Source organism: Pleurodeles waltl, chromosome 5 (genome assembly GCF_031143425.1).
Source record: "Pleurodeles waltl isolate 20211129_DDA chromosome 5, aPleWal1.hap1.20221129, whole genome shotgun sequence".
Classification (NCBI taxonomy): Eukaryota; Metazoa; Chordata; class Amphibia; order Caudata; family Salamandridae; genus Pleurodeles; species Pleurodeles waltl.
Window position 1 is genome coordinate 1,709,372,583 of NC_090444.1, and position 1,153,433 is coordinate 1,710,526,015.

General features: G+C 45.5%; 1 protein-coding gene across 5 annotated transcripts; it reads left to right on the plus strand.

The window, feature by feature from the left end:
* Positions 1-17,603: 17,603 nt before the first annotated feature.
* On the plus strand, positions 17,604-930,599 carry LOC138296693 (adhesion G protein-coupled receptor F5-like). 5 transcript variants are annotated; one of them, XM_069236060.1, is made up of 28 exons: positions 17,604-17,853; positions 51,175-51,350; positions 68,107-68,284; positions 80,951-81,076; positions 104,457-104,508; positions 172,042-172,092; positions 217,391-218,602; positions 225,505-225,657; positions 256,745-257,329; positions 326,409-327,617; positions 331,396-331,548; positions 403,607-404,071; positions 446,962-447,065; positions 462,016-462,077; positions 467,216-467,358; positions 524,359-524,559; positions 581,187-581,393; positions 622,129-622,284; positions 627,547-627,744; positions 659,235-659,444; positions 662,281-662,424; positions 693,244-693,416; positions 719,652-719,822; positions 815,069-816,478; positions 867,215-867,256; positions 867,373-867,432; positions 896,523-896,610; positions 926,406-930,599. In XM_069236060.1, exons 4-28 carry the CDS (start codon positions 80,972-80,974, stop codon positions 926,480-926,482), a joined length of 7,431 nt encoding a protein of 2,476 aa, XP_069092161.1. In that variant the 5' UTR covers positions 17,604-17,853; positions 51,175-51,350; positions 68,107-68,284; positions 80,951-80,971; the 3' UTR covers positions 926,483-930,599. The 5 variants fall into 5 exon arrangements, with proteins under 5 accessions (XP_069092161.1, XP_069092165.1, XP_069092164.1 ...); XM_069236064.1 differs by lacking the exon at positions 217,391-218,602; XM_069236063.1 differs by lacking the exon at positions 68,107-68,284.
* Positions 930,600-1,153,433: the final 222,834 nt, after the last annotated feature.

Genomic DNA, 1,153,433 nt, shown 5'->3' on the forward strand with positions numbered 1-1,153,433 from the left:
CAGTGAGGGTTAGAAAAATAGCCAACCCCAAGACCCTGAAAAGTGAGTGCAAAGTGCACTAAAGTTCCCCAAAGAGCACAGAGGTCGTGATAGGGGAATTCTGCAGGAAAGACCAACACCAACAATGCAACAACGATGGATTTCCAGACGAGAGGACCTGTGGAACAAGGGGACCAAGTCCAAAAGTCACAAGCAAGTCGGAGATGGGCAGATGCCCAGGAAATGCCAGCTGTGGGTGCAAAGAAACTGCTACTGGACAGTAGAAGCTGAGGTTTCTGCAGGAACGACAAGGGCTAGAGACTTCCCCTTTGGAGGACGGATCCCTCTCGCCACGGAGAGTCGTGCAGAAGTGTTTTCCCGCCGAAAGACCGCCAACAAGCCTTGCTAGCTGCAAATCGTGCGGTTAGGGTTTTTGGATGATGCTGTGGCCCAGGAGGGACCAGGATGTCACCAATTGCGTCTGAGGACAGAGGGGGCGTCGAGCAAGACAAGGAGCCCTCTCAGCAGCAGGCAGCACCCGCAAAAGTGCCAGAAACAGGCACTACGAAGATGCGTGAAACGGTGCTCACCCGAAGTCGCACAAAGGAGTCCCACGTCGCCAGAGGACAACTTAGGAGTGCCGTGGACCCAGGCTGGACTGTGCACAAAGGATTTCCGCCGGAAGTGCACGGAGGCCGGAGTAGCTGCAAAAGTCGAGTTCCCAGCAATGCAGTCTGGCGTGGGGAGGCAAGGACTTACCTCCACCAAACTTGGACTGAAGAGTCACTGGACTGTGGGAGTCACTTGGACAGAGTTGCTGGATTCAAGGGACCTCGCTCGTCGTGCTGAGAGGAGACCCAAGGTACCGATGATGCAGTTCTTTGGTGCCTGCGGTTGCAGGGGGACGATTCCGTCGACCCACGGGAGATTTCTTTGGAGCTTCTAGTGCAGAGAGGAGGCAGACTACCCCCACAGCATGCACCACCAGGAAAGCAGTCGAGAAGGCGGCTGGATCAGCGTTACAGAGTTGCAGTAGTCGTCTTTGCTACTTTGTTGCAGTTTTGCAGGCTTCCAGCGCGGTCAGCAGTCGATTCCTTGGCAGAAGGTGAAGAGAGAGATGCAGAGGAACTCGGATGAGCTCTTGCATTCGTTATCTAAAGAATCCCCAAAGACAGAGACCCTAAATAGCCAGAAAAGAGGGTTTGGCTACTTAGGAGAGAAGATAGGCTAGCAACACCTGAAGGAGCCTATCAGAAGGAGTCTCTGACGTCACCTGCTGGCCCTGGCCACTCAGAGCAGTCCAGTGTGCCAGCAGCACCTCTGTTTCCAAGATGGCAGAGGTCTGGAGCACACTGGAGGAGCTCTGGGCACCTCCCAGGCGAGGTACAGGTCAGGGGAGTGGTCACTCCCCTTTCCTTTGTCCAGTTTCGCGCCAGAGCAGGGCTAAGGGGTCCCTGAACCGGTGTAGACTGGCTTATGCAGAAATGGGCACCATGTGTGCCCATGACAGCATTTCCAGAGGCTGGGGGAGGCTACTCCTCCCCTGCCTTCACACCATTTTCCAAAGGGAGAGGGTGTAACACCCTCTCTCAGAGGAAGTCCTTTGTTCTGCCATCCTGGGCCAGGCCTGGCTGGACCCCAGGAGGGCAGAAGCCTGTCTGAGGGGTTGGCAGCAGCAGCAGCTGCAGTGAAACCCCGGGAAAGGCAGTTTGGTAGTACCAGGGTCTGTGCTACAGACCACTGGGATCATGGGATTGTGCCAACTATGCCAGGATGGCATAGAGGGGGCAATTCCATGATCATAGACATGTTACATGGCCATATTCGGAGTTACCATTGTGAAGCTACATATAGGTAGTGACCTATATGTAGTGCAAGCGTGTAATGGTGTCCCGCACTCACAAAGTCCGGGGAATTGGCCCTGAACAATGTGGGGGCACCTTGGCTAGTGCCAGGGTGCCCTCACACTAAGTAACTTTGCACCTAACCTTTACCAGGTAAAGGTTAGACATATAGGTGACTTATAAGTTACTTAAGTGCAGTGTAAAATGGCTGTGAAATAACGTGGACGTTATTTCACTCAGGCTGCAGTGGCAGGCCTGTGTAAGAATTGTCAGAGCTCCCTATGGGTGGCAAAAGAAATGCTGCAGCCCATAGGGATCTCCTGGAACCCCAATACCCTGGGTACCTCAGTACCATATACTAGGGAATTATAAGGGTGTTCCAGTAAGCCAATGTAAATTGGTAAAATTGGTCACTAGCCTGTTAGTGACAATTTGAAAGAAATGAGAGAGCATAACCACTGAGGTTCTGATTAGCAGAGCCTCAGTGAGACAGTTAGTCATAACACAGGTAACACATTCAGGCACACTTATGAGCACTGGGGCCCTGACTAGCAGGGTCCCAGTGACACATACAACTAAAACAACATATATACAGTGAAAAATGGGGGTAACATGCCAGGCAAGATGGTACTTTCCTACAGTTAGGGTTAGTTCCCCATGGTGGCAGCAGCAGTTTCAGGAATTCTAATGTTAGGGAACCTACATGTGATTCAAGAAACCTGCATAAAGTTGTCCCTCCTTACAAGGATGGAGATTACATATAAAAGTGGTTTGCTGCACTTGAGAGAGCCTGTAAAGTTCAGAGGGTCCCTCAAGTTCAGTGGTCTGCTATCCTGTGGCTATCTTTCACTGGCAAGGGGAGCGACAGACTCCTTATTGTCAGGGAGGATGATGCAGATATCTACCATATACTCAAAAGTGCACACTTCGAATGTCTGGGCTTAACCGCTGAACAATACGGGATAAAGTTTAGAGAGACCAGAAAGGAGTCATCACAGGATTGGACAGATTTTTTAGACTGTTCAGTGAAGGCCCTAGAAGGTAGTTAAATGGCAGTAAGGTGACTGACTATGAACTCATATATAACCTGATTCTGAAGGAGCATATATTGAATAATTGTGTGTCTGATTTGTTGTATCAGTATCTTGTGCACTCAGATCTGACCTCTGCCCAAGAATTGGGAAAGAAGGCAGAAAAATGGGTCAGAACAAGGGTGAGCAGAAAAGCTCATACAGTGGGTGACAAAGACAGCAAGAAGAAGGATGGTAAGTCTCATGACAAGGGTGGGGACAAAGATAAAAAATCTTCTGAGTCTTCATCAGGCCCACAAAAATCCTCTGGGGCTGGTGGGTCCAAATCCTCTTCTCACAATCAGAAAAAGCCAAGGTGTTATCTCTGTAAATCCAAAGGTCATTGGGCAAGTGATCCCAATTGTCCAAAAAGAAACACCAAACCTCCCACCACCACAACCCCCACTGCTTCCACTAGTGCCCCTAGTAATGGGAGTGGTGGTGGAAAGAGCTCTACTAATAGCCAGTTCAAGGGTGTAGCTGGGCTCACCATTGGTAATGTAGTGGGGGTTGGTCTAGTTCAGGAGACTACTGATGCTGTTTTAGTCTCTGAAGGTGGAATTGACCTTGCCACCTTAGTTACTTGCCCCCTTAATATGGGTAAGTACTAGCAACTACCCATAATAACTGGTGTTCATGTTAAGGCCTACAGGAACACAGGTGCCAATGTCACTATGGTGATGAAAAAACTAGTTGCCCTGAGAAACACCAACTTGGTCATCAGTACCAATTGACAGATGCCCATAACAATACTGTTAGCCTCCCCATGGCTGTTGTGAATCTCACTGGGGGGGGAGGGTTACTGGTCCAAAGAAAGTTTTGTTAGCCACAGACTTACCTGTAGAAAGTCTATTAGAAAGTATTTGGAGACTTCAGCTTGGGCTGAGGTGGAGGCCCATGCAGCAATGCTGGGCATACCAGGGCATATCTTTGATCTTTCTAGGGCTCAGGCCAAGAAGCAAAGATGACAGGGAAACTTGGATTCTGGAACGATTGGACCAAGTGCTCCCAAAAACTAGGGGCAGAAAGGGCAAACCCTTGTCCACTATCCCTCCCTCTCCAGATGATTCCCCTTTTGACTTGGAGGAGTCTTCTCCCTGTGCAGAATCTACACCAGAGGAACCTGAAGCTGACACAACTGAGCTTTTGGGTGCCGGGGGGCCTGCCAGGGAGGAACTGAGGCCCATATTTATAATTTTTGATGCAAACCTTGTAGGAAAGTACCATCTTGCCTGGCATGTTACCCCCATTTTTCACTGTATATATGTTGTTTTAGTTGTATGTGTCACTGGGACCCTGCCAGCTAGGGCCCCAGTGCTCATAAGTGTGCCCTGAATCCTGTGTTATGACTAACTGTCTCACTGAGGCTCTGCTATCCAGAACCTCAGTGGTTATGCTCTCTCATTTCTTTCCAAATTGTCACTAACAGGCTAGTGACCAATTTCACCAATTCACATTGGCATACTGGAACACCCTTATAATTCCCTAGTATATGGTACTAAGGTACCCAGGGTATTGGGGTATCAGGAGATCCCTATGGGCTGCAGCATTTCTTTTGCCACCCATAGGGAGCTCTGACAATTCTTACACAGGCCTGCCACTGCAGCCTGAGTGAAATAATACACACATTATTTCACAGCCATTTTCACTGCACTAAAGTAACTTATAAGTCACCTATATGTCTAACCTTTACCTGGTAAAGGTTAGGTGCAAAGTTACTTAGTGTGTGGGCACCCTGGCACTAGCCAAGGTGCCCCCACATGGTTCAGGGCAAATTCCACGGACTTTGTGAGTGCGGGGACACCATTACACGCGTGCACTACACATAGGTCACTACCTATGTGTAGCTTCATAATGGTAACTCCGAATATGGCCATGTAACATGTCTAAGATCATGGAATTGCCCCCTCTATGCCATCCTGGCATTGTTGGCACAATCCCATGATCCCACGGGTCTCTAGCACAGACCCGGGTACTGCCAAACTGCCTTTTCAGGGGTTTCAATGCAGCTGCTGCCAACCTCTCAGACAGGTTTCTGCCCTCCTGGGGTCCAGCCAGGCTTGGCCCAGGAAGGCAGAACAAAGGACTTCCTCAAAGAGAGGGTGTTACACCCTCTCCCTTTGGAAAAAGGTGTTAAGGCAGGGGAGGAGTAGCCTCCCCCAGCCTCTGGAAATGCTTTCATGGGCACAGATGGTGCCCATTTCTGCATAAGCCAGTCTACACCGGTTCAGGGACCCCTCAGCCCTGCTCTGGCGCGAAACTGGACAAAGGAAAGGGGAGTGACCACTCCCCTGACCTGCACCTCCCCTGGGAGGTGCCCAGAGCTCCTCCAGTGTGCTCCAGACATCTGCCATCTTGGAAACAGAGGTGCTGCTGGCACACTGGACTGCTCTGAGTGGCCAGGGCCAGCAGGTGACATCAGAGACTCCTTCTGATAGGCTCCTTCAGGTGTTGCTAGCCTATCCTCTCTCCTAAGTAGCCAAACCCTCTTTTCTGGCTATTTAGGGTCTCTGCTTTGGGGAATTCCTTTGATAATGAATGCAAGAGCTCATCAGAGTTCCTCTGCATCTCTCTCTTCACCTTCTGCCAAGGAATCGACTGCTGACCGCGCTGGAAGCCTGCAAAACTGCAACTAAGTAGCGAAGACAACTACTGCAACTCTGTAACGCTGATCCTGCCGCCTTCTCGACTGTTTTCCTGGTGGTGCATGCTGTGGGGGTAGTCTGCCTCCTCTCTGCACTAGAAGCTCCGAAGAAATCTCCCGTGGGTCGACGGAATCTTCCCCCTGCAACCGCAGGCACCAAAGAACTGCATTACCGGTACCCTGGGTCTCCTCTCAGCACGACGAGCGAGGTCCCTTGAATCCAGCAACTCTGTCCAAGTGACTCCCACAGTCAAGTGACTCTTCAGTCCAAGTTTGGTGGAGGTAAGTCCTTGCCTCCCCACGCCAGACTGCATTGCTGAGAACTGCGTCTTTTGCAGCTACTCCGGCCTCTGTGCACTTCCGGCGGAAATCCTTTGTGCACAGCCAAGCCTGGGTCGACAGCACTCTAACCTGCATTGCACGACCGCCTGAGTTGTCCTCCGGCGGCGTGGGACTCTCTTGTGCAACTTCAGGTGAGCACCGTTTCACTCCTCTTTGTAGTGCCTGTTCTGGCACTTCTCCGGGTGCTACCTGCTTCTGAGAGGGCTCCTTGTCTTGCTGGACGCCCCCTCTGTCCCCTGACGTAATTGGCGACATTCTGGTCCCTCCTGGGCCACAGCAGCATCCAAAAATCCTTACTGCACAATTTGCAGCTAGCAAGACTTGTTTGCGGTCTTTTGGCGGGAAAACACTTCTGCACGACTCTCCGTAGCGAGAGGGATCCGTCCTCCAAAGGGGAAGTCTCTAGCCCTTGTCGTTCCTGCAGAAACCTCAGCTTCTACTGTCCAGTAGCAGTTTCTTTGCACCCACAGCTGGCATTTCCTGGGCATCTGCCCACCTCCGACTTGCTTGTGACTTTTGGACTTGGTCCCCTTGTTCCACAGGTACCCTCGACTGGAAATCCATCGTTGTTGCATTGTTGGTTTGTGTCTTTCCTGCAGAATTCCCCTATCACGACTTCTATGTCCTTTGGGGAACCTTAGTGCACTTTGCACTCACTTTTCAGGGTCTTGGGGTGGGCTATTTTTCTAACCCTTACTATTTTCTAATAGTCCCAGCGACCCTCTACAAGGTCACATAGGTTTGGGGTCCATTTGTGGTTCACATTCCACTTTTGGAGTATATGGTTTGTGTTGCCCCTATCCCTATGTGTCCCCATTGCATCCTATTGTAACTATACATTGTTTGCACTGTTTTCTAATACTATTACTGCATATTTTGGTATTGTGTACATATATCTTGTGTATATTTGCTATCCTCATACTGAGGGTACTCACTGAGATACTTTTGGCATATTGTCATAAAAATAAAGTACCTTTATTTTTAGTATATCTGTGTATTGTGTTTTCTTATGATATTGTGCATATGAAACTAGTGGTACTGTAGGAGCTTCACTCGTCTCCTAGTTCAGCCTAAGCTGCTCTGCTAAGCTACCATTATCTATCAGCCTATGCTGCTAGACACCCTATACACTAATAAGGGATAACTGGGCCTGGTGCAAGGTGCAAGTTCCCCTAGGTACTCACTACAAGCCAGTCCAGCCTCCTACACTAACCCCTGTCTTTCCTTTTCCACAGCCAGGGACTCCCTGTCTAAGGCCAACTGCTGCTGCTGTAGTCGCAATCTGGCCTCTTCTAACCTCAGCTTTCTGAGTTCCCTATCTAGGGACTGGTCCTCAGGGTTAGAAGTGTGGGATGCTTCTGAAACAGAAGTAACATTGGAATTTGCAGAGGCTGATCTTTCCCTAACTTGAGCCACCCTAGTGACCTGGCCTCTAGGTGTGAAGGGGGCCCTACTAGTGTGTGATTCCTTCCCACTCCCAGTTACACCAGGGGGCTTGTTGACAGAAAGATCAGTGGAAGGACCCTTCCCAGGATTATCAGTGTGCTCCTCTGAGCCTGACTGGTTGGAATCTTCCTCAACTTCCGCATCTGGCTGATCCTGACCAGTGCTAAGTCCCTGGTCATCCTTCAGGCGAAGATTTAAAAGGAATTCCTTGTTGGGGTTCTTCCCAATCCCTAAACTCCTTTCAATGCAGAGACCCCTCAAACTTTTAAAGTTAAGATTCTCATATGTTGTTTTCACAACTCTAGGGGTAGCTTCTACAGAAGGCATGTTGAAAGAAAAAGAGTTTAGGAAAGTGAGTAAAAAGTTAGTAGACTATCAGACCTAACTTTTTAGAGAAAAGAAGAAACTTTTCAGAAAGTTTGTAAAACATTTGAAAAGTTTTAATATCTTTTTAGAAAGTTAGAATTGAATTCCAGGGACAATCATGTATAGCTCTAAGTATTGGAGCAAGCTTTTCTTGTGAAAATAACTAGTAACAAAGTGGTAAAGCAATTGCAAGTACTTATCCCACCGCTGCCACCAATGTGGGAGGCTGGCCTGGTTTGTAATGGGTTTCTTGGGTACTTACACCTTATACCAGCTCCAGTTATCCCTTATTAGTGAAATGTAGTAGTGTTCTAGCAGCTTAGGCTGATAGAGGTAGCTATAGCAGAGCAGCTTAGGCTGAACTAGGAGACATGCAAAGCTCCTGCAATACCACTTATAGTTACACAGTACTTATACACAAGTAAATACTATACTCAGTGTTACCAAAAATAAAGGTAGTTTATTTGGGTGACACAAGGCCAAAAATATCTTAGAGCAATACTCCTTCTGGAGGTTAGCATTATACACATTATGTACACTAGACACCAAAATAAGGTAAGTAATTAGACATAGCATAGTGCAAACAATACGAAATGCTATAGAATGCAATGGGAAAAACCAGGTCTAGGGGCAACACCAACCATATACTAAGAAAGTGGAATGCGAATCACAAATTCCCCCCTAGACAAGTGTAGTGTGTAGAGAATCACTGGGAGAGTAGGAAAACCACAAAGGTGAGTAAAAGACCCCACCCCAGAGCCCAGGAAAGTAGGAGTAAAGTACTGCAAGTTTCCTTAGGACACACTACAAGTCGTGATTAGAGTTATTGCAAGAACCAAGCAAGACTGCAAACAACAACTGGTGGATTCCTGGACCTGAAGCTGAACCTGGACCTGAAGGCCTGCAAAGAGAGGAGACCAAGTCCAGAAGTAGGAAGACGTTCCAGGAAAGACAGGAGCCCCTGCCAACCTAGAAGAGGGTGCAAAAGAAGAGTCCCCGGTTAGACAAAGACTGTAGAAATGCACCAAAGGAAGATGGCTTCGGGTTCCTGCATGATGCAATGGATGTCCTATAAAGAGAGGTTTGGTGCAGGTGAGTTTGGGCGCTGGATTCATCAAACAAGCCTTGGTTCAAGGAAATTTGCGTTTTGCATCAAAGTGGCACTGCCTGGAACTCAGGTGGGGCCTGGGGGCCTCAACTCAGACTGAGGAGGCAGAGGGGGACCCAAACACTGGAAGGAACTCAAAGATGACCAGGCAGCACCCACGGAGGTCCCAGGACACAGGGACAAAGAAGGTGCAAATTGCGATTGATGCAGCACTACAAAGGAAGGTCCCACACCGCCGGAGGACAACTCAGCGAGTTGAGCGTCGCAGGATAGAGTGCTGGGGACCTGGGTCAGGCTGTGCATGAAGGATTCTTACAAATAGTGCACAGAGGCTTCAGGAGGTGAAGATGACGTGGTGCACAGGGGGCCTGGGGGCCTCAACTCAGACTGAGGAGGCAGAGGGGGACCCAAACACTGGAAGGAACTCAAAGATGACCAGGCAGCACCCACGGAGGTCCCAGGACACAGGGACAAAGAAGGTGCAAATTGCGATTGATGCAGCACTACAAAGGAAGGTCCCACACCGCCGGAGGACAACTCAGCGAGTTGAGCGTTGCAGGATAGAGTGCTGGGGACCTGGGTCAGGCTGTGCATGAAGGATTCTTACAAATAGTGCACAGAGGCTTCAGGAGGTGAAGATGACGTGGTGCACAGGGGTACTGTTGCAATCAGGGAAGGCAAGTTCTTACCTCTTTCAAATTTGGACAGCAGGACCTTAGGACAGTCTGTGTCAAAGGAGCTCACCACCTGTGTTCCAAGGAGCATGCTCGTCGGCAGAAGAGGAGTCCAAGAGATCCAGTTGTTGAGTTAGAAGGTGCCTGCAAGAGTAGGGAAGTGACTCTGTCACTCCACTGGAGAATTCTTTGGTCCTTCTGGTGCAGGGTGAAGACAGGGAGTCCATGCACACTGCGGAAAAAGTTGCAGTTGCTGGCTGGAGCTGAGGTTGCAGAGGAAAAGTAGCCCTTCTGGATACTTTGTTGCAGTTACAGCGGTTCCTGGAGCAGTCCGCGGTCGATCTGAGGTCAGAGAATGAAGTAGTAGTTGCAGAGGATTCCTGGTGGAAACTTGCAAGTAGAATCTGAATAGAAACCCACAGGAGATACCTAAATAGCCCTGAGAGGGGGATTGGCTACCTTATCAGGTATGGACCTATCAGGAGGGGTCTCTGACGTCACCCTCGGGCACTGGCTACTCAGAGGCCTCCAGAGTGTCCCCACACCTTGGAAAACAAGATGACTGAGGTCTGGGACACACTGGAGGAGTTCTGTGCACCACCACTTGGGTGGTGATGGACAGGGGAGTGGTCACTCCCCTTTCGTTTGTCCAGTTTTGTGCCAGGGCAGGGACTGGGGGTCCCTGAACCGGTCCAGACTGGCTTATGCAAGGGGGGCACGATCTGTGCCCTTCAAAGCATTTCCAGAGGCTGGAGGAGGCTACCCCTCCCCAGCCTGTTACACCTATTTCCAAAGGGAGAGGGTGTAACACCCTCCGCCCAAAGGAAATGCTTTGTTCTGCCTTCCATGGACTGAGCTGCTCAGACCGCAGGAGGGCAGAAACCTGCCTGTGAGGTGGCAGCAGCTGTAGCTGCAGTGCAAGCCTCAGAGAGCTGGTTTGGCAGAACTGGGGGTCCATGGTGGAGCCCCCAGGAAGCATTGAATTGGCTCTCCAATCCCACATTTGGAATGGGGGGACAATTCCATTATCTTAGACACCTTATATGGCCATATTTGGGGTTACCATTATGAAGCTACATATAGGTATTGACCTATATGTAGTGCACGCATGTAATGGCGCCCCGAACTCACAAATTCTGGGGAATCGGCCCTGGACTGTGTGGGGGCACCTTTGCTAGTGCAAGGGTGCCCTCACACTTATTAACTTTGCACCTAGCCTTTAGTAAATGAAGGTTAGACATATAGGTGACTTATAAGTTACTTATGGGCAGTGAAAATGGCTGTGAAATAATGTGTGCACTCCTTCACGCAGGCAGCCTAGGGGTACCCACCACAAACCAGGCCAGCCTCCTACAATCTGACATTGGACTGGCCAATGGTCCTTTGTATATGGTTGCCTCATTTGTTGTGGGTGCTGTTTCAGTGGTTGGACCAAATGTATTTGTCCTAGCTTTCTTTACTTCTGACTTATGTTGCTGTTGGTTTATCAGTGGATTGTTTTTGGTGTGTGGTATGTGTGTATGGTGTGTGTTGTGCGTGTGGGTGTGTCACTCTCCCCTCCCTCCCTTGTGTGCTAGGCGGCTGTACTCACCATCGCCGTCGGTGTTGCTGCTCCTGGACTGCCATCGCATGGTACAGCATCGGCAGGGCTTCCAGTTCGGGTTCCATGGCGGCCGCGGACTCCTCTGTGTCCCTGGAGGTGACTGTCTCCTTTTATATAATTTGTTTCCGCCAGGCTTTTTTCGTGGCGGTGGTCCTGCCCCAAAAATCCTGGCGGTCTGCTCTATCATAATATGGTGGGCAGGGAATGATGTTCCGCCAGCCTGAAGATGGCAACCGCTGTGGTCCGTGACCTGGCTGTATAACGGAGGGATCACCGCTGTGGTCATAATTTGGTGGTCTTTATCACCAGCCTGGCGACGGTACTACAGCTATCGCACCGCCATTGCCGGCGTGGCGGTCAGCTGACCGCCAATGTCATAATGAGGGCCATAGTGTTATTCACCCTTCGTGTTTTAGTGAAAGAGTTTGTTAGAAACGGTCAATTTCTCACCAGTGTTTTCTTTTACTCTTTTCCTCAGAGGCCTCTGGCAGTCTCACACCCCGACAATGCTCCTACTAAAGAAGGAAAAGAAAAAAGCAAGACTATGGACACATTCAACCTTGTCAAGAGAACTACAACCCTTTCCTAACAATAAAGGAGCAAATATTGGAAGGATAAGCTAATTTCTAATTGTTTTGACTATCATTTGGTCAATAAAGGGGACATGGTTTCCCAACCAACTAAGCCTCCAAAGACCTATTTCTGACCCTTTGTCCCACATACCTATTCTATTGTTTTAGAAAGAATTAGGGTGTTGTGCAGTGGACAGTCCCTCCACTATGGACATCCATTATGATTATTAGGTTGAGTATCCATCAACGAGATCTGTGTGTAACATTCAGGTCCCAGGCTTTCCTACTAGGAAGGAAAACTCACCTCCAGTCTTTCTGAGGTGGATATAGAACACACACAAGTAAGATCATAATTTATCTATTAAATGAAATGGTTTGTATTGCTTTGTACATATTGTTTTTCAATGGACTTAAACCACATCTGAGGTGCTTTAATCTACTGTCTGATATACACATTCATAATGGCTTCCATCCACATTCTGATTCATTTAGAGAACTTTTTCTACAATCTATGGGTAGTGGTGATGAACCACTATAGTGCTGTCATTCTTATGTGCAAAAACCTTTAATGATGAATGGTACTGGAAGACAAAGAGACAGCTGGGCTTTGGTTGTGTGAACATCTTTACACTTGCTTGTGCAGTTAGTCTAGTCTACATTGTCCATTAGTGAGGCCTGTTCTAACATGTGTGGCTATTGGCTCTTATCAGAACCCAATGCACTTTGATAAGATTCTGAGTTGGGTTTCTGTCATGTTCTAGGCAGCTCACCGTAGCATTGTAATGTCTTTTCGGTTGGGGAATAAGGGAAGGTTGTGTAGATCACTGGCCTTGGTTGGAAATAAGTCCAGGTGAAAATTCCTTTACTCAGTGTAAGCTCACATAATTTCAAGCATTTCACGTTATGGTTGTTACAGGTAAAGCCTGTGAACAAGCCATTATGCCACATTGTGTAAATTAGATTTTGTTCTGATAAGAATTGTATTGCTGGAGCATAGGAACAAAGCAAACTAACCAAATATGTGAAGCTGCTGTTTGCATCATGCATGACTTTCAGATATTATTGAATAGTGAAAGGAATACTTGCATCCATAGACATGAGGTGCTAGACCAGCATTTCATATTTCTGAAAGAGTTTTCAGAACCGGTGATGAATGGACGTATTCATGCATCACGGCCATGCATCATGCATTTATTCATGCATGTGGGTTTGAGGCCCGGCTGCTGCTTTGTTCTGTACCTTCTGCAATTGCACAAACTGGTCTCTGTGAGGAGCCTTTAAAGATGCTATTGCAGTAGTCTGGTTGTCAGAATATCAATGCCTTAATAATGCTAATACAATACTTATATCTGATTGGAGGTTTGTGCTAAGTGAAGTTAGCCCTTCACCATTGCTGATGTGGGGAATGGGCATATCACTATCAAAAAGACTACCAATGTCTTCTATGCACTTATTCAAATTTCAGAGGGAGCTGAGCCAGGTAGGTAGTGTATTGGCATCCACTGTGCTTCCAGCCAAGACAACCATGTCCTGAGTCGTATAACTGCAGGTAGCTCTGCAACTTTCAAAAGAAAAAGAAGATGTGCTGTTGACATTCAATTGGTTCTTCATCCTCCACTGCGGCCACAAGCGTATTTGAGTGTCACTCATTGTAACATTGCAAAATTCTAATGCTGGTCTAATAACTTTAGCAAAGGCTGTGTTAAAATGTTGAAGATTTCGATGAAGACTATTGTGGTGAGCTGGTTTCAGCCTAGGAGAGGGATCTTAATCCATTCAAGGGTGGCAGTAGAGAACCCCTTGCCTTAATGCAGTAGTAGTAACAGTAGCTGGTCATCAATTGTTTCATATATGTTGTAGTAACATACTACGCCTCGTTATCAATCAACTCCTTAGATTGGTCGATGGCCTTTTCTTCCAGCTCCTTATGTTTTTACAAGAGTTGCATTGATGAGGGTCCCTATATCGTTGAAACTTTTGTGGCTGAATAACTCAAGAAAAACCTGGACCTTATTGTAAAGGTGTGCACTTGCGCAGGACACAGCTGTGTGCTTGTTGTTATTCAATGCTCTGCCAAAGCATGTACATGTCAATCCGATTTGCTCCAGGTTTAAGGATTCACTGCGACTGCTCAGCTTGAAAACAGAGCGAAGCAACCACACTGAAGTACTGGGTTTTTCAGAACCCAGTGGTGCCAGGGAACACACCCTAAGGCTTCGAGTCCTTCCTGTTTCAGACTACAGAAACACAGAGTCTTCTTGGTGAAGTCAAAGATCTTGTTTATTGGCTGCAGCCAGTAACAGGTGTCCTAGAAGTACAACACGGTGTATATTCTCAGGAGACTGCTCCTCTTGCAAAGCTAACCTTCTCTTTTATACAAAATATTATGCTTTGGGCAAACATTCCTTATTTTACAGTTGACCATTCACATATTTTCACTACAAAGAAATAACAAGTTATGATGACAAGCCCATATTTCAGTTTGTCCAGCCCTCAATCAATTACCCGGCAAGGCTCAGTACTTTCATCAGATATCAACGGACCCCCAATATAAACAGGCACCTCCTCCTTGTAAAGCAAGTCATAAAGAAAGAAACAGGGACAGGTGCGTGTAAGATTAGGCATGGTTTGTGTGTGATGAAAGGTTTTATGATGTGTTGTGCCTTGATACTAATCTCATTCGGCCACTGGGAAAGAAACTGGCCAAACAGGTTTGGCTTCAGGCAGTGGAGTCAGCTTGCCCAGGTCACAGAGGAGTCAGCAAAGATGTACATGTCCTTCAGACTCGTTTTCAGCATTAGACATTGGCCTATGTGAGGGCAATCACAAAATGGCTGTCGTTTAAATGGAACACGAGGGTTCAGGACGGAAACTCTGATATTCGGGTGATTTCGTTACCCGAATATGAATACAATGCTTGTGCATACTATTCTAATCATTCTCGGTCTGCTGATACCAAAATCGTTGTGATACGACGATGTTTATAACACGAGTCCAGAATTTTCAGTACCACAACTCCTCTCTGATTCTGAGCGTTGCTGTCTGCAGCTCATGCACAGAGAGAAATCTCAAGTTTAATGCATGGGCTTCAGACGGTACAGTTTCAATTATCTCAATATATTTTGTCTATGGAAATGTTCAAAGATCAAATTTTGAAAAAAAGGAGTTTATATTTATTTTGATGGGTTGCTGTGGATGCGGTACACAAATTATTATGCTGTGAATAAACTTCTATAGCACAGCTTTACTGTTCGTAAAAAGTAATATACATATGTGTGTCCGTGTATATATATATATATATATATATATATATATATATATATTTTTTTTTTTTATTGTTTAAATTACAAAACTAAAATGCAGATATTAGGGTGATGATAGGATTTTATTAAGCGGATTGTGGATGATTGACACAGCCTCAAGGAAATATTTATAGCTTTACAACAGTTTTAACGAGCAGGACCAACAAGCTAATGGAATCGGGATTCCAAGACTCAGAACCATTTCTATTTTGAAGCTCACACTGGTGTTATTGAAGCTAATACAAATACCTGTTTTTAGGTTGAGCAGTGGAGACCTCTTGTATATACTTTAGTATATACTTCTATAATTTTTTGTGGGGTCTCTGCTTTTTCACTGGTTTGTTTCAGTGTCCTTAAAAAATCCTTGCTTGCTAGTGGTCAATCCTTGCTCTTTGTCCCACCTTTTCCACAGTTGTACACTCCCCTGGAGCATGTCCCTAGTACTTGTACCCTTCCACTTGTGCCTATGTAGCATGTGCTTAGGGATTACTTTTTTCTTAGGCTAATAGTATTTGACCAGAGCACTGGATGTTTCAGTGGCTCCAGTCCCTTTCTGTTAACAGGGCTCTAGTCTATTTGTTATTTTCATCTGCAGTCATGTGTGACTTTGTTTATTCAATTTCTTACTCTCCCTCACGCTTTTTTAAAACCTAGATATTGCATTATAAAGCGGTCCCTGAGTAGATGAATTATTTACTTTTGAATGCGATGTTGATTTTTTCATTGCTTTTTAAACATTGATGTTTTTGTGTGTTTCAGTAACTTGCTTTTTGGGTAAGTATTAACATTTATCGACTTTGCAGTATGTAGGCTGCGTGGTGATTTAACTTTATTTATTTATTGCACAACTGGTTACAAAGCTAAGCAAAACAACACATGCCATAAAATAAAGTTCATTTTTAATCACACAACAAAGCACATAAATTATTTAATGTTGAATTCAACGTGGAAGTTTATAAAGCAAATGCTTTCTTTTGAAATAATCTCTTTATTATGTAGCGCACTGACATATGTTTTCTTCTTAACAACTTGAGAGCTTGGGAAGTAGCGTCTTGTGCTAGTGTGAAGCTTAGCATTCGTGCATTCGTCCGTATCACTCACTGCCTTTCTGAAATAAACATTCACAAATGCTGGTTCTAGAAAAAATACTAATCTTTACTGCTGGCTGTTTGAATTCTCTCTTTCTTTGTGAATAGTTGTCTGCTACTTTAACACATTGACAGACTATTTAACTGTTTCACACCAGTCCATATGTAGATGCAGGACTGCTTTAGCGCTGGTTTTGCCTTGTGCAACAGTGTTTTTTGGTGCCCGCCACCCCATGACTAACTCCTTATAATTCCTAACTACCACTGGGCAAATGAGCCCCTCATTTTTCTTTAGCCCCAATTTTGCATACATTTATTTGTTTTAAAGCACTTGTAAAATATGGCTTTATTAATCAACTCAGTTATTTCCATAAAATATTTTCTGTGCTTTGCAACAGGCATGTTAACTCTCTACGCTACAGTATGGTGAGTTATAGCTGCTTTGTACAAAACTCCCATCTTTTTCCTTGGCAGGAACATTAATCACAAGAGGTATCTTGATATTTTAATTGTTTCCTGAAGGCTGAGCGCAAACGGAGCTTTTCAACACGTGCTTTAAAATCGCACGTTTTGTAAGTTATTGATAAACACAGCGCCTCCATGAGGTTAGCGCCCCCAAATCGAGGCTCACCACCCGGTGCGGCCGCACCACTTGCACCGCTATAAAGCCAGCTGTGCGTAGATGGATTATTCACTTTTAAATGCGATATTGATGCGATGTTGAATTTTTTTGTTGCTTTTTAAACAGATATATATAGTAAAAGAGACCCCAAAATAGAAATATAAAACAATAAAAAAAAATATCAGCAACATTTTCAATTTCAACTGGACCATAAAGGAAGAAGGTAAATAGAAATGCTTTAGTTATATACAGGGCCACTAGATTGTTATGGCAAAAAGGACCTCAGTGTGAGGCAGAGTTGACCAATTTATATGTAAAAAAAAGTCCACCTAGGCATTTACAACACCAATAGCTCTAACTGAAAAAATGCGAGATCCATTGCATTGCAAACGCTTGTTTAACTAGCTTTAGATTAGAGAAGGGTCGCAGATCGTAAAAGGGAGCATAGTCACAATATGAGACACAATAGCAATGTGGTTTAAGGTAGTTTCTGGACATATCTGTACAGTTCGAAATCGGTCATTCACGCGTTCCGTGTCTGTTGTAACATTGGCGGAAAAGCAATTGCTTTGCTATATATAGTGAGAGCTGTAGCTCAGCCTTACATTCTTCAAGGGCAAGTGACTTCGGTGATAGTTACTCTGTTAATAACGGCGCTTAGAAACTGCAAAAATGCAGTATGAAGCGCAAAATAAAGGCAACTTATTAAGTATGTGGTAAGCTTTGCCGTTGCACAACCCATGTATTAACCCTTCAATGTCGAGCCACTTACTCAGCTGGAGAAGTTTTTGTTTCGTGGACGTGAGATTAACACAAAATGACAGGTAAAAACGTCACGAGTACAGAACAAGTTATTCAATTTGTCTGAGCAGGGAACACGTATGACCAGAGCATTCCTTCGCAAGTGAGCACGTGGTGAAAGGTCCCTGAGCAGTTCAACAGTTTCAGGAAGTTGCGCTGCGAAATATATAAGTGCCCCAAGGTACACTTTGTGGAGGTGATGCTGAGACGGAGCGCACACAGCCCGGTAGATGCTGCTCTCGCCGTGCAGACTTCGGGCTGTTCTGTGCCCGGGCGGCGAGTTCTAGTCCTGCTTGACAACCGACAATAGACTTTCCGTCGCGTAACCAGAGCGAGAGTACTGGAACATTCCAAGTCGAGAGTTAAGGCTAGTCATTCGGGACAGCCAGCGGGTAAACATCACGTCACCTTGGACTACCGTGCCTTAAGCTATTTTTACTCAATGTATTACATACATAGTTAAGCATAAAACTAGGGCTTTGAAGCGGTCTGTCTAATGTAATGGGGGGTTGTTTAATCACCAGCTAAATATCTTAGATTCCCTTAGGCATGCATCAGTATTTCGGTTGTTCTCTGAGTTTTCTGTTGGTGCTTTTAGATCTGGAGCACAACAACTGACACACACCTAAAACCAACCAGGACATTTAGCGTTGTCAGTGTGTTTTTTTAGCTGTTTAAGATAAATGAGTAAAACAGTAATTTTGGTGTAAATAATATTGAAAGTGTTTTAACCCTGAAGTTGTAAGATTGTGAATTGAACATTACTGAGACCCGTGGAAGGGGTAGTGATCTTCATTGTGTCTCAATCATTCCAGTTATATTCAATCTAATTTAGACGTAATCACTTTGTTCCACATCTCCATCTAACACACCGTTCCTTTCCTCTCCAGCACCCTCTTTTTCACTTTCTCATACATGCCAACATTTTAGAGGAGGAAAGTGGGAGATTTAAAAAATAATAATAATAATAATCGGGCGAATGTATTTTCCCCATTGACCTCTATTTAAGCAGGGGCAATTTTAGGTGGAAGGCATCAAAAGCTAAACCATCTGAGGCTTCAAAAATTGGGAATCTCCCGCCTGAACCGGTCTATTGGCATGTATGCTTTCTCCTACATGTACTTCCTTGCATCTCCTTCACTTCACCAATAGGGTGACCACCATTATGTAATTATTGGGGACCGTCCGCAATGTATCTATAATGTCGATTGCCTGTGATCATTGATTTAACAAACAGAATTTGTCTGTAATTTTAGCCCTTAGCCAAAGATTGAAAGTTAATTCCGACAATTCATATTCTCCAGCGAGTGGAAGGGAGGGAGTATCTTGTGCTGTGATCCTGAGGGAGGGGCATCTTCCCGAAATAACTGTAAATGTGCACAACTGGTAAATCTGCAAATGTAAAGGCTGTTTTGGAGCTGATATAGGCATTAATTGCTGAAGTCACTTGAAGATTCTTGATATCGAAGATATTTTCTCTTTGAGAGGTACTGTAAGAGTGTTCTAACCTGAGCTGTGGAGTGCATGCTTTTAATGGACAGTTATAAAAAATGTTTGCACTAGTTATAATCTGCATATTACTGAAATCTATACTTTAGAAGCACTTTTATCTTTAACCTAAATTTATATGGGCTGTTTGTGGCAGCGTATATTATACTGTGTGTCATGCACATTTAAAATAATATCCCACAAATGTATACTGCTTTCAGGGACCTAGTAGCACAAAAAATACTCAAGTCACTTTTTCCTGCCGCACCAACAGTATTGAATACTATGGGCCTCTGATTGCACACATAGACATCTGTAGTGATTGCACTATCCAAAAGAGATTTCATAACATAATATAGTGCATTTCATGTTGATTAGTTTAACTTCCATTTATTTTTCATTTAAGGTGTGCCTTATTTTATATGTAGTTACTTGATGGCGAGCGATCAACAGAGTGGTTATAGAACATTTTGTTCTTTTTAGCCTTGCTTTTGACTCTGCCTCCATGCCCACTGACCCTGCCCCCACTGCAGAGTCCATACGTCTTTTAATGCACTTCAACCGCTGCATTGAAAAGCTATGTAGGGTCTGAAAAAGCCAGTGATATTAGCAAATGGTGTCCTGCCTTCCGTTACCTTCATTTTGTACTTCTTTTTTAAGATATTGTGGCAGATTAGCCTGTGATCTATATTTATTTAACACACTGTACTATTCATCCTACATAATTGTTTGAAACAAATATCTTATGGTTTTAAAGGCCATTGAAGAAAAGGAGATAACCTAGTCAGTGGCCTAAGTGCACTATATGTGACCAGAAAGCCTGGGTTTAAATCCTTAATTTCTTGCATGACAAAATTGTGGGATCTAAGTGAAATCAATTTACTTCATGTCTTTAAATTATTTTAAATTGACATTTGAGATTTAATTCAGTTTAGAATTGACTGTGCACAAAAGGCTCACTTGTATGTTTTATTAGCCGGTAATGTTCCACCATCCATAACAATAGTTTTGGACATGATATAAGGGACGCCAGATAATTGTTTCACTTTGTTCTCTCGTGATGTTCTCAAGTTGGAGCGTTAATGAATGTTTTAAAGTTCATGTTTAAATCTTTGGACCTAATTTAGGTCTTGGCAAAGGGAAATACTCCGTTACAAACATGATGGATATCCTGTCCACCGTATTATGATCCCATTATATCCTATGAGGACACTAGTACGGCGGATGGCATATCCATCACGTTTGTGACAGAGTATTCCCTCTGCCAAGACCTAAATCAGGCCCTTTACGTCATATACATGTCAAGCAATTTTGTGATCTAATTTACTAAATTGAAACACAATCATATGCTTTTTTTAAAAATATGTTCTTGTTGTATGCCAAAAGAGATAATAGAGGATAGTAGCCAGGTATGTATCACTAGATTCCACTGTACATTTACAGAACAGTGCTGGGCTATATACAATTATTAAGAGTTAGCACACAATTGTGAAATGTTTCTGTGTAACAAACTGACCCATAATAAACTGTCCCTCCCCAATGTTCCCACCCTGTTGCCACTGCCTTAGCTATAAGCCAAGGGAAACAGAGCAATAAAACCTGTGGTGCTTAGAAAAAGAGTTCTAGTGCAGAAATCATCACAGTGTGTCAGAGATAGGCACCCTTTGGACCACTGACTTGTGTTTTTGCCTAAATCGTCAAGAACAACTAGTAGATGGAAAATGAGAGTGTATGTGTTAGGGGTGGTTTACGGGGTGAGAGTATCATCCTTGGTGCAGTCTTTAAAGCCCTCCACCAAAATATCCCACGTCTGTGCAATAAAATATTTTCTTAGATCTTCTTATTCCTCTCTGTCTAAAGTGTGCTCTCAGATTGAAACCAAGAGCTTGAGACCTCAGTCCAGGTCACGATAGTCAATGAAGTGAATGTGTCCACTGCAGTGTGATATTGCATTTTGCTAGAAGCAGAGTCAAGTTGAGGAACCTGCTGGAGGATGACTGAAACTTAGGGGCTGCATTGAGCCACTTTGTAACTCTTTGAGCTACATTATGCCTGCACCAGGCATACTGTATGCAAAGGAGGCGTTCCCCTGTGAGGGGGGGCGAAAAAATGGCACAAAGAAAACTAAGAGATTTCTTGGCGTAATTTTTTTCTGCACTTTTAATGCCTGCTCAGAGAAGGCGTTAAAAGGAGGAACACCAATGTTTACAATGGGCCCCTATGTACTGTTCAGGGTGAGCGCTAACATTTTGGTGCTAAACCAGAACAGTACATCAATAGGGTAAAAATGTTGACGCTATTGCCCCCTACCCTGTGCCATGGTGTGCTGTATCTTAGATACAATGCATACACAGTGGTGGTTAGGGGGCGTTAAAGGGCGCAAGGAAAGTGGCACTGCCCTGGGTGCAGCACCACTTTCCTCAAATCTGCCCCTTAGTATTCCTGTACGTCCCTAGTATATGGTACTGTGTGTACCCAGGACATGTAGGTTAAATGTTACTAGTGGATTGCAGCACTTGTGCCACCACTCAAGTGACAAGTGAAAGCATGGCTCTAAGCCTCCTACTGCAACCTAGTAGTGAAGTTTTAAACCTTCAAATTCGACTTGACAAAATAACCATTTTTGATAGGCCTAAACCTTCTTTTTAATACTTATACATGAGCGCTAATGCAGGCCTTAAGTTCCCCGAGGGTAGGTCTCATGGTATTTGAAAAGCAGGACATGGGTAATTAAGCTTTACATCTTCTGTCAGTGAAAAATCTCCAAAGTTGTTTTTCACTGTGGCAAGGATGGCACTAAGTTAGAAAGGCACTGAGTTACACTGTAACACCATATCATGTATAACTCAATTTTGGTGGCAGCACCATGACTCAAGGACTCTAATAGGAATTTAAAATCTGATTTGATGATAAAGTCAGATTTTAAATTACTCTTTTTAAAAATGCCACATTCAGAAAGTTGGCATATCCTTACATAAAGACTTCTGTAGCCCTTTCAAACTTAATTCCTAACTGTTACCCAGCAGCCTGCTCTCCCTCTACAAAGAGGTGTGAATAACTCCCAAGAAAGGGAATAAAAGAGCCTTAACGTCCTCCGACAGGATGGCCTGGGGTTTATATCCATTTCACTGACTGAGTTAGTTCCCTTCACGTCCACTCACTGTGTTTCTGGTGCTGACTTTTCCCTTAACTTTGTTTCCTTTAATATGATTGCTTCATATTAATGAAAATGTTTTTACTTTATAGCTTTTATCCATTACGAACAGCACTGGTTGCTTGAAATGCATTGGAGGTCTGTGTAATTGATTGATTTTTTATTTTATATTTTGCAAATCCTCTATTAAAGTTTGTTTTTGAGAAGATTACTCTACATCTGTATTATCGGTTTGAACACATTACTTTGGACGTGGAAAAAAACATTCATTAACACTTCTTAGAAAACATAAATTAACTTTTGCACATGTCATAAGAGTTAAGTTTTGGCTTTGGAAAAGAAACTCAGGCCCCAGAGGTTTTTTTTAAATTCCCCTCACATCTCTCTCAAATTAAGCCTGATTGCAATGTGCTAAAGCTACCAATAGTTGAGCCCAGGTTTAAATTTGTGAAACCTAACAGGACCAATTAAGGAATAATGCCATTATTACTTGTGTAAGGCTACCACACACCTCAACCAATGCTCCACTTTCTCACAATTGTAAAATAGAATCAGTGACGCAGAAAGGAGTGTCACATATGTGTGCCTATGTTCATGCATGCATGTGTGACTAATCTCATGACTAGAGTTGTTGTCTGCTTTGCTAAACTACATCATTTACAATGACAAAACTGGAGAGCAGTACAAGAGTTGAAATTTAGAGTGGACCGCATTCTTATAGAAAACTGCATATTTTCATATGTGTAGATTTATACTGCTAGGAATTCACAAATATTTCTAGTTATATACTTGGACATCTACAGCAGTCCTAGGTTTATAGGTGTACTCCTGAAATACATTTATAATTCCATTTTTGCATGACCAATGATACACATATAGTTGATTGTGCAAACAATTTGGCAGATTGCAACAAATGCACTTGCAAATGTTTTTTCTCTATGTGGGAAGTACTTTATCCGATAGCAAAATTGCATCCCTTACACCCACACCTGTTTTGTGGGTATACAGATCCTCTTTTCACTTTGCTCTGTGCAATGTACTTTTCTGATCTTTTTTAGGCTGGGAAGGAGTATGTGTATTCCTACAAATGTACACTTTGTGGAAATTCACTAACTCACATGACCGTGATGTGCCTTTTCCTCAGTGCTTGTGAGTAGGTTTACTTACAAACAAATCTATATGTAAGTTCTTTTATAAGTACACATCCCACTTTTTGAATTGGTTTGTACTTGTTAAAGCATAATTGCACGTGTAAGCCACACATTGACACTCAAGTACCTTTTTGTAAAAGCCTATCATGTTATTCATTGTGAAAAGTTTAGATATTCTTCCATTTTTAATTAGGCTTTAAAGAACTGTATACAGTTCTCCAATCGACAATGGAGCTGTGTTAAAAACAATCAATTAGGCCTCATCCGTGTGCTGAACTCATCAGAACGCTCATCAATATCACTCCTGGTGTTACTAGGTAGGTTTGTAGTTTCCAAGGAGGAGACCCTTCTTTTGTCAATTTCCTGAACAAATGGTAGTTACTGAGGTTGGTTAACTGCCAACATTATATTTTGCACTTAGTTTCAGATTTGCTTTTCATCTTGTTAAACATTGATTTACACAGACTGAATATCTTGTTAGGAAAAGTTATTGTCAAAGTAGTAATTGTGTTCTACATTTTAGTAATAGAACTTTATTAAAAAAAATAGCCAGTTGTGAAATTATATTTATGTGGATATCCCTATTATTCTCAAAAATATTTCACCAATATTTTTGGGGGAGAAAAAAGTATCAGTTTGTCTTGGTACCTTTTCAATGGTGTGAATTGTATCCCAATAAACATTTCTACCATAGCTTTTTTTGATAAATGCTGTGAGTGAGTCTCACTATTTAATTTCACACACTGTAAGCTCTATCATAATCAATTGGGAGTGCTAACAGCCAGTGTCTACATTGTAAAATAAGGTTACCTGCTGTACAGCTATGGTAAGAGGCTCTGCAATGGTAGCATGTGAACACATCCATATTAGCATGTGCATAGGTGTACAAGCTGAGCTTGTGAGATTGCTGTCTAAGTTGGCCTAGTATTCCTGCACAGGTCACCTGTCCCAGAATGGACACATAGGGGATTGATGATTACCTGAGTAGGGCTGACAATATGAGTGGATATTATTAGTGTATGTACATCTGTAGTGATTACAGAAACGTCTGTGTGCTTCCCTGTATTGCACACTTTGGGCAAAATCTACATCTGACTACGATATAGCCATAGTTAGGCCTGGAAACACAGATGACTGAACAATGTTATTAAAAATCACAATCCTTAATACAGATTTGACAATAATAGCCACATATCTGCAGTCCTTAGAGCACCTTAAGATATATAAGATTTCTCAGACTCGATTTCTTGTTAGATTCCAGGTGTTTGTTTCTAATACTGGGCCAGTTGGAGGATCAAAGGTGTTCACATAAAATATGGCCATTTGTGTAGGAAAGTACCATATTTCTTGGCATATTACCCCCATTTATACCTGTATGTCAGTATGTTTTTGCCTGTCTCACTGAGATCCTGCTGGTCAGGACCTGTAGGAGGCTGGCCTGGCTTATAGTGGGTAACTGAAGGTACTTACACCTTGTGCCAGGTCCAGTTATCCCTTATTATTAGTAGATTAGTAGTGTTCTAGCAGCTTAGGCTGAACTAGGAGACATGCAAAGCTCCTACTATACCACTTATACCATAAAGCACTATATCATAAGAATCACAATACTCAGAGTTACTAAAAATAAAGGTGCTTTATTTTAGTGACAATGTGCCAAAAATATCTCAGCGAATATACTCCCTTAGGCGGTAAGCAAAATACACAAAATATACAAACAAACCAAAATAAGGTAAGTAAACAGTTAGAAAAGTAGTGCAAACACTGTAGAATATAATAGGATGCAATTGTCCTAGGGGCAACACAAACCATATACTAAGAAAGTGGAATGCGAATCACTTAGGGACCCCAGGCCTAGTGTAGTGTGTAGAGGGTCGCTGGGAGTGTAAGAAAACACTAAGGGTGTCCAAGATACCCCATCCCAAGACCCTGAAGAGTAGGAGTAAAGTGACCCTACTTCCCCCGAAACACACAAAAGTCATGATAAGAGATTCTGTAAAGACCAAAACTGACTGCAAAGCACTGAAGATGGATTCCTGGACCCGAGGACCTGCAAAGGAAGGGGAGCAAGACCAAGAGTCACAAAAGTGTCCAGGAGCCCACTAAACCCGGATGAAGCTGCAAAATGGCTGCCTCCGTGTGAAAGAAGCTGAAGATTCTGCAACAACGGAAGATGCCAGGAACTTCTCCTTTACACAGAAGATGTCCCACGGCATGCTGGAGGATGCATAGATGTTTCCATGCAGAAAGACAACAAACAAACCTTGCTAGCTGCAAAGCTCACGGTTGAAGAAAATGGGTGCTGTCTGGGCTCAGGAAGGATCAGGAGGTTTCCCCTTGGAGGAGGAGACAGAAGGGGCGCTCAGTAATACAGAGAGCCTGCGCAGTAGCCCCCGCAGAAGTACTTGAACATGGGTTTATGAAAACTGAGCACAGCAGTCACCTCAACACTACAAAAGAGGGTCCCACGAAGCCGGTGGTCAACTCAACGCAGGACAGAGTGCTGGGGACCCAGGCTGTGCTGTGCATGAAGGATTCCTTGCAAAAGTGTACAGAAGCCCTGCAGTTCACGCAGTACACAGGATTACTGTCTGGCGTGGGGAGGTAAGGATTTACCTCCACCAAATTTGGACAGATGGACCACTGGACTATCGGGGACATTTGGATCCAGCTCCTGTGTTCCAGGGACCACGCTCGTCACAATGAGAGGGGAGCCAGAGGACCGGTGAAGCAGAAGTTTGGTGCCTGCGTTAGCAGGGGGAAGATTCTGTCGACCCACAGGAGATTTCTTCTTGGCTTCCAGTGCAGGGGGAAGGCAGACAGCCCCCGGAGCATGCACCACCAGGAAACAGTTGAGAAAGTCGGCAGGATTAGGCGCTACAATGTCGCTGGTAGTCTTCTTGCTACTTTGTTGCAGTTTTGCAGGCGTCCTGGAGCAGTCAGCGGTCGATCCTTGGCAGAAGTTGAAAAGGGAGATGCAGAGGAACTCTGATGAGCTCTTGCATTCTTTATCTGAAGAGAAACCCACAGGAGAGACCCTAAATAGCTCTCAGAGGAGGATTGGCCACCTAGTCAGGTAAGCACCTATCAGGAGGGGTCTCTGACGTCACCTGCTGGCACTGGCCACTCAGAGGCCTCCATTGTGCCCTCACACCTCTGCATTCAAGATGGCAGGGGTCTGGGGCACACTGGAGGAGCTCTGGGCACAACCCCTGGGATGGAGATCGACAGTTTCACACCAGAGCAGGGGCTGGGGTATCCCTGAACCACTGTAGACCGGTTTATGCAAGGAGGGCACCATCTGTGCCCTTCAAAGCATTTCCAGAGGCTGGGGGAAGCTACTCCTCCTCAGCCCTTAACACTTATTTCCAAAGGGAGAGGGTGTAACACCTTCTCTCAGAGGAAATCCTTTGTTCTGCCTTCCTGGGTCTGGGCAGCTCCAGACCCCAGGAGGGCAGAAGCCTGTCTGTGGGTTGGCAGCAGCAGTAGCTGCAGTGAATACCCCAAAGAGTTGGTTTGGCAGTATCCGGGGTCCACGCTGGAGCCCCGGGGATGCATGAGATTGGCGCCCCAATACCAGATTTGGCATGGAGGGACAATTCCATGATCTTAGACATGTTACATGGCCATATTCTGAGTTACCATTGTGAAGCTACACATAGGTATTGACCTATATGTAGTGCACGCATATAATGGTGTCCCCGCACTCATAAAGTCCAGGGAAATCGCCCTGAACTATGTGGGGGCACTTTGGCTAGTCCCAGGGTGCCCTTACACTTAGTAACTTTGCATCTAACCTTCACTAAGTGAGGGTTAGACATATAGGTGACTTATAAGTTACTTAAGTGCAGTGTAAAATGGCTGTGGAAAAACATGTACGTTATTTCACTCAGGCTGCAGTGGCAGTCCTGTGTAAGAATTGTCTGAGCTCCCAATGGGTGGCAAAAGAAATGCTGCAGCCCACAGGGATCTCCTGAAACCCCTGTACCGTGGGCACCTAGGTATCATATACTAGGGAATTATAAGAGTGTTCCAGTGTGCCAATCTGAATTGTTAAAATTAGCCACTAGCCTGCAGTGACAATTTTAAAAGAAGAGAAAGCATAAACACTGAGGTTCTGGTTAGCAGGGCCTCAGTGATACAGTTAGGCACCACACAGGGAACACATACAGACATAACTTATGAGCACTGGGGTCCTGGCTAGCAGGATCCCAGTGACACAGGCAAAAACAAACATACATATAAGTAAAAAATGGGGGTAACATGCCAGGGAAGATGGTACTTTCCTACATCTAGTAGCTATCTTCCAGTTTTGGGATGTATTCTTATGGGTTTGAATCCCAGCATAAGCATTTGACTGAACATGCTGTGATCCTGTGCAAACCACTTAATTGCTATATGCCTACAATTGAAAATATGTGAAAGCATTCCTATTATACATATGTGAAAAGCAATTTAGACATGCAAATCTGCACTTCACTTGTATGATCTTGTGTTGGTATGCAACAACTGCATTAGTATACTGTCCTGTATTGCTTCCTACTAAGGTCATGCTGTATAGATACCCAGGCCTACATTTCAGAGTATTAATAGGACATGCTACTTTCATGGAAGCATTCACGCTAGAATGATAACTCTAATCATTAAATCACCTGGTACTGATATCTTTCGATGATCTGCTTTCTTAGTGAGTGTCAAATAGACACCATGGCTCTCATTACAACCGTGGCAGTTAATGCTGCCTACCGCCGTGCTGATCGCCGCCAACATATCGTGACCGCGGCGGTATTCCACCACGGGTATTATGACCCACACTGAGAATTCCGCCACAATACAGACACCCACACAGGCCTGCCAGCCCAAAGGTCAGTGATAAACTGGCGATAGCAAAAGCCACACCGTTATGCCAACAGGAATACGCCCACAGTATCACGATCCACGAATCACCGCAGCGGTCTTTCAAATGCGGTAAACTATTGGCGATACACACCGCTACACTCATAATACACACACATTTACAAAACACCACCAGATTGGACAATTCAAACTACACACACCTGACACACATACACACACCACACCCACACACTCACACCACTATAAAACACACAACCACATTACCCACAACCCTTTACGAGAAAAAAAGATTGCCTACACAGAGAGACACAAGTCAGAAGCACCCACTCAATCAGAGGCACAGAACACCATCGCCCCTCCACCATCCACACACATCACAGCATACACCCCAATACATCATCCCACACATCACTCCATACATCCTCAAGCATATCACTCGCACCACATCCATGGCACCCCAAAGACACCCCAGGTTTTCAGAGGAGGAGCTAAGGGTCATGGTGGAGGAAATCATCCTGGTAGAGCCACAGCTATTCGAATCACAGGTGCAGCAGACGTATATTGCAAGGAAGATGGAGCTATAGGGGAGAATCCTGGACAGGGTCAACGCCGTCGGCAGCACCCAAGAACCAGGGATGACATCAGGAAGAGGTGGAACGATTTACGGGGGAAGGTGCGTTCCTTGGTTGCAAGACACCAGGTAGCCATACAGAGGACTGGAGGTGGACCCCCACCTCCTCACCCACAACTAACCACATGGGAAGAGCAAGTCTTGGCAATCATGCATCCTGAGTGCTTTGCAGGAGTAGCAGGAGGATTGGACTCTGGTGAGTCAAATCTTTACTACTTTATCCCCCCCCCACACTACCTGTATGCCATCACAAACTCCTACCCCTACCCTCACCCCATCACTCCACCACCTCGCATATACCCCACTATCACAACCCACCCATCCCAATACCAAGCCCTGCATGCAACACCAAAGCATGGACCTCCAACACAGACCTGCATGGACACCCATCACCACAGCATGCCCAGTAGAGAGACTCACCCAGCCCACAAAATTACCACTCACACAAGGCCAAGCTGACAGGGAAATCACAATCATACAGGGAAACACACCCATGCACAAGATGGCACACACAGATACATTAACACTGCATTTGCATCCCCACAGGACCCATACTCAATGTCACCGGAGAGGAGGTGCCAGCTACATCCAGTCCCACCTCAGAAGAGGCCCACAGTGACAACAGCAGCTCTGCACGCCTGGATCAGGGTGACCAACCTGGCCCATCAGGGACCTCTGGACAGTCGGTTCCCCTGCCACAGTCCCAACCCACCACAGAACCTGCTCTCTCAGGAAACTCCAGCACAGCACCCACCCAGCGGGCCCATGCCACTGTCCCCAGGACACATCAATAAGCAGTGTGTCCACCACTACAGGGACCCCCGGCAACCCCACAAACACAGGACGATCAGGGACCTGGGGTCAGTGGCAGTGGGCACACATTTCAGGTGACAGAGGCACAGGACAACAGGGAAGCAGGGAGGACTGCTGTGCGACAGGGGGAGGACAGGCCCAGAGAACCCACTCTCCACGAGGCACTCTCCAACATCTTGGGAGCATACCAAAGTTGCAGGAGACCCAGCGGCTGCAGGAGGGACAGTACGTGGGGATTATGGATGACCTACCAAAAGTCTACACAATCCTGGTCACCATTGCAGGGATGCTGGCTGACATGGGCAAGACCATGAGGGAGGCAGTGGCACAACAACGGGCGCCTGACACCAGCCAAACCGAGGAACAGCCTTTTACCTCTGCCGGTGCTAGCGGACAGGAGGCCCCGCCACAGGACCAACAGGCCACCAGCACCCCAACCCCTGCAGAAGGAGAATCACCCCGCAAACGGTCCCTGCGATCCAGGCAGAAGCCAGAGAACATTACCAAGACCCCGGCCAGGAAATAAGACTCTCCTGATTGCCACCCTTGTGTCCTACACTGTCACCCTGTCCACCTTAAACTGCAATTACTCCCCTTGCATTGCCCCATTGGACAATGCACCTGTGATACCAAGAGACTAGACTCTACCATGGGCCTTCCTCCACAATCAGCCCAGCCAATTGCACATCCCCCTCTACTTATGAGCACCTAAATAAACACCCTTGGAACACCCTTGGAACAAATACCAATCTAGAGTCTGTCAAATGATTCACAAATAAAGTGGTAAATGGCTGTGAAATAACGTGGACATTATTTCACTCAGGCTGCACTGGCAGGCCTGTGTAAGAATTGTCAGAGCTCCCTATGGGTGGCAAAAGAAATGCTGCAGCCCATAGGGATCTCCTGGAACCCTAATACCCTGGGTACCTCAGTACCATATACTAGGGAATTATATGGGTGTACCAGTGTGCCAATCAGAATTGGTAAAAATGGTCACTAGCATGCAGTGACAATTTTAAAGGCAGAGAGAGCATTAGCACTGAGGTTCTGATTAGCAGAGCCTCAGTGACACAGTTAGGCACTACATAGGGAACACACATTCAGGCCACAAACTGCTGCCAACCCACAGACAGGCTTCTGCCCTCCTGGGGTCTAGGCAGCCCAGTCCCAGGAAGGCAGAACACCTTTGGAAACAGATGTTAAGGCATGAGAGGAGTAGCCTCTCCTGGCCTCTGGGAATGCTTTGAAGGGCACAGATGGTGCCTTCCTTGCATAATCCAGTCTACACTGGTTCAGGGATCCCCCAGGCCCTGCTCTGGTGCGAAACTGAACAAAGGAAAGGGGAGTGACCACTCCCCTGTCCATGACCACCCCAGGGGTGGTGCCCAGAGCTCCTCCAGTGTGTCCCAGACCTCTGCCATCTTGAATGCAGAGGTGTGAGGGCACAATGGAGGCCTCTGAGTGGCGAGTGCCAGCAGGTGACATCAGAGACCCCTCCTGATAGGTGCTTACCTGACTAGGTGGTCACTCCTCCTCTAAGGTCTATTTGGGGTCTCTCCTGTGGGCTTCTGTTCAGATAATGCATGCAAGAGCTCACCAGAGTTCCTCTGCATCTCCCTCTTTGACTTCTGCCAAGGATCGACCGCTGACTGCTCCAGGACGCTTGCAAAACCGCAACAAAGTAGCAAGAAGACTACCAGCAACATTGTAGCGCCTAATCCTGCCACTTTCTTGACTGTTTATTGCTGGTGCATGCTCTGGGGGCTGTCTGCCTTCAGCCTGCACTGTAAACCAAGAAGAAATCTCCTGTGGGTCGACGGAATCTCCCCCTGCTAACGCAGGCACCAAACATCTGCTTCACCAGTCCTCTGGGTCCCCTCTCATCTTGACGAGTGTGGCCCCTGGAACACAGGAGCTGGATCCAAGTGACCCTCACAGTTCAGTGGTCCATCTGTCCAAATTTGGTGGAGGTTAGTCCTTGACTCCCAAACGCCAGACAGTAATCCTGTGTACTGGATGAACTGCAGCTTCTAGGGCTTCTGTGCACTTTTGCAATGAATCCTTTGTGCACAGCATAGTCCAGGTCCCCAACACTCCATCCTGCATTGCTCAACTCGCTGGTGGGACCCTCCTTCGTAGTGTTGAGACGACTGCCGTGCTCAGTTCTCTTGATCCCATGTTCATGTGCTTCTGTGGGTGCTGCCTGCTTCTGCATGGGCTCTCTGTTGCTGACGGCCCCCTCTGTCTCCTCTTCCAAGGGGCGACCTACTGGTCCTTCCTGGGCCCGGGCAGCACCCATTTTCTTCAACCACAACCTTTGCAGCTAGCAAGGCTTGTTTGCGGTCTTTCTGCGTGGAAACAACTCTGCATCCTCCAGCACGCCGTGAGACAACTTCTGTGCAAAGGAGAAGTTCCTGGCATCCTCCGTTGTTGCAGAATCCTCAGCTTCTTCCACCCGGAGGCAGCCATTTTGCACCTTCTTCCGGGGTTTAGTAGGATCCTGCCCCCCCTGGACACTTTTGTGACTCTTGGACTTGTTCCCCTTCCTTTTCAGGTCCTGAGGTCCAGGAATCCATCTTCAGTGCTTTGCAGTCTGTTGTGGTCTTTTCAGAATCTCCTATCATGACTTTAGTGTGTTTCTGGGGAAGTAGCGTAACATTACTCCAACTTTTCAGGGTCTTGTAATGGGGTATCTTGGACACCCTTGGTGTTTTCTTACACTCCCATCGACCCTTTACACACTACACTAGGCATGGGGTCCCTAAGTGGTTTGCATTCCACTTTAATAGTATATGGTTTGTTTTGCCCCTAGGCCTATTGTATCCTATTGTATTCTACAGTGTTTGCACTACTTTTCTAACTGTTCTACTTACTTGATTTTGGTTTGTGTGTATATTGTGTGTATTTTACTTACCTCCTAAGGGAGTATATCCTCTGAGATATTTTTGGCACATTATCACTAAAATAAAGTACCTTTATTTTTAGTAACTCTGAGTATTGTGATTCTTATGATATAGTGCTATATGATATAAGTGGTATAGTAGGAGCTTTGCATGTCTCCTAGTTCAGCCTAAGCTGCTCTGCTATAGCTACCTCTATCAGCCTAAGCTGCTAGAACACTACTAATCTACTAATAAGGGATAACTGGACCTGGCACAAGGTGTAAGTACCATCAGGTACCCACTATAAGCCAGGCCAGCCTCCTACAAGCACCTCAGCCCCGCCACCAGCACCGGGGGGAGCACCGGCGCAAACACCGCCAACTGCACTGCTGCTGGAACCACTGCTGTCAGCAGCAACATCCCCAGTGGGCAGCCCTCCTAGGCTGCAGGAGAAGGGCTGGAGCCTCCCTCCACCACTGGCAGCACCGGCACCTGCGCCACGGCCAGCACCGTCAGCAGCCCCGCCGCAAGCTCCGCCCCAAGCGCTGCCAACTGCACTGCTGACAGTAGGACCACTACCAGCAGCAGCAGCCCCAATGGTCGGCTGTCCGAGGCTGCAGGAGACTGGCTGGAGCCTGCCACCACCACTGGCAGCACCCGCACCAGCACTGGCACTACCACCAGTTTGCAGCCTTAGGCGCCTCAGGACGTAGTCTAGCCCTGCCTCCATGGACTATCATGCAACCTGGTCTCTGCAAATCTCGTGCCTCAGACACCCAGGTGAGGGAATGTGAACTGCCACACCCCAAGTGCTGTATCACTGGGCACAAGGCCCCCTCCAAAACCAGTGGAGATATGCATCAATCACCCTTTCCTTGGCAGGATGAAGCACACTGGGCACAAAGCCCCCTCCAGAACCAGTGGAGATATGCATCCACTCACCCTCTCCTTGGCAGGATGAAGCACACTGGGCACAAACCCCCGTAGAACCAGTGGAGATATGCATCCACTCACCCTTTCCTTGGCAGGATGAAGCACACTGGGCATAAAGCCCCCTCCAGAACCTGTGGAAATATGCAACCACTCACCCTTTCCTTGGCAGTATGGAGCATACTGGGCACAAAGCCCCCTCCAGAAATATGCATCCACTCACCCTTTCCTTGGCAGGATGAAGCAGACTGGGCACAAAGCCCCCTCCAGAACCAGTGGAGAAGTCATCCACTAGAGAGACTGTAGCTTTGCACTCCCCAGGACCTAGCAGTTGGCAAACCACCCACTTGAGAGAATGTGGCTTTGCACTCCCCAGGACCAAGCAGTGAGCAAACCATCCACTCGAGAGACTGTGGCTTTGCACTCCCCAGGACCAAGCAGTGGGCAGACTACCCACTTGAGAGACTGTGGCTTTGCACTCCCCAGGACCAAGCAGTGGGCAAACCACCCACTTGAGAGACTGTGGCTTTGCACTCCCCAGGACCAAGCAGTGTGCAGACCACCCACTTGAGAGACTGTGGCTTTGCACTTCCCAGGACCAAGCAGTGGGCAGACCACCCACTTGAGAGACTGTGGCTTTGCACACCCCAGGACATCACTGTGGGCATGGAGCCCCCTCCAGGAGCAGTGGCGTAGTGCCATCTTCCGGCTGAGTTGTCCCCCCTCCCCATCTCCCTGAGGTGCCTGTGGGTTTACGACCTGATGCTCCTGCAGTATTCTCTCCGTATTGAGGCAGGAGTCAAGTGTGGGCTTGGCCCATGATTTTTGGCCCAGTGGCCCACGGACATTTGGAAAGGACAATGTACGGCCTTATGTAAATATTGTAAATTTTGTAAATACTGTTTTTATATTTGTTACGTATATCTGCCTATTTCTAATATATCACTGACTGGACTTTATGTCTTTTGTCCTTTCATTCTTCCAGGGGGTTATGGGGTGTTAATGTAATGTTGCTGCATGTGTTTGTGTGTGTGGTGTTGTGGGTGAGGGTGGGGGTGTTGTGTGTTGCGTGTGTGTGTCACTCTCTTTTTCCTCTCCCTCTCCCCTGTGTACTAGGTGCAGCACTCACTGTGGTCGTCGCTGCTGCCTTTGGTATTCCTAGTTGACGAGGAGGTAGACCGGCATGGGCAGGACCTGTAACTCGGGCTCCATGGAGTCCTGGTTCTTTGTTGCATGTCGAGAGGTGAGTGGTTTCCCTTCCAAACACTGTTTCCGCTGTGCTTTTGATGGTGCTGGTACCGCCCCGGAAAAGCTGGCGGATTGGCGGGTTGTGATGGGGTGGGCGGTATATTGTCTTCCACCTGTCTGTTGGCGGTTACTGCTGTGGTGTTTGTTGCTACCGCCGTGGCAGTCGGATTATTAAAGTGGCTGTCTGTGTTGGCGGTTTCCGCCTTGGTCGTGATCCCATTTTATTTACCGCCGCCTGTTGGCTGTATTACTGCCGCTTTTACACCAACCACTAGGGTTGTAATGAGGGCCAATGTGACATTAAACCTTGAAGAAGTAATCATCAGTTCCTTCTCAGGGGTATATTGTTATGCTAAAGTGCTGGTAGTAACTCATCAATTGCATATTTTAACAAAAATACAGTGTGGTAAATTACAATAACATATCAATAACAATGTGTAATTACATGCAGCGCTTAATGCCCATACTTTTTCCCTTTTCTAAGGACTACAAGTGACAAGTTGTTAGACCTGACATCCTTGGTGCGGCTTTCCCCCAAACCTTTTGCCTTCACTCTTTTTTCTGAATTTGTTTTTGTTGGCAGTAGGACTCTGTGCACGTTACCACTGCTAACTAATAGTAAGATGCTTGCTCTTTCTTCCTAAAACATAGTAAAATTGGCCTATGTCTTATGGGAATTAGGGTCGGTAGAAAAGAATCACTCTGCTTGCGGAGTTGGTGGAATTCAGGAACTCTGTGCTGTGTGTGTAATGCAGACTTCCTAATGAATTCGGCCATCTGGCGCATAGCGGAATTTTGTCCCATTGGTGCACACACAACTTCTTTTGGCATGCACTGGTGACCACCACAATACCTTTTGGATGGTTGCGAGTGTGCACGTGTGCCAGATTTGCCAGTTGCTAGCGCGTTTCTGGCTCCGACTGTGCCTAATTCTTATGCCTAATTCATGCTGACAGCTAAAACGAGCAACTGCGAGTGACAGCAAGGGCATGTCAAGCATTTTCTCTACTCTAGAAGCTGCTATCTCTACTCAAAAAGATGTTCTTGAGTGGATATTCTACTCCAACAGACAGTTCAAGTTGTTTTTTAGGGCAGGAATCCTCATTTTTATTTTCCTTTTTTTCTCAACAGGAAGAAAATGCCCCAGAGACTCCAACTTCCTGTTCCTATCCAGCAGGCTCCTCCCAGGGCTTTGCCCATCTCCTGGTCACTTTTCACTTGGATTTCAAGGTGGAAGGGCCACTCTCTTGGTCTGCTGCATATATACCATTGGATTTAAGGACTTTGCTTTTTTGAAATCACAAGTAAGTTCAAAAACTATTGTGTAAGGGAGTTGTTTGATAGGGCATGCACCAATAATTCTTTGTACTTCTATTTGATTTTTAAATTTGATTGCGGTGGGTGGTCTGGAGTTTCAGTAGGGGCCTAGTTATTTGTTTGCATTTCATTTTTCATCTTTTGTAAAGGAAAAATGTTGCACAGTTGAGTACATTTTCTCCATGGTTGTTACACTTGCAATATTAATTTGTTTTACTATGTGGCTTAGTCTGCCAACGGACCATCCATCCAGTAGGTCCAGTACTAGTCATCAGTGCATGAAAGAACTGTTTCTGTAGTTTTATTGCTTTAATTTAAAAACATCATTTAGGGCAGGGATGGCACCGGTTGAAATAAAAAATGTGGGCTATTTTTTTAATTACATGTTTTGTTTCTGCAAAATTGTATAGGTGGGGGAATCTTAGATACAAAGGGAGTGTTGTTGTAAAATTGTTCTAGTTCAGTTTTTCTTCATTTTTGGCAGTGCTGAATTAATGTATTGTTTTCTTCAGTGTTGCCATGCCTCCTTTGTCTGGCCAGTATGTGTGTGTGTTTGTTTGCCATAAGCCACCATTTGTATGTTTTCTCCATGCCATGTGGCAAGGGGCCATTTTATTTAGTCAGTGTCCATAGGCTTGAATGTGTTCTTTGCTTTCCATGCCTCCCTACTTGTTGGTTGACCATGTGGCTGGTAGCCATTTTGTGTAGCTACCCAGTGTGCTTTTGACATAGCCCTGTATGTGTTCTTTGTTGTGGCCATGCCACATTGGTTACTGTTATTTGTTGAAAATGTGACTGGTGGTCATTTTTTGTTGCCAACCAGTGTGCTTTTGCCATAGGTCTGCAAGTCTCCTTTGTTTTGACCATGCCTTCTTGCTTGCTGTTTGTTGACCATGTGGCTTGGGCCATTTTGGGCAGCCAGTCAGTGTGCTTTTTCCATAGGCCTGCATGTGTTCTTGGCTCTCCATGTCTCCTTGCTTGCTGTTGTTTGAGCATGTGCCCATTTTGTGTAGCCAGCCAATGTGCTTTACCATGGGCTTACATGTGTTCTTCGTTTTCCATTCCTCTTTCCTTGCTGTTATTATTGGGTGACCATCTGGTTAGGAGCCATTTTGTTCAGCCACCCTTTATTTTCAAAGCCATTTTCTAGAGAGATTTATAGGAAGCGGTATAGCTTTTTGTTTTTGTTAGTTATTTTAACTTTTCCCTTATATAACTTCAATAATATGCTTGAGGATCATTGTAGTAAACATAAATTATGATTATGATGTAGAATTTGATATTATATGCATTTTTTTGCATTTTTCGCCTGCACTTCCTTGCCTCCCAATAGTTTTTTCTCATAATCCAATAGTACACCAGCAATTAGTTTTTGTATTTATTAATTTTATTTTTTTGATTTTTTTAAAAGTTTTTTTATTGTGTAATTTTATTTGTTATTATATTTTTTCTATTTTATTTTTAATATTTATTTTGCATTTCGCCTCCATCTATCCACCTCCTGACGGCACTAGGTGCACTGTCCCACAACACCATTCATTTTTAAGCATTATTTCATTTTCCCCTGGACCTCCGCCTGCTATAGTAGGTGCACACACTTGCATCATTCATTTTTTAAGGAGTGTTCCATTTTCGTGTGCTCCTCCTTGATAGCCACAGGCGTCTCCCTTAGAATAGATGCACACAAAGCAAGAGTTACATCTGTGTCTTATTATCCTGATTGGAAATTAAAGTTTATGTTATGGTGTGGTTTGACTTTGAAATGGTTGGCTATATTGTTGTTAATTCTTTAGAATAATAACTTAAGTAACCAACCACACTAAATTATATTGTCTTTGTCAGTACTAATTCAAACTGTAACAGTGCCACATTTCACTAAATGCTATTCTTGCTTGTTTGATTTTAGGTGCACAAAAGACATCACACATGGTACTGCCAGACAGAAGGCCTCTACAAAGTGATGTGACCACACAATATATGACGCAAGTCCTCCAATCTCTTCTACTTGTGCATCTCAGTGGCACTGACAACTGACAGATTCAAGATGGCCCTAAAAAAAGGTACTGTCAAGAATGTGGCCATAAGAAGCAGCTTTACACCTCTGATGTTACTACCACAACCTTTTTCCCGAACGTTGCGCTTGCCACACTGGCCCTAGGGGACCAAGGTGATAGCAGCACTCCTGCATCAACAGTGCCAACCTAGCCTGAGCCCAAACCCATGTCTGTCAGCGAGGGATCCACTGCAATCATGGTGACACCAACAAGCAGTGAATTTGAATTGGATGTGTCTTTTTTGCAAAGTAGTACCTAATCATTGCAGGAAACTGAGCAAACACATCCAGCAATAGTAGATCGTCCTGGAGAAGGAGCAGAAAAGGAGGTTGAGCTTCCTGCTGAACAAGAACCTCCTCTTTTAGAACCATTGGGTCCAAGATCTCCAGCAAGCATAAGTAAAGATACTTCACTAGCTTCTCCAAGCCCCCCTTCTGATGATCTGAATATGGATTGGACCCCAACAGAGTCCGAAACATGCCAGAAGAAACAAGGTAAATGATAAGTTCCTGAAAGCCTTAGAATTATGGAAGAGGAAAAGGAGGATTACGGGCCAGTCATTGTCATGAACGCTGGCCCAGAGGAGACCGATAATACCATTCCTATTTAACCTGCTCTGAGGGATGTGGTACTGGTACCACCATCAGCTCCCATATCTGTAAGGCCCAGACTGAGACCTGCATCAACCCCTACCTCAGTAGAGGTATGCACTGCAGAGAAATAACCAACGACACACCCACTTACCTCCAGTTTTTCTTCAGGCAATGGCGCTGGCACACTAAGAAAGTTCTCCTCCCCAGATTAGGACTTTTTTATGAATAGCAAGGACAACATTGCCATATTCTCCATTTTCCAAATGAGTGATCGTTGAGGTAAGCCTGGTTCACACTGTGGTACTGGAGGCAAAACAACCATATGAAAAAACATCACGCAATCTGGTGGGAGCAGCACCTTAAAAACATTTACTGCAGATGGTGGCGAAGGTGAGGAGAACAGAGAATCAACTCTGATCATGGTAGGAGGTGAAAGTGTTAAGGAAGAAGAGGGTGACGTCTTTACGCAAAGCAGCCCTGTCCCCAGCAGTGCACCACTATCACCTGCCTCAGCAACCAAGAGTCAGATAGAGACACCACATTATACAGTGACAGCCCCAAGATGCTTTTCGGAAGGCCCCAGAAAAGAAAAATATCCACACTATTATTATGTGCATGTTTAGGAAGAAGGGTTCCTATGACCGCAGCCACCCGACAGCATGTATGTCCAATGGGAAGCTGGCTAAAATGTTAGCACTGGACCTCCTCCCTTTTTGTTTTGTGGAAGGAGTAGGATTTTTAGAATTTGTGGTGGCCATCTGCCCGAAATGGAAGATTCCCAGTCAGACTTGCCAGAGTTCCATCACTCCATCACGATGTGCTGCAATTAGTTGGACAAGCTTTGCAACAGAGTGATGTTCACACTTTCCACCTGATGACAGACATGTGGACCAGTTGTCAAGCAACTGAATACATGTGTATCACTTCACACTAGGGCCCTGATTTATACTTTTTGACGCAAACCTGCGTTAGTGCAGGTTTGCTTCAAAAAGTTTACTGCCGGCTAGCGCCATTCCTGGACACCAGCCTGGTGTCATATTTAAGGAATGACGCTAGCTGATAAGGCCCGGTTAGCGTCAAAATAAATTGCGCTAACCGGGTAGGGGAGGCGTAGTGGAAACAGGAGGTTGTGCGTCGAAGAATGGCGCTAGTCAGGTTAGAGTCAGTAAAAATGACGCTAACCTGACTAGCATCATTTTTTGACGCACAACCCACATGGACATGACTCTTGTCTTAGTAAAGACAGGAGCCATGCCCCCCTGCCCAGTGGCCATGCCCAAAGGACTTATGTCCCCTGGGCATGGCCATTGGGCACAGTGCCATGTTAGGCCCCTCTATGGCACTTGTAAAAAATTTTTTTTTTTAACTTAGCTGGACTTACCTTGCATGGGTCCCCCCATCCTTAGGTGTCCTCCAAGTGTGGGTTGGGTTTGCTTGGGGTCTCCATGAGGGCAGGGAAGGGCACCTATGGACTGCTCCGACCATGGAAATGAGCCCACAGGTCCCCTAACGCCTGCCCTGACCCAGGCATTAAATAATGGCACTAAACAGGCTTAGCACCATTATTTAAGGCCCTCCTCCTCCCGTGCATGAATTTTGCAGGGGAGGATAAATAAGGCACTATGGCCTTAAGGTAAATTTTCGCCCGAGAACGCCTACCTTGCATCTCATTCATGCAAGGTAGGTTTTCACGGTAAAAAAATTACGTTAGCTCCAATATTTTGACACTAGGCGGGTCGAGCTTCAAAATATAAATATGGGGTTAAGTTTGCGCCGGATTTCTGTAAAACAAAATGACGCAAATCCGGCATAAACAGAGTATAAATATGCCCCTTGATCTCTTTTGTGGGTGTTAGGCAACATCTAGCTACCGGCTTCCGAGCTGAAGAAACTTTCAAGGGTGTTCCGTGGCATTCAATAGTAGACATATTCACAATGGAGAAATTCCATGCAGCTGCAAACATCTTGGAAAACTTTTACAGGAAGGTGTTTCAATGGTTGCAACCCCGAGGACTTAGACTTTAATTTGTTGCCAATGGCAGTAATATAGTTAAGGTCATGGCTGATGGTGGCTATTTCAGGGTCCTGTGTTTGGTACACTGCTTCAACCTGGTTGTGCAGGACTTTCTCAGAAAAGAAGACATAGTCAGCAACATACCGACCATCTGCAGAAGAATCTGCACTCATTTCAGCCATTCTTTTAAAGTCCAGAATCAGTTGAGGAGTTGAGGATCATTCAGTGTGCTAACAGAGTACCAGTTAAAACCCTCTTATAGGAGGTCCCCACACATTAGAACTCAACCTATTACAAGTTGCAACATCTGTTTGAGTAGTACAGGCAGATAAATGGTTGTCATTCAAAGAGAAGGGATGCAATTGGGAAAAGCATAACCACGGATACGCACCAATGGGGCCTAGTCAAATGCCTGACACAGCTGCTACTTCCTTTTGAGGTTTTCACATGGGAAGTCGCCAAGAAGGACAGTCTGATGGGCCAAGCTATTCCATTGTAGCATATGCTACAGGACCAGTTAAAAAAAGGTGTCTGTAAGGGTTGTGGGTTTGAACAAAAACACAAAAGCGAATGCCTTGGTTGAGAGCTTAATCCTTTGCTTTGCTGTTAATACAAAGCTGCAAAGAGACATCGTGTTGTCCAAAATGTACATCTGTGCCACACTACTTGGTCCACAGAATAAAACAATTCTAGCCATGTTCATTCTTTTTTCCGAAGGGGATGTTTCAAAATACCTGTGGATTGTTGAGCAAGCAAGAGAACTGGAAGAATGCCATTAAATTAGAGTCCCACTCTTGGGCAGATGTTCTGGGGTGCCACCTTCAACTTTGAGAGAGTGCAGTCCTGTCTCACAGCAGCCAAAACAAGCAATAAAAACACCGGCAACAACCACAACAAGAAGAACAGAAGAACTTGCCCCAACCTCTCCATCAACTTTGTATCAAATGGGAGCGTGTTAAGTCCAGTGCAGAGGCGAAGACAAAAGAGGCCAAGCAAGTAACAGCACCAGTGACCATTCAGAGGATGTTCCAGGAGTATCTGGATGACCCAAAAGTGATCTATGCGGCTCAAAACTGATTGGTGTGTTGGTATGGGAAGATGTGTCAATGGCCAGAGCTCAGCAGGCCAGCAATGAAGTATCTGGCATTTCCAGTAAGCAGTATGGCTGCAGAGCGTGCATTCAGTACCTCTGGAGCAGTTGTCACAGTAAGGAGGACTAGTCTCTTGCCTCAAAATGTGGAAATATTGAACACAATCAAAATGAAGCAACACTTCATACCACTCAATTACAATGTTCTTGAAATACCACAGGAGTAGGAAGAGGATGAGAACAATTGGTCAGACTCAAGTGTCTAAGATGACCAACCTCGGCGAACCACCTGAGTTTGAGGACAAATTCTACTTCCATGACTGAGTAGGCCACCATAGAGCTTTTTAGTTATGTATTGTCAAATTTCTTTGCCAAAAAAGGATATAGCTAGGGGAAAATTATATTTATGTCTGACTTATGCAGTCACACCATTTTTAGGCACATATATGGTTGGATTGGAGTTGGACCAGTGTGCAGTGAAGAAGCCTCCCCATTCCCTTCACAACATTGAAGACATTGCCTGCCTCCCTCCCATGACAACCCTTTTTTTTAATCACCTAGCAGGGCTGTCCCAAAAGATCATTTGATTTACAAAACTGCCAAATTCCAACATATTGCTTGCATCAAAGAGGAGATACAATTGTGTGCCTACCACCACACGTAGATTGAAAGAGGTAATCATTGTACCAATGAGTGATGAGAAATCATTGAGTGACTGTGAGTGATGATTGATGATTTATGTGGTGGCAAACAGTGAGAGAGGGTGTTCAACTAATTGGTAAACTTGATTTTGATGATTTGCAATGCTTGGGGCCTGATGGATAATCATTTTTCCTGAGGGCCTGATTTAGAAATTGGCATACCGGTTACTCTGTCACAATGGTGACAGATATCCCATCTGCTGAAATCTAGATTCAATGATGTCCTATGGGTTTTAGATCTCGGTGGACGAGAAATGCATCACCATTTTGGTGGAGTAACCCACCCACCATTATCTAAATCGGGCCTTAAATGTGATTTGCCCTTTCATACTTAGCAAAATTTACCTGCAGAATGCATTCCTTTTTCTGGTTCTCCAGACACCATACAAGTCACTTTAGCTAATGCACACAAATCTAAACAAAATACTCCACTTCTGTTTCTCTACTTGTTCTTCAAGAGCATCTATACAACAGGTCCATCTCTCTTGGGTCAGGATGGAGTTAGACTGATTTGTTAATATTACTCAAAATCAGGAGGAGAATGGAAGAACTCAGGGCAGGGCTACCTCAACAGCTAGAGGAAGGAAGCTATCAACTTCAAAGGGAAACCATGACGATGATGACTCTAAGGCTTACTCAGCTCTGTGGACTGGAGAGAGATGTGTTCATTTGGGAAATACTGCTGAGTGTGTGTGCTGTACTGCTGGCTCAAATGTGAAACTCCTCTTATGTTTTTGCTCTGCATATGAGTCTTCTTGGTACACCTCTCATGAAGCTTACCTTCTGTCCTTATGCTTGACTCTACAATATTGTTTCTGTTTTACAATTTGCAGGACTTCTTCTCTTGTGCACCAAAGGCAAAAGTTCAGTACTCCTGCTTACCTTACAGGACCGGTTCAGCCAGGCACCCAAGAGTGACGGATATTCTGCAAAGAATGCAGATGTACTTCCCATTTTGGCAATACAGTATACATTTTCTTTTAACAATCATAATTTTTGGAACTGGGTGGGTTTACCTCACACCTCCATAATTTGTATTTTTCAAACCTAGATGACAGAAAATGTAGATATCTAATATTAACTTGGGTGTCTGGGGCTGAAAGACTGTTTGCATTGCATTTAATGGAACTGTCATAATTATCCCTTCATTTCCTTCCACAACAGATTGATGATGATAGGCTGCACCTTGCCCTGATTAATTGTGTTGTTATGTTACACCTTTTCCCTAATCCCCTTTCACATCCATCCATCAAACCTCTCACCCTCTTCTCCTGGGTTGTGTGACTTATTGAAGTGTGACTTAATTTACACCATAAATGGATTACACAGTTGGTGGGGCTGATGTGGTAAAATGTGACACCTACTCAATGCAGGATCTTCTTTTACCTGACCAATAGTCCATACCTGCCCCACTTACCCACCCATGCATAAAAGGGATTCATATTTTAGACGTAGAAAAACATAATTCATCAACATCATCATTTAGGCCTTGTGTTGCACTTAACCTTGTCCACTCCAGACTTTGAGTACACTTTTCCTGACACAAGGATTTTATAACTTTCATTTTAATTATATTCCATGCTCCCAATATCTAAGAAGAATTTATTATTGCTAGTTTCTGTTATAAAATCTGGTATTGCTTGTTGTGTCATGGTGGTAGTAGTCTGGTCTCACTCTTTCCAAAGCTATGATTTAAATATATAACCCACTACCTCTGTGTTTGTCATTCAATTTAGTTGCCTTGGATCTATAATCTTTTTGATTGATCCTACAGTTAGAGCTCACCTATGTGTGACTGCAACCTCTCTTGTGATGCCTTCACTGTTAGCACACTACCACCACCATTAAGAAGGCACCTTGTGAAACCCTGCAGATCACCCCAACCAATGTCCAAAAAAAGTTCAAAGAGTCCAACAAAACTACCAAAATCCCGGTCCCTTCCCAATTCCCACTCTCCCCACCCACAACAATGGTCCCTCCCACCCAAAAAAAATGTAAAAGGGGCTCAGAAGTAGGTGTTTTAAGTAAGGGTCCTCAATTCTCTCTCCTGGGCCTCGATGCCAGCTGCTCGTGATGCTGCTGATGATGTTGCCTGGAGGATGGAGGTGCAGGTGACTGGTTGGTAAGATCGTTGGCCCTCCTCTTCCTCCAGCCATTGGTACTCTTCCCGGTTAGCCACCAACCACTGGCACCGCAGCTGGGCTGCTATTTCCTGCCACGTCAGTGGTGGTGATGGACTAGCAGGAGTATCTATATCAAGAAAGAAAAAAACATTAAAAAGTCAAATTGTAAACAATGCTCTGTATAAACACTTGATTAAAATGATATACGGACACAATATCAGTGCATTGCTGGTCTCATAGGGCCATTGGAATTAGATGTGATTCGGACAATCACAGGGTCATTTTACCCCCACATGCCTCACATAAAAGCGCTGACTGGCTGAAAGGAATTGAGGCAGAATAACACCAATTTTAAAAAGAGTGATTTTGTTTCTTGTAAGGTATTTCCTAAAAAAGCAAACAGACACTTTGAAAAAATACAAATTAATTAACTATCATTAATTAGTAAGTGTAGGAAGATGGCTCTGTATATACTATTTCAAAGTAAGAAATAGTGTGCACAGAGTCCAAGGGTTCCCCTTAGAGGTAAGATAGTGGCAAAAAGAGATACTTCTAATGCTCTATTTTGTGTTAGTGTGGTCAAGCAGTAGGCTTATCAGAGGGTAGTGTTAAGTATTTGTTGTACACACACAGGCAATAAATGAGGAACACACACTCAAAGACTTACTCCAGGCCAATAGGTTTTTATATAGAAAAATATATTTTCTTAGTTTATTTTAAGAACCACAGGTTCAAGATTTACAAGTAATACTTCAAATGAAAGGTATTTCACTCAGGTATTCTAGGAACTTTGAATAATCACAATAGCATGTACAGTTTTGACAAAAATGGCAATAAGCTATTTTAAAAGTGGACAGTTAAAAAATCAACAGTTCCTGGGGGAGGTAAGTAAATGTTAAGTTCACAGGTAAGTAAAACACTTACAGGGTTCAAAGTTGGGTCTAAGGTAGCCCACCGTTGGGGGTTCAAGGCAACCCCAAAGTTACCACACCAGCAGCTCAGGGCCGGTCAGGTGCAGAGGTCAAAGAGGTGCCCAAAACACATAGGCTGCAATGGAAACAGGGGTGCCCCGGTTCCAGTCTGCCAGCAAGTAAGTACCCGTGTCCTCAGAGGGCAGAGCAGGGGGGTTTTGTAGGGCACCGGGGGGACACAAGCAGGCACATAAAGTACACCCTCAGCAGCACAGGGGCAGCCGGGTGCAGAGTGCCTTCAGGCGTCAGGTTTTGTGTGGAAAGCAACAGGGGTCTCTTCAATAATGCAGGCTGGCACAGGGGGGGCTTCTCGGGGTAGCCACCACCTGGGCTAGGCAGAGGGTCATCTGGGGTCACTCCTGTACTTGAGTACGGTTCCTTCAGGTCCTGGGGGCTGCGGGTGCAATGTTGGTTCCAGGCATCGGGTCCCTTGTTACAGGCAGTCGCGGTCAGGGGGAGCCTCTGGATTTCCTCTGTAGGCGTCGCTGTGGGGGGTCGGGGGGGGTCACCTCTGGCTGCTCACGGGCTCGCAGTCGTCGGGGAGCCCACCCTGAGGTGTTTGTTTTCCGCAGGTCGAGCCGGGGACGTCAGGTGCAAAGTGGAAAGAAACGCGGGGTCTTTAAAGTTGCTTCTTTGTTGCAGAAAGTTGCAGTTTGTTGAATAGGGCTGCTGTTCTCTGGAGTTTCTTGGTTCTTTAGATGCAGGGCAGTCCTCTGAGGCTTCAGCGGTCGCTGGTCCCTATTGGATGTTTCGCTGTTGCAGTTTTCGTCGAAGTAGGGAGACAGGCCGGTGGGGCTGGGGCCAAATCAGTTGTCGTCTCCGTCTTCATGGCAGGGCTTCAGATCAGCAGTCCTTCTTCTTTTTAGGTTGCAGGAATCTATCTTCCTCGGTTCAGGGGGCCCCTAAATACTGAATTTAGGGGGGTGTTTAGGTCTGGGAGGGCAGTAGCCAATGGCTACTGTCCTTGAGGGTAGCTACACCCTCTTTGTGCTCCTCCCTGTGGGGAGGGGGGCACATCCATAATCCTATTGGGGGAATCCTCCTTCTACAAGATGGAGGATTTCTAAAAGTAAGAGTCACCTCAGCTCAGGACACCTTAGGGACTGTCCTGACTGGTGGGTGACTCCTCCTAGTCTTTCTAATTATCTCCTCCAGCCTTGGCGGCAAAAGTGGGGGTAGTGGCCGGAGGAGTGGGCATCTCTACTACCTGGGATGCCCTGTGGCACTGTAACAAAGGGGGTGAGCTTTTGAGGCTCACCCCCAGGTGTTACAGTTCCTGCAGGGGGAGGTGAAAAGCACCTCCACCCAGTACAGGCTTTGTTCCTGGACACAGAGTGACAAAGGCACTCTGCCCATGTGGCCAGCAACATGTCTGGTGTGTGGCAGGCTGGCAAAAACTAGTCAGCCCACACTGGAAGTCGGGTATGTTTTCAGGGGGCATCTCTAAGATGCCCTCTGGGTGTATTTTACAATAAAGTGCGCACTGGCATCAGTGTGCATTTATTGTGCTGAGAAGTTTGATACCAAACTTCCCAGTTTTCAGTGTAGCCATTTTGCTGTGGAGTTCGTGTTTGACAGACTCCCAGACCATATACTCTTATGGCAACCCTGCACTTACAATGTCTTAAGGTTTTGCTTAGACACTGTAGGGGCATAGTGCTCATGCACATATGCCCTCACCTGTGGTATAGTGCACCCTGCCTTAGGGCTGTAATGCCTGCTAGAGGGGTGACTTACCTATGCCACTATGCCACAGGCAGTGTGAGGTAGGCATGGCACTCTGAGGGGAGTGCCATGTCGACTTAGTCATTTTCTCCCCACCAGCACACACAAGCTGGGAAGCATTGTGTATGTGCTGAGTGGAGGGTCCCTAGGGTGGCATAAGAAATGCTGCAGCCCTTAGAGACCTTCCCCGGCATCAGGGCCCTTGGTACCAGGGGTACCAGTTACAAGGGACTTACCTGAGTGCCAGGGTTGTGCCAGTTGTGGAGACAAAGGTACAGTTTAGGGAAAGAACACTGGTACTGGGGCCTGGTTAGCAGGGTCCCAGCACACTTTCAAATCATAACTTAGCATCAGCAAAGGCAAAAAGTCAGGGGGTAACCATGCCAAGGAGGCATTTCCTTACAGTAAGGCATCATCAACTATGGAGTACAAGTACTGTTGTTGTGCTCAATTAATGGAAGCATGCTAGCTAGTGCTTCGGGTACTACTTTGCTACTCTCTGCAGTCTGTACCTGCAAAGGTCAATTATTCTACTTTATTTCTCTGGCCCTGTTCTTCCTAAATGCCTTTCAATTGTACCCTGACTCCAAAGAGGCAGATGAATAATAATACTATGTCACACATTTTATGTATAACATGTGTATATCCTATCTGCTGTAAGTAGATGCCTGGAAAACAATGAAGTGCAGTACAAGAAAAGGAATGGGGTATGTACATTTTATTGGACATGTTTGTCACAAAGTATCCCATTCACAAAACACAACATCAGCCACTTAATCCCACTTTACTTCCTGGGTTCGCCCTCCAGCACAAATTATATCTAACAAACACATTCACTTGGCAGTAAGGAAAGGAAACGTAACTTACTGTGCTGCAAGGTAAGTTAGAGGAATTAGGCCGGGTAGGTAGAGGTTTTGCTTTAGAATAGTGGGGTGTCACTGATCATCATTATGTGACTAAACTTTGGCTTAGTCAGTCACTGTAGTTGATGAATGTCAAAACTGAAAAATTTGAACAGGAGCAAATCCATTATGGAAGCAATTAAATATATGAACCACTTAGCCAGAAAAAGGTGTCACATGCCAAAAATGGATTTTTCAATGTTTTTGATAGGCTGGGAGAAAATGTAGGAAATAATAAAGGACTGAGGTATAAGGAGGTGACTGAGTAGGCACTGGTATTGAAGGGAAACACAACTTGTTTTCATTTGGTTAGCAATGCATTAAAAACTTTGTAAATGCTGCATTAACTGAATCATACACACATTGCACAGCCAACACTGCAGTGCCAAAGTAAACCATGCTGAATTTAGGTTATGGGTCGTGAAATGCCATGGGCAGGGAGGTGATGAATGATGATGGGTGAGATCTGCCCTGCTTAACAACGGTGAGTATACTAGTAATTGTCAAGAAGCAAGCAGTGTCACTTACCACCTCCCATCCCTGATGGCGTTGAAACTCCACCTCTGGTTTCCTGCAGCTTTCACAGTAGAGTGCCTAAATGTATTCTCTTAGTCTTAGCCTGCCTAATAACTAAGCAGAAGAAAGGAACAGACTAGTACAGGCAGGAGTAAGTCAGATACAGAAACATATAAAACAAGGATAACGCAATGATAACAAGAATTAACAAACATTTGAAAGAACAAAGAGGAGTTGAAAAAAAGTCACAGTATAAAAAAACAAATAAATAATATTAACAGGAGGAATTACTGGGGCCAGCAGAGCTGTCAGCTGTGGCACTGTTGGTGGCAGTGGAACTTCCACCCACAGCAGCACTGGTGGTGGCAACCCTGGCTTCAACATGACCCTCCTCCAATGCCCACTTCTTGCCATTGGGTGCTAATGTTAGAAATAAAGAAGGCATCATTTTTTTGACAGGCAAAGGTAAATGCAGTGACATATTGTACTTCTCTAAATTTGATTGCCTAAATTAATTGTATCAAGTTGAGCTATTCCTAATTTCTTAAACCTAAGTCCTATTCTAAATTTTCCAAACTACATTTCAAAGTACTAATGCATTGCAGCAAATGATCTTTGACTCTCACCCACCTTTGATGGGCCAACTCAGTTTCTCTTTTCAATGCACAGATACATACTACACATTACTGGCATGGGACTGTATGGGCTACATAAAGAAAGACAGAGAGAACACCAACTCACTGATATTACTACTACCTCTGTCTTAGTGGCAGAATAGAGAAGTCTGCATGACTTCTTAAATAATAAGCCCAGGCGAGACCTGACAAGTACAATTAGGTAACGCCGAGTGCCTGGCTCGCTCAAATTGGATCACATAATATTCCTAATATTATCTAAGCTTAAATTACCTCATGCTATTTGAAAAAAAATATTAGCATTATAAAACACCACAAATAAATAATTATTCATCAAGCGCTGCAGCCTTTATCTAGCAGGATCAGCCGGTCCAGCTACCAGTCAAGGATGTCAGCCCAGTGGTGCGGCAACTGCTGTTGGGTGCACTTCACTCAAATCCTCCTTCGCATGCACCATCGTACACTCCATCACAAGAGATGACACTGCCATATGCCATACCCACTCCTGGTCCTGTTGCCTGCTGCCAACATGGAGCCTAGGTGGCGCTGCAAATAATAAATTAGTGTGGCCTCCTCAGCCTCTGAAAAAATGGCACAGGCCTGCACCCCTTGCCGATGGCACAGACTGCAGGGTTTGCAGTACCATCCGCACTGGCACACCGTCGCCCAGTCTCACCCTGCTCCTCCATGGTGTTGGGTGGGGAAAAAAAGAAATAGGAAAAAGGAAGTAATTAATAGAAGAAAGGAGGAAATAAGGAAGTGAAGAGAAAACCAAAAAAAGTAAAAAAAAGTGACAGAAAGTTAAAAAAAAAAAAAAATGTAAAATACACAAACACAAAGACAAACACAATGAAGTTTGGTGTTCTTTCATTTAAAAGCTTCTGGATAAATGAGATTTAGGGGTTATTTGTTGAAGGTAGTGTAATTTATTGCTTTCTCTTCACCTATTGTCCTCCCTTATTCTACATGCTCACAAGGCTGCAATTATCTCTATTTCCCAATTATTAAACCAGAAGGGATAATGTTAGGTGGGAAATTAACTCATTTATGCAATTTTAACTGTGGACTGGCATCCTATTTTGACTTTTCTCTCTTGGCCTTTGATTCAGCTAGATATGTATTTTAACATTAAACCACAAGCTATAGAAGCTTTTCATCATTTTACTTTCAATTACGAACTTGATTTCAGCATGTCTGGGTAGAAACATTTTTGAGTTTGGCCTTGATTGTGAGTGTAGGCAATGACATTTTGCTAGCCGTTACTATTTACACATAATTTCGATTCATTTTTAGGAATTAATATGCTTTGACTGAAGAAATAATACAAGGGAATATATGAGGTTGAGAAGTTGCAGGAGGTGTAATGGGAAAGGTCAACCTTCTGCACAAACAAAAATAGCGATGGAATGGTATTTAAAGCCCTGTTCGACCTATATTGCTAACGGAACATAAAAATGTTCATGACAGGAAGAAAAAATATTTTTAAATATTATGCATAGATTGTAGAACTGTTTAGTAATATGTATGATAGGATATTGACATGTAGGGGAAATAAATTTGAACTAAAATATTTCATTGTGGAGTGATCACAGGAGTTTATCTATACCTAGGTCTTGGTCATAATCTGGATTGCTACTGCAGCATTATGGAAGCGGCATTAGGGTTCAGTCCTTTCTTTTCCTTTTTTAATGTCTTTAGATGGTGCTTTATTATGATTTTAGCAGTAACCAACAATACATAGGGGAAGATACATGTGCACATGTTTTTAAAAGTGCAATGATAACATTTGACACTGTTTTCTATTAGCATGATGAGCTCAAAGCTTTAGATGTCATGTTTGTGTGGCTCTACTATGTATTTGAATCATATCTTTTGATGTAGTAAACGAGAATTATGTATACTTTATGTATGTTTGTTTTAGAGCCCCGAGGAAGTTCACAGGTGGTGAACGAAACGCATCAGCTGTTGTCTGTTATATTGAAGAAAATAAAAGATCCCATTGGAGCTAAACATTTGTTTGATTACTTCCTGTATGAACTTTGTTGGTGCCCCTCCAACTGCAATTCACAAACACAAGGACACACTAATAAAATAAAGGTAAAAGAGGGGTGGATGATTGGGATGGGGAGGATTGAAAAGATTCATGGTGAATTGAAAAGAGGCCCAGCACCATGCACAGAACATAGAAAAGCAGGTTAAAGAAAATGGATGTGTGCTTGTGACTGTATGATGCCATTCACTGTCATTTTACAGTGTGGAATGCACTACTGGCACTAGTTGCGAGAATGGGCGGCTGAGCACAATTCTGCCCACTTGCTGAGTCAGTCAGAATGTCGCACAGTTTTTGTTCAATTTCCGTGGAATTTCACATAGCAAAACTCTGCGAGTTCCACCCAGTCCTAATTGGAACATTTATTTTAGTTATAAGTCCCTACTGTATGGTACAACATTTACCCAGGGTCTGTAAATTCAATTTTACTGGTGAATGTTACTAGTGACCTGCAGCACTCACTCATTGTTCCACCCACTAAAGTAAACATGCCTCAGGTCTGTCATTGCAGCCTGTAGAGCAGTTATAACTGCCAATTCGACCTGGTAAATAAACCTTATGCTACGTCTAAACCTTCCTGGTTAATACATAGGTCACCAGAAGGTAGTACCTAAACAGCCTTTAGAGCAGGACGCATTATCTTTAAAAAGTAGGAGATATGTTTTTAAGTTGTACATGACCTGGTAGCGAGAAACTCTTAAACTCATTTTTCACTACAGTAAGGCATAGCTCCTACTGGATAACATTAGGTTACCTTATTATAATTATTAAGTGCTAACGATTGACTGGGAACAGCTAGGAATGTCAAATTTGGACTCAAATGTATTATAATTGGTTTGTAATCCTCTTTAATGGTAAAGTCGGATTTTAAATCACAATTAGGAAAATGTCACTTTTAGAAAGTTGCCATTTTCTTGTCCAAACCATTTATTGCCTGCTGCCATCTTTCTCGGTCACATGACTGTTAACGCTTAGCTGCTGTTCTTTGTGTATATTTCTCTCAGACAGTTAGCAAAGGAGAACTAGGTGGTGGCCGGATGGGCCATCCTGTCAGCATAGCTGAGGGAAGTGGTAATCCATGCCCCCATTTAAACATCAAAGACTTGCCCCCAGCACACACATGAAGGAACTTGACACCAGCTTTTTCTCACCCCGGACTTATTGAAGGAGGCTTGGCAAGGGAATGGTGGACCTTTCCAGAACCAGATGTGGGGTGACATAGAAAATTCCCACATTTCAAAGTTTGCCACCCTCAGAACAGATCTTCAGTACAATTCTCGATCTGTGGAAGACTTCAGAAGAGCTGCTTTGTACCCAGAGAACAGTCCTACTTCTTGAGGCCTTCCTTGTTCTCCAGAGTGCTACCTTGCTGCTTAAGGCCTGTCTTGGTCCTCAGAGGAACGCCCTGCTGCTGAAATCCAAGACTCCCAGAGTGACTACAAGGGCTAGTTGGCTGGCCTCCTGTGTGAGCTACAGGGGCATAACAACTTCTAAAATGTTGACTAAGTCAGAAGGAAAAAATCTTCACCGTGCTCGATGGAGAGAGACTATCTATCAGCAATAATGATGAACTCCTCAGCCTGAATATCTGGCTTTTCCTGCTCAGAGCTTTTCTCCACCATCATCAGCAGCTTCACCTAGACTTCGTCCAGCACTCCTCACAGCAACGACTCCTCCTTGGCCACAGCCTGCTATCTTGCCCCATTGAACTTTACCTTCTTCTGGACTTTTCTTTCTGAATTTTTTTATGTCTGAAGGTAAGCCAAGAACTGGCGCTTTCCACCACGCGTATCTGGAACATGCTCCACCAGCCATAATGTTTGACTTCATCTCAGTTTAGTGCGACCAATTACCCGTGGTTGACCTTTTGATCTTTAGGCTCTAGATTTCACTAAAACCTTTAAAAAGTCATATCTTTGGATTAAATTTGTTTTTATGTAATTTTATTTATTAAAATGTAACTTATTTTTCTAGAATGGTTTGGATTTTTATTGTGCTGTGATTTCACTTTATTACTGTTTGTGTGCTACATAAATACTTTACACATTGCCTCCAAGGTAAGCCTGACTGCTTTGTGCCAAGCTACCAGAGAGTTAAGCACAGGGTAACTTACTAATTTTGAGCCTGTAAACTCATCTGCAGTGTCCCTCAATGTTTATCGCTCAGCCCCACTCTCTTCAATGCCTACCAGATCCCCCTGACCAATGTCATTCATGCACAAAACAGCACCATCCTCTTCTACATAGACAACAGGCAACACATACTCTCCTTCTGGGAAAAGATCGCATGAAACTAGTTCATACCTGCATGACCACAGTTGCTAACTTAATGAAGGCAAAGAAAGTTTCAAGCGCAACACGGACAAGTGAATTTGGACCCATTCTCCCACTCAGAACCCATGCCAGGAACCTCGGAATAGTCATCAACAGCAAATTGGACATGACTGCACATGTTAACGCCATCACTGCAACCTGCTTCCACACCCTAAAGATGTTGAGGAAGATCTTCAGATGGCTCCCAAGCAACACAAATAAAAACTAACATGCCCTAGTCACCAGAACGTTGGACTCTGGGAGCATCCTCTAGGCGAGGATCACAGAGCGAATCACTAGAAGCCTTCAAACCATGCAGAACTGTGCAGCCGGGGGCAGAGTCTTGCTGTCAAAAGTGAAAGCAACTTGATTTTGGAGTTCCTCTGTGCAGGGAGGCCCCAGGGAATGCAGCACCCACATCAGGTGACCCCAAACCACCACAGTACTAGTGGGGATCCCTGACATCATGAGGAAGCCCATGGGGCGGCAGTGAATCTGGCTTGTGGGCTTCAATGCCTGGGCCCGAAGAAAGAGTGCTGCAGTCTAGGAACAGTGGGTTCACCACTTCATTGAGACTACTGCAGGGGCAGCAGCCAAAGAAGTGATGGAGTGGGCTGGCCTGCTGTTTGCCACGCACTACTACACCAGCTTTCCCCGCAGCTAGTTTAGGAGACCGATGAGGCACACACAATCTCTGTAAACCCACCTGCCTCATACGGCATGGCATGAGAGATGGGAGACAACCCCTTAGAGGTGACCCTTTTGGCCCTAGAGGCACATGGCCTGCCTGGGACTGTGGGCCCAGAGGAGAGGATATGCCACACACATTACCTCCCGCAACTGACCCAGAGGAACCGGGCTTACAAGCGGCTCACTGCACCCTCATTGCCCCAGATTGGCACAGCAGCTGGGGGGGCGGCTCAGATGGGCATGACTGTGAAGGACAGCTGGCTGCGCGTCCTATCCTGATCAAAGGGTTGTGCTGCCGCCATAGTGCACTGCATGCAGTGCTGACCTAAGCCATCCCACATGCTTGGGTGTGCGGGTTGTGAGGCAGTGAGTGCCGGGCTGGTAAGGTCCCAGAGAGACTGCCCAGGTTAGTGGACCCTGCTGCCCCTTCATCATCAGCCCGACTCAGTCCTCTTCAGGAGCATTGAATCCTGCCCTTAACCTTTTGGAACTGTTGCATTGCCAAACTGTGTCATACGTCCCAGCCAGAGACCGGTTCCCTGCGGGTGCTGGGCATACTTACGACAAGGGACACATTGCTGAGTGACCGGTGAGGGCAAAAACACCCCAGGCACATTGGAGTTATTCGCTGGGGTGGAGGGCCAGGGAATGACCAGCAATAGGATTGTTTTCTTTTTTTCTCTACCCCCGGGACATTTGGACCATGAGACAGTACGAGGAGCTCCACCGTTGCTGTGCTTTGGTGCCCCCACTTTGTCTTATCATGTCAGTGCTGCCCCAGGACTAATCATCCCGTTCTGCTTTGACTGGCCCTCTCCCTTGAAGTTGTCATTCAGTCTTCCCCCAATCACCTGTGGCTCCCAGCCCAGACCTCACAGCTGTTCTGGGGCTGTTGACCCGCAGCTGCCCGGCGTGGATGTCCACTTTGTCCATGATGGCATCAGGGAAACCAACAAGACAGCTGCTCTCCACAGAGGGGTTCTCCGAGTCCAAGTCTTCGGGCCCCCAGGAGATCACAGTAGACCTGATCCTGAAAGAGATACTGGTGGTGCATTGGTTGGAGGCTATGGATGCAAAGATGACTTTCCTCACAACAGAGACTAAATCAATCCACTCTGAGCTTGCTGGCTTATATCACAAGGTGGAGAGTCTGAACCTTCACCTCTCTTCTCAGGAATTAAGAGTCAAGCTCATTCCATACAGGTACCTGGAGCTCTATGTCCCATGCGATAAGATTGTTGACCTAGAAGACCGAAGCAGCAGGGGCAATGCCCGCTTCTTTGGTGTCCCTTAGAAGGCGCTGATGTGAGGGGTTTTCTCTGCGATTTCGTGCCCACCCTTCTGTGAGACACTTTCTCAACCCCATTGGGGATGAAGAGGGCTCAGAGAATGTGGCCACAGAGGCCCATTGCAGTGGTGGGCGTTAGGACCATAATTGCATGCTTCTTTCAGCAGGAGCAGACCCAGCAGATTCTCATGGGGGCATGGGTCATATGACTTCAAGGGCCACAAGATCCAAACCAAGGTTGATTTATCCAAGGAGACAAACAACAAGGTTAGGACTTTTCTACAAATAACAGTATTATTTATAATATTAACAGTGCTATTTTAAACATGGTAGTGTGACACTTTTCTTTGTATTCAAACTACTTTTTGTAGCAAAAACATGTTTTGCATATAAAGCATCTTTGCTGACCTGCCTACAATTTCAGATCTCCACTTTATATGCTTAACATTGTTCAGTGGTCATGAATGTGTTGCTAGGTTACCATTAAAATATTTTTACAGACCTAATACTGTAACCGCACTAGTTTCCCTGGAACAACCTGAGGGACCCTGGAACAACCTTTTGCCTCAATCTTCGACAGTAACTTCAAATACTAGGGCCCTCATTATGACCATGGCGGTAAATACTGAATACCGCCACGCTGACTGCCACCAGCATACCTCCGTGGAGGTGGACATCCGTCCTCCAGATTATGACACATACATACAAAGCCAACAGAAAACAGCCACAACCACAAATCCGCCAGACCTACTGTACGTGATAAACTGTTGGTACAACCACCCATACCATTACGCCACCAATACAACGCCCTCCAAATAATGACCCAAGAATCACCACAGCGGACATTTAACAACAGTAAACCATTGGCGGTGAACACTGCCACAGTGGATATGGCCACCCAAATACAAAACAAGACAACATTGGCCAGAACAAAAAACCCACACCTAACACAAATACGCACACACCCACCGACAGCACTATGAAAACACACCCACATCACCCACAATCCTTTGCTAACAAGAGAAGATGGCTACACTTTGTGACGCTAATCCAAAAGAGAACTGAACACATATATCACAACTACCACTTCATCTGACACGCACCATACACCACACACCCCACCACATCACACATCACCCTCTGCACAACGCACACACACCACACAACACCTATGTCCCCACAAAGGAACCCCCGTTTCACCGAAGAGGAGTTGCGGGTCATGGTTGAGGTAACAGTCAGGATAGAGCCACAGCTGTTTGGAGCACAGGTACAGCAGATATCCATTGCAAGGAAGATGGAGCTATGGCGGAGTATCGGGGATAGGGTGAACACCGTGGGACTACATCCACGCACAAGGGACGACATAAGGAAGAGTTGGAACGACCTACGGGGGAAGGTGCGTTCCATTGCAGCAAGGCACATGTTCGCCATCAGGAGGACTGGCGATGGAGCCCCTACCCCCTCGCAACCAGGTGACAGCATAAGAGGAGCAAGTCTTGGCAATCCTGCATCCTGAAGGACTCACTTTGAGTAGCTGGAGGAATGGACACTGGTGAGTCAACATTTACTACCTACCACCACCCCATACGTGCATGCCACTATGACCCCTCACCTTGACACCCATCACCCCACTCCATCCCACACAGTGCACTACCACTATTACCAAAATGAAATCTCAAGCCCTGCATGCCATACCCACTGCATGCACATCCCATCTAGCCCTGCATGTACACCCACCACCAATGCATACACAGAATGGAGAACCAACAATCCCACAATCCATCACCATACACAAACAAAGGTGGCAGGAAAACAGCAATAATATAGGGGAAGCTGGTGATGCAGAATATGTCACAGATATGTAGCATAATACACCACTTACATCCCCACAGGTGCCCCAGCCAATTTCAGCAGCAAGGAGGTGCCACAGCTACCCAGTCTCCCACCAGAAGATGCCCCCAGCGATGACAGCAACACTGGAACTCTGGATAAACCCCCTGGCCCATCAGGGACCACTAGTCATTTGGCTACCCCAGCCCATACCCAGTCCACTACAGAGCCTCCCCCCTCAGAATCCAACACCACAGCAGCCACCCAATGTCCCCAGAGCTCTGTCCCCAGGACACATCAATCCATAGTGGGATCACCTGTACAGGGACCCCAGTCCACACCTCATAGGCAAGACAATGTGGGTCCTGGGGTCAGTGGGAGTCGGCACACCATTCAAGGGACACACGCACAGGGGGCCAGGGATGGTCAGAGGATAGCTGTGCACCAGGGGGAGGACAGGCCCAGGGAACCGACTGCTCAGTAGGCACTCACTAATGTGCTGGGGGCTTGCCAACAATCCCAGGACAAGATGGGTCAGATGATAAACATCATGCAGGAGAACCAGCGGCTGCAGGGGGAACACCACCATGGTCCCATTTGTAGGGGTGTTGGGTGACCTGGCCAACATCATGAGGGACTACACAGCACACCATTGGGCCCCTTCCACTAGTCAGTGTACTGACCAACCCTCCACATCTGCTGAAACTAGTGGATAGGAGGCCTGCCACAGGACCCACAGACCACCAGCACCCCTCCCCCTGCAGAAGGTGAACCACCCCGCAAATGGTCCCTGTGACCCAGACAGACACCAGAGACAGTTGCCAAGACCACCACCAGGAAATGAGCCCCTCCTGAATGTCCCCCTTGTGTTCCACTTTGTCACCTTGTCCACTTTGAACTTCCATTGCTCACCTTCCTATGGCCCCTTGGACACTGGACCTGTGCTACAAACAGACTGCCCCACTACACTGGACTATTCCAAACCATCCCCCAACTCTATTGCACTTTCCATTGTATACACATTTTCAATAAACACTCTTGGACACACCTTGAGTAATAGTGCTTTATCTGAAGGTAATGTACAATGTACTGAACTGTAATGAACTGCATGATCCTGTGTAAATGTCCAGCAATATGTTGATCCATCCTACAAATGTGTCTCAGCAGTCTGTACACATGACAGCATTACACTGTTGTAACCACAGCAACATCTGCAATAGAGGAAAGGCATAGGTGACAGTCAGGCGGGATGCAAAGGCAGTGACTGGCGTTATGCCACACAGCACAACACTGAAATGGAGAAATATTTAGTTATTCAGTCTTACCTGAGTGTCATTGGATGTACTGCTGGATCATATATGTCCTGTTGTCCACATCCACCTCCTCTTCTTCCTCCTTACTGTCCTCAGTGTCCACTGATGCCAAAGCTGCATTGTCATCCCCCTCCTCCTGCAGATAGGGCACATGGCATCTGAGGGCCAAGTTGTGCAACATGCAGCACACAACAACAGTCCTGCAGACCTTCTCAGGGGAGTAGCATAGGGATCCACCTGTCAGATGGAGGCACCTGAACCTGGCCTTCAGGAGACCGAAGGTGATTTCAACAATCCTTCTGGTATGCCCATGAGCATCATTGTACATATTCCCAGCCCCTGTTCTCGGATTCCGGGACAAGTTTGGGTAGCTGGAATCACCTGTAAGAAGTGAGGGACACACATTAGCCCTGCACAATGGCACGGAGTATGACTCCTAGAAGCATTCACTGCCTTACATTGGGTGGGGACTCAAGCTCACCTATAAGCCACACTCTGTGCCTCTTTAGTTGTGCGGTCAGGTATGGGACACTGCTATTCCTCAGGACAAAGGCATCATGCACCAACCCAGGATACTTGGCAGTGACGTGGGAGATGTACTGGTAAGCAAGGCACACCATCTGGACATTTAGTGAGTGGAAACTCTTCCTATTCCAGTACACTTGTTCATTGGCCCTGGGGGGGACTAAGGCAATATGGGTCCCATCAATGGCCCCAATAACATGTGGTATATGTCCCATTGCATAGAATCCAGCCTTCACAGTGGGTACATCATCTATCTGGGGGAATGCGATGTAGCTGCACATGTGTTTGAGAGAGGCAAACATAACCATTGCTAGCACAATAGAGAACATTGGCTGTGACATTCCTGCAGCCAAGCCAAGCCCACTGTCACCTGGAAAGAGCCAGTTGCCAGGAAATGAAGCACTGAGAGTACCTGCACAAGAGGGGCTATTACTGTTGTGCAATGGATAGCAGGTAGCAGATCAGGCTCCAATTGTGCATGCAGCTCTGTGTTTGTGGCCCTGTCCAGACGATAGGTGAATATGATGTGCCTGTCTTCCAGTGTAACCAAGTCCACAAGGGGTCTGTACACGGGTGCTTGCCTCCTCCTCCTATTCCTCTGCAGTGGTTGGTACCTAAGGGACCCAAAAGTAAGAAGGGAGTGACAACAGGAACCATGAACACACTACAGCAGTGTACACAGAGCATGCTTGTATGTTGGACACTGGAATTGTCTAGATGTGTACATTCGATTACAATGACGCACTTATTAATCTGTTCTTGTGTACTAGCCTTAGAAAATGGCTACCGCCTGTCCTGTATGCAGGGACAGGTGGAAGTGACCTCACTCCGCCGGCATTCTTGTCATGGCCAGAGGCGGTCTGCATCACCGTGCAATTCCTCATTGGCTAACATGGCCCTCTTTGCAGTATGGGAACCAATGATGATCAACGTCAGTGGAGATGGTGTTCGCCGCCGTGGATGTGACTGCCATTTTCTTTCTACCACTTCCCTTGATTCCTGACTTCTCCATTGTGTGTGCTGTTGTGACCTGTGTCTAGAACCTGCCACGGCTTGTGCAACAGGGGATAGGGCCCCAGCCTTCACATCGGAAGAGTTGGAAAGACTTGTGGATGGGGTCCTATCCATTATAAGCAATTGTTTGGGCCTCCAGACCAACACGTGAGTGCACCATGGGTACGTTGCATGCAACATGGCTGCATGGAGATGTGTGTGTGTGTGCCGGCAATGTGTCATTTGGGGGGGTATGGCTGGTGGCAGTGTTAATGCAGAGGTACGGGCCATGTGTGTGCCTGATGAGGGGCAAATGCAGTTTGTAGGCCATATGTGTGACAGGCTGGATGGTCTGATTCATGGTGTCCCACTGTTTGTGTTTCCTCTTCAGGTCATCGCCCATCAGAAGAAGGGGTAGTGGCGTGCCATCGCCAAGGATATGCGGACCCTGGGGGTCTATAGCAGGCGGAGCACCCACTGCAGGAAATGGTGGGAAGACCTAAGACGCTGGGCCCGGAAGACTGCGTAGGCCCAGGTGGGGACGGCCTCCCAACAAGGGACAGGTGCCCATCGGAACCTGACCCCCCCGATGGCCCACATACTGCCTGGGCCTATCCAGAGCTGGATGGGCGCTTGAGGGCATCACAGCAGCCACAAGGAAGTGAGTACAGTGTGTTTGACAACCATCTCTGTTGCCTGGCATGGGATTTGGGTGCAGGGTACTAGTCAGTGGATGCCCCAATCTGCCAGTTTAGACATTGCTGCGTGGTCCAGCTTAGGTTAATTGGGTGAAATGCATGTTTTTGATAACCAGGTAGCTGGCTTTCCATGGCAGACAGGGCTTAGTTGGTCCCAGTTGGTGTGCAGATGGCAGTGTTTGGTGTGGTACTTAGCCAATGGTATGCCAGTGTGGTCCATACTGCCCATTCTCAGTCTCAATGTGTGACCCTGTGCTCCCTCCCCCCCCATCCTTTTGTCATCCTGTCTATGTGTGCATTAGCATCATCTGGCGAAGGAGCAGGGGCACTGGCAAGTGAGGGAGCTGCAGCCCACGAGGCAGAGTCCACCGACACCGAAGGGACCAATGGGAGGGCTAGGACAGTACCACAGCAGGGACAAGAGCTCATACCACTGACTCTGATTCTTTATCCGATTGGAGCTCCCTGGTGGTGGCGGACCCCTCTGGGACCACCCCAGCAACAGGTTCTACTGCCACCCCTGTACCAGCACCGCCCTCCCAGTAGCCCCCCACCGAGTTGCCCGTGTCTACTTACCCAGGAGGGTGGGCATCTCCTTCACCCCAGGCACCTCAGACCCTGCCCCAGTCAGCCCTGCTGCACTCAGTGAGGAGGCTATTGACCTCCTGAGATCCATCTCTGTAGGGCAGTTAACCATAGTGAATGCCATCCAGGGCCCTACAGAGATCGTTTCAGGCTCTGACCTCTTCACTGACAGAAGCCAGTGTTCCTGTTTCTTCCATCCCCCCTCCAACTACCACTTCCCAGTCCCAGTCTCCTCACCCCAAACCCATCCCACGGACACATTCAGACAAGCATTCACACACACCATCATCCACTGCCTCTCCGTCCTTCTCCTCCCTCACAGTCACATCCGCACTCACACCTGCATGCATTGCATCAACAGTCCCTGAAACTGCCACCTGCACAGCCCTGCCCACAGTCACCACAACAGCAGACCTGCAGACATGTACCCCACACACCACATGTGCAGTCACCACCACCACCATCACCTCCTCATGCAGCACACCCACCTCTCTTGCAGACACCACCACAACATCCATCCACATGTCCTGTTTGACCTCCCCCACCCTGTCTACCCCCCTCAAAGACACAAAAAAACTTTCACTCAGACCCCCAACAGCCATCCACCTCACACGCACACTGTCCAGGCACCTGCACCCAAGTCCAGCACTCCTCCTCCTACAACCACTCCCTCTACCTCCACTCCCATCCCTCCTCCCACATCCCACCCCATTGGCCCTAAGAAGCTTTTCCTTGCCCGCCTTGAACTCTTACTTTCCCCTCCCCCTCCCCCCTTGTCCTGCCCATAAGATGAAGGTCCCACCACCCCAGCCCAGTACCTCAAGCACCCAGTCTGAAACTGTTCCACCCCCTACTTCTCCAGATGCCACTAAGGGCCACATGAGTGCGATGCCAGCCCTTCGGCTGAAGGACACTCCTCCACCCCCAAAACAGAGGGCTAAAGTGCTGCCCCCTCCCAAACAAACAACCAAAACCATGGAGCCACCTCCAAAACCAAAGGCCGAGGAGACCCCTCCTAAAACAAAGGCCAAGGGGCCCCTCCCAAAACAAAGGCCAAGGAGAACCCTCCCAAGACAAAGTCCAAGGAGACCCCTCCCAAGACTAAGGCCAAGAAGGCCCCTATCAAAACTAAGAGCAAGGAGCCTCCTCCCAAAACTAAGCCCAAAGGAGCCCCCTCAAGAACCAGAGGGCAAGGAGCCCCCTCCATCACCAGAGGGCAAGAATCCCCCTCCAGAATCAGTGGGCAAGGAGCCCCCTCCAGAACCAGTGGGCAAGGTGACCCCTCCAGAACCAATAGGCAAGGATCCCCCTCCAGAACCAGTGGCCAAGGAGCCCCCTCCCAAAGAGAGGGCCACACCCCACCACCCCCTGAGGTGCCTTCCCATTCCAAACATGATGCCCCTGAAGAGTGGAGTCCCAATGTTGTAGGGCTTGGCCTTTGCCCTGTTGGCATTCGAGACTTTGATCTACAGTATGCATCTATGGTGCAATTAAGGAGTTTACTTTCTGCATACACTTTACCTGTACGTATTATCTGTGAATGCCCAGCCTCTTGCTTGTGCACATACCTGTGAATACATGATCAATGGCGCTTCTACCTATGCTCTGAGTTTGCTGCTGGGTGTCTAGTAGAGGTCAGATGAAACTTCCTGTGAATGTAACCAGGCCTGCAATTAGGATTGGATGGAGCACGCTAACCCATCACTCCTTTTGAGGTTGAGGACCTGTGCAATCTCCCCGCTGTTCGACACAGCTGCTGGATAGGTGACGGTAGAAGTGCGCATGTTGGGCTGGCCGTTAAAAGACAGCCGGCCAATCCGACAAGCGCACTCTGCACTTTGCATGCCATCCTTGGGGTGCTGTGCGGCTGTCAGTCAGAAATCGGCACCGGATTTCGTCATTTTTGGGGTGCCCACCAGAGCCTGGGCCCGCTCCACTGCTCTGCAATCAATCATAGATTCAAACCGCCACCACCCTCACACTCACCAGTGGCATGCGCAACATAATAAAATGGTAATGAGACCATTTTATTGTTTACATTGGTTTACTGCTGCATTTGCAGTTGGTGGGGCGACGCTTCTCCACCCTAAAGGAGCAACCGCAGCTGCCAATAGGGAAACGCCATAATGGGCAAGGGTGTGCCATTACAACAAAAACACTTTGGCGGTCATTCTGACCGCGGCGGTCGGCGGTCGCAGCCCGCCAAGCGGTTCCCGCCGAAAGACCGCTCCGCGGTCAAAAGACCGCGGCGGCCATTCCGGCCTTCCCGCTGGCCCGGCGGGCGACCGCCAGCCGGCCCAGCGGGACAGCCCCTTCAACAATGAAGCCGGCTCGGAATGGAGCCGGCGGAGTTGAAGGGGTGCGACGGGTGCAGTGGCACCCGTCGCGATTTTCACTGTCTGCACAGCAGACAGTGAAAATCTTTGTGGGGCCCCAGGGGCCCCATGGCAGCCGTTCCCGCCATCCTGGTTCCAGCGGTGGACACTGCCAGAAACAGGCTGGCGGGAAGGCGCTCGGAATCCTCATGGGGGTGCTGCAAGCAGCGCCGCGATGGCGGATTCCCTGGGCCAGCGGGAAACCGGCGGGAAACCGCCGGCTCCCCTTTTCTGACCGCGGCTTTACCGCCCAGGAAGCACCGCCAGCCTGTTGGCGGTGCTTCTGCTGCCCTCCGCCATGGCCTTTATGTGGAACTGGGGATCAAGTCTCGGGGTCAGGGCAACATCCTGTGATTCTGGGCAAATAATGTAACCCTCCTGTGCCTACAAAATGAACGCGCCCATGTGTAATGTAACTGGTGCTCATGTAAAGGGTTCCAGTTCATGCTATATATATATATAAAAAAACAACTTCTAAACAGAAGTGGACACAGTTTTCTTGATGTCTCCTAAAAGTAGATGGGGCCCAGTGTTTGTGGCAAAAGTTGCAGCATTTCTTTGATGAAACTAAACTTTATTCACAGCTCAGCTTCCGGTAGTATATTGTAGTGAATTGGAATGTACTTATTTAGTGAATACTCTTGTAGGCACTGTGAGAAACCCGTCCTGCATTAGCCTCAACTCCAGAGCTCTCAATCGTGGCCCTTTATAAACAACCACAGATGAGACTGTTCAAAATATGCACTGTACAGATATAGGGGGTCATTCTGACCCCCGCGGGCGGCGGAAGCCGCCCGCCTGGCAGGAACTGCCAGAAGACCGTACCGCGGTCAAAAGACCGCGGCGGTCATTCTGACTTTCCCGCTGGGCTGGTGGCCGACCGCCAAAAGGCTGCCGGCCCGCCCAGCGGGAAAGCCCCAGCAACGAGGATGCCGGCTCCGAATGGAGCCGGCGGAGTTGCTGGTGTGCGACGGGTGCAGTTGCACCCGTCACGATTTTCAGTGTCTGCCAAGCAGACACTGAAAATCTTAATGGGGCCCTGTTAGGGGGCCCCAGCAGTGCCCATGCCTGTGGCATGGGCACTGCAGGGGCCCCCAGGGGCCCCACGACACCCGTTCCCGCCATCCTGTTTCTGGCGGTGAAAACCGCCAGAAATAGGATGGTGGGAAGGGGGTCGGAATCCCCATGGCAGCGCTGCTTGCAGCGCCGCCGTGGATGATTCCCTGGGGCAGCGGGAAGCCGGCGGGAAACCGCCAGCTTCCCTTTTCTGACCGCGGCTTTACCGCCGTGGTCAGAATGCCCCCGGAAGCACCGCCAGCCTGTTGGCGGTGCTTCCGCAGTCGTTGGCCCTGGCGGTCCATGACCGCCAGGGTCAGAATGACCCCCATAATAATTTACATGAAAAAAACACAGAAACACAATATCCTGGAAATAGCTGACACTTAAGGAATGCAAGATTAAATAAAACAAATGAAATATAAACAAGAGTAAACTTACGGACAGGGGTTTACAATAACTGTTTGGAAATGTTCAGTATTTTTGCCAGTAAAGTTAAGTACATTAATATAGTGCCTGTTATATTACTTCCAGGTCTGAAGCATGGATGGATTTAGCTCACTTTGCTCAGGCACCCACTGCTCAGCTCATCTGGGACCAGCAGGTCACAAGCTGGACCATGACATGACCAACTCACGCTTTCATTTTTTTAAGGCCAAGGCACTGAGTACCATTAAACTATACAAGGCCAACCCCTGTGTACAGGGCTTCAAAACTAGAGCTGTGGTACTGGGTTATGTAAAAAAAAATATATATAGTTTTTACAAAGTGCCTCTTTCAGTATGTATTCTTTTCTCCTTTGCTTTAATCTTCCCAGACGCTCACTCGTTTGCTGTGCTTTTCTTCATGAATTGCTCAATCTTAAAGCGTTCTCTAGCCTAGTACCTCATGTGTATGTTTTAATTTATGTGTCAAAACAACCTATCTCCCTGCACTTGCCTCTAAGACTGCTTCTTTTCTAAACACAGCCTCATGCTCTGACTCTTTACTACAGCACCGGGGTCACATAATGTATCCCATGGTTTCACCTTGATTATCAAATTTAGCATACACTACATACCTGAATGGTGACCAAGATCCCTTCCTTCTTCTGATTGAGATACCTCCACAGATCTGCAAGATCAGATGTGTTCATCATGCTATGGACTCTAATCTAGTTTGTTTCATTCGTCCCTTGTCTACTGGTTTCGAATTACCCAGGTTACTTTTCAAAATGCAGTTAAAGTCGCCAACATTAATAGTAGGCTCTACATAAGCAAGAAATCTCAAATGCTAGATTAGAAAATACATTTGGACTATCTTAGTTAAGAGCCTATCATGGTAGAAGATTATATTTCAGGTGTCTTTGAGTGATTGAAATGTGTGTGAGCTCCCACCTTATTTCTCGATCTGTTCTAGAAGATCGAAACGGATAATTCTGGTTAAAAATAAAATCTTAGATTTTAGCAAGCGCCCAACATTGAGTTAAAAGAATCTTAGCTCATTTAATCTTACTTTGCAGTCCATTCCAACTGTTGGTTTGAACCACTAAAATTATCTTAAGATTTTCTTAGACTCAAAGGTCCCCATCGTATTCGCCCCTCATTTTCCCTGATTCACATCTTCCTTACCTTCTTCTCTCTTACCCACGGGTCCCAGTCAGTTGGCCACCCGAACCCTCTCTCTCCCTCAGTGTGTGTCTTGTTGGATGTAAAACAGAAATTTGGCAATTTAGGGAAAGAAAGATGCTGTAGCAATCTGTTGGGGATGTTTCAAGGATTAATTAACAAAAAAATGTAAAATAGTGTCAGTGTTCAGCAATGATCTGAAATAGTTTTGCATGATGGATGTTCAGAAAAGATCTGAAATGGACCTTGCAACATAGTAATCAGAGATGCTCCAGAGGTTACGATTACAGGGCTCAAAAGACCTTGAAAGTCTGATATCAAAGATCTAATTTTTCAGTGCCAGGTAGCTGTTTTCCAATTCAAGATGCAGAAACAGCATATATCCTTCCTGACTAGTAATCAAACTTACTGCCATTGCTGCAACCAGAATGTTTTTCTAAGATTGAAGTCCTGAAAAAAAAAAATAGTGCATGCTTCTGCACTAGGTTTTGGTGAGTCTGATGGACGTCTGTGCGCTCTGGAAATCATTTAGTACTTGACTGCCAGAAATGTCCAAATTTAGTTGATAATACAATGCACCTGGAATGACCACTCTTTGGCAGTTGTAATGTAATCATATTTACCTGCCTCACTGAAGCTATTTTATCACTCAATGAAAAGTGAACCCCAGATATCTAGTCCTAAGCTTTCACTGGAGAACTGATTGCTGAAAGTTTTGTTAGTTCTATTGGTTCACCTAAATGAAACAGAGACTAAGGCCCAGATTTAAGAGGGCCTAGCGCCATCCTAACCACACATTAGCGTCATTTTTTTACACTAATGTGGTGGTAGATGGCCAAAAACGGCGCACCATGTTTACAAAGTGGCACATTGCTTGCATTGAGCCACTTTGTAACCCCTTGCACCACATTATGCCTGTGCCTGGCATATTAGGGTGACTGAAAAAATGCCGTAAAGAAATCTAAGTGATTTCTTTGCATCATTTGTTTTGGTGCTTTTAACACATGCTCAGAGCAGGCATTAAAAGAAGGCTCCCATTGGTTATAATGGGCCTCTGGGTGCTTTGCAGGGTTAGCGTCAACATTTTTTACGCTAATCCTGAAAAGCATCGAATTTGCGTTAAAAATTCAGACACTAGTTCCCTAACTACCGTCATGGTGCGTTGCATTTGAAATATGGTGCCACATTGTGGCGTTAGGGGGCGCTAAGGAATGCAAGAAAAGTGGCGCTTCACTAGGTGCAGCGCCACTTTTCATAAATCTCCCCCTAAAAGTCACAAAATGCAGATACATTTTTATAGGAAAGCCAGATGGATTCCCCAAAAAATGGCCTTATGCACCAGCAAGTTTAATGCCTCTCAGGGGTAGGAATCTCTGAATTCTAAGAATTTACAAAGGTTACCCAAGGATTCTCTTGGAAGTCTGCGACATGCACGGTGTTCTTGGAAATCTTTTTGTGACTTCCTACTTGTGTCCATGAAAGTAGCTCTTAGCATGACATGTAGTAATTTAGTTTTCTTTTTTTTCCACAGGGTAAATCATTTTCCTTGTGGAGAAACACCTTTACCTTCACCATCACCAATTTGGGGATACTTCCCATTCTCACTCAGCAACTGAATTTTGAATGTCATTTACTTCTGCCCTTGACAGGAGTAATCTTAAAATGTTTCCAGCATAGCAACAGGTCAGAAAGATTTTCGCTATTCACAGGTGAGCAGGAAGCAAAGCATATCAACACAAAATCTAAATTATTTAATGAAAAACACTTTGGGCCCTATTTAGATTTTGGCATATGCATTACTCCCTCACAATGGTGACGGATAACACATCCGCCAACATGCTATATGTTATAAAAATGTTATATTTTGGCACACGGGCTATCCGTCACAGTTGTGAGGGAATAACCCGTCTGATGAAATCTAAATCAGGCCTTTTGTCCTAAACGTATTTAAGGTGAAACTTCTGCACTCACAATACAAACTAACATGTCTAAAATATTCATATAAAAACAACATATAAACTCGCAAAAACATTAATTTGAAGGGATAATGTAATGTCAGTAGTAATGACGTTGTTTCGTGTGAAATGTCATCGACGTTGCCATTTGACATCATTTTTAAACTCAAGAGCCATGTATGGGAAGGTAATGGATGCACAGCTAACCATAGCAGGGGAGTACCATGAGCTAATAGGTTATGGATTATAACCATAGCATCACTTTCACCAAAGTTTTTTCTTTGAATTGTTGTGATTTTTAATAACAAATTACTTAACAATGAGAGTAAAAATAGACAAATAAATAAGATACATCTATCAGTGTATAATTACTGTCCAATTTGAAAGTATGGGGTCCTTCCCTGCTATTGCATTTCGGTAAAGCTCTTTGAATAGCGGTTTCTTAATGGACTGATCTTTGATAACAAATCAGTCAATACCTACATGGTCATCCTGGTTCAAGCCTTGGCAGCCGATTTTGAATGCTGGAATTTTCTCAGATTGTGGTGGCCACAACTATGTTTGGAATGAGCATTTTATGCTTATTTCATGCTATATTTTTTATTAATGCTGTACTGGTATATAATTATTTTAAATAATTTGGTGAATCATACCAATACACAAAGCCAGCTGTGTTCTTTTCGAGACACTTTACTTGGTGATGCACAAATGATAAATATCCACTGAAACCCAATTTCCATACATTATTATTTGTGTGTAATTTAGTTTTAACTGTGTGTGTGTGCAAATGTAGTGGCTATTGCATTGACAAATGTGTTGTCTGTAAATGATAGTGTGCTACTACTTGATGGTTTAGTTACCATAAAAAATTGCCTGCCTCACGTCCTTTAAGGCTAGGTCCGTTGCAAAAGATTGTTGTTCTAAAAATTGGGATGTGGTTTTAGAAAGTTTGGGAACCACTGGAGTAGATCCTTCAATACCAGGGACAACTTGCCCTGTGCAATATGTAGCCTCATGATCTAGCTGACTATAGATTCATCATCACTCCCTTGACACTCATTAGCAAGATAATTGAGAAATCAGTCTCTATCCATCTGCACAACAAAATGAATGAGAATCAATACGTAAGGTCTATATTTCGATGCTGCACAGAGGCTGCAGTCATCCAGATTGCAGACAACTACCTCATTATAATCCTCAAAGATGGTTCCTGGTGGCTGATCCTGCTTGACTTTGTCATGTCTTTCAATGGCATTCACTAAACGGCCCAGGCACACACACATCTTGCATTAAATTCATCTAAATGATTAATTCCATAGCTAGGTAACTATCATCAACTCACCTAGGTGGACACTTTAAGATCACTGAAAATATTAGTTATCTGCAGAATAGTCCATCGAGCCATGCTTTCTACTGTCTTTATACTCTATATGGTACCCTATATAATCCTCAGTAGTACTGAAAGATTCAGTTCATGCCATACAGTTATGCAAAAAAGAATGCCAGGTTCTTATCTGACATTAAACTCAACCACAAACAAACTCCATCTCCTAACATACAGCAACAGAAAAACTTCCAAGACCTACAATTCAGCATGAAACTTGGCAGAGCGACATCTTGCCCCTTCACTTATACAAACAAGCTTGGATTTACACTGGTCTGACATACATTACCAAAATAGGACAGGACAGCAACATGAAATCTCCCCTTGTTGAGGAAAGTGGAGGCGTTAATTCCCCAAATCTGAATTCAACATCACATTCAACACCTTTATCCTAATCCACCAAAAAGTGGGTAATAACATGCTCACTTTAAGCCCAGCTCTACCTCCATGAAGGCCACATTGAAGCCTGTTTCACAAGCTTTCACCTATATAATAAATGGGTTCAAGAAATGCTACCCCTACCACCCCAACCCTTATGATCTTGCCCTGAAAAACCACATTGATTCACTTAATGTTGTACACAATACCATACAACCAAAACAGACTCCAAATACCACATCCTCCACTTTCTGGCTGTCTTCTCAACATCACCAACCATCCATTGCTAGCCATCCATACAACTGGACCAGACCAGCCACTTCACCATCCCGATCTCCGTGCTCAGAATCCTATCAACAAACCGAGGTCAGCCCAAAAGAGAAGACCAAACCTTCATATCATTCAAAGACTTCTCCATTGACAACCTAATGCTTAATCACATCTCTCACTCTATCAACTCCACTTATGATGCTGACACCCATCTAAACAACTTCAGTACTTTTTTGAAAACTATGTGAACATCCAACCCCAACTTAAACATGCAAGTGCAAGTTAAAGCCTTTAACAACCTGGTACTCCAAAGCCCTTGCTGACCACAGACAACCCAAATGGAGACAGAAAAAAAAGGGGAAAAAAAACAGCACTCCTGATCACTTCACGATACTTATTTTCTGTGCAACATGGAGAGCGCTCTTCTCTTCATCCAAAGCAAAGTCCTATATCAATACCATCAGTGAAGCCACCAACAGGCAAACACTTTGCAAGACAATCAAGGACTGCAACAACCTCCTTCCAAACCACCTATTCCTCACTCCATAGAAAGTGCATAGAAAGTGCAATTTAATCAACATGTTCTTCAGTGACAAAATACAGACGATCTGACAGCACATCTGCGACACCAAGCCTCCTTCATCTTACACCCACCCCTTCCCGTAGAATTCCACAATGGCCATCCGTCAAAGCCCTTTGTCTTGCACATTTTGCAGACACATGCAACTTCCTTAAGCCACGTCATATAAAGGTGATATCTTACGTCTTCATCAAAGCTCTTTCTGGGTATGCTGACTTACCTCTACTCACCATTGTTAATGTCTCCTTCCCTCAAAGCATCTTCACAGTAGCTCTCAAGAAAGCCTTGCACGCCTCAGGTTTTCCAACAGTAGGCTCTGATGATGAACTTGACATCATGAAAAAGCGGTCAATGTTCAACTCCAGGGTCAGATTAATGCAAACCATCTCCTGCACAATTAGCAGTCCAGTTTCAGATCACACTGCAGAACAGACACCACTATGTTACACATTGCAGACAATGCCATTGACCACAGATAAAGATTACCACTGCTTCTTCATATTGCTTGACTTTTCAGCTACCTTTGACACAGTGAATCGTTCTAGTCTCATATGCACACTGAAGTCTCAAATATATTTCACTGGCATCTTTCTTCACAAGTTCTCCTACCTTTCCAACCAACATCAGTTTGTTTTGTGTGAAGTCCCTCAGAGTTCCATACTGTCTCCTGTTATCTTTACATGGAGCCACTTGGTGCTCTACTCATGATAAGATAATCAAAATTCACCAATATGCTGATGGTACACAACTCTACTTGAAATTATCCCCTCCCTCAGACATGTAGTGCGGCAGACACTACCTGCACATTATCGAGACCTGGATGTCCAGTGCCTACCTGAAGCTCAACCCACCCAAGACAGAATTGTTGTTATTTGCCAAGAACACCAAACAGTTCAATCCTGGCTCAATGACATGATCCTTGAACACTTTGAACCCCCAACTTTCACTGAATGTCAGTCACTTAGATTCAAACTTGGATAAAAACTGGACACTAACTGTTAGACTTGACATCCTTGCTGTGGTTTCCCTTAACATTTTGCCTTCTGACCTTCTGTTTGTGACTGCTTGCAAACTTTGTTTTTGCTAATTTTAGACTTTGAGTAATTTACCACTGCTAACCAGTGGTAATGTGCATGTGGTCTATATCTAAAATGTGGTAACATTTACCTATCCACAAATGGCATATTTGGTTTGCTTTTAAGTCCCTAGTAAAGTGTATTACATATGACTAGGGCCTAGAAATCAAATGCTAATAGTGGGCCTGCAGCACTGACAGTGCCACTCACTTTGGTAGCCCTTAAACCATGTCTCAGGCCGATCACCGCAGAGCCTGTGTGTGCAGATTTAAACTGACATGTCAACCAGGCAAATTAATCTACCTGTTGGGCCCAAACATTCTTCCTTATCACGCGTAGGTCGCCCCCAAGGTAGGGTAGACCTGGATAACCCATGAGCAGGATGCAGTGTATTTAAAAGGTGGGGCATGTAATTTACATTTTTAAATGTTCTGGTAGTGAAATGCCTTTATGTTCATTTTTCGGTACAGCAAGGCCTACCTCTTCTATATTATAATATTGGGACTGATTTATTACATTTTATACGTACGGTTTCCAGTTGGGAAAATATAGGAAAACTAAATTTAGTGTCTCTGGAATCACAATTTAAAAATGCAATTTATGTTGAAGTTGGTTTTTAAATTATAGTTCCGAAAATGTCATTTTTATAAAGTTGGCATTTTCTTACTTAAAAGATTTGGTGCTTTGCTTCCTCTCTCTGGAATACACATCTAGGGAGACAACTGGTTTCCTGCATTCCTTCTAGACAGCCACACAAAAAGGAAGGAGAGGTTTGACTGTCTAGCCATCTGCATGTTGTTGGGGCTTCCTGATCAGGAGGGGAGGGAGGAGCTGACACTCTGCACCTAAAAGGCTGGGTCCTCTCTCCACACAAAAGTTTACATAGCCTCCTGGAGTGAGTCTGGAGCCAGGGCAGGAAACGCAGGGTCTTGTGCAGTTCAAAGCATCTCTTTGAAGACTCGCTACTTCATAGGCGGTATAAGTACCAGGACTCTGACCCCACCATCTCAGAACACTGCTTCACCTAAGGACATTCTGCCAGGAAGAAGCTGCTGTGCTGTAGGAGGGCCTGGGATTTTGCTAACTGCTTTGCTGTGTTGGCTTGCTGTCTGCTGATTGCTGAGCTGTAGGAGGCACTGCCACTTTTCTATCTGCTCTGCTGTGTTGGCTGCTTCTGGCCTGGGAGTGAGAAAGGCTGGACCTGCTCTCTACATTCTTGAACCTAAGTTTCTCCAAGAGCTTGTTAGCCTGCCTGCTGTTGCTGAAGTCTCAGGGGTATCAAAGACTTCACCTTTCACCTTAAACCCAGCACCTGGACTTTACTTGCTGTAAGTCTTGCTCTGCCAGGTGTTGCCATTCCAGTCCAGGGCCCTAGATGTGGCCATCAACATTGTTGTGCCGATCAGAACCAACACATTACCTGCGGCAAGACCAGGATCAATGCTTTATCGCTGTTGTGAGGTCTGGAGTTGGTGTATCACTCTTGGCACCTGCGGCAGCACCTCCAGAATCATTACGTTAGGATCCAATGCGTCGCCACCACAGCGTGGAGTAGATCACTGCATCACCTCCAGTGTGGATTAACCTAGCACATCACCTGTGGAACTGGCTCACCCTGGACTTGACTCTTCGTCCTTGGCACAATGCATTGCCACTACTGCATGGAAAAATCAACACATTCCTCTGACTGCAGGAGTGACATCAACATATCTACCGACGCATCAACCCCGCATTTCGGTTTTTGCAACCAGGAGCAAGGTACTTTGTTCCCCGAGCTTGCGTGCCTCCTGTGCCAGGCCTGTGCACCTTCACAGTCTGCTTGAACTGTTGACTTTGCCCAGGACCAGTGTGACCTCATTTAACCCCAAAAGTGCTATTGGCTTCAAAGTGCTATTTTGACACTTAACGCCTGATTTGGGTTTTGGAGAGGGAATACTCCATCAGAAATGACACAGATATCCCGTCCGCCATATTGTGATCCCCATAGGATTTAATGGGATTGTAATACGGGGGATGGAATATCTGTCAGGTTTGTGATGGAGTATTTCCCTCCACCAAGACCTAAATCAGACCAGTCTTTAAAAATCATATCTTGATTTCCACTTATTGTATTTTTGTTGTTTTGGTCTTGTTGTTTCAGAATATAATAATTTATTTTTCTAAACTGAGGGGGGAGTCTTTTTGTTGTGGTTTCACTGTGTTACTGTTTGATGTGTTTCACAAATACTTTGCACGTTGCAATTTAAGTTAAGCCTGTCTGCTCTGTGCCAAGTTACCACCGGGTAAGCACAGGTTAATGGTTGCTGTGTACTCCAATTACCCTGACTAGGATTGTGGTTCCTGCCTGCACAGGATGCATACTCTGACAACCAGAAACCCAATTCCTAACACTAACGTTACACTCAGGCAATACATTGCCAAAGAAACTAGGATGGCCTTGTACCAGTTCTCTCTTCTAAAGAAAGTGGAAGACTACAGAACTCCTGTTTTAGCCTTCGTACTCTTGTATCTGAATTGATGCCAAGCCCTGCTCCCTGCCTCCAAACCCCTCACCAGTCTCCCTTTAGGGTATCCTACACACAGTGGCACATCTTATTTAGGGTCTGAAGAAATATTATCCCACCACTCCCATCGTGATGAAACTCTGTTGGCTCCCTTGCAGGCCCACACCATCTTATAAACCAGCTGCATCCTTTACAAAGCCATTTAACCAGCTCCTCCACCTTTCTTGAAGTCAAGCTCACCATCTCTGGATACAGAGGATACACGGATAGGAATTAACCATTGCATAGCTAATGTAAGCTGGTAAAGAAGCAAGAACCACTCCATTCTTTTTGAGAAGTGAATAAACACTACTATTTGTATTGGCCAGAACCTTGAGATTTAAAGGGATTTGTGGAAAGACAGTGATACATCACTAGCCACAGAAACAAATGGACATATCCACCACGGAATACCTGGTAGGAATAAAGGCAGCAGCACATCGGCTAGTCCACAAAGTGGTCAGTCATCAGGAACCCAAACATTCTGCAATGGACAGAGACAGGCCAAGACAAAATTCCAGGGTGATTGAAAACATGCTTGAAAACATTCTGCTTAGGCAGTGCATCCATGTATAACTAACACTTTGAATGAGCACACCTGACATAGTCAGATATTGAAGTTCAGCAAAGGACCAATTCTAAAATGCCTGAGATTCAACTGTTACAATTTGTATGTATCTATGTATATGGTATTTCTGTAGTACAAACCTATCCAAAAGGCATCAGAGCGTCAAAGACAAGCATAAAGACAATAAGGGACAGGAGAGATGGCTGGGTTGTGGCCAGTTATTGCATTGTGATGTTGTGTTCTTAAAATAGGTGAGTCTTCAACTCTTTAATAAAATGTAACAGTGTTGGGGACCTCCTGATGGATAAGAGGATGTTGTTCCAGATGTTGGATTCATAGATGGAAAAAGCCTGCTACCTTGTTTTTTTCTTTTTTACACTTCTTAGTTTGTAGTTTGATGGTGTCTGATGGTGTGGAGGAAACAACACAACCGAAATGACAAAAAATTAATGAGTACATGTTGAGATATGTATTTTAAAACAAATAAGTGTAAAAATAGTGCTTAGAAAAAAAGGGCAGAAAGAGGTTACTTGAGGTTGTGCTGGCCCGGGAAAAGTCAACATTTCAAGCCGACCGCAATGGAGCATGGGCCGTGTACAGGAGCTATTCAGGCCTGGGGAACAGAGTACCTTGATCCTGGTCGCAAACACGAGTGGATGCGCAACATCACTCCCACAGATGAGGGATGCGTTGATTTTTCACACGTGTTGATGGCAATGCGTTAGTTTCTGAAGACAAGCGTCAAAGCTGTTATGCGTTGATTCTGAAGTCAATGTGCTGGGTTTCTCCACGCTGTCGAAAGGATGCATCGATCGGCCTTCCGCGATGGCAGCTATGTGGTGGTTCCAGTGCTGTGTCAATGTTGATATGCCAGGTGGCACTTCCAGCAGGCAGGGGATGCCTCAGTCTATGCGGCAATTCCTGAGATATTGCTGGGTCCCCAAAGTGTGATGCACCACTTCTACTCCCGCAACAGGGTCGGTGTGTCGGGTGCAGCTTTCAGCAGGTGAAGATGCGTCAATTTCACTGGTGCGAGTAACTGGGTCCACTTCCAGTGAAACAGGCACAGGAGCAGGTGGAGAAACTTTGATCTCCTGGAGTCTCAACAACAGGAGGAAAGCCAACAAGGCCTTGGAGATCACCCTTGCAGATCACTTTGGGTTGCAAGACAGAGTACAGCTCTACGTGTGTGTGCAGTTCTAAACTGTGATTTCGATCTGGCAACAAAACCTTTTCTCAGACTCAAACCTTCATTTTTAATACATATAGGTCTCCCTTAAAGTAGGCCCCGTACAGTTCCTAACTTACAGTGAAGTCGGATTTTAAGTTACAGTTCGGAAAGTGCCACTTTTAGAAAGAAGGCGTTTTCTTGCCTTGGCCATTTGGTGCCTACAGCCTGTCACATGACTGGGTGTGGGTGACAGTTGGGATTTGTGTATTCTTCCTAAACAGCCATACACAATGGAGAACTTAGGTGTGACTGGATGTGCCATCACTGGCAGGATGGGGGACTGGGTCCGCCTTACTTACACTTGAGTCGGGTGTGTCCTGTCACCCCAGAAAGTGCTGCATACTCCCTGCAGTTAGTCTGGAGCCAGTGCCAGGAAGGCAGAGCACCAGTGCACTTCAAAGGCCCGCCTCTAGAAGCTTCTCCCCCCTTCAGTGACAGTTGGAAATATATACTGGACCTCATACACCACCGCTTCAGTACTCTTCTGGACCTGTGTATACTCTGCCAGGAAGAAGTACTACTCTGCTGCTTCAACGACTGCCACTATGCTGGACTACTGCTCTGAAGGAACTGCTGACCTGGTGTGCTGGCCTGCTGCTCTCTTACCTGAGTGAGAAGGACTTGTCATGCATCTTGTGAACCCAGAGTGACTCCAAGGGCTAGTAGTCTGCCCTCCTGATCTGGACTCTTAGGGACATAATTGGCTTCAAACAACTTTGCATCTGCACCTGGACTCTGTCATCATTAAGCCTACCCTGCCAAATGGTGCCACACCAGTCCTTGACCCTTGCTAGTGGGTGTTAAGCCCTTTGCCAGCCTCTGTGGTATCAGCGGAGTTGACGCATTTCCGCTGCTTTATGGATCACACCCATTGCAAAGACCCGTATCACCTCCACAGCCCGCAAGGTTGATAGCAGCCTTCCCAATGATGGCAGACTCTGCATTGCGGCCCCTCAGAACCTGATGCATCGCCCTGACTGGCACGGCATCCTCAATGCTGGATTTTACATCACAAGCCCTGTGGGCGAAATCCCCAATGTTGATGCAGGCTCTTGCATCGCAGCCTTGCAGCGTCTCAAAAATGAAGCGTTGCTTCACCTGCTAACCAGTGCTTAGGTGCGCACAGTCCTAAGCCCAGAAAAAGAAAGTCAGCCAAAACAGGAGGACTGAAGGCAAAAAGGGGAAAACCATGCCAAGAATGCAAGGTCTAACACATGTCTCCCCCCACTGAAAGTGGGGAGAGCTACCCAATCTCTCAGGAGTTCTCTTCACTGAAGCAGAAGAACCTGGAGAGGCCCTTAACATTGGCGTGGTCTGTTCCAGGAAGGTGTACCACCGTAAAGTCCATTCCCTGTAGGGAGCTGGGCTACCTCAGCAGTTTGAGATTCTCACCCCTCATCTTCATTAGCCATCTGAGGGATCTGTGGACTGTCTGAATCCAGAAGTGAGCACCAAACCAGTGTGGGTTCAGCTTCTTCAGTGCCCAGACCACTGCAAAGTCTTCCCTTTCTATTGTACTCCTTCTCTGTTCCTGGGGAAGTAACCCCCCTACTGAGGAAGGTCACAGGCCATCCAGGCCCTCTTAATTTGTCTGTGAGCACACAACCCTTATGCCATTCTCTGAGGTGTTCATCTGGAAAATAAATTCCTTGGAGACGTCCAGGGCCTTGAGCATGGGTGCTGTGCAAATGGCCTCCTTTAGGGTGTCAAAGTGTTTTGAGACACCTCTGTCCAAAAACCCTGACGTGACTGCATGTTGAAAGTCGGATGTTAAATATGCAATGCAAAAAGGATCTTTTGATTGATTTCTCACAAGACTCCTTTGAGGATACAGGTTACCTTTGCACATGGAGTTTGTTCAGCAAAGGGGCTCCACTCATATGTTTCATATTTTTACAGCCCAAGATGAAAGCAACACATACACACGGCCTTGCTTAGTTTTTGACTGATATAAAACCCCAACAAAGTATGGTAGATATCCAGGCTGCCATGCTAATATTGCATTAATAACAATGGTACTGTAAGTAAAGCATATGAGACATCTATTACTTTTGGTAGTTAGGCCCAAAGTAACGAAACATGCATCTTTTTGAAAAATACACATGTTGGTTTTGCCAAAGCTTAGTTATCTGAAGGATAGAAGAAAAATGGGTAGCATATGTCTGGGAAGTCCTCTTCAAGTTCTTTGAGGCTTTTTCAACAAAGTAGTGTCCCTTTAAGTACCACATTTTGGCTTGATGTGTGAGCATACTGCAGCAGGTGGATATTGAACCACTAATGGGCTCTTTCGGTCATGTAGGGTGTCATCTGAACACAAATGATGGTAACTATGAAGTGGAATAGAAGACCAATAAACTTCAGTGCACGGTGCATGGCTTTTCCATCCTGGGAGAGAGTTCAGAGACAGGTTTGGTGGGGGAGGAGGGGCTAGTGCCACTCTCTTCGGGTTGGCACTGCCAGGCATATTTGAACTTCTGTTACTCATGAATAAGATAGGTTGGCCAGAGGTAGACTGCACTTGAGCAGCAAGATCAGACTGACCAACTGAAGATGGGATTGAGTATAGATTTTTTTGTTCTTTTTGTTGCCATGCATTTGGAACCCCTGGCACCCTCTGTGTTTCAGTTTTTATTGCTCCCCTTTCATTTCCAACAATTATTGTTCAATTACTGCAATATGATACAGATGCACATTGACTATGTTGTGCAAGCATCCAGGAACACATTGAGCATATTTTTAGGTCTACCCAAAGGAAAGGTCCAAGTTGTTAATCAGCCTTGTGTAATCCAAAAAATGCTTAAATAAAAAGTGCATGCCTACATATGTATAGCGAGGCTTTGGATCAGCTATCTTCATCCATTGGTCTGTTCAGCTGTCACTGACGTTTTGCTCCTGCACCTCACAGTATACAACATGGGTCAATGGGTTAGCCCGTTTCAGGCACTGAATCTTGCTCTGTGAGTGATGGTGCTATTCTTGGTCATGTCCACATCCACCCAAAAAGAAGCTCACACCAGTGCCAAGGCTAGTGGGCCAATACCTTTTTTTGCCAGTGCTCTTTTGTTTCTATTCTTTCTTTTTTTATTTTTTTGTCATCCTCGTGTATCTTTAAGTTACAGTATTTCAAAGTAAAACATACATTTATATGCACCAACAAGGTTAGGTTAAGAGCTAATGTAGAGCAGAAGCTTCCAACACAGGGTTTCCTGGAGCATTTATTATCAAATTGGGTTCCAGCAAGGCTGTCTGATTCAGAACAACCAAGTCTTCAGTTATCTATAGAAAAAGGTTAACGAGGGGCAGAACCTTAAAGGTTCCTGAAGGGTGTTCCAGAGCCTGGGGTTGAGATATGCAAAGGAGCTCCCTCCCATGCAAGCCTTTTTGATTCTGGGAACAAGGCTGGGTGGATACAGAGCAAGCAAACTGGTTGAAGGCTTTATCAAATTCATTACATGGTGGGGGCAGTCTCTGACCTTGCTTTGAAGACATTGCACAGGGCCTTAAATTGTATGCGTTTCTTCACTTTGTGCTAGTGGAGCTCATGAAGGAGGGGAGTAGCCGATTCCTGATTTGGCAATTTATAGATCTACCTGGCAAAAGACTTATGCAACACCTGTAGATGTCTCAAGAAGGCTGTATCCACCCCATATGCAAGATGATCCCAAAATTCAGTCTGGACAGGATAAGTGCCTGGATAACAGTTCTTTGGGTAGAAAGCTGCTGTATCCAGATAAACGTCTTTAGCCATTTTAGGGTCGAAAAGCAGACAGGAGATACCTTTGCAACCTGAGACTTTATGAACAGCTTAGAGTCCACTAAGAAGCCAAGGTTTTTTACTTTAGGAGCTGGGTCTCCAAAAGGAAGGATTATTACCAAGCACAGCATCTCCGTCTTGATACTGTTAAGCTTCATCAAGTTGTTATTCATCCATGAGGCAACTTGAGACAGGGAGAAGTGCAAACACGCGGCATTGTGGTCCTGAGCGGATGAGAAAGGGAGGACGATTTGAGTGTCATCTGCATATGAAAATAGAGTGAAACCACAGCATTCTACCAGGTCGGCATTAAGGCGTACATAGAAGTTATGAAGAAGCAGAATTAGGACCAGAGGTCAAAGAGTGACATATTTTCCTGTGATATACACCAAAACCTAAAAGGGTTTCTATGCCTGTTATAAGTACATTTACCTACTAATTAGCCTATTAAAATAATGTGCTATGATAACAATTTTTTAAAATTAAGTTTTAAGGATGATGTTTCTTTCAGGTTTAGTTTGTTACCTTATGTTCGTTCAGTTAATGCGTTTCATTATTCATGCACAGACGTTTGTTGATGTTGTTTTGGACATAGTGTACATGTTGTGTAACAATTTGCTTTTTCCTTTCATGCAGTAATTTAAAAGGAGAAGAAAAATGAAATCATGTTGGATAGTCATGCTCTGTCCTTTATGTATTTTCTTCAATGTGCCTTCTGCAAATGCACAAGAATGGAGTGTAAATACACAGTCTTCTGCAGACGTAAGTCCATATGAAATATGTTTTTATGTTCTTAGTGCATTCATATTTTTTCAACTGATCTTGATTACAACCATGTCAACACACAGTCAGATAATCTATGAATCCCTTTGTTTAAGTGGCTTTATATAGCACAAACCTAGCTGGATGGCAGAGGAGCATTGGATAGAGTCAGAGGCAGTGGTACAGTCAACAAGTCACTGGAGTCATAGCTGAGTTCTATGAGTGGAAGCAAATGGTTACTAATTCTACACTGTCACTGATTTCATTCCTAAATGCTGAATTCCACCACATTTAATAAACAAGTCTGTAGTAGTTGGAAAGCATTATAACCATAGTTGGGGCTCGCTGAATGTCCTGACATTATTACTTTCTCATGCTCACAGTGCCTATGATAAGCATGCTTTGATTTGCGGTGCTAGACATTTGGCTGCCTTTTATGATGCCACATATTTGGTGAGATAAAATGCTGTCTGACCTATGCCAGGTTTTGTGAAGAATGCAGAGGGTCTTCAGTTCAAAACATTTTGGTTTGACAGTAGATAAGGTACCATGAGTGAGGATGAGGTATAGTCCTTGCATATCAGACTCTGGTTGAGTGGTCATGTATGATTTTGTACTTGTGACTTGAAATTTGTTCTTGCTGGTAGGCCTTTATCGAAGTCCACTATTAGAATGAGGATGATACATTGCAGCTGATGCAAAAAAGTAAGATTCTGTGGTGGATGCAAAGTTTGTAGAAAACATTGTTAATGAAGCTATTTACTTGTGGTACAACAGAAAGGTCTACATCAAGTTTTTTCTCATATGGTTGAAAGTATTTTGGGAGAGAGTTGGAACTACTGTATAGGTGAAGTAAACATAAGGTGCAGCCCATTCCAGTTGAAAGCCACACTTTTGGTACTGAAACAAAACTAGTTGTGATTCATCCCATTCTAGACCAGCTCTGCTTAGTTTCCAATTTGCCACGTATATCCAGGCTCCTTAGGTACTGCAGTGTGTACCTGGGTATCATTGTTTTTATATGATAATGCAGGTTATACTTGTTGAGAAGAATGTGACAGTGCCATTCTTTATTGGGAAACAAAAGAGATTTAAGTGGAAATAGTTTGTTTGTTTGAGATTTGTTGGATTGGAAATCACTGGACTCTACTCCCAAGTAGGGTACTTATACAGCAGGAGATACCTAAGGTTACTGGCAACTGGCTTGGTAGTTCCAACTTAGATTTCACATTCACAAGCACATGTGCGTAAGAGACCCGGTCTCATAACCAGATTTCATGTTGATAGTTGATAAACCGTAGAATCTATGGCATTGCACAGCTATTCACCTCTGATACTCAAAAGGCATCTGCATTGCACCCTATTAATCCTAACATTTAAACTGGGAATGTTCTTGTCTCTAAATGGGTGTTCCCCTCATTTTCCTATAGGAGACACCACTTGCAGGGATGTAAGCTTCGATCTGGATCTTTCAAATGTGAATGGTGATGTACATGGTACTTTAGATAGATTGTGAGTCTGCAATGGCCATCCCATTGTACGAAATTTAGTAGCACACAAATTAGTTAAGGCTCTTAACTTCAGTACACTTACCCTTCTATAGGTTGAGCCCATAGTACATTACATAGAAAAGACATGAAACACAGTCTGCCAACATTTATGAAAGAGTAAACAGATCATGAAGAATCATTTTGGTAGAGTATTGAACAGACCTAGGTGAAATTTGAGTGCAAACTCTCCAACCTGTCAGCTGTAGAAGAAATTGGAATAGCCTGCTGTTTGGACTTTTTTGCTTATGCAGGGTCATCCCCAATCCTTTTGCCTCCTGTCTCCTATTTGTTCTGACCTGTTGCTGTTGGCTTTTAAACTCTGAGCACTTTACCTCTGCTAACCAGTGCTAAAGTGCATATGCTCTCTGTGTAAATGTGTATGTAATTGGTTTATCCATGATTGGCATATTTGGTTTACTAGTAAGTCCCTAGTAAAGTGCACTAGAGGTGACAGGGCCTGTAAATCAAATGCTACTAGTGGGCCTGTAGCACTGGTTGTGCCACCCACATAAGTGGCTCTGTAACCATGTCTCAGACCTGCCACTGCAGAGTCTGTGTGCGCAGTTTTAACTGTAAATTCGACTTGGCAAGTGTACCCACTTGCTAGGCCCAAACCTTCCCTTTTCTTACATGTAAGGCACCCCTAAGGTAGGCCCTAGGTAGCCCCAAGGGCAGGGTGCAGTGTATGGTTAAGGTAGGACATATAGCAATGTGTTTTATATGTCCTGACAGTTAAATATTGCTAAATTCGTTTTTCACTGTTGCAAGGCCTGTCCCTCTCATAGGCTAACATGGGGGCTACCTTTAAATCTGATTAAATTATAGATTCCCTTTGGGAGTGGATGGACATGTGGAGTTTGGGGTCTCTGAGCTCACAATTTAAAAATACATCTTTTAGTAAAGTTGATTTTAAGATTGTGTGTTTGAAAATGCCACTTTTAGAAAGTGAGCATTTTCTTGCTTATACAATTTCTGTGACTCTGCCTGTTTGTGGATTCCCTGTCTGTGTCAGTTTGACAGTTGGGCTGGTTGCACCTCACACTAGACAGTGACACAAAAGGAGCTGGGGTGTAGTCTGCATTTCCTGATGCACCATCTGTGCTAGAAGGGAGGGGAGGAGTGGTCACTTATACCTGAAAGGTCTGTGCCTGTCCTCACACATTGCAGTCTCCGACCCCCTGGTGAGTGTCTGGGGCCTGGCCTGGGCAAGGCAGGATTTCACATTCAAAGGAGACTTTACTTTGAAGTAGGCCTACTTCAAAGGGGAAATTGGGTATAAGAAGGGCACCCAAAACCACAGAGTTTAGAACACTTCTGGAGACAAGAGGAACCTCTGCCTGGAGAAGGGATGAAGAGCTGAGGAGAAGTGCTCCCCTGCCTGTGACTGTGCTTTGTGTGAGCTATCCCGCAGTTGCTGCTTCTGCCAGAGTATGAGGGCAAAGACTGGACTTTGTGTGCCTTCCATCTTGTGAAGAAATCTCCAAGGGCTGGATTTAGAGCTTGCCTCTTGTTGTTTGAAGTCTCAGGGACAGCAAAGACTTCTCTCTGCCAGCACCTGGAGTCTCTGGAGAGACTCCTGCTCTGAAAAGTGGTGCCCTATCCAGTTCCTGGGCCCTTAAAAGAAAAGCTGGTGGAAATCCAAGGAAATTGACTTTGAACGACTTCGGACCGATGCCGCTGCTGAATTCGGTGATGCTGCCTGCACCCGACTCCGTGATCTTCGCTGGAACGCGATAACCTTCGCAGGCCCGAAGCCCCTGCAGCCCCGCTGAAGTCCGCGACTCAGTGGAAGTCGCCGCACCACATCGTGACTGACGCCGCTCAAAATGCGTGGATTCAACGTTTCACACAGACGCCACGATCCCCATCTTCACGCATCAGCTTGTTTTCACTCTTCATCAAAGGTACTGTACTTGGAGGTCTACGCGACTCCGTGTCCAGCGCTGCTGGTGTTGGCTTGTTGGGAGCAACTCCTTCACAACGCCGTGTTAACACCTCATCGAAGCATTTTGTGTTTCTAAGCGCTATTTTTGAGTTTAATCTTTAAAAATTCATAACTTGACTTGTGTATGTCGGATTCTTGTCATTCTGGTCTTGTTTTGTTTAGATAAATATTCCCTAGTTTTCTAAACTGATGTGTAATTTTGTAGTGTTTTCATTAAGTTACTGTGTGTGTTGGTACAAATACTTTACACCTAGCACTCTGAAGTTAAGCCTACTACTCTGCCAAGCTACCAAGGGGGTAAGCAGGGGTTAGCTGAGGGTGATTCTCTTTTACCCTGACTAGAGTGAGGGTCTTTGTTTGAACAGAGGGTAACCTGACTGTCAACCAAAGACCCCATTTCTAACACCTGCTAACAGAGAAGAATGTTTGGTAAATAACATATACATTTAAATATGTATGTTAAAGAGCTGTGGCTCAAGGTGAAAATTCAATAAAGTGTTCCCCGGCTGTTTTGTGACATCCTTGCATTTACATCTTGTGCACATCCTGATTAAGTGCTGAGAACACGTTTTAAGCAATTCTGGGCTACTTCCTTTCACAGAGGTGTGTGTGGCATGGCAGCTGACGCAAGAGTTTCAAGCATTCAAGTTCTGATTGTAGTCAGAACCCTTTCTTTGTGCTGATCATTACCTTGCCAGACCACCAGAGATGTGGGAGGTGCGAGTTGAGCAGGAGGTCAGTAAGCCCTGGAAGGTATACCTTCACTCTGTGTTCGGGCTGAGATACCAAAGTTTTCTGAGGGCTACAAAACATTGCTAAAGCGAGTTATAGATATGCAATTATAAAAACTTCTATTCTACACTCCCTCCCTCATGTGATATTTATTTGTGTAATCTTAAGGCACCAGAGCATTCTCAAATCACTACCAACTCTATATTTATATCATAATATTACACAAACATAATCAGACTCCCTGTCGGTATTCAACAAGAAGATTTTCTCCAAAGTATCGTCTGACCATAATATTGTGGTAACAATAATGTGAGTACAAAAGCAAGTGTGAGAAAAGGCCTCTTTTTAACATGGTTAGCCCCCACTTTTTTCCTGATGTATGATGTATGATGTAGCCTAGAAATTGTAGTGCCCAGGGCCACTGCTAACTAGGTTCCCTGGGCCAGAGCTCTTTCCCTAAAACTGTTGTGATGCATTGGAACAATTGGGTATACTTTTAGCTACCACTACAAGTCCATATTAAGAGGTACTTAGGTACCCAGGGCAATGGGTACTATGGGTCAGTCCCTGCGGGCAGCTGTACTGATTGCGCCACCCTCTAGAGCCATGCATTCAGATGCCCCTAGCACTGCCATTGCAGGCTGGGTGTACTGGTGCAAACCTAAAACACAAACTTGACACGGCACACTGCCTGTGTGCCCTGTCCACCATACACTGCATATACTATGGGTCAGATACCCTTCTGGCAGGTCTTACAGCCCTAAGGCACGGTTCTCCATATTATATGAGAGGGCATAGCTGCATGAGCAATATGCCCCCACTGTGTCCTTGCCAAACCTGGGACATAGTGAGTGAATAGAGCAGCCATTTTAATACATATGATGGACACTGGTCAACACGAGTTCCGCAGTTACATGATGAGAACTCCGAACCCTGGGTTGTTTGGTATTAAACAACTCAGAATGATAAATCCAAACTGGTATTTGATTTATCCCTACATGTACCCAGGGCTCACCTTAGAGGTGCCCCCTGCAAAAGCTAACTACCCTGGCATTGTTGCTGGCTGGTTCTATCCAGCCTGCCACCTCCAGACACCTATCTACAAACCTTGGGGGATAGGTCTGGCTCTCTGGTTTGTAGAACAATGCCCTTCCTGGGTGGCGGTGCGAACACCCCCTCCCTCAGGAATGTGCAGTGCCATGGCGGTGAGCTTCAAAGAGCTTACTGCCTTTGAAAGTTGACCCTCAGGCCTGCCCCTAGCAGCAGATGGTCAACCCCTTGCAAACCCCCACTTTTGGTGGGAGCAAAGGCAGGAAACTACACAAAGGTTAGAAGGAGTAGCCCCACCTGGCATACACCACCCCTAAGGTGCTGTCTGCGAGGTGGACACTCCATTTCATTTTCCTCCATCTTGTATGGAAGGAAAATAGCCAATCGGGGATAGGGAAGTGACCCTGTAGTGGGTATAGCCCCCCAAAGGTAGGTGTCCCATTAAACACTAACAGGTTCCCCCTAAAACACCCACTAAATTCAGTATTTAGTGGGCATCCTTAGACCAGATAATCTGATTTGAAGGACAAAAAGAAGACCAGCACCTAGAAGATCCAAGGCATGAGAACTGTGGGCCTGCTACACAAAGAAAAGGTGCCAAACACTGCCTGCTGCACCCAGGACCGGACAATCGCCACTGCGGAGCTGCTGGGCAACTGGACTGACCTCAAGAACCCCAGAGGACCTCCAGCGTTTGCCAATAACCCAACCACTCCCTCCAGAGTGGGGGTAACACTCTGCAACAAAGGAGAAACCAGCAACCCAGTAAGGGTCACTTCACTGACCAGCTGCTAACTCCTGAACCAAAAGTTGGAGGTGGACCTGATGAAACATCGACAACCACAATGACAAACCCTGCAAGGGTGCCAAGTTTAGTGGCACTGCACCCTCCAGTGGTCAAACCGTACCAATACCATGAGTATTGGGCAATTGACATCAGACACCTGGAATATCAGCCCGCCTGATGCTGAAAAAGGACCAGGAGGAAGCCCCAGTCGAGGCACTTCAGGAACACCCTGGACCTCCCACCAGAGTGCCCCCGTTGTCCTGCAAATGACCCTTGAACCGACTTCCCTCCAGCTCCAAAGGGCATCTTTGCGCACAGCTCCGAGCTCACCGATTTGCTTTGCACCCGGCCGCCCTGTGCCCTGCAACAAAGAACCTGCTGTGGGGTAAGGGTCCCTTACCTCTTGCAACCTCAACACTCCAAGGGGACCCCCAGGAACCACCTCTAAACTTATCTGCACAGCACAGACCTTTTCCAAGTGGTCCCCCATGGTGGCCCTGCACCAGCTCCAGAAATGTTCCACTGCTGATCCTGCCGGAACTGGGAGCTGGCCGAACTTCTCCAGCTGGCATAGTGTGCCCACTGACGACCTCGACCAACCTGCACAAGAAGAACTTAGTAAAGCAACTGTGTGATTTTATATGTATTTTTAAATGTGACTTTCCATTGATTCCTATGGTGTGTAATTAACATACAAAAAGATTATTTTTATTAAACTTCAAAAATCCATACCTCAAAAAGTACTAAACCAATTTTGATAATCTTGGTCTTAAAAATTACAAGATTGATACTGTGAGTACAACAAATGCTTTGCACTTCTCCAAGATTAGCCTAACTGCTCGACCAAGGTACCTTAAAAATTAGAGCATTAGGTGATCTAATTTTTACCCCTGGAAACCAACATGTGGTTGCCTGGACCCCCTGCACAGTGTGCCTAGCTTTGCACACTACATAAAGGGCCAGCCTCCTACAACAAGTGAAGGTAAGTACTTTGTGTTTTTAGTGCATTGCAGTAATATCAAAGTTTAAAATATTGTTTACTATCTTTTTTTAAATATTGTAGCAGATTGTATTATGTTTTTATTTCTATACTTTATTGTGGCATTTATTTTGTATTATTTTTAATAAAATTATTGTACTGTTTAATGCATTTTATTTTTGGTATTTGTGGTTTATTGGAGTTTTGGTTGGGCGGTATTTTCTGACTGATACTATGTAATTATTCTATTGATTTTTTTTTTTTTTTTTATTGTTAATATGCAAAGTGGCATTAGCAGTAACTCAGCTACTACGATCCCTTGCTGACTCGCTAGCCTATGGTCCCTCTCTCTGTTCACCACCCAGGCAAATCTTAATCCTTTGATTGTGATACCCGCTACTATTGTAGCACCTTATCTAACATCAGTTGGAATGACCTGCACCGCTCCTGCCCCTGGTTCAACTCCCTGACAGATCTCCAGTGCAGTGGCCACTGATGTAAGGGCTGGGGCGACTCATCACACTAACAGGCCGAGAGGAAGAGGGGCCTTACCAGGGAGACAAATTCCGAGCTCAAGGCTAAGCCGCAACATGTTCCCAATCCATCCCGACTCAGTCTCCCAACGAACTTCTGTCCCTATGTGGCTATACTGATGGACGTGCCACACTTAACCTCTATGAGAGAAAAATCAACTTATGAGCTTAAAAACAGGCTTTGCCACTGACTATCTCGCAACACAGATTTCGACATCAGTGAATCTATGGACATTCTGTTTGTGAGGAGGGGGGTGGGTTGGTCCATCAGTCAAGTAATAGGACAGAGACTGTATTGTGGTCAACTGTAAATAACCTAGTCTTGCCCATTGTTTAATCTTTAGCGGGGCTAGGAGACAATGAAAGTGTGCTGGCTGTGGCATTAGCATTGTTCCACACGGGTTCGCTGTCCACATCCCTAATAAGTTTAAATCACACCCAGACATACCTTGTATAGATTGATGCCTGGGGGAATTTTGGTCATGTGGAGAGGGAGATTGAGTGAACGCAATTTCCCAGTATATTGATCATGACACCGTGAGCACGCCTGTAAGTCCAAATCATCCACTTAATCTACTGACTCACCCACACATAAGCGACTCCACCCCTACCCTTCATCTGAACCAACATGCTGATAAACCCACCACTTAGATTCTTGAACATCTATCTACATGCCGTCTCCTCTCTGTTTTTGGGTATTATGCCTCCCCTCCTGTTGCTGTCCTGGAATATTGCAGGTCTACAAGGGAAAGTTACTGATCCAGACTGGTGTCATTTTATTAATCAATATGGTATAACTAATAATAATAATAATAATGAAGAAACTACAGAGAGCAAAAACACCAATATCTTAGGCCTGGAGGGCTGATTATAAGGGGCTGGAATGGCAGTAAGATTGATTTGTACAATGTCTACAGTCACTCAGTTCAACGTAACAATGAGTCTTCTACATTACAATTGCCAAGCTTCTTTCTGCCAGACCAGATAGCACTCCACTTGTAATTGCAGGTGGCTTTAATACTACTTGTGAGCCTCTAGATTGCCTTGAGTCAGCAAATACTTTTGAAGACAAGGCCAGAGGTATACTCTTACTGAAAAGTTAATTCTTAACCTATACTTTTCACATGCAAGATACTATAATCAGAATCAACTATGTATTCTTAAACCTTGATATTTGCCACATGGCTATTGACTTTGAAATCCTAAACAGATCGGTTAGTAATCATAATGCACTTAGGCTACAAAATGGTTGGAAATCTGTTAGGAAACTCCACTGTGCCAGGAGTCAGGTCACAGACCCTTGTATCATTAGGTAACAACAGAAAGACTATTAAATGGGCTAGACTTTGGGCCTCATTAGGAGTTTTGTGGACAGATTTCACTGTCCGCCGAACGTCCGATGGAGAGGTTGCCACGACACTGGCTACCTCCCCTTCTGACCCAGTAAAAGTTTCCCAATAGGCTGGTGGGCGGAAACCTAGGTTTCCACCCACCAGCCTAGCTGGAAACAGGCTACAGCAGTATCTGAGGCTCGTAATCGAGCCAGCGACAATACTGTAGCCAACAGGGGGCTCCAGCACCCTAGCAATGCTCACTATCTGAAAAGCCAGTGAAAACTGTGATGGTGCTGGGCAGGGGGGCCCTGGCTGCCCATGCCAATTGCATGGGTAGCGCAGGGGCCATTTGTGGGCCCCCTGCACCTGTTCACCACCAGCCTTTTCATGGATCCAAGATCCTGGTGAAGCTGTCGGTTCCCTGGCAGTCAGACTGCCAGGGTTGTCATGTGGCGGTCCAGACCACCATTGCTAGTGTGGCACTTGTAAGACCGCCACACATGTAATGAGGCCCTTTGTCTTGATACCAAAACCCTAACTGAAATCTATGGCACATTTAGTACTATTTTTGAACCATCATTGGAGCATCTGCTTGATATCTTTGTTGTTAGGCCATCATGAGGATTTTTTTAGCATCAGCTTCTACCTGGTTCATTAAGGAATGCCACCATGTAAAAGGAAAATGATATTAAGCGGTTAAAATGGGTTCCTGCAAGACAATCTCTGTTGCCTGTGCACACTATATATACGTATTATTGCATTCCCAAAACTTAATTGGATAGACAGCAACTGGTTAGCATTAGTTGATAATGCAGAAGAAAATGACTCTCAGACATTTTTGTATATTTTCTCCCATGGCAATACTAGTGCTATTAGCCCTCTAGAACTCCCAATCCAATGCAATGGGTAGATCACTTTCCTTATATTTATGCCCAAACCAATGCAGGGGCCACTGATTACAAGACTAATGCTGCCATGAGCCACTGCTGTCAGTGGCTCTATTTACTTCACCATCTCAGAAACTTTTAGTGCTATCCAGGCTATAAAATGTGGGAAAGCTACAGGTCCCTATAAAGTCCCTGTTGATCTGTTTTGCTTTGAGCCTACTGTATGGGGATCATATGTTAATGTTCTGTCTAGTGGGATACTTGCAGGAGGGAAGATTCCCAAGTACTGATGTGCTGCTGAGATCATACCAGTATACAAAAGGGCATCAGGAGTGCTCCTGGCAATTATTGTTTCATCAGCCTTATCAGTAACCTTTAGGAAATCTTCTTTCACCAGGTTCTGGCTAGACCTCTAGGATTGATTGATGAGGCTTTTTTTCTGTCCCCTTTATAGGCAGGTTTTCGTGCCAAGGTGAGCATGACAGATCACATTTTTGTCGCATTGACTGTATCATTTCAAAATACCTTAGGCTCTGCAAGGGTCATCTTTACATGGCCTTTGTGGATCTCAGAGCAGTCTTTGATCTTGTGCCTAGAAAGAACCTGTGGTCCACATTAGCATCAATGGGGCTAGATCACGTACTCAAAGACAATCTGGTAAGATTACACAACAACACCATTGACTAAGTCAGATGGTGATTGGTGGTAAACTGACCGCCTGCATCTCTGTGGAGCACAGGCTGCGCCAAGGGTGTGTACTTGTGGCAACACTGCTCTTGTACATAAATGATGAGGTGAAGAATTTATGCAGCTGCGTTCAGACTCCCCAAAAGTAGGAGGTGCTCCATTCCTTTGCTGATGTTTTGCAAACAACACCCTCCTACTCTCACAACCCTCATCTGGGCTACAAAATCAGTTGAACAAATTCATGGAATACTGTGACCATTGCGGGTTTAATGTGAATACCCCAAAAAACTAAGATAATGGCATTCAATCCCCATGGGTAAAGCTAATGGGGTGTAGTACTAGGGGAATAAAGGCGCTCAAGATACAAGTTGGCCACAGTATGGTAGCTATGGGGTGCCTGCACAAGGGAAACACCCATCCCTTCAAGGTTTAAACTAAACCTAATAATTTATACAAGCAATGTGAGGCCCCCCTTCCCCAATATTAGCCATTGAACAAATCAAATGTGTTATAGCTCCAGTGAGTACTGTTAGAAAAGACACATCCTCCAAATTTTAACACCAATTTTTGCAATGTCCAATCAAATCCAGACGTTTATTGAATCAAATCTTCAAATTCTACAGCAACCATTCCATGGAAATACACTCCGAGCCAACACGTGTTTCGTCATGGGAAATTCTTAACTCCCAAGCGACTTCTTCAGGGCTGAAAATCGTAAGCAGATGATTTAAGTTAAAAACCAAAATGCTCAAACTCCACAGATAGATAAAGTGTAAAAGTCACAATTGAACCAAATTGGAGTTAGAATTTAACCCCCAGATAAAGTGAGAGGAAAGAGATTCCTGTCTATTTACAAACGATAATTCCCTTCATCAAACACAAGTTGAAAAGAATATATATACACATAATTATATAATAGTGTAACCCAATTCCAATGCACAAGTTACCAATCTACACCATTAAAAGTGCTCCCAGTCATCAAATAAAAAACCACATTACACATGCACTCCCAAAGTCATGTGACACTAAAACATGACCCTAAAACACACACCCTTTGTGTCCCATCGTAGAAGCCCTACATAAGTTACCTAAGCCAGATATAAAGTGAATTAGTAAAATACGCCTCATAATTAGCCTTTGCCAAGTTACACAAAGCCCCTAGTCGTACCTTGTAACTTCAGAATCCAATAAAACGGTAAACCATCTCCGTTTGTAACTAATGTCACTAGTGTGCCTGTTCTATATATATTATCCAAGCCTAGTCAAAAAGAAAAACGCCAATTAAATATATATTCGTTAGTATCAAACACGTTAGAAATACTATATTAACCCCTAACTTCAAACATAAAGCACAAAAGAATATGTACCTCACCTCAAATTCATGGCCCAACTGTGTATACGATAATTAACGAGAAATTACTCCCGTTCGTGCACTAAAATAAAAACAGAAAACAACCTTCAATATAACAGACTATAAATTTGTCCAGTTCCTCATTTAGAATTCTAATGCAACAAAAGCAGCACACTCGGGAGAGACCGTTCCCCCAAATCACTTACCCGACCAAGTTTCTCAAGTCAAAAAGCGGCATTCGTCTATTTGGAACGCTTGGCTGCAAGTACGCTGCCTCGCGATCCCGAACCCGGAAGTTATATAGACTTCCGGAGCGCCAAGTGAACTACAAGTCAAAACATATAAAACGGACATACGTCCGTGATGTCGAAATGGGACCACAGGTTCCCCATACGTCCATTCAACTCCAGTCTTCTTTTTGTATATATATATATAACATGAAAAACACTATCAATAAGAAAAGAAAAGAAGCCACCTCTTTCCATATACACTCTCCTACAATCGACACATCCGTCCAAATTAATAATCAAACTTCTAACTCGTCCATATTCAACATATCGTGTTGAGATAATCATGATATATGAATTTTCCACCATAAATTGCTCAAATCAGGAAGCCACCTTAAAGAGTCAATTAACAGAGATTGAATAAAATGGAAATTGCTTATTCCAATCCAGTATAATTATAGAACCTTCACACCCCCAAATATTGAATGACTGTATCAATATCTTCAGTTTGAGAATTTGATTAATAACTCCAATCGTTGTGCAGATTTAAAATCCATATGCAATGTAATTATAACAAATATATTGACATCATATCCATATGGTTTGAAACAAATTTGACAAGATAAAATATAATGTACCCTCATACACATGTTATGTCAATCACCCAAAAAGGAACTCCAATTCTCTATCTGAGTTGAGGCCTGATTCTACAGATCTCAGTCCCATTATCCATAATGCCTCTTTCCCACGTAAGGATAGTTCTCTATCACCACCTCTCGGATCCCGAGGAACATGTTCCAATCCAAAAAATTCGAAGCTTTTATGAGCTGATTGTGAGTTGCAAGCTGTGATGTGAGCTAATATTGGATATCTTGCATCATCATTTTTAAGCATCCAAATATGTTCTCCAATTCTAACTTTAAGTGGGCGTATTGTACTCCCCACATATATTCGAAAACACTTACATCTTATTATGTATATAACATAAGTAGTGTTACAATTGATCATTGAGCAAATTCTAAAGATTCTCCCACCTATAGAAAATTCCTTAATATTATGGCATGCCCAACGACATACTCTACAATGGCCACATTTGAAAAAAAACATTGTTTGTGTAGATAACCAAGTTTTGCTGGGAGGTAATGTAGTAAAACTAGGACTCAAAATATTCCTCAAGGTCCTGCCTTTTCGATATGATGTAGGTACTTTTTTTGGTACTATATTTTTTATTGACTCATCCTGCAATAAAATGTTCCAATGCTTAGTCATAAATCTTCTCAGAATCAGAGAGGCATCATTAAAATCCGTTATAAGTCGAACTTTATCAGATTTGTCCACCGTAGCCTTACGATCTTTGGTTCTCAGTGTATCACTCCTGTCCAATCGTTTCGCCCTAAATTGTGCCCGCTTAACCACCTTATTCGAGTATGCTCGTGCTTTAAACCTTCCACCCATATCATCCACATGATTTAGAAAATCATCCTCTAGACTGCAATTGCGTCGAGCCCTCAACAGTTCACCAAAAGGAATTGAAGCTATTTGATGTCTGGGGTGTGCACTCTCAGCATGAAGAATAGCATTACAAGCAGTAGCTTTGCGGAAAAGTCTACTTTGGATTTTATCCTCTGCAATAAAAACCTCTACATCTAGAAATTCAATGCTCACCGAACTATATTGATATGTAAACTTCACATTCATGGTATTTGGATTTAAGAAGGTACAGAATTCCACCAACTTCTGTTCCCCCCGGTCCAAATAAAAAAACAATCGTCTATAAATCGACCCCAAAACAGTATATGGGTTTGCCATTGAGTAGATTCTGGGCCCCAAACCCACTTGTGTTCAAACCAACCCATGAAAAGATTTGCATAGGAAGGAGAGAATTTGGAGCCCATTCCAACTCCCCGCTTTTGCCTAAACCAGTCTTGATTGAACAAAAAGAAGTTGTTAGTGTGAATCAAATCAATCATTTCAATTACCATTCCAGTATGTTTCCACAGACTTGCTGATCTTTTATTTAGAAAAAAACGAATGGCTTCCAGTCCTAACTCATGTTCAATACAGGTATATAAGGATACTACGTCCAATGTAACTAATAACATACTCTTCTCCCACTCCACATCATTTAAAATACTAAGAATATGTGTGGTGTCCTTGATAAAGGACGGGAGATTCTGAACCATAGGTTGTAAAAAGCAATCCACAAATTCAGAAAGTTTCTCAGTAGGGCCTAGTATACCAGAATCAATTGGTCTTCCCGGTGGAAAAGGCAGACCCTTGTGCACCTTAGGTAGTGTGTACAGACCTGGATATCTAGGATGATCGACCTTCAAGTAGAGATATTCGTCTTTACTAAGTAATCCTTGTTGTTGCCAAGTAGATAACCTTTTGTTGATCATATATACCAGGTTTGGAATGGGATTCCCAATAATATTCTCATAGCAAGTCCTATCATTTAGTTGTGACAACATTTCATTGTCATAGTCTACCTTATTCATGAGGACAACATTCCCACCTTTGTCCGCCTGTCTAATCACAATGTCTTTATCTTGTTTGAGTAATTCCAATGCAACCAATTCCTCTGGACTTACATTTTTAGAGAATTGTCTATATTTATTCTTAGCCAGATACTTATCATAATCCTGACACACCAGGTCAAAAAACCTATCCAATGTATTCATTCCCATAGATCTTGGAGTCCAACATGATTTCCTTTTTAAACCACTAGAAATACTTTTACTAGATACCACATCCAAATCCTGTAGTACTCTTGAAAGAATATCTGCATCCTCGTCTCGTTCTGCTAGAGACAATATAAGTGCTGTGTCTTGCACTTCCTCAATAGACAAAGTACTTAACAAAGGTACAACCGCATCCGACATAGAGCTCTCTGTCGGATTCAATTGAAAATACTTTTTTAGTTTGAGTTTACGAACAAACCTAAACAGATCAATCTTAGATCTGCAGGGATCCCCAAATATTTTAGGACAAAAATTAAGACCTTTAGCTAGAAGTCTCTTGACCCCTGATGTCAGTTCAATTTTGGAAAAATGAATCACATTTATGTCTGATAAACCATGCAAACCTATACTTTTTTGTCCCGAGATCTCGTTTTGACCCCCTCCTGATCTTTTGCCTTGGCCCCCTGCTCCTCTGTTACCCCTCCTGTTTTTTTTTGTATAGGATGTTCCTCTGTTTTGAGCATACTTGCCTCGTTTCATCCTCATTAGCTCCTGTAAAAAAGCACTTCCGCCCGAAACGTCACACACTTGGGCAGAAGTACTTGCACCACCCTCCACTTCACTATCACTTGTAATCGAAGTACTGATAGATGTTGAATCTGAAACATTAGACATACTGGACCTCCTAGGAGCCAGATTAGTATGCATCAAGTGATCATATTTACTGGAAAAAACTCTACCCGTTAAGTAATCTTTCTCATCACATTTTAACTTACGCGCTTTTCTCTGCGTGATTTCCTCCTGAAATTTAAGTAATACTTCCTCCAAGATTTTATAATTTTTATCAGTGGCTTCTTTTAGATTTAAATCTGCAATTTCTTTTTCCAAAACCCCAATCTCAATTTGTAACTGAGTCACTTTCCTCTCAGCATTTATGATTAGAATATCCATAAGTTTCATCGAGCTAGCAGTTAGTTCATTATCCCACATCGCTAACAAATCTGAGTCCAAATCATCGTAAGTAGGAAAGATCTGAGATCTCAAACCACGGGGGATGCGATTTAATTTCTTGTACTGTTTTAATGTTGCCCCATCCCACCACTTAGATAATTTGCTCTTTCTCATTCTCTCTAGTCTAATGAATTGGCTCCTTAGGCCTTCATTCTGTAAGTGTGAATTATTACGTAATGTATTCTGAAAAGTACCCCCCTTGGCTAAGCTATCGAATAGTTCCTCAGCTAGTTTAGTTCTATCCATGGTTTAAAATATATCAAGGCCTGCGTCCAAGCTGCCCCCCTTAATGTCTAATTGAATAAAGCTAATGGGGTGTAGTACTAGGGGAATAAAGGCGCTCAAGATACAAGTTAGCCACAGTATGGTAGCTATGCAGTGCCTGCACAAGGGAAAACACCCATCCCTTCAAGGTTTAAACTAAACCCAATAATTTATACAAGCAATGTGAGGCCCCCCTTACCCAATCTTAACCATTGAACAAATCAAATGTGTTATAGCTCCAGTGAGTACTGTTAGAAAAGACACATCCTCCAAATTTTAACTCCAATGTTTGCAATGTCCAATCAAATCCAGACGTTTATTGAATCAAATCTTCAAATTCTACAGCAACCATTCCATGGAAATACACTCCGAGCCAACACGTGTTTCGTCATGGGAAATTCTTAACACCCAAGCGACTTCTTCAGGGCTGGAAATCGTAAGCAGATGATTTAAGTTAAAAACCAAAATGCTCAAACTCCACAGATAGATAAAGTGTAAAAGTCACAATTGAACCAAATTGGAGTTAGAATTTAACCCCCAGATCAAGTGAGAGGAAAGAGATTCCTGTCTATTTACAAACGATAATTCCCTTCATCAAACACAAGTTGAAAAGAATATATATACACATAATTATATAATAGTGTAACCCAATTCCAAAGCACAAGTTACCAATCTACACCATTAAAAGTGCTCCCAGTCATCAAATAAAAAACCACATTACACATGCACTCCCAAAGTCATGTGACACTAAAACATGACCCTAAAACACACACCCTTTGTGTCCCATCGTAGAAGCCCTACATAAGTTACCTAAGCCAGGTATAAAGTGAATTAGTAAAATACGCCTCATAATTAGCCTTTGCCAAGTTGCACAAAGCCCCTAGTCGTACCTTGTAACTTCAGAATCCAATAAAACGGTAAACCATCTCCGTTTGTAACTAATGTCACTAGTGTGCCTGTTCTATATATATTATCCAAGCCTAGTCAAAAAGAAAAACGCCAATTAAATATATATTCGTTAGTATTAAACACATTAGAAATACTATATTAACCCCTAACTTCAAACATAAAGCACAAAAGGATATGTACCTCACCTCAAATTCATGGCCCCATTGTGTATACGATAATTAACGAGAAATTACTCCAGTTCGTGCACTAAAATAAAAACAGAAAACAACCTTCAATATAACAGACTATAAATTTGTCCAGTTCCTCATTTAGAATTCTAATGCAACAAAAGCAGCACACTCGGGAGAGACCGTTCCCCCAAATCACTTACCCGACGAAGTTTCTCAAGTCAAAAAGCGGCGTTCGTCTATTTGGAACGCTTGGCTGCGAGTACGCTGCCTCGCGATCCCGAACCCGGAAGTTAAATAGACTTCCGGAGCGCCAAGCGAACTACAAGTCAAAACATAGAAAACGGACATACGTCCGTGATGTCGAAATGGGACCACAGGTTCCCCATACGTCCATTCAACTCCAGTCTTCTTATTGTATATATATATATAACATGAAAAACACTATCAATAAGAAAAGAAAAGAAGCGACCTCTTTCCATATACACTCTCCTACAATCGACACATCGGTCCAAATTAATAATCAAACTTCTAACTCGTCCATATTCAACATATCGTGTTGAGATAATCATGATATATGAATTTTCCACCATAAATTGCTCAAATCAGGAAGCCACCTTAAAGAGTCAATTAACAGAGATTGAATAAAATGGAAATTGTTTATTCCAATCCAGTATAATTATAGAACCTTCACACCCCCAAATATTGAATGACTGTATCAATATCTTCAGTTTGAGAATTTTGATTGATAACTCCAATCGTTGTGCAGATTTACAATCCATATACAATGTAATTAAAACAAATATATTGACATCATATCCATATGGTTTGAAACAAATTTGACAAGATAACATATAATGTAGCCTCATACACATGTTATGTCAATCACCCAAAAGAACTCCAATTCTCTATCTGAGTTGAGGCCTGATTCTACGGATCTCAGTCTCATTATCCATAATGCCTCTTTCCTACGTAGGGATAGTTCTCTATTACCACCTCTCGGATCCCGAGGAACATGTTCCAATCCAAAAAATTCAAAGCTTTTATGAGCTGATTGTGAGTTGCAAGCTGTGATGTGAGCTACTATTGGATATCTTGCATCATCATTTTTAAGCATCCAAATATGTTCTCCAATTCTAACTTTAAGTGGGCGTATTGTACTCCCCACATATATTCGAGTCCACTTACATCTTATTATGTATATAACATAAGTAGTGTTACAATTGATCATTGAGCAAATTCTAAAGATTCTCCCACCCATTGAAAATTCCTTAATATTATGGCATGCCCAACGACATACTCCACAATGGCCACATTTGAAAAAAAAACATTGTTTGTGTAGATAACCAAGCTTTGCTGGGAGGTAATGTAGTAAAACTAGGACTCAAAATATTCCTCAAGGTCCTGCCTTTTCGATATGATGTAGGTACTTTTTTTGGTACTATATTTTTTATTGACTCATCCTGCAATAAAATGTTCCAATGCTTAGTCATAAATCTTCTCAGAATCAGAGAGGCATCATTAAAATCCGTTATAAGTCGAACTTTATCAGATTTGTCCACCATAGCCTTACGATCTTTCGTTCTCAGGGTATCACTCCTGTCCAATCGTTTTGCCCTAAATTGTGCCCTCTTAACCGCCTTATTCGAGTATCCGCGTGCTTTAAACCTTCCACCCATATCATCCACATGATTTAGAAAATCATCCTCTAGACTGCAATTGCGTCGTGCCCTCACCAGTTCACCAAAAGGAATTGAAGCTATTTGATGTCTGGGGTGTGCACTCTCAGCATGAAGAATAGCATTACAAGCTGTAGCTTTGCGGAAAAGTCTACTTTGGATTTTATCCTCTGCAATAAAAACCTCTACATCTAGAAATTCAATGCTCACCGAACTATATTTATATGTAAACTTCACATTCATGGTATTTGAATTTAAGAAGGTACAGAATTCCACCAACTTCTGTTCCCCCCCGGTCCAAATCAAAAAACAATTGTCTATAAATGGACCCCAAAACAGTATATGGGTTTGCCATTGAGTAGATTCTGGGCCCCAAACCCACTTGTGTTCACACCAACCCATGAAAAGATTCGCATAGGAAGGAGAGAATTTGGAGCCCATTGCAACTCCCCGCTTTTGCCTAAACCAGTCTTGATTAAACAAAAAGAAGTTGTTAGTGAGAATCAAATCAATCATTTCAATTACCATTCCAGTATGTTCCCACAGACTTGCTGATCTTTTATTTAGAAAAAAACGAATGGCTTCCAGTCCTAACTCATGTTCAATACAGGTATATAAGGATACTACGTCCAATGTAACTAATAACATACTCTTCTCCCACTCCACATCATTTAAAATACTGAGAATATGTGTGGTGTCCTTGATAAAGGACGGGAGATTCTGAACCATAGGTTGTAAAAAGCAATCCACAAATTCAGAAAGTTTCTCAGTAGGGCCTAGTATACCAGAAACCAATGGTCTTCCCGGTGGAAAAGTTAAGGATGGGAGTTAAGAATTTCCCATGACGAAACACGTGTTGGCTCGGAGTGTATTTCCATGGAATGGTTGCTGTAGAATTTGAAGATTTGATTCAATAAACGTCTGGATTTGATTGGACATTGCAACAATTGGTGTTAAAATTTGGAGGATGTGTCTTTTCTAACAGTACTCACTGGAGCTATAACACATTTGATTTGTTCAATGGTTAATATTGGGGAAGGGGGGCCTCACATTTCTTGTTTCAATCCCCATGGAACCTACAGAGGTGGGTTCTCAATGAAGGGATTCACTCTGCAGGTGGTTGAAAAATGTGATTACTTGGGATTAGAATTGATAAACCTAATAGATGGAATTCCCAGTTAGAACAAAAGTGAACTAATACTGTTACATACTGCATCTGCAGTTGTCAAGAGGTTCAAGGTGACCACCCCCAAATCTGTCTCCCCAGCTTTTGAAGTCTACAGTGCTAAAGCCAAGGCTGCTGCACTGTACGAGGCAGAAATTTGGGTTTGCACATTCCCAAGGGATATCATCAAAGAAAAACAGTTTCTTGAGAGCACCGGCCTAAACAGGGTCAGCGACCTGTCCATGTTGAAACCCCTTTTATAATGGGCCAGACCATGGTCTACTCCAGAACTTTCCCATTATAGGCTAGCAGCAAAGGAAGCAGTGAAATTTAGCAAGTCCAACTTCCCACCATGGTTCCAACATGTTAAACGCTACCTTTATGATTTAAGTCTGAGTGAGTACTGGAATAATACTTTGCTGATTACCCCCAGCACTAAGGCTATTTTAAAATATGCTTATTGGAATAAAATTATCATTGACCAACAAGATAAGACCAAATCTTGGGGGTTATGGTTGCTGATTTTTTATCTTTCAAGTCCACACCTGCCAAGGAACTTTACATGGACATGATTCAACCTCCCCTGGCTCACAAGTTGTTTATTAAATTCAGGCTGGGATCACTATTAGAAAACACATTTATAAATAAAGAAAAGCCCAGTGTACTGACTCACCAGCGTGTGTATTTTTTAATTGTAGGATTGAGGATATTGAACCTGTCCTATTTTTCTGTCCTGCGTATGACAGGCCTAGTCAAAATCTGGCGGATCTGGCTTAAACCACTCTGCATCTCTATGGACAGACAACACAGAGAGACCTGTCATATTTCACCGTCTGACACCAGCCAGCTGTTAGTATTCGGCAGTAGCCAATACTTATATGTGTTGTGGCTACTCAGGTAGAGTGTGGGAGTATTGTTCTGAAAACATATTTAATTCTAGTACCAATTTTTTTTTCCTTTCTCCTTGCCCCTTGCTTTTAATTGACTGTGTAAATATGTGGGTGCATTATGTATTGTATTTTCCAGCTTGGACGTGTCTGTATTAATCAGCCCACTTTATGCTATTTATTTTTGTCTTAACTGCTTTTAGTATTTTTATTAATTTGATTGTTTTATAAGAATGTTTTAAACTTTGATTGTTTTATGTATTGATTTGTGTGATGATTGCTAAAATTATTTGACTTGTTTTATGGGCTAGTACCTGAAATAAACAGTTTTGATGATGATGATAAATTGGTAATTATTCACATATTCATTTTTGTTGCTTTTTGTGTTTTTTGGGGTTTTGGGTGGGTAGTTTATTTGAAAGAAATATTAAATAATATTATATTTCAAAACTGGTCATTTTTAAATTGTTTTTAGTGGTGTAAGAATTTGTTAGACTATTATATCAATTTTCTTATATTTCTTTTCAAATTGTGTGATTGTGAGAATTTGAGAATCGTGGGCATTTTTAAACAATGGTTTATTCATGTAAAATGAATGTGTGTGTGTATATATATATATGTTGTAATGAAATTCTAATGCTTTAATTTGAAATATAGGATTTGTTCTAATTAGGTTTTTTCCCAAAATATCTTAATGAGTATTTTTATTTTTGGGTGCATTTTTCGGCTATATATTGTTTAAAATAGGCTTCATAATGCAATTTAAATTAATAACATAATTATTAAACAAACATTTATTTTTACTTTTTCAATTAATATTTCTAATCAGTAAATTATATTTACCAATTTTTTTAATGGGAATTTAGAAAAGTAAAAATACCCAAAGCCCGCCCAACCCTAAAAAACATGTATGCACTGTTCATTGGAACTGGATTTTAAAATAATTCTCCAACCTCCAAACATGATCGAAATGAGTGATTTCATTAAATGTCTGTGTTATCTTTACCTTCACAGGAATGACAGTAAAAACTGCTGCAGCCCTGTGCTATAAAGAGTTTGAAATATAAGTAGTAAAATGCTCATTTTGACTGTGTTACAGAACATATTGTTTCTCTGTTTTTTGATTGGCGAGTATATGATTTCAACACTGGCTTGATCATTCTGATATTGTTCACTGTTTTCTTAGCTTGTGAATGTTAAGATGACACCTTTCAGTAAATATTTGAAACTAAAAGGATATGTGTAATATCTTTAAATTTTGTTTTTTAATAGTCTGTTTATCTACTGTATGCCTGGAGAAACATGCAGAATAAAAGTACACTCTTCATCTACAATTACAAAAACTCCACCTTTGGCAGCCAGGACAAAGTCAGGATTCATTTTATTTCAAAAACACATTTTGTTGTGTTTCTAAATGGTTACAGTTTAAACTAAGGTGTGTGAGTTTGCTACCTACACTAGTACTTTAACAACTTTGCGTATCTCATAGATGGATTGTCCCATTCCAGAAATAGGGAACAGAATGGCAAAGGATCAAGCAGTCTTGCAAATGTGTCTGGACAGTCTCATGCGCAAAGCTGGAGGCCGTGCATCATAGTGTCTGTTTTCAGACACAATATAAACAGGATAACAGGCACAGATAATCCTGTGGGTCAGTTCCTGCAGACATAACACGTTCCAGGTGGACACATTGTACCGCCGCAGGTGATCAGTTCTCTGGAAGGAAGTTCAATACAGGGGAAGGCAGAATCACTTATTTCTGACTCAGTTATGACTATGGGGGTCATTCTGACCCTGGCTGTCCATGACCAGGCTGGCGGTGCTTCCTGGGCGATTCTGACCGTGGCGGTAAAGTCGCAGTCAGAAAAGGGGAGCCGGCGGTTTCCCGCCGGTTTCCCGCTGGCCCTGGGAATCCGCCATGGCGGCGCTGCTTGCACCTCCATGGGGATTCCGACCGCCTTCCCGCCAGGATGGTGGGAACGGGTGCCGTGGGGCCCCTGGGGGCCCCTGCACTGCCCATGCCACTGGCATGGGCAGTGCAGGGGCCCCCTAACAGGGCCCCACAAAGATTTTCACTGTCTGCTGTGCAGACAGTGAAAATCGCGACGGGTGCCACTGCACCCGTCGCACCCCTGCAACTCCGCCGGCTCCATTCCGAGCCGGCTTCATTGTTGAAGGGGCTTTCCCGCTGGGCCGGCCGGCGGTCTTCTGGCGGTCGCCCGCCGGCCCAGCGGGAAAGCCGGAATGGGCGCTGCGGTCTTTTGACCGCGGAGCAGTCTTTCGGCGGGAACCGCTTGGCGGGCGGCGACCGCCGCGGTCAGAATGACCGCCTATGTCCCTTAAAATTACTGCAGTTTCTGATTTCTCTTGACAGACCATAAGCAGCATCAGCAATTTAGACAGCACAGGACTAAACGATTAGTGCTAGGTAGCCCTTTTGTGTTTTGGAATTCTATAATTTGATGATATTAATGTGATAATACATACAGAAAACCAGAAGTTTCAGCTACTCCAAATGAACAAAAAACTAACTAGGCCCATTCATTCTATTTTAGATACACTCCGAAGTGATTCAAAGTTTCTCCAAAAGTAGATGGAAACGTGAAGGTGGGTAAGAACAAGTTAATTTTGAGTTATTTGTCAAATTAAGAAACCTTCATTTAAACATGTATCGAAAAGATTTCTTGCATTTTCCTCCACTAGATCGAATTTACCTGATGCTCAGTTTGTTAATAAAAAATGAAATAAATGCAGTTTCTTCAAGTTTTTCTTAGCAACCCGAAGCTAGTGCTGCCGAATGCCAGGGCTTTTGAATGCGAGGGCTTCCGAGTCTTGATTGCTCTTCATACCTCTTCCCTTCACCACCCTACACATCCGGTCTCTTTATCTAATTCTTTCAGTTTCCTTTCCTACCTCAGCTTCTTCCCTTGTATCTTATTTTGACTTTGTTTTCCTTTTCCTGCCATTCCTTCTCTTGCTGTGGGTTAAAGTCAAGTATTAAAAATGCATAAGTCACTGTCTCCAGAACCACCGGCACAAATCAAGCACTGACAATAGTAAAAGTTGTCATATCACTGTATTTCTCAAAAACAGCAAGTAACGAATATTAGAGTTGTATTTTACATACCTGTGCATTCTGCTGCTTTTAACGTAGAAATTAGCCGTTTGCTCTCCTGGACAGTGTGGCCTATATTATTAGTCTTGCATTCTGTGTCTTCTGGAATGCGAGTCTGAAGTATGGGTGTTTTGTAATCACCCACATACCTGGCATCTTATCAACTTTGGGGGGGTTACTTCCTAGCATTTTAGGGAAAATGAATTTCCATGAAAGTCTACCACACTTCCCATGGAAGTCTTCCAGAGGGATAACACACAGATATGAGGATGCATCAGTGACCTTCCGATGAGTTGACTTCTCTACCACAGTTTTGTGGGAGTAGCTGTAGCATTGCCATAGATGCTATAATTGAGAAAGACATGTCTCCATTAGCTTGCGATGCATCATTGCGACAAGTCAACTTCAGATGATCCAAAGTTATTTTTCAGATCCTCCATTATTACTTTTCTCTTGTTCAGCCCTTTAGTCATTGTTTGCTTCAATTGAAATAACTAGACTGATACACCTCATAACACTCATTGAAAAAAGGAAGTCCATAACTGGATGCACAGCATGGAGTAAGAGGGAAATCCTAGTAAAACTGCAGATTATATGTTTTCTTATGTAAGGAGAAACATGTGAGTTTCCAGGTTAGAAAAATCCACGTTTCCTACATTAATATTGTCTAATGTACCCCTGGATGCATGTGACGCCCACTCTTAATTTCTATTTCGGCAGGTTTCATGCGCCTACGTTGTTTGGTTGTTCGATTGATGATTTGTTTAGTCTTTTAGGATTTTTACATTTAATTTCAATATTAAGTAGTGTTAATGCTGTTCCCAAAAGGTTACGTCCTACAAGTAAGAAATTAGGACAAACAGACTAATTCTGACTGTGTGTGAATTGACTTTAATGTTACACCTATCTGGGTGCAGGAGCCCCTACAAGATTTTTAAAAATATGAAACTTCTGGCAGGATTTTCTAGCATGAGAGGGCAAGGCAGCATAAAAGTGCATATGTAGGTTAACCTGAGGTTTGCGTGGAATATACGTGTTCCATGTTAATCTTGCATTTTGGGAGTTGTCACAGCCTACTACATTTCAGAACAAAAGGGGTAATTCAAAGAAAACCAAGCATACATGATTAGGACCAAAGTTTGAAGAAAACCTCAATTCATGATTGGTGCAAGCATGGTTTGACAGAATTGGAAATGTATTTTGACACACTTTCATTTAGTTGTAACTGGCCCACTAGTGACTGCCAAGAAATTATACTCACTGCTAGGGCCCTAGTGCGGACAGTGTAACACTGCCCTGGAAACTAAGGTTTTGAGGACTTTTCTGAAAATGTGGCTGCTCCGAATTTTCCAACAGTAGCAAACAATTGCTGTGTGCTTGTAGGCACAATGCAGGGCCCCTTGTACTATTTTTGATATCTTTTGGAGAAGATACAATTGATTAACCTATAACTATCCCACCATTTTGTAATTTAGGTCTACATTTAGTCATGCTAAAATGTAGTTAGCAATATGTTACTAAAATGTTACTAAATGTAACTTTTGAAACCAGCAAGCTCCAAGGAACAACTCCTGAGGCGGCATTGGTGCAAATTGTCAACTAATTTAAGTTTAATTAAAAGTGTTTGCAGGCTTACTGTATGTTATAAACATGTTAAGACTTTCTTGACTATCTGCAGTTCTGGCAAAATATGAGGAAATTTATTACAAAACCAAAGTAAAAGAGCAGTGACTGTAGCAATCGTAACCCCTTGCGACGTTCTGAAACTCCCACCTAAACAAACATCCTGGAGTAGTTCTCCGTGAGACTAGTTCACCCACATCACCATACTGACTTTGTGTCCAACTTAAATGTCACTTAGTCAAAGGATAGTTCTAATCCCACATAAGCTTGCTCCTTACATATATGAACTATATCTAGGGAAAGAGCCGTAAATATTCAGTGACAGCTTAACAACAGCATGGAGAGTCTGACACTAAATTAGTTCTAAGTGAAGGCCCTGGATGCATTAAATAAACCAGATGCAGGGCGCTTTCATGAGATCAGCAGGTGAGTGTAAAAATCACTCATAAGAGTGTCTTTCATATCAATATTGGTAATTCAGCTCTAGCACATTCCACTCATCCATTTAGTGGTTTAATCGTAGAACAGTCAGACACAAGTACCGAATTAATACCTACAGGTAATTCGTTTATTACAAATAATACAACTGATGCTGTGAGTGGCAATTATTTTTCAAAATTGGTATGTCATCAAAGGGCATCTAGGGTTCATTTTAAGGAAATGTACATTTTACTTTGTAATTGGTAATGATAGATAACATCTTACTTTGGTGGTTGATAGCCCTCCCTCCATGTAATGTAAGCAATAGCAAAGGCAAAACAGTGGGGAGCCATCTTTGCATGTTTGTATACGTTCAAGATGACTGCCATGTTGTATCTAAATGCGTTGTGGCAGGCATAATGGAACAATATAACAATACTTTGTATTGTTATTGGTATAACATTCCAAAGCAGCTGTCATGTTGCAGAAATATGTAATATGGATGACATCTTAGAAGTATTCTAAATAATGTTCTAAAATTCTACATGCACTGGCAAAGCCAACAGTGGCAGTGAGCACTGGCAAAGACTGATTGCCTTTGCCAGTATTTGTATCCAAAGAAATATGAGAAGCACTTTAAAGGAAAGGAATTAATATTCGTTTTAGAGATTTCATAAACTCTGTGATGTAAATAAAATATATTGCTCCTATTTAAATCTATCTGAGTTTAAAATGTATCCACAACGTAAGATGCAAATGTACTTGAAAGTAGAATAGTGCAATCAGAATAATATATGGAGGTTTTCTCTATAATGACCATCGTTTGACTTAACATGACACCCTGCATCATAGATATCCCTAAACGTCATGAAACCCATCTCAATTTCAATGTTCCATTTCCAGAAATCCTCCTCAAATTGCCTTTGCCATTAGAATCAGCTGATTCTTCTTTACCAGGCAAAATCTGAGCCACTGCACCAGTCTTAACATACAATATTCTATCTACCATTTCTAGCACATGCTTTTTGAATTACATATTTCCACTAACCAGGAGAATAGATTTTCCTTATTCCTTTTTCCCATCATGTCAGTCCTCTTGATGATGGTGATTAATATTATTATTATTATTAGGGAGATACTTTTGTACAGTATTTCCCAGGTTATAGTTAATTTTTGATATTTATACTTGCCGATGGTGGATAAGGTGCTTAAAAGTCTGCACTGACTTTTGAAATGTAGCCCTGGTCTTTTCTCCTCCCACCCTAAATGGGCAACATATTTTGAAAACATCTGATCAATTATGGAAAATCAATGTTAAGCCTTTTTTTTAAAGATTCTGTTATTCCACAGTATTACTTTGTCTAGAGATACTGTACAGGCCACGCATTGATTGGTATCCGCCTTGATTGGTCCTAATTAATTTCATTAACAAGATCATGTTTACTTTTAATGAAATTAAAACCTGTTTTAGTCTATGAACGTCTTGAAAAATTAACAGGATAGCTGCTCTGAAGGAGGGGGTGGACACAATCTGGGATTTGGTGGATCACAACCACTGAGAAGGCATTGGTGAAAACAGTTTTAACACAGAAAGCGTGAGATCTAATATGATTGATTAGGAAAATCACTTACATTATTTCAGTCCCTAAACATCATCTTCCACACTGAGAACAATTGCAGTGGGGTTTGCCTATTGATGACAAAAAATAAGTAAGTGTTCCATCCCGGGCACACCTGCACATGACTGGAATTTTCACTTTCCAAATATCGTCAGATTATCTTGCTCTGAAAATGGCCGATATGAATGAAAGGAGGGTGACTACAGATGTCTGGGTACGCAAGACAGAGGGGCAAAGTGAATTGGTCAGTAAAGCAGTGATAAACTGTTGATGAGACGTATGAGCAGGGGTGGCTCCTCCGCAGTGGCAGAGGAGCATCACCCCACTGGCTAAGAGCCAGCAGAACAAACATAAAACAATATTTGAATATCGTTTAATTTTTCTGCTGCTGGCTCAGCCAGCAGGTGCTGAGAGGGGCAGGGCTGGGCCATGGGAGGTGGGATGGGAAGATGAGAGAATGCACTAAGGCCCTCATTTACACTTTTTGGGGCAAAACGGCCCTAACGCAGTTTTGCACCAAAACGTTTAGCACCGGCTTGCACCATTTCTGTGCACCAGCCGGGCACCATATTTATGGAATGGTGCAAACGGGTCAAAGGGTAGGCTAGTGTAAAAAAAAATGACTTTAGTTGGGTGGGGCTGGCGTTATGGAAGAAGGGTGTTTTGCACCAAAATATGACGTTAGGCAGGTTAGAGTAAAAAAAAATGACCTGCCTAGAGTCATTTTCTGATGCAAAACCATCCATACCATCCATATCACATGAGACAGGAGTCATTTCCACCACCCCAATGGCCAGCACAGGGAACCTGGGTCCCATGGGCATGGCCATTGCACCCTGTGCCATGTATGGGGGCCCATTTCAGGGCCCGCTTTGGCACTTAAAAAAATCAAATAAAATACTTACCTGCACTTACCTGTACTTACTGGGATGGGGTCCCCATCCTTTGCTGTCCCTCTGGTGTGGGTGGGGGTGTCCCTGAAGCCTGGGGAGGGCACCTGTGGTCTTATTATTTTGTGCTACATGGTGGAAATAGGCCCTCAAGTCCCCTAATGCCTGCCCTGACCCAGGCGTTAAAAAATGGGACAAAGCAAGCTTTGCACCATTTTTGACCCCTCCTTCCTCCTGTGCACCATTTTTGCACCGGAGTATAAATATGGCGTTAAGGCCATAGAGTAATATTTTTGCACAGGAGCACCTACCTTGCATCTCATTAAGGCAAGGTAGGGTTTCACATCCAAAAAATGATGTTAACTCCATAAATTTGGTGCTAGACTGGTCTAGTGCCAAAGTATAAATATGGAGTTATTTTTGCACCAAATTAGTAGTAAAAAACAATTATGCTAATTCAGTACAAACAGAGTATAAATATGCCCCTAAGTGCGCATGTGTGTTTGGATGGCCTAAGACGGTTGTCCAAACACACATGCGCACTTAGGTTTCTGCAGCCCGGCTGTGTACACAGCCGGACTACAGAAACTGCACAGGCCCGAGGGTTGTGTCTGAGCGGCAGTCACTGCCACCCAGACCAATCCTCATGCTGCTTACATGCTATGTTTAGCATTAAAGCAGCACCATGATTGCTTGGGAGCCTCTTCTGGTGTCCCATCGAATGTTGGGACACCAGAACAGAAAAGGATGAGAAGTGAGGTGGCAGGAGAGGACTGCAGCGGCAGCGACAAACTGTACGTCTTTTTTTAAATTTAATTTATTCCACCCATCATTCCCCCTCTGCCCCTCGCCTTGATATCTGCAGCAGCCGCCACTGGGTGTGAGTGTCTGCAAGTGATTAGTCTTAACGAGTGGATGAGAAAAAGAAGTGACATGAGTGGTTTGGAGGTGCTGGTAACTGAGAGAGATTGTTGTGAGTCCCTGTGACTGAGAGATGTGTCCCTGAATGAGTGACATCATATTAAGGGTGAGTTGAAAGCAGCAATAAAGGTAATTTTTAAAAACAGTAGTAGTGAGTGAATTTGGGCATTGGGGGTATTTTTAGAGAGTTAGAGTCTTTAGAGTGGCTGCGGTTGACTGTATTACTATTGAATGTTTGGAGTTGAAGTAACAGTCGTGTAACACAGTCTACTGATAGCTGACTGAACTACTATGGTAAATCATCAGACAGTCGGGGATCTCTCACCATAAATATGCTGATGACACCCCGCAGGTCACCTTCTCTGAAGACATCAGTCAGCTACTATGATGACTGACAATTTTCAAACCTGGATGACAGCTCTCTATCTTAAATTCAATCCAAATAAAACTGAGATTCTCCTTATTTCTTCCCAATTTGACCACTCCCATGTTAAGACTGGATTGACTTTTATCAGCTTCTTCAGTTGCACTCCATCCATTGCTGTTATAATCAAACATCTTCCCTCTACAGAAATACTCATGCCCTTCCCTGTAGGACAAACCACCAACTTAGAGTGATTCATGGAATTAAACCATTCCTGTCTGGGCTTGATCGCAAATACATTACTCAAGCAGTGGTTCTTTCCAGGCTTGATTATGGCAACAACATGCTTATTAGAATTCTGAAAACTCACATTGCTCGCCTTGCCCCAGAAAGCTTCACTGCATGCAGCAGCTTGCTTGATTCATGGGATTGGACGTTCCAAATTAATTTCTGCATTGTTTGCTTCTTAGGCTGGCATCTGGTTAATAGTAGGAAAATTGAGAACATTTCTTCCATGATGCATAAACTTCTTCACTTTGATCATTCACATTATTTGGCTCTGAAACTGCAACTCTCTGGGGGCAGCTGCTTGTTCTGCAACTCTGAGCTCACCTTTATGGAAATTCATTCCTTTCACAATAAACATGCTTGGAATCAGTTGTTCTCTACATGTTCCCCTAGAATTCAGAATACTATCCCACCTTCTATACGTACTTAATCACATTTTTTATCTTTCAAAAGAGAACTTTAGACTTTCCCCTGGATCAGTACTTCCACACTGCACCCTAAATTCCTAACATCTCTAGAGATCACTGTCTTGTTAGTCCTGTGGAGGCTGTAACTGAGACAGCAGGCCTGCTATGACCTCATCCACCATTACAGACTTGTTTGCATCCTTATTTGTCCTCTTTGTTCATTACCTATGTATTATTATGTATATATAAGTTTACTTGCTTTCTTACTCATTTATATGGTGCTTCCACTGTACATAGACATTTAGGGCCATATTCATACTTTTTGACGCAAAACTGCGGCGATGCAGTTTTGCGTCAAAACTTTTACCGCCAGCCAATGCCATATATTTGCACCGCTCAGGCGTCAAATTTATACTTTGACTCACGGAGGCGCAAACCACAGGTGTGGGTCATTTTTTTTTACTCAAGCCAATGCGTTACGTCGTAAAGAAAAACGGCGTTAACACTGCGAAAATGACTGTGAGCCAGTTTTTGACATCGCAAACAGGATAAGCTCCTTTTTTTGACGCAATTGCATCAAAAAGCAGCGCAAACACTGCAAAATGTGCTAAGGAGAGCCAAAATGGTTTCCAGATGCTTGGACAGACCCCAGGAAGATGACAACAGACCAGGAACCAGCCAGGAGAACCCACACAAAACCCAGGAGAGGGAGAAGAAGAAAAGAAAGTGTTGCTTCAGTGCAGAGGAGCAGGAAATTCTGGTGAAAGAGATGACAGAACACCAGCACCAACTTTATGTCACCTCAAAGTTGCCAATTAGTAGGAGAGAGGCAATATGGCAACAAATTGTTGACAAGATAAACAGTGTGGCAGAAGTACGGAGAACAGTTATCGAGTGCAAGAAACAATGGCATGACTGCAAGCGCAGGACCAAGAAAAAGATGGCCAGGAACAGGAAGGCAGCACTGCAGACTGGAGGTGGGAGTCCAGCACAGCAGGAGGCCCTGGACCACATGGAGGAGATGGTGGCAGCCGTCATCGCTGAGGAGATCGTCACAGGGATTCAAGGACAGGACCACGCAGACTACCAGGAGACAACACAGATGCAGGGTATGTCGCATGGGGAATTAAAATGCACAAATGTTAACTGCAAGCAGGGGGGGACATACCTACTACACAATGCATGTAAGTAATGATATTCAGTGAGTGGCATGGGTAAAGGGGGCACCGCACGGGGGCATGGGCTGTTCAGAGGAAACCTGGGACACAGTACTACACTACACCAACAACCTTTGCATGGGGGTATGCTGTCATGCCAAGGATGTTGGAAAGGTAAAGCCAGTCCAGGAGGGTAGGGTACAACGTAAAACTGGCCTGCTGTCAAATGACAGCTGGTATTCTCCCTACATGAACTAGGGCTCAATTAACAGTCTCAGGCCATATCTGCAAGTGGAATTTAACATTGACAACAGTTGCCACTACCACCTCTGCTGTGTGTGCAGGTCAAGTAGTTAATGGCACTAACGTCCCCATGGATCAAACATACCCAAATTAGAGGGTTCAGGATGACAATGTTATCAATCCCCTGTAATCAATATAAATGTTCTAATCCTGTCAAATGTTAATGTCCATAGTTGCTACAAACATCAGCCATTGTCATAAACATTATGAGGTACACAGTACTAATGTCATACCTATGCTGCATATGTCAGGGTCCACACTGTGCTTGGGTCACAATAGCTCTAATGACACCATGCAACATGCCAAATGTCATATTGCTCAGACAACAGCATTGAGGGGGAGGACATATGTCACCGGCTAGTGAAATTCACCCTCACAGTCAGAAGAGGAAATGGAACACTGCTAGGACCATCAGTGCAATCAAATGTAGCACACATTCCCCAACATCAACATTACACACTACCAATGCTGACATCTGTAGTGTGCCATGCCAATGCTATACATAGTATATGCTAGGTCTCAGCAAAATATAGCTGGATGTGAAATATCAGAGACTGACTCAGTTCCAGATTATTAACTGTGGTGCAAGTGCCATCAGAACAACCACATCCAGGGCAAGGCCTCACCATGAGAATGGAAGTAGACGGAGGGTTGAGTAGAACAAGAAGGTGGCACTATACAATTTGGCCAGAACCAGCACCTAGAGGATGTGATGCTGACAAGTCCCCAAACTGACCACACTACATGTGACATGCAGGTGGGGCTTAGGCCTGGGAGAATGCTAATATTATAGACAAGAACAATGAACAGGAACCTATATCACAATGTGGAACAAATAGGAAGGCAGGCATGTCACATTACAAATCCAACAAGACAGACACACTAATTGTACAATATCTCATTGCAGAGGACGAATGCTGTCCTGGGGATATGCCTGTCCTGGACTTCCCTGATGACATAGATGACGAGCTGACAAACATCAGCCAGCAGACCCACTAAGATGTCCTTGGAACCCTCCAGACACCACCTTCTGTCGTAAGGAGGAGCACAGATACAGCAGCCATCACAGAGGACCCACCCACCACCCCAATTGTACAACCTGCCAGCTCCACCCCAGCTGAGGACTCTGACGACACTGGCACCAGCCTTGAGAGAACTGTAGTTGGAGTACAGCGGGAGCTGGCCAGGTAGGTGCAGGTGGGGATGGAAACTATGGCAGCCAGCCTAGAGGAGGTGCGTTCGTGCATGATGTCAACTGCAGAACAGGCAGCAGCCATGCAAAGGCGAACATCTATCCTGCAAGAACTAAAAAAAAGTGTGAAGGAAATCAGCACAGCTGTAAGAGAGTTGACACAACACCTCAAACAACACACTTTTCGAAGCGCACAAATGCAATATTGACCCCCTCAGGGCCGACCTGGCTGCCTACCACAGTGATGTGGCTGCTATTCTTAAGAACCAGCAGCTCCTCCTTGCAGCTGTACTGCCCTTAACAACCCCACAGTTGGCAGCTACCGGGATGTCTGACTCCACGTCTTCAAACATTGAGGTGTGTGTTGCCCCTTCACAACCACCACTACCAAGGGCAGAGGAAACAACACACCCATCAGAAGATGAAGACGTGGAACAGATCACCTTCACCCGTAATAGTACCCGGTAGCACTAGTCCCTGCCATATGGCCACTTATAACCAAGGTCCTGTGCTTTGTAACATGCCAGTCTTGCAACAGCTGCTCTCAAGCACTGTTCTTTAGCCCACTGTTTATCTTGTCACTCTGCCCTGTGATTGTCTCTCACTAACTCATTGCAAATCATGTCCCTCTGCACTGTCCGACACTTCACCCCAGCATGTCTAATGACATGTCCTTTTGCACTTGTGTAGGATCACACTGGAAGGTGTCACACTAATGGAATCACAATTATGAACAATGTCAATATAGCACTAAAGCACTTTATAGTAAATTTCACTTACACAAACATTTTGTCTCTGTGTAATGTGACACATCAACCGTGAGGGAGATCAGTGATGTTTGCCTCATGTCAATGATTAGAGAATGTCAATACAACTGCCCTGAAAGAATGTGGGCTGGTAACTATGCACTGTGGTCTGGATTGTACCATCATCTGCCCTTCCCGAGGGTTAATTCTGAGGTAAATAGAAACTATATAGTATAATGATGTGTTGGACAGAATAAGTCTTCCACAAGGGATGTCTAAGCCAAAAATGATTGTCTTTAAATTGTTCTTCAATACAATCTTTACGTATTTGACATTTGACCCAAATCTTTCCTCACACACAACATACAGCAGGAATGGATGTGTATGAGTGTACATACAAATAAGTAACCTGGATGAACAATGTAACGAATGATAGGTGTGAGTTATGTATACCATACTACGTGAGACCATACCACCACTCACCCTATAAGGCTTCACTTGAACAGCAGGCTGCAGGCAGACGTAACACAGTGTCCTTAATACCAAATTTGGTCCCAAAGTATGTGAGATTTAAAACATACATCAAAAATTAACAACACATTGGGATCCATAGTAACCTTTAGTTGTGGCTGCAATGGATGGCAGAATCTTAGCACAGTAGCTCTAGTGTAGCTGCCAATGTAACAGCTCAATTGGGAATTGGTTGCAGGATGGGACACAAATGCAAATACTAAAGGGACACTGTTCAGCCATGGCAAGGCCCTGAACCCCAAACATTTGACACATACTGTAAAGGAGTACCATAAATATTTATTTAACAGTAAAAAAGGAAGATAAAACCTGGGGAAACACCTTAACTAACCTAACCAATCCTAACTACACATTACCCACAACAGGCCCTAACTTACCTAAGCTAAACTTACCTATCAAATTTAACTAAACACTCTAAACATCAACCCCCCACCCCCTTTGTAAGACGGGATACATAGAGGACAACATATACTAACCTAAACACATACTATCTTATACTAAACAAATATATATTTTTTTGTATTTTTGTAGCATTTTTTTTCAACACCAAACACCCAACACCAACATCATCATACACACATAATAAAAAAAACATTTTAAATTATCATACCCCCAACCCACTACTACTAACTAAACTAACAGCCTATTCTAACCTAACACTAAGCCCCCTAAACCCACTAATTAAAAGAACCAGGAAAGAGGAGGGAGGGGAGGGATTCAAGGCAGAGGGTATAATTTTCACAAGTTCGCCCTCCGCAGGGTCTTCTTGATGGCACGCACCCTCTTACTAATTTGTGACACCTCCTGCTACAGCCTGTTCATTCTCCTCAACATATGTTGCATGTCACGTTGCATCCTTTAGAAATCTGCAGGGTCAATGACTGCAGCAGGGGTTGTCTGTGTGCCAGTTGTAGATGTTTTTCCGATTGTCGATGCCATGCTTGTAGGGGGAGGTGCAGGTGGTGCTGTAATAGGTCCGGGAGCAGTGGAAATCGATGGGCCTGCAGTGGGGCCTGATATGCTTGGTGCCACCTGGGTGGTAGTGGTGGTGCTGGTGGTGGTGGCTGTTGTGGACACCGAAGGGCTCCCTTGGGCAAATGCCCTCCACACGGCTGGTGCTGAAACTCCCGAATCTGGATGGCATTCATATTGGCTGCTGTTAAAAAAGATAAAGCCAAACATTAGGTACTTCATTGTGTGATATAGATACTGAAGAAAATCAGACAATACATCTATTGTAGCTGAAACAGGCCATATCACTCTACAGATCACAGATTGTCCCTGAGGAAGTACATGCCAACGCAGCCTACACATGTCCTATCTAACAGCACAGCAATGCTCTAAAAGATGTGTAACAACTTAAATGACCTATGCATCATTGTTCAGCCATTTGTCACAGAAAAAATGTTGCAAGTCCTCCACATGTTACAGGCCAACTAGTGACTATCTTCTGGATGACAATCAAGGGCCAGAAGATCTATGATTTGTAAATGGAATTGCCAGGATGGAATGCAGTTGCTAATCATGAGTGGGTATCCTAGTTTTGGACAAGTGATTTACAGATTTACATGTCTGTGTACTAAACTTGGATCATCACACCTCGGTACACATTTCATAACCCTAAGCCTGTGCCTCAGGGGGGATGGAGAAGCAACAAATACTTTCAAACATCTAGGACACCCAGGAAGCTTTGGACAGCTGTACATGGGTTTGGGAAGTCCACCACAGGTAGGGAGGATGTCCAACTAGGATACACCCAAACCTTGGCCAATCCCATCCACAGTTATGTTTGTAAATGCTGACTATTGTCAACATCATTTCATACCACTAATACCTGTCTTACAACAAGGAGATAGATACAAGCACACATCTGGCCAATAGCTGCATGCGCACCTATGACATTGTACACAAGTGTCACATACACGTAGCACAACATGTGGAGCTACATGCTGATAGGAAGTCAAACATACAGTCGAACATGCTCATTAGTGAACAGGGAGGCTCAAGTCTGTGGGTAAGACTTTGGTATCCCTTTTATGTGAGATTCAGGGTCTGACTTGCTGACTTAATCATAAATATGGCCCTCTGCTAAATTGTCTTTATAAAACATTTAACAGCAAATGTCACCCTATTCACGTGGCCATGCCTACAGGGCTGCACTACAATCCCAAAATTTGACTATACGCTAATGATTGTCCAAATCAAAGATGGAAAAAAAAGTGATACTCCACTCAAGTAACATATCTGATCATTTACCAGCACATCATACCTTGCTATGTGTCCAACACACAGGAGTCAATCACGCAACAGCTGCAAACACAACACAGAACTGAAATATCAACACTTACTGTATGTGTCTGGGTCCGCAAATTGAGCCACCTCTCCGATTGTGTAGGGGGCAGGTCCACCTGTAAAGCATGGAAAGGAGAAATGTGTTCAATGTCTGTGCACTGTACAAAACTTCCAAATACAATTACTGTGTGTAACATTAAATCTGAAAGTCCAGCCTCTCAGGTACTGCAACAGACATACCACCGCAAACATGTACAGACCCGGTCACTCCAGTGAGTGATACACACACATGCAGTGGCCCTAACTATCATGTGGTGACAGACATGCTCCATCAATTGTTTGCAGGCTCATTTATGGAGTGCACTCCTCTCATCATTGGTAGTAATGAGAGACATGCAAAGCCACTTTCCTGGAGCACTGCAAAACCAGTCACTCAGGTATTGTGGCTTGTGCATCAAGGGACAATCATTTACTCTGTGACACACCTGTGGGTCGATTTAAAGTCATGATTTTTCATGCTTTCTATGGTCACTTACATGTAGGGCCTGTGTTGTGTCTAGGTTACATATGCTACATTAACAGTGTACCCTGAGCCACATATACCCCCTAAGACACCATAATGGCAGGGATCCTGTGCATTAATTGGTGACAGTTTGAGGCTAACCATGGACTGACCAGTTTTAATATTTGGATACAACAAGGAGATATATGTTGACAGTGTATATTGTAGTCATCCATGACAGACTGCATGGGCACAGGTGTAGCCATTGCACCTGAAATGTGTCACTCATTGCCCTGTGTACCCATTATGGGTTTGGGAAATCACAGTGAGCCACATTCATCATCTTACATTTGCCAAGTTGGTTGATTAGTGGCTATACAGCAAACAGACACTGTCATATTATTAACACATGGTTTAGCAAATGTACCACTGTGTCAATCATGATGATGTAGGTTTCAATGTGCATGTACCTTCAGAATGGCAGTAGTCACAGGAATGCTGGTCTTCTGATCTTAGCATACACTCATGTCTGTGATAGCCTCCATACTGGGAAGTTAGTTATTAAACATATGCTGCACTAGATCAGCAGGGTTGTGCCAAACTAAACTAGCAAAGTATTAGGGAACTTTATATGTACGATGGAATTGGTCTGGGGTCCCTTGCACAACATCATGCACGTAATACATTGTGATCATGCGTTTCCCAACCTCAGGTATCCCATGATGATCCCATAACTTATGAGAAGTTCATGGCTATAGAGTAACACAGATGGCAAATGCATTAGCTCTGTTCCAGCTATTGTGCCCAAGACCAATGTAAAACACACAGGTACAATGAACAGAGGGCCATGGATATTTGTTACCCCTCAATTTGTATCATTTGCTTCATTTTATGTGTCACAGCTATGGAAATTAGCACCAAACATTTAGGGGGTCATTCTGACCCTGGCGGTCATTGACCACCAGGGTCAACGACCACGAGAGCACCGCCAACAGGCTGGCGTGCTCTCAAGGGCATTCTGACCGCGGCGGTTTGGCCGCGGTCAGAAAGGGAAAACCGGTGGTCTCCCGCCGGTTTTCCACTGCCCTCAGGAATCCTCCATGGCGGCGCAGCTTGCTGCGCCGCCATGGGGATTCCGACACCCCATACCGCCATCCTGTTCCTGGCGGTTCGCCCGCCAGGAACAGGATGGCGGTATGGGGTGACGTGGGGCCCCTGGGGGCCCCTGCAGTGCCAATGCCAATGGCATGGGCACTGCAGGGGCCCCCGTAAGAGGGCCCCACAAAGAATTTCAGTGTCTGCTTAGCAGACACTGAAATTCGCGACGGGTGCAACTGCACCCGTCGCACCTTCCCACTCCGCCGGCTCCATTCGGAGCCGGCTTCCTCGTGGGAAGGGGTTTCCCGCTGGGCTGGCGGGCGGCTTTCTGGCGGTCGCCCGCCAGCCCAGCGGGAAAGCCAGAATGGCCTCCGCGGTCGGCCATATGGCGGTTCCCGCCAGGCGGGTGGCGACCGCCGTCCGCCGGCCTCAGAATGAGGCCCTTAGTGTGCATTACTTTTGGCATCCATCCCTAATTTAATTGCGGCACAACCAAGTCAAACTATCAGCCTAAGATGTTACCTGAGGTTAGAAATAACTTGTGACGTATGTGTCAGAATCCAGTTCAGACATGTATCAGAAATAATTGGGGGACACATTAATTCTTGAAAATATCTGGATTAAACACCTGTCTTTCCTGGTACACTCACAGACCATGCCTAAAACATATGTTAGAGCCAAATTTTCATCATCTATTGACGTGAAGGCAGCACAAATTCACAGGCTCCAGTTCCGTTCTGTAACTCAGTGCAGCTGTTGCGTCAACAAATGATGGTTATGTGTAGCAATTATTGTATAACTCACGGCCACTGTATGTTTAATTTGCATTCCACATGTCCAAAAACATTGCGTGCAGCATAAGAACAAATCTGCTACTGTCACTACAGAGCATTTAAATGTGCACATTAATCTGAATTGTACTCACCAACAGGGCCCCAATCACAATCCCCAGGTGGTCCAGCAGGTCTTGCTCCATGGCAACAAGGTCAGCTCAACAGTGCTTTAGCTGGTGGTCATTGCGCTTGTGTTGTATATGCATTGCAGATGGTACAGGACCTTTGACCACAGGAGCCTCCTTGCCTCTGTGTGATACCCCTGTATCACCTGGCCACCTTCTTCTATTATCAATGGGAAGAAGTGGCACACCAGCCAAATGAATCCCCCCAGCTCCTTCTCTCCCATTCTACTGAGACGTGGCCTACCCAACATGCTTGAAATAATAACGGAATTAAGGGGTACAGAGGATAATGAAGGGAAAGGAGGAGAGGGAAATGAAAAGTAAATAACACTAAAACAGCCCAACTATCCCCAAACTAACACTATCCACAACACACTCCCAACAGTACAAAGACAAAATTAGACACCAGAAATGACAAAAATATACTTACAAAGAATACCACAGACACTAAAAAACACCAAAAGACAATGTAAAGAGCACACAGGAGACAAATTCATAATATTCACAGAGAGACGAAACACAGCCACACAGTCAAGAAAAATCACAGACTGCAAAGTGAAAGTGAAAGTACACCCACTGTACCAATTCTGTAAACAGGATATCCTATTAAATCACTTCCTGCCTCAAATGCGGTGTGTTTTCATTATGATGCATCAAAATATTATAACGCTTACAGTCAGTGCGTCATTTTTTTTTACGCCCATGCTTAGAAATTACCCTGCATCCATACTTTCAAATATTTTTCATAGTTAACCAATTTCATGGGGTACAGTGTGGGAATTACCGCTCAGGGCCAGTGGATGTATCATGGCAGTGAGCGTCATTTTTCTACTCATATGCAGTGTTTTTTGACGCATGTGCGTCTTTTTGGCACGTATGTATCAACATTTATTTCTTTTACTGGGTTTGGATCATTTCTCACATTTTTATAGTACATGACAGCTGTAACTATACAGAGATAGGCTGCTTGCACCTACATTGTGCATTCCAGTGTATGGGCACATGTGGCAGATCACACCACTGCGGACCATGATCCTCTAGTTGTTGTACCGGATTTGCACTCTTCACTGACGCAATGGATCCCCAAACTTTTGGAATAGAAATTGGTATTACCCAGTTTGAGCAGGTTGTGCGTCAATAGAGGACAGCAAGGCTACATAACTCAATACAGTAACTCATTGCCTCTGTGTCAATGTGTGTGAATTGGCTCTTACAATTTTAGTTGTGCCACTGTGTGAACATCACAAGACGTGTTTTCAGAAATGTGCTTGTATGCATGTGTTGTCAATGTGGACAACCATCAGATGCTATTCAGTGTGGAAATGAGTAAGGAAATGTGTTTGTCAAACACGTAGCAACAAATGCTGTGTGAACTTCCCAGATTTTTGGGACATAAGCATCTCCCATGACAATCCATGCACAGGATAGATAGAGGACGGTTGATCATGGCAATGTTCCAAGACTAAGGGGGTCATTTCGACCCCGGCGGTCATGGACCGCCGGGGCCGGGGATGCGGGAGCACCGCCAACAGGCTGGCGGTGCCCCGCAGGGCATTCTGACCGCGGCGGTTTGGCCGCGGTCAGACCAGGAAAACCAGCGGTCTCCCGCCGGTTTTCCGCTGCCCTGGGAATCCCCCATGGTGGCGCAGCTTGCTGCGCCGCCATGGGGGATTCCGACCCCCTCACCGCCATCCTGTTCCTGGCGGTTCCGACCGCCAGGAACAGGATGGCAGTGAGGGGTGTCGCATGGGCACTGCAGGGGCCCCCGTAAGAGGGCCCCACTTTGAATTCCAGTGTCTGCTCAGCAGACACTGGAATTCGCGACGGGTGCAACTGCACCCGTTGTACCTTACCACTCCGCCGGCTCCATTCGGAGCCAGCTTCCTCGTGGGAAGGGGTTTCCCGCTGGGCTGGCGGGCGGCCTTCTGGCGGTCGCCCGCCAGGCCAGCGGGAAAGCCAGTATGGCCTCCGCGGTCTTTCGACCGCGGAGCGGCCATATGGAGGTTCCCTCCAGGCGGGCGGCTCCCGCCGCCCGCCGGGGTCTGAATGACCCCCTAAGCCATCACATGTCCTGGAATATTGGATACCACTTCCTGGTCACGTGTTTCAATACTACCCATGAGTCAGGCATTTGTAAATGCTATGTGGGGACAGTGTTTGTGACACCGAGTCCCAAAACCAATCCACAAATGTTATGTCACTCACGAGTTTGAGTAAAATAAATGACCTATCTTTCTCCTGTGGCAGTGGAGGACCAGCAGACCAAGCTGCACGTGTTCACATATTTCCAGTGGTTAATTGCACATAGGTGTCCAGTTCAAGTGTGTGGGCCCATGTGTAGCCTGTGTCATTATTAGGGTCCATGTTGTCACAGTTACGTGCATGTCTAGTCATGAGTCTGTGGAGCCATTCCCTGCATTAACAAAGTATCTTTCACAGCTGAATTTAACTAAAGCCGAAGAGGAATTGAGAACACACAAGGGTATGGTCCAGCTATGGCACTGCAGACGTTTTATGAGACAGACAACAGGGCAACCTTGGTGTGCTCACAAAGTTAATGGAGCACAAATTTTAAACCGGCAGGTTTCCTCACAACATTTGTACACAAGGTGGCCTCTAAAATTCCCACTGCAGCCGGGAACATCAGTGCCTCTGTGCTGATTAATCTCACTGCTAGTCACCACGCAAGCCCCATCAATATGTTGGGGCGGATGTGAATCAGTGTGTGGACGGTCAGGATACCAACATGTTTGGACATTTCATGCACATTATCTAACGTTGTTTGTTGTGCTGGAGGCACCATACCCAATCCATGCATACAGCCATGGTACACTGTCCCTATTTGTCACTGATGCATACATGAAACCCAGAAAAGGGATGGGCCGTGATTAGGCTATTTGAAGACATGTCCCACCCTATGATACGATAAGTAAACTGATTACGGTATACAATGTATTTGAGTATTCATTGTAGACCTACCTGACACAATACCCCAGGAGGATAGTGAGGGCATGGAAAGCAACTACGAGACAAAAGTAGCCACATGGAACATTTATGGTAACAGAAAGACAGGAACCAATCAGGCTAACAGGATGGAGGCTCGGTCAGGAACTAACATGAGCAAGGCAAATACACAGTGAGCAGACTGAGACTGGTCAAAGCTGGAACAACACTGTGGACAATGAAAACTGTATTTGTCCAGTGTGCTGCAACGTTACACAATAACCCAAGGCCTCTGTTACACACATGATTTATACGGCAATGCATAACAGGGATATACATATAAGGGCAGCTTCTATGCCGTTCCAGCCAACAGCAAGGGCAGTGCAGGTTCAAATGGCTGGTCTGCATGGAAGTACTCACAGGTGTGTGCAGCTTCAGTCTCTCACAAGTCCTGTAGGTGAGAATCAAGTTCAAAGGGCCAACAGTGCCTTTGACATGGGAAGCAATGGACAGGTTATTACAGGTCCTACAGACTACCAGGCAGTGCATTATCTGACCAGAAGTCCATGCAGACAGATGAACTATGGCTATGACATGCCATACTAAAGAGGGAAGCACACTGGAGTCAGAAAGAGAGCCTGGGTGTGTGTAGATGAAGGATTATCTGGGTACAAATAGTCCATTTCCAGGGCCCCCTAGAGAAGGGTGGGGAGAGACTGAAAACATGGCAGTGGCATGACTTATGACCTGGGATGGCATGTGCAGGGCATGTCTTGTGAGCAATGCTAGTCATACCTGGAGCACTCGTGCTATCCATTTGCAGATTACCTGGACTTCTTGGCACACATACTCCTTGCAGAGATGGCTGATGTCACACTTACTGCTGTCAAGGGTCTGGTCATACATACCTGTTACCAATGTAATAGCACATCCTATGACTGATGGTGTCTTAGTTGTGTGCCATATGCTGCAATGAACCATGTTGCCAACATGTATGTGTGCCATAGCTCTGGTCCTCTCAAATTGCCCTTCAAATGTGAAAGGGACAGGATATATGTCATTTACAGTGTGTGTGAAGTTGGGTGTACATTCATACCCATCAAATGTGATGTGGCTTTTTCAGTATCCTAATCTGTATATCTGCAATGCTCCATGAGGCTACACTCTGATTATCTTAGTGATAATGTGATGCAAAAATGATTACCCAGACCACGATATAGTGGTTAGAATAGGTGTTTAATGACATATGGTAAGACAGTGGTGATGGTGACTATAGTTAAAATAAGTTTTGGACAATGTGTCATCTCCGACGCAATCCTACTGCAGTGTTTGGATGGTCCTCCTCATGTTGATGGACAGCATCCTCCTCTTCAGGCATTTGTGGGTCTGGCTCATGGAGGGGAATGTTCCTCCTTACACAAATGTTGTGCAGGATGGCACAGGTCAAAATGATCTTGCAGACCATTTCAGGGGAGTATAGGAGGCTGCCTCCGGTGATGTCGAGGCACCTGAATCTTGACTTCAGGATGCCAATGGTCCTCTTGACTATGGTGCGTGTCCTCCGATGTGCTTCATTATAGGCACGCTCTGATGCTGTGCTTGGGTTTGCAAATGGGGTCATGATCCATGGCTGGATCCCATACCCCGATCAGCTGAAAGAGAAAATGAGTGAGAAAATGTTGATGTTGCTTGCACCATGATCCTCACTTTGCATGGCAGTTGTTCTCTTGTGTTGTCTGTGATTCATCTGTGTTTGTGTTATTGTGTGGAATCCTAGGCTTCTAAGATGTACCATCGGCATTGGGTTGTTTCATTATCTGAACTGGTGTTTGGCTGATTGACCGGATGTCAGCTGTATTTTTGTAGAGTTGAGGTACACTGTGTACTGACTTACATTATGTCATGTGAAACAGGTGTCCATGTGTCTTAACTGGGGGTGACATGATACTTCAATACACAGAATCAATTCCACAGTGGTGGTAACACAGTTGCATCTATATGGCCTGGACATCCCATCCAATTTGGCATATGCAATAGAATTTGTTCAACATCAGTGAGGCACTTTGATTTGGCTAGGTGACAATGTACAACACATCTCCATAAGCTGTCTGCACTGAATTGTTGACAATTGACAATGCACAAATATCCCATGTGTGACAGGTTCTCTGCAGACCTATTTCTCTGCCCTTGCCGAGTTGACTCATGTTTAACGTGTACCTATACTACTGAACCTGGTCCAGTTCAGCTGGCTAACTTGGTTGTGAGGTTGACTTTTTGAGTGTCAGAATGTCCATATGCCTGTACATCTGTTGTGTATATGTGTAATTGTCTCTAACCGTATGTGTAGCAGTGTGCACTTTCAATATTGTCACATCAATATGTGTTCTTATCACAGTCCACTTGCTTATTGGTAGTGGGCAATGTCAGAGCAGGAGTGATGTGCGATATTGGTACTGCCTCAAAGATTCCATGTCACCTTCATTAGAGTCATCATCATCATGCTATGCGTCTCATGGTGTTTGACCTGCAGCAAAACACATTGCACACCCCTTACACAGTACTTATTGCTTGGAAGGGTGTTTGATTGAGTGTTATTGATGTGATATTGAAAGATTATTCTTCCAAGTTGTACTGGCAGTTAAGGCCATGTCATTGTCACTGTGTGGTTTTAAATTTGTCCCTGGTGGCTCTGGAGTGGCATCTTTTGTTATTTGCATCTGTCATTTTCCATAGGTGTGTATCCCATTGGGTCAGGAATTTAAACATGCCTAGTAGTGTCTCAACCTCAGTGTCTTCCTGGCCGTGTGTCAATGTAGTGGTGTATGTGTTGTGTGTCCTACAGGATTGCTGTGCTGTGTGTATATAAGTAGGTTTCTGTACTTACCAACAAGTGGGCCATTTCCATATTGTCAATGCTGGAAGTAATGATTGATGGAGCTGTGGCGGAAGATGAATGAATCATGCACACTCCCAGGATACTTTGCCACGATGTTGGTGATCAATCCCCAGTGATCGACAATGGCCTGCACATTGATGGAGTGTGTGTGCTTCCAGTTGCGGTATAGATGTTCAATTGCAGCAGGTGGCACAATACGTACATGTGTGCAGTCAATGCCACCAAGCACGTGTGGGAAGCCGTTGATTTGGTAGAAGCCCTGTTTGGTCTCCTGCTGCTACTGCTGTGTGTTGGGAAAGCTGATGTGGCAGGGTGTGAGGGAGATGATGGCATCATATACCTTGGGTAGGAAGGCAGAGAATGAGGGCTGTGAGATCCCAGCAACCAGGGCACCAGTGGTTTGAAACGAGCCACTTGCCAACATGTGGAGGACAGCAAGCAGCTTGGTCTCTGGTGGAATGGTGTGGGGTGTTTGCAAGCTGGGTGGCTCAATGTGGCTCAGCAGCTGCTGAATGGCTTGCCAGTTGAGTCTGTACCTCTGGATGACGGAGTCCCAGAAGGGTTGTCCTGGTGCAGAATATCCTCTCCTTCCTTCTGCGTTGCCTTTGGGTGCTTGGTGGTGTTGTGGAAGCTGCTGGTGTTGGTCCTGTGCTCTTCGTGCATGCTGGATGAAAAGCACCTCCATGTCTTCCTTTTGGAGCTCTGCTGTTGCTTCTGTGAGTTTTCCTTAAGAGGTGGTGTGTTTGCCCCACTTTAACACCTTCCCTGACCCAGGCGTTATTTTTTTACGCAAATCGGGCTGTGTGCCATTTTCCACCTCCGCCTTCCGGCTGTGCAGGATTTTTGCGCGGTTGCATAAATATGGCGCACAGGTGTTTAAGTCATTTTTTGGACGGGAACGCCTACCTTGCATGTCATTAACGCAAGGCGTTTTCCCGCATCCAGAAAATGACGCACACAGTGGAATTTTGGCATTTGCGGGGTCGGGCGTCATTGTATTAATATGGGGCAAGGCTTGCGCCAAATGTGCGACAAAATGTTTGACGCATATTCGGCACAGACAGAGTATAAATATGCCCCTTATTTATTTTAATTGTTACATGCTATTGTTTCCCAATTTGCCACATGAAACACTGTGATGCTCTTGGACCTTGCACGCTCTGTACAAAAATGCTAAATAAGTAATTAATAAATATCAGTGAGGTACACAAGTGACAAAGGATAGTAGCAACCGTTGATTCCACCATCTCTAAAATCAGTCCCAAACAGAGCCTAATTGAGATTGGGTGAATTGGGTTTAGTAGCAAGAAAGATGTCAGACCTCCCATGGCTGATACTCGACACAATACAAAGTGCATTTTATGGAAGCTGGCTGTAGGAACAAAGAACCAAGCTGTTTACTTTGAAGGGCCTTTTGCAGTAGAGACATGTCCGGCTCTTGTTGTTTTTTTTTTTTTGATTGGTAAACCCAAGCTTAATTTGAGCCAGTGGTTTCCGGTGGTGGGCACCAGCACCTATTTTTGAGGGCCGGCACTTCATTTTCTGCCTCAAGCAAAAGACACATATGAGAATGACAGAGAAAGAGATATTTGAAAAAGTGTCACAAATGGAGAAAGCAGAAAGCTGCAAGAGTGAGCTTAAGAGGCAGGGAATGGCTGTATATGGCTTACAGAAGCCCGAGATGGCTTCAGAACTGCGCTGTTTCAGTAGTCCCAGTTCGCACATTGAAATGCAGCCGCTGCGTTTTCAGATGAGAGTTTTGGGCATGGGCACGTTTTCATTTACAAATTAGGGTTATGGGTAAACACAAAGAGCTGAAATAGGAAATGCGGCCACAGAGAACACAAGGGTCACAGTCCATCTTCTGTGCTAAACCCTGCGTGCCTGGTGATGCTGGCATAGAAAGCATTATGCGGTTGAGAACAAGTGTTCATCTTCAGCATCACTTTCAATGCTGCTGAAAAGTGGATTCCAGAGCCTTTGAAGAAGCAACTAGTTTAGTGAAATCTCTTGCCTGGCTCCATGCTCCACTTAATGTTTTGCTGCATTTGCCATTTTTAGAGCCCAAATATAACAGTATTGACATTTGGATAGTTCATGCTGACATGGGCCTGAAAGGCGTATACAGGCAGATATAGCATAACAGGACACTGCATGCAGGGGAACACGGATCAATTCAATGAAGACACCCATGCAGAGAGAGCATCATCCATGTAAAAAATGTGCATAGACCAACAGACCTGTAGGCACCCATGTACATATATAACATACAGAGACTCACATACACCCAGTTACAAATATAGTCACAGACAACTGACAGCTCAAAAGGCACACATATGTAGCATGTGGTGAGAATGGATGGGATTGGAAGGGCTATGCACAGGTGAGCCGGATGTATGGATTTGAGTTCAAAAGCAGAGAGGAACACGGAGAAATGGGTGGATGGATTAATGTGCATCCTTGCAGGCAGGTTGCTTCCTCCTCACCACTGCTCCGGTAAGTGCTGCCATTGATTTGGGCTTGTTTGGGCTTGTCTAGGCTTGTTTGGGCTTGTTTGGGCTTCTTGGCTTCTCCTCTCCTGGAAGGCCGCGCCACTGCTTCCCCACGGCCCGCTCCCCTCCATCCTCCTCAGAGCCCTTCCCGCTCCCGACTCCTGCTGCCCCCGCCCCCACAATCCCATTGGAGGTTTCCCTCTCTCTTCCAAGCTGCCACTCCCTACCACCTCCCCTCTTATGCCGGCCGCAGCACGGATGCGCCGCTAGCGCACCAAAAGCGTGCCAAAGGCAAGCCCGTCTGCACCAGTCCGCGCCAAGACCGTGCCCAGCGGCAGAACCCTAGGCCAATACGCCTCCCGTGCCACCAAACACCTTTACACTGCCAACAAACTCCACGCCCTAAATCCAGGACGCTCCTCCATCTGCTTCTAGTCCACACCGACGCGCACCAAAGGACCCTTCTCCTGCAAAGCCTGCAATTTCACCTGCAACCTAACCTGCTCTGTCCACAAACATGCAATTGAACTCTGTGACCTCCTGACCACATACTCGCCCGGCGTCGCATTCCTCACCGAAACCTGGGTGAATTCGGCCTCTGAACCAGACGTAGCCATAGCCATACCAGAAAACTACAAGAATCAACAGACCAGGAGGAGGAATCGCCATAGTCCACAAAAACACCAACTCCCACGACACCATCAACTCCGCCGAGCACCTCCACTCCAAAATCCACATCAATGCCAACAACACACTCAGAGGAACACTGGTTTACAGACCTGCGACGACATCGCCGATGCCATCAGTTCCCAAGCCCTCGCCTCAACAGACTACATCCTCCTAGGTGACCTAAACTTCCACCTAGAAAATAACAACAATATCAACACCACCAACCTAATCGACAACCTCGACAACTTTGGCCTCAAGCAACTCATCACTTCACCCACCCACTCCGCAGGCCACACACTCGACCCCATCTTCTCAGCCATCAACCACGTCTCTTTCAGCCACACCACCGAACTCAGCTGGACAGACCACCGCTGCATCTACTTTTCCAACCAGAAACCAGTCACTCACCACCACCGCACACAACCCCCCGACGCAACGGGAGCAAAATTTCAACGGATCAACTGATCTCCACTCTCGCCCGGGCCCCACCCCCTGGGATCCTGGACCCCAACACAGCCACCACCAACCTGCATCGCTGGATAGAAGATTGCGCCAACACCCTCACACCGGTCAAAAAACAAACAAACACATCCCACAAAATCAAGGCCAGTTGGTTCACCCCAGAACTACAGGAATCCAAACGGCTATGTAGTAGAATGGAAAAAACCTGGCACCTTGACCCTACCAACTCCAACCACATCGCTTTCAAGGATGCCCTATGCAAACATCACCAACTGATCCGCACCACCAAAAGGACCCAATCAAAAAACGCATCAACGCCAACGCTCACAACAGTAAAGAGCTCTTCGGCATCATCAATGACCTCTCTACCCCCAGGACCTGCTCCAACGAACCCCCGCCATCACAGGAGTTCTGCAACTCACTGGCAACCCACTTCCGTCGAAAGATAGAAGAAATCCACAATAGCTTCAAACCCCAGACCCACCAGCTGACTACAAACACCCAAGAATACAACGCTCCAAGCAACACCCACCTTCTCCACACCTGGACCCCCGTCAACATAGAGGACACCGCCACCACCATGGCCTCCATCCTCTCCGGATCACCATCGGACCCCTGGCCACACCATATCTTCAATAAGGCAAATATCATCATCGCCCCCCACCTCTGCAAAACCATCAATAGCTCCTTCGAGTCAGCCACCTTCCCAGAAAGATGGAAGCACGCAGAAATAAATGCCCTGCTGAAGAAACCAAAGGCAGACCCAGACGACCCCAAGAACTACCGGCCGATCTTCCTCCTCCCCTTCCCAGCCAAGGTCATCGAACAAATCGTAAACAGCCAACTATCCCGGTTCCTGGAAGACAGCAAGGTACTCAACACCTCGCAATCCAGATTCCGCAGAAACCACAGCACCGAGACTGCAATCATTTCTGCCACAGACGACATTAGGACCATGCTCGACGAAGGAGAAACAGCAGCACTCATCCTCCTGGACCTCTCCACAGCTTTCGACACAGTATGTCATCACATTCTCCGCACACGCCTCAACAACGCTGGAATCTGCAACAAGGCACTCGACTGGATCTCGTCATTTCTTTCAGGCAGAACCCAGAGAGTCCACCTCCCACCGTTCCTGTCAGAAGCCTCCAGAATCATCTGTGGCGTTCCCCAAGGATCTACGCTCAGCCCCACGCTCTTCAACGTTTACATGGCCCCCCTCGCCAACATTGCAGAAACCCACCACATCAACATAGTTTCCTACGCAGACGACACTCAGCTCATCCTCTCCCTCCCGAAAGACCCTACAACTGCAAAGAACAACCTCCACAACGGACTTCACGCCATCGGCAGCTGGATGGAATCAAGCCACCTCAAGTTAAACACAGACAAGACAGAAATCCTCATCTTTGGCACCAACCCCTCAACTTGGAATGACTCCTGGTGGCCACCTCCCTAGGAACCGCGCCCTCACCCCCCACACACACACGCAACCTAGGCTTCATCTTGGACTCCACACTCAGCATAACTCAGCAGGTCAATGCCATCTCCTCTTCCTGCAACAACACTCTCCGCATGCTCCGCAAAATTTTCAAGTGGACTCCCGTGAAACCAGGAAAACTGTCACCCACGCCCTGGTCAGCAGCCGATTGGATGGGGGAAACACCCTATATGCAGGAATAACAACCAAACTCCTAACAAAGCTGCAAAGAATCCAGAACGCATCTGCCCGCCTCATTCTGGACATCCCACGCCGCAACTACATTTCTCCCCACCTCACAGACCTTCACTGGTTACCAGTATTAAAGAGGATCATCTTCAAACTCCTCATCCACGCACACAAGGCCCTGCACGACACAGGCCCAGCCTACCTCAACAACAGATTCACCTTCCACACCCCCACCCGCAATCTTCGCTCCGCCAGCCTCGCCCTCACTGTGAAATAGTAACAACTGCACTTGAGAGCAACCATCCCCGTAACAAAAAAAACACAGACCTCAACGCTTTCACTTAGACCAGCTGTGAAAAGGCTTCAAAATACAACAAATTCCTGACCCAATCACTAAGCCTATCAAGAAAGGCAATGCTTTAAAACACACACGCACACAAATTAAATAGTCTAAACCCAACTCGACAAGGAGGAGATTATTGAGTTCACTATTTATTTGAGTTCAGGCGTGGCGCTGTTTTTAGTAATGACATGCCTTAACAAGCATTTGCAATGCAATGGGTCTTGAGTCTGCTCGAGTTAGAGCTACTAGCATTGTAAATTCCTAACTGGAGTTTTCTTGCCACTTAAATTGAAAATGAAAATTAATAGAGTTGACATAAATAAGCAGATTCAAAGTGCAATAGTCGCTATGAGCATGAGCATGAAGGAGAGATACAAAAAGAAAAAGAAGTTTGCTTGCAATCAAACATATCGGCAAAAGTGCAATTATCCATGTAACAGAGGCAGTCTGCAAGACGGTAACAAAACCGCCCAAGGAAGAACAAACGTAAAGCTATCAATGATGATAAAGGGGTTTTGAAAAGCAAGCCCAGGAACAGGTGATGGGTGTGTTTAGAAGCCCACAATACTTACAACAGGTAAAAGTGATTGCGCTCTTAACCTAAAAAAAGGGTTTTCTTTGTCCAAACATCCTGCAGTCCGACATCTGGATGATAGAAGTTCAGGATTCCTTATCCTTTGTGGAGGTGAAGGAAGGTATTGACTCTGACCTTCATGCTTCATTAATATAATTACCCTGGAGGGGAAAACGAGCAATTCTCATTGGGATCAGAGAACGACCTTCAAGAACACCCTGAACAGTAGGGAAAAAACAAGGGTCCCTTGAGAGCTATTTTCTGTACCAGCTACGCCCAGATGAATTGAGGTGGATGTGGAGCTGGAACGGGAGACAGTGCATCCATGGATGGCCTTAGATACGGAAAAAAATCCTGCTGGAATCCTTAAAACGAGGATAAAGAAAGATTGACGGAATGTTGTCTAAATTAACAGCTGTAGATTTGAGGCTGAAACATCAGTGTATCTGAGAGAGGAGAAAATAGGGAGACTAGAAAAGGTGGGATACCTGTTTGACTGACAGGAGTATCTCTTTCCTGTCACTTGGTAATCCTGCAAGATTTCAAGCTGGCTACAAAAAAACAGAAGGCTATTCTCTACAAGAACATGGACTGTTATTCTTCCAAGATGAATGTGAAGCAACAGCTGGATGACTGAGAAGAATGTAGGATTGTGGGAAGTACTTACTGATATTTGGGCAGGGACCAGCGACACTCCATTGGTGCTAAGAGTGATCTGTGTGTGTAGACTGAAGATGCTGTGGAGTGTCACATCAGACCTGATCACTGTGTCTCTCCTGTTTAACTATCATACTCTGCCAGCATACTCCCAGTTAAAGTTCAAAATTGATTTAATTAATTTTTAGGGTCCCTGATGGATTCTACACTCTTAGGATCTGGGAAGGGGAGTACATGATTGCATCTTTACTACAGATACAAAGGTCCCAATTACAAGCGTGGTGAACTGGAATTCCCATGTGGACTTCTGCTCTGCTTGATCACAAAGAGGTAGGTGAAAGAAGACCAAACCCAATTTGGGAAATTCCAACCTGTAAAATTGCTTTAGTGAAAGGGCTACATTGCAGCCTGGCCTGTTTTCCACACAATGCCCACCCCTCAACCGTATCAAGAGGGGAGGATGTTATGTTCCTCTCTACCAGGGAAAAGTCTGTTTGTCCCTCTGCCATCCCCTGACAGCCCCCTCTCTTTAACCCCAGCACATTTCACCACCTGCTAAGAGCAGGAAAACACCATGGAACGGTGAATACCTTGCAAAAATCCACCTGATGAAACCTGGTCTGTACAGTTATTCAGCATTCCATGTAGATTAAGGGCCTGATTACAACTTTGGAGGAGGTGTTAATCCGTCCTAAAAGTGACAGTAAAGTGACGGATATACCACCAGCCGTATTACGAGTCCATTATATCCTATGGAACTCGTAATACGGCTGGTGGTATATCCGTCACTTTACCGTCACTTTTAGGACGGATTAACACCTCCTCCAAAGTTGTAATCAGGCCCTAAGTCTTTACAGCAGGAATTCTAAGACAACATTCTTGTTGGTAGGAATAATTCTGGCTGTCTGGAACGTACTCATGGAATTCCAAATTACTTGGACCTTATAAATCAAAGTCTACACACATGGAGCTTCATTGGTGTTTCTTTTTGACTGAGGTGTTATTGTATTTAAATAAGAAACAGTGGAATTGCTGGCAAGTAAAAACAAATATTTATAGAGTCAATACAAAATATTTAACCTTCTCTACAATAAAACAAGCATTTTCAATACAATGGGTCTCGCTTGTGCTCGACTTAGAGCTATTAGCGTTGTAATCTCCTAACCGGACTTTTCTTGACACGTAAATTGAAAATGAAGAGTAGTACAGTTCTACATAAGCAAACCGAGTTAAAGCACCACGGCATTAGTGTGAAGGAGCACACAAAAGGAAACAGAAGTTCACTTGTAGTCAAACGTATCAGCAAAAGAGCAATTATCCATATAACAGGCAAAAGTGCAATTATCCATGTATCAGGGTTGATGTCACGCAAAGCGCTCAACTACTGCCCAGCGAGATTGCGCGGCATAGGAAATAAAAATAAAAAGTAGTCCAGAAACCATACGGAAAACACAGAGCCTCGTATGTTTTCAGTAGTTGGCTGGTGCACTCGAGGAGGGCTAAACACCGGAAAAAGGCATTATGTATGCATGCCTTTTACAAATAAATCAAGAGATTTTTAAAAGGCAAGCCCCACAAACCAATGAAAGTGATGGGTGTGACATGGGCGGGGTTAAAAGCCCACAGAGAGATTACAACAGGCTAGGCTGCTTGCGTGCTCAACCCTAAAAAGGACGCAATAATGTAGTAATATTATTACATAATGTGCTGCATTATGCTGCATAATTTGCATTTTCTAGCCACATAATTTACTCAAGCCTGCCATATAATTTGGACCTCTCCTGCTGCTTAATTCCAGTGGCCCTGCTAATGGGATTCGAATGGAAAGAGGTCTTCATCAGAAGTGCCATCCAAAAATAATAATGGTTACCCCTAAAAACAAGACACGCGCACTGATTATTAGCTTTAAAAAAAAAATATTGAACACATTTGAACATTAGCTTGGGTAATACAGTATTAGTTATCAGCTTCAGGGTGCTCTTGATATAAAAATGAAAAACTTCAAAAACAACAAAGCTCAGGCATTTTTAACTCCCTTTTTTCTACCCCCCCCCCCTGAACAAATCTGCAGGTCACAACAAAGTGCTCCCCCCCAACAAGAGAAGTTGAGCCCACCCTGTCCCTGGGTGAGGGCTCGATGCATTCCACATAGAAATATTTCTAAAAAATACAGGAGTGTTGTCCTCCTGATAGCGAGACATCTTTCTTGTGATATGTGCGTTCTACAATAGAAATAAAAACAGACTGACAGCTAGTGTAGTTCTCTTTCAAAGCTGATGATATTTGTATCTATGCTGGCACTGTATTTTCGCACAGTGCTGTATAGTTATTATATGAAAGCTTGAATTAGTGTGAATTAGTAATTCTACATTTATTTTTGACATTTATAACAACTTCCAATGAAATTACTTCCTGTGATCTCACTAATTATGCTAATTAGCAACTTCCTGCTGAACACCTCAACTGTAATGAATACAACATACGCTTCACCCAACACATCAATAAGAGACAAATAGAGTTCCTTGATCTCACCCTATATCATGAAGGGAATAACATCATGTCCAAACTCTACAGAAAACCCACGGAATGCAATTCAGTCCTGCATGCACACAGTGCAAATCCGTCTACTCAAATTGGTGCTATCCCATTGGGAGAATTGACCAGAGTGCGACAGAACTGCAGCAGTGACCATGTATTCATGCAAGAACTGGCAGTAGTTAAGCAACACTTTCTACCAAGAGGGTACTCAGGGAAGGCTCTATCCAAAGCCAAAACCAGAATTCTGAACACCTGAGGAGAATCCCTTTTGACCCAAGGGGACTGGTAAACCATCCAAAGATAGAAACACAAACATGAAAACTACATTTAATGAACAGAGCTATGCAATACATCGCATCTTGAAACGTCACTGCCACTTACTGCTGCTTGATAAGACACTACATAAGTTTGTCAACGACAGACCTCAGATTACATACAGCCCTGGAAAAACACTAAGAAACAAGCTATGTCCCAGCTTCATTGGATGAAACACACAAGACCAATCCATTAACTGGCTACCCCCCTAACCCTGAGGTGGTACTACATCCTTGCAGTGCCTGTGAGGAGGGTCACCCGAAACTACTTTGCATGTATGTAATGTTACTAATGTGACCTTTACAGCCCTCTTGGCTCCCCCCTGTATCTCTGTTATAAGCATAAATTGCCCCACAACAGGCAAGGCACTGTCTCGTTGCACAGACCACTGTTTATTTTCTTGACTCCACGCATTTTTTGGAGATACTTGTGTTATATTTGATACTGTGTGCCTTTGTGATGACATACTGTGGAGCGTAACATATGTATCTTTGTGTTCCTGATGATTGATTATACATTGTTAAATTATAATACTACCTCACAGGTCTAGTGAGGGGGGTTTCTTGACACTGCCATACATGTATACAGTGTAACCATTGTTATCTTTACAACCCTCTTGATTCCCCCTCATATCTTTGCTCTGAGCTCACAATGCCATACCTCAGGCAGGCTACTGGACTTGTTGCGGAGACTACTGTTTATTATCTTTAACAGCATGCTCGTATACACTGTTCACTAGCTCCTCTATTTAAGCTCACATTGATATGCATCGGGCAGGGGCACTGCGTTTTGTTTCTGAACAGTGAGTTCGTTCACACTGTCCGTTAGCTCCCTTCCGCATTTCATTTACAGCCTCAGATGAGTCTTTCAGCTATCTTTCCACAATGGTTTCATCCAGTCCTACAAGTTATATGTGTTTCTGGCCATATCTTTTCGGTCCACTTGCTTCTGTTTCCTTTCTTTACGACGTGATCTATTGTTATTATAAATTTTTATGTCTGGTTGATTCTCTAAGTTATGCAGCATTTCGTTTGGCTCCTCCTACTTTGACGTAAGGGGTGCTTTACCACCTGTCCCCTACTTGGGGTGGACACATGCTCAACCAACAGATCATACACTGTTGATCTCTGTGTTATCATCCTCAACACCTGCATAGAAGCTGTGGTAATCATATCTCTGTAAATCTTGCAGCTTTGAAAAAGTCACCTGTTGTGATGAAAAACGTGTTGGCTGTGATTGTGGAACGCTGCTCATCCTATTACTATGATGTCCATGTGTACAAAGAAAAGGAACCTACTACAACTAACTCATCTGGATGGCGTATTACTTATGAACCTTTTTGAGTGTTGCAGTATCTTTGTAATACACAAAAGGAAACAGACGTTTGCTCACAAGCAAACGCATCAGCAGTTATGCAATTATCCATGGAACAGGGTCGATGTCATGCAGAGCACTCGACTACTGCCCAGTGAGATCGCACTGCCTACGAAATAAAGAGAAAAAGTAGTCCACAAACCTTACAGAAAACATGGAGCCTTGCATTTTATCAGCACTTGGCCGGGGTGCTTGAGGCGGGCTGAACAACGGAAAAGGCATGACGTATTCATGCCTTCCACTATTTGAATCAAGTGAATTTTAAAAGGCAAGCCTGATGGGCGTGATTACAAGCCCATAGAGGGATTGTAATAGGGAAAGAACGCTTTGCACGCTTGACCCTAAAAACACCTGCTGCAGAGATCCTTGTACATCCAGATTTCAGGCAGCAATAAGAATGTTAAGATAACTCTTGTGATTTATGTCCCTGCTAGAGAGAGATGCCATAAACTAGAGCAGAGGGTTAATATGCCTGCTGCAAAGAACGGGTAGTGTGAAGATCACATACTTGTATTTTATGTGTTTAGCTGAGTGGATTACTGCTATTATCCCAGAAGCTTTTTTGTTGCTGTAGCACATACGATACAATATATATATATATATATATATATATATATATATATATATATATATATAAATAACAGTGACTGTTAGGAACTGTCATCAAAGAGCTGCTTGAAAACTGCACTAAAAAGGTTGGGACGTTATGTGTTTTTTTCCCCCAGTCTTTGATTCTCTATTCCTAATGTTGCTAAGAAGAGTTTGTTTGAGTAGATATACATTCTGGTTGGTAAAGCCAGCCCTTACCAGAGCTTTAAAACAAATGAAATGTATGTGTGAGAGGGGCTATGGTGAGATAAGGAGCACTTTGGCCCTTTATAGTGAGGGAAACTGAGGAGGAGGTCACGGGGCGTGGTGCCAAAACTGATTGTCTCACAGGGCTCCATCATTTCTAAAGCCGGCCCTGATAGCAGTGCTACCCAATATATCACCGTGACCTGCTTAGACATAACCCATTACCCAGTCTGTGTTGCCTTTTTTAAGAAAAGACATAAAAAGGGTAAGGACAAAAACACAATGGACACCTAACTATTATGTGATAATCTCAAAGTGTGTGACAAGATGCTTCCCTTCAGTGGAAATGAAGCGATTGTCAGCTCTTGCCTGGTCGTCAGGAACTCAGACTATCTGGGCAGAAAATGGTTCTTTGTATGTTATTATCATAATTCATAACATGGGAAGCAAAGACAAGAAAGCCCAACCAAACACATATGCACCCAAAACTAGAAATCAAAATATGCAAAAGAAAAACATAAGAAAGACTATTGCTCTAATAATGGCACATTTGAGCATTTTATAAGGGGTCAGTGATTCCCCAATGCACTTGGGTCTCTCATGCTTTTTTGGTTCATACTCAAATTATGAATACATGGTCCCTGGCATATTTTAAAGAGGCCTGGGCAGAGTGCGTGGCCGCGCTACCCGGAACTCTGCGAAGTGGTTAAAAAACTCTGACGCTACGCTGAGCTTCATGTGTGGGTGGAGTTCTCTGTAGTGCCTGTTCGCATTGCGTTTGATGGCAAATGCAACAAGAAGTACGTACTTACATTGAAAATCATGCACAAACAGCACCACTCGGTTTGCAAGGGCGTGGCCATTTTGTTTTTCATCCTTATTTATCTTTGTAACCCTCCAGCCTCCACATTAATCTAACCCTCTTTTTTTGGTTATTTCTTTGCCATCTCTTTTTCTGAATCTGTTTTTTAACGTTTTTAAAATGTTTTTGTTTGTTTTCGTGACTTTTTGTATTTTTGTTTCTTTTCCCTTATTTTCTTCCTTTCTTCCTTCCACTCTTCTTTTCTTCTCTTCTTCCCCCCCCCGCACCATGGCAGAGCAGAGATGCAGCAGCCTTGTGGCAGCGGCACCTTCATGACTGCAGCCTTGGCCCATCTTTTGCTAGGAGGCGGTGGCAGCACTAGTTCTTTTTGTGGAGCACCACCTCCCCTCTATGCTGAAGCAGACGGCAGGCCTGGGAGTGGTTACATCCTTCAGGAGTATCAACTACTTTGAGGGACGGTGTGCGGGTTGTTTCATTGCCACACTGGGGGTCAGTGCACCCATCAGCAGTTGATGCACTTTTGGGCAGACATACTCGAATGGGAACAGGACCTGCTGGGCATTGAGGTTTTGGGGCTTGGTGAGTAATAGTTACTTATTGTTGTGAGTGTTGTTCTAAAATGCTATTTATTTCCCTAATTGCAGTGCTGACTTTCAGAGGTAAGTTAAGGTTACATTAATTTAATATGTGATGCAGTTTGAGGTTTCAAGGTGAGTCAGCAGTGGCACTTTCTAATTGTACTCATGTGGGTGCACATTTGGGCTGATTATTTAAGAAGTCATGTAGACAGAGACTCCTCCTGTCACCAGTCATTAAGAAAAATAGGATAGTGATAGTAGTAATCAGTGAGTTAGCATTCCCTTCTCTGAGCCTTTCTTTATGTAGTTTTTGCTTCCGATGAATGTGTAGTATGATATTATCGTAGTATTATGTATCCATCCATCCATCTGTTGTAGATACAGCACATTCCTGCCTGACACAGGGCAGCGCAATAAGACTTGAGGTGCTACCCTGTGTCAAAAGTTTGTAAATATGACCAGTATTTTAGGACATTTTGGAGTAGGGCTTAGGTGTACGAATCAGGAAGGTAAAAGTAATAGGTAAACTCGAGTTGAGTCCATAATACTGAGCGACCTGATTTAGAAAAGTACAATGCTACTGTGTTTGCCTTTGGGGAGATTTAGTGTAACACTAATCTTTTTTTATCTTCATTTATTTCTCACCTCAGCACCCAAGGGGAAGAAGAGGACAATATCGTTGGTGGCTCCAGGAGGAGACAAGGGTGATAGTGCCACCACTAGTGCAGATGCTGGTGGATCTGCTGGCCCCAGTAAGTCTTCATATTATATTATTATTATTTCCCTAAATTTATTTTTCACCCCTCCTCAGTTAAAAAAAAAAATATTTTAGTTTTACTGTGCCTGTCTACCTTTTTTGTACTTATTTTTGTTCTATGTAAGCTCTGTTAGATTCTTGTTAACCCCTGCATTTATCTATTTTACACGTTTCTTCTGTACCTGACTTCCTCCTGTCCAAACTAGCTTTCTTCTACTTTGTTACTAAGCTTAGCTTTTCCTTCTCCCCTTATATATCTTACCTCTTTATTGTGCTTCAGTAACCTAGCTCTGCCCCTCATTACGAAATATTTGCGGTCTACCTTGCTCTTCTAACAACTGACAAAATTCCTAAAGTGAATGATAGAAGAAGATAGAACTATACCGATCAATTGTGGTTTTATTTATTTTGTTGGAACTAAATTGTGTAAAATTTATTCCAGCCGCTCCAACTAACAGTGCCATGACCAGTGGAACCACCTGTGCATCGGACACGGCAGTGGTCAGTGGGGCAGAACCAGTGGCAGTAGGGAAGAGCGCTGGTAAGTCATATTGCTCTTGCTGATTAACAATTACTAATATACTCACTGATGAACGAAAAGATGAATGTATAATTGCTTGCATAAAGAAATAAGGGAGATGTGGAGAGGAATGTGTCTGCTGTTCACCTGATTCGCTCGTCTTGCATGGTTATCAAAGCTTTGGTTCGAAATGGGGGTATTTTAATTTTCTGTCTTCTCCTTTAACTCACTGTAGTTGAAGCAAGGCAGATATGTGTACTCCTACTCATCATCATACCTCCCTTCCCATTAATCATCAATGCAACTATGATGTAACTGCAGCATGGCAGTGTACAATAGTGTTTTCTGTGTGTTGTGTGCATCTGCTTTCGTTAATGCAGCATTTACAAAGTTGTCAATGTATTGCAAACTTAAATGTTTTGTTTCCACGCAGTGCCCACTCTGTCACCTCCTAGTACTTCAGTCCTTTATTCTTTACAAAGTTCTGTCCCAGCCTCCCCACCAAAAATTGTAAACATCATTTTTGCATGTACCACACTTATGTATAATTTAATATTTCATGGCTTCCATAATGGATTCATGCAGTCCAAATTTTACCCTTTTGACATCCGTCAACTACAGTGAGGCAAGTGTAGGTAATGGCTATGTGACTCTTCGTAATCAACCACATCAAATTTCAGTGGCCCTATGGGGACATCAATTCACTGCTACTGTGCCACTCTACGGTTTATAATTTGTCATTTTTCTTTTTCTTTCATGCTATAGCTACTCTTGGTGGACATCATCCATTTCGCCAGGAGATTGCAGTCCGGTTGCGGCAGCAGAAGCTGGAGGGGATCCAGAATGATTATCGGCAGCTGGAGGCCCTTCAGGAGAAGGAGGAGGAGGAAGCTGAGCCTGCAGTGGCCGCCGCCACCAGCCCTAGCTCCTCCAACCAGCCACTAGCGCCTCCAGCCTCCCAGCAACACCACCATTGCATCCACCAGCTGGCATCAGCCCGTCTGAGTTCCACCACTGCTGCCCCACCTCACGCTCAGACTGCATTTTCAAGTAGCGCATCCTCCAACACCTTAAATACCTGGATCGCCAGACAGCACACATGGAGGCAAGCCTTGAAGATCTTCAGACCTGTGTCCAGAACACCCTGTTCTGACTCTTTTTTTAATTTTTTGTTTTGGTGGGGGAGATACACCAGTTGTGGGTGGAGAGATTGGTGAGGAAGTTGGGAAAGAGTTTTTAACATTTCATATTGGAATCTATGTTGGACTTTTTGATGACAGTGCTATTTCTTTGTTTGAGGAGAGGGATGGGCCTGTTGTGGGAGAAAAGGTGGGTTTTCGTATTTGTTTAAACTAAAGATGACAATTTGTTTACTCCATTTATGCCTTAAATGTTTATTTTGGTGTTTAAGTTTGCACTGCTGTCTTTTAGTGTAGCCTATTTTCTAAATCTGCTAAAAAATGTGTATTGCATCTACTTATACCCTTTCTCTAATGCCTACTGCAAGTATATTGACCACTAGAGAATGATTCCCATTGCCTATTTTACCTACAAAAACCTAGATACACAAAGTCAAGTAAGAAAACATCTTCTTTAGTAGGGGTTAATTAACCTCAATCCATAGTTCAACTCTTACAGAATAGATGAAGCAAGGGGGTCTTCTTACTTTTGGGATTTTCCAGGCTAGCACGCTAACAGAGAAGACAGAACTTCACAGAACTTTTCTTTTCCCTATGCGAACTCCAACTACAGCATTAATCTAAGGGTTATCCATCACTGTCACCTCGATTGAAAGAAAACAGGGCGAGTGGGTCATCATCATATTATCATAACTTTAGGAAGACTGAGACCAGACTACCACAATGACAGTATATGACACATAGCAAAGGAGACCTGATATGATAATAAAATCTATCAATATCAATGTCTTCTAAGCAGTGATGGGGAGCTATAGTATAAAACTAAACAAAATGAAATCACGGAGTCAGGAGAAGTGGGCTCAGACTCGAGTATTTGGACCAGGTTATGCATTCACGGAACACACGCACAAGGCATGAATAAAGACGTTGATGAGGCCTGTATGGAATATTGCTCAGGTAATAGAAAGTAGAAGGTCATGCAGTGAGTACGTGTTGCTTTCACCACATCTGCCCCAGCAAGTGTGTGATTCATTTATGGTATAACATTTAGTCACACCTCACTAAATCACACAGCCTGGGGGAAGACAGTTAGGGGCTCAATGAATGGATCAGAAAGGGAATTTGGGGAAAGGTGTGACAAAGACAAATACTACACAAAAGAAGGCACAACAGTATTCATTGGGGTGCTGAGCAGCACACCATCATCAATCTGTTGTGGAAGGAAACAAAGGGATAAGTAGGTATGATATAGTTCAGTAAAATAATTGGAAACAGTCCTTCTGCTCCAGAGAGACCCCAGATAGTATATCCTTTGTGTTATGTCTTCTAGTTTGAAATATGGAAGATTGGATGCAACCCTCTCAGTTCTAAAAATTATGAGTGTTAAAAGGAAAATTATACTGTATTGCTAAATTAGGTGATGCATGTCTGTTAGACCTGGCAGCTCTTGGGATGTTTTCCCTGTACGTTTCGCTTCTGACCTCCTGTTTTTAGACCCTGTTCTGTAATTAGTTTTTGCTGGTTTTGAAACTCTGGGTGCTTTGCCACTGCTAACCAGCGCTTAAGTGCAAGTGCTCTTTGTATAAATTGCATTGGTGATTGGTTATCCCTGATTGGCATATCTTACTTACTAGTAAGTTCCTAGTAAGGTTCACTAGAGGTGCCCAGGGCCTGTAAATCAAATGCTACCAGTGGGCCTGTAGCACTGATTGGTCCACCCACATGAGTAGCCCTGCAAACAAGTCTCAGACCTGCCACTGCAGTGTCTGTGTGTGCAGTTTTGCACTGCCAATTTGACCTGGCAAGTGTACCCACTTGCAAGGACCAAACCTTCCCTTTTACTATATGTAAGTCACCCCTAAGGAAGGCCCTAGGTAGCCCAATGGGAAGGGTCCAGTGTATTTCAGAGGTAGGACATGTACTGATGTGTTCTACATGTCCTGATAGTTAAATATGACCAAATTCGGTTTTTACTATGGCAAGGCTTATCTCTGCCAAAGGTTTACACAGGGATTGCCTTTAAAAATCTTTTAAGTTCAGTTTCCCATTGGGAGCAGATATAGATCGGAGTTAGGAGTCTCTGAACTCACAATTTAAAAATACACCTTTTGGTAAAGTTGTTTTTTAGAATGTCGGTTTGAAAATTCAACTTTTAGAAAGTGGGCATTTTCTTGCTTAATCATTCTGTGCCTCTGCCTGCTTGTGGAATCTACGTCTGGGTCAGACCGACAGTTGGGCTGTTTGCGAATTCCACCTAGACAGTGACACAAAGGGACCTGAGATGTGTCCTGCATATTGTGATGAGTCTCCTGGGTTAGAGTGGGGAGGGCGGAGCTGACACCTGACCTGAAAGGGCTGTGCCTGTCCTCACACAATGCAGTCTCCAACCCCCATGTGTGTGTGTGGGCCAGGCAGGATCTTCTAAACAACAGAGACTTTCCTTTGAAGTTTGCCTACATTAAAGGCAGGAATGAGCATAAGTAGTAGACCCAAAATTTCAGACTTTTAGATTACTTCTTGATCACAAGGGACCTCTGCCAAGGAGCAGAGCTTGATGCTTAAGGAGGACCTGCCACTCTTCCTGTTGCTTTGCTGTGCTAACTTGCTGCTCCTGCTTCTGCCTTAAGAGGGAAGAGACTGGACTTTGCTTTCTGAAATCCTGCTTGTGAAGTGTTGGAAATGGCCTTTCTGCAGGGTCACCCCCAAACCTTTTTTTGGGAGGAATTTCAAATGGCGCTGAGGGCCTGGGCAGAAGCCCATTCAGAGGAGGATGCTGAGGAGGAGGGTCCGGAGGATGGGCCTTCAGAGGATTTTTTGCCATTACTGGGGAATGTTGCCACTGTGATTGTGCCCCCTGCCTAACCAAGGAGCAGTGTCTCTGATCGTGGCCTCACCGCTAAACAAGGTTTTCTAGTTGGTGGGGTTGGCAGATGTGAGACAAGACTGCCCTCTCTGGAAATTGAAGGTTGCACTGCAGAACTGCATAGTGAGATTCTAGGTTCCAGTCGTTCTTTTTCCAGCTCTCCTGATTTCTCAACAATCCACCTCTTGTTTTGCGAATCATCCCCTGCAGAAAAAAGAATTGATAACGGAAATATTTTTTGTTTAGCCTGGATCAAGTAGACTGGCACAGATGTTGAGATGATGTCATTTTGCAGCCTTGCATTACAAATCAAGCAATAGCTTATGCTATTAACCAAGGCATGCACTTCTGGGTTTTCATTTGCACCCCGGAATGCGAACCTTTCAGACACCTTCTTTAGCTTCTCCTGTAACTGATGCAATAACGGGATAGCTTTGCCCATTGTACTGTCCTCCTTACTAACTTCCCATGTGAAAACCTCAAAAGGGAACAGCATCTGTGAGTCATTGACTAGGCCCCATTTGTCTGCATCTATGGTCATAGCTTTCCCTATTGCATCAGCCCCTCTTTGAATGACATAGTCTTTGCAACATTGCAACATATAATAGGAATGTTTTGGCACCTCCTGCATCAGGGTTTTAACTGGTACTCTGTTATCACACTGAATAATCTGCAACTGTTTCTGGGCTTTAAAAGAATGGCTGAAATGCTGAAATGAGTACAGATGCATCTGCAGGTGGTCAGTATGTTGTTGCCTATTTCTTATTTTTTAAGAAAGTCTTGCACAAACAGATTGATGCAGTCCACCAAACACAGGACTCTGAAATAGCCACCGTCTGCCACGGCCTTGACTATGGTACTGCCATTGTCTATTCATTTGTCAAATCAAACTCAAAGACTTCTGGGAGGCAGCCATTCTGTTTCCAGCTGTGTTGGGGTTCTCCATGCCGAACATGTCTACTGTTGCATGCAACCAAATGCTCTTAAACTCTTAAAAAATTCTTGAGGGCCAAGACCTGTAGATAGCTTTTGCTTTACCCCCAGAAAAGAGATCCCATGTGCAGTGATGCACATGAATTCAGGTGCCTGACATCTGGTCAACATGTCTGTTGTAAGGTGAATAGTGTGGACAACACTTTGCTGCAAAGCTTGTCCAACCAATTGCAGCTCATCATGATGAAGTGCTGGAACAGCAACTCTGGCAAAATAGGTTTTGCCTGGAATCTTCCATTTCGGGCAGAGAGCTGCCACAAGCTCTAGGAATCCCACGCCTTCCACAAAATAAGAAGGGAGGAGTTCCAGCGCTAATATTTGTGCCATCTTCCCATTGAATAAATGTGCCATTGGGCAGTTGCGGTTGTGAGGCCCCTCCTGCCTAAACATGCACATAATTGTAGCCTGGATTTTCTTCTTTTGTGGGGCCACTGACACAGGCGACTTTTGAGATGTGGGTGGTAGGAGACTCAATGCGCGTCGTGGTGGTGCAGTCACCGAATGCTGTTGTGTCTCCATCTGACTATGAGTCTTCCTGTTCATTTGTGAGGTCGCTTAGGTGGGTTATTCTGGTGCACTGCTGGGGATAGCGTTGCTTTGCATGATGATGTCACCCTGTTCTTCCTCACCTTCCACTGTGAATTGACCAGTTGTAGCTGATGTGTCCTGGCTCTCCTCACCTTCACCACTGCAGCCACATTGAGCTGTTTTTTTAAAGTGCTCCTTCCACAGGATTGCATGATGTTTTTTGATATGGGTCATCAGGCTTCCAGTCCCATAACATGAACCAGGCTTACCTCGATTAACACATTTGCGTGGCAAATGTAGCATATGCAATGTTCTCCTCTTGTTTGCTAATCGTAAAAAAGTCTCAAACTGGGGAGGAGCACTTTCTTATTGAGCCACTGCCAATGCCTGAAGAAGAACTGGATGTAGTTGGTCGTGGATGTGTCAATAGCTTCTCTGCAGTGCATACTTCTAACAATGTACGGGTTGGTACAGGTCTCTGCTGGGGCCTTACAAATATGGGAGCTTATGGCACTGTCTGTGCCACATCCTTCAGAGCAGGTTGGATAGTAATGTCGGACTCCTCTGTGCCAGCTTTCACAATTACTGGCTCATGATCATCCTCCTCATCATCATCCGCTTCCATGAACTTTCTGGGCATCTCCCAGACTCTGCCAGGGTCTACTCCATCTCCGTATCATCATCATCAGAAATGGTGCTTGGAGAAGATGGTGGAGTAGTACCCTTCTTTTTGTTGCTGGAGATCTGGGAGCCATTGATTGTAAAAGAAGAGGTTCTTGCTCAGCAGGAAGCTTGACCACCTGTTCTGCTCAAACTTTGGGAAAATCTGGTTGCAGCAGCCCATCCCATCTGCTCTGTTTCCTTAAACGATTTGGTACTACTTTGAGAAAGGGACAAATCAATTCAACATCACTGCTCGTCAGCGTTGCCACGATTGCAGTGGCTGCCTCACTGACAGACATGGTCTTGGGCTTGGGTTAGGGTGGTGCTGTTGATGCAGGAGTGCTGCTCCCAGGTTCCTCCTCCCAGGAGGCTGGTGTGGCAGGCACATGTCTCCCGAAAAGGTTGCGGTTGACACGCCACTGGCGGAAAGCTGCTTCTTCTCACTCGCACTTTCTTGGGAGCAACTTTCTTTGGAGCCATCTTAAGCTCTACGTTGGCAGTGGCACTAAAATGCACAAGTGAAAGAGTTTGGTGCCTGTGGACCAAAGTAACTGTAAGTATTTCTCTTTGGCAATACTGCAGATGATGTGGGGTCTCTACCTAGCAATAAAAACATGTAGTTATTGAAATGTGGTATTGTTGCAGATGGAAAATAGTACAGAGAAATGCAATCTTAGTGTAGTTAGTTACTTATTTAATAGACCTGTTTAATCAAACATTGTAAAGGCAAACCACACCATAATCTAAATAAAATTTCAAATCAGACAGCATGACAGGCAGATCTATCTATTTGCTTTATCTCCATCTGTTTTAAAGGAGTCACCTGTGGTAGTCAGAGAGAGGTGCATGGGCAAATGGAATAATCCTTTAGATAACCTATGGCAGCAAGGTGGCCCGGGGGAAATGGAATAATCATTAGCAAAATGAATTATGCTGTTGGTTTGTCTCATGTGCTCAGCAACCAGGGTGTCCTGGAGGAAATGGAGTTACACCTAAGAAACTGAATCTGTAGTGCAGCTGTGCATCTTTCGTGGATGGATGGAGGAATGGAAAGGATCAGATGGATGAGGATGGAAGGAGCAAGGCAAAATGCAGAATTAAATACAATTAAAATTAAAATTAATTGTTTTAAAAATATTTCAAAAAATAAAATATAAAAATTAAAAGAAAGTAGAAATTAATAAAATACAAAATTAAATTAAAATAAAAAAGTAGAATTATTAAAAAAACTAAAATATAAAAAATCTAATCAAAAAGAGAATAATAAAATAAAATAGAAAATGGCAGAAAAATTAAATTACAAATAATGTAAAAATTTAAATAGAATTGAAAAACAAACTTTAAAAAAACAGATGATCAATAATTACCATTTTTCTTTATATAAGTCACAAAATGGCTGCCAGCCAGCCAACTGGTCAAACAACAAGAACAAGAAGCCAGGAGGCATGGCAAACAAATAACACATGCAAGCCTGTGGCAAAGGGAAGGACGCTGGCTGCATGCACAAAATAGCTGCCAGCTACATGATCAAACATGTACAACAAGGAGCAAGGAGGAGGCACGGAGAACAAAGAATACATGCAAGCCTAGAGCAAGAAACACTGACTGAATGGACAAAATGGCTGCACACCAGTCACATGGTCAAACAACAACAACAAGGAGCAAGGAAGCATGGCAAACAAAGAACACATGCAAGCCTATGGCAAGGGATACTGGCTGGATGGACTAAATGGCTGCCAGCCAGCCACATGGTCAATCAACAAGGAGCAAGGAGGCATGGCAAACAATTAACACTTGCAAGCCTATGGCAAAGGGAGGGACACTGGCTGCATGCACTAAATAGCTGCCAGCCACATGGTTCCAACAACAAGGAGCAAGGAGGCATGGCAAACAAAGAACACTTGCAAGCCTATGGCAAAGGGAGGGACACTGGCTGCATGCACTAAATGGCTGCCAGCCACTTGATCAAACAACGACAACAAGGAGCAAGGAGGCGGCATAGAGAACAAAGAATACATGCAAGCCTATGGCAAGTGACACTGGCTGGATGGTCAAAATGGGAGCCACATGGTCAAACAGCTACAACAAGGAACAAGGAGGCATAGCAAACAAAGAGCACACTGAAGCATGTAGCAAAAGGGCACTGGCTGCATGCATAAAATGGCTGCCAGCCACATAGTCAAACAACATCATCTTAGGCCATCAAATATTATTACCCAACATTATATACATTTTTTGCAAAAAAATGAAATGCAAACAATAGCCAACATTTTAAATTTAATCCAATGCCATTCCTGCCCAAAATGATGTTTTAAAAACATATACCACTGAAACATTTCATTCATGCTCTGATAACTACTAGTGCTGGGCCGAAAATTAATTAAATGCAAAATAAATAATATTTAGGCCCATACTTAAACTCCAGCCCACCCAACACTATAACATTTTAAAATCAAATATCAAATTGAAGAACAAATACATACTGGTGCATGCCCAAGCAAACAAACACAACACAATTGTACAATTATGTTTGAACTTACTTGTGTGATTCAACAAAAACAAAGTCTTTATCCAAAGTCATATCCAGGAGACAAAGAGAGCGATCCTTCCACCTTGAAATCTAAGTGAAAAGTGACCAGGAGAGGGACAAAGCATTGGGAGGAGCCTGATGGACAGGAACAGGAAGTTAGAGTCTCTGACACACTTCCTTCATGTTTGAAAAAAAAAGGCTTCTCAATCTGAAAAACAAATTGCAGGGTCCATTGGATAGGAAAATCTAGTCAAAATCTCTTTTTGACTAGATTTAGTGGCTCTGTAGTAGAAAATCTAGTTAAGAAGTAAGTTTGTGCTTGCAAGCATCCGTGTTTTGGCTGCCTGTGCGGCTGGAGCAATTTAAGGGAACGTGAAGTCTCATGCGCACTTGCAATTAGCCCGGAACTATTATTGTGCTCATGAGAAAGTACCAAACCCCAATCTTGTGAGCACGAACAAACTCTGCTTTGCACCTGAGTGTGGAATTTGAGAAGTATGAGCTACTCTGGGTAGCATGAAGTGCCCGAATTCCGCAAACTCTGCAGGTGGAGTGGAGTTCTACACCCAGGCCTAATTTTACAGGAAAGGTGGCTGTGCCACTTGGTTGCTTGTCCCTTCTACAGGGATTTCTTTGCCAATGTGTCTCAGATCCATTGCTGACCTAGCTGGTGCGATAGACATGGGCGTTAGGGTTAAAGCCTTACCTTGCCTAGCCACACATGACCTACAGGACTATCGTGAAAGGTCATCAATTATTTCACTTATAACATCACTCAGCCTCAATTTTGTTTCTCTTTCTCACTCGCTATTTTTTATTTGCTACATTGTTTAGTTTTAAATTGGGGTTGACAGCCTCTGGCAGAGTATGACCACCAGGGCTACATTAGGGCAATTGAAAAGGCTCCATGACGCAAACATAAAACGGGACACAAAGGCAGAAACATGTAAGTAAGCACATGTATTCAAGTGCACAGACATGTACAGGCTAGGGATTCTCCTGGCTGCTACAAAAGTACATTAGGCTAAGAGTATGAAATATTTATTTTGAAAACAAATTTAGTTAGAAACCTCTCACTAAAAAAAACATTTGAGCCCTGATTAAAATTTGGTTGCTGATTCAGTTTTCGCCACAAACTGCTATTGGTGCCTAAACTGGGATTACAAATCAGGCAAAAATTGTTACAGACATGTTTGTTTGTTCTTCAGTTTTTGCTAGATAAAGCCTGGTGAAAATCAAGAAGGTAAATAATTTAAAAAACCTTTTTGCACCATGTGTTACTGGGGCAGCATGCTGATCTGGAATGTTGTCAACCATGACTGTATCTGTAACTCTGAATTGGGTGCAGATTGTTAAACCACTAATTATACCACGAACTATAGTCTCCCGGCATTCGGTGCACGTTGTTAGAGCACTAATTATACCACAAACTATAGTCTCCCTGCATTCGGTAATTAGTAAGTTTGGGCCAATTTGCAATTTGTTCATGCTGGCAGAAAATGTAAGCAAGAAATTTGAGAAACAGAGTATTTCCAGAGAACTGTGAACAAAGCAAGGAAAAGGGCAATAATTAAGACCAGATTGTATACTATAGACGTAAGACAAACCTAGCCAGAATCGCATAATTTCCTTAACAACTTCCTCCACATTATCCAGTAGATTAAAGTAGTCCGTCACAAAACACTGCTATATTTCTGCCACCATTTACCAGAAATTACAGCGCCCCATTTTTGCTTTCATAAGAGGTTCAAGCATCCATGATTTCTTAGTATGACTCTGCTTCAAAAGACCGGGGCTAAAAAAACAGCAAACATTATGTAAACTTCCAAAACCCATGGACATCACCCTTGCGGTAATTGCAGTTTATGCTCCCAGACTAAGCATTCATAAATCTGGGAAATCATGGGTACTGCATTCCTTTCCGATCTGCATCAGTAGTTTAATTTACATGTTACTTTGTCCATGCCAACTTAAGTATATATGAATGACTAAGATGGTCACACACGTCCGAGAACTACATCATACAACAAAATAAGTAAAGTTTTACAAACAGAAAAATAGCTGATTGCAGTCTTAACAACTTGAGCCGCAGACTGTTCAAGGAACATAAATGGATTCACATCCTGACAATAGAGGCATGGGGTCTGAATGATAAGATAGAGCGATGCTCCATAAAACAGTAAGGAAAAAACAACCAGAAGTTGCACGGGATTACTGAATATTAAAATGATTTCAGCATGGGAATGCTGTACAAACACACACCATGAATGTAGCTGATCGTAGATGGAAAATAATATAACATAACCTTAAGCTCCAGAATAGACACAGTGGGGGTCATTACAACCCTTACGGTACAAGACCGCCAGGGCTGTAATGACGGAAGCACCGCCAACAGGCTGGCGGTGCTTCCCAGGTCATTACGACCACAGCGGAAGCGCCGCAGTCGCACCGCCGGGGCCGGCGGTTTCCCGCCACAATGGCCCCGGTGGTAGTAATTGCCCAGGGCAGCGCTGTTAGCGACGCTGCCCAGGGGATTATGAGTCCCCCTACCGCCAGCCTTTTCATGGCGGTTTGAACCGCCAGGAAAAAGCTGGCGGTACGGGGAGTCTCGGGGCCAGTGGGGGCACCTGCACTGCCCATGCCACTGGCCAGTGTGTCCAAACAATAGGATAGAGTGGCCCTCTCTGATACAATAAGTAAAAATCATGTGAGTCCTAGGTCGATCGAAGACTTAGGCAATTTTAAAACCGTGAAATTTGCATTGAGACACAGCAAGAATATTGGTGGTCAAAGATGGTTACAAAAAAATAAAATGGCCAAGAATGGGCCAACCCCCTTGCAATGGTGTATATCCAAAATATTGGCTAACAGTCAAAGTCAACTATAGTCTTCATAAATGAACAAAAGATGACTTTAAAAAATGCAGTCACCAATCTATACTGTAGTAGTAGAAAAGAGAATTATGAGTTGTTTCAACTTACTTAAGTGACAGTTTTGTCGTGACACAGTGTGTCCAAACAATGGGATAGAGTGGCCCTCTCTGATACAATAAGTAAAAATCATGTGAGTCCTAGGCCGATCAAAGACTTAGGCAATTTTAAAACAGTGAAAATTGCATTAAGGCACAGCAAGAATATTGGTGGTCAAAGGCGGTTACAAAAAAATAAAGGGCCATATTTATACTTTTTGACGCAAAACTGCGCCAATGCAGTTTTGCGCCAAAAAAATTTGCGCCGTCTAACGCCATTTTGAAGCACCGTGCGGGCGTCAAATTTATACTTTGACGTACGGCGGCGCAACCAACAGGTGGGAGTCATTATTTCGTGACGCACACAGCGTCGGTCTGTCGTAAAGGAAACCAACGTAAAGGCGACGCACATCACTGTGGGTCGATTTACGACAGCGCAATTCGTAAAGCGCTGGTTTTTTTCACGCTATTGCGTTACATTTTTGCGCGAAAACTGCCCTGTCAGCAGAGGAGACCCAAAATGGATCCCAGATGCCACAACAGACCCCAGGAGGATGAGAGCAGACCAGGAACCAGCCAGGAGGATCCATACAGGAACCAGGACATTTAAAAAAAAAAAAGAAAGTGTCGCTTCAGTGAAGAGGAGCAGGAAATCCTGGTGAAAGAGGTGACGGAACACCAGCACCAACCTTACATCTCCTCTAAATTGCCACTCAGTAGGAGAGAGGCCATATGGAAACAAATAGGGGACAAGATCAACAGTGTGGCTGAAGAACGCCGCACAGTCACTGAGTGTAAGAAACGCTGGCATGACTGCAAACGTAGGACAAAAGAGAAAATGGCCAGGAACAGGAAGGCAGCAATGCAGACTGGAGGGGGGAGTCCAGCACAACAGGAGGCCCTGGACCACATGGAGGAGATGGTCGCAGCCGTCATCCCGGAGGAGATCGTCACAGGGATTCAAGGACTGGACAGCGCAGACTACCACGACACAACGCACATGCAGGGTAAGTCGCATGGGGAATTCAAATGCAAAATGGGGACTGTAAGCAGGGGGGGGATACCTACTACACAATGCATGTAAGTCAGCTCATATATGAAGTGGCATGGGTAAAGGGGCACGGCAGGGGGGCATGCCCAGCACAGACCGAAGCTGGGGCACGACAAAATACAGCAACAACAACAGTCCCATGGGGACATCCTGTAATGACAACAATAGAGCCAAGGGAAAGCAGCGACAGGTGGGAAGGCCACTAACACAAATCCACATCCAGGCACTTGTATTGCAAAATCTATCCTACATCAACTAGGTCCCTATCAGTAATGCAGTAGCCAAAACAACAACTGCAATGTAACTGCCACAACAGTTGACAATAACACCTCTCATCTCTGTGCAGCTATAGTACCAAATGGCAGGAACCTCCCCATGGAACATACATACCTAAATTAGGGGGTGAGGATGACATCCGCAACTATTCATAGAAATAAGACAAAGGCACCAGTACACTCAAATGCCGAATGTCCATACCTGACACAAACATAAGCCTAAGTAAACAGCAATAGGAGCCACACAGCACTAACAACACACACAGGCTGCATACGTCACGGTCCCTCACGTGCCTGGCTAACAAGGCTACATCACTAATGTCATACTGCTCAGACAACAACATTGAGGAGGGGACACAGGCAACTGGTCACTGAAACACACCTGCAAAGTCTGACAAACAAATAGGACATTCATACGATAAACAGGCCAATCCAGTAAGACACACATGACCCAACATCATCTTCAAACATCAACAATGTTTACATCCATACCACATCCTAACATTGACATGCATAGGTAATGCCACGTAACATGTACAGTTCATGCAATGTGAATAAAAAGTGTATGGGGCAGGGCCTGAGAGGCAAGTGTGCTGGCAGGGCAGTCACAACACCCACAGTCAGTCAAAGTGTATTGTGGCAAGTGTAACGTATACTTTGCGCATTAGCCTCAGGCTGGAGGCCTTTGTGCATCTTACCCTGAATGTACTTATACTCATTTGCTCACATCTAAGAGCCTCAGAGCACTTTGCACTAAATGATTCTCATTGCCCTTCCTATCAGTTAATTTAGCAAATAGCCAGTCCTAAGGTGTTGTCAATTAGTCAAATCACACTGTTTTGCCTACTTCTGCACTGGGGTTTGCCTGAGCATATTCACTCTGTGCCCCAGTCAAGGATACAGTCTGGTATGTTGCTGATAGATGTGGTAGGGGTTAAGGTTTGGCATTCCTGCGTAGGGAAACTTTGTCATCACGATGACATATGACTTATAAAATCACTTCCTTGTCCCAAGATATGCAAGAGGGAGTTTCCAAACAGAGAAACACAACTAGATGCTGCCTGCCTTGCTGCTGATGCACAACCAGATCACAGCCCATTCCTCTGATATGAGGGATGATGTCTCCCCTGTGATTCAGACAGGCAAGCTCCAAACTTAACATGCTGTGCTATACATAGAACAAGCAGAGGGAGAGTAGAAACTGTTAGGCACCATGATAGCTGTGTACTAATGTATTACTCTCCTGCGGACTATTTCAATTCTAACAGTGTGTATTGTTTGGGTTATTGTGGCTCACACCTAAATTTCTACAACTCAGTTGTACAATGAAACCTCATATTAAACAAATACTGTCTATGTCATTTGTGTATGGTAACATACTGGAAAAGACATAATTGTGTAGGATCTGAGTGACCACGACTTGCCTGAGAAGTTCCAAAGATGTCATGCGCTCGGATGTCTAAACATTCCTTTGATGTGGGAGACCAGAGGCACTGCTAGTTAGTCTGAGCAAAATGAAATATCAGGGTGACAGAGTTATTTACAAGTGGGTCAGACTTAGTCCCCCACACCATTAGCTATCCTGCTGCCTAGAAAGCCAGTAATCACATGTAGGATAATGAGAGCCCACCCAACAAAATGTCCCTCCATAACAATAGTTAAACACCGAGGGAGGAGTAGGACAAAAACACGCATATTCCTAAATAATTATAAAGCAACACCTAGAGGCGATCTGGCAGACATGTCTGATAGCTCCATATCATACATGTGACACACAGGTGGGCCATAGGCCTACAACAATGCCCTATGACGGACAGCAGATACCAAGACAAACACAGAGCACAAAGTTAAGGCATCCCAAGGCTTGTATTTTAGTGCAAAATTGTCACAACACAGACACACTAATTGTACCCTGTTTCATTGCAGAGGAACACGGATCTCCTACCGCTATGCCTGTCCATGAGTTCCCTGATGACATGGATGACGAGCCCATAAACCTCCCACAAGAGACCATTCAAATGGTCCTTGAAAGCCTCCAAACCCCACCTTCAGTCACAAGGAGGAGCACCGAAGAAGAAGCCACCACAGGAGAACCACCCGCCACCCAAATTGTAAGACCTGCCAGCTCCAACACAGCTGAGGACTCTGACGACACTGGCACCAGCTTTGAAAGAACTGTCGTTGGGGTCCAGCGGGAGCTGGCCAAGGAGGTGCGGGTGGGGATGCAAACTATGGCAGCCAGCCTTGAGGGGGTGCGTTCGTGCATGTTGTCAACTGCTGATCAGGCTGCTGCAATGCAAGCCCGAACATCGCTCTTGGAGGAACTTTTAAAAACACAGAAGGAAATCTGCACAGCTGTCATCCAGTTGACACAACAACTCCAACTGCAAGCCAGTCAACGTGTGCACGAATGCAACATAGAACCCCTCAGGGCCGACCTGGCTGCCTACCATCGTGATGTGGCTGCCATTCTGAAAAACCAGCAGGCCCTCCTTGCTGCAGTACTGCCCTTCATAACTCGACGGGGAGCAGCCCCGGGATGTCTGCCTCCATGTCTTCTAACACTGAGGTGGGTGTTGCCCCTTCACAACCAACAACAACAAGGACACACCAGGCAACACACACATCAGAAGAAGAAGACATGGAACAGATAACATTCACACGCAAGAGTACCCGGAAGCCCTAGTCCCTGCACCATGGCCTACTCTGACCAACATCCTACGTTTTGACAAATGCCAGTCTCACTCCAACTACACTCAATGACTGTTTGGCAATCCACTGTATGACTTGTCCCCATTGCCAGTGAATGTCTCTCTCCTACTATTTGGCAATTCCTGTCCCTCTGCACTGTCTGTGACATCACCCCAGCATGTCAGGAGCATCATCCACACCCCGTAGGATCACCATGTAAGAATGCACCAGAACGGACTCAGCTAACATTGTGAATGGACATTTTGCACTACAGCACCTATAAATAAATATCACTTGCACACCTATTGTGTCTCTGTGTTATTTCACACTTCAACTGTGCAGTACATAACTCCAAAGTGGCTGTGTGGCAACCATGTCGATTCTCTATACTACTGTCCTGATTTCATGTATACTGAAACATCTGTGCAGTGGCCAGGAATGCATCATAGCCTTACTATACTGAGGAAAATAACTGATGAAGGGACTAAGCATACACAATCATGCTGTGTTGGACAGAATGATGCACCATCTATAGCTATTCTAGACAACTAATGGTGGCTGAGAAATGTAGGCACCATGCAATACTTAAATAAGAAATAATGCTGTAAAATGTAAGGAATCATTAACAAATTACACTGCATCAATCACCCTTACGGAGTATACTTCCATGAAGGAAAGTCATGCTGAATCAGTACACACATGATGTAGGTCAGCAATGACAGCAACAAGACAAGAGTGTGAACAACTCCTCATCTACAAAGATCTCCCTGAACTTCACACTGCTGTCCGACCTATCTATTTACCCACAATAACAAGTCTGGAAGCACTCTTTGTGAAGTAGGATACATGCCAACCCAAAACCTTGATGATCAATGCACACTACCAATGGTGGGTCTCCCACATGGTGGATACTTACCAAGTTAGCACACGGGTAGCTGGCAAGTTAAACCTCAATATCCAGGGGATAGCGAGCATAGGACACAAATGTCATACTAAAACATTCTGCTACACTGATGTCAAGGCCATGATAATGTAGCACCTAACGCATCATGTAAAGGGTTAACAACATTTTTATTTCAATGAAGTAATAAAAGAGGCAACTAAGGGAAAGGTAAACCTACACTAATCTAACCTGACTACTACTAACCCACAACTGTCCCTAACTAACCTAAGCTAAACTTACTCTACACAGGTAACGAAACGATCTAAACATCAACCCCCCACCCACCATTATGAGACAAGACACATGCAGGACAACACTTACTAACCTACACACATACTATACTATCCTAAACAAACATATATTTTTTTGGTAATATTTTTTTAATAATTTTTTTAGTTTTTTTTTTTTAAACAGGAATCCCAACATTGCCCCCCACCCACCCACCCACACAAAAATATAAGATAGAAAGAATAAGGACCCCCCACCCTCTTCCCTAACACTAACTAAGCTAATTACCTATACTTATCCTATAACTAACCCCCAAAACCCAACTAACAGTATAAAATAGGAAAGAGGTGAGAGGGGAGGGGTAAAAGTTCAGGAGGGCAAAAGTACTACAGATTTGCCCTCCGTAGTGTGCGCCTGATGGAGCGGACCTTCTTTTTCACATAACTCATGTCCTCCCTCAGGTTGTCCACCTTTTTAACCAACTTGTCCAATTTTCAGGACAATGCCGGGAAGGCAGCTGGGTCGACAGGAGGGTCTGTGCTGGTTTGCGTGCCGGCGGAGGTGGATGTTGTGGCAGGAGTTGTGTGGCCACGGGACAGTCCTGCTACCACCACACGGCTGGGTCCAGGTCTGGAGGAAGATGCTTGGTGCGTTGCTGGGTCCACTTGGGCAGACCTGGTGGATGTGGTGTCAGTGGTTGTTGGTGGCACTGTAGGGGGAGCCTGTGGTGTGGCCCACCACGCCCCGCAGGCCCGATCTGAATGGTACTTGCGGGCCATCCTCCGATACCCACACTGCACCTGCAGGATGTGCCTGTATCTCATCGCACGGCGCTCAAAATGGTTGCGATCTGCGGCACTCAGGTTTGCAGCTGTGAAGAGAAAAGGCAAATATTTAGCTTTGGATTTGCATTGGGTGGAATACCACAATGGGTCATTTGTCCATTACTAGATATGTATTGGTTGCAGCAATTGTCACAACATAGTTCACGGAAAGGCTCAGAGGAAGTACATGTGAAACATGCATACATAAGGGCATATCACACCTAGCATATCCATGTCTCTACATGATGGATGACATCACCCTAAACTACTCATCCAAATCATACCTAACGCATTTGACATCATGGCTGCACCTCTTCTGCATACTGACTTCACTACATATGTCATTCTATGTGATAACAATCACACTCCTCACTCAATGGCATTTGGAATTAGTTGTGTGAAAAGATTGAACCCATGGGCCAGAATCAAATGTCAACACTAGGGGCCAGATGTAGGAATTTGGAAAATGCAACTAGCAATTTGCAATGCAGAACGGTGTCTCTGACACCGTCTGCGAGTCGCTATGGGGTCGCTAAGACCCACCTCATGAACATCAATGATGTGGCTTCCAAGTTGCGCCACCTTAGCGACTATGGGCACTCACGGGGATGGAGGCCTGCTGGGAACAGCAGACCTCCATGGACGTGACTGCTTTTAAATAAAGCAGGTTATTTATCCCCAAGTGTAGGCCGTTTACCTGAAAGGAAAATGAGCTGCAATTAGTAAAAAATCACAACAACTTCAATCTTGGAATATTTTACGGTAATTAGTGGTCCCTTAGACCACTGGCTGTTTTGTACAGGATTATTTCGGTCCACTCACAAAGGGGAAGGGTTACAATGGGGACCCCTTCCAGTTAGCAAGTGGGTTACCATCCACTTAAAGTGGATGATAACTGCGACTCACTTTGAAACCACGTACTCGGTTGCAAATGGGATTGACTACCACTGTGAGTTGCAAGTAGGTCTGGAAAACCCCTTTATATTTTGCATTTTGAAAAGCATTTAGCTAATATGTTCTTGACCACCAAATACATTTCGGAATAGGAACAGACGTTTGCAACTCACAAACAGAAATTTATGCCATTTGCAACGTGTAGACAGTTTGCTACATCTGGCCCTAGGTACTAACTCAAGTCACAAAAGGTGTCAAGTACGTGTAACATACTGGTTGCTACAGTCCTAGGTACCCTGTTTCACAGTAACATCCCAGTCTTTGAGGGTGGTGTGGGAAGAACAACTAACAATCCCATGTTCAATGCACACCCAGGAGTGTATAGAAAGTTCAACAAGTATGTGCCTTCACACACAACACCTATGAAGGGCTAGCAACACGTTGTAGTCAGCCAAACATTGTCACATCCCAGGTCCACACATGTCAAAATGATATGACTTAGGCCAACATGACATACTATCAGTGAGGCATGTTTTACAACACACACAGAGGAGGTAGAACACCCATTCTCATGATTCGACAGAACACCTAGGCCATTGCACTCAAGTCACACACACTTCTAGTTCACCTTGTGGAAGTACATGCCCCCGGAAGATCCGACCTACAGTGTACACAGTCCATCCTCAACTAGGAAGAAGCACTTGTCATCAGAGCCATGTGCCTAAGCTATCTGGGAGACTGTCAGTCTGATATGCAGACTCAGTTCATGGCAAGTCGCTGACCAAGTCTAACATTGACCATTGTATTCCAAATGAGTCATCCCATTCCCCATTGCCGCACAACTGGAATGACCTACAGCCCCTCAATCTGAGAGATGGCTAGGTATTGCTTTACAGAAACATAAGTCCTATTTGATATCACACTAAAACAACAATGCCAATGAACGGCGAGCGCATCAAATCATGAATTCTCTTGAACACACAGTAATCCATCATGCTTCATTACCAAACAATGAAAATAGCACTCAGGCGACACTCACTGTAGGTATGGGGTCGTCAAAATGTGCCACCTCTCCCACGGTGTACGGGGCTGGTCCACCTGTAAAGCATGAAAGGAAGAATATACTCAGACTGGGTGAACTGACAAATAATTTCTGTTACAATGACACTGTGTGAATATGACATGGTAATGATAGACTTTCCCACATGCTCATACTGCATGGATGACTTTGTATTCAACATTATCATTGGATGAGTCTCCTGCTACAGTGACACACCCTACTACACACATGCAGTGGCCAGGACAGTCATGTGTCGTCCAAGTTAACCCTCCATTAGTATGCCCCAACAATAATTTTATCCATATATCTCAGCATGTGCATCCCAGGGAGACATTCCAAAACTGGTTCCATGAGGACTGCATGACCACTCACAATCAAACAGGCTAGGTGGACATGTTCAACACACAGCAACCACACACACATGTGACTTATGTGTGGACAACATAACTAACTTCATGTGACGTGAAGGCAAAACACATGTATAGCATCATCATGTGTTTCTAATTTTCTGTCTAGCTATGGCGTCTGCATATGTAGGTATGTGGTTTCTACATGACTTACTCACTGGCCATTATGACCACTAGAGTACAAATAAAGCCGTTCACGTGTTGCTTGTCTGACACAAATGCAACACTACATTACATACAGCTACAGGCATCTAGTATGTGTTGCAAAAATGAGCCATCGGACTGGTAGCATTGGTCTTCATGCACATTCTGCAACAAATACACATTAGGGCACATATGGATACCTTTGTAGCACATCATTTGCATCATTTTGTGACGCAGAGAGGGGGCTAATTAGCAAAATACAGATAGATGTTGCAATTTGCTGCTGTTATTGCGTGAAAATGTGTTACAAAAATGGGGATATATGTGTATAAACATGGGCCTAGGTTTCCCTAGCATTACACACAGTCAGCTACTTATTTAGCAGATTGGCTAACAATCATCACATGTTCCCACACAGATTTCTATTATTCCCATGTAATTGATTTGTACTCACCAACATGGCCACCAATCCTGAGTCCCAGGTGGTCCAGCAGGTCCTGTTCCCTGGTGATCAGATCTGCCCAGCGGTGCTTCAATTGATGGACATTTCGCATGCTCCCGTAGACCCGGACCAGGTGATGGCGCCCCTTCTCCCACCGGATTTTCCTAGCCTCCGTGTGATACCCCTGTATCACACAGCCCCCAGCCTCCAGCATCAGTGGGAGGAAATGGTTAACTAGCCATATAAACCCCCCCAATTCATCTTCACCCATCCTGGACAGGCGAGGCCTACCTGACATATTGACAGCTAGAAAAATGGACAAATGAAATAAGAAAGTAAAAGTGGGAAATGGGGAAAGGTAGAGGTGTGAAAGAAAATGAAAAAGGAGAAAAATAGCCCAACTAACCCCCCAAACTATGCTACCCACAACAGACTCCCACAGACAATACAAACAATCACAGGAATAGACAAAACAAGACTAAACAGACTGAGACAATGTTATACAACAAGAATAGATTGACAAAAAGACAAAATACAAGGGACACAGGACACTAAAGCAGTAAAACACAGGACAACACCTTTCACACAACCACACAGTCTAGAAAAATCTGAGACTGCAAAGTGAAAGTGAAAGTTAACTCCCAGTACAGATTTTGTAAACAGGATATCCTATTACATCACTTTCTGCATAAAATGGCCGCCGTTTTTATTTTCCCGTTATGCGTCATATTTTCACGCATACACAATTGTGCGTCATTTTTTTTGACGCATTACATTGCACATGATGCCGAGTCAAAAAATATGATATGAATATTAATAATTTTTAATGTACATGAGATGACCAACATATTGTCCATGTTGCGTCAATTTTACCACGCATACATCATGGGCGTCATTTTTTTCCACGTACAGTAGTGCACATGATGCTGAGTCAAAAAATATGATATGAATATTAATAATTTTTAATGTACATGAGATGACCAACATATTGTCCATGTTGCGTCAATTTTACCACGCATACATCATGGGCGTCATTTTTTTCCACGTACAGTAGTGCACATGATGCTGAGTCAAAAAATATGATATGAATATTAATAATTTTTAATGTACATGAGATGACCAACATATTGTCCATGTTGCGTCAATTTTACCATGCATACATCATGGGCGTAATTTTTTTCCACGTACAGTAGTGCACATGATGCTGAGTCAAAAAAATGTATGATGTAAATTCTACTTTGATGGCTAAATATGTGACACTTTTGGATACATTTATATTTGACTCTGCACTCTGTGCACTCATGTACGTGAACAAATTATGACGCCCATGCGGTATGCCTAGAATTTGGAGCAAATTTTTCCTTATGTCTTCATGTTTTTAACTTTGGAAAGGTGATTTGTCATGGTCAAACGGTGCTATGTGATACACATTTGTGTTTGGATATGACACATGTCCGTTGTTGTATGTATAGAAGGAATTCACACTGTAATGTTTTGGATACGTTAACTAATGTATTGACCATATTTGTCAACATATTTGGGGTAATTGCTGATGGCTATTTTGAAATGATGGATGGGATACCATGATGTATTCCTTCTCCAAAATGTGTCCACAATTATGATGGTGACGCTTTTATCTGTAGTCCTAACAGGGAGTGCAATAGTCACTTACAGTTTTTATGGGGCTAACCATGTCCCATTATGATTTAGTGTTTCAGATTTGTGTTGGACTTTTGACATGTAGCCCACACATGTGCCTTATGCATGTGTTTAGTTCACAAGTACAAGATTCTTGTATGTTTTGGGGGCGGTAGAGGTGGACTTACGCCCCCAGCACCCTAGGATTTGACCATCCAGAATAGCTACTGTATCCATGGAGTATATTTATTATATCATGGCAAACCTGCAGCAGCAGGCTAATGTAAGGCCATATAGTATGAATGACTGTTGACCATTCATTCATCTCATTAGCCCATTTGACGTTTGCAGTAATGATGAATTGGAGCAAACTTGCATACCATTTTCCAATGACTATGTTTGCAAGACTCTCAGCGTTCCCGATGTGATAATGAGAATAATTTTGTTGTCTGTGTCCCTTTCTGCATAAACTGGTTTAGTGGCATGTTACATTCTTCCTGCTAGGTTCAAACTGGGACACAACTGTGATGGTCTACTTTCAAATATTAGGTTGATTGTATGACATATGTGTACATGTGTGTTGGAATGTGGATCCACTATCACCTGTCTGGGTGTATGTTGTCACTGTGACTTCAAGGTCTCCTCCTGAGTTAGTGGCAGCTGATGTTGTTCCAATTGTGTATTGCTCATATCACACACTTGAGAGAAGCCATTGATGACATGGTCACGTACACATGGATGGTCCCACCCTGTCTCTGAACACGTGTGATGTGACTTTCAAATGATCTTAAATTTTGGGCTGGATGAGAGACTGTTTCAGGTGTTTGGATCCGGCATGTGTAATTGCCACATTTGTACTCCTGTTGGGCTCTGTGTATGGTAATGTATCATGTCACATCCTACCCTCTGTGCATACAGTTGTGATGTTTATTTTTGGTGTGATGACTGTTATAGCATTCTTGCTCAATGAGACGACATTCTTCTTCAGCGATTTCAAAATAAAGGAGGTCAGAAATGCATAGGCCAAAGCATGATGTGGTGTTGGTTATCAGTGTTTATTTACAAGTGTGGAATACAAGTTATTATAATATATTAAGAAAAAAAATTATTGACAAGCTGTTGGCGCCTACGCACTCCTGCTGCCGTGTTAGGTTGTTCCCCCTCCTGTTGCAGGCCAGCATCCTCCTCTTCGTCATCCTCAGGCATGTCTGGGTCTGGTTCAAGGAGGGGAATGTTCCTTTTTACACAAATATTGTGTAATATGGCACAAGTGAGTATGATCTTACAGACCATCTCTGGGGAATAGAGTAGGCTACCGCCAGTTATGTCAAGGCAGCGGCACCTTGACTTTAGGATCCCAAAGGTCCGCTCCACAATGCTGCGTGTCCTCTTGTGGGCGTCATTGTATGCCCGCTCAGCAGCAGTATTTGGGTTCCCATATGGTGTCATTATCCAAGGCTGGATGCCATACCCCTGATCAGCTGAAAGAGAAACACAGAATGGTATCAATTAGATGTAGGAGGCACTGTTGTACGTATCTTTGATGGCAGTAGTTGTGTTGTGTTGTCTGTGACTATTTTGTGTACTAATGTGACAACCTATGGTTGTTGGTGAAAACTTTTGCATTGATTTTTTTTCCATGGCTGAGCAAGTGTTTGTTGGCTAACTGTTTGTCAGCAGGATGTATTGGTTTCTCCAGTACAGTGTGCCCTCCCTTGCATTGTGACTTGTGATACAGGTGTCCGTGTGTCCTCACTGGGGGTGTGATGATAGTTCCATGTAGAGTTGAAACATGAAAGTGTATTAGAAACGTTCATATGAACATACCCAGGCCATCCCATACCTTTAAACTTATGCATTGTATTAGTGTACAGGTTATTGTGAGACTTCCAATTTGCAAGGTGACATTTAGGCAACCACACTCATTAATGTCTTCACACTAAGCTGTAGAGTAAATTCCAACGTGTGAGAGGTTCAATGGTGACTTGTGAAACATGGCTAGTGATGTGAGTACCTCAGTGTGTTCCTGGCTAGGTGTTGCTATTGTGGTGTATGTGTTGTTTATCCTAGAGGGTTTCTGAGCAGTGTGTATATGAGTTAGATTTTTGTCCTTACCAACAAGTAGTCCATTGCCATACCGTCCATCCTGGAAGTGTTGGTTGATGGTGCAGTGACGGAAGATGAATCCGTCATGTACACTCCCAGGATATTTAGCCACAATGTTGCTGATCAGTCCTTGGTGATCGACTATGGCCTGCACGTTGATTGAATGTGTGTGCTTCCTGTTGCGGTAGAGGTGTTCACTCGCAGCAGGTGGCACAAGGCGTACGTGTGTGCAGTCGATTGCACCAAGGACGTGCAGGAAGCCACTGATGGCGTAGAACCCCTGTTTAGTTTCCTGCTGCATCTGCAGTGTGTTAGGGAAGCAGATGTGGCGGGGTGTCAGGCGAATGATGGCATCCAGTACTTTAGGCAGGAATGCGGAGAAAGATGGTTGTGATATTCCACCAACCAGGGCACCAGTTGTCTGAAACGAGCCACTTGCCAGCATGTGAAGTACGGCAAGCAGCTTTGTTTCTGTTGGGATAGTGCGGGAAGTCACTAAAGTGGGGGCCAACTGCTGTTCAATATTTGTCAGCAGCTGCTGAATGGCCTGCCAGTTCAACCGGTACCTCTGGATGATGTCTCGTTCCCTGAGGCCATGCAGGGTTGTTCTTGGGCGGAATATCCTCTCCTGCCTTCTGCGCTGTCTTTGGGGTCCCTGCTGTTGTTGTTGTAGCTGCTGTTGTTGCTGCAGGGCTCTGCGTCTACGTGCACGCTGAAGAAAAAGCACCTCCATGTCTCCCTGTTGCTGCTCTGCTGCTCTGCTGCTCTGCTGCTCTGTTGTTTGTTCTGTGTGTTCTGATTAAGTACAGGTGTGTTTGCCCCATTTTAACGCCTGCCCTGACCCAGGCATAAAAATTTCACGATATTCGTGCTTTGCGCCATTTTTTTGCGCCGCCTGCCGCGCGGGAGTCATTTTTGCCCGGAAGCATAAATACGACGCACCTCTGTGTGCGTCGGTTTTTGGACTGTAACGCCTACCCTGCATGTCATTAACGCAGGGCGGGGTGCCGCTTCCAGAAACTGACGCACATAGCGCCATTTTCCTGTGTGCGCCGGATCGGGCGTCAGGGTTTAAATATGGGGCAACGTTTGCGCTGAATGTGCGTCAAACTTTTTGACGCACATTCGGCGCAAACGGAGTATAAATATGCCCCAAAATGGCCAAGAACGGGTCAACCCCCTTGCAATGGTGTATATCCAAAATATTTGCTAACAGTCAAAGTCAACTATAGTCTTCATAAATGAACAAAAGATTACTTTAAAAAATGCAGTCACCAATCTATAGTAGTAGAAAAGAGAATTATGAGTTGTTTCAGCTTACTTAAGTGACAGTTTTGTTGTGACTATTGTTTAACTAACATTAGTATACATTCAAGGTAGCAGGACTAAATAAGTTGCAGAGCCTATACTTAGTATTTTTTTTATTGAACCGAAGAGGTTCAATAAAATATATACAATATGTATAACATATTTGCCAAAAAAGGAATACATGTAATCAAAATGGCACCTAAAATCACACCTCATGGTCTACGAGTCGCACACAATATGCACATATAGTGAAACACTGAAATCACATGGTGATGAGGGTCCACGCTCTGTATGAGGCATGGGGACACAATAATGTAGAGACAAATGCTTGATGTGTTGGAGTTACGCATGGCATCTAAATTATATGATGTTCTCCCCTGTCTATCAAAGTGGAGCCTATAAGGACAATAGTTGTGAATATCTGGAGCATACCACAAAGCAGGAAACAAGGGGATTATTCTTGTTGAGTGTTTCATACCGTCTGATGTTCCAGCAATGAAGCCGTCTTCCAACTCTCGTAGTGTGGGCCATATCTTGTAGTGACGGTGGATACAATTAACAGCATAATAATCAGATGGTTCCATGACACTAATAAGAAAGGGCACTATTAAGCATTGAACTTCACCATAAACAAGGATACAGCAAAAAGTTTTATGGGCATCTCCCAACTCTATACAGGTATTGCACAATTCACTATTAAAAAAGGCAGTATCCCCCAATATACTGATGATATATAAAGACCAATGAAGAGATTATTAATTACCATTAGTTTCATTATTTCCAACAACTGGGTAGTTCTCAATTTTATTAATCATTGGGACACCTAACATTTTAGCCTAATTCTGGTGACCATTAAATCACAAACAAAATTAGGTTCAACAAATGTCCAATTAGGAGAACAGTTTTACTTATTCCCACTTTAGGTATACCATATTATACAACATAGATGTTTGTCTCCATCCTCTTGTTGTCTGTGGTTAGACTACCCATATTCAGGTGAGCACCAATGTGAATAGTTGAATAGTGTTTACCTCAACACATTTGCAGTGCCTTTTTAACAAATGTGTTATGGTGAGATTTGCATGACAGTATGAAAACATACAAAGCGTTGCATTATCAGCCCTAAATATGTGAAAAGAAGAGGCCTATTATGATGTATATTGTTTCTTTTATTTGCCTCTACAAGTCGGATTCCATAAAGTAGGATTGTGCTGAGACATAGGTTACTTCTTTGTTGTTACTATAGAAAATATTTGTAAGAAATTGAGGTTATTGGTTGAGGAGAATAAAAGCCCCACTGCGCCAACAACCAAAATCCTTGTAAGGGTAAACTACAAAAGTTACTAAATTAGCCTGCGCTTAACCTTCTGGAACCTTGGTGCAAAATCAGTCAGGCTTAATTGAGAGGCAACGTGTAAAGGATTCATGCAGCACAGAAACAGGAATAAAGTGAAAACACAACACAAGACAAACCGCAAACCAATTTAGAAAAACAGTACATTTTAATAAATACTATTATTCCAGAATGACAAAACTATAATCGGTAGAACTGGAGATACTCAATTTTAAGGTTTTAGGTGAAAGTAGCACCAAAAAGCAGAAAGCGTCAACTTTGGGTATCTGGTCACGCAGGACCATGACAAATTCACAAGTTCAGGCCAACCTCGATGGAGTGTGGGCCAGGTAAAGGATTGAGTTTGGCCCACTAGAAGTTGAAGCTTTATGCCCTTGGCATTAAGATGCAAGGCCCTTTGTCAGGTTGCATTGTGCTCCATGAGTTCCAATGAAGCCGTTGATCAGGAGCTAGGAGGTGCATGTTATATGGTCCTGTATTGGGTTGCGTTGCACTGTTTCTGCCACTTTCCTACAGGTTTCTTTGCTGGTTAATGCATGTGTATATGTAGCTTCTGTATGTAATGGATGTATGGATCATGTATGATAAATGTGCCTGTGGCCACACTGAAATTCATTATGTTTTTCTACAGTCCAGTGTTATCTAAGATGGAAAGTGGATAGAGCCCCAGATAGTAATGTGAACTTAAGTTTTCTCTAGGACATTCCAGAAGTCCTATGAAGTGGGTCAAACTTATTTGTGTGGAGCAGGAGATCCAGATTGTGCCTATGAAGCTTAGGGAGTTTTTTCCACCCTCTCATGCCACATTATTCACTGGAAGTGCTAGTCTCTATGTGTTATCACATAGTTAAGTGGACAGCTCATGCCTCTTTCGTATCCTAGCTTTGAGTCTTCCCTAACAGGTGGCTCCCAACTCAAACTCATGTTTCTGCTGATACCTAAAGACAAAGAATATGGTTAGACCAGTCTCTGATGAACAAAAAAGCCAGGAACTGGCTTCAGCTGTTCTCAGAGCTGACTATCACAAAACACAAATGTGGTCTACAACTTTAGTATAAAGATAGAACAAAAACATCAAGCCTGGTTGCCCGTATGTTACTCTACCAGAATCCCGGTCCCATTCCAGTGGTAACCAGAAAACCAAGTGGCGGACAATAAAGGTGGGGTTTGCAGCAAACCTACCAGAAGGGGCTGTCTGGACCCTGCCTTGAAGGAGGAAGCTGAATGGCTGCTTAGGAGGGGAATGGGTGGTGCCTTTGCATGTGGAAGACATGGCCAAGAGACAAAGGAATACAAAGGGCAAAGACAAGATAAACTGAAGCGCTCTTCTATGACACAGGAGGGGACATGTGTTGCTCTACTTGAGGGTGTGGCCTGGAAGCACTGAAGTATCACTGCAGCATGAGCAGAAACCAGATCACCTGTGTCTGCAGAGTATCAGAAAACACAATTCAATGACTTTTCTACACAAGTGACCAGGTGCCTAGAAAGACCAAGGTGATAGAGAATCCTTACCACATCCCATGATTTGCATTGAGAAACCAGTATAACAGAAAAGGAACTGTACCAAGAAGCAAGACCTCCTCCATTCATGAAGGAGACCTCAACCAACACTGCTTACTCACTCTGGCAACCCAGGATGGCCTTCTGACCTTTTTGGGTGAGACGTTTGTGCTCAGGCCAGAAGAAAAACCCATGAATCAAGATCCACTGGACCACATTCATTGCAACCCATTTGAAAACTCCTTCCACCTGTTACTTGTCATGCCAATGCATATCTGAATCAGTGTGCACAAGTGTACTTTTCGTGGACCACATCCATGTTGGCTGGAACGGTGCAGAGGCATCTCAATTCTCACTCTGTGGGGTGTGCTGAGTGCACCATGAATTCCTGCAGGTACAGCCTGCCACTCAGAACTTGCACTGAACGTAACTTACAAAACATGGAACATACCAGCAAAGGGTTGCACTCAGATTAGGCAGTGAATATTTGCATTGGTGAAGTACAACTCTTTCTTCTTCATAAAATAAATAACTTGAAGGAAATTGATTTACTAATACATTTTGGATGATTTGTTGAGTTTCTCCCCCCACTCCCCCTCCCTGAATGATCCTTGGGCTGCTTGACTTCACTATCCTGAGGTACTCCATTTTGAGTTCAATAATAAGGTTCAGTTCCAGGACATCTGTGGTAAAAGGTAGTGATTGTTAAGCCTTGAGCCCAGTAACCACTGATTGCCTTCGGACTCCTGAAAAAGAATTCTACAAATTGGTAGTTGCTTAATTTCATTTTTGTTGAATGGTATTTACTCATATCGTCTCAAATCCCCAGCTTGTGTATAAGTTAATGGTCATACTCTTGTAGTCTCAACTCCCACCTCTCGATGCGAGGGAGCATTTTGACCTTTGGGTTTACGAAAATAGTGAGCAACCTCTGGTGGTCTGTGATGATGGTAAATCATTTTTCCATAGAGGAATAAATGAAAATGTTTGCAGGCCCACACCACAGCCACACTCTCTCTCTCGGGCTGCGAGTAGGTAAGTCCTTTTTCAGATAGTCTTCAACTGGCATAAGCTACAATCTGTCTCTGAGCATCCAGATGGCCATAGTGTTGAACAAGCATTGCCCAAGCTCCACTAGGCTCACATCCACTGTGACTTTGGTTCGTAATTTAGGGTTAAAATAAATTACGAACCGAAGTTCAGTTTCAGTTGCATTCTCAATTGCATGCTTTGTGTCTTTGAAACTTTGCATTCAGGAGACCACTGGTACAGGACATTTTTCTTTGTCAATTCTGTCAAAGGGGCCCTCACGGTAGCAAAGTTACAAATGTATCTTGAGCAATAAATGGCCCTGCTTAAATCAATGACAGATTTTGCACCTTGTCGGGATCAGGAGTCATTCCCCCATCAGATAATCTGTGCCCAAAGAACTTAAGTTTGGTTTTGTTTAACTCACACTTTGTTGCATTTAGAATGAGACCTGCATCAGCAAGTAACTGGCACACTTGCGTAAGGGTCTTGTGTTCTTTCTGCATTTTCACAAAAACCAGTATGCCAGCATGAGTGACAGGTTGGATTACTCAGCTCATAACATCCTGAAATATCTCTGCAGCCAAAGACACTCCACAACTTAGGGGCAAATTTACAAGCCCCTAGCGCCACCCTAGCATCATTTTTGTTTTACAGTAAGGTGGCTTTAAGGGGGCCTTTTTCCTGTGCCGTATTTACAAAGTGGCACAATGCTTCTGCCTCACTGAGACAGTGTTTCTGATTCAGTGTGCTTTCAAGTATACCTTTTAACAAAGGTTTCAATTAAGATGGTAGTCAAAGGGGCTCTAAAAATGCCCTGAAAATTAATATGTGATATTGTTTAAAATGCCCTTCAAATGTTTCTTTAAACGATATTCAGTCTTATTGAGTAGTACTGACCATTGTTTTGTGAAATGCCCCAGTGGTCACACAAATGTCCTATGGGAAAGGTATGAAGTCCAATTGTAAAGTTGCATGTCAACCTATTCCCGTTAGAGCCCACTCAATTGAGGATTCCTGTCTACACCTTGAATAGGGTATATCAAATTTGTTTTACATCTCTATGTATGTATGTATATGTATTCCTATTTCAAAAAGCCAGTAAAAAGGCAGAGGAGTGATGAACATGGTCAACAATGAGCATAAAGTCAACTAGTAATAGGAGAGGAAGCAGGATGGACAGTTAATGCATTGTGATGTAGTGTTCTTTTGAGACATCTGTCATCAACTCTTTCCTAAAGTGGAGAAGCATTTGTATGATCCTGACGAATATTAGGTTGTTGTTCTAGATCCTGGGTACATGGATATAAAATGCCTCTTTCCTTGTTTTTTTTTTTTTTTTTACAATGCTTGGTCTACAGTTTGGTGGGTTCCTCACTGTGGGTATGCTAAGAACCACTAAAGATGGTGACCTTATCTGCAAGATAAGCTGAATTCTTGTTGTGATGACTTTGTAAATGATGCAACTGGTTTTGAAGATGGCGTGGCTTGGCATGGGGAGCCAAGGAAGTTTTATCAGGATGGAGTTGATGTGATCATATTTCTTCAGGCCCTGCATGGTGCATGCTGAGGTGTGTATGATGCCCTTGTACCTTCAACATGTTTCACGCCAATGCATACACCTTGTTGAATGTTTTAAAATTCTGTATTCCTATACCTACAATGCAAATTAATAAAAAGTCTGAATAACATTTAATTGAGAAGTAAATTTTTCCTTTTGTTTTGCAGCAAACATAATAACCACTGGAACAGAGAGTTCCAGTACAGCGTCCTCAAAGGGTAAGCTAATACAACCATAACTTCCATAATGTGTGGCTTCCAAGAAAGGAATCGCTTGCTAGCCTTTCCTATCTGGTGACTCTGACCTGTAAAGATTGATTTCCCCAGGAATTAACTCCAACTTTATTGTGAAAGAGAAAACAGTTAGATGGACATAAAATAAATAGTCCAATTGTCAACGAGATTAGCACATTTTGTCTTTTTCGAAAAGCTCCTATAAAATCTGGTTATCATTCTTGATTTGACCCCAAAATGTCAGCCGAAAGCAATCACTCACATAGCGTGAAATTCTTATTTTATTTAGCCAATAGATGCCTCTTCTCCATTTGCTTGTGTGTGACTGCTGCAGCACCATTTTATTTGTTAATACACTGTAGTCCCTCCAGAGCCAACTTGGTAAAGGGCAGCAGCACAAACGCATTCTGCTTATTACTCTAAGTCATATTTATTCTATAGCTACATAGTGTCCTTATTTCGGTTTGACCAAATTCCTAAAAATCTCATTGCTTGAATATTCATGTGTGCTTAATTTCACACAGCTTACTGCTGCCCTATTTCATTTTGTATGTTAAAGGCTCATTCTCTATGGATACCAACCTTTGGGAATGGCTGTTTGTTTTTCTTTTCTGCCTAGTGCGCATGCTTAGTGTCCTTACTTGAAGGCGGGGCATACATATCTACGTGACTCCACTACACTGCCTTGCTGAAGCATTGTACACTTAGGTAAATGCTTTAACCAAGATCAACAATCTTTTCACCCATCTAGAATACAAAATAGTTAGGATTAACACAAAACTACAAACATATCTTAATTTACAGTAGGACCAATGTGGCCATACAAGGAAAACCAAGCCCAATTTAAAGGTTCAAGGGTGTTTATTACAAACTAATGCACAGGTTATTGTAAACAATTCTAAAAATAAAACTATGAAGGTGCAAGATCACCATAGGGTTTCTGAATCTTAGGATAAAAGAAAGCTTAATCAACATTAAACATACTAAAAAAATTGTTGCAAGCTACACAAAATGGAAAAAAAGGACTTGATGAAACCAGCTCTTCCCAACATGGAAACAGATTAAATGCATCAAAGTTCAAAACACATTGGGGAAATCCATATAGGAAATTTCACTACCTGATATGCACTGGGCAATCAAATTGGGGGACAAAAAGTAATATGCACAAATAGGACAAAAATAATTTGGAAGAATGACATCAGGGCCCACTGAAGACTAATTAAGGCTGGTAAAAAAAGAAAGCGTCAGCATTTAGAAGCTCTGTCAAGAGACTTCTCACAGGGTCAGAAGAATCCTAAGTCTAATGTTTTAGCATTTGAGGATGGTTGGGAAATACAGAAATCTCTCACTAGGGATTCCATAAGAAAGAGTCCATGCAGCACGTCACCAGCTAAAATGACAAAGGCAAAGAATTCAGCAAAGTCTTTGGTCGGAGGGCATAAGGAAAAATGGTAAAGTGCTTGGGATATCGGCAATTGAACAAACCAAGCACAGTCTAGAAGGGAATGGCTTCTATCAAAGTCAGGAAAAAATAGCTGAAAGTTCCTCGAGGAATGGTAAGTTACAAGCCACAAAATGTTCTGATTTGTTGAAAAGTTCTCAATTTTGGATCGAACGATTCCATTATCCAATCAAGGGGCTATCACACATTGATCATCTGCAACATTAGCAAAAGTTCACTACACCAACAAGAGAAAGGGGTCCATCTTCTTCTCCTGTATGAATTTGTATTACAATTGTCCATAGTTCCTCCATGTTCTCACTGCATGGACAACTTCCCAAGCTCACAGGGCATAGAACAAGAGGACATTTGCCGCCACATTAGTGTCATTTGTTTAATGCTAATGTGGTCCAATGAAGCCAAAATTTCAGTGCCAGATTTAAAAAGTGGCGCAATGCATGCATTGCTCCACTTTGTAACCCCTTGCACCACATTACGGCTAGACCAGGCATAATGTCCGCAAGGGGGGCGTTCGCCTGTTAGGGGTAGGGTGAAAGAATGGTGCAAAGAAATCTAAAAGATTTCCTTGCGCCATTGTTGGTGGAATTTTGAACGACTGCTCAGAGCAGGCGTTAAAATGGGGCACCCCATTGGTTACAATGGGCTGCTATGTACCGTTCAGGGTTAGTGCCAAAATGTTGGTGCTAATCCTGAACAGTACATGAATAGTGTCAAAACCTTTGACGGTATTGCCCCTACCCTGTGCCATGGTGCGCTGTATTTTAAATACAGTGCACACATGGTAGCTGTAGGGAGGGCGCTAAGGGGTGCAAGAAAAGTGGCACTACACTGGGTGCAGTGCCACTTTTCTTAAATCTGCCCCTTGATTTCCTAACAAATATTCAGTGATATTGGAAACTTTTGAAACATAAACTAACACTTCATGTGAATGAAACCTCAGAGAGATGCCATGTTAGCAAGTGGAGCCTTGCAGACTGCACCCTCCTTCGTGAGAAGGATGTCTAACGTAAGCCTGTTTTGAAAAATCATTGATCTAATAGCAACCATTTCTGTGTCGACTAACAAGAAAGAACCTGCAGTATTTGTGGACAATTTATCTGCAACTTTCTTATCTTCAGATTTTTCAGGATTACTCCAACAGATGGAATCAATGCACCACAAATATCTCCTACTACCTCTGAAGCACTGGCAACTCTCTTGACTCGGGCATTAGACTTCTTATCCCATACAGGATCATCAAAGTGATCCATGTGATACACCTTTGGATACACTACTCCTAGATAGCATGTACCATACCATCCTTTCAGCTCTGTGAAAACATGAATTATGCCTGTTTTCCAAAAATGAATGGACTCCTGATGTAGCGGGTCTTGTCCTGCTAACATAAAAGTCCAAACACTTTTAAACCAAAACACATCTACATTCATTAGTCCCTACAAACACTGTCAGTCTTCAACTTGGGTCTGTGTATACACAATTTCCCTACATGTTGCCAATCTCTACCCAGAGCTGCTTGTTTCCCTGTGGCTAAGTAAGCAATTTCTTCTTTTCCCCAACTTCGAACTATCACTCCTGTTTCTGCCTTTGTTTTCATCCCTTTTCTTCTATCTTCCACTTTTTCTATAAACTCCTTTTCTCCTAGAAAAAGAATACAGGTCAGATTGTTTCTGTGGGCACAGACTGTACCAAATGTCAGAGTAGGTATAAAAAATCATGCTACTGTGTCAATGTTTTTAGCTTTTGCAAGGCTGCACCAAATGCTTTATGATGGGGACAACTGAAAAGACATAATCATACTTTGGAATAATAATACTGGAAACACATATAGCAGTTTTTAATCTGCATTATTCCTACGTACTTATACAAAAGTTTATAGTACACATATGTTGACAGGTCTTTTCTGTACCCATCTGCATATAACACCTCGTCTAAAAATTATTTTTTGAATACAACAGGTACTGTATGATCTGGGGTACTTGGGGATCTAATGTTTCCAGAATTAAAATGTGTGGGTAAATTTTGTCCAAACAATAACAACATCATCATTGAAGCTGCAACAACTAATATTCCTACACTACTACTCCTTGAGTTCTCTAATTTCAGATCAAAAATGTTTGTGAGCAAAGCAAATAGTGACGAAAAAGTTGCCAATATTAATTGCAAATAAATTCATCTTGATCGTCAAGAAAGTTCATCTAGTTTTGTACAAAGAGTTCAAAAGTTATTGTCAGTACAAGTTGCAGTTCAAATTAATTCATATCTACTTCAAGAATGCAATATCACAGTCTGCCAATGGGCAAAGAAATTTCACAATTAAGCTCCAGCACGAGAAAGTACTCAAAAATGTTCATCTGTATTTGGATTGTTGAATCAAAGGGCTATAAATCCTTCTCTCTTTTATTAGTTGCAAGGTATGTCCATTCAGGTGCTGTGTACCTTTAGCTCAGTATTCTTCTTCTCTTTGATCTTCGAGCTACTGGTCTTTCAGCATCATTGTCACCTTGACAAGACTCTTCAGTTTCTTCTGGAACAGTTGTGGGTATCTGCACGTCTGGCCCAGTTTGCTTACTCGGCCATTTACCCCCAGGCACAACACGACTGGCTACAACCGTGGGTCCTTCGTCAGCACCTGAGCTTTGCACTGTCAACCGTTTCCATCTCAGCCCTTCTGTACCAACTGCTGCTGTTGTTTACTCACTCAGATCCCCCTGGCTGTTTTCTCATCCCTAACAGCATGACTAACTTGTTCTTTATGATTCACTGTAGTCACTGTAGTCAATCCTTCAGAGACAGGTGCTGTATCATCAAAGGGACCTGGCACTTTCTGAGTGTGTGCAGCATGCACCCGATTTAGAAGACCAGATCACGTCACAGCTGTTGTGGTCACCAGAATCACCTGGTGAGGTCCTTTCTAATGTGGCTCTAAGCAGTACTTTCTCACAAGTTTTCTACCATGAACCAGTCACCAGTACACCGGTCATGGCACAGCTCCTACTGCGGCTGGACTGTTGCTTCTCCAACCTGATGAGAAACAGAATGAACCATGTCAGCCAGTTCTTTGCAATAATCTAGTAACACTTAATCTGGAATGTTCACTAGTGCATTTGCTGAGACAGCTGGTAATCGCATGGCATGTCCAATTATTATCTCATGGGGTGATAAGCCAGTCTTTCAAGCTAGAGTACAGTGCAAACTCATCAAAAGAAGAGGCAATGCATTAGGCCATTTCAGAGTGATAGACGCACCAACTTTCACCAATCTGGATTTCAAAGTTATGTTATTCTGCTCCATCAGTCCGGAAGCCTCAGGCCTGGAACTGCACTGTAGTCTTTGCTGAACTTGTAGTGCTGCACTCAGTAATCTCAACACCTCATTGTTGAAGTGGTTCCCTTGATTTAACTCTAGAGAAGTCAGGCATCTGAAATGTGGTATCAAGTCCATAAGCAACAGTTTTGCTACTGTGAGACTGTCATTTCTCATGGTTGGGGTAAACTTCAACCTACCGGGAGAATATGCACACATTGACCAAGATATATCTCAGTATATTGCATAAAGGCAATTTGATAAAATCAAGCTACATTCAGTTGAAGGGTCCTCCTGATCTCCCGATGTGACTCAATGTAACTGCTGTGCGTTTCCCTACATTAATCTTCTGACAACTGTCACACCTGTGAGAAAGGGCTTCAGCCATTAATCTGAATCTGGGATTAAACCAGTTCTGACAGAACAATTGCACCAGTATCTCATGTCCCACATGTGTAGGACTATGGTAATCCCTAGTCATAGGTGGCAACAAGTTATTAGGCATCACAACCCTTCCATCACTTGAAACCCAACCATCATCAGCATCTCTTTTCACACAACCTGCTCCAATCCAACCCAGCTGTTCTTCTTCTGGCACTTCTTCCTGCAATGTTTTAATCTCTTTCCAGGTACCTATAGCAGTTAACAAAAGATTGTGTTCCGTTTTATCCTTTCAGTCACTGGAATATTCTCAGTTGAAGGCAGTACAGTAAGGCTGAGTATCTTGTGATTTAATCAGCTTAATTATTGCCTAGTGCAATAAAATCATCTGCTTTTCAATGATCTGAACTTCACAGCTGCAATCTGGGTAGGCATTTTAATACATTTAACAAGTTGTGAACCTTCCCTTCATTTCGGATGGATATGCCAGAAGAGGTCATGAATCCTCTCTGGGACCATGACTGTCCAAAATCATGGACAACACCAAAACCATACTGTCTATCGATGAAAATTGTCACTTTCAGCTAATTGGAAACACAGCATGCTCTAGTAAGAGCCACTATTTCGGTTACTTGGGCAGAAAAGACTCATTTAAGCCAGGAAGCTTTAGTCACACCTGAGACTGTACAAACAGTATAACCAGTTTTCAGGGTTCCTTCATGGTCTCTCAAACAGGAGCCATCAACGAACATCAGTTCATCGTTTTCACTTAAGGGGGTGCCATGAATATCCGTTATTGGTTTGGTGCATAGTTCGGAGACATCTAGGCAGTCATGTTCAACCTCATCCACAACATTTGTATATCAACAGTCACTACCGTTAAGTTTGCAGGATTTAAATGTGTACACCTTTTTAGGGAAATGTGTAGCAAGGCTAAAAGGGTTGCTCTTAATGTGTTAGTCGTGTGTTTGTAAGGTGCTGCTTTTTTTGGGGGGGTTAACATAATCTCAACAGAGTGGGGGGAAAAAACCATCAGAGGATGACCCATAACAATGATTTCACACTGTTCAATGCTGACACCTGTGGCTTTGGCTGACTTGAGACAGTCGGGCAAAGCTAGAGCCACAGGTTCAAGCGTAGCAGAAAAATAAGCTATTGCCCTGTTGGCACTTCCATAAGGCTCAGTCAAAACCTAGAGAGTGCACCTCTCCCTTTCACAGCAAAACAAAGTAAAACATTTCTTGTAATCAGGCATTCCAACAGCCGAGGCATGAGTTTTTTCCTCTGCTCTGTGGAAGCATACAAACAGTTGTCATCCAATAGTACTGGATCAGACACATTTATGTGTCTCACCCTTGGTAAAGGCTTGGTCAAAAAGGACAAGTTTTAAACCACTGACAACAGTAGCCAACCATTCCCAGGAACATCCTGACTTCTTTTTGAGTTGTTGGGGGATTTATTTTCAGAATTGCTGTTATTCTCTCTTGGGACACTTTCCTCTCACCTTTCTCAGTTTGGTGTCCTGGGTGCAAGACTTCTCTCTTACAGTACTGTAATTTTGTTAGGGGTACTTTATGACCATTTACATCTAAGTGGTTTAACAGGGTAATAGTACTTCCATGCTTCCTGAGTATTAGATACCACTAACAGGTCATTCATATAATGAATCAGGACTGAGTGAAAAGGCATTTCTAGGGACTCCAGATTCTTCTTTAGAATCTGATGAAAAATTAAAGGACTCTTCGTATACCCTTGTGGGACTCAGTACCATGTCAAAACACAGTGGGATCGAAAAGAATGACTGACAAAGGTCAGTCACAGTGAACCACTCTGCTTCACATGGAATCTGAAATAATATTACTGGTGGATTCTATACCTCAGGACCTCAAGGAACCACTATCTCATTCATTTTTCTTAAGGTCCTGGACAATGCAATACTTTCCACTCGGCTTATGCAGTCCTAGATTGGGAGAGTTACATGGACTTCCCATTATCTCTTTTAGAATCCTGTGCTCAATCAGGGACTCTATCATCAGGGTGATCCCGGCAATTACATCAGGTGTCATGTTATATGAAGGTATTCTAGGTTACAACAAAATTTAGCTTCAACAACTTTAATAACTCGAATCTCTTTTCCTGAAAACTCCCAGATTTCAGGGTACACAGAGTCTTTTAAATCTTCAGGTAAATAATTACAATTTAACAAAGGGTGCAATGTGTCACTTGTGGTCTGATTGACAATTTTTAATGCCACATCCTCATCATTGGGGTGTGAATCTCAATACTACTTGACGTACAACTGATGGAAAAGTTTAACTTGCATAGCAAGTCACATTCAAATAGACTCATAGGGCTCAAATCACACACCACAAATTGTTGTTCATCTTAAAGGGACCTATTGTTATAGGGCCTGATTCAGTTACTCAGTTTATCAGTTGCTGATTTGTGAGGGAGGGCTGGGTCCCCAGAGCAGAATGTCTTCTCCGTGATTCCAGGTTCAACAACCACCAGCGCTCAGGTAAGACACCATCACTAACCTTACCTATAGAGGTCGACTGAACCTTTGGACTTGGCGAAGAGTGTAGTAGTCAGAATAATTCAATCACAAATCAATTACATTTTACCGTAAACAATACTAAACACCATAATCAAATAAACACTAAATCAAACCCGAAACTGATTAAAATGTCAGAAGCTTTAATACAGTCCCAAAATCAATGTCACATGTATGGTGGGCAAAACTAAAATATATATACATACATGAAAACTATAGGCTGACCGAAACGTCTGAAAAAATGTAGCCTACTAAACATCAATACTGTTAAACTCTCCCAAAGAATATTGTAGATTAGCAACACTATGATATACACATTATTATTAGAATGCAAAGCAGATGATGGTGACATCAGAACATTATCAAAATACAGTTTAACATTCGGTTTCAGATTTCAGGTGTCAGAGCTGGGCCATTCCTATCACTAACATAAACTTGGACTTGCATGTGTGGGAAAGGCGTTAATACATGCGAACAAAAGCAAAAAATAAAAGAAAGACAAAAATAATTTGGAAAAGCATCTAACTAGGATAACTCACTATAAAAATATGATGGTGTAAGTACGTAAGTGAAAGGAAACAAGAAATCACATTTAGTTATACCTCTCCTCCTAGGACAGCAGACAGCGATGATTCATCAGACAGGACGGTCACATTCTTCCGGCCTCAGTTGACAGCAGCATGAGGACAGTGCAGAACACGGGCTGCACATAGGAAAGATCAGCAGGTCATAATTAGTTGGCCTTATTAGTACTGAACCACATAACAGTATAGGGCAGTTAAGACTAAGATGAGGAAAACTCATCAGGGAACTTAGAGAATAAGAGTGTGACAGTAGATTTAATACAGAAGTGGACAGCTTTGAGGCAGGAAGGAATCTGAGAGAAGACTGTCTCCAACAGCACTAACTAAAGAACTAACTCCAGATTTAAAGTTCCCCACTGTAGGAAAGTACCCTCTTTTTGGCATGTTACCCCCAATTTCTGCCTGATGTCAGTCTGTTTGACTGTGTCACTGGGATCCTGCTAACCAGGACCCCAGTGCTTATGCTCTCTCCCCTCAGAATTTTGTCAATGCATACTGGTAGCCCAATATTTCATCCCAAATTGGCATACTGGTCACCCCTTATAAGTCCCTAGTATATGGCACTAGGTACCCAGAGCTTTGGTGTTCCAGGGGATCCCTATGGGCTGCAGCACTTTTTCTTTGCCACCCAGAGGGAGCCCATACCAAGGCTTCTACAGGACTGCCATTATAGCCGGTGTGAAATGGAGCATGCACCCTTTCACTGCCATTTACACTGCACCAGGTCGCTTATAAGTCACCCTTCTACCAGGCCTTCCAACCATGAAGACTGGGTGCAGAGTACCTGAGTGTGAGGGCACCCCTGCACAAGCAGAGGTGCCCCCACGTCATCCAGGACCATTTTCCCAGACTTTGTGAGTGCGGGGACGCCATCTTGCACATGCACTGTACATAGGTACATCTTCCCCCCCAGTAAACCACCTATGTACAACTTCATAATAGTAACTCCAAATATGGCCATGTTTGGCATCAAAAATGTTGGAATCATGCCCCAAGGCTTTTGCAAGCATTGGTTGTATGATTCCATGTACTCTTGGGACTCCTTAGAGGACCCCCAGTACTGCTATACCAGCCTTTCTGATGTTTTCCAGGCACCCCCAGCTGCTGCCACCTCACAGACAGGTTTATGCCCTCCTGTTGCTCAAGCAGCTCAAGCCCAGGAAGGCAGAACAAAGCATTTCCTTTGGGAGAGGGGTGTTGCACCTTCTCCATTTGAAAATAGGTGTTACAGGCATGGGAGGGGTAGCCTTCCAGAGCCTATGGAAATGGTTTGAAGGGCACAGATGGTGCCCTCCTTGCATAATCCAGTCTACACTGACTCAGGGACCCCCAGTCCCTGCTCTGCCGTGAAAGTCCACAAAGGAAAGGGGAGTGACCATTCCCCTGTCCATCACCACCCCAGGGGTGGTGCCCAGAGCTCCTCCAGAGTGTCCCTGGATATTGCCATCTTGGATTCCAAGGTGGTGGGCACTCTGGGAGCATCTGATTGGCCAGTGCCTGCAGGTGATGTCAGAGACCCCTCCTGATAGATCCACACCTGCTTAGGTGACCAATCCCCCTCTGAGGGCTATTTAGGGTCTCTCCTGTGGGTGTTTCCTCAGATTCAGATTGCAAGACTCTAGCAGGACTCCTCTGCATCCTTTGGTTCACCTTTTACCATCGGATCAACTGCAGAACTGCTCCAGATACTCTACAAATGCAACAAAGTATCCAAGAAGGCTACTGCAACTCTGTAACTTCAGCTCCTGTCAGCAACTGCAACAGTTTCCAGGTTGTGCACAATCTGAGGACTGCCTGTCTTCATCCTGCATCAGAAGAGTTGAAGGAATCTCCCGTGGAGTGATGGAGTCACTTCCCTGCTTCAGCAGGCACCTCTCTGAAGCGACAACCAGTACTCTGGGTCCCCTCTCCCGACGATGAGCGTGGATCCTGGAACAGAGGTGGTGGACTAAAGTGACCCTGACTATCAAAAGGTCCAGCTGTCCAAATTTGGTGGATGTAAGAGCTTGCCTCTCTGTGCCAGACAGTACCCCTGTGCACTGAGTATTTTGCCGCTCCTAGAGCTTCTGTGCACTTTTCCAAGAAATCCTATGTGTACAGCGCAGCCCAGGTCTCCAGCACTCTATCCAGCAACGCTGAGCTCCGTGAGTTGTTTCTCAGCGGCATGGGATCACTTTGTGTAGTGCTGTTACAACTGCCATTTGCAACTCCTTTGTCCCCGTGCTGTGGGACTCCTGTGCACACTGCCTGGTCTTCTGAGGGCTCTCTGCGTTGCTGAGAGCCCCCTCTGTCTCCTTCTCCTGGGTAGAGTCGACCTGGTCCTACCTGGGCCCAGACAGCACCATGTGTTTGCAAAACACACATTTTGCATTTAGCAAGTTTGTTGGCGGAGTCCTGCGAGGCAAACCAGACTGCATTCATCCTTCCGGTGTGGGACATCTTCTGCACCAACCAGGAACCTGCATCTATCTTCTTTGGTGCAATACTGACTGTGTCTTCTCATCTGTGGTTCTCCTTTTGCACCTTCATCCTGGTTAGCAGGGGCTCCTGTTCTCCTGGGACTCTTCAGTGCTTCTTGGACTTGGTCCCCTTCTTCCACAGGTATTCAGGTCCGGGAATCCATCATTGGTGTCCTGAAGTCTCTTCTGGTTCTTGCACTGTCTTCTACCACAACTTCAAGTGTGTTTTAGGAAACTTGCTGTACTTTACTCCTGCTTTCCTGGGCTCCGGGGTGGGGTATTTTACTTACCTTTGGTGTTTTCTTACAATCCCAGCGCCCCTCTACACACTACACTTGCCTAGGTGGGGAACCGACATTCACATTCCACTATTTTAGTATATGGCTTGGGTTTCCCCTAGGCCCATTGCAACCTATTGTGATTTTCACTGTTTGCTATTTTTTTGACTGTTTACTTACCTGATTTTGGTTACTAGTGTATATTTTGTGTATAATACTTACCTCCTAAGGGAGTATAGCCTCTAAGATATTTTTTGGCCTTGTGTCACTAAAATAAAGTACCTTTATTTTTGGTAACACTGAGTATTGTCTTTTTGGTGTGTGAGTACTGTGTGACTACAGTGGTAGTGCAAGAGCTTTGCATGTCTCCTAGTTCAGCCTTGGCGGCTCTGCCTACAGCTACCTCTAGACAGCCTTAGGTACCCACACAAACTAGGCCAGCCTCCTACTATTGTTCTGCAATGCTTCTGTTTGTTGATGACCTGCAACTGACTGACTAGGGTACTGCAACAATTATTAGGTGTCTGTCCCAAGCACAAAATATGGTGAGGATCACTGCGGAAACCCTGCATCTGCAGTAAATCCTGACTTGTCAAAGATGCTGGATCTGAAATGCAGGTTTGGGCCAAAGCTCTCTGTAGTGCATTTATTCACCTGACTTCTAAATCACCTGGGCTTACCGATCCCTGTACACTGTTTGATGTCGCTGGTGTATTCAGCACATTTAATGCATGTGGAGTATTCACATTCATATCTGGAGCATACAGAGGAATAACTGGACTTATTGTCATGGGGACTGTTAAGGCATCTGGGGACATGTAATTCATTGGATTTGGTGGAACTTTCACTCCTAGTGTCCATCCTGTCAAACCTGTAGTTATGCCTTGTCCGTGTTGACTCAGGGCAAAATTCTTCACAGACTGATGAAAGTTTGGTGCTGGCTAATTCATGTGAAGACTCTGCACTGTCTGATTTCCGGGAAAGCTCTGAACTGGTATTTACATTAAAAGCCTGTCCCACAGCACTCACATTTGAAACTGGCACTCTCTGAGTTGAGGTCTGTTGAATTGGTGCAGAAGGAACATCAATGGTCACATTTCTCTGTGTCTCACTTGACATTCATATTTGCTCAGAAATATTTGGAGGCAGATGATTTAGCAGTAACTGATTTATAAAATAATCATCCAAATCACTTTCACAAGCCTCAGCCTTCTTTTTAGTATCTAATTTATGTTACATATTTTTGTCTTTTGCTTAGTCTTTGGTCTGGTGCTTCCTCCTTCTTCAATACTAATGACCGGATAGAGCTTAGTTCCCTTAATGCTATCTGCTCTCAAAAGCTTTTTGCTGACTATCCCGACTGACTAGCTTCTGCATCTGTTCACACAAGACTACAAACACATCTTAATTTACAGTATTGACCAATGTGGCCACATAAGAAAAACCAAGTCCAAATTAAATGTCCAAGGGTGTCCCTATTTCAATTAGCCTAAATTATTCAGTAACTCGAAAATTCATGTGTGCTTTGGTTTTGCACGGTTTACTTTTGCCGTATTTCTTTTTTATGTTAAAGGCTCATTTTTCATGAGTACCAACATTTGGGAATGGCTGTTCATTTTTCCTTTCTGCCTAGTGCACATGTTCAGTGTCTTTACATTAGGAGGGAGCATGCACATCTACTTGATGCCACTACACTGCCTTGTTGGAGCATTTTACACATAGGTAAATACTTTAAATGTGGTTGACAACCTTTTCACCCATCTAGAGAAAAGTAATAGTTAGGATTCACACAAGACTACACACACATCTTAATTTACAGTAGGACCAATGTGGAAAACCATGTTTGATTTAAAAGTTCAAAGGTGTTTATTACAAACATATTCACAGGATAATGTAAACAATTCTCAAAAACAAACTGTAAAGGTACAAGACCACCATAGGGTGTCCTGATCTTTAAAAAAAAGATGAATCAACATTAAACATACTAAACACTTGATGCAAGCAACACCACAAATAGCAACAATAGGACTTGGTGATCACTGAATACACATAAGCTAGCTCACTCCAACACGGAAATAGATTAAATGCATCAGAGTTCAATACACATTAAGTAAATCCCTATAGGAAATGTCGCTAGCTGACGTATTAGGCAATCAAATTAGGGGACAAAATGTAAAAAGTGAAAATAGGACAAAAATAATTTAGAAGCACGACATCTGGGTCAACTGAAGACTAACTAAGGTTGGTAAAAAGAAAGTAAAAATAGAAAGTGTCAGCATTTAGAAGTTCTGTCAAGAGTCATCGTGCAGGTTCAGAAAAATCCTAAAACTAATCTGTTCAGCATTTGGTTTGATAAAACAGAAAGACATTAAAATCTGTACCTAGGGAGTCCATAAGAAGTAGCCCATGCAACAAGTCACCAGCAATAGTGACAAAGGCAAAGAATTCAGCAAAGTCTTTGCTCAGAGGGCATAAGGAAAAATGTCAAAATCCTTGGGATTGGGGCAATTGCAGGAACCAATCAAAGTCCAGGAAGGATTGCCTCTCAGCAAAATCAGGTAAACACTGAGGAAAGTTCCTTTGGGAAAGGTAAATTAAAAGCCACAAAATATTCTGATTCATTGAAAAGTTCTCAATTTTAGATCCAACGATTCCATTATCTGAATGAAGTGACATCACACATTGTTCATCTGCAACATTCACAACATTTCACATCACCGTCATGGTAAAGAGGTTCATCTTCTTCTCCTGTATGATGTTTGTAACAAATGTATTACAATAGTCCATAGTTCCTCCACGTTTTCACTCCAAGGGCAACTTCCCAAGCTCACAGGGCATAGAACAAAAGGATATTTGACTTCCAAACAAATATTCGGTGAACAGGGCCGTTTCAAGGACATGTGAGGCACTGTGCAAAAGAGAAGATGTGAGGCCCCTCTATTTTGCCTCATCCATGTAAGTTAAGAGTCCTTCGAGGACTTCAGCAATGATTATGCCACCACGAGTATGACACAACAAAGCATGACTCCCAGTCTGCCATTGCCTGCTGGCAGAGCAGTTTTTAAACTGCTAACTCAGTCTTGCCATTTTAACCAATAGCTACGCTCTAACCGTCCTTTTTAATATTTATAAGTCACCTCTAAGGCAGGCCTACTGAGTCCTAAAGGCTGGGTACATTACGTTAGAAAGAAGGATGTGTTTGGTCAACTGAAGTGACTTCATAAAAAACATCACCACAGGACTTTTGATCTTCTTTTTCATTGGTCAAGAGACCTACGGCCAGATTTAAAGAAAAGTGGCGCAGCGCAATGCTGCGCCAAAATTGGCAGCGCAGCGCTGCGTCACTTTAGAAATGCAGGGATGCGCCATATTTAAGTGAATACGGCACACCCCTGCGTTTCCCCCTGCGCTGGCGCTAAATTTAGCTGCCAGCGCCAACGCTGGCATCCTTGCACCATTGTGCAAGGATGTCTGTGTTGAGGGGTGTGATTGTTTATGTGCGGGAAGGTGTCCCTTTCTGCACATAAACAATCATTAATGGCGCTTTGACACTTCTGTGTGTGCTGCACAATGCAGCACACACAGAAGTGCCAAAGCGTCATTTTCAAATGATTGTTTATGTGTGGGAAGGGACACCTTCCCACATATAAACAATAATTTCTGGCATTTTGTTTTTTCTATGCGTTGCGCAGCGCCACAGAAGCGTCACTGTGGCGCTAGGGGCCTATAAATACAGCCCTTAGTGCTAATATCAGTAGCATGGATTAAAAGCTAAATATCCAAATGAAATACGTCCACCTATTTTAAAACTACATTAAGTGGATTACATTAGTCACATTGGACGGGAAGGCTAGGCAGGACTCACAAAGATGACTATTCTTGCTCCTAGTTAACTGATTCTTACCAGATTAGTGCATACTAAAAATTTGGGAGCATTGCAGAAATTAAAATGAATGGTATAAAGAAATTATGCAACAGGGCTCTACAGAATAGTAAAAACGTATGCAACAGGGTATAGCAAGATGAAGTTGAGTTCAGATACATATACCTTTTTCATTTGTGTTTGAGAAGTTCATAAATCACAGACCAGAACAAAAAACAATGCAGCAGAGTTCTTTAGAAACACATCTTTCATTTTTAGGATATAGAATGAATTCTCTCTCTTCAAAGGGGATTGAAACCAGGTGAGAAAATTTACATTTCTTATGAAACGCAGGTAAAAGGAAACATTGCAATATGACAATGAGGAGATAAGTAAATTGATAAGTGCATAAAAATACAATTCCAGGGAAAAGAAATAGGGGAACTGCAAAGTTTTGGAATATTCTCGCTGAGTGGCATCCTGGTAGTGATTTATTAGGCAACGTTTAGTATCTGGGTGTTAAAAGTGAATGAATGTTACAGACGTATGGGGTTTTCACACCAATATTTTTCATATGGTGTCAGAACTGAAGTGGTAGTGACAAAATGGCAGGAATGAAAATCCCTCAATTACCCCAAAAAGACAGCCCTATTGTATATATTTCTAACTTTATGTGGTCGTCCAACTTGGAAAAAATGGGATAGGTTAGGAATATGAAAAAGTAAATTAAATTGCCACCTTCGTCTCATGCCTTGTACTCTTCTGGAAGTTATTGGTAGAATCTGCCCTGTTTCTCCTACACCCTAATACAAACACACAAGTAACAGGTTATCAGGAGGTTTATTTATAATGAACAGGGAAATAATACAAGGCAACACAATGAATGTTATGCATACTGGCTCTGCCAATGATTAGGTGACGATCCCCTGAGCCAATAAGGATATTCCCAAAACACTGGAGATTAGAAGGAGAGTTAATTTTTGGGAATACACACAAAGGCCCATATTTATACTTTTTTAGCGCCGCATTTGTGCCGCTTTTTGACGCAAAAACGGCACAAACTAACAAAATACAATTGTGTTTTTTAAGTTTGCGCCGATTGTGCGTCAAAAAACTACGTAAATGCAGGGCTAAAAAATTATAAATATGGGCCAAAGTGTTTTCACAAGGTTCTCAGGTCAGAGAAGAGCAGTGCCAAGATTGACAAAAATAGAGAACTACAAATCGGGGCCATGATTCTCTCCTAGCCAAAAAATGGAAGCAGGGTAAGTTTCACTTCCTCACATTGTGTCTTTTTTACCATGAAATGTCATTCACTACTAATAGAGAAGGTGGAAATATAGGGAAGGAAATTCTTGAAGGTCATGAGGATGTTTTCTCATGTTAGCTAGAACAAGCAAGGGTCCCTGGGATCCACATAAAATATTGGACTTGTAGAGATGAGGCCTGCAAGGTAAACGAGACAGACCAATTTGCTTTTGTGCACTTAGGGCAGAAACCTACCAGGCGCTTTGTCATTCACCCTTCCAGGCGCTTTGTCATTCACCCTTCCATGTGCAGGGTGCCGGTGTGGCTGGGGTCTGAGTCACAGTCTGAAAATGACCCATCCGACTGGTCATTGTCTGCTTTTGATAGCCTTCTGCAGCTTGAGAGGGGCTTGTGGTGTGAAAGACTGCTGAACATTTTGGCTTCTTTCAACACAGTTTTAATAGGTGGAATTTGGATGTTTGAAGTTTAAGTTGGTTCTATTGAGATTGCTAGCCTTGATTTCTATTCGGCTTCCTTACTCCTTCATCAGGTGTATTTTTTGAGCACTAGGCTGTATCCCTGCCTCTAAATAAATAGATTAATTAAATAAAATGGTGCATGGCTACTGTTTTTATCACCAATTCCCATTCTAGCGCTTTTGGCATCTTCTTACTCGTTCAATCAATCACTCAATCACTGCATTTGTAAAGCGTGCAACATACCCGCAAGGGTCTCAAGGCACTGGGGAGGGGGGGGTGCTACTGGTCGAAGAGCCAGGTCTTGTGGAGTCTTCTGAAGGCCAGCAGGTCCTGGGTCTGTCGTAGGATGGTGGGGAGAGTGTTCCAGGTCTTGGCGGCGAGGTAGGAGAAGGATCTGCCGCCTGCTGTGGTTTTTCGGATGCGGGGGACTGTGGCGAGGGCGAGGTTGGCTGAGCGGAGGCTTCGGATGGGGGTGTGGAAGCTGAGTTGGTTGTTGAGGTAGGTGGGTCGGTGTTGTGCAGTGCTTTGTGTGCGTGGATCAGGAGCTTGAAGGTGATCTTTTTGTTTAAGGGGAGCCAGTGCAGGCCTCTCAGGTGGAGTGTGATGTGGCTGCGGCGGGGGACATCGAGGATGAGTCGGGCCGAGGCGTTCTGGATGCGTTGGAGTCATCTCAGGAGCCTGTTTGTAATTCCTGAGTAGAGGGTGTTAAAATCCTTTGGTGCCTGGCACATGTTGCCATATGGGTTACTGGGCCTTCTGTGATTACCACCCTTTTTGGTGTACAGACACACAGTATTCTGCTATTGGTATGGCTAATCAGTGTATTCCTTATTAAATTACAGTTTGTGAGTCTACCTCTCACATATCCCCACCCATCACACCCCATGGTGCCACGTCCCATAACATGATAAGCTGTACCTCATTGGTCATCACACATGACATAAAAACACATCACACATAAGCTCAAAACAAGCAGCACCCTTCCAATCTACATGTTGTAGTTTGCTATCCATGTTGGTAAGTGCTTTAGAAACTCACATATGGGTAGTAAGTGCTATAGAAATGGTACAATAACATACAATATTTAAATTGGCCACATCAAAGTAAGACACTCTGAAAAAGTTAAAATCCCATAAAAATGAATTAGAAGTGCTTCCAAATTGCTGCTGTTGTTCACACAGTATTAAATATTAACCAAAACGGCAGTTTGGTGGGGTAAAATGACTTTTGTTCTGATCACCGAGCAACCTCAAACAGGCTAGCTGACAGAAGGGCAGCACGGAAGTCCAGACCTCTCTTCTTTCATGAAGAATTTCATTAGTGTACCTATTTAATCACACACTTAACAGACTGCCCAGCCTATGATTAACATATCCTAAAACTGGGTAACAGTAACATCTGCTTTTCACAACACTGCAAATCAGATTTATCAGGGACAAACCGTTGAAAATGGCTGCTATCTTGCTGGTGTACCAAAACCAATGTCTGAAGATGGGGATTAAGGAATTAGGTAGTGAGCATGATTGCAACCCTATGGCTACACCTTTACATGTGCAGCCAATAGTAACCCCATGCATAATATCCATCTTCCTTCTGAAGTCTCTGTCAAGTGGGTTTGTGCTCACTACGTGCAATTGCAACATGCAACTGTTGGGGCATTTACCTGTTATGATGTAAAACGAGGTTGGCATCCTTTGAGCCCTTGCTGGAGTGGAGAAATACCAAATTAGGCATCCATACATCCACAACAAAGTTAATCAGTGCAACCAATTCGGTAAACACTGAAAAACTCAAGCCGGTAATAAAGTTAAAGGGTTTTATTTCAGGTTAACACACAGATTAATGTAGATGAGTCTCAGAAACATACTGTAAAGATACAGAATAGCAAAACGTCGGACAAATGGTAGTCTGAACATCATAAGACAAACAAGTAACTCTGTAACTGTAGCAGTTTTACTGAAGAACAACAGCAATATCTGATGTTCTGAAACCAAACACTGGTGCAAACTATTACACATTAGTGGAATTCAAAATACATCTATCTCGCTTTCTATGGCAGTGGACATTCGAAACAGCACAAAGAAAATGTTCACTTGCCTTAAAGACATAACGAAAAAAGATAAAGAGCAAACACAGAATAAAAAGGATTTTAAAAACTATCTAAGGCAAAAAGTAGTTGACTAGGTAAAAAGGGAGAGTGTCAGCACATCAGAAGCTCAGTCGCTCTTCCTTATAAAACGTATCCTGCCTGGATGTTGTCAACCTCTGCACTGGAGTTGCTGTACTTTGCATCTCCCCTTTCATTAACCCACTCATTCCTGCAATCAATAAAACACACACAATCACACATACTGTAACCAAACCAATGCACACATTCTTACATTTGTTGCGTTTGCCATGTGCTGAGCTCATGGCTTCTATAGAATCAGTGGAGAAAAGAAAAAGGAAGGGAAAAAATGTGAAACAAAAATGAGCAAAATCAAAAGAAAGCAGCTTTTGTACTATTTACAGCAGTTCTTGCCCTTCAAAAAGAAGAAAACATATTCTTCAAGTTAGCTAACAGTTCTCAAAAATATTTCAAATATTCGTTTTCAACAGAACAGAGTCTGATTATCAGTTATGATCACTTCCAGAGTGTAATATCTTTATTGATCAATTGTCAAAGTTATTTTAAAACTCGGTTCAAATGCGATTTCAAGTTCCAGAATTTTTGTCATGGTCAAAGTATAAGGCTATAAACTCGTTCTCCCATTCATTTATGACAAGATAGATCTATTCAGGTGAAAAGTATCTGCCGCTTGGCATTCTTTTTCTTTTCGTTCTCCTTACAGCACCATCTTCATCTTCACTTTGATTTGACTCTTAAACTTCTTCTGTTATAGCTGGGAATTTATCTGCAGCCAGTTCATGTGCAGCTAAAGGCCATTTATCTCCTTTCACAGTTCTCCTTTCGGGTGCAACTGCATTCACAATGTTTGCTGTGCTAGCAGGAGTCAGTTGACTTTGACTTTGCTCTCCTGCACCTTTGTCTGCATTCAAACTGCTTGCACCTTCACCACTTTGCATGTTTTCTGCTCCAGCCACTGGTTACGTCCCACAGCTTGATCAAGTTGAACCCCTTCTTCATCAGCATTCGCTCTTGCAGGAGCAGCCTCTGTGTTTTCAATAGGACATGGAACTTGTACGGCTTGCATGGATCCAGTTCGGAAGACAAGTTCACTTCACCGATGTTGTTGTCACCAAGATAACTTGAAATGGTCCTTTCCACCTTGGCTCTAGGCAAGTCTTCCTGACATGTTTCTTAACTAAAATCCAATCACCAGCTTTCAAGCTGTAACACTGTTCTTGAGACGTTTGAACTGTTGCTGCTTCAGCCTGATGAGACAAAGAGTGAATCACATCATCAAAACCTTTGCAATAATCCAGCATTAAGTCATTTGTTATGTTCACAAGTGCATTTGCAGGTACTGCTGGTAACCTCATTGCACCCCCCATAAGAATCTGGTGAGGTGACAGTCCTGTCTTCCTATCAGGGGTTATACGCACGCTCACCAGGACAAGTGGCAATGCATCAGGCCAATTCAAAGCCTCGATCCAGTGGGAGAACAGGCACACAACAACAAATACATACTTGAATCCATTGCTTGAAGGTATCTCAATAAAATCAAGTTGCAGTCTGTTAAATGGAACTCCCAATCTGCCTATCTGACTCAAATTAACCACTGTGCATTTCCCTACATTCATTTGTTGCCATGTAACACATTTGTGACAGACTGCTTCTGCAATCAATCCAAATCTGGGGTTGTACCATGTCTGTTTGAAAGTGCAAATCATTGCATCTCTGCCGAGATGAACCTGACCATGACAATACCTTTCCATCAAGTACAACAAACAATCTGGCAACACAACTTTCCTCCCTTTGAACTCAACCTGCTTTTATCCAACCTCTGTGTTCTACCTCTGTTGCCTCATCCTGTAATCTCTTAATTTCATCCCAGGTATCCACCACTGACATCAAGAAACTTTGATTTGTCTTACCGGTGTCACTTCCATCACCCCACTCTTCCTTGAAGGTGATGAAATGGAGTGCACAATATCTGGCAGTTTGGTGAGCATAGGCATTACCCAAAGATACATAATCATTCAACTTTTGGAGGACTGTGCACTTCACAGCTGCCATCTTCTCAGGTAGCTGCAAAGCACTTAACAAATTATGAATTCTTTCCCATTTTGAATGGGTGATCCTGATGAGGTCATAAAACCTTGCTGGTACCATAACGACCCGAAGTCATGTACAACACCAAATCCGTATTGACTATCTGTAAATATTGTTACTTTGAGCTGCTCTGATACACAGCATGCTCTTGTAAGAGCAACCAATTATGCTACTTTGTCAAAAAAGACTCCTTGAAGCCATGAGGCTTCAACCACTCCTGAGAGGGTACAAACTGTATAAACAGCTCTCTGAGTACCTTCACAGTTGTTTAAAAGGGAGACATCGACAAATACAACTTGGTCATTCTCCTCTAAGGAGTATCCTGATTATCAGGTCAGGTTTGGTGCACAGTTCAGTGACATCAAGGCAGTCATGTTCCATTTCATTAACATTATTTGAATCATTAACATTGACAGGCAATAATGTAGCTGGGTTCAGTACAACACCCCTCTTGACCACACCATTAGTGGATCCAGGAATCAATAACTCATAACGGTGTATTGCTCTACTTTAAACTAAGAGGAAACTATGCCAAATAATGCAGCACTATTAGTCTGAGTAATGGATTTATTAAGACACTTCCCAGATATCAAATAAAAGCACACGGAAATATGAACATCGTCATTTAACTTGAATGCAGTGAAACACGTGTATATGCCAAACCACTCACAGCAGTTAAATAATGATAAGCAGAACAAGTGCAATAATAACAGTGAATACAGGCAGTGAAAACGTATATATATTCAGGCAAAATAATTAAAATTTAAAATGCATCACCATGGGACAGATCTTTTTTTCCAACATGGGACTTTTTCCTTGAACGGTGCGTGCACTTTCAGACGAGCTCCTTCCTCAGTGCCAAGTTTCCCCACCTTATATACCTTAAATTAATTCAAGAGGAAGATTCTGGTGACCCCCCTCCCTTCGGTTATGAAATTCAAGCGCTGGCTGTACTCGGTCTGCGTCGAAAACACGCAAAGGAACTGGCCCTGTCCCAATGCGCATTCTAAAGACAGCTGTACTTTTCCTTGATGAAAACATTCCAAGGCTGAGACTCTTTTATCATGTCTACCTTCCACACCCCCCATGTTATGTTCCTGCACGGTCTGACCCTGTTCTGGTAAGAAGAGTGAAAACACATTCTGTGCGGAAAACAAGCTGAATGTGGAAAAACCATGTGCCATCACCGTGACACCACTTGAAACTAAGCACAAAATGAAGTCAGTGGTCAAGATGGACTCGGTGATCTACTACACATAGCATTACACACTCCATCCTTTGACCAATGACTCTCATAGCATACTTGTGTAAAAGTAACCTTTTTTGGTCTAAACATAGTAATTAGGTGAGTTATGCATTTTATACTGCAACGTAGCATTATTATCATAAAAATTACTACAAGTATTAAACCTAAAATAGACCTAAGTTGACCTAAATCAGGAAGTCACCTAAATAACCAATCCCAGCACCCTTTGTATACATCTTGCTTGACTCCCTTTACCAATTCATGCAAGGCTTCAATGTGAGTTTAGGTGGATTTAGATTGATCATACAGGTTAAAGCAGCACATACCGTCAAATTCTGAGCAGCCGTGATCATGCTTCAAAAGCAAGGAGTCAATAGCTGGCCTGTTTTGCAATGCAGCTGTTCTAGTGCCTCGTATATCTAATAATAAATCTGCTAAAGCAATAGATGTATTATTAATGTTCTTGACAATCAAACATTCTAATTTGTTAATAACTCGAGTATTATAAACAGCTAATTTGGAAAATCCTACCATAGAAAGACTTAAGATTACTTATTCTGACTTAGATAATAACTGAATTTCAGAGTCACAGTCTTTGCTTAATTGAACTGCTTTCCTTGTGGAAACATCATAAGTCCTAACCGTGTAAAAGCACACAGTCCTCAGGTTATATTGGCAGGAATGTACATATAGGTGGTATTTTCACAAGAAAACAACCACCCCACTGGTAATTTGACATGCTTGGTGTGACTAGTGGCAGTCACTATGGCCCTCATCATGACATTGGCAGTAAATGCTGCTTACTGTCATGGTGACGGCCGCCAACATGCCGCCACGGTGGCGAATATCCGTTCTCCATATTATGACACACACACACACCAATCCGACAGAATACTGCCACATACACAAATCCGCCAGCCCAAAGGTCAGTGTTAAAGTGGCAGTACCAACACCCATACCGTTACGCCAACAAAACAACGCCCACTACATCATGACCCACGAATCACCACAGCAGACATTCAATGACGGTAAACCATTGGCAGTACACTCCTGCGCGCTCAGGATGGCCATCCAAATACAAAACAATACAATATTGGCCAATACCAAAAACACACACCTGACACTCATTCACACACCACTATAAAGCACTATAAAACACACACCCACATTAACCAAAACCCTTTACGAATACAAATTATTGCCACCAGACTGACACCAAGACCACTGCGACACCTAGACACACACACCACATACACCCATACATCCCTCACGCACCCCACTTCACACACCCAACCACAGTACCCAACACCCACACACTTACACACACCACACAACACCCATGTCCCCACTAAGGCACCCCCGCTTCACAGTTGATGGTCATGGTGGAGGAAATAGTCAGGGTAGAGCCACAGCTGTTTGGAGCACAGGTACAGCAAATATCCTGTGTGTCAGGGAGACCAGATCCTCGGGGCTTGCCATGTTCCCAACATGTCCACCTCTTGGCAGCTCCAACCTCCACTACTAGATAGCACAGAGTTATAGAATGGCCAAGTGGGGGCATGGGTATTGGGTTGGGAACTTCGGGGAAGGAGACCTGTGGAAGCAAGAGTTAAACAATACAATTGCAAGATTAATCACAACGACTTTCAATAAGTTCTGTTTCAAATAACACTTATACTGACAACATGACTGGCCTTAAGCTTCACTATAAGTAGGCCTCAAGAATCTAAGTACCTGGAAATCAAGAAAGGCGATGCAGGGTTTTTGTATGAACATTCCAGAATTAACATATCATATTATGAACAATGAACGCTCTCCAATAGTTTTTAGAATATTCACTGCATTGCCACAAAAATCAAAGAGTACCTGCTTTTTTCTCTGCATGAATGAACTGTGCTAGAATCATGAAAAAGACTGTTACGTCACACTCTGATTAAGAATTCCAAGACCCAAATGTTCAGGAAAATATTATGCACCTAAAATCAAACATCAAGATTTCAATTTCTAGAAATGTTTGCGCACTCTGCCGATCTGTTTTTCAAAATTGAAATGCCTGGAATGAATAGCACACACTGTTGCCGATTCGATCATCATGAACCAAAATGCCAGGAAATGATCGCGCAACCTGCCAATCTGAATATCAATAATTAAATGCCAGGATTGAATCGCGCACACTGTTGCCGATTCGAACTTCACAATATAAATGCCATAAAGTGATCGCGTGCACTACCGATCTGAATACCAAGAATTAAATGCCAGGAATGAATTGCGCACACTGTTTGCGATTCGAACTTCACAATGCAAATGCCATGAAATGATTGCGTGCACTGCCGATCTGAATGGCAAGAAATAAATGCCATGAATGAATCGCGCACACTGGTGCCGATTCGAACTTCACAATGAAAATGCCAGGAAATGATCGTGCACACTGCCGATCTGAATATCTAGAATTAAATGCCAGGATTGAATTGCGCACACTGTTGCCGATTTGAACTTCATGAGATAAATGTCATGAAGTGATCGCGCGCACTGCCAATCTGAATGCCAAGAATTAAATGCCAGGAATGAATCGCACACTTTTGCTGATTCGAACTTCACAATGCAAATCTCTTGAAATGATTGCGTGCACTGCCGATCTGAATGCCAAGAGTCAAATGCCAGGAAAACAATCGCACATGCGATTACAAGTTTAGGCCCAAAACTCGAGTGTCACTGGAAATGGAGTCGGGGCCTAACCCGACCTCTGCCTTACTGCTCTGCTTGAAGATCACCAAATAAACGAGGGCAGGCCTGGAAATGGCTGGATAGGCCTCCGGGACAGGAGCTCAGGAAAATGCTGCTGCTCTGCACCGGGACCTCTGAATAGTGAGCATGTGGGACTGGGCTGGCTCCCTTATATAGAGCCAAGCCCCGCCCACGAGCCACAACCCATCATGCTGCAAGAAAGGCTTCTAGAAAGTCTTAGAATAAAGGACCGCACCCTGTAATCCTGCAAACAAGCCTTGCAAATGAACAATGAATTACAAACAGCATTAATGACTTTTCAAGGTAAAATCTCTGCAATGAAAAAGCTTAACATACTGCATAGAAATACAATGCATGAAATATGCGCCTGCAGAAGGAATGGGTTTTTGCATTTACGTCGCTCGTAGAGCACTCACTGTCCTGATGTTGACACATTGCCAGGAAGATGGAACTATAGTGGAGAATCGTGGATAGGGTGAACGCCGTGGGACAGCATCCAAGAACAAGGGACGACATCAGGAAGAGGTGGAACGACCTAGGGGGGAAGGTACGTTCCATAGCAGCAAGGCACCAGATCGCCATACAGAGGACTGTTGGTGGACCCCCACCTCCTCCCCTACAGCTCACAGCATGGGAGGAGCAGGTTTTGGCTATACTGGATCCTGAGAGACTCACTGGAGTTGCCAGAGGACTGGACACTGGTGAGTCAACATTTATTACTTATCAACCCTCATACCTGCATGCCATCTCACAACCTCACCCTCAATCCCATCACTCCACTCCATCCCACACACTGCACCACCACATATGACTAACCCCAATGCCCAGCCGTGCATGCTACACCAGTGCATGGACAGCCTTCCCAGACCTGCATGGACACCCATCACTAAAGCATGCGAAGCATGGGGGAACTAACAATCATACAAAACATCAACATACACAAATCAAGGTGGCAGGGAAACAGCAACGATAGAGGGGTTGATAGGGATGTACAATATGTCAAAGGCATGAAGCATGATACATCACTTACATCCCCGCAGGCACCCCAGCCAATCTCAGCAGAGAGGAGGTGCCACTACAAACCATTCCCCCAACAGAAGATGCCTCCAGTGATGACAGTAACTCTGGACTTCAGGATTTGGATCAACAACCTGGCCCATCAGGGACCACTGGACAGTTGGTCACCCCAGCCCACTCACAGTCAACCACAGAGCCTCCCCCATCAGTATCCAACACCACAGCACCCACCCAGCATCCCCACACATCTGTTCCCAGGACACTTCAATCAGCAGTGTGCCCACCTATACAGGGAACCTAGGCCACACCTCACACCCAAGACAATCAGGGACCAGGGGTCAGTGGCAGTGGGCACACCGTTCAGGGGACACATGCACAGGGCAACAGGGACACTGGGAGGACCGCAGTGCGCCATGGGAGGACAGGCCCAGGTAACCGACTCTCCAGGAGGCACTCACCAAGATCCTGGGGGCTTACCAACAATGCCAGGACACGATGGGCCAGTTCCTTGACAACATGCAGGAGAACAAGCGGCTGCAGGAGGAGCACCATCAGGAGATCAGGGAGGACTTGCAGGCTCTCAACACCATCATGATCTCCATAGCAGGGGTGCTGGCAGACATGACCAGCATCATGAGGGAATCCACAGCACACCAGCGGGCCCCTACCACTAGCCAGTCTATTGACCAGCCCACTACCTCCGCTGCTGCTAGTGGGCAGGAGGCCCCGCCACAGGACCCACAGTCCACCAGCACCCCTCCCCCTACAGAAGGTGAACCACCCCGCAAACATTCCCTGCAACCCAGACAGAAGCCAGAGACATTTGCCAAGACAACCACCAGGAAATGAGACTCTCCTCATTGTTCCCCTTGTGTCCCACCCTGTCATCTTGTCCAGTTTGAACTGCATTTGCTCCCCTTCCTTTGGTCCTTTGGATACTGCACCTGTGCTACAAACAGACTGGAACAATACCCTGGACTTTCCTCTACCATCACCCCATTCCATTGCACTTTACCCTCAATTATATAGCACCACAATAAACACCCTTAAAGACAACTTGTCTGATAGTATTTTATGTGTTGAAAATGTGCATTTAGGGGAATAGTCACATCTGGTGCAAATGATATGGACACTGTGGTAACATACAATTAATGACCTGTAACTGTCTGCAGTAATCACATCAGGACATTGTTGTCACATGACCAAAATCTGTAAAATGACAAGCCATATGTTACATTAAGTTGAGATGCAAAGGAGGCGAATGCCATCATGCCACAGTCACACAGATGAAATCAATATTCAGAGAAATGATCAGTTCCACTGTCTCACCTGTGTGTCATTGGAAGTATTGACTTATAACTGATGTTCTGTTGTTCACATCCTCATCCTCTGCCTCCTCATCCTCACTGTCCTCAGGGTTCACTGTTGCCACAGGGGCATCTCCAATTCACCTCCTCCTGCAGAAAAGGCACGTCATCTGAGGGTCAGGTTGTGTAACATGCAGCATGCCACTACTATCTGGCGGACCTTCCCGGGTGAGTAGCACAGGGATCCACCTGTAAGATGGAGGCACCTGAAACTGGCCTTCAGGAGGCCGAAGGTCCTTTTAATTATTCTTCTGCTTCGCCCATGTGCCTCATTATAACGGTTCTCAGCCCTTTCCTGGCATTCCACACAGGGGTCAGGAGACACAACAGGTTTGGGTAGCCAGAGTCACCTGCAAATAGCGAGGAACAAACTTTAACCTTACACAGTCCTATGTAGATAACACCTGAAGGCATATACTGACATACAGAGGCTGGGGACTCTGGCTCACCTACTAGCCACACCCTGTGCCTCTGTAGTTGGGCCATCACATTTGGGATGCTGCTATTCCTCAGAACCAAGGCGTCATGCACTGACCCAGGATACTTGGCAGTGAGGTGGGAGATGTACTGGTCCACCAGGCACACCATTTGCACATTCATTGAGTGGAAGCTCTTCCGATTCCTGAACACCTGTTCATTCTGGCGGGGGATTAACGCAATATGTGCACAGTCAATCGCCCCAATAATATTGGGTATATGCCCCATTGCATAGAATCCTGCCTTAACAGTGCCCAAATCTTACACCTGGGGGAAAACAATGTAGCTGCACATGTGCTTCACCAGGGCAGACAAAACCCTTGCCAGCACAATTGAGAACAGTGGCTGTGATATTCCTGCTGCCAAGCCCACAGTCACAGTCAGAAATGGAGCACTGATAGCACTTGCACAAGAGGGGGGATCCCAGTGGGATGACGGATGGATGATATCAGGTCAGGTTCCAATTAGGGCACACAGCTCTGTGGTTGTGGCCCTGTTCAGTCTATAGGTGAGTATTATGTGCCTGTCCTCCAGGGGAGCCAAGTCCTCAAGGGGTCTGTACACAGGGGTTTGTCTTCTCCTCCTATTCATCCACAGCGGTAGGTATCTAAGGAAGACAAGAGTGAGTAGGCTGTCACAATTTGAACAATGGAACCACCACCTCAGTGTACAATGTGATGGGACAGTTGGAATGGTAATGTATGTGCTATATTTCACAAGTAGATAGTAAGGGAAAAGTTGTTTGTATTATTGCTACTATACTATAGAACTACTGGACATCAGAGAAAATTTCTGGATGTACTGTTTAAAATCTCTGCATCCAGATGGACTGAACATCACTGACAATACCACTTGATTTCTGCATATCTGAAGAGTTCTCAGGACTGCATTGATTCCACATTCCAATTGGAATCTTCACTCATGATGCTTTTTGAAAATCCACCAGTGTCAGCTGTGCAGCCACTGAGCAAACCATCTTGTACTACCTGAGGAAGGCGAAAGCTGAAACGTTGTAGTAGAAATATATTTTTGTTCTTTAATGAGATCATCTGTTTGAGTCACTTCTTTCTTGGATATTACATTTTCTTGTGGCTCTTTGTATCCTTTGAGATCCAGATTTTTGCCCTGGCTGGCTGTTGTTTTCTTGTGATCCTGCATCTTCCAGTATATATATATATATATATATATATACATGTATCTATCTATCTATCTATCTATATATATATATATATATATATATATATATATATATATATATATATATATGCGCCCAGCCAAGTTAGGTAATTAAGAATTAAAATACATCACCATGGGGATCGAATCCAGCATCATCCCTGTCAACATCAAGCTGTGGAACCCTGGACAGCTGAGACGGGAGACATACACCCTAATGTGATTTGGTTTTTGAGCAGTGCGTCAACCCTCAAAAGTGAGTTCCTTCTTCCTCAGCACTAAGCCTCCTCACCTTATGTACCTTAAACAAACCCAAGAGGAAGGTTCTGGTAACCTTCCCCCTTCCTTCGAGTAAGTTGTGAAATTCAAGCACTGGCTGTATTTGATCTGTGTTGAAAAGACACAAAAGAACTGGCCAGGCCCAAATGCGCATTCCTGAGATAGAGCCATACCTTTCTCTGCTGTAAACATTCTCATCATGGTACACTCCTGTCATCTCCGCATCCCCCACGATATGTTCCCTGCTCTGGTGAGAAGAGCGAAAACATGTTCAGTGTAGAAAACAAGATGTGCTTGGAAAAATACCTGCACCACCGATGTGACGGCATTTGAAGCTAAGCTAAGCACAAAATGGAGTCAGTGGTCATGATGGAGTTGGTAGTTGAATACAGATAGCATTACAATCGGTCACTCCCCCAAGACCTGAATACCTTTGAGTGCCAACCCAGATAAAGGAGCAATCAATCCAAAATGCTCCGGGGGAATTTGTATTCCAATACCTGTTTTAATAAGAGCCATGTCTCTTAGTTTCAATCTGTACATGTTCAAAGCATGCATAGCAAGACCTACAGATTCTAGTGTGGCTCAATAGGGAACTAAGGTCCTGTTTTTGTCTCCCAATACACAATAGTATTTGTTGCAATATGGGGTGGTATCTGTAATGCTGGGTTTAACAGTTGCATCAATGGTATTTCTGCATTTGTGAAGGGTCTATTAGTAAGTATCAACAAGGCCTCATTCAAATGATCTCTCCAATGTCTCAGGGTACCGTCTGCTAGTTTTCATAATTGCACTTTTAATAAGCTGTTCCTACTCTGAATCAATCCTGCAGCTTGTGAGTAATATGGAATATGATAAACCGACTCAATATTGTATTGTGAGCAATAATCCTGTCCCAATTTACCTTTAAAATGTGACCTTTTGTCACTCCGGACTTGCAGGGGGACTCTGTAATACAACATTAACAAGTGCAGCTTTTTGATTAAGTATCCACCACCGTGCAGGCGTATTGACACCCGCAGCTATTCGGTAGTGACCAAATGTAATCGATTTGCCATATCTGCCTTGACAACTTCCCTCTCCCCAAATGACCTATGACAGTTTGCGGGATATATCTCTGTTGTGTGTGTTGATAAATGGGATACTGCATTATGACAGTTTTAATTATATACAGTGGAATGTGCATCCCTCTAATCTCTGCCCACCTGTTAGTGAACTTCTCTCGTAGGTGCCCACATTTTTGGGGCGCCCATTTAGCCATCCCAATCAAGTCAGAATCTTGCGTTGCCACTTCTGCCTCTGAGATTTTGTCTTTGTCATCTGCAAATAAATTGAATGATCGTTCTAGTAAATCGGTGAGACAGTGGGCATCTTCATGATATACTGTGACAGTACTTTGCACTAGCATTTCCCAAATTTCCTCCCACAATTCTTTTCCCCACACCTCCTTGGGATGTAGTTGTCAGTAATGTGCATGCCATGTTGGAAGCCAGGTGGCTAACCCATTGGCGGTAGACCAAGAATCCGTATAAAAATGACATGTCCCAGGAAGTTCCTGTTTCGGCGCCTGATATACAGCGTATAATTCTGCATATTGACTACTCTTCCCTTCTCATGTAGTGGAAAGCAGCTTCTTGGCTAATGGGTTGTACGACACTGCCCTCCAATGTCTCTTGGCCCCCACATACTTGGCTGAACCATCGGTGAAACATACATGCTTCCTATCCTCTCATCATCCTGCACAGAGCCCTGTGCCACCTATTCATGCAGGGCCGCTGTTCCTGGTGGTCCCACTCGGGCCCAGTCCTGTATGTACCATTTCCACTTAATGATACTTGCTTCCTGTGCATGTCCTATCCAGTGAGTTTTAGGTGAACTTATCACCCACTGCATTTTTGGATCTCGGGTCTCAGAACCATATCATGCCTTATGGCCATTTGCTCAGTATCCGCTGGAGCCCAGTAGCAGGCTAGTAACTGTTTCTCAAAGGAAGTATATTGCTCTCCAGCATCTAGTAGCTTTTTGTCTTGTCTATGACAACACCGCCCTTTGTTCCTGATTCCACTGAATTCCTAGGAGCTTCACATTTTGAGAGGGTCCTTGTGTCTTATCTGAATTGCTCCGCAACCCTGTCCAACTGAGTGTGCACCTGTTCTTGTGTTTCTCCCTGAATCATCACTTCATCGATATAATGAGACAACTGCACCCCGGGAATGACAGGTACTTCATCCAAGTGTCCTGCCATGAGCCGGTGACAGATGGCGGGGCTGTGTTTATACCCCATAGGCAAAGATAACATCTTAAATTGTCTTCCGTCTCATGAGAAACTAAATTGGTCCTGACTCTCAGGGCCCATGTTATGGAGAAGGAAGCATTAACAATATCAATGGTTGCATAACAGGTCCCTTTATGTTTTTGTACCTTTTCAACCAAACTGATGGTGTCGGGGGCTGCAGCAGTCAAAGGGGGTGTATATTTATTCAATTCTCAATAATCGATGGTCATTCTATAGCGCCCATCCGATTTGCGTGCAGGCCACAGAGGACTGTTCCACTCAGTGGTGACTGGGGCCACCACACCTGCCTCTATAAAATCCTGTTTAGTCTTACTTATCTCCTTGTGCCCCCCCAGGAGATGTTTCAAATGAACCACCTTGGTGGCTGGGGGCACCTTCACTGGGAGTATCTTCATATGACCCACCCTCACTGCTGCAGCTGAAATGTATTGCTTTGACCCAAGCTGATGATAACCATCATCCAAGTGTGAAGTCATCCCTTTCAGAATGTCAATTCCCAGTATAAACTCTAGGAGGGGCACAATCTAAACAGTGTTTTCTCTTTTTGGTGTTCTCCCTATTTTCATTTGAACATTAGTCAGCACTGCGGGGTTTGCTTTCCACCCAAGCCTGTGTTGGTCTAGTCCCGACCTGTAAACTTTGTTGGATTTTCATATATTAAAGAAGCCTCTGGTGTCTACCAAAGCCCAAAACTTATTAACATTTTTCTTTTTCCAGTGAATTTCTAAATCAACATGCGTCGATTATCTTTGCGAGCCCATCCCAGTACTGGAGTTTGGCCTATTTTCTAATCTGATTTAACCTGTCGACTTTTGCCCAAGTCAAGTCCGGATATAGGCTCTCATATCTGCAAGTCAACCAGTCAGTATTCAAATCTTCCTCCTCCTTCCTCCTCAGAGAAACTTTTTTTGTCCCTTTCTTAATTTATTCTGATATGACAGCATGGTCAAATTATTCTTGGCTTCAACTAGCTGCCTCTCCAATTGCTGATTTTCTTGTTCTAACTGAACACATTTCTGATGTATGTTTCTATATGCAGATAACAGGATTCAGCCCTGTCTGCCTAAGAGAGATAATTCCAGCCCCTTATCTATGGGCACTTTTTGCAAACAATTGAATAACTGAGTTGGTTCAGCATCTACAACACATGCGCCCCAATTCTCACTTAACCCAGCACCACATACCAATTCATTTGCAAGAGCATTATAGGGTGCTTTTCCCACCCTGGTATGTCATTTGGCACCTGGGAAACTGCCTTAGATTTTGTGCCAAACATTTTCACTTTTTAATCTTTTAGTTCGAAAATCCTGCAGAATGATGCTAAGTTGTGTTACTCTACTTTAAACTAAGAGGAAATGATGCCAAAGAATGCAGCACTCTTAGTCTGAGTAATGGATTTTTTAAGGCACTTCCCAGCTATCAAATAAAAGCACAAATAAAAGCACATGAATATATGAACATAAGCATTTAACGTAAATGCAGTGAAACACATGTATACACCAAAAAACTCACAGCAGTTAAACAATGATAGGCAGATAATGTGCAATACAACAAAAGTGAATCGATGCAGTGAAAACATATATATAGTCAAGAGAAATAATTAAGAATTAAAATTCATCACCCAGAGGGTTGAATCTTTCATCCTTGCCAGTATCAAGCTGAAGAACCCTAAAGGCTGAGGCAGGAGGTCTTTCCAACGTGGAATTTCTTTCCCTGAACAGTGTGTTCCTTTCCAGGCGAGCTCCTTCCTCAGGGCCAAGTTTCCCCACTATATATATACCTTAAATGAACTCAAGACGAAGTTCTAGTAATTTCCCCCTCCTTCGGTTATGAAATTGAAGCACTGGCTGTACACGGTCTGCGTTGAAAACATGCAAGTGAAAGGGCCCTGCCCCTATGCGCATTCCAGAGACAGAGCTGTACTTTTCCTTTATGAAAACATTCCCAGGCTGAGATTCTCTCATCATGCCTACATTCCACATCCCCCATGTTATTTTCCTGCACGGTGTGACCCTGTTCTGGTGAGAAAAGCGAAAACACGGCCTGTGTGGAAAACAAGCTCAATGTGGAAAAGTCCTGCACCACCCCTGTGACAGTACCTGGAGCTAAGCACAAAATGGAGTCAGTGCAGGGTAAGACGGGCAGATAACATTACAAATGGGTAAGACCCAATATTGGGTCTTTGTCCTCGCCAGGAGAACTGAGCGTGGGACATAAGCGGTTAAACGATTTCCCATCACAATACATTTGCATTGACTTATGCTTACACCAGCGGCCGCTACTGCCTTTAAACAACCAGGCAAAACAGCAGTGACGGGATCTAATGTGGTGGAAAAATATACCACAGGTCTGTTCGTTCCTTCATGTAACTGTGTCAAAATAGAAAGAGCACAACCATCTCATTCAAGACAAAACAATGAAAAGCCTTTCATGTAATCAGGCATTCCTAAAGCTGGAGCTCTGCACAAACTTTCTCTCAACTCGGTGAAAGCTTTCATGCATTCTTTATCGAAGGGGAACTAGGTCTGTAACTTCTTTGTGTGTCAACTTCTGCAACCTTTTAGAAATTACTGGAAAATTTGGGATCCATTGGCAACAGTAGCTCACCAGTCCCAAAAACATTCCGACATCACTCTGCGTTACTGGGGGATTCATTTGCATAATTGCTGCAACTCTTTCTCAGAACACTTTCTTTGCACCTTTATCAATTTGGTAACCCAAATACTTTACTTTTCTCTGACACTACTGTAATTTAGTTGTGGAAACCTTGTGTCAGTTTGCACCTAAATAATTCAATAACGCTATGGTATCTTGTCTGCAAGCCTCACTTGTATTGGATGCAACCATAAAGTAATCTATGTCCTGCACCAAAGCGGACTGAAATAGCATGTTCAAAGACTCTAAATTCTTTTTCAGGATCTGGTTAAAAATGGACAATGATTCCCCTGTGGAGTGACTTTCCTCATGTAAAGGCCTTGAGAAAAATGCCTGTGACAAATCGATAACTGAAAACCATTCTGTTTCACATGGAAGGTGGAACAAAATCACTGTCAGATTTGGCACTACAGGACAAATGGATACCACAATTTCATTCACCGTTCTCAAATCCTGTACTATGCAATACTTCCCAGTTTTTTCAGAACTCCCTGCTCACCAAAATCTGCAATTACTGGGGAAAACCTTTTATTACTTCTGGGGTCATGTTATTCTGTGGTGTTCTGGGGAAAACTGCATTTAGCTTTATAGACACCTCAAATAAGTCCAATATCTTTTCCAGAGAGATCCCAAACTCTCAGCGTTACTGTGTCTTGTAATTCATCAGGAAGGTCTTTAACCGTCACAGCAGGAAACAGTGTAACGAGAGGATACATCTCATCAGTTTGGCTGGAAGTCTCATCATCGCTATTGGTCTGAATTGCTATCCCTTCATTTTTTCAAGTGATGGAACCTTTTAATTTACATCGTAAGTCTCTTCCTAACAGATTCACAGGACTTCAATCGCCAACTATGAAATGGTGCAAATCTTCAAAGGTTCCTATTTTGACTGGAATGGGCTCTGTAATGGGGTTTACCAAATGCTGGTTTGCTACTCCCACAACCTGAACTGTCCCTCTGGAAAGGGGCACATTAGGGACTTCTTCAGATCTGACCAATGACATTGGCATTCACATATGGAGCATGCTGATCTACCTCCAGTGAAGCAGCCAACACACATTCTTCCTCTTCTGAACTTTCACTCATACATTCTTCACTCACTTAATCTCCACTGAAATCAATCAGTGGGTATTGTGTGATTAACTGATTTACATTTGCTCTTTGGTTCACGTTCTGCTGCGGAACCATTACCTGTTGCCCTGCCATCGGAGCTTGTGGAAGATACATTTGCTGTGGGGCTTGAATTTGCTGTTGGGGAAATTGTACTTGTTGCTGGGGAACTTGCATTTGGACTGCTCCAGTAGGAACATTCATATTTTGATTTTGGGGCCTTTGAACTTTTGAAATTGACTGTTGTCAACCATCTGTGCAAAACCACCACCTTGCACCAAATTATTTACATTACTATAGGGTGACTCCCATTTCCAATGTCTGACATTGCTGCACATATGACAAGGAAGCACTTTCCTCATGTTTTGAACATCAGCCACATTAACATTTGGATCTACTCGAATTCTACGACCTCTACCTCTAAACTGAGGCACCATATTGCCCTGCTGTTGTGCTCCCTGCATTCCTCCTATGTTCAACACTACTTGCGATCCCTGCATGGTAGAACTATTAAATAGGAAGGTTCAGCGAGTGGGCAGATTGTGATTACAGGTCACATTACATACAAACACATCACAATGCATACTTACCAACCAGTCAGGCCCTCTCAGTGTGTAGATGTGCCATCATGTGTGGGACATTGCTGTTCCAAATAATGTAGGAGTCATGCACGGATCCAGGAAACTTGGCTGTCACTTGGGAGATGTACTGATCTGCCAGACAAACCACCTGCACGTTGATAGAGTGGTAGTTCTTCCTGTTCCTATACATCTGTTCATTGACAGTGGGAGGGACCAGGGATACATGGGTGCCATCAATGGCCTCTACCACATGGGGAATCTGTTTCATCTAATAAAAGTCCTCCTTCACATAAGCCATATCCGTTCTTTGGGGAAACCTGATGTAGTTGTTGCGGTATTTCAAGAAAGCACACAGTACACCAGACTGAACATGAACTGAGACATCCCTGTTGTTTGGGCAACAGTATTCTGGAAGTACCCTGTGGCCAGGAAGTGTAGCACTGACAATACTTGAACAAAGGGAGGTATGCAATAGGGATTGCGATTGCCTGGCATCAGATATGGCTCCAACTATCTACATAGATCCATGATTGTCTGGCGATTCAGACATTAGGTCTGGATGAGATGCCTGTCCTCCATGTTTGCCAGGTCTACCAGCGGGCGGTACACTGGTGGTTGTCTCATTTCCCTCATGGCAGGATATCTATGTTGAGAGGAGAGAATGTAAAATAAGTCATGCAGTAGGCACACGTCAGCAGCACATGGTATAGTAGCAGACAGCTAACATGTGAAAGGGATCCATAGCAGTGCTGAAATAAACATTACAAACCACAGAAATGCACATCATATATCGTCATTGCAGTACATTGGCTGAAATGTAAGTCAGATAGGACATATGACATATACGTATAAGAAAATGCGTGGGAGACTGTTCAGTCCTGTACTGATCACACATATGTAATTAAATCAACCTATAGGTATCCAATGCCTATGTACCTCAGAGTAGCTACACCGAACCATCCACATATACACAGGCTCAACACGTCATATTCTCATGATTGGCCCATTATGTAGCACAACCATGAAGTCACAACATTGGGTAACACAGATATCAGGACGATTAGGTGTCAAACGCACTTATTTAAGCACATTCATTGAGTACATGTGCCCAAAATGGCAGGCGTCTGACCTACTGTTCTGGACAGTTGGAAGTGACCTAAGTCTGCCGGCGAAGTCATCGTGGTGGTAGACGGTCACAACCACCGTGCAACTTGTCATAGGTTAACATTGCTGCCTATAGGGGACTGGGACCAATGGCGAGGACCACCGGCAGTGACGGTCCTGTACATGGCGGCCTGACTGCCATTTTCTGCAGTCTTGCTCACTTGACTCCTGACTCTGTTGCGAGCAAGACCTCCACTACATGAGCTGCTGTGTACTACCTCTGAAGCCACCATGCCACGTCCTGAAGGTGATAGGGCCCCTGCCTTCACACAGGAAGAGCTGGAGAAGCTGGTGGAGGAGGTCCTAGCCCTGTATGGACAGCTATATTGGGCACTTGAGTCCAATGCTCCAGCCATGTGTGATTAGTGTTGTGTGTGACGATGAATGGGCCATGTGAACTGTAGTTGCAGTAGATGCATGCATGTGAAATACCGTACAGGCATGTGTGCTGAGAGGATGGGTATGTGTGCTCAGTTGCTGTTACAGTTGTGTAGTGTCATCTCCTGTTGGTATGGGGCCTGTGTACATGACTTTTTCCTTTTTTCTGTGTCATCCATGCAGGTAAACGCCCATCAGAAGAAGGGGATCTGGCGTGCAATCACCAAGCAAGTGCAGACCATGGGGGTCCACAGCAGGCAGAGCACCCATTGTTGGAAGCAGTGGGAGGACCTAAGACACTGGGCCTGGAAGACTGCAGATGCCCAGCTGGGGATGTCCTCCCAGTGAGGGAGGGGTGCACGTTGGACCCTGACCCCCTTAATGGTCCGCATTTTAGTGGAAATCAATTGGTACCACCTTGCCAGTGTATGAGATGTGGATCTGGCATCATGTTTAGATATGTGTAAGTTTTGGACTCCTGTATCAAGACATGATTCTGATTCTGACTGCAAGTGGAGACGCTCAAATGTCAATGTCACATGTGTTGCCCCATCCTGAGATTCCTATTGATGTGAGCTGATGTTTCACCATAACTATTGACTCAAACCTGGTCCATCCATCTGCATATGAGCGTTAGTGGCACTAAGGTGTCTGACCACTCCCATCTGTGCTGATCACCTGTTGTATCAACTAGGTGACTCACAAACATAATTAGTACAGGCACAGGTATGGACTTTATGTGAGGCTGCATCTCATTTACACCACAGATATGGCCTGTGTAAGTCATACCTGTGTTTGTTGTTGTACCCCCATTGTCCAGTCATCTCCATTCTAGTGGGTATGTGAAGGTTGCAACAAAAGGACAAACTACTTTGGGTGTCTGATTTGTGTATTTAAACTCATCATGCTTTTCCATGTGATTGAAATGTGGGCATTTTATCTAAGTCACAGTGGGTTGGTTCTAGACGACCTAAGTACATAGGCAGAGCTAGCCTTTTACAATATGCTATGTCAATGCTATGTGTGTCAATGCCCTACCAATTCCTTACCAACCTTGGTAATATGCTGCCTACATCATGTCACAATGGTTACTTGGGTGCACAACATATAAAGTGAGACACTCTTTGTTACCCTTGGCCTAGCTGATGTGTCCAGTCTGGTGAGGATTAGGTATTGCATCACTTATGTGATCATGAAGTAATGGTTTTGTTGTACCACTATTTCTGAAGCAGGTATTTGTTGTAACAGGAAATGTTGTATCTGCACTGGCAGTCATGTAGGTTCATGTGTACATGTAATTTCCGTGTGCAATTTGTGTAGTCTGGAGTTGGGTACAGATAATCAAATATCAGGTATGGTGTAAGTGATGTTGGTTTTCTCATGTTGTCAAGTCCTGGAACAGTATCTGCAACTCAGGTGGAATGGTAGGTGGCCTATGATGTCAATTGTGGCTGCCTGAAGTGTACTTGTTGTGACACTGCAATCAGTGATTGCCAATGGATGTATCATGTGTGCTTTGTAAGCGATTGTAGCTGCACATGCATTTATTCAGTGATGTGGTGTATCTGTGTTTTGTGTCTGCAGATATTCCTCTTTGAATGTGTGAATGTCATGCCATTCCTGTACTACACGTCAGTTGTCACTTGTATGTGATTCCCACTTATTCTGTCTTCATTGGTTCAGATATTCATGTTGCCGTATATGCATAGGGGATCAGCCAGCCATGAGATATGTATGACAGGTGCTATGTGGTCTGTGAATCGGATAGTCTACACTAGCAAGGGACATTACTAATTGAGATGGACTGGTTAGGTGTTGTTTCAGGACATGCATGATGTTTTGTGACCACTCATCTGCTCTTCCAATAGGTGATAGGAGTATGGAGAGATATGATCTGGAATATGCTTGATATACCTACTTCTGCAAGGGTATGAGTAGCATGCTGACATGGCTTTACAGGTGTTCAATTGAATTACTCCAGTCATGCTAACTTACTTGGAATCTTATGTGGGTATGAGGGATGGCATAAAGGGGTGGATAGTTGTAACATGTTGTTACATGATGTAGGATATATTTAATGCCAGCAAAGATAGCTTAGCCTGGAGATGTTTACGTACAGTTGTGCATGTTTACATGTGTGTATGTAAGGAATATGATAACCCTTTCTCTCCCTCTCTGTCTCTCCCCCCCTCTCTCTCTATTTGTGTGCATCAGCATCTGTAGGCAAAAGAGATGGGGCACAGGCGAGTGGGGATGCTGCTGGCCACAGGACTTGGAGTGCTGCTACAGCCAGGGACCCAGTGGCCCGGAGGGCGAGGGAAGTGCACAGCGGAGAATGGATCTTCTGCATCATCATCTTCGGAATCTTCCTCCAGTGCACACTCCCTGGTGGTAGCAGACCCATCTGGGACTACCCCAGCACCATCTTTGTCTGCCACCCACATTACTACCACCACCCTCCCTGAAGCTCCCCACCCAGTTGTCTGCAGCCACTCACTTAGGAGGGTGGGCATCTCCTTCTCTGCAGGCACCTCTTCCCCTGCCCCATTCAGCCCTGCTGCCCTAAGTGATGAGGCTATTGACCTCCTGAGGTCCATCTCTGTGGGTCAGTTGACAATTGTGAATACCATCCAGGGACTTGCAACTCAAGTTCAACAGGGCGATGCATTCCTGGGTAGCATTCACAGTGCACTGGGTGGTCTACAGAGATCCTTTAAGGCTCCAGCCTCTGCACTGATGGCAGCCAGTCACCCTTTGTCTTCCGTCCCCCCTCCACCTTCCTCTTCCCCATCCCACACCCCTCTTCCCCATCCCAGTCAGAGCACACAGACAGACAAGCAAGCATCGACCTCAACAGCCACAGGTTCTGCAGACAAACAAAAGCACCACAAGACCCACCACCGGCATGCACGCAAACAACACCCACCTGCAGACACACCAACACCCACTACCTGCACAGACTCCCCCACCACCCCTACCTTCACAGACACTACACCGGACACACCTGCAGACACCACACTGACATTCACTGATACAGCCCTGACTCCTATCCTATCCACATTCTGCACAATAGCAGACCCACCACAGGCAACACATCTGCAGACACCACAACCACAGACACACCCATATGCAGCACATCTACCATACCTGCATTCACCACCCCAACTGACAGTCATCCATCCAGCATGGCAACTCCCACTCTCCTCCTCCCAAACACATAAATGCCCACACTCACTCACCCACCCAACAGACACCCAGCACACACAAGCATTCCTTGCACAAACATGCACCCAAAACATCCACCAAGGCACCTCCTACAAGCACTCCCTCTCCCTACACTCCCAAACCCTTTTGCCATGACTGTACCCGTGAGTTGAAGAGGTTTTTCCTCTCGGAGTTGAACATTTTCCCTAATCCTCTCCCACCCTGTGTGACCACCAAGGAGCAGTTTCCCTCCCTAAGTCCAGCCCTACCAACTCCAAGTCCTCCCCTGCCCCTGCTACTACCCATGCCCCTCCCCTGCCAAGAAGTCGACCCCTCCAAAGTGTTCTCAGCCCTCACCTAAGCCACATCCAAAGCCCCCCTCCCAAGCCCAAAGACCCCCTCCCAAGCCCAAGCCCAGAGACCCCCCTCCCAAACCTAAGCCCAACCCCCCGCTTTATCCTTCCCCAATCCCTGAGGTGCCTGCCTGCCCCCTTTATGCCCCTACCTGTGTAGGTAATTTAGCAGTCAGGAGTCATGTTGGGGAAGTCAGACATTCCATCTGTGCATGTTGCACTTTAGTCTTTGGACTGGCCTAAGGGTTTTTTATTTATTGTTCATAGTTTTTTATTTTTCTGTTTATTTATTTATTTATTCCCATACATCTGGGCCAAAAAGTTGTTGGTTCCATCGTTACATATTTGTTCTGCCTTTCATTCATCATGGCTGTTATGGCCTTGCCTGCTTTCTTTTGTGTGTGAGTGTGTTTTGTGTGTGTGGTGATTGTGCTACCTATTGTGTCTGGGTTGCTTGTGTTGGTGTGTGCTTTGCATTTGTGCTGCAGTGATGGTTGGGTATGGTGTGTTGGACATGTATGTTGTTCGGACATTCATTTATTTTGATATTTATGTATTGATACTGTTGGCATTTGTTTGTGGTGTGCCTTTGTGTAGTTGTACTGTGTGCATGAGTGTGTGTGGTGATTGGAATGTCAGAACCGATGTGTGTTGTGTTTGCGTGGTGTGACGTATGCCTAGTTGTGTGATTATGTGTATTGGCACAATGGTGTTGTTACGTTGTGTTATTTGTATGTATTGTCAGGTGGGGGTGTGTGTTGCGGAGTGTTGACGGTGCATATGAGGTGTTGCAGTTGTTGTGTAGTAGTGTACTTTGCTGGTGTTGTGTGTTGTTGTGTTTGACAGTGCCTGTACTGTGTGCTGCGGTTCGGTGTGTGTTTTGGTAGTGTGTGTTGTCCGTAGTGTGTGTAGTGAGTCTGTGCATGTGTGTATGTGGCTGTGTGTGAATGTGCATGTGAGTGTAGGAGTACATGTATGTGTCACTCGCGCCACCCGTACAGGATGTTTATGGTGTGTGCGTTGCGACCTTGGCATTATTCTACAGTGACAGGTAAGTGTGTACTAATGGTTGCTACCGTTGTCGTCGCTGGTTCTGGACTAGTTGGGTGAGCAGGAGCAGCGGGAAGATGTGTAGTTTAGATTCCATGGTGGCTCCTGACGGGTATGGCTTCCTGTAGGTCAGTGTCTCCATTTATACTGTTTTTTTCCGCCAGGGTTTCTGTGTTGGTGCGACTGCAGCGGAAACCTTGCCGGTGTGCAACTTTGTAACCTGTCTGGCGGAAACATGCTCTCCGCCAGCCTGAAGGTGCTTCCCGCCCTCCGTGGTGGATTGATCCACTGACGGTGCAAGCAGTGAATAGCCTGTATTCTGTAGTAAAGACTGCCATGGTCATAATTTTGTGGTCTTCTCCGCCAGCCTGTAGGCGGTACGACTGCTGCCGCCAACATGGCAGTCATGGAACCACCAGACTCGTAATGACCTCCTCAGTGTTGTGGATGCCATTCGCTGGGCATGTGATCTGGCATACTGAGGGCAGTTGTTTTAACCTTTTAAGACTGGTGTGTGGGCGTGAAACCAAGCCGCCTTTCTCCTCAGCCAGCCCAATGGATTTTAGCTATGAAAAATAAGCATGGTGTGTGAACAGCAGCAGATGGGCCAGGATAACGAATATAAACATTGCTGCTAAGTTTCAGGCAGGATAGCTTAATAAATATAAGACATGGATAACATAGGAAATATAGATAATACAAACCTACTGATTCTGGTAGATTTCTCCTACTATATGGCCTATATTTTGAAAATGTGAAGTTTATTGTTTGTTAGTAAAAGGTGTGAGACGTGTATTTCATTCATTTTACATCTTTAAAAGCAGGCCTTGCAGCCTGCTGCAGACAACATGCATTTTTGGCATATCTTTCTAGGTACAAATGGATTACATATTCCCTTCAAGTTTATGGCCGCCTAATTGAACTGTGCAATTTTAGAAAACATTTACACAGAAATGAAATTGTTTTTTTACCAATATATCTGATATTGCAACTTTACACCTGATGTGTCGTTTTTATATCAGTGCACATGTAGCTCAGGTCTAGAAAACAAGCCTCAAATACTCCAGAGATGAAATATCAGATGTCGTCCCCAGCAAATAAATTATGATTATGAAGGAAAATTATTAAATTCATCACAGGGTTTTAATAGGAATGATAAGGTTGGAGAGAGATCAGGCTTTAGTCTGCAATCTTACGGTGAGGTGCATCATTCATTGTACTTCCACTAATTTCAAAGTAGTTGAGGGTCATTTCCAGATATTAAGTTCTTGTGAAATCTGGGATGCTGCCCTTCATCTATACGAGATCTGTCTATTGATATAGTTTCTTTGCCACATTAGTTTGTAGAAGTAAGGTCAAACATGCACGTTTTTTTTTCAGATGTGACAGATGCCCTTGGGTGGTTGCAGTGAACGCTGCAATAACAGTGAAAAACACTTTAGGGCCAAATGCATATGTACTAATGTTTGGAAAAGTAATTACAGGCCTGAATTACAGTTTGGCAGATAGGTTACTCCTTCTCAAACATTACTAATATCCTGTCCACCTTATAACAAGTGCATTGTATCCCATTCTGTTTTTAAAAAGGCAGACGGAATGTCAGTAACATTTCTGATGTTGTACCCATCCACCAACTTTAAATAAGGCCCTAGTGCTCTACAGTAGTGAGACATTGTAACATGACTTGCTGGGAATTCTGGCACCGACAGACTCAAAGTTTTCCAAAGGTAGTTGAACTCATATTTGTATCACAAGCGTAGGGAACGATTCTTGCATCTGCTTTCCATCAGTCGCTGTCACCTGCCTTAGAAATTCCGAAGTAGTTGAACCCCACACCAACACACGGAAAATGTTTGTGATGCATGTCCATACGTTTCACTAGAAGTGGTAGGGTTGTGTAGATGATGATTTATGACTCCAAATGATCTTCCTTCTTACTACTGTTTCTTTCATCACTAAAATGGGAAAGAAGTAAAGGACAATGATTTAGGGACCTGTCAGGCCAAAAGATCTCCCCAAGGTCACAAGCGACTAATTCCCCTGTGACTACTGCTTCCTTCAAGCACATGTTACTGTTGGTTATTTTTAAGCCGCCACGGCACAGCTCCCAAGGCAAGCTAGATCCCAGCCATCAGCTCCAAGTTCAGATTTGGGAATGATATCTATTTTTAAGAACCGTTGTGTGGGAGTGATGAGACACATCACCATGTTTTAGTGCTAGGAAAGGAGATGTGCTGCTAAAGGTTATGCATCTGGGCGTGGGTGCTACACACATTATGCAAATTGATATATGGGCCATTGTTCAAATATCACATTTTTGGGCCAGGGTTATTTGGTTGCTCTTTGCGCACATTGAGAAGTATAACTTGTACTTATATCATCCCACATCTGCATATCACATTCTTCTTTCTGTGGTATAAATAGTGCTTGAACCTTGTTTTACCACTAAAACAAATGGGTATATTTAATAAGATTTTGAGCAATGCTTCCATCATAAAAGTGACATAAAATGGTGCACAATGTTTTTTTTCCAATTTACTTTCCAGAGCATAATTTATTATTTTGTGTTGGAAATTAGCCTGAAAGTAGCACAAACCAGTGCATAGCAGTGCTTTGCATTATTTAGGGCCAAATGAGTGTTACATCTGTGGCACATGAACGTTCCCATGCAGCCATCCATGCTTATTGACGCAAAACCCAATCTACTAAAAACAAAGTAGGCATGATTTTGCAGCCAACAGCTCCAAGGTCAGATTTGGGAATGATGTCCATTTTTAAGAACTGTTGAGTGGGATTGTTGCGGCACCTTTTTTGAATGTCTTTTTTTAAATAGGCACAATGAAAAATACATTTGTTTCTACTTTCATTTCCCACTTTGCATGTGTGTTGTACTGTAGAACACAGATACAAAGTAGGAAAAAAATGTAAGTTAGTCTAAGCATAGTATTTAATACTGGAAGGGTACCCTACCATTACAAAACCTATGCAGGACTCAGGCAGATACCTTGCACTATGCTCCAGCATCGGGGAAAGAGCAGGATAGTACAATATCTCTGTAAATATGGAACTGTCCTGCTCTCCCCCTTTCACGCAATGCAGCATTTTGGTTGCTGTGCAGTGTTGCCTGAGGATTTAATAAATCTACCCCGTAGTTTTTGATAGTGCCTAAGTAGGGCCACAGGACAACAGGAACACAAGAAAAGTGAGAAGACTAACTGTGCATAAATATCATTATCTGCTTACATTTATGTTTTTGTTATTTTTATGCACCTTTTTTGTCAAGAAACAAACATTTCATAATGATACGTCTCACTTTAAAAATTGTTCTTTTTTGTTTTCTTGCATTTTTTCTGAATTTATAGGAAGACATTTTATTGTAGCCTTCACCGAGAATTATTATGGAACTCCAGTCACCCTTGCACTAGAGCTGAGCAGTTATGATGAGCCATGCATGGTGCAGGTCACAGTCCCCTCTCCACCCTTCAATGAGACTGTGTACTTGGCGAAGAACAGCACAACAGAGGTGATCCTATCTACAGAGTACATGCTCACTGCAGGTGAAAAATCAAGGAAGCTAGTGATGGTGAATTCAGATGCGGAGATTTCAGTCATTGCATTTAACAACGCTACCTATACTGCTGATGCTTTCACCTGCCTCTCCAACCAAGACTTGGGCACAGAGTACTTCATTTTCACACCTGGAAACGGAAGTGGGCTAGGAAACCATTTTGCTGTTGCTAATGGCCAAGATGTTAAGACTGAGGTCAATATTACAGTGTCTGGCTCCTTACTCGTTGATGGAATCAGATATCAAGACAAACAGATGGTCACCATTACCCTGGCTCCACAAGAGGTCATTCTCCTCAGTGACAGTAATGACCTGAGTGGCACCAGAGTTGTTTCTTCAACACCTGTGGCTGTTTTCAGTGGTAATAAATGTTATTGGTCACCGGGTAGTGCCTGTGACTTTGTAGTAGAACAGCTATTTCCTGTGAAAAGTTGGGGGCAACAATTTGCTGTACTCCCGCTGATGACTAAAAATAAGCAAGACAGTATTATTATCATCGCTGCAAGACCAAACACCACAGTTGATCTTCGTACTGAAGAAACCACACTACAGTACCTCCTTCAACCTGGTTCTCAGGTCAGAGTGGACTTACAAAATGGGATGCTTGTGAATGCAACTGGGCCAATCATGGTTGGATATCTCTTCCTGGGGGGTGACAGTCCATTAGGATTCATAGTCGATCCTTTCATAACAACCGTTCCACCCAGCAACTTCTCCAGGAGCTACTACAAGTTTGTTACCCAAGACTTTTATTACAACTACCTATTTATTGTGTCTCGCTCATCCTCTTCTTCATCGGATTTTCTGCTCGACCACAGGCCACTGAGTGATTATGTCCTGACTGTGAAGCACATGGAGGGCTTCACTGGTTGGGAAGTGAAATTAGAAAAAATTAGTGGGCAACATGAAATTTCTCATCAATCAGAAACATTTGGAATTTATGTATATGGAGTTGAAAATTGGATATCTTATGGATATTCACTTGGCCAAGCAGACTCGTTTTCAGGTATTGAACTATTCTATTTTAAAATTGTCATTTGTTTTTATTTCTGATGAAGTTTGATCTGTGAAAATAGTGTGTTTGCATGCACTTATGTATGTGCATTAGTAAAGCACAGATCTATCTAGAAAGCAAAAGAGTGCTGAACTTAGGTCAGAGGCCACAATATGATTCAGTATCTTTAACAAGAAGCAGAATGCAGCAGATAGTGATGCCATCATTTCAGGATGCAGAGTTCTTTGACGAGATAAGACTTGAGGATCTTTATGTAGGCGATTTGGGGCTATTTTGATGTCGACAGACAAGTTATTCCAGATCTTGAGAGCACAGAAGGGGAAGGCCAATTATTTGGTTTTATCCTGTTACAGTACTTTGATTCTAAGTGATGATGTCTTGTCTTCTGCCTTTTATAGTGACGTGATGATTTTTCAGCCAGGTAAACAGGAGTACCATTTCTGGTGTCTTGCTATGTGATCGCCTGGTCTTGATCTTATGATATTTTATTTCAATGGTGTTTATACAGCACCCTAATCACTCATAAGGGGGTCTTGGAGCTCTTCAGCAGATGTAGAGGCCAGTCCTAGAGTATTACTCAAAAAGCCAGGTCTTCAGCTTCTTGTGAAAGTCAAGAAGAGGGGATGAGGCTCTGACGTCTTCTGGGAGGTAGTTCCAGGCTTTAGGAGCCAGGTATGGGAAGGCATGCTACCCTGTTCTGCTTTTATATATGCGTGGCGTGTGTGCTAGTGTGTGTGTGTGCTAGTGAGAGCCCAGCAGCGTGGATTTGTCTAGGTGATTGGTATGATTGGTGAAACTTATAATAGCTACTGAGATAGGCAGGGCCTGGGTTCTGGAGTTCGTTGTAGGTGTGGATCTCCACTTGTGTATCAGGAGCCAGTGGAGTTCCCCAGACTAGTCTAACTGCTGCATTTTGTGCAGTATAAAGTCGTCATGTGAGCTGGTTGGTTATCCCTGTGCATAGGGTGTTCCCATAGTCTAGTGTGCTAATGATGAGGGTTTTGGTGATCGTTTTCCTGGTTTTCATGAGTTTGAGGGCATTGGGGGGCTGGGATCCAATGTAGTTCCTTCAGGATTATGGTGCTATGGTTAATCTTCTCCAGGCCTTTAATTATATAAACTGTGTTATGGATTGTCAAATACTTCTGGATCAGATCTTGGACTGAAAATCAGAGTCAGGGAGGAAATGGTTCAATTCATCAGCAGGGAAAGGTGCTATCATGTTGTCTTAGTTTTCTTTGCAAGTAGAGGGTAAAGGTAAGGTTGAATCCAAGCAATTTTACATTGGATGTTAGCTGGTGGATGAAGCTTTGCAGTTTGATTTCAGACAACCAGGGATGAATTTGTGGTTCTTTGTTCCTGTTGATAACAAGGCGGAATTCTTTGTTGATCAGGCTAAGTTTTAGGTAGGAAAGCAACTTCCTGTTCAGAGAGACTGAGGTACGTTTTGAGTTACCAAATGTCACAATCAGTTGAGTTTTTCCAAATAGAGCTTTATGTTGTTAATGTATTTATGGATCTTGACGCAGTGACCAGCGAGTAGTGCTAAGGGGTTGATTGTAGAGGTTGAATAGTAGGGGCAAGATGGAATCCTATAGGATATTGGGAGGATCTGGGACCCTGAATTTCCCATCTGCATGCATTGTTAGTGGTTGGTGAGGTAGGAGTTTCACCAATGTAGAACTGTTTCTATGTGTGTTTCCAGTGCGTGGATCAGTGCTCAGTTGAGTGAATCAAAGACAGTGGAGAGGTCAAGTAGAATCTGGAAGAAAGTGTTATTTGTTTTGGAGTACTTTGTTGGCTATGTGAAAATTGCCAATCCCTGTGCTGCAGTGTGGGCTGAAGCTTAGTTTGACATTTTAGAAGAGGTTGTTCTTGCTGATCTAGCTTTTGAGCAGGTTGGAGATTATTTCTTTGGTGTTCACTTGTCTTTTCAGGGTGAGGGTTTATATGCTGAGCAGTATGTTGATGCCTGTTGTTGGTTGGCAGGTGACTAATGAGTCTGAGTTTTTCTTGATGTGATTCAGTGGGGAGTTTTTGAAGCACTAATAGGTATGTTTTCTCATTCAGACTACCCTTGTGGGTTTGCTGTACTTTGAGACAGGGAGTAGAGTATGGTGAGATAAATAGCCAGTCTGGAGGTAGAGTGGCCTTTCATTGCAGTGATGGATAGGCCATTAAGATGAGGTGACTGATGTTGTCTTTGGAGTGGGTAAGTATTGTGATGTGTTGCTAGATGTTCAGGATATTAAGAGGACATATGAGAAGTCGTTCCATTGTCTCAGTACTTGAATCTCCCGGGAAGTTGAAGTCTCAGAGGATCCTATGATTTTTATTTTGAAGCGAAACAGAGGCAATGAGGTCTGAGCTTTCCTCTGTGAAGGCCTTGTGTCTCTGCACGTAGTGTTGTCTGGGTTGTGGTGAATAGGAAATGGCAGGTGTGGAGCTCAAACCAAACTCCTGTCTTTTTCGTGTGGTCTGCACATTGGACATTTTAGCTTGTGGAACAGGAATACCGAAGATGTGTGTGAATGTGGATGTGACCCATGTTTCTATGATGACTAAGTTCATCCAGATTATGTTGTGCAATATTGCCTGCAATGTCAGGTGCATGGAGGCCTGCAGAGTGTACCTTCATGGGCATGAGTCAAAAGTGGCATGAGTGTGTTTGTGAGAGGGATGTTTATGAGGTTCTTAATGTTTGCATGGTGTGGTTTTGTGTTGGTAGGGGAGAGGGGGGTGTTGCGTGTAATGCACATAGTGAATATTGTTTACCTCAGGTATAGGGGCACTGGCTATCGGAACTTCCTGCTCTATTAGGCCTGAACTGGAGATGCCATTTCTTTTGTACCGTTAGGCAAAGCCACTTATATGAAAAACATTTTGTGACTGAAGTTTTCAGAGGCAGATGAGGTGGAAAAATCAGAGCCGACTCTGATTGTTTGAGGAGGCCACCATAAGGACCCAAACCCTGCCTCTGGGCCTACTGAAACAATGCTTGTTTATGGTTACAAGGGAGACCGACCTTTGGTGGATGGTGAGCCAGGGAAAAAAATAGATTGCACTCTGATTGGATGCATAGGCCACTGACAGATCACATGAACGCCACTAGGCCACCTGTGGCATTCCTATTGTGTGGTGATGCAGGGGGCAAATCTTTGGTGAAGAGGCACACAAAATTTCAGGACAGTGTCAATTTGGCTGGGGTGGCCACGGGGTGCGGAGGTTGGAAAGGGAGTGTTGATACATGACCTCACCATTGGTCATGCTGGGGAAGTGCTTGTGTGCAGTGTGGTGTGATTCCACCCATTCTTGTTTAGTGAAGTGTAGAAAAAATCATAGTGATCTACGATTGTTCAGATAGGCTTCTGTGGGACAATATGACCTGCCGCAAGCCTGCTGGGGCACTGCTTGTGTACAATGAGATGGGAGGCTAATCCGTAGTGATCAATGAGGCAGGTGAAAATCTGAACAGGCTAGATCTGATGATACTGCTGTGGAGTCCTTGTACCTTCACATTCATTTAAAAACAAGCATGGACAAAGCCAATAGGTCTGATGTTGGCCACCATCCTTCATGGCTTTGTCAGTGCTTACTATGTCTTGTCATGGTTTTTGTAAAACTTCACTGTAAGGGATGCTACCACGCCCTTGTCAATCTAAAAAAAGAATTTCAAATGCAAAAATTACTTTAGGGCCTCAGAAAAAACACATTCTGCCATAGTAGTCCATGACACTTAAGGGAAGATGTGTTGCTCGTAAAAGGGCTGAATATTGTCATTTACAATGGAGTCAGCCAATGGCTGAAGTGGGCTGACCCACTGTCGCCATTATGTATGCTGTACTAGGAGGAAGAAAACTGTGAATCACACAATAACAGACCAATAGATGAAGAAGGCGGGGGAAAGCTCTTATAAGCAAGTATATTTTAAAATGAAGTTGGCATGGTTAACACCAGATCTAAAAATGGGGAAGTAAAATATTTCTCTAAATGTGTTTTGCTCCAGAATCATTTATAAGTGATCCGTCTAGCCATAATAACATCTAAACCAGAGGTCTTCAAACTGTGGGTCGCGACCCCCAGGGGGGCCATGGAGTCATCGGAAGAGGGGCACGCATCCTCAGCCACTCCTGCCTCAAATCCAAAACGTCATTGTTTTGGAAAACGACAGCCGTCCTGGAATGGTTCATTTAGATAGCTTAGAAAGCTTCAGCTGAATTGTCATTCATTGAGTCTCCTGTTAAGTGAATCTGAGGGAGGGGCAGACATCTAAAGAAGAGTTCTTGCCAGGAAGCCTGCTTGCCTGAAAGAAATGAAAATATACTCTACCAGTTAATCTGCAAATTAAAACTGTAATCTGCAAATGTAAAGGATGCTTGGGAGCAGGTACTGATAGAATCAGTGGAAGCTTTGTAATGACAAAGATGTATTCTTTTTGAGTGGTAGCAAAAATAATTAACAACTGAACTGTGAAGTGTGTGCTTTTAATTGTAATTGTATTTACATAGTGTTTACTACCCCTAAAGAGGTGTTGAAGGGACAGTTATGTAAATAAACTGTATTACTTTTGGTATTTTGCACATTTTGTAGTAGTCTATTTTATACTGTATGTATGGGACTTACATATTCACAGTGCTTTCTGTCCTCTCCGGTTACACACAGACCTCTGCAGTGCATTAACTAATAGAGGTTTCATAATGCACTAAGTGCATTTCCCACTAAGTAATAACTTTCTTTTATTTATTTTTCATTTAAGGTGGTAAACTTTCAGAATATTTTGGAGCTTATTTATGAGAGGCTTAAGTCACGGAAGTATCACTTTTTTTGACGCTCCAGCAGCACAAGCCTATCAATCATACCTATGAAGGGATGCAAAGCCACTCTAAATGGCTTTGCATGGCCTCATAGATATGGAGTAAGGCACAGCAGCGCAAGCCGGTGTGTTGCCTTACTCTGCACCACGGAGGCGTCCCATCGGCGTTGCAGTGGCTGTTCCCATGCAACACCCATGGATTTTGAAGGGCCCCAGATTTTCATAATCATGTAAACTGGAGCAGTGTCAAAACCTTACACCTCCCCAGAGCAGACGTAATGAGGAGAAAGGTTTTCATTTCTCCTCGTCTTTTCCTCTTTCCATGTGTGTTGCATTCTGCAGCACACATAAAAAAGAGGAAAATACCTCTCAGGATTGTTTTTGTGCAGGAAAGTGCCCCTTCCTGCACAAAAATAATCCTCCCTACATTGGCACTAGGCAGCCATTTGTGAGCCAGCGCAAGGGGAAAGGACAGGAATGTACTGTATTTCATGAATACTGTCCATTCCTGCCTTTTAATATTGGCGTAGGGCAGCGTAGCAAGAAGACTTTCGGCACTGCCCTACACCAATTCCTCATAAATGAGGACCTTTGTTTTTAGCCACACCTTTGACCACTCCACTACACACGCTGACCTTTTGTTTCCTATACACTGTTTAATATTATTTCTTCACCATAAAAATGATTTGTCAGGGGCATTGGGGACATTTCTTATTGTCGATTCTCGAAGTTTTTTTCAGGAGGGGGCCTTACGCCTAAAAACGTTTGGAAAGGGGGTCCTGGCATCAAAAACTTTGAAAACCTCTGATCTAGACTATCTCGGTATCAAGGATGCTTCTGCAACAAATTATATAAAATCGTCACTCTGCCCCTGATGCCTGCAGCTATGATGGTAAACCAGTCTTATTTTCAGTTGAGATTATTTAGGGAGAGGCAGATATGTGCCCCGTTGACTGGATGCTTTCCAATGTTTGTACATAAGAATTGTTTGGTGCACTACTCTAGAGTAGGTTAAGGCCTGTCCATCTGTTTAGTTGTCAGAAAGAAGTTCTTTTACATGTTTTTTTGGTATTATGTTAACTAGTTTGAGGAATGTTCTTATAGCTCCGTTCATTTGGCGTCTGGAACTTGCTGTTGAGACACCCAGTACCTTGTCTTTTTAACCCTTTATGAACTATACAGTTTGTTCTAACATATTTATTTTCAGGCACTGGCCTAGTGGTGTTAGAGACTTTTGGAGAACCCACCTTCTCAAGATTGTGTTGTTGCACTGCAACAACACAATCTTTGTGTTGCAGCGCCTTGAGACCCTCACAGGTGAGTAGTGTGCTTTACAAATTCATGATTGATTCCTTCCACATATGTTTACAACACAGTGACCAGTTGATTAGGAGTGTGAACTCACATATTACCATAGCAAGCAAGGGGTTTGGGGTTTCATCCCCTTGTGACAAACCTTTGGAGTTGAAGATTTGCATTTTGAGAATCTTGCTATTCAGTTTTAAGAACAGTTTTATGTTGGTTTTTATGTGGAATTGTACCTGTTATGCCAGTTTTACGCTTAATATTAAGCATAGAATGTTTTATAACTGTGTCAATGGAATATGTATACATTTCATATAATTTAAGTATCAATTTGTATAGTATTTGTATGGTTTTAGGACACATTTCTGTACTAATTAAACACTCAGTGAGTGTTTGCTTCTTACACCTATGTTTCCACGACTCCTCAAAACTCAGCACTGCTCAAAAATGTGCTCTGTTGTTGGATTTACCCCGTTACTGAGGCCTCCCTGTGGGTGTAAATGTGTGTGCATTATACTTTTGGAGCTCACGTTATGTGTATTTACGCTTGCATATTTTTTTTCCAAGCCCTAAATCGAATTTAAGTGAGCAAAGACCTTTTGTGACGGGGTGCCTGGAGAGTAGGTTGGTGTGAATGAGAGGTTGATCTCGGCCGTTGCTGACCTTAAGAAGGTTACGAGATGTACCGAACACTTAATGGCCACAGAAAGACTGGGCTCCATCGTACTTGACATAACACATCCCTTGATGTCAATGTGTGTTCTTTCATTAACAGCTGTGCCGCAAGATTATGTTGTGGATATCGAGATAAGCTTTCCCAATGCATCATTCCTGGAGCCTCTCAAAATGTTCCTGAAAGAGCTAAACTATATCAATGCATTCTTAAACTCTAATGTGATTACTATAACCAGCATCACGGTCACTACAGGTAAGTGTCTATGAATTATACAAATATGGGCTGTGACTTTTTTAATCAGCCTAGTATAGTGCACAAAGTGTGTAACACGGACTGCGCACAGCAAGTCGCCATATTGTAATGAAAATTAAATGCATGTGAACATTTTAAAAATGTGTTGTTTTAAGCACCTTATTGTGTCTTCCCTTTTGTATGGTATTTGTTTATGTTTGTAGGATAATAAAATGCACTTTGAGTCACGGACTAACACGTTTCCATGAAATAAATAATAATTGACATTATTTGTTTAACTGCTTTTATGAAAAACTGTGAAATATGTCAATAGACATGAAACATTGACGAAAAAGCCTGTGAAAGGTAATGCAATAAATTAAGATATTTCCTTATGTGTTCGTGTTAATATATAAGGAAAAACGTATTTCTTCACTGTATCTCACTTTACATTTACATTAATTGTTGGTCATCTCTATCTCAAATGATCAGTGATTTTTAAACAGTTTCCTGGACTCGTGTAAAGTAGGAATTTGCGCCTAACATGGGTTGAGGAGAGAGGTAGCTTTTATGATTTCAATTGAGTTTGCAGTGTCCTGCTCTACTGAGAATAGTTATATGTCAGTGTAGCCAAAATATTGACTCCCATGTTGTTAGAAATGGGGTCTTTGGTTGGCACTCAGGTTACCCCCTGTCCAAGCAAGAACCCTCACTCTAGTCAGGGTAAAGGAGAATCATCCTCAGTTAACCCCCGCTCACCCCCTTGGTAGCTTGGCACAAGCAGGCAGGCTTAACTTCGTGGTCTAGGTGTAAAGTATTTGTACCAACACACACAGAAACTTAATGAAAGCACTACAAAATGACACAACACAGGTTTAGAAAATAGAAAATATTTACTAAAACAAAACAAGACCAAAACGACAAACAAATCCAGCATACACAAGTCAAGATATTAATTTTAAAAGCAAAAGAGTCTTAAATCCTTTTGTAAACAGATAAAACACTGTTAGCGTTGAAAAGTACCTGGGTAGCGTCAAAATGACATGCACGGGCTAGTGTGCGTCAAAAAAGGTAAGCGGTGTGTCGATTTCTCACCTACAAGCGAGACCGTGCGTTGTTTCTCCTTCTCCGGTCGGGTCGGTGTACGTCGTTTTCCCTCTCTGAAGGAGAGCGAAGCGTCGATCCGGGCAGGCGTTGTATAATTTTTCCGTGCCCGGCCAGGTTTGCGTTGAAAATCCTGCTGCACGGTGTTAGCAAAACCGCGCTGTGTGGGTTGCGATGTTACCAGCCTCCGTTAGCGATGCAGCACATCATTTCTTCAGCCGCATGCGTCGATCTTCCAGCCGCGCTGCAGGCGGTGCGTCGATTTCGGCCACGGAGTCGGCGGCGTGTCGTTTCTTCAGCTGCGTCTCGGAGGTTGCGTCGGAAATTTCCCTGCACAGCGGTCTGTACGTGGATTTTCAATCTTGGTCTGCCAGCTTCACCTGTCAAGGCCCCAGGAACTGGATAGGGCATCTCTTGGCAGGTCAGGAGTCTCAGCAGAGAGTCCAGGTGCTGGCAGGGGAAGTCTTTGATGACCCTGAGACTTCAACAACAGGAGGCAAGCTCAGGACAAGCTCTTGGAGATTTCTTCACAAGCAGGAATGCACAACAAAGTCCAGTCTTTGTCCCGTTTCACCAGGCAGAAGCAGCAACTGCAGGAGAGCGCCACAAAGCATAGTCACAGGCAGGGCAGCACTTCTCCTTAGCTTTTCAGCTCCTCTCAAGGCAGAGGTTCCTCTTGATTTCCAGAAGTGATCTAAAGTCTGTGGTTTTGGGTGCTCTTCTTATACCCATTTTGGCCTTTGAAGTAGCCTTACTTCAAAGGGAAAGTCTCTCTTGTTTGTGAAATCATGCCTTGCCCAGGGCAGGCCCCACACACACCAGGGGGTTGGAGACTGCTTTGTGTAAGGGCAGGCACAGCCCTCTCAGGTGTAAGTGACCACTCCCCCACCCCTCCTAGCACAGATGGCTTGTCAGGATATGCAGGCTACACCCCAGCTCCCTTTGTGTCACTGACTAGAGAGAGGTGCAAACAGCCCAACTGTCAAACTGACCCAGACAGGCAATCCACAAACAGGAAGAGTCACAGAATAGTTTAAGCACGAAAATGCCCACTTTCTAAAAGTGGTATTTTCAAACACACAATCTCAAAACCAACTTTACTAGTAGATGTATTTTTTATTTGTGAGTCCAGAGACCCCAAACTCTACATGTCTATCTGCTCCCAAAGGGAATTTACTCTTTAATCATATTTAAAGACAACCCCCATGTTAACATATGAGAGGGATAGGCCTTGCAACAGTGAAAAACACATTTGGCAGTATTTCACTGTCAGTACACATAAAACACATTACTATATGTCCTGCCTTAAACATATACTGCACCCTGCCCATGGGCTACCTGGGGCCTACCTTAGGGGTGTATTATATGTAAGAAAATGGAAGGTTTAGGCCTGGCAAGTGGGTACACTTGCCAAGTCGAATTGGCAGTTTAAAACTGCACACACAGACACTGCAGTGGCAGGTCTGAGCCATATTTACAGGGCTACTAATGTGGGTGGCACAACCAATGCTGCAGGCCCACTAGTAGCATTTGATTTACAGACCTCGGGCACCTCTAGTGCACTGTACTAGGGACTTACCAGTAAATCAAATATGCCAATCATGGAAATCCAATTACACATACGTTTTACATAGGAACACTTGCACTGTAGCACTGGATAGCAGTGGTAAAGTGCCCAGAGTAACAAAAACAGAAAAAACAGAGTCCAGCACACATCAAGAACCTGGTGAACAGAGGCAAAAAGTTAAGGGAGACCACGCCAAGGATGAAAAGTCTAACACATGTCATGAAGTATACATAGGTTAGTATAGACTTCCATTCTTAAGTCTTGCAAGTCGAAATTATTGCGGCGGTATTTCTGCAAGAAGATATTAAATCTACTAGTATCTACTGCATTACCTCGAGAGCATGGTGCATGATAAGGCATCTGCTTCTACTTAGGTCTCCCAATGGCTTGTTCCAGATGCTGAACACTGTAGGGGAGAGTATTGAGCCCTGCAGACTCTTTACTGACATGTCGTGATTCTCAGTTCTTGCCTTTCCCCATTTTCATTTAGACTTTTTGGAAGGAGGAGAGCCATTTCACGATTTTCCTATTTATAGGACAGGGTGTTCCCATGGGGTGAGAAATGTCTTGTACCCACTCTGAGGCAGAGAGATCAGGGAGGACATGTAGACAGCCTTCACCTTTGCCAAGAATGCACAGTGCACCTTTTAATATTCTAATGGTGGTGGTTTCTGTCTTTGAACCTGGTCAAAAACTGACTGCAATTGCTTTAACAACCTGTAGCTCACTTGTGTTAGGTACGTGGCAATGCAATTTTCTATTGTCTTCCACGTAAATGTATGGTCGGTGATTAGTTGAAAAATGTTAGTTATTCTAATCATCTGATTGGGGATGGCTGAAGCTTTGTTCAATGCAAACTATGACCAGGGCAGGCACAATGGAGTGGCAGAGGTGTAATATAGTCCTGTACTTTGCAGAGCATTCCATTGGCAAAGCCAATAGTCTCAGCCATCAAACATTAGTTTTATCAATTCATTTTTATACTTTTCTTAATTGGAATTGTTGCCTTAATATTGAGCTTTAAGTAAAGAGGATGTGCTTGCAGACAAAGAGGTGCATCTCCACAAAACACTGATACTTCCACTTAAATAAACAAAATAACTCTCTCTTTAGTGGATATTCTGTTATATTTCTCAACAGCAAGTAACAGCCACAAAGAATTGAGGGAAAATGATGGTGGAGTATGTAGATAATTTGGTTGCCTTGAATATTGTAAAGTAAGTGAAAGTTGAACCATTGGCTCTCCTCTCAGAGGAGAAGAGTTGAGAGTATATGATCCCCTTTGCTCTGACAGCTCGAACAGAAGTGATTGAAATCATGTGAGGATGTGGTTTGTTGGTTAAGGAGGTGTAGCCCTACTCAAGCAACAGCCACAGACCTTGTCAGAGTGAACCAAAACAAATCACTAAATTAACCTGTTCTCTACCTTGTGGTACATTGGCACAAAAGCAGTCAGGCTTAACTTAAAAGCACCTTGTAATGTATGAAGTGAAAACACAACTTTAGAAAAACCCAATGCCAAATGAAAAAAAAATACATTTTAATGAATTATTTGACACCAAAAAGACAAAAATGTAATTGGTAGAAGTGCAGATATGCCATTTTAAAGCGTCAGGTAAAAACAGTGCTTTAAAGCACAAAGTGCCATCTCTGGTTATTTGGTCATGCTGGACCAAGACATAACCAAAAGTTCAGGCCAACCACAATGGTGCACTGGGTGGATACAGGGCCAAGGTTAGGTCCACTGAGAATTGTACCTTATGTCCTTGATATGGGCTGCTGTGCCACAGCGTTTCTGAGGAGCAATGCAGGATCCCGTGCCAAGTTGGTTCTGATGAGGTGCTGCAAAGGCTGCAATAGAAGGTACACGTCAGGTTGTGTCATGCTGAATCGGTCCAATGACGAAATGTGAGGGCTGCATTGTGTTGCGTCATGTTGTGTTTTTTTGGAGACCACAGCTGAGCTGACAGAGCACCTTTATCTCCACTTTTAATGATCCAGGACTAGGGAAGCACCAACTGGGGGGACAAGGACTAACAGCAGGCAGAGTCCAGGTGCAAGGTTCAAGGGTGTTCGAGTTCAGAACAGGAGGCCAGCCAACTAGCCCTTGGAGTCCCTTTTCTGGTCCTATGGTCAAGGTGCAGGTCCAGTCCTTCTTCCTTAGGTAGGAGGACAGCAGAGCAGCCCTTCTTCTGAGTCTTCCACAGGTCCAGCAGTGATTTGAAAAGTGGGTCAGAGGGTCCCATTTTCATACTTGGTGCCTCCTTTGATGTTGGAGAAACGTCTGGAGGCTTATCCTCACAGAAGTGTCTGAAATTTCTTGCCTCGTTGCCTTGCCCTAGTCTGTTTGGAGACATAAAAGACCAGTATGACGTTTTTTGGGTGAGAGATGAATCCCATTCTTTAGAAGGGCTTGTGGGACTGTGCACAGTTCGCCCCCCCCTCCTGACTGAGACTGCTCATCAAGGCACACCTAGCACCCCCCATTGTATAGTTGTCTGGGAGGAATACAGAAAGGCCAACTGCTAACTATACCCAGTGATATGACCCAGGAAGAGCATGAAGGCTCCAGATGGTTAGGGCAAGAACATTTAAACTTTGTGAATGTGGCAGTTCCAGAATTGTGACTTAAAGTCCAACTTTACTATTAAAGAGGAATTAAATCCCTATTCCTCAGACACCAAGCATGACATTTCCACCTGCTCCCAATCAAAGGTTAGCATTTATTAAATTTAATAAGGTAAAGCACCTGCTCCCAATCAAAGGTCAGCACTCATTAAATGTGATAAGGTAACACAATACAGTGGCAATCAATTTGTAAATTTTTCCATACCAGGTCCAATTTCCAAATGAAAGTGTTGTTATAGAGTACAAAAAATTTGTGGGAGCAGGGGCTCCCCTGTCTGGCGCTTTGTTGCATTTGGATTTTGCCTGCTTACCCCTGCCCAGATACAGTCTAGTAGTAGGACTCTGAAACACTGCTGTAACTGCCTTTAGATAACCTGGCTCAATTCCATAACAACCCCTAGCTAATCTCAATAAATCCCAGGAAACCCTATCAAATGCCTTTTTTTGCATCCAGCAGTATCAAGGCCATAGGGCTCCCAAAAACCACTGGTGCATCAAAGAGTGTTATGACCCAGCAGGTGTGGTCTATAGATCCCCTCCCCTGGGATAAACCTGTGCTGCCAGGGAGAGACTAATTTTCCAATCACTTGCCTTTGATGTGAGGCTAATATTTTAGAATACATTTTTGTGTCGCTATTAATTAAAGTCATAGGCCTAAATGTCCCTGGATTTTGTCGGGGTTTATCTTTTTTTTGGAAACACAATAATGTTTGCTAAGGACCATGAGTATTGGGCTGGATGACCCTTTTAATTCTGATAGAATACGACAGCAAATCCGAATTTAAGTACAAGAAAAAACCTTTAAGAAAATTGAGTGAATTCGTATCCATGCCTGCTGCTTTTCCTGACGGCAAATCCCTAATAGCAAATTGTAATTCCTCCATTGAAAAGAAGGATTCAAGCCGATCACGGTCCTCCGGTCTAAGTTTCCTGAAGGGAACTAAATCAAAGTAATGCCCTATATCCTATTCTGAACTATCCTTATCTTTTTCTTCTTTATGCAAATTCTCATAAAATCACTGAAATACCTCACAGATTCCGTCAGCATCTGCAACCAGGCTACCACGGGAATCCCAAATCTCCCTTATTTCAGACTGAGGACTTATTTACAAGCCCCTTGCGCAAGCAGTCCCCCTACACTGTGCCACACTTACAAACTGGCACAATAGGACCATTGCACCAGTTTGCAAAGCCCTGTGCCACTTATACCTGCACCAGGTATAATGTATGCAAGGTGGGCTTTCACGTGTTAATAGCCACGCAGAATTAGTGCAGTGAAATTTACCACATTTCACTGTTCTATTCTGTGCCTTTTACACCAAACATTTTTTAATGCTTGCTCAGAGCAGGCGTTAAAGTGATGCTGGGCTTTGTAACTTGGAACCCTCCTTGCATTGCTGGAGTAGCGTCAGCTTACCGACATTGCTCCAGCACTGCGCCACTTTTGCGCCAACAGATGCACCAGAATTTCTGGCACATCTGTGGAATTGTACCCCATATAGCGCTGTATCATAAATACAGTGCTACCATGGAGTAGTTAAGGGGTCTGGGGCTGGTGCAAGAAAACTGGTGCATCGATGCTGATGTGCCAGTTTCTAGTAAATGAGGCCCTGAGTGTCTTTTTGCCTAGCTTGGACCACCAGCTGAAGGCCAATCTGTACACTATATTTTTAACTCTCCCTTTTCCCTTTTTCATAACATATATTTTGCAGCAGCTTTCCTACTTAAAATGTCAATAATCACTCCCTTAGCCAGAACTATCTTAGTTAGCACCCCATCAACATCCACCCCTTAAGAGGCCATCGCGAATAGCTGAGACTCATTTTCCTCAAGGGCGCAGTAAAGCTCAGTGATCCGCAGCCTTTTGTTCTTTTGATGGGTAATCCAAAGCTAAGATTTTCCCCATGAATACCGGCCTTAAAGGCATTCCACAATGTCCCCACTAAGGCACACCCTAGATTATTTTCCAAGAGTTCTGGAATCTACTGATTCATATGATGTACATAGTTATCATTTACAGAAAGTGCCCAATCAAAAGTCCAGTTTCGAACCATAGACCGCAGGCCCATCCCAGCTAGCTTTAATACCAACAGATTATGGTCAGACATGCTCCTGGGAACTTTTTCAATCTTGGCCCCATGTAAAAGTACATTTGAAACAAACATGTAGTCCAGGCTGCCATGAGTCCTGTGTGGTGCAGAGTAATAAGTATACCACGTGTCTGGCATTTTAAGCCTATTTCAAGCATCAGTCAACCCATGGTTATTCCCTAGGTGGATCAAGGACCTTTTGCCTTACAACCTGTATAGAAGAATGCCCCTTTCTCTAACCACCCCCAGTTCCTTTGAAATTAAAATCCCTGCAAAGTACAATCAGAGTAGGCCATAGGGCCAGTTTATTATTTAACCAATAAAACAATGTTGGGTCGTCAACCACTGACCCATAAACCACTGCTAAGGTGAAAAGGCTGTTCCCATGCTGACACTAGGTAATCGCACATCTCTCAAATCTATCTAATTTTGTGCGTGTGAAACAATGCAAATTTCCCCTTCCCAGAATAGCAATCCCTCGAGTCCTTACCCCATGTGTTGTACTCCTAACTAGTTTAAAGCCCATAGTTTTCAACAGATATTTCGTTGATTCTTCAATATGCATCCCTTGTATGCATAGAATGTTTGCCTACAATACTTTCAGGTCATGAGCCACTATTCTCCTCTTACCATTATTGTTCAAACCACAACTATTAACTGATGCAATTCCTATCTAACTCATGCTCATTATTCCACAATCAACACTGCAGTACTAAGCTCCTAAATTTTGCTTGGAGACCTGTTCCTCCGCAATAGTCAATCATGGTCCTTGAGATCTCAACACTTCTCCTCATATGCTGCCTCCAAAACCCCTGCCCAACCCAAAGACCCCCACCCCCAGGTGCCAGTCCCCACAACCTCACTCCCTATCCACCACCACATCCCAAGGCAGGTATGCCTCCCAAGGCCTGAATGATGACTATCGAACCACTCATCTAGTGTCCACCCCAACTCCATAAAAAACAGCAAAAGGGAAATAAACCCTTATCAGAATCAAGGTACCCCTTTACACTAACACCAGTTACCTAGAGAAAAAAGCAAAGCAAAACATGTCTAACCTCCTTTCTACCACTCCGTACCCTATGAAGGGGCACCCAGCGTCCCCCCCAAAATACCCATTGTACCAGCCCACTTCATCCAGTATCAAAGCAGACAGATAAAACCCGATAAGCACAACCCCCATCCTTTTCCTGCCCCCCAAGGCCATCTTGTTGCCATTGAATTCATATATCTCTGACAAATGATCAACACCCTAGGAGTCTTTCCCAACCCCAGGGGAGATATTGTTTAAGTGCTCTAACGCCTTTATCTCTGCGGTAAAAGTCTGCACTTTGTCATCATAAATTATTTTCAAATGAGCCGAGTTTAGCAGATAAGCTTCACCCCGTAGATCCTGAGGAGGTTTGATATGCTGCCTAAGCCACCATCTTCTCTCCACTGTGGCATAACAGAAGTCGGGCGGTTGAAAAAGGAGTGACCCTCACAGTTCTGCTTGGTACCTGGGTGGGCTTTTTCAAAAATAGCCTGTCACAGCAAAAAACCTCCAAAGTAAATTAAAACGGCTCTGGGCCTGTCCACCTCTCCCGCCCGTGATTTTCTTGGCATCAGGGAGTAACGATGAACACACACTGAACTTCCAGGTCCCAATTTCAAGTAGTACGTTCTGGAAAAGCTTCACCATGAAAGCCTGGATATCACTGCCTTCTATCCCCTCTGCTAAGCCCACAACTTTTAAATTGTTTCTGCTCTGCCTGTTTTCAAAGTCCTCCATCTTCCACATCAGATTAACCATCTGTGCTTGTTGCATTTCAGCTTGCCCCCGTTGCACCCGCAGATACTGTTCCAGCATTGCAGTGCGCTCTTCCACAGAGGAAATCCTATCTCAGTTCAGGTCTTATTCACTTTCCTAATAGCCCCTTGAAGTTTCTTAGTGTCCGTGCGTGCTCTGTAGCTTTCCACACAATTCTACTCCTGCAGCTGTTTTATTGAATTGTAAATAAGGCACAATGAAGGCTCTACTCTGGCAGCCGGGGGGCTGGTATTCATTTTCCCTGAGGGGGTAGGTTTTTTCACACCTGGGATCTACCAAGTAGACTTGTCTGGTCGCTGAGTAATCCCATTTCAAAGCTTGTGCAACTGGGGATCTTTCCTGCCCCTTGATGCTCTGTTTGAAGCTTTCCCTCCTCAGTTTACCCCCCCTCCTCAATGTTTTCCCTGCTTAACAGTACTGCTTACATCATCAATTGTTTCACTTGAGATAGCTTCGGAGGCCTCGACACCCCTCAAGATACCAATATTTGATGTTTACCTAACACACTAGAGCTTGAATTGGGGGAATTTTACCCATTAGTAAGCATAAAAGAAAATGTGTTTCCATGCTCGGGAGGGTCCCCATGTTGCTTAACTTTCTCATCTGCCCCTGGGTAGTGGGGCTCAGGTCACTCAGTGTGGAATAAATGCAGCAGGAGCTTGAGGGGGCCCTTTGAGAATCGTGCATAGTTAGCTGGAGGCAATCAGCAAAAGCCAGAGATGATTTATCAGGTGAGTGCTTCATCACCCATTCCTCCCCAATTTCCCTCTCTATTTCCTTCACAATATGCCTCTGTTGGGTTGGCATCGCCAATTTTTGTTTTTGTATAGCTGGATTTAAAGAAACTCTGGCCGCCTTCAGACCCCCACATTGACCTGTTTAATCAAAGGAGATTAAGGTGGTCATTACAACCCTGGTGGACGGTGTTAAAGCTGCGGTAATACCGCAAACAGGCCGGCGGACAAAAAAAGGGAAGTATGACCGTGGCGGAAACCGCCAACATAGACAGCCACTTTAACACTCCGACCGCCACGGCGGTACAGACAGGCAGAGCATCGGTCACCGCCAACAGACAGACGGAAGACAAAGTACCGCCCACAGTATCACAACCCGCCAATCCGCCACCTTTTCCGGGGTGGATTCACAGTGGATAAAAATACGACGGAAACAGCTCTTGCAATGGGAAAACGCTCACCTCAACACACTCCACGAGGAAGGAGGCCACCATGGAGCCCGAACTACAAATACTCCCTGCGCTTGTCTTGCTGCTCCTCTACGATCACCAGCAACGTAGGCGCAGGAGACAACGGTGAGTACTGCACCTATGACATAGGGGAGGCAAAAGTCAGGGGGACATACACGCAACACCCCCACCCCGACCCTCACCCACTACAACACACACACCAATGCATTTCCGAACATCACAGTAACAACCCCAAACCCCTCCGGAAGAATGCTAAGACAAAAGGAAATGAGTTCAAACATTGTAATGTATCAAAAAGTCAGTAAGCACATATATACATCAATATATACACATTCCAAATATATACATCACGATTAGTAGTACAGGTATGCACATTTCAATGTCCTTGGACAACTGGGCCAAAAATGCATGGGCGAGGCCCACACTAGATACCTGTCCACAAACAGAGAGAACACTGCAGGGGCATCAGATAGAAATACAACAGGCACCTCAGGGGGAAGGGAATGGGGGGGCACCTCAACCGGATGACAGCACCACGCCAGATCCACGACGGGGCTCCATGCCCATTGATGTATCCTGGGGAGTGCAAAGCCACAGTCTCTCAAGTCTCTACAGTGGGTGGCTTGCCCACTGTACCATCCTGGGGAGTGCAAAGCCACAGTCTCTCAAGTCTCTACAGTGGGTGGGTTGCCCACTGTACCATCCTGGGGAGTGCAAAGCCACAGTCTCTCAAGTCTCTACAGTGGGTGGGTTGCCCACTGTACTATCCTGGGGAGTGCAAAGCCACAGTCTCTAAAGTTTCTACAGTGGGTGGCTTGCCCACTGTACCATCCTGGGGAGTGCAAAGCCACAGTCTCTCAAGTCGCTACAGTGGGTGGCTTGCCCACTGTACCATCCTGGGGAGTGCAAAGCCACAGTCTCTCAAGTGGATGCAGGTCTCCACTGGTTCTGGAGGGGGACTGATGCCCAGAGTGCTTCATCCTGTGAAGAACAGACAGAGTGGATGCAGGTCTCCACTGGTTCTGGAGGGGGACTGGTGCCCAGAGTGCTTCATCCTGTGAAGGATAGACAGAGTGGATGCAGGTCTCCACTGGTTCTGGAGGGGGACTGGTGCCCAGAGTGCTTCATCCTGTGAAGGACAGACAGAGTGGATGCAGGTCTCCACTGGTTCTGGAGGGGGCTGGTGCCCAGAGTGCTTCATCCTGTGAAGGACAGACAGAGTGGATGCAGGTCTCCACTGGTTCTAGAGGGGGACTGGTTGCCAGAGTGCTTCATCCTGTGAAGGACAGACAGAGTGCATCATGCTCCCCGTGGCGGTCCCAGTTCCGTCACTGTCCCAGCTGCACATGGGCTGACGATGCTTGATTTGGCAGTGCTTTGCCCTGTTCAGCGGTCTTCACCATGGCGGTCTTTGCCCTGTTCAGCAGTGCTTTGCCCTGTTCAGCGGTCTTCACCATGGCGGTCTTTGCCCTGTTCAGCGGTGCTTGCCTTTGCTGTCTCTGACCTGTTCAGGGGTGCTTTGCCCTGTTCAGCGGTGTGTGGCATTACGGTCCCTCAGTGCCCAGCGGGGCTGTGGCTGCCGGGGCCCTCCAGGTCACTGACGCTGGCAGTGGTCTCCTGACCAGTAACAATACTGCTGCCCTCCAGGGCACTGACTCTGGCGGTGGTCTCCTGACCTGTGACGATACTGCTGCCCTCCAGGGCACTGACTCTGGCGGTGGTCTCCTGACCAGTGACGATACTGCTGCCCTCCAGGGCACTGACTCTGGCGGTGGTCCCAGGACCAGTGACGACAGTGCTGGCGGTGGCGTCCCGGCCGGAGGGGAGGATGGCGGCCTTCTCCGCCGTGCTGCTCTTCCCAGACTTTGGAGACTTCTTCTGCCCCTTCACCACCTTGGGAGGAGTCACAGCTTACTCAGCACTCCCCCCGGGACCCTTGTGAGCTGTTTTGCCGGCAGGAGTCTTCACCCTCTCCTGTCGGACACTTTCCAACTTAAGGTGCTTTACAGGGGGTGGACTGGCAGTACTTTGGCTCCGTGTCACACTGGCTGCCCTGGTGGCCGGTGCACTCCACACACCTTTAACACGCACCACTGGTACCGGACTTTTTTTGGCTGAGGTGCTACTACGGGACCTATGAATTGGAGGGGTGGGCGTGGTGGGAAGGAGCTCAACGTTTCTGAGGAAGAGTTTCTGACGAACACTGGGACGGTAGCGGGAGGGGGTCTGGGAGTGGAGGAAGAGGAGGTGGTTGTAGGAGGTGTAACTATAGGTGATTTGGGTGCAGGTGCAGGTACTGGAGGCTGTCGTGAGGTGGATGGATGTTGGGTGTGTGGGTGTCCGCATTTGTGTACTTTGGGAGGGGGCGTCACAGACACACTGGGAGTGGGCACGGGAAGTGTAAATGGTAGTGGGGGTGGTGAGTGCAGGTGAGCGGGGTGTGGTGCTGGGTGTTGTGGTGCGAGTCCTAGTGCCTGTAGATGTAGTGCATGCAGGTGAGAGTGTAGACGAGACTGGGAGGGAGGAGGGAGATGATGAGGAGGGGGACACAGTGGAGGCAGTGGATGTTGCTGTGTCTGTATGTGGGTGATGCTTGTGTGAGTGCCTGTGAGTTGTGTGGTGCTTATGTTTGCCTGAGCTACTTTTGTGTTTTGAGGTGTGTGCATGCTTGTCTGATGGTGTGCTTGGGTTAGGCTGGGGTACAGGGGACTGGGTCTGGGTGGAGGAAGTTGGAGAAGGGAGGCTAGACACAGGGACAATGGCTGCCATCAGTGCTGAGGCCAAAGCTTGCAGGGTTCGATGAAGGGCAGCCTGACCAGAATGAATGCCCTCCAGGAATGCATTACAGTGTTGCAACTCCCTTTCTACACCCTGGATGGCATTCACAATGGTAGACTGCCCAACAGTGAGTGACCTGAGGAGGTCAATGGCCTCCTCAATGAGGACAGCAGGGGTGACCGGGGCAGGGGCTGATGTGCCTGGGGCGAAGGTGATGCCCACCCTCCTGGGTGAGCGGGCACGGAGCGAAGGCTGAGGGGCTGCTTGGAGGGCGGTGCTGGTAGGGGGGGTGGCGGCTGTACCTGTAGAAGTGGGGGGCACAGATGGTGCCGCCACCACAAGGGAGCTCCCATCGGCGGACGAGTCTGTGTCGCTGTTTGGTGATCGGGTGACCGACGTGAAACTCCCCTCGCCCTCCGTCCCACTGGTGTATTCAGAGGCTGTGGTGTGGCCCTCCACGGCCATGTGGGATGCAGCTCCCTCGTGCTCCGGTGCCACTGTACCTCCGCCTGATGATGCTGATGCACAAAAGAACAGTGAGAGCACAAAAAGGGTGGGGGGACGACAGCAGAAAGACAGGTTGAGTGCATGGCTTACTGCTACCGTTGGCGGACAATTCAGACACAGCAGCCCCCTGCACTACGCCGTGCTCTTGGCGTCTACAGATGCAATTCCTGGGAACTGGCCTACATGGCTATGGTGGACATCTGCACACATAGATGACACAGGGGTATGTATTCCTGTACTTGGCACTCTACAGAGGTGGGGTGGAGTGCCACATGGCCTGCATTCCGGAGGGGCCTAGCCTACGTAACTCGCCCTGGCCTAGGTAAACCCACAGCCCTCCTCCCCCACCCAGACCCCTCCACTGCACGCAAAGTCTGCTGAATGATGTTGTACTCACCCCCTTGTGTCTGCTGTGATGCCCTCAAGCGCCCATCCAACTCAGGGTAAGCCACCGCCAGGATCCAGAACATCAGGGGGGTCAATGTGCGACGGGCACCCTTCCCACGTTGGGAGGCCATCCCAAGCTGAGCCTCCGCCGTCTTCTTGCTCCAGCGGCGAATGTCCTCCCATCTTTTCCGGCAGTGGGTGCCCCGTCTCTGGTGGACACCCAGTGTCCGGACGTCCTTGGCGATGGCATGCCAAATGTCCTTCTTCTGGTGGGGGCTCACCTACATGACATGTACAGGGGAAGAAGAGAAATCATTACCAACTGCACCGTCGAAGTGAGTGGCCCCCATCCCTACCCTTGCCATGTGGCACATGCATTCACACTACTTCATGGTCGCTGAGCTCTGCCCCCTTCCTTCTCACAACCAGCCCTCTCCACACAGGCATAGCCCATACAACGTGCTCCCTGTGTACTTACCTGTTAGTCTGGAGGACCGTAGAGTAGCGTGTACTGGGGGAGGACCCCGTCGACTAGCTTCTCCAACTCCTGAGCAGTGAAGGCAGGGGCCCTTTCCCCAGATGCAGCAGCCATTGTCTCTTCCAGACCGAGGTCACAGCAGCACTTGCAGTGTAGGTCCTCTCCTGTCGAAGATCAGGTATCGAGGGATTGAAGAGATAGAAAATGGCGGTCACGTCCGCGGCGGTGACGTCCACGGCGGTGCGTATCATCCCCGCCGGCGCACTTCATCATTGGCTCCTGGGACCCATAGGGTCCAATGTTAACCAATGCAGCATTGCGCTGCGGTCTACGACCGCCTACCGCGACGGTGTACAACGCCAGCGCAGTTACCTCACATCCCATTGTCCAACTTTAGAGGTCAGACAGCCCCCATTTCAAGGGCCCACATGGCTTCATTTACTACTGCGTCACACATACCTAGGCCTACACTCAACACACATACAGGAAGAGTTTTGTATTTGGTGTCGTGTTCTGTGTAGCTGGGAATATGTTGACTCTGTGGTCGCTGTTGTCCTTCTTAGGCACCATCAGCTGGGACATTTGAGGAGATGGCGGAATCCTCCGGTGTACCGACCGCTGGTGGACCTGTTAGCAATGGAGGAGCGACATTTGATCATCACCTACAGGTTTGACCGTGCCACAATCCAGGAACTGTGTACCCAGTTGGAGCCAGACCTGATCTCACCAATCCGCCATACCACAGGAATCCCCCCTGAAGTGCAGGTGCTATCAGTGCTCCATTTCCTTGCAAGTGGGTCATTTCAGACAACAGTGGCCATGGCATCAGGGATGTCCCAGCCTATGTTTTCCAATGTGTTGTCCAGAGTGTTGTCTGCCCTGCTGAAACACGTAAGGAGCTACATCGTTTTCCGTCAGGTGGAGGATTTGGCTACAGTGAAAGGTGACTTCTATGCCCTGGGACATATCCCCAACATCATAGGTGCTATTGATGGCACCCATGTAGCTCTGGTCCCCCCACACAGGAGTGAACAGGTGTACAGGAACCGGAAGAGTTATCATTCCATGAATGTACAGATGGTATGTTTGGCAGACCAGTACATCTCCCATGTAAATGCTATGTTCCCTGGCTCAGTGCATGATGCCTACATCCTGCGGAATAGCAGCATCCCGTATGTGATGGGTCAACTCCAGAGGCACCGTGTGTGGCTATTAGGGGACTCTGGTTACCCCAACCTGTCCTGGCTATTGACCCCAGTGAGGAATCCAGGGCAGAGGAACGCTACAATGAGGCCCATGGGCGGACTAGGAGGGTGATCGAACTCACCTTCGGCCTCCTGAAGGCCAGGTTCAGGTGCCTCCATATGACAGGTGGTTCCCTATTCTACTCACCAAGGAAGGTGTTCCAGATCATCATCGCCTGCTCGATGCTTCACAATCTTGCTTTGCGATGCCAGGTGCCTTTTCTGCAGGAGGATGGTCCAGATGAAGGAGTTGTGGCAGCTGTGGAGCCTGTGGAGCCTGTGGACAGTGATGAGGAGGAAGCTGAGGAAGAAGACATAGACAACAGGGAGTCAGTCATACAGCAATATTTCCAGTGACAGACAGGTGAGAACAATTGTTTTACTATTACATTCACTTTCACACTTCTACCTCTATCCTGTCTGTCAATTAGTAGCAGTATTTGGTAACTGAGTTGTACATTTCCCTTACGGTTTCACAGGTGTGGATACCAAAGTGTGTCATCTGCTTGCATCCTTCATGGACTTGTGATGTGTGACATAGGTATGTTGGCATTACATTTGAAAATGCATTTTGTCACTGTCATTGCTAATATACATTTCACAAAATCACAGACTGACTCCAGATTGTTCAAGGGTGTTTATTGAAGTGCTAATTATTGGAGGGGGTGACAAAATGGTGATGGGTGATGGTGGAGGAATGTCCATGGCAGAGTCCAGTCTTTAAGTCTCACAGGTGCACTGCCCATATGGGCATAGGAAGTGGAGCTGGGACTGTACAATTCTGGACAGGGTAACAAAGTGAGACAGTGGGAGGACAATCAGGGTGGTCTAATTTCCTGGCGGGGATCTTGCCATCTTGCTCTGTCCTGTTCCTGGATCTCAGGGACCGCTTGCGCGGTGGTTGTCTGTCTGCAGGGGGTGGGGTGCTGGTGTGGTGGTCCTGTGGCGGGGCATCCTGTCCACTAGCGCCGGCAGCGGTGGTGGGCAGTTCATCGTCCATGCTAGTGTCAGGGCACCCGTGGAGTGCCACGGTGTCCCTCATGGTCTTTTGTATGCCCTTCAGCACCCCTAAGATGGTGCCCAGGGCAGAGCTGATGGTTCTGAGCTCCTCCCTGAACCCCAAATACTGTTCATCCTGCAGGCGCTGGGTCTCCTGAAACTTGGCCAGGACCGTCGCCATTGTCTCCTGGGAGTGGTGGTATGCTCCCATGATGGAGGTTAGGGCCTCGTGGAGAGTGGGTTCCCTTGGCCTGTCCGCCCCCTGTCGCACAGCAGCCCTACCAGTTCCCCTGTGTTCCTGTGCCTCCGTCCCCTGGGCCATGTGCCCACTACCACTGCCCCCAGGTCCCTGTTGTTGTTGGGGTGGTGGGTTACCCTGGGTTCCCTGTAGTGGTGGACACACTGCTGATTGACGTGTCCTGGGTACGGAGGTATGGGCCCGCTGGGTGGGTGCTGTGCTGGTGTTACCAGAGGGTGGAAGGTCAGTGTTGGGCTGTGCCTGTGCAGGGGGAAACAACTGTCCTGAGGCCCACGATGGTCCGGGCTGGTCATCCGGATCCAGTTGGCCAGAGCTGCTGTCGTCACTGTGGGCCTCTTCTGTGGGTGGAGTGGAGATGTCTGGACCCTCCTGTGTGGTGACGTTACGTAGTGGTCCTGCAGGGGTATAAGAGCATGATTATTGCATGTGTGTGTATCATGGTGTGCAATGGGTGGGTGTGCGTGTACCCCAGTACAAGCATTCCTGTGTGGGGGCTTGTATGATGATGGTTGGGGGGTTTTATGGGTATGTGCAGTGAGCATGCTTTAGTGCTGGGTGTCCATGCTTAGTTGTGCCATGCTGGGCTTGGTGTTGGGATGTGTGGTTTGTGTTATTAGTACATTAGTGAGGAGTTGTAGTGATAGGGGAGGGGGTGGGGGTGTGTGATAGCATGCAGGTAGGGTGGGGAATATGATAGTTAAGATTTCACTTACCAGTGTCCATTCCTCCACCGACTCCTCCGAGGCCCTCAGTATGCATGAAGGTCAAGACCTGCTCCTCCCATGTCGTTAGTTGTGGGGGAGGAGGTGGGGGTCTGCCGCCAGTCCGCTGAATTGCGATGTTGTGCCTGGAGACCACTGAACGCACCTTCCCCCGTAGGTCGTTCCACCTTTTCCGGATGTCCTCCCGATTTCTTGGATGCTGTCCCACAGCGTTGACCCTGTCGACGATTCTTCGCCATAGCTCCATCTTCCTGGCTATGGAGGTGTGCTACACCTGTGCTCCAAATAGCTGTGGCTCTACACGTAGGATTTCTTCCACCAAGACCCTGAGCTCCTCCTCGGAAAACCTTGGATGTCTTTGGCGTGACATGGGGTGGTGTAGGTGATGTTCGGGGTGGTGTATGTGTTGATGAGTGTGGTGATGTGTGGTGGTGTGTGGTGTTTTGAGTGTGGATGTTGTATGGGTGATGGTGTTGTGTGCCTCTGTGTGGTGGGGTTGTCTATTGCTGTAGTCTCTCTCTGGCCTTCTTTCAGAATTTTTGGTCATAGGGGTTTGTGGGTGATGTGGGTTTGTGTTTTATATTGTGTTGGGTGTGTGGGAGTGGTGTTTGTATGTGTGTCAGGTGTGTGTATTTTGAATTGTCCAATGTGGCGGTGTTTTGGAGATGTGTGTGTATTTTGAGTGCGGCGGTGTGTATCGCCAATGGAATACCGCGGTTGAAAGACCGCCGCGTGGATTAGTGGGTCGTAATAGCATGGGCGTGTTTCTGTTGGCGTGACGGTGGAGGATTTGTTTTCGCCAGTTTATCACTGACCTTTGGTGTGGCGGACTTGTGTGGGTGTCTGTATTTCGGCGGATTCTGAGATGTGGGTCATAATAGCTGTGGCGGTATTCCGCGGCGGTGCATTGGCGGTCTTCTGCACGCCGGTAAGCGCCTTTTACCGCCAATGTTGTAATGACCCCCTAAGCAGCCTCCTGGCTCCTTAGCCCCTCCATTGCTCCTCCTGAACCATGCAATGGCCCAATTTCAACTTCATGAGACTGGGGGGGCCGGGTAATCCAACATGAATGGTGGTAGATGCAGGGAAGGCTAATTCACCCTCACCAACCCCCCGCTGCTAACAGACACTCGCTTTTTATCCTTGCCCCCCTGAGCTTTCTCTGTCCTCAGCCCGCTCCCTGTTGAGGTCTCTGAAGTTGAAACAAAGTATACAGTAATAGTTTGTTGAGGGGCAGCATGCTTTTTCTCATTCTTGGTGCTTCTCTCCTTAGTTGAATGACTTGCTGTTCCCCAGTCCTGGGGGGTGATCGCCTCCATCATTTACAGCATTGTGAACACCAAACACGGCCCTTTTAGCTCGAAAGATACTGCTACTGCATTACACTTTCAGGCGCATCTGCCCTGAGGTAGGCGGACGCTATGTTCTTTAAACTGAAGCCATGACCCCTTGGGTGATATACTCTGTCCTCAGAAACACCACAGCCAAACACTGACAGCACTGGCCACCTGTGACACAGTCTGCAGTCAAAAAGCAGCAACTGTGAGCACCATCTGGCTCCACCTCTGAGGCTGCTTACATCAATCGATACGCACTCCGTGGGGTAATGTATCTGCAGTGTAAATAGAACTGCATCACCATTCCAGTATTTAGTTGTTCTTTGTAATTCCCGTTTCCTGTCAGCCACCATCAAACATGAAATGAAATACAAAAATGTGTACATTCTGGCTAAAATATGAATTAATGTTACATGTGAGCATGCTGTCTGAAATATGAACTAGTGTTTGTACATGCATACAGTATTGGACATGCATTAAATAGTGCCTGTAATATGAATTCATGATAAATTAGGCTTACTGTTTGACAAATTAATTTTTATAGATGGCCAGTGTCTGAAATATGAATTAATGTTTATATCGAAACATGCCATGGTATTACCACTTTCTAAAAAGCCCATCCTTGACCCCACCATCTGATCTTATTTTAGGCCAATTTCTGCTGCCCATATTCTCCAAAATATTGGAGAAACATGTGAACTTGCAGCTTGCCACCTTTGCTGAAGATTACAACTTTCTCCATCCTTTAGGCTTTAGGGCAGGGCACAGTACTGAATCCTCCTTCCTGAACAATTGAGACAGCTCCTGGATGAGGGAAGTACAGCTGCACTCATTCTATTAGATCTTGGTGCAATTTTCTACATTGCATCCCTCTCCATCCTCCTGGAAAGACTAACAGCACTGATGTTACAGGGTACATCTCAGACCTGAATTACGTCATTCCTGGACGGCTGTTCATTTCAGGTCTTCTCAGCCAAGGACAGATCAGAATGATGTGCCCTCACCACTGAAGTTTCCCAGGGCTCATCCCGAAGCTCGATGCTCTTCAACATATATGTACGCCCTTTAGTTGACATGGTGGAAACCTGAGGACGAACTGTTCTCATATGAAGATGACATGCAAATTATCTTCTCACTGTCATCTGCCCAAGGACACAGTAATGCAGCTTTAAACTTGTGCTTGAGCAGAATCTCTTCCTTGATGGGGAACAACACATTCAACTGGGGCCTTTGGCATTGGCCAGATCCTCTCAGAACACTCCCAAACTGTCATCAAAGCCAAGGAACCTCAGCTTCTGGTAGGATGAGAGACTATCATTGAAACCTCAGGTAGCCAAGGTGACCTCCACGTATTTTGTGGTGAGGAGTTGGGTCAAAAAGATCATTAGCGTAATACCATTCCCAGCTCAGAAAACAGTGGTTCAAGACTTGATTCTCTCAAGGTTTGACAATGGGAGCATCTTATATTTGGGAGCATAAAAGGCAACCTTTCGGCACCTACAGATTGTCCAGAATGCTGTGCCGTGGCTACTCCATCACCTACCAAAGTGTGTTTTACTGTCATACGTCCTCTACAAGCTTCTCTGGTCGACTGTGGATAACTGAGCACAGTTCAAAGGCCTGTGCTATTTGCACAAGGCCAGATCCAGGACAGGCCCACAATATATTCAAGAATTGGTGGTGCCCTACCAGCCTGTGGGTGTGCTTCGCCCAGGCAACCAGTTCCTCTGTAAAGTGCCTTTGCTTACCTAGGCCCAAAGTTATAGAATGACCTCCTAAATGTTCTACAAAGTTGTACCTCCCTCATTGTGTTCCACAAAAACCTGAAGTCCTGGTTGTTTTAGCCTGGGGACCGACCTACCCTACCTGTTTTGTGCCGGGAAAACCTGTGGGGTAGCTGTGCACTTTATAATATTGAATAATAATGTGCAGATACTACTGGCATATGACTTGGTGTTTATATCTTCACTTGATGTCTACAATTCTGTAATATTTGCAAATATTGCATGTAAAATGATTTCAGGTGTACACATTACCATACTGTTAGACTTGGCATCCTTGGCATGGTCTCCCCTAACTTTTTGCCTCTGGTTCCCAGGTTGTTGATGTGTGCTGGACTCTGTTTTTGCTGTTTTTGTTACTCTGGGCACTTTACCACTGCTATCCAGTGCTACAGTGCAAGTGCTCCTATGTAAAATGCATGTGTAATTGGATTTCCATGATTGGTATATTTGATTTACTGGTAAGTCCCTAGTACAGTGCACTAGAGGTGCCCAGAGCCTGTAAATCAAATGCTACTAGTGGGCCTGCACCACTGGTTGTGCCACCCACATTAGTAGCCCTGTAAACATGGCTTAGACCTGCCACTGTAGTGTCTGTGTGTGCAGTTTTAAACTGTCAATTCGACTTGGCAAGTGTACCCACTTGCCAGGCCTAAACATTCCCTTTTCTTACATGTAAGACACCCCTAAGGTAGGCCCTAGGTAGCCCCATGGGCAGGGTACAGTGTATGTTTAAGGTAGGATATATTCTAATATGTTTTACATGTCCTGACAGTGAAATACTGCCACATTCGTTTTTCACTGTTGCAAGGCCTATCTCTCTCATAGGTTAACATGGGGACTGCCTTTAAATATGACTGAAGTGTAAATTCCCTTTGGGAGCAGATAGACATGTGGAGTTTGGGGTCTCTGATCTCACAATTTAAAAATACATCTTTTAGTAAAGTTGGTTTTGAGATTGTATGTTTGAAAGTGCCACTTTTAGAAAGTATGCATTTTCTTGCTTAAACCATTCTGTGACTCTGCCTGTTTGTGGATTCCCTATCTGGGTTAGTTTGACAACTGGGCTGTTTGCACCTCTCTCTAGACAGTGACACAAAGGGAGCTGGGGAGTAGCCTCCATATCCTGATGAACCATCTGTGCTAGGAGGGAGGGGAGGAGTACTCACTTACACCTGAAAGGGCTGTGCCTGCCCTCACACAATGTAGTCTCCAACCCCCTGGTGTGTGTCTGGGGCCTGGCCTGGGCAAGGCAGGATCTCACAAACAAGAGAGACTTTCCTTTGAAGTAGGCCTACTTCAAAGGCAGAAATGGGTATAAGAAGAGCCCCCAAGTCCCTGAAAATTAGATCACTTCAGGAAATCAAGAGGAACCTCTGCCTGGAGAAGAGCTGAAGAGCTGAGAAGTGCTGCCCTGCCTGTGACTGTGCTTTGTGGAGCTATCCTGCAGTTGCTGCTTCTGCCTGTGCAAGGGGACAAAGACTGGACTTTGTTATGCATTCCTGCTTGTATAGAAATCTCCAAGGGCTGGTCCTGAGCTTGCCTCCTGTTGTTGAAGTCTCAGGGCCATCAAAGACTTCCCCTGCCAGCACCTGGACTCTCTGCTGAGAATCCTGCCCTGCCAAGTGGTGCCCTTTCCAATTCCTGGGTCCTTGAATGGTGAAACTGGCAGACCAAGACTGAAAATCCACGCACAGACCGCCATGCGGGGAACATTTCGACGCACCTTCCGAGACGCAGCTGAGAAATGACGCGCCGCCGGCTTCGCGGCTGAAATCTACGCTTCACCTGCATCGCAGCTAGAAGATCAATGCACACGGCTGGAGAAACGACGCACAACACCTGCTGATGGAGGCTGATAACATCGCCACCCAGATAGCACGTTTTTTCTGATTTTCAGCGCAAACCTTGCAGGGTGCGGGAAAACAGCGCAAACCCTGCCCGGACCCGAGGTGCCTGCCCGGATCAACGCATCGCTCTCCTGCAGAGAGGAAAAACAACGCACCCCGACCGAACTGGAGGAGGAACGACGCACGGTCTCGCTTGCGAGTGAGAAATCGATTCATCGCTGGCCTTTTCCGACACACACTCGCCCGTGTACTGTTATTTTGACGCAACCCAGATACTTTTTCACACTAACAGCATTAGCACTGTTTTCTAAGAATTTAAGACTCTTTTTGCTTTTTAATTCATAACTTGACTTGTATATGGTGGATTTTTGACACTGTGGTCTTGTTTTGTTTAGATAAATATTACCTATTTTTCTAAACCTGTGTTGTGTCATTTTCCAGTGTTTATATTGAGTTACTGTGTGTGTTGATACAAATACTTCACACCTAGACTCTGAAGTTAAGCCTGCCTGCTTATGCCAAGCTACCATGGGAGTGAGCGGGGGTTAACTGAGGGTGATTCTCCTTTACCCTGACTACTCATGTTAATGCATTCATGTGTTTCTGTTTCTGTGTAAAATATAATTTATGTTGATATGTACGCATTGTGTGAAATATTAATGTATTCTCATGTGTTTGCAAACTACCTGAATTAGGATCTAATGCTTACTGTACGTGCTGCCCAAAATACACTCTGAATTATGCCTTTATGTTGATATGCCTGAAATATCGATTCAGCTTCTAAAGCCCTGAAATACTACAGTGACTATTTTGGAGGCATTCTATGTCAGTAGATAAAGCTGTCCTTTTCTGTTTGTTAAGGAAAAAGTGGCAACAAGAGGACTGTTGGGTTGTTACAAACTGTCCCTATACCACCACATCCTTGGCATGCTCAATCATTTGATTTTGGGGTTGATTTGGTCAACAATTGTGGCTTCACCTGCATCATGGTGGTGTTGATCATATATCCAAATTGCACACTTTATTCACAAACAAAGTTGTCCCACTGCTTCAGTCCTAGCCCAGTTTATGATCATGTGGTACAATTAGCTAGTCTACCTTTAGTGATTATATCCAGCTGGAGCTCAGCTCATGTCCTATTCTTATGATTGGATACTGGTGGTACAGGAAGAAATCCATTCTATACAGATGTAGGAAAGTAGCCTCTTTCTAGCTTGGTTACCTCCACATTTGGCCTGTTTGTCAGTGTGTTTGACTGTGTCTAATGACATCCTGCTAACCAGGACCCCAGTAACTCTCTCTCCCTTAAAATTGTTGGTTACAATTAACACAGTATTTCACTCACAATTGGCATACTGGTGCCCCCTTATAAGTCCCTAGGATATGGTACCTAGGTAGCCAGGGCATTGGCGTTCCAGGGGATCCCTATGGACTGTAGCATATATTTTACCACCCATAGGGAGTCCATGCAAAGTCTTCTGCAGGACTGCCATTGCAGCCTGCGTGAAAAGGAGCAAGCACCCTTTCACTGCCATTTTCACTGCACCAGGTCACTTATAAGTCACCCCTATAGCAGGCCCTCCAGCCCGGAGGGCAGGGTGCAAAGTACCTGTGTGTGAGAGCACCCCACTAATTCCAGGCTCATTTTCCCGGACATCGTGAGTGCGGGGATGCCATTTTACGTGTATACTGGACATAGGTCACTACCTATGTCCACCTACGTAATGGTAACTCCGAACATAGGCATGTTTGGTATCAAACATATTGTAATCATACTGCAATGCTTTTGCAAGCATGGTTGTATGACTCCATGCACTATGGGGGCTCCTTAGAGGACCCCCAGAATTGCCATTTCAGCCTTCTGAGGTTTTCCAGGCAGCCCCAGCTCTGGCGCGAAACTGGACAAAGGAAAGGGGAGTAACCACTCCCCTGTCCATCACCACCCCAGGGGTGGTGCACAGAGCTACTCCAAAGGGTCCCTGGGTTTTGCCATCTTGGATTCAAGGTTGGCAGGGAACTTAGGGAGCATCTAAGTGTCCAGTGCCAGCAGGTGACGTCAGAGCCCTCCCCTGATAGGTGCTTGCCTGCTTAGGTGACCAATCCCCCTTTCAGGGCTATTTAGGGTCTCTCCTTTGGGTGGTTCCTCAAATTCAGATTGCAAGACTCCAGCAGGAATCCTCTGTATCACCCACTTCGCCTTCTCACTGAAGAAACTGCATCTGGACCCTCCAGGAACTCTGCCAGCTGCAACAAAGAAGCAAGACAACTTCTGCAACATTGTATCTCCGGCTCCTGCCAGCAACTGCAACAGTTTCCCAGTCGTGCATCCTCTGAGGACAGCCCACCTTCAGCCTGCACCAGAAGAGTGAAGGAATCTCCCTTGGGGTGAAGGATTCACTCCACTGCTTCTGCAGGCACCAAGTGCGATGAAGACTGACTGCATGTACCCCCTCTCCCGCTGAGCTGCATGGATCCTGCATCACGGGTGGTAGACTGAAGTGGTCCAGACGGTCTCCTCTTCCAGCTGCCCCACTTTGGTGGAGGTAAGACCTTGCCTCCCCACGTAAGACAATACCCCCGTGCACCACGTCTTTTGCAGCTGCCAAGACTTGTTGGCATCTGTCCTCCAAATCTTTCATGCGTCTTGTAGCTCTGGCCCCCAGCACTCTATCCTGTGATGCACAGCTTCTTGAATGGTTTTCCAGCGGCTTGGGAGCCTTTGTCGTAGTGCTCCATGGGCCTGTTCTGCAACTTTCTTGTCCCCGTGCTGTGGGACTCCTGGGTGCGCCGCCTGGTCTTCTGTGGGCTCTCAGTGTGCTGAGGGCCCCCTCTGACTCCCTCTCCTGGGTAGAGTCCACGTGGTCCTTCCTGGTCCCCAGCAGCGCCCCTTTCTGCTAACAGGCGAGCTTTGCTTGTACCAAGGCTTGTTAGCGGACACCGACAACGCAAATCTGACTGCAATCCTCCATCCGGCGTGGGACATCACTTGCACCCTCCAGGAACCCGACTTCGTCTTCTTGGATGCAGTACTGATTCTTCTTCTTCACCAGTGGTTCACCTTTTGCACCTTCATCTGGGTTAGCAGGGGCTCCTGTTCTTTCTGGACTGTTCTGTGCTTCTTGGACTTGGCCTCCTTCTTCCACAGGTCTTCTTGTCCAGGAATACACTGTTGGTGTCTTGCAGTCTCTTCTGGGTGTTACATTATTCTTCTTTAATTCTCTGTGTGTTATGGGAAACTTACTGTGATTTACTCCTGTTTTTCTGGGCAGCGGGTTGGGCTATGGTACCTATCTTTGATTGTTTCTAGTACTCCCAGATCCCCTCTAAACGCTACACTTCCCTGGGTGGGGGACCGACTTTCGCATTCCACTTTCTTAGTATATGGTTTGTGCTCCCCCTCGGCCAATTTCTAACTATTGTGATTTTCACTAATTGCACTGTTTTCTAACTGTTTATATCGAGCGTAGCGTTCGACATGTTGTATACTTTTTAAGTATACCTATACTGTGGGTTCCAGCAATTTCATGTGTTGGTTCTACTGTCATTCAAAAATCCTTGCTTGCTAGTGGTCAGTTCTGCCTCTTTGTCCTGCCTTATTCTCTTTGGGAGCACCACAAAGTACTGTATAATTACGCTATATTCTGTTTTTCTCCTCTGAAGGGGACTTTTTTTTTTCAGTATTGGCCTTTTTGTCTTAAACTGTGGGTGTATAATCAGCCCCTCCTCCCCACCAGCTCCGTCTGCAAACAAAATCAACAGCAGTGGGGGGCTTTTCCAGGGACAGCTCGCTTTTGCTCTTTCACTTTTTTAAACATGATTCTGTTTGTTGTGCCTAGTTTATAAAGGTCACTTTAAAACAAGAGTCCTGTGTTTTTTCTTTAATCTGAAATCTCTTGAGATGAGGACTCAAGGGCTCGTGGTTTACAGAGCAACGCTGTAAACGGGGCCATAAATCTCACTCTTATCTCCTCACATTTGCTGTGCATTCAAAGGAAGGTCTGTTTCTTGTTCTAAAATGTTCCCCAAATAAGTAGTGAGAGCATACTTCAGTGCCTATGTGAAGTAAATTACCAGAAAGTTAACAAGAGAGTCCCTTGTCGTGGCATTCCTCGTGCCCGAAAGCAAAGAAATGCGTGTAAACAGATGGGCCGAGCTGACTCACTGCGTCCAGGCCAGGTGTGTGCATCCTAGAAGTAGGAAAACGGCAAACAGTCGTAAATAACCCCATTCTGGCACGCACCCATCACCGTGCAGTTGGACAATGAAAACTTTCTCAGTGAAAGCTGAAGGGGCAAAGGAGGCTTCTCTCGCTCACTTTCATTGTGTTTAATTTGGCAGCAACCCACAAGCAGTTTTTTTTTCTTCACCTGCCCACTAAGTAAAGTGGAAAATGCGCCATTGGCAAATAAATACATGGAACCCCAATAGGAAAAACACCCATTTCATGTTCTCTTTCCATGTTCCTCAATGGGCTTTCATGGCCCTGTGTTTTAAAGTTAGTGTTCTTTAAAAGGCTAGACCTTTTTTAATAGGACAAATATTTTGCAAACCGCTGCACAATGGATACACATAAGAAAGGGGGGAGTAATCTCCCACAAAGAAGTGCCCTGAGATTTTTGGGGGGAAATGCTTGTAGTAACTGTGACATAATGGTCAACTCACCCGACACTCACGGTTGTCTACAGGCAGTGCTTCAAGTGAACCTGGCCCTACCAGGTCTTGGAACAGCAGTAATTAAAAACTGACTTTGAAATAGATTCCTATTAGGCCCTATATTTATTTCCTTAAGGTTATGGGCAAAAACAGTAATCCATGTCAGCAATGGAGTCCCTGTTTACCTGTAATATATTTTAGTTAATTTTGCATTCCCCAAATATTGTTTGCTTTATCCAGATGCTGGGTTTCTGTTTTTAATGCAACATATAACTCTTGTATAGTGCTTGCTGTGAACTAAGCCGCTTGGGTGCACTGAAGTTGTTGGTGAGTGTTCTGGATGGAACACAATTGAATGCACTGAGGCTGAAGGAAGTGCGAGTTTATCATGGTACCTGTCAACAAATTGGTTGTAGAGGTGGTGGGGAGACTACATACACATCCAATCCTTGGCCTTTCTGCAGGGTGCACAGAGTGACTGTAAGTTATGTGCAAATTGTAATTGTGGCAAAGTGTTTGGAGGGGATCCATAGCTTTCAAAATATGGACAGCTTCACAGTAAAAGAAACAGCAGTGCTCTTTAGTACCATTTAATTAACAGCCCCATATTATGGAAACATTTTAAATTCGAATCATTCACAATGAAATTGTTGCTCATTTATTTGATACTGCTAACAAGCACTGGAAAAAACAACACGCCTGGGTTATATTAAGCACATGTCAGCTGTTGTGCTATATGCCTCGATACAAGTACGAAAAATTCACAGCAAGGGATCCAAAATACTGTTCATGGGGTAGGATGTGTAAAGCACATAATATCATTACATGTTTTAAGCCATGCATTTAGTTACATAGGCCAGACGATTCCCATTTACGCTTGCTTGCCATGCCCCATTTAAAGACCTCTTACCTTTTTCATCCTACTTAAAGCGGAAGTCAGATACATTGCACTGCTGACAACCTGCATTCTACATAAAACAAAATGTGAATGTATATACCAAATCAGGTCAAGGCATTATATAATGGTTATATCCCTGCCCCTTTTACCACCTTAAAGCGAATGAATGGGAAAGCATCAGCATTGTTTTGCCTTTGCAAATGTTAATAGCCTTCTTTCCTTGGGGTGGAGGGGTATGGGGGAAGGGCAAAATAATAATATAAATAAATATAATAAATAGTGGCAACATTTTCATTTTTTACCTCAGACAGAGGAAGAAGGTAAATGGAAGAGCTTTAGTTATATGTAGGGCCACTTGAATTATGTGGCAGAGAGGACCAACTTATGCGGCATGGTTCACCAATTTATGTGGCAAGAAAAGTCTAGGTATAAATTTACAATGCTAATAGCTCTAACTCAAGCAAATGCGAGACATATTGCATTGCAAATGCTTGTTTTATGCCTATTTCTGCATACTAGTGTATATAATTTGTGTATTACTTACCCCCTAAGGGAGTATAGTCTCTATGGTATTTTTGGTGTTTGTGTCACCAAAATAAAGTACCTTTATTTTTTTAACACTGAGTGATTTATTTTATGTGTGTAAGTACTTTGTGACTACAGTGGTACTGCATGAGCTTTGCATGCCCCCTAGATAAGCCTTGGCTGCTCATCCACAGCTACCTCTAGAGAGCCTGGCTTCTAATCACTGCCTACACTATACTAATAAGGGATAACTGGACCTGGTATAAGGTGTAAGTACCATAGCGACCCAGCACACACCAGACCAGCTTCCTACATTGGTGGTGCGGTGGTGGATTAGTACTTGCAATTGCCTTATCACTCTGTCACCTGGTGCTTTCCACAGGAAAGACCACTCAATACCTAGAGATATACATTATACCTACTACAGGAATCTAGGGGGTCATTCTGACCCTGGCGGTCTAGGACTGCCAGGGTTGCGGATGACGGAAGCACCGCCAACAGGCTGGCGGTGCTTCAAAGCCCATTCTGACCGCGGCGGTAAAGCTGCGGTCAGAAAACCGGGGCCGGCGGTTTCCCGCTGTTTTTGCCCCGGCTGGGCGAATCCGCCAGGGCAGTGCTGCAAGCAGCGCTGCCATGGGGATTCTGACCCCCTTACCGCCAGCCTGTTTCTGGCAGTTGTCACTGCCAGGATGAGGCTGGCGGTAACGGGTCCCCGGCCACCTTTTCACTGTCTGCCTAGCAGACAGTGAAAAGCACGATGGGTGCAACTGCACCCGTCACACGCCCGCAACACCGCCGGCTCCATTCGGAGCCGGCTTCTGTGTTGCAGGCCTCCTTCCCGCTGGGCCGGCGGGCGCTAACATGGTTAGCGCCCGGCGGCCCAGCGGGAAGGTTGGAATGCCGGCAGCGGTCTTTTGGCCGTGTGGTGGCCGATTGGCGGTTCCCGCCTGGCGGGCGGCTACCGCCGCCCACCAAGATTGGAATGACCACCCTAGTCTCTAAACTTATTTTCTGAGAGACTAGAGGTTAGGTAGGTTAGTTACACCCCACACCACCCTAACACACACACCATGTCTGCAGCTGGACCTAGCTCTGAGATCATGGACTATTCCTATGAGGGCATGAACTTCAAGGAATTGAAGGGGCTATGTTCAGAGAGGAAGCTAGACATGGGGAAGAATCCTAATAAGAGTTTTCTTCTGAGCCTCCTTCTTCAGGATGACCAGGAACATGCTGGTAGCCAGGAGGAGGAGGAGGGAGACTCTAACCCCCTTGAGATAGAGGATAATCTTCCAGGTCCAGGGGAGGGTTCTTCAAAGGATCTTGTTCCTATCAGACCAACTAGTGTAGCTTGTAGAGGGAGGGGAAGTCACTCATGTAGGGCTCTCTTTACACCCAGAGGACAGGTAGCTAAGGTCACCAAGACTGGGGAAAGATCCACCTATGCCCATTCTCATGTCACCTCAGTGTCTGATGGGTCACACTGTACAACTCCAGGGGATGAGTCTATAGATAGAGAGCTCAGAAAGCTGAGTCTGGAGGAGGTCAGGGTGAGGCTGCACCAGTAACAGCTAGCCCTAGATAGGGAGGCCTTGGCAGTGGAGAGGGAGAGGCAGGGTTTGGGGGTTAGCACCCCACGGTGGCAGCAGCAGCCGTTTCAGTGATTATAGAGTCATGGAGGACTCCATGGATTCCAGAAACTTGCACACATTTGTTCCCTCATACAACTTGGGTGATGACATCTACAAGTGGTTTGCTGCACTTGAGAGGGACTGGAAAGTTTAGAGGGCCCCTCAAAGGCAGTGGGCTGCTATTCTCTGGTTGTCCTTCTCTGACAAGGGGAGGGTTAGACTTCTCACTGTCAGAGAAGAAGATGCAGACAATTACAATATTTTAAAATCAGCACTCTTAGAAGGTTTTGGTCTCACCACTGAATAAAATATGATCAAGTTCAGAGAGACCAGAAAAGAGGCCTCACAGGATTGGGTTCACTTTGTGGACTGCTCTTTTAAAGCGTTAGAAGGATGGTTACATGGCAGCAAAGTGTCGGACTATAAGGGCTATATAATCTGTTACTGAGAGATGGCAGCAAAGTGTCATACCATGAGGGCTTGTATAATTTGTTGCTGAGAGAGCATATTTTGAATAATTGAATGTCCCATTTTAGTGCAATGTACGACATACTAGAAATATAGTTGAGCAGCCGACTCTAGTAACTTGGAATATCTAAAACATAGCAGATGTCCTTGGTATATCTTGCATAATTCCTTTTTTTGCTTTTTCACAGAGTGCTCTCTAAATGTGACTACTGATCGCTGTTCATGTGAAGCTGGATACTACTGGCCCTCAGACACTTGTGTCGCAAGGCCCAACTGTTCCAGCACACCAAATGGCTGTGACTGCATCAACTCGTATCCTCCTGAGGGTGCATATTGTCAACCAGTGCCTGCTACAACTCCTATAACAACAATGAAAAATGCTACTCCAGGTACAACAGTGGCGAATACAACACCAATGACAACAGTGGCAATTCCAATAATAATGGTGACCACTACGACCCCAATAACAACAGTGAGCACTAGACCAGCAACAAACGTAACAACTACAAAACCAACAACAGTGACCACTACAACACCAGTAACAGTGACCAGAACAACACCAGCAACAACCATACCAACTACAAAACCAACAACAGTAGTGTTCATGACAACACCAGTAACAACAGTGACTACTACAACACCAGCAACAGTGACCGCTACAACACCATTAACCATATCAACAACAATAACCTCCACAGCACCAGTAACAGTGACTACTATAACACCAGTAACAAGTATATCAACTGTGAAACCGACAACAACAGTGCCAAAAGGTATGTAATTGTTAGAATTTTTTTTATAAATTATACTTCCGTGGTTTAACAAAGAACTGAAAACATTCTTTTTCTAAGAAATATAATTGCATTGTAGTCTTTTTCTTTTATTGGGGTAATGCAAAGCTAATGAAACTCACAAGTTTTTGTCATCACCGAATTGTTTTGTTTGCTAACTTAAGAAGCAAGCATGTCTTATGGTCCACAATCTTCCTGCTGCATTCAGTTTTGCTCGACGTTAGGTAATGCACACCTTTCATCCTGAACCTACCTTCATGGTGCAAGCAAGTTCAAATTCGAAGGTCAGGTGACATGGAAAACCGTTAGATGGGTATGTCTAAAATATCCTCTAAATGACAAACCCTAAGGCAGCTGCTGGTTACTATTAAGTGCCTGTTATGGACCTGAAAAAGATGGCTGCTTGAGGGTATTGTTCAAAATGTAGGTGTTAAACATATTATACATATTTTTTAGGGTTCTCATACTATTATTGTAGGGTTATTATTTTGCTATCATGTACTTGTTAATCAATAGGAGGAATATTTAAATCACAAACACACTCTCCAAATGTTCACTGCTAAAATCATGCCCCATTCGGTGTATTATTGGGCAAGCATTGAACATCTGTCTCATTCGTCTGATGACCATTATCAGTCACAGCCTCAATCTGAGAAAAACTTGTTTTCCTGCTATTTCTGACCAGTGGTTTGAAACATTCATCCCTGCTGCACTGCAGTTCTGTTTCCAATTATTACAGCACGGTCTATAGCCCCTCTATTGATTATAAGACCTTACAGTGCTCTTTTGAACTTGTGCCTTTAGTTTGTCCGTCACTGCCAAGTTATTGTTTGCCATTCATCTCATGTATTACCCACAAGGCAAATGTGATATTCTTAGATGCATTTTTTTAATTGCCTCACTGTCTTCAGCCTGTTCATGTAAATTTATATTCATGAACACATTTATTATATAAGACATATGTTCAATCAGATGTATATGAATGATTCAAAATGAACAACTAAACCTTTATTTAGATTTTTGCAAGAGGAGGCATTAGCCTTTCCCCATGATGGCAGTGCCTCCTAAACAGTTTAGGCATATGGTGGGGGTGGAGCCGTCTCCATTCAGATTAGTTTGGCTCCACCCCTTCTAGTCGAGAACCTTGCCTCTGATGTTCATGTGTAGATTTTGTCAATAGAAAAGCCCCAAGGCCAAAGGTGTGGAATGCCTCTTTTGAGTCTGAAGCCTTTCTCAATACGAATAACGTTTGTTAAATGGCCCTTGGATCACCCCAACACAGCAGAAGTATTGAAAAATGTGGTTTAACGAACCAGCCTAACCACCATACTGAGTCACCAATCAGCTCATGTGCTCTTTTAATCTTGGAGCACCCTCAATCAATATCATCTGAGGGGCAGTGAGAATTACAAGGTGCTGTGCCTCAGTCTCTGGGCTTATTTGGTGGACTGCAGGTGGCGATCGCAGCAGTAGGGCAAGCCAGCCAGTCTTTAACAGTGGTCTTCCAGGATGTTCCTAGGCAATATGAAATTGACAGCACTCAGATCCACATTCCGGAAGTACTAACAGCAGCAGTGTTCATGCAGGTGCAGGAAGGCAGCACCAATTTATTTGTCTAAGTTCAGGATTTTAGGAGACGCCGCATTCTAAGAAAGCATCAGTGCATTACCCAGATTCAATGGATCAAGATGATCATCCAGCTACTCATTTAAATAATTCATAAATTTCTGTGCCACTCATGTGGAAACAGCCAGCTCTGAAATTTAGAAAAGTTGTGGCACCTTTGCTAAATAGGACAGTCTCATTTTGATCAAGATGTTTCACTCATTTATGGAGAACAAACAAGAAAAACATAGGCCCTCATTGCCGCGGTTGCCAGGAGACCACCAGTGCTGGGGATCTTCCACCCACCATATTATGAGTACTGCAGGATTTCAGCCACATTTTGGGTGGAAATCCTGCAGTAGTCGTGCTGGTGGTCGGAGGCGCATGGGCGGTTCCACCACTGACCCCGCCCCACACTGCCAAAAGGACTCCAGTAGCCGTACTACGAGCAGTAATATAGCCTGGTGGTTTCCTGATGGCGGGACGCTGCCGGCAGTGGATGCGCCCATTCCCTGCCAGACGACCTCCTCACTGGGCAAGGTAAGTTGTGCATCTGACAGGGGAGAAGGGTGGGAGGGTAGGGGGTGTGTGTGAGTGGGTGTTGTCTGTGTGTGTGCAAGTAAGTGTGTATGCGTGTGTGTATGAATGTTTGTATGCGTGTGTGTATGCATGTGTGCATGGGTGCACCCCCAGCCTTTCCTATCTTAATCGAGGCCCCAAATTAGGCTTGGGGCCTCGCTTCTGTAGTGGCGTGGCGCGCCCCCATGGACTCCTGCATTTCCCCCCTACTTACCTTCTGTTTTGCTCACTTTCTTTTGCTGTCACCCTTGTTTTCTCTCCATTTTTATGTTTTCCTTTACCCATGAGTCCCCTCTCTTTCCCAGAATGCCTTGGTTCCCTATTCACAATGGTGCTTTGTCTATTGCCTTCTGTGTATTGTTCCCTATCCAATATGGTGTCCTTTTACTTCCTGCCGGTCGCTTCCTGTTCTGTGGGTATTTAAGGGCTGTGATTCCTTTTCTTCTTGCGCTGCAACACTTCCTTTTGGATGGTGATCTTCGCTCCTTCTCGTTGCATCAGATACTGACTTGTTCCAGTTTTTTACTGTTCATTTTGCCTTGTGTTTTGAAATTATTGATCCTTTGCTCTTATTTCAGGAGGTCCTTTTTTGAGGTTTTTCCCCCTTTTTAAGGTTTTTTTTCTCTCAGGCACTCCTTCTGAAGGACACGGACTGCCCTTGGCGTTCCCATCGCCTGCAGAACCGTGGCTGCCAGAAAGAGTCGCCCCTATCTGGGTCAAGGCAGAACCTGCAATAACAAAAACCTCGCCACACGCCCAGCAGACTCCAGGCACAAACAACGAGTAAGTCGTGACAGCCCGTCGGTCAGTGTTTTCCAAGTACCATCTACATTCTCTTGTTCACCATGTAGCCTTGTGTACTGTCATTCACCCGAAAATCTCACATTGTCCCTGTTCCTCTTTTCTCCTTTCAGATAATCTTAATGACCAGTATTCATGACCTTCTGCTCTAGTTGTTTATTTGCTTTGTGGCATCCTTTCCTTAACCTTCTTAGCAACACAGTGCCATTTTATCTCATTCCTTTCTTTAACAGGGTGTTAGTTTCTGCTTAACTCAGAGATTTAAACATTTGCCTGCTTCTCAAGAGGAGTGGCAGTTACATTAAGCAACCATTAGCCAACAATGATGTAGAAGTGTTGTTTTCCTAAATTTGTATTTTTGTGCAATAATGATTAATATTTTTTAATGGATTTAATTTGAAAAATGAGCAAATGTTGTTATAGTTGAAACAAATTTAATATGAGATATAGAAGTGTGTTAATTAGTATGATTTAGTTATGCCACCTTCATGTGAAAACAACATATTAGATCAAATGGATGCGGTTTCTGTTATTCACTTTTGTATTCCTCCCTTCCCATCCTGTTTGCCTGCACAGTTTCCCTCCTCATAAGCTCTGCAGAGCAAAGGTAGCTGAGGTAATGGTCTTGTCCACTGTTATGAATACAAAGCTTTGAATGAACGTAAGTGTTCCTAACTTATTTCAACTTCAAGGCCCTTCTGCTGTAGTTTTGCTTTATAGATGAGTCTTATTCCCGTCGACCCAGCTACAGAAATGTTTAATGTTTTGTTCAAACATCACTAAAAGGAAGTTGAAAGGAAGATACTGGATGTTTTCTTAAAATGGGATAGAGCTTATATGTTAAGGTAATGATGCTCATATTCTGGATTTGCCAAAAACGTGTTACATGCGATCAGACGATGATAATTTAGCTGCTTTACTGATTTATTATGCAAGAATTATATTTAAGAACCCATTGATTTTGGGGGTGAGCCAGATTATTAGAGATTGGTTTAGCTTTCCTTGATGCAACAAGGAATGCTGTCCAAATTGTTACTGATGTTACTCCTCATTTGGGATTTAGAATGGGTTTCTGATTTGACTACTTTGCATAACTCTACAGTTGAGCTTTTATGGCATTTATTCTGTTTTGCTTGTTTTTGACACTTTCGTAATAAGACCCATCACTGATCTAGAACTCAATTGTTGAGTAGTCCCAATTACTTGTTTTTGCAACTCTGCTTTATTGATGTTGGGGACGGTGCCTTTTGTGCAATTTCTTACATGGGAGAACCATTTGAGGTAATATGATTGGTTTTCTGAAATGTGGGCTGTCCTGAATATTGGGATACAGTTTCTGCTACAGAAATTGATATCAGAGGATGGTTGCATGACAAAGAGCACCTCTTCTTTCTAAGGGGCCCCCATAGAGTTTTCTCAGTTACTAATGCCCACTCTGAGAGAATAGTGGATTGTCTGGAACTCCCCAGTGGTTCCGGCACCAGAGTTCCCCAGGACATCTGTCTTGCAATGCGTTCCTGAATGATTTTGGAGTGTAAGTATGAACAGAGATAACTGATTTATGGATGATGTGGGTATTTCTGAGGCTTCTTGAAGTATGAGTCAGAAAAATAGATTTTTATGCATTATCTGAGAATTTTGAATATGGAATGCTGATTGTGGGTTCAATTGGTGGATTGATCACGGTGTGATTGATGTACTATTCATAATAGTGAATTTATTTAGTATTTTACAGGTTGGTTTGGTTGCCAGAAACATAGAAATCCAAGATGTTAAGTTATTTAGGTTACATGTCTGCATAAGGTAGTGTTTAGTGTGTGGCACCACATGCACACCAACAGTACTTTCTAAATTAACAAGGTTTCTTTTCAGGAATTCTGTGTCTAATCTAGGTTGATTTACTTTGCTCCTTAGTACACAGGACTCAGTTCATTGGCCAGGGTGGATTGCTGCTTCAAGGGGGTTTACCTAGTGTGAATTGAGATTTTAAAATGATACAGTGAAAGGGTACTGTTGCTGTTTTACTGTTTTATTGTCTTAACTTACTGAATTTCTTCTTCTTTAGGCTAAGGTTATAAAGGTTTGTTAATATTATGTTTATCTAGTGGGGTCTTGCAATTATTTTCCTTATTCACTGAGAAGTCATGCTGAGATGGGTTAGTCAGCCAGTAGGCCACAGTGGAATTGGTGATACGTCACCACAGAGCTCTGCTGCCATTGGTTAGTTGCTTACAGAGCTGTGCAATGATTGGCTATCGATTGATAGAGCCACGCTGGGATTGCTTGTTTGTTTGTTGCGATTTTGAGATTGTTTTAAGTAAGAATAATAGTGAATGTACTGAATAAAACTAAGATGCTGAAAGAATGTCTCTATACAAATGATAGTGGACATTCGGTTCTACACTTGTACCTTGATTTCTGAGTGGCATAAATATACTTCTTTTGAGAAGGACTTAGAGTTTTCTTTACGTGATACTTTTAACATTAAAACACTGGATTTCCTTAGACAAACAATGATTGGTATGAAACTGATGCCCAGACCCACACAGTTTGAGACACTAAATAAATGGGACTGAATTGCTACACGGAAGGAGAGAAAGAAAATGTCAAAGCAAGTGAAAGTTTCATTTGGGTGGAGGACAGAATGTAAGTGAGCCTATTCTGCTATAATTAAGGAAACAAATGATCAAAACAAGGCAAATGAAGGAGTTAAGCAGGACAGTGATTCTGATCAGAAGGATTATTTTCTTAATGATCTCTTGAATTGTAGACCTCCTCCAAATACAGTTGTAAAAACTGGGTTAAATGGTTTTGGATATATTTGGGAGCAGGAGGAGATTGCACCTCAACACAAGCTCCTACAGATGTGGAATTGAGTGCATCAACTGAGACTGCAATGACAGCATTTCCTAATACTAATAACGACACCTAAACTGTTATTTAGGTTCAAGTTGATCCACCTGTTAGAACAGTTGTGGTCAAAGACCCTTCTGGAACTATTAACGCTGTCATTTGAAAATCAAATTTGGTGATATGTTACAGGGACACATTGATTTAAACAGGCTGTAGACATGTAATCTTGATGAATTGAGATATTTGAGTAAAGAAACAGCCAGATGTGCAAATGAAGCACAAGAAATTAGAGGGGTTAGTTGATGAATGTGAGGTGGACATCAGTAGACTGAAAAAAGTGAGATAAAATTATGAAATGGATTTGAATTTCTGTTGTGGGAAGTGCATGAAGAAAATCTTGTGCATCTGCTATGGAGAAAGGCTGATCTGTCCTTTTTCATAGAACTGCATAGGCTGACAAATATGTATCAGAAATTGTAGTTCCTAGTGATTTGTGGTCAGAGTGTAATGTGATGGCCGCATGTTGAAGAATGAGCTAGGATTACTCCTACCAATGCTCCTTCTGAGGAACTAGCTAATGAATACAGACATGTAATTGAGCATTTGAAGAAAAGAAAGTCTGAGAAGGAATTGAGTGAAAATGTTGAGAACTTCATAGGAACCAAAAGAGTCAGTGCATACTTATCACAAGAGGCTCATGCAGATATTCAAGAAATGTAGTGGAGTTAATAATCCCAAATAGAAATAGTATCAGTTGTTTAGTTTCTGCATTTTGGCATTTGTTTGAGGCCAGAGCTTAGTAATTCTATACCACAGATATTCAAGAAACATTTTGAAGTTGATGATCCCAAGAAAGATGGTGTAGGCTGTTTAATTTCTGCTTTTTGTTTTGGGTTTGAGGCAAGAGTTTAGTAGTTCTATACAGCTGAGAAAAGAACATAGATAAGATCCTGGAGCTAGGGCAATACAGTTGAGATTAGTTTGATGCAAAGCAGAAAAAGATCAAAGAGAAGGTGATTATTGCTCAGGCAAAGCAATTTGAGAGAGGCTTGCGGAATCAAATGGGTTCAACTATGAATTATGCTCAGACTGCATTGAATGGAATTAGTCAAATGTAAGTAGGTAATCAAGTAATGCAGTAATGCAAATGCAAGGTGGTGGAAGAGGAATGATGAATAATGATGGGTTGAATATGAATGTTGAAAAAATGAAATGAAGCACTATTTGTCCCTTCTGTAGGAAATCATGCACTGGTCCCCAAACAAATGTCACCAAAATCCAAATAGAATTCTGTGTGAAGTTGCTCCCCAGGTACAGGAACACATGATGATCCTGGATATGCCAAATTATGAGCAGGGTTTTCAGAATCAGAAATCATTTAAAATGCTGATGCCTTAAGCACCAATGGTGCAGCACAGTATCAAAAATCAAATGCCATACAGTGCATGCTATCAAGAAAATCCATTAATTCTAACTGATGATTTGGAAGGGAGCAATTCACAATGATGGTGCTTCAGGGGGAGGAGGATTTCTTACTGAAAGGTAGACCAAGTTTTCTTTGTATGTTCATGCTGAAGTCAATGGTGTTGCAGTTTCATTTTTAATCAGTATGGGGACTACCTATTCTACAGTTCATTCTCTCAGGTAGGGAAGTTCAAGGTATTGGGATTATTAGTAAACAAATTGTTAATCAGGTTACAGGGAATGACCTAGTTGAAGGTGGTCAGATGGAAAAAAAATACCAGTTTATTTTGTGTAATTCATGTCCTGTGAATCTGTTGGGATGAGACTTTCTCTGCAAACTGAATGGTGTGATTTACTGCACACTGGATGGTGTTGCAATGAAACCACAAGATGTGGATTCAGTGTTAAAAATAAAGTAAATACATAATAAAATAAAGAGACAGGAGTTCAGTTGTTTCGGGCTTTAACAAAAGACGACCTAGATTTGGATTTAAGAGAAATGTCAACAATGAGGTATAGGATCTTTCTAGAAAATAAACTGAATTGATTAAAAGTGCCATACCAGTTAAAATAAAGGTGAGACCAGATGTAATTTTCCCTTGACCTAAATAGTATAGGTTTTTAATAGAGATAGAAGACGAAATGAAGCCAGTGATTGAAAAAAATGATTGAGCAGGGAATCCACCAGGAGGTATGCCCAAGATTTACGCAAATGTGATAGTATTATCAACCCATGTTGTCCTGTGGTAACGAATCTAGCAATAATTATGTTCCGAATTCCTACAGTTGCAGAATGCTATACAGTCATTAACTTATGCCAAGCATTCTTTTCTATTGCAGGTCATAAAGAGAACCCATTTATCTGATAGAGACTTATCGCTGCATTTGCCTTACCTTTAGAATTTCTAGGCATCAGCACAGAACCCGGAACTCTTGCTGAGCAATACCCTTCTGTGCGCCATTGGGTGGTATCGTCCGTATCCGCATAGCAACGTCGGCATTGTTGGAGCCGCCCGTGATATCACGGTCACCTATAAAGGCATCACTCAGGCATGCATACGGCAATTCTTTTCCTTCTGCGCTGGTATTTTTACCTTTTTGTCAAGATTTTTTGTGCCAATAGGAGGATGACCTCAACAATGACCGAATTCAAGCCATGTGGCACCTGCCTTTGTGCCATGTTGGTGACGGATCCACACTAGGTATGTCTCGAGCGTGAGCACGATTCAAATTTGTGCTCAGACTGCCAGGCCATGGCTCCAAAAGCTTTAAGGGAGTGGTCGATGAAGCTCATGGCAGCCCGGCAGCCATAATTGGCCGACGCAACTCCTCAAAAGTCATGGTCAAGGTCATGGTCCCGGTCGGGGAGAGGGTCCATGAGCCTGAAGTCTTCTTCATCCCACTGGAGGTCCTCCGGGCACTCGATGAAGAGGCACAAGAAGAAGAAGTCGTCCAGGTGGACTTCGACTTCGCCTTGCTCGTTGACCAATGAGGCGACTCAGGAACGTCGACGTTCCAGGCACAGTACCATGGAACCGATGCCAAGGCCGACTCTGTGCCTTTCTCCCTTTCTGGAAGCCAGAGCGACCCTCGCTCAATGTAAAGAGTTTTATGAGGCTATGTGCCTTGGTTTGAGTGGGCCGGCCCCACCAGAGTGCCCTAGGGTCCCCCTGGGGTTGGCAGAGGCCACATCAGGTTCCATGCTGACGGCTTCAGCCTCCGCTCCGATGGGGCTTTGTGGATCCGATTTTGGAACGGCACCGGCCTTGCACAGTCGCGCTTCTCCGGCGCTGCTCCTGACGTCGATGCTCCTGGCACCACTGACTCCCACCTATGGCGCAAGCCCTATTCTAGTCACTGACGATCCGGAGACAGAACGGTGATATCGGTGCCAACAGCACCCACAGGTGCCAGATTCATATCTGAGCTTTTTCTTGAGCAGCCAGGCACTGGTAAAGAATGGGAAGGGTCTTTGAACCCTATAGAGACCCCCATGGAACCAATGGACTGGTATAAGAAACTAGAAGAGGCCAGTGGACTGGACACCTCTCCAGATACTGGCATGCTCTCTCCTCCTACGGTGGCTCCAGAGGAGGGTACATTGTATGCAATGGTGGTGCGTAGGGCAGCAGAGGTCATGGACCTAGATCTGCCTAAGGTGCTGGTTAGGACTAACCACCTGACAGAGGTTCTTCCACGAGGGGCTTCCATATCGGAACCGATGTTGACCTTTAATGAAGACCTCACGATGTCCTGCTGGGGATGTGGTCCAAACCCAGCACATGTGCTCCTGTAAGCAGGACAATTCGTTGCTCCCATCGCCAAGCTCCAGGTGACCCTAATTTCCTCACTCAGTGCCCTACCCCGGAGAGTTTTTTGTCCGAGCATCTGCATCCCATGACACCTTTCCTTCTGCATCTCTGATGAGGGAATTCAAGAGGCTGGATGTTTTATTGCAACAGCCTTGCATTGAGGTCGGTAAACACCTCATGCCTATTGGACCGATTTTCCCACACTTTGTGGGATTTAGTAGTGCAGGTGCTGCCTCAGGTCCTGGCGGACAGGCAGGCCATTCTTTCACAAGCGAAGCTGGGCAAAGTTTACCATAAGGTGTGGTTTGGACATGAGTGACTCACGGGTAGAGCAATTTTGTCAATGGTGTCCTTTCTACGCCACACCTGGTTTTGTACATCTGGCTTTCCGGGGGATGTCCATGCAAACCTCATAGACATGCCCTTCGATGGGTCTCGCCTATTTGGCGAAAAGGCAGACTCGGCGCTGGAGTGCTTTAAGGACTCGTGGGCTACGGCCAAGTCCTTGGGCGTCTCGGCAACCCCTCACCAACAGTCTGTCTATCACCCCTTTCAAGGCTTTGGAAGGCCATCCATCACATCCACAGACCAGCCACTGTCCTCCGCCAGGGCAACATCTTGAGCAGGGACGCGGTTGTGGTGCCTTCAGACCTAGAGGATCTGGCCAGTAGACGTCCACCACCCATCCCCCCACCTCTTGACCATGTACGTCCAGTTGAAGGGACAATTCAATTTAATCTCCCTCACTGGCGGTCCATAACATCGGACAAATGGGCCTTGCAGATCATACAGAAGGGCTATTCTCTCCCCTTGCAGTCTCCCCCCCATGCCTCCCTCAAAAGAACAGTTGATGAAGCATCACTTGGTTTTGTTCCGTGAGGAAACTGGGGCTCTCTTGGCCAAGGGAGCCATAGAAGAGGTCCCCATAACAAAAGTAGGCAGTGGTTGATATTCCTGATACCCAAAAAGAACAAGGGCCTTCATACTATTCTCAATTTGCAGGACGTCAATCTTTTACTCAAATAGAAAAAATTCAAATTGCTCACTCTGGCTTAGGGCTTGTCTGCCCTAGACCAAGGAGACTGGATGGCAGCTTTGGACTTGCAGGATACCATATTTCCATATCCCCATCCTGCCTGCCCACTGGCGCAACTTGCGATTCAAGGTGCTACCTTTCAGCCTTACCATTGCCCATATGGTGTTCACCAAGGTGATGGCGGTGATCACAACTCATCCGCCCAGGCTAGGGGTTTCAGTCTTCCCCTACCTCAACGATTGGCTGTTGAAGGTTCCTTCTCCCAGGCCGTCGTCACCCAGCTTCAGACTACAGCAAACCTCCTGTATTCTCTGGGGTTCACTATAAACATGCAGAAGTTGCACCTGACTCCCGCTCAAACGCTTCCTTCCATCAGAGCTGTTCTGGACAAAGTTCAGTTTTGGGCATATCCTCCAGAGCAGCGAGACCAGATTATTGAGGTTATGCTCCCAATGTTTCGACCTCTATCCTGGATTTCAGTGAGACAGACTCTGAGGCTGCGGGCCTCATGGTTTCCTTCATCCTATTATTAAAACATGCCAGATGGCATATGAGGGCTCTGCAGTGGGACCTGAAGTTCCAGTGGGCACAGCATCAGGGAAATCTCACTAACATGGTTCAGACCTTGGAGGGAACTGCAAAAGATCTGCAGTGGTGGTTAGTGAAACGCGATTGGGTCAGAGGCCGACTCCTCACCCTTCCCCAACCAAAGGTTACAGTAGTGACAGATGCATCACTTGTGGGATGGGGCTTCCATTTGGGAGAGGTGGAGATCAGAGGCCTCTGGTCTCTGGCGGAATCCGTACTCCATATCTACTTACTGGAGTTCTGGGCAATCCGACTTCCATTGAAGGCATTTCTTCCTCTTGTCAAAGGGAAGATAGTGCAGGTGTTCATGGACAACACCGCTGCGATGTGGTACTGCAACAAGCAGGGCAATGTGAACCCTTTGTCAAGAGGCCTTGCATTTTTAGACATGGACTGGTACAGCCGGACATAACCCTGGTGGTTCAACACATGGCAGGTTCCCTGAACGTCAGGGTGGACAAACTCAGCTATCGATGCCTAGTGGATCACGAGTTGCGTCTCCATCCAGAGGTGGCACAAGGACTCTTTCAGCAGTAGGGAGAGCCTTGGTTAGATCTGTTGGCCTCCGCAGAGAACTTGCGATGTCAGCAGAATTGCACATTGCAGTTTCCAAGTTCCAAGGCGCCACTCACTCTGTGACACTTTTTGTCACAAGTGGAGCTCAGGCCTCCTGTATGCCTTTCAGCCCATACCACTTTTGCCAAGAGTGTTCAAGAAGATCAGGGACGACCGGGCCTAAATAATCCTGGTGGCTCCGTACTGGGCACGGAGAGTCTGGTATCCTGAGCTTCTGAAAAGGAGCATCGATCCTCCGATCAGGCTGCCCCTCTGGGAAGATCTTCTATTACAGCAGCAGGGGAAGGTTCTCTACCCAAACCTGTCAACTCAGCACCTTCATGTATTTAGATTGAGCCGTGGCAGTTGACAGCCTTCGACGTTCCTCCCGAAGTCTGTAAAGTTATTCTGGCAGCCAAGTGTCCCTCAACCAAGACAGTATACGCATGTCATTGGAAACGCTTTGTAAATTATTGTATATAGAAATCTATTGATCCTCTTTCTGCTTCTCCCTCTGACATTCTTCTCTTTATCTTTACCTTTGCCCAGCAGGGCTCTGCATCGGGTACTCTCAAGGGGTATCTTTTTGCCTTATTGGTTTTTCTGCAGCTGCCTGATCAGCCTTCATTATTCAAATCTCCTATTGTAAATAGATCCTTTAAAGGGCTTGTACAGATGTATCCTCCTATGCCCTTTGTCATGCCTGAGTGGGGCTTAAATCTTGTTCTCATCTATCTTATGTGCGCTCCCTTTGAGCCTTTCCACAATTGTCCCCTCTGGCTACTCACCATCAAGACAGGCTTCTTAGTGGCAATAACATTTGCCAGGAGGGTGAGTGAGATGCAGGCTCTCTAGTCAAAACCTCTGTATCTCACCATGTTTTCGGACAAGGTAGTGCTTTGCACTCGTGCCTCTTTCCTACCTAAGGTGGTGACCCCATTTCACCTGGGTCAGAACTTTACCCTGCCCATCTTCATTGCTCCACTGAATCCCTCTAAGGAAGAAAAGCGACTCAAACGACTGGACCCAAAAAGAGCGTTTTAGTTCTACCTTGACCACACAAAAGAGTTCTGGGTGCATCATCAACTCTTTGTGGGGTGCGTGAGAGCGAAGAAAGGTCGGGCAATGCAGATGTGAACCATTTCATGTTGGTCAGTCTCTGCATAAAATTCTGCTATGCTCTGGCTAAAAAACAGCCTACTAAGGGCTTGAGGGCTCATTCCACTAGAGGCAAAGCTGCTACCACCGTGTTAGGAAGAGGTGTACCAGTCCTGGACATCTGTCAGGCTGCAACATGGGAATCTCTGCACATGTTTTCCAAACACTACTGCCTGGACAGTCAGGTCTGCAGAGGTGGGCACTTGCCCATTCAGTCCTGCAGGAAGTTTTATTTGGAGGACAATTTGTCTGCAGTCCACCGCCAGGAGGTTATGGCTTGGGTATCTTTTCTAAAGGGAAGGAATTTGCAGCTAGAAGTCTGTATCAGATGAACAAGTTACCTACCTTTGGTAACGCATTATCTGGTAGAGACTCTATCAAGCTGCAGATTCCTTACACCCACCCATGCTCACTGCTTTCAAGACTCATTTCCTAGGGTTGAGGATTGTTCCTTTCAGGGCCCTGGTTTTTTCGCACATATAAAACTGTTGTTTTTTTCCTTGGCTCTTTGCTTCCGACGTGGAAGTTTATGGAAAAGTACTGACGTACGCACACCTTGGTGGTGCCTTTATAGGGAACCAAGACATCAGAGAAGGCTCCAACAATGCCATGCAGATCCGAACTATGCCACCCACTGTGCGTGCAAGAATATTGCTCAGCAAAAGTTTTGGATCAAAAGCTGACGCCTGGAAATTCTAAAGGTAAGGAATATGCAGCTAGATAGAGTCTCTACCAGATAATGTGTTACCGAAGGTAAGTACTTGTTTCTCTTTGCATTTCTATTTTAAAATAAAGTTCTTGTGTGTTGTAGGATCCTACAATGGTATACAGAAAGAACTTCAATCTTTAGTCTAATCCTGAAGAAAGATCTAGGAAATTTGAGGTTGCCCTGTAACTCAGTGTTAATGCAGAATATAGATGATTTGTTAGTCACATATAAAAAGAAATTGGATTGTAAACTATACTATATTCCTGTTCAGTTGTAGCTGACAGTGGACATAAGGTCCCCCCAACAAAATGCAGCATTGAAGAAAGAAAGTAATCTATTTTTGACATCATATTGAAAACAATGTGAAGAAAGTCTTGCAAAAAACGTGAAAATAAGCCCACCAGCCACCCAGAAGTAGGTTCATATGTTTCTTGGAATTGTTGGGTACTGTCGACAGTGGATTCAAACCTATTCCTTGATTGCAAAATCTTTATTAAGGCTAAACTAGAGAGACGTACAGGATTGAGTACCATTTAACAAAGAACATTTTGAAACATTCAGATAATTCCAGACTACAATTTAACTTTTTTTTCCCTATTATGTCATAAAAAAGGTAGCTGCGGACTGTCAATTCTTGAACAGCAGCATGGTAAACTGATGTGACCAGTTGCAAACCTTTTTATTTTATTTTTATTTTTATTGGGTATTAGCCAAACCGAAACATAAAACAACAAATAAGGCAGCCACATGCCACCACATCATCATCAATGATGGGATCACACAAGCAGAGCTGTTTACCATACTGGGAGTTGGGTGGCCACCCCTGTCCATGGATAGTCATCCAGAGAGCATTTAAAATAATGAGCTTAGATGTTCAATAAAATCACATATTGGTATCCATTTTGGGAGGCACGGGTCACATCAACAGTTAGAAATGAAGATCACAGTGTTCTCAGTTGTGACATTTACCCCTGTTCAATGTACAATATACACCATTCATGACCAGTAATAATTCCCTCCTCAGGGTGGTCTCATCACTTTTGGCCTCTAACTTTCTAATAAATATGTGTCAGAGTCACCAGATCCTCGGGGTCTGTGCACGTTCCCAACACTTCCACCACAAGACAGCTCCAATATTCTGATTAGAATTATCACAGAGTCTAAGAGAGTCCAAGTGGGGAAAAGGGAATTAGGAAGAGAACAGCTGGGAAGGAGACCTGTAGGAAGCAAAAAGGTTAAAACACACAATATCAAGATTATATCATATGAATCAGTACTAGATTATAACCCTAAGCATTATTGTTCTGAAATAATAGACAACCTATGAATGGACTTAAACAATTAGGCTTCAAGATTACTGGATACCTGAGAGGAAATCAAGGAATGGTTAAATGCAATATTCAGATTCAAACATTATCTTTTGCATGAGGATCGAGGAAAGAAAAACAGTATTATATACACACTACATCACATCTAGAATTCTAGCATTTTGTTCTCTCACAACTGTAGGAAACATGAATTGTGCAAATTGTATCCTTTCACAAAAGGTTGTAAACACCATAGAATGATTGTGCACCATGAATAACAAGAGTTAGACTCTAGAAATAAATCACGCGTCTTGCTGGCTAGAAAACCACCTCGTAAATGCCATGAAGAGGTAGCACATTATGAACACTGTGGTATTAAATACAAGAAAAGAATCGTGCTTCCTGCCGATTCAAATGTCACCATGAAAATGCCAGAAAAAGTTAGCGCACAATGAATAACATGAATTACACACGAGAATAAAATCGCGTGTCTTGCCAATTTGAACACCACCATGTAAATGCCAGAAAATGGTAGCGCACAATAAACAACATGAGTTACATACAAGAAATTAATCACGCGTCTCGCCGATTTGAACTCCACCATGTAAATGCCAGGAAATGATAGCACACCATGAAAATCAAAGGTTAAATCACGAAAAAGAATCGCGCATCTTGCCGATTCGAAAGTCACCATATGTATGCCTGGAAATGGTAACGCACAATGAATATCAAGGGTTAAAGCACGAGAAAAGAATCGCGCGTCATGACGATTCTAATGTCACCATATAAATGCCTGGAAATGGTAACGCACAATGAATATCAAGAGTTAAATCATGAGGAAAGAATAGCGTGTCTTGCCATTTCGAAAGTCACCATATGTATGCCTGGAAATGGTAACGCACAATGAACAACATGAAATAAACACGAGTAAGGAATTGCGCGTCTAGCCGATTTGAATGTCAGCGTGTAAATACCCTTGACCTTTTTCCCTCACCTCCCCCATCCCGCCAGTCTCCTAGGGCCGGACTCTCGAGGTCCCAACCTAGCACCTCAACCACAGCATCTCTGGGACCAGTGGTGCCTGTAGTCACCGGAATCTGGAGTGCACCGGGCAGCAGGGTAGCCAGTGTGGCACGGAGCCATAGCACGGACAGTCCCCCACCTGTCAAGCATCAAAAGTTGGCCAGTGCCCGGCAGGAGAGGGGGAAGACTCCAGCCACCAAAGCTGCTCCCAGGAGTACAGGTAGGAATGTGGAGTCAGCTGCAACACCTTCCAAGGTGGGGAAGGGGCACAAGAAACTCAGCAAGTCTGGGAAGAGCAGCACAGCGGGGAAGACACCCATCATCCCCGCTGCCCAAGAGGCCACTGCCATCATCCCCGCTGCCCAGGAGGCCACGGCCATCATTTCTGCTGCCCAGGAGGCCACCGCCACAGCCCCACTGCCCAGGAGGCCACCGCCATCAGCCCCGCTGGGCCAGAAAGGACAGCCAGCACCAGCCCCACTGGGCCAGAAAGGACCGCCAGCACCAGTACCGTTGGGCCAGACAGGACTGCCAGCACCAGCCCCGCTGGGCCAGAAACGACCGCCAGCAGGTGAGTCACTGCCAAGGACCCCTCCGCAACACGCACCACTGAACAGGACACCGCCACCACAAGCACCGCTAAACAGGACACCTCCAGCACAAGCACCACTGAACAGGACACCGCCGCCACAAGCACCGATACCAAGGACACTGCCGCCACAAGCACCGCTGAACAGGACACTGCCGCCACAAGCACCGCTGCCAAGGACACCGCTGCCACAAGCACCGCTGGCACATGAGCGCCAAGGGCACTGACGCTACTGAGTCCGTCACAAGCAGGATGAAGCACTCTGGGCACAAAGCTCCCTCCAGAACCAGTGGAGAAAGGCATCCACTACCTCAGTCCTTGGCAGGATGAAGCACTCTGGGCACAAAGCCCCCTCCAGAACCAGTGGTGAAAGACATCCACTACCTCAGTCCTTGGCAGGATGAAGCACTCTGGGCACAAAGCCCCCTCCAGAACCAGTGGAGAATCACATCCACTCCTTCAGTCCTTGGCAGGATGAAGCACTCTGGGCACAAAGCCCCCTCCAGAAACAGTGGAGAATCACATCCACTACCTCAGTCCTTGGCAGGATGAAGCACTCTGGGCACAAAGCCCCCTCCATAACCAGTGGAGAAAGGCATCCACTACCTCAGTCCTTGGCAGGATGAAGCACTCTGGGCACAAAGCCCCTTGAGAACCAGTGGAGTATCACATCCACTACCTCAGTCCTTGGCAGGATGAAGCACTCTGGGCACAACGCCCCCTCCAGAACCAGCAGAGAAAGACATCCACTACCTCTGTCCTTGGCAGGATGAAGCACTCTGGGCACAAAGCCCCCTCCAGAACAAGTGGAGAATCACATCCACTACCTCAGTCCTTGGCAGGATGAAGCACTCTGGGCACAAAGCCCCCTCCAGAACCAGAGGAGAAAGGCATCCACTACCTCAGTCCTTGGCAGGATGAAACACTCTGGGCACAAAGCCCACTCCAGAACCAGTGGAGAAAGGCATCCACTACCTCAGTCCTTGGCAGGATGAAGCACTCTGGGCACAAAGCCCCCTCCAGAACCAGTGGAGTATCACATCCACTACCTCAGTTCTTGGCAGGATGAAGCTTTCTGGGCACAAAGCCCCCTCCAGAACCAGTGGAGAAAGACATCCACTACCTCTGTCCTTGGCAGGATGAAGCACTCTGGGCACAAAGCCCCATCCAGTACCGGTGGAGAAAGGCATCCACTACCTCAGTCCTTGGCAGGATGAAGCACTCTGGGCACAAAGCCCCCTCCAGAACCAGTGGAGAATCACATCCACTACCTCAGTCCTTGGCAGGATGAAGCACTCTGGGCACAAAGCCCCCTCCAGAACCAGTGAAGAAAGACATCCACTACCTCTGTCCTTGGCAGGATGAAGCACTCTGGGCACAAAGCCCCCTCCAGAATCAGTGGAGAATCACATCCACTACCTCAGTCCTTGGCAGGATGAAGCACTCTGGGCACAAAGCCCCCTCCCGAACCAGTGGAGAAAGACATCCACTACCTCAGTCCTTGGCAGGATGAAGCACTCTGGGCACAAACCCCCCTCCAGAACCAGTGGAGAATGGCATCCACTACCTCAGTCCTTGGCAGGATGAAGCACTCTGGGCACAAATCGCCCTCCAGAGCCAGTGGAGTATCACATCCACTACCTCAGTCCTTGGCAGGATGAAGCACTCTGGGCACAAAGCTCCCTTCAGAACAAGTGGAGTAACACATCCATTACCTCAGTCCTTGGCAGCAAAAAGCACTCTGGGCACAAAGCCCCCTCCAGAACCAGTGGAGAAAGACATCCACTACCTCTGTCCCTTGCAGGATGAAGCACTCTCGGCACAAAGCCCCCTCCGGAACCAGTGGAGAATCACATCCACTACCTCAGTACGTGGCAGGATGAACGACTCTGGGCACAAAGCCCACTCCAGAACCAGTGGAGAAAGACATCCACTACCTCAGTCCTTGGTAGGATGAAGCACTCTGGGTATAAAGCCCCCTCCAGGACCAGTGGAGAATCACATCCACTACCTCAGTCCATGGCAGGATTAAGCACTCTGGGCACAAAGCCCCATCCAGAACCAGTGGAGAGCCACATCCACTACATCAGTCCTTGGCAGGATGAAGCACTCTGGGCACAAAGCCCCCTCCAGAACCAATGGAGAAAGATATCCACTACCTCAGTCCTTGGCAGGATGAAGCACTCTGGGCAAAAAGTCCCCTCCAGAACAAGTGGAGAAAGGCATCCACTACCTCAGTCCTTGGCAGGCATGAAGCACTCTGGGCACAAAGCCCCCTCCAGAACCAGTGGAGTATCACATCCACTACCTCAATCCTTGGCAGGATGAAGCACTCTGGGCACAAAGCCCCCTCCAGAACCAGTGGAGAAAGACATCCACTACCTTTGTTCTTGGCAGGATGAAGCACTCTGGGCACAAAGCCCCCTTCTGAACCAGTGGAGAAAGGCATCCACTACCTCAGTCCTTGGCAGGATGAAGCACTCTGGGCACAAAGCCCCCTCCAGAACCAGTGGAGTATCACATCCGCTACCTCAGTCCTTGGCAGGATAAAGCACTCTGGGCACAAAGCCCCCTCCAGAACCAGTGGAGAAAGACATCCACCATCTCTGTCCTTGGCAGGATGAAGCACTCTGGGCACAAAACCCCCTCCAGAACCAGTGGAGAATCACATCCACTACCTAAGTCTTTGGCAGGATAAAGCACTCTGGGCACAAAGCCCCCTCCAGAACCAGTGGAGAAAGACATCCACTACCTCAGTCCTTGGCAGGATGAAGCACTCTGGGCACAAAGCCCCCTCCAGAACCAGTGGAGAAAGACGTCCACTACCTCAGTCCTTGGCAGGATGAAGCACTCTGGGCACAAATCCCCCTCCAGACCAGTGGAGTATCACATCCACTGCCTCAGTCCTTGGCAGGATGAAGCACTCTGGACACAAAGCCCCCTCCAGAACCAGTGGAGTATCACATCCACTACCTCAGTCCTTGGCAGGATGAAGCACTCTGGGCACAAAGCCGCTTCCAGAACCAGTGGAGAAAGACATACACTACCTCTGTCTTCTGCAGGATGAAGCACTCTGCGCACAAAGCCCCCTCCAGAACCAGTGGAGAATCACATCCACTACCTCAGTCCTTGGCAGGATGAACGACTCTGGGCACAAAGCCCCCTCCAGAACCAGTGGAGAAAGACATCCACTGCCTCAGTCCTTGGCAAGGTGAAGAACTCTGGGCACAAAGCCCCCTCCAGAACCAGTGGAGAAAGACATCCACTCCCTCAGTACTTGGCAGGATGAAGCACTCTGGGCACAAAGCCCCCTCCAGAACCAGTGGAGAAAGACATCCACTACCTCAGTCCTTGGCAGGATGAAGCACTCTGGACACAAAGCCCCCTCCAGAACTAGTGGAGTATCACATCCACTACCTCAGTCCTTGGCAGAATGAAGCACTTTGGGCACAAAGCCCCCTCCAGAACCAGTGGAGAAAGACATCCACTACCTCTGTCCTTGGCAGGATGAAGCACTCTGGGCACAAAGCCCCCTCCAGAACCAGTGGAGAATCACATCCACTACCTCAGTGCTTGGCAGGATGAAGCACTCTGGGCACAAAGCCCCCTCCATAACCAGTGGAGAAAGGCATCCACTACCTCAGTCCTTGGCAGGATGAAGCACTCTGGGCACAAAGCCCCTTGAGAACCAGTGGAGTATCACATCCACTACCTCAGTCCTTGGCAGGACGAAGCACTCTGGGCACAAAGCCCCCTCCAGAACCAGTGGAGAAAGACATCCACTACCTCTGTCCTTGGCACGATGAAGCACTCTGGGCACAAAGCCACCTCCAGGACAAGTGGAGAATCACATCCACTACCTCAGTCCTTGGCAGGATGAAGCACTCTGGGCACAATGCCCCCTCCAGAACCAGAGGAGAAAGGCATCCACTACCTCAGTCCTTGGCAGGATGAAGCACTCTGGGCACAAAGCCCACTCCAGAACCAGTGGAGAAAGGCATCCACTACCTCAGTCCTTGGCAGGATGAAGCACTCTGGGCACAAAGCCCCCTCCAGAACCAGTGGAGTATCACATCCACTACCTCAGTTCTTGGCAGGATGAAGCACTCTGGGCACAAAGCCCCATCCAGAACCAGTGGAGAATCACATCCACGACCTCAGTCCTTGGCAGGATGAAGCACTCTGGGCACAAAGCTCCCTCCAGAACCACTGAAGAAAGACATCCACTACCTCTGTCCTTGGCAGGATGAAGCACTCTGGGCACAAAGCCCCATCCAGAATCAGTGGAGAATCACATCCACTACCTCAGTCCTTGGCAGTATTAAGCACTCTGGGCACAAAGCCCCCTCCAGAACCAGTGGCGAGTCACATCCACTACCTCAGTCCTTGGCAGGATGAAGCACTCTGGGCAGAAAGCCCCCTCCAGAACCAGTGGAGAAAGATATCCACTACCTCAGTCCTTGGCAGGATGAAGCACTCTGGGCACAAAGCCCCCTCCAGAACCAGTGGAGTATCACATCCACTACCTCAGTCCTTAGCAGGATGAAGCACTCTGGGCAGAAAGCCCCCTCCAGAACCAGTGGAGAAAGGCATCCACTACCTCAGTCCTTGGCAGGCATGAAGCACTCTGGGCACAAAGCCCCCTCCAGAACCAGTGGAGTATCACATCCACTACCTCAATCCTTGGCAGGATGAAGCACTCTGGGCACAAAGCCCCCTCCAGAACCAGTGGAGAAAGACATCCACTACTTTTGTCCTTGGCAGGATGAAGCATTCTGGGCACAAAGCCCCCTTCGGAACCAGTGGAGAAAGGCATCCACTACCTCAGTCCTTGGCAGGATGAAGCACTCTGGGCACAAAGCCCCCTCCAGAACCAGTGGAGTATCTCATCAGCTACCTCAGTCCTTGGCAGGATAAAGCACTCTGGGCACAAAGCCCCCTCCAGAACCAGTGGAGAAAGACATCCACCATCTCTGTCCTTGGCAGGATGAAGCACTCTGGGCACAAAGCCCCCTCCAGAACCAGTGGAGAATCACATCCACTACCTCAGTCCTTGGCAGGATGAAGCACTCTGGGCACAAAGCCCCCTCCAGAACCAGTGGAGAAAAACATCCACTACCTCAGTCCTTGGCAGGATGAAGCACTCTAGGCACAAAGCCCCCTCCAGAACCAGTGGAGAAAGGCGTCCACTACCTCAATCCTTGGCAGGATGAAGCACTCTGGGCACAAAGCCCCCTCCAGAACTAGTGGAGTATCACATCCACTACCTCAGTCCTTGGCAGGATGAAGCACTCTGGGCACAAAGCCCCCTCCAGAACCAGTGGAGAAAGACATCCACTACCTCTGTCCTTGGCAGGATGAAGCACTCTGGGCACAAAGCCCCCTCCAGAACCAGTGGAGAATCACATCCACTACCTCAGTGCTTGGCAGGATGAAGCACTCTGGGCACAAAGCCCCCTCCATAACCAGTGGAGAAAGGCATCCACTACCTCAGTCCTTGGCAGGATGAATCACTCTGGGCACAAAGCCCCTTGAGAACCAGTGGAGTATCACATCCACTACCTCAGTCCTTGGCAGGACGAAGCACTCTGGGCACAAAGCCCCCTCCAGAACCAGTGGAGAAAGACATCCACTACCTCTGTCCTTGGCAGGATGAAGCACTCTGGGCACAAAGCCACCTCCAGGACAAGTGGAGAATCACATCCACTACCTCAGTCCTTGGCAGGATGAAGCACTCTGGGCACAATGCCCCCTCCAGAACCAGAGGAGAAAGGCATCCACTACTTCAGTCCTTGGCAGGATGAAGCACTCTGGGCACAAAGCCCACTCCAGAACCAGTGGAGAAAGGCATCCACTACCTCAGTCCTTGGCAGGATGAAGCACTCTGGGCACAAAGCCCCCTCCAGAACCAGTGGAGTATCACATCCACTACCTCAGTTCTTGGCAGGATGAAGCACTCTGGGCACAAAGCCCCATCCAGTACCAGTGGAGAAAGGCATCCACTACCTCAGTCCTTGGCAGGATGAAGCACTCTGGGCACAAAGCCCCCTCCAGAACCAGTGGAGAATCACATCCACGACCTCAGTCCTTGGCAGGATGAAGCACTCTGGGCACAAAGCTCCCTCCAGAACCACTGAAGAAAGACATCCACTACCTCTGTCCTTGGCAGGATGAAGCACTCTGGGCACAAAGCCCCATCCAGAATCAGTGGAGAATCACATCCACTACCTCAGTCCTTGGCAGGATTAAGCACTCTGGGCACAAAGCCCCCTCCAGAACCAGTGGCGAGTCACATCCACTACCTCAGTCCTTGGCAGGATGAAGCACTCTGGGCACAAAGCCCCCTCCAGAACCAGTGGAGAAAGATATCCACTACCTCAGTCCTTGGCAGGATGAAGCACTCTGGGCACAAAGCCCCCTCCAGAACCAGTGGAGAAAGGCATCCACTCCCTCAGTCCTTGGCAGGCATGAAGCACTCTGGGCACAAAGCCCCCTCCAGAACCAGTGGAGTATCACATCCACTACCTCAATCCTTGGCAGGATGAAGCACTCTGGGCACAAAGCCCCCTCCAGAACCAGTGGAGAAAGACATCCACTACTTTTGTCCTTGGCAGGATGAAGCATTCTGGGCACAAAGCCCCCTTCGGAACCAGTGGAGAAAGGCATCCACTACCTCAGTCCTTGGCAGGATGAAGCACTCTGGGCACAAAGCCCCCTCCAGAACCAGTGGAGTATCTCATCCGCTACCTCAGTCCTTGGCAGGATAAAGCACTCTGGGCACAAAGCCCCCTCCAGAACCAGTGGAGAAAGACATCCACCATCTCTGTCCTTGGCAGGATGAAGCACTCTGGGCACAAAGCCCCCTCCAGAACCAGTGGAGAATCACATCCACTACCTCAGTCCTTGGCAGGATGAAGCACTCTGGGCACAAAGCCCCCTCCAGAACCAGTGGAGAAAAACATCCACTACCTCAGTCCTTGGCAGGATGAAGCACTCTAGGCACAAAGCCCCCTCCAGAACCAGTGGAGAAAGGCGTCCACTACCTCAGTCCTTGGCAGGATGAAGCACTCTGGGCACAAATCCCCCTCCAGAACCAGTGGAGTATCACATCCACTGCCTCAGTCCTTGGCAAGATAAAGCACTCTGGGCACAAAGCCCCCTCCAGAACCAGTGGAGTATCACATCCACTACCTCAGTCCTTGGCAGGATGAAGCACTCTGGGCACAAAGCCCCTTCCAGAACCAGTGGAGAAAGACATACACTACCTCTGTTCTTGGCAGGATGAAGCACTCTGGGCACAAAGCCCCCTCCAGAACTAGTGGAGAATCACATCCACTACATCAGTCCTTGGCAGGATGAACGACTCTGGGCACAAAGCCCCCTCCAGAACCAGTGGAGAAAGTCATCCACTGCCTCAGTCCTTGACAGGATGAAGCACTCTGGGCTCAAAGCCCCCTCGAGAATCAGTGGAGAAAGACATCCACTCCCTCAGTCCTTGGCAGGATGAAGCACTCTGGGCACAAAGCCCCCTCCAGAACCAGTGGAGAAAGACATCCACTACCTCAGTCCTTGGCAGGATGAAGCACTCTGGGCACAAATCCCCCTCCAGAGCCAGTGGAGTATCACATCCACTACCTCAGTCCTTGGCAGGATGAAGCACTCTGGGCACAATGCTCCCTTCAGAACCAGTGGAGTATCACATCCACTACCTCAGTCCTTGGCAGGATGAAGCACTCTGGGCACAAAGCCCCCTCAAGAACCAGTGGAGAAAGACATCCACTACCTCAGTCCTTGGCAGGATGAAGCACTCTGGGCACAAAGCCCCCTCCAGAACCAGTGGAGAATCACATCCACTACCTCAGTCCTTGGCAGGATGAACGACTATGGGCACCAAGCCCCCTCCAGAACCAGTGGAGAAAGATATCCACTACCTCAGTCCTTGGCAGGATGAAGCACTCTGGGCACAAAGCCCCCTCCAGAACCAGTGGAGAAAGGCATCCACTACCTCAGTCCTTGGCAGGCTTGAAGCACTCTGGGCACAAAGCCCCCTCCAGAACCAGTGGAGTATCACATCCACTACCTCAGTCCTTGGCAGGATGAAGCACTCTGGGCACAAAGCCCCCTCCAGAACCAGTGGAGAAAGACATCCACTACCTCTGTCCTTGGCAGGATGAAGCACTCTGGGCACAAAGCCCCCTTCGGAACCAGTGGAGAAAGGCATCCACTACCTCAGTCCTTGGCAGGATGAAGCACTCTGGGCACAAAGCCCCTCCAGAACCAGTGGAGTATCACATCCGCTACCTCAGTCCTTGGCAGGATGAAGCACTCTGGGCACGAAGCCCCCTCCAGAACCAGTGGAGAAATACATCCACTATCTCTGTCCTTGGCAGCATGAAGCACTCTGGGCACAAAGCCCCCACCAAAACCAGTGGAGAACCACATCCACTACCTCATTCCTTGGCAGGATGAAGCACTCTGAGCACAAACCCCCTCCAAAACCAGTGGAGAAAGACATCCACTACCTCAGTCCTTGGCAGGATGAAGCACTCTGGGCACAAAGCCCCCTCCAGAACCAGTGGAGAAAGGCATCCACTACCTCAGTCCTTGGCAGGATGAAGCACTCTGGGCACAAATCCCCCTCCAGAACCAGTGGAGTATCACATCCACTACCTCAGTCCTTGGCAGGATGAAGCACTCTGGGCACAAAGCCCCCCCCAGAACCAGGGGAGTATCACATCCACTACCTCAGTCCTTGGCAGGATGAAGCACTCTGGGCACAAAGCCCCTTCCAGAACCAGTGGAGAAAGACCTCCACTACCTCTGCCTTGGCAGGATGAAGCACTCTGGGCACAAAGCCCCCTCCAGAACCAGTGGAGAATCCCATCCACTACCTCAGTCCTTGGCAGGATGAACGACTCTGGGCACAAAGCCCTCTCCAGAACCGGTGGAGAAAGACATCCTCTGCCTCAGTCCTTGGCAGGATGAAGCACTCTGGGCACAAAGCCCCCTCCAGAACCAGTAGAGAAAGACATCCACTACCTCAGTCCTTGGCAGGATGAAGCACTCTGGGCACAAAGCCCCCTCCAGAACCAGTGGAGAAAGGCATTCACGACCTCAGTCCTTGGCAGGCATGAAGCACTCTGGGCACAAAGCCCCCTCCAGAACCAGAAGAGTATCACATCCACTCCCTCAGTCCTTGGTAGGATGAAGCACTCTGGGCACAAAGCCCCCTCCAGAACCAGTGGAGAAAGACATCCACTACCTCTGTCCTTGGCAAGATGAAGCACTCTGGGCACAAAGCCCCCTCCAGAACCAGTTGAGAAAGGCATCCACTACCTCAGTCCTTGGCAGGATGAAGCACTCTGGGCACAAAGCCCCCTCCTGAACCAGTGGAGAAAGACATCCACTACCTCAGTCCTTGGCAGGATGAAGCACTCTGGACACAAAGCCCCCTCCAGAACCAGTGGAGAAAGGCATCCACTACCTCAGTCCTTGGCAGGATGAAGCACTCTGGGCACAAAGCCCCCTCCAGAACCAATGGAGTATCACATCCGCTACCTCAGTCCTTGGCAGGATGAAGCACTCTGGGCACAAAGCCCCCTCCAGAACCAGTGGAGAAAGACATCCACTACCTCTGTGCTTGGCAGGATGAAGCACTCTGTGCACAAAGCCCCCTCCAGGACCAGTGGAGAATCACATCCACTACCTTAGTCTTTGGCAGGATGAAGCACTCTGGGCACAAGGCCCCCTCCAGAACCAGTGGAGAAAGTCATCCACTACCTCAGTCCTTGGCAGGATGAAGCACTCTGGGCACAAAGCCCCCTCCAGAACCAGTGGAGAAAGGCATCCACTACCTCAGTCCTTGGCAGGATGAAGCACTCTGGGCACAACGCCCCTTCCAGAACCAGTGGAGAAAGACATCCACTACCTCTGTCCTTGGCAGGATGAAGCACTCTGGGCACAAAGCCCCCTCCAGAACCATTGGAGAATCACATCCACTACCTCAGTCCTTGGCAGGATGAACGACTCTGGGCACAAAGCCCCCTCCAGAACCAGTGGAGAAAGACATCCACTACCTCAGTCCTTGGGAGGATGAAGCACTCTGGCCACAAAGCCCCCTCCAGAACCAGTGGAGTATCACATCCACTTCCTCAGTCCTTGGCAGGATTAAGCACTCTGGGCACAAAGCCCCCTCCAGAAACAGTGGAGAAAGACATCCACTACCTCAGTCCTTGGCAGGATGAAGCACTCTGGGCACAAAGCCCCCTCCAGAACCAGTGGAGTATCACATCCACTACCTCAGTCCTTGACAGGATGACGCACTCTGTGCACAAAGCCCCCTCCAGGACCAGTGGAGTATCATATCCACTACCTCAGTCCTTGACAGGATAAAGCACACTGGGCACAAAACCCCCTCCAGAACCAGTGGAGACTGTTATCCACTTGTGAAACTGTGGTTTTGCACTCCCCAGGATTGAACAGTGGGCAACCCACCCACTGTAGAGACTTGAGAGACTGTGGCTTTGCACTCCCCAGGATTGAACATTGGGTAAACCACCCACTGTAGAGACTTGAGAGACTGTGGCTTTGCACTCCCCAGGAATGAACAGTGGGCATGTGGCCCCCTCGTGGATTTGGCGTCATGCACTTAACCGGCTGAGATGCCCGCCCTTTCCCTTCCCCCTGAGGTGCCTGTTTTATTGCTATCTAATGCCCCTGCAGTGTTCTCTCCATCATGTTCGGGTATTGAGTGTGGGCCTCGCCCAAGCTGTGTGGGCCCAGTGTTCCACAGACTTGAATGGAGCACTACCTGGACTACTATTCTTGGTGTATATATTTGTTAATAGTGCATATAAATTTTTGCGTACTGGATTTTAATATATTACAATGGTTACACTCATTTCCTTTTGTCTTTGGATTCTTCCGGGGGTGTGGTGGGTGTTACTGTAATGTATCATGATGTATTAGTGTGTGTGTTGTAGTGGGTGAGGGTGGGGGTGGGGGTGTTGCGTGTGTGTATCCCTGTTTTTTCCCTCCCATTTCCCCTGTGTCGTAGGTGCAGTACTCACCGTGGTCTTCGCCACCGGCGTTCGTGCTCCTGGTAGAGAAGCAAGAAGATAAGGGCTGGCAGGATCTGGAGCTCGGGTTCCATGTCGTCCTGATTCCTCGTGGGGTGTGTAGAGGTGAGCGTTTTCCCTTTGAAGTCCTGTTTCCGCCGTGTTTTTGTTCGCGGTGAATCCACCCTGGAAAAGGTGGCGGATTGGTAGGTTGTGATACTGTGGGCGGTACATTGTCCTCCGCCTGTCTGTTGGCGGTGACCGCCATGCTGTTTGTTTGTACCGCCGTGGCGTTCGGAGTGTTAAAGTGGCTGTCTTTGTTGGCGGTTTCCACCATGGTCGTGATTCAGTTTTTTTTCCGCGGGCCTGTTGGCAGTCTTACAGCCGCTTTAACACTGACCGCCAGGGTTGTAATGACCACCTAAGTCCTGATTCCCTTGGCGTAAGTCTAATAATTCATGATCTGCTGACAGTGTTACAGTTCTACGATCAAAAACTTGCTCAAACTCTCGAACAGAATTTCTCCAGTTGTACAACAGAGGACTATCTTTATGCACAAGAGGAATAGCCCAGGTAGCTGAGTCTCCAGACAGATATGATAACAAGAAAGCTACTTTGGACTGGGCTCGGGGAAAGTATGTGTTCTGCAGGTGAAGTGTAATTCCACTTGAACAAGGAAAGATTGCGCTTTCAAGGGGTCACCTGAAAAACGTTCTGGGGGAGCTAAAGGAATGGCTGAAGGAATATTTAAGGAAATGTTTGTCGGATTGCCTCCAGAAGTCTGAGAAGAAGGACCTGGCCAAGACACACCTGGGGGATTTTGTTCCTTCTTTTCTAACTTATCCTGTAACTGACTCACTCTCTCAGCTAGGCTGGTTAACAAATCTTTTGATGATACCACCTCTGCTTGGAGCTGAGTGATAGACTTGACTAGCTCGTCCAGAGTGGTCATGTTGAGAACATACACAAACCAGGAGGATAATAGTTTGTGGGCTCACTATTTTGTCAGAGTCACCAGATCCTCGGGGTCTGTGCACGTTCCCAACACTTCCACCACAAGACAGCTCCAATACTCTGATTAGAGTTATCACAGAGTCTAAGAGAGTCCAAGTAGGGAAAAGGGGATTAGGAAGGGAACAGCTGGGAAGGAGACCTGTAGGAAGCAAAAAGGTTAAAACACACAATATCAAGATTATGGGGGTCATTACAACTCTGGCGGACGGTGTTAAAGCTGCGGTAATACCGCAAACAGGCCGGCGGGCAAAAAAAGGGAATTATGACCATGGCAGAAACTGCCAACGTAGACAGCCACTTTAACACTCCGCACGCCGGTACAGACAAGAAGCGCGGCGGTCACCGCCAACAGACAGGCGGGAGACAATGTACCGCCCACAGTATCACAACCTGCCAATCCGCCACCTTTTCCGGGGTGGATTCACAGTGGATAAAAACACGGCGGAAACAGCTTTTGCAATGGGAAAACGCTCACCTAAACACACTCCACGAGGAAGGAGGCCACCATAGAGCCCGAACTACAAATACTCCCTGCGCTTGTCTTCCTGCTCCTCTACGATCACCAGCAACGTAGGCGCCGAAGACAACGGTGAGTACTGCACCTACGACATAGGGGAGGGGAGAGGCAAAAGTCAGGGGGACACACATGCAACACCCCCAACCCGACACTCACCCACTACAACACACACACCAATGTATTTCCAAACAGCACAGTAACAACCCACAACCCCCCCGGAAGAATGCAAAGACAAAAGGAAATCAGTCCAAACATTGTAATATATCAAAATACAATAACCAAATATACACAGATATATATAAACAATCGAAAATCATACATCACGAGTAGTACTGCAGGTATGCACATATCAATGTCCTTGGACCACTGGGCCCAAAATGCATGGGCGAGGCCCACACTAGATACCTGTCCACAAACGGAGAGAACAATGCAGGGGCATCAGATAGAAATACAACAGGCACCTCAGGGGGAAGGGAAGGGGGGGCACCTCAACCGGATTACAGCAACACGCCAGATCCACGACGGGGCTCCATGCCCATTGATGTATCCTGGGGAGTGCAAAGCCACAGTCTCTCAAGTCTCTACAGTGGGTGGCTTGCCCACTGTACCATCCTGGGGAGTTTTAAAGCACAGTCTCTCAAGTCTCTACAGTGGGTGGGTTGACCACTGTACCATCCTGGGGAGTGCAAAGCCACAGTCTCTCAATTCTATACAGTGGGTGGTTTGCCCACTGTTCCATCCTGGGGAGTGCAAAGCCACAGTCTCTCAAGTGGATGCAGGTCACCACTGGTTCTGGAGGGGGACTGGTGCCCAGAGTGCTTCATCCTGTGAAGGACAGACAGAGTGGATGCAGGTCTCCACTGGTTCTAGAGGGGGACTGGTGCCCAGAGTGCATCACGCTCCCCGTGACGGTCCCAGTTCCGTCGCTGTCCCAGCTGCACATGGGCTAACGATGCTTGATTTGGCGGTCTTTGCCCTGTTCAGCGGTCTTCACCATGGCGGTGCTTTGCCCTGTTCAGCGGTCTTCACCATGGCGGTGCTTTGCCCTGTTCAGCGGTCTTCACCATGGCGGTCTTTGCCCTGTTCAGCGGTGCTTGCCTTTGCTATCTCTGACCTGTTCAGCGGTGCTTTGCCATGGCGGTCTATGGCCTGTTCAGCAGTGCTTCACCATGGCGATCTTGGCCCTGTTCAGCGGTGCTTGCTTCTGCTGTCTCTGACCTGTTCAGCGATGCTTTGCCCTGTTCAGCGGTCTTCAACATGGCGGTCTTTGCCCTGTTCAGCGGTGCTTGCCTCTGCTGTCTCTGACCTGTTCAGCGGTGCTTTGCCCTGTTCAGCGGTCTTCACCATGGCGGTCTTTGCCCTGTTCAGCGGTGCTTGCCTCTGCTGTCTCTGACCTGTTCAGCGGTGCTTTGCCCTGTTCAGCGGTCTTCACCATGGCAGTCTTTGCCCTGTTCAGCGGTGCTTGCCTCTGCTGTCACTGACCTGTTCAGTTGTGCTTTGCCCTGTTCAGCGGTCTTCACCAAGGCGGTCTTTGCCCTGTTCAGCGGTGCTTGCCTTTGCTGTCTCTGACCTGTGCAGCGGTGTGTGGCATTACGGTCCCTCAGTGCCTAGCGGGGCTGTGGCTGCCAGGGCCCTCCAGGTCACTGACGCTGGCGATGGTCTCCTGACCAGTGACGATACTGCTGCCCTCCAGGGCACTGACTCTGGCGGTGGTCTCTGGACCAGTGACGACAGTGCTGGCGGTGGGGTCCCTGGCCGGCGGGGAGGATGGCGGCCTTCTCCGCCGTGCTGACTCGGCACTCCCCCCGGGACCCTTGTGAGCTGTTTTGCCAGCAGGAGTCTTCACCCTCTCCCGTCGGCCACTTTCCAACTTAAGGTGCTTTACAGGGGGTGGACTGGCAGTGCTTTGGCTCCGTGTCACACTGGCTGCCCTGGTGGCCGGTGCACTCCACACACCTTTAACACGCACCACTGGTACCGGACTTTTTTTGGCTGAGCTGCTACTACGGGACCTATGAATTGGAGGGGTGGGGGTGGTGGTAAAGAGGTCAACGTTGCTGAGGAAGAGTTTCTGACTAACACTGGGATGGGTAGCTGGAGGGGGTCTGGGAGTGGAGGAAGAGGAGGTGGTCATAGGAGGTGTAACTTTAGGTGATTTGGGTGCAGGTGCAGGTACTGGAGGCTGTCGTAAGGTGGATGGATGTTGGGTGTGTGGGTGCCGCATTTGTGTACTTTGGGAGGGGGCGTCACAGACACACTGGGAGTGGACACAGGGGACGTGTAAATGGTAGTGGGGGTGGTGAGTGCAAGTGAGCGGGGTGTGGTGCTGGGTGTTCTGGTGCGAGTCCTAGTGCCTGTAGATGTAGTGCATGCAGGTGAGAGTGTAGACGACACTGGGAGGGAGGTGGGAGAAGACGAGGAGGGGGACACAGTGGAGGCAGTGGATGTTGCTGTGTCTGTATGTGGGTGATGCTTGTGTGAGTGCCTGTGGGTTGTGTGGTGCTTATGTTTGCCTGAGCTACCTTTGTGTGTTGAGGTGTGTGCAGCTTGTCTGATGGTGTGCTTGGGATAGGCTGGGGTACAGGGGACTGGGTCTGGGTGGAGGAAGTTGGAGGGGGGAGGCTAGACACAGGGACAATGGCTGTCATCAGTGCTGAGGCCAGAGATTGCAGGGTTCGATGAAGGGTAGCCTGACCAGAATAAATGCCCTCCAGGAAGGCATTACCGTGTTGCAACTCCCTTTCTACACCCTGGATGGCATTCACAATGGTAGACTGCCCAACAGTGAGTGACCTGAGGAGGTCAATGGCCTCCGGGGTGACTGGGGCAGGGGCTGAGGTGCCTGGGGCGAAGGTGATGCCCACCCTCCTGGGTGAGCGGGCACGGAGCGTAGGCTGAGGGGCTGCTGGGAGGGCAGTGCTGGTAGGGGGGGTGGCGGCTGTACCTGTAGAAGTGGGGGGCACAGATGGTGTCGCCACCACAAGGGAGCCCCCATCGGCGGACGAGTCCGTGTCGCTGTTTGGTGATCCGGTGACCGACGTGAAGCTCCATTCGCCCTCCGTCCCACTGGTGTATTCAAAGGCTGTGGTGTGGCCCTCCATGGCCATGTGGGATGCAGCTCCCTCCTGCTCCGGTGCCAGTGTACCTCCGCCTGATGATGCTGATGCACAAAAGAACAGGGAGAGCACAAAAAGGGGGGGAACGACAGAAGAAAAGCAGGTTGAGTGCATGGCTTACCACTACCGTTGGCGGACAATACAGACACAGTAGCCCCCTGCACTACGCCGTGCTCTTGGCCTCTGCAGATGCAATTCCTGGGATCTGGCCTACATGGCTATGGTGGACATCTGCACACATAGATGACACAGGGGCATGTATACCTGTACTTGGCACTCTACAGAGGTGGGGTGGAGTGCCACATGGCCTGCATTACGGAGGGGCCTTGCCTACGGAACTCGCCCTGGCCTAGGGAAATCCACAGCCCTCCTCCCCCACCCAGACCCCTCCACTGCTCGCAAAGTCATCTGAATGATGTTGTACTCACCCCCTTGTGTCTGCTGTGATGCCCTCAAGTGCCCATCCAACTCAGGGTAGGCCACCGCCAGGATCCTGAACATCATGGGGGTCATGGTGCGATGGGCACCCCTCCCACGTTGGGAGGCCATCCCCAGCTGAGCCTCCGCCGTCTTCTTGCTCCAGCTGCAAATGTCCTCCCACCTTTTACGGCAGTGGGTGCCCCGTCTATGGTGGATCCCCAGGGTCCGGACGTCGTTGGCGATGGCACACCAAATGTCCTTCTTCTGGAGGGCGCTGACCTACATGACATGTACAGGGGAAGAAGAGAAGTCATTACCAACTGCACCGTCGATGTGAGTGGCCCCCATCCCTACCCTTGCCATGTGGCACATGCATTCACAGTCCTTCATGGTCGCTGAGCTCTGCCCCCTTCCTACTGACATCCAGCCCTCTCCACCCAGCATAGCCCATACAACGTGCTCCCTGTGTACTTACCTGTTGGTCTGGAGGACCGTAGAGTAGCGTGTACTGGGGGAGGACCCCGTCGACTAGCTTCTTCAGCTCCTGAACAGTGAAGGCAGGGGCCCTTTCCCCAGACGCAGCAGCCATTGTCTCTTCCAGACCGAGGTCATAGCAGCACTTGCAGTGTAGGTCCTCTCCTGTCGAAGATCAGGTATCGAGTGATTGAACAGATAGAAAAGGGCAGTCACATCCGCGGCGGTGACGTCCACGGCGGTGCGTATCATCACCGCCGGCGCACTTCATCATTGGCTCCTGGGACCCATAGGGTCCAATGTTAACCAATGCAGCATTGCGCCGCGGTCTATGACCCCCTACCGCGATGGTGTACAACGCCAGCGCAGATACCTCACATCCCATTGTCCCACTTTAGAGGTCAGGCAGCCGCCATTTCAGGTGCCCACATGGCTTCATTTACTACTGCGTCACACATACCTAGGCCTACACTCAACACACATACAGGAAGAGTTTTGTATTTGGTGTTGTGTTCTGTGTAGCTGTGGGTACATACCTGGGAATTTGTTGACTCTGTGGTCGCAGTTGTCCTTCTTAGGCACCGTCAGCTGGGACATTTGAGGAGATGGCGGATGTCCCAGCCTATGTTTTCCAACGTGTTGTTCAGAGTCTTGTCTGCCCTGCTGAAACACGCAAGGAGCTACTTCGTTTTCCCTCAGGTGGAGGATTTGGCTACTGTTAAAGGTGACTTCTATGCCCTGGGACATATCCCCAGCATCATAGGTGCTATTGATGGCACCCATGTAGCTCTGGTCCCCCCCCCACAGGAGTGAACAGGTGTACAGGAACCGGAAGAGTTATCATTCCATGAATGTACAGATGGTATGTTTGGCTGACCAGTACATCTTGCAGGTAAATGCTATGTTCCCTGGCTCAGTGGATGATGCCTACATCCTGCGGAATAGCAACATCCCGTATGTGATGGGTCAACTCCAGAGGCACCGTGTGTGGCTATTAGGGGACTCTGGTTACCCCAACCTGTCCTGTGTGGCTATTAGGGGACTCTGGTTACCCCAACCCGTCCTGGCTATTGACCCCAGTGAGGAATCCCAGGAACAGGGCAGAGGAACGCTACAATGAGGCCCATGGGAGGCCTAGGAGGGTGATTGAACGCACCTTCGGCCTCCTGAAGGCCAGGTTCAGGTGCCTCCATATGACAGGTGGTTCCCTATTCTACTCACCAAGGAAGGTGTGCCAGATCATCATCGCCTGCTTGATGCTACACAATCTTGCTTTGCGACGCCAGGTGCCTTTTCTGCAGGAGGATGGTCCAGATGACGGTGTTGTGGCAGCTGTGGAGCCTGTGGACAGTGATGAGGAGGAAGCTGAGGAAGAAGACATAGACAACAGGGAGTCAGTCATACAGAAATATTTCCAGTGACACACAGGTGAGAACAATTTTTTTACTATTACATTCACATTCACACTTCTACCTCTATCCTGTCTGTCAATTAGTAGCAGTATTTGTTAACTGAGTTGTACATTTCCATTATGGTTTCAGAGGTGTGGTTACCAACGTGCGTCATCCGCTTGCATCCTTCATGGACTTGTGATGTGTGACATAGGTATCTTGGCATTACATTAGAAAACGCATTTTGTCACTGTCATTGCTAATACACATTTTCAAGATCACAGACTGACTCTAGATTGTTTTCTGGTTCAAGGGTGTTTATTGAAGTGCTAATTATTGGAGGGGGTGGCAAAATGGTGATGGGTGATGGTGGAGGAATGTCCATGGCAGATTCCAGTCTATTAGTCTCACAGGTGCACTGCCCATATGGGCATAGGAAGTGGAGCTGGGGCAGTTCCAATCTGGACAGGGTAACAAAGTGAGACAGTGGGAGGACAATCAGGGTGGTCTCATTTCCTGGCGGGGGTCTTGCCATCTTGCTCTGTCCTGTTCCTGGATCTCAGGGACCGCTTGCGGGGTGGTTCTCCGTCTGCAGGGGGTGGGGTGCTGGTGTGGTGGTCCTGTGGCGGGGCGTCCTGTCCACTAGCGCCGGCAGAGGTGGTGGGCAGTTCATCGTCCATGCTAGTGTCAGGGGCCCTTTGGAGTGCCACGGTGTCCCTCATGGTCTTTTGTATGTCCTTCAGCACCCCTATGATGGTGCCCAGGGCGGAGCTGATGGTTCTGAGCTCCTCCCTGAACCCCAAATACTGTTCGTCCTGCAGGCGCTGGGTCTCCTGAAACTTGGCCAGGACCGTAGCCATCGTCTCCTGGGAGTGGTGGTATGCTCCCATGATGGAGGAGAGGGCCTCGTGGAGGGTGGGTTCCCTTGGCCTGTCCGCCCCCGTCACATAGCAGCCCTCCCAGTTCCCCTGTGTTCCTGTGCCTCCGTCCCCTGGACCGTGTGCGCACTACCACTTCCCCCAGGTCCTTGTTGTTGTTGGGGTGGAGGGTTACCCTGGGTTCCCTGTAGTGGTGGACACACCGCTGATTGACGTGTCCTGGGGACGGAGGTATGGGCCCGCTGGGTGGGTGCTGTGCTGGTGTTACCAGAGGGTGGAAGGTCAGTGTTGGGCTGTGCCTGTGCAAGGGTAACCGACTGTCCCGAGGCCCACGATGGTCCGGGCTGGTCATCTTGATCCAGTTGGCCAGAGCTGCTGTCGTCACTGTGGGCCTCTTCTGTGGGTGGAGTGGAGATGTCTGGACCCTCCTGTCTGGTGACGTTATGTAGTGGTCCTGCAGGGGTATAAGAGCATGATTATTGCATGTGTGTGTGTCATGGTGTGCAATGGGTGGGTGTGCGTGTACCCCAGTGCAAGCATTCCTGTGTGGGGGCTTGTATGATGATGGTTGGGGGATTTTTATGGGTATGTGCAGTGAGCATGCTTTAGTGCTGGGCATCCATGCTTAGTTGTATCATGCAGGGCTTGGTGTTGGGATGTGTGGTTTGTGTTATTACTACATTAGTGAGGAGTTGGAGTGATAGGGGAGGGGGGTGAGGGTGGGGTGTGTTATAGCATGCAGGTAGGGTGGGGGATATGATAGTTAAGATTTGACTTACCAGTGTCCATTTCTCCACCGACTCCTCCGAGGCCCTCTGGATGCATGATGGTCAAGACCTGCTCCTCCCATGTTGTTAGTTGTGGGGGAGGAGGTGGGGGTCCGCCGCCAGTCCGCTGAATCGCGATGTTGTGCCTGGAGACCACTGAACGCACCTTCCCCCGTAGGTCATTCCACCTCTTACGGATGTCCTCCCAATTTCTTGGATGCTGTCCCACAGCGTTGACCCTGTCGACGATTCTTTGCCATAGCTCCATCTTCCTGGCTAAGGAGGTGTGCTGCACCTGTGCTCCAAATAGCTGTGGCTCTACCCGTAGGATTTCCTCCACCATGACCCTGAGCTCCTCCTCGGAAAACCTGGGGTGTCTTTGGCGTGAAATGGGGTGGTGTAGGTGATGTATGGGGTGGTGTATGTGTTGATGAGTGTGGTGATGTGTGGTGGTGTGGGATGTTTTGAGCGTGGATGTTGTATGGGTGATGGTGTTGTGTGCCTCTGTGTGGTGGGGTTGTCTATTGCTATAGTCTCTCTCTGGCCTTCGTCTCTATTTTTTGGTCGTAGGGGTTTGTGGGTGTGTGTTTTATATTGTGTTGGGTGTGTGGGAGTGGTGTTTGTATGTGTATCAGGTGTGTGTATTTTGAATTGTCCAATGTGGCAGTGTTTTGGAGATGTGTGTGTATTTTGAGCGCGGCAGTGTGTACCGCCAGTGGTATACCGCGGTTGATAGACCGCCGCGTGGATTCGAGGGTCGTAATAGCATGGGCATGTTTCTGTTGGCGTGACGGTGGAGGTTTTGTTTTCGCCAGTTTATCACTGACCTTTGGTGTGGTGGACTTGTGTGGGTGTCCGAATTTCGGCGGATTCCGAGATGTGGGTCATAAGAGCTGTGGCGGAATTCCGCGGCCGCGGCGGTGTATTGGCAGTCTTCTGCACGGCGGTAAGCGCCTTTTACCGCCAATGTTGTAATGACCCCCTATATCATATGAATCAGTACTAAATTATAACCCTAAGCATTATTGTTCTGAAATAATAGACAACCTATGAATGGACTTAAACAACTAGGCTTCAAGATTATTGGATACCTGAAAGGAAATCAAGGAATGGTTAAATCCAATATTCAGATTCAAACATTATCTTTTGCATGAGGATCAAGGAAAGAAAAACATTATTATATACACACCACATCACATCTAGAATTCTAGCATTTTGTTCTCTCAAAACTGTAGGAAACATGAATTGTGTACATTGTATACTTTCACAAAAGGTTGTAAACACCATAGAATGATTGTGCACCATGAATAACAAAAGTTAGACTCGAGAAATAAATCACGCATCTTGCTGGCTAGAAAACCACCTCATAAATGCCATGAAGAAGTAGCACATTATGAACACCGTGGTATTAAACACAAGAAAAGAATTGCGCTTCCTGCCGATTCAAATGTCACCATGAAAATGCTAGAAAACGTTAGCGCACAATGAATAACATGAATTACACACGAGAATGAAATTGCGCGTCTTGCCGATTTGAATGCCACCATGTAAATGCCAGAAAATGGTAGCGCACAATGAACAGCATGAGCTACACACGAGAAATGAATCACGCGTTTCACCAATTCGAATGCCACCATGTAAATGCCAGGAAATGGTAGCGCACAACGAACAACATGAGTTACATACGAGAAATGAATTTCGCGTCTCGCCGATTTGAACGCCACCATGTAAATGCCAGGAAATGATAGCGCACCATGAATATCAAGGGTTAAATCACGAGGAAAGAATCGCGCTTCTTGCCGATTCGAATGTCAGCATATGTATGACTGGAAATGGTAACGCACAATGAATATCGAGAGTTATATCACGAGGAAAGAATTGCGCGTCTTGCCGATTCGAAAGTCACCATATGTATGCCTGGAAATGGTAACACACAATTAATATCAAGAGTTAATTCATGAGGAAAGAATTGCACGTCTTGCCGATTCGAAAGTCACCATATGTATGCCCGGAAACGGTAACGCACAATGAATATCAAGAGTTAAATCATGAGGAAAGAATTGCGCATCTTCCCAATTCGAAAGTCACCATATGTATGCCTGGAAATGGTAACGCACAATGAATAACATGAATTAAACACGAGTAAGGAATCGCTCGTCTAGCCGATTCGAATGTCATCGTGTAAATGCCCAGTAAACATCAAGCACACTTTCACACGCACAAGAGTCAAAAGATTTTATCATGATAATTAGGCCCAAGAACTCGAACTCCTTCGAGAACGGAATCGGGGGCCCAGCCTGACCTCCGTCTTACCGCCCTGATCAAGAATCACCAAGCGCAGTGAAAGGGCGAGGTCTGGAAGATCCAAGTAGGCCTCCGGAACAGGAGCTCAGGAAGTTGCTGCTGCTCTGCACCGGGACCTCTGAATAGTGAGCACGTGGAGCTGGGCTGGCTCCCTTTTATAGATTCTTAGCCCAGCCCACCAACCGCACCTAGGCACGCTGCAGGGAAGCTTCTAGAAGGGCCTGGAAGGGGACCACACCCTGACACTGCCTGAAAGCCTGCAGCAGTACATTACATGTGAACAGTATTTATATGCATGATGAACATAAGTCTTCAGGATTAAACTCTGTAATGCAAAAGGTTAAACAACATTATTTCAACACAATGCATAAATTATGTTAGCTTGAAATCGTTCGTTTTTTGCGTTCTGGTCGTCCGTAGAGCACGCACGGCCCTGATTGACAATATGTCCCAGATCATGCCTATTGTACCCTTTCCACTCAAGAACCGGGCCTTAATGATGGTGTCCAGCTCCACTTTAGCCCACTTTAACAGCTCCCGTAGCCAGTACTTCATAGTGGGTACCACACTGGCCTTACAGGACATTGCTGTCTGCCTCTTGCAAAGTACCAAGCCCAAGTCAATGAACTTGGAGATATATCTGTCCCCTTTTGGTTTTAGACCTCATACCCAGGAGACAGTATTTGCAGGTGAGTGGTACTGTGCAGTCAACTAGATTTGATGAGACATCTCCCCCTCCACATTTGTCGAAGCACCTAGCAGTCCCATACTATAAGGTTAAAGCTGGGGTCCTGATAGGGACATCTAGGACATTCCAATGGGGCCCCCGTGAACAGGTTGTGAATGCTGTGGTGTCAGGTCTTCTGTAGAAAGTTACATTTTGTATAACAAAATATTGGATTTCCAGAGATTTCTTTCACATGCAATTTAGGGTTGGCCCATTGTTTGTCAGTCAGTATAGTGCTGAGGTTGAGCGACCACCTCTCTCTAGCCGGCATTTGGGAATGGCTGTAGTGTTTTTTTCCTTTCTGCCTAGTATACATGTTCATTGTCCTTACTTGAGGATGGAGCATGCACTTCTACTTGATGCCACTGCACCACCTTGCTGAAGCATTTTACATTTAGGTAAATGCATTTAACGAGGTCGACAATCTTTTTACTCATCTGGAGGTAAGAATTAGTTGGGATTCACACAAGGCTACAAACGCATCTCAATTTACAATAGGACCAATGTGGCCACACAAGGAAAACCATGTCCGATTTAAAAGTCCAAGGGTGTTTTTTACAACCTAATGCACATGGTATTGTAAACAATTCTCAAAAACAAACTATTCAAGTACAGGGTCACCAGAGGGTGTCCAGAATATTAGGAAAAAACAAAGCAACATTAAACACACTAAACACTCAATACAAACAGCACAAAATAGTAATAGTAGGAACTAGTGATAACTGAATCACCGTAAACTAGCTTTCCCCAAAATGGAAAGAGATAAAATGCATCAGAGTTCAATGCACATTAGGGATCTCTCTATACAAAATGTCACTAGCTGATATGTTCTGGGCAATCAAATTAGGGGATAAAAAGTAAAAAGCAAAAATAGGACACAAATAATTTGGAAGAATAGCAAATGGGCCAGCTGAAGATTAATTGAGGCTTGTCAAATGTAAGTAAAATTAGAAAGTGTCAGCGTTTAGAAGCTCTGCGAAGAGTCTTCTCACAGGGTGAGAAAAATCCTAAATCGAACGTTTTCAGTATTTGAGGATGGTTGGGAGAAACAGGAAGACATCAACTTTTCTACCTTGGGTGTCCATAAGAAAGATTCCATGCAACAAGTAAAGTTCACATCACTGCTAAGGGAAAGGGGTCCATCTTCTGTACGAATTTGTAACAAATGTGTTACAATTGCCCATTGTTGCACCATGTTCTCACTCCAACTTCCAGAGCTCACAGGGCACAAAACAACATGATATTAGATTTTCAAACAAATATTTGGTGAGAATTGAATAAACTAACACGTCGTGTAAACGAAACCTAAAAGGAATCTCATGTTCGCAAGTGAAAGGGCATCGTCTTATGGATTCTGCAATGTCAGAGGCCTAGCAAACCACCATGGCTAAACTAAGCAATAGAGTTAAATGGCACATTTTATTAAACTGAATTAAATCATTTGATATCAAACTCATGAACGTGTCATTAGGAAATCTTAAGCAGGATTTATGTCACAATGCATTTAATACTAAAGTAACTTGTAAATCATGACGGTAAAAATAATGTAGATTTTCATTGGCCAGCCAAATACACAGGTGACACTCAAGGGTTAAACACTCATTTTCATTATTGTTTTAATACACACTGGTAATTAACATGATAAGGAAATAGAAAATATTAAAACAAATATCAAAACGTATATTTTCATTGCTATTCCACCCGGCTCTAATACTTTAACCTACAATGAATACACATCAATACAGCTTTTCATTGCACCACTTTACATTTAATCTGTTAGATGTTAGTACACTCAAATAAATATATAGTCATATTTAAAGTTATATTATGACAAAAAGACAGCAGCCATATCTCTGCTGCATCAGCCTGCAGGGAGTTTCTCCATGCTAAAAATAGAGCTCTCACAACTGAGCTACCAGTAAGATTCCCAATGGTTAATTTGTGCCAGTGTTTGCCGGGACATGGCACCAGCACTTATCCCTAAACACCAACATTCATTTAAGACAGCCTACCATATGGCGGTGGTGTGTGACTATGTTTTAGCATTACCCATCACTAAAGTATTGAACGGTTATCAAAAAAAATAATAATAATATGGTCCAGGCCATGCTTTCAGCCTGAATAATTCAAAACACCACACTTGTATTGGGTGATGCTCAGTATTTGACTGTGATGACAGGGACAGGGGGAAGTGCCAACCACAGTGTCCTCCTGAGGAATACTTCATGCCTGGCACATATATTTCTAAAAATGACGCACTGATGATGCCCATACATAGGAAATGCAGCATAGCTACCATGGTGATGTCTATTCTTGACAAATGCAGCACAGCTACCACTGTGATGCCCATTCTTGAAGAATGCAGCAGAACTGCCACAATGATATCCATTCCTGAGAAATGCAGCAGAGATACCATGGTGATTCCTAATCTAGGTAAATGCAGCAGAGCTACCATGGTCATGCCCATTCTTAAGCAACGCAGCAGACCTACCATGGTGATATCCATTCTTGAGAAATGCAGCAGAGCTACCATGATAATGCCCATACTTGAGAAATGCAGCAGCGCTACCATGGTGATGCCCATACCTAAAAATGCAGCTGAGGTACCATGATAATGCCATTCTTGAGAAATGTAGCAGAGCTACCATGATGATGCCCACACTTGAGAAATGGGGATGCACATTTGTGATAAATGTAAAGAAGAGCTACCATGATAACGCCCATACTTGAGAAATGCAGCAGCGCTACCATGGTGATGCCCATACTTGAGAAATGCAAAGAGCTATCATGGTGATACAGATACTTAAAAATGCAACAGAGCTACCATCGAGATGCCCATTCTAGAGAAATGCAGCATAGCTACCCTGATGATGCCCATAAATAAGAAATGCAACAGAGCTACCATGGTGATGCTCATTCTTGAGAAAGGCAGCAGAGCTAGCATGGTGATGCCCATTCTCGAGAAATGCAAAGAGCTACCACGGTGATGCCCATTCTTGAGAAATGCAACAGAGCTACCATTGTGATGCCCATTCTTGAGAAATGAAATGAGCTACTGTAGGAGGCTGGCCTGGTTTTTAGTGGCTACCTCAGGTACTTATACCTTATACGAGGTCAAGTTATCCCTTATTATCAAAATGTAGAAGCCAGGCTCTCTAGGAGTAGTGTGGATGAAAGCAAAGGCCTAACTAGGAGACATGCAAAGCTCGTGCATTACCACTGTAGTCACACAGTACTCACACACATGAAAGAAAATACTCAGTGTTACAAAAATAAAGGTACTTTATTTTGGTGACACAAATGCCAAAAATACGGGTAAATAAGGTAAGTAATATACACAAAATATACACTAGTATGCAGAAATAGCAATAAAAACTGTTAGAAAACAGTGCAATTAGTGAAAATCACAATAGTTTGAAATGGGACTAGGGGGAACACAAACCATATACTAAGAAAGTTGAATGCAAAAGTCGGTTTCCCACCCAGGCAAGTGTAGTGTGTAGAGAGGTGCTGGGAGTATTAGAAAACACCAAAGATAAGTGATAGAACCCACCCCAGAGCCCAGGAAAGGAGGAGTAAATCACAGTAACGTTCCTAGAACACACAAGAACATGAGAAGGAAGATTGTGCCAGAACCAGAAGAGACTGCAAGACACCAATGATGGATTCCTGGGCCTGAAGACCTGTGGAAGAAGAGGACTAAGTCCAAGAAGCACAGAAGAGTCCAGGGAGAACAGGAGCCCTTGCTAACCCGGATGAAGGTGCAAAAGAAGAACCACTGGTGAAGAACAACAGTCAGTACTGCACCCAAAAAGATAGATGCGGGTTCCTGGTTGGTGCAGAAGATGTCCCACGCCGGATGGATGATTTCAGCCTGGTTTGCGTTGCTGGATTTTGCCAACAAGCCTTGGCACATGCAAAGCTTGCGGTTAGCGGAAAATGGCACTGCCCTGGACCAGGAGGGACCTGGTGGACTCTACCCAGGAGAAGGAGTCGAGGGGGCTCTCAGCAACTCAGAGAGCCCTCAGAAGACCAGATAGCATACAGAGGAGTCCCACAGCATGGGAACAAAGAAGGTGCAAAAGGAGGCCCACGCAGCACTACAACAAAGGATCCCATGCCACCAGAGAACCACACAGGAAACTGCATCGCAGGAAGGAGTGCTGGGGGCTGAAGCTGCACAACAACTGCAAAACATGTGGTGCACGGGGGTACTGTCTTGCGTGGGGAGGCCAGCTCTTACCTCCACCAAAGTTGGAAAGTTGAACTTCAGTCCACCACCCGTGATGCAAGATCCACACAGCTCATCAGGAGAGGGGTCCCACATGACCGGTCTTCGATGTAGAGAGGTGCCTGCTGAAGCAGGGAAGTGATTCCTTCACTCCAAGGGAGATTCCTTCGAACTTCTTGTGCAGGCTGAAGACAGCCTGTCCTCTGAGGATGCACAGCCGGGAAACAGTTGCAGTTGCTGGCAGGAGCTGAAGATACAATGTTGCAGAAGTCTTCTTTGCTTCTTTGTTGCATTTGTAGAGACCCTGGAGGGTCCAGATGCAGTTTCTTTGGTAAGAAGGTGAAGTAAAGGATGCAGAGGAGTCCTGCTGGAGTCTTGCAATCTGAATCTGAAAAACCACCCAAGAGAGAGACCCCAAATAGCCCTGAAAGAGGCATTGGTCAGCCACACAGGTAAGCACCTATCAGGGGAGGGCTCTGACGTCACCTGCTGGCACTGGCCACTCCCAGAGTTCCCTGCCAACTCGGTCTCTGATTCAGTATAGACTGGATTATGCAAGGAGGGCTCCATCTCTGCCCTTCAAAGCATTTCCAGAGGCTATGGGAGGCTACCCCTCCCATGCCTGTAACACCTATTTCCAAAGAGAAAGGATATAACACCCCTCTCCCAAAAGGAAATCCTTTGTTCTGCCTTCCTGGGCTTGAGCTGCTCAAGCAACAGGAGGGCAGAAACCTGTCTGAGAGGTGTCAGCAGCTGGGGCTGCCTGGAAAGCCTCGGAAGGCTGTAATGGCAGTACTGGGGGTCCCCTGAGGAGCCCTTGGAGTCCATGGAATCATACAACCAATGCTTGAAAAAGCATTGGGGTATGATTCTAACATGTTTGATACCAAACATGGCCATATTCAGAGCTATCATTGTGAAGCTGGACATAGGTGGTGACCTATGTCCAGTGCACTCGTAAAATGGCGTCCTCGCACTCACAAAGTCCAGGAAAAAGGTCTTGGAGGTCGTGGAGCCACCTCTGCTAGTGCAGGGGTGCCCTCATACACATGGACTCTGCACCCATCCTTCAGGGCTGGAAGGCCTGCAATAAGGGTGACTTATGAGTGAGCTGGTGCAGTGTAAATCGCAGTGAAAGGGTGCATGCACCTTTTCACACAGGCTGCAATGGCAGTCCTGTAGAAGCCTTTCCATGGGCTCCCTATGGGTGGCAAAAGAAATGCTGCAACCCATAGGGCTCCCCTGGAACTCCAATGCCCTGGGCACCTAGGTACCATATACTAGAGACTTATAAGGGGCACCAGTATGCCAATTTTGGGTGAAATACTGGGTTACCAGTATGTAGTGACAACATTTAGAGGAGAGAGAGCATAATCACTGGGGTCCTGGTTAGCAGGATCCCAGTGAACACAGTCAAACACACTGATATCAGGCAGAAAATGGGGGCAATTTGCCAACAAGAGGGTACTTTCCTACCGCTACCATGGTGATGCCCAGTCTGGAGAAATGCAAAGAGCTATCATGGTGTTTTGCCCGTACTTGCTGAATCCTGTCAAGGTGAAATACAATTGAATGGGTAATTGTGAAGGTCATTGTGTTATCCTAGCACCCAAAGTCATGACTTTGACAGGTAGGAGTAATATGTTTTTGAGATACTCATGATTCAGAGAAGGTTTTTATGACTTCCTTTTCGGAGCGGGTGGGCAGCGGGTTGTTTCTGGGTGAGGTGGCAAACTGCTAAGAATTAGGCATTTCTAAACCCATTGTTGAGAATATAAAAAGTGTAGCTATTCAGCTGTGCTTGAGGCATCCAAAGAATGCACTAATGTTCGGCTGCAGAAGAGAAGAGGACCTGACTATGAGAGTATCAGGCGGACTGAAATAAAACAGGGTCTTAAGTGTGGATGGTCCAATGATGCATACATAAAGATGTCAAGAGAGAAGGCTTCACAACTGTGATGCATCCAAGTGGGAGAATAAGATGGTCAAGCGTGTTTTGTATCAAGTGTAGTCTCTGAAGAAGGTATTGTGGAAGATTCACATATAAAGAATAACTGTAGTTCTGCGAAGATAAGATAATTGTCTGATTTGTTAGCTTTGTAAAAAATAGAACTTTGGAAAGATAAAAGCAAGTGGATGTCAATTTCAGGACTGTATCTCTTGACAGGATGAGTTCAAATAAAAAGTAACACCCAAGCTGTGAGCTGAATTGAACGATTAAGAAGGTGGGCCCAGATCTTTTGGCCAGCAGTCATCAGTCAGGATCTGAGAAAGTTCCCAAAAGAATAACTTCCATCATCTTGCCAATGAGTGTTATGGAGTTGTCATTCATTCTCCTGGAGATGGATATCAGAAAGTCTTTAAAGAGACACACTGCACTCATGAAGATGAATATCCATCAGTATTTTTTTTAAAAAGGGTCAGATTTCAAAAAGGCTTGCACCCCTTAGCACTCCCTTCTGCCACCATGTGTGCTCTATATTGAAAATACGGCACACCATGGCACAGGGTAGGGGGCAAAAGCATCAAAATTGTTGATGCTATTGATATACTGTGCAGGGTTAGTGCCAACATTTTAGCGCTAACCCTGTACAGTACATAGGGGCCCATTGTAACCAATGGTGTGCCCCCTTTTAATGCCTGCTATTAGTACCCAAAAAAGTGTTGCAGTGGAATCTTTTATATTCCACTGCACCATTTTTGCGTCACACCTAATGGGGGAATACCCCCCTTGAATACATTATGCCTGGTGCAGAAATAATGTGGCTCTAGGGTTTACAAAGTGGCACAATGCATGCTTGCGCCACTTTGTAAATATGGCACAGTGAATTTGGCCTTGTTGGGCCACATGAGAGTAGGAAAAAAAAGGTGCTAATGTGGTGCAAGGAGGCACTAGGCCCTCTTAAGTCTGGGCCTAAGAGACCAATGGAGCTCCTGGAAGACGTTCCCGGAGGAAGGACTGGGACAGTGAATTAAAGGCCACATATAGGTCCTGTAGGATGATGTCCCGTTCTGAGATGGGGCAAAGACCTTCCATGTAGAGAGAAGGCCAGTGTCTGTGTCATGAAATGGTTTAAAGCCTGCCTGAGCAATATCCAGGATCTAAGGGCCATATTTTACCTTGTATAGAAAATGCAGGAGGGAGAGACAGGATGAAAACTCAAAGGGAATACAGAGTCAGGTGAGCTGCGAGTGTGTTTTTGAGATAGAGGTATTGCCAACGTCTTATCTGTAGTGTCAGGCCTTTGCTTTCTAGAGGAGATTGACTGCAGAGGCCAGAGATGATGATGCCCTTAATGGTCTTAATTATCCTAATGGGGCACAAATCAGAAAGATAACTTCAGTTAACAACCATAAGTTTAGCCTGGATGGCAGATTTGGAAGCTACACTCAAAAGCATAAGAATATGGTGGGGATGAGGAAAAGCAGGACTGAGACTAAATAGTAACGCATCAGGAGAAGCACTAGTCAAAAAAAAAATGGCACCGGGGCAGTTAGTGGATTGATTGTTATTACTTTCAGAAAGGTTTTAATTTTAATTTGAAAGCAACTCATTAGATTTAAATCTAGGCCTGCGGCCAGATTGGAGAGGTTGCCCATAATTTTGAATACATCTTTTACTTCATTATGTACTAGACATGGCTCCAGCCTAGCAAATAAGATTGCATATTTGATGATTAAATTTAGGTAATGTTGATTACAGGTAATAACATACAGGTTAATGAAAGTTGGCTGTCATGATTTTGAGGCTGTCTATGACCGACAGTCCATCAAATCTATGATAACATGTTAATGGGTCTTTCGCGGCTAGCTAAACGAGAAGATCAGCTCACTTTTGAAGATGAGGAAGTTGCTGACAGTAGTGGTGGGGCACTATTTCTTAACCAATGCCTGGCCAGCACACCGCCAGAGCACCCACTGTGTACTCATACTGCTTGGTCATGCTTGCATCATTCCTAAGTAGCTGTTGTGCGGTTCAGTGAGCAGAGACAATTGTCAATGAAGCCAGACATGAGTACTGAAAACCAAAGAAGGAAGAAAACCGATCAGTATGCTCTAGTTGCTGAGCAGCCTAGAAGGAAATTATATCAAAATAAACTAAAATCAACCACTAAATATAACTCAAGATAAAACACCAACACACTAATGTGTTTGCAGTTAAAACAGTAAGTCCAATGAAGAAAGAGAAGGATGGTTTGGACCCCAAAAATTACCACAGAAGGTAATAAAACACAGGCCTCAGAATCTTAAAACCACCATGAGCATTAGATGATTTTAGGCACTTGAGTGCAATGACTTGTCTAATGCAGAGAACATTTTAATCTGTAATATGACACTGCATTAATGTGGAAAACTTCACCATATGTTTCCCATTTTTTTAATGTTCATCTCAGTTGAAATCTTCATTTACTCTACATTTTATACCTATGCGTAATATTTTAGAAGTATATTTTTATCTTCTTTAAGTGCATCCATACCAGCTTTATTGAAACTTTCCGTTTTCACATTATACACTCTTATTGGGTAGTAAGGGACACTCAGTCCGAACACGTTCCTTTCAGAGGTCATGGCCATAGGCCGCACATTACTGATTGCTTAGTTCACTAGGTCACTATTCCCAATGAAGCAACATGGAATAAATTTGGAAAAAAGCAAGTAGGCAGGTTTAACTCATATGAAAAACTTAAAAAATGCGTGTGTGTGTGTGTGAACATATGTGACTGAGTGTGACTGTTTGTATTGGTAAGGGTGGTGTGTATGAGGAAAGAGCAGGTTCAAAGTGGCATAACCATGATGTGAGTGATAACTGAGTTCCCACAAAGCCAACACTGTGTGGATTATAAATTAAACGGGTTATGTTGGTAGGTTTAAATAAACAACAAGAATTTACAGTTAGGAAATAAAAACAATCATAAAAATTAGAAGCCACTTAATTTAAAAACAAAAGTAAGAAGGTAAATCACTCATAAATGACGAAAATCAAGTATTGGGATTACTGCTAAAACAAAAACTGTACCATGGGAAAGCCATGGTAAATAAATGCTATCATTTGGGATGAGATAGTCCAGAACCTATGCACCATTCTGAGAAGAGGCATGATGTAGTGATGATGGAGTTTAATTTGTTAAGTGTTTGCATTTGTCCAGGTAAAGAGGTTTATCTTGAATCTTCACTGAGGCTATGTGAGGACTCAGCTGTAGGCAGCTTCTTTGAGATAGGCTTCTATTAATATTCGACTAATCGCCTCCCTGAATGGCAATGTAAGTGAACCCTGATCTGGAAGCCACACCACCAGGACTTCAGCAGGGAGAAAACAGGTTAATGAAGAAGTGAGTAGTGGCCCAATTCACAGAAGTAGGGTGAATTATTACGGAAATAGGTATACTTCAGTCACTGTAGTTAAGGCAGCCTTAACAGAGTATTCTTGTGCAGTTGCAGTCTTACCCCATGCTCCAGATCACACTCAGTACCAGAAGACCCTCTTCGGGGTCTGGAGCATAGGAGGCAGCTGGAAAGAGGTGATCACCACATGAAATGAATATCAGACATGACACCAAACCTAGAGACAGAAAACATGAAGAGGAAGGAAAAACAACATTGGTGGGGGAATGCTAATAATGAACAAACTGTACAGAGAAAGCAAGTTGCAAGGCATTAACTAATTCCTGTTGCCGCTATTTAATGTCACCTATTTAATGTCACCTGGAAGCACTCTCCTTAACCTGTGGCCTGGAAGAGCAACCCTGATGGTTCTTAATCTCAGGTTGTTCTGCTAGTCTCTCCTTTTCAGCCCAAACTGACTAAGGCCCCTTCAGCCTTCTCCTGACTTCTCTCTCTTCTGACTGTGTCACCTCTATAACAGTACCTGTTTGAGAACAACTCCACCTTTCTTAGTCCTCATTTTGAATCTCTTGACTTTGTGATGCAAAGAATGGAAGCTGTAGTCTAAAAGGATTGCACAAGGCCAGCAAAGTATTTTTCTTGGTCCTACAATAGCCTTATATTTTGTTGTTGAAGGCTCAGAGCAATGTGATATGTATCTTTTTCTTAGTGTCCTGAAACCTTGTCCCAATTCGGCATAGATTGCATGTTTTAAGTTCCAACTTTTAGAAAAAAATCTGTAACTTGTTTCCTGAGTGTCCAAATGTCCCTAATATGCATGGAATAGCAGGTAGTCTGCTGTAGCACCCTTATGGCATGTGGGCTCCTCTGGCAGAATATGAACTGTTCTGTCCATGGAGTTCAACAAATGCCTAGATTCCTTAGAATTCTGAACAGCATTTTAATTCCAGAGATTCGAGATAGAGTTTGAGATATTTTATATTTTCCCTGTAAAGGCCTCTGGCAGGTAAATAAGCATTCTTAAATTAGGAATCAAGCAAGTAATTTCTTCTTTGGCTACAGATATTTCTCTCCTGACATTGAGTCAAGCATAGACATTTGAAGGGTAAAACCAGTCTTTGATGATTACCATCCCTATATTTTAAACTTTTCAACAAAATGGTCCAGTTCCTGTTCAAGGATATGTTTTCTGGATCATTTTCTCCACACAATAGAAGCCTGGCTGCAGCTTGGTTCCCTTCCACTGGGCTTCCTCTCTTTCCCTAAATTACCCCCGGAGCAGGTCCAATTACCCCTACCAAAGAGCAAAGAAAATCACCTTTGAGGGCCAATCTTTGTTTCCTTCCGTGCTACATTTGAATGCATTGTTCTAGGGTGGGTTTTTGCAGTGGCATCTCAAAAGAAACTCAGTGTTGTGAATGCCATTCACTGGGCATGTGATCTGGCATACTGAAGGTAGTTGCCCTAAACTTTGAGTGTGAAAAGCAGCAGATGGGCCAGATACAATGAATATGAACATTGCTGCTAAGTTTCAGGCAGGATAGCTTAATAGATTTAAAACATGGACAGCATAGGAAATCTAGGTAATATAAACCTACTGATTCCGGTGGTTTTCTCATACTAGATGGCCTATACTATTTTTGAGGGGAGAAGAGACAAGATTGAGGGCGCAAGTTTGTGAGCGGCTACAGGGAGTCTTGTCTCCACCGAACCCGATGGCATGAGCAGCTTTTTTTCTTTTCCCCCTTACCCTGGAATGAGTGGGACCGGAGTGGCAGTGCTGATCCGCGTGGTGGTGCTGTGGTGCCTGACCTGTAGCTGCAGTGGACCACGGGGCCGGGCTGGTGTGCCGGCGTCCTGATGCAACGGCAGTGGGGGGAGCCCGCAGAGGAGAGACCAGTCTTGTGGGTGTGGTTGCCTGGGAAGTAGGCATTGGCAGCCATGCCCGCTCAGTATGGGTCCAAAAAAAACCCGCAGCACTCGGGGGAAACCTGGTGCCGGTGCAATTGAACAGAGGCAGCCCCTTTCATTGGGGGCTGCTTCCAATGATGGTTGGAGGCTGCCTTCTAAATCCCAAGGGTCTCATTTCAGGAAAAGACATGACCAGCTGGAGGATTCCAACTCAGAGAGTGGATGGGGTGGGATTTACAGACCGGTGATGGACCAGTGATCCTGGATATCTTTAAAGCCCCACAACAATTAAAACGGCCCAAACTGGGAAGGGGGCAACTGGCTCTATCACTTCAGCACAGCGGGAATGGCCGCAGGAGCGGTTGGAAACAGATGACATTCACTCTACAGCGACGCAGGTGGAGTTCGATGCTAACCCCTCCAAGGTTAGTGACAATATAACTATGGTAATAGAAGACTCTGCAATGGCTGGCATAAGTGACGTAGCTTTCAAATCTAACTTGAGGTAGCTCTTGTACAGCAGCACATTGAAGAAGGCCCAAGACATATGCGGGCAGTCATGAAGCCGTTATTGACACCAAACCTGGACAGGGTGAGGTTGAGGAGAACTTTTTTTATCTATCAGATCAAACCCAGGAGGGGAAGACTATAGTTCATCAATAGAACTAGATTCTAGCAGTAGCTCCACCGCCTCTAAATTGGGGTCAACTAAGACAGCACCCAAAAAAGGATTTAAAAAACCTGAATTTGGGAAAAGATAAAAAGAACATAACTATAAAGAAAAAGAAAAAGGCCGCAAGGGGGATAAGGGCAATGTCATGGGATTACTCTGCGACCCAGCAACTCCACAATAATGTAGATGTCCCTTCTAATGGTCTCCCCCGCCCCCCTCCCGCTCCCCACAGTCCTCCCACACCCTAACCCTTCCCCTCCCGACCCTGCCTGACTTACACACACCTACATGCACTTACATGCACACTCATACACACATGCATACCCACATTCACCCAGGCATGCTTGCATTTATACACAAACACACAGCAACACTCACTACCATACATTCTAGCACACATGCAATCACATTACACAACATTTACGTACACCCACACCCATTCATGCACACAAGCATAACACACGCCTCACACCCGCATGCACTCATACAAACACAGTCACACACATCCCCATACACACACACAACACCCCGCACCCCTCCTCCCCTGTCGGAGCACCTGACTTACCTGTTTGCAGGGGGTCCTCCAGCAGGAGACGGGACACGGCCAGGCCATATCATGGCTCATGGTAGGGTCGGCAGCGTTCTACTGGCCAGATTTCTTGGAAATCAGTCGAGGCTCTGCCCCTAGTGGGGTGGTTTGGGACGCCTTAAAGGCAGGAATCCAAGGGAAGACCCTAAGCTATAGTTTAAGTAAGGAAAAGCTGCGCTCAAAGTTTATAAGCACTGCCCAGGCCGAGCTGGTAACATTGGAGACTAAGATAGCGGAGGTGACCAAAAACAACCTACCAATGCAAGACATTTTAAATCAAATTGCAGCAGTAAGGGCCAGAATCTTTCAGTTTTATTTAGAGTGAGACAAAGCCAAGACACAGACACATTGACAGGAATGCTATGAATTTAGCGAAAAGATTGGCAGGCTTTTGGCCTTTAAAACTAGACAAAAGGTGTTGTATGGCCTTATTAGTGCAGTCAAAGATAAAGATGGACAGACAGTGAAGGGAAATTTGGCGGTTCTAAGGGTGTTTAGAGAATATTATCACACACTATACCAACCGGAAGCTCAGAATGCCCATATGTTAGAACGTAAGCTTAATCTATACCTGGACGAAATCCCTTTGGGGCGGTTGCATGAGGATGATAGGTATCAGCTTGCGGCGCCAATAACATCGGATGAGATAGTAGCACCTTTGAATTCTTTGGCCAGTGAAAAGGCGGCAGGTCCAGACATGATTCCCTTGGAATTTTTTAGGGTGTTTTATCAGGAACTGTGCAATGATCTTCTTATATTATTTAAAGCGGTCCAAGATAGAGCACTTTCTCCGGTATCGTGGCTGGCAGCAAATATCATAATTTCTTTGAAAAAAGAAAAAGACCAGCTATTACCGAACTCTTACTGCCCTATTTCTCTAATTAATGGGGATGCTAAACTCTATGCTAAGGTTCTCGCCATTAGGCTGTCCCTAGTGATTAATAAACTGGTTTCTCCCTGGCAGCATGGCTGTATTCCGGGTAGAGGTACCACTGAGCGCGTGAGGCGGGTCATAGCAATGTTAGACTCAGCCCAGGTTGTTAGGGCACCTATGTCACTGATTTTATTAGACACAGAGAATGCTTTGGACCGTGTAAACTGGGTTTATTTATGGGCGATTCTTCTTAAATACAATATTGATCCTGGCTTCATTAGGGCCATTCAGAGGCTGTATCAGAACCCCATTGCAAGGGTACAAATGTCGGGGGTAGGATCCATAGCCATTTCTCTTACAAGGGGCACAAGACAGGGGTGCCCTTTCTCACCGCTGCTCTTTGCACTTTATATTGATCCTCTTATAAGAAAGCTGCTAGACAATAAGCTAATTGCTCCAATGGAAATGATTGAGGGGAATGTTAAAACATTAGCACATGCAGATGATATTGATACAGTATCACCACACCGAATGACATCGTTAATAGTAATAGAGAGGGAAACGTCCAAATGTGGTGAGGTATCGGGTTATCTTTTAAATAGGGCTAAATGCCAAATAATGGTCAATGAATGGGTAACTTTAGAGGATGTGCTGTAAGCAGCACAAGTGACTTGTCTGGGGGTTAGGTTAACAACTAATTTGGATAATATTGTTGATAATAACCTTGCTCCGATGCTAGCCCAGACTAAAATGGAATTACAAGGTATGAATAATATGTACCTTTCAATAGTAGGACGATGTAATGTTACCAAAATGCTCTTCCTACCTCAGGACCTATACCTTTTCAGGATTATTCCACTGGAATTCGGTAAGATCTGGTTTAGCCATATGGAAGCATTAGCAAGCAGCTTTATATGGTCCTTTTCTAGAGCACGACGAGCTTTTAATTATTTAACTCTCCCAAGGGCACGAGGGGGATGGGCAGTTGCCAACTTTCTCCTGTATTACTGGGCTGCAGTGAGAATTGTGGAGCAAATTTACTTAAAAAAGTAACATTTAAAACAATACTGTTTGCATTTAAAGTATGGTCGCACATCAAGCGTAGAATGGGAATTGATCAGCTCTGTTATTACACTCCTGTTTGGAACACCCCTATCCTTCCTAGGATATTTGGGGATAAATGGTGTGACAAATGGGTACAGGGCGGTGTCTGAAAATTAGGCGACTTTTATAATGGCAGGCAAATTAAGTCCTTTAGTGAGATAAAGGAGGATTTTGCTCTTGAGAGTAAAGACTTTTTTAAGTTCTTGCAATTCAGAAACTTTTTGTTGTTCTCATCTAGGGAAGGATTATTGGGGGAGAAGATGGCTATTATGGAGGTGCTTGAGAATACATCGGATTGCGGCAAACAAAAACTTTACCTGCTTTTATTAAGCCTCATCCAAGATGATTTGGATACAGAGAGATGGGGGCGAGGGATAGGGGCCTCGGAAAAATCTTTTTCAGTTTTTTGGGAAATGGCTCAGCGTATAAACACTATAAAACGTATTCAACTTATGTAGTACTCCGTTAGGATTTCTAAATGGGGAAAGTCTAATGGGATCTGCTGCCCTTTGTGCAAAAGCACAAGAGCTGATTTAGTCCATATGTTTTTTAGTTGTGATAGGCTCCAAACGCTTCTTTCCGACATCGCAGAGTTTTTGGTGATGACAGTACAACAGGTAGATGGTCCAACACCACAAATTGTAATACTTGGGATTGACGAAGAGGTGTGTTCAGGTCAATGTCAATGTTTTGTGTTTTTGGCCATGGCTGTTACACCGTGCTGCATGGCTTCAGATTTGCTAAAACCTGATCCGCCAATGTTTAACCAGTGGCTGGCTCGTATACTATCTATGTATTATTTGGAGATGGGCTTGTATTCATTAAAATGCCATGTATGGAGGAACAGGGGTATGAAACAGTAGGCCAGCTGACTCAATGGTTAAGTAGAACATAGATGGCCAGCATTGAATGATTGTTTATTCTGAATATGATAATTTCCTTAATTGTTGATGGTAGTATAATACTTAATGATATGGAAAGTGATGTGTAGCCTTTGTTCGCCCTTTGCTCTTCCTGTTGTTGTACCTTACTGCGCACCCTCTTTTTGAAATAAAATTAAAATACTTTTAAAAAAAAGAAAATGTGAAGATCATGGCTTGTTAGTAAAAGGAGTGAGCCATGTATTTCATTCATTTTACATTTTTAAAAGCAGGCCTTGCAGCCTGTTGCAGACAACATGCGTTTTTGGCATATTATCTTTCTAGTTACAAATGGATTACATATTCCCTTCAAGCGTATGGTCCCCTAATTGAACTCTGCAATTTTAGAAAACATTTACAGAGAAATTAAGTTGCTTTTTTACCAATGTATCTGATATGTTAACTTTACAGCTGATGTGTCTTTTTTTAATATCAGAGCACATGTAGCTCAGGTCTAGTAAACAAGTCTCAAATCCTCCAGAAATGAAATACCAAGGCCCATATTTATACTTTTTTTAGCGCCGCATTTGTGTAATTTTTTTACGCAAAAGCGGTACAAACTTTCAAAATACAATTGTATTTTGTAAGTTTGCGCCATTTGTGCGTCAAAAAGTGGCACAAATGTGGCGGTACAAAAGTATAAATATGGGCGCAAATGTCTCCAGCAAATAAATTATGATTATGAAGGAAAATGGTGGATTTCATCATAGGGATTCATAGGGGTGATAGAATTGGAGAAGGATCGAGCTTCAATCTGCTATCTTACAGTAAGGTGCATCATTCATTGTGCTTCCACTAATTTCAAAGTAGTTGAGGGTGATTTCCAGATGTAAAATTCTTGTGAAATCTGGGATGGTGCCCTTAATCTATGTGAGATCTTTCTACTGATATAATTTCTTTGCCACATTAGTGGGTATAAGTGAGGTCAAACATGCACATTTTTGATTTATCAGATGTGACAGATGCCCTTGAGTGGTTGCAGTGAAAGCTGCAATAACAGTGAAGAACACTTTAGGGCCAAATGCATATGAGTTAGTGTTTGGAAAAGTAATTACAGACCTGAATTAGAGTTTGGGAGATAGGTTACTCCTTCTCAAACATGACTGACATCCTGTTCCACTTATTACAAGTGCATTGTATCCTATTGCATTTGTAAAAAGGCAGAGGGAATGTCGGTAACATTTCTGACGGTGCACCCATCCACCAACTTTAAATAAGGCCCTAGTGCTCCACAGTGGTGAGAAATTCAAAGGTAGTTGAATTTGTATGTCTATCACAAGCCTAGGGAACAATTCATGCATCTGGTTTCCATCAGTAGCTGTCACCTCTCCTTAGAAACTCAGAAGTAGTTGCAACTCACACCAACGCATGGAAAAATGTTTGTGATGCAGGTCCATACGTTTCGCTAGGAATGGTAGGATTGTGTAGATGATGATTTTAGGAAAGTACCATCTTGCCTGGCATGTTACCCCCATTTTTACTTGTGTGTCAGTTTGTTTTGCCTATCTCACTGGGATCCTGCTAGCCAGGACCCCAGTGCTCATAGTTGTGGCCTGAATGTGAGTTCCCTGTGTAGTGCCTAACTGTGTCACTAAGGCTCTGCTAACCAGAACCTCAGTGCTTATGCTCTCACTGCCTTTAAAATTGTCACTGCAGGCCAGTGACCATTTTCACCAATTCTAATTGGCACACTGGAACATCCTTATAATTCCCTAGTATATGGTTCCCAGGTACCCAGGGTATTGGGGTTCCAGGAGATCCCTATGGGCTGCAGCAATTCTTTTGCCACCCTTAGGGAGATCAGACAGTTTTTACACAGGACTGCCTCTGCAGCCTGAGTGAAATAACGTCCACGTTATTTCACAGCCATTTTACACTGCACTTAAGTAACTTATAAGTCACCTATATGTCTAACCCTCACTTGGGGAAGGTTAGGTGCAAAGTTACTAAGTGTGAGGGCACCCTGGCAGTAGCCAAGGTGCCCCCACATAGTTCAGGGCAATTTCCCCGGACTTTGTGAGTGCTGGGACACCATTGTACGCGTGCACTACATATAGGTCAATACCTACATGTAGCTTCACAATGGTAACTCCAGTTATGGCCATGTAACATGTCTAAGATCATGGAATTGTCCCCCCATGCCAAATGTGGTATTGGGGTGCCAATCCCATGCATCCCCGGGGCTCCAGGGACCTAGGGTACTGCCAAACCAGCTCTCTGGGATTTTAACTGCAGCTATTGCTGCTGCCAACCCACAGACCGGCTTCTGCTCTCCTGGGGTCTGGGCCGCCCAATCCCAGGAAGGCACAAGAAAGAATTTCCTCTGAGAGAGGGTGTCACACCCTCTCCCTTTGGTAATAGGTGTGAAGGGCTGGGGAGGAGTAGCCTCCCCCAGCCTCTGGAAATGCTTTTAAGGGCACAGATGGTGCCCTCCTTGCATAAGCCAGTCTGCACCGGTTCAGGTATCCCCCAGCCCCTGCTCTGGCACGAAACTAGACAAAGGAAAGGGGAGTGACCACTCCCCTGTCCATCACCACCCCAGGGGTAGTGCCCAGAGCTCCTCCAGTGTGTCCCAGACCTCTGCCAGCTTGAATGCAGAGGTGTGAGGGCACGATGGAGGCCTCTGACTGGCCAGTGCCAGCAGGTGACGTCAGAGACCCCTCCTGATAGGTGCTTACCGCTCTAGGTGGCCAATCCTCCTCTGATGGCTATTTAGGGTCTCTCCTGTGGGCTTCTCTTCAGATAGCGAATGCAAGAGCTCACCAGAGTTCCTCTGCATCTCCCTCTTTGACTTCTGACAAGCGACATTGTAGCTCCTTATCCTGCCAGCTTTCTCGACTGTTTCCTGGTGGTGCATGCTCTGGGGGCAGTCTGCCTTCACCCTGCACTGGAAGCCAAGAAGAAATCTCCCGTGGGTTGATGGAGTCTTCCCCCTGCTACCGCAGACACCAAACTTCTGCTTCACCGGTCCTCTGGGTCCCATCTCATCGTGATGAGCGTGGTCCCTGGAACACAGGAGCTGGATCCAAGTCACCCCGACAGTCCAGTGGTCCTTTTGTCCAAATTTGATGGAGGTAAGCCCTTGCCTCCCCACGCCAGACAGTAATCCTGTGTACTGCGTGAACTGCAGCTGCTAGGGCTTCTGTGCACTCTTGCAAGGATTCTTTCATGCACCACACAGCCCAGGTCCCCAGCACCCCGTCCTGCATTGCTCAATTCGCTGAGTTGATCTCCAGCTTTGTGGGACCCTCCTTTGTAGTGTTGAGACGACTGCCATGCTCAGTTTTCTTGAACCTGTGTTCAAGTACTTCTGTGGGTGCTACCTGCTTCTGCATGGGCTCTCTGTCTTGATGAGTGTCTTCTCTGTCTCCTCATCCAAGTGGCGACCTCCTAGTCCTTCCTGGGGCCGGGCAGTACCCTTTTACTTCCACCACAACCTTTGCAGCTAGCAAGGCTTGTTTGTGGTATTTCTGCTTGAAAATAAGACTGCATCCTCCAGCACGCCGTAGGACATCATCTGTGCAAAGGAGAAGTTCCTGGCACCTTCTGTTGTTGCAGAATCTTCAGCTTCTTCCACCAGGAGGCAGCCATTTTGCACCTTCATTCGGGGATTAGTGGGCTCCTGCCCCCCCCGGACACTTTTGGGACTCTTGGACTTGGTGCCCTTCCTTTATAGGTCCTCAGGTCCAGGAATCCGTCTTCAGTGCTTTGCAGTCAGTTGTGGTCTTTGCAGAATCCCATGTCACGACTTTAGTGTGTTTCTGGGGAAGTAGGGTAACTTTACTCCTACTTTTCAGGGTCTTGAGTTGGGGTATCTTGGACACCCTTGGTGTTTTCTTATACTCCCAGCGACCCTCTACACACTACACTAGGCCAGAGGTCCCTAAGTGGTTCGCATTCCACTTTCTTAGTATATGGTTTGTGTTGCCCCTAGGCCTATTGCATCCTATTGTATTCTACAGTGTTTGAACTACTTTTCTAACTGTTTACTTACCTGATTTTGGTTTGTGTGTATATTTTTTGTATTTTGGTTTGTGTGTATATTTTGTGTATTTTACTTACCTCCTAAGCGAGTATATCCTCTATGATATTTTTGGCACATTGTCAGTAAAATAAAGTACCTTTATTTTTAGTAACTCTGAGTATTGTGATTCTTATGATATACTGCTATATGATATAAGTGGTATGGTAGGAGCTTTGCATGTCTCCTAGTTCAGCCTAAGCTGCTCTGCTATAGCTACCTCTATCGGCCTAAGCTGCTAGAACACTACTAATCTACTAATAAGGGATAACTGGACCTGGCACAAGGTGTAAGTACCATCAGGTACCCACTATAAGCCTGCCAGCCTCCTACAATGATTTATGACTCCAAATGATCTTCCTTCTTACTACTGGTTCTATCATCACTAAAGTGGGGAACAAGTATAGCACAATTATTTAGGGAGCTGTGAGGCCCAAAGATTTCCCCAAGGTCACAAGCGTCTAATTCCCCTGTGATTACTGCGTTCTTCAGGTACATGTTACTGTTAGTTATTTTCAAGCTGGCAGGACACAGCTTACAAGGCAAGTTAGATCCCCGCCATCAGCTCCAAGTTCAGATTTGGGAATGATGTCTATTTTTAAGAACCGTTGTGTGGGAGTGATGATACACATCCCCATGCTTTAGTGCTACGAAAGGATATGTCTTGCTAAAAGTAATGAATATGTTGTGCTTGGGTGCTACAAACATTATGCAAATTGATAAATGGGCCATTTTTCATATATCACATTTTTGGGCAAGGGTTATTATTTGGTTGTTCTGTGCGCACATTGAGCAGTATAACTTGTATTTAAATCATCCCACATCTGGATATCACATTCTTCGTTCTGTGGCATAAATAGTGCTTGAACCTTCTATTACCACTGACACTAATGGGTATATTTACTAAGATTTTGCAAAGTGCTTCTATTATAAAAGTGACGTAAAATGGTGCACAATGTTTTTTTTCCAATTTACTTTTCAGCGCAAAACTTATTTTGCATTGAAAATTAGCCTGAAAGTAACACAAAGCAGTGGCTTAGGGTCAAAGGAGTGTTACATCCATGGTACATGGCCGTTCCCATGCATCCACCCTTGTTTATTGACGCAAAACCCAATCTACTAAACAAAAAGTAGACACGATTTTGCAGCCATTAGCTCCAAGGTCAGATTTGGGAATGATGTCTATTTTTAGGAACCACTAAGTGGGATTGTTGAGAAGACTTTTTTGAAGACCTTTTATTAAATGGGCACTATCAATGAAAAATGTTTCTGTTTCTCCTTTCATTTCCCACTTTGTGTGGGTGCTGCACTGTAGAACACAAATACAAAGTAGGAAACGTTTTTAAGTTAGTCTAAGCATAGTATTTAATACTGGAAGGGTACCCTTTCAGTACAAAACGTATGCTAGACTCAGGCAGACACCTTGCACTATGATGAAAAAGTGTGTGTTTCAGTGTTAGGGAGAGAGCAGGATCGTACCATATCTTTACAAATATGGCACTGTCCTGCTCTCCCCCTTTCACGCAATGCAGCATTTTTGGTTGTTGCACTGTGTTGTCTGAGGCTTTAATAAATATACCCCATAGTCTTCAATAGTGCCAAATTAGGGCCACAGGATCACAGGTACACAGGAAAAGTGAGAAGACTAAGGGCCATATTTATACTTTTTGACACACAACTGCGCCGCCGCGGTTTTGCGGCAAAAACTTTAATGCCATGTCTTTGCGCCGCTTGTGCGTCATATTTATACTTTGACGCTCGGTGGCGCAAACCATTAGTCTGAGTCATTTTTTTTACTCAAACCAATGCACCACGTCGTAAGAAAAAACAACGTTAACGCAGCGAAAATGACTTTAATCCGGTTTACAACATCGCAAACCGGATACTCGCCTTTTTTTGCCGCAATTGCATCAAAAAGCGACACAAACACAGCAAAATGTGCAAAGGAGAGCCAAAATGGATCACAAAAGCTATGAGAGACCCCAGGAAGATGACAACCGACCAGGAACCAGCCAGGAGGACCCACACAAAACCAAGGAGAGGGAGAAGAAGAGAAGGAAGTGTCGGTTCAGTGCAGAGGAGCAGGAAATACTGGTGAAAGAGGTGACGGAACACCAGCATCAACTTTTTGTCACCTCTAAATTGCCAATTGGGAGGATAGAGGCAATTTGGCAACAAATTGTCGACAAGATAAACAGTGTGGCAGAAGTACAGAGAACAGTCATTGAGTGCAAGAAACGCTGGCATGACTGCAAGCGCAGGACCAAGGAAAAGATGACAAGGAACAGGAAGGCAGCACTGCAGACTGGAGGTGGGAGTCCAGCACCGCAGGAGGCCCTGGACCACATGGAGGAGATGGTGGCAGTCATCACAGGGATTCAAGGACAGGACAGCGCAGACTACCATGAGACAACACAGATGCAGGTTCAGTGGCATGGGGAACTAAAATGCCTAATTGTGAACTGCAAGCAGGGGGGGACATACCTACTACACAATGCATGTAAGTCATGATAATCAGGGAGTGGAAAGGTGCAAAGGGGCACCGCACGGGGGCATGGGCTGTGCAGCGCAAACCTGGGGCACATCACAACACTACACCAACAACCTTTGCATTGGGGTATGCTACCATGCCAAGGATGTTGGAAAAGCAAAGCCAGGCCAGGATAGTAGGGTCAACGTAAAACTGGCATGCTGTCACGCAACAGCTGGTATTCTTGCTACATGAACTAAGGCTCAATTAACAGTCTCAGGCCATATCCGCAAGTGGAATTTAACATTGACAACAGTTGCCACTACCATCTCTGCTGTGTGTGCAGGTCAAGTAGCTAATGGCAGTTACGTGCCCATGGATCAAACACACCCAAATTAGAGGGTTCAGGATGATGGCGTTATCAATCCCCTGTAATCAATAAACATGTGCTAATCCTGTCAAAAGCTAATGTCCATAGTCCCTACAAACATCAGCCATTGTCATAAACATTATGAGGTACACAGCAGTAATGTCATATATGCTGTACGTCAGGGTCTACCCTGTGCCTGGGTCACAATAGCTGCAATGCCACCATGCAACATCCCAACTTTCATACTGTCAACAGCATTGAGGGGGAGGACTTATGTTTCCGGCTAGTGAAACACACCCGCACAGTGAGAAGAGGAAATGGAACAATGCTAGGACAATCAGTGCAATTCAACGTAGCACACACTCCCCAACATCAACGTTACACACTACCAATGCTGACACCTGTATTGTACCAATGCAATGCTATACATAGTATATGCTAGGTCTCAGCAACATATAGCTGGATGTGAAATATCAGAGACTGGGTCAGTTCCAGATTGTTAAGTGTGGTGCAAGTGCCATCAGAACACCCACAGCCAGTGCAAGGCCACAACATGATAATGGAAGTAGACAGAGGGTTGAGTAGGACAAGAAAGTGGCAACATACAATTTGGGCAGGACCTACACCTAGAGGATGTGACGCAGACAATTCCCCAAACTACCCACACTACATGTGACATGCAGGTGCGGCATAGGCCTGGAAGACTGCTAATCTTAATGACAGGAACAATGAATAGGAACTAAGATCACAATGTGCAACTAATAGGAAGGCAGGCACGTCACATTACAAATACCACAACATAGACACACTAATTGTACATTATCTCATTGCAGAGGACGATGGCTCTCCTGGGGATATGCCGGTCCTGGACTTCCCTGATGACATGGATGACGAGCTGACAAACATCAGCCAGCAGACCCTCCAAGATGTCCTTGGAACCCTCCAGACCCCACCTTCAGTCGCAAGGAGGAGCACAGAGGTAGCAGCCATCACAGAGGACCCACCATCCACCCCAATAGTATGACCCGCCAGCTCCAACCCAGCTGAGGACTCTGACGACACTGGCACCAGCTTTGAGAGGACTGTAGTTGGAGCACAGCGGGAGCTGGCTAATGAGGTGCGGGTGGGAATGCAAAATATGGCAGCCAGCCTAGAGGAGGTACATTCGTGCATGATGTCATCTGCAGAACAGGCAGCAGCCATGCAAGGGCGAACATCTATCTTGCAAGAACTTCAAACAAGTGTGAAGGAAATCAGCACAGCAGTAAGGGAGTTGACACAACAACTCGCACACCAAACCTTTCAACGTGTGCGCAAATGCAATATTGACCCCCTCAGGGCCGACCTGGCTGCCTACCACAGTGATGTAGCTACTATACTTAAGAACCAGCAGCTCCTCCTTGCTGTGGTACTTCCCTTAATAGTCCCACAGTTGGCAGCTACTGGGATTTCTGACTCCACGTCTTCAAACACTGAAGTGTGTGTTGCCTCTTGAAACCCACCACCAACAAGGGCAGAAGAGACAACACAGACATCAGAAGATGAAGACGTGGAACAGATCACCTTCACCCGTAAGAGTACCCGGTAGCACAAGTCCATGCCAAATGGCCACTTGTAATCAAGGTCCTGTGTTCCGTAACATGCCAGTCTTGCAACAGCTGCTCACAAGCACTGTTCTACAGCCCACTGTTTACCTTGACACTATGCTCTGTGATTGTCTCTCACTACCTCATTGGCAATTCATGTTTCTCTGCACTGTATGACACTTCACCCCAGCATATCCAATGACATGTCCTTTTGCACTTGTGTAGTATCACAATAGAAGGCGCCACACTAATGAACTCACAATCCTGGACTATGTAAATATTGCACTACAGCACTTTAAAATAAATAGCACTTACACAACCACTTTGTCTCTGTGTAATGTGACACATCAACCGTGAGAGAGATTAGTGATGTTTGCCTCATGTCAATGCCCATAGAATGTCAATACAACTGCATTGAAAGATTGTGGGCTGATAACTACGCACTTCGGTCTGGATTGTGCCATCATCTGCCCTTCCTGAGGGTTAATTCTGAAGTAAATAGACAAATTACAGTATAATGCTGTGTTAGACAGAATAAATCTGCTTCAAGGGATGTCTAAGCAGAAAATGTATGTCTTCAAAATTTTCTTCAATTGTTGGTGGGCCTCTGTGTGAACGTCACAAGATGTGCTTTCATTAATGTGCTTGTATGCATGTGTTGTAAATGTAGATAACCCTTAGATTCTATTCAGTGTGGAAATGAGTCAGGATATGTGTTTGTCATTCACAGAGCGTCTAATGCTGTGTGAACTTCCCTGAATTTTGGGACAAAACATCTCCCATGACAAACTATGCACAGGATAGATAGATAATGACAATGTTACATGAGTAAGCCATCACATGTACTGGAATGTTGGATACCACGTCCTGGTCACTTGTCTGTATACTACCCATGAGTCAGGCATTTGAAAGTGCTATGTAGGTACAGTGCTTGTTACACAGTCCCAAAACCAATCCAAAAATGTAATGTCACTCCACAGTTTGAGTCATATAAATGACCTATGTATCTCTTGTGCAGTGGAGGACCAGCAGACCAAGCTGCATGTGTTCACATATTTCCAGTGGTTAAATGCACAAAGGTGTCCAGTTCAAGTGTGTGGCCATGTGTACCCTGTGTCATTATTGGCCTCCATGTTGTCAGAGTTACATGCAGGTCTAGTCATGAGTCTGTGGAGCCATTCCCTGCATTAACAGAGTATCCTTCAAAGCAGAATTGACCGAAAGAGCCAAAGAGAAATTGACAGCACACATGGGGATAATCCAGCTATGGCACTGAAGAACTTTAATAAGGCTGACAGGGCAACCTTGGTGTGCTTAAAAACTTTATTGATCAGTAATAGGAAACAGGCAGGTTTCATCACAACATTTGTACACAGAGTGGCCTCTGAAATTCCCACTGCAACAGGGAACATCAGTGCCTCTGTGTTGATTAATCTCACAGCTAGTCACCACGCAAGCACCATTGGGTTGCAGCCAATGTGAATCTGTGTGTGGACCGTCAGGGCACAAACATGTTTTGTTCTTTCATGCACATTAGCAAACAATGTTTGCTGAGCTGGAGGCATCATACCCAATGGATGGATACAGCCATGGTACACTGTCACTGTTTGTCACTCATGCATACATGAAACCCAGACAAGGGATAGGGCCGGGATTAGGCCATTTGAATACATGTCCCAGAACAGAATACGATAAGTAAACTGATAAAACTATACTATACATTTGAGGATTCATCGTAGACCTACCAGACACAATACCCCAGGAGGAAAGTGAGGGCATGGAAAGCACCTATGAGACAAATGAAGCCACAGGGAACCTCTATGGTAACACAAAGACAGGAACCAATCAGGCTAACAGGATGCATGCTCTGTCAGGAACCAACATGAACAAGGCAAATGCACAGTGAGCTGACTCTGACTGGGAAAAGCTGTAACAACACTGTGAAAACTAAAATCTGTATTTGTGCTGTGGGCTGCAACATTACACAATAACTCAAGGCCTGTGTTAGACAAGTGATTTATACGGCAATGCACAACAAGGATATACATAAAATGGCAGCTTCTAAGCCATTCCAGGCAGCAGCAATGGCAGGGCAGGTTCAAATGGCTGGTCTGCATGGAAGTGCTCACATGTGTGTGCAGCTTCAGTCTCTCACAAGTCCTATAGGTGAGAATCAAGTTCAAAGGGCCAACAGTACCTTTCACATAGGAAGCAATGGACAGGTGATTACAGGTCCTGCAGACTACCAGGCAGTGCATAATCGGACCTGAAGTCCATGCAGACAGATGAACCCGGACTATGGCATGCCATACTAAAGAGGGAAGCACACTGGAGTCAGAATGTGAGTCTGGGTGTGTGTAGATGAAGGATTATCAGGGTACAAATAGTCTATTTACAGGGCCCCCTAGAGAAAGGTGGGGAGAGACTATAAACATGCCTGTGGCAGGACTTGTAACCTGGGTTGGCATGCGCAGGGCATGTCTTGTGAGCAATGCTTGTCATACCTGGGGCACTCGTGCTATCCATTTTCAGCTTAGATGGACTTCTTGTCACACAAGCTCCTTGCAGAGATAGCTGATGTCACACTTACTGCTGTCAAGGGTCTGGTCATACATTTCTGTTACCAATGCAATAGCACATAGCACAAGTTTTTTAACTTATGATTGATGTTGTCTTAGTTGTGTGCCATATGCTGCAATGAACCATGTTGACAACATGGATGTGTGCCATAGCTGTGCTACTCTGATATTGCCCTTCAAATGTGAAATGGAAAGGATATAGGTCATTTCCAATGTGTGTGAAGTTGGGTGTACATTCATACCCATCAAATGTGATGTGGCATTTTCAGTATCCTAATCTGTATGTCTGCAATGCTCCATGAGGCTAAACTCTGATTATGATTCCTAGGGATGCATAAATAATTACCCAGACCATGATTTAGTGATGATGTGAGGTGTTTAATGACATATGGTAAGACAGTGGTGATGGTGAGTAGAGTTAAAAGAAAATGTGTACAATGTGTTGTCTCCTACGCAATCCTGCTGCAGTGTTTGGATGGCCCCCCTTATGTTGCTGGACAACACCCTCCTCTTCCTCCTCTTCAGGCATTTGTGGGTCTTGTTCATAGAGGGGAATGTTCCTCCTTACACATATGTTGTGCAGGGTGGCACAGGTCAAAATAATCTTGCAGACCATTTCAGGTGAATATAAGAGGCTGCCTCCGGTTATGTCGAGGCACCTGAATCGTGACTTCAGGATGCCAAAAGTCCGCTCTTCTATGGTGCGTGCCCTCCGATGTGCCTCATTATAGGCATGCTCTGATGCTGTGCTTGGGTTGGCTAATGGGGTCATGATTCCAGGGCTGGATCCCATACTCCTGATCACCTGAAAGAGAAAATAAGTGGAAAATATTTTTATGTAGCTTGCACCATGATTATCACTTTGCATTGCAGTTGTTATCTTGTGTTGTCTGTGACTCATATGTGTTTGTGTTATTGTGTGGAATCCTAGGCTTCTAGGATGTACTATCAGCATTGGGTTGTTTAATTATCTAAACTGGTGTTTGGCTGATTGACTGGATATCAGCGGTATTTTTGTACACTTGCAGTACATTGTGTACTCCCATGCATTTTGTCATGTGAAAGAAGTGTCCATGTGTCTTCACTGGGGGTGACATGATACTTCCACACACAGAATTGATTCCACTGTGGTGGTAACACAGTTGCACTATATGGCCTGAACATCCCATACAATTCAACATATGTAATAGCATGTGAAAAACAACAGTGAGGCCCTTTGATTTGGCTAGGTCACAATGTACAACACATCTCCATAAGTTGGCAGTACTGAAGTGTTGACAATTGACAATGCACAAATATCCCATGTTTGACAAGTGCTAGACAAACCTATTTTTGTTCCCTCGCCGAGTTGGCTCCTGTTTAAACGTGTACCTACACTACTGAACCTGGACTAGGTAAGCTGGCTAACTTGGTTGTAGGGGTGAAGGTTTTAGCGTAAGAAGGTCCACGTGCCTGTACATCTGTTATGTATATGTGTAATTGTGTCAATCCGTATGTGTAGCAGTGTGCATTTTGCATTATTGTCACATCACTATGTGTGCTTAGCACAGCCCACTTGCTTATTGGTAGCGTGCAATGTCACCCCAGGAGTGATGTGAGATGTTGGTACTGCCTCAATGCTTTCATGTCACATTCATTAGAGTCATCATCCTCATGCTATGTGTCTCATGTTGTTTGACCTGCAGTTAAACACTTTACAGACCCCTTACACAGTACGTATTGGTTGGAAGGGTGTGTGATTGAGTGTTATGGATGTGATATTGTAAGATTTATCTTCCAAGTTGTACTGTCAGTTAAGGCCATGTCATTGTCACTGTGTGATTTTAAATTGGTCCCTTGTGGCTCTGGTGGGACATCTGTTGTTATTTGCATCTGTCATTTGTCCATAGGTGTGTATCCCATTGGGTCAGGATATCAAACATGACTACCACTGTCAGAACCTCAGTGTCTTCCTGGCCACGTGTCAATGTAGGGGTGTATGTGTTGTGTGTCCTACAGGGTTGCTGTGCATTGTCTATATATCTAGGTTTATCTACTTACCAACAAGTAGGCCATTGCCATATCGTCCATCCTGGAAGTGTTGATTGATGGTGCAGTGGCGGAAGATGAATGAATCATGTACACTCCCAGGATACTTTTCCACGATGTTGGTGATCAATCCCCGGTGATCAGCTGTGTGTTGGGGAAGCTGATGTGGTGGGGTGTGAGGGAGATGATGGTATCCAGTACCTTGGGTAGGAAGGCAGAGAATGAGGGCTGTGAGATCCCAGCAACCAGGGCACCAGTGGTTTGAAAAGAGCAACTTGCCAACATGTGGAGGACAGCTAGCAGCTTGGTCTCTGATGGGATGGTGTGGGGTGTCTGCAAGCTGGGTGCCAACTGTGGTTCAGTGAGGCGCAGCAGCTGCTGTACGGCCTGCCAGTTTAGTCTGTACATCTGGATGATGTCATGTTCTTTGAGACCATGAAGGGTTGTCCTGGTCCGGGATATCCTCTCCTGCCTTCGGCGTTGCCTTTGGGGTCACTGTTGGTGTGGTGGAAGCTGCTGCTGTTGGTCCTGTGCTCTGCGTCTTCGTGCATGCTTGATGAATAGCACCTCCATGTCTTCCTTTTTTAGCTCTGATGTTGCTTCTGTGTGTTGTCCTTAAGTGCTGGTGTGTTTGCCCCATTTTAATGCCTGCCCTGACCCAGAAGTAAATTTTTTACGCAAATCTGTCTGTGTGCCATTTTCCGACTCCGCCTCCCAGCCGTGCGGCGTTTTTGCGTGGTTGGATAAATATGGCGCACAGGTGTTTGAGTCATTTTTTGGACGGGAATGCCTATCTTGCATGTCATTAACGCAAGGCGGTTTCACGCATCCAGAAAATGACTCACATGGCGGAAATTTGACGTTTGCGGGGTCGGGCGTCAAAGTATAAATATGGTGTTAGGTTTGCGCCGAATTTGCATCAAAACTTTTGACACAAATTCGGTGCAAACATAGTATAAACATGCCCCTAACCGTGCCAAAAATCATTATCTACTTACATTTGTGTTTTTGCTATTATTACGCACCTTTTTGTCAAGAAGCAAACATTTCATAATGATACGTCTCACATTAAAAAAAAATCTTTTTTTTGTTTTCGTGCATTCTTTCTGAATTTATAGGAAGAAGTTTTATTGTAGCCTTCACCGAGAATTATGGAACTCCAGTCACCCTTGCACTAGAGCTGAGCAGTTATGATGAGCCATGCATGGTGCAGGTCACAGTCCCCTCTCCACCCTTCAATGAGACTGTGTACTTGGCGAAAAACAGCACAACAGAGGTGGTCCTATCTACAGAGTACATGCTCACTGCAGGTGAAAAATCAAGGAAGCTAGTGATGGTGAATTCAGATGTGGAGATTTCAGTCATTGCATTTAACAATGCTGCCTACACTGCTGATGCTTTCACCTGCCTCTCCAAACAAGACTTGGGCACAGAGTACTTCATTCTCACACCTGGAAATGGAAGTGGGCAAGGAAACCATTTTGCTGTTGCTAATGGGCAAGATGTTGAGACTGAGGTCAATATTACAGTGTCTGGCTCCTTACTCGTTGATGGAATCAGATATCAAGACAAACAGATGGTCACCATTACCCTGGCTCCACAAGAGGTCATTCTCCTCAGTGACAGTAATGACCTGAGTGGCACCAGAGTTGTTTCTTCAACACCTGTGGCTGTTTTCAGTGGTAATAAATGTTATGCGTCACCGGTTAGCGCTTGTGACTATGTAATCGAACAGCTATTTCCTGTGAAAAGTTGGGGGCAACAATTTGCTGTACTCCCGCTGATGACTAAAAATAAGCAAGACAGTATTATTATCATCGCTGCAAGACCAAACACCACAGTTGATCTTCGTACTGAAGAAACCACACTACAGTACCTCCTTCAACCTGGTTCTCAGGTCAGAGTGGACTTACAAAATGGGATGCTTGTGAATGCAACTGGGCCAATCATGGTTGGATATCTCTTCCAGGGGGGCGACAGTCCATTAGGATTCACAGTTGATCCTTTCATAACAACCGTTCCACCCAACAACTTCTCCAGGAGCTACTACAAGTTTGTTACCCAAGACTTTTATTACAACTACCTATTTATTGTGTCTCGCTCATCTTCCTCTTCATCGGATTTTCTGCTCGACCACAGGCCACTGAGTGATTATGTCCTGAATGTGAAGCACATGGAAGGCTTCACTGGTTGGGAAGTGAAATTAGAAAAAATGAGTGGGCAACATGAAATTTCTCATCAATCAGAAACATTTGGAATTTATGTATATGGAGTTGAAAATTTGATATCTTATGGATATTCTCTTGGCCAAGCAGACTCGTTTTCAGGTATTGAACTATTTTATTTTAAAATTATCATTTGTTTTTATTTCTGATTAAGTTTGATCTGTGAAAATATTGTGTTGTATGCACTTATGTATGTGCATTTGCAAAGCACAAAGCTAGCAAAGATAGCTAGAAAGCAAAAGAGTGCTGAACTTAGGTCAGAGCCCACAATATGATTCAGTATCTTTAACAAGAAGCAGAATGTAGCAGGAGGTGATGCCATCATTTCAGGATATAGGGTTCTTTGAAGAGAGAAGAATTGAGGTTCTTTAAATAGGAAAGTTGGGGCTATTTTAAATTTGACAGAGAAGTTATTCCAGATCCTGAGAGCATTGAAGGTGAAGGCCTGTTATTTGGTTTTATCATTTTACAGTATTCTGAGCCTAAGTGATGATGTCTTGTCTTCTGCCTTTCATCCTGATGATTTTTCACCCAGGTAAACAGGAGTGCCATTTCTGTTGTCTTGCAATATAATGTTATTATATTTCAATGATATTTTTGCAGCATGCTAATCATCCATAAGGGGATCCTGGAGCTCCTTAGCAGGTGTGTGAGGCCAGTCCCAGAGGACTACTCAAAAGCCAGGTTTTCAACTTCTTGTGAAAGTCAAGAAGAGGGGATGAGGCTCTGATGCCTTCTGGGAGGTAGTTCCAGGCTTTATGAGCCAGGTATGGGAAGGCATGCTACCTTGCTCTGCTTTTGTGTATGCATGGGGTGTGTGCTAATGAGAGACCAGCAGAGCGGAGTTGTCTAGATGATTGGTGTAAATTGTTTGAGTGCTTTGTAGGTGTGGGTCTCCCCTTGTGTATCAGGAGCCAGTGGAATTTCCTGAGGTGTGGTGTAGGCTCAACGTGGGAAGTTGAGGACTAGTCTAACTACTGCATTTTGGGCAGCCTGCAGTCTTCATGTGAACTGGTTTGTTATCCCTGTGCACAGGGTGTTCCCATAGTCTAGTGTGCTAGTGATGAGGGCTTGTGTGATCGTTTTCCTAATGTTAATGAGTTTGAGGGCTTTTGGGACTGGGATCCAATGTAGTTCCTTCAGCATTATGGTGCTGTGGTTGAACTTCTCCAGGCCTTTAATTAGACGAACTGTGGTATGGATTGTCAAGTTCTTCTGGATCAGATCTCAGACTGAAGACAGGGAGGAAATGTTTCAATTCATCAGGAGGGAAAGGTGATATCACGTTGTCTTAGTATTCTTTGCAAGTAGAGGGTAAAGTTAAGGTTGAATCCAAGCAATTTTGCATTGGATGGTAGGTGGTGGATCAAGCTTTGCAGGTTGATTTCAGCCAGTGATGAATTTGTGATTGTTTGCTCCTGTTGATAAGAAGGAGGAACTCTTTGTTGGTCAGGTTGAGTTCTAGGTAGGGAAACAGCTTCCTGTTCGGTGAGACTGGAGTACATTTTGAGTCCCCAAAATTCACAATCAGTTAAGCTTTTCCATATAGAGTTTTGTGTCATTAGTGTATTTATGGATCTAAATGCACTGACCAGTGAGTACGATTCTAAGGGGATGGTTGTAGAGGTTAAATAATAGGGGCAAGATGGAATCCTGGAGGATATTGGGAGGATCTGGGATCCTGAGGTTTCCATCTGCATGAATTGTTAGTGGCTAGTGAGGTAGGAGTTTTATCAGTGCAGAACTGTTTCTGTGTTTACAGTGCGTGGATCAGTGCTCAGCTGAGTGAATGAAAGACAGTGGAGAGGTCAAGAAGAACCTAGAGAAAAGGGTTATTTTTTTAGTACTTTGTTGGCTATGTGAAAATTGCTAATACCTGTTCTGCAGTGTGGATTGAAGCTTAGTTGGAAGTTTTAGAAGAGGTTGTTCTTGCTTATCTAGTTTTTGAGTAGATGAGAGACAATTGTTTTGGTGTTCACTTTTCTTTTCAGGGTGGTGGTTTATATGAAGAGAAGTATGTTGATATCTGTTGTTGGTTGGCAGGCAACAATGAGTCTGAATTTTTCTTGACGTGATTCAGTGGGGAGTTTTTTCACATTTAGGCTACCCTTGTAAGTTTGCTTTAGTTTGAAACAAGGAGTAGAGAATAGTGAGATAAACAGCCAGTCTGGAGTTGGCGTAGCCTTTCACTGCAGTGGTGGAGAGGCCATTAATATGAGGCGGCAGATGTTGTCTTTGGAGTGGGTAAGTATTGTGAAGTGTTGCTAGATGTTCGGGATATTAAAAGGAATTTTTAAAAGGTGTTCCATTGTCTCAGTACTTGCATCTTGCGTGGAGTTAAAGTCTCAGTGGAACCTATGATTTTTATTTTGAAGAGAAGCAGAGGCAATGAGGTCTGAGATTTGCTCTGTGAAGTCGTTGTGTCTCTACACATAATGTTCTCTGTTGAGAATGGGGAATTGCAGGTGAAGAGCTCAAACCAACATCCTGTCTTGTTTGTGTGGTCTGCACATCAGACATTTTAGCTTGTGGAACAGGAACGCCTAAGATGTGTGTGAATGTGGATGTGATCCATTTTTCTTTGATGACGAGTTCATCCAGATTATATTGTGCAATATTGCCTGCAATGTCAGGTGCATGGAGGACTGTAGAGTGTACGTTCATGGGCATGAGTCAAAAGGCTCGTTCTGTAGGTGCTGTGAGTGTGTTTGTGAGAGTGATATTTATGAGGTTCTTAGTGTTTGCATGTCCTGTGCACATATTGAAAATTGTTTCCCTCTGGTACAGGGGTTTTGGCTCTCAGAACTTCCTGCTCTATTAGGCCCAAGCTGGAGATGCCATTTCTTTTGTACCATTAGACCATTAGACTAAGCCACTAATATGAAAAACATTTTGTGACTGAGGACTTAAGAGGCAAATGAGGTGGGACAATCAGGGCCGACTCTAATTGTTTGAGGAGGCCACCATGAGGACCCAAGCCCTGCCTCTGGGCCTGCTGAAACAATGCTTGTTTATGGTTACAAGGGAGGCTGACCATCTGTTGGATGATGAGCCAGGGCAAAAAATGAGATTGCACTCTTACATATTTGTTTAGTTTCAGGCACTTGCACTTTGTGGTGGAGTTAGAGACCTTTGGAGATGCCACCTTCTCAACATTGTGTTGTTGCAATGCAATTCCTTCAATATATGTTTACAACACAATCACCAGGAGTATGATCTCGCATATTACCATAGCAGGCAAAGGGTTTGGTGTTGGGTCCCTTGTGACAATCCCTTGGGGTAGAAGATTTGCACCTTCAGAATCTTGTTATTGCATTTTAGAAAGGCTTTTATGTTGTTTTGATATGGAATCGTACTTTGCAGGCCTGTTTGATCCTTGATATTTTATATTAAGTATAGACTGATTTATAACTGTATCACAGGAATATGTGTACATTTTATAACATTTAAGTATCAATTTGTATGGTTTTAGGACACGTTCTGAACTAAACACTCAGTGAGTGTTTTCTTCTTTCACCTGCTTCCACTACTACTCAAAACTCAGAACTGCTCAACATGTGCTCTGTTGTTGGATTTACCATGTTACTAAGGTCTCCCTGTGGGTGTAAATGTGTGTGCATTATACTTTTGGGCTCAGGTGCAGTGTATTTACGCTTGCAGATTTTTTTCCAAGCCCTAAATCGAATTTAAATGAGCAAAGACCTTTGTGACAGGGGTGCCTGGGAAGTACCTTTGTGTAAATGAGAGGTTGATCTCGGCGTTGTTGACTGTCAGAAAGTTAGGAGCTGTACCGAACTCCTAGTGTCCACAGAAAGACTGAGCTTCATCGTCCTTGACATAACACATCTCTTGATGGCAATGTGTGCTCTTTCATTAACAGCTGTGCTGCAAGATTATGTTGTGGATATCGAGATAAGCTTTCCCAACGCATCATTCCTGGAGCCTCTCAAAATGTTCCTGAAAGAGCTAAACTATATCAATGCATTCTTAAACTCAAATGCGATTACTATAACCAGCATCACGGTCACTACAGGTAAGTGTCTATGAATTATACAAATATGGGTTGTGACTTTTTTAATCAGACTGCTAAATTTCACAAAGTGTGGAACACAAACTACACATAGCAGTCCACCATATTGTAACGTAAATTAAATACATGTGGACATTTTAAAAATGTGTTCTGGAGTTTGTAAACATGTTAATCGTGTATTCCATTTGCATGGTATATTTTTATGTTCCTAGGATAGTAAAATGCACTTTGACTCGCAGAGTATCAAAAAGGACATAATTTTTTAATTATTTGTTTGCTGCTTTTGTGAAAAGCTGTGAAATGTGTCAGTAGGCATGACACATTGACGAAAAAGTCTGTGAACGTAATGCAATAAATTAAGATATTTCCTCATAAATTGTGGTCGTGTTAATCTATAGGGAAAAACGTAGGTCTTCACTGTATGCCACCTTACATTTACATTAGTTGTTGGCCATCTCTTTCTCAAATGAATAGTAATTTTTTAAAACAGTTTCCTGGGGTCATAAGGACACTCATGAGTAAAATCGGAATTTGCGCCCAACAGGGGCTGAGGAGAGAGGTAGCTTTTATGATTTCAATTGAGTTTGTATTGTCCTTCTCTATTGAGATTAGTTATATGTCAGTGTATTGTTGACTTTCATATCGCCCTACAGCAATATTGTAGCCAAAATATCGGCTCCCATTTCATGAAGTATACATAGGTTAGTATAGACTTCCATTCTTAAATGGATCTACGAATCTTGAATGTCTAAGTATATTGTCAAGGAAGCTAAGTTTAATAGATCTATGCTGACCTGTATATAAAGTGATTGACGATATTTTGCAAGTCGATATTATTGAGGCAGCATTTGTGCAAGACGGTATTAAATTCACTAAAATCTAGTACATCACCTTCAGAGCCTGGTGCATGATAAGGCTTCTGCTTCTCATTAGGTCTCCCAAGGGCTCATTCCAGATGCAGAACACTGTAGGGGAGAGCATTGAGCCCAGCAGACTCTTTACCGACATCTGTGGTGATTTTCTGTTCTTGCCTTTCCCCATTTTCATTTAGTGTTTTTGGAAGGAGGAGAGCCATTTCACGATTTTCCCATCAATATAATAGGGTGTTCCAATGTCTTGTACATTGTACTGGATATGTAGACAGGCTTCACATTTGCCAAGAATGCACAGGTGCATCTTTTAATACTCTAATGGTGGTGGTTTCTTTCTTCGAACCTGGTCACAAACTGACTGCAATTGCTTTAACAAGCTTTAGCTCACTTGTGTTAAGCACGTGGCGATGCAGTTCACTATTTTCTTCCACATGAATATATGGTCGGTAATTAGTTGAAAAATGTTAGTTATTGTAATCATCTGAATGGGGATGGTTGAAGCTTTGTTCGATGCATACTATGACCAGGGCAGTCACAATGGAGTGGCAGAGGTGTTATATAGTTCTGTACTTTGCAGAGCACTGCGCCACTGCCGCCACTAAATGCATCTATGTAATAAACATGCATTGGCAAAGCCAATAGTCTCCGTCATGGAACATCAGTTTTATCAATTCAATTTTCTAGTTTTGTTAATTGAAATTGTTGCATTAATATTGAGCTTTATGTAAAGAAGATGTGCTTGCAGACAAAGAGGTGAATCTCCACTAAACACTGATACTGCCACTTAAATAAACAAAATAAGTGCCTCTTTGTTGGATATTCTGTTATATGTTTCTACAGCAAGTAACAGCCGCAAACAATTGAGATAAAAATATGGTGGAGTATGTAGGTAATTTGGTGGCCTTCAATATTGAAAAGTAATAAAAAGTTGAACCATTGGCTTTCCACTCAGAGGGGAAGAGCTGAGAGTGTAGGATCCCCTTTGCTCTGACAGCTAGAACAGAAGTGATTGAAATCATGTGAGAATTTGGGTTCTTGGTTAAGTAGGTGTAACCCTACTTAAGCAACAGCCACAAATCGTGTTAGAGTGAACCACAACAAATCACTAAATTAACCTGTTCTCAACTTCTGGTATATTGGCACAAAAGCAGTCAGGCTTAACTTAAAGCACCTTGTAATGTATGAAGTGAAAACACAACACTAGAAAAATCAGGCGCCATTTTAGAAAAATCGAGGACATTTTAATGAATTATTTGACACCAACAAGACAAAAATGTAACTGGTAGAACTGGAGATATGCATTTTTAAAGAGTCAGGTAAAACAGTGCTTTAAAACACAATGTGCCATCTCTGGTCATCTGGTCATACCAGACCAAGACATAATCACAAGTTCAGGCCAACTACAATGGTGCACAGGCTGGATAGAGGGACAAGCTTAGGCCCACTTAGAATTGTACCTTATGTCCTTGATACGGGGTGTTGTGCAACAGTGGTTCTGAGGAGCAATGCCGGATCCTGCACTGAGTTGAGTCACGCTCTGCTGGTTCCGATGAGGTGCTACAAAGGCTGAGATGGAAGGTATGCGTCAAGTTGTGTCATGCTGCGTCAGTTCCAATGAGGAACTGCGAGGGCTGTATTGTGTTGCGTTATGCTGTGTCTGGGTTTTTTTTGGAGACCACAGCTGGGCTGACAGAGCACCTTTATCCCCACGTTCAAGGATCCAGGTCTAGTGGGGCACCGACTGGGAGGATTAGGACTCACAGCAGGCAGTCCAGGTACAAGGTTCAATAGTGTTGGAGCTAAGAACAGGAGGCCTTCCAACCAGCTCTTGAAGACCCTTTTCTGGTCCCAGGTTCAAGGTGCAGGTCCAGTCCTTCATTCTTAGGTAGGAGGACTGCAGAGCAGCCCTTCGTCTGAGTCTTCAACAGGTCCAGCAGTGATTTGAAGAGTGGGTCAGAGTGTCCCATTTTCATAGTTGGTTCTTCCTTTGAAGTTGGAGAAACGTCTGGCGGCTTATCCTCACAGAAGTGTCTGGAATGTCTTGCCTCGTTGCCCTGGCCCGAGCCTCTCTGGAGACACAAAAGACTAGTGTGAAGTTTTTGGGTGAGAGATGAATCCCAGTCTTTTGAAGTGCTTTTTGGGCTGTGCACAGCTCTGCTTTCCTCTCCGGACTGAGACGCCTCATCAAGGGACACCTAGCCCCCTATTGTGTGTCTGTCATTGAGGAATATGCAAAGGCCAACTGCTAACTATACTCAGTCATGTGACCCAGGAAGAGCATGCAGGCACCAGATGGTTAGGACAAGAAAATGTAAAGTTTATAACGTGGCAGTTTCAGAATTGTGACTTAAAATCCGACTATACTATTAAAGAGGATTTTAAATCACCATTCCGCAGACACCAAGCATGAGCTTTCTACTTGCTCCCAATCAAAGGTTAGCATTTATTAAATGTAATAAGGTAAACCACCTGCTCCCAATCAAAGGTTAGCACATATTAAATGTAATAAGGTAAACCACCTGCTCCCAATCAAAGGTTAGCACATATTAAATGTGAAAAGGTAACCCAATGTAATGAATACACAATTTGTAAGTTTTTCCATACCACGACATGTAAAACTTAAAAGTACATGTGAAAATGTTTAATTACAATGCATCCTGCCCTACGGGTGTCTGGGGCCTACTTTATGGGTGATGTATATGTATTACAAAGGGAGTTTTATACTTTGCAAAGGGGTTATTTTGCTATATAGAACTGGCAGTTTAAAACTGTATACAGGGTGCAATGAAAGACCTGGGATAGGTTTTAAGAGTCTATGTGGCACAGTAAGTTGTGCAGAGCTACTATTAGCATTTAATTTACCAGCCATGGGTATATGGTATACCACTTTACTAGGAGCTAAAGTAAATGAAATATGGCAACAATGAGTAAGCCAATTTTACCATGTTTTTGTTTGCACAAGCTCATTAGCACTGGTTAACAGTGGTAAAGTGCACAGAGTCCTAAGGCCAACAAAAACTAATTCAGAAAAACAGGTAGGGAGATGGCAAACTGTTTGAGGGTGACCCTGCAGAGAGGGCCAAGTCTAACAGATCGTTTAAGTTGAACAGTGCCTTTGGTACAATTATTTCAGATTGTTTGGGGAATTTACTGAGGCACAGCTTCAGCTGGGGCATCTGCTGTGCTGGCATTTGTAAGTGCTTCCGCTAAGGTTTAATTTTTAAGTAGTGAGCATTTTTGCTCAACAGCCCTATATCATTGTACTGCAACCCCAGCAGACAATGTAGGATAGACCGACTGCCTCTACTGACCCCCTTACAAACTAGTCTTCTACTCCTCAGTTTACGTGGACTCAGGATAAGTCCTAGTCCTGCACACCCACTCTGCCAGTGACAGTCACACATTGTGCATATGACACTTGAAAACTGAGGAAAGTGTGCAGAAGAGGCCCCTTTATCAAACTTGTTTGTGTTTCCTTTTTTTATGTTTTTATTGGCTGGGTGGTAACCACTCAGAACTGCCCAGGCGTGACTAAGTTTCGTGAGTAAGGCTCTATCTGAATGAATTGACCGAAGACAAATTTGTTTTTTGATACTCACTTTGAAGTTAAAATGACTGAGGTCACTCATCCAAAGACCACGTATGTCCAACAATTGCTTAGATTCTTCAAAAAACTGATGATGCCCTTTGCGGGCGCTGCTGCTGTTAATTTCTGACCATTGAAGAGCCTCTAGAATGCCTGCCTGGTCCCTTTGAAGCTTATTGCACAGGTTAAGATAGGCACTGGCACCGACAGCCCGTTGGTCAAGTAAACCACGTTCGAGCCTAATCTGTGCAGCAGATTAATACCCCTGTAGGCCCTTTAGTTGCTTATAGATTTTTATGACAAGTTTGTTTAGCAAGCTTATGTCTACATGTTATAATGTGTTGTGCCTTTATGAATAGAACCTTTGAGTGTTGTTATGGGAACAGGGACATTCTACCTCAGACGGTTGTAAGGAGCTTTGCTGAGGTAGAGGTCACATCTATTTCCAGAGCTTAATAATCCATCTAGCTACTAATATCAGCGTCAGTACGTCCGTCACAACATTACACCTAGTAGGATTTCCGTGCCATAGGCGGGAATGATCTTAGCACTCATGACTTTTAACGGTGGCAGGAGGCTTGGAGCCATTGGTAGCTTTGGTGATTTTAACAGTGTCACCAGAAGGGTCAAGTCTTTTTCTTCAGTCTCTTTCCTTTGCTTCACAAAAGAGCATCCGGCATCAAGATAAACCCTTAGGTATTTATAACATTTATCCGCTGACATTTTACTACCATTATAGTGCCAGCCACCACCTGTGTGTTATAATATGGTATGTGCCAACTCTAATTATTCCAGAAAAGAACAATACACAGCCACCAGCGTGTTCTGCCATTTTTCAGATTGTCTTTCAAAATCATCTGGAGTGAGGGCATTTAAATCACTATACAGTTGGCTGATGGAGCAGGGTTCACTCCTAACCAGGCGGTCAAGCAGCACTATTTTCTGAAAACCCCCTTACTGATAAGTAAATCCTGAATTTGTAACTACTTAAAGAAATCTTTCCGGAATATTTCAAATCTATCCTGCAGCTCTTCAAATGAAAGTATCCCATCCTGCGCAAAAATGTCCCGAGCCTCATAATTCCACAGAAATACCAGGCCATTACTGGGGAGCTGTGGAAAATATCTGGGAGACGCGAGTTTCTTTGCATGTGATGAAAATGCCCCAACCTCAGTTTTTTTACAAAGTGAAACCCAGATCCTTTGTGTTCCATATACAGTCTTGAATCAGCATTCTCAAAGTAGCGGGGTTTGACTTGTCGCAAAAAAACGTCCTCTAGCTTCTTTCCCCAGCAAGGTCTCATATATGGATGGAATTCCACCCACCCCGCTGCCCACCCCCAATCCTTAAACAGTGGCTGCCCGATAATAAAGTTTTAAATCTGGTACTGCCTAACCACCTCTATCCCTGGGTAAAGTTAAATATTTGAATGCCCTTCCGGTTTTGGAGTATGCCCAAATAAGCCGTGTGATCATGTTATTCATGACCTTAAACAAGCAGTTTTTAACTTCGAGGGGGATAGCCCTGAAGAAATGCAATATTTTTGGCAAGATCATCTTGATAATCATACTACAACCCACTATAGAGAGATGAAAATGATTCAGTCTATGCAGATCTTTGCTTGTCTTCCCAATAACGGAAACTAAGTTGAATTTGACCCAGCTGACCCAACTTCGACATCATAGTAACTCCCAAATACACAGCACTCTCCACAACCCTATCATTGTTAAGCCTACATAGCGATTTATAACTATGTGAGTTTTGCTTCCATTAAGCAGGTAGGCTGAAAAACACCCAAAAGCATGTGCAGTAAGCTCTATATGCCCCAAGGCCCCCACGGGGCAGGGGGTCACTAGTGCCACGTCATCTGCTTACGCGAGCACTTTAGTGTCCCATTCCCGGAACTGCATAGGAAAAATCGAGGGATTTACCTCCAATTTCCAAATAAAAGTGTTATTATAGAGTGCAAATAATAAAGGGGAGCAGCCTGGTGTCTTGTTGACTTTCGATTTCGCCTGTCTGCCCCCCCACCTCAGATACAGTGTACCAGTAGGACTCTAAAACAGTGCCCTTATTGCCTTGATATAACCTGGCTCAATTAAAAAACAACCCCTAGCTAATCACAAAAAAATCCAGGAAACCCAATCAAATGCCTTTTCTGCAACCAGCAGTATCAAGTCCATAGGGCTCCCAGAAAACGCTGATGCATCAAAGAGTGTTATGACCCAGCGGGTGTGGTCTGTAGATCCTCTCTCCTGGATAAACCTCTGATGCCAGGGGGAGACTAATTTGCTGATCACTTGCCTTAGATGTGAGGCTAAGATTTTAGAATACATTTTTGTGTTGCTATTAATGAAAGTTATAGGCCTCAATGTCCCTGGGTCTTGTAGGGGGGGGTTTACCTTTTTTTGGAAGCAGAATATTGTTTGCTAAGGACCATGAGTCTGGGGCTGGATGGCCCTTTAAATATGATAGAATATAGACAGCAAATCCAAACTTAAGCACCAGAAAAAACTTGATAAAACTCTAGCAAAATCTTATCAATGGCTACTGCTTTTCCTAATGGCAAATCCCTAATAGCAGATTGTAATCCCTCCACCGAAAAGGAAGATTCAAGCTGATCACTGTCCTCTGGGCTAATTTTCCCAAAGGGGACTAAATCAACATAATGCCGTATATCCTCTTTTGAACTACCTGCTTTTTTTTTCTTTATATAGACTCTCATAAAATCCCAGAATTATCTCAGATTCCTTAAGCATCTGTAAAGGGGCTACCACGGAAATCCCAAATCTCCCTTATTTCAGACTGAGGGGCTTATTTACAAGCCCCTTGGGCTGCCATAGCATCACTTTTTTGAGGCATACACTGTGCCACACTTACAAACTGGCGTAATAGGCCATTGTGCCAGTTTGCAAAGCCCTGAGCCACTTATACCTGTGCCAGGTATAATGTATGCAGGGTGGGCGTTCCCATGTCAAAAGCCATGCAGAATTGGTGCAGTGAAATTTACCACATTTCACTGCGCTATTCTGCACCTTCACAGCATCACTTTTTACATGCCTGCTCAGAGCAGGCGTTAGAGTGATAGTGGGGATTGTAACTTGGGACCCTCATTGCATTGCTGGAGTAGCGTAAGATTACCAACATTGCAACTTTTGCGCCAACAGATGCACCAGAATTTCTGGTACATCTGTGGAATCGTATGCCATGGAGTGCTGCATCATTAATACAGTGCTACCATGGCGTCTTTAATGGGTCTGGGGCTGGCGCAAGAAAACTAGTGCATCAATGCTGATGTCTTTTTGCCTAGCTTTGACCACCAGCTGATGGCCAACCCGTTCACTATATTTGTAACTCTCCTTTTTCCATAACATATATTTTGCAGCAGCTTTCCTACTCAAAATGTCAGTAATCACTGCTGTAACCTTGCACCCCATCAACATCCACCCCTGAAGAGGCCACTGCGATTAGCTGAGACTCAGTTTCCTCAAGGGTCCTGTAAAGCTCAGTGAGCCGCAGCCTATCATTCTTTTGATGGGTTAATCCAAAACCAAGAGCTTCCCCACAAATACCGGCCTGAAAGGCATCCCACACCGTCCCCACTGAGGCAATCCCTAGATTATTCTCCAAGAATTTTGGAATCCAATGAGTCACATGATGTATATAATTTTCATAAAAAAGAAGTGCCTGATCAAAAGTTCAGTTTCAAACCATAGACCGCAGGCCCATCGCAGCTACCTTTAATGCCAACAGATTATGGTCGGACATGACCCTGGGAAATTTTTCAGTCTTGGCCCCATGTAAAAGAGTATGTGAAACAAACATGGAGTCCAGGCTGGCATGAGTTCAGTGTGGTGCAGAGTAATAAGTATACCCTTGGTCTGGCATTTTAAGCTTATTTCAAGCATTAGTCAACCCATGGTTATACCCTAGGTGGATCAAGGACTCTAAATCCTTTGGCTTCCAACCTGTATAGAAGCATATTACTTTTTCTAACCAACCTCCATTTCCATTACATTATTTAAACAAATAAACAATGTTGGGTCATTAACTACTGACCCATAAAATGCTGCTAAGTTGAAAAGGCTGTTCCCATGCTGACACTCGGTAATCACCCATCTCCCAAATCTATCTGATTTCGTGCGCGTAAAACAATGCAAATTGCCCCCTGCCAGAATCGCAATCCCTCAAGTCCTTGACCCATGTGTTATATTCTCAACTAGTTTAAGGCCCATAGTTTCCAACTGATGTTTCGTAGATTCTTCAATATGTGTCTCTTGTAAGCATAGAATGTTTGCCTGCAATACTTTCAGGTCATGAGCCACTCTACTCCTCTTACCATTATTGTTCAAACCACAAACACTAACTGATGCAATTCCTATCTTACTCATACTCATTATTCCACAATCGACATTGCAGTACAAAGCTCTTAAATTTTGCTCGGACACCTGTTCCTCTACAATAATCACTCATGGCCTTTGAGATCTCAACACTTCTCCTCATGTGCTGCCCCCATCCTGTCCATCCACCCCGGCCCAACCCAAAGATTCCCATCCCCTGATGCCACTCCAATCAACCTCACACTTACCTACCACCACCACAAGGCAGTCAGGCGTCCCAAGGTCTGAATGATGACTATCGAACCACCCATCTCATGCTCCCCCCAGGTCCATTATAAACAACCAAAGGGAAATATGCTGTTATCAGAATCAAGGTACTCCTTTACACCAACACCAGTTGCCTAGAAAAAAAAGCTAAGCAAAACCTGTCCATCATCCTTTCTTCCACTCCGTACCCTCTCATGGGGAACCCAGTCTCCCCCCCCCAAAATAACCCATTGTACCAACACCTTTTATACAGTATCAAAGCAGACAGATACAACCCAATAAGCACAACCCCAATCCTTTTCCTGCCCCCAAGACCAGGTTGTGGCCTATGCAATCATATATATCTGACAAATGACCAACACCCTAGGATGTTTTTCCAACCCCTGGGGAGATATCATTGAAGTGCTCTGACGCCTTTATCTCTGAGGTAAAAGTCTGCACTTTGCCGTCAAAAAAGATCTTCAAATGAGCTGGGTTTTACAGATAAGCTTCCCCTCCTAGATCCTGAGCAGGCTTGAAAGGATGCATAAGCCGCTATCGTCCCTCCACTGTGGAATAACAGAAGTCAGGCGGGTGAAAAAGGAGTGACCCTCACAGTTCCGCTTAGTGCCTTGGCAGGCTCTTTCGAAAATGGCCTGTCGCAGCAAAAAGCTTCCAAAGTAAAGTAAAACATCTCTGGGCCTGTCCACCTCTCCCGCCCATGTTTTTCTTGGCATCAGGGAGAAACGATCAACACGCTGCACTTCCAGGTCCCAATTCCAAGTAGTAAGTTCTGGTAAAGCGTTTCTCAAAAGATTTACCATGAAGGCCTGGATCTCACTGCCTTCTATCCTCTTTGTGGAGCCCAACAATCTTAAGTTGTTCCTGTGCTGCACAGATGGTCAATCTTCCATCTTCCTCATCAGATTGACCATCTGTGCTTGTTGCATTTCAGCTTGCCCCCCGCAGCACCCCCACACCCTGTTCCAACATTGCAGTGCACTGTTCCACAGAGAAAATCCTTCTCCTATTTGAGCACAGGTAGTATTTACTTTCCTAATAACCCCTTGACGTTTCTTAGTTTCAGACCGTGCTCTGTAGCTTTCCACACGATCCTGCAGCTGTTTTATAGAATTGCAAATAAGGTACTATGAGGGCTCTACTCTGGCAGTGGGGGGCTGGTATTCATTTTCCCAGAGCATGTAGGGTTTTACATGCCTGGGGATCTACCACGTCTTGTCTAGTCGCTGAGTAATCTCATTTCAAAGCTTGTGCAACCGGGAATCTTTCCTGCCCTTGATGCTCTGTTTGAAGATCCCCTCCTCAGTTTTCCCCCCTCCTCAGTTTTTTCCCTGCTTAACAGTCCTGCATACATCATCAATTGTTTCCCTTGATCTCGCTTCCGAGACCTCCGACATCCCCTTAAGATACCAATATTTTATGTTTACCCAGCTCACTAGAGCTTGAATTGGGGGAATCTCGCCCATCAGTAAGCAAAAAAAGTACCCCCCTGCTTGGGAGAGTCCCCATGTTGCTTAACTGTCTCAACTGCTGCCAGGAAATGGAGCTCCACTTACTCAATGTGGGAATAGATACAGCAGGAGCTTGAGGGGCCCTTTGAGAATCGTGCATAGTTAGCTGGAGGCGATCAACAAAAGCCAAAGTTGATTTATCATGTGAGTGCTTCATCGCCCATTCCTCTGCAATTTCTCTCTTAACTTCCTTCACAATATGCCTCTGTTGGGTTGGCATTGCCAATTTCTTTTTTGTGTAGCTGGATTAACAGAAACTCTGGCCACCGTAAGACTCCCACTTTGACCTGTTTAATCAAAGGAGTTTAGGCCTCCTGGCTTATTAGCCCCTCCATTGCTCCTACTGAACCATGCAGCGGCCCCTTTTCAACTTTAAAAGCGTGGGTGGGCCAGGGTAACTCAACCTGAACAGTGGTAGATGTGGGAATGGCTGATTCACACTCACCAGCACCCCTGCTGCTTTCAGACACTTGTCTTTCATCCTTGTGCCCCAGAACTTTTGGGTCTCTCTGCCCACTCTCTGCTGGGATCCCTGAAGTTGAAGTTGAAACAAAGTAAACAGTAAGAGTTTGTTGAGGGGACGGCCCACTCATTCTTGGTGCTTCTCTCCTTGGTAGAAAGCCTTCCTGTTCCCCAGTCCCGGGGTATAACCGCCTCCATCATCAAGAGCATTGTGAACACCCAACTTGGCCCTTTTAGCTACCAAGCTACCGACACCACATTCCACTTTGGGGCGCATCTGCCACAAGGGCCACTGCACCTCTATTTTTTCATGCTGAAGCTGCGACCCCTTGGGCGATATACTCTGTCCTCAGAAAATCCACAGCCAAACACTGACAACACCGGCCACCTGTGACACTGTCTGCAGTCCAAAAGCAGCAGCTGTGAGCAACACCTGGGACTCTGCCTCTGAGGCTACTTGCGTCTGTTGACGCACACTCTGTGGGGTAATGGATCTGAAGCGTAAATAGAAACGCATCACTATCCTAGTATTTGTGTGTTCTTCGTAATTACCCTTTCCTGTCAGCCACCATCATACATGAAATGAAATACAAAAATGTGTATATTCTGGCTAAAATATGAATTATTGTTACGTGTATGCATGCTGTCTGAAATATGAACTAGTCGTTATACATGCAGACAGTATTGGACATGCGTTAAATAGTGCCTGTAATACGAATTCATGATAATTTAGGCTTACTGTTTGACAAACTAATTTGTATAAGTGGCCAGTGTCTGAAATATGAATTCATGTTTATATATGGAAAAATCCCATGGTCTTACTGCTTTTAAAAAAGCCCATCCTTGGCCCCACCAACTGAACTAATTTTAGGTCATTTTCAATGCTGCCCATATTCTCCAAAATATTGGAGAAACACATGAACTTGCAGCTTGCCAAATTTATTGAAGATTGAAACTTTCTCCACCTTTTGCAGTTGGGCTTTAGGGCAGGGTGCAGTACTGAATCTGGCCTCCTAGAAGTCACTGAAATCTGAGACAGCTCCTGGATGAGGGTAGTACAGCTGCGCTGATTGTATTAGATCTCAGCGCAGTTTTTGACACTGTATCCTTCTCCATCCTCCTGGAAAGACTAAAAGCACTGGTGCTACAGGGTAGATCTCTGACCTGGATGACATCATTCCTGGATGCCCATTCATTTCAGGTATTCTCATTGAGTGTCAGATCAGAATGTGCCCTTACCACTGGTGTTTCGCAGGGCTCGTCCCGAAACTCGATGCTCTTCAACATATATGTACGCCCTTTAGCTGACGTGGTGGAAACCTGAGGACAAACTGTTATCATATGCAGATGACATGCAAATTGTCTTCTAGCTGTCATGTGCCCAAGTACTCAGTAATGCAGCTTTAAACCTGTGCTTGAGCAGAATTTATTTCTTGATGGGGAACAACACATTCAAGCTGAATGGCGAAAAGACCTCGGTCATGGTTCTTGGTGAAAACCTCCTGTTATGGGGCCTTTGGCCTATGCCACAACCTCTGAGAACCCTCCCAAAACTGTCATCTAAGGTAAGGACTCTCAACTTCTGGTTGGGTGAGAGACTATCAATGAAATATAAGGTAGCCAAGGTGGCCTTCACATGTTTTACAGTGAGGAGTTGAGTCAAAACGATCATTAGCGTAATACTATTGCCAGCTCAGAAAACAGTGGTTCAAGACTTGATTCTCTCAAGATTTGACAATGGGAGCATGTTTTATCTGAGAGCAGACAAGCCATCCTTTTGGCACCTACAGATTTTCCAGAATGCTCCAGCCAGGCAACTCCATCACCTACCGAAGTGTGTTTCAGTGTCATTCCTCCTCTACAAGCTTCTCTGGTTGACTGTAGATAAGTGAGCACAGTTCAAAGGCCCGTCTATATGCACAAGGTCAGATCCAGGACAGGCCCACAATACATTCAAGATCTGGTGATGCCCTACCAGCCTGTGGGCGCACATCGCCCAGGTAACCAGTTTCTTTGTAAAGTGCCTAGAAACCCTTGGGTGCTATGAGAGGCCGTTCCTTTGCTTGCCCAGGCCTGGAGTTATGGAATGACCTCCAAAAAGCTCTACAAAATTGTACCTCCTTCATTGTGTTCCACAAAAACCTGAAGACCTGGTTGTTTTAGCCTGAGGACCAGCCTATCCTACCTGTGTCAGTGCAGGGAAACCCTGTGGGGTAGCTGTGCACTTTATTAGATTGAATAATAATAATGTGCAGATACTATCTGAATATGACTTGGTGTTTATATCTTCCCATGATGTCTAAAATTATGTAATATTTGAAGATATTGTATGAAAAGCTATTTCAGGTGTACACATGACCATAATGTGTGAAATATGAATTCATGTTAATGTATTCATGTGTTTCTGTTTCTGAGTAAAATACAATTTATATTGATGTGCACATTGTGTGAAATATTAATGTATGCTCATGTGTGAACAAACTATCGATCAATTGAGGATCTAATGCTTACTGCACGAGCTGTCTGAAATACACTCTGAATTATGTATTTATGTTGATATGCCTGAAATATCTGATTCAACTTCTTAAGTTCTGAAATACTACAGTGACTATTTTGGAGGCCATCTATGTCAGTAGATGTAAAGCTGTTCTTTTCTGTTTGTTATGTCTGCCACATCCTTGGCATGCTCAATCACTTAATTTTGGGGTTGATCTGCTCAACAATCGTGGCTTCAGCTGCTTCTTAATGGTGGTGTATATATATCCAAATTGTGCACTTGATTCACAAAAAGTCTTTCCACTGCTTCAATCCTAGCCCAGTTAATGCTCATGTGGTACAATTAGCTAGTTTACCTTTAGTGGTTATATCCAACAGTAGCTCAGCTCACATCCTATTTCTGGAAAGCTCTTTGTGACTTTTTTAGAAGAGGATGCTTGTGATGCTTGCTTGTCCTTCGCTTACTTCCTATAGACAGATGGAACAATGGAGGCAAACAATCAAATAATAGAACAAGGTTCACATTTATAGGAGTGTAGGAAAGTACCCTCTTTCTTGGCATGGTTTCCCCTTTTTCTGCCTGATGTCAGTGTGTTTGACTGTGGTCACTGGGATCCTGCTAACCAAGGCTCCAGTGATTATGCTTTCTCTCCCCAAATTCTTTATTTCAGCCACAATTGGCATACTGGTGCCCCCATATAAGTCCCTCATATATGGTACCTATGTAACCAGGGCATTGGGGTTCGAGGGGATCCCTATGGGCTGCAGCATCTGCCACCCATAGCGAGCCTATGCAAAGTGTTCTGCGGGCCTGCCATTGAAGTCTGCGTCAACCGGGTGCATGCACCTGTTTTCACGATAGGTCACTGCATCAGGTCACTATAAGTCACCCCTATGGTAGGCCCTCTCAGCCCAGAGGGCAGGGTGCATGTACCTGTGTGTGAGGGCACCCCTGCACTAGCAGAGGTGCCCCCACAAGCTACAGGTCCACTTTACTGGTCTTTGTGAGTGCGGGAACGCCATTTTACTTGTGTACTTGACATAGGTCACTACCTAAGTCCAGCTACAAAATGGCAACTCCAAACCTCAGTATGTTTGGTATCAAACATGTTGGAATCATACCCCAATACTTTTGCAAATATTGGTTGTATGATTCCATGCACTCTGGGGGATCCTTGAAGGACCCCCTGCATTGCTTCCACAGCCTTCTGAGGTTTTCCAGGCAGCCCCAGCTGCTGCTACCTCACAGACAGGTGTCTGCCCTCCTGTTGCTTGAGCAGCTCAAGCCCAGGAAGGCAGAACAAAGGATTTCTTTTGAGAAAGGTGTGTTACACACTCTCCCTTTGGAAATAGGTGTTACATGGCAAGGGACCGGTAGCCTCCCCAAGCCACTGGCATGCTTTGAAGGGCCCTCCATGCATAAACCAGTCTACACCAGTTCAGGGACCTCCAGTCTGGCTCGTGCTCTGGCACGATACTGGACAATGGGAAGGGGAGTGACCAATCCCCTGTCCATCACCACCTCAGGAGTGGTGCCCAGAAATCCTCAGAGGGTCCCTGGGTTCTGCCATCTTGAATCCGAGGTTGGCAGGGAACTCTGGGAGCATTTAAGTGGCCAGGCCAGGCAGGTGGCGTCAGATCCCCCTCCTTATAGGTGGTCACCCAGCTTGGTGACCAATCCCCCTTTCAGGGCTATTTAGGGTCTCTTTTTTGGTGGTTCCTCAGATTCGGCTTGCAAGATTCAAGCAGGATTCCTCCGCATCCCTTACTTCAACTTCTGACCAAAGAAACTGCATCTGTACTCTCCAGAACCTGAGAATCTACAACAAAGACGAAGACTTCACCTGCAACATTGTTTCTCCAGCTCATTCCAGCTTCTGCAACCCTTCCTCGGTCGTGCATCCTCTGAGGCCAGCCCGTCTTCAGTCTGTACCAGAAAGAAGAAGGAATCTCCCTTGGAGTGAAGGAGTCACTCCCCTGCATCTGCAGGCGTGGATCCCCTCTCCTGCTGAGCTGCGTGGATCCTGCAACACGGGTGGTGGTCAGAGTTCAGACAGTCCTCTGTACCAGCTGCCCAACTTGGGTGGAGGTAAACCATTGTCTTCCCATGCAGGGCAGTACCTCCTTTGCAGCTGCCAAGGCTTGATGTCTTCATTCTTCTTGTAGCTCCAGCCCCCAGCACTCCTTCCTGCGACGCACAGCTCCCTGAGTGACTCTCCTGCGGCGTGAGATACTTTTTCGTAGTGATGCGTGGGCTCCATTTGCACCTTCTTTCTCCCCGTCCTATGGGACTCCTGTGTGTGCTGCCTGCACTTCTGTGGGCTCTCAGCGATGCTGAGGGTCCCCTCTGACTCTCCCCTGGGTTGATTCCTCCTGGGCCTTGCTGGTCCTTGACAGCACCACTTTCTGCCAACCGCAAGTTTTGCCTGTGCCAAGGCTTGTTGGTGGAATCAAGACACACAAGCCCGACTGCAATATTCCTTTTGGTGTGGGACATCACCTGCATCCTCCAGGAAGTTGACTGCAACTCCAGGGCTGCAGTGCTGACTTTCATTCTGCACCGTCGACCAACTCCTGCAATCCTCAGCTTGGTGGTTAGGGGCCCCTGCCCCCACTGGACTCTGCTGTGTCTTCTGGATTTGGACCCCTTTTTCCACAGGTGTTCCTCTCCTTGAACCCACCATTGGGTTCTTGCAATCATCTCTGGGTTTTGCAATCCTCTTCTTTTCTTCTAAGTGGGTGTTCTGGGGAAATCCTAGTAATGTACGCCTGCTTTCCTTGTTGATGGGGGGATGTTGTGGTACATACCCTTGTGCTTTCTTTGTACCTCCGTGGCCCTCTACACACTCCAGTTACCTGGGTGGGGACGAAGTACTTGCATTCCATTTCTTTAGTATATGGTTTGTGCTCCCCCAGGTCAATAATTCTCTATCATGTTTTTCACTATTTGCCCTGTTTTCTAACTATTCTTATGCCTATTTCTGACAACTAGTGTATATAACTTGTGTTGTGTTACCATAATAAAGTACCTTTATTTTTGTAACACTGAGTGTATTCTTTCATGCGTGTAAGTGCTGTGTGACTACAGTGGTATTGCATGAGCTTTGCGTGTTTCCTAGGTAGCCTTGGCTGCTCATCCACAGCTACCCCTAGAGAGCCTGGCTTCTAGATACTTCCCACATTTCACTAATAGGGGATACCTGGACCTGGTATAACGTGTAAGTGCCTTAGGTACCCACCACACACGAGGCAAGCTTCCTACAAGGAGCAGGTGCAACAATGGAATTAGGTCTCTTTTGTGTCCACCAGATTTGCTTCTGACAATGCACTGCACACATGAACAGAGTGTTCCTTTTTTTTTTAGCATGCCAGATATCCATCCTCATACTGATCCTTATAATTGGATACTGGTGGTGCAGGACGACATTCATTAAATATAGGATAACAACAAAGACCTATACAGTAATCTTCAAAGTTGAAAAGAAAACTGCAAAAAGTTTGCGGATAAACTTGTCAACTAAACAAGTTCATATTAACTGTCATCGCCTCTGTGTGAATTGATATGGGGGTCTCCAAACCATCTCCAAAGTGATTAATCCTGATGCAATTTCCTTCTACTTGGAAAACATATCCGGTCTTCCACTTGCAGTTGAAATGCTATGCATGGCACCCCAAGGTACCGCTATTGCAGTCACCTACAACAGTGGATTGTGAGGATAAACATAATCCCAGATGCTAAGCATCAAGGAGGTAATTTATTGGATGTTATTCACTGGCTGGGATATAGTCCAGAAGACTGCTAAGGGGTGGCCACTTCTGAGGTCCATGCTAAAAAAGAAAACTTGTGAACTGTTTTCTTCATGCCCATTCTGAAAAACCTGGCACTCTTGATTTACAGAGAAAGTGTTATACAGTCAAGATTAAGCAGCCATACACCCTGATTTACCAGGGGCAGCAGCACGCCTTGGTAATAATAGCTGTTCTGTTGTCTGGACATCTGCTTCAGGAGGCAACAGCCTGGACTCCATGGGGATGCAGGGACATATCAATTTGCTATACACAAATACACAGTAGATAGTGTCACCACTTTTTTCTTTATAGGCCATTTTGTACCTGTCAGCGCAACGCAATAGATCATCGGCAGAGGAAAACAAACGAACAGTGTATGAACAGTATGGCAATGGCCATTTTGGATTTAGGGAGGCACAATGCTCGGGGAACATTTTGACAGATCTTGCTGTAAAAAGAGCTGACAAGCAGAAGGCAAATGCTTAGAATCTTACTTGCTCCAGTTGCTGGACATCCCATGCTTTGAAACACTGTGATTATGATATCTAGTTTCCTACCTCCTTCTAAAACCATTTGCTGGCCTCCTGCCTCTCATTGCCTTACTTTGATTGCTGCAAACTGCTTTACCTTTTTTTCTGACCTAACTTGGCCTAATCTGTTTCCTTGTCCCTTCTGGTTCTTCTATGCTGCTTGGATTATCTACTGACAGATTTCTGTCTGTTTCTTTCCTTCAAACTCTGCTTGGATTATCTTGGGACAGCCCCCATTTTAAATTTTGATTTGTCTACTGGTCCTCTCTATTGTTGATGTGATACAGTGTTTTCTTCTCTTTATCTTTCCTCGTTATAGCCCTTGTTCTATTCTGACCTCTCCAATTTCTGAATTTACTTCTGTGTGAGTGGCACTTCTTACTTTGTCATTTATTTGAGTGCCCTTGAGATCCATATCTTATTCTTCTACTGCCTTGAGGGTTTTCGTTTGTTCCTTTTCTGATATGTGACCGTCTGTCGGTAGTATAAGAATTGTATAACTAAATGATGTCTGTTGTATTGCAGAAGTAATGTTTTGAATGTTAAGGTTCCCTTAGCAACAAGAATAGAATGGGAATGTTGTGAAGGGAATGTTGGTACAGTTCAGTTGCTGTTTGGACTTGCCAGGGTTGGATGAGTGTAACTGGATTCCTTACTGTTGATGAATTAAAGCAAGAGAAAAGAAGAGGAAGCAGTGTCATCTTTTCAGTGGCGACGAGGGTGTCAAGCCAACCCTGGCAATATTCGGGTACCATCATTTCTTCCAAGAACTCAGGAATTCATTACTATAAGCGTTAGGAACCCAAAGCGTAGAGCGGACTTGCTTGCATTATTCCGGCACAATGATCGGCAAGCATTGCGTTAACAGAAGGTAATTTTGTTTTTGAGAAAATTCAGCGCTTGCCTCCGTTGCTGTTCAGTCATTGCGCGCTGGTTTATTTTTAATTTCATTGAGCGCACAAGCTTTTGCACGAGCGAGCAAGGGGACAGCGTGCCGTGGTGACGTGTGTCGCGCGTCATGATGCCGTTGTGAGTATCTAAGCAACACGTTGTGAAGCGTGATTGACGTTCTGAACAAAGAACGACGTAGAGCGGTTTAAGGAAACTGTCATGGATCGCCTGTAGAAACTAGGCGAAGTGTGCTTGCGGATAGAGAACAATGTGGAACTGCTCAAGACAGACGACATGGAGCGGTTTAAGGAAAGCGTCACGGATCGCCTGTAGAAACTAGGCGAAGTGTGTTTGCTGATACATAAACGATGTGGAACTGCTCAAAACAGACACTTGTGTGAACGCTGGTTTCCACTCAGTGGTGTTTTTTTCTCTTCTTCCTTTCTCATTTACTATCGCACGTTTTGTTTTTGGGTGCAAGTTTTGGCCGATCAATAAGATTTTAAAAGTCCTATGTGGTGAAGTTTTTTTTTTGTTTTCTTCCTCGTTTTTCTGCATGAGTCATGAACAAGTCTGTGGGAACTGTGATTAGATGATTTAGCAAGAACATCGGCGCATGACTTCGGTGACTACTTTTTATATTTTAAATTGTTGTTTTCATTGTATAAGACTTATACAAGTTGTTTTGTGTGGCAGGGTATTTGGTGAATTGTTTGGGTACAACATGCAATCAATAGTACCTCCACCAACGTTTTTGGCGATGCCTGTGGAACCAAGCATGACATGGGAGGATTGGCGTGATGCTTTTGAGACGTACTTGAAAGCATTAGGTGGAGCTATTTTTACAGCAAAAAGGAAGCTAGCTCTTTTGAAACATAATTTGGGGGTGGAGGGAAGGAAGGTATTGAAAACTTTACCCCAAGTGAGTAGTATAGGAGATGGGGAAGGTGTTTCAGATGAAGAAAACAAGGGTGATGATGTATATAGCAGGGCAATGGGGGCGTTGGAATCTCATTATTATAGAAAAACTAGTATTGTAGTAGAACGTCACAGATTCTTTTTGAGAGTACAAGCTCCCAATGAGTCAATTGATCAATTTGTGTGTGCTTTGCGCACTTTGGCGAACACTTGCAAATTTAGGGAATTGCATGAAGAAATTATCAGAGATCAGCTGATAAATCGGACTAGAAATCTGAAAATTCAAGAAAAACTGTTGAGTTTAAAAGATCCCTCGTTAGACTGAACAGTTACAGTTGCAAAACGTTTTGAGGATACTTCCCGTTACGTTCAAGAGTTAGGAAAGAAGGATGTTGGGGACATGTCTGTACAGGTGATTGACAAAGATAAATTTAGCAAGGAATATGTGAAGGGAAAGCTGTCAAAGAGGTGTTATAGGTGTGGGAGTACAAAACATTAGCGTCTTCTATGAACTGTCCTGCTGTGGAAGCCAAATGTTTTAAGTGTGATAAGAAGGGTAATTTTTCTAAAGACTGTAACCAAAAAGGAACACTGAGGAAAAAGGAAAGTGTGAATTTGGTTCACCAAGAAGTCAAGAGAGAGGAACAGATTCAATCTAGTGATGAAGGCGAGGATAATCAAATAGAAGTTTTTATGCTGAACGGTGTTGCGATGGATGTATCCGAAGAAAGAATCTTTGCATTAGAGGATGCCCAGTATAGACCCCAAAAATGCGTTGTGCAGATAAATGGTGTGTTAGTTAATATGTGGGCGGATTCGTGTTCCCCAGACACGTTGATCGATAAAGAGACGTGGCGTAACTTAGGCCAAAGTGTTTTGTCTAAAGCTAAAATCAAACTGGTGGGTTATGGTGGGAACAGAATACCTATTTTGGGGGTGTTTTCAAGGAATGTTGGCGTTTAAACACAAGAAAATTACTTGTTAGGTGTATGTAGTAGAGAGTGGCCGGTGTTTGTTGGGGTCTATTGAACAGAGAGAATTGAGAGTGTTGTGGGACCCTAATGCGGAGGAACAAGTCTTGTCTCAACTTTTGACAGTGTCAAATGGTCAGGGTACAGCGAAATGGAAAGTGGAGTTTCCTAATTTGTTTGGAGAGGGACTAGGTTGTTTGAAGATTTAAAGAAATTTCAACACAAAATTATTCTGAAAGATGGTGCGACACTAAAGGTACATAAAGTGAGAAATACACCAGTAGTCTTAAAAGCTGCATTAAAAGCAGAATTGGAGAAATTGTTGAAGTTGGAAGTGATAGAGGAAATTGAATCATCGGAGTGGTTAAGTCCAGTAGTATTCGCTCGGAAATCTAGTGGCAGGATCAGGATGTGTGTAGATTTGAGAGATCTGAACGGCAATATCTGGATTGACAGACATCCCATACCAAACATTAATGAGTTATTAGCCGGAATTCAAGGGGGTAAAGTGTTTTCAACTTTGGATTTATCGAGCACTTACCACCAAATAATGTTGCACCCAGAGTCAAAACATCTCACGTCCTTCATTACACCCGAGAGAGCATTTAGATTCAGACACATGCCATTTGGTCTTGCATCTGCCTCAGCAATGTTTCAGAGGGTCATGCAGAGTTTATTAGGGGAAGTTGAGAACGTGAGGTTTTTCCAAGAAGATGTGTTGGTGTGGGCGGAGAGTATGGATGAACATAATATTGTGATGAGGAAAGTGTGTGGAATCTTGGAGGAGGCCGGATTCATGGTAGAGTAGAGTAAATGCAAATTTGGATGTCCCACTGTAGAATATCTGGGGCATACTATTTCTGGGAATGGGATTAAACGAAAAATAAAGTTATTGGAAGTGATTGAGACGGCACCTAGTCTGGTGAATAAAGATCAGTTAAGATCGTTCTTGGGATTGGCGGAGTATTAGACCAAATTTGTAAAAAATGTTGCTGATGTAGCGCAACCATTACGTGGGTTAATGAAGAAGAGTCAAAAGTATGTCTGGACGGAGGAGTGTCAACGAGCATTTGAGGAACTTAAGAGGAACGTTATTAATGCTGTTGAATTGAAACCTTTTGTGGCCCAGAGGCACAGTATTGTATCAACAGATGAAAGTATGCATGGATTGGGGGCCGTTTTAATGCAGGTGTATAAAGGAAAAGAACATGTCGTAGCATTCACGTCAAGAACACTGAGGGGTGCTGAAGTGACGTATTCTGCAATAGAAAAGGAAGCACTTGCATGTTGGTGGGGAGTCCAATATTTCAGAAATTATGTATGGGGAAGGAGGTTTGAATTGCGAACTGATCATAACCACTCATTGATTTTTCACTACCAGGGGGGGCCAGTCGAGCATCGTCTAGGATTGCAAAGTGGTTGTACTGATTGCAAGAATATACGTTCTCTGTGAGGTATGTTCCAGGAGCGAAGAATGTGAACGCAGACTGTTTATCTAGACTACCTTTGGAGGGAACTGGTGAGGAAGATGACGAGGATTGGTTGGTGGCAGATATTCGAGATACAAAAATTAAGGCTTTATCAGAGGATGTGTGGACAACAGCTGTCGCAGAAGATGTAGAGATGCAGGTGTTGAAGGAAAATTTGGATAAGCTCTGGCACAAGTTAGGTAGTTGTGTTGATAATTTGGTGAATTAAAGATTCTGTGGTCAGAATTGTCTGAGCAAGATGGTGTTGTGAGTAGAGGGGACAAGCTGATTGTACCGTGTAGTTTGAGGGAGCAGTTGTTGGAAGTCCTACATGAAGGTCATGGAGGCATGTCAGGGATGAAAAGGAGGGCTAGAGAAGATTTCTGGTGGCCGGGTATGGATAGAGACATGGAACGGTTTGTGAGAAATTGTGTGTGTTGTGCCTGTAGCGATAAGACACATAAGTGTGAAAAGGTTCTGGTTATTCCAGTACCCTTCCCAAGCGAACTGTGGCAGAAAGTAGGAATGGATGTGTGCGGTCCATTTGAATTTGGTAGCAGTGGGAAGCATTATGTGATTGTAATGATGGACTACCATTCTAAGTGGTCGGAGGTGAGTGTGGTAAAGGATGTTAAATCACAGGCTGTCATAGAGTTTTGTGAGGAGATATGGAGAAGGGAGGGGTATCCTGAAGTCCTAGTCACGGATAATGGTCCTCAGTTCACATCGAAGGAATTTAGGGCCAGATGTAGCAAGGCATTAGCGCCTCGCAAACGGCGGAAAACGCCGTTTGCGAGGCGCTAATGCCCTCACGCGATGCAGAAACACATATTGCGAGTCGGTACCGACTCGCAAAATGTGTTTCAGACTCGCAAATAGGAAGGGGTGTTCCCTTCCTATTTGGGAGTTGCATCGGGATGTAGAGTTGATTTGTGACCGCGAAAGCGGTCGCAAATCAACTCGCAGTTACCATCCACTTGAAGTGGATGGTAACTCATTCGCAAACGGGAAGGGGTCCACATGGGACCCCATCCCCTTTGTGAATGCTCACAATAATTATTTTTCAGAGCAGCCAGTGGTCCTATGGACCACTGCCTACTCTGAAAAAAAACAAAACTAAAAGGTTTCGGTATTTTTTCTCATTGCAGCTCGTTTTCCTTTAAGGAAAACGGGCTGCAAAAAGAAAAGAAAAAACTGCTTTATTGAAAAGCAGTCACGGACATGGTGGTCTGCTGTCTCCAGCAGGCCACCATCCCCGTGAGTGCCTAGACTCGTTATGGGGTCGCAAACTGCGACCCACCTCATAAATATTTATGAGGTGGGTCTTTGCGACCCCATAGAGAGTCGCAGAAGGTGTCTGAGACACCTTTCTGCATCGCGAATTGCGAGTTGCAATTTGCGAGTCGCTCTGACTCGCAAATTGCAAGTCGCAATTTGCCACGTACCTGCATCTGGCCCTTAGTAGCTATTTGGAATATGTGGCATTAAGTTCATTAGATCAGCAGTAGCTCATCCCAGAGAGAATGGTCTTGTGGAAAGGATTAACAGGGTGTTGAATGAAAATATACAGTTGTCACTTCAAAGCGGCTTGGATTGGAGGAAGGAAATTAAAAATTTGCTGTGGAGTTACCATACTATTCTGCATTCTCTTACAATGGAAACCCTGTCCATGTTGCTGAAAGGCAGGAAACCATGTACTATTGCAGTGCTAGGATGGATGGGGAGAGCTGGTAAGGGTGTGATTGATAAAGAGGGTTGTTTGGTCGGGTGAAAAAGGTGCAAGAGAGATATGATGGAAGACTAATGAGTGGGCGAAGGAAGGCCGGTTTGTGGAAGGAGACTGGGTGGGAACCAGAATATGGGAAGGTAACAGAAAAGGTTTATCAAAATGGTCAGTCCCAAAACAGGTGATTGGTGTGAGAAGATATAGTGTAGTTTTGGACGATGGTAAGAGGTGGAGTACAGAGAGTGTGGTCAAATGTAATAAAGGTGAGATGCAGAGGCGCAATGATAGCTGTATGAGAAGCGTAGTGAAGGAGGCAGAGGATCTACGAATAAGTAAGAGATTGAGTAGGAAACCAAGTTATTTGAAAGAGTATTATACAGACTGATTTCATTTTCACAGTTACTAAGGCCCTCATTCTGACCCTGGCGGTCGGTGATAAAGCGGCGGCCAACCCGCCAACAGGCCGGCGGTCCAAAATATGCAATTCTGACCCTGGCGGGAACCGCCAACACAGCCCGCCGCATTAACACTCCGCCCGCCACGGCGGAACAAACAAACAGCGCGGCGGTCCCCGCCAACAGCCAGGCGGCAGACAATGTACCGCCCACCCTATCACGACCCACCAATCCGCCACCTTTTCCGGGGCGGGAGCACCGCCGATAAAAACACGGCGGAAACAGACTACGAACGGGAAAACGCTCACCTCCACATACTCCACGCGAGATTCCGGCAGTATGGAACCCGAGTTGCAGGTCATCCCCACACTCCTATACCTGCTCCTGTACCAGGAGCACGCCCGGCGGCGCGGAAGACATCGGTGAGTACTGCACCTACGACACAGGGGAGGGAAAAGATTACCGGCACACACCCACCCACCCACACCCACTACAACACACACATCAATGCATTCCTACAGATCACTGTCACAACCCACAAACCCCCCCTTTCCGAAATAATGCAAAGACCAAAAGAAGAGATCTCAAACGGGCAGATATATTGAAAAATGGACAGCAGTAATCCAAATAAATAAATAAACTATGTACAAAATATATACAGCTACTAAATGTAGTCCAACCACTGTCCGTGGACCACAGGGGTCCTGAGCAAAGGGGCAAGGCCCAGTCCCACGACAAGAACTCCACGGAGAGAACACTGCAGGGGCATCAGAAAGAAAAAAGGACAGGCACCTCAGGGGGAAGGGAAGGGGGGGCACCTCAGCCACTTGAGTACACGACGCCAGATCCACGAGGGGACTCCATGACCACTGGCCCATCCTGGGGAGAGCAAAGCCACAGTCCAAACAGTCCATACAGTGGGTGGCCTGCCCACTGGGCCATCCTGGGGAGAGCAAAGCCACAGTCCAAACGGTCCATACAGTGGGTGGCCTGCCCACTGGGCCATCCTGGGGAGAGCAAAGCCACAGTCCAAACGGTCCATACAGTGGGTGGCCTGCCCACTGGGCCATCCTGGGGAGAGCAAAGCCACAGTCCAAACAGTCCATAACAGACTCCACTGCCACTGGAGGAGGCATGTTGGCCAGAGGACATCCTGCAGCCCTGCCCGAGACAGATCCTGCCCTGCCACGTCTGCCAAAGGGCCAGCGGTTCCTGCCTGGAAGGGCCCAGTTCAGCGGTTCTTGCCTTGAAGGGCCCAGTTCAGCGGTTCTTGAGACGGCGGTCCCCAGCGGAGCGGTGCTGGAGACGGCGGGGCCCAGTTCAGCGGTTCTTGCCTTGAAGGGCCCAGTTCAGTGGTTCTTGCCTTGAAGGGCCCAGTTCAGCGGTTCTTGAGACGGCGGTCCCCAGCGGAGCGGTGCTGGAGACGGCGGGGCCCAGTTCAGCGGTTCTTGCCTTGAAGGGCCCAGTTCAGAGGTTCTTGAGACGGCGGTCCCCAGCGGAGCGGTGCTGGAGACGGCGGGGCCCAGTTCAGCGGTTCTTGCCTTGAAGGGCCCAGTTCAGCGGTTCTTGAGACGGCGGTCCCCAGCGGAGCGGTGCTGGAGACGGCGGGACCCAGTTCAGCGGTTCTTGCCTTGAAGGGCCCAGTTCAGCGGTTCTTGCCTTGAAGGGCCCAGTTCAGCGGTTCTTGAGACGGCGGTCCCCAGCGGAGCGGTGCTGGAGACGGCGGGGCCCAGTTCAGCGGTTCTTGCCTTGAAGGGCCCAGTTCAGCGGTTCTTGCCTTGAAGGGCCCAGTTCAGCGGTTCTTGCCTTGAAGGGCCCAGTTCAGCGGTTCTTGAGACGGCGGTCCCCAGCGGAGCGGTGCTGGAGACGGCGGCCATTCTATGGCCAACTGCTCATTGCCTGGTGGTGCCCTCCTGGGCAGCGGGGATGGTGCTCCTTCAATGCCCACCTGGGCTGTGGGTGGTGGGGCCCTCCTGGCCAGCTGGGCTGGGTCCTCCCTGGGCAGCGGCTATGGGGGTGGTGGGCTCTCCCGGGGCAGCTGTGCCGGTTCCTCCCGGGGCAGCGGCTATGGGGGTTGCGGGCTCCTCCTGGGCAGCTGTGACGGGTCCTCCATGGGCAGCAGGCCTGCTGCCTGACTTCTCCGCCTTGCTGCCCTTGCCCTCCTTAGTCGGGAGTCTGTGGCCCTTTCCTCCCTTTGGAGCTGTGGCTGTTGACGGTGGCTGGCTAGTGTCCTGGGGGGATATCGAATCCGGGCTCCGGCGGCGGCCCTTCCGCCTTCTGCTCCTCTTCCCAGGGGGTGGGCTGGCTGTCCCCTTGCTGCTGGGCGAAGATCCAGACCTGCGGGCTGGTGGGCTCCAATACCCCTGCACCCTTGTCAAGGGGGCTGCAGGGCTGGTGGTGGCTCTTTTTACCCCGACGAGAAGGAGGGGGGGGGCTCAGGGTCAGGAAAGAAGGTAGCAGTAGAGAGATAGATTTTCTTGGGACAATGGAGAGTGGTAGGTACAGTGGGTATGGGAGTGGAGGGAGAGGATGTGGTTGTAGGCGAGACAAGTTTGCTGTCTTTGGGTGCAGGTGCAGGAGCGGGAGGCTGTCGTGAGGTGGATGGCTGTTGGGTAGGTGGGTGGCTGCGTTTGTGTGGTGTGGAAGAGGGGGTGACAGACACAGTGGGAGAGGACACAGGGGACGTGTAAATGGCAGTGGGGGTGGTGACTGCACGTGTGCGGACTGTAGTGGAGGGTATGCTGGTGATGGAAACACTGGCTGATGGTGAGGTGAATGAAGGTGTGAGTGTAGACGTCACAGGGAGCGAGGAGGGAGACGAGGAGGTGGGGGTCACAGAGGTGGTAGTGACTGTTGGCATGTCTGCATCGGAATGTTGCTTGTGTGAATGTCTGCGTGATCTGTGGTGCTTATGTTTGGATGAGCTGCTCTTGGGTGTTGAGGTGTGTGCAGGCTGGTCTGATGGTGTGGGTGGGACAGGCAGAGGAACAGGAGACTGGGAGGAGGGAGTTAGTAGAGGGAGGCAGGAGACAGGGACAATGGCTGCCGTCAGTGCTGAGGCCAGAGCCTGGAACGATCGCTGATGGGCAGCCTGACCCGAATGAATGCCCTCCAGGTACGCATTGCTGCGATGAACCTCCCTCTCCACCCCCTGGATGGCATTCAAAAGGGTAGTCTGCCCAACAATGAGCGTTCGGAGGAGGTCAATGACCTCCTCACTGAGGGCAGCGGGGGTAACAGGGGCAGGGCCTGAGGTGCCTGGGGCGAAGGAGATGCCCGGCTTCCTGGCAGAGCGGGCACGGGGCGAACGCTGAGGGGCTGCTGGGAGGGCGGAGATGGTGCGCTGGGTGGCGGCTGTACCTGTAATGGCGGGGGGCACGGATGGTGCCACCCCCGCAAGGGAGCTCCCTTCCGAGGACGTGTCCGTGTCGCTGCAGGGTCCAGTCGTCCCCGTTGTGGAGCTCCCCTCGCCCTCCGTCTCACTGGTCCAGTCAGACTCTGTGGCATGGCTCTCCTGGGCCATGTGAGATGCAGCTCCCTCCTGCCCCGATGCCACTTCTCCTCCGCCTGATGATGCTGATGCACACAAGCACAGAAAGACAAACAAAAAGGGGGGGGAGAGAGAAATAAAGAGATTTTGAGTACATGGATCACCGGTACAGTTAGCGGACATGACAGACACAGATGCCCCCTGCACTAAGTTGCGCACTTGGGGTCCGCTACGCATTCCGTGGAACATGCCCTACACGCCTAGAGTTGACAACTGCACCCATGGATGACACGGCCCAGGGATGGCTGTACTGACACACTACTGAGGGTGGTGGCTGGGGACACAGGGGCTTACGGGGGTGCCCAGCCTACAAATATCGCCCTGGCCTAGGGGGACCCACAGCCCTCCTCCCCCACCCAGACACCTCCACTGCGCGACAACAGAGTAGATAATGCTTGTACTCACCCCCTTGTGTCTGCTGTGCTGCCCTCACGCGCCCATCCAAATCAGGGTAGGCCACCGCCAGGATCCGGAACATCAGGGGGGTCAGTTGACGGCAGGCATCCCGCCTACGTTGGGAGGCCATCCCCAGCAGAGACTCGGCGGTCTTCTTGGTCCCGCGGCGGATGTCCTCCCACCTCTTGCGGCAGTGGGTGCCCCGTCGATGGTGGACCCCCAGGGTCCGGACTTCCTTGGCGATGGCACGCCAAATCCCGATCTTCTCATGGGCGCGGACCTATGTGACACGTACAGGGAGGGAGAAATACCACGTTCAAGTTTGTCTGCATTTTCGTTGCCAGTGGCCCAACGCCCCCCATCCCCGCCAGGCCCCCCGCCAGGCCCCCCGCCAGGCCCAACATGCCCCCCATCCCCGCCAGGCCCCCCGCCAGCCCCAACATTCCCCCCATCCCCGCCAGGCCCCCCGCCAGGCCCAACATGCCCCCCATCCCCGCCAGGCCCCCCGCCAGGCCCAACATGCCCCCCATCCCCGCCAGGCCCCCCGCCAGGCCCCCAAGCCAGCCAGTGGCCCCAAATCCATATTGAATTAAACTCACTTGTTGGTCTGGAGGACCGTAGAGTAGCGCATACTGGGGGAGGACCCCATCCACAAGTTTCTCCAACTCCTCTCCAGTGAAGGCAGGGTCCCTTTCCCCAGTCGCAGCAGCCATTGTCCCTTCCAGACCGAGGTCACAGCAACACTTGCAGTATAGGTCCTCTCCTGTGAAAGTTCAAGTCGCAAGTGGATAAGTAGATAGGAAATGGCGGTCACGTCCACGGCGGTGCGTACCGCGGCGGTGCGTACCGCCACCGCCGGCGCCCTCCGCCATTGGCTCCTGAAACCCATAGGCTTCAATGTTAACCAATGCGGCTTTGCGCCGCGGTCTTCGACCGCCGCGGTGTGCCACGCCAGCGCATTGACCTCACATCCCATTGTCACACTTCACAGGTCAGGCAGCCGCCATTTCGAGGGTCCACATGGCTCAATTTCAACTGCGTCACACAGGCCTAGGCCTTGCATAGCCAGTCAGACACGCCATTCACTGCATAGAGAATCGTTTACTGTGCAAGCTGTGAGTACGTACCTGTGGGTTGCTTGACTCTGTGCTCCATTTTGTCCTTCCTAGGCACCGTCCGCTGGGTTTGGCGAGGAGACGGATGAATCCTCGCGTGTACCGACCGCTGGTGGACCTGTCGACAATGGAAGAACGCCACATTATCCTGACCTACCGGCTTGACCGTGCCACTATACATGAACTGTGTGCCCAGCTGGAGCCCGACCTGATGTCCCCCATCCGCCAACCCACAGGGATTCCCCCTCTGGTGCAGGTCCTGTCAGTACTCCATTTCTTGGCAAGTGGGTCATTTCAGACAACAGTGGGAATTGCTTCTGGGATGTCTCAGCCCATGTTTTCGAAGGTGTTATCCAGAGTGTTGTCTGCCCTGATGAAATACGTGAGGAGCTACATCATTTTCCCTGAGGTGGGCGAATTGGCTACAGTGAAGGGTGATTTCTACGCCCTTGGACATATTCCCAACGTCATTGGTGCCATTGATGGGACCCATGTGGCTTTGGTTCCCCCAAGAGACAGGGAGCAGGTGTACAGGAACAGAAAAAGTTACCATTCCATGAACATCCAGGTGGTGTGTTTGGCTGACCAGTACATCTCGCATGTAAATGCCAAATTCCCAGGGTCAGTGCATGACGCCTACATCCTGAGGAATAGCAGCATCCCTTACGTGATGGAACAGCTAGAGAGACACCGTGTATGGCTATTGGGGGACTCTGGGTACCCCAACCTGTCGTGGCTACTGACCCCAGTAAGGAATCCCCGGACCAGGGCAGAGGAACGGTACAATGAGGCCCATGGGCGTACTAGGAGGGTGATCGAACGCACTTTTGGCCTCCTAAAGGCCAAGTTTCGGTGCCTGCATATGACAGGTGGATCCCTAATGTACTCACCTAAGAAGGTGTGTCACATCATCGTGGCCTGCTGCATGCTTCACAACCTGGCTTTGCGCCGCCAGGTGCCTTTCCTGCAGGAGGATGGTCGAGACAGTGGTGTTGTGGCAGCTGTGGAACCTGTGGAGAGTGACGAGGAGGAAGACGACGGGGCTGAAACAGACAACAGGGACAGAATCATTGAACAGTACTTCCAATAGGACACAGGTAACAATTCAAACATAATTTAGTAAATGTGAACTACTCTCCTGCATCTCTGCTGCCTGTCTATTTGCCCCAGTGTATGATGACTGAGTTGTGGCTTTTCCCTCCCTATTTCAGATCTGGGGTCCCCACTACGAGTCCTGTGCTTCGTTTCCCCATGGACTACAGCTTTGTGGCAGCTGTTTGTTGACTTCACTACGTACAAGGACATATTTGCACTGTCATGTCAATTACAATATTTTGAAATCACAGCCAGACTCCAGATAGTTTTGTGCAAAATAGGTGTTTATTTCAGTGCTCAAAATGGGATGGGTGGTTTCAAGTGGGTGGGGGCTATGGTGAAGGAATGTCCATGGCAGAGTCCAGAGTAACAGTCACACAGGTGCATTGTCCAGAGGCCTGTGGAGAGATGGAGCATGGGCAGTTCAAGGATGGACAGGGTGACAATGTGGGACAGTGGGATGACATCAGGTGGTATCCTTTGCTGGCGGGGGTCTTGACATCCTACTCTGTCTTCTTGCGAGATCTCAGGGCCCTCTTGCGGGGTGGTTCTTCTCCTGCAGGAGGTGGGGGTCTGGTGGGCTGCTGTTGTGCGGGGGCCTCCTGTCCACTAGCGCCGGCGGAGGTGGTTGGCTGTTCTTGGTCCAGGCTAGTGGCAGGGGCCCTTTGTTGTTGTTGAGTGTCCGTCCTGGTGTTGATGAGGTCCTGCAGCAGCCCTACCATGGTAACCAGGGTGGAGGTGAGGGCTCTGATGTCCTCCCTGTACCCCCGATAGTGTTCCTGCTGCAGTACCTGGATCTCCTGGAACCGGGCCAGTACCGTCGCCATCGTCTCCTGGGAGCGGTTGTATGCTCCCATGATGGTGGTGAGGGCCTCGTGGAGAGTGGGTTCCCTGGGCCCGTCCCCCCCCTGTCGCACAGCTGCCCTCCGAGTTGCCCTGTTTCCCTGGGCCTCTGCCCCCTGGCCGGTGTGCCCACTACCACTGCCCCCAGGTCCCTGTTGTTGTTGGGGTGGTGGGTTATCCTGGGTGCCCTGTAGTGGTAGACACACCGCAGATTGACGCGCCCTGGAGACAGAGGCATGGGCCCGCTGGGTGGGAGCTGTGCTGGTGTTCCCAGAGGGGTTTGGGTCTGTAGTGGCCTGTGCCTGTGTGAGGGGAACCGACTGTCCAGAGGTCCCCGATGGTCCGGGCTGGTCATCAGTGTCCAGGTCGACAGAGCTGCTGTCATCGCTGACGGCCTCTTGGGTGGGGGGTGTGGAGAATTCTGGGCCCTCCGTGGCGGTGTGTTGACGGTCGGGTCGTGCAGGGGTATAGAGGTATGGTTATAGTTTCAATGTGTGGCATATGGGTGTATCTGTGGGTTCCCGTGTCCCCAAGTGCTGGCATTCGTGTGTGGGGGCTTTGGTGAGGGTGGCTTGTGGGGGGGATGTGTATATGCATTGGGCATGCTTTGGTGATGGGTGTCCATGCTTAGTGGACGCATGCATGCCTAGGTTTTGGGATGTGTGGGTTGTGATGGTGAGACATTGGCAGGGAATAGGTGTGCTGGGGGTGGGGGTGAGGATGGTGGTGGGGGTGAGGATGGTGGTGGGGGTGAGGGTGGGGGTGAGGATGGGGGTGGGGGTGAGGGTGGGGTTCGAGGATGGGGGTGAGGGTTGGGGTATGATTTGGCATGCAGGTGGGGGGGAAGCAGTAGTGAAGCTTCAACTTACCAGTATCCATTCCTCCGCCGACTCCTGCGAGGCCGTCAGGATGCAGGATGTTCAAGACTTCCTCCTCCCATGTTGTAAATTGTGGGGGTTGAGGTGGGGGTCCTCCGCCAGTCTTCTGCACGGCGATGTTGTGCCTGGATACCATGGAACGCACCTTCCCCCGTAGGTCGTTCCATCGCTTCCTGATGTCTTCCCGATTTCTGGGGTGCTGTCCCACAGCGTTGACCCTGTCGACAATCCTCTGCCATAGCTCCGTCCTCCGGGCAATGCTGGTGTATTGGACCTGTGTGCCGAAGAGCTGGGGCTCTACCCGAACGATTTCCTCCACCATGACCCTGAGTTCTTCGTCTGAGAAGCGGGGGTGTCTTTGGGGTGCCATGGAGTGGTGTGTATGATGTGTGGGGTGGAGTATGTGTAGTTAAGTGTGTTGAGTGTGATGGTGTGTGTTGTTTTGTGTGTGGATATTGTGTGGGTGATGGTGTAGTGTGCCTCTGTGTGATGGTATTCTGTGATCGCTGATGTGTCTCTCAGTGCTTCTTTCTGAATTTTTGGTCGTAGGGGTTTGTGGGTGATGTGGGTGTGTGTTTTATATTGTATTGTGTGTGTGGGAGTGGTGTGTGTATGTGTATCAGGTGTGTGGAATTCAAATCGGCCAATGTGGCTGAGTTTTGTTCGTTTGTGTGTATTCTGACCGCGGCGGTGTGTACCGCCAATGGAAAACCGCGTTTGAAAGACCGCCGCGTGGATTCGTGGGTCGTAATGGCATGGGCGTATTTCTGTTGGCGTGACGGTGGAGGTTTGGTCACCTCCACTTTTCCGCCGACCGCTGGTCTGGCGGTCTGTTGTGGCTGTCGGATTTTCGGAGGTTTGGCTGCTGCGGGTCAGAATGACCGTGGCGGGTTACCGCGACCGCAGCGGAATTATGGAGGATTTCTGACCGGCGGTAGGCGCCTTTTACCGCCGAGGTCAGAATGACCACCTAAGTGTTATGTATTGTGGGTAGTTAGATGCTATTTAAGTTTTTTTTTGTTAATGTATTTCATTAATGCATATTTGACTAAATTTATGTATTATTACGAGGGAAATTTTTTTGTATTGTTGAGGTAATGTTTTGAATGTTAAAGTTCCCTTAGCAACAAGAATAGAATGGGAACGTTGTGAAGAGAATGTTGGTATAGTTCAGTTGCTGTTTGGACTTGCCAGGTTTGGATGCATGTATCTGGATTCCTTATTGCTGATAAATTAAAGCAAGAGAAAAGAGGAAGCAGTGTCATCTTTTCAATGTCCTCATCTATGTCCTTTCACAGTCATCTTGTGTTCATCCTCTCAACACTGTTATCAACCTCCAATGCAAGCCATCAGAATGGACCACTCAAGGACCCCATTCCTTGTGGACCTTAACCTTAGGTTCTCCTATCTACCATTGTGTATCACACTTATGGTATGGTGGTTGTGGAGCAAAGGGCAGTTGGTCTGATGATATCTGTTTTTCGGCCAGATACACACTGGATTTGTAACAAGAAATCACTATAGAAACAGACAAATTGCAAGCCAGCTCAAGGTTGAGCCAAGTCCTGCCATACATGCTGGTGGTGCAGGTAGAACAGGTCACTCCATCAAGCTGCGCTTGGCACACAAATGAAGAACTATAACAGAAGGGAGAATGGCATGGCTTAGCAAAGGTAGCCACCTTAGCTGAAGAGATGGATTTGATGCCAAGGGCTAATGTTTGGCATTTCCCAGTAGCTTTTCTGCCATGTGATTTTCCAGGTAGCAGGACATAGTGAAGGGGCAGCATCCATGCACTACATTTTGTGCCTCTTAATGCAGCAATATATACATCTTGAGTCAACAGGAAAAGGAGGATGCAGAGTATCATTGAGTGACAGAATGCCCTGGGTGGTGGTGAAAGCGGTTTGTTTGTTGTATGTATGGTTTTGTAGAGTGGAATGCATTAGGTGGATAGCTGCATTAGGATAATTGGGATTAAAAGTAATTTTTCAGGGATAAACTGTTGATAGACAACAAGCACCATGACTCATATGCTGGTAATACTGTACTTAGGGTGCCGGCAATTTTTCATAATAAAGAAATGAAAGAGCGATGTATTAAAAATACAAACTATGGACATCAGAGTCACCACAGTTTCATTTAGTGTTAACCGAGCAGATGGGAAGCACGGCCAGAGGAAAAGAAGGAAAGGGAGAATGGTACAAGAAAAGAAAAGGAAAAGGCATATCCTCCCCACTCCCTCTTCGCGCCCAGAATCTCATAACCCTCCCAAACTCATCATGACAGGATCATGTGTTTCGCTTACGTGCACTGACATATACATGCACATTCATGTCTACTTCCAAACCTCAGTGCACCTTTTTGAGGTTTTTCTCAACACAAAATCACCTTCCTGATCCTTTATCAATTACATCATATGGACGAAGATTATTTTCACCTGTCTATTTTTATAAACCCTCAAATCGCTATTTAATAGCATTATGGTTTGATATGAACCGTAAGCTCTTTCTGTCTTTTTTTTTGGTTTCAGAATGTCGCGAGGAAGGATTTCATCATGCATTGTGAAACTGATCTTGATGCCAGGAAAGAATGAAATGTCTTTGTTCATAATGGAATGTATGGCTAAACTCTTTGTAGAGTTCAGAAAGCCATCTGGTCCTAGTGCCTTATCATAAGGATATCCTGTATAGCTACACACCTTGTCTTCTTAAAATGGTTCATCTAGTTTGGCTGTATGGCAGAACAACTCTTGCCATTGCCATGCAAGCCTTTACAATGTGGTCATTACAACCCATATGCCTTTACCATGCATGCCATTATCACAAAAGTCTTCCCCATGCATTTGCCTTTAAAATGCATTCCTTTACAACAAAAATGTATGTATTTCACAGGTAAATATAAAGTCTTTGAATATATATATATATATATATATATATGTATATATATATTCACTGAATAAAACAAAGGTTGCAGGGACATTATAGTTAGGCTCTGTAATTACTCGTGCAAAACCACGGAAATTCAGAAATTATAGTTAGAGTTCTCTCTAGTAACTAAAACTTGCGCCCTAAGGTAACTATAACTCGCATCCTCATCATGCACAGTTGTCTTTTAAATAATTTTATTGCTAATTTTGCAGTGAGAATATGAAAGATGGCATAGAATATGTCATCAATGATATAACATGCAGAGTAATTAGCTGTGCTCTCGAAGGCGCGAGTTCTAGTTACCATAGGGCGCAAGTGATTGTGTGAGTGGGAGAATTGATTGAAAGAGAGGCAAAGAGAGTGAAAAAAGTGAGAAGGAGAGATCATTTTACAGTCTTTGATGTGTGATATACTTAGAAAGAGTTGTTTCCAATTTAAAATCAAAAATGTAATTTACAATAATTTTTTTTATTAACAAAAACAAAATTGAACTGAGTCTGGCTGGACTCAAATCCCGAACCTCAGAGTGAAGGTCTGCAATGTTCACACTGAGCTACAGTGTTTGTGCTTTTTTAAATGTTGTTTTTAGCCATTTATAGGCTATCAGGGACTGCGAGTCCCTCCTCATTTTTTTATTTTATTTGAAAACAATGTAACTCAAATGCCCTTTACTGGCTATCTGGGACCGCATGGGAGCCCTTAAGTGCTCCTCCGCGGTCCCTTCTTATTTTTATTTTTTTCTATAAATGTTAATAAAATGCTCTCTTTACGGGCTAACTGACACTGCCGGGGAAGCCTTAAGCTGCTTTGACAGAGGACAAACACAAATGCGATTCAACTCATGCGAGTCTTAATCACGGTCAGCAAGTCCTTTTTCCAGTACATTATATGTACTGGATATCAACCCTGCCAACAATGAAGCATTCTGGGACATGTAGTGAATATTATGATCATGAATTACAATAAGAAACTTGAAGGATGGCATGATGAACAATTATTGAATGATGATGAATATGAGCTCTTAAAGGCGACAAACCCACTAATACCAACAATATATTTTTTACCAAAAATCCACAAAACCTTCATCAATCCACCAGGAAGACCGATAGTATCAGGTTTTTGACCAATTTTTTAAAAGATGGCACAATATATTGACTATTTATTAGCACCTATGGTCAAAACACTCCCTTCATACATTCAGGATAATGGTGACTTCTTGCGTAGAATACTAGATATAGAATGGCACCTAAATGATTAATAACGATCAATGTGGTTTCACTGTATACATCCATCAAGCACGATGTTGGCTTACAGGCAGTGGATTATGTTCTGAAACAGAGAAACAATAAACTAATGAAACGTCCTGCCATGCTCCTGGAGACGATTGAAATGTGAAATTTGTTCATGTAATAGTATTTTTCTTTTCAATCGTAAACTATTCCGACACATTTGTGGGACAGCAATGGGAATTTCCTTCTTCCCCAGCTATGCAAATCTTATAATGCTCTGGTGGTAGAGGGATGTTGTCTGGCATGAAAAATATGAACAACATCTGGCTAAAGTGATTGTATGTTTAAGATATATTGATGATAACTTCTTGATCTGTAATGGAACAGAACAATAGTTTAGACAGTATTTTCAATAACTTAACAATAACCAATATGGCCTGGAATTCACTTACAAAGTGAGTCATGAAAAAATTGACTTTCTAGACATCAGGGTATATGTTCAAGAGAACAAATTAGAAACAACTTTGTGTACGAATTCCACAGCTACTAATAGCATATTACATGGTACAAGTTTCCATCCTAAAGCACTCATCAACAGTATTCCATTTGGTGAGTTTGTTCAAATAAACCGCAACTGTTCAAAAGAGGAAGATATGGAAGTTAATTTTAAAGAAGTAAAAAGGAGGTTCTATCACAGACGATATTCTCTATTCCGTATTGAACAGAGTTTAGCAAAAGTATGTAAGAAGATTCGGACACAAATTCTGATGAACACAGAATCGAAGGCAAAGAAAATAGAGAAAGAAAAGAATGGCATAAGGATGATAACCACCTACAGCAAAGAAAGTGCTGAAGTCAAAAAAGATTTCCATAACCACTGGAAGATTTTGCTTAGTGATAAAGACATTGTGAAACTGGTTTGGAAACATCCATGCTTTACCTACTGAAAAACGAAATCCCTCAAAGATGTATTGGTGCATAGCCACTTTGTAGACCGAGGATCAAACAATTGGCTCAGTGACTACAAGAAGGGATTTGTAAAATGCACTACATGCAAGGCATGCACCATAGGTACAACAAAAAAGACTGTTTTGGATTTCAATGGTGCACAAGTTCCAATAGATTAAAAAATCTTATGTAACACCACATTTGTGATCTATGTCATGGAATGCCTGTGTGGTTTAAAATATTTGGGCAGCACTACATGCCCCCTGAGAAAAAGCATATTGGAGCATATACCATATACGTGCTATACAGCACAAAGATATGAGCTATGCGATGGCCAAACATTATGCTACCTCTCATATAGAGGATTGGAAGACAATGTGTGATTTTGGCATAGCACAAGTACAGAAAAATGACAGGGGTGGTGATAAAACGCTGCAACTACACACAATTGAGAGTAGTTACATAATTAAACTGCTCACCAATGTACCCTTTGGTCTTAACGCAGATGAAGAACTGCATGTACATTTGTAAGAACATATGACTCATCTGCTGAAACTAAGGTCCAGATAATCCCCAAGTGATTATCTAGAAATTATTTAAACATTGATGTTGGTTTGACTTCTTTATACTTCGGACAGATAGTAACATGCATGTCTTAATGATTATGTTGTGCATAAATATGAGGTTGCCTATGCATCATTGAAATAAGTACGGGTCCTACTATGACAAGCACAATGCACTGGACTAGAAAAAACTATGGGTCAATCATACACAAAAATAGTATACTCTAGTATGTATGGCATCAGAAAAATTATGTTAGGCTTGGGATATCTACATATTTTTGTAGTGGTATCTAGTCCATAAATAACATATGATTGGCCCTAAAAAGTGCTTCATTGTTGGCAGGGTGGGTATCCAGTATAAATAATGTAATGGAAAAAGGACTTGCTAACCATAATCAGGACTAGCAGGGGTTGAAAGGCGTTAGTGTTTGTACTCGAATAAAAAAATGTTTGGATAATGAAGGTTGGAGTGCAGCTGTGACGCTTTGTCTATTTTGAACATAACATTAAAAAAATATTTGGGAGATCAGTCTTTCCCTTCTTCCTGCACCGATAGTTGAGTGCACCACGAAAAACAACGTGAAGATCGCTTTGTATTCAAATATATATAAATTTTGCTAGAAAAGCAGACATTTGAGGTGAGCAACTTTAGACTGTTGAAGGGGTTGGAGGGTGCTCTGTTCTGGAGCTGCTTTCCACATAAACCTTTGAGCCAAAGGTGGTATTGTACGGCAATGCTCTATACTGGAGTCCAACTAAACTTTGGATCTATCCAGCTTGTATCTTCTCTTTTGCATAATTTGTGTCACTCTAAGCCTGAAAGGGTACTATATATATATATATATATATATACATATATATGTATATATATATATATATATATATATAGATAGATAGATAGATAGATATACCTACTGACAGTCACTAGTTATAGTTAGGATCTAGTTTCCATAGGATTTTTTTTATTTTGCCAATTACTTTGGTGCTGTTTGACAAATCTTCACGAAATGTTCAAAACTAATACGACAGTTGGGTCAACTCCTGACTTAAAAACTTCGGGGTGATTCATCAAGCGGGGATCTAGAAAAAGGAGGGGCGGCCAAAACGCATTTGTGCTTTTTGTGATTCAGTGTAAATCTGTTCAGTTGTTTTAGAGATATTAAAGGCAAACACATTTAGATATCTAGGGATGCAGGAGATCTTCAGATCCCAAGCATCTCATGTTGAGATCTGATTGGTTGTCAACACTTCAACAAGGAAGTGATGGCAGCCATTTTCAGCCATGTCACAAATACAAAATGCCCCAAAAATTAATAGGGCCAAGTTAGGAATGTCCTGAGCCCCTAGCCTTGGTCTCGGGGTCCCCATAGGACCCTGTCAGGGCTAAAAATATATTTTTTTACATTTGTGAAAAACTCCCAAAATATGGTCTCCTGCATTTTTAGTTAATTTTCCCCCTGGGTAGGACAGGTACCGGAGGCATGGGCAAATATAAAATCAAGGGAGGGGGGCTCACAGGGCCCCTCTCCTAGGGTTTTTGGACCACAACCTCCCTGGTGCTATAATAAAAAAATAAGCGGGTGCCTCCGCCCCCCCTCCTCCGGCGACCACCACTTACAAGGGCATTATTACATATTGTTGGCGGGAGCATCCCAGAAGACTGGCACCTTCCCAGTGCAGAAAACATACTTAAAGAGGGGTACCACCACCTCCTGGGGCCATAGAAATTTGAAAAACAATTGAGGGAGCCATATACGGCCCCAAGAACCACCTTCTTCACGGGCCAGCCAATGCCCCTCTCCTCGAGCCATACATGCCCTGGGGACTGCCAGACCAAGGGCCAGCTGCTGTTTCCTCTCAAGGTGCTCACCTTTGGGATGCAACTGTTTGCTTTTGCTCCCACCCAGGACAACATGGCCAGCTCCCGGGTATGGGGTCCCTGGGGCCTGGGGGGTCCATGCAGCCCCCTAACTATCTCAAATTTGCTTTTCTAAGGGGGGTGGATGTCCCTGGGGCTCAGGGGTCCATGCAGCTGCTCTGTACATTTATTTAATTTACCCCGAGGGAGGTGGAGGGCCCTGGGCTCCAGTGGATCCATGGGCCCCCCTTATATTTATTAAATGTAGCCCCAGGGAGGTGGTGGTCAGTGTGGCCCCCCTTAACAATTCATTTTTATTAGCTAGCCCTGGGGAGGTGGTGGTCCCCAGGACTCAGGGGTGCTGTCGCAGCACTCCAGATATATATATTTAATGTTTTCCCCTTTAAATTCCAAACCCTGCAGCATGCATTGCCCTTGGGCGCGTGTGATGTGGAGTTGGTTGCTTATGGGGGGTAGGCTGCAGGGCCTGGCTACGGGTCAGCCTCTGCGGCCAACCCAAACCGCGCACAGCCTTAAGCCATGGGCATAGCGTGGTTTGGAGCTTTAAGGGGGGTATCTTTATTTATATATACACTTAAAAAAACAAAGGTTATAGTACTTCATGGTTAGGTTCTGAATTTACTCACACAAAACCAGAGATATTCAGCAGTTATAGTTAGTTATTTAAAGTAACTATAATTCGCGGCCTAAGGTAACTATAACTCACATCTACACCATCCACTGCTAATTACCCCAGATATTACAGCACTCATGACAACTTTTATAACGTCAATAAAAAAATATTAGTGAAACATTAGCAGTCAGATTATTGAAGGCAAAGCTGTGCATGTCAGGAACGTGGGTTATATTTACTTGATATATCTGTAACTATAACTGCTTCATTTCTCTAGTTTTGTGCAAGTAAATTCAAAACCTAACTATAATGTCTCTGTAACCTTTGTTTTTTCAGGGAATATATATATATATATATATAGATATATATAGATAGATATATATTATACACTTACCCGCAAAATACTTGCATTTTAGGTGTAAAGGCAATACGTGGTAACAACTGTGTTATATATGCTGTTTCCCATCTAGTTTATTTAGCATATCAAGTGAAATTTTGGAAATGGGCACATCCTACAAATATTCACTTGATCATGTTTGGTCACAGGAATCTGCCTTGATAAAGGTCTGTGTTAATGTCTACATATTTTGCTAGAATTTGAGTTTAATTTTGAATTTAAGAGAGTTTATAAAACACATTGTACCAGAAGGTTTCAAAGCGTGAATAAACCAAAGAGCACCCATCAGAAAGACAAAAAGACCTATTCATTGCTGCAAGAGAAAAGCCAGGTTTTCAAATTCTTATGAAAGGCTACATGAGAGGTAAGACTCGCAATATGGGTGGGCAGGGAGTTCCATAGCCAAGAAGCAGTTACAGCAAAGAGAATGTCCCCCCACCTCACTTTCCAAAATTCTGAACATTTATCTTCTTAAGAGAGGCAGATCTCAACTGTCTCTTGGGAAGACACCATTTAAAAGCCTTTCTCAAATACAATGGCCCTTGACAGTGAAGAGCATTGTGACCCAAGCAAATTTCTTTGAACCTCATATACTTTGCAACCGACAGCCAGTGCAAAGAACGGATGTCTTCTCCGATTGACAGATAGTTAGGGATGCCCAAAATTAGACAGGCAGCTCCATTCAGAATCATCTGGAGCTGTTTAAGTTCCCTTTGTTAATATTGAGATATGGACCATTACAGTAGTAAATACGCAAAGTGATAAGCACAATGACTACAGTGGCCCTGAGCTCTACAGGGATGAAAGGAAACACCTTTCTTAGGCTCTCAAAGATGAAGCAGCAGGAACTAGCAGTCCTCTTTGCCTGCGTATAAAACGATAGGGAATTATCAGAACCACCCCTTTTGCTTCTGTAACCAGGAAAGTGAGGGGGCTGCAAATCTCAGCCCACTACGCATAAGACCATAAATAATTTTGCTTACAAAAGACCAGGATCTCAGTCTTGCTGGTATTCAATTTGAGCCAGTTCACTTTCATCCACTGATTGATGTCTATCATACACTGTTTAAACTTCTCCCTGGTACATCTTAGACTTTTGTTTGGACTATGCCCTTCTTATCTCTAATTGCTTGTATATTTTTCCTGATTCTTGTCACCCGTATCTTGTATCCCAAGAACCTATTTGCCTTACCCACTTGTTCATAATAGTCTTACTGTGTTGTTAACAGTTTATGAGTAGTGTCTTTGGTCAACAGAGCCTCTAATTCCCACAGGATTTCCTCAACTCCCTATATTTCAATCTTGATCAATTAGATTTGTGTTCCCTTTCTAGTCAAGAGTTCAAGTGTACTCTTTCCTCTTTCTCAAACTTTCAAAACCTTTATTAGCCTCCCAAATTGTTTCCCAGGCAAATGTCAAAGTGGATGGAATCTGAGGGGCAAGGCGGAATGCTACTTCATTACTTTCCCAGCTGGGTGGAGAATGTGTTTGTCCCGGGATTAGGTCTAACATCACAGTCACTGGGGCATAGTCTGACAAAATCTGTGTAACCACAGTAAAGGATAAAACTGTATTAATTATTGATGCTGAAATTAGAAAACATTTGCTGGAGTGAGATTTGAGGTCCTTCAAATAGAAAGCATGGTCATGTCCCCCTGGATGTTTCATTCTCCATCCTTACCTCTCACCCTTTAGGCCATTATCAATGCAATCTCTTCTTGATTAAATTGCTACTGGGTTTAATCTCGTACAATTTATTGGATGAGCTATGCTTAACAAGTTGGAAGTACAAAAAGAATGTACCATTTCTGACCATATCTAGTTTCATACAATCGACACGTCAATCCTATATTTTGCTCCTAGCTACATCCAAAAATAAATATAGTACTAATAATCATTAATCTCCCCTGTGCACAGAAGAGCTTGTCAGACTCTTAAATGATTCAAAACTGAAAGTTTTTCTGATATAGGATCACACAGGTATATTATTCTTTGTAACTCTAGACTTCTGCATCTACCTCACTTTCATTGCCCTCGTCTTTTTTTATTTCTCTGCCTTAGTTTCTTCTTAGCTTTCCTGGATGTTTGTTGTCATCATTTCTGGCAACTGGGTCTTAGTTCTCTAGTTGCATTTTCCTGCTCTGGTGCAAGGTTTAGTATCTTTATAGTTTATTCCCACATAGCAATTCGGATTAGTTTATTTAAGTAATTGCTGAAATGGAGACCTTCATCATTAAGGAATTTGTTTTGCCTTCAAACAGCCTGTAGCTGATTTAAGTGCAGTTCTTTTAGAAAGGCTCATTGCTGAGAAATCCTGGGAAAAGGGTGCAGGAAAGTACCCTCTTTCTTGGCATTTTACCCCCAAATTTTGCCTGATTGTTTTTTGACTGTGCCACGGGATCCTGCTAGTCAGGACCTCAGTGCTAATGGTTTGTGGCCTGCTTGTCAGTGTGTTTCACTATTTTCTAAATTGTCACTGGAGTACTGCTAATAAGAACTCCAGTGCTCATGCTCTCTCTGTTTCTAAATTTATCACTACATACTGGTAACTCAGAATTTCACTCTAAATTGGCACACTGGACCCCCTTATACCCAGGGCATTTGGGTTCCAGGGGATCCATATGGGCTGCAGCATTTCTTTTGCCACCCACAGAGAGCCTATATAAAGACTTCTTCTGGACTGACATAGCAGCCTGTGTGAAATAATGCATGCACTATTTCACAGCCATTTTCACTGCACCATGTCACTTATTATTCACCTATATGTCAGGTCTTCCAACCCTGAAGGATGGATGCCAAGTACCTGTGAGTGAGGGCACCCCTGCACTGCCAGTGGTGCCCCCACATCATCCAGGCTAATTTCCCCAGACTTTGTGAGTGCGGGGACGCCATTATAAGTGTGCACTATACATGTACAGCTTCCAATGGTAATCCTGATTATGGCCATGTAAGGTGTCAAACAACTGGGAATTGTGCCCCAATAATGATTCCACTATTAGTTGCACAATCCCATGCACTCTGGAGGCTCCACAGTGGACCCCCCAGTACTGTCATAACAGCCTTCTGAGCTTTGCACTGCAGCCCCAGCTGCTGCCACCTCACAGACAGGCTTCAATGCATTTCCTTTAGGACAGGGGTGTCACCCCCTCTCCCTTTGGAAAATAGGTGTTACAGGCATGGGAGGGGTATCCTCCCAGAGCCTCTGGGAGTGCTTCGAAGGGCACAGATGGTACCCTCCTTGTATAATACAGTCTACACCGGTTCAGGGACCCTCAGTCCCTTCTCTGGCGCGAAACTGGAGAAAGGAAAGGGGAGTGACCACTCCCCTGTCCATCACCACCACAGGGATGGTGCCCACAGCTCCTCCAAAGTGTCCCTGGGTTTTTCCATCTTGGATTCCAAGGTGGTGGGGCACTCTGGGAGCATCTAAGTGGCCAGTGCCAGCAGGTGACGTCAGAGACCCCTCCTGATAGGTCCTTACCTGGTTAGGTTACCAATCCCCCTCTTAGGACTATTTAGAGTCTCTCCTCTGGGGTTCCTCAGATTCGGATTGCAAGAATCCACTAGGACTCCTCTGCATCCTTTACTTCACCTTCTACCATCAGATCACCAGCAGACTGCTCCAGGAACCCTACACTTGCAACAAAGAAGCAAAGACGACTTCTGCAACACTGTAACTTCAGATCTTGCCAGCAACTGCAACAGTTTCCAGGTCGTGCATCCACTGAGGGCTGCCTGTCTTCAGCCTGCACCAGAAGAACTGAAGGAATCTCCTATGGAGTGATGGGGCACTTCCCTGCTTCAGCAGTTTGAGAAAGTAGCCTCTTTCTAAGCATGGTTACCCCACTTTTGGGCTGTTTGTGAGTGTGTGTCAGTGCCTAATGTGTGTGTTGTCAGTAGTGCTTGATTGTGTCACTGAGGGTGTGCTAACCAGAACCTCAGAGTTTATGCTCTCTCTGTTTTTAAATTTGTCACTGTAGGCTAGTGACTTCATATACTAATTTCAGTTGGCATACTGGACCCCCATTATAAGTCCCTAGTGTATGGCACCTAGGTACCCAGGGCATTGGGGTTCCAGGAGATCCATATGGGCTGCAGCATTTCTTTTGTCACCCTTAAGGAGCTCGGACAAACCCTTATACAGGACTGCCATTGCAGCCTGGGTTAAATAGTGCACACACTATTTCACAGCCATTTTCACTGCACTTAAGTAAGTTATAAGTCACCTATATGTCGAACCTTCACTTGCTGAAGATTATGTTCAAAGTTATTAAGTGTGAGGGCACCCTTGCACTAGCAAAGGTGCCCCCACATAGTTCAGGGCCATTTCCTGGGACTTTGCGAGTGCAGGGATGCCATTACACGTGTGCACTACATATAAGTCAATACATATATGTAGCTTCACAATGGTAACTCCGAATATGACCATGTAACATGTCTAAGATCATGGGATTGTCCCCCCATTCCAAATCTGGTATTGGGGAGCCAGTTCCAAGCATCCTGGGGGCTCCACCATGGACCCCCGGTGCTGCCAAACCACCTCTCTGAGGCTTGCTCTGCAGCTACAGCTGCTGCCACCTCACAGACAGAGTTCTATCTCCTTGCATAAGCCAGTCTACACCGGTTCAGGTACCCCTTGGCCCCTGCTCTGGCGCAAAACTGGACAAAGGAAAGGGGAGTGGACTCTCCCCTGTCCATCACCACCCCAGGTGGGGTGCCCATAGCTCCTCCAGTGTGTCCCAGACTTCAGCCATCTTGCTTTGCAAAGTGTGGGGGCACTCTGGAGGCCTCTGAGTGGCCAGTGTCATCAGGTGTCATCAGAGACCCCTCCTGATAGGTCCTTACCTGATAAGTTAGCCAATCTACCTCTCAGGGCTACTTAGGGTCTCTCCTGTGGGTTCTCTTTAGATTCTGCTTGCAAGTTTCCAGCAGGAATCCTCTGCAACTACTACTTCATCCTCTGACCTCGGATCAACCGCAACCTGCTCCATTAACCTCTGTAACAGCAACAAAGTATCCACAAGGGATACTTTTCTTCTGCAACTTCAGCTCCAGCCGGCAACTGCAACAGTTTCCATGGTGTGCACGCTCTGAGGACTCCCTGTCTTCACCCTGCACAAGTAGGACCTAAGAAATCTCATGTGGGGTGATGAAGTCACTCCCCTGCCCCAAGCAGGCAACAACTGGTGCCCTTGGACTCCTCTCACGGCGACGAGCATGCTCCTAGAAACACAGAGGGTGGACCCCATCGACACAGACTGTCCTGAGGTCCTGCTGTCCCGATTTGGAGGAGGTAAGACCTTGTCTTCCCTGATACCGACAGTACCCCTGTGCACTGCATCTTCTTCACCTCCTGAGGCCTCTGTGCACTATTTGCAAAATGTCTTTGTGCACAGCCTGGCCCAGGTTCCCAGCACTCTATCCTGCAACGCTCAACTCGCTGCGTTGACCTCTGGCGGCGTGGGACCCTTCTCTGCAGTGCTGCACCAACTGTGTTTTGCACCTCCTATGTCCCCCTGTCCTGGGACTCCCGTGGGTGCTGTCTGATGTCCTGAGGTCTCTCTAAAGTGCTGAGAGCCCCCTCTTCCTCCTCACACAGAGTTGAGGCCCCCAGGTCCCTCCTGGGTCCAGTCAGTGCCATTTTGACACAAAATGCACATTTGTGGTAACAAAGGCTTGTTGGTGACTTTCAACACAAAATCATGTCTGCATCCATCTTCACATCGTAGGACATCTTCTACATCATGCAGGAACCCGCTGGCATCTTCCTAGGGTGCATTTCTTCAGTCTTCGTCCAACTGTGGACTCTTCTTTTGCACCCTTTTCTGGGTTGGCAGGGGCTCCTGCCCTTCCTGGAACTTTTTTTGACTTCTGGATTTTATCCCCTTCTTTTGCAGGTCTTCAGGTCCAGGAATCCTAGTAAAATCGGGGGTAATATGCCAAAGAAGATGGTACTTTCCTACAATGTGCAGGCCAGCTATTTTGGTGGGGCTCTCTCTCAAGAATAGGGCATCATCCTAGGTGGCCTGATAACTTCTTCACCCCCTTTTTTCACACTGCTTGCTGCCAACTCTGGCACCCCTGTTTTTCTACTGATCTGTGTGTGGATGGGCAGTCTGCCTGAACCTGCTCCTGACGTTGACAGGTGCATGACTTGGTGACAGATGAGCAGGCACTTTTCTATTCTCCCCTCATGGGTTTCTGACCTCTGACTTGGACGCACCTTTTAATGCGCTGCAACCATTTTGGACTTGCCATTGCATGCTGGCGTCTCACTTAGTCTTGGTTTTTGGGGCTCAAAATTGCTTCTTAAAGGGTCAGAACATGAGCCCTGTGATCTAAATTACCGAAGTTCTCAGGTGATCTCCTTAATTCTCCCACTGGCTTTGAAAATCTGTAAATTGGCAGGGGAGGCTGGTCCGCTGACAGGAGCTCCATCAGAACATGTCTACATGGGTTCTCCCCATGAGCACGGCTTGCTCACCCTTGTCTTAAGGGAACTCCAAATTAATAATTCCCTTCCAAATTCTGTGTTATTTTGCTCCTCAAAGTCATTGAGCAAAACACAAGCTTCAAAAATGTAAACATGCTGAGGATTCTATATGCAGGTAGCGTGAAACGCACACTTATGGTGTGCTTTGGATGGCTGACCCTGTGAGCATCAGGATTATATTAGTATGCTTAGAAAAAAAATCGCATGGGTCAGAAATGGAAGAAAACTAGGAAACCTTTTAAATTTTTCAAGCAAAAAGTTATTTTTGCATACTGTTAGTTTGCTTCCCTACTGATTCTTTGAATTAATCTCAGTACACCTTCGATGGTGATCTCGTAGAAGATGTGGAAAATGGCCACCAGCTGTCTCAGTGAGACTGGCATCCAGCAAGATTGCACCCTGCTGCGTTCTGTTTTCATATTATTATTGAAAGACTGTTTGTGGAGTTCATATTTACAATTTTATAACTCTTTTTATTCTGTTTTTAAACCATGAACAAACCCATACACAGATTAGAGACATTTTAAATATATTATTTGACATCATGCAGCAAACCAGTATGATGCAGCATTTATCATATCTTGGTGCTGCATGTGTATTTTCACCAACTTGGGTTCCAGATGATTTTTAGACAACTGCCTGATTTACATATTGTTTCTTCTTGCGTAGCGTCATCTATACCTCATGTCCATTCCTCGAGAATAGTGACTCTTTTTATTATCCAGTGAGGTACAATGTTTCTCTTGGCCAACAAGAAACCATTCACCAGAATGCACAGGTGTGCCTGGACTTCTTGTATCCTTTCATTGTGCCCACTAGTGCCAATTAGGGGTCTTAAGTCATTGTGTGGCCCACTCTTTCCATATTCGATGTATTTGTTTCCAGTATCATGTGGCGACTCCCTGATCATTTGTAAGGATGTGCCACAATCATCCTCAAACTGTCGGCAGTTAGGGTTAGGGGTTTTCCCATGTGCCACAGCCTAAAAGGTAAAAATAAGTTCTGTGGAAGTATATATTTAAATTGGATTAGTTAAAATGGCAAGGGAAATGAAGGCCATCTTTGCTTCTACCCATATGTCATCTTCTAATTCCCCAAGGTCATGTTCCTATTCCCATAGTAAAGTGTTAAGAGGGTAGAGGAGAGTGGGGCATGGGCATGTTAATCACCAGAGATCTATATATTCTTGCTATACACTTTTTTCAACATGGTCTATATCTAGCTTGGTTTCCAAAAGGATAAAGCCTAAACGTGCCTTCAGTTTGTCATGATAAGGTTCCAGTATGTGAGGCAGCTGCAAATATCAAAAGAATTATGTTTTGTGCAGAGAAAATTCTTCAGACAATATTTCAAATGTTTTTATGTGATTTAAGACCCAAGGTTGTGATGACAAACCCAAGGTCGGAATCCCGTTAATTTGGCTACTTGGGACAAACATGTGTCCTGCTGCAGGAATGTTTTTGTGAGTATTTTCTGCCATTCAATGGGTTTTTACACTTCATGACACTTCATATCAGAGGAACCTTGGTGGTAGGTGATAGTGGAAGAGGAATGGTGTTTCCATGTATGATTGAGTTCAGACCATGCATTGCCAGAAGGTCTTGCTCCAATCATAACACTGGATCTTGTCTATAGCAAAAGAGCCACTCGTTGATTGGGGCAAACTAGGAGGCCAGGTAATTTACACCAAATTATGTAACCCCAAATCACTGCCATAAGGAGCTTGTATATAATTGGGGAAGGACACCCTCCAACTCATAGGAACTTATCACATAATGCAATTCCGTAAAAAGTTGGAGTGAGATTGAGTGTGAATAATTTTGAAGGATATATAAGAATTGTGGTAGGGGCTTTTAAAAAGTGCTCCCTTACCCATTATGGAAATTGGCAGGGTTGACCATCCCTTCAACTCCTGTATCATACTCTTTATGAAAGGAGTGGTATTCAGGTCCCAACATTTGTGTGGGTCCAATTATATTAGTATAGTCAAATATTGAAGTGATCCATCGAGATGTGCATATGGGTACCAGCCACACCCTCAGGTATGTGAACTCTCACAGAAGTATAAATAGATTTCCACCAGTTCACTCTCGATGCATCACTTTATATCTGCAGGATATAGGTTAGTCTGGAAATAGATACATGTGGTTGGTGAACATTTATGAGCATATCAGCAAATGGGTTCAACCCATTTACTACCCCGGGATGTTTTGCATTTGACTACCTGTTTTTTTAACTTTTACCGTGAGTCAGTCTTACTACCTGAGTTTCCCTCGCAGTAAATTTATAGTAATTGGAATCAGAGTGCTAACTGCTAGTGTGTGCCTTTTAAGATAAATTCACTGCTACACTGCTAGTGTAAGAGGTTCCAGCTTGTCACAGGTGAACATGAGGTGACTCACATGTGTGAGTGTTCATGTGAGACTATCATCATGTTAACTCAGTAATCACACAGAAGTGGCTTTTTGCAGAAGGGGCTCTTCAGGGATTCGTACTGGCCTGTGGTAGGCCTTATTATAATGTAAGTGAGCATTCATAGTGTAGGTCTGTAGTGCTTACAAAAGGTCTGTGAGGATAACACTGTGTTATATATTATAGGGAAAATCTGCATTAAAGTACAATTTTGTTCTACTTAGGCCTACAGGGTCCAGCAGTGTACCAAAGTGGAATTAAACGTGTGCCCAAGTATACAATTACAGTCTCCAACAGCCTATCTTCACTCTATTTACTCCCTGGATCAGCTCAGAATCTGATTTCAGGCCTTTCCCCTCCTCTTGGGCCAATTTAATTACTCCGCTCCCCAGCTGAAGCATCAAAGGCCTCCCCACCCACTAGACTAAATAACAGTGCTTGACCCTGTTCATGGGAAATAAAGGGGCAATGAGGAACTCTACATCTTCTAATTAGCTTGTCACAGTGCACCCCAGCTGGGACAGACCAGGCCCACTAGAACAAAGGAAGAGGAGGGCCAGACATCTGGAGCCAATACAGGAGGGGTTTGCTTGTGAAGTTTGGGTGGTAGGTGATCAGGCAGCTGTGTCATTTTGGAGCAGAGGTGAGGCCCTCAGGAGAGCTCTTTCCACAGACATCTTGAAGTCGCCATATTGGGTTGTCCTGTGCAGCAGTGCCAGGACAAGGATAACGTGATGATTTGACACCCTAGGATTGGCAAAGGATACTTGGCTTCCAGAACTTTCCTCCCACACTTACAAAAAACATGAAGAAGAGAGTGACAGTTGAAAAAATACTGGAGCAATGATGATGAAAGAATACCCAGCTTGAAGAAGAAGCCACCTGTTGACCTGCAGGGATGGACTTTGGGACTTTGACTGTAGCTGACCCCTAGGGCTAGGTGGGTTTCTCTAGAGCCAGTGGCTCTGGCCCCCTTATGCACCCTGGAATGTAATGGACATTCTGAGGGATGGTGTGTAATTCTAGACATTCTGTGGCTTGGTCCTTGACTCTGCAGACACACAGGTGTCATTCAAGAAGCCAAGATGCTTGGGGACATGGGGAGTGGAGCAGGGTGGATGTTTTGCTGGCTAGCTGCGGACGTGCTGGGAAAGATGCCCCCACAAGCAGGCAAACAAAAGAAGGAGCCATGCAGAAGGCAGGTCTGCTGCAGAGAGCCAGAAAACCAGCTGCACAATTTTAGAAACCAACTGGCCTGGCGAAATTGGTTAAGGCTGGACACCATGAGCAAAATGAGCCCAAGATCCGGAAAATTTACCTAATGGGACCACAGAAATGGACCTCAGATGATTGGCCCTCTGGAAGAAAAAGGGAGACAAAAAACTAAGTGCCTGATTTAGATCCTGGTGGAGGTTAATACTATGTCACAAACGTGATGCTATCCCTCCGCCGTATTACGATCCAATTAGATCCATTTATTTAGTGGAATATTAAATCTGCGGGGATCTAATTGAGGCCCTAAAATGCATAGCGGTTTTCAGCAATTTCCTAAGTATCCCTTTAGGGAAGTGGTGCTCAAACATATTAATGCTGTGCCCCCCGGGTAAAAAAAAAATCATCACCCCTCCTCAATTTTTCAAAATTATTCTGTTAAATTGGCAGTGGTTAAATATGTCTTAACATGATGCTTTTCTTGGCCACAGCCTGGCACCCCCCCACCCGCTGGTATCACGTAAGGACCCTGCTGGGGGGCCAGTCTTCCATTTTGAACACCTCTGTTTTAGGGTGACCCAGAGTCCTGGATCAGCACATCTTGATTCCTCAATTCTTATGGTGGAGCATGTGTGGGGTTGCATCCCCCAGGAGTGAAGAAATCCCTGCTGGTTTGTTGCGGGATGGGGATGGCATATCAACATTTCTCCTGCTACAGATATGTGCCAAAGGGAAATACTGCAGGCTGCTGTGCAGCTCCAGGGGAAGGGTACTGAGCAGGTGTTGAAATGGGTTCCTCCTGCAGCCCCCAACAACCTGTGCGGCCAATGAGTGTCCAAGGTGGGGCCAGGACTCCCAGAAGGAACAAAAACACTGTGCACATGTCTGCCCATAAAGTATTCAAAGATCGAGCTGAGGAACACCTCATAATGCCCCTGAGGGATACAAATGTGCACAATGGTGTCTGAAATGGGCTCAAAATGAGCAGGGGATTCATCATTGTTCTCCCATTGTGTTGAAGGGGCAACAGCCTCCACAGGTGTGCTTTTAAAATATTCAAATTATCTCTCTCAGAGGATTGGATCCATGATCCCAGGAAGGGTTGATCTACATTTGGAGCACTCCTTGAGCTGGAGGGTTTGTACTGGAGAGCGTAGATGCCATGTGGCAGGATTAGAGAATCAGTCTAATAACAAAAGAAAAGAAAGACTCTGAGACACGGTTTGAATTGAAAAGCTTTAGTTAAAATGATGATGACAATGGAGTGTTTCCCATCATAATGAATACTTTTGAAAATTGGCACTGTCCATAGTGATTTTAATAGCGTTGCAATATTACATTATAAGATTTTTGTAAGTTTTCTGATGTGGCGATACCCAGACAAAGCTGGTATGCCTACTAGTTTTTTATTTTTTGACACACCCTTATAATGTGATGAGGCATCTCATATAGGTGGGGGAATTTTCTTTATAGGGATCCGGACCCACTAGTGGTGTAATGTGATGTGAGGGTTTCACTAAATGTATTTCCATCTAACTGAATGCATATATGTGTAACTTAAAGCAAAATATTTAGTAGTGTGGGTGCAATGAAAGTACCTTTTCATTTTAAAAGGAAACACACTGACTGGACAGTGAGCTACTGAGTGTTGTTGTTGTGTACCAGAGAGCCGGAAATACTAGCCCACACTACTTCACCTCAGGAGGCCTTGGACTGCTCTGCTTCGCTGCCCTGAGACAGTCAAGTGTAATAATGGGGTACTTGGGCCCCAGTTGCAAACATAATTACAGACTTCTTACTTGTGAATAATTCACATCCTTCGCAACAAATAACCAGATTTCCCACAAGCATCATATCGGGACATCTTGTGCTCACAGCCATTGTTCCATTGGAATCCTTTCACTTGTTCATCTCACCGGATCCAGTCTGCAAGAGGTTCTGATACCAACACAAAAAGGAGGGGTGACAATGGACATCATTAATGGGTACCTATCTCCACCAGGACAGGGTAATGTTCCATTGATGCTGACTCTGGCCTATGGAACTGAACAAAGAACTAACACACATATAAGGAGGGATAGGCAACAAGTCATTTTTTCCAAGAACTTAGGCCATAAGTGGACCACTGCCTACTCTGAAAAAACCAAAACTAAATGGTTTCGGTACTTTTTCTTTTTGCAGCTCGTTTTCCTTTAGGCAAAACGGGCTGGAAAACAAAAACAAAAAAAACTGCTTTATTTAAAAGCAGTCACAGACATGGTGGTCTGCTGTCTCCAGCAGGCCACCATCCCTGTGAGTGCCTAGACTCGCTATGGGGTCGCAAACTGCGACCCACCTCATTAATATTCATGAGGTGGGTCTTTGCGACCCCATAGCGAGTCGCAGAAGGTGTCTGAGACACCTTTCTGCATCTCGGATTGCGAGTTGCAATTTGCGAGTCGCTATGACTCGCAAATTGCAAGTCTCAATTTCTTACTTACCTACATCTGGCCCTAAATTTACCAATTCACATTGGCATACTGGTAAACCCATATAATTCCCTAGTATATGTTACTGAGATACCCAGGGTATTGGGGTTCCAGGAGATCCCTATGGGCTGCAGCATTTATTTTGCCACCCATAGGGAGCTCTGACAATTCTTACACAGGCCTGCCAGTGCAGCCTGAGTGAAATAACGTCCACGTTATTTCACAGCCATTTACCACTGCACTTAAGTAACTTATAAGTCACTTATATGTCTAACCTTCACCTGGTGAATGTTGGGTGCAAAGTTACTTAGTGTGTGGGCACCCTGGCACTAGCCAAGGTGCCCCCACATCGTTCAGGGCAAATTTCCCAGGCTTTGTAAGTGCGGGGACACCATTACACAAGTGCACTGTACATAGCTCACTACCTATGTACAGTGTCACAATGGTAACTCCGAACATGGCCATGTAACATGTCTAAGATCATGGAATTGTCACCCCAATGCCATTCTGGCATTGGGGTGACAATTCCATGATCCCCCGGGTCTCTAGCATAGTACCCGGGTACTGCCAAACTGCCTTTCCGGGGTCTCCACTGCAGCTGCTGCTGCTGCCAACCCCTCAGACAGGTTTCTGCCCTCCTGGGGTCCAGGCAGCCGTGGCCCAGGAAGGCAGAACAAAGGATTTCCTCTGAGAGAGGGTGTAACACCCTCTCCCTTTGGAAATAGGTGTGAAGGCTGGGGAGGAGTAGCCTCCCCCTGCCTCTGGAAATGCTTTGATGGGGACAGATTGTGCCCATCTCTGCATAAGCCAGTCTACACCGGTTTAGGGATCCCGTAGCCCTGCTCTGGCATGAAAATGGACAAAGGAAAGGGGAGTGACCAATCCCCTGACCTGCACCTCCCTGGGGATGTGCCCAGAGCTCCTCCAGTGTGTCCCAGACCTCTGCCATTTTGGAAACAGAGGTGTCTGTGGCACACTGGACTGCTCTGAGTGGCACCCAAAAATCTCTACCGCAACCCTTGCAGCTAGCAAGGCTTGTTTGAGGTATTTATGCGGGGGAACACCTCTGCAAGCTTCATCCCGACGGGGGACATCCATCCTCCAAAGGAGAAGTTCCTAGTCCTCTTCTTTCTTGCAGAACTCCAAGCTTCTTCCAACAGGTGGCTGCTTCCTTGCACCCTCAGCTGGCATTTCCTGGGCTCCTGCCCACTCTCGACACTGTCGCGACTATTGGACTTGGTCCCCTTGTCTTACAGGTACTCAGGTCCGGAAATCCACTGTTGTTGCATTGCTAGTGTTTGTTCTTCCTGCAGAATCCCCCTATCACGACTTCTGTGCTCTCTGGGGGTAAAAGGTGCACTTTACACCTACTTTTCAGGGTCTTGGGGTGGGCTATTTTTCTAACCCTCACTGTTTTCTTACAGTCCCAGCAACCCTCTACAAGCTCACCTAGGTTTGGGGTCCATTCGTGGTTCGCATTCCACTTTTGGAGTATATGGTTTGTGTTGCTCCTATACCTATGTGCTCCAATTGCAATCTACTGTAATTTTACACTGTTTGCATTACATTTCTTGCTATTACTTACCTAAATTTGGTTTGTGTACATATATCTTGTGTATATAACTTATCCTCATGCTGAGGGTACTCACTGAGATACTTTTGGCATATTGTCATAAAAATAAAGTACCTTTATTTTTAGTAACTCTGTGTATTGTGTTTTCTTATGATATTGTGCATATGACTCCAGTGGTATAGTAGGAGCTTTACATGTCTCCTAGTTCAGCCTAAGCTGCTTTGCCATAGCTACCTTATATCAGTCTAAGCTGCTAGAAACACCTCTTCTACACTAATAAGGGATAACTGGACCTGGCACAAGGTGTAAGTACCTCTGGTACCTACTACAAGCCAGGCCAGCCTCCTACATATGTAGCGTGGGGATAAGTACTTGTAACTACTTACCACTGTGTCATTGTGTACTTTTCATAAGAGAATAATATAGAAAACAAGTTCAGTGTATGTACACCTAACCAAACAGTTTTGCTTTTCTCCTCTTAAACTTTTTACAAAGTTCTGAAAAGTTTACTAAAACTTCTAAAAGTTTCTAAAAAGTTACAAAAAGTTTTTTTCTTCCTTCTCGCTATTTCTAAACCTTTTACTATCATGTCTGTAGAAGACTCTACTATTAAAATGGTCAATACTACTTATGACAATTTAAATTACAAGAGCCTAAGGAGTCTCTGCTTAGATAGAGGTTTAGTGATAGGAAAGAACCCTACAAAAGAGTTTCTATTTAACATGCTTATTGTGAATGATGAGTCCCAAGCAGGCACTTCCAATGAGAGGTTAATAGAAGGTTCCCATTCTGACTCAGGGGATCTCCTTGAGGGAGGTGGGAGGGTTCTGAACCAGATCTGCCCCCTAGCAGCACACCCAGTAATGTTGGTAGTAATGGAGGTTCCCATCAGAGTAGGGGAGTCTATTCCTGGAGGCCAAGTTGCAAGGGTTCAGTCAGTTAGGGACAGATCCCCCTCTGTTGTCTCCAATTTATCTTCTGTGTCCAAGCATTACCAACCCACCCACCCTGAAGACAATGTGTTTGAAAGGGAACTCAAAAATTTGAGGGTTGAAGAGACCAGACTGAAGCTTAAACAGCAACAGCTGGCCTTAGATAAGGAATCCATAGACCTGGAGAAGGAGATACAGAGATTGGGGTTAGGACCCCATGGTGGCAGCAGCAGTATTCCTGATAGTAATCCTGTTAGAGAGCATGATTCCAGGAATCTGCACAAGATAGTCCCCCCTTACAAGGAGGGGGATGACATCAACAAGTGGTTTGCTGCACTTGAGAGGGCCTGTATGGTACAGGGGGTCCCTCAAAGGCAGTGGGCTGCTATATTGTGGCTATCTTTCAATGGAAAGGGTAGGGATAGGCTCCTTACTGTTAGAGAACGTGATGCTAACAATTTTGCGGTTTTGAAGGATGCACTCTAGGATGGATTTGGCTTAACCACTGAACAATACAGGGTTAAGTTCAGAGACACCAGAAAAGAGTCCTCACAAGACTGGATAGACGTTGTTGACTGTTCAGTGAAGGCCTTGGAGGGGTGGTTACATGGCAGTAGAGTTTCTGACTATGAAAGCCTGTATAATCTTATTCTGAGAGAGCATATTCTGAATAACTGTGTGTCTGACTTGTTACACCAATATCTAGTGGACTCAGATCTGACATCTCCCCAAGAATTGGGAAAGATCGCAGACAAATGGGTCAGAACAAGAGTGAACAGAAAAGTTCATACAGGGGGTGACAAGGATGGCAAGAAGAAGGATGGTAAGTCTTCTGACAAGGGTGGGGACAAAAGTAAAACTGAGTCTTCATCAGGCCCACAAAAATCCTCTGGTGGGGGTGGTGGGTCCAAATCGTCTTCCAATAATCAACCTAAAAAGCCTTGGTGTTATTTGTGTAAAGTCAAATGCCATTGGACAACTGATGCCAGTTGTCCAAAGAAAAGCACCAAACCTCCCACTACCACCACCCCTACTGCAAATTCTAGTGCCCCTAGTAATAGCAGTGGTGGTGGGAGCAAGCCTACTAATAGCCAATCCAAGGGAGTAGCTAGGCTCACTTTTGGTAATTTAGTTGGGGTTGGGTTTGTTAAGGAGACCACAGAGCCTGTGTTGGTCTCTGAAGGTGCCATTGATTTGGCCACCTTGGTTGCTTGTCCCCTTAATATGGATAAGTACTAGCAACTTCCCCTAATAAATGGTGTTGAGGTTCAGGCCTACAGGGACACAGGTGCCAGTGTTACCATGGTGATAGAGGAACTGGTGCACCCTGAACAACACCTACTTTGTCAGCAGTACCAAGTGACAGACGCTCATAACAACACTCTTAGCCACCCCATGGCTGTTGTGAATCTAAACTGGGGGGGGGGGTTACTGGTCCAAAGAAAGTTGTGGATGCTTCAGATTTACCTGTAGACTGTCTACTAGGAAATGATTTAGAGACATCAGCTTGGGCAGAAGTGGAGTTGGAGGCTCATGCAGCAATGCTGGGCATTCCTGGGCATATTTTTGCTTTGACAAGGGCTCAGGCCAAAAAGCAAAAAGGACAGGGTAACTTGGATCCTGGAACAATGAACCAAGTGCTCCCTAAAGCTAGGGGTAGCAAGGGTAAATCCCTACCCACTATCCCTCCCTCTACAGATGATTCTCCTTCTGAGGAAGAAGAATTTCCTCCCTGTGCAGAACCTTCACCAGATGTGCTGGCAGCAGACACTGCTGAGCTTTTGGGTGAAGGGGGGCCTGCCAGGGAAGAGCTGAGTGCGCCACAGCAAACCTGTCCCACATTAGAGGGTCTCAGACAGCAAGCTGTCAAGCAGCATAATGGGGATGTCAGTGACTCACATAGAGTTTACTGGGAGGACAACCTCTTGTACACCGAGGCAAGGGAACCAAAACCTGGAGCAGCCAGGAGATTGGTCATTCCCCTGCAGTACAGAGAGTTCCTCCTAACTCTTGCACATGACATTCCTTTGGCTGGTCATTTGGGCCAGATCAAAACATGTGAAAGGCTTGTCCCCCTGTTTCACTGGCCTAGCCATAGCCACCGGTCTAAGCTGCTATAGAAACACCTCTTCTACACTAATAAGGGATAACTGGACCTGGCACAAGGTGTAATTACCTCTGGTACCCACTACAAGCCAGGCCAGCCTCCTACAGTTTGGTCTTGCAAGCTCCATTTGCAGATGCTGTAGGCAGTGGCAAGTGTCCCTGCCTGACATGAAGCTGTTTTGGTCATTAGGTACCAATGTGTAAATCACTCTTGCCAATCTGTTGGCTATCGCTTTCACCATGTTTGTGGCTATGGTATTAATCAGTGAGATTGGATGATTGGAGGAGCAGTCTGCAGGTGTTTTGTCTGGTTTCAGTGTCACAGTTGCACCAGGGGAGTTGTGAACCCACTGCTTTACTACTTACAATGGGGTAAGTTTCTTTATGGGTCTCTTCATCTGCAACTTGGCAGATTCATGCTCATAACACCTAAAGAAAGACAGATCAGTTGATAGAAAAGGGATAGAAAGATGGACGAGTAGATGGCTGTATAAAACGATGAATGGATCAGTGGATGAAAGGATGGCTGGATGGGTGGGTGAAAGAAAGGATAGCTCAGTGAGTGAAAGGATAGGTAGGTGAAAGGATGGATGGATAAGTAGATGAAAGGATGGATAAGTGGGTGAAAGGATTGGTGGGTAAAAGGATGAATGGGTGGGTTAAATAATGGCTGGATAAAAAGATGGGTGGGTAGGTTCAAGGATGGATAGATGAGTGGTTAGAAGGATGGGTGGGTGAAAGGGTGGATAGGTGAAAGGATTAATGGATGAGTGGGTGAAAAGATGGGTTGATGAAGGGGTGACAGGGTGGAGGGGGAAGCTGGTGAGAGGATGGATAGATGGATAAATTCAAGAATGACAGTAAATGAAAATATCTGAGAGTATGGATGAATGTATGGGTGGATGAAAGGATGGCGGAGTGAAAGGCTTCCTTCCTGTTTAAGCAACAGGTGTAGGAAATTGCCCTTTCTGTATGGTCACACCCCATACTTTATATCTCCAATGCTGATGGTTTTGCCGTCACCATGAGTGGCAAGGTCACAGCACTACTTTTAATATATGCCAGTAACCCCTAAGGTAGGCCTCCTGAGTCTAAGAGGCAGGGTGCATGATATGAAATGTGTGGACATATAAGTTCAAGCTTGTATGTCCCTATAGTAGCCTCTTTCCATTAAGGGCTACTATCAATAAACAGAGGGCCATAGGATAACATGGGCTGGCACCTAGGCATCCCTGGGTTGTCATCTCTATTATGGTCCCACTGAAACGTGTCATGTTTGGTATCCAACAACTTGTCTCCCTATGTTGTTTTTAATGTAAGATGCATCCAGGTGGTACCTTAGAGGTTGCCTATCTGATTGCCCCAGCCTTTCCTGTGCACTGGCTGACAGGCTACAGCTGTTGCCGGCAAGACGGGAATCTGACCGCCTGCCAGGAGGTGTGAACACTCCCAGGAGTCAGAGACAAAGGCCTGCCTGGGCGGGAGGTTTCACCTCCCTCCCTGACAGGATGGATAGTGAAGTGGCATATTCGAGCAGTGAGCTTAAAAGTCTACACTGTTTCTGATATGTATGTGGCCTGCCTCCCAGAGGAGGAAATGCCATCCTTCTGCCCCAGGCACTTTAGGAATTTGGGCAGAGGATAAAATTAAGTAGTGAGGAGTCACATACTCCCAAAAGGATATCAACACCCCAAGTGTGGGCTATGTAGTCTGTACAGCCGAAGGAGGTTTCTGCCATTTTTAAAAGTGACAGACTAGAAACGTCTGGGTAGAAAAGGTGGCATATACCCCTCAGGGGTGTATTTGCCGCAGGGTTCACTAGCCCATTGGTTTTGAACACCCACACCCCTAGCACCCCAAGATCCAGAGTTTATGGGGCTTGACTGGCACCAAAACTTCAGATCTGCTTGATGTGTAACAAATAAGAGACCCACGTCTGTGACTTCAGGATTTACACAAAGCAAAGGTGCAAAAGACTGCACCTCAGGCAACCAGCTTGCAACTTCATAATTGTGATTTGTCCTGGCCTTGAGGCTGGTTCCAAAGTAAAAATTATTCTCTCTTCAAGCCAAAGCCAACTCCTGAACTCAAACTAGAGGTACTACTCCTCTGCAGCAGTAGGCAAGAACCACACTCCTGGAACCAAAGAATCACTGGCCTCTGGGCGAGGGATCGCCCGGAAGTAAATTGCCTGGTGCATTGTGGGAATCATACCCCTGACCCCAGCAAGTTTCAGGTGACCACTGTTTTCCCCCAGACTTTAGGGCGTGGAAGTGACCAAAAGCTGAACTTGCTGCTACCAAGGCTTGTTGGTGGCCTGTCGGGCTATCACTGACTTTAATTGATGCTGTGGCTTGAGTAAACCCTGCAGCACCTTTAACCTGTTGCTTCATGGCCCCATTGTAGAGAGTTTGCCTCCCTTTTTTCACCAGCACCGTCTCAGTGGCAAAACCAGCACCCATGGTTCCCTATTTCAGCACCAAGGACAGCCAGTGCTATTCTGCACCCAGGCCCTATGAGCCAGGTAAAACTGTTGGGGCCTGGCCCTGGGACCACCCTCCCTGAATTCGACCTGCTGGTGTATTTTCCCATTGACCCCAACGTTATTGTTTTGCTAGAGTGAAATGCAGTGATTTATTTTTGCTTTAAAAATCCATAACCCCGGTTAGACATAGAGGCGGTCATTCTGACCCTGGCGGTCATGGACCGCCAGGGCCGGGGACCGCGGGAGCACCGCCAACAGGCTGGCGGTGCTCCCAAGGGCATTCTGACCGCGGCAGTATGGCCGCGGTCAGAAACGGAAAACCGGCGGTCTCCCGCCGGTTTTCCGCTGCCCTGAGGAATCCTCCATGGCGGCGCAGCTTGCTGCGCCGCCATGGGGATTCCGACCCCCTCACCGCCATCCTGTTCCTGGCAGTTTTGACCGCCAGGAACAGGATGGCGGTGAGGGGTGTCGTGGGGCCCCTGGGGGCCCCTGCAGTGCCCATGCCAATCGCATGGGCACTGCAGGGGCCCCCGTAAGAGGGCCCCTAAAAGATTTTCAGCCCAGCGGGAAACACAGAATAACCGCGGCGGTCTTCTGACCGCGCAGCAGTATTCTGGCGGCTCCCGCCGGCACCGCGGTTACCGCGGCCGGCGGGAGTCAGAATGACCCCCAGAATGTCTTTGTTTTGGTGTCTAAAATTATATAAAATCTGCTTTACTTTTTGGTGCTGGGTTTCTTTCGAGTCTTGTCAATTACTGATCGTCCATGTTGGTATTCTGAAATGCTTAACACGTGTTCCTCTAATAAAGCCTAACTGCTGTGTGCCACACTACTAGGACTGAGCTAGGGATTTATTAGTGTGAATCCAAAGGACCTGTTTGGGGGTAATGTGAGAATTATACATAGTGACGCTTAACCAGTCTCACTGCATAATACTCCACTTTCCAACAACAGGGGTCCAACAAGCTTCAACAAGCCTTTTGCTGGAAGTACCAACTGACCTGTGGCAACTGGATCCTCCTGTTGGCCTCTGTCTGGCATTGTCAAAGGGCTTAATTTAGATCTTGGCAGTGTTACCATCAATGTGAGTCGGCAGTGGACCCGGGAAGACCATCAAGTTGACAGTGTTCCACCCTCCGTATATAGATGTTACAGCTCTGCAGAAAGTGTACTGGCAGGGAATTGTAAATATGGGGTTAAGTTAGCACCACTTTAGTGTAAAAAAAATGATGCTAAGATGGCACAAACGTTTCATAAATGTGGGCAGTTTGCCATTCTCCAAGAGCCAGGCACCTAAGTAGTTGTATTTTAAAATTGATGTGATTTTAAGATTGCTGAGCCTATAGCTGGGTATTGATTTGTACTTGTAGTTCCCAAAGACCACTACCTTCGTCTCCACTGCATTTACCTCCAGCTTGTTATCTAAGCCATAGTTATTTAATTCATTCAGTGTGCGAAGCATGCCATTTTTGTAGTGGTCAAGTATGATAAGATCACATCCTGGGAGTGTTTCATAACATATTGCATAACGGTGCATCATTATGTTACTAAAACAATCTGTGTGTATCTTTCCGATAGCTCGCTATGTCTAACAAAAGGAACTCATAGTTCCTTTCCTTCCCTCTGGACTCCTGTCTGAACTAATTCCCCATTCTCCCAACTCTTACCCTACATATACTTCGACCTAAAAGTATCTGTTGCCCACCATCACCATCTCTAAACATCTGTGATAAAGTGCAACTAAAATGACTGTTCAAAGTTTTCTTTAACCCCCTTAGAGGTGCATCAATGTATGTCAAGGTTTCTTGCTCACTGGTTTCTCCAAATATCATGCAATCATGTTTCAGGTGTCTATTTTGGTGTGTGGGCGGGCAGGTGAGACTAGATATCTTTAAGTCTTTGGCATCGAGCTCATCCCTTTGGCAGCCTCAAATCACCACCAGCAGAGTTGCCAGTCTTGGCCGAAGTAGACAGTTCATTTCCTGAATGGTGTCTTCTTCCATAAGTGTCTTGCTTCTTTTTTCTATATTTCTGCTCAAATCAAGAGTCTCCATCAAATTCCTCCCAACTACCCTCTGGTTCTGACATTGTTCTGGGTGATCGAAGAAGTGTCTTTTATTTTGGAAAATTACTTTCAGCTTAGCAAGATACAACATGAATTTTATATCCATTCTTCTAACCTACCTGTTTATAGGATTTTCATTGCCTCTGAACATGCTGAGTATAGTCTTGAAACACCAGTATTTTCCTTGATTCATATTTCACCTCTCCTTTGTCCCGCACTCTATGAAAGATCATGTTCCAGACCCTGTAGTTAAGAAATTGGGCTATTAGGGGTCTAGGTAGCTCTCCAGGTTGCAGCCTCTGAGGCAACAAGCAGTGTGCTCTTTCAAAAGGTGTCATGAGGAAAACTTGTCGTTAAGCATAAATTCTTTTTAGCAGGGCCTTCCAATTCCTAAGGGAAGCCCTTGAATTGCAAAATGTTGCATTGCGGAGCAGCCCTTTGTGTCCTCTGCTCTCACTGCATTGTCTCTACCTTCACTGTCATGTCAGCCATGTTTTCCGCTCAGCAAGATCCCTAGTAAACTTAGATACTTTCCCCTGTTTGTGGATTGGTTTGTTTTTAGCTATGAGCGGGATGGTCGGGTGGTAGAGGCAAAGTTGAAGAGGGAATAACTGTCCCTATTGTTTAGCCGTGGAGTGAGTGTGCTATTGTTAATAACAGTAATTCTGAGTCGTAAAGGGGCTGAATGTTAATATTTGTTTTTCAACAACGTTTTATTTGCATTTTGCTGTTTGTACCATTACATAATCCTAGTGTAACACATTTTGTAGTAGGTATACGTCAAAGTGAAGTGAGGAACAGTGACAATTGATGCAGTGTTCTTGTAGAACTTTCCACTGCTCCTCTAATCAGTTAGCCACGATGCTGCAAATATGTTTCTGGAAATCACAAGTGTAGAAAAGTACAATCTTGCCTGACATGTTACCCACATTTTTACTTATGTGTCAGTTTGTTTTTGCCTGTCTCAAAGGGATCCTGCTAGCCAGGACCCCAGTGCTCATAGTTGTGGCCTGAATGTGTGTTACCGGTTTTAGTGCCTAACTGTGTCACTGAGGCTCTGCTAACCAGAACCTCAGTGCTTATGCTCTCTCTGCCTTTAAAATTGTCAATGCAGGCTAGTGACCATTTTCACCAATTCTAATTGGCACACTGGAACACCCTTATAATTCCCTAGTATATGGCACCTAGGTACCCAGGGTATTGGGTTTCCAGGAGATCCTTATAAGATGCAGCATTTCTTTTGCCACCCAAAGGGAGCTCATACAATTCTTACACAGGACTGCCAATGCAGTCTGAGTGAAATAACGTCCACGTTATTTAACAGACATTTTGCACTGCACCTAAGTAATTTATAAGTCACCTATATGTCTAACCCTCACTTATTGAAGGTTAGGTGCAACATTACTAAGTGTGAAGGCACCTTGGCACTAGCCAAGGTGCCCCCACATAGTTAAGGGCAATTTCTCCAGACTTTGTGAGTGCAGAGACAAGCGTGACCTACATATAGGTCAGTACCTATATGTAGCTTCACAATGGTAACTCTGAATATGGCATGTAACATGTTTAAGATCATGGAATTGGCCCCCAATGCCAAATCTGGCATTGGGTGCAAATCCCATGCATACTCGCGGCTTCAGCATGGACCCTGGGTACTGCCAAACCAGCTCTCTGGGGTTTTCACTGCAGCTACCCCTGCTGCCAACCCAGAGGCAGACTTCTGCCCTCCTGGGGACTGGGCAGCCCAGTCCCAGGAAGGCAGAAAAAAGAATTTCCTCTGAGAGAGGGTGTTACACCCTCTCCCTTTGGAAATAGGTGTGAAGGGCTGGGAGGAGTAGCCTCCCCCAGCCTCTGGAAATGCTTTGAAGGGCACAGATGGTACCCTACTTGCATAAGCCAGTCTACAGCGGCACAGGGATCCCCCAGCCCCTGCTCTGGTGTGAAACTGGACAAAGGAAAGGGGAGTGACCACTCCTCTGTCCATCACCACCCCAGGGGTGGTGCCCAGAGCTCCTCCAGTGTGTCCCAGACCTCTGCCATCTTGAATGCAGAGGTGTGAGGGCACAGTGGAGGCCTCTGAGTGGCCAGTGCCAGCAGGTGACGTCAGAGACCCCTCCTGATAGGTGCTTACCTCTCTAGGTGGCCAATCCTCCTCTGAGGGCTATTTATGGTGTCTCCTGTGGGCTTCTCTTCAGATAATGAATGCAAGAGCTCACCAGAGTTCCTCTGCATCTCCCTCTTCGACTTCTGCGAGGATCAACTGCAGACTGCTCCAGGATGCCTGCAAAACTGCAACAAAGTAGCAAGAAGACTACCAGTGACATTGTAGCGCCTAATCCTGCTGGCTTTCTCGACTGTTTCCTGGTGGTGCATGCTCTGGGGGCAGTCTGCCTTCACCCTGCACTGGAAGCCAAGAAGAAATCCCCTGTGGGTTGACTGAGTCTTCCCCCTGCTACCTCAGGCACCAAACTTCTGCTTCACTGGTCACCTCTCATCATGACGAACATGGTCCCTGGAACACAGGAGCGGGATCCAAGTGGCCCCGACAATCCAGTGGTCTTTCTGTCCAAATTTGGGGGAGGTAAGTCCTTGCCTCCCCATGCCAGACAGTAATCCTGTGTACTGCGCGAACTGCAGCTGCCAGGGCTTCTGTGCACTCTTGCAAGGATTCCTTTGTGCACAGCACAGCTTAGGTCCCCAGCACTCTGTCCTGCATTGCTCAACTCGCTGAGTTGATCTCTGGTTTCGTGGGACCCTCCTTTGTAGTGTTGAGACAACCGCTGTGCTCAGTTTTCTTGAACCTGTGTTCAAGTACTTCTGAGGGTGCTGCCTGCTTCTGCGTGGGCTCTCTATGTTGCTGAGCGCCCTCTCTGTCTCCTCGTCCAAGTGGCGACCTCCTGGTTCTTCCTGGGCCCGGGCAACACCCGTTTTTCTTTAACCATGACCTTTGCAGCTAGCAAGGCTTGTTTGCGGTCCTTCTGCGTGAAATCAACTTCGCATCCTCCAGCACACCGCGGGACATCTTCTGTGCGAAGGAGAAGTTCCTGGCATCTTCCGTTGTTCCAGAATCTTCAGCTTCTTCCACCCAGAGGCAGCCATTTTGCACCTTCATCTGGGGCTTCGTGGGCTCCTGGCCCCCCTGGACACTTTTGTGACTCTTGGACTTGGTCCCCTTCCCTTACAGGTCCTCAGGTCCGTGAATACATCTTCAGTGCTTTGCAGTCAGTTGTGGTCTTTACAGAATCTCCTATCACAACTTAAGTGTGTTTCTGGGGAAGTACGGTAACTTTACTCCTACTTTTCAGGGTCTTGGGGTGGGGTATCTTGAACACCCATAGTGTTTTCTTACACTCCCAGCGACCCTCTACACACTGCACTAGGCCAGGGATCCCTAAGTGGTTTGCATTCCACTTTCTTAGTATATGGTTTGTGTTGCCCCAAGGCCTATTGCATCCTATTGTATTCTACAGTGTTTGCACTACTTTTCTAACTGTTTACTTACCTGATTTTGATTTGTGTGTATATTTTGTGTATTTTACTTACCTCCTAAGAGATTATGGGGGTCATTCCGACCCTGGCGGTCCATGACCGCCAGGGCCGGGGACCGCGGAAGCACCGCCAACAGGCTGGCGGTGCTTCCTGGGCCATTCTGACCGCGGCGGTAAAGCCGCGGTCAGAAAAGGGCAACCGGCGGTTTCCCGCCGGTTTACCCCTGGCCCAGGGAATCCGCCATGGCGGCGCTGCTTGCAGCGCCGCCATGGGGATTCCGACCCCCTTCCCGCCATCCTGTTCCTGGCGGTAATTACCGCCAGGAACAGGATGGCGGGAACAGGTGTCGTGGGGCCCCTGCACTGCCCATGCCACTGGCATGGGCAGTGCAGGGGCCCCCTGACAGGGCCCCATAAAGATTTTCAGTGTCTGCAAAGCAGACACTGAAAATCGCGACGGGTGCCACTGCACCCGTCGCACCCCTTCAACTCCGCCGGCTCCATTTGGAGCCGGCTTCATTGTTGAAGGGGCTTTAACGCTGGGCCGGCGGGCGGCCTTCTGGCAGAGCGCAGAGCGCAGAGCGCAGAGCGGTCATTCGGCGGTAACCGCATGGCGGGCGGCGACCGCCGCCCGCCGCGGTTGGAATGACCGCCTATATCCTCTGTGATCTTTTTGGCACATTGTCATTAAATAAACTAACTTTATTTTTAGTAACTCTGAGTATTGTGATTCTTATGATATAGTGCTATATGATATAAGTGGTATAGTAGGAGCTTTGCATGTCTCCCAGCCTAAGCTGCTCTGCTATAGCTACCTCTATCAGCCTAAGCTGCTAGAACACTACTAATCTACTAATAAGGGATAACTGGACCTGGCACAAGGTGTAAGTACCACCAGGTACCCAATATAAGCCAGTCCAGCCTCCTACAACAAGTGACCAGAAACAATATTCAGTGCCATACAGCCCTGCACGTCTCCAGTAGTGAATTTGTAGCTTTCTTCCCAATTTACCTCAGCATGTCATCATGGGGTAATGAACTTCTAACAAAAATTACATTTTAACTTCCTAAACCACAGAATTAGTATTCCAGCTACCTTTCCATGAGTAAGACTTGAAAGTCTGAAGCCTTTAGACTCTTATGCCTGACCGTCTTCCCAGGACATGTTTATGAGTGTACTCAAGTTGATCAAACTCACAATGCAGGTGGTGGAACATGCAACAATATACATAAATGAGGTAGTTAAAACTATCCACACTGAATTGTCTGGTTTCAAGAAGGAAGTGGACCACAGAGTAATAGATCTACAGGCAAGAGACTACTATTAACCCCAAATTTGGAATTGAGTTGTGGGTTCTCCAACAGAAATTGTTTTCTACGGAAGTCTGTGTCTGCAGAGAGAATATCTGCATCTTTGTTGTGCTTTTAAAAAAGGAGGGAGATAATATGGAAGACACCTGGGAGAGTGGCTCCTGAATCTCCTCAGCATCACAATCGAGCAACTATTGAAGTTCCTAAGGGAGTACAGAACCCGGGTCAGGAACTTGACTACTCAAAACCTATTTTGCATACCTATTACATCATAACAATATAAGGTAGATCCTCCAAGCAGCCAAGCGACATGGACATACCAAAATCGTGGCCGCAAGATGTCCAGCTCCGTGTATTTCTCACAAGAGACTAAAAAGCCGGATTTCATTTTGTTTTTGAAAGTACAAGAACTAACAACCACCACACCATAGAAGTGTGGCATCATTTTACAGTTTTCACTACCCCCTTACTGCCAGGTTTTGCCAGTGTAAAAGGCATTGAAAACTGACCATTTGAAACCTACTCTCTATCACTGACACACTAAAAGCCTGTACATCTATAAATCAGGCAGGCAGACCTTTAATGTTTCCAAGAGGGTAAGACAGTTGAAAGAACAATTGATAAGACATATTCTGACGTCGCCAAGTGGTGGGTCCTGAACTTAGGAGTCTGTGGCATAGTATGTTTAAGATGGTTACTGCCCCCAGATTCAACTATATTTTTGGAATGTTTTCCGTCCCCTTCTCCAAACCTACTTTGCAGCATATTGTCAAGCTGATTAAGGATTCTATTTGTGGATCCTACAGAGCTTGCTTAAGAATTTCAAAACTACACACTGCACCGTCGTAAAAACATTTGGTGAACTTCAGTTAGAATGTCATCTTGATGCAAAGCAACACTAGCGATATATGCAGTTACAAGACTGTCTCTGCTCGGAGCTCCCCCTATTACTGGCCTTGTACTTCCAAACCTGCAACAGTTTCAAGGGTTATACAATATTCTAATTGAGGAATTCCACTCCAGGTACCTGAGAAAAAAACTAAAAGAATTGTGATAGACAACTCTTGACAAGGAATACTCGGAATAAGAATGGAACATGCTACTGGTGACTCATGATCGAGGTCTGCCTAAATCAATACAAAGATTTAGCTACTTTAAGCTGCTGTGTGACTGCCACTGGACTCCTCAAGGACTGCAATTTGCTAAAGTCTCCCAAAAGGCGGACTGTTAGAGATGTGGTGAAACAGGAGGGGATATGTTGCACCTACTGTGGTCGTGTGGATCATTGCACATGTTCTGGCAAAAAGTGCCCAGCACTGTAAATGCTTCAAATGATGCCCCATTAGCCTTTTCCCCTGCACTGGTTTTGTTACAGGACAACCTGGACCTTTTGGAACTCTCCAACCATAAGATAAGATGGCTAAATAAAGCATGGCAGTAGCAAAAAGTATGCACGTTACAGCAATGGAAGCAATGTCAACCACCTACTCTCAATGACCAGATGTGTGACATGGGAACAGCAGTGGGACAAGAAAGAATAATAGGTTGACTGTCACATATCTATGATTCCATATAGAGTCATGGTTTTATCATAATGTTTGGGTGTAAAGTGCGTTATGTTAATACCATTCTTTGTTATTCCACGGACGGCAAGTCATACTGGGATTGGTGTTGATCAATGGGAAGCCAATACATAGCTTCTAAAATTGTGTTCTCCTGTACCCTTCATATTCACTACTATACTTATGTTGGATACTGATAATAAGAGAGATATGTTTTCTTATACTCGTCTTTGGAAAAATGTTTGAGTGTTATTCGTATGTGTCCTGCTCTGCAGTATGTAGCTTTTCAGTTTGAATTTCACATTGAGAAGTATGCTTGTAATAATGTGTTTAAAACTCAATAAAGAAATAATGATTAGTTAAACTATAAGAAATTTGAAAACGCTATCCCGTAAATGTTAAGACTGAGAAAGAAAGGAACCGTGGCAGTGAACTCCCAAGAGTATTTTGTTTTGGTGTCCCATGAACAACTAGCAGTACTTTTTAGAAGGATTGTCCAACTCATGCACTGCCAGATGTACAGATATTTTGTGTGTTCCACTTGCAGTTTCCACTAAAGCTGAAGGGAGAAAGGGAGAAAGGGAGAAGACCTGGCGCCAGGATCCTACCAAACCCCACCTCATCGCACTCAAGAAGTCCATCCGCAAGCATCACCAGCTGATTCGCACCACCAAAAGGACCCACTTCAAAAACCGCATAGACAAAAATGCTTACAACAGTAAAGAACTCTTCGGCATCGTCAAAGAGCTCAGAAACCCCAGGACCTTCTCCAATGAACCCCCACCCTCGCAGCAGTTCTGCAACGCCCTTGCCACCCATTTCCACTGCAAGATAGAAGAAATCCAAAACAGCTTCAACCCCAAGACCCAACGACCGAGCACAGACCCCCACGAACCCAACGCCCAGAGCAACACCAACCTCCTTCACACCTGGACCCTCGTCAACAAAGAAGACATCACCAACACCATGGCCTCCATCCACTCCGGATCCCCATCGGACCCCTGCCCTCACCACATCTTCAATAAAGCAAGCAACATCATCGCACCCCACCTCTGCAACACCATCAAAAGCTCTTTTGAGTCAGCCACCTTCCCAGAAATCTGGAAACACACGGAAGTCAACGCCCTACTGAAGAAGCCCAAGGCAGACCCAGATGACCCGAAGAACTACCGACCGATCTCCCTCCTCCCCTTCCCAGCCAACGTCATTGAAAAAGTCGTCAACGCCCAACTTTCCCGTTTCTTGGAAGACAGCAAGGCGATCGACACCTCCCAATCCGGATTCCGAAAACATCACAGCACCGAGACCGCACTCATCGCTGCCACGGATGACATCAGGACCATGCTTGACGAAGGCGAAACCGCAGCACTCATGCTCCTGGACCTCTCCGCAGCCTTCAACACAGTATGCCATCACACCCTCTGTACAGTACTCCACAACGCCAGAATCCGTGACAAGGCACTCAACTGGATCTTGTCCTTCCTCTCCTGCAGAACCCAGAGAATCCGCGTTCCACCGTTCCTGTCAGAGGCCTCCAAGATCATCTGTGGCGTCCCCCACGGATCATCCCTCAGCCCAAATGCCCAACGTTTACATGGCCCCTCTCGCCAACATCGCATGGTCCCACCACATCAACATAGTGTCCTACGCAGAAGACACCCAGCTGATCCTCTCCCTCACGAAAGACCCTACCACTGCAAAAAACAACCTCCACAACGGACTCCACGCCATCTCCAGCTGGGTGGAATCGAGTCGCCTCAAGCTAAACACCGACAAAACTGAGATCCTCATCTTCGGCTCCGACCCCTCAGCATTTAATGACTCTTGGTGGCCCAGCTCCCTAGGTACCGCCCCCTGGCCCACCACCCACACATGCAACCTGGGCTTCATCTTGGACTCCACTCTCAGCATGACTCAGCAGGTCAACGCAATCACCTCCTCCTGCTACAACACTCTCCGCATGCTCCGCAAAATCTTCAAGTGAATTCCCGTCGAGACCAGGAAATCTGTCACCAACGCCCTGGTCAGCAGCAGATTGGACTACGGCAACGCTTTATACGCAGGGACAACGGCCAAGCTGCAAACAAAACTGCAAAGAATACAGAACGCATCCGCCTCATCCTTGATGTCCCACGCCACAACCACATCTCCCCCCACCTCAGAGACCTGCACTGGCTACCTGTTTCGAAGAGGATCGCCTTCAAGCTCCTGACCCACGCACACAAAGCTCTCCACAACACAGGTCCAGTTTACCTCAACGACAGACTCACCTTCCACGCCCCCACCCGCCATCTCCGCTCCGCCAGCCTCGCCACCGTCTCCCGCATCCGCAGCACCACTGCCGGAGGAAGATCCTTTTCTCACCTCGCCGCCAAGAGCTGGAACTCCCTACCGCTCCACCTACGCCAGTCCCAGGACCTCCTGACATTCAGGAAACGCCTCAAGACGTGGCTCTTCGACCAGTAGCGTCCCCCTCCCCAGCGCCTTGAGACCCTAACGGGTGAGTAGTGCACTTTAGTAGTGTTCTGATTGATTGATTGATGGAACACACAACAGTAGGTTATTAAAGTCACCCCCCTTGTTACAGGCCCTCCTTGTTATATGCCTTTGCATGTGGCTCAGGTCGATAAACTGGGCTCAAAGCCGTTAAAAGCCCATATGCTACAAGCAGAGGGTTTAAATGAATGGGGCAGGCCTTGTCCTCCTTTATTTCAATGTTTCTCGTTCTCTTCACTTCATTTAGAACGTTCTGACCTTTTTTGTGTGGCATGTTCCGTAAATCCCTCTGCCTCGCGGTATACAGGTTCCAAAGGGTTGTCTGCTTAGTTAAAGACGGTAGAATTTGAGCAGAGGGCCTTTAATCTCTGGCATTGCGTTAAACAGCGGACTGTAAGACTGTAGAAAGACATGACCGAGGATTTTCCACTCTACCGGACGTAGGTCACACCAAATAATGTTCTCTTTGCTGCTTCAGGAGTACCAAGCTTCTCCCAGTTGTACCCTCTGATGAGAGCAAATCGGTTTCACGTGAAAAAGTGTCCTCGAATCATAAATAAAACAAAGAGTAAAAACAATGCACATAATGACAAGCTTGTTGACACAGATTCCATTTGAGAGAGGAATAGATCAAATATTGAGTGTATCTTCAGATAATAGAATCTCACATTTTAATGCAATGTTCGACATACTAGAAACATAGTTGAGCAGCTGACCCTAGTAATTTGGAATATCAAAAACATAGCAGATATCCTTGGCATAACTTGCATAACCCTTTTTTTTTTTTTTTTTTTTTTTACAGCGTGCTCCCTAAATGCGACTACTGTTCACTGTTCATGCGAAGATGGCTACTACTGGCCCTCGGACACTTGTGTCGCAAGGCCCAACTGTTCCAGCTCACCAAATGGCTGTGACTGCATCGACTCATATCCTCCAGAGGGTGCGTATTGTCAACCAGTGCCTGCTACAACTCCAATAACAACAATGAAAAATACTACGCCAGTTACAACAGTGGCCAATACAACACCAATAACAACAGTAACCAGAACACCACCAGAAGCAACCGTAACAACTACAAAACCAACAACAGTGACCACTACAACACCAGTAACAACAGTGACCACTACAACACCAGTAACAACAGTCACCTCCGCAACACCATTTACCATACCAACTATGAAGCCGACAACAACCTCCAGAACACCGGTAACAGTGACACTAGTAACAAGTATAACAACTGCGAAACCGACAACAACAGTGCCAAAAGGTATGTAAAGAAATTGTTAGAATTTGTTATAAATTGTACTATCTAGGTTGAACAAATAACCGAAAACACTCTTTTTTCAAAAAATATAATTTGCTATGAAGTCTTTTTCTGTTATTTGGGTGTTGCAAAGCTTATGAAACTCACACGTTTTTGCCGCCATCCTCTTGTAGTTTTTTCCAATTTATGAAGTAAGCATGTCTTAAGGTCCGCAGCCTTCCTGCTGCATTCTGTTGTGCTCGACGTTAGGTAATGCACACCCGTTATCTTGGGCCTTCCTTCATGGTGCAGGCAAGTTCAAATGTGGAGTTCAGCTGACATGGAAAACCTTCATATGGTTATGCCTAAAATATCCCCTAAGGGAGAAATCCTGAAGCAGCTGCTGGTTACTCTTAAGTGCCAAGCTATTGTTGAAAATGTAGGAGTGTTAAATATATTATACATGTATTTCAGGATTCTTACACTATTATTGTAGGGTGCTTTTCTTGCTACCATGTATTTGTTAAACAATAGGAGGACTATTTAAATCACACACACACACACACACACACTCTCCAAACGTTCACTGCAAAAATCTTGCCCCATCCCGTGTATTATTGGGCTAGCACTGTACATCTGTCTCATTCATCTGATGACTATTGTCTGGACTGTTCCCATGAGGAACAGGGTCAAGACTGATTTGCATATGGCTGGGTCCAAACTGGGGTGGCATGGTGAGCAAAAGAACGATGGATTAAACCCAGATCTATGACTGGGGGTGAGTGTTTGACAATGTTCAGCATTCCGTCCATCACTTGTTGTTTTTGCTTTGTCGCCCTAAGTGGGAAGGGTATGCCCAGACGTGGGTTCCGTGCTTCCCATGCCACTGGATTCAAGCTAGCCTGGCTGATGAGGGGTGAGACCGCGAAACAGGTCCCAGGATGCTTGTTTCCGGTCCAGTGAGGACCTGGCTTGGCAGTTCGGTCTGGACTGTTCCCATGAGGAACAGGGTCAAGACTGATTTGCATATGGCTGGGTCCAAACTGGGGTGGCATGGTGAGCAAAAGAACGATGGATTAAACCCAGATCTATGACTGGGGATGAGTGTTTGACAATGTTCGGCATTCCGTCCATCACTTGTTGTTTATGCTATTGTCAGCCAGAGCCTCAATCTGAAAGAAACTTGTTTTCCTGCTATTTCTGACCTGGTGCCTTTAGTTTGTCCGTCACTGCCAAGTTATTGCTTGCCATTCATCTCATGTATTACCCACAACACAAATGTAATGTTCTTTGATGCATTTTCCTAATTCCATCAATGTCTTCAGCCTGTTCATGTACATTTACATTTATGAAATCACTTATTATGTAAGATATATATTCATGCCTATGAGTGATTCAAAATGAATAACACAACCAATTATTTAGATTTTTGCAAGAGGAGGTATTAGCCTTTTCCCATGATGGCAATGACTCCTAAACCGTTTAGGCATATGGTGGAGGTGGAGTCATCTCCATTCAGATTCGTTTGGCTCCGCCCCTTTTAGTTGATAACCTTAACTCTGATGCCCATGTGTAGATTTTATCAATAGAAAAGCTCCGAGGCCATAGGTGTGGAATGTCTCTTCTGAGTCTAAAGCCTCTCTCAATGTGAGTAATGTTTTTAACTGGCCTTCAACCACCCAAACACAGCAGGATTAATGAAGAAGTTAGTTTAGTGAACCAGCCTAACCACCATACAGAGTGACGATTCATCTCAGGTGCTCTTTGATGTCATGGTGCACCCTCAATCAATATCATCTGAGGGGCAGTGAGAACTACAAGGTGCAGTGCCTCAGGCTCTGGGCTCCTTTGGTTGGCTGCAGGTGGTGACCGCAGTAGTAGGGCAAGTCAGAGGGCCTTTAACAGGAGCCCTCCAGGATGTTCGTAGGCAATATGAAATTGACAGCACTTAGATTCACATTCCGGAAGCACTAACAGCAGCAGTGTTCAAGCAGGTGCAGGAAGGCAACCCCCATGTATTTGTCTCAGTTCAGGCTTTTAGCAAACGCCTCACTCTAAGAAAGCATCAGTGCATCATCCAGTTTTAATGGATCAAGATGATCATCCAGGGTCACAGTATTCCCTCTCTGAAAGCAGTCTGCAAAATGTGTCTGCTCAGAAAGCATTGCAGCAGTAATTATAAATGCCCAGCCAGGAACACCATCCAGGGTTCAAAACCTTGTGTATCTCTTCAGGCCAGCCCTAAAATTAAAAAAACAGCAGAGAGAAAGATGAGGCAAGGTTGTGTTCTGTTGGATGCCTCCATCTTACAACTATAATCTTTACAAAGTAAAATGTGTGAGAGTAGCCATGGGTAACCCTAAGCATTTACTGTCCACACATTCCAATGTTTACAATCAGTTGTTGCAAAAGTCATACTCATAATGTTTATGAACCTCTTATACATTCAAAAATATTTATGAACATCTTATACATGAAGGGTATGATCTAGGGACATCATTTAATTAAGGAGGCCAGTAGACAGGTTCCCTAGCTACAGCAGTGCACACCAAAAAGTATGATTATGCCTCCACTAGGCAGGGCTTGGAAAAACTGGGCAAAGGGGGTTTGTCTAGTCCCTTAAGATTACTGGGTGGAAAGACTAATTTATAGCTTCTTTCACTCTTAATAGTCAAAGGTTTCGAGGAGCTCAGAAACTGCTGATAGGGATGGCACGAATCATTTATGTGCTTTATTTTGTCAATTTTCAAAACAGTTACCAATATAAATAATTCACACATTTCTGTGCCACTCATGTGGAAACAGCCAGCTCTGCAATTTAGAAACGTCATGCCACCTTTGCCAAATTGAACAATCTTATTTTGATCGAGATGGAGAACAAACATAATAAAAATGTAGACCCTCATTCCGATCCTGGCGGTTCAAAGACTGCCAGGGCCGTGGTAGCGGTCTCACTGCCAAGGGTGAATACTGCCACATTATGAGTGTGGTGGTTTGGCCTCTGCCGAACCTTCACATCCCCGCTTGTACCTCCAGGGCAGTTGGACAGCTGGTCCGGAGATCAGCATCTAGAATTAGAATTCTGTGTGTAATCTAGGTTGATTTACTTTGCTCCTCAGTACACAGGAGGAAGTGCATTGGCCAGGGTGGATTGCTGCTGGAAGATAATTTACCTAGTGTTAACTGAGATTTTAAAATGATACAGTGAAACAGTACAGTTGCTATTTTACTATTGTGTCAAGGTTTGATTGTCTGAACTTACTGACATTCTTGTTTAGGCTAAGGTGACAAGGGTTTGTTTAGTTTATGTTCAGTTAGCGAGGTTTTACAATTATTTTCCTTATTCACTGAGAACTTGCGCTTTGATTGATTTGTCAGCTAGGAGACCACAATAGAATTGGTGATACATCACCACACAGCTGTGCAGCCGTTGGCTAGTTGCTTACAGAGCCGTGTAAGGATAGGCTGACATTTGACAGAGCCAGACCGGGATTGGTTTTTCACTTGTTGGGATTTTGAGATCATTTTAAGTGAGAATGATGGGGAATGTACTGAAGAAACCGAAGACGCAGAGGGAATGCCTGTACACGAATGATAGTGGACATTGGGTTCTATACTTGTACCTGGATTTCTGTGTGGCACAAATATACTGCTTCTGATAAAGACCTACAGTTTTCTTTAGAGGATACTTTTAACATTACAACACTGGATTTCCTTAGACAAATAATGATTGGTATGAAGCGAATGCCCAGATCTATACAGTTTGAGGCGCTAAATGAATGGGAATGAATGGCTACAGAGAAGGAAAGAAAGAAAATGTCAAAGCAAGAGAAGGGTTGATTTGGGCAGTGGCAAGAAACTAAGTGAGCCTATTCTGCCATACTTAAGGAAACAAATGATCAAAACAAGGCAAATGAAGGAGTTAAGTAGGACAGTGAATTCTGATCAGGAAGATTATTTTTTTAATAATCTCTTGGATTGTAGACCTCCTCCATATACTGGCAGAAGAACTGGGTTAAATAGTTCTGTATATATTTGGGAGCAGGAGGAGATTGCACCTCAGTGCAAGCTCCAACGGCTGTGGAACTGAGTGCATCAATTGAGACTGTAATGATATCATTACCTAGTACCAGTAGGGGTACCTAAACTGTTCTTCAGGTTAAAGTCGATCCACCTATTAGGACAGTTGTGGTCAAAGACCCTTCTGGAACTATTAACGTCATTTGAAAATCAAATTTGGTGATATGTTACAGGGAAACATTGATTTAAACAGGCTGTAAACATGTAATGTTGATGAATTGAGATATTTGAGTGAAAAAACAGCCAGAATTTAGCTGATGAATGTGAGGTGGACATCAGTAGATTGTAAAATGTGAGATAAAATTTATCAAATGGATTTGACACATGATGAAATTAAAGAAATGGGCTTAAACACTCTAAGAAGTAATATTAGAAATTGAATTGAAAAAAACATGATAATGGAATGGTTTGAATAATTATGGAGAAAGTTGGAAGAGAGACTGCAAATAAAAAGAAAGTGAAGGAGACTGAAGGTGAGACAAGGGGTACAGCAAGTGATTTGGAAGCTGAGACAGGAACTGTTTTCGAATTTCTGTTGAGGGAAGTGCATAGAGGACATTTTGTGCATGTACTATGGACAAGGGTTGATCTTTGCTATTAGCACAAATGTTTTGCATCGCAAGAGGAACCAGAGAAGTGTTCAAAGGAATGCATATACTGACAAGCATATAGCGGATGTTATGGACTAATTTTGAATTCAATATTCACAATTGTAGTTCCTTGTGATTCGTGGGTAGAGTGAAATGTGATGACCGCATACTGAAGAATGAGCTAGGGTTGCACCTAAAAATGCTTTTTCTAAGGAACTAGCTAATTGTAGGAAAATGGCTCCCTGTTGCAGTTACCCCCCACTTTTTGCCTGATATTGATGCTGACTTGACTGAGAAGTGTGCTGGGACCCCGCTAACCAGGCCCCAACACCAGTGTTCTTTCACTTAAAAATGCACCATTGTTCCACAATTGGCACACAGATAAGTCCCTTGTAAGAGGTACCAGTGGTACCAAGGGCCCTGTGACCATGGAAGGTCCCTAAGTGCTGCCGCATGTGTTGTGTCACCCTAAGGGACCCCTCACCTAACACATAGATTGTGTGTGTTGCTGTGGAGAAAAAGGCAAAGTCGACATGGCATCCCCCTCAGGATGCCATGCATGCATAATACTGCCTGTGGTATAGGTAAGTCACCCCTCTAGCAGGCCTTACAGCCCTGAGGCAGGGTGCACTATACCACAGGTGAGAGCATAGCATAGCTGCATGAGCAATATGCTCCTACAGTGTCTAAGTCTATTCTTAGACATTGTAAGTCCAGTGTTACCATATTAAGTATATGGTCTGGGAGTTTGTCAAAACGAACTCCACAGCTCCATAATGGCTACACTGAGTACTGGGAAGTTTGGTATCAAACTGCTCAGAATAATAAAGGCACACTGATGCCAGTGCTGGATTTATTGCAAAAGGCACACAGAGGGCATCTTAGAAGATGCCCCCTGTATTTTACCCAATCCTTCAATGCAGGACTGACTGGTCTGTGCCAGCCTGCCACTGAGACGAGTTTCTGCCCACCTGGGGTGAGAGCCTTTGTGTTCTCTGAGGACAGAAACAAAGCCTGCACTGGGTGGAGGTGCTTCTCACCTCCCCCTGCAGGAACTGTAACACCTGGCGGTGAGCCTCAAAGGCTCATGCTTTTGTTACAGCACCCCAGGGCATCCCAGCTAGTGGAGATACCTGCCCCTCCGGCCACTGCCCCCACTTTTGGCGGCAAGGCTGGAGGAGATAATGAGAAAAACAAGGAGGAGTCACCCACCAGTCAGGACAGCCCCTAAGGTGCCCTGAGCTGAGGTGACCCCTGCCTTTAGAAATCCTCCGTCTTGGTTTTGGAGGATTCCCCCAATAGGAATAGGGATGTGGCCCCCTCCCCTCAGGGAGGAGGCACAAAGAGGGTGTAGCCACTCTCCAGGACAGTAGCCATTGGCTACTGCCTTCCTGACCTAAAACACCCCCCTAAATTCAGTATTTATAGGTGACCCAAAACCCTTGAAATCAGATTCCTGCAACCTACACAAAGAAGAAGGGCTGCTGACCTGAAAGCCCTTCAGAGAAGACGGAGACAACAACTGACTTGGCCCCAGCCCTACTGGCCTGTCTCCATACTCAAAGAACCTGCTCATTGACGCATCCGACAGGGACCAGTGACCTCTGAAGCCTCAGAGACTGCCCTGAACACGAAGGACCAAGAAACTCCAGAGAACAGCGCCACTTCAGAAACAGCAACAACTTTGCAACTTTTTAGCAACTTCCAAAGAACTCAATCTTCCCGCCGGAAGCATGAGACTTCACACTCTGCACCCGATGCCCCCGGGTTGAGCTCCAGAGAACCAACACTGCAGAGAGGACTCCCAGGCAACTGTGACCTCGTGAGTAACCTGAGACGACCCCCCTGCACCCCCACAGCGATGCATGCAGAGAGGATCCAGAGGCTCCCCCTGACAGCGACTGCCTGGAACAAAGAACCTGACGCCTGGACCAAGCACTGCACCCGCAGCCCCCAGGACCAAAAGGAACCGAACTCCAGTGCAGGAGTGACCATCAGGTGACCCTCTGCCTAGCCCAGTTGGTGGCTGGCCCAAGAAGCCCGCTGTGCCCTGCCTGCTTCGCTAGAGAGACCCCTGGGTCCCTCCATTGATTTCTATTGAAAACGCAACGCCTGCTAAGCACACTGCACCCGGCCGCCTCTGTGCCGCTGAGGGTGTGTTTTGTGTGCCTGTTTGTGTCCCCCCCAGTGCACTACAAATCTCCCCTGGTCTGTCCTTAGAAGACGCAGGTACTTACCTGTTGGCAGACTGGAACCGGAGCACCCCTGTTCTCCATTAGCGCCTATGTGTTTTGGGCCCTCTTTTGACCTCTGCACCTGACCAGCCCTGTGTTGCTGGTGCAGTGACTTTGGGGTTGCCTTGAACCCCCAACAGTGGGCTGCCTATGCCCAGGAAACTCAACTTGTAAGTGCTTTACTTACCTCAGAAACTTAACCTTATTTATTTCCCCCAGGAACTGTTGGTTTCTGCACTGTGTCCACTTTTAAAATAGCTTATTGCCATTTTAACCTATACTGTGTGTACTACTGCTTTAATACAAAGTTCCTTCCTTACCTGTGTGGGGTACCTTGCATTTTATGTGTTTACTTCAAATCTTGAATCTTGTAGTTCTAAAATAAATTAAGAAAATATATTTTTCTATGAAAAAAACTATTGGCCTGGAGTTAAGTCTTTGAGTATGTGTTCCTCATGTATTGCCTGTGTGTGTACAACAAATGCTTAATACTACCCTCTGATAAGCCTACTGCTCGACCACACAAAATAGAGCATTAGAATGATCTAATTTTGCCACTATCAACCTCTAAGGGGAACCCTTGGACTCTGTGCACACTATCTCTCAGTTTGAGATAGTCTATACAGAGCCAACTTCCTACACTAATGAATACTGACATGTAATTGCGCATTTGAAGAAAAGAGTGCCTGAGAAGGAATTCAGTGAAAATCTTGAGAACTTAATAGGAACCAAAGAAGTCAGTGCATACTTTTTACGAGAGGCTCATGCAGAAATTCAAGAAACTTAGGGGCATATTTATACCCCATCTGCGCCGAATTTGCATAATTTTATTTTATGCAAATTCAGCGCAAATCTAATTCTATATTTATATTTTGACATCAGTCCTGTCTAATATCAAAATATTGGAATTTGCACCATTTTTTAGATGCATGAACCTACCTTTCGTCAATGAGATGCAAGGTAGGCGTTCCCATCTAAAAAAATGGTTCTAACCCTATAGCCCCCTATTTATCTCCCTGTGCTAAAATGACACACGGGTGGGAGGAGGGGCTAAATAATGGTGCAAAGCTTGCTTTGCACTATTACTTATCAGCTGGGTCAGACCAGGCGTTAAGGGATCAGTGGACCCATTTCCATGGTTAAACACCATGGACTGGGTCCACAGGTGCCCTCCTCAAGCGCAGGATCACTCCCACCCACACCAGAGGGACACCAGAGGATGGGGACCCCATCCCAAGTAAGGAGGGTAAGAAAAGGAAAGTCATTTTTATTTCTTATTAAAGTGCCATTGGGGGCCCAACTTGGGGCCCCCTGCATGGTACAGGGTGCAATAGGCATGCCCAGGGGACACTGGTCCCCTGGGTTGGCCATTGGGGTGGTGGGCATGACTCCTGTCTTTTCTAAGACAGGACTCATGCGATATGGATTGTTTTGCCTCAAAAAATGACGGTAGGCTGGTTAAAGTAATCTTTTTTGGCTCTAACCAGCCTAACGTCATTTTTTGGAGCAAAACCCCCTTCTCCCATACTGCCAGCCCCACCCGGCTAACGTCATTTTTTTTTTTACACTAGCCCACCCTTTGCACCAGCTTGTCCCATTCCATAAATATGGTGCCCGGCTGATGCTCAGAAACGGCGCAAACTGTGTTAGTGCAGTTTTGCTCCAAAAAGTATAAATATGCCCCTCAGGGGCAAATTTATACCCCATTTGCCCCGAATTTGCGTCATTTTTGTTAAGCAAATTTGGCGCAAAACTAATTCCATATTTATATTTTGACATTAGACCTGTCTAATGTCAAAATATTGGAGTTTGCACCATTTTTTAGATGTGTGAACCTACATTGTGTCAATGAGATACAAGGTAGGCGTTCCCATCTAAAAAATGGTGCTAACCCTATAGCCCCATATTTATCCACGTGCTAAAATAATGCACAGGTGGGAGGAGGGGCTAAATAATGGTGCAAAACTTGCTTTGCACCATTATTTAACACCTGGTTCAGACCAGAGGGCTTCCATGATTTTTTGTGATCAACTCAACACTTTTTTCCAAAGTAAAATTACTGACATCTGTGGGGGACTGGAGCCTGCTAAACATAAAAATAATTTCAGCCCTCAAATGACTAAGGGGGTCTTGGTGTCAGAACCATTGGAGTCTCAGAGACCTGGGAATCATGAGTCAAATGTATTTATGGTGTTTCCACCAATCAATCCGAATAAAATAAAACAACAAATTCTTAATTCTATGTCAGACTCACCCTTGAAATCATGTGGTCAGTCTATCGTGCATATAGTAGCTGGCACTGTTGCACATCCCCTCACGAACTTGATGAATAAAATCATTAATGGATGCTGTTACCAACATTATTGGAGGAAGCTATTATTAAGGCTCTTTTAAAATAGGATAATGTGGATAACAAGAACTGTAAAAACTACTGCCTGATTTCTTGAGAAACATCTGAACGACCATTTTAGGAAGGTTGTCAAAGAGCAGGGGTGGCTGGACAATTCACAGTTCGTATTCTGTAAACATTATGGTGCCGAAACTGCCTTGGTCTCTGCACTGACTGTATTAGGCAGCTGGTGGATGAGGGGCAAGCTGTGACTTTGGTTCATCTTGACCAGTCCGCGGCCTTTGACACCATCTCTTCCTTGTTGCTGATTAAACTCCTCCAGAACCTAGGTATTACAGATCAGACATTGGCATTGTTGTCTTCCTTCCTCACTGAGCATATGCAGAGTACTTCTTAACCAGTTCCAGTCAGATGTCTTCTCCCTAACTTGCAGTGTACCACAAAGTTCTTCTTTGAGCCTGACGCTCTTTAACCTGTATGTGTCTCCTCTCTCAGCCACCCTTCAGGCCTTTGATTTGAACATAATTTCATTTGGAGATAGGCATTCTTGAGCCTGATTGAAATGAGCTCCGCCCGCATTCCTGAGCTGGATTGGGACATCTCCACCCGTATTCCTGAGCCGGATTGTGACAGCTCTGCCTGCATTCCTGAGCCTGGTTGCAACAGCTCCACCACATTCCTCAACTTGATTGCATCTGATTGCACCTCCTTTGTGCCACTGCCGCTCCCATCCTCCGACCTTCCCACCTACCACCCCGGCCCCTCTCACCTTCCAAGACATATAGGGGCATATTTATACTCCGTTTGCGCCGGAATTGCGTCGTTTTTTTTTACGCAATTTTGACGCAAAACTAACTCCATATTTATACTTTGGCGTTAGACCCGTCTAGCGCCAAAGTCCATGGAGTTAGCGTCATTTTTTAGCGTGGACACCTACTTTGCGTTAATTATATGCAAGGTAGGCGTTCCCATCTAAAAAATCGACTCTGAGGCATGTGCGTCGGATTTATACTCCCGGGCAAAATTCACGCCCGGGAGTGGGTGGGTCAAAAAAAATGACGTACGGCCGCTTTTGCGCCGTTTTTTAGCGCCTGCAAAAGGCAGGCGTTAAGGGACCTGTGGGCTCTGAAGGAGCCCAGAGTTGCCCTCCCATGCCCCCAGGGACACCCCCTGTCACCCTTGCCCACCCCAGGAGGATACCCAAGGCTGGAGGGACCCATCCCAGGGACATTAAGGTAAGTTCAGGTAAGTGTTTTTTTTTATTTTTTTTGTGGCATAGGGGGGCCTGATTTGTGCCCCCCTACATGCCACTATGCCCAATGACCATGCCCAGGGGACATAAGTCCCCTGGGCATGGCCATTGGGCAAGGGGGCATGACTCCTGTCTTTGCTAAGACAGGAGTAATTTCTATGGGGGTTGGGAGTGAAAAAAATGGCGCAAATCGGGTTGAGGAGAAAAAATTGCCTCAACCTGACTTGCCCCATTTCTTGATGCCCAAGCCCCATATCCCCCTACGCCGGCGCTGCCTGGTGTACGTCGTTTTTTTCTACGCACACCAGGCAGCGCCGGCGGCTAACGCCGGCTAACGTCATTGAATAAATACGGCGCCCGCATGGTGCTTCAGAATGGCATTAGCCGGCGCTAATTTTTTTGACGCAAAACTGCGTTAGCGCAGTTTTGCGTCAAAAAGTATAAATATGGCCCATAATTCTTAGCGGGCATGTGCAGCTGTTGCGCTGAAGGCACACCAAAGGCAAGCCTGCTTGCACCCGTCAATGCCTAGACTGGACCCAGCACCAGGACATCTGACCTCCCACCCCCCACCAATATACCACCAAGGAACTCCAGGCACTGAATGTTGGAAACCCCATCAACAGCTGCTTGATGGCCTCCCCATGCTCAACCAAAGGAACCTTCCCCCACCTACACTGCAGTTTCTCCTGCAACACGGGCCCACCTGCACACACTAACGTCCACACTGCACCCACATAGAAGACTACAAACAACCAAGCCCCACTTCAGTGCTTCCTGCTAAACGCCTGCTCCATATGAAAACATGCCATGGACATCTGGAACACCATTACTGTTGGAGGCTGGCCTGGTTTGTAGTGGCATCTGTGCCCTTCAAAGCATTTCCAGAGGCTGGGGGAGGCTACCCCTGCTCAGCCTGTAACACCAATTTCCAAAGGGAGAGGGTGTAACGCCCTGCTCTAAGAGGAAATGATTTGTTCTGCCGTCCTGGGACTGAGCTGCTCAGACCCCAGGAGGGCAGAACCCTGTCTGGGAGGTGGCAGCAGCAGTAGCTTCATTGCAAGCCTCAGAGACCTGGTTTGGCAGTACTGGGGGTCCATTGTGGAGCCCCTTGGATGCATAGAATTGGCTCCCCAATACCAGATTTGGAAGGGGAGGACAATTCCATGATCTTAGACATGTTTCATGGCCATATTCAGAGTTACCATTGTGAAGCTACATTTAGGTATTGACCTATATGTAGTGCACACGTGTAACGGCATCCTCGCACTCACCAAGTCCCTGTAATTGGCCCTGAACTATGTGGGTGCACCTTTGCTAGTGCAAGGGTGCCCTCACACTTAGTAACTTTGCACCTAACCATCAGCAAGCAAAGGTTAGACATATAGGTGACTTATAAGTTACTTAAGTGAAGTGAAAATGGCTGTGAAATAGTGTGTGCACTATTTCACGCAGGCTGCAATGACAGGCCTGTGGAAGGGTTTGTCTGAGCTCCTTATGGGTGGAAAAAGAAATGATGCAGCCCACATGGATCTCCTTGAACCCCAATGCCCTGAGTACCTAGGTACCTTATACTAGGGACTTATAAGGGGGATCCAGTGTGCCAATTGAAATTGGTAAATGAAGTCACTAGCCTATAGTAACAAATTTAAAAGCAGAGAGAGCATAAGCACTGAGTCTCTGAGTAGAGCCTCAGTGACACAGTCAAACACTATACACAACACACACATTAGGCAATAAAGTATGATCACTGGGGTCCTGACCAGCAGAATCCCAGTGAGACAGGCAAAAACATACTGACATACAGGCAAAATTGGGGGTAACATGCCAAGAAAGATGGTACTTTCCTACAATTACGACCCACGACCTGGATATCGCCTTCATCACTGAAATACGACTAACACCCTTCTCAAACTCCCGCATCGCCACGGCCATCCCTGATGTCTAGAAGATGATATACCAAGACAACACAAACAAAATGGAGGGGGCATTGCCATCATCTTCAAGAAAACCATCCAATGCATCACCATTGAAGATGACCCAACATCCCTCATGGAGCACCTCAACTTCTGATTTCAGGCTGATGGTAACCTGAATGTGAGGCACCCTTGCATTCAGACCCCCGGGAGCACACCAAGCATTCAGCCATGCCATCGCCAACCTCATCACCCCCTCGGCATCGACTCATCTATTAAGTTCTACTCAGTGATCTCAATTTCCACCTTAACGACCCGAGCAACATCAACTCCACTTCCCTTATAGACAATGTCAGCAACATCAGCCTCACCCATCTGGTCACCAAACCCATGCACAATGCTGAACACATACTGGATGCCATCTTCACTTCTATCGACAGAATCAGGTTCACCCACATGACTGAACTCACCTGGACAAACCACGTCATTGTCAACTTGACCATCTGCAGTTCCCAACACAACACCTCCAGCACCTCAGCACCCCTCACGGAATCTGGCACAGGGTAACATCGACCCTATGGGCACAGGCCATAAGCATCGCCGAACCCAAGCCCACAGTAGACCTTAACCAGGCCATCCAAAAATTCACCACCTGGATCACCAAATCTGCCAACAGAGTTGCCCCACTGAAACCAGCTAAAACCAACAACACCTCCAAGCCAGCGAAATGGTACACTCCAGAGCTCAGAAACTCCAAACGTGACAAGTAGCGAACCCAAGCCACACAATAACCTCCTTGTCCCTGAATACCGCACAGACAACCGCAGCCAGCATGTCATCCTTCCACTCCAGGGAACCTACCAACCTCTGCCCTGATTGAATTTTCAGCCTTGGAGCCAACACTACTAGCACAGAACTAACCCCCATCCTCAACATCTCCAATGCAACCTTCCCAGATGAATGGAAGCACGCAGAGGTCTGACACCTCCTAAAAAAAAACTCTGCCGACCCTAGCAACTTCAAAAACTACAGACCAATCTCCCGCTCCCCTTACTGGCCAAAGTGCTTGAGGAAGCCATCAATCAACAGCTCACCAACTACCTCAAACAAATCACCTTCTTAACACCTCACAATCAGGATTCCAGGCCAACCACAGCACAGAGACTGCACTGATTGCTGCCACGGACGACATCATGACCCTCCTTTTCCGAGATGAGTCAAAATCTCTGATCCTTCTGGACCGCTCCGCAGCATTTGATACAGTCTTCCACCACACTCTCCTCAACAGTCTCAACAGCATAGGCATTCAACAAAATGCCCTTAAGTGGGTCGCCTTTTCCTCGGAAGCCGCTTGCAGAGCATCCGCTTTCCTTCCTTCACTTCTTCACCCAAGAACATCACCTGCAGCGTACCCAAGGATCCTCCCTCAGCCCAACCCTGTTCAACATCTACATGACACTCTGCTATTCCTCTCACTCACCGAAGACCCCCACAACGCCATTGCCAACTTCCGCCACATCATGGCCAACATAGCAACATTGATGAAAAACAGCTTCAAATTAAACACCGACAAAATGGACGTCCTGGTCTTCTGGAAAAACACCTCCATATGGGACCACAGCTAGTGGCCAGCAGAACTCGGACCAACACCCTCTCCGTCAGACCACACATGAAAACTCAGCATCATCCTCGACTGCCAGCTATCCATAAATCGACAAGTAAACTCAGTTGCCTTCTCCTGCTTCTATATTCTCCAAATTCTCTGCCAAATCTTCAAATGGATCCCTACTGACACCAGATACAGTCATGCATGCCCTCGTCACCAGTGGCCTTTTCTATTGCAATACTCTCTATGTCGGAGTGTCCTCCCAGCTACTTAAAGGACTCCAGCCTCTACAGAACACCGCAGCTAGACTCATCTGGCCAAAGAATTGCCAATTCAAAATCCTCACTCTTGCATACAAGGCTCGCCACACCCTAGGGCTGTCCTACATCAAACATCGACTGAGCTTCTATGTCCCAGCAAGACAACTACCCTCCGCCTCGCTAAACCTCACACACACACACCCTGCATCCAGCACAGCTGCAGTGGAGGCAGCTCCTACACTGTAGTTAAGTCCTAGAAAAGCCTGCCCCTCTAGCTTTGAACAGCTCCGTCCCTGACCAAGTTCAGAAAGAGACTTAAGACTTGGCTTTTTGATGAAGACACAGCATCCACAGCGCCCAGATAACCTTTTGGGTGATAGTGCTGCGCTTTACAAATGCTATGATTGATTGATACCCAAATTAATGTATCAATCAATAGGAATTTAGACGATACTGTATGTAATATAATTTCGCCCAATGTATGTCAGCAGTGGCTGCTTGGACGGAACATAATTTTCTTAAGCTGAATGGTGAGAAAACTGAGGTGCTGCTTTTTGGCACAGAAACCTCCATCTGGAAAGGCAACTGGTGTCTAAACTCCTTACCTGCTCCCCCGACTCCCACTGAAATGGCTAAAAACCTTGGGGTTACCTAGACACTGAACTATCCTTGAGCGAGCAGAATAATCGTACGGTGGCAACTTGTTTCTGGCTCATTAGGAAGTTAAAGAAAATATTTCCATTTCATCAATATCGGCCTGGAAACTGGTTGTGGTAGCCTTAGTATTGTCTAGTTTAGACTACTTTAACCCCCTTTACTTGGAGTCTATCTCTGGCACCTTAGCAATGCTGCAGAGAGTACAGAATACGCTGTCCAGAGCTGTGCTGGATGTTCCAAAGTGCCAGTCAGCCACAGCTGGGTTGGGGGAGTTGCATTGGCTCCTTGTGAGAAAGTGCATCATGTTCTAGACCATTTGTATTGTTCACAAGGCGCTTTACCATCATAGCTCTTCTGGAATCACGATTATGTTCCACTCTTATACTCCAGGCAGAAACCTTCGCTCACGTAACTGCTTTTTGGTCTCTGTGTTTAGAGTTCTCAAGAAGAGATGAGGAGACAGAGCCTTTTCAGTCACAGCAGCCAAACTCTGGAATGTGTTCCCCCAGTCCTTGATTGCGATTGCTGGACAGTTTATGTTTAGAAAGGCACTTAAGACCTGGCTTTACACCTTATAGTACCTTTTCTGGTCTAGTTTTTGGTATGGTTTGAGACACTATGGCCTTCATTATAACATTGGTGGTAAATTCCGCCTACCACCGCAGTGATGGCCACCAACATACTGCCACTGCGGTTACCATCCATCCGCCATATTATGAGCATTGCCTGACTTCCGCCACAATAAAGGCAGAAATCCAGCAGTGTTCATAGTGGCGGAAGATGGTAACCTGGCGCTGCTAACACCAGCACCGCCCCGCCAGAAGCACTCCGCCAGACATATTATGACCAGTAATACAGCCTGGCAGTGTTCTGCTGGTGGGGCGCTGCTGGCGGTAGCAGTGCCCCTTCCCGTTCCCTGCCAGACGACCTCCTTGCCATGCAAGGTAAGTCGGGCATCTGACAGGGGAGGGGGTGGGAGGGTGGAGGGTGTTGTGTGTGTGCATCTGAGTGTGTGCATGCATGTGTGAGTGTGTGTGTGTGAATGCGTCTGTGTGTATTGTGTTGTATGCATGGTTCTATGCTTGTAAGTGAATCCGTGTGAGAATGGTGAAGTGAGTGAGTGCGTGTCTGCATGTCAGTGTAATTGTATGTAAGAGTATGTCTGGAAGTGTGCATGTATAAAGGCGTGTATGCCAGTGTGTGTCTGAATACGTGTATGCCAGTGTAAGTGAATGGGTGTATGCGTGGTGCGTGTGGGTGTCTGTGTGTGTGTATGCAGGGAGGGGGTGTGTGGGGTGAGGGGCTCTGTGACTGTAGTGGGTGTGGGGGAGGGGAGTGATGTGTGTGTGTGTGGCTGGGGGCGTGGGGTCAGTTGTGTGGTGTGTGTGTGTCTGCAGGTGTGTGCATGTATGAGGGTGGGGGGTGAGTGAGTGGATCCGAGGGGATGGGGCGTGAGTGAGTGAATCAGGGTGGGGGTTAGTTTGTGTATCGGGTGGGTGGGGGGTGAGTTTGTATGGAGGAGGGTGGGGGTGTCAGGTGAGTGTTGGGGGTGGGGGAGCCGCCTACTGGTGACAAGGAAGGAATTACCTGTCACAGGTAGGGCCTACCGTCATGGTTTTAGTGGCATTGCTAACGCCACAAAAATCATGGTGGTAGGCCAGCTCATAATGCCATGGGTGTACTATGTCAGCTGCTGGGCTGGAGATAGACATACCATGGCGGTATGAGTGGAGAAGTGGCAGGTTGGCTGCAGCGAACCCACCAATATCATAATGTGGATGTATGTACCGCCAGCCTGTTGGCAGTATTACTGCCACATTAACTCTGGCGGTTAGGAGACCGCCAGGGACATAATTAGGGCCTGTGTTGCTGGTGGTCGGCCCTTACTATAGCGCCTTGATGTCCTTGGGTAAATACTTCTCTCTATAAAATTTAAATCAGATCATATCAGTAGTGTGTGTACGTCATGTACCAGGGAATGGGATGAGTACTCTTCTGTGTTGGGGTGCATCAGTCTCCACACATCATGTATTCTCATACATTCCGTCCACTGTTGGAAATGTTATCCTACCTATCATTGCTCCACTACTGGGGGGTAGGAGGATGTCCACTTCAACATCTTGTACTCAGTTATAGTCACCTGCCCAGATATTCCGTGCCTCTGAGTAGTGTAGGATAGTCGGAGTCAGTTGGTCCAAGAAGTCAGAGTGATTTGCGTTGGGTATGCAGATTACTATTAATGTAAATAGGTCCCCATCCTACAACCCCTCTACAGCCACGTACCTGCCCTTCTGGTCTATTCTGTGGTATGTCTCCATATATGGGACCCCAAGCGAGATCCAAATCAATACCCCTTGGGCAAAGGCTGAAAAGTCTGTGCGATATTATTACACCCTCCATCTTGTTCGCACTTTCTGCAATTCAGTTGTCACTAAGTGTGTTTCCTGTACTACAGCTAGATGAATGTGGTGGTGTTTAAGGAATGTGCACACTGTATGGTGCTTCCTGTGTGTTGCCATGACTCACACATTCCATGTCTGGAGTTTGGGACTATTATTTGAGTGCTATCCCCCATCTATCCTGTTTTTTGTGAATTTGTTTCTCTCTGTGTCCCTTCCAGGCAGCCCTTCAATGACCACTGGCATGATTTACAGAACACACTTTTCGGTGCCTCGTGTGTTGCAGACACAAACAGTCAAACAGCATGTAAAACAGTTGTCCCAACTCCCTCCCCAAAACTGGTCTTCTACTAGGTGTCCAGCCATTAAAATCAAACAAGTCCCTGTAGAGATAACCCTACATTAACAGTGTATTCATGTCCAATTCGGAAACGGTGGGTTTGTAGTAGGGCCTGTGTTGTACCCCAGTCAGTCAAGCCCGATTGTCATTAGCATGTCCCAAGTTCCAACGGTGCCCACATCCTCAGGCTTCCCCCTTGGGCCTCCCTCCTCCAGAGTGGCATATCTGTTTATGCTAGTCTCAGTGTCTGAGCCATGATCCGATGATAGGGCAGTGAAAGGGTTTCTCCTATATAGCAGAATGTCTATGACTACCTGCGCTCTCTTCTTGGCTGTTGTTGGTAGGGACTGGCATTTTCAGTTGCATCTTTTCCTCTATTTGTGTTGCCTGGTGTCCTTTAAGCACTTTGCATTTGTGTGAGTGTTCCCTCCTTTTGTGTGTTTCCAGGCCTAGGCTTCCTCAGGTGTTTGGAAGAAATGTGTTGTGCATCCCTTTGCCACTCACACTTTACAGGGTAAAAGGAGGGTGCATTTTAGGCCCATATGGCGTAATTGCTGTTTAACTTAATGTGGGATCTGTGTCAAGATTACACAACTGTTGTGTAATCAGGGTAGGCCCTTATCATAGTGCCTTCACAGTACCACGGTCCTTTGGCCCTAAATGCTTGCAGTATTAAGTCTTTGGCTCTGTAGTTGAGAAATCGCGCAACCACAGGGTGGGGGCTGCTCATGATGGTGGGGGACCGTCTTCGTGTTCTGTATGCACTTTCAATGGAGAAGAATTTGGAGCCCTTCCCCACTAGATAGTGTTCATCAGCCATTGTTCAAGAAACCATTCCATGTTTGAACCCTCACGGGTCGCCTGGGTTCCTCCTCTCCCAACGTAGAGCGCTCCCTCGGGGATGTTGCCAATTCATGTCTGAGCTATCTCTGCTTTCCCCTTGAGCCAGTGCTGCTTCATGCACCCTTGTGCTGGACACACTAGGGTGTCCCCCAGGCAAATTAAACAATTTGGAGCTTACACAAGTGGCCGCCATGCAAACTACGTTCAGGGAACCCTTGGCGGCCCAGAAGGCACGGCCTCACTCCAGAGCACCGCACATTGGCCCCACAGCCACCAGGAAGCAGGCAACCCCACTAGTCTCTTTGGGGAGGAGGGGCCTGTACCATGGGGGATAGGACCTCTTTGGTACCAGGCTCAGAATGATAAAGGATTCTTCCAGCACACAAAGCAGAGCTCAGAGCGATACATCCGCGCTGGCCACAATCTTGGCCATGCCCCCATCAGTGACATACCTTTCAGCAGTATTGAATCTGGTAGCTGTGTGTCTTCGAGGATGTTCGAAATTGGTTGGCGCTGTTTGTGTTTCCATTGAAGAAAGCGAAGGGCTAGTGATTGGTCATACTTAAAATTGAATATGCCCATCTGTTGGTTGAGATTTTGTGGACACAAACAAGAACGCAGCACATTACATACAGTAGGTTGACTTGTTATGAGTGAGTCATTCTTGCACCAGAAAATATTTCTATTAAAAGGTGTAATTCTATGAATCCAGCATCCATGCTTCCTATTTGAGACAGAAGTTGTGAAGGCAGGAAAAATAATGAAAATTATGATATTGATGATGAACAGGAGCGCATGACTGAATTAACATCACTGAGTGTACCAAATCAAGACCATGTATTGTATCACAAGGACAACTCTATATGTCCCGAGGACAAGGGTAAAGATTAGCTATATGTACAATGTGGTTCTCTTTTAAATAAAAGGTCCCTCCTTTCTTGCTTCTGGGGAAACCAACAATAAATGTATTATTCAACCAATCTAGCAGTATATTCACACTTGGGTTGTATATACAAAGAACATAGTCAGACTGAGAAGGTTTCTTTTGGTGCTCTATAATCTCATCCAATATACATATAAATCACATTGTAACATATATCATAAAAGTGCAGACGGCACCCATTCTCAGGTGTCTGCATATAAAATGTATACAAAAGACAGCATCAATACTCCCTGGGTCTTAACGTTATTCTAGCAATACATGTGTGTACACCCTAGCACAATGCAGATTATAACTAATCTGAGAACCACAGGAGATATATCGATGTTTTGACCCATTATGAATGGTAGGGTCTACTCAGGACCAAAGGGCGTTGGGTTCAGTATCTATATATATGAATATTGTCTTAAAATTTGAATGTGACTATTTATACAGACAGCCAATATGTTTTTGGAGTGCTTCATGACTTTGGTCAACTGTAATCAGAGGGGCTTTATTGCATCTTTTGGTGCTCCTATAAAGAACAATGTTTCAATATTATATGTATTGATTGCAATACAAAAGCCAACAGAAATTGCAGTGGTCGAGCATGTTGCCTATGACGCTGGAAAGATATAGTCACACCTAGTAAAAAGTATGAAGACCAAATAGCAAAGTACTGTGCATTTAACAATGAGACATTGGTGCAGGAAAATGAAAATGATGAACCAAGAATAAGAACTATACAGAATGCAGCTAACATAAACCGTTTCTTTGTGAGTTAAATTTAAACTTCTTTGGGAGAATTTCAAGATCTTCAGGACGAAGCCTCAGATGAAAAACTGGGCTCTGAGGATTTGTAAGTTAATGCTGAAATTTTTAAAAAAATTCCAGATGCAATGTTATACCCAAAGGGTAAATACCTACATGGTCAGACACATGCCAGTAGGGACAGTATGATACATGTATCAAAAAATACTGGGAAAATGCAGGATTCAGAAATGATGCTGAGGGTACATGTGTGAGGTGCTTGGAATGCCAAACTAACAACTAACGTAAAAGATATTGGCTATGATATTGGTAAATCTGAAGGCCCATTTACAAGACTTCAAGAAGACGTTAAAAAGATGCCAGTTTGCAATGATTTGACATACATCTTAGCAATTGTTCACTTGTTTTCTAAATAGATTGAGGCTTAATCTGCCCAGAGATCAGATAGCATTACAGTTGTCAATCTTTTGTTGAGGGAGTTGGCACCTCTATTTGGCATCATAACTTCTATTGAGACAGATTTAGGGACATGTTTTAAAAATGAGGTTCTGCAAATATTCTGCACAACATTTCAGATACGTGAAGGGTTTCATTGTAGTTATTGTCCTCAATATTTGAGTGTTGTGGAAAGAGCTAATGGAACGCTCAATAATAGTGGCCTCTAGTTGTGATGAGCATAAGAAATACGTGTGACAGAAAAACTGGTTGTCACCCCATGAAGTGATCATGTCAATGGAAGAGCAATGAGACAATAAGACTTGCCATTGTTCCTTCAGCTGCATTAGCTTCAATAACTGATGGCATTGTGCTATGCTACTCTAAAGGTCTGATTGATGTAGTGAAATCTGTCTCACATCAAAAATCAGGTGAATGTTACAACAGAAGCGACAAAGGACATCTCTTGCTACAGACTAAATCCTGAGGACTGTATAATGTTCTGAAAGCACATCAGGAAAAATTGCTTAGAAGGTAGGTGGCGTGCCCTCTATTAGGTAATACTGATGACCAACACTGCAGTGAAGTGTGCTGGAGCCCTGCAGTAGCTTCATGCTACCGACATGAGAAGGGGGAACACAGCAGATGAAGTCAGAGAAGCAGACACTCAATTAGCTACTGTCCTACAGAGGCAAGAACAAAGTGAAGCTCAAAACCCAGCTCTTGTTTGCAGAGTGGATCCATTGGGGGACGGGATGACAATGTGAACTGGTGAAGACACTGATATGAAAAATTAACTTGTATGAGTTTCAGTAAGAAAACCTGGTCTCTAAACAGATGAGTGAGAAATTGCAGTTGAAAGATCAAGTTAAAAGAACCCCCACAGGAAGAAAGCAGTTTGCAGTAAATTGTACAGACAAGGTTGATCAAGGTTCAAGCTCAAGCCTAAGTTCGTAGAAAGTAGAGAAAACCTGACAAAGACTGTTGGTGAACAAAGAAAATCTGAAGAAGATTTTCCTCGGGAAAGAAATAGCAAAATAAAGCATTGTGAACCAGAAACGCTTCAGAGACAAATAAACTCTGAAACCAATGGGAGTGAATCACCTGTTGACAAAAGGTCCACAAGAAGAAGAGTCCTAACTAGAAAATATGCTTCATCCGAATGGGTATACCTAGCCACACTGTCAGAAAGTGAAGAAAAAGAATCAGAGCTACAAGGTTGTATGACAGAACCACGCATGGCAGAGCTATGCATGGCTTAACAACGCTGTCAGAACTACAACTGCGTCTTAACCACGCATGCCTTTACAACAAACTTAATTGCAAAAGCATGCTTGATAAAGGTATATTTGGTAACGCCATGTATGGCTGTGTGATTAAAGCCCCTACCCTCCCTCACTCCTGCCCTGAACCCTAAAACCTACCCTGTTCTAAAAAACAAACAAATCCCTGCCCTAAACCCTACCATGCGCTGTCCTTAAACCTACCCTGCCCTGTCCTAAAAACTATTTTAACCCCCCACCCCTGCCCTAAACCCTACCCTGTACTAAAAACTGCCCCACCCTCTCTTCAAAACTACCCAGACCCCCGCCTCGCCCTGAAACCTAAAACCTAACCCGCCCTGTCCTTAAAACTAGCCCAACCCCCACCCCTCACTAAACCCTAAACCCTACCATGCCCTGTCCTAAAACCTACCCTGCCCTGTCCTAAAAACTATTTTAACCCCCCACCCCTACCCTAAACCCTACCCTGTACTAAAAACTGCCCCACCCTCTCTTCAAAACTACCCAGACCCCCGCCTCGCCCTGAAACCTAAAACCTAACCCGCCCTGTCCTTAAAACTAGCCCGACCCCAACCCCTCCCTAAATCCTAAAACCTACCCTGCCCTGTTCTAAAAACTACCCCGACCCCTAAACTTTAAAACTTACCCTGTCCTTAAAACTATCCAACCCTGTCCTAAAAACTACCCGACCCCCACCCTAAACCCTAAATCCTACCCTGCCCTGTACTATAAAAGGACCCCGCCCCCACCCTAAACCCTAAAAATGACCCTGCTCTGTCCTAAATCTTACCCCGCCCTGTCCTAAAAACTTCCCTGGCCCCCACCCTAAACCTACCCTGTCCTAAAAACTCCCCCACCCTGTCCTAAAAGCTACCCCGACCCCCTGCCCCACCATGAACCCTAAAACCTACTCTGCACTGTCCTAAAAACTGCCCCCAAACCCTAAAACCTACCCCACCCTGCCCTAAAAACTACCCGATCCTCCACCTCCACTCTAAACGATAAATCCTACCTTACCTGTCATAAAAAATACCCTGCCCCACCCTAAACCCTAAAAGCTACCCTGCCCTAAAACCTACCCCACTCTGTCCTAAAAACTACCCTGACCCCCATCCCACCCTGAATCCTAAAACCTACTATGTTGTAAAAACTCCCACACCCTGTCCTAAAACCTACCCAACCCCCTGCCCCACCCTAAACCATAAAATCTACCCTGCCCTGTCCTATAAACTAGCCCGACCCTGACCCAAAAACCCTAAAACCTACCCTGCCTTAAAATCTACCTGACCCTAAATCCAACCTGCTCTGTCCTAAAAACGACCCCGTCCCCACCCTAAACCCTACAACAACCCTGCCCTATCCTAAAACCTACCCTATCCTATCCTAAAAACTACCACGACCACCACCCCACTCTAAACCCTAAAACCTGCCCTTGTCCTAAAACCTCCCCCACCCTGTCATAAAGAGTACCCGACCGCTTGTCCCACACCCAAAACCCTACAACCTACCCTGCCCTGTCCTAACAACTTCAGTGACCTCCACCCCATCCTAAACCCTAACACCTACCCTGTCCTAAAAGCTCCCCCACCCTGCCCTAACAACTACCCAGTCCCTTGCCCCCACCCTAAACCTTAAAACCTACTCAGCCTTGTCCTAAATACTACCGAAATCCCCACCTCGCCCTCAATCCTAAAACATACCCTGCCCTAAAAACTCCCCAACCCTGTCTTAAAAAATATACAATCCCCTGCCAAAGACCCCAAAACCTACTCTGCCCTGTCTTAAAAACTACCTCGCCCTGCCCTAAACCCAAAAATCTACCCTGTCCTAAAAACTACCCCACCCTGTCCAAAACCTACCCCAACCCAGCCCTAACCCTAAAAACTACCCTGACCCAGCCCTAACCCTAAAATCTACCCTGCTCCAAAAGCTACCCCAGATCCCCCGACCACCCTAAACCCTAAAACCTACCCTGTCCTAAAAACTCCCCCACCCTGTCCTATAACCTACCCGAATCCCCACCCCTGCCCTGAACCCTAAAACCTACCCCACCCTGTCCTTAAAACTACCCTTACCCTGCCCTTGCCCTAAACCCTGAAACCTACCCTGTTCTTAAAACTCCCCCACCCTGTCCTAAAAACTACCCAGCCCCAGCCCCTGCCTCCGCCCTAAACCCTAAAACCTAACCTGTCCTAAAAACTCCCTCACCCTGTCCTTAAAACTACCCAGCCCCCTGCTCTAAACCCTAAAATCTCACCGGCCCTGTCCTAAAAACTACCCCACCCTAAACCCTAAAAGCCACCCTTCCCTGGCCTACAACCTACCTCACCCTGTCCTAAAAACTATCCTGACCCCCACCCCGCCCTAAACCCTAAAACGTACCCTGTCCTAAAAACTCCCCCACCCTGTCCTAAAAACTGTTTGGGAAAAGGAATAGGACAATTGCATAAACCATTAGAATTATTACAAGTTTTTAAAATGAATCTAACCATTCATCAACTTTAATAAAACTCTTTCCTAACTCACTAAATCAGGAACCTACAGCTTCCCACAAGTGATGCTCTTCGAAAGACTGAAGTATGTGTGAGATATTAGTTATATCAGTACTATAAAACGATTTAACCTACTATTATGTGGAACATACAAACAACCTGGCTTTGCCTTTATCACCTAGCAAAATCCATATTCCTTCACCAGGAGAATATCTAATTCTAACTGATTCTGCGTTATGATAGCCCTAATAGCAATCACTTATGTATTTATTGGCTACAAAGCAATCATTTCTTGAAATGTGGAAATAGAGAATAAAGGTTATTCAAAGAGGAAAACATCTGAGGAACATGAGATAGGGCATAGCATGGATCATGTCTATCCCAAACTAAAAAGGACAGAGGAGAGTCACAGAAAGAAGCAGAAAGTGATGCAGATTGAATTATTTTCTGATGAATAAAGTTACGAATGGCTGTTTGTGATTATAGCATAATCAGAGGGGGAGTGGATCTGTGGAAGCATTTATTTTTCTAAATGTATATGTTCATGTAATAAAGAATAGTGAATAATATCATTTTGATGATGGGTCCACAGTGTAGATGATAACCAAATGTAGTTAAAGCTGAACTTAATTTCATTTGCAGTATTGAAGCATGTTTATTAATATGATTTTGTTAAGTCACACTTAGGTGAAAACACCATATAGTGTGATAACACAATATTGGATAGAATGGATTCTGTTTCTGTGTGCCAGTGGTGGGTGATGACTAGCCCACGCCACTTGCACTGGTTAGGCCTTGCACTGCTCTCCTCTGCTATCTGCAAGGAGTCAAGTGCTACAATTGGGTGCTTGGTTCCCAATAAGGAGACAATTGTGAACCAATGACTTGTGCAGACCTCACATCCTGCACAACTAATAACCCAATATGTTACAGAGAGGAGATGGAGAACCAGGCATTTAAGTACCAGTCCAGAAAATAAGATAAAAGCCAAAAACCTAATGAATGCTTAATACACAAAATATATGACCCACCATCTATTAGGTCTCATTTTCAACCCAGACTGTCAGGGAATAGTTCCAAGACTTGCAGAGTTCATAGAATAATCAACCTACCTGACTATGCCAGAATAGAGGGTTCTTTGGTGGTGAATGGAGGAATATTGTGCTTATTCCCCAGCATTGGCAGGAGAAAGTCAAAAACAGTTGGAGTGGTTTCCCCGGATTATGTTTAGAGTTTCTGAAGCATTCCCAGGAAAAATATTTTTTTTACTCCTCTTCCAAAGAACCCAGAGAAGTGCTGAACCAAATGCAAAAGAATTCACTAGTTCTTGTTTCATAGCTGAAACAAGTTAAGGTATGATAGTCACTTGTCTTCTTGCTGAGAAAAATAGTCTAGAGAGTATTGTCTCATGTGTTCCAAAAAACAATTGCTATTTTCCAAAGGAGATGCTCAGATTTATCACTATGTGCTGGTTAGTCCCAGTCCCAAAGAGACCTACTCATGAATCTACAGGAGGTAGTGTTGTTATTAAGGGAATTTGGTATCTTTTACACCAGGTGTCTCCAACCAGCAGATACAAAGCTACAAGTAGCTCCCAGATGCCTCCGGAGCAGGATGTGACCCTGAATTAATTTTTAAATAAGCACATGGTAACATTTCCTTTTGAAGTTAATGAAAGGCTGTGTTTATTTTGAATTATTATCATCAGGTTGCAGATAGTAGGGCCTGATAATGAGCGGTGCTCAGTCAAATTTACAACCCAGGATTCAGCTGGGGCACACAGGTGAAAAAGTGAAGCACTGAGGTACTTAACTCCTAAATAAAAGCAATTGTCAACCTAATATTGGAGGGTGAGTACAAAATGACGTTTGTGAATGCTGTTATATAGGGGATAAAATTAAAATGAAAAGTTACCTTAATGATTAAGTTAACTCTTCGTTTCATTTTTCTACCATTTCAAAGTGTCACATTACAAACAGCAGGCCCCTTGCTCCCAGTGGTCAGTAGAAACTGTGCCATACATATAACTGAAAAATGCAGCACTTTTTTTAAATGGGAGAAATTTAAAGTGCGGAAAAATGGTCCATAATCCTAACATTTTTGCACAACATTTTTCTGCACTTTAAATTTCTCCCATTTTAAAAAAATGGTTGCATGTTTGTGTTATACATGTAGAAGTACCATATGTGATGAAAGGTATATACTGTGCCACACGTACATACAACACAGGCTCTCAATCACCCATACACACACATGTTTATAAATCCCCAAAAGACCACACACTCACTGACACACACAGCAGCCCTGTAATAGTGCCCTAGTCAAAGTATTTTGTTCAAACCATAGTATCTGGCTCTATGGACATGGACATTAAGCGTAAAATCAATGAATCTGGTTGTCGGGGTGTCTGATAACAATACAGAAGCCTTCAGTAGCTCACTATAATTTTTATTGATCAGAAGTAGCTCTGACTACAGAAAAGGGTAGATACCCCAGTTCTAAACAATGAGAACTCAATTCTGGAGCCATATCAGAGCCTAGTACACATAGAGTGTGGTTGTGTTCAGATGTGGGGCTAGTATGTCTGCTCAGGAGGAGAAGTTCAAGTTAATTCAAATACTGTCAGCTCTCCTACATCAGGTCTTTGCCTCAGCAAAACAGTTTCTGCATGTTCAGGGACATACAGGAGTATTGACATAGGAATGCAACATAATCAACCTTTTTTTCTACTGGTATGGGTGCCTGTGGTTACATGGTCACTTCTGCAGGCCTCTGGGTCTACATATTCTTCAGTATTGGGCTCAACCTTGAAAACATTCTACACTCTGATTCTGGTCTTAGAGAATATGAAGCTTCTGTTGTGTTGGTTGTTGAACCCTCTCAATCTGGACTGAGGTGTTCCACTGTCTTTGCTATAACAGTGAACTTAAACAGAGATGTCAGCATGTAGTGTTGTGAATAGTTTTGGAATCGGAAACAGCCCAAAGTAAATTTTGAGGATCACATTGAATTGGGCAAACCAATCTACTTTTTTTTAAACATTAGAAATTAAGGGCCAGAAGTATCAAGCTCCCGGTTTGCATATCTTAAATAGAGAATTTTAAAGAAATTGGTATTTTAGAAATGCAAAATGGGATGGATCAAAATAGCGAGTCAGTATTTGCGATTTCTAAAAATTCGCAAACGCAATTTGCAATTAGCAAATACCGATTCGCAAATCATTTGCGATTCAGTATCTGAAAATCGCAAATTGCGAAAACGGCAACCCGGAACAGCCTGATGACATCACAACCAGGAAGTGAGTCAGCCCATGATGTTTCCAGGATCCACACCCACAGGACCAGGCAGGGAGACACAGCCCAGCACCAGGGAGCCAGCTTTGTATTGTATTGTATTGTATTGTAATCATATTTATGTGGCGCTTACTACCCCTGACGAAGCCTCGAAGCGCTTTTTGGTGAGTAGCACGCTACTCTGGAACCCAGCAAGAATTAGTGATGGATTAGTATCGGGAAATAATGAGTACAGTTTTAGTTTTATTATGAGTTAATGTTAATTTGAGCCGCGGATATGAGAGTTTGTTAGTTAGATTGACTGGAGTAATGGAGGGGTGGAGGAGGAAAGAAATCCATAAGTGTTAATTGGGAGTATATCCTTAATTTACTCAACCCAAAGGCTTGGGATGAGTAAATGATGATGGGTAGATAAGTGTGATAAGATGAGAGCAGGGATTCATAGATATCTAGTATAACAACCCACCCAGGAGCCATGCACACACATATACACACACATACATACATATATAAACATACATACACACATACACATACAAACACACATGAATACACACACATATGCACATACAATACATAATTAGAACCATGGGTAAAATGTACTTAGTCAAACAGGTTTAAAGAGTGTGTGTGTATTTTATTGTTATGACATAGTAGCAATACATATTTTCTAAAGAACTATACATAACTAGAAATATACACATAATCTGAAAAAAATATTTATCAACATAGGCATATGCAGTCCATAGTTGTTTGAATATGATGGTTATGAAGGAAAGAGCCAACTCTTGAGTAGTTTTCTGAAGACAAGAAAGTTATCTGTGGCTCTTATAGTTGGGGGTAATGAATTCCATAGTTTGGCTGCTTGAACGGAGAAGGATGTACCACCTATAGTCTTTTTCTTGTATGGTGGTGTTCTAAGGCAGGGTGCCAATCTTAAGCGGAGGTTTCTTTGTTGGATGTATTTGGTTATTTTGTTTCTGATAAAAAGCGGTCCTGTTCCATGTATAGCTTTGTGGGTGATACAAAGCAGCTTGAAAGTGCATCTTCTGGCAACGGGTAACCAGTGTAGTGCTCTCAAGGCAGGGGAGATGTGGGCTTGCAGCTTTACATGTAATAAAAGCCTGGCTGCAGAATTCTGGATGCGTTGTAGTTTTTTCATAATAGATAGAGATGATCCAGGGTAGAGGCCATTGGCATAATCCAGTTTGGATAGTACAAGCGAGATAGCAGCTTCCACCTTGTGTGGAAATCCGAGGTGGAGGAAGATGCGTCGTAAAGTTTTCAAGGTGATGAAGCTTGTTCGTGCTAATTTGTCCACTTGGGCATTCACAGTTAACTTGGAATCCATGGTGATTCCTAGGTTTTTAACTACCTTGGATAATTGAGGAGGTGGTCCGAGATCGTCAGGCCAGACGCACAGAGGGTCATAATTTTTCCAGTCACCACATATGAGTATTTCTGTTTTGGAGGTATTTAGTTTGAGATGGCTCCAGGTCATCCACTGATCAACGGCTCTAGGGCAACTGAAGATTTCTGAGTTTTCAATGTTTTTGGGGTATTCTAATTTAAGTAGTATTTGTGTGTCATCTGCATAGTTGTAGTATGTGAGATGGAAATCATTGATCAGTTCTGGTAAAGGTATCATTTAGATGTTGAAAAGCAAAGGTGAGATGATTGATCCTTGGGGGACCCCTGCTTTTGTGAGGTAGGGTTCGGACGAGAAGGGGGGTGAGTGGATGATATTAGATCTTCTTTGGAGATAGGAAGTAATCCAGTCGAGAGCAATCCCTTGCATGGCGGCTTCGTGGAGTTTTTGAATTAGGGTGTCATGGTCAACCGTATCAAAGGCAGCTGAGAGGTCCAAGAGAAGTAGTGCAGCAACTCCGTTGCGGTCGACTGTGTTTTTAAGATCATCCCAGATTGCTATGAGTGCCGATTCAGTGCCTCTTTCTGGGTCGGAATCCAGTTTGGTAGTCTGAAAGTATAAAATTGTCTTCAATGAATTGTGACATCTGGGTAAATGCTGCTCTTTCTATCAGTTTGTCCAGGAAAGGTCCATTTGTGATTGGTCTGTAGTTGTTGGGGTCTTGCGAGTCTAGGTTTGTTTTCTTTAATAACGGTCATATATATGCCTTTTTCAGGTCTACAGGAAAACTTCCTGTAGTTAAAGAGTTGTTGATGATTCTTCTTACAGGTTTGGCAGCAGAAGTAGATAAAAGAATGTTCTTGAAGATGTGTGGTGTGCAAGGGTCAGAAGGGCAACCGGAAGGTCTGCTTGCTTTGACCAAATCCATAAATTCACCTTGTGATATTTGTTTGAAGGACTGTAGAGGCTGGGTTGGTTTATTTTCAGAGGGTATTTTAGCAATGGGGTTGGTGCTGATGTTTTTCTTCTGTTTTAAATAGGAGTCCAATGTGTCTGCCTTGGTTGTGTAGTGAGTTGCCAATTTGTTTGTGAAATCTTGAGTAGTGGGATGACTTCCTTCCATGCATGTAGGTTTTCGAAATTCATTGGGAATTTTATAAAATTCCTTGGTTGTAGATTGAGCATTTTGAATTCTGTCTGAGTAGTACCTTTTTTTAGCTTTTTTGATTGATGATTTGTATATCCTGTTAAGTTTGTGTAGCTGCAGTTTGTCATGAGTGTTGTTTGTTTTGAGCCAGGTCCGCTGCAACTTCCTGATTTGTTGCTTTATCTTTTTAAGTTCTGTGTTTCTCCAAGGTGTTGGTTTTCTTTTGTTGTGTTTAGTATTTCTGAGTGGTATTAGGATATCAAAAGCTTCCTGTAGCCACTCATAAAGTTTTGGCACAGAATTAATTGTATCTAGATCTGTGTTGGCTGTTAATTGTGTTTCTAAGTCATCCAAATTGAGTTTGCTCCATGGTCGGTAGGTGTATGTATGTAAGTAGTTGTGGGGTGTGTTGATTTGTGGAGTTGTATGTCGGAAAGTTATCAAATGGTGGTCTGACCAAGTGATTGGCGTGATGCTATGAATAGTAACTAGTTCAGGCTTAGCAAAAATGACATCTAGGATGTGTCCAGCAATGTGTGTGGGATTTTGTACAATCTGATGTAGGTTCAATGCGACTAGGCCAGTGGTGATAGCTTTTGGATGGGGCATATTGGGTTTGTCAAACCGAATGTTTAAATCCCCAAGAATGCATAGGTTGGAGTATAGTGTAATAAGGTTTGAGACTGTGTCTAGAAAAGCATCTGGGAATGTGGAGTTGTTAGGTGGAGGTCTGTAAAGGAGGAGAAAGTTACAGGAGGAAGTTGGAGTAGGGTGCCATCTGGTAAGGAGGGCTTCACAACCTTGTATGGAGATGTCTGTTTTACTGAGGTTCAATGCTTGTTTGAATATAATAGCTAGTCCACCTCCTCTCTTGCCTATACAGTTTTGTGTGATGGTTTGATAGCCTGGGGGAACAGCTTCATGCAACACTGGGGCCATGTCATCTTTTTTTTTGTTAAATCTGTTTATTGGTATTTTAAGTTGAATAAAACATACACAATAAAGCATCTCTGTGTAAGTGATCTGTTACATATCATTATCTGGTTGTTATACAATCACGCATAGCGGATAAAGATAGTTGTGGAGAAGGAAAACATATCTGCACCAGTCAGGTATTACCCATTAACGATAGTAGGGCATAAGTAGGGCGGTGCATCGTGCGTGAATCAGATTTTGAGAGATAATGTATTACATTCATACATAATAGAGAAAGTCAGAGATACATGAGCTAATAATTGAGTGTAGACTATTCTGTCAATAGAGACATTATGGGGTATACTGTAGTCCAATGCAGGAAAAATATATAATAAGCAACAAGGACCAATAAGGTCTAAAGGAAAAAAAAAAAAGCAGTGAAAACAACAATAGAGAGCTGCTTGGTGAAGAGGAGGTGCATCGGTGCACGATTTGGATGGGTAAATCATGGAGGGGGGCGCAATAGTTTGACGTGAAATAATTGCGATCGGAGAGGGTGGGGGGGAGGGAAACAATAAATGATGCGATATAGTGATTGTAAGGTCGGGATGGAACGATGTGAGGAGGCAGCGAGTTCAGAGCACGAGAGCTGCTGTTGGGTCGGGACCATGGAGCTGACACACATGATTAATTTAGCTAGGGTTGGATGAGGTGTACGCACAAGGTGAGGCGATGGGGGCAGGAGCGGCCAATTTATCTTCTACTTTCACTAGATACGTGTCCCATAGTATAATCCCACCTTCGCCCCCACATTTGCGGTTGTTATATTCAAGTGCTTGTGCTTCAATCGTAGCCCAGTGTAGCACCCCTCAAAGCCATTGCGATATGTCAGGAGGTTTCGGGGCCTTCCAGTTCATAGCAATCAAGCTTTTAAAGAGGATAAGGGCGAGATCCACAAACTTTAAATAATACTTGGACAATTTGGATTTGCGAGTTATCCCTAAGAGGCATAGCAGTGGGTCTAATGGGATGGGGACGTCTACAATATCGGAAATATGCCGCACAACGTGTGCCCAGGTGAGGGATATATCAGCGCATTCCCATGTCATATGTAGGAAGGTGGCATTGTTTTGGGCGCATCGTGGGCACACCGAGAGAGCTCCTGGAAATATTCGATGCAGTCTGTGGGGGGACAGGTAAGTTTGATGGATGTAATTGAAGTGTGTAAATTTCAGTCTGGCATTCCGCGATACGTATTTGACTTGTTGTAAGGCCATCACCCATTGGGGGTCCGTGAGGGTCACTCCCAGGCTCTGGTCCCATCTAGATCTACTATGAGAGTGGGGAACTATAGTTGTGTCTCTCAATAGGGCATATAAGTTAGTAATTGCTTTCCTTTCCCCCGTCCTAGTTAATAAATGGTGGAGTATGGCGTGGGTTGGAGGTTCCAAGGACTCCAAGGGACCACATTTGTCGAACTACAGCTTGTAGAGCTGCATGGGCTAGGAATTGTCCAGGATCTAGATGATAGAGGGTGCTGAGTGTCTGGAAAGTATGTAGTTTCCCATCTTGAAACAACTCACCGACGCAGGAAACCCTCCCTCGCGCCACACGTGAAAATCATATCGTCGCTGGAGGTCATGAATCTGGGGCAGTTCCCAGATTGGGAGCTCCGGGGAGTAGGGAAATTGCTGTCGACATCTGTGAATAAACTTAACCCAAGTGGCTTTCGCCGTGCGAAGGAGCAGGCCCATACGTATGTGGGCTGAGGATGGTCAAAGAGCCAATGCAGTACCCCCGCGCCACCTGTCATCTGGGGAATCATGGTCCCTTCTATGGATGGGGTCTCTGATAGCCACGTCATAAGCCAGTGGAGTTGAGCCGCAGCGTAATAACGGCACAAATCCGGAAACGCCATACCCCCATCCTGAGTTGGGTGGTGTAATATTTCGAGGGAGACCCGTTTGCGGCCCGAGCCCCAGATGAGAGAGGTCAATAAACTACGTGCTGCTGCGAAAAAAGGTCGCCCCGGGAAGAATGGAAGGGCCATAAAGAGATATAAGAACCGGGGAAGTATTAGCATTTTGGCAATAGCCGCTCTACCCATTGGGGAGAGAGGCAGACGCAGCCAGAAGGGCATGGACCCACGAATGGAAGAGAGCACTCTATTATAATTGCCTTCCACAAAATCTGTGGTATATATCTACACCGAGATAGCGGAAGCTGTTTGCCACCCACGGAAGTCTGTTCTGAGGAGACGTCCAGGATGCAGCGTTGCTTTCTTTGCAGACGGGGAACATACAGGACTTATTCCAGTTCACTCGAAGGCCGGACAACTCGCTGAATTGGTCTATTAGTAGGAATAAATTGGCTAGGGCAGCAGTCGTATCGCGTAGATAAATTAGTACGTCATCAGCATATAAAGAAATAATGTGCCAGTTACCATCGGCCCACAAGCCCGACGCGGTTTCCTCCCGCCGTAATCGTATAGCAAGAGGTTCCATCACCAGGGCGAAGAGTATTGGTGACAGGGAGCATCTCTGACGGGTCCCCCTTTGAATGGGGAAGGAATCAGATACGCTTTGTCCAGTACGAACCCTAGCACAAGGAGCTGTGTAGAGAAGTTTTATCCATCGCAACATTTGGGGACCGACACCAAAGCGCCCCAGTGCCCACCATAATTATGGCCATCCCAAAGTATCAAACGCCTTCTCAAAGTCTAAAGATACCGCCACTGGGGAGCCGTCTCCCCCGGACAGTGTATCAATGAGGTGGCAGAGACGTCGAACGTTACCATAAGTAGTTCTATGAGGGACAAAACCATTTTGGTCGGGATGAATCAAGGAAGGAAGTAGGGGGAGCAACCTGTTGGCCAATAGTTTACTAAGGATCTTATAATCAATATTGAGCATGGAGAGGGGACGATAGGAGCTCACTTCGAGGGGATCCTGACCAGGCTTTGGAAGGACCACAATGAGTGCTTCGTTCAATGTAGAGGGGAGTGCGCCCCGCTGGTACGACGTCTCGTACAAAGTCAATAATTTGGGTGTGAGAGTGGTCCAATAAGAGGCAAAGAACTCTATGGGGAGACCCTCTGGGCCTGGAGTCTTCCCCCTAGCCATCTGTTGTATTGCGAGGTTCACCTCATCTATTTGCAGTGGAAGGTCTAGGTCCTGTCTCTGTTGTTGTGTAAGGGAGGGCACCCGAAGATCCTTTAATAACGGGTGAAGATCAAACGTAGGGGGGTCGGCCGTGCTGTATATAGATTTTTATAATAATGAGCGAAGGTTGCGTTAATTGCTTCCTGTGTATTGACCACTGTACCATGTTCGTTACGGATTGCACCCAGTACTATTCGTGGAACCTCAGAACGTAGTAACCATGCTAATATATGTCCTGGTTTGTCACCCTCTCTGTGTTGTTGCAGAGAGTATGTCTTATAATCTAATTTGCCGAGTCTGTGGGAGTCCTCCCGGTGTTGGCGGCGCCGCGTGGATAGACATTGACGGACGGAAGGGTCAGTAACAACTGCAACCTCCAATTGCTGTATTTCGTGTTCAAGCTTCCCTATACTGTGGGTAAGGGCCGATCTTGCTCCCCAGGAGGAGGCCATGCAATGGCCTCGAATCACAACCTTCATAGCATCCCATTCTGTTCTAGGGTCCCCAGCAAATCCTTCATTGTGTTTAAAATACTCCATAACGGTGGCACCAAGTTGAGTTTTAAACTGCATGTCTTGGAGATCTGCCACTTGCAGCCTCCATAATGGGATTCGCGGTCTGGTTGGCCCCCATTGGAACGACACTCTAAGGGGATTATGGTCCGACCAAGTTCTACACAGATATTCCGGGCTACGGATGTGTGGCCACAATATGGAATTACAAAAAATATAATCTAGTCTAGTGTGTATATGGTAGCTAGGGGCATAATACGAATATTCCCTATCGTCTGGGTGGTGTAAACGCCATATGTCGGATGAGTGCATAGTGATTGACCAGCGTTGAAAATGTTTAGTGGCTAGGAGACCAGGGGTGTTTGGCATGGGAGGAGTCGAGCGATCCATTGCAGTATGCTAAATACAGTTAAATTTGCCACCCCATAGACTAGGAGTATTGGGATCTAACAATAGGGTAGGAGTTAAATCATCGAAAAACGTGCCTTGTAGGGCGTTAGGGCCATATATAGAAGTCAAGAGAATAGGGCGCCCATTTAGGAGGCCATCCAATATGACATACCGGCCCTCCCGATCCACATGAGATCTAGTTTTAGTGAATGGTACTTCCGGCGCGAGCCATATCAGGGCGCCTCTGGCATACGCGGAATAGCTATTGCCAAACATTTGACCCTTCCAGCGCTGCTGCAATTTAAGTAATTCACTGTGAGTCAAGTGTGTTTCTTGCAGGCAGGCGATATGGATATGGCACCGTGGGAGGAAAGTGTATATTCTATATCTTTTTATGGGATTACCTAATCCACAGATATTCCAGGTTAATATATTATAGTCCATAGTCATAGGCAGTAGGAGTGTAAAAGCATAGCAATACTCCCTCTCCCCTCCCCTGGAACCCCAAAAAGGAAGCAATCCCCCTCATGTCTAACACCAAGCAGGCTCTAACCACAAAAAACATTGGAACAACTCCCGGATCCCAGGCCTGTATCGTAACCGATAGCATGCCATAACCCCATAAAAGAGGAACAAAAGCACGTAACACTTTATATGAAACAGCTCTGACTAAGAGATAGTATACCCGCAGTATCCCCTGCGGTCGGGGGGAGTTGTATGTATCATGAGATACAATAGAGAGCATTCCAGGGACCCCGGAATAGCTTCATACAATTGCGCCCTGGGGCCACGAGAGAGATAGGAAGCGCTACTAATATGGAGACACGGGACAAACATCACCAATATTTAGGAGCCATAGTGTGTGGTGTGTCAAAGATCATTAGCAAGTCTTGGAGTTATCAGGGGGGCACGTTCATCGGCAGAGGTCCTGGAAGGTGACATGGCCCCAGTATCTGAATCGGAAGGGAACTGGAACTTGTCGGATAAGGCCAAAAAGGAGTTGTGAGAGAAGTGCGCTGCTTCCTGTATCACCTTCTCTTGTTCAGTGACCGCTTGAGCACGAGAGGGGCCAGCTTTACTTGGTTTCCGCTTGCGTCGTTTGGAGTGTGGGGTCAACCAAGTGGTGTCCTCCAGAGTGTCTGAAGCTGAGTGCACCAATCCCTTCGCATGCAACCAGGTCCACGCATCCTCTGGGGATTGAAAAAGTCTAGTGGCCTCACCGTCAATCACACGTAATTTAGCTGGAAATAAGAGCGCATATTTATAATTTAGTTCCCAGAGGCGTTGTTTTACTTTGGTGAAGGAGTTACGCTTCGCCTGTACTTCGGCTGTAGAGTCAGGATATGCTGATATTGCGGCATTTTCGTACTGCCATGGGCCGTGGGAGGGAGAGCGCTGTAAAATTAAGTCTCTATCGCGGAAATTCAATAACCGGGCGATAATGGGTCGTGGCGGCGCCCCTGGGCGGGGGGCCCTGCCGGGGATTCTGTGTGCTCTCTCTACGGAGAAAAATTTTGGAGGCTTGCCGTCTATCAATCAATCAATCAATCAATCACTGCATTTGTAAAGCGCGCTACATACCCGCAAGGGTCTCAAGGCGCTGGGGAGGGGGGGTGCTACTGGTCGAAGAGCCAGGTCTTGAGGAGTCTTCTGAAGGCCAGCAGGTCCTGGGTCTGTCGTAGGATGGTGAGGAGAGTGTTCCAGGTCTTGGCGGCGAGGTAGGAGAAGGATCTGCCACCGGCTGTGGTTTTTCGGATGCAGCGGACTGTGGCGAGGGCGAGGTTGGCTGAGCGGAGGCTTCGGGTGGGGGTGTGGAAGCTGAGTCGGTTGTTGAGGTAGGTGGGTCCGGTGTTGTGCAGTGCTTTGTGTGCGTGGATCAGGAGCTTGAAGGTGATCACGTGGTCAATCAGCCATTGTTCCACAAAGAGTTCAGTATTGGGTGCTTCAACCTGTTCAGGGAACCCCACAAGTCTAATGTTGTTTCGGCGAGACCTGCCCTTGGCGTCCTCTGCCCGATTATGTAGGGTGGTCAGATCCAGTTGCATTTGTTTCAGTTGGGAGTGCAGGTCTTGCACCGTGGGACAGAGAGCTGCCAATGAGGATTCCGTTTCTTCCACACGATCAGCCAATTTACAATGGTCGGCCCCGAGGTAGGGTAACGTCAGTGGCGATTGTGTTTAATCTGGTTTCCAAGGACGTTTTGGTGTTGAGAATAGCCTGAAGAACCTTCTCGAATTGGGCAGAGTGGGATTTGAGTGTAGTGTCTAGTCGTGCCAGGGTCTCCAAGACTCCCCCCTCCTTTGAGGCGAGATCCAGCTCAGGTCCCGGAGCCCTGGGCGCCTTAGGTTTGCCTATCATTGCCGCCCAGGGAGGGACATAACGGAGCAATGGAGAAGAGCACCGGAGGGAGCAATACAATGAGCAGAGGTAGCGGTGTGGAGTTCTGTGAAATCGATATGCAACATCAAGAGCAGGTAGCACCGGAGCGAAGGTAAGTCGCCAGGTGCCCCCAGGGCCCAGAGGAGTCACAAAAAGTTTCTAGGCAGGTAATAGTTGAGGCAGTATTTTCTCGCAACTATGACGCAACCAGCTCGAGGGGGAGAACTCCCTACCAATATCCAATGGTCCAGTAATCACCAGTTTTAAGGGCGCTTTTAATAGTTCTGCTCACCTCTGCATAGTAGTCCGTCGCTTTGCTGGATGCACCCGCTAATGAAAATCCCTCTCGGTGTCTGCAGAGCGTGTGCTGTAAGTACTATATGTAGGGACCCCAGTAAGAGGAAGGGTTGGCTGCCGTATTGGAGCAGCTCGTTGCCGGTAGTCAGTGGTCACCAGTGTCTCAGAGTCTCCAGAGATGTGTCCAAAACGCTCCGGGACCCCTGGCCAGGGGCCAACCAGCAGTTCCAATGTACAGCGTGAGTATGTGGGGCCACAGTAGGCCCAGCCGGGTAGATCATGCGGGCCGCCGTCACCCGCGGGAGAGGCCTCCCAAGCGGTGGGGGTACGGCACGAGCACCCGCAAGAACGATGGAGCGCACGTGGCCCTCCAACAAGTCAGGAGGCACCGCGGATCCGGAGGCGGGGCACGCCCACAATGAAGGCCGAGCGCTCGCCCAGGTCCACCCAGGCTGTATCGGGTCCGGTTGGGGCAACACGTTAGGGTTCCCTCGTGTCGCCCCACTCAGCGCTCACCTGGCCAGCGCTGGCGTGCTAATGGGTCCCTCCTCCGGCGGCGCCCCAGCGCAGTGTCAGGCCACGCCGTTTGGGCCCCGGCCGCGGCAGAGCATGTGGGACAGCGGGCACCCCGCCACCCCAAAAACACCAGCTAGCTGTCCCCGGAGCCTCCAGGCAGGGTTCCCTCGGGCCCCAGGGCAGCGACACGTTGTGTCAGGAGAAATGTTCCGGCAAGCTCAAATTCAGTGAGCAGGAATTGGAGGTGCTCACTTAGGAGGTTGTCAGGAACCATGACAAACTCTTTGGGAAGAACTCACTACAGGTCCCTGAAAGTGAGAAAAGTAAACTCAGACAAACATCTGTGCAGTGGGTGTTGCGCAGCACTCTGTGGAGGAAATTCGCAAGATATGGTATGACCTGCGTTCCCGTGCCAAAGAAAGGGTAGCCACCAGGCTAAAGGAGGCAAGGAGCACCGGAGGAGGACCACCCATCCAGACACCGTCCACACCAATGGAAGACATGGTGTAGTCCACACTGCTTCCGGAAGCCGTCAGTGGTGTCACTGACATTGACACCTCTGGGACACCCAGCACCAGCAAAAGTAAGTCCAACAATGATGCGTATCCCCATAAGTGCATGAACAAATGTCCCCTGGAAATAGCTATTAGCTTGATGCAGCGTGATAAGTAGTCCATGTCACATCTTACATACAACGCAACATTGCCTTATGGGAGTGATGGGCCACAATCCTAAGGTCAATAAACCACTTTAAAAACAGCTGGGTGTTAAGCCACATAGAGAAACAACACACACTAGTCACAGTGATACAGTGTCAGAGTAGACAATTTACTGTTGTGCTACTGATTGTGAGATACAAATAAATTACATGCTGCACATTGTCGTAGCAGATGTCCCGGGTCCAGCTTCAGCAGAAGGTGGAAATGTGGGGAATGTTGAAACACAGCCACAGTCCAACTCCAACACAAGTGAGTCTCTCAGTATTGCACCAACCAGAAGCAGGGCAAGGGTGAGATGCCGGATGAACTCCCTACACCACCCCCAGAGGATAGATCCACAGGAACACAGCAGTCCCTGCCCCAGCGTCACTCAACTCCCGTCAGGAGGTGTCACGATGCAGGCAGACAGTACAGGAAAGAGAGGGCCCATCAATCTTTGGTGGGCTCGAAGCTTCCATGCTGAAGGTGCAGCGCCTGCAATGCAAACACATGAGGTCAATGCACAGGCAGTTGGTGTCATTCAATCAGAACATGGGCGCAATGAACAAGCATTTGGAGTCACTGCATGAGGGACAGCAAACAGCAGCCGAAAACACAAAAGACTTGGCAAATGCCATTAGGGACCTCTGCACTGAGATTCAGCAGGAGCGTGTCAGCCACCGTAGGCACCATCACCTATTTATGAGAAGGTTTGATGGGTTTTGCAGATCGGTCAATAGGCCTGCTAGTTCAGCTGCCATGATGTCCCGACGTACTGTGGACATACAGGTGGAGATGGCAAACTGCAGTTGGGACGTTGCACAGGGCTTGGTGCAAATAACCAATGTCCTGGATGCAATGCAGACAGCACACAATGCTACAAACGCCGAACTGGGTGATGGAGATAGTGAGGAGTTCTCTAGCTTCAGCAGTCTTACAGCCCCTGTGATGGATCCTAGGCGTTGCAGTACCAGACACAGTACTGCCAGTGAACCCGCTACAAGAGGTGCCAGTGGGGCCACTGAGCACTCAAGTGGAGTGTGTGGATGCAGAAAGTAATGTTAAGGCCTACAGGAGACTACTGTAACATGTAGCTCTACAGTTATACTATGATGTTAATAGTGTGACACTGTTATTTGCACATGGTAGCCTATGCTTCATGGCTATGTCCTTTTGACACATACATTACTGAAGTCAAGGTAGTAAAGTTGCTAACTACAGAAAGACACGAAATTGCAGTGGTGTTGTCATTACTTACATTAGAAATGGTTGTGCATGATGTCAGCACGTCTTTGCCTGCCCTCTGCTGCACTGGTCCTGTCTAGTGGGTGATGGGGGGGTAAGGGATCACCATCTTCATCTGAGTCAGGCTCCATTGGTTCAACAGGTATGCCCCTTCTTGTTGCTATGTTGTGCAACATTGCACATGCGGCCATTATTTTACATGTCGTCTGTGGGCTGTACTGAAGTGCCCCTCCACTTTTATGGATGCACCTGAAGCGGCTCTTCAGGAGAATGAACATCTGCTCCACAACACTGCGGGTTGTCCTGTGTGCAGCATTGTATGGGTTCAGGTAGGGAATCAGTATTTAGGTGCTCACTGCGTAGGCACTGTCTCCTGGAATGAACAGAGGGTAAAATGAGTACTGTTGGAATCTGCAGTCACTATTTCTTCAATGCAACATAGTCATCTATTATTTTACCCAGTAGGTATCCTTCGCCAAACTTCCCAGCTAGCAATTGTATGAATTGCACTGTGGCGAAAGATGTAGGAGTCATGTGTGCTATCTGGGTATCTGGCCACAAGATCGGTAATGAGGTTAGAGGCATTGCTAATCGCCAGTATGTTCATGGAATAAAGGTTTTTACGGTTGCGATAAACATACTCTGTGGAGATGGTGGACAGATAGCTACATGTGTCCCATCGATGGCACCTATGACGTGGAAATTGTGCAATCTGATGAAAATTTACTTTTGTTTTTTGTAATATCTGTGGGGTGTTGGGGAATCTTATGTGTTCCTGTATTTTGCTCAGCATGGCATTTAGAAATGCTTTAAAGAATCGTGAGGGAGCACTCTGTGAGACCCCTCCTTCCTGCTGCATCTATGACCCCTTGATAGCTCCCTGAGGCTAATAGGTGCAGGGAGCATAATACCTGCACATGGGTGGGTATGCTATTGGTCCTGTGTGTGGTGCGCTGCAGTAGGGGTTGTAGATCAGCTATCAGGTCAAGTATCATGGCTTAGCTTAACCTGTACTTATCATAGATTTCCTCCTCTGTCTGGTCAAAAAGGGTTATGCGCACTCTGAAAATGCGCTCCGGTCTCCTCCTCCCTCTCCTCAAACCTGCCAAGATCCTCATTCTCCTCGCCATCACGTAGAGTGCAGCCATTGTGGAAAAGTGGCTGAGGCATTCTGGGCCTCTTAATATAGGTTGCATCTGGTTACTACCTGATTTCAATTTGTGGTAAATTGCATGTGCAAAAGGCCATTCTGCCAATTTTCGCAATTTGCAAATTTTTGATGCATCCCATAGCGACATGGTTTTGCATTCCGCAATCAGCATATCGCAAATTGTGCCATGATTTTGCGGATCGCTATCTGCGATTCACTAAACTGTGTCGCAGTTTGCGTCTCGCAAATAGCGATTCAGTATTTCATGTCACCATTTGCGATACGCTGATTGCAACACGCAAAACCATGTCATATTTGCAAAAATTCACAATTTTTGCGATTCTGTTTTTTTTTCACATTGTGAATGCCTTTCATACATCTCAGGGACCATTTTTGCATTCTCAAACGGCCGATTTTTGCTATTCGCACCATTTGCGAATGCAAAAAAGCTTGATACATCTGGCCCCATATTAGGCCAAGGGTGGGAACTGCAGTATGTTACAAAAATTCTGAATGCAAGAAGAGTATCATAAGCTGTTTGCTATATTAAAACGTTATGTTTCTTAAATAAATGTTTAACATGATTTCTGTCTTGTGTGCATCTTCTTTATGATGGTGTTGCTTTGATATAACTGCATTAAGTGAAGAATGTGGATGAGGATGGTAAGTATTTGTTTTGCATTATTGTAGCACTTTACAGGGTGTCACTTTGCGCACTTCTTGGGCATTTCTATCATTTATTTTTATATATATTTGTCGATAAACCTCATGGAGATGAACATCAATTCTAGATTTAAAGTATTAGAATCAAATGTAGTGCCTAATGTATTTAATTTTTAATTTAGTCATATTTGTGCTTTACTTTTTTAGACATTACAAAGTATTCCCTGGTCACATTTAGGCCATCTAAAACATAGTGAGCAGTGTTCAGTCTACATTAGCATAAGTCATTGGTTGAATGGAGTGGGGAGTGTAGGGAAATAGGAAACTTCTCACCCTAAGTTATTTTTTGACAAGGATCTGGGTATTCTTTTATGCTATCTCTTTCCTTAGCAAGGTCATGTAGAAAGCCATCTTTATCCTAGATAAAAATTTGAGTCATTGAGGTCAGACCATCCTTCTTTCCTTGAATTCTTTTACGTCTACTGTGGTTATACTCGGCATATCAACTCTTATGCAAAGTGTTGTATTTGGCTTAATTTGTCTTTTTTCTATATTTTGCAAGACCCTGCGCAACTCTACTACTTGCACAGTGCCTTAGCTATATATAATTTATACATTTGATATATGTTATCTTGTAGATCACTATTATATACATTTGTTGTAAAATGTTAAGAGTAACTTTTGTTCCATTTATATTTGAATTTCACAAGATGTTTAACCCTCCCCTCACTTCTCTTCCCTTAAATTTACAGCTCACATCCAGTTTCAACTTACAATCTTGGAAACGTTTACAGCGGATCTAAATGATAAAACATCAGTGAAGTACATCAACTATAAAATCATGCTTGAGACAGAAGTATGTTTTCTTTGTTTATTTTAATGCATAAATCTGAAGCTTTTATTGTCCATTGTTGGTCTAATTGTCTTTTTGTAGATAGGAACCTTTTCGAAAACAAGCAGTGGTAATGGCAATACGCCTTGCTTATGAATTAAAGTTTCTCTTCACTCATTAATAGGTTTAGGCACTCAGTAAGTCATCATACATACACTGTCACGCATCCTTGATCGCATGTATCCATTCCTCCACCCATCACTCATTCTTCCATTCACCCATTCACTCAACCACGACCACTAAAACATAAACACAAACTCAACAGCATATTCAAGGTAAATTACAAGAATAAAAGTAGGAAAAAGAAAACACGCTGACACCAACATGGAGGGTATATGCATGGAATAAAAAATATAATTAAACATAGCAGCAACGGGCCTCTCAGCCTTAAGAAGACATTACCCCATCAATATTTTCATCTTAAATGGACAATCCTTTTCTTTGTCAAATTTATGTTCAAATGACAACAGTCGTTGGCAAAGCCAATAGGTCTCAGCTTTAAAAGACAGCATTATTTGCTTTCCCAACTTTTTTTGTCAACTGTATGTGAACGCATGGCAGAACCATTTGGCCTTGCTTTACAATAAGCTGCCAGGAGTGGGGTAAAGGTGCATGACGAGCAGGAACTCTCTAGGATAGATAATAGGACCACGGAGGGCACAGGGACTGCCAAGGGTGCTAAATGAAGATCTGTGTAAAAGATGAAGTTACAGGAGAGAAGTCGAGACAAGAGGTAGAGGGTACAGGGAGACTTGCCAGAGAGATAAGATAGGCAGATGCAGATAGAACAGCAGGGCAGAGAAAGTGAAAAAGACCAGATGGTGGAATGCTTTTTCTTGGGGCAAACATCTGGAAGCAGCAAGAGGAAGGTGGAGGGAGAATAGCTGGGGTGAAAAAGGGATGAGGTGTAGAAGATACATGTAGGGAGTTATATAGACAGAGGGCTGCAGGGGAAATGTGTGCTTGTGCATGAAACAGAGAGACATTACAATTTAAATAGCTGGAGAAAAAATGTGGAGGAGAGTCGGATTAGAACAAATAGAAAGAAAGGGAGTGTGCACAGGTTAGAAGTCGTAAAATACTCACATTTTCAATTAGACTGCTGAGGAAACAGAGGTCACTGGTGAGCCATTCCATTCTTTAAGAACTAGCAGGATCTATTGTTTACATCTCTGATCTTTTTCTGGCAGTTTTGCCTTTGCCGTTAATTCATTTTACCACCAAAGAATACATGTGCTTAGAACTTCCGGTGCAGGTCATCAGTAACTAGGAATATTATACATTAGGGTGTTTTTTCCTGGGCTGGATGAAGTCAGAATTCCTGAGTCTGAATCATTATCTGCAAAACACTGATACATTTTAATGGCCTATGGGATCTGCAAATTAAGCAGCAGACAAACGTGACAAATGTTTAATTATGTGAACATCATCACCTAATTCTAGTGGCCCTGCCTATATCTAAGCCATACAACATGATGTAAGTGCCATTGGAATAACCTGTAGTGTTCCTCCTAATTTAAGTTCAAGCCTTACTATGCAGAAGGTGGAACTTTACAAGGACGTTTACTGACAGCAGAATACCTCCTAGGCCTTCTTGCCATAAACGTCTAAACCTCAAGGATATGCCTGTTAGTGTTTGTTGAAATTTACTGCATTTCCATTGCGCTTCACCTTTTGGCTAGAGCCACAGTGGGGCAGAGAGTGTAAGGAAATGTAGGAAAGTAGCCTCTTTCTAGCTTGGTTACCCCCAGATTTGGCCTGTTTGTCATTGTTCTTGACTGTGTCTTCTGGGATCCTGCTAACCGAGACCCCAGTAGTTATGCTCTCTCCCCTCAATTTAGTTGTTGGTAACAGTTATCACTGTATTTCATCCCACAATTGGCACACAGGCTTCCTCATTATAAGTCCCTAGTGTATGGTACCTAGGTACCCAGGGCATTGGGGTTCCAGGGGATCCCTATGGGCTGCAGCATATTTTTTGCCACTCATAGGGAGCCCAAGCAAAGGTTTCTGCAGGACTGCCATTGCAGCTTGCGTGAAAAGGTGCAAGCACCCTTTCACTGCCAATTTTCACTATACCAGGTCACTTATAAGTCACCCCTATGCAGGCCTTCCAGCCCAGAGCGCAGGGTGCAAAGAAACTGGGTATGAGGGCACTCCTGCACCAGCAGAGGTGCCCCCATGAACTCCAGGCCCATTTTCCCAGACTTTCCCGGATTTCTTCGGACCCGTGTACTAGACATGACATATGTCAATAGTAAGGTCCAGTTAAATAATGGTAACTATGAACAAAGGCATGTGTGGTATCAAACGTATTGGAATCATACCTCAATGCTTTTTCAAGCATTGATTGTATGATTTCATGCACTCCGGGGGATCCTTAGAGGTTCCCCAGTATTGCCATTACAGCCTCCTGAGGGTTTCCAGCAGCCCAAGCTGCTGCCACCTCCCAGACAGGTTTCTGCTCTCCTGTTGCTTCAAATGCTCAAGCTCAGGAAGGCAGAACAAAGGACTTCCTTTGGGAGAGGGGCTTTACACCCTCTCCCTTTGGAAATAGGTGTTACAGGCTTGGGGGGGTAGCCTCGCCAAGCCACTGGTAATGCTTTGAAGGGCACATTTGGTGCCCTACTTGCATAATCCAGTCTACACATTTTCAGGGACCCCAGTCCATGCACTGGTACGAAACTGAACAAAGGAAAGGGGAGTGACCACTCTCCTGTCCATCACAACTCCAAGGGTGGTGCTCAGAGCTCCTCCAGAGATCCCTGGGTTTTGCCAACTTGGATTCAAGGTTGGCAGGGAACTCTGGGAGCACCTGAGTGGTCAGTGCCAGCATGTGATGTCAGAGCCCCCTCCTGATATGTGGTTACCCAGCTAGGTGACCAATCCCCCTTTCAGGGCTATTTAGCATCTCTCTCTTGGGTGGTTCCTCAGATTCATATTACAAGACTCCAGCAGGAATCCTCTGCACCCTCCACTTTGAATTCTGACAGAAGAAACTGCATCTGGACGCTCCAGGCCCCGACAAGCTGCAAAAAGAAGCAAGACGCCTCCTGCAACATTGTATCCATGGCTCCTCCTCCCAGCAGCTGCAACATTTCCCCAGTCGTGCATCCTCTAAAGACAGGTCGTCTTCAGCCTGCATCAGAAGGAAGAAGGAATCTCCCTTGAGAGAAGGAGTAACTCCCTTGCTTCTGCAGGCACTAACTGTGTCGACGACTGGCTGCATGATTCCCCTCTCCTGCTGAATTGCATGGATCCTGCATCACGTGCTGTGGACTGAAGTGGTCCCCATGGTCCTCTCTTCCAGCTGTCCAACTTGGCTGGAGGTAAGCCCTTGCCTGCCCACGTAGGACAGGACCCCCATGCACCACATCCTTTACAGCTGCCAAGGCTTGTTTGCATATTTTCCACAAGATCTTCAGGCATCCTAAAGCTCCAGTCCCCAGCACTCCATCCTGTGACACGCAGCTCCCTGAGTGTTTCTCTGGCGGCACAGGAGCCTTTTTCGTAGTGCTGCGAGGGCCTCTTCCTCGACTTTTGTGTCCCTGTCCTGTGAGACTCCTGTGTGTGCTGCTTGGGCTTCTGTGGGCTCTCTGTGTTGCTGAAGCCCCCTTTCTGACACTCCCCCTCCTGGGTAGAGTCCACCTGGTCCTTCCTGGTCCCCGGCAGCTCCACTTTCCGCTAACCACGAGTTTTGCATGTGCCAAGGCTTGTTGGCAGAATCTGAAGACGCAAACCCGACTGCAATCCTCCTTCCAGCATGGAACATCACCTGCATCCTCCAGGAACTCGACTTCATCTTCTTGGGTGCAGTGCTGACTCTTCTTCTTCACTGTTGACTCACCTCCTGCACCTTCAGTCTGGTGAGTAGGGGCTCCTGCCCTTCCGGGACTCCGCTGTGCTTCTTGGACTTGGTCCCCTTCTTCCACAGGTCCTCTTGTCCAGGAATCCACTGTTGGTGTCTAGCAGTCTCTTCTGGGTTTTGCAATATTGTTCTTTCCTTCTAAGTGGGTGTTCTGGGGAATTTTCATTGATTTACTCCTGCTTTCCTGGTTGCTGGGGTGTGTTGTGGTACTTACCTTTGAGCTTTCCTGGTACTCCCAGCTCCTCTCTACAAACTCCACTTACCTAGGTGAGGGAGCGACTTTCGCATTCCACTTTTTTAATATATAGTTTGTGCTCCTCCTAGGGCTATTTCTCTCTAGTGTGATTTTCACTATTTGCACTGTTTTCTATCTGTTTTTATGCCTATTTCTGCATACCAATGTATATAATTTGTATATTACTTACCTCCTAAGGGAATATAGCCTCTATGGTATTTTTGGTATTTGTGTCACCAAAATAAAGTACCTTTATTTTTGTAAGACTGAGTGTTTTATTTCATGTGTGTAATTACTGTGTGACCTCAGTGGTATTGCATGACCTTTGCATGTCTCCTAGATAAGCCTTGGCTGCTCATCCACAGCCACCTCTAGAGAGCCTGGCTTCTAGGCACTGACTACACTACACTAATAAGGGATACCTGGACCTGGTATAAGGTGTAAGTGCCATAGGTACTGCCCACACACCAGGCCAGCCTCCAACAGGAAAGAGCTATCATTAAAAAAAGTATTAAAAAGACTTGGATTAAGGGGGTACAGGGAAAGCAATGAATTATCTAGGAGGAATGGTGGAAAGGGACTATTAAGGGGAAAACGCACACAGGGGAATGAGCAAGAAGTAGATTACAAGCACAACCACGGAGTGCTGAAAATAAAATAAAACCTTATCTGAAAGCTAGCAAGGTTACCAGTGAAAGAATACATGTCAATCAGGCAGAACACTGTTAGTCCTAGACTCCGGAATAGGAAGGGATGTTATTGAATCATGGGCAGGGAAGTGAGCATGGGCCTGGACCAAAGAGCATTATGGCCCTCATTACAACCCTGGCGGTCGGTGATAAAGCGGCGGTAGTACCGCCAACAGGCCAGTGGTTAAAAAAATGGAATCATGACCACGGCAGAAACCGCTCAGACAGACAGCCACTTTAACACACCAACCGCCAGGGCGAAACCAACAAGCACCACAGCAGTAATCACCAACAGCCAGGCAGAAGACAATGTTCCACCCACTGAATTATGACCGGCCTATCCGCCACCTTTTCCGGGGCAGTACCAACGACATCAAAAGCCTGGAGGAATCACTGCACAGAAGGGAAACGACTCATCTCAGGAGACTCAGGAAAGAACCACGCCGCCATGGAGCCCGAGTTGCATGTCTTCCCCATGCTTGTCTATCTTCTGCTTCACTGTGAACACCAATGCCGGCGAAGACGACCACAGTGGGTACTTCCGCCTAGCACACAGGGGAGGGAGGGAGGAAAAAGAGAGTGACACACACACGCAACACACACACCCCCACCCCCATACACACAAGGAGATTCAGTAACATTACATACTCACCCCGTACCCCTCAGGAATAATGCAAGGTCAAAATGATTTGAAGAAAGTGAGTGCAATACGTAAACATACTATGAATAAGTGCAACAAAAAACAAATGGATATACATTTGTACAAATGTAGGGACAATGCCCAGTCCTCAATGTCCGTGGGCCACAGGACCAAAACACATAGGCCAAGGCCCCACCTCACTCCTGCAACAACACAGAGAGAACACTGCAGGGGCATCAGGTTGAAAACAGACATGCAACTCAGGGGGACGGGAAATGGGGGTGCACCTCAGCTGGAAGATGGTACAACGCCACTGGCCCTGGAGTGGACAATGTAGGAAGGTAGCCTCTTTCTAGCCTTGTTACCCCCACTTTTGGCCTGTTTGTGAGTATATGTCAGGGTGTTTTTACTGTCTCACTGGGATCCTGCTAGCCAGGGCTCCAGTGCTCATAGTGGAAACCCTATGTTGTCAGTGTGTTTGATCTGTGTCACTGGGATCCTGCTAGCCAGGACCCCAGTGCTCATAAGTTTGTGGCCTATATGTGTTACCTGTGTGGTGCCTAACTGTATCACTGAGGCTCTGCTAACCAGAACCTCAGTATTTATGCTCTCTCTGTTTTTAAAATTGTCACTGCAGGTTAGTGACACATTTACCAATTCTGATTGGCACACTGGAACACCCTTATAATTCCCTAGTATATGGTACCTAGGCATTTCTTTTGCCATCCATAGGGAGCTCAGACAATTCTTACACAGAACTGCCACTGCAGCCTAGGTGAAATAACGTCCACATTATTTCACAGCCATTTTACACTGCACTTAAGTAACTTATAAATCACCTATATGTCTAACCCTCACTTAGTGAAGGTTAGGTGTAAAGTTACTTAGTGTGAGGGCACCCTGGCACTAGCCAAGGTGCCCCCACATTGTTCAGGGCAATTACCCCGGACTTTGTGAGTGCGGGGACACCATTACACATGTGCACTACATATAGGTCAATACCTATATGTAGCATCACAATGGTAACTCCAAACATGGCCATATAACATGTCTAAGATCATGGAATTGTCACCCCAATCCCATTCTGGTATTGGGGGGACAATTCCATGCTTCCGCGGGTATCCAGCATAGAGCCAGGGTACTGTCAAACTAACTTTCCGGTGGGTCTCCTCTGCAGCTACCGGTGCTGCCAACCCCTCAGACAGGTTTCTGCCCCCCCTGGGGCCTGGGCAGCCCAGTCCCAGGAAGGCAGAACAAAGGATTTCCTCTGAGAGAGGGTGTTACACCCTCTCCCTTTGGAAATAGGTGTGAAGGGCATGGGAGGAGTAGCCTCTCCTGGCCTCTGGAAATGCTTTGAAGGGCACCCGTGGTGCCATCCTAGCATAAGCCAGTCTACACCGGTTCATGGATCCCCCCAGCCCTGCTCTGGCACGAAACTGGACAAAGGAAAGGGGAGTGACCACTCCCCTGACCAGCACCTCCCAGGGGAGTTGCCCAGAGCTCCTCCAGTGTGTCCCAGACCTCTGCCATCTTGGATGCAGAGGTGTGAGAGCACAATGGACAGCTCTGAGTGGCCAGTGCCAGGAGGTGACGTCAGAGACCCCTCCTGATAGGTGCTTACCTTTCACTGTAGCCAATCCTCCTCTGTGGGCTATTTAGGGTCTCTCCTGTGGGCATCTCACCATATGACGAATGCAAGAGCTCACCAGAGTTCCTCTGCACTTCCCTCTTCGACTTCTGCCAAGGATCGACTGCTGACTGCTCCAGGATGCCTGCATAACAGCAACAAAGTAGCAAGAAGACTACCAGCAACATTGTAGTGCCTAATCCTGCCGGCTTTCTCAACTGCTTTCTGGTGGTGCATGCTCTGAGGGCTGTCTTCCTTCACCCTGCATAGGAAATCCAAAAGAAATCTCCAGTGGGTTGACGGGGTCTTCCCCCTGCTACCGCAGGCACCAAACTTCTGCTTCACTGGTCCTCTGGGTCCCCTCTCATCTCGACGAGCGTGGTCCCTGGAACACAAGAGCTGGATCCAGGTGACCCTCACAATACAGTGGTCCTTCTGTCTAAGTTTGGTGGAGATAAGTCCTTGCCTCCCCACGCTAGACAGCAATCCTGTGTACTGCGTGAACTGCAGCTGCTAGGGCTTCTGTGCACTCTTGCAAGGATTCCTTCATGTACAGCCTAGCCCAGTTCCCCAGCACTCTGTCCTGCATTGCCCAACTCGCTGAGTTGGACTCTGATGTCGTGGGACCCTCTTTTGTTGCTCTGAGTTGACCGTCGTCCTCAGATCCTCTAAGTGCCTGTTCAGGTGCTTCTGCTGGTGCTGCCTGCTTTTGCCAGGGCTCTCCTTATTGCTGAGTGCCCCCTCAGTCTCCTCCTCCAAGGAACTAGCTCTTGGTCCTTCCTGGGCCCTGGCAGCACCCAAAATCCTCAAACACGACTCTTGCAGCTAGAAGGCTTGTTTACGGTCTTTCTGCATGGAAACAACACTGCATCCTCCAGCATGCCATGGGACATCTTCTGACCAAAGGATACGTTCCTGACACCTTCCCTTGTTGCAGAATATTTGGCTTCTTCCACTCGGAGGCAGCCCTTTTGCACCTTCATCCGGGGTTTAGTGGGCTCCTGCCCTCCCTATACACTTGCGTGACTCTTTGTCTTGGTCCCCTTCCTTTACAGCTCCTCAGGTCCAGGAGTCCGTCTTCAGTGTTTTGCAGTCAGTTGTTGTCCTTGCAGAATCCCCTATCTCGACTTTACTGTCTTTCTGTGGTAGTAGGGTAACTTTAATCCTACTTTTCAGGGTCTTGGGGTGGGGTATCTTGGACACCCTTAGTGTTTTCTTACACTACCAGTGACCCTCTACACAGTACACTAGGCCTGGGGTCCATTCGTGGTTTGCATTCCACTTTTGGAGTATATGGTTTGTGTTGCCCCTAGGCCTATTGGCTTCTATTGCATTCTATTGTGTTCTACCATGTTAGCACTACTTTTCTAACTGTTTACTTACCTGATTTTTGGTTTGTGTGTATATTTTGTGTATTTTACTTACCTCCTCTGAGATACTTTTGGCATATTGTCACTAAAATAAATTACCTTTATTTTTAGTAACTCTGTGTATTGTGTTTCTTATGATATAGTGCTATATGATATAAGTGGTATAGTAGGAGCTTTGCATGTCTCCTAGTTCAGCCTAAGCTGCTCTGCTATAGCTACCTCTATCAGCCTAAGCTGCTAGAACACTACTAATCTACTAATAAGGGATAACTGGTGTGGATGAGCTGCCAAGGCCTAACTAGGAGACATGCAAAACTCATGCAATACCACTGTAGTCACACACTACTCACACATGAAAGAAAATACTCAGTACTACAAAAATAAAGGTACTTTATTTGGTGACACAAATGCCAAAAATACCATAGAGACTATACTCCATTAGGAGGTAAGTAATACACAAATTATATACACTACTATGCAGACATAGCTGTAAAAGCATTTAGAAAACAGGGCAAATAGTGAAAATCGCAATAGTTAGAAATGGGCCTAGGGGGAACACAAACCATATACTAAGAAAGTGGAATGCAAAAGTCAGTTTCCCACCTAGGCAAGTGTAGTATGTAGAGGGGCGCTGGGAGTATTAGAAGGCCTTCCCTTGGGGGCAGATCGGCCTATTTTAGTTAGTCCGATCTGCCCCTAAGGGGGCAGAAACCACTAGGTACCAGGGATTTTTGTTTTAAATATTGTTTTTACAGATGGGGATTGACCCCTTAGACAAGAAAATTCATCTTAGGCCATTTCTGCAACGTTGGGGGCAGATCGGCCTATTTCTATTAGGCTGATCTGCCCCCAGGGGGAGCGAAACCACTTAGGCACAAGGGATTGGTGTGTGTGTTTTGTTTAGGGGGGCAGCCCCTTGGGCAAGGTTCGCTCCCCATGTAGACACATTACTGTTGACCATTTCTGCCCCCCTTGGGGGTAGATCAGCCTATTTTTGGAAGGTCCATATGCCTTCAAGGGGGGCAGAAAGCACAGCAGCCATACGCTTACCCCAAATAAATGGGGACAATGTTGTTTTGCCCACTGGTGGGCAGATGAGGCAATTACCCCCGATCCACTCCCCGGGGGGGCAGAAAGCCTACTAGAATCCAGGGAAGTAAAAAATATATATAGTGGGGTGGTGGCTACTTACCAGTATGGGCATGGTTATGCCCCCATCCCAACTAAAGGGGGTAACAGTCTTTCAGCTCTACCTCCACATACTAAAAGATCTTATCCCAATGGCAAGCAAGAGAACATTTGAATATTTGGGGTTTTGGTTTTACATTTGGGCCATGAGAGCTTGTCTAACTCTCAAAATCGTCCCACTTGGAATGATGAGGGCTGCACTTTTTGGACATTGGGATACTGCCATGTAGAAAAATCTATGAGACCTAGACACATCTGAAAACTGAACACCTGGGTGTGTGCAGGGTGGTGTGCTTCACATGCACCCCGCACCATTTTCCTACCCACAATGCCCTGCAAACCTCCAACTTTGCTTGAAATTACACATTTTCCCCACATTTCTGTGATGGAACCTTCTGGAATCTGCAGGAATCCACAAAATTGCTACTACCCATCATTGTTGCATCTATACCGATAAAAATTCTGCCCCACTTGTCAGCCAAAAAACATTGTTTTTTAAACTGCCCTTTTGGATCCGCGTCGGTTCCCCCTCAATTTCAACATGTTTTTGTCTCTTCCCTGTCACAGGCACTTGACCCACCTAAACAAGTGAGGTATCATTTCTATCAGGAGACTGAGCGGAATGTTGGTGGTAGGAAATTTGTGCCTGTGCAGTGAACCCACACAGAAACATGGGAAAAATTGCATTTTTTTAGCTAAATCTGGGGTGGAAGAAGCCAAAGATTCTGCAACAACGGAAGGTGCCAGGAACTTCTCCTTTGGTCAGAAGATGTCCCACTGTGCGTTGGAGGACGCAGAGTTGTTTCCACGCAGAAAGACCGCAAAAAAGCCTTGCTAGCTGCAAGAGTCGTGGTTGAAGATAATGGGGGCTGACTGGGCCCAAGAAGGACCAGGAGGTTGCCCCTTGGAGGAGGAGGCAGAGGGGGCACTCAGCAACAGAAAGAGCCCATGCAGAAGCAGGCAGCACCCACAGAAGCACTTGAACAGGCGTTCAAGAAATATGAGCACAGCGGTTGTCTCAACACAACAAAAAAGGGTCCCACGAAGCTGGTGGTCAACTCAGCGAGTTGAGCAATGCAGGGCGGAGTGCTGGGGACCTGGGCTGTGCTGTGCACAAAGGAATCCTTGCAATCCTTTACCTCCACCAAATTTGGACAGAAGGACCACTGGACTGTCGCGATCACTTGGATCCAGCTCCTGTGTTCCAGGGACCACGCTCGTCGAGATGAGAGGGGACCCAGAGGACTGGTGATGCAGAAGTTTGGTGCCTGCGTTAGCAGGGGGAAGATTCAATTGACCCAAGGGAGATTTCTTCTTGGCGTCCAGTGCAGGGTGAAGGCAGACAGCCCTCAGAGCATGCACCACCAGGAAACAATCGAGAAAGCCGGGAGAATTAGTCGCTACAATGTTAATGGTAGTTGTCTTGCTACTTTGTTGCAGTTTTGCAGGCGTCCTGGAGCAGTCAGCAGCCGATCCTTGGCAGAAGTCAGAGTTGGGAGATGCAGAAGAACTCTGGTGAGCTCTTGCAATCGTTATCTGAAGTGGAACCCACAGGAGAGACCCTAAACAGCCCTCAGAGGAGGATTGGCTACCTAACCAGGTAAGAGCCTATCAGGAGGGGTCTCTGACGTCACCTGCTGGCACTGGCCACTCAGAGGTCTCCATTGTGCCTTCACACCTCTGCATTCACGATGGCAGAGGTCTGGGACACACTGGAGGAGCTCTGGGCACCACCCCTGGTTGGTGATGGACAGGAAGTGGTCACTCCCCTTTTGTTTGTCCAGTTTCGTGCCAGAGCAGGGGCTGGGGGATCTCTCCTCTCAGGCCCTTAACACCTATTTCCAAAGGGAGAGGGTGTAACACCCTCTCGCAGAGGAAATTCTTTGTTCTGCCTTCCTGGGATTGGGCTGCCCAGACCCCAGGAGGGCAGAAACCTGTCTGAGGGTTGGCAGCAGCGTTAGCTGCAGAGAAAACCCCAAAGAGCTAGTTCGGTCCTTGCTGGAGCCCCGGGGATCCATGGGATTGGCACCCCAATACCAGATTTGGCTTGGGGGGACAATTCCATGATCTTAGACATGTTACATGGCTATGTTCGGAGTTACCATTGTGAACCTACATATCAGTATTGACCTATATATAGTGCACTCGTATAATGGTGTCCCCGCACTCACAAAGTCCGGGAAATTGCCCTGAACAATGTGGGGGCACCTTGGCTAGTGCCAGGGTGCCCTCACACTTAGTAACTTTGCACCTAACCTTCACCAATTGAGGGTTAGACATATAGGTGACTTATAAGTTACTTAAGTGCAGTGTAAATTGGCTGTGAAATAACGTGGACGTTATTTCACTCAGGCTGCAGTGGCATTCCTGTGTAAGAATTGTCTGAGCTCCCTATTGGTGCAAAAGAAATGCTGCACCTCATAGGGATCTCCTGGAACCCCAATACCCTGGGTACCTAGGTACCATATACTAGGGAATTATAGGGGTGTTCCAGTGTGCCAATTAGAATTGGTGAAAATAGTCACTAGCCTGCAGTAACAATTTTAAAAGCAGAGAGAGCATAAACACTGATGTTCTGGTTAGCAGAGCCTCAGTGATACAGTTAGGCACCACACAGGGAACAACAATAGGCCACAAACTATGAGCACTGGGTTCCTGGCTAGCAGGGTCCCAGTGACACCTATCAAACACACTGACAAATAGGGTTTGCACTATGAGCACTGGGGTCCTGGCTAGCAGGATCCCAGTGAGACAGTAAAAACACCCTGACATATACTGAAAAACAGGCTAAAAGTGGGGGTAACCAGGCTAGAAAGAGGCTACCTTCCTACACCTTCTCCTTGCCATCGTCAAGCTGTGGAACCCTTACAGCTGAGACAGGAGAAAAAGTCCCCAGTGGGACTCATAAGCAGTGCATCCACCTTCACAATGAGTTCCTTCCGCCTCAGCGCCAAACTTCCCCACCTTAAATAAACGCAAGAGGAATGTCCTGGTAACCTTCCCCCTCCCTTCGAGAAAGTTGGGAAAGTCAAGCGCTGGCTGTACTTGGTCTGTGTTGAAAACACACAAAAGAACTGGCCAGATCCCAATGTGCATTCCCAAGACAGAGCCTTACCTTTCTCTGCTATATACATTCTCATCCTGGTACACTCTGATCACCTTCGCATCCCCCACGATAAGTTCCTTTTTCTGGTGAGAAAAGCAAAAACACAATGAATGTAGAAAACAGGCTGTGTTTGGAAAAATTCCCGAGCCACTGATGTGACAGCATTTGAAGCTAAGCTGAGCTCAAAATGGAGTCAGTGGTCAAGATGGAATCGGTGGTTAAATACAGATAGCATTACACTGGCCCAGACCCTTGCGACACCTGGGGAATAAGACCAGAAGACAAGGTGGTCCCTTGTACCTTATCCATTATAATCTTGAGAAAGGATACCTGCCTTTTCTATATTTGTTGCATAGCGAGTGACAAAGGGCGCCATTGCAATGAATATATCTGATCTCGAGCCTTGGCCAAACTTGGAAATTTAAATAAGTCTTCATCATGACTACCAGGGCATCCTGGCTATCTGTCATGCCATCCATTCCTATGGCGCATGACCTGATGTCCGAGACCAGAGTGATGAGATTTCTGCTTTTGAAGGATGGTGATCTGGTCTCAGGGTGTGTTATGATAAAGATTCTGCTCCTGCTTGGAGGGGGCCAGAGATTCTGTGGGCTGGGTTCTCAGAACCCATGGTGGCCTTAGGCAATGGGGTCTACGGGCCTCACAGAACTCCAATCTGTGGCCAAGTCACAGCTTCTTAACATGAGCAAGCAATGGATGCTTTCCTGGGCCTGGTGAACCATGTTCTGGGTGCTTTGAGACACAGTGGACTGTATAATGGATCCCATGGCCTGAGTCTTCCAGCCCGCAGTCTGCCTGACCTCTGACTCGGGGTCCAGTCAGAACTTCTTAACCCAGACTGGCATGCGAGGGCTCCCAGGCATGTGAGACCCTGTCCTTCGAACTTTAAAAATACAGTGAGGTGGAGGATGGACCTTGCCTTGTCGGGGCTAGCCAGCGGTCTGTAAAATGTTCTAGGCTGTGCTTGGACACCTGTGCTTGTCACAGATTTACAAGTGCACTCCTGAAAGATTTTGTAAAATCCTTTATCAAATGCAAAAATAAATGTTTATATTTTTGTATGCAAAAAACAAGCAATCTTTTAACCCCCTACAACTTTGCCAATTTTGAGGGTTATTTCTTTCTTGTTCCCACATCAGAAAGCTATTTACTGCATCCCTTCATCAGAACTAAGGGCCTGATTTATGAAAAGTTAGCGCCGCCTTTATGTCAATTTTTGACACGAAAGTGGCGCAAACTTACAAAATATAGTTTGTAAGTTTGCGCCACTTTTGTGTCAAAAAATTACGTAAAGGCAGCGCTAACTTTTCATAAATCAGGCCCTAAGTGTCTGACTTTTTTCAGACATAAACGTTTGCGTTTTGGGATGTTCTCAAATTTTGAGGGCATTTCCATCCTGAAACGCACACTCTTCATACACAAGAGGAAATTCACTCACTTGGAAACCTTTGTGTGAATACATCCTTTTGCGAGTGTGATACTAACGTTTGTAAATAAAAAAAAACAATTGTACTTTCCAAAAAGCAATTTGCATTTGTTAATCAGATAGCTTGTAAGCGAGGCCACTATAATCCAGTATCCAAAAGGGGCCAATATGATGTAGTGTAAAATCAAAAGATAAGCTACAATCGTACCAATAGGAAGCATTTACTACTGGTCTCCTGAAAGATCTGCAAGTATTTACTTTTCAGCTGTCAGGTTTGTTGAGTTTTTTTACTGGATTACTTCATGATGTGGCCATAAACCCTCAGTTGACTACTACATGAAGGCAAAGTTCAAAGTTTGCTTCAGTAATTTGCAACAACTGCAGAAACTTACCATTTAGGTATACAAAATTGACAATCTATGGAATTAAGCACCTACTAGGGCCTAATTTTGAAGCACATTTTTGTTGTAAAAGTTATACTTTTAATACAGTGATTAATGTTGCATTGAATCATGTTCAGTTCATTGTCCCTAGTATACCTTAAATAGTGTTGCCTTATTAAGCATTTACCATGTATGCCATAACAGTTGTCAGTCATAGCATAAAGGTACAACTGCAGAGTGTCTAAAGTGCAGAAGACAATATTTAGTCAGCTCACCCAAAATGTCAACAAGTGTTTACTGTGTATTTTGACTACATCAAGTTAGGCCTGTGTTAAACTCATCAAAAATGTTCTTCTTACAGTTTTATAACAGTTACAGAAATTCTCTAAAAGGCTTTGTATCAGCGAATGTTACAGGTTTCAGGTAAGGTTACGGTTTATTAAGTAGCAGATGTATGTCATAGTCCATACATGTAGTTTAATATGATTGATAAATATAAATAAAATATATATAATTGAACTTGCAAAGTATAATTCTACATTCATGCTGTATGAATTCATTTGTTTGCAGAGATATTTAATACTGATTATAATGATAGTAATGATGATATAGTGGTTCATTCCATACTTTTAGCATGTCTAAACACTTTAAGTTTGAGTAGTGGGTCATGTCCACAAACAAGGAATCCCTAACATTAAAAGTAGCTAACACACTAAACTTCTCCCTGATCTCAATATCTCATGTTTGAGAGCACAAACACAACTCTCAAACTTATTAGATTGAATATGTTCTAAAGCTCTTTTGACCTCCTGACTGAACTGAATACAACATGGACCAACTCATCTATCTACATGACCAGATTTTCCTTGGAGACTTCAATCTTCACTGGGGAACTGACACTGACACCCACTCATCTACACTCAACTCCTTACTTGTAATAACATATTACTACATTTATTATCTCCTAGTCCCAAATATGCTACCATCTTGAGCCGTAGGCTGTATCATGATGGTCTTTTCTGTTGCAGAGCCGAACTTCTGTATTATATGCCTGCAGTGTGTAAAGTGATTTCATTTAGACTGATACATTTCTCGGTTTGTGCCTCATTTTCAGACAGCATGACTCAGAAACAGAAAAAAACAAATGTTGCTCACTGTTTCTGAGCTGTATCACTTTATAATAAAGCAATTATTCAGAGAAATATTGGATTAAAAATAATTCACTTTCTGTTCAGCAGGAGCATGAAAAAGACGCTCGGCTATGTGCTGCACCAGAAAAGACCATCATGATATGGCACTTGATCTTTACTAAGAAAGACTTACTTAAAGTCTCACACCATGCTCAAATAGGATGGTGAGATCACTTCCTCGTCTGCTTCACAGCTTTTACATTTACACTATGTAGGAGGCTTGCCTGGTTTGTAGTGTTTACCTATGGTACTTACACCTTATACCAGGTACAGTTATCCCTTATTAGTGAAATGTAGGCAGTGTCTTGAAGCCATGCCTCTAGAGGTAGCTGTAGCTGAGCAGCCAAGACTTAACTAGGAGACATGTAAGCTTATGCAATACCACTGTAGTCACACAGTACTCATACATATGAAAGAAAATATTCAGTGATACACAAATAAAGGCACTTTATTTTGGTGACACAAATACCAAAAACACCATAGAGACTGTACTCCCTTAGGAGGTAAGTAATATACACATTATATACACTAGTATGCAGAAATAGGCATAAAAACTGTTAGAAAACAGTGCAATTTCTGAAAATCACAATAGTCAGAAATGAGCTTGGGGAAACACAAACCATATACTAAAAAAGTGGAATGCCAAATTTCGGGTTCCCACCTAGTCAAGTGTAGTGTGTAAGGGATCGCGGGGAGTACTAGAAAACACCAAAGGTAAGTACTAGAACCCAACCCAGAGCCCAGGAAAGTAGGAGTAAATCACAGTAACTTTCCTAGAACACACAAGAACACAAGAAAGAAGATTATGCAACAACCAGAAGAGACTGCAAAACACCGACAGGTGTAACAGGAGCCCCAGCAAACCCGAAAGAAGGTGCAAAAGAGGAACAACCGGTTCTGCACCCCAGAAGAGGCATGTAGGTTCCTGGTTGGTGCAGATGATGTCCCACACCAGTTGGAAGATTGCAGACTGGTTTCCGTCGCTGTATTCCGCCAACAAGCCTTGGTACATGCAAAGGTCGCGGTTAGCGGAAAATGGCACTGGCTAGGACAAGGAAGGACCAGGTGGACTCTACCGAGGAGGGGGAGTCAAAGGGGGCTCTCAGCAACTCAGGGAGACCACAGGAGACCAGATAGCATGCACAGGAGTCCCACGGCACGGGGTCAAAGGAGGTGAAAAAGAAGGCCCATGCAGCACTACGACAAAGGCTCCCACACCGCTGGAGAACCACTCAGGAAGATGTGCATCACAGGATAAAGTGCTGGGGGCTGGAGCTTTAGGATGCATGAAGAACTTCGTGAAAGGGTGCCAACAAGGCTTAGCAACTGCAAAACATGCGGTACATGGGGGTACTGTCCTGCGTGGGGAGGCAAGCTCTTACCGCCACCAAAGTTGGACAGTAGGACGTCAGGACCATCAAGACCACTCCAGTCTACCACCCGTGATGCGGGATCCATGCCACCCGACAGGAGAGGGGACCCACGCAGCAAGTCGTCATCGCAGAGAGGTGCCTGCTGAGCAGGGGAGTGACTCCTTCACTCCAAGGGAGATTCCTTCGCTCTCCTGGTGCAGGCTGAAGACAGGCTGTCCTATGAGGATGCACTACTGGGAAACAGTTGCAGTTGCTGGCAGGAGCTGAAGATACACTGTTGCAGAAGTCATCTTTGCTTCTTTGTTGCAGTTTGTAGAGTTCTTGGAGGGTCCAGATGCAGTTTCTTCGGTGAGAAGGTGAAGTAGATGGTGCAGAGGACTCCTGCTGGAGTTTTGCAATCTGAATATGAAGAACCACCCAAGAGAGAGTCCCTAAATAGCCCTGAAATGGGGATTGGTCAGCTACACAGGTAAGTACCTATCAGGGGAGGGCTCTGACGAAACCTGTTGGCACTGGCCACTCAGATGTTTCCAGAGTTCCCGAGCAACTTGGAATCCAAGGTGGCAAAACCCATCTGAGGAGGAGCTCTGAGCAACAACCCTGGGGTGGTGATGGACAGGGGAGTGGTCACTCCCCTTTCCTTTGTCCAGTTTTGCGCCAGAGCAGGGACTGGGGGTCCCTGAACCGGTGTAGACTGGATTATGCAAGAAGGGCACCAAATGTGCCCTTCAAAGCATTTCCAGTGGCTTGGGGAGGCTACCCCTCCCAAGCCTGTAACACCTATTTCCAAAGGGAAAGGGTGTAACACCCTTGTCCCAAAGTAAATCCTTTGTTCTGCCTTCCTGGGCTTGAGATGCAACAGGAGGGCCGAAACCTGTCTGAGAGACATGGCAGCAGCTGGGGCTGCTTGGAAAGCCTCAGAAGACTGTAATGGCAGTACTGGAGTCCTCTAAGGAGCCCCCAGAGTGCATGGGAACATACAACCAATACTTGCAAAAGCATGAGGGTATGATTCCGACATGTTTGATACCAAACATGCCTATGTCCGAGTTACCATTGTGTAGCTGGACATAGGTGTTGACCTATGCCCGGTACACAAAATGGTGTCCCTGCACTCATGAAGTCTGGGGAAATGGTTCTGGAGGTTTTGGGGGCACCTATGCTAGTGCAGGGATGTCCTCACACACAGGTACTCTGCACCCAGCCCTCAGGGCCGGAGGGCCTGTTATAGGGGTGACTTACAAGTGACCTGGTGCAGTGTAAATGGCAGTGAAAGGGTGCATGCACCTTTTCACGTAGGCTGCAATGGCAGTCCTGCAGAAGCCTTTGCATGGTCTCTCTATGGGTGGCAAAAGGTATGTTGCAATACATAGGTATCCCCTGGAACCCCAATGCCCTGGGTACCTAAGTACTATATACCAGGGATTTAAAAGTGGGCACCAGTATGCCAATTGTGGGTGAAATACTCAGTTACCAGTATGCAATAACCATAATTGAAGGGAGAGAGCATAACTACTGGGGTCCTGATTACCAGGATCCCAGTAGACAGAGTTAAACACACTGACAAACAGGCCAAAAGTGGGGGTAACCATGCTAGAAAGAGGCTACTTTCCTACACACTATACATTGCCAAAAGATCCATAGAATCTCTGATTTACAAGGTCATACTAGTAGCAGAGCTCCTTGCTGACCCAATTAATTTAATAGACATATGTCAGGGAGATACTCCCTGTTGTAAAGAAATTAGCCACGGAGTCAAGAACTGGATGCTGAGAACGAAAGGGTGACTGCTCCTATTAGCCATGGCACTACTCTGCACTGCAGCCCATGAATGACAGTTGACAAGTGTCTCAAGAGGGTCCTGATTTGGATGGAAAAAAACACAAAGGGTAAACTACCTCTTGTGAAATCTTGTTCCACTTGATTGAAGATGAATATCTGCTTACCAAAACACCAAACTCCAGTCCAGAACAACTGCTGTCACTGACTCAGCAGAACTCTTGAGTCAAATCATGACTGTTCATCTTCTGTCAACTAGAGAGACAACACAGAAATCAGTTTGTGTTTTTTAACTTATTATGATGGAGTCTCAGTCACGAGCTGTAGGGTGTGGTGACCTATCCACTGCTTACAGGCACCCAGCGTTGACAGGCAGCACCTGCTGCACAATGAATGGTGTCTGGATTTAATTGACATTATTATGCCGAGCTCAGCAATATTTATTTTCAAGACCTCAAGAGACAGATCACTGAAAATGTGCTGTTAGGATTTGCATCCGTGTCCCATATGTCTCTGTGGGCACTCGGTCGAAAGACGTATTTTACCAGATTTAAAAATGAGTGGTGTACCGATGACCAGTCAAGTCATCAAGATTAAGCATGTACGTCAGTGTGTTTGGCTAAAACTGTGCATGTAAGTCAGATTTACACACACAAATAACTGATTTACTTGCACAGAAAAAGAAAGACAAAAACCTAATGATTTACAAAGTGTATTTTCACTGGCACTGCAGATTTTCTCGAGCGAGTTGTGTATTTTCACTTGAGAAAATAGAATTCAAATAGGTATAGTAACTAGTAAACTGCATTTTTAGGTGGTTTCCAATCAAAACCTGGAAAAGTTTAGTAACTTCCTTAAATTAGCAAATCTACATCCATACCAGATTTTAGACCCCTTAGTGCAGGCCTCACTAATTTCTTTAAGAATGAAGGCACACAGCATGTGTGCCCTGTGTTTCATATGGTCCGTAGATAAGTTTCAATTTTTTTCAAGCCAGGCATAATGAAATCATGATTATTGTCAGTGACGGTTACTGTCATGTCAGGAGATACATAAGAAATAGAAAAACCAATATTAGTGTTGTCTGCATATAGATTGGTTTTAAACAAATTGTAACTTTTTTAGTTTGAAAATGTAGGATCTAAAGAGCAGTAACTCTTTCGTAAAATGTGTTATTACACATGGGTGATTAACAATGTGTGTGTTATTGTATTTCAAGGGAAGGAAGCATCAATGTCGATTACATTATCATCTCTGATCCTCCAACCGAGTCAAGCCTTGACGATGCAAACGAGAATATACTGAAGAATTTATCTAAAGTATTTCCACTTCCACCCTCACCATTTGTCCGCTTCATATATGGTGAGTGAAACTGGTGACTGTATTACTAAAGGACATTAGTCCCAAGAGTATTATGAGAAGTAAAAGGGGGAAATCCTTAAGATTCTAACAAGACCAACACTAATCGGTTTCTTAAACAGTTTTGCACAGGAACAGGTGGCCCTCATAGCAGGTTCAACAAACATAGGGGCATATTTATGAGCCACTAGCGTCACTGGAGGGTCACTTTATGTGACGCTTCAGTGGCTCTAACTCTCTGCTCCATATTTACAAGGAGGTGTAATCCCACTTTTTGTGGCATTACACCTCCTTGCAAATATGGGCCCCTCCGACGCAGTTGTCTAAGTCAGAGGAGCGTGCAATGGGTGTTGCTGTGGGCGTGCCACATCAATACCCATTGCATTTTGACGCTGCCTCAGATTTACAAGATTTCGTAAACCTAAGGCAGCGCCAAAATCTAACGCCACCCCCAGGGATTGTGTTAGCAAGGCACAACGAGGAGGAATACTTTTATTCCTCCTCGTTTTTTGGCTTTTATATGTGTGCTGCATTCTACAGCGCACATAGAAGATGCAAAATGCCAGAAATTATTCTTTATGTGTGGGAAGGTGTCCCTTCCTGCACATAAACAATAATTTGAAAATTACGCTTTGGCACTTCTGTGTGTGCTGCATTCTGAAGCACGCACAGAAGTGCCAATGCGCCATTAGTGATTGTTCATGTGCGGAAAGGCACACCTTCCCGCACATAAACAATCACACCTCCTCAACGCTGACATCCTTGGACGATGGTGCAAGAATGCCTGCGTTGGCGCTGTCAGCTAAATTTAGCGCCAGTGCAAGGGACAACACTGATTTTCACTTAAATATGGCACATCCCTGTGATGTGAAAATGACGGGACACGATGCTGCCAATTTTGGCGCAGCGTCGCGCTCTGTCATTTTCCCATAGATATGGGCCATATTTCTTAAGTAATGCATCCGCCTAGAGGCGGTTCCACTTTTTCTTTTTTTTCTCCCATAATATTTGCAAACACTTGGGGCCTCATTTACAAACTTTTGGCACAGGGCAGCGTCGCAAGCCTCTTTGATGCACTGCCCTGCTTCAAGGCAAAAGGGCACGGATGCTCTATGTCTACAAGATACAGCGCATTCCTGTCCTTGTCCCCTGCGCTAACACACAAATTGCTGCCAAGCGCCAATGCAGGCCCCTTTGCACCATGATGCAAGTGTGTCTGCATTGCAGGGATCATGGATTATGTGCAGGAAGGGACACCTTCCTGCACATAAACAATGATTAATGGTGTTTTCCTCATATGTGTGCTGCAGAATGCAACTCACATAGAAAGACGAAAAACTTAGAGAAATAAAGTTATTTCTCCTCATTTTTATTTTTTTTGGCAAATCTTTTTATTGATTTTATCCATTTAACAGAGCTCCAGTTTTTACTGTACAGTTTTAAAGTAGCATAGCCACTAGTCAGATATATAGCGCGGTCCTACAATTTGCATGTACAAATTCCATGTGGATAGACCAATAAAGTGCTTGTAGCGTAATAGAGTGATAATAGCAAAATTGACATACATAGGTGTCATGAGGTGACCAGAAACCAAGAATGCACCGGATAATCCCGACAAGCAAGAGGTGGCACCATACGCATCGGACACAATCTTCAGCGAGTCTAGGGTTGGCTCAACTCTAATATAAATGAGGTCCTGCATGCAAGCAGATATTAATACGTATACAAGAGCAACAATGGTGAGAGAAAAAAGATTGCATAAGACAAACAGAACTGATAACAAAACGTTGGAGCCCATTCACAACCCCCCATGCCTCCAGAGGCCAGGGGACCCAACGTATGATAGCATCCCTACAGCCACGCTCGTGGGTAGAGCAATACATGAACATCAGTTGAACAAGGAAGATGCGGGAGCAGCAGAAACTTAGAAGAGAAAACATACAAATAGATGACCCAGTAATAGATGCGTGTCACAGTGTAGCTAAGCGGACGCTAGCTCGTTGTCAGGTGTCATTGGATCACCATCGATTACGACTTGATCCTCCACCCTTAACTGAGTCCACATCTCATCCCAACTAATCGAAGGGGGATACGTGCGCAGGTCCATAGCATCCTCACGCCACAGTGCAGACCCCTCCGCCTCCGCCCATACCACAAAGGAGCTCCTCCAAGCTAATACCTATGGGGGCACAGTGTCCTTCCATCTTTTAGTAATGAGACGCTTGGCTGTCAAAAGACCCAAGTCCAGGAATCTTGTAGACGCTTTATGCTTTCTGGCTCTCGGGAAAAGACCTAAGAGGCAGGAGCCGCTATCTAACAGCAGTGGACGCGATGTAAACTTGGATAGAGATGCTGTAACTCCATGCCAATAAATGTTTAAGGAGGGACAAGCCCTGAACATGTGGAGGAAGTCCACCCCAATTTCGCTGCAGCAAGGGCAAGCAGAGTCCATTCGATTAAAATACCTGTTAATGTGGTCTGGTGTGAGGTAAGCTCTGTGGAGTATGTAAAAATTGAATGAGATGGAATCTGGCGTTACGGGGGCCATTAATATGGCTGGACAGTGCCCCTGACCAAGTGGCCTCAGTGAAGGGTCCCTCTAGATCACCCTCCCAAATAGTTTGCAAAGCAGTGAGGACCCCCGCTGTAAGTGCTCTAAGCTCATCAGTGAACCATCAAATCAAGTGCCTCGCTGTATAGATCACCCAAAGTGTATATGTCAGCTGCATGTCAAGGACCCAATTCCGCATTGGTCGTAAGACGCGTGCTGCGTTGTGTACCCAGCAACGCCAGTGCCAGAGCATAGGAAACAATGTCACTTGTGAGGCGCAGGGATCTACGGCAACAGCGGTGAGCCACATTCAGCAGGAGCTCCACAGGGGGCCGCGATTTAATGAGGGGGTGAAAGAGAAGCATAATCCGGGTAAGTGTCCAGGGCAGGGAATTAGTTGCAGTGTTAGCCAGCTGAATGTTCACTAGCCAACGTGCCACCCATTGAAGATGGGAGGCCAGGTAATAATGTTCCATATTCGGAAATGAAAGGCTACCTCGGGAAAGGGGTAAACAGAGCTTTTTCAACGCCACCCTACAGCGGCCCTGATTCCAAACAAACTCCCGTATTCTAGGCTCCAAATCATGAAAGAAACCAGCTGGAACATAATGAGGCAAATTGTAGTAGTAGTATAGAAGGACTACCATTTTCAAGAGGGTGACCCTACCGGCTACCCAGAGCGGTAGAGTTTGCCAGAAGGTCATCTGTGATCGGATGGAGGACACTGCTCTGCAGAGATTGCCATCATGTAGGTCCCTCTCCGTGTGGAATATCAGTTTGCCCAGATAGCGTAGTGAACTTGGCTGCCAGGGGACATCTGTGCCAGAGATTCTTAGTTTCTGGTCTGACCGCCCCAGGTCAAAAGGGAAAAGGCATGATTTCGCCCAGTTAACATGGAGGCCAGAAAATGCAGCAAAGCGGCGCAGGATGTCTGCAATATAAAGAGGGACATTGTCAATATCACGGACGTACAAAAGGAGGCTGTCTGCATATAAAGATATATCATGCAGACCATTACCCAATGGGATATCACAAGCTTGCCCGGCCCTATGGAATTCCACAGCTAGAGGCTCCATCACCAGAGAAATCAGCAGTGGGGAGAGGGGGCAGCCCTGTCTGATACCTCTGCCCACCTCGATCGGGTCAGATATATATGTGCCGACTTAAACCCTAGAGCGAGGCCGAGTATTTAACAGTTGGGTCAAGCGTAGGAAGTGTGGGCCCATCCCAAAGCGACACAATAACTCAAACAGGTAGGACCATTCCAAGGAATCAAAGGCCTTCTCCAGATTGAGGACCAGACATTCTGCACGAGTACAATCCTGTGTTGAATATTGCATAACTCTAAAGAGGTGCTGGATATTGCTCGAGGTGTCCTGTGCAGGTACAAAACTGATTTGGTGTGAGTGCACCAGCTGTGGGACCAAGGGCGCCAAATGAGTTGCTAGAATCTTGAGCAGAATTTTATAGTCCATATTAAACATCGCTAACGGCCTATAGGAGCCCAGCTCAGATGGATATTAGCCCGGTTTAGGGAGCGACACCAACAGTGCCGTCATTATCGCCCCCTGCAGCACCCGCTCATAAAGAGAGAGAAGACGGGGCGCAAGCGTCACAGAGAAAGACTTGTAGAACTCAGATGGGAGTCTGTCTGGGCCGGGCGTTTTGCTGGCCAATAGGGCTCGTATTCCCTTGCATACCTCTTCCAAGGTCAGGGGGGCCTCCAGTTCTGCCTGCTGATCATCTGACAACCCGGGTAGGGTGAGTGCTGAGAAAAATACAGCTCTCGCTTCCAGGTTATCCACCACTGAAGACCGATAAAGTGACCAATAGTACTCAGTGAATTCAGAGTGAATCTCCCGGGGGGTGTGAAGCATGTCCCCAGTTATCGAACAGATCGCTATAATGGGGCTTCGATCGTGGTCTTGACGGATAAGCCAGGCCAGCAATTTGCCCAAACGGTCTGCCAGAGCATGTGTGTGTGCCGAGTGAGCTGCATAATTTAAGCAGCGCAGTCTCTCTAATAAGGAGATGCTTTCTGCTCTGGCCTCAGCTAATTGCTGCGAGTCCGGCACATAATGAGATTGCCTGCATTCATATCCCATCAGGGACCTCTCCACTCTAGTCAAGTCACTCTCAATAGAATTCCGCAAGTTCCACTGCGTGCCCATGCAGTGGCCCCTGATAAATGCTTTAAATGCTTCCCATTCAACTAATTCAGGGGGCGCTGGGCCTATATTGTGATTAAAGTATTCGGGGATTGCCTTGTCCAGCGAGGCCCTAAATGTTGCATCCTCCAGGAGTTCCAGACGGAATCTCCAAGTGGGAATGCTGGGGCGGAGTGAGTCCCATCCCAGATGCAGTAGTTGTGGATTATGATCCGAGTGGGTACGGCCCAGATAGTCAGACCATTGTATCGCAGAATATAAATTAGTAATGCACACCAACCTGTCAAGGCGGAAAAGCAAGCGATGCGGTGCAGAGTAGAACAAGTATATCCTGGAAGTGGGATGATGTTGACGCCACACACACACATCCACAATCCACCAGTGGCGAAGCCAGTCGCGCAATGCCAGTGCTGCCGTAACTGTAGGAGCAGTGGGCAATGGCAGGAAGGAGCGATCCAGTGAGGGGTCAGAACACAATTAAAGTTGCCCCCCAACAACCAGGGAAGGTCGCTCTAGCATGCCAGGAGGGGAGAGAGTGCGTGAAAGAAAGAGGCTTGGTCTGTATTCGGGGCATATATAGATCCTAACAGGATAGCACGGCCAGCAAGGTGTCCGCACAACAGTGCATAACGCCCCTGTTCATCCACAACATGATCCTCAACTACAAATGGGATGCCTGGTCTAACCCAGATAAGTGCCCCCTGGGTGTAAGAGGAGAAACCTGTCGCATATAGCCGCCCACGCCCGCGCCGCTGTAATCTAGCCACTTCAGGTTGCGCAAGATGAGTCTCCTGCAGGAACGCTATGTGTATTGAATGCCTTTTGAGATATGAATAGATAGAATATCTGCATGCTGGTGAATGTATGCCACGCACATTCCATGTAAGAAATTTAAATGGGTTCATGGTGGATCAGTAAGTGAACAGAATGATGGTGGCTTAACCCGAGGGATAGAGAGATTCAACTGTACGGCAGCGGGGTCCCAAGGAGGGAGTAGACAGGGCTGACATAGGCTCCATACAAAACATGTCAAAACAGCTGGGGACCAACAACATGAGTGAATACCATTGAGGCGGAGGAACACAGGTGTCTGCCCAAACCAAGTAATACGCTTATAGAGCGCAAACAATTCTGGGGTAAAGAAAAGGGGGAAACCCCTCTAGTGGGAATATGAGGTAGACCAGGCGCTGGAGAAGTGGTAGCATTCAGGTCGGGATCCCTAACCCAGCATGAAAGCGGGGAAGCAGCTACAGCAGAGCCCAGCGTGTAGGGCAGAGGACACAGAGAGGCGCAACGCCCAGTGGCCTTCGGGCTGCCACACAGCAAATCCGTGACAGGCATCTGAACAGCAAAGCCGACATTTGACCCAGTCACAAACTGCTGTACAGTGAAGTGCATAATCAGTCGGTGAGTTCAAAATAGTTCATCAGCTGTCTGAGGCATCACCTCAGGGCGGCAGGATGATCCAAGTTCAGAGGATGTCTCAAGGGAGGAGCCCATATCTCCAATAGAGTCAGTGGGGTCTGCTTCACCATCCAAAGTTACTGAGAGGACACTAATGGCTACTGCGGTTTAAAATGCACAACAACGTTCCTGCATAATTTGTTCCAGGTCGGGGGCGTGTCGCACCTCCCCCAACGCAGCTACTCGCCTTTTGCGACTCTGACGTTTACGGGGCTGTAAGTCCCGAGTCACCAGCTCAGCCATGATGGAATCACATCGTTGACCAGTTCCGAAGATTCCAGCCAGCCCCATGTCGCCTTCGGCTTTTAAAGAAGTGCGTTTTATCATCTGCCCCCACACGCAGTCTGGCCGGGAATAGTAGGCAGTATGACAAGTTGAGGAAGCGGAGTTTGCGCTTAACTACCAGGAAAGATGCCCGCTCTTTTTGTAAGGCCATGGTGTAATCTGGGAATATCATAAACAGGGCATTGTGCACACTAATTGGAGGTAATATTCGTACTGACCGAAGTATGATATCCCTATACACATAATGTAAGAGCTGGAGGAGGAATGGACGTGGATCAGCTCCAGGCGGTCGGGCCCGAGTAGGGACTCTTTGGGCCCATTCAACCAAGAAAATGGGCGTCAGTGAGCCCTCCGGCAGCAGACCTCGAAGCCAGGACTCAGTAAAAGCAACCGCATCCGGGGCCTCCGCGCCTTCCAGTAGGCCCACTATTCTGAGGTTTTTCCACCTACTGCGACCTTCTGCACCCTCTACTCAGTGCTCCAGTGTCTTTATCCGTTCCAGTGCATTTTGTATTGAGGCCTCCAGTTGGTCCAACTTAGGCGTTAGGTCCTGAAGCTGTTCCTCCAGTGTGCGGGTTCTATCTGCTGATTTGTGATGATCCGCGTGTAGGAGGGTGAGAACACTCACCACCTTTTTGATTTTGCCCTCCAACGAGGTCCGAGCTTGTTCCAGAAAGGTGCCTATGCGCTCCACAGCTGCCAGCACTGCGTCCAATTTAGTGCCATCCAGGGACATAGGCTCCAATTGCGGTGCCTGAGGTTTGGCGCCAGTTCCAGAGCGGAGGCGACCTGCACCCTCCATGTTGTCACCCAGAAGGAGGCTATGTTCTACGGCACCGGATTTAGATGTGAGTGCTCGTGTATTACCGTCCATAGAGGAGGCCCGCTTGTGTGTGCGATGCTACAGTCCAGGCGCAGCAGCACAAGCAGCCTCCCTCCATGTCCTGTTCAGTTTCACAGAATCACCACCAGCCCACTGACACCACAGACCTGCCCCACATTTGACCTGCAATACCAGCTAAAAATACACCTGATGTAGAAGCCGGGCAGTCAGTGCAGTGTTCATACGCCTCAGCTGAAAATTCTAGGTCCTAAAGCAGGCACCAACCCGGCTGCTCCACCCCCCTGGCGTCAGAGGGGTAATAAGGTGTATCTCCGCAGGCCCATTCCGGCCAATAGGTCCAAGGGCCTCCTCACTCCAGTTTGCTGCTGTCTCCCAGGTTGCCTCGTCAACCAGGGCGTCAAAGGTTGACAGGCTTCGCACGCCCAGTCCCGCCGGCCCAGTTATCTCACACTCAACTTGTGCAGTCAGGCGGGCCACCGCCTACCTTATGTTCAGGTAAACCCGGCGTCTCCGTGCGCAGCCCAGTCCATCAGACGGCACCGAATCAGGCACCTCCCACGGCCTCGCCAAGGCCACCGCCACTTTCTTGTCTGAGGGAACCTCCACGAAGGGCCAGTCGCCTCTGGACCAGCCCGTGCGGCGTCTGCAGATTAGGCCGCACCCCCCGGGCCTCGCGTAGGGAGTTCACCCCGTTGACGAAGTCGGTCCTGCACAACCCCAATTGGCCCCCTCAGCTCTAGAGGGATCAGCGGTCGGGCGAGCGATGCTGTAGACTCTGGTCCGCTCCCCAATCCTAATAAAATTGAGGATAAGTGGGGTGTCACCGCGGAGCGCTGTTAACTGGCGCCCGCCATCATGGCTGGCAAGTCAAGCCCCTCCAAAGTTATTTTCCCTCATTATGCCTCTTCTATGCCACCCCTGTGGAGAGTAGGAAACTGATGCATTCCCAGATTTACAAAATCTTGTAAACCTGGGAATGCATCAGATTCCATGGGTGTTACGGGAGAAAACCCACTGCAACACCCATGGAACTCCCCTTTCACGCAGGGTAATGCTTGAAAAGGGGCCATATTTACAAGGCCATGACAAGCCATGCAAGGGGCTTTGCATGGCCTTGTAGATACGGCGTGGCAGCCTGCACTGCTGGTGCATCAAAAAAAGTGGCGTGCCGGCGGCTCATGCTGCTGATAAATAAAGCCCTAGATTTTTTTACCATAACCCTGTTTTCTCAAACTTCTTTTCTAGCCTTTCCTTTTCTGTATCTTCGGGGGAGATTTACAAACATTTTGTGCTGGGTTAGCAGCACAAATGTAATACTAACCAGCACAAAGGGGACGATTTATGAAAGATGGCGCTAAGGGATTATAGATATGCCCCAGAATGTTTTTTCACTAATTCACTTTCTAGTGCAAAACTCGTTTTGTACTGTAATGTACCCAAAAAGTAACACAAAGCAGCACAAAGCACTGTTTTGTGTTACTTAGCACCAAGTGGGCATTACATGGGTGGTACCTGGGCAGTCCTGTGCAACCACCCATGCCTTTTGATGCAAAAACCTCTCTACAAACAATAGGAGACAGGGTTTTGTGCCAAAAGTTAACACCTTTTAAAAGCAGGCGTTAAAAGGAGAAATGATTTAATTTCTCCTTTCTTTTCCGACTTTGGATGCATGATACACTGTGCAGCACACATAAAATGTGTGAAAAGTTTTAAAGTATGTCTATGCATAGCATTTTATACTGGAAGGGTTCCCTTTCAGTACAAAATCTATGCTAGACACATGCACACAGCCTTGCACTATGGCTCAAAGGTTTGTGCATGGAGCACAGCAGCTAAAACCAGTAGATATTTCTGTAGACATGGCACTCTCCTGCTCCCTCCCTGTCACCCAGTGCAGAATTTTATCGATACTATACTGTGCTGCATGACTATTTGGTAAATCTGTGCCTTTGTATTTGTCCCAAAGAATTTGGTGAGGGGCTAACTTGTTTAGGCACATTACTGTCCTTAAGAGGATTTATGTATGATTTATGTATGTTTTTATTCATGATTTATGTAAGATACTTTATTTTACTTTGCATTTGAGTGAAAGACTTCGATCCTTAATGTAATCCAATCTAACCTAAGCTAACCTAATCTGTGTAAAAAGAGATCACACATTTGCTAGCTAGTGATTTTTGTGCAAATTAAATTATTGACTTGTAAAGCGCACTACTCAGCCATGAGGGTCTCAAGGCGCTGAGTAGGGGAGGGGGGAGAAGGTGGAGGGGAGGTGCTGCCCGAACAGCTAGGTATTGAGTAGTTTCCTGAAGGTAAGAAGGTCTTAGGTCTGGCGCAGGTGGGTGGGAAGAGGGTTCCAAGTTTTGGTGGCGAGGTGCGAGAATGATCTACCACCAGTTGTAGTTCTATGGACACGTGGGACAGTTGCGAGGTTGGCGGAGCAGAGATGCCGGGTAGGGTGTAGAAGGAGAGTCGTCTGTTGAGGTATAAAACAGTAATTTGCTGCTAGTGTTCTCTTTTTTCATGAATTCAACGTTCAAAAAATATTGCCCTAAACTTCATATTTCTTTTACTAAATCCAAAGAGAAAGTTCTGCTGTGTCATAAAAACTATGGGGCATATTTAAGCACCACAGGAGCGTCACTTTTCATGATGGTCCGGCTGGGCTAAGCACTGCTCCATATTGACAAGGAGGTGTAACACCACTTTTTTTTGGCGTTATGCCTCCTTGTAAATATGGGCCCCTGTGATGCAGTTTTCTTCATCAAAGGGGCGTGCAATGGGCGTTGCGGTGGACATTCACCGCAACATCCATTGCTTTTGACATTGCTTCAGATTTGGGAGTTGCTGTAAACCTGAAGCAGCGCCAAAAGGGGTGGCGATAGCATGGCAAAACAAGCAAGAATGCGTGTATTCCTCCTTGTTTTTTGCATGCTCTATGTGTGCTGCATTGTGCAGCACACATAGAAGAACCAAAATGCCAGGGTCGATTGTTTACGTCCAGGAAGGGACACCTTCCTGCACATAAACAATCATTCAAAATAACGCTTTGGTACTTCTACGTGTGCTGCATTTTGCAGCACGCATAGAAGTGCCAAATTGTCATTATAGATTGTTTATGTGCAGTAAGGGACACCTTCCTGTGCATAAACAATCTACCCCCTCAACGCTAACACCCTTGCACTATGGTGCAAGGATGCTGGTTGCCTGTGTTGGTGCTAGGCAGCTTAATTCAGCACCAGCACAGGGGGAAATGCAGGGGTGCACCGTATTCTTCTAAATACAGTGCACCTCTGCATTTCTAAAGTGGCGCAGCGCGGCACTGCTTCTTTTGGCGCAGCACCGCACTGCGCTGCTTTAACATAAATCTGGCCTATGATTTGTAAGGTTGATGTGAAATATTTACATTTTTAAAATTTGATATTAAAACAGTGGATATAGGCCTAACAATAGCAATTTCAAAGAAGGTTTTTTGTATGTAGAAAATGAGGGCCCTCATTAGTGCAAACAAAGCTTTTGCAGCTGTCATTCAGTCTAAATTGCAAAGCAAATGTGAATGCAAAGTTTCACCGGCACAATCTGCAATCTACTATTAGTAATGCAGCAGGAATACAAGATAAAGAAAGTGATGAATAATGTAACAGGGTGAACATGAATGACATTTAAGACTGGCAATATTCCCCCTCAGTGGAGGTTGGTACTGCCAACTTATACCCTCTTCACAAATTGACATTAAAAACGTTTATCTCCGTGACTTTCAGACTAGCTGGATGCTAGCAATCTATTTTTCAGTCACAATTTCATGTCAAACTCCGCTTGCAGAAAACTTAGGGGCTGTAAGCATAGTATTTGCAACACTTCTTACTGCCTGGCGTAATGCCAAGCGGAGAAGAAGGATTTCTTGTTTTTACAAACACAACTGAAAGTGTCTTACTGTTGCAATTTTCAAAACATTAATCATTACCCTTGTTCTACTCTGTGCAAGGGTTAATAGTACAGGCAAAGCAAGTGTAATAACTGTGCCCTCGGGGTTATTCCTTAGCTGAAACTCAGGTTGTTATTTGCAGTAAGATGATTTTGTATCTGTTATTTCCTTGTATGCCTAAATGATTCTTTAGAGGATTTAGGGAAACAGGAAAATGCACAGTATTGGAGTCAGTGCATGTTTCTCCAATTTCTGCAGAGTTAAAATGTCAAGGTAAGAATGTGTTTACAACAGGACAAATCCTTATAGTGCATCACATTTTTTTCTTATTTTGATGTCCTGTAGATTCCTGTTGTAGGAATAGTGTGCACTCAATGAGACCACAAACTCATGAAGCCTCCACGTTTCAGATAACGCACAGCGAAGAAGTGACAAGCATGGATGGTGAAATGGGAGGATGGGAGGAGGATGCAAGAGTGTCAAATAAACAAAAACAAAAAGACAGACGAGGTTTGACCATTGTAGGTTACTACCATGAATACAAACACTGCGCACTACACTGACCACCAATACAATGCATACACATTGACTTCAGTTTTTTTAACATATTTTATTAAGTTTCAAGTATGGCATGAATCAATCCAGAGGGATAATTGTAGTGCATATATGCACCCTCAACATTGGAGATACTATCAATACATATATAAACAGTTCCAGATATACCTGAAGTATTACAGCCATCTCAATAAGTAGGATCTGCAATATAGAAGTTGTTACTGTATCATGTGTGTATGTGTGTGTGTGAGTTTGAGCTATTGGCGTTGTAAATGACAATGTTTTTACCCATGTATTTTGATTTGGAGTGGAATGGTTGTATGGGGAGTGGAATTATGTGGAATTATATGGGTTGAATTGGAATTGTTAGTTGTGGAATTGTGCGGGGTTGAATTATGTGGTGTAGCGTGGATTTGTGTTCGTGTTTGGTTATTAAAATGGATGTGACTGGATCACAACAATCTGGCAAGGCAAGACTGATACTATTCATCTAATGCCACTAAGAAAAGGCAGTCAGGGAGGGAAGAAAGTGAGTACGACAGAAACAAGTTAATTTTGAGCAGCAGTAGGATCAATTTCTCATTGCAAAAAGCTTTTTTTCCATAAACATGACAAAATTGTGCTGAAAAGAGGACTCAGTGATAACTTTTCCCCCAGGAATGTATCATGTTGTGCAAATCACATAGGGGCTGATTACAAGTTTGAAAGTCGATACAACAGGCTACCGATGAGGAGACCGCCAGGGTGCAGACGGTCTCCCCACCAGCCCCATTAGAGTTTTCTACTGGGCTGACTGGCAGAAACCAAGTGGAAAATGTGCACTCTGCTCAAGTCCAATGTCTTTGCACAGGGGGCTCCCCAAGCTCCCTCAGAGGGTGCACTGTCTGCAAAGTAGGTAGTGCGCATTCCAACGGAGCTGGGGAGGGGGGCCCTGATCTACCCTGCAACAATGTCATGGCATTGCAGGCCCCCCGTGGCCCTGAGCACTTGTTGTCTACCAGCATTTCCATTACAGTTGAACTGCCCTGAAAAGGCTGGCAGAGAACATGGTTGTAATCAGCCATGTGTAATCAGCATCAGCATAATCAGCACAACAGCGCTGGCTTCAGCCCCGCCATGGCTGATTACAACCATGACCACCATCATCCCATTGGGATCAAAGATCAGCACTGACCACCAATCTTGTAATGTGGCTGTAGGACCACCACAGCAGTAGTGGTCCGACCTCCCCCGCAAGTCTGGTGGCCTTCAGATGCCAGCCTCATAAACGTGGCCATAGTCAAAGTGGGCTTTTAAAATCTATAGTATCTCTTCTTTGGGGAAGAGTTAATATTTTATAATAGAACCATGACTCTTTGATGACAGGTGCAAGTCTAAAATTCAAAGATAAATGTCACTAGGTCAAAAGAAAACAGAACAAGAATTTACACTATTTCATTTACATGAAGTGGGAGAAATTAGTGAACAAATGTTTAGCTTCAATAACATTACAACTAATATCAACAGAAATGTGAAAAAGGCACAAAGGCATACACTGACCAACATTCTGTCCAGAAAGGTATGTATTTATCTCAGAATCATAGTTTCAGATTTATATACCTGCAAAAGTTTTTGTTTTTTTAATAAGTATCATTACAGCTCAATTAAATTTTCCTTACGCTGGTTTGCCCACTGCTCAAATGTACCGTAAAGCACCACATCCATTCAGTGATATGCACTGTACATCTTTCACAATGGTGCAGTAAGATAAGCAAAGTTATGCATTTGACCTCCACCTCTGAACAATCAGAAGCCCGAAGTCCTTGAAAACTGAAAGGGACATGCCTTCTTCAAAAGCTGGCAACGTCAATGACAATATGCACACACCTATATGCGACAGAGATACTCTGCCTCTCTGTCAAAGTCTTAAAATTGGACATACAGATTAGCATGATGGCTTTTTCCCCTTAGGGCCCCTTTCATAGGTAGAAGAATGGATAGAAATGCCCATGCAGTTACATGGGAATACTTGACTGAGGTTGGAGTGACTGAACCTGAAAACTAATGATCAAAAGCTACTGTGTCAAACAGAAAAGTGTTTACCAAAACCTTTTAGTATCTAGAAAAGCACGGACGGCAAAGTTACAAAAATAAGCAAAAATACGAAAATATAATGCAAATGCAATATACAGAGTTACAATGCTAGGACGCAGTATCACAAGAATAATAATTTAATTAGGGTAATGTAAAAGAGGGTCAGCAGCGTAAGCTTGTACACCTAAGAAGCCTGACATGGATATTATATTTGTACCAAAGGCCCTCTATAAAGCAGTCGCTGAATGACAGCTTTCTTGTGGGAGGTAGGAGCAAAATTCTTACCCACTGCACAGGTATTTTCTGGATACTTTGCAAGCATGCTTTTGGTAGATGTAGTGCCTGTATATTACCACACCGTGGGCCTGATTAATGAAAAGTTAGAGCTTCGTTTGCATCATTTTTTGATGCAAAAGCGGTGCAAACTTACAAAATATACTTATATTTTGTAAGTTTGCACCGCTTTTGCGTCAAAAAATTAACTTACAAAATATACTTATATTTTGTAAGTTTGCACTGCTTTTGCATCAGAAAAAGACACAAAGGAGGCACTAACTTATCATAAATCAGGCCCTGTGTGTCTTTGAGAGGAATGTAGAAACATCTGTAATGCAAGCTTCCACCGAGTCTACAGTAGAAGCAGGTATTGATTCTATGACAGAGTACAGGCCAGGTGGCCAACACTCCGAACAAGTCTGTTCAAAGCAACAAACACTTTAAAATCACGGCTGACCAGGCTGAAGTCTTGGCAATGGCTCAACATCCTTGGATTGTGAGTAAATCTCCTAATCGCATGAGCATGAACAATATTAAAAGTGTCTCTGTGCCTACACAATAAATAATAATACAATGAGTAAACAGAAAAAAAGCAGTTTGGAAACCAACGCTGTATAATTGCATGGCCCACCAGGTTTGAGTCTCAGCACTTGCTCAACTTCCTACGATTGTGAGTAAATCACCATGCGGCTTAAACAAAACAAAAAATATAGTTCGATGTAATGAATGTGTCTCCGTGCCCATGGCAAATTCCAATACAATTTAAAAAACAAGCCAATAGGAATTAAAAGAACAATGCAGATACAAGCTCTACACAGCCGTTGCTGAAGCCAACACTCTGAACACATGTCTAGTCTAAACAAGCCTAAAGAAAAAAAAAAGCTGATCGAAAACCAACACTGTAAAATTGCATGGCTGGCCAGGTTTGAGTCGGCAACAGCTCAACATCCTGCGATTGTGAGTATATCACCTAACCGCATGCAGCTTAGACAAAACTAAAAGTACAATTGAATGTAACTAATGTGTCTCCATGCCTGTGGTGAATGCCGATACGATTTAAGAAACATGCTGATCAGAAAACCATACAGATACAAGCACTACACAGTCATTGCATGAAGCTGACATTGCAAACACACTGCTATTCTAAACAAGCCTAAAGAAAAAAAGAGTGCACCAAAAAAGACATAAATAAATAAGAGTAGGGGACATTTAATAGGGGCAGTAGCCCTGCAGTGAAAAACCCACCCAAAAGCAGGGCAAATAAAGCCAATGCCCCACTAAAAAGAAATTATTTCTGTTAGACTTGGCTAACTTTTTGACTCTACTTCCCAGGTTGCTTCTGTGTGCCCGACTCTGTTTTTCCTGTTTTTGTGTGCTCTGGACACTTTAGCACTGTTGACCAGTGCTAAAGTGTAAGTGTTCCCTGTATAAATTGTATGTGTACTTTGGCTATCCATGATTTGCATATTTGAGTTACTAGTAAGTCCCTAGTAAAGTGCACTAGAGGTGCCCAGGGCCTGTATATCAAATGCTACTATTGGGCCTGTAGCACTGATTGTGCCACCCACATTAGTAGACCTGTAAACATGACTCAGACCTGCCACAGCAGTGTCTGTGAGTGCAGTTTTTAACTGCCAATTCGACTTGGCAAGTGTACCCTCTTGCCAGTCCTAAACCTTCCCTTTTTATACATGTAAGGCACCCCTACGGTAGGCCATAGGTAGCCCCATGGGAGGGTGCAGTATATGTTAACGATGTGACATGTACTTATGTGTTTTACATGTCCTGACAGTGAAATACTGCCAAATTCGGTTTCCGCTGTTGCAATGCCTATCTTTCACATAGGTTAACATGGGGGCTGCCTTTAGATATTATTTAAGTGCAGATTCTCTTTGGGAGCAGATAGAGATGTGGAGTCTCTGAACTCACAATTTTATAAATACATCTTTTAGTAAAGTTGGTTTTTAGACTGTGTGTTTGAAAATGCCACTTTTAGAAAGTAGGCATTTTTTTGCTTAAACCATTCTGTGACTGTGCTTGTTTGTGGATTTCCTGTCTGGGTCAGTTTGACAGTTGGGCTCTTTGCACCTCTCCCCTAGACAGTGACACAAAGGGAGCTAGGATGTAGCCTGCATATCCTGATGGGCCATCTCGGCTGAGGGGAGGGGAGGAATGGTCACTTCCACCTGAAAGGGCTGTGCCTGCCCTCACACAGTGCAGTCCCCAATCCCCTGGTGTGTGTCTGGAGCCTGGCCTGGGCAAGGCAGGATCTTAACAACACAAGAGACTTCTCTTTGAAGTAGGCCTACTTCAAAAGCAGAACCGGGTATAAGAAGAGCACCCAAAAATCCTAAAAATTAGATGACTTCTGGAACCAAGAGGAACTTCTACCGGGGAGAAGAGCTGGAGAAGCTGGAGGAGGAGTACTGCCCCTTTGCCTGTGACTGTGCTTTTCTGGGTTAGCCTGCAGTAGCTGCTTCTACCTGAGAGAGGTCAAAGACTGACTTTTGTGTGACTTACCACTGGTGAAGAATCTCCAAGGGCTTGAACTGAGCTTGCCTCCTGTTGTTGAAGTCTCAGGAACAACAAAGACTTCTCTCTGCCAGCACTTGGGCTTTCTGCTGAGAGTCTTGCCTGCAAAGTGGTGGCCTAACCTGTCTCTTGGCCCTTGAATGATGCAGCTTGTGGAAAAGGACAGAAATACATGCAAAGACTGCCGTGCAGGGTAACTTTTGACACACCACCCGCCTCGCGGCGGAAAAATGACGCACCTCTGGCCTCGCGGCTAAGATCGATGCTCCACCTGCATCGTGGCTGGGAATTCGACACAGCGCAGCTGGAGAAACACCACGCAACACCCACAGCGGCTGCTGTTCATGATGCAAGACCCCACGCAGCGTGGTTTCTTGACACTGTGCAACCGGATTTCTACGCAACATCGCTGGGCGCGGAAAAGCAACGCAAACCTGCCCGGACCCAGGGTGCCCATCCGGATTGACGCATCGCTGACTTGCGGGGGAGAAGAAACGACGCACGCCGACCGGAGGAGAAACAACGCACGTTCTTTCTTGCGAGTGAGAAATCGACGCATTGCTGGCCTTTTCTGATACACGCTCGCCCGTGTGGCTTTATTTTGACGCTACCCAGGTACTTTTGAGCACTAACAGCATGCTCACTGTTTTCTAAAGGATTTAAGACTCTGTTTCCTTTTAGATTCATAAATTGACTTGTGTATGTCAGATTTTTATTGTTTTGGTCTTGTTTTGTTTAGATAAACATTTCCTATTTTTCTAAACCTGTGTTGTGTCCTTTTGTGGTGGGTTCACTGGGTTACTGTGTGTGTTAGTACAAATCCTTTGCACCTTGCTTCTGAAGTCAAGCCTGCCTGCTCGTACCAAGCTACCAAGGGGGTAAGCGGGGGGTTAACTGAGGGTGATTCTCCTTTACCCTGACTAGAGTGAGGGTCCTTGCTTGGACAGGGGGTAACCTGGCTGCCAACCAAAGACCCCATTTCTAACAATTTCCAAACAGCAGAAAAAATAACTAATGAAAATGGTGGGCGTGTTTGTAGCCCATAGATGAGATACAGCATTTCTTGAATAGACAGCACATGTGCTGCCTAGGCATGACCTAAAAAGAAGAAAAGGGGGTAAAAAGCAAACTAAGCACAAAATAAGAAAGCATCAACAAACTTCCACTGAAGCGATTATCTAAGCATAGTTACCATGGTACTAAAGGCTGGTGGGTGTAATCCCACCAGCCTTTCCCCAGCACATTCCTATAGCAGATTGTGGATAATAAGGTCCAGTTTAGCTATTCAGTTGCACCCCTTTGGCCCGGGGTGTACAAGTCCATCATTCCTCTGGCACATCCCCACCTGGGAGAAAGAGCCTGCACGTACTCAGGACTGTTTCTTTTGTAATCCATTTTTAGTAGTCCCCCTTCACAATCCATCCATTTCAGTAATTCCTGTCTCCACCGCTTAAGGGTAGGTCCAATTGGAGATTTCTGAAACAAATAAATTTGCCAGCGAGCCAGTACAAAGGCAAGATCTGCAAATCTGGTGATGCTTAAGTTAGCTCTAGGCCTTGGAAATAGTCCTAAAAAGCATACTTCTGATTGTCCTTCCCATGGAGACATTAATAAAATGCAGCACTATATCCTAACGGTACACAAGATCCAGGCAATCCCACACCATGTGGTAGAAATCAGCCCCCTCTAACTGTCATTTTGGGCAGGGGTGAAGTGAGGTACACACTATGAAGGTAGTAGTACCGAATTATTTTAAACCGGGCATTCTGGGAAGTGTGAGGGTATACTTCAGAATAATATTCCAGTTGATATCTGCAAGTGCCAAGCCCATATCTGTGGTCCAGTGTTCATGAAGCCCAGCCAGCTCATACTTAGTTGGACATGGTGCACTTTGTATAACTTGGTTATCATTCTTGTGTGTCCATTAGAAGTACAAATCTGTTTTAAGTAACCATGTTCTTGGGGTACCCAACTACCACATTCTTAGTTATTCCATATGGCGGCCACTACAACACGTTTCAGCAGGAAGTGCCATGTGGGGAACTCATACTTCTCAACCAAATCTTGAACATCCCTCAACTGACCATTCACAAACCAGTCCCCAAGCGTGGCCATACCATTCCTTTCCCATTCCTTCAAACCAAACCAATTGCCCTTATGTAGAAGTTGCAGTAATGCTATCAGTAGTTCGTTTGCATAGAGGAGTCAGGTATGTGTCCCTTGAGGGTCTCAAAACCATACATATTGGATGGTACCAAGCAGAACCCAGCAGATAACTCTTTCATTTGGGAGCATGGATTGAGCGTTAAAGCCAGTGATGAATCTGAGGATGGTACAAATCATATCCAAGCAGCCACCCCCCTAGTGCATTTCTCTCCAATAGGCTGATCATTTCAGTTGCCCAGTGAGATAACGCAGCTCCTTATCAGTGGCCGCCATCCTACCTTCATCGGAAGGGGTGCTGAAGTTCAGTCAAAGCAATCCTACACTGGTCCACCCCCCAATTAAGACCAATAAGCCAAGATACTAATAACCAGTCTAATTCACAAAAGACGGATTTGGTAAGTCAAATCGGGAGTGTAGCAAAATAATACAAGAGATGAAGGGAGGAAAACCATTTTTGATAGAGCAATTCTTCCCAACACAGACAACAAGGGTGTTAACCAGAAATGTGCATATGGCTTCAAGGAGGCTGGCATCGCTGTCATAGTGTCCTCTAGTAATTTAGCTTAATTTCTGATAAATGTGCCTAGCGGAAGTCATCACCTATTTCAGAAGGCTTCGACTAAACCACAGAAGCAAGCAGCAGGAAAGCATTAGATTAGTCCAAATTCACATGTATGCCTGACAGATGGCAGAAGTCCTCCAAGGCCCTAAAAGCACCCTTGGCATCTAAGCGTTCACTATGAAGGTATAATAAGATGGATTAAACCCAGATCTGTGACTGGGGGTGAGTGTTTGCATTGTCAGCACTCCGTCCATCATCCTTTTTGTGTTGCTAATGTTGCCCTAAGTGGGAAGGGTATGCCCAGACGTGGGTCCCGTGCTTCCCATGCCACTGGATTCAAGCTAGCCTGGCTGATGAGGGGTGAAACCCCGAAACCGGTCCCAGGATGCTTGTTTCCAGTCCAGGGAAGACCTGGCCTGGCAGTTCGGGCTGGACTGTTCCCATGGGGAACAGGGTCAAGACTGATTTGCATATGGCTGGGTCCAAACTGGAATGGCATGGGCAGCAAAAAACGATGTATTAAACCCAGATCTGTGACTGGGGGTGAGTGTTTGCATTGTCAGCACTCCTCCATCATCCTTTTTGTGTTGCTAATGTCGCCCTAAGTGGGAAGGGTATGCCCAGACGTGGGTCCCGTGCTTCCCATGCCACTGGATTCAAGCTAGCCTGGCTGATGAGGGGTGAAACCCCGAAACCGGTCCCAGGATGCTTGTTTCCAGTCCAGGGAAGACCTGGCCTGGCAGTTCGGGCTGGACTGTTCCCATGGGGAAAAGGGTCAAGACTGATTTGCATATGGCTGGGTCCACACTGGAATGGCATGGGCAGCAAAAAAACGATGGATAAAACCCAGATCTGTGACTGGGGGTGAGTGTTTGCATTGTCAGCACTCCATCCATCATCCTTTTTGTGTTGCTAATAATAAGATGTCTCCCACATATAAAGAAATGAATAAGGGTGAGTTGTCAATCAGTAGACCTCGATAGTACTTGTCTTTGTGAAACATAAGGGCCAGCAGTACTACGGTCATAGCAACTGGTACCGATAAGGGAGGGAAGCCCTGTTGTGTGCCCCTGCCAACCTGGCACCTGCTGGGATAACACTAACAGTCTTTAAACCCGCTGCCTGATAATACATAGCAGTTGCATCCATTCAAGGAAACCTGTGCCCAGCACCATGGTTGCCATAATGACATAAGGAATGTTCCATCTCAGAGTGCCGAAGGCCTTCTCGATATTTATTGACTACACGCTCAGGGACCATGCAGTACCTGCGCTAGTTGTCAAACATTGGGTACTCTGCTATTTGTAGGTGCAAATCCTGATTGGTCGGCATGGATAAGGCCACCAAGGTGAGGCACAAATCTGTTCACAAGAATTGTACTGAGTATCATGTAATCTACATTAAGTATAGATAATAGTCTTTAAGATGTTACCCGCTCCCCGTCCTTACTCTTCTTCAGAAGAGGGACAAGCAAGGCTTCCCTAATCGTTGGAGGGAGGCAGCCCCAAGCCCTTGCGTCATTGGACAAGACAATCAGGATAGGATCTAGGTCACCTACGTATGTCACATACAATTCGATAGGCAAACCATCTGATTCAGATACCTTGCCTCTGACTAGCGCACTTCTTGAATCACTATCTCCCTATCTAGAGAAGACGCTATGTTGCTAGGCAATCTGCTTGTCCCGGAAGGTGTGGCATTACTGAGGAGGGCTTGAATTTCATTTGTCCATTTCACTGCATACATTTGAGTGTAATAGGGATAGAAAAGTTTCATTAATTTAAGGTTGGATGTAGACTAGTCAGTCTTTTATACTGTACATTTAAAGTATTTAGGAACTCTTTTTTTCGGGATTAGCTAACCAAGCCACAATATCAAGCTTTATTGCGCTCTTCATGTGCCTTGACAATCATATATTTTGACCCGCTCCACCATTTCAAACTGTTTTCCCATCTCCACCCACATACGATCAGGTGTTGCCTGGTCACTGATTCTAGACAGTTCCAACTCATTCCAGATTTTCTCTTCTTATGTTATCTCAAAATGTAGTTGTGCAGGGACCTCTGCCATCGCAGTGATGCAGTGGCCATGACCTACCAGTTTGAATGCCCCTGCTGCGCTAAAGGGGACAACACCATCCCCTTATTCTCTCCGAAGTAGTTGCAAATCATGTCTCCCAGGGTGGATCTTGTAACTGGACCCTCAACTGCTGCAACATTGAGTTTCCAGACCTGGATCCTAGGCCTAAGAATATCCTATCTAAACAATATCAACAGTGGGGTATAATTGGGATGAGTTTTAGCGAGGTATTCGGCATGTATCACCCTTTCAGGAATACTTGTTGGACTGACAAATAACACGTATGAGAATAAAAAGAATAGTCACCGCCCTCAGGATTATGTGCCGTCCATGATTCTATCAAACAGCACTCTTTCAACCACTAATAAAAGAACCGTGTGATGTTATGAATCGGGGTAGCAGGAAGTTGGGGATGTTATCTGTCTGTGTGTTATTGGCTATACAATTCAAATTTACCCGCACAATCAATGGATTAAGCAGTACAGAAGTGATATGAGGTTCCAGAGTTGTCAAGAAGGTCAGTTGATTAGTGGTCAGGACATATATATTAATGAAAACTATATATTTTCCATCAAGCTTGCCCCCTAACACTATGTACCTGACATCTGGATCAGTGATCTCAATTTTGGGATAGGAACAGCGTCCCCAGTATGATCCAAACTAAATCCCACCCAGCTAATCCTGAATAGGCTGTGGCATAGATCTTCCCACACCAGCTTTTTTGTAAAGCCTGCCCCTCTGTTTTAGTGAGGCGAGTTTCCTGGAGAAAGGGGATCTGGGCCCTGTCCCTTTTGATACACATTTGTACTCTGTGTCTCTTACTCGAAAAGTCAAGCCCCCGCACATTCCAGGTGAGTACCCTAATACCGGACGTAGCACTAGTCTTGGTGAAATATGAACATTCCGGAGTGTTGACTGTGTGTGCCACCAACAAACCATTAAAAAGAGGCCCTCTAACACTGAGGGATGCTACACAAGCAATTGAGGACTTTATACTCATTCTCTGCTTACCACTAATATTCTGACGCTGTGCGAGTAAACGGATGACTTAGATATTTGACCTTAATTAGATTCTCTGACTATCTACTTAATTTGAGTTACAACTCTGTAATTAATATCTCACCTTCATTGTGATTATTCTGATTCAACATCTTTGGAGGTCAATATACTGATGAAACACGTTACCTAGAATGGAATATTGACAGTGTTAAAAAAAAGTAGATCTGCCAAATAATTACATTTGGACTTTGAGTTTTTGAATCAAGAGGGGTGTTCATGGAATTAGTGTTGTAACATGGATTACTTTCTTAAGGTTATTGGGTTGGTGTCTACTCTTACCCTCTTGGAGCACCACAGCATAAAATAAAGGAACATACATTTTGTTTTGCTCACATCAGGAATGTGTTCGCCTGCCACCGTTTCTAAGGATATTCCACTTCATTATGGTATACAGGAGTTGTTGGCATAATTTATGCAAGTATTATATTACTCCCTTCTTGCTTGTCAGATAAGGCTCTGTCAGCATGAGGAACTTAGTATCACTTATGTGTCTCAGTGGGTTTGAAGTGCACAATTCTATCTTCCCATTTGGAGATTGGCTGTGTCTTGGGGTTCAAAAGAAAGCTCTGCTTCTTGACTTAGCACCCTTTGGTTTTATTTGGTGTTTATACACTGGAAACCTAGGAGTGGAGTGCACCCCAACATGCCTGGAGGTGTTTTAATGTCTGTACCTGCAAGCTGTAGGAGGAACATTGTGTCATCTGGAAATCAGCATGAGAAGACTGCAATGCAGAGATTGATTTTGGAATATGGCTGATTACGAGAGGATAGCCTGTGCACAGCTGAGGAAAAGTGGTGTGGCACTAAAAGGCTGTGAAGGCATGTGCAGGCTGCATAGGATATCGTTGGCATGTTTAGGAATGTGTGTGAGATGGCTCCATTGTGCACCTTTGCATCAGGATGACATCAGAAAAGACAAGCGTGAAGATATGATATACAGCCAATGCAAATAAGAGCCAGGCAAAAGAGTTGGGCAGTTTGCCAAAATGTGTGTCTGGCAGCAAAGGAAATACTACTTTTTTGTCTTTATATCTATGACCTTTGAGGTGTCAAAAGGGAAGAAAAGTGACAGACAAACTGAGGTGAATTGTTTAATAAGATAATGAGAAAAATAGGGCTTAGCCTGCACTGCATTAGTCGGTGAAATGCACACTTTTCTTGCACTGTACCATCGTCTTGTGAAAGATCCACTATCAAGCTTAGCTATCTTCACAGTTTGGTTCGGCTTTGGCAGGTACACTGACTCCTAGGCATACAACATCAACTGTAACAGGGAACATAAAATGATTGTCTCAAATAATGTGGATAATAAGAATTTTCAATACTGTTTATTTAGTCTAATGACTTTAGCTGTTGGGTGTTAGATATATTAAGTTACTTTTTTCAACAAGGAAATTAGGAGTGAGATGTAAATTGTCACACCACTACCTTTTTATTGACTCCACCAGGGGACTTACCTGTACAGATGTATTAACTGAAGAATGTGTTCTTGAACTATGCCAGAGTTGTTGAACTAACCTGCCAAAAGGAAATGGTCCATGTTATTACAATGTCTGAAGCAGATGGGCCCCAGTCCCAGGACCATTACTCCCCCTGCTGCTGCATCACTCTTGCTTCTGTCTTCTCCTTGCTTTTTCACCTGTTTTTTGTGTGCCTTCACTTGCTTTTCCCTCAGTTTCACTACTTCCTCCCTACATTTTGTTGTGCCTTCCCCTTGCTTTTCCCTTATTTTCATTGCTTTCTTCTTGCTTTTCTCTCATTTTCATTGCTTTCTCCTTCCTTTTACCCCCGTTTTTTTGTGTGCCATCTCCTTGCGTTTCCCTTGTTTTCACTGCTTTCTCCTTGCTTTTTCCCTCATTGCTGCCACAGCCTGACACTTGCTATTTCCCATCTGCCACCTAGATTGGCCACTCCCACCTTCTCCTAGCCCCCCTCTTTCCTCCCAGGACCTACTTAATTGAGGCTGCAGCGTGCCCCATTGAGACGGTCCAAGCCCAGCTTTCCCTGTGCTGCTGTGACGCTCTAGCTCATGTCTTCTCCTTGCTTTTTCCCATGTTTTTTGTGTGCCTTCTCCCTGCTTTTCCTTCATATTTACTGCTTTCTCCTTGTTTTTTCCCTTGTTTATTGTATGCCTTCTTCTTGCTTTTCCTTCATTTCCACTGCTTTCTCCTTGCTTTTTCCCTCATTGCTGCTCTTGCCTGCTGTCTTTGTTTTTCTGCCTCCCGCTTAGCCCCACCCCCTGCCTCCCAGCACCACTACCTCCTCCCAAGCCCTACTTAATGGAGGCCCCAGCACAACCCCTTTGAAAAGGGCCAAGGCCCGGCTCTCCCCATGCTGCTGCATTGCTATTGCTCCTGTCTTCTCCATGTTTTTCCCCAATTTTTTGTGTACCTTCTCAATGCTTTTCCCTTGTTTTCTCTTCTTTGTCCTTGCTTTTTGCCCCATTTTGTGTGAGCCTTCTCCTTGCTGTTTTACTGCTTTCTCCTTGCTTTTTCCCTCATTGGCACTCCTGCCTGCCTCCTGTTATTTCCCCACTCCCACCTAGCCCCGTTCATGGCCTCCCAGCATCCCTCCCTCCTCCTAGGAGCCACTCAATGGAAGCTGCAGTGCAGCTGTGCAGCGTATGCGCACATCGGACGTGCCACCAGCATGCTTTTGAAGTCCATCGTGCCCATCCCTGGCCCTCCCACACCTACGATGATGCCACTCTCCACACCCTAAACACCAGACGATCCAGCGACTACTGCTGTTATACCACACTCAATGGTAGGACCATTCTCCTGCACCAGATGCACCTTCTCCTGCGCGACCACCGTCATGCCACTCAGCACAACACCGATCTCTCACCACAACATGCCAGAAGCAACACACTAGCTCTACTGCCTGCTCCTTAACACTTAACACGTGCTCAATGTGCAAGCACTCCACTGAATTATGGGACCTCATCACTATCCTCATACCAAACATCTTCTTCCTCACTGTGAAACCTGGCTAAAATCCACATGGACTCCAGGTATTGTCACAGCAATCCCCAGTGGATATAAAATCACTCACAAAGACCGCCCAGGAAGCCAGGATGAGGAACAGTCATAATCCACAAAAAAAAGACAGTGCACCACTGCCCTCGATATTACTACCACCCCCAGGGAGCAACTTAACCTCAAGCTCTGCACAGACAACAAGACTTCCATCAGAGGTACCCCATCATATGGATCCCCAGGACCATGCTCCAGCTTCTGCAACACCATTGCAGACTTCATCATGACTCTAGCCTTAGAATCCAAGGACCACATCTTCCTTGGCAACCTTAACTTCCACTTCAATGCCAACGCCAACAAGACCACACACCTCCTATACAGTATTAGCTGCCTCAGATTAACCCAGATCATCCATGACCCTACACACATGGCAGGACACAAGCTGGACAGCATTTTTTACTCTAGCAGCTGCGTCACATACAGCCATGTCATGGAACTCACATGAACTGACCACTTGGTTGTCTGCTTCAACATTCCCAGCCCCCCGCACTGGCACCCCCCAAGACATCCAATGCCCCCTCTTGGCATTGAGCAAAGTTTTAGCGACCAACTGGACTGACTCCCTCAATGACTCCAGCCCCACCACTGACCTCAAACAAGGAATCAAGAGCTTTAATGCCTGGATCACCAAGTGCGCTGACAGCATCGTTCCCCATCAAAAACAGCATCCATAGAAAATCCTTGAAGAGGCCAGCGGGTACACCCCAGAGCTTAGAACAGGTCAAACAGACACCAAACAGCTCGAGCGGAGGTGGTGTACCAGCAAGGACTCCTCCGACAGGGCAGTTTTCAGGACCTCCCTCAACCTCTACCACTGCCTGCTGAGAGCAACAAAGAAGGCAGCACTAGCCATGCATATCAAAACCAGCAGCAACAACACCAAGGAACTCTTTAACAATGTCAAGTAATTCTCCAACCCGGCAGCTAGTGAAAAGAACATAACACCCTCACAGTGAGCTGTCCTACAACTTTGTATATAGCACCACAAAAATATACCACACAGTGTTTAGAAAAATATATAATATTTATCTGGGTATTTGCAGGTCAAAAATGATAAAAGATACAAAAAGAAATTGTAGAGATATCACTGAAAAGTGATATGAAGTGTCTTAAGTCTTTAAAAAGCAAACAAAGGGGGTCATTCTGAGTTCCCGCCAAACTACCCCCGTCGAAGGACCGCTCTGCGGTCAAAAGACCGCAGGGGCCATTTTGACTTTCCCGCTGGGCCGGCGGGCGACCTCCAAAAGGGCGCCCGCCGGTCCAGCGGGAAAGGCCCTGCAACATAGAAGCCGGCTCCGAATGGAGCCGGCGGTGTTTCAGGGGTGCGACGGGTGCAGTTGCACCTGTCGCGATTTTCACTGTCTGCAAAGCAGACAGTGAAAATCCTGCTGGGGCCCTGTTAGGGGGCCTCTGCACTGCCCATGCCAGTGGCATGGGCAGTGCAGGGGCCCCCAGGGGCCCCACGACACCCGTTCCCGCCATCCTGTTTCTGGCGGTGAAAATCGCCAGAAACAGGCTGGCGGGAAGGGGGTCGGAATCCCCATGGCGGCGCTGCAAGCAGCGCCGCCATGGAGGATTCCCCCAGCCGGGGGAAATCCAGCGGAAAAACGCCGGACCCGGCTGGGCGACCGCGGCTGTGAATACAAAATGAAGCACCGCCAGCCTGTTGGCAGTGCTTCAGCCGGCCTCCACCCTGGCGGTCATAGACCACCAGGGTCAGAATGAGGCCCAAAGTCTCTTTCAAGCACAAAGTACCTGGTTTGGAGTGAAATATCTCGGCAAAGGGCCGCAGAGGAGGAGATGCGTGTAAAAATGGTGCGTGCATCGGTTTCACCCCTTCACATACGGACTTGCATCGTTATTTTTCACGCGGGGAAGACGTGCGTTGATTTCTGGCGCGCGGACAGGTCTCCTCTGTAGGTCGCAGGGTTTTCAGACGCCCCGGGGTCTGTGCGTGGAATCCTGGGCTTGTTGTCCGGCTGCGCGTCGTTCCGGTGGGCTGTGCGTGGAATTTTCTTCCTCACGGCAGGTGCTGCATTGATTTCCTCTCTGGAAATCGGGCGGCATGGTCCAGGCGGGCCGTGCGTCGAAATTCCGGTCACACCACGGGCGTCGTGTCGCATCTTTTCCTTGCGGGGTCGAGCTGCGTCTTTCCGGATCGGCGTGTGGTGCATTTTTCACAGCGGAGCAAGCTGTGCGTCACATTTTTCGGCGCACAAGGAGTCCAGTTGAAAGATAAAAGTATTTTTGGTACTGAGACTTTAGGGAACAGGAGGAAAGATCTATCCAAGCCCTTGGAGAGCACATCTGCAGCTAGGCAAGAGTTCAGCAAGGCAGCAGGCCAACAGCAAGGCAGCAGTCCTTTGTAGAAAGCAGTCAGGTGAGTCCTTTGAGCAGCCAGGCAGTTCTTCTTGGCAGGATGCAGGTTCTGGTTCAGGTTTCTTCTCCAGCAAGTGTCTGTGGTGGTAGGGCAGAGGCCCTGTTTTATACCCAAATGTGCCTTTGAAGTGGGGGTGACTTCAAAGAGTGGCTTAGAAGTGCACCAGCTCCCCTTTCAGTTCAATCCTGTCTGCCAGGGTCCCAGTAGGGGGTGTGGCAGTCCTTTGTGTGAGAGCAGGCCCTCCACCCTCCCAGCCCAGGAAGACCCATTCCAAATGCAGATGTATGCAAGTGAGGCTGAGTACCCTGTGTTTGGGGTGTGTCTGAGTGAATGCACAAGGAGCTGTCAACTAAACCCAGCCAGACGTGGATAGTAAGGCACAGAAAGATTTAAGTGCAAAGAAATGCTCACTTTCTAAAAGTGGCATTTCTAGAATAGTAATATTAAATCCCACTTCACCAGTCAGCAGGACTTTGTATTACCATTCTGGCCATACTAAATATGACCTTCCTACTCTTTTCAGATCAGCAGCTACAACTTCAATAATGTATGAGGGCAGCCCCAATGTTAGCCTATGAAGGGAGCAGACCTCACAGTAGTGTAAAAACGAATTTAGGAGTTTTACACTACCAGGACATGTAAACTACATAGGTACATGTCCTGCCTTTCACCCACACAGCACCCTGCCCTAGGGGTTACCTAGGGCACCCATTAGAGGTGACTTATATGTAGATAAAGGGGAGGTTTAGGCTTGGCAAGTACTTTTAAATGGCAAGTCGAGGTGACAGTGAAACTGCACACACAGGCCTTGCAATGCTGCAGGCCCACTAGTAGCATTTAATCTACAGGCCCTAGGCACATATAGTGCACATTACTAGGGACTTATAAGTAGTCTACAAAGACTTCAGACCATACAGAACGCTGCAGCCATACTCATCCTCGACGATCCCACATCACATCACACTGCAGGCAAATGTACTGGCTCCCTGTAAAGAAGAGGTGCATATTCAAACTCCTTACCTATGTATAAAAAGCTCTACACAACCAAAGACCTGCCTGCATTAACCACCTGAATTTCCACCAACTATTAAGAAGACTACTCTCCGCCTCCCTAACGTTTGCCCACACTCCACACATCACCAAAGCAAAATTGGAAGACATGCCTTCTCCCATACAGTAGAGAAAACCTGGAACAGCCTTCCCACACATCTCCGGACCATCACCTTTCATCCGGAGACCCTCAATACCTGGCTATTTGAGTGAGCCCCTGAGACCTGCAAGCCCCTGGATTCCTTTTGATGCTGATTAGTCAGTCTTTACAAATCCTGTTTGATTGATCGATTGATTGATTGATGGGTCAGAAAATGCTGGATAACCTGTCAGAGCTACCTGAAAAACAAAACACCAGGGCTTAATGGATTAGATGTTTCTGTAATAAATATTAGACATGTAATGTTTGCCAGGAGTTTGCACAGTCCTGAAAAGGTATTACTGTGGAAAAAGGGCACAAGGCAAAAGTGGAAGAATATTTGACAGTGCTAAGGAAGTTGTCTGGTAGACGTACATTTGATCAGTCAACCCATGAATGGATTCAAGATCAATTTGTCCTCAATTGAAACAGTGAGAAGATGCATCATGAGCTTTGGTTGAAGGATGAGCCTTAGCTAAAGGAAGTGATCACAGATGCTGAGGGGAATGTGTTCAAACTTACAAACATGATAGTGTGCAGTTTGATTGTATGTCAACTAAAGAAGAGTCAAGGCAGGGGGGGAAGAGGATGAATGTCAAGGACAGGGATAATAAAATCTAGGGTCTGTTCTCTATACGTGGCATTTTACGTCACATAGCTAATGATAAGGCATGTCCAAGAATCAAGGCCTTGGGCATACACTGCGACAAAAGAGGTAATTTGGTGAAGTACTGCAGGAGAGGCTAAGGAGTTTTGTGCAAGAAGGAGCTGAAGGGAGTGTGTGATGAGGTGTTCCTGAAATTGGCATTCAAGGATGGCGACCATCCCTCAGCAGTGTTTGAGGTTGAAGAAAGCTCAGAAGAGACATATGACAAATATTTTAAAAACAAATTAAGGTTGTGTAGAATGGAGATGTGTTTGTTAATTTATGATAGTCAGGCAAATAGGATGTTGGCTTTATTGAAGAAACATTTTCGTGAAAAGGATTGTGGCAGGCCAGGTGTATGTCTCTATGTCAGAGTTGATTACATAATCAGATCAGAAAAGGAGCTACTTATTCACTTGAATAATATGGAGAAGCCTCCAGTACAGGTGCAGGAGAAAAGTGAAGTGTGTTTAAGGTCAAGGTTAGTAGTTGAGATTTTGAAAGCACTTTCACCTTTATTTAGTAAAAAAGTAGAGTTGTTTGAAGAACTAAGAACTTCGGATATGTCTCAAAGAGGGTGAAAAGCCATTGGTGTGTGAATTGGGAAGGTTATCAGTTTGGGTACTTCATGGGATGAAAACGAATTGAAAATATTTTGTGATGTTTGGGTCATTATACAGATTGAGGAATAGTTGGCACTGATCACAGTGGCCACAAAGGGATCTGGTGAGATTAGGTTGTGTGTTGGCCTGTTATCGCTGAATAAAGAAGTAGTTGCTGACAAATTCCCCTTGCTAAAAATCATGAAGTTGGTGTATATACTCGGATGGGTTATATATTTTACAACTTTTTACCTAGACCCTTATCACTAAGTCACGTTAAATGAAGAAGCTATGACGTTTTTCTGAACACACATATGGACATTAATTTTGCCCATGTGCCTTTCAGATTGATGCTGATGGCATCAGCATTTCAAAGAGCAGTATTATCTATGTAAAGGGATCTGAAGGGAATGAGTTACTATCTAGATGAAGTTTAGATCTTTCATTGTACATGATAGGATCTTAGTGCCAGAGTTATAAGGGCTATCAAATGATTTGATAATCGTGGATTAACTCTAAGGGTTGGAGACCTTTTTTTCCAAGGAAAGAAAATGCTACTTAGGCCACACTGCCAGTAGCTCTGGGGTTAAGCCCAAGAAGGAGGTGGTAAAGGTGATACAGAAGATTGAACTGTCCAGGAACAAGAGGCAACACTTCTTGTTTTTTAAAGTTATTGAGTTTTGTAGCGGGTTTGTTATAAAACGTCCAGAAAAGACTCATGCTATGTGTGCTTTCCTAAGTAAGACTGTGTAATATATATGCAACAGTGAGGCAGAGCAGTTTTCCAGTTGGTTAGTGAGAAGCTGATAAAAATTATCTGTTTAAAAACATTGCCACAATTTTGTGCAATGAAAGGTCTTTACTATGAGGACCTATCACAAGCTCTTGAAAGAGCTGTTTATAAAAAAGGGGTCTGGACTATGTGATGGCACATATTATGCAAAGGGTTATATGCCTGCAAGAGTATTGGATAAGAGTACATTACTTTCCTTGAGTGTGAAACTAAGTGGCAGATTCCTTTTGTATGAAATGAGCATAAAGTTGATAACCAAGGTGAAAACCAGGGTAATCAAGAAAAAGTTTGTGTGACCATAGATGGCGGTATTTCAGAAAAGGAAGAAAGAGGTCATAGGGGAGGAGTTACAGGGCGTAATACATGTTTGATGGAAGGATAGAATGTAAAATCTCATATGGTCCTTTTATTGGTATGTGGTGATCTCTTGAAGAAGGACAAATTAATGTGTAGAAGTACAAGATTGGTTTCTCCAAAAGACATCTGAAAAGAGGATGATTAAAATAGCTCATGAAGGATGTTTGGGGGTGGTCAAGACAAAGGAGTGGTTAGGCCTTGATTTTTGGTGACATGGCCTTTATTCAGAAGTTCAACATGTCATCAGAAAGCTCTATTGGTTTTGTAAAAGTAGTAATGTACATAAGATATTCACAACACAAATGCATTGCAGAAGGTTGCTGGATATAATTTAGGAAGAGGTTGCGTTAGATGTGAAGAGCAGTTTGACTGGTGAAGTCACTTTCCCATATATTTCCATGCTTGTGGATCTGTTTTCAAGATGGCCAGAAGTATGTTGAATCAATTCCACAAGTGTATCCAAGTGTGAACATAGTTTTTGCAGGAAATTGTTTCATAGGGCAGGTTTTTTGAGGTAATGCATACTCGCAATGGTGTACCATTTTGTTTCAGAGTTCTTTATAGATAGTGTTGCTTTATCCACAAGAAGGGAGATCTCTGCACCTGCAGAGATTGAATTGCTATGTCAGGGAAAGTATCCAACTGGTGAGGACACCTGGGTTAGATTCGAAGAAGGAGCATCTCAGGAGAATTGAGTCATATTAGCTTTCTTCAATCATTCAAAGGGAAAACACCTTTCAATCTTCTCAGGGGAAGGAATGGTTATGTTATAATTTTTCTGTGTGCAGAACCTTTGGGATCTAATGTTCTGATGACTTCATTTGGCATTCAAATATTTTGTCTTGGGAGCTCCGTTTGCGGCAGTTGGAGCTTGGGACAGGCAGCTTGCAGTTGTGTGATACCTCACTGTGAATATATGGACAATAACCGTAGCTGAGTTCAGACCTGAAAAGTCCATTGTGAAAAATCATAACTGTTAGTTATGTCTGAATTAGATGGATTTGAGGAAAGGGTTATGTAGTTGTCAAGTGAGGATGCATGATGATCATGGAAAATAATGTTTCTGTGTTCTGGTGTTCTAGTGATGAAAAGAGTGGTGAGAGATGTGGGGAGAGATGCGATGTTTAATCAAAAAAGTTTCCAAGAGACTGATGTATGTGCAAGATTATGTGCCATAATTATGTAGGGCCTACATACTTGGGTTTCAAAAGGATGCAATTTTCTGCAGCCACAATGATTTTTTACAGTTGTGTCGGTCCCACAATATTTGACTTCAAATTGTGCATCCGTTTCTCTGGTCCATTCCTTGAGGAGCTTTAGTTTATTCCTTCTCTTTTTTCTAGTTTTTGTTTCAGCACATACACATAAATTATTGTGTTTCTGCGCCAATACATTTGCTGTACAATTTTATTTGTGCTAGACTGATATGGCCTTGTAATATGATTTACCTGCCCTCAGTAAAACATGGTTAATGTCTGAGCCATGCTGCTGATTGCAAAGCACCAGATGATCCTAGCCCTTCTACAGTATTTGTCAAACATATTTTTCTATTTTCAAAATGAAAATGAACTGGCATTGCAAATGAGTCTTTGTAACCTTGTGTTCTTTCATACCTTGCTGAAAATATTTTCTTTATTTAGATTAGGCTTAATTTTCTTACAACTAGAAAATTCCTGCTGCAATTTATTAAACACAGTATGTTTTTTAAGCATTTTAATGATTGTGTTCCCTGTACCTACACTTGCACCTTTTTTATGTCCCATGTGGTAGTGATGGATTCCATCAGTAGATATCTCCACAATAGACATCTCTGCATACAGTAATTGAGTTTCACAGCACGCAGTGTGCATTATAAATTGGTATTGTGACCTCATCTCAAGGCTACGTTGGCATGATTCCAGGGACTCCATATTTTAACATATTTCTTGTGCATGCCATGGGCCCTTTATACCAGCTCCTCAAGCAGGGGACAGTGGTCCACACCATTAGTCCACTTAATGACTGAGGAAGCATGGGCATATTGCAAGTGCTACACTCTCTCTTTGCTACTAGGTATCACATAGCCACTGAAGCGTGGGTACTACATGGCCCCAAGGTTTTCCATGAAGCTCAGTAGGACAATTGTAAGGTCTAATTCCAATTGTCTGTCCACAACGTTACTTTAGACAATACCTACAAATGACTTGGCAACCCCAGACAAAGTTGTAAAAGGTACCAGTCACAGTTCCACATCTGAGAATCAGAGACAATTCTGGTTAAGGGCATGCCCCATTCAAAAAGATGAGTAATGAAACTACTAAAGGCATTCAAATTGGATAAGATAGAAAAGCGAAGATATCGCCAACATTCTACTGGCAATTTTACACTCAGTCCACTATTCATAGTCAAGCACTCCCCGATCTATCTTCTAAGTCACTTTGAGCTGTAGAAGGTGGTCAGGCAAGTGTATCACAACAGAGTATTATAACCTTGAGATGCCTTCTTTTCCATATCTGTCCAATATTAATTTAATGTCTAGGGGTTGTACTCAGGACCTTGGTGAGTCTACCTCTTTATTTGTCTGGGTGTGCTTAAACTGCAGGTATAGATAAAACTAACAATTATGGAGATGAAAGTCTGATGCAAACTCCTTGAATGACTGGATATGTCGAGACATCCCCAAAGGTAGATATACAAATGTAGTCCTATTGGGCAAACCCAAGGAGTTTAGCCATCTCAGCCAGTCATGTACCCTGCCACATTGGGGTTGTCTTTATAATTTTATTATGCCATTTGATGTTCTTTAGTGCAGCCTGCCAGTAGAAATAGGTAGTCATAGACTGTGTTTAACACCCCACAGCAATTAACAAGCTTGAGTTCCAGTCTGTTAGTAGGATGCCCTCTGTCACCATGCAACCAGTCACTGATGGGGACCATCTGGGAGGCACAAAACATCCATCCAGTTGAAGCCTGCATCATCAGGTAATGGATGATGTTTCTCAAATGAAACCTAAGGGGTTTTACACACCCAAAAATACGTTTTGATTTGAGTCTGCAAATCTGTAAATAATGTTAGTGAAAACATAAAAGGATAATGTTGCAGTCTGTACAGAAAACGGTGGAGGGAGACCATTGTGAATAATGCGCCTCTAATTGCCATTGCGGGTGGAAGAGATGCCCATACTTTAAGGTTGTTCTTAACTTTTGCTAAAAGGGATATTATATATAATTCCCAGAATTGTCATTGGGATTGGGCAGTTGTCATGCCCAGGTCACAGAACTGTCTCCCACCATCCAGAGTCTGGTCTCCATCAGAGCGGTCCCTGAATCTCCCTATATCACTGCCATTCACCCTGACTCCTGATACATCCCCATAAATGTGTTAAATTTCCATGAGATCGTGAACTGTGGTGTGGGGCTGTTGAACATAGAGAAACATGTCAGTGACATAGAGATAGATTTTATCTTCATATCTCACCCAAAAGAATCCATGCACTTGAGCATCTACTCTCAGCTCCATGAGGGCTTCCACCACCAGAGTGAAGCGTGGCAGAGAGAGTGGGCAGGCCTGATGAGTGTCACTCTTCATAGGGAATGAAGGATAATGCCCCGTTGACTCTAACTTGGACAACAGTGCCAGTTTACAGGATTTCAATCCAACGGGGGTACAGAGGGACAAATTGAATCTTACATAGTACTGCCAGCAGAAAAGGCCTGTATACTGTGTCAAACATATGTTCTATGTCCTCCATGAAGAGGAAGCTATTCTCTGGTAACTCCTCTGCATGGGCCAGCATGATAGACAGTGCCTTGTACTTCAAAGGCTAGAAAACTGTCTCACTGTCTGTATTTCTACCATGCATATAATACTCTGTGAGGGGACTAAACCAGCATTAGTCAAAGTACTTGGTAATGGTCCCTTGGAGAAACACGCGGTGGAAGTTATCTAGTAACCACCAGACATTTAAATAGCAGGGGCCCTTCTCACCATCCGCCAATCTGCTAACAGTGAATGTTATAGGAGAATGGCCAGAAATTCCGCTCCAGAGTATCTTCGTGTGAGAAATGTCACCAATGTCCATGGAGGGAGTAAAAAAATAATCAGAGAAAAGGTGCCATGCGCTGGAGAATAATTGATATACTGCCTGTCCTCACAATGCTGTAATTTTGAGAAATCCACAAGCCCAGTTGCCACAGCCCATGCCGATAGACACGGTGATCTAGTGGTCACAAGCGCCAGACTGTGTCATTTCTAGTGTTCATTACAGCATTATAATCTCCACCTATGTGAGTGAGGCACTGAGTGAATTCGGCTAAAAGCTCTGAGACGTCCTCCAACATGAAATGTATCAAATGTGGTGGGCATACACGCTAAATAACAACCATTTTTGTCACTCTAGGAGTCCTGTGACCATTACATATTGGGCCAGGAAGTTTGCAGACACTTTATATACAAAGAGAAAAACATTTTCGTTAAAAGGATAGCTACCACCAAAAGTCTTGAGTAAATGCTGTTTGGTACACTCTTGAATAACCGTGCTTGCCAAGGAAGTAACAGTTCATATCCAATAAGTGAGGCTCCGAGAGCATCCAGATGGCGGGGTGAAACTCTTAACATACAATATAATAGCTTCCCTTTTGAGCTTGTCATTGATGGCATTAACATTCTAGGATATTATACAATAGCCCCTACGGGTTTCAGAGTCGAAGTCCAGGGTCATTTAAAGAAGCTATGTGTACGGGAGCAGATTTGTGAAGAGGCTGCAACCCCCATGGCATACGACCTAGAAAAAAGAAACAGAATCATGCAAACCAGTACTGTCCAACATGCAACAACAGTGCACCCAGCTCTCTCCCCACCCTACAGTTCTCCCCAACAAGAATCCTTACCTTGTCAGTATCTTGCTTCCCACACCGCACAGCTCTACCTGGTAGCTGTTGCCCTGTGACCCTTTCAGGTTTTTAGATTGAGGCCCTCCTCCACCTGCAGGCACCCACCTGCTATTCATTCCTGGTGGTCCAGAGGGGAGCATCTCTGCTCTTCTGCTGCTCTCTGCCCTCTGTCTCTTCTGCTTTCTGCCTTTTTTCTCCTCTGCTCTTTTTTTCCACCTTTTCATCTATTACTTCTTTCTTTCACTTTCTCCAACTTTTCATCTTTTTTGCACCTGTTTTTTTTTTCTTTTCAGGCCATTGCCACTGCTTGTCCCCCATGGCCCTGCCCCCTTTCATCTCCTTTTTCCCATTTCCCACATCCCAGCTGTCCAGCCCTCCCCCTTTTCAGCAAAGCCATAGTTTACTTTATTGCCCACCACACTCTCGCCTCAACAGACTACATCCTCATTGGTGACCTCAACTACCCTTGGAGAACCTTGGCAACCACAGCACTTCATCCCTACTGGAGAACCTCGCCACTAATGGACTCAAACAACTGGTCACAATTTCAACCCACTCAGCAGGACACATGCTCTAACCCGTCTTCTCCACAGGCAACAATATCTCCGTCAACCACTGGACCGACAACCAATGCGTCCCCTTCTTCTTCACCAAACCCACTGTATGCCACCAACCCCCTTCTATCCTCACAGAAGCTGGAACAAGGTCACCGAAGAATAGCTCCCCACCTCTCTCTGCAAAACCCTACTACCGACATGCACGGGTGCCAACACCTCAGCGCGCAACCTACACTGCTGGATATCCGACTGCACCAATACACTGGCTCCCCTCATGAAACTCTCAGACAAGCAGCCTTCCAAGAAGCCAGCTGGTTCTCCCCCGCCCTTGAAGAGTCCAAGCACACCTGCAGATGGTTTGAGAAAAGATGGAGGAACAGCAAGACTGGCAGACCACGCAGCCTTCAAAGCTGCCATCACCAGCTCAACAGAACAACAAAGAAAGCAGCCATACAGGAATGCATCAACAGCAATGTACACAACAGCAAAGATCTTTTCACCATAGTTAATGAACCAAACCCAACACAGTGTCAGCAGACATTCCCCCCCCCCTCTAAAAACCTCTGTGACAACCTTGCTACCTTCTTCCACTGCAAGGTCAAGGAGATCTACAACAGCTTCACAACCCAAGACCCACCCATCCCACCCCCAACCACTGCACCCAATGACTCCAGACCCCAGCAGATCCTATCCAATTGGATCCACCCTCACCTCTGATGACACCCTCAGGATCATGAAGAGCATCCACTCTGGGGCCCCCTCGGATCCCTGCCCTCAACACATCTTTAACAGAGCCAACACCGCCATCGCACCCGAACTCTGCCACACCATCAACTGCTACATCGACTCAGCCACCTTCCTGGAAGACTGGTAGCACACAGACATCAATCCCCTGCTGAAGAAACCCTCTGCCGACCCAAAAAACCGCAAGAACCACCCAAAGTTATTGCGAAAGCTATCAAAACCCAACTCTCTGAGTTCATCGAAAGGGACCACATCTTAGACCTCTCACAATCGGGCTTCAGAGGCAATCACAGCACCGAGATGGCTCTCTTCACTGCCACAGATGACATCCTCACCCTCCTCGACTGAGGCGAAACTGCTGCCCTCATCCTTTTGGACTTCTCTGCTGCCTTCAACACCATCTCACACCACACCCTCTCCACAAGAGTCCACTACGCTGGCATTCACGACAATGCCCTAGAATGGATCCACTCCTTCCTCACCGGCCGAACACAGAGAGTTAGACTTCCACCGTGCAACTAAGAACCCACAGCTGTGGAGTGCCTCAGGAATCCTCCCTGAGCACCACCCTCTTCAATATCTACATGGCCCTGCTTACAGCCATCGTCTCCAATGCCGACCACACCCAGCTGATTCTCTTGCTCCTAGATGAACCCACAACCGCCAAGAGCAAATTCCACAACAGGATGAAGGCAGTCACCACCTAGATGAAGGACATCTGCCTCAAGCTTAACTCAGACAAGACCAAAGTCCTCATCCTGGGCTCCTCCCCTCTGCCTTGGACGACTCCTGGTGGCCCGCAGTGCTTGGAACCCCCTGACTCCCACAGCCCATGTACAAAACCTCAACATCATCCTGGACTCCTCGCTCTCAATGAGCTGCCAAATCAACACAATTTATTTCTCCTGCTTCCATACGCTTCGCCTGCTTCCAAAGATCATCAAGTGGATACCCACTGAATCCAGAAAAATTGTCACCCATGCACTCATCATCAGCAGGCTCAACTAAAGCAACACACTCTATGCCAGCATCACCTTGAAACTCCTTAAGAAACTACAGAACATCCAGAACGCCTCCGCCAGATTAATCTTGAACATCCCAGGCTGCAGCCACATCACCGGCCACCTGAGAAACCTTCACTGGCTACCTATCAACAAAAGAATTCCCTTCAAGCTCCTCACGCATGCCTACAAAGCCCTCCACAACGGTGGACCTGCAAACCCCAACCACCACCTCCTCTTCTACACTCACATCCTACATCTCAGCTCTGCCCAATTAGTCCTGGCCACCATCCCGTGGATCCGCATGACCACAGTTGGAGGAAGATTCTTCTCCTACCTCTCTGAAAAGACCTATAACTCCCTGCCTCTGCACCTCACGCAATCACCATCGCTGCCGCCATTCAGGAAGGACCTCAAGATATGGCTCTTCAACTAATCGGCACAGATCCACCCCCTCAGCGCCTTGAGACCCTCACAGGTATGTAGTCATGCTATATAAAAACCCTAATTGACTGATTGATTGATTGATTGATTACTCTACACTCAGATCACAATAGCCCCCCAAAAAATAAATGGGCAAAGACAACTATGAAGGGGGAGAGGGGAGCTCACTGATGTAGTGATTTGTGAAATATAGCAGCAGGGAAGTGTGACAGTATTAGAGGAAACTGTCAATACATTACTTGTTTAAGCATCTTCAGTATCAGCTCTGTGAAGTTGGATTTTTTTATACATACCTAGCATAAGTAACCTTTAGAAAGTTATATTTTACTTACCTGAACTGTCAGAAAGCTAATTAGCATTGACGTCAGCTAACTCCCACCTTGTGCTCAGCCTTGCATTAGGTGTGAATGCGGTGTAAAATTCCTCTTAGGAGCTATGCAGTAGGTTGACTTGAATGGGCAGAGATACCTTCCCTGAGTGCCGCAGATTATGTAGAGTGGAGGGTTATGTGAATCCTTTTACATCATTGTCAAATCCTGCTTGATAGATCTGCTTTGCCACATGTAACACTTTAGGACGCTCCAAAGGGAGAGAAGAGGATGACAGGACATGTCTTGTGTATCCCCTGCCTGTAAGAGCCTGTAGAAGTCTACCTTTGTCCTGGCAGATGTCTGTCTCATAGCGTGCTCGGGGTACAGGGCCTGCTTCTAACTGGATGTTGGTGTTAGATGTGAGAGGACACCTGGAGTACCATAGCATACTCCCCACTCACAACTCCAGCCTCAGATCCACTGTTTAGTTATGCCAAAAAAAATTACCATCTTGGATTTGCCCTGCCATTGCAGTTATGGCCTGTTCGCAGTAAATCACACAAGAACTAGTGCAAATGTAGGTGAGCTAGGGTCTGGGAACATTTTCCCCAATGGTCAGAGAGGGACTAGGAGTGTTTTGAGGTGTCCCCAACCCACAGGCTGGTGAATCCTCCAAAGCTGGGCTATCACCCAGCTCTCCTCAGAACACTTTCAGGACCTTTGGAAGAACTGAATAGAGGAGTCTTTGCTGTTTGAGACCTCTGAAGAGCCCTGAAGGTTTAGACATGCTCCTGCTTGTCACCAGAACAAAGAGGTGGACTCCAAGGGTAATACAGCTGTCCTCCTCTTTGGCTACAGTGACACAATAACTGCAAGAGACCTTTGTTCTAAAGTGCCAAGCTGACCAGTAGCAACTGGATCTGGACCGAGTCCTGCTGTTGGCCTCTGGCTGAAATTCTGTGTTTCTCTGAATGCCTTCCCTGAGGTCCTTTCCAGATTTTGCTGTAATAATCATAAAAGGGCAACTATAGCATCCTCATTACTGTTGGGCTTGAAAGCCTTTTTTTATGTTGTTCTTTTTACCAAGTGTTTTTAGGAAATTGGCATTACAGGTTGAAAAATGCAGACCAAAAGCATGCACCTTGCAAAATGTCTGCATTCATGTCCTCATAATCATAAGAGTCCCTGAGTTATGATACGCCATGGAAAGCCATGAGCGTCAGCTGATATGTCCTAGGTACTATTGGTAGGCCCTTACTTAAGATCTGTGTTCTTGTATTTCAAGAATCATTGGGGTCGACAAAGACCTGAACTACATGGTTGTGAATTGCCTACGTGATGTCATTCAGATTATTAGGTTGGTGTAGTTGTCATAATATCTTTGAAGTGGTGCATTTTAGGAAAGGGAAGGCAGTTGTGATGTGTTGGAATGGAAGTAGTCAATACATGCTGTAGAGCATGCTCACTCTGTCCTTCCTGATTACCTTCGCATTAATGCTTTCTGGACAGTGTGGCTCAGCCTTCCATGGATGTAATGATATTGTCATATGTATCATGCCACCTGGCATGCTGGCATCACTCTAATATTTTCCATGTTTTACCATACTTTGCTACTCCTACCTTGTTAATCAGACATTGTCAGAGTGGTTAGATAATGAGCTCTTTGTTAGCTTCACTGAGGCCAAGAAAAGCAAAGCTGTAACTTAATTTAGAATGTAATGTTGGGCCACTGCTTGCATTAAAACTGGTTATTCCTCAGCTAAAAAAGACCATCCTGCTGTCATTTGTGCACACTGAAGGAGGGCCATTACAAAACCCTCTGCTTTAACCAACTGTATACCATTGGCTGACATTTGACATTCAACAAAATAGTATTTTGTATATATCCTTGCCATAGATTACTGTCTGGTGGTTCAAGCATGCATTATTGGATACTTTGCTAGGAATGTGTAGCTTGATTTCCTTGGTTAAAAGACTGCTGTTGCTGTGGGGCTCATTCTAAAGAGAAGAAATCTGCATGAAGCAATATAGAAAAGAAGAAAAGGTTACCTTTGATGACATTATTTATTGTGCATCATGTATCTACGTACAGATTCCTCACTACCCTCTCTCATTACCGTCTGAAATAGTGTTGACAAGTATAACAACACCTTAACATATTTTACAATTGTTTTTTATAATCTGATTTTATGACGCTCTATTCAGTTCCTCTCCACATGCTTCAGTGAAATGGAAAAATGTAAGCAATTGAGGCCAGCATGTGGCCGATGTTAGCACACGGGAAAAGGCAGAGCTGTGATTAGAGTTGTGCGGCACCACATAGTGGTGCTGAAGAGCTATTGCTGTGGAAATCTGGAGGAAAATAAAATATTCACCAGAAATATAATTTCTGATGTGTGAATAACCTTTTCTTTACAACTTGTTATGCCACTTCTTCACCTCCTGCCAACTTTGTCTTTCTGTAATCTGGTTACTTTTAAAAAGTCACCAATAAATTGTCCTTTCCTTCATCTGTCATGCTTCTTCTGTTTGAGTTGTTCCAGATAATAGGATTTCCACCGGTGTTGTTTCTTTTAATAGATCTGGTGGTGCACTTTCGTTAGTCAGAGCTGGAATGGCTCTCACATCCCTGATTGTCAGAAACTATTGTCTCAATCTGATTCTATTAAATGCTATTTACCCAATGAGGAATTCTGCACAGCTATGCTCAGCCTTGCCCAAGCTCTTCCCACAAAATTGGTTATTAGTTTTGCATTCTGAATTGCCTTCTTAACATGAATAAATCATTGATAATAGGGTATGTTGCATAAAATATCATCTCATATTGAATTTTTTAAACCAATTAATCAATCTAAAGAACATTAATACTCTTTTACATTAGACCAGTATCACATTATTACACTCATCGCCAAGCAGAAGTTCTGAGGTTGCACCTGTACTCTCATTTCTATATCCTGGATGCGCACCACTCAAAGGAGTAATTTGGACCCACAAAACCAGTTCAGATTGTTCTAACAATGACATACTTCAAAGTGTTGGCTACAACAACAATAAATCAACTCCTATCAGCATCATCCCCAACCTCATGCTGGCTACACCAATTCCTATTGCTTCTGAACATAGACCATTACATACCATTCCCTCTGTAAAAGAAAGTGGATCACAGAATCCTTATTGTGCTCCTAGTGATCCTACATTCTCCAAATCACCTAACTTTTCAATTGATCTTCACCTGCCGGTCCACACTCAAACATGGTTGAAAGACCTCCACAAGCTGTTATGGATCTGCTGTTACCCCATCATTTTACTTTGTGGTTGGGAGGACGAATCTTGCATATGAGTAGAAGCCATTTACAAGGAATCAATTCAGTACAAGAATCTACCATCTGATGCACATTCATCCTTCCAGCATTTCCTTGAGGGAATCAAATCAAACAATCCACCGCCCATTGTTTGTTATCTTTAATGCTCCTGGCGACAACTCAATCTTTTTTAACAATACCTGGCACATGGTACACATCAGATTTTAATCTCTGACTACAGCACCTTCCTGAATGACCACAGTATTTGATTGGGCAATTTGCTGGGCTCTAGGTGCATCCTTCTGACTTCACAAAGAAATACAACTCTGTGTATGCTTGCACACATTAAAGGTTCCTCATCGCAGTTGACTGGTCTGATCACTTTTTGGTACATTTCCCAATTGAATTCACTTATTGCAAATTATTTTGTCAGTCTAACAGAAGATTGCTGTATTTTGAGGCACTAAAGAAAACAATGTGAAATTCATTGTACTGATGGCTTCAAACTGCCTCCTCCTTTTCTGGTTTACTTGTGATGTAAAAATCATTACTGCAATATTTAATGAATGCATCTCAGAACCATTTGAAGATTTTGTACCTCACAAAAGGAAAAAGATAAAATCTCTGCTTTATTCTCTTGTGAATTATATCATGAAAGAAAATCCCTTGATTTTTGCACAATCAAAAATTCTGAATTCAAATGTGAATTAGTAGGCATTTAGTTAATGGTAAATATATTGAACTCTGTTTATCTTATTTTCCATATACACAGACAAAGCCTACTCTCAATAGTAGAACCATGGGTACTGACAGCAATAAAAGAAATCTCCAAGAGATATATAATTAAAACCTTGACCAAGGTAAAGGTATCTAACCATTTCACTGACATGATTCTTGCTTTCTTGCTGAAATTGCTAAAGACCCCACCTATCACCTAACTAGGTTATTGAGATAATGTCTTGCAGTCACAAACTGACTTCTCTTAAAGCCTTAAAATCAGACAGGTTTCTCACTTGCTGAAAACGTCCTTCACAGATCGGAAAGATCCAAACAATTGTAAGCTAATTTCTGGTCTTCCATTCCTTGCTGATCTCATTGAGAGCTCTGTACACCTTCAGTTCATATAAGTGATATTAATCTCGTCTTTGAATTATCACCTAGCTCCAGAGTGGGATGAAGTACAGTGTCTTCATTGCTCCATTATATCGATGATGAGTGTTAGACCTGGCATCCTTGGCATGGTCTCCCCTGTAGTTTTTGCCTCTGCTTCCCATTTGTTGACTGTGTGCTGGACTCTGTTTTTGCTGTTTTTTGTACTCTGGGCACTTTACCACTGCTGACCAGTGCTAAAGTGCAAGTGCTCCTGTGTACGTTGTATGTGCAATTGGCTTATTCCTGATTGGCATATTTGATTTACCAGTAAGTACCTAGTAAAGTGCACTAGAGGTGCTCAGGGCCTGTAAATCAAATGCTACTAGTGGGTCTGTAGCACTGGTTGTGCCACCCACATGAGTAGCCCTGTAAACATGTCTCAAACCTGCCACTGCAGTGTCTGTGTGTGCAGTTTTAAACTGCCAATTCGACCAGGCATGTGTACCCACTTGCCAAGCCTAAACCTTCCCTATTTCTACATGTAAGGCACCCTTAAGGTAGGCCCTGGGTAGCCCCATGAGCAGGGTGTAGTGTATGTTAAAGGTGGGACATGAACTGATATGTTTTACATGTCCTAACAGTGAAAGACTGCTAAACTCAGATTTCACTGTTCTAAGGCCTATCTCTCTCATAGGTTAACATGGGGGCAGGTAAAGGTGCAGGTTCCCTTTGGGAGCAGATAGAAATTTGGAGCTTGGGGTCTCTGAACTCACAATTTAAAAAATGCATATTTTAGTGAAAGTGGTTTTTAGATTGTTAGTTTGGAAATGGCACTTTTAGAAATTGGGCATTTTCTTGCTTAAACTATTCTGTGACTCTGCCTGTATCCTCCTCTCAGGCAAAAGGTTTGGGTGATGACCCCAGTGGAGCCTCGGGCGCTCCAAAATAAGTGGACCAGGCCCTTTGAGGTGGTGGAGTGCAAGAGCGATGTCGCTTATCTGGGGAATTTGCGAACTCCCAGGAACCCTTTAAGGGTCCTGCGTGTGAACCGCCTCAAGCAGAATTTTGAAAGGTCTGAGGTTACCATGCTCCTGGCAACAGATGATGGGGTGGAGAAAGAAAGTGAACCTCTTCCTGACCTCCTGTCTGCCAAGGAGAAAGATGGGTCGGTGGAGGGTGTGAACCTCTCCCCCTTACTGACCCCAGATGGGTCGGTGGAGGGTGTGAACCTCTCCCCCTCATTGACCCCAGAGCAACAGAGGGACTGTCACCAGGTGTTGGGACAGTTTGCCTCCTTGTTTTCCTTGACCCCAGGGGTCACTCACTTGTGTACACATGATGTGGACACTGGGGACAGTCCTCCTGTGAAGCATGAGTTTTACAGACTGACTGATAAAGTTAGGGCTAGCATCAAAGATGAAGTACCTAAGATGTTAGCATTAGGGGTTATTGAGTTTTCCAATAGCCCTTGGGCCAGCCCTGTGGTCTTGGTTCCAAAGGCTGCTGCTCCTGGTGCCACCCCAGAACTCAGGTTCTATGTGGACTACCGGGAACTCAATGCAGTCACCAAGACTGACGCACACCCCATCCCCGGAGCTGATGAGCTCATTGACCGGTTAGGGGCTGCCAAGTATCTAAGTACGTTTGATTTGACCTCTGGGTATTGGCAGATTGCCTTAACTGTAGGGGCTAAGGAGAGGTCTGCATTCTCCACACCAGATGGGCACTATCAGTTTAGGCTGATGCCCTTTGGGATGAAGAGTGCCCCTGCCACCTTTCAGAGGTTGGTCAACCAGGTGTTGGCTGGGCTGGATGATTCAGTGCCGCCTACCTGGATGACATTTCTGTGTTCAGCTCCACTTGGGAGGCTTACAGCACCTCTGTAAAGTGTTGGAGGCCCTGCAGAAGGCAGGCCTCACTATTAAGGCAAGTAAGTGCCAAATAGGGCAGGGTTCAGTGGTGTACTTGGGACACCAGGTGGGACACCAGGTGGAGAGTGGCCAGGTGGAACCCCTGCAGGCAAAAATGTATACCATTCTAGCATGGGAGCCTCCTAAGACCCAGACTGGGGTGAGAGCCTTTTTAGGTCTCACAGGATATTACAGGAGGTTTGTCAAGGTGCATGCACTACTGTTGCCCCCTTGACTGATTTAACCTCCAAGAAGCAGCCCAGAAAGATGATCTGGACTGAAGCTTGCCAGACAGCTTTTGATGCCCTGAAGGCCGCCATGTGCACGACACCCGTGCTATAGGCACCTGATTTCTCTAAGAAGTTTGTTGTGCAGACGGATGCTTCAGAGCATGGTATAGGAGCAGTATTAGCACAGCTAAATAAAGAGAGCATAGACCAGCCTGTAGCCTTCATTAGTAGGAGGTTATTTCCCCGGGAACATAGGTGGAGTGCAATTGAGCGTGAGGCTTTTGCTGTAGTCTAGGCGCTGAAGAAGCTAAAACCCTACTTGTTTGGGTCCCACTTCCAGATTCAGGCAGACCACATGCCCCTCAGGTGATTGATGCAGATGAGGGGTGAGAACCCAAAACTGTTGAGGTGGTCTATCTCCCTACAGGGAATGAACTTTATTGTAGAACACCGCCCTGGAACAGAACACGCCAATGCTGATGATCTGTCCAGATTCTTCCGCCTTAGTGATGAGAACTCCCGAGAGGTTGGGTAGTTTCTGCCCACTTTCAGCTGGGGGGGGGCATGTGTTAGACCTGGCATCCTTTGCATGGTCTCTCCTGTCTTTTTTGCCTCTGCTTCCCATATTTTGACTGTGAGCTGGACTCTGTTTTTGCTGGGCACCTTACCACTGCTGGCCAGTGCTAAAATGCAAGTGCTCCTGTGTAAATTGTATGTGTAATGGCTTATTCCTGATTGGCATATTTGATTTACCAGTAAGTCCCTAGTAAAGTGCACTAGAGGTGCCCAGGGACTGTAAATCAAATGCTACTTGTCAGCCTGCAGCACTGGTTTGGACACCCACATGAGTAGCCCTGTAAACGTGGCTCAGACCTGCCACTGCAGTGTCTGTATGTGCAGTTTTAAACAGCTGATTCGACCTGGCAAGTGTACTCACTTGCCAGGCCTAAACCCTCCCTTTTTCTACATGTAATGCACCCCTAAGGTGGGCCCTAGGTACCCCCAAGGGCAGGGTGCAGTGTATGTTTAAGGTGGGATATGTACTGATGTGTTTTACATGTCCTAACCGTGAAAGACTACTAAACTCAGCTTTCACTGTTCCAAGGCCTATCTCTCTCATAGGTTAACATATGTGCTGCCTCTAAATATCATTAAGGTGCAGATTCGCTTTGGGAGCAGATTACATTTTGAAGTTTGAGGTCTCTGAACTCACAATTTAAAAATACATCTTTTAGTGAAAGTGTTTTTTTAGATTGTTAGTTTGAAAATGCAATTTTTACAAAGTAGGCATTTTCTTGCTTAAACCATTGTGTGACTCTGTCTGTTTGTGGATTCCCTGTCTGGGTCAGACTGACAGTTGGGCTGGTGTGAATTCCCTCTAGACAAGTGAGACAAAGGGAGCTGGGGAGTAGCCTGCACATCCTGATGGGCCATCTGTGCTAGAGTGGAGGGAGAAGTGGTCACTTACACCTGAATGGGCTGTGCCTGCCCTCTCACAATGAAGTCTCCTACCCCCTGGTGTGAGTCTGGGGCCTGGCCTGGGCAAGGCAGGATCTTGTGAACAACAGAGACTTTCCTTTGAAGTTTCCCAACTTCAAAGGTAGAAAGTGGTACACGTATTGGACCCAAAAACCCCACATTTTCAGATTCTCTTCAAGGATTCAAGAGGAACCTCTGCCAAGGAGAAGAGTTGAAGAGCTAAGGAGAAGTGCTGCCCCTACCTGTGACTGTGCATTGTTGGGCTATCTTGCAGTTGCAGCTTCTGCCTGTTAAAGGGGACAAAGACTAGAGTTTGTTGTGCATTCCTGCTTGAGAAGAATCTCCAAGGGCTTGGACTGAGCTTGCCTCCTGTTCTGAAATCTCAGAGCCATCACAAACTACTTCTGCCAGCACCTGGACTCTCTGGTAATACTCCTGCCCTGCCAGGTGGTGCCCCATCCAGTCCCTGGGCCCTTGAAAGGTGAAGCTGGTGGAAAAGAACTGAAATACACGCAAAGACCGCCATGCAGGGAAATTTTTGAAGCACCATCCGCAACGCGGCTGATGAACAAAGCACCGTCGGCCCCATGGCTGAAATCAACGCTCCGCCTCCATCGCGGCTGGATGCTCGACACATCGTGGCTGGAAAAACAACGTGCAACACCCGCTAGCGGCTACTGATAACGGCGCAAACCCCACGCGGTGCTGTTTCCTGACACCGTGCAACTGGATTTCAAAGCACCATCGCTGGGTGTGATAAATGGACACAAAGCCTGCCCGGACCTGAGGTGCCTGTCTAGAAATCGACGCATCGCTCTCTTGTGAGGGAGAAAAATGACGCACTACCAACCCGACCGGAGAAGGAAACGACACACGGCCTCACTTGCGCGTAAGGAAGCAACACATCGTTGACTTTTCTGACGCACGCTCACCCGTGCGGCTTTATTTTTTACGCAAACCAGGTACTTTGTGTAACAACAGCATTCTCACTGTTTTTATTGCCTTGTGTATGTTGGATTTTTGTCGTTTTGGTCTTGATTGATTTAGATAAATATTACCTATTTTTCTAAACTGGTGGGGAGTCCATTTTGTAGTGTTTTCACTGTATTACTGTTTGTGTTGGACAAATACTTTACACATTGCTTCTGGGGTTAAGCCTTTCTGCTCGTCCCAAGCTACCAAGGGTGTGAGCAGGGGTTGCCCAGGTGTGTTTCTCCTTTTACCCTGACTAGAGTGAGGGTCCCTGCTTGGACAGAGTGCAGACTGACTGCCATCCAGAAACCCCATTTCTAACAATGAGTTATGCATTCTGGATAATGGTGATTCTGTCAGGTCTCATATGTAGAATAAGGCAGGAAGCAGGGGTTAAATAAATCATCACAGTATGGTGCCTTTGATTTCTTAGCAAGCCTACACATTCATTTCGTACATCAAGAGGCGGAAGTCAAACTCCTTCAGTTTCAGGCTTTTGACCTTCTCCTGTGGGGAAGATAGCTTTAGCACTAGCTGACAAATTTCCTGGCGATCCTCTACAGTTTCAGTCATTTGTTGCACAATGTTAGTTACATTATATGTCATTGCCTCATAATTTTTCAAATGAAGGAAGCCATGGATTAGGAACCACCTTATTAAGAATCATAGCCACGGGTTTGTGAATTTTGACCAGGTCCTCGCTCATTTTAAGGCCATTTGAGGCAACGAGACGAACACCAGGACTTCTTATACTCAGACAAGGTTATACGGCCCTTGTTTTGTATAGTAGCTTATTCCAACGCTTGCATGTAGAGGCTGCCTGAACGAATTAGGCTGCCACAACACTTTTCTAGTAAGGGTTAAGACATGAGCAGAAAGAGTACGAGTTTCAATTTACCTAAACACTTTCAACTACCTGAACCTTTCATGTAACAGATAATACAAATCATTAAAACTAAGCTGAAAGACACATTATCTCTGTAGTAAACCAACCTACTACATCTATGTCTTTAATGGAGTTAACTATTCAGATTAATGCTCAGCAAATTTTGATTAAAAGTGAGATAACAGGGTATGCATGCATTAATTAAATCCTGCACCAGCTGCAAATTCTAAAACCAGCATTAGTGGTTTTATTTTGGAGTAATATTTAACACCACACTCTGGAGGAGAAGGAAACGAGGAGAAACAAAGAGCCCTGTTTGTATCATAAAGGAAAATACATATTGTTCATCAATTACCTAATATGATTGGAAGGAGATTAGCTTGTTCCTAGATGGAGGACCTATGGCAAGCATTACGGTGACCCACCCATCTGTCACAATGAAGGCTCACATCTAAGTACTACTCACTTCCTTGTCTTTGCATTGTGTTAATTCTGGAGCCTCGGGCTGCTTTATGTACATTCTATTTCAATAGAAGATGAGCTTTACAACCAAGGAATCCTGCCCTGAAAACAATTAAGGCTTTGAGGGTCTCTCACACTTCAAGATAGGTGAAAAGGGAAACTCTTCCCATGCTTATGGCTTCACCAAATTGACATGTGGAAACTATTCTGTTTGGCCTTATCCACATATTCACTGTTCCTGTTGTTGCCTGACCTCTTGGTTCTGGATAACCCCTTAATCGAGTGACGAAAACCTTCTGTCATGTTCTCTTCATTGCAAACAAAAAAAACAACAACAAAAACATTGTTTCCCTTGTCCCAATCTTAAAGAGTCGCTGCACTTAACCTGCTTTACTCTGAAACACACCAGGAAGGAAGAGCAGTGACCAGAAATCAATTTGGAAAAACACCCTTTCTTACAAATCTCTGGAGATGTTAGGGATGTCTTCTGCAGAAAGGAACCACTTTACTTCCCCATAGACAATATGAATGTGCTATTAATTTAGTGACCGGTGGTAAAATTCATCATGGGCGAATGTATCCATCGACAGCCAAAAAAGATTATTTGATGTATTTATGTACATCAATCATCTTTTTCATACCAAAACCAAAAGTCGAGAACAGACCCTGTATTGTTTACCAAGAGCTTAAAGTCATTACCATTCAGGAACCATTATCAGCTGCATTTTGCCTTTGTGTTGCTTGACTAGTAGACATATTTTCTAAGCTTTAATTTAGCAAAGTATACAGCGTGGTCCACATACGTGAGTGTGATGAATGAAAGACCACTTTCAACACATAATATGAGCGCTATGACCATATTGTGATGCCCTTCTATCTTCGCAGTGCCCCTACTGCCTTCCAGCATTTTGTGAATGATACAATCAGAGACCTACTGGAGGTTTTCTTAATGGTATATACATTATTTCTTATTATTTTCTGTGAACCTTCAACAACATTAAGGCCTTCTGTGAGAGGTTCTGTCAAGTTGTTTGTGCCATTATATGCAAACCTTCCCAGATAAACTTCTTGGGGCTCCATTTTTCGGAGGCAGGGCCAGCATGAATCAAATTAAAGTGAATGTGGTCTTTGAATGGCCTCAATCAACTACACTGAAAGAGATCCCGCATTTGCTGGAATTCACCAGCTAGTATCCACAGTTCATGAGAGACGTTTTGTCAAACATCAGAAAGCTGACCTTAAGCTTGAACCTTTCCACTGGACCAAGCATCCGGATCATGCTTTCCAGGTGATGAAAGAGGCATTTACTTTTGCACCTATTTCGCATCATCCTAATATGAGTTTGCCTTTCATAGTAGAAACATATGTCTCTTCGTTTGGCATCAGTGCAGCACTGACAGAGTGATTCCCTCTCAGAGAACTTCTATCCTGTTGCTTACTATTCTCAAATGCTTTATAGTACAGAAAGAAATTATACTATTTATGATTACAAATTACTGCCAGTCAATCAATCAAGCATCCTCCATGTGACAATGTTATCTGGAAGTGGCAAAGCATCAGGTCACAGTATGGAATAAGCTCAAGAATGTACAGCATCAAAGTGAAATGTACCAGTGCTAGAATGCTCTGCGGATATAATTATTTTCTTGTCTGCATTACTTGATCACCTATTGACCCGGAAACAGGGATGGGAAAACTGATGCTTTAGGTGACTCTTTATCCAGGCAAGGGGAAGAAATTCAAGATCCAACACCATTCCCATTATACTTTTCATGACTTCAGCAAAGGATCCTTTCTAAGTTCATCGACGATGATCTTTCGGCTCAGAAATCCAATTATTAGAGAAAGTGGTTGTCTAAAGATCCTGAAAACTGGCAGTCTAAAGGGGAACTGCTATGACGTTCTAGTGCTGGACACCAGAACACAGCAATACTAAGGAACTGGTAGAGAGATACTCCTGCTGGCCTCAGTCGACATTTTGTGAAGACATATGCAGAACAAAACGTGATTTGTGGTCAGCCTTACACTCAGCACATTAAACCTGCTGGTTTACTGTATCCTCTTCTTAGCACTCTCCTAACCATGGGGCAATGAACTCAGTGGACATAAGTTGTGGAAAATCCTTGCTATGACAGTTAAAAAACTCTATGGCGGTTGCATACTTTTTTCTAAGTCATCCCTCTGAAATGTATCCCCACCACTGTACCCATAGTAGACTTTTTTGTAATAGTTTTTCAGGTCCACTACTCCTACAAATTGATGGATGGTTATCCAGAATATGAAGTGGAACCAATATTAGACCCTCAAACGAGACATGGTTCACTGCAGCATTTACTTGCTTCTTAAGGATTATGATGCTTCAGAGCAATCATGGAAACCAGCTTCTTTTGTTCTTACTTCCAACAAGTATCAAGCTTCCATAAGAAGTTGCTTCTCAAACTCTTTCTAAACCCGGGTTTGAGGGGAAGCTGGCAGGTTTCCTTAGGAGGCAGGATACTGTCAGGTCTCAGCTTAGCTTAAATCAACAAACAAGAGGTTAACTCCAACAATATGACTAATAAACCATCGCAAATTTCATTACATTCCCGATGCAATCCACTCAACACCACATTATACCTTTTTAGAGTCAGTGTTTCATTTCTGAAGGTGAGAAGTCCACACTAAGGGGAAGTACACAGGAATATGCTGGCAATCTTTGTAGGTTGCACTTAGCATTTTACTCCTGTAAAGTCGATCTCCCAGCCATGCATTGCTGCATTTTTATTGTTTTCTTTCCTTTCTGTTTCCTGGGGTATAATTTCTAAATCAGCCCTGGTGTTTATTTGGTTGTATCGTGTTGTGGTGTTAATCCATTTCACTTGACTCCTCTGTTACAGTTTCTTCAGTCTCCAGGACTTCTTGGGTTCCATGCCTGTATCCTGGTGCTCTGTCGACTCATTACAGTATACCATCACCTGGAGACTTTTCTGTGCTGTCTTTATCCTCCCTTCCATCCAACAGAATAAGGCGGAACATTAACGCAACTACCAAGATGACTCCATTGTCTCTCTATTTCAATCACTTCCTGTTTTTTCTTTGAAGTGCAGATTTAAGTGTTACTTCCTCTCTAAGCACTCAATGTAGATGGGGGTATCGGAAAGCTGGTGTTAGAACTGGGGTTTCAAGTTATCAGAGTATGCACCCTGTAGAAGAGGAACCAGCACTTCTAGTCAAGGTGAGCTAAATACACACTTGGATATAACCTGAGCTCAACCTCTGATAGTTTGGCATAGAGTAGGAAGGCTTATTGTAGGAAAGTACCCTCTTTTTGGCATGTGCCTCACAATTTCTGCTTGATGTTAGTGTGTTTTTGACTGTGTCACTGGGATCCTGCTAGTAAGTGCAGTCCTGCGGAACTGGACAAAGAAAAGGGGAGTGACCACTCCCCTGTCCATCACCACCCAGGGGTGGTGCCCAGAGCTCCTCCAGAGTGTCTCTGGGATTTGTCATTTTGGATTCCAAGGTGGTGGGGCACTCTGGGAGCATCTGAATCGCCAGGGCCAGCAAGTGACTCCAGGGACCCCTCCTGATAGGTGCATACCTGGTTAGGTGACCAATCCCCCTCTCAGGGCTATTTAGGGTCTCTCCTCTGGGTGTTTCTTCAGATTCAAATTGCAAGACTCCAGCAGGAATCCTCTGCATCCTTTACTTCATCTTCTACCAACGGATCAACCGCTGACTGCTCCAGGAACTCCACAAAACTGAAACAAAGAAGCCAAGACGACTTCTGCAACATTGTATCTTCATCTCCTGCCAGCTACTGCAGCAGTTTCCAGGCCGTGCATCCTCTGAGGACTGACTATCTTCAGCCTGCACCAGAAGAACCAAAGGAATCTCCCATGGAGTGATGGAGTCACTTACCTGCTTCAGCAGGCACCTCTCTGCAGCGACGAACAGTGGCTTGAGTCCCCTCTCCAGATGACAGGCATGGATTCAGCAACACAGGTAGTGGACTAAAGTGACTCCGGCAGTCCCAACATCCAGCTGTCCAACCTTAGTGGAGGACCACTGTCTCGAATACCAAGATAGCACCATTGCCTCTCTCTTTCTATCTGTTGCTCTGTTTTCTCCCAACTGCAGATTGGATTGTTACTACTTCACTATGCATTCAGTATAGATGGGGTTATGATAAAGCTGACACTATTAAAGGACCCACACTATACATACTTGAGTCTAACAGATTAATTCCATATGATCAATTAGTTGCCTTCAACACCATCCAACACTTTATGCTTATTTGTATTCTAAACAAGTGTATGGGAATTGATGGTCCATTTCATAAATGGTTTGCTTTATATTGTGCTAAGAGATCTCTGAAAACTAAAATTGACAACTCATTTTCTAGTCTAATTAACCTATTGCAATCTTTACCTTGAACCACTTGTTGTTCTCCATAGTCAGAGATTTTATATCACCAATATGCTGATGACAGTGATGACACACCGTCTTATCTCACAGCTCATAACATCTCACTTCTCCCTTATACCCTGTAAATCATTAAAATGTTCATGACTCTTTTCATAGTGTTTTCTAAGTATTCCAAATTCCTGGTATATGTTTGGTATGGATTTATAATATTGTTGAATGCAACTCGGAGAAAACAGATACCTATGAACGTTAAAGAATCACACAAGACCGGAGACTGAACCTCAAATGTCTATGAATTCTCCTTTCCACTTGAGATAATTCTGGGAGGTGAGAATCCATTCCTGAGTTGTGTTTTAAGAGCACAGTTCAATCCTGAATTCTCTCAAGACTTGAATACTACAGTTCCTTTTTATCAAGTCTGTCAACAGTACATCTCACCCCACTGAAGACATTTCTACATGTGGATGCTCATTTTGTTGCAGGAACCAAAGACTGTGATCATATTACCTGTGTTCTAAAAATGTTTCCTTGGCATCCTATTGAAGTTAGATTTATTTATAGTGCTATGGGGGTCATTATGACCCCGGCGGACAGTGTTATTATAGAGGAAAGTACTGCCAACAGTACTGGCTCCATATTAAGACATTGGCGGTTTGGCTCAAGCCAAACCGCCAATGCAGGTTTTTGGGGCAACCTTACTGCCACGAAAACCATGGCGGTAGGCACTATCAGTGACAGGGAATCCCTTCCCTGTCACTGATAGGGTGTCTTCCCTGCTGCCCCCTTCACAGATCCCCCAAACTCCCCCATCCTCTGCAGCCCCCCTCCATACATGCACCTTCATGCACACACGCACACACACATACACACACTCATTCCCACATTCATCCACACATGCATACATCCATTCACACACACATCCACACACACTGACATACATACAAGCACACACGCATTCACACAACACCTATGTACAAGCACTCACTCATCCATACAGGCACACACATTCAAAACACAACACACACCTGCATTCACGCACGCACAGACATATACACACACACACACACACCCACACACACAACAACCCCCCACCCCCCTCCCCTGTCGGAGAACCCACTTACTGTCCAGGGGGGTCCTCCGGCAGGAGACGGGACAGGGTGCTGCTGCCGGCAGCAGCATCTGCCAGCAGAACGCTGCCAGACCATATCATGGGTCATGCAGTGAAACAGCAGCAGCGCCACCTTACCGCCATCCGCCACCATCGCCACAGCTGGATTTCCACCATCCTTCTGGCGGAAATATGGCTGTGGTCATAATGCGGCGGATGGCTGGTAGCTGTGACGACGGTCTTTTGGCAGCTGCCGTGGCAGGCGTTTTTTACCGCCAGGGTCAAAATGACCCTTTGAATGTATTGTCCATAGGGCCTTAAACATGGGAACCCCAGTCTAGTTGTGGGAAAACTAAATACATCTGGAGACTAATGCTCTCTGCACAGTGCAGAATCATTTTTACAGGAAGCTCTGGAACAAAAGAGATTCCATCATGACCAGAATTAAACTGACTGTTCAACTAAAATGTGACATTTACTCCCTTCTGTTTCCTGAACCGCTAGTTCTCACAATATTTTCAAGAAGTGTTCTTCTTTTTGAAAGACATAACCCGACTGCATACCAATAACTGCACATTGATCTTCACCTTCTTTTTGGCTTCATATCTTGGCTGTATGCTTGCTGAACCACTTATTTGACTCCTTCTCTCTTGAATATTTATTTTTTATACACGTGTTGCTCTCCCTTATCGCGACCAGCTTCTCGCCCTTTCTCTCCTCTGCCTACACTCAACTTCCCACTTGCTTATTACAGCCTATTTTTCATCATCTTCTTGACTTGATGACTCATACTCTCCACCTCCGTGTTATTTGCACATATATCCGACTTACTATTAAAACTGTTTCTTGTTTCTTTTTTCTTTCCGGTTTGCCATTTTCATTACATTTCTTATTGTTAATACCTGATGTTTGATATTCTGTATCTGTAAATTTTATATTTTATGTTTTCAACGTCTCTCCTATTTAATTACATTGGTGCTCTTGTTTGACTGCTCTCTAGTAAGCTGGTAAAGCTCTCTAATGCCTGTGGGACATGTTTGCCCTATATAAATGTGCATAAATAAATACATCTCCCTCCTTGTACTTTCCAAACCATTGCCAATATATGATGATCATGAGAAAAAAAGAGATTTTATTAATTTTGTTACTAATGTGGGACCTGATACACAAACATTTCTGCACACCAAGTCTCTACTCAAAATAGCCCTCTGCAAGTGTAAATAGCAAGTTCATAATTCACAAAATCAAGAGCTTCAGACATGAACATGTGCCCAAACATAGTACATTGATTTTTCCACAGTACATAGATGTTCCCAGCAGAGTAATAAGACTGGACTTTCAGGATATAGGAAACATTTTCAGTCTGAGCATTTTCGGCACTCGCAAACTTTTCTAAGGGTTTTCACATGCACTTTATATACCTGAGTGTACATTAAGGAGAAGGTCAGCACAATATTTCATGAGGATATTGGAGAAGGAACTAATGGGAAAATGTGTTCTGCCTGTGGAGAAAAATGAAGTCCATCAATGCAAATCATAGGATGGAATGTACAATTTGTGAATTTCCATATTTAAGCCTCTTGCTTTGTTCATTATACCCATAATGTCCTAATAATATATCTATTTTCTTGATGAGGCACAGCTATTGGTCTAACATGATACGTTATTTCCTTATTTTGTAGGACAAACCAATTTTACAACATCCCCAGACATACTTTTTCAAGGTGATACATTGACGCTAACATGCAGAACCAAATCCATCTCCACCTCTGTCAGTTGGACTCACAATGGAGTTCCTGTCAAGATAAGCGCTAACAACACAATCAAAGATGGTGTCTCAGAATCAGTTCTGGTAATTCCAAGCATCACTGCTTCACGTGCAGGTACACTATTTTCGTTATGACGGGAGCACCCTTTTGTCTGAAAGTGCTTTTTTGCGTATTTTGGCAATATATCTTTGTTAAAATCAAGTGATGAAAGTTATCTTCCAAATCAGATGCTGATTAAAGGCGATAACATATCTAAATGATGATCGGAATATAACATTATGGTTTCCGTATGAATAACTTCTTGGGTTACTTGAACAAAAGTGTTTTATCAAAAGGTTACTTGTACAAAAGTGTTTTATCAAACACTGTCTATACAGATTGTTAGGTCTTACTTCAGACATTCAGACTTGGGATACATATTTCATGTTATCAAATATTCATAAAGTCAGTAAGAAGTAGTATAAAAGAGGTCTCGGAACGGCAAATGACTTTTAAGTGTTTCTTTTTTGTTATCATTGCTTGGACTGTTTATGAATCAATAACTGGTGGGATTTATAAAGCGCGTGGCTACTACTAGGCAAAAAGTCAAAATGAAGCTGAAACTAGCTTAGTCTTTGAACAGGTGGGTTTTCAGTAGTTTGACAAAACAAATTTTGTCTGGGGTACACCTGAGGGCCAGAAGGAGTTCATTCCAGTATTTGGCAGCCAGTATTGAGGAGGCCGAGCCATCCCATTTCTTACATCTAGTAAGCGGAATGGTCAGCAGATGAGCTGACTGTGACCTTGAGGATCTTGTAGAACAGTAATGGATCAATTTGTCCCCAAAGTATTTAGGACCTGTCCTTTAGAAGGCTGCGTGTTCCACCATCAGAGCTTTAAAATCACTCTCTTCTTCACTGGAAGCCAGTGCAACTGAGATATCAAGGGATGCTTAGGAAGGTTAAACTGGAGGCGGAAGGTCTTGTTTTGTACTTTTTGTAGTTTCTAGATGAGGTAATCTGGGATAGCTATTTATAAGATGTTAGTATAGTCATGTCTGGAGAGAATCATAGCTTGTACCACCGTTTTCTAGGCTTCCCAAAGTAGGAATTTCTTTAACATCTCAAGGATCCAGCCTGCTGTTTTGACCACCTTTGAAATCTGGAGTTAGAGTGATAGTTTTGTGTCAATAACAGCTTCTGAATTTCTAGCCACCTCTGCTTGGATACGGGGTGCCATGCAGTTGGTAGGCCTGGGTCCCAACCAGCCGTGCAAGGGGTTATCACCAAACAGCAGTACCTCAGGTTTGTCAGCGTTACATTGCACGGAGTTTGCTTTCAGCGATCCCATCACAGATGTCATGCAGCAGCAAAATTGGCTTTTGTCTCGGGCTCACATTTGTTGTAGGCCAGCAGAAGATGTGTATCGTCTGCAAACGAGGATATGAAAAGTAGGTGCCAAAGTGTTGATGAGGTAAGCTAGTGGCATCATATAGACAGAAATAATTGTGGGGCTCGAGGCACTCCATACTGAGTAATCGGGTTTAAGTCTGATTACCTGCTTCCTAACCTGCAGAAAGGACCTCGACCAGGCCCAGGCCATTCCCTCCACCCCAGTATGGGTGAGACGTTGAAGCAAGATCTCATGTGTGATCATGTCAAATGCTGCTGAGAGGTCTAAAAAGATCAGTGAAGCATTATGACCCACATCTAACGTGAATTTGATGGTATCTGTGATGTCCATTAATGAGGGCTTGGTACCATGGAGGGCCCTAAAACCTGATTGTGAAGGATGTAGGAGATTGTATGTATCCAGCAATTGCATTAGTTGAGGGTTAACTCATTTTCCAATGATCTTATAGGCCCCGGGAGCAATGAGATAGGCCTAAAATTAGAGAGGATACTGGATGTCTGCGTTTTTTTTTTTAGTTTTTTTTTTTAGGGATAACATTTGCCTTTTTCCATTAGGTGGGTACTATACCTGAGGGTAATGAGGTAGCAAAAGACCATGAAAAATGGGGCCTACCGATTTCCCTACGAGGCTGAGGGGGTAAAGGCTCCAAGGGTGACCCTGATTTATTCTTAGTGAAGAGCACATCACGCTTTGACTGTTGAGGAGGAAAACTGTGTGAGATTGCCCTGGGCTTGGGGCATTAAGTGGCATAGAGTGATTAATGACTCATTATCTTGCATTTATCCATATGAGTACTAAAATACCTAAACAAACTAGATTCATAGACCTTCATTCTCACCAACACGTCCTCACCAATATGGCTGGCGACATTTCCATTAATCTCAAAAGGAGTATCCCTCCTCCAGCATTTTGCCATCATGGCACACATAATCAACGCCATGGACACTTTTTCGACATTCCTCATTAACAGTCTCTGATGCATTTTTCTTATTCATTTTAGTGTGAACATTCTGTTGAGATTTAGATTTCTATTCAGGAAATATCATCTAACTTTAACTCAGGCAGCCCTGGCCCAGAAAGGCAAAACAAAGGACTTCCTCTGAGAGAGGGTGTAACACCCTCTCCCTTTGGAACTAGGTGTGAGGGCTGGGGAGGAGTAGCCTCCCCCAGCCTCTGGAAATGCTTTGATGGGCACAGATGGTGCCCATCTCTGCAGAAGCCAGTCTACACCGGTACAGGGATCCCCAAGCCCTGCTTTGGCACAAAACTGGACAAAGGAAAGGGGAGTGACCACTACCCTGACCTGCACCTCCCAGGGGAGGTGCCCAGCGCTCCTCCAGTGTGTCCCAGATCTCTGCCATCTTGGAAACAGAGGTGTTGGGGGCACACTGGACTGCTCTGAGTGGCCAGTGCCAGCAGGTGACGTCCGAGGCTCCTTCTGATAGGCTCTTACCTCTCTTGGTAGCCAATCCTCCTTCCTTGGTAGCCAAACCTCCTTTTCTGGCTATTTAGGGACTCTGCTTTGGGGAATTCTTTAGATAATGAATGCAAGAGCTCACCAAAGTTCCTCTGCATCTCCCTCTTCACCTTCTGCCAAAGGATTTACCGCTGACTGCTCAGGACGCGTGCAAAACCACAACAAAGTAGCAAGACGACTACCTGCCGGCTTTCTCAACTGTTTCCAGGTGGTGCATGCTCTGGGGGTAGCCTGCCTCCTCTCTGCACCAGGAGCTCTGCAGAAATCTCCAGTGGGTCAACTGACTCTTCCCCCTGCAACCGCAGGCACCAAAATACTGCATCACTTGTCATCTGGGTCCCCTCTCAGCATGACGAGCGTGGTCCCTGGAACTCAGAAACTCTGTCCAAGTGACTCCCACAGTCCAGTGACTCTTCAGTCCAAGTTTGGTGGAGGTAAGTCCTTGCCTCCCCACGCTAGACTGCATTGCTGGGTACCGCGTGATTTGCAGCTGCTCCTGTGCACTCTTCCAGGATTTCCTTCGTGCACAGCAAAGCCTGGGTCCCCGACACTCCTTTCTGCAGTGCACAACCTTCTGAGTTGTCCTCCGGCATCGTGGGACTTCCTTTTGTGACTTCAGGTGGACTCCGGTTCACTTTCCTTCCAAGTGCCTGTTCAGGTACTTCTGCGGGTGCTGCCTGCTTCTGTGAGGGCTCCCTGAGTTGCTGGGCGCCCCATCTGTCTCCTCCTCCAAGTGGCCACATCCTGGTCCCTCCTGGGCCACAGCAGCACCCAAAAACCTCTTCCGCAACCCTTGCAGCTAGCAAGGCTTGTTTGCGGTCTTTCTGCGTGGGAACACCTCTGAAAGCTTCATCGCAACGTGGGACATCCATCCTCCAAAGGAGAAGTTCCTAGTCCTCTTCTTTCTTACAGGACTCCAGGCTTCTTCCAACAGGTGGCAGCTTCCTTGCACCCTCAGCTGGCATTTCCTGGGCTCCTGCCCACTCTCGACACTGCTGCGACTATTTGACTTGGTCCCCTTGTCTTACAGGTACTCAGGTCCGGAAATCCATTGTTGTTGCATTGCTGGTGTTTGTTCTTTCTGCAGAATCCCCCTACACCTACCTTTCAGGGTCTTGGGGTGGGCTATTTTTCTAACCCTCACTGTTTTCTTACAGTCCCAGTGACCCTCTACAAGCTCACATAGGTTTCGGGTCCATTCGTGGTTTGCATTCCACTTTTGGAGTATATGGTTTGTGTTGCCCCTATACCTATGTGCTCCTATTGCAATCTACTGTAATTTTACACTGCTTGTATTACTTTTCTTGCTATTACCTGCATAATTTTTGTTTGTGTATATATATCTTGTGTTTATATATTATCCTCATACTGAGGGTACTCACTGAGATACTTTTGGCATAGTGTCATAAAAATAAAGTACCTTTAGTTTTAGTACTCTGTGTATTGTGATATTGTGAATATGACACCAGTGGTATAGTAGGAGCTTTACATGTCTCCTAGTTCAGCCTAAGCTGCTTTGCCATAGCTACCTTCTATCAGCCTTAGCTGCTAGAAACACCTCTTCTACACTAATAAGGGATAACTGGACCTGGCACAAGGTGTAAGTACCTCTGGTACGCACTACAAGCCAGGCCAGCCTCATACAATCACCACCTTTACTCAATGCAGCACCTTCATATGACATCCCCTGTGGCTCCATTGTTGAGTTTTTGCATCTGTTTCCTCACCAGTACCTCTCAGTTGTAAAACCAGAAACCACAGTTTTGGTTCAGCACCAAGGATAGGCAAGACACCTCTGCACCTGAGACTAGTGGTGGAAGAACTTTTGAATTCCACCTGTGGAATTGAAGGAATTTAGTAATTCTGCATTACTCTTGGAAAGAAGAAATACTAATAAATTCTGCTGCTTGGTTCCAACGGAGGAATTATTCAGCACTGCAAAGTGCTCACTCAGGTATGGCGGTGGGAAAGGGGAGGAGGAATCTCAGGAGGGGAGGTGGGCTGACACAGAGTCTCCCAGCAGCACCAGGTACTCCGTGCTCACCGACATCAGCCTACTGACATCGCGGGTGCCTGCACACACGACAGCTCTGTTCCCACCAGCTCTGTGAGGGAAGAGAGCAAGATTGGGGCACTGAGAGGAGAAAGTGGACAATGGAGGGACCTGCGCCAGCTGCAAAAAGGTAGGATGCCACCTTAGCTTGGGCTTTTTAACAGTCTGTCTTTTATGTGGGGACACACTTGTAGGAGGCTGGACCAAAGGGTTTCCTGAGGCTCTGTGGGGGACAGACAAGGGGTTGTGTGGACCTTATACTGTTGCCCAAAGCTAACAAGCAAGGGTAGGACTAATATAAGAAAATATGTCCAATGATGGGCATTTGTCATCTGTTCCTTGTGTGAACTCCAATCACAAAATAATTTCACCTAAAAGAACTCCACTTTTTGCCGAATGGGACACAATGTGCTCTTTTGCCACAGCCTCACCCGCTCACTCTTTCTAAGTCGCATTGACTGTGAATGCTCCCTTTGTTAGACTGTGCACGTCACAACACAATCTGCAGGTGGATCCAGGTGTGGCACTTTGGTTAGCTTTCGTCAGCCCATGAATATTATAGTAATTAGATGTCTTCCTACTGATCGGGTATGCTCCTACAAATCTAAAGCAGGTAGCACTTTATAAATCAAGCGCTATAGAGGACTGGGTTACCTGAATGCCCACTCATTTGATGCCATACCTTGAAATGATCTGTTCCAGCTAATGAACCTTGGTATTCTGATGCACAGGGGGAACTCTTTTAGTAGGACTTAAGAGGGGCATTAGGGGCAGATAATCAGCATCAATCGTTGCCTCAGACCCAGCTCCTCCACTTCACATCAAAGAGGTAGAGAGCTGTGATAGGAGGACACACAGGAGTCACCGGGAGCAGGAAGGATTTAGACAGATAGATTTGAACCACTCTAAATGGCATGTGGCATTATGGATGTAATCCGAGCAAGCCTTGGTGCTCACAAAATGGCATGCTATATCTAGATATACAGTTAAAAGACAGTCTTTGGAGACTCCGAGTACTAATAATATTCCGACAAACAGCATAGTATATGTCTTTAATATAAAGTGACGCCAGCTCATTAAAGCCACTTTTGGCAAGAAAGTGGTGGGTAGGTGGTCGCTTCAGCTGCACATACCATGCACAGTGTGTCGAACGAGTGTGATACACAAGGGCGGCAGGACTGCAGCCAGCCAAGCAATAAGGGCTCCTAACTCAGGAGGGGCCTTGTGTGGGTGAGAAGGCTACCAGAGAGGCACTGACTGCTGCCAAAGCAAAGCTGCCAAGCGTCACGGTACCTGGGCAGGGCAGAAAATTGAAATAGCCACCCACAGCTTCTGACCACCATGCATACCAACGCAGCAGACGGAACTTCAAAAACAATTTAATCTCTATTTTAAACTTTTTTTCTAGTCCCCTGGTTCTCTTTACACCGGGTGGACCTCTGCGGAATCTCAGAGTTTCTATGTAAGTCACGGAGTTCAGTGGAGTAAAACTCAAGTCAGGTACTTGGTTCTGGGACCCGCAAAACCTTAACCACAAGTAGTTGCCTTTGAACTCCTCCCGCAAGTGGCCAAGTGTCACTAGTCTCTTTTCCCATTTACCACAGTGATGAGATTTGATAGCTTGGGAATACAATGTTTTTTTTTTTGCTGCTTTAAAATCCATAACTTTGATTATTCATAATTGACCTGATTTGTTTTGGTGTCTAAAATGGTATAAAAATCTGCAATATTTCTATAAATTGGTGTTTGATTTCTTCAGAGTCATGTCAATTACTTATCATCCATGTTGGTACTCTGAAATGCCTAACACATGTTCCTCTTGTTAAGCCTGACTGCTTTTTGCTACATTACCAGGACTGAGCTAAGGATTTATTACTGTGAATCCGAGGGACCATCTTTGGGGTATTGTGACAGTATTACTTTGTGAACCCTATCCAGCATCACTTTCTTACACCATTTCATTCACACACTACCTCTTTCCCCAGCACGTTTAACCCTTCTCTGTTCTACATCCCTTACTTCTATGCTTTTTTGTAGACCTATATTGCAATACTGGTACTAATTTTTCTGCGCTGAACATGTATGTCCCACACCCTATGCCCCTCCATGGGTTGTTCCTTCTCACACTGGCATCTGTGGACATACTTTCATACAAACATTTTAACATGTCTTGTACTGAGAACTGTTTGTTTATTATAGTTTTATCTCCAATGATTTCAACTTACTTGAATCAATATCATCAATCAATCAAAAAATTTATAGAGTGCGCTACTCACCTGTGAGGGTCTCAAGGCGCTCGGTGGAGGGGATCAAGGGGGGGGGGAGGGAGGGTCAATGTTTGAACAACCATGTCTTGAGGTTCTTTCTGAAGAGAAGGAGGTCTTTGGTTTTGCGAATGTTGGTGGGGAGGGAGTTCCAGGTTTTGGGGGCCAGGTAGGAGAAGGACCTGCCACCTGTGGTGGTGCGTTGGATGCGGGGGACTGTGGCTAGGGCGAGGTTGGATGATCGGAGGTTGCGTGTGGGAGTGTGGAAGTTCACTCTTTCGTTGAGGTAGGTTGGGGTGGTGTTGTGGAGGGATTTGTGTGCGTGGATGAGGATCTTGAATGTGATTCTCTTGTCTATGGGGAGCCAGTGAAGGGATTTGAGGTGTGGTGAGATTCGTTCGTGGCAGGGGAGGCCAAGGACGAGGCGTGCGGCTGTGTTCTGGATTCTCTGGAGTTTGTGTTTGAGTTTGAGTGTGTTGCCGGCATAGAGGGCGTTACTGTAGTCTAGTCTGCTGTTGATGAGTGCATGGGTGACTGTCTTCCTGGTCTCTGGGGGAATCCATTTGAAAGATTTTTTTAGAGTGTGGAGTGTGTGGAAGCAGTAGGAGGTTAGAGCATTGATTTGCTGTGTCATGGAGAGGGAGGGGTCCAAGATGATGCCGAGGTTGCGTGCCTGGTTTGCGGGGGTGGGTGCAGGGCCTATGGCGGTGGGCCACCAGGAGTCGTCCCATGTGGTTTTGTTGGGGCCAAAGATGATGATCTCGGTTTTGTTGGAGTTGAGCTTGAGGTGGTTAGTGGTCATCCAGTTGGCGGTGTCGAGGAGAGCAGCGTGTAGGTTGGTTTTGGCGGTGGTGGGGTTGCGGGTGAGGGAGAGGATGAGTTGCGTGTCATCTGCGTAGGAGAGGATAGTGATTCTGTGTGCTCAGAGGATGTTGGCTAGGGGGATCATGTAGATGTTGTAGAGTGTGGGGCTGAGGGAGGACCCTTGGGGGACTCCGCAGATGATCTTGGTAGTGGTGGAGTGGAAAGGTGGAAGGCGGACTCTCTGGGTCCGGTCAGTGAGGAAGGAGGTGAGCCAGTCTAAGGCTTTGTGGCGAATTCCTATGTTGTGGAGGCATGTGCGGAGTGTGTGGTGGCAGACGGTGTCAAATGCTGCGGAGAGGTCTAGCAGGATGAGTGCGACGGTCTCGCCTTTGTCGACTTTGGTCCTGATGTCGTCAGTAAATGCGATGAGGGCGGTTTCCATGCTGTGGTTCTTGCAGAACCCGGAATATGAGGGGTCAAGAGTGTTGTTTGCTTCAAGGAAGTGGGATAGGCAGGCGTTGACTAGTTTCTCGGCAACGTTGGCGGGGAAAGGGAGGAGGGAGATGGGGCGGTAGTTAGAGAGGATCTCCGGGATGGCTTTAGTTTTTTTTAGGAGAGCTGTGATTTCCCTGTGCTTCCAGGGGTCTGGGTAGGAGGTGGAGTCAAAAGAGGAGTTGATTATGTTGCGGAGTATGGGGACGATGGTTGGGCTGGCTTTGTTGTAGATGCGATGTGGACAGGGGTCGGAGGGGGATCCGGAGTGGATGGAGTTCATGGTTTTTTCGGTTTCTTCGTGTGTGGTGAGGGCCCAGGTGGGGAGTGAGGTGGGGGGTCATGAGTGGGGGTTGGGTTGGGTGAGTGAGGGGTGTGTGTGGTGGGTGTGTGTGGTATGAAGCTGTTGTGGATGTCCAGGATTTTGTGGTGGAAGTGGTTGGAGAGGGCGTCACATAGGGGCTGTGTGTGTGAGGGGTCTATGTTGCTGGCTTTGGGTTTGGCAAGTTCATTAATGATGGTGAAAAGTTCTTTGCTGTTTTGAGAGTTGTTGTCAAGGCGTGTCTTGTAGTGATCTCTTTTGGCAGTGCGTATGAGTTGGTGATGGGTGCGAATGGTGGTTTTGAGGGTGGAGAAATTGGTTGTAGAGGGTTCTAGTCGCCATATTTTCTCAGCTTGGCGGCATTTGCGCTTGGAGTCTTGGAGTTCGGGGGTGAACCTTGGGCGTTCTTGATGTTGCAGTGGTGATGTGTTTTCTGAGGGGGGCTAGTGTGTCTGCGCAGGTGGTGATCCATTTGGAGAGGTTGTGTGCTCCTGTGTTGGGGTCGTTGGCGTGGGGGGGTTGTGAGCCAGTTAGGAGTTTACTCGTTCTGTGGGGATCTTGTCCCACATGCGGTAGGGTGTGGTGTGTTGATGGTGGTGTGTGGGGGGGTTTGGTGAAGGAGAAGTGGACGCAGTGGTGGTCAGTCCAGAGGAGTTTGGTGGTGTGGATGTAGGCTATGTGTTGGCTTGAGGTGAAAATTGCATTGACTGTGTGTCCTGCTGAGTGGGTGGGTGCGGTGACCAGTTGTTTGAGTCCGAGGTCGGTGAGGTTGTCTATGAGGGAGGTAGAGTTGTGGTCTTGTAGGTTTTCCAAGTGAAAATTGAAATCACCGAGGAGGATGTAGTCTGTGGAGGTGAGGGCGTGCGAGCTGATGGTGTCGGCGATGGTGTCGCAGAAGGTGGGGGGTTGTCCTGGTGGTCTGTAGATTAATGTACCTCTGAGGGTGGAGTTGTTGTTAATGTGGATCAGAAAGTGCATGTGTTCTAACATTGTCGATAGTGTCTTGGGAGCTGGTGGTGACTTTTATGGTGTCCCTGTGTAGGATAGCGATGCCACCACCTGGCCTGTTGAGGCGGTCTTTGCTTTGGAGGTTGTATGCCTTGGGGGTGGCGATGGCTATGTCGGGTTCTGAGGAGGGGTTGGTCCAGATTTCCGTGAGGAAGACGATGTCAGGTGAGTGTGATGTGATGATGTCCCAGAGTTCTATGGCATGTTTGTGAAAGGAGCGGGTGTTGAGGAGCTGGCAGTTGAGGTGGTTGTGGTGGGTGGTATTGGTGTGGTGCATGAGGGTGTTTTTGCGGGGTGTGTTCTGCTCGTGGGCTGGTGTGCCGCGGGGTTGATTGGTGGGGGTGGGGGCAGAGCAGGTCAGTATTGCATTGGGGGTGTTGTGTTTGTTGAAGGTGGGGTCGCTATGGTTGGTGTGTGGTGTGAGGGATGGGGAGCAGGGGAAATGACAGGTGTGGCAGGTGAAGGGGCCATGAGTGTGTGTGGGGCTGGAAGGGGTGCACTTGGGGCAGGGGCCTGGGTTGAGTGAGTGGAGGGTGAGGGGGGAGTAGGTTTGTCTGAGAGGGCGCTGTGCGCGGTCTTGGCGCGGACGGGCGCAGACGGGCTTTCCTTTGGCCTGCCAGTGGTGCGCCCGCTGCGCGCGGCTGTCATAAAAGGAGGGGAGGGTGGGAGTGGCAGCTGGGAGGAGGTAGGGCTGGTCGAATGGGAAGGTTGGGGGGGTGGAGCCACAGGGGATGGCAACAGTGGGAAGAAAGAGAAGAAAAAGACGGTGATGAGGAGGGGGGAGGCAGGAGGGGCCGCAGGGGCCGCAGCGGCTGGGGAAATTGGCAAAAGGAAAACAGAGGTGAGGAGGAGGGGGAGGCGGGAGGAGCCGCAGGGAACGCAGTGGCAGGGGAAATTGGAAAAAGGAAAACGGAGGTGAGGAGGAGGACGGAGGTGAGGAGGAGGGGGGAGGCAGGAGTGGACGGGTTCCTTAAATAGACCCAAGCCCCGTCCACATGCCACACCCTAGCCAGGCTGCTGGAAAGGCTTGCAAATGAACAAGCTTGAAAATGAAAAATACATTACAAACATCATTAATGACATATCAAGATGAATACCTGTTAATCAACAAGTTAGTATGCAATATCAGCACACAATGCATGAATTGTTACATTGCATAAGGGGCCAGATGTATGAAAATATTTTGCACTCGCAAACGGTAAAATCGGCCGTTTGCGAGTGCAAAATAGTGGTCTGGAATGCATGAAAGGCATTCGCAGACCACAAAGTAGAAATCGCAAAAATTGCGATTTTTTGCGTTGCGACCTGGATTTTGCGAATCGCAATTTGCGATTCGCAAAATCCAGGTCGCAAGGCAATGCTGCAAAAAAATAGCAAATTGCGATTTTTAGCACAATGGTATTTTGAACATGCAAAATACCATGATCTGCAACCAGGTGGTAACCTGGTGCAAAATTTAAAAATGCAGTAAAACTGCCTGGAGAAGGACTGAAGAGCTGAGGAAGAAGAGATGCCCAGCATGTTACTGTGCTTTGTGGAGCTATCCTGCAGTTGCTGCTTCTGCCAGAGTAGGAGGGCAAAGACTGGACGTTGTGTGCCTTCCATTTTGAGAAGAATTCTCCAATGGCTTGATTTAGAGCTTGCCTCCTGTTGTTTGAAGTCTCAGGGACAGCAAAGACTTCTCTCTGCCAGCCCCTGGAGTCTCTGGAGAGATTCCTTCTCTACCCTGTGGTGCCCATCCAGTTCCTGGGACCCTGAAAGGAGAAGCTGGCAGCCTAAAGAAAAGGAAATCCACGCACAGAGTGCAGTGCCGGGAAAAGATCGACACAACTCCAATCTGCGGCTGAAGAAGCGACACGCCGCCAGCTCCTCAGGTAAGAATCGACACTCGCTGGAAACGCAGCCCAAAAATCGACGCACAGAGCAGGAGAAACGGCGTGCAGCATTGCTGACTGCCCAGACCCGAGAGTGCTGACCGGATCGGCGCATTGCTCTCCTATGGAGAGAAGAAATGATGCACCCTGACCTGACAAAAGGAGAAACAATGCAAGGTCCGGCTCGTAAGTGGAATCGCCTCATTGCAAGCCCTTTTTGACGCACACTCGCCCATTTTTAAAACTACTTAAAAACTCTTTTTGCATTTTTATTGATAACTGGACTTGTGCATTGTGGATTTTTGTCATTTTTTGGTCTTGTTTGGTTTAAATACATATTTCCTATTGCTCTAAACCTGTGTTGTATCGTTTTGTAGTGTTTTCATTAAACTCTTCGCTGCCAGGCCTTTTCCCACTCCTGTGCCAGGCATTTTTTTGGCTATTTGGGGCAGTTTGCGCTTAGGCCCTCATAACTTTCTGTCCACATAAGCTAGCCAAGCCAAATTTGCGTTCTTTTTTTCCAACATCTTAGGGATTCTAGAGGTACCCAGACTTTGTGGGTTCCCCTGAAGGAGGCCAAGAAATTAGCCAAAATACAGTAAAAATTTAGTTTTTTTTCAAAAAAATGGGAAAAAGTGGCTGCAGAAGAAGGCTTGTGTTTTTTTCCCTGAAAATGGCTTCAACAAAGGGTTTGCAGTGCTAAAATTACCAGCTTCTCAGCTTTCAGGAACAGGCAGACTTGAATCAGAAAACCCAATTTTTCAACACAAATTTGGCATTTTACTGGGACATACCCCATTTTTACAATTTTGTGTGCTTTCAGCCTCCTTCCAGTCAGGGACAGAAATGGGCATGAAACCAATGCTGGATCCCAGAAAACTAAACATTTCTGAAAAGTAGACAAAATTCTAAATTTAGCAAGGGGTCATTGTGTAGATCCGACAAGGGTTTCCTACAGAAAATAACAACTGAAAAAGAAAAATATTGAAATTGAGGTGACAAAAACAGCAATTTTTCTCTACGTTTTACTCTGTAACTTTTTCCTGCAATGTCAGATTCTCGAAAGCAATATACCGTTAGGTCTGCTGGTCTCCTCTGGTTGCGGGGATGTATAGGGCTTGTAGGTTCATCAAGAACCCAAGGTACCCAGAGCCAATAAATGAGCTGCACCCTGCAGTGCGTTTTCATTCTATACCGGGTATACAGCGATTCATTTGCTGAAATATAAAGAGTCAAAAATAGCTATCAAGAAAACCTTTCTATTTTCAAAAAGGGCACAAGATAAGGTGTTGAGGAGCAGTGGTTATTTGCACATCTCTGAATTCCGGGGTGACCATACTAGCATGTGAATTACAGGGCATTTCTCAAAGAGATGTCTTTTTTACACACTCTCTTATATTTGGAAGGAAAAAATGTAGAGAAAGACAAGAGGCAATAACACTTGTTTTGCTAATCTATGTTTCCCCAAGTCTCCCGATAAAAATGATACCTCACTTGTGTGGGTAGGCCTAGCGCCCGAAACAGGAAACGCCCCAAAACGCAATGTGCACACATCACATTTTTTTAAAGAAAACACAGGTGTTTTTTGCAAAGTGCCTACCTGTAGATTTTGGCCTCTAGATCAGCCGGCACCTAGGGAAACCTACCAAACCTATCCATTTTTTAAAACTAGAGACTTAGGGGAATCCAAGATGGGGTTTCTTGTGGGGCTCTGACCAGGTTTTGTTACCCAGAATCCTTTGCAAACCTCAAAATGTGGCTAAAAAAACACATTTTCCTCACATTTTGGTGACAGAAAGTTCTGGAATCAGAGAGGAGCCACAAATTTCCGATAAAAATTACACCTCACTTGTGTGGGTAGGACTAGCGCCCACGAAAGGAAATGGCCCAAAACACAAAGTGGACACATCACATTTTTTCATAGAAAACAGTGCCTACCTGTGGATTTTGGCCTGTAGCTCAGCCGGCACAAATGGGAAACCTAGCAAACCAGCGCATTTTTGAAAACGAGAAACCCAGGGGAATCCAAGATGGGGTGACTTGCGGGGCTCTGACCAGGTTCTGTTACCCAGAATCCTTTGCAAACATCAAAATTTGGCCCCAAAAAAAAAATATATCCTCTGGAATCTGAGAGGAGCCACAAATTTCCTTCCACCCAGCGTTCCCCTAAGTCTCTTGATAAAAATGGTACCTCACTTCTGTGGGTAGACCTAGCGCCCACGAAAGGAAATGTCCCAAAACACAACGCAGATACAACACATTTTTTCACAGAAAACAGAGGTGTTTTTGCAAAGTGCCTACCTGTGGATTTTGGCCTCTAGCTCCGCCTGCCCCACGGGGGGCAGAAATGGCCTAAAATAATTCCCCCCCCCCCCAGGGGAGCGACCCTTGCCTAAGGGGTCGCTCCCCTTGCGTGAAATTTACAAAAACAAAAAAAACTCCCTGGTGTCTAGTGGTTTCTGCCCCCCTTGGGGGCAGATTGGCCTCATCAAAATAGGCCAATCTGCCCCCAAGGGGGGCAGAAATGGCCTAAATATAATTTTCCCCCTAGGGGAGCGACCCTTGCCTAAGGGGTCGCTCCCCACCTAAAAAAACTAAAAACAAAACAAATAGAAAAAAAAAGAAATTATCCCTGGTGCCCTAGAGGTTTCTGCTTCCCCCGGGAGCAGATCGGCCTAATAATATGATGGCCCAGGGGGGGCAGAAAAGGCCTTCCCAAAAAAATGCCCACCCTGGGAGCGACCCTTGCCCAAGGGGTCACTCCCTTATGTTCATAACCAATAAAAAAAAAAATACCTGGTGTCTAGTGGGGTTTCAAAAGCCGGATTGCAAGCAATCCGGCTTTTGAAACCCTGGGAATACATTTCCTTCCCTTTGAAGCCTCTCCGGGCCTCCCCCACGTGATTGAAAGAGAAATGCTGAGCATTTCTCTTCTGCTTCCAGCGCGATGGGGGAGACCCTGTGACTAATCAGCGCGCGCTCGCGCGCTGACGTCACAGGGGGGGTGGGGAGGATGGAAGGGGAAGGGCTTCCCCTTCCATCCCCGCCTTGGGGGGGTTGGTGTGGTGCACGGGGGCGTGCTAGCGTTCCCCAAGTTCCTGTGACTTGGACAAGGTGACCTCGTCCAAGGCACACGGGAACTGTAGCCTTGGACGAGGTCACCTCGTCCAAGGCACAGAACAGGTTAAGTTACTGTGTGTGTTGGTATAAATACTTTACACCTAACACTCTGAAGTTAAGCCTACTTCTCTGCAAAGCTACCAATGGGGTAAGCAGGGTTTAGCTGAGGGTCATTCTCTTTTACCCTGACTAGAGTGAGGGTCCTTGCTTGAACTGGGGGTAACCTGACTGTCAACCAAAGACCCCATTTCTAACACATAGGATTAGAGCAATGCTATCCATGCCAAGCTAGATAGTGACAAAGGCCCTCATTCTGACCTTGGCGGTCGGCGGAGAGGCGGCGGTCGGACCGCGAACAGACCGGCGGTATTAAAAATGGCATTCTGACCCTGGCGGGAACCGCCAACACAGCCCGCCAACTTAACACTCCGACCGCCACAGCGGTACAAACAAACAGCGCGGCGGTTCCCGCCAACAGCCCGGCGGCAGACAAAGTACCGCCCACCCTATTACGACCCACCAATCTGCCACCTTTTCCGGGGCGGGAGCACCGCCGATAAGAACACGGCGGAAACAGACTACGAACGGGAAAACGCTCACCTCTACGCACTCCACGCGAGATTCCGGCAGTATGGAGCCAGAGTTACAGGTCATCCCCGCACTCCTATTCCTCCTCATATACCAGGAGCACGCCCGGCGGCGCGGAAGACATCGGTGAGTACTGCACCTACGACACAGGGGAGGGAAAAGATTACCGGCACACACCCACCCACCCACACCCACTACAGCACACACATCAATGCATTCCCACAGATCACTGTCACAACCCACAAACCACCCCCCTCCGAAATAATGCAAAGACCAAAAGAAGAGATCATAAACGGCCAGATATATTGAAATATGGACACCAGTAATCCAAATAAATAAATAAACTATGTACAAAATATATACAGCTACTAAATGTAGTCCAACCACTGTCCGTGGATCACAGGGGTCCTGTGCAAAGGGGCAAGGCCCAGTCCCACGACAAGAACTCCACGGAGAGAACACTGCAGGGGCATCAGAAAGAAAATAGGACAGGCACCTCAGGGGGAAGGGAAGGGGGGGGCACCTCAGCCACTTGAGTACACGACGCCAGATCCACGAGGGGACTCCATGACCACTGGGCCATCCTGGGGAGTGCAAAGCCACAGTCCATACAGTCCATACAGTGGGTGGCCTGCCCACTGGGCCATCCTGGGGAGAGCAAAGCCACAGTCCATACAGTCCATACAGTGGGTGGCCTGCCCACTGGGCCATCCTGGGGAGAGCAAAGCCACAGTCCATACAGTCCATACAGTGGGTGGCCTGCCCACTGGGCCATCCTGGGGAGAGCAAAGCCACAGTCCATACAGTCCATACAGTGGGTGGCCTGCCCACTGGGCCATCCTGGGGAGTGCAAAGCCACAGTCCATACAGTCCATACAGTGGGTGGCCTGACCACTGGGCCATCCTGGGGAGAGCAAAGCCACAGTCCATACAGTCCATACAGTGGGTGGCCTGCCCACTGGGCCATCCTGGGGAGAGCAAAGCCACAGTCCATACAGTCCATACAGTGGGTGGCCTGCCCACTGGGCCATCCTGGGGAGAGCAAAGCCACAGTCCATACAGTCCATACAGTGGGTGGCCTGCCCACTGGGCCATCCTGGGGAGAGCAAAGCCACAGTCCATACAGTCCATACAGTGGGTGGCCTGCCCACTGGGCCATCCTGGGGAGAGCAAAGCCACAGTCCATACAGTCCATAACAGACCCCACTGCCACTGGAGGAGGCAAGTTGGCCAGAGGACATCCTGCAGCCCTGCCCGAGATAGATCCTGCCCTGCCACGTCTGCCAAAGGGCCAGCGGTTCTTGCCCTGAAGGGCCCAGTTCAGCGGTTCTTGAGACGGCGGGGCCCAGTTCAGCGGTTCTTGCCCTGAAGGGCCCAGTTCAGCGGTTCTTGAGACGGCGGGGCCCAGTTCAGCGGTTCTGGAGACGGCGGGGCCCAGTTCAGCGGTTCTTGAGACGGCGGGGCCCAGTTCAGCGGTTCTGGAGACGGCGGGGCCCAGTTCAGCGGTTCTTGCCTTGAAGGGCCCAGTTCAGCGGTTCTTGAGACGGCGGGGCCCAGTTCAGCGGTTCTGGAGATGGCGGGGCCCAGTTCAGCGGTTCTTGCCTTGAAGGGCCCAGTTCAGCGGTTCTGGAGACGGCGGGGCCCAGTTCAGCGGTTCTTGCCTTGAAGGGCCCAGTTCAGCGGTTCTTGCCTTGAAGGGCCCAGTTCAGCGGTTCTTGCCTTGAAGGGCCCAGTTCAGCGGTTCTTGAGACGGCGGGGCCCAGTTCAGCGGTTCTTGCCTTGAAGGGCCCAGTTCAGCGGTTCTTGAGACGGCGGGGCCCAGTTCAGCGGTTCTTGCCTTGAAGGGCCCAGTTCAGCGGTTCTTGCCTTGAAGGGCCCAGTTCAGCGGTTCTGGAGACGGCGGGGCCCAGTTCAGCGGTTCTTGAGACGGCGGGGCCCAGTTCAGCGGTTCTTGCCTTGAAGGGCCCAGTTCAGCGGTTCTGGAGACGGCGGGGCCCAGTTCAGCGGTTCTTGCCTTGAAGGGCCCAGTTCAGCGGTTCTGGAGACGGCGGGGCCCAGTTCAGCGGTTCTTGCCTTGAAGGGCCCAGTTCAGCGGTTCTTGAGACGGCGGGGCCCAGTTCAGCGGTTCTTGCCTTGAAGGGCCCAGTTCAGCGGTTCTGGAGACGGCGGGGCCCAGTTCAGCGGTTCTTGCCTTGAAGGGCCCAGTTCAGCGGTTCTGGAGACGGCGGGGCCCAGTTCAGCGGTTCTTGCCTAGAAGGGCCCAATTCAGCGGTTCTGGAGACGGCGGGGCCCAGTTCAGCGGTTCTTGCCTTGAAGGGCCCAGTTCAGCGGTTCTTGCCTTGAAGGGCCCAGTTCAGCGGTTCTTGCCTTGAAGGGCCCAGTTCAGCGGTTCTGGAGACGGCGGGGCCCAGTTCAGCGGTTCTTGAGACGGCGGGGCCCAGTTCAGCGGTTCTTGCCTTGAAGGGCCCAGTTCAGCGGTTCTTGCCTTGAAGGGCCCAGTTCAGCGGTTCTTGAGACGGCGGACGGTCTATGGCCAACTGCTAATTGCCTGGTGGTGCCCTCCTGGGCAGCGGGGATGGTGCTCCTTCACTGCCCACCTGGGCTGTGGGTGGTGGGGCCCTCCTGGCCAGCTGGGCTGGGTCCTCCCTGGGCAGCGGCTATGGGGGTGGTGGGCTCTCCCGGGGCAGCTGTGCCGGTTCCTCCCGGGGCAGCGGCTATGGGGGTTGTGGGCTCCTCCTGGGCAGCAGGCCTGCTGCCTGACCTCTCCAACTTGCTGCCCTTGCCCTCCTTAGTCGTCGGCCTGTGGCCCTTGCCTCCCTTTGGAGCTGTGGCTGGTGACTGTCTCTGGGTGGTGTCCGGGGGGGATGTAGAAGGCGGGCTCCTGCGGCGCCCCTTCCGCCTTCTGCTCCTCTTCCCAGGGGGTGGGCTGGCTGTCCCCTTGCTGCTGGGCGAAGATCCAGACATGCGGGCTGGCGGGCTCCAATACCCCTGCACCCTTGTCAAGGGGGCTGCAGGGCTGGTGGTGGCTGAGGTGCTCTTCTTACCCCGACGAGAAGGAGGGGGGGGCTCAGGGTCAGGAAAGAAGTTAGTAGTGGCGAGGAAGAGCTTCTTGGGACAATGGAGAGTGGTAGGTACAGTGGGAATGGGAGTGGAGGGAGAGGATGTGGTTGTAGGTGAGTCACGTTTGCTGTCTTTGGGTGCAGGTGCAGGAGGGATAGGCTGTCGTGAGGTGGATGGCTGTTGGGTGGGTGGGTGGCTGCGTTTGTGTGGTGTGGAAGAGGGGGTGACAGACACAGTGGGAGAGGACACAGGGGACGTGTAAATGGCAGTGGGGGTGGTGACTGCACGTGTGCGGACTGGAGTGGAGGGTGTGCTGGTGATGGAAACACTGGCTGATGGTGAGGTGAATGGAGGTGTGAGTGTAGACGTCACAGGGAGGGAGGAGGGAGACGAGGAGGTGGGGGTCACAGAGGTGGTAGTGACTGTTGGCATGTCTGCATCGGAATGTTGCGTGTGTGAATGTCTGCGTGATCTGTGGTGCTTATGTTTGGATGAGCTTCTCTTGGGTGTTGAGGTGTGTGCAGGCTGGTCTGATGGTGTGGGTGGGACAGGCAGAGGAACAGGAGACTGGGAGGAGGGAGTTAGTAGAGGCAGGCAGGAGACAGGGACAATGGCTGCCGTCAGTGCTGAGGCCAGAGCCTGGAACGATCGCTGATGGGCAGCCTGACCCGAATGAATGCCCTCCAGGTACGCATTGCTGCAATGAACCTCCCTCTCCACCCCCTGGATGGCATTCAAAAGGGTAGTCTGCCCAACAATGAGCGTTCGGAGGAGGTCAATGACCTCCTCACTGAGGGCAGCGGGGGTAACAGGGGCAGGGCCTGAGGTGCCTGGGGCGAAGGAGATGCCCGGCTTCCTGGCAGAGCGGGCACGGGGCGAACGCGGAGGGGCTGCTGGGAGGGCGGAGATGGTGCGCTGGGTGGCGGCTGTACCTGTAATGGCGGGGGGCACGGATGGTGCCACCCCCGCAAGGGAGCCCCCTTCCGAGGACGTGTCCGTGTCGCTGCAGGCTCCAGTCGTCCCCGTCGTGGAGCTCCCCTCGCCCTCCGTCTCACTGGTCCAGTCTGACTCTGTGGCATGGCCCTCCTGGGCCATGTGAGATGCAGCTCCCTCCTGCCCCGATGCCACTTCTCCTCCGCCTGATGATGCTGATGCACACAAGCACAGAAAGACAAACAAAAAGGGGGGGGGAGAGAGAAATAAAGGGATATTGAGTACATGGATCTCCGGTACAGTTAGCGGACATGACAGACACAGATGCCCCCTGCACTAAGTTGCGCACTTGGGGTCCGCTACGCATTCCGTGGAACATGCCCTACACGCCTAGAGTTGTCAACTGCACCCATGGATGACACGGCCCAGGGATGGCTGTACTGACACACTACTGAGGGTGGTGGCTGGGGACACAGGGGCTTACGGGGGTGCCCAGCCTACAGATATCGCCCTGGCCTAGGGGGACCCCCAGCCCTCCTCCCCCACCCAGACACCTCCACTGCACGACAACAGAGTAGATGATGCTTGTACTCACCCCCTTGTGTCTGCTGTGCTGCCCTCACGCGCCCATCCAAATCAGGGTAGGCCACCGCCAGGATCCGGAACATCAGGGGGCTCAGTTGACGGCAGGCACCCCGCCTACGTTGGGAGGCCATCCCCAGCAGAGACTCGGCGGTCTTCTTGGTCCCGCGGCGGATGTCCTCCCACCTCTTGCGGCAGTGGGTGCCCCGTCGATGGTGGACCCCCAGGCCCCGGACTTCCTTGGCGATGGCACGCCAAATCCCGATCTTCTCATGGGCGCGGACCTATGTGACACGTACAGGGAGGGAGAAATACCATGTTCAAGTTACTCAGCATTTTCCTTTCCAGTGGCCCAACGCCCCCCATCCCCGCCAGGCCCCCCGCCAGGCCCCCCGCCATGCCCAACATGCCCCCCATCCCCGCCAGGCCCCCCGCCAGGCCCCCCGCCAGCCCCAACATGCCCCCCATCCCCGCCAGGCCCCCAAGCCAGCCAGTGGCCCCAAATCCAGATTGAATTAAACTCACTTGTTGGTCTGGAGGACCGTAGAGTAGCGCATACTGGGGGAGGACCCCATCCACAAGTTTCTCCAACTCCTCTCCAGTGAAGGCAGGGGCCCTTTCCCCAGTCGCAGCAGCCATTGTCCCTTCCAGACCGAGGTCACAGCAACACTTGCAGTATAGGTCCTCTCCTGTGAAAGTTCAAGTCGCAAGTGGATAAGTAGATAGAAAATGGCGGTCACGTCCGCGGCGGTGCGTACCGCGGCGGTGCGTCCCGCCACCGCCGGCGCCCTTCGCCATTGGCTCCTGAAACCCATAGGCTTCAATGTTAACCAATGCGGCTTCGCGCCGCGGTCTTGGCCCGCCGCCCGCCGCGGTGTGCCACGCCAGCGCATTGACCTCACATCCCATTGTCACACTTCACAGGTCAGGCAGCCGCCATTTCCAGGGCCCACATGGCTCAATTTCAACTGCGTCACACAGGCCTAGGCCTTGCATAGCCACTCATACACGCCATTCACTGCATAGAGAATCGTATACTGTGCTAGCTGTGAGTACGTACCTGTGGGTTGCCTGACTGTGTGCTCCATGTTGTCCTTCCTAGGCACCGTCCGCTGGGTTGGGCGAGGAGACGGATGAATCCTCCTGTGTACCGACCGCTGGTGGACCTGTCGACAATGGAAGAACGCCACATTATCCTGACCTACCGTCTTAACCGTGCCACTATCCATGAACTGTGTGCCCGGCTGGAGCCCGACCTGATGTCCCCCATCCGCCAACCCACAGGGATTCCCCCTCTGGTGCAGGTCATGTCAGTACTCCATTTCTTGGCAAGTGGGTCATTTCAGACAACCGTGGGAATTGCTTCTGGGATGTCTCAGCCCATATTTTCAAAGGTGTTATCCAGAGTGTTGTCTGCCCTGATGAAATCCGTGAGGAACTACATCATTTTCCCTGAGGTGGGCGAACTGGCTACAGTGAAGGGTGATTTCTACGCCCTTGGACATATTCCCAACGTAATTGGTGCCATTGATGGGACCCATGTGGCTTTGGTTCCCCCAAGAGACAGGGAGCAGGTGTACAGGAACAGAAAAAGTTACCATTCAATGAACATCCAGGTGGTGTGTTTGGCTGACCAGTACATCTCGCATGTAAATGCCAAATTCCCAGGGTCAGTGCATGACGCCTACATCCTCAGGAATAGCAGCATCCCTTACGTGATGGAACAGCTACAGAGACACCGTGTATGGCTAGTGGGGGACTCTGGGTACCCCAACCTGTCGTGGCTACTGACCCCAGTAAGGAATCCCCGGACCAGGGCAGAGGAACGGTACAATGAGGCCCATGGGCGAACTAGGAGTGTGATCGAACGCACCTTTGGCCTCCTAAAGGCCAGGTTTCGCTGCCTGCATATGACCGGTGGATCCCTAATGTACTCACCTAAGAAGGTGTGTCACATCATCGTGGCCTGCTGCATGCTTCACAACCTGGCTTTGCGCCGCCAGGTGCCTTTCCTGCAGGAGGATGGTCGAGACGGTGGTGTTGTGGCAGCGGTGGAACCTGAGGAGAGTGACGAGGAGGAAGACGACGGGGCTGAAACAGACAACAGGGACAGAATCATTGAACAGTACTTCCAACAGGTAACATTTCAAAGATAATTTAGTAAAAGTTAACTACTCTGCAGCATCTCTGCTGCCTGTCTATTTGCCCCAGTGTATGATGACTGAGTTTTGGCTTTTCCCTCCCTATTTCAGATCTGGGGTCCCCACTACGAGTCCTGTGCTTCGTTTCCCCATGGACTACAGCTTTGTGGCAGCTGTTTGTTGACTTCACCATGTACAAGGACATATTTGCACTGTCATGTCAATTACAATCTATTGAAATCACAGCCAGACTCCTGATATTTTGGTGCAAAATAGGTGTTTATTGAAGTGCTCAAAATGGGATGGGTGGTTTCAAGTGGGTGGGGGCTATGGTGAAGGAATGTCCATGGCAGAGTCCAGAGTAACAGTCACACAGGTGCATTGTCCAGAGGCCTGTGGAGAGATGGAGCATGGGCAGTTCGAGGATGGACAGGGTGACAATGTGGGACAGTGGGATGACATCAGGTGGTATCCATTGCTGGCGGGGGTCTTGACATCCTACTCTGTCTTGCGAGATCTCAGGGCCCTCTTGCGGGGTGGTTCTTCTCCTGCAGGAGGTGGGGGTCTGGTGGGCTGCTGCTGTGCGGGGGCCTCCTGTCCACTAGCGCCGGCGGAGGTGGATGGCTGTTCTTGGTCCCGGCTAGTGGCAGGGGCCCTTGGGTGTTGTTCAGTGTCCGCCCTGCTGTTTACGAGGTCCTGCAGCAGCCCTACCATGGTAACCAGGGTGGTGTTGATGGCTCGGATGTCCTCCCTGTACCCCCGATAGTGTTCCTCCTGCAGCACCTGGATCTCCTGGAACCGGGCCAGTACCGTCGCCATCGTCTCCTGGGAGCGGTTGTATGCTCCCATGATGGTGGTGAGGACCTCGTGGAGAGTGGGTTCCCTGGGCCTCTCCTCCCCCCCTGTCGCACAGCTGCCCGCCGAGTTGCCCTGTTTCCCTGGGCCTCTGCCCCCTGGCCGGTGTGCCCACTACCACTGCCCCCAGGTCCCTGTTGTTGTTGGGGTGGTGGGTTATCCTGGGTGCCCTGTAGTGGTAGACACACCGCAGATTGATGCGCCCTGGAGACAGAGGCATGGGCCCGCTGGGTGGGAGCTGTGCTGGTGTTCCCAGAGGGGTTAGGGTCTATAGTGGCCTGTGCCTGTGTGAGGGGAACCGACTGTCCAGAGGTCCCCGATGGTCCGGGCTGGTCATCGGTGTCCAGATCGACAGAGCTGCTGTCATCGCTGACGGCCTCTTGGGTGGGGGGTGTGGATAATTCTGGCCCCTCCGCCGCGGTGTGTTGACGGTCGGGACCTGCAGGGGTATAGAGGTATGGTTATAGTTTCAATGTGTGGCATATGGGTGTATCTGTGGGTTCCCGTGTCCCCAAGTGCTGGCATTCGTGTGTGGGGGCTTTGGTGAGGGTGGCTTGTGGGGGGGATGTGTATATGCATTGGGCATGCTTTGGTGATGGGTGTCCATGCTTAGTGGACGCATGCAGGCCTAGGTTTTGGGATGTGTGGGTTGTGATGGTGAGACATTGGCGGGGAATAGGTGTGCTGGGGGTGGGGGTGAGGATGGTGGTGGGGGTGAGGATGGTGGTGGGGGTGAGGGTGGGGGTGAGGATGGGGGTGGGGGTGAGGGTGGGGTTCGAGGATGGGGGTGAGGGTTGGGGTCTGATTTGGCATGCAGGTGGGGGGGAAGCAGTATTGAAGCTTCAACTTACCAGTATCCATTCCTCCGCCGACTCCTGCGAGGCCGTCAGGATGCAGGATGTTCAAGACTTCCTCCTCCCATGATGTGAATTGTGGGGGTTGAGGTGGGGGTCCTCCGCCAGTCTTCTGCACGGCGATGTTGTGCCTGGATACCATGGAACGCACCTTCCCCCGTAGGTCGTTCCATCGCTTCCTGATGTCTTCCCGATTTCTGGGGTGCTGTCCCACTGCGTTCACCCTGTCGACAATCCTCTGCCATAGCTCCGTCCTCCGGGCAATGCTGGTGTATTGGACCTGTGTGCCGAACAGCTGGGGCTCTACACGAACGATTTCCTCCACCATAACCCTGAGTTCTTCGTCTGTGAAGCGGGGTTGTCTTTGGGGTGCCATGGGGTGGTGTGTATGATGTGTGGGGTGGAGTATGTGTATTTAAGTGAGTTGAGTGTGGTGGTGTGTGTTGTTTTGTGTGTGGATAGTGTGTGGGTGATGGTGTTGAGTGGCTGTGGCTGTTATGTTTTGGATGCTGGTGTCTCGCTCTTGCCTTCTTTACGATTTTGTAAGCGTAGGGGTTTGTGGGTGATGTGGGTGGGTGTTTTATATTGTATTGTGTGTGTGGGAGTGGTGTGTGTATGTGTATCAGGTGTGTGGGATTCAAATCGTCCAATGTGGGTGAGTTTTGTTCGTTGGTGGGTATTCTGACCGCGCCGGTGTGTCCCGCCAATGGAATACCGCGTTTGAATGACCGCCGCGTGGATTCGTGGGTCGTAATGGGATGGGCGTATTTCTGTTGGCGTGGCGGTGGAGGTTTGGTCACCTCCACCTTTCCGCCGACCGCTGGTCTGGCGGTCTGTTGTGGCGGTCGGATTTTCGGAGGTTTGCCTTCTGCGGGTCAGAATGACCGTGGCGGGTTTCCGCGACCGCGGCGGGATTATGGAGGATTTCTGACCGGCGGTAGGCGCCTTTTACCGCCGAGGTCAGAATGACCACCAAAGTCTTTTGGGTTGTATGATGGAACCACACATTCCAGAAGAACGCATGCCTTAACAGCACGGTCAGAAGCACGACCGTATCATTTCCATGCATGCCTTTACCATGCATTCCTTTACAATGAATTTTGTTGTAAAAGCATGCCTTGTAAAGACGTGTGGAAACGCATGCAAAACGGCATGGGTGGTTCTGTCATGCAACACACACCCACTCTCAGGCCCAAAGCTACCCCCACGCCTAATCATTTAGTTCATACTAATCTGGCCCCTAGAAGGTCTAGCTTGACTAACATGTCTGATTCAACATCCATTAGCACCTCGGTCACTAGTGATAGTGAGGTAGAAGGTGGTTCGAGTACCATTGCCCAAGCTGGTGACGTTTCGGAGGGCAGTGCTTTTTTACAGGAGTTAATGAGAATGAGACGAGGCAAGTTAATACAGAACAGAGGAACACCCCACACAAAAAGACTAGGAGGGGTAGTAGAGGATCAGGTAGGCAAAGTAAAGGATCAGGAAGGTGTCAAAACAAGATCGCGGGACAAGAAAAATTAGGTGTTAAAGAACCATCAACTATAAATGTGGTCAACTTATCTAAAATTGAATTCACATTGGGGATGAGTAGTCTGTTAGCTAAAGGACTAAATTTCTGCCCCAAAACCTTTAGGGATCCCTGCAGATCCAAGATTGACCTTTTTAGATTTACACGCAAGCTTAAACTAAAAAGGCATTTTCAGTTAAATAGGATTGAAAATGTAATTTCGGATGAGATGGTTTCTTTACTAAATACTTTGACCATTGAGGAGGTGCAAGACACGGCACTCATACTTTCTTTGGCAGAACGGGATGAGGATCCGGACATTTGTTCTAGGATACTACATGATCTGGATGTAGATTTTAGTAGAAGCATCCCCAGTGGTTTGAAAAGAAAATCATGCTGGACTCCGAAATCTTGGGGTACGAGCACTCTTGACAGATTCTTTGACTTGGTCTGCCAAGATTATGACAAATACTTAACTAAGAACAAATACAGACAATTTTCTAAAAACCTGAGTCCAGATGAACTATTTGCACTGAATAGACTCAGACAAGACAAAGATGTTATTGTGAGACAAGCTGACAAGGGTGGGAATGTTGTTCTTATGAATAAGACAGACTATGACAATGAGATCTTGTCACAACTAAATGATCAATCATGCTATGAGAAGGTTACTGGCAACCCCATCCCTATTTTGGTTGATTTGATCAATAAAAAATTGTGTATATGGCAACAGGAGGGGTTATTGAATAGAGATGAATATTTATATTTAAAGGTTACTCATCCAAGGTATCCATGTCTATACACACTACCCAAGATTCACAAGGGTCTGCCATTTCCACCAGGTAGACCGATCGTCTCAGGTTTACAAGGTCCAACTGAAAGACTCTCTGAATTTGTTGACTGTTTTTTACAACCGATAGTGTGCAATCTCCCATCTTTCATTAAGGATACTACCCATATCCTTAGTATTTTAAATGATGTGGAATGGGATAGGAATATGTTGCTAGTCACACTTGATGTAGTATCCTTATACACTTGCATTAAACACGAATTAGGATTAGAAGCTATTCGCTTTTTTCTAACCAAAAGATCAGCAAGCCTGTGGCAACATACTGCAATGATAATTGAAATGACTGATGTAATTCTTACTAACAACTTCTTTCTATTTAATAATGACTGGTTTAGACAAAAACGGGGTGTGGCAATGGGCTCCAGGTTTTCGCCTTCCTATGCAAACCTATTCATGGGTTGGTTCGAACACTTATGGGTTTGGGGCTCTGAATCCACCCAGTGGCAGGCCGATATTCTATTTTGGGGCAGATTTATAGATGATTGCTTCATGATTTGGACTGGTAGAGAACTAATGTTACGCAGGAAAGAGGCAACATGGATAATGCAATTAAAGGCGGTGGAAATGGGCCTTAACTCTGACAGGGAGTTGGAGTTCTTTTTGGGTGATTAAAATTAATACACAAATGATAATATCAGTTAACTCTAATTTTAAAATACATGGATACGTTTGTTTCATAATTCAACTTATATGTACAAATATTGTAATTATCAACCAAAATTCTCACACTTTGATACTACTCTGTCGGGGGATAATATTTGAAAGTTTAGGATCCATTAATGTAACTGACCATTAACTCTCTTAACTTTATTTTCGCCTTTTCGATCTGTTGTTTTCTCTTTTTTACATGGTTTTGAGATGGGTGCCTTATTCTTTAATCAGGAAGACGATATGTGTGAATTAATAAATTTTTATAGGTGCTTTGATATTATTTGTTGATCAAGCTTAGAACAAATAATCTGCTTATTAGTAGTCGGTATTTCTTGTGAGCTGATTCTTTTTTGACTGAGGATTCTGTAGGTAGTTGTTACAGAGAAGTGTTAATTTATTTATATGACATTGGTTAATGTAGACACATTGGCACTTTACAGTGATGTTATTTTGATGAACTAATAATTTTCAGTTTATTGTCGTCATAAGGTTAATTGTTAATAGTTGTTTGAAAGCACTCTATTCAGCCCCTGTGCGTGAAACAGTTGAGGTATTAACCCACAATATGGCGCTGCTCTTTATAATTGTGTTATTTTCGGCTATCCGATATTTTCCAGTCTATTTTGTCATTATATTGATTCATTGTTAGTAGTTGTCTGGAAGCCCTGTATACAGCACTTGTGTTAAAACAGAGGAGGTGTGAACCCATAATATGGCGCTGGATCACGCAACGTCGTCTTCTTGTTTTAATCACGGACTACAGTCCGTTTTCTACTTTGATTGCGCAGGATAATCGCGCGCTCCCGGAGTTAACTTAATCCCCGGAGAGGCGAGACGCGCTCATGCGTACTCGCAATAATGGCGTTTCCAAGCAAATAGACGCCGTACTTGGATCGGTTATAGCCGAGGAGGTAAGGTGTTAATATCTTTTAATTTGATTTTGATCTTTGTAATTTTAAGACTGGTTAACTAGAATTACAGACTCGACATTTTCTTTATTTATATTTAGCCTTGAATTAAACAGCGTTTCAATTACTGAACGCACAACAATAGAGGAATTAGATGTAAGTGTATACAATTACAACTTATTTATTGTCGTGGAATCGGGACACTTGTGATATATTTATTTAGTTGTATCCTGTGCTCTCCTTTTGTCTAAATAGGCATGATGCTTTACACTGAGCAGTTATATTAGAAAACAATATTTACCTTTTGGAGGAATTCAAAACTAATTGAAGTTGGAAGCTCATAAGGTATGGGATTATTCTGCGCTTTCACTAACATTTTCACTTAATTGATTGCTTGGATGATACTCATAGGGCATTCTATTATTAGCACAGAGGACTGTTGGTGATGGGCCAACTTATGTGAGTGTAACTATAGGTGAACACATAATTCATTTGGCGATTGGTAGCACTTGTACTATCTTGTTGGGGTGTTTTGGTTGATCTATGAGGTTGGTTTGCTTTATTGAATCACATATCATGAGATTGTATCACTATTAGTTTCACTTTTCCTCTCGCGGTTCTTGGGAATCTTTTTCTTTTAGTTTTAAGGGGAATTCTTTCAAAAACTCTACTTTACATTATACTGTTTGAGCATTTTGGTTTTTAATACAAATTATTTACTTATAATGTAGTGCCCTGAAGAAGTCGTTGGGGACTAGAAGACTCCCACAAGACGAAACACGTGTTGGCTCAGAGTGTATTTTCATGGATGATGCTGTAAATTTGAAGATGTGATCAATTAAACTCTTGGATTGAATTGGACTTTATATTGATTTACGTGAATTCGGCAGATCTCATTTCTTTGAATTTTACTCACTTGAGTCTTGACTAACTTGATGTGAAATTTGCTCACTTGAATTTTGACTTACTTAAACTTTTTTGGCGTGGGGGGCCTCACATTGTGTTGTACATTGCTGGGTTTTTGTTGAACCTTTGAGGGATGGGTGTTTTCCCTTGTGCAGGCAGCCCCTAATAGTATAATTGGCCAATTAATATCCTGAGCGCCAATAATCCCCTGCTTTTGCACCCCATATTTCTTATACCCCCACCCCTAATACCTAACCTACCCCAAACCCCACCTGCCCTAAAAAAAAAAATACCATCCTAACCCCTACCACGCTCCTGTAAACAAAAGTACCCTGACTCCCCACCAGCCCTGAACCCTAAAAAAAAAATACCCTGAACCCCCACCCCTGCCCCATAAAACTAAACTACCCTCACACCCCCACCCACCATGAGCCCTATAAAAACAAAAAACTACCCGACCCCCACCCTGAGACCCCCCAAAAAAAACTAACGACCCCCCACCTCTAAAAAACTAAAGTACCCCTACCCCTCCACCCACCCTGAGCCCCCCAAAAAACTACCCTGACCCCACCCCTAAGAACTAAACTACCCGACAACCCCCACTCGCCCTGAGCCCTAAAACCTTCCCCCCAATAAGTGAACTACCCTGACTAATCTCTTAAAAAAACTATCCTGACACCCCTACCCCACCCCATAAAACCCTAACTCCCACTCACCCTGAGCCCTAAAAAAAAGAAACCTGAACCCCTCACCCGCCCCTAAAAATGAAAGTACACCAAAACCCTCACCTACCCATAAGCCCTAAATCCACCCCACCGCTAAAAACTACTCACCAACCCTGCCCCAACCCCACTTACCTCAGCGTGTCCTCTCCCGATCCTTCCTCCTCTTCTCTCCTCCCTCCTCCCACCCTTCCTCAAACCTTCCTCCATCCCTTTAAAAACAAACTACCCCACTCCCTAAATAAAACAATTACCCAAACCTCCCACCCAAGTCCCTAAAAAAACAAATACCAGACCCCCACCATAATCTCTTAAAAAAATTACCCAAACACCCACCCCCTAAAAGAAATAGCCCTCCTCCGACCCCCTTCCCACACCAATCACTTAATCCACCTTGACCCTTGACCCTGCCTGTGTGAGGCTGGCCTGGTTTGTAGTGGGTACCAAAGCTACTTACACCTTATACCAGGTCCAGTTATCCCTTATTAGTGAAATGTAGTCAGTGTCTAGAAGCCAGGCTTTCTAGAGGTAGGTGTAGGCAGAGCAGCCAAGGCTGAACTAGGAGACATGCAAAGCTCTTGCAAGACCACTGTAGTCACACAGTAGTCGCACACATGAAAGAAAATGCTCACTGTTACAAAAACAAAGGTACTTTATTTTGGTGACACAAATGCCAAGTATGCCTTAGAGACAATACTCCCTTAAGAGGTAAGTAATATACACAACATATACACTAGTTTGCAGAATTAGCAATATTAAAGCAGTTAGAAAACAGTGCAATTAGTGAAAATCACAATAGTTAGATATGGGTCTAGGGAGTATACAAACCATATACTAAGAAAGTGGAACTCGAAAGACGGTTTCCCACCTAGGCAAGTGTAGTGTGTAGAGGGGCGCTGGTAGTGTTAGAAAACACCAAAGGTAAGTAATAGAATCCACCCAAGAACACAGGAAAGCAGGAGTACATCACAGTAACTTTCCTAGAACGCACAACAACATGAGAAAGAAGATTATGCAACAACCAGAAGATACTGCAAGACACCAACAATGGCTTCCTGGACCTGAAGACCTGTGGAAGAATGGGACCAAGTCCAAGAACCACTTATGAGTCTAGGGAGAACAGGAGCCCCTGCTAACCCAGATGAAGGTGTAAAAGAAGAACCACCGGTGAAGAACAACAGTGAGTACTGCAGCTAAGAAGACAGATGCAGGTTCCTTGTTGGTGCAGAAGTTGTCCCACACTAGATGGATGATTGCAGTCTGGTTTGTGTCGCTGGATTCCGCCAACAAGCCTTGGCACTCGCAAAACTTGCGGTTAGCGGAAAATGGCGCTGCCCGGGACCAGGAGGAACCTGCTGGACTCTACCCAGGAGGGTGAGTCAGAGGGGACTCTCAGCAACTGAGAGAGCCCTCAGAAGACCAGGCAGTATGCACAGGAGTTCCACAGCATGGGGACAAAGAAGGTGCAAATGGAGGCCCATGCAGCATTACATAAAGGGATCCTGTGCCGCTGGAGTACCACGCAGGAGGGTGTGCACTGCAGGAAGGAGTGCTGGGGGCCCGATGCACAAAAAAGCTTGTGGAAGGATGCCAACAAACCTTGGCAACTGCAAAACACGGGGAGCACAGGGTAGTGTCTTGCTTGGGGAGGCAAGCTCTTACCTCCACCAGAGTTGGATAGTTGGATGTCAGGACCATCGGACCACTTCAGTCCACCACGCGTGATGCTGGATTCACGTACTTCGTCAGGAGAGGGGACCCAAGCCACTGGTCGTCGCTGCATAAGGGTGCCTGCTAAAGGCGGGGAGTGACTCCTTCACTCCAAGGGAGATTCCTTTGAGCCTCTGGTGTAGGCTAAAGACAGGCTGTCCTCTGAGGATGCACAACCAGGTAACAGTTGCAGTTTCTGGCAGGAGCTAAAGATACAATGTTGTAGAAGTTGTCTTTGCTTCTTTGTTGCAGTTGTAGAGTTCCTGGAAGGTCCAGATTCAGTTTCTTAGGTCAGAAGGTGAAGTAAAGGATGCAGAGGAGTCCTTTTGGAGTCTTGCAATCTGTATCTGAAGAACCACCCAAAAGAGAGATCCTAAATAGCCTTGAAAGGGGTATCGGCTAGATACACAGGTAAGCACCTATCAGGGAAGAGCTCAGACGTCACCTGCTAGCACTGGCCACTCAGATGCTCCCAGAGTCCCCTACCACCTTGGAATCCAAGATGGCAAAACCCAGCGACACTCTGGAGGAGCTCTGGGCACCACCCCTTGGGTGGTGATGGACAGGGGAGTGGTCACTCCCCTTTCCTCAGTCCATTTTCATGCCAGAGCAGGTACTGGGGGTCCCTGAACTGGTGTAGACTGGATCACGTAAGGAGGGCACCGTCTGTGCCCTTCAAAGCTTTTCCAGAGGCTCTGGGAGGCTACCCCTCCCATGCCTGTAACACCTATTTCCAAGGGGAGAGGGTGTAACACCCCTCTCCCAAAGGAAATGCTTTGTTCTGCCGTCCTGGCTTGAGCTGCTTCAGCAACAGGAGGGCAGAAACCTGTCTGTGCGCTGGCAGCAACTGGGACTACCTGGAAAACCTCAGAAGTCTGTAATGGCAGTACTGGGGGTCGTCTAAGGAGCACCCAGAGTGCATGGAATCATACAACCAATGCTTGGAAAAGCCTTGGGGTATGATTCCAACATGTTAGATACCAAACATGGCCATATTCAGAGTTACCATTGTGAAGCTGTACATAGGTTGTGACCTAAGTACAGGGCATGCGTTAAATGGTGTCCCTGCACTCATGAAGTCCGGGAAAATGGTCCTGGACAATGTGGGGGCACCTCTGCTAGTGCAGGGGTGCCCTCACACACAGGTAATCTGCACCCAACCTTCAGGGTTGGAAGGCCTGGTATATGGATGACTTATATACCATTTCACACAGGCTGCAATGACAGTCCTGTAGAATGCTTGGTATGGGCTTCCTGTGGGTTGCAAAAGGAATACTGCAGGCCCGTAGCGATCCCCTGGAACTCCAATGCCCTGGGTACCTAGGTACCATATACTAGGGACTTATAAGTGGTGACCAGTATGCCAATTTGGGATAAAATACTGGGCTACCAGTATGCAGTGACAAAATTTAAAGGAGAGAGAGCATATGTACTGGATCCCAGTGACACAGTCAAAACACACTGATATCAGGCAGAAATTGGGGATAACATGCCAAAAAGAGGGTACTTTCCTAAACACTCTTGTCAGGGCAGTGGAGATACACGCTTAGATAACCCCTGCTCACCCCCATGGTATCATGGCACAACCAGTCAGGCTTAACTCAAACCAATATTTATCTAAATCAAACAAGACCAAAACGACAAAAAATTATCAATCAATCAATCAGTATTTGTAAAGCGCGGCTATTCACCCGTGAGGGTCTCAAGGCACTGAGAGGGAGGGGCCTCATCCGAAGAGCCATGTCTTGAGGTTCTTCACATACACAATACAAGATATGAATTTTTAAAATAAAAAGAGTCTTACTCCATAGAAAACATTGAAAACGTTGTTGTTACACAAGGTACCTGGTTTGCATCAAGAATAAGGCTGCGCGTGTGAGAGTGCATCGAAAAAGTCAGCAATGTGTCGATTTCTTACTCACAAGTGAGGCCATGTGTTGTTTCTTCTCTGGTTGGGTAGGCGATCTGTCGTTTTCCTCTCCCGCAAAAGAGTGATGCATCGATTTCCAGACGGGGCACCTCGGATCCGTGCAGGTTCATGTTGATTTTGACGGCCAGAGATGATGTGTGAGAAATCCGACCACACAGTCATGGAAAACTGCACTGCGTGGGGTTTACGTCATTTTCAGCAGCTGTAATCAGGTGTCTGTGTTGTTTCTCCAGCCGCAATGAAGGTAATGCTTCGATTTCTCAGCCGCAATGCAGGTGGTGCGTCGATTTCAGCCATGAGGCAGGTGTCGCGCCATTTTTACTGCTGGGTTGCTGGTGGAGCTTCAAAATTTCCCAGCACGGCGTCCTGTGTGTGGATTTAAGCCTCACCTTTCAAGGGGTTAGAGACAGGATAGGGAACCACTTGGCAGGGCAGGAGTCGCAGCAGAGAGTCCAGGTGCTGGCAGAGGAAGTCTTTCATGGCCCTGAGACTTCAAGATCAGTGCAAGCCCTTGGAGATTCTTCACAAGCAGGAACATACCACAAAGTCCAGTCTTTGTCCTCTTTCAGGCAGAAGCAGCAACTGCAGGCCAACCCAGCAACGCACAGTCACAGGCAAAAGGGCAGTTCTCCTCCTCCAGCTCTTCAGCTCTTCTCCTTGGCCAGGGTTCCTCTTGAATCCAGAAGTAGTCTGAAAAGCTGGGGGGTTGGGTTCACTACTTATACCCCTTTCTGCCTTTGAAGTAGGCAAGCTTCAAAGGAAGGTCTCTGTTGTTCACAAGATCCTGTCTTGCCCAGTCCCGGCCCCAAGCACACACATCAGGGATTGGAGACTGCATTGTGTGAGGGCAGGCACAGCCCTTTCAGGTGTAAGTGACCACTCCTCCCTCCACTCTAGCCCAGATAGCCCATCAGGATTTGCATGCTACACCCCAGCTCCCTTTGTGTCACTGTCTAGTGGGGATTCACAAACAGCCCAACTGTTAGTCTGACCCAGACAGTGAATGCACAACCAGGCAAAGACCCAGATTGGTTTAAGCAAGGAAATGCCCACTTTCTATGGCATTGTCAAACTGGCAATCTGAAAACAAAATATGTATTTTTAAATTGTGAGTTCAGAGACCCCCCCAACTCAAAATCACTATCTGCTCCTATGGGGGAAACTGCACTTAAAAGATATTTAACAGCAGCCCCCATGTTAACCTATGAGAGAGATAGGCCTTGCAGCAGTGAAAACCGAACTTGTCCGTATTTCACTTTTAGGACATGTAAAACACATCAGTACATGTCCCATCTTTAACATACACTGCACCCAGCCCATAGGGCTACCTAGGGCCTACATTAGGGGTGCCTCCCATGTGGAAAAAGGGATGGTTTGGGCCTGGCAAGTGTGGGTACACTTGCCAGGTCAAGTTGGCAGTTTACAGTTGCACGCACAAAGACTGCAGTGGCAGGTCTGAGCCATGCTTACAGGACTACTCACGTGGGTGGCACAATCAGTGCTGCAGGCCCACCAGCAGCCTTTGATTTACAGGCCCTGGGCACCTCTAGGACCTCTAGTGCACTTTATTAGGGACTTACTAGTAAATCAAAGGTGTGAATCATGGAAAAGCCAAGTACACATAAATTTTACACAGGGAGCATATGCACTTTTGTACTGGTTACAAGTGGTAAAGTCCCAGAGTTCTAAAGCCAACAAAATTAGACAGACAATATAGGAGGAAGGAAGCAAAATGTTTGGGGATGACCCCGGAAAAAGGGCCAGGTCCAACTGGGTTCCAGGACCTGGATTCCACAACTGGCACTCTGCAACCACATCCAGCAGCTCTGGGTGCACTGCTTGGCCTTGTAGCTGTCAATCACAGAAGGGTTGCACCAATGATGCTTTGCCGCTTAGTTGAAGTCACCTTCTTCAGGATGCAGGATCTCAGCAGTGGGGAGATTGCTGGTGTCGATCCCTATTGATGGGAATTGCTCTGGAGTTGGTGACATCCGGGGATGGGCCAGTTACCGGGCTGGTGACCAACAAGCCTTGGCAGCGGCAAAAGTAATTCACGGGTACTTCATTGGCTGGAGGTAGACAGAAGTGGTGTAGTACCTCGAAACTTGGTGTGAGCCTCATTACAACTTCTAGGGTACAGGTCACTGACTTTCTTTGGGCTCACTCAAGAGATGCCCGATGGGTTGCACTTATTGTGACACAGCACAACGATTCTTCTGCAGGTAGCAGGTGACTGGTTCCACCAGTCAGAAAAGTCTGCTTCAGTTTCTGGCATCCACTGAAGTACTCATGCTTGGAGCAATGAGTTTTGCCACAGGCACACGTTGAACACACAGTTCCAGTATATTGTCTCCTCAGGGCACTTTAGTGTCCTCTCTTTGTGCTGCGGGGGGAGTTCAAATTCCTGTTGTCAGTGAAAGAGTCTTCTCTGAGCCACCTCTCAGATTCAAAGTGAGGATTGAAGTTCTGGTGCCAGGGGAGCCCTTTAAATTATATTTTAGGGGGAGTTAAGAGTGTGAGGACAGTGACCAATGGGCTGCTGGTCCCTGCGGCTAGTCCACCCTTAAGATGATGACATCTTGTCAGAGTACATCACTTTTCTACCCAGAACCATCTAATTTCAAGGTTTGCTAACTTGGTGTAGGAGGCTGGCCTGGCTTATAGTGGGTACCTTGTGGTACTTACACCTTGTGCCAAGTCCAGTTATCCCTTATTAGCAGCTTAGGCTGATAGAGGTAGCTATAGCAGAGCAACATAGGCTGAACTAGGAGACATGCAAAGCTCCTACTACACCACTTATGTCATATAGCACTATATCATAAGAAACACAATACTCAGGTACTTTATTTTAGTGACAATAAGCCAAAGTATCTCAGAGGATATACTCCCTTAGGAGGTAAGTAAAATACACAAAATATGCACACAAACCAAAATCAGGTAAGTAAAACACTTAGAAAAGTAGTGCAAACACTGTAGAACAAAATAGAATGATATGGGAGACAATAGGCCTAGGGGCAACACAAACCATATACTCCAAAAGTGGCATGCAAACCAAGAATGGACCCCAGGCCTGATGTAGTGTGTAGAGGGTCGCAGGGAGTGTAAGAAAACACTAAGGGTGTCCAAGATACCCCATCCCAAGATCCTGAAAAGTAGGTGTAGAGTTACCCTACTACCCCAGAAAGACAGTAAAGTCGAGATAGGGGATTCTGAAAAGGCAACAACTGACTGCAAAGCACTGAAGATGGATTCCTGGACCTGAGGACCTGCAAAGGAAGCAGACCAAGTCTAAGAGTCACACAAGTGTCCAGGGCGGGCAGGAGCCCACTAAACCTCGGATGAAGGTGCAAAAGGGCTGCTTCTGGGTGGAAGAAGCCAAAGATTCTGAAACATCAGAAGAAGCCAGGAACTTCTCCTTCGGTCACAAGATGTCCCACGGCGTGCTGGAGGATGCAGAGTTGTTTCAACGCAGAAAGACAGCAAACAATCCTTGCTAGCTGCAAGAGTTGCAGTTAAAGGTTTTTGGTGCTGCCAGGGCCCAGGAAGGACCAGGAGGTCGCCCCTTGAAGGAGGAGACAGAGGGGGCGTTCAGCAACACAGAGCGCCCATGCAGAAGCAGGCACCACCCGCAGAAGCACCTGAACAGGCGTTCAGGAAATCTGAGCCTGGTGGTCGTCTCAGCACAACAAAAGAGGGTCCCACGAAGTTGGAGGTCAACTCAGTGATTTGGGCAATGCAGGACAGAGTGCTGGGGACCTGGGCTGTGTTGTGCATGAAGGAAGTCTTGCAAGAGTGCACAGAAGCCCTAGCAGCTGCAGATCACGCAGTACACAGGATTACTATCTGGCGTGGGAAGGCCACCAAATTTGGACAGAAGGACCACTGTACTGTCGGGGTCACTTGGATCCAGCTTCTGTGTTCCAGGGACCACGCTTGTCAAGTTGAGAGGGGACCCAGAGGAACGGTGATGCAGAAGTTTGGTGCCTGCATTAGCAGGGGGAAGATTCTGTCGACCCACTGGAGATTTCTTCTTGGCTTCCAGTGCAGGGTGAAGGCAGACAGCCCTCAGAGCATACACCACCAGGAAATAGTGGAGAAAGCCGGCAGGATTTGGCGCTACAATGTTGCTGGTAGTCTTCTTGCTACTTTGTTGCGATTTTGCAGGCGTCCTGGAGCAATCAGTGGTCGAATCTTGGCAGAAGTTGAAGAGAGAAGTGCAGAGGAACTCTGGTGAGCTCTTGCATTCGTTATCTGAAGAGAAACCCACAGGAGAGACCCTAAATAGCCCTCAGAGGAGGATTAGCTACCTAACCAGGTAAGAGCCTATCAGGAGGGGTCTCTGACGTCACCTGCTGGCACTGGCCACTCAGAGGTCTCCATTGTGCCCTCACACCTCTGCATTCAAGATGACAGAGGTCTGGGACACACTGGAGGAGCTCTGGGCACCACCCCTGGGGTGGTGATGGACAGGGGAGTGGTCACTCCCCTTTCCTTTGTCCAGTTTCGTGCCAGAGCAGGGGCTGGTGGATTCCTAAACCGCTGTAGACTGGTTTATGCAAGGAGGGAACCATCTGTGCCCTTCAAAGCATTTGCAGAGGCCAGGAGAGGCTACTCCTCTCAGGCCCTTAACACCTATTTCCAAAGGGAGAGGGTATAACACCCTCTCTCAGAGAAAATCCTTTGTTCTGCCTTCCTGGGACTGGGCTGCCCAGGCCCCCGGGGGGCAGAAACCTGTCTGAGGGTTAGCAGCAGTGGTAGCTGCAGAGAAAACCCCAGAGAGCTCGTTTGGCTGTACCCGGGGTCCATGCTGGAGCCCCGGGGATGCATGGGATTGTCACCCCAATACCATATTGGTATTGGGGGGACAATTCCATGATCTTAGACATGTTACATGGCCATATTCGGAGTTACCATTGTGAAGCTACACATAGGTAATGACCTATATGTAGTTCACACGTGTAATCAGACCTCCTAGTCCACCCTAAAGATGTGGCTAGCCTCTTGGAGGTGTATTCCTCCCGAATAATTAATTTTCCTACCTGTTAGCCTGGACAGGGTGCAAAGGGATTTGTCCTCGGATGGGGATACGGGATTACATATCAAGGGGGTAAAACACCTTAGCGGATCACCACCTTGATTACTGTAAGCACTGGCCATTCTGGGAGGGAAGAGGTGTGACCTCCTTCTTGCCCAGGTCCTTTGCCTCTGTCTTGAGGGAAGTGTTAGCACAACCAGCAGTAGGGCAGACTCTTGCCTTGATGGTAAATGGCTCACAGGAGTCCAACAAGGCAAGAGAAAGCTGCCAAATTGGTAGGCATCCTCTAAGGATGTCACCAGGGTACATGTTAGCTTATTTTGGGCCGAGAACCATGCATAGGGTTAAAAAGCACTCGGGTCATCATGGAGCTGGACATCTGGCATTTGCCTAAGTGCCAGTCCATGTTATCCTATGGACTGCCAGTCACTTGCTGTAGCATTAAATTGTAAATGCTATGACACGGTGCATATGTGTCCTCACTCATAACACAGGGCACCCTGCCTCCTGGGCTATAGGAAACCTGCCTTAGGGGTAACTGACCTGTTCTATGGGCAGTGAAGGAAATCTGCCTGCACTTGGTGTGGGCAGAGTCAAACGTGAGCAGACAAGCTGCTCGTGCAAGCTGACATGGCAGCTCTGCAGCCTGTGCTTTTACTTGGGCCAAGCAGGGAGGTACAATCAGTGCTACAGCACTGGTGACTCTTTTACTATCCATGCCCTGGGTAGCACTGGTGCCATTTACGAGGGCCTTACAGGGGCGGTAAAGTCCAATTGGGTTTTCCAAACCACAGTACCCTTTAAGGGAAGGAGCACTGGCAGTGAGATCTGATTAGCAGGCCTCAGAGCACTTTCAGATCAAAACGACAGCATTGGTAGTTTAAATGTGGAAAAAATTTGAGGGGGGCATCTGCAAAGAGCCCAGTTTTTTACAGTGAACATTTTGGTGACAGAGTTACATTTTAAACAGAAAAACACTATAATTCTCTCTAGTAACTATAATTTGTGATCTAAAGTAACTATACCTCGCACACTCACCACGCACTTTTAATTACCCCACATATCACATTATTCATTACCTGATCTATACCATGATTGAATAAATTCTGAAATGACATCATTGATGACAACACTGCATGGCTAGGGAGCCAGGGACGATTACCATAATAGTAGCCAAACACAACATAAAGATATTGTTAGACAGATATTTTGGGTAGGGGTAAAAATGTATTCCTGGCATGTAATACGTATCACTCTGGCATGTGGCGTGTCACAACATGTTGCATATTTCTGACATCACATTTCATGCTTAACCATACTAAAATATTTCCAGCTCGGTTGTTGGTGATTTCCAAAGAGGTCCAATTTCACCAAGGTAAAATAAAAAAAATATTAAAGAACATACATCTGGATGTGGGGCTTGTATCCTAATGAAGATTGTTTTCTAATCTGTGGAATTTATCAACATAGGACAAATGTTTTTGTTCTACACACTTGGCTGCATAGCTTTTTAAGATGCCCATATTGCAGTAGTCCATCTATTGTTAATATGCTGATCTATGCTGAAGTATTTATCATGCCTTAAATGTAAATAACCCTTGCTCATTTTCTCTGTGGAAGTAGTCCCCCATTTTAGAGTTTGCAAGAGGGGTTACTCCAGGAGCGGCTCACCAGGGTTACAGGAGGTGGGGTGGCGCACGGGGGAGAAGGGTGACGGGGTGGCGTGTGGGGGTTGCAGGGAAAAAAGGAATTTTAATTTAAAAAATAAAATGAAAAATCAACTTACCCCCATGCCGCACCTTGCTGCACCACTCCTCTCTTCCGTCCTGCAGTGCAGGCACAGACTCCTAGCCTGCCCTGCGGCCAATCCTGACTCTGCTCAGAGCAGCATCAGGATTAGCTGGGAGCATCCAGCTATGGCACTCCCAGGCAGACTGGGAGCCTGTGCAGGCTGAAGAGAGCCTACTGCACATGTATGTTTGGCTGGCCCGCGCCGGCCAAACATACATGCACAGTGAGAGGAGTGCACAGTGCACTCCCCTCACTGCGCGCCTCCCCATGGCCCCGCCCCTTTCACGCTTCTCTGCCCAAACGGAGGAGCCGCCACCGGGTTAGTCTGTTCCAAATGTGAGAGGTATTCCGTTCACCCTATTCCAATCCCCTTATATCCGGGATCGTAATACGTCAGGAGGGATATCCGTCACGTTTGTGACTGAGTAACCCCATCCGCCAAACTCTAAATCAGGCCCTCAGTATTGTTTCTGTGTCCCTGAATCCTATAAACCAAAACCCTGCCATGCTACAGGTGGATGCAGAGCTGCCAAGTTTTCACTTTGCTTATGTGAGACATTTTATTGCCTTACATGTGACACTTTAAGTTATACTTTACTACGAGTCTAAAAAAACGCAGTTGTTAACGTAATAACACACATTTTATAACTGAGCTCCTTGGGTGAGTTAAAAGGTTCTAGAAATGGCTTTACAATAGCTGCAATTTTCATGAAGTGCTAATTTCTCAGTCATAGCATGCACAACAGTTTTTTGCTTCACTGAAGTCATTACTTTTAAGAGTTTGACAGGTATAAGCTGTTGTTCCCATCTAAATGTAGTCCCTGTCCCAAGATGTGTGACGCTCTCAGCTGCTGCTATCTTTATACGCAAGAGCACATTGCATTTTGGGGCTTGTAGATTTGCTTTATATGCAAGTTATTCGCTACACTATTCACTAAAAGTGTGTCACAGACCAATTTCAGAAATGGTTTCTGTGTGTAGCTACAAGAGGAGACGTTAATGCTAACACATCAAAAAACATTTAAAAAAGTGCTCAAACACTTAGCGCCGCGTTTGCAGCGTTTTTTGATGCAAAATCTGCGCAAATTTCCACAATACAATTGTACACAATTGTATTTTGGAAGTTTGCGCTGATTTTGTCAAAAAACGATGCAAATGCGACGCTACAAGAGTATAAATATGGGCCTATGTTTATTTCTGTACTGCGTAAAAGTGGCACCAAAACACTGGCAGATTACAGATGAAAAACACAATTTGATTTATTAGAGCGGACATAATTTAAAAAACGCGCACTTAATGTGTGGAAAGGAGACGTTGCTGGTTTATGGTCTTATCCTGTAATGCTATTGGCCACAGTGCTTATTTCTGGGACTTTTGCCGCAGTGAAGTCATCACTGGTCTAGCAGGTGCAGTGTCTCACGAACCTGAGAGGCCTACTGCACTTTGATTATTCTTGTATTCACTATGTAAATATCAGTTGTGATCCCATTTTCCTTGCTCCACTACAGTCCATGGCATCACTGGACTTTTATAAACAGGTTCAGTTTATAGCTAAGCACACCAACTCGATTAATCCAAATTCGTCTGTATTATATACTTCTAAAAACTGGGACATTATGGAGCATATTTACAAGCCGCTTGCGCCCCTTAGCACTGTTGTAGCGTAATTTTTTTAATGCTACTGTGGAGCTAAACAGGTTCTCACCCTGCAGCATATTTACAAAGTGGTGCAATGGTACCACTGCGCCACTGTGTAAACCCTTGCGCCACATTATACCTGCACCAGGTATAATGCAGGGAGGCCCAGAAAATTGGCACAGTGAAATCTAGAAGATTTCACTGTGCCATTCTAGCATAATTTAATGCCTGCTCAGGGCAGGTGTTCAAATGATGCTAGTAGTATATCCTGTGGGCCTCCCTGAGCTTTGCTGGACTAGCACCAAAATTATTGGCGTAGTCCAACAAATCGCCCAAACTGCACCAAACATTTGGTGGGGGCGCAGGGCAGCGCAAGGGAATGCACCAGTTCCTTGTAAATATGCCGATCTATGCTTCAGGTTGTTTGTTTTTTCATCATATACAGGTTGTATAATTTTGGACAAGTTTGAGTGTCAAAAGTAATTCAAGCACTCAAATCAATAAAACATCTTACTGACTATTTTGGTAATGTCCTGAAGTCCACCTTACTGAAACAAAAAGCACCTTGCTGTATACCTATTTTAGCCATATTTTAGACACGTTATTTTAGCAAACTAGGCCTATCGTTCTGCCTCTTTAGCCCAGTTACATTTTATTCAGCATCGGTTTATTTTTCTAGCATTAGCCACATTTGCAGTGTTGTTTTACTTTCTCTATCTATTTGTTCCTTCACCTAGGAAAGCATCAAGTTCCTAGCATTTCACTTTGTGATTTCCACAAGGCTGCAGTCAGATAGGGTTGCTGGCAAAAGTGGTGCGCTGTGTCTCCAACATTCACAGAAACATACATATTCCTATGTGGGGACCCTTTCTTAGAACGTCAACTGTTTTATTATAAAAACACTCCTTTGTCCCATACACATTGGAGGGAGATTCCAGTCAGAAGACCATGACAACATGCTGATGGTTGATTGCCTTCGCTACAGCTGCTTGCTTAGACTACTGAATCCCTGGTCTATATTGGGACGGTGTCTCTCTAGACTACAGGCTTCCTTGCCCAGGTATGAGGGATGATGTCTTCCTAGGGGGGGAAAACTTAAGGGCGGATTAGGGCTTATTATTCTGTGCTCTAACATAGCTTAGGTAAGAAAAATATACATCACTCCTAGTGGCAGGTGGAACTGTTTTTGTGTTTCACACTCCTTGTCACCCTTTTGCTTATAGTGTGTTTTATCATCCTAGTTATTGCAATACATGCCATTTTATCTAGGATGCAGTTACTTCAATAAACCCTTATTGAACTATGGTCTGCTTCTCTTTGCTTTGCCTCTGTGTAACTAGTGTAACTGAGAGAATGGGATGAGATCTGATCGACCCCGATTCCCCTGAGGAGTCTTTCTTGTCATGCGTCCAGTTGCCACAATCATCCCTGCTCTTGGGTAGAGATGAGGTGCTGCTAGTTAGCCGGAAAACCCAGATTAGGCCAGCAGGCATCATGTGGTGTGGAATTGTACTGAGGGGCATATTTATATTTGTTTTGCACTGAATTTGCATCATTTTTTTTTTAAGCAAATTCAGTGCAAAACTAACCCCATATTTATACTTTGGCGCTAGACCCGTCTAGCGCCAAATTTATGGAGTTAAGGTCATTTTTTGGACGTAGAAACCTACCTTGCGTCAATGAGATGCTAAAATCACGCACGGGGGGAGGGGTCAAATAATGGTGCAAACCTTGCTTTGCACCATTATTTAACGCCTGGGTTAGGGCAGACGTTAGGGGACTTGTGGGCCTATTTCCATGGTGGAACACCATGGAATAAGCCCACAGGTGCCCTCCCCAGGGACATCCCCACCCACACCAGAGGGACAGCGGAGTATGGGGGAACCCCATCACAGGTAAGTATAGGTAAGTACAAGCAAGTATTTTTATTTTTTTAAATGCCATTGGTGGCCCTGAAATGGGCCCTCATACATGGCACTGGGTGCAATGGCCATGCCAGGGGGACCCTTGTCTCCTGTGCTGGCCATTGGGGTGGTGGGCATGACTCCTGTCTTTTCTAAGACAGGAGTTATGTGGGATGGATAGTTTTGCATCAGAAAATGACGCTAGTCATTTTTTTTCACTCTAACCTGCCTAATGTCATTTTTTGGTGCAAAACCCCCTTCTCCCATAACGCCAGCCCCACCCGGCTAACGTCATTTTTTTTAATGCTAGCCTACCCTTTGCACCAGCTTGCACCATTCCATAAATATGGTGCCCGGCTGGTGCTCAGAAATGGTGCAAGCCGGTGCTACACGTTTTGGTGCAAAACTGTGTTAGTGCAATTTTGCACCAAAAAGTATAACTATGCCCCTTAGTACCTCACAATCTATGCGATTCTGCCACTAAAATCCAGTAGCCTCATTACGATAATGAGAACCTATGTGACATGGCACCGCCAACGTTTGGTCAGGCACTAATTTTCAGATCCTCCTAAGTATTTCTGTCTCACTAAAGGCTAAAGACACCTCAATACTATATATGGAGGCGGCCGTGGTATTGAGGATTTCCAGGGGGGTCAAGTCACATTTGTTGTTGAGGCTTATCCAGCCTACAGAACAGAAACATTTTATTCTTGGGGCACTTTATCAGCAGTTGATGGGAACACAAACACATTTCACCACTATATGCCTGCAAGCATGCCTGCACAATACAGAACTTATGCATATTTAGAAATACCACTATCTTATCAAGACCGTAATAATTGGCTTGATGGCCCCCTTCCACATGTAGTATTACATGTTAGGTTAGTCCTCTGAGCAACGATGGCCTGTCCTGGCCTTTATTGGCCACATATACACAGCATCCTGATGCAGCAACTTTAGCAGTAGCTGAGGTTCACCGCTTATATACAGAGCTCACTGGAATATACAGACTGTTAGTACAGTATGTATTGCAAACATTAAATACTAACTGTTAGACATGGGGTTTCTGGTTGGCTAGGGTATGCACCTAAGCCAGGCAGAACCCACCCACTCTAGTCAGGGCAAGGGAGTTACACGTCCAAGATAACCCCTGCTCACCCCCTTGGTAGCTTGGCACGAGCAGTCAGGCCTAACCCAGAGGCAATGTGTAAAGCGTTTGCACAACACACATAACACACGTGATGCAAAATGTACACCACAAAGTAAACACAACACTGAGCTATGTAAAAATAAACTGGATTGCACAAAACATAATTAGACCAACATTACACAGTAGTAATACCCTGCTACCTTAGCAGTTGCCAGAACATTACACAAGTTACTAATACTCTGCAAGAATAAGCAATAGTCACATTAGAACACGTAAGTACTCAGGATTCTGCAACATAAGCAGTAGTCAGGAATTACAGTAAAGAATTCTATGCACTTGTCATGAATACCTCGTAAATATCCATAAAAGTAACATTAGAGAACATATCACAAGTCATAAAAAATACTTATCAGCATGTCATGCCCATAAAAGGAACATCAGCACATATATGTAGCGTCATAAAAGCAGATAGGAAACATATAAACCCCCCAAGGTCCATATTAAGCTCACAGAGCAAATATCCTAAAATCGTACCTGGTTTTATGAAGAAAAGGCACTCCTCGTGCCTAGAAGAGGAGCATGGGGGCCCCCAGCGCTCCTATGCGCACAATGGGAGCCACGCGGTGCTCCTGGGGAGAGGGACGGTCTGCACCCTCTCCAATGCAGTAAACAGGCCCCTCCTGGGACCCGCGATCTTGGTGGGGGCCTCCCTCTGCCTCTACACACCCTGCACGTGGGGTAGGGGCCAGGCGAGGCCCAACAAGTAAGTATGGGGGTGAGAGGAAGGGACCTCCGTCGAGGTCTCCCTTCCCCGTCCTAGTAAAATAATTAAATGCTGCCCGGTTTGAAAAGGAGCGTCCTGCTCCTACGGCAGAGACAGGGGGAAGGGGACGTTCTCCTCACCTTCCCCCGAGTCCTGCTACTTCAAATACGGAAATCAAACCCCGCCTAGGGTCCATGAAGAGACACTTGCCCGCACCCGATGTGGTGCGCGAGTGCTTCTGTTGATTCCCGATCCGCCGCAGTGATTGCAGCAGGAGTGGAGGGCGGCTGGTGCCCCGGGGCGCTCTCAGAAGCTGCCAGTGCCCCGGGGGCACCAGAAGGAGTGCGATCCTCGCTCTTTGTGAATATCGGACGCCCAGGCTGCGGCGGTGATTTGGGGCATCAAAAGAGCGCTTTTCAAAGTGCTAAGGCCAACTCTGTAGCCCTGGTTGCGGCGGTGATCCTGGTGTTGGCAAGCAGCGCTTCTCAAAGCGCTAGGGTGGCCAAACATGGAGTAAGGCACTCTCCAGAGGGCTACACGCAAAATCTCATGATGCTGGAGCACTCCTCGTGCTCTAAATAATTACAGGGGTCAGAAGCCACGGCACCCTGCCCCTGGGAGCAATGAACGCAGAAAGGAGCACAGGGCTGGTGGACCCACCTACAGGCCAGCACAAGGGGTGCAGATGGTGGCAGTTCCTCCAAGTGACTAGGCAGGTCACAGGTCAGCACAGCAGCAGCAGTACAAAGTGGTTTCCTGGTGAGTCCATTCAGCAGTGTCCTGTGTCCAGTTTCAAGTCCCAAGAATGTCCAAATTGTGGGGAAAATTCCCCTGTACTTATACTAAGTTTACAGTGTGTTTTACAATGGGGATGAGAGGGGGTTTGAACCAGTTACAACTGGTTCTGGGAGTGCCATTTCTCTCCTCCAGCACAGGCTCCAAACATCAGTGGAGGGTAAACAGCCCTATTGTGCGAGGCCAGGGCACAGCCTTTACAAATGCAGGTGTGCCCCGCCTCTCCCTTCTCTAAGCCCAGGAAGACTATACAATATGTAGATGCACCTCAGTGACACCTCCACCCTCCCTGCGTACAGGCTGTCTGAAAAGTATGCACAAAGCCCCAACTGTCAGTCTGCCCAGATGTAAATTGGAGGCAAGCTGCAAAACACCAGAGTCATAAGCACAGATAAATGCACACTTTCTAGAAGTGCCATTTCTGTGATAGTGATAAAAAATACACCTACACCAGTAAGCAGCATTTCTCATCACTATCACAACCATACCAAACATGCCGACACTACCCCTCATAAATCAGACAATACCCCTTACACATAAGGCAGGGCAATTCCAATGCAATCCTATTGGAAGGCAGCACTCACAGCAGTGAGACACCAAGTTAGGCTGTTTGTCACTACCAGGACAGGCCACACAACCTGGCATATGTCCTGCCTTCTACATACATGGCACCCTGCCCATTGGGCTAACTAGGGTGTACCTTAGGGGTGACTTACATGTAGTAAAAAGGGGAGTTCTGGGCCTGGCAAGTAAATTTAGATGCCAGGTCACTGTGGCAGAAAACTGTGCACACAGGCCCTGCGCTAGCAGGCCTGAGATAGATTTGACAGACTACTTCAGTGGGTGGCACAAGCACCACTGCAGGCCCACTAGTAGCATTTAATTTACAGGCCCTGGGTATAGGGATACCACTTTACAAGGGACTTATAGCTAAATTAAATATGCCAATTAGGTATAAGCCAATCATACCAATTTTACAAGGGAGAGCACATGTACTTTCGCACTGGTTAGAAGTGAAAAAGTGCTCAGAGTCAGCCAACAAAGGTCAGAAAAATAAGGAGGCAAAAAGCAAAAAGTCTGGGGAACGACCCTGTAAAAGGGCCAGGTTCAACATGACACCCTACCGGCCTAAAGCCAGGGGAGAACAATCAATACCTTGATGGACTCCCCTGCTTGGGGAGATAGAACCAGGACCCTGGCCTGCAACTGCAGGGGCATGATCCAGGTCTATGCCAATATGAACCCAGTTGAATTCCACTGTCTATGCTCCCCAGACAATCTAAGCTAACCCATGGAGAAGTCCTAGTTGTCTGTGGCCAGAGCCAGTTCCCAGGCCATCCCGGGGCCTCTGGTCTCTGAAACCTCTCTGAGTTGGGGGCGGGAGCCCCAGGTGCATAGCATCCTCTCTCCTCTCTCCTTCCCACCAGTTCAGGAGTTAGCCCCTGCCACTGGTCTTCTAGCCTCGGGACTGGTCCCATAGCCTGAATAGGGACCAGGGGAGAGTCTCTCCTCGTGCCCCTCCTTCTAGGGTTCTGCCTCCGAGGAGGTGGAGGGATACCCCCAGAATCCAGAACTGCCAGGGCGCTGATGTCAGTCGTCCTGGTCAGGTCACCCACCAGTTCATAGGAGCCACCGTGTAACTGCTCTCCCAACCCAGGGTCCTTCCCCTCTGGCTGAGCCAGGGTCAGGAAAGAGCCTTTCCTCCTCCTGCCCCTCCTTCTAGAGTTCTGCACCCTCCCATCAGGAGTGATACCCCCAGAAGTAATGGTAGAGAGACTGGGGACAGCCATCTCCATCTCCAGATCAAGGGAGTTACCCAGGACCTGGTTTTCCAACCTAGGGACGGTACCCTTGCGCTTTACATGAGTTAGGGGAGCATCCTCCCTCAAACTCTTCCCTTCAGGAACTGAATTCCTGTGGACCAAAACAGTACGGATGCTGGTTAGAGCAGTCTCTACTCCCAGATCTAGGGGGTTGCCCATGACCTGGTCCTCCAGCCTAGGGACGGTACCCTTGGGCTGGACACAAGTTAGGGGAGTGTCCTCCCTCAAACCCTTCACCTCAGAAACTGAATACCTGGGGACCAAATCAGTAGTGATGCTGGTTACAGCAGTCTCTACTCCCAGATCTAGGGGGTTACCCATGATCTGGTCTTCCAACCTAGGGACGGTACCCTTGGGATGGACACGAGTTAGGGGAGTGTCCTCCCTCAAACCATAAAAAGGAAGCATCCGCACCCCCCTTTGCGGTGTGGTGCTGCTGGTCTCCAGAGTTGTAGCAACCCTGTTTCTAGGTGTCCCCCCTTCTCCTTCAGACTCTAGGGGATCCCTTTTAGAGGATCAGCCTTTGGTAACTACTACCCTCCCGCCTTGGGGGCCCCTCCCGGGTGCCTTCCAAGACCTGCGTAGGAGGACAGGTCCCTCTAGATCCTGCACCCTCCCCGCTCAGAACGTTGTCGGGGTCGGTTAAATTCACACCTTGGGGCACCAATAAGGAGCCTCTAAGACATACCTAAGAGGATAGGTCTTTCGGGATCCTACTCCCTCCCCACTGAGAACTTGGCCTAGTGTGCCAAGAACGTCCCCCACCCCTTCAGGGGGTGAACTTAAGACGGCCCTTGATATCTGACCAGTTCCTCTGGCACTTAGCCAGAGGTCAGCCTCCTTTACAAGCTGTCTGGGGTCAGAGAACTCACAGTGTGACAGGTGTTGGTGTAGCTCTGAAAAACTGCAACGGAACATGTGCTCCCTTAGAATGAGATTTAACAGCCCTTTATAAGTGGTTGCTGTGCTACCCATCCCTTTAGTGCTTTGCAACAAGTCCCCATGAAATCCTCCCAAGACCGCTTCTTGCTGCCTCTGAACCTCAACCTGTAGTCTTCAGGGGTGAGACCATACTTCTCTATCAGGACCTTTCTGATGTGGGGATACCCCTGCCTGTCAATCCTTTCCACCTCAGGAATACAGCTCTCTAGGACAGTCCCCCAATCTTTCTCAGGAGTCCTGCGCGCAACTAGAGCTTCCTCATACTTCCTCAGCCACTGATGTATGTTGTCCCCCTGTAAGAGGCTGGCCTGGTTTGTAGAGGGTACCTTGGGTACTTACACCTTATACCAGATCCAATTATCCCTTTTTAGTGAAATGTAGTAGTGTTCTAGCAGCGTAGGCTGATAGAGGTAGCTATAGCAGAGCAGCTTAGGGTGAACTAGGAGACATGCAAAGCTCATGCAATACCACTTATAGTTACACAGTACTTATACACAAGTAAAGACAATGCTCAGTGTTTCCAAAAATAAAGGTATTTTTTTGGATGACACAGTACCAAAAATATTTTAGAGACAATACTCCTTCTGGGGGTAAGTGTTATACACAATATATACACTAGACACCAAAATTAGACAATTAAATAGTCATAGAACAGTGCAAATAATAGGAAATGCTATAGAATACAATAGGAGAAAATAGGTCTAGGGGCAAAACAAACCATATACTCAGAAAGTGGTATGCGAATCACAAATTCCCCCCTAGACAAGTGTAGTGTGTGCAGAATCGCTGGGAGAGTAATAATACAGTAAAGGTAAGTAAATTACCCCACCTCAGAGCCCAGAAAAGCAGGAGTAAAATACTGCAAGTTTCCTTAGGACACACTACACCTCGTGATTGGGATTTTGCAGTAACCCACCAAGTCTGCAAACAACAACTGCTGGATTCCTGGACCTGAAGACCTGCAAAAGAAGGGGACCAAGTCCAGAAGTCGAAAGAAGTTTCCGGGAAGGACAGGACCCATTGCCAACCTAGAAGAGGGTGCAAAAGAAGAGTCCCCGGTTAATCGAAGACTGCAGAAATGCACCCTAGGAAGGTGCCAGCGGGTTGCTGCAGGATGCAAAGGATGTCCCACGGCGTGAGGATGGATGCAGATGTGATTTTGTGTTGGAAATCGCCAACAAGCTTTGGTTACGACAAAAGTTCCTTTTTCGCTTCAAAATAGTGCTGGCCAGACCCAGGAGGAACCTGGGGGCCTCAACTCTGTGTGAGGAGGAAGAAGGGGCTCTCAGCCCTTTAGAGAGCCCTCAGGATGCCATACAGCATCCACAGGAGTCCCAGGACACGGGGACAAAGGAGGTGCAAAATGTGGTTAGTGCAGCACAACAACGAAAGGTCCCACAACGCCGGAGAACAACTCAGTGAGTTGAGCGTCACAGGATGGAGTGCTGGGGACCTGGGCCAGGCTGTGCACAAAGGAATTTTGCAAATAGTGCACAGAGGTCTCAGGAGGTGAAGAAGACGCAGTACACAGGGGTACCATCGCTCTAAGGGAAGGCAAGGTCTTACCTTCTCCAAATTGTGTCAGCAGGACCTCAGAACAGTCTACGTCAATGATGTCTACCCTCTATGTCCTTAGGAGCATGCTCGTCAGTATGAGAGTAGTCCAAAGCAAGATGACTGAAGTCTGAGACACACTGGAGGAGCTCTGGGCACCACCCCTGGGGTGGTAATGGACAGGGGAGTACTCAATCCCCTTACCTTTGTCCAGTTTCCCGCAAGAGCCAGGAAGAAGGTGTCCCTCAACTGGTGTAGACTGGTTTATGCAAGGAGGGCAGGGCACCATCTGTGCCCTTCGAAGCATTTCCAGAGGCTGGGGGAGGCTACCCCTCCCCAGCCTGTAACACCTATTTCCAAAGGGAGAGGGTGTGACACCCTCAGAGGAATTACTTTGTTGTGCCTTCCTGGGCTGCCCAGACCCCAGGAGGGCAGAACACTGTCTGTGAGGTGGCAGCAGCTGTAGCTGCAGTGCAAGCCTCAGAGAGCTGGTTTGGCAGCACTGGGTGTCCACAGTGGAGCTCCCAGGATGAATGGAATTGGCTCCTCAATACCGGATTTGGAATGGGGGGACAATTCCATGATCATAGACATGTTACATGGCCATATTCGGAGTTACCATTGTGAAGCTACATATAGGTATTGACCTATATGTAGTGCACGCGTGTAATGGTGTCCCTGCACTCACAAAGTCACGGGAAATGGCCCTGAACTATGTGGGGGCACCTTTGCTAGTGCAAGGGTGCCCTCACACTTAGTAACTTTGCACATAACCTTCAGCAAGTGAAGGTTAGACATATAGGTGACTTATAAGTTACTTAAGTGCAGTGAAAATGGCTGTGAAATAGTACATGCACTATTTCACGCAGGCTGCAATGGCAGTCCTGTCTAAGGGTTTGTCTGAGCTCCCTATGGGTGGCAAAAGAAATGCTGCAGCCCATATGGATTTCCTGGAACCCGAATGCACTGGGTACCTAGGTACCATATACTAGGGACTTATAAGGGGGGTTCAGTATGCCAATTGAAATGGGTAAATGAAGTCACTGGCCTACAGTGACAATTTTAAAAGCAGAGAGAGCTTAAGTACTAAGGTTCTTGTTAGCAGAGCCTCAGTGACAGAGTTAGGCACTACCCAAGCATACACATTAGGCCATGAATTGTGAGCACTGGGGTCTTGACCAGCAGGATCCCAGTAAGACAGGGAAAAACATACTGACATACATGTGAAAAATTGGGGTATCATGCCAAGGAAGATGGTACTTTCCTACACCCCCTCCTTGAACCCAGGTACCAAGTCTGTGGGTAGGGAAGGATTGTGCCCAACACTACAATCTATGCTGCCACCACTGGACTCCACCTGCAGTACTATTGAGTCCAGATTTGTCAGACTGCGCTCTAGAGCGAGTCTTTCCCTGGCAAAGGCCCTTTCAGCCTCTGCCATCCTCTCTGGGACTAAGGCCTTTTCCACTGCAGCCTGTATTTCTTCTACAGCCAGTCTGGCTAGCTGTAGCCTCAGGTCCCTCTCTTCGCACCTATCTCTGAGCTCCTCAGGTGACAGTGAATGGGAGGTGGTGATGCTGCTAGGCAAGGGTCCTGGAAGGGACTCCCTATCTATGGGGTCCTCTCTCTCTACTGGTATCCCTGGCCAGTTATCTTCTCCCTCAGTGTCTAACTCTTCAGGGTCACTGTCCCCCTGGGGTGTGGACTGGGAATCCTCCTTCTCAGAGTCCTCACTACTCTCATGGGTCTCTTCAGGGTCTCCCGCAGAACCATCCCCCCTTGGGCCTCTTTTTCTGTTGCTATCCAGTCTGCCTCCTCAAAATTGAAAAGGGCTGTTCTGAGGACCGCTATATTGGATTCACCCTCTATAAAAGGTATACCTCTCACTCTGCAGCATCTCTTTAAATCTTCTAGACAGGAAAACAACAACTCATCCATGTCAAAGGTAGACTCCATTTTGTTAAGAGCACAACAGTGGCGTAAAAAACAAGAGTCCAAAGTGCAAGTATACAATGCAGGAGTAAAAATAAAAATGACTAGCTTGAGTGAATAGGTAAATAATTTTTAAAAAAAGAGAATTAAAACATGTAATGGTCTAAGTGCAATTTGCAGTGCTGAGTCCTTACGTGTTCTAATGTGACTATTGCTTATTCTTGCAGAGTATTAGTAATTTGTGTAATGTTCTGACAACTGCTAAGGTAGCAGGGTATTACTAACGTGTAATGTTGGTCTAATTATGTGTTGTGCAATCCAGTTTATTTTTACATAGCTCAGTGTTGTGTTTACTTTGTGGTGTACATTTTGTGTCACGTGTGTTGTGTGTGTTGTGCAAACGCTTTGCACATTGCCTCCGGGTTATGCCTGACTGCTCGTGCCAAGCTACCAAGGGGGTGAGCAGGGGTTATCTTTGACGTGTAGCTCCTTTATCCTGACTAGAGTGGATGGGTTCTGCCTGGCTTAGGTGCATACCCTAGCCAACCAGAAACACCATTTCTAACACTAACCCAGCATTGGCTGCCCAGGCATTAACCCTGCAACTGTACATTCGATCATGGTTAAAGCACCCACTAAGCAGGAGGAAATTCCGTTTTGCTTAGCTCAAAAAATAAATGCGCTGGAAGCAGTCTTTCCCCATACGGGTCGTCGGGACAAACATAAAATTCTCCCTATGTGCTTGCCATTTGGGATGGTTCCCTCAGTAGATAACTGCAATACATGGGGCACAGCATTTGCCATGCTCTATACTACCGGAAACGGTACACCAACACTTGCCAATCTTACAGAAGTGTTAAAACAAATTCAAGATGAATACGAGGCTGCCCCAGCCCTAGACTTGGGGATGCAATTAAGAGGTAATTTTGCCACTGTGTCTTCAATAATATTAAGTAACCTTAAAGGGGAAGCAGTTGCACTAGCAGTGCACATGTGGCTCCGGGACGTTCCTGCACAGGATCAAACATGTGAGCTGCTAAAGATTATCCCTGAGACCTACTCCAGCATTGGTTGAGATAGTCTGGGGGCCAGACTACAATTACAAGGCATATCTAATAAAGATTCTACTAGGCAAGCACCTGAAGGTTCCAAAAAGTGCTGGGATACAAAACAACAAACACATAAAAAAGAAAGGGGAGAATATCCGCATTTGGAGACCCCTCAAAATAGATATAATGTTAGAAATAGAGATAATATAAAACCGCCTGACAGATATCAATAATACTGATACACGCCAATATTGTTCCTTTCAGGACTCACTGAAAACAAAACAGAGTGTGTGAAACCAAAAAAGGACTCACAACACTCGTCGGAAGTTTCTGTTAAGAAAGAAGAGAAGCTTCCCCAACAAAAACCCCAGTTTAAAAAGAAAAAAGTGGCAGCAGTTGCAATACAACATGCCACTCAGGAAGAGGGCTTTACTGAAGAACAGGAAGTGGGCACTGGCACTGCTAGACAGTGCAGCAGAGTTCACAATAGTTCGCCGGGATCTTCAAGAGCATCTGGAAGTGACAGCAACTGATGACTTCTTACAAGTTGAGACTGCAGACATGCGTGTCTCAACACCAAACAGAGTGTATAAAGTAACTATACAGTTGGAAGGAGACATTGAACACATAATCAACTTTATCTTTTGGGACCGTGTTGTCACCATTTATGATATTTTACTGTCCGAAAAGGATTGGCCACCAAAATGTGTCCGTGATCTCCCTTATGGAGAAGAGATTATTGAAAAATCTTTCTCGACCTTTAATCCCAGAAAGGTTGTAGAAGTGCACACCATTGATTAGGTTATATCACAATTACGTAGGATGGGACAAAGATTCTCCTCATGTAATACCAATTAAGTCCCAACCTCAACCCCAGTATCCAATAAAACATGAAGCTAAAGCACCTGTGAGGTAAATCCTCAAACAATTAGAGTACCAGGGCGTAATTCAACCCTGTGTCTCACCAATGAACCATGTTTAAAGCTTTATTTATGAAGTTTTATAGAAATAACAAAATACCTTCAGCAAGGTAATAGTTGCAAAATAGCAAAGGTATCAGTGCATCCAGGCCAAAACACAACATTTGGACCTCCCTCACGCAAAATCCGCAACCTCATTACTGACTGGAGTGTGGTTTGGGAATCATTGCTGTGCTGTAGGAGGGACTGCCACTTTGCTACTTGCTTTGCAGTGTTGGCCTGCTGCCTGCTGCTTCTTTCCTGCAGTGAAAAGGACTGGACTTGTTTTCTACATCCTTACAGCCAAGAGTCTCCAAGTGCTTTCTGGCATGGACCCCATTCTCCCTGCAGTCTCAGGGACATCAAAGACTGCTTTCAACTCTTCTGGTCCTGCTGGACTTTGCCACCTGTGAGATCTACCCTTTTCTGAGATGCCCCCTCCAGTCCCAAGTGTCAGAAGTTAGTGCAGCAGGTGCAACCTCCAGAGTATGACAGAAAAATTGCTGCTTCACTTGAAGGAAACAACGCATTGTTTATAGAGCTGAAAACCTTAAGAAGTGATGCATTGCCCGAGCACACCAGAAAAATCAATGCATTGCATTCCTGAAGACAGCGTCTTCACCACTGCGCAACCTACCAACAACGCTCTGTGCGGTCCACTGCAGCCCACTGACAACACATTGCATCTACTATTACTGAGCCTGACGACAACACATTGCCAGAGGGTGGCAGAAATATTGATGCATTGTCTCCCCACTGTCGACGTATTGCTCCAACAAAGGCACTGTTCAGCAGACACTCCGTGTGTTCTGTAGCTGGCTTTCCCTCCATCGTGGTGGGCTTGAATTTTGGATTTGCACTGGTCCCTCATGACTTCAAGTAACTTTACTACCGCTACATACTTCTAGGCACTGTTTTTCCAATAGAAATTCATACCTCTACATCTACTGAATGGATTTTTGTTGCATTGCCTCTTAGGTTAAACTTGACTGCTTTGTGCTAAGCTACCAGAGGGTGATCACAGGTTAATTCAGGGTGTGTATTTAGCCTACCCTGACTAGGATTGTGGCCCCTACTTGGACATTGTTTATACTTCTGCCATCTAGAGACCAATTTCTAACACCCCTTGTGCTATGTATAGAGCTTTAATGGGTTTAGCATGAAGTATTAAATCCCCAGCTGTTGTAGATGTTTCTTACCTGAGGTGAAAGTGTGATGATCCTCCTGAACTGCCATTGTGAAGTCTGGAAAAATGGCAGTAGGGTATTGTTAATGGTTTGTCTTTACATTTGTGGGCCAGTTTGAGAACCGTGTTACAGTCCCTGTAGTTCAACATGTGCCCTAGAATAGGTCAGGTGGCACACTGGGGGGTTACACACCCAGAAATTGATGAACCATGTTAATCAAGTTATTGGTGCCAAACAACGAGGTAAGCATCCGATCCACATACAGTTCTATTTTCCCTACATTTCACCCTATATACGGACAAGTTACTTCGTCACAACGGTGACGGATATCCCATCCGCAGAAATCTAAATTCCATTGGACATAATGGGATTTATATTTCGGGGGGCGGGATTTCCACCATCATTGTGACTGAGTACCTTGTCCGTTAATATCTAAATCAGGCCCATAGCTGCTCTCTAATATCTGTTGAAAGCAGGACGTTTGGTATGTTTGCAAGTTTATTTGAATGGCTTGTGTGAAATGCCTTTTCTGTGTATATGTTTCAAATGAAAAATAAATGATCTTGAACTTTATTATGAAAAAAATAATAAAACATATATGTGACTGACGGCTTTAGAGTAATACCATTTGACAAATGTTGTGGGCTGAACTTGGTAGAGACATGTCGCAGAGGTCCGTGAGAAGGATGTTGGATTAGTTGTCGGATGAAGCGGTGACGACTTCTTTGTTTTCATTACTGATGGTTTTGCTCAACCAAGAGTTGTCTTTAGATCCGATGACAGGTCGACATAAGTGAAGCTCAGAGTTCCTCTGGTAAAAGGTACTGATGTGCTTAATACAGAGATAAATGTGTGACCCCAACTCGCAGCCGAACTCCACACACTGCAGCTTGTGCTAGAGTACATTTGTTCAAAATTATTTGTTGCTGTATTGCTTTCATCTTCCAAACTTCCAATTGCAAAGGAAGAAAACCAGCTACACCTTTGGAATTGCCTTCAGCACTATAATGTTCGAATGGGATGCTGCATTTTGAACTCATGTGTTAGTGCAATCGTCAAACGTTTCAGACCTTCCAGCTCTTTATAAGGATGGGAAACGTGTATTTGATGTAAACAGATAAACTGTATGAAATATGGATGTCTGGGAACGTCGGCTACTTTTGTTTCATCATTACTAATCACACAATCATAAAGTACATATTTTCTCCTGCAGGTGAATACAGCTGCTCACTGAATGATACAACTGTCATTTATGTGGCTTCACGAACTGTTAGTGTTTCCTCAATAAACACAGCATTTGATAGCACCAAGGACATCCTATGTGATGGAAACCCTGTCAGAGTGTACCAGTGGTGTACAAATGGGAATATCTCGTTGCTTACTTGTGGCTGTATACCTTCTGGAGGGCTAAACATTCCTGGTAAGTGCAAATACGATTTTTATTTCTTGTGTTCGCAATTATTTAGGGTCATGGTATACGTTATCCTAACTACAACACTATGCGTAAGAATTAGCACAAAAGCTTTATTTATAAGATTTGATAATCTAACCAGAAGTCGTGCATTGCAGACACTAACTACTGTTCTTCTACCACAAGGTGACATTTCTGTGGGTTGCTGAACCCAAAGTTACTGAGTCAGCAGGCCTCCTCACACTCTGCTTCCGACCATCTTATGTCTTCAGACTTTGACTGAGACATCTTGGAAAAGACCGCAGGACAGGGGAGGTATAGAGGAATATGGATGTGTCGCTTCCCAGGTTGAAAAAGAAAAAAGGCGATTAAGCAATCTGTACCAACAGGAGAGTTGACGAAGGGTGTAAGGGCAAAACACGCATAAAAGAGACAACAGCAATATGGTGTTTGCAAGCAAGCTTTAATGCAACAGGGAGAAAGCTTTGTTTTGTAGTGTGGGGAGGCAAACTACCAGACCAGCCTTCCTCCCTTCATTGTATAAAAACGGATCAAAATCCAGTTATTCACTGCAGTGATGTAACCAATTGTATAATCAGTGTTGTGACATCACTAGGGGAAGTACTTTCTTCCCTTTTGTTCAGGTACCTCGCCTGCCTCCCCAGAGACTCGAGTTTTGCACTGAAAGGGGGCTTGACAGCTGCCCCTTTCTTTTTTTCACTTCTCTCCAGTCTTCACGGTCCTGACAGAGAAGGGGGACCATGAGTAGCATTGCTTGTGCACCACCAGTCCTCTCCCTTGTCAGGGAGAGTCTCACAGATCGGTTCTTAGTGTGTGGTGCTGCTTCTCTGCTCTCCAGAAGAGTGGAGAGTGCAGCTTTGGGATGGCGCAGAGCTGGTTGGGGTGGACAGCATGAGGCCATTTGTCAGTGTGGGTGGGAGTGAAGGGTTTTGCAGAGGGTGGTGGAGTGGGTGGCAGGAGGCTAGAGATTTATTTTTCAATTTGGGGTAGTAGCAGGGTGTTTGTGGAGGGTGAAGAGCGGCAGAAGGCTGTTTTTCTGATATTTCTTTTCGATGATACATACTGGTTCCAATTACCACTCTTCCTCCGCTTATGTATTGGAAGCAGTAGCAGATATTACGGGATGATATAAAACTTACAATTATAAATGGGTATAATGTCAATAAAGGATGACTTTTCTCTCGTTGTTGGATGTTACTCAGACTCCTTGGTGAAAAACTTCATGGATAATCACAGTTACTCACCTGGAATTCTGTATGCTGCTCAGAGGTTCAGTCAATAAAAATTCCTTATACAACATATTTATTAATCTTGCCTACTTAACAAGTCAACTTGGGGAGAAAATGTACCGGTGAGATGTCCCTCTAAACAAAATCTTTCTTGATAGTGGTTAATTGTGTTACAATTCACTAAGCAAATCGTTGCTCTGATGGTAACAAACTTCAACAACAAGGTGATGAATGGAATGCTTGAATTAATCTCAGCCAAGCATTTGCTCTGGGCCACATACCAGTCCATCTTTTTTCACCCACTATGCCACTCTAGACAGAGGCCTGTTTAAAGCAAATCAGTACTGACTCAGCTCTTCGTAGGAACAGTCTGTGTTGGAAAATGGGTTATTGGTAAGGGCAGGTAGGTACCTACACTTAGCAATAGGCCACTAACCTCCACTAAGGTCCAGTTAGGTCTCAGTAAATTAAACCTAGCTCAACCCTTGGTAGCTTGGCAACGAGAGTCAAGGCTTAACTTAGGAGACAGAGTGTAAAGCATTCAAATATCACCAAACAGTAATTAAATAATACACAGGAAACAGCTTAAATATCCAAAACCAAGTTATAAAAACTGATTATATTTTTATCTTTAAAATGACACAAAAACGAATAAAATCGGATAAGGGGAACCGGAGATATGATTTTTTAAAGAATTATTGTTTTTTTAGCGCCTAGAAATAAAAAGCGCCAATCGGGTCATCTGGTTGCACCTCGACCGGGGCAAAGTCAAAGTTTAAGGCCAACCGTGATGGAGCCAAGCTCGGCTACAGGCCGCGGGAGGCCTCGGTTAAAAGTTTACCTTCACACTTAGTCTCTTTTTAAAAGATTTTCTTCAGCGGGACGAACCTGCCAGTCCAATCCGACCTCCTGGGGCCCTTCTCCGGATACGCGTCGCGGGAATCCTCGGTGGAGATTTTTACCTTCGGACTTAGTCGTTTTTTCGAGGTGAAAATCCTTCGACCGGGGTAAACCTGGATCTTCATCCGACGTCCCTGGAGCCCTCCTCGGATACACTGGCTGGGAGGTCCCGGTCCGGACTTAGTCTCTTTTTCGGAGATTTTCTTTACCGGGACAAACCAGCAAATCAGACCGGGTCGCGGTTGAGGCAAGCTGACTAGAGTTGCTGCGGCGGGTCGGTCCCTATATGGAGCTTTTTTTCAAAAGTTGTCCAAACTTCTCCAAACTTCTGGGGCTTCCCCCAGATGTCATTTTAAGGTTCTTTTGAGGTCCAGAGCTCACCCCAAGGGTCCAGAAGTTTTGAGATGGTCCTTGGGGGTGCGGACTACAACTCCCAGAATGCACCTTGTGCAAACTCCTTTTTGGCCACTGGGCAATGGCCAGCTGGTTGATTTCTTCAGGAGTTGGTGCAGGAGACTCTGGTTAGCAATTTTGTACCTGTAGCAAACAGGGAGTCCCTCCTTGAACCAGTTGAAGCCAGGCAAAGTCCTTCTCATGGTGAAGCCCAAGTGTGCAGCTGGTGCAGTCCTTCTGAATGTAGGTTCCAGGTGCAGGCCAGGGGTCCAGCAGGGCAGTCCTTCTTCTCCTTTGGTTCTTCCTTGTTGGAATCTGATGGGGATCTGAGGAGTGGGTGCAGGTCTGCCAGTTTTATCCTTGCTCCTGGGTGAAAAGCAGGGGGGTCCTGGTTCTCCAATCAGGTGCAGGGCCCTTCCCCCTGTGATGACCACTTCCTGGGAAGTGTGGCAAAAATCAATCCCAGGAGGCAACATTCTCCAAAAATCCATCATGGCTGAATCTGACTTTTGGAGGTTACATCTGGCTGACCCAACCCAGTGGTGTGGCTAAAAATCATAAACACACCCCTCTCCTGCCCTCTCCTAATCTAATCAAGGGGCACCTAGTTGTCTGGGGTTGCAGGATGTGGGGGTGTTGCTGGTTGCTCCAAATGTCCTTCTCTGCCTTTGAAGACCAGTTTTGCAGCCCTCCCCCTTCCTGCCTCACCATCGGCTGAGGGGAGATTCCCTCCCACAGGCACATTCATTTGTGTGAAGCCAGGCCACTTCACACCTCATCAAGGTAGCCTGGCCAGGCTGCTAGAGGCTGGCCACTTAGACCACAGCAGAAAAAACTGGAAGTTGTGGGATTTAATATAACAATGAATTTGATACCAAACTCTTGGTACCCATCATTTAAGGGGACTTTAAAAATTCAAATAAAGTCTCCCCATTCTAGCCTATGAAGGCCATTTACTACGTGAGGGAAAACTGAATTTGGCTGTTTTTACCTCACCAGGGCTTATAGTTACATGGCACCCAGCCCTAGGGGCACATAGGGCACATCTTAGGGATGACTTGAATGTAAAAATAAGGTAGTTTAAGACTTTGGAACTACTTTTAATTCCAAAGTCGAACTTGCATATAACTTTAATTTAAAAGCAGCCAGCAAGCCAGGCCTGCCTTTAAAATGACACTGGACACCCTAGCAGTGCAGCTATGGGTGCACTACCTATGCTGTGGTCCCTACACCTACATGCCCTACCATATACTAGGGACTTATAGGTAGGTTAAATTAGCCAATTATAATTAGCATAATTTGCATATTTATTTTAGACAGAGCACAGGCCATGGGACTGGTTAGCAGTACCCAGGGCACCATCAGAGTCAGGAAAACACCAGCAAAAAGTGAAAAATGGGGGCAAAAAGTTAGGGGGCCTCTTCAATCAGCCCTGTTTTCTCACAGTCTGTCACAACATGCTACATGAAGCCCCTTGTGAAAAGACCACAAGCCACCCAAACCCATTTTGCCCTACTTGGGGCTTGTCGGAAGAGCATAGCTTGAGTCCTATGCCACAGTGAGCACAGGGCCAATGTATGGGAATACCGTTGTACTTAGGACACCAAATGCAATAGCAACAAGGTGATGGATGGGGTGTTTAAATTAATTTCAGCCACAGACAATGTTTGGATTAATCTCAGCCACTGGCAATCGTTCTGAGCCGCATTCCAGTCCATTGTTTTTTGCCCACTATTCCTCCCTAAACAAAGACTTACCTTATAACCTTACATAAATTAGTAACAACCCTGCTTGTCAGGAATAGTCTGTCCCAAAATGCCAGATGAAGACTTCTCCAGAAGGGACCAAAAATGATTCCAGACCGGTCTTGAGTTGTTTGTTTTTCTGTTCAGGGAGTATGTGGCCTGGCAGTTGGTCCCACTTGTTCCTATTAGAGTAAGGTTAGGGCAGGGGGTTGGAATGCTACTGGAGCGATTGCCTGTAGTTAGACTTATTGCAAGCATCCCTCTCATCACCTTCTGTGTGTTTGATGTAACTCCCTAAGTGGAGAAGGGTATACTCAACCATGGGTCCTTTGCTCCTGGTGCACTGGAACTAAAGCACACCTGACTGACAAGTCCCAATCAGGGCAAGCCTGATCTTGGGTTGCTTGTTTTCCAGTTCAGGGAACACCTTGCCTCACAGTTTACGCTGGAATGTTTTAATGGTGCAGGGTCAGAGCAGGTTTGCATATTGCAAACCGAGACAGCATAGAATGCTTCTATAAGCAATTTCCAGCTGTTAGTCTTATTTCAAGGATTGCTCCCATCATCTTTTAGGTGTTTGGTGACATAATAAAGACCTAGAGGATTATGCACATCAGGAAGAAGAAGAGTACAGAAACAATTGAAATCAAATTGTTAATATGGACCTTTCATGACAGGGCCATCAACAACACACTCTGTAAAAGATACATTTAATAATCATGAAGTGCAGAAAGTGACATATACATTTTAGCTTGGTCAAAACATGCTGCTTAGATTGGGACTTGTTAAACTGGCCACTTCCATCTTAAATGAACAACCATTTGCTTTGCAGCGAGAAGCTTTTTCCTGACTAAACATAATTGTCCAGCATTTCAAAGGAGTCCGGGTTTTTCTTTACACAGAGGATTTGTGTTTTCATATTTGGGTTTCCTGAACTGCCACATTACAGCGTCTGCGCTCTGGGCTGTTGTAGTTTCAGCTATATATATATTGAATGTATAACATCTAAACAAACATGCTGGCATATGATGGCAGCTGCTAGCGTTAACAGGGAGAAACAGATAACGTAAGATGTACTTTTCTCTTTCATATAGATAAAGCAATTGATTCAGACTGTTAGGACTGATATCCTTGGCTTAGTATTCCCCATAGCATTTTTACTTCACTCTTCCTATTTTGCTGAGTTTGTTCTTGTCGGCATTAGGACCTTGTGCACGTTAGCACTGCTTGGCAGTGGTAAAGTGTGTGCGCTCCCTTTTTTCAAACATGGTAAAACTTCAACTAATTGGCAGATGTAATTAGTTAGAGGTAAAGTTCTACTCAATCGTGGTCCTCTGAAAGGATAAAGTTACAGTCCAGACCAAGGAATAGACTAGACAATTTTCTCAGACTACATCAGGTGTTATATCTAGGTCATTATCTGAATGACTTGACACTCTCTCTTTGTTCAATGAATGATACGAGCAATAAGGGCAGACAACATTAGTGTTATTAGTGTTTATATCAGACATGACAGTGATTCAGAAGAAAAAGAGAGAAGTGTTGATGTCCAAGTACTTCGTCAAGGTGACGTCCGCCGTTTTGAGATCTGTGGTTTTTCAAACACTGCCCGCATCGACAGAGTATACTCCATAGAGCTAGCTGTATCCCACAGTCGATGTGGCAGGAGTAGCACTCCATTGCCATCGGAGCGGTGGCATTGCATGGACCATATTTAGATAACACAGTGGAGCAGGCGGTGTACCAGCAGTAGTTCATGGTAGTGAGAGTTCTTCCTGTCACCCGTACAGCATTGTACTATGGCGGTGGCTATTGGATGGGTGTTATCAGCCCACATCTGATGTATATTAGACAATTGTGAACACCTTCAAAACACACTATTAAACATACTCCATCTCAGACATGATCTTTTGCCATTTCACTACTGACCACCATTCTTAGGACAACCTTGTCATTGAACAGCCAGGTTATGTTATTTTTTTCCATTCTCCCTCTGTTTTTTAACTTTTTTGTTTTTCATTATTTTCCAAATCACTGTAGCGACACTAGTATATTTTTACTGATATAGAGAGAGGAACCCATATTTTACAGAGGGACAATTGACAGTCATGGTGGATGAAATTATTACAGTAAAGCCCAGTAGTGCTCCAAACAATTGTTTGGAGCACAAGTACAAAATACTACCATATCTCAGAAGAGGCAAATGTGGGACAGAAAAGTCAACAGACTAAGGCGGTCATTCTGACCCTGGCGGTCAAAGACCGCCAGGGCGGAGGACCGCGGGAGCACCGCCGACAGGCCGGCGGTGCTCCAATGGGGATTCCGACCGCGGCGGTAAAGCCGCGGTCGGACCGGCAACACTGGCGGTCTCCCGCCAGTGTACCGCCGCCCCATTGAATCCTCCAAGGCGGCGCAGCTTGCTGCGCCGCCGAGGGGATTCCGACCCCCCCTACCGCCATCCAGATCCCGGCGGTCCGACCGCCGGGAACCGGATGGCGGTAGGGGGGGTCGCGGGGCCCCTGGGGGCCCCTGCAGTGCCCATGCCACTGGCATGGGCATTGCAGGGGCCCCCGTAAGAGGGCCCCTACAAGTATTTCACTGTCTGCTTGGCAGACAGTGAAATACGCGACGGGTGCCACTGCACCCGTCGCACAGCTTCCACTCCGCCGGCTCGATTCCGAGCCGGCTTCATCGTGGAAGCATCTTTCCCGCTGGGCTGGCGGGCGGCCTGAAGGCGGCCGCCCGCCAGCCCAGCGGGAAAGTCAGAATTACCGCGGCGGTCTTTTGACCGCGCAGCGGTATTCTGGCGGCCCCCGACAGGCCGGCGGCGACCGCCGCCGGTCAAAGTCGGAATGAGGGCCTAAGTGCTGTAGCTAACAATGTGAGCAAACAGGAGTAAATTAGGAAGAGGTGGAATGATCTGCAGGGGAGAGTCTATTCTCTGGCCTCCAAGCATCACCTGGAGGCCTAGAGGACTAATGGTGGTTCTCCAAGTCCCCCGTTACAATTCTTTCTCTGGGAGGAGACGTTCTTGCAGAGCCTACCTCCTGAAGGCTTGACAGGAATCCCTGGTGGAGTGGAGACTGGTAAGTTACATCGATGTATGTCTCACTAATCACAAATGGAGTCCTTGCCCGTAACTTAGCTGTTCAGAATGTTTCTAGACACCTGTCAAAACATATATATCGGAACATCATTTTCCAAAACACCTTGTGTTATTCAAATCAGTACCATCATTGTTGTTCCAATCTATTTTACAATGACCAGTATGTATTGTCAGATTGTGTGCTGTTCTCCATGAATCACCCAATGCAGTTGCCTAGTCCTTTGCTGTATTTCAATGTAGGTTGTTGCACTTCAAAACACAGGTTCCAAACTCCATCCATATGCTCATGAAGGTATAGCGCTTGTAAGTGGTATCTTAACTTATTCACATTAAACATATGTGTGTACATACCGTAAATGTGTGTTTATTTTCACTGTGCTAATTTATATAGGTATGTGTTACTCACTTTTTCATAAGTATTGGCAAAAGTGTTTACAAATGACTAAAACTACCACGATGCCCTGCTATTGTCTCTGCAAAACAATAGTGAAATGTGATGTTGCCCAACCTCCCTTTCCTTCCACATATGCACAAAAGTCAAAACTTTACGCCGTTGTCATTCACCATTTCATGGTACGTATCAACATTTCTTATGCTGTGTTGATCCAGTATGTTGTCACCTTCTTGCTACTCCATTGAACTGTTCTGCTTGCTTGCATAAATCATAGTTTGTGTATTCAAAGGTTTCCAATCATGTTCTGTAGCATACTGATAATAAGTAATATTAATAAACAATTTACTTTGCAATGTTTATATGATAACCAATGTCACTTAATACTATACGTTGTACAATGGTTTGTTTTTGAGGATGCTAGGCCTTGAAATGCTTCAGCTCTCAAATTTTCTCTCTACTGTGTTAAGGTGCAAGTCTGGTACATGTAATGGACACTTTCTAAATACCATTTTACATTTCAGGACATCTCTCCATCATTGTCACTGAAGTCTGCATCTGTGTACATTAACCTGCATGAGTAAAATGTGAAAAATCACACAAAGGCCTAAACATCCCATTAATCATATTTTTAAGGTTGCTTCCTCTGTAGCTGAAGACACATTTGAGGTACAATACAGACCTTTAATGTATTTTTTTTAATTCAAGGACCACCAACCAGGGCCAGTCGACCACTGTCTGTGTCTGTAGACACCTCCACTCTAGGCCAGAATCAAGCCTTCAGTGAAGACACCACTCTTGTAAGTTCGGGTGATGAGCGGATGCCTTTTCCATCGGGTCTGTCTGGACAGTCAGCCCCGGTGAGTCACACTCGGCCCACTCCTATATCTCTCACTCCAGCTCCTACAACAACTCAGCCTATGGATACCTCTACCTAGAGGTGGCTCCTCCACAATGGCGGAGGAGCGTCACCCCACTGGCCAAAAGCCAGGAGATGAAAAATAAAACTATAGTTGACTATTGTTTTCTTTTCATCTGCTGCCTCAGCCAGCAGTGTAGGGAGAGGCAGGGCTGGGTCATTGGAGGTGGGGGGGAGAAGAGAGTGCACCTAAGTGTGCATGTGTGTTTGGCCAACCGTCTCGGGCTGGCCAAACACACATGCGCACTTAGGATTCTCTAGCTCGGCTATGTTGAACAGCTGGGCTGGAGAAACTGAAGAGATCCCAGGGCTGTGTCTGAGTGGCAGTTCGAGCTGCTCAGACCAATCCTGACACTGCTTACATGCTAAGTTTAGCATGAAAGCACATCCAGGATTGCTGGGGAGCCTGTGCTGGTGTCCCAGTGAATGCTGGGGCACCACAAGAAGAGGAGCAATGAGTGAGGTGGCAGGAGTTGGCGGGAACGGTGGGAAAGGTACTTTTTTTTGTTTGTTTTTGTTTTCATTGTTTTTCCCATTTCTTTCATCTCCCCACTCCCCCACCCCTTTGACATTTGCAGTGGCTGCCGCTGCCTCTACTTCCTGTGTCCAGAGGAACACAACTCTCATCTTGTGCCCCCCAGTTTTGGCTATTGCAGAGCAACCACCACCACCTCCAGTTGTGACAGGACCCAATGGGATGGGCCACACTGCCTCAAGGGCACAGAGTAGTGGGGTACGTCCATTGACATCATTGTCACCCAAGACCACCTTGACCAAGTCTCAGGAGCAATACAAACAGTCCCATGACGATATAGGCCAGGTCCTAACAGAGATCCATTCCTGAGCTGCAGAGTCTCAACTACAATTTGTACTCCTTGAATGGGGTGGTATTTGAGACTTATCATCAAATGTGCAGGGCTTTTCCTGTACCATCTACCTCTGTCTGTGGTCCTTCAGCATCAGGACAAAATACACCTAACCCCTGGCTTGCTTACATTGATTTGTCCTATAAAACTATGTTCAACATACCTATAAAATTGGCCCAGAACTTGTCACTTTCAAAAAAAATAATCAAGGATATATTCCTGCAATATAGGTCGGACAGCAGGAGAGTATATATGTCTTTTCCTGTGAGGAAAGGTTATTTATCCAACATTACTAACATGCAGCACCGTTTCGTCCTGATAATATTTAGACTGGGAATAGTGTATCACTTAGTAGCGTTCCCTAAAAGAAGAACTTGCCTCACTGAAACTGTCCGTTGCCCTTATGAGGGGCATAGCAAACAGAGCACCTTGCACTTTATGCTATTTTGTGTGAATTTTATGCACAAATCAGGATTCTTTATCTTAAACCACTTTTTATTGCCTAGAATATAAGAACCCATCTGGCTGCATAGGATTTTTATCCAAACTAAATAATCCCCACTTCTGTTACCAGGTGGCGCAATACATATTAAATGCTATTTATGTAATGAAAAGTCTGACTTTTTTTAGATTTTGTTTTGTCTGGATGTGAGAAATTGTATGAGCTGTGTTTTGTTTTAATTGTTTTAATTATTTATGAAAGCAGATATTTCTACTGGGATTGCGCATAATGATTTATTTATGCACTTTTATGGCTATTTTCTATTTGCCGAAGAAAGTTTATAAACCAAAACCAAACCAAATGTATTGGTGTCATACATTTGTAGGTAGTAAGACCATGACACAATCAAATATGCTTTTCACAAATCATGCAGAAGCCAAACAGTCTATGCCGTTTACAATTTGACACTCCAGAACCTTGACACCATGGAAGTAAGGGAATATTTCATAAAATCAAATTAAATAGGTAAACTAATTTTTATTCATGACCTCATCTGGTGCTAGACATCCTGCCCTCACAATAGGAGTCCTACATCAATTACACCAATAGTCTACATTATAGCAGTAACAAATAATTGAGGCCACATGACCATTTCAGTACACCGTGGCAGTATCTGGTACAATGTCACAACCACCATTTGGTGGTATGCTAGGGGTATGCTAAAAAAAGTTATTTGAACTATGAGGATGCACATCAACAGCTTTGTAAACTGAACACAAATTGAAGATATAGCCAAAGTGAAGGGAGACCAGTATGCTTTGGCTTGACATACACATGTGGTTAGAGCAAGTTAAGCAGCACATGCTGCCTTGGTGGCAACATCCAACAGAAATTTGGTCTGATACAATCTCCAGAACTGCCATTCCATCACAGTGCAAGTTGTTTCTGTACAATATCTGTCCATACAAAGCAAGTGCCTGTCCAAGGCTCAACCCATGTTCCCTTTGTGCTTTCCAACAGCAACATATCACTGCAAATGTCACAAATCTGAAATGTCTAAATGAAGATGACACGGTGATGGACCCTAAACAGAATAACAAGGGAAAATTAATGATTTCACATCTACAATTTGAATCAAATAATAAGTTAGGAGGAAACATATACTGAGCACAAACAGAGCATTTCTATGTCAATAAACACAGTACTTAATGTACGGAAGCTTTGATCCACAAACATCTTTGCCTTGGACTTTCCTCAACTGACCATTCCTACCAAATTACCATCGCAGACTGATATGTTCAGTATTGGTATGATATCGGTTGTCACAATATATAAGTGTAAACTTACACTCAGGTGAAGAAGTGGTCAATGACATCTTGACGTAGGTCAGCTTCTTCCTCTTCACCACTGTGATCTTCATTGGGCATTTCGCATCCTCACCTGGTGGCTCTTACTGGTCTCCATCCTTTTCGATGATTGGGATGTTCTGTTGCAAGGCAATGTTGTGCAGCATGCAGCAGTCAACTGTGATATGGCACTCCTTATCAGGTGAGTGGAGGAGGGCTCTACCGGTCTCGTCCAGAGACCTGAATCTGGCCTTCAGCAGCCCAAAATCCTGTTGCACCAGCCTCCGTATTCTTCCATGGGCCTCACTGAAGCAGACTTCCCCTGGCGTTGTTGGATTCCTCAGCTGTGCCAACACCCATGGTCAGTTAGGAAACACTGAGCCTCCTACATGGAAGCAATAAATTAATAGATTAAAATCTTATCAATCCATTGTACATTCCTAAACTAGGATTAAAACAAATGATCCTCAAGTCATATTGTACTTACCAATAAGCCAGGCTCTCCCAAGTTCAAGTTGTAACATTTGCAGGGGTATGGTGCTGTTCTGTAGTACAAAGAAATCAGGTATTGAGACAGGGAAGTGGGGCACACACACTTGAGATGTATGAATCCAGTAAGCAGACAACTTGCACATTGATGGAAAGGAAGTCCTTCCAATTCCTGTAGACCTATTCCCTTGTATGCGGTAGCACCGAGACAATATGGCCGCCATCAATTGCTCCAACCTCATGTGGTAGGCCACCTAAATTATAAAATCCTCCCTTCACATTGGCCAAATCCTAGCTCTTGAAGCTGTTTATGTGTCTCATCATTGAAGCAAGGACTTCGTGTAGCACACCACTGAAAGGTGGCTGTGAAATGCCTCTAGATACTGCTACGGTGTATTGAAGAGAGCCAGTGACCAGAAAATTAAGTATTGCCATGAGTTTCACCATTGATGTTATTGCTGTTGTATTCCTATTATGAGGCAGGAAATCAGGCTCCAGCTGCTTACACAAATCCAGTATAGTTTGCCTATTTAACCTGAACTTTTTTATTATGTCCCTTACCTCCATAGTGGCAAAGTCTAGAATTGGTCTGAAGACTTGAGGATGCCTTCTTCTACCCATCCCTGGGCTCATACGTCTGCATAAAAGGAAAACAAACTATCAATTAAAATTTTCACACAAGACTTTCACAGTTAACACATATCTTATGTCTTGGTTAGGTTAGTAATCTTATTGTGTCTCATATGTTTGCAATGTGTGCAATAGCATCATTCCTTATCTGAAATAGTTTGGAAATATGTTTCAACTGCAAGATTTAAATCAGTTCATGTAGAGAGTAGCAGATTGTCATGAAGCCTTAGTCCTTCATTAAAGTGCATGTAAGTCATTCTGTGTCAACCAACACAAATTGTTATGCCAAACTGTATTGATTGAAACAGACAGGAATGTGCCCACATTGGTGAACGAGTTACATGTACCACAAATGGCATTTAAGTGTCCTTAGTTATGTCCAGATGAGAAATCAACAATGGTGAAAAAAGTGATACTTAAAAGGACATTTGCAGGTAGAAGGTTACATCACAGTGATGTTGGAGTATCCAAATTGTATAGGTCAATATCAGGACCAAAATATAACTCTTTTGGAAATGTGGATATGTTTTTGCTCTATAGTGAAGTGGGTTAGCAATATATACAGGTGTATGTATTTACTCATACTGTTAAAGTTATTTATCAGGCAGAGAAATAAAAGTAGATGAGAGACAAAAGGCATACATGATATGGGAGCTAGCATAAGGAATTTCTAGACTGACAGCAAATGGTTTGTAGAATTCTTCCCTACGTGCATGAGATACTGATGATAAATAAGGCAAGTTTGAGTGCCTTAAAACTGGTTTAGTATGTAGACTTGGCAAATGTTTTGTGAGCAAAGTTCATGCTCCTGTCTACTTACACGAATACACTCAAACTGTTGTACCTGTGTTTTCAGCACCATTTTGACAAGGTGAAGGTGACGTCGGCGACGTCGGCAGGGAAGAAGCTGGCACTGTGGTGTACCGGTGCAGACCCCATTGACACTAAGGGATCCAGTGCCATGGAGGGTGAGGGACTGGTACGGGGGCCACCAGTGGCTCAACATCATCTTTGGGGGCCTCCACAAAAGGCCAGTCCCTAGTAGTAGCATATCCTAGGGTGTCAATTCCACCTACATCATTGTCCATCACCCACATTTCCATCTCCACCCTCCTTCTTGCACCCCCGTTAGACATAGCCCCCTCTAAAAGGGGTGGCGTCACCTTTGCTGCAGGCTCCTACCCCTGCCATTTTCTCCCAAGCTGTGCTCAATGAGGAGGCTATTGACCTATTGTGGACTATCTCTGTAGGCCAGACTGCACTACTGAATGCCACACAGGAGCTTAGTGAGCAGATGATACAGATGCTAGCTTACCTGGATGGCATTCATAGTGCCATGTCTGGCCTACAGAGGTCATTCCAGGGTCTGGAATGGACTGCAGCCTCCCACCCGTCCCAACCTCTTGCCCCAACTCCTACCACTTTCCCTTCCCCATCACAAATCCCTCTTCCCAGCCCTATCCAACCCACACTCGCACATTTGCACACACTCACTCAAACACAAACAAGCAGCACATACTCACACAAACACAGCAAGAAACAGACACACACGCAAACACACAGGCACCACATCCTACCACCACCACAAACACTACACCCACCATGACACAAGCATCCACACCCACCACCACCACAAGTGCGGACACAACTCCCACCACAACACAAATATCCACTCTCACCACACCTGCAGACACAACAACCACCACAACACAAACATGCACACTCACCACTACCACTCCTGTACACACAACACCCACCTCGACACAAACATACACACCCACCACACACACATAGGCACCACAATCATACACAGCACATCCACAGCACACCCATCCTCACACATACATACATTGCAATTTACACACAGTACACAAACACGCACACTCACCAATACAACAGACACCCAGTAAGAGACACAACCAAAATGTACTCCACATGCACCAGAAAAATCAACAAACACATGCACATCAGACACTACGACTGAACTCCCTGCCAACCATCCTATTCATTTTCCCATGGAAGACCTTCTTTTTGCCCTGGCCTTGACCCCTTCCACACCCCAACCCACCCCCTCCACATCCAAAACCACCCCTACCAACCGTAAATCCACCCCCCAAAAGTCTTTCCACCCCTTCCACACCCCAACCCACCCCTTCCAAATCCAAAACCACCCTTCCCAAATCCAAACCCACCCCTCCCAAAACTAAACCCACTCCTCCCAAACCCACCCGTCCCAAACCCAAGGACACCCCTCCAAAGTAAGATCATTGAGGTGCCTGCTCTCTGCCAAATAGATTCCCCTTCCTGAGGAGGTTGTACTTGGCAGTGAAATTAGGCGGCAAGTTCAGGGCCTAAAGCCCGCATGTCCCATTGTGACAATTTGGACATTGGTTATAGTTGAGAAAAATATAATACACTGAGAGAAGTATCTCATATAATATTATAATTTATTTAATTTTGAATGCCATTGTTTTAGCCTTATTTTTTGATTGTACCAATTGTTTGTTGATAATGTTATTTCTGCTAATGGTGTGAGCCATGCACTTACTCTCCTTAGTGACAGTGACAAGCACAGGTTTTATTTTTTAAATAGTCTTGGAATGCATACATTTGTGTTGTACATTTGTGATGGACATGCTAATTTTGCTGCAAGCATTTATCATGTTACTGGATGCTTACGCCAAAATAATATGTGTTTCTGTTTTTATGACTGGAGAATGCATTTTAACATTATGGTGGTCTTTATGACTTTGTCGGTGTTCTTACTGCCAGGGTTAATGTGGCGGTATCACTGGCAACAGGCTGGCGGTAATGACCACCAAATAATGACCATGGTGGTGAGCCAGCCCACACACAGCCAATATACCACACCAACCGACAGTGCGGTACGAACACCGAACACGGCGGTAGCCACCTACAGGCAGGTGGAAGACAAGGATCTGCCCACCATATTATGACATAGCACACTACCAGGATTTCTGGGGCGGTAGCAACGACACCAAAAGCCTGGCAGAAACACATCATATAAAAGGAGACACTTACCTCCAGGGACACACAGGAGTCCGTGGCCACCGTGGAACCTGACCTGCAAGCCTTCCCGATGCTGTACCATGCCATGGCCATCCTGGAGCGCCAACGCTGATGAAGACGAAGACGATGACGGTGAGTACAGACGCCTAGCACACAAGGGAGTGAGAGAGGGGGAGGGTGACACACACACGCACAACACACACCACACACCCAGAACCAGATGCACAGGAAAATACAAGTAACAGAACCCCAGAGGAAAGAAACCCAGGACACATACACAGTTCCAACCACTGTATTCCTGTTGTACGAATATGTAAAATGCAAAAATATACACAACTGCAGAAATATGTACATGCAGGCCCAAAGGCCAGTCCAAGGCCACAAGTGCCCACAGGGCAAAGTCCAGGCCCCACCTGACTCCTGACAAAAACGGGACTCCACTGTTCTGGGATATCATGTTGGAAATGGGCAGACACCTCAGGGGGTAGGAGGGTTGGGGGTGGGCACCCATTGGGAGGGGGCTTCCTGCCCACTGGTTCTGGAGGGGGCTTACTGCCCACTGGTTCTGGTGGGGGCTTCCTGCCCACTGGTTCTGGAGGGGGATTCCTGACCACTGGTTCTGGATGGGGCTGCCTGCCCACTGGTTATTGATGGTGCTCCTTGGCCTCTGGTTCTGGATGCTGCTCCTTGGCCTCTGGTTTGGGATGCTGCTCCATGGCCTCTGGTACCGGATGCTCCTCCTTTTCCTCTGGTTCGGGATGCGGCTCCATGGCCTCTTGTTCCGAATGGTGCTCCTTGGGCACAGTTTTGAGTGGGGCCTCCTTGACGTTGAATAGCTGTGGGGCCTCCTTGTCCTGGGATTTTGGTGGGGCTTCCTTGGCCTTAGATTTTTGTGGGGCCTCCTTGGCCTTGGATTTTTGTGGGGCCTCCTTGGCCTGGGATTTTGGTGGGGCCCCCTTGGCCCTAGGTTTTGGAGGTGGCCCCATGGTCTTGCCAGTCTGTTTGGGAGGAGACAGCACTTTAGCCCTCCGTTTTGAGGTGGGAGAATTGTCCTTGGTGCGGGTGGCCAGCGTCACACTCATGTGCCCCTTAGTGGCAGCTCAAAACTTTGGGGATGGAACTGTGCCAGACTGGGTGGCTGAGGTACTGGGCTGGGGTGGTGGGACCTTCCTCTTAGGGGTAGGATGGGGGAGTGGGAGGGAAGAGTTCAAGGCAGGAAAGGAAAAGCTTCTTAGGGACAATGGGGTGGGATGTGGGAGGAGGGATGGGAGTGGATGTAGAGGGAGTGGTTGTAGGAGGAGGAGGTGTGCATGGACAGTGTGCATGTGTGAAGTGGATGGCTGTTGGGGGTCTGAGTGTGAGCATATTTATGTCCCCGGATGGTGGCAGACAGGGTGGGGGAGGACAAACAGGACATGTGGATGGATGTTTTGGTGGTGTCTGCAAGTGAGATGTGTGTGCTGTATGAGGTGATGGTGGTGACTTCATATGTGGTGTGTGGGGTGCATGTATGCGGGTCTGCTGTTGTGGTGACTGTGGGCAAGGCTGTGCAGGTGGCAGGTTCTGGGACTGATGAGGCAGGGCATGCAGGTGTGAGTGAGGATGTCAAGACTGATTTGCATATGGCTGTGTCCAAACTGGGGTGACATGGTGAGCAAAATAACAATGGATTAAACCCAGATCTGTGACTGGGGGTGAGTGCTTGAAAAGTTTCAACACTCCGTCCATCATTTTATTTTTGTTTTGTGATGTTGCTTTGTGCGCCCTAAGTGGCAGGGGTATGCCCAGACATGGGTCCCTTGCTCGCTGTCCCACGGAATTCAATCAAGCCTGGCTGATGAAGGGTGATACCCTGAAACCGGTCCCAGGATGCTTGTTTCCGGTCCAGGGAGTACTTGTCCTAAGAGTTCGGACTGGACTGTTCCCATGGGGAACAGGGTCAAGACTGATTTGCATATGGCTGTGTCCAAACTGGGGTGACGTGGCAAGCAAAATAACGATGGATTAAACCCAGATCTGTGACTGGGGGTGAGTGTTTGAAAAGTTTCAACACTCCATCCATCATTTTATTTTGTTTTGTGATGTTGCTATGATTGAGGATGTGACTGTGAGGGAGGAAGAGTAGGGGGACACAGAGGAGGCAGTGGATGATGATGTGTGAGCATCTGTGTGTTGGCTGTGTGAGTGCTTTTGGACTGAAGTGTGCTGCCTGTGTTTGTCTGTGAGAGTCTTGTGTGTTGTTTTGGGTGCATGCTTGTCAGAATGTGTGCGTGGGATGGGTTGAGGGTGAGGAGACTGGGACTGGGAAGTGGTAGTTGGAGGGGGGATGGAATAAACAGGGACACTGGCTGCCGTCACTGAAGAGGCCAGAGCCTGAAAGATCTCTGTAGGGCCACCAGCCCACCGTGCATGCCCTCCAGGAAGGCATTGCATTGCTGCATCTGAGATGCCAGCCCTTGGAAGGCATTCACTATGGTTGACTGCCCTACAGAGATGGATCTTAGGAGGTCAATAGCCTCCTCACTGAGGGCAGCAGGACTGACTGGAGCTGGGCCTGAGGTGCCTGGGGTGAACAAGACGCCCACCCTCCTGGGTGAGCGGGCACAGGCAACTCAGTTGGGGGCTACTGGGAGGGAAGTGCTGGTACGGGGGTGGTGGTAGAATGTGTAGCTGGGGTGGTCCCAAAGGGGTCCACCACCACCAGGGTGCTCCCATCGGAGGATGAATCAGAGTCAGTGGTATCAGTGGTATTACCTCCTGTCCCTGCTGTGGTGCTCCTCTCACCTTCCGTCCCACTGGTCCTTTCTGTGTTGGTGGACTCTGCCTCCTGGGTCTCTCGGGCTGCAGCTCCCTCACTCCCCGGTACCCCTCCTCCTTCACCAGATGATGCTAATGCACACAAGGATAGGTAGACAATAGGAGAGAGAGGGGGAGAGAAAAAGGGAGCACAGGGTCAATCTCAACTCCAACAGCACAGATGGCAGACACATCACTGTCACACATTGAGACTGAGAATGGGAAGTATGGACCACACTGGCATACCATTGGTTAAGTACTACAGCAGGTAGGAGCCAAACACTGTGAGCTACACACCAACTGGGACCAGCTAAGCCCTCTCTGAGATGGGAAGCCACCTACCTAGCTATCTAATACATGCTTTGCACCCTATTAACCTGAGCTTGATCACACAGCAATGTCTGAACTAGTATATTGGGTCATCCACTGACTAGTACCCTGCACTCAAATCCCATGCCAGGCAAGCAACAGAGTTGGTTGACAAACACACTGTACTCACCCTCTTGTGGCTGCTGTGATGCCCTCAAGCACCCATCCAGCTCTGGGTAGGCCACTGCCAGTATGCGGGCCATCAGGGGGGTCAGGTTCTGATGGGCAACCCTCCTTTGTTGGGATGCCATCCCCAGCTGGGCCTCTGCGGTCTTCCAGGCCCAGCGTCTCAGGTACTCCCACTGTTTCCTGCAGTGGGTGCTCACCTGCTATAAACCCCCAGGGTCCGCACGTCCTTGGCGATGGCACACCACAAACCCTTCTTCTGATGGGCGCTGACGGGCAGAGATAACACAGAAGGTGGGACACCATGAACCAGACAATCCGGCCTGTCACACATATGGCCCACAAAAAGCATTATCTCCTCATCAGGCACACACCTGACCCGTACCCCTGCATTAGCACTGCCACAAGCCATACCCCCCACCTGACACACTGCCAGCACACACACACATCTCCATGCAGCCATGTTGCATGCAACGTACACATGGTGTACTCACCTGTTGGTCTGGAGGCCCATACATCTGCCCATACTGGGGTAGGACCCCGTCCACCAGGCTCTCCAACTCCTTCGACGTGAAGGCTGGGGCCCTTTCCCCTGTTGCATGAGCCATGGCAGGTTCCAGACACAGGTCAGAGCAGCACACGCAGTGGAGATGTCATCCTGTGGAAAGTCAGGAATCAAGTGAAGTGGTAGAAAGGAAATGGTGGTCACGTCCGAGGCGGTGAACACTGTCACCGCCGCCGTTGATCATCATTGGTTCCCATTCTCAATAGAGGGCAATGTCAGCCAATGAGTAATTGCATGGCAGTGCAGCCCGCCTCCCGCCATGACGTGAACACCAGCGGAGTGAGGTCACTTCCAAGTGTCCATGAATACAGGACAGGCGGGTGCCATTTTCTAATGCTGGTACACATGTACAGATTGATAAGTCTGTCTTTGTAGTAGAATGTACTTACATACACAATTCCAGTGTTCAACATACAAACATTCTCTATGTACACTGCTGTACTGTGTTCATGGTTCCTTGTGTCGCTCCTTTCTTACATTTGGGTCCCTTAAGTACCAACCACTGCGGAAGAATAGGAGGAGGCAAGCAACCGTGTACAGACCCCTTGTGGACTTGGCCACACTGGAGGACCAGCACATCATACTCACCTGAACAGGGCCACTATCACAGTGCTGTGTGAGCAACTGGAGCCCGATATGATACCTGCTATCCGTAGCACCACAGCAAACCTCCCCTCTTGTGCAGGTACTCTCAGTGCTACATTTCCTGGGAACTGGCTCTTTCCAGGTGATGGTTGACTTGGCTGCAGGGATGTCACATCCAATGTTCTCAATTGTTCTTGCAAGGGTTTTGTCTGACTTGCTCAAACACGTGCAGCTACATCGCATTCTCCCAGGTAGATGATTTACCCACTGTGAAGGCTGGATTCTATGCAATGGGACATATACCTCGTTTTTGGGGCCATGGGCAGGACCCATATTGCCTTAGTCCCCCCAAGAGCCAAAGAACAAGTGTACAGGAATCGGAAGAGTTTCCAGTCACTCAATGTCCAGTTGGTGTGCCTTTGCTGAGCAGCACATCTCCCACGTCACTGCCAAGTATCCAGGGTCGGTCATGATGCCTTTGTCCTTAGGAATAACAGTGTCCCACAACTGATGGCACAAATACAAAGGCACAGAGTGTGGCTAATAGATGAGCCTGAGCCCCTACCCAATGTATGTCAGTGTATGCATTCAGGAGTCATAGGCCATGCCATTGTGCAGGGCTAATGTGTGTCCCTTACTTCTTGCAGCTGATTCCAGCTACCAAAACCTGTCCTGGCTACTGACCCCTGTTAGAAATCTGAGAACAAGGGCTGAAAATAGGTACAATGACGCTCATGGGTGTACCAGGAGGATTGTAGAAACGTCCTTCGGGCTCCTGAAGGCTAGGTTCAGGTGCCCCCATCTGACAGGTGGATCCCTAAGCTACTCCCCTGAGAAGGTCTGCAGAATCATTGTTGTGTGATGTATGTTGCACAATTTGGCCGTCAGATGGCATGTACCCTATCTGCAGGAGGAGGGGGGTGACAATGCAGCTGTGGCAGCAGTGGACACTGAGGACAATGAGGAGGAGGAAGAGGAGGAGGATGTGGACAACAGATCACATTTGATCCTGCAGTACTTTTAATTTCACTCAGGTAAGACAGTTGAACTAAACATTTCTACATTTTAGTGTTGTGCTGTGTGACTGCAGCATAATGCAGGTCATTCCCTTTGCATCCCACCTGACTGTCACCTATGCCTTCCCTTATTGCAGATGTTGGTTTTGTTCCAACAGTGTACTGCTTTGATGTTTACTGACTGCTGAGACACATTTGTTGGATGGATCAAAATGTTACTGGACAATTACACAGGATCATGCAGTTCATTACAGTTCAATACTATTAGAAATGGGGTCTTTGGTTGGCAGTCAGGTTACCCCCTGTCCAAGCAAGGACCCTCACTCTAGTCAGGGTAAAAGAGAATCACCCTGAGCTAACCCCTGCTTACCCCCTTGGTAGCTTGGCACGAGCAGTAGGCTTAACTTCACAGTGCTAGGTGTAAAGTATTTGTACCAACACACACAGTAACTTAATGAAAACACTACAAAATGACACAACACAGGTTTAGAGAATTAGAGAATATTTATCTAAACAAAACAAGACCAGAACAACAACAATCCGACATACACAAGTCAAGTTATGAATTTTTAAAGATTAAATTAAAAATAGCGCTTAGAAACACAAAATGCTTCGATGAGGTGTTAACACAGCATTGTGACAAAGTCGTTCCCAACAATCCGACACCAACGGCACCGGCCACGGAGTCCTGCAGACCCCTATTTACAGTACCTTGGTGAAGAGTGAAAACAAGCCGATGCGCGAAGTTGGGGATCGCAGCGTCCTTGTGAAACATTGAATCAGCACACTTTGAGCGGCGTCGGTCACGATGTGGTGCGGTGACTTCCACGGAGTCGCGGACTTCGGCGGGCCTGCAGCGGTGTCGGGCATGCGAAAGTCATCATGTTCCAGCGAAGATCACGGAGTCGGTTGCAAACGGTGTCAGCGGATTCGGCAGCGGCTTCGGTCCGGAGTCGTCCAAAGTCGATTTCCTTGAATTTTCACCAGCTTTTCCATTTAAGGGCCCAGGGACTAGATAGGGCACCATTGTCAAGGCAGGAGTCTCAGTAGAAAGTCCAGGTGCTGGTAATAGAAGTTTTGATGACCCTGAGACTTCAGAACAGGGGGCAAGCTCAGTCCAAGCCCTTGGAGAGTACTTCTCAAGCAGGAATATACCACAAAGTCCAGTCTTTGTCCCCTTGCACAGGCAGAAGCAGCAACTGCAGGATAGCTCACCAAAGCACAGTCACAGGCAGGGCAGCACTTCTCCTCAGCTCTTCAACTCTTCTCCAGGCAGAGGTTCCTCTTGATTTCCAAAAGTGATCTAAAGTCTGTGGTTTTGGGCGCCCTTCTTATACCCAATTTCTCCTTTGAAGTAGGCCTACTTCAAAGCAAAGTCTCTCTTGAATGTGAAATCCTGCCTTGCCCAGCAAAGGCTCCAGACACTCACCAGGGGGTTAGAGGCTGCATTGTGTGAAAGCAGGCACTGCCCTTTCAGGTGTGAGTGACCACTCCTACCCTTCCTCCTAGCACAGATGGCTCATCAGAAAATGCAGACTACACCCCGGCTCCCTTTGTGTCACTGTCTAGTGTGAGGTGCAACCAGCCCAACTGTCAAACTGACCCAGGCAGGGAATCCACATACAGGCAGAGTCACAGAAATGGTATATGCAAGAAAATGCTCACTTTCTAAAAGTGGCATTTTCAAACACACAATCTTAAAATCAACTTTACTAAAAGATGTATTTTTAAATTGTGAGCTCAGAGACCCCAAACTCCACATATCCATCCGCTCCCAAAGGGAATCTACACTTTAATCAAATTTAAAGGTAGCTCCCATGTTAACCTATGAGAGGGACAGGCCTTGCAACAGTGAAAAATGAATTTAGCAATATTTCACTGTTAGGACATATGACCAAGGACCTTGCTATATGTCCTATCTTTACCATACTCTGCAGCCTGCCCTTGGAGCTACCTAGGGCCTACCTTAGGGGTGCCTTACATGTAAGAAAAGGGAAGGTTTAGTCCTGCCAAGTGGGTACACTTACCAAGTCGAATTTACAGTTAAAACTGCACACACAGACACTGCAGTGGCAGGTCTGGGACATGATTACAGAGCAACTTAAGTGGGTGGCACAACCAGTGCTGCAGGCCCACTAGGAGCATTTGATTTACAGGCCCTGGGCAACTCTAGTGCACTGTACTAGGGACTTACTAATACATCAAATGTGCCAATCATGGATAAACCAATTACATGCAATTTTGTAAAGGAGCACTTGCACTTTAGCACTGGTTAGCACTGGTAAAGTGCCCAGAGTAACAAAAACAGCAAAAACAGAGTCCAGCACACATCAACAACCTGGGAAACAGAGGCAAAAAGTTAAGGGAGACCACGCCAAGGATAAAAAGTCTAACAAATACATTGTACATTACCTGTAGATAAAGCACTATTACTCAAGTTGTGTCCAAGGGTGTTTATTGAAAAATGGTATACAGTGGGGAGTGCAATAGAGTGGGGTGATGGTTGGGAATAGTCAAGTGTCTTGGGCCAGTCTGTTTGGAGCAAAGGTCCAGTGTCCAAGGGGCCATAGGAAGGGGCGCAATGGCAGTTCAAAGCAGACAAGGTGACACAGTGGAACACAAGGGGTACATTCAGAAGGGCCTCATTTCCTGGTGGTGGTCTTTGTCTTGGCAAGTGTCTCTGGTGTCTGAGTAGGTCACAGGGACCGTTTGGGGGGTGGTTCACCTTCTGCAGGGCGAGGGGTGCTGGTGGTCTGTGGGTCCTGTGGCAGGACCTCCTGTCTACTAGCTGCAGCAGATGTGGAAGGCTGGTCAGTAGACTGGCTAGTGGAAGGGGCCCGCTGGTGTGATGTGTAGTCCCTCATGATGTCAGCCATATCACCCAGCACCCCTGCAATGGAGACCATTGTGGTGTTCATGGCCTGCAATTCTTTCTTGATCTCCTGGTGGTGTTCCTCCTGCAGCTGCTGGTTCTCCTGCATGATGTCTATCACCTGACCCATCTTGTCCTGGGATTGTTATTAAGTCCCCAGGCATTAGTGAGTGCCTCCTGGGCAGTCGGTTCCCTGGGCCTGTCCTCCCCGGCACACAGCTGTCCTCTGACTGTTCCTGGCCTCCTGTGCCTCTGTCCCCTGAATGGTGTACCCACTGCCACTGACCCCAGGACCCTCATTGTCTTGCCTGTGAGGTGTGGACTGGGGTCCCTGTACAGGTGGGCACACTGCTGATTGATGTGTCCTGGGGACAGAGGTCTGGGGATGTTGGGTGGCTGCTGTGAAGTTGGATACTGAAGGGGAGGATCTGTGGTGGACTGGGTGTGGGCTGGGGTAGCTGACTGACCAGTGGTCACTGATGGGCCAGGGAGTTCATCCAGATCCACAACTCCAGAGTTGCTGTCATCACTGGGTGCAACTTCTGGCGAGGGACTGGTTAGCCGTGGCACCTCCTCGCCACTGGGATTGGCTGGGGCACCTGTGGGGATGTAAAGGGTGTATTATGTTACATGTCTGTGACATATTCTTCATTCCTAGCTTCCCCTTTATTATTGCTGTTGCCCTGCCACCTTTGTTTGTGTATGGAGATGGATTGTGGGAATGTTAGTTCTCCATGCTGTGCATGCATTGGTGGTGGGTGTACATGCAGGGCTGGGAGCATTGTGCATGCAGTGGGCATGGCATGCAGGGCTTGGCATTTATGTTTGTTAATTGTGGTGGTGCACTTGTGGGATAGAGTGGGGTGATGGGTGTCAGAGTGAGGGGTGGTGGGGGCTTGCAGGTATAGGGGGTGATAGGTAGTAAATGTTGACTCACCAGTGTCCAGCACTCTGGCAACTACAGTGAGTCCCTCAGGATTGCCAAGACTTGCTCCTCCTATGCTGTCAGCTATGGGGGAGGTGGTGGGAGTCCCCCGCCAGTCCTCTGGATAGCGAGCTGGTGCCTTGCTGCTATGGAACGCGCCTTCCCCCGTAGGTCTTTCCACCTCTTCCTGATGTCGTCCCTTGTTCGTGGATGCTGTCCCACCGCGTTCACCCTGTCCACGATCCTCTGCCATAGCTCCATCTTCCTGGCAATGGTTATCTCCTGGATCTGTGCTCCAAACAGCTGTGGCTCTACCCTAACTATTTCCTCAACCATGATCCACAACTCCTCATCAGTGAACCGGGGCTGCCTCTGTGGGGACATGGGTGTTGAGTGGTGTGTATGTTGTGCAGAGGGTGTTGAGTAATGTGGTGGGGTTTGTGGTGCGTGACGGATGAATGGGTAGTTGTGTTGTGTGTGTGAAGTTATCTCTGTGATATGCGTGGGTAGCTGCTGCAGTCTTTCCCTGTTTGCAAAGGATTGTGGATAATGTGGGTGTGTGTTTTATAGTGCTTTTGGTGGGTGTTTGGGGTGTGTGTATTTGTGTCAGGTGTGGGTTTTTTGTTCTGGGCAATGTTTTTTATTTGGGTGGCCATGTCTGCGGTGGCGGTGTTCGCCGCCAATGGTTTACCGCTGTTGAATGTCCGCTCTGGTGATTGGTGGGGCATTATTTGGAGGGCGTGGTATTGGTGGCGTAACGATAAAGGTGGTAGTACCAACAGTTTATCACATTCAGTGGGTGTGGCAGATTTGTGGTTGTGCCTGTTTTCCTTTGGTTATGTGTGTATGTGTCATAATGTGGCAGACGGATGTCCGCCTCCGCAGTGGTATGCCGGCAGCACTCAGCGCAGCGGTTTTGGGGATTTACCGCCGAGGTCATAATAAGGTCGTACGTGTCATCAAATATGCATTACACTGGGAACCTGACACTTTAAAGTTAAATGACATATAACATTTGTCATAAATTGCGCAAACCGAGGGGACATGTGACCTTCATACGTCTCCGATATGTTTACAGTTTAGAGGTAACATTGGTTGTACATTCTCTGTACACCCACTTGCAGCATTTTGTAGTGCAATTGCTATGTTATCATGGATCTATGTAGTTACTATTAGGTATACTGTTTATATATATGATATGATATTTAAGGGAAAATTATGGCACACATCTGTATGGACACAGTTCGAGTTGGGACAGATGTGACTTTTTGTGTAGGTGTCCATTCCCATGATGGCATTTAGTACCAGATTGGTATGTGTAACCTATCAGGCTCTATGTTGCATTGCTGTTTTGTTGATTTTAAGGCAGCATTTGATTGGATTCCTAGGAGTGCCCTGTGGGCTAAATTACAAAACTGGGGTATTCCATCAGTTCTTTTGGGAGCCATTATGGAACTACACACGGATACCTGGATCCGTATTAAATCAGGTGATGGTTGTTCTCTTTCTAGGAATATTTTTACTGGTTGTGGTGTGAAACAGGGCTGCATGCTTGCGCCCCTGCTTTATAATCTGTTCATTGCAGATTTGTCATCCGCTCTTGATGCTGTTAATTCTCATCCCCCCCAAGATTGGTGGTTTTAGGCTTAGCCACTTGCTCTATGCTGATGATATGGCATTGTTCAGTTATACCAAGATAGGCCTTTAATGACTGCTTAAACAACTTGCGTCTTATACGCTTGTGAATCAATTAGAAGTCAACCTGCTCAAAAGCAAAGTGGTCTCCTTCGGTAGAAAAAAGCATTTGGGAATTAGTTGGTACTACAAGAGTACTAAACTCATTTCAGACCAGTCTTATAAATATTTATGGGTGCATTTAGACTCTAGGGGTGGTTTTGTTAAACACATGAAGGTGATTGAATTTAAAGCTGTGGCACTGCGGGTGGCCTTTTCTAAACTATTTAAAGTTCTAAAGAGGCCGAATCTCCTCCCCCCTATTGGAAGTTATGAGAGCAAAGATTATCCCCTCATTGTCTTACGGTCAGGAAATTTTGCTGGGTAAAGGCTCTTGTCTACTAAATAGGCTGGTTAACAAGATCTACAAGAGAGTTTTCCACGTACCGCATCTTGCTTCTCCCGCGCAGGTGCAGTTGGAATTTGGGCTATTGGATCAGCAGGCAGTAGGTGTGGGTGCCTTCTTGAAGCTTTGTCATATGCTGCGTTGGGCCAAGGAAGGTAGCTTAGAGGCTTTTCTGTGGCTGGAAGTTAGTGCGTTGAAAACAAAGGGGTCTCATTTTCACTTTTTGGTTGAATGTAAACGGCGATTGAAAGCCGATGACTTCTGGGCAAGCAACTCCCCCATTCTCTTTTCAAACTGGGTGTCAAAAAGATTACACAGTTACACTCGTAACACTCAGATCGCTCCCTCCTTGCCAAACATAAGCACGCCTGGTCGATAATCAATTCATTTAAGCCAGGTACTCCACCTACCTATTTTTCTTGCTCCTTTGGGTTTTGTCTGAAAGAGGCATTTATGACCTTAATGATGGGCGATTGGGGTTTTCTGAAATATCTATCCACATGGAGATTAACTTCCAGGGGAGGGGGTGATGTGCAGGGGTTGTGGCTGCGGGAAAGAAACAATTGAACATGTGGTTTGTGTGTGTCCAGCCCGCTCAACGAGCGTAGATCTCTGCTTCGGAATAAGTGGAATGAACTGGGGATCCGCTTCTGTCGCCAGGCCATTATTATGTCCTTGGATCCTATGAACTCAATGTTAAATGTTTTACTGACCAAATGTATTAAAATTGCTCAGACCAAATCAAGGGGCGCTGTGATCCGAGGATATTTATGTTTGAAATTCTCACCTGCTCTTGCCACATTTGGGTTTGTATCAATTTTGTCAAGTTGCTGAGCTACAACTTTGCACCATGGGTTTTGATCTTTGTTGGCAGCTAACTTAAGATCAGTCAATGCACTTAAGCACTTTAGGGTTTTGAGTACTGTGGGCCCTCCTGTTTATTATGTATCACGTGGGGTTCTGGTTTGTGGCGGTCCGGTTATATTTTAATTGTAGGCTTTATAATATCATTGTGGGAATGCTTCTTACTGAGGTTTGTGTATGTAAATTATTGAGTGTTTTTAGTATGTACTTAATGTCTGATTGCAAATAAATTATTGATTGCTTCTTTTTTTGTTTTAATTGTAAGGGGTTTTATTATCTGTACAATAAACTATATTCATTCAAATTGAAAATATCATTCTGAATCATTTTAGTAAAATTACTATCAGCAATGTTTTTGTTACAATATTCAAAGCCATAGACAGTAAGCATTTCAACAAACTGTGCAGAGTAACTGAGTATGCAAGTGTTAATCATGCTTAGTCAGATTTCTCTGAAGTTTCTCTGTTTTCTGCATGTAGCAAAAAGCAGATGTGTTAAGGTGTCAGCAACAATGAATAAGAAAATGTTCTCAGAAAATTGTTATGTATATTTGTGCTCAAGGCCATGCTGTGTTCCTATTGTGTATAATATGTATAATTGTACACTTCCCAGGATTCAATGCTTTTGTGAATTGTACAATAAATATGCCTGGGCGGAGTTCACAGTATTCATCTACGTGGAACTCCATGAAGTGCTGAAAAAAACTCCCCTGCACTATGCGGATTTCTGCAAGCGGCGGAGTTTGGGTAAATTGCACTGTTCACGCTAATTTTCAGCACCAGGAGTTTCTCCTGTGCTGTAAAGTCAGTGCAAATGGCATTACGTAGAGTGCCACGGGGTGCTAACTTCTTTCTGCTAGGAAAGTAGATTTTGAGCTGCAGCTTCCTCAATGCGACTGGCAGCTTTCTCATTGTGAGCGGTGGCGGCCTACAGCTACCGCTCACATTCAGAAATCTCACTCACTCTCGCCAACTTTGTGATTTCTCATGCGAGCTAGAGAAATAACCCCGCTCCACATCACTTCACTGAGGTTTTCTGAACTCCATGCAGAGGGGAAAAAACTCTGTGAATTTCGATGGCAGAGCAGAATTCTTCACCCACCCCTGATAATAACAACAAATATGAAAACAGTACATTTCTTTGTTATTTAAAAAATCAAAACAAAAACTTTAATTTTCAAATGTAGAATAAACAGACAAATCAATGAATAATTTGCTGGCTGTATCAAAGTCCCATGGAACTGAAAGGAATCAGAAATAATCACATAATTAATTGAAACTTTCAACACATATTCCAAGTGCATTGCCTTACTGCCATAACTAAATAAGCAACTGTTTCCCAACTATGCCCTTGAGCAAGGGATAAGCCTTAATGCTGGCAGTATAAAGATCTACTTAAGCTCTGTATGATAAGAGATTCAGTTGAAGTTCTTGAACCACCATTTGTGGAGAAGTTCTTTCAGGGAAGTAATGTCCAGTAGCTGCAGAACAACAGTCAGCATTGTCAGCCACACTGTTGTAGTGATCTCAGCATAGGACCACGGTGGCATCAAGTACCTGCCACAAAGCCAACAATATGCAATAAAATTGAGAGAATAGAGTGACTGTGGATTGTGATGAAAATTCCTCTGTGTAGAATCCATGTTCATTTTCATAAAGCATGGTTTCTCAAAAAGGAAACATTGATGTTGACGTTCATCATAAACCAGATCAGTAGTTTAGGGAGTAGAATTGCTGAAACTTCTGCAACATGTTCCTCTGTGAAATCATGAACTTGGTGTAAAGTTGGAAACACAATAGGCTCTGCAGTTGCTGGTTTTGGGCTCAGGATACCAGTATCACTGTACACTCCCTGGGGTAGTCCTTCCAGAGTAGGGAGAGACTGAGAGTTTGTACTCTGGAGGCATGTTGGTGTCAGAAGGGGGACTCTCACACAGAATCAAACACATGCTTTGAATGTGGGCGATGAATGCCTTCTTTGTTTTTGCACCCCAAGAACTGGAATGCGTGGTCTGTAGGATAACTGAAATGCTTATTATCAGGAATCTTTGCTTGAATTTTGCTGAGACACCTGTCAGCAGCTTTGGCAACCTTAACGTCATAGGTAGCTGAGTTGCAATGTGTCACATAGCATAGTTTAGTTCGGAGTTCTTCAATGATTTGCCATAGTTTTTGTTCAGTTTCTGGGTCAGACAGTTTTTCTTCTGCCACTTTCCTAGCAAGATCCAAAACAGATGTATAGTCCAAAGAGCATATGATATGAAGTGCAACCACCTATTACTCCAAAATGCAGCTAATACAGTCAGTATCCTAGCAGTCAAGACTTGTTGAGCATATCAAAACTTGCTCACCTAACCAATCCCTTCTAGTCGAATTAGGTTGGTGAATGGCAGATAAACATACAGAGCAGATGTAGCATCCCTGTAAGCCTTTGAGGCCAATGCAGATCTATTGTCTGAATGAAAAGTATAAAGCTGCTCCAGTGGCTTTAATGCTACAAGTCTTTCCACGAAGTACTGGGAAGCGGCGGGCGGACACAGCAGTTAAGCACTGTGGAGCCCAGCAAGATATAAGTGACAAAAGGACAGTTCTAAGGCAGAGCCCACCTCCAACCTTACCACCCAGGGTGACATGCCGCGCAGGCATAAGGTTCATTGGACTGGGGTCAGGGACTGTCAGGCAGCTGGGAAGCCTGACACAGCTGCCAACAAGTTGTGAGCTTAAGGGCTGTGCTCAGGTCTTGTAAGTGCAAGCTGTGAGCCGGTGGAAGTGGCCCAGCTAGAAGTGGGTGCAGCTGAGGGGACACAGAGTGCTCCCGCTCATACCCATTCAACTACACTTGTCTGCTTCTCACCACTTAAAATGCAGATAACCAACGGACATTACGAGTACACACCGATCACACCTTGATGATTAGCCTAAGCAATCAGGGCAAATTAAGGAGACCAAGTAACTCTGATACCTTGTACCTTGCCACCTAACCAGGAGTACACAATGATCTGTATATTGGGCTCAGAACTTCGAGCATAGACCAAAGTCTACATCAGTGGTGGTGAGAAAATCAGTGGAATCTCCAACAAAGCTTGAAGTCACATCAATGACAGCAGCAGTGGTGGTGGCAAGGTTGACCATGCAGCTCTGGGAGTGGCATCAGTGAGATCTGACAACAGTATTTGCCTCAAAATGGAAGCTCTCCTGTAGAATTTTCTGGTCACCCAAACTCAACATAAAGGTGAGAAAAAAACTGGCCAAGCACGGAACGGGGCATATGGGAGAGAGAGCAAATGGCCAGGGCAAGATCCCTCAAGGCTTCTGCAAAGCTGCTGCCCCCAAGAAGGCCTGGCCACAGCAGTTGCCTCTGATACAAGCATTACAAGAGATAGGCCAGGTGGCGAGGATAATTTCAGCCAGTGGAAAGGAAAGCCAAACTGGCACCACCTCAAGGAGCAACAATACCATATACAAATATTTCACGAGGGCTAAGGTAGCCCCTCAAAATCTATTAATAAGCAATAAACTCCAAGTCATGCAAAAAACTACAAGATCCATATCCACCCACAGGCTGACTTCTGATGGCACAACACCAAAGGAGAAGTGAACAATAAAAGAGTCCCAAGTAACCAATGGGGCTGAAGATCCTGCCCAAAACTAGGCACCAAACATGAGGGATATTGAGGTTATGGAGCTTTCCTCAACAATCATGGAAGACACCAAGCCAAAGAGACACAAACAGGATTCCTTCCACTTTGACAAAATGGATGAGTTAAACAGGGGCGGCTTCAACGAGCTGGCGAAGGGTTGGAAAACAATGGCGGCTCAAATTCATCAACCTATCAACCACAAATCTGACCAGGGGATACAATGGCCCATGGACATGGATATAGACAAATTGGAAAGCTCAATCCCATTAGACACCTGCAGAGAAAGATGAAGGTCATTGCTCAATTTCTCCGACCAGACCTTCAATGGAGCCTCCCAGTGCATAAGCCCCGGAAGTCTCAAAAACGTTATATACAAACCAAATAGTGCTGATAACCACACAGGGCAGAGGGAGAGGTAAACTGCTTCGTAAGGAGGGAAACAGGGGATATAGTGGCCATGTCCAGGGAATCCAGTCCTGCACAAAATAACACACATATATACATGCAGAAGGAAGAAGCACTTGCACCTGACATGATTATCAATACCATTAACTTCTTACTAGCTACTGTCCAAGCCTTGACATGGCAGTCACAAAAATTAGAGGTCCAAGTGGATCTCATAGAACAGCTTGCCCAATGCCTGCTAATGATTGATAAAAAGATAGATATGCTAGACCAGAAACTAGAAAATTACATGTGCAGCTACAAGCTGTATGGCAAGTGAGATGATGGTGCGCATCACAATGCCATAATAAACAAACTTTCCACCTTATCTGAATTGTTGTCAGCACTAGTGAATCACTTAAAAACCACGGACTTTAGTCCTGGTTCGTATACCTTCTCTTGCATAAAAAGAGCAGGCGACTGAGAGGGCAGTCAATGATACCGCTGCTGGCCCCTTAGGGTGTCAGACACTCACAGACATTGGAGAGGTGGGACAGATTGAAATATTCTTCCTCAAATGCAAGCAGAAACACGTGAGAGCTGAACATAACACATATCTAAAGGACACTTGCGAGGTCAAGCAGCATGGTGCTTTTAAGAGCAAATGACAATGCAAACGGGAATCCATCAGAAACATCACACATGGAAACCCCCCAAGTGGTGAAAAAGTGGCAAAAACACCAATCATGCAGGAAAAAGAAAAAGCTGTGGAAATCACTGAAAAGACTTAAAAGAAATACAAATTAAACGAACAGCTCTGGAAACACAAGGCACTGTACAGCCGAGAGACAACAAGAAATACCAAATGCTGAAGAGCAGGGCCAAGATAATAATCAAGACAAAATTTAAATATATCCCATTTTTTACGCGATGGTAGTGGCCAAGGGCTACAGCAAAAGGAGAAACACATTCCAACCTCTAATGCATATTTTAGGTACACAGCAAGCCACCACCTTCACTATAGGTGGTGAGCAGATACAAGGACACACCTGCGACAGAGCTGAAAGCATGATCCAACAGGCAGAGGCCAAGGGAGAGGCATTTGCCACGACAACGGAATCATACAGGAGCACCCTTTGGCCACTGAACTTCAGGGGACCTAACCTAAACAGAAGATGGTAAGCCATTCAGGCATAAACAACGCATGTTACACCAAGCCCACAGAGGAAGACAGATCCTAGGAGGCTACACTTCGATCAGGCCCTTGAGATATTGACCCTGCAGAGGAGGTGCCTGCAGACGAGGGCCTGCAGAGGAGGGCTGCTTTCGACCACTCCCTACATCAGGATCTTTAACTTTCATACCAGAATACATCATGAGACGGGTCTGTGACACATCAAATAGATTCAAAATCTAATGCCTCCTAAAAAACATTCCTTCATTAGCATATCTTAAATCTAAGCAATTCGATTCAAAACCCACACCAACTGTAACTGTGTGAATTATTCCAAAGGAAAGCAAGCAATTTGAGGCCTGGGGCATCCTCATTAATGAACAAGTGGTGAAAAAGCTCCCCCGCGTGCAAACACAAAAAACAAAATGACAACCCACAGCCCAGCAGAGCAAGAAGCATACGGAGAGGCAAAAAGCAGGTATTCACCCACTCATGGGAGAGAAAAATAACTGTGCAACTGACAAACAAACAGAGTGAAAGGAGTAAGGTTATCTGTGCAAAATATAACCCCCTACCTGAGGAACAACCCAACTGGGGATGGTTAATGGCAGCCTTAACAACCAATGTATTCTTAGCAACATGGAAGCAAAGAAAAACATGGGTAGACACAGCATAAGGGTGATTAGTTGGAATGTTGCAGGATTGGCCACCCATTTAGAGCAAAAGAATGCCCTTAACTACTTGAGCACTGGTGATGTTTTGTACCTACAGGAAACTTGGGCCACTGCTGCCATTTCAATCTCAAGCTATCACACAACTACAAAACTGCACAGAAGAAGTACTTATTTGGAAGACCTGCTGGTGGGTTATCCATCTTTGTAAAACTTGAACTTCAGCTAAGAGCAAAAGAGCTAAAAAACCCTAACAACAGCTAAAACCCTGCTAGCCACGGCTTGCAGGGTTGTTATAGAAATTTGCAAGCAGATTCGGTTAGTCGTATATCAGCATCCTGACCACAAGGTCACCCTGGCAGGCGATTTTAATACAGAAAATCTAACTCAAATGGAGGGGACCTGAAGGAAGTAAATCAAAATCTCCTAAAGGCTTGAATTAAAGAACATGACCTACACACGTTATCAACAAGGATACTCCAATAGCAAACAACATCCCACATTTAGAAACATCTCAACACTGGACAATGTATTCTTGAGTCATCACTTGCGAACAAGATGTGTTGAATACAAGGTCCCAGAAAGAATGGAAAGCGATCACCATCCCTTCACAATTTAGATCAACTTAAGCGCCAGCATCGCAATAGACGGTGGGCACCTTTTAAGCCCTGAACCGATCCCCCACAGAAAAGAGAAGTGGGAGCCTGGTAGCAAGGTCTTGTTCCAAAAGCAAAAAGCACAACACAATCCACTTGCATTCATTCAGAATTCGACTCAGCTGGGAGAACGCAATAAGGGTACTTCAAGCCACTACTAACACCTCAACAGAAAACAATGACTGCCGATGAGACCCACCCATAATTCAAACATCCAGGATATTGAATTGATAAATAGCAAAAGGAAGTGTTGGCTAGCTGAAATAAAGTGAAAAAATGCAGAAAGGAGCAGCGGCAGTAAGAGAGTTAAAGAAGCAAGAAGCAAATACAAAAAAATTGTATGGGATATAGAACAGAAGCACTTAGAGGAAGAGTGGTTGCACATTTTCAATCTTCTTGCACTGGGTAAATCACAACAATTCTGGAGTCATGTAAATGGCCTACTACATACAACCACTGGCAAAGATAATGCCGTTTGTGCTGAGAATTGGATCGCCCTCGTGTACACAGTTTATTCACTGATGTTGAGATACCAGTAGGCAATCTGCACAAATCTCTTAAGGACCTGACAGAGGCACTTACAGATGACCGAATAGATGTTACAGAGGAGGAAACTGTAAAAATCTTTAATCCAAGTCAAGGATGAAATGTGCAGCAGTGGTGGTGCGCAAGTTCTGAGATGCGTTGAGGCTGCAGTGTGAGATCCTGATGTATCGACATTGAGGATCCTGTCAAAAGGGCTTGCGATGCAAAGACCGTTGTCAAGGATGCGTCGTGCAGTTGAGGCAATGCGTTGGCTCCAATTAGCGGAGAAGTTGTGATACAAACTTTATGCATCGCCGTTAAGGCTGCTGTTGATGGGGATGCGAGGGCCCTAGGTCAGGAAGAGTGCAGCTTGAATGAGAATTTACCTCAAAAACAGAAGACAAGAGGCTTTTGACAAAACAGGGACGGTTTGTTTAATTAAACATTTCGGCCAGGCAAGCAGTGTCTGAGGACTGTCTCTAATTGTACATCAGTTTGGAGTGATTTTTATACATTTCTCTCAGTGCCATAAAGTAATGAAAAACATTTCTGTCATGGTTAAAAATGCAAACAGTTGTCATGGAGTCATTAATAAGGCCCTGATAACAAATGAAGGTGGGCCTCGATATTGCGTGGACACAATGTGGGCCAGCTGGTAATGTGTCCAGAAGTCTGGCCTGTGGGGCGCATTGTCGCTGCATGTGCTATGTCTTCTGTTTTCTGATTGATTAAGTGTTCCTAACTACATGGTGCATCTAACTTTATGGTGTTTGTGGGAATGCACACACTCCTCTGGCCATGTGTGTTTTACTGTGGCCAATCTTCTGGGACCATTGTGGTGTCACTGCACCTTTCTGTGGGATCTGATCTAAGTTTCTTCTGTGTACCTTTGCCTGTTGGCTGCATTTTACCCCATCTGTGACCTGTCAGCATCCTCAGGCCTAGAGCTCAGCACCTGCCTGACCACGCACCTTTGTGCGGTGTTGACGGAGAGTTCATGACAGGGAAATCTAATAATGGTGATGCGACTTCGCTCGTGTATATTAATGTATTGTTGTGTGCATCAACATTGATTATTCCAATATTAACAAGAGCTTTGTGCAGTGCAAGTTCTGAAGGAAGGTGATTCATTGAGTCTGATCCACACAGCAGCAGTGATGCATTGGTGTGGTCCTCGCAGTAGCAGCAACGTGCCAGTTCTGATCTGCGCCACAGTAGTGATGCATCGGTTCAGTAAAGGATGTGCCGGTTCCACTGAAGCAAACACCTTAGGCCCACTTCCATGGTCCAGAACTGGGGTGGCACTACTTGGCTCAACACACTCACAAATGGCAGAGTCCAAGAGTAGTAGTTGGAAGTATTTTATGTTCCCTGGATCTTCAAATCGGAAAAACAGTCAGCTAGCCCTTGGAGTTACTCTGGGTTCAAGTGAAGCAGGTCCAGTCCTTCTCACCCAGGCAGGAGAACAGCAGGCAGGAGGGCAACACAGCAAGGCAGAGGAAATAACTCCTTTCTCAGTAGAAGTGACTTGCACCATGTTAGCAAGCAGACTCAATAAACATGAGATTCATACTCAGAAGCCAAATGGGGAATAACCTTTCATCAGTCAAGTGCTTAACAAACCTATGTTAAATGGTGCTCCCTATTTAACAGTAAGAGATAACATCAATATTTTACCGGATGGTCCGGACATCCATTTTTAAGCATAACATTGATCTTTTGAGTGTGCAATCAGAAATTATTCCCAAAAATCTAACTGCCAAACATTCAAGTGCCAAATGTTGTGTAAGCTGAGGTTTGGCTCAGCACTATAGGGTTTGTTTTCACCCTCACAGGTTACACGAGTGAACTTAGTTCCATGCACCAGCACTGAATGTGAAAAAACAGGTTATTGGAGCCCCGCAGAAGCCAAACTAGTACATAAATTAGGTGCTGTCAATGCTTTTCAAGTACTAACAGGGAGAAGTGATAATCCAAACAATCATTCACTAATCATTTACACACTCAAGATCACTAGAAACTGAATATGTATTTCAACATGTTTATTTTATATTAGTTATTTCAAAATGTGGAGATCTAGTGCGCATGATATTAGTAACATCACAGAAGACAATAAAAAGCAGGTAAGCTTTTTATTAACAGTGAAAACAGGGAAAATTTTAACATCATAATTTATAGCCCTTACACCCTCATTCTGCTATCTCTAAGCACTCTGTTAGTTCTAGCAGATTAATAAAAATATGCCTGTAGTTTGGTAGTGGTGTGCATACCTGAACAACAGGATTTGTTTTCTGTTTTCAATGGATTGTCAGCTTTTTTGAGCACAAGGCCAAGAGCTAGGAGACTGCATCAGTGTGAGAACATAATATTGGCACCAGTTTGTGAAGGCAGAATGAAATTCTTCACAGAGCCTCAGGGATTCTTGCTGGAGGCGCCTTCTGTCAGGATGGAATCTGGTGCAGTGCTAGTCTGTATCTGTGATCTGCATCTGTGACCTGTGTGAAGTTTCTCTCCACTTAAGGGGCTGAATGGTGGTCCTTAAATACTAAATTATCACCAGGGGTGAAAACCTCTGACATAGTTTCAGGAATGATGGATACAGATTACGGGTGCCAGAAGAAGTGTCTTAGACACATCTTTAAGAAAATGGTAGATGAGGGGTGTCAATTTTAACTACACCCTTTTGATGATTTCTATATGGAGGTTCTTTTGATGGCCTTGACATTATGATAAGTGAAAACTTATCCCAGATGGTGTGTAGCATCAGGTGTCATATCTAAGTCATTATCTGAAAGACTTGACACTCTCTCAGTTCCAGGAATGATAAGAACCATAAGGGCGAACGACACTAATGTTATTAGTGTTTATACCAGACAAGATAGTGATTTGGCAGAAATGGGGGGAAGTGTTGTCCGAGAAGTAATTGGGGGCATATTCGAACTGGAGTCAGACCTTATGGACTTTACATCAGTCTATCACTCCATTTAGCAGGGTAGGTGGGCCCTGTTGTTTTTTCCTAGGAGAAATTAGACAGAGATGCTCTATTTATATTTAAACAAATGTTTTTACCTGGTTTGCATGTGCCCAGCATTTATGTGATATTCCACATATTCAGTTTTCAGGAAATGACTGTGATCACCAGGAGAGATGCGTTTTTTTTTTCTTCAAATATGCACACTGTGAGAAAGTCATCCTTTTTGCCTAGTCACCCCATTATTTTCTGACAGATACTGGTGGTAAATGACTTTGACTGTGCCTGGGGCTCTGCTAACTAGGTCCAGGGACAGTGCTCTGATTAAAAAGGTACATGGAATTTATGTATAATTACAATTGTCAATGACAGACCCTTTTAAGTCCCTAATATATAATAGGGCATGGGGGATTTAAACTACCTATAAGTCCCTAGTTTATCATAGGGCAGGAAGGTTTAAAAGACCAGCTGATTTCCTGCACTGGATTGTGCACTTCTGTTTTGCCTGTTGTCATTTTTAGAGGCAGTCCTGCCTTGCAGACTATCTTTAAAAAGTAAAATGTGTGCAAATTCAACTTTTGAATTAAATGTACTTCCAAAGGGAAAATATACCTTATCATTACATATTCCACCCCTAAGGTCTCCCCTAGGTTTCCCAGGGGGTGGGGTGCCATGTAACTATAAGCAGTGATATTATAAAATATGTCTTATATGCCCTGGTGAGATAAAAAAAAACACACATTTCATGTTCCCCCATTGCAGATACTTAGCTCCATAGTCTAAACATTGGAATATTTCACATAAGTATAAATATTGCTTGGAAGGAGCTAAATGTGTTGTTCAAGGACTCAAAAGATTAGTAATGATAAATCCAACAACTTGCCACTGTTGAATTCATGATAACTAATAGAGAAAAGAAGGTATAGGCCTTTCTTTTCTGTCAGCCAAAATCAACCCTACTAGTAGACTCTCCTGATTGGCCAGCCTTAACAGGATTGGCCTGGCTGCTTTGATGAGGTGATAAGTGTCTTGCAGAGAGCAGACGTTATCTGGTAGGAAGGGGGCTGGGTAAATCGAACTTGGAGTCAAAGATAACAGGACATAAAGGAATGCCAGGCAAGCCTACCTCTCTCCCTGTACTCCCCAGCCAGATGGCAGGCCAAGGAGTGAAATTTGCAGATGGTCTGGAGGGTGAGTGTTAATGGAAATGAGCCACACCAATAGGCTGGTTTAGCCAGGTCTTTGCTGGAGGTAAATCCTTCATCTTTGATTTTAGTGCAGTGCTGTATGGGACAATATTATGCCACACTTTAGAGGAAGCTGTCATGCTTTGGGGTGGCACCCTTGCTTGTCCCCCAGACCATTGAATAAATATGTGAGAGGTGCAAAGCAACTCAGACTGCTGCCTGAAACTACAAGGAGAAGGACTGCCCTGCTGGAACCCTGATCTGCACCCTAAAGGACTGCTCTCTGAAGGACTGCTCCTGTTGCACACTGGAATTACAGACCTAAGGCTTCTGTAAGGTCTAAGGAGTGGGCTCCCTGAAAGCAACAGGTTAACAGAGCTTCCCTACACCATGTCACACAAGAAGTACCCAGCCATTCAGTGTGTTCATTGGACATTTAAGGATTTGGCCAGATGCATTGTCGGAATTGTAGTCCAAACTTCCATGGACCCCCTCAGAGCCTCTAGACCCTGGGATTTGTGTTTTGGACACTTTGAACCCTCAGAAAGAAGAGCCAGAAGTTTGGAGAAGTGTGGAGCAACTTTTGGAAAAAGCTCCATAAGTGGACAGACCAGACGTCGGGATCCAAGCCCACTATGTACAGCTGCGACCTGGCCTGAATTTCAGGTTCCTCTTGCTGAAAGCTCCGAAGCTCCAGACCTCCAAGATTTGACCGGGGCCTGACAGAAAAACCAGATGACGTTGCATTAAAATCGGTATGCTGGAGAGGACCGCATGACGTTTGGAGAAAATCCTCCAGAAAAGTGTGAATGTAAAATTTTGACCCAGGCCTCCCACTCAGTGCCTGGACCCTTCGATAGGCCCAGCGCCTTCTCGCTGAAGTACCCCACATCAGGAAAACAAGAACAGGTGGACGCTCTTTCTCCCACATCGCAACCACGTCCTGGAACACCCTCCCGCTATACCTCAGACAGACTACCCCCCTCATCTACTTCATGAAGGAGCTGAAGACATGGCTTTTTGGAGAACCACTTTGCTGATGGAAGCTACATGGCCCTCCTCCCCCAGTGCCTTGAGACCCTTACAGGTGATGAGCCGCACACTATAAGCCATGATTGATTGAGTGATTGATTGAGTGCAGCCGGTCAGGACTTAATCGTGGTCAGCCTTAATTTGTGACTTTGTCCTGGTCTAGCAAGACCAGATGTCCCCGGTTGGTGCTACTGTCTTTTAAATACTAGAAAGCACATTTTTTTATTCAATCTTTAAAAATGTATTGCTCCGGTTTCCTTTATTGGTGTTCTGTCATTTTGGTGTCATTTTAAAGATACGCGACCTTATGTTGGCAGGGTGGCCTTGTTGCTGGTAAGTGTATACTTATCCCTACTAAAAACCCAGTCTCCAACACATGCCCAGGATGATGTTCTAACTTATTGTTCAAAGTCAGATAATTGTGCAGATTTTATATTCATGACCTGCAACAAAGTAATGCACTCTTTCTTGGTCCCTGTGCCTGTGGCCTAGAGAAAGCTTATAGATTGTACACATGATGGTCCAAACACTCAATTATGAAGGCTGAGTATTACCTGTAAGTATTTTGTGGAAGTCGGATGTTTGACTGTGTTAGGTGGTGAACTTATATTAAGTGTGATTTCCATTCTACCTATGGTTCAATCCACGTAATTGCAGACTCTGACGAATGTGGACCTATTATTGCAAGGTGGTTGAAGTTTAATTTCATAGTTCCAGAGTGGTACAGCAAATCACCCTCCAGCAATGCAAATGTAAACATATTACTAAATTAACTGCAACCTTTTTTATTTCATTCTAGGTACAATAACTATTGATAGCAATTGCCAAAAATTCGAGCTCAGTGCAAATAGTTCTTTATGCCCAGCAGATATGTCGGGAAAATACCAATGTCTGTGTGTAAGGGAAGTTCGTGTACTCATCTCAAGCACAATATCGGTGACGTTCACCAGAAAGGGTAAATTGTTTTTTTTTTGTAAGACGAATATCCTGCTGTACATACAATTTTATGTGAATATAGCTTCCAGATGTGATGTGCAAACCTTTGTTGATGAAACAACGGATTATTCTGAATTCAGAGCTGCAAAAATGTTGATCAAAAATCGGTCCAAATAATAAGCCAATTTGTGGACAAAACGAAATCTTGGTGAACAAAAGACTTTAAAGGTGCAAAAAATAGGTAATGATTTACAAAACATTAATTTAAACTCATAACTGAATTTAAATGCCCTTAAATCACAATGGCAGAATTTTAAGTATGAGTAAATCTTCTCACAGGATTAAAATGTGTCTGTTTCAGGAAGAAATCAAGACAAAAAGCGACAAACTTGAAAACGTTGGGGAACCCCGAAATTGTGAAGGTGTAAATAAGGCTTTTACCAGTGCTTTTAATTTGATAAAAGAAAATGTGTGCCAATGCTGAAGCTCTGCTGAGAAGCCCGTGGCTGATGCAATTAAAAGTTGGTGTGCTGCCTATCAAGAATGAGTAGTCTTGAATCCACCTCATGCCTCTTTAATCCACTCCCAGCCCTTTATCTCTTTCAGGTTTCTGCTTTCACCCATTGTGACGGGTTTTTCATTGTTCTTTTCCTCCGCCTTAACAACTTGTGTGTTTTCCCTCTCATGTTCCCTGTAAATATTTGAGTTGGAAAAATAGGTTCCGGTGGTCCCCACCAGCAACCACTAGCTCAACTGGTTTTTACAAGGAAAAAAAACTCTTTGGTGGTGGGGGTGGGGAAAAACTAAGCAAGTGTAAATGCTCATTAATATATGTACAGTTACCCACTTGCTACATTTACATATGATAAAACTGTAACAAAAGGGACTATTCTGGAATTTACATAGAAGTTAAAATAAGGCATTTTCAACTCTGCCAGTCTCGGTATCCCTAGTCTTGGCCTCTGCTCTTGCTCCACAAGCTAACAAACTACCCTGACTGACCCTAGCATGAGGGCTGACTGCTTCACACGACACTTGCAACATGCAAGAACTGTGTCCTCCAGCACTGGCGCGTCCCACTTCTACTCCCACTCATGAGGAATGGAATTTGGCCATGTACCAGACTGCCTCTTACGAACCCATCATCTACAACCTACAGGACTAGAGAGAGACCTTCCTCTCAGCCTGGATGTCCTTCCAAGAAAATGGTGATCATTGAACGGCTGCTACCGCCTGACGGGGGCTTGCTCTCTTACCACCCTTCTCTCTCTTCTCTTCTCTTCTCTTCTCTTTTCTCTTCTTTTGTTTTCTTCCCCTCCCCACTTCCGTAGCCTAAGACCTCTCCACACTCCTTCCCCACCACACTTCCCCAGCTTCCCACCCCCTTTACCTTTGGTCCCACTGGTTAACATGCCCTCTGCTGCCCACCCCAAACTACTCCACATGCACTCGCCAATTCCCCCATCTTGCCACCATGAGACCCATGTGTACCATGTGTTTAGCAAGCTACCGCATCCTTGTATCATTTACTGTACCATATTCTCTGTACTGTCTCCTTTTACTGAGTAAAACCCAAGAAAGAAATGAGGAACAAAAATGTACCTGTCATTCCCAGTAGGAGTATTCACATTCTGTGTGACTTTAATGCTATAAATTTACTACCAGTAAAGGTGGCATCTGACAGAAGTACATTTCCAAGCATATTTTGTAAGCATGGCCCTTGACGCTTAATCCCGAGTGACACATTTGTTGTAGTTATTTTAGCCTTCCAAAAACACATCCATCTTATGAGGAATGGGAACCCTGATCCCCCTAAAAGCTTTTAAAATAGTGGCACGCAATGCCCTTAGGTATTAAAACAGGGAAACAGAAAGACTGGGAAGCAAAATAATCGAGCACAAAAAATGTGGGATAGAGAAACAAGTAAGTGTAAAGCGTAAGAGATAAGTTAAGGAATGGGTAAAACAGAAAGTAAGTGTATGGGCACAATAAAAAAGGCACGGATGATGGCAGTAGTAAGAAGGGGATTTCAATATTAAAAAGAGGCTGACCCCGCTAGAATATCTTAATAAGAATGAAACACTAAAAGACACACAGGAAACACAGCAAATTGTGCAATGGATGGGTCTCCCTTAGGAAATAAAATACAATGCAAAACAATTTAGCTCAAATTGCAAATGGGATGAAAGCAGCAATATTAAAGTGATACTAATAATCTGTAAGTAATGCACAACTTAGAAACATAAAGCAATTTTAATCCCCCAGTAATGAACCTCCAAAGATCAATGTTGGTGTGTTACACACACCCTGAAACCACTTTGGGGCTTATTTAGAAGCCCGTAGTGCCACGGAGCGTCACTTTCAGAGACTCTCTGGTGACACTGTTCCCTTTTCCATATTTACAAGATGGCGCTAAACCACTTTGTGTGGCTGAATGCCCTCTTGTAAATATGCTCCCTACAATGCAGTTTTCTGAGGCAGAGGGGCGTGCAATGGGTGTTGCTTGTGGCGTTTCCACGCAACACCCATTGCTTTTGACACTGCCCTAGATTTACGAGAAATCATAAACCTGAGGAAACTCCAAAAACTAACGCCGCTCAAGGGGTGGCGTTAGAGTGGCGCAACAAGAAGAAATACTTTTATTTCTCCTTGTTTCTGCTTGTTCTATGTGTGTTGCATTCATGATTGTTTATGTGCAGGAAGGTGTCCCTTCCTTCACATAAACAATCATTAAATAATGTTGATTTGCTACTTCTATGTGTGCTGCATTCTGCAGCACACATAGGAGTAAAACTCACCATTATTGCTTGTTTATGTGAAGGAAGGGACGCCTTCCTTCACACAAACAATCATTCCCTGCAACACAGGCATCCTTGCACTATGGTGCGCTGTGTTGTTGTAAATATGCTGCATCCCTGCATTGTTTTAATGTTGGAGTGTAGCACTGCCAAATTTGGCACAGCTCCGCGCTCTGACATTTCTTTGTGAAGGAAACCTTTTAAATGGTCAAAGATACCTTCTGAAGACTTTTTCTCTATTTGAACAAGAGGTTTAGTAGGCGATAGTGAAAGAGCTGCATAAATACGATACCTCGCTAGAGTGGTGAGACATGGTTTACCAGTGCCAGAAGGAGCAGACTCCTAAAGAAAATGTTCTGAAAAGTTGTAGTGAAAATAGAGCTCTACTGACTTTTTAAGAAAGACAAATTAGACAAATTAGAAGAGATTACCATCTAAACCAAATTTGCTACCTAGATTTACCAGTTTAAATTTTAAATGAAACAATAGTGCAGCTTCTCCATCTCCACTGAAACCAGTGGTAAAACAGGAGGTTTCTTGGCATGCCCTCAAGAGTAATTCACACCTGTTCACGCAGCAAAACTTGCGAGTCAGGGCCTAAACATTTAAATACAATAGCAGTAAATCGCCATAGATTCAAAGTATTTAGAAAAGAAGAAAAACGACTGCACACACTTGTTGTAATGATAAATCCAAGTTGCCTAAAGCACAGATGACTGGCCTTATTAGCAGACGGACCATTTTTAAGGCTATTTACATCTATAAATTAAAAGCTTAGAGGCGGAAGTGTATGATGCCCTGAAAGTTTACGGACGCCCATAAACTAACACATTTGTAGGCAATTACAATCGTGCTCCCCATCCCGCCAAGGAATATCAAGGGGCAATAACAGCACTGGTGGGGCGAAGAGGAAGGGCGTCTTCACAAGGAAAGGGATTTGAGAATGTGCAAATATACATTGTGCTCAAATATGTAAGTGCAATTGCCTGCACGTAATGGGGCATTCTTAAAACCTTTCGAGGACTGCTCCTAGAAGTCGTTGTAAAATTAGAAAAAATAGCATTTTGAACCCCACAAAACAGTAAGCCTAGGAGTTCAGACTGTTACTTTTTATTTTAACTTGGTCAATAGAAACTGTGCAATATTGCTTTAAAATAGGCATTAATACTAGAGTAAATCAAACCAAATGAAATTAACTGGAGTTCTCTGTTAGGTACTAAAAGGAACCTATATGTGAGGCCCTTCAGTTGCCATACCGTTTTTGGAAATGAGTATTTGTCAAATGGTTTATTTGCTGATATAAAAGGCTATAGTAAATGTTGCTGTCAACACATTAATAATTTTTCACGAAACCTTTCTTTTTAACCAACTTGAGGTGCAACTTTTCAGTTAAAATAGGGCCAACCTGCCCTTTATGAATTTCCCAAAACATTTCGACCTCAAAAGCATCATAGTTTAACCATGCCTGGGAAACAATTTGGTTTAGAGGGAAGAATTAAAACAGTTGCAGCCTTGACTGCTGTTAAATATGCTGTTGAGTAAAAATCCTGACTAATAAGAGAATATTAAATAGAAGGAGCAGACCATCGTGATAGCTGCCTTCTGTCATCTCCTCCTCGACTCTTTGTGACATTTTCACTCATTTATACATACTGTCTGCCTCAAATGTAAAAAGCGAGGGCGTGGAATCAAAAGAAGTCTTTTTTTGTTAATTATGAAAAACAGAAATAATAACATTGTAATGCCAGCAAACAGAACTTTATCAGCAGAATTTTTTTTATCCATTCTGCTCATAATTTTCAGTTACGTCACAGACCGGTATCCCAAAACAGTTCTTCAACCTGTGCCTATATCTAAGGGGAAACGGCCTTTAATCTTTATTAGAACATTGGAATGTTTGCGCTCCATTGAAGACAATGGAGTGCTCCGGGCTTTTACTAGCCGGTAAAAGCCCGGAGCGCTAGTGTTCTAATCTTCTTTGTTCACAGCAACAGCTGTGAACAAAGGCTCATGGAGTCTGAGGGGATTTTAATCCCCTCCGGTTCTGTGAAACCTTTGTTTTATTTATGCGAACATTCTGCCCTCTAACGGCAGAATGTTCTAATAGCCTTAGAAACCTCCATAGCGGGCTGTACCGGCTATTAAAGGCCCTCTCCCTTGTTAAAGGCCCTCTCCTTCGGCTCGGGCCTTTAACGTTGGAGCTGGCCTTTAATAGCCAGTAGAGCCCGCTATGGTGGTTTCTAAGGCTTTAATAGAGCCCGACTTTGGAGTAGGTGTCACATTTAACGGCATGCTAATTCTACCTTCCATTTTTTAAATATTTTGCATCATTTTGTGTTAATATTGAGCTTTAACTTGTTTGTGTATCACACACAGCATCTCACCTTCTTAGTTTTGACAGTAAATCTTGAACCATGACATCAATTGGAATGATTTATTTTGAAGTATAATTTATTTAAGATATATATATTTTTTTTTTGCAGCCACGGTTACAATAACAGGCACCACAACTGTGTCCGAATCTGACATTTTGAACCTTGCTTGTAGTACTAATGTAGCAACTTATGAAAGCATGACATGGCAAGTGGTAAGGAACGCTGGAGGTTCACCTGACCTTAAGTCTTACTACCAAAACAACAACGCAACTCTTTATATGCCTACGGTCCTGCAGTATTGGGCGGGTGAGTAGTAACAGTTACAATTATGTTCCGCATTTTGTTTCAATATGGTAACAAACTCTTGCTTGTAATAAACAAAACACTTGCACCAACCTTTGATATTACTTTACTGGCTCACAATTTACACTTTTTTGACTGTTCTTAAGATGTATTCTAGGAAGATTGTACCAGAAGTTCTAAAGTAACTTGTACCTCACCACACCATACCAGAGTCAGCAACCAGCAAGACGCAGGTTCACAACATAATCAGTCATTGAGGGTTGGGTGGGGCATTGAATCATATAAAAACAAACAGGTCTTTCAATAAACAGGGATTTCAGAAAACAGGGGGTTCTTTAGATAACGTGATCTATGATAACTGACGGAGACCATTGATGAACAGTGTTTCCCAGATGTAAATACAGGGCAATGCTGATTCTCAGTCTTTTGAATATTGAGGTTCAATTACATATACAAATTGCTTCATTTAGGAGTGAAAGAAGTTAAAAAGAAAGGTAAACTTATACTCACAGATCTATTTACATTGCATATTACGTAATTTTGTGCTTGAAGAAATACAAATCAAGTGGCCTGGAGTTGATGGTTTGGAACACCTACATATTTAGGGTTTTCTGGCCCATTTCCACTCTGGAAATGGCCAGAGATTTACCCCTGTCATGGGTGGAAGTAACTTTCTTTCAAGCCTGGGAATGGCAATCCAGAACTGGTGTGAAACAGTGGAAACCGTTTTTTGGGGGGGGAGAAATATTTTCCCATATAAAAGAGTCTCTACATTGTCTCAAAATGAACAAGATTTCAGGAGAACTTCTGAAACCAAGCATGTGTGGCTAACTGTTTTGAAGTCTGATCTAACTATAACTACTCTGGTGCTATCACCTCCAGAGTAATGTGACATTCATATATATAAATATAGAACCCAAAGCAAAGCCACTCTTTACCGTCGAACACTTTTCAGGACGAGTGCATTCTTACGTGATAGTGGGCTTACGTCAATTGATTCAGTTTGAAACTCCCCAAGGAAGTAGAAGCACTCCACAGGATCAAAAGTAAGCTTTATTTTCACCAAGCAGACGAGTTTCAGCAAAATTGTCTTTCTCAATGCTGGCATCAAACAAATCAACTTTCTGTTAGCAGATTTAAATACCTTCACTCTCATTCTTATTGGACGATAGTTCGTGTCCATATAAATGGGACTGTATTCACTTCAAAAGTTGAACGATATAATGTGCACCATCACAGAGTGAAGTATTTCCCATTATTGAATGTGCCAGCATGCCTGATCCTTAGTAAGTAAACTTACAAGGGGACGCGTACAGGTCGATGAACCTTTTGGATTGCATGGAGTATCCTAGCTAAGCGGGAACCAATGGATCATCAATAAACATCATTTAACCAAAAACATCAACAAAACCCTATCTAATGAAAAATAATATCATCACTCTCAAAAGGTTTATTCGTTTTTATTCCCTATTAGTTACAATTGTAATCAGAAAACGTTCTTCTTTATTTAATGTTAATCAAACTCTATTAGCATCATAAACAACTATCCAGCATAATCACTTTAATGAGCAAAACGAGCAACAACATAAATCAGCAAATTCTTTAACATTAAAAGTAATTCGGCAAGTCAGTCAGTCATCTGTCACCCTTATCAGCCTACCTAACTCAGATTAGCATCAGCATGTGAGTCTTCATGCGAAAACAATTTAGATAAAAAATCATCAATTTAGTAAAATCTATCTAAAGAGAGAAAAACATTTTAAACAGCATAGTTGGCACCTAGAAGAAAAAGGCACACATTAGGCAGTCACATTTTACAGCTACTCATCCAAGATAGATCAGCAACGAGTCAGTCTTCGTCCCCAGGTCATCAATCATCAGCAAATATCAGGCTCACAGAGAGTAAGCCCAAATCTTCAGCACTTCAGACAGCGTCTCCTGACGTCATCGAATTTCGCCTCTCCGCTCTGATTTACCTCCCCATGTCATGACTTTTTATTAGGGTCTCTCAGTCCATCCCACTAATTGCTAATTGGTCAACCTTATCAGGGGTTATGACTCTAACCTATAGTTTTTGTTTACTACTTGGTCGCGTCGACTCAAGCCTCAAGTTTCATTATTTTGATTGATCCTTCTGTTGATGAAAACATCATCCGGCTCTTCAGGTAACAAAATTGTTGCTATAGTCCTTTTAGTCAGTACTTCCATTGTTCAAGTCCTGGGAAAGTACATTCAGCCTACCCTACACATAATTATATCAATTTGTCCTCATCATCTCCTGTCCACTGGTACATTTGCAGAATTTCTCTAGCAGAGTCCGTCTAAACTCTGTACAATTCAAGGTCCTTTTCTCCAGTTGCAGACTTCGGCAGCTCATCGCGTCTCCACGTTTAAGCCAGCAAGGCCCAGCGCCGACCAGGCCTCCAGTTCGGCTAATTTGAGGAACATGAAATCAGCATAAAACATAGATTATATCTTCAAGTATAACATATTAGTACAGAATTGTAATATATTTACATTATTTATCATTTGGTTAACACAGATGGTGACCACTCCCTGTGGGCACATTTTACTCATTCACGTTATTTTCAATTATTCGTTTTTTTATCAATATTTTTCATTAGTACTTATACGCAAATCATTAGAACTTTCTAATTTTTGCATATCTGCTCCAACACGTCATTGACAAAACCTGTGTGCTCACTATGATGATTTAATTAATTAATAAAATCTCCCTGCATACTAGCAACACACTATTGTTTCATTGCATATTGCACACAGTGAGGCATATAACAACAGTCCTCTCATAGTCAATTTCACCAGTGTCAGCTAACCTGTCCTAATTTTTTCCTTTGTTCTTCCCCTTTAAACATCCCTTGTCCGGCCACGATTCTCCTCTTTTCTCAGCATAAACTTAGCACCGGTTTAGTAATCAGTGCCTTAACATTTCGTAATGTCTTGATCCTGTATCAACAAGCATGCCATATGTTGGAGACATGGCGGTTCTGACAATGTTAATTATGTCCCAAAGTAAAGCCACTCTTTACCATCGGGTGCATTCTTATGTGAGAGTGGGCTCATGTCAATTAATTCAGTTAATTTAGTTCAAAACTTCACAACGAGGTAGAAGCACTCCACGGGATGAAAAGTAAGCTTTATTTTCACCAAGCCATATATCTACAGCAAGCACTAACAGAAGTCTGGTACACCTGAATCCATCTTTCTGGTTGGAATCAAAGCTGTAAAGCTCAAAGCATTTCCTTTAGAACAAAACAAGAAGGGTTCTTTTTTGTCATAGAAATCATGGTTAATGCTACAGAAAGCAAAAATAAGGACGCATTTTCTGAATTTCCATACCTCTTCCTCATCCATTTCAGTAAAACAGTCTGACATGAAGCGTGAAACATGCTTCCATCACCAGCAGTAGTCTGTCAGTTAACTCCCCAGTAACCAACTGCAGCATCACCACAGAGTTCTAATAAGCACTAATATTTTGCATTCAAGATTACAGTGAGGCACTCCTGAACAGCATTTTGTTGGAACAGGATTTCAAATCTTTCTTGAAGAGAGGTCTGAAGTAAATGATCATTGTCATGATAATGCAAAATAATGCAAGCATGTCAAAATGCGATGGAAGGTGTGAATTTTTAGTTTTTTGAGCTCTAATGTATTTTTGTTGGCTACTGGGCCTGACTGGGGGCCTGCGGTTGAATGCTCCCACATGAAGCATACATGGTACTACGGTAATCCCTTGGCATGTTTAACTTTCCTATGATGCTATAGCATATGTTGAAGAAATACACCCATGGGATGGGACGTTCATTTGTGGAATGCAGAATTTCCTGCACAACCATCATTGTAGCCTTACTGAAGTAGTTTGCTCATGTCAAAATAACCCTTTCGAAAGGGGAAAAACTTTCCATTTAAACAATAAGTTACCCTATATAGACCTTGTAGGCCACAGGGCAGGATGCTTGTTTTTTTTTAAATGGGACATATAGAAATATATATTACCTTATCCCTGCAGTGAGTAGTCCCTAAAAGCTATTTTCATGTGGAAAGTTCTTGCTGTCATATGAGGAAATTAGAATACTGCTTTAAGTATTAAATACCCTGTTATCTGGTTTGGGACCAGCTAGAAAAATGATTCAACCACAATTTTTTAAATTATTTATCAAATATCCAATCTAATTCTAAAATTAAATTTTTAATAAATATTTAGGAAACATATCTTTTAGAAAGTGACCCCTTTCCTGCCTGGAGCTCCTGGGAGCTACTTTGCATTGAAGACTCCAGCAGATGCCCAGCCAGTATTTGATCTTAATGAGGCATGAAAACTGCTCGCAGAGCTGAGGCAATGACAAGGGTGTGCAAAGATGCTTTTCTTCCCCTTGCAGGAAGAACAGTTAGATTGGGACCAGGACTTTCATTAACTTTTAAAAGTCTGCCCCTTCAGAAGTTAATGTAAAGAGAGACCTGGGGGAAGCCTGTGCTTTGTTACCCAGGCCGAAACTAGTCAGTTGTTAGTCCAGGGTGAGGGAAGTGACCCCAGAATGGTTCTGAATGACCACAAAGGAGGGGATTGCCCTTGATATACTTCTGTGCTGGCACAAAAGCACTGCACAAGGGAGGGAGGGTTTCCCAATCTTGGATTTTGGAAAACAGGTGAGCTCAACTGGATAAACATCGGACCATAGAACTCTCAACTATAGCTTAAGAAATCTGTAACTACAACTATTTGCAGTTGCATATTGCCGGTTTTATTTGGAAATTAACCTTATATACAGCTATACCAAGAATGGGCATTGGGGTTATTTCAAAAACATAATTGTTGAATGAAAGACTTAACTTATAATTTATGTGGATGGCCATCACTTTGTACGCTAGTATTGAATTTGGTGTGCTCCAGTATTCCTTACAAATACTAAATCAATTTGTATCAGGACAAAGAAGAGGACTCTAAGGGTCAGTTGGTTGAACTTTTGTGTGGCTGCAAGAACACAAGAAGTTGCACGAGGCCTTTTCCCTGAAATGCCTACCTGACCAGTTGCAACTGTATCTGACTGGACCCTACTGGTTGCCTCTGCTGAAGTCATTTCTGTCCCCTATGTGCAGTCTCTGTGGTACTGGGGTCCCTGGCTGTCTCTATCTGAACATCTCCCACAAGCTCTGAAAACCATTGGGACTTAAAAATTGTCTGCCTTCCAGCTGGAGAATCAGAATGAACCACCTATGCCAACCTGGGCAAGAGGCAACTTTAATGGGCTGAAAAAAACAGATTTCTCCCACTTGGAGCTTCTCCAAAGCACTAAATCCAGTTTACTAGGCCTTTGTTTGAAAGGTATCTTGCCTTATGGAGCTAATCAGTGGATATACCCACAGCCTTGTCACATTGGAGGATTGTAAGCTCTGTAAAAAGGCAATAAGGACCTGATTTGGCCTTTGGCATAGAGGGTATTCCCCTGGAGGACCCACTCCCACAAAGCAAAGTTCTTCCCTCCTCATTTAGAGCTGGATAGAGCTTCAGTAAGAAAACAATGGAGACTACTGCATCTCCAATTCCTACATACACTTCAGACGGCCCAACGAAGTATGTGCCACCTGAAGTTAAGGCATTTTCCTATTCCCCCTGCTTAGAGTAGGCAAACTTAAGACCAGTTTTCATTGACCATCAGCGCCAGGTAAAACCTGGCAGAAAGCAACAGTGAAAACTGCAAAAGGACCCACCATAGGAAAAAACTCCCAAGGCAAAGGGGTCATTGCTTTTTTATTTGCAAAAACAAAATCCTGCTTTGGGATTCTGTTTTTTAAAATGAAACAAATGATGGAAGGTTGATATGAGTCTCTGTCACATTGAGTGGAACTGCCGGTTCCTGCAAATGCAAGAAATGTTTGCTGGGTAAAGGCAAGAGGGTCATTCCTTTTTCTATTTGCAAAAATCAAATCCTGCTTTGGAATTCTGTTTATCAAAATAAAATACATGATGAAAGGTTGATATGTGGCTAAGTCATATTGAGTGGAACTGTCGGTTCCAGTAAATGCAAGAAAATGTTTGCTGGGTCAGTGGACAGCTCTAAATTTGTCGAGGTGAATACCCTGGTCATGGCAGGAGTAAAGTATTCAGCATTCGTGACAGTACTTATTCTGTCACCCAAAAGCAAAATCAGGCCATAAATATCTTGACAGGGTGTAGACATGATAAGTAGCGAGCCGACAAGAGGATTTTCATGCCAAACCAATGTGCTGAATCGGATCTCCCTGCAGGGTCACTCCCAACAGTTTTTTCCTTCTCCTCTCCTTTTTTCAGAATTTTATTTTTGTTGGCTTTAGAACTCTCTGCACTTTACCTCTGCTAACAAGTGCTAAAGTGCTCTCTCCTTTCAACATGGCAAAATTGGCTTACACCCCATTGGCATATTCACTTTACTTATAAGTCCCTAGTAACATACTACTGCCTGTACCCATGGCCTGTAAATTAAATGTAACCTGTGGGCCTGCAGTAAATGTTGTGGCATCCACTTAAATCTAGGGACCTGATTATGAATGTTCGACTGTCTGACCGCCACTATGATGGTCAAGAGGCTGCCGCCAAGCCGACAGCATCTCAACCACAGTATTATGATTTCCCTGCCGGGCCAGACGGTGCAGACAGTGCAGCAGCATTGAGTTCAGCTATCAGGAAGGGCTGAGGCCAATGTTGCCACACAGTCTTCATAGCTAGCACAGTAGGAATGCACACTGCTGCTATTGAAGACAGTGCGCATTCCAAGTGTGCTGATAGGAGGGCCCCTGCACTACCTACGAGATGGGCATAGGCAGTTCAGAGGCCCCATTTTGGCCCCCTCTCTGCCTTTCCACCAGCCTTTTCATGGCAGTGATGCCGCCATGAAAAGGATGGTGGAAAGGCAAGTCGTGATCAGCATGGCGCTGCCATCATGGGCACCCCCATTGTTGACCATGACGTGCACCGCCGCCAACCCTTCTGGATCTGGGATCCTGGCGGTTGCAGCGGTCTTCTGGAGTCCAACTGCCAGCATCATAATCTGATGGTCTGACCGGCAAGATGGTAGCCATTGGACCGCCACTGCAGGTACGGAGGTCTTAGGATCACTGTACTCATAATAAGGTTGCTAATTCTTTTTTGGGCTATTTGGGATAGTTCAACCTTAGTCCTCCATAACGCTTTGACCACATAAGTTATCCACTCTAAATTCATGTCACCTTTTTCCAGAATCCTGCAGTTTCTAAAGGTATCCGGGGTTTGTGGATTCTCCTAGAGGGGACCAAGAAAATAGCCACAATGTAGCTAAATATTGAATTCTGGGGAAAAGAAGAACTCTGGATAAAATTGTGGGTTTTTTTCATAAAGAAACAGACAAACAAGCAGTTTGATGTGCTAAAGACACTATCTTTCCAACTTTCAGGGGCATGCAGAGCTAAAAAAAAAACATATTTTTACCACAGTTTTGGCATTTTTCAAAAAGGTTGCCCCTTTTTCCTATTATTTTGTGTTTTCAACCTACTTCTAGTTTGTGACGGAAACCAGTGTAAACCCATGGGTGATCCAGGAAAGCAACAGATTTCTGAAAAGTAGACAGCATTTTTTAATTCAGCAAGGACTTATCAGTCCTCAAGGTAAAAATTGAAAACAAGTAGTGAAAAAAAGCCTTTTGTGACAATGTTTTTATTTATAACTTGACCGATTTCCAAAAGTAATGTAGTAGTACATTCATTAGACCCTTTTGGTTGTGTGGATATATAGGGTTTGTAGTTTCTCCAAGAACTGTGCCCCGAGCCAAAAACAGAGCTACAATGGTTTTACATTTTGTACTGAGTATTGACCAAGTCATATGGTGAAATATTTAGAGTGAAAATAGTTATCTAGGTAACCTATGTATTTCTGAAATGAGCACAAGACATGGAGTTTATGATCAGTGATCATTTGTACATCTCTGAATTTGTGGGTTTCTCTATCAGCATATGATTAGAGGGTATTCTTCAAAATGTCCTCATATTTACACACTGGCTTACATTTGGGAGGCACAAATGCAGGGAAATCCAATTGGTGATATCCTCTTATTTAAGGCTCCCAGACATCTTCTGCCATAAACTGTACCTCACTTGTGGTGGGTAGGCCCAGTGCTTACGACAGGAAACAGCCCAAAACACAACATGGATACATCACATTTTTCAACTCAAAACTGACATGTTTTTTGCAAAGTTGGTAGCTGTGGATTTTGATCCTATCTCAGCCAGCACCTAGGGAAACCTCGTAAACTTGTCTATTTTTAAAAACTAGACACCTAGTAGAAACGAGGATGGGGTGACTTGCTTGGCCTCTAATCAGGTTGTTTTACCCAGAATCCCTTGCAAACTTCAAACTTTGACTAAAAACAACATTTTCCTCATATTGCCTTGATGGAAAGTTCTTTAATCTGCAGGGAGCCTCAAACTTCCTTCCACCCAGCATTTCCCAAAGTATTCTGATAAAGATGGTACCTCACTTGTGTGGGTAGGACAAATGTCCATGACAGAAAACAGCCCAAAATCCAACAGGATACATCACATTTTTCTACTCAAAACAGACTTGTTTTTTGCAAAGTGGGAAACTATGGATTTTGGGCTCTAGCTCAGCGAGGACCTAGAGAAACCTAGCAAACCTTTACATTTCTGAAAACTAGACACCCAGGGGAGTCTGGAGTGATATGTCCTGCCTGGAGCCCACCACAGTTCTCTTACCCACAATGCGCTGCAAACCTCAAATTTTACCTAAAATTGCACAATTTAATTGCATTTCTAAGACATAAACTTCCGGAACCTGCAGGAATCCACAAAATTCCTACAGCCCAGCATTTTCACACTTGTCCCAATAAAAATGCTATTTGACTTGTGTGGCTGGGCCTAGTACATGGGACAGATAAGCATCAAACCCAGGTCAATGGGAGGCTTGTGGAGGGAATCTCATTGGCCCTGGTTTGATTTGTGGCTTTTCGCGGCACCGGGCCAAGTCACAAAAGTGGGATAGCATTTTTATCGGGACAAGTGGAGGAACACTAGGTGGTAGGTATTTTGTGGATTTCTGCTGATTCAGGAAGTTTATTTCACATAATTTCAAAGAAAATATGCAATTGTAGGTAATGTTTGGAGAGCATTGTGCGTAAGAAAACGTTGTGGGATCTGCATGAGTGATACCACACTGGATGTCTAGTTTTCAGAAATGTATGGGTTTAGTAGGTTTCCCTAGGTGGCAGCTGACCCGAGCCTGAAAAGTGCAGCCATTCAATACAGAAATAGGACGATAATGGGACCTATCCTAACTCTGCTACCCATATGTATAAAACAAAATCCTAAATTATAATTGTACTTCTTGCCAAAAAGATGGGGATGCTTTAGACTTTTTGGATCATATTAGAGGTGGAGGGCAGGCCAATGTTGCGACAGGTGGGCATAGCACAAAAAAGCTTGAAGCAATGAAAAAAACTCCCTGGTGTTCAGTGAGCTTTCTTCCCCTCCCAATGAGGCAGGTTGGAGTTAAATACCTCTTATTTGGCCTGGAGGGGCAGAAAAACTGCTATGGGTCATTTGAGAGGTGGGGTTAGATCCACCCTTTTCTCCACAAAAAAGTCACTTGTGTCTTGAGGTCTTTCTGCCTCAACAGGGGTGGCTTGTAGGTAACAAATCCCCAATGGCAGTAGTGGTATATAACATCACACAGGTCCTTTAACCTCAGTTGTTTTGTTCTTCTGCGCACTCTCATATAGTTTTGACTGCCAACAAAAACAATCAAAGTCCAAACAACAACAAATGAGAAGGTAGTTTTGATTTACATTTGTAAATCCCAGATTCCACGGGGGAATATTAATACAATTGTTCCAGTGGATGGTGAAGTTGTGGAGTTTAAATAAAAAATAAAGTGAGTTCCAGACAAATAAGCTTGTAGACTTCCTTTATTTCTGTATTGTTCTTAAGCCATTTTTTAGTCCATACAAACAGACGCTGCCAACCTGTTTCGTCCATACAGCCAGACTTCTTCAGGGACTGTGTGTATATATATATATATATATATATATATATTGCTATGGTTGTCCTTTGGTGGCGTACTTCGGCGTACTTGTATTTTTAGGTGGTGCTGGGTTACGGCTGGACGAGCCGTTATTATATTTCCATGTTTTCCTTTTATCAAAAAATAAACCACACTCCAAAGCTGTTGCACACTCTCCTGCCTTATTGCAGACTTCCGTTATTCAATAAATTTGTAAACGCCCAATGCGTTTCAGTCACACAGACCTTGTTCACAAGCATTTCTTGTTGTACCCGCTTCAGTGTTTGTATACAAAAAATATATTTTAAAAAACGTGATTGTTTAAATACCCATACCATAATCATATGAACAAAAGAAACATCAATATTACTTTTGCAATCTCTTGTATGCATTACAAAATGCCAGCAGTGATCTTGTTTTTTCACTTTTATAACATTTCATGTTATTTATTTTCACACCCTATACAATTGAATTATGGGTTATGTAGTCTTTTATATTTGTGACTATTTACTATTGGGAGCTTTTTATTTGCCATCTCCTTTATGATCTCTCTCCATTGTTTAAGACCCTCAAATTTGTAATTGTTAATTGATACACCTGAATTTGAGATTTAATTTTATATTTTTATGCAGATTTACAGAATGAGAATTTTCGGGTATTGGTACCCCTTTCTTCTTCTAAACTTAGGGGGATCGCTATTATTGTTAAATTGCTTGGGTCTTAGTACCCATTTTATTATTTATTATCCAAATAATTAAGTTTCCTCTCAATTTATCATTTAATATGAAGTGCCTAAGTACTATATGTAATTCTGTAATTAATCTCCCATGTATATATTAGTCTATGGTGTATCAACTTTATATATCTACATTCCTTTCTTATACATTATTGTCAATTTATGATTTATTCCTGCCTTTCTCAATATAACCAATGTGAGGTGTGTTTTCATATCAACTGAGCCGCTTTTTAATTGCTATATCTGCCTGCCTGAATTGTTTTCTTCTGAAAAATTTTAAGGTATAAACACTGAAAAGTGTTACCTGGGGAAGTTCAAAAGCTATTCTCTTGTGCATGATTAAAAACCATTACTTTCAACACATGCAGTGCTGAGAAGTTAAAAGTCCATTCATATTGTCCATCGAGACTCATGTTTGATTCACACGAATCAGGCACTATTTCATGATAAACGTACAAATAATTCCTCACCCTGATTCAAACCTAGAGGGGCCAGAGAGTGAATCTTCATTATATGTTTTGATTCTAGTTGACGCAGTTTTTTATCTCTGTCTCCTCCATGTTAATTTTTAGGCACTTGGTCTATTGCATAATATTTCAATAATTGCCATTGGCTGTTATGTGCTTGCTCCATGTGCCTTGAAGTTGCATAACTTCTGTCCAAATTCGCAATGGCCCGGATATGTTCTAAAAACCGTTTCTTTTTTTCACATACCATACTCCCTACATATTTTAAACTGCAGGGACATTCAATGGAATAGACTGTAAACCAACTTTTGCAAGTAATATGTTGTCTGATCTGTTTTATATGTCCATTTCCAGTATAATATTCTTTTTTATTTATGCCAATCTTACAGGCTTTGCAGTCTGCGCATTTCCAAAAGCCTGATTTTTGTAACCAGTTTTTCTTCCCATACCTAAAATGACTTCTAGTTAATTTATCCCTTAGATTGGGGGCACGCCTAAATGTTATTTGTGGTTGTTCCCCCATTATGTCTCCAATTACTGAATCCTTTTGTAATATGGGCCAGTGCATCTTTAAGTTCTTACGAATCCCTGTTGCATCTTTGGAGTACGTGGTGATAAAACGTATAAAATTATCTGAGTTCTTTTCAGATCTTATCCTTTTATTATAAATTAATTCAGTTCTTGGGACCTGATTTATCTGTTCCTTCGCAATAGCAATACATTTCTTTGGATATTTTCTGGCCTCAAATCTCTCTGCAGAGGCTTTAAGATGTTTTTCACATTCGCTGGGTTCTGAACAGATTTTTTAATATATATGTATATATATATATATTCTGAACGCCCTGGAGGAATTTGGAGAAGTGTCAGGATTACGACTAAACCGCAATAAAACATATGTGTTCCCCCTGGTGCCTGGATATAGTTGTCCTGCAGCTTGCCCAGCAGACCTGAAATGGGCCCCACAGACATTTAGATACCTGGGGATCCAGATCTATCATGACGTGGGAGACTTAAGTGAGGGCAACCTTGGTAACGCGCTCCGATCCTTGAGATCCTCTGTAGAATTTTGGCGCTCTCTGAGGCTGTCGGTGATGGCCAGGGTGTCGCTCTCCAAGATGATCATGCTCCCCCGACTTCTCTACTACTTTGCCAACTTGCCACTGCTAATACCCCGAACCTGGTTCCGCGATCTGAATGCATTACTCAGAGAACTAATATGGGACAATGGGCGCAGGCGAACTACACTTGCAACTATCTGCAGACCACCCAACGCGGGTGGCCTGGGAGCCCCCGACTTTGAGGCATACTATTTGGCATCCCAATTACAGTGGATTCCTGGCTGGCTTGCGGGCCAGGGCCAACTGGATTTATATACAGCCCAAGGAGCAATAGACACGGCGTGGATTGTGACATGCATGACAAACAGAAAGATAACCCCCCCTGGGAACAATATAATGATAAAAGTGGCGCTGGCATGCTGGAAAAGATGCATGAAGAGGGTGGGAGTGGGCCCTCCATATTCCCCAGCTTTGCCACTGGCGGTGCTTGCCATAGAACCCAGGGGGAAAGGGCCGGGAAACACCGGACTTGGCCCCTGGTTGTCATCTGGAATAGAAGTAGTAGGAGGACTCTTCAGGGAGGGAGTGTTGAGGGAATTTACTGAATTAACTGAAGAAGGGGTTCCCGGGGGGCAGTTCCTGCTTTATAGGAAGCTAGTACATACTCTTAAGACCCACTGGGGCACGGTGAACGCAGAGCCTACCACACAGGAGGTCCTGAACTCGCTGTTGACATTAGGGGAAGAATCACATCTGATCACTAAAATATATTGGGCCCAAGTTGAGGCAGCCTTGGATCCACTACGGTCGCTGAGAGGACGGTGGGAGGGCACAATTGGGCGGGAACTAACTGAATCAGAATGGAGGAGAACACTGACCTACCCCCGAAAAATATCACGTAATACACGGCTAAGATACATTCAGTATAATTACTTGCACAGAACCTACCTCACGCCTCACAGACTGTTCCGTATATATGGTGGGGCCTTGGGGAATTGCCCGAGATGTGGAGGAGGAGGGGCAGATTTTGACCACATGGTTTGGACTTGCTCGGCGATCCAGGCGGGCTGGAGGGAAATATTGCCCACCCTGTCTGAGTTGATTGAGTCTGAGTTAAGACCCACCCCTGAGCTGTGCCTGCTGGGCCTCAGACCAGCTGCGCTCTGCGGAAAAGTGGAGGGGCGCTTTCTGGACCTTTCCCTTGCTCTTTATAAGAGACTAATCTCAAGGGGCTGGAAGGCCACAGATCACCCCCTACTGTCTGACTGGAAAAGGGATATATCGACATGGACTAGAGCTGAACTACAGGTCCTAAAAGCAGAGGAAGCCAGAAATATTCGCCATGTTCCTATAGCCCCGGGGTGGGAGAATTTAATGACGAGCTGGGAGAGTATAAATAAGAGGCTGGCAAGCCCAGTAGGAGAAACCAGTGCAACTCAATCCACACCGAGGATGGAACCAAATGGAGGAAGCACATAGACAGGCACCCAAGAACAGACCCTAGCCACACACAGATCGCACCAAGAGTAAAGGTGGGAGGACAGTTGGACCTCTGACTCCTGATCCACTGACAATAATAGTAAGCAACGTGAGTGTCACGCCACCTCCACGGTGCGCCGGTGCGCCCTGGATTACCATCTTCCCTCACTCAAAAATGGGCACATAATAGTATCTTCAAGCTAGCAATCACAAAAGCCATTTGCACGAAGCCGTAAAGTTGACCGTTTGGGGTCATTTGAATTTCTTTTTTCTCCCCTTCCTCCTTTCCCTACCTCCAACTAACTCAAAACGATTGCCAATAGAAATTGTACATCGCATACCTCGGGTTCTCCCTCCCCCTCACCTTCCTCTTCCCCTCCCACCACCCTTACCTTCCTGTATCCAACCCCGATCACCACCCTCCCAAGTTACAAGGAAGAAGGGGTCCAAGTTTGTTGTTTGATTGTTTATTACACAGAATAACGAATTGCAGAAAGGAAATATACTTTAACAAGTAAATGTGCATAATTTATTGAATAAAAAATGTTAAGACCAACGATAATAAAGAGTGCAAACATTGAGCAAAAAGAAGAATACAACAGTATAAGCAAAAAATGCATGTAAAATGAACAAATATGAAACTGTGTAAAAACAAAATGTTAATAAAAATATATTTAAAAAAAATATGTATATATATATATATATATATATATATATATATATATATACACAATCACCATTTTCTGGGGGATGAGTATAGATGTTTCTGTAAAATATCGATGAAATCTATGGATGTGTACATGTGTAAAAAGATGACATGGGATGGTTAATGTGAAGTAATTGTGGAGTTGATTTAAAGATTATACAGGATTTAAGGGGAGGTTCAAATAACACTAGTGGTTTAGAAAAAGTTGTGAAACAATTTCTAAAAGCATTTTTATATTAAAATAAAATTAAAAAAATTGTGTAAATAGATAATGTAGTGTTTTATGGTTTCAATCTTGTGCAAGGTGATGATTTTGTGTATATAAATATGCATTTTAGGCCCTGAAGAAGCCTGGTTGTATGGATGAAACATGTTGGCTGAGTATGTTTGTATGGATTAAAGAATGGCTTATGAACAATATGGAAACAAAGGAAGTCTATTCACTTATTTGTCTGGAATCCACTTCATTTTTTATTTAAACTCCACTACTTGACCATCCATTGAAATATTTGAACTAGTTTTCCCCCTTGGAATCTGGGATTGACATATGTAAATCCAAATTGCCTTCTCATCTGTTGTTGTTTGAAACTCCAATATGCCCCAGAGGGGCAGAAAGACATTTGGGTCTGGGGTAGTGGGGAGATTTACCCAATACCAGGAGAGCGCCCTCCCTCCAAATGGAGACCCTGGTGGTCTAGTGGGCTTTCCTCCCTCCTCAGTGTGACCAGATTGGAGGAAAACCCTTCAGTTCAACCCCCAAAGGGGGGCAGAAAGACTGCTGGGGGTTACATGAGTGGGTCGGGCTAGGCCTGATGCCTGGGTGGGCATCCCCCACCCATTTATGGCCCTATTAAATAATTCCTAGTGTCTAGTGGGCTTTCTGTCCCCTGGGTGACAGATTGGAGGTTATAACCATCAATCTGCCCTCGGGGAGCATACATTATTTTGGCCTGGGGGATGTGTAAGCACTAGTCCATTATTAGGGAGCACTCCCCCTCCAAATATAGTCCATGCTGGTGTGGTGGACTTTCTTCTCTCTGCTGGGGGCAGATTAGAGGAAGAAACATCCAACCTGCCATTGACATAGGGCAGAAAGACTACTGGGGGTTATATGGGTGGGTGGGGCTAGGCCCAATGCCTTGGTGGGATGCACCAACCCTTTTATGGCCTCATAAAAAATCCCTGCTGTCTAGTGGGCTATCTGCCCCCCCCCGGGTAGGCAGGTTGGAGGTTAGAACCTCCAGTCCGCCTCCGGAGGCAGGAAGATTTTACACCTAGGGGAAAAAGAGGAGTACAAGCCCATTGCAAAGGGGCAGCCGCCCCTTAAAAAAAAGCCCCTGGTGTCTAATGGAGTGGGTCCTTGCTTGAGGTATGCCCTCCTGTGGCAAACCTCAGGCAGAGATCCACTACGGAGGGATACCACTGAAAAGGGTAAAGTCTCCCTTTTCCAATGATTCCTCTCCCATCTGAATCAGTGCTTGGGGGGCTGAGATATCCCCCTGAGCACTGATGCACTGAAAGTAAAATGAGCTGATCAGCTCTTTTCACTTTTGTTTTCATGTTAATGGATTTCAGGGTGCTGTTAGAAATCGGGTCTCTAGTTGGCAGAGGTATACACTCTTGTCTAAATAGGGACCACAATCCTAGTCAGGGTAATTCACTCACAATCCAAATTATCCTTTTCCCACCCTCTGGTAGCTTGGCACTGAGCAATCAGGCTTAATTTAGAAGGAAATGAGTGAAGTATTTGTGTAATAAATCATACAGTAACACAGTTAAAAGAACACAAAAATACACCACACAGGTTTTGAAAAGTATAAAATATTTATCTGATCAAATTAAGGTCAAAACGATAAAGATTCAATAAGTACAAGTTGAAATATCACATTTTCAAGCTTAAAACGAGTCTTAAATCTTAGAAATCAACAACGGTCGCTTGGTTTCACAAAGTACCTTATTTGCGTCAAAAAATGACACGCACGGAGACCGCAGAGGAGCAGAGGTGTGGAAAAATTTCTTTCTGTCACACTTTCTTTCCAGGATTCCCTAGAAGGGATCCTTGGTCCTAATAAAGTGCAAGCAAGGTTGAGCTTTTCTCCTCCTATAACTCAATCCATCTTTCCCAGGGCAAGTCTGGCTACCCCACTTTGTTGAGAAAAGGCAGAGGTTGACTCATGCTAGCTGCCACCGTGATGGGAAAAACTGAAAATAAGGGGGAAAGTACAATGAATGTGAATGTATAATACTACAGGATTACAAGATGATCAATTATTTGAAAATTATTATGGCAATTTTGTAGAGAAGGCATAGGAGAGAAATTAGTACAACAAGCAGTATAATGGTAATATTGTAAACTGTAAATGTGCCGAAATTGATACAAGGTTTTGATAGATTTATAGTTCAGACAAAACCGGTAAAATAATAGTTAAGGATTAATATCAAAAGATATATTGGTGTGCAATACCAGACTGTCAAGCTGAAAGTTAATGTTGCAGCATACATTTTCTAATAACCAGACCAAGCCTGCAAAGTAAGAGTTAACCGTGCAATATTTAAAAATGTTGGTATATAACATTTGGTTGTAGTTAGAGGTAAGCATTGCAGCATAAGAACGCTGGAATGGGTGTGATAGAAGCTGGCATTTACAAGAATAGACAGACCCCAGCACGTCCTTCCGATGAGATAAGGAGTTTGTAGACCATGGTAGACTTGCCAAAAGACAAGGATCCAGCTGAACTGCAGGTGTAACATGCTCCCTCAAAAATGAAAACCTGAGGAGAGAAAAGCAGCACCAGTCAAACTGCAATGGCCCTCCGAAGCCACTTCTTCCTGCTACGCCGCTGAAGACATGAGGATGAAAAAAGTAGTGTCATCCCATGAGATGTGAGCACTCCTGTGATGCCGTTGGGTGAAATGTCTGGAGCATGTCAGCTACTGGCGACTTGTTAAGAGATGGGACACCAGCGAGATGGAAGATGACCAGAGGTATACACAGCAGGACCAACACCTCAGATAAACTCGCCAGGGACAGCAAGTTCTGATGCAGTGAGAGCACAGAACAAGAAATGCCTCAGGGAGATTTTTGTAATGCTGCAACCTGCAGGAAGTAATAGTTGGTCCAATACCAGAGGGTCCGGTGGAGTAATGTGCAAGTACTTCTGCCACAACCCTCATCTCCCACAACTGACTGGAGAATAACTCAAATAGACGGCAGCACAGTGCAGTCTACGAGGGTGTCTTCAGAGGAATACAGAGCTGTGTAATAGGAGGAAAACAAAGTTCATAGTGGACGTACCATCCAGAACAGAAGTGCCAATGTCCACCGAAAAGGTGATGTCCTTGTAGGAAGTGAGGTGAGTTGTCTTCAATAAATCTTCTGACAAGAATTCTGGTATTTCAGATGTCACCTTTAATGCGAGTCCACGGCAGGCTCAAGAGGCGACCGAACAGCACGAAGATCATAACAACAATGCCCCCCAACCACCAGGATCTAGAACCCAACAGTAGGTTCGACCCTAACGGTATAGAACTTACCACAACTAAAAGTAAACCTTAAGTAAGCATTGAAAGAGTAAAATGTGCAAAAGAGTACTACATCATCTTCGTCCTTTACAAAAAAAAAAATCAAAACAGTATATATTAACCCCTTCGCTGCCAGGCCTTTTCCCCCTCATGTGCCAGGCCTTTTTTTGGCTATTTGGGGCAGTTCGTGCTTAGGCCCTCATAACTTTTTGTCCACATAAGCTAGCCAAGCCAACTTTGTGTCCTTTTTTTCCAACATCCTAGGGATTCTAGAGGTGCCCAGACTTTGTGGGTTCCCCTGAAGGAGGCCAAGAAATTAGCCAAAATACAGTGAAGATTTCGTTTTTTTTCAAACAAATGGGAAAAATTGGCTGCAGAAGAAGGCTTGTGTTTTTTTCCCTGAAAATGGCATCAACAAAGGGTTTGCGGTGCTAAAATCACCAGCTTCCCAGCTTTCAGGGACAGGCAGACTTGAATCAGAAAACCCAATTTTTCAATACAAATTTGGCATTTTACTGGGACATACCCCATTTTTAAAATGTTTTGTGCTTTCAGCCTCCTTCCAGTCAGTGACAGAAATGGGCGTGAAACCTATGCTGGATCCTAGAAACCTAAACATTTCTGTAAAGTAGACAAAATTCAGAATTCAGCAAGGGGTCATTTATGTAGATCCTACAAGGGTTTCCTACAGAAAATAACAACTGAAAAAGAAAAATATTGAAATTGAGGTGAAAAAAACATACATTTTTCTCTACGTTTTACTCTAACTTTTTCCTGCAATGTCAGATTTTCAAAAGCAATATACCGTTACGTCTGCTGGACTCCTCTGGTTGCAGGAATATATAGGGCTTGTAGGTTCATCAAGAACCCTAGGTACCCAGAGGCAATAAATGAGCTGCACCCTACAGTGCGTTTTCATTCTATACCGGGTATACAGCAATTCATTTGCTGAAATATAAAGAGTGAAAAATAGCTATCAAGAAAACCTTTGTATTTCCAAAATGGGCACAAGATAAGGTGTTGAGCAGCAGTGGTTGTTTGCACATCTCTGAATTCCGGGGTGACCATACTAGCATGTGAATTACAGGGCATTTCTCAAATAGACGTCTTTTTTACACACTCTCTTATATTTGGAAGGACAAAATGTAGAGAAAGACAAGGGGCAATAACACTTGTTTTTCTAATCTATGTTCCCCCAAGTCTCCCAATAAAAATGATACCTCACTTGTGTGGATAGGCCTAGCACCCGTGACAGGAAATGCCCCAAAATGCAACGTGGACACATCACATTTTATTTTTTTTAAAACAGAGGTGTTTTTTGCTAAGTGCCTACCTGTAGATTTTGGCCTCTAGCTCAGCCGGCACCTAAGGAAACCTACCAAACCTGTGCATTTTTGAAAACTAGAGACCTAGGGGAATCCAAGATGGGGTGACTTGTGGGGCTCTGACCAGGTTCTGTTACCCAGAATCCTTTGCAAACCTCAAAATGTGGATAAAAAAACACATTTTCCTCAAATTTTGGTGACAGAAAATTCTGGAATCAGAGAGGAGCCACGAATTACCTGCCACCCAGCGTTCCCCCAAGTCTCCCGATAAAAATTATACCTCACTTGTGTGGGTAGGCCTAGCGCCCGCGACAGGAAATGCCCCAAAACGCAACGTGGACACATCACATTTTTTGAAAGAAAACAGGTGTTTATTGCAAAGTGCCTAACTGTAGATTTTGGCCTCTAGCTCAGCCGTCACCTAGGGAAACCTGCAAAACCTGTGCATTTTTGAAAACTAGAGACCTAGGGGAATCCAAGATGGGGTGACGTGGGGCTCTGACCAGGTTCTGTTACCCAGAATCCTTTGCAAACCTCAAAATTTGGCTAAAAAACACATTTTCCTCACATTTGGGTGACAGAAAGTTCTGGAATCAGAGAGGAGCCACAAATTTCCTTCCACCCAGCGTTCCCCCAAGTCTCCCGATAAAAATTATACCTCACTTGTGTGGGTAGGCCTAGCGCCCGCGACAGAAATGCCCCAAAACGCAACGTGGACACATCACAGTTTTTGAAAGAAAACAGAGGTGTTTTTTGCAAAGTGCCTACCTGTAGATTTTGGCCTCTAGCTCAGCCGGCACCTAGGGAAACCTACCAAACCTGTGCATTTTTGAAAACTAGAGACCTAGGGGAATCCACGATGGGGTGACTTGTGGGGCTCTGACCAGGTTCTGTTACCCAGAATCCTTTGCAAACCTCAAAATTTGGCTAAATAGACACATTTTCCTCACATTTTGGTGACAGAAAGTTCTGGAAACAGAGAGGAGCCACACATTTCCTTCCACCCAGCGTTCCCCCAAGTCTCCCGATAAAAATGATACCTCACTTGTGTGGGTAGGCCTAGCGCCCGCGACAGGAAATGCCCCAAAACGCAACGTGGACACATCACATTTTTTGAAAGAAAACAGAGGTGTTTTTTGCAAAGTGCCTACCTGTAGACTTTGGCCTCTAGCTCAGCCGGCACCTAGGGAAAGCTACCAAACCTGTGCATTTCTGAAATCTAGAGACCTAGGGGAATCCAAGATGGGGTGACTTGTGGGGCTCTGACCAGGTTCTGTTACCCAGAATCCTTTGCAAACCTCAAAATTTGGCTAAATAAACACGTTTTGCTCACATTTTGGTGACAGAAAGTTCTGGAATCAGAGAGGAGTCACACATTTCCTTCCACCCAGCGTTTCCCCAAGTCTCCCGATAGAAATTATACCTCACTTGTGTGGGTAGGCTTAGCGCCCGCGATAGGAAATGCCCCAAAACGCAACGTGGACACATCACATTTTTTTAAAGAAAACAGAGGTGTTTTTTGCAAAGTGCCTACCTGTAGATTTTGACCTCTAGCTCAGCCGGCACATAGGGAAACCTACCAAACCTGTGCATTTCTGAAAACTAGAGACCTAGGGGAATCCAATATAGGGTGACTTGTGGGGCTCTGACCAGGTTCTGTTACCCAGAATCCTTTGCAAACCTCAAAATTTGGCTAAAAAACATGTTTTCCTCACATTTTGGTGACAGAGAGTTCTGGAATCAGAGAGGAGCCACAAATTTCCTTCTACCCAGCGTTCCTCCAAGTCTCCCGATAAAAATGATACCTCACTTGTGTGGGTGGGCCAGGCGCCTGCAACAGAATAAGGCCAAAAACTTGTAGAGATAGAGGGGATAGCTAGCACAGCGAGTTGATAAGGACATATTCTTCTTTTATACATCTTTAGGCTGACTCTGCTTTGAGGACCCACACAAGTGAGGTTAAATTTTACTTGGGAGGCTGAGGGGAACGCCGGGGAATAGGAATTTTAGCTGTGATCGTACAAACAAAAGTCAGGAAAATATGCTTTTTTATGCAAATTTTACGGTTTGCAGAGGCGTCTGGGTAAGAAAATGTTGGGGGATCCATGCAAGCCACATCTCCCTGCACTCCTTGGGGTGTCTAGTGTTTGGTAGGTTTCCCTAGATGAAGGCCGCACCCAGGACCAAAAACATAGGTGGCCCCTCCCCCCAAACACAGGTAGGTTTGTAATATAACATTTTGATGTGTCCACATACGTCTGTGATGTGCCAAACACTAAAATTGTGAAAAGAAATGCACTTAGGTTATGTGAAAAAGACCCCTTACCCACCAACCAAGTTGGTGGCATGCTTCATCATCGGGGTCCCACCTGAGACACCTAGCGTGTCTCAAGTGTGCTGCGACGCCTGATTACAGCGGAGCAGGTTTTGTCATTTGTACCACAGATACTGGCTGGATTTGGCACGAGGGTGAGCGATGGTTCAGTAGATCAAATGTTATTAACAAGAAATTTCACAAAAGTGAAATGCACTGGTAATAACTGAAAGGCCAAAAAACTGAACCAATGACTCACAGCTCGTGAGCTGTAAAGCCACGGCAAGGCACCAACCTCTTTACAGTCCATTCACACACCTTTCATACATGACATGCACAAGACCATTCATGCCGCCAGCCACGGGCCCAGCACATTACAAGACTGGCATCGACAGACAGCGCCAGTCAAGGGCCCATCACTTTCATACTCCCCCATGCCTGATACAGCAATCACTCCAGCTGATGAGTGTGTGGACTGGCGTTTGGCCTGCACCGCCAGCCAAGTGCCACCCCACCCACACCGCCAGCCAACCCCCACCCCACCCACACCGCCAGCCAAGCGCCACCCCACGCACACCGCCAGCCAAGCGCCACCCCAAGCACACTGCCAGCCAAGTGCCACCCAACCCACAACGCCAGCCAAGCACCACCCCACCCATACCGCCCGCCAAGCGCCACCCCAAGCACACCGCCAGCCAAGCGACACCCCACGCACACCGCCATCACTCTTTTTTTGTTTATAAACAACAAAGAAACCACTAACTAATTATAAAATAAGTACAAAACTACAAACACAAAAGCTCTAACTAAATACATGACAGTGATGCCAACAGTGAAACTCAACATATGAAAATATAAAACAGACAGTTTACGCTCACGGTATTTCCCAAAAGTTTTTCCTTGTGTGGTAACTTCTAAAACAGCTGGGCACACACAGCCCAGCTTTGAAGGGCATTCGGGGCAGTACATCTGGCTCTCCCTCCGGATTAATCTCCGGGCACATACTCTACATTTCTTTGTGGGCAAGTCTTTTTTGGGAGTGGGAGGAATGTGATCTGGAAAGTGCTGATCTTTCAATCTAGCCACATCCTCCTCCACTTCTACTCTAGGAACTCTTGCTGTTCCACCACAATAAGGCTTTCTATCACTGACTCCTGAAATTTAACAAATGTCATCCTTGACTCAGGTGAACAATCCTTGAATACAATAAAAGCATTAAAAGTTGCCAAATGAAATAAATGTAGGGCCAACTTTTTATACCACACGTAAGACTTACGAAGAGCAGTGTAAGGTTCCAACCTCTGATCTACTCTATCAACACCATTCATGTGCCTATTGTAGTCCAAAATACACGCAGGTTTGCGCACTTCCGCAACCTGACCCCAAACAGTCACAGGGGAAGTACTCTCATCATGGATGGTAGACACCATGCACACATCCCTCCTGTCTGAAAATTTCAGAGCTAGCACCGCATTATTCCGCAAGGCACTGCACTGTCCCCTCTCAGGTTTTTTACAGACAAGCTCCCTTGGATAGCCTTTACGGTTAGAACGGATTGTGCCACAAGCAACAATGTCCACTCTAAACAACTCCTTGAACAACTGCACTCCAGTGTAGAAATTATCTACGTGCAAATGGTGACCTTTGTTAAACAGCCGTCTACCAAGTTCCCACACAATTTTTTCGCTAACTCTAAAAGTGGCCGGACAACCAGGAGGGTCAATACTGGAATCCCTACCAATGTAGACCCGGAAATTATACACATATCCTGTACTGCTTTCTGACAGCATATACGATTTATTCCCATACCCTGCCCTCTTACTAGGAATGTACTGCTTAAAAACTAAACTCCCCTTGAAAAGGACCAAAGACTCGTCCACACTTATCTCTTTGCCTGGAACATAGACCTCTGAAAACCGATCTACAAAATGATCAAGGACAGGCCTAATCTTAAAAAGACGGTCACAATCAGGGTGATCTCGTGACGAGGCTAAAGCATTGTCTACAAAATGCAGCATATGAAGAAGAAGCAAATACCGTTTACGTGTCATAGTTGCAGGAAATATAGCCGTTGCCATCAAGGGACTAGTAGACCAATAAGAAGCCAGTGATGGCTTCCTGATTAACCCCATCAAAAAAGTCAAACCTAAAAACTTTTTCATCTCTTCCAGATATGTGGGGACCCACTGAGTAGCTCTAGACTGAGGCTTAAGTCTGGCAGCGTTCTCCATCAAATATTGCTCTGCATACAAATTAGTCTGCTCCACAATCTCTTCCAAAAATACATCGTCCATAAACAAGTGAAAGAAATGGGCAGGCAAAAAGTTTTCCATATTGACTCTACACCCTGGGAGACCAGTAAGTGCAGGTAACTGTGGCTGCTCCATGTTTGGGTCAATCCAGGCGTCAGGTCTTCTAATGGGAAACCCTTCAGCCCCAGGCTGCTGCACTGTTGGCACTTCAATGTCCTCCTCTACAACAGGCCCTTCATCTGCACTGAGAGTAGCTTCCTCATCAGAAGAATACTCTCAGACAGAAAACTCACTTCCAGAATCTCCCACTTCCTCCTCTGCCTCAGATGCAGAGTCAGTCTCGTAATCATGGTCTGAAGACGACTCAAAGATCATGCCAACAACCTGCTGAGCAGTCACTCTGCGGCTAGCCATGATCCACACTAACAACAAATGGATTGCCAACAACAACTAGCACTAAAATAAGTAATAAACAAAGTGTAGCTCTATCACAAAGAGTTATGTACTAAAAATCTATACCACTCACTTGCCTGAAAAAGCTAATCACTCAGCAACTACTCTGCACAGACACAGCAATCACCAATGATATCCCACTAAAGAGAAAAAAGCAAATTAGACATATGACAACACAAATATCATTGTGCTCAAATCTAAGGACAATTTCACACACAATACTGCATTTAGTACACCACCTACAAACATGTCATTCATGCATGTCAACAATACTCCATTGGAGTAAATTGCTTCCACTTACCTAAAACATGCAACTATGCAAACCGCAGGACAACTACTGCCAAAACCGCAAGGATCCACAGCAAAGGAAGCAAAAGCGTTGAACTAGAAGAAAAAGAAGAAATAAATTGTTATAATCAGAAATACAAATACTTCGCCAGTTGACAAACACCCCACCACCAAGAACTTAGAAATTGTCCCTAGTACCTAAGTGGATTCTGCCCCCCTTGGGGGCATATGGGCGTAAAGAAAATTGGCCGATCTGCCCCCAAGGGGGGCAGAAATGGGCTACAGCTCTGTGCCCCCTTTAGGGGGCGACCCTTCCCAAAGGGGGCACCCCCAGCACAAAACAAAAAAAGGGGAGAAAAAAAAATCCCTGGCGTATTGGTGGTTTCTGCCCTCCTTGGGGGCAGATGGGCCTACAAAAATAGGGCAGAGATGGTCAATACGAACTTTCCCCACTTTGGGGGGGCGACCCTTGCCCAAGGGGTGCCCCCAAACACACACCACACACACACACACCACACAATCCCTGGCGCCTAGTGTGCTTTGACCCCCCCGGGGGCAGATCGGATGAAAAATCGGCGATCTGCCCCGGGGTGGGGGCAAAATACTAAAAGAAATAGCCCCCAGGGGGGCAACCCTTGCCCAAGGGGTCACCTCCAAAATAAACATACCCCAAAAAATCCCTGATGTCTAGTGGAGATTCCTGCCCGCGATCGTGGAGCAGGAATCCAGTGAAAACAGGCACAGGGGGAAAGGAAAAACCCCCGTGTCTGTTTTCTCCCCAAAAAGGGAAGGACTTACCTTGAGAAGTCCTCTTCCCTCGACGCGCTGGAAGCAAATGGCTTCCAGCGCGTCCCGGCAATACTTGATGACGTCGGCGTGCTAGCGCTCCCCCCAGTTCCCGGGAGTTGGACGAGGTGACCTCGTCCAAGGCACCCGGGAACCGCTGCCTTGGACGAGGTCACCTCGTCCAAGGCATGCAAGAGGTTAACTAACAGAAACTTAGCCTAAAACGTAATCATCAAACTTTAATGGAATCCTAACAAGTCTGCGACTGTGCGTATATACAGGGTCTGCAACTGGAAACGGAGAAGAATTGGATTCATGATCATCACAAGAGTTCTCCTCCTGGCAATGATTGCTTCCGTTTTTGTGACCTGATCTCCTGTCATCCATCCTCTGCCATGCATATACACGTTTGAAAATCTCTGCTTGAGGCGAGGATATAGGAACAACAGTTTCTGTTCCACCATCCTTTACCTTCCAGCAGAACAGAATATTTTGTAACTTTAATCACTTTAACAGATAGAGAAAATTTCGATGTTCCCTTAGACAGTTTGTACGTTTTTTTAATTAAAACCCAATCATTCACATTGATTTGAACGTCATTCACATATTTCCGTGAATCATAGTCATGTTTCTGCACCATTTGTTTTTCCACAAACTCTCTGTCTCAACTCATCCAAATCCACATTCGTAGTTTTGTTACAAAAGGAAGTCATCCATCTTGGACACAATCAGGATCTAGATTCCCTACCTCTGAGCAGCACAAAAGGAGAAAGACCAGTATTAGAATGTTGTTTGTTAAAGTATGCCCATATTTTCTCATTCAAAAATTTTAACACATTGCAATTAGTCGCTATGGCTGTTTGGATACCCTGTTTCAGAATTCGGTTGGCCCTTTCTACTAGTCCATTGGAAGCCGGACTATTCAAAGATACACGTGAATGTCTAATATCAAACCTAATCATAAAATTCTCTATTTTGGAAGAAGTAATTGGAACCCATTGTCAGTGACAATAACAGACGGTGGACCTTCCAAAGAGAATAGGTGCGATAAGAATGATATGACTGATTCTGTGTCAGTGTGTTCAACAAAAGTATAGTAAATCCACTTTGAAAAATAGTCTATGGCAACTATCATGTGACTCATATTTTTAGGTAGCATGTGAAAGGGACCTGAAAAATCAATAGCAACACTTTCCCAAGCAACAGTGGGAAAAAGAACAGTATGTAAGGGTTTAGTGTGGCATCTCCAATGCTTATCAGACACCACGCATGAAGGGGACTGACTCACAAAATCAGATACCTGTTTATCAAGACCCGGCCACCAGTACTTCTCCTTAAGTCTCCTGCAAGTGGCTGATATACCCAGATGACCTTTGTGTGCAGCTTTTATCAAAAGAGGTTTCAATTCACACGGTGGAATGCAAACTGAGCCCCTCATGCAGACTCCATTTTCACATGACAGCTCTGCAGCTAGCTGACAAAATGTGTTGAGCTCCCCACTAAGCTTCCTGTTGTTGGGCCAACCATGCTTAATGTGGTACATCACTTCAGACAATAACCATGTCTAAAGTTCCAACTACACACTCTGTGTCGTCATCTTCAGCATTTGGTTGAGAACAAGGCAGAGGCAACAGAGAAAGACAGTCCGCCCTAACATTTTTCCCACCAGGAAGATACTTAACATCCAGATTATATTCTTGTAATTTGGAAAGCAACCTTACTAATCTTGAGGATGGTTTTCCTAGACCATTTCCATCCATAAGAAATACAAGGGGCTTATGATCAGTGTATAGAGTACAACTAGTGCCCCAGATATAGGTTTCAAATGTATGGACTGCCCAGACACAAGCTAACGCTTCTCTCTCAATAGTACTATAATTGCCTTCAGCTTCAGAGAGGGATCTGGATGCAAAAGCAATGGTGTGTTTTTGATCTCCGACCCATTGCCAAAACACAGCACCGAGACCTTTAAGACTAGCGTCAACAGTAATAAAAGACTTAGCAGAAGGTATGAAAGATTTGAAGGCTGGAGCTGACACGACAATTCTTATGATGGCAGTAAATGCATTGAGTGCTTGCTCACTCCAATAAAATTTGCTACCTTTCTTCAACAAGAATCTGAGCCGTTGTACTATCATGGCATAGCCTTCAACAAACCTTAAATAGTATTCACACAAGCCCAAAAATGAGCGGAGCTCATCCTTGTTGGTGGGACAAGGCGCATTAGTGATTGCCTCCAATTTCCCTTGTTTGGGCTTAAATCCTTCTGCAGAAATAGTGTGGCCCAAATATTCCACATTGTTCACCAAGAATTTACATTTCTCGCTTTTAATGGTCATGCCACAATCTCTGAGGATGGAGAATACTTTGTCCAGGAGAATTCTATGTTCTTCCATGTTCTCAGTGTGTATCAGAATGTCATCCTGAAGAGCACATACGTTTGTGATATTACCAAATAGAGAGTCCATCATTTTCTGAAAGATACTCACCGCAGACGCTAGGCCAAAAGGTAGTCTAAGATATTTGAAAGCGCCAAATGGGGTCACGAACGTCGTGAGATCTTGAGAACATTCACTGAGAGCAATCTGATGATACGCACAATATAAATCTATTGTGGAGAAAATGTTGGAGGTACCCAAACTAGAGATCATTTCTTGTATGCGAGGAAGGGGATGACAGTCTACGAGTATGTTCTTGTTCAGAGATCTTAAATCTACACATGACCTCAAATCCCCATTCCTTTACTTTGTGAGTACAACTGGTGAAACCCATTCCAACGAGTCTGTGGGAGTTATCATGCCCTCTTTAACAAGTTTCTCTAGAAGACTTTTAAGTTGTCCCCTCACAGAAATGTGAATTGGCCTTACTTTGTGTGAAATAGGAATGGTTCCATCCTTCAACTTAATGCAATTCTCAAAACCCCTGACCATGCCAACTTCACCAGCAAATACCTGAGGAAACTTTGTCACAAATGATTCTGGAAGAATGTCAAATGATTCTGTATCAATGTCATCGGTAGAATTAGGCAATGTAAGCTTTGATACTTCTACAGGTAAATCTCCTAAGGATATAGGGTTGTCACATCCAGGACGGAGCACAATTCCCAACTTCGCTAGATCTTTCCACCTCACAATGTCTCTGCCGTTTACTGCCACATAAATGTTTGTTACAGTGCTTCTGCCTAAGATAATTAAAGTGGCCAAGAAATATCCTAACAGGTCAATGTCATGATCCCCGAAAGCTTTGGGAGTGATGACGGCGTGTTGTAAAATCTTTGTAATCGGCCAAAACCTGCAATACGTCACCTCTGCATGTATAGTGATAGGTGAACCAGAGTCAGCCATGACGAATATCTCTATCGAGTTAATTTTTGCCTGACAAATAGGTCCCTTGACTTTCTTAGAGGTAGGAATATCTACCGTCAAAACCACGTTGGATAATTTAGTCATGCAATCCTTCATCATACAATCTTTATCTGGCTGCTCATCCAGAGTATAGACATTGTTCACTTTCATTCGCATACTACTGTTGGGAGGTTTGTATGTACGATTGGGTTGTTTACAAACTACTTGAAAGTGACCAACTTTTGGCATTTCAAGCATTTCTTGCCCAGCGCTAGGCAGATTTGACTATTGCCAATATGACTGCGTGAACCCCAGCGGAAGCATAGAGGAAAATGTCTATTTTGTTTCAAATTTCTTTCCTTAATGTAACAGACTTCAGAATCCTAGGGTCACTTGATTTACGTTTGGGTGTTCAGTCTGTCCACACACCACTTTGGATGTAATGATGGGCCTCTCAATAGCCTTGGCTATGTCAACTGTTTCATCTAGAGAAGGATAGCGACAAGCTAACAAACATTCCTGAATTTTCTTAGAATAGCAATGGAATACAAACTGGTCTCTAATATGCACATCTATATTGCTACCAAAGTCACACCTTGCAGCAAGCACACGTAAATTGGCTACATATTCATCTACAGACTCATCCATAGCTACCTTACACATTGCAAAGTTGAATCTCTCAAGTAATACATTGGATTCATCTGAAAATGGTTTCCCAATTCTTTCCTTCCCTTCAATATACACATTCCATACTGCGTTATGGCCACTACTCCCACTAGGTGAAAAGAATGGCAGATAGGTTATCAAACACACGCTGCCCAGCTACACCTAGGTGATTGAATAGCAAGGCTAATTTCCTTGTAGGAGAAAAGTCATTAGCATCTATTACAACTAAATAATTTTCAAAAACTCTTATCCACTCACTCCCCTTAATCTCTGGTTTACCACCCCTTGGTAAAAAAGGCAGTGGTTGAACCACTATATGATTGGAAGCCATATTATATAACTTACAAGCACCTTACTTATATTCTTATTTTAGGACACAGAACATAGATATTAAAAAAACTGAAATTCCAGTATGGTGAGCCAAAAAGTACAATTGTTCCAGTTGAAGTCTTATTCAATGTCTTGTAAAACAACAGCAGTTAATGCGATTCAAGAGGAGAAGTTATTAGTGGCTTCACTGGAAAAATATGCAAAACTCAGAGTTTCCTTTGGGAGTTAAAATAATTCAAACTCACTTGTGCTTCTTCCGGCAACTTCGAGCAACTATAGCTTTAAACACTCGATTCGCATGCGATTTATCGTGAAATAATGCTGGGTTTTCCTCAATTGCTGCTACCCATAAGGCGTCGCGTATCTAAGCAACCAGAGACGTGTGGCGCACGCACTACGTGTACAACAGGTAACCTGGCAACCTTGTGACGTGAACTTCCTGGATGCAGAAGAGTGCAGAAGGGTTCCGTGTCTCCACGCTGTGATGTCACTGTGACTTAAAACAAACAGTTCACGCGATGCTTTAACTCACGCACTGAAACAGTCACTGTTTTTCCAGGCTCGCACTCAAAACAAACAGTTCACATGATCCTTTGACTCACGCACTGCAACGCTCAGCAAAACATATGCAATTGCATCTCAAACAACTTTAAAATAAACACGATTCGAGCGCTGCGCGAAATTACTTGTCCACACAGTTGTCGATCTCCACAAGGCTGTAAATCTCCGGTGGGTCGATCGTTGAGTGCTGGATCGGTGGGCCCGTCTACGTCGAGGTTTCAGGTGCCTCCAGAACTTCTTTGGAACCCCACTCCTGGAACCATATGTAGGAAGTGAGGTGAGTTGTCTTCAATAAATCTTCTGACAAGAATTCTGGTATTTCAGATGTCACCTTTAATGCAGGTCCACGGCAGGCACAAGAGGCGACCGTACAGCACGAAGGTCATAACAAGAATGCCCCCCAGCCACCAGGATCTAGAACCCAACAGTAGGTTCGACCCTAACGGTATAGAACTTACCACAACTAAAAGTAAACCTTAAGTAAGCATTGAAAGAGTAAAATGTGCAAAAGAGTACTACTGTCCTCTTGCAGAAAAAGTGAAAGACAAAAGAGTACTGCGCAGTCCAGCAAGGCAACAGCCTTGCACCTGCTTCAAGCACTGAACAAATCAGAACCTCAAAGATGAAGAGGATGACTCTGGGTGCATTTTGGAGAAGTAGAGTACGGTGAGACAGTCACATTACAGAGGTGAAGACACCTGGCTGCCCCCTATGCAGCATCCCATCCTCATCACCAGTGAAGAAGACAAGCAAGCCATATGAGGTAAGCTACTTTATTTAGCATAGAGGATAAGTCGCCAGTCTCACCATGCAGGGTAGATCTCACAGACAACCAGCATTCTGAATGCCTCCAATCTGAACCTCCTAGTGTAACAGAGAAAAGGGGTGAGGGAAGAGGCAAATAAATGAACTGCAGAAGAGGGTCACAGATGTAATGTGAAGATAAGAAACCACAACAATATACCCAGGGATAGAACTCACAATCTGGGCAGTGTATATTTTCGCATCTCTATTTTTATATAAATCTCTACCTATATATAAAAAAAGATACCAGAGCAAGCCTTATAATGTCTTCTCAATATACAACAATATATCTGCAAATTAAATTGATTTCTGAGTTTGAGGCCTTTAACACCTAAATCCATCCCTTTTATGTTGTTTCAGGCAGATACACCTGCACAGTATCTCAAGGAATAACAAACAGCAGCAGCAGCGCTACCATTACAATTTTGCCATTGCCTTCAGAATCACAACTGACAACAAATATTGTGGATGGAATATATACTTGCCCATCAACCGTGACCCTACGATGTTGTACAACAGACTCAAACAAATACCGTTTTCAGTTTAAAGTCCAAGGCTCGTCAACACCAAGTAAGTGCAACATATTGATAAGATGTTCCTTTATAGGTCTGTGAAAAGCTGTGTCTTTATATGCAGCACAGATAACCTCACTGTTTTTAGAATATACTTGTGTTCAGTGCTTGACTTTTAAATTTTTATATTTTTGGAAGAAAGAGATGGTTGCTCTACATTAATAATAAGCACCTACAATTATCTGTGGAACGTCCTGTTACAATTTCTGATTGTGACTATACCCTTCTGTGTTATGGCTAACAAGGTTTCCAACATGTTTAAAGAATTGTAATAGTAATAGTTATGCAGTGTCATTCATTTTTTAATTTACCCACCCATCTTCAACTCTGGTTTTATATACATTTGGGTGAACGTCTTATTTGAGGGCTCTTTGATTAAAGGGAAACAATGCAAATATACTACATATGAAGGTTTTACATAATGTGGTTACGCACATCAATGTAGCGTTATGTGAGAAAAGACTGCTATTAAGGCTTTATAGTAGATGTGTACTTATTGAATGCAAAAGAAAAGTTTATTTTAATAGGTTCAAAATCTGTCACAAACATAAAAATGGTGACATTTGAACAAATATGTCATTAATGCTATGAAAATACCCTGACGTTCATTTTCAGTTCTTCATCTAGCCCAATATCACAGCTTTTATCCAGCAATCATTGCACAAGGGGTGAGATGAATGCAAGTGGTAGATACCAAACTCTGCTTCATCATAGCCTTAACAAAAAAGACTGACATTTAGAAAAAGAGACCAAATACTTTCTTGACTTTACTAGGTAGTAAGGGTCTATAATCGCACCCTGTATTTTTAGTTACATCAATAACACGACCACCAGTAAATGTTATATGGGGAAGTGGTTTTGTGTGAACTGTGTTGCTTAGGATACTGCGAAGAGCCCCATAATTATTGATGTTCTATTGATGTTAGATTTTATATTTTATTTTTGCATTTTTAAATAGTGTGAACTCTTCCCGAGGGCACTGAAGCACTTCACATGAGAAACAGTTACCGTACACAAGATCACATTCATTTTTTTGTTTAGGCACAATGAGATGACGTGATTTGCCCAGGATCACAGAATGTTGATCCGACCCGGCTCAAACCTGTTTCTGCCGTTTCAAGGTCGATGGCTCGGGCTGTAACTCCACCTCCTCTCCATCCCAAGAATGAGCTCCTTAATGATTTTTTTTCCTAACTCATGTTTCATTGATTACCCTGTATTTTCTAGGAGTTTGTGACAATGATAAGCCCCACAGGGGCCATCAGTTTCCAGGAGACAGTAAACTGGGAGGGTAACTGCTTAAATGACACTCAGTCCCCCCTAGCAGTCCCCATTTTCCATTCCTGCTCTGTGTTTCACCTAGCCCTTCTCCTCGCCTCCCACTTCTACCTCCTAACCCTGTCCTCTCTCCTCCACACCACCACCCCTCGCTGCTTACTCCTACCTGCGCCATCCCGTCCACTCTCCGCGTGATCCGGTTCACCACTCCTGGTCTTCCTCCTCCCTTTACTTCGCTTCAGTTTAACACATTTCTCCGCTGCATCTCTCCCCCCACAATATCCATCCATTCATCCCGCTCCTCTCCCCAGTTTTAAAAATCCTCCTTTCCTTTGCATGTTGTTTCAGTTCATATTTCTTTTCTCTTCCCCAAATGAACACTCTCCTCTTTCCTCCTGCCGCCACTGCATCCATCATATTCCCTCCCTGAAACAGTTTCGAGAATCCTCACCTTTCCTTTGAATGTTTTGTTTCAGTTTCTTCTAACTCAGTCAGTGTAACCTAAGAGATCTGGACCTCCTGGTTGTTCTCTGTAAAGCGCCCTGACACTCTTTAAAGCGGTGCGGTATTAAAACGAAGCATATACTTTGCATAATAAATAAATACTTGGTTCTGCACCTCTGTGGTTTGGGTGATAGCAATTCTGTAGCTTCCACAGAGCCAGACTAAATGAGGTGTGGTCAGAGAGATTGTAACCCTAATCCCATGACTTCTTAGTCAGGCACCTAGCCCTAATTTAGCTCTAACCCTATAACTTCTGAGTCTGGGCTTTAAAGCCAGGATCCTACCTCAAACCATTCTCTCCGTAATTACACATTGGTTGTCCCCTGGTAGGTGTTCATTTTAGCCCCAACCAAGCTCAGTTATGTGCAAAGTGTGGGGACAGTTATAAGCACACATGATGAGGGGGCAACCATCAATGGAGTGTCCAGAACGGTATCTTTATCCGTGCTTTGACAGAAACAAGCCAAATATAGCAACACTCTACCCTAAAAATACCAGGCAGGAATAGGTTGATATTAGCCATCCAGGACAGAGGGAAAATTCGTGGTAGGCTGAGGATCGCTGGGCTGCTCTTAGGGGTACATGGATGAGGGACAATCAGCAATAAAGCCTGCCACACAGGGCTGAGGTCACACACCCTCGGTTTTCTTTTAGAAATGTTTGTAATGCGCCACCCCCAAAATGCTTCTGATGGTCTGACCCATAAGTGCCAGGATACCCTTCCCGGTGATTTTTGAATCACATGAAAACTATGCACAATTGTATTGTTTTGTGGAAATAGGATTAATGCTTTGGAAACATTTGTGAATTGGGACCTTTCTGTTTCTAATTATTTTCTCCTGAAGACCTGAAACTTCAGTATCAGGATCTGCTTCGGTTCTTATTTGGCTAGTGTGGGATCAATGGGAGGAACATTGTATCAGTGCCCTTTTAAACAGATCCAGGGATCAGATAGTCCTTTATAGTTGAGAGGCAGAGAAAGTCATTTCTCAACATTTTTCATATAAACAGCTGAAACTAAATATAAGAGCAATATATTTCTCTGTCTACAGTAAATGAATTTTCAGAAGAACTGGAGTGTTACCAAACTACCTACAGCTACACAAGTTGTGAAAAAGACAATACAGAAATTGATTGCATTGTGACTAACAGTCTGAAGTCCATAGCAAAAAGTATAATCCTGAGGCCACTAAAAGGTAAGAAAGTGTACATTTTCAAGTGTATTGGGTACATATTTTGATGATGTATGTTGTATTAGGTTGAGACCTTCCGAAATCACATCACATACTCTATTGTGTTGAGAATTAAGGGTCGGGTTGCAGGTATTGGGTGAGGTGGCATCAACAAAAATGAGGACTGCAAATTAAATTGGATTAAAATGTTAAGTTAAAAACAGCAGTTATTTTCATATTACACATGACTATACATCTTTTGCCTTGATTGCGAGTAGGGTGGACTTAGGTGCAGAGATGCCAAGTGGCTAGAAATAACAATTCAAATCCATCTATTAGTAGTTAATTCACATTACATGGTAAATAACTGTGGAGACTCATTCTTTTTCCTGGGTGGAATTACACAAAGAATTCTCAGTTCTTTGGGGTTTAAGGTTTAGGCTCACATTTACCACCAGCTCTAAATGAGCAATAATTGTCAAGAGTTAGACTTTGGGGTTGAATACCAGAGGAAAAGGGAGGTTGTATTTGTACAAGGGGGAGTTTTACAAGTTTTCGAGGGCGTTAGGGCAGTGTTTCATCTGGAGATATCATTCCATCTAATTAGTATTTGTTTCTGTGTTTGTCTGTCAAAAGTACTTTAAATACACAGTGTATAACATTTATCCATAAAATATGAATAATTGGAGATTTTATGTGTATCAGTCTGTCTGTCTGTAGATTGTTTCAAACATGTTCTTTGTCTTGTAATTAGGCTCATGCAATGCTGAACCCGACAAACTTCGTTAACTTTAGGCACACTGTGTCACTGGCAAATGTACATAACACCAGACCTACTACCCTTTTATTGCCCATCCAGCCAGACCACAATCCCATCACAGCAGGCCTTTTTTTGACATAACAGTGTCAGATCCTGCTGGAGTGTCAAGTACTGCTTGACAGGTCTGATGGAGGTTTTCATATGGTGGTGTACTTCGAAAAAATCTCCCTTCTCAATGGTAAATATTAGCTGACACTTGGGCAGGGCCTTTCTTTTGTCTCTCAGCCAGTCAGTCCCCATATCAGTCTCTCCAGATTTACAGTATCACAAACTGTTCAACTAATTTTACATATAAAATCTGGGGTGCACTTCAGAGGGGGAAGGAAGGATGCCAAAACGATTTGTGTATATCCACTGCCTGATTGCTGAAAGCTCAACTTTGTTTTACCAAATATTTGTCTCTGAGATTGCGAGTGCTGTCTAAAACAGGGGTTTGGTGTTAATTGTGGGAGGACACTAGGATTACCACAGTACACACTATGATTACCACAGTACACTCCCTACACACACCCCAGCCCTCGGAGCCCAAGATCAGTGTCGCCAAAGACTGTGACTGTCTTGAAAATGCCCGAAGTGGATAGGGCTAGCCTGAGGAACATTTACCCCCTTGGTTAGAATTTCACCAGGGGTCATTCTTACCCCCTAGCGGGGTCCAGGAATTAATGTGGCATCTCCATGCACCAACTGCAGAACACTCTTGGACCTATGGAAGACCAAAAGAGGACTGAACATCTTCTCTGAGACCTGAGAAGACTGGACTTGCTTTCCCTCTTGTACACAGGACTTAAATGTGAAGTCCAAGGATCATTAGACTGTGCCCTCTCAGTGAGCAGTGGGATGGCCATATCTATCCGTTCTAATTACTCTGGGGGTCATTACGACCTCGGCGGGCTTGCAAGAAGACCGCCGAGGCCGCGGGAGACAGAATACCGCCATTGCCAGCGGTATTCCTGGCTCACTATTATGACATTTCCGCTGGTCCAGCGGACGGTAACACTGTTACCGTCCACTGGCCCAGCAGACATGTCACATCAGCATTGCTGCTGGCTCGTAATAGAGCCGGCGGCAATGCTGGTGTGCAGCGGGTGCAGTAGCACCCGTCACGCATTTCACTGCCCGAATTTGCGCGCCGGGCTATGCCTGGGGGCCCCTGCACTGCCCATGCCATGTGCATGAGCAGTGCAGGGGCCCCCAGGGGCATCCCAAGTCCCCTTACCGCCAGCCTTTCCATGGCGGTGTTGACGCCATGGACAGGCTGGCGGTCGGGGACTCAAGCACCGCTGCCCTGGGGATTATGACCGCCAGGCGGAAACCTGGCGGGAAATTAGAGGGGCCGGCGATATGGCTGTGGCTATTGCGCCACGGTCATAATTGCTGGCGGAACACCGCCAGCCTGTTGGCGGTGTTACTGCCACCTTACCGCTGGCCGCCAGGGTCGTAATGGCCCCCTGTGTCAGAAATTGGGTTGTTGATTGATTGAGGTGTGAGCCCTGTTCAAGCAACAGCCACAGTCACTTGCAGGATGAACCACAAAAGTCACTAAATTAACCTATGCTTAACCCTGGGCAGCTTGGCACAAAAAGCAGTCCAACTTTACTTAGAGACAATGTGTAAGGTCTTTATGCAGCTACAAACAGAAACAAAGTAAGCACACAACACAATAAAAATACCAAACTAATATAGAATCTGAATAAATTTATTGACACCAAATTGACAGAAATCCAATCAGTTGAACCAGAGCTATGAACTTTTAAAGTTTAAGGTTCAAAATAGCTCCTGTGAGATAAAAGTGCCAACCATAGACATCTGGCCTCCTTAAGCACCACAGTCAAGGACCCAGGAGTGTTTGGAAATCTCTTGGGGGGGGTCAGGTCTCCCTCAGGCTGGGACCAAGTGCAGGTTCAAGATGGTGAGGATCTGTTATGTCCCTGTAGCTCTGAAAGGGAGGCCAGCAAACTAGCCCTTGGAGTCACATTTGGTAGTCCTGGGTGCAGATGTAGATAAAGGGCTCAACAGGAAGGCTGGCCACTGAGGGTTCAAGGCAGGCTCTAGGCAGCAGTCCAGACGTTCAAGGTTGAGCATCAGTCTGGCAGAGTGCACAGCAGGTCACAGCAGTACGCATTCTTCTGAGAGTCCTTTCGCAGGTACAGTAGTGGGTCTGAAAGTCCTATTTTTTCCCCCTGGTGCCCTGCTCCTAGAAGGTGGGAGAAGTTTCTGGAAAGATCCTTCAAAGTTCTGAGAATTTACTGCCTCCCCTGCCCTGGCTCCAAGCTAGCTACGGTGACAATACATGGCCTTTAGGCCTATTGTGAGGAGACAGGATGCAGCCGATTCAGGTGCAAGTGGGGCTGTGCCTCGCTCTACCCCTCATCAAGTTATTTAATGGCACATTGAAGCACACCTAACCCCACTATTGTGTGACTGCCTATGAGGAATTCACAAAGTATGTCAGTTACACCCAGTCATGTGACCTAGCACAGGCTGCAGGCACAAAGGGCTTAAGGCAGTAACATGCCAACTTACTAAAAGTAGCATTTTTCTAAATTGTATTGAGAAATCCGACTATACCATTAAGGGGGATTTATTACAATTCCTCCGGTGCCGTACATGATATATCTACCTCCTCTCATTTAGGAACTACAGCTTATTAAATGTAATAAGGAATCCCGAATGTTATCCTACAGGAAGGGTAGGCGTCACAGTAAAGAAGAACACATTTTGGAGTTTTTCAGTACCAGGACAATTAGAACTTAAAAGTAGGGGGTGTGGTCTGGCCACGCATGGAAATGGCCACCTGATACCAGAGCTCCGGGAGACGATGGCGGGAAAGCCCAGGGCACTGTACGGCCCTCCATCATTGCTCAGGAGGACCTTCAGAGTACCGAGGGACGTGAACGACTTCACTCCCACTCCCACGCCGGTTGAAAATCTCTGCCAGACGGGGATATGTGGGCCCTAATCAGAGGCCTGCGGTAGCGGGCTCACGTACCCGAGCTCCTGCAGTATTTAGAACAGGGCGTGACAATGGAGTTCTGCCGCCGTCACTGCCACTGACAGTGAAGCAGGCCTAGCGCCCCCCCCCTTTCCTCACCTGGATGCCCCTTTCTCCTCTTATTGATGGCGCCTCACATATGGCAGCTCACCTCGGCCCGCAAACATCCAGAGAGGACTGGATCGTGACAGAGGCAAGACGGTGGGGTGTGACGCCACTACAGCCCCTCTCCATTCATCCAGGAAGGTGCTCTGTTTTACCAGGAACGCCCGAGGGGCTGCTCCCCCCCCAGCTTTGCCAACCGTCATTACAAGGACACACAAGCAACCCATATGATAAGTTTTCTCTCCATGAGGGGGGCCCAACACCCTTCCTGAGAGCCCCTGCCATTAGCACCTTAACAGAGACCTAGGAGGACCCCCACCCAACAAGGTTGGTTCCCCCCATCAAACCTAGAGCAGTAAACAGCAAACTGTCCTGTTGTGTCATACCTTGTCCCGCCTCAGCGGGAGTAGCTCCAGCATAGTTCTTTTACCCACCCACTGAAGCTGCATGCCTACCGTCTACACTACATGGCCATTGCCCCAGCGGCCAAACACTGGACCCCTGAGCTCCGAGATTATCCGGAATCAGTGCTGCTTGGGGAATGGGTGATACTACCTTGGTCCTGACAGAGGGGATCTGAGAGGGACAGAGCCCGTTGGTGGACGTTTTCTGTGCCGTTGCGATTACCAACACCCCACGATATTTACATACCTTTGCCCACCCACAGTTCTCCCCCCCTATGGTGACGGCAGTTACACTGTGACTAGTGGGGCCTCTGCACCCTTCCTTCCTCTTGGCCAATCCCCTCTGGATACTGGACTAACTACGAGAGCCAGGGGTGTGTCTTGGGGTCCGGATCCTGCAGTGCCAATAGGGGGAAACTATAAAAGAGATGCCCAGCGGCAAAACGACAGGCAAATACTCTGGCAAATCAGTGAGACAACTCCTTTTTTTCAGAAGCCCTTCTCAATACCCGACTCATGTCCTCTGCTAGGGGCCTGCAGCCAACGGATCTACCCCATGCCACTACCAATTCACCACACGAAGTAACAAAGGATCGTATACTTCAAGAAATTACAGCAGTGGGACGTAAACTTGAAGGCATGGACTCTACTATATCCTCAGTGGCCACAGGGATGAAATCCATTTGTTTGGACATTGTAGGCTTCCAGGCTAGAGTATCAGGGCTAGAACAACGAGTGGCGACAGTGGAGGTTCACCTTAACACCACCCCTGACCGTGACCAAAAACTTTTGTATCTCCGCAGTAAACTTACTGATTTAGAGGACAGGGGCTGCAGAGACAATATCAGTTTTTTCAGGTTGCTGGAATACATTGAAGGGTCGGATGTCCAGACTTTCCTGCGGTCCACCCTCCCCACACTAATGGGCTTAACTTTTAATTCTCCTTTGGAGTTTCAGAGGGCACACAGATTGGTCTCCAAGCGGTCGGATGGAGCCTCCAGACCTCGCTCAATCATCGCCTGTCTCATGCGTCACATACAGGTCCATCAAATACTCCTTATGGCCCGATCTCATGGACCATTCCGAACAGTAGACCTCGAGGTCCGCATCACAGCGGACTTCTCGAAAGAGACCAACGACCGCCGAAAAGCATTCCTATCACTCAGGCCCCAACTGCACCAACTGGATGTGAAATGTAGCCTGTTTGACCCAGCGCAGATGTGGATCACCAAAGACGGTGTTTCCAGGAACTTCTACAACCCAGAGGATTTACAGCTCTATCTAGACACCCTATCTCTGCTGAGGATGGACACGTTCACTATGACGATACCTTCAACACAGATCGTTGACGCTCGGGCCACACCACATCCTTCAGCTACCTTGGAAGTGGCACCTCACCATGATAATGATCTTCTTCTCAGAGGCAGGGATCCAGAGAGACTAACAAGGGTCCATGGTGACAGGGATCAATTATTGCAGGTGGTAGCACAGCATACTCAACTGTCAGACAGACAAATCCCGCTCCCCTTTGAAACCATCTCCTGCTCCCATCTGATCACGCCAAGATACCACAGACCATTCACTACCTGAAAGGCTTGATCGAGCTACAGAACTTTCACCCTGATATTGGTGGACAGACGAGTACCCTACTATGTTGAACTAACTGTTGCTGCTGTGCTTAAAAACTGGCTTGAATTTCCTAACTAGTCCTGATGCATTTAGGTGGCTGTTTTCTCTCCAGATTTGGACCCCTGTGTCTTATCTTTCCTTCTCTTCACTTTTCTTTTTCCCCTCTCACCTATCTTTCTATCTTTCTATCGCATGTCGGCGTGCCAGTGTTCAACTAGAATAATTGAAGGAATGGGTGTTGATTGTGGAACAACATGTGTGCGACATTGGATGAAGTGTACGATTTTGTAGCTAAGCTGCATGAGATTATACATGTGATCTAGGTCCACTATACCTTGTTTTAAAAATCTGTTATATTGTTTATGTTTCAGTAGAGGTTGGACTGGACTATGTAGGTACTTAGGGCTCCAAGATTGTAACCTAAAGTCATTTTTGATCAGACCTACCCCAGTATTGGTGGGCGGCTGAAGATCTGGCTATATTGTGTTAATTGTTAGTTATACCACTTACGCTACCTTCTATCCACTTTTGTATTCGTCTAGTTGGCGCATTGAGACCTAGTTAGAACACTTGTATGACCATGTGCTCTGTTGCATGTGACATGTTGCCTGCAGGATGTGGGATGCAGAGTATACCTCTTTAGCCAGGCCGTATATGGTTATTGTTGAGCCATATGTTCATTCAGTTCATAATGCATTATCTTATTTGAAAATCACATGTTATATCTCCTATATTGTATTTCTATGCTCCTGCTGTTGTTGAAACCGGGCTGGTCAGCCCCCCGGTTTACATGGCCCCAGTGACAATAGTGCACAATTGTTTCTGGCCAGGATTGTATGTTAGGCTCAAGTACCATCCCCCTACTCCATGCCACTTGCCCTTCTATATGTCATAAAGTATGCTTAATAGGGTTTGCGACCTCCCCCCTCCCTCCTCACCTTGGGACCTTCATCCGCGACCTGGGAGATCTCACACTAACACGTCTCCATAGTCACTTGCCTGTATTTACCTCCACACCTTAGCTCGGAATCTTTACCCCTGTGTGCGCCCTGCCCCAGGAGGGAGCCCTCCTTACTGACCGTGAGGACTCGGCTGGTTTAGACCCGCAGCCTGCAGTTCTAGCCCCTCTTAGGACCGGATCCTATCCATAACCGGTAGGTCCTCACCCCTAACCCCCTTTCTCCTCTCTCTTTTCTCTTGTCTCGCTCTTTTAATTTCTTTCTGTTTCTCTCTCCCCTCTTTCCTCTGTCTCTTCTCTACCTCTCCTCGCCTGGACCCTGCCCCCCATTTGTTTGTTTGTGTGTGCGTTCATTTTTGTCCCTTCCCTTTCCCATATCCTCTGGCGAGAAACCCTTGAACCCTTCTGTGTTTTCTGGACCCAGATGGGCCCCCTTTTGCCTTCGTAAACACTTCTGGTATCCTCTGACATGGGGACCAATTTACCATTGACAACAGTAACCTGGAATGTTCATGGCCACACGCACTATATTAAGAGAAAGAAAGTCATCTCCTATTTGCGATCCAAACATGCAGATATTGCTCTTTTGCAGGAAACGCACCTTGGAATCCCAAAAATTAAGTTGTGACTGGGTAGGTAAAACGCTATATAGCGGCAGTCCGCCGTCCCCATCGTGAAGCTCTGGCTCTCTAAGTAATTGTGGGGTTGCAATTCTTCTTCACCACTCTTTGCAATTTAAGGTGCTCCAGTCATGGTCGGATCCAGATGGTCGATATGTCCTTACCAAACTCAATATTGGAGGTCGTACGCTATGTGTTTGGTCAATATATGCCCCTACTGGCTCCAAACACTCCTTCTTCCTGCGACTGAACCACCTTCTGACAGAGATCGGTGCCTCTCAATACCTCTTAGGTAGAGATTTGAACCTAGCCCGACACCCAATCTTTGACAGAACAGGCAGTCTGGACATATCTAATAATGTGGCTAGTGCATTGTGGGGAGACGTTATCTCAGACCATGGCTTGGGAGATCCCTGGCATTTAACAATAGATAGAGTATACTTTTCTATCGCCGGTGCACAGGACACAGTCCTGCTTGAACTATTTCTTCGTCTCTCATACACTTGTCTCCATTATCAGCGACTCTTGGACGCTGGAAGCAGCAATCTCCAACCATGCACCCGTCAGTTTGGTGCTAGACTTGGGTCTGGTTTTTCCCGGCCGCAAACCGTGGCATCTACCTCTATCTTGTTATAACACGCCACAAGGTAAAGATCAACTACGTGCCCACGTTTCGGCCTACGTAACCGGTAATAAAGGCTTGGTCTCCTCTCCTCAAGTCTACTGGGCCACGGCAAAGGCGACGATCAGAGGATAACTTATGAGGGATGAATCCCTTGCTAACACCCAGAGGCGCTCTCACCAACGAGAAATAGAGGGATTAATAGCAACATATACCCACGATTATATGATATCTCGTTCCCCTACCACGCGTTGTCACCTTGAAAAGGCAAAGATGGAGCTCAATACATTATACACCTCTCAGGCAGAGTATGCTCTGCAACAGATGAGAGGTAGACACTATGAGCAGGGTGAAAAGGCAGGTTGGTTACTAGCTGCCCAGTTATGTTAACGGGAGGCAGAGCTTGCCATCCCTGCCATCCAGGATGCCAATGGCATACTCAGTACCCTCCCTCAGGATATAGCTGATACATTCGGACGCTTCTACCAAACCCTTTATACCCGCCCAAACGGTGGAGGATCACGACAGGCTAGCAGCATTTTTTGAGAATGCACCGATTCTCTGCTTTACTGAGGAAGGCAGAGGGCTGCTAGGCGGCAAGATTAGCAAGGAGGAGATCATTAGTGCAACATCTAACCTACTCTACTACAAAGCCCCAGGAGAAGACGGTTTCCGGCAGAATACTAAAATTGGCGGACACAGTAACCTCCCTCTATGAAGCCTTACAAGAGTGGAAAAAACAGGGTCTTTATATCCTAATTCTAATAGAGCGTCCATAGCAGTCCTCCTGAAACCAGGGAAAGGCCACTTATTCTGTGGCAGTTATCGCCCCATCTCCTTTCTTAATGGCGATGTTAAGATACTGGCTAGTACCTTGGCGTCTTGTCTCAAACAAGTTATCCCGACCCTCATTCACCCCACACAGGTAGGCTTTGTACCAGGGCGCTCCTCAAGAAACCACTTACGTACCCTAGCGCATACACTTTGGGCCGTCCGAAACTCCGCAGAGGAGGCTGTTGCCCTTTCCCTTGATGCTGAGAAGCCCCTCCACCGTATCGAGTGGTGGTATCTTTTTGAGACGCTGAAACGCTTTGGCCTGGGGGAGGGGTTTATTGCTAAAGTCAGATGGCTGTACGATTCACCCACGACACAGGTCAACTGCAGAGGGTTCTTCTCTGCTAAGTTTCCCTGCCCCCTGTCCCCGCTGCTATTTCTATTGGCAGTTGAACCTCTGGAAGCCACTATTTGACGGTCGTCTACCATAGCTGGAGTACCCATTCCAGTAGGTCGCTCCACACTCTACCTGTATGCGAACGACATATTGCTCACACTTACAGACCTTTCACATTCTCTTCCGGCACTGCAAGATATTCTGGAGGAATTTGAAATACTATCAGGATATAAAATCAATTGGGAGAAGAGCGAAGCCCTACCCTGTCCCCGGTAACCACGAGGACGACTCTTACAACGCTCCCGGTCTCCTCGAAGCAATCACACCTTAGATATCTGGGGATCCTCATCAATTGGGGTTCCTTTCGGGGAATGATTTCGGGGCTACATAACCTCTTAAATCAGCACTTATTTCCCTACCTCTTCTCTTGTCCCTTACGACCCGATGGCAAACCCAACTGCAGACAGACTATGATATGGAGTGAGGGACCCGACAGGGCTGCCCCCTGTCACCGCTGCTATTTCTATTGGCAGTTGAAACTCTGGAAGCCACTATTTGACGGTCGTCTACCATAGCTGGAGTACCCATTCCAGTAGGCCGCTCCACACTCTACCTGTATGCGAACGACATATTGCTGACACTTACAGACCTTTCACATTCTCTTCCGGAACTGCAAGATTTTCTGGAGGAATTTGAAATACTATCAGGATATAAAATCAATTGGGAGAAGAGCGAAGCCCTACCCCTGTCCCCGGTAACCACGAGGACGACTTTTACAATGCTCCCGGTCTCCTCGAAGCAATCACGCCTTAGATATCTGGGGATCCTCATCAATTGGGCTTAGCCCACATGGTACAGGATAACCTGGAACCCTTGTTAGATCAAATCAAACGTGATTTTGAAAAATGGTCCCAATTAGGGCTCTCCCTGTGGGGAAGAGTGCAAGCTGTGTGGATGGTCACTCAGCCACGTTATACCTATGTGTTGGGGATGTTACCACTATTAGCCCCTTTCTCCATGCTCAGGACGGTAGACGCCTGCATACGAAAATTTGTATGGGGCTCCCTCAGACCGCGGCTCTTTAAAGCTAAACGCATCACACGGCGGGAATGCGGGGGACTGGGAGTTCCCTCCATAGAACACTACGCACTGGCGCTGCATCTCTCACAGTTGTCCTTCATGCTTCCAGATGTCTTGGACCCTCCTCTATGGGTAAAAACAGAACAGATACTCTCGAATTCGCCACTAGGTCTGGACCTGCTATATGGCTCTGGAGCCCCCTCGACCACATCCTGCCCATCCGTTAATACAGACCTCATTATACTCTTGACGCCGAGCTCACCGCCTTCTGGGAGTGATCCACAATACACACACAAGCACCGCTCTGAGGCAAAGTCCTGTTTCTTAAAAGGGGGGAGAGTGGTTAACTGGGGGGTTTGGCAGGTTAAAGATATCATATCCAGTGATCAACTCTTGGATGATGGGATTTAAATTAATTCCCAGAATTGAAAGCTGAATTTGGACTCCCCAATCATTGTTTCTGGCAGTACAGAGAACTCTCAATTGTCTCCGGAGTTGCTTGGGGCCCCCCATGGACCATACAACATTCTCCAATACTTTACTATTTACGAACATGGGGTTCCTTTCGGGGAATGATTTCGGGGCTACATAACCTCTTAAATCGGCACATATTTCCCTACCTCTTCTCTTGTCCCTTACGACCCGATGGCAAACCCAACTGCAGACAGACTATGATATGGAGGATTGGGCTGAAATTCTGGAAGCGCGAGAGCTGGGGGCCAGAGGCCAGAATGAAATTTTGCCTTTTTAAGACCTTGCATGACTTGTACTGAACACCCCAAAAACTTAGAGCAGCTGGGCTATTGCTCCGTGTGACTTGCTGGCGATGCCCCCATCCGCACTGTGATTTATTGCACATACTATGCAACTGCCCGACTGTACAACCATACTGAGAGGCAGTGGGGGTCACTCTAAGAGAGTCTCTACCCTTGCCAACCTCTCTACCGAACGCCCTGCTTGTCTTGCATGATACTAGGTATATACACAACATGTCCTGTACACAACTTCGCCTGTTACACAGTGCACTAACAGTAGCTAAACTTTGTATTAATTGATACTGGTGTGCGGCCACGGCCCCCTCCCATGACGAATGGTTGTCGGCAATGTTTCAAACTGCAGCTCACGAACGCATCATTTATACTCTACAGGAGAAGATGGAGGTATTCCTGCAAACATGGGCTCCCCTTCTCCGACTAGCAAATGCCTAATCTCCCCCTCCTTCCCCTATGTTCATTCTCCTCACCTCCCCCTGCCCTCACCCCTCAGCCCTCTCCCACTCTGCTAGCCATACTCGACTACTTGCTATCCCTTCCTGCCCACCTCCCCTCCCCTCTCTCTCTAGTCTTCTCGCTTGGATGCTATTTCATATTCTCTCTCCCTTTCCCCTCCTTCTTCCTTTCTCCTCTCTCTTTTTGTCCCCTCTCTTTATGCCTCCCCTGGTCTTTCCTGTCTATACTTCTTTCTAATCTTCCCTTTATTTCTTCTCTTCCATCGTCCAAGCATATTCTCCCTCTCTGTTTCTCCAGTATGTTACCAACCCCCAATGTGTGTGACCTTATACTTCATACATGACTCCCTAGTCCCTTTTATTGTATTGATACACTTGGCAATGTTATCCTTATACATGGAGCCCTGGAACTATTATGAGTGTCTCCCCCCATTTTCCCCATCAGCAGAACGAACACACGATCCCTTGAATATGCTGTCACTGGGGACATTAGTGCTAGGCCTAGCTTTGCACCACTGATTATAGTCCGCCTTATCATCTACCATTGTCAGGTAATCTCTACAACTGACGTGAATTGGCTACCCTACACTTATTCCTATCAATGTTCGCTTCTATCACTCGGTCCTTGTATCATTCTAAAAATTAGGAACCTTATTGAGGTTCTGCTCACTGTTCATGGATTGGGGATGCTGTTTTCTGAGAATGGAATACTTTTACTCTTATTTTGATTACTGTTCTTATTATTGTTATTTTGCTCCTTGGTTATGCTCCCTTCTCATGTCCTGGTGCAGTGTTTAATACCATGAATACCTATGTTTCTGGGTTCATGATTCTCAATAAAAATAAAGAAATTGCAAAACAAAAACAAACATTACTTAAAATTACATGTCCCACATTTTAATTACACAGCACCCTGCCCTATAGGCTACCTAGTGCTGCCCTTAGGGTGAATTATATGTAATAAAAGGAGACCTTAGTGCTTGGCAAGGGAGTTTAAATGCCTAATCGATATGGAGTGTGACATTGTATTCAGGCTGCAATGGCAGGCCTGGGGCATGTTTAGCAGGGCTACTTAATTGGGTGGAAGTGCTACAGGCAGATAGCATTTAATTAGCAGGCCCTGGATTATGTTATACCTATATATGCAAGGGACTGACAAGTAAATAAAATATGGCAATTAGATATTTGCCAATTCATATTGTAGGGAGAGAGCAAAAGCACTTTAGCACTGGTTAGCAGTGGTCAAGTGCATAGAGTCCTATGGTCAACAAAAATGATTCAGCAAAAAGTGGATGAGAAAAGGCAAAATGTTTGGGGGTTGCAGAGAAGGCCATTTTCAACATTCCATTAAAAAAAACTTCTCTTGCTGATTTCCCTGTAGCTGAGTTATTAGATTATTTTGTTATTGTCTCTTCCTCTACCCAATTGGGCTTGTGTGATATTGTCCTCTGGGACCAGCTGAAGTTTTTGTTAGCTCCTTTCTTGACTTTTTCCTACCTCTGTCCTTTTCCCTTTCTAACCTATATGTGGTGGTGCGGTTTTAATTAGGCCTGGGCAGAGCTCCTGGAGTTCCACTCCACAGAATTCTGTGTAGTTGATTTAAAACTCTGTGGAATTCTGCAGTAGCAGACTTCTATGAGCGGTGGAGTGGCACCCTGTCCTGAATGAGCCCGATTGCAGAAACCCTAAGCAGGGACAGGCCTGATTAGCCAGGCCTGACACCGCTTAGTGCTTCTGAGATCAGGCACATTCAGGACAGGGCCGTAAGAAGTGAAAGCTGCCATTTCACTTTCACTGACCTGCTCCATGTGTGTTGCACACAGGGCAGGCCGTGCACTAGAGGCCTGAAACAGCATCTTTCACTCCCTACGCCCTGGCCACAATTCAGCAGAGGATCGTAGGCAGTGAAGGCTGCCATTTTAGGCCTCTTGTGCACCAATGTGCACAAAAAAAGAAACAAGACAAGAGCTCACCTGGGTCCTTGTTGCCAGAAGCCTGGTGATTTGCCTCCCCTAGCCCCCTGCTCTAGGGCCCGGCCTGGGCTGCTGGCAGAGGGAGGCCTTTAATCATCCCGGATCCAGATCTGCAAGCACCAGCTCCAGCTCCTTCACCATCGGGCCACGACTGAGCAGAGCTCACTGCCCAACCTTAGTTTTAACATAAGGATTGAGTCATCCCATTTGCCCTAATCATTTCTGACAATATTGAGGATACAATATCTTTCAGAAAGTGCCAGATTCCACACATTTTAAAAGTCACACTTTGAATGTGGTCTTCTAACCTGCCAAATTGGCTAAAGGGGTGGAAACCATTCCTCAGGTATGGAGAAACAACCACTTTGTGAATTTCATCTTAGGTTCATGGCCTGACAGTTATCATGGTCAGTACAGCTCCAGGACATCCCAGCTAAAATATCGCTGGAATCAATTTTCTATTCCTAGTCATATTAGTTACCTGGATGAGGGAGTGAGAAACCCTTCAAATCTTCTCCCATAGAAAACAGTTATAGGAGCTATACTCAGGGGGGAAGCAGCATTGGATGAGTGTTTGTCTCTAATCAGAACTCAATCTGAAATGTACTAGACCTTCAGCTCTTTCTTATACTACCACCTTATCTGTGGTTAAAAGAGGATGTAAGAAACTCGAAAGGGTATGTCACAAGAGTAATGGTCTGTTGCAACTGTGACAGATATCCCTTACACCAAAATCAAAATACTATTGCTTTTTATGGTATTTCGATCTCAGCGGATTGGATATACATCACAGTTGCGACGGAGTAACCTCTACACTGAGATCTAAATCAGGCCCTAAATTAGAATTAAAACTTGATTTGTCAAATTATAATAAACTGGTGGCTTCCACTCAAGCAGAATTTTACTGTAAACACAATGTAGATGCTGAAAAGTCCTTGAAGGAAATTCTCAAATTAGTGAGATCACTGTTCTCACCAGGTTGCATGTCTTCTGCTATTAAGCAGTTGCAAGAGTTCACAGATCAGGTCTCTCAATAGTTTAAGCATCAAATAAGTTCCATCTGTCACTCGCTAGGTTCCTGGGGAGTTGAGTCTCTTCCTGACGTGGAGGTTGTCTCCAATTGTCTCTCCCCTTCTTCTGTGATCGCATGTGACCATGGTCCTTTTGGTGGATGAGAGGAGTCCCACTCTATCCCTTAGTCAGTCCTCTTTCAAATCCTGTCCCAGGAACTGTTTACATCCTTTACATGAACTATAAAGTTGAACTGTCCCCTAGATCTAATCCCTCTTAAGTTTTGGAATACAGCTAAGCCTTTCTTGGAACCTTGTAGTAACTCCTTAACCCACACCTAGATACTGACAGAGTGGAAATGGCCCCCTGTTTTTTCCAACTTTTGTCCCATTTCTCTTCTTCCATTTGCTGTTACAATCTTGGAAATGTATGTCAACTCTGTGCTCTCTAGTTTGCTGAAACAACATCAGATTCTCAAGCCTGTACAACTAGGTTTTCTTCTGACCTACAGTAATGAAACTGCCATGTTGTTGGTTTTAAGTGACCTGTGATTGTCAGTTAATTCTGTTTACCTTGTGGGTTTAGTTTGTCTCAATATGTTTGCTGCATTTAACAGAGTGTTGCATTCCATTCTTCTCTCCAGGCTTAGGGATGTCAAAATTAGAGTAGCAACCTCTTGATGGTGCAAATATTAGATAGGCATTGAGCAATCTGTCTTCTTTCTTTCATGTCATGTTTTAGAGCGCAAATATCTATATACATCCATTGGCTACTTTAGTTAGGTCATTTGGTGTCACTTGTATGAATCATGTGGACAACACTGATCATTGCGTTGGACAGGAAAGGGCAGCCTCCCTTGAGGTATTCCATCAGTGCATGTCTGTGGTACCTTTCCAGGCTTTGTTCTATCGTATTGAAGTTTAGTACGGATAAGACAGAGTTTTTGTGGGTCTCTCATTTCTCTCTGGGCAGACATTTCCTTCTATCTGGCCTCCAGCTTGATCTAAATTCATTATTTCAGTCCAATCTGTTAAAAACCTTGAATTCCATCTGGATGAGAACTCTGCGTTGGTGAAGCAGGCAAATCATCTAACATCTTCCTGTTTCCTCTTCTTGAGGGTTCTAAGGAAGATTGTTCTACTCCTACCTCTATCAGCTCACCAGATAATGGTTCAGGCAACTATTCTTAGCTGTCTTGACTACTGAAACTCTTTTTGGGTGCCCCACAAGGTGCCCTGAATAGTCTCAAGGGCATTCAAAACATGGCAGCCAAGTTTGCTCTAGGCCTGCCTTAGCATGCTTTATCCTCTTCTGCACTGTGCATGTTACATTGGCTGCTGATGGCGAAAATGATTACTTTTAAATCTTTATGCAATCCATTATTCCCTCCAGGCTTACGGAAGTTGGAATTAGAGGAACAGCCTATCCATAATGCAAATCTTACTTAGAGGATAGACATCAAGCAATCTATCTTCCTCTTTTCATGTCATCTTTTGGAGCACTTGGTCCAAGTGTCCTTTAGAGGCCCGCACTCAACCCCACCCTGTATGATATCTACATACATCCATTGGCTACTTTAGTTAGGTCATTTGGTGCCACTTGCATGAATTATGCAGAAGTTATGGAAGGAGAGGGTACCCTAGCTCAAGGTATTCCATTAGTGCCTTGAAGTTTAATACTGATAAGACAGAGGCTCTGTGGGTTTCTCATTTTAATTTGACTTATCCTTCTCCTCCTATGTTCTGGCCTCCAATTTGGTCAAATTTTCCTTTTCCAGTCCAGTTTAAAAACCTTGGTTTTCAACCGGATGAGAACTTCATGTTGGTAAAGCTGGAAAAATAATCTAACATCTTCTCATTTCATCATCTTTAGGGTTATCAGGAAGACTGTTTCTCTGGCAGCTCACTGGATAATGGGTCAGGCAACTAGTCTTAGCCTTCTTGGCTACAGTAACTCTCTTTTTCTGATCACTTCACAGGGTGTGATTAAAAAACTCCAGTGCATTCAAACAATGGTGAGTTAGCGCTTGGCCTACCTTGGCATGCCTCATCCTTTTCTGCACTGTGTGTTACATTGGTCTCTGGTGGCCAAATTAATTACTTAAACATTTGAATGCATTGTCCGTTGTGCCACATATTGATCTAGCCAACTGTACTTGAGGCAGAAGTTCAATATCTTTATCCTGATTGGGACCTTTCGTTCTATGGACGCTTCTCAATTCCAAGATTTCAGCAAGTTCACCGAGGCAGGAGAGCCTTTTCGGGGTGATTTTGAAACTATGGAATTCCCTACGTATCATATTGCTGGAAACTATGTACCTACACTTCAGAAAGTCCCTGGATACTTCTTTGTATTGTGTATGATTCATTTGTACAGCTGGGTAGAGAGGTTTTGGGTCTTTCTTTTGTTCTCTTTTTTGTTGTTGTATTTTCTTTTACACCTTTTTCACATGTTGCTTGATTTGGATTCAGCTCTGGATGGGGTAGTTGTTAGTCTCGTAGTGCCAGGATACATGTATGGAATTTGTGTGCTTATAAACCTCTAACATAACAGAACACTATAAGCTACAAGAGCCATTTCACTACAGCCTCCCAGCTGACCAGTGGTAACAGGACCTGGACTAGACCCACCTATTGGCACCTGCCTGCTGCCCTGTGAATATCTAAATGCCTCCTCTCAGGTCCTGGAGGGCTTTAGAAGTGTACTGCTGTGGTTGATTGGGACTTAAAGGACTAAAGTCAGAAGGTAAAATATTTGAACAGGATGAACCTGGTTAGTTCTCTATTGCGGTCAGCATCAAATTGCGCCTAGGTCCTATTCTACCACAATTTGTGCTTCCTGGCACCAGTTCTACTCACAACTTTACAACTTCATTTCTCCGGTTCTCCTAGATTTATGTCATTTTGGTGTCATTTAATTCATTCAGTACTCTATTTTATTGTATTTGATTGTTTTGCTTTTTAACCGTATTACTGTTTTAGTATGTCATAAATACTTTCCACATTACCTCTAAGTTAAGCCTGTCTGCTCTGTGCCATAACTACCTGAGGGGTAAATTCAGGTTTATTTAGAGATTGTGTTGGTTCATCCTGACAAGGACTGTGGATTTTACCTGAGGTGATACCTCAACTAATAGCTCAGTTTCTCACACTGACATTTCTGAGAATGGAGGACAGGGAACTTAGCCAGTGAAGTGGGAAACAGGAGATAGGTTCCTCCTAGAAATTCAATAAGGTTTGCTTGCTGCACAGGACTGCTGATTAATCCTCCTGATTACAGCCTTTAAGTACAGGGTGGGATTGCTCTCTTTGTTGATAAGAATATGAAGTGGTGATTTAGAAAGGGTCAGACGTTGTCTGTCTTCCAGAACACTGTCAAGTATGACTGTTGATTTCAAACACCCAAGAGACACTTTGCCACTGTGTGCCAGAGTGACTGTGCTGCTGAGCCGAAAAGACGTATGATCCCACTAAACTGCTGTTGCTGACCTTGAAGCGACTCAGCAGTCACCCCCGCACTGGAGACTGAAAGTAGACTGCATTGCTGCCTCGACCCAGAGAAGGCCACATCAGCTCAATTGCCAAATCACTTGATAGTTCATCAAGAAGGAACCCTGCCACGACATTTGTGGCATCAAATCTTCAGCCAAAGCTCTGTGCCTGAAATAGGGTCATCGACCAAAGACAGACACATGCCTGCCACTGTCTTCAGCCCCTATCATGCAGCCCATGTCTGCTCACTGGAAATGGGGCCGCTGACTCTCACACCTGCTGCAGACAATTCTTTACTGTAGGAGGGGGGGGACACAAACTGAACTGCGGTTGGCCGAGTGCGGCCTACAACAAGCTTGCACCAGTTGGTGATATAACAGCTGAGAGACTGAGTCCTGGCATTTCACATACCACACAGGTGGAAGGGGGATGGGGAGCAGAAGCAGCATTAGTATCGGAGGATAATAGTCCTGATAACATTTGTAGTGTGTAATATTAAGCTTTATGCATTAAAATAAGCCTCTTTCACAAAGGTAATAACTGGCTAGACAATCAATTTACTATGCTTTTGAATATATGTTGAATTCAGATCTTGCACCATTCTCACTATCTTCTTTGAAAAGCCTGTATGTGCGTGCCATCGCTACTGCTGAGAGTCAAGTGCAGAAGAAGTTTTACTTGGCCCAATTTGCAGAGCCATTATAAGGTGGAGCTGGGGAGACCAGAGGCGATCAACCCCAGCCGCCACAGATGTGACCCAGTAGCCCCCGGTTTCCACTGACCTCTCAAATGTGTCTGAGTGAAATCTTTAAAATTAAACCAAAGTGAAAAAAATGGAGTGGGATTATTATTAAAAAATCAGCTAACAGACTAAAGGAAACAATGAGAGGACAAAATCAAGGTAAGTTGTGGGTGTATGATTGGATAGAAGTTATTGGCTCCTCCTTGTCAAAGTGTATAGAGGGCCATCACCTAAGTACCCTTTGTGGGTGACTTGAAATGAAGATAAGGTGAGGAAGGGTTGGTGTTTCATAGCAGGTATGGGAAAATGCCTATTTTTGCTTGGTCACCCCCATTTTGTCTTAAATATTATTGCTGAACACTTGGGCACTGCTAGCCTGAGCCCTGTGTACGTGCTAGGGCCACTAAAACATGTAGAAATGTAGTAATATTGGCTTATTTCACTCTCTTATAAATGTGTGGTATATTGTACAGAAAATACATTTATGACATAGGAAGTAAATATAACTTGTGGACCGCAGCACTTATTGTGCTGTCCACTAGTGTGACAAGTGTCACTAGTGTGACAAGGAAAATATGGCTTTAGGCCTACCAGTGTAGCCTGACTTCTGCAGTTTAATAAACCAACAGCCTGACTTGTTAAAGTAACCCCTTTGTAAGGGGAATGTTCTTCCTTTAAAATTATGTCACCTCTATGTATGTTTTGTAGCCCACAGGGTAGGATAGATAGTGTTAAAACATGTGACATGTAGAAATATAATGTCACCATGTCTCTGCAGTGACCAGTCCCCAAAAGCTATTTTCACTGTGGAAGGCCATGACTATCGCAGGGGAAAACTAGAGTGTAGATTAAAATATTGATTCTGTATCTTGGGTCTGCACCAGCTAGAAAAGTAATATAACCTTTCTTTGCAATCATTAATAAAACCCCGATGGTGAATGTGCATTCTTAGTAAATATTACATTTTCAAAAATGAAATCTCCAGCAGCTCCCAATCATGTGCTTGACCTTAATGAGGTGTGTCGACTGCTCCCAGAGGGAGGTCAGTGGCCTAGTAGTGGGTAGTTGTTTACTTCCCCTAGTAGGAAGACCAGTTGATGTGGGTCTGGAAACTGAATGAATTTCAAAGGGGCCGGCACTGTCACAAGTAAACATCAGATTACACCTGGGAAGCACCAGACTTTGTCCCCATTGTCAGGCTTGCAGCAGTCCCACTGGAGGAAATTCTAACCCCAGGGGAAACTTCTTCCATTTATCACCTCTACGTATGCCTTGCAGCCCACAAGGTAGGGTTCATAGTGCTAAAAATGGGACATGTAAAAATGTAATGTTACCATGTATCTGCAGTGATCAACCATCAAAAGCTATTTTGACTGTGGAAGTCCATGACTATAGTATGGGAAAACTAGAGTATAGATTGAAATATTGATTCTGTATCTTGGGCTGTATCCCACCATTCTTTTCTGGGTATAACCATTCTTTTAAATCTTTATTAAGAGTGAAGTCAGTGGCCTAGTAGTGGGCAGTTACTATCTTCCCCTAGTAGGAAGACCAGTTGATGTGGGTCTGGAAACTGAATGAACTTCAAATGGGTCTGCACTGTTACAAGTAAATGTCAGGATACACCTGAGAAGCCCCAGACTTTGTCCCCATAGTCTGGCTTACAGCAATCCCAGTGGAGGTAAAGCTAACAGCAAAACTGGTCTTGAGTGACACAGGCTCTGTTTCTCCACATGGAAGTTTGGGAATAAGGTGCACCAATGGATTGTTTCTAGTAAGGCAAAGAGGGACTGCTGCAGATGTGGATAGGGTTGCTGCCAGGAACTTTTACCCCATTGATTATGAAAAGCCAAGAGTCACCTCCACCCACTAATAGCAGTTGGCAGGCATACATGTGGCACCTCAAGTAACCATCCTTAATACAAATATTTACTAAGATCAGGCTCTTTTATATTTGAATGTGCTTCTCTGTTGATTCAAAAGTGTTTGTGTGTGTGTGGGTTAGTGATACATGAGTACATGCATGAGGTAATGGGTTGATGAGTGAGTGCCCAGAATGAAGACAGGGTGAGCAGCTGAGTGCATTCCATTTCATTGTTGTATAATAACGGGAGTGGAAAACAACTTCATGTTGCCTATGGACCTGGGGTTTCCTCCAGCACTTTGTCCGTGCACACAGATTCATCATTCATTCATCAATCCATCACTTGGCAGTTTACCCATCCATACATTTGTCTATTCACCAAGCCAAACATTGATGTAATTACTAATCTGTTCATTTATCCATCCATTGGTTAATTCACTCATCCATTTATCCAAACATTCATTTACTCACCTACTAGTTAATCTGTGCACTATATCACTCACTCACTGTTTCATCTGTGGTCCCTCATCCATTTATTCAAGCGTGCACTCACTTGGCAATCCATTATTTCAAACTTTGGCTCATTTTGTATTCTCCCATTCACCAATCTGCACAGTAACAATTACAAATTTGCCAATCGAAAACTAAATACTTAAACATAATTACCTGACTCATTGGCTCTGACAATGTTTGTTTGTGTATTTCATTATTTTCCTTAATCTTCTTTATCTACTGATGTTCCTACTTCCCATGTATGTATCCACTCACCATGCTGGGCATGTCCTAGATCAAGTATTTTTCAATGTAAAGACTGAACCATCCAATTGCTTACCATTAGTACGGTGAGATCACCATCTAATTACGTTTCAATGACTAAAATCCGAACATAACCACCTTCCATTGGAGGAAACCCAAACCATGTCAAGAGCCTTCCACAAAATTCTTCCGGCAGACATGTGCCACTCCTTGGAAGCATATTCCCCTTCTCTTTCTGGGGATCTTGAATTGTTCGTTGAGTGCATGGATGACTGGATTCTTAACAGCATAAATGACTTGGCTCCTGTCTTTGTAGTCAGATTCCTCAGCACTAAAGAGTTGACTTCTTTGTTTGATGAGAACCTTAGGACTCGTAAAAACCTTGTAAATGTCTTGAGAGGAAATGGAGGAAAAGTTATCATTTGGATGGCAAGATATACCTACATATTAGCATTAAATGACTATTACTCGCAGGTCAGTTTAGTTAAAAAAACATTCTTTGAGACAAGGATTGAAGAGTCGGGCAAAACTAAAAATGTTCATGAATCCTGTTGCTGCCATCAGTGGCCTACAACCCACAGCTGAATGAGGTGACCTGCTGGCCTTGTATTTTCTTGAAAAAATTACTACTATCTGAGCAAGCCTATTTATTACCTCACAGGCTGCTGATATTCCCTTGTTGTATATTCCACCAGGTCCACTCCTGAGACGCCTATTCTTTTTAACTTCCCATCTATTTCCATGGCAGAATCATTGGTGGCCATTAAGTGCCTTTAATCAGAGTCCCTATCTGACCCATGCCCTCCCAGTATACTTGTTAAACCAGCTCAAGTTATTAACCCCATTGCAAATAGAGTTTTGAATTTGTCATTTTCTCCCAGAATGGTTCCAGTTCAATCGAAATATACCAAAATTCTGCCTTTAGTCAAAAAACCTACGGCTGATCCTAAAGTCCAAAGGAATTATAGGCCTATCTCGCCTCCCTGCCTTTTCAAAAAGTTTTGCAAACTCCCAAATCTCGGGATACTACTTAGAAATTAATATTCTCCTTCACCCGAGTCAGTCAGAATTCAGAACTAACTGCAGTGCAGAGACAGCCCTCTTAGAGATTGTTGAGTACATTAAGAGCACTTTAGATAAAGGGAGAAAGGCTGTCCTGATTTTGTTGAATTTATTGGCAGCCTTTGACACTGTTCCCGATGAGAAAATGCTGGCTCATCAACAATCCCTTGGGGTTGGTGGCCCAGCCCTGAAGTGACTGACTTCCTTCTTCAATGATGGAAGTAAAGAAGTTTGGACACCTCAGTTTTCTTCTTCAGTTGGTAGTTGAATTGCCCCGTAGATCAACACTTAGCCCTACCTTATTTAATGCTTATCTTACACCCTTGGCTGTGTTAGCTGAGACTTTGGTGGCAAAAATAATATCATATGCTAACAACATCCAGCTGCTTTTCACATGTGAAAAAGGTGAAGAGCTCAATGGCCTGCCCCTCTATTGTGTTCAACTGGCTGTCCACCAACCAAATAAAATGTAATCCTATCACAACTGAAATTGTGTTTTTTGCCCCCCTTTGCCAGGTTTTTGAGGACCTTTTTACCAACCAATGGCTCTCCCCTGGCCCTCAAAAGAGCACGGTAAAAAATCTAGGAATCAAAAATGACAGTGCTCTTCCTTTCCAACCATAAATTCATTCAGTGGCTGGCTCATTTTTCAATCTGTTATGCTCCTACCTTTTCTGTCTACAGAAGGTAAGAAAACGGTGATTCAGGCAACTTCCATACTTAACTATGGGAACGCACTATACTTGAGTCTTTCTTATAGACTTCAAGTGGTGCAGAATGGGGTGCTCAAATTCTTCTTAACCTTTACCGAAGAATCCATATGACCGCATCTGAAAGCAATTAGTTGGCTTCCTATCAAACACAGGAATCTTTTTAAAACCCTAGCCCTGGTTCATAAAGCACTACATGATAAAGGAGCGGGTTACTTGAGGAGAAGGATTTGTGACAATGCCCCCAGGAATTTATGGTGAGCCTATGGTCATTGAGCCAGAATACCAAAAATCTACTTGGCTGAGACTGGAGAGAGATGCTTCTCTTACCCTTGGCCGGTTGCCTGGAATAATCTTCCCCTGGAACCTCATATCACAATTGAGCTAGCCATCTTCAAGCCTGGCTCTTCAACAAGCTTCACATGATGATCAGTGAGTCTGCGAGCAGCCTTGCTGTATTCGTGTGCTCTATAAATCTCATACCACCATCATCTCTCCTCCTTTTTACTGCGAACCGGTTTCTCTTCCACTTAATCGTCTTTCACTCATAAACCTTCTGTATACCTTATCCAAGCTTGCGCTGGTTAACTCTTATGTCATTAGGCTCATACTACCTGTTTGCCTCACCTTTTCATCTTCCCCAAAACACACTTAGGCCCATTTTTAATAGAAAATGACGGAATGCGACGCTGCACCAAAATTGGCAGCGCTGCACTCTGTCATTTTCACAATGCAGGGATGCGCAGTATTTAATTGAATACGGTGCACCCCTGTGTTTTCCCATGCTGCAGCGCTAAATTTGCAGCTGAGCGCTAATGCAGCCTCCCTTGCGCCATGGTGCAAGGATGGCTGCATTGAGGGGGGATTGTTTTTGTGCAGGAAGGGACACCTACCTACACAAATAGAAAGAGAAAAAAATGAGGAGAAATAACATTATTTCTCCTCATTGCGCCCTGCTAATGCCACCGCTGGGGTGGCGCTAGATTTTGGCGCTGCCTCAAGTTTATGAAAACTCGCTAATCTGGGGCAGTGTCAAAATGCAAAGTATGTTGCTGTGGCACACCCACAGCAACACCCATTGCACACCCTTTCCACTCAAGGTGCTGCCTGTGAAGGGGCCATATTTACAAGGTGGCTTAAAGCCACCTTGTAAATACGGTTTAGGGCAGGGTTCTGCAAAGTCGGTCCTAGAGAGCCTGGTCCATGCCAGGTTTTTAGCATATTCCACATTTAGCAAAAAGATGTTTCGGAAATCTACATTTTTCTAAATGTGGATCTGCTAAAAATCTGGCATGGACCCGGCTCTCCAGGACCGACTTTGCAGAACCCTGGTTTAGGGCATAGCACCACTGGAGCGTCCAGAAAAGTGACACTCTGGTCACGGTAGGGGCACCTTAATTTCTCTTCTCAACCTCTTCTCTTCCATTTGTCTGGGAGGGACCATGGTTTCTGAAGGCTGGTGTCCCTCTGTGAAATTTGCTAAGATCATATGTAACTTATCAGTAGTCACTTGGAAACGTCATTGCACAGATAATATATCCAATTATGGAAACAATAGAAATTAAATATCTGGGTGCTGTTTTAATATATTTCTCACAGACATTCTGCTGTAGTTGCCTTCTGTGCATTGGGGCTGTGCTGATGTCTCCAGCTTTGAAGCTTAGAAAATGCACAACTGCTCCATGGTGGGCCAGGGTGTGGTGTGCCATGGAGAAGCAAAGGCTCCTCTGGCTCTTGATATTTGCACTTAAGTAGCAAATCTCTACTACCGGCCAAACGCAGTATATTATCAAGGACTGTCCAGTGGACCTATGCAAAATGTGAATAACACCTACCGCAACCAGTGGTTGAACTGATGTGACCTTCAGCTCCTATCAATGTATTCATTTTTCTGTATTATTGTGTGTGCATTAACTTTCTTTACGACATGAGGTCTGGAAGATTGCTGCAGCTATCGTGTTGCCTGGCATAAGCAAACCAATTCAAAGCTGATGGGTTTGGAGGAGAGATGGAGCTCCACATCAGCAGGAAGTTTTCTTTACCTTCTGCTTTTCTCTTATTCAGCTATTTTCTTCTTAGGTGCTGCTAACCTGATGTACAGATCAAATACTCCTAATATTAAGTGAGCAGGAGCTTGCCTCAATACCTTTTTTGGTCATTTATTTGCTTGTAAATGGATGGCTTGCCTTTCTATCCTTGTCATTGTTCAGTTTACAGGATAATTTCTGCATCACAGTGTTTTGAATGGATGCTGCATTATATCTTTCCACTGCTAACTTTAGCTCTTCACTGTAGCCTGCTCACAATAAACATTGTTGCCTGCTGCCACCGCCTGCTGTTGCCACTACCACCACAACATAATGACCATCTTTGAAATGCATAACTGTGTTAAATAATACAATAGGCATCAACATTATCAATTGGCTTAAAACAAATGCCACTAGTAATAGGCAACACTTTTCAACCAGGCTGCCAAAACTTCAAGGTAGCATTTTCAGCATTTGGCAGCTTCTATTGAGCTTCCTGATAGCTCCTAGTGTATACTGGTGCTACCATGTCTCCTAGTCTTCTGTATTGCATCAGCTTTCATTAGAAGGGCACCAGCGTTGTGCTGGCTGGTGATTCCATGAGTCCATGAGTCTGTGTAGCCCTTTAGTCTTGCCAGTCATCTGATGGCAGTGAGCAATGGTGAGTTGTTGGGAGGTAGGGTCGCTTAAGTATGATGGCTTTTGATCAGGATACAAGATGGCTGTATCAGGAGCAGTTTCTCTGACACTCCTATGTGACCTAAACGCCTAGTCTGCTCTTTTGGATTTCACATTCAATGAGTTACTCTTGGCAGCATCCCTGCAATACAGGCTTATTCCTCCTTTGCTCATCAGTCACTGAAAAGTGATGGCTTCAATCACTGTACCTGTGATTCTATTGATATCTAATAGATCTAGATAATTACATGCTGGTGTTACTTCTGGCTGGTATGACATCTGTACTCAGGCATTCACACACAAGGAAAGGCAAAACCAATACATGCATTGACAAAGCAATACTGATTGGCTTTGCTAATGCTATTAAGTGATGTGAGTACACCTGTTCCCTCTGCCATTAGGCCCAAAATAATAAGCTCAACCTTAATTATAAAGAATGTGGCAGGACCCTTAACACTGCCAAGCTGCAGCCTCCTCTGTTGGTGCTTCATAGATAGTGGGTTGATTTAAGCAAAGACTGCATGTGGTGTGGTGTGTTTCGGGGAGGTACAGACTTTACTGGTAGTGTAATATTCATTTTAATTTACAGAGCACCATAAATAATGGAGTTAATTCTGCTGAAGATTTGTCTTAGAAGTTGTATTTAAATTATTGGGGCACACAAAGTATTGAAATGTCAGCCTAAGGCACAATTGGAGCACACAACCATAACACAATTGGGCAATTGGTAGCAAGCAGACAATAGAAAGATGCTTGTCAAAACTGCAGAAGAATAAGAGTGGCACAGAAGCACAAGAGTGGCACACATACAAATGAATTTTGGATATCTTGTGGCAATACCTCCTGAGCCAGAGACAGGTTTCTGAACAATTACCCCTGGTGCTCCGCATTTTTCTAATGTGGAGTTGAATAGTTAGATTGTGCGTATGTTGCCAAAAGTTCTGTAGAGCTGGCCCCAAAGTGGATTTCCACTAATATAATATTTAAATTAGCCTAATTCAACATTAGCGCTAATGCAATTTGAGCATGTGTAAACACATTTTCTCATAAAGCACCTCACATAAATGAATACTACAAATGTGTTTGCAATGGCACATGTTCTCGCAGTAATATGTGCAGAAGTTATTTACATACGGCTACCTTTCAATGATAGACTAATTTAACTTTATCATGAACACTGCTTGCAAATGCAGAATTTAGCTGTATGGCTGTTTTTAGGTCGCAACCTACCAGACAGCTCAGCTGTGTGGCACACAAAAAACATCCTGAGGAGTTTCAGAATACCTTTTCCCCGTTGCTTGTCATTTGCTTTTTGGTTTGTAACTCACATTTAATGGCTTTCCATTTTCTGGTTTTATTTGCTTTGGGCTCCCCAGCTCGAGTTCAAACCTTCCCATGCCAAAGCCATGTTTACAGTATTCTTCCACAAACTCATTTTCTGTAATGAACAGACCTGTAAATCTTGTTCTTATCTCATCACATTTGCTGGGCATTTAAAGACTGAGGTCAAATGTCAAGCTGTGTCTTGGAGGGAGGCCGGTGTTTATTTTGCTTTTGGATGATTTCAAAGTGAGAATGTTTACAGGAAAGAGGAATGTAGCGTACTCTCTCCATGGAGCCTACTTGTGCCCTTTTTTTTACTTTTATTTTAGACACAGTAATATCAAAAGGTATCTCGTTCTTCAGCTGCACAAAACATTTGCCTTTCATTTGTGGGGCATAAAGTTCACTATTGGCATTGTCAGAGCGGGTAGAAGCATGGACCATTCTAAAATCCTGTTTGAAAACTATTACTTTAAAAAAATTAACACTTATTTAGTCTGATGTGCCAGTACTACAAAGATGAAAAGGTTCAATGAAATACAGTTTTGGAATATTTGCAGAGACTTTTTCATATTTAACACTTTTTTGCAAAATGCCTTTACAAAAGAAGGTGGCATGAATGTTAAGTGTGCAGGACACCCTTCTTACTTGCTTTCTTCCATGTTGAATAACTTGTAAATAAGTGCTTGCCCGTTTTCAACAGGGGACCACATGCAAAGTTCAGGAGTCCGCTTGTGGACTGATTTATTCTGATGCACTAGTACTACTATGATGAAACAGTCCTGCATGTGAATGAACAACATTATTGGAATTTTTGCTGAGACTCTTTCATATTTAATACTTTTTTGCAAAAATCATCTTCTTTATTGAGTCCATTTGATTTGTGAAATTGCCATTTTAGGAACAAAGTGAAAAACTGCATTTCAGTCTCATTTTCACCACAATATATGGCAATTAACACTGTTTATGGCCCATTGCATGCAACATTGTAACACAACATGACAATGCTTGGCTTTCACTTTGATGTGTAAAACATATGCTTTGTTTCTCACATCTGTGACAACTCGTTTTGGAGAGTTGAATAAGTTTAAAGGCTCTTTTTTATGAAAGTGTTTGTGTTAATATTTAGCTACTCAATAAGTAGGTATTCTATTTTCAACTGTGCCTTTTTCACATCACATATATTACTGGATATAAATGACTTCCTCATTTGTCCTTGTAGGTACAAGGGTCATGATTTGAACGGTGAAACAGATACAGTGGCACAGGAGCCAAAAGGTCTAGGAAACCCACTGAACATCCATTATTACTATTTTTAACTACTAAACAAGCAGTCACAATTGCAGGTATCCTACAGGCAATACGGTCATTATTAGAATGGTGCAGCAGGTTCAGCGGCACAGGAGTCAAAATATCTAGGAAACCCACTGAACACCGATTGTTGCTATACTTTACTATTAAACAAGCAGTAACAAGTGAAGTTACCCTGCAGGCGGTAGGGCTGTGATTTGAGCAGTGCATCAGGTACAGTTGCACATGACCTAAAGGTCTAGGAAACCCACTGAACACAGATTATTACTATATTTTACTACAAAACAAGCAATCACAAGTGCAGTTACCTTGCAGGCACTAGGGCTGTGATTGTAATGCTGCAGCAGGTGCAGTGGCACAGGGCCAAAAGATCAAGGTTCAGAAGGAAACCCACTAACCACTGATTATTGCTATATTTTGCTACTACCCCAACTCAGAACCAGCTATGGTCAATATCTCCCCAATCCCTAGTGAGTGTCTGCCATCTCAGTTATGACAGAGTAACCCGTCCTCTGAAATCTAAATCAGGCCCTTAGTCGGTTGTACTACTGCTAAGATGAAAGAGTTCGGTATGTGAATAAATGCAATTTTGGAATTTTTACATGTTTGTCGCAGAATGTCTTTGAAAATGAAGGTGGCCCAAAAGTTAACTGTCCAGGATACCCTAGTTACTTGCTTTCTTTCATTTTGATTAACTTGTAAATGAATGCCTGATCGTTTTGAACAGAGGGGCACACCCTATAGTGAGGAGTGTACTTGCGGTCCCCAGACTATAGACATACAGGGATGTTATAGCATATTTTGCACAGCAGCGCTGGCTTCAGTGCAACATAGCTGCAAGTAAGAAAAAAAAGATATAACGCAGTGAACACTGGCTCTGTCATAAAGCTTTTTTTTATCTTTACTCTCGACCATTTGTAACATGGCTAAAATACATTAGCAAAGCCAATAGATCTCGCCTAGGCAATGCCTATTGGTGTTGCCAATGCTTGTTAATAAAGTTGCATGTATAGAATGCATGCAATAACTCCATAACACCAAGAGTTAATGCCGGAATACAATGTGAACCCCTATGTTTACCTCAGAAATTAAGAATGCTAAGAAAGTGTTTCAATCTACACTCAATTCTTCTACTAATTGCTAATTTTCCCCAGACTTCCTCCCTGTGATGTGATCTGCTTTCAGCGGGTCAGATCTCCTGGAGGACAACAATTGGTCTGTAGTAGAACCATGTACTTTGACAGAGCCCGTTTTTCATGAAATTGCACTTTATACATTGCATGTGTGTGGTAACCCTACACGTTTGAACATTAGCTGCAGACTGCAGCCAGCACAACACATAAGCACAAGGAGGCAATCACAACTCCACATTCCAAAACTGTGTTGTCTGCAGCTCATGCAGTAACTTCTGAATTACTGTGATAGTGCTTGCACTGAAAAAATGTCCACAGTTCAGTTTAGCGCTATTTCATAAGGACAGAAGGTATACATAATAATACAGACCACATCAGTGCTTCCCAAATGTTTTAGAACCACGACCCAATTTTTAGAAGGACAAACTTTCACAACCCATTTAGCTTTCATGGTTATGACGCTGGCATTTTTTTATTGTAATTAAACCATCATGCAGTAGCGCACTGTCATTAGCATATAGAACATTTTCCAATGAAATGGGTACTAAATTTTTACGGACATCGAGTTTGACTGCTAAAAATATATTGCACAGAAATGATAATGTGTGGGTTTAAGTGAATATTTAGCATTTGCGCTTCACCAACAAAAAGTGTCTTGTTTTTGTTTTGAACCAATTATTTGCTTCATCACAATTCAGAATTTGAAAAAAGTGCTTCATTTTTGCTTTCTGATTTGCTGTGTCTAGAGTTCATTTCCAGGTATCTAAATGTTGTTTTGTGTTACAAAAAGTGGCATACTTCACCCTTCCCTTTCACACTTCATATGTTACAGCAGGATTGCCACATAATTCACTTTTTTTTTCCTTCTTTGATTTTAAAGTGAGAGGCGTTTGTTAGCACCAAACTCCATGTTTAAAAACAGAAATAGCTGGACATTTGGCCTCTATCATTGAAACAAAGCAAATGTGACAAGATAAATAAAGGCATTATTTATTGCTTAGACTTTCTTGACCACCCCACAGTTTTGGAAACCCTGAACTACACTATTAATAACAGAGCTAAGCACTTTCATATCCGTTTGATTGGTTGCTTTAGCTGCATGTTTATACTGATTTTATCAATCAAAATTCCAGGCAAACCTACATGTAGTGGAGTTGGAGTAGGACAAGAAGGTGATACCATAACTGTACCATGCAAAGGTGATTTGGACGGAACAATCATATTCACCTGCAGCAGTGGTGAATGGAGCAATCCAATGTCATACTGCATTCCTAAAAGGATAAATCAGCTTGTGACAGAAAGTCAGGTGAGTGTGAATGAATGACTGCCAGCTCCTTATGTTTATAGTGCCTCGGAGTGCACTGAAGCTGCCAGAAGTGGGCATATTGGAACTGTACATAGACTAAAAACAATGACTAAAATGAATAAGCAGAAGATTGAATTATATTTTATCATTACCAGAGAGTCCTATAGAGTGCACGTTCCCTATACAAAGACACACTTCAAAGCAAAATGCCTCATGCCAGTATCTCTGGGTGAATATTTTGGGGCCCATGATATACAGGTTCATATTAGGTAGCCTTGGGTCAAAGGCCTTTCTCATAATCCCTTTGTTGTTGTTTTCCTGAGAGTGAAGAAAGCACCTTGATGCAAAGGAAGAAGGAACCATGCCCAATCCAAAATGGCAGAGGTAGTGGAAGTTTCCTTTTGACCTTTGAATACATCGCAGGAACTAAAATTACATAACCTCACTCCTGGTAGCATAAAAGGAAGAGATGTCACAAAAGGAAGTGATGTTGCATGACTCTTGATCCTGACATCACAGGAAATGACTCTACCATACCAAAGTATAAACAAAGTACAAGTGCAAATGTGTTCAGGAAAAAATAAAATAACAAGCATGTTGCTAGCGGAGATCCACCACCATTATGGTTACTGGTCCGCTCTGCATGGTCACCCCTAAACTTTGTGCCTTCACCCCTCCTGTTTTCTGCACCCATTTTTGTTGGCTTTAGGACTCTGTGCACTTTATCACTTCTAACCCTTCCTAACATGCTTGTTCCCACCTTTTAACATGGTCAAATTAGCTTACACCACATTTAATTTACTTGTAAGTCCATACTATGATGGTGCTACAAGTCCCACGTTCAGACTGACCATAATGGAGCATGGGCTGGGTACAGAAATGAGGTCGATTCCCTGGAAGTTGTACCCTTTTGTCCTTGAGGCTGTGATGCAAGGTCTGGCATTGGTCTCCGCTGAACTGCATCGGATCCGGTGAAGCAACTGGTCAGGATCTGCAAAGTGATGCAAGGGCCTGCCTTCTGCTGCATCATTCTACACCGGTTCTTGTAAAGCTGATGATCAGGAGCTGTGAGGTTCTGCGATGGAAGGTCTTGCATTGGACTGCCAAACAGGCAGGTTCGAGTGCTCTTTGATGACAGCAAAGGGTACAGGACCTGGAATGGGACCTCTTAGGGATGCAGGACTCACTCTAGTAGGGGCCAATAGGAGGGCTCAGACAGGGTCAGGCAGGTCCAATTGCTGGCAAGTAGTTGCAGGCCAGATCTCTCAAAGATTTGTGTGTCCCTGTACCTCAAACGGAAGGTCAGTCAACATACACTTGGAGTCAGTCTGGATAGACTGGAATTGAGGCAAGCAGTTACAGTCATCCCTCTACAGACAGCAGGGCAGTCCTTCAACCAGCCAGGCAGTCCTCCTTCTGAATCTTGCATAGGTCCAGGAGTGCTCTAATGAATGTCTCTGAAGATCCAATATTTGTATCTGGTACCAGACGTTGTGGAGGGGGGCTGCCCTGCCTTCTCCTACACCCAACAATGGTTCTGAAAAGTTCTTCCCCTTTACCTGGTTTAAACTTCAACTCTTTGGGTATGTCTAAAGACAGGGCAGGCCTGATGTCAGGTCCCTATGTGTGTGCTGTAGGCAAAGGACTTTTGAAGTGTAATTAGGGCTAGGTATAGCTTGTCCCCGTCATCCAGTCAGAATGTCAGGTCCTGTCCAATCCTAAGCCCCCTTTTTTCTCACTGTCTGGAAGCAATACACACAAACTCCAACAACAGAGGCATTCGTTGTCATGTAACCCAAGACACAGACAGAAAGGCTCAATTGGTTGTGACAAGAAAATGCCAACTTTATAGAAGTAGCAATTTCAGATTTGTAACTTAAAATCAGCTTTTACCATTGAAGAGGTCTTTATATTTCAATTAATTTGTGTATAAATAGTACTTCTCTATCTGTTCCCAATCTAAAGTTAACACTTATTAAATATAATAATTTAACCCAGTGTTTCCCAATGAGAGCGATAGGCCTTACAACAGTGAAACATGAGTTTAAAGGTTTTTCACTATTAGAGCATATAACTCTTAAACACACATCCCCTACTTTGTAATACAATGCACCATGCCCCGTGAGCCTTTAGGGCCTTCCTTAGTATTTGAAATGAACAGTTAGGCTTGGCAAAAGGTTTATTTTGCAAGGTTGAGATGACAGTTTAAGACTGCGCTACAAGCTGTAGTGGCAGGGCTGAGACATGTTTTAAAGTGCTACTTCAGTGGGTGGCACAATGAGTGCTGCTGTCCGCTAAAAGCATTTAGTTTGCAGGCCCTGGCTGCAGGTAGTACCATATACCAGGAACTTATAAGTAGTAAATTAATGTCCCCCCCTCCTATGTTTGAGGGACAGAGCACATGCACTTTGCCACTGGTAGCAGAGAACAAATGCACAAAGCCCAAAGCCAACAGAAACAAGGTCACTAACATAAAGCAGAGAAGGCAAAAATATAGGGTGACCATGGAGAAAGGGTCAGATCCAAAAATATTGATTTAAAGTAATACAATGTTCATTTCTGAGAACATTTTTCCTTTTAGCCACAGGAAAAATATGAAACAGTTATACGGAGGATTACAAGCTAGGAGGGAGAGAGAGTAGTAAGCTAGTAAAAGAGTAAAAGCAGGGGGTTATGGAGAGAAAGGGGCAGTGCCAGGGAAACTTTGTGGATAATATGAATTATGACTGTCTCTTGGGAGGGAGAAGATTTCAGACACCATAAGGATTTAGTGGATGCAGAGTGATTCATTATCATATAAGTATGTTGTAAAGGTACGCAAGGTTATGAAAGTCTGTTAAGCCAGGGTTGGGGAGTTAATGAAAACTCTGAGGATAGGCATAACATGATATCCTTTGGGATTCATAAGACAAGCAAATTAGAATGAATATAAGACGTGATGTTTCATGATATGTGCTTTGTAGGAAGATAATTCTGAAGTTTACTTCCAGCTACTTTCAGTCTTTTGCGTATCTTGGTTGCTAACCTCCAATTTTACATCTCTTGTGTAAACTTCCCATTTTTCATTCCACTCCCTACAGAAATCCTGATTTAAGATCCAAATGTAGTTTGCGCCAGAATCTGGATTCCAAGGCCCTTCTTTATACTTTTTTAGCGCCGCGTTTGCACTGCTTTTTGGCGCAAAAATGGCGCAAACTTACAAAATACAATTGTATTTTGTAAGTTAGCGCCATTTTTGCATCAAAAGCGGCGCAAACGCGGCGCTAAAAAAGTATAAACATGGGCCCAAATGTTTTGGAATTCCCACACTCTGCAGCTCATGACCAGAATACAACCAAATGCCTATGAGATATTTCAAGCAGAGCACTGAATTGACTGATAGCGATCCTTTAACCAAAGACAAATGAGGCAACAGGAGTTTGACAGGAAATCATTTTTTTCATATGTTCAGTCTAGAAGATTAGGCCGAGCCCCTGTCACGACTTTAGGGCTCTCTTCTCCCTTTAGTATCTATTTTTCTCTCAGCAGCCCATGCACCACACAGAACCTAACTAACTGAAAAGCCACATTGGTTTTCATTCAAATATTTACATAGTTGTATACTTTTATTCGCGAATGACTAGGATATGTGAGCTTGCATTGTATTTATTCCTTTACTTACAGGTGGGAATTGTATATTTGTATTTAGGCAACAGTTCTAAATATTTCATAGAAAAATGAGCAATAAATGTATAAATATGGATGCATTATTTCAAATGAGGAAATTACTAAACAAGCAGTTTCCTGCATTGCTGCACATTTAGATCTTGGGAATTGTCCCATTTCCATATTCTCAGTTCCCAATTCAAAAGGGCAGTTTTCTTTGTACCCCGGGTACCATATTAACACTCTCCTCCCATACCATGTACTCTTCAGGTAGGCTGAATAAGGTCAAATGACCATTGAAGAAAGTAATTATCAGGAAATTGCTTTAGATCAGTTTGTTCAGTTTCTTTGAATTTAACAGTTGAACACAAACTACTTACTGTTTCAGCCCTACTCCGGAATTGCTTATTCCTTGTTCACCCTAAACATCAAATTGTGGCCAATGCACTAACTAAAATGTTAAAACCTGTAATTCCTTGGAGCATGTATCGCTCTCCCTTGAGTGTAATACCACAGAGGACATCACAAGACAGTGTTCAATCACGTGTACTGTAATTAGGCACTCAAAGTTAAGTCTGGGGAATATGTATCAACACCACTTAGTATGTAGAGGTCATGCATAGGGGGCAATTTCTCCAAAAGGTTTTATTGGCACCAGGAGGATTTACATCTCTAATGGGGCTAATTAGAATTATTGAGAAGACACAAACAAATTCTGTGCTAATTTAAGTGAACATTATATGCTGGTGAAATCCTATTGGCTCTGTCTGGCCTGGATGAGTCATTGATTGATACAATATATGAAATACCCATTGTGAGATGTTACCCACAGAGAGCCACACAGATGAGTTGACTAAGAATTATTCATGGATTATAGTCAATGGGGTGTTTGACTATATGGAACGAACAATGCAGGTCAGTGTAGGTAAGACATATGTCAAAAAAAGCTAAGCAGGCAAAGTTATCAATATCCCTGAAGGTACATCTTCAAACATAAAAAATGCATGCCGTCTCTGCAGCAATAAAATATTTTTACCATTCATTGATATTATTTGATTTTGTTTTCACTTGGATCTGACTGTATCAGACTTCTCTGCCTCTTGTGAGGAACAGGAAGTTTTAAAATGTTCTTAACTTTTTATTTTATCCCCTCTGAACAATGAGGTCTGTATTTGTACCTTGGTTCTCAAATACATCTGTGAAATGGACCAGTTCCTCACCTCAGAACAAGCCTCACAAGTAAATTTAAGTGCGGTCTATCACAGGTCTTGCATAGATGGGATATAACCTTTCATTACAAGCCTGTTGTTAAAGAGTTCAAGTGGATGTGAAAAGAAGCCCTGCAAAGCATTGGGTTCCTTTCATAACAGAGAGGAAGAGAAATGGTCATTTGCCACTAAGAACCTGGTTTTGCCATTTTGTTAGTCAACATGTGTGAGCTACTTCCAATCATATACATACACAAATACATTTTAAGATTTCTCTACTGATCACACTTTAAACACCTAATTAAAACTTGTATTTGAGACCCATGGAGCTCGAACACATCAGTGAAATAATATCTAAAAAATAATACTTTGAAAGTTATTTGTTTAAACCGTTTTTTGTCACTCAGTGTAAGAAATGGTGTTCTCAGTTCAGGGGGGTGGAACCCTTCTCGAGCAGCAACCACAATTCATCTCAGGATGAAGTCACAAGAAAACCCTTAATTAACCTATGCTCAACCCTCAGGTAGCTTGGCACAGAGCAGTCACGCTTAAGTCAGAGGCAATGTGTCAAGTATTTTTGCAACACTTCAAACAGTAACACAGTGAAAACACAAAACAAAGAGGCACACAACCGATTTAGAAAAATAAAATATTTTTTATTAAATAAGTAAGACCAAAATGATAAAAATTCAATCAGTAGAACCAGAGATATTCAGTTGTAAAAATTTCAGTAAAATTAGCACCAAATCACAAAACACGAACTAGGGAGATCTGGTCACTCAGGACCAAGACAAGTCACACGTTCAGGCCAACCACAATGGAGCACTGGCCATCTAAAGGGACCCAGTCAGGCCTGCTGAACAGAGTACTTTAAGTCCTGGTTTGCGGAGAGATGCAAGGACCCAAGCGGAGGATGCAATATACCGCTGAATCGACGCATCGGTTCAGAGATGAGAAGAGGCTGCAGTGTGAGGTCCTGCATCGTCGTCTAAGATCCAGTCAATGAGGGCTTGCTGTGAGAAAGCAGCCTCTTTCTGTTTGGCCTGTTTGTGAGTGTGTGTCAGTGTGTTTTTACTGTGTCACTGGGATCATCTCAGCCAGGACCCCAATGCTCATAGTGCTTGTGCTTGTCAGTGTGTTTTGCCTGTCTCACTGGGATCCTGCTAGCCAGGACCCCAGTGCTCATCGTTTGTGGCCTAATGTGTGTGTTGTCAGTAGTGCTTACCTGTGTCACTGAGGCTCTGCTAACCAGAACCTCAGTGCTTATGCTCTCTCTGCTTGTAAATTTTTCACTATAGGTTAGTGACTTAATTTCCCAATTCAAATTGGCATGCTGGACCCCCCTTATAAGTCCCTATTATATGGTACCAAGGTACCCAGGGCATTGGGGTTCCAGGAGATCCTTATGGGCTGCAGCATTTCTTTTGCCACCCATGAGGAGCTCAGACAAACCCATCCACAGGCCACAACCCTTGCACACACTATTTCACAACCATTTTCACTGCACGTAAGTAACTTATAAGTCACCTATATGTGTAACCTTCACTTGCTGAAGGTTAGGTGCAAAGTTACTAAGTGTGAGGGCACCCTTGCACTAGCAAAGGTGCCCCCACACACATAGTTCTGGGCCATTTCCCAGGACTTTGTGAGTGCGTGGACGCCATTACATTCCTGCACTACATATAGGCCAATACCTATATGTATAATACCTATAATGGTAACTCCTAATATGGCCTTGTAAGGTGTCTAAGATCATGGAATTGTCCCCCCATTCCAAATCTGGTATTGGGGAGCCAATTCCATGCATCCTGGGAGCTCCACTATGGACCCCCAGTACTGCCAAACCAGCTCTCTGAGGCCACAGCTGCTGCCACCTCACAGACAGGGTTCTGCCCTCCTGGGGCGTGAGCAGCTCAGTCTCAGTAAGGCAGAACATAGCATTTCCTTTGGGAGCAGGGTGTGACACCCTCTCCCTTTGGAAATAGGTGTTACAGGCTGGGGAGGGGTAGCCTCCCCCAGCTTCTTGAAATACTTTGAAGGGCACAGATGGTGCCCTCCTTGCATAAGCCAGTCTACACTGGTTCAGGGACCCCTTGTCACCTGCTCTGGTGTGAAACTGGACAAAGGAAAGGGGAGTGACCACTCTCCTGTCCATCACCACCCTAGGGGTGGTGCCCAGAGCTTCTCCAGTGTGTCCCAGACTTTGGCCATCTTGCTTTGCAAGGTGTGGGGGCACTCTGGAGGGCTCTGAGTGGCCAGTGCCAGCAGGTGACATCAGAAACCCCTCCTGATAGGTCCTTACCTGATAAGGTAGCCAATCCCCCTCTCAGGGCTATTTAGGGTCTCTCCTCTGGGTTCTCTTCAGATTCTAATTGCAAGTTTACAGCAGGAATCCTCTGCAACTACTACTTCATCCTCTGACCTCTGATCAACTGCAGCCTGCTCCAGGAACCCCTGTAACAGCAACAAAGTATCCACAAGGGATACTTTTCCTCTGCAACTTCAGCTCCCAGCCAGCAACTGCAACGGTTTCCATGGTGTGCACACTCTGGGGACTCCCTGTCTTCACCCTCCACCAGAAGGACCGAAGAAATCTCCCGTGGGGTGACGGAGTCACTCCCCTGCTCATGCAGGCACCTTCCAAGTCAATGACCGGTATTCCTGGACTCCTCTCACAGTACTGATCGTGCTCCTAGAAACACAGAGGGTGGACCCCATTGTCACAGACTGTCCTGAGGTCCTGCTGTCCCAATTTGGAGGAGGTAAGACATCGCCTTCCCTGAGAGTGACAGTACCCCTGTGCACAGCGTCTTCTTCACCTCCTGAGGCCTCTGTGCACTAGTTGCAAAATTCCTTCGTGCACAGCCTGGCCCATGTCCCCAGCACTCCATCCTGTGATTCTCAACTTGCTCAGTTGTTCTCCGGCGGAGTGGGACCTTCCTTTGTTGTGCTGCACGAACTGGGTTGTGCACCTCCTTTGTCCCCATGTCCTGGGACTCCCGTGGGTGCTGTCTGGCATTCTGAGGGCTCTCTAAAGTGCTGAGAGATCCCATCTTCCTTGCCACACAGAGTTGAGGACCCCAGGTCCCTCCTGGTTCCAGCCAGCACCATGTTGCCGCAAAACGCACATTTGTGTTAACCAAGGCTTGTTGGTGATTTCCAACACAAAATCTCATCTGCCTCCATCTTCACATCATGGGACATCTTCTGCATCACGCAGGAACCCGCTGGCATCTTCCTAAGGTGCATTCCTGCAGTCTTCATCCAACCAGGGACTCTTCTTTTGCACCCTCTTCTGGGTTGGCAGGGGCTCCCGCTCTTCTTGGAACTTCTTTCGACTTCTCGACTTGGTCCCCTTCTTTTGCAGGTCTTCAGGTCCAGGAATCCAGCAGTTGTTGTTTACAGACTTGGTTCGTTACTGCAAAATCCCAATCACGAGGTGTAGTGTGTCCTAAGGAAACTTGCAGTACTTTACTCCTGCTTTTCTGGGCTCTGGGGTGGAGTAATTTACTTACCTTTACTGTATTCTTACTCTCCCAGCGATTCTGCACACACTACACTTGTCTAGGGGGGAATTTGTGATTTGCATTCCACTTTCTTAGTATATGGTTTGTGTTGCCCCTAGACCTATTTTCTCCCATTGGATTCTATAGCATTTCCTATTGTTTGCACTATCCTATGTCTAATTACTTACCTTATTTTGGTCTCTAGTGTATATATTGTGTATAATAGTTACCTCCAGGAGGAGTATTGTCTCTAAGATATTTTTGGCATTGTGTCACCCAAATAAATAGCTTTACTTTTGGTTACACTAAGGCCCTCATTACAACCCTAGCGGTCGATGTTAAAGCAGCAGTAAGACCGCCAACAGGCCGGCGGTAAAAAAAAATTGAATCACGACCATGGCGGGAACTGCCAACATAGACAGCCACTTTAACACTCCGACCGCCACGGCGGTAGAAACAAACACTGCATCGATCACCACCAACAGACAGGCGGAAGACAATGTACCGCCCACACTATTATGAGAGGCCAATCCGCCACCTTTTCCGGGGCAGAACCAACGCAAACAGAAACACGGCGGAAACAGGACTTGGAAGGGAAAACACTCACCTCTCCATACCCCACGAGGAACCAGGACGCCATGGAGCCAGAACTCCAAATACTCTCTGCAATGGTATTCCTGCTCCTCTACCAGGAGCACGAAGACGGCGACGACGACCATGATGAGTACTGCACCTACAGCGCAGGGGCGGGGGGAGAGAAAAGAAAGTGACACCCACACACAACATGCAAAACCCCCACCCTCACCCACAACAACATACACACAAATACATGCTGCAACATTACATTTACACCCCTCCACACCCGCTGGAAGAACGCAAGGACAAAAGGAAATTAGTTGAACGAGTGTAATAAATAAAAATCCATTAGTCAAAACTTTAAATACATTGTAAATACAATTATGTACACCAACTACACAAGTCCGGATAGTGCACCATACATAGTCTGTGGACCACTGGGCCTAAAAAGCATGGGCGAGGCCCACACTCAATACCAGACTTCAAACGGAGAGAACACTGCAGGAGCATCAGATCGAAATGAAACAGGCACCTCAGGTGGAAGGGAAGGGGGGGCACCTCAGCTGCATGAGTGCACGACGCCAGCTCCACGAGGGGGCTCCATGTCCACTGCTGTATCCTGGGGAGTGCAAAGCCACAGTCTCAAAAGTCTTTACAGTGGGTGGTTTGCCCACTGCTTAATCCTGGGGAGTGCAAAGCCACAGTCTCTCAAGTGGATGCCTTTCTCGACTGGTTCTGGAGGGGGCTTTGTGCCAAGAGTGCTTCATCCTGCCAAGGACTGAGGTAGTGGATGTGATACTCCACTGGTTCTGGAGGGGGTTTTATGCCCAGAGTGATTCATCCTGCCAAGGACTGAGGTAGTGGATGTGATAATCCACTGGTTCTGGAGGGGGCTTTGTGCCCAGAGTGCTTCATCCTGCCAAGGACTGAGGTAGTGGATGCCTTTCTCCACCGGTTCTGGTGGGGGCTTTGTGCCCAGAGTGCTTCATCCTGCCAAGGACTGAGGTAGTGGATGTCATACTCCACTGGTTCTGGAGGGGGCTTTGTGCCCAGAGTGCTTCATCCTGCCAAGGACTGAGGTAGTGGATGCCTTTCTCCACCGGTTCTGGTGGGGGCTTTGTGCCCAGAGTGCTTCATCCTGCCAAGGACTGAGGTAGTGGATGCCTTTCTCCACTGGTTCTGGAGGGGGCTTTGTGCCCAGAGTGCTTCATCCTGCCAAGGACTGAGGTAGTGGATGCCTTTCTCCACCGGTTCTGGTGGGGGCTTTGTGCCCAGAGTGCTTCATCCTGCCAAGGACTGAGGTAGTGGATGTGATACTCCACTGGTTCTGGAGGGGGCTTTGTGCCCAGAGTGCTTCATCCTGCCAAGGACTGAGGTAGTGGATGTGATACTCCCCTGGTCCTGGAAGGGGCTTTGTGCCCAGAGTGCTTCATCCTGCCAAGGACTGAGGTAGTGGATGTGATACTCCACTGACGGTGGTGCAACATGCAAGCTGCCCAGACTCCTGGAACAGACCACCAGCCTTGTACGACTGACCACTGGGGATGGCAGCCATGTCTGCATTGGTGCCACTGGCTCAGGATGTCACCAGGCTGCTGGAAGTGCTGGCGGCGGTGTCAGGGGCATCAGTGCTGGTGGCGGTCTCAGTGGCATCGGGCTGGCGGCGCTCTGAGTGGCATCATTGCTGGAGGCGGGCTCTGTGGCATCAGTGCTGGCAGCGGGCTCTGTGGCATCGGTGCTGGCTGCGGTCTCAGTGGCATCGGTGCTCGCGGCAGCCTCTGTGGCATCGGTGCTGGCGGTGGGCTCTGTTGCATCGGTGCTGGCGGCAGGCTCTGTGGCATCAGTGCTGGTGGCGGTCTTTGTGGTGGCATTGCTGGTGCCGGTCTTTGTGGCGGTGGTGCTGGTGATGGTCTTTGTGGCGGTGGTGCTGGTGGCGGGCTCAGTGACTGCGGTGGTGGTGGCAGGCTCAGTGACTGCTTTGCTGGTGGCAGGCTCAGTGACTGCGGTGCTGATGGTGGTGCAGGGTGCGGTGCAGGTGGCGGTGCTGGTGGTGGTCTTGTCCGCCGTGCAGGTTGGCGTCAACGTGGACCTGCCCTTGATTTTCTGGCCCTTCCCCACCTTGGATGGTGGCGCAGCTGTCTTTCCACTATCCACTTTTGTTTTGCCTGAGCCCTTGGTGGCAGGTGTTTTTGCCTTCTCCCTCGGGATGTGGGCAACCTTTTGACTTTTGGAGGTGGCAGAATGTCCTTGCCCTCGCTCTGTGGAACACTGGCAGCCCTGATGTTGGGACCTGGAAAGGCGGGCCCGAGGTGACGGACGGGGGGGAGGTGTAGGGAAGAGGTCAATAGTAGACAGGAAAAGCTTTTTAGACACACTGGGACGGGTAGATGGAGTGGGTTTGGGAGTGGAGGAAGAGGTAGTGGTTGTAGGAGATGCATGTTTGATGACTTTGGGTGAAGGTGCATGGGCTGGAAGCTGTTGTGAGGTGGATGGCTGTTGGGTGGGTGTGTGGCTGCGTTTGTGTACTTTGGGAGGAGGGCTCACAGACACACTGAGAGAGGACACAGGGGATGTGTGAATGGTAGTGGGGTGGTGAGTGCACGTGAGCGGTGTGTGGTGATGGGCGTGCTGGTCGGGAGGTAGTGGCTGAAGATGTAGTGCATGCAGGTGTGAGTGGAGACGAGACAGGGAGGGAGGAGGGAGATGTGGAGGAGGGGGACACAGTGGAGGCAGTGGATGTTGGTGTGTCTGCATGGGTATGATGCTTGTGTGAGTGCCTGTGGGATGTGTGATGCTTATGTTTGCCTGAGCCACTCTTGTGTGTTGAGGTGTGTGCATGCTGGTCTGATGGTGTGCTTGGGATAGGCTGAGCTACAGGGGATTGGGTCTGGGTGGAGGAGGTTGGAGGGGGGAGGCTGAACACAATGGCTGCCCTCTGTGCTGAGGCCAGAGCCTGAAATGCTCTCTGTTGGGCTGCCTGGCCAGAATGAATGCCCTTCAGGTATGCATTTGTTTGTTGCAAATGCCTCTCTACACCCTGGATGGCATTCAGAATTGTGGACTGCCCAACAGTGAGGGTTCTCAGGAGGTCAATAGCCTACTCACTGAGGGCAGCAGGGCTGACTGGGGCAGGCCCTGAGGTGCCTGGGGGGAAGGAGATGCCCACCCTCCTGGGTGAGCGTCCACGGGACACATGCTGAGGGCCTGCTGGGAGGGTGGTGCTGGTAGGGGGGGTGGCGGCCGTACCTGTTTATGCGGGGGGCACAGAGGGGCCTGCCACTGCAAGGGAGCTCCCATCAGAGGAAGAGTCGCTGTTGCTGATGTCACCTCTGGTCCCCGCCGTGGAGATCCCCTCGCCCTCCGTCCCACTGGTGGCTTCAGACTCCGTTGTCTCACCCTCCAGGGCCATGTGGGATGCAGCTCCCTCCTGCTCTGGTGGCACTGCTCCTCCGCCTGATGATCAGTGCATGCAATGCCACTACCGTTGGCGGACACTACAGACACAGCAGCCCTATGCACTACGCCATGCACTTAGAGTTCCCTAATTGATCACAGGGACATGGGTACAAGGCCTATGCCCGATTGCTGCACACATGGAAGTCACAGGAGCCTTACTAGGTGTAGTTGGCTCTTACCACTGGTGGGGTTGGGGTGCCAAATAGGCTGCCTCACGAAGGGACCTTGCCTATAAAACTCGCCCTGGCCTAGGGGAACCCACAGCCCACCTCCCCCACCCAGACACTTCTTAATGCACGCAGAGTCAGATGGATGTGACTGTCCACACCCCCTTGTGGCTGCTGTGATGTCCTCAAGCGCCCATCCAACTCCAGATAGGCCACCGCCAGGATCCCGTACATCAGAGGGGTCATGGTGCGACAGGCACCCCTCCCATGTTGGGAGGCCATCCCCATCTGGGCCTCCGCCATCTTCTTGCTCCAGCGGCGAATGTCCTCCCATCTTTTCCAGCAGTGGGTGCTCCGTCTGTGGTGGACCCCCAGGGTCTGGACGTCCTTGGCGATGGCACGCCAAATATCCTTCTGGTTGGCGCTGACCTACAGGAATAGTACTGGGGAAAAAGGAAAATCTTTAATCATCCGGACCGTCACAGTCATTGACCCACGTTCCCACCCTTGCCCTGATGCACATACACTCACCGTCCGCTCATGCAGGCATCAGTCCCCCCGTTTCTTTCATCCACACCACTCCAAACAGGCATTGCCGATACAGCATGCTCATAGTGTACTCACCTGTTTGTCTGGCGGACCGTAGAGTAGCGTGTACTGGGGGAGGACCCCATCCACTAACTTCTCTAACTCCTCTGAAGTGAAGGCAGGGGCACTTTCCCCAGAGACATGAGCCATCGTCGCTTCCAGACTGAGGTCACAGCAGCACTTGCAGTGTAGGTCCTCTCCTGTCGAAGGTCAGGTATCAAGTCAGTGAAGAGACAGAAAATGTCAGTCACGTCCGCGGTGGTGCGTATCGTCACCGCCGGCGTACATCATCATTGGCTCCTGGGACCCTTAGGGTCCAATGTTAACCAATGCAGGATTGCTCCGCGGTCTTTGACCGCCTACCGCGACGGTGTACAACGCCAGCGCAGTTACCTCATATCCCATTGTCCCACCTTACAGGCAATGCATCCGCCATTTAAGCGGGCCACATGGCATTAATTTTAAATGCATCACACCTATCTAGGCCTTGCATATACATATTGACACGCACATTGCGCATTGACAAATGTGTGCAATAAACATTTTTTTAATACCTCAGTGTTGGCTGACTCTCTGCTCTCTGCTCCCTGCTCGATGTTCTCATCCAATGGGCACGTCCGCTGAGGCAGGTGAGGAGATGGCGGTATCCTCCGGTGTACAGACTGCTGGTGGACCTATCGACAATGGAAGAGATACACGTAATAGTCACCTACAGACTTGATCGTGCAACAATCCATGAACTGTGTGCCCAGTCGGAGCCGGACCTGATGTCAGCTATCCGCCGTCCCACAGGAATCCCCCCTCTAGTGCAGGTCCCGTCAGTACTCCATTTCCTGGCAAGTGGGAGTTTTCAAACTACAGTGGCCATTGCATCAGGGATGTCCTAGCCTATATTCTCAAACGTGTTGTCCTGAGTATTGTCTGCCATGCTGAACCACGTGTGCAGCTACATTGTTTTCCCACAGGTGGAGGATTTGCCCTCAGTGAAAGGTGACTTCTATGCCCTGGGACATATCCCCAACACCATAGGTGCCATTGATGGGACACATGTGGCCTTGGCACCCCCTGCAGGATTGAACAGGTGTACAGAAACCGGAAGAGCTACCATTCAATGAATTTGCAGATGGTGTGTTTGGCCGACCAGTACATCTCCCATGTGAATGGCAAGTTTCCAGGCTCAGTGCATGACGCTTAAATTTTGAGGAATAGCAGCATCCCTTATGTGATGGGGCAACTCCAGAGGCACCATGTGTGGCTAATAGGTGAGGACAAGGACCCTATACCCTCTGAATAGTTGTCTGGGTCTGGGGTTGTCCCTAAGGGTTAGTGTGTGTCTAACAGTTGTCCCTCGTTATTTTCAGGTGACTCTGGTCACCCCAACCTGTCATGGCTACTGACCCCAGTGAGAAATCCCAGGACGAGGGCAGAGGACCGGACCGCTACAATGAGGCACATGGGTGAACTAGGAGAGTGATAGAAAGGACCGTTAGCCTCCTGAAGGCCAGGTTCCGGTGCCTTCATATGTGGTTCTCTCTACTACTCACCAAAGAAGGTGTGCCAGATCTTCGTGGCCTGCTGTATGCTGCACAACCTGTCTTTGAGACGACAGGTGCCTTTGCTGAAGGAGGATGATCCAGAAGGAGGTCTTGTGGCAGCTGTGGAGCCTGTGGACAGTGAAAAAGAGGAGGCAGAAGAAGAGGATATTGACATCAGAAACAAAGTTATCCAGCAATACTTCCAGTGAGACACAGGTGAGAAGATGTCACTGGCTCACACATCTCATACAATTGTTAGACCTATCATAAGTCTGTCACTTTCGCCCAGTGTATGGACCCTAACTTGTCACTTTGCCTTTCCATTTCACAGATGTGGGTCCCACTGTGTGACCTCTGCTATATTACCTCATGGCCTAAAGCTGTGTGACATAGGTATGTTGACAATACAATCGACATTGCTATTTTCCTTAGTTATTGCAAATACACATTTGTGAAAGCACAGACTGACTCCAGATTGTTTTGTGATTCAAGGGTGTTTATTTCAGTGCAAATTAGTGGAGGGGGTTGTAAAATGGGCAGGGGTGATGGTGGAGGATTGTCCATGGCAGAGTCCAGTCTATTTATTTCACAGGTGCATTGTCCAAAGTGGCATAGGAAGTGGAGCTAGGGCAGTTGATGGATGGACAGGGTGACGAAGTGGGACAGAAGGATGACATTCGGGGTGGTCTCATTTCCTGGTGGGGGTCTTTGTATTGTTCTCTGTCTTTGTCCTGGATCTCAGGGACCGTTTGCGGGGTGGTTTTCCATCTGCAGGGAGTGGGGTGCTGGTGTCGTGGTCCTGTGGCAGTGCCTCCTGTCCACTAGCAGATGTGGTGGGCTGTTCATCATCCAGGCTAGTGTCAGGGGCCCCTTATTGTGTCACAGTGTCCCTCCTGGTGTCCACAAGGTCCTTCAGCACCCCTACAATGGTGACCAGGGTGGTGTTGATGGACTTAAGTTCCTCCCTGATCCCCAGATAGTGTTCCTCCTGCAGCCGCTGGGTCTCCTGAAACTTGGCCAGTACCATTGCCATCGTCTCCTGGGAATGATGGTACGTTCCCATGATGTTGGTGAGGGCCTCGTGGAGAGTGGGTTCCCTGGGCCTGTCCTCCCCCTGTTGCACAGCTGTCCTCCCAGTTCCCCTGTTGTCCTGTGCCTCTGTCCCCTGAACCGTGTGCCCACTGCCATTGACCCCAGGTCCCTGATTGTCTTGGGTTGGTGGGTTTGCCTGGGTTCCCTGTAGTGGTGGACACACTGCTGCTTGGGGACAGAGGGATGGGCCTGCTGGGAGGGTGCTGTGCTGGTGTTTCCAGAGGGGGAGGCTCTGTGGTGGCATGTGCCAGGGTGAGGGGAACCGACTGTCCCGATGTCCCTGATGGGCCGGGCTGGTCATCTTGATCCAGTTGGACAGAGCTGCTGTCATCACTGTGGGCCTCTCCTGTGGGGGGAGTGGAAATGTCTGGAACCTCCTGTCCGGTGACGTTGGGTAGGGGTCCTACAGGGGTGTAAAGGCATGATTATTGCATCTGTGTGGGCCATTGTGTGCAATGGGTGGGTGACCTTGTACTCCACTGCTTGCATTCTTGTCTAGGACCTTGTGTGATACTTGGTTTGGAGCCTGTGTGGGTATCTGTAGTGGACATGCTTTGGTGATGGGTGTCCATGCTTTGTTGTTGCATGCAGGGCTTGGTATTGGGATGTGTGGGATGTGATAGTGGGGCATATGTGAGGTGTTGGTGTGACAGGGTGAGGGTGGGGTATGTGATAGCATGCAGGAAGGGTGGGGGATGTAATAGTTAAGATTTGACTTACCAGAGACCATTCCTCCTGCTACTCCTGTGAGGCCCTCGGGATGCAGTATAGCCAAGACCTGCTCCTCCCATGTTGTTAGTTGTGGGGGAGGAGGTGGGGGTCCACCGCCAGTCCTCTGAACTGCAATCTGGTGTCTTGAGACCACGGAACGCACCTTCCCCTGTAGGTCATTCTACCTCTTACTGGTGTCATCCCGTGTTCTTGGGTGCTGTCCCTCTGCGTTGACCCTGTCTACGATTCTGCGCCATAGCTCCATCTTCCTAGCTATGGAGGTGTGCTGCACCTGTGATCCGAATAGCTGTGGCTTTACCCAGATGATTTACTCCACCATGACCCTGAGCTCCTCCTCAGAAAACGTGGGGTGTCTTTGCGGTGCCATGATGCGGTGTGGGTGATGTGTAGGGTGGTGTGTGTTGTGATGTGTGAGGGGATGTGTTTGTGTTTGTTGTCTGAGGTGTGTGGATGTTGTGTGAGTGATGATGGCGTGTGCCTGTGGATGCTAGTATTGTTGATAGTGGTGTCTCTCTCTGTGCTTCTTTCTCAATTTGTGTCATAGGGGTTTGTGGGTGATGTGGGTGTGTGTTTTATATTGTATTGGGTGTGTTGGAATGGTGTGTGTATGTGTATCAGGTGTGTGTATTTTGAATTGTCCAATGTGCTTGTGTTTTGTAAATGTGTGTGTATTTTGAGCGCTGCGGTGTGTACTGCCAATGGAATACCGCAGTTGAAAGACCGCCGCGTGGATTCGTGGGTCGCAATAGTGTGGGCGTATTCCTGTTGGCGTGATGGTGGAGGTTTAGTTTTCGCCAGTTTATCACTGACCTTTGGTGTGGCGGACTTGTGTGGGTGTCTGAATTTTGTCGGATTTCGAGATGTGGGTCATAATAGCTGTGGCGGAATCTGCGGCCGTGGCAGTGTGTTGGCACAGCAGTAAGCAGCATTTACCACCAATGTTGTAATGAGGGCCTAAATATTGTCCTTACTTGTGCATAAGTACTCTGTAACTATAAGTGATATTGGATGAGCTTTGCATGTCTCCTAGTTCAGCCTAAGCTGCTCTGCTCTAGCTACCTCTGTCAGCCTAAGCTGCTAGAACACTACTACTTCACTAATAGGGGATAACAGGACATGGTATAAGGTGTAAGTACCGAAGGTACCCACTACAAACCAGTCTAGCCTCCTTCAGTTACGATGTTGAGTTTGCCATTGAGGATGCGTTGCAAAGTTGGGGCAAGGGGTCGATTCCAAGGAACTGAAATTCAAAGTCTATTGTCTTTGTTGATCCTGCCATTGATGAGGGGTGCGACAGCTTGCGCTGAGGATACATTGTGCAGTGGTGGTTCTGATGAAGTGACGGGCTGGGATGTGGTTCTTTGTGTCAGTTCTGATCCACGCCGGTTCGACGATATCTCAGTTCTTCTTGGGGTTGTGCATGCAGCAGAGGAGATGCTGTGGCTCCACTGGATCCAGAGAGGCTGGCAGAGCACCTTAGGTCCACTTCTTAGGGTACAGGAATGAAATGACACAATTTGGCAGGGTAGACCCACAGATGCTGGTTTACAATTGTTATTGCCTTCTATCCCTGAGGCTCTAGTCAAGAGGTCAGCCAACCAGCCCTTGGAGCCACTTTAGGGCCCTGGGTTTAACAGATGCAGGTCCAGTCTTTCTCACCCTGGCAGCAGCAGGCAGAAGGTCAGCACAGCAGAGCCATTGTCCTTCAGAGCAGTAATCCAGCAGAGTGGGAGTCTTTTCAGCAGCACAGTAGTCCTTCTTTCGGCAAATTATCCAGAGGGCCAGAAGTGTACTGAAGAGATAGTGTTTGAGGTCCATTATATATTCCTGGTCCCTCCCTGTGGAAGGAGGGATAAGCTTTTAGAAATTCATTTGGAAGTCCCCAGACATCCTGCCTTCCCTGTCCTTGCTCCATACTAACTACAGGGGTATGCAGTCCTTTGTGTGGAGGCTGGACACAGCCTATGGAGTTGTAAGTAGGGCTGGACCCAGCTCTGTCCTCCCATCCTGCCAATGATGGCCCATCCACGCAGACCTAAGTTTTCTATTGTGTGTGGCTGTTTAGGAAGTATACACAAAGACCATCTGCCAGGTACACCTAGTCATGTGATCCAGAGAAAGGCATCACGCACTAACTGTCTGAGGCAGGGGAATTCCAAATTCTTAAAGTGGCATTTTCAAAACTATAGTTTAAAATCTGACTTTACCATGAAAGAGTAATTTTATTACAATTCCAAAGACACCAATCATGACTGATTACCTGTTCCCATTAGGAAATTACAGCCTATTAAATGTAACAGGGTAGTTCTAATGTTATCCTATGGGAGAGGTAGACCTTCCACCACAACAAATTTAAGAGTTTTTCACTGGCAGGACATGTAAAGCTTAAAGGTACATGTCTAACTTTATAAATACACTGCACCTTGACCTTTGGCTTGTCCAGGGCATACCCTATGGGTCACTTATATATATTAAAAAGAAAGGTTTGGGCCTGGCAAAATGTTTTTGGCCAGATCGAACTCTGTTTAAAAACTGCCCACACATGCTGCACTGGCAGGCCTGAGACAAGTTTAAAGGACTATTTAAGTTGATGGCACAATACGCACTGCAGGCCCACTGGTAGCATTTATTTTACATGGCCTGGGTACATGCAGTACCACTTTATCAGTATGCCAATTGGGGATAAGCCAATGGTATCATGTTTTAAGGAGTGACCACATGCACGTTAGTCCTGGTTAGCAGTGATAAAGTGCACAGAGTCCTAGGGCCAGCAAAAATGAGATCAGCAAAAAGTGGAGTAGAAGGCCAAATGTTTAGGGTAAGACCCCCTAAAGCTTCAGGTTTTCTGAGTTTCCAGCCAATGGCTGTAGACCAAGCAATTTGGTGGGAGGGAATTTTGATTATGCCATGAGATACACAGACATTCCATTGGGATTTCCATTTTTTGTGGAAAAGGGATTCTGTGATTTGCTTGGCACTGATTCTGAATTTCCTACTAGGCTCTCTGGTTTTGATTGCAGGCTCTCTGTAGATTTTTTAGCATTTGTACCTCATAACTATCTATTTTCAGGTTATACATTTGTACTTTCAGCTCTTTTTTTAGCCAAGAATATAGGGTAGGATTCCCCTTTCCACCCTGCATGACTATTCAATTAATCTTTGTGAACCATAATTGTATTTGATACTGTGTACAAAACACAAGTATGCATTTCAAATCAGACCATGAACAATATAAACTCTGAGCAACGGCTGCACTTTATTGTTCATAATATGTGTGGTTTCCATTGCTGCCTTCTTACTTTATCATTTTTGTTTTTATTTTTGCAGTAATATTAAAGTTATCAGAATCCCTTGTTGGATTGCATCGTTGCTCTATCAGCCCTTTGTGTGTCAGTTCCTTTAATCCGTTACTTTCTGCCCTGATCGATGGCTGCTATGCTGGGTGCCTGGAGAGCCAGGAAATTAATTCTAATTGAGAATTTTCTGAGCTTTTAGCCATTTGCTTTTTCTTACACCTTACCCACTGGGATGAGGAGTTGCCTATAGCAGGTAATTACTGCTGCTTTGTGGAAAAGCAGAGAGCTTCAACGTCCTTCTTGGACAGTTTTCAGGTATTGTGTGAAGTGGTCTGTTTGTTTGGTTATCTTCCTTTTAATGCTTTCTTTGTATTTGTCCAGATGTTTACTTATATTCATGTGTGTATGTGTGTTAACGATTGTTGTAGGATCCCTACTCACTCCTCCTTCTGCAGAGCTGACAAAAACTATATTGTTGAAATATTGTGTCAGCCATACTCTACGCAAAGCTTTGTGTAATTGTCAAGTATGTCATTCTATTTAAATGGGGTAACTACAAAGGGGCTGAGGTATTTTGAGACCCGGACCATTCTCTAATAGGTCGGTTGTTAAAATAACGATTCTGGGGGGAGGAGACGGTCACAAAGACAGGATGGTGTAAGCGACACCACGCCTCCATGCCTGTTTTTCCCTTTCACAACTGATAGCTGCTTTTCTTATGGCAGCCGGATTTCCTTAAACTAAAAACACGGGTGAGAGTTGGCAGTGGTCTCCTAGACAAAGCCTTCTCTCCCTCAAGCTGCCATCATGAAAATGATCCAAATGGGACCGCTTCCCTTTTGAAAATAAGTTACAATTCCAATTTGGGAGCCAGTAACATGTCAGTAGTTAGCAACTGGAATTATGGTTAGAAACCATTGATGCACAGGAATCCATTCGGTATTTAGAAGGAGCAGCCAGAACATGGCCTTTAAAATACTGAATGAATAACCTTTTCTAAACACATTTTACCATTCAGAAAAAGTTCTCCAAATTGTAAAATGTGTTTAGTGCATCAGAAAATGTAAACCTAATTTGCAACCAGTTAAAAGCTTACTACATCTGGTCCCATAAATTGCTAAAATATAAGTACATTCATGAAGAATAATTGTCAGTGCTGAAGCTGAAAAGGTTGGCATTAATGTTTAAAGTGTTTGGCATTAATGTTTAAAGTTTAATGTTTAGTGTTAAAAATCCCCTAAACTAAACTAAGTGATGATGTAGGCAGTGTGTGGATTCGCGACCGCACAAGATTCTAGGATGTAAATACAGAGTCAGCTAAATGAGAGCAAGGCATTGCAACAATGGCAAAGGGCAATGCAGACACTAAGGTGAAGAGATGTGTTTTTTTCTTAAATTGAGGATGATTTAGCCGTATCCACACTTTCCATAACCCAAGCAACAGGAGAGGCTGCTCTCATCTGTTGTGGCACTCCTAATACATATTTTGAGTCACCAGCCCCACAGTAAGGGGAACTGCACTGGGAGAGACAATTCATGCCATCTTACACAAATTGACCTACTTGCTGTAGAGCACAACTGAATAGTTTGGTATTTCAGCCCAATGAAGTATCAGTAACCATAAAAAGGAGGTGGATTTACTCACACTAAACTACTGAAAGTCAGTGCTCAACATGAGCATATTTACCCATTTTTAAATGTTATTTTAAGTTTATCCTGTTCGAAAACAATGTTTGTGAAAAATAGCATTTCTTTATAGATGGAAATCAATAACACTCTTGCTGGTTGCCTGTGATATATTAATGATGCAGTTGTATCTAGGTTCAAGATGCAGGAATGAATGTTCCTCACTGCTCATTTTGAATAGGCAGCTTAGATTGCCAAGAGGAATAACTAAGGGGTCGGACCCTCTTCAGGAGCCCACCGCATCTTGCACTATTCAAAGGGGAGACTCTCCCCTTTCAAACAAGACTTTCCTGAACGGGTTTCCTGGCCCTCGATCGCAGCGCAGCTGCAGTCGAGGGCCAGAAAACCCCAACAGACACCAGGGATTTTACTTGGGGGGTGTTGGCCCCCTCGGCAAACAGGCCTCCTCCCCCCCCCCCGGGGTGCATATATATTTTTTAAAAGGTAGGTTTACCCCTGGTGGGCGCAATAGCACCCCCCAGTGGTTTAACATAATTAAAAAAAAAGAAATTGATAAGAGGTCACCCTGGGGGCAATGATTTTTGTTTGATAATTGTATGGTTTCCCTGGGGGCCACAATGGCCCCCAAGGAAACCATACAGGTATTAAAAAAATACTTAGATCTATATATATATGTAGATATATATATAGACATATCTATGTAGATATATCTACATAGATATGTCTATATATATTATATATATATATATATATATATATATATATATATATATATACATATCGATCATTTTGTCAACGCGTGTGTGGTTTCCCTGGGGGCTGCGATCGGCCCCCGTAAAAAAACACACCCACATATAAAAGTGATCTCTATATATATAAATATTTATATATATATATTCGCCACCAGTTCTCTTGCAGTTGCAGCTTGCTTCTTCAAAGCAATGCACGTACTTCAACTGACGCGTTTCAACTGTAGCTTTTAGGCAGCAATAGTAATAAAAAAGTCAAGTAAGTCTTGTGATTGAGTTTCTGCTACAAAAGGATTTGTTTGACTTTTGTCTAGGGGCAGTATTGATGCCATAAAGTAGCGTAGAAGGTTTATATGCCTACTGCAAAGATCAAATCTGTATTTTATGTAAATAGCTGAGTAGATTAGTAAAGTCAGCCATTGCCTGCGCTATAATACAAATGAAATGTATGTGCGGGGGCTATGGAGAAATGAAGGGCACTTTTGCTGGGTGGTAGTGAGGGAATCAGAGGAGGAGGTCATGGGAGTGGGAGCACCAATAATGATCATTGGACTGGGCGCCAGAGGCGCTAAAGGCTGTGACGATTGATATGTGACAAGGTGAAGTAATAGTGTGTGTTTTTTTGAGTGTCTTGAAAGAACGTACTGATTTAGGGAAGAAGTAAAGGTAAGGTGACCTCTACTATTGCACGTATCACACACACACATCCACCAGCAATTTTGTGAATGTCTATGTAGGCTAGTGTTTTAGAGCCACATTTTAGCCAGTAGCAGAGATGGCATCTCGTTGGATGACTGCTGCTCAAGCTCTCACTCGGGTTATAGACGACAGCTCTGACATAGGATTAGATACTGAGACAGCAGATACTGAGACAGCATCTGAAGGATAAGACAGTGGTACAGACTCTTGGAGTGATTTTTCAGTCGGAAGAGTCCCATTCGATAACTCCTCTTCCATTGATTATGAGGGAGGTGATGAGGACAGTCCTGCTGTCCCTTCCCAAGCACAGTCTGTGCAGTCGGACAATAGTGGGTTAGCCCAACCCAGAGAGAAGGTGCATGCGGCGTTAGGCACAGGGAGAGTGCTCTCTTGGGAGCGCCCCAATTTAGTTCAGCCCCAAATTCCACCGCCCAAATCGTATTGTGGAGACATCAAAATCATCTGTCATAAAACAACTAGGTTTTGTAAGGCAGGCACCTGCATTTTTGGTCCTGAGCTCAGTGGCCATATAAGGAAACCTACCAAACCCAGGCAATTCTGGAAACTAGGTTTTTTTACCCAGAATACCCTGCAAAGGTGAAATGTTAAATAAAAACTCAATTATTACTTGCATTTCTGTCACACAAACTACAGGAATATGCTGGGATCCACAAAGTTCCTACCACCCAGTGTTTCCCCACCTGTCCTGATCAAAACGCTACCCCACTTGAGTGCCTGTCCCTAGTGCCTGCGTCAGGAATGGATCACCCCAGGGCAGTGCTTAATTTGTAAGTAAAAAGGTGCCGGTGCTCAAAGCCCTCCTCAAACACGCGGCTGCTGCAATTAAATGTGTGAACACGGAACACTCAGAAAGCGTAAACCTGAAGCCATCTCGGGCCTCTTCAGCCACTCCCTGCCCCTTCAGCTCACTCTTGCAGCTTTCTACTTTCTCTCTTTGTGACACTTTTACGCTTTACACCTCATCCGTCTTTCCCTTATGTGTATTTTACTCGCAGCAAATGCTTAAAGCAGAAGAATACGCCCCGGCCCTCAAAATTAAGTGGCAGTGCTCAGCACCGGAAACAACAAGCACAAATTAAGCACTGCCCCAAGGTCAACAGTTGCCCTCATGTAAGGACCAACATTGACCGTTGTGGGATCTAATCCTGTCGCGGGCACTAGGCCTACCCACACAAGTGAGGCACCATTTTTATCGGGAGACTTGGAGGAATGCTGCGTGGAAGGAAATTTGTGGCTCCTCTCAGATTCCAGAGCTTTATATCACCAAAATGTGAGGAAAAAGTTTTTTTTTTTGCCAAATATTGAGGTCTGCAAAGGATTCTGGGTAACAGAACCTGGTGAGAGCACCACAAGTTACCCCATCCTGGATTCCCCCAGGTGTCTAGTTTTCAAACATGCACAGGGTTGGTAGATTTCCCTAGGTGCCGGGTGTGCTAGAGACCAAAATCCACAGCTAGGCACTTACCAAAAAACACGTCAGATTTCAGTGTAAAAATGTGATGTGTCCATGTTGCATTTCCTGTTGCGGGCATTAGGCCTACCTATGCAAGTGAGGTACCATTTTTATTGGAAGACTTGGGGGAACACAGAATAGCAGAACAAGTGTTACTACCCCTTGTCTTTCTCTACATTTTTTCCTACCAAATGTAAGACAGTGAGTAAAAAAGACGTGTATCTGAGAAATGCCCTGTATCTCACATGCTAGTATGGTCACCCCGGAATTCAGAGAAGTGCAAATAACCACTGCATCTCCACACCTTATCTTGTGCCCATTTTGGAAATACAAAGGCTTCCTTGATACCTATTTCTCACTCTTTATATTTCACCAAATAAATTGCTGTACACCAGGTATACAATGAAAACCCATTCCAAGGTGCAGCTCCTTTATTGGCTCTGGGTACCTAGGGTTCTTGATGAACCTACAAGCCCTATATATCCCCGCAACCAGTAGAGTCCAGCAGACGTAACGGTATGTTAACTTTTGAAAATATTACATAGCAGGAAAAAGCTACAGAGTAAAATGTGGAGCAAAATGGCAGTTTTTTTACCTCAATTTCAATATTTATTTTATTTCAGCTGTTATTTTCTGTACGAAAACTTGGTAGGATCTACACAAATGACCCCTTGCTGAATTCAGAATTGTGTCTACTTTTCAGAAATGTTTAGCTGTCCTGATTCCAGCATTGGTTTCATACCCATTTCTGTCATAACTGGAAGGAGGCTAAAAGCACAAAAAATAGTAAAAATGGGGTATGCACCAGTAATGTGCCAAAATTGTGTTGAAAAATGAGGTTTTCTGATTCATGTCTGACTGTTCCTGAAAGCTGGGAAGATGGTGATTTTAGCACCGCAAACCCTTTGTTGATGCCATTTTCAGGGAAAAACCACATGCTTTCTTCTTCAGCCCTTTCTTACCATTTTTCTGAAAAAACATTTTTTTAGCTGTATTTTGGTTAAGTTCTTGGTCTCCTCCAGGGGAACCCACAAACTCTGGGTACCTTTAGAATCCTTAGTATGTTGAAAAAAAGGATGCAAATTTGGTGTGGATAGCTTATGTGGACAAAAAGTTATGAAAGTCTAAGCGCAAACTACCCCACATAACCAAAAACTGGCTTAGCACTGGTGGGGGGGGGGAGTTTATGGGGGCGTATGAGCAGCTAAGGGGTTAATAAACAACTGTTGTGTCAATCTGTAAATTAGACAGACTAGTTTCACCATGTGGAGGCTGTCATAAATGTGGTGTAGACAATTTGGTGCCAGTGCTGAACATCTGAAATCATGTGCTGGGGTTAAGCTCTGGACCAGAAGGTGTTCACAGATTTGAAACCTGATGGAGTGACTCAGCATCTCATCTAAGAAAGTGTGATAAAATGAGTTCTACTAGTTTCGAAATTTTGCAGAAGTATGTAAAGGCAAAATTGCACTAACAGGATCAATACAAAAATATAGTGGTTTTAAGTAGTGCCATTTTTATAAGCATCTTAGAATTCTGCGTAGATGGATAATTTCTATGGTGGTTGTTAAAAATATATAATGTTACACATTTTGTTTTATGTGTTGTGGTTGGCATCCTTTTGTAGATCAACAAAGATGTTTTTCTAAAGCACACCACACCACACCATTAAAACGATTTAGTGATAAAATGTATTTTGCCTATTTATATTTGACTTGTAAATGTTTTAATGAGATTGTTTTCTGTGAACAATAGAATAAACAGCGTAACTGGTCATTTAAGCAAATATAGAAATGTTAGCGTTTTTGATGCTGTAATGTGAATGCGGGAAATGTTTTTCATAACAACATTCTGTTCTTTTTTAGGAATTGCAGTCAAAGCCGCCATCAGAAATACCAGTTTATCTTGAAAATCTTAGTTCTAACATAACTGCAGCGGAAACACCCATAGCTACATTTGCAGCTGTGCAGGCAGTAGTTGGCATTTTGGAAACCCTTTCAAAGGTTACCCCAAGTGTAGACTACACCATGATGCAAGTAAGTGACCCCCCCCCCGAGACTTCAAGAGGAATGGTTTGAGAACCATCCTGAGATTGCTAACTCTCAATATAGCTAACATTTAAAACGCAGTTCTCTATTGTTTTTTGTAAAACATACCGTTAGCAGAGCCTCAGCTTGACTTTTAGAGTAAGAGTGAATGGTTGAAGGCATAAATTAATATGAAGAGACAGTTTTCAACGCATGCAGCTCTTGTGTACAGGAGACTGCAGCATTTCTGAAGTGAAGGAAAAATGTAAACTGATCTTGGAACGCAATGGTTAACTTAAAACAAAAAAAGGGCAGGGTATAAAACTGTTGTGTCTTATGTACTAGTCTAGTATCTTATTTGTATCCTGTGTCCATGGTGTTGTACTTGTGTCTGATCTTTGTTGGTGTCACACGTTGTGTTGTGGATGGATGTGAGAGTTCTAGAGTGGCCCGAGAGACAGTTTGAAAGAGGTCGGCGAGTAGTAAAGGGAAAGTAGCTGTAGAAAGGCGGGTCCAGAATATTGAAAAGAGTTGAAATTGCTTTTCAATGTTGACTCCACCTAGTATAAGCATTTTCTTAGGAATGTCAGGGTTGTTGAATGCTAAGTCAGCTTAGTTTTGATTCCAGCGTATTCCTATTTTTTTCACCACCCTACACTTCCTGCCTCTTTATTTCACTCTGTTCATTTTCATCCTTGATTTTGCCACTGTTTCCTAACTTTCTCGTCCTCCTTTCTCTCTGTCTTTCTTTTGCTTGCTTTGTTCTAACGTCTGATGATCATTTTACCTTGTCTGTTTACATGCTCAGTGCCTTTCAAATAACTTTGTGTGCTTGCTTCTGATACTTTTTCTAACCATCAGTTCTAAGCTTCGACATCTCTGTAGAAGGCCAAGACCCCAATTCCTTGCTTTTTGCTTTCAAGGACTCCCACCCCTCCCCCTAATCCCGTCCCCTATTCTCTCTAACAGAGCCTACATATTATTATCCTATATGTATTGTAACAGTAACCCTCTGGAGTTCACCACACATGGGGGCCATGCACTATACACCCCAACAACCTTTGTGGCAGAGGTCGCCTGATGCATCTGGGAGTGCCCGGAGGCACATTTAAAGAACTCTGCAGCCCCGCTGTGCAGAGAAAGAGTTCGGCACACACGGGGGGCTGTGCACTACACGCCACAGCTACCTCTATGGCAGAGACTGCCAGATGCGTCTGGGGCGCTCAGAGGCTCATTTAAAGAACTCTACAGCCCCGCTATGCAGGACACGCGCGTTTCACGCCCGGGCCAGCAGAGGGCCCACCCTTCAGAGCCTGGAAGAGGCCACCCTTCTAACATCTTTGGTCTAGGGATGAGTTTGGATCTGTTTATACTTGGCTTTTAGTATGTTTGCCTTTTTCTCCAATCGACAGTAGCATACTGAAAGCTTGCTGGTTTCAGAGACTCTGTGCACATATTTTGCCACACAAGACCGGTCATCACAGGGGCCATGGGCAAGAAGAAATGTGCAGGTCTTCCTAGTGCTGCTACTCCACCTGCCAGACTGACATCTATAGACACAATGTTGCAGCAGGTCATTGGGTTGTCTCTAATGAAATTGATCTTAGCAAAAGAAGGCTCTTATTAGAACCTGTGCCAGGTTCTTCCCCACCGGGCCTGCAAGTTTGCCGCTCAAATCTATCCTCTGCCTTGAGGGTTACAGGAGCAAACAAAGCCACAATTAGTCCCGTGGCCACTATCTTTAGCATGGACACAGGCTAATGCAAGCTTCTGAGAAGAACCTACAGAAAGCTCTCACTATGAAGGGCAACCCCCTTCAGAAATGGCTTAAGACGCCCCAGAGGGTACAGCAGAGTAACTCTAAGTCCACAAGTACATATACTGGAAATCAAGCCGTGATAGAGGCAGACATTGATCAAATTCTTCTAGCTGGTCTTGTAGCTGAGGTGGTGCCGAAGGTGGCATCCAGGATTAAGGAGCTTCTGAAAGCGAAATTTGCACCTCTATTGACCAGGGTATCCAAGATTAAATATGCCCTAAATATCAAGACTGGGCTGCAGCATCCGGGCAGTCAGCAGGATGGGGGCACAGTCCCACTAGGGTCTGGTTATGTTGAGGAACCCAGCCCAGAACAATCTACCAAGGAGCATTTTGAAATAGGGTAAAGGGCTTGCACTGTTAAGTCTCAGACAATGCCCCTAACCTCTACGACTCAGTGGGCGAGTTGGGGCAAGGCACACCTGACGAGGGTGGTAGGTGGGTGAGTGAGGGCACTAGCAGTAAATCAACTACCATTCTCCCTCTTATAAATCTACCCCAGCCTCGTACTCCTATGTGGTTGTACTCACAAGAGTTCCAAAGCTGAAGCCAGGCCATAATGAATCACAGATGGAGCTGACTAATAAAAGTTTGCACTGGTTTGGCAAAATCAAGAACTACCCAACTAGGTTGGCCATAAGATTTTACTAACACACAGGGTCAGGTGGATTGGTCCAGGACAGGCCGACCGACTGGGGTATTGCGTGATTGTGAACTTTAAAGATCCCGAGATAACATACAGACTACTGTGTAACAACAGGGAGGTGAGGGAACTGGGAACAGCCATTGTGCTATTTTTATAAACGCAGTATAGCTACCAAGTGCTGTGAGACTCTGGCAGTGGTTAACCCCCAGCAATTGGCTTGTGGGTCATATCGGGGTGAGATGGGTCAGCATGGGCTGTACAGTGTACTTGCAGTAACTGCTTCAGTGCCCTAGAGGAAGTTGACTGACTTCCCCGACAGGAGAAGTAGGCGGGGTGGGTGGCCTTACTCCACATGCCATTCCTGGGGTAAATGAGGAAGAGAGATTTAAGGATGTAGAAGATTGATCAGTTGCCTTGGAGGGGGGTGCTACGGGGAATGTAATGTAATGTAATGTAATTCTAGATTTATAAAGCGCGTTCCTACTCAAAGAGCATCGAAGCGCTGGGAAGAAAGCACGTAGTAAAAAATAGACAGAGGATAAGAAAAATAACAGAAATAATGAAGATAGAAAAACATCCAATAGAAGAAACTGAAACAAACTAAATCAAAGACCCTGATCTTGATGTACCAAAAAAGTTACGAGGAAAGAGCCAAGTTTTCACCATTTTTCTAAATTTCATATAACCTGATTCTTGCCTAATATTCTGTGGGAGAGAGTTCCATCCTCTGGCTGCAGCTACTGTAAAAGCTTTGTCTCCCCATTTGGCTTTATGTGTGCGAGGGACCTGAATCAAGTGAGCTTGGGAAGACCTCAAGCTTCTTTTAGGTACATGCAGGAGGAGTCTGGATGTCAGGTACAGTGGTCCTATTCCATGAACTGCCTTAAAAGTAAGACAGAGCGACTTAAACTGGATACGCTGCGCCACTGGTAACCAATGTAATTTCCTGAGACTTCCTCTAACTGATATACATCGTGGGAGATTAAAAACCGCTCTGACAGCGGAATTCTGAACTAATTGGAGTCTTTTTATCAGCCCCTTATCCAGATTAAGGAACAGTGCATTACAGTAGTCTATCTTGGACATTACCAATGCCAGGATAGTAGATACTCTCCATTCATGTAACAGATAGGGGAAGATTTTTCTGTGACTCCTTCACCTGGCTTGTTCTGTTAAGCCACTGTTACACCAAGGGGAACACCAGGAGGGGCACAGGAAAGATTAGCTGCCCATACTTTGAGTCTCCTCGGTGGCATTTTGCTTGTCTCTTTGAATGTAGCTGGCTTGGGCCCAAAGCTGTTGATCCATGAGTGAAACACTTTTATTGTTGATTTGGACATTTGCTTCTTCCAAGAGACCTGGGGCCAGATGCAGGAAACGTTTAGCGACTCGCAAACAGCAAAAATTGCCATTTGCGACTCGCTAAACGCGTTTCCCTATGCAGAAATGCATATTGCGAGTCGGTACCGACTCGCAATATGCATTTCAGAATCGCAAATAGGAAGGGGTGTTCCCTTCCTATTTGCGATTCGGAGTGGCATGCAATACCATTTGCGACCGCACATGCTGTCGCAAATGGTGTCGCAGTTACCATCCACTTCAAGTGGATGGTAACCCACTCGCAAATTGGAAGGGGTCCCCATGGGACCACTACCTACCCTGAAAAAAAAACCGAAACTAAAAGTTTCGTTTTTTTTTTTAAATGCAGCTCGTTTTCCTTTAAGTAAAAAGGGGCTACACTTAAAAAAAAAAAAACTGCTTTATTTAAAGCAGTCACGAACATGGAGGTCTGCTGACTACAGCAGGCCTCCATGTTCGCGAGTGCCTAGACTCGCTATGGGGCCGCAATTTGCGACCCACCTCATGAATATTCATGAGGTGTGTCATTGCGACCCCATAGCGAGTCGCAGACGGTGTCTGAGACACCGTACTGCATACCAATTTGCGACTTGCAAATTGCGAGTCGCAGGGACTCGCAATTTGCAAGTCGCAAATTGGTTATTTGCTACATCTGGCCCTAGATGCACTCAACCGACATATCAACATGGTTATCTGACCTTTTTTAAACCAGCTATTTCTGGCATTAAAGGAAGGCCCTCAGACGAACTAATGCCCTGGGTAAAAATTTAACTGAACTGTACCCTCACAATGCTTTCTGTGGCTCACCCCGATATCTTGGCCATTCGGGCTAAAGGTAGTCTTGATATTGGGGTAGATATCTATAATCCAATTGTGAGGGGTGTGTGAGGCGGTTCACAATCTGATACCTTGTCATGACTTGAGGCCAATTTGGATAAGACTGTGCAGATGTTTTTCTTAATTATTGGTGGTGATTTTAACGCTACGTTTGAGCCTTTGGGTAATGAAGATGTAAGCCTCACCACTGAAGAAGACAAAAGGTGGTCAATCCCAGAGCTAAGTTTAGCACTGGTTAAAAAAATGGTCTAGGGTGGCACTTCAATTGAAGGCCATCACACTTGAATTTGGGCCAAGAGCTTTGAATGGAAGAACCAGGAGTGATGGGTCTGGGCTTCATACCTTTTATGGCCACATCTGCTCTAGCAGGATAGATTACGTGTTGATGAATATTAGGATATGGGTCTCTTTGGTGGACATGGTGATTATTGAAACAGTTGAGAGTGAACACAAGCCTCTATGTTTCTCACTAAAGTCATTATTGGGCCCCCTTTGTTGCACACAAGAGCTCCAGTTAACACATGATAGGCGCCTCCTTAAGTGGCAGAGCGTTGCTCTAAATGTGGGGGTACTTACTGAAATAACAACACTAGTTGACTCTGCATTATGCACACTGAACACGCTGCCTGCTGGGGATAATAGCGGGACAGACATAGTCAAGATCCATCTTGCACTTTCTGAAGGCATACAATCATGTTGTATAGCCCGCGAGGTTGCAAAGAAAAGGAAGACCAGTAAAGTAACCCATGGCAGTTGGTATGACAAGCATTGCAGACTGGCCAGGGCTGACTTTATTAAAGTTATTAGATGACAGGATGGGGATAGATTCACCAAACTCAGGGCATCCTATAATGCGGCCTAGGCGCATGCAAGGAAAGTCTAGGAGGACAATAGTTGGCAGGCTCTTAAAGTTGTGTCTAAGTCGTGTGATCACATTAGATTCTGGGATTTAGTGAGCATAAGGGGATGTGATGCAAAATATCAATTGGAACCTGACACCGAGGTGTGGCTGGAACATTTCAAATCTCTTTACTCTGTAGCCCATATGGTTGGTTCATGCCAGCTCAATGCAATGGTTGTTCTACCTGGATGTAGGGATATGTTCAATTTGATTGAGATCATAAGGTCTATTGACGCTATTGTGGCCAGTAAGGCTTCTGGCCCAGACAGTAGCACAGGTGATTTATTTAAGCATGATAAGGTAGTCTGGGCCATGTACTTGTTAGAACTCGTCAATCGCATTGCATAAGCGGTGCCCAATCCCCCCTCCTGGAAATGCGCAGAGGTGGTATCAATTTGCAAGAAGGGAAAAAGGGATTCTCCCACTAATTACAGGCCTATAGGATTGATAGATGCAGCACAGAAAGTTTTCAGTAGGGCACTATTGGGGAACATCCAGGAGTGGATAGAAGACCAGAACATTTTACTCCCTTGACAATCCGCTTTTAGGCCGAAGACGAGCCCAATTGACCAAGTGTTTAGATTTGTATCAATATATTGTAAGATAGTAGTGGTTGGTAACAGCAGTCTGTATGTTGCATTCATCAACCTAAAATTAGATTTTGACACAGTCCTGAGAGATAAACTCTGGTCTGTGTGAGCGTATATGGGCTTGCCTGGTGACATTTTGTCGGTTCTTATCTTCCTCCATGAGAATTATCAAGCAGTTTTTCAGTGGGAGGATCAAGGACAAGTTACCGAACAGATTGCAACAGACAAAGGAATGAGGCAGGCGTGTGTCTCTACCCCTACTCTTTTTTTCGTTGTTTCTGAATGGAGTTGTAAATTATATGTCTATTCCTTTGGCAGATGGCCCCTCAATTGGGAACCACAAGATTGCAACCCTATTGTACGCGGATGATACCTTTTTGGTATTTAAGACTCCTGCTGGTCTTCAAAGGCTTCTGGACATATTTGAAGAATTTTGTGAAATCCAGCCCAGGCTATTAATACTAATTAGACAAAATTTCTGGTTATCAACCCGCACTTTAGAGCGTGAACACCTTTGACTATTTAGGTATAAAGTTGGCAGATAACATGGCTTGGCATGATCATGTTAACAAAAAAACAAGTTAAGACAAATAGCGGGTGTATTATTGCGTGAACATAAAGCTGCCACTTTCAAGCCGGTGGCAGTGCCCAATCAGATTTATGATGCCAAAGCTGTGGCATCACCACAGTATGGCGCCGAGCTCTGGGGCTTTTCTGGTGTTAGTGGTTTGACCCAGATGGAACATAAGTTTATTAGAACTCTTGTTCATGTACCTCCCAGTACCCCGCTTCTTCCCCCTGAAATTCGATCTGAGCTGGAAGTCAATCAGGGATAAGGCAAATTTGCGCCCACTGCTGTACTGGAGAAGGCTGATGGTAACAGAAGAGCTTAAGCAGTATGCAGTCACCTTTAGGGTGCTATTATGGTGTGATGGGGTGTATAAGATACCATGCTACTGGGCCTCAGTCTTGCAGGAGGGCCTAGCGCCGGAGGGGGTGGGGGGAGGGCGGTTGTTGTTAGAGGCTCTCTAGCAAGCGTGTTTTCGGATTTTAAAGCTAGTACTTTTTAGAACCGTATTTAGTTTTTCTGTTGGTCCCCAGGGACAGGAAGCTGTATATCCATTTTAGAATAGGGGTTCTTCCCCTGAGGTTCTTTACAAGATGTTGGACATCGTATTATGTTGTATCATCCATATGCTCTGGCTGTAAGTAATGTATGGAAACAGCGGGTCATGTCTTTTTCACATGCTGGGTGTCTGAAAAGCCCAGTAATATAAAATCTTAGTAAAACAGTTATTGCACTGAGAATCCTGAGGTCGGATTCCAGTCCCCTGTTCGCCTGTGCAGTTGCGCAATTTCTGGGGAATGTCTGGTGTATTAGAGCAAAGGCGATCAAGGAATTGGAAAGGAATGAATGATGGATGCGCTGCTGTTCTTCCTTTTTCATGATTAGGAAATGCTGCTACTGAATTATGCACGTTACTATGTAAGAGGCTGGACGTGTTATTCTGAGTGTTGTACCCTGTATGGCTTATTTATTTGTCTGGCTTCATGCGTTTCCTTGGTTGTTTTACTGTCTGTCTGTTCTTTTAATGCTGTTCTTAATCTTGACAATGTACAGTGCTTTTATGGCATCTTTGCTGAAATATAGCTTGAGTGATCGATTGAGTAACCCTCATACCCAAATACACAGAAAGAGAGCAAGGGAAGCAAGGCTAACCCACACCGCCTCCCAAGAGAAACTATATAATCACAAAAGGTGTGGGGTAGTAGGAACCGGGAGTAAGACTGGGTTAGTCTTTAACCAGTGCCTGGTTACATTAGGTTGCATGATAGGGGGTGCTGTGTTGCCCTACAGGAGTAGCGGGGGATTTTCCTTTACGGACTAGGTGGTCTCACACACATAATAGTGTCTTGCTTCATCATATGACCACCTAGCCCCACCTAAGTAAGATGATACTACTCAGGCGGACTCGACCTCTGGTTAAAAGAACCAGAGGGAGTGCTGAAATTAAATTGACTGGATAGTTACAGTGATCCAGAGGGGGTGAATAATAAAATTACCTAACATGTCACCAGTGGCTCTTGTTAGTTTTTAATGGTGGTGCATGTTGGTAAGACTAAAACTAAGGGGGAAGGCTCGTTAGAGGATAATGTCTCTTGGAGTCTAAAAGGGGTTGAACAAGACCAACATGTTTCTGCCCTCACTAAGTGCTGGTAGGTCAGGGGCATTCGTCAGGGTCGCAGCCACAACAGCAGAGAACTTTTCAGCATCGTCAAGGAGTTCTCCAACCCCAACGCCAACACCGTCGCGCCCTCACAGGATTTGTGCGAATCCCTCGCCACCTTCTTCCATCGCAAGATCAGCGACCTCCACGATAGCTTCGGACACCAGACCCAACCAAACATCACCGAACCCGCACCCCCGGCCTTCACCCTCAACAACTGGACCCACATCAACACTGAAGAAACCAAATCCATCATGAACTCTATCCACTCAGGCGCCCCTTCGGACCCCTGCCCTCACTTCATCTTTAATAAAGCCGAAGACATCATCGCCCCGCACCTCCAAGCCGTCATCAACTCTTCTTTTTCTTCTGCTACCTTCCCCGAATGCTGGAAACACGCCGAAGTCAACGCCCTCCTAAAGAAACCTACGGCTGACCAGAGCGACCTGAAAAACTTCCGCCCCATCTCTCTCCTGCCTTTCCCAGCCAAGGTAATAGAGAAGACCGTCAACAAACAGCTGACCACCTTCCTGGAAAACAACAACCTGCTCGACCCTTCACAAACCAGATTCCGAACCAACCACAGCACGGAAACCGCCCTCATCTCAGTCACAGATGACATCAGAACCCTGATGGACAACGGTGAAACAGTCGCCCTCATCCTCCTCGACCTCTCGGCTGCCTTCTACACCGTCTGTCACCGCACCCTAATCACCCGCCTCCGCTCCACCGGGATCCAAGGCCAGGCCCTGGACTGGATCGCCTCCTTCCTCTCAAACCGTTCCCAAAGAGTTTACCTCCCACTGTTTCGCTCAGACCCCACCGAGATCATCTGCGGCGTACCTCAAGGCTCATCGCTCAGCCCAACACTCTTCAATGTCTACATGAGCCCCCTCGCCAACATCGTACGCAAGCACGAGATCATCATCACCTCCTACGCCGACAACACCCAACTTATACTCTCCCTCACCAAGGACCCCGCCAGCGCCAAGACCAACCTACAAGAGGGGATGAAGGACGTCGCAGATTGGATGAGGCTCAGCCGCCTAAAGCTGAACTCTGACAAAACAGAAGTCCTCATCCTTGGCAACACCCCGTCCGCCTGGGACGACTCCTGGTGGCCCACGGCCCTCGGCACTGCACCGACCCCCACAGACCACGCCCGCAACCTCGGCTTCATCTTGGACCCCCTTCTCACCATGACCAAGCAAGTCAACGCCGTGTCCTCCGCCTGCTTCCTCACTCTCCGCATGCTCCGCAAGATCTTCCGCTGGATCCCCGCCGACACTAGAAAAACCGTGACCCACGCCCTCGTCACGAGCCGCCTGGACTACGGCAACACCCTGTACGCTGGGACCACCGCCAAACTCCAAAATCGCCTGCAACGCATTCAAAACGCCTCGGCCCGCCTCATCCTCAACGTACCCCGCAACAGCCACATCTCCGCACACCTGAGCCACCTGCATTGGCTCCCAGTCAGCAAAAGGATCACCTTTCGACTTCTCACCCACGCACACAAAGCCCTCCACAACAAGTGACCGGAATACCTCAACCGACGCCTCAGCTTCCACATCCCCACCCGCCTCCTCCGTTCCTCTGGCCTCGCGCTCACTGCCGTCCCTCTCATCCGCCGCTCCACGGCGGGTGGGAGGTCTTTCTCCTTCCTGGCAGCCAAGACCTGGAACTCCCTCCCCACCAGCCTCAGGACCACCCAGGACCACTCTGCATTCCGAAGACTCCTAAAAACCTGGCTTTTCGAGCAGCAGTAACCCCCCCCTTTCCCCTAGCGCCTTGAGACCCGCACGGGTGAGTAGCGCGCTTTATAAATGTTAATGATTTGATTCACTAATTCCTTTTTGAAGTATGTTATAGCTCACACCTGGATTACCTCTAGCACTAGAAAAGGCCTGCAACACACCCCCATAGAAAATAATGGAGGTAGGGAGTTATAATAGAACCCCATAGGAAATAATGTTCAATTTAGTTTGAATTTTTTAAAATATATATCAATTTAATTGATGTTAAAAAACCTACCTTCAACTAAAAAGTAAATATGTTTTGTTGATTTGTATAGCGCAGTAATCATCCAAGAGGGTATCCACTCGGGCAGGTGTGTAGGTTTGTCATCCCCCAAGGTGCTTGCTTATGCAAAGACCCAGGTCTTCAGCTTCTTGCAGAACTCAAGGAGTGAGGAGAAAACTCTGATGAGTTGAGAGAGGTCATTGCATGTCTTGCGTGCAATGTTGGAGAATAAGAGGCCTCCAGTTTTGCTTTTATGGATGCAAAACAGTGTGTGAGAGTGAGTCAGACTGCAGGTAAAGAACGAAAAGATGGCAACACAAAGACAATAATATATGCACACTCCCATAGTCTTCTACAAGTATAAATAACTCAAGGTGCTCATACATGAAAACACATCGTTGCCATGATGTGTATTACCGGAATTCTATACAGTAAACCAGTAGTAAAGATCAAGAGAGAAAAAATTAGTGGAGCACACAAAATAATCAACTATATGCACAATTCAAAAAACAGTTATGTCTTAGAAACAAGATTACAAATTTCAAATTATTTTTACAAAAACATATTACAAATTAACTACAATGGTAGTTGGTTCTCTTAACATAATCTACATGGACATAATTATATAAAAATACATCCAAACTTTTATTATAAAAAACACATGTAATAGAAACAATACATAACAAATAGTGATACAATAATAATACTAAATATGATGAGCATAGAACATCAGCCAACACGTGTTTCGTCCAAACTGGACTTGTTCAAGGCTGATAAATTGTAATAAAAGACAACCAATTACAAATACATATATGACAATCACAAAAATATATTATGTCTTCATATAAAAATTTGCCAAATCACCTCAACTCACAAAGATGTGAAGTGGCAATTAAAAAAAGTGTGCAAAGAGAACCAACACCAAATATCCATTATCAAAACTATAGAATATTATCATAAAAAGATTGATTAGTCACCATGAATGCAGCCAGATATTCAGACAAGAAGAGATAGAAGTGTTTTTTAAAAGAGATAAACCATGCAAAGAATCGTTAGAAGCCCAAAATAGTTAGAAGACGATATACCCCAAATGTCATGTAATCACCTCAGTGGATATGCTCCCTAATTTTCTAGATAAGTACCTAAATCATTCCTATATCCCTCAGTCTCACAATCCCCGTTGGGACTATCAAGAAAAAAGAGAACCAACTTATTTTCTTTGACTCTAAATAAGTCAATATATTTTTCCCCAACGGTTATCGTTTCTTACTGACCTGGATAAAGTACAACTTATAAATAAGTTCAACTTGTAAATAAGTTCTTCATATTGGGCCCACATCAAATTCTTTAATTTTGCTCTGACTTCCTGGTCTCAACTGAGAGACGATATAGTTTGCATGTGTCACACATGCAATGTGGGACGTCACAACAAAGTGATTTATTGCCTAAAACAATAATAATACAATCACTAAGTAATACAAAGCACCATTCACAAACACATTGTCCACTCATTTTTTCTCTCTTAATCAGACCATAGGTGTCTGGTGATTGATGAAAGTGCATGCAACTGTTCAGGTGTTCTGATACTGTGTTGTGTAGGGCTTTGTATTGAGAGTGAGAAGTTTGAATTGGCTGCACTTGTGAATAGGGAGATAGTGCTTCTTCCTGAGGTGCTGTGTGTACGAAAGTAGCCTCTATCTAGCTTGGTTGCCCCACTTTTTGTCAGTGTGTTTGACTGTGTCTACTGGGATTCTGCTAAACAGGACCCCAGTAGTTATGCCCTCTCCCTTAAATTATGGTTATTACATACTGGTAATCCAGTATTTCACCAAACATTGGCAAACTTGTGCCACCTTATAAGTCCCTGGTATATGGTACCTAGGTACCTAGGGCATTTTGGTCTCTATGGGCTGCAGCATTTCATTTGCCACCCATAGGAAGCCCATGCAAAGGCTTCTGCAAGACTGCCATCGCAGCCTGTGTGAAAAGGTGCATACACCCTTTCACTGCTGTTTACACTGCAGCAGGTCACTTATAATTCACCCCTGTAGCAGCCCCTCCAGCTCTGAGTACAGGGTGTAAAGTACCTGTGTGTGAGGGCACCCCTGCACTAACAGATGTGCCCCCATGACCTCCAGGACCCTTTTCCAGACTTTGTGAGTGGGGATACGCTATTTTGCACGTGTACTCAACATAGGTCGCTGGGCATAGCATACTACTGACCATACCAAAGCTTAATACGCTCTTGTCTGGCCTCCAGGTTGCTGCTTGCTCTCTTCATGTACTCGGCAAAGCAGGACTGCAGGCCTAGCACATAATCCGGGCGGGTTTTGTTTTGCCCCCTTGAGAGGCTTCTCCCAATCTTCTGTAACCAAACTCAATGGCCCTCTTACATTGTTGCCAAACAGTAACTCAAAAAGACTAAAACCATCCCCTTTATGTGGCCCCTTTCTGTAAGCAAACAGCAGGCATGGGAGGAGAACGTTCCTTCTGAGCTTGTCAGATAAGCCCAAGAACATACCCTTCAGGGTCTTATTGAATATTTCCACCTGACCTTTGGTCTGGTGTTGATATGGGGTGGTGAACTTGTAAGTAACACCACATTCATACCACATCATCTTCAGGTAAGCAACATAAAAATAGTTCTCCTATCTGAGACCAGCTTCTAGGAAAGGACCTCTGGTGAATATGCCAAGTAGGGCTGTGGTTACTATGGGAGCAATGGGCATCTTGAGGGGAATTGCTTCTGGGTATCTGGTGGCATGGTCCACTACAACCAAAGTATATCTGTTCCTAGAGGCAATTGGTGGGCCACTGTCATTCCCTACCCTCTCAAAGGGTGTCCCAGCCACTGGCAGTGGTATCAAGGGAGCATTTGGCTTGCCTCTGCCTTGCCACTGGCTTGACAGGTAACATAGGAGCTGCAAAACTCCTTGATCTTGTCAAACAAAAGAAGCCATTATAAATGATTGTTCAGCCCGTTCATGCATCAGCATGGGCAGAATGGGCAGAAGCAACACCCTCATGAGCTGCTAATCATATCTAGCCTATGATCTTGGTTGGAGATCACAAAAACAGCCACAACTTGTATTGCTACAAAGGCAATGTTTTGGGCATGTAAGTGGTGGGAATATTTGGTAGAGTGAGCTTTTTGTAAAGCACACCCTACCAAATATCAACCAAAGAATTCATGTCAGCCAAGATGTCATCATCCGCCCTCATACGACAATCAGCCTTTGTCCCCTTTCAAAGGCAGAAGCAGCAACTGTAGACTTGGCCACTTTATCAGCCAATGAGTTTCCTACAACGTGTATTCCAACACATTGGTGGCCCAGTCTATGTATTACATGATCCCGTAGCAGTTTGTCTTCCTGCATGAAAAATTTTGTTTTATGGTGTTTCCTTTTGAATCTCTGAATCTATTAAGGTGCCAGTAGTGTAAGTTTTCAATGAAGGGCTGGACACAATAATAAGAATCACACATGGTTACTGTACGTAGCTCTGGATCTGTATTTTCCAGTGCCAAGAGCAATTCATTAAGCTCTACAAGCTGTGCCATGCTATCCCATAGGGACTGCATGTCGGTTTGTTGAGGGAGGAATTCACCATCCCTCATCCCTCCACAAACAACTTTGCAAGCTGCAGAGTATTGGTGATTGAGTACTCCAGTTCATATTGAAGAGATTCTTGGGTCTGTATTTTTGGACCAAAAATATATTCAAAATTGGTGTCAGTCAAGGAGGTAGCCCTTTGTATCCAGCATGGATGTAATTCTTTTGTGTTAGGAGCTCTGGATTTGGTAACAGCCTCAAGAGCTAGAATTGGGGTCACAACAATGTTGCGTTTACCCTGGGATAGTGGACTCTCCTTGATGACCACCATCCGAACTGCAGTCAGTATGTTTCCTGTTGGTCCAAACTGCATTTCTGCGTTGCATTTGTGGATTGAACTGTATAGGTATGACATGATAGGGAGAGTCCCTATCCTAACTCACATGGTTGTGGTACAGAGCTGGAGCCTGCACTAGAGCCCAATCTGCAGCATAGGCTTCTTCTACTTTACATGCAACAAGGACTGAGAAAGAGGGAAAAATAAAATCTTCTCCCTGTGGGAGCATTCTGAAAAACTCTGTCAGCCAATCTTTTTCTGCCAGTAGAATATCATAGCTTAATGTTAATTTTTTCCTCAATATTATTTTAATTGTGCTGTTAATATCCCCCTCAATTTGTATTTTAAATGTATATACCTTTCGGATGGGTGACGCGCATATCTCGGGTTCCGACTTCAAGATAGTTGTTAGTTGCAGTCACCTCCAGAAGCTCTTCAGGATTCTACAGTATTGTGACTTCTGATGTGCTCTCCAGCAGTCACTGCCCCCATCCTGTTTTTCAGTAACGTTTTAAATATTTGTGGCATACTTAGCAGAAAGTGGGGTAAACATATTCTATTTGAATTGAGGTATATGTGCTGTGAAAGTTTCTCTTACTTTTTTTATTGTGATGTCTGAGGAGCATTGTGAGTCCCTTTTTGGTTTCACATACTCGTTTCGGTGTTCTGAATGGCCTTCTCTGAGGTCTACAAGTGCTGCGATTCTCCTCTATGTTTTACTTAAATTTCATTATATTTTTGTAGAACCCTCCTGCACTTACTTGGTATTCTTGTTATCGAAATTATCTTTAAGCTGTGGCTTATTTGGTCTGGCCCCTAGACTATCCCGACCTATACTAGTATAAGTTTTGGAAATAATCTTTGGCAGCTCATGCTCCTGATCTATTGAAGCAACTTCTCTGAGTCACTGGTGTACAGCCAATGCTGATGCCTGCCCTTTAATATTTCCTAAATTAATTGAGGAGACTGTGGTAAAAGTACCTCTTAATTTCATCCCCAAATCCAGGGCAGGGGCAGAACCATGTTGATTTTGTTTTTGTTTTAACATGTCTGAAAGATCCACAAGTGTTGGTGTACCAGGTGTGTTAGTCTAAATTGCAGCAAATACTGTGCCCCAAGTGGCACTGTCATCTATGGAGGGAAGCACTCCAAATGGCAAGCATATTGTGAGATTTCTGTTTGAATTGGGGCCACTTACGGGGAAACAGTGCTTCCAGCTGACTTGTTTTTGTGCTATTGAAATCAAAATTCCATCGCTTTTGGTTGGAGCCTTGCCCATTATTGAATTCATACTAACCGGGTTTATCCCGGGCATAGCTAATTGTGGAACAGCTGGAGAGAACCTTGCTAGGGAATTGTTCAAACTCTGAATTTCAAATGGTATTAGGCATCTATATATGTTTATTTAATTATTATATAAAGGATGTGATAGAAATGGGGTCTCTGGTTGGCAGTCAGTTTGCACTATGTCCAAGCAGGGACCCTCACTCTGGACAAGGAAAAGGAGAAACACTCCTAGGCAACCCCAACTCATCCCCTTGGTAGCTTGGCACGAGCAGAAAGACTTAACCCCAGAAGCAATAAGTAAACTGTTTGTACCAAAACACACAGTAATGCAGTCAAAACACTACAGAATGGACACCACACTAGTTTAGAAAAATAGATAATAGTTATCTAAATCAAACAAGATCAAAATGACAAAAATCCAACATACACAAGTCAAGCTATGAATTTTAAAATAATAAGAACATGGCTGTGTTTGTGTGGGTTTCAGTCCTTTTCCACCAGCTTCACCTTTGGCAGGGCAGGAGTCTCACCAGAGAGTCCAGATGTTGGCAGAGAGAAGTATTTGCCCTGAGACCTCAACAACAGGCGACAAGCTCAACTCAAGCCCTTGGAGATTCTTCTCAAGGAGGAATGCACAACAAAGTCCAGTCTTTGTCCCCTTTCAAAGGCAGAAGCAGCAACCACAGGATAGCCCAACAAAGCACAGTCACAGGCAGGGGCAGCACTTCTCCTCAACTCTGCAGCTCTTCTCCTTGGCAAAGGTTCCTCTTATAACTTGAAGAAATCTGATTTTCATGGCTTTTTGGTCCAATACTTATACCCCTTTCTGCCTTTGAGATTGACAAACTTCAAAGGAAAGTCTCTGTTGTTCACCAGATCCTGCTTTGCCCAGGCCAGGCTCCAGGCTCACACAAGGGGGTTGGAGACTGCATGAGTGAGGGCAGACACAGCCCATTCAGGTGCAAGTCCCTACTCCTCCCTCCACTCTAGCTCAGATGGCCCATTAGGATATGCAGGCTACTCCCCAGCTCCCTTTGTCTCACTGTCTAGAGGGAATTCATACCAGCCCAACTGTCAGTATGACCCAGACAGGGAATCCACAAACAGACAGTCACAGAATGGTTCAGAGACACCAAACTCCATATTTCTATCTGCCCCAAAAGGAATCTGTGTTTAAATATCATTTAAGGGCAGCCCCCATGTTAACCTGTGAGGGAGCTAGATCTTGCAATAGTGAAAGCTGAGTTTAGCAGTATTTCATTGTTAGGACATGTAAAAGACACCAGTACATGTCCCACCATTAACATACACTGCACCCTGCCCACGGGGCTACCTGGGGCATACCTTAGGAGTGCCTTACAAGTAGAAAAAGGGAAGGTTTAGGCCTGACAAGTGTGTACAATTGCCAGGTTGAATTAGCAGCTTAAAACCGTACACACAGACACTGAAGTGGCAGGTCTGAGCCATGTTTACAGGGCTACTCATGTGGGTGTCATACCTAGTGCTGCAAGCCCACTAGTAGTATTTGATTTACAGGCCCTGTGCACCTCTAGTACACTTTACTTGGGGCTTACAAGTAAATCAAATTTGCCAATAAGGGACAAGCCAATTACACTTACAATTTACACAGGAGCATTTGCACTTTAGCACAGGACAGCAGTGGTAAAGTGCCCAGAGTGCCAAAAACAGCAAAAACAGAGTCCAGAACACAGTCAAAACATGGGAAGCAGAGGTAAAAAACACAGAGGAGACCACGCCAAGGATGCCAGGTCTAACACGTGTCCCCCCAGCTGAAAATGGGGAGAAACTACCCAACCTCATGGGAGTTCTCATCACTAAGGAGGAAGAATCTGGACAGGCCATCAGTATTGGCGTGTTCTGTGCAAGGGTGGTGTTCCACCGCAAAGTCCATTCCCTGTAGAGAGATGGACCACCTCAACAGTTTTGGGTTCCTACCCCTCATCTGCATTAACCATCTGAGGGGCCTGTGGTCTGTCTGAACCTAAAAGTGAGACCCAAAAAAGTAGGGTCTTAGCGTCTTCAGTGCCCAAACCACAGCAAAAGCCTTCCTCTCAATTTCATTCCACCTTCGTTCCAGGGGAAGTAGCCTCCTAATAATGAAGGCTACAGGCTGGTCTAGGCCCTCTTCATTTAGCTGTGCTAATACTGCTCCCATACTATACTCTGAAGCATCTGTCCTCGCAACACATTTATTAGAGAAGTCAGGTGCCTTCAGTACGGGTACTGTGCACATGGCTGCCTTCAGGGCATCAAAAGCTGTCTGGCAAGCTTCAGCCCAGATCACATTTTTGGGCTGCCTCTTTGAGGTTAACTCAGTCAAGGAGGCAACAATAGTGCCATACCCCTTGACAAACCTCCTGTAATATCGTGTGAGTCCTATAAAGGCTCTCACCTCTGTCTGGGTCTTGGGAGGCCCCCAAGCCAGGATAGTGTCAGTTGTTGCCTGTAGAAGTACCACCTGGCCACTCCCCACTTGGTGTCCCAAGTACACCACAAAACCCTGGCCTATTTGGCACTTGCTTGCCTTATTATTGAGGCCTGCTTTCTGCAAGGTCACCAACACTTTACAGAGGTGCTGTAAGTGCTCCTCCCAAATGGACCTGACCCAAACAATGTCATCCAGGTAGGCTGCACTGAAATCATCCAGCCCAGCCAACACTTGGTTGACCAACCTCTGAAAGGTGGCAGGGGCATTCTTCATCTCAAAGGTCATCACACAAAACTGGTGGTGCCCATCTGGTGTTGAGAATGCATACCTCTGCTTAGCCCCCTCAGTCAGGGCAATCTGCCAATACCCAGATGTCAAATCAAAAGTACTTAGAGAATTGGCAGCCCATAACCAGTCATTGAGCTCTTCAGCTCGGGGATGGAGTGCGTGTCAGTCTTTATGACTGCATTGAGTCTCCGGTAGTACAAACAGAACCTTGATGCTTAACCCTAACCTTGTCAGTCAATATGTAAACTTTATGTATGACGGAGGACTGTCCCCAGTGTCCACACCATGTGTACGCAAATGAGTCACCCCTGAGGTCAGGGAAAACAATGAGGCAAACTGTCTCAACACCTGGCAGCAGTCCTTCTGTTGCTGTGGGGTCAGGGAGGGGGAGAGGTTCACACCCTCTGCAGACCCAGGCATATTCTCTTCCTCCACCCATCATCTGTTCCCAGAAGCATGGTTACCTCAGACCGTTCAAAGTGAGGCTTGAGACGGTTCACATGCAGGACCCCCAAAGGGTTCCTGGGAGTCCGCAAGTTCACCAAAATATGTGACATCGCACTTGCGCTCCACCACCTCAAAAGGCCCAGTCCACTTATCCTGGAGCACCCTAGGCTCCACTGGGGCTATCACCCTAACTTTTTACCCAGGCTGGAACACCACCAGAGTGGCATTCTGGTCATACCAGCGCTTCATGTCTTCCTGGCTTGCCTCCATGTCTTCCTGAGCAAGCCGCAGGAAGGGGGCTGTCTGGTTTCTAAAAGCCAGCATGTAACTGAACACATCCTGGAGGGACTTACTGGGGGCTTTGTCCAAGCCCTCCTTCCACAGACTCAAAGGTCCCCTAACAGGGAGGCCATACAGTAACTCAAAGAGGCTAAATCCTAGACCCTTTTGAGGCATCTCCCTGTAGGCGAACAGAAGGCATGGCAAGAGGACATCCCATGTCCGCCTCAAGGGCTCTGATAGGCCCATAATCATGCCCCTCAAGGTGCCGTTGAATCTCTTAACCAGACCATTGCTTTGGGGATGGAAAGGAGTGGTGAACTTATAGGTCACCCCACAGTCCTTCCACAAAGACTTCATATAAGTAGATATGAAGTTGGTACCCCTATCAGATACCACTTCCTTGGGGAACCCCATGCAGGTAAAAACACCCATCAGTGCACATCCCACCACAGGGGTAGTGATTGATCTTAAAGGAATGGCCTCTAGGTACCGGGTGGTAAGGTCCACCAAGACCAGGATAAACCTGTTGCCCAAGGCTGTCTTGCGGTCCAGAGGTCCCACAATGTCAATACCCACAGTCTCAAAGGGGGTGCTGACAACTGTAAAAGGTTCGAGGGGAGCCTTACATTTCACCCCACTCTTGCCACTTGCCTCACAGGTTTTTCAAGACCTGCAGTAAACATCTGGGTGCCTGCACATTTGGGGCCAGGAAAAGTGGGTAACAAGCCTCTCAAAGGTCTTATCCTACCCCAAATGTCCAGCCAAAGGCGCATCATGAGCCAGACCCAGTAGGAAAGCTCTGAAACACTGAGGTACCACCAGCACACAGGCTGACCCAGGCTCAGCATCCTTAGGCTCACTATACAGGAGGCCATCCTCCCAATAAATCACATGTGATCCAGGCTCCTTGTCGGACACCTGGCATGCAGTCTGCTGCCGCAAACCCTCCAGAATAGGGCATGTCTTCTGTGCCTCACAGAATGCCTCCCTAGTGGGTCCCCCTTCCTGCTGCCACTGAGTCAGCTCAGGGACCTCCCCCAGTTTAGCCACCTGTTCCCCTGTAGGCTCCAGGGCCTCCCCCTCAGGTTCAGCCTCCTCCTGGATGGTGGGAACTTTTGGAGCTGGTTTCCCGCGTCCCTTGCCCTTCCTCCTCCTGGCAGACACCTGGGCCACTCTTTCAGGCTCCAGGGTTTCCTGATCACCCTGACGGGCTGCCATGGACCAGGTGGACACACACACCCACCTACCCAGACAGACCCAACATCTCCAAGTGAGACCTGCATTCCACCTCCTTCCAAGGGGAATCCTCTAGGTCATTGCCAAGCAGACAATCTATAGGCATGGTTGGATTCACAGCTACCCTCAAGGAACCTGACACCCCCCCCCATTCAAAGGGAACCTGCGTCACTGTACATAGGCGTTCTGAGTTGTCCACTGCAACTACTTGGTGAAGTGCATGGGGAACTACCTGCTCTTCAGACACCAGATGACTCCTCACCATAGTCACACCGGCTCCTATGTCTCCCAGAGTCTCCACTCTCTGTCAATTGATGGTCACCCACTGCCTGTACTTCTTAGTGTTCTCAGGCAAAAGGGTCCTCTGGACCATCACACTGTCCTACAAGTGAGACAAAGGTCATCTCAGATGGCTCCCACCCACCTGGAACCAACTCCCCCGCAAGAGCTACACTACCCAACTCCTGTGACTGATCACCAGTGGGTGCCTGTATCCCCATGGGACATTTGGGGTTACCCCTTATGTGACCCACCTAATCACATGTAAAGCACTTGCAAGGACCCTTCTCTGCAGGTTCCCAGTAGAGATGTATGGTTTATTTTCTACTGGGGGTTGGGAATCCTTACCCTAGGAACTAGGTTGGGGCCCTTTAGAGAACTTACCCTTTATACCCCTATCCCCCCCAATTCTTCTGACAGGGACCCTGCCCACCCTTGGCATGGTCTCCTCAATACCTGGAGCTCTCCCACTGGTCCGCTTCCAGTGCAAGATTTCTGGGGTCAATCAGCTTGCTGTTAATTAGGTGCTGGCGCAGCTCTGGACATCAAAGACTAGACAAATGCTCCCAAGCAATTAAATTGTACAGCCCCTCATAAGTTGTCACCTTGCTGCCCTTCACCCAACCATCCAGTGACCTGCAGAAAGAGTCAACACATTCCAACCAAGTTTGGGATTCCTTCTTTTTGTAGGACCTACACTTATCTCTGTACCGCTCAGGGGTGAGCCCATATCTTGTGAGTAAGACATCCTTCATGATAGAGTAGGTGAGCCCCTGAGGATTCCTAACGATGTCAGAGTGTCCCTCCCTTCTACCTCAAAGTGCTTCCACAGACCCACCCCCCAGTGTCCTTCAGGAACCATGTTCATGTGGAGAGCAGACTCGTACCCCTTGAACCACAGATATATGTCATCCTTCCTCTTCTAATCCTTCACTAAGTCCTTAGGAATATGCACCCTCCTCTCAGGTTGCACTGTGTTATTGCTGCCACCATCTCTACTAGACTGGCTCCTCTGATCTAGCTCCCTTAAACTAAGCTCATGAGCCAGGAGCAGCTTCTTCTCTTCTATGGCCAGTCTCAGCTTCTCTAACTACAACTGGTGAGCCCTCTCTGACTGTCTGTCCTGTAACTCTTCAGGAGTCAGACCTTGGTTGACACATTGCTACCTGCCCTGGAGACCCTTCCCCCAGGCATAACAGGACCACCCAGTACATTATTGTGTATACTCTGCACCTCCTCATCCCCATCCTTATTCTCAACCTCTGTGTGCCCCTCAGCCTCCTTGGGTTTCACCCAGACCCTCAGTGCCTTTTGCAATTCCTCCTTCTGGTGGAGCGCTTAATGGAACAGGCAAGATCCTTGAAAAATTGTTTCAGTTAGGCAACTGTATAACTCTCCAGCTTCTCCAACTCAATCCCAGGGGTGGTGCTCAGAGCTCCTCCAGAGGGACCCTGGGTTTTGCCACCTTGGATTCAAGGTTGGCAGGGAACTCTGGGAGCATCTCAGTGGCCAGGGCAGCATATGACGTCATAGCCCCCTCCTCATAGGTGGTCACCCAGCTAGGTGACCAATCCCCCTTTCAGGGCTATTTAGGGTCTCTCTCATGGGTGGTCCCTCAGCTTCACCTTGCAAGACTCCAGCAGGATTCCTCTGCAACCTCAACTTCAACTACTGACTGAAGAAACTGCATCTGGACACTCCAGGACCTGACAAGCAGCAACAAAGAAGCAGGACTCTGCCTGCAACATTGCATCCACTGCTCATTCCAGCAACTGCAACATTTTCCCAGTAACAAATCCTCTGAGGACAGCCCCTCTTTAGCTTGCACATAAAAGAAGAAGGAATATCCCTTGGAGTGAAGGAGTCATTCCCCTGCATCTGCAGTCACCAACTGCAATGGCGACTAGCTATGTGGATCCCCTCTCCTGCTGAGCCGCATGGATCCTGCAACACGGGTGGTGGACTGAAGTGGTCCTTATGGTCCTCTCTTTCAGCTGTGCAACTTTAGCGGAGATAAACACTTGCCTTCCCACGCAGGACAATACCCCCATGCACCTCATCATTTGCAGCTGCCAAGGCTTGTTGGTATCCTCTCCAAAGGGATCTTGAGGCATCTTGAAGCTCCAGCCACCAGCACTCCATCCTGTGACGCACAGCTCCCTAAGTGGTTCTCCTGCGGCGTGGGACTCCTTTTCGTAATGCTGCATGGGCCCCTTCTTCGACTTCTGTGTCCCCATCCTGTGGGACTCCTGTGGAGGCTGTCTGTGCTTCTTTGGGCTCTCTGTGTCACTGAGACCCCCCTTTGATTCCCCCTCCTGGGTAGAGTCCATCTGGTCCTTCCATGTGCCCGGCAGCACCACTTCCCGCCAACTGCGAGTTTTGTGTGTGCCAAGGCTTGTGGGTGGTGTCTGAAGACGCAAACCTGACTGCAATCTTCCTTCTGGCACGGGACATCACCTGCACCCTTCAAGAACTCAACTCTGTCTTCTAGGGTGCAGTGCTGACTCTCCTTCCTCACCATCGACCCATCTCTTGCACCTTCAGTCTGGTGGGTAGGGGCTCCTGCCCTTCCTGGACTCTGCTGTGCTTGCTGGAGTTGGTCCCCTTCTTCCAAAGGTCCTCTTTTACAGGAATCTACTGTTGGTGTCTTGCAGTCTCTTCTGGGCTTTGCATACTCTTTTCTTCTTCTAAGTGGGTGTTCTGGATAATTTACAGTGATTTACTCCTGCTTTACTGGTCACAGGGGTGTGTTGTGGTACCCACCTTTGGGCTTTCCTAATACTCCCAGCTCCCCTCTACACATTCCACTTACGTAGGTGGGGGACCGACTCTCGCATTCCATTTTTGTAGGGCTATTATTCCCTATTCTGACTTTCACTATATTGTATTGCAATGTTTTCTAAATGTTTTTATGCCTATTTCTGCATACTAGTGTATATAACTCATGTATTACTTACCTCCTAAGGGAGTATAGCCTTTATGGTATTTTTGGTATTTGTGTCAACAAAATAAAATACCTTTATTTTCGTAACACTGAGGCCCCGATTTATACTTTTTTGTGCCTGATTACCATTATTTATTGATGTAGAATTGTATTTTGTAAGCTTGCGCCACTTTTGCATAAAAAATGACGGTAATCTGGTGCAAAAAAAGTATAAATCTGGGCCTCAGTGCTTTCTTTTATGTCTGTAAGTACTGTGTGTGACTACAGTGGTATTGCATGAGCTCCTAGATTTGCCTTGGCTTCTCATCCACAGCTTCCTCTAGAGAGACTGGCTTCTAGACACTGACTACACTACACTAATAAGGGATACTTGATATAAGGTGTAAGTGCCTTGGGTACCCACCACACACACCAGGCCAGCCTCCTACAAGAATCTACAGCAAGTAGACTGTATTTTCATGCACCGTTTAAGGGACTGCAATAGTCCATGTACAAACACTGCATAGGCTTGTTGGAAATTAAAAGGGGTGTCTGTGGTGGACATTTGATGTTGGAACCTTTAATTTGTTGGCAAATATCAGAGCAAAGGGACATACGGTTTGGTCTGCTTGTTTAGACCAGACCACCAATTGAGGTTATGCAGAAGGAAGATGTTAGCCGCCACACCAGCCTGGGCAGAATGGGCAGAAGCAACACCTTCATGAGCTGCTGATCAGATCTAGCCTACAATCTTGGTTGAAGATCACAAAATCACCCACACCTGGTACTGTTACAAAGGCAATGTTTTGGGCACTTAAGTGGTAGGAATATTTGTCAGGGTGTGCTTTTGCTAAAGGCTTGCCATCAGTCAAATCATTCATGACACTCAAGATGTCATCATCCACCCTCGTATGATACCAAGTTATTGCAGCAACAGAAGCCATGGCAACTGCATACTTAGCCACTTCATCTGCCAATGAGTTTCCTGCAACATGTATTCCAACACATTGGTGGACCAGTGTATGTATTACAAGCATCCATAGCAGTTTGTCTTTAAAAACTGCCATTTTACCTCACAACAATTTGTGTTTTATGGTGTTTCATTTTGAATCTCTGAACCTATTAAAGTGCCAGTAGTGTAAGTTTACATTGAAGGACTGGACACATTAATATGAATCACACAAGGTTAGTGTAGGTAACTCAGGATCCGTATATTCCATTGCCTACAGCAATGCTTTAAGCTCTGCAAGTTGTGCGTATGTTTGCTGAAGGCGTTTGGTACATATAGCTGGTTGAGCTGAACCATCAGTGTATATGATTATTCTGTAATAGTCAAGAGGCATAACATTAGTGGGCATGGGGTACCAAAGTTCATACTGGAGAAATTCTTGGGTCTGTAGCTTTGAACCAAAAACAAAATCAACATTAGTTGCAGTCAAAGAGGTAGCCTATTGGATCCAGCTTGGAAGTAATGCTACTTGTTTGGAACACTGGCTTTTATAACAACCTCAAGGCCTGAGATTGGGGTCACGACAATGATGTGTTTACCCTGGGCTAGTGGTCTCTCCTTGATGACCGTCATCTGAACTGCAGTCAATATTTGTTTCTGTTGGTGCAAACTACATTTCTTTGTTTAAGTATAAGTCCGATCTGTACGCTATGGGTACTGTGTCACCTTCATTGAATGTGACATATGTAAATCTGGTGGCACCCAGAATGACCCAAATTATCAAGTTTGTTTTGTTTTCACGTGTATGTAGGAGTTTTGCTTCAAGTATGTCAGTCTTTAATAATCTGAGTATTTGTGTATGTTGTGGTGTCCAATGTTTCCTTGATACGTTTTGACGGATTAAATCGTAAAGTGTCTGTGCATGACCTGGAATGTAAATTCAGCCAAAATTGAAGAAACCCAGCAGGAATTGCAGTTTCTTGATGTTATTCAGTGGTTGGAGCTGAGCACACCACTCTTAAGAAATTAGGTTTCATAATTTTACTCTCATTTGAAAGCTTGTATCTTAGGAACAGGACACTGAGAAGGGCAATTTTAGTTTTCTTAAAATGTAATGTATAGTCATAGTCTGCAAATACCAAAACAATGTGACCAACCTAGCTAAATGCGTGTTGAGGTCGTGAAAAACGCCTCAGGATTATTGTCATGCAATATTAATGCCACAGGGGCTGAGAACAATCCTGGACTGTTTGCATATCATTGTGGAAGTTGCCAAAAACAGCGCTGAGAGCCTGACATGGAGAATGCACTTAAATCCCGGCTTTCAGGCTCTAGGTTGTGGTGGAAAAATCAATTGGAAATATCCAGTGTCATTTTGTATTTTTGCGCACTATAGTGTTCATAAGTGCCATGCTAGTGAATTGTGAAATGCAAATGTACATTTGTGACTGTGTAAATGTCTTTGATCTAAAGCTTTTCTACATGAATGATCTGGCTTAGCTAAAGGAAACAAAGGGTTATTCATAGGTGAAATGCAGGGTTCAGTTTCTTCCATGTACACCTGCTGTGAGAGAACTCCCATCACTGGAGCTTTAGCATCATGTTTTACTCGGTATTGAGTTTGTATTTGTGAATTAGACCATATAGGTATGATGTGATAAGGAGAGTCCCTATACCAACCCACATGTTTGTTGTACAGCACTGGAGTCTATGCAAGAGCCCAATCTGCAGCACAGACTTCTTCTACTGGATCTGAAACAAGGACTGAGAAAGAAGGCAACATTACATCTTCCCTTGTGGGAGCATTCTGACAAACTCTAGGGGGCAATCTTTTCCTGCCAGTAGAATATCATAGCTTAGAGTTAATCATTTTTCCCAGACATTGCGGTCACCTTCAGAAGCTCTTCATGATTCCAGCGAACTGGTGTGACCTCTGCTGGGCTGTCTAGCAGAGTCACTGCTCACGTCCTGGGTTTCTGCAATGTTCTCAATATGTGTGCCATACTAAGATAAAAGTGCCACAACCTTCTTTTTGAACTGAGGTTTGTGCTGTGGAAGTTTCTCTTCCTTTTTAGTTTGACGTCTGAGGAGCTTTGTGAGTCCTGTTTTGGTTTCACATGCTCATTTTGGTGTTCTGATTGCCCTCCTCTCTTGGACCTTTTGCCAGATGAGTCCTGAAAGGTACGAGAAGGGCATGTATCAGTATAGTGATTACTCCAGGAGGTTTCAAATTATCAGGATTTCTAAGATTATAGCATTTCTTTGAGGTCTCCGGATACAGAGATTCTCCTCTTTGTTTTACTTGATAATTGTTCAATTTTTGTTTAGCCCAGTGTTTTTTAAAACCCTCCTACACTATTATCTATATTGGAATTACCTTTAGACTGTGGCTTTTTTGGTCTGGCCCTCAGACTATCCTGACATATACTAGCAAAGGTTCCAGAAATAGTCCTTGGCAGCTCACATACCTGATCCATTTGAGGAACGGCTCTGAGATGCTGTCATACCTCCAATCCCGCTGCTTCCCCTTTAATATTTCCTGAAATAATTGAGGAGACTCTGGTAAAATTACTAATTAATTTCATCCCCAAGTCAAATTACCAATTCATTTCATCCCCAAGTCCAGGGCAGGGGCAGACTGTTCATTTTGTATTTGTTATCTTCCAGAAGATTCACAAGTGTTGGTGTACCATATGTGGTAGTATAACTTGCAGCACATTCTGTGCCCTAAGTACCATAGTCATCTATGAAGGAAAACATTCCAAATGATAAGCACGTTGTGAAAATTCTATGTTTATCTTGGGGTCCTGTATGGGAAAACACTGCTCTCAGCTGATTTGCTTTTTGTGCTATCCAAAACAGAATTTCATAACATTTGGGGGAGCCTTGCCCATTATTGCATTAATAGTTACCGGTTGTATCCTGGGTGTAGCCAGATGTGGAACAGCTGGAGGAGCCCTCGCCGGGGCAGTGTTTATAATCTGCATTATGAATTGTATTAGGCATCTATATATATTTACTAAATCATTATATAAAGGGCATAAATCTGCTGCTTGCATATTTTGTTCATTTGGATCTAGTGTATATATACCCAATGTTGTCTATGTAGGTCCATCCATTGCTTAGGGGACCTAATTTAATGTGTAGAATTACATGTGGTAGGGAGCCTTGAAACCACTTTTTGAGTTCTTGATAAGTTAGTGGTATTTCTAGGTAGTCATAAGCTCTAAATTGAGCAGGTGCATTTGCTACAGTGCATATGTGAAAGGTGTTTGAATTTGTATCAACTGCAAGAAAAGGGACTCATGACTAGAAGGTTTCTGTTGTGTATGCACTGTGTGCCTCTACCATGAATGTAACATTTCCATCCCCATCAGCAAGCACATTAGCAAGTAAATCCTGTGTGACAGATTGTCTATAGCTTACTGCAATTGCTTGCCATATCTTAAAAAATAGGATACAGAGATAGAAACACCTTATGGGGTAGTCTTTTAAGTTTCAAGCTTGAACAACTTACAGACTAAAATATGTAATCCCTATTACGGGGTAAGAATTTTCCCCAGTACCACAGAAGTCTCCATGGGTAGAGGTGATTAAGGTACCTTTGGCATGTGAGAGAAATATACTAAGGCGATATGTTAAGTAAGTACCTGTCCAACTTTGGTAGCGCAATGTCACATGGTTCCTATTATGGTCTGCATGCTTAGGGCGGCAGAACCACCGAATGTGGGCGACTGAGTCAGTCCGACACTGTCGGAAACTGTCAGCCTTACTCTTGTCTAACATGCAGTGCCTCACCCAAACCTAGAAAGGAAGAGGTGATCTGTGGCAACCTAAATGTCACACTTTGACTCCTTGGGGAAGTCATGGAGAATAGATCATACCCCTTTCGCTCAATTGCTCAGCAACTCACACATGCCAAGGCAGGACAACCAGATGCAAACTGGATTCCAATGCATTTATTGAAGCAATTGCATCCTAGTATAAAAAGCATGAGCTGTGATAAATAGTCAGACGAAACATAGCACGGTGACCATCTTTACAATCAGTGTGAAGGAGATCAACCATCTTACCATTCTTGTATGACTCTAACAGCCTAAAGATTTCTATCTACACCCATTTCTAAGTTTTGTGAGCATAATGGCAGTAACCCTCCTGCTGATCCCGATCTAAGGAAGTGACCCTGAACCCATACCTGAAGAGATTGGCAAAAGTCTGCCTGTTGTCTGGATGGCAATCTTCTCGGGTAGCTGAAGAGTCAGTGCCAGGATACTCAAAGTTGCCAGTGGAGTGATGTGCGTCTCTGGATGGTCATGACTGTAATGCACCTTGCCCTCCTTAGGTCTATGTGATTTTTTATAGTAAACAATGCAATATTCTAAGAACAGGCCTGACATATGATGTGTCTATAAATTGGGGACTGACTGTTGTGCTCATGTAGTGGTAATACGAGTTAGAATAGCATGCAGCGAACAGGAATCAAACTTCATTGTGTACAAATGCCTGATTAAATGTGCAGTGTGAACAACATTGGGCCTCATTACGACCCTTGCGGTCATGTGGAGGTTGGACCGCCGCCAAAGCAGTGTTCCGGCCTCCACATTATGACTGTGGCGTAGCCTCCACGCTCGAACCACCAACACCGCCAGGTTGCCTCCTGCTGCCAGCCCGGTTTGTAATCTGCAAGGGTGGTGCTACATGCAGCGCTACCCTGGGGACTACGACTCCCCAATCTGCCAGTCTTTTCGTGGTGGTTGGACCTCCATGCAAAGGCTGGTAGAATGAGGGTGTTGGGGGCTCCAATGGACAGCCCCGTCACGCCTTCCACTTCCCGAGATACGTGAAGTGGAAAGCAGTACAGGCACTGCTGCACCCGCCACACTGATACATTGCCACCGGCTCGATTATGAGCCGGTGTCAATGTTAAGCCCTTTTTCCTGCTGGGCTGGTGGGGGAAACTTGTACTAGGGCCAGTGGTGTTCTGGATGCACAGTCAGTCAGATGGCAGGACGCGTTGGGTGGGAGACCTCCGCCACGCGCCAAACTCGTAATTATAGCCTATGTCTTGTTAGAATGAAGCAGCTGGTATAATATAAAAACAACTATATAAAAGGAGGCTTCGCTAAAAATAGGAACAAAAATGTGTTTGAGTGTAAAAGGCTGTCAGTGGAGTGATGTACGTCTCAGGATGGTCATGACTGGAATGCTCTCTGCCCTCTTTAGGCCTCTGTGATGTTTTTATAATAAACCATGCAGTGGTCTAAGAACAGGCCTGACATACAATGGCCCGTATTTATACTTTTTTTAGCGCCGCATTTGCGCCGCTTTTTTACTCAAAACGGCGCAAACCTACAAAATACAATGGCATTTTGCAAGTTTGCCCCGTTTTTGCGTCAAAAAACGACGCAAATGCGGCGCAAAAAAAGTATAAATACGGGCCAATGTGTCTAGAAATTGAGGACTGACTGCTGTGCTCCTGGAATGGCAATAGAGTTAGAGTATCATGTGCCAAAAATTACAGCTTTGAATAGGGAACAAAGTGCATTGTGTGCAAATGCCTGATTAAATGTGCAGCGGGAACAACTATGGGGGTCATTCCGACCTCAAAAGGGAAACCGGCGGTTTCCCACCGGTTTTCCCCTGGCCTGAAGAATCCTCCATGGCGGCGCTGCAGGCAGCGCCGCCATGGGGATTCCGACCCCCTTCCCGCCAGCCTGGTTCTGGTGGTTTTGACCGCCAGAACCTGGCTGGCGGGAGCGGGTGTCGTGGGGCCAATGGCATGGGCACTGCAGGGGCCCCCTTACAGGGCCCCACAAAGATTTTCAGTGTCTGCTTTGCAGACACTGAAAATCGCGACGGGTGCAACTGCACCTGTCGCAACCTTTCCACTCTGCCCGCTCCATTCGGAGCCGGGATCCTCGTGGAAGGGGGTTTCCCACTGGGCGGGCGGGCGGCCTTCTGGCGGTCGCCCGCCAGCCCAGCGGGAAACTCAGAATGACCGCCGCGGTCTTTTGACCGCGGTACGGTCTTCTGGCGCTTCCCGCTTGGCGGGCAGCTCCCGCCGCCCGCCAAGATTAGAATCACCCCCTATGTCTTGTCAGAATGAAGCAGCTGATTATAATGTAAAAATAATTTGCTAAAAAGAAGTCCGGCAAAAAATAGAAACACAAAATGAAAAAGTGTCCGAGTGTAAAAGGTACAAGCAATGAGCTTAAGCCTGAAAGAAAGAGAGATACTGAAGCCACGGGTCCAGATCTAAATGAATAGTGATGTTTCTCAAAGAGCCACAATTTCCTTTGATAAATTACACATCAGTCAAACACCTCATTAGTCGTAACCTATGTATATACTAGTCTCTAACTACTATGTGCAAGCTAGGTGTACCTGTTAGGATCCCCTTTCCACTCTAGATGGCTCTCCTTCTCTCTCTAGGAATTTTCTGGAAATTATGTGGATTACCTGTAATGAAATAAGAACGTTGAACCTCCTATAACTACTCCCCCTGTGACCCAAGATTGATCCAAAGTCACCTCAATTAATGCCTATCTAAATGTTCTTGAAGTTCCATGGATACTATGCTTGATTCAGCTTGTTGAGATGTCCCAAGATACTGACTCACTCGACTTCATAGACATTTAAATAGATAAAAAGTATTGACAACAAATTCTCAGGTCATTAGGGTTTGCAGACATTCATGGGTTAATTACCGCACTGTACTTAGAATTCCATGAAAAACTATTTGGTGTTTCTGATCACACTGAAAACATATAGTTAATATTAAAAGATCACAGTGCAAACTTTGCATCACTCTGGGGATTAATATAAAAATCACAGTGCAAGGATTGCATCGCTCTGGGAACATAGGTTTAGTATCAAAAGATCACAGTGCAATGTTTACATCATTCTGGGAACATAGGGTTCATGTCAAAACACAAATGATCGGTTTTATCACTGGTATATCACTGTGCAAGTTGAGCACAGCAATGACAAGCACAGAATGCTCAGTATCACCAGCATCAATTTAAAATTATGCAAATGTCATGTTAAACTTAGCGATAACAAATGTATTCACAATACATCGTTTTTAGAATGATCGCACAAAAGAATTTCATTTCTGCAATATATAGCAAGCAGTAACGATAAACGACAAGGAGCGAGCATCCCAGTGACCGTAAAAACCAATGATGTGCCTTCTTAGGTGCACCGCGCTCTGAAACATCTGTCTATCGAATACCAAGTCAGCTAATGTCAGGATTTCACAAATAAATACCTTTCGAGTGTGTGCAGCGCGTTACCGCCTTTTTAGTACATAATTATCTTGATCTCTTCCTCTCCCTAGAAGCGGCACCCAAGATACAGGATTGAATGTGAAAATCAAATGTGGAGAAGCAGAGACTCCTTCTTTGCAGCCGGTGACCTTCACACCAAGCAGTTCACCCAGGCCGGGTGTGGTTTAAATGCCTGCTGCATCTGGCCACACCCAGTCTTAGTCATAGGGATGCTAGAGGCTTGAGCAACAAGAGTCCTAAATAAGCATTGGCCTTAAACAAGCATTGGTCTCTTTTTACAAACATTGATCTCTGTAAAACATTCTTATGGGGTTGCAATAAACATTGGTGCCTGCAAAGGCAGATGATTGGTTTAAGAGTTCTTTACTGGAGCACATCTAGGTTTGCAGGCTTGACAGGTCGTTGGTGATGTTCTCAGGTTGTATATGCGGTGGTGGAATGGGTCCATGGGGGCCCCCCAGTGGATGGTCCACCTGATGGCCACTGTGTCTTTTTTGTTGAGGTTTGTCCATTCGTACAGGTGGCTGTCTTAGTTGGTGGTGGGTAGTTTAGCAATGAGCTCTCTGTAGTTGGGTTGGTGTGCAAAGTTCCTGCAGATGTTTACAATTTTGTGGTGAAGGAATTTGGCTAGGTTGTCACAGATTGGTTGGGAGGCAGCTGTTTGTCTGATGGTGAGGTGAAATCCTTGATGATTGAGAAGATTTGCAGCTGTTGGAGCTTCCTTTGATGCGGTATACTAGTGCGCTTTTCTTGGTATCTCTTGTTTGCCGGTGGTAGCATCTGAGTAAAGCCTTGTAGTTAGTTCTTTTGGTGGTGTTGTGGCTGGCTCTCCATTTCCTTTCTAGCTGTTTACAGTTGCAATTGGTGTCTCAGAGGTGTTCTGTAATAACAGCTGGACTGCTTGTTTGGTCCACTGTGTTTGTTGCACTTGGCAAGTGCAAGAGAGTCTGCTTAGTTCATTATCCAGTTGTGTAAGTTGATCTGTTCTGAGGGTGCTAAGCCAGTCTGCTTCTGTTATTATGTCCCAGCTGTGACTTGGAATGCTGACCCTGGTATGGGTGTTGAATTGAGATGTGTTGATTTGGAAGTAAAATGATGGAGGGATTAGTCCATGTAAGTGGTGAGGTGGAGTTGTATTTGATGCTGCTGCTTACCTGAAGATGTAGTCCATTACGTGTCCGGCAGCATGTATTGGTTCTGAGGCAACCCGGGTGAGTCCGATGTTTGCAGAATCTTTCGAGGAGTGCTGCGGAGCAGGGGTTGTTTTGGTATTCTAGGAGCAAGTTGAGGTTACTGAGGAGAATGTGAGCTCTGGGGTCAATGGTGAGCAGAGGGACGAAGTTGGTGATGAGGCTGGTAAAGGTGGCTTGTGGTCCGAGTGGTTGGTAGGCAAGGGTTCTGTTCAGGGTGAAGTTTTCAGAGATTTGTAGCTTGAAGGGTAGGTGTTCCATGAATGGGGCGGTGTTCTATGTGGATGTGTGCATTTGATTGATTCCTTGTAGATGATGGCAAGTCATCCTCCTGGCTTATGAAGGCGGTCCTGTCAAGTGATTTTATAGCCATGGTTATGTTGGGAGTCGATGAGTGGCTGAACCAGGTCTGTGATGAAGAGGATGTTGGTTGCTCAGCAGGTCCCAAATTTCGGTTGTGTGTTTGCTGAGTGATCATGTGTTGAGAAGCATGCATGTGAGTGGTGGTTGACATGCAGGTTTTTCTGAGGTATGTGATGTATGGTGGAGTGTAGGCTTTGTTGATACTTGTGTGGCATGTGTGTTAGGAGGGGGTATTGAAGGCATTGTTACTATTTGCATGAGGGATGTGGGTGGATGACTGCTAGTGAACAAGCAATGGTTGCAGGTAAAAGCTCCAGCTGTGGTGTGAGGTGCGGCAGCAGATAGATAGAGGCTGTTCATGACCTAAGGAGCGCTGTGGAGTATCGCTGGGCGTAGATTGGACCAGGGTTTCTGGCGCTAGGCTGGGCTTTTTTTTGGTGCCTGTCCGCTGTGTGTAAATGTTGCAGCTGCCATTAAGTATGTCCTGGGAAGGGGAGGAGCGCAGCATGCCGGGATGTCATTTCTAGTGTTAGTGGGTGATGGGATATGAAGTCCTTTTACTTGGCTTTTTCTTTTAAAGACAGTTTTGACAGGCACACCAGTAATGTCACTTCCTCTCTAGATAGATGATGGGAAATTCAGTGATGTTCCTTCCTGTGCAGTTGGATGATGGGAGATCCAGTGATGTTACCTCCTATGCTGATAGGAGATGGGAAAAATAGTATTTTTTGAAAATTATTTTAATAATCTTTTTAAACTTAAATATACATTTATTTATTTAAAGAATAATTGTATACATAGCATTTAGTAATTTTTACTACATACTTAATGAACATAAACATTTTAACTTTAACATTTTTTTAATAAATCTTTAAATATGTCTGTAAAAATAATTTTAATGTCATATATTTAAATAATTTACGTTCATATTTTGCATAGGAACAATTTTACTTTAAAAAAAATGTTTAATAAACTTTTACCTTTCCTCATACTTTAGTATAGGGTGATCACTGCACGTTGGCAGAGATCTCTGTCTACAGTTATAAGCAGTAACTTTTCACTTGTAAATGGAGCTCCGTACCCTAGTTTCAGGAGGTAAAGACATGCAAGTCGGCACTTTGTAGTAAATTTACACTCTTAAATGGTAAATGCCCAATAGTAGTAAACTTACAACTAAGAGTAAAATCACACAATTGTATTGCCTCACTGATAACTTTTCTTTTGTGGTCTAGTAATAACAGTGATCACGTGCAGAGTATATAAATAGATGTTGCTATGAAAACCCATAGAAGAGTGAAATACAACTGGCTACTAGACAATACATTTTTAAAAATTGCATTATTTTTATGGAGTTCATTAAATCAAAACACTGAATGATGAAATCCAGTATATGCTGAAAAAGCGTTCCTTTTTAGCCTTTTGCTAAACCTTCTTGTTCACGGTGCCATCTGAGGTTTTTGGTTGTAATCTGCACATGTACCTTGGCTGGATTACAAAGTTATTTTCAATCAGTTTCTATACTTAGGGAAGGTTGCTGCTTTTCTTTGTTATGGTGTTCGAAGCTGAGACAAAACTCAGATAAATCCTGGCAGTAAGAGCCCCTGGTTGTCAACTAAGATGTTTGTGGTACAAAGCTTGAACAAAGATAGGAACAAAATTCCGGTTTCTGGTTATTATGAAATTGTTAGACCTCGCAATTTTGTTGAATTCTGTTAGATGTTTGCTAAAACCTGCTATGTATTATAATTCATGATACAAGATTATGAGTAATTGGTGCACTATCAACCCAAAACAAAGTAAACCTTATTTGCTAAAGACGTGTAATAAAGATGTGCAATGAAAAGCCAATGAAATATACAATTATAAATTAAAAATGTTTGTACATGCATGGATAAATGAAATACAATGGGGGAGGGGTCACACAAGCAGAAAAAGCAAAGCATGTATCAATGTATTGCCATCTGGTTCCATAATCACTGTTTAACAATTGTAAAGATAATTATTTGTTACAAAAATGTAAAACCTATATTCTCCCATTCAGTGCCTATCCGTGCACTGATTTTTTTTACAAGAGAGAGAGAGAGAGAGTGGGGAGAGAGAGGGAGAAAATAAAAGAGTTATTGCTAATTTTTCATATTATTTAAATGCAGTAGGTGAAGTGGTTATTTCAAAGGTGTTATGAAATTCAATGAAACAATACTGTTAGCACAATAACTTAGGATTTCTACAAAGGCTAAATTGAGAGCTACATGTCATGCCCCTTACATCATCCAGTGAGACTGCACTGTGGGTGAAGCAAATTCATAAAACCCAGTAACATTCAGGGGCAGTTCCTCCTAAGGGCAGAACTGCATTCCCTTGCTGTGGTAATTATCATTTTATTAGATGTATACCACCGGCTTGCAATGTTCTAGTATGAGGGTGGGGCGGAGCTGATTTCTGTGGATTGCACTAAGACTGCTGCCACTGCAGAATGTGCATGTCGGATTGGCCAGCTGTCTTGCAACAGCCAGCCCAATATGTGCCCTTCAGACCCAGCAGACACAGCACTGTGAAACAGCCAGGGGATTACAGGCACCTATCCTAAACATGAGCGCTGGGCTAACCTGATCCAACCAATACTGAAGCTGCTTTCATACTGAAAATAGAGTGAGAGCAGCTCCAGGATTAGGTGGATTCACGGTTGCACTTGGAGGAAGTCAGCCATTTTCCTTCCCTTTCCTGTCACCCTCAGGATCCTGCCAGGAGAGGCAAGAGAGCGGCATCTCTGTGAATTGTTTGGCATTGTACCACACCCAAACACATTTTATTGTTACCAGACGCCCATAGTAATGATACTAGCAACAAGCTGTTGGCTTTTTTAGTCACATTTCTTTATTGAAATTGAAAATCTAGTATAGGCACTCACCAAATAAGAGCTGCCGAACAACATAGCAGAACTCCTGCTAATAGGACTGTGGATATTGCATCAAAGAAAACCAAAAGACTAGAAAAAGGAAAACAGAAACAAGAATAATGTACCATCAGTACTGAAACGTATCAGTAACCAAATACAGATATTATCACAGTGCCTAATACATAGAAAGGCATAAAATGAAAACCAATGAATATAAAATAAAAAACTTTAATATGTTTAAACCTTGGGATTCCACAAGAGGCAACAGCAGAACTAATTGGAAAATTATTGAGTCCCAGCACCAAGTCTTTGAACCCATACCATCAGGTGTTCAGAGCATGGAATGGGTAGAGGGGACTAGAGGGATACTCTTTCTTGTCAGGAACAAAACGCCAGTAGACTACTTGGTCAGGCTGCAGTGTTATATAAGAAAGGAGTTCCAAATCTTCATGAACTGCAGCAATCTGGCAATCACTGTATAAACTAGCTTCTCAAACAGTGCCACCTCATGCATCTCTTGTACTATGGATTTCAAGGATGGGGCTGTGGCAGTGTGCCAGAGGCATAAGATGAAAACCTTTGCCACCCCATCATAGTATTAAGCCACTGGGAGAGAGTTGGGAGGTGAGACTTGTCATGCAGGTGTGCTATACATGATAGCAATTCATTGTGAGAATAAGGACCATGTCATGAACCCAGGCATGCTGGCAAATGCGCTGTATGCATGGTCATTCCCATAAGATATGCAGTATGTCACAATGCATTGCATCACATATCCAGTAGTTAGAATGGGGGCTGAGTCTGGCTTTATACAGCTTCTCCAGTGTCTAATGCCATCTATCCATCTTATAATAGCTATACTTTAGTCAGGATTCTGTTAAACCCTTATTGTTGTTACCTAGGATAAGAACCCATTCATCATTCTGGATCCCTGCAAATTATCCACTTACTTTAATTTGAACTCCTGCACATCTTTTGAGTCCACAAGGGTAGTGGTTGTGGATGGGTCACCTATAATTAAGCAGTGCACAAGAAGGTGACCTATTCATATTTATTAGATTGGTGAAGCTGAGCCACAACCATAATAAATATATGTTTTATTATCCAGGAACCTTTGGTGTGATTTATTTCAGTCTGGTTGACAAAAATTTAAATGGACAGAAAGATACAGAAGCCTACAAGGTGGTAGGGGTTCATGGCATGGCTTCGCATTTCATTCACTTCAACCTGTAACATGAGAAGGCTAAGCAGGACTCTATACAACATAGCAGGACTGTTAGTGAATCAGTGGGATGCAACAATGCCACAAGGATCAAGGCAGTAAAATGCCTTGACTTTCCTGACTGGGATCATTATGCCCCAGATCAGGTCAGTATGCCGAACCACAATTGCCAGTTTTCTCAAAGCAGACATGATAAAAAAAAAAAAAGTGAGCAGTGAGCAGTCCTGTCTGGTACCTCGCTGTACAGGAAAGAAGCATGTCTACCGAAAGTAACCAATGTGGTAGAGTGGTGATTCAGTCCCTTGACCAAAGTAAGGAAGTCCCTACCAATACCCCTGAGTTCCATTATTCAAACAGATAATCCCAGTTCACTCTACAAAACACCTTCTGTGTATGCTCAGACTTGCCAACTGATGTGGGAAGCATTTGTAGGAGGAACTGCCCAGAAGAAATCTCACTTGCATCAGATGAAATCATAGGTTAATTAAATTACTTATTTATTTGATTTGAAGTTTTGTATAGCAAAACAAATACCCAGGTGTGTCTTGGCGCTGCCATCAGTGGAAAAAAGCGAACTGTCCTACCTAACTTAGAACATCAGGGCGAAACACCAGGTTTTCAGTTGCTTCCTAAAAATCAGGAAGCTGGGCTGATTTCTAAGATGGAACGGCATCCGATTCCAAAGCCTGCAGGTTTTGTAAGAGAAACTTCTACCACCCCAAGAAACCTTGTGGATTCTAGGAATTATAAGATTCTTGGCTGAGAAAGACCGTAACTTGGCATTGAGGACGTATCAAAGTAACCAATCTTTTAAAGGACAAGGGCTTGATGAAAATAGGGTTTTGTGGGCACCACTTTAGCCAGAATTGTAAGGTTTGCATCAATGAGTTAGACACGTTTGTAACTAGGGTGTCTTTGCTCGGTTTAGGGATAAATGAGATGCGGGCCCAGGCAAATTTGGTGGCACGGTGGCCAGATTCCAGTGCTTCATGAAATACTAATGACAACAGAGGGGTGGTTAAGGTTTTCATTATTAGTATAATTCTATGGGGAATATATTGTGTCTGAGGGGTTTATTGGTGGCCATGCTATCAATTGCTGCAAGAATCTTTTCTTTAGAGATAACTCTAGTCAGTGACTTAGCTTCATCTCCGGTCAGCTGGGGTAGGCTTGGGCCCTCAAAAGTGGTCTCCTCTGCACCTTTCGCCGGCTGTATAATGATTCGTAGTATGATTGAAACTCAGAGATAATCACCAACGTGTGTCATGAATTCTTGGTGGTGTGTCAGACAACCAGGTTTGACCAGGGCTTCGGTTTGGCATAATTGGAAATTTAACAGTCCTCACACCTTCTCAGCCCTTTTGTAATGACATTGACACAGCTGAAAGAGGGATGTCTCAGTTTCTTTTGAATATATTTAATTGTGGTCAAATTTGACTTTCAGTAATGCCCATAGATCAGTATGTGATTGGGTTCTCAAATACTTCTCTGCACATGACCGAGCCTTGAGGCCTAATTGTGTTTGGTTTTGTTAGCATGTGTATTTTACATTTGCTGCATGCCGCATCAAGAGACCGCATATACATGCCTTTCCTGCCTCTCATTAGGTTTGTGAAGAAGTCACAGGAATCACATTTTCTACAAGGAACATGCAGAGATAGGAGTGCAAATTTTCTTTATCTTGAGGATCTCAGAAGTGAGAAATGTCATGCGCCATGGTCCCCATAGGGCAGTTGGTAATCCCAGTTCCAAAAGGATATTCATAAGGTCATGATCCAAGATTCCACTTTAAACTATTGAAGCACTTACCAGGCTTTGTGCTAGTGTGGGGGTAATTAGAAAGTAACCTGTGGTACAACTAAGACTTGGAGGGTCATTACAACCCTGGCGGACGGTGTTAAAGCTGCGGTAATACCACAAACAGGCCAGCGGGCAAAAAAAGAGAATTATGACCGTGGTGGAAACCACCAACATAGACAGCCACTTTAACACTCCGACCGCCACGGCGGTACAGACAAGCAGCGCGGTGGTCACCGCCAACAGACAGGCGGGAGACAAAGTACCGCCCACAGTATTACAACAGGCCAATCCGCCACCTTTTCCGGGGCGGATTCACCGTGGACAAAAACACGGCGGAAACAGCTTTTGCAATGTGAAAACACTCACCTTAACACACTCCACGAGGAAGGAGGGCACCATGGAGCCGGAACTCCAAATACTCCCTGAGCTTGTCTTCCTGCTCCTCTACGAACATCAGCAACGGCGGCGCCGAAGACAACGGTGAGTACTGCACCTACGACATAGGGGAGGGGGAGGCAAAAGTCAGGGGGACACACACGCAACACCCCCACCCCCACCCCAACCCTCACCCACTACAACACACACACCAATGCATTTCCAGACATCACAGTAACAACCCCCAGCCCCCCGGAAGAATGCAAAGACAAAAGGAAATCAGTACAACCATTGTAATGTATCAAACTAGAGTATGCTCAAATATACATAAATATATACACATTCCAAATATATACATCACGATTAGTAGTGCAGGTATGCACAATTCAATGTCCGTGGACCACTGGGCCCAAAATGCATGGGCGAGGCCCACACACGATACCTGTCCAGAAACGGAGAGAACACTGCTGGGGCATCAGATAGACATACAACAGGCACCTCAGGGGGAAGGGAACGGGGGGCACCTCAGCCGGATGACAGCACCACGCCAGATCCACAACGGGGCTCCATGCCCATTGATGTATCCTGGGGAGTGCAAAGCCACAGTCTCTCAAGTCTCTCCAGTGGGTGGTTTGCCCACTGCTTTATCCTGGGGAGTGCAAAGCCACAGTCTCTCAAGTCTCTACAGTGGGTGGTTTGCCCACTGCTTTATCCTGGGAAGTGCAAAGCCACAGTCTCTCAAGTCTCTACAGTGGGTGGTTTGCCCACTGCTTTATCCTGGGGAGTACAAAGCAACAGTCTCTCAAGTCTCTCCAATGGGTGGTTTGCCCACTGCTTTATCCTGGGGAGTGCAAAGCCACAGTCTCTCAAGTCTCTACAGTGGGTGGTTTGCCCACTGTACCATCCTGGGGAGTGCAAAGCCACAGTCTCTCAAGTCTCTACAGTGGGTGGGTTGCCCACTGCTTTATCCTGGGGAGTGCAAAGCCACAGTCTCTCAAGTCTCTCCAATGGGTGGTTTGCCCACTGCTTTATCCTGGGGAGTGCAAAGCCACAGTCTCTCAAGTCTCTACAGTGGGTGGTTTGCCCACTGTACCATCCTGGGGAGTGCAAAGCCACAGTCTTTCAAGTCTCTACAGTGGGTGGGTTGCCCACTGCTTTATCCTGGGGAGTGCAAAGCCACAGTCTCTCAAGTCTCTCCAGTGGGTGGTTTGCCCACTGCTTTATCCTGGGGAGTGCAAAGCCACAGTCTCTCAAGTATCTACAGTGGGTGGTTTGCCCACTGTACCATCCTGGGGAGTGCAAAGCCACAGTCTCTCAAGTCTCTACAGTGGGTGGGTTGCCCACTGTACCATCCTGGGGAGTGCAAAGCCACAGTCTCTCAAGTCTCTCCAGTGGGTGGTTTGCCCACTGCTTTATCCTGGGGAGTGCAAAGCCACAGTCTCTCAAGTCTCTACAGTGGGTGGTTTGCCCACTGTACCATCCTGGGGAGTGCAAAGCCACAGTCTCTCAAGTCTCTCCAGTGGGTGGTTTGCCCACTGTACCATCCTGGGGAGTGCAAAGCCACAGTCTCTCAAGTGGATAACAGTCTCCACTGGTTCTGGAGGGGGACTGGTGCCCAGAGTGCTTCATCCTGTTAAGGATTCAGGTAGTGGATGCTGTTCTCCACTGGTTCTGGAGGCGGACTGGTGCCCAGAGTGCTTCATCCTGTTAGGGATTCGTGTAGTGGATGCTGTTCTCCACTGGTTCTGGAGGGGGACTGGTGCCCAGAGTGCTTCATCCTGTTAAGGACAGACGGAGTGGATGCTGTTCTCCACTGGTTCTGGAGGGGGGCTGGTGCCCAGAGTGCTTCATCCTGTTAAGGACAGGCAGAGTGGATGCATGTCTCCACTGGTTCTGGAGGGGGACTGGTGCCCAGAGTGCTTCATCCTGTGCAGGACAGACGGAGTGGATGCTTTTCTCCACTGGTTCTGGAGGGGGACTGGTGCCCAGAGTGCTTCATCCTGTTAGGGATTCATGTAGTGGATGCTGTTCTCCACTGGTTCTGGAGGGGGACTGGTGCCCAGAGTGCTTCATCCTGTTAAGGATTCAGGTAGTGGGTGCTGTTCTCCACTGGTTCTGGAGGGGGACTGGTGCCCAGAGTGCTTCATCCTGTTAGGGATTCATGTAGTGGATGCTGTTCTCCACTGGTTCTGGAGGGGGACTGGTGCCCAGAGTGCTTCATCCTGTTAAGGATTCAGGTAGTGGGTGCTGTTCTCCACTGGTTCTGGAGGGGGCTTGGTGCCCAGAGTGCATGGCTAACGATGCTTGAGTTGGTGGTGCTTGCCCTGTTCAGCGGTCTTTGCCCTGTTCATCAGTGCTTGCCCTGTTCAGCGGTGCTTGCCATGGCGGTCTTTGCCCTGTTCAGCGGTGCTTGCCATGGCGGTCTTTGCCCTGTTCAGCGGTCTTTGCCCTGTTCAGCGGTGCTTGCCATGGCGGTCTTTGCCCTGTTCAGCAGTGCTTGCCCTGTTCAGCGGTCTTTGCCCTGTTCAGCGGTGCTTGCCCTGTTCAGCGGTGCTTGCCATGGCGGTCTTTGCCCTGTTCAGCAGTGCTTGCCCTGTTCAGTAGTGCTTGCCATGGCTTTCTTTGCCCTGTTCAGTGGTCTTTGCCCTGTTCAGCGGTTGTTGCCCTGTTCAGCGGTGCTTGCCATGGGGTTTCTTTGCCCTGTTCAGCGGTGCTTGCCCTGTTCAGCGGTGCTTGACTTTGCTGTCTCTGACCTTTGCAACGGTGTGTGGCATGGCGGTCCCTCAGTGCCCAGCGGGGCTGTGGCTGCCGGGGCCCTCCTGGGCACTGACTCTGACGGTGGTCTCCTGACCAGTGACGATAGTGCTGCCCTCAAGGGCACTGACGCACTGACTCTGGCGGTGGTCTCCGAAACAGTGACGATAGTGCTGCCCTCCAGGGCACTGACTCTGGCGGTGGTCTCCGGACCAGTGACGATAGTGCTGCCCTCCAGGGCACTGACTCTGGCGGTGGTATCCGGACCTGTGACGATAGTGCTGCCCTCCAGGGCACTGACTCTGGCAGTGGTATCCGGACCTGTGACGATGGGGCTGGCGGTGGCGTCCTGGTCAGCGGGGAGGATGGCGGCCTTCTCCGGCGTGCTGCTCTTCCCAGACTTTGGATACTTCTTCTGCCCCTTCCCCACTTTGGGAGGAGTCACAGCTGACTCGACACTCCCCCCGGGACCCTTGTGAGCGGCTTTGCCGGCAGGAGTCTACCCCCTCTCCCGTCGGGCACTGTCCAACTTCTGGTGCTTTACAGGGGGTGGACTGGCAGTGCTTTGGCTCCGTGTCACACTGGCTGCCCTGGTGCCCCGGGCACTCCACATACCTCTAACAGGCACAACTGGTACCGGACTTTTTTTGGATGAGGTGCTAGTACGGGACCTATGAATTTGAAGGGGGGGTGGGACAAAGGTCAAGGTTGCTCAGGAAAAGTTTCTGATGAACACTGGGACGGGTAGCTGGAGGGGGTCTGGGAGTGGAGGAAGAGGAGGTGGTTGTAGGAGGTGTAACTTTAGATGATTTGGGTGCAGGTGCATGTTCTGGAGGCTGTCATGAGGTGGATGTATGTTGGGTGTGTGTGTGCCCGCGTTTGTGTACTTTGGGAGAGGGCATCACAGACACACTGGGAGAGGACACAGGGGACGTGTAAATGGTAGTGGGGGTGATGAGTGCAGGTGAGCGGGGTGTGGTGCTGGGTGTTCTGGTGCGAGTCCTAGTGGCTGTAGTGGTAGTGCATGCAGGTGAGAGTGTAGACGACACTGGGAGGGATGAGGGAGACGACGAGGAGGGGGACACAGTGGAGGCAGTGGATGTTGGTGTGTCTGTATGTGGGTGATGCTTGTGTGAGTGCTTGTGGGATGTGTGGTGCCTATGTTTGCCTGAGCTGCCCTTGTGTGTTGACGTGTGTGCAGGCTGGTCTGATGGTGTGCTTGGGATAGGTTGGGGAACAGGGAATTGGGTCTGGGTAGAGGAAGTTGCAGGGGGAGGCTAGACACAGGGACAATGGCTGCCATCAGTGCTGAGGTCAGAGATTGCAGGGTTCGATGATGGGGAGCCTGACCAGAATGAATGCCCTCCAGGAATGCATTTGTGTGTTGTTACTCCCTTTCTACACCCTGGATGGCATTCACAATGGTAGACTGCCCAACAGTGAGTGACCTGAGGAGGTCAATGGTCTCCTCACTGAGGGCAGCAGGGGTGACAGGGGCAGGGGCTGAGGTGCCTGGGGCGAAGGTGATGCCCACCCTCCTGGATGAGCGGGCACTGAGCGAAGGCTGAGGGGCTGCTGGGAGGGTGGTGCTGGTAGGGGGGTGGCGGCTGTACCTGTAGAAGTGGGGGGCACAGATGGTGCCGCCACCACAAGGGAGCTCCAATCGGAGGACGAGTCCGTGTTGCTGGTTGCAGATCCTGTGACCGACGTGAAGCTCCCCTCGCCCTCCGTCCCACTGGTGTATTCTGAGTCCGTAGTGTGGCCCTCCATGGCCATATGGGATGCAGCCCCCTCGTGCTCCGGTGCCACTGTACCTCCGCCTGATGATGCTGATGCACAAAAGAACAGGGAGAGCACAAAAAGGGGTGTGGAAACAGAAGAAAGACAGGTTGAGTGCATGGCTTATAGCTACCATTGGCGGACAATACAGACACAGCAGCCCCCTTCACTACGCTGTGCTCTTGGCCTCTACAGATGCTGTTCCTGCAATATGGCCTACATGGCTATGAGTGTCATCTGCCCACATAGATGACACAGGGGCATGTATACCTGTACTTGGCACTCTAGAGAGGTGGGGTGGAGTGGCACATAGCCTGCATTTCGGAGGGGCCTAGCCTACGGAACTCACCCTGGCCTAGGGAAACCCACAGCCCTCCTCCCCCACCAAGACCCCTCCACTGTGCGCAAAGTCAGCAGAATGAGAGTGTATTCACCCCCTTGTGTCTGCTGTGATGCCCTCATGCGCCCATCCAACTCAGGGTAGGCCACCGCTAGGATCCGGAACATCAGGGGGGTCATGGTGCGACGGGCACCCCTCCCACGTTGGGAGGCCATCCCCAGCTGATCCTCCGCCGTCTTCTTGCTCCAGCGGCGAATGTCCTCCCATCTTTTACGGCAGTGGGTGCTCCATCTCTGGTGGACCCCCAGGGTCCGGACGTCCTTAGTGATGGCACGCCAAATATCCTTTTTCTGGTGGGCGCTGACCTACATGACGTGTACAGGGGAAGAAGAGAAGTCATTAGCAACTGCACCGTCGAAGTGAGTGGCCCACATCCCTGCCCTTGCCATGTGGCACATGCAACCACACTCCTTCATGCTCGCAGAACTCTGCCCCCTTCCTACTTACATCCAGCCCTCTCCACCCAGGCATAGCCCATACAACTTGCACCCTATGTACTCACCTGTTGGTCTTGAGGACCGTAGAGTAGCGTGTACTGGGGGAGGACCCCGTCCACGAGCTTTTCCAACTCCTGTGCAGTGGAGGCAGGGGCTCTTTCCCCAGACGCACGTCCCATTGCCTCTTCCAGACCGAGGTCACAGCAGCACTTGCAGTGTAGGTCCTCTCCTGTCGAAGATCAGGTATCAAGTGATTGAACAGATGGAAAATGGCGGTCACGTCCGCGGCGGTGCGTATCATCACCGCCGGGGCACTTCGTCATTGGCTCCTGGGACCCACAGGGTCCAATGTTAACCAATGCAGCATTGCGCCGCAGTCTACGACCGCCTACCACGACGGTATACAACGCCAGCGCAGTTACCTCACATCCCATTGTCCCACTTTACAGGTCAGGCATCCGCCATTTTAGGGGCCCACATGGCTTCATTTACAACTGCGTCACACATACCTAGGCCTGGACTCAACACACCTAGAGGAAGAATGTTGTATTTTGTGTCGTGTTCTGTGTAGCTGTGGGTACATACCTCTGAATTGGTTGACTCTGTGGTTGTCCTTCCTAGGCACCGTCAGCTGGAACATGTGAGGAGATGGTGGAATCCTCCGGTGTACCGACCGCTGGTGGACCTGTTGACAATGGAGGAGCGACATTTAATCATCACCTACAGGTTTGACCGTGCCACAATCCAGGAACTGTGTACCCAGTTGGAGCCAGACCTGATGTCACCAATCCGCCGTCCCACAGGAATCCCCCCTCAAGTGCAGGTGCTATCAGTGCTCCATTTCCTAGCAAGTGGGTCATTTCAAACAACAGTGGCCATGGCATCAGGGATGTCCCAGCCTGTTTTCCAACGTGTTGTCCAGAGTGTTGTCTGCCCTGCTGAAACACATGAAGAGCTACATCGTTTTCCCTCATTTGGAGGATTTGGCTACAGTTAAAGGTGACTTCTATGCCCTGGGACATATCCCTAACATCATAGGTGCCATTGATGGGACCCATGTGGCTTTGGTCCCCCCTCCCCACAGGAGTGAAGAGGTGTACAGGAACCGGAAGAGTTATCATTCGATGAATGTACAGATGGTATGTTTGGCAGACCAGTACGTCTCCCAGGTAAATGCTATGTTCCCTGGCTCAGTGCATGACGCCTACATCCTGCAGAATAGCAGCATCCCTTATGTGATGGGTCAACTCCAGAGGCACCGTATGTGGCTATTAGGGGACTCTGGTTACCCCAACCTGTCATGGCTATTGACCCCAGTGAGGAATCCCAGGACCAGGGCAGAGGAACGCCACAATGAGGGCCATAGGCGGACTAGGAGGGTGATCGAACGCACCTTCGGCTTCCTGAAGGCCAGATTCAGGTGCCTCCATATGACAGGATGTTCCCTATTCTACTCACCAAGGAAGGTGTGCCAGATCATCATCGCCTGCTCGATGCTTCACAATCTTGCTTTGCGACGTCAGGTGCCTTTTCTGCAGGAGGATGGTCCAGATGACGGTGTTGTGGCAGCTGTGGAGCCTGTGGACAGTGATGAGGAGGAAGCTGAGGAAGAAGACATTGACAACAGGGACTCTGTCATACAGCAATATTTCCAGTGACACACAGGTGAGAACAATTTGTTTAGTATTACATTTACTTTCACACTTCTAACTCTATCCTGTCTGTCAATTTGAAGTAGTATTTGCTAACTGAGTTGTACATTTACATTACGGTTTCACAGGTGTGGTTACCAACGTGTTTCATCTGCTTGCATCCTTCATGGGCTTGTGATGTGTAACATAGGTATGTTGACATTACATTTTGGAACGGATTTTGTCATTGTCATAGATAATACACATTTTCAAAATCACAGACTGACTCCAGATTGTTTTGTGGTTCAAGGGTGTTTATTGAAGTGCTAATTATTGGAGGGGGTGGCAAAATGGTGAGGGGTGATGGTGGAGGAATGTCCATGGCAGAGTCCAGTCTATTAGTCTCACAGGTGCACTGCCCATATGGGCATAGGAAGTGGAGCTGGGGCATTTCCAATATGGACAGGGTAACAAAGTGGGACAGTGGGATGACAATCAGGGTGGTCTCATTTCCTGGCGGGGGTCTTGCCATCTTGCTCTGTCCTGTTCCTGGATTTCAGGGACCGCTTGCGGGGTGGTTCTCCGTCTGCAGGGGGTGGGGTGCTGGTGTGGTGGTCCTGTGGCGGGGCGTCCTGTCCACTAGCGCCGGCGGAGGTGGTGGGCAGTTCATCGTCCAGGCTAGTGTCAGGGGCCCCTTGGAGTGCCACAGTGTCCCTCATGGTCTTCTGTATGTCCTTCAGCACCCCTACGATGGTGCCCAGGGCGGAGCTGATGGTTCTGAGCTCCTCACTGAACCCCAAATACTGTTCCTCCTGCAGGCGCTGGGTTTCCTGAAACTTGGCCAGGACCGTTGCCATTGTCTCCTGGGAGTGGTGGTATGCTCCCATGATGGAGCATAGGGCCTCGTGGAGAGTGGGATCCCTTGGCCTGTCCGCCCCCTGTCGAACAGCAGCCCTCCCAGTTCCCCTGTTTTCCTGTGCCTCCGTCCCCTGGACCGTGTGCCCACTACCACTGTCCCCAGGTCCCTGTTGTTGTTGGGGTGTTGGGTTATCCTGGGTTCCCTGTAGTGGTGGACACACAGCTGATTGAAGTGCCCGGGGTACGGAGGTATGGGCCCTCTGGGTGGGTGCTGTGCTGGTGTTACCAGAGGGTGGAAGGTCAGTGTTGGGTTCTGCCTCTGCGAGGGGAACCGACTGTCCCAAGGCCAACGATGGTCCAGCCTGGTCATCTGTATCCAGTTGGCCACCAGAGCTGCTGTCATCACTGTGGGCCTCTTCTGTGGGTGGGGTGGAGATGTCTGGACCCTCCTGTCTGGTGACGTTACGTAGTGGTCCTGCAGGGGTATAAAAGCATGATTATTGCATCAGTGTGTGTCATGGTGTGCAATGGGTGGGTGAGCGTGTACCCCAGTGCAAGCATTCCTGTGTGGGGGCTTGTGTGATGATGGTTGGGGGGTGTTATGGGTATGTTAGTGGGCATGCTTTAGTGATGGGTGTCCATGCTTAGTTGTGTCATGCAGGGCTTGGTGTTGGGATGGGTGGTTTGTGTTATTAGTACATTAGTGAGGAGTTGGAGTGATAGGGGAGGGGGTGAGGGTGGGGGTGTGTGATAGCATGCAGATAGGGTGGGGGATATGATAGTTAAGATTTGACTTACCAGTGTCCATTCCTTCACCGACTCCTCCGAGGCCCTCTGGATGCATGATGGTCAAGACCTGCTCCTCGCATGTTGTTAGTTGTGGGGGAGGAGGTGGGGGTCCGCCGCCAGTCTGCTGAATCGCGATGTTGTGCCTGGAGACCACGGAACGCACCTTCCCCCGTAGGTCGTTCCACCTCTTCCTGATGTCCTCACGATTTCTTGGGTGCTGTCCCACTGCGTTGACCCTGTTGATGATTCTTCGCCATAGCTCCACCTTCCTTGCAATTGAGGTGTGCTGCACCTGTGATCCAAATAGCTGTGGCTCTACCTGGACGATTTCCTCCACCATAACCCTGAGCTCCTCCTCCAAAAACCTGGGGTGTCTTTGGTGTGCCATGGGGTGGTGTAGGTGATGTGTGGTGTGATGTATGTGGTGATGAGTGTGGTGATGTGTAGCGGTGTGGGGTGTTTTGTGCATGGATATTGTGTGGGTGATGGTGTTGTGTGCCTCTGTGTGGTGGGGTTGTCTATTGCTGTGCTCTCTCTCTGTCGCCTTCGTCTCTAATTTCGTGTCGTAGGGGTTTTTGGGTGATGTGGGTGTGTGTTTTATATTGAATTGGGTGTGTGGGAGTGGTGTTTGTATGTGTATCAGGTGTGTGTATTTTGAATTGTCCAATGTGGCGGTGTTTTGGAGATGTGTGTGTATTTTGAGCGCGGCGGTGTGTACCGCCAATGGAATACCGCGGTTGAAAGACCGCCGCATGGATTCGTGGGTCGTAATAGCATGGGCGTGTTTCTGTTGGCGTGACGGTTGAGGATTTGTTTTCGCCAGTTTATCACTGACCTTTTGTGTGGCGGACTTGTGTGGGTGTCTGAATTTTGGCGGATTCCGAGATGTGGGTCAAAATAGCTGTGGCGGCCGCGGCAGTGCATTGGCGGTCTTTTGCACCGCGGTAAGCGGCTTTTACCGCCAATGTTGTAATGACCCCCTTGGTCTTGTATTAAATCTGACAGAAGACATCTATCTCAGGTGTAGTAGGTATCAACAGTGCCAGACCTATCTAAAATAGGGTTGATTGTGAAATTCCAGTCCCCTCCTACCAAAACCTGAGTCTTGTGAAAAGAGACGAGGAGTCATGTGAGTGAGCTTAAGTCCGCTTTGCAACACGTGGGGGCATACATCGATCCCAAAATAAGGACAATATTCCTGACAAAGATTTAGTAGCCCTCTAGGTCAGCCAATAACTGTAGAACTTTGTGGGGAAGTGATTTATGAAGGAGTATAGCCACACCCTTCTTCCTAATAAGGCCCCTCAGTAGGTTTTTAGTAGAAGGAGGTGTTGACCCACTAGCAATGATGGCCCAGTCTCTGTGCACCTTGTCACATACCGTAGGGGTAAAGTGCATCTCCTGTAGGAGGGCTATGCTGGGTCTCTGTTTTCCTGAAAATGAAAAGATTTTTTACTTGTGATATAGCATATGAGTCCATGGGCGTCGAGGCTTATGATTTGCAGTCGTCGGAGTGGGTCTCATGCGACAAGTTAGTAGAATGTGGAAAATCATGGGGGTCTTAGAGAGAAGTTCAGGATCAAATGAGCACATCTTTTAAGGGCTTGCGCTATAGTGGCAGGGCAGAAAAAAGATTTGGTAACCAAATGCAAGCATAGGAGATTCAAGGAGCAGTATGCCCCCCCTGGGCGTAGAGAGGGGGACTGTGTTTGGCACAATATACATGCTAGGTGAGCTGAGGAATGGGTTATCAGAGGTGGTTGAAGGCGATGTAACCAAGGGAGATGAAAGGTAGCACTTAAGTGGTAAGCCGCATCTCACTAACTATGGATAGATGGGCTGCCGAGCCCATCAGAAAACCTTACAGAAATCGTGGTACCCACATTAAATAAGAAATGACAAGTACCCTGAGAGTGTTGAAGCAGTAGTCTTGGGGTACTCCCCGGAGATGGTGAGGGCCAAGTGCAGAAAAAAGCATAAGAGAGACTGGGCAGTGTAGTTGGTGGTGGGAGGAAAGGAAGGGGGCACCAAGTAGAGCTACATGGGGCCTGCTTATCAATTTTTCAAAGAGCACACCAACCTTGTTTTACCACATTGACTCTAAAGATGATAACATATTATGCAAAACATCCACCAGAAGAGGTTGAAAGTGTTATCCACAGCAATTAAACTTATCCAGGATATGCAAAGTGAGCTGCAGGTGGGCGTCACGAAGTCCGATGTGGAGAGCCAGGAAGTACATGGACAGATGCAAATTAGGTCTTAAATGGTGACCTAGATCTGTCTCTTCGTTTTATCGGTTTTCATGTACATTGTTTGTCACCAATTTCCATTTCTGTGTCATATCCTCCCAACAGTGTCATTCAGCCAATTCTGGATCCTCAAGTTGATCAGTCATGTGTCTCAGGGCCCTTGGAGATGTGCATGAGCTAGCCTTCTGCACCATCCAGGAAAGTTTCAAGATCCTTCAGTTCCTTTACTTCATGTGTGCAAGTGTTCACTGTGACATTCATCAACAGAGGCTCAAGAAGATTGAATTTATATTCCAATTTTCACAGCCATGGATGTGGAGCAAGAAAATGCTTTGTGTCTTGGATAAAATCTGCTGCAAAAACAATCGACAAGTTTACATAGTGATAGGAATGATGTTTCTTGGCTGTGGTTACGATCCTACATGCATGTTAGTGTCAGATTCAACAGATCAGGATGGGTAAAGGATGAGCTTGACAGCTTTCTCCAGCGGTGGGCCTTATAAAACACCAGTAGAGGGTCAAAGGTGGAATTTTACTTTGCTGTAATGAAAAGTAGTAGTAACATGGATAGGTCGTCCTTTTCCACCCCTTTGCAGACTCTATTAATACTTGAGATGTCACTGTGACTTTGATCTTCGAGATCAATGGTTTTCTTGTTTAGCCACCAGATTTCACTTCCCCTGTCAGGAATCCTGTTGGTTATGCATTCCAAGTCGACAACACTTCCCTCCAAGAAAGTACACTGGGTTCTGAAGGAGCTCATGCCCTCTTCCCCAGAAGACATTGCATTTCCTCTGTTGTGGCCCCATTCACTAAGGCAATGGAAAATGGAAATCTTAATGTCTGTCATTTCTTGAAGCAAGATTGATAATGCAGTTTCTGGAATCTCCAGTGTTAAGCCATGGTCAAGACTATTGGCACTAGTTATGGGTGCTTTACCACTTCCTCTGAAAAAAAACAGTTGTCTAGCTGCCTTGCATTTACAATGCAACATCTGCCACCAAGATCAGTAGTATGGAGATAGAGAGATCTATAAAGCTGGAACAGTCTGAATGCCTGATAGGTACCCCCAGCCCAGGGAGCATGGCAGATAAGGGCACAAAGGAGTGTCTTGGCAATGGGCAACAGTGTAAGCAGGGCAGCAAGTTTTCAAAGGTCTCTACTCCTCTGGTTGTGAGTGCAAAGAAAGAAGAGAGTGAACTCATTCCAGTGGACAAAAAATAGAGTCCTCTCTCTGCAGTGAGCTCAATCCAGGATAGCCACAGTTGTAGAGAGAATTGTGTGGTCTACCTTCTATAACAGTGGGGAAGTATAGAGGTCCTGTTAACAGTCATGGTGCCCCCACTAAGATTCTCAAAATGGGCAGGTCCAGTCTACACCCCGTTCCTTCTCTGCATGGCCACCGCCCACTTCTGCACAGTGTGGGATCGAGAGGGGCCTGTTCCAATTCGAAGCACACTAGGCACTATGAACAGTTTAGCTAGTCTCTAACTCGCTGCCGCGGGGCAATCAAGATACAACAGAAGCAAGGCAGCAGCGAGGCCCAGGTGGGCCCGCACAGAAGAATTACAGTTCTCTGGAAGCCACACAGTCACCTCGCCAGGCTCAGCAGATCATGTTGCAGTACAGCCTTTCTCTGATGTAGCTTAACCAGTAAAAGACCCTCAGGCAGCCCAAAAATGTGCAGGTACTCATGGGGGGAAATGGGCACTATCAGGATACGTGACAAGGTGCGGATCTACACCTGCCTCAGGATCATTTTGGGGATGCCATGCTTGTTGGAATCAATCTCCAACCCCAGCTTTTGGCTTTCACTGCAGCATAAACAAGCCACTTGGCAGACCAGCAAACCCAATAACACAAACAAACCAAGCCCTGCTGGTGATGGCACAAACCAACCACAGTACATGCTTTCAGACCACCATGCTTCAAGGGCCACACGTTTTTATAGCTTCTTTAGTCCCTTAATGAATTGCATGCTATAGCAGACATTGGTGGCAGGAGCACAAAATATTTTTACCTGGTGGGATGACATGCAGTTTTTATGTAAACACCTTTATCACTGTAATGTGTAATTAAATTATTAAAAGTTGTAATATGTCACAAGAATATTTGTGCATATTTATTGGCTTGCATTTTTGTGTAGTGCTGGTGTTCTTTGTAGAATTGTGTGTGTTTTTGTTTTTGTGCTGCATTATTCCATTGTGCTATTGTGCTGCACTGTGGTTGTTTTGTTTCATCTGTTTTTACAAATTTGTTGCATCATGCACTGTTATGTGTTTGTGTGCTACACTGTTATTTAGCTTTGTATTGGTATTGTGTGTTCTGTTGTACTTCTTAATTATTTCAGAAGTGTCAATATATTCCTTAATATTTCAAGCTAAAAGCAAGCCATTCCTTAAACGCTCCAGTGGCAATCAATAATGGCCCTCTCTCTAGTGGTTTAAAATACCACTGCCCAAAACATTGAAGGAGAGAGAGTCTTAAATTAGCACTTACACTGCTTACTTTATGTGATATGGCACCGTATCTCTCCAGTTTATGATAATCCCTAGTTGTACTAGTTGATTGGTTACTATGTTCATCCAAAGCATCTTGTCTCCCTGTTAAGCCTGTACCAGGGAAGAAGATGCAGAATAACTAACACTAGAGGACAGAAAGACAACTGGTGTAAGAAACCCCCTAGGGGTAAACACCAGTGTGTAAAAAGCAGCCCTCATCCACAATTTGTGGCATGCTTCACCCTAGGGCCCTGCTACCACACTCCGGGAAATGCCCAATCGGAGTGGAGCAAAAAGGGTAGGGGGACATGAAAACACACATCAAACAAAGACAACAGAAAAATACGGGGACCAAAGACGAACAACAGAGAGTAAAACTGTCTCAGGCCAGTCACTCTATACAATTTATTCCGGTGCTGCCTGGTCAGGGTTAAAAATAATGAATGGTGGTGTTATCAGGAACTAATTACCTGTACACCCCAGTGTCTGTGAAGGGTCAACATGTTTTGGCCGTTTTGATATTACCACATAGGGTCACTCAGCCTTCATCAGGACCTTCGTCCAGCCCCGTTACATATATTCCTCTACCTGTCCATTGATCAGGATTCTAATCACCCATGTATTTAGGAGAAGTTCTCCATGTGTATACACACTCTCTGTTATCTGCAAAATAAAAACATATAAAAATACAGATAAACATATTTCCTGTCCCTTATATATTAGGGAGAGAAAGGTATCTAAATTATTTATTTATTTGATATCCCATCCACCATTTAGTGTTGGCTAGTTATTTAAAGTGTGCATATGGTTCCCTATAATATTTTTATATATATAGGTGGTCATAACAAGTTTTAAAGGTCCCCCGTGAAATCTGGCTATCACCCAAGGTTCAGAAACCACACCAGACAGGTGGGTTATTTAGAGGTAGTTAAATGATTCTGACTCACTGAGTTTTCATTATTACTCACATTTATCAGCGCTGGGTGGGAGCACCACCCTGTAGTCACACACTGCATAGAGATAAACACATTGTCATTCATTGCAGGAAATAGTTGTATTTTATGATAAAAAGACGTGTATCAAAGGCATTCTTATTCCGCCCGCCAACCCTTGCAGGTCCCGTTCATGCCCTTACATACTCAGTATGGTATATCGAAGGACCGGGTGTCAAGAGGAAGACTGCAGTGGTCTGTTTAATTGACCTCGTGTCTCTCTTGTACCGGAAATGACCGGCTCTCATTCAGGCACCCCGCCGTGCCCACCTCCTCCGTATACTAGAAGCATCTAATTCCACCTTCCGACTCAAAAGGGTCCTTCTCATGTTCTCAAATACCCGAGCCTTATCTCAAAGGGCCGGGTGTAATATGCATCACCCCAAGAACTGTGGGATCGCGTCCGAACCTCTATTATGCTGGTAAAAACCGCCCTTCACTCTGGGACCCAACCCCTCCTCCTTACTTCATCAAGGGTCCAGTGCTGCCAATCGACCGCTCCCCGGCTCGTTGTAGGAATTCTAGATGGAGCAGAGACTAGTTTAAAAACTATTCTGTGGTGATGTCACTCCCATCAACCCCAGCAGTCAACTGGAGGCGTACCTGAAAAGAAAGAAACAGGGTCCAAGGCTGGCGGCCATGTTGGGGAAAGCGTAAACTCGTTCAAATTCTATTCTATGGTAATCTTACTCCCATCACTCCCAGCTAAAAGCTGGAGTGTTTTTTTAAAAAAACATGGTTAATGGCAGCAACCATATTAGGGGAAGTATCTACTTTACTTAAAGTAAATGAAGGGAAAGTCACATATCAAAGTTACGGAGGTTTTTTTTTTGGTAAAGAGGATTATTATTGACAATCACATTGGGAGATACAACCTCCTTAGTTTTCGAGAGACGTCATCGATGTCGTCGCATCAGGGCGTTAACCGAGGAGAATAAGGACACACATCTAAATTTTGTTCAAGTGTCAGTCAGCACAAAATGTCTTCTATTTGCACCCTATTAAAGTGTAACGCTAGAGATTATTCAATTGAATCCATTGTACATCATCATTCAACTCGTGAAAGGAACTTTGAAATCTGTAAATCCATCGTTGTTCTTGGTTAAACAGGAAGTCCCCCATATTAACAACACTAGTTGGTGGCGTTGGTTGGTCTAGTATAGTCCAGCTCAGATCGTCTCTTTTGTGAGCCTTTTCAATAAAGTGCAATGCCATTTTATTGTTGGGTTTTTTGCACCTTATGTTACTCCTATGCTCCATGATCCTGATTTTGACTTTGCGAGTTGTCATCCCCCACATAAGGAACCTTACATGGACACCATATCAGATATATAATATTATCCGTGTTACAGTTAGTATGTTTCATCTGTATCCATGGACTAGCTAAACCTATGTCAATTGTCTTGGTATTCTTTGTGAGATGGCACACACTACAAGAACCATACTTCGTGTGTCCCCTCACTGGCGGTATATCACCCCTCATGGGATTGCTAGTCAGAGTCCAATGTTGTGGCCTAGTGTGAACTAATAAATTGCGTAAATTCGCACTTTTCTTAAAGGAAAACATTGGTTTCTCTATATTCAGACAGTCACTATTGAGAATTCACCAATTCTTATTGATGATGCTTTGAATTCTATTTGAGGCTGTAGTCTTTCTGTGTTGAAAGTCGTTACACAGATGGGTCGTTTATTAACTCTACTCTTCTCATCTAGGAGGGTTCCCTATCATAATTTCTGACTCTTTTCTGGTCTCCTTGAATTATTTTCAAAGGGTAGTCTTGTTGTAACAGCTTCATTTCAAGGGTCTCCAATTCCCTCTCAAAGTCTCTTATTTCAGAGCAGTTTCTCCTAATACGGAGGAACTGGCCATAAGGTAAATTTTCTCTTAAGGCTTTAGGATGGAAACTTTTAAAAGAGAAAAGACCATTTCTAGCTGTTGGTTTGTGATAGGCCTTGGTGGTCAGTCGTCCTTCATCCGGTCTAATTTGTAAATCTAGGAACGGCAAAGACTCCTTGGTAATTGTGGCTGTGAACAGGAGAAGTGGATCCCGTTCATTGAGCCACTGAATTAATTTGTCCACAGATTGTCTGTCCCCACTCCAAACCTAGAGGACATCATCTATGAACCGACGCCACAGTCTGATAGAATTTTCCCATGGTTGATCATTCTGAAAAATTAATTTCTGTTCGAAGTGAGCCACATACAAACATGCTAGGCTCGGTGCAAAGGTGCTACCCATTGATGTACTGTGGGTTGTTGGTAAATTGTTCCCTCGTATTCAAAAAAGTTTTTCATAAGGACCAAATGTGCCAAATTAAGTATAAATGTCCTCGGTGTGTTGTAATGCCAATTCTGTTGATACAGAGTATCCTCAATAACCCTCAGTGTCTCTGCCTGGGGGATACTGGTGTATAAAGGTTCAATGTCTAGCCCCACTAGGAAGTCTTGTTCTTTATCAAAGTCCATATTTTGGATCAGATTTAGCACATCTCGTGTGTCCTTTACATAGGAGGAACTCTTCCATACTAATGGTTTAAGAAAAAAGTCACAAAATTGTGACAAAGGTTCAAGTACGGATCCAATCCCAGAAACTATGGGTCGGCCCGGGGGAGGTCTATTGGGCTTATGAGCTTTAGGCAAAATGAAGAGGAAATAGGAACCCCAACAGCTAACTGATTGCACTGGACCAGGAGAAAGTGAGAGTTTTAGGCCAACCGCTATGGAGCGTGGGTCGGATAGATTGAGGGGTAGGACCTGCCCAAAGTTTACCTTCCGCCTTAGTCTTTTTCTTGGAGATTTTCTCTTGTCGACGAGTCCTCAGACTCCTGAGATCCAGAGTTTGATCTGATGACTGCGGCCTGCTGCAACACGATGCCTCGTGAGCCTCTGGAAGTCTTTTTCTCAACAACAAGGAGCGCTGCGACTTTTAGTTGGACAACCCAGTGCAATCAAGCTGATTCGCGAGTCGTCAACGGTGGATTGACGCATGACGTCAAGCTGGTCTCCGCCTGGAACTTTTTTCTAGACTTTGCAGAAAGTATCCAAACTTTGAATTCTTGTTGGTTCTGAGTTCCTTTGGGAACAATATTGGTCCACTAGCTTCAGCCTAGTCTTCGGAGACTCTGGATTGCCTCTTGGCTAAGACTCAATTTTTTACAATGCACCTGCACAGCTCAGGAAAAATCCATTTTCAACCGGACTTGGCAGGTGACTTCTTCCAGCCAGCTCTGTTGTTTAATAAAGAGTGCCCATGTAAGCATATGAGGCTAGCAGCACCACAATAGGGGAAAACAACTTTTGCTGTTTTTCTTACCAGGATTTATAAAACTTATTTTATATTGTCCCTGATTTTTAGGTCGAGCATAAACAGCGCTTGCCCTGTCGCTTAGCGACCTGCTGTATGTGGTTTGTAGAGTTCAACTTTGCCCATTGCTTGCCATTGCTTTTCATTTGTCTATGTCAGTGCCCTATAAAAATCCTTGCTTGGTAATGGCCGATGCTCCCTCTTTATCCCTGCTTTCTCTCTTCAGTCACTGCCCACGTAGCAGTGCCTAACTACTCAGTAGCTTTCTACTTGGCAGCATGAACAAACAGATAATGACGTTAGAACATGATAAGGCACACCCGATCGCCGCCAGCCTCTTCGCGTGTTGCTGGGAGACTGAGTCCACTGCCTGTATTCCCTGATGAAACATTTATGCCCTTGGTTGTGTGCGAGCACCTGAGGAGCAGCATACTCTGCCAGATGGCACATTGACCAAGCTGAGAATGGCATTGTACTACCTTGACAGAATTCAGGATTAATGTGGCAATTATTTACTAGTACTTTTCACAAGCACAACTGTTTATCACAAGGGTGCATTTCATGAGTGCTATTGTGTGCAACGCCCTCTCGGACACTTTGTGTATGCCGCACTGCACCTCCTTGTGTGTTGTGCATCTCTTCTGCCACTTACCGTGCCTCTGCCCTTTGCTCCACCATTACAGCCCTTGCTTAGTATGTGCACGTCAAAGCAAAGGAGTTGGGAGGCTCAGCTTGTGTCTCTTGTGCATGTCGTCTGCTTCTCCCCTAGCTCCTCTTGTGCTGCATGTCCCTTCTGCCACTTGGCATGCCCCTGCCCACTCCTGTTCAGTGGGTTCTGCTTGGAATGATTCCGTCCCCCCAGTGGCTTCTTTATTGCAGCCACTCTTCCATGTGTGCGGGACAATGAAAAGGAGATGGTTGGCTCAGCCCATAATTAGAAGGAAATCTCAGTAGCAAGTCAAACAACTTCCCCACATGGGAGAGATTGGTGGTAAGATTGCATGCATTGTTTATGGACTACCTGGGAATTTACCCATGAACGCTTTTTACAAGCACAACTATTTCACATGTGCTTCTGTGTGCCCCGCTGTCTTGTACTCTTCTTGAATGCTGCGCTGTTCCCCCCATCTTCTCCTGGGCTGTGCATCCCTTCTGCCACTTAGCGTGCTGCCTCCCTCTCTTGCTCACTGAGTTTTTTGGGAATAAGAACAGGTAGCGAAGCTCACCAGTCTACACTCATCCGTAGTATTGCAGTAATTTCTTTAAATCTCCCTAATACTATCCGTACTTTAACCCCCAAATTGCCTTCTGATCAACGCAGTTCCCACAGCATTGCTCCACTGTTTCGAAGTGAGACCACTATTGCAACCTGCCCTTCATCATGAGGATTCTTAAAACATGTCACTCTCACATACTTCCTCAGATAAGTCTTGCAGCCGCTTACCAAATTTACCTGTGTCTTGCGTATTTTACATTTAAATTTATTTGGAGATTGAAAGTTTCAGGCCTGCAGGCATAGCTCCACGGCATTTATTTCCACTATATTTAAAAGCTGCGTGCCTTTTAACCACACACACTTGCACAGCGCCTAAAACAAAAACGCCAAATGACAGGGTGCTGTATCAGCTTTCCCGGGGCCACCGGGCTCTCTCAGCATCATTACAGTGCTGAGTGCATAGGGCGCTCTGCAGATATCCAAAGAATGTGTGGTTGGGATTACATAAGTTTCAGCCTTTGAAATGCCCATGTAACTAAAGTTGGGGAGTAATAAATGGGATGTTGGTGTACTGCTGACTCGCTTAATTTTGCCGTTTGCATGTAACTTTTTTTCCCTTCAGCCAATAGTTTGACTAGTTTCAGAACTGGAATTTGTTGTCTTTGGGTGGAGAGATATCCGCTATACAGAAATGAAAATAACACAATTTTTATTAAAAGCAACTTTTCTGTTTTCACTAGGTGACAGTGCACACCTGGAAAATGTTGATTAGAGTGATGAGTAGTAAAAGAGTTCCTATGCCAAGACAACCCCCACACCACAGAATTCCACATCATGCCACAAAATTCATCAGCACACCACATAATTAAACTCCACAACATACCACTCCACATCACAAAACAAATCCACATAATTACACTCCATAACACAGAATCCCACTCCACATAATTCCTGTACACTCAATGCCACACAATTACTATCCACACACTTCCACTGCTCACCATGCCACATAATTCCACTATAAGAATCCACTCCACAACACATAGTTCCACACAATACATTCATTCCACAACTAACAATTCCAATCTAACCCACATAATTCCACTACACACCACATATATTCACTTTATAACACATGGGTAAAAGGCATTGTCATTTGCAACAGCAATAACTCTGACTCAAGCAAATGTGAGACCTATTGCATTCCATTTCTTATTACAGCAATGCAACCTATCCCCGGGACAACTAGCTCAAAATGCGGGGATGACTTAAATGCAATAAAAAGTAGTTTTTGACTGTGGAAGTACTTTTAATTTCAAAGTCGAATTTGGATATAGGTGTATTTTAACACCAGCCTGCAAGGCAGGCCTCACATAATTATGACACAAACCACCACAGTAGTGCACACTTAAATGTATTAAGTCCACTCGAGTCTCTAAGCCTACATGCCCTACAATATACTAGTGACTTACTGGCAAGTTATCTTTGCCTATTAAAATGATACCAATTACCATATAACTTTAGAGGTCAGAGCACTGGTCCTGGACCTGGCTAAAAGAGCCCAGGGCATTTCCAGAGTCAGTAACCACGAGTATCACTCAAAAATTGGGGGTGATCAGGGCGCAAAGAATGACTTTCCTAAAATGCATGACTGAAATCACCCACTGAATGAAGATGAACTGTCTGAAGATGAACACCGACAAGACCAAAATTGTTTTGTTGAAGAAAAGGACTTCACCATGTGGCTCAAATTGGTGGCTAACGGAGCTTGGACCAACAACAATAAGATACACAGCTCATTCACTCTATCACAGGCAAGATGCCCAGTACCAAGATTAAGTTCAATGCCTCCATGACTTAAAGTGCCCACTGGACGAAGGTGAACTGAAATTGTGATGTTTGGAAGACTTTTTCACCATGGGACTCCAGCTGACGGCCAACAGAGCTAGAACCAACAACTTCAAGAACCTCAGGATCATCATCAACAGCAAACTAGAAATGATAATCCAAGTCAATGCCATCACCGTCTCATGTTTCTACACCCTGAAGATGCTATGGGAGATTTTGAAATGGCTCCCAATCATCACCCAGAAAACCATTATGCATGCCCTCATGAAAAGCAAGCTGGACTATGGGAACACCCTGTATGCCAGGATACCTGAAGGCTGCAGACCATTCAGAACTTGGCAGCAAAAATCACTCTCAACCTTCCACACAGTACTCACATCACATTACACCTGAAGGATCTCCATTGGCTCCCCATACACAAGTGAGCACAATTCAGACTCTTCATCAGCAATTTCTAGGCACTACATATCAAAGGCCAGGCATATCTCAACAATTACATTTGCTTTCACAAACTTTCCAGACACCTCCACTTGTCTGGACTCCTCTTTGCCCCCATTCCATGCATACGGAAAAGCAGATTTGGAAGTCATGCCTTCTCCTTCATAGCTCTTAAAGCATGTTAGCACCTGCTGATGCACCTCCTCCTCACTTCTTGAATTGCACAAAAAGCTATAGACTTGGCTTTTCGAGCAGTGCCATTAGGCCATAGGTTTTGGTAGACTAGTGCCTGCTCAGCACAAGGATACCCTCCTGGGCAATAGTGCTTTCTACAAATCTGCATAACAAAACAATGTGAGGGAGCAACACATGCAAAAACATGGAAAAGGAAAGGTTATGGTGGATAGGGACAAGAAAACAGAATAATCTCTTCTGCCCTGAGCATATTATAGGTGAAATAGCCACAACTCTCATCACCAGTCAATGGGGCCAAAAGGAGAAGGTTGTATTCAATATCAAAGTCCTTCTACCATAAGTGTCTCATCATTGATCTGCAAAGGGTGCCTTTTTGAGACAAAGTAACAGAACTAGTGGAATCATTGCTTCCCCAGGATGTAGAGGTGAATCTTGTGAAGCTGCATTGTGTCTCGCTCTGAGGTCCCCTTGTCCAGCAACACAACATTTCTCCCCATCTCCTTTATAGTGAAAGGTCCCATGAAACTATACATTCATTTTTTCACCATGCATGGTTTCCTCACCCTGGCAAGACCACCAACATCCTGAAGACACTCTTAACACCATTCTTTGCATCACAGCGATCTTTGTCATTACTCTTGGAAGAAACAGCATCTACTTTCACTGTAGCACACCTACTGGAACACCAATTAGACCAAAGCAGGCTAGGTTAGTGCTATCAATTTACCTCTTTACTAAGTAGAGCTGATACTCACACTATTAGGGGCATTACAGTGTTCTCCCTAGGTTTCTTTCAAAAGATCATTGAGTGACACCCTTATATATGCTGCTCTCAGGACACAGGATTTAACAACCCTGTTCGTGCATACAGCAAGACCATTGACTTGGGGAAATTATTTGGCTGTCTTTTGGTGAACTATAAAAAAAAAACACATAGGAACTTGCTTATCTCCAAAGAAACAAAGTGGACACCATAAACCATGACTACACATTATGATGGATACTTCTAAACACAGATTTTTTGCCTAGGAAATCTGGAACACATATGGATCATCTGAGGAATCTCCTCATTGACCAGTGATCCCAATGGAGTGTGACTTTTATCTTGACATTTTCTCACCGTTGGAGTTAGAGTGACAGGATGGCACTGAGTCCTGCTTTCTTTTCTTATGCTTGCACTTGGATTTGGACTTCAACCTACCAAAGAAATGTGACTGTGAAGTTGGAAGAAACATTAAGGGAAAGAAAGCGCTCCCAACATTCCCCTCTTAAAGTTAAAAGACTACACCATTTAGGGATACGGTGCTCCCAGCCTACGAGGATTCTCCCCTTCCTCCAACACTGTGTCAGCAAAAACACAAAGAACTTTATAGCAGAGACCTAGGCACTCGTAAATGAATTTGTAGCTATAGAATCAATAATACAGAACTTTCAAAATCGTAATATAATGATCCAATTCACATAAGACATGCAAATGAACAGAAATCCAGTGGAATCCTTTTGAGTGAAGAATCCATCTTTATATCAAACATAAAATACATATATAATATAACATCAATCACTACATCCACTGTACATGACACACACGACTTATTTAAATCCACATACCACAACTATAGAAAATCCATTTGTTATATAGTCCACACTTTCAAAGTCGGATCTGAGACTCCATTATTTACAGTCAATTACATCAATTAGTACTGAGATGAACCCAAAAATTAACCCCCTCTAATCTGGAAATGAGCGGGAGGAACCAAGGCACAACACGCGAGGAAAAATGACACTAGATAAGAAATAATCAAAGAAACTACAATCACGAGTGTAATTCGTACTCATTTTGTCTCGGTTTTTCTTGTTGTGCTTTGATAGTTATATATAATGTATTGTGTTAACAGAGTCGAGTATATTTATTGGTTATGAACTTCGTGTTCTTCTGCTCCTTCGTGTTCTTCTGCTCCTGCACTCCATTTCGTTCGTGTTCTTTTCTTCTTCTGTGTTCTTTTCTTCTTCTGTGTTCTTCTCTTCTTCTGTGTTCTTCTCTTCTCCTGCTGACCTGTTCCTTCGTGTTCCGCTCCTCCTGCTCACCCCATTTTCTTTGTGTTCTTCTCTTCTTCTGTACACTTCTCTTCTTCTATAGTCCATTTCTCTCCTGTTCCTCTCCTCTTCTGTGCTCTTCTCTTCTTCTGTACTCTTCTCTTCTCTTCTTTCTTCTGTGTTCTTTTCTTCTGTATTCCTCTCTTCTTCTGTAGTCCATCTTTTCCCTTCCTTCTCTCCTTTCCCTTCCCTTCTTTCTGAGCCCCCCACCCCCGCCCTCTGTTTTCCCGTCGCCACCACCCGTTCGGCCCGCCCCCCCTGCTCCCATTCGTTGCCCCCCCCTCCCGCCTCCCGCCCCCAGCTGACCCCTCCTCCCCCCTCCTCCCTCTTATGGCGGCCGCGCTGCTGGCGCGGCGAAGGCGTGCCAAAGGCAAGCCCGTCTGCGCCCGTCCACGCCTGGACCGCGCCCAGCGCCACAACCCCTGGCCCCCAGCACTCCCAAACCCCGCAGCGCCGCTACGACCCCATATCCCTCCATGCACTCAACCCAGGACGTTCTAAAACCTGCTTCCAAGCCAACCCGAAATGCACCCATGGACCCTTTGCATGCCTTACCTGCAGACACACCTTCCACCGCGACTGCACCCCGCCCACCAGCCCACGCACCAATAACCACCTCAAATGCATCCTCATCAAGGCACGCTCCGTCCACAAGCACGCCATTGAACTATGGGACCTCCTGGACTCCACCGCACCAGACGTCGCCTTCATCACTGAGACCTGGATGAACGCCTCCTCGGCCCGACATCGCCATAGCCATACCCGGCGGCTACAAGATCGCCAGAAGAGACCGCACCAACCAGGTCGGAGGAGGAATCGCCATCATATTCAAGGACTCCATCAATGTCACCACTTCCACCGAAGACACCCCCCTCGCCGCCGAACACATGCACTTCCAGATCCACACCGACCCCAGGACCACCCTCAGAGGAACTCTCATCTACAGACCCCCTGGACCACGCACCCTCTTCAGCGAATCCATCGCGGACTTCATCTCCCCGCACGCCCTAGCCTCGCCGGACTACATCCTCCTCGGAGACCTCAACTTCCACTTGGAGCAGAACAACGACACCAACACCACCACCCTGCTCGACAACCTCACCAACCTCGGTCTCAAGTAACTGTTGAACACCCCCACCCACATCGCCGGACACACGCTCGACCCCATCTTCTCCGCCAGCAACCAAGTATCCTTCAGCCACTCCTCCGTAATACACTGGACCGACCACAGATGTGTCCACTTCACCTTCAGACACAAGACTCTCCACCTCCACACACAACCTATCCCACGCAGACATTGGAACAAAATCTCCACGGAACAGCTACTCTCCACTCTCAGCCACAACCAACCTACCATCTCCACCGACGGCAACAACGCAGCCCTCAGCCTCACACAATGGATCACCAACTGCACCGACAACCTCGCACCCCTCAGACGCCTCCCAAGACAGACCATCGCCAGGAAACCTCAATGGTTCACAGACACCCTCAAGGAATCCAAAAAAAACTGCCGTACCCTCGAGAAAGCCTGGCGCAAAGACCACACCGCAGAAAACATGTCCGCCCTCAAAAACGCCACCCGCGAACACCATCAGCTGATCCGCGCCACCAAAAGAACATACTTCAAAGACAGACTGGACAAGAACACTCACAACAGCAAAGAACTCTTCAACATCGTTAAAGAGCTCTCCAATCCTAACGCCAACTCCAACTCCATCACGCCCTCACAAGATCTCTGCAACTCCCTCGCTACCTTCTTCCATCGAAAGATCACCGACCTACACGACAGCTTCGGTCCTCAGACCGAGCCAACCACCACAGAACCCACAGCTCCAGCCATCACCCTCAACGCCTGGACACACATCAGCACGGAAGAGACCAAAACCACCATGAACACCATCCACTCCGGTGTCCCCTCAGGCCCCTGCCCCCACTTCATCTTCAACAAAGCCGACGACATCATCGCCCCCCATCTCCAGGCCATCATCAACAGCTCGTTTGCATCTGACACCTTCCCCGAGAGCTGGAAACACGCAGAAGTCAACGCTCTCCTGAAGAAACCTACGGCGGACCCCAGCGACCTGAAGAACTTCCGCCCCATCTCGCTTCTCCCCTTCCCTGCCAAAGTCATCGAGAAGACCGTCAACAAGCAACTGACCAAATTCCTCGAAGACAACAACCTACTCGACCCCTCCCAGTCCGGATTCCGAGCCAACCACAGCACAGAAACCGCCCTCATCGCAGTCACCAATTACATCAGAACCCTGATGGACAACAGAGAAACAGCCACCCTCATCATCCTCGACCTCTCGGCTGCCTTCAACACCGTCTGCCACCGAACCCTAATATCCCACCTCCGCTCCACCGGTATCCAAGGACAGGCCCTGGACTGGATCACCTCTTTCCTCTCTAACCGCTCCCAAAGAGTCTACCTCCCGACGTTCCGCTCGGACCCCACCAAGATCACCTGTGGCGTCCCACAAGGCTCCTCGCTCAGCCCGACTCTCTTCAATGTCTACATGAGCCCCCTCGCCGACATCGCTCGCAAACACAACATCAACATCAACTCCTACTCCGACGACACCCAGCTGATACTTTTCCTCACTAGGGACCCTACCATCGCCAAGACCATCCTGCAGGATGGAATGAAAGACGTTGCAGAATGGATGAAACTCAGCCGTCTGAAACTGAACTCAGACAAAACGGAAGTCCTCATCCTTGGAAACACCCCGTCCGCCTGGGACAAGTCTTGGTGGCCCACGGCCCTAGGCACCGCACCAACCCCCTCAGACCACGCACGCAACCTCGGATTCATCCTGGACCCGCTTCTCACCATGACCAAACAAGTCAACGCCGTATCGTCCTCCTGCTTCCTCACTCTCCGCATGCTCCGAAAGATCTTCCGCTGGATCCCCGCAGATACCAGAAAAACTGTGACCCACGCCCTCGTCACAAGCCGCCTGGTCTACGGAAACACCCTATACGCAGAAACCACCACTAAACTCCAGAAACATCTTCAGCGAATACAAAACGCCTCCGCTCGCCTCATCCTCGACATACCCCGCAACAGCCACATCTCCGCCCACCTGAGAAACCTGCACTGGCTACCCGTCAACAAAAGGATCACCTTCAGACTCCTCACCCACGCACACAAAGCCTTCCCCAACAAAGGACCCGAATACCTCAACTGTCGCCTCGGTTTCTACACGCCCACCAGTCAACTTCACTCCGCCAACCTCGCACTCGCCGCTGTCCCTCGCATCCGCCGCACAACAGCGGGTGGGAAATCCTTCTCCCACCTGGCAGCTAAGACATGGAACTCCCTCCCCGCCAACCTCAGGACCACCTCGCATTCCGGAGGCAGCTCAAAACCTGGCTCTTCGAGCAGCAGTAACCCCCTCCCCTAGCGCCTTGAGACCCTCACGGGTGAGTAGTGCGCTTTATAAATATTATTGATTGATTGATTGATTGGGATACTGATGGTTCCTGTGTTTTACCCAGCTGAGGTATGGTTTGCTTTGTTTTGGGTCACTGAGGGTACACTTTGTGATTCCCTGTACACAATTGGTTTGCGTGGAGATATTTTATGTATATGTATTATACTCTCTTATAATTATAATTCTCTTTTCGGGATGCACTGGTTAAGTTTGCACTTCTTTTATCTTTTCACTTACGAATTACGCTCGTGATTGTAGTTTCTTTGATTATTTCTTATCTAGTGTCATTTTTCCTTGCGTGTTGTGCCTTGGTTCCTCCCGCTCATTTCCAGATTAGAGGGGGTTAATTTTTGGGTTCATCTCAGTACTAATTGATGTAATTGACTGTAAATAATGGAGTCTCAGATACCGACTTTGAAAGTGTGGACTATATAACGAATGGATTTTCTATAGTTGTGGTATGTGGATTTAAATAAGTCTTGTGTGTCATGTACAGTGGATGTAGTGATTGATGTTATATTATATATGTATTTTATGTTTGATATAAAGATGGATTCTTCACTCAAAAGGATTCCACTGGATTTCTGTTCATTTGCATGTCTTATGTGAATTGGATCATTATATTATGATTTTGAAAGTTCTGTATTATTGATTCTATAGCTACAAATTCATTTACGAGTGCCTAGGTCTCTGCTATAAAGTGACTGTGAAGTTGAGCAGTTGCAGGACTGGCCTCAGCACTGAGTTTGTGCCCGTGACTTGGAGCATGAGTGGGACCTACATATAGCTTCACCTCCTAGTCTCAGATCATATTCTGGGTGCATGAGGTTGCACTTACTACATAACTTAGCTGTGTCTGAAGAACTGACAAAGAGACAACTTGTGAGGGTACATTACAAATATAGGTTTGCCGCAGTTGCAATATGGCTTCAAACCTGTAGTGCTGTGTGGGGACATAATTTCCTAGCTCACTTTTAAAACTGTTTAGAAGTAGTCTGAAAACTTCCATAAACAACAGGAACAGGGCTATGCATCCATCTCAGAAGGTGCAGAAAGAAAGGGGTATTCCAAGGTGAGGGAGCTGAAGTTGAATAGAGTATCCATCAGAAAGACTATTACCAAATGTAAGTAACATGCTTGTTCTGTATACCCTCATGTGCAAATTCACCCTTCAGGAACTCTATCACACCTCTGGTGTACACTGTGCTCACACACTTGGCCATGACCCACGTTGAAGTGTAGTCTACAAGCAACTACACACCCCGTTCTGTCAGAGATGATAACTCAAAAGGAGTCATGATATCCAGACCCAGTCTCATCAATGCTTCATCTGGGATTTCCACAGGAGAAAGAGGAGCTGAATACTTCACACTGTCCTTATAATTCCTTGCACCTAAGATACAGCCCTTGATTACACACACTACCTGGTGATCCACCTGCAGCCAACAATAGAGTTCCCTCATTTTATCCTTGGTTTTATTTCCCTCTAAATGACCCTTGTGAGCCAAGATAATCACATTTTCCTTAAGTCAACTGGAGGTAATAGCAGCCTAGATTCCATTAGAAGATCACCCTCTGATAAACGTATCTCTTCATGCACATTCCAGAAGGCTTTTACCAGTTCCAGAAGATTCTTTAATTCTGGCCATTCTCTAACCACAAATTCTTTCAAAGAGTGGAAAATTACATCTTCTTCCCTGCTTGCTTCCATTCATCTTCACTAATGCCCTCCTCCTTCAGCCAACTCACTCTCAATAAGTCTTGGACATTGCTTTGATTCTCAATGTGCAACTGTGACAAATAGACCCCCCACTCGATTATTGACCACTGGTAGATATTTCAATTTAAAGTTACATTCCCTCAGCCCACCTTTTTATCCCCAGGGTCAAATATTACCCTCCTTCACCTGAAAAGAACTAAATGGGAGATCAATGATCAGTCCTCACAGTGAATACCAAAGAGTAAAGAAAACAATTAAAAGTGCTAATTTGTCGACTTGCAAGCCAAGGCATCTAATTTGATTACTCCCTTAAAAGAGCACAACCCAAATGTCACATCTTTCTCCTCCTCCGCAACTTGTGATAAGATGCTGCCCATCATCCACATAGTCTTGCACTCTTAAAAATGGTCCAAAATAGGCATGCTGCTAATACCTTTTTTAACAGACCTCAAATCCTCTACACCCTAACTAGACCACTCAACTTCCACTCCCTTCTTGTGTAACAATCTCAGATGCTGCATCATACTAGCAAAATTGGCTGTAAACGTGGAATTAAAACCAGCAAGTCTAAGGAATAACCTCACCTCGTCTATGCCACAAGGAGTGGGGGCCTTCACAGCACTTTCAATTAACTCCATCTTTGGGCTAACACCCTCCCCTGAAATGGTGTGACCCTGATAAGATACAGTACTGATGCCAAACCTCCACATTTCTTTATTCAAATTGAAGTCAGATCAACAACCTTAAAATGTTTTCAGGGATTTCTCTGCGCTTACTGAAGACAAGACTGTCATCCTAGAAGAACAAGCCCACAAATATTTATTCACGGTGCAAGGAAGGAAGTACAAAGCCTGAGCAGGGGAGATAAGCAGATGATAAATCTACAGCACTAAACAATCTTGATTCACTAAGCATGGTCAATGCTTCAGAGATGTTGGAAAGTACTGACAGTCTACCCATATCTGTTTATTAATGCCCCTGAGGTCAAAGCATATTCCAAAGCATTGACCCCCAGCTCCCTTTTGGTACCAAAACAAAAGGGTGCAATCCATGCAGATGAATTGATCTCCTCAAACATTCCTAGACTTACCAGCCTCTGAAGTTCCTCCTTCAGGGGACCCAACATCAGATTTGCAAGTCTTCTGACATTATGGCCACAAGACACAGCACTGTTTTTCAAGATGATCTTCTGGTCAAAATTCCTCGATAATACTGTCTCCTTCCTATACAATTTTGGAAAGGTATTCAACTCATCATCCCCATTAATTACAAACACAAACTAATTAGGTGCATTCAGGTTGGTATGATTGCCATGTCACCCTGAAGCTACCACCCAATCAATTTGTCTCTATCTTTCACAACACTCCACCGAAAGACCTCTGCAGAGTGTCTCTATTGCAAAATTGTATCTCCATTGCTGTAGAATCCAAAACTTCGATCTTATTTCCCCCATAGGTCACAGGACTGATATCTGGTAATGACAAAGCAAAACCCATCCAAAACAAATGTGGGTCCCATTACCTATAAACTACAGTGATGTATGAAGAGCCAGAATCAATATGACATCACAGTCTGGTATAACCACCGCCTTGCAATTAACAGATCCATCCTCTGTCACACTGATAACCAGTTTCTTCACCCTCTCTGTGACACATTCAGCATTTTGAACCTTTCCACCCTTGAAGACACTGTTTTCGTCAATCTTCTTCGGAAATCACTTGCAAGTGGAATTCTTCACAAAACATTCAGGGCTATTGGACAAATGTCTTTGATTGCAACATCTATAGCATCTTCCACTCTGTTCCTTATTCTCCATAGTAACCTGAACATTTGGCATCCAGAGCTAACCCTCTGAAATCATTTAACCCCAATATCACCCCTAAAACAGTCACTTGCTACCTCTGACACTGCATTCACCTAATCACTGTGGTTTTCTCACAATCTCCTGCACCCATCTGTCATGTTCTTCATCCCTTCCACTATTGCCACATTGTCTTTGGCATCAGGGATTTTCACCAGCGATTTTTCTTGAAACCTCTGGCTGCTCATACCCCTCACCTATTGATTTTTGATCAGGAAATGGGTGAGGTTTCCAAAATCATATGTGCATGTCAATGTATTCAAGCACACCATATAACTCCATACTTTCTCCATTTTCTCTTATCCCCTTGCAAAGAACTTATGGTATTCAAGAACCGCATGGATGTGGGTGCCAAAATGTTTCTCTTGCATAATTACTGACATCCTTTGGTTCCCCTTCTGTTCCCCCTGCTTGTAGTGAATCCAAGGTTCCATATATGCACCGCCATTCCAATAGCAATAAGGTAGGAGTCAAAAATTGTTTCCATTGCAGTTAGAGTTGGGTCTCCTTTCTCCTACAGAAATGCTGGCTTTTGGAAAATGTGACAGAAGCCTCTTTGATAGTTCAGATTGTACAGTAGTTATAACTAGAATATTCCCCTCAATGCAACTTCAATAGACTTTGCCTGTGTCAATGTCAACCAGTACATTTTTAAGTTGATAAACATTGGGAACCCAACACAGAATGGATGTTTTTGGGGCTAATATCAATATTGAAGACAATGCTGATCATTTAGAACATCAAATTGTCACAATTATCAGAATGTGAGTTGTTTCCAAGTTTGTGGCTAGAGTATCACAGTTCCACAAGTAAGTCAGGTGCTGAGTAATTTTTGTGAAGTCAATCCAGTATCAATCACTAGGGCTGATAAATCAGAATTTCAATATGTCAGATTCTCTGGAACATGGACAGTTTGCTCAGGTTTGAGTAAAATGTCATTGTTTCATTAGAGGTGAGGAAATCCTACTTGATCATTTGCAATGCCTTGGTTAAGCAACGGCCACCATCACTAAAACACCAGGCTGTGAATGATGCCACTGCAGAGTCACTGTATCCAAAGTTGGAAAGTACATACTGTGAGAGATACCATGCGCTGGGGGGTCACAGGCACAAGTGTCACATGCTCATCTTCCTGCTCGTAATTCACATGCCTGCTGCTACAGATACTTACCAATTACAGGTATTGGAGTCATGCACTGGTTTGCTCACTTGCCCAGAAACCTCAAATTACAGGACATTGAAGAATCCCTTGATAACCTACAGAACACATTCAGTTGTTTCATAATATTGACGCCTATTCCCAGAAACAAAGTCCTTTTAGCATGGGTTCAATAAACACCATGTTATTGGTGGATATTAATTTTCCTCCACAACATGCATCGCTGATCACAAATGTTAAAACTAAACCATGGAAGAAGGTGCAGAGCCCAGTAAGTCTCAGTGCATCTGAGTAGGAACAAAATACAGAACCACCAATTCCCCTCTTGGGACACATTCCTAACATTCCTGTGATACATGATACCTACATTATGTTCTACCAGAATCCACATGAACATCTGTAGCACTACTTTATCTGCTAGGGGGAAATGGAGAGTTTGGATTGTAGTGATTGTAGTTTTATATTACATGCACATTCGTTTAACATATTAGGCCACTGTGCACTTTGCTCTAGATACATTTTATTCAGCCTCGCACTATTATTTTACAATAACCATTTTTACGGTCTTGTTTTTATTTCCTTCTATCACACAGTTTAGCTTAGTTCAGCACTGTGTTCTCAGATAATGCATCCTTGATCGCCCTGTGCTTTAATCAAGGCTACAGTCTGGTACATTGTCGGTAAATGCGTGTTAGTTATAAAAAACACTTCTTAGTCCTAGTACACGTCAGAGGGAGATTCCGGCCAGGAACCTACAACTAGATGCTGACTGCCCCGTTGCAGATGCTGATGCAGATTACAGGCCTTTGCTCAGGTCTGAGGGTTAATGTCTTCCCGGGGGAACCTGAAAGGCAGGCTTAGAGCTTCACATACTGTGTTCAGAATATAACTTAGAGAGAACATAATCTAGTGGCACTATGATAGCCTTATTCTTGTGCTTCACTCTCATCGTTACTATTTTAATCTTACTGTGTTGTGTAGTTCTGGTTATTGCAGCTCACGCTTTGCTATCTAAAATGCAGTTGTTTTATTAAACCAATCTTTAAAACTTAAACTGCCTTTGTCATTTCTATGTGAGACCGCACTGTGTATGAGAGAACCGGTTGTGACCTGAGTGACCACGACTTCCCTGGGAAGTGTTAAGATGTCATGCGCTCGGCTGCCCAATTGTCTCTTCCCTTCGGGAGAGATGAGGCACTGCTAGTTAGCCGGAGCAAAACCCGGATTTAGAGTGACAAGGGTCCTTCACATTGGGTCAGACTTAGCCCCCCACCCTGTGAACGATCTTGCCGCTCAAAATCCAGTAGTCTCATTAGGATAATGAGAGCCTACGTGACATGGCGCCACCAACGTTTGGTCAGGCTCTAATTTTCGGGTCCACCGGTACATCTCGGTCTCATATAATATAATGACCCCTCAGTTCCATATACGGAGACGTCTGTGGTACTGAGGATTTGCACCACCGCTGTATAGGTAACCCTATTTTACAGCGGGTGGTTGTTTAAGCTTGAACCTTAAAAGGAAAAAAGACCCTGTCTTGGTGTGCCTTCTCTGAACCGTTAGTGCTTCATAATGGCAAATCCCCAGGCTGTACAAATAGCTCTTAATATGAGACAACCACTTACAACACATTTATTAGCACAAGGACTTACAGCACAGGGAGGTCCAGTCACCTTTGTGGTGGACGCTCACTCAGCCTATAGGACGAACTGTTTTATTCTTGTGTCACATTTCCAGCAGTTGATGGGAACACAAACACATTCCATACATTTACAGTTGCGAACGCGCCTGGGCAGTACAGGGCGTACACATACTCAGAGATACCTCTATCTTATCAAGAACATAATAATTGGCTTGATGGCACCCTACCCTATACAATATTACCAGTAAGGTTCCACAGCTAAGCGCCCTCCGAAGACACCCCTCTTAATATCAAACAGACCATTACAATGTGTGTACCTGGATCTTTGCGGTCCATTAACACCGGATAGTGCATACAAATATATACTAGTCACTGTTGATTCTTGCTCCAGATTTGTGTGGGTGTGGCCACAATGCTTGGCTGACGCTCGGACTGTTATTAAAGATTTGCGAGTCTTTGTCGGTACATATGCAGTTGCGGCATTCCATTCAGACCAGGGCCCTGCTTTTGCCTCAAGGGCATTCAGGGACACCATGGCTTTGTTGGGGGTCCAGCTCCAGTACTCGTCTCCATTTCATCCCGAAGGAAATTCTGTTGTCGGCGATTAAACCGCCATTTAAAGCAATCCTTAACAGCCAGAGTCTTAGGTACAGGTCGTAGTTGGCTAACCCACCTGTATGGCGCTCAGAGAGCACTCAATAACCTACCTAGAAGGGCCTTGGGGGGTTGTACTTCATATGAGCGCCTGTTCGGAACATAAATGTTTGGGCAGATAGATCAGGAAAATCTGAAAAAGGCATTAGCTGTTGTGGATAATGGAATTCACACCTAGTCCGACCGGATATATACAATTAACAACATTGTTTCTTCTGCTATAGACATTATACGATCTGATATGTCTTCTTTATGTCAGGGACAGAGTCAGACCAGGTCCATTATGCAGTTGGATTGGACGCTTCAGACACTGAAGGCGGGTCTCGTTCCGTGGCAGCACTTCAGTGCCAGGGAAATATTTTTTTCTTTGATTTAATGCGACAACAACAACTAATGGCTAAGAAGGAGGCGACTTACGTCATGCTCAACATTGAAAAGTTAGAAAGATTGCCTTTTACCGTGGCCGAGATTCCCTCAGCAGAGTGGTTGATACACGGGGTTAATAATCTTCCTATTTCTACATTACAATTCACTTCTTGATTGAAACATGTTCCGGTAGGCAGATACGAATAGTTGGGAGATAGTTACATTCATGAGGTGTGGGAGCTTCCCTTCTTGTACAAATGCCTCAATGGCATGAAAGAGGTCTTTCTTAGCGGCAGTGAATGCGAGACTTCAGTCAGCCATTCGATGATTTGTAAGCAGCTGTCCTTGCATGGGGCGTGTAATGCCTCGGTTGCGAACTTGGCTTGTTATCTGAAGGGAGTTCCAGTTCCCTTGATTAAACGCACGTTCCAGGTGCTTTCAAACGGCAGCTACGTCCTCCTCAAAAGTGAAGACTGTTGTGGCATGCGGGCCAGAATAGTTTATGTTGTTTCGGTCACTAAGGTCCTTACATGCTGAGGGAACGTGTTGTTTCCCCCCACCAAAATTAGGGAGGTAGCAGATATTTGGCCTCACATTGCTACTTCCAAGGTGAATTTTGACAAGTTAAGTAGACTAAAGGCTTTATTGTTTCAGAAGCATGTGGCCCTTCCATCTGCACGCGAGACCTACGCCCTTCAGGTGGTGAGCTCATCAGCGGAAATACACTTCCTGTTAAATACAAACTTTCCGAGACAATTTGGTGAACTCGTGGGACGTATATTTAATGTGTCCAGCACAGCTGGATTAGCTCATTTCTTCAAAGCTGTTGGTATTGGTTTTGTTCACACCTTTTCCTCCATATTCGGTTTAATACCTTCGGCTATTCATTCAATTTTCAAAAGCATTTTTGGGGGATTTCTGATAACTTTGGCTTCATTAGCCGGCATTTTGCTGTTGCTGTTGTTTTTCCGCAATGGCTGTCCCGCCGCAACAAGGACGAATGTGGGCGCTCCCATCAGCGTAGCTGTGTCGTGATCGCATGATGCAGCTCTTTGGAGCGACACTCCTGGAACATTTGGAGTGTGACTGGTCTCTGTCATTCAGACCGGTTTTGGATTGTGTGCAGCCCGTGTTTCGGTGCCGTTGGTGCTCTTTTGAACATGTACTGGATGTCTGTCTCTCACAGCAACGCCCCTCAGTGGCTGATGCTGATGTGTTGATGTTCTCGATGAGGGTCCATTACCAGACATGCGTGCTTCGGCTGCGTTTGCTTAGAGAAGCTGATTACGAGCTACCCTTCCTGGAGGAAGTTGATATTAACTCGTTCGTAGGGACTACTCGGGATGCCGCCTTGGTTGATACTGGGGCTCTGGAACACACCAGCTCCTTGGTTGTTTTTGGCGTGGATTTACCGGTTTTGTCATCTTCTGAGGTGGCAAATCTCCTGCTTTCCATGACTAATGCTTGATTTGGACTTATCCTAAATTGACACTTTCCTTTGAATTCGGCATTTGGCCGCATGCTCATTTTAAAATTTTAAATTAGTATGCTTGTGTGTCCTCATAACTTGTTAAAATTGAATAGGGTTTTAAATATATTTTTAGCTTAGGGCATTTTAGCTTCGGCTTAAACCACTTTCTACCGACAAGGGGAGGGTGTAGTGTAGCCATTTTTAATATAACTCCATGCATGTTCGTTTAACATATTAGGCCGCTGTGCAATTTGCCCTAGATACATTTTATTCAGCCTCGTACTGTTATTTTACAATAACCAGTTTTACGGTCTTGTTTTTGTTTCCTTCTATCACACTGTTTAGCTTAGTTCAGCACTGTGTTCTCAAATAATGCATTCTTGATCGCCCTGTGCTTTAGTCAAGGCTACAGTCTGGTACATTGCCGGTAAACGTGGTAGAAGTTTAGTCTCCGGTATTCATAGAAAATACACATCCTTACATAGGGACATTTTCTTAGAACATCTGCGTGTTAGTTATAAAAACACTTCTCAGTCCTAGTACACGTCAGGGAGATTCCGGCCAGGAACCTACAACTAGATGCTGACTGCCCGTTGCAGATGCTGATGCAGATTACAGACCTTTGCTCAGGTATGAGGGTTGATGTCCTCCCGGGGGAACCTGAAAGACAGGCTTAGAGCTTCACATGCTGTGCTCAGAATATAACTTAGAGAGAACATAATCTAGTGGCACTATGATAGCCTTATTCTTGTGCTTCACTCTCATTGTTACTATTTTAATCCTACTGTGTTGTGTAGTTCTGGTTATTGCAGCTCACGCTTTGCTATCTAAAATGCAGTAGTTTTATTAAACCAATCTTTAAAACTTAAACTGCCTTTGTCATTTCTATGTGAGACCGCATTGTGTGTGAGAGAACCGGTTGTGACCTGAGTGACCACGATTTCCCTGGGAAGTGCTAAGATGTCATGCGCTTGGCTGCCCAATTGTCTCTTCCCTTCGGGAGAGATGAGGCACTGCTAGTTAGCCGGAGCAAAACCCGGATTTAGAGTGACAAGGGTCCTTCACCGTGGGTCAAACATAGTCCCCCACCCTGTGAACGATCTTACCACTCAAAATCCAGTAGTCTCATTAGGATAATGAGAGCCTACGCGACATGATGTGCTTGGACAATGTGACATTAGTGATGCTGGCCACACATGACAGAGATACACCTTACCCACAACAGTATATTTAATTTGTAAGCATTTAAAGTGCAAACACTCATGCATCTTTGTGTACTTGAGGTGCACATGCCAAATTCTCTAATGTTCATGCACCCAAACTGACATTCCAAAATCCACCTGGCCCCCCCTAAACGCAGCCCTCATTGGCAAGCTGTGCTAATTACCACTGCCACAAGGTCAGTCTACATAACCCCTATCCTAATCAACCCAAATGACGTCCTGTTGAGGCCAGAATCTTAATCGACGTGCCTGTATAGCTCACAAGGTCATATGTGAGAGAGTTACTAGCTACTTGGTACACTAACTAGTCATCTCAGATGGTTTCCGCTCATACGGATGTACATAAGCTCCTTTTAAAGAAAGGCATCTTTACCAAAAAAAAAACAAGAACTTTGAAGTAGTCCTTATTATATGCTCCATATTTCCCATATGCAGCTCCATCCCTCCAGCAATAATGGTGAATTCCGATTAAAACTTCAAAAAAGATCTTGAAAATCTACTTTTCCATTGATACTTCCAAATATAACCAAAACTATTGTAGGTGACATTATGTGATAAAGCCTGGAATGGACACAAAGAATACTGCACTAGAGTTCAGGTTCACCAACGATCTGGATCCTAATAATGGCGAATGCTGAATCTAACCCTAGTCCTGCTATAAAAGTATGCAGGCAATTTATTTGATTTTGCTCCCTGTCCTACATATCCTTTCTGCTATTGAGGACTATGGCCCTCAATATGACATCGGCGGTCTTTTTTCAAGACTGCCAAAGCCGCTGCCACCAACAGACCGCCATATTTGCACTTGCTTTGGATTTCCGCCATTTATGGGTGGAAATCAATCCCCGTCGGGCTAGCCGACAAAGGAAGGCAGACGCCACCGCCGCCAGCACCGACATGCCAATAGGGCATAATACGTGCATAATACGGTGCAGCAGTGTCTTGTATAGCGGTGCAGTGCTAGCGGTGTCAGACGCCAAGACCCATCCCCTCCTGGATGACCACCTTGCCGAAACAGGTAAGTGGACTGTCTGTAAGGGAGGGGGGTGTTGGGTGCATGTGTGTGGTATGTGCGTGTATATGTGCATGAGGGCATGTGTGTATGTATGTGTGCGTGGAGGATGTGCGTGTGTTCGAATGGAAGCCAAGGTGAGGGGGTTGTTGGGGTGTGAGTGCAAATGTGTTTGTATGCAGAGGGGTCAGGGTATCTCTCTGAGTGCACGTATGTGTGCGAATGGGGTGTTTGTGTGCAAGTGTATGTGTGCAAATGGGGGTGTCTGTGTCCAACAGTGCGGATGAGGAGGGGTGTGTGCAAGAGTGCGGTTGGGGGTGTGTGCAAGAGTGTAGATGAGGGGGAGGAGTGTGTGAATGTATACGTGTGTGGAGGGGTGTGAATTATTGCAGAGGGGGTGCATATGTGTGAGTGCGAGTGGGAGTGTGTGTGTGTATGTCAGTGTGAGAGCGGGCGGGGTGGTTGTATGGATGTGTGCGGTTGGGCAGGGGGCTGTTTGCAAGAGTGTGGATGGGTGGAGGGGTGTTTGCAAGTGTGTGCACCGGTGTCTGCATGTGTGTGGATGTGTGGAGGTGCATGTGCCAGTGACAGGAATGGGGATTCCTGTCACTGGGTGCGTTAGCGCCAGGCTTTTTGTGGCGGGCAACTGCCGCGAAAAGCCTGGCGGTATGCTGCCTCCTAATACAGTCAGCGGTCTTAGGCCTGAAGCCGGCCCGGAGGAGGTTACCGCCTACCGCCTATCACCTTGGTGAAATGACACTGGCGGGCCGGACAGCATTGTGGCAGTTTAGCTACGGCCAAACCTGCCTACTTGTGTTGCGGCAGTCTTTACTTCCGGTTCCACAGCGGTAAGACCGCCACACCCGTAATGAGGACCTATATGTTACATTGATGGTAACCAGTTTCATCATTTATGTTCTCGCACCCATTTACTGCAGAAAGTATAGAATTATTACGTAATGTTGTTTTGCTTTTAAATATTTAACTGCAATAGCTTTTACTTTGTGTCAAGAATGACCGCCCCAGTGATTCTGCTTTGTGAAAAAAAAATAGGAAACATAAATACAAGTTTTGTCTCACTTTTATTTGCTGCTCACAAAAAAAGCTTAAAATATAAAAACAGGATTTTGAACATTTAAACAGCACGTACACTTCATTTTCACAATTCAACACTTATGCTTCACTCCTGTACGGACTGCAAATTGTTCATCCCAAAATGGGGCTCATCCCTATTAGGTTAAGGATCACTAAATATAACAGGAGTAGAAAACCCTGGAACACATTTCCCCAAATACCTAAGACTAGACTAAAAAATTAACCAGTTTGAAGGGTAACCTAAAATGAAACCTGATTGTGTAGCAGACAGAAGTAGCGTAATGACTTCAGCTGCCCCATCACGGAATAATTCCATATGAATTGCTCTCAGCCTTTCCCTCCAGAACTGTTTTGTTCTATATAAAGTTGCACATCCTGTTATTGTCTTCTGTGAACCTGAAACTCATGTTACCTGTGTTAAAAATTGAGTCGTTAGTTGGCAGACATGTGCACCCTGTCCAAGTAAGGACCACAATCGTAGTCGTAGTGAGTCAGATACACAACCCAAATTAACCTGTGCTCACCCTCTGGTAGCTTGGCACAGAGCAGTCAGGTTTAACTTAAGGAGCAATGTGTAAAATATCTGTGCAATACTTAAACTACAGTAACTGAGTGAAAACACCACAAAATGACTCCACGGCAGTTTAGAAACAATGGAAAATATTTACCTGAGCAAAGCAAGACCAAAACGACAAAAATCCAATAAGTAGAAGGCAAAATATGAGTTGTTAAAGAATAAACTGCAATGTGTGCTTAAAAGTCAGTAGCATAAAAAGGGTTAATTCAGGTCACACTAGACTGGGCTAAATCAAAGGTTCAAGCAGACTGGGATGGAGGGGAGGTCGGCTACAAGACCCACATAGGACCAGCTGAAAACATTGCCTTGGATGAAGCAAGCATCAAAGAGTTAGAAGCGAGTAGATGCGTTTTCATGGAGCCTCACAGTTGCGTTGATGCATCATCATCGAGCCATGCAGTGATGTCCTTGAATCAGCACTGCATTGTGGTTAAACCTCTCAATCAAGTCCTGTGCCATCATCAAAAAGGCAATGTGGCAGTGGCACAATGGTCTTGATGTGTCCCTTTTTGAAGACAACAGCTGCAGAACCCACTTCTGAGGCCTTGGCATGGGTTGGTACCTCAGGCAAGGGAGGACTCACAGCTGGCAGAGTCCAGCAGCTGAAGCAAAGTTGAAGAAAGTCTTTGATGGCCTTGAGACTTCAAGGAAGGGGGCAAGCCAGAGAGCTCTTAGAGAAACCTGGGTTCAAGGATGTGGAGAGCAGGTCCAGTCCTTCTCACTCCCATGCAAGAAGCAGCAGGCAGCATGCCAACACAGTAAATCAGGTAACAAAGTTGCAGTCCATCATGCAGCAAAACAATCTAGCAAGCAGCAGGTCAACACAGCAAAACAGACAGTAAGTGGCAGCACCTCCTACAGAACAGCATCTCTTCTTCCAGGCAGAATGTCCTTGGTCCCATCATAGTTCTGATTTTGTGGGGTTTGAGGTCTAGTACTTATACCCACTTGTGCCTTTGAAGTAGGAGAGACTTCAAAGAGAGGCCTTTAAAGTGCACAAGATCCCAGCCCTTCCTTCCATTTCTCCAGACACTGTACAGGGGGCTATGCAGGGCTTTGTGCGGGCAGGCGCAAAGCCCTACTCAGGTGTGTCAGCTCCTCCCTCCCATCTAGCCCAGGAGACCCATCAGCCTGGTGATGGGCCATGAGGATGCAAATGTCACATCCCAGACCTTTTGTGTGTGACTTTCTAGAGGGAATGCTCAAAGCCTAGCTGTCACCCACCTCAGACTTGATTAAAGAGACAGGAAGAGACACATAATGGTTAATGTTAGAATGTGTTCTTTGGTTGGCAGTCAGGTTACCTCCTGTATAAGCAAGGACTCTTACTCTAGTCAGGGTAAGTCAAACACAATCCACATTTTCCTGTGCCCCCCGTCTGGTAGCTTGGCACTGATCAGTCAGGCTTATCTTAGAAGGCCGTGTGTAAAGTAATTGTGCAATAAATCATGCAATAACATAGTATAACACCACAAAAATACACCACACAGGTTTAGAAACATATATAGAATATTTATCTGAGTAGATTAAGGTCAAAACGATCAAGATTTAATAAATACAAGTTGAGATATCACTTTTGTACTGATAAATAGAATCTTTAGTTCTTATAAAGCAATAAGTGTCTCTTGCAAGCACAAAATACATGGTTTGCCTCTAAATTACCCGCACAGGACGGCAGAGGAGGAGATGAGTGGAAAACGGGTAGGTGTGCGCACACAGACGATGCGTCAATGTTTTTCCACGGAGCAAGAGCTTTGCGTCGATTTCCGACGCGCAGGTTTGGATCCTCCTTCGGTTGCGGGGTATGTGGACGCCCCGTGGACGATGCGGAGAAATCCTGGGTGTGCAGGACAAACTCACAAGAGCTGCGTCTATCCGGTGGGCGATGCGGGAAAATTTCTGTTGCATGGCAGGCACTGCATCGATTCCTCTCTCAGGATTTTACCGCAGATTCATAGTCAGGCTGTGTCGTTCCGGCTCGGCGATGCATCGATCCGGTGGGCCGTGCGCCGAAGTTCTGGTGGAAACACTGGCGCTGCCCCGATCTCTACTTGGGGAGCTGGGCGTTGTTGTTCTACTTCAGCGATGCAGTGGTTGTCTCACCGCAGGGCAGACTGTGCATTGATTCTGGCAGGTTGTGCGTCGATTTTAGTCGCACAAGGAGATTTAGGGCCTCATTTCAACCTCGGGGGTCGTTAAGCAAGACCGCTGAGGTACCGCCGTGCTGAAGACCGCCAGTGCAGGCGTTTTTCCACACAGTGTATCATGACTGCTGGCAGCCCTCCCCCTTTTTCGGACAGAGAGCTGCCAGCAGCCATACTGGCGGTCGGCGGGGAAGTGGAGGCTGCTCCACCTCCACCGCCACATCATCAGAACACCGTCCACCGAATCACGTCCCATGATTCGGTGTGGCGTGTTCTGGTCACGGGGAGCTGGTGGCGGAGCAGCCCCCATGGCTGCCTTTCCCTCCAGGAGGTTCACCGGACCAGGTAAGGTGATCGTCCGTTAGGGGAGGTGGGTGAGGGGTGTTGTGTGTTGTGTGCGTGCATGGGGGTGTGCATGTGAGTGTGTAGAGGGGGTGTGTGAGTGCATGTATGCATGCAGGGGGTGTTGTGTGTTTGGAAAATCTGTGCGTGTCTGTCTGTGTGTTTCTCTGTGTGTATGTCTGTGTGTATGTGTGCGTGTATGTGGAGTTGGAGTGTAAGTGTGCCAGTAGGGGGGGTTTCAATGTTGGGGGAGGTGGGGAGAGGGGTCCTACCACCTTTGGGGGATTGTAGGGGGGTTGTGGGTTTGGGGGGAGAACTCAGGGTAGGGGGAGGGGGATGGGGGAGACCCCTATCAGTGCCAGGGAACGAATTCCCTGGCACTGATAGTGCCTACCACCATGGATTTCGTGGCGGTACAGCACCCTACGAAATCCATGGCGGTATGCGGGTCGTGGAGAAGTGGCGCTTTTGCACGGCGGTCACCACCATGCTTGTAATTCCATTTTTTTACTGCCGGCTTGTTTGCGGTATTACCGCCACTTCTCCACCGACGGCCAGGGTTGTAATGAGGGCCTAAGTCTTTTGGGCCCTGAGACTTCAGGAAACAGGAAGTAAGCTCAATCCAAGCCCTTGGAGAGCACTTCTCAGCAGTGCCAGAGGGCAGCAAGGCAGCACGGCAACAGCAAGGCAGCAGTCCCTTACAGCAAAGCAGTCAGTTGAGTCCTTTGGGCAGCCAGGCAGCTCCTCTTAGCAGGTTGCAGGTTCTGGTTCAGAGTTTCTTTCCAAGGAGGTATCTTGTTGTAGGAAAGTACCATCTTGCCTGGCATGTTACCCCCATTTTTATTTGTGTGTCAGTTTGTTTTTGCCTGTCTCACTGGGATCCTGCTAGCCAGGACCCCAGTGCTCATAGTTTATGGTCTAAATGTGTTCCCTGTGTGGTGCCTAACTGTGTCACTGAGGCTCTGCTAACCAGGGCCTCAGTGTTTATGCTCTCTCTGCTTTTTAAATTGCCACTGCAGGCTAGTGACCATTTTCACCAATTCTGATTGGCACACTGGAACACCCTTATAATTCCCTAGTATATGATACCTAAGTACCCAGGGTATTGGGGTTCCAGGAGATCCCTATGTGCTGCAGCATTTCTTCTGCCACCCATAGGGAGCTCAGACAATTCTTACACAGGACTGCCATTGCAGCCTGAGTGAAATAACGTCCACGTTATTTCACAGCCATTTTACACTGTACTTCAGTAACTTATAAGTCACCTATATGTCTAACCCTCACTTAGTGAAGGTTAGGTGCAAAGTTACTAGGTGTGAGGGCACCCTGGCACTAGCCAAGGTACCCCCACATTGTTCAGGGCAATTTCCCCAGAATTTGTGAGTGCGGGGACACCATTAAACGTGTGCACTACACATAGGTAAACACCTATATTTAGCTTCACAATGGTAACTCAGAATATGGCCATGTAACATGTCTAAAATCATGGAATTGTCCCCCCATGCCAAATCTGGTATTGGAGTGCCAATCCTATGCATCCCCGGGGCTCCAGCATGGACCCCGGGTACTGCCAAACTAGCTCTCTAGGGTTTTCACTGCAGCTACCGCTGCTGCCAACCCACAAACAGGTTTCAGCCCTACTGGGGTCTGGGCAATCCAGTCCCAGGAAGGCAGAACAGATAATTTCCTCCTCTGAGAGAGGGTGTTACACAGGAGATTGGCCTGGCTTATAGTGGGCACCTGATGGTACTTACACCTTGTGCCAGGTCCAGTAATCCCTTATTAGTGGATTAGTAGTGTTCTAGCAGCTTAGGTTGATAGAGGTAGCTATAGCAGAGCAGCTTAGGCTGAACTAGGAGACATGCAAAGCTCCTACTATACAACTTATATCATATAGTACTATATCATAACAAACAGAATACTCAGAGTTACTAAAAATAAAGGTACTTTATTTTGGTGACAATATGCCAAAAATATCTCAGAGGATATACTCACTTAGGAGGTAATTAAAATACACAAAATAGACACACAAACCAAAATCAGGCAAGTAAACAGTTAGAAAAGTAGTGCAAACACTGTAGAATACAATAGGATGCAATAGCATACAATAGACCTAGGGGCAACACAAACCATATACTCCAAAAGTGGAATGCGAACCATGAATGGACCCCAGGCCTTTTGTAGTGAGTAGAGGGTCGCTGGTAGTGTAAGAAAACACTAAGGGTGTCCGAGATACCCCACACCAGGACCCTGAAAAGTAGGAGTAAAGCGACCCTACTTCCCCAGAAACACAATAACGTTGTGATAGAAGATTCTGCAAAGACAACAACTGACTGCAAAGCACTGAAGATGGATTCCTGGACCTGAGGACCTGTAAAGGAAGGGGACCAAGTCCAAGAGTCACGCAAGTGTCCGGGGGGTGCAGGAGTCCACTAAACCCTGGATGAAGGTACAAAAGGGCTGCCTCCGGGTGGAAGAAGCTGAAGATTCTGCAACAACGGAAGATGCCAGGAACTTCTCCTTTGCACAGAAGATGTCTCATGATGTGCTGAAGGATGCAGAGCTGTTTCCACGCAGAAAGGCCGCAAACAAGCCTTGTTAGCTGCAAAGGTTGCAGTTGAAGAAAAGGGGTGCTTCCTGGGCCCAGGGAGGACCAGGAGGTTGCCCCTTGGAGGAGGAGACAGAGGGGGCGCTCAGCTGCAGAGAGAGCCCATGCAGAAGCAGGCAGCACCCGCAGAAGCACTTGAACAGGCATTCAAGATATCTGAGCACAGCAGTCATCTCAACACTACAAAGGAGGGTCCCACGAAATCAGTGGTCAACTCAGTGAGTTGAGCAATGCAGGACGGAGTGCTGGGGACCTGGGCTATTCTGTGCATGAAGGATTCCTTGCAAAAGTGCATAGAAGCCCTAGCAGCTGCAGTTCACGTAGTACACAAGATTACTGTCTGGCGTGGGGAGGCAAGGACTTACCTACACCAAATTTGAAAAGAGTGACCACTGGACTGTCAAGGTCACTTAGATCCAGCTCCTGTATTCCAGGGACGACGCTCATTGAGATGAAAGGGGACCCAGAGGACCGTGAAGCAGAAGTTTGGTGCCTGCGAAAGCAGGGGGAAGATTCCATCGACCCACAGGAGATTTCTTCTTGGCTTCCAGTGCAGGGTGAAGGCAGACAGCCCACAGAGCATGCACCACCAGGAAACAGTCAAGAAAGCCGGCAGGATTAGGCACTACAATGTTGCTGGTAGTCATCTTGCTACTTTGTTGTGGTTTTGCAGGCGTCCTGGAGTTCTCAGCGGTCGATCCTTGGCAGAAGTTGAAGAGAGAGATGCAGAGGAACTCTGGTGAGCTCTTGCATTCGTTATCCGACGGGAAACCCACAGGAGAGAGCCTAAATAGCCCTCAGAGGAGGATTGGCCACTTAACCAGGTAAGCAGCTATCAGGAGCGCTCCATTGTGCCCTCACACCTCTGCATTCAAGATGGCAGAGGTCTGGGACGCACTGGAGGAGCTCTTGGCACCACCCCTGGGGTGGTGATGGACAGGAAATTGAGTGGTCACTCCCCTTTCCTTTGTTCAGTTTTGCACCAGAGCAGGGGCCGGGGGATCCCTGAACAGGTGTAGACTGGCTTATGCAAGGAGGGCACCATCTGTGCCCTTCAAAGCATTTCCAGAGGCTGGGGGAGGCTACTCCTCCCCAGCCCTCAACACCTGTTTCCAAAAGGAGAGGGTATAACACCCTGCTCTCAGAGGAAATGCTTTGTTCTGCCTTCCTGGGAAAGAGCTGCTCAGACCCCGTTAGGGCAGAACCCTGTCTATGAGGTGGCAGCAGCTGTAGCTGCTGTGCAAGCCTCAGAAAGCTGGTTTGTCAGTACTGGAGGTCCATGGTGGAGCCCCCAGGATGCATTGAATTGTCTCCCCAATACCAGGTTTGGCATGGGGGGACAATTCCATGATCTTAGACATGTTACATGGCCATATTCAGAGTTACCATTGTGAAGCTACATATAGGTATTGACCTATATGTAGTGCACGCCTGTAATGGCGTCCCCGCACTCACAAAGTCCCGGGACATGGCCCTGAACTATGTGGGGGCACCTTTGCTATTGCAAGGGTGCCCTCATCCTTAGTAACTTTGCACCTAACCTTCAGCAAGTGAAGGTTAGGCATATAGGTGATTTATAAGTAACTTAAGTGCAGTGAAAATGGCTGTGAAATAGTGTGTGCACTATTTCACGCAAGCTGCAATGGCAGTCCTGTGGAAGGGTTTGTCTGAGCTCCTCATGGGTGGCAAAAGAAATGCTGCAGCCCATAAGGATCTCCTGGAACCACAATGCCCTGGGTACCTAGGTACCATATACTAGGGACTTATAAGGGGGGTCCAGTATGCCAATTGAAATTGGTAAATGAAGTCACTAGCCTACAGTGGCAAATTTAAAAGCAGAGAGAGCATACGCACTGAGGTTCTGATTAGCAGAGCCTCAGTGACACAGTCAAGCACTATACAGACACACACATTAGGCCATAAACTATGAGCACTGGGGCCCTGACCAGCAGGATCCCAGTGAGACAGGCAAAAACATACTGACATGCAGGTAAAGATGGGGGTAACATGCCAAGGAAGATGGTACTTTCCTACAGTCAGGCCTGCCTGTGGCCCTGGACTGGATCGCCTCCTTCCTCGCAAACCGCTCCCAAAGAGTCTACCTCCCTCCGTTTCGCTCAGAACCCACTGAGATCATCTGCGGCGTACCTCAAGGCTCATCACTCAGCCCGACACTCTTCAATGTCTACATGAGCCCCCTCGCCAACATCGTACGCAAGCACGACATCATCATCACCTCCTACGCCGACGACACCCAACTTATACTCTCCCTCACCAAGGACCCTACCAGTGCCAAGACCAACCTACAAGAGGGTATGAAGGACGTCGCAGATTGGATGAGGCTCAGCCGCCTAAAGCTGAACTCTGAAAAAACGGAAGTCCTCATCCTCGGCAACACCCCGTCCGCCTGGGACGACTCCTGGTGGCCCACGGCCCTCGGCACCGCACTGACCCCCGCAGACCACGCCCGCAACCTCGGCTTCATCTTGGACCCTCTTCTCACCATGACCAAGCAAGTCAACACCGTGTCCTCCGCCTGCTTCCTCACCCTCCGCATGCTCCGCAAGATCTTCCGCTGGATCCCCGCCGACACCAGAAAAACCGTGACCCACGCCCTCGTCACGAGCCGCCTGGACTACGGCAACACCCTCTACGCTGGGACCACAGCCAAACTCCAAAATCGCCTACAACGCATTCAAAACGCCTCGGCCCGCCTCATCCTCGACGTACCCCGCAGCAGCCACATCTCCGCACACCTGAGACACCTGCATTGGCTCCCAGTCAGCAAAAGGATCACCTTCCGACTTCTCACCCACGCACACAAAGCCCTCCACGACAAGGGACCGGAATACCTTAACAGACGCCTCAACTTCTACGTCCCCACCCGCCCCCTCCGCTCCTCTGGCCTCGCACTCGCCGCCGTCCCTCGCATCCGACGCTCCACAGCGGGTGGGAGATCTTTCTCCTTCCTGGCGGCCAAGACCTGGAACTCCCTCCCCACCAGCCTCAGGACCACCCAGGACCACTCCGCTTTCCGGAGACTCCTAAAGACCTGGCTGTTCGAGCAGCGATAACCACCCCCTTTGTCCCTAGCGCCTTGAGACCCGCACGGGTGAGTAGCGCGCTTTATAAATGCTAATGATTTGATTTGATTTGATTTGTTGCAGGGCCTAAAGCACATCCTTGAGGTAGAGCAGATGTTCCTCCCAGCTAGAACTATAGATGGCAATGTCATCTAGGTAGGCTGCGCAGAAGACATCCTTGCCAGCTAGGACCCCATAAACCAACCGTTGGAAGGTAGAGGAGGCATTTTTCAATCCAAAGGGCATTACTTTGAACTGGTAAAGGCCCTCAGGCGTAGAAAAAGAGGATCTCTCTTGAGCCCCTTCAGTCAAGGCGATCTGCCAGTACCCTGATGTGAGGTCAAAGGTACTAAAGAACTTGGCAGCGCCTAGCCTGTCTACGAGCTCATCAGCTAGGGGAATGGGGTGAGGATCTGTCTTTGTGACAGTGTTGAGACCCCGGTAGCCCACGCAGAACCTGACTTCTGGCTTTGCACCAGGACAGCAGCCTTCGGAACCAACGCCACTGGGCTGGACCATGGACTGCTGGACTTCTCTATCTCCCCAAGAGCCAGCATCTTGGCAACTTCATCCTTCATGCTGGACCTCACCTTATCTGACACCCTGTACATTTTATTCTCTACAGGTGTACTGTCTGCTGTGTCAATAACGTGGACACACAAGTGTGTGAGCCCAGGCGTGAGGGAGAACAGGGAGGAGAACTGCTCCTACAACTCCTAGCAGTCTCCTCTCTGATGTACAGTCAGGGAGTCAAAGAGATTAACAATCTCCACTGACCCATCACCTTCCTTGGCAGAGAGGACGTTGGGGTGAGGCTCAGTCTCCTCTTCCATTCCCTTATCTGTCACTATAAGCAAGCTGACCTCAGACCTCTAAAAATGAGGCTTCAGTCTGTTGTAGTGGAGTACACTTAGAGCAGGGGTTCCCAACCTGTGGGCCGGGGAACCCTGGGGGTCCGCAAAGCCTCCTCAGGGGGTCCGCAGCTGCTTAAAACATTTAATAATATTAGGTCCCAGCTATCAGTAATGACTCCTCGGGGGTCCCCTTGTTCCAATAATGATTCATTGGGGGTCCGGGCTCCAGTATTGATAAAATGGGGGTCCACAGAAGTCAAAAGGTTGGGAACCACTGACTTAGAGGGTTTCTCGGGGTCTTGAGGTCCACTAGGTAAGTGGCCTCCACATTTTGCTCCTTGATTTCAAATGGGCCAGTCCAGCAGTCTTGGAGAGCTCTAGGCTCTACTGGTTCCATTACCCATACTTTGGCTCCAGGTGAGAATTTTACCAGGGTGGCCTTCTGGTCATACCATTCCTTCATCACCTCTTGACTGGCCTCGAGGTTGCTCTTGGCCTGTTTCGAGAAACGCTGCATCTGGTTGCTGAGGGCCAGCATGTAACTGACTACATCCTGTGGGGGGGAGGGTTCCTGGGAGCTTTCTCCCACCCATCCTTGACTATGCTTAATGGTCCCCTGACAGGGTATCCATAGAGAAGTTCAAAGGTGCTAAACCCAACCCCTTTCTGGGGCACCTCCCTATAAGCAAAGAGAAGGCATGGCAAGAGGATGTCCCACTTACGCCTAATGGCGTCAGGCAGGCCAGTGACCGTGCCTTTCACGGTCTTGTTGAACCTTTCAACAAGCCCAAGGGGTGGTAAACTGATAGGTTACCCCACATTCATCCCACATGGACTTCATGTACGCTGTCATGACGTTTGTGCCTCTGTCAGACACAACCTCCTTTGGGAACCCCACATGGGCAATTATCCCCATTAGAGCTCTGGTCACCACCAGTGCAGTCACTGTTCTTAGAGGGATTGCCTCTGGACAGCGGGTGGCATGGTCCACCAAAACCAGGATAAACCTATTGCCTAGGGTGGTTTTTGGATCCAGGGGACCAATGACGTTGATGTCCACGCTTTCAAATGGGGTGGCAACGACGGGGAATGGAATCAGGGGGGGCTTTAGCCTTTTCCATGTCTTCCAACTAGCCTGGCAGGTTGGGCAAGACCTACAAAAAGCATCTGAGACTATCCTAAATTCGTGGCCAATAAAAGAGGGTGACAAGCCTGCCAAAGGTCTTGTCTTGTCCCAAATGTCCCGCCAGGGGGATGTCATGAGCTAGGCCCAGTAGGAAGGCCCAGTAACACTGGGGACCACCAGCACACGTGCTGTCCCTGCAGCCACTACTTAGGCTCACTGTAGAGGCAATCATTCTCCAAATATATGTGGTGATCACCAGAGGCTTCACTTGCTGCTTAGGCTGAGGCCTGTTGCCTCAGACCCTCAAGAGTGGGGCCCTCTTTCTGCGCTTGGCAGAATTCCTCCCTGGTTGGCACACCCTCTACTTACCAGCCAGCAAGCTCAGGCAGGTTATCCATGGCGGCAATGTCTTCCCCAGTTGGCTCAGGGTCCTCCTCTTCTGGGGCCCGTCAACCAGTGCAGGAGACTCTGGGGACGGTTTCCCGTGCCCATTGCCCTTCTTCTGTGCAGCTGTCTGGGCCATTGTTCCAGGCTCCAGACGACCTTGACTCTCTTCCTGGGCAGCCATCGACCGTGTGGTCATGCAGACCCATTCAGGCAAACCTAACATCCCCAGGTGGGACCTGAGCTCCACCTCCTTCCAGGTAGCATTCTAAAGGTCATCTAACAGACAATCTACAGGCATGGCAGGACTCACAGCTACTTTTAGAGTACCAGAGATCCCACTCACTCAAAGGGAACCAGAGCTACCAGTAGGAGGCTCTTGCGATTGTCAGTGACTATGACCTGGTGGAATGTATTGGGGATGACCTGCTCTGCTGATACCAGCTGACCCCTGACAGTTGTCATACTGGCTCCTGTATCACGCAGAGCCTCCACCCTTTGCCCATTAATGGTGACCTACTGTCTATACTTGGAAGTATTGGCAGGCATGTGGGTTTTTGGCACCATTTCCCCATCTCCCAGGGATGCTAGTGATACCTCTATCTGTTCCCTAAAGCTAACAGGGACTATCCCCCCCCAAGTGCTACACTAGCCAACTCAGGTGTCTGCCCTCCAGTGGTGGGCTGTGCCCTCTTCGGACACTGGGGGTTCCCCTTGGAGTGTCCATGCCTGAAGCACTCTAAGCATTTGGTTATAAACTTCCCTTTCTTTTTTATCAAAGTACCCTGACTTCTTCTCAGATTCAAGTGATGATTGCTTACCACCCCCCTCCCTGGGGAATTGTTTTGGGGGCCTTTTGAGAACTCATTTTTAAGTTTTCCTCCCCCCTCTTTCTTCTGGTGGGAACCCTGACCACCTTTATGGGTGTCCCCCCCAGGTACCTTTTTGGACACTCTGGTTCTAACCCAGAGGTCTACCTCCTCAGCAAGCTTTCTAGGATCAGTCAGCTTACTGTCAACTAGGTGCTGGCGCAACTCTGTAAAGCAAACACTGAACATATGCTCTTTTGGGATCAAATTATATGACCCCAACTAGTCATCTACTTTACTGCCCTGCACCCATCCATTCAGTGCCTTACTGGAGAAATCAAAAAAGTCTACCCAGATCTGTATGGAGAGTTTGGTGCTGTCCCTGAACCTCTGATGGTACTTCTCAGAAGGCAGCCCAAACTTGGCAAGTAAAGCGGGTTTAATGGGTGCATATGTGGTTGGATCCCTTGGGTCCAATGCAAGGAGTGTGTCCCTCCCCACAACTGATACATACCACCACAAGGCTGCTCCCATTGCTCTTCAGAAACCCCATGAGCCCTTAGTGCAACTTTATAAGCAGCCAACCACTTATCAATGTCATCTCCCAACACATAACTTGGCACCACATTTTTGGGTATACGAAACTTCTTTTTTCCAGCAGGTCCTGCATGTTTGCTGCCACCATCACTGCTGGACTCGGACTGCCTCACCTTGATCTCCAACTTTGTGAGACTCAGTTCATGAGCCATAAGAATTTTCTTCTCAGCCAAAGCCCTTTCAGCCTCAGCTTGTTTGGCCTCTCTCTCAGCCTTCCTCTCTTCTGCCTCCATGTTTAACTTTGCCATCTTCAAATGGAATTCTCTCTCCTCCCTCCTTTTCTCTGCGGTCAGCCAATGGCTAGAGACACTGTTCCCTGGTATACCAAGGGGCACAATTCCAGGGGTAACATCCCTCACTGCTGGTGACAAATCCTCTGGGGGCCATCCTCTGGCTCCTCCTCCTCATCATTCTCCTGTGTACAGGCTTCTGCCCAGGCCCTCAGCGCCCTTTGGTATTCCTTCTTTCTGGAGGAACCCTGGGTAGGTACTCTCATCCCCTTGCAGAACCCCTTCAGCTGGTTAACAGTGTATGTCTCCAGCTTGGCTAGGTCAGTCTCTTCAGCTCCTGCTTGAGACCCTGCCAGAGACATGTTTGAGATTGTAGAAAAAGATTTTGAAAAATCAAGTTGACCTTCAACTGTGGGTAGGTAGTGTACACGTAGCTTTTGTATGTTACTGCATAAATACAAGTCCTATCCCATCCCTGCCACCAATATTAGAAATGGGGACTTTTACCCCCCGACCAAGCAAGGACACTTACTCTAGTCACACACAATCCAAATTATCCTGTGCCCACCCTCTGGTAGCGTGGCACTGAGCAGTCAGGCTTAGAACACAATGTGTAAAGTATTTGTGCAATAAATCATGCAGTAACATAGTATAACACCACAAAAATACACCGTAGAGGTTTAGAAAAATATAGAATATTTATCTGAGTAAATTGAGGTCAAATGATCAAGATTTGATAAATACAAATTAAGATATTACTTTTGTGATAAATAGAGTCTTTAGTTCTTAAAGAGAAATGTCTCTCTTGCAAGCACAAAGTTCCTGGTTTGCGTCTAAATCATCTGCACAGGACCGCAGAGGAGGAGATGCGTGGAAAACAGGGAGGTGTGCGTCGGTTTCTCCGGGCGCACACAGAGATGCGTCGATGTTTGTCCACACAGCAACGGCTTTGCGTTGATTTCCTGTGCGCAGGCTTGGATCCTCTTGGGTTGCGGGGTATATGGATGCCCCAGGGATGATGTGGAGAAATCCTGGGCGAGCAAAAGCTGCATTGATCTGGCAGCGATGCAGGGAAATTTCTGTCACACGGCAGGCGCTGCATCGATTCATCTAGCAGGAAGTCAGGCTGCGTTGTTCCGGCTTGGTGATGCGTCGATCCAGTGGGCCGTGAGTCGAAGTTCTGGTCAAAACGCTGGTGCTGTTTCGATCTCTACTCGGGGAGCCAGGCTGTTTCATTCCGGTTCGTTAATGCGGTGGTTTGCTCACCGCAGGGCAGGCTTTTCGTCGATTTTCACTGCAGTTATTTGCAGAGATTAAGGGGGTCATTCTGACCCTGGCGGTAAAATCCGCCAGGGCCAACGACGCGGGAGCACCGCCAACAGGCTGGCGGTGCTCCCTTGGGCATTCTGACCGCGGCGGTACAGCCGCGGTCAGAAACGGAAAACCGACGGTGTACCACCGGTTTTCCGCTGCCCTGGGGAATCCTCCATGGCGGCGCAGCTTGCTGCGCCGCCATGGGGATTCCGACCCCCATACCGCCATCCTGTTCCTGGCGGTTTTGGCCACCAGGAACAGGATGGCGGTATGGGATGTCGTGGGGCCCCTGGAGGCCCCTGCAGTGCCCATGCCAATGGCATGGGCACTGCAGGGGCCCCCGTAACAGGGCCCCACCAAGATTTTCCGTGTCTGCCATGCAGACACTGAAAATCGCAACTGCACCTGCACCCGTCGCACCCCTTCCACTCCGCCGGCTCCATTCGGAGCCGGCATCCTCATGGAAGGGTGTTTCCTGCTGGGCTGGCGGGCGGCCTTCTGGCGGTCGCCCGCCAGCCCAGCGGGAAACCCAGAATACCCGCGGCGGTCTTTTGACCGCGCAGCGGTATTCTGGCGGATCCAGCCAGGCCGGCGGCTTCCGCCGCCGGCCGGGGTCAGAATGACCCCCTAAGTCTTTTTGGCCCAGAGACTTCAGGAAACAGGAGGCAAGCTCAATCCAAGCCCTTGGAGAGCACTTCTCAGCAGAGCCATAGGGAAGAAATGCAGCAGGGCAACAGCAAGGCATCAGTCCTTTACAGCAAAGTAGTCAGGTGAGTCCTTTGGGTAGCCAGGCAGCTTCTCCTAGAAGATTGCAGGTTCTGGTTCAGAGTTTCTTTCCCAGGAGGTATCTTGTCAAGAAGTGTCTGAGTTGGTAGGATTTATATACCCAAATGTGCCTTTGAAGTGGAAGACTTCAAGAGTGGCTTAGAAGTGCGCAAGGTCCCCTTTCAGTTCCATCCTGTCTGCCAGGATCCCAGTAGGGGGTTTGCCAGTGCATGGTGTGAGGGCAGACCACTGTCCTTTGACATGTAAGAGTCCATCCCTCCACCCTCCCAGCCCAGGAAGACCCATTCAGTACGCAGATGTGTGCAGGTGTGACTGAGCATCCTGTGTTTGTCTGAGTAAAATGCACAAGGGAACTGTCAACTTAATCCAGCCAGATGTGGATTGGGAGGCACAGAAGCATTTACGTGCAGAGGAACGCTCACTTTCTAAAGGTGGCATTTCTAAAACAGCAATATTAAATGCAACTTCACCAGTCAGCAGGATTTTGTATTACCATTCTAGCCATACTAAATATGACCTTGTTACTCCTTTCAGATCAGAATCTACCACTCAAACAGTATATGAGGGTAGCCTTAATGGTAGCCTATGAAAGGAGCAGGCCGCACAGCAGTGTAAGATGAATTTTAGGATTTTTACACTACCAGGACATATGAACTACACAGGTACATGTCCTATTTTTTACCCACACAGCACCCTGCCCTAGGGGTTACCTAGGGCCTACCTTAGGGGTGACGTATATGTAGAAAAAGGGTAGTTTAAGGCTTGGCAAGTACTTTTAAATGCCAAGTCGAATTGGCTGTGAAACTGCACACACAGGCCTTGCAATGGCAGACCTGAGACATGGTGAAGGGGCTACTTATGTGGGTGGCAGAAGCAGTGCTGCAGGCCCACTAGTAGCATTTAATCTGCAGGCCCTGGGGACATGTAGTGCACTTTACCTGGGACTTATAAGTCAATTAAATAAGCCATTGGGGTATGAGCCAATGTCACCATGTTTTAAGGGATAGTACATATGCACTTTAGTACTGGTTAACAGTGGTAAAGTGTGCAGAGGCCTAAGACCAGCAAAAACAGTGTCAAAAAGTGGAGGGAGGCAGGCAAAAAGTTGAAGGTGACCACCATAAGGCTGTCAGGTCTAAAAGTTAAATTAAGAAAATACAAACTTTCTGAAGGTTCCACAATCAGTGCTGCGGGTCCAATAGCAGCATTTATCTTACAGGCCCTGGACATGTTGTGCACTTTACTAGGGACTTACAAGTAAATTAATTATGCCACTTGTGGATAAGCCAATCTGACCATGTTTTAGAGTACAGAGTGCCTGCACTTTAGCACTGGTCGTCAAGCGTAAAGTGTACTGAATCCTAAAGCCAGCAAAAATGAAGTCAGAAAACAGGAGGTCATGAGGCAAAAAGTGAGAGGAAACCACACCAAGGATGCCAGGTCTAGCACTGTATTTCTACGAGTCTGTATAATATCTCTTTGACAGAGACTTGTTATCTGATTTAACCTGTTACATTGTTTGCTGTGCCTAGAACCTGAGCCCTCACATTTGTCTGCACTTTACAAATAATACACTTTTCAATAAAGCGCAAAGTTGGTATTTCATGGCGTAATTTCTATAACAACTTCTTTGTACTGTATTTGCATATCTGTTGTTTGATTTTTCAGTGTTGTCACGTAACCTTATTATTTTTTCTATTTGTTGCAGAACTTTCTCAATACAGCAGATGTGATTGTGAAGAACCAAGACATATGGACATCTGTGAATGAAGCACGGAGGATTGAGGGCGGCTCTAGGCTGCTTGAGTCCACAGAGACATTTTCAAAAGGGCTTCAGATAAACAAAAGCATCACACGAAAGACAGAGACCATCATTTTGAAAGGCATCGTTGTCACTAATAAGACTGACAGCTATAAAGAAGGCTTTGCTTTTGGAACTACAACAGGGCAAGTGGCCATTCCTAACGAGACCCTGGCGAGTATTCGTAGCTCCAGTTTGATCACCATTGCTTATTCATCATTGAGTAACATTTTGACAGGAAACCTGAATCAGTCTGTGAATGGGTTGGTGATGTCAACAGTTGTGAGAGACCAGAACGGCACCAATTCAAGGGAAGATTTTAAGATATCAATGACGTTTAAGAAAATCAACAGCTCGCTATCAAACGCCTCCTGCGTCTTCTGGATGTTCAATGCCAACGGATCAGGCGAGTGGGACACCTCGGGCTGCAGAGCCGCTGAGGAAGAAGACCAAGTCCTTTGTACTTGTGATCACTTGACTGCATTCTCAATATTAATGTCGTCCTCACCATCTGGAGGCAATATAACAGAGGAAGAAAAACAGAAGCGGGCCACCTTGGAGTACATCACTTACATTGGTGTGGGCATTTCCATTGGAAGCTTATTTCTTTGCCTCATAATTGAGGCATTGGTTTGGAAATCTGTTACCAAAAATAAAACCTCCTACATGCGGCATGTGTGCTTCGTGAACATCGCTGTATCACTTCTGATTGCTGATATTTGGTTCATCATTGGAGCAAGCCTCACACCTCAGGTGTCCAGTCACACTTACACCAATGCTACATCAAGCACAACACAAGCTTGTGATGCTGCTACATTTTTTATCCACTTTTTCTACCTTGCACTGTTTTTTTGGATGCTCACCATGGGCCTCATTCTCTTTTATAGCCTGGTTTTTGTTTTTAATGATATGAGTAAGACAACTATGTTAGCCAGAGCACTTTCCTTGGGCTACGGATGCCCCCTCCTCATAACAGTTGTTACTGTAGCTGCTACAAGGCCACAGAACTATTACAGAGAAGGCAATAGCTGTTGGCTTAACATCATGAATACCAGGGCATTCCTTGCATTTGTCATACCCGCCTTAACCATTGTTGCTGTCAATTTCATCATACTCGCTGTGGTCATCATAATACTACTGAGACCTTCTGTTGGAGATAAGCCAAAAAAAGAAGAGAGGAGCATGCTGGTCAAGATTGCTAAAAGCGTCGCCATCTTAACACCACTGCTAGGCCTGACCTGGGGATTTGGAATAGGAACATTGATAACAAATGACTATGCGCTCAACGTAATATTTTCGCTTCTGAATTCGCTGCAGGTTAGTATATATAATGTCTTGCCAATTGGTTAAAATTTAGAGTTATACATTGAGTATAATTCTTTGGTTTGCAAATATGATGACACCCTCTGAAAAAATGCTAAAATAATGGCCTGACCTCGCTGAAATCATCAGATAAAGCATCAGCCATTGTGTAACTGAAACCAACCTTTTGCATATTTTTTAAATTTCCCAGTTACATGCGTGAGAAGCGCGGGTAATTTTCTTTGCATTTTATAATTTGTTGTCCTGTTGCTTCTATTAGAAAAAGACAACATTTTACAATGTCTAAAGTAAAAAAAAAAATCCTGGACTGGTTATGCTGCTTGAGCAAGAAAACAAGTGATACGCCGAATTCCTGTTTGTCCTTCATATACATTTTTTTCTAAAAGGATTTGCTGTTTTTTATTAGGAGCACTTGATTCAATAAGTGCCCGAAATACATTAGTCACCAGTTTCTAACCCTGACTTTCTGACAAGGTTCACAAAAATGTAATTGTATATGTCTGAGTCATGAAAATAATAATTTACCCCCAACATAGGCCTATATTAATACTTTTTTTGCGCTGCATATGAGCCACGTTTTCTTTACGCATCGCCAACTTACAAAATACAATTATGGCCCTGATTTATACTTTTTGACGCAAACCTGTGTTAATGCAGGTTTGCGTCAAAAAGTATACCGCCAGCTAACGCCATTCCTAGACACCAGCCGGGCATCATATTTAAGGATTGACGCTAGCCAGAGCTAAGGCCCGGTTAGCGTCAAAATAAATTATGCTAACCATGTAGGGGCGGCGTAGAGAAGACTAGAGGTTGTGCGTTGAAGAATGGTGCTAATCAGGTCAGGGTAAAAAAAATTACTCTAACCTGACTAGCGTCATTTCTTTGACGTACAACCCCCATGTACATGACTCCTGTCTTAGCAAAGACAGGAGTCATGCCCCCGTGCCCAAAGGCCATGCCCAGGGGACTGCTGTCCCCTGGGCATGGCCATTTGGCACAGTGCCATGTAGGGGGGCCCATGTTAATTTTAGTTTGTGTAGCAAAACTTTTATTTTTTTCGTAAAACAAATGTAAATTAATTATGTACATGTCTTTTAGCCCTTTAGATACATATTAAACAAATACATATTTTACTGTAGGTGGGATATTTTACATTAACGTTTTTAGTTATACATTAAGTAAATATATTTAAATTAATTCATGTGTTAATACATCTTTAAAATAATAGAGCCGTAACATTGTATTTATTTGATCTAGGATTAAAAACTATTTAGAACTGTATTTCACATAATATGTAACATTAAAATATGTTTGCATGGTTTAATAAACGTTTTTTAAATTTTCCCTATGCTTTACTATGGAGAGGTCTCTGTCCCAATGGTGATTACCTCAATCAGTGTTTGTAAAGTTACTAGTAATAACACTCATGCATATACTTCTTCCTCCTGGTTTCAGGGGTAGTGGGGACATGTAAGTCTAAATTTACAATGGTGAACAGGGCCACATAAAGTTAATCTTTGCACTTCTATTATTATGCATTTCATTTGATTTTTCCATCCTCCCTCTTCCATGTAAATAATTATTCACCTAAAGTAGTTGAGTGTGTACCTTGATGAGCTACAATATGAAAATAAATAAAAATGTTCTGTTACCCCCCCCAACATGACCATGCATTGATTCCCCCTTTCCTTAGTGACAGAACCCCTTATATGAGTAACAAGAGGAATAGTGATGCAAGGACAGAATGAGGGTTGACCAGCCTGCAGCGAACCATGGGCTAAGGCAGGAGCAGGAGTCAAGACGTGTGACATAGTTTCAGCCTATGCAGAGTCCTGAACAAAAATCCTTTGATCTTTCATGTTATCATGAGTCTTCAGGACCTGAGACACAGACGCTCCTAATGTACTTAACCCGTCTAAAAATTGGAGAAAGCCTCACGGTCAATATGTGCTGTAACTTACCAAAAATAAAATTCCAATCCAGGTTGGGTGCAGGATCTGAGACGCCAGTGATGGATATTGTAGCTGAACTGGGCGGTTAAAATAGAACAAGCATGCTGTCAATGGCACTATGCACCTAAGCTCCCTAATAGCTCTACGGGCCCTGTGCTGGCCTGCTTTCTTGGCTTTCTTTGTTTTCTTGTTACAGCGACCACCCTCACTGGCATCTAGTGGATCAAGATTTGGCATTACATTAGCTAGAGAAGATGGAGTCTGTGATTTCTCAGGCGGGGGCCTGCATGGTGCTGGAGAAGCCTTTTCATCCCGAGCCTCTAAGTGACCCTAGATGTCCCTGCGGAGACTCTCCCATCTCCAGCGATAAGCAATGTTCTCTATAAATAACCTCCCACAGCTCATACCAGGAAAGAGTCTATGGTAGTGCCATGTGGGTTTTTAGGAGTAGTTTCTTTATCCCTTTGCAATTTACACTTTTCCATTTTTGTACACCCAAAGCCCTGGGGCCACAAACCCAAATCTTGACCCCAATGAGAAAAATACTCACTGCAGTCTGATGGGGAACAAAAATCAAAAGTGGTGGCCCAGCCTTGCCTCTTCTGGGTGATGACAGGTGAAAGATGGGCCCGCCATTGGCCCATGTGCATCCCATGGAGTGGCCAAGTATGTGGTGACTTGAAGTACTGGGAGAGAGCACAACTCCTCCACATCTTTTGTTGGTGCCTCCTGGCACGATTTTCACTGGGGCTTGGAGCCCCTCAAAACTGCCACTAACAGTCTGCAGAGTCCTGTGTAATGGGCATGGATGCGGTGCTTTGAAGCACTAGGAGATAGGGCAGTGACCCCTTCCCTTCTTTAATTGGCACCTCCTGGCATGTGTATCACTACGACTTGGAGTCCCCAAAACTGCTGCCAGCAGTCTGCAGAGTCCTGCCCAGTGGGTGTGGATGCGGTGCTTTGAAGTGATGGGGGAGTGGGTGACTTCTCCCCTCCTTCATTGGTGCCTCCATGTGCATGTCACTGGGCCTTGAGGTCCCCCAAAACTGCCACCAACAGTCTGCAGAGTCTGCCTCACATTTGTCAGATTTGGCCTCTGTTTTCGCACCCTACTGGTTGATTTTCTCAATCTTTCTCTGGTGCAGCACCAAGGCTCTAGAACAACATCACGCTCCTTTCGGAACAACAACCTCTTCAACTTATAAAGCTTGAGCTCGACCCTGTGGGAAGTAATTCAGAAGAGGTTGGGTCATCAACCTAGGTTTGAGGTGCAACATGTAGAGAGCTTGAGACCTTCGGTGAATGGAAATGATGTAGAGCTTTTCCTATAAGGTTCGAGAGTCTGCACATTCTGTGCTGGGACTAACACTCCCTCGGCATTTGTCACTAGTCTATCATTCAGAACACAAGAGAAACAGTGCTCATTGCGTAAGCCACAGAGCCATAGAGCAACAAGCCCACACACGAGTATTAGTGGTGGGAATGGTAAAAACCCCACAGATAGATTACATGTCAAAGTGCTTGTGCGCTTGACCTAAAAAGGGTGGCTAGAAAGGGTTATGAAAACAGAGAGAGTGAGCAGCACCAATAGAGATGTGCATGGCCTTCAACCTTGTCATGATACTGTCAATAGAAATCACCAAGGTTGATACATGAATCCTGAAGTAAATGCCACAGCAGCAAGGAAACATCCTTTCCAAGCAATTCATTTTCACCATAAAATCAGCATCAAAATGGTGTCCCTGAATTAGCCTAAATTATCATTCAAATATCAGCCTTAAACAATATGGAAATGTTCTAATTTTTTTCCAAAATATCAACCTATCTCTTTCAATGATCATTTGTCCCCATCCAAAAACACTAGCTTGCTAGTTGCAGCTTGTGGGAGGGAAAAGGAGCATGGTGGCGCGGTGCATGGTTGGGGAACAAAAAAAAAAAGAAAAGTACCTTTCTTGCCGTGCCACGCCGCAACGGTCCTCGGTCCTCAACTGCAGTGAAGGCACAGGCTCCCAGCCTGCTCTACGTCCAATCCTAATGCTTCTTTCATGCTGCTGGATGCATCAAAGCAGCATTATGATTGGTCGTAGCACCCTGCCAGGGCTCTCAGAGGCAGAGTGAAAGTCTCTGCCTGCTGTCTCCATCTAAGCAATGCACTGCCTGCGTTGTGGGGTTGGAGAGAGCCCAGTGTGCATGTGTGTTTGGCAGGCCCAAGACAGTGGGCCAAACATTCATGTGCATGGAGGGGAGTGCTGTGCACTCCCCCTCCGAGCTCGTCACAACCCATGGCCCAGCCCCCTCTTACATGAAAACGATAATAAACAGCTTATTATCATTTTCTTGTAAATGTTTTGCAGCTGCTGCACAGCAGCTACTGGCGGGGAGCAACGCTCCTTCACCATAGCAGAGGAGCCGCCCCTGTTATTTGCCATTTGTATTTTTCGTATTTTTAAAATACAACCATTATGCGTTATTACCACCAATATTTTTGTTAAATTATTAATTATCTCAACAAAGATGAGAATTTAGTTTTTAGTAAATACTTACATGGTTACCAGTACTTGCATTTAATTTGTAGTAAAAACGAAATATTTCTAGCTTGTCATGTTTTGAATATACAGTTATTCTGTCTCCAAATTACATAAGTGGAATATATTTACATTTGGAACGAAATAGTTGCCAATCTCATGCCCAGATATTCCACTGTGCATTAGTCAATGCACTCAATATTAGGAGTTCTCAGTATTATCACATACTTTAAGATATAAAATATTGTCTCTGATATATGTTCTTCTACAGAATTTTCTTCTCGTGCACCCACATCTACTAAATTATTTAGTACACTTACAAATCAAAGCAAGAGAAGCATGTATGTAAACATTTCTTTATAAAGCATACTTTTTTAACTTTGTGCTTTTATTATATGCAATGCTGTTCAGAGTTTGAAATATAGAATGCCCAATCAGGTAGGTGAAGACAAAGAATAGTTTGTTAGGAAAAATGCAATTATGCACCTTGCCTTAATTATAATAAAAATGGGACTATTTGCTTAACAGACTGCAATATCAAACTTTAGCTGAACCCTTAAAAAAGAATGTTGTGGAAAAATGTCAGAGGATGTCTGTAGTGTTTCTTTTTTATTACTATCCTTATTGATCTTAGACACAGGCAACAATCAAAACGGCAACATTTGCATTTAACCATTTTCACTCAGCTGCTCATTAAGATCAAATGACAATCAAAACAACAGTGGAGTCTCAGTGAGCTAGAGATGACATGGCTCGGTCGGAGTGCGCAGTCAATTGACAAAGAAAAGAGAGCCCCTGCACCGGTGCTTTCACAGCAAACAAGAACTCAGAAATAGGCTCGGGGGTGGGGGAGCCGGGGTGGGCACCCAAAGACAACTGCCCGAAAGCACCAAGGCAAACCCTTGTGACACTGGGAAGGAGACTTACAGACCTGTGCGACCAAGTCTCTCATTCAGAGACGGGCACGACTCCCAGGACTCCCCAAACAACCTACATTGCCCTACCTCCACCCCCACAGTAGCAAGGGAGCCCCAACAAATTACCTGTAAGTCCAAAAATAGATGTGAAGCCCGCTTAGGGGCACAGTGTAAGTCTCCTGTACCCCATGACAACCTAGTATGTGCATTGTAGGAAAAGAATTAAGGAATGCAGGTAGCGCTCAAGGTGGACGTGTGCCATTCCGGTCCAGGTTGGTAATGTAAATGACCCAGCTCCAACCTCCAGCAGTCCCTCCCATGCATGTGCGCCACTGCGAGGACATCCAGCTTGGCCTTTGCCCAGTACAGCAATGCAGAAATCCAGCAGTGTATGTCCGGGGTTGCATGCACTTTCCAGGACGTCACTATCTGCTGTTTAAAGAAAACAAAAGTTAAGTCATTAAACCTGTGTAAATATTGATCCCCTGTAGCCTTGGGATAAAGCCTAACAGGTGAGGGCAGGGGCAAGTGCTCCACTACTGCGACAGTTATGCTTGTGACCTCACCCCAGGCCCTCTGTACAACCAGGCACTCCCAGACCTTATGATAAAAACCCACTTCAGGTGTCCTACATCTAGGACATGAAACATGACACCACAGGAAACATGCACCAACATACTGAGGGGTGAGGTAGGCTTGATGCAAGTAATTAAATTGCATGTACCGGAAACGTGGTTTGCGCAAAACCTCTTTGACATACTGGAGAGACCTGAACCAGAGCTTATCTGTGAGCAGTGTTGGGAGATTAGCCACCTGTCTGGCTTTAGCCCTTTCACCTGGTGGTCTTTGGGACAAGCACAATGTGATTTAAGTGGTTGTATTAATTTTCCGTATGCTACTGTGGTACAGGATGGAATGGGGTATCAGTGATTGGGGCGGGCTTACTCTTCCTAATTCCCAGACATTAAGCACATGCTTTACAGCATGTTATGTCAGAAAATTACCCACTGAAACCCCATACATGTCCACTATCTTCTGAAAGGGCACTAGTACCCTCTCCTGGAATATGTCACACAGTTGGTCAGTCTCCGCCCATCTCCAAGACGCCAAGTCATAATTATGGGCTACCTGTGCGAACGCTGGCATATGCTATATAGGGGTCAGTGCTGAGTCTGGAGGATGAAGGCCCTTGCCATGTACGTAAATGTGCCAACACTACTGAGCTACCCCTATCTGATGTGTCTCACATGTCAGGTGGGTCCTAGGATCTGCCAACCATGCAGAGACATGCACATCCCCCCAGGAGCCTTCAGACAACTGTCCTCTCAGGGCAGCTGACTGTGCCCAGCCACCGCAGATGCCACTGCAGTTGCACTGCCACATAGTACCATTCATAATGGAGCCATGGTGGGTTAAGCATATTGAAGATTGCTACTCAATCAGTGGGAATAGTGACAAAGACAACTGAAATGGATGGGAATTATGGATCAAACACAAGGCCTTGTTCTTATTAGCCTCCAATAAATCTCTGTCTGAGTGTTATATCTGGACACCCAGGATTTTAAAGGTGTTGTGGTGCCACTCAAAGCGGAAACTTGGCAGGGCCCTCCTATCAGGTTCAGAGAGCGGGGGAATAGGCATGACTTAGCCCAGTTTACCTTTTTTCCCCAACATGCCGCCCAACTCCCTGAGGGTCTCTATCAGGCCTGGGAGTGAGGGCGAAGCCTCATCATAAACAAGGGCATAGTCAGTTCATAGTGAGACAATGTGATATTTGTTATCAATAGACTGACTGCTGCACACTTTGGCTCAGGTTACAGGCCATGGGCATCATGGGCAGCAGAAATATTACTTGAGAAAGGGGGCAGTGTAGGAGGCTGGACTGGCTTGTAGTGAGTACCAAGGGGTACTTGCACCTTGCACCAGGCCCAGTTATCCCTTATTAGTGTATAGGGTGTCTAGCAGCTTAGGCTGATAGATAATGGTAGCTTAGCAGAGCAGCTTAGGCTGAACTAGGAGACGTGTGAAGCTACTACAGTACCACTTAGTGTCATATGCACAATATCATAAGAAAACACAATACACAGTTATACTAAAAATAAAGGTACTTTATTTTTATGACAATATGCCAAAGTATCTTAGAGTGTACCCTCAGTGAGAGGATAGAAAATATACACAAGATATATATACACAATAGCAAAAATATGCAGTATAGTCTTAGAAAACAGTGCAAACAATGTATAGTTACAATAGGATGCAATGGGGAAACATAGGGATAGGGGCAACACAAACCATATACTCCAAAAGTGGAATGCGAACCACGAATGGACCCCAAACCTATGTGACCTTGTAGAGGGTCGCTGGGACTATTAGAAAATAGTGAGAGTTAGAAAAATAACCCTCCCCAAGACCCTGAAAAGTGAGTGCAAAGTGCACTAAAGTTCCCCTAAGGACAAAGAAGTCGTGTTAGAGGAATAATGCAGGAAAGACACAAACCAGCAATGCAACAACTGTGGATTTCCAATCTAGGGTACCTGTGGAACAAGGGGACCAAGTCCAAAAGTCACAAGCAAGTCGGAGATGGGCAAATGCCCAGGAAATGCCAGCTGCGGGTGCAAAGAAGCTTCTACTGGATAGAAGAAGCTGAGGTTTCTGCAGGAACGAAAAGGGCTAGAGACTTCCCCTTTGGTGGACGGATCCCTCCCGCCGTGGAGAGTCGTGCAGATGTGTTTTCCCGCCGAAAGAACGCCAACAAGCCTTGCTAGCTGCAAATTGTGCGGTTAGCGTTTTTGGACGCTGCTGTGGCCCTGGAGGGACCAGGAGGTCGCAAATTGGACCAGGAGAGAGAGGGGACGTCGAGCAAGACAAGGAGCCCTCTCTGAAACAGATAGCACCCGGAGAAGTGCCAGAAACAGGCACTACGAGGATGCGTGAAACGGTGCTCGCCGAAGTTGCACAAAGGAGTCCCACGTCGCCGGAGACCAACTTAGAAAGTCGTGCAATGCAGGTTAGAGTGCCGTGTACCCAGGCTTGGCTGTGCACAAAGGATTTCCGCCGGAAGTGCACAGGGGCCGGAGTAGCTGCAAAGTCGCGGTTTCCAGCAATGCAGCCCAGCGAGGTGAGGCAAGGACTTACCTCCACCAAACTTGGACTGAAGAGTCACTGGACTGTGGGGGTCTCTTGGACAGAGTCGCTGGATTCGAGGGACCTCGCTCGTCATGCTGAGATGAGACCCAAGGGACCGGTAATGCAGCTTTTTGGTGCCTGCGGTTGCAGGGGGAAGATTCCGTCGACCCACGGGAGATTTCTTCGGAGCTTCTGGTGCAGAGAGGAGGCAGGCTACCCCCACAGCATGCACAAGCAGGAAAACAGTCGAGAAGGTGGCAGGATCAGCGTTACAGAGTTGCAGTAGTCGTCTTTGCTACTATGTTGCAGGTTTGCAGGCTTCCAGCGCGGTCAGCAGTCGATTCCTTATCAGAAGGTGAAGAGAGAGATGCAGAGGAACTCGGATGAGCTCTTGCATTCGTTATCTGAAGTTTCCCCAGAGACAGAGACCCTAAATAGCCAGAAAAGAGGGTTTTGCTACCTAGGAGAGAGGATAGGCTACTAACACCTGAAGGAGCCTATCAGCAGGAGTCTCATCGTCACCTGGTGGCACTGGCCACTCAGAGCAGTCCAGTGTGCCAGCAGCACCTCTGTTTCCAAGATGGCAGAGGTCTGGAGCACACTGGAGGAGCTCTGGACACCTCCCAGGGGAGGTGCAGGTCAGGGGAGTGGTCACTCCCCTTTCCTTTGTCCAGTTTCGCGCCAGAGCAGGGGCTAAGGGGTCCCTGAACCGGTGTAGACTGGCTTATGCAGAATTGGGCACCTCTGTGCCCAACAAAGCATTTCCAGAGGATGGGGGAGGCTACTCCTCCCCTGCCTTCACACCATTTTCCAAAGGGAGAGGGTGTCACACCCTCTCTCAGAGGAAGTTCTTTGTTCTGCCATCCTGGGCCAGGCCTGGCTGGACCCCAGGAGGGCAGCTGCCTGTCTGAGGGGTTGGCAGCAGCAGCAGCTGCAGTGAAACCCCAGGAAGGGCTGTTTGGCAGTACCAGGGTCTGTGCTACAGACCACTGGGATCATGGGATTGTGCCAACTATGCCAGGATGGCATAGAGGGGGAAATTCCATGATCATAGACATGTTACATGGCCATATTCGGAGTTACCATTGTGAAGCTACATATAGGTAGTGACCTATATGTAGTGCACGCGTGTAATGGTGTCCCCGCACTCACAAAGTTCAGGGAATTGGCTCTGAACAATGTGGGGGCACCTTGGCTAGTGCCAGGGTGCCCACACACTAAGTAACTTTGCACCTAACCTTTACCAGGTAAAGGTTAGACATATAGGTGACTTATAAGTTACTTAAGTGCAGTGTAAAATGGCTGTGAAATAACGTGGACGTTATTTCACTCAGGCTGCAGTGGCAGGCCTGTGTAAGAATTGTCAGAGCTCCCTATGGGTGGCAAAAGAAATGCTGCAGCCCATAGGGATCTCCTGGAACCCCAATACCCTGGGTACCTCAGTACCATATACTAGGGAATTATAAGGGTGTTCCAGTAAGCCAATGTAAATTGGTAAAAATGGTCACTAGCCTGTTAGTGACAATTTGGAAAGAAATGAGAGAGCATAACCACTGAGGTTCTGATTAGCAGAGCCTCAGTGAGACAGTTAGTCACTACACAGGTAACACATTCAGGCACACTTATGAGCACTGGGGCCCTGGGTTACCAGGGTCCCAGTGACACATACAACTAAAACAACATATATACAGTGAAAAATGGGGGTAACATGCCAGGCAAGATGGTACTTTCCTACAGGCAGTCCTGCCGGGTGCCTCTCCAAATGTCAAAACTATCCGAGATCAGCTGACCCATCTTGACTCTCACTGTCAGGATGTTTTCCAGGGCATGAATCCAGCTGAGGTAGAACGGTCCAATGCCTGTGGCCTTCAATGTCACAAATAGGAAATCCCACCCCAGGGTGTCAAACTTCTTCTCTATATCAAGCTACAATGCTACCTGTTCCCAAGCTCCCCCTTATTAGCGGAGCAACTGGCATATTTTGAGGAAGGCATTGTGCCCAGATTGATTGTCATGTATGAGGGTTCCAACAGTAGGCAACAGCGTGTTTGCCGGAACCTTCCCCAATATTTCATAATCTAAGATTAAAAGTTAAAGCGGATGGTAGGAGTGGACGTCAAAGGGATCACAGCCCGGTTTGGGAACTACCTATACCAGCACCTCCCAGAGTGAGTCTTGATCTTGGCCCCTCCATCTGGCCTCATTAAACACCTCCAGTTGCTTCTGTAAAAGGTGTGCACTTAATTTGGTGTAGTATTCAATCGGGAGAACATCTGTCCCCAGCAGTTTATTCTTGGCAGTTTGAACAATTGCCATGCACATCTCCTCAAGTTGGAGGGGTTCATCCAGGTTTGCTTGTGGGAGTGGAGTCAATCAGGTTAGTGGGAGTCCTTGTATAAATCCTGAGTCCAAGCAGCAGGGGGGGCTTGTCCACAGCCCCATATATGAAGCAATAGTACTTGGTACATGCAGCATTTATGGCTGCCTATGTATTGACCACCCTTTCATCATCCAGCTTAATAGCACCAATGAGTGGGTAAGGCTGGTCCTTCTTAACGAGCCACAATAGGAGCCTGCCTGAGCGGTCCCCCTCCACAAAGATAAGGGCAGCGTCTGTAATCATGGAATTCTGTCCATGTTCATCTCCTCAATTGCCTGTGCATGTTACCTAGCCTCCTGTGTGGTGGAGGGGAGGCCCCTGTCCCCCATGTCTTCTACGCCACAGCCAATCATCAGCACCACTGTAGTCCAATTGGAGACCCACTTTAACTTTATCATGGAGTCACATCCAGGCATCCTCAGGTCAAAAAGTAAGAGGACTATTCATCCACCATCTTGAGCTTCACAGGGTAGAGCATAGCATACTTCAGGCCCAGCTCCCCAAGGCATTGTTTGACTGCAGTGTATAAAGTACAAACAAGCTGCAACTGAACAGTGAAGTTTGGGTATGCAGTGATGGTACTGCCCTCAAAGCGCCCAGGACCCTTTGTCTGAAACAGCTGCAATATCAGATCTCGATCCCTACAGTTAAGGAGTCTGGTGATTACAGGCAGCAGGTGGACTCCTTGCAGGTGGTGCACCCATGCCACAGAGAAGAATTTGCAAAAAGAACAGAAGATGGACGGAATGCCACCCCAGTTTGGACCTAGCCATATGCAAATCAGTCTTGACCCTGCTGTCCATGGGAACAGTCTAGCCCAAACTGCCAAGTCAGGTCTTCTCTGGACCAGAAACAAGCATTATGGGACCGGTTTTGAAGTATCAGCCCTCATCAGCCAGCCTAGCTTGAACCCAGTGGCACAGTGAGCATGGGACCCACAATTGGGCATACCTTTCCAGCTCAGGGTGACAAAAGCAGAAAGAATAGATGATGGATGGAATGCTGAAGAATGCAAACATTCACTTCCAGTCACATAGATCTGGGTTCAATCCACATGGCCCGGTTGATGAGGGGTCTGTCCCGATTTTCCCACTTTTTGGTTGCAGATTCTTAAATCAATGTATTTGATCCGAGATAAATAGATTCCCCCATCCTTTCCACTCCGGCTTTTTTCCTGTCAAGGCAGTGTTTGTTATGAAATATATCTGGGAATACTGTTGAGTGCCAGAACAGAATATAGGTGGTCATTACAACCCTGGCGGACGGTGTTAAAGCGGCAGTAAAACCGCCAACAGGCCGCCGGTAAAAATGTTGGAATTACGACCGTGGCGGAAACCGCCAACAAAGACAGCCACTTTAACACTCTGACCGCCATGGCGGTACAAACCATCAGCCCGGCGGTCACCGCCAACAGACAGGCGGAGGACAATGTACCGCCCACACTATTATGACAGGCCAATCAGCCACCTTTTCCGGGGCGGATTCACCGCGGATAAAAACACGGCGGAAACAGGCATTTCGAAGGGAAAATGCTCACCTCTACACACTCCATGAGGAACGACCACACCATGGAGCCGGAACTCCATATTCTTTCTGCACTAGTCTTCCTGCTCCTGTACCAGGAGCACCAATGCCGGTGGCGAAGACCACGGTGAGTACTGCACCTACGACATAGGGGAGGGGGAGGCAAAAAACAGGGACACACACATGCAACACCCCAACCCCCACCCTCACCCACTACAAAACACACACCAATGCATATCCAAACATTACAGTACCACCCCCCAACCCCCCCGGAAGAATGTAAAGATAAAAGGAAATGAGTGTAACCATTGTAATATATCAAAATAGAGTAAGCAAATATATACATATATACTCTATTAACAAAATATACACCACGAATAGTAGTCCAGGTATTGCACCATTCATAGTCCGTGGACCACTGGGCCCAAAATTCATGGGTGATGCCCACACAAGATACTCGAACATGATGGAGAGAACACTGCAGGGGCATCAGATAGAAATACAACAGGCACCTCAGGGGGAAGGGAAGGGGGGGGCACCTCAGCCGGATGAGTGCACGACGCCAGATCCACGAGGGGGCTCCATGCCCATTGATGTATCCTGGGGAGTGCAAAGCCACAGTCTCTCAAGTCTCTCCAGTGGGTGGTTTGCCCACTGTACCATCCTGGGCAGTGCGAAGCCACAGTCTCTCAAGTCTATACAGTTGGTGGTTTGCCCACTGTACCATCCTGGGGAGTGCAAAGCCACAGTCTCTCAAGTCTCTAAAGTGGGTGGGTTGCCCACTACTGTATCCTGGGGAGTGCAAAGCCACAGTCTCTCAAGTCTGTCCAGTGTGTGGTTTGCCCACTGCTGTATCCTGGGGAGTGCAAAGCCACAGTCTCTCAAGTCTCTCCAGTGGGTGGTGTGCCCACGGCTGTATCCTGGGGAGTGCAAAGCCACAGTCTCTCAAGTCTCTCCAGTGGGTGGTTTGCCCACTGTACCATCCTGGGCAGTGCAAAGCCACAGTCTCACAAGTCTCTCCAGTGGGTGGTTTGCCCACTGTACCTTCCTGGGGAGTGCAAAGCCACAGTCTCTCAAGTCTCTCCAGTGGGTGGTTTGCCCACTGTCCCATCCTGGGTAGTGCAAAGCCACCGTCTCTCAAGTCTATACAGTTGGTGGTTTGCCCACTGCTGTGTCCTGGGGAGTGCAAAGCCACAGTCTCTCAAGTCTCTACAGTGGGTGGTTTGCCCACTGCTGTATCCTGGGGAATGCAAAGCCACAGTCTCTCAAGTGGATAACAGTCTCCACTGGTTCTGGAGGGGGACTGGTGCCCAGAGTGCTTCATCTTGCCAAGGACAGACAGAGTGGATGCAAGTCTCCACTGGTTCAGGAGGGGGACTGGTTCCCAGAGTGCTTCATCCTGCCAAGGACAGACGGAGTGGATGCAGGTCTCCACTGATTCTGGAGGGGGAATGGTGCCCAGAGTGCTTCATCCTGTGCAGGACAGACGGAGTGGATGCAAGTCTCCCCTGGTTCTGGAGGGGGACTGGTGCCCAGAGTGCTTCATCCTGTGCAGGACAGACGGAGTGGATGCAAGTCTCCACTGGTTCTGGAGGGGGACTGGTGCCCAGAGTGCTTCATCCTGCCAAGGACAGACGGAGTGGATGCTGTCTCCACTGGTTTTGGAGGGGGACTAGTGCCCAGATTGCATCACTCATCCTGTGACGGTCCCTCTTGCGTCACTGCCCCTGCCGCTCATGGGCTAGCAGTGCTTAAGTTGGCAATGCTTGCCCTGTTCAGCGGTGCTTGAGTTGGCGGTCCTTGCCCTGTTCAGCGGTCCTTGCCCTGTTCAGCGGTGCTTGCCTTGGCGGTCCTTGCCCTGGTCAGCGGTGCTTGCCCTGTTCAGCGGTGCTTGCCTTGGCAGCCCTTGCCCTGTTCAGCGGTGCTTGCCTTGGCGGTCCTTGCCCTGTTCAGCAGTGCTTGCCCTGTTCAGTGGTGCTTGAGTTGGCGGTCCTTGCCCTGTTCAGCGGTGCTTTACTTGGCGGTCTTTGCCCTGTTCAGCGGTGCTTGCCTTGGCGGTCCTTGCCCTGTTCAGCGGTGCTTGCCCTGTTCAGCGGTGCTTGAGTTGGCGGTCCTTGCCCTGTTCAGCGGTGCTTGCCTTGGCGGTCCTTGCCCTGTTCAGCGGTGCTTTACTTGGCGGTCCTTGCCCTGTTCAGCGGTGCTTGCCTTGGCGGTCCTTGCCCTGCTCAGCGGTGCTTTCCCTGTTCAGCGGTGCTTGAGTTGGCGGTCCTTGCCCTGTTCAGCAGTTCTTGCCCTGTTCAGTGGTGCTTGCCCTGTTCAGCGGTGCTTGCCTTGGCGGTCCTTGCCCTGATCAGCGGTGCTTGCCTTGGCGGTCCTTGCCCTGTTCAGCGGTGCTTTACTTGGCGGTCCTTGCCCTGTTCAGCGGTGCTTACCTTGGCGGCCCTTGCCCTGTTCAGCGGTCCTTGCCCTGTTCAACGGTGCTTGCCTTGGCGGTCCTTGCCTTGTTCAGCGGTGCTTTACTTGGCGGTCCTTGCCCTGTTCAGCGGTGCTTGCCTTGGCGGTCCTTGACCTGTTCAGCGGTGCTTGAGTTGGCGGTCCTTGCCCTGTTCAGCGGTCCTTGCCCTGTTCAGCGGTGCTTGCCTTGGCGGTCCTTGCCCTGTTCAGCGGTGCTTGAGTTGGCGGTCCTTCATTGCCCAGCTGGGCTGGGGCTGGCGGTCCTTCATTGCCCAGCTGGGCTGTGGCTGGCGGGGCCCTCCTGGGCAGCTGGGCTGTGGCTGGCGGGGCCCTCCTGGGCAGCTGGGCTGTGGCTGGTGGGGCACTCCTAGGCAGCTGGGCTGTGGCTGTCGGGGCCCTCCTGGACAGCAACGATGGGGCTGGCGTTGGCGTCCTTGGCAGCGACGATGGGGCTGGCAGTGGCGTCCTGGGCAGCGACAATGGGGCTGGTGGTGGCGTCCTGGGCAGTGAAGATGGGGCTGGCGGTGGCCTCCTGCCCAGCGGAGATGATGGCGGTCTTCTCCGCCGTGCTGCTCCTCCTAGACTTTGCGGGTTTCTTCTGCCCCTTCCCCACCTTGGGAGGAGTCACAGCTGAGTCCACACTCCCCCCAGGACCCCTGTGAGCGGCTTGGGTGGCTGGAGTCTTCCCCCTCTCCCGCGGGGCACTGGCCAACTTCTGGTGCTTCACAGGGGGGGAACTGGCTGTGCTCTGGCTTCGTGATACACTGGCTGGCCTGGTGGCCGGTGCACTCCACATACCTGTGACAACAGGCACCACTGGTCCCGGTGATTTTGTGGCTGAGGTGCTAGTACGGGACCTGTGCCTTGGACGGGGGGTGATGGGAAATAGGTTAAGGGCAGACATGAAAAGTTGTTTGGAGACACTGGGACGGGTAGCTGAAGGGGGTTTGGGAGTGGAGGAAGAGGAGGTGGTTGTAGGAGGTGTAACTACTTTTGTGGCTTTGGGTGCAGGTGCATGCGCTGGAGGCTGCCGTGAGGTGGATGTATGTTGGGTGGGTGTGTGCCCGCGTTTGTGTATCTTGGGAGGGGGCGTCACAGACACACTGGGAGAGGACACAGGGGACGTGTGTATGGTAGTGGGGGTGGTGACTGCACGTGAGCGGGGTGTGCTGGTGGGTGTGCTGGTGCGGGACATAGTGGCTGTAGTGGTAGTGCATGCAAGTGTGAGTGTAGACGAGACTGGGAGGGAGACAAGGAGGAGGGGGATACAGTGGAGGCAGTGGATGTTGATGTGTCTGTATGAGTGTGATGCTTGCGTGAGTGCCTGTGGGATGTGTGGTGCTTATGTTTGCCTGAGCTTCCCTTGTGTGGTGAGGTGTGTGCAGGCTGGTCTGATGGTGTGCTTGGGATAGGCAGAGGTACAAGGGATTGGGTCTGGGTAGAGGAAGTTGGAGGGGGGAGTCTAGACACAGGGACAATGGCTGCCATCAGTGCTGAGGACAGAGTTTGAAAGGTTCGATGAAGGGCAGCCTGACCCTGGATGGCATTCAAAATGGTAGCCTGCCCAACAGTGAGGGACCTGAGGAGGTCAATGGCCTCCTCACTGAGGGCAGCAGAGGTGACAGGGGCAGGGGCTGAGGTGCCTGGGGCGAAGGTGATGCCCACCCTCCTGGGTGAGCGGGCAGGGGGCACACGCTGAGGGGCTGCTGGGGGTGAAGTGCTGGTAGGGGGGGTGGCAGCTATACCTGTAGTAGTGGGGGGCACAGATGTTGCCACCACAACAAGGGAGCTCCCATCGGAGGACGAGTCCGTGTCGCTGGTTTCAGCACCTGTCACCGCCGTGGTGCTCCCCTCGCCCTCTGTCCCACTGGTGTATTCAGAGTCCGTAGTGTGGCCCTCCATGGCCATGTGGGATGCAGATCCCTCGTGCTCCGGTGCCACTGCTCCTCTGCCTGATGATGCTAATGCACACAATAACAGGGAGACCGCAAAAAAGGGGGTGGGACAGAAGAAAGACAGGTTGAGTGCATAGCTTACAGCTACAGTTGGCGGACAAGACAGACACAGCAGCCCCCTGCACTACCTCACGCTGTTGGGCTCTACAGTGCAATTCCTGGGAAATGGCCTACAAGGCTATGGACGACATCTGCACACATAGATGACACAGGTGCATGAATACCTGTACTTGGCACTCTACAGAGGTGGGGTGGGGGGCCACAGGGCCATGCCTTACGAAGGGGCCTAGCCTATGGAACTCGCCCTGGCCTAGGGAAACCCACAGCCCTCCTCCCCTACCCAGACCCCTCCACTGCACGCAAAGTCAGTGTACTCACCCCCTTGTGTCTGCTGTGATGCCCTCAAGCGCCCAGCTGAGCCTCTGCCGTCTTCTTGCTCCAGCGGCGAATGTCCTCCCATCTCTTCCGGCAGTCGGCGCTCCGTCTGTGGTGGACCCCCAGGGTCCGGACGTTCTTGGCTATGGCACGCCAAATACCCTTGTTCTGGTGGGCGCTGACCTACATGAAATGTACAGGGGAAGAAGAGAAGTCATTACCAACTGCGCCGTCAAAGTGAGTGTCCCCCATCCCTACCCTTGCCATGTGGCACATGCACCCACCGTCTTTCATGCACTCAGAACTCTGCCCCCTTCCTTCTTACAACCAGCCCGCTCCACACAGGCATAGCCCATACAACATGCCCCCTGTGTACTTACCTGTTGTTCTGGAGGACCGTAGAGTAGCGTGTACTGGTGGAGGACCCCGTCGACAAGCTTCTCTAGCTACTCCGATGTGAAGGCAGGGGCCCTTTCCCCAGATGCACGAGCCATTGTCTCTTCCAGACCGAGGTACAGCAGCACTTGCAGTGTAGGTCCTCTCCTGTCGAAGATCAGGTATCGAGTGATTCAACAGCTAGAAAATGACGATCACATCCGCGGCGGTCACGTCAGCGGCGGTGCGTACTATCACCGCCGGCAGACATTGTCACTGGCTCCTTGGACCCATAGGGTCCAATGTTAACCAATGCAGCATTGCGCCACGGTCTTCGACCACCTACCGCGACAGTGTACAACGCCAGCGCAGTTACCTCACATCCCATTGTCCCACTTTAGAGGTCAGGCAGCCGCCATTTCAGGGGCCCACATGGCCTAATTACCAACTGCGTCACACATACCTAGGCATACTCTCAACACATATATACAGGCCTTATTTTGTGTATGAATCGTGTTCTGTGTAGACAGTGGGTACATACCTCTGACTTGTTTGACTCTGTGGTCGCTGTTGTCCTTCATAGGCACCGTCCGCTGGGACATGTGAGGAGATGGCAGAATCCTCCGGTGTACTTACCGCTGGTGGACCTGTCGACAATGGAGGAAAGAAATCTGATAATCACCTACAGGTTTGACCGTGCCACAATCCAGGAACTGTGTACCCAGCTGGAGCCAGACCTGATGTCAGCAATCCACCATCCCACAGGAATCCCCCCTCAAGTGCAGGTGCTATCAGTGCTCCATTTCCTTGCAAGTGGGTCTTTTCAAACAACTGTGGCCATGGCATCAGTGATGTCCCAGCCTATGTTTTCCAACGTGTTGTCCAGAGTGTTGTCTGCCGTGCTGAAACACATGCGGAGCTACATTGTTTTCCCTCAGGTGGAGGATTTGCCTACAGTGAAAGGTGACTTCTATGCCCTTGGACATATCCCCAACATCATAGGTGCCATTGATGGGACCCATGTGGCTTTGGTCCCCCCCACAGGAGTGAACAGGTGTACAGGAACCGGAAGAGTTATCATTCCATGAATGTACAGATGATATGTTTGGCAGACCAGTACATCTCCCATGTGAATGCCATGTTCCGTGGCTCAGTGCATGACGCCTACATCATGCGGAATAGCAGCATCCCTTTTGTGATGGGTCAATTCCAGAGGCACCGTGTGTGGCTATTAGGTGACTCTGTTTACCCCAACCTGTCATGGCTACTGACCCCAGTGAGGAATCCCAGGACAAGGGCAGAGGAACGCTACAATGAGGCCCATGGGCGTACTAGGAGGGTGATAGAGCGGACCTTCGGCCTCCTGAAGGTCAGATTCCGCTGCCTCCATATGACAGGTGGATCCCTATTCTACTCACCAAAGAAGGTGTGCCATATCATTGTGGCCTACTGTATGCTTCATAACTTGGCTTTGCAACAAGAGGTGCCTTTTCTGCAGAAGGATGGTCCAGATGGCAGCTGTGGAGCCTGTGGACAGTGATGAGGAGGAAGCAGAGGAAGAAGACATTGACAACAGGGACTCAGTCATCCAGCAATATTTCCAATGAAACACAGGTGAGAATACATTCCTGCCTACTACAAGTACTTTTAAACTTCTACCTCTATCATGTCTGTCGATTTCACCCAGTGTATGGTCACTGAGTTGTCACTTTCCCTTACGGTTTCACAGGTGTGGGTCCCAACGTGTGTCATCTGCTGAGATTCCTCAGGGACTAGAGCTGTGTGACATAGGTATGTTGACATTACTATTTCCTGGAAATGTCACTGTAATTGCAAATACACTATTTCAAAATCACAGACAGACTCCAGATATTTTGGTGCTTTTGGTGTGTTTATTTACATACAAAATATTGGAGGGGGAAGTTAAATGGTGAGGGGTGATGGCGGAGGAGTGTCCATGGCAGAGTCCAGTCTATTTGTCTCATAGGTGCATTGCCTATATGTGCATAGGAAGTGGAGCTGGAGCAGTTTCAATATGGACAGGGTGACAAAGTGGGACAGTTGTTTGACAATCAGGGTGGTCTCATTTCTTGGCGGGGGTCTTGGCATCATGCTCTGTCTTGTTCCTGGATCTCAGGGACCGCTTGCGGGGTAGTTCTCCATCTTCAGGGGGTGGGGTGCTGGTGTGGTGGTCCTGTGGCGGTGCCGCCTGTCCACTAGCGCCGGCGGAGGTGGTGGGCAGTTCATCGTCCAGGCTAGTGTCCGGGGCCCCTTGGAGCGCCACAATGTCCCTCCTGGTGTTGAGTATTTCCTTCAGCACCCCTACGATGGTGCCCAGGGCGGAGCTGATGGTTCTGAGTTCCTCCCTGAACCCCAAATACTGTTCCTCCTGCATGCGCTGGGTCTCCTGAAATTTGTCCAGGACCGTTGCCATTGTCTCCTGGGAGTGGTGGTATGCTCCCATGATGGAGGAGAGGGCCTCGTGGAGAGTGGGTTCCCTTGGCCTGTCTGCCCCCTGTCGCACAGCTGCCCTCCCAGTTCCCCTGTGTTCCTGGGCCTCTGTCCCCTGGACCGTGTGCCCACTACCACTGCCCCAGGTCCCTGTTGGTGTTGGGGTGGTGGGTTATCCTGGGTTCCCTGTAGTGGTGGACACACAGCTGATTGACGTGTCCTGGGGACGGAGGTATGGGCCCGCTGGGTGGGTGCTGTGCTGGTGTTACCAGAGGGTGGAAAGTCTGCGGTGGCCTGTGCCTGTGTGAGGGGAACCGACTGTCCCGAGGTCCACGATGGTCCAGGCTGGTGATCTAGATCCAGTGGGACAGAGCTGCTGTCATCACTGTGGGCCTCTTCCGTGGGTGGGGTCGAGATGTCTGGACCCTCCTGTCCGGTGACATTGGGTAGTGGTCCTGCAGGGGTGTAAAAGCATGATTATTGCATCTGTGTGTGTCATGGTGTGCAATGGGTGGGTGAGCGTGTACCCCAGTGCTTGCATTCCTGTGTGGGGGCTTGTGTGATGATGGTTTAGGGGGTGTATGGGTATGTGCAGTGGACATGCTTTAGTGATGTGTGTCCATGTGTTGGTGTTGCATACAGGGCTTGGTGTTGGGATGTGTGGTTTGTGATATTGGTACACTTGTGAGGAGTTGGAGTGATAGGGGAGGGGGCAAGGGTGGGGGTATGTGATAGCATGCAGGTAGGGTGGGGGATATGATAGTTAAAGGTTTAACTTACCGGAGTCCATTCCTCCACTGACTTCTGCGAGGCCCTCAGGATGCAGAATGGCCAAGACCTGCTCCTCCCATGTTGTTAGTTGTGGGTGAGGAGGTGGGGGTCCGCCGCCAGTCCGCTGAACCACCTGGTGGTGTCTTGAGACCACGGAACGCACCTTCCCCCGTAGGTCGTTCCACCTCTTCCTGATGTCGTCCCGATTTCTTGGGTGTTGTCCCACTGCGTTGACCCTGTCGACTATTCTTCGCCATACCTCCATCTTCCTTGCAATGGAGGTGTGATGCACCTGTGCTCCAAATAGCTGTGGCTCTACCCGGAAGATTTCCTCCACCATGACCTTGAGCGCCTCCTCCGAGTCATTGCTGTGCCATGGGGTGGTGTAGGTGATGTGTGGGGTGGTGTGTGTGGTCATAAGTGTGGTGATATGTAGTGGTGTGTGGTGTTTTGTGCGTGGAAGTTGTGTGGGTGATAGTGTTGAGTGCCTGTGGATGCTAGTTTGTGGATGGTGGTGTCTCTCTCCGGCCTTCTTTCAGAATTTTTGGTCATAGGGGTTTGTGGGTGATGTGGGTGTGTGTTTCATATTGTATTGGGCGTGTGGGAGTATGTGTATCAGGTGTGTGTATTTCGAATTGTCCAATGTGGCGGTGTTTTGTAGAAGTGTGTGTATTTTCAGCGTGGCGGTGTGTACCGCCAATGGAATACCGCGGTTGAACGAGCGCCGAGTGGATTCGTGTGTCGTGATAGTGTGGGCGTATTTCTGTTGGCGTGACGGTGTAGGTTTTGTTTTCACCAGTTTATCACTGACCTTTGGTGTGTTGACTTGTGTGGGTGTCTGAATTTTGTCGGATTTCGAGATGTGGGTCATAATAGCTGTGGCGGAATTCCACGGCTGCGGCGGTGTGTTGGCGGTCTTCTGCACGGCGGTAAGCGCGTTTTACCACCAATGTTGTAATGCCCCCCATAGTAATTATAACGGCCTATTTTCAGTTTCGACCTAAGATGTAGCCAGATCTTATCCGCTGATGTTGCAACCTTAATTTCTTTTTTTTTTTAAACTAGCTTGGCTCTACAAGCCTTAAAAATCATCCTTTCACTTCTTTTCCCAATCTCATTTATAACTAGAAGGCCATTTTACAAGCCCTTCCTTTTTAGTTTCCCTGCCAGTGGTTAAAACTCCCATATATTGTAGCTGTGCTGCCCAAAAGTAAAATTGGAAATTCTGCACCACACAGCCTCCTCTTGCATTGGGAAGCATCAGAACCTTTAGCCTCCCCCCCAGCCCTTTTGTTTTGCAATATGAAGATATTGCATATCACCTCCATCTTTTTGAACAATTGATGTTTAATTTCCAACAGAATCCCCCTAAAAAATAGAGCACCTTAGGCTTAACAGTTTATTTTATTTATTATTTCAGCTACAAATCTTACAATAGTATAAAACAGTATACTTAAAGCAAAAAAACAGTTAACAAATAAAACAAGTAATCATTAAATAAGAAAAGAACAACAGCAATAAAGTAGCTCCACGCAAGGCAGTTCACTAATTCATAGAACCACCTTGCACATGTGTATACAAATATAGTACCACCATCTACGACTACAAAGGACAGCCCCACATCAATGCCAGAAAAACTTTGAAAGGGGGACCCAGGGAAAAAGTGCTTGTGCATATAGAAATTGTTAATAAAAAGACATTAAAAAAACAACAGCTGGTGGGGCCAACCCTCGTTATACAAAGGATATTAAAAGAGAGATGAAAAGAGAAAGTGCTTGTGCATAAAACAGTTAGCTACAGCAGGGCATTAGATGTAGCTGTTGAGGTCAGCCCCATTTATACAGGAGGGAGTAGCTAATTCCATCGCACAGGAGCGCCAAAGCTGGGGGCCTGTAAGATCTTACAGTTCAGTCAACCCCAGCTTGACTGGTAACTCCCTCAGGCAGGGCCAAGCAGCCCATACACATGAGGCTACCAAATTATGTGAACTGATGTTGCCTGGCCTTACACAACCTTGCTAGTGCAGTTACATTGCAGTTTGCCCCACTAGATTTAAAAAAGGAGTAGAGCCACCGTCGCCTAGCCACATCAAATTTCCTGCAAAACAAGTTGAAGTGGACAAAATTGTCTACCTCCCCAAGGCTACAATCACAATACTTTAGTCCAGCCACTAGCCTATGGGTACGGGCTAGATAACCTCTTAATGGCAGTACACCCAACCTATATTTGATATACAGAGATCGCTTCAGTTCAGGGTGCAGCAGATCCAGATAGTCTATAGGGGCATTGTCATAGGCATTGTTAAAGTAATATCTTGTAATTGATTCGGGAATAAGTTCCTGGTATACCCTCATCTTATTGAATTTGTGGTACCGGTCCTTGACCTGACCCACGATGTCCTGTCTGACTCTGCTGGGTTCGGTCCACAGAGCCTCTAGATGAAGAATTCCTATAACTTTTCATATGAGCCCCCACCAATGCCCCCCAAGTCCACTACTCAAAGTGACCTCTTCAAGAGTTTCCGAATACACTACTGCCTTAGGGTTACTTTCTAATCTTGCTCAGTATAATACTGGCCTTAAGGCTGCTAGTTCTGATATTGGCACCAGGGTAACCTCTGCAAAGAGAGCCTTCAAGAGGATTCCCGGCCCTAACCCCAATAAGCATCTCAGGAAATTATTCTCATCTAGTTGCAGCACCCTAGTGTTCACATATCCCCAAAGCTCTGGCCCATAGAGTGCTGCACCCAATGCCTTTTTGGTGTATATTTTCAAGATGGTACTGATACAGCCATATGCTTAAACTTCAATATTGCCACCCTGCTTGTTTTAGGACTATTGCCACCTTCCGTACATGACTGTCCCAATTTAAATTGTCTGTAAACCGCACGCCCAGGTAATCAAAGTGCTTGATGGCATCAATTGGTACATCATTGATCACTAGTTTTCGCCTAAGGCTAGGAGATGGGCGCAAGGTCATTTTCATGGTCTCGCTACAGTTGATGGTCAATGATTTTTCATCGCAGTACTTTGCAAAGCCACCAAGTAGCCTGTGGGCTGCGTTTTCTGTGCAAGCCATAAGCACCCTCCTAGGGACCCTTCTACCGCCTATGACAGGAAGCTGTTCTTCTAGGAGGTAATGAACCAGATCATTCAGAAAGAGCCTAAAAAGTAATGGCTCCAGAACACAGGCTTGCCGGATACTCTTTTGAACCTGGAAGGGATGTGTACACTCCCCACTAATCCTGTATCTCATCCTGGCCGTACTGCTTGAGTACAGTAATGTTAATGCTTTGACTAGGGAAGCATCAACCCCTAAGCCCACCAATGACATCCATAATTTGCCCCATCTACTGAATCGAAGACTGCTCTTAGGTCTATAAAGACCAAATACAGCGAAGCCCTCCTGATTACTGTGAATTTATATGAAATCACATAGAGGTGAATAACCTGGGCAATAGTTCCTACGGGGGACCATAAGCCAGCTTGAAATTCTGTTATAACCCCCTGGGCATCTACCCATTCCTGCAGGCGGTTAGGCATGACTTTCCCTAGAACCTTCCCAGCTCTATCAAGGAGGGAGATTGGCCAATAGTTAGCAGAGCACCCTTGATCGGTCTTCTTGTAAATCGGGACATTAATGTCAGAATGCCAGGACTGAGGCACGGCATTCCCGACAAGGGCTGCATTGAACACCTTCGTGAGGAGAATAGGGTGCCTCACAATAAAGGTCCACGGGCACCAAATCAGAGCCTTATGCTTCTTCATAGCACCCAGTGCGCTGATTACTTCCGGAATTAGTATTTCCATTGCATTAGGGCAAGTAAACAGGACATCTCGCACCAGCATGGAATCCAAGGGGCCAGCCAAAGCAGTACTATATAAAGTAATAAAATGGTGAACCCAAACAAATGGACCTATACACGTTTCTACAGCATTTACCGTCCCATTCCCCCCTCTTATGATCAATTCCTAGAATTTCTTGGATTTGTTCTCAGCTGCAGCCTCCCTCAGGCAATAGCAACATTTTAATTATGTTACACCAGCCTATTAAGTGTAGATTATTAATCCTTAGCAAAACCTTCTTGCTCTTAGTTAACAGAGGGAGAGATTCAGGCCCACAATTTTTTCCACTCTAGCCATCAGATTGACACCCAAGTATGTGACACTCTTAACTTTACGCTCATCTTCTATCTGGATTTTCCTTTTGACGGATATTTGAGTCTTGCTCATAATTAAGCAATGGCCTGTGATTTTCCCAAACCTTTCAGTGTCATTCTCCACTTTCCTGATTTGATGTTACTAATGTGATGTCATCAGCATATGCCAATATATTGGTTTTACTCCCATTTACTTCCACTGGACTGATTATGGCATTCTCCTCCAGCCTTCTTATCAGGGCAAATAAAAGGGGTGAATAAAGACACTTGGAAATTTCAATTTTGCTTGATTCCCTCCCCATTATTTGCAACCTTACAACCTTGCTGTTGGCTGAAGACATAGTACCTGAATGTCAGTGACAGAAGAAACCAATTTAACTATAACCTTAACTAGACGAACCACAAGTATCTTTGATTATATGTTCACAATATTGTTGATTAGCGAAATAGGCCTGTAAAAGTCTGGGTTCAGAGGGGATTTCCCCTTCTTCTTATAGACCATAGTATTAGTCCATGAGGGAGGAGCTTAACGCCCTCGCTGTGCTTAAAGGAAGGTATTGACCAGATCCCCCTCCAATATGGGAAAGAAGAGCTGCTAAAATTTCAGTGGAATTTTATCTGGCCCTACAGCCATTTCCTTAGCCAGGAAGGAAAGTGATAACTTGATTTCTTCCAGAGGTATTAAAGCATCCAAACCTGCCTGCCCCTATGCCTCAACTCCCCCTTAACTGCTTAGTTCAGGGTACTGTTTAATTTCTTCCATTAGGGGGGGGCCTCTTTGGCCTGTTGCAGTGTTTCATAGTTCTCCTTGAAAATATTTACAGTTGTTTCCGGGGTGCTGGATGACTTTCCTAAACCTTATTAAAAGTCCAGAGCAGGTTGCGAAAAAGTTTTGATTGGTACCTCATTCTGCCATGTACACAGCACAAGGAGCCTGCCCACACTCACTGTATTTGTAGTTCGCTGTGTTTCGACCCTGATATTGTTCTGCCATCTTCTGTGTGTACAGATTATTAATGCTTCCTTTACCCACCAAGATCTTTTGGAGGACTCCCTGTGCTGCCTGTCCTTCCCCCATTTCTGTGACAATCTGGGCTTCCAATTCACCTAGTTCCTTAAACAGTTCCTTGAATTTCCAAGCCTGTGCCCTTTGCATGTATAAACTGAAGCTAAGTGTCTCTCCCCTGATTCCAGCTTTCTGTGAGACCCAAACAATTCCTACCAGTGTATTCCCTCTACTGTTTTCATATATGTAATGTACTCCAAATTAAACAGGAACCCCCTTTCAAAAGAACAAGAGGGAGGCTTCCTAAAGTCTTTTATCAGGGGGTTAGGGTCTGAAAATATCATTGGATGTCTCTCAATGAAAGCCTCCCTAAGTACACCAGAAGAGGCCAAGAATTAATCACATCGAGCAAACCTATTATGAGAAATACGTATAGCCTGCCTCTGGTTCCTTCAGCTTATCCCATGCAACCATAAGACCATGAGTCCTCATGAGCCTCTGCATTCTACTATATACCCTAGATTTCTTGCCCGCAGACCTCCCAAGTGTTGCTGATCTCTGGGTGCAATCTAAATGATCCCCACATAATATGAGTAGTGTAGGCTACAAGGCAAGCTCAGTATCCCAGTATTCAAAAACTGTTGTGTCATCTAAATTAGAGCCATAGATAGAAATAATTGTGAAGCCTATTCCAGCCATCTGACATTCCACCACTGCCTACCTCTCCAATGTATTCAATGATTTGTTTCACCCCACATACATGCTATGTGGCAAAATTGTCATCCCCCTCATTGTAGTCCCCTGTGTAGTGTAAGCCAGAAAGACATATCCCAGGGTTTTAAGTATTTCCCTTCTCACCCCCGCTATTTGTGTCTCTTGCAAAAAGACCATACCTACCCCCAGGGTTCTAAGCTCCTCACCCACCTTAACACTTTTAGCTGGTTGTTCAACCCACATACATTGGCAGTACAGATATGCAGCTTTCATGTCCATGGCATTCAATTTTAAAAGAAATTCCTTGCCTACGCGTTTGTACCAACACTGCCTTATAATTCTCAAGTTTTACATCTGCTCCATTGCCCATTGCTTGGGAAAAAGTTAAATATCACTGCTTATTCTTCATGATATTCACACTTGCATTCTCTGTGTTGCTCCTCCCCCTGTGACCCTATTGTGCCTCCCCTTTCAAGGTGCTCCCAACAACCCCCTTTAAACCCCTCCATTACCTTTCTGCCACACTCCTCCCCTTTCCTCACATGTGAAGCCATTAAACCAGAAGTAGTCTTGTGAGATGGTTTGTGTGCCCCCTTCCTCCCGAGCAGTCCTATCTGTACAACACAAAGAATAAAAATACCAACAAGAGAGAAGTGTTCCTATACAAATTAAGAATAAAACAAATCTCTCCTTTCAGATAATGCTAACACAACTTAAGAGACCATAATCCTACAGCTTGTTGAGCAATTGCTCAAGCAAAAACACAGTCCTGTCCTCATAGACTCTCCAAGTAGTGTTTCGTCTTGACTTCAGAAGTGAATACCTGTGCCCTGTTGCCATGTATAATCTTAAGCCTTAGAGGATTCATCAAATAGGCTTCACATGACAGACATCAGGCATTGTAAAGAAAGTATGACTGTCTATACAACACATGCAGTTGGGGGCGTGTTTTTTCAAAAATCGCATGCTTTAGGAGGAAGTTGCCAAAGAAAACCAAATGGCTCAGGTTTTGTGGTGGCTATGGTAGTTTCCTCACAAGGGGGTCCTTTTGGCTCTCTTAATGTCATGATCCCAATTCCACCCCTCCAGTTCAGGGAAATCACTTTGGAATAGCTTGATCACAAATGTTGTGAAGTCACTAAACTCTACTCCCTTCTACCCTTATGATTCTTCATTTGTTGTGGTGTTGCAGATTTTTAAAATCTTCTAGTTTTTATTGAGTGTCCAGAAGTTGTGCCTCGTGTCCTGTCGATTGATCTTTTAATAGTGTGAGCTCTGTTCCAAAGCTGCTGCCTAGCTCTCCACTGCTGATATCCTTTCTTCAATCTCTGAGCAGGTTTTTGAGATTCTCCGTGCACCCCCCTGGAGCTTTCTGGTCGTAGCGTGTGCTTTTCTGCTATATGAGCGAGTCACTTCCTGGTGTGACATAATGCCATGATAAATGGCTTAAAGGGTAGATGGTTTGCTCGCTCCTGACAGTGGCAGCTCAGTATTATCTTTAGTACCGGCAACCCCTTCAAAGCCATGCTGAGTGGTATCAGAGCCCCATTTCAGACCCTCAGTACCTGGCAGTCTTCTTCCCTTACCAGGACCAGACTGCTTCCAGACAGTTGACTATGTGTTTTTGCCCTCCGCTCCTTCCGCAGCAGCTTCGTTCACCTCACTAGATGAACAGCTCAGAGAGCCCTCATCTGATATGTCTGATGTGTTCCTTGGATCCTCCGACCCTTCTGATAATGAGAATAAACACCCAGGAGCCTCCATGGTCTCTGTGTCCACTCCTTCGTTATAAATATTGCTTTATCCTTCATCTAGTTCCCCCGGTCTGTTTTAGGCTATCTGGTGTATCGTGTCTCCAGCATGCCCTGTCCTGGTGAAGCCTGTTCCTCCTGCTTGATGCCTACAGGGGGTATACTCAGAGCCTTTGAGACTCGCTGAGCCTCAGTTTTTTCCCCACCTTTCAAACCTTTGCTACATGTTGGAGTGGACTTGGCCATGGATGACAGAGGCAGTTGTGAATTATTTGCAGTCGGAAGCAGAGCAGATACATTTCCATCTGCATATAGTGTATCATTGGGGGACTTTGTCACATTTGCAAAGGTTTTACTGCCACCAACTATAGACTCCATCTTTTCTCCCCTTAAATCATTGGCCACTATTGCTGTCATATGTATGATAAGAACATTACCGCTGTTACTACCTGGTCTCCCTTTTTCCTAGAGCTCATGGAGGGGGAGAGCCTAAAACCTTCATTGTAGGCTATATAGAGGCCTCAGCCTGCCTCTTTCCTGACTGTGCTGCCACAGATCCCTTATTGAGGAAGACACTAGTGTAGATTGCCCAGCTGTGCAATCCTTCTCTCGGGGTATGGGTTCCTCCAAGTGACTACTTTTGGGGCATGTATCTCCTCATGCCCCCATAGTTTGTCTGCATGCAAAGCCTCTGCCTCAAGGTGTCCTTTCTCTTTCAGTGTAGCCTTCAAGAAGTCAGTAGTAGTAAGTCTAACTCCAGCTGGGCTGCATACCCTGCACAATGTCCTGCCTACCTAAGCTGCAGCTGCCTTTGTCACCATTCTCCATAGAGTGGCAGAGTTCCCTTCAATCTCAGGGCAGCAAGACAGCACGTCAACAGTAGGGCAGCAGTCCTTTGCAGTCCTATGGGGAGCCAGGCAGTTCCTCTTGACAGGTTGCAGGTTCAGGTCCAGAAGTGTCTGAGTAGGTAGGGTCAGAGACTCTTCTTAAATATTAAGGGGCATATTTATACTCTGTTTGCGCCGGATTTGCGTCGTTTTTTTTTCCGCACATTCGGCACAAACACTGCCCCATATTTATACTATGACGTCCGACGCAGCGGGCGTCAAAGTTCCACCATGTGCGCCATTTTTTAGAAGGGGGAACCAGCCTTGCGTTAATGATATGCAAGGTAGGCGTTCCCTTCTAAAAAATTACTCCCAGGCCTGTGCGCCATATTTAAACTCCTGTGCAAAAATAACGCACTGGAGTGGACGGGCCTTAAAAAATGACGTCAAGCCGCGTTTGCGTAATTTTTTAACGCCTGCTCAGGGCAGGCGTTAAGGGACCTGTGGGCTCGGAAGGAGCCCAGAGGTGCCCTTCCATGCCCCCAGGGACACCCCCTGTCATCCTTGCCCACCCCAGGAGGAAGCCCAAGGATGGAGGGACCCACCCCAGGGACATTAAGGTAAGTGCAGGTAAGTATATTTTTCCGTACATTTTTTGTGGTAATATTAAATCTGACTTCACCAGTCAGCAGGATTTTGTATTACCATTCTGGCCATACTAAATATGACCTTCCTGCTCCTTTCAGATCAGCAGCTGCCACTTCAACAATGTATGAGGGCAGCCCCAATGTTAGACTATGAAGGGAGCAGGCCTCACAGTAGTGTAAAAACAAATTTAGGAGTTTTACACTACCAGGACAAATAAACTACACAGGTACATGTCCTGCCTTTTACCCACACAGAACCCTGCTCTAGGGGTTACCTAGGGCACACATTAGGGGTGACGTAGATGTAGAAAAAGGGATGTATTAGGCTTGGCAAGTACTTTTAAATGCCAAGTTGAAGTGGCAGTGAAACTGCACACACATGCCTTGCAATGGCAGGCCTGAGACAAGGTTAATGGGCTACTGAAGTGGGTGGCACAACCAGTGCTGCAAGCCCACTAGTAGCATTTAATCTACAGGCCCTAGGCACATATAGTGCACTCTACTAGGGACTTACAAGTAAATTACATAGCCAATCATGGATAAACCAATCAACAGTACAATTTAGACAGAGAGCATATGCACTTTAGCACTGGTTAGCAGTGGTAAAGTGCCCAGAGTTCAAAAGCCAACAACAACAGGTCAGAAAAAATAGGAGGAAGGAGGCAACAAGTTTGGGGATGACCCCGTCAAAAAGTCAGGTCCAACAATATTGAATGGGTCTTCCTGGGCTGGGAGGGTGGAGGGCCTGACACTTACATGTCAAAGGACAGTAGCCTTCCCTCACACAAAGGACTGCCACACCCCCTACTGGGACCCTGGCAGACAGAATTGAACTGAAAGGGGACCTGGTGCATTTCTTAGCCACTCTTTGACATCACCCCCTCTTCAAAGGCACAATTTAGTATAAAACAGGGCCTCTGCCCTACCTCATAAGACACTTGCTGGAGAAGAAACCTGAACCAGAACCTACATCCTGCCAAGAAGAACTGCCTGGCTGCTCAAAGGACTCACCTGTCTGCTTTCCACAAAGGAATGCTGACTTGCTGTTGGCCTGCTGCCTTGCTGAACTCTTGTCTGGCTGTAAAAGTGCTCTCCAAGGGCTTGGATAGAGCTTGCCTCCTGTTCCCTGAAGTCTCAGGACCAAAAGACTTCTCTTTTTCATTTGGACTCTTTGTGCGCCAAAATTTTGGACGCACAGCTTGTCCCGTGGTGAAAAATTCACAGCACGCCGATCCAGAAAGACGCCGCTCAACGCGACGCCTGCGGTGCAACCGTAAATTCGACGCATGGCCTCGCATGGACAACACCACACTACTTCCAGAGGGGAAATCGACGCGACGCCTGCCGTGAGAAAGAAAATTCCATGCACAGCCTCCCGGAACGACGCGCAGCCGGATAACAAGCCGAAGAGTCCATGCACAGACCCTGGGACATCTGGTAATCCTGCGATCCATAGGAGGAGACGGTCCGCGTGCCCGAAAACTACGCACGTCTTCCCCGAGTGAAAAATAACGACGCAAGTCCATGTGTGAAGGTGTCACGACTCACGTGCTGCTTGCGTCTGGAATTTGCAGACCGGGTGGCGTGGATCTTCAATGTTCGGCTTTGGCCCAAAAAGGGGTGACTCTTTCTGGTAGCCACGGTGCTGTAGGCAATGGAGACGCCAAGAACAGACCGTGCCCTTCAGAAAATAGCGCCAGAGGAAAAAACCCCTTAGAAAAAGGGGAAAAACCTCCAAACAGGAAGATTCCTGGAAAAAACAAGAACAAACAAACAGGAATCCAAAAGGAGCAAAAGTCAGGAAACACAGAATGCTGAATTCCAGAACCCACAGGAGAGGAAATCAGGAGCGAAGACACTAACTGAGCAGAAAGTGTTGCAGCGCAAAGAAAGAAGAACACACAGCCCTTATATACTAAAAAACAGGAAGTGACCCACAGGAAGTAAAAGGACGCCATCTTAGACAGGGAAACAACACATAGAACAGAATAGAACAGGAACCATAGAGAATAGGGAACAAGGAATGCTGGGAAAGAACAGGAATCTGGGAAGGGGGAAAAGACATAAAGAAAGGCACAACAAAAGACTGCAGAAAAGAAGAAAAAGAAGAAAGAAGGGAAAAGAAACGAAAAATAACAGATAAGAGGGGTCATAGACCCCTAGTATAGTGGAAAGCAGAAGGTAGAACGAGGCCCCATGCAAGTCTGGGGCCTCGAAATGCGCAGGAGAGGCTGGGGGCGCGCCGCGTCCTAGCAACGCAGTGCGTGGCCCGAGCCGAACGCCCGGCTTGAGTCGAGCTCTCGGCTCGCGCCGCACCACGCGGCGCGACAGTAGGTCCCCCTCCCGAAGGTCCAGGTTTGAGAGGAAATAAGCAGTGAAAGCGTTGAATCAGGAGAGGTGCGTGAACGGAAGATGCATCTTCCCAAGAGCATTCACTGAGAGGATAACCCTTCCAATGAATCAGATACTGAAGGCGTTTGTGAAAAAGACGAGAATCACAAATCTCCTGTACTTCATAGTCAGGAACATCATCCACGAGTACCGGAGGTGGACAAGGAAACTGACGTGAGTAAGGGTCAGGCACATAAGGTTTAAGCTGAGAAACATGAAAGACCGGATGAATCTTCCATGTATGAGGTAAGTGAAGACGGACAGTGACAGGATTGACCAACTGAAGAATACGGAAAGGCCCATAGTAACAAGGTGTGAACTTATTTTGAGAAAGACGTGAGGGTAAGAATTTGGAGGAGAGCCAAACTTTATCTTGCGGATGATAGTCTGGATTGGTTGCACGTCTCTTGTCTGCAGCCTTCTTCATATATCTCTTGGTATGTAACAAATTAGATCGAATTAGTCTATGGATTTGGAGAAGGCGTTTGGAGAAATAGGTAATAGCGGGTAGAGGAGAGTTGGATTGTGGAGAAGTAGGAAAAGAGGTAGGATGAAAACCATAAGAACAGAAAAAGGGAGTGACCTTGGAGGCACTATGGACTGAGTTATTGTAGGAAAATTCAGCTATAGAGAGGTAAGTGTTCCAGTTACTTTGGGTAGAATTGCAAAAGCATCGAAGATATTGCTCTAGTCCTTGGTTCAGACGCTCGGTCTGGCCGTTGGTCTGAGGATGGAACCCTGAAGACAGGGCTCTATTAATATTTAGTGTTTTACAAAAATGCCTCCAAAACCGGGAAATGTACTGAGGTCCTCTATCAGATATTATGGTATGTGGAAGTCCATGGAGACGGAAGATATGATCAATGAATATTTGACTTAGTTCTTGAGAAGTAGGTAGCCTTTTCAGGGCAGTGAAATGAGCCATCTTCGTGAAAGAATCCACAGTGACCATGATAACCCGGTTTCCTGCTGATGGTGGGAGTGAACACATGAAATCAGTAGAGATGGTATGCCATGGGGCCGGTGGAACGGGCAAAGGCTGTAGTAATCCTGCAGGTCTGGTATGGGGTATCTTGATTTGGGCACATATGGGACAGGCCTGAACGTATCTTTCCACATCCAGTTTCCAGGTAGGCCACCAGAAAAATCGTGAAAGAAGTTCTTGTGTGGCCTTGATGCCTCTATGACCAGCCACAGGTGAATCATGGCACATTTGTAATGCTTTTTCTTGCACCTTGTTAGTAGGGAGGAATATCAGGTTTTGATAATAAAAATATCCTTGTTTCTTATGTAATAATGGTCTTAGTTCTTCTATATCGTGGTCCGATAGGTTGGCGTATTCCAGTTGTACTTCTTCCAGGAAAGACTGAGTCACTCCAATGATCTTACTGGGTTCCAGAAGATACTGAGATGAGGAAGGAGTACACTCTGGATATCGGCGAGACAGAGCATCAGCCAGAATGTTTTGAGATCCAGGAATATATGTGATGAAAAAATCGTACTGACTGAAGAAAAAGGCCCAGCGGGCCTGACGACTATTCTGGCATACAAAATTTCGTAAACATTGTCGGTTACGGTGGTCTGTCCTCACCTCAAATGGTTCCTTGGAACCCATCAGAAACTGTCTCCACTCAAGGCAGGCTGTTTTCAGAGCCAATAATTCCCTTTCCAGTACAGAATAGTGTTGTTCAGCTGTGGAAAGGATATGAGACAAGTAGAAAACAGGATGTTCAAGACCATCATCCTCTTGTCGTTGGAGTAAGACAGCTCCGATGGCTCTCTCAGAAGCATCAGTTACGACTATAAATTGTTTGGTGGTATCTGGATGTCTCAAGATGGTGGCTTGGGTGAAGGCTCTCTTTAATTCTTGAAAGGCTGCTTCAGCCGCCTCAGTCCAGACAAACCCTTTCTTTAAATTTTCCTTTTTTAAGGTGTGAGTTATGTGGCTAGTCTGTCTGGCAAAGTCTAGAATGAATTGTCAATAGAAGTTTGCTAACCCTAGGAAACATTGTGTTTCTTTTATGGAAGAAGGAGAAGGCCACTCTAGGATAGCTTGTACCTTTTCTTGATCCATAGCTATGCCGGTGGGACTTAAATGATAGCCCAGATATTTGACTTCCGTCATGTCGAACTCACATTTTCCGGTTTGCAAAATAGTTGATGAGCACGAAGTCTTTGAAGAACTTGTTTCACGTAGGAAGAATGGAGTTCCGGATTTCTAGAATAAATAAGAATATCATCTAGGTAGATCACGACTGTCTGATTCAGAAGGTCTGAAAACACTGAGTCCATAAATCTCTGGAAGATTGCGGGGGCATTAGTGAGACCAAACGGCATAACCCTATATTCAAAATGGCCAAATGGAGTCCTGAAAGCTGTCTTCCATTCGTCGCCTTCTTTTATGCGTAAAAGGTGGTAAGCTCCTCGTAAATCTAATTTAGTAAAACGTTGAGCCCCTCTGATAGCTTCTAGTATGTCCCTGATGAGAGGCAAAGGATAACGGTCTTTAATTGTTATTTTATTCAGACCTCGAAAATCCAGGCAAGGACGAAGATCCTTTGTCTTGTTGGGCACAAAAAAGAGAGGAGCCCCAGCCGGAGACGACGATGGAACAATAAGACCACTCTGTATATTTTCGTCCAGATACTCTTTTAGAACTTCCCTTTCGGGTTCCGTGAGAGAGTACATCCTCCCAAAAGGAACAATTGTGCCGGGTTCCAATGGAATAGCACAATCATATTCTCGATGTGGAGGTAGCACAGGTTTCGACGGTTTTTGGAAAACATCCTGAAACTCCAAATAGTGGTCTGGGACCCCTTGGACCGTATTAATGGACATACCAGTGGCACCTTCAGTATCTAAGGATCTTTTCGGAGACCAATACTTGTCGGAAGTAAAACAGTTCTCATGACAAAATTGCGAAGACAAAGAAACTGTCCGGGTTACCCAATTTATATACGGGTTATGTCTGATAAACCACAGAATTCCAAGAATGATGGTATGGTTGGGGGACGTGAGAAGATCGAAGGAGATGTGTTCTTGATGGTTTCCCACCTGTAGACTTAACATCAGGGTAGTGGTGTCTACAGGACCAGAGGATATCAAGGATCCATCCACGGTGTGTACCTGTTCGGGTACTTCTTTTGCTTGTGTAGGAACTTGGTGAGCAGCAGCCCACGTCTTGTCCATGTATATACCACTAGCACCACAATCTAGTAATGCCATAGTCTTTTCTTGACGACCGTCAGGAAGTTGTAACAGGACAGGAAAAATGAACAAGGCGGTTGTATTGTCATTAAAGGAGCTGATGGAAGGTATAGCTGTAGATCCCGTCCCCTCCCTTCTTACAGAGGACGGGAGGTGGCGTTTCCCGAAGGCCTGGGCGGACGTACAGGACAGGTACGAAGCATGTGACCAGCAGAACCACAGTACAGGCACAACCCTCTCTTGCGTCTGTCCTCTCGTTCACTAGCAGAGAGCGGACCTCGGGTAGTATCCACCTGCATGGGTTCCCCTTTGATGTCTCTAGCAGGAGTGCGAGGTTCCTCGGAACGCTGCAGGCAAGCTCGTGAGCTACTTGGCTGGGAAAACCCTCTACTCCTTTTCTTTTCAGATCTCCGTTCCTGAAGACGATATTCGATGGACAGTGCTTGATCCATCAGGCCACGAAGATCTTCCGCTCTGGTAGAATGTACTAGTTCATCCTTTATTTCTTCTTTGAGTCCTCTACGAAATAAAGTTACCAGAGTACGTTCCACCCAAGTGGTCTCTGCCGCCAGCTGACGAAAACAGGTTATATATTGCAAGACGTCTTGCGAGCCTTGTTGGATATCACATAAGGCTTCTTCGGCAGAGGCTTCCAATCCAGGACGGCTAAACATCTGTTTGAAGCGACTCACAAAGGTGGAATAGTCCGACAATACAGGGTCGTTGGAGGACACCATCGGGGTTGCCCAGGCCAAGGCTGGACTGGATAAGGCACTGATAAGATAACCCACCTTGGTCCTGTCGTGGGAGAATTGGGTAGGTCGGAAGGCGAAGTACACTGTTAATGCATCCAGGAACTCGCGAAGCTTGGTTGGTTCACCAGAGAAACAAGGGGTAGAAGCGGAGATAGTTGGAACATCACTGGTGCGGAGAGCCAAAGCCTGTCGTAACGCAGCATTTTCATTGCGTAGTTGTTGCAATTCCTGAGCTTGTTGCTGAATCGTGGTCAAAAGAGATTGTTCCGGATCTGCAGCAGCCGCCACTGTGTCATCCATGGTGTTTGAGGACGTCGGAATGGTTAGGCGCTGCAATCTGTCACGACTCACGTGCTGCTTGCGCCTGGAATTTGCAGACCGGGTGGCGTGGATCTTCAATGTTCGGCTTTGGCCCAAAAAGGGGCGACTCTTTCTGGTAGCCACGGTGCTGTAAGCAATGGAGACGCCAAGAACAGACCGTGCCCTTCAGAAAATAGCGCCAGAGGAAAAAACCCCTTAGAAAAAGGGGAAAAACCTCCAAACAGGAAGATTCCTGGAAAAAACAAGAACAAACAAACAGGAATCCAAAAGGAGCAAAAGTCAGGAAACACAGAATGCTGAATTCCAGAACCCACAGGAGAGGAAATCAGGAGCGAAGACACTAACTGAGCAGAAAGTGTTGCAGCGCAAAGAAAGAAGAAAACACAGCCCTTATATACTAAAAAACAGGAAGTGACCCACAGGAAGTAAAAGGACGCCATCTTAGACAGGGAAACAACACATAGAACAGAATAGAACAGGAACCATAGAGAATAGGGAACAAGGAATGCTGGGAAAGAACAGGAATCTGGGAAGGGGGAAAAGACATAAAGAAAGGCACAACAAAAGACTGCAGAAAAGAAGAAAAAGAAGAAAGAAGGGAAAAGAAACGAAAAATAACAGGTAAGAGGGGTCATAGACCCCTAGTATAGTGGAAAGCAGAAGGTAGAACGAGGCCCCATGCAAGTCTGGGGCCTCGAAATGCGCAGGAGAGGCTGGGGGCGCGCCGCGTCCTAGCAACGCGGTGCGCGGCCCGAGCCGAACACCCGGCTTGAGTCGAGCTCTCGGCTCGCGCCGCACCGCGCGGCGCGACAGAAGGGGCACAACCGATGCACACAGCATTTTTCATCCCATAGAACGACGCACGTCTCCCCGCGTGAAAAATAACGGCGCAAGTCTGTGTGTGAAGGGGCGTAACTGACGCACACAACCTTTTTCCATGCATCTCCTCTTCTGCGGCCCTCTGCGGAGATTTTCCACTCCAAACCAGGTACTTTGTGCTTGAAAGAGAGTTTGGGCCAGATGTATGAAAATGTTATGCACTCACAAACGGTGCGAATCGCAAAAATCGTCCGTTTGCGAGTGCAAAAACGTGGTCTGCGATGCATGAAAAGCATTCGCAGACCAAAAACAAGAAATCGGAAAAAAAAACGTTTTTTTGCATTGCGACCTGGTTTTGTGAGTCGCATTTTGCGATTCGGTATTTCCAGTAGGAAATAGCGAGGAGCAAAAGGCGAATCGCAAAATCCGAATCGCAAAGAGATGCATCAAAAAATCGCAATTAGCGATTTTTCGCAGAATGGCATTTTGCACATGCAAAATACCACTAAGTGAAACCAGGTGGTAACCAGGTGCAACCTATATAAAGAGGCCCAGAATGCCTCAGGCTCTCTACCACAATGGCTGCACTCTACGTCATGGCGAGGAGGATGAGGATCCTGGCAGGTTTGAGGAGAGGGAGTAGGAGACAGGAGCGCATTTTCAGAGTGCGCATTACACTTTTTGACCTGACAGAGGAGGAAATATATGAGAGGTATAGGTTGAACTCAGCCATGATTCTTGATCTGATAGCTGAGCTACAACCCATACTGCAGCGCAGAACACTAAGGACCCATAGCATACCCACCCATGTGCAAGTATTATGCTCCTTACACCTACTCGCCTCAGGGAGCTATCAAGGGGTTATAGCAGCGGCTGGGGGGGTCTCACTGAGCACCCTCTCCAGATTTTTCAATGCATTTATCAACGCCATGCTAAGCAAACTCCAACAGTACACCCCACAGGAAATACAGCAGACAAAAATTGACTTTTATCAGATAGCACAGTTCCCCCACGTCCTAGGTGCCATAGATGACACACATGTGGCAATATGTCCACCATCAGTCACAGAGTATGTGTACCGAAACCGTAAACACCAACATTCCATGAATATACAGGTGATATGCAATGCCACCTACTGTTAGGGTTTGTACACAGCAAAGAGCATGTCCCCTCTCACTGCACTAGTGGGTTCTGTAATAACTCCCTTTTAAACTTACTATTGAAAGCCTTTCTTGTTATCTCACCTTCCCCCCCCCCCTAGGCTTCTGTGTATGTTGTTTAATGTGCTGTTTTGTTTACACATTGGGCCTTGCTTTTACCAAGGCTTCTTTAAAACACTCCTCCCTAGGCCATGTGTTAATCCAACTCATTTGCATAATAACTGAAACTCTGCACACCTTTCAAGAACATGTGCAGCATGTGAGGACCACACCCAGCTCTTCAAACCACACCCAGCTCTGCACACCTTCCAAGAACATGTGCAGCATGTGAGGACCACACCCAGCCCTTCAAACCACACCCGGCCCTGTCTATAAAAGGCATCCCCCGAGCCTCACCCAGTGCTTGTGCTCGTCTACCTCCCGCTTACCTGAGAACAGATCCCTCGGCGCTGGCACTCCTGCTCTTTACAGACTTTCATTGACTTCAATGGGCGCAGCTTCTGGCTCTTCCTTCTTCCGGTTTCCGGTTCCTCCTTGCTTCAGCCTCTCTCCTATGAGTAACCTGCAAAAGAGAAAGAAGACAAGGTTAGACTGATCAGTATCTCTTGCCAGCAACAAGTAAGTGCAAAACTTTTTATTACCTGAAAGAACTTTGACAACAATTTCTGGATTCGTGTATAGACAATTTGAAACGAAATACCTTCCACGAACATTGTGATTCAAACTCTTTGTTACAAGAATATTTTGCAGAACTTTGTGAAGCAAACATTGTTTTTTCTCATGGAACTTTTAAGAATCGAACAGTGGAAACCATTAACAGCAAGGCAAACAGTAAATCAAGGACTTGCACAAATTACATGATGTATTTTGATGTAAAAGTACAGTATTTGTTTTATAAAAGATTCTGGAAATATGGGAAAAGTGAGTCTGCTATTGGGAATTTAGGCTTTAGTTATATTATGATGAATGTTTTATATTGGTAATTCTGATAACGGTATTTGTTTAATGTTTTAGAAGCTTTACAGTAATAGAAAACACATCCCAGAACAGTAACACATTCCAAACCTGGAAACTAGAGACCAGGATCCAAGAGGTACTTTTAGAAGAGAATTTCTAATAAATAAAGGGATAGTCAGGAACCCATTTAGGAATAGGTTGCACTTATCTGTTCTTTGTTTATATTTCATTAGGCACCAGTTTCTACAGAAGTCAGAAAGGGCCGCAGATTTGTGCAGCACTTCAACAGTGGAAACGCAAGAACGGTGTTGTCTCTCTTTTTTATTTTATCCACTTCCCCCCTTCCCTTGAGCTTCTGTTCTTAGTGCACTGTTTTAAAAACTAGTGTGCTGGAACAAGCAGTTTCAGGGTGGGGTCGGATTGTCTTCAACCTCCATCAGAACTGAACAAGAACTCAGGTGAGCTGGGCTTTGACAGAAGCACAAGCCTTAAAAAATGTCAGTTCTGGTGGACGATGAATACCGGGGAAGAAATAGAGGGCATTGACGTCACGGATATGGCGAAGGCCCTAAATGAGGACTTGGCTCATAATTAATCAGTGTCTGGCATCTTGCAACATATGCAAGAGGAAATAGAGAGATTAAAGATGGAGAATACCTCTTTAAAACAGGATTTAAGCAGGTATAAATTTAGGGGATCTCAGTGGAACACAGCTTCTATGCCTTTGTTTAAAACCTCCTCAGAGACAGGGGCGCCATCAAAACATACAACTTTGCCTTCCCCAGTTGAGGTTACTGTTAATGTTCCTAATGTTGTGCCCTTAGCAGCACCTGAACGTTTTCATGGAGATAGTAACAAATTCCATGTTTTTATCAATCAATGTCAATTACACTTCATTTGTAAGCCACAACAGTTCCCTACTGATGATACGAAAGTGGCATTCGTCTTGTCTTATTTGGGTGGCACAGCAGCCAATTGGTCCATTCCTTTCGTGGATAGAGATGATCCCATCCTCCATAATTGAAATCAATTTAAACGTACCATGACCAGCCTTTTTGCAAAACACACTTTCATGCAGGCAAGTGATAATGAGCTTTTAAATCTTAAACAAGGTAACAAGGATTTATTGACCTATCTCACTAGTTTTAATCGTTTACTCACCGAGACACAGTGGCCAGAAGAAAAGCGTGTCTCCCTTTTTTATAAAGGTTTGAGAGACGAGTTAAAAGACGCGCTGGCTCATATCGTTGATTTGCCAAGAGACTATTCGGACTTTGTAGATTTAGTTGTGAAATTAGAACATAGACTAGGAGAAAGAAAGGGAGATAAATACAAACTGGAATCACGGTTAACTTTTATTAGACACGAGAAGAAAGACACAGATAATAAACTCCCTGAACCAGAGCCTATGCAAATAGGGACACTCAGAGGTCCACTCACATCAGAGGAAAAAGAAAGAAGGAGAAAATTTCAATTATGTTTATATTGTGGCAGGGCAGGTCACTTTGCCAGAGAATGTCCAGTAAAGCCTAAAACTCCACGAAAGGGTGCTGTTTCCTCCACCTCCTCAACTGAATCGGGAAACGATTAAGCTCAACAAGGGGAGAGGTTACTTGTTCGAGAAAACATCTTAATCAAACCTCTAATGCTGCAGCCTTCAGGGTACCGCACATACCTAGACATTTCATAATTCAGGTCGTTTTAATTGTTACTACCCAAGTGAGGCATTCTCTCCCTGTCCTAATGGACTCAGGCGCGACAGGAAATTTTGTGGATAATAAGTTAGCTGAAATCTTAGGACTTCCTATGTGCCTAAAGCCTTCTCCAGAAGCAGTATGTGCAGTGGGTGGGTCAGAATTGACCTCTGGATTAATCACAAAACAAACAAGTCCACTTGTTATGGTCTGTCAGAACGGGCACACAGAGGTGATTAGCTTTGATCTGATAGATACTCCTAATTTTGGTTTGATTCTCGGGGTACCCTGGTTAACAACTCATAACCCAAAAATTGATTGGGTGAATAGAACTGTTACTTTGGATTCCTCTTTCTGTAGAACCAATTGCTATCAAGAAGCAGGTACAGAACAGAGCACAGTATTACACTGTGCTAGTGTTACACAAGATGAACCAAGTCTCCCTCCTGAATATTCTGACTTTAAAGACGTCTTTGATCCAGTAAAGGCTAGTGTGCTGCCCCCACATCGGTCTTATGACTGCCGTATAGATCTTATCCCAGGGGCCCCTTTACCTAATAACAGAGTATATGCTTTGACTGACGAAGAAACCAAATACTTAAGAACCTACCTAGATGACCTACTACAGTCTGGGTTCATCCGTCATTCCACATCTCCGGTGTCATCTCCACTCTTTTTTATCCCGAAGCCGGATAAATCCCTGCGCGCGTGTATTGATTATAGAGGACTAAATAAGGCTACAATAAAGAATAAATATCCTCTTCCTCTAATACCTGTGTTGTTGCATCAATTAAGACATTCTACTGTATACACTAAACTAGATCTGCGGGGAGCTTACCACCTGGTCCGAGTAAAAGAGGGGGATGAGTGGAAGACAGCTTTCAAGACAAAGTTTGGTTTATTTGAGTACACAGTAATGCCCTTTGGGTTATGTAATGCCCCTGCGGCCTTTCAGTTCTTTATAAATGAGGTCCTACACGAATTCCTGGACGTTTGTGTCATAGTATACATAGACGACATCCTCATTTACTCTAAGAACTCAGAAGAACATACCCAACATGTTTGTGCAGTATTATCAAAGTTAAAAGAAAATCATCTTTTTGCTAAGTTAGAAAAGTGTACTTTTAATGTCAACAAGGTGGACTTTTTAGGATACTGCCTGTCACCTCAAGGAATAACTATGGATGTAAAGAAAATCAGTGCTATTGCTGATTGGCCAGAACCATCCTCTGTAAAAGATATTCAGAAATTTCTGGGTTTCGCCAATTTTTATAGGAGGTTTATTGCATATTTTGCAGACATTGCGGCCCCAATAACTACCTTGTTGCGGAAAGGGCAACGATTTCTTTGGACTGATGAGGCGGCACACGCCTTTCAACTCCTAAAACAAAAGTTCACTTCAGCCCCAATTCTGAAACATCCTGATCCTGACTTGCCCTTTTTTGTTGAAGCGGATGCTTCACAAGTAGCTTTAGGAGGAGTTCTCTCTCAACGAGATGCAGTAGTTGGCCAGTTACATCCTATAGCCTTCTATTCCAAAAAGTTATTGCCAGCTGAACAAAATTACACTGTGGCTGAAAGGGAACTACTAGCTATCAAAGTAGCCTTTTCAGAATGGAGGCACCATTTAATGGGAGCCAAGTACCCAGTTACAATCTTTTCTGACCATAAGAACCTACAGTTTTTTGGATCACTTAAAGCACTAACACCACGTCAGATGCGCTGGTTAAATTTTTTTAGCACATTTGACTTTGTTATAACCTATAGACCAGGTGCACAACAAATTCAATCTGATGTGTTATCTAGATACGGACATACCTCAGACATGAAACAAGATAAAATAGGAGAACCCATTATTCCTCCCCAAAAGTTGTTGGCACCAGTACAACAGAAGGATTTCATCACAGATCTATATAATGCACACATGCAAATAGCACCTCAGGATTGGTTAAAGGATTCCCATAACACAATACAACGAGGTTTATTGTATCACAACAACATGCTGTTAGTGCCCACCTCTGAATTACAAACACAGGTGATAATTTGGCATCACGCCTCACCGTTGGCAGGTCATCCTGGTTGGGTAAAAACCCTGGAAAATGTGCAAAAACACTTTTGGTGGGACACTATAAGAAAGGACATTAAGCAATTTGTCACTACCTGTCCAATTTGTGCAAGACATAAATCTTCTCATAAGGCTCCTGACGGCTTGTTAATACCAATGCCAACACCCAAACAACCTTGGCACACTGTGAGCGTAGACTTTATTGTAGGTTTACCACCTGTAAAATCCTTCACAACAGTGTTGGTTATAGTGGATTTTTTATCTAAAATGGCACATTTTGTACCATTACGGAAATTACCCACGGCGGCGGAATTTGCCGATATTTTTATAAGGGAAATTGTGCGTTTACATGGTTTGCCAAGCAAAGTGGTGTCAGACCGAGGGAGCCAGTTCAACTCCAGATTTTGGAAAAAATTATGTGAAAAACTGAAAATAGATGTGGCCTTATCCACTGCTTTCCACCCAGAGACAGATGGACAGACTGAACGACTGAACCAAACCTTACTTCAAACGCTACGTTGTTTATTGGCTGATTATTCTAGTGAATGGTTGGAAGCTCTCCCTGTAGCAGAGTTTGTTTATAATAATACTGAGCATTCAGCTTTACTTTGCTCACCATTCTATTTCTTGCAGGGGTATCATCCAAGAGCTATACCCATTTTGTTAGAAGATTCCCTGTTGCCTACAGTAACGGACAGACTAACGAGGTTAGGTGACATACAAGACAAAGCCAGGAAACATTTATTAAAGTACAAGGAAAGCATGAAAAGACAAGCAGACAAACACAGGTCTGAGGCCCCAATGTATAAAATTGGTGACAAGGTATGGCTCTCCACAAAGAACCTAAACATAGAGGGATCCCGAAAGCTGCAACCACGTTTCATTGGACCCTTTAGTATAACTGCCATAGTAAACCCGGTAACAGTAAAATTAGATTTACCAAAAGAATATCCAGTACAAACTACATTCCATATGTCCTTGCTTAAGCCGTACAACTCAAAAACCCGACCTGAACCACCACCTCCACCCGTACCAATTAAGGGAAATCTGGAATATGAAGTGAAAAGCATAAAAGATTCAAAAAGAATTAGTGGACGTCTGTATTATTTAGTAGAATGGAAAGGATATGATGAATCTGAGAATTCATGGGAGCCAGCATCATATGTACATGCCCCACAGCTGATTAGACGGTTTTATTTAAAAAATCCAGGAAAACCCCATCCTGTAGGAGGGCCTTTGAGGGGGGCAACTGTTAGGGTTTGTACACAGCAAAGAGCATGTCCCCTCTCACTGCACTAGTGGGTTCTGTAATAACTCCCTTTTAAACTTACTATTGAAAGCCTTTCTTGTTATCTCACCGTCCCCCCCCCCTAGGCTTCTGTGTATGTTGTTTAATGTGCTGTTTTGTTTACACATTGGGCCTTGCTTTTACCAAGGCTTCTTTAAAACACTCCTCCCTAGGCCATGTGTTAATCCAACTCATTTGCATAATAACTGAAACTCTGCACACCTTTCAAGAACATGTGCAGCATGTGAGGACCACACCCAGCTCTTCAAACCACACCCAGCTCTGCACACCTTCCAAGAACATGTGCAGCATGTGAGGACCACACCCAGCCCTTCAAACCACACCCAGCCCTGTCTATAAAAGGCATCCCCCGAGCCTCACCCAGTGCTTGTGCTCGTCTACCTCCCGCTTACCTGAGAACAGATCCCTCGGCGCTGGCACTCCTGCTCTTTACAGACTTTCATTGACTTCAATGGGCGCAGCTTCTGGCTCTTCCTTCTTCCGGTTTCCGGTTCCTCCTTGCTTCAGCCTCTCTCCTATGAGTAACCTGCAAAAGAGAAAGAAGACAAGGTTAGACTGATCAGTATCTCTTGCCAGCAACAAGTAAGTGCAAAACTTTTTATTACCTGAAAGAACTTTGACAACAATTTCTGGATTCGTGTATAGACAATTTGAAACGAAATACCTTCCACGAACATTGTGATTCAAACTCTTTGTTACAAGAATATTTTGCAGAACTTTGTGAAGCAAACATTGTTTTTTCTCATGGAACTTTTAAGAATCGAACAGTGGAAACCATTAACAGCAAGGCAAACAGTAAATCAAGGACTTGCACAAATTACATGATGTATTTTGATGTAAAAGTACAGTATTTGTTTTATAAAAGATTCTGGAAATATAGGAAAAGTGAGTCTGCTATTGGGAATTTAGGCTTTAGTTATATTATGATGAATGTTTTATATTGGTAATTCTGATAACGGTATTTGTTTAATGTTTTAGAAGCTTTACAGTAATAGAAAACACATCCCAGAACAGTAACACATTCCAAACCTGGAAACTAGAGACCAGGATCCAAGAGGTACTTTTAGAAGAGAATTTCTAATAAATAAAGGGATAGTCAGGAACCCATTTAGGAATAGGTTGCACTTATCTGTTCTTTGTTTATATTTCATTAGGCACCAGTTTCTACAGAAGTCAGAAAGGGCCGCAGATTTGTGCAGCACTTCAACAGTGGAAACGCAAGAACGGTGTTGTCTCTCTTTTTTATTTTATCCACTTCCCCCCTTCCCTTGAGCTTCTGTTCTTAGTGCACTGTTTTAAAAACTAGTGTGCTGGAACAAGCAGTTTCAGGGTGGGGTCGGATTGTCTTCAACCTCCATCAGAACTGAACAAGAACTCAGGTGAGCTGGGCTTTGACACCTACATCATAACTGATCTCGTGGCCAAGTACCCAGGGAGCACACATGATTCATACATCTTTCGTCACAGCGGCATTCACACAAGACTGCTAGCTGGGGAGATTGGTGAAGGATATCTACTAGGTAATGTCATTCTTTACACTGGCACATAGGTAACAAACCCATGTCAGATGGCTGAGGTACCCAACAAACCTTCTGTTCCTTTCAGGAGACAGTGCCTATGCAGTGTGCACCTACATGATGACGCCCTACCTCAATCCCACCACACCGGCAGAACGGAGATACAATGCAGCACACAGGGCAACCCGCAACGTGGTGGAGCGCACATTTGGCCTCCTGAAGAGTAGCTTCCGTTGCCTACATAAGAGTGGAGGGGCACTACAGTACAGTCCAGAAACCACATGTAGAATAGTGGCTACTTGTGCAATCTTGCACAATATATCTACAACCAGGGGCATACCTATAGGAATCAGTGACACTGAATCAGATGAGGATGACGATCCCATACCACCTCTACAGCCAGCAGACAGGACCAGTGCAGCAGAGGGACGGCAAAGGCGTGCTGACATCACACACAACCATTTCAGACGTGAATATGTACAATCAAACTCCACTGACTACTGTAGCTATAGTGAGAAAAATATTTATTCCTTTACCACAGCCGCCACAGCACGACGGGCAATGAGGGCGGTGGAGTTAGGACCTGCAGTAGTTTGCAAACATGGTGCGAAAACAGTGCTCATGTCTGCATCTACTCAGTCTTTCATGTCTCAGCTCCTCGCACAGGTCACGCACTGCAGTGGTCAGCTCCCTAGTGTCCTGGGAGGCCTGTATCTGTCCCTCATGCAGCTGGTTGATGTTTTCATTCAGGGTGTCCAGTCTCCGATGCAGTCCAACCGTATTTCTATTGTGGACTCTAAGGTTCCTGTCCAAACTTTGTATCCTTCTATTTTACAGGCGCAGTTGCTGCAACATAGCAGGCTCAAGTCCACCAAACAGGGATGTACCCTCAGCTGCCTCCTGCAGTTGCTGTTGTGACACTGGGGCACTTGGACGATGCGCTGCAGGACCCCTGTCCTCCGGTACCTGGCTGCGCATCCCGGATGCAGATGGTGTGCCTGAACTCTCCTGCTGCACATCAGAGTCACCACTGAGGTCTGGTAGTGGCAATGGCCTAGGCCTGCTGCACACAGTTGGGAGATTGATGGACCCACTGGTGTTGGTGTCAGAGGGCAGCTGTGTGTCCGTGTCTGCTACACCCGTCATTGCTGTGGCTGATGTGCCAGGCCCACATGCAGCAACAATATGCAGCATGTCAGTTCTGTATGTTACATTATCTGTCCAGAAATGGCAATAAAACTATAGATACCGCTGTACATGGTGTAGTGTGTGTTGTGTAACCTTGGGTTTCACTATGCTTGCTTACATTATCATGCCACTGTCTGTACTAGTTTGTGGACCACGACTCCCATAATGCATTTTTGTGCTGCTACTGAGATGTGGAGTGGACTACTTCACACACTACTTCACATTACATGCTAATTCCTAAGGGGCTTATATGCATGCACATACTGTGTTCACACAACAACATTTGCACTTACCTTGGCTGGTACTTGGTTGAGCCGAGGTGTCTATGTCTGTGACCACTGTCACTGCTTCCGTAGGAGAGTTGATTCCACCAGGTCCTCCAGTGGTGTGGCAGGTGGCTCAGTTGGTGGTCCACCTCCTGTGCTCCAGTCCTCTGCAAGTCGCCTTGCCACCCTCTCCTTTGCCCGGGACCGCAGGTCATACCAGCGCTTCTGGATTTCATCAATGGAGCGCTGGGCCACTCCAATTGCACAAATTTTATTTTGGATCTCCAGCCATAGTCTCCTCTTCTCACTCTCTGGCACCTGGAGGGATGATTTGCCAAACAGGCGGTCATGACTCCTCACCACCTCCTCTGTTAAGATCTCCAGCTCCTGCTCACTAAACTTCAGTTTGCGCTTCCTCTCCTGCTTCTCAGATCCTGGACCTTGGGGCTCCATTGTGGCTCAGATGATGCTGTTCCTTTACAGTGCTGCTCACAGTGGCTGGGCTGCTCTCACTCTGGATGCTGGTTTGGGTGTGGCACCTGTAACTGCCTGGGATGACTCATTTCCTGCTGATGAGTCATCAGGCTCCTCCAGGTGTGCATTCTCGTACTTTCTCGCATTTTGCAATTTTTTACCGAATCGCAAAAAATCGCAAATTGCGAGAATGCAAATTGTGATTCGTTAAATGGGCCTCGCAAACCACAAATAGCGATTTTTAAGAAATCGCTAATTCCGAATCGCAATTTTGTTACATGGCCAATTGGGACTCGGAAATTGCGATTTCTTAAAAATCGCATTTTGCGATTCGCAGACCCCAGTTTTCATACATCTGGCCCAAAGTTTACTTTTTAAATACTTAAGACACTTCATATCACTTTTTAGTGATATCTTTACAAATTCATATTGCATCCTTGATCGTTTTGACCTGCAAATACCCAGATAAATATTATATATTTTTTCAAACACTGTGTGGTGTATTTTTGCGGTGCTATATTATGTTATTGTGTGATTTATTGTCAACATGCTTTACACATTGCCTTCTAAGTTAAGCCTGACTGCTCAGTGCCAAGCTACCAGAGGGTGGGCACAGGATAATTTGGATTGTGTGTGATTTACCCTGACTGGAGTGAGGGTTCTTGCTTGGACAAAGGATAACCTGACTGCCTACCAAAAACCCAATTCTAAAAATTATGCAGATGTGTGCAAGTGTGACTGAGCATCCTGTTTTTGGGGGTTGTCTGAGTGGAATGCACAAGGGAGCTGTCAGCTAATGCAGCCAGACGTGGATTGTAAGGCACAGAAGGATTTAAGTGCAGAGAAAACCTCACTTTCTAAAAGTAGCATTTCTAAAATAGTAATATTAAATCCAACTCCACCAATCATCAGGAATTTGTTTACCATTCTGGCCACACTAAATATAACCTTGTTAATCATACCACTCAAACAGTACATGAGGGTAGCCCTATTGTTAGCGTATGAAAGGGGCAGGCCTCACAGCAGTGTAAAAAACTAATTTAGGAGTTTAACACTACCAGAACATATAAACTGCACAGGTACATGTCCTGCCTTTTATCTACATAGCACCCTGTCCTATGGTTGCCTAGGGCATACCCTAGGGGTTACGTATATGTAGAAAAAGGGGAGTTTAAGGCTTGGCAAGTACTTTTAAAGTTGAAGCGGCAGTGAAACTGCACACAGGCCTTGCAATGGCAGGCCTGAGGCATGGTTAAGAGGCTACGTATGTGGGTGACACAATCAATGCTGCAGGCCCACTAGTAGCATTTAATCTACAGGCCCTGGGCACATGTAGTGCACTTTACTGGGGTCTGACCAGTAGATTAAATAAGCCAATAGGGTATAAACCAATGTCAACATGCTTTAAGGGAGAGAGCAAATGCACTTTAGCACTCGTTAGCAGTGGTAAAGTGTGCATAGTCCTAAAAACAGCAAAAACAGTGTCCAAAAAGTGGAGGGAGGCAGGCAAAAAGTTAGGTGTGGCCATCTTTAGGCTGTCAGGTCTAACACGCAGTCACTGCCTGCCCGATGGCCCTGCCACTGTCCTGGATCATTCCTCATCTGGCAATGAGGGCCAACACAATGAGGGCTGCCTAGAGCACTTTGAGGGATTCACCCGCATAGTTGTGGGTATTCCCAGGTCAGGTCCCACAGGATTATGCAGGATAATGTGTGGGGCCAGGCCGGAACTCATACAGATATGTCCATGGCGGCCACAATTTTGGACACACCCCTCAAGATGTCTGTAATTTGAAAACACACAAAACAGAATATTGCATAGAAGATCCATTTCACAGACCTACAATGAACAATAATGTGATAATGTAATAGTTCTGAAAATGCTATAGCCTTGATGCAAATCCCATCCAAACAGTGGCTAACCATAAAAACATATGAAGGGAGGAGACTGAAAGTGCTCTCTCTCTCCATACACTAATTTTCATGATATCTTTTTTTCAGAGTGGATAGCATCAGGTCGTTTAAACAGCTAACATTGTCCATTGATTATCTTTAGTGTGTGTCAGAAATGAGGCTGTGATAGCGACCCTCTCCCAAAGAGCAACCACTCTCCTGCCATTTCCTGAGTATTTTGTGACTGCACCTAGCCTAAACTTCAGCTGATTGTCTTTGTTCCCGATTTTAGATCATCAGAGCTGGTATCATATTTTGATTATTAATTGAAATTTATTTTCTGCTATGCACCCCATAGTGGGGACTGCAGATGGTAAAGAACAATAAATGATTTAGTGGTTAGAAGTGTTTACTACCAGTGGTAATTCCTTTTAATGCTAGTGCTATTCATAACTATCTTTTGTTGTTAAAGGTTGCATAAGTCTCTTTCACTGTGCTACAAAACATTCACTAATGATTTGCTACTTCTTACAATCACATTTTGATTTCAAACATTGGGCCTGAGTCGCAAAGGTAAGCTTAGACCAAAAGTCTAACCTTAAACCAAAAGTCTAACTTTATTACCAGTAAGGTTAGACTTTAGGTCTAAACTTAGACTTTTGGTCTAAGTTTACCTTTGCAAATGGGACCCAATCTATCTTCACTTGACTGGCACACTTTTGCCAGTTGTACTAAAATATAAATCTGTCTGGATGCCTTTGCAGAAAAAAAGCACTCTTTAATGTCTCTTTATTCTACATTTTAGGGATTCTTCATTCTGGTGTTCGGCTCACTTATGGATGGGAAGGTGATAATTTACGTTAATTTTGGTTCAACTATCTATAAATAAATAGTCACTGCATTGCAGTTTTTATTCAATCAATGCTCAATCAGACTAATTTTGCTTCTCTTTTTACTAAACAGACGCGGGAAGCACTATTACGCCAGTTCTCTCCAACGCGATGGGCTTCACAACTCACCAAGGTATGTTTAAAATGGTGCCATAGTGTTGCATCTGGTTGTACCAGGCGCAGAGAAAGTATAAAAGGTTTCAGACCACATACGAAATGGCAAAGTGACGATACATAGGAGTGGATGTAACTATGTGGGACAATGGCACAAGAAATGACTGAAGCGGTCAGAGTCCACAAATTGAAGCAAACAGTTTTGTGTCTTTTGTAGCAGTGTTTATTTCGGTTGCAGATTAACCTGATAGCGTTCATATATTATCCTTCTCGCTGGGCCTGAACATCTGGTACTAAAGGTAAGTAGGATCGCAAATGTCTTCTTAATTCTTAAATGGAGAAAGTTGGATACTGAAGAAAACAAACGTTTAATATAATTGCGGGCTCCAGAAAGTCAAAACATTACGTCAGAATAGCTTTACAATTTGATTAATTCCTCTTAGGCTGAGATGATTCGGCACATAACCCTCGTATTGACAACAACGTAGTATTGGTCAAGGGAGTTAATACATTCTAGAAGAGGAAGACCATGGGCCTCATGTACGAAGTATTTTGCATGTCGCAAACGGCGAATCAGGCCATTTGCGACGTGCAAAATGCAATTTGGGATGTGCAGACCCATTTTTGCAATTCGGTAATCTATTTACCGGATCGCAAAAAGGGTTTGCGAGTAGCAATTATGAAGGGGTGTTCCCTTCCTAATTGCGAGTCACAGTCCCAGGTATGATTGTTTTGTGACCGCGAATGCGGTCGCAAAACAATCGCAGTTAGCACCAGTTTCAAACTGGTGCTAACCCATTCTTAAACGGAAAGGGGCCCCCATGGGACCCTTCCCCTTTGTGAATGGCAGCAAAAACATTTTTTCAGAGCAGGCAGTGGTCCTATAGACCACTGCCTGTTCTGAAAAGATGAAAATAAAACTTTTCATTTTTTGTTTTTGAAATGCATCTCGTTTTCCTTTAAGGAAAACGGGCTGCATTTAAAAAAAGAAATGCTTTATTTAAAAGCAGTCACAGACATGGTGGCCTGCTGTCTCCAGCAGGCCACCATCCCTGTGAGGGCAGCCATACCCAATGGGGTCGCAAATTGCGACCTACCTTGTGAATATTCATGAGGTAGGTCATTTGCAACCCCCTTGCGAATCGCAAACAGTGTCATTGACACTGTTGTACATGAGCTATTGTGAGTCGCAAACTGGGAGTTGCTCTAATTAGCAATTTGTGAGTCGCAAAACCTGTATTTTGTACATTAGGCCACAAATGCATTTTGCAGCACACATAAAAGTAGCAAATCATCATTATTCGGCTCAATCTCATCACTACAATATTTTGCATACTGTAACACTTCATCAATCGCTTCGCTTGCCAACAAATCAAATGATTCTTAATCATCTGGCTAACTTCTGGTCTCAACCCTTCGCCGAATCTAAACACAAGATGGTTCATGTCCTTCGGTTCAATAGTCTCGGTACCACTGTAGTGTTTGAATCCCTTTAACAATCTCTCATAGTAAGCATGTATTGATTCCTTAACCTCTTGAGAAGTCCGGTCAATTTTCTGCCAATCTGTCACCTTCGGCGACACCTTCTGTTTAAAAAATTCAATCACCTTATGATAATACTTCATCACCTCTTCAGAGGGTGCTCCGGTCACCTTATCTCTTGCCGGCTCCTTCGTAGGCCAAACTACTCCTCTTTTGCACTCGAGCCACAAATCAGGCGGAACAATGATCTCAAACAAGGTATTCAAGTCCTCCCAGAGACACTTCGCAAGTTTCACAAACCTATCTGTTTGCTGATACCACTCGATCGGTTTCTCTCTCAGTCTGGGATAATCATTAGTAAAAGATAGGATGTCTCCTCTGGCCAACGGTACATGGACTAAGACACCACCAGCTGTCTCTCTCATGGGTAATATTTTTACTGAATCCACATCGGGGGAGGCTTTAGCTTGGTTAGACCGTGGACTGTCACCCTTCTCCTTATGTCTTTTCTTTGCCCACCTGCCTTCCCATTTTTCCAGCGCACCCCAAACTTGCGCACTTTGCAACAATTCCTTCAAATGTGCCCTCATTCCCTCAGACCTCATGTGCTCAAAGTCTTTGGAGTCAAAATCCAATCTGTAACTTCTTTTCAGGTGTTTAGTGTTTCCGATATCAATATTGTATTTATCTGCCAGGTTCGCTAATCCCTGATGCACCTTGCCTACTTCTTTGGTAATCTTGGGGCACAGGAATCTTAATTCTGCTTCCGTATATGACTCCAATCTATTTACCCCCATCGTACCTTCCACTAATTCAGCAGCTTCTGCCCCTAATCTTACAAAGTTCAGGTACTCGTCTTGCTTTTCCTTTTCTGGTTCAACTGTAACCACTGCAGCCTTTTGTGAAGTATAAGTCTTTTCTAGCCATTCATTTAGCTGTTGAACTGTGAAACCCTGCAATGAGATATTCCCTGCATGTTTCATCGGTGAATGTGAGGTGTTTGTACTCCTTGTCTGAGGGGTTAAAACCCCTAATCCTGCTTGACGCATTGCTTCTATGGGTGCTCCCACTGGGCTAAGGTCCATTAAAGACCTCGGCTGTTCAACTGCTTGTTCTCCTAGGGCCATTATCTGGGGAATTCCCATAGCCCCTCCTCTTATCACATCTTGAGTCATTACCCCCTGGTCACATACGCCAGTTTTGCCCTGCGCATACAATGGCACTGGTGGACCAACAGTAATTGGTAAAGATATGGCAGCAGGTGTCTGACCCGGTCCCAGACTCCGTAGAGCAGTAACTCCATAAGTCTGTTCCAAAGTACCTGGGACGGGTACTAATGGCGGACCAGCTACTGGGTTGTACCCTGGTATCAGCTGTGGCTGCGGTTGGGACAATAGTTTTGGAGTTGACTCAATCCGCACTAACTTTGATTTCGTGTATATCGGGTCTGGCGGCACTATCAGATTTGAAGTAGTCTCAAGTACTGGGATGTCTGGGTAGATTCTATGTATCTGTGGTGGAGGTTGCAACTGTATCGGTATGTCTGGTGCAGTGGGTACACTGACACCATTCTGTATCGAAGCCGTATCACTAGTCTGTACCGTATCAGCAACTCCCTTTTCCTGCGTCTGGTTCCCAGGGTCTATGCTAGTACTCGGAGCACTGTCGTTCACCACATAAGGTGGCGGGCGATCATGTAATAATCTGTCCATGAACTCTTCATCGTCTGAATCATCTTCCTCTTCCCAAGGTCTTTTATTTTCTTTAGAATTGTTCGAGTCTTTGTCTGTCTTACAGGAGGCTTTCTTTCCCTGCGTCTCTTCTCCCTGTGCTATCGCTGGGAACAATTTTAATCCGTCAACAATTCCCCTTCTCCACATTTTACTCTCGTTATCCCATCTAGCCTCAGCATAGGGTTTTTCTGCCCTTCTCAGTCTTCTCTGAAACTTTTCTTGCCTTTGTTTAAGAGCCATTAGATCCCAAACCGCTAAAGCTTTATACTGAGCTGGCCTCGGAGGTGGTTTCTGTGTACTTAACATCCATCTCAAATTCTCTAGCACCCTCGTATTGAACGTCCTATGTTCTGGGAATGCTAAACATCCCTCTTTCTCTGTTAAATTGCGCCACTGTTTCATCCATAGACAAGGCGCAACACCTTTCTCTTCCATGACTATATAAGCTGGAGTACCCTCGGGTGGTGTAGGCTCCCCATCAGTTGCTACAATATATGCGTCTCCTTTCAGAGGGCTCTTAAATGCTTTGACGAAATTCATTTTGTGGTTTTCTCTTATTTGTAATTTAATCAGAAGTGACTTAGTTCCCAGGACACTCTTCACCCACCTTTCTCAACCTATTGCCTCTCACAGACAGCAGCCAATCCGTGTGCGACCCCTTCTTGACAACTGACCTATCTCAGCGCGGCACCACTGACGTCACACTCACACACACTGCAGCTGACAAAGTCTTGCGGCTCGTCCACTCCTCACTGAATCCATACAAACTAATGCAAATTATTGCAAGCACCTTAAATGACAACACAAATCTGCCGGTTTAGATTTTACTTGAAGCCTCAGCCGCTACTTTCTCCTTATCAGTTCCCGCATACGCAAGCAGAATTCGACCAGCAAATTCTACTCTCGACTTGTCAATGGCTCGTCCTAGTGCACTTTAAAACATGCCAAATCTCCATCAAAGGTTTCACACATACGTTTCAACTCAAACTTGGCTTGTCAACCACGCCCGATTGACCTATTAAACTGCACAGATTACAACATAAACCCAAGTGTCTCCTACACTTTTCAACATACTCCGGAGTCTTAGACCACGACGAGTCCGTACATAAACAACCAAACAGGTGGATAATTTTGAGCACCAAGCGCCACACTCATATGAAGTACTCCGACTTCCCTACTCTTATACTGCAGAGTACGCCTACTCCTACTAAACAACACATACTTGGCCTAAATACACACAAATCTCACAATCACCTGCAAAAGGCATAAGCTAGCAAGCTCAAAACCCTAAACCACACACATTATGGCACTGAGAACATCCCCAACTCACTTAGGCAGGCTCCGAGATCCCAGGAAAGTCATGGTGAACTTAGAAACCCATCATACCTCCAATTTGCATTATCACAGAAAAATAAACTAAACAATGATTCTCCGTCCTAGGGCCCCCAAGGGCCAAACCATTGCTCTGCTACCAGAACTGTTAATGCGTCCTTTTATGTCAGTTTATTACACATTAGGACTCGTTTTAGGCCAAAGAATCTTGTGACCCAGTGGAGAGACACCGTAGGACGAGATAACTGACCAATATGTCAAGCAATATATCAATAATGTTATCAATATTTACCACCACAATGTATTTCACTTTGGATAAAGACATTAATCAAATTGTCGACGCAACCATGACCTTTCAGCCATGAATAACCACTCCTTTTGATAGAATTTTATGAATTTTATTCCCTATTGATTACAATCTACGAGCAGAAGTGTTAATCTCAATACCAAGAAGCATAAGAGCATAGTCACTATATGGCAACTTTGATAAGATTTCATTAATGCAAGAATCACAAACATAAGAACATAGCACGGCGTGAACATAGATTAAATTACAGCAAATGTCATATATGTGTCAGTTCAACATAGCGCAACGTCAGTCATCTGTCTATTTATGTCAGTTAGAGTGATCTCCTATCCTAACCACTAATTAGCATCAGCATGTTGGGCTTCATGCAAAACAATTTAGAACACCAATTTAGAAAACATCTAGCTATGGTCTCTATCAAAATGAGCAGTTGGTACCTAGAAAGGAAAAGCAAACAGACAAATTACAAATTGCATTGTCATAATTACCCTCCAAGGATTAGGCCAGCACACAGGATCAGTCTTCGTCTTCAGGACATCAGTCAAAACGCCATCAGTCTAAACTCATCTAAAGGACAGGGGACACTTCCCTCATAAGGAGGAGAAGTGTATAGGGCAGTCTATGGGCAAAGATGGTTTTAATAAGTCTCAAAGTCACCAAACAGAGTGACAGAGCTTCTGGATAAAATCAATAGCATTCCCTACCTAGTTTCTAGCGACCCTTCTGTGACATGGGTTTTTATCCCTTTTTCGTAATACCTTCCCCCAAAATTCTATTGGACATTTTCTATACCCCACTATCTTTAACCTATCAATTTATACATTAGGTAATTCTAATTGTCACCCCACGATAATTCAAAACATTTTGATTGGTCTTCATAATTGACGCCTTCGGAGGTGGCACATCCGGGGGTTACTTCACCGTTTGGCATGTCTTCTCGGGTCATGAGTTCCTTTGTCCATGGTTTAAATGTCCTTGTACATTACATTAATCTACTTTTGTTTCAACTTTGTATATAAACTCATACTAAAGCAGCAAGCATGTGGATGAGAACAGAATTCGTACTGATACATTGGAATGAAGAAAAGGAACATTTGCAGGGTCATGGCCCTTTGCGAGTCAGCACACTGAAAAACAGAAAAATGCTTTTAATATAAGAGTCAGGCAGCTAAAACCCACAGCTCACGCTAACTTAAGGCCTATGAGATTTTCAATATAAATGCAATATCATAATTGTTAATATAACTTGATTAACCATAGCATTAATGATTCTATTAATGCGTTATTAGTTCGCATATACATTGATAACCCCACACATTATAGTCATAATTCAAATGCACGTCAAGCGAATCACTAATTATTGTCGTTTTCTATGCAGCGTCATTAAGCATTGATATAAGCATTTCACTTTAATATATGTATTATTTAAACTACGCTCTCTCACGTGAAACCACCTTGCATCAATGAGATACAAGGTAGGCGTCCCGTCCAAAAAATTACTCAAAGCCCCTAGCGCCATATTTATCCTTCCGTGCAAAAAAAGGTGCACGGGTGGGAGGCGGGCCTATGCCTAAGCCTGCTTAGCAGCATTATTTAACGCCTGGGCCAAGCAGGCATTACGGGACCTGTGGACCCATTTCTATGGTCAAACACTATAGAAAGGCCCCACATGTGCCCACCCCAAACCCCAGGAACACCCCTATCCACACCAGAGGGACACCAGAGGATGAGGGACCGCATCCCAGGTAAGTAGGGTAAGTATAGGTAAGTATTTTTTTAAAAAATGTTTAAGTGCTATTGGGGGCCATAAAATGGGCCCCCCTACATGGCACTGGGTGCAATGGACATGCCCAGTGGACACTGGTCCCTTTGCTGGCCATTGGAGTGATGGGCATGACTCCTGTCTTTCATAAGACAGGAGTCATGTGGTATGGATGGTTTTGCTTCAGGAAAAGACGCTAGGCTGGTTAACGGCATTTTTTTGCCTCTAACCACCCTTTTAAGGCAAAACCCCCCCTTCCCCTGCACCGCCACTCACCCGGCTAACGTGATTTTATAAGACGCTAGCCTAACCTTAGTGCCGGCTTTCGGGATTCCATAAATGTGGCACCTGGTTGGAGCTCTGGAATGACGCAAGCTGGTGCTATACTTTTTGACGAAAAACTGCATTTGTGCGGTTTTGCATCAAAAAGTATAAATATGGGCATGAATCTCTGTAATCAGTTATCATATTCAACTGTTGAAGCCTAATGTAGTATCTGTCAGGTTATTGAGTATAAATACATTCAGTATATAATCTTTATTTTGGGGGGTTTTCTGGCATAGCAGGAATTGCAAAATCTTATTGTTGATCTGCATTGAATGAAACAAGTCTGTTCTCTAGTGGTAGGCTGGAGCTACTGAGCCATGCAGCTGAGTCAACTACAGAATGCACATCTTGTGTGTCACCTCTCAGTCCACCTCCCTGAGTGCCCGTTTCCGAGCATAGGAGAAGTACCAATTTGTGCTTCAGAGGTGATGTGCAGGTCCAGGCAGATCTCAAGACCCCACACAAACATTTGAATTAGTGCCGTTATGGTACTGAGTCCCTCAGTTGGTCCCACCTCTCAGCAGGAGAATATAGATGGGACAACAGGCAGTGAAGAGGCTGAAGGATGATAGGTAGAGTTAAGGGGATGAAAAAGAATGAAAATAAAGGAGAAATAAGTAGCAGCAAGAGAATTGTGCTCAAGCTATTCATTGTTCAAACATACTTTTCATGCAAACACCAGTCTGGCAGGAATGTCCTTAGGGGTCATCAGGTTGAAGGTCTGTGAGCATGTCAGATTCATGCTGTTCATCTAATGACTTCACTAGTGTCACCTTGAAACCCTCAATGTAGGAGCAGTTTGTTGTGATGAACTTAACCACTGTCCCTTTTAAAGCAGTGATGAAATATGGGTGTAGAGTGTAGTTTGGGTCTTCCTTGTCACTACTACGGTTTTGCATTAATAACATGTCACTATGATGCATATGTAAGGATCTTGCCTATACACAACTGTCAGCATACTTCTTGATTTTTCCCTTCATTTTGGCATGATACGATTAAGCTTGACAAGACACATTGTATTTAGATTATTCCACATAATGATGTACCCTGGTTTGTATTTCTTCAGCCAAAACATTGTTTAGCAGATGACTTACTGATGGTGCTGTGAAGCTTGTCTCTCTTTTCATACAAGGTTCGACTCAGTGTTTCAGTTATGGCATATTTTGTAACTTTGCTATTTGTGGAGGTTTGTTAAGCGTGGCCCTAAAACCTTTGCTGCTCCATTTGCTTTCTACAAGAGAGGGGTTATTTTTTGCGTTCAATCCTGAGAAGAGATGTAAAGTCCTTGATGTCTGCCCCATTGAAAGCCTGGGATTTAACAATTTATTCAGCACAGGTATGACCACATTTGCAGTCATGCTAGGTACTGCCTTCACTTCCAAAACTCTGGAAGATATATCCATTAATACCAACAGGTGTTTGCTTGTGGCAGTAGGGCTGAATACCTCAAGGGCTACTCTTTATTGACATGAGTTGGCAATATGGATGTCATCAGTGGCTCAGGTGCTGTACTGCTCAGTGTCTGGCAAGTATGTTAGTCATCCACATTGTTCTACAGAAGGGCATCTGGAGTTGGAGATCATACTTTATGTAACAGCAAGTGTTTTGTTGCTAGTATCCCTTGATGACTTCATGGACTAGTTCAACTACCTGATTTTGAAGTGAATGAGGACTGATGAGGCAAAAGACTCTGAGAATGAGTCCAGGATGGTGTTTAACCAACACTATTCTTAGACGTGCCTGAATGATTTAAGGTCCGTCAAATACCTGTGTTTCTATTGGATCTGGGCACATTCTGTTTCTGTCTGCCACAAATTGTCAATATGCTCTGAGACTGCTTGTAGTGTTGGATCATTTGCCGATGCTGGGGATTAGCATCTTGCTGTGAGCGCAGGATTTTACCTACTTGTCTGTGCTTTTCAGGTATCAGGAACCTGGACATAAAATTGATAGGGATATTGTCCTTCTCAGCTCTGTAATAATTTTGAAGTTGCAATCCTGCAGACAAAGGCCCCATCTTTCTATTTATTTGTTTTAAGATTTCTGAAGATTGAAAAAAAAACTTGGTAACCAGTAGCAATTGCCTATGCTTTACCATAAAGGAAGAGATGCAAATGTTGACATAACTAGGAAACAGGTAGGCTTTTTTTCTAAGTTTAACAATATGCCTCTTCTGACCTGCTATAACTGAGTCTGGCAAATGCTATTATTTGGCATGGCACTTCACAGTTTAAGTATCTTTGCACCAGTGTGGCTCCCATGCTTGCTGAACTGATGACAATAACTGTAAGGAAGGTTCATAGTAAGCAATTTTCTCTGCAGAAGTATAGAAGAATGGTACAAGTGAGATCAAATGTAGAATGCCAGTTCACGTCCAGATGAAGAATGCATACTTTTTATGAGCTCCTTCAGGGGAGTACTGTCTCTGGCAAATCTGAGAATACAACGAGCAAAGTAACTTGCTAACCCTAAGAAGATTTCGAGAGCTCAAACATTTTTAGGCACAGGTGCTGAGACCAGCATGGTGCCATTTTTTAAACAAGGGCGTATACCTTGTGAGGAGATGATATCCCCTCTAATTTGTCCTTGTGGAAAGTCAGATATTAAGCGTGAAGAATCTGGCATATCTATATGAATATCATGTTATGCTGTCAGAAGCCTGTGGTAAACGCAATATGCAACAATTTTGGTACCTCATAAAATGAGGTATCTCGCAGGACGCGCACTATAGTCCAGCAACTGTCTCTAATCATCAGTGGGTAAATATTTTTGAGGATCAGTTTAAGTGTCATACAGTAGAAGTGACTATACCCTACTGTCTTGAGCCCGTCGAGCCGTTAATATTCTCAGTTACTGAAGTTATCAATTGCCTGCAAAACATCCCCAAAGGGAGGGCCCCTGGCCCAGATGGTATTCCAGCTGACATTTTTTTGGAAGACCAGGTCCTGTGGGTACCTTATATACTCCACCTGGTGAATGCAGTTGCAGCAGGCGCTAAAATTCCTGACTCATGGTATGGGGCAGAAATCCTTCCTATATACAAGAAAGGCGATCGCTCAGTACCCTCAAATTACCGGCCTATCAGCCTTATTGATGCGATCCAAAAAATCATAGCGCGCCTCATTTTAGGGAGGATACAGGAATGGATAACAGACTCAGATATTTTGACTCCGTTGCAGGCGGGCTTTAGACCTCATGTAAGCACCCTTGATCAAGCCTTTCGTTTTGCCCTTTTATATTGGAAAACAGTTTTTTTGGGTAAGGGCAAGTTGTATGCAGCTTTTGTGGATTTAAGATCTGCATTCGACTTGGTCCCTAGGACTAAGTTATGGGATTGCATACTGGAACAGGGAATGCCCAGGGCTCTAGTGCGACTCTTAATGAATCTTCATGCATACACTTATGCCCAAGTCCGCTGGGGTAAGCCTGGCGATGTTACGGACAGGTTTCATGTTTTGAAAGGTGTTAGACAAGGATGTGTCCTGGCTCCCACTTTGTTTTCCCTGTTTATTAATGGGTTTACCAAATATTTTGCAACACATCCCACGGATGCTCCCCAGATAGCGGGAATGAAAGTACCATTGCTCATGTTCGCGGATGATACCTTGTTATTATCAAAGACAAGGCAAGGGCTCCAGCAGGCCCTACTCAGATTTGAGTTATTTTGTGACGAGCATGAGCTAGAAGTAAATGTTTCTAAAACAAAATTCATGGTACTAAGAGGTCAAACACAAACTGTGGCAAGGGTTAAAATGGGTGGTGCTATTCTTGAGCAAACTAATGAATTTATATATCTGGGTGTGCATTTTAGTGATAATTTTAGTTGGAAACCCCAGATTGATATCAAAGCACTTAAACATGTTCAATTAGGCGGTGCCCTTCTTAAGGAATATAAAAGATCATTTACCCGCCCGATGTACCCACTTATGGAAATCTATGGGTCAAAAATTCTTCCCTCAGTCTTGTATGGGGCAGAGCTTTGGGGTTATAGCAATCTGGACCGACTGATGCTGGCCCAAAATAGATTTACAAGAGGGGCGGTTGGTCTTCCGAGGTCATCCCCACGCATCCCGCTCCTTTATGATCTTGGGCTCCAACCGGTGGAAGATCAAGCCAGATTTTGGCCCTTGGCCTTCTGGCGGAGGTTGTGGTCTACCCCAGAGCTGTTATTATATGCGAAAGCATGCCTCGAGGTAAGGGACACCCTAGGATCCGATAAGATTGGTTGGTTTAAGGGTGTTAGAACCACCCTTTGTGCCATGGGTTTAGGTGCCCTTTGGCACAACCCAGACTCAGCTACTTTTCCTTTAAAAAAAGAGCTGAAACAACTATATTGGGAATGGGTGGTAGGCATAAGACACTCATCCCTTATAGGTAGTTCCCTTACAACAACATTTGTACACGTGAAAGATGTCTCTGCAATTGAAAAGTACTGGGATGTTATTACGAAACCTATGGACCGCAAATTATATCACCAAGTTAGAGTGGGCTCAATACCATTAAGGTGTTTAACCTCAACCTGGGGCACTGGAGGCCCAGATAATTGCCCATTGTGTACTGAAATGCGGGAAAATGTGAGCCATTTGTTTTTTGTCTGTCCATTATATGCTGCCCCAAGGAAGAAGTGGTTGGTACCCCTATGCAAAAGTCTGGGCACACAATCGGCCGAGACTGCTTGTAGGATCCTTAAAACTGATCTTTCACCTACTATAGCAATAGGGGTGGCCAAATTCCTGGGGTGGGCATGGATAATTCGTTCTGAACTACTAAAACAGCTACATGTTTTAGATAAGTAAATTATCTTGAACTTTAGAACTGAGTTTTTAAAGTAATGTACTTCTTTTTTAATATGTTAAAATATTTAACAAATGAAGCATTAGATAGATTTAATACGTTCTTAGTAGCTTTTATGAAATATTGTATTTATTGTTTTAATTGTTAGTACTGATAATTTTATAAGTATTATGACGTGTAGCATGTCTTTTATGATGAAATATCGAATAAAGACTTCATTGACTTGACTTGACTTGAATATCATGTCATGATATTTCAGTGATCTTCCAAATAGAAATGTTCATCACTACTTCTAGAAGTGGGTAATGTGTTGTATGAAATGATGAATTCCTTCAAAGAACTTTGCATCAGAAGGCAGACTGAAGCTAAGATACCTGTATCAGAAGAGACTGCTCTGGGTTGCAACAATGGTAATGTAGTGAGAGCTCCATTCAAGTGCAAGCTGGTAGTAGCACTTGATGAGGTTTACATCAGAAGATACTGGCCCATTTAGATGATGAGTAATGTCCTGTATCCTATGAGCAATGTATCTTTCACATTGAATTGCCAAGTTAGGGTGATGCATGCCCACATTTTCAGATCTTTGATCTGTATTGTGTTTGAGGATAGGCACAATGGGGCAAATCAAAGGTATATGGCCTTCAGCTAGTTCTGTGATGTCATGGCTTTATTTCTCCTTCACTTGTTCCTGTATGTAAGTATGTCTCTAATATAATGTGCCACTAGCTGGACTGTGTCATCAATGTGAACCAATCCCTCTGAAGAGGTCTTCAAACATTTGAACCACATCAGCAATTCTGCTCTATATGATATGCATTTGGCATAAGAAGTGAAGGAGAATCCTACTGATGTCTGACTCAGAACTGAGGAGACAACCTGCGCCTGGAGGCACTTCTGCCACATATACATCACAGTCCTTAGTTTGATTACTGTGACAGAGGCGTGTACAGGAGAAAAATTTACATTAAGCAGCTTTTTTCAGACCATTGGTGTAATGTGGACATCTGTAATAATTGAAGCAGGTTTGTGGCTTAGTTGAGCAACAATAGTATCAGTTATGATATTCGTAGTTGTGTCTGTGTCAATGAATGAATGAATGCATAAAATAATTTATGTAGAGTAACACCCTACTCAAAAAAGCCCACCCTGGCACGTACTGCTGAAGGAAATTAGAAAGACAATTTATGGGAACAACCATGTCTTAATTGATTCGTTTCTTGAAGAGTAAATAATTGGTCTCAGATCTTGTGTGCAGAGGGAGGTGATTCAAAAGATTAGGGGCGCAATGGAAACAAGCATTTGCAATGCAATGGGTCTCGCATTTGCTTGAGTTAGAGCTGTTAGCGTTGTAAACTCCTAATCCGACTTTTCTTGCCACGTAATTTGAAAATGAAAAGTAAACAGTTGACATAAGCAAGCAGATTCAAAGCGCCATGGCTGCCATGAGCGTGAAGGAGACACAAAAGGAAAAAAAAGTTGGCTCGCTGTCAAATTTATCAGAAAAAGTGCAATTATCCATGTAACAGGGCTGATTGAAAAGGTGGTAACAAAACCACCCCAAGGAGGGACAAACGTAAAGCATTTACCAATGATAATAAAGGATGTTTAGAAAGGGAAACCCATGAATGAATGATGGTCACAAGGTGGGCGTGTTTAAAAGTCCAAATAGATAATAACACGTTGGAAAAGCAGGGCTTTGCTCACCCTGAAAAGAATGACCTCAGTGAACAAATGGAAAGAAAAATGCTTTCTGTATACAATGCATCAGCAAGATAATGTTCAATAATTTTGAGTTACTTTGGATGTAAAAGTCTCTGGTGCACTATCATGCAAGCAGTAAGCACCCCAGTGAAGCGGAAGAATACACCATATAGCCAACAGCATGAGTTGAAAGACTAGTACAGTTTTGGGAAGAGAGCAGGAGCACTTTGTTTATTTAAAAAATTAAAAAATTGGTAAAAATAGATAATGCAAGCAGCTGCGCTAATCCAGACCTCCTCAAATAATGTTTTAGAATGTGCCAGAGCTGACAGGAGTAGTAGCTAACGAGATTTACCATGCGCAAATTCTCTACAGCACAGCAGCAGGAATATTTAATCTAAACTGTTGCCAACATATCTAGTTTGGGAGTCCATCAAGCATTCACCTATTGGCCTCAGTAGTACTTTGGGAGCTGAAACTTTTCATCTAAAGCGCATGCGCACACCTGCATGCACAGAAGCCGTGCACAAGGTTTCAAGCGCACAAATTTCATAGGATTTTTGGCAAACATTTCAGCCTGTGGGCACAAATGTAAATACGCTACTGGCAGTGATAGAGCGTTTCCAGCCTAACAATTTACTTGTAGTTGGACGCTCTTGGGTCGATGAATCTTTTGACCAAGTGGGACTCTCCTTACTCGGGAGTAATCAATCAAAATCAACAATCAATAATCAATAACGAACATAAGCAATTCCCCGATCAACATAACACTTCACAATTAATCCAGAATACATTTCGTCGAAACCATGACCTTTCGGTCATGAATAATCACACCAGTTTATGCAAAGTTAATGAATTTATTTCCCTATATTAACAAAGCTAGCACAATGTAGATGTGTCTCAACACCAAATGATATATGTAAATGAACATTAATAGCTGTCCATAACGACGAAACAGATGCAATCTATGCAGCATTTGAATAATAATGCCTTCGATAATAGCAACACAAACCACTAAAACTATAATCTGTAATGAGCTAATTGCATACATTTAGTCAGCATAACAAGGTCTCAAATTGCATCGTGCATCAAATGAATCCTCATCTAACCTCAAATTAGCATCGGCATGTGGGACTTCATGCAAAAACAATTTAGCAACATTAATTTGGAAAACTCCTAACTAAGGCTCTTATCAAAATCAGCAGTTGGTTACCTAAAAAGAAACACAATGCAATTGTACAATTTTCCTTTCATATTTACCAAATTCAATCAGCATTCAAGGAAGTCTTCGTCTCACAGGTACCGATTTTGATCAGCATGGGTACCGGTTCCGATCAGCATGGGACGGGGGCAAAGGGGCAGGGTGGACAGGGCAATTGCCTCACAGCGGCTAGATAAAACTACTATTTCATGCAAAGGGACAAATCAAAGTTAAAGTCTCTAGGGCGAGAAGTAATTAAAGTCTCTTTCTCTCGATTAGAGAAAGCATCAAAGTCTCTCGAAATGGCGTCGAACATCAATTGGCATCATAGAAGATAGGCAATAATGTCCGATAGGTAATGGCCGCTTTCTTCCTCGTGCACCTGGGTTTTATAGACAACAGTTCAAATCCAGTAGGGTCTTTCATTGGAGGGTTCATAGGTTAGCTTCAAATTGTTCAATCAAAAACTACAGTTCTCAAGCTTTTACCTAAGCATACATTATCCTTGGAGTCGGGAACATAAGTTGCAACATATTTTACCAATTAACTCACTTTCAGAGCGTCCATTGTCTGCACCTGCAGATTGACCTTGGAGTGGAAAAGAAGATGCCAGGCTGGCACGAAACCTTAAAGATAAGCATGTGAACGGTCTCACTGGAAAAGTACAGCTTCAAGCAAGAATACACGTTTATTAGCACATTGGAAAAATACGAGCATCTAAACCGTGAGACACGGCAGCGAGGCCAAAGCCTCCACTAAAGTTATGCTAAGCTAAAGCATTTCTACCAAGCAAATCATGGCACACGTTTACGATTATATCAAACTAGTACAATTCTAATACATCACGTTATATGAAGCACGCTTATAAATGTTGGCAAACTACTCTGAGGGCACATTTGTCCCCGTACAATCTTATTTAGTTCGATTAAAGTCACACTTGATTATTGCAGCACTACGTTTATGCACTAATAAATGTAAAACCTTCATTTCAGCTTCATCAATCCCTCCTCTGATGACTACTTGTCATCACACAAAACCATTCCCACAAATTTTATTCCATTAAAATTCTGTCAGTTCTCTCTGCCTTTTAGTTCCCCTTGTCCTTGCTTTGTATTCTTCTGCCATTCTTTTCATCATTTTCTCTTCCTTCCTTCTTTTAATTCTTTCCATGATCATTATTATTCCCCTTTTTATTCCCCAAATTCCAAATATGCAAATTAGTACTATTAGAATTCCCTGTATTATTTTTAGCAAGATTCCATTCCAAATGCCACCAAGTCAATTTCCCACTGAAGCAAGTCCCTTTCCAACTTTCTCCCACACTCCTGGTTCTTTCAATTCCTTCAAATCTACACTCTCTTTTGTTAGGTTAGCAAGCATTGTTTTAATCTTTGCACTGTTATCTGGAATATACGTGCAACAGTGTCCTGCGCCAAGCATTTTGCAAACGCCGCCATCCTTTGCTAAAAGAATGTCTAAGGCAAGCCTGTTTTGAAGAGTCATAGCTCTTTCCGCTGCAAGTTCAGCGTCTATCAGGATTATAGCACCTGAAAACTTTGTCAACATGTTATCCACTATAGTAGACAACTTTCTTATTTTTATGGAATTCAACACAACTCCCAATGAAGGAATCATGGCTCCAAATATATCTCCTACCACAGCAGCTGCGGTCTCTCTTTTCTGGATACGATGGGATCCAGATGTCTTTGGAATCATCGATAGGTCATCCAGTTGATAAACCTTTGGGAACACTATACCCAAATAACATCTCCCCCACCATCCTTTTGGAAGACGATAATAGGCATTATGCCCACAAATGTAATACACACCTGGTATGACAGGGTCAAGTCCGTTCAGCATGAATGTCCATTTGGCCTTAAAGATAAACGTATGTTTACACTCACTCGCTCCTACAAAAATGTTGTCATAATAAGATTCCCCTCGATATATACAAAATTTCCCTACATGCCAAGCATCTAAAGCTATTCTCCCTTGTGTCTTTATTGCAGCAAAAGCATAATTATCTACTGAAGTCCTCTTATGTAGTTCCTTTTCTAATTTCGCATTCATGTGTGCCCTTCTATCATCTGTGCGATCTAAAAAGCTTATTTCTACTGCAGATAGCGAGCAGGTAAGATTCTCCCTATGAGCGTGAGCTGTTTCAAAAGGTTGCATTGGCTCGAAAAATTCCCTCATTATTTTAGCATCCCAATCTTTAGCAATCTGGCTAAGCTGCGTGATTATAGGAACATATGCAAAGGTAACATCATAATTTGAGTAAAAATACTGTATGTTTGTTTGACCATAAAATCTAGAAGTTACTATACTACATGTAATCCCATATGTAAGAGGCATGTGATGATAAGTCACCCCTTCCGTTACCGATGTCGGTATCTGTGTACACACATAACAATCTTTCGCATCCATAGTCTCAACATATTCTGTTAGCAAGCGATAGAAAACATTATACGAAAGCTCCTTTTTATCATGCAAGTGTCTCTCATCTAATTCTAGTCTTTTTAGTGCAGTTAGTTCAGTGACAGTAACAGGAGCAAAAGTAGAAGCATCAATTTTCTTATTCTCACCTTTACCATGCATTCCAAGCACTATTGACATTATTATTAGTACACATGCAATTACCAAGCCTATACACGCATATTTACAATATTTCTTTCTACTGTTTTGCGTCATGATCTGTATAGAATCAGAGAGCTAGAAGCACCTATAAAAGAAACAATTTAGCAATTCAGTTACAAAGCTGAACGAGCGCAATGTTCACACAGTTTTCTTCAGGAGCCAAGTCACTTATCGGTTAGCAGAATTTGTCTCAATTCGGCAATGACTCAGTCTCAATTCGGCAATAACTGAGACTTTTTTTTTTTTTTTTTTTTTTTTCTAAGTTCAATAACTCACTCTCTCTTTTTTTTTTTTTCAGTTGGCACGTTGTCTCAAATCGTGTTTAAGAGTCAATCAGGTTTTCAAAGTCTTATCAAGTTCGAATGTCTCATCCAGTTTAGCAATGTCTCAGCTGGTTGTATCACGTTATATTATAGCAAGCAATGTCATTTACCAGTTTTTCAATCAACAGTGTCCATAAAACTTTTCTTTTCTATTGGTATCTCTTCTTCTTCGTTCTCGAGGCTGAGAGATACAAATTTGTCAGTCCAATCGTCATGGACTACGTATGCCCATTCTGGACCGGAATATCTCCTGTTCGGTATCCTTTTCCTCTTCAATTTTGCCTCTCTCTTTGATTCTGCCTCACTGGTACTTTCCTCTTTGGCAAAGTCTTTTTCTTCACTTGAGGTTGGTACCACAACAGACACTTCTTTTCTTTTCTCTTTCACTCTTGGCCCTTCGTCATTCAATTTTTCTCTAGTTCCTAATTTTACTGGTGATATACTCGGTCTTTTCTTTGCACTGGGTCCACTTGATGGACCTGCGATCTCTTCTGATGAAGTTTGAACAGTTTCGTTCTGTTCTGCCTTGTCCCCTCCTCCTGGGGAGTCAATCACGTTTTCCTTTTCTTTCTCTGTACCGTCTGCTTCTGGGAAAGCCCTCCTCTGATCAGGCTCTCCTGCTTCTTCACCTCTTTCGAGCCCTTTGTCACTGCTACTTTCGTCAGGCTCTGTGTCACTTTCAGCTGCTTCAGGCTCTTTGTTACCTTCAGCTGCTTCAGGCTCTTTGTTACCTTCAGCTGCTTCAGGCTCTTTGTTACCTTCAGCTGCTTCAGGCTCTTTGTCACCCTCAGCTGCTTCGTCGCTGTCTGAGGTTTCTCCTTGGTCTTCCCCAAGTGAATCTGTTTCTTCGTCTTCAGAGAATATTTCTCTCTCGACTATTTCTGCCTGTTCGCTTCTAGTTCTGTTTTGCTCTGTCTCAGCGCTTTGCACTTTGTTATCAGGAACTGGCAGTTTCAGCGCTTCAACTTCCTCATCTGTGGGACACAACACTTTCTTTGTATGACTGGCGTGAATCCAGTTGGGAACTCCCGCACACTTCACAGCGGTAGTTGTCTTCAGGATCACTTGGAAAGGGCCTTTCCAACGGGGTTCCAGACACGACTTCCTCACGTGCTTCTTTATCACGACCCAGTCACCTGCTTTCAGTGTGTGTCCTGGACCTTGGATCGGTGGCAAGGTGGTTGCTTCCACCTGGTGAGAGAAAGAGCGAACCACGTCAGCCAGACCTTTGCAGTAGTCTAACACCGTATCATCTGTAATATTCAAAAGCGCGTTTGCGGGAACTGCAGGAAGTCTCATAGCCCTGCCCATGAGAATTTCGTGCGGGGACAGTCCAGTCTTTCTGTCAGGGGTGTTTCTCATTGACATTAACACCAAAGGCAATGCGTCAGGCCATTTCAAATTTGTTGATGCACATATTTTCGCCATTCTTGATTTCAGTGTACCATTCATTTGCTCCACCAGTCCTGAGGCTTCTGGGCGATAGCTACAATGCAGTTTTTGCTCAATATTCAGCACTGCGCAAAGTAACTTTATCACCTCGTTATTGAAGTGACTTCCCCTATCTGATTCTAAAGAGATCGGGAATCCGAAACGTAGTATCAACTCCCTCAACAATAGTTTTGCAACTGTAAGGCTGTCATTTCTACGTGTGGGGTATGCTTCAATCCAGTGACTAAAAATGCACACAATCACCAACACATACTTCAGACCTCCATGCACAGGCATCTCAATAAAGTCCATCTGCATCCTGCTGAACGGGCCACTTGCCCTGCCAATGTGGCTCGCGTTCACAACTGTTCCTTTTCCTGGGTTCATCTGCTGACAAATGACACAACGATGGCAAACTGCTTCTGCAGCTTGACGAAATCTGGGGTTAAACCAATCAGTTTTGAACAATCTTATCATGGCATCTCTCCCTAGGTGAGCTTGCCCATGATAGAACCGCGCTAGCTGCGATAAGAGACAACTTGGTAAAACATATTTTCCCTCATTGGAAACCCATAACTCATCGGGTCTCTGTGTACATTGTGATTTAATCCAGGAAGCCTTTTCATCCTCCCTGACACTATTCTGTAATGCTTTTAGTTCGTCCATTGTATCCACGACCTTTAAAGCAAATGCTTCAGCTGGTTCAAGCTCTGGCTCGCTTATTGAATTCCATTCATCCCTGAGCAATATACAGTTCAAGGCACAAAATCTTGCGACTTGATCCGCATATGCGTTTCCCAAGGAAACATAGTCCTGTCCTTTTGTATGAGCACTGCACTTTACCACTGCAATTTCGGCTGGCATTTGAATGGCATGTAACAATTCCCTTATTCTTTCCCCGTTTTTCACTGGGGACCCTGAAGAAGTCAGAAAACCTCTCTGTGACCATAGTTGCCCAAAGTCGTGCACAATTCCAAACCCATACTGACTATCAGTATAAATGGTAACCTTCATCAATGTGGACAGTTGACATGCTCTGGTAAGGGCTACAAGCTCTGCTACTTGTGCGGAATAGACTCCTTGAAGCCAGGACACTTCCAAGACACCTGTTACAGTACATACAGCATATCCTGCTTTCAATATTCCCATTGCATCTCTTAAACATGACCCATCAACAAAAATAATTTGGTCATTTTCATCAAGCTTAGTATCTTTGATGTCAGGTCGGGGTTTTGTGCAAAATTCAGTCACCTGAAGGCAGTCATGCTCGACGTCTTCAGCGTTCTCAATTTCAGCATTTTCACCGGGAAGCAAAGTTGCTGGATTCAACGTAGTGCACCTTTTCAGCTGCACATTCGGTGAGCCCAGAATTATTGTTTCATACCTTGTGAGTCTTGCTCCAGTCATGTGTTGAGTTCGGGAGCGGGTCAAAAGTATCTCAACTGAGTGAGGGACCATGACTGTTAATGGGTGTCCCATCACTATTCCTTCACTCTGAGTGAGGCTGATACCAACTGCTGCTACGGCGCGCAAACACCCAGGAAGTGCTGCTGCGACCGGATCCAAAGTAGCTGAAAAATACGCTACTGGTCTGTTTACGCCACCATGGACTTGGGTCAAGACAGACAGAGAACATGCATCACGTTCATGACAAAACAATGTGAAAGGCTTTGTGTAATCAGGCATACCTAAAGCTGGAGCCCTGCACATGCATTCTTTCAATTCAACAAAAGCATCCATCTCATCTCCTTTCAGCTCAATTTCATCCAAGGCATCCTTCTGGGTCAATTTCAGTAAAGGCTTTGCTAGAGTCGAGAAGTTGGGAATCCACTGGCGACAGTAGCTCACCATCCCCAAAAACTTCCTCACCTCCCTCCTTGTCTTTGGTGGGCTCATTTGAAGTACACTTGTTATTCTTTCCTTCATTATTCTCCGTGACCCTTTCTCTATTTGGTGACCCAAGTATTTCACTTTCTTCTGACAGAACTGCAACTTTGAAGGAGACACCTTGTGTCCATTCCTTCCCAAATGGTTCAGTAGGGCAATGGTATCGGCTGTGCAGCCACTTTGTGTCTTAGCTGCAATCAGTAAGTCATCAATGTACTGTACTAGGACTGACTCGAATGGCAATTCTAACGCTTCCAAGTCTTTCTTTAGTATCTGATTGAAAATTGACCGTGACTCAGAAAACCCTTGAGGAATTCGACACCAACTGTAAACTCTGTCTAAGAATTTGAAACAAAAGAGAAATTGGCTGTCCTCATGAAGAGGCACTGAAAAGAATGCTTGTGACAAGTCGATGACTGAGAACCACTCGGCATCGCAAGGGACTTGGAACATTATCACAGCTGGATTCGGTACTACGGGGCAACATTTGACTATGATGTCATTTATTTTCCTCAAGTCCTGCACAATTCGGACCTTCCCACTCGGCTTTATCAGTCCCATGATTGGCGAATTACATGGACTGCTCAACACTTCTTTCAGTACTCCCTGTTTTACGAACTCGCCAATCAGTTGGGCGACTTTCATGGGGGTATCTTGTGCCATGTGGTATTGTGGGGTCTGGGGAAAGGTTGCATTGGGTTTTACTGTCACTTTCACTGGTTCCACTCCTTTCACCAATCCCACCTCCTTTCCTGACATATCCCATACTTCTTTTCCGACTGTTTCCCGTAATTCAGCTGGAATATCTTCTTCAGTTAACATCGGAAGAAGGTTAATCAGAGGATATTTTTCATCGACAACTTCCATCTCGTCCCCTTCTACACTGTCCTCCTCTTCCCCATCACTGCTCGTCTGAATTCTGATTCCATCGTACGAACACATAATCGAACATCCCAATTTGCACAATAGGTCTCTCCCTAACAGTGCTATCGGGCTTGAGTCACAGACCACAAAATTATGTACCCCTTGGTAGTTACCAATGCTGATTGGTACTGGATCCGTGATTGGGTTCGTCAGGTACCTGTTTGCTACTCCCACCACTTGAACTGTCCTCCCTGAGAGTGGCAAATTTGGTACTTCAATGCTCCTAACAGTTGAACGTGTGGCTCCTGTGTCCACCAAGAATGAAACACGATGACCCATAACTTTTCCCTCCACATATGGACCCTTTTGATCAACTTCCAAGGATGCTGCAAGCACACAATTTCCCTCCTCATCTGAACTTTCACTCTCCCATACATTGTTTATTCCACTCTCACTGTGTAATGGGAACTGTTGTACTGTGCCGTTTGTACTCATCACCTGACTCGAGACCTGTGGAGGAAGCATCACTTGCTGCTGACTCATTGGTGCCAAGGGTATTTGCATTTGCTGATTAGGTACCATGGGTAACTGCTGTTGCATTGGCTGCATTTGCGTCATCTGCATACGGGGCATTTGCATCTGCTGCGGCTGCATAGGCTGTAATCCTTGCAGCTGATTTATGTTCTGAAAATTTGGGTTTGGACCTCTCATTTTCGGTCCCCTCATTGTCTGAAATGCATTGACATCATTGTTTTGCTGACCAACACCTGCACCTTCCTGCACCACCATTGGGCACTCGCGTTTCCAATGTCCGACGATTCCGCACACGTGACACGGCATCACCCTTTTCATTGCCTGCATACCATTCGGAGTCACAACAGTGTTCAAATCCGGACCATTATTTACAAAACCTCCTCTGCCTCTCACCTGTGGCTGAAACACCATATTTCCCTGCGGCTGCGGCTGCGGCTGCGGCTGCGGCTGCGGTATCTGCTGTTGGAACCCTTGCAACCCTTGCAAACCTTGCAGACCTGTCTGAGCTGCCTTAAGTTGCATCACCATCACTTTCTCTTTCAACCTTTTCTGTTTCACCTCAATCTCGTCACTACAGTATTTCGCATAATTCAACACCTCATCAATCGGTTTCGACTGCCAACAAATCAAATGCGACTTTATCATCTGACTTATCTCTGGTCTCAGCCCTTCCACAAATCTAAACACAAAATGAAGCATGTCCTTCGCCTCTATTGTTTCCGTGCCACTGTAGTTCTTGAACGCCTTCAACAACCTCTCGTAGTAACTATGAATTGACTCTTTAGCCTCTTGGGCAGTTCGATCAATCTTCTGCCAATCCACATTTTTCGCGGCAACCTTCGTCAAATGCTCAATCACCTTATAGTACAAGCTCATCACCATAGGTGATGGTGCACCCGTATCCCTGTCCCTCTCTGGTTCACTTGTCGGCCAACCTACAGCTCTTTTGCATTCCTCCCACAAATCTGCCGGAACCACAATCTCAAAGAGGTGTTCAGGTCTTCCCAAAGACATTTTGCAAGCTTCACAAACCTATCAGTCTGTTGATACCATTCAATCGGTTTCTCTCTCAGTTTGGGAAAATCATCCGTAAAGGATTGAATGTCGCTTCTGTGCCACGGTACATGTATCAATTTTCCCCCTGCTGTCTCCCTCATTGGTAACATGGTTACTGCATCACTACTCTGTTGTCTTTTCTCCTTGTGCTCTGGGACACTGTCTTTCTTCTTTTCCTTTTTCTTTGCCCACCTGCTTTCCCATTTATCTAAGCACCTCCACACTTGTGCACTCTGCAGCAATTCTCTATGGTGCGTCTTCATGCCTGCTGACCTCATGTGTTCAAAGTCTGTGGTCCCGAAATCCAATCTATAGCTCCTGCTCAAGTGTTTTGTCTTGTCTATCTCAATCCCGTTTTTGTCAGCTATTTCTTGCAACCTTCTGTGTACCTTGTTCACTTCTCTCGTAATCCTGGGACATAGATACCTCAGCTCTTCTTCCGAGTAGGACTCTAGCCTATTCACACCCATAGTCCCTTCCACCAACTCTTCTGCTTCCATGCTCAACCTTACCCTGTTCAGGTAGTCTTCCCCCTTCCCACTTGTTGAGCTTTGTGTGGAATTCAAACTGTTGAACCATTGTGTTAGCTGTTGCGCATTTAACCCCATTAGTGTAGCATTCACATCGACTGCCATTGATGGTTGCGGCAACTTCTCAGTGCTCGATGATAGCGGTATTATCAGTGGGGGACTCGACCTCACCACTGTCGACTGAGCACATATGGGACTAAACTCCATCAAGGACCCAGATCCAGTTGGCTGAGCCGCTATCGGGGTTGTCCCTGGAGTGTTTTCTATGCACCTCCTTTCCATCCCATTCTGCAGCATTGATCCTTGACTGCTCATACCTGCGTTAGGCTGAACATACAAAGGTACCGGAGGACCTACAGTAATGGGTAGGGTTATCGCATCTGGGTTCTGTCCATTCCCCAGGTTCTGGGGCATGTTCATTCCCACACCATGGGTCATCATTGCCGGCATGCCCATCTGACTCCCCGTTATCTGAGCATGTGCTGTTCCCCCCTGCATCTGCTTTTGAGGCATCAAAAACTGAGTTGATTCAGCTTGTGCCAATGTTGGGTTGTGACCATTCTGTACTCCCATTACGGTTGGATCTAGAATCATTCCCGTACTGTTATCACTGCTGTAGTACCTTGGGACCTGCGGCTGATAATTCTCTGCTGGTTTCAATATAGGCACATCTGGATATATTCTCCTAACCTGCGGTATCTGCGGGGTGAACAGTAAACTCGGGTCCTTAGATCCCGATGGCGTTTCTGAACTTTGAGTTTCATTATCCTGTACCGGTGCCGGAGGGGCAGAACTGGTACTTGGACCTTGTCCATTCTCTGCATAAGGCGGTGGACGGTCGTTCAGCAATTGCATGATGAACTCCTCATCATCTGACTCGTCTTCTCTATCTTTGGAACACCTCCTGTTTGTCTTAAAGGTAGCTTTCTTGCCTGTCGCCTCTTCTTCCTTAGTAATTGCGGGAAACAATTTTATCCCCTGCAATACATCTGTCCTCCACACCTTCTGTGCATTGTCCCACCCAGCGTCCGCTAGTGTCTTTTCTACCTTTCTCATCCTGGTCTCGAACTTCTTTTGCTGTTGCTGTCTAGCCATTAGTTTCCAAATCGCTAGAGCCTCAAACTGTGCTGGCCTTGGAGGTACCTTCATGTCGTACATCGCGAATCTCAAATTCTCTAGGATCCTTATATTGAATGTCCCATGGATCGGGAACGCTACGCTCCCATGTTTCTCTGTCAGCTTGTGCCATTGCTTTAGCCAAAGGCACGGAGCTACCCCTTTTTCCTCCATTACAATGTAAGCTGGTGTACCTTCGGGTGGCGTCTCCTCTCCTACGCTCGCTTTAATGTAAGACTCCCCCTTCATCGCACTCTTTAATGCTTTAAAAAATTTCATTTTCTCGTCTTTTATTTCACAAAGTTTGTAATCAATAGGTGACTTTAATTCCCGGAATACTCTTCGCTTGCCTTTCCCCTTCCAATCGAGCCCCACGGACTGCGTCCAATCCGTGCGCGACCCTTCTCTACAACCAACCTATCCCAGCGCGGCTCCTAGTGACGTCACACTCACACACACTGCGGCTGACAAAGCCTCGCGGCTTGTCCTCCTTCACTCAGCTCCTCTCGTAACAACTTCTAGCATGTATTGCGAGCAACCAAAATAATAATAAAACAGATCTGTCGGTTTACTACAGGAAAGGTAACACAATCGCTTCAGGACCTTAGGGATTTTTCGCTAGCCTCGGCAGTTATTCCATCTTTCTCGGTCCCCACTTTCGCAAGCAAATCTGACCCGCAGACCTGCTCTCAACTTGTCAGTGATCTATTCTAGTGCACTTAGAATTTTGTCAAAGCCCGAAGTCGAAGTTTCTTTCACTCCCTTAACACACGTACCGACTTGTTGACCACGCCCGATCAAACTACTAAACCGCCCAGACCACAACATAAAACAAGTGTCTCATACACTTTTCAACATACTCCAGAGTCTCTTGACCTCGCAGGGCCCGTCTCAACAACAACAACCACGTGGACCTTTTTCTGCACAAAGCGCCACATACACGTGAAGTTCGACGACTTCCCTACTCTCACACTCGGAGTCGCACCTCCGCTATTTCTATGAAGTTCGACGACTTCCCTACTTCTACACTCGGAGTCGCACCTCCGCTATTCTCTAAGATCCTCGCAACCTTTTCACACAATCTGCGGCAATAAGCTGTGCAAGCGCAAAATTCTAACTTCACTCATACCATCACTAGTACCGCCAACGCTGATTCCACACCTCCATTCTCTCCATTCGCAAGCTCCGAGATCCCGGGAAAGTCGCGGGGGACTTAGCCCATCATCATTTTCTCAATCTGTTTTACCCAAGAAAAATCTAATTCAACTTCTCGAATGGGGTCCCAAAGGGCGCAACCGTTAATTCAACACCATGTGCTTTAAAGGTACGGGGTCCCAAAGGGAGTAACCATCCTCTGCTACCATCTACTGATAGAGCGTTTCCAGCCTAACAATTTACTTGTAGTTGGACGCTCTTGGGTCGATGAATCTTTTGACCAAGTGGGACTCTCCTTACTCGGGAGTAATCAATCAAAATCAACAATCAATAATCAATAACGAACATAAGCAATTCCCCGATCAACATAACACTTCACAATTAATCCAGAATACATTTCGGCGAAACCATGACCTTTCGGTCATGAATAATCACACCAGTTTATGCAAAGTTAATGAATTTATTTCCCTATATTAACAAAGCTAGCACAATGTAGATGTGTCTCAACACCAAATGATATATGTAAATGAACATTAATAGCTGTCCATAACGATGAAACAGATGCAATCCATGCAGCATTTGAATAATAATGCCTTCGATAATAGCAACACAAACCACTAAAACTATAATCTGTAATGAGCTAATTGCATACATTTAGTCAGGATAACAAGGTCTCAAATTGCATCGTGCATCAAATGAATCCTCATCTAACCTCAAATTAGCATCGGCATGTGGGACTTCATGCAAAAACAATTTAGCAACATTAATTTGGAAAACTCCTAACTAAGGCTCTTATCAAAATCAGCAGTTGGTTACCTAAAAAGAAACACAATGCAATTGTACAATTTTCCTTTCATATTTACCAAATTCAATCAGCATTCAAGGAAGTCTTCGTCTCACAGGTACCGATTTTGATCAGCATGGGTACCGGTTCCGATCAGCATGGGACGGGGGCAAAGGGGCAGGGTGGACAGGGCAATTGCCTCACAGCGGCAAGATAAAACTACTATTTCATGCAAAGGGACAAATCAAAGTTAAAGTCTCTAGGGCGAGAATTAATTAAAGTCTCTTTCTCTCGATTAGAGAAAGCATCAAAGTCTCTCGAAATGGCATCGAACATCAATTGGCATCATAGAAGATAGGCAATAATGTCCGATAGGTAATGGCCGCTTTCTTCCTCGTGCACCTGGGTTTTATAGACAACAGTTCAAATCCAGTAGGGTCTTTCATTGGAGGGTTCATAGGTTAGCTTCAAATTGTCCAATCAAAAACTACAGTTCTCAAGCTTTTACCTAAGCATACATTATCCTTGGAGTCGGGAACGTAAGTTGCAACATATTTTACCAATTAACTCACTTTCAGAGCGTCCATTGTCTGCACCTGCAGATTGACCTTGGAGTGGAAAAGAAGATGCCAGGCTGGCACGAAACCTTAAAGATAAGCATGTGAACGGTCTCACTGGAAAAGTACAGCTTCAAGCAAGAATACACGTTTATTAGCACATTGGAAAAATACGAGCATCTAAACCGTGAGACACGGCAGCTAGGCCAAAGCCTCCACTAAAGTTATGCTAAGCTAAAGCATTTCTACCAAGCAAATCATGGCACACGTTTACGATTATATCAAACTAGTACAATTCTAATACATCACGTTATATGAAGCACGCTTATAAATGTTGGCAAACTACTCTGAGGGCACATTTGTCCCCGTACAATCTTATTTAGTTCGATTAAAGTCACACTTGATTATTGCAGCACTACGTTTATGCACTAATAAATGTAAAACCTTCATTTCAGCTTCATCAGCAGCGTGAGTCAGGCAGCACGATCACGAACCTTCAAAGCTTTCAACTGAAAGCGCTCATATTAACACACAGCAAACCCAACGCTGTGATCGATTTGTTCGATTCAGCGTCATGGACATGGAATACGAGGCTGCCCCTATAGAGGCAATCAGCTATTGGCAGCTGCAGCATAGCTTTTCAGTATGGATGGATAGAAAAAGTTCACGTATTGTTCCATAGAGAGATATGCAGGGCCGGGAACAAAGGGCTGTTTTAGGCGGGAGTGTCCTGATAACAAAACCCACAACAACATGAAAAACTTGAAAGGTAAAAGTCACTCACGTAAACAGATGGGGTCTCATTTGCATCTGCAAAGATAACAAGTATGTAAAGCGCTCGACTTCTGCCAAGCGAGATCGGGCTCGTAAATTAGAGAAAAAGAAGTCCACGAGCTCGATGGAAAACAGCAAGCCTCGCATGTTTTCTGTACTTGGTCGCTGCGCTCGAGGAGGGCTAGCCACCGGAAAATGCATGACATATGGGTGCCTTTGACTAATGAAAGCAAGCAGATTTTATATGGGAAGCCCACGAACCAATTAAAAACACTGACGTGAAGTTGACAGGGCTCCGAGTCCTTTTCTAAATACAAAAGAGTCTCGCTGCGATACGCATGAGCGAGCACATGCAACGCAGGCTCGACCCTAAAAATGATTGCCCACACAGATGAGCCCTTTTTACTCCAGGGTTTGCAGTCCTAGAACCCAACCAAGTCAAAAATGCACTTTTAAAAAAAATACCGTGAATTTGCATTGTGATTTTATTTTAATTTAAAATGTTAATTAATTTAATGTAATTGTTATTTAATTTACACGTAATTGTACGAGGGCAGATCATCCTGCCCTCTGAAAATTTGTAGACATCATGTTAGAATTATTATGACATTTCCCAGGTGATTTAACTTTTCCTGGAGGTGGTATGCATGTGCCATCCCTAGACAAATATGTTTAAATATGTACTATATATGTTGAAATCGTTACTCAAAAGCATTAAATCTGGAAGTAAACAAGCACCATTCTAATTTTTCCATTTTTATTCTGGTTCTCTCTCACATCTCAATTATTAAGAGTTCTAACTTTAGTGTTTTTATCTTACAGTCAACAACCCACAGTACTTCTCGGACCCCACCAACCACATCAAAATCAACTCCATCAAAGCCAAAAGCATACTTATTTGGCAGACGCGGTATGTATTCCAAAACTGAAGTAAAGTTAGGATGACCCTCACATTCCGTGCATTGCGGGCACTGTCTCAAGTACTGAACTCTTCAATTTCAAATTATTGTGTTTAGGTGTCTTAGTGTAATGGACGCAAAACAAGATTGCAAAACCCAGAAGGTATTAGGATATCACATAAAAGTGCAGGGCTGGATGTAGGGGGACCTGGAGGGAGATGGTCACCCTAAGTGAAGTATGTTCTTTCACTATTCACCATTAAACCGCTTCCTGCATGCAAAGTGCACATGTTCAGGCGAGATGAGGAGGTAGAAAAGTGTTCTTTGTCTCTGACAGTAATCAGTATTATAGGTGTCACCATTATGCTATTACTAAATGCCTCAATAACATGGGTGAGATGTAGACCCCACATCAATACTATCATGCCTGAAACAGTACTTTATTTTACGTTCCATTGTGGTGTTTTATGCTCTACTCCGTTACCCCATTACAGTGCAGTCCTGAAATGCTTCTTAACAATATAGATACATTATACCCGGCATTGACTGCTTTACTATTACAGTTTACACATAAAAACTCTTGCATTAAGAATGTAAATTCATTTTTGTTCTCATGGACGTTTTACACACATATATTAGAGCAGCAGCATTGTGTAATATGACGAAACTCCAAATCCTCTACAAAGGGACGAGGAGTGGGTGCTGTAGAGCGGGTTCTCCCGGAAACCAGCGCTTTTTCCACATTTGAAGGAGTAGTCTTATAAATATTTTTTAAATCTATATCCATAGAAAGCTATGCACCTCTGGGGACAGATGTTTAGTCATGAAGAAGACAAACAAAAAGTCACTGATTGAAACGCAGCTGCGGATTACTTAAGGACATTTACAATTTGTCCATGTGTGAACCCACACATGCTAATTTATTTACCGAATGCACGAGTTCTACGTTATTTGCATATTCTTGGAAAGCAATGGAGATCTCAGATTCCTAGGAGTACTACTGGAACTCCAGAAGAATTAAAAAAAAAGTTGGAAAACATTTTCTTAATGTAGGAATAACCTGTCTGATGAATGGAACCATCAGTGGTAACAGACCGACTGAAAGAGTCACAAATTCGCTTCTATCATGTTACTTAAAGGTTTGTAGCAAACGTCAGTTTTTAGCTGACTAGTCAAAGAGTCAGGTAAATATGTGTTGTTTACTGATTTACGTCAGTATTCAAATGTAGAGCTATTTTTATCGGACAGGTCACATTTCTACATAGAGGAATGTTGTGCTAGGATTACTTTTCAATGACTATTTTTTTCTCCATATAAAAAATGTGGTAGTCATAGATATATTATTTCCTCTACAACGTCACAGTTTTGGAGGGTATTTCTTCCTATTTCACACCCTGAAAATAGATTTACTCTCATCTTTAAAAGGAATATATCTGTGACCTTTTTCAGGGTAGTAAACTAATGACAAAAACATTTTGAACACCCAAAAGCACACATATTTGTGGGTGCATAAAGTCTTTTGCAGATAACACTGCCCATGAACTGGCACAACTCGCCCATGTGACCGTATCTACTCGCACTTAAAACCATTTTAAAAGGACAATATTCCACAACTGCAGATCCTGCGACTATAGGAATTGTTATCCCTTCTCAAATTCTATGATCTGATGATTTTACAAATACAATTTCGTGGATTGGTAGATAACGTACATCAGTTTCACGATCTCTTCTTGTAAGTTGACCAGAGGAATAGTAGAATTAATTTAATCCTCCAACTTCGCCTAACCCTCGTTATCGAAATCTAAAAAGTGCATCAGGACATTTCACTGTGGGCTTTGATCAGCCTCTCTGACAAAAAGGGAATTTATCTAGCCTTTACTCAACAAACACACATACCTACCAGGAACCATATTTTCTAACAAAAGTTAATGCTAGGCCATGTTCACTATTGACCTTCACATTTTTGGGGAGGCCATGGATAGCCTAAAAACCCTCCTTCAGGTCTATTTTCTGACTTCTTACAGCTTTAGGCTCTCATTTAGGAGGCCCTTGCGGTACCGGAGTGTCACTAAAAGTGACACTGCGGTGGCGCAATGCCTTGCACCATATTTACAAGGCGGCGCTAAGCCACTTTTTGTGAATACGGCCCCTTTACATGCACACTTAGCATGGAAGGGGCGTGCAATGAGTGTTGCTGTGGGCAATCCACTGCAACACTCATTGCATTTTGATGCAGCCCCAGACATACAATGAATCGTAAACCAGAGGCAGTGCCAAGAACTAACATCACCCCAGAAGTGGTGTTAGCATATCCCAACAAGGAAAAATACAGTTTTTTCTCCATGTTTTTGCTTTTTCCATGTGGCCTGATATCCTAAAATCTGGGCGTATGGTTCGATTCAAACCTTAGTGTAGAAGGACAAACCTCTGGATTGGCTGGCTCATGTTTCAGTATCCTGAAAATGCTCAGGAAGATCACAGGTTTCTTCCCTGTAGAGGTCAGGCTTTGGTGAAGCTCCATTGACTATCTGTGAGGCATTTAAAGCCCTCGGTTTTTGCCACAAAATTCAGAAGGGAATAAGTCCTCAATGCTTATTTCTGATGTTCCAGGATTACTGCCCCAACAGAAATCTCAGATCAGCTGATGCGGCCCTAATGACAGTGCCCAGGATAACGAGGGCGGGGGAAGGGCTTGTTTGTTAAGGTTATTGGACCCCAACCTGTGTAATTCCATGCCTCCTGGCCTCAGAGAGGAGAAACAGTAAGCTATTTTTAGGAAGAAGCTGAAGACTTGACTCTTCCAGGCCAAGGAAGAGTAGAGCCAACAGAGCCTGCTGTCTTTGTGGGGAACTTCTAGCATAGGAAACCTTCTTTTGGCGTAACCAGGCACTTTATAAAACTCCAAACATAACATAACACTAGGTCCACAAAAATATGTCTTCCCTCTTGTTGGTGATATTAAATCTCTCAGGATACAGCATGACATAAGACACACAAACGTGTTTTAATTTCCTAACTGCTGTGACAACACTGCTATCATCTTTCACTTCTGTGGTAAAGTCTGGATAAATTGTAGAACATCACACACTTCTTCTAACAGAGCTAACAGACTAGATGTACCTGATCCCTAAAATTGAAAAATCATGGCAAAAATGCCTTAACAATTGAACTTGTTTATAGTTACTGCTAGTAAGTATTTAGCAAAGGTTTCCATCTTTCCAATACTGAAAGACTTTAGCATGCCAATGATTCCTGTCATTATAACAGGAACTTGCCTTGAATTCCTCTTCCTTCACCTTTATAAGCTCTAAGATTTTCTCAGGTCTGGCAGCTTCTCACTGTTAATCTTGGCATTAGCATCTGACTTCCTACATTCTGCCATATTTAGTCACGTGGCTTGTTTGTCAAGGTTTTACTTCATTTGAGTTAATCAGATGGTGAATGTTAACAGCTATAGAATGAAGACTGTTCTTTATATTGACAAGCAGTGACTTTATATTAGAATTCATCTCAAAGCCTATTTCTTCCAACTACATTTCATCAGTAATAGTACTACTTCATGATTAATTTTCTTTAAAAACATTTGTGCATTCAGCAAATCTTTTATTTGCATCTGGTCTGTCTTGATATTGATGATGTGCATTTCTGGATAGGGGAAAGGAAGATGAGTATATACATTTCACTCTCAGCCAATGGGTCTGAAAAGCTGTCCCTTTGCACTGATGGATGAGAACAATAGGGTTCTTTATCTTCTCTTAACTTGCTCTTTGTGCCACAAATAAGTACCGTTTTGGTTTGTATTTGGGCTTAGCTCACTCTGCCTTCTATTCGTAAGTGCAGAAGTGTTAGGTGGAGTACAGAGATTCTAATACGTTCCAACCACCTCAAGAATGTTATGTTATGTTATCCAATTTGTAGAGCGCATGGCTACCCTAAGGCTTCCCAGCGCTAGCAGACCGTGACCAGATCTCGGCATTGCACACACCAGATCTAAAACAACCAAGTTTTCAAAGCCTTCCGAAAATTGTATTCATGGCTTATCAGTCGCAATTTGGGAGGCAGAGAGTTCCACAACTTGGCACCCAGGTATGCCATTGTGGTGCCACCCCACCCAACTTTGTTTACTCTGGGTAGAGTAGCCAATGCTGCTGAGGATGATCTAAGGTCTCTATTCGGTTTGTAGAAAGAGGCAAGGTTCTTTAAGAGTGGAGGACCTCTACTGTGAAGGGAACTTTGTATACAGCAGAGAGCCTTGAATTTTTTGCGCTGTTCGATGGGTAGCCAGTGTAAAGAGACTAAACCTGCTTTTACCGAGGTCCATCTAGTAATATCCAATAGCAAGCAGGCAGCCACATTTTGTACCCGCTGCAGTTTCTTCTTTACATAAGACGGAGAGCCAAAAAATAGGCCATTGCCTTAATCTAACCTAGAAAGAACAGTAGCCTGGATGATAAGCCTTCTGGCCAAGGCGGGCAGAATTACAAAGACCTTCCTTAGGAGTCTCAGTAGGCTGAAGCAGGTAGACATGATGCACCTACCATGCTTTTCCAGTGTTAACAAGGGATCCAGCCATATCCCTAGACTTTTGATATGTTTCTTTGGAGGAAGAAGTTCCTCCAATGTGCTAGGAATCTTAATCGGTTTGTTTGGTGAAGCAAACCAAGATCATTAGTTCAGTTTTCTCACCGTTTAGTTGCAGTTTGCTGTCTGACATCCATCCTGACACAGCTTGTAGACAGGAGGACAGTGTGGCGCCTTCTGAGAAGGAGACCACCAATTGGGTGTCATCTGCGTAAGACACCAAGGTTAGTCCGAAGGATTCCACCAACGTGGCCAGAGGGGCCATATATATGTTAAAAAGTGTCGGCCTAAGAGATGATCCCTGTGGAACGCCGCAGTTGTATTGGAATTTATCAGAGTAATGGGACCGGTCAAGGACCTGAAATGTTCTACCTTATAAAAATGAGATGAGCAGCACAAGGGCTCGTACCTTAATTCCGCTGTTCCTCATCCTCTGGGCCAGCACCTGATGGTCTACAGTGTCGAACGCCACACTCAGATCGAGCAGTATGACCACTGTAGTCCGTCCCTTATCCACACACTTCCTAGCTTCCTCCACCACTGCGATGAGTGCTGCTTCTGTGCTGTGTCCCGGTCTAAAACCCATTTGGGACAGGTGGAGAAGGTCGTTATCTTCTAGGAAGGTGGAGAGTTGCATATTAATGTGCTTGTCTAGTATTTTGACTGGGGTGGGTAGTAAGGAAATAGGCCTCGAATAAAGTTTTCTTAAGAAGTGGCTTAACTATGGCGGGTTTCCACAGACACGGAACAGAACCTTTAGTTATTGATGTGTTCAGAATTTCTGTTAAGACCAGCACTATCATAGTCACCACTCTGGCTAGTATGTGAGGGGGGGCGGAATCTAACGGAGATCCTGACTTGAGTGCGGTGAGGGATGCTGTGACCTGTGCCTGAGAAATAGGGGTAAACTGAGAGATAAAGGCTAATTGGTTATGGGTGGGAATATCCCGCTCCTCTGACCTGGGCAAAATATTGTTGAACTTTGAATAAATGTCCGGGATTTTTTGTTGGAAGAAGCCCGCTAGCTTATTGCTATGCTCCCTGGAGGCTTCCATAGGGTTCTCCTCCATGGGGACCTGGAGAATTTCTTTTAGAACCTGAAACACTTCTTTGGGGGAACCAGAGGCATCTTCAATTCTTTCCTGATAATAAGTGCTCTGCGCTAATTTAATCTCGGCATGATAAACTCTGATTGCTTTTCTCTACGCCTCCCTATCCACTAGTTCATATGATTTCCTCCATCTTCTCACTAGCCTTTTGCACTCTTTTTTGAGGTGGTGCAGGTGGGGAGTAAACCATAAAGCACTAGCTTTCCTACGAGGACCAAGAATGGAAATGGACATAATTAAGGATCCAGCCTGGAGAGGGCCAGCCATACTTGCTCTGTGACATACAAAGTCAAGAGCTAGGAGCAAAGCTGACCCAGGAGAAAGACCCTCCATAGAGCACCCACCACATGAATATTACATTTCTGGTAATTAGGCATAATATATTGAGGCTTCGAGCTCATTACATTTTCCTCATATAATCAATTGCCTACAAAAATTCCACTCACCATGACCTTAGGCACAAACCAGATCATTGCAATGCACAACTGTGCTTTCTCCCTTTGATTATACAACAGTGCACCCAGCTTGCCCACCCAGGCTTACAGCCTTTCAGTGCCTTTATGTCACTTACTTTTAGGAGCTGTCAATGGCTTTTTTCACTACTCTGGGGTTGCAACATATCTTGATCAACACTTCACCTTCCACTCACCATCACTGCCTTAGTCTCTTTTCCCTATTTTCATAGGGGACAGGCCTGTGCAGTCTACAGCAGGGACCCACAGATGAGCTGCAGTCAGTGATAGCAGTGGTCTTGTCAGTGGTTGACATAGGGGCTTCACTCTGAGACAGTGTGAGGAGACACACCATATATTATGAGTTGCATGTCTGAAGTGGTGGGCATGTGCAGTCTGCACACAGACCCTCACCAGCAGCCCCTCTCACTGGAAAGACTGTTTGGCAGAGGGTCACAGTATGTAATGAAGACCACTAAATGCTACAGATGTGTTGAGCTCCTCACCAGTCAATGATCAGGCCATTGTGCTGTAGGAATACTGAGTGACAAAGTTTGCCAACAGGCTGTAGGATCAAAGGTAGGTTTCAAGGTGAGTCAGGAAGCTGTTGCTCTAATTTACAGCACCGTCTTGGTAGCCAGCTCACCAGAAACCCCTTCCACTTGCTCACTTCATAAAAGATGTCAAAGCAAGCTGCATCACTGGTCCCTAATATTTTCCAGTTCTTAATACAGAATACAGAATTCTTCTAGTGGACTTCAGGCTCAGCTTCCAAATTCCTGCATCTTCCAGTGTGCCTAGGCTCAGAATGAAGCTCAACTTTCTCTGACATTTATCAGGGGGCCATATTTTGCAAGTTTAGTGGAAGTGCTTTCCAACATTTATTGATGCAAAGGACACTTCAGCTCATTTTACATTTCCTTTAGCCTATGAAGCATCAATTCCTCATTCTTCTCTCTTCTTTATAATTTTAGGGACTGTCTAAGGATTTCATATAGGTTTTAGAGGGTTCAGGCTAACACAGAATTGTTAGGTACTCTTAATCCCGTCCATATCTGTTGCCTTCATGTCCTTTAACCAGATTGGGAGGCGTCTTTTGTACACACTGGTCCAACTCCACTCTGGCAATGCATGTGAATAAACGATGGAGCTGCATAAGTCAGGCATCAAAAATATAAATGTTCCTCTAACTATATACATTTTTTTCCAGGCACTTCAACAGTAGTTTGAAAGTTGTACTCAGTCAGGGACGTAGAATTTGTCCTCAAACTTGGGGGGCTCACTCAGACGTTAGTCAGCTAATGCACTTGAGTCTGACTAATTGCCTTCATCTCCCTTCTTTACTGTTTCAGGAACAGAGTAATCTTGTGGTATGAAGTCTTGGTTAATTTTCATGGTCAATCTTTTTACATTTTGAGGAGAGACTGGTCCTACTGACTGTGACAACTGCATCAGCTGCACTGAACACACACTGAACAGACACAATGGCTACCGGTTAAGCCAGATATTATATTGCTGCCTGCAGACCTCTGGCCTATAGTGTATTTTCCCATACCAATATACTAATGGGTTTGAATCCATGTAGACCTCTTATGGGTCATCCAGACAGTATTGGACCTTCCTCTGAGTAGCCATTGGTGCTTCCATTTGTTTGACCTCTATTGCCTTTGCCTTTGAACTCAACTTAACCCCTGCCACTTGAAACCAAGCCATTGTAGAGCATGGGGTGGATTTTCCTGTTGCTGGTGCTGTTCTTGTTGCCAGTGTTGTGTTGATGTTGGCTGCTGTGAGACAACCGCACTGCCCCCTCTGGAGATTAAAAGTTGTACACCAGAACTTTGGCCAGGACTCTAACTTCCAGCCGTTCTTCTTCCAGGTTTCTTGCTTACTCAACTATCCATGTCTTATATAGTGAAACCTCCCCTTCTGAAAAAGTATTGTGTCAGAGATTTACTCCTTAGAGCACATGCTCTGCCTTTGCAGCCTCGGATCAACAACCAAGCAAAGGATTAAACTCTCAACCAACTCATGCTTCTTCATTCACACTGGTGAACCTTTGTAATACCTTTTTTAACTGGGCCTGTAGCAGATGCTACAGTGGGATAACTTGGCTCATCAAACTGTCCTCCTTGTTAACGTTCTGTGTCAAAAGGAAGTAGCATTTGTCAGGCATTTGACTAGGCCTTATTTGCCCATCTCCATGGTCGTGCTTTTTTCCATTTGCATGTCCTCCTCTTTGAAGGACTTAGTCAATCATTGGTCTGTTGTACTCAGGCAGACATTGTAACATGTAGTAGTTCGAGATTCCAGTGAGTTGGCGCCCCCTGTATGAGCGCTTTAACTGGACTCTATTAGCACACTGGATGATTCTCAACTGCTTCCAGGCTTTAAAAGAATGACTGAAATGAGTGTAGATTCTTCTGCAGGTGGTCAGCATGTTTCTGACTATGTCTTCACTTTTTGAGAAATTTCTACTAACCAGGTTGATGCAATCCACCAAAGACAGGACCCTGAAACATTCACCATCTGCCATGGTCTTCACTATGTTACTGCCATTGTCCGCTGCAACAAATCCATCTGTGAGAGTTCTGAATCACACCCATTCAAACACCTTTCTCCATGTTGAATACCGCTACTGTTGCATGCCGCTGAACGCCCTTAGAAGTTGCTTCAGTGCTGAGACCTGCAAATAGCTGTTTCTTAACCCCAACAAAAGAGATTTAGTGTGATACACCTGTAATCAGTTGCTTGACAAGTGGTCCATATGTCCATATGTCTGCCATCTGGTGGAAAGGATGAACTGAACTATGATGCAAAGCTTCTCCAATCAATTGTGATGGGGAGCTGGAACAGAAACTCTGGAAAATAGGTCTGGCAAGGAACCTTTGTTTTCAGGTAGATCACCACAACAAATTTGAAAACTCCCAGTTCTTATGCAAACCAAAAATGGGGATGTTCAGTACTAAAAGTTTATCCAGCTTACTGTTCTTCAACCATGTCTTTGGGTGGTTTCATTCATAGGGCCCCTCCTGCCTAATCATGTCAGTAATAGTAGCTTGGATTGTTTCCTTTTATGGTAGCACTGACACAGGTGACTTCTGGAGAGAACCATATTATGGCAGACTCCATGTGAGTCTTGAGGTAATCATCAGTGCTTGTTGTGATGTCTGCACCTGAGGTTTGAACAATTTGGAGGTTGCTGATACGGGTGATGCTGGCTGGGGACTGCTGAGGATTGCTGGGGACAGGGCTGCTTGGTGTAAAGTTCCCATCTTCTTCTTCCTCATCACCTCCTCCCATCATGATCTAAGTAGCTTTTTCCGCTCTCAAATCACCACCATCAGCTACTTGCTTCCGGATTGTGTTTTTTTTTCATTTTCTTTTTTTTTCATATGGGTCATTTGGCCTCCAGTACCATAGTTTGAACCAGGCTTACCTTGTGACACTAGTGTCTCAAATGGAACATATGGTACATATTGCAGTGTTATTCTCCTGCTTGCTAATTGTAAGAAAGAAGGCCCAAACTGGGGAGGTGAACTTTTTTAGTGTGCCACTGCCTTAAGGAATGAGTGAGTGTTTTAGGTGAGGTAGTGGTGGATGCAAGTCTCACCGGTGGCCTTGGACATACAGAATCTGGCGGTGGTGGTGGAACCAGTGCCACATTCCTTTGAGTGTGGGGGGGGAATCTCAGTGTCCTCTGAGTGGGCTTCCATACTGACAGTCTGGCTCATCCTGGTCACTGTCTCTTTCCATTATTCTAAGGCTTTAAGGAACTTTCCTTTACCCCTGTCTCTTGTGGCGGGTCTCAGACTTGGCTGTGAACCAGTCCATGTCTAGATCATTTCCAAAGCATCAGAACAGAGGCTTAGAGAAGATGGAGTGCAGGAAGCTGGCCTGGTGTGTGGTGGGTAGCTGAGGTACTTACACTTTATACCAGGTCCTGGTATCCTCTATAGGTGAAATATAGGCTGTGTCTAGAAGCCAGGCTCTATAGTGGTAGCTGTGAATGAGCAGCCAAGGCTTCTCTAGGAGACATGCAAAGCTCATGCAATACCACTGTAGTCACACAGCACTTACACACATGAAAGAATACACTCAGTGTTACACAAATAAAGGTACTTTATTATGGTAACACAACACCAAAATGACTATAGAGGTAATACTCCCTTAGGAGGTAAGTATTACACAAGATATGTACACTAGTGGTCAGAAGTAGGCATAGAGCTAGTTAGAAAACAGTGCAAATGGTGTAAAACACAATAGAGAATAGTGGATCTTTGGGAGCTCAAACCACATACAAAAAAATGGAATGCAAGAGTGTCACCGCCACCCAGGTAAGTGGAGTGTGTAGTGGGTCATTAGGGGTGCCAGGAAAGCACAAAGGTAAGTACCACAACACCCCCCAGCAACCAGGAAAGCAGGAGTAAATTACTAGAATTTTCCCAAAACACCCTCTTAGAAGAAACAAAGAGAATTGCAAAACCCAGAAACTCCTGCAAGAAACTGTTAGCTGTTTCTTAACCCCAACAAAAGGGATTTAGTGTGATACACATGTAATCAGTTGCTTGACAAGTGGTCCATATGTCCATATGTCTGCCATCTGGTGGAAAGTATGAACTTAACTATGATGCAAAGCTTCTCCAACCAATTGTGATGGGGAGCTGGAACAGAAACTCTGGCAAAATAGGTCTGGCAAGGAACCTTTGTTTTCAGGTAGATCACCACGACAAATTTGAAAACTCCCAGTTCTTCTGCAAACCAAAAATGGGGATGTTCAGTACTAAAAGTTTATCCAGCTTACTGTTCTTCAACCATGTCTTTGGGTGGTTGTATTCATAGGGGCCCTTCTGCCTAAACATGTCAGTAATAGTAGCTTGGATTGTTTTCTTTCATGGTGCCACTGACACAGGTGACTTCTGGAGAGAACCATGTGATGGAAGACTCCATGTGAGTCTTGAGGTAATCATCAGTGCTTGTGGTGATGTCTGCACCTGAGGTTTGAACAATTTGGAGGTTGCTGATATGGGTGATGCTGGCTGGGGACCGCTGGGGACAGGGCTGCTTGGTGTCTTCTTCTTCCTCATCACCTCCTACCATCATGAGCGAAGTAGCTTATTCCGCTCTCCAATCACCACCATCAGCTACTTGTTTCAGGTGCTTCTCCCACTGGATTGTGTGATTTTTTGTTTTTCATATCGGTCATTTGGCCTCCAGTACCATAGTTTGAACCAGACTTACCTTGCCGAACGCTAGTGTCTCAAATGGAACATATGGAACATATTGCAATGTTATTCTCCTGCTTGCTAATTGTAAGAAAGAAGTCCCAAACTGGGGAGGTGAACTTTTTTAGTGCACCACTGCCTTAAGGAATGGAGGTAGGTGAGTGTTTTAGGTGAGGTAGTGGTGGATGCAGGTCTCAGAGGTGGCCTTGGACATATGGAATCTGGCGGTGGTGGTGGAACCAGTGCCACATTCCTCTGAGTGTGTGGGGGGGGTAATCTCAGTGTCCTCTGAGTGGGCTTCCATACTGACAGTCTGGCTCATCCTCGTTGCTGTCTCTTTCCATTATTCTAAGGCTTTCAGGAACTTTCGTTTACCCTTGTCTCTTGTGGTGGGTCTCAGACTTGGACGTGAACCAGTCCATGTCTAGATCATGTCCAGAGCATCTGAACAGAGGCTTAGAGAAGATGGAGTGCAGGAAGCTGGCCTGGTGTGTGGTGGGTAGCTGAGGTACTTACACCTTATACCAGGTCCTGTTATCCCCTATATGTGAAATGTAGGCTGCGTCTAGAAGCCAGGCTCTCTAGTGGTAGCTGTGGATGAGCAGCCAAGGCTTATCTAGGAAACATGTAAAGCTCATGCAATACCACTGTAGTCACACAGCACTTACACACATGAAAGAATACACTCAGTGTTACAAACATAAAGGTACTTTATTTTGGTAACACAACACCAAAATGACTATAGAGGTAATACTCCGTTAGGAGGTAAGTATTACACAAGATATATACACTAGTTGTCAGAAATAGGCATAGAAATAGTTAGAAAACAGTGAAAATAGTGTAAAACACAATAGAGAATAGTGGATCTTTGGGAGCTCAAACCACATACAAAAAAATGGAATGCAAGAGTGCCACCCCCACCCATGTAAGTGGATATGTAGTGGGTCCTCAGGGGTGCCAGGAAAGCACAAAGGTAAGTACCACAACAGCCCCCAGCAACCAGGAAAGCAGGAGTAAATTACTAGAATTTCCCCCAAAACACCCACTTGGAAGAAAAGAAGAGAATTGCAAAACCCAGAAACTCCTGCAAGAAACCAACAGTGGATTCCTGAAGAGGCAGACCTGTGAGAAGAGAAGACCAAGTCCAGGAGACACAGCAGAGTCTAGTGGGGAAAGGACCCCCTACCCACCAAGCTGAGGATTGCAGGAGTTGGTCGACAGTGCAGAGGGAAAGTCAGCACTGCAGACCTGGAATTGGAGTTGAGCTCCTGGAGGATGCAGGTGATGTCCCACGCCGAACGGAAGATTGCAACTGGGTTTACATGTCCGTAGTCCACCAACAAGCCTTGGCACAGGCAAAACTCGCGGTTGGCAGAAAGTGGTGCTGCCAGGGACCAGCCAGGCCTAGGAGGACTCAACCCAGGAGGTGGAGTCAGAGGGAGACCTCAGCGTTGCAGAGACCCCACAGAAGCACAGGCAGCATGCACAGGAGTCCCACAGGATAGGGACACAGAAGGTGCAAATGGAGCCCAAACAGCACTATGAAAGTGAGTTCCACGTCACAGCAGAGTCACTCAGGGAGCTGTGCATAGCAGGAAGGAGTGCTGGGGGCTGGAGCTACCCGAAAGTTGATGACCCCTTGGAAGAAGTGCCAACAAGCCTTGGCAGCTGCAAAGGATGCAGTGCAAGGGGGTACCATCCTGCATGGGGAAGGCAAGGGCTTACCTCCACCCAAGTTGGACAGCTGGTAGAAAGGACCAGCTGGACCACTTCCAACCACCTCCCGTGTTGCCGTTCCATGCAGCTCAGCAGGAGAGGAGAACCACACAACCCGCCGTCTTTGCTGTTGGTGCCTGCAGATGCAAGGGAGTGACTCCTTCACTCAAAGGGAGAGTCCCTCTTCTTTCCTGTGCAGACTGAAGACGGGCTGTCCCCAGAGGATGCACAGCCAGGGAAACCTGGAAGGAGCCGAAGAAACAATGTTGCAGGCAAAGTCTTCTTCTTTGTTGCAGATTGTCGAGTCCTGGAGAATCCATATGCATTTTCTTTGGACAGAAGTTGAAGTAAGGGATGCAGAGGAATCCTGCTGGAATATTGTAAGCCAAATCTGATAACCCACCCAAAAGAGAGACCCTAAATATCCCTTAAAGGGGGATTGGTCACTTAGCTGGGTAACCACCTATCGGGACAGGGGGATTCTGACAACACCTGCGTGGCCAAGCCACTTAGATGCTCCGAGAGTTTCCTGCCAACCTTGGATTCAGGATGGCAGAACCCAGGGACCCTTTGCTAGAGCTCTGGGCACCACCCCTGGGGTGGTGATGGAGTGGCCACTACCCTTTCCATTGTCCAGTTTCGCGCCAGAGCAGGGACTGGAGGTCCCAGAACCAGTGTAGACTGGTTTATGGATGGAGGGCACCAAATGTGCTCTTCAAAGCATACCAGTGGCTTGGGGAGGCTACCCTTCCCAAGCCATGTAACACCTATTTCCAAAAGGAGAGGGTGTAACACCATTCTGGGCTTGAGCTGCTGAAACAACAATAGGGCAGAAACCTGCCTGTGAGGTGGCAGCAGCTTGGGCTGCTTGACAAACCTCAGAAGGCTGTGGAAGCAATGCTGGGGGTCCTCAAAGGAGCCCCCAGAGTGCATGGAATCATTCAACAAATATTTGCAAACGTATTGGGGTATGATTCCAACATGATTGATACCAAACATGCCTAGGTTCGGAATTACCATTATGTAGCTGGACCTATGTCCAGTACACGCGTAAAATGACATCCCAACAATCATAAATCCAGGAAAGTGGGTCTGGAGTTTGTGGAGGCACCTCTGCTAGTGCAGGGGTGACCTCACACACAGGTACATGTACCCAGCCCTCTGGGCTAAGAGGGCTTCCCATAGGGGTGACTTATAGTGACTTGGTGCAGTGACCTTTAATGAAAACGGGAGCATGCACTCATTTCACGCAGACTACAATGGCAGGCCTGCGGAACCCTTTGCATGGGCTCCCTGTGGGTGACAGAATAACTACTGTAGCCCATAGGGATTCCCCAGAACCCCCATGCCCTGGGTACCTGGGTACCGTATACTAGGGGCTTACATGGGGGCACCAGTACGCCAATTGTGGGATGGAGACAGAGTTTTGGGAGAGAAAGCATAATCACTGGGGTCCTGGTTAGCAGGATCCCAGTGAACACAGTCAAACACACTGACATCAAGCAGAAAAGGGGGTAACCATTGCAAGAAAGAGGGTACTTTCCTACATGAAAGAGTAGCTTTTTTTCTCACTAGAGGATGGGAAGTGAATGGTTCACCAAGAGCTACATCTTGCTTAGAAGTTAGCTCAAACTCCTGTTCGTCTCACTTCAGGAAGAACTGTTGCTGGTTGAAGCTCCTGTTGTTCCCTTTGTTCAGTCTCCTGAAATGATTGGGTACTTTGTGGCTGAGACAAATCCAGTTCAGTCTCACTGCTTGTCACCATTATTGTAGTGGCTTCTCCTCTGACAGGCATGGTCTTGAGTTTAGGTTGTAGTGGTGTTGTTGATGCAGAGTGCTGCTCCCAGTTTGCTGCCTAGAGAATGGTGTTGCTGGCACACCATGTTTCCTGGAAAAGTTGGAGGATGGTATTGCCAGCGGTGGCAGTCCACTTTTTCTTCTCCTCACGGGCCACTTTCTTGACAGGAATACCTTTCGCTGGGGCTATCTTTAAGCTCATTTGCCACTTAGCTGCACAAGGGAAAGCAGGCAGAGAAGGACTCAGGTGGCGTGGTGTCACTTTGTGCCGGCCTTCTGTCTGGCAGTACTGTGAGTGATATCACTTGCACACCTAAAAGCACACAAACAAGAAAAACATTTAGTGAAATGTGGCATTTTTGCAGTTTGATATGTGTAGACAGACAATATAATTCAATGAGATTCTCCAAAATAATTAACAACAATATTGCGTCCGATCACCATTCCAATCCAAACCATAACATAATATTGCAATTAGGATAACCACAATATACCCATTTACAAGTTAGATTTGTACCTGTGTCTATGGCCTAAGATACCTACGACAGGTAGGGGGTGCAGTGAAAAATGGAACAATCCTTAAAAAAGTGAATGCTGGGGTGCGTCAGTGGCTTAAGAGATCTATTGCAGTCTGGGGGTTGCCAGGAAAAATTTGACTATCCTTAAAAATTGAATGCTGAGGTGCATCTATGGCTTAAGAGACCTATATCAGGCCGGGGGTGCAGGGAAAAATGGAATAATCCTTACAAAAGTGAATGCTGATGTGAGCCTATGGTCTAAGAGATCTATGGCAGGCAGGCGGTGCAGGCCAGGATACGATGGAATAATCCTTAAAAGGCGAATGCTGGTGTGCCCAAACAGTCAAAGAGGCTTATTGCAGGCTGGGGATGTACATCAGTGAAAAATGGAATAATCCTTAACAATGTGAATGCTGGTATGTTCTATTGGCCTAAGAAACCTATGAGAGGCTGGCAATGCAGGGAAAAGTGGAAGGATCCTTAAAAAGGTGAATGCTGGTATAAGCCTATAGTCAAAGAAACCTGAGGCAGGCTGAGGTGCAGGGGAACATTAAATAATCCTTAAAGTGAATCCTAGTGTGCACCTGTGGCCTAAGAGACCTATAGCAGGCAGGGGGTAAAGGCTAGGGAAAAATGAAATAGTCCTTAAAAAGGTGAACATTAGTCTGTGCCTATGGCCTAAGAGATCTAAGGGAGGCTTGATGTTCCACGGGCAAATTGAATAATCCTTAAAAAAGTGAATGCTGGTATTCACCTGTGGCCCAAGAGACCTTTGACAGGTGGGGGTAGTACACCAGGTAAACAATGAATAATCCTTAAAAAGGTGAATGATGCTTTGCGCCTAAATGCCTGAGCTAGCTATAACAGCAAGTGGTGCAGGCCTGGGAAAAAGTGTATGATCCTTAATGATGTTAATTCCTATGTGCACCTGTGGTCTAAGAGTCCTATGGTAGACAGGGGCTGAAGAGAAAAATGTAATAATAAACTTTAAAAAAGTAATTGCTAGTGTCTCACTAGGAACTATGAAAAATCCTTTAGGAGGCAAAGAGATTTAGGGGACAATGGGAACAATCATATGAATACTGTATATATATACTATGATGATCCTCAAACTCTTTAAACTGATGTCAGTGAAAAATGTAAAAAAAAAAGAGAAAAAACAAAAACAAAAATGCAAAGCCCTTTTCAATGTCCCTAGAATATGGCTTAGAAAAAGGATTTAACACACTAGTTACATGTTCAAACACCAACATGCAAGGTGGCATGGACAACAAAGTACATATACATAGGCATATGGCAAAAGCACACTGGCTGACTGCACAAAAATGTCTGCCAGTTCCAAGGTCAACAAATTTGCAAGGAGGCATGGACACCAAAAAACACATGCAGGGCTATGGCAAAAGCACACTGACTGACTACACAAAATGGCCACCGGCCACATGGTCAAACAACAAGCAATGAGGCATGCACAGCGCTGAACACCTGCAGGGATAAGGCAGAAACACACTGGCTGAATACTCAAATTTGCTGCTGGCCACACAGTCAAACTACATGCAAGGAGTCATGAAAAACAAGGAACACATGCAGGCCTATGGCAAAAGCACACTGGTCAGATACACAAAACGGCTGCTGGCCACATGGGCAAACAACAACAAGCAAGGATGCATGGACAGCGAACACATTGAGGTCCATCATTGCACAAAATGGTTGCTGGACACATGACATAGAGAACAAAGATAGAATGGTGGTCTATGGCAAACACCTTTCACCTCAAAATCCAAATGAGACGAGACCAGGAGATAAACAAAGCACTAGGAGGAGGCTTCGGGACAAGAAGAGGAAGTTGCATTCTCTGTGGCACTTCCTTCCTGTTGAAGAAAAAAAATATATTTTTGTACTAAAACTTGTGATCACCAGTATCACAAAATGTTGCTGAAAGGCTCCGTGATGACCGGAACTTGCGCTAGCGGCTGGCAAATGTCACTTGCAAGCACTCATTACTCAGCCCTGAGTTGTTCAAGTGAACCGCGCAAGGTGCCAATGGGAGAATAATTCCTACTCGTGGCGATTGGCAGTACTTGGCAGGAGTTACTAAATTCCACCAACCCCCTTGAGCAGAAATATATATCTATTTCCTCCTAGTTAATAGGAGGGCTGTGCAAAATTATAATTAGGGCATGAGAACTTATGCCTGTGAAACATTTACCATGCCTACATTGTTGGTACTAAATGTGGCATGCAGTCGGCCCTTGTGACATTTTCTACTTCAAAATATGTAAACAAAACATGCCATTTTCTTAACACTATAACTACTGAATCTCTCCCCACAACTCTCCCCTCACTTCCCTGCCAGTGCTGAACCATCTTTGTTGTCTGTTTGAGGTAGTTCGCACTTAGGCCTCTCTAATATTTTGCCCACATGAAGTATCCCGTCCAAACTTGCATCATATTTTGTATAATATTTTCCCACCATCCTGGGGATTCTACAGGTACCCAGGATTTATGGATTGTCCTGGAGGGGCCCAAGAAAATAAACAAAGTATGGATACATTTTGAGTTTTTTGGGAAAAATATGCTCTGGATAATTGTCTGTTTCTTCTTCATAAAAATGGCATCAAAGAATGGTTTGCTGTGCTAGAGTCACAGTCTTCCAGCTTTCACAAACACGTAGAGCTGAATCAAAAAACCTAACTGTTTTACAACAATTTTTGCATTTTTTAAAAGAAGTCGCCCCTTTTTGGGTTTTCTACCTGCTTCCAGTTTGTGGTGTAAACTAGTGTGAAACTCAGGTGTTAGCCAGGAAATTTCTAAAAGTTAGACAAGATTCCAGAATCAGGTAGGGGTCATGTGTGTAGGTCCCTCAAGGTTTCCCCAAAGAAACTAACTCTTGAAATATGGAAAATGAGTATGAAAAATGTCTTTCTTTTACAACATTATATTTTTTCAAAATGTCTTCTTTCTTACTCACTGGTTTATGTTTTGAAGGCAACAATACAGCAGAATCCAATTGGTAATAACAAATGTTCTACTATTCCATATTAACACATAACTTACAATTAAAATGGTATCTCACTTATGTGATTAGGTTAAGTGCCCACAACAAGAAACAGGCCAAAATGCAACATTAATGCATCACATTTTTTCTACTGCTGTGGATTTTCCAACCATAGGTCAGATGGCAACTTTAAAAACATAGCAAGCCTATACATTTCTTAAAACTAGATAGCTAAGGGAATCTAGGCAGGGTGACCTACATGGCTCCTGCAAGATGTGTTTACCTAGAATCTCCTGCAAACCTCCAACTTTGACTAAAAAAACACATTTTCCTCACATTTCTGTGATGGAATGTTCTGGAACCAAAGACTCCTTTAAAGACCAGGCCCTGAGGAGAGAGTGCAGGAGGCCAGATACTTTCTCTTGTCCCTCTCTGGCACTCAGCGTGGCTGGATTACAAGAATGGGTGGTGTTCTGACGGGTATGGGGTGAGGATCTCTGGGACCTGGTAGCTGTGTGCTGGCCTGCCATGCCCCAAAGAGCTTAGGATGAGCTCCGCAAGACTGGGATTGTCATCTGCTCGGGAGGGTGATGTATGTCACCTGTTGTCATAGAACAGCTTTCGTCTCTTCAGCTGAATTCCATCTGACTCATACACTGCTGAAAAAGTGAACATCAATAAAAGGTTGCGCATATGATTCATACTTTTCACAAGCAATGGTCAAAGGCAGGTCACCCAATGCAACTAAGTGCTTAGAAGGAATGGCCCAGAGCTCGTTTTCATATAAATCAATCAATCAATCAATCAATTTGTAAAGCGCGCTACATACCTGTGAGGGTTTCAAGGCGCTGGGGGGGGGGGAGGTGCTGCTACTGCTCGAAGAGCCAAGTCTTGAGGAGTTTTCTGAAGGAAAGAAGGTCCTGGGTCTGTCGTAGATCCGGTGGGAGGGTATTCGAGGTCTTGGCGGCGAGGTACAAGAATGATCTGCCGCCGGAAGATTTGCATCGGATGCGGGGGATGGGGGCGAGGTTAGCGGAGCGGAGATGTCGGGTGGGGGTGTAGAAGCTGAGTCTGTTGTTCAGGTATGATGGTCCGGTGTTGTGGAGTGCCTTGTGTGCGTGGGTGAGGAGCTTGAAGGTGATTCTCTTGTTGACGGGGAGCCAGTGAAGGTCTCTTAGGTGGGGAGTGATGTGGCAGTGGCGAGGGATGTTGAGGATGAGTCAGACGGAGGCGTTTTGGATGTGTTGGAGGCATTGGAGGAGTTTGGATGAGATACCGGTGTAGAGGGTGTTGCCGTAGTCGAGTCTGCTGCTGACGAGGGCCTGGGCTACTGTTTTTCTTGTTTCTGATGGGATCCATTTGTAAACACTGCGAAGCATGCGGAGGGTGTTGTAGCAGAAGGAGGAGATGGCACTGACCTGCTTTGAAATGGAGAATGAGGAGTCGAGGGTGAAGCCGAGGTTTTGTGGGCTGTCGGTGAGTGGACCCAGCGTGGACGGCCACCATGAGTTGTCCCAGACGGAGGGGTATGCGCCCGTGGATGAGGACCTCTGTTTTGTCCAAGTTCAGTTTTAGCCAGCTGTCTCTCATTCAGTCGGCAAAGGCTTTTAATCCCTCGTGGAGGTTGGTTTTGGCGGTGTGCGGGTCCTTGGTGAGGGAGAGGATGAGTTGGGTGTCGTCGGCGTAGGAGATGATGTTGAGGTTGTGCTGGCGGGCCACTTGTGCGAGGGGGGCCATGTAGATTTTGAACAGCGTTGGGCTGAGGGATGAGCCCTGGGGCAGGCCGCAGATGATGTTGAAGGCTTTGGATTGGTACGGGGTAAGGCGGACTCTTTGGGTTTTGCCGGTGAGGAAGGATGTGGTCCATTCGAGGGCTTGGTCCTGAATTCCTGCTGCGTGGAGGCGGGATTTTAGGGTGTGGTGACAGACGGTGTCAAAGGCGTCTGATATGTCTAGGAGGATGAAGGATGATGTTTCTCCATTGTCGAGGTGGCTTCTGATGTCGTCTGTGGTGGCGAGGAGGGCGGTTTCAGTGCTGTGGTTGCGTCGGAAGCCAGACTGGGAGGGGTTGAGGATGTTGTTGTCTCATAATGTTTATGACTGAAGGTTTTGACAACACCAGCCATGAACGTGGCAATCGTGACTGCACCAGACCTACAAAGTGGCAATCATCTTAAAGGAAGTTTCAAGAAAAAGTTAAAAACCTAAGATCAGCAAGCAATGTCTGGGAGAAGGAACTAAATGAGATCCACCACAGTAGTGAGAACATCACCAATAGCCATCAAGTGAAGAAGTGATACCTCCTTGACTGAATCGTTCTGTGCATTTGATGTGATTTTATTTCTAAAGAGCGCTACTCACCAGTCAGGGTCTCAAGGCGCTGGGGTGGGGGGGGAAGCTATTGGTCGAATAGCCATGTCTTGAGGTGTTTTCTGAAGGCCAGGAGGTCTTGGGTCTGGTGTAGTTGGAGCGGTAGGGAGTTCCAGGTCTTGGCGGCGAGGTAAGAGAAGGATCTTCCTCCGGTGGTGGTGAGGTGAATGCGGGGGACAGAGGCGAGGGCGAGGCTGGCGGACGGGGGTGTGGAAGGTGAGTCTGTCGTTGAGGTAGGCCGGACCTGTGTTGTGGAGGGCTTTGTGTGTGTGGGTGAGTAGTTTGAAGGTAATCCTCTTCGATACGGGTAGCCAGTGTAGCTCTCTGAGGTGGACAGAGATATGGTTTTGGCGTGGGATGTCCTGATGTCATCTGTGGCAGCAATGAGTGCGGTCTCCATGCTGTGGTTCTTGCGAAATCTGGTTTGGGAGGTATTGAGCGCTTTGCTGTCCTCCAGGTAGAGGGAAAGTTTGCTGTTCACAATATTTTCAATGACCTTCGATGGGAAGGGGAGGAGGGAGATAGGTCGGTAGTTAATAGGGTTGGATCTGCTTTGGGTTTCTTCAACAGGGCGTTGACGTTGGCGTGTTTCCATCTCTCCGGGAAGGTGGCTGTCTCGAAGGAGCTGTTGATGATTGCACAGAGGTGGGGTGCGATGATGTTGCTGGCTTTGTTGAAGATCTGGTGCGGGCAGGGGTCCGAAGGGGAGCCGGAGTGGATGGAGGCCATGGAGTTGATGGAGTCTTCATTGTTGACGTGGGTCCAGGAGCATGGTGGGTTGTTATTGTTTGATGCGTTGGGTTCGTGGTTGTCCGTGGTTGACTGATGGGTCTGGGGTTCGAAGCTGTTGTGGATGTCCTCGATCTTTCGACAGAAGTGAGTGGCGAGGGAGTTACAGAGTTCCAGTGATGGCGAAGGTTCGTGGGAGCAGGTCCTGGGGTTGGAGAGTTATTTGATGATGCCGAAGAGCTCTTTGTTGTATCCATCCCTTATCTTGACATCCCAAACCTAATGTTCTTGGCTTCTGGTTGTAACTTATTATTTTGACACAGCAGCTCCCATTTTTTTTATCCTTGTAAATTTAGCAAATGTTGTTTCATAAACTGACTACTTTCATGCATAGGCTAAAGTGGACAAATGCTTAATAACATTGTTGGAAAATTTGAAATATTAAATATTGAAGATATCAATCAATACAAGAGCTGGTACAGTGGTCAGAATAAGACCTTGGGTGGGGCCATACCACAGTTTGTCACTCTCGGAAACCCCCATTTTTCAAATTAATGGCCCTCATTACAACCCTGGCGGTCGGTGTTAAAGCGGCGATAATACCGGCAACAGGCCGGCAGAAAAAAAAATGGGATTCTGACCGTGGCGGAAACCGCCAACATAAACAGCCACTTTAACACTCTGACCACCACGGTGGTACAAACAAACAGCGCGGCGGACACTGCCAACAGACAGGCGGGAGGCAATGTACCGCCCACCATATCACAACAGGCCTATCCGCCACCTTTTCCGGGGCGGAACCAACGCAAATAAAAACACAACGGAAACAGTACACAGAAGGGAAAACACTCACCTCTCCACACCCCACGAGGAACCAGGACGCCATGGAGCCCGAATTGCAGATACTGCCGGCGATGGTCTTCTTGCTCCTCTATCAGGAGCTCCAATGACGGTGGTGACGACCACGGTGAGTACTTTACCTACAACACAGGGGAGGGGGGAGGAAAAAGAGAGTGACACACACATGCAACACACAACACCCCCACCCTCACCCTCACCCACAACAGCATACACACAAACACATGCTGCAACATTACAAATACACCCCCAACCCCCTGGAAGAATGCAAGGACAAAAGGAACGAGTTGAACTAATGTAATCATGTGAAATATCATCATCAAAATGCTAAATCCAGTATATACAATTATGTACACCAAATACACAAGTAGATAGTGCACCAATCATTGTCCATGGACCACTGGGCCCAAAATGCATGGGCGAGGCCCACACTAGATACCTGACTCCAAACGGAGAGAACACAGGAGGGGCATCACATAGAAAATATACAGGCACCTCAGGGGGAGGGGGGCACCTCAGCCTGATGAACGCACAACGCCACTGCTCCACGAAGGGGCTCCATGCCCACAGTTTGGTCCTGGGGAGTGCAAAGCCACAGTCTCTCAAGTCTTTCCACTGGGTAGTTTGCCCACTGCTTTACCCTGGGGAGTGCAAAGCCACAGTCTCTCAAGTCTTTCCAGTGGGTGGGTTGCCCACTGCTTTATCCCGGGGAGTGCAAAGGTGTGCAGCAATTGGGCTTAGGCCTTGTACCCCATGGGCATGTGATTAATCTAGGAACTATAAGTGCATGGCATTGTGCAGAGGGCTGCTGTGTCTGTTTTGTCCGCCAACTGTAGTGGTGTTGCATGCACTGAACATGTCTTTCTCCTGTCCCCCCCCCCCCTTTTTGTGGTCTCCCTGTTCTTGTGTGCAATAACATCATGAGGCGGAGGAGCATTGGCACCGGAGCAGGAGGGAGCTGCATCCCACTTGGCCCTGGAGGGCAAAACAATGGAGTCTGAAGCCACCAGTGGGACAGAGGGAGAGGGGAGCAGAGACCAGTGACAGTGACTCCTCTTCTGATGGGAGCTCCTTTGCATCTCCTTCTCCCCAGGCACCTCGGGCCCTGCCCAGTCAGCCCTGCTGCCCTCAGTGAGGAGGCTATTGACCTCCTGAGATCCCTCACTGTTGTCTACCAACCTGAATGCCATCCAGGGTGTTGAGAGGCATTTGCAATAAACAAATGCATACCTGGAGGGCATTCATTCTGACCAGGCAGCCCAACAGAGAGCATTTCAGGCTCTGGCCTCAGCACTGATGGCAGCCATTGTCCCTGTGTCCAGCCTCCCCCTCCAACTTCCTCCTCCCAGACCCAATCCCCTGTACCTTAGCCTATCCCAAGCACACCATCAGACCAGCATGCACACACATCAACACACAAGAGTGGCTCAGGCAAACATAAGCACCACACATCTCACAGGCACTCACACAAGCATCATACCCATGCACACATACAAACATCCACTGCCTCCACTGCGTCCCCCTCCTCCACGTCTCCCTTCTCCCTCCCAGTCTCGTCTCCACTCACACCTGCATGCACTACATCCTCAGCCACTACCTCCATCACCAGCACGCCCATCACCACACACCGCTGACATGCACTCACCACCCCCACTACCATTCACACATCCCCAGTGTCTTCTCCCAGTGTGTCTGTGAGCCCTCCTCCTAAAGTAAACAAATGCAGGCACACACCCACCCAATAGCCATCCACCTCACAACAGCCTCCAGCCCATGCACCTTCACCCAAATTCAGCAGACGTATACCTCCTACAACCACTACCTCTACCTCATTAGCAAACCCCCTCATTCTACCCGTCCCAGTGTGTCTAAAAAACTTTTCCTGGCTAACACTGACCTCTTCCCTACACCTCCCCCCTCGTCCTTCCCCTAGGGCCAGGCTTTCCAGGTCCCAGCCCAGCACCTCAGCCACCACATCCCCAGGCACAGTGGTGCCAGCAACTGCAGGGTCATGGAGTGCGCCAACCATCGGGGCTGCCAGTGTGCCATGGAGTGAGGGCAAGGACATTCCGACGCCAAGTGGGATGCAGCTCCCTCCTGCTCTGGTGCCAATGCTCCTCCGCCTGATGATGTTATTGCACACAAGAACAGGGAGACCACAAAAAGGGGGGGGGGACAGGAGAAAGACATGATCAGTGCATGCAACACCACTACCGTTGGCGGACAAAACAGACACAGCAGCCCTCTGCACAATGCCATGCACTTATAGTTCCTAGATTAATCACATGCCCATGGGGTACAAGGCCTAAGCCCAATTGCTGCACACCTTGAAGTCACAGGAGCCTGACTAGGTGTAGATGGCACTAACCACTAGTGGGGTTGGGGTGCCACAGAGCCTGCCTCACAAGGGACCTTGCCTACCAAGATCGCCCGGGCCTAGGGGAACCCAATGCCCACCTCCCCCACCCAGACACCTCGTAATGCACGCAGAGTCAGCTGAATGAGAGTGTACTTACCCCCTTGTGGCTGCTGTGATGCCTTCTAGCGCAAATCCAACTCCGGATACACCACCGCCAAGATCAAGAAAATCAGGGGGTCATGGTGCGATGGGCACCCCTCCCATGTTGGGAGGCCATCCCCAGCTGGGCCTCTGCCGTCTTCTTGCTCCAGCGGCACAGGTCCTCCCATCTTTTACAGCAGTGGGTGATCCGTCTGTGGTGGACCCCAAGGGTCCAGACGTCCTTGGCGATGGCACGCCAAATAGCCTTCTTCTGGTGGGCGCTGACCTAGAGGAATAGTAGAGGGGGAAAGGAAAATCATTACCCGTCCGGACCGCCATACTCATTGACCCACGTTCCCACCCTTGGCCTGACGCATATACACTCACTCTCCGTACATGCAGGCCTCAGCCCCCCACCATTTATCTTCCATCCACACCATTCCAAACAGGCATTGCCCATACAGCATGCTCACAATGTACTCACCTGTTTGTCTGGAGGACCGTACAGTTGTGTGTACTGGAGGAGGACCCCATCCACTAGTTTCTCCAACTCCTCTGAAGTGAAGGCAGGGGCCCTTTCCCCAGACACATGAGCCATCATCGCTTCCAGACACAGGTCACAGCACCACTTGCAGTGTAGGTCCTCTCCTGTTGAAGGTCAGGTATCAAGTGAGTGAACAGACAGAAAATGGCGGTCACGTATGTGGCGGTGCGTACCGTCACCACTGGCGTACATCGTCATTCGCTCCTCGGACCCATAGGGTCCCATGTTAACCAATGCTGGATTGCTCCACGGTCTTCGACCGCCCACCGCAACAGTGTACAACGCCAGCGCAGTTACCTCATATCCCCTTGTCCTACCTTACATGTCAGGCAGCCGCCATTTCAGGGGGCCACATGGCATTAATATTAATTGCATCACACCAATGTAGGCCTTGAATACACACAGTTACAGGTGCATTGCAGATTAATAAATGTGTGCAAATTACATTTTGTGATACCTCAGTGTTGGCTGACTCTCTGCTCGCAGTTCTCGTCCATAGGGCACGTCTGCTGGGGCAGGTGATGAGATGGCGGCATCCTCCGGTGTACAGACCGCTGGTGGACCTGTCGACAATGGAAGAGAGACACATAATAGTCACCTACAGACTTAATTGTGCAACAATCCATGAACTGTGTGCCTAGTTGGAGCCAGACCTGATGTCAGCTATCCGCCATCCCACAGGAATCTCCCCTCTAGTGCAGGTCCTGTTAGTACTCCATTTCCTGGCAAGTGGTTCCTTTCAAACAACAGTGGCCATTGCATCAGGGATGTCCCAGCCAATGTTCTCTAACGTGTTGTCCAGAGTGTTGTCTGCCCTGCTGAAACACATGCGCAGCTGCATCGTGTTCCCTCAGGGGGAGGATTTGCCCACAGTGAAAAGTGACTACTATGCCCTGGGACATATCTCCAACATCATTGGTGCCATTGAATGGACACATGTGACCTTGGTACCCCCCCCTGCAGGAGCGAACAGGTGTACAGAAACCGGAAGAGCTTCCATTCTATGAATGTGCACGTGGTGTGTTTGGCAGACCAGTACATCTCCCATATGAATGCCAAATTTCCTGGCTCAATGCATGACGCTTGCATTTTGAGGAATAGCAGCATCCCTTATGTGATGGGGCAACTCCAGAGGCACCGTGTGTGGCTAATAGGTGAGGACAAGGACCCTATACAGTGTGAATAGGTGTCTGGGTATGGGGTTGTCCCTACGGGTTAGTGTGTGTCTAACAGTTGTCCCTCCATATTTGCAGGTGACTCTGGTTACCCCAACCTGTCATGGCTACTGACACCAGTGAGAAATCCCAGGACAAAGGCAGAGGAACACTACAATGAGACACATGGGCGAACTAGGAGGGTGATTGAACGCACCTTCGGCCTCCGGCTTGGTATTGGGATGGGTGGGTTGTGATAGTGGGGCATATGTGAGGTGTCGGAGTGATGGGGGTGAGGGTGGGAGTATATGATGGCATACAGGTAGGGTGGGGGGATGAGTTAGTAAAGATTTGAATTACCAGAGTCCAGTCCTCCTGCTACTCCTGCGAGGCTCTCAGGATGCAGTATTGCCAAGACCTGCTCCTCCCATATTGTTAGTTGTGGGGGTCCACCGCCAGTCCTCTGTACAGCAATATGGTGTCTAGAGACTACGGAACGCACCTTACCCCGTAGGTCATTTCACCTCTTCCTGATGTCATTGTTAGTTCTTGGATGCTGTCCCACTGCGTTGACCCTGTCGACAATTCTGCGCCATAGCTCCATCTTCCTTGCAATGGAGGTGTGCTGCACCTGTGATCTGAATAGCTGTGGCTCTACCCGGATGATTTCCTCCACCCTGACGCTGAGCTCCTCCTCAGAGAGCCTGGGGTGTCGTTGAGGTGCAATGATGTGGTGTGGGTGATGTGTGAGGTGGTGTGTGTTGTGATGTGGGAGGGGATGTGTTGGTGTGTGTTGTTTGAGGTGCGTGGATGTTGTGTAAGTGATGGTGTTGGGTGTCTGTGGATGCTGGTGTTGTTTATTGTGGTGTCTCTCTCTGGCGTGGTTTCAGAAATCTGGTACTAAGGGTTTGTGGGTGATGTGGGTGTGTGCTTTATATTGTATTGGGTGTGTGGGTGTGGTGTGTGTATGTGTGTCAGGTGTGTGTATTTTGAATTGTCCAATGTGGTTGTGTTTTGTAAATGTGTGTGTATTTTGAGCGCGGCGGTGTGTACCGCCAATGGAATACCGCGGTTGAAAGACCACCGCGTGGATTCGTGGGTTGTGATAGGGTGGGCGTATTCCTGTTGGTGTGACGGTGTCAGTTTTGTTATCACCAGTTTATCACTGACCTTTGGTGTGGCAGACTTGTGTGGGTGTCTGGATTATGGCGGATTCCGAGCTGTGGGTCGTAATAGCTGAAGCGGAATTCCGAGGCCGCAGCGGTATGTTGGCGGTCTTCTGCGCGGTGGTAAGCGGCATTTACCGCCAGGGTTGTAATGAGGGCCTATATGCTTTGACTACATCTTCCTCCCAGGAGCTCAAGCTCTTAACCTTGGCTATTTTGCTAAATGTTGCTCTTTGAGCTCTTTCTCCTCCCATCTTACTGTGCTCTACATTAATACAATCTTTTGGATATGCATTTTTGGCATGCTCTCTCTCTCAATGTTTCTTTCTCTTGGTGTGCCTTCTTTTACCAAAATAGCCATATCTTGAACATAAGTGACAAAACCATTCTACCCTTTTCTCTATCTGCACTTTCCCTCAGATGCAGGTTGGCACTTTAGAAAGAAGTGGACAATTGATTTGTAGATACTTTCTTCAACACATCTCTTTTCAAATTAAAAGCATGGATCACAGAAAATAAAAAGTACATGTTCTGTGAGGCTAGTATCTTTGTCAGTTCTGAATGCCACCGTCTTTAGGGCCTATTCACATAAGTATTTACTGCTGAAAGTGCATATTTTCCACTGCAGAATTCACAAAGGGATCTATGGTGGCATAAATGAATGTGCTACTGTGGATTTTTCTGCCATTTGTGAGAAGACATCTGCGCTGATTAATCCCACTAACAAGATGGGAAGTCTGTATTTCAGGCCATGTTTTGCCTTCAGATTTTAGGAATGCTCACCAGTATGTATATTGCTGGGCATTCCCAAATTTCTCATCATTTTACCCTGGAAAAGACCTGCGATTTGGACAAAATGAGCATTGTAGTAATTCCTCTTCAAGGATGGCAAGGGGAATGTATCACACACATATTTTTGGGGATATTGCAGGGAAATACTTTCTCCACAGCAAAAACATTTACCCTGCCCAGAAAGAAAATGTGAATTTGCCCAGGGGGCCCCATTCTCACTGTGTGAAAATCATCAGTGTATAAATATACACAGAAAATGAGACATCATCAGCTTTCACATGATGTGCCTTGTAGTACACTTGTAACCCTGTGCCTGGGGAAGTTTTCCAGATCTGCTCCTGGTAAGGTTTTCGAACAGGAAAACAAGTAAATGTTCATTTAGGAATGACTGTAGATTGCTGCCCCTATGTATACATTTCTCTTTCTCAATAGGCCCATTTGTGTTCTCTTATCTGTCAGTCAATGCTGTTTATTGGGGCTAATTCAAACAGTAAGACCAAGCAAGAACAGTAAACTTAATTTCTGGTCAGGAGCATAGCTACCATTGATCCAGCAGGTACAGTGGCACTGGGCCTCAGAACTTCTATTGAACCTTGAAAATTGCTGTATTTTACTACCCCAAGATTTATAAAAAATGCAATTTTCCTCGGCCCTTGCCATTTCTGCTATGCTACTATTTCTTGTGAATATTTCTCTCATCTATTTGTAGCTGGTGAAAGGAAGAACATTAAACATTTGCCAGTATTGATAACTTGGTGGTGCGTACTTCTCTTTGCTGTGTTAGGCTATAGAGTGCTTTTGGCATACTGAATATATTTGCTGGTACTATTAAATACTTGTTTTGAAGATTTTATTTTTCATGTTCTTACTCTTTGTTAAATATACATTTTGTAGATTTCTGCACTCACTCTTTAGAGTACATATTTGCTTTTGAGAAGTGCTGGTACGCTCCAATTTAAATGTGTTGCAGAAGAGCTGAGCGGAGCAGGTATTCTCCTTTTCAAATTTAAATACAGTCACTACTGAGAACCAAGCAGTACCTGCCCATGTAAAGCAGAGACTTAGCCACCTAACTAAGTTATAGATTTATCAGACATTATGTGGCAACTCAACACTTTTGTGTTTCCAGCGTTGAGGGCTCATCAACTTTAAGTGTACATGAGTGTCTGGTGTTTTTGGCAAATTATTGTTGATGGAAAATGTCTAAACTAACAACAGAGCAATTAACAGGCAGAATGGTAGGTTGAAAGCACTTGCACCTAGGTGACCACCTAAACTTTTGTTTTGTTTTACTCTTTTGCAGGAGCCTACAATCTTTCTTCTGGTTTGCAGTCCCATACAAGTGAGGACTCATCACATGTGTATTCAACATTGCAATGACAATAAGACTTATATAGATATTTGAATGATGAAGAGCCTTTGAATAATGCCCCTTCTGGACTACACGCCCCTGTATCAAATTGTTTAGTTTGAAATTATGGAATAAATAGGAAATTACAGCTTTAGATATATAAGGATTAAAAATAGTTTTAAAATACTTGTTCTTTTGTACAGGAGAATCTTGCATTTAATGTTTCCCTCTCTGTTTGGATAAGATCTGACACATATTGACATTGATTTCAAAGAGGTGGTGCTTGGTCATCATGTGTTATTCTAAGTGCAGTTCTCCTGATGACATTTGAGATCTTAGAATAGATGCTGCAGTCTTTGACAAAGCTTTTTTGCATGTAGGCTTTGAGTTACCTCAGGTCATCATTAAGTAGTCCCAGGGGGACTGATGGGAACATATGTGTCTTTGAAGATGTGAGTAGTTAAAACGGCATTGTGTATCATCATGCTGATGTATGTTTTTCAAAAGATGCATCTCCTCCTGAGTGAATATGTACTAAAAATGTTAGTCACTATGACAGCATCCTCTCCCAGCTCTCATACCACACAGGCACAGGTAGAAGCTATTAGCCCAGTCATTACACATTATTCGCAAATCTATTGCCTTCCACACCGGAGAGACTGCAGGAAAAAAGTGTGTATATGGGAAAGATCATCAGGTTAGCATATCTTTAGGGGGCTATGGGTGTGAACAGTAGGTACATAACCATAGCAGAGGGGAGTGTGGATAGTCGAACATTCATACAGCTTTAATTGGTATGTGAGAAAAGATTCACAAGCATATGTGTCACCTAGATGTGTTGGAGTCATTAAATCTGCAATCATATAAGTGTTTGGGGCTTAGTTTATGAAAGTATGTTTGTATGGATTTTTAAGATAATTAAGTGTATCAGTATGTGGGGTTAAGGTATAACGATAATACAGTTAGTTGTAGCTAGAATTAGAGGCTCGTCCTAAGCTAGTCAGATAGATAGATATTTTGTTGGAATGTTAACAAAATCAGCCTATTTGTGACTGGCTTGATAATGCAGCTGTCTGCAATATGCATTGCAACCCATTTTTAAAAAATGCCTCCTGTCTCAATGAAATGCAAGCTTTTGGCACAAACCTCAGTTTACCAATGTTAGTAAATAGGTATGTGTGTAAAACCCCATGGGTGGTTGCATACAAATGCTCATGTACCAATCATGGAATGTCTACAATATGCAGAGTAGTTCAAAGTAGTGCAGAGTAGCACAACTTTGCATCAATTGGGGGAACTTGTTTGCTTTGGATAGTAAATTCCATTTCCAAGACTTTGCACTGAATTTGTGCCTCTTTTGCTAGTATCTGGGCCTCAGACGTCTGCACAGAGAAAGTGAATGATTTTAAGACTGCCTTCTCCAGCAGCATGTGTCTAAGCACAAACATAATATGTAAAATAGGAAAATATTCTTTGTTGTTCACAAGCAGCACTGAAAAAAGGTGTATGATGTTTTCACATATACAACCTATGAATTGTCTGGGTAGATATCAACTAGCACGAGCCAATCAAAATCCAGCATTTTTGGTAGTGCACTGCTGTCTGGTTTACAAAATTCCATAAGCAGACATCTTTTCTTCTTCCAACATGGCGCTCGCCATGAACGCCGTGATCACGAACGCAGGATTACTCTGAGGAGTTCCCTATTAGGAATCTTGACTTTCTGCACTTAGAAATGAACTTGCTTTGAAGATCAACGCAAATGCCTTGAAAAAGCCCCAGGTGAACACACCACAAGGGGGCGAAACGTGTGTCAGCTGTTTCTTCTTGTACTCTCAGAAATAACCTCTATGGAGGCTGTTTCTTCTTGAACTCTCAGAAATAACCGCTATGGATGGGACCAATAAATGAACTTAACTCAAAATCGTGGATTTGATGTCTTATTATTTGAACACAAAAAATATTTCTGAATTTCTCATAGTGGGTTTTTGACTTGTTTGGAGCTTCCAATATTCCATAAGCACCTGATCAAACTGACTTTAAAACCTGGGTGCATTGTCAATTTTTTCACTGGTTTATAATGCACTCCAAAGCAAAAAAAAAATATGAATTATGACAATCGCATAATTTAGCCCGTAAGTAGTGCCAATCATGTAGCTGCATATTTTTCTTGTATTCTTCATGTATTCCTATTCAAAACGTGTAACAAAACCAAATGTAGCACTTTCCCAGATTTCACAACTACTCTCCTCTAGCTGCTTCACAAAGTCCCTTTCCCTTTCTCTAATAATTCCATTGTTTCTAGTGGATCTGCTCTGCTTGTCATAAAAGACATATAGAAGTTAAAATCATTCCTTGGGTTCTTCAGGAGTATAACCTCTAAGAATATTGCAAGCATTTTCTTTCCTTTGTGATCAAACTTTAGAACACTCATGAAGGAAAGTACAGACATATTTAAAATAATAAACTGACTGTATACGTTTGCACACACTTTCAGCAATGTTACTTGCTATTTTATCAGAGCGGTTTCATATCATCTTGGACTTAAACATGCCTTATCAATAACCGTATATAAAAGTGCAAATATGTTGGTAATTATTTGCATTTCAAACACATGGCCTATTACCTCATTCAATTTCCAATGGTTAATAAGGCATGATGTTAAAGCTTGCTTGGCTTTGTACCAGTACCCTCAGAGATATTTTCATTAAACAAATCTACCTGTTATTTAAAACTATATCATAACAAATGTTTGCAATAACTACAAATATTCCATCAGAACTACATTCATAAAATTTGTCACAAACGCAATGTGGAAAATAACTGTAACAGATGAATGCACATTGCCAATACTATGACCATATGAGCTTGTGCACAGCTATATGCATACTCACTACAGTGGTCTTTGTACAAAACGTAAGACATTTACTTCTCACCTGTCAGTGATATATCAGGAATGCTTCTAGACTCCTACTGACAAGTTGTGTGCATAGTGCAAAATATGAAGCCACCATGAAACTACACTATGAATATAATAGGAGTATAATGGTTGTTAAATTAATATTGTAATTCTGCAGTTTTGTACTACATATGTCTGGAATATTTATTATAATCAGTGGATTACATACTTGATGTTACACACTATAAATAAAAAGAATGTAACTCTGAGGAAACTTTTTTTCCTTCACTTGCATTGTCAATGTCTCTTTTATCTTAGTATCTTGCCCTTTCTCTCTCTAAATAAATGCCTTGTGTTTTTTTGCTTAGAAGGTCAGAGAGGCACAGTGAACCATTATTAAATGTTGAACTGTTTGGTTACCAGTATTTTATTTGTAATTAATTATATTTCATATATGTGGTTCTCATAAACAGGATCTAAGTAGGAAAACATGCCAATTGACGTGTACAAATTAGTTAACTCACTTCAGCTTCTAAAAACTGGCTCATCCATTCACCTCTACTTCTTCAGAAGTAAAGTTATTCATTCATGTAGGATTCCTGCTGAAGACTTTGTAGAATCCGGTGATGACAGTTTTGAAATGTAATACAAGTGTTAAAAGATAACTTACTCATGTGATTCTATGCTCTCCAAATTAAAATAGTCTAACCAAACTTTCACATGCAGAAACAATATAAAATGCAGCAACAATGTCAGATATGTTAAATTACTTCAAAGTTATTTGCAGATAAAAAGTGAATTAAATAACTATGAAGTCACTCAAATTAGATACATATCCAACTAAAATCAGTTAATACTTGGTGCATCTTTCATAGATGTATGTATTCAATATATTTCTTGATTAGTTACCTATACACACACATATAATGACTATAAGATTGGGTTTATGTACATGGCTGTAATCTACTCTTATTATATTGGCCTAATGCCATTCAGTGTACCTTATATATTTTCTTTGTATCGTGTTGCTTTTACAGTTGTATTAAATGTTTAATCTAAGCATTTGATTTATTGGTTTGGTTCACCATCATAGAATGAACTTAATGGAATGTCACAGAATTTTTTAGCTTGTAGATAAGTGATTATTTTTATGTCTACAATTACATATTATAATTTGAATGACTGAAATTACAAATAATGATTTGAATAAATGTATATTGTGACTAACAGTTTGCAAAGGAAAATTAAAGGGGAAATATTTTTAAATTAAATAAGACTAAAATAAAAAAATAAAAAACATAAGCATTTTAAATATGGTGGAAAATGAGGACAACACAGCTTAATGCATGAATTATGTTGTGGTGTTTTCCCAATCCTCAAGGCAAAAATACTGAATTCAGCAAGCAAAAGCATTGTAGGTTAGACCAGTGTTATATTTTTCATGAACTCAAGAAGATCAATGGACAGATTGACTGTTTAATGAAAAAAAAATACAACTACAAACATGTTTGCAATTTACACAGGAATTAAAAATGGTATCGTACTTGTGAAGTGTGAATACACTTGAGTTCCCTGTATTCGATATGAAGTGGACATTTCCAAAACATTATCTGTAGCAGGCCAAAGCATGTGGCTTCTGGCACATTCAGAACTGAGAACACAGTGCCAAGGTTATATATCGTGGGCTCAAGGGGTCGATTAAATTCTATATGATTAAAATAACCACACAAGATACAGTTACATGCTATCCGTCCACGTGTAAATGATGTACATGGTCAGTGGTTATTCTGAAAAAAGTGTTTAGAGTTGAGAGAAGGAGCGTCCCAGGAAATCATTGAACATAACGTTGAGAAATGCTGCATTCATTATTCACAGAACTCTTTGACACAAATATCTCAATATGAAATATTAAACCCTAAATACAGTAGGAAAAAGAAAAGCAAGTATCATATTGACTTAAAGACTGCTGGTGTCACAGCAACTCTCTTTTCTTGCAAACTACTCTTCTCTCCACCATCACATCTTATCTCTACACCTACCCCTTGCTCTGTGGCCCTTTCTGATTGTTTGTGGAGAGGGATCACCTGGTGTCATGCTGTAAGAAGTGAGGCAGCAAAACACTGAATTTCAAATGCCAATTTTACTCAGAATATTTAGGCTTGGAATATTGTGATATACTAATATTGTAGATAGAATATCAAAGGCCAAAATATTAAAAGGTAAGTGCATTGAGAGGGAGTATAGATTTACCATTCTTAGATCAACACCTATGGAACGTGACAATTTGTATATTTTGAAGGTGCATTGATATGGAGTTATGTATAGGAAATCAACGCTTACTAGTTTCAGTATCTTGTCCTTCAATAAACTGTCCATGCTATTTAGTGCAATTGAGATTCCTTCATTGATGTTCCAAAGACACACCCCTGGAGCCTAAGGCAGGATAAAGTGTTGTTTTTAGATGTGCTGGGTGATGTTGAGGACATAGGGCCCAATTCACAAAGGTAAACTTAGACTTTTGGTCTAGTCTTAGACCAAAAGTCTGTGTTTATGTCTTTGGGAATTCACAAAGGGTATTTACAAGTAATATCCTTATGTCCGCCCGAGTGCCTCCTAAATGCCCTTTGTGAATTCCAAAATTCGTAAACAGACTTTTGATCTAAGACTAGACCAGAAGTCTAAGTGTTAAACCTGTTGAAGCACTCATAGATACTTGAGCTGTGCACTCCATAACAGTATATCTACTGGGAACTAGAGCATATGGCCTGGGGAGCCATTCTAAGATGAAGGAATCTTTCTCTGCAAGATGAAGAGTCAGCATCAGCAGAGCTGCATATCGAACACAGAATCCATTCCATGAAAACCATGGCCGGTGTGCTTCTCTAACTCCTGTAGGGCAGTGCACCATTGATATAATCAAAACCACAATGTCCTAGAGGTGCAGGTCTGATGCAATGGTATGTCTAGGTTTCAGGAACTGTCTCCAAATGTACAACACAAGCATTAGATTATTTTGTTCTGTGTTCCTAGCCTTGAACAGAGTATTACATTACATGAAAGGCTTACTGAAAACAAGCAGTATGTTCAGCATATTTTCAGAATAATATCATGCAAGCACTAAGGGGCATATTTATAATGCCCTAGCACCACCTTGTGCCACATTAACGTCATTGTTTTTTACATTAATGTGGTTCAACGAGGCCAAAATCCCTGTGCTGTATTTACAGGGTGGCGCAATGCAAGCATTGCACCACCCTGGAACCCTTTGCACTACATTATTCCTGTGCCAGGCATAATGTATGCAAAGGGGGAGTTCCCCCGTTAGGGAAGCAGGAAAAACGGCATAATGAAATCTATGAGATTTCCTTGCGTCATTTTGTATGGCACTTTTAATGCCTGCTAAGGGGAGCAGGTGTTAAAAGGTGGCTTCCATTCTTTAGAATGGAGCCATATGTACTCTGCAGGAGTAGTGGCAATATTTTGGCGCTACTCCTGCAGAGTACATCAATAGCGTCATGTGAAATGACTCTATTGCCCCCTACCCTGCACCATGGTGCGCTGTATTTTAAATACGACGCACACATGGTGGCGGTAGAGGAGTGCTAAGGGGTGCAGGGAAAGTGGTGCTGCACTCAGTGCAGTGCCACTTTCCATAAATCTGCCCAAGTGTGTAAAATGTAATTGCTTACTAAAACCAGGGCTTTTTGGGTATAATTATGCTCCTGTTGATCAAGAAGTTAACCTCTTAGCTGCTGGGCCTTCCCGCCTCCCCCTAACCCCCCATTTAAAATAATAAACTGACTGTATACGTTTGCACACACTTTCAGCAATGTTACTTGCTATTTTATCAGAGCGGTTTCATATCATCTTGGACTTAAACATGCCTTATCAATAACCGTATATAAAAGTGCAAATATGTTGGTAATTATTTGCATTTCAAACACATGGCCTATTACCTCATTCAATTTCCAATGGTTAATAAGGCATGATGTTAAAGCTTGCTTGGCTTTGTACCAGTACCCTCAGAGATATTTTCATTAAACAAATCTACCTGTTATTTAAAACTATATCATAACAAATGTTTGCAATAACTACAAATATTCCATCAGAACTACATTCATAAAATTTGTCAGAAACGCAATGTGGAAAATAACTGTAACAGATGAATGCACATTGCCAATACTATGACCATATGAGCTTGTGCACAGCTATATGCATACTCACTACAGTGGTCTTTGTACAAAACGTAAGACATTTACTTCTCACCTGTCAGTGATATATCAGGAATGCTTCTAGACTCCTACTGACAAGTTGTGTGCATAGTGCAAAATATGAAGCCACCATGAAACTACACTATGAATATAATAGGAGTATAATGGTTGTTAAATTAATATTGTAATTCTGCAGTTTTGTACTACATATGCCTGGAATATTTATTATAATCAGTGGATTACATACTTGATGTTACACACTATAAATAAAAAGAATGTAACTCTGAGGAAACTTTTTTTCCTTCACTTGCATTGTCAATGTCTCTTTTATCTTAGTATCTTGCCCTTTCTCTCTCTCAAAATAAATGCCTTGTGTTTTTTTGCTTAGAAGGTCAGAGAGGCACAGTGAACCATTATTAAATGTTGAACTGTTTGGTTACCAGTATTTTATTTGTAATTAATTATATTTCATATATGTGGTTCTCATAAACAGGATCTAAGTAGGAAAACATGCCAATTGACGTGTACAAATTAGTTAACTCACTTCAGCTTCTAAAAACTGGATCATCCATTCACCTCTACTTCTTCAGAAGTAAAGTTATTCATTCATGTAGGATTCCTGCTGAAGACTTTGTAGAATCCGGTGATGACAGTTTTGAAATGTAATACAAGTGTTAAAAGATAACTTACTCATGTGATTCTATGCTCTCCAAATTAAAATAGTCTAACCAAACTTTCACATGCAGAAACAATATAAAATGCAGCAACAATGTCAGATATGTTAAATTACTTCAAAGTTATTTGCAGATAAAAAGTGAATTAAACAACTATGAAGTCACTCAAATTAGATACATATCCAACTAAAATCAGTTAATACTTGGTGCATCTTTCATAGATGTATGTATTCAATATATTTCTTGATTAGTTACCTATACACACACATATAATGACTATAAGATTGGGTTTATGTACATGGCTGTAATCTACTCTTATTATATTGGCCTAATGCCATTCAGTGTACCTTATATATTTTCTTTGTATCGTGTTGCTTTTACAGTTGTATTAAATGTTTAATCTAAGCATTTGATTTATTGGTTTGGTTCACCATCATAGAATGAACTTAATGGAATGTCACAGAATTTTTTAGCTTGTAGATAAGTGATTATTTTTATGTCTACAATTACATATTATAATTTGAATGACTGAAATTACAAATAATGATTTGAATAAATGTATATTGTGACTAACAGTTTGCAAAGGAAAATTAAAGGGGAAATATTTTTAAATTAAATAAGACTAAAATAAAAAAATAAAAAACATAAGCATTTTAAATATGGTGGAAAATGAGGACAACACAGCTTAATGCATGAATTATGTTGTGGTGTTTTCCCAATCCTCAAGGCAAAAATACTGAATTCAGCAAGCAAAAGCATTGTAGGTTAGACCAGTGTTATATTTTTCATGAACTCAAGAAGATCAATGGACAGATTGACTGTTTAATGAAAAAAAAATACAACTACAAACATGTTTGCACTTTACACAGGAATTAAAAATGGTATCGTACTTGTGAAGTGTGAATACACTTGAGTTCCCTGTATTCGATATGAAGTGGACATTTCCAAAACATTATCTGTAGCAGGCCAAAGCATGTGGCTTCTGGCACATTCAGAACTGAGAACACAGTGCCAAGGTTATATATCGTGGGCTCATGGGGTCGATTAAATTCTATATGATTAAAATAACCACACAAGATACAGTTACATGCTATCCGTCCACGTGTAAATGATGTACATGGTCAGTGGTTATTCTGAAAAAAGTGTTTAGAGTTGAGATAAGGAGCGTCCCAGGAAATCATTGAACATAACGTTGAGAAATGCTGCATTCATTATTCACAGAACTCTTTGACACAAATATCTCAATATGAAATATTAAACCCTAAATACAGTAGGAAAAAGAAAAGCAAGTATCATATTGACTTAAAGACTGCTGGTGTCACAGCAACTCTCTTTTCTTGCAAACTACTCTTCTCTCCACCATCACATCTTATCTCTACACCTACCCCTTGCTCTGTGGCCCTTTCTGATTGTTTGTGGAGAGGGATCACCTGGTGTCATGCTGTAAGAAGTGAGGCAGCAAAACACTGAATTTCAAATGCCAATTTTACTCAGAATATTTAGGCTTGGAATATTGTGATATACTAATATTGTAGATAGAATATCAAAGGCCAAAATATTAAAAGGTAAGTGCATTGAGAGGGAGTATAGATTTACCATTCTTAGATCAACACCTATAAAACGTGACAATTTGTATATTTTGAAGGTGCATTGATATGGAGTTATGTATAGGAAATCAACGCTTACTAGTTTCAGTATCTTGTCCTTCAATAAACTGTCCATGCTATTTAGTGCAATTGAGATTCCTTCATTGATGTTCCAAAGACACACCCCTGGAGCCTAAGGCAGGATAAAGTGTTGTTTTTAGATGTGCTGGGTGATGTTGAGGACATAGGGCCCAATTCACAAAGGTAAACTTAGACTTTTGGTCTAGTCTTAGACCAAAAGTCTGTGTTTATGTCTTTGGGAATTCACAAAGGGTATTTACAAGTAATATCCTTATGTCCGCCCGAGTGCCTCCTAAATGCCCTTTGTGAATTCCAAAATTCGTAAACAGACTTTTGATCTAAGACTAGACCAGAAGTCTAAGTGTTAAACCTGTTGAAGCACTCATAGATACTTGAGCTGTGCACTCCATAACAGTATATCTACTGGGAACTAGAGCATATGGCCTGGGGAGCCATTCTAAGATGAAGGAATCTTTCTCTGCAAGATGAAGAGTCAGCATCAGCAGAGCTGCATATCGAACACAGAATCCATTCCATGAAAATCACGGCCGGTGTGCTTCTCTAACTCCTGTAGGGCAGTGCACCATTGATATAATCAAAACCACAATGTCCTAGAGGTGCAGGTCTGATGCAATGGTATGTCTAGGTTTCAGGAACTGTCTCCAAATGTACAACACAAGCATTAGATTATTTTGTTCTGTGTTCCTAGCCTTGAACAGAGTATTACATTACATGAAAGGCTTACTGAAAACAAGCAGTATGTTCAGCATATTTTCAGAATAATATCATGCAAGCACTAAGGGGCATATTTATAATGCCCTAGCACCACCTTGTGCCACATTAACGTCATTGTTTTTTACATTAATGTGGTTCAACGAGGCCAAAATCCCTGTGCTGTATTTACAGGGTGGCGCAATGCAAGCATTGCACCACCCTGGAACCCTTTGCACTACATTATTCCTGTGCCAGGCATAATGTATGCAAAGGGGGAGTTCCCCCGTTAGGGAAGCAGGAAAAACGGCATAATGAAATCTATGAGATTTCCTTGCGTCATTTTGTATGGCACTTTTAATGCCTGCTAAGGGGAGCAGGTGTTAAAAGGTGGCTTCCATTCTTTAGAATGGAGCCATATGTACTCTGCAGGAGTAGTGGCAATATTTTGGCGCTACTCCTGCAGAGTACATCAATAGCGTCATGTGAAATGACTCTATTGCCCCCTACCCTGCACCATGGTGCGCTGTATTTTAAATATGACGCACACATGGTGGCGGTAGAGGAGTGCTAAGGGGTGCAGGGAAAGTGGTGCTGCACTCAGTGCAGTGCCACTTTCCATAAATCTGCCCAAGTGTGTAAAATGTAATTGCTTACTAAAACCAGGGCTTTTTGGGTATAATTATGCTCCTGTTGATCAAGAAGTTAACCTCTTAGCTGCTGGGCCTTCCCGCCTCCCCCTAACCCCCCAGTGCTGAGCCCTTTTTTGGCTAGTTGGGTAGTTTGCGCTTAGGCCATCATAACTTTTTGTCCACATAAGATATCCACGCCAAATTTGCGTCCTTTTTTCCAACATCATAGGGCTTCTAATGGTACCCAGAGTTTGTGGTTTCCCCTGGAGGAGACCAAGAAATTAGCCAAAATACAGTGAAAATTTTGTTTTTTTAAAAAGAAAATTGGAAAAAAGGGCTGCCGAAGAAGGCTTGTGGTTTTTTCCCTGAAAAAGGAATCAACAAAGGGTTTCTGGTGCTAAAATCACCATCTTCCCACCTTTCAGGAACAGGCGGACTTGAATCAGAAAACCACATTTTTCAACACAATTTTGGCGTTTTACTGGGACATACCCCATTGTTTACTATTTTTGGTGCTTTCAGCCTCCTTCCAGTTAGTGACAGGAATGGGTGTGAAACCAATGCTGGATCCCGGAAAGCTAAACATTTCTGAAAAGTAGACATAATTCTGAATTCAGCAATGGGTCATTTGTGTAGATCCTACAAGGTTTTCCTACTGAAAATAACAGCTGAAATAAAAAAATATTGAAAGTGAGCTGAAAAAAACAGCAATTTTTCTCCACGTTTTACTCTGTAACTTTATCCTGCAATGTCAGATTTTTTAAAGCAATATACCGTTATGTGTGCTGGACTCTTCCGGTTGCGAGGATTTATAGGGCTTGTAGGTTCATCAAGATCCCTAGGTACCCAGAGCCAATAAATGAGGTGCACCTTGCAATGGGTTTTCATTCTATACCGGGTATACAGCAATTCATTTGCTGAAATATAAAGAGTGAAAAATAGGTATCAAGAAAACCTTTGTATTTCCAAAATGGGCATAAGATAAGGTGTCGAGAATCAGTGGTTATTTGCACATCTCTGAATTCCGGGGTGCCCATACTAGCATGTGAATTACAGGCCATTTCTCAAATGGACGTATTTTTTACACACTGTCTTACATTTGGAAGGAAAAAATGTAGAGAAAGACAAGGGGCAATAACACTTGTTTTACTATTCTGTGTTCCCCAAGTCTCCTGATAAACATGGTACCTCACTTGCGTGGGTAGGCCTAATGCTCACGACAGGAAACGCAACATGGACACATCAAATTTTTACATTTAAATCTGACGTGTTTTTTGCAAAGTGTCTAGCTGTAGATTTTGGCCTCTAGCTCAGCCAGCACCGAGGGAAACCTAGTAAACCTTGGCCTTTTTGAAAACTAGACACCTAGGGGAATCCAATATGGGGTGACTTGTGGGGCTCTGTCCAGGTTCTGTTACCCAGAATCCTTTGCAAACCTCAAAATGTGTCTAAAAAACACCTTTTCCTCACATTTCAGTGACAGAAAGTTCTGGAATCTGAGAGGAGCCACAAATTTCCTTCCACCCAGCATTCCCCCAAGTCTACCGATACAAAATGGTACATCACTTGTGTGGGTAGGTCTAGCGCCCGCGACAGGTTATGCCCCAAAACACAATGTGGACACATCACATTTTCCCAAATTAAACAGACCTGTTTTTTGCAAAGTGCCTAGCTGTGGATTTTGGCCTCTAGCTCAGCTGGCACCTAGGGAAACCTAGCAAACCTTGGCATTTTTGAAAACTAGATACCTAGGGGAATCCAAGATGGGGTGACTTGTGGGGCTCTGACCAGGTTCTGATACCCAGAATCCTTTGCAAACCTCAAAATGTGGCTAAAAAAACACTTTTTCCTCTCATTTCGGTGACAGAAAGTTCTGGAATCTGAGAGGAGCCACAAATTTCCTTCCACCCAGCGTTCCCCGAAGTCTCCAGATAAAAATGGTACCTCACTTGTGTGGGTAGGCCTGGTGCCCGCGACAGGAATAGATCACACAACGGTCAATGTTGGTCCTTACATGAGGCAGCTGTTGACCCTGGGGTGATCCATTCCTGACGCAGGCACTAGGTATAGGCACTCAAGTGGGGTAGTGTTTTTATCAGGACAGGTGAGGAATCACTGGGTGGTAGGAATTTTGTGGATCCCAGCATATTCCTGTAGTTTGTGTGACAGAAATGCGAGAAAAATAGAGTTTTCATTCAACATTTCAGCTTTGCAGGGTATTCTGGTTAAGAAAACTTTGGGGAATCCACACAAGTCACACCTCTGTGGACTCCCCCGGATGTCTAGTTTCCAGAAATTTTTGGGTTTAGTATGTTTCCCTATATGGCCGCCGAACCCAGAAACAAAAATACAGGTGCCTGCCTTACAAAACCAGTTTGTTTTGCGATAGATAATTTTGATGTCTCCACAATACGATTTGGGCGGTGGAATTTGGGGCTGAACTAAATTGGGGAGCTCCCAAGAGAGCACTCTCTCTCTCTCTCTCTGCTTGCCGCCGTATTCACCTGCTCTCTGGGTTGGGTTAACCCACTATTACCCCGTTGCACAGACTGTGCTTGCGAAGGGACAGCAGGACTGTCCTCATCACCTCCCTCATAATTTACTGGAAGAGGAGTTATCGAATGGGACTCCTCCGACTAAAAAATCACTCCCAGAGTCTGCGCTATTGTCCTATCCCTCAGATGCTGTCTCAGTATCTGATGTCTCAGTCTCTGATCCTATGTCAGAGCTGTCCTCTATAACCCGAGTGACGGCAGCAGTCATCCTTCAAGATGCCATTTCTGCTATTGGCTAAACTGTTGCTCTAAAACACTAGCCTACGTAGACACTCACAAAATCGATGGTGTGTGTGAGATACGTGCAACAGTAAAGGCCACCTTACCTGCGCTTCTTCCCTCAATCAGCACATTCTTTCAAGACACTCAAAAAACACCTTGTCACATACCATTCGTCACAGTCTTTAGCAGCTCCTGCGCCCAGTCCAACAATCATTATTGGTGCTCCCACTCCCTACTCCTCGGATTCTCTCATTACCACCCAGCAAAAGTGCCCTTCACCTCTCCATAGCCGCCCCTCACCCCGCACATACATTTCATTTGTATTATAGTGCAGGTAATGGCTGACTTTACTAATGTACTCAGCTATTTACATAAAATACAGATATGCTCTTTGCAGTAGGCATATAAACCTTCTGTGCTTTTTTATGGCACTAAAACTGCCACTAGACAAAAGTCTGATCCTTTTGTAGAAGAAACATAATCACAATACTTACTTGACTTTTTTATTGCTGCCTAAAAGCTACAGTTGAAATGCGTCAGTTGAAGTATGTGCATTGCTTTGAAGACGCAAGCTGCAACTGCAAGACAACTGGTGGCAAATATATATATATATTTGCCACCAGTTCACATAGATCACTTGTATATGTGGGTCTGGTTTTCCTGGGGGCCGATCCACACATGTATTGACAAAAGTGATATATATATATATATATATATATAATTTTCAAAAAACTGTGCAACTGGATAAAGCACCAAAAGGCTGCACAATATCCAAAAGCTCTTGGAAAGTGGAGAGTGAACACAATTATAAAAAATCATTCATATGCAGAATCGTCGGTTTCATTTTATTGAAAAAGTTCATATAATAAACAAAATGAAATAGGTGGCAGTTACAAAAATTACATCGAATGAAAAATCCATTAAGTGCCCACAATGAACAACAAACACATGCTGTCCCGGCCAAATGTCGACGCGTTTCGGCAACAGCCTTCAACTGGACATTGGTGGACATTTTTACACCTAACTATTTAAATCTTCTAGTCCTTCTTTGATTTTAGCAGCATAGCTAGAGAAATGTGCAAAAGGGCGGCCATTTTATAACTTAATAGTCTTAAATTCAAACTATCGATTTTAGTCCATGTACCTAGGTCAGATTCCAAATATCACACTACATGTGTCTCATATGATCCCTTGTGTCATCCTATTATAATATAGTCTTCCAATTGTTGATAACAAATTATGGAGAAAAGAACAAACCATATATGAATATTTTCTTATGTGTATAATACCGAATTGTAGCTTTACTATTACAAATAATTTATATATAAATAGCTATATGCAATACAATATAAACATCAATCAATTTATAAATAAAATCAGTATATGCATTCTATAAATAGAATAAATAATTCCAACCTGTATATACAAGAAATGATAAAAAAAGATGTTTAAAGGAGATAAATAATGAATTAATATACATTAATAACTACAAATATTATCATAATTAATGCCAACAATTAAATATCTCAATTCATCATAACAATAATGCCAAATTCATATGTAAATTAAAATTTAAATAATCCACAAAAAGGATTAAGACCTTATTTAATGTTAATCATACATCGATCGAAAGAGTCATATTGTAATGTAGGTCTTATGTCTCAAACACAGTATCTCTATAAATGAAGAGATGAAAGGAAAGACCTATTTGATCTAAAGACGTGGATACAAATATAGACCGCCTGATAATCACCCAAAAGTGCTGCTTAAAAATAGTTTCAATATTGTGCAAAAGTGGTAGTCTGGTGTAAAAAAAGAGAATATATATATGTATAGATATATATATATATTAACTAAAAATAACCAATTTCCTAGTCCGGAACCAATATTTATAATCACAAAATCCAATAAAAGGTCTCATTATGATGTCAATCATTACTTAGTATATATAGGAATTTCATTGCTTATGAATAGAGACTACAGAAGTTTAAATTTTCACAAATGTACATAGAGTTCGGCATCCAAATTATGACCCCACAAGTTTTCAGAACCTAATAATAGAATAAATCTAGATTCAGTTTGTCTTAACTGAGCAGTTCTATTGCCTCCCCGGGGGTTGACAGCAATGGTTTTTATACCATAAAATGTCAAAGAGCTACAATTGCCTTCATGAACATCCCAGAAGTGTTTAGCTAAGGGATAAGATGGATCATGATTTTTGATTGCTCTGAGATGTTGTAGAAACCTCACTTTTAGTTTATGAATGGTACTGCTAACTTATTTTTTGTGGCAGCCACATTCAATCACTTATACAACATACTCAGTATCACAGGTAATGCGATCAGTTATTTCACAGATTATACCCTGAAATGTAGTATATGAATGGGTATTTTGTGCGTATGAACAGGATTTACAATGACCACATTTCCAAAAACCCAGACTTTTCTTAGATAGCCAAGATCGATTAGCTTTGGAACAGAATAGACTTCTAGTAAGATGATCACCTACTGACTGAGTTTTACGATATGTGATCTGAGGATGTAAACCTATGTTATCTTTAATGGAAGAATCATGTCTCAAAACATGCCAATTTTTTTGTATGATGTTATTCAATTGGGAATGTTGGGAATTGAATTCAAGAAAAAGTCTGGGCGGAGATCTATCATCTTGACAATAGTCATTGATACCTCCAGATTTAAAAAGCAGTTTTTCTCTGGACATGTTCAACACTTTCAGGTGAGCATCATTTAAGATCTTTAAGGGGTAGCCTCTTTCTAGAAATCTCTGTGTCATAGTGGCAATTTCAATGTTGAAACATTCATCATCAGAACAAATTCTACGGGCCGTAAAAAATTGACTATATGGAATGCTCCATTTTAAAGCTTTGGGATGACCGCTATTTCTATGCAAGATAGAATTACAGGCAGTTGGCTTGCGAAATATGGTTGTCTGTAAAATGTCATTATGGACGGTTATCTGAACATCAAGAAATTCTATAGTATGAACACTATACTTTAAATCTAAATAGATGTTAAACTCATTGTTGTTAAGTATATTGACATATCGATATATCTGACCCACAGCACCACTTGTTCCATGTACTTGCTGTTGGAATCAGACCAAGCTATCTCCTTCTCCCACCAACCCATATACAGGTTCGCGTATGTGGGAGCAAATGAAGCTCCCATTGCTGTCCCTTGTTTCTGCAAATAGTACTAATTATCAAATAAGAAAAAATTATGGGTGAGGCAAAATCTTAGCATCGTTAAAAGCATATTAGTCTGTTGAAGAAATTAAATTTTGCGGGTACCTAAAAAATGTCTGCAGGCCTGAATACCATATTCATGCATAAAGGAGGTGTAAAATGCGGTCACATCCATAGTGACCAATAAAAAATTACATTGCCATGGAATATTGTGAATCTTGGCTAAAAAATCTTTTGTGTCTCGCAAATATGAGGGCAGTTCAGTTACATAGGGACACAGAAAGAGATCCAAGTAACGGGAGGTATTTTCTAGGAGGGAGGAATTCATACTAACTATTGGTCGACAGGGGGTGATGTTTCTGATTTTTATGAATTTTTGATAAAAAGTAAATGCAGCAAATTATGGGAAATACGACCTTGAAGTAGAGATACTCATTCTGGTCAATGAGGCCATTAATACACCAAGTATCTAGCATCTCCCAATAAATGGCTTGATATTCAGTAGTTGGATTAGTGCCCAATTTTTCATAATGATGCTTGTTGGATAGTTGGTGATGAGCCTCCTTGACATAACTTTCTACGTCCATGATTACGATGTTACCTCCTTTATCGGAGGGCTTGATGACAATCATGCTATTGGATTTCAACTCATTTAAATCTTTCAGATCTAAGGCTGAAAAGTTGGTTCTCTTGAATTTTTTCACTTTATTGCCATTCCGATCATTGCGAAAATGATCAATATCATCAACCACCAATTCGTAAAATTTATCAATCAAGTTACCAGTAGGTAGCTGTGGATTAAATCTACTGGAAGGTTTTAATGCACTAGAGGTGGTCTGATCTGTTATAAATCCCATGGTTTTCAAAATGTAATTGTCAGTACCTCTGTTATTGCTCATGGTATCTTCTGAACTGCTCACATTACCAATCTCTACTAGATTGGGAACATCATTAATATGGAACCCAGAAAGATTACCCCCATTGTATTTGACCCTGATGTGATTGCCCGTGTTTTATTGGAAAAGTGCTTCATTAAACGCAACTTGTGTGTAAATTTATATAGTTCTATTCTAGTGTCAACATAATCCCAATGTACATCCGGACAAAAACTCAACCCTAGGTTGAGAATACGTTCTTGGTTCTGGGTCAATTGAACCTTAGAAATATTTACAATGATGTTACAATTATCAAATTGAAGATCCCCCTCTAGTCCTGATGTTTGTAATTTCTTCCTCTTCCCCCTCGGCGTCTTGTGCCTCCTCGACCTCGTCTTATGTTCCTGTTTGATTGTGGCATGACTGATTGTAATAATCTCATTTCCCAGTGAAAATCCAATTTATTTGCAGAGACCTCATCATCTGATGAACTCAAATCAGAACTCTCATCCACCGAATTCACTGGCACATTTGAGCTATCTGTTGTTACAATTTTATCTTGTGCTCTAAGTGTATTGTATTTTCGAGCAAATGTATAGATTCTTCCTACTTCATAATCTTTTTTGTCTCTATTAAATTTTAAAGCTTTATGAGTTTTGATTTAATCTTCTTTTATTGTAATACGTTCTTCCATTTTCACCAATAATTGTTGTATTTCTTGAGAGTTGCCCATTCTTTCTAATTTTTTTGTTAACTGTTCAATCTTATGTGTTTGTTCCTCCATACGTTGTTTCATCAATTTGACTGAACATTCGGATGTATGCAATCTCCATTGTTCCAATAGATCGGGATCAATATCCCCAAGAGTGGGCAAAATTCGAATTCTTAGACCTCGTGGTACTCGACCATTTTCTATATATTTGGTCAATGAGGTCATTTCCCACCATTTTTCCAATTCTAAAATCCGTGCCTTTTCCGATTCAAAAATATTTGCTGCAGTACGAGTTTGCGGATTTATAACAACTGATGTTCCTGGAGCATTGTCAAATAGAGTAGTAGCTGCCTGTTCCCACAAAGCTCTCCGATTGGCCATATTGTACTCGATTATTCAAAAGTTATAACGTGGAATCACGTAAAAAACAGGAGGGCACAACAAGAATAACAGTCATTAGACGGAATCCTCAATATGCAAGCATGTATAATAACAGTTTCACAATGAAAAAAAGTTTTCCAAAAGGCAAGAAAAGGGCAAAAACAAAAATCGGAAAGAAAAACCAATGAAATTCCCAAAATGTGTACTTGAGAAACGTATAAAAGTCTGATCTAAAGAACTGGACTGAAAACAACGGGACAGCGTGTGTAAATAAAGTCAATGGAGCCGACGCATTTTGTCAGTCACAGTCTACAAAAATAATCACACAAGCTTTAAATACCAGGTTTTGACTTTAAGCGGATATTTCAAATCTTTGACTAAAATGGTCCATTTGAGCCGACCACCGGTTAATTCCCTATAAGTTCCAATGAGCCACCCCCGTGGGAAATCCTCCTTACCTCAGAGAGGTCATCCGAATCTCTTCAGTAGCTTCAATACTCTCATGGGAGGGAAAACATTGTATCACAGCTGCGCAGTGCAGCGTAAAGATTCTTCTTTAAAGGGAGTCTGGTTATATTGTATCACGCGCACTCTAAACAGCGTGCTGGCCAAACCGCGAACCAGGCAAACACGGAGCAATAATTTTCAAAAAACGGTGCAACTCGATAAAGCACCAAAAGGCTGCACAATATCCAACAGCTCGTGGAAAGTGGAGAGTGAAAACAATTAGAAAAAATCATTCATATGCAGAATCGTCGGCTCCATTTTATTGAAAAAGTTCATATGATAAATAAAATTAAATAGGTGGCACTTCCAAAAATTACATCGAATGAAAAATCCATTAAGTGCCCACAATGAACAACAAACACACGCTGTCCCGGCCAAATGTCGACGCGTTTCGGCAACAGCCTTCAACTGGACATTGGTGGCCATTTTTACACCTAACTATTTAAATCTTCTAGTCCTTCTTTGAGTTTAGCAGCATAGCTAGAGAAATGTGCAAAAGGGGGCCATTTTTATAACTTAATAGTCTTAAATTCAAACTATCAATTTTAGTCCATGTACCTAGGTCAGATTCCAAATATCACACTACATTTGTCTCATATGATCCCTTGTGTCATCCTATTATAATATAGTCACTCAATGATGTATGTTCTTCCAATTGTTGAGAACAAATTATGGAGAAAAGAACAAACCATATATGAATATTTTCTTATGTGGATAATACCGAATTTTAGCTTTACTATTACACATAATTTATATATAAATAGCTATATGCAATATAATATAAACATCAATCAATTTATAAATATAATCAGTATATGCATTCTATAAATAGAATAAATAATTCCAACCTGTATATACAAGAAATGATAAAAAAGATGTTTAAAGGAGATAAATAATGAATTAATATACATTAATAACTGCAAATATTATCATAATTAATGCCAACAATTAAATATCTCAGTTCATCATAACAATAATGCCAAATTCATATGTATATTAAAATGTAAATAATCCACAAAAAGGATTAAGACCTTATTTAATGTTAATCATACATCGATTGAAAGACTCATATTCTAATGTAGGTCTTATGACTCAAACACAGGATCTCTATAAATGAAGAGATAAAAAAGGAAAGACCTATTTGATCTAAAGACGTGGATACAAATATAGACCGCCTGATAATCACCCAAAAGTGCTGCTTAAAAATAGTTTCAATATTGTGCAAAAGTGGTAGCCTGGGTGTAAAAAAAGAGAATATATATATATATATATATATATATATATATATATATATATATATATATATATATATATATTAATTTACTAAAAATAACCAATTTCCTAGTCCGGAACCAATATTTATAATCACAAAATCCAATAAAAGGTCGCATTGTGATGTCAATTGTTACTTAGTATATATAGGAATTTCATTGCTTATAAATATCTCATACATATATCTATAGATAGATCTCTCTCTCTCTCTCTTATATATATATATATATATATATATATATATAAAGAGAGAGATCTATACATAGATTTTAGTATGTAGATATGTCCATGTAGAAAGATATATCTACATAGATATATCTATATATATAGATACGTAGATCTATATTTTTGTTAGTAGTTGTATGGTTTCTGTGGGGGCACAATGCCCCCCAGGGAAACCCTACAACAAAAAAAAAAAAATATTGCCCCCACAGGGGGTCGCCCTGCTCATGGGCGACCCCCTGTCCATTTTTTTTTAAATAAAATGTAGCCCCCCCTGAACCCCCCCTCCCCCTGACACCCCCCCCCCCCCCCCCCCCCCCCTTACGGGGACACCTACCTTTTTTTTTTTTAAATATGCCCCGGGGGGGGGCGGACCATTTTCCGAGGGGGTCGACCCCCCCCAAGTGAAATCCCTGGTGTCTAGTGGTGTTTCCTGGCCCCCCATCGAGCTGTGCTGCAATCGGGGGCCAGGAAACACTTTCAGGAAGGCCTCGCAAGAAAGGGGAGAGTTTCCCTTTCTTACGAGGCCTTCCCGAACGTGGGGAAGGCCGTTTGGGGCCGTTTTCCCCATCAGAGCCGGAAGCTTATTAAACCCCTCCCTGGTGTCGGCCACTGGTCGTGACCCGCACCAGGGAGGTATTGTGGGCGATGCCCACATTTAAAGGGTTAAGAGCAGAGCAAAGAAGGGATCAGTTGTTTGTTAGACTTAGAAAAAGTTGATCTTACCAAATGTTATGGCTGTAATCCACACCTTCGGAGTCTACTTGTCTTTCACTATTTATTTGCACTTTAAAAAGAATATTCAAATACATTTTTACAACTAGATTGTAGCTAGAGGTAACAAGCTCTATGTTTTTATCTGGGTCATTACAGAAGTAATGGTTGCAAATAACTGCGCATGTTAGATAAATAAATAAATACATAAAACATTGAAGACAAAGAAGCATTCAGAGCCTCATGTAATGTTTACTCTCTGTCTTGCAGACAGTGAACATTGCTAGGGTTATGGGCACCCTGCGGGCTACAGCATTGCTGCCGGCACAATTGTGAGCTGGAGACAGTGCTGTAGCCTATTTCCCCCAAGGTTTCTGCCTGCTGGCCTAGCGGGAAGCTCATAATAGGCCCTAATATTGGTCGCTTTTCCGTCCACCAAACTAAAAATTAGGCCCTCAGTCTAAATTATCGTTTGCCAATCTCTTCCTTCTCAAATTCATATTTCTAAGGCTTACAAGAGAAATTATGCTGCTTAAGATTTAGTAATACCAAAATTCAGTACAAGACCAACACTACCATTATGCAATAACCTTTTTATGCCACTCCTGAACCGTGTAAGTCACAATAAAGTTAACAATCCAGAATTAGAACTTTTCCAACACATAAATATATCCCCTTCAGAATGTTCTTCCTCTTTTAAATACTGCTCTGGGGTGAGGTAAATAGTGTTTTTTCGATTTGTGTTTGAGGGTTTTTGAAAGGTTATGACTTTAGGTTAAAAGTTAATTGGGTTTCCAATTCATCAAAACAGCATGTATGAGTTAGTATGTTTGATTATTAGGTTATATAATACATGTTTTCACAGTAGGATTGGTTTGTCACTCTAGGTGTAAAATTTAAATAGGACAAAATGTGTTTGTTGTACCGTTCGACAATTACCATTTTAAAAGATACTTTAATTTTATAATCACATCTGTTAAAATAAAGCATTTGATTTTAGTGTACCAAGCGCATCTAGGGCGCGTGCTGAAGAACGTGTGCGACGTGCTGCTCCTCAAAGCAGAGACTCTTGGTTGGGAATGCGGTTGAACACTTGAGGCTTTTTTTTAATAAACATGTATTACTTTTATTAATTTTTAAAATATACAATGTTTTTTCTATCTAAATAGCATGTCATAGCATACATTGGGGCATATTTATACTCTGTTTGCGCCGAATGTGCGTCAAAATTTTTGACGCACAATCGGCGCAAACCCTGCCCCATATTTATACTTTGACGTCCGACCCCACGGGCGTCAAAGTTCCACCATGTGCGTCATTTTTTGGAAGGGGGAACCAGCCTTGCGGTAATTATATGCAAGGTAGGCGTTCCCTTCCAAAAAATGACTTTAAGGCCTGTGCCCCATATTTATACCCTGACGTCATTTTGACGCACAGGAGGGGGCAGGCCTTAAAAACGGGCGCCCAGCCTGATGGGCGCTGTTTTTTAACGCCTGGGTCAGGGCAGGCGTTAAGGGACCTGTGCCCTCCCATGCCCCCAGGGACACCCCCTGCCACCCTTGCCCACCCCAGGAAGACACCCAAGGATGGAGGAACCCATCCCAGGGAAGTTGAGGTAAGATGGGGTAAGTATTTTTTTACGTTTTTTTTTTGTGGCATAGGGGGGCCTGATTTGGGCCCCCCTACATGCCACTATGCCCAATGACCATGCCCAGGGGACATAAGTCCCCTAGGCATGGCCATTGGGCAAGGGGGGATGACTCCTGTCTTTGCTAAGACAAGAGTCATGTCAATGGAGGTTGGGCGTAAAAGAAAATGGCGCAAATCGGGTTGAGGCCTGAATTTTGCCTCAGACCTGACTTGCCCCATTTTTTGACGCCCAACCTCCATTTTCCCCTACGCCGGCGCTGCCTGGTGTGAGTCATTTTTTTTGACGCACACCAGTCCGCAGCGTCGGCTAACGTCATTCAATAAATAAGGCACCCGCATGGCGCTTTGGAATGGCGTTAGCCGGCGGTAAAATTTTTGACGCACAACTGCGTTGGCGCAGTTGTGCGTCAAAAAGTATAAATATGGGCCATTGTGTTCTAAGGTACTTGCAAGATTCAGTCATTTTTCTATAACAACCAGTGTAATTTTTATTGCTGCAATTCTGGCATTATTTCCAGCGATTATTACTTTTTTTTTATTTTTCCAATTGCACAGAGCAAGACAGCAGTAATCAAAAGTCATAAAAAAGAAAAATTAATCAATATAACAATGGATGTAAAAAGAATGAGAAACAAGCAACTCCAAAACTATTGCACAGATTCATATAGCATGTTAATACATAAAGTAATCAAAACACTACTTCCTTCCAACGGACAGCAAATGCTAGAACCCAAGATAATAAGCTGTGATACACCAGTAGATTCTAAAAAGATCCCAAAACACCATTCAATGCAAACAATAGTTCATGAAGTGGCGACAAAGTGCTAAATGATGTAGGTGTTGTCGTGCAATCATCAACATATTGAAATGTTAAAAAGCAGACCAAAAACCATTAATCTCATAATAGGGCACCGTCATTAAAAAATACCAGTATCAATATAGTATTGGGCTAAAAATCGTTCTAACCCCCAATTCAACTGCCATCTAGAGTACACTCTTGTTCTTTATCAAACCATTTGGTCAATGCCAACCAAAACCTCTCTCCCCTTAGTCGCTTCTTAAATCTCTTGAGCCTATAAAGACTCAACTCCATACTGTGGATGGCCAAAAGTCTTGTCCTTCAGATTTCAAATAATGGGGGGTCTGGCTTCATCCACTCAAAAGCTATACATAATCAAGCAACTGCCATAGCAACAAGTATAAGATGGCTTTCTCTCCTTACAGCCGTGTTTCCCCCTACTTCTTCCGCTATCCCTAACAATACCAATGATGGCATACGGCAAATCTGCGCTTCAGTGATGTTGCTGAGGAACTCCTTAATCCTAAGTACTAAGGATTCCAGCTTGGGGCAGGCAAAAAACATATGAATAACCTCTTCCGCCTCTGCCCCACAGCGGTTACATTTATCATCTGAGACACCACTCTTAGGGCCACATTTACAAGGCCCTAGCGCCACTACAGCATCACTTTCAGTAATGCAGTGCTGTGCAGTGCAGTGCAGTGCACCACATTTATAAGGTGGCAGCAAGCCACTTTTTGTGGCTTAATGCCGCCTTGTAAATGTGGGCCCCCCTCGATGCAGTTTTCTGCATCAGAGGGCTTTCAATAGGTGTTGCTGGGGGTGTTACACCACAACGCCCATACTAGAAGGTGTAAAGCTGTGGCAGTGCCAAAAACTAACTCCACCCCAGGGGTGGCATTAGCATGGCACAACGAGGAGGAATACTATTATTCCTCCTCATTTTTTTGCTTTTTCCATGTGTGCTGCATTCTGCAGCACACATGGAAAGAATAAAAGGCTGTGAATGGTTGTTTATGTGCAGGAAGGTGTTACTTCCTGCACATAAACAATCATTAAAAAATGATGATTTGATACTTCAATGTGTGCTGCATTCTGCCACTGTAGATTGTTTATGCGCAGGAAGGAACACCTTCCTTCACATAAACAATCACTCCCCTCAACGCAGACACCTTTGCACTATGGTACAAGTATGCCTGCACTGGCACAGGCTGCTTAATTTAGCGCCGGCGCAGGGGGAAACTCAAGGATGCACTGTATTCTTGTAAATACAGTGCATCCTTGCATTTCATAACTGGTGCAGCACAGCGCTGCTATTTTTGACGCAGCATCGCACTGCCTCAGTTTCTTGTAGATGTGGCCCTTAGCGACTTTAATAGGGGTGTAATGAAGATTATACACTGTCTTAAAGTGCTGGTTTTTCAAACTAGCTGTTGAAAAGACTCCTGTAGCCAAAGCCCCTCTCTACAGAGTCGAGCACCCCACTTCTCACTCTGGACTATAGGATCGTCCTTTTGGATATCCATCGGTAGCTCATATAGTGCACCTATCCTGTGCTTAAACGCCTCTATTAAGAGGATCTTCTCCATAGGGGGCAGTTTGTTCTACCTTTGATAAAGAAAATCCTGCAGCTACAGATATTTAAAAAAAGAATCCCAACTGGGCAGATCAAATTGTCCCTGCAGCTCCATAAAGTCCTCCAATTATCCATGATGGTGCATTGAAAAATAAAAGCAGTGGTGGGGAGGCAGACATGGGAGTATACAAATTGATCCTCCCAATGTGTAGCTGGCATTTGACCTGCATCCATATCTTATATGCTACCTTCAGAAACTTAAATCTAGTTTTAATTATAATAACTTAGGGCCAGATGTAGGTAGATATGACTTTGCGAGTCGCAAAATCATATGCAGAATGGTGTCCATGACACCATCTGCGAATCGCAAGCGGGTCGCAAAGACCCACCTCATTAATATTAATGAGGTGGGATGCTATTTGCAACCCCCTTGCGATTCCCTGCACTCACAGGGATGGTGGCCTGCTGGAGACAGCAGACCTCCATGTCTGTGACTGCTTTTTTAATAAAGCAGTTTTTTTTGTATTGCAGCCCATTTTCCTTAAAGGAAAACGAGTGGCAATACAAAAGAAAAAATGAAACCATTTGGTTTCATTTTTTCAGAGTAGGCAGTGGTTTAATGCTCTGAAAAAATATTTTTGGTGACATTCACAAAAGAGAAGGGGTCCCCTGGGGACCCCTTCCCTTTTGCGAATGAGTTAACACCCACTTCACATAGGTGCTAACTGTGAATTGCTTTAAGCAATTCTGCATCGCGGTGCGAATCGCAAATAGGAAGGGAACACCCCTTCCTATTTGCGAGTCGCAATCCGATTTTGCGAGTGGATACCGACTTGCAAAATGGGAATGTGCACTGCGATGCCCGTTTTGCATGGCGCAAACTGCGAATTTCGCAGTTTGCGGCATGCAAAACGGTTGCTACATCTGGCCCTTAGTTCCATTTTCTTCACCTGGCAACCTTTTGCCTCTGATCCAAGAGCCATTTCGTAGATAGTGGGAGACAGCAGGACCAATTCCCTCTGCTTTACCTGTAATCAAAATGCCCATATGCTGCAAAAAGCATTCCTAATAATCAAAATTGAAATTGGGTACCGAGCATCCACCCTGCCCCCTTGGGAGGATCTTATACTTCAGGGCCCTTTTAGGTTTTAATAGTCCCACAAACAAATTGCTGCCAAGTGTCTCCAGTTTAGTCCGCCAGTCCTTACTAATCTCCAGTGGGATAGACCAAAAAAGACATAATGCTTTTGGTTGAATATTAATTTTCAATGCATTACAGAGGCCCAGAAGCTAAAGGTTTAGATGGTGCATTGTAACTAATTCAGCTTTGACTTTGGCCAGCAACTGAGTTATATTTAGCTTTCACTAATTGATCTAACTTGGCAGTGAATTTAATCCTCAGTTATACCGCATCGTACTCCACCCGCTGATCCTTGATCTTAATCAAGTCCGAGCAGATAATCTGAGTCGTGTACTCGTTCAGCTTGTAGCCTGAAAAAGCCCCAAAGTGCTAAGCCAACCTTTAAATTTCTTGAACAGCTGTGACAGGATCAGTTGCTGCCACTGCCACATCGTCTGCATATTCCACCCCATTCTGCATAGCTGACTTAATGCCCACACACACCCCAAGTTTAGTTAAAATGGGATTTATGTCAAGTCTGAATAGTAATGGTGAGCAGGGGCAACTCTGCCTTGCTTCTCTAGAAATTAAATTAATATTGCTTCATATTCAAGGCTTACATGGCTGTTAGAAAACCCTCCCCAAAGCCCTTTCATTCCAAAACGGCCCATAAAAATGGCCAGTACACACAATCAAACACCTTTTCTGCACCTAATAAAATGAAACATAGCAGCATTTGGTGTACTTCCGCTAGATCGAATAGCGTAATAACTCTCCTCATGTGGTCCACTGTTCCTCTGCCTGAGATAAATCCATGCTGACTATCAGATACTAAAGGGGAGATTACCCGTCACAGCCTATTAGCTAGAAACTTTGCATACATTTTACCATCACAGTTTAATAGAGAGATTGGTCTGTAGGAGCCAGGGGACAACAGCGGTTTATCCTTTTTCTTAAAATTCACTATAGTTGCAGCCTCCCAAGATGGTGGGGTTTGCCCTTTCGGAGCTGCTAGGAAAGTTATTAGAATGTATTGTTGCAATTCTCAAAAAAAGCCTTAAAACATTCCAACGGAAGCGCTTTGGGGCCAAAAGCCTTCCCAATGACCAGGGAGGATATGGCTTAATCTCTTTCTTCCATTGAGATTGCCTATTCCAGAATATCTTGATCTTTCCTGCTAAGCCTATGCAGGCCTAACCCTCCCTCTACCCAGGATCCCAAATCCTCTGAATATAAATCCTGATAAAAATCCTTGAAAACTTTCATAATCTGTGCCAGGGGTTTCAGTATTCGCCCTTGAGGATCTTTAATAGCTTTTTCATCCCTGCCAACCACTTTCTGCCTAATTCGCTTGGCTATCAACCTTCCATTGTCTTCTCCATACTAATGATATTCAGCCCTATTTAGCAGCTGCCTCTTTACTAAATTACTAATTAGCGCGGGCCTTAAAAACCTCAACGGGCAGATTTAAGAGTCCCTAGCACCACCTTGAGCCACATTAGTGTCATTTTTTTAATGCTAATGTGGTCCAAAGAGGCCAAAATCGCCACGCCAAATTTACAAAGTGGCGTAATGCATGCATTGCACCACTTTGTAACCCTTTTGCATTACATTTTGCCTGCACCAGACATAATGTATATAAAAGGGCTGTTCCCCCATTATGGGGGCCGAAAAAATGGTGCAAAAAAACAAGAGATTTCTTTGTGGAATACTTTTTGACACTTTTAACGCCTGCTCAGGGGAGGTGTTAAAAAGAGGCTCCAATGGTTTCAATGGGCCTCTGGGTGCTTTGCAGGATTAGAGTCCGAATTTTTTACCCTAATCCTGCAAAGCTCCGAACTAATGTCAAAAATTCTGACGCTAGTTCCCTATATACTGCCATGGTGCGCCATATATTAAATACGGCTCACACATGGTGGCGTTAGATGGGCACTAAAGGCACAAGAAAAGTGGCCCTGCAATAGGTGAGGTGCCACTTTTCATAAATCTGCCTCTATGTCTTCTTGTATTGATCTTTTTACTTCTCGACCCTTGCCTATAGCTTGAATCAGCTTCCCCTCAGCCAACATAAGTTGTCGGTGGAAGCCCTTAAATTCCAATTCTGTTTCTTTAGATGCTGACTAAAACATAGGGTCTACCCACTAACTCCAGCTTTTAGTATGTCCCATGTAATCCCAGGGGGACTGTATCCCTATTAATGTCCAGATATTGTTTTAACCAACCACACATATGGTCTAATTACATTGGTTCTGTCAATACTTTTTTTTATTCCATGTCAATGCCTGACAAGCCCTGATAAAGATGGTAATCAATTTCTAGGAGTAAAGGATTATGATCTGACAATATTCTTGGGAAGAATACTTTTGTGGCTTCAGCTGCTAGCACACGTGTATCATGTGTGAAGAAGTAATAAGTATAATCTGTATTCAGGGCCTTATGTCTCTCCCAAGCATCGATAAGGCCATGATCGGTAATTAATCTTTTCAGAGCCCTGAAAAAACATGTGATTCCGACCCAGACAATTACCTCGCCCAGCTAAACTATTGCTGACCCCAAGATGGATATTAAAATCAATACAGAGTACTAGAGGCAACATCTGAGGCATCAAGCATCTCCGCCTCATCAAATTCTGATCGTGATTGTAAACAATGTATATGGTAAACCTGCCCAGCACCCATACTACACTCCAAAATAATCCAGCAACTGCCTTTATCCACCAGAACGCGGCCAGGAGAGCAGATTTAGTTTTTGACCAACACCACTACTCCATGGGTTATTACACCCTGCTGTGTGCAAGCAAGCAGCTTCATCCCCAGATCACTATAAAGTTTCCATTTTCCCCAAGGAATGTGGGTTTCCTGAATACATATTTTCTCAGATTGCACTGCTCTTAAAACTGACTCGACTTTTCTCCTAGGCTGCAAATATTAATAGAACAAATTCACAGCTTATGGCCCATCCATTTGCTTCTTTCCCTGACACCTAGCCATTCTTGCACACACTGACAGAGCCACCTCTGCAGCTTGCGCTGCCACCTATACCAAGCCCATAGGGGAAAAATGCTCTTTACAATCAGGCATTTCACTTAACCCTTGTCTTTGCCCTGCTTGTTGCTCTCTAGATTTTTTTCCAAGTTATTCTGTGATATTTGGCTAGCAAAAAATAAGATTACACTGACTTTCCTATATCTAATGCATTTACCTTTAGAGTTTTGTGTGCCATAAACCCTCTCCCCTCTCCTACCTCCCCTCTTCCCAACCTTCTCTTCCCTCCCACCCCCAACCTCCCATCCACCCATCCTCACCCTCCACCACACTCCACCCCTGAGAGGTCTCAGGTTCACCTTGGTCCATTTCACTATGGATTAGTTCTCCCCCGTCCCATCTCTCATGCCCCTTGGTCTTAATATTTAAACCAGACATATTAGGCTGCACTCATTGTCAAGAAAAAGGGCAGAGAAGGACCCCCCTGTCAGACTGTGATCCAAGTCTTCCACCCCAGCTAGGCCTTTAACCGGGTCACAGTGAGTCCAAAAACTCTTTAGCCTGTATCTCAGAAGTAAATTAATGAGTCCTGCCTTTAACAATCACTTTCAGCTTTGCTGGACTCAATAGGAAAACCTGGGCCCCTTGCTCTGAAGCGATGAGATTAGCTGGCAGCATTGCCATCTTTTTTCTACTGTTGGTGACAATAGTCTGGTCTGACCAAAAAATCACATCCTTTAGCAGAGCATTTCTGACCTGGTGGGGCTAGGACAGAGAGTTTGACGTAGTAGGAAGTTGTTCAGACAGATCAATACTGACCTAGGTGTCCCCTCTTCTTGCCCAGCCCTACTTTTCATTTTAAATGGAAACCTGTGGGCCTGCTGAACCTCTACTTCCCCCAATTCCGCTTGACAAGATCCAGGAAGGCTTCCTTAAAAAGCATGACAATAAATCTGCAAGCATCTCCTCCTTCAACCCCCTCCTGAATGCTCATCACTCTAAGATTATTTTGCCAGAGTCTGTCTTCCAAATCTGCGAGCTTCCAATGAGTATTGTTTATGTGGAATCCCATCACATCAGTAACTTCTTTCTGTGCAACTGCATCATCCTCTAGTTCTGAAATCCTGTTTTCTGTTTCCTCCATTCTGTCAGTAAACACGGAATAGGACTTAGCTACTTGCTGAATGGCACTCTGCATTTTGCATGAGAAAACAGTGACGAGCAGGCCATTAACCATAAGCACGGGAGTTCTAACCAGCAGGATCCCAGTGACACAGTCAAAAACACACTGGCATCAGGTAGAAATTGGAGGTAACATGCAAAAAAGAAGGTACTCTCCTACAATAGTAAACCAAATATGCCAATCATGGAAAAGCCAATTACACAAACAATTTACACAGGAGCATTTGCACTTTAGCACTGTCAGCAATGGTAAAGTGCGCAGAGTACCTAAAACAGCAAGAACAGAATCCACGACACAGTCAAAACATAGGAAGCAGAGTAAGAAAAAAGACAGGGGAGACCATGCCAAGGATGTCAGGTTTAACAGAGATTAGTTCAGAACTCACTCGAGCACAGTCCAATCAGGGCTCACTTGCCAATGGTCAGCCAGTCATTTCAGAAAAAGGTCACATGCAGGTTTGATGTCCCTGTAGCCACACAGGAGTCAGCTGGCTGACACAAGGAGTCACTTCTTAGTCCTCTGTATAAGTTTGATCAGGTCCAGCCCTTCAGGTCTCCACATGGGTCACAGATAGCAGGCTTTTTGCTATTCTGTTCTACCTTGGTCACAATTTTTTCTGAGAAGTTGGGTGAGGTAATACCTTTGTAAAATTTGTTAACCAGTATGCAGAGTGACTCAAGGACACTACCTAATCAATAAGTAAAATGTTTCAAGGGGAAATCCTTCCGTCTGTTTCAGTACATCCTGTTTGCATTGCTTCAAACTATCCTACCATTTTCAGTTAAATCCAATATAGCAAAATATGGTTATTAGTGAAGGAGTCTTGTGTCCTCCCCAGGGTGTGTCTAGCGTAATAAACAGCCACCTCCTACTCAACCATTCCAAAGTGGTTGTGAAGTGGGTTACCCCTTCACAGGTGACTGGATTTTAGAAGGCTAAAATGTACCCTGAGATCAATTGGCCACTATTCTTAGTGTGGTGCTTGTCAAACTATAAAAGAATGGGCCAACCCTGACATATTTTCATGTCTCATCACCGGGGAAGCATTCGCAGGGAAGGCCGCTGCAGGCAGGCCAAACTAAATTAGCCAACTGGAGCTCAGGGCAAGAAAAATATACCTTCCTAAAAGTTACTCTTCTTGTATGTTTATAACAAAAATTGAAAGGGTGCTTAATTAAGATCAAAAACAGGAGCATAATGGGCTTCGTAGTGCCAAAATACAATACAAAATTTCATTTTAATTGTATTTTAACATTTCTCTTTGAAAGCAACTACAGAACTTATGGTGGAACTCACCCGTATGGGTCAGCAGCTGAGCGATTTTAGTTTTAAGGTCCGTGATCTCATCCTCCGCCTCGACCTCCTTGATGTGGCCCACCACTGTCCGCAAGTCCTGCCGCAGTAGGCCCACATCCTCCCTCACTTCACCAATCTTAGTCTCAACTGCCAGCTGTGAGGACTGAATGGCCTGTAGGATCTCACTCACCCCCTCCGCAGCAGGGGCCTCTGGCACCAGGTCGCCTGCCCCATGGGAGGCCACCTGCCTGGTGAACTGATCAATGGGCTGTTGTGACGCAGGCGGCTGTTTACTGGTTTTGTCCTTCCCCATAACAGCCACGCAGGTCTTGGGCGTCGTATTCTTTATCAGATCTATGTCCAGTCACTTCTCAGGGAGGACCCAGTACAGGGTGGACACCTCAGAGTTTAGTCACTCAAGACACGGCACCACAGAGCACCGTCAGGCAAGCGGGTGGGGTTGTAATACCAGCGACCAGGTCCCTTCAGGACCAGACTCCGACAGGTGAGCGAGGGGGGGGGGGCAGCAGATCGCAGGACCCCGCCAAGACCTGGGTCGGCCCACACCTTCCTGGGCGATGCCACCCCACCACCGTGCGATACCTCAAGCTCGTACCTCACCACCCAAAGGCAAGCTCCACTTCTGTTGTCTCTGGTCCACAGCCTCTCTCTCTCCGGGTCTCGTCGCCTGTCCGCAGGTGGTGCCACACTTCAGGGCCCGGCGAGTATGGCGGACTGGTCTCAGCACCCCGGTTTGGGAAAGTACCATCTTGCCTGGCATGTTACCCTCATTTTTACATGTATGTCAGTTTGTTTTTTCCTGTCTAACTGGGATCCTGCTAGCCAGGACACCAGTGCTCATAGTTTGTGGCCTGAATGTGTATACTTGTGTAGTGACTAACTGTATAACTGAGGCTCTGCTAACCAGAACCTGAGTGCTAAGCTCTCTCTGCTTTTAAAATTGTCACTGCAGGCTAGTGACTATTTTCACCAATTCTGATTGGCACACTGAAACACCCTTATAATTAATAATAATGGGACATCTTCTGACTAAAGGAGAAGTTCCTGGCACCTTCATTGTTGCAGAATCTTTGGCTTCTTCCACCCAGAGGTAGCCCTTTTGCACCTTCTTCTAGGGTTTAGTGGGCTCCTGCCCCCCCGGACACTTGCGTGACACTTGGACTTGGTCCCCTTCCATTGCAGGTCCTCAGGTCCAGGAATCCATCTTCAGTGCTTTGCAGTCAGTTGTTGTCCTTGCAGAATCCCCTATCTCAACTTTACTGTCTTTCTGGGGTAGTAAGGTAACTTTACTCCTACTTTCCAGGGTCTTGGGGAGGGGTATCTTGGACACCCTTAGTGTTTTCTTACACTCCCAGCGACCCTCTACACAGTACACTAGGTCTGGGATCTATTCGTGGTTCGCATTCCACTTTTGGAGTATATGGTTTGCATTGCCCCTAGGCCCACTGTGTCCTATTGCATCCTATTTTATTCTTCAGTGTTTGCACTACTTTTCTAACCGTTTACTTACCTGATTTTGATTTGTGTGTATATTTTGTGTATTTTACTTACCTCCTAAGGGAGTATATCCTCTGAGATACTTTTGGCATACTATCAATAAAATAAAGTACCTTTATTTTTAGTAACTCTGAGTATTGTCTTTCTTATGATATAGTGCTATATGTTATAAGTGGTATAGTAGGAGCTTTGCATGTCTCCAAGTTCAGCCTAAGCTACTCTGCTATAGCTACCTCCATCAGCCTAAGCTGCTGGAACACTACTAATCTACTAATAAGGGATAACTGGACCTGGCACAAGGTGTAAGTACCATCAGGTACCCACTATAAGCCAGGTCAGCCTCCTACATGGGTGGTGCAGCGGTGAGATAAGTACTTGTAACTGCTTTACCACTTTGTCATTGGTGCTTTTCATAAGAAAAACATGTACCAAATACTTTGGAATGTACACAGTTAACCTAAACAGTATATCTTTCATTCTTTAAACTTTTTTAAAAGTTTTAGAAAAGTTTTTCTCTTTTCTCTAAAAGTTTCTAAACCTTTTTTTCTCTCTGTCTTAAACCCTTTCTAACTATCATGTCTGCAGTAGAACTTACTCCCACAGTTGTCCAGGCAACCTATGATAGTCCAAACTTTAAAAGTTTGAGGGGTCTCTGCATTGAAAGAGGTTTAAGTATTGGTAAGAATCCTACCAAAGATCTTCTCCTTAGCCTTCTCCTATAAAGTGACCAGAACCAGTCTGGCCCATCCTAGGATCAGGAGGTAGAGGAGGGGGGTACCCAGAAAGACTCAGAGGAGTGCCTTGAGTTTGCTGGGGAGGGTTTTTCCAAGGACCTGTCAACAGGCCATCTAGTGACACTGGTAGTGGGAGGGGGTCACACACTAGTAGGGCACCTTCCACTCCTAAAGGCCAGGTTACTAGAGTCCAGCCAGTTAGGGACAGGTCTAACTCTGCCAATTCACATATTTCTTCTGTGTCTCACAATTCCCAAGCCTCCCACCCTGAGGATAACTTCATGGAAAGTAACTCAGAAAGCTGGGGAACAACCTTTAAAAGCTCCTAAACAGGACATTGTGGAATATGTACTTGGCCTAAGATCAAGAATGGCTGAGTACATGAAAAGGGCCAGTAAAAACCGTCAGGCCAGCCAGGAGCTGCAAAAGCAATGGCATGACCAGAAGGCTGTCCTGAGCCAGTACCACCCAGGACAGAAGGTGTGGGTATTGGAGTCTGTGGCCCCAAGAGCACTCCAGGACAAATGGAGTGGACCCCATCTAATTGTTGAAAAAAAGGGTCAGGTTACCTACTTGGTAGACCTGGGCACTGCCAAGAGTCCCCTTAGGGTGCTCCATGTCAACCGCCTAAAACCCTACTATGACAGGGCTGATCTCACCCTGCTCATGGCAACTGATGAGGGACAGGAAGAAGAGAGTGACCCTCTCCCTGATCTCTCCTCCACCACTGAAGCTGATGGCTTAGTGGAGGGAGTAGTACTTGCAGATTGCCTTACTGCTGAGTAGAAGGACAACTGTGTAAATCTCTGAATTAATTTTTCTGGACTCTTCTCACTGATACCAGGTACCACTACTTGGTGTGAGCATATAATCAATACTGGAGACAGATTACCTGTCAAAAGTAAGATTTATAGGCAGCCTGACCATGTCAGGGACTGCATTAAACAAGAGGTTTAGAAAACGTTAGGCTTAGGAGTGATTGAGCCTTCAGAAAGCCCATGGGCTAGACCAGTGGTGCTTATCCCAAAATCTCACAGTAAGGATGGTAAAAGAGAGATGAGGTTTGGTGTTGACTACAGAGGGCTCAACCAAGTAACCAAGCCTTATGCTCACCCTATACCCAGGGCAGATGAGCTGATAGATACACTGGCTTCTGCCAAGTATCTAAGCACTTTTGATTTAACTGCAGAGTATTGGCAGATTAAATTATCAGAAGATGCTAAACCCAAAACAGCATTTTCAACCATTGGAGGACACTATCAATTCACTATGGTGCCCTTTGGTCTGAATAATGCACCTGCCACTTTTCAAAGGTTGGTAAACACAGTCCTGCAAGGGTTTGGAAGCTTTTAGTGCAGCATATCTAGATGGTATAGCTGTCTTTAGCTCCACCTGGGATAATTACCTGGTCCACCTGTGGAACGTTTTCGAGGCCCTGCAAAAGGCATGCCTCACTATCAAGGCTTCAAAGTGCCAGATAGGGCAGGGGAAAGTGGTTTATCTGGGCCACCTTGTAGGTGGGGAACAGATTGCACCACTGCAGGGGACGATCCAGACCATTATGGAATGGGTTCCCCCTACAACTCAAACACAGGTGAGAGCCTTCTTTGGCCTCACAGGGTACTATAGGAGGTTCATTAATAAATATGGCTCCATAGCAGCTCCTCTTAATGACCTCACTAGTAAGAAGATGCCTAAAAAAGGTATTGTGGACAGCAAGCTTCTGATGAGCTCAAACAGTCCATGTGCTCTGCACCTGTCCTAAAAAGCACTTGCTACTCCAAAAAGTTCATAGTGCAGACTGATGCTTCTGAATTGGGGATTTCGGGCAGTGCTATCACAGCTTAATATTGAGGGCCAGGATCAACCTGTTGCTTTCATCAGCAGGAGGTTGACCCCTAGAGAAAAGTGTTGGTCTGCCATAGAGAGGGAGGCATTTGCTGTGGTCTGGGCACTGAAAAATGTTGAGACCATACCTGTTTGGTACTCACTATTTTGTTCAGACAGACCACAAACATGTACTTTGCTTACAACAAATGAAAGGTGACAACCCTAAATTGTTGAGGTGGTCCATCTCCCTAAAAGAATGGACTATACAGTGGAACATAGACCTGGGAGTACCCACTCCAATGCAGATGGACTCTCCAGATATTTCCACTTAAACAATGAAGACTCATCTGTGCAAGGTTAGCCTTATTGTTCCTCGTTTGGGGGGGGGTTGTGTAGGAAAGTACCATCTTGCCTTGCATGTTACCCCCATTTTTACTAGTGTGTAAGTATGTTTTTGCCTGTGTCACTGGGATCCTGCTAGCCAGGACCCCAGTGCTCATCGTTGTGGCCTATATGTGTTCCCTATGTGGTGCCTAATTGTATCACTGAGGCTCTGCTAACCAGAACCTCAGTGTTTATGCTCTCTCTGCTTTTAAAATTGTCACTGCAGGCTAGTGACCATTTTCACCAATTCTGATTGTCACACTGAAACACCCTTATAATTCCCTAGTATATGGTACTGAGGTACCCAGGGTATTGGGGTTCCAGGAGATCCCTATGGGCTGCAGCATTTCTTTTGCCACCCATAGGGAGCTCAGACAATTCTTACACAGGACTGCCACTGCAGCCTGAGTGAAATAAAATCCATGTTATTTCACAGCCATTTTACACTGCACTTAAGTAACTTCTAAGTCACCTATATGTCTACCCCTCACTTGCTGAAGGTTAGGTGCATAGTTACTAAGTGTGAGGGCACCCTGGCATGAGCCAAGGTGCCCCACATGGTTCAGGGCAATACCTATATGTAGTTTCACAATGGTAACTCTGAACATGGCCATGTAACATGTCTAAGATCATGGAATTGTCCCCCCAAGCCAAATGTGGTATTGGGGTGCCAATCCCATGCATCCCCGGGGCTCCAGCATGGACCCCGGGTACTGCCAAACTAGCCCTCTGGGGTTTTCACTGCAGCTACCGCTGCTGCCAACCCTCAGACAAGTTTCTGCCCTCCTGGGGTCTGGGCAGCCCAGTCCCAGGAAGGCAGAACAAAGGATTTCCCCTGAGAGAGGGTGTTACACCCTCTCCTTTTGGAAATAGGTGTTAAGGGCTGGGGAGGAGTAGCCTCCCCCAGCCTCTGGAAATGCTTTGAAGGGCACAGATGGTGCCCTCCTTGCATAAGGCAGTCTACTGCGGTTTAGGGATCCCCCAGCCCCTGCTCTGGTGCGAAACTGGACAAACGAAAGGGGAGTGACCACTCCCCTGTCCATACCCACCCCAGGGGTGGTGCCCAGAGCTCCTCCAGTGTGTCCCAGACCTCTGCCATGTTGAATGCAGAGGTGTGAGGGCACAATGGAAACTTCTGAGTGGCCAGTGCCAGCAGGTGATGTCAGAGACCCCTCCTAATAGGCTCTTACCTGGTTAGGTAGCCAATCCTCCCCTGAGGGCTATTTAGAGTCTCTCCTGTGGGTTTCTTGTCAGATAACAAATGCAAGAGCATAACAGAGTTCCGCTGCATCTCTCTCTTCAACTTCTGCCAAGGATCTACCGCTGACTGCTCCAGGATGCCTGGAAAACCTCAACAAAGTAGCAAGAGGACTACCAGCAACATTGTAGCGCCTAATCCTGACAGCTTTCTTGACTGTTTCCTGGTGGTGCATGCTCTGAGGGTTGTCTGCCTTCACCCTGCACTGGAAGCCAAGAAGAAATCTCCTGTGGGTCGACGGAATCTTCCCCCTGCTAACGCAGGCACCAAACCTCTGCATCACCGGTCCTCTGGGTCCCCTTTCATCTTTACAAGCATTGTCCCTGGAACACAGGAGCTCGACCCAAGTGACCCAAGTGACCCCGACAGTCCAGTGGTCCTTCTGTCCAAATTTGGCCTCCCCACGCCAGACAGTAATCCTGTGTACTGCGTGATCTGCAGCTGCAAGGGCTTCTGTGCATTTTTGCAAGGATTCCTTCATGCACAGCACAGCCCAGGTCCCCAGTACTCTGTCCTGCATTGCTCATCTCGCTGAGTTGACCATCGACTTCGTGGGACCCTCTTTTGTTGTGTTGAGATGACCAACCTGCTCAGATTTCTTGAACACCTGTTCAAGTACTTCTGCGGGTGCTGCCTGCTTCTGCTTGGGCTCTCTCTGTTGCTGAGCGCCCCCTCGGTCTCCTCCTCCAAGATGCGACCTCCTGGTCCTTCCTGGGCCCAGGCAGTGCCTATTATCTTCAACCACGACTCTTGCAGCTAGCAAGACTTGTTTGTGTTCTTCCTGCCGTGGCGTGCCGTGGGACATCTTCTGACTAAAGGAGAAGTTCCTGGCACCTTCCGTTGTTGCTGTATCTTCAGCTTCTTCCACCCAGAGGCAGCCCTTTTGCACCTTCATCCAGGGTTTAGTGGGCTCCTGCCCCCCCCGGACACTTGCGTGACCCTTGGACTTGGTCCTCTTTCTTTGCAGGTTCTCAGGTCCAGGAATCCGTCTTCAGTGCTTTGCAGTCCGTTGTTGCCCTTTGCAGAATCCCCTATCTCGACTTTACTGTCTTTCTAGGGTAGTAGGGTAACTTTACTCCTACTTTTCAGGGTCTTGGGGTGTGGTATCTTGGACACCATTAGTGTTTTCTTACACTCCCAGTGACCCTCTACACACTACACTAGGTCTGGGGTCCATTTGTGGTTCACATTCCACTTTTGGAGTATATGGTTTGTGTTGCCCCTAGGCTTATTGTTTCCTATTGCATTCTATTGTATTCTACAGTGTTTGCACTACTTTTTGAACTGTTTACTTACCTGATTTTGGTTTCTGTGGATATTTTGTGTATTTTACTTACCTCCTAAGGGAGTATATCCTCTGAGATACTTTTGGCATATTGTCACTAAAATAAAGTACCTTTATTTTTAGTAACTCTGAGTGTAGGAAAGTCCTTTTTTTTTGCCTGATCACCCCCACTCTTTCTGGATAGGTACTGGTGGTTACTGACTCTTGGCTGTGCCCTGGGTACTGCTTACCAGTCCCAGGGCCAGTGCTCTGTGTAAAATGGATATGCAAATTAGGCTAATTATAATTGGCTAAGTTAACCTACCTATAAGTCCCTAGTATATGGTAGGGCATGTAGGTTTAGGGACCACAGCATAGGTGGTGCACACCTAGGTGCATTGCTGAGGTGCCCAGTGTCATTTTAAAAGCAAGCCTGCCTTGCTGGCTGCTTTTAAATTAAAGTTATATGCAAATTCGACTTTGGAATTAAAGTTACTTCCAAAGTTATAAACTACCTTATTTTTACATATAAGTCACCCCTAAGGTGTGCCCTATGTGCCCCTAGGGCTGGGTGCCATGTAACTATAAGCAGGGACTTTATAAAAATAGATTTATAAGCCCTGGTGAGGTAAAAACAGCCAAATTCGTTTTTCCCTCATTGAAGTCAATGGCCTTCATAGGCTAGAATGGGCAGACTTTATTTAAAATTTTAAAGTCTCCTTAAATGTTACATACCAAGAATTTGGTATCAAATTGATTGTTATAATAAATCCCACAACTTCCAGTTGTTGGATTTAATATAACTAGTGCAGGTAAAAAGTTTAGACTTTACCTAAAAAGTTGCCAATTTCAGCTCTGCATTGTTTTTGCTGCTGTGCTCTGATTGGCCAGCCTGCAGCAACTTCTGCCAGGCCACTTTTATGAGGTGTGAAGTGGCCTGGCTTTACACAAAGGAATGTGCTTGGGGGAGAGAATCTCCCCTCAGCAGATGGGGAAGCAGGAAGGGGGAGGGCTGCCAAACTGGTCTTCAAAGGCAGAGAAGGACATCTGGAGCAACCAGCAACACCCCCACATCCTGCAACCCCAGACAGCTAGGTGCCCCCTTGATTAGATTAGGAGAGGGCAGGAGAGGGGTGTGTTTATGATTTTTAGCCACACCAGTGGGTGGGCTCAGCCAGATCTCTCCTCTAAAAATCAGATTCATCCATTTTGGATTTTTAGAGACTATTGCCTTCTGGGATGGATTTGTGCCACACTTCCCAGGAAGTGGTCATCACAGGGGGACGACCCTGTCCCTGATTGGAGGACCAGGGCCCCCCTGCTTTTCACCCAGGAGCAAGGATAAAACTGGCAGACCTGCACCCACGCCTCAGATCCCCACCAAATTTCAAGAAGAAAGAACTACAAGGAGAAGAAGGACTGCCCTGCTGGACCCCTGGCCTGCACCTGGACCCTGCACTCAGAAAGACTGCACCAGCTGCACACTTGGGCTTCACCACAAGAAGGACTTTGCCTGGCTTCCACTGGTTCAAGGAGGGACTCCCTGTTTGCTACAGGTGAAAAATTGCTAACCAGAGTCCCCTGCACCAACTCCTGAAAAAGTGACCAGCTGACCACTGCCCAGTGGCCAAAAAGGAGTTTGCGCCAGGTGCACTCTGGGAGTTGAAGTCCGCACTTCCCAAGGACCATCACAGAACTTCTGGACCCTTGGGGTGAGCTGTGGACCCCAAAAGAACCTTAAAAGAACATCTGGGTGAAGCCCCAGAAGTTTGGAAAAGATTGGAGAAATTTTAGAAAAAAGCTCCATAAAGTGACCGACTCGACGCGGAAATTCTAGCCGGCTTGCCTCAACCGCGACCCGGCCTGACTTCGTGGTTCGTCCCGGTCAAGAAAAACATCCGAAAAAAAGACTAAGTCCGAACGTAAAAAGTTGACCGGGACCTTCCAGCCATCGTATCCGAGAAGGGCTCCACGGACGTCGGATCAAGATCCAGGTTTACCCCGGTCGAAGGATTTTCATCTCGAAAAAACGACTAAGTCCGAAGGTAGAAATCACCACCGAGGAAACCGACTTCGCGTATCCGGACAAGGGCTCCAGGAGGTCGGATCCAACTGGCAGGTTCGTCCCGGTGAAGAAAAACATCGAAAAAGAGACTAAGTCAGAAGGTAACTTTTTAACCGAGGCCTCCCGCGACCTGTAGCCGAGCAGGGCTCCATCGCGGTCGGCCTGAAAGTTTGACTTTGTCCCGGTCCTGGTGCAACCAGATGACCCGATTGGCGCTTTTCGTTTCTGGGCGCTAGAAAATAATAATACTTTAAAAATTCATATCTCCGGTTCCCCTGAACCGATTTTAATCGTTTTTGTGTCATTTTAAAGAGAAAAATATAAGCTATTTTTATAAATTGGTTTTGGATTTTTAAACTGTTTCCTGTGTTTTATTTAATTACTGTTTTGTGATATTTGAATGCTTTACACTTTGTCTCCTAAGTTAAGCCTTGACGCTCGATGCCAAGCTACCAAGGGTAGAGCTGGGATTAATTTACTGAGACCTAACTGTACTTTTGTGGAGGTTTGTGGCTTGTTGCTAGGTGTAGGTACCTACCTGCCCTACCAATAACCCATTTTCCAACATAATTGGAAGCAGCGACGGGATCCTGTACTTGTGTTCAATATCACGTTACAGTTTTAGATAAAACAAATTAAAAATCCTTTAAATTGTCCTAGTGCAAAAATTGTTTTAAATTTTTAATTTTAATTTTTTTTTTTTTAAAAATTAATTTGGATTAATTTCAATTATTGAATTTTTGTAATTTTTCTAAATTCTTGTTTCCAATTTTTGCAAAAAGTTTTTTGTTGACACAAAACTAGGGAACCATGGAGCTTGATCTGGCTAGCCTACCTACATTGACAGTAGTCCAGCTTAGGGGGTTGTGTGTTGAGAGAGGGTTGCCTGCAACCACTAATCTCAGGAAGGAAATCCTAATTAAATCCCTGACAGCATGGGCTGAGGCCCAAGAGGTAGAGACAGAGGAAGCTCCAGAGGAGGAAGAAAAAGAGGAAGATGCTAACTCTAACCATTCAGGGGAGGGAAGGCATCAGACCCCAAGTGAGGAAGAGGAGGAACGGTTCTCACTGGACACAGACACTAGGGGCAGACCCAAAGCTAGTGATAGGAAGAGGGTCCTTTCAGGAGGAGAGAACCCATCCATCAGGGAGAGAGAGCTGGAAGCCCAGCTAGCCTACATAGCTTTGGAGGCAGAGAAGCTTGCCCTAGAAAAAAAGAAGTGGGCAAGCAAAGAAAAAAAAGATGGAAGCAGCGAGAAAGAAACTGAGGTGTCCCTGGGTGGGGGTTTTGCCCCCAGATTACCCAAAGGGGTGGTTCCTGCCTATGTAGAGGGGGATGACATTGATAAGTGGCTGGGGGCCTTTGAGAGGGCCCTCCAGATGAGGAAAGTCAAGCCTCAGTACTGGGGTTCACTCCTTTGGGAGTTAGTTCCCAACTCTGGGAGGGATAGGCTCCTAACCATGAGTGGGGAGGATGCAGACTCATACCCCAGTATGAAGAGATGCTTGACTAAAAAGTTTGGTCTAACCCCAGAGCAGTATAGGCTTAAGTTTAGGGACACCCAAAAGACAAGCACCCAGTCCTGGGTGGACTTTGTGGACATTTCAGTGAAAGCACTGGAGGGCTGGATACAGGGCAACAGGGTAAGTACCTTTGAGGGGCTGTACAATTTGATTATGAGGGAGCACCTTCTAACTAATTGTGTCCAAGAGAGGCTCCGCCAGTATCTAGTAGACTCTAGGTTGACCAACCCCAGAGAGCTGGGGGAGGCAGCAGATGACTGGTTAAGAACTAGAGTTAACCAGAGACCCCCAGGGGGTGATCAGAAAAAGGGAGGACATGGTTCTTCTCAGGGGAAGAACCAGGGGAAAGATGACAAAAAACCCAAAGAGTCCTCACAAGAGTCCCCAAAAACTTCTCAGGGAGGGGGAGCCCCGAGCCAATTCACTTCTAAAGGGAAAGGGTATCAGGGAAAGAATTTTGATCCTGCTAAAGCAGGAAGGTTTCAGGAGCTTGCTAAGGCCGGCAAGTGTTTTGACTGTTTTCAGCCAGGACATAAAAGAGGAGATGCTATCTGCACCAAGAAGCCCCCCACTGGTGGGCAATCCCAGGGGATTGCTAGTGTAGGGTTGGGGGTGGAAGTTGGCCCAGGGGTGGAATCAGGGTACACTGAAGTCACCTTAGTATCCGTGGGTGGGGTGGACATTGCAACTATGGCCACCTTACCTCCCATCATGCAGAGGTATAGGCAGAGGCCTAAAGTCAATGGGACTGAAGTGGAAGCTCTGAGAGATACAGGAGCCAGTGTGACAATGGTCACAGAAAAGCTGGTTTCTCCAGAGCAGGTCTTACCTGGTGTCTTCCACCAGGTGACTTATGCAGATAGCAGAACCAAACTCCATCCCATGGCTATGGTGAGTCTGGAATGGGGAGGTGTGACTGGCCCTAAAAAAGTAGCTGTAGCTCCTGCCCTCCCAGTAGAGTGTCTACTGGGAAATGATCTTGAAGCATCTGAATGGTCAGAAGTGGAGAGAAGGGTCCATGCAAAGATGCTGGATCTCCCTGAATGGGTGTGTGCTGTGACCAGGTCACAGGCAGCACAACAGGGAAATGCTGGACACTTGGACCCTGGAACAATGGGCCAAGCCTCCAAGAAGAAGAGAAAGGGCACTGGGTCTGGCTTGCCAGCCCCAACAAGTACAGAGGGTCAGGAAGAATCCAACCCTGAGGGGGAGGATCTGAACTCTGAAGGAGGGACACCTTCCCTGCAAACTCTGCCTGACTTGGCAGAACTGCAAGGGGCAGGTGGGCCCACCAGAGAAGATTTGTGCCAGGGACAAAGAGAGTGTCCCACTCTTGAGGGCCTGAGGCAGACTGCTGCCAGGCAAGAACAAGGGGATACCAGTGGTACCCACAAGGTTTACTGGGAGGATGGAGTTCTCTACACTGAGGCTAGGACCCTCAAAGAAGGGGCTACTAGGAGAGTAGTGGTCCCCCAAAAGTATAGAGAATTCCTCCTTACCTTAAGCCATGATATCCCCTTAGCTGGTCATTTGGGACAGACCAAGACCTGGAACAGGCTGGTCAACCATTTTTTTTGGCCAGAAATGTCCGAAAAAGTCAAGGAGTTTTGCAGCTCCTGTGTCACCTGTCAAGCCAGTGGCAAGACAGGGGGCAAGTCAAAGGCTCCCTTAATTCCACTGCCAGTGGTTGGGACTCCCTTTGAGAGGGTGGGGATTGACATTGTTGGTCCCCTAGACCCACCAACTGCTTCAGGTAACAGGTACATTGTGGTGGTAGTGGACCATGCCACCAGGTACCCTGAGGCAATACCCCTCCGGACAATCACTGCACCCACAGTGGCTAGGGCCCTACTTGGTGTGTTCACCAGAGTGGGATTCCCAAAGGAGGTGGTCTCAGATAGGGGCACAAACTTTATGTCAGCCTATCTGAAAGCCATGTGGGAGGAGTGTGGTGTTACTTATAAGTTCAGCACACCCTACCATCCACAGACCAATGGTCTAGTGGAAAGATTCAATAAGACCCTGAAGGGCATGATCATGGGTTTGTCTGACAAACTCAGGAGGAGATGGGATGTCCTCCTCCCATGCCTGCTGTTTGCCTACAGGGAAGTGCCACAGAAGGGGGTTGGATTCAGCCCCTTTGAGTTACTGTTTGGGCACCCTGTAAGAGGCCCATTGTGCTTGGTGAGAGAGTCTTGGGAAAAGCCTCTCAAGGAAGCCAAGGAGAATGTGCTGGATTATGTACTAGGCCTGCGGTCTCGCATGGCTGAGTATATGAAGAAGGCAAGCAGGAACCTGGAGGCCAGTCAGGAGCTCATGAAGCTCTGGCATGATCAAAAGGCTACCATGCCTGAGTATCACCCAGGACAGCTGGTGTGGGTTTTGGAGCCCATGGCTCCTAGGGCACTACAGGCCAAATGGACTGGGCCCTATCCAATCCTAGAGAAAAAAGGTGAGGTCACCTACTTGGTGGACCTTGGCACCCCCAGGAATCCTCACAGGATCCTGCATGTTAATAGGATGAAACCCCACCAGGACAGGGCAGACATGACCATGCTGATGGTCACTGATGAAGGGAAGGAGGAGGAGGGTGAACCTCTGCCAGACCTCCTGTCCTCAAAGGAAAAAGATGGGTCAGTGGAGGGAGTGGTACTCTCTCCCAAACTGACAGATCAGCAACAACAAGACTGTAAGCAAGTCTTGGGACAGTTTGCTAGTCTGTTCTCCCTGACCCCTGGACTCACCAATTGGTGTGTCCATGATGTTGACACTGGTGACAGCTTGCCTGTCAAGAACAAGCTGTACAGGCTGTCTGACCAGGTCAAGGCCAACATCAAAGCTGAAGTGGCTAAGATGTTGGATCTGAAGGTAATTGAGCACTCTGATAGTCCTTGGTCCAGTCCAGTGGTACTGGTGCCAAAAGCTAGTCCCCAAGGTGGGAAGAAAGAATTAAGATTCTGTGTGGACTACAGAGGTCTAAATGCAGTCACTAGGACTGATGCTCACCCCATACCTAGAGCTGATGAGCTCATTGACAGGTTGGGGGCTGCCAAATTCCTGAGCACATTTGATCTGACCTCAGGATATTGGCAGATTGCCTTAAGTCCAAGAGCCAAGGAGAGGTCAGCATTTTCCACACCAGAGGGCCACTTTCAGTTCAAGGTGATGCCCTTTGGGATGAAAAATGCTCCTGCCACCTTCCAACGGTTGGTGAATAGAGTCCTATCTGGGTTGGAATCTTTTAGTGCAGCTTATCTAGATGATATAGCTGTATTTAGTTCCACCTGGAGGGACCACCTGGTCCACCTGAAGGAAGTGCTTCAGGCCCTGCTTCAAGCAGGCCTGACTATCAAGGCAAGCAAGTGCCAGATAGGGCAAAGTTCTGTTGTGTACCTGGGCCACCTTGTTGGTGGAGGCCATGTACAACCTCTCCAGCCCAAGATCCAGACTATCCTGGATTGGGAGGCTCCAAAAACCCAGACTCAGGTCAGGGCCTTTCTTGGCCTGACTGGGTATTACAGGAGGTTTGTTCAGAATTTTGGGACCATAGTGGCCCCTCTGACTGAGCTTACCTCCAAGAAACAACCCAAGAAGGTCATTTGGACCCCAGAGTGTCAAAAAGCTTTTGACACCCTAAAACAGGCTATGTGTTCAGCACCAGTGTTACTGGCCCCTGACTATAGCAAAGAGTTTGTAGTGCAAACAGATGCTTCAGAGGAAGGGATTGGGGCAGTGTTAGCACAAGTTAATGAAGAGGGCCATGATCACCCAGTTGCCTTCATCAGCAGGCGACTACTCCCCAGAGAGAAGAAATGGAGTGCCATTGAGAGGGAGGCCTTTGCTGTGGTTTGGTCCCTGAAGAAGTTGAGGCCTTACTTGTTTGGCACTCACTTCCGTGTACAAACTGACCACAGACCTCTCAGATGGTTGATGCAGATGAGGGGGGAGAACCCAAAACTGTTAAGGTGGTCCATTTCCCTACAGGGGATGGACTTCACAGTGGAGCACAGACCTGGGACTGCTCATGCCAATGCAGATGGCCTTTCCAGGTTTTTCCACTTAGCTGATGAGGACTACCAGGGTGTAGGTTAGTACCCATCACCTTTCATCTGGGGGGGGGCAGTGTAGGAAAGTCCTTTTTTTTTGCCTGATCACCCCCACTCTTTCTGGATAGGTACTGGTGGTTACTGACTCTTGGCTGTGCCCTGGGTACTGCTTACCAGTCCCAGGGCCAGTGCTCTGTGTAAAATGGATATGCAAATTAGGCTAATTATAATTGGCTAAGTTAACCTACCTATAAGTCCCTAGTATATGGTAGGGCATGTAGGTTTAGGGACCACAGCATAGGTGGTGCACACCTAGGTGCATTGCTGAGGTGCCCAGTGTCATTTTAAAAGCAAGCCTGCCTTGCTGGCTGCTTTTAAATTAAAGTTATATGCAAATTCGACTTTGGAATTAAAGTTACTTCCAAAGTTATAAACTACCTTATTTTTACATATAAGTCACCCCTAAGGTGTGCCCTATGTGCCCCTAGGGCTGGGTGCCATGTAACTATAAGCAGGGACTTTATAAAAATAGATTTATAAGCCCTGGTGAGGTAAAAACAGCCAAATTCGTTTTTCCCTCATTGAAGTCAATGGCCTTCATAGGCTAGAATGGGCAGACTTTATTTAAAATTTTAAAGTCTCCTTAAATGTTACATACCAAGAATTTGGTATCAAATTGATTGTTATAATAAATCCCACAACTTCCAGTTGTTGGATTTAATATAACTAGTGCAGGTAAAAAGTTTAGACTTTACCTAAAAAGTTGCCAATTTCAGCTCTGCATTGTTTTTGCTGCTGTGCTCTGATTGGCCAGCCTGCAGCAACTTCTGCCAGGCCACTTTTATGAGGTGTGAAGTGGCCTGGCTTTACACAAAGGAATGTGCTTGGGGGAGAGAATCTCCCCTCAGCAGATGGGGAAGCAGGAAGGGGGAGGGCTGCCAAACTGGTCTTCAAAGGCAGAGAAGGACATCTGGAGCAACCAGCAACACCCCCACATCCTGCAACCCCAGACAGCTAGGTGCCCCCTTGATTAGATTAGGAGAGGGCAGGAGAGGGGTGTGTTTATGATTTTTAGCCACACCAGTGGGTGGGCTCAGCCAGATCTCTCCTCTAAAAATCAGATTCATCCATTTTGGATTTTTAGAGACTATTGCCTTCTGGGATGGATTTGTGCCACACTTCCCAGGAAGTGGTCATCACAGGGGGACGACCCTGTCCCTGATTGGAGGACCAGGGCCCCCCTGCTTTTCACCCAGGAGCAAGGATAAAACTGGCAGACCTGCACCCACGCCTCAGATCCCCACCAAATTTCAAGAAGAAAGAACTACAAGGAGAAGAAGGACTGCCCTGCTGGACCCCTGGCCTGCACCTGGACCCTGCACTCAGAAAGACTGCACCAGCTGCACACTTGGGCTTCACCACAAGAAGGACTTTGCCTGGCTTCCACTGGTTCAAGGAGGGACTCCCTGTTTGCTACAGGTGAAAAATTGCTAACCAGAGTCCCCTGCACCAACTCCTGAAAAAGTGACCAGCTGACCACTGCCCAGTGGCCAAAAAGGAGTTTGCGCCAGGTGCACTCTGGGAGTTGAAGTCCGCACTTCCCAAGGACCATCACAGAACTTCTGGACCCTTGGGGTGAGCTGTGGACCCCAAAAGAACCTTAAAAGAACATCTGGGTGAAGCCCCAGAAGTTTGGAAAAGATTGGAGAAATTTTAGAAAAAAGCTCCATAAAGTGACCGACTCGACGCGGAAATTCTAGCCGGCTTGCCTCAACCGCGACCCGGCCTGACTTCGTGGTTCGTCCCGGTCAAGAAAAACATCCGAAAAAAAGACTAAGTCCGAACGTAAAAAGTTGACCGGGACCTTCCAGCCATCGTATCCGAGAAGGGCTCCACGGACGTCGGATCAAGATCCAGGTTTACCCCGGTCGAAGGATTTTCATCTCGAAAAAACGACTAAGTCCGAAGGTAGAAATCACCACCGAGGAAACCGACTTCGCGTATCCGGACAAGGGCTCCAGGAGGTCGGATCCAACTGGCAGGTTCGTCCCGGTGAAGAAAAACATCGAAAAAGAGACTAAGTCAGAAGGTAACTTTTTAACCGAGGCCTCCCGCGACCTGTAGCCGAGCAGGGCTCCATCGCGGTCGGCCTGAAAGTTTGACTTTGTCCCGGTCCTGGTGCAACCAGATGACCCGATTGGCGCTTTTCGTTTCTGGGCGCTAGAAAATAATAATACTTTAAAAATTCATATCTCCGGTTCCCCTGAACCGATTTTAATCGTTTTTGTGTCATTTTAAAGAGAAAAATATAAGCTATTTTTATAAATTGGTTTTGGATTTTTAAACTGTTTCCTGTGTTTTATTTAATTACTGTTTTGTGATATTTGAATGCTTTACACTTTGTCTCCTAAGTTAAGCCTTGACGCTCGATGCCAAGCTACCAAGGGTAGAGCTGGGATTAATTTACTGAGACCTAACTGTACTTTTGTGGAGGTTTGTGGCTTGTTGCTAGGTGTAGGTACCTACCTGCCCTACCAATAACCCATTTTCCAACACTGAGTTATTGTGTTTCTTATGATATTGTGCTATGTGATATAAGTGGTATAGTAGGAGCTTTGAATTTCTCCTAGTTCAGCCTAAGCTGCTCTGCTATAGCTACCTCTATAGTCCTAAGCTGCTAGAACTCTACTAATCTACTAATAAGGGATAACTGGACCTGGCACAAGATGTAAGTACCATCAGGTACCCACTATAAGCCTCCTACATATACCTTGACAGCCGTCTTGGTTTATCGCTGTTGGAAAATGGGTTATTTGTAAGGGCAGGTAGGTACCTACACTTAGCAATAGGCCACTAACCTCCACTAAGGTCCAGTTAGGTCTCGGTAAATTAAACCCAGCTCAACCCTTGGTAGCTTGGCAACGAGCGTCAAGGCTTAATTTAGAAGACAGAGTGTAAAGCATTCAAATATCACAAAACAGTAATTAAATAAAACATAGGAAACAGTTTAAAAACCAATTTATAAAAATAGATCATATTTTTATCTTTAAAATGACACAAACATGAATAAAATCGGATAAGGGGAACCAGAGATATGAATTTTTAAAGAATTATTGTTTTTTTAGCGCCTAGAAGCAAAAAGCTCCAATCGGGTCATCTGGTTGCACCTCAACGGGGGCAAAGTCAAAGTTTAAGGCTGACCGCGATGGAGCCCTGCTCGGCTACAGGCCGCGGGAGGCCTCGGTTAAAAGTTTACCTTCACACTTAGGGGGTCATTCTGACCCTGGCGGCCGGCGGATTGCTGGCAGGAACACCGCCAACAGGCTGGCGGTGTCCCGGCAGCAAGTATGACCGTGGCGCAAAAGCCACGGCCATACCGCCGGCCCCTCCATTGTTCCGCCAGGTTTCCGCCTGGCGGTCATAATCCCCAGGGCAGCGGTGCAAGCACCGCTGCCCTGGGGATTATGAGTCCCCGACCGCCAGCCTGTCCATGGCGGTGGCGGTAAGGGGACGCACGGGGCCCCTGGGGGCCCCTGCACTGCCCATGCACTTGGCATGGGCAGTGCAGGGGCCCCCAGACGTAGCCCCGTCGCGCATTTCACTGCCCGAATTTCGGGTAGTGAAATGCGCGACGGGTGCTACTGCACACGCTGCACATCAACATTGCCGTCGGAATAGGGAGGCATGAATACCGCCGGCAATGGCGGTATTCTGTCTCCCCCGGCCTCGGGGGTCTGGTAAAAAGACCGCTGAGTTCGGAATGACCCCCTAAGTCTCTTTTTCGAAGATTTTCTTCAGCGGGACGAACCTGCCAGTCCAATCCGACCTCCTGGAGCCCTTCTCCGGATACGTGATGCGGGAATCCTCTGTGGAGATTTTTACCTTCGGACTTAGTCGTTTTTTCGAGGTGAAAATCCTTCGACCGGGGTAAACCTGGATCTTGATCCGACGTCCCTGGAGCCCTCCTCAGATACGCTGGCTGGGAGGTCCCGGTCAACTTTTTACCTTCGGACTTAGTCTCTTTTTCTGAGATTTTCTTTACCGGGACGAACCTGCAAATCAGGCCGGGCCGCGGTTGAGGCAAGCCGGCTAGAGTTGCCGTGGCGGGTCTGTCCCTCTATGGAGCTTTTTTTTTCAAAAGTTCTCCAAACTTCTGGGGCTTCTCCCAGATGTCCTTTTAAGGTTCTTTTGAGGTCCACAGCTCACCCCAAGGGTCCAGAAGTTCTGAGATGGTCCTTGGGGGTGCGGACTACAACTCCCAGAATGCACCGTGCGCAAACTCCTTTTTGGCCACTGGGCAGTGGCCAGCTGGTTGATTTCTTGAGGAGTTGGTGCAGGGGGCTCTGCTTAGCAATTTTTCACCTGTAGCAAACAGGGAGTCCCTCCTTGAACCAGTTGAAGCCAGGCAAAGTCCTTCTTGTGGTGAAGCCCAAGTGTGCAGCTGGTGCAGTCCTTCTGAGTGCAGGTTCCAGGTGCAGGCCAGGGGTCCAGCAGGGTAGTCCTTCTTCTCCTTTGGTTCTTCCTTGTTGGAATCTGATGGGGATCTGAGCATGGGTGCATCTATGCCATATTTATCCTTGCTCCTGGGTGAAAAGCAGGGGGGTCCTGGTTCTCCAATCAGGTGCAGGGTCCTTCCCCATGTGATGACCACTTCCTGGGAAGTGTGGCAAAAATCAATCCCAGGAGGCAACATTCTCCAAAAATCCATCATGGCTGAATCTGATTTTTGGAGGTTACATCTGGCTGGGCCCACCCACTGGTGTGCCTAAAAATCATAAACACACCCCTCTCCTGCCCTCTCCTAATCTATTCAAGGGGGCACCTAGTTGTCTGGGGTTGCAGGATGTGGGGGTGTTGCTGGTTGCTCCAAATGTCCTTCTCTGCCTTTGAAGACCAGTTTGGCAGCCCTCCCACTTCCTGCCTCACCATCTGCTGAGGGGAGATTCCCTCCCACAGGCACATTCCTTTGTGTGAAGCCAGGCCACTTCACACCTCATCAAGGCAGCATGGTCAGGCTGTCAGAGGCTGGCCAATCAGAGCACAGCAGCAAAAACAATGCAGGGCTGAAATTGGCAACTTTTCAGGTAAAGTTTAAAACTCTTTACCTGAACAAGTTATATTAAATCCCACAACTGGAAGTTGTGGGATTTATTATAACAATTAATGCGATACCAAACTTTTGGTATCCATCATTTAAGGGGACTTTAAAAATTAAAATAAAGTCTCCCCATTCTAGCCTATGAAGGCCATTTACTACAATGAGCCAAAAATGAATTTGGCTGTTTTTACCTCACCAGGGCTTATACAACTATTTTTATAAGGTCCCTCCTTATGGTTGCAGGGCACCCAGCCCTAGGGCCACATAGGGCACACCTTAGGGGTGGATTATATGTAAAAATAAGGTAGTTTAAGACTTTGGAACTACTTTTAATTTCAAAGTCGAATTTGCATATCATTTTAATTTAAAAGCAGCCAGCAAGGTAGGCCTGCCTTTAAAATGACACTGAGCACCTCAACAGTGCTCCTATGGGTGCACTACCAATGCTGTGGTCCCTAAACCTACATGCCCTACCATATACTAGGGACTTATAGGTAGGTTAACTTTGCCAATTATAATTTGCCTAATTTGCATATTGATTTTACACAGAGCACAGGCCCTGGGACTGGTTAGCAGTACCCAGGGCACCATCAGAGTCAGGAAAACACCAGCAAAAAGTGAAAAATGGGGGCAAAAAGTTAGGGGGCCTCTGCAATCAGTCCTGTTTTCTCACAATTGCCCTCCGGGGTCCACTGGAAATTTTCTGCAGTCTCTGACAGAAAATATCGCTGAGCTGGTCTGTTCTAAACCTAACTTCACTCTACTAGGCGACTTCAATATTCATGCAGAGGAGGTGGACAACGCATTGACTAAATCTCTGCTCTCTGACATGGAAGCCCTTAACCTAGTACAACTAATTAAGGAACCAACGCATAACAGGTGTTATACGATTGATCTAGTTTTCTCAAATGTTAAAGAATTAAAACGTATGCCATCCCACCCTTTAGCATGGTCTGATCATTTTCTGATAACACTTGAATTAGCCATACTTAGGCACAGGAAACTTGATTCATAATGCCCTTCCACCTACCAGATGCTGGCATAATCTCAAAGCTGATACCTGGACCAATATTTTAGAAACGTTTAAACCACCTAGTCAGAATAATGTTACGGACCTGTCAGAGTCCATTAACAAATGGATTACCGGCAGCTTAGATGCTGTCCTACCGCTCTCCTCCAAGGGGAAAGGACGACGTAGGCAGAACTCTTCCCGGTTTACTCTGCATCTTCTGCATTTCAAAAGAGAATGTAGAAAATGGGAAAGGAGATGGCGAAAGTTATATGATGATACATTAAAACAAGAATATAGGAAAGCAATCCGGTCCTATTACACCGAGATAAAAATAGCTCAAACTAGATATTACTCCTCAAGAATTGAGCAGGCTGCTAATTCTCCTAAAGAGATCTTTCGGGGTCCTCAAGGAGATTACCCAGTCTCAAGAGGAATCAATAGCCCTGGATGCATCTCAGGAACATGTTAATAACCTTGCATCATATTTTCAGCAAAAAGTACTAGACATCTACTTGACTTTCCCTACTGCTATTGATCAAGCTCATGAGGTACTAGAACAGAAGTCCATGGGTCCGCAATCCTATCATACTTCCCATTTATATCGGAAGAAGATGTCAGTAGATATCTTTCAACTCTCAAATCAGGATCTCCCCTGGATCCAGCCCCTCCTCAGGTACTGACTTTGGGTGTGCCAATGACGGTTCCCATTATTACTAATCTTATTAATCTCTCACTGTCCTCTGGCGTAGTGCCAGAACAGTGGAAACATGCTATTGTAAAACCACTCCTAAAGAAACCTAATCTTGATCCGGGATTGCTTAGCAACTATAGTCCCATTTCACTGTTGCCTGTTCTGTCCAAGATATCTGAGAAACATGTCAATACCCAACTATCCAGTTTGACAGAGGACATCATTATCTTACACACCACTCAAATGGGCTTCAGACCATTACATCGTACTGAGACTGCACTGATTGCTGTTAAGGAAGAAGCCAGAAGGCGCCAAGACCAGGGTCTGGGGACAGCTATCATTCTCCTGGATCTCAGCGCCGCTTTTGACATAGTGGATCTTGACATTTTAATTGATAGGATACAAAAGACTGGAATATCCGGGCTGGCCTTAGATTGGATCACCTACTTTATCAAGAATAGAATATTTCAAGTTCTAGATAGATCATATTTTTCAGAGTGTATTAATAATAGCTATGAAGTCCCACAGGGGTCTTCCCTTAACCCCACTCTTTTCAATATTTACATGGGACCTCGGGCGGAAATAGTTGAGCCCTTTGGACTGGCCATGGTGTCATATGCAGACGACACACAACTAGTTGTATCACTATCTAATGACTCATGCACTAAAGGTACATCACTTGGCCCCGGCCTCCAAACTGTGGCGGCATGGATGTCTCGAGGTAAGTTAAAATTAACGATGATAAGACAGAGGTGATGATACTGGGGCAACACACAAAGCCCACGCCCAATCCATCAATTATGGATGGCCTGGGATCTTTACCTCCCCCCAAAGGACGATCCATAACTGTCCATGGCACACCAAGCGAATACAATAGCTGCCACCTCCTTTGGCATCCTCAGGCTCCTAAGGAGGGTCTTCACAATCCTACCTTTTATAGAAAAATAATTATCCTACAGGCACTGATCGGTTCACAAGTGGACTATGGAAATGCATTGTTTATTGGTGCACCAGGATATGTCATTAAAAGATTGCATATAGTTCAGAATGCTTCTGCACTTCTGCTGTTGAACATCCCTAAACATGAATCTATAAGACCAGGAATCTCCTCGCTACATTGGCTTCCTGTGGCTAAGAGGCTACAATTCAAGACACTGTGCCATATGCATAGAGCACTGCATAACAGAGGTCCAGTAATGCTGAGGACCCTAGCCTCCTTCTTTTCACCTAATAGATCACTTAGATCCTCATCAGCCTGCTTGGCAGTGACTCCAAAAGTGAAGAAAGCCAGATGGGTGGAAGATCCTTAGCATACCAGGGGGCAAAGCTGTAGAATTCCTTACCTCTTGGCCTACGAGTAACCAGCCATGAACTGACCTTTCGGAAGGCTCTTAAGACTTGGCTTTTTAAAATGTAATTCCCTCCTCTCTCATTTTTCTCGCTACTGTTTTAGCTACAAGCGCTGGGAGGCCTTCGGGTAGCCATGCGCTATATAAATTCACATAACATAACATAACTGTTCCTGACCAATATGGCTGATTTTCATCTTATGCTCATGTTACTTACGTGGGACTTGATTAATGTTCAGTCAATGACATGCGGATATGACCTACTGGTTTTTATGCTTGTAGGAAAGTACCATCTTTCTTGGCATGTTACCCCTAATTGTACCTGTATGTCAGTATGTTTTTGCCTATCTCACTGGGATCCTGCTGGTCGGACCACAGTGCTCATACTTTATGGCCTAATGTGTGAATTGTGTATAGTGCTTCACTGTGTCACTGAGGCTCTGCTGACCGGGACCTCAGTGCTTATGCTCTCTCTGCTTTTACATTTGTCACTACAGGCTAGTGACTACATTTAAAAATTTCAATTGGCACACTGGACCCCCCTTATAAGTCCCTAGTATATGGTACCTAGGTGCCCAGAGCATTGGGGTTCCAGAAGATCATTATGGGCTGCAGCATTTTTTTTTGCCACCTTGGAGAAGGAGACAGAGGGGGCGCTCAGCAACACAGAGAGCCCATTCAGAAGCAAGCAGCACCCGCAGAAGCACCTGAACAGGTGTTCAGAAGATCTGAGCATGACGGTCGTCTCAGCACAACAAAAGAGGGTCCCACGAAGTCGGAGTCCAACTCAGCGAGTGCTGGGGACCTGTGCTAGGCTGTGCACAAAGGAAGTCTTGCAAAAGTGCACAGATCAGCTGCAGTTCACACAGTACACAGGATTACTGTCTGGCGTGAGGAAGCAAGGACTTACCTCCACCAAATTTGGACAGAAGGGCCACTGGACTGTCGGGGACACTTGGATCCAGCTTCCGTGTTCCAGGGACCACGCTCGTCAAGATGAGAGGGGACCCAGAGGACCGGTGATGCAGAAGTTTGGTGCCTGCGTTAGCTGCAAGAGTCGAGGTTGAAGATATTGGGCAATGCCTGGGCCCAGGAAGGACCAGGAGGTTACCCCTTGGAGGAGGAAACGGGGGGGGCGCTCAGCAACCGAGAGAGCCCACGCAGAAGCAGGCAGCACCCGCAGAAGTACTTGAACAAGTGTTCAAGAAATCTGAGCAGGGTGGTCGTCTCAACACAACAAAAGAGTGTCCCACGAAGCCGGTGGTCAACTCAGCGGGAGATTTCTTCTTGGCTTCCAGTGCAGGGTGAAGGCAGACAGCCCTCAGAGCATGCACCACCATGAAACAGTCAAGAAAACCAGCAGGATGAGGCACTACAATGTTGCTGGTAGTATTCTTGCTACTTTGTAGCATTTTTGTAGGCGACCTGGAGCAGTCAGCGGTCAATCCTTGGCAGAAGTCGAAGAGAGAAGTGCAGAGGAACTCTGGTGAGCTCTTGCATTTGTTATCTGATGAGAAACCCACAGCAGAGACCATAAATAGCCCTCAGAGGAGGATTGGCTACAGAGAGAGGTAAGCACCTATAAGGAGTGGACTCTGACATCACCTGCTGGCACTGGCCACTCAGAGGTCTCCATTGTGCCCTCACACCTCTGCATTCAAGATGGCAGAGGTCTGGGACACACTGGAGGAACTCTGGGCACCACCCCTTGGGAGGTGCTGGTCAGGGGAGTGGTCACTCCCCCTTCCTTTGTTGAGTTTCGCGCCATAGCTGGGCTGGGGGGATCCCTAAACCGGTGTAGACTGGCTTATGCAAGGAGTGCACCATCTGTGCCCTTCAAAGCATTTCCAGAGGCCAGGAGAGGCTATTCCTCTCAAGCCCTTAATACCTGTTTCCAAAGGGAGAGGGTGTAACACCCTCTCTCAGAGGAAATCCTTTGTTCTGCCTTCCTGGGACAGGCTGCTTAGGCCCCAAGGGGGCAGAAACCTGTCTGAGGGTTGTCAGCAGCGGTAGCTGCAGAGAAAACCCCAGAGAGTTAGTTTGGCAGTACCCGGGCTCCTTGCTGGAGCCCCGGGGAGGCATGGAATTGTCCCCCCAATACGAGAATGGTATTGGGGGGACAATTCCATGATCCTAGACATGTTACACGGCCATGTTCAGAGTTACCATGGTGACGCTACATATAGGTATTGACCTATATGTAGTGCACGAGTGTAATGGTTTCCCCCCACTCACAAAGTCCGGGAAAATTGCCCTGAACAATGTGGGGGCACCTTGGCTAGTGCCAGGGTGCCCTCACACTAAGTAACTTTGCACCTAACCTTCACCAAGAGAGGGTTAGACATATAAGTGGCTTATAAGTTACCTAAGTGCAGTGTAAAATGGCTGTGAAATAACGTGGACGTTATTTCAATCAGGCTGCAGTGGCAGTCCTGTATAAGAATTGTCTGAGCTCCCTATGGGTGGCAAAAGAAATGCTTCAGCCCATAGGGATCTCCTGGAACCCCAATACCCTGGGTACCTAGGTACCATATACTAGGGAATTATAAGGGTGTTCCAGTGTGCCAATCAGAATTGGTAAAATTAGTCACTAGCCTGCAGTGACAAACTTAAAAGCAGAGAGAGCATAAACACTGAGGTTCTGGTTAGCAGAGCCTCAGTGATACAGTTAGGCACCACACAGGGAACACATAGAGGGCATACTTTACGAGCACTGGGGTACTGGCTAGCAGGATCCCAGTGACACATATCAAACACACTGACAACATAGTGTTTCCACTATGAGCATGGGGGCCCTGGCTAGCAGGATCCCAGTGAGACAGTAAAAACACCCTGACATATACTCACAAACAGGCCAAAAGTCGTGGTAACAAGGCTAGAAAGAGGCTACCTTCCTACACTACATTTCACTAATAAGGAATAACTGGACCTAGTATAAGGTGTAAGTACCTTTGGTACCCACTACAAACCAGACCATGCAATTGCCTTATCACTCAGTCACCGGTGCTTTCCACAGGAAAGTGTACTCTATACCTAGAGCTATACATACATATACCTAGCTACAGGTTCTAGTCTCTTACCTTCCTTTCTAAGGAACTAGAGGTTAGGTAGAGTAGGTTTTCTTTTCACTTACACTACTCTAACACCCACACTACACTGTGTCTACTGCTGGGCATAGCTCTGAGGTCATGGGTACTCCCTACGAGTGCATGACCTTCAAAGAACTCAAGGTGTTTTGCTCAGAGAGAAGCTTAGATGTAGGGAAGAACCCTAATAAGAATTTTCTGTTAGGCCGTCTCCTCCAGGATGGTCAGGAGAGGGCTGATAACCAGAAGGAGGATGGGAAGGGAAATTCTGACCCCTTAGTGTCAGGGAATCATCCTAAAGATTGCTTTAGGAAGCTCTTCCAAAGATCTTCCACCTAGCAAACCATCCAGTGTAGCTGGCAGTGGAAGGGGTAGTCACTCTGAGGGGGGGGGGCTCCCTTCACACCCAGAGGTCAGGTTACCAGGGTTAATAAAGTTAGGAAGAGATCTTCCTCTGCCCACTCTCATATCATCTCAGTTTCAGAGGTATCCCATGGTTCAACTCCAGATGATGACTCCATAGATAGGGAGCTCAGGAAACTGAGACTGAAGGAGGCCAAGCTGAGGCTGCAGCAGCAACAGCTAGCCCTATATAGGGAGGCCTTGGCTGTGGAGAGAAAAAGGCAGGGGTTGTGGTTACATCCCCATGGTGGCAGCAGCAGTAGTTTCAGTAATTATGGTGTTAGGGAGAATACCTTTGACTCCAGAAATCTGCACAAAATTGTTCCCCCATACAAGGTGGGGAATGCCATCTATAAGTGGTTTGCTGCACTTGAGAGGGTCTGCAAAGTTCAGAGGGTCCCTCCAGGGCAGTGGGCTGCTATTCTGTGGTTGTCCTTTTCTGACAAGGTGAGGGATAGATTTCCCACTGTCAGAGAAGAAGAATCAGATAACTATGGTATTCTTAAACTGCACTCTTGGACGGATTAGGCTTAACCACTGAACAATACCAGATAAGGTTCAGAGAAACCAGAAAAGAGTCGTCACAAAATTGGATAGACTTTGTGGATTGTTGTGTGAAGGCTTTATAAGGTTGGTTAAATGGTAGCAAAGTGTCTGATTATCAGGTTCTTTATAATCTAATTTTGAGAGAGCTTATTCTTAATAACTGTGTGTCTGATTTGTTAAACCAATACTTGGTAGACTCAGATCTGACCTCTGCCCACAAATTGGGAAAGAAGGCAGACAAATGGGTCAGAACAAGGGTGAGCAGAAAAGATCATACAGGGGGTGACAAAGACGAGAAGAAGGATGGTAAGTCCCATGACAAAGGTGGGAACAAAGATAAAAAGCAAGAGTCTTCATTAGGCCCACAAAAATGGGCCTCTGGGGGTGGGTCTAAATCACCTTCCCACCAACAGAATAAAAAGCCTTGGTGTTACATGTGTAAAAACAAAGGCCACTGGGAAAGTGACAGCACTTTCCCAAGAAAAACACCAAAGCTCCCACCACCACAACCCCACTGCTTCCACTAGTGCCCCTAGCAATAGAAGTGGCGGTAGGAAAAACACCACAAATAACCAGTCCAAGGGTGTTCCAGGGCTCACGCTGGGTAATATAGTGGGGATTGGTTTAGTTAGGGAAACCATTGAGGCTGTTTTAGTCTCTGATGGTGGCATGCCACCCTTGTTGCTTGTCCCCTTAACATGGATAAGTACAAGCAGCAACCCTTAATAAATGGTGTTCAGGTTGAGGCATACAGGAACAAAGGTGACAGTGTCACAATGGTGATGGAAAAACTGGTAGCCCCTGAGCAACACCTACTTGATCATCAGTACCAAGTGGCTGACGTCCATAATAGCACTGTTAGTCACCCCATGGCTGCTGTGAATCTCAACTGGAGCGGGGTTACTAGTCCAAAGAAAGTTGTAGTATCCACTGACCTACCCGTGGAGTGTCTATTGGGCAATGATCTGGACACTTGAGCTGAGGTGGAGTTGGAGGTTCACTCAGCAATGCTGGGCATTCCTGGGCATATCTTTGCTTTAACAAGGGCTCAGGACAAGAAGCAAAGGGCCAGATGTAGGAAAGGATTTGCGAGTCGCAAACAGAAAAAGTTGCCGTTTGTGAGTCGCAAATCGCATTTTCCTATGCAGAAATGCATTTTGCGAGTCGGGACCGACTCGCAAAATACATTTCTGAATCGCAAATAGGAAGGGGTGTTCCCTTCCTATTTGCGATTCGCAGTGGTATGCAATACCATTTGCGACCGCATATGCGGTCGCAAATGGTGTCGCAGTTACCATCCACTTGAAGTGGATGGTAACCCACTCGCAAATTGGAAGGGGTCCCCATGGGACCCCTTCCCCTTTGTGAATGGACCACAAATTATTTTTTCAGGGCAGGTAGTGGTCCAATGGACCACTACCTGCCCTGAAAAAATACCGAAACTAAAGGTTTCGGATTTTTTTTTAAGTGCAGCTTGTTTTCCTTTAAGGAAAACGGGCTACACTTAAAAAAAAAAAAAACTGCTTTATTTAAAAGCAGTCACGAACATGGAGGTCTGCTGACTACAGCAGGCCTCCATGTTTGCGAGTGCCCATAGTCAGTATGGGGCCGCAATTTGCGACCCACCTCATTAATATTAATGAGGTGAGTCTTTGCGACCCCATACCGACTCGCAGACGGTGTCTGAGACACCGTTCTGCATTGCAAATTGCGACTTGCAATTTGCGAGTCGGAAGGACTCGCAAATTGCAAGTCACAATTTGCAATTTTGCTACATCTGGCCCAAAGAGGACAGATAAACATGGATCCTGGAACAATTGACCAAGAGCTCCAAAAAACTAGTGGTAGAAAGGGTAAACCCTTTTCCACTATCCCTCACTCAACTGAAGATTCCCCTTTTGAGGAGGAGGAATCTACTTCCTGTGCAGAACCTACACCAGAGGAGCTTCAGGCTGACACAGCTGAACTCTTGGGTGTAGGGGGACCTGCCAGGGAGGAGTTATGTGTGGCTCAGCAAACCTGTCCCACACTTGAGGGTTTGAGACAGTAAGCTATCAAACAGGAAGCAGGGGATGTCAGTATCACTCACAGAGTGTACTGGGAAAATAATCTCCTTTATACAGAGGCAAGGGACCCTAAAACTGGTGCTACCAGGAGTCTGGTCATTCTCTTGCAATATAGGGAGTTTCTTCTGACACTAGCACATGACACCCCCTTGCTGGACATTTTGGGCAAAGCAAGACCTGGGACAGACTAGACCCTCACTTTCACTGGCCTTACATGTCAGAAGACCCAAAAGAGTTTTGTCACTCTTGTGTCACTTGCCAAGCCAGTGGTAAGATTGGTGGCACCCCAAAGGCCCCCTTGATCCCACTGGCAGTGGTTGGGTTGCCTTTTGAAAGGGTAGGGGTTGACATTGTAGGCCCCCTTGACCCTCCTACTGCTTCTGGCAATAGGTTTATCTTGGTGGTAGTGGACCATGCCACTAGATATCTAGAAGCAATTCCTCCGAGGACCACTACAGCTCCTGCAGTGGCAAAGGCACTCCTGGGAATATTTTCAGGATGGGCTTTCCAAAAGAGGTGGTGTCAGACAGAGGTAATAACTTTATGCCTGCATACCTGAAAGCAATGTGGGGTAAGCTACAAGTTCACCATACCTTACCATCCCCAGACTAATGGGTTGGTTGAGAGATTTAATACAACTCTCAAAGGTATGATTATGGGACTATCTGAACAGCTCAGAAGGAGATGGGATGTCCTGTTACCATGCCTCCTTTTTGCCTACAGGGAGGTACCCCAGAAGGGAGGGGCTACAGCCCATTCAAACTCCTTTTTGGTCACCCTGTAGGGGTCCATCAGCTCTTGTGAAAGAGGGGCGGGAGCAACCTGAAGCCCCCCCAAACAATATATAGTAGATTATGTACTTGGCCTAAGATCTAGAATGGCTGAGTACATGAAAAAGGCCACTAAAAACCTTCAGGCCAGCCAGGAGTTGCAAAAACAATGGCATGACCAGAAGGGTGGTGTCACTTATTTAGTGGAACTAGGCACTCCCAGAACTCCTCTTAGAGTACTTCATGTGAACCGCCTGAAACCCTACTATGACAGGAATGACATACCCCTACTCATGGCCACTGACGAGGGACATGAAGATGAGAGTGACTCTCTGCCTGATCTCTTCTCCCAGACTGCAGCTGATGGCTCAGTGGAAGGAGTTGTTCTTGTAGATTTTTTTTCTGAAGAGCAGAAGGAGGACTGCAGGAACCTCCTAGGACAATTCTCTGAACCTTTCTCTCTGACACCTGGTCAGACCACTTGGTGTGAGCACACCATAGATACTGGAGAGAGTTTACCTGTCAAAAGTAAGATTTATAGACAACTTGACCATGTCAGGGACTGCATTAAGTCTGAGGTTCAGAAGATGTTGGACTTAGGAGTGATTGAGCACTCAGATAGTCCCTTGGCCAGCCCAGTGGTGCTAGTACCCAAGCCTCATTCTCAAAATGGGAAAAAGGAGATCAATCAATCAATCAATTTGTAAAGCGTGCTGCATACCCGTGAGGGTTTCAAGGCGCTGGGTGGGGGGAGGGTGCTGCTACTGCTAGAAGAGCCAGGTCTTGAGGAGTTTTCTGAAGGAAAGAAGGTCTTGGGTCTGTCGTAGACCCGGTGGGAGGGTGTTCCAGGTCTTGGCGGCGAGGTACGAGAATTATCTGCCGCCAGAAGATTTGCTTCGGATGCGGGGGATGGAGGCGAGGGCGAGGTTAGCGGAGCGGACATGCCGAGTGGGGGTGTAGAAGCTGAGTCTGCTGTTCAGGTATGATGGTCCGGTGTTGTGGAGTGCCTTGTGTGCGTGGGTGAGGAGCTTGAAGGTGATCCTCTTGTTGACGGGAAGCCAGTGAAGGTCTCTTAGGTGGGGGGTGATGTGGCGGTGGCGAGGGATGTTGAGGATGAGTCGGGCGGAGGCGTTTTGGATGCGTTGGAGGCGTTGGAGGTGTTTGATTTAGATGCCAATGTAGAGGGCGTTGCCGTAGTCCAGTCTGCTGCTGACGAGGGCCAGGGTTACTGTTTTTCTTGTTTCTGTTGGGATCCATTTGTAGACTTTGCGAAGCATGCGGAGGGTGTTGTAGCAGGAGGAGGAGATGGCGCTGACCTGTTTTGACATGGAGAGTGAGGAGTCGAGGGTGAAGCTGAGGTTTCGTGTGCTGTCAGAGGGTGTTGGTAGAGGACCCAGCGTGGACAGCCACCATAAGTTGTCCCAGGCGGAGGGGGAGCGTCCAAGGATGAGGACCTCTGCTTTGTCCAAGTTTAGTTTTAGCCGGCTGTCTCTCATCCAATCGGCGATGGCTTTTAGTCCCTCGTGGAGGTTGGTTTTGGCGGTGTGCGTGTCCTTGGTTAGGGAGAGGATGAGTTGGGTGTCGTCGGCGTAGGAGATGATGTTGAGGTTGTCCTGACGGGCCACTTGTGCGAGGGGGGCCTTGTAGATGTTAAACAGCATCGGGCTGAGGGATGAGCCCTGGGGTACGCCGCAGATGATGTTGAAGGCTTTGGATTGGTACGGGGAAGGCAGACTTTTTGGGTTCTGCCGGCGAGGAAGGATGCAGTCCATTCGAGGGCCTGGTCCTGGATTCCTGCTGCATGGAGGCGGGATTTTAGGGTGTGGTGACAGACGGTGTCAAAGGCGGCTGATGGGTCTAGGAGAATGAGGGCTGATGTCTCTCCATTGTCGAGGTGGATTCTGATGTCGTCTGTGGCGGCGAGGAGGGCGGTTTCGGTGCTGTGGTTGCGTCTGAAGCCGGACTGGGAGGGTTCGAGGATTTTGTTGTCTTCGAGGTACTGAGTGAGCTGAGTGTTTACGATTTTCTCGATTACCTTTGCCGGGAAAGAGAGCAGAGAGATGGGCCGGATGTTTTTCAGGTCCTTGGGGTCCGCCTTTGGTTTCTTGAGAAGGGTGTTGATTTCGGCGTGTTTCCAGCTTTCCGGGAATCTTGCAGTTTTGAAGAGATGTTGATGGCTTTCCGTAGGTGTGGTGCGATGTCTGTGCCTGCTTTGTTGAAGATGTGATGTGGGCAGGGGTCTGATGGTGATCCGGAGTGGATGGAGTTCATGCTCTTGTGGGTTTTGTCGTCGCTGATGTTGGTCCAGGAGGTCAGTTGGCTGGAGCGGGTGAAGTTTGTGGTGGGTGGGGTAGGAGCGTCCGGAGTGTGAGGGGAGTTGAAGCTGTCGTGGATGTCCATGATTTTTTGGTGGAAGGTGGTTGCTAGGGCGTGGCATAGTTCTTGGGAGGGGGTGATGTCGTTGACGGTGGCGTCTGGGTTGGAGAGTTCTTTTACGATGCTGAAAATTTATTTGCAGTCGTGGGTGTTTTTCTAGGTGGGTTTTGAAGGAGGATCTTTTTGCTAGCATGATGAGTTGGTGGTGTTTGCATGTGGCATCCTTGAGTGCCGTGTGGTTGTCTGGAGTGCGTTCGAGTAGCCTTATTTGCTTGAGTTTTCGGCAGAGGCGTTTGGAGGTTTGGAGGTCGTCGGTGAACCAGGTGGCTCTTCTGTTGATGTGGTTGTTGGGGGGTTTTCTGAGTGGAGCAAGGTGGTCAGCGCAGCCGTTGTGTGCCGCGATGTCAGGGTCGGTGGGATTTGCGTGCCAGGACGGTGGTTAGTTGAAATTCAGTGACTTTGCCCCAATGACGGCGAGGTGGTTGTTCGGTGTGGTGGTGTTCTGTCTGTTTCTTGAAGGTGAAGTGAATGCACTGGTGGTCCGTCCAGAAGAGTTCGGTGGTATGGTTGAAGGTGACGTGGTTGCTTGTGGAGAAGATCGGGTCAAGGGTGTGACTGGCTGTGTGGGTGGGTGTGTTGACGAGCTGTGTGAAGCCGAGGTTGGCAAGGTTTTCGGTCAGGGTGGTGGAGTTGGTGTCATTGCTGTTTTCGAGGTGAAAATTCAGGTCCCCGAGGAGGATGCAGTCCGTGGAGGCGAGTGCGTGGGTGCTGGCCAGGTCGGCAATGGTGTTGCTGAAGGGTGCCCTGGGTCCTAGTGGTCTATAGATGAGTGTTACTCTGAGCGTAGTGTTGGGGTCAGTGCGGACTTAGAAGTGAAGGAGTTCGGCGGCGCTGAAGGAGTCGTCCAGGGTGGTTTTGACTTCGAGGGTGGCTTTGTGGACGATGGCTATGCCACCTCCGGTTCTGTTGGTGCGGTCTCGCGAGCGACTTTGTATCCGTTCGGGATGGCTATGGCAATGTCTGGTGCAGAGGAGTCGTTCCTCCAAGTTTCGGTTAGAAAGGCCACATCCAGGGAGGTAGAGTCGAGCAGGTCCCAGACTTCAATGGCGTGCTTGCGTGCTGAGCGGGTGCTGAGGAGTATGCAACGGAGGTGTTTGGTCTTGATCCTAGGAGGTTTGTGGGCTCTGTTGCAGGTGAAGCTGCAGTTGTGGCAGGAGAAGGGTACGTGCGTGTTCTTTGGAGAGGCCTGGAAGCAGGTGGTGTCTGGGCTGGTGTTGAGTCCACGGAGGGTGTCGGTGTTATAGCGAATGCTGACGGGGTGGCTGTTGCCTGGGCCAGGGGTTCTGGCGCTGGGCGCAGTCCAGGCACGGACGGGTGCAGACGGGCCTGCCATTTATGTGCCTTCAGCGTGCCAGCGGCACGGTCGCGCCGCGGCTGCCATAAGAGGAGGGGAGGGTGGGAGTGGCAGCTGGGAGGCAGGAGGGCCTGCCGAATGAGAGGGCTGCGGGTAGGGCCGGAGGGGGCGCAGCGGCAGGAAAAGTGGGTCAGGAAGGAACGATTAGGTTTTGGGTAGATTATGGAGGGCTCAATAAAGTCACAAAGACTGATGCTCACCCTACACCCAGGGCAGATGAGCTTATAAATACCCTGGCATCTGGCAAGTATCTCAGCACTTTTGACTTGACTGCAGGGTGTTGGCAGATCAAGCTATCAGAAGAGGCTGAACCGAAAACTTCTTTCTCTAACATCGGAGGGCATTATCATTACTGTTATGCCCTTTGGTTTGAAATATGTACCTGCCACTTTTCAGAGACTGGCAAACACAGTCCTCCAAGGTCTGGAAACTTTCAGTGCAGCATATCTGGATGATATAGCTGTCTTCAGCCCCACCTGGGATGACCACCTGGCCCCCATCTGGAAAGTTTTGGAGGCCCTGTAAAAGGCAGGCCTCGCTCTCAAGGCTTCAAAGTGCCAAATAGAGCAGGGGAAGGTGGCTTACCTGGGACATCTAGTTGGTGGGGAACAGATTGAACCGCTGCAGGGAAAGAAACAAAGTATTTTAGACTGGTCTCCCCCTAAAAACACAGAGCCAGGTCCGAGCCTTTCTTAGTCTCTATGGGTCTTACAGGAGGTTTATTAAGAACTATGGTTCCATTGTTGCCCCTTTTAATGACCTCACATCCAGGAAGATGCCTAAAAATGTATTGTGGACAGCTAGCTGTCAGAAAGCTTTTGAGGAGCTCAAGCAGGCTATGTGTACTGCACCTGTTCTGAAAAGTCCAAACTACTCAAAGAAGTTTATTGTCCAGACAGATGCTTCAGAGGTAGGGGTTCGGGCTGTGTTATCACAAATTAATTTAGAGAGCCAGTTGCTTTTATTAGTAGAAGGTTGACCCCTAGAGAAAAGCATTGGTCTACCATAGAGAGGGAGGCCTTTGCTGTGGTCTGGGTCCTGAAGAAGTTGAGACCATACCTCTTTGGTACTCACTTCAAAGTCATGAATATGACATCCCTACCACTCAGCCACCACCATCAGCTCTGGCCCAACGCCCCCACACCAGTGTCTCCAGGCCACGGACTGTCTGCCTCCCTGTACAGGGGCCTGACTCTCCACCCATCACCAGGCAGGACGATGAACGGCCCAGTGCAAGTAGGACAGCCAGACCTGTGCAAGGGACACAGGCACAGGGGGTTAGGGCTAATGGGAGGGTATCCGTGGCCCAGGGGGGTAGCACAAGGAGGGATGCTGCTGCCCAGGAGGCCACTGCTGAGGTCCTGGGAGCATACTACATTTCCCAGGACAGGATGGGCCAGATCCTGGCCACCTTGGAGGAGAATCAAAGGCTGTAGGTAGCACACCACCAGGAGGTCATGGAGCAATGGAAACAGCTCAATGCTACCAGGGCCTCCATTGCAGGGGTGCTGAAGTGCCAGACCAACATCCTGCCTGAGTTCTTAACTCACCTGCAGGCCCCTTCTATTATCCAGGACACTGACCTGCCATCTACATCTGCAGCAGCCAGTTGACTGGTAGCACTGCCTGAGGACTCACAGGACACCAGCACCCCTCCCCCTGCAGCCTAGCTTCCCCCTCGCAAATGTGGCCTCAGCTCCAGACATCCCAGTGAAACAACAGCAAAGACCAAGCCCACCGCCAGGAAGTGACCCTGCCCTGAACGGTCTCCCTTGTGTGCCACTGAGCTACCTTGTTGACATTCCACTGCCATATCTCCATCCACCACTGGCTTTATGGATTCTGTCCCTGTGCTACCAACTGCTGTGGAATAGTACCAGAGTATGATGTTCACCATGTTCCCACTCCTTTCCACTATCCCATCACTTTTATATGTTGTATTTTCAAATAACAACACTAGCACACACCAAATTTCTGTCCTTATTTATTATATGCAAGCAAATGTAAATGTGTATGTATGATCCTGTGTCCATCATAATGCCAAATGTTCAACAGAAGGGACACTAACAGACTGTAGTGTATGAAGTATGTCACACTGCTAATTCTATAGCTGTTCCAGCCATCTTTTTCTTTAATCACAAAGTTGGCACATCACTGGCAAATGACACCACTGCAGCATCTGTCAGCAAGGGAAATGTTACAATTCAGTACAGTCATCTTCTGACAAAACACTTCAAAATATCCATTAAAAATACACAGACACACACAATTCAGCAATGGCAACTTAGGGGAGTCTGCACAACTGTCAACTAGGTCCTCAATACTATAGCCTACATGTTAACTAGCACTGTTCCTCTCACACAGTGATACAGATTTGCACTTGTTAACTGGTTCCAGTACCTATCACCAGAGTGTAGATGAAGAGAAAGATGCCACCACAAATGTGTTTCCCTGTCCAAAATAAAATGATGTATAACAATGAAGCACAAAGAACAGCTCCAGATAATTTGCCTGTCAGGGGGATGTTGATACAAAACACTAACAACACAGAAAGGAGGTAAGTATGAGGTGTCCTCAATAACAAAACACACACTTTAATATAGGATTGTACATCAGATTTGGCCTCTAAAAAACACCTTAGTGACACATACCCAAGGACACACAGCACTGTGTTGGCACATAGTACATCAGTCACCCTGAATCAACCCAGTGAAGCCAGATGCACAATACCAAATGTAAATGATATTCAATGGAAGTATAGCTGGATCAGCTGGGTTCTGGAGTTGATGTCTTCCCCCTCTTCTTCCCCATCACTGTCATCCATCCTCTGAGGTGGCAGGGGTGGGTGGGCAGCATCATCCTCTTCCAGAAGTGATATAGCTCTCCTCAGGGCCAAGTTGGTCAGCATGCAGCAGGCCACCACTATCTGACACCTTGTCAGGGACATAGCACAGGGATGCTCCAGAGAGATGCAGGCAACAAAATCTTGGCTTCAGGAGTCCTATGGTCCTCCTTGTGCGACCATGTGCCTCATTATAACGGATTTCTGCATCTGTCCTGGCATTCTTCACAGGTGTCAGTAGACACTGCATGTTTGGGTATCCAGAATCCCCTGGAAAGGTGGATGAAAAAGGGTTCAGAACACACAATTGAAACTTCCATACAGCCTGACTGTCAGGTAAGAAACTAATACAGTCTCATACACACTCACCTGTGAGCAAAGCTCTGTCCCCCTGTAGCTGTTGCATGATGTGTGGCACACTGGACATAGGAATCATGGACAGATCCAGGGAACCCTGCATTAACATGGGAAATGTACTGATCAGCAAAACACACCAAATGGATATTTATTGAGTGATAACTTTTAAGGTTTCTGAAAACCTGTTTATTGGCTCTTTTGTATGAGGGCTATGTGGGTACCATCAATGGCACCTATCACATGGGGGATTTTAGCAAAAGTATAGAATACAGACTTTATGGTGGTGAGATCAGCCCTTTGGGGAAACTGGACATAGCTTTGCAGGTGTTGGACGAATGCATTCAAAAACTTGGGCAGGATGTGGCTGAACATTGGCTGAGACATACCGGATGCCATGCCTACTGTCACTTGGAATGAGCTTGTAGCCAAAAAATGTAGCACAGATAGTACCTGCACAGTTGTAGGTATTGCATGGGGATTCCTATTAGCTGCATTCAGATCAGGCTCCATTTGTGCACACATTTCATGGATTGCTGCTTGATTCAGCCGGTAATTGATGATGATGTGAGGTTCCTCCATGGTGGCCAGATCTACCAGAGGGCTGTAAACAGATGGGGCTCTCCCTCCCCAAAATAGTCTATACCTATGGGGGTGGAAGAAATACACATTGAGTTGGAACATTCAATCCAATGACAATGTTCCTCTATTGATCTTGTACTAGAAACACTATTGGCCCTCACACATACACCAGGGACGTGGTAATCCTGTCAGGGTAATGTTTCTTGAGGTGTGCATTGTTTCATTCAATCACAGTGTAGGCACTATTCCCATCCTTAGAGAATATGAGGAGGGGCATTACTGCTAACTATATTCGAAAGACGGAGGGGTGAATGGAGCCATGGCCTGGGACACAGGGCATACATTGAAGGCGTGGTAGGTGCAAAATGGTAGCCCCCTGACCTGCAGGTGGTGTTTTGAAGGAAGTGACCTCATTCTACTGGCGTTAGTCATCATTGGATGGCATTTGTGTCAATGGTGAAGCAGGGCCAGACATGATCACCGCCGGCAATGACGGTGTACATTGCCGTGGTATATAGTGCCATTTTGCCATTCCCTTGCCACCTGACTCCCGCACCTATACAAGGCAACAACTCCACTGCATGTGCTGCTGTGTCCTGACTCTGGTCATTGAGCTGGTGCGTGCTACAGGGGAACAGGCCCCGGCCTTCGTCACGGAGGAGCTGGTGGACGGGATCCTACCCCAGTATGCAAAGCTGTATGGCCGACCAGGAGACCAGGTGAGTTGATTTCTGTACATCTGAAATGTGTGTGATTGTGTTGGATGCATGCAGGTGTTTCTGTTTGCTGTGTGATTGGTTACCCTTAGTGTGTATGTCCGTTATTGTCTTGGCTATTGTCTATTTATATGTCTCCATGGGCTATGTCAGGTAGAACTGGCATGGCATTTGTGTATTGGGCAGCAACACTAACATCTGTTTCTTTCCTCTGTGTGTCCCATGCAGGTCAGCAGCACCCAACAGAAAAAAGGTCTTTGGCAAGCCATCACCAAGGAGGTGTGGACCCTGGGGGTCTACAAACGGCAGAGCACCAACTGTCAGAACCGGTGGGAGGACCTGAGGCCTTGGGCCCGGAAGACCGGAGAGGCCCAGCTGGGGACAGCCTCCCAATGAGGGAGAGGTGCCCATCGGAGCCTGACCCCCCTAATGGTCTGATACTGGCAGTGGCCTATCCGGATTTGAATGGGCGCTTGAAGGCAGCACAGCAGCCACCAGGTGGTGAGTACCAACACTGTTTTGATGCCACTATGATGTGTGTAGTTAGGAGGTATGGGGTGCATGCATTGTGATGGGATGACCCTAGACAGGTGTGTTCTTGCTGTCCTGCCCCCCTCCATGTCCGTGGGACGGTGTTCTTAGGTAGATGTGGCTGTGAAGATAGGCCTGTGATGGCCCCCCTGTGTGGGCTATTTGGTCTCAGTTTGCCCCATGGCCTTGCTGATTTATTGACTTGGCATCGTCTCTCTTTGTTGACATTGGATGAGTGTAGATGTATATGGGCTTCAGGGGGTCATGTTCTGTGTTGGGGGATCTGGCTTACCAGTCAGGGACACTTTCCTAACATCATTTAGGTTTGTTGAGTGTTAGTTCCTGGGATGGGTGGGAGTGTATGTGTGCCAAAATGACATTTCTCTAGTTGCTGACAGGCTTCTTTCTTGTTTTACCCCCGTGCACTTGTGTCCTTGTGTGCATTAGCATCATCTGGTGAGGGAGGTGAGGAACCGGCGAGTGGGGATGCTGCAGCCCACGGGACCCAGGAGTCCACCGACACTGAGGGGACCAGTGGGTTGGAGGGCAGGGGGAGTACCACGGAGAGGCAACTACCATTGGAGCTAGTGACTCCGACACCTCCTCCGATAGCAGCTCCCTGGTGGTGGCAGACCCTAGTGGGCCCAGCCTATCTTTGCCATCTCCCGCCATACCATCACCGCCCTCCCAGTAGCTCCCCACCGAGTTGCCCGTGCCCGCTTACCCAGGAGGGTGGGCATCTCTTCACCCCAGGCACCTCAGCCCTTGCCCCAGTCAGCCCTGCTGCCCTCACTGATGAGGCTATTGACCTCCTGAGAACCATCTCTCTAGATCAGACAACCAATGTGAATGCCTTCCAGGGGCTGGTAACTGAGATGCAGCAATGCAGAGCCTACCTGGAGGGCATTCACGGTGGCTTGTCAGGCCTACAAAGATCTTTTCAGGCTCTGGCTTCCTCTTTGATGGCAGCCAGTGTCCCTGGTCTTTCCGTCCTCCCTCCCACCACCTCTACCCCTTCCAGCACCCCACTCCCTTCACCCATCCCAAGCACACATACAGGCATCCATGCACCCAAATCAACACATAAGAAGCATAAAGAGGAGCACAAGCACTATACATCCCACCACAAGCAGGCACAAACTCAACATACAATTGCAGACAAACCAACATCCAGCACCCCCACTGTGTCTCCCTCCACCTCCTCCCTGTCTGTCACCTCAGCACCCATACCCACATACACTGCACCCTCAGTCACAGTTGCTGCCTCCATTCTTGCAGTCACCACAACAGATGACATCCATTCATGCACCCCGACGTCACACCTGCACTCACCACGACTACCTTCACCAACACTTGTAACACACTCACCAGACCTGCAGACACCCAGACAACAGCCATTCACACTGGCATCCTGTCTTCTCCCACTGAGTCCACACCCTCCTCACAAATGCTCACACACATCCACTCCACACACATCCACCATACATAAGCATGCTAAAGAGGCGCCTGCATCCATTTCCAGCACACCCACACCTCATACACGCACTCCCTCACCCTCCACTCCCAGACCTGCCCTCAAAGCCCCTCCATCTGCACCCAAAAAGCTTTTCTTCTCCCGTGTGGACCTCTTTGAACCCACTGGCCCTCCCCGTCTTGTCCCTAAATGTTCCCTTGGCCTCCCCAAGTCCACTCCTTCCTCCACTGAGTCCTCCCCAGTCCACCCTTCCCATTCCCCTGCCCCTTCCCCAGGGATGAAGAAGGCCTGTGTTGCCTCCGCCCCTCTGCCACCTCCCCTGTCCAAGCCCACTCCAACTCCTTCCAAGGGCAAACCCAAACCCTCTCCCCCTGGTAAGTCTAAGGCTAAGACCCCCCCTTCCAAACCAAAGTCCCCACTCCCGCCATCCCCTTCTCCTGCTCCCTGAGGTGCCTGCCTGCCCCAATCATGCCCCTTCTCAGTGGATCCTTTCTGTCATTGTGGGAGTCAAGTGTGGGCTATATTTGCCCTTCCGGACATTGCAGTTGGACTGGCCTATGGCCTTGTTTGAACATTGTTCATTTATTTTATTTTGCGTATATAATATATCTGGCAAACAGACTTGTTGGTTAAATTTTGGCCCGTTGTCCAGCGTTTAACTGTGGGTGAGTGGTGTACACAGGTGTGTGCATTTGTTCAGATATATGAGAGCATGTGTCTGGTAAGTACATTTTATTTGGGTATGTATGGCTTGGGAGGGGCGGGAGGAGGAGGGTGTACGTTGTGGTGTGGGTGGGTGTGTCATTGTCCTCTTTCCTCTCATTTGTGCTGGGCTGCGGTACTTATTGTTGTCGTCGACGGGCACGGTCCTGAAGAAATATCGCAAGAAGCACTGGGACAATTTCCAGCTCTCGTTCCATGTCAGCATTGGTGTGTTCTGTGTTTCCCTTTATATGGGTCATTTCTGCCAAGCTTTGCGTGGCGGTGGCTCCCGCCACGGAACAAATGGAGGTGTGGTGTTACATTATATGATGGGTGGGTAGGGCCTCTCCGCCCGGCTGAAGATGGCCTCCACCGTTGTGGATGGCGCTGTAAAGATGGCAGGCCTGCTCGCTGTTTTTCATCTGCTTCATTAAATGGTGGTCCAGACCGCGAGCCTGTTGGGGGTAGTTTTCGCAACAGGCGGCGGTGCGGTCTTTTCTGCCAGGTTCAAAATGAGGGCCTGTATCTTCAGCTCCTGCCATCAACTGCAACTGTTTCCCAGTTGTGCATCCTCAGAGGACAGCCAGCCTTCTGCATGCACCAGAAGAACAAAGGAATCTCCCTTGAAGTGAAGGAGTCACTTCCCAGTTTCAGCATGCACCCCTCTGCAGTGACAACCGTTAGCTTGGGTTCCCTCTTCTGAAGAAGTGCGTGAATCCAGGAACACTGGTGGTGGACTGAAGTAGTCACAACGGTCCTGAAGTCCAGATGTCCAACTTTGGTGGAGGTAAGAGCTTGCTTCCCCACGCAAGACCCTCGTGTGTTTTGCAGTTGCCAAGGCTTGTTGGCATCTTTCTACGACGTTCTTCGTGCAGAGTGCAGCTCCAGTTCCCAGCTCTCCTTCCTTGATGCACAGTCTCCGGCGGCACGTTATCCCTATGTGTGGTGCTGCATGGGCCTTCTTTTGCACCTTCTTTGTCCCCATACTGTGGGACTCCTGTGTGCTCTGCCTGTTCTTCTGAGGGCTCTCTGAGTTGCTGAGAGCCACCTCTGTCTCCCCCTTCTAGGTAGAGGCCAACAGGTCCCTCCTGGTCCCAGGCAGCGGCATTTTCTGCTAACCGCAAGCTTTGAGTGTGCCAAGGCTTGTTGGCGGAATCCAGTGATGCACACCAGACTGCAATCAACCATCCAGCGTGGGACATCATCTGCATGAACCAGGAACTCACATCCGTCTTCTTGGGTGCAGTACTGACTGTTCCTCACTAGTAGTTCTTCTTTTGCACCTTCATCCGGGTTAGCAGGGGCTCCTGTTCTGCTTGGACTCTTCAGGGCTTCTTGCACTTGGTCCCCTTCTTCCACAGGTCTTCAGGTCCAGGAATCCATCGCTGGTGTCTTACAGTCTCTTCTGTTTCTTGGAAAGTTACTGTGATTTACTGCTGCTTTTCTGGGCTCTGTGGTGGTACACACTACACTTGCCTAGGTGGGAAAGCGGCTTTCACATTCCACTATTTTAGTTTATGGTTTGTGTTCCCTCTAGGCCCATTTCAGGCTATTGTAATTTTCACTATTTGCACTGTTTTCTAACTGGTTTTCCAGCTATTTCTGCATTCTAGTGTGTCTATTTGCACTGTTTTCTAACTGGTTTTACAGCTATTTCTGCATTCTAGTGTATATACTATGTTTATTACTTACCTCCTAAGAGAGTATAGTCTCTAAGGTACTTTTGACATTTGTGTCACCAAAATAAAGTACATTTATTTTTGTAACACTTAGATTTTTCTTTCATGTGTGTGAGTACTGTGTGACTACAGTGGTATTGCATGAGCTTTGCATGTCTCCTAGTTATGCCTAGGCTGCTCATCCACACTACCCCTAAAGAGTCTGGCTTCTAGACACTGACTACATTTCACTAATAAGGGATAACTGGACCTGGTATAAGGTATAAGTACCTTTGGTACCCACTACAAACCAGGCCAGCCTCCTACATAGGTGCATAGCAGTTGGACTCAATTAGCACCTAGAAACTAGTCTACCAGAAACATAGATGCTACGCTGTATTATGTCACTTAACCTACTAAAAACCTAAAGAAATATCCTGTGTTTAATTCCCTGATTGAATTGTAATCAGGTTAGTATAATATCTCTTGTTAAATGTTTCTTATTTTTTAGAAATTGCTTTTGGGCTTTTTATTGTGTTGTGTTTTGACTCTTTTACTGGTTTGCTAGAGAAAACCCACAGCCATTTATAGTATCCTGAAAGCATTAACAAGGATTGTTTTTGTACATCATTTATGTGTTGTAAGGAAGGTTTTTACTATGTTAGTTCTAAAAAATGAATTCTACATGAAATTTGCACTCATATGTTGATGAAAATTGTTTTAATATTAAAGACATTATTTAAACTAAACAGAGTTGTCACAGGATGGTATATAAGGATAGTGTGGAAGACCACCATTCTTCGTTGACATAAATGGACCAAGCAAATTAGCAGATAAAGAAACAAAATAGGTTAACTTGTCAATCTGCACCTGAATACCCAGAGCTCTACACTACTTCATCTGTGAGACTAATTATGAGCATAGATAAGTGTCACGATTTATATGTAAGGCCCGTCGAATGACAATGTAGTGCAGTGTGCTTGGAAGTCTGTAGTGTGTGGTGATATGGGGAGAGAGAGTATACTGGGGCATCACCTGCAACAAATATGTAAAATGTTTATAAAGGGGGCCTTGATTCTAAGCACGTTACATCATTGCTACATACATGCAGTGGGTGTCAGGGTAATAAGTGCGTATTCTGTTGTGCTTAAAGAGTTTGTTTGCAATGCCACCCCAAGAAGCACATATAGACCTAGTGTAAGGTGCTGCTACATACCAGTGAGTCACATGTGACCAATATCCAAGCAACCAAGTGATCTCCAAGAGGGGCAGATGGAAGATGTAGATATCGTGTGTGTTTGCAGGAAAAGCAGTGTACACTAAAGTAAAACAGCCACTTGGTTCACAGACAGCAAGCACATTGATACATTTTCAGCAGTGTGTATTGTGGAAAAAGTGTGCTGTGTGGTGAGGTGACTACTTTTTGTGTTGCTACAGGTGACTGAAGTGCCTCATGGGTGCAATCAATTGCACCTAGCACACTAGGGAAATAGCTTAGCCCATAAATTTGCTTGCCTATGCCTTTCTGCCAGTGTCTGTGACATGGAGGTAAACTGGTATCAATCATGAGGCACACATTTGTCATCTCGCGGGGGTCTCTAGGTGTCAGGGGGTGCTGTGGGCCTCGTTTGGCTGGTGATGATGGCTGAAGGGCCGTGTCTTGAGCTACTTCCTGAAGTCCTTCAGGGAAGGGGAGGTGCGGAGGTGGAGGTTGTTCCAGAATCTGGTGGTGAGGTGGGAGAAGGAGTGACCTCTATAGCGTGTGCCGGGTATGTGAGCCTGGGCGAGGGAGGCTGAGTGGAGACCTCTGGTTGGTTGGTGGAATGTGAGGCAGTTGTTGATGTAGACAGGTCTGGCATTGTGGAGGGCCTTGTATAAATGCATGAGGAGCTTGAAGAGGCATCCTTGCTGGATGGGGAGCCAGTGGAGGGCCCTGAGGTAGGGGGTGATGCTTGTTCTTCTGGGGAGGTCTAGGACGAATCTTACTTCCACATTCTGAACAGTCTGGAGGCAGTTCATGAGCTATTTTGTGGTTCCGGCATAGATCGCTTTGTCATAGTCAAGTCAGCTGGAGATGAGGGCCTTGGTGACTGTTTTCTTGGTAGCGATGGGGATGAATTGGAAGATCTTGCAGAGCACTTGGAGGATGTGGAAGCAAGCAGAAAAGTCATTGTTGATCTGTTGCTTTATGGTCATTTGGGTATCTAGGATAATCACGAGGTTGCATGTGTGGTCGGTGGGTGTGGGTCGGGGACCGAGGGTGGCGGGCCACCTTATATTGTCCCAGGGGGAGGACTTGTTCCTGAAGATGAGGATCTCCATTTTGTCTGAATTTAGCTTGGACCAGTTGATTCTCATCTAGGTGATGATGTCAGTCAGAGTGTTTTGGAAGTTAGTTTGTCTAGTGGAGGTGCTGTCTGCGAGAGATAGGACAAACTGGAGGTTGCCGGCATAGGAGACGATATTGAGTCCGTGAGTATGTGCGATGTCTGCAGTGAAGTCATGTAGATATTGAAGAGGGTGAGGCTGAGAGGAGCCCTGGGGGATGCCACAGAGTATGCCTTTCAGTGCAGAGACATAGGTAGGGAGGAGGATCCCATGTATTCAGCTGGAGAGGTAAAAGGAGACCCAGTTGAGTGTGTTGTCCTGGATGCCAATACTGTGAAGTCTGGTGATGAGAGTGTGGTGTGAGATGGTGTCGGAGGTTGCCAATATGTCGAGGAGGATGAGGGTCGCTGTTGCTTCTAGGTCAAGGAGGTGCCAGATGTTGTTGGTAGCTGTGATTAAAGCGGTTTCTGTGCTGTAATTGTGCCAGAAGCCGTGTTGGAATGGGGTGAATATGTTGTGTTCGAGGTAGTTTACCAGATGGTGTTTGTTCTTTTCCAAGGCTTTGGTGGTGAATGGGAGGAGCAAGATGGGGCGATAGTTTTTTAATTTGCTGTGGTCGGCTGAGGGTTTCTTCAGGAGGGACTTGACTTTGGTGTGCTTCCAGGTGCCAGGGACAGTGGCTGTGGAAAGGGAGGTGTTGAGGAGTTTTGTGAGGGAGGCTTTGATTGTTTCTCCTCCTAGGTTGTAGAAACAATGTTTGCAGGGGTCCGCAGGGGATCTGGAGTGGATGGAGGCCATGATGGAGATGGTGTCTTTGGTAGATAGCTGCTTCCCTTTGGTGATCCTGTGGGGAGGAGTGGTGGGTTGGGGGTAGGGGTGGTCAAGGTCAGTGGCTTGGGGGTCGAAGTTGCTGTAGATGTCGGCGATCTTGTGGTGAAAGCAGTCTAATAGTGTGTTGCAGAGGGTTTTGGAGGGGTGAATCATGTTCTCTGTGGGGGAGGTACAATCTTTTGTTGATGCATCTCAGTAACTGACAAAAGCATCAACCTGGTTTGCATGTGAGATGCCAATGCTGCCAGAGCTAGTCCTCCAGAAAGAGGAATGAAAATGCAGTCAGTATTTTGACATACACAGGGAAAGCCTGGGAACAGGCTGTTGGTGAATCAAGATCCTGCTCCCACACTTCACCAATGTCAAGGATCATAACATCTTAGAAGTGGTATCTGGCAAGGATTCCTCACCTGTACATTCCAAAGATGTTGATGCTTTGCCTGTAAACCCTCGCTCTCTCTTTCTCGGATAGGTATTCCTGAAATTCAGGATCAAAGCTACAAACAAATTCACCAACATAGTTAAGGCAGAAAGTTATTTGGTGATGACATCATTCCGTATGTGTCAGCTTGACTATGATCAGTTGACGTTAAAATGTGTCTTAGCTGTAAATGGATGGTGAAGTCCTGAACAATCGTTCTTTGCATTACCAGCTGTGTTGATAATGGTCTAAGTCTTGTTTTAAAACTCAACAGGATTATCTTTAAAAAAAACAGAAAAATGTATGCTAAAAACCTTGTAATAATATTACTAAGGATTTACAAAAACATTGAGAGTGATATATACAGGGGGCTTGCACAGCTGTTGCGTCATTTGTTTTATGCACCAGCAGTGCCATAGGAGCACCATATCACAAGGGAATGAGTTTGGCATGATGTGTCACTTTTACAAGGCCTGTGTCAGAAAAAAAGCTGCACAGAATCAGGCTGCATCACACAGATCTGAAGATATGCAGAGTTGGAGTTTTTTTTAAAAAAGTCACTTAGAACTGACACAGTGATATCTACAAGTTTTTTATTGTCTGACGTTTCTTCAAGATGTGTCACGCAAAGCCTAAGACGTGTCACAATTCCTATGCCTCCAAAACCCTGTCGTAGCAACTGACACAGTTGCTTTGTAACAGAAATCTGACCATCTAAGTCACTTTACACACTGGCATATTTCTGTATTTCACATTCCCTCTACTGGTAGTAGGTCTAAATATGTCACAGCAGTGTTTGAGGACCACTTGACCATCCTGGAACCATGGCCCCTCTGATATCATCATCCACTGCTGCAAGGCAATCTGATATTGTGTACTAATTGTAAGGGACAGGCCAAGATTGTCACTTCTCGATGGAGGAAGAGGTCCCCAAGTCCAGTCCTGCGTACTCCAAAGGACAACAGGTAAGTGCACACATAAGGTAGGTAATACGTGTATTGCCACAATACATTACACCATATCCTTGAATTCACTTACATAACACTGTCACTCACTATGTCATACATAATCAGGTCTCCACATACAAATAAAAGACTATGGCCACTGTAATGTGACACATAGCCATACTGCTTAGACTACATCCAGGATCAATGTAAGTTTGTAAAATGTGCTATTCCACCATTTCATAGTATTTCGGTAACAACACATTAGGCTACTAGCGTCAGTCAGAACTGACACATCACCTCTGATTTTTGATGCACTGCTAAAGTTGGTCAGTTGTGAGGCTAGCTTCATTGATGCGCCTCTTTTGAGGCTGATGCATTGTGGCAGAGTTTCCACTGATGCATCAGAAATTCAGACACATCCTTGGGTCCTTGCACAATGGTACACTTTATTGTTAATACAGTGCATTAATGACGCTGTAACCTGTTTTGATGCACCATACGTTTTTTGATGCATTGCCTTCACAACTCAGCGATGAGTCAATCCTTGTAAATGAGGCCCCAAATTGTTTTTAAAGTGCATTTTTTCCAATATATTTAAAAAGTTTAACCCCATTATTTTCAATGAGAGTGTGTCACAATGCCAGTGGTTAGCCATATATATGGCTAGACTTACTCCAAGGCTGAAATTAAGTACACTTTTTACTCTTTTGTGTCATTTTTCTCTAAAGTAGCTTTAGAAGTATGGGCAAATGAACTTCAAGTGTAAGGCACTGCCATCTTGGACTCGTCTTTATAAAGGGAGCCACACCCATTACAAATGTGCTCAGTGTTCATATTCCTTCCGTGAGAGAGGAGAAGAGCATGTAAGCATTAAGCTACTACATAAAAAAACACAGTAGTTAGACATCTCTGGAGCATTAAGTATTTACAGAGCAAAGTCTGAAGTAGGGAGACATTTCCACAACTAAAAAGTCAAAGAAATAGTGGTTTTTGACAACTTTTTTTTGTTTGTTGATAGCACTTTTCAAGGACACTATTTTAACTTTGAATCTAGTGTTGGAAAGATTTCTGCTGAACATCCTGTCAAGGAGATGAACTTCATTCTCAGCGAGTGTAAAATATTGCATGAAGGTCATGATTTTTATATGCAAATAAATATTTTAAAAGAACACAATGGGCCTGATTCTTGTGGTAAAAGGGTGTTTCAATTTAACATTGGCAAAATACGCTTTCTGGCCACCTGAAGGTCCTCCCACCTCATTTAGGCCAGATTTAAGAAAAGAGGTGCTGCATCTAGTGCAGTGGCACTTTTCTTGCGCCCATTAGCGCCCCCTTAACTCCACCATGGCTGTAGTTAGGGAACTAGCATCAGAATTTTTGAAGCTAGTTTAGAGCTTTGCAGGATTAACATCAAAAATGTTGACGCTAATCCTGCAAAGCACATTGTGGCCCATATTAAACAATGGTGTGCCACCTTTTAATGCCTGCTCGGAGCAAACGTTAAAAGTGCAGAAAAAAATGATGCACAGAAATCTCCTAGGTTTCTTTGTGCCATTTTTTGCCCGCCCTAACAGGGGAACGCCTCCTTTGTATACATTATGCCTGGCGCATAAAAAAAAACCGACACTAATGTGACTCAAGGAGGTGCTAGGGGCTCTTAAATCTGCAACTTAGTGTTGGGCTGCTTTTCAGTATGAAGGTGCTGGACACTACTATATCTCCGCCACCTACACAAATCTCTGACAGCCTAACAGAGACAGGGTTGTAGGAGTTTTGCCCTGTGTCTTCCCACCGAGTTCAGAGTGGGCAGACGTGGCAAGTTTTCACGGCCCATCACCGCTTGAAAAACATTGAAATAAGGGGCAGTGAAAGTGTTGAAATGACCTTCAAACTCTTGGAGAATGCTCCGATGGTGAAGGGGGTGGGGGGGTGGGGGGGTTTGATCTTTTTACTTGACAATAACATTTTGAGTTCAGACTTTTTTTCTTATTGAAGATTATAATAAGTTGTACGTTTGATGTACTCTACTGCTCTGTTATGTTTAGGGAGCCGTCTGTCAAACTTACAAAGCACTTCCAGGAACCACAATGATGGTTTTCATGGAAATGGAAGAGATGTCTTCAGGGGCACTGGACTTCTCTAAATACAGCAAACTGAGTACCCTCTTCATGACGGAAGTAAAGTACTCTGCCATGGCAATGGTAAATTACTCCCTCCACCAACATTTAAATCCGCTCCTGTGATACCCACAGTGCAACGTGATTCTCAGAGGATGTATGAAATAATTTGAAATAGTGAACAAAACTCTTTCCGTATGTTACATGTTATGTGCCTATAATGTATCCTGGCACTGAGGTAAGTACCAATTATGCCACAAAATAAAAACAGGAATTACAGTAATCCAACAGGTTTTAGGCCAGTTTTCCCCTGCTGCTGCATTACCCTCTCCTGCTTTTCTGAGTGCTTTCTCCGGCTTTCTGCCTCATTTTCAAAGATTTGAAATGGGCAGTGCAGGGGCCCCCTACCAGGGCCCCAGACAGCTTTTCACTGCCTGCATAGCAGACAGTGAAAAGCGCAACAGGTGCAACTGCACCCGTCGCACGGCCGCAACACCGCCGGCTCCTATGTAGCGGCCTCATCCCCGCTGGGCCGGCGGGCGCAACGCCGGGCCAGTGGGAATGTCATAATGGGGGCCACGTAAGTGCGGCCGCATTGGCGGCCGCACGGCGGTTACCGCCGCCGCCCGCCAAGGTCATAATGACCTCCTATGTGTCCTTTACTTCTTTCAGGTGATTACGGCAACCCAAACCTGTCCTGGCTCCTGATCCCTGTTGGAAATCCAAGAACAGGGGATGAAAGTATGTATAATGATGCTCATGGGCATACCAGGAGGATTGCTGAAAGGACCTTTGGGCTCCTTAAGGCTAGGTTCAGGTGCCTCCATCCTACGGGTGGATCCCTATGCTACTCCCCTGAGAAGGTCTGCTGAATTGTTGTTGTGTGCTGCATGTTGCACAATTTGGCCCTCAGACGGCATGTGCCCTATCTGCAGGAGGAGGGGGGTTACAATGCAGCTGTGGCAGCAGTGAACACTGAGGACAGCGAGGAGGAGGAAGAGGTGGAGGACGTGGACAACAGGTCACAGGTGACATATGATCCTGCAGTACTTCCAATGACACTCAGGTAAGACTGTTGAATTAAACAGTTCTACATTTTAGTGTAGTGCTGGCTGACTGTAGCATAATGCAAGTCATTACCTTTGCATCCCACCTGACTGTCACCTACGCCTTCCCTTATTGCAGATGTTAGTGGTCTTTCAACAGTGTACTGCTGTGATGTGAACAGACTGATGAGACACATTTGTAGGATGGATCAACGTGTTACTGGACATTTATACAGGATCATGCAGTTCATTACAGGTCAATACATTGTACATTACCTGTAGATAAAGCACTATTACTAAAGTTGTGTCCAAGGGTGTTTATTGAAAATTGGTATACAATGGGAAGTGCAATACAGTGGGGGATGGTTGGGAAGTCTCCAGTGTAGTGGGCCAGTCTGTTTGTAGCAGGAGTCCAGTGTCTAAGGGGCCATAGGAAGGGGAGGAATGGCACTTCAAAGTAGAGAAGTTGACACAGTGGAACACAAGGGGGACATTCAGGAGAGCCTCTTTTCCTGGTGTGGTCTTTGTCTTGGCAAGTGTATCTAGTGTCTGTCTGGGTCGCAGGGACCGTTTGCAAGGTGGTTCACCTTCTGCAGGGGGAGGGGTGCTGGTGGCCTGTGGGTCCTGGGGCAGGGCCTCCTGTCCAGTAGCTGCAGCAGATGTGGAGGGCTGGTCAATACACTGGCTAGTGGAAGGGGCCCTCTGGTGTGATATGTAGTCCCTCCTGATGTTGGCCATATCACCCAGTACCCCTGCAATGGAGAGCATGGTGGTGTTCAAGGCCTCCAATTCTTGCTTGATCTCCAGGAGGTGTTCCTCCTGCCGCCGCTGGTTCTCCTGCATGATGTTTATTACCTGAACCTTCTTGTCCTGGGATTGTTGGTAAGTCCCCAGGACATACTGTTTTCCCCCTGGCGCACAGTGCCTGTTTCCCCTGAATTGTGTGCCCACTGACACCTGGACCCACATTGTCTTGCCTGTGAGGAGCAGACTGAGGTCCCTGTACAGGTGGGCACACCACTGATTGACGTATCCTGGGGACAGAGGTCTGGAGACACTGGGTGGCTGCTGTGGTGTTGAATTCTGAGAGGGGAGGCTCTGTAGTGGACTGGGTGTGGGCTGGGGTATCCAACTGACCAGTGGTCCCTGATGGACCAGGGAGTTAATCCAGATCCAGAGTGGGTAGCCGTGGCACCTCCTCACCTCTGAGATTGGCTGGGGCACCTGTGGGGATGTAAGTGGTATATTATGCTACGTCTGTGACATATTCTGCATCACTAGCTTCTCCTATATTATTGCTGTTGTCCTGTCACCTTTGTTTGTGTATGGTGATGGATTGTGGGATTGTTAGTTCTCCATGCTGTGCATGCATTGGTGGTGGGTGTACATGCAGGGCTGGAAGAGATGTGCATGCAATGGGTGTGGCATGCAGGGCTTGAGATTTCATTTTGATAATTGTGGTGGTGCACTGTGTGGGATGGAGTGGGGTGATGGGTGTCAGGGTGAGGGGTCATGGTGGCATGCAGGTATGGGGGTGAGAGGTAGTAAATGTTGACTCACCAGTGTCCAGTCCTCCGGCTACTTCAGTGAGTCCTTCAGGATGCAGGATTGCCAAGACTTGCTGTCAGCTGTGGGGGAAGAGGTGGGGGTCTACCACCATTCCTCCTGATGGTGAGCTGGTGCCTTGCTGCAATGGAACGCACCTTCCGCCATAGGTCGTTCGATATCTTCCTTATGTCATCCATTGTGCGTGGATGTAGTCCCACGGCGTTCACCCTGTCCACGATCCTCTGCAATAGCTCCATCTTCCCGGCAATGGATATCTGCTGTATCTGTTCTCCAAACAGCTGTGGCTCTACCCTAACTATTTCCATGACCCGCAACTCCTCATCAGTGAACCAGGGACATGGGTGTTGTCTGGTGTGTGTAGGTGGTGCAGGGGTGATGTGTGATGTGGTGGGTTGTGTGGTGTGTGGTGCGTGTCAGCTGAATTGGTAGTTGTGATGTGTGTGCAGTTCTCCTTTGGATTATCCTCGCAAAGTTTAGCCGTCTTGTTGTGTTTGCGGAGGTTTTTGGGTGATGTGGGGTGTGTTTTATAGTGCTGTTGGTGGGTGTGTGTATTTGTGTCAGGTGTGGGTTTTTTGTCCTGGCCAATGTTGTCTTGTTTTGTCTTTGGGTGGCCATATCCACTGCAGCAATGTTCACCGCCAATGATTTACCGTCATTGAATGTCCGCTGTGGTGATTTGTGGGTCATTATTTGGAGGGTGTAGTATTGGTGGCATAACTGTATGTGTGGTAGTTCTGTCAGTTTACTAAGTTCAGTGGGTCTAGCAGACGTCATTTGGCATGCACCGCCAATGTCATAATGAGGGCCATGATCTCCTCCCTCACCCCGGACATCATCTTCCTCACAGAAACTTGGCTCAACCTCGCCTCCACACCAGCCATCACCACCGCCATCCCTGAAGGCTACAAGATAACACACCTCCTGAACCAACAAGCATGGAGGCGAAATCACCATCATCTATAAGGACACCATCTGCTGGATGACATCCCCTGATTACCCAACACCAGTAATGGAACACCTCAACTTCCGACTCCACAGAGAGGGAAAAAGCCTTTGCTGACAGACCATCAGAATCATGCCCTAGCTTCTGCAACACCATCACAGATCTCATTTCCCCACAAGCAATCAACTCCAAGCACTACATATTCCTAGGGGACCTCAACTTCCACCTCAATGACCCCAGCAATGCCAACTCCACCAATGCCCTGAAAAGCTTGAGCAACATCTGCAGCTCAACGCCGGCCCTGCCCATATCGCAGGACTCACGCTCGACCCAGTAAGGTACATCCACACCACACACTCACCTGGCCCAACCACCAGAACAGAATGTATGTCAGAACAACGCATGCTGGAACCACGCATGCCTGAACAATGCGGTCGGAACAACAACCGCGTTGTTACCACTAATGCCTTTACCACGAATGCCTTAACGATTTTTTGTTGGCCTCTAAAACTACTGCAACCCCCCCACCCTGCACCTAAAACCTATAATCACTCTAACTCCGACCCCACCCCTAAAATTACCATGACCCCCACCCCTAAAATTACTGTGACCCTACACCCCGCCCCTAAAACCTAAAACAACCCCTACCCCCACCCCCCCCTAAAACTACTACGACCCCTCACCCCACCCCTAAAATTACCACGACCACCCCATCCCCGCCCCTAAAACCTAAAACCACCCCAACCCCCACCCTGTCCCTAAAATTACGCGACCAACCACCCCACCCCTAAAACCTAAAACCATCCCAACTGCTGTCCCTAAAATCTAAACTACTGCAACCCCCACCCCACCCCTAAAACTACTGTGACCCCCACCCCTATAGCCTAAAATTACCCCAACCCCCACCTCACCCATAAAATTACTGTGACCCCCCACCCTCACCACTCCTCTAAAACCACCCAACCCGCCCCTAAAAAACAACCTACCCTGACCCCCCATCCCTCCCCTAAAACTACTGCCACCCCTAAAACTACCCCTGAACACTACCCCAGCCCCACTTACCTGACCGTGCCCTCTCCGATCCACAGTCTGTTTTCCTCTGCCTTAACCACGCATGTTCGTTATTCCGGACATGCGTGGTTAAGGCAGTGGAAAACAGGGTCGTTGTTCACAAAAGCATTGTTCCGCTTTCGTGGATAATGACCCTTGTTGTTAAGAAGTCGTGGTTTAGGCTGCTTCCCACCAGAACATACACTTCCCCATCTCAGGGCCCACCTACCCCAGCACTGTTTGAAGAAACTGGAAAAAGGTATCAGAAGACCAATGGACGGTCACTCTCAGCTTCCACCTCCCAGACTCTACACATGACCCTGAACAAGCAGCAAAGAGCTTCTCCCAGTGGATCACAGAATGCGCCAACACCATTGCCTTCACCAAGACAGCCAAGGTCAAAGAAAAAAGCAAAAGAGCAAGCTGGTTCACAGAGCAACTGCACTCCACCAAATGCAACTGTGGACAACTTGAAAAGAAGTGGCACATCAGCAAAAAAAAAAAAAGACCGCGCCGCCTTCAGGACCTCTCTCAACAAGTACCACCGCCTCCTGAAAGAGACGAAGAAGAGCACACTAACAGACTGCATCAAAGCCAGCACAAACCATAGCAAAGAACTCTCCACCATTGTGAAGGAGTTCAGCAATCCTGAAGCCACTGAGAATAACATCACTCAGTCCTAGAAACTGTGCAACAACCTTGCAGACTTCTTCAACAACAAGATCTCGGCCATCTATGAATATTTCAAACACCAACCCTCTGCTGCAGACAGCATCAGGTCACATGCACAAACGCAAATCCTGAACACCTCACCCACTGGGTGACACTACCTCCATCATGAACTCTGTTTACTTGGGAGCAATCACAACCACAGCATTATCCTGATAGCTAGCTATCCATGAAGAAGTCAATGCAATCTCATCCACCTGTCTCTACACCCTTCGCATGTTCCACAAGATGTTAAGGTGGCTTCCAGCAAAACACCAGAAGGACCATTACGCAGGCCCTCATCACCAGCAGACTGGACTACGGAAACACGCTCTACGTAGAAATCACTGCACAGCTCCTGAAGAGACTCCAGGCAATACAGAACTCAGCAGCAAGACTCATACTCAGCATCCCCAGAAGGACCCACATCACACCTCATCTCAAGAAACTACACCGGATCCCGATTCAGAAAGATGTCAGTTCAAGATGCTGACCCACGGTTACAAGGCCCTGCACAACGAAGGACCAGCATACCTCAACAAATGCCTGACCTTCTAATAACCGACCAGACACCTCTGATCAGCTTCCCTCTCCCTCTCAGACACCCCACAAATCTGTTCAGCCAAGAGAGAAGGATGCTACTTCTCACACCTAGCAGCCACGGCTTGAAACAACCTCCCCTGCACATCAGTACTGCACCATCACTCCAGCGATTCAGAAGAGAACTAAAGACCTGGATATGTGAATGATCTTACCCCACACAAAAGCATACAGCTCCTGCACCTCGAGACCCTCATGCGTGATTTGCCATGCTCTATAAATGTTTGATTGATTGACTAAATATGGTTGGTTAACCCATTGCTGGTCATACAGAAGGAGGTAGAATAAACAGAATTTTGCATTGTACTTGTAAAGGAAAGAAGTGTATTGAAGATAAATGGCTGACCTGACTCAAAAAAGTTAGTTTGTTGACAAAGTGAAACCGTAGGTTACATGCTACTCCAGTAGGAGTGGAAGAGGGGGAACTAACTAGTACTACTAAGAGACAAATGTGGTATGTGTGTTTTTGTAGCAAGACCATTTAGTTAAATGTTTTGCTTGAGATGTTTTATTTGTAAACATTTTGTTTTCTACTAAACATGTTTAGAAAAATAGCCAATATTTATCTAAATCAAACAAGACCGGAATGACAAAAAGTCAACAAACACAAGCAAAGTTATGAATTTTTAAAGTTACCAAGAGTATTAATCCATAGAAATCAAGGGATATGTTGTTTTTACACTAAGTACCTGCTTGGCGTAAAAAACGAAGCCGCACGGGCGAGTGTGCATTGGAAAAGTCAGTGATGTGTCTATTCCTGACTCACAAGTAAGAACGTGCATCGTTTCTTCTCTGGTCGGGTAGGGGATGTGTTGTTTTTCTATCCTGCAGAAGAGCGATGCATCGATTTCCAGAGAGGCAACCTCGAGTCCGCGCAAGGTCGCTGTGGTTTTAAAGCTAATCGACAATGCTTGCAAAATCCTGGCACACAGTGGTGAAGAGTAACACTCCATGGGTGATGCTTCGATTTTGGCAGCCACAAGCGGGTGTTGCGTCGATTTCCCAGCCGCGATGCAGGTGGTGGGCCAATTTTTCCGCCGCGAAGGAGGTGCTACATTGATTTTTCTCTTGCTCGGCTCCTCTGCATTGAATTCAGTGTTGGTTCTACTATCTTCTCCATTCAAGGGCCCAGGGATTGGATTGGGCACCACTTGGCATGGTAGGAGTCTCAGCGTGAGAGTCCAATTGCTGGCAGAGGATGTTTTTAATGGCCCTGAGACTTCAGAACAGGGGGCCAGCTCAGTCCAAACCATTGGAGACACTTCACAAGCAGGAAAACACAGCAGAGCCCAGTCTTCATCCTCTCTCAGGTAGAAGTAGCAGCTGCAGGGCACTCTCACAGGCAAAGGGGCAGTACTCCTATTCCAGCTCTTCAGCTCTTCTCCTTGGCAGAGGTTCCTCTTGATCCAGACATATTCTAAAAGTCTGATATAATCCTGCCTTGCCCAGGCCTGGCATCACACACACACAAGGGGGTTAGAGACACTATTGTGTGAGGACAGGCACCGCCCGTTCAGGTGTAAATGTCAGCTCTTTCCTCCGCACTCTAGTCCAGGAGGCTCATCAAGATATGCAGGACACTCCTCAGCTCCCTTTGTGTCACTGTCTAGAGGGAATTCATAAGTAGCCTAACTGTCAGTCTGACCCAGATGTGGATTCCACAAGAAGGCAGAGGCACAGAATGGTTAAGCAAGAAAATGCCCACTTTCTAAAAGTTGCATTTTCAAGCTGACAATCTAAAAAACAAGTTTATCAAAATATGCATTTTTAAAATGTGAGTTCAGAGACCCCAACCCCATATCTCTATCTGCTGTCAATGGCAAACTGCACTTAAAAGATATTTAAAGGCAGTCCCCATGTTAGCCTATGAGAGTGATAGTCCTTGCAACAGCGAAATCAAATTTGACAGTATTTCAGTGTCAGTACATGTAAAACACATCAGTACATGTCCTTTCTTTAAAAAAAACTGCACCCTGCCCCTGAGGCTACCTAGGGCCTACCTTACGGGTACCTTACATGTACAAAAAGGGAAGGTTTGGGCCTGGCAAGTGGGTACACTTGCCAGGTCGAATTGGCAGTTTAAAACTGCACACAAAGACCCTGCAGTGGCAGGTCTGAGCCATGTTTACAGAACTATTCATGTGGCTGGTGCAATCATTGCTTAAGGCCCACTAGTAGCCTTTTATTTACAGGCCTTGGACACCTCTAGTGCGCCTTACTGGGTACTTACTAGTGAATCCAATATGCCAATCATAGGAAAGCCAATGAGAATTGCAATTTACACAAAGAGCACTTGCACTTTAGCACTGGTCAGCAGTGGTAAAGTGCCCAGAGTACCAAAAATTAGCAAAAACAAAGTTCAACAAGGGAAACCACACCAAGGATGCCAGGCCTAACACTCTCATAATCCTACCTCTGCAGAGGATCAGGGTTTCAGAAATACAGGTCAATATATTAGTAGTTGATGTTAAGTTAAACATATCCCAGAGTGTTACTTTTGACCCAAAGTAAACATCTATTTTTCTTCCAATGTCCCTTCCTCACAAATTCAATTGCTAAAACCCTTTCCCCTCAACTAGTCATTCAAGCAATCTGTGATATTAACACAAAATATTTATGAGGCTAGTAAAAGGACGATATTGAGCAATAAACTGAAGTACTGAAGACCAGAAGCGGAGCTGACACCTTGCCGATTTGTTCAGGGTGGGAGATATAAACCTGTATCTGAAACTTTCAACATTTCAGCCAGGTTTTAGGCATCTATCTGCTTTTGGGGCCCATGTGGAATGTTGTTTCTGTTTTTAATGTCAGAAATGTATCTTTGCTTGGTTTGGAGTCCACCTGTTTAGTAGTTTTTGATAAAATGGCATTACAAAAAAATATTGAGTGGGCTTTGAGGGTTTAATATGTGAAACCCTTTTGTGTATTGTAACAATTAATCTGTGAAAGGTTTGGGATCCCAAGTTTACAAACTATCTTCATGTTTGATAATTTAATAAAAAATGAACATGCTAGATCTGCATTCCGTGAAACCTGGGAAGCCAACATTTAGCGATAGTATGACTTTACTATGCATGCTTTTATAAAGCATTATTTTAGCACGCATACCTTCATCATGCATTTAAAATCCTTAACATTAAAATTACCTTTACAATGAATGCAAATACCACACAATCCTTTACAAGGCATTTTTCCAACCGGTAATTAATCACCAAAACCTTTTTTTTTTTTTTTTAAAGAACACAACAATTCAACCAGTTTTGAACAAATTACATTGTGACGTATTTAACAAAAATGTACTTCACTCAATGGATTTGCACACAAATTCATAAATATTTCCAGACAACATTTTAAAATATCACAATCATCTCTGAAAGAGAAAGAATCTCCACAAAGACCTAAATATTCCACAGCTGCAAGGCATCTCTCATTACTATTTCTATGCAATACATTAATAAACAAAAAAATAATTTCCTAACAGAAAAATGTGTCGACATGATCAAAATAGGCAAGAGGTGAGCTTGCAGCCATTTGCTTCCAACTCTTTGGGGAAACAGGTAACATTTTACTCCGGGGACGGTTTGGGGAGGGCAAAGAGGCATTGGGAGAAGGAAAGAGTTTTTCCTTTCCCCCAGTGTCTCTTTGTAGTACATTCCTGCTGCACGATCGTGGTGGGGATGCAATTGTGTAGCAGAAATGCACCCACTAGGCCACTATGGATTTGCTTGTTTTTTTTTTAGGTCGAGCATAGCGTTCAGCGTGTTATATACCTAATAAGTATACTTATACTGTGGGTTCCAGCAATTTCATTTGTTGGTTCCAGTATCATTTAAAAACCTTTCTTGCTAGTGGTCAGTTCTGCCTCTTTGTCCCGCCTTTTTCTCTTTGGGAGCAGCACAAACTACTGTATAATTAAGCTATGTTCTGTTTATCTCTTCTGTAGGGGACTTTTTCTTTCAGTATTGGCCTGTTTGTCTTACACTGTCGGTGTATAACCAGCCCCTCCTCCCCACCAGCTCCCTCTGAAAGCATAAATCAACAACAGTGGGGTGGCTTTTCCAGGGCCAGCTCGCTCTCTTCTTCTTCTTTAAACATGATTCTGTTTGTTGTGCTGAGCTGCTTATTTTAAAAGCGCATCAACTATATGCAGTTAGAAATTCAAATGCGCAGGAACACCACTTTTAATCAAACTCTGAAACAAGAAAGGATTTATTAACATTGAGGAAAATACTAAAAGCTATTACGGGTCTTTCACCCTAGCAACCAAATGCTCATTGTTACAACGTGTCAATCATTCCCTGTGAACTGTAGCCTTCGTGTTTTCACATTTTTGATTCATGCATCACTTAAAAAAACACATAGAAATACAGGTAAATTAACTACAAGAACCACACATCTTTTCAGTGGGCGCAACTGCTGCGAATCTTTAGGTGAAGGTTTTACTTTTATTAATTAAATGTCCCATTTGCATTTGGATTAAGTTCTATCACAATCATGGTTTCAAGGTATAAACTGTAACATTATGTACAGGTCACTCCTTGCTAATAGCTCTGAAGCGGGCTGCATCTAATTTTGCATTTCTGTTAGGAAATGCTCACCTGATGTACACTTTTAAAATAATTAATTTTTGATATAGCGGAGTCCACTGTTGCCCTTTCCCTTGCAATTCCCACCTCTCCCTTTACTGTATCTTCCCCCACCGTTTGTGCCCCCCCAACCCAAGTCTGAAGCACCAGGATTTTTTTATCTCTTTCATTTAGCACATCAGTGTTAAAAGTATCACAACAGGAAGCTACAGCCTTATTGTAGGGGCGCAGGTTACATTACACAAAAATGCATTCATATTTGTGTTGACAAAGGGAGATTAAGTAATTTGCCCAGGGTCACAGGATCTTGAGCCAAGACTGGAACCTGATTCCCCAGCTCGAAGGTCAGCAGCGCTGGCCATTCCCCAAGTGACAGGATTTACTAACAGAGAAAATATCTTAGTGACTCACTGGACTTTCCTTCTCTAAATACAATTACATGCGAATTTCACCTCCTTCATGTTTTACAAATGTTATGCAAAATAAAGTGGATGTGCCATAACAGCTACAGAGGCCGACTTTGAAACTGGGACATTGTTCAAATCTCAGCAGAAGGCTCAACATCCATTGATTTAGAGCAAATCACTTCATTTCACCTTGACTAAAAATACAAATGGTGCTCATGTCATTCTGTTTGCAAGGCTGCAAACATAATTGCCTCCAGACTATAAAAATATTAAGCGAAAACGAGTGGGTAAGGCGTAACAGCAAGAATTGCAGCAACTAAAAGAAACTGATAAACAAAACATGCAGTTGGCAACAACAGCGATGTCTATCTTTACAGCTGCTAAGATAATTTACTCTTTGATGCAGGGAAGCAACCTCTGTAATCATCTGGTATGTATGATTGTTTTGTGACAGCAAATGCGGTCGCAAAACAATCGCAGTTAGCACCAGTTTCAAACTGGTGCTAACCCATTTGCTAAGAGACTAATTGCATTTCCAAATCTTTTCTCATATAAACTGCTACAGAAACATTTTACTAAAGCTCACATAAATTGATGCCACATTCATTCGTTCTTTCAGTACAAGCAATTACTAGATAAATGGCAAGTTATACAACCGTAATTCGTTTGTAGTGGTCATATTTTTTTAAACACTGAGGAGCATATTTATAAAAAGTGGCGCTGCATCTAGTGCAGTGCCACTTTTCCTGCGCCCCTTAGTGCCCCCCTAATGCCACCATGTGTGTGCTGTATTGTAAATACGGCGCACCATGGTGGTAGTTAGGGGGGCTAGCGTCAACATTTTTACTCTAGTCTGGCGCTTTGCAGGACTAGCGTCAAAACTTTTGACGTTAATCCTGAAAAGCACCCAGAGGCCCATTGAATATAATGAAATCCTCTTTTTAATGCCCCCCTTGCATACATTATGCCTGGCGCAGGCATAATGTGGTGCAAGGGTTTACAAAGTGGTGCAATGTATGCATTGCGCCACTTTGTAAATACACGCTAAAAAATAGAAGAGCAACCCTAGAATGTCCACATGAACCTTGGTATAATTATCACAAAACACATATCCATGTGAAACTCATTTTCAATCAATTTAAATATTATAGCAGAAAAATCTTGCTACTGGTTAACTCATACAAAAAATTCTTAAATGAAGATGAAAATCATCCGTCTAGAGTCTTTAAAAAAACTCCACTGAATTCAGTACCAACACATATGTGAAAAAATATCTTTAATTCTCCTGAATTAATCATATTAGTGACCCATTAGTCCAAATGACATTTATCCCTTATTTTGGGAAATTGTTCTGATCGCTTTGCGGACAGCTCTGTGGCAATTTCAATACCTAGTAGGGCTGTGGTACTAGGTTTAATTCCCCACTCAACATATGTTCCCTTTTTTATTTCCACTAAGTATTTATTTACCTCTTATTTTGACAAGCCACTCCAATCACCTTCTGGATGGCTCTGTGGCAATTCCATCACTTACTGAGGCTGAGGTACTAGGTTTGATCTTTCACTCAACTATTTTTTCCCCTTTTTTATTTTAACTCAGTATTTATTTCTAATAATTACATTCACCTCACTTATACATCTGTTTCAATTCACATTCAACTTTCTCATAATTAATGTTTATATTACCTAATCCAAACTAGCCCAAAGTATAGTATCTTTCTCTTTGACTTGTCCACAGCTGTTTCTATTTGCCTTTTGCCCAGGTGCTAATGCCAAAGTCAGTCTTGTCTCCAGAGGTTATTTATAGAAGGAGAGTCAGGTCTGACTTCTCTTGTATCCAGACTTCAGAAATAAGAAAATACAGTGTTCCCACTGTGGGAAGATGGTGCCAGTCTACCCAGCTCTTATATCAAAGTAAAAAAGATTATTTTCTCTCCTCAAGCTGTCATTCATTTATTTTCCACAGGCTCATGAATGCTTTTCTTTTTTTTAGGTGACCAAAGCACCGTTTTGAGCCAGACAGTGGTGAGTTATGTCTTAATATTACTTACTACCACAAATACTAATTTTAATATAAGCTTGTTCCCTGAATTGAGCCCCCTTTATTTCCAGATACCAATATTCGACATCCAGCTGAGGCTTTAATAATTCCAACCTTCACCAGTATGTATGTTATTTTAAATATACCCCTTTTTGTTTCTATACATCATAACGCACTCCTTACTGATGGTCTTTTCCTTGACAGTTCCGACGGTCATTTTTTGTTCTGATGAGACCCTAGAATCCAGCATGAGGGTCAAAACGCTGTTGACAAGCGTTTATCAGAAAAGACCTCTTCGATTATGTTTTGAAATATCAATCAATGTATTGACAAGCATACTTTATAACTTAATAAAACACTGTCTTTGTGAGATACACCAAAGATCACAGAACTATAAGCAATTTCTTTATTGATTTATTGTGTGGTATCTCTTTTCTCACTATCACTCTTTGTTTGTTTTCCTAAAGTATGATTATAAAAATGATTCACCATTAAATGCTGATGCACCTTCCAAAGCATTAAAAACATGTTTTTCACATATGTGTTAGTACTGGATTCAGTGGTATGTTTTAAAAAAAAGATTTTTCTGCCATAATATTTATATTGATTGAAAATGAGTTTCACATTGATATGTGTTTTGTGATAATTACACTTTGCAAATACGGCGTGGGGAAAATGCAACGTTAGCGCCGCCTTAGCGTAAAAAAATGATGCTATGGTGGTGCTAAGGTGGCGCTAGTGGCTCTTAAATATGCCCCTGAATACTGTTTCAACTGTGCGAGGAACACCTCGCAACAAATTTCTATAAGGTGTCCCTGGCATTCATTACTCTGACAGAAAATGTCTTTTGGGGCACATAGATTGCATTTCGTTCCAACATGGTTTAGAAATGCACACCTCTTGGCACTTTGCTAGAGAGAAGTATAAACCGACCCATTACACTTGGCAATGTTCATTGTAAAACAAAGTGACTGACATTACCTTAGTGTTGTGAAACCTAAAATCGCTCCTCGGGATTCGGATTACTATTCGTCATTGCTGCTGGGACATCAGGGGCCGTATTTATACTTTTTGACGCAAAACTGCGCTAACGCAGTTTTGCGTCAAAAAAATTAGCGCCGGCTAACGCCATTCTGAAGCGCCATGCGGGCGCCGTATTTATTGAATGGCGTTAGCCGGCGCAAGCAGACCGGCGCTGCCTGGTGTGCGCGAGAAAAACCACGTACACCAGGCAGCGCCGGCGTAGGGGGAAAATGGCGCATGGGCGTCTTAAAATGGGGCAAGTCAGGTTACGTCGAAAAAATCATCGTAACCCGACTTGCGCCATTTATTTTCGACGCCCATCCCCCATCAACATGACTCCTATCATTGTAAAGATAGGAGTCATGCCCCCTTGCCCAATGGCCATGCCCAGGGGACTTCTGTCCCCTGGGCATGGTCATTGGGCATAGTGGCATGTAGGGGGGCACAAATCAGGCCCCCCTATGCCACAAAAAAAAAAAAAAAAAATACTTACCTGAACTTACCTTAATGTCCATGGGATGGGTCCCTCCGTCCTTGGGTGTCCTCCTGGGGTGGGCAAGGGTGGCAGGGGGGGTCCCTGGGGGCAGGGGAGGGCACTCTGGGCTCATTTTGAGCCCACTTGTCCCTTAACGCCATCCCTGACCCAGGCGTTAAAAAGCGGCGCAAATGCGCCGTTTTTGGCCACGCCCACTCCCGGGCGTCATTTTTGCCCGGGAGTATAAATACCACGTAAAGGCCTGGGAGTCATTTTTTAAGACGGGAACGCCTCCCTTGCATATCATTAACGCAAGGAAGGGGTTCACGCTAAAAAATGACGCACATTCCGGGAACTTTGGCGCTAGACGCGTCTAGCGCCAAAGTATAAATATGGCGTTAGTTTTGCGTCGAATTTGCGTCGAAAAAAACGACACAAATTCGGCGCAACCAGAGTATAAATATGCCCCCAGGAGTATTAGATGAGAAGATGACGACTTCTCCACAGAAAGACTAGCAGGTGGGCCCACAGCAGCAAAGTCTTTGGCAAGGCCTCTAAGGGGCCCACCTGCAGATTCGACACGCAACAGAGGCCCAGCTACCAGTGCTGTAACTCTCCTCAAAATAGGAGCACCATTGAAGGTGTTGTGTGCCAGTTTTCTGCTCAGGGGCAGCTCACTGTTTGGCTGCTATGGTTTCATATAAAAATACGGTCCCGTTTGCAGGCACCTCCCTTGATCTTTATGCATGGACCGACAGATAACAAGCCCTGTCTCCTTCCATACAGTGGGGCAGAGATCTTCGGAACTGGTGCAGGATCAGTCCCAACTTGGACCTCAGCCCGCTGTAACCAGTAGCGTGGGGAAAGTGTCAGAAACCGGCCCTAATGCAAGCAAGGGAAAGGGCCCAAGTGCCTTTAACTGTGGGTGGCACATGAGTGCGACGAGAGCACTTTCAGAGCTAAACAAACACACGTGAAAGTGTTCAGAGCTGGGGTGTTTCTTGGGGCTTCAGCTGGGCTGGGCGGGGGGCGATGGGCTGCAGAAGGAACAGAGTCATAGGCAGGCCTCTTCTCTTCGCTATGGAGTGTCTTACTTTGACAGCCGGCGGCAGTTGAGACTGTCAGAGCTTACAGTCCTGCCCTCTTGCAAATACATGAGGTAGTAATCTGCTTTCAATACTGTGTGTGCACCCGGCAAAGTAAGAACCGCCCCTCATAGAGTCAGAACTTAACTGAGAGATCAGCAGGAAGGTCAGGCAGTGCCACCAGCGAGAGTACAATTTGACTTTGGCTGTAACAATGTTGACTTTGCTGGGTAACCGTAATGAGTTCCCAGGTCTGCAAACAGGATAGATTGCTTTACAGGCAATGTGCAAATTAAGCGATCTGCAGTAGGCTACTTTTCAGAGCACATTGTCATCAACAAAGGTGTCAAAGAACTCTGTATGTGGACACCAGCACAAAAATGGGTCAGTCTAACACCTGATGCGTGGTGCTTGGCAGGGCTGGTAAATGATCTGGATCCTACTAATAACTCAAATATCTGTCAGTGACAGAAACAATTTTGGAATGCAATCCTACCACTCCCCATCCCTAGTAGGTTTTCATAGTTATGATGTCGCACAGGTGCAACTAGAGCCAAAAGTGGCAGAAACACCACAACACATGTTACTATAACGCCTTGTAATCATTAACGTCAATTCACCAAAATGCCAGGGGTAGCGAAAGTGACATTGCACGCCCATCAGGTGCCCTTTGCACTTAAATTTAATTCTCACACACGTGGTCTCACACACACAGACACACACACAATCGCACCTACGCACACTCTCTCACATAAACACACCCACCTGCAAGCAGGCACACACCATATATTTAAAAGCATTTTTTAAATATGATCTGCCACTATGTTTCAGGCCCTGACTTTGCCACCTCTGAGGCCATGGGTTGCAAAGACAGTGTTAGAGGTCGCATGGGGTAAGCAAGGGGTCACAGAGGGAGTCCTGTTAGGCCTATACAAGGAGCGTAAAACCAAGGAAGCCACCAATAGGTTAATTGACCTGGGATTCCTAGTAGCCAAACACTCCATTGCGATGCACTGGAAAACGAGCACCATTCCATCCATGCAGCATTGGTGAACCTCAACCTTAAAATGGGTCAGGGCAGAATCTGCATCACTGAGCTCCAAGGAGATCCAAAGGCTCCACAGAGTTCCCCTGTCAGCGTCCTGAGATGCCCTGCTGAAAGAATTACAGGTATACCAAGACACTCTGACCATTTGAGATACGGTTACCATACCCACCGACTTACACTGCCAAACATAACATGATACATGCTCCCCCCCTTCCCAGTGGCAACGCCCCCACCCCAGTTGATAATCAAGTTGCTGCCATTTTCCACATTAGTTTCTAAATGTTCAATTATAGAATCTCTGATCTCTGTCCTGAACCTCAGAACCATCAGGGCCTCAGGTGGGATTTCCGGAGTCAACTCATAGGGCATGTCAAGGTGGGGTGTAACTGAAAATCGACAGACAATGGTATTGGGAGAATGGTGGTCACTGTAACCCAGCATGCAATAGCTTTCCAAATAAGTTAGTTTGGGAGGAGGACTTTTATACTGTGGACTAGTATGTTTACTCTTGACACTGCTGATTCCTTAACCCCCATGAATCTATCAAGTTCATTATGTCCGCTACACAAAAATAATTGTTAGTGCAAGATTACCCCTTCTTCCTGTCAAATTTACCAGCTTTTAAAAGTAACATAGCACCATATATATAGACAGTGCATGATATATATAAATATACCTAGGGTCATGCTTCATTCTCATCACCACCTGAACATCTAATGTTGTCAGTGCATCATGGGTAGCAATTCAACCCTCAGGTGCAACACATTAACTGTTTATCTGCCTTGGTCTTTATTTTGTCAACAGTCAACATCTGTGTTCTACTGAGAGTGCCTCCCACAACCTACAGACAGGGATACACCAGTGTGACCACCGACAACTAGTATATAGGATATTTAGGAAGAGTGGGTCCCATCCAGGACTAATAACTTTTTATGAACAGTACTTGGGAGCATATTTAAACTTGTTTTGCGACAAATTTACATCATTTTTTTTTTACCCAAATTCGGTGCAAAATTAACTCTTTATTTATACTTTGGCGCTAGATGTGTCTAGCCCCAAAGTTATGGAGTTAAAGTCATTTTTTGGATGTGGAAACCTACCGTGAGTCAATGTAATGCAAGGTAGGCGTTCCCGTGCAAAAAATGACTCTATGGCCTTAGTGCCATATTTATCCCCCCTGCTAAAATCACGCACGGGGGAGGAGGGGTCAAATAATGGTGCAAGCTTGCTTTGCACCTTTATATAACGCCTGGGTCAGTGCGTGCATTAGGGGACCTGTGGTCCTAATTCCATAGTGGAACGCCATGAAATCAGCCCACAGGTGCCCTCCCCCGGCCCTAGGGACACCTCCACCCACACCAGAGGGACAGTGGAGGATGGGGGACCCCATCCCAGGTAAGTATAGGTAAGAACAGGTAAGTGTTTTATTTTATTTTTTAAATTGCCATTCGGGGCCCTGAAATGGACCCCCCCCCTACATGGCACTGGGTGCAATGGCCATGCCCAGAGGACACTGGTCCCCTGTGCTGGCCATTGAGGTGGTTAGCATGACTCCTGTCTTTTCTAAGACATGAGTCATCATGGGGCATGGATGGTTTTGCGTCAGAAAATGATGCTAGACAGGTTAGAGTCATATTTTTTTTTTTACTCTAACCTGCCTAACGTAATCTTTTGGTGCAAAACCCCCTTCTCCCATACCACCCGGTTAAGTAATTTTTTTTTAACCTAGCCCACCCTTTGCGCCGGCTTGCACCATTCCATAAATATGGTGCCTGGCTGGCGCTGAGGAATGGTGCAAGCCAGTGCAAAACGTTTTGAGGAAAGACTGCGTTAGTGCAGTTTTGCAGCAAAAAGTATAAATATGCCCCTCGGTGAGTTATGCAAAATCACGTTTATCCAAAATGATGGGGGAATGGAGCATCAACTCTGCTGAAACACTTTCATCATTCTTCTTGCCATGATATATGTGCATGTTGGCAAGTTTTATGTCACTAGTCGGTCTACTAAAAATGTGCCTTCCCTCTTGTTAGTGATATTAACCCCTTCACTGCCAGGCCTTTTCCCCCTCCTGTGGCAATCCTTTTTTTGGCTATTTGGGGTAGTCCGCACTTAGGCCATCATAACTTTTGCCCACATAAGCTACCCTTGCCAAATTTACGTTCTTTTTTTCCAACATCCTGGAGATTCTAGAAGTACCCAGAGTTTGTGGGTCCCCCTGACGGAGTCCGAGAAATTAGCCAAAGTACAGCTAAAATTTCATTTTCTAAAAAAAAAATGGGAAAAAGGAGCTGCAGAAGAAAGCACATGTTTTTTTCCCTGAAAATGGCATTGACAAAAGGGTGGCGGTGCTACAATTACCATCTTCCCAGCTTTCAGGAACAGGCAGATTTGAATCAGAAAACCACATTTTTTAACACAATTTTGGTATTTTACTGGGATACACACCATTTTTACTCTTTTTTGTGCTTTCAGCCTCCTTCCAGTTAGTGACAGAAATGGGTGTGAAACCAATGCTTGATCCCGAACGGCTAAACATTTCTCAAAAGTAGATACAATTCTGAAGTCACAAAGAGGTCATTTGTGTAGATCCTTTAAGGGTTTCCTACAGAAAGTAACAGCTAAAACAAAAAAATATTGAAATTGAGCTGGAAAAATACATTTCTGTCCACATTTTCTTCTATAACATTTTCCAGCTATGGCAGATTTTTGAATGCGATATACTGTTACGTCTGCAGGACTCTTCTGGTTGTGGGGATATATCGGGCATGTAGGTTCATCAAGAACAGTAGGTACTCAGAGCCAATAAAGGATCTGCACCTTGCAATGGCTTTTCATTGTATCCCGGGTCTGCAGCAATTAATTCGGTGAAATACAAGAGTTAAAAGTAGGTATCAAGGAAACCATTTCCAAAATGGCCACAAGATAAGGTGTTGAGAAGCAGTAGTCATTTGCACATCTCTGAATTCTGGGGTCCCCATACTAGCACATGAATTACAGGGCATTTCTCAAATAGACGACTTTTTTACACACTGTCTTACATTTGGAAGGCAAAATATAGAGAAAGAAAAGGAGCAATAACACTTGTTCTTTTATTCTGTGTTTCCCCAAGTCTCCCAATAAAAATGGTACCTCACTTGCGTAGGTAGGCCTAATGCCCGCGACAGGGAACGCAACATGGACACATCACATTTTTACATTGAAATCTGACGATTTTTGGGGAAAGTGCCCAGCTGTGGATTTTGGCCTCTAGCGCAGCCGGCGCTCAGGAAAACCTACCAAACCTGTGCATTTTTTTAAAGTATACACACAGGGAAATTCAGAATGGAGTGACTTGTGGGGCTCTCATCACGTTCTGTTACCTAGAATCCTTTGCAAGCCTCAAAATTTGGGAAACAAACACTTTTTCCTCACAGTTCGGTGATAGAAAGTTCTGGAATCTAAGAGGAGGCACAAATTTCCTTCCACCCAGCATTTCTCCAAGTCTCCCGATAAAAATGGTACCTAGTGCCCGCAACAGGAATTGCCTCAAAACACAACGTGGACACATCACATTTTCCCAAAGAAAACTGACCTGTTTTTTGCAAAGTGCCTAACTGTGGATTTTGGCCTCTAGCTCACCCGGCACCTGAGGAAGCCTACCAAACCTGTGCATTTTTTTAAGCTAGACCCCTAAGGCAACCCAGGATGACTTGTGGCACACTCACCAAATCGTGGGACCGTCTTTTGTTGTGCTGAGTCGACCATCGTGCTCAGACCTTTTGAATGCCTGTTCAGGTGCTTCTGTGGGTGCTGCCTGCTTCTCCATGGGTTCTCCGTGTTGCTCTGTCTCCTCCTCCAAGGGGCAACCTCCTGGTCCTTCCTGGTCCCTGGCAGCACCCAAAACCTTCAACCATGACTCTTGCAGCTAGCAAGGCTTGTTTGCGGTCCTCCTGCGTGGAAACAACTCTGCATCCTCCAGCACGCTGTGGGACATCTTCTGACCAATGAGAAATTCCTGATACCTTCCGTAGTTGCAGAATCTTCTGCTTCTTCAACCCAGAGGCAGCCCTTTTGCACCTTTATCTGGGGTTTAGTGGGCTCCTGACCCCCCCCGGACACTTGCGTGACTCTTGGACTTGGTCCCCTTCCTTTACAGGTCCTCAGGTCCAGGAATCCGTCTTCAGTGTTTTGCAGTCAGTTGTTGTCCTTGCAGAATCCCCTATCTCGACTTTACTGTCTTTCTGGGGTAGTAGGGTAACTTGACTCCTACTTTTCAGGGTCTTGGGGTGGGGTATCTTGGACACCCTTAGGCCCATATTTATACTTTTTTAGCGCTGCATTTGCACCGCTTTTTGACGCAAAAGCAGCGCAAACTTACAAAATACAATTGTATTTTGCAAGTTTGCGCCGATTTTGCGTCACAAAATGACGCAAATGCGGCGCTAAAAAAGTATAAATATGGGCCTTAGTGTTTTCTTACATTCCCAGCGACCATCTACCCACTACACTAGGCCTGGGGTCCATTCGTGGTTCGCATTCCACTTTTGGAGTATATGGTTTGTGTTGCCCCTAGGCCTATTTCTCCATATTGCATTCTATTGTGATTCTACATTGTTTGTACTACTTTTCTAACTGTTAGTTACCTGATTTTGGTTTGTCTGTATATATTTTGTGTATATTACTTACCTCCTAAGGGAGTATATCCTCTGAGATACTTTTGGCATATTCTCACTAAAATAAAGTACCTTTATTTTTAGTAACTCTGAGAATTGGGTTTTCTTATGATATAGTGCTATATGATATAAGTGGTATAGTAGGAGCTTTGCATGTCTCCTAGTTCAGCCTATGCTGCTCTGCTATAGCTACCTCTACCAGCCTAAGCTGCTAGAACACCTCTAATCTACTAATAAGGGATAACTGGTCCTGGCACAAGGTGTAAGTACCACAAGGTACCCACTATAAGCCAGGCCAGCCTCCTACACCTTCACTAAGTGAAGGGTAGACATATAGGTGACTTATAAGTTATTTAAGTGCAGCGTAAAATGGCTGTGAGATAACGTGGATGTTATTTCACTCAGGCTGCAGTGGCAGCCCTGTGTAAGAATTGTCTGAGCTCCCTATGGGTGGCAAAATAAATGCTGCAGCCCATAGGGATCTCCTGGAACCCCAATACCATGGGTACCTAGGTACCATATACTAGGGAATTATAAGGGTGTTCCAGTGTGCCAATCAGAATTGGTAAAATTAGTCACTGGCCTGCAGTGACAATTTTAAAAGCAGAGAGAGCATAAACACTGAGGTTCTGATTAGCAGAGCCTCAGTGATACAGTTAGGCACCACACAGGGGACACATACAGGCACACTTTTTGAGCACTGGGGTCCTGGCTAGCAGGATCCCAGAGACACAGGCAAAAACAAACATACATATAAGTAAAAATGGGGGTAACATGCCAGGCAAGATGGTACTTTCCTACAGTGGGCTTGCAGCACTGGTTGTGCCACCCACATCAGTAGTTCGGTAAACATGGCTCAGAACTGCCACTGCAGTGTCTGTGTGTGCAGTTTTTAAACTGCCAATTCGACTTGGCAAGTGTACCCACTTGCAAGGCCTAAACCTTCCCTTTTCTTACATGTAAGAGACCCCTAAGGTAGGCCCTAGGTAGCCCCATGGGCAGGGTGCAGTGCATGTTTAAGGTAGAACATATACTAATGTGTTTTATAAGTCCTAACAGTGGCAAACTGCCAAATTCGGTTTTCACTGTTGCAAGGCGTATCCCTCTCAGAGTTTAACATGGGGCTGCCTTTAAATATGATTAAAGAATAGATTCCCTTTGGGAGCGGATAGACATGTGGAATTTGGGGTCTCTGAGCTCACAATTTAAAAATACATTGTTAGTAAAGTTGATTTTGAGATTGTGTGTTTGAAAATGCCACTTTCAGAAAGTGAGCATTTTCTTGCTTAAACCATTCTGTGACTCTGCCTGTTTGTGGATTTCCTATCTGGGTTAGTTTGACAGTTGGGCTGTTTGCACCTCTCTCTAGACAGTGACACAAAGGGAGCTGGGGTGTACCCTGCATATCCTGATGAGTCATCTGTGCTAGGAGGGAGGGGAAGAGTGGTCACTCACACCTGAAAGGGCTGTGCCTGCCCTCACACAATGCAGTCTCCAACCCCCTGGTGTGTGTCTGGGGCCTGGCATGGGCAAGGCAGGATTTCACAAACAAGAGAGACTTTTCTTTGAAGTAAGCCCACTTCAAAGAGCAAAATTGGTATAAGAAGGGCACCCAAAACCACAGACTTTAGTTCACTTCTGGAAACCAGGAGGAACCTCTGCCTGGAGAAGAGCTGAAGAGCTGATGAAGAAGAGCTGCCCTGCCTGTGACTGTGCTTTGTGGAGCTATCCTGCAGTTGCTGCTTCTGCCTGTGCAAGAGGACAAAGACTGGACTTTGTGTGCCTTCCTACTTGTGAAGAACTCTCCAAGGGCTTGAAACTGAGCTTGCCTCCTGTTGTTGTTGTCTCAGGGACAGCAAAAACTTCTCTCTGCCAGCCTCTTTGAGCCTCTGCTGAGACTCCTGCCCTGACAAGGGGTGCCCTATCCAGTTCCTGGGGCCTTGAAAGGTGAAGCTGGTTTACCAAGGATGGAAATGCATGCACAGAGCGCTGTGGGGGAAATTTCCGACTCAACCTCCAAGAGAGGCTAAAGAAACGACGCTCCGCCGGCTCTGTGGCTGGAGAATCGACACATGCGGCTGGACAAACTACTCTCGGCATCGCTGACGGAGGTTACAACGACGCAACATCGCTGAGTGGAGAAGGAGAAACGACGCATAACCTCACTTGTGGGTGAGAAATCGATGCACATCTTACCTTTTTCGATGCACACACGCCCGTGCATGTTATTTTGACATGGCCCAGGTACATTTTCACGCTAACAGCGTTAGCGTTGTGTTTAAAAGAACATGAAGACTCTTTTTGCCTTTTAATTAATAACTTGACTTGTGTATGGTGGATTTTTGTCGTTTTGGTTTTGTTTTGTTTAGATAAATATTCTCTATTTTTCTAAGGCTGTGTTGTGTCATTTTGTAGTGTTTTCATTGAGTTACTGTGTGTGTTGGTACAAATACTTTACACCTAGCACTCTGAAGTTAAGCCTGCCTGCTCGTGCCAAGTTGCCAAGGTGGTGAGCGTGGGTTAGCTGAGGGTGATTCCCTTTTACCCTGACTAGATTGAGGGTCCTTGCTTGGACAGGGGGTAACCTGACTGCCAACCAAAGACCCCATTTCTAACATTAATCAAAACACAAATCCCTGGTGTCTAGTGGGCATTTCGGCAACCTGATTGCTTCACGCTTCTTCTCTGCATGCCCCACTCCCTGATTGGAAGAGAAATGCTTTTATTTCTCTTCCAATCGCACTGGAAGCTGAGCTTCCAGCACCATGGGGGCGACCTCTGATGAGATCAGATTGCATGCTGATGTCATTAGATGCCACTGGTGAGGGTGTGTGGGGGTCAGGGGTGGAAGGGGAAGCGATTCCCCTTCCATTCCTGCCCTGAGGAGGTGGGAGGCCCTCAGGGGGAGCGCTGGCGCTTCCCCCAATGGCCGGTACAAGGACATAATGGTTACGTCCATGGCGCCTAAGCGCTGCGCCACCAGATGTAACCATTATGTCCTTGGCGGCCAAGTGGTTAAGTCTCCCAGGATACAACATGGCATAAGACACACTAGCTAGTTTTAAACTCTTCTTAACTGCAGTTACAGCACATCTAGCCTCTTCCACTGTTATGGTAAAGTCTGGATAAATTATACTGCTTCTGAGAGAGCTAGCAGAGGAGATGTGCCCAATCCTTAAAGTTGAAACATCATGACAAAAATGCTTCAAAAATTGGACTTTTTTATAGTTTCTCCTTGCAAGTATTTAGCAAAGATTTTCATGTTTCTGGTATTGAAAGACTGTAGCATCCCAAGTATTACTGTCATTCCAGCAGGAACCTGCCTAGAATTCCTCTTCCTTTATCTTTATAAGTTGTAAGATTTTCTCAGGCCGCAGTTAGCGCAGTTTTGCATCAAAAAGTATAAATATGGCCCTAGATTTCTGGCAAGCAGGCACAACATAGTCAAGCTTCAAGTTCATTACATTTCTCTCATATAGTTGGTTGCCTACAAACTGTCCACTCACCATGACCATAGGCAGAAACAAGATCACTGCAACGCACAGCTGGGTTTTCTCCCTTTGAGTATACAATAGAGCACCCAGCATGCCCGTCCAGACTCACATCCTTCAAGTGCCTTTGCTTCACTTGTAGGAGCTGCCAATGGCGTCTTCCCAGTTTACAACAGGTCTTGACCATCACTTCCCCTTCCACTCAGCATCACTGCCAGAGCCCTTATTCCCTACTTTGCGAGCATAGGACAGTGCAGTCTGCAGCAGGGGACCATTGATGAGCTGTAGTCAGTGATAGCAGAGGTCTTGCCTGTGGTAGACTTTGGACCTCACCCTGTGACAGTGTCAGCAGGCACACCATATATCATTATTGCACATGCAATAATAACGTAGGCATGAGCAGTCTGCACACAGATGCTCACCAGCAGCCCCTTTAACTGGAAAGGCTGTTCGATGGAGGGCCACAGTATGTAATGAAGACCACCAAATGCTACAAATGTGTTGAGCTCCTCACCAGTCAATAATCAGGCCATTGTGCTTTTGAAGTACTCAGTGACAAACTCTGGCAGCAGTGTTGTAGGGTGCTTATATCAGGCGTAGATCCCCCCCTTCCACCTACTTTCTTAATAAAATATTTCAAAGCAAGCTGCATCACTGGTCCCTAAGGTTTTCATTTCTCAATACAATGTAAAGAATTCTTCTAGTGGACGTCAGGCTCAGCTTCCAAATTCTTGCAGCTTCCAGTGTGACTAGGTTCAGAAAGAACCTCCACTTCCTCTGACATTTATAAGTAGGCCATGATCTGCTGCCTTAGTACAAATGCTTTCAGACATTTATTGAAGCATGAAGCAAAGGACACTTCAGCTCTCCTTACATTTCCTTTAGAATATGCAGCATTATTTCCTCTCGCCTCTTTGTAATTTTAGGGACATTCTGTGGATTTCAGTCCACAGATGTTACTAATATATCCTACTGATAATATTAAGAGACTGAGCATTGATTTATAGTTAGGGAAATCACACAGACTGCAGCCCACCCAAACCATGACAGCAGAGGTTTTACTCCCAAATCACGTCATCACTCTGAGCATTATGTTATTCTTTCTGAGATACGAAGAATAACCACATCTCCCTTAGGAACAACAGTAAGAATCATACATGTGCTATGACCACACTGCCTTACAGCGTACCCTCTGAAAGAATGCATGATTTGAGTTTCAGTTCAGATTTACTTTACTGGTTCGTATCATGGAAACATCTCCACCCATTTACCTCTTCCACTGTATAACGTTATTTGAAACTAGAAAAGGCAGAAAGTTCCCTGCTAACTCATCAGTAGCACTAATGGGCTTTAGCATCCAGACACTTGGCAGGCATCACTACCTCAAAGTTCACTGTGTACTGGAAATATGAAGTAATGTCCTCCCAGCCACCTATGATGGACAAAAGGTCTTAGGAGATAGCCTTGGCAATGCAGATAAAAAATGTTTCATACTTCACATCTGCATAACCCAATCACAAAAATGACAAATAGTGATAACCCTGTGCACTGCTTTTTGTGTACTCGTTAATAATTTTACACCTCATACTCAGCCACATGACACCCTCAAAGTGTCCCTCCAGATGCATTCACCAAGGTAACTGTCCAAACTATTTTCTGATGTCCGACCTCTCCTTCAGCAGCAAGGTGTCAGAAGGAGAAGTCACCTGACAGTTGCAATTTTTTTCTTGTCATAAAAATCATACTCCACAATTGACAGTCAGGTTTCAGACCTTCCAAAGTTACTGAGCCACCGGTTCTGAAATTAGAGATGAGCTCCTCATTTGTTTTGATTCTGACAAACGAGAAGCTCAATCCTAGAAGACATTGCTGGGTCTTATGACTCAGTGGAATACGTAATCGCCTGCAGAGGAGTAATAGGGCTAGACATCCACTATGTTCAATAATTCCTCAAATCTGCAGCCAGCACATCATAATTGCGGATTACGTCTCCTTGATTAAAGGTAGCACATGTGTTATCTGACAAGGCTCATATGTCTATCACAACTGCTTTTCTGGTCTATGAGACCTATTGCGAGCCGGAAGAAACATTATCAATTACAGTTCCCAATACATATGCATGGTATGCAACCACACGTAAAACTGGAAAGTAGCCAATGGCTATCACTACATGAACTGTGATTGCAGGAGGCACATTTTCCTCTGGATGATTGAAAGCTGCTTATGTCTCCACCGGTCCATTCCTGAACTTCTATTGACCGCTAGAAGCTCCAACAATGTTCCGCACTTTATTTGGCCTCTAAATTCAGACTGGCCCATTGTCCCTCTATGAAAGTAAAGGATCTTTGTAAATGGTTTGTATCAAACGTATCCTTTTCTTGCCAGATCTATCCTGATTACTCTTCTTAAATATTGTCTAAGCAACATACTACAATAAAATGGATGTAAAACACAAAAAACCCCAAACCAGGCAAATAGCTAGGTTCAATCCCAATGTGAAGAAGTCTGATTCCTTTATTCCAGCACTGAAGGAGCTTCATTAGCCACTTGTGGAGCATATGTCAGCAATTAAAATTCTTCGCACAATCCACAAAGCCTTCTGTGAAAACACTAGGTGACTGCTACATTGCCCACTAGATTCAAAGTTTCACCCCAAGAGCAGGCGTGATAACTTAATACATCAGTAGAAAAAAGTATTGGAAGAAAACCATGGAAGATCATGACTTGTGACTCCAGGATGCTTGGATGCATATCTCTGATCTTCACGAAAAAGACATGCAGGTAATCTTTTTTAAGTAAGTATTTTTAACCTTCAAACGACTCTCGGACCGCTATTCCATCTCAAAGAAATCAGACTCCAAAATCTGCAACATAAACATTTGGGTTAACCACAACACTTCCACCACCTCTGGTAAGAGGTACCTACACCCAACAAGCTTACCTTTCAGCACTACAGGGCGACCACGATGACTTTTTTTTTCACCATAAACCTCACATTGAAATAATTATTTTAAGAGGGCCTCCACTGAGAGGGAAGAGAGCACAATTTTCTAATGCTTAAGAGGATGAGACCGGGTTAGCAGTAGGCCTGGGGGGAGCTTACAGAGTTTTACACCTGAGAATTCCATGAAGTTACAACAAAAACTCCATGATATTCCACAGAACTCCACAAACGGGTGGGAAAATGTCTCTTTAAGTCATTTGCGTTACTTTTTTCAGGCCACTAGTGTGTTATGTACTGAAAATAACCAGCAGTGCAACAATGCAGCCATTTAATTTTACCAGCTTCTGTTCCTCTTTCCTTGCTGCTTGCCTTTTCCCTCAATCCACCTTAATCCAACCCTATGTGCTCTTCACTATTCCAAATCCTATCTACTTTGTATTTATTTTGTTATTATCAAAATGTCCTGTTTTTTTGTGTTTATTTTATGTTTTGGTGACTTTGTTTATGTTTTCCTTTCTTGGCGTGCCCTCTGTCGGTCCTTCTCCTGTTTCTTTACATTCTTTCCTGTCCACAGTCCCACCCGTCACAATGGCAGAAGCAGGCAACACAGGCATGACACGCACCCCCTGCTGGTGTTGCAAAAGGGCAGGGTTGGGTCCTGCCCAGTTTTCATTGAGGCAGAGGTGGCCATACTCAATTTTGGAGTACAGTGCCACATCCCTTGCATGATGGCAGCAGGTGGCAAGCCCAACAGGGCTATGCCCTGCGAGAGTGTCAGGTGCCTTGGGGGCGAGTACGGCAGTGTTGGCACCACTGCAGTGAGATCACTCACATCCAGCAACAGCTGACACACCTCTGAGCAGATGCCATTGACTAGGAACAAGACCGGCTCAACCTGCTGGATGCTGTGGTTGTGAGGCTCGGTGAGAAATTTTTTTTTTTCAAACAGCATGATCACAGGTAAGTTAAGTTTACATGATGTTTTTCATATAAGTATATATGTTTATATTTCTTTATTGTGTTGATATGAATTATATTTCTAAAATTTGTTTCTAAAAATAGAAATATGTATATATGTGTATATATTATGCACATTGACTACTTATGTATCTTATTTGTTTGTACATTATAAACAAATATATTTTAAACAGGTTAATAAAAGGGTGCATATTCTTTCCACACAACTAATGTAAGTCTATATAAATATAAAGAACAATGTCAATGTATTTATTTTTATGACATGTATATTAAATTGATTGTGTACTTTGTGTGTGTGCATATATGTGTGTGTGTGTATATAAATATACAGAGAGAGATATAGGTGCATACATGTATGGATGTATGGATTTATGGATATATAGCTGTAAATATGGATCATATATAGATATATATCTTTGCAGGAATGCGTCCTCTGGTGCAACGCTAAAACATTTTATTTATGAGTGTGGTACCATGTTAATGCAAGAGGTTTTTAAATGTTAGTGTGCGCCACTGACGTAAATAAATGCACTTTTAGCATTAGAGAATGCTTGCAGTTGCATCAACTGTCTTTATTCCAAAAACAGTGTGGGCATGATGTAATAATATGCCAGGGTTTACTCAATACAATTTGCTCCAGTGACCAGGGCCCGGAGTTATCACATTTTTGTGCAGGAGAGGAAGACGACTTGCTACACTGCCTCAAAGGAAGAGGACAGGAATGTGACATTTATTTATTAAGATGTCTCATTCCTGCTCTCTCCTTGGACTACCCCACCAATTGCTGCCTAGCATACCAATGCAGGTATCCTTGTGCCATGAGGGTGCCAGAGTGCCATGCTACATGGCTCAGCACCCTGGATTGTTTTGTGCAGGGAGGGACACAAATAATCCTTAGAGGCAAGTGCAAAACAAACCCTTAAAAGAGTTATAGTAGTGATGCATGGTGCCAGCCTAATGGGGAGGATGCAGAAGAGGAGTAGAAGTTGAGTGAAAGATAGTGCCTTGATTCTGTTCCAGTGTGACGTAGGCAGGTGCTCTTTTGGGCTGACATAAAGCAAGACTGTCACCTCATCATGTCACTCACCCTTACATGGGAGTATATCAGGGGTGTTGCGTAACCTGTGTTCTCTGTGGCTTTTTATAGCTCATAATCCCAATCTACCAGATGTGAGGTATGCAAAGGAGGACCGACTTGGCATATCAAAATGGGGCGAAGAAGCAAAAATCATTCTTTGGACTGCATTATGCAGGAACAGTCCAAAAGGTTATTGTTTGAAGTGCAGCGTAAATAAACAATAAGTAAGCTATCTTATTAAACAAATTGCAATGCTGTGTCTGTCAAAATGTTTTTTTTACGGAGTATCACCAATCATCTGGGCCAGTTGCCACCAGCGCCGCAGCGGGTGTGACTCATACCACCACACCAGTGCCATGGCTGATGGGTCTGCTCCCACTGTAAGTCATTTTTATTCCCCATCACTCAAATTATGCCCTTGTTTAGTCCTACTAGACTTTTTTGTAATGTTGGATGTTGTTTGTTATCCCTGCATTTCCCTTTTCCTATTTATTCTGTTTCCGCAGCTGACTTTCACCTGTCTGTACCTTTCTCAGGTTCCCTCCTTTTGTAAGCTTCCCCTTGACCCTCTATCTATTGTTGTGTAGTACTAAGAGGGGAAAAGATGTTTTGTAGCATAAATAGGATTGTGCAGACAGGCTAAAGAAGTACTGTAGTCCTCAAACATGCTGATGGTTTTCTTGATTAAACTGTCAAGAAGTACAGAGAAAGAGTAGTTATCATAGTCTTGGGCACCTACTGTTGTCTAATGCTAGCAGTTTCCATGACAGTGCAACATCACTAATTCCATGTCTTTTGCATTCCATTCTACCCCATATCCATTTGTAGCCTTACCTTATGCCCTTCCTTTATTCCTGAATCCTTATCCCAATTCCTTCCTAGCCCCTCATTAGGATAAAAAACTTTTGATTGACTCAGTGGCCACCTGTGTTTTTTTTAAATGTTGTCAAGCAATAACACAAACCTCACAGAATTATTGCTTTCGATAGACGAAGACACTGATAGATAGCTAACCAAACTGTTATGAGATATTGTTGTTGTATATTGTGCAAATTACATACTTAGGTGGCTATCTGGTATCTAAAATGGGTGCATTATATTTTTCACCAGGCATACGGACCACTAGCATTGTCATCACTACAGGGATGTTAGTGCAGATGAAGGAATTCCAGAGAGAGGGAGAAATCCCAGTGGTGGCGGGAGCAAGTTGTTCATCACCTTGCTTTCTTATTGACAGTACTGTTTTGGTTTTATGAGAGAGATATCCTACCCATCACCTAGAATCCAGACCCTGCCATTGGCATCTTGCCACTTAAAACTGCAATGCAGTGTAGTCTGGTGCTGCTGCTACAGTGAGTGCAGGCGGTGAAATCATGTATGTCTGATGTGCCACAGAGGCACGATGGAATTAAAGCCCATATTTACAATAACATGATGCAGTGTGGCCCCACAAGCCAGCTTCCTGTGCTGCACATCACCATTAGGAACATGCATGGATGCATTGTATTTACAGAAATATGATGCATCCCTGTACCTTCCATTGCACTGGCATACTATTGACTGCTTAGGGCAAACACAGTCACCCTTGTATCTTAGTGCAAGGGTGCCTGCAGTGCAGGGATGATTGTTTATTTGCAGGGACACCTTCCTGCACATAAACAATCATTAATGGTGTTTTTCTCCTATATTTGCTGCAGAATGCAACACACATTAAAAGACCAAAAAATGGGGAGAAATAAAGTTATATCTCCTCATTGCAGCACTTACGCCACCTCTGGGGTGGTGTAGGAATCTGACGCATTACCAGCCTTGTAAATTTAGAAATGCATCAGATTCCATAGGTGTTGGGTGGAAACACCCATAGCAACACCCATTGAACTCACCTTTCACGCAGAATTATGCATGAAAGGGGGCCATATTTACAAGGCCAGGAAAAACCACACAAGGTGGGTTTACATGGACTTGTAAATATGTGCTGGCACACTGCACCACTGGAGCATCACAAATGTGATGCTCCAGCAGCCTTAGTGTACAGCAGGGGCGTTGTAAATAGGCCTGTATGTCTGCAATGCACAAACCACAAACCGAAGACAAGATGTGTTTCCCAGTGCCCACTCCATAGCCTACTAGTGCTTCACTTTATCATTCAGTCCTTCTGTCCCAGCCTACCTAAAAAGTAAATTCTACCTCCGCATGTGATGCTTATGCCACCTTTCTTTATATTTCATGTAATCTATTATGGATTGACAGTTCCAATATTTTTACTCCCATCAGTCAATGTGACTAAGAAGCAAAAGTGTAGTACATGATCAGTGACACCCAACCATTCCATAGCTAGAACTCTATCTAGCCCAATTTCTATCACTTGCCTCTCTGTGGTGTAATTTTCCCCATTGTCCAGTGTAGTTATTCCTTAAGAATAATCTGTGTTAAAGGCCTGTTTGTAATGAGGGACCACAGGCCTCATTTAGAGTTTGGAGGATGGGATACTCTGTAAAAAAAAATCCAGTTTGCACTACGGTTCATCATATTCTTCTATTTACTTTAATGCAGTGGATGGGATATACATTTGCTGCCACAAGTGTCCCATCTACCACACTCTATCAGCCTAAGCCTATAACCTTATTTCGGACTTAAGGTAGTAGAATGTAAGCAGGAGTTGAAGAAGAGCAGAGACTTTGGAATTATAAGTGCATAACATGCTACAGCTGGGATTCCTCAAAAGCATGCTAGAGAATAAACAGGCTTGCCCCCATGGCTCCAGTAATGTTACATAGTGAAGTATTATTAATGCAACACATGAGATATATAGACATCTCTATATACACCTTATTAATGGCAGGTAATTTATTTTTAATAATACTTTAAACCAAAATCATATTTTGAATTAATAATGTTGGTGTTCTGGCTAAATTATTAATTTCAGTCACTTTGATGATTGATTACCTAGCCGTGATGAGATGCATGTTTGGGAAAAACCTGTCCCAGGCTGCTTGATTATTATATCATCAGTCATCACACCCAATTTAAAATCTCATAGCTACTGCACTGTGCCACTATATACAGTATAAACAAGTGTTTGAGCTCAGCATCACCATTCATATTTTTTGATTTTGTTCTCACTTTCGTGATATAGCTGCTCCTGCTATTGGCAACACCCAGCAACTCGTGCTGGTCCCAACATGGCAGGAGATAACTGTCCAGCTGTGGAAGCAGAAATTGGAAGCAGTGGCTGCAGAATGTCACTGACTGGTGGCCCTGGAGGTAGAAGAAGAGGATGCACAACCCTCAAATTCTGTGGGCTGCCAGCCAGACCTACTTTCAACTTGGCCACAGCATTATTCAGCTGAGGTCCACTGCTGCCTGTAACCCCACCAGCCTTTCCTCCTCATACCTAACACCATGCCTCCTCCACCACATCCTACGAGGGCATAGGCAGCAGAGCTTGGCCCGGGAAATGGAAGCCGTCAATGTACTTTATTATTGATTTTTTGTTTTGGTGGGAGGGCATGTTGTGGGTGAGTTGGGGGGGAAAGACAAAGTTGGGGAAAGGGTTTTGTACATTGGACTTTTATCTTTTGGGACTTTCCTGGCTTGGGAAAGGGGTAGGCCTATTGTGGGTGGAGAGGGTGGTTCTTAAAATAAATGAGCTTTATGTTTTCTCCTTGTCATCATCATCATCTGTCTTTCCATTGCTAGTTGGCCTAGGATAGCATTGTTGAGTGTTTCTGTTGACATAACAGTGCGACACGGAGCTACCTTCTAAAATTGTCTGACATTATATGTTGACTTCCCCTCTAGACTTTCCCAGCTAGAATTCCCTTGCCCTGTAGGTATTCTTTAGTAGGTTACTTAACTCTTCCTGGTCTCCAGTAATTAGCTAAATCCCGGCACCAAATTGGCCCTATCCGAGAACAGAATAGTGAGTAATTTCACTCTGTTTCACTTGATGAGGTTTTGTAGCACCCAGCCACCAATTAATTATGCAGTGTAATAGTTAGTTCAGTAACTTCCCTTGTTCTACACTCTATAACAATTTGCCCAGTAAGGAGTCTGCTCACATATATACAATATAGTACTTACTATCTCTCTTTCAAAAGGACAGCTTCTTTTCTAAGTCATCAACTAGTTCTTCAAGTTCACTTTTTGAAAGAATTGATTAACCGATGTTACCCCTCACAATTTTCTCATGCGTTTTTGCAGGGTTCCTCAAAAGGGCCTTCTTGTTAATGCTGGTGGTATTATTACTGTTCTTGTGCTAACAGGCAAGTTCAGGTCCCACTCCCTCCTACTCCAAATAAGGTGAATTCCAACTGTCAAATTTATCCAAAAGATTCAGACATCTAGACTGAAAAAAATTAGAGTTAGTGGGGCATCAAAGACTGAGACCAGACCACCATGACAAAAAACTCTTATTACAAAAACAAGCAGTAATAACTCCTAAGCAAACCAAGCAGTGATAACTCCTAAGCAATCAATAGTCTAATTTATTTTAAAACGTATATAATTAACCTTACAAAATCCTTAACTCAGGAAGAGAATGTTTGGTTACTCCATGTTGCATAGATTTGTTTTGTAGTAACACAAGGAGTGTCCTAGTTGAACAAAGAGGCCCTAATTCACAAAGGTAAAGGTTGCACTTTTTATGTTACTTTACTGACTCTTGCAGTGTAACTTTACGAGTAGTAACTTTGTGAGTGCTAAGAAATCCCACAGTGAGTTAGTGTTGCTTGCAGCACATCTACCCCACCAAGTCTGTGATCCATTTTTAGTGTACATTTGTAAGTCAGACCTCAATATATCACACAGCCTGAGGGTAGAGGGCTGGGGTTTGATGAACGGAGGGGATTGGGGAGTTGGGAAAGGGTATGACAAAGGCAAACACTTCACAACAACAATTTTCATCAGATCGATGGGCAGCACATCATCATCCTCATCATCAAGTCTGTTGTGGAAGGAAATGAAGGGATGGCACAGATCAGTTAAATGCATGGCAAACAGTCCTTCAGCTCTAAAGTTATTATCTAATTGTTCTGTCATCTAAGTTTGAAAGATACAAATTAGGGAGGAGTGAGCCCACACAGTTCTTAAATTATGATTGTTCAAAGAAAAATGATACTGTATATAAATGTCAAATTGGGCAGTGCATCTGCATTCTTTTTTAAATATCTGTCTTGGGTGCATGGCTGAACCAGTCTGGTAGGGAAAGCAGGAGTGTTGGAGCTTTCTTGCAGAAGAAGAGAAGGTCTGTGGATTGCAAAACAATGGCCCAAATGTATACTTTGTGGTGCAAGACTGTGGGAACACAGTTTTCCACCAAAAAGTATAGCGCCGGCTTGAGTAATTTTATAACGCCAGCTGGGTGCCATATTAATAGACTGGCGCAAGTCAGTGCTAAACTTGGGCTAGCATCTTAAAAAAAGAGGCTAGCCGGGTAAGGGTGGTGGTAGGGATAGAGGGTGGTGTGTGTCAAAAAGTGACACTAGCCTGGTTAGAAGCAAAACAAATGCTTCTCACCAGACTAGCACCATTTCCTGGCACACAACCACCAAAAACATGACTCCTGTCTTCGGATAGACAGGAGTCATGCCCACCACCCCAATGGCCAGCACAGGGGACAATTTTCCCCTGGGCATGGCCATTGCACCCTGTGCCATGCAGGGGGCCCCAAGTTAAGGCCACCAATGGCCAAAAAATGTTTAAAAAATACTTACCTGGACTTACCTGGGATGGGGTTCCCCCATCTCCTGGTGTCCCTCTGGCAGAGGTGTTCCTGGGGCTTGGGGAGGGCACCTGTGGACCAAATCTGTTATGTTTAACCATGGAAATGGGTCCACAGGTCCCCTAATGCCTGGTCTGACCCAGAAGTTAAATAATGGTGCTAAGCAATCTTAGCGCCATTATTTAGCCCCTCCTCCCACCTGTGCGTTTTAGCACGGGAATAAATATGGGGCTATGGGTATAGCACCATTTTTTGGATGGGAAAGCCTACCTTGCATCTCATTGGCACAAGGGAGGTTCACTCATCCAAAAAAATTAAGTTTGCGACAAACTTGAGTAAAAAATTAGGCAAATTCAGCGCAAAAGAATTATAAATATGGGCCAATAAATGTCAATATTGTAGAGTCAAGGAAAAGGTAAGATTCTTGAGGAGTGGACTAAGAGGCAAGAGCATAGGCTGCTGTAGTGCAATTGTATGATGACTTTTGCAATTAACTGAAAAGTGAGAACAATTTTACAACCAATCCCAGACAAGTAGCTGCATGTACCAGGCTGATCAATCTCATGACTGTCATGACATTTAGCCAAGTGCTTCCATCATTGGACTTGTCTGTTACAGCCCCTACCCACAACCACTTCATTAGATGAGTTTAACATTTGAGGCAGCACACCACAGAGCATTTTCCAAATTAACACACCTTTCTCCAGTCCCTAGGGATTGGTAGACATCTTTGAGCCATGTTGGGTTTCCTTTGAACTTGAAATAAATAACTTCCTTTTTCATACTTTTGAGGTAGTCCGACCCAAGTCCTGAGTTTGACTTCTAGTATTGACTCCAACCAACTAAAGATTCCTCCTGAGACCCAAATGAGATTGAGAGATGTAGACTTGCAGTGCACTGCTGCAGATAACCACAAAGAGCAAATTAATTTGAGCATTTTTTGAGGATTGTAGCTATTAATTAAACTGACTGAACTGTGAAGAACCCGAAAAAACAATTACAGCAAGAAGTGGGCCATGCACATAATACAGCTAATTGTGAAAGCCAAGTGCCAATCACCTACAGGTAGAACCATCCATCAGCCCTCAAACATTACAAATCATCGAAATCAAGTTTACAAATATTAGTTGAACTACAACCTCAGTGTCTGCCACCACATCAATCATCATCACTCACATTCACTCCTTTTTGGTGCAATAGTTACCTGTTCCAAAGCAAGCATGATGGTACACATTTGTCTATTGCATCTTTTCTTTTCCTCTGGAGTAACACAATGACAGGCTTGTAAATTGATGATCTTTCCTGGTGAATCCCAGCTACGGATTGAAAAAAAAGGATATGGATGCGACAGAGGCAGGCATTGTCATCATGTCCTTTAGGCGAATGGGGAGACTTCTTTTGTACACACTGGTTCAACTCTTCTCCCACCACACATGTGAATACATGGTGGGGCTGCATAAGTTAGACACCAAATATATAAATGTTCCTCCATATACTTTGTTGCCCAGCACTTCAATGACAGTGTGGAAGTTTGATTGGCCAGCTCAGTCAGGGAAGAAGAGTTCATCTTCAAACTCAGGTAGTTTGCTCAGAAATTAGACAGCTAACTCGCTAGAGTATGACTAATCACCCTCATCCTCCTCCTCTGCAGTTTCTAGAACAGTGAAATCTTGTAGTATGAAGTGTTGGTTCATTTTAATCATGGTTAATCTCCCCACGTTTGAGGTGAGAAACTGGTCCTTCTGACTGTGACAACTGCACCAGTCACACTGAACTCACACAGCAGACACAATGGCTATCGGATAAGCTAGACACTTTATTGCCAGCCTGCAGAGCTCTGGCCATTGACATAACAACCCATTCTAATAAACCAATTGGGTTTCATCCATGTAGACCTCTTTTGGGTCATGCAGATAGTCTTCGAACTTCCTCAGAATGGTCATTTGTGCTGCCACTTGCTCGACCTTTATATCCTTCTCCTCTGCACTTCACTTAAGCCCTGCCACTTGAAATTATGCCACTGTGGAAGTTGGATATGAATCTTCTGTTAAAAGTGCTGTTGTTGTTGCTGGTGTTGGCTACTGTGAAACAACAGCACTGCCTTCCCTGGATGTTGAAGACTGCACACCAGAACTTTTGCCTAGGACTCTAACTTCCATCTGTTTTTCTTCCAGGTCTCTCACCGGCTCACCAATCCAGGTCTGTATTGTGAAACATCCCAGTCTGAAAACGTATTGTGGCAGAGATGTACTCCTTGAAGGACATGATCTTTCTTTGCAGCCTCGGATAAACAGCCAAACAAAGGATTAAGCTCTCAACCAACTCATACACTTCTCCATTCACACTGGCGAACCTTTGCAACAACTTTTTAACTGATTCTGTAGCACATGCAAAAACAGGATAGCTTGGCTTATCATACCGTCCTCCATGCTAACTTCCCATGTGAAAACCGCAAAAGGAAGTAGCATTTGTCCGGCATATGACTAGGCCCCATCTGTCCATCTCCATGATCTTCACAGTGAAGGATAAAGTCAGTGATCAGTCATCATTGCTCAAGCAGACATTGCAACATGTAGTAGTTTGAGTTCCAATACATTGGCACATCCTGCATGAGAGCTTTAACCAGTCCTTGATTTGTACACCGAACGATCCTCAACTGCTTCCAGTCTTTTAAAGAATGACTGAAATGAGTGCAGATTCGTCTGCAGGTGGCTAGTATGTTGCTGACTATTTCTTCATTTTTTTAGAAAGTCCTGTAAATCAGGTTGATACATTGTGCCAAACACAGGAATCTGAAATATCCTCCATCTGCTACGGCCCTGACTATATTACTGCCATTGCCTGTAGCAACAAATCCTATTATGAGACCTCTGGATCTTACTGAATCATTCGGCTTGCTATTATAGCAAGATGTTTGCGGCTGTATGTGATTTCTCCATGCGAATATCGCTACTGAACGCCCCTAAAAGTTGCTTCAGTGCTGAGACCTGCAGATAGCTATTGCATAACCCCCACTAAAGAGATCCAGTGTGCAGTGAAACACATGTAATCAATTGCTTGACAACTGGTCAACATGTCTGTCATCAGGTGGATAGTATCACCAGCTCTATGCTGCTAAGTTTGTCTAACCAATTATGATGAAGTGCTGGAACAGCATCCCTGGCAAAATAGGTCTGGCTAAGAACCTTCGATTTCAGGCAGATGTCCGGCACATATTCTAAAAATCCCACTCTTTCCTCAAAAGAAAAAGGGAGGAGGTCTAGCAGTAACATTTTAGTCAGCTTCTTGTTGTACAACTGTGTCATTGGGTGGTTGCTTTCATATGGCCCCTCCTGCACGTAATAGTAGCATGGATTGTTTTCTTTTATGGTGCTACTGACACAGGTGATTTCCAGAGAGAACCAAGAGTTGGTAGCCTCGATGTGAATCATGGGGGAATCAATACTGTATGTGGTGGTGTCTGCATCCGAGTCTTCTGTCATTTGGAGGTTGCTGATGCAGGTGATAATGGCACACTGCGGGGCCAGGGTTGCTTGATGTAAAGCTGTTATCCTCTTGCCCTCCTCAACACCTCCTATCAGTGTCATCAGAGCTGATTCTCCTCTCTCATCACCACCATCAGCTATTTTTTAAGGTGATTGTGTAATGTTTTTTTAAATGGGTTGTTTGGCCCCCAGTACCATAGTGTAAACCAGGCTTACCTTGAAAAACACTAGTGTGGCAAATGAAACATACTGCAATGTTATCCTCCTGCTTGCTAATTGTGAGGAAGAAATCCCAAAGTGGGGAGGTGAACTTTTTCAGTGTGTCACTGTCATTGCCTGAAGAACTGGAGTGCAAAGGATTTTTCAAATGAGGTAGTGGTAGATGCATGTCTCAGCAACCCCAAATGTGGAAGCTCGTGGTGGTGGTGGAACCAGTGCCACATCTCTGTGAGCAGGATGAACAGAGGGGTTAATCTCAGTTTCCTCTGAGTAGGCAGTCACTGGCTCATCCTCAACACTGTCCTTTTCCATAATTCTAAGGCTTTCTGGAACTTTCCTTTTCCCTTGTCTCTGGTGGCGGGTCTCAGTCTGGGGTCCAGTAACCATCCAGATCCTCAGAAGAGGGCTCAGACAAGATGGAGGTGCCTTCTCACTGGAAAATGGGAAATCAACGGTTCAACAAGAGCTACATCATGTTTAACAGGAAGCTCAAACTGTTCTTCTCCTACTTCAGGAAGAACTGTTGCTGGCTGCAGCTCCTGCTGTCCACTTTGTTCAGTTTCCTGTGATGACTGGGCACTTTTTGACTGAGATAAATCTCATTCAGAGTCACCGCTTGTCACCATGATTAGTGGCTGCCTCTCTGAGAGACATGGTCTTGGGTTTAGGTTGGGGAGGTGTTGTTGATGTGGGAGTGCTGCTCCTAGCTTGGTGTCTGGAGGATGGTGTGGCAGGCACACTACATTTCCTGAAAAGGTGGAGGACAGCACACTGGTCTTCTTCTTCTCCATCACACTGGCCACTTTCTAGGCGGAAATACTTTTCTTTGTGGCCATCTTAAAACTCTGTCAGTTTACACAAGTGGAAGTACGCAGAGAAGTACTCAGGTGGTGGGGTGTCACTTTGTGCCAGCCTTTTGTCTGGCAGTACTGTGAGTGATGTATCTTGTGCACCTAAAAGCAAACAAACAAGAAAAACATTTAGTGAAATGTGGCATTTTTGCTGTTTAAATTAAATGTGGCATTTTTGCTGTTTAAATTATTTATACAGACAATATCATTTAGTGAGGTTATCTCAAATATTTACAAACAATTGTCTACCTGTTGACCATTCCAATCCAAACCAAGACATAATATTTCAGTTAGGATAACAACCACATAAAGATTTAAAATGTAGCTTTGTGTGCCTTTAAGGTGATACACTTGTGGCAGGCAGGTGAAGGGAAAAATTAAATAACCATTATAAAATAAATGCTGGTGTGAGTTTTTGGGCAGGAGAATTATGACAGGCACTGGGTGCAGGCACAAATGGAATAATCCTTAAAAAAGTGAATGCTGGTGTGCACCTATGGACTAAGAGACTTATGGCTGGTAGGGGTGCAAGGCAGAGAAAACATTGAATAATTGTTAAAAAGATTAATGTTGGTGAGCATCTATGGCCTAAAAGACCTATGGCACTCTAGGGTGGAAGGAAAAATTTAATAATCCTTAAGAAAGTGAATAAAGGTGTGCATCACTGGCTTCAGAGACCTGGGCAGTCTGGGGAGTGCCAGAAAAAAATAATTGATAATCCTTAAAAATTGAATGCTGGTGTGCGCCTATGGCCTAAGATACCTGTGGCAGGCTGGGCATGTAGCAAAAAATGGAATACTCCTTACAAAAGTGAGTGCTGATGTGTGTCTATGGCATAAGAGACCTGTGTCAAGCAGGGGGTTCAGGCCAGGGAAAAATTGACTAATCCTTAAAAAGGTGAATGCTGGTGTGTCCAAATGACCTAAGAAACCAATGGCATGCTGGGGATGCAGACCAGAGAAAAATTGAATAATCCTCAGAAAAGTGAATGCTGAGGTGCGCCTATGGCTTAAGAGACCTATGGAAGGCTGGCTGTGGACAGAAAAAAATGAATAATCCTCCAAATGTTGAATGCAGGTGTGTGCCTATAGCCCAAAATACCTATGGCTGGCAGGGGTGCAGGGAAAAATGGAAGAATCGTCAGAAAGGTGAATGCTGTTGTTCACCTGTGGCCTAAGAGACCTATGGCAGGCAGAGGTGATGGCTAGGAAAAAATTGAACAATCCTTAAAAACATGAATGTTGGTGTGTGCTTTTGGTCTGAGAGAGATATGGCAGGTTGTGGGTGCAGGGACAAATGGAATCACCCTTAAAAAGGTAAGTGCAGGTATGCACTCATGGCCTAAGAGTCCTATAGCAAGTAAACAGAGGAGGGAAAAATGGAATAATATACAAACAAGTAATTGATGGTGTCTCACTAGGAACTATGAAAAATCCTTTTGCAGCAAAGATGTGCAGGGAAAATAGAAAAATCCATATAATATTATATAAGCTCTGTACTTACATAATACAATGATTCTCAAGCACATTAAACTGAAACCAGTGAAAAAAGTAAAACAAATAAACAACACAAGACATAGCTCTCTTCAATGACCCTAAAAAATGACTTTAAAAACAGGAAAAAAATGATTTAACACACTAGCCACATGTTCAAACACCAACAAGCAAGGCGGCATGGACCAAAAGGAACACATGCAGGCTTATGGTAAAAGCAGACTGGCTGTCTACTCAAAATGGCCACCGGCCTCATGGTAAAACAAAAAACAAGTAGGAATGGACAACAAAGAACACATGCAAGCCTATGACTGCACAAAATAGCCAAAGGCCACAATGGCATGGAGAGCAAAGACAAAGGGCCTTATTACGAGGCTGACAGTTTTAAGACCGCCAGACTCGAGGTGACGGCTGTCTCTGCCATGGTGGTCCAACCTCCACATTAAGACCATGGCGGTCAGACTGCCAGCACGATCGGAATTTGTTAGAAATGGGGTCTTTGGTTGGCAGTCAGGTTACCCCCTGTCCAAGCAGGAACCCTCACTCTAGTCAGGATAAGTCACACACAATCCAAATTATCCTGTGCCCACCTCAGGTAGGTTGGCACTGAGCAGTCAGGCTTAACTTAGAAGGCAATGTGTAAAGTATTTGTGCAATAAATCATGCAATAACACAGTATAGCACCTCAAAAATACACCACACAGTGTTCAGACAAATGTATAATATTTATCTGGATAAATGCAGGTCAGAGCGATTAAGAATCAATAAGTATATGTTGAAATATCACTGTAAAAATGATATAAATTGTCTTTAGTCTTTAAAACTCAACAAGTGTCTCTTGCAAGCACAAAGCACCTGGTTTGCGTTCAAAGTCTCCGCAAGGGACGAAGGAGAGAAGTTGCATGGAAACGTGGAGGTGTGCGTCGATTTTTCCGGCGCACACAGGCGATGCGTCGAGTTTTCAGACAGGGCAGGCTTTGCGTCGATTTCCGGCGCATAGACTGGGATCCTCTTCAGGTTGGGGGGTTTTCGAATGGCCCGGGGATGATACGTTGAATTCCTGGGAGTGCAGGACAAAGTCACAGGGGCTGCGTCGATCCGGTAGGTGTTGTGCGGAACTTTCTGCCGCACGGCAGGTGCTGCGTCAGTTCCTCTCAGGAAGTCGGGCTGCATCGTACCGGCTTGGCTTTGCATCGATCCAGTGGACCGTGTGTCGAATTTCCGGTTGCAATACTGGTGCTGAGTCGTTCTCCTCTTTGGGAAGTCAGGCTGCGTCGATCCGGTTCGGCACGCAGTGATTTTCTCACTGTGATGCAGGCTGTGCATCATTTCTTGCAGGCTGTGCATCGATTTTTGCCGCACAAGAAGTTCTTTTGCAGAAATTAAGTATTTTTGGTCCTGAGACTTCAGGGAACAGGAGGCAAGCTCTTTCCAAGCCCTGGGAGAGCACTTCTCAGCAGGAACAGAGGACAGCAAGGCAGCAGGGCAACAGCAGGGCAACAGTCCTTTGCAGAAAAGCAGTCAGGTGAGTCCTTTGGGCAGCCAGGCAGTTCCTCTTGACAGGTTGCAGGTTCAGGTCCAGAAGTGTCTCTTTCAAAGTTTCTTTCCCAGGAAGTGTCTGAGTTGGTAGGGTCAGAGAGAAGGTTTAAATACCTAATGTGCCTTTGAAGTGGGGGAGACTTCAAAGAGTGGCTTAGAAGTGCACAAGGTCCCCTTTCAGTTCCATCCTGTCTCCCAGGGTCCCAGTAGGTGGGTGTAGCAGTCCATTGTGTGAGAGCAGGCCACTGTCCTTTAACATGTAAGTGGCAGGCCCTCCACCCTCCCAAACCAGGAAGACCCCTTCAGTATGCAGATGTGTGCAGGTGTGACTGAGCATCCTGTGTTTGGGGTTGTCTGAGTGAAATGCACAAGGGAGCTGTCAACTAACCCAGCCAGATGTGGATTGTAAGGCACAGAAGGATTTGAGTGTAGAGAAATGCTCACTTTCTAAAAGTGGCATTTCTAGAATAGCAATATTAAATCCAACTTTACCAATAAGCAGGATTTTGTATTACCGTTCTGGCCATACTAAATATGACCTGGTTACTCCTTTCAGATCAGAATCTATTACTCAAACAGTATATGAGGGTAGCCCTAATGCCTTCCTATAAAAGGAGCAGGCCTCACAGCAGTGTAAAACAAAATTAGGAGGTTTACACCACCAGGACATATAGAACACACATATTCATGTCCTGCCTTTAACCTACATAGCACCCTGCCCTATGGGCTACCTAGGGCCTACCTTAGGGGTACCATATGTAGAAAAAAGGGGAGTTTAAGGCTTGGCAGTTACTTTTAATAGCCAAGTGGAAGTTGCAGTGAACATGCACACACAGGCCGTGCCATGGCAGACCTGAGACATGGTTAGGGGGCTACTTATGTGTGTGGCACAACCTGTGCTGCAGCGCACTAGTAGCATTTAATTTACAGGCCCTGGGCACATGTAGTGCACTTGACTAGGGACTTACAAGTAAATTAAATAAGCCAATTGGGTATGAGCCAATGTCACCATGTTTTAGGAAGAGAGTATATGCACTTTAGCACTGATTAGCAGTGAGTCCCAAAGCCAGCAAAAATTAGGTCTTATAAATAAGAGGAGGAGGAAAGCAAAACGTTTGGGGGTGACCCTGCAGAAAGGCCATTGATGTGAGAGGGTCTAGCGCCTCCATGCCACACATCAGTGTCACATAACTCACAGCCATGTAGCTCTTGAAGGCCTGGATCCACGCACCACAAAATATAATGTAGCGTTAAGTGTGCAATGTGCAAAATCCCAGCACTTTCCCCACATCATCCACAAGCCTTATGTTTGCAAGGGGGTCATACATAAGGTAGGGGCTGTTACCAAATGGTGCTTTAGTAATGTAGGAACTAAACTGTGTCACATCTCAGACGGATCGCTGCTATGCCAACATTGTGCAGGTGTGACAAGGGGGGAGACCATTGGTAACAATGGAGCTTCATTTACTGTTCAGAGTTAGTAACCAATGTTAGAGCCAAAGCCTGAACTGTATATCAATGGGCTTACGTCCTGGCACTGCCATTTGGCCCAACACTGCCACACGGTGTGTTGTACCTCAAATATGGCACACACACGTTGGCTGTGGAGTGTGCTACGGATTGCTAGACTAATGAAGCAGCAATGGGTGCTGAATCAATCTCCATACATATGGAGTGTGTTCCACTCCCTATGTAATTCCATGCACACTTGTCACACAAATCTGCTTTCTTGACACAATTAAAAAGTATATATATGTGAAGACTGATGTATAGGTGTATGGCCTAGGTAGGAAAGGGTTTGCATTTACCTACAATGGTTGACATGTGTCAGCAAGGTAACCTAGTATAGTCTGTATTATCCCATCACACACCTCTCATTTACACTCACATGCCAGACCAAGAGAAAGCTACCAACAGTGACAAAATTCCCTAAAATGTCTAGGGTGGTCATTACAATCCTGGCAGACGGTGTTAAAGCGGCGGTAAGACTGCCAACAGGCCGGCGGAAAAAACTGGAATTACGACCGTGGAGGAAACCGCCAACAAAGACAGCCACTTTAACACTCCGACCGCCACGGCGGTACAAACAAACAGCTTGGGGGTCACCGCCAATAGACAGGCGGAGGACAAAGTACCGCCCACAGTATCACAACCTACCAATCCGCCACCTTTTCCGGGGCGGATTCACCACGGACAAAAACACAGCGGAAACAGGACTTCGAAGGGAAAACGCTCACCTCTACACACCCCACGAGGAATCCGGACACCATGGAACCAGAGCTGCAGATCCTGCCAGGCCTTATCTTCTTGCTCCTCTACCAGGAGCACGAACGCCGGCGGTGAAGACCACGGTGAGTACTGCACCTACGACACGGGGGGAGGGGGAAACAGGGACACACAACACCCCCACCCCCACCCTCACCCTCACCCACCACAACACACAAAAGGAAATGAGTGTAACCATTGTAATATATTAAAATCCAGTACGCAAAAACATACATATATACCCTATAAACAAAATATACACCAAGAATAGTAGTCCAGGTAGTGCTCCATTGAAGTCCGTGGAACACTGGGCTCACACGGTATGGGCAAGGCCCACACAAGATCCCCGACCATGACGGAGAGAACACTGCAGGGGCATCAGATAGCAATAAAACAGGCACCTCAGGGGGAGGGAAAGGGGGGCACCCCAGCCGGTTGAGTGCACAACGCCAAATCAACGAGGGGGCCGCATGCCCACTGTTCAATCCTGGGGAGTGCAAAGCCATAGTCTCTCAAGTCTCCACAGTGGGTGGTTTTCCCACTGCTTTATCCTGGGGAGTGCACAGACACAGTCTCTCAAGTCTCTACAGTGGGTGGGTTGCCCACTGTTCCATCTCTACAGTGGGTGGTTTGCCTGCTGTTCCATCCTGGGGAGTGCAAAGCCACAGTCTCTCAAGTCTCTATAGTGGGTGGTTTGCCCACTGTTCCATCCTGGGGAGTGCAAAGCCACAGTCTCTCAAGTCGATAACAGTCTCCACTGGTTCTGGAGGGGGCTTTGTGCCCAGAGTGCTTCATCCTGCCAAGGACTGAGGTAGTGGATGTAAATCTCCACTGGTTCTGGAGGGGGCCTTGTGCCCAGAGTGCTTCATCCTGCCAAGGACTGAGGTAGTGGATGCCTTTCTCCACTGGTTCTGGAGGGGGCCTTGTGCCCAGAGTGCTTCATCCTGCTCTTGGTGGCCTCAGTAGCGTCAGAGCTTTTTGGCACTCATGGGCCTGCAGTGCTTGTTGCGGTGGTGTCTTTGACAGCGGTGCTTGTGGCAGCGGTGCCCTGTGCAGCGGTGCTTGTGGTGGCTGTGCCCAGTTCAGCGATGCTTGTGGCGGCGGTGTCTTTGGCAGCGGTGCCCTGTGCAACGGTGCTTGCAGCGGCGGTGCCCTGTTCAGCGGTGCTTGTGGCGGCGGGCTCCTTTGCAGTGACTCAGCTGCTGGCGGTCCTTCATGGCCCATTGGGGCTGGTGCTGGCAGTCCTCTCTAGCCCAGCGGGGCTGGTGCTGGTGGTCCTCTCTGGCTCAGCGGGGCTGGTGCTGGTGGTCCTCTCTAGACCAGCGGGGCTGGTGTTGGCGGTCGTGTCTGGCCCAGCGGGGCTTGTGCTGGTGGTCCTCTCTGGCCCAGTGGGGATGATGGCGGTGGCCTTTTGGGCAGTAGGGCCTGTGTTTGTGTATCTTTGGAAGTGGCGTCACAGACACACTGGGAGAGGACACAGGGGACATGTGAATGGTAGTGGGGGTGGTGACTGCACGTGAGTGGGGTGTGGTTGTGTGTGTGCTGGTGATGCCAGTAGTGGCTGTAAATGTAGTGCATGCAGGTGTGAGTGTAGAGGAGACTGGGAGGGAGGAGGGAGACGAGGAGGAGGGGACACAGTGGAGGCAGTGGATGTTGGTGTGTCTGCATGTGGGTGATGCTTGCGTGAGTGCCTGTGGGATGTGTGGTGCTTATGTTTGCCTGAGCTTCCCTTGTGTGTTGACGTGTGTGCATGCTGGTCTGAAGGTGTGCTTGGGATAGGCTGAGGTACAGGGGATTGGGTCTGGGTGGAGGAAGTTGGAGGGGGGAGGCTAGAGACAGGGACAATGGCTGCCATCAGTGCTGAGGCCAGAGTCTGAAAAGCTAGCTGAAGGGCCGCCTGACCAGAATGAATGCCCTCCAGGAATGCATTTGTTTGTTGCAACTGCCTTTCTACACCCTGGATGGCATTCAAAATGGTAGACTGCCCAACAGTGTGGGACCTGAGCAGGTTAATGGCCTCCTTACTGAGGGCAGCAGGGGTGACTGGGGCAGGGCCTGAGGTGCCTGGGGCAAAGGTGATGCCCACCCTCCTGGGTGAGCAGGCACGGGGCAAAGGCTGAGGGGCTGCTGGTAGGGCGGTGCTGGTAGGAGGGTGGCGGCTGTACCTGTAGATGCGGGGGGCACAGATGTTGCACACCACAAGGGAGCTCCCTTCAGAGGACGAGTCCGTGTCACTGGTGTCAGCTCCTGTCCCCGCCATGGACCTCCCCTCGCCCTCCGTCCCACTGGTGAAGTCAGACTCCGTAGTGTCGACCTCCAGGGCCATGTGGGATGCAGCTCCCTCCTGCTCCGGTGCCACTGCTCCTCCGCCTGATGATGCTAATGCACACAATAACAGGGAGACCACAAAAAGGGTGGGGACGACAGAAGAAAGACATGTTGAGTGCATGCATTACAACTACCGTTGGCAGACACGACAGACACAGAAACCCCTGCACTACGCCGCACTCTTGGGCTCCACTGTTAAATCCCTGGGACATGGCCTACAAGGCTATGGACGACAGCTGCACACATGGATGGCACAGGAGCATGAATATGTGTACTTGGCACTGTCAGAGGTGGGGTGGGGTGCCACATGACCTGCCTTACGGAGGGACCTTGCCTACTAAACTCGCCCTGGCCTAGGGAAACCCCCAGACTACCTCCCCCACCCAGACACCTCCACTGCACGCAAAATCAGCAGGATGAGAGTGTATTCACCCCCTTGTGGCTGCTGTGATGCCCCCAAGCGCTCATCCAACTCCGGATACGCCACCGCCAGGATCCTGAACATCAGGGGGGTCGTGGCACGACGGGCACCCCTCCCGCGTTGGGAGGCCATCCCCAGCTGAGCCTCCGCCGTCTTCTTGCTCCAGCAGCGAATGTCCTCCCATCTCTTACGGCAGTGGGTGCTCTGTCTGTGGTAGACCCCCAGGGTCCGGACGTCCTTGGCGATGGCACGCCAAATATATTTTTTCTGGTGGGCGCTGACCTACATGAATTGTACAGGGGAAAATAAATGTTATTACCAAATGCACCGTCACAGTCATTGGCCCCCATCCCTACCCTTGCCATGTGGCACATGCACTCATCGTCGTTTCATGCACGCCTCAATCTCCCCCCCATCTTTCATCCACCCCACTCCACACAGGCATAGCCCATACAGCATGCTCCCAGTGTACTTACCTGTTTGTCTGGAGGACCGTAGAGTAGCGTGTACTGGAGGAGGACCCCATCCACGAGTTTCTCCAACTCCTCCGATGTGAAGGTAGAGGCCCTTTCCCCAGACACTCGAGCCATTGTCTCTTCCAGACCGAAGTCACAGCAGCACTTGCAGTGTAGGTCCTCTCCTGTCGAAGATCAGGTATCAAGTGATTGAACAGATAGAAAAAGGTGGTCATGTCTGTGGCGGTGCGTACCGTCACCCCCCGCGAACATCGTCATTGGCTTCTGGGACCCATAGGGTCCAATGTTAACCAAAGCAGCATTGCGCTGCGGTCTTCGACCGCCTACCGGGACGTGTACAACATCAGCGCAGTTACCTCACATCACATTGTCCCACTTTAGAGGTCAGGCAGCCACCATTTCAGTGGCCCACAGGGCTTAATTTTTAACTGCGTCACACATACCTAGGCCTAGCCTCAACACACATACAGGCCACTTTTCGGATTATGAATCGTGTTCTGTGTAAGCTGTGGGTACGTAACTCTGAGTTGGTTGACTCTGTGCTCGCTGTTGTCCTTCATAGGCACCGTCCGCTGGGACATATGAGGAGATGGCGGCATCCTCCGGTGTACAGACTGCTGGTCGACCTGTCGACAATGAAGGAAAGACATGTGATCATCACCTACAGGCTTGACCGTGCCGCAGTCCAGGAACTGTGTACCGAGCTGGAGCCAGACCTGATGTCAGCTATCCGCCATCCCACAGGAATCCCCCCTCAAGTGCAGGTGCTGTCAGTACTCCATTTCCTTGCAAGTGGGCCATTTCAAACAACAGTGGCCATAGCATCAGGGATGTCCCAGCCTATGTTTTCCAACGTGTTGTCCAGAGTATTATCTGCCCTGCTGAAACACGTGCGGAGCTACATCGTTTTCCCTCAGGTGGAGGATTTGCCTACAGTGAAAGGTGATTTCTATGCCCTGGGACATATCCCCAACATCATAGGTGCCATTGATGGGACACATGTGGCTTTGGTACCCTCCCGTATGAGTGAACAGGTGTACAGAAACCGGAAGAGTTATCATTCCATGAACGTGCAGATAGTGTGTTTGGCAGACCGGTACATCTCCCATGTTAATGCCAAGTTCCCTGGCTCAGTGCATGATACCTACATCCTGCGGAATAGCAGCATCCCTTATGTGATGGGTCAACTCCAGAGGCACTGTGTGTGGCTATTATGTGAGCACCTGAAAGCAAGACAGTGGGAATGGTTGTCTGGGTCTGGGGATATCCCTACAGGTTCCCTCACCATTTGCAGGTGACTCTGGTTACCCCAACCTGCCATGGCTACTGACCCCAGTGAGGAATCCCAGGACAAGGGCAGAGGAACGCTACAATGAAGCCCATGGGCGAACTCAGCAGATTATAGAGCGGACCTTCGACCTCCTGAAGGCCAGGTTCAGGTGCCTCCATATGGCAGGTGGATCCCTATTCTACTCACCAAAGAAGGTGTGCCAGATCATCGTGGCCTGCTGTATGCTTCACAACTTAGCTTTCCGACGACAGGTGCCTTTTCTGCAGGAGGATGGTGCAGATGGAGGTGTTGTTGCAGCTGTGGAGCCTGTGGACAGTGAAGACGAGGAAGCAGAAGAAGAGGACATGGACAACAGGAACTCTGTTATCCTGCAATATTTCCAGTGAGACACAGGTAAGAATACAGACCTGCCTACTACATGTGCTTTAACACTACTACCTCTCTACTGTCTGTCGTTTTCACCCAGTGTATGGTCACTGAGTTGTCACTTTCCCTTACGATTTCACAGATATGGGTCCCACTGTGTGACATCTGCTTTGTTTACTCATGGACTAGAGCTGTGTGACATAGGTATGTTGACATTACAATTGAAAGAGCATTTTGTTACTGTAATTGCTAATACACTATTTCAAAATCACAGACTGACTCCAGATTGTTTTGTGCTTCAATTGTGGTCAATATTGGAGGGGGTTGTAAAATGGTGAGTGGTGATGGTGGAGGAATGTTCATGGCAGAGTCCAGTCTATTAGTCTCACAGGTGCATTGCCCAAATGGGCATAGGAAGTGGAGCTGGGGCAGTTTGAGGATGGACAGGGTGACAAAGTGGGACAGAAAGATGACATTCAGGGTGGTCTCATTTCTTGGCGGGGGTCTTGGCATCATTCTCTGTCTTTGTCCTGGATCTCAGGGACTGTTTGGAGGGTGGTTCTCCCTCTGCAGCGGGTGGGGTGCTGGTGTGGTGGTCCTGTGGCGGGGTGTCCTGTCCACTAGCACCAGCGGAGGCGGTGGGCAGTTCATTGTCCAGGCTAGTGTCAGGGGCCCCTTGTTGTGCCACAGTGTCCCTCCTGGTGTTGAGAACTTCCTTCAGCACCACTACGATGGTGCCCAGGGTGGAATTGATGGTTCTGAGTTCCTCCCTGAAGCCCAAATACTGTTCCTCCTGCAGGCGCTGGGTCTCCTGAAACTTGGCCAGTACCGTTGCCATCATCTCCTGGGAGTGGTGGTAGGCTCCCATGATGGAGGAGAGAGCCTCGTGGAGAGTGGTTTCCCTTGGCCTGTCCTCCCCCTGACACACAGCAGCCCTCCCAGTTCCCCTGTGTTCCTGGGCCTCCGTCCCCTGGACCATGTGCCCACTACCACTGCCCCAGGTCCCTGTTGTTGTGATGGTGGGTTAGCCTGAGTTCCCTGTAGTGGGGGACACACTGCTGCTTGACGTGTCCTGGGGACAGAGGTATGGGCCCGCTGGGTGGGTGCTGTGCTGGTGTTTCCAGAGCGGAAAAGCTCTGTAGTGGCCTGTGACTGTGTCAGGGGAACCGACTGTCCAGAGGTCCCCAATGGGCCGGGCTGGTCATCTAGATCGAGTTGGACAGAGCTGCTGTCATCACTGTGGGCCCCTTCTGTTGGTGGTGTGGACATGTGTGGAACTTCCTGTCCGGTGACGTTGGGTAGGGGTCCGCAGGGGTGTAAAAGGATGTTTATTACATCTGTGTGTGGCATGGTGTGCAATAGGTGGGTGACTGTGTACCCCAGTGCTTGCATTCCTGTGTGGGACCTTGTGTGATGATGGTTTAGGGGGGTGTATGGGTATGTGCAGTGGCCATGCTTTGGTGATGGGTGTCCATGCTTTGTTGTTGCATGCAGGGCTTGGTGTTGGGATGGGTGGTTTGTGATATTGGGACATTTGTGAGGAGTTGGAGTGATGGGGGTGAGGGTGAGGGTGGGGGTATGTGATGGCATGCAGGGAGGGTGGGGGATGGAATAGTAAAACTTTGACTTACCAGAGTCCAATCCTCCATCTACTCCTGCGAGGCTCTCAGGATGCAGAATCGCCCAGACTTGCTCCTCCCATGTTGTTAGTTATGGGGGAGGAGGTGGGGGTCCTCCGCCAGTCCGCTGAACCGCAAGGTAGTGTCTTGAGACCACGGAATGCACCTTCCCCCATAGGTCGTTCCACCTCTTCCTGATGTCATCCCGATTTCTTGGGTGCTGTCCCACTGCGTTGACCCTGTCCACGATTCTTCGCCATAGCTCCATCTTCCTAGCTATGGAGGTGTGCTGCACCTGTGATCCGTATAGCTGTGGCTCTACCTGAACGATTTCCTCAATCATGACCCTGAGCTCCTCCTCAGAGAACCTGGGGTGTCTTTGCCGTGCCATGGGGTGGTGTGGGTGATGTGTGGGGTGGTGTGTGTGGTGATAAGTGTGGTGATATTTAGTGGTGTGTTGTGTGAGGTGCGTGGAAGTTCTGTGGGTGATGGTATTGTGTGCCTGTGGATGCTTGGTAGTAGTTTGTAGTGTCTCCCTCTGGCCTTCTCTCTGTAATTGTGGTCGATGGGGTTTGTGGGTGATGAGGGTGTGTGTTTTATATTGTATTGGGTGTGTGGGAGTGGTGTGTGTATCAGGTGTGTGTATTTGGAATTGTCCAATGTGACTGTGTTTTGTAAGAGTGTGTGTATTTTGAACGCGGCGGTGTGTACCGCCAATGGAATAACACGGTTGAAAGACCGCCGTGTGGATTCGTGTGTGGTGATAGTGTGGGTGTATTTCTGTTGGCGTGAAGGTGGAGGATATGTTTTCGCCAGTTTATCACTGACATTTGGTGTGACGGACTTGTGTGGGTGTCTGAATTTTGGCAGATTCCGTGCTGTCGGTCATAATAGCTGTGGTGGAATTCCGCGGCAGTGTGTTGGCGGTCTTTTGCGCAGCAATGTGCAATGCGCCAATGTTGTAATGACCGCCTAGGTCTCCAACAAGCTGCTCAGGTGTGGGATGTGCAGGTTTGTCCAACAATGTTCAAACATGACACCGACCCATCCAAAAATGTATGGGAGAAGAAGGAGACAGATATGTTGCATGTGTCTTATAAAAAAAAACAGCGCTGAGATGATTTTGCACACTAACATCATACACTCATGGTGAAAAGTGACATAGGTTGTGGAATGCAGGATTTAGTGCATACCTAGGTACAACGAAGGATGTGGATGGACACTTCGGAGATACCCACAGATACTTGGAGATACAACATGGGGAGGTCACTTGGAGATGACACAAGTGGTGTGGCAGGTGTAATGTCATGTGTGGGTGGAAATCATATAATCTCGCAAAGCCAGGCAATGGGATGGTAACTATCATGTATCCAGAAATAGGAGATGTGTACATCTTCAATTTACTCAAGTCACCCGTTGCATCCTGTCGATGGTTGATAGGACAATGTTGCTGTAGAAGATGTGTACAAAGTGTAAGCAGCCTAAAGATTGGCAGCAATGTAGGACACAATCTATTCCTAACAAGATTTGCGGTAAAAGAGGCACACATATTCCAATACTGACTGTGCAACACATCAATGTCACCATGTGATCCCCCAGCATATATACATAGAGGATGCCAAGGTCAGTACATAATGCACTCAGGTTTGCCACTACAATAACCTATTAGTTGCCCATCACATACTATTCTGACCCCTGGCTCGTTTCAAAATGACAAGTTACAACAGAGATATAAGCCCTAACCAAGCTGCTCATGGAAATTACTAAGGATGTAAAATCATGTTTGTCAGACCATGCCAAACGATAAGACATGTCCTACACTTACAAGTAGCCAGTCCTCAGTACATGATAGGGCAAGGCTAACATCAAGGCCCATATTTAATGGAAATGAGAGAACATGACGCTCTGCCAAAACTGGCAGTGCCGCACTCTGTCCTTTTCACAATGCAGGGATGCAGCATACTTAATTGAATACCTGTGGTGGCGCTAAATTGAGCTGCCTAGCACCAACGTGGGCATCCTTTGTCTGCATTGAGGGTTTTGATTGTTTATGTATCGGAAGGTGTCCCTTTCTGCACATAAACAATCACGGTGATTTGGCACGTCTGTGTGTCACAGAAGTGCCAAAGCGTCATTTTGAAATGATTTTGCGCAAGAAGGGACACCTTCCCACAAATAAACAATCATGTCCGGCATTTTTTTCTTTCTCTGCGTGCTACAGAACACCCATTGCACGCCCCTTCCACACAAAGGGCTGCATGTGAAGGGGCCGTATTTACAAGGAGTCACATTGTTAATACGGTACAGGGCATTGCACCACCAGAGCATCACAAAAAGCTTATAAATATGCCCCCAATTACCTCAAAGGAAAAAGACAATCCCATTCCTTTTGATCACAATTGTGCATGTGTATGTCTGCAGGGAACTGTGCATTGCTCTGCTGAAGAGCTATCATGAAGAGGCTTGATCCCTGCCCAAAACCCCCTAACCCCACTGCTGAGGCTACATTGACTATTGACATAGTCACAGGCCTGATGCATGTGCACACTAAACTGAGTAAAGTGGAGCACCGTAAACCTGTGCCTAAACATGCAACCATGGGTTTGTGTGGGCATAAATACTCCCACAGTAGTGATGATGACTAGGCTGCCATCTTTGCCCGACTGCAACACTGCTACAGTGGCATGTCATTGTATGTGACAGTCATAACAAACATGATGTGGTCTATTGTAAGTACCTAGTTGGTGGCATGCACACATATTCCAAATATGTCAGCACACCTGCACCGCTTAAATGACACAGGCCTGTTAATGTGTATTGGAGTCTGCACTAAAGGCAACTTTCCACAAAATAAAATGCATATGAATCACAAGATCATTGACAGAATAAAATGAACTTCAGATGTGTTCCAACATGTGGAAACATAAGTGGCACTGATATGACTACACAGGAATTTGACAAAGTCCAACATGTGTCCATGCAGGAAGATCGATTTGTGAGGTTTCATATCCTATGAACACACCTATGTGGTCATCTTTTACAGATATGATGCTACACATGTCTTTTCACACACACGGCTGTAGGATGCTGACCTGGTTTGTAGTAGTTACCAAAGGTACTTACACCTTATACCAGGTCCAGTTATCCCTTATTAGTGAAATGTAGTCAGTGTCTAGAAGCCAGGCTCTCTAGGGGTAGTGAGGGCGAGCAGCGAAGGCCTAACTAGGAGTCATGCAAAGCTCATGCAATACCACTGTAGTCACACAGTACTTACACACAAGAAAGAAAATACTCAGTGTTACCAAAAAAAGGTACTTTATTTTGGTGACACAAATGCCAAAAATGCCTTAGAGGCTATGCTCCCTTAGGAGGAAAGTAATATACACAGTATATACACTAGAATGCAGAATTAGCTGTAAAAATAGAAAACAGTGCAAATAGTGAAAATCACAATAGGTAGAAATGGGCCTGGGGAACACAAACCATACACTAAAATAGTGAAATGCAAAAATCGGTTTCCCACATAGGCAAGTGTAGTGTGTAGAGGGGTGCTGGGAGTATTAGAAAACACCAAAGGTAAGTAATATAACCCACCTCAGAGGTCAGTAAAGCAGGTGTAAATCACAGTAAGTTTCGTAGAACACACAAGAACACGTGATAGAAGATTTTGCAAGAAGCAAAAGAGACTGCAAGACACCAATGATGGTTTCCTGGACCTGAAGACCTGTGAAAGAAGGGGACCAAGTCCAAGAAGCACAGAAGAGTCCAGCGAGAACAGGAGCCCCTGCTAACCCGGGTGAAGGTGCAAAAGAAGAACCACAGGTGAAGAAGAACAGTCAATACTGCACCCACGAAGATGGATGAGGGTTCCTGGTTGGTGCACATGATGTCCCACGCCAGATGGATGATTGTAGTTGGGTTTGCGTCACTGGATTCCGTCAGCAAGCCTTGGGACACACAAAACATGTGGTTAGTGGAAAATGGTGCTGCCCAGGACCAGGACGGACTTGGTGGCCTCTACCCAGGAGGGAGAGACAGAGGGGGCTCTCAGCAACTCAGAAAGTCCTCAGAAGACCAGGCAGCGTGCACAGGAGTCCCACAGCATGGGGACAAAGAAGGTGCAAAAGGAGGCCCATGCAGCACTGCACAAAGGGATCCCATGCCACAGGAGAACCACTCAGGAAGCTGTGAGTCGCAGGATAGAGTCATGGGAGTTGGAGCTGCACAGTGCATGAAGAACTTTGTGGAAAGTTGCCAGCAAGACTTGGTAACTGAAAAACACGGCGTGCATGGGGGTGCTGTCTTGCGTAGGGAGGCAAAGTCTTACCTCCACCAAAGTTGGACAGCTTGACCTTAGGACCATTTGGACTACTTCAGTCTACCACCCATGTTGCTGGATCCATGCACTTCTTCAGGAGAGGGGTCCCAAGTCACTGGTTGTCTCTGCAGAGGGGTACCTGTTGAAGCAGGGAAGTGACTCCTTCTCTTTAAGGGAGATTCCTTCGTTTTTCTGGTTCAGGGTGAAGACAGGCAGTTCTCGGAGGACGCACGCCCTGGAAACAGTTGCAGTTCCTGTCAGGAGCTGAAGCTACAATGCTGCAGAGGTCATCTTTGCTTCTTTGTTGCAGTTTGAAGATTTCCTCGAGGGTCCAGATGCAGTTCCGTCAGTAGAAGGTGAAGTAAAGGATACAGAAGATTCCTGCTGTAGTCTTGCAATCTGAATCTGAGGAAACACCCAGAGGGGAGACCCTAAATTGCCCTGAAAGGGGAATTGGTCAGCTACACAGGTAAGCACCTATCAGGGGAGGGCTCTGACTTCACCTGCTGGCACTGGCCACTCAGATGCTCCCAGAGTGCCCCATCACCTTGGAATCCAAGATGGCAAAACCCAGGGACACTGAGGAGGAGCTCTGGGCACCGCCCCTGGGGTGATGATGGACAGCGGAGTGGTCACTCCACTTTCCTTTGTCCAGTTTCGTGCCACAGCACGGACTGGGCGTCCCTGAACTGATGTAGACTGGATTGTGCAAGGAGGGTACCATATGCGCCCTTCAAAGCATTTCTGGAGGCTCTGGGAGGCTACTCCTCCCATGCCTGTAACACCCATTTTCAAAGGGAGAGGGTGTAACACCCCTCTCCCAAAGGAAATGCTTTGTTCTGCCTCCTGGGCTAGAGCTGCTTGAGCAACAGGAGGGAAGAAACCTGTCTGTGAGGTGCCTGGAAAACCTCAGAGGCTGGTATGGCAGTACTAGGGGTTCACTGTGGAGCCCCCAGAGTGCATGGAACTATACAACCAATGCTAGAATCAGCATTGGGGTATAATTCCAAGATGTTAGACACCTTACATGGCCATATTCGGTGTTACCATTGTGCAGCTGGGCATAGGTATTTACCTATGTCCAGTGCACGTGTAAAATAGTGTCCCCGCACTCACGAAGTCTGGGAAAATGGGCCTGGACAACACGGGGGCACCTCTGCTAGTGCAGGGGTGCCCTCACACACAGGTACTTTGCACCTAGCCTTCAAGGTTGCAAGGTCTGACATATAGGTGACCTATTAGTGACCTTGTGTATTGTAAATGGCAGTGAAAGGTTGCATGCACCATTTCCTGTAGAAGCCTTTGAATGAGCTCCCTATGGGTGGTAAAAGTAATGCGGCAGCCCATAGGGATCCCTTGGAACCCCCAATGACCTGAGTACCTAAGTGCCATACACTAGGGACTTATAAGCGGTTCCCAGTATGTAGATTTGTGATGAAATACTGGGTTACCAGTATGCATGTGACAAAATTGAGAGGAGAGAGAGCATAAGCACTGGGGTCCTGGTTAGCAGGATCCCAGTGACACAGTCAAACACACTGACATGGGGGTAACATGCCAAAAAGAGGGTACTTTCCTACAACGGCACATACCAACCTTCATTGACACGTGTGTACACCATCTCCTGCACCTAAGATGCAGGGGGAACTCTATGTCACACATGTAGCAGAGCATGATGAACCCTGATCCTGATTACACACCACAGTGTGGACACACATGCACTCACATTGCCAGGGGTAATGTGAAATCAACCCAGCCATAGTCCACTGCATTCTCTGAGTACGATTTGTCATGGGTATCACAAGCATTACCATGTATTGGACAAAGCCCATTATATCTACTGTGTTGTTGGTAAAAGTAAATTTGTATATCTGACATTACAATGTGATAAACCCACAAATATGTGTTAGGTCACATAAGTACACTCCTAGTACACATATGGTTACATGTATATGGACACAGCCTAGCAACAAATGCACATATGCACACGGTATCAGTTATCACATGCTTCACCCATATAAACAAACATATTGGTAACACATACCGATGTTACTATAAAGATATGAAAGAAGATGCACAGAGAGGCAGCCATATCATAGTGACTACATACATGCATAGCCCCTGTGACATGGTATGTGAATCTGGGTGCATTGTAAACCTTTCCAAAAAAATCCATACATTCCTGTCAAAATATTTTTAGTGTTCCATACTTTACAAGGCCAAATAAATTATTCCTGGTCCCTATGCGTCAATCGCAAGTCCACAGGCCTTGTCAAGCTTCATGAGAAGGAATACCACACATGACCACCATGCGTCCAAATTTTAGACGCAAACACAAAAACCTCATACTTTTCTATTCAGAAAAATGACACCTGGCCCCTGCACGTCAATCGCAAGTCTTGAGGCCTTGTCAGCCTCAATGGGAAAAAATTGTCGCATAACCATAATCCATAAAAAAAATGATGCATATCTGAAAACGTGAGGCACAGGCCCAAGAAGTGATGAAACGGGACATCCTGCATGCAAACATGGCACAGTGAGTTCACTTTCACTACACAGTCTTATTGTCTGTGACTGTGTGAGGGTGTGTGGCTCTGGTACTGTTAGAGGATTGGAGTTGTAGGAGAGCTGTGTGCTGTGTCCTGTTGCTGTTGTGCTATATTTGCCATTTCCTCAGTCTTTTATAGTGTTTTTGTACTGTAGTTGTCACTGTATTGTGGTGTGTTTGTCTAGCAGTAGTATAGTTTGTTGGGGTATTTTGGGTTAGGCGGGGTAGTTCTATAGTAAATTTATTTTTGGACACTTACATTTGCAGTCTCCTAAAACTGCATTATTTCTGGAAAAGGGAGGATCACAAAGATGACGGCAGATGAACTGGGAGGGTTCAAAAGGCTCGTGCAGCATTACCTTCCGATGATGCTGGCTTGGGTGGCCGTGTGAACCAGGCCTACCCCACAGAGCTACTGTGGGGCAAGGTGCTTCACCACCTAACCTGAATATTTGGGAAGGACTCAATTAGCACCACCTGAAACACAGTTGGGCAGACCTGACATCAAGGGAGCAAGACCTACTGGATCGCCTGGGGATTCAGATTAGTGAACTAGTTGGTAAGCATCCCATTTGCATAGCAAAACCATTATTTGCATGTGCATGATAGGCGGACATAAGGTTGAGTGCAGCATGTTTTGTCAAGAGACCTGGACAGGTTGTTTTGGGCCTGATTAAAGAGCTCCAGTGCTACCTTAGGGCTGCCATTGTGATGTTCATTAATGAAGCTGAGGCAGGGCAAGAGTGCCATCTTCCCTGCGCCATAATAACAAAGTGGTGAGATGCATGCATAGCACCACTCAGTGAAGCCTTGTACAACATGATGACTGCACCAGGCATCATGTATGGAAGGGGGGCCTACCCCTGTATGAGGGGCTAAAGTAAATGGGTCTGAAAAATCTTATATATTTCCTAGCACTATATTTTCCGCACTTTGAACGCCTGCTCAGAGCAGGTGTTAAAAGGGGGCATTCCATTGTTTCTGATGGGCCCCTATGAACTCAGCAGAAGATGTGCATAATTTTTGGTGCTAGTCCTACTGAGTACATCATTGCATCCATATAAATTGCCCACTACCTGCACAATGGTGCACCGTATGTTTTATAAGGCACACACATGGCAGGGGTAATGGGGGCTCCAAGGGGCACAAGGACAGTAGTGATGCACTAGGTGAAGCACCACTTTCCTTAAATCTGCCCCTTTGTGTCATTGACCAGGGGCATTTAAGGGAGCTTGTCTACGCACCGGGTCCAGACTACTAGCACAATCCTCTTCCTGTACATTGTGTATCACATACACCCCATAATGTGTCTATTACCCCACATACATGCGCTGTATTTTTACCACCGGCCTGCCGTGCCTTACAGACAGTATGGGGCAGGCCTGCATCTGTGCATCTAGCACATTCCTCAGAAGCCTGCACCAACACAGGCATCCTTGGACCACACAGCAAGTGTGCCTGTGTTGAGGGAAATGTCTATGTGCATGTTGGTATCCCTTCCTTGACAAAAAATGGTATACCATGGCAACAATGGCTGGCCACACATTATTGCCAAGACATCCGCAATGTTATTCAGTTAATGTGCAGGTAGGGACAACTAAATGAACAAGTAAACTGCCATGACATAATAGCTCAAGTGTGTGTGCCTTTTATTGGCACACATATTAGAAACAAGGATGTATCAATGCATTCCTCAACACTCTGCAATACTCAGACACAACCCCTGGGTAATTGTCAGTCTTTTAGTGCTGATAATGAGTTAGATGACTTCAACATTTGGGGCAGGGTCAAAAGCAATAGGTGTTACAATGGGATGGCCACTGCAACAACCATTGCATGCCCCTCAGATGCAGAATACTGTGTCATGCAGCCCCATATGGTCATGGAGGCGTAAAGCAACAAAACAGCTGCATGACAAATTCATGTACATATGGCACAGTTAAATGCCCCACAGGAGAGTCATGAAAAGTGATGCTTTGTTGGTGCCAGGGTCTCCATTATCTGGCCCTATGTCTCAGAGACAAATTATATATGTTTGACAGTTGTTCAGCTCTACCACTAGGCTGACTTGCTCACTCAGCTTAACAAGTTTATTTTGAAACTGTCTATGCACAGAAATGTCCAAAAATCACCATGCTATGTTTTCCTCTCATGTTTTGTAGGTGGGCCTCCAGCCTACCCCAGTGGAGCGGTGTCCAGATTCGAAGACCCTAATGCTGCCAGTGTCTCCTTGTGTGCCACGTGTGGCATGCCAGGGTTTTGTCTGAGACAGTCTGATGTGTGCAATGCAATAATTAAATGTATTGTGTGAACAACGATGTGAAATCATATGAGTTAGGATGTTGACATCTTGTCTGATGCAATGCTGAGGATTGAGAATGTGTTGATTGTTGCAGAAGTGGCAAAATGTGCTGCTATGGAATTGTGGGTGTTAGGAAATGAAAACTATGCCAACATATACATTGATGTCAAACATGATAGATGTCAGAGCTGCTGTTTATCTGATTAGTATGCCTGTTGCCAACAAATTTGTCACTGCACTTTTGACAGCACCATGTGTCGCACGTAGCTTTCAGTTACTCATGAAATGGTACAGTTGAAGTAAATGTCTTGAGGTCTCTTGGGGGCTGTCAGGGAGACCAGATCCTCGGGGTTTGCGCCTCTTGTCAATAGGTCCACCTCTAGGCAGCTCCAAACTCCACTGGCTATCATAGCATAGAGTTTAGGAATGGCCAAGTGGGGGATAGGGTTTGGGTTGGGGACTGCCGGGAAGGAGACCTGTGGAAGCAAGAGTTAAGAACACAATAACAAGATTATTCACATTGATTTTCATAGAAAACTCTCTGTTGAATTTAGGGTTCAATAATTCTCTGAACATGAAATAACACTCTGTTGAATCTAAGGTTCAATGATACTCGGAACATGAAATAACACTCTGTTGAATCTAAGGTTTAATGATTCTCGGAACATGAAATAACACTCTGTTGATTCTAGGCTTCAATGATACTCAGATTATGAAATAACACTCTGTTGAATCTAGGCTTCAATGAATGATACTCAGATTATGAAATAACACTCTGTTGAATCTAGGGTTCTATGATACTCGGAACATGAAATAACACTCTGTTGAATCTAGGGTTCAATGATACTCAGAACATGAAAGAACACTCTGTTGATTCTAGGGTTCAATGATACTCGGAACATGAAATAATACTTATACTGAAGAAACATGAATGGCCTAGAACTAGACTCCAACTAGGCCTAAAAAAACTAGATACCTGGAAAAATGAAGAATGGGTTAATACAATGTTTCATATGAGCTTTCCAGGAAATATCATATACTGTCTAGAATCCAAGAACCTTCTTCAATAATGTTTCAGAATAAACATTGCATTTGTACATGAGGACAAAGGCTATCTGAAAACATTCCCTGGAAACAACAGGAATGGTAATAGGGGCTTAATATGCACAAAGAATGTCGCACTTTGAATTAAGTATCTTCACAGAAAAAATCCAAAGGCTCAGGATAAATGGGTGCACCTCAACAAACACAACACACCAAAGTTTTCAATGCCATGAAATGATCGAGCACATTGTCGAAATAAGAGCCAAGTGCTTTATGCCTGGGTTGAATCGCGCACACTGTTGCCGATTCAAACAAGAATACGTAAATGTCATGAAATGATCGCGCACACTGTTGCCGATCAGAACGTCAAGTTTTTACATGCTGGCAATGAATCGTGCACACTGCTGATTCGAACAAGAATATGTGAATGCCATGAAATGATCGCGCACACTGTTGCCGATCTGAACGTCAAGGTTTACATGCTGGGAATGAATCGCGCACACTGCTGATTCGAACAAGAATATGCAAATGCCATGAAATGATCGCGCACACTGTTGCCGATCTGAATGTCAAGGTTTACATGCTAGGAATGAATCGCGCACACTGCCGATTTGAACAAGAATATGCAAATGCCATGAAATGATCGCGCACACTGTTGCCAATCTGAACGTCAAGGTTTACATGCTAGGGATGAATCGTGCACACTGCTGATTCGAACAAGAATATGCAAATGCCATGAAATGATCGCGCACACTGTTGCTGATCTGAATGTGACGGTTTATATGCCAGGAATGATTCGCGCACACTGCCGATTCGAACAAGAATGTCTAAATGTAATGAAACGATCACGCACACTGAAAGTTTCACAACTAGGCCCAAAACTCAAAAGTCTTTGAGAATGGGGTCGGGGGCCCAGTCCGACCTCTGCCTTACCACCCTGCTCAAGGATCACCAATATAATGAGGGCAGGCCTGAAACATCAAGGTAGGCCTCCGGAACAGGAGCTCAGGAAGTTGTTGCTGCTCTGCACCGGGACCTCTGAATAGTGAGCCTGTGGAGCTCCCTTATATAGAGTCTGGCCCAGCCCACAAACCACACCCAGTCATGCTGCAGGGAAAGCTTCTAGAAGGTCCTAGAAAGGGACCACACCCTTACACACTCTGTAGGCCTGCAGGAATACCCTGCAATTTAACATTATTTGCAAACATCATTAATAGTGGTTTCAAGATAAAACTCTGCAATGCAAAAGGTTAACAAACTGCATATAAACACAATGCATGAATTATGCTTTTGCATAAAGACGGGGGGTTTGCCTTTTTGTTGCCCGTAGAGCGCGCACTGTCCTGATGTTGACAGGGTCTTATGTAGGAGACACTTGCACCACTGGTGCCTCCCTGCCGCAGTTGCCTTATTGTGTTGGCCAACAGTCAGTAAACTACACAATGAGAATACAACTCAGCTCCAGATGGTTGTAGGAAATGTCTACAGATTGTAGCAAGGTAGATCTCTGCAGATTTATCAACATGGTCTACCCATCATGATATTTGTGAGTGATCTTTGTCACATCACATGTGCATATAATTGGAATGTTGAGTGTGTACCTGGTACTTAAGAGATGTCTGACAAGCATCTGCATGTTGTTTAATAGATAGGAATACTGTAGCTGCACCCAGTGTAGTGCTAATCTTACTGTGCCCCTAAGGGCACCCATACAGTCACCATGTGTGTGCCGCATTATACATTTTGCACAACATAGCACAGGGTAGAGGGAAATAGTTACAAAATCTGTAGACAAATTTGATGTGGTGTTCAGACTTTGCCCAAATTATATGGGAACTTTGCCTGAATTGTACATGTGGGCACATTGTAAGCAATGGTGTGCCCCCTTGTAACATGTGCTCTGAGCAGGTGTTAACCCAGGACAAAGGAATGAACCTTTATCTAACCTTACAATTGCCGGTGGGAAGTTTACTCTTCCCCTATCAGATGACCCCCACCTTGCATCCATGATGCGTGGGAAAGGCTTTATGTAGCACCCCGTGTCACAATCTATACGATGCTTCACACCTTTGGATGAAGAACTTGAAAGAGCACCCGGTCTTCTAATGGTTCTGGACTGACCAAGATAAGGATGACCCTTTCTAGTAGCCAAGATGCTGCTTGATGGGAAACGCCTAAGCAGAACGTACCCTCCAGAAGGAGTCCCAGAGGAAACAACCTAAAAATGTGGGAAAAACCTCTATACAGGAACTCCTAAAAAAGAGGAAAAAAGAAGAGTGAAAAAAGAAAAAAAATTGGAAGAAATCACAATCAGAGCAACAGGAACTGAAGAAAAAACATGACGAAGAGGAACGAGGATCACCACCAAGAGGAAGTGTTTGCAACGCAAAGAAGACCAGAACTGAAAGGCTTATATCCTAGGAGACGGGAAGTGACAAACAGGAAGAAAGAGCGACACTGTCTTAGATTGGGAAAGCCACATAGGAAAGAATAGGAAAAAAGTAACAGTATAAAAGAAAAAAGAAAGAAGGCATGCTGGGAAAAAGGAACACCAAGAAGAAAACAACATGGACAACAGAACAAGAAAAAGAAGTGAAGTTGGAAAACAAAAATAATAAAAAAGGCAGAGGAAAAGGATTCTCACCAGGTAAGTAAGGGAAAAGGTATCAAGTATACAGGCAGGAAGAGCGGCGCAACTGGAAGCACGAAATGTGCTTACCTGACCGCTCCGAAAACAATGACAGGTAAAAACGCGGGCCGTGGCGATGCAGCTGCTCCAAGTAACAGGCCCGACTGTGGTACGCAGAAGGGACACTGCGGTAGAATGCAGCATCACACCAGGGGTGGCAAAGTCGTGGATTGCATACAAAGTGCTGCATATTGACAATGGCACAGGGATTCTGGACTTGTTGGGCCACTTGATCCTCACTAGTTTGAATATACAAATGTTGAGCAAGGACGCAGTAGTCCACTTACCTCTGGGCCGTGATGGTCAACAATGGACAGCCATTACACTAGTGACATATACATGATACCGTAGATTGTTGGTAGGAACTTGGTATAGATTTGGGGTCAATCAGTATTGTGGAATGTGTGGTGAACTGCATGTGTCATCTGAGGATGCTGTGTAAATTGCATGTCTGTTCTACCTCTACCCAATGCTGTATTTAATGCTGTATTCTATGCTCCTCATATTTCAGCTGCCAATATGACCCCAGCAGAAAAACATGCTTTCAACAGGCACATAATGGAGGTGAACGGCGGGTACCAAATGATGGAGAGAAGAAATAGGAAGGAAGAAGCCACTGGGGCTTGGTGTGCATTCACATAATGGGGACCTCCCCTACAGCCAACAACAAAGCAGGCCACACTGGGGAAGAAATCTGGAGTTGGGGGTTCTCAGTGGGTCCGACCCCCTCACATCTGCTGCACCTGTCTCTAGCCAAGCACCCTAACAGCCACCTGCTCCAGCCACAACATCTGGCTTTGAGTCAGATATAAGACGGTACATGGCCGCCATGATGGCCAGATAAGACAAGCTGGAGGAAGACAATGAAAAAAATTAAAGGTTGCTTAAGTACTGCAAGAAAAAAATGAAAAGGCTGTGAACTGTTTGTGCCACAACCTCCCAGTTCCTTCCCTCTTCCTTTTACTGATGTTAAATATTTATAGTGGGTTTTAGATGGGTAGTGTTAGGTTAGCAAAATAGTACAGAGTAGGCATAGGTTAGAGTAAGTATAGTTGGGGGGTGGGTTTCAATCTTTTTTTTATTTTGGGGGTTGGGTGGGGGGGTTATGTTGGGGTTCTACAAAAAAAGAAAATAAAAAATCTAAAAAATAAAACAAAATCTAAAAAACTACTTTACAAAAATTATCTTTGTTTAGGACATAGGTTAAGTTAGTACATGTGTAGCCTTAGTTCATGTTGCCCTACACCTATCTTGTCTGTTAAGGGGGTGGGGGAACAATGTTTAGAGTGCGGCATTACATGTGTAAGACTAGTTTAGAATAGGATAGATAGGTGTAGGTATTAGTAAAGTTAAGTTAGTTTAGGTTAGTTTAGTGTAGGGTAGTGTATAGGATAGGTTAAGACATGATGTTCTAAATATGTTTTAATGCATCCTGTTAGTATTAGACAATTATCTCTCCATGTTGATTGAGTGTCTGGGTGTTCTCATGTGTGCATGGCAAGTAGGAGAAATGGATTATGGTATGCTTCCTGTCTTAATTTCCATGAATGATCATGTACATGCTCTATGACCTAGGAACGGTCAGATTGGCTGCTAAATAACATCAGCTAGTCAACACGTTTTCCATCCACAGTTCCGGCCATTCACAATGTGTATGTATACGGTATCTTGGACAGGTAAGTATGGAACTTAAACTGTCATTGCTGGGGTCTGGCAGTATTATTGTTGTAAAATGTGGCACATATCACATTTGCCACACTGACAGCTGCTCGTCACGGATTAGATTTGCCTCTTCTGAACCACACATATTGGTTGCACTGGTGCTCTCATCTGGGTAAATTAGCATTCAATTGGTTCAGACCCATACATGCCACATGTCAATTTCTATGGATATATGTTCAATACATGCATTTATGACACTGTAAGATGGTTGTACCCCACAACACTTTCATTTACCTTGTTCATGTTAGGATCCTAGTGTATGACTTTTTGTCTGACAGTAATACACACATGTAATTATGTTCTATTCTCATTAACATAGCTTCACACATTACAAACATTTAGCTGAGTTGATGGATCACAGTAAATGTCAAAATGTTACACATGGTGATTTATTTACAGGTGCAAGTGTATTTTTTAATGCCATGCAAAATCCAGTTCAGAGCACTGGCATGATCTTAAGCACAGAACTAAGGGGATAATGTCCATATGGCACAGACTAGTGCTTCCGGGTGTTTTTTCTTGTCAATGTTTTTCCTTCCACATCTTCATTCTCTGATGTGTGTAGTGCCTCCTGTGCCATGGATGGTGCTTTTGTTGAGGTTGAGGGGGCCACACACACATCAGGGGATAGAGATGTAGAGTCAAAGGTCCCAGCAGCTGCCATTTGTGGGAACACATAAGACATCACTGCAGCAAGGAGGAACTGCTGATTTCTCAACATCGCAGCAACATCACTGTGATAGGCAGCCATGTTTTCCCTGAGGGAGGCCACTTCCCACTGTATGGACTCCAGGGTATTCTGTATAGCCCCAGCCTGTTGTCTATCATTCTACTGCCACTTTGGAAGAAAAATTGTTAAAGCCTCTGCCTCATGACAGCAGCTATGCTGGGCAGGTACTGCTGGAGTCCGCGTAGCAGGGAGTTGGTGCCTCTCATGGCAGCTGAGTTGCCCTTAATTGAATAGAGGCACCTCTGCACTCCCTTTAGGATGTCTGCCATTGTCTCCATCCCCTCCCATACCTGCTTGGTCAGCTACCACTGGACTCCTACCACTGTCCTCTGGAAGGTGATGTCTGGGTCCTCGGAGTCCAGAGCTGTTTCAGGTTTGGCTGGTGCCAGGCGTTGGTAGCTGTGTGTTTCATGTAGAGAACCCGCAATGCTGTGTGTCCTCCCTGCACCTGGTGGTGGTGTCTGGAGGGAACTTAGGACATCCTTGAGAGTCTCTTCATTGATGCTCGGCAGCTGGTCATCAATGTCATCTGTAAAATCCAGGACAGGCAGGACGTAAGGCATCATCCACTGCAATGAGATAGTGATATGTCAATCTTTGATTGTGGTGGCTGTTGACATGGCAATTCATTTGCTTGCTAATGGAGGCTCAGTGACATGTTACAGACTCCAGGTTGTAGTTGTATATTATGTGTAGCACTGTTCATCACACATGGGGTAACTTTACAAGGTATTGTGTGCTTAGATCCCACACCACCTCCATCCTTGCAGGCTCCTTGTCCCTGCCACTGACAGCATGGTGGCATGTAAATTGCCTTCCTGTTTACCACGGTGGACATTGCTACAGCGGTGTAATGTGTGCTGTCACTCTTTTGGTGTTATAATGCATAGGCATCATGAATGATGGCACTAGTGCAGCATGGCACAGGTAGGTACATTGCTTATAATGCGTGTGTTAGATTCTCATCTGACTGTAGCAGGCCACACACATGTGCTAATTGGAAAGGACAGTGCAGCCACTATGGATTGTCTGCCCCAATAGTTTGTACCTCCCTCAATTTTGCACATTTCCTTGCATGCAACATATTTGCAATAGGCATATGTTGGTGTAAGGAAGTAGAATGTGGATCAATACATGCATTTTGAGACTTTGTTGATGTGGCACAAGGGGAATGTGCAGCTTGGATCCACATGGGCAACTATTTGCACGATGGTGCAGTTGCATTACGGGCTAGTGACATTGTGCCGATAGTGCAACTTAGATGCCACTTGGGCCAGTTCTTATCCTTTTAAATGTCCCATTAAGCAGTACACCATTCACGCAACACACTGAATCTTGTTAGATGGTGAGATTGCAGCTACTTGTACAGTTGCACAGACATGTCCCATGTGTTGTTTGAGTTGACTTTTGTGGCTATTAACAAATGGCGCATGGAGTTGTGTGAGAGTTGTTGTTGGTCCGCCCTGTGCAGTTTGGGTTCTACAGGTTAAACACTTAAGGTCTGATTATTTCTGAAGTGGCACACCTCAGCGCAGAAGCAATATGTGTAGCCTGGCACTGTGCCAGTCTTGAAATGCAGGGGATGCAACATCTTTACAGAAATACAACACACCCATGCGATTCCCACTGAGCCTGTGCAGATTTGTTCTTCCTGCACCAATGCTGGCATTATTGCACCATAATGAAGGGATGCCTGCATGGAGGGGATAGGTTGTTTATGTGCAGGGAGGTGTTGCTTCCTGCATATGACAAGGTGGCATTTCAATGTGTGCTTCATGATGCAGCACACAGGAGAAAGGCAATTACACAAAGAGGAAGGAAAGCATTTTGGCTTGCTATGCCATCCTGATGCTACTCCTGGGGTGGTATTGACTTCAGTCCCAGTCTCTGATGTACATGTTGTGTAGGATCTGGGGCAATGACAATATGCAATGTGCTGCGTATTAACATTGTGGTGTGAAGCCATAGTAAGTGGCTTATCTCAAAATTGTGTATATGTCGATGTCCCGGTGTTAGACTTTTCATCCTTGGCGTGGTCTCCCTTAACTTTTTGCCTCTGTTTCCCAGGTTGTTGATTCGTGCTGGAGTCTGTTTTTGCTGTTTTTGTTACTCTGAGCACTTTACCACTCCTAACCAGTGCTAAAGTGCAAGTGCTCCTATACAAAATGTGAAGAATTTAATTAGTTTATCCATGATTGGCGTATTTGATTTACTAGTAAGTACCTCATAAAGTGCACGAGAGGTGCCCAGGGTCTGTAAATTAAATGTTACTAGTGGGTCTGTAGCACTGGTTGTAACACCCACATAAATAGCTCTGTAATCATGTCTCAGACTTGCCACTGCAGTGTCTGCACTTTTAACTGTAAGTTCGACTTGGCAAGTGTACACACTTGCCAGACCTAAACCTACACTTTTCTTACATGTAAGACACCCCTAAGGTAGGCCCTAGGTAGCCCCGAGGGCAGGGTGCAGTGTATGGTTAAGGTAGGACATATAGTAATGTGTTTTATATGTCCTGACAGCAAAATATTGCTAAATCCCTTTTTCACTGGTGCAAGGCCTGACCCTCTCATAGGTTAACATGGGGGATACCTTTAAATATGATTAAAGTGTAGATTCCCTTTGGGAGCGGATCGATACATAGAGTTTGGGGTCTCTGAGCTCACAATTTAAAAATACATCTTTTAGTAAAATTGATTTTGAGATTGTGTGTTTGAAAATTACACTTTCAGAAAGTGAGCATTTTCTTGCTTATGCCATTTCTGTGACTCTGCCTGTTTGTGGATTCCCTGTCTGGTTCAGTTTGACAGTTGGGCTGGTTGCACCTCACACTAGACAGTGACACAAAGGGAGCTGGGCTGTAGTCTGCATTTCCTGATGAGCCTTTGCTAGGAGGGAGGGGAGGAGTGGTCATTCACACCTGAAAGGGCTGTGCCTGCCCTCACACAATGCAGTCTCCTACCCCCTTGTGAGTGTCTGGGGCCTGGCATGGGCAAGGCAGGATTTCACAATCAAAATAGACTTTGCTTTGAAGTAGGCCTATTTCAAAGGAGAAAATGGGTATAAGAAGGGCACCCAAAAACACAGACTTTAGAACACTTCTGGAAACCAAGTGGAACCTCTGCCTAAAGAAGAGCTGAAGAGCTGAGGAAGAAGAGCTGCCCTGCCTGTGACGGTGCTTTTTGGAGGCATGCTGCAGTTGCTGCTTCTTCCTGTGCTGGAGGACAAAGACTGGACTTTGTGTTGCCTTCCTTCCTGTGAAGATCTCCAAGGGCTTGGTTTAGAGCTTTCCTCCTGTTGTTTGAAGTCTCAGGGACAGCAAAGAGTTCTCTCTGCCAGCACCTAGAGTCTCTGGAGAGACTTCTACCCTGCCAAGTGGTGCCCATCCAGTTCCTGGGGCCCTGAAAGGAGAAGCTGTCAGCCAAGAGTGAGAATCCCACGCACAGACTGCCGTGCGGGGATAAGATCGATGCAACTCCTATCTGCGGCTGAAAAATCAACGCGCTGCTTGCTTCGCAGCTGAAAATCGACACTCGCTTGCAACGCAACACAAAGATCGACGCCCATGGCTGGAGAAACGACCCACAGCATCGCTGACAGAGGCTGGGAGATCGCAAACCACGCTGCATGGTTTTTGGATCATCGTGCGGCTGGATTTTAGACGCAAATACTGATGGGCGTGTAAAAACGACACAAGGCCTGACCGGACCCAAGAGTGCTCATCGGATTTACGCATCGGTCTCCTGCAGAGAGAAGAAACGACGCATGCTGACCCGACTAAAGGAGAAACAACACAAGGTCTCACTCATGAGTGAGATTGATGCATCGCAAGCCCTTTTTGATGCCAACTCGCCAGTGAGGGGTTCTTTTTGATGCACCCAAGGTACATTTTCACGCTAACAACGTTAGCATTGTGTTTAAAATTTAAAATAACATGAAGACTCTTTTTGCATTTTCAGTGATAACTTGACTTGTGTATTGTGGATTTTTGTCATTTTGGTCTTGTTTAGTTTAGATAAATATTTTCTATGTTTCTAAACCTGTGTTGTGTAATTTTTTAGTGTTTTCATTAAGTTACTGTATGTGTTGGTACAAATACTTCACACCTAGCACTCTGAAGTTAAGCCTGCATGCTCGTGCCAAGCTACCAAGGTGGTGAGCGGGGGTTAGCTGAAGGTGATTCTCTTTTACCCTGACTAGAGTGAGGGTCCTTGCTTAGACAAGGGGTAACTTGACTGCCAACCAAAGACCCCATTTCTAACACCCGGGATGACCGCTGCTACCAACTCCTCCAGCTCATCTAGATCTTCCTGTTGTGTGGGACTTCCATCTTCAGTCTGCAGTGCTGCCTTTTGGTTCCTGGCCGGTTTCTCCTTAGTCCTGCACTTGCAATCGTGCCAGAGCTTCTTGCAATCAGTGACAGTCCTCCTAACCTCTGCCATGCTGTTTTCTTTGTCTACTATTGCCTGACGAAAGGCGTCTCTCCTACCTACTGGCAATTTGGAGATGACTAAGAGCTGGTGTTGGTGCTCCGTCACCTCTCTGACCAAGATGTCATACTCCTCTTCACTAAAGCAACACGTCTGCTTCCTCTTCTACTTCTCCTGGGACTTTGCTGGACCCTCCTGGCTGGTACTTGGCTGATTGATGTCTCCCTGGTGTCTCTCCTGGCCTGCATTCTCCATCTTGTCTACCCAAAAGTTTTTTTATTGCTTGTGCATTTTTTTTTTTACGTTAATGAGGTTAAATATGGCACAAACCCTTTTTGTTTCAAAAACATGCCACAAAAATGGTCTGACACCAATTTTGCTGAATTAATGTCTGGTTAGTAGAGGAGACAGGGTTGCGTCTTAACCCCTACCCTCTTTAAGTCCTATGTCAATCCTGTTAACCCAATGTGATGAAGATGCCCCTTGTCTGGCTTTAATTAAGGCTCCAGCATTAATGTTTTCAGACAAGACTTTATTGCTCTCAAAATCTCCAAAGGGCTGTAGAAAATCCTACATTGCTTTGAGGACTTTTGTAACCACAGGGGACTGGAAATAAACATAGCTAAGATAAAGTACATGGTTTGAAATCCTTGCCCTACTTCAGGACACAATTCCAGGTTACAGGGGCTTCCTCTGGAGTGTGCTCAGCTATTCGACTGTCTTGGTTTGACGCTCACAGAGCACTTAGATTGACAATGCTACATAGATAAGTGCAGGTTAAAATTGTCACAAACAACTGGGGTTTTAATTATAACATTACAAATCTAATCTTCTCGACCACTGTCCCCAGTGATTCTCATCTAGAAACAACAGGCATTAGGTTCTGCTCTTTATGGACAGACATGAATCAGAAAACCACATTTTTCAGCACAATTTTGGCATTTTACTGGGACATACCTAATGTTTACTATTTTTGTGCTTTCAGCCTCCTTACAGTTAGTGACATAAATGTGTGTGAAACCAATGCTGGACAGCTAAACAGTTCTGAAAAGTAGACAAAATTCTGAATTCAGCAAGGGGTCATTTGTTTAGATCCTTCAAGGTTTTCCTGCAGAAAGTAACAGCTAAAACTAAAAAAAATATTGAAATTGAGATGAAAAAAGGAGCCATTTCTGTTGACGTTTACGTCTATAACTTTTTCCAGCTATAGCAGATTTTTAAAAGTAATATACTGTTACGTCTGCTGGACTCTTCTGGTTGTGGGGAAATACGGGCTTGTAGGTTCATCAAGAACCCTAGGTACCCAGAGCGAGTAAACTAGCTGCACCTTGCAATGGCTTTTCATTGTCTACCAGGTATTCAGAAATTCATTTGGTGAAATATAAAGACTGAAAAATAGGTATCAAGGAAATCTTTTCATTTCCAAAATGGCCACAAATAGGGTGTCGAGGAGCAGTGGTTATTTGCACATCTCTGAATTCCGGGGTCCCCAAACTAGCATGTGAATTACAGGGCATTTCTCAAAAAGACTTTTGTTCACACACTGTCTTACATTTGGAAGGAAAAATTGTAGAGAAAGACAAGGGGCAATAACACTTGTTGTTCTATTCTGTGTTCCCCCAAGTCTCCCCATAAAAATGGCAACTCACTTGTGTGAGTAGGCTTAGTGCCTGTGTTAGCGTTCCTGACCCTAATAAGTAAGCTGACAAGGGGATGCGAATAGGTCGATGAACCTTTTGACTTGCAAATAAGAAAATAAGATGTTCTTACCATAGCACCAGTACATAATCAATAACCAATACACAATAATCAATAATCATTAGCAATCACAGTAATAATCAATGGAGTCAGTAATTGTCACGCACCATGATCTTTCAGTCATGAATAACCACACCTTTTAGTAAAAGTTAGAATATTTACTTCCCTATATCAACAATGCTAAGGTCATGTAGATTAATCACAAAATCAAATCAAAAACACATACAGAAACAATACTGGCTGTCCAAAGCAGCAGAGGAAACATAATCTAATCAAAGCTTGAACTACAACACATTCTAAAGTTACGGTGCAAATCAGTAACAAAGTCAACTGCATCAAAGTAATTACATTAAGCTTAGCAGAGAAATTCATCAAACGTTAATCCCTGTTATCATGATTTCATTAGTGAGGATCCCTAACACCAGATTAGCATCAGCAGGTTGGGCTTCATGCAAAGCAATTTAGTAACACACATTTTGAAAAACATCTAACTATGGCTCTATCAAAACAATGCAGTTGGTACCTAGAAAGAAAAAGCAAATATGCATAATAATCATAGTCAGTCTTCTTCCTCAGGACATCAGCCAATCAGCAAGGCATCAGGATTCAGCATCAAAGTTTAGAAAATGCAAAGCCACTAAGCATTAAAGATGAAAGATTAGCCCTTCTCTTGTCAAGACGCACAAAAAAATAATAACCTTTTGGTGAGGAAGAAAATGGGCAATGGCGATGTCTGCTCTTAGTGTAGTCCCGTTAAGCCAAAACTAATAAAACTACTTCCCAAATCTCTATTGGTCAGTTAATCGCATTTTCACACTTTGGCCAGTAAAACTAAAACTCCAAATCTATGAATTCTACTATTACTCAGCTCACATGTTGTTGATTGGTTTGTCTTGCAACGTCCTCATCATCCGGCTTGTCAGGTAACAATAATGTTGCAGCTTGCACTCCAGTCAGTATCTTCCTTGTTCTCCTCCTCAGAAAGTCAGTCTCACACATATTACACATAAAATGTTTCATTAGCAAGAACAGCATCTTCTAGCATTCGGTTCTCATGAGAAAGCTTGCGTTATGAGCACATTTAAACAAAACAATAGAAATCACAGTTTTAACTCTGTAGGACAGCCATTTCATTAAACATTAAGAAATACAGCTTTTACATGAGGTTTGGCAAACTAGGCCAAGACACTCACTAAGTTACGGCCTACATTTAGTAAAGCTAAAGCAAATTGCATAACCATTAATAGGACATACTACTACATTAGTCAGACCACTATTCAACATTTCATAATATTAATTCTGTAGTAAGTACACTTTGTGAACATTGGCGGCCACTCTTCGTAATCACATTTACAAATGCGTGCATTATTTTCCTACGTTATTATTTTTTCTACACAAATCACTTATTCAGAATACATGAACACTCGTTAAAAATGTTTATTAAAACACCTGCTCTAGCACCTGCGATAGGAAACGCAACATGGACACATCACATTTTTACATTAAAATCTGATGTGTTTTTTGGAAACTGCCTCGCTGTGGATTTTGGCATCTAGCTCAGCTGGCACTTAGGGAAACCTACCAAACCTGTGCATTTTTAAAAACTAGACACCTAGAGGGTATCCAGGATGGGGTGACTTGTGGGGCTCCCACCAGGTTCTGTAACCGAGAATCCTTTGCAAACCTCAACATTTGGCAAAAAACACTTTTACCCTCACATTTTGGTGCTGCAAAGTTCTGGAATCTGAGAGGAGCCACAAATGTCCCTCCACCCAGCATTCCCCCAAGCCTCCTTAATAAAATGGTACCTCATGTGTGTTCATAGGCCTAGTGCCCACAACAGGAAATGCCCCAAAACACAACATGGGCACATCACTTTTTTATTGTGAAAACTGACCTGTTTTTTGCAAAGTGCCTAGCTGTGGATTTGGCTTCTAGCTCACCGGCACCACAGGAAACCTAGCAAACCTATACATCTTTTAAAACTAGACACTGAGGGAAATTCAGAATGGGGTGACTTCTGGGGCTCTCACCAGGTTCTGTTACCCAGAATCCTTTGCAAACCTCAACATTTGTCAAAAAACACTTGTTCCTCACATTTCAGTGATGGAAAGTTTTGGAATCTGAGAGGAGGTACAAATGTCCTTCCACTTAGCATTCCCCCCCCCCCAAGTCTTCCGATAAAAATGTTACCTCACTTGTGTTGGTAGGCCTAGTGCCCGCAACAGGACACTTCCCAAAACGCAACATGGACACATCAACTTTTTACATTGAAAGCTGACGTGTTTTTTGGAAAGTGCCTAGCTGTGGATTTTTGCCTCTAGCTCAACCGGCACCTTGGGAAACCTAGCAAACCTATACATCTTCTAAAACTAGACACCTAGGGAAATTCAGAATGGGGTGACTTGTGGGGCTCGCCCCAGGTTCTGTTACTCAGAATCCTTTGCAAACCTCAAAATTTGGCAAAAAAACACTTTTTCCTTAGAGTTCGGTGATGGAAAGCTCTGGAATCTGAGAGGAGCCACACATTTCCTTCCACTTAGCACTCCCCCAAGTCTCCCGATAAAAATGGTACCTCACTTGTGTTGGTAGGCCTAGTGCCCATGACAGGAAACGCCCCAAAACACAACATGGGCACATCAAATTGTTACATTGAAAAGTGACGTGTTTTTTGCAAAGTGCCTAACTGTGGATTTCGGTCTCTAGCTCAGCCGGCACCTAGGAAAACCTACCAAACCTGTGCATTTGTTTTTAAATTAGACACCTAGGGGAACCCAGTATGAGGTAACTTGTGGCGCTATCACCAGGTTCTGTTTCCCAGAATCCTTTGCAAACCTCAAAATTTGGCCAAAAAAACACTTTCTCCTTACAGTTCGGTGATAGAAAGTTCTGGAATCTGAGAGGAGCCACAAATGTCCTTCCACCCAGTGTTCCCCCAAGTCTCCAGATACAAATGGTACTTCACTTGTGTGGCTAGGCCTAGTGCCGCAACAGGAAATTCCCCAAAACACAACATGGACACATCACATTTTTCGTCTGAAAACTGACCTGTTTTTTGCAAAATGCCTAGCTGTGGATTTTGGCCTCTAGCTCATCCGGCACCTAGAAAAATCTAGCAAAACTGGACATTTCTTAAAACTAGACACCTAGGGGAGCCCAGGATGGGGTAACTTGTGGCGCTCTCACCAGGTTCTGTTACCCAGAATCCTCTGCAAACCTCAAAATCTGGCCAAAAAACCCTGTTTTTCCTCACATTTTGGTGCTAGACAGGAGCGACCAAGTTCCTTCCACCCAACATTCCCCCAAGTCTCCTGATTAAAATAGTACCTCACTTGTGTGTGTAGGCCTAGTGCCTGTGTCAGCAATGGATCACACAATGGTCAATGTTAGTCCTTACATGAGGGCAACTGTTGACCCTGGGGTGATCCATTCCTGACGCAGGCAGTAGGTACAGGCACTCTAGTGGGGTAGCGTTTTTATCTGGGCAGGTGAGGAAAAACTGGGTGGTAGGAATTTTGCAGATCCCAGCATATTCCTGTAGTTTGTGTGACAGAAATGCAAGAAAAAATAGAGATTTTATTCAACATTTCACCTTTGCAGGGTATTCTGGGTAAGACAACTTTGGGGAATCCACACAAGCCACACCTCTGTGGACTCCCCCGAGCCTCTAGTTTCCAGAAATGTCTAGGTTTGGTAGGTTTCCCTATATGGCCACCGAGCCCAGGACCAAAAACGCAGGTGCCTTCCGTACAAAACCAGGTTGTTTTGTGATAGATAATTCTAATGTCTCCACAATACGATTTGGGAGGTGGAGTTTGGGGCTGAACTAAATTGGAGCTCTCCCAAGAGAGCACTCTCTCTGTGCTTGCTGCCGCCTGCACCTGCTCTCTGGATTCAGCTAACCCGCTATTGTCCTGCTTCTAGGAGGCTGGCCTGGTTTGTATTGAGTAACAAAGGTACTTACAACTTATACCAGGTCCAGTTATCCCTTATTAGTGAAATGTAGTCAGTGTCAAGAAGCCAGGCTGTCTAGGGGTAGCTGTAGCTGAGTAGGCGAGGCTTATCTAGGAGACATGAAAAGCTCTTGCAATACCACTGTAGTCACACAGTACTCACACACATGAAAGAAAATACGCAGTGTTACAAAAATAAAGGTACTTTATTTTTAGTGACACAATGCCAAAAATACCTTAGAGAGTATACTCCTCTAGGAGGTAAGTAATATACACAATCTATACACTAGAATGAAGAAATAGTTTAAAAACAGTGAGAAAATAGTGAAAATCAAAAAGTGTTGCAATGGGCCTACGGGGAACACAAACTATATACTAAAATAGTGGAATGCTAAAGTCGGTCTTCCACCTAGGCAAGTGTAGTGTATAGAGGGGTGCTGGGTTTGTAAGAAAAAAACAAAGGTAAGTAATAGAACCCACTCCAGAGCCCAGGAAAACAGGAGTAAATCACAGTAAGTTTCCTAGAACACACAAGAAGTCAGGATAGAAGATTATGCAAGAACCAGAAGATAATGCAAGACACCAACGATGGATTCCTGGACCTGAAGACCTGTGGAAGAAGGGGACCAAGTCCAAGAAGCACTGAAGAGTCCAGGAAGAACAGGAGCCCCTGCTAACCCGGATGAAGGTGCAAGAGAAGAACAACCGGTGAGAAGACAAAGGGGGTCATTCTGACCCTGGCGTTCATTGACCGCCAGGGTCAACGACCGCGAGAGCACCGCCAACAGGCTGGCGTTGCTCTCAAGGGCATTCTGACCGCAGCGGTTTGGCCGCGGTCAGAAAGGGAAAACCGGCGGTCTCCCGCCGGTTTTCCGCTGCCCTCAGGAATCCTCCATGGCGGCGCAGCTTGCTGCGCCGCCATGGGGATTCCGACACCCCATACCGCCATCCTGTTCCTGGCGGTTCGCCCGCCAGGAACAGGATGGCGGTATGGGGTGTTGTGGGGCCCCTGGGGGCCCCTGCAGTGCCCATGCCAATGGCATGGGCACTTCAGGGGCCCCCGTAAGAGGGCCCCATAAAGAATTTCAGTGTCTGCTTAGCAGACACTGAAATTCGCGACGGGTGCAACTGCACCCGTCGCACCTTTCCCACTCCGCCGGCTCCATTCGGAGCCGGCTTCCTCGTGGGAAGGGGTTTCCCGCTGGGCTGGCGGGCGGCCTTCTGGCGGTCGCCCGCCAGCCCAGCGGGAAAGCCAGAATGGCCTCCGCGGTCTTTCGACCGCGGAGCGGCCATATGGCGGTTCCCGCCAGGCGGGCGGCGACCGCCGCCCGCCGGCCTCAGAATGAGGCCCAAAGTCACTTATGCACCCAAGAAGACAGATACAGGTTCCTGGTTGGTGCAGATGATGTCCCACGCCGGATGGATGATTGCAGTCTGGTTTGCATTTTTGGATTCCACCAACAAGCCTTGGTACACATGGTTAGCGGAATATGGTGCTGCTCGAGACCAGGAGGGACCTGGTAGCCTCTACCCAGGAGAGAGAGACAGAGGGGGCTCTCAACAACTCAGAGAGCCCTCAGAAGACCAGGCAGTGCGCACAGGAGTCCCACAGCACGGGGACAAAAAAGGTGAAAATGGAGACCCAGGCAGCATGACACAAAGGGATCCCACGCCGCCGGAGAACCACTCAGGAAGCTGTGCATCACAGGATGGAGTGCTGGGGGCCTAAGCTGTGCTGTGCATGAGGAACTTCTTGCAAGCCTTGGGAACTGCAAGTCACACAGTGCATGGGGATACTGTCTTGCACGGGGACGTAAGCCCTTACCTCTGCCAAAGTTGGACAGCTGGGCCTTGGGACTGTCGGGGACACTTTAGTCCACCACCCATGATGCTGGATCCATGCTTGTCGTCAGGAGAGGGGACCCATGCCACCGGTCGTCGCTGCATAGAGATGCCTGCTGAAGCAGGGAAGTGACTCTGTCACTCCACGGGAGATTCCTTTGGTTTGTCTGGTGCAGACTGAAGACAGGCAGTCCTCAGAGGAGGCACAACCTGGAAACAGTTGCAGTTGCTAGCAGGAGCTGAAAATACAATGTTGAAGAAGTCATCTTTGCTTCTTTGTTGAAGTTTGTAGAGTTCCTGGACGGTTCAGCTGCGGTCCCGTCGGTAAAAGATGAAATAAAGGATGCAGAGGATTCCTGCTGGAGTCTTGCAAACCGAATATGAGGAAACACCCAAGAGAGAGAGACCCTAAATAGCCCTGAAAGGGGGATTGGTTGGCTATATAGGTAAGCACCTATCAGGGGAGGGCTCTGACGTCACCTGCTGGCACTGGCCACTCAGATGCTTCCAGAGTGTTCCACCACCTTGGAATCCAAAATGGCAAAACCCAGGAACACTCTGGAGGAGCTCTGGGTACCACCCCTGGGGTGGTGATGGACAGGGGACTGCTTACTCCCCTTTCCTTTGTCTCCCAAAGGAAATCTTTTGTTCTGCCTTCCTGGGCTTGAGCGGCTCAAGCAACAGGAGGGCAGAAACCTGTCTGTTAGATGGCAGCAGCTGGGGCTGCCTGGAACACCTCAGAAGGCTGGTATGGCAGTACTGGAGGTCCACTGTGGAGCCCCCAGAGTGCATGGGATTGTACAACCAATACTCGAATCAGTATTGGAATACAATTCCGAGTTGCTAGACATCTTACATGGCCATATTAGGAGTTACCATTGTGAAGCTGGACATAGGTGTAAACTGGCGTCCCCGCAGGAGTGCCCTCACACACAGGTACTTTGCACCCAGCCTTCAGGGTTGGAAGGCCTGACATATAGGTGACTTATAAGTGACCTGGTGCAGTGTAAATGGCAGTGAAATGGTGCATGCACCATTTCACACAGGCTGCAATGGCCGTCCAGTAGAAGCCTTTGCATGGGCTCCCTAATGGTGGCAAAAGTAATGCTGCAGCCCATAGGGATCCCCTGGAACCCTGATGCCCTGGGTACCTAAGGTCCATATACTAGGTACTTATAAGGGGGCACCAGTATGCTAATCTGGGATGAAATACAGGGTTACTAGTATGTAGTGACAAATTTGAGAGGAGAGAGAGCATAAGCACAGAGGTCCTGGTTAGCAGGACTCCAGTGACACAGTCAAACACACTGACATCTGGCAGAAATTGGGGTTAACTTACCAAAAAGAGAGTACTTTCCTACACCGCTTGTAGGAAAGTACCATCTTGCCTGGAATGTTACCCCCATTTTTACATGTATGTCAGTTTGTTTTTGCCTGTCTCACTGTGAACCTGCTAGCCAGGACCCCAGTGCTCATAGTTTGTGGCCTGAATGTGTATACCTGTGTAGTTACTAACTGTGTCACTGAGGCTCTGCTAACCAGGACCCCAGTGCCTATGCTCTCTCTGCCTTTAAAATTGTCACTATAGGCTAGTGACCATTTTTACCAATTCTAATTGGCACACTGGAACACCCTTATAATTCCCTAGTATATGGTACCTAGGTACCCAGGGTATTGAGGTTCCAGGAGAGCCCTATGGGCTGCAGCATTTCTTTTGCCACCCATAGGGAGCTCAGACAAACATTTACAAAAGACTGCCACTACAGCCTGAGTGAAATAACGCACACATTATTTCACAGCCATTTTCACTGCACTTAAGTAACTCATAAGTCACCTATATGTCTAACCTTCACTTGCTGAAGGTTAGGTGCAAAGTTACTAAGTGTGAGGGCACCCTTGCACTAGCAAAGGTGCCCACACATAGTCCAGGGCAATTTCCCCAGACTTTGTGAGTGTGTGGACACCATTATACACATGCACTACAGATAGGTCAGTACCAATATGTAGCCTCAGAATGGTAACTCAGAATATGGGCATGTAACATGTCTAAGATAATGGAATTTCCCCCCCATGACAAATCTGGTATTGGGGTGCCAATCCCATGCATCCCCGGGGCTCCACTATGGACCCCGGGTACTGCCAATCCAGCTCTCTGGGGTTTTCTCTGCAGCTACCGCTGCTGCCACCCCACGGACAGGGTTCTGCCCTCCTGGGGTCTGGGCAGCCCAGTCCCAGGAAGGCAGAATAAAGAATTTCCTCTGAGAGAGGGTGTTACACCCTCTCCCTTTAGAAATAGGTGTTCAAGGCTGGGGAGGGGTAGCCTCTCACAGCCTCTGGAAATGCTTTGAAGGGCACAGATGGTGCCCTCCTTGCATAAGCCAGTCTACACCGGTTCAGGGATCCTCCAGTCCCTGCTCCGACACAAAACTGGACAAAGGAAAGGGGAGTGACCACTCCCCTGTCCATCACCACCCCAGGGGTGGTGCCCAGAGCTCCTCCAGTGTGTCCCAGACCTCTGCCATCTTGAATCCAGAGGTGTGTGGGCACTCTGGAGGCCTCTGAGAAGCCAGTGCCAGCAGGTGACGTCAGAGACCCCTCCTGATAGGTGCTTACCTGACTAGGTGGCCAATCCCCCTCTGAGGGCTATTTAGGGTCTCTCCACTGGGCTTTTCCTCAGATAACGACTTGCAAGAATTCACCAGAGTTCCTCTGCACCTCTCTCTTCGACTTCTGCCAAGGATCGACCACTGACTGCTCCAGGACACTTACAAAACTGCAACAAAGTAGCAAGAAGACTACCAGCGACATTGTAGTGCCTAATCCTGCCGGCTTTCTCGACTGTTTCCTGGTGGTGCATGCTTTGGGACTGCCTGCCTTCATCCTGCACTGGAAGCCACGAAGAAATCTCCAGTGGGTTGACGGAGTCTTCCCCCTGCTTCAGCAGGCACCCAACGTCAGCTTCACCGGTCCTCTGGATCCCCTCTCATCATGACGAGCGTGGCCCCTGGAACACAGGTGGTGGACCCAAGTGACCCAGACTGTCCAGTTGTCCAACTGTCCAAATTTGGAGGAGGTAGGTCCTTGCCTCCCCTCTCCAGATAGTAATCCTGTGCACAGCGTGAACTGCAGCTGCTAGGGCGGCTTCTGTGCACATTTCCACAAAATCCTTCAAGCACAGCCTAGCCCAGGTCCCCAGCACTCTGTCCTGCAATGGTCAGCTCCCTGAGTTGATCTCCGGCTTTGTGGGACCTCTTTTGCAGTGTTGAGACAACCACCATGTTCAGACTTCTTGGACCCATGTTCAAGTGCTTCTGTGGGTGCTACCTTCTTGTGCATGGGCTTTCTATGTTGCTGTGGGCCCCCTCTGTCCCCTCTCCAGCACCCTTAATCTTCAACCATGACTCTTGCAGCTAGCAAGGCTTGTTTGCAGTCTTTTGCCAAAAAACACAACTCTCCATCCTCCAGCACGCTGTGGGACATCTTCTGAACAAAGGAGAAGTCCCTGGCACCTTTTGTTGTTGTAGAATCTTCAGCTTCTTCTATCTGGAGGCAGCAAAATGGCCTTCATCTGGGGTTTAGTGGGCTCCTGCCCCCCCTGGACACTTTAGTGACTCTTGGACTTGGTCCCCTTTCTTTGCAGGTCTTCAGGTCCAGGAATCTGTCTTCAGTGCTTTGCAGTCTGTTGTGGTCTTTGCAAAATCCTCTATCACAACTTTAGTGTGTGTCTGGGGAAATAGTAGTACTTTACTTCTACTTTCCAGGGTCTTGGGGTGGGGTATCTTCGACACCCTTAGTGTTTTCTTACACTCCCAGTACCCTCTACACACTATACTAGGCTTGGAGTCCCTATGTGGTACGCATTCCACTTTCTTAGTATATGGTTTGTGTTGCCCCTAGGCCTATTGAATCCTATTGTATTCTAAAGTGTTTGCACTACTTTCTGACTGTTTTACTTACCTGATTTTGGTTTGTGTGTATATTTTGTGTATTTTACTTACCTCCTAAGGGAGTATATCCTCTGAGATATTGTTGGCACATTGTCACTAAAATAAAGTACCTTTATTTTTAGTAACTCTAAGTATTGTCTTTCCTATGATATAGTACCTATATAATATAAGTGGTATAGTCTCCTAGTTCAGCCTAAGCTGCTTTGCTATAGCTACTTCTATCAGCCTAAACTGCTAAAACACTAATAATCTACTAATAAGGGATAACTGGACCTGGCACAAGGTACCCACTATAAGCCAGGCCAGCCTCCTACACCGCTGCACAGACTGTGCTTGCGAAGGTACAGTAGGACTGTCCTCATCACCTACCTCAGAATCACTGGAACAGGAGTTGTCGGATGGGACCATTACCACAGAAAAATCACTTCCAGAGTCTGCGCCATTGTCCTATCCCTCAGATGCTGTCTAAGTATCTGCTGTCTCAGACTCTGATCCTACGTCAGAGCTATCCTCTATAACCCCAGTTAAGTCTTGAGCAGCAGTCATACAATGAGACGCCATATCTGCTACTGCATAAACTGTCACTCTAAAAAAGTAGCCTACGTAGACAGTCACAAAATTGCTGGTGGGTGTGTGTGTGATGCGTGCAACAGTAAAGTTCACCTTACCTTCGCTTCTTCCCTCAATCAGCACGTTCTCTGACGACACTGCCAAAAAAAAGACGCACTATTACTTCACCTTATCACATACCAATCGTCACAGTCTTTAGCGCCTCTGGTGCCCAGTCCAACAATCATTATTGGTGCTTTCACTCCCATTACCTCCTTCTCGGATTCTCTCACTACCACCCAGCAAAAGTGCCATTCATCTCTCCGTAACCCCCCTTGCACATACACTTCATTTGGATTATAGCACAGGTAATGGCTGGCTTTTACTAATCCACTCAGCTATTCACATAAAATACCGATTTGATTTTTGCAGTAGGCATATATACCTTCTGCGCTACTTTATGGCATCAAAACTGCCATTAGACTAAAGTCAGATCCTTTTGTAGCAGAAACATATTCACAAGAGTTAGTTTGACTTTTTTTGGCAGCCTAAAAGCTACAGTTGAAATGTGTCAGTTGGAGTATGTGCATATCGAAGCAAAACAGTCCTCTCATGGCGCGCTCTTCGGCTGGTGCCTGCGTCACAGATAGACCGATTCCCTGCAATTAATTATTTCCAAAAGTAATTTGCAGCACTCCAAAAGACTTTGGGGGTCATTACGACCCTGGCGGATGGCGGAGAAGCGGCGGTAAGACCGCCAACAGGCTGGCGGTCTAATTTTTGCAATTATGACCATGGCGGTTACCACCATGGTCATCTGCCGCTTTTCCGTTCCACCCGCCAGGGCGGAGACGACCTCTGGGCTGGCGACCTGGGTCTCCAGCCCGGCGGTCGTCACTATACCGCTGGTGGTATTTGGACCTGGCTGACCGCCATGGATTTCATGTGGTTTGGAACTGCCATGAAATTCATGGCGGTAAGCACCTACCCTGGCACTGATAGGGGTCTCCCCCACCCCCACCCCGACTCCCCCAAAGGCTGCAGGACCCCCCTCCCCACTCCGACCCCCAACATCACATCACTCATTCACACACGACGCAAATGCAGGCACCACCAACACACATACACGCACACACACCGACATACATGCCAACATCCACACACACAGACGTGCACACCCACATTCAAACATACATGCACACATCCATTACAGACATACCTACAGACATACACACACTCATTCCCAAACACACAACACCCTGCAAGCATACATGCAGTCACACACCCCCTCTACATACACACACGCACACCCCCATCCACGCACACAACACACAACACCCCCCCACCCCCCTCCCCTAACGGACGATCGACTTACCTGGTCCGTCGATCCTCCGGGAGGGGATGGGATCCATGGGGGCTGCTCCGCCGAGACCACACCGTCAACAGAACACAGCCACGCCGAATCTCAGGAAGTGATTCGGTGGGCGGTGTTCTGTTGACGTGGCGGTGGACGTGGAGCAACCTCCACTTCCCCGCCGACCGCCAGAAAAAGGACGGAGAGCTGCCAACAGTCATAATACGCGGAGCGGAAAACCGCCACCACTGCGCGGTCTTCAGCACGGCAGTCCCTCGGCGGTCTTGACAAAAGACCGCCGAGGTCAAAAAGGTCAAAATGACCCCCCTTGTATCAATATTTATTCTTCTTCAGAACAACCATCCTCATCACCAAATGGTGATGAGAATGGTTGTTCTAAAGAAGAATAAATATTGATATAAAGTATTTTGGAGTGCTGCAAGTTACTTTTCTTTTCTATATCTATATCTATATATATATATATATATATGAATCTATATAGATATACATATGTACATATTTATTCATATATATAAATATATCTATTTAAATATGTAGATGTATGTATAGATATATAAATCTATACAGATATATCTATATATAGATCTATATATATAGATCTCTATATTTTTACTAGCTGTATGGTTTCCCTGAGGGGGTGATTGTGGCCCCTCGGGAAACTATACAGCTATTAATCTGCCCGGCTCACGGGCAACCCCCTGTCAGTTTCTTTTTTTTTTTATTTACATTTTTTTAAGTGATCTTTCAACCACTGATCGTGCCCCCCCGGGGTAAACTAATATATATATATTTTTTTAAATATGCCCGGGGGGCGGCCCGTTTTCAGAGGGGGTCGACCCTCCCAAATGTAATCCTTGGTATCTACAGGAAACCATTTCAGGAAGGCCTCATTTGAAAGGGGAGCTTCCAAACAAAGCCTTCCTGAGCAGTGTGGAGGCCCTTTCAGGCCCGTTTTCCCCACCAGAGCAGAAAGTTGCTTCCTCCTCCGGTGGGGAAAACAAGGTGTGATGTCAGTGCCCCTCGCGGTTCGCTGACATCACAGAAGGGCGGGGGAGACACTGAATCTCTTCTGTGTCACCCGAGGGGAGTTTAAATAAAAATAAATCCTCCGGTGCAACGCACCAGAGAATTTTTCAAACCCCTAACTGACACCAGCCACTGATCATGACCTGCATCAGGGAGGGTGTGCAAGCATCGGCCAGTGGCCAATGCCCACATCAATGGAGTTAAACATTTTCCAGTATTTGATAACTTGGTGATGCATGGTTCTCTTGACTGTGCTAGGATATAGAGTACCTGTGGCATACTGAATATATTTGGTGGTACAATGACTTACTTGTTTTGAAGATTTATTTTTTCATGTTCTTCATTTTACTCTTAGTTAAATGCACATTTTGTAGATTTCTGCATGTGGCAATAACCAATCTTTAAAGTGTAGGCACTCACTCTTTATAGTACCTGCGTGCACCTGAGAAGTACTGGTACCCTTTAGTTGAAATGTATTGCAGCAGTGCTGAGCAGTGCAGGTACTCTCCCTTTCAAATTTAAGAAGTACGGGTCATGAGTACCAAACAGTACCTGCCCTCCTAAAACAGCGGCATCACCCACCCAACTGCTTTGCAGCTTTATCAGACTTTAGGTGGCAACTCAACACTTGTGGTTTCATGCATTGAGGGTGCATCAACCTTAATTATACATATGCTGGTATTTTTGGCAAATTATTCACTTCTAAACACAGCAAATAACTCTGCAGTCAGAATGGTAGGTTGAAAGCACTTACTTTTAAATAGCCACCTAAACGTTTGTATTTGTTTTACTCTTTTTCAGGAGCCTATGATCTTTCTTTTACTTTGCAGCCCCATTCAAGTGAAGACTCTTCACATTCTTATTCAACATTGCAGTGAAAATAAGACTTGTATAGATATTTGAATGATGAAGAAGAGCCTTCGAATAATGATCCTTCTGGACTACACACCTCTGTATCAAATTGATTAGTTTGAAATTACGGAATAAAAAGGAAATTACAGCTTTAGATATATAAGGATTAAAGATAGTTTTAAATACTTTTAAAGCACTTGTTCGTGTCCATGGAACAGGAGGATCACCTTTACACTATAAACATTTACTAGAAGACTCAAAATACATCTTATTCAGAGGGCATAACTATATTTAAAATAGTAAATAGCTTTTGAATAATGATATAATTCAAACTACCTAATATCCTAGAATATAACCTACAGTTGGAAATATTATTTAATATCAGTTAAACTAAACTTTTGTATAGAACAACTTTAAAATAATTGTTAATACTACACTGCTCTGCACATAGGCTTTTTAAGGTATTTTACTGAAGTGCTGCCATTTTATAATCACTCACTGTGGCATAAAACAAGACTATTGTCAATTAAGCACTGCCATGCACATCAGGGTTTTATAAATAATGTAGAGTGGTATTAAAGTAAATACCACCAATGCGATGCTGTGCACATTGGCATTACCAAGAACACACAGACTTGAAACACAAATCCAAAAAGGACGGTAAGGCTTAACAACGTTCTTAGACATAGAACATAGGAATCAACAAGCTTATTTCCGGTCACGCTCTGAGGCTGAGCCACAGACGGAGAGAGAGCGCGCTCGAATCAGACGTGCTGTGAGGCTCCGAGTGATTCACTGAACGAATGCAGAAGCACAGCAGCCCCTGAGGCCGACTCTGGCCAGGCGGTTACCAGGGACGCTGAGTTAGACGCTCTCTGTGGGCCTCCGAGACGCGGAAATGTGGAAGTGAAGCAAGGCTGTCTCCAGGATACGGAGGACGTGGCAGCTGAAGCCGAGGAAGTCTCAGTCTCAGAGCAGCATTTAGGACGTCGAGTCAAAGGATCTTCAGCCGAGGAGGTGCAGAACAGCGATCTCCAGGGGACGCAAAGTTACAAGTCGAGTATTTTTGACTGATTGACTGTGAAGGATTAGTGCTACAAGCAGGACATCAAAGATTACATGCCCCAGGGGAGGCGGGGCGGCTGTAAAACATTATAATTGGTTTGACTTGATCTTTGCTGATCACCAAGCCTTCGGCCTCGCCCCACCCAGTACAAAGAGCTAGAGGCTCTAAGGGACAGTCCAAGGAGAGAAAACAGGAGAAAGACTGAGCTAGGAAAGAAGGGAAGAAGGGGGGCAGGAAAAAAAAGAAAAAGAAAAGACTGCAATATAATTTTTACAAACAGGTGGTTTTTTTCCCTCCTTTTATTTTTTCTTCTCTTTTCTCTTTTTTTCTCTTTCTTCTGAGGGAGTCTGTTTGTCATCGCCCCAGTTGCTAGGCGGGTTGTATTTGAAAAAGGAGTAAAGGAGGGAAGGGGGGAAAAATTTTTTTTTTTTCTTTATTTCTCTTCGGTTTTTCTGCCTCCCCTGTGAATCCTGCGAGCTCAGACATATCTGGATGCTGTCACTTTGAGAGTCGAGAAGTATCCATTTAAGGTAGGGATTTTGAGGCTGATTTTTGGTGCGACCTGACGAACCCCCCCTTGATATTCAGCTAATAACTCAATCTAATCACACCTGAGGGGGACAGGGCAGGAGCTCCCCCCCTTTTTTTTTCACTTTCATCGTTACACGGCTACTCAGTGTTTTTCTGGGAAGATGCAGCATTCTCCACATTATGCAGGTCGCTGTGCCGCCAGCGTTCCTAGAGCAACACGTACTGCCAAACAGAAACACCCTGTACCTTCAGATAATCATTTGCACAAGGCTCCAGCTTCCGTATCTCCCCTACCTTCCGCTATAAACTCAGCCTCTAACCCTATTTCACCTCTACCTCTTAATCTACCATCCTCCAGCACTAACTTGTCAAGCTTTCCCCTCAACCAGGACTGCCCATCTGACGAATCAAGGGCTCTGCCCGCAGATTCAGATCCTAGCCCGGGGTAATTCGAAGGCTCTCCATTGCTCACTCAGTCGACCCCCAGCTGGAACTCTGAGACCTCTTGCGATCAGACGACGGACATGGGATCTGCTTCCAGACCCCTCTATCCATTGCTTGGGGAGGGACAAAAATCATAAGGAGGGTACCCCTGCACCAATTGGCAGCTGCACCCCTGCCCCTCAGGTAGACAGCTCTGCCTCTTTACTAGCGCACAAGTTAATCAGCAGGGGTGGGGCAGACACAGCAGCTGAATCTTCTGCCCACATTTCTACTTCTGCTGTGTCTTCCGGAGTTAATGGCAAAAAATGGGGCTCTTTCTCAGGGGCAGAAAGATGCGGCAAGCACTACCGCTCTCTCGGAAAACTTACTTCTGCAGATATTAAGCGAGTTAAAAACGTTGAAAGTTTCCCAAGATGACACAAATCAGAGAATAGAATCACAATTGGACTTGATTTGTAGTAATATCCAGCAACTTAACTCACGAATGTAAATTAGCACTTGTATAGCACACTACTCACCCGTTAGGGTCTCAAGGCGCTGTACTCATACCGCTATGGAACCCCTCCTGGCTTTTCCCTGTGAGGCACCCACTCCTGAGCACCCCCAGGGTGAAGCCAGGCATCCAAGCGCTGTTGGGGCCGTTGTGGAGATTAAGCAAGCTATTGCCCAGAGTTGGACCCATGAATTAGATTAGGCACCGAGGCGAGAATTATCTGGTCAAGGGGAATTGAGCCCAAGACCTGCCGAAGCGGGACTTGAACCCTGGTCTTGAGCCAGATCTCTGCTTCAGGGTCTGCCGCTCTAACCATTGAGCCACACTTCTCCACTTGAGTCACGATTAGTTTCTGATCTTGAGGATATCCGGATAACTGTAGAACCATCTCTGGAAAAATGTCAATCTGATCTGCTAGATCTACAGATTCGAATTGATGACGCCAAAAATCGATCACGTAGATCCAATCTGCGATTCACGGGAGTCCCTGAAGGACGTGAAAACGTCCAGACTTGGTAACTGATCTTATTAAAAGTCATGTTTTAGTAGGACTAATGAACAAGCATCCAGATCTCACAGTTATGCGGCCCCATCAGGTCCCTGCAGTCCAGCCGCCAACCTCTAAATATCCTTGCACTATTCTAGTGAACTTTGGTGACTTTCGTATCAAGGAACAGATCTTCCAGAAAGCAATTAAGACTAAAATCTTCCAGATCCCCGGCGACTATGCGTTCAAGATTTTCTCAGACATGTCAGTGGTAGCAGCGCATCGGAGAAGAGAATTGAAAGGGATGATTCCAGCATTTCAAAAAGCAGGGGCTCTGGCTTGTCTTGTGCAACAATCCAAACTTAAGATGTTTTTTCAGGGTCGCTCGAATTTTATTCACACAGTCGATGCTGCTTAATCCTTGTTACATGTAATTCAGAACTTTGAGCAGATGGGACGAGTAAGGGGTGGTGGGACGGGGGTCGGGGCAGAAAAAACATAATAAGAGACTACAAGGGTGACATATTGGACTATGAGGATGGTGAGAGTGAGGATAATGATAGTGTAAGAAAATACGCCCCCCCTTTTTTTTTTTTTGTCCACAGCGCATGTTCAGGCTATTCTATTTTTGGTCTCTCTAGTCTATGGCCTGGGGTGCTATGACAAGGCACCATGCTAGGGAAGGATGGGGACAGGGGGTGGGGGTGGGCGTGTGGCCCCAGGTTGTCGGGGTGGGAGGGCTCCAGGTGTGGGCCACTGAGGGCCCTCAGTTGTACTTCTTCAGGAGACTCACATTCCACTTAATAAAGTTTTGGGCTTTCGCATGTTTAAAAAAATGGCTGATTTTAAAGTGGTTGCTGCGGCTTCAGCGGCTCATAGAGGTGTGGCAGTCTTTTTAGCCAAAGCCCTCAATGCACAACCATTGGACTTTTTTTCTGACCCTGATGGGCGTTGGTGCTGGGTTCAGTGTTTAGTCGCTAAGGAGAGATTCATTTTTGTTAGTTTTTATGCTCCTCTGATAGACGACCCAGCCCCTTATATATGCCTGTTTCACTCCCTCTTGCAATTGACAGGAAACATTATTATTGGAGGGGACTTCAATTTCCTCCGGAACCCAGTTTTAGATACTACGTTAAGAGGTAAGAGACAGCACAGACCAAAAGTAGCAAAGATCTTAAGAGATTATGTTAAGGTCTTGACGCTGTGCGATCCCTGGAGAACGAACACTCCCGATGAGAGGGAATATACTTGTATTTCCTTTCGGTTTAAAAGCTCCTCACGCATAGATTTTTTTCTGATATCAGAAACATTGTGCTATCAATCTCAGTCGGTCCAGCACTCTGGTCTCTCAGACCATGCCTCTCTGCTGCTGGAAGTTTCTCTCTATTCTACAGCTTATATAGCCCAGACCAAAAGGTGGATTTTTAATCTCCGGCTCCTTTCGGATGAGGGGTGAATACAGACTTCACAGGCCAAAATAAGGGATTTTTTCCAACGCAATCAGGGGTCCTCCAGCGGTAGTCTGGAATGCATTTAAGGCCTTTTTTAGGGGCTGGGTAATGGCCAAAGAGGCAGCTGATAAACTGTTCCTGAGACAACAAATTGTTGTATTGGAAGATGCAGGTCAAAAATGTTTAACTACCTATTTATATGCCCCCTTGGATACTAATAGGCAGGCCTTCAAAGCTGCCAAGAAAGTGCTGGCGGAATTTTTTTTAAGAAGGTGGATATAGAATATCAGATCTATAAACAAAATTTCTACGAAGAGAGTAACTTTACAGGAAAATTCTTGGCATGGCAAGCTCGAGATCGTATTGCTGGTAATGTCATTCACGCTCTAAGATGCCCGGTCACCGGGGCTAGACATACTGACCCCGGAGACCTCGATAAAATTATGCTGGAACATTATAGACAAATCTATAGTGACGCCCCAGTTATAGATCCCAGGACTATTGAGAAGTTCCTGATGGACCTCGATATTCCCCGCCTCTCAGAGGAAGACTGTGTGGCACTGTCTCAGCCATTCACGAAGCCAGAACTTCTAGACGTTGTTAAGAACCTTCCCACGGGGAAAGCCTGTGGAACAGACAGCTTTCCGGCTGAATTTTATAGGACTTTTATAAATGCATTCGCCAAGGATTTTTTGGTCTTATTTACCGGCCTGCTGCGGGGCGAACAGATCCCTAAGACCTGGCATTCAGGAAAAGTGGTTAGCTTCCCTAAGAAAAACAAGGGCAGGGAGGATCCAAATGCATATCGTCCAATTTCGCTGTTAAACTCAGACTATAAAATAATTACAAAACTATTGGCTAATAGGCTTAATGGGGTAGTTAACAAAACTGGTGCATCCCGATCAAAATGGGTTTGTGGCTGACCGACAACTGGCTACAAACACACATTATTTAGCTGAGGCTCTCAATTATTTTTCTACTAATAAAGTCCCTGCCATTATTCTTCTGCTGGATGCAGAAAAAGCATTTGACTTGGTTGTCTGGGACACGCTTTTCTCAGTCTTGTCTAGCTACAAGGTACCTTCTCAGGTCATCGCACTAATTCAAAGGTTGTACTCAAACTCTGAGGCCAATATCATTATAACCTCGAAGTGCCTCGAAGTGTGTCGGACAACTTCAAATACAACGAGGAACTAGACAGGGATGTCCTTTATCCCCCATTTTATTTGCCCTTTTTATTGAGCCTCTCGCTATTAAAATTAGGCAACATAGTCAGATTCAAAATCCTTTAAAGTCAATGGGAAAGATCAAACTTTACGCAGACTATATCATTTTGTTTTTAGACACAGAACGTTCTTCTCAGGAAGCGGCCTTTAATCTATTTAATGAATTTCAGCAAATTGGTGGCTATAAGATTAATATGAGTAAGACTGATATTATTCTTTGTGGCACTTCTCCTATTTATCTTCTGCCTGAATTAAGAGGCTGTGTAAATGCCAATCCAAAAAGATATTTTGGGATTTATTTCTCCGCCAATATAGGAGATCTCTACGAGTTGAATTTTGTTCCTTTACTTCAGAAAACTTAGGCTCTGCTGACTCATTGGGGGTCTCTCCGCCTCTCTATATTAGGCCAAATCGCGTTAATTAAAATGTCATTTTTACCACTTTTCAATTTATTGTTTGTGGCTATTCCGTGTGTTCTAACGCAATTTTTTTTAGGTAAACTGGAATCCCTATTTCATCCATTTATTTGGCAGAACCGAAAGGCCCGAGCCACTTTAAGTATACTGTATGCCGATAAGGAAAAGGGGGGACTAGCCTTGCCAAATTTCAAAGATTATTATTATGCATTTTTTGCACATTATTATGCCAGCTTTAATTTGGATCATTTATCGGGCTCCAGGTTTTTTATTGATTTTCGGGTATTAATATGTAGGGAGCATAATATTCGGAACCCAGCTCTCTTGGCAAAATCACCCAAAAAAAGTTCGTTATAAAATTTTTAAATGGTTTTTCAAGAGAAGATCAGACTTCTTTGGAAAATATTCAATCCCTTCTTTACATTTTGACACTCCACTTTCACATATTTGTTTGCACTCCGGGGCTCAGCTTAATGAAGACTTAGTAAAGAGGTGGGAGCTCGTTGGATTCAGTAAGATTGGAGATTTTCGTGCTAAGGACAACTGGGAAACTCCATTAAATATCCTGATTACTGTTAAAAATTATTTTTTGTTGGTCGGATCTTATAATATGTAGTTACATTTTTTGAAGGATTTAGACGTTAATTCTATCATTAAGGCCCAGCCATTGGTAACAGAATTGGTCGACCCTCCTGGGATAAGGAATGCAGGGTCATGGAGAAGGCTTCTGGCAGAAAGGGTCAAAGTAGATCTTGGGACAAAAGCTCAGACGAAATGGGCTCGTCAGGTCAAGTGATTACTGGGAGACCATCAATTGCCTGAATTTCTCCGTGCTTCGAGGGGCTAACTGGCACTGAATCATGGTTATTGTATCGAACCCCACAGGCCCTATCTTGCATGGGGACTGGCTATCCTGATATGTGTTTTCGCTGCAAGGAAGTAGGAGCGGTAGGTTGGATCCATATGATTGCGACATGCCGATGTATACAGGGATATTGGGAGGGAGTTTTTGCAATGTTAACAACTATAGCGTCGGTATCCATATCTCCCAGCATTAGGTTAATGAGCTTGGGCTATGATCCCGAGGCAAGGCTCTCTTCTAGATGGTAGAAGCTTGTATTCATAGCCACTGCTGTTGCTAGGTCGCTTCTGCTGAGAAATTGGCGTTCTGAGCTGTCTCCTACTAGTCAAGAATGGCATTGTAAGATGGTGCAAGTTAGACTTCAGGAAATGAGATTTGCTAGCAGAATAGGTAGTGTTAAAAAGTTCTCTCTGATCTGGGGGGATTATTTCTTAGATAAATTTGGTTGATTTTGTTTTGTTTCGTTTTCTGAAAGTGACAATGTATCTTGGTTTGTTTTGGTGTTTCTTTATCCTGGTAATAAAAGAAAAGAAAAAAAAACAAAAAAAAAAACATGCTTATTTCCGACCTCACCAGCAAGTGCACGTAGGAATAGGATCGTGCCCAATTAAGTGGTGAAATGGTGAAGTTCTCCTAGTGCACACTCGCACATGTGCTCACTCGAAGAGGTGAGGAAACAGCAGTTACATATTTACATTATGCCACACGTTGTGTTCTGGATGCAATGGTAATTGGTGAAACAGAACCAAACATTACAAGATAAAAGTTTTGTAAATGTAAATCTCCAAATGAATCCAGAGAATTAACCATTTATATAAATCCAATAATCCAAAATGACTATAGGGAGCTGCTGTGCATGTCGTGGAAGATTCCCCAAAGAAGACAGTACCATACCGTGCCATCAGAAATAGTAGCCAGTAGGTCTTCCAGCTCATTGCCAGTGTTAAATTCCACAAGTCCACAAAATAGATGATATTAATGAAAGATTTATTGGAGATGTCACAGTACTCGCCTGGATCCTCAGGTAGCCAACAATGCTCTGACCAAGAGTTCCAAAGCAGAACACACACAACAGTACAGATGGCACATGCCACAGTTGAATGAACACATTGAATTTAAATGCACAATACCAAGATGTAACAGGTTTTGAGACCTTAGAGGCAAAGCATATGGGACATTTTGTGTCGAGGTTTGTAACAGGTTTGAGAGCAGAGATTTTTTTGATGATTCAGCAGCATTTGATCTGTTGCCGGAATTAGTCCATTAATGAGATTTTGCGTTATGCAAAAAACTGCCACAATGAAATAGAAATGAAGCAGAAAAAGCTCCAAGAAAAGTCGAGGCTTGCTCAAATGAAAGTAGCTGAGAGAACTATTCAGATGCCCGTAGATGTCTGTAATGCAGGTTCAGTCAAGGTGTATATCAACAGTCAGAGAATCCAAACCAAGGAAGAGGTTCAGGTGTCCCAGTAGATCCTAGTAGAGGAATGGATGTAAATAGTTTAAAAAGGTCAAATCCTTGACGTGGTTGCAGCAAACTGGGACACTGGAAGCGGGAATGTCGTTTAAACCCAGCTCAAAATGCAGGGCTTGAACCTTCGGAGAATAATCATTTTAACCAGATGCAGGGAGTTCAAAGGCCCAGGAGTCAAAATTTGAAAGTGCTGCAAGCCCGAACATGCAAATCCCTCAACCTCCGATGCCACAGCAAAATGCTACTGGCATTCACCAACATCCAAATCAAGGTCTGAAGATGTTTGCAAATGGAACGCAGAATGGAAATTCATTCCAACAATATCCTTTGTTTGATACAGGTGAAGGTAATTGCTCCAATTAGTCAGCCTGACAGTGCCTGAGAGGGAAAGAAGACTGCGTACTTGGCCCAACCTTAGAGATAGACCAGAGTAGACCAGTTGTAGAGAGTGAAGCGGATGGCCACCCAGTGACATTTTTAGTTGACACTGGTGCCACCCCTGCTACTTTGAGAACAGTAGAAGTTCCAAACCTACCACTCTTGGGAAACACAATCCAAGTTGTTGGTGTGAAAAATAAACAGATGACAGTACAAGAAACTGCCCCAGTTTCAGTCAAAAAAGGATCTTTTGAAGACAAGCACAATTTCATATTATGTGACCATTGTCCATTGAATCTCTTGGGAAGAGATTTGTTTGTAAAACTAAATTGTGTCATGTATTGTACCCCAGCAGGAATAGAGGTTCATACTCAAGATGAATATGCCGCCTTTAAGTTGATGAAAAGTGAAGCATATTGCACATTACTGACTCTGTTAACAGTTGATGATCTGCCCTTGGATTTGAGGGAAACTGTTAAGCATGAAGTGTGGGATTTTTCAGGGAAAGAAATAAGACTGATAAAAGGTGTAGAACCTGTCTAAATTACTGTCAAACTAAATGTTGAGTTTCCACAGACTCCACAGTATAACCTGACCCCTGAGACAAATGCTTGAATAACTCCTGGAATCTAGTCAGTAATTGGGCAGTGAATTTTGAAGGAGATACTGGGAAGTCCTTGTAACTCTCCCATAATGGGTCTTCAAAAACCAAACAGAAAGTACAGGATTTGAGAAGATTTGAGAATAATAAACAATATTGTTGTTCCCTGTTGCCATGTGGTTCAGAATCCAGCTGTAATATTGTTTCAGATTCCATGTGAGGTTGAGTGGTTCCGTGTCATTGACCTGTATCAGGCCTTCTTTTCGATACCGTTTCTTGAGGACATCCAGTTCATTTTGCGCTCTGGCTCAGAAATAGGGCCTTAACGTGGTGCTGCATCCCACAATGATATACTGAGTCACCATTGATCTTTAATCTGATTCCAAAGAAAAATCTGGACTCTCTTATTATGCCTTGCAACTCAATTTTGACTCAGTACATCAACAACCTTATGGTGACATCAAATACTCAAGAAGCAAAGAGGATACTATTGCATTGTTGAACCACCTGGCTGAAAATGGACATAAAATGTCCCCTGGGAAATGGCAGTATTGTCAACAATAGGTCCAATACCTTGGACATCAAATTCAGAAAAGAGTAAGAATTGTGCCACAGGAAAGGATTTCAACTATGCTGAAAATGGGTCCAACAGCTACACAGAGAGAGGTCAAGATGTTTTTGGGAATGGTGGGCTTTTGTAGACAGTGGGTACCCAACTTTTCCCTAGTGGCCAAGCCTTGTTAGAGGCTGTCGCACAAGGGTGTGTCTGATCGGGTACTATGGGACGAGTGCCTTGTTGCACTAATTGAGCTCTGAGAATCCCTCTGTCGTGCCTCAGCCCTGGGAAATTATAACAAATCTTTTGTACTTTTCTGTAGTGAGAGGGAGGGCTACGCTCACTCAGTGTTGATGCAAACACATGGAAATGCCAAGAGACCAGTGGCAAATGTTCTGCTATGTTGGATCCTGTTGCGTCTGCTTTGCCTGGCTACCTTGAAGCAGTAGCTGCAGTTAGTACTGCGATTGAGAGGTGTGAAAATATTACTATGGGTCATCCATTAATTGCCTCATTCAGTTGAGGACATGCACTCAATATCTTACCAGCAGTAGACCAACAAAGTATGAGCAAGTGATTTTGGCTGCAGAAAATGCAGCAGTCAAACGATGTGGAATGTTGAATCCTGCTACCTAATTACCAGTAACATGTAAAGGATCAGATGATGACTGTGAGGGAGACCACAATAGCCTTGATGTCACTAAACTATGTACCAAACCCAGACAAGACATACAAGATGAACCACTTCCAGAACTGTATTATGTTCTTTATGTTGATGGTTTGTGTTTGAGAGACAGTGGAGGAAGTTTGAGAGCAGCATATGCAGTCTGTACTCTGTCTGGAGCTGTCAAAGCTTCTTGGCTTCAAGAAATATTTTCAGCCCAAGTGGCTGAGTTGATTGTCTTACAAGGGCATGCTGTGTTTCTGATCAATTGAAGGGGCCAATTTTTACTGAGAGTCAGTGCGGCTTTGGTGTCGTTCATGACTTCAGGCAACTGCCGTCTCAGCCTCTGGATCACCAATCTGGAACGGTGAACAGGTGAAAAATACCCTTGAGCCACTACAATTGTCTGAGCTTGTTGCAGTGGTCAATTGTCCTTCACACTGCTCTGGAGATGACAATGTGACTTTGGGCAATCGGTACGGTGATGAGATTGCAATGTTTGTACATTTAATGGAGAATTCAAGAACTGGGGAATGGATGAGACTAACTTTATCCTCTTGTTGACAATAGCTGACACCTGGGTTGAGGTGGAAAGGTAACAGGAAGAGGTGTCTGAGAAAGAACAGCAATGTTGGGTTAGAGCAGGCTGTGTCAAGAGACATGATGATATTTGTGTTTCAATGGATGGAAGACCAGTGCTGCCAATTAGTTTGTTACCACCTATGGATCGGCATTTCCATGGCCCTTCTCACATTGGTAGGGATGCTATGGTGAGGTTGTTCAGACATACATGATTTAATCTTAAATTCAGAGTGATGGCTAAAGCGTTGTGTTACAGGTGTGTTGTGTGTCAGCAGAACAATGTTGGGAAGAGGACTCCAGTTACATTTAGCCACATAGGGAGATCGGGAGGCCCTTTTAAGATAATTCAACGGGATTTCCTTGAGATGCCTGTGTGTAATGGATTGAGGTATGTTTTGTTCATTGTATATATCTTTTCCCATTTGGTTGAAACGTTCCCTACTATCCGAAATGATAGTCTTACTGAGGCAAAACTGTTATTGAGAAAACGTATCCCAAGGTTTGGCTTCCCACCCTCTTTAGAATCAGATCAAGGAACTAATTTCAACAATGCGGTCCTTAAGTTGTTATGTCCAGCATTACAGATGGATTAGAGACTGCACTGTAGCTATAGACTTGAGGCTTCAGGTCTTGTTTAACAAGTGAATGGCACACTGGCATTGAGATTGGTAAAGGTGTGTGCTTGAACATCTCTGAAATTGCCTGATGTTTTGCCTCTTGTGTTGATGAGTGTACCTAATCGAAACACTGGATTCTCCCCCCACTAAATCCTGATGGGGAGGGCGATGAGACTACCAGCAATTCATACAAATGCAATTGTGACTATAACTGATGACATGGTCCTAGACTATTGCCAGGGAGTAGGTGATGTGTTGCATTCTGTGTCTCACCAGGTAGGAACAGTCACAGCCTCCCCACAACAAGAACAGCGCCATTATCTCAGCCCCTGCGACTGATTCTTGGTGAAGAAACATGTCAGAAAGACATGTCTGTAACCTCGTTGGCGTGAGCCTTATCAGGTGATCCTGGTGACAATGACTGCTATCAAGTGTGGATGCCTCCCCAACTGAATCCATGCTTCTTACACTCGCAGGCTGGAGAGTCCCCTGGATGAGACAGCACCTGTCTCGGAAGAGCCAATAGTGTGTGAATGACTAGTGGAGCAGGTCAACCAAACTGTCTGGGACCAAACTGAGCTTACTCTGAAACAGAACTGATCGAAGTTTGTCCTGAAGTGCCTGAGTCAGACTCAAAATCAGACCTCAGAGAAGGAAGAGTGCTACCAAAAAGTGAGTGGAAGCTGGAGACCGATGGCCTAGACAACAGGAGTGTGAAGGAGTGAAACTGCCTAAAGAGCATGTGCCTTCAAAGATTACTGAGGAAACAGAGAATTCTGATCTGAGTGAAAGCAAAGACAAAGGTGTAAAATGGAGGAAGTCAAAAAGAATATGAGTATCAAGTCATAGGTACTCTTCACCTGAGTGGACCTACGTTGCCAATGACACAGAACAAGAAGTCTAGGAATGTTGGCATCAGCATACTGGTTCAGTTGAGAGTCCGTGAACTGGGCATTGTGATTGAGCTGCATTTGGAACTTTCATTGTCATCTCGAAGTCTAGTTTGTGCAGATATTAGAGACATTTAGATTGAACCGGATAGAGAATTTTGAAAAACACCTAGGTCCCAGTAGAAGAAAGAGGGTTATCATTGAAAAATACCCAGAATAGGATAAGGAAGTCTCACAAAGATTTATATGTATTGATGCTGAATTTACTTTGAAAGTTGGAGCTTTATTTTATTTTCCTAATTGCATATGTATAATCAACAAAGGGGCATTTATTGCTACTCTACTTTGTTTGATAATAGATATGATTCTAAACACTTAATGGCGACAAATCAAAGAAATAGACGTAGATGCATAATGGGTATTTATTGCTTGTTGTACTCATCATATTAATAACATTGTTAGTTGAAGTATTGTCCCCCACTAATCTTGCAGAGGGAGGGAAGTCTTCTGATATTGCTTCCCAAGATATTAGTCCGAGGAAAGGTGATAGGTTAGATAAGAAAGCATTACACACAGGTACATCAAGAGGAGATTATTCAGCAAATGTGTATTTCTGCTTGTTATATGAATATGTAGAGATCATGAAGGCGAGGGACTGCTATGTACTTAGTTGCTTACATCTACTTTAGAAGGTATTACTTATCATCACATCCCTGTGACATATGGGATTTCATGTAGTCTGCTGAGTTTGTTTTATGGGACAGGACAGTATCAATATAATTTTTCCAACTATGACATGGTTCTTTCAGAAATTCCTATAGTTGAACATTTGAATAGATGTCCAGCCCTTATAGAAACAAAAATGATTGCAAGATTGTTCAAACTTGTTTCCACCTTAGATACGGTATATGCACATAGACACAATTTAAATTCTCTTTTATCAGATGTAGAAAATAAGTTCTTGAATTTGGTTGAAGGCAGTAGGAGAGATTTGGAAGCTGGGACACAGCAGATGAGTTATTCAGAAGTCAGAATAGATGGACAAAGGAAGAAATAGAAGATCGGTTAGCTGGAATCTTAGCTGTTTCAGCTTTAGATTGGGAACATAAAGGGATTTTGTGCATCTGTATGGAAAGGTCCATGACTGACAATGTGTGGGAAAGAGTGAATGTGCGCACATGTTTGAAGTTGGGTGAACTTTCAAGTTATATTTAGATGGGGAAGATGCAGTGATTCCTGATGTTTATTATATTTGTGGCAAGCAAGCATATTTTAGACTACCTAAAGGATGATATGGTAAATGTTATTTAAGAATTGTTCTCCCTAAATGTATCATGTGGAGTACTTTGATAATCCTGTTTGGGCAAAAGAGTTTAGACCTAAGTGAGGTGTGTGTGCTGGAGACGTAGTTGAAGACATTTGTGATGCTATGATTCCATCTGTGAGAGTAATTTTGAATGATCTGAAAATCAAAAGGCTGTCTACCATAGTTAACTGTGGGAGTCCTGGTCGGAGATAAGGCTTCGAAGGCTTTATATGGTGAGCAACTTTTGCAGATTTTTTTGAAGGTGTAGTTAACAAAACAAAAAGGGATGCATCGAGTGGTGATCTTCCTATAAATGGTGCTTGATTAGGATCCAACGCCTCTAGGATTCAGGATTAGGCTGATGATAATTCCTCTTCTTTATGTCTCTTCTCTTTCAGGTCCGCCTTTTGAGGAGTGGTGACCTCCACCGGAGAGCTCTCTCCGCATGACCATGTAAAGAGAAAAGACCCCACAGTAAGTAAACTGGTCTAGTACAGGAGATTGTCCCTCTACCAAAACACCAAAGGTGCATGAGCTTTCTGTGAAGAGTTTTAACTTGGACGGTTTTCTGGCTATTATAATAGGGCAGGTAAAAAAAAAAAAAAGTAATGTAATTTTAGTTGTGAAAGAGAAGGGGAGAAAAACAAACTCGGGTGACGGAAAAAGGTGCACAATTTCAGAAAGTCGACCTGCTTTATTTCCTTTGGTCTCCTTCCTTCCCACGAGGAGGACCTTAGCAGAGATTCTCTTTCTCTCCTCTTATGTTAGACCACCTCAAAGTGATCTGGGTATTACCCCTGCAGTGGCCCCATTAGAAAACAGGTTAAATTCCTAAAGCAGTGACAGAAAAACAGAGGTTTTTTGGTTTTTCGCTAATGTGTTTCTTTCAGACTTCCTTCTCCCCCTCCACTACCTGTGGCCCTGTCACCCACGGCAGGAGCCACGACTCTCCAAAGCCATGGCTGGAGCTTTAGCATCTCTGGCGGAGTCCCAGCACTCGACCTCAAACTATTCGTCCTCGCTGTCCCGTTCCTCGTCTTCTTCTTCTCTCCGTCTTCCGTCTGCTTCTCATTCCCTTTTTCACTCAGTAGTCTCTTCCTGCTCTGTCTCTTGTCGCGTCTCTCTGTCTCCCTCCTTCTCGTCCTTGTTTGTTGTCCACTCTCCCTTTCTATCCTCCTTCCCTTCTCTGTTGATTTTCTCTTCCGGTTTGTTATCTTGCCTTTCCTGCCTCCCTAAGTTCTGCGAAAAAACATCCAGGGCCAAAGAGGGTCTCTTTGTAATTGTCCTTTGTTTATTTTCAGTAGGATGGCCCGATGGAGGCCCCACAGGAGGATGTTGCACAGGAGCTTCAAGTAAGAGGCGGAAGGGGTTTTTGTCACACATCTCTTCCCCTACTTTCTTCTTTGGAAGAAATTATGTCACAGGGTATCTGGATAGTTAATCTTCATTGCCTTGATCCTACCTCTTTCTGTGAAGGGTGATAAAACAGAAGGGTTGAAGTGCAAGGAGTCATCTTTACATCCTGGGATTTTTGCTTTTATTCCTGCCCATCCACTCCAGAGGTGCATGATCAGTGTATAATTTGAACTCCCTCCCTTCTAAGTAATATCATAAAGCTTTGATAGCCCACTTAACGGCTAATGCTTCTTTTTCTATGGTTGCATAACTCACTTTTCTGGGAAATAATTTCCTACCTAGGCATAAGATGGGTTTTTCTTCACCTTTTTGGTTCTCTTGGGATAGGACTGCTCCTAGTCCCACAGCAAAGGCATCTGTTTGGTGGATAAAGGGTTGTGTAAAATCTGGACTGCGAAGTATGGGTTCTGGGGTAAGGGTGGTTTGTAACATTTGGAAAGCCATCAACATCGTGGTATCAGGCTTTTTTCTGCTTTAACTCAACTCCTCTGCCTTTATTCAGTAAATCAGTCAGGGGGTAGCCAGATGTGAGAGGTTTGGAATGAATCTCCTATAGTATCCTGCCAAGAAGGCTCTGAGATCTCTACTTCTTCTTTCCGTGGTTAGATCAATCCCTTACCTAATATATTACCTAGGTACTTCACTGTCCTGGAGGCTAGGTGACTTTTCTTAGGACTTACTTTTAGTCCTGCAGCTTTTAAATACTTTAGGACTGCTCCTAACTGTTAAAGATGCGCCTCCCAGGATAGACTGTATACTTCAATGTTGTCAATATAAGCAGCAGAGTAGGCTATGTCTGATTTCAGGATGATATTCATTAGGCATTGAAAGCTGGCAGGTGTCCAATGGCGGCCAAAGGGAAGGGCTGTAAATTAGTACAGGTCCCCTGGTGTAGAGAATGCGATCTTTTCTTCATCTTGCGGTCTTAGAGGGACTTGCCAATAACCCTCACATAGATCTACTGTACTGATGTATTGAGCTTTCCCCATTTTTTTGTCTATCATTTTATCTATTCCAGGGATGGGGTAGGTATTGAATTTAATTTCTCTGAAATCAATGCAGAATTTATGCAACCATCGGGCTTTAGGACCAAAACGATAGGAGAGTTCCACTCACTAATGGACGACGACCATTCATTATGCTTTGTATCTCTTGTTCCACAGCCGCACTACGGATCTCTAGGATTCTGTATGATTACAATCGTACTTCTTCCCCCGGTTGAGTATGAATAGCATGTTCTATAATATGGGTTCTTCCTGGTGTTGTGGAAAATGTTTCCCCAAAGGGAAATAGAGTTTTCCCTAAATATTTTTGTGTTATGGGATCTAGGTCTCGGTCAATACAATCTCGAATGAGATTGTGTCTTTCTGATGCGGTCCTGTGTAACACAGGAATAGGGCCCTCCCCCTTCTTTAACAGATTAACATGATACACTTGGGTCTCCTTTCTGTCTTTATTTAGTTATACTCTATAGGTGACAGGTGTTACTTTCTCCAATATAGTAAAGGGTCTTTCCATTATACCAGCATCTTATTCTCAGACCTAGGGAGCATAAGCTAAACCTGATCTGCTGATTCAAATTCCCTTGATTTTGTACCTCTATCATAGTGGGTCTTTTGTCTCAATTGAGCCTTCTTCAGATTATCAGCTGTTATTTCTTGTAACTGTCCAAGCGTTTATAGTCCCACCACATATTCCAACAGGGCTGTGGCATCGCCCTTTTTCTTTTTCCCAAGCCTCTGGCCAGGTCTAATAAGCTTTGAGGCTTGCATCCAAAAAGGAGTTCGAAAGGGGAGAAGCCCATACTACTCTGTTTGTGGCATCTTGTTAAAAAAAAATGCAATGGGCAGCTAGGGTTGCATTATATAATTCTATCAAACCATCTGTTTGGGGGTAATATGCAGCAGTATGGATTTGTCTCACTGGTAGTTGCTGATAGATGCGCCTCATTAGCCAGGACGTACAAGGCGTGCCCTGATCAATGATAATTTCTTGAGGAAAACCTACTCTTGAAAAGAGCTCTATCATGTATTTGGTTACACCTTGCATGTTTGGGTGTAGCAGTGGAAATTATTCTGGGTAACAAGTGGCATAGCCAAGTATCACTAACACATACCCATACCTACTAACTGAGGGACCAACAGACCTTTGATGTCCATCCCTACTCTTGTAGTGGACACAATGGAGTCTTTTGTAGGGTTGTACGACTGAGAAGTTGGCAAAACTGTTTCATATTATTAGAGTATTGCTCTTTTATTGCTTTTCCAACTTACAACAAAACAAGAGTGCTACTATAGAGTACAACAACATAGTAGAGTACATCCTCATACCAGACAGGCATATAATCACAAGTGAAATATAATATTATGCATAGTGTACAAAGCTCAGAGCAATCACACCATCATCTTCAATCATCCTCAGATGGGTACGGAGGGGGTCCCAGATGTCCTTTGGTCCGGAAGTGGGGGCTGCCAAGATTGGCAAAGCTTACTGGTAGTGTTGCAGTATACCATGTCCTTCAACCAATCATTGGTGGTGGGTGGTCTAATGCCGCCCCAAAGGATAGCTATGCATCGTTTGGCTAAGAGTAATGCCATAACCATGAACCTTCTGTGTGCCTGTCCCTCACTTTTAGCATATCCCAGGAGTGCCAGGAGAGGGTCAGGAGCAATGGTGTGTTCCAACATGGTGGAGATTAGGGCAAAAATAGCCTACTGATATGAATGCATAGAGGTGCAGGCTAAGGTCAAGTGGGCAAAGTGACCGTGGGAAGCAGTACACTTAGGGCAGTGATGGGCGATATATGCTCTGTGAAGATCTTGCAATCGCACCATGTCTTCTCCAGAATAGTGTGGCCTAGATTCCATTCCCATGCCACCTGTGATACAGCAGTTCGCACTGGTCTTAACTGTAAGCATGTTTGATATAGGCAGAAGATCAGTCTAGTGTTCTCCAATGTCACAATTACCATTATGAGTGGGGGAAAGTCTGAGGGCTCCTCAGGATATGTGGGTAGTATTTGTGGGCACTGTATCATGTAGATGAATAAAGTTGTCCATTAGAGAGGTATTATCCGGCATCCCAAATGCAATGTTAATATCAACCTTGCCATTCATTAAGAGGTCCTCCATAGTGCACAATTGATGACTTATGAGTGTATGTTGTGCTGGTTTTTCTTCTGTCATGGGGACCAATGGGTTGTAAATAATGGGAATAGCTGAAGAGTATAGGAGGTGTCAACGGAGTTTGGACCATGCCATGCAGGTGTTGGAAATTGTGTGTATATCAAGGGACTCTTGAGTTAGTTCCTTGGGTAGGATCACGCTTCAGTTTCAGATATGGTAGTCGGGCATATAGATAATACCAGTAGCATGAGAAGTGACATTGAGTGGCTAGGTAGTATAAGAGGATGTCTGGTACACCACAACCCCACCTTTGTGAATGGGAGCATGGAAGTCTTCCACTTGATCCTCAGATGTCCCACCCATATTAGTCATGTTAGAAGGCTATGCACCACAAAGAAAAAAGAGTTGTTCAGTGCAATTGAATGATAATAAATAGAGAAATTGTGGAAGCCTCACCATTTTTATGATGAAAATGCATCCTGCAAGGGACAAAGGCAGTCAAATCTACCTGTCAGTCTGGGTAGTTAGTCTATCTATTCCAAGCCCATAATTACAGTGGATCGCCTCATCTTTCTGTTTATAGAGAAAGTTGCCAAGGTAGTTAGGAGAGTCATCACACCATCGCTATGGATACTCCATGGAGCAGGGAGAAGTGGATTCAGTTAGTGGGAACAGTTCTGATTTCTGCCAGTTAATTGACAGGCCTGAAAATGTTCCGTATCAAATTATTTCCCTAATAATCGGGGGAGTTGAGTTTTGGGGTCTTGTACAAACAGTAGCGTATCATCTGCATAGACAGATCTTAGAGGCAAACCTCTATGAAATCGTAATCCCCTGTGCATGTGACATTCCTGGAGATAATGATCAGCAGGTCAAGAGCCATAATGAAAAGTAGATGGGAGAGGAGCAGCCTTGACGGGTACCACTGGAATTAGGGAAAGGGTCCGTAAGGTGATTATTCACCCACAAATGGGCAAGTGGGTTGGCATACAGTAACATATTGAGATCGCGGAATCCACAAGGTATACCAAGTTTGAGAAGGGCTACCTTTAAGAATGGTCATTGTAGATAATCAAACCCTTTTTCTCCATCAAGAGGTGCAGCTGTGGCAGGACAGTTGGAGACATTCAATTCAGAACAGCAAATATGGTGCATAGATTGATAGATGTGGAATGATGCGGTGCAAAGCCTAACTGGAGTAGAGAAATAATCTTCTCCATAACGAGCGCCAGTTGAGTCGATATAACCTTGGTAAGTATTTTGTTGTCCTAATTGTGTGTTGGTTTACCAGGATTGAGAAAGAGGATAATGACGGACTTTTGCATAGTAGGGGGAAGAGTGCCCTCTATAAGAGCCTCAGGTTAATGTCAGATAAGTGAGGAACTAGAACATGCTTAAAAGCTTTATAAAAATGTCCCATCAGTCCATCAAGACCGGGGACTCTTGACGATCGCTTATATGATCTCCTCTCCACAGGCCAGCCCTTCACACACTGCAACTTCCCTGAGGACACGCCACCAGAACGGCAGATGCACAGGTGGGGTCCGTGGCTCTCACAGGGCCCCAGAAAGGCAGCAAGTGTCAGAGAGTTAGGATAGAGATGTCAGGCCACCCAGGCAGGGTGAAGTTAGGGTCCAGTGCAGAGGATCAGACAGGCCTCATGGACGGCCAGGCCAGCAGCATCTACTTCACAGAGGCCATGCCCATCATTGTGGTATCAGCCATCATGGCACTTCCTCCAATATATCGTCTTCTAACCCCCCCCACACCTGGGATGGTACATCCAATTACAGTAACAGTATACAGGGAGCTATATGTTGTGGCCTTACCCTCATGCTCACCCATAGCCCCTCTCGCCTCAGGGCCTACAAGGGGCGCATCAGGCTGCAATATTGCAGAGGCGTGTACCGTGCTCAGAATCATCTCCACAAGTGGTTTATCACATCTAGTGCTTGATGCCGCAGGTCGGATTTATAGTGCACTGCTATATATCGGGCAAGCCTTTCTCTGGAGCTTCAATGCGGCGCAGACATCTTGGTCCCCAGCATTGCCATGCCCCCCCAGAATAGCTCTTTAATAGTCAATGTTCATCACTAAAACATTTTGGTGGTCATTATGGCATTGGCTGTGACTGTTAAAGTGGTGGTAATACCGTCAACAGGCTTATGGTAATTAACATCAAATTATGACCATGGCAGTGATACCTCCCATAAGCAGGCCAGTGACCCACACAACAGCCAGGGCGTTAACACCACTGACCATGGCGGTAGCCATCAACAGCCAGGCGGAAGACAAGGTACCGCCCACCATATTATGACACAGCAAACCACCAGGATTTCTGGGGCGGTACCAACGCCATCAAAAGCCTGGTGGAAACAGAACACAGAAAACGAAAGACTCACCAACTAGTACGCTGAGAAGATCAACACCACCATGGAATCGAAACTTCAAGTCTTTTCGATGTTCATCTACGCCATGCTCCACCTGGAACACCAATGCCGACGAAGATGATGACGGAGAGTACAGCCGCCTAGCACACAAGGAAGGGAGGGAGGAAAAGGAGAATGACACACACACGTACAACACACCCCATTCACACACACACACCATACACAGAACCAGCTGCAGCGTCAAACCAATGCCACAGGACACGTCATAATAATGCAAATACAACATATAGGTATAACTGATACTGTAATTTGATGCCAACAGCCACCATATTGTCCATGTGATAAAAGGCATTGGAGTAAATGTTCAGAAAGGGCCAATGGCCAGTCCAAAGTACAAAAGGCCTCTATGGCCACAGGGCACAGTCCAAGCCCCAACTTGTTGCCAGGCAATATCCGCACTACACTGCGCAGGGGCATCATGTTGGAAAATGGCAGCCACCTCAGAGGGAAGAGGGTGGGGGGCACCTCAGCTGAAGTGGGGAACTTGCCCACTGGTTATGGAGGGTGCTCCATGCCCATTTCCCTTTGCTGGGGAGTGCAAGGTCACAGTCTCTGAGGTGGGGAACTTGCCCACTGGTTTTGGAGGGGGCTCCATGCCCATTTCTCTTTGCTGGGGAGTACAAGGTCACAGTCTCTGAGGTAGGGAACTTGCCCACTGATTTTGGAGGGGGCTGCTTGTACAACAGTCCCTGGAGGGTGGGCTACATGCCCTCTGCTGGAGGTGAGGGCTGCTGTGTCCCAGCTGGAGGTGAGGGTTACTGTGTCCAAGCTGAAGGCTGCTGTGAGGGCTGCTGTGTCCCAGCTGGAGATGAGAGCTGCTGTGTCCCAGCTAGAGGTGAGGGCTCCTCGCCCACTGCTGTTGGAGGAGGCCTCTTGCCTCTATTAGTTGGTGGAGTGTGAACCTTCCCTTTCCTGGGTGGTGGAGTGTGAGCCTTCCCTTACCTGGGTGGTGGAGTGGGATCCTTCCCTTTCTTGGATGGTGGAGTGGGATCCTTCCCTTTCTTGGGTGATGGCGTGGGATCCTTCACTTTCTTGCCTTCACAACTAGGAGGTGCCTCCACTGTCCCCGTGGACTGTTTGGCTGAGGTGCTGGGCTGGGTCGTTAAGGTACGGGCAGGACAGGAGAGTGGAGGGGGGAAGAGGTCAAGACGTGCAAGGAAAAAGCTTCTTAGGGGCGTTGGGGTGGGATTTGGGAGGAAGGATGGGAGTGGCGGTTGAGGGAGTGGTTGTCGGAAGTGTACTTGTGCTGGACTTGGATGCAGGTGCATGGGCAGTGTGCTGATGTGAGGTGGATGGCTGTTGGAAGTCTAAGTGCGTGCGTTTGTGTCTCTTAGGAGGGGAGTGGGCAGACAGGGTGGGAGAGGACACAGGAGATGCGTGGATGGATATTGTAGAGGTGTCTCCAAGAGAGTTGTGTATGCTGCTTGGTGTGGTGATGGTGGTTGTGGCTGTTGATGCTATGCATGCAGGTGTGAGTGCGGCTGTGACTGTGTGGGAGGAGGAGGAGGAGGAGGGGGAGACAGTGGATGTGCTGTGTGGGCAAATGTCTGTTGTTTGTGTGAGTGCTTGTGGCCTGAAGTGTGGTGCCTGTGTTTGTCTGTGCCACTCTTGTGTGATGTTTTGTGTGCATGTGTTAATGGGATGGGTTAGGGTTGAGGAGACTGGGACTGGGAAGTGTAGTTGGAGGCGGGACGGTAGGAACAGGGATGATGGCTGCCATCAGAGAGGATGCCAGAGCCTGAAACAATCTCTGTTGGGCAGACAGTCCACTGTGGATGCCCTCTAGGAATGCATTGTGTTGTTGCATCTGGGATGCCAGGCCATGGATGACATTCACAATGGTTGACTGCCCTACAGAGATGGATCTCAGGAGTTCAATAGCCTCCACACTCAGGGCAGCAGGGCTGAATGGGACAGGGCCCGAGGGTCCTAAGACGAAGGAAATGCCCACCCTCCTGGGTGAGCATGCACAGGCAACTCGGTGAGGGGCTACTGGGAGGGCGGTGCTGGTACGAGGGGTGGCGGCTTTACCTGTAGCTGGGGTGGTCCCAGAGGTGTCCGCCACCACCAGGGAGCTTCCATTGGAGGAGGAATCAGAGTCAGTGTTGTCACCTCCTGTCTCTGCCGTGGTGCTCCCCTAGCCCTCTATCCCACTGGTCCCCTTGGCATCGGTGGACTCTGCCTCCTGGGTCCTGTGGGATGCAGCTCCCTCTGTCACCGGTGCCCCTGCTCCTACACCATATGATGCCAATGCACACATGGACAGGATAACAGAAGAAAAAAGGTAGGGAGAGAGAAAGGAAGCACTGGGTCAATTACAGAACCAACACCATAGATGGCAAACATATTACCGTCACACACCGAGATCAGGATAGAGTACCATGCATCGCCCTGGCATTCCATTGGCTAGGTACCACAGCAAGATGAGAGACAAACACCGCATACTGCACACATCTTGCGACCCCCTAAGCCCTGCCTGACATGGAATGCAACCTATCTAGGTTAACAGATCATGCAATATACCCATCACCCTTGAGATGGATCATGCTGCAATGTCTGACCTGACATTAAGCGGCACCCACTAACTGACACCTACCACCAGGATCCCATGCCACCTACCAATTATAGCACTACCGACCACTGTACTCACCCCCTTGTGGTTGCTGTGATGCCCTCAAGCACCCATTGAGCTTTGTGTAGGCCACCGCCAGTATGCGGGCCATCAGGGAGGTCAGGTTCTGACGGGCACCCTCCCTCGTTGGGAGGCCATCCCCAGCTGGGCCTCTGCGGTCTTCCGGGCTCAGCATGTCAGGTCCTCCTACCTTTTCCTACAATGGGTGATCTGCCTGGTGTAGACCCACAGGGTCCGCACGTCCTTTTCGATGGCATGCCACAATCCCTTCTTCTAATGGGCGCTGACCTGCAGAGGTAACACAGACAGGAAGACACCATGACACATACAATCCAGCCTGTCAGACATATGGCCCATAAATCCCATTTCCATCTCCATTGGCACACACATCACCCAGCACCCACCATGTACACTACCACCAGACAAACCACCCCCACAAATGGCACGATGCTTGCACACACATCTCCATGCAACCTTGTCACATGCATTGTGCCGTTGATGTACTCACCTGTTGGTCTGGATGCCCATACAGCTGTCCATACAGGGGTAGGACCCCATCCACCAAGCGCTCCAACTCTTCTGAAGTGATGGCAGGGGCCCTTTCCCTAGTCACACGGGCCATGGCAGGATCCAGACACAGGTCACAGCAGCACACGCAGTGTAGGTGTTGTCCTGTGGAAAGTCAGGAATCAAGTGAGGTCATAGAATAGAAATAGGAGGTCACGTCCACGGCGGTGTACACTGTCACCGCCGCCGGTGATCCCCATTGGCCACTGTACTCCATAGAGCCCCATATTAGCCAATTAGGAATAGCACGGCAGTGCAATACCAACTTCTGACATGACACCCAAACGTCAGCAGAGTTACCGCACTTCCACCTGTCCCTACATACAGGACAGGTGATGGTAGAGCTAAGTCCAGCGTATTGGTCCAGTCTGTTTGTAGCACAGGTCCAGTGTCCAAGGGGCTATAGGAAGGGGAGCAAAAGCAGTTCAGAGTGGACAAGGTGACAGAGTGGGACACAAGGAGGACAAACAGGAGATTCTCATTTCCTGGCTGTGGTCTTGGTCTTGGGAAGTGTCTCTGCCTTCTGTCTGGGTCGCAGGGAACGTTTGTTGGTAAGGATCTGACCCATCTTGTACTGGGATTGTTGATAAGCCCCCAGGACATTAGTGAGTTCATCCTGAAGAGTCGGTTCCCGGGGCCTGTCCTCCCCCCAGCGCACAGCTGTCCTCCCAGTGTACCTGTTCCCCTGTGCCCGTGTCTCCTGAATGGTGTGCCCATGACCCCAGATCCCTGATTGTCTTGGGGTGAGGTTTGGACTGGGTTTCCTGTACAGGTGGGCACACTGCTGATTGATGTGACCTCAGGATAGTGGTGTTGAATACTGATGAGGGAGTCTCTGTGGTAGACTGTGAGTGGGCTTGGGTGGCCGACTGACCAGTGGTCCCTTATGGGCCAGGTAGTTCATCCAGATCCTGAAGTCCAGAGTTACTGTCAACACTGGGGACGTTTTCTGTTGGGGGACTGGATAGTCGTGGCACCTCCTCGCCACTGGGATTGGCTGGGGCACCTGTGGGGATGTAAGTGATGTATTATGTTTCATGTCTGTGACATATTGTACATCCCTAGCTTCCCCTTTATTGTTGCTGTTGCCCTGCCACCTTTGTTTGTGTATGGTGATGTATTGTGTGATTGTTAGTTCTCCATGCTGTGTTTGCTTCTGTGATGGGTGTACGTGCAGGTCTAGGAGGGCTGTACATGCATTGGTATGGCATGCAACGCTTGGCATTGGGGTTAGTCATATGTGTAGGTGCACTGTGTGGGATGGAGTAGAGCGCTGGGGTGAGATGGCATAAAGGTATGGGGGGTGATAAGTAGTAAATATTGACTCACTAGTGCCCAGTCCTCTGGCTACTCCAGTGAGTCCCTCAGGATGCAGGATTGCCAAGACTTCCTCCTCCTGTGAGCTGTGGGGGAGGAAGTGGGGGTCCACCGCCAGTCCTCTGGATGGTGTGCTGGGTCCTTGCTGACACAGAATGTACCTTCCCCGTAGGTCGTTCCACCTCTTCCTGATATCGTCCCTTGTTCTTGGATGATGTCCCATGGCATTCACCCTGTCCACAATTCTCCGCCATAACTCCATCTTCCTGGCAATGGATATTTGCTATACCTGTGCTCTACCCTGACTATTTCCTCCACCATGACTTGCAACTCCTCATCGGTGAAATGGGGGTGCCTTAGTGTGGACATGGGTGTTGTGTGGTGTGTTTTGCAGAGGGTGTTGAGTAATGTGGTGGGGTGTGGGATGTGGGGTGCATGACGGATGAATTGGAGTTTGTGGTATGTGTGTGTGTAGTTGTCTCTGTGATTTTTGTGTCTGTCTTGTGGCAATTTTTGGTGGTTCTTAAAGGGTTGTAGCTAATGAGAGTGTGTTTTATAGTGCTGTGGGTGGGTCAGTGTGGTGTGTGTATGAATGTCAGGTGTGTGATTTTCGTTTTGGCCAATGTTGTGTTATGTATTTAGGTGCCCATTCTGAGCATGCCGGAGTGTACTACCACTGGTTTACCGCCATTGAATGTCTGCTGTGGTGATTCGTGGATCATATTGTGGTGGCTGTTGTTTTGTTGGCATAACAGTATGGGTGTTCATACCAACACTTTAACAATGACCTTTGGGCTGGCGGATATGTGTTTGTGGCACTATTCTGTCAGTTTAGTGTGTGTGTCTCATAATATGGCAAATGGATTTTCATCACCGCAACGGTATGTTGGCTGCCGTCACCGCAGCGGTAAGCAGCCTTTACCGCCAATGTGATAATAAGGGCCTTGAGACTTCATTCTGAAAAAATATAATTTGAATGAGGATTTTTTCTTTTACGTTACCATAGCATTGTTTTGTTGCTCTATTGACATATTTGGATTTTTTATAAATATGATTTTATTCAGGTTTGGCAACTTTTATAGAAACTGTTTCCTGTCATTCCCAACTATGTTTATTATGCTGCACTATAAGGGTGAGCAAGATTGTGCTATCCACTTAGGACCAAATGTTCCATCACACATTTTTATTTTTATCCTGTGCCACTTCTTAGGTCTGACCTTTCAGTTTTACTAACAATAGAAATATAAAACACTCAGAAATTGGCATGCTTAGCAAGTCCTCATCATTCATTGGTCTGTTTTTGTGTTCTTTACATATTTCTTTCACCCTCTACAGTACATACTGCATAGGGTAGTGGGCCAGATGACTTCAGCCACTAGCTAACCTCACTGTGACTGATGGTATTCTGCTCTTTCATTGGGAGCACATCGGACACAAAGTAGTTTCCTTCAATTGCAGAATTAACATGACAATATCAGGTTTTTAAACTTTTAAATCCAAAAATATTTTGTTGCTAACCATGTTTTTTCTATGAAAGTATATTGGCGGGGGTCCCTCAGATGCCCAACAATAAAGTTTTACAGAAACCATTGGAAAACAAAACAAGCATTTGCAAAACTAAAAGGGTGGTACCAAAGCAGACTTAGAGGCTTTGATAATGCTTCTTAAATTTGCATGACAGACCTTCACATTCTATGCACTGAGTATACAGAATCCCATTGAAATTGAGGTCACATATCCCCTTTCCCTTTTTCTCTCCCAACAGGAACTGAAGGCTTACATGATAGTAATGCAGTCTCCCTGTTCCTGAAACCCCCAAAATTTCCTTCTCCACCTTTGACTACCCTGGATTCTCCATCCTTCTCTCAACCTCCCTGAAACACTCTTTTCCATCAGTACTATGCTGATACTTACCATATATTCCCACTCCCTTGCATAACTCAAGTCCCTTCCCTACTAATTCCTTGTAAAACGACTCCGTTGATCTACTCTCTGCTGTAGACTCTGTACTTTTATTGCTCTGTGGCAATGTTTGTGCTATATAAATGACATACATGCTTCCAAGCATATGTATTTCCATAAATAAATTGTGGAATTTCTGAAGTGGTTTTCTACTGAGTACAAATAGGCCACTGGAGTACTTTGCATGGATTGGGGTTGGCCTAGAATAAGTGATGCTGCAGTATGCAGAAGCAGTTTTGGTCTCTTTTATTACAGTGTGTACACATGGGTATTTGCGTATGAGCAGTAGCAGCCCACCTAAAATGCCCCCACAAACTTCCTGTAAAGAAAATATTAAAATGCTAGATATTCTGTATTACCTCCAGACTAAAGTAAAATTAAATAACTATTGTGCCCACTTTTTTACAAATTATAAGCTTATTGTCATTCCAAAATCTACAAAACAAGCATTGGCAAAGCCTATGGGAGAGCCATTTGTTTTTGCAATGTGCTTTAGCCACGTTGCACACCAGTATGGCTGCTGTTGAAAATGGATAAAAGTTAGTGGTATAAAGGAGAGTAGAGTGGAGTGAAGTAGAGTGGAGTGTCATAAAGTGGAGTGACGCAGAGTGTAGAATAATGTCATAGAGTGGAATAGAGTGTCGTAGAGTGGAATAGCGTACAGTGGAGTAGAGTGTCAAAGAGTGGAGTGGCGTAGAGTTTTGTAGAGTGGAATGTCATGAACAGGTGAGTCTTAGAGTGGTATGGAGTGGAATGGCACTGAGTGGAGTGGTGCAGAGTGGAGTAGCAGACTGGAGTGGAGTGGAGTAAAGTGGAGTGGTGTAGAGTGGAGTAGAATGTTGGAGAGTGGAGTGTTATAGAGTGGAAAGATATGGAGTGGCATGGAGTGGATTCGAGTAGAGTGGAATAGAGTTGAGTTGTAGAGAGTGGAGTGCTGTAGAGAGGAGTGGTATAGAGTGGCATAGAGTGGTATGGCACAGAGTGGAGTGTCTCAGAATGGAGTGGCGTAGAATGAGGATGGGGTGGACTCAAGTAGAGTGACGTAGAATGGCATAAAATGGAGTGGCTTAGTGTGGAGTAGGGTAGAGTAGAGTAGAGTAGAGTGTCATAGAGTAGAATGGCAAAGAGTTGCATAGAGTGGATCAGAGAGTTGTAGAGTGGAGTGGCATAGAGTGAAGTGGTGTTGTAAAATGGAGTGGAGTAGAGTGGAGTGATATAGAGTAGAATGTTATGGAGTGGAGTAGAGTTCAGCACAGTGTCATGCAGTGGCAGAGAGTGGAGCAGAGTGTCATAGAGCGGAGTATCATGTAGTGGAGTACAGTGTTGTAGAGTTCATACAGTTGTATGGAGTGGTATAGAGTGGAGTGGCATAGAGTGGATTAGAGTGCCATAGAGTGGAGTGGCATAGAATGGAGTAGAGTTGAGTGGCATTGACTGGAGTAAAGTGACGTGAGGTAGATTGTCGTAGAGTGGAGAAGAGTGTCTAGGGTGGAGTGGCGAAGACTGGGGTGTTATAGAGTGCCATAGTCTGGATTGGCACAGAATGAATGGCATAGAGTGGAGTAAAGTAGAGTAGAATGAAGTAGAATGTAGTGTCAGAGTGATATTGATTGAAGTTGCATAGAGTATAGTAGAATGGAGTTGTATGTAATAGACATTTTAGAGTGGAGTAGATTGTAGTGGTGTAGAGTGGAGTGGCATATAGTGGAGTGAAGCAGTGTGAGGTGGGGTTGAGCAGAGTAGAGTGTTGTGGAGTGTTGTAGAGTGGAGTTGCATAGAGTGTTATGGAGTGCCATAGATTGGAGTGGTGTAGCGTGGGATAGAGTGCAGTAGATAATAGTGTTCGAGAGTAGTCTAGAGTGGAGTGGTGTAGAGCGGTGTGGAGTAGAGCGGATTAGAGTGGAGTGACATAGAGTTGGGTAAAGGAGCATTGAGTGGCGTGGAGTGGTGTAGAGTGGAGTAGCAGACAGTGGTGTAGAGTGTCAAAGAGTGGAGTGTTGTGGAATGTAGTAAAGTGTCATGGACTTACATAGAGTGGAGTATCGCAGAGTACAGTGTCATACAGGAGAGTAGTGTTGAGAGGCATAGAGAGGAGCAAAGTGTTGTAGAGTGGAGTGACAGAGTGACATTGCGTGGAGTGGAGTGATTCATGTGATAAGTGCTGGTTCAAAGGTGCTTTCTCTGCTTGTAAGTTGAATAAAAAAAAGACGAAACCAAAGAAAGAGAGTGTGTGCGTGTTTTCAAAATAAGTGAAACCCAAATCTTTCCATAGCCCCTGTGTGTGTGTATTCTAGATGAATGAAACCTAAATCTTCCCAAAGCTATCTGGAGTGAGTCCAGCTGGCAAAATTAATCAAGCTGAGCTCCTGCTAACCAAAGAAGACAAAAGAAGTGAGAGTGACGGAGACATCAAACAATGGTAAGTAATAGGAGGGCTCTAAGCCCTTTTTTAGGTTTGTATAAGATCTAAAAGATATTGAAGACACAGCGCATAAGCACAACAGGATATTATGCAATGCAGGCACACCACCCCTGCATTAGTCTTCGATCAAACATCTGCAATGCCCTTTCCCTTATACTATATAGATGAATATCTTATAATGCACCTTTACCAACTGAAGAATTTGTATGGCTCTCACAATATCTGCATTTATTCATTACAGTGTATTTTCATTACAGAGGTGTAACTTACCATACCTTCTTTACACTAAGTCAGGCCCCATAACATGTATAGTAATGCTGCATTTTACTCAGACACATACTCTGAATTATTTTTCGACAGCTTGATGTGTCTCTATTTTCATTGTGTTACAGGTGTGAATAACTACCTTATTTTCTCTATAAACAACTAGGCTGTTTGTGTCCCTTTTACAAACACACATAAACAAGCACACTAGTGGTGACATCGGAGAATCTTCTGGCGCTAAGGTTTGTGTTGTTCTTCTACATTGATTCACCTACACATCAGTGATCTAAAACATTTAGGTTGGATTGGGCACTCGTAGTGCCAATTACATCATAGTTGGGGGAACATGCTCTAGCCATGATCTTCATTATCACTGACATTTCTTTAAGTGAAAGACAGGTATGTAAGGTGAAGTAGATAGGGAATTGCATGAATTCCTGCTCTTCTGCATCATGGTACGCTTCCGCCTGGCCTCTCTAATAGCTGTTCCAAATGTACGGCAAATGGTGCCACAGTTGGGACCGATCCTCCTACCAGATCACACAACATAAACTCTGTAATTTTTAGCTATCTTAGTCTTGTACAGACATCTCTTAAATGTTGATCCTACAGAGAGATTTGATCTGCCTTTTCTCTCACCCATTGGGTGCCCTGGATGTAACGGTTATGTCCTGGGCAGCACCATTCGGGTGCCCAGGACGTAACCGTTATGTCCAAATAGGGGCCCTCGGGGGAAGCACTAGCGCTCCCCCTAGGGGCCTCGCACCCCGTCCCCTGGGCATGGATGGAAAGGGAATCGTTTCCCCTTCCATCGCCACGCCCTTTACCCCTCTTGGGGCATCTGATGATGTCACTGACCTCATCAGAGGCGTTCCCCTCCGCGCTGGAAGCTGAGAGCTTCCAGCGCAGATCGGAGGAGAAATGCAAAAGCATTTCTCCTCCGATCACATGGAGGTGCCGAGAGAGGCATCAAAAAGGAAAGGCCTTTCCTTTCCTTTGATGTCTTTCTCAGCATTTCTGCTTTGATTTGGGATATGACAATCCCGTTTAATGAACTGACTGCCATCTCGGGATGGACATTTAAAAAGGCATATTTCTGCATCTGTTTGAAAATTCAAGGACCCAGATTTATGATAAATGATGCACAATTGTGCTACTGTACTTGTCAGTCAGAAATTGTAATACAAGCTACCATCATTCCCTAACTCCATCAGTGCGCCATATTAAAAAAATTATGCACAATGGCACTTAGGAATGGTTAGCACCCAAGAAAATGACATTAACCATTGCAACATGCCATAAGAAGAAATTACTGTAATGCTGCTAGACCTTTTTGAAGATATGTTTTTTTGATGCAAAACAGGATAGCGCCACATTTAACCGCATTAGCATAAAAAAAGTGAAAGCAGGAAAAAAACATTTGGGAAGACAAGATGGAGAATCCAGGCCAGGAGAGACCCTAAGGAGATCCCAATCAGCCAAGTACCAGCCAGGAGGGTCCAGCAAAGTCCCAGGAGAAGGAGAAGAAGAAGCAGAAGTGTGGCTTTAGTGAGGAGGAGCATGAAGTCATGGTCAGAGAAGTGACAGAGCACCAACACCAGCTCTTCGTCACCTCCAAATTGCCTATCAGTAGGAGAGAGGCCATATGGCAGGCAATATAACCAAAGTCAACAGCGTGGCAGAGGTGAGGAGGACTGTCACCGATTGCAAGCACTGGCACGATTGCAAGCACAGAACTAAGGAGAAACTGGCCAGGAACCGAAAGGGAGCACTGCAGACTGGAGGTGAAAGTCCCACACCACAGGAGGACCTGGATGAGCTGGAGGAGATAGTCGCAGCTGTCATCCCGGAGGAGCTGGTCACGGGAATCGCAGAACACCGCAGACTACCAAGAACTACCACAAATGCAGGGTAAGTTGCAGGGGGGACTATCTGGAATCTCACAACTGGAAGAAGGGGGAAGCACGTAGGACACACTCAATGTATGCTAAAGGGTGGCATCGGGACGCCTAGGCCCTGGATCAAAATGCCCCATTGCCACCCAAACCACACTTGTACTGATTCTCTGGTTGCACAATGCACTCCAACATATACACTACGTGGACATAAGCCACTTACTATGGCTTTACATCACCATGTAAATGTGCCGCACATTGCTAGGAAGGGACAAGCAATTAGTGTGGCTGTGCCACAACAACACCCATTGCATATTGACAGATCCAACACAACATGTTCATCAGAGACTGGGACTGAATTCAGTACCATCCCAGGGGTGGTGTCAGGGAGCCGCAACAAAGCAAGATGCTTCTCTTCCCTTCTCATGTGTGCTGTATCCTGCAGCACACATGGAAATGCTACCTTGCCATAATTACTTGTACATGTTCAGGAAGGGACACCTGAATATAAACAATCTATCCCCTCAACGCAGGCACCCCTTCATCACGGTGCAATGATGCCTGTATTGGTGCAGGGAGAACAAATCTGCACAGGCATAGGGGGAATTGCAGGTTTGTGCCATATTCATGTAAAATGGCACATTCCTGTGTTTCCAAGCTGGTGCAGCGCTGTGCAACGCATATTGCTGCTGCTCTGAGCTAGTTCACTTGAGAAAAAATCAGGCCCTAAGTGTGCAACCTGTGGAATGCAAACCATACATGGTGGACCAACAACAATTCTCACACACCTCCATACGTCATTTGGGAATGGGTACAAATGTAAACTCATACAACACATGGGGCATGTCTGTGACCATCATTTGCGCAAGTAGCTGCAATGTCACCATCTAACAAGATTTAGGGGGTAATTATGACCCTGGCTGTCACTAGACTGCCAGGGTCACGGTTGCGGTCTGACCACCACCAAAGTGGCGGTATTATGACCGTGGCGGCGAATGTCCTAATGAGGGCCTTTATTTTAATTAACAAAGTCCCCGTAAGTGCCATATACCTCGAGTTTGGTATCAAGTTAATTGTTATAATAAAACCCACAACTTACAATTGTTGGATTTAATATAGCTAGTTTAGGTAAATAGTTTTAAAACTCTGCCTAAAAGTTGCCAACTTCAGCTCTGTAATGCCCTTTTCTGATTTGCCAGCCTCGGGCAGCCTGGCCAGACTGTCTTGATGAGGTGTGAGGTGGTCTGGGTCGAACAAAAAGGATGTGCTGGGGGAGAAGATTTGCCTCAGCAGATGGTGAAATAAGAAGAGGGGAGAGCAGCCAAACTGGTCTTCAAGGGCAGGGAAGGAGATTTGGAGCAGCTCAGCACCTCCCTCACATCCTGCAACCCCAGAGAATTAGGTGCCCTCTTGATTAGATTAGTAGAGGGCAGGAGAAGGCTGTGTTTAGGATTTTTGTAGCCACACCAGTGGGTGGGCTAGGCCAGATCTAACCTCCAAAAATCACTTTCAGCCATGTTGGAATTTTGAGGACTGTTGCTCCCTAGGATTGGGTTTTGCCACACTTCCCAGGAAGTGGTCATCAAAGGAGGAGGGAGCTTGCCTGTGATTAGATAACCAGGACCCTCCTGCTTTCCACCCAGAAGCAAGGATAAATATGGCAGAGCTGCACCCACACATCAGATCCCTTCAGGAAACAAGACAAAGAAGAAGAAGGACTGCCCTGCTGAACCTCTGACCTGCACCTGGACACTGCACTCTGAAGGACTGTACCAGCTGCACACTTGGGCTTCACCACTAAAAGGACTTTGCCTTTCTTTTACTGCTTCAAGAAGGGATTCCCTGTTTGCTACAGGTGCAAAGGAGCTGCCCAGAGTCCAATGCATCAAGTCCTGCAAGCAGAGCTCAGCTAACCAGCACCCAGTGGCCATTTGAGGATTCTGACCAGGTGCATTCTGGGAATTGTAGTCCCAACTTCCAAAGAGCAACTTAGAGATTCTGGAACGTTGGATCCAGTTGTGGACAGTTCAAAACCCCAAAAAGGACCTCTGGAAGAAGATCCAAAAGTTTGGAGACATTTGGAGCAACTCCATAAGTTGAAGAGATGCATTGTGGGAATTGTAGTCCCAGACCCCAAGAGGCAAACCAGAGCCTCTGAATCCTTGCCTGGTGCTGTGGACCACTTTCCTGAATCAAGAAACACTTTTGAAAGTAAAATAGTAATATCTCTGGTTCCCCTTATCCGATTTTAATCATTTCAGTGTCATTTTAAAGATAAAAATGTAATCTAATTTCATTAATTGGAGTTGGATTTTTATTGTGTGGACCTAAGTGGAGGTTAGTGGCCTGTTGCTAAGTTTAGGTACTTACCTGACCTTACCAATTATCCACTTTCCAACATTTTTCCTGGGCAGTGCTGGGATCCAGTGCTTGTGTTTAATATCACACTACAGTTTTAAGTGAAATAAGTTCAAAATTGACCTATAGCAAAAGTATTTTTTATTTTTCAAATTTGTACTATTTTTCTCATTACTTCATTTTTTATTTTTCTAATTTGTTCTGATCAATTGGTGCCAAAGTTTTAGTGACACAAAACTTAAGGGAGACCAAGAAGCTTGATCCGGCTAGCCTACCCACACCCACTGCAGCTGAGCTTAGGGTGTTGTTCCGAAAGAGTAGATAACCTGCTGCCAACAATCTTAGGATGGCTATGATGGTCAAGTCCTTTGAAGCCTGGGTAGGGCAGATGGAGGCAGAGAAAGCTTCAGATGTAGAAAAGGAGAGGGAAGACGTCTTCTCCAACCTCCAGGAAGAGGAGGATGATTGCCAAACTGTAATTTCAGCAGCTAGGGCCCCATCCAGTGCTAGTGGGAGGGAAGGGTTGTAGGAGGCTGGCCTGGTTTGTGCTGGGTACCTATGGTACTTACACCTTATACCAGGTCCAGTTATCCCTTATTAGTGAAATGTAGGCAGTGTCTAGAAGCCAGGCTCTCTAGATAGAGGTAGCTGTGTATGAGCAGCCAAGGCTTATCTAGTAGGGAGTACTAGAAAACCCCAAAGGTAAGTACTAGAACCCCCACTAGTGCCCAGGAAAGCAGGAGTAAAATGCAGTAACTGTCCCAGAACACACACAGACACGAGAAAGAAGATTATGCAAGAACCAGAAGAGACTGCAAGACACCAACAGTGGATTCCTGGACCTGAGGACCTCTGGAAGAAGGGGACCAAGTCCAAAAAGCAGAGAAGAGTCCAGGGAGAACAGAGGCCCCTGCTAACCCAGAGGAAGGTGCAAAAGAAGAACCACCAGTGAACAACAACAGTCAGAATTGCACCCAACAAGACGGATGCCGGTTCCTGCTTGGTGCAAGTGATGTTCCACGCCAGATGGAGGATTGCAGTCTGGTTTGCGTTGCTGGAGTCTGCCAACAAGCCTTGGCTCACACAAAGCTCGCAGTTAGCAGAAAATGGCGCTGCCCGAGACGAGGAAGGACCAGGTGGACTCTACCCATGAGGGGGAGTCAGAGGTGGCTCTCAGCAAATCAGAGAGACTTCAGAACACCAGGCAGCATGCACAGGAGTCCAACAGCATGGGGACAAAGGACGTGTAAAAGGAGGTCCACACAATACTATGACAAAGGCTCCCATGCTGCCTTGGAACCACTCAGGAAGATGTGCGTCGCAGGATAGAGTGCTGGGGGCAGGAGCTACAGGATGCATGAAGAACTTTGTGGAAGGATGTCAACAAGCCTTGGCAACTACAAAAAACACACGGTGAATGGGGGTACTGTCTTACGTGGGGAGGCAAGCTTCAGTCAACCACCCGTGATGCAGGATCCATGCAGCTCAGCAGGAGAGGGCATCCACGCAACCGGTCGTCGTTGCAATAGGTGCCTTCTGAAGCAGAGGAGTGACTCCTTCACCTCAAGGGAGATTCTTTCACTCTTCTGGTGCAGGCTGAAGACGGGCTGTCCTCAGAGGATGCATGACCGGGAAATAGTTGCAGTTGCTCGCAGAAGCTGAAGATACAATGTTGCAGAAGGTGTCTCCCTTCTTTGTTGTAGTTTGTAGAGTTCCTGGAGGGTGCAGATGCAGTTTCTTCAGTGAGACGTTTATGTGGAGAATGCAGAGGATTCATGCTGAAGTCTTGCAATCTGAATCTGAAGAACCACCCAAGACAGAGAAATCCTAAATAGCCCTGAAAGGGGTATTAGTCAGCTAAACAGGAGAGCACCTATTAGGGGAGGGTTCTGATGTCGCCTGCTGGCACTGGCCACTCAGATGCTCCCAGAGTTCCCAGCCAACTTGGAATCCAAGATGGCAAAACCCAGGAACCCTCTGGAGGAGCTCTGAGCACCACCCCTGGGGTGGTGATGGACAGGGGAGTGGTCACACCCATTTCCTTTGTCCAGTTTCATGCCAGAGAAGACACTGCGTGCATTTAACTAATAAGGGATAACTTGACATGGTATAAGGTGTTAGTACCATAGGTACCCACTACAAACCAGGCCAGCCTCCTACATGATTCCAACGTGTTTGATACTGAACATGTCTGTGTTCGGAATTACCATTAAGTAGCTGGACATAGGTAGTGAACTATGTTCAGTACACGGGTAAAATGGCATCTCCGCACTCATGAGGTCCAGCAAAAAGGTCCTGGAGGTTGTGGGGACACCTCTGCTAGTGCAGGGGTGCCCTCACACACAGGTTCTTTGCACCCTGCCTTCAGGGCTGGAGTGCCTGCTATAGGGGTGCATTATAAGTGACCTGGTGCAGTGTGAACGGCAGCGAAAGGGTGCATGCACTCTTTCACGCAGGCTGCAATGGCAGTCCTGCAGGTGCCTTTGCATGGGCTCCCTATGGGTGGCAAAATATATGCTGCAGCCCATAGGGATCCCCTGGAGCCCCAATGCCCTGGGTACCTAGGTACCATATACCAGGTGCTTACAAGGGGGCACCAGTATGCCAATTGTGGGTGAAATACTGAGTTACCAGTATGCAGCAACCATAATTTAAGGGAGAGAGCATAACTATTGGGGTCCTGATTAGCAGGATCCCCAGAGACACAGTCAAACAGACTGACAAACAGGCCAAAAGTGGGGGTGTAATGGATCCACCATTACAACGGACTGCGGGCCCTGCAACAATAGAACACGGACGAGTTCCCCAGGGGAACGCCGTGGTGGAAACCACCTGACTTGTCTCCCGGAGGCACAATAGGGAGAAGATTCTCCCAGGAAGATGACGGTTTCCAGGGTCCTAGAAAAAGCCGGCCGCGCCAGATGAAGAAGATGAAGATGCTCACCTTGTAGTGAGGAGAGGAGAAGATGCACACAATGCAACGAGGAGAGAAGATGCAGGACCAGTTTTGGAGAAGCCAAAGGAGCGGAGATTGGAGATTGGAGATGGCGAGACGAGAGGAACAAGAAGAATCGGAAGCAGGAACCAAGAGGTCCAGGGACCTTATTATCATTGAGCAGCCAAGCCCTCCTGGAGGACATGGCTGCACAAGGTACAGCGCTATTTCAAGGAGGGAAGGGCCGTACTAAGAAGGGTGAGGGGAGGAAGAGAGAGACAGTAAAGAGGAGTTAGGACTTCCTGGTAGCACCCCCTACTTAAAACATACAAACCTGATGGGCGGTGGAAGCAGCCTGACATAAATTGTATGAGAAGCACTATTTTTTTTTTTGTGAAGCACCTTGATTTAAATACCCCACTGACCTCCATATACGCCTCCCTAGTGACCCTAACCCGATAGTACATGCTAGACACACTTACCTGAAGTCAGTTCTTGTTCTTACTTCAGAGGAGAAGGTGTCACGCACTTCAGTACTCCCTGGAAGACTTGCAGGCACCAGACCAGACCTAAAAGAGAGGAAAAAGAAGAACAGAGGATAAAAGTTCTTCTGATCACCACCTAGAGACATACAATAAAAACAAATACCTTGTGAACAACCTTAGTAGAACTGTGTTACTCCTACCTAACCCCTTACGGGGGTAACCAAGCTAGAAAGAGGCTACTTTACCACAAGTGTCTGTGGCATCAGACCAAGAGGAAGCAGAATTTGACCTCAGGGAAAGGGAACTTGAGGCACAGGTAGCCCTCATAGCTTTGGAGGCAGAGAAGTTGGCCCTAGAGGAGAAGAAGTGGGCAAAGATTGAACAGAGAGATTGTGGCAGCGACAGAGAAGTGGAGGTGTCCATGGGTGGGGATTCTGCACTAGGTTACCCGAGGCAGTTGTTCCTGCTTATGTAGAGGGGATGACATAGACAAGTGGCTGTAGGCCTTTGAAAGGGCTCTCCAAATGAGAAGGATTAAGCCACGATCCTGGGGCTCACTCCTATGGGAGTTGGTCCCAATATGTGGGAGGGATAGGCTCCTGATCCTGGGAGGGGAGGAAGCAGATTCCTATCCCACCATGAAGAGGTGTTTAACCAAGAAGTTTGGTCTGACCCCAGAGCAGTACAGAATTAAGTTCAGGGACACCCAGGAGGTCAATACCCAGTCTTGGGTTGACTTTGTAGACAACTCACTTAAGGCACTAAAGGTCTGGATACATGGTAACAAAGTAAATACTTACGAGGGGTTATACAATTTGATCATGAGAGAGCACATTTTGACCAAATGTATCCAAGAAAGGTTATGCTAGCATCCAGTGATCTCTAAGCTGACCCACCTCAGAGAGCTCGGGGAGGCAGCTGATGAGTGATTGAGAACCAGAGTGGTTTTCAAGTCCCAGAGAAGACTCCAAGAAAGGGGGGGTCAGGTCCCCAAAAACCTAATGAGGGAGGTGGTAAGCCCACCACCGAGACATCCTCTGTAACTCAGAACCCAAAGAAGGAGAGGAGTAAATCCCACTCCCATTCTGGCAAGCAGAGGCAGGGAGACCCAGGGTTAAAAAAGCTCTTGGACAATAAGACTTGCTTTGACTGTCAGCAGACAGATCACTCCAAAGAAGGTGGTTAGCACTGGGCTGTCTACTGTAGCCATGGAGGAGGACTCCTCAGATGATGAGGTCCTCATAGCACTGGGCTGGGAGACAAGACCAGATGGTAAGCTAGTTCTCTCTGAGGGTGGGAACTGGCACTTTCCCCCCATTCAGGTGAATGGGATCCTACTGCTGGCCTGAAAGACACATGTGCCAGTCAGACTATAGTGAGTGACCGGTTGGTGACCCCCAGATATGTATGTCCCAGGAGAGACTAGGAAAGTCAGGATAGTGACAGGTGAAGTCACCTCTAAATCTGTAGCTATGGTGCCCCTAGAGAGTGAGGGTATAATTGGCTGGTTTAGGGTGGTGGCCACTTCTCACCTTTCCTAGAATGTATCCTGGGCAATGATCTCCCAGAGGTGAGTCTGGTCCCAGATGAAACTGTCCCCCAGGATAACCCGCAACCCAAAGTCCCAGGGAGCCAGTCCCTACAGGTAGGAGACCGGGGTCCCCAAGAAAAGGGAAGACGAAAAAGAAGGGTGGACCACTCTTACATAGAGGCTCAGGGAGCCAAAGGCCTACTGCCCCAGTAGGGGGGAGCCCAGAATTGGTAAGGAATTGGGAAGGAAGTCCTGCGTAGTCAAGCAGCTGTCCAGATGCAGGGTGTTGCCCACACACTGACAGAAGGGAGAGTGGAAGGAAGATGTCTGCTGCAGGATGTGAAACCCCCCCACTCTAAACAGCAAGAGGGGTGCCAAGACCCCACAGTTACCCCTAAAGCAGCTCCCCCACCTGTCAGTGGAGCACTCAGGGTGTGGTTCTGGGTGCTGACAGCTGTCAGTAGCCTTTGCTGGGTGCTGGCCTTCATGGCAGCACTGCACTTGGCCTGGGAGGCAGACCCCAAGGTCAAAAGCAAAGTATACCCCCTGACCCTGTTGGTCATGGTGGGATTGCTCAAGTGTAGGTTGACCTCTTTGGTTAAGCTAGGTGTTGCTCTAGCAAAGTTAGGGATAGGGAAGGTGGCACCTCACTACCCCAGTTGGCAGAGAGAGAGGAGGAAGTCCCCCATAGAGGGACGTTACAGTTTAAAGTGGGTCCTTTCACTGTTGGGATGGGTTTACTACCCAGGTGGAGTGACCATGACAGGAGGATGTAAGGCAGAATAAGCTCTGCAAAGGGACAGCCAGTTTTCCTTACAGTCTTCCTCGCCTGACAAGCCAGGAATACTCTCCCAGGGTTGGGCTGAGTCTCCTGGGCATGGGTCTGGGGTGGGGAGCTTGTGTCTGAAGAGGCCCCCTAACTTGTTGCCCCCATTTTTCACTTTTTGCTGGTGTTTTCCTGACTCTGATGGTGCCCTGGGAACTGCTAACTAGGGACTTATAGCCAATTATAATTGGCCTCATTTGCATGCTCATTTTACACTGAGCATGCAAATGAGGCCAATTATAATTGGCTATGTCAACCTACCTATAAGTCCCTAGTATATGGGAGGGCATTTAGGTTTAGGGACCCCAGCATATGTAGTGTACCCTGCCTTGCTGCCTGCTTTTACATTAAAGTTATATGCAAATTCGACTTTGGAATTAAAAGTACTTCTAAAGTCTTAAACTACCTTATTTTTACATACAGGTCACCCCTAAGGTGCACCCTAGGGTTGGGTGCCATGTAACTATAAGCAGGGACCTTATAAAAACAGTTTTATAAATCCTGGTGAGGTAAATCATCCAAATAACACAGTAAATCACAGTAGTGCATGGCCTCCATAGGATAAAATGGGAAGACTTTATTTTAATAAACAAAGTCCCCTTAAGTGCTAGATACCTTGAGTTTGGTATCAAACTAATTGTATAATAAATCCCTCAATTTACGATTGTTGGACTTAATATAACTGGTTTAAGTAAAGAGTTTTAAAACTCTGCCTGAAAGTTTCAAACTTCAGCTCTGTAGTGCCCTTCTCGGATTGCTACAGATACAAAGTAGCTGCCCAGAGCCCCCTGCATCAAGTCCTGCAAGCAGAGCCCAGCTGACCAGCCCTCAGTGGCCATTTGAGGATTCTGAACAGGTGCATTCTGGGAATTGTAGTCCCAAGTCTTAAGGAGAAGCTCAGAGCTTTTGGAACCTTGGATCCAGTTGTGGACACTTCAAGGACCCAAAAAGGACAACTAGAAGAAGATCCAGAAGTTTGGAGACATTAGGAGCAACTCCATAAGTTGAAGAGGTTCATTGTGGGAGTTGTAGTCTCAGATCCCATGAGGCAAACCAGAGCCTCTGAATCCTTGTCTGGTGCTGGGGACAACTTTGCTGACTCAAGAAATACTTCTGAACATAAGTGTAACAGGGTCACCTCATGGGTGGCCTGAACTCTAGACTTTGTCCCTTTCCAGTGTGACCTTTTTATAACCCTTTGAGCGCTAGTTGCTTCTATGCGCTAGAAAGCATTAATTCTTAAAAAATCAAAAATCTTCTGTTCGCCTTATCCAATTTTAATCATTTTGGTGTCATTTTAAAGATAACAATTTAGGCCCTCATTACGACCCTGGTGGACGGCGGTATTTTGGAGAAAAGTACTGCCAACAGGCTGGCAGTACCATACCCCAAACTATGACATTGGCGGTTTAGCTCAAGCCAAACCGCCAATGTACCACACCGTCCGCCAAGGCAGTAACAGCCGCCGGGCTGGAGACTACAGTCTCCAGCCAGGCGGCTGTCACTGTCCCACCCGCGGGATTATGACGCCGCCTACTGCCACGGTTTTCGGGGCTTCCTTACCGCCACAAAAACCACGGCGGTAGGCACTATCAGTGACAGGGAATCCCTTCCCTGTCACTGATACAGGTCTTCCCTGCCCCCCTCCTCAGAGCCCTCTCCCACTCCAGACCCCCCGACATACACGCACATTCATGCATAATCATACACATGCATACACACACTCATACCCACATTCACCCACGCATTCATACATCCATTCACACACACATCCACACCCACTGACATACATACAAGCACACACGCATTTACGCAACACACAATATATGCACTCTCACATCCACACAAGCACACACATACCACATGCAACGCACACCCACATTCATGCACACACAAACATACACCCCCCCACACACACACAGCACCCTCCACCCCCTCCCCTGTCAGAGCACCCAACTTACCTGATTTCAGGGGGTCCTCCAGCAGGAGACGGGACGGGGCGCAGCAGCGTCCGCAGGCAGAACACCGCCAGAGCGTATCATGAGTCATGATATGATCTGCGGCCGTCTACTGGCATGGCGCTGCTGCCACCTTACCACCTTCTGCTGCCATGTCTGTAGCCGGAATTCCACCATCCTTCTGGCGGAATTCCGGCTACGGTCATAATATGGTGGTCGGCTGATAGCCACTGCATGGTCTTTCGGTGGCTGTCGCCATGGCGGTAGGCGGTTTTTACCCCCACTGTCATATTGAGGGCCATAATCTATTTTTATAAATTGGTGCTGGATTTTTATTGTGCTTTGTGTTTTACATATTTACTGTTTTGTGACTTAAAAATGCTTTATACACTTGTCTCCTAAGTTAAGTTTTGCCCTTCGTTGCAAGCTACCAAGGGTTGAGCTGGGTTTAATTTATGGAGACCTAACTGGACCTAAGTGGAGGTTAGTGGCCTGTTGCTAAATGTAGGTACTTACCTGCAATTACCAATAATTCACTTTCCAATAGCTATCCATTGTTGACCATCAGGGCCCAGAGGTAAGTGGACTACTGCGTACTTGCTCAACATTTGTATCATAAGACTAGTGAGGATCAAGTGGCCCTACAATTCCAGAATCCCTGTGCCATAGTCAATAGATTGCGCAATGTATGTAATTTACCACTTTGGCACCCCTGGTGCTATATCAAGCCTTGACTAGGCATCATGGATGCAAGGTGGGGGTCATCTGATAGGAGGACATGAAACTTCCCACTGTAAATTCTAAGGTTTGGCAAAGCATCATTCATGTGTCCTTGGGTTAACACCTGCTCAGAGCACGCATTACAAGGGGGCACACCATTGCTCACAGTGGGCCCACATGTACAGTTTGGCCAAAGCATGAACAGTACCTCTATGCTGTCTAGAGATCTTGTACCTATTGTCCCCTATCCTGTGCTATGTTGTGCAAAGTGGGTAATGCGGCATACACATGGTGGCTGTCTGGCTGCTCTAAGGGCCACAGTAAGATTGGCAATGAACTGGGTGCAGCTACAGTATTTCTATTTCTTGAACAACATGTGCATATGCATGTCAGACATCTTTGAAGTACCAGGTACACACTCGGCATTCACATTCTAGGCACACGTGATGCGACCAAGATCACTCACAAATATCATGATGGGCAGACCATGTTGGTAAATCTGCACACATTTAGCTTGCTACACACCATAGACATGTCCCACAACCTACTTGAGCAGAGTTGTATTCTCATTGTGTACTCAACTGACTGTTTTGGCCAGCACAATAAGGCTACTTGCACGACTGCTGCCTTACTTAAAATCTGAAGAGTAGTGAGGCAAAGGTGGTGCAAGTGTCTCCTAAATAAGCCACCAAGAGACTTCAAAACATGTATTTCATCTGTACTGTTTCCTGAGTAACTGAAAGCTACGTCTGGCACACAGTGCTGTCAAAAGTACTGTGACATGTATGTTGGCAACAGGCATGTTAATCAGATGAACAGCAGCTCAGACACATATCATGGTTGACATCAATGTATATGTGGGCATGCTTTCCTTTTCCTAACACCCACTATTCCAGAGCAGCACACGTTGGCACTTGTGCAAAAATCGACTCATACTCCATCCTCAACATAGCATCAGACATGATGTCTATATCCTAACTCAGATGATGTCATCTCATTGGTCACACAGTACAGTTCATCATTGCATTACACATATCAGACCCTCTCACACAAAACCCTGGAACGACACATGTGACGCACAAGGTGACACTTACTTGCTGCATTGAGGTCTTCAAATTAGGAAATTTCTCCAGTGGTGTATGGTGGAAGCCCACCTGAAATACATGACAGGAAAACATCGCTTAGTGTTTTTTGGACATTTCTGTGCATGGACATTTTCACATTCAACTTTTTAATCTGAATAAGCAAGTCAACTTAGTGGTAGGTCAGAACACCTGCCAAATGTGTGTAATCTGTCAGTGAGATAAAGGGACAGATAATGGAGACCCTGGCACCACCAAAGCATCAATTTCCCTGACGCTCCTGTGGTGCATTTCACTGCACCATATATACATGGATTTGTCATGTAACTTTTTTTGCGTTACACCTCTATGTCCATATCGGGCAGGCAGCATGACACAGTATTCTGCATCAGAGGGGCATGAAATGGTTGTTGCAGTGGCCGTCCCATTGTAACACCCATTGCTTTTGATCCTGCCACAGATGTTTAAGAAACCTTACTGATTATCATCGCTAAAAGACAAACACCTGCCCAGAGGTGGTGTGAGCATAGCAAAGTGTGAGGAATGCCTTGATACATCCTTGTGTCTTATCGCTAATATGTGTGTGCCTTTCAAGGCACACACATTAGAGCTAAAATGCCATGGCAGTTTCATCATGTTCACGTAGTTGTCCCTCCTGCACTTTACCTGAATAACATTAAGGATGTCTTGCCAAAACTGTGTGGGAATCCATTGTCACCATAGTAGACCATTTATGTCAGAACAGGATTCCAACTTGCGCATATACCCTCCCCTCAACACAGACACACTTGCACTGTGGTCCAAGTATGCCTGCGTTGGCGCAGGCTTCTGAGTAATGTGCTAGTGCTGCCGCAGATGCAGGCCTGACCCAATCTGTCTGTAAAACGAGGCAGGCCTATGGTGCAAATTCAGCACATGTGTGTCAGATAATAGAAACATTATGGGGTGTATGTGAAACACAATGTACACAAAGAGGTATGTCCAAGTAGTTTGGACCCAGTGCCTAGCTAAGCTCCCTTAAATGCTGTTGGTCAAAGACACAAAGGGGCAGATTTAAGGAAAGTGCTGCTCCACCTAGTGCCTCGCAACTGTCCTTGCACCCCTTAGCACCCCTCTTTCCCCCACCAAGTGTGCACTGTCTGAAATATACAGCATACCATGCCACAGGGTAGGGGGCAATTGCATCATTTCATATAAATGCACATTATGTGCTCAGCAGGAGTGACACCAAAATGTTTGCACTACTCCTGCAGAGTACATTGGGGACCATAATATATAAAGGTATGCCCCCTCTTAATGCCTGCTGTGAGCAGGCGTTCAAAGTGCGTGAACAATGGTGCTAGGAAATATAACGTTATTCCCTGACCCATTTATTTCCCCACCCCCCTTTTACAGGGGTAGGCCCCACTCCAATACATGATGGCCGGTGCATTCATCATGTTGCACACGGCTTAATAAAGTGGCGTTATGCATGCATCGTACCACTTTGTTAATGTGGCACTCCAGCCCTGACTTAGCGTTATTTCTGAATTTCACAATGACTAGGTGGCGATAGGGTCTCTTAAATCTGGCCCACAACAACCTGTTCTGTCCTTGAAAAAACATGCTGCATTTAACCTCATGGCTGCCTGTCATGCACATACAAATAAGGATGTTGCAATGCAATTGGGGTGCTTACCAACTGGTCAACGAATCTGTATCGCTAGGCGGTCCAGTAGATCCTGCTCCCGTGCTATCAGGTCAGCCTAATTGTGTTTCAACTGGTGGTCTGTGCGCACTACTCCAAATATTCTGCATAGGGGGTGGAGCACCTTGCCCCGCTGCAGCTTCCGTGCCTCTGTGAGGTCGTCCTGGATCACGTAGACACCCAAAACTAGCATCATCGGAAGGTAATGCTGCACCAACCACGTGAACCTTCCCAATTCATCAGCTATCATATTGCCCTCCCTTTCCCAGACATTATGCAATATGTGAAACTACTGAAATAACAACCCCCCAAAAAATAATCAATAAACTACCCCACCTTCCCACAACAAACTATGCAAACACCCCACAAAACAATCACAAAATACAGGACCACAACACTACAAAAGACTGAGGAAAAAACAAAAAGCACACAACAGCAACAGGACACAGCACAAAATTCTCCATTAACACCAATGCTCCACCAGCACCAGCTCCACAAACCCTCACAGACAAACAGACTGTGAACTGAAAGCGAATGCACTGTGCCATGTATGCAGCCAGGAGGTCCTGTTTAATCACTTCCTGGCCTGTGCGTCACGTTTTCTGACATGCATTGTTTTTGTTGACGTATGACGGTCATGCATTGATTTTTCAACATTGAGGCTGACAAGGCCCAAACTTTTTCCTTCCTCCTTTTCATTTTCTGAACTAACGTTTGCTGGCTTTAGGACTCTGGACTCTTTACTACTTCTAAGCAGTGCTAAAGTATATGTGTTCTCTCCCTAAACATGGTAACATTGGCTCATACACAATTGGCATATTTAATTAACTTGTAAGTCCCTAGTAAAGTGCACTACATGTGCCCAGGGCCTGTAAATTGAATGCTACTAGTGGGCCTGCAGCACTGGTTGTGCCACCCAGATAAGTAGCCCCATAACCATTTCTCAGGTCTGTCATTGCAAAGCCTGTGTGTGCAGTTTCACTGCCACTTCGACTTGGCATTTAAAAGTACTTGCCAAGCCTTAAACTCCCATTTTTTCTATATATAAGTCACCTCTAAGGTAGGCCGTAGGTAACCCATAAGTCAGGGTGCTATGTAGGTAAAAGGCTGGACATGTACAAGTGTGTTTTATATGTCCTGGTAGTTGAAAACTCCTAAATTCGTATTCCACTACTGAGAGGCCTGCTCCTTTCATAGGATAGCATTAGGACTGCCCTCATATACTGTTTGAGTCGTAGATTCTTTTTTTGTTTGTGTCCTCATTCTCCATCACAATCTGACTCAGGGGGGAAACCCTTGGAAGGCAGGGAGACCAACTTCAACTCTATACCTCTCCCCGGTGGGAAAGTACATGTCCTCTCTCCTTAGAAACATGGTAACATTGACTCATGCCCAATTGGCATATTTAGTTTACTTGTAAGTCCCTAGTAAAGAGCACAACATGTGCCCAGGGTCTGTAAATTGAATGCTACTAGTGGGCCTGCACCACTAGTTGTGCCACCCACATAAGTAGCCCCATAACCATGTCTCAGGCCTGCCAATTGCAAGGCCTGTGTGTGCAGTTTCACTGCCACTTCGACTTGGCATTTAAAAGTACTTGCCAAGCCTTAAACTCCCCTTTTTCTACATATAAGTCACCCCTAAAGTAGGCCCCAGGTAACCCATAGGCCAGAGTGCTATGTAGGTAAAAGGCAGGATATGATTATATGTGTGTTTTATATGTCCTGGTGGTGGAAAACTCCTACATTCATTTTCCACTACTGTGAGGCTTTCTCCTTTCATAGGATAACATTAGGGTGACTCTCATATACTGTTTGAGTGGTAGATTCTGATCAGAAAGGGGTAACCAGGTCTTATTTAGTATGGCCAGAATGGTAATAGAATGGATTTTATGTTATTATTTTAGAAATGCCACTTTTAGAATGTGAGCATTTCTCTACACTTAAAATCCATCTGTGCCTTACAGCCTGTCTCCAATCAACTTCTGGGCTGGGCTGGTTGACAGCTCCCTTGTGCATTCCACCCAGACAACCACAAACATAGGATGCTCAGTGACATCTGCATACTGAATAGGCCTTCCTAGGCTGGAATGGTGGAGGGCCTGACACTTACATTTCAAAGGCTAGTGGCATGCCCTCACACAATGGACTACCAAACCCCCTACTGGGACCGTGGCAGACAGACCTGTACTGAAAGGGGAACTTGTGCACTTCAAAACCACTCTATGAAGTGTTCCCCACTTCAAAGGCATTTTTGAGTATATAAACTGCGTCCCTGACCCCAACGGATCATACACTTCTGGATACGAACTTGCAACCTGTCAAGAGGAACTGACTGGCTGCCCAAAAGGAATCATCTGGACTGCTTTGCTGAGAAGGACTGCTGCCCTGATGTTTCCCTGCTGATTTCTGACTTTGCTGAGAAGTGCTCTCCAAGGGCTTGGATTGAGGTTGCCACCTGTTTTCTGAAGTCTCAGGGCCGAAATGAATTAATCTCTTCTGGAAACTCCTTGTGCATCAACAATTGACTCACTGCATGCCTTAAATGATGCACAGTCATTTTGAGACCGAGAAATCGCCGCACAACTGAGCCGGAGCGACACAGCACGACTTTTCAAGTGAAGATTTGATGCAGCGCCTGCCTTGTGATCAGAAATTCGACTCACAGTCCTACCAGATCAATGCACAGCGAACTGGAACAACGCAGCTGATTCCCTGAGTGGAAAATCGATGCAGTGTCTGCCGTGCAACAGAAAATTTGAAGCCATCACCACACCGGATCAAGACAAAGCATGTGACTTCTTCCCACACGCCCAGGATTTCCCCACATCGTCCCTGGGCATCAAAAAGATCCCTGTATTGCAGTGAGGAACCAAACTGCATGCCAGAAAACAACGCAAGGCCCCTTGCAGCACGGAAAGAAACAACGCATTGTCTGTGCCACGTCAGAAAATCCAACGCAGACCCTATTTTTCCATGCATTTCCTCCTCTGCAGTCTCATTGCAGGTTATTGTTGATGCAAAGCAGGTACTTTGTGTAAACAAGAGGCAACTGTTGATTTCTAAGAATTAAGACTCTTTTTAATCATGCAAAAGTGATATCTCAGCTCGTGCTTATTGAATATTTATCGTTTTGACCTTAATTTACCCTGATAAATATCATACATTTTTCTAAACCTGTGTGATGTATTTTTGTAGTGTTTTCCCTGTGTTACTGTATGATTTATTGCACAAATACTTTACACATTGCCTTCTAAGGTAAGCCTGACTGCTCAGTACCAAGCAACCAGAGGGTGGGCACAGGATAATATGGATTGTGCGTGACTTACCCTGACTAGGATTGTGGTCCCTACTTGGACAAGGGTGTATACCTCTGCCAACTAGAAACCCCATTTCTAACAAAAGGTATGTGTTACCATTATGTTTGTATGTGTGTGTGTGATGCATGTGATGACCAAAACCGTTTGCGTATGTGCATGTGGTGCTAGACTTTGTACGCATACATGTTACCACATGTGTACTAGGAATGTAGATATGAGATCTAACACATATTTTTGGGTCTGCCACATTCTAATGTCTAATTTTCAAATATACATATAACAAAAACATAGTAGATATGATGGGCTATGTCCAATACATGGTAATGCATGATACCCATGCCAAATCATACTCAGAGGATGCAGTGAACAATGGCTGGGTTGATTTCATGTTACACCTGGCAATGTGAGTGCATGTGTGTCCACGCTGAGGTGTGTTGTCAGATTCAGGCTTCATGATGCTCTGCTACACGTGCAAAATATAGTTCCCCATGCATCTATGATGCAGGAGATGGTGTACTCATGTGTTTTCAATGAAGACTGGTCTATGTCGTGTGTGTGGAAAGACATGTGTAGTGTCATCTGTGCAAAATTTACCACAGCAGTGTGTTAATGATATATGAAACCTCATATATCTACCTTCCTTCATGGACACATGTTAAACTTTGTGAAATGGCTGTGTAGTCACATCAGTCCCACCTATGTTTTCATATGTTGGAACACATCTGATGGTCATTTAAGTCTGTCAATGATCATGTGATACAAATGCACTTTCATTATTGGAAAGCTGACTTTTGTGCAGACTCCAACACACAATACCAGGCCTGTGCCATTTAAGTGGTACATGTGTGCTGGGATATCAGACATATGTGTGCATGCCACAAACTAGGTACTTACAATCGAGCACAACATGTTTGTTAGGACTGTCACATACAATGGCATACAACTGTGTAGCAGTGTTGCAGTCAGGCAATGATGGCAGCCTAGTGATCATTTATACTATGTGACTTTTTATGCCCACACAGATACATGGTCACATGTCTTGGTGCAGGTTACAGTGCTCCACTCTGCTCAGGCCACTGTGCACATGCATCAGACCCCTGACTGTGTCAAGAGTCAATATACCCTCAGCATTGGCATTAGGGGGTGTTTGATGGTGACCTATCCTCCTCATGATAGCTCTTCAGCAGAGCAATTTGCAGTCCCCTGCAGACTAACACATGCACATTTGTGATCAGGTGGCCTGGAATTTTCATTTTCGTTTGGAATACTTGATGTCAGGCTTGCCCTAGCATGTACAGAGGACTGGCTACTTGTACGTGTAGGACATGTCTGATCATTTGGCATGGTCTGACAGACATGGTAATGCATTCATAGTCATTTCTATGTGCAGCTTGGTTAGGGCCTGTATTTCTAGTGTAACTTGTAATTTGTGGACAACCCAAGGGATAGATGATGTCATCTGTCACTGTCTTCTGTCAAAATAGTATGCGATGGTCAACTACAACATGAGTGGGTTATGTACTGATGTAGGCATCCTCTCAGAACATATGTTGGGTGATCACATGGTGACAGTGTGTTTCACAGTCAGTATTGATCTCTGTGTGTACCTTCTTCATCATTTATGGCATATCTTGTTTGGAACAGATTAGGTCCTACATTGCTGGCATTCTTTTGGCTGCTTACACTTTGTACACATCTTCTACTGAAACATTTTCCGGTCATACATGGACAGGATGCAACGTGTGACTTGGGTAATTAGGAGATATACACATCTTCAACTACTGGCTACATAATAGTTTCCCTCCCATTTCCAGGCTTTGCAAGATCACATGACTTCCACACACAAATGACAGTACACCTGACACAGTACTGTGGTGAAGTCTCTAAATTACCTCCCCATGTTGTATCTCCAAGTATCTGTGGGATTCTCTCAGCTGTCCTTCCACATCCTTTGGTGTACATGGTTTGCACTAAATTCTGCATTCCACAACCTATGTCACTGTCACCATGAGTGCATCTTGTTGGTGAGTGAACTCATCTCAGCGCTGTTTTTATTTTTGCCACATGCAACAGATCTGTCTCCTTCTTTAGCCATACATTTTAGGATGGATCTGTGACATGTTTGGACATTGCTAGACATGCTTGCACATTCCACACCTGAGTGTCAAGTTGGAGACCTAGACAGTTTAGGCAATTTTGTCACTTTCTCTTGGTTAGGCATGTGAGTATCAAAGTTTTCATATGCAGTGTGTGATGGTATCATACAGACTATACTGGGTAACCTTGCTGACACATGTCAACCATTGCAGTTAATTGCAAACCCTTTCCTACCTAGGCCATACACCCATACATCAGTATTCAGATGTAAGTCCCGGTTAGCTGCAGGCATGTGTCAAGACAACAGATTTGTGTAACAAGTGTGTTAGAATGTACATAGGAAGTGGGACAAACTTTGCCTACATTTCACCCAGACATTCATTTGGTGGTGCATTCTCCCATTTTATAGATGATTACTGGCTATGGGCCATATTTATGGAGAGTGTATCAGCACCTATTGCTGCTTTACTTGTCTAGAAACCGTTAGCGCACTCCACAGACAACATGTGTGTGCTATATTGGAGGTACAACACACCATGTGGCAGGGTTGGGCCCAATGGCTGTGTCAGGACGTAGCGCCATTGAAATAGGGTACAGGCTTAGGCTCAAACTTTGGTTCCTGACCCTGAACTGTTAATGAAGGTCCATTGATACCAGTGGTCTCCCAATGTGTCACACGTGCTCAGTGCTGGCGTAGCAGCTAGCCACCTAAGATGTGACACAGTTCAGTTCCTATTTTTCTAATGCATGATTTGGAAACAGACCCTACCGTGTGTATGCCCCCTTGCGTACATCTTGCCAGGCATGGGGATGATGTGGGGAAAGGGATAGGAATTTGCACAATGCCCACTTAACACCATATATTTTCTGTGTGGCATGGACCTAGCCCTTTGAAAGCCACATGGTCATAAGTTATGTGACACTGATGTGTGGCATGGAGGTGCTAGACCCTCTTACATCACAACCCATGTTCCTATCATCTTTGTTACTGTTGTGTTTCTTTCCTGCTCTCTAAGGTATGAGCAACATTTCAATGGACTATATAGTGGAGAATGAGTAGACCATGGACATTTTGATGCAAAATGACTTATTGGTGATATTTACAAAGTTATATTTTTTGTACAGTGTCTAGATGTAGATGTTCTGTGCAATTTGTTGTCTTCTGTGAACTCCAGCAGCAGTGTTTTGTAATTCCCCCTCCATCTGTGCTGCACCATTGTCATCCTTCTCCTCATTGGGGACATCTACCTGTTCATCCCAGGGAATGTTGGTCCGTATATATATATGTTGTTGGAAAATGGGTTATTGGTAGGGCAGGTAGGTACCTACACCTAGCAACAAGCCACTAACCTCCACATAGGTACAGTTAGGTCTCAGTAAATTAATCCCAGCTCAACCCTTGGTAGCTTGGCAACGAGCGTCAAGGCTTAACTTAGGAGACAAAGTGTAAAGCATTCAAATATCACAAAACAGTAATTAAATAAAACACAGGAAATAGTTTAAAAATCCAAAACCAATTTATAAAAATAGTTTATATTTTTATCTTTAAAATGACACAAAAACGATTAAAATCGGTTCAGGGGAACCGGAGATATGAATTTTTAAAGAATTATTACTTTTCTAGCGCTTAGAAACAAAAAGCGCCAATCGGGTCATCTGGTTGCACCTCGACCGGGGCAAAGTCAAACTTTCAGGCCGACCGCGATGGAGCCCTGCTCGGCTACAGGTCGCGGGAGGCCTCGGTTAAAAAGTTACCTTCTGACTTAGTCTTTATTTTGAAGTTTTTCTTCACCGGGACGAACCTGCCAGTTGAATCCGACCTCCTGGAGCCCTTGTCTGGATACGCGATGTGGGTTTCCTCGGTGGAGACTTTTACCTTCGGACTTAGTCGTTTTTTCGAGATGAAAATCCTTCGACCGGGGTAAACCTGGATCTTGATCCGACGTCCATGGAGCCCTTCTCGGATACGATGGCTGGGAGGTCCCGGTCAACTTTTTACGTTCGGACTTAGTCTCTTTTTTGGATGTTTTTCTTTACCGGGACGAACCACGAAGTCAGGCCGGGTCGCGGTTGAGGCAAGCCGGCTAGAATTTCCGCGGCGGCTCGGTCCCTCTCTGAAGCTTTTTTCCAAAAATTCTCAAATCTTTTCCAAACTTCTGGGGCTTCACCCAGATGTTCTTTTAAGGTTCTTTTGGGGTCCACAGCTCACCCCAAGGGTCCAGAAGTTCTGTGATGGTCCTTGGGGGGTGCGGACTTCAACTCCCAGAATGCACCTGGCGCAAACTCCTTTTTGGCCACTGGACAGTGGTCAGCTGGTCGCTTTCTTCAGGAGTTGGTGCAGGGGACTCTGGTTTAGCAATTTTTCACCTGTAGCAAACAGGGAGTCCCTCCTTGAACCAGTTGAAGCCAGGCAAAGTCCTTCTTGTGGTGAAGCCCAAGTGTGCAGCTGGTGCAGTCCTTCTGAGTGCAGGGTCCAGGTGCAGGCAAGGGGTCCAGCAGGGCAGTCCTTCTTCTTCTTTAGTTCCTTTCTTGTTGAATTCTGGAGGGGATCTGAGGCGTGGGTGCAGGTCTGCCAGTTTTATCCTTGCTCCTGGGTGAAAAGCAGGGGGGTCCTGGTCCTCCAATCAGGTACAGGGTCGTCCCCCTGTGATGACCACTTCCTGGGAAGTGTGGCAAAAATCCATCCCAAAAGGCAACAGTCTCCAAAAATCCAACATGGCTGAATCTGATTTTTGGAGGTTACATCTGGCTGAGCCCACCCACTGGTGTGGCTAAAAATCATAAACACACCCCTCTCCTGCCCTCTCCTAATCTAATCAAGGGGGCACCTAGTTGTCTGGGGTTGCAGGATGTGGGGGTGTTGCTGGGTGCTGCAAATGTCCTTCTCTGCCTTTGAAGACCAGTTTGGCAGCCCTCCCCCTTCCTGCCTCACCATCTGCTGAGGGGAGATTCTCTCCCCCAAGCACATTCCTTTGTGTGAAGTCAGGCCACTTCACACCTCATCAAGGTAGCCTGGCAGAAGCTGCTGCAGGCTGGCCAATCAGAGCACAGCAGCAAAAACAATGCAGAGCTGAAATTGGCAACATTTTAGGTAAAGTCTAAACTTTTTACCTGGACAAGTTATATTAAATCCAACAACTGGAAGTTGTGGGATTTATTACAACAATCAATTTGATACCAAATTCTTGGTATGTAACATTTAAGGAGACTTTAAAATTTAAAATAAAGTCTGCCCATTCTAGCCTATGAAGGCCATTTACTTCAATGAGGGAAAAACGAATTTGGCTGTTTTTACCTCACCAGGGCTTATAAATCTATTTTTATAAAGTCCCTGCTTATAGTTACATGGCACCCAGCCCTAGGGGCACATAGGGCACACCTTAGGGGTGACTTATATGTAAAAATAAGGTAGTTTAAGACTTTGGAATTACCTTTAATTCCAAAGTCGAATTTGCATATAACTTTAATTTAAAAGCAGCCAGCAAGGCAGGCTTGCTTTTAAAATGGCACTGGGCACCTCAGCAATGCACCTAGGTGTGCACCATCTATGCTGTGGTCCCTAAACCTACATGCCCTACCATATACTAGGGACTTATAGGTAGGTTAACTTAGCCAATTATAATTAGCCTAATTTGCATATCCATTTTACACAGAGCACAGGCCCTGGGACTGGTTAGCAGTACCCAGGGCACCATCAGAGTCAGGAAAACACCAGCATAAAGTAGAAAATGGGGGCAAAAAGGTATGGGGCCTCTGCAATCAGCCCTGTTTTCTCACACAACCCCCCCCCCCCAGCCCACACACCCAGGAGACTCAGCCCAACCCTGGGAGAATCTTCCTGGCTTGTTAGGCGAGGAAGACAGTGAAGAAAATTGGCTGTCCCTTTGCAGGGCCTACTCTGCCTTATATCCTCTTGTCAGGGTCACTCCCTCTGGGTAGTGAAGCCATCCCAACAGTAAAAGGACCCAACTCAAACTGAAACTTCCCTCTAGGGGGGTCTTCCTCCTCTCTCTCTGCCAACTTGGGTAGTGAGGTGCCCACCTCCCCTACTCCTAACTTTGCTAGGGCAACACCTAGCTTACCCAAAGAGGTCACCCAACACTTGAGCAACCCCACCATGACCAATAGGGTCAGGGGGCCTACTTTGCTATTGGCCCTGGGGTCTGCCTCCCAGGCCAAGTACAGTGCTGCCAGGAAGGCTAGCACCCAGCAGAGGCTACTGACAGCTGTCAGTACCCAGAACCACACCCTAAGCTCTCCACTGACAGGTGGCTGAGCTGCTTTAGGGGCAATTGTGAGGTCCTGGCACCCCTCTTGCTGTCTAGAGTGGGGGGCTACCACTTCCTGTGGCAGACACTTTCCTTCCACTCTCCCTTCTGTCAGTGCAGGGGCAACACCCTGCATCTGGACAGCTGCCTGACTACTCAGGACTTCCTTGGGGTCAGGTGAGGCCTCACCAGTGCCAACTCTGGGCTCCCCCCCTACTGGGGTAGAAGGCCTTTGGCTCCCTGGAACTCTCTTTAAGAGTGGCCTACCCTTCCTTTTCTTCTTTCCTTTTCTTGGGGACCCCTATCTCCTAACTGTAGGGACTGACTCCCCAGGACTTTGGGTTGGGGGGGCGCCCTGGGCGACCACCCCATCTGTGACCAGACTCACCTCTGGGAGGTCATTGCTCAGGATACAATCTAGGGGAAGGTCAGCACTGACTATCACCCTAATCCAGTCAAGGATACCCTCCCTCTCTAGGGTCACTATGGCTACAGGTTTGGAGGTGACCTCCCCTGTGGCTATCCTGACTTTCTTTGTCTTTCCTGGGACGTACATGTCTGGGGTCACTAACCGGTCACTCACTATAGTGTGACTGGCACAGGTGTCTCTCAGGCCAGTGGTAGGGATCCCATTCACTTGAATGTGGTGGAAGTGCCTACTCCCACCCTCAGGGATCACCAGCTTACCATCTGGTCCTGTCTCCCAGCACAATGCTAGGAGGACTTCATCATCTGAGGAATCCTCCTCTATGGCTACACTGGACAGCCCAGTGCTAACCACCTTCCTTGGACAGGCTGCATCTCCTCTGAAGTGACCTGTCTGCTGACAGTCAAAGCAAGCCCTACTGTCCAAGAGTTTTTTTAACCCTGGGTCTCCCTGTCTCTGCTTGTCAGAGTGGGAGTGGGATTTACTCTCCTCCTTCTTAGGGTTCTGGGGTACAGAGGGAGTCTCTGTGGTGGGCTTACCACCTCCCTCCTTAGGTTTTTGGGGACCTGTCCCCCCCTTCTTGGAGTCTCCCCCCTGGGACTTGACAACCACCCTGGTTCTCAACCACTCATCAGCTGCCTCCCCTAGCTCTCTAGGGTTGGTCTGCTTAGAGTCCACTAGATGCTGGCGTAACCTTTCTTGGATACAATTGGTCAAGATGTGCTCTCTCATGATCAGATTGCATAACCCCTCATAAGTATCTACTTTGTTACCAATAATCCAGCCCTCTAGTGCCTTTAGTGAAATGTCCACAAAGTCAACCCAAGACTGGGTACTGACCTTCTGGGTGTCCCTGAACTTCATTCTATATTGCTCTGGGGTCAGACCAAACTTCTTGGCTAAGCACCTCTTCATACTAGGGTATGAATCTGCCTCCTCCCCCCTTAAGGTCAGAAGCCTATCCCTCCCTGAGTTGGGGACCAACTCCCACAAAAGGGAACCCCAGTATTGAGGCCTAACCCTTCTCATTTGGAGTGCCCTCTCAAAGGCCCCTAGCCACTTATCTATGTCATCCCCCTCTACATAAGCAGGAACTACCCCCTTGGGTAATCTGGGGCAAACTCCCCCACCCATGGACACCTCAGCTTCTTTATCGCTGCTTCCATCTCTTTTCTCTTTGTATGCCCACTTTTTATTTTCTAGGGCCAGCTTCTCTGCTTCCAAAGCTATGTATGCTAGCTGGGCCTCCAGCTCTCTTTCTCTGATGGATGGGTTCTCTCCTCCTGAAAGGACCCCCTTCCCACCACTAGCTTTGGGTCTGCCCCTAGTGACTGTATCTACTGAGGACCGTTCTTCCTCATCCTCACTTAGGCTCAGATGCCTTCCCTCCCCTGAGTGGTTAGAGCTTGCATCCTCCCTACTTTCTCCCTCCTCTGGAGCTTCTTCTGACTCTACCTCTTGGGCCTCAGCCCATGCTGTCAGGGATGTGATCAGGATTTGCTTCCTGAGATCAGTGGTTGCAGGCAACCCTCTTTCAATACACAACCCCCTAAGCTGGACTACTGTCAGTGTGGGTAGGCTAGCCAGATCAAGCTCCATGGTTCCCTAGTTTTGTGTCAACAAAAACTTTTTGCAAAAATTGGAAACAAGAATTTAGAAAAATTACAAAAATTCAATAATTGAAATTAATCCAAATAAAAAAAAAACAATTTTTGCACTAGGACAATTTAAAGGATTTTTAATTTGTTTTACTCAAAACTGTAACGTGATATTGAACACAAGTACAGGATCCCGTCGCTGCTTCCAATTATGTTGGAAAATGGGTTATTGGTAGGGCAGGTAGGTACCTACACCTACCAACAAGCCACTAACCTCCACATAGGTACAGTTAGGTCTCAGTAAATTAATCCCAGCTCAACCCTTGGTAGCTTGGCAACGAGCGTCAAGGCTTAACTTAGGAGACAAAGGGGGTCATTACGACCCTGGCGGAACAAGTCCGCCAGGGCCGTGGGACGCGGTGGCACCGCCGACAGGCCGGCGGTGCCCCGCGGGGCATTCTGACCGCGGCGGCTCAGCCGCGGTCAGAGAAGGGAAACCGGCGGTCTCCCGCCGGTTTCCCGCTGCCCCAAAGGAATCCTCCAAGCCGGCGCAGCATGCTGCGCCGGCATGGGGATTCCGACTCCCCCTCCCGCCATCCAGTTCCTGGCGGTTCTCCCGCCGGGAACCGGATGGCGGGAGGGGGAGTCGCGGGGCCCCTGGGGGCCCCTGCCGTGCCCATGCCTATGGCATGGGCACGGCAGGGGCCCCCGTAAGAGGGCCCCTAAAAGTATTTCAGTGTCTGCAAAGCAGACACTGAAATACGCGACGGGTGCAACTGCACCCGTCGCACCTTCCCACTCCGCCGGCTCTATTACGAGCCGGCGTCATCGTGGGAAGGGAGTTTTCCCCTGGGCTGGCGGGCGGTCTTGTGAAGACCGCCCGCCAGCCCAGGGGAAAACTCGGAATACCCTCTGCGGTCTTACGACCGCGGAGCGGTATTTCGGAGGGGGGAAGCCTGGCGGGCGGCCTCCGCCGCCCGCCAGGCTCGGAATGAGGGCCAAAGTGTAAAGCATTCAAATATCACAAAACAGTAATTAAATAAAACACAGGAAATAGTGTAAAAATCCAAACCAATTTATAAAAATAGTTTATATTTTTATCTTTAAAATGACACAAAAACGATTAAAATCGGTTCAGGGGAACCGGAGATATGAATTTTTAAAGAATTATTACTTTTCTAGCGCTTAGAAACAAAAAGCGCCAATCGGGTCATCTGGTTGCACCTCGACCGGGGCAAAGTCAAACTTTCAGGCCGACCGCGATGGAGCCCTGCTCGGCTACAGGTCACGGGAGGCCTCGGTTAAAAAGTTACCTTCTGACTTAGTCTTTATTTTGAAGTTTTTCTTCACCGGGACGAACCTGCCAGTTGAATCCGACCTCCTGGAGCCCTTGTCCGGATACGCGATGTGGGTTTCCTCGGTGGAGACTTTTACCTTCGGACTTAGTCGTTTTTTCGAGATGAAAATCCTTCGACCGGGGTAAACCTGGATCTTGATCCGACGTCCATGGAGCCCTTCTCGGATACGATGGCTGGGAGGTCCCGGTCAACTTTTTACGTTCGGACTTAGTCTCTTTTTTGGATGTTTTTCTTTACCGGGACGAACCACGAAGTCAGGCCGGGTCGCGGTTGAGGCAAGCCGGCTAGAATTTCCACGGCGGGTCGGTCCCTCTCTGGAGCTTTTTTCCAAAAATTCTCAAATCTTTTCCAA

Excerpts from the sequence above, each read along its gene's own strand:
- LOC138296693 (XM_069236060.1), top strand. The coding sequence starts at position 80,972 with ATGAAATCATGTTGGATAGTCATGCTCTGTCCTTTATGTATTTTCTTC. Across the intron at positions 104,509-172,041 it reads AAGTAGATGGAAACGTGAAG|CAAACATAATAACCACTGGA; the intron begins GTGGGTAAGAAC and ends TTTGTTTTGCAG. Across the intron at positions 662,425-693,243 it reads AATCCTGAGGCCACTAAAAG|GCAAACCTACATGTAGTGGA; the intron begins GTAAGAAAGTGT and ends TCAAAATTCCAG.